The sequence below is a fragment of the Canis lupus genome, chromosome 14 (genome assembly GCF_011100685.1).
Source record: "Canis lupus familiaris isolate Mischka breed German Shepherd chromosome 14, alternate assembly UU_Cfam_GSD_1.0, whole genome shotgun sequence".
In the NCBI taxonomy this organism is placed as follows: domain Eukaryota; kingdom Metazoa; phylum Chordata; class Mammalia; order Carnivora; family Canidae; genus Canis; species Canis lupus.
The window spans coordinates 20,644,022-21,506,918 of record NC_049235.1 but is presented as its reverse complement, the minus strand read 5'-3'; the positions used below and the strand labels follow the sequence as shown (position 1 = coordinate 21,506,918).

Here is an 862,897-nt window from a genome sequence, read left to right as displayed (position 1 = left end):
TGAACAGCAAATCCTTTTATATGACAAATGACATTGTGTGTGTGTTGATGAATGGTGACCACAGGAAAGTAGCATGATATAATAGAAACATCAGTGGTTACAGCTGAGGAAGACTACACTGTACTTCATCAGAGAAGCTCACCTTGATTGGGTATGATAGACCAAAGGGATAAATAAGCCACTGGGGCGGTCAAATCCACATTCATAAACAAGGGTATAGCAAATGCCCAGTATGGCTTATTTAAAGGGCAACACAGCGGAGCATAATTAATCAGTTTCTGGTATATGTAATATTATGGGTAGGGGTTAAAGAAACTAAGATGCACAAGACACATTCCTGCTGCTAAAGAGGAGTAAAGTACTACTGTGAATGTGAATTCATTCACTTTGGTTCTCATAAGGTTTTAGTTGGGTAGACAGAGCAAGTTCTATAAAACCCCATTTGTAGATATGAAAGTTAAGGCTCAAAGTAGTAAATGATGTGCCCAAGTCTCAACATGAGTGAGGTCTGGAACTTGAACTTGACCTCAAGTCTTGAGCTCTTAACACTGTATTTACCCTGCATTGGGCTCCATCTTTGGAAAACTGAAAAAAGTAAAGCCTTCCTTCAAATCACTTCAATATATCCTTGCAAACATTATTTAACTTTCTTTCATAAAACCATGATGTGCCCACATGACCAAAATAGATAATCTCAAAACTGAAGTTCTGCTTCCACCCATAGCACACTTCAGGACTTAAGGATGGCAGGCTCAATGTGAAGAGAAGATCACTTGGGAAGATCAGAAGGTCCCGAAATTCTGATTTTGCTCTGGATTGGATCCTATACTGTATAAGTGGCCCAGAATTAGTATGTTTGCTCTCTATAGCTAATAGTTAGGGCTTTCTTTCACCTCCTTCACTTGGCTTCCTTTCAGTGAGCTCTTAACGTACTTTTGGCTCAAATGCCACCTCCAAATGTTTTGACCAACATTGTGATTATGACAGCACTTTTACCTATATTTCAATTTCTAATGAATCAATGTTTTCTACTCTATATTATCATTATTCAGATATATTTTTATATTTTACTTCTCATCTCTGTACTTAAAAGCCCTTTAAGACAATATTTATAATCAAATATTACCTCTGTTAAGGGATAACCAGCCTGAAATCCTGAATTTAATAAGTATACAATTTGTTGAATAAATAAATGACTCTTCCTCTGGTTTCCACTCAGTGCTGTCTGTATCTTCTTCTGCTTGACTTTAGTCTTGCCTATAGAAGGTCCCTTTTACCAGCTGTCTTTTTATAGTTTTTGAGCCCCATGGTATTTACTTGTTTTATTTAACTGTTTCTTGAGCCCATCTTCAGGAAAAGTTCATAAACTTTTCAGTTTTGTCAAAAATATTACTGGTGATCCAGTCAAATCAGGTTCACCATGGATGAAGAAAATTTGCAGATCAGTATTTGAAAGAGAGGTACTTTTCTTTTCCTCACAGCGTTGAAATGCCCCCATGAGTAAAAGTGTTAGATTTCCCTCAGTCATGAAATCTTTGGATCTTCTGGCAAATTAGGAATTCCTGGAAAAATATGTCTTAAAGAGAGAGATGGGAGTTTCAGTCTCTTTATTTTACATATGAGAAATGGAAGTGCAAAATGGCAACGTAATTTGCCCAAACTCACCCAAATGCTTAATGAAAGGCCCAGACTAAACCCAGGTGTCCTAGCTACTGGTCCTCAGAGGTGTTTTGTTTTGTTCTGTTTTTTTCTCAATATGAACTGCCTCTCTTAAAGAAAATAAATCCTACTGATACTTTAGCTTCTGTTTTTATTAGATTGGTTTGGTTCCTTGAATCTTCCTGCTGTCCTCGTTTCAGGTAAGTTGCAATCATATTTTGAATTCAACTAGCTCTCCCTTACATTATATTATAAACATTTCCCATTTATTTAAAAATGGCTGCACAGGGCAGCCCTGGTGGCCCAGCGGTTTAGCGCCGCCTTCAGCCCAGGGTGTGATCCTGGGGACCTGGGATCGAGTCCCACGTTGGGCTCCCTGCATGGAGCCTGCTTCTCCTCCGTCTGCCTGTGTCTCTGCCTCTCTCTCTCTCTCTCTCTCTCTCTCTGTCTCTCATGAATAAATAAATAAAATCTTTTAAAATAATAATAAAAGAAAAATAAAAATGGCTGCATAATGTAGTTCACCGTGCTGCTGAATCTAAATTTAATCAGTTCTCCTAATCTTAAATATTTATTTGGAAGTTGAATTAAATTCTGTGATTAAGAGGTTTTTAAGTAGCTCCTAGAGTTATCATGTTAGAATTCCCTTGCATTCCCAGTCCTGGGGCCATTTCAGTTATGCAGAGTAAGACCAGCACATGTAGAACAAGGAGGTACATAAAAGATAAATAAGCTCTCCAGAGTACTCTTATGGGTCAGAGGGGACAGTGAGGAGCAAGGGAGGCACAAAAACAAGCAAAAACACTTTGTTTTAATGTTTGCCTTTCGTTTTTAATTTTTTAAAGATTTTATTTGTTTATTGATGAAAGACACAGAGAGAGAGAGAGGCAGAGACGCAGGGAGAAGGAGAAGCAAGCTCCATGCAGGGAGCCCGATGCGGGACTTGATCCCGGGTCTCCAGGATCACGCTCTGGGCTGAAGGCAGGTGCCAAACCGCTGAGCCACCCAGGCATCCCTGTCTTTAGATTGAATGATTGCTTGGTTACCTTATGTGAATTTACTTACCAGCCACTTTTTTTAAAGCTATATTCCCTTTGGCCACATAGAGACAGCCTAAAAATAGGCTCAGGAAAGAATTCTGGACATATTTTAATGTATCTCTGCATTGTGTTGTATCCTATCTTGTTATTTTTTAAAAAAGGGTGTAAGTTACCCTTAACTTATACTCCTTACTTTGGAGATTTTTCTAAAGAACTTAAGACCTTTGAACAATGCTAGTTTCCCCACTATTCATAGAGCTTCTTCATCAATTATAGAAGTTGAATTATATTTCTCAGAATTTACTTCATATTATAGGCATATGATATCTTAATTCCTTTTTATTTTACTTTCTATGGCAATCAATTTGGTTTTTTGTTGTTGTTTTTGTTTTAAAGATTTTATTTATTTATTCATAACAGACACAGAGAGGAAGAGAGGCAGAGGGAGAAGCAGGATCCATGGAGGGAGCCTGACGTGGGAATCGATCCCATGTCTCCAAGATCACACCCTGTGCTGAAGGCGGCGCTAAACCACTGGGCCACCGGGGCTGCCCTATGGCAATCAATTTGACATGAATAGTTTCATATCAGCATTCAGGGGTTATTAACAAATGGTCTCACATTTGTCTTTGTTTTATCTCCTATGTAATTGCAATGTGGATACAGTATTATTTGTCCAAACTTTAAAGTCACAGTGCAATCTTCTCTGGTTCATATCTGTGCTAATCAGCCAAGAAGCCTTGGGTTGAGTTATAGAGAAATTAAATGTTGAAGATTTATGAATGCAGGCTTTACAATAACATGCAACTAGCCGGGTTTTAGAACCCCAGCTGAGTAGGACTGGGAATGTCCCATTGTTTGTTGCAATGTGAAATCATTTCATCACAAGGTTTGCTCAATAACTGTATGATTTTTTTGTTTGTTTTCTTTTGTATTTGCTGTGTGTCAAATTTCTGTAGTTTAGGCAGTGCCAGGGAGGCGTTTTGGAAACAAGAGGCAAAGAATCTGATCTCTAACAAATATAAATCTTTGTCTTCTGTGGAACTTTAGAATTGAAAGACTGTTTTCCACATGTGGCCCTCATAACAACTCAGTGAGATAGGACAGGAATGATTATCCCCATTTTATAGGAATGAAATAGAAACTCAGATTTTGCGACTTACTCAAATCCATCAGAGCTGGAAGACGGAAGACACTGGATTCAAACCTTGATACTCCTGTCTGTGATCCAACCTGCTTTCCATCATTCACAGCTGTAATTAAAACGTTTATGAAGTAATTCCTCCCTTTGAGGGTTTTTTATAATTCCTAGTTGCAAATTTGTTTTACCACAATCAAAGTCAAGGAGAAATCTGTGCTTGTGAAATGACTTCTTCCTTTGATGTGCTTTTACTTACTCTCCATGGAATGCCCCCAACAGTTAGTTCTCTCCCCCACGAAAGAGCTCATTTATTTGTTGCTATGGTGCCCAATCGAGACTGAGACTTCTCAAAGCGGCTAACAGATTGGGGCTTAGTATACCACATCTTGAGGGATAAGAAACCTTGTCCTCCCCTGGCTAGTGGTAAATCTTCAACAAACCCAGGTGGCTTGTCTCCTGGGTTCCCATATTTCCTCTCTTCACTCAGCCAAAGTCCACATTCCTTTCCCTGTCACCACACACAGTTTGACCCCAGGCCAGGGTGGCAGCTTCCTCCATCCCTTTGAGGTCACAGCCAGTGCTGCTTTGTGGACTCTTTGGCAGTGGGCATTTGGGGACAGCTGCTGCTGGAGCCTTCTGCAGCAGCCCCTGCACCTTACTTGACAATGACCTTGTGTTCTCCCTGGCTCCCTAGGTGGAAGACCCATCCTGCTCAGGCCAGGCCTCCCACTAAGTGTGTTACTTGGGGCCCTCAACTGAAACAGGATGGTGGTTGACTATTGGAAGTTACTTGACCACCATTACCTATTCCTCACCCCCTAGGTGCTTAGTTCAGCTAAAGGTGTCAGGACCCCACCCTAGAGAGGTGTGAAATTGTAGTGAAAGAATGTGAATATCTTATAAGTCTTCTCCCACCCCCATATGTTGCTTGAAAAGATGAGAGGAGTGCCAAGCGCAAAAATATTTTTGCATCTAACTTGGAAAAAAAGAAGCCTTACCCAAATATCTGAGAACACTTTTATGAAAACCTGAGATGAACCACTCAGGGAAGATTGATGCCCCATCAGGAAGGTCAGAGAACAACAGCACCGTCTACTGGACAGAGGACTGAGTTTATTGGTGGTATTATGTGTAGTGGCCCCAGGAAAGCATGGAGGACTCTATGGACTGGGTACAGAAATAAAAGCCATGAAAGAGGAACCAGCCATTTCTACGCTCAGCAGATCCCATGAGAGGCCACTGCTAAGGGGCACTGTTCCCCAAACAAATTCCAGGTCTTGAGAGTCACCCTTAACAAAATTAAACAGTTATTTCCTATACATCCACACCACCCCCATCCACCTACTGTAATTTTTATGAGGCTGCCTCCACCATCAACACTTATTAAACACCCTCTCACCTTGACACCCACACATTCATTCCTTTATTCATTCATTCAGCACCAGACCCTGTGCTAGGTAGTAGAGACGAGTAAGACCCAGCATCCTTCAGCCATTCTGTGGGCATCCAGGACTTGGCCTGGACATGAACACCTGTTCCCACACTTTCTCTATCAATTTCCTTTCAATTCTTGTCCTAAGTCTTATTCTTTGCTAAGTGAGATATTGGCAGTAACCATAGAAATTAACCAGACTGCTATATTAACCAGATAATATGTTTCTTCTCCCAGGTAAATTCAAACTTTTGGGTTCTTAAGAAGGCTATTCAAAAATGACCCTAATATTAAGTTCTTCAGACAATTTGACAGATAAACACAATGGACAAAGGGACTGGTGTGTTAGATATATGACCCTCAACCAACCAATCAGTTACAGGCAGTGGCTAAATTTTTAATTCATGCAAATGCCAGCTCAGGCCAATAGTTAGAATACAAAGAAAGCTCGAATTTCCCTAGACAGAATTATTTGGTATGAACATATCTTTTTAAAATTTTTCACTATTAATGGATTTGTTTTAAAAATTTATAGCCAAGTCTTTAAAACTCAAGTAGGCTACAATGATATCATCAGGAAGAGAAAATAAATAATGTTAATATTGAAACAGAATACCTTTTTGTAGATGTCGAAGAAATTAAGGCAAATAAATCCCTGAGCCATACCCACTGATCATTAGAACAGACTTTCTCCTCAATAGAGATGATTTGCAGAATGACAGAAGGTAATTGCCCAGGGCTTTTTAACACTGAGATTAGGCAAAGCCCAAAATATAGTACAGTCTCAAGGGACTGAAAGAGTTTTCTGGATTCCCTCCTTCATCCATCTCTTTTAAAAACCAAACCAAATCAGACCAATTATATCACTCTTATTATTAAAAATGTTCTAGGGAAGATAATTATCATATGGTCTCACTCATATGTAGAATACAAGAAATAGTGAAAGGAACCATAAGGGAAGGAGGGGAAACCGAATGGGGCAAAATCGGAGAGGAAGACCAACCATGAGACACTCTTGACTCTGGAAAACAAACGGAAGGTTGCTGAAGGGGAGGTGGGTGGGAGGATAGGGTAACTGGTTCACCGGCATTAAAGAGGGCATGTGATACCATGGGCACTGGGTGTTATATACTATATGTTAGTAAATCGAATTTAAATTAAATAAATAAATAAATAAATAATAAAGTTAGAGCCTAAAACATTTTGTATTTTTTATTTTTTTAAAAAAAGATTTTATTTATTTATTCATGAGAAACACAGACAGAGAGAGAGAGAGAGAGAGGCAGAGACACAGGCAGAGGGAGAAGCAGGCTCCATGCAGGGAGCCCGACGTGGGATTCGATCCCGGGTCTCCAGGATCAGGCCCTGGGCTGAAGGCGGCACTAAACTGCTGAGCCACCCAGGCTGCTGCTAAAACTTTTTTTTTTTTTTAATTAAAAAGAATGAAGTTCAAGTCTAAAAAAATGTTCCAGGGGAATTGACTTTTTAATAGTCCCATTGCAATAGTTAGTATATATGTGTGACCAAAAAATTTTTCTAACATCTAACTTAAAGCTCTGGGTTAAACCTAAACCTATATTCTGGGGAGAAAGGAGAATAAGAGGAAGTAGAATAGAGGTAAAGAGCAAAAATAAAAATCAGACTTTTCTTTGTAATACTACTTGTATTCTTAAAGCTCATGTTTAATTCCTCTTATAAATATTTCTTTTACATTATATGCAATTCCAGATCAGTGGGTTGGTTCAAATGAGCCATAGTCTCTTCAACTTTCATTAAATATGTTAATCGCAACACAGAGGTATGGCAAATTATAGTAATAGAGGTCTTCTTAGGCTTGATCTGTTGTCCTTTCCATTTATTCAGGAGAGAATAAGGCATGATTTGAATATTTATAGACAGCTATTAATTAACACTTTTGCTAACTTCTCTCATTAAGAATCATAAGTCTCAAACTATATCAGAAGCTCTTGGTTTATATTTTTAATTTCTGAAAAAGATGGCAAATTTTGAAATAATGGTAGCAGTGTTTCTAGAAATAAGATTCTCCAGTTACCCACATACCTTGCACAGTGTTTATTACATAAAAGACGAGTGCCTGCAGAAAGAATAGCCGCCATTTGTCATAGGATAGGTTTTCCTCCTGTTCTGAAGTTTCCCTGTCCTGGAGTTTGGACATGGGAAGGAACTCTTATTCACTGATTCTTGCCTGCAACTTTAACTTTCTAGAGATCAAAGTGAATTTCTTGCCTATGTTGTCACCATGAGTGACAGGCCAGCATTGTGCAGTGCAGTAGATCAATTCAGAGCACAAAAATAATAGTACTTCTTCTTTAACTGGTTCTGTAAAATCAAAGTGATGGTCTCAATTTAATTTCGTCCTTCAGAAGCAAGTCATTCTTAAGCCTACCGTTACTTAAGAGAGGGATAGATTGTGGTATAATTGCTTCCCAGTTAAACGTTTTACTGCTATCCATCAATTTTACCCTACTTTTGTCTGCATCTAGCCATAGTTTTAAAATGTGGGTCATACGAATATTTTCAAATGAAAAGAGAGAAGGGGGATCATTCACAGTGAGCAAGAATGAAGAATATGTATTTCTTGAGTTTCAAAATAATCATGAGCCTTAGAAACTCCCTAACCCAGCTAAGAATTTAGTCATGGGGTTGTCTAACCACTTTTCTTAAATGAACCTTTCTAGTCAATTATTACTCTTTTTAGAGCATTCAGTTGGGTCCTTTACCAACAATGACCAAGCATTGTGAAATCAATAAAAAAGCATTTCCAAGAAGCAATGCCATCCTGTTTTCTAGTAGAATCCAAAACCTTTCAGTATTTCCATACCAGATAGCATATTTTACTAATATAGATTATACCAACCTTTCTGATGGCCAATATTACAACTGTTTATGTGTGTACAGTTTGACCAATTGAATATTGAAATATACGTACAAAGATGTTTATCACATTACGGTTTATAAAAATGAATATTGGGAACACTAAAAGTCCATCAATGACCAAACTGATGATAACCACTATAACCACTGAAAATGATGAAATGATGAAATGATGAAATCTATCTATCTATCTATCTCTATGGACAGTGAAATATGTGTGTATGAGTGTACTTTTCTCAGGATATGTATGAATTCAGGTTATCTATAGTTGCATAAACAAATGTATGAAGCCATTTTTAACTTTTTTAGAACAGTGTTTTATATGATATATGAGAGATTATGCATAGAAAAAGGCTTTAGGGAAATAGGTGGAAATGTTAGCAGCAGTGGTACCTAGGTAATCAACAGCGTACCTGAGATCGCAAGTGGGTTTATTCTTCTACTTTACATGTTATATAATTTTTTTTCTAGTGAGCATGATTATCTTTCTTAGTTTCTTAAACGTATTTTCACTTTGAGGGCAAAAGTATCTCTTAACAACAACAGACATGTTATATCAGGATTTTGTTTTCCTTAAAGGAAACCACTCACGGGAGGAAAAAATTCTGCGCACAAATACAGTACATTTTATTTATCAGGAGTGACTACAGAATGGGGCGTTATAGAACTGAGAGTAACTATATGAACTCTATGTAGGGACAGGCCAAGGGCACATGAAAAGAAGTACTACAAAGTGGCTTTCATCCAACATTTTAAGACCTTCTATTTTTAATGACTGGACCTAAACCAGAAATAGGCATCTCTGGATCCAGCAGTCATTGCTAACCCACATTGCTTGGCTGTAAACATACCCAATTCCTCCTCCCTCTTCTCACCCACAGACTCTCACATACAAAACTACTTGAGGGACTCTAGCCAGTGATATTCATGAAGGCTTTCACAAAGTTGCCGACCAGCACTTGTCATCCAAGAAGAGAGGAACTGGGGTCCCTCTCCTCCACCATTTTAATCCTGGAATGATGCATAAAGCATCTTTTGAAACCAGGGTTTTGTGGCAACAGCAACAACAACCAGTTGTGAGACTCACTCTCATTTTACAAATAGGGAAGCTGATGCTCAGAGCAAGTAGATTACTTACTCACTAGGATGGAAATGCTTAGGGCTAGAATGCAGGTTTCCTGATACTGTTCTGTTGTTAGCTACTGTTTTCACAGAACCATCTAGGCTCCTTGCAAGAAAGATGATCTACAGATAAGCAAAAAGTCAGACCCAATGAAAGAGGCATGTTCTTGTCCCAAATCTGAGGTATTCGGTTTCTGGATGAAAAGTAATTAACAACGTTTTAAATTATTATGGCTCGTATGGAAAGCAGCAAACCAAAATATAAAACTCTTTAAAATATCTAATGCAAGACCTCTGAACAGCCATTGTGTTAAATGTCACAAGAGATTTTCATCTTAGTATTTAGTGGCTGGCAGGAGATGACTCAGGGCCATGGAATTTAATTTTAAATTGTTTTCAAATAAATTCACAGGGTCCAATAACATGAAACTTTGGAAGGTGACAAGGTGGCTTTGGAGATTTGAAAGTTTTTAAAGCCATATATCAAAGGCTACCTCTGACAGTTATGGGGATTTATCGTGTTCTCAACCCCAATTGTTTCTAAAAGCTCTCAACCATGCTTCTCTGTGCAAAAGAATTAAATTTGGAATTCTTGCCGTCTTCTACTGCCTAGGACCTCAAAATCTCTAACCTCATGTACCTAGAAACGGCTCAAACATTCTTTTCTGGGGACTGTCATTAAATCCCCATTTTCTGGATGGGGATACAGAGGGTGCAACCATTGGTCAAGGTCACCCAGTGAGTCAGTGGCAAAGCTGGGAATGCAACCCAGACTTTCTGACTCCCTCGCCTGTCCTCTGACCATTAAACCACACGCCCCTGACCAGGATGAAACAAGCTTGTCTGTCTCAGCGTTTGGAGGGAGCTTAGGGAAACTGCAATTTACCCACTTCCCTTGCAAGCTTTCGTATTCCATTTATTTCATCAGCTAATGGGCAGATCGCTCCGGATCATTTTTCACTCTGAAAAACTTAGTTTTTATTAATTTTTCAAGGAGATGCTGTCTTCATTTGGAAGAGCAAGAAAGACGCCTTTTTTTTTTTTTTTTTTCCATCGTATCACATTGTGTAACCCTGGCAGTGTGGCCACTTCAAAAACCCGCAGAAGCTGCTTCCTTTGCTCTGCCGATGGCCAGTTCCTTTGCCAGCTTCTCCATGTGGCCTTCCTTGTACTGGGGTCGGGCGTCCCGTGGTTTCTGGCAAAGGCGGGTCCCGTGGACAAGCCAGGCCTTGACGTGGCTGTTCCTTCTCCCGCTCTGTTGAATGCTCCTTGACCACAAGAGAACCCAGTTCTCCCGCCAGCTACACCCCACATGCCACTGGAAATGTAGTCCATGGTGACGGTCCAACAGGGCGCCAGCCAGAGTCCAGAGCAACTTTACTAGGGACAAGGGAAAAGCAATACAGCCAGTCCTCCTGCCAGTGAGTACCATCTCCTGCCAAGACCACAGAGGGGGGAAGGCTTTGCAGCCCTGAGCAATGGGACCAGCCTGTGGGTCATGGCTCCGTCTGGTTCCCACAACCCATGAAGTTGTTTCTCCCCATGCTGTATACCTGTCATGTTTGATTTCTTTCTCAAAGTGAACAAAATTGTTTACTCTCAAAGACTTGTTGCCATTTGGGGGACAACTCTGTCAACTCTGGGCTGGGGTTTTCGACCAGCCCGCTGTGTGCCCCCTCCTTGGCCATTAGTCATCATGCTCTGCAATGACTTCGCTCCCAGAAGCTGTCAGCAGAAGCCAGAGCAGCAGAGAAAAGGAATCGGGGAAGGAGAGGGGTGTGTCACTATGGTGCTACCCAAACTCCTCTTTCTCCTCCCTGTGCGTTTGTTAAACCTGCTTAGTCCAGGCCGAGCGTGCTGTGGTCGGTCAGGTGAGATTGCCCCAAGTCACCTCAAAATTTAGTGCTGCCCCACCAGGGAAGTGTCACACCTGTCTCCATGCCCAGCCGCCTGCCCTCCACTTGGCGAGACACTTGAGGACTAAGACTCTCCCCACTACATTTTGGAACGAAGTTCCCACTGACACACAGGGTGGCCCCAAATCAATTTCCCTAAAGGTCTTAAAATCACCAATACTTAAAAAGCTGATTCTGCTTATCTTTCCCATCACACATGGCTCCAAACACATCCTATTATTCTGTGCTTCAGCTCTTTCTGCACGAGCTATCAAGCACTGTATTCCCATGAGAAGAAATAAGTTTGCTTAATGTGACAGCACTCGATGTGCTCCAGGGAGAGTGACAACATAATTTTGTTTACTATTCACTCCAAGTTCTAAAGAAGTAAACTTCATTAACTTTTCCGATAAACACAAAGGCTCTATTATTTGCCTTACCCATAAAATTAAAAAAGAAAAAAAAAACTTTGATGTCCTCGAGAAGGCAGATTTTATTGAAGTTTCTATTGCTCTACCCCAGTGATCTAGAGGCTGATACTGCTTCAGTTGGCCTCTGACCTCTGGCGGAAACGCCCAGGTCGGCAGCTCTGGGCAGTTCTTGGCAAAAGCCGGTCAGCCCATCCGTGTATATGCAATGGTCCAGGTGGCAACTTGCCCGGTGGAACAAAGAGGTGAAATGTCTCTGGCTAATGTTATATAGGTCTACATCTTGCCTTCACAGGGCAACAAAACTATGAAAGTAAGTATCTTATTCAAAGCAGTCTCTCAACCAGAAAATAAGAGACTTCAAAATAGAACATAGCCCAAAGAAGCCTGACTTAGGTCATAGATGGGGTTAGAGACACTGAGGCCCCAGGAGGAGAAAGTGAGGAAGACAAATCAGCCTGGCCCTCCACCCTCCATATCTGGTAGAAGAGCTGACAGGGTCCTGTTTAGGCCTGTGTCTTGAGTTTCTGTCCACAGGGTGGAAATCTACTCTTAGGATGAAAACTGTAAGGAAAAGTATCTGGAAAAATAATTTTTAGGAAAAGTGTTTTAGTTGAAAAAAAATATTAGCTAGAAAACCACACCAAACCCCCAAATTAGATATTGGAGCAGATTACCTTATTTTTTTTTTATGACTTTTTTTTCCTGCCAAAAGGAAACGGTCCTGTGTAAGATTGTGTTAGCAAGCACAGGCCCCAGCCTCCGACTGCTCACAGAAATTAACTGCTTTCAAAGGGAGTAGCAGGCGAGACAGCCCAAAAAAGAGTTTAAGGCCTTTTGCATTCATTAAAATTTATTTGGAACATGATAAATCTTCCATATATGTCAACCAGTCGTCTTTTCTGCTTTATTTTAAAAGCAGCATTTGAAGATCTGAGAGTAAACAACGATGTGAAAGTTTCCTTCACAAGACTTTCTTGTTCTATTTTTCCTCCCCTAATAAAATGGTGTTTATGGCTCAATATACAGAGTTAGAAAGAATGTGAGTAGGAAGGCATAGAGTTTTAAAAATCTACACACTCTAAGTATAGAACTGTATTTGGAGGTTGAACTTTAAAAAAAAGAGGCCGATTTTGTTTTTTAATTTAACTTTTTATTGTAGTAAAAGATATACATACCATAGCATTCATCATTTTAGCTATTCCTAAGTGTACAATTCAGTGGCATTAAATACATTCACAATTCTGTGTGACCATCACCACTATCTATATCCAAAACTTTTATCTCCAACAAAAATCTGTACCCATTAAAGAATAATTCCCCATTTCATCTCTCCCCCTAGCCCCTGGTAACTTCTGTTTTCTTTCTATATGAATTTGCCCATTCTGGGTATCTAATATTAGGTTGGAATCATATATTTGTTCTGTCTGACTTTTGTCTGATTTGTTTCCCTAAACATAATGCTTTTAAGGTTCATCTGTGTTGTAGTGTGTATCATTTTGATAAAGGACCAAATTTTACAATAAACAGTCAAAATTTTGACCTGTTTTCTTCATGTTGGCAGCCCCCAGGCTCTGCAGCTTGTTAACTCTCCACAGAGGAAAGCAGAGGTCTCTGATCTTACTTGGCTTTGCTTTACTTCCAGTCTCCTGAGCACTTGGAAGTTTTTTCCTGTTGCCTGAGAAGCCCAAAGAGATTCTGGGTTTTGTTTTTATTTTTCTTTTGGATTGTCTGGTATTGTGAACTGACAAATTCCTGTCTTAAAACCAAAGGACTGAAAAATCTTATGTTGAGGCATTTATGGTCAACTCCAAAAGCATTTTTTTTCACCCTCCTTGATCTGGATACTTATTATGATTTTCCTTCAGTTTAAATGGGGATAGATACAATATGTAGCCAATGAACATTTAACACAACCCGCATTCATGGCTTCTCTCTTTTTTATTACCTTTCAATCCATCCCAGTGCCTCACTACCCCATTGGGCCTGATGGCCCCTTTTTACAAATATTTTGTTAAGTCCCTTTTAAAATCCTACAATGAAAGTCACAGGCAATGTAACCTATCCATGCCTATTTTTTCAAAGTCAAGATAATGCCTTAAGCATAACATAAATTAGAAATAAAGAATGACTTTTAATAAATAATATATATTCCAATAATATGTATCCCAATTTGCTTGGGAATAACTACATTGAAAGACATAATGAAGTAATCAGAAGCTGGCATTTAGATAGAGAATCACCTTTGACTTCAACAACTATAAACACAAACCAAGACAAATGTGTTATATAGACAACTAAATCCCTTGAGCCATGCTGCAATTTTCCAACAGTTACACAAATTTCCACAACAATGAACAACTTAAAAATAAAAAGTTCCAAACAAGGCGTAAAGCTTTATTCCTAGGAAATTTAGGGTGTGTTAAAACTGTGTAATAAGTACATTGTGCTTATAGATAAAATGGAATTAGAGTTTTAGTTGAAATAATGCATAGGTTTGTCCAAATTCACGACTGTCTAGTTGGACATTCAGAAGTCTTATGGGGTTCAGAACAATTCCTCATTGTGCTGGACTGTCCCAAAGGACATATTATTTTTCTATTCAGCATTGTGCCAGCACTGTCTTGCATAATGTCAACATCCCTAACATTTGCCCAGTAAATGTTAATAATGGTCCCAATCAGTGTGACAATCAAAAAACAAACTCACAAATTTTTGAGATAACCCAGAGGTAGAAGTATAACCGGTTTGGTCTTTTAGAGGTGGGAAGCCAGCAGATGATTCTAAGTGCCTCTAACCATTCCCAACTACATTGATACACCTAATTTCCAGAGGGAGGTCTGGAGCGAGAAAGGCTCCAGGGACAAATCAAGCAGAGAGGCTCCTGAGATGGTTGCAGTTTCTTGAATGATTTTTCCTATGTCCTTGCCCATGCCACGGGCCTGAGATCTTATCCTCTGCCTTTTTCTTCAGACACTTCATCCACCACCACCTTTGCCAAGCTTCATAAAGATAGGAAAGGACAATTTTTCTGTGGTGTAGAGGAACCCCTGGGGTTGAACATGCAAATTATGTCATTACAGCTTCAAAAAAGGTTCAGGTTCTTTCCTCCATTTCATTTTTCTCTTCTAAGCTCACCCTTAATTGCAGCCTCCAGACCAAAGCTGCAAGTCTTGGCATAGCTCCCATACCATTCAAAAATCTAATAATTCCTTTCTATATGTGTCTCTAATCCCACCTCCAACTTGGTTCCTTGCCTAAAATGTTCTCAAAGTTTGCCTAAATTAAACTTGGTAGCTTCCTGCGTTCTGTGCCACAATCACCCTGGAAACTCTCCAACATTTTAGTGTTCCAGGTCATCTCTTCTGAGTGGCCAACCTTGCCACATTTCAAAAATATGTTCTAACAGAGCAGATTCCTTCTATGCCTCATAGACTCTAACGTTCTTCTCCATCCCTGATCACTTCTATTGTCTGCTCGGATCCCAAGATAATCCTATAAGGTAGATGGGGAAGGTGACATCTTATCACTGAGATCACTGAGCTGGGGACAATTATTGATCTGCCAACGTTACACAACTAATAAGTAGCAGAAGTAGGAAAATAGCACAGATTTTGGTTGGCTTGTTTGATTGTGTCTTTATTTTCTTAGGCTTTTTCAGGATTAGTTCACTAACCCCATTAAAATCAAAACCTCTTCAGTGAACTATTTCATATTTACCCTTTCCACTCTCCGTTGAGATTTTGCAAGTCTCTCAAAAAGCCTTCTTGCTTTTCTTGCTGTCAGTATGGTCAGAAAACCCCTTATTTCCTAGTCTATCATCAGATCCCCAGAAGTGCTTCTGCCCTTCAGATGGTTTCAGATGCCCTTCCTTTGACCTCTTCCACCATCCTTATTTTTTCTGGACACACAGAAACCAGACTCCCACACTAAAAAACATGTTTGTCCTGCCTTTTCGTAGCAAAGATGGGCTAATATTTGCCATTTTATTTCAGAGGCATATTGTAGGCAGGAGAGCACTTTGGACTTGAGACTTTCTGGAACAGTAATTGCTGCAGGTTCACCACTTGCTGAGGCTTCAGCTTCCTATAGGTCTCACCCTGCCCCTAAACCATGGACTGCTCTTTGGTCCCTTCCTGCCCTAAAAGCCAACCCCATCTTCAAGGCCTCACTTACATGCTGCCTCCTCTGTAAAGCTTTCTTTAAACTTCCAAAATAATTCCTCTACTTCTCTCAGAGCAGATCATCTAAAATCTGTTTAGCACCTGTTTAATTCTGTGGATAGTATAGTTAAATTCTCACAAATATTTGTTTTGCATTCCTTCTTATCTATGCTTGGTAGTACATGTCATTCATTTCCTTGCTTATTGTTATTGTATCTCCTGCTTCTCTCTAGAGTTGCTTCTTTCTAGAGTAAAATCTCTCTGAGAGGATCTGTGGATGTAAAATTTCTTGAGTTCCATATGCTTCAGTTAAGAAACTTTTGGCTACAAGTACCACAACCCCTACTCAGACGGTTTTAAAAAATAAAGGAATTCAATTATCTCACCAGGAGGTCCTGAGATAAAGCAGCTGCACTCGAAGAGGTATCTTGTAAAGGAACAAACGGTTCTTCTCGTCTCACACTGTCATCCTCCACCTTTCTCATCTGCTCTGGGATTTAACTCCCTTCTTGACAATAGTTGCCACAATCCCAGGTATCATGGGCAGACGGGACAATGTCCAAGGGAAGAGTACGCTGCCTCTTGCCCTCTTGATCTCTTCAAAGGAAAAGAGAGCTTTCACATAGTCCCCCAGCACACTTCTCCTCACATCTAATTGCCCAGGACTGAGTCACCCAGCCCTTTCTAAACCAAAGACCATCAGGGGAATGGGATTACTATGATTCATACAAACTAATGAAGATCTACATTTTTGGGGAGACAGAAGGTGAGAGCAAACACCACTATCAACTTGTGACATGGATAACGCTTGGCTTGTTGGACAAGTTTAGAAGAAGGCCTTCCAAGAATGTACTTAGTCCCCACAGAGAGTTATTCTTGAGCAAGCCACCATGGGTCGTGCCCTGGGGCAATGAGCTCGTGCCTGCACTGCTTTAGCATGCATGGAGAAGCAAGAGCAGTAGAGATACTTAACCAATCTTGTGACAACAAAGTTTTCAGTCAGGGCAGTGGTCTTGCTGGTTAGAATATGTGGAAGTGGGACAGCACTACCTGCAGTTTCCTTTCAGCTCTGGTATCAGCTAGAGACTTCTTAAGTCTCCCCACTGAACCAGCTTATTGATCAGTTACCAGCAGAAATGAGGAAAGAGTTCCTAGGATATATGATAGAGTTTGTCTTGCCTCATTCCTGAATCACATGGAGGAAGAATGAACACTTCAGAAAAACGGATCTTCCTGCAAGAGAAAAAGCTATTTAGAGTAGGCTATTGAATGTTCTCTATACCTTTAATGCTTGAAACCCTCACCAACTGGGACTGAATCTTAATTCTAGACTCAAAACTTCTTTTCCCTTAAATATTCTGAAGATTTTGCTTCATTGTCTTCTCTTATCTAGGATTACAGATGAGAAATCTGTGAGTTATCTGCTTCAATTCTCTGAATAGTTTTTGCATTTTAAAAATCTTTAATGTGCCAAATGTCATAATTTTGTGCACATATGTGAAGTTGTTTCATCCTGTTTGGCACACAATATTCTCTTTCAATCTAAGATGATGTTCCTTTTTTTTTTTTTTTAGGTGTTATTTCTTTTTGTCATTTACTTGAGGATTTCCTTTATTATCTTTATTTTATTCCCTCTGACTAACCCAGGAGACTCATGCATCATTAAATAGACTTTGGAACTTGCAAATATTTTCTTCCAGGTCTCTTAACTTCTCTTGCTCACTTTTCATATATTTACTCCTTGTGCTTTGTTCTGTAAGGATACTTGCTCTATTTTTTGGCTATTTAGCTCTTTTGTTTTTCTTTTCTGCTGCTCAGCCCTTCATTGAGTTTGTTTTTCTAATAAACTTCATTATTGAAATATAACACACATATAGAAAAGTGCATAAATCCTAAGTGTACAGTTGGTGAAGACTCACAAAGTGAACACTTATATGTAACCCTCACAGATAAAAAAAAAAAAAAAAAAAAAAAAAAAAGAGGACAGCACCAGGAATGTTGCCTTTGCTGCTTTAATGTATAGGATGGATGTGTCTGCTATGGTATCTTAGTGAAGTAAAAGAATAAAGTAAAAGTGGAAAGTACTGCTAGACTCCTCTTTACCTTAGTTTGCAATTCTGGCCAAGCGTTAGTTCTGTTAGAGCTGTCATTCTGGTTCTGGAGCAAATAAGAGTTTTGTTCCAATGAGATAAATATGCAATTCTCTCTATACATAAAGATCAAGTTTACTAGGATATTGCTAGCAAAATTCGTAATTATTTCCTCTTGCTCATATGATCGTTCTCCTTACTCTTCCTCTCTATAATATATCAGTTCACAAGTTTTTATGGCCAAACCAAACCAAGTGGAAGTTTTTCTGAATGACATCCTTTCCTAGAAGTCTAAAGATGGATTATTATGCAAGGGCCCCTGCCCTGGTTGGAATGGTTAAAAGGAAAGAACTATTTCCTCTCAGTTGAGATATATGGAAATAATGCTCCCTGGACCATCAAGTCAATGTAGACTGGTCTGCCTATTGCCTCAGGAGTGATCTGGAAGAGGATGCTAGAGAGGTATACTGTCTTCCTAGCCTAATGCTTTGCCTGCCACTCTCCAAGCTATGTCATTCATTATTTTTGTGGAAGACTGACTGCTTCAGCAGATACTCTCATGAGGAGAAAAATCTCAAGAAATGGATCACAACTTGCAGCTCTCACGTGGGTCCAATGAAGTCTCAAAAAATAGGTCATTCAGTGACTGGAAATTTCTGTGATTCGTTCAATTCAACAGATGCCTATTAGGCACTTACCTTTTTAAAAAATCATTCAACAAATATTTATTGATCAGCTACTCTGCACCAGGCTCTGTTTTAGGAGGCTAGTGGATACAGGAAATAAGATTAAGACCCTGCTTTGAAGGAAATTGCAGTTCAGTTAGAAGGGAAAGCATACAGAAATCATGAAAAACAGTAACAGAAAGATATTGCCCTGGAGCAGTATGAACAAATAACACCGGAAGAGGAAAGGGGAGGTCAAAAGAGGGAGCTCACAATCAGATCAGTATACCAGGAGGGCTTCATAGAAGATAGCATTTAAGATAAACCTTGAAGCTAGATAGGAATTTGACAGAGGTGAGGAAGAGCATTCCAAAAGCGAAAACTGCTTAAGAAAGACATAGAATTAAAGGTAGGCAAAGTATTTGCATGCATCTGGAATGGCAGTAGAGACAAATAAGCAGAGGTTGTTTAAAAAGAAAAAAAAAGTTGGTCTATGGGCACCATACTATAGATGGAAACTCTAATCAATAGCCAATGGAAGTGGTAACATCCAAAACAACCTATTTTATAGAAAAGGATAAGGTTTCTAAATGAAAATAAATGATATTTTTGTTAATCCAATATAGTCTGGGTTAAAAAGCAAAGTGCCAAAATGACCCTTTCCTTACAGAGTCCTCTTTTTAAGAAATGGATTAGAGGAACCAAAAAGTTTCCCAGTTTCCCTAGCTAAAAAATATGAATAAGCTAAGGTAAATATTATTAAAGAATTAGTTCCAGGTAAAAGAACTATGGAAAGCTTTGTGGAAAATGCACATTTAAGCAGGGTTTTGTGGTTTTGTTTTTTTTAAGATTTTATTTCTTTATTTGAGAGAGAGAGAGAGAATGAAAGAGAGAGTGCACAGCAGGGGTGGGGGGTAGAGGGAGAAGCAGACTCCCTGCCTGATGTGGAACTCAATCCTAGGATGCTCGGTTCACGGCTGGAGCTGAAGGCAGATGCTTAACGGACTGAGTCACCCGGCACCCTTAGCAGGGTTTTGAACTGTGGGGCAGGGGTTGGAGAAGATGGATGTGGGAAGATCAAGCTCCCAATTCTATTTGTAATGTGCATGGAGGAAAGCACAGAGCTGGTAGGGAGTTGATGCCTGTGTAACCACTTGCCCTCCACAGACACAAGCTACTGAAGCACTCTGATCCAGCCAATTAACTGTGGATATCAAATGAGTTTCCCATTTGCATAAAGTGCTATGATGAACAGACATTTTTTGAATCCCGTGCAATCCTCTAGGCATTTAAACAGGGATTTTATCTTCTGTGATCATTATTACATAATAATATCGTGTGTGGCCACTATCCCTACAATCTGGGAAGGGAAAGGAGAGAAGGTGGGGAAGGGTTCTGGGAGAAGTGGATGACTTTAAGATCTAAAAGATGAAGGGCCACCTGGGTGGCTCAGTGGTTGAGGGTCTGCCTTTGGCTCAGGTTGTGATCCTGAGGTCCTGGGATCGAGTCTCGCATCAGGCTCTCCATAGGGAGCCTGCCTCTCCCTCTGCCTTTGTCTCTGCCTCTCTCAGGAATAAATAAATAAATTATTTTTTAAAAAGATCTAAAAGATGAAATGGAGGTAGAGGGAGGGCATTCCAAGCAAAGAGAGCAGCAGGAAAAAAAGGTGTTAAGACAGAATTTTGTGGCATCAAGAAATGTCAGTAATTCTGGAAGACTGAGGTAGAGGAAGATTAAGGGGAGTATGAGCCACATCTAAGGACTTGAATACGACCATAAGAAGTTTAGCTCTTACCCTAAAAGCAACGAGAATCATCAAAGCGTTGTCAACAGGAGCAAACTTTGACATTAGAGAAACCATTCTGGCACCTGGAAGAAAGAATTGAGCAATTGAGCAGTAGGAGACTGGAAGGCAGAGAGAGAAGTCCACCTTCTATTGCAGTTTCGCTGCCAAGGCAAGGTGGGCCCGTATCAGAGCGTAGTAACCAAATCTTGTTTTTAAGAGCTACAGAACTCACTTTCAACTGCCTGGTAATGTCATTAAGGTCTCTCAACACCCCTTGTTTGTCAGAACATTGCTCAAGCCAATTTTTTTAACCAAAAGGCTTAGGAATAAGAATATCACATACACTGAGGAAATTTTAATTTAACTTTCCTGAAGTTGGGAAACTAACCTCTTGCACAGTTCAGCACATTCCTCAAAGCTGCTCTCACTTTCCTGCCTGGCTGAGTCAGGCAGCAAGAAGACTTGGTTGCTAAGACAACTCCATACAAGGCTCCCCACGCTGCGCTGCCCTCTGCTGCGCTCGCTGGCTAAACCCTTTGGGATACCTTAGAAAATCACAAACTAAAAACCAGCAAGGTTACTTCTTCACTGATCTTTCTCAGAAATCCCACTTAGATATCCTGTTCTATCAACGATATTCTTTCTGTATCTGTCTCCCCTGCCTCGAATTTCTTCTTCTTTGAAAGGAAATGTAAACTTTCCATTCAAATTAGGTTTTGTTTTCTGATATTTTCAAAACTCATTTGCTTTTATTCTATTTGCTTGAAACCTATCTAAGGAAAGACAAGAAAGGGAAGGAGAGAGGATGCATTCGATCTAATATTTGTTGCCCAGGGCTAAGTGTTATGAGGCATCCAGGTACCAAATCTAAACTCATTTCCTTGTTAAGAAATGTGACACCATATATTCAATAAGAGCAATATAGTGCATCTGGATTTCAAAAAGGTATTTGGCAAAGTTTCAGTATAAGGAACAAGGTGAAGAAATGCAGACTAGATAAGGTTGTGTGGTTAGTATGATTCAAATCTGACAACACTGGGAGGGTGTCGGTTAATGAATTGCTGACATTTTGTAGCAAGGGCTCTAGTATTAAACCCATCCTATTTGTCAAATTCATAATCACTTGGATGGTAACATATGCTATTAATTTCTTAAATGATCTAATGCATCTAGTGCAATCCTAGGAACTTAGTAATTGCTCAATAAATATCGAATTTAATAGAGAGGAAATTATTGATACTTTTCCTAACAGAATCACAACTCTAAATGAGTTCATTAAGCTGAAAGAAAGTAAAAATACAAATACAATAATATTGGAAAGGGAAAAATTAGTTTTGTGCTCTTGGACTCACATAATCAATGTACAAGTATACAATAGAAAAAGCCCAATTTAACATTTCATTTAAAAAATTAGGATTTAGCCGACTACAAGGTAAGTAGGCATTAATAGGTTGCTTTTCTCTCTCTACAAAATTAATGAAGCCTACGTAGCACCATATATGGATCAAGGGAGATAACAGCCTATTTGCCATTGAGCTGTTTAGATATCTGGAAACTGTACTTCATATTAAACACTGCATTTTGGGATCCCTGGGTGGCGCAGTGGTTTGGCACCTGCCTTTGGCCCAGGGCACGATCCTGGAGACCCGGGATCGAATCCCACGTCGGGCTCCCGGTGCATGGAGCCTGCTTCTCCCTCTGCCTGTGTCTCTGCCTCTCTCTCTCTCTCTCTCTCTCTCTCTCTCTCTCTGTGACTATCATAAATAATAAATAAAAATTAAAAAAAAATAAACACTGCATTTTAAGAGGATTATTAATCAAGAGACTGTGTCCAGACTAGATTGGGCATAATGGAGCTCCTATGAGGAAAATGTAAAGACATTTTACATTTTACTTATCACAAAATAAAATTAATGCCAGAGTAGGGGTAATCATGGGAGTCTTCATGATAGCTACCTTCACATGTTGAAAGGCTAGCATATACAAGGAGGACTCAAATTATTCTTGGTTACTCTAGAGAATTTAGCTTAACCAAACTAAACTCAGTTTAACTAAGCTAAGCTTAACAAGGCTAAGCTTAACTTAGCTTAACCAGGAGTTTGAAAGAAGTGATAATAAAGCAAATTTTGGCTGAAGATAAGATATAATTCCTTAGCAAATAAAATGGTCAACAAATGAAACAGGGACTGTTCTAAAGTAATACTGAAAAGCAGGTCACTTTTAGAGAGAATTATTACATGAAATAGTTTGTTCATATTTTGAAGTCCCTTCCATCTCTAAAACTGTCTGATCGTGATCACATTTCTATTGTCTGAAGGGAAAAAACAAAATATTAAACCACTATAACCATCATAACCAACTAATCATCATGCAGACCAATATGATGCATGGATTTAAGAAATACTAATGCAGTTGAATTCCACAAGTCTCTTGGGATTGCTTCTTTAGTATTAGGCACTTTGTAGGTGCTGACTTTATCATTGAAACTTATAATCTTGTGGTAAAGAATGATCTAAATAGATAATTTCAATGTTTTCTATAACAGTGCCTGCACATAGCAGACGCTTGTACTAGTTTCCAATTGCTGCTGTAAGAAATTACCAAAATTTAGCATCTTAACACATCACAATTTTACTTACAGTTCTGGGGGTCAGAAGTCTGAATGGACCTCTCTGAACTAAAATCAAAATGTCAGCATGCTAGTTCCTTTTGGAAGTTCTAGAGGAGAATGTTTCCCTACGTTTCCCTGCTTCTAGAAACCACCCATATTCCTTGGTTTGTGGCCTCATTCTTTGAACTTCAAAGCCAGCGACGTCAAGCACAGTTGTTCTGACACTGCCATATGATTCTCTATTTTCTGCCTCCCTCTTCCATACCTGAAGATTCTTATGATAAATTTGGCCCCACCCAGATAATCGAGGATAATTTCCCTATTGCAACGTCAATGGAATAGCAACCTTAATTCCATGCCATTGTACACCAGTCAGCCAAGGCTGCCATAACAAAGTACCACAGACTAGGTGGCTTAAAAAACAGAATTTTTTTTCTCATAGTTCCAGAGGCTGAAGGTCCAAGATCAAGGTAATGGCAGAGTTGGTTTCTGGTGAGACCTCTGTTTCTTGCTTCTAGACACCCGTCTTCTCTCTGTGTCCTCACTTGGCCTTCCCTCTGTACATACACACACTCCTGGGATCGCTTCCTCCTCATAAGGACACCAATCTTATTGGATTACAGTCCTACCATTGTGACCTCATTTAACCTTAATTGCTTCCTTAAAGACACTATCTCTGAATATAGTCATGCTTAAATTCAGGGCTTCAACACATGAATTTGTAGGGGGACCTAATTCAGCCCATAATAGCCACATAACCTCATATATTCCCAGATTCCAGGAATCAGGACATGCATATGTTTAGTGGGGCCATTTTCGTGCCTACCACTCTCAATAAATGTTTGTTGAATGAATGAATGCCTGAATGAATGCTAAAGCAGGACTGCTTACAGGGAAGCTCAGAAAAGATTCTTAGGTCAACCTGGTGTCTCAGGGAAAGGTCTAGAAAACTAATTGTTGATGAATATAAAATCAATAGGGAAAATAGTGGGAAAAAATATTAAGCATCATAGGTCCAGTGCTCAATTTTATAAATAAAAAATGAAGGGTCAGGGAGGTTAAATGACTTACTATTTAACCTAGTTCTTTCTATTGTTAGTCTAGTACTCTGTCTACCATATTGGTCAACATTTGGCATAGCATGGAGAAGAGCTGCCCCTTTGACAGGGCAAAGATAGCAAACAACAGGTAATATGAAACAGAAGCACTCCACCTCATCAGACGAAAGCACCCCCTTTGGGGATTTGGGAAGCAAACTATGAGGAAGCTCTGTGTGAGGATGAGAACTTAGATAAAGTGTGAGCCTCTGTTTCATCATCTACGAAACGAGGTGACAGCAGCTTCTATTTCATACAATTATTGTCCAGTTTAAAAAATGTTTTTAGAGGAGTCTTTTGTGCATAATAAATACTCAGTGAATGTAGGTAACTACGATTACGGTTATTACCATTATTAGCAACTTTTAATGCATTTATTGTAGAACAGTTGAATACCTCCCTGCTCACTGCTGCTGAACTAGTACCAAGATACAGAAATTAATGAGTTTCCACCACTGTGGATCTCAGTTTGACCAGTGAGTCATCAGTTTACATGCCTATGATGACCGCACAGGTGGCCTCTGTGAGTAAAGTGAGCCAACAGGGTCCTGTAGCAGGAGGAAGGCCCATGTCTAGTGTATGTGGAGCACAACTGAGTTCCAGACAATTTTTGCCACTTAGCATCTAGCCCAATATTGTCAGATACACCATTTTTTCAAGGGAAGCTGCCGATCTGGATATTTATATATAAAATATCAAAAATTTTTACACTGGCAACTCCAATCACATACATCTGTGGACCAGATGTGGCTCTATCTACTCATAGACCAGATGTGGCTCCTAGTTTGCAACTTTTAGGGAAGAAAGCACTTGACTGATTAACTAGCAGTTCTTAACCTGGAGTCCTAGATAGAATTCAGGGGTCTGTGAATGTGAATGGGGGAACAAATCCACCTATTTTTATTTACATAACATAATTTACATATCTTCCATATGTCTATTTATATTTATTTTATTAAATAATAGAAAATAGGGATCCCTGGGTGGCACAGCGGTTTGGCGCCTGCCTTTGGCCCAGGGCGCGATCCGGGATACCCTGGATCGAATCCCACGTCGGGCTCCCGGTGCATGGAGCCTGCTTCTCCCTCTGCCTGTGTCTCTGCCTCTCTCTTTCTCTCTCTGTGTGTGACTATCATAAGTAAATAAAAATTAAAAAAATTAAAAAAAAATAAATAATAGAAAATAAATTGTATATATTTATTTATCTAACCCCTAATTGAAACTTAGAATCTCCTTAATTATGAGTATCAACAACAGACCACAGGAGTATTAGAAGTACCTGTAACTCTCACCCACAGAAATCACAAATATTTTTACATCACATTACAGTATTAGGGCATCTCAAAATATTTTCCATGCTCATTACTGCTTTGAAGTTACAATTTGTAGATCCACCCTAGGTCTCATTGTTTAATGTATATAATGTATTTAATGTGTGTGTGTGTGTGTGTGTGTAGCAGATATAATACCATATCATTGAATTTGCTTTTATTTTATCATCTTGATGACTATTTCATTATATTTGGTTACCTTGGCAATGTTTTTTTATTTTATGAATTCAGAAAGATTATTCTGAAAAGGGTTCCATATGCTTCACCAGACTGCAAAGGAGTCCACAGGACACACTACACGTACCCCCTATACACTCAGTAACACACACACACGCACACACACACACCAAGAACCCTTGAATGAGGGTTCAAGGAAGGGAATGAAGGTTAAAAGCAAGACAAAAGACGTCTCCAAAAATAACACTCACAATTGTGCGTCTTGGTTTGCTCTTTGATAAAATGTTAGCGTGTGGCCATGTAGCAGTTCCCAATCCCTAACTATCCCTGAAGCAGTGACATGAACTCATCCAGTCTTCTCTCAGGTACTACAGTTACATCTAATCTCAGCAACCAGGAGTGACTGAGTCTTGGGGAAACGAAAGCCTGCTGTTGTTAAACACTATTACGAAAGCAGGCTACCCAAGGAACCACATTTTGTTCAGTCAACAGGTCATGCTGGAACTTCATCTGTAGTTACAGATAAAGTTTTTTGTTTAGGTCTTGCTGGGCTGAGGAACTTCTGATGTTTGCTTACCATCCCATTTAACCAAAGACTCTCTGCTGGTAGATGACGGCTGGTTCCTCTTGCAGGTCTGGGAAATGTGTTTGGCCTGCACCAGTCTGGGCTGTCTGCTCAGCTTGCTGGGTTTTGCAAATCTGAGCTCAGTTGTGGGTTTATTTAGTTCCAGGAGACTGGGTTGGCTTTTCACATTCCTAGGTCTCGTGTGTCTGAAGACCTTCAGTTTGGCTTTAAGAATGATCCTATGGTGTAACACTAGCTCCTAAATGGTAACATAAGTTTGGTAATAATAATAAAACAGAAATAGGGAGCTATCAGAGATTATTAGTACTGGCATATGAATTAAACCATATTGTAACAAATCTGTTTCAAGGGTAATAATCTTAGTTTGGACAGAACTGAATTCAAGACCTCAGCCTCTCTGGCATTTCCCACATCCACTTCCTCTGAATATGAAGCTTTCCAGATATACTTACATGATGTATGCTCCCAACTAGTCTTCAGATAGTGCTCTAAAAAGAAGTCATTTCTACCAAACTCTGTTTTCAAAAGTCCTCGTATTTTTTGAGTTCCAGAGAGCTGACTACTCCCAAAGTCATAAATAAGAGGGCCCCCATACCTATTTATAGTCCCAAACGGGAGAAAATTTTGTTTCTGTTGTTTGTGGAACCTCCAGCACATGATAGGTGTTCAAAAAATATTAGTTGGTTGGGATCCCTGGGTGGCGCAGCGGTTTGGCGCCTGCTTTTGGCCCAGGGCGCGATCCTGGAGACCCGGGATCGAATCCCACATCAGGCTCCCGGTGCATGGAGCCTGCTTCTCCCTCTGCCTGTGTCTCTGCCTCTCTCTCTCTCTCTCTCTCTGGCTATCATAAATAAATAAAAATTTAAAAAAATATATTGGTTTAGTAAGTGAATCAATGCAACACAAATTAAGTATAATTATAATGCTTATTTCAATAGTTATTGAAAGGATTATTTAAGACATCATCTTAAAAACATCCATAAACTCATAAGTCCTGTGTAAGTGAATAAACTGGATTCACTAGTGCCATAAACCAGGGTTAACCTCAGACCCTCCTTCATTTATACCAACTCTAATAGTTTTTAAGTTACATAAAAACCTGTTGCTAAGCAAAATTGTATATTTGGGCATGTTTTTATTTGCTACCATTCCATTCTCCTTTTACCCATGCTGCCCTATTTTGGGAGGGCCCAATTCCCAGGGGCCCAGGGTCCTCACAAAATCTGGTACATTTGACATAGTTTAGAAGATACTTCCATCCTTACTCTAAACACTGAACGTCTCTTAGCATTGCCTCCCTATCATCAAAATTTATCTTTTTTATGTGCTATTTGCTCTCAGCAGTACTGAAGCTAACCTGAAAAGCTTTATATATGTAGATATGTCTCAGCAGGTTACTATTTCATGAAATATCTTTCTTGGTTGGTGCATGTGTCTTTCATTAGGGGCAAATACTTCAGCTATCCTGGCAAAATGGCAAGAGAATATTGGCTTTTCCAGGATCATTACGTGTTATACCACATTGGCAGCTATCTACTTTATCTGTGCATACTTCAGCCCTGGCAAAAAATACTAAGGCTTATTTTGCTTCGTTCCACCCAAATGCACTGGGACACTTGGGCAAGCTGCCCTCTGTCTCTCTGCCTTAATTTCTTCATCTATAAATCAAAAAAGGAGGACGGAAGTGCCCCCAGATAATCTAGTCCTTACTGCATCTGAAGGAGCAATGGTTCTGGGGTTATCTCTGATGTTTCATATGAAATAAACCAGATTAAATGAGAAATCTGTAAGAGATGCTGCTGTTTTTCTCATCCTCATTTGACAACAGGCTTTGATAATAATTTGGTAGCATTTACACACACACACACACACACACACACACATATGCCTGATGTGTGTGTGTGTATATATATAATATATATATTATATATATAATTATATATATTATATATATAATTATATATATATAATCTCACAGTGTATAGGATTTATGAAGACAATAAAATGATTATTGAAAAATGATGAAGAGAGAACCATGTAAATCTTACTGAACTAGAAAGTACACATGGCACGCTGCATTCTGATAACTATTTTTATTTCCTCCACTCTCAAAATCTTGGGAAACCTGGAATGATTTTTCAGGTCACTTAACACTGGTCATACAGTCCTGATGTAGGTTTCAGTATGGCTAGCCTGAGCTATCTGAGTCTTCACTCTCATCAGGATTGTCATCTTCACTACTTACCAGTGGGAAAGGAAGTTCTAAATCAACGTTTGCTGTAGAGGAAGTACTTCCTACTTGAGATTCTTTCAATATGCAAAAGTATGCACATCAGCATACTGCCTATTTAATAACATTAAATATACCTGTCATGAGCTTGGAATGCTATCATCTGTTTTCTGTACTGCATAGTGTAGGCACATATATACATTTATGTTGGTGAGAGTAAGGCTACATTGCTACAGCAAAGACAATCCCTTCCCCCAGAAATCTTAATGGCTTAAAGAAACAAATAAATGGACTTCTTGGCTATTTACCAGCCTGAGGTGAGAATTGTTGGTAGGTAACTCTGCTGCATGGTGATCATTCAGGAACCCAGGCTAAAGGTAACTCAGATATCTGGCCCCTAGTAACACCCTAAATTCTATTTATGAGCTTAAAAATAGGCCACAAACTGGTAGTTTTATCACTTTGTAGTTTAAAACATGATCCATAAATTGAGTTATCTCTTCACTCCATAAATTTGACTTTTAAAAAAAATCATGGCATGATGACTATTTTTAACTGTGTGTGTAGCGGACAAACTTGATAAAATGTGTATAATTGTCCTTTTTTTTTTTTTTTTTTTAGCTCTACTGAGGACCTAATAAATGAATCTGAAAGCTTATTTCTTGTTTATACGATTCTTTATTCAATACAAAATGTTAAGGATTGTTAATAAAGGTCTATGTTTTTAATGTCTTATTTACCATCATGTTAATATGTCAATGTCAGGCTGTCCTTTCTGTGGAGGGAACTAAACCTTAAAATATAAACAAAGGAATGAGTTTCTTTGTGTTCCATTTTTGTTGACACTGGTTTTTTCTTCTGAACAAAAATAAAGCCTTTCCCCCCCATCATAAGTAGTGACTTTAAATGGACCAAAAAGGGAAAATAAAAAAGACAGTAATGTGTTGTTATATGCCAGGAGACAGTGGTGGCCGTTTTTATTTTTATAGTGCATTGTGAAAGACATCTAACAAAAGAAGTTTGAGGGACTGCTAAGAATAAAATACATTTAAAGGTCTCTGCCTTCCTTTTAAAACATGACTTGAAGGATGATCAGCATTCATCTCTGAGGGATAAATAGAAAGTCAAGAAAAGTAAGTCAGCTTATAAAGGAATATATTTACCCAAACCCAGAAAATAAAAAAGGTATGCTCTTCACATTCAGGGAATACAAGTTTGTTTACGTCTATGGAGAGCCATGATATCCTTATTGGCTAGAACTACCACGTGGTTTCTCTGCTTGGCTAGATCTTTGGGGCAAGCAGACCCACAGCAGCTGAGCAAACACGCTGGAGTTATATGTAGCTCAAGACCACCGCATGGGCTGCTGGAGAAGGGCAGGACAGCCAAGTTGTGGAATCTGGGGGAGTGGCTTCTAAGAAAGAGGTGGTCTCAGGGGCGTCAGAAGCCGGTTATGGACTCTGCCAAGATGCTCAGATTCCCAGATCAGCAAGGTCCCCCAGATCAAGTTAAGTCTGGGGTCCCCTGCCTGCCTCTGTCAGGCAGCCAACGACACTTGGTGCTAAGTCCCAAGGAACTGCTTCTCAGCCCTCCCACGGCTGTCTCACAGTAGTTTTGGCCCAGATCATTTCCTGCTACATTTCCTTTCTCCATTGCCATGTAGAAAAGTGTGATGGGGCATGAAAAATAGTATTGCGAGCCAAATAACACACTCTATTTGAAGAGATTGGTCTGGTATCCTTAAATAAAAAATAATTTTGCTTGTAATTTCAAATGCTAGCCTACAAACTTGAAAGAAACCCAAATGACCACAGGATGGGGTGGTATAGACTACAATGTGGTAGAGAACAGAAAAAGGAGCTACCATAAGAGCCTGGGAAAGGGGATCCCTAATTAGAAGGTGTGGCTCTGGTGTTGGGCCTAAAGGCAATTGACTATAGTCAAGGTCTTTCCAGGACCCAAAAGCCTGAGGTGAGGTTAGTTCTACATATTATCCCTGCTCACACTAAGACTCTAAAAATTAATTACACCAAAGTATACTTTTTTGTTTGCCTTATTAAAGATAGTCAGGATGCAGTCTTGTATCTTGCAGCATATCCACATTAGTAGAAATAGTTATGAACTAAGGTTATCAAATATTTGAATATATAATTAATGCAAAATATTCTTGGCAGATCATTCCATGGGAAAGCCGTGATTCTCTTCTTCTCTAGCCTGTATACACATGTGCACTAGCACACATACTCACACGCACACACAACTCAAGGAAGGGCTGAAAAGAAAAAGATGAGTAAGGAAAAACAGCTCAGGAAAAGTGAGGCAGAATTGGAAATCAAAACAAACTTATACCTGAAATGATGTGATTAATAAAGTAGCCAAAAAAAATGGCCCTCCGATATCAAAGTAATGCAAGAACAGGGACATTTTCCAAAGTTCCATGGAGAATAAAGGAAGTCATTTTACTGCATGAACTACAACAATATATACAACACTAGCTCTCCTTTCTAGTCATAACAAAAATTACTTGAAACATATACAGAGTGAAGGAAAGAATTTTGGTTTTGAATATTGAGAATTCAAGAAAAGTTATTTCCTCCAAGGCTGAAAAATCTACCTAGTATATATGTGTGTATATACATAGTCATATATATAGATATGTGACTTTTTAAGTTAAAATTCTTTTTTTCTCCTTTACCTTGAAAGCCTAAAGTAATTTAATCTTCTTGTAAATAGTTTCAGAAAATAGACTGTAAACATTCACATTATTGAGAATATGTTTAATGGAGATAAAAGAACACGAACAAAAATTCTGATGAAGGCATTTTTGCCAAGAAAAGATCCGAGTGAATTTCATGATGGCTTAGAAAAATAGAGTGGGGCGTGTTCTGTGTAAATTAATGCTGTTTGGAAAGTTATAGGATAGATTTTAAATCCATTTTATGATAATAACAAGTCACTTTAAGTATTATTATGTGCTGTTAATAGGTAAATTCATAAACTGAACTTTCCTTCTTTCACAATAGAAAAATTCAAAAATATTAACACCATGAAAGACAAATAGGAGGGCAGCCCAGGTGGCTCAGCAGTTTAGTGCCGCCTTCAGCCCAGGGTGTGATACGGGAGTCCCAGGATCGAGTCCCACGTCGGGCTCCCTGCATGGAGCCTGCTTCTCCCTCTGCCTGTGTCTCTGCCTCTCTCTGTGTGTCTCTCATGAATAAATAAATAAAATCCTTAAAAAAAAAAAAAAGACATATAGGAAAGGGGACTAGTCTAGCTTAAAGGAAACTAGAAAGGCATGACAACCATGTATAATGTATAATCTTTGATTGGATCCTGAAACAAAAATAACTGCAATAAACTGTATTTTGTGGAAAATTGAAGAAATCTGAATATAGACCCTTTATTAGATATTATTGAATCAATGATAAATTTCTTGGATGGGTTTGTAGAATATCTTCATTCTTAGGAAATACATGCTGAAGTATTTAGGAGAAAAGTGTTAAGTTGCTTTCAAATATACATGCAAATATACATATGCATCTATGTGTGGGGTGGGGGAGAGATATAGTTGTAAATGTGGCAAATGTTAACAATTGGTGAATCCAGGTAAAAAATATATGGGTTTTCATCGTACTATTCTTTCAACTTTTCAGTTGATTTGAAATTGTAAGGACACCGAGTTACTAAATTATAGATGAGAGTTATTTCACTTTTTAGCAGTATTTCAGATAACAAACGAAGAAAAAATGATAAGTCTATCTCTATTTTGCAATCTGTAATCTACTCATGAATCTAAGCACTGAGCATCAATGGCCATAAAAGGAAAAATGAAAAAAAAAAAAAAAAAAGGAAAAATGATCTGATATTCCATGCCTTTTAGGAGAACATGTCACTGAGAACACACCACTGTTGTAAAGTGGTCTTGACCAAAAAAAAAAAAAAAAAGTCAAATCTGAGTTAAACCTCCAGGCTAGCTGTTCTCAAACATCAGCAGAATCAGAATCACCTGGAAGGCTACTTAAACCACAGGTTGCTGGCCTGTAAGCCCAGAATTTCTGATTCCAAAGGTTGGAGTAAGTTTCAGTGATTTGCATTTCCAACACGTTCCCCAGTAACGCTGAGGCTATGGTCTAGAACCACCCTTTCAGAACAACCTCTCCATAATGACATACTAATTCACAAGAACTACAAATGACAGAGGAACAAATCAAATGCCATAGAGTAGCTATAGAAAAAAGCAGACTGTGGATAAGCAAAGGAAAGAACACTGTGCTTCTTAAATACGTTGTAATATAAGTAAGGGTAAAAGGGGAAACTATAGGTTAAAAGAAATTTAAAAGGTGTACCCATCAACTGCAAAATGTGAAATTTACTTGGATTCTTATTTAACTGTTATTTTTAAAAAGACTTTATTTATTTCTTTGAGAAAGAGAAAAAGAGAGCAGGGGCAGAGAGAGGGAGAAGCAAACTTCCCACTGAGCAGGGAGCCTGATGTGGGGCTTGATCCCAGGACCCTGGGATCATGACCTGAGCCAAAGGCAGATGCTTAACCAACTGAGACACCCAGGTGCCCCTCAACTGTTTTTTTAAAGCATTTATTACATTTATGAGACAATTAGAAATTTGACCATTGATTGGATATTTATCCAGTATAGTTAATTTTTTAGGTGTGTTAGTGGTATTATGTTTTCTTGAAAATGAAAGTTCTTATTTTTATTTGTACACATTGAAATACAGATTTTAAAAAGGAGGAAAAAAATTAAATCAATCAATCAATCAGGGCAACCAATCAATAATTCTTATTGTCCAGCAAGAATATTTTTTTATCCTTTGTTTCATCATTAATTTTTTTTGTCTAGCTTTTTAAAAATTTCCTTTCCTCCTGATGACGACTCAGTTCTTGGAAATCTGAGTTGGCCCTCACAATTATTTTCATGGTTAAATTCTCTTTGTATTGGTGCCAGCAGAAGTCTTTTCTAAATCCAGAGTAGACATGTGTTGATTTCCTCATTAATTTGATATCTTACAACGTCAAAATACTACAATACCAAACAAATTCAATATGTTATGTTTTAGTTACAAGCAAAAATATGAAAAATTAAATTTAGTTTTATTGTGAAAATACTGTATGAAAAGAGTATGTGATGAATATTATAGTTTAAAGAATCCCAATGAAAATGACTTACCCACCCCAGTTAAGAAATAGGACTATCAGTATCCTAGAAAATCCCTATTTGCCCCCATCTAAATTACCTCTCTCCTTACCCCATGAAAGTAAACACTGTGCTGAATTTTGCACTAGTTAGTCCTTCACTGTATTATAGTTTTACTATCTAACACTATAGTTTTGTCTGTTTTCATATTTCTTTTTTTTTTTTTAATTTTTTTATTTATTTATGATAGTCACAGAGAGAGAGAGAGAGAGAGAGGCAGAGGGAGAAGCAGGCTCCATGCACCGGGAGCCTGACATGGGATTCGATCCCCGGTCTCCAGGATCGCGCCCTGGGCCAAAGGCAGGCGCTAAACCGCTGCGCCACCCAGGGATCCCTGTTTTCATATTTCTATAAATGGAATCATACCATATGGATTATTCTGTGTATTTGTCGTCGCTATTTTACATTTGTTTTTTAGTTTCAGCGATATGGAAATGTATAGCAGTAATCCATCCATTTTCACTGCTGTATAGTATTCATTTATTCATTTGTACAGGTTTCTGAAATTTATCAACTCTTGGGTTGATAGATATATTGCCTCTTTCTTTCCAAATTTTAAAGCCTTTTATTTGATCATGTTATTACTTCTGTTACAAAATGACACTGAAATGGCAATGGGGACCTGACTTTTGGAAGTCAACTCTTGCTAACTTTGGAATGACTTCAGTGTTTCCCATGAATCCTGGTGCTGGCTTTTAGAACTTTTCTTTATTCATTTACTGTTTCTTCTAAGGACATCATTTCATTTAGATTTTTCTGTCTTTTGATGTTAGTTTTGGTGGATTATATTTTCCTAGATAAAAGTTATTCTGTTCAGCCAGATTTTCTAATGTATTTTCAGAGCTGACTGTTCCCTTTGATTCTTTTATTTCCTCTGTTTCTACCATTATTTTCCTGTTATCATTTCTTCTATTTTTTGTCCTTTTTTTTGCTAACTTGACTAGTGTATTATCTATTTTCTTTTTTTAAAGAACTTGATGTATTTCTATGCTAGTACTATATTTTCTATGTGCTAAATCACTAATTATCTTGATCTTAATTCCTTCCATTTGCTTTGCTTCATTTTTTTTCAGTGAGATACCAAAACATTATGATTTATTCACTCTTTGGATTCTTCTACTAAAAATCACTGAAGGCTATTGAATTTTCCTCTAAAGGCTGCTTTAGCTCTACCCCATGTTTTGATAGTATTCTCATTCTTGTTTTTTTGTAGAAATTCTGTGGGTTTTGTTTGGATTTTTGTTGTTGTTGTTGTTGTTGATCCAGAGTTGTTTAAAAGAGAACTTTTAAAATTCTAGGCAAGAGAGAGTCCCTTCATGATTTTTTTATAGTTTGTGATTTCTGGTGTATATTCAGAAAGCAACTGAAAGTATTGTCTATTTTCAGGATACAGGTTTTGAATTAATATATGTATCAGATCTACTCTATTAACTATTTTTTAGTACTTAATATACTTACATACAGATTTTTTCATCCATTTAACCTGTTGTTGACTGTATCTTCTTACCAGGCACATGGTTGAAGTGTTCCACCTGCACCAATTTAGGTAGGAGATGGCTGTATTGATTGCTCTAAATAATGAAATGTGAGCAAAAGGAGCATCCCACACCTCCAGGTGGAGGCCGTTAAATGCTGGTGCACTATCTATTTACCCATTAGCTTGCCACAGCACCAGAAAAGGAATTTGGAATAAAGGAGACTCAATCCCTCAGTGAAGGAGACATTGAGAACAGGCCCCTGTTCACCCATGATACACATGTTGTATAGACAAGAATTTAATTTTGTTAGTTTAACCTGCTGAGATTTGGGATATTTAGCAGGATAGGCATAAGCCAGTTCATCTGAATATAACACGTGTACAGCAGAGCAGGCTTCGATGTAGATTGATTCAGCAGCTCAATATGTCATCAAAGATTAAAATTTTTCCACCTTCCAATCTTGACTTCAGCTTCTCACTGATAACAAGAGATGCAGAGGTTCTAGGACTTATACTCAGACATGAAATAGCGAAAACAAGAAGAGTAAAGCATATTTTCTCTAACTCTCTTAGGAGAAAGGAAACTCACTGATGCAGTCCAGCAGAGGGCCCTTTATACCTCATTGACTAGAACTGTCACAAGCCTATTTCTGAGCCAATCACTGGCAAGAGAAATGGAATTTTCATGATTGACATAGACTAATCGTCTAGCATAAAACAGTTGTTAGAGTATCAACCACAATAACTTCTAATAGCAAATGATCTCTATCAGTATGTATACATACATAGGAACAATTATTTTTAAATATTTTAACAGAAGAAATACACTGTAGAATTATCCTGATAAATATAAAACATAAATGTAAAACAGTGTAATTAATTTTCTCCAAATTCTGAATTTAAAAAATTTTGTTTCTTTGATAATAGTTTATATATTATCATTTGTATCTTACATAGGCCTTTTATTAATAAAAAATATCCACTTACATGGTGTCAATAGAAACAGAAATGGTAAAAATATGTAAAATTATAACCCAGGATAAGCAATGATCAGAGTGTATTTGTACATTGGCAAATATGTACTTCATATTACCTGAGAAAGGACAAATATCACTTTAACCAAGGTCCTCATACTTTCTGACAACTCAGCTAAGTTTGGCTCTTTTGTATAACTGGCTAAATTATTTCTTCTTATCCAGACTTCAATCAATTACCATCTATGTTATCTCCTTGTCCCACTGCTCCTGTTCAATTTATTTATTTGTCACAAATGGTAGATGATGTTAATGATACTGTGGAATTTTTGTAAATTAATGATCTTAGATTTCAATTTGTTTTAAAATTATTAAAAACTTAACATTTAAATTAGTTTTAAAATATTTGTTTTTTTTTAAGATTTTATTATTTATTTATTTGACAGAGAGAGAGAGAGAGCATAAACAGGAGGAGTGGGAGAGGGAGAAGTAGGCTCCCCACTGAGCAGGGAGCCAGATGTGGGGCTAGATGCAGGACCCTGGGATCATGACCTGGGCCAAAGGCAGACATTTAACAAACTGAGCAACCCAGGCACCCCTTGTTTTATTATCTAAAGTATAACATGGGTATTTAAAAATACAGTATCTTTTCATTGGTAATATATTCCCATTTGAATAAAAAGCAATTCTGGGACTTTCAAAAGCATTTTAATGCAATGAATTCATATCAGAATCTAACAAACAGTTGGAAGAAATCATTCCCAAACTAGATTATAAATTCTTTGAGGATAAAAATCAAATCATAAAGCTACTACATCTGGTATACTGACTAAGGTTCAAGAAACACTTGCTGACAATATGATGCAATGAGAAATAATTAAATTTTTCATATGAACTACTTTTTATTGAAATAGCAATCCATATTCATGTTTTCAAAAAATGAGGCAACCATTATTAATATTTTCATGTATTCCTTACAGAGAGAATGTACACAGATATATGCTATTTTCTTACAAATGGGAATGTACCATATACAGTGTCTTTTAACTCTGTTTTCATTTGATAAAGTATTTCAGAGATCATTTCCCATTACTATATAAATCTTTTTAATGTGTGCATATCTTTTTGTATGAATGGATCTTATTTAACCCGCCCCCCATTTATATGTATTGTTATTTCCTGTCTTTTGTTTGTATAAGCAATGTTGCAATGAGCATCTATTTTTGCTCATTTATATAAGCATATCTGTAGGAGAAATTCCTAAAAGGGAAGTGTGTGTTTTCACTGCTTTACACAGCACTGATATGAGTCAGATTGCCATTTTTAAGACATTATTCAGAGGATGTATCCACAAATAAATAACTCTAAAAACATTACCTGATTAGTAGGAAGATATAAATGTTGAATTAATCCTGTCCTTGTATGAAAACATCTTTATTTTTATTTCACCAGTTTTTCTGGTAAGTTCAACCAGTTGACATTACCACGGAATGATTTATTTATGATTGCCAAAGTGATTTAATTAATTTGGGGGGACTTACAGCTATTTCATTCACTTATAAATATAAGAATAAATGACCATTAAAAATGACAAAATAAATACCACCACCAGGAACTTGTGAGTAAAAAAAGAAGAGAGAGCAGTTTCAAAAATAACGTTTTCCAAATGCTTGCTCTGTATTTCGTTCAAGGTTCATCTCTCACAGCGTTACTTTATTGTTTTTTAAAAATGTTTTATGGGTCCTTTGTGAAATACTGAAGGTTACTGGATGTATGACTTAAGTTTTGCAAATCAAATGTTTCTTTAAAATTCAACAAATTTTCAATGAGGTTTAATTAGGCAGAGAAGTGGTTCAGAACTCATTTGAAAACATGCATGATAATTAGGGAACATCAAAGAGTATTGTTACGTTCTAAACAGTAAACAACCAGCTGTTAATGATTTAACAAATTCCAAACGTTAGTTCAGAGAACTGAAGCTTTGTTTTTTTAAGGCAAGTATAGATTAAGTCAATGATTTACTCAATTCCTCTTCTCAAAAAATAGTTTGACCAAAGATTGCAAGGGTCAAAGTTCATGGAATTTTGATGTAGAGAGACTGTATCTTCCCATCCACTAGCAGGTGAGAGGACACTGCCTTGGGCAAGGTCATATTTGGTTACCAATAAGCTGAACTAGGACACAGTCTTCCTGGCTCTCAATCTAGGTCATTTTCTACTAGATTGTGCTGTGTCTGCATTAATACATGTAAAAGACCTCACAACACTATCTACTGTGTTTACTGTGATATATAGTTTTTTTCATTGACTTAAAGAAATCTTTTATGTTGAAAATCATGATTAATTACAGAGATGCATCAATGAATGAGGGAGAAAAAGTTTCTTTCAGGAGTCCATGTTCTGGTGGGAAAAGTGCATACCAGTGATTAGAAAACACACTAGGGAAGAATGAGAAATCCTGCTAGGACTGATGAGCTTGTTCAGAGTGGTGACATGTCTGTCCCATGATGTCATCGTTGTCAGAAGATCTACCACATTTTCATTACAATCATAATCCTTCATACTTTCATGACCTTTACAGGTCTTAAAACATGTCTCCATGACTTTGTCCAATCCTCACAGTGAATGGTAAGGCAGTTATTGTCTCCAGTTTCTAATTAAGAAACCCACTGTTAAGAGAGGATGATTTACCCACAGCCTCACAGCCAGAAAATTGTAGAAGTGGGACTGGAACCCTAGGCTTTCTGGCCCTTGGTCCAATGAGTCAGTCAATATTAATCAACCTGAATTTCCCAAATTCCAAATATTTAGTTTACTGGGAATTCTGAGGTTACTTTAGAAGGGAGATCCTTCAGTGGAAGTTTGGGTAACCTAAATTTCCAAATTATAGCATGCTTTCTTGGAAAAGGAAAATAGTAGCGCCCAAAAGTTCCATGGAAGTGTTTGTGGCTGTTAGTGAACTGTGAGGATGGCATTTTGCTAGAAGCATGAAACCACAGTCAGCTTTGAGTTCCTCAGTTTGTTTGTTCCACTCCTTGTCATGGGGATAAGGAAACTTGAAAATAAAGTATCACTGAAATTAAATGCGTCTGGAAAGAAGTTTACCAAAATGTTACCAGTCTTTGGGTGATTGAATTACAAGTTAATTTTATTTTTTTTCCTGCATTTTCCATATTTCCTACAATAATTAGGTTACTTTTATAATCAGAAATTATATAATTCCTTTATAGTTGCATATAATTCCCAACCTAGTCAAAAGGGAAATTTATAATTTCTCGATGTGGATGCTTAGAGGGACAGACATTTGAAAATTCTCCTGACAAATAAACATCCTTTTTTTAAAAAAATTAATCTGTAAATAAGCTAAATAATTCATTCAGGCATCCATCCATTCTTCTAACAAATATTTATTGAGCACCTACATTGTGGCAGGCATATTTAGGCACTAGGCTTAGAGTATTGAATAAAACAGATAAAAATCCTTGTCTTCATGGACCTTCCCTTTCAAAAAGGGAGACAGACCAAAAAATGAGTATGAAATGAGTATTACATGATACGTTAAATGGTGCTAAATAATTAGAAATAAAATAAAGCAAGAAGAATACAGTGGTTGGGGTGGGAGCATTTGAATAGAGTATTCAGAGAACGCATCTCTGAGGAGGTGACCTGAAAGAAATGGGGTAGTGAGCCTGATGGATTTATGGAGGAAGAGAAATACAGGTAGAGAGAGCAGCGAGTACAAAGGCATAGGACAGGAATATACTTAGCACATTCACAAACAGCTAGGTGGCAGGAGTGTCTGGAAGACCATGAACAGCAGGATAAAGAGTAGAAGATGCCATCGGCAGGAAAGGAATACAATCTGATTTATATTTTAGGGTCATTTTGGCACTGTGGTAAGGGATGGATTGAAGGCAAGCCAAGGCAAAAGCAGGGAAACAGATTGAAGGAATATTGCAAACCTCAGCCAGGGGAGTTGGTGGCTTAAACCAGAGTGACAGGAACAAAGGTAGTCAAAAGTAGATAGCAACTGGATATACTTTGAAGGCAGAGCTTCTGGGATTTGCTTGTAGATTGAATGAAGGCTGGAGGAGAGTCAACAGTGACTCAAAAGTTTCAAACTAAGCAACTAGAAAATTGGAGTTGTCATTTCCTAAAATGGGGAAGATTCTGGGAAAAGCAGATTTGAGGTGGATAAAATCAGGAGCTTACTTTGGACATGATAAAAATTGAGATGCCCATCTAAGTAGAAATGTTGATTTGATACTTGGATATACAAGGGAGTGGTTTGAGCTAGAGATATAAAGTTGGGACATGGGAGCATGCAGATGACAGGTGAACCCAAGAGGCCAGATGAGAGCAACAAGGAGCAAGTGAGAGCACATAAGAAACCCAAGGAGAGCCCTGAGTCCCACCTACTTAAATAGAGCAGGGAAACAAGAACCCAGAAATGGCATATACTGGAAGCCAAGTGAAAACCTAGTTTGAACAAAGAAGACATGCATCAGGTGGTGATAAATCAAATGTAGCTGGAACTATTGTGCTTCAGACCAGTTATTTCTCAGAAAAATTTGAGTGTTTATTCCAAAGATTAGCAACTCATAATGACTGCACCAGAAGAGAAGTATTTTAGAGATAGTTGTATCACTTCTTGGCATTTGGGCTAAGATCGAGTATAAAGGCTATGGTATAATGGAAAAAATGAAAGATGGAAAGCATGGTTTGGAGGACCAGCTCCACCATTTATTGACTGTGTGATCTGGGAGAGTCATTTAGTCTCTTCCATTCTAGTTTCCCACATCCTTAAGATTGAAGCAATGCTAGCTATCCCATTCTGTTGCTATGAAGAATAATGGGAATAAAATTTCTATCTATCCTTGTTGTTTGTAACAAAAACAGACACTTAATAAATGTTATCTTCCTCTTTGTCATTAAATGGCATAGTTGTTAGGGCAGTGTAAAGAATAGTAATATGGGCAGATCTTAATATATTTTAGACTCTACGGAATTGGTCCTCAGTGACCTAATTCTTCATTGTCCCCTCTTTCTAATTACTCAGGTGCCAAATATGTGTCCCTTGCCAAACTTTAAACTTGACTTCTCAAGCTAAAAAACACCAAGCTGAGGGTTTATAAAATAACTGGCTTATATTCTCCACATTCTTAACATCATCAAAGCAAAGAAAAGCTTAGAAAATGTTCCAGAGTAAAGGAGAATAAAAAGACATGACAAATAGATACAATATGTGATCCTGAACTGGATCCTGGACTGTTGGATTCAGGAGCTGCTATAAAGGACATAATAGGGACAATTGACAAAACTGGAAGAGGGACTATATATTTGTATATGTATTGTTAACATGTTAATTATATTAAATGCCCTGAATTTGATAACTCTGTACATATGTCTAAGGGATATCTTCTATTTAGGAAATACCACTAAAGTATTTTAGAATAATAATTCATTAAAAATAATTATATATAGAACAGAGAGAGAGAAAATGAAAAACAAATGTGACAAAATGTTAAAAGTTGGTTAATCTGGGTAATGGGTATACAGAGTATCTTTGTATTATTCTTGCAACTATTCTGTACATTTGAAATTATTTCAAAATAGGAAATTGAAAAATATTATTCCATGGAATATACTGTTAATTACTTTATGCAAAAAGCTTCTTTCCCAGATAGTGTTTGGAGCAATTTTTCTTTCACATATATTTTATATATTCTTTTATGTATATGGCAAATTTAATAATGAGAAAGTTAAAAATAATAACAAGGAATGTCTAAATGTCTGTATTTATATGGAAATATGTTATATGAGAAATGAAATTGCAGGCCCTTGAACTACAAATACCTTTGGTTATGGAAACATCACACACACACACACATTATGCTCAGTTTATGTCTGGAAGATTAAAAAAAAAAAGTATAACCTTAAAAAGTGATTACCTCTGAGGAGTCCAATTGCAATTTTTTTCCAATAATTTTCTTTCTTGTTCAATTTTTTAAAAATCATTGCTTTTCTAATTTAAAATATATTTAACATTTTTAAGGTAGATAATAAATGATACTGTTAAAATTTGAGAGCCAAATGGCACTGTTAAAATTTGTGAACAAATAATAATGAGGGAGTGGGTTTGAAAGAGAAGCAGAGGGCTTCTCCTGCTGCAAATGTAAAGATTAGAAAAACTAGAATTTGTCAGTCTTTTCTCTTTTGTCTAAGATCACACTATAGCAGGAAGCAGACATTACTGAGCATGGACAAAACAACTGCTATTTAAGATCTTACTGGCCTTCAGTTATTTAGATAAGTTATTTTCTTTTTAATATTTAATATTTAATAATCTTTTTAAATATTGTATTTATTTATTTGAGAGAGAGAGAGTGTGCGTGTATGTGTGTGTGTGTGCGCGTGTGCATGAGGGCAAGGGGGAGGGAACCAGACTGGGGGCTCCATCCCAGGACCACAGGATCATAACCTGAGCTGAAGGCAGGCGTTTTACAGACTGAGCTACCCAGGTGCCCCTAGGTAAATTTGTTAGTTTTAGAGATGGAAAAAGGAACTCTGAGCCAAGGAACACAGATGGCCTCAAGAAGCTAAGAAAGGCAAAGAAGCAGATTTCTTGCTGGAGCCTCTGGAATGAACACAGCCCTGCCAAAACCTTGACTTTAACCTGGTTTAGACTTTTCTGACCTCTAGAGCTGAGTAATGATAGATGTGTGTTGCTTTAAGCCACTAAATGTGTATAATTTGTTACAGCAGCAGTAGGAAACTAATACACCAAGTCACTCACATTATTTTCTTCTCATACTTCTCTTTAGCTAAAACTCGGTTGTTCAACTGATTTGTTAGTTGTCTCTTCACTTCTCCTGAAATAGGTTGACATTAGTCAATAACACCAGAGACCAGGCACTCAGTATTCATTCTCATGTGTTCTTAGGAATCTAACATGTGCCAGGTATTTGGGAAGTGTTGGGATGGAGAGAGGTATAAATGCAGCTCCTGACAGCCAGGAGTTCTCAAATCAATCACATGGAGTAACAAGGTATTTTGCTTGTAAAATTACTTTTTGAGCATTTAAATTGCAAATAGAATAGCAATGTTTTAGAAGACTGTGTTTTACATGGTCGCACAGTGGTGAAGAGCAGTAGCTTTAGACTCATGGCATTTAGTTGAATCTTCACTGTTATTTCTCTCCCCAGAACAACTTGGAGTGGTTACTTATCTCTTCAATCTTATTTCTTCATCAGTAAAATGGGGATGGTGAGATTCATGGCACAGATCCATTGTGTTAATTAAATTAGAGGATGTATACAGCGGCTTTTAGAATAATGCCTAGCACAAAATAATAGCTTCATAAATGATAACTTAAAAATATAATTCATTTCTTAATATCCAGAAGCAATTTTTACAAAACTAGATGGTTTCCTAACCTTTCCTCACCAAGAACCTCCAGAACCGAGTTACTACTTTGAAGAGCTTTGTTTCCCATGTGTCCCTACTCCTTTCCCCCATTCCCAAACCCATAGTTTCTGCTCTGTGCTGAAATTACTTTTTTTTAAAGATTTTATTTGGGGATTCCTGGGTGGCGCAGCGGTTTAGCGCCTGCTTTTGGCCCAGGGCGCGATCTTGGAGACCCTGGATCGAATCCTATGTGGGGCTTCTGGTGCATGGAGCCTGCTTCTCCCTCTGCCTGTGTCTCTGCCTCTCTCTCTCTCTCTCTCTCTCTCTCTCTGTGTGTGTGTGACTATCATAAAATAAAATAAAATAAAATAAAATAAAATAAAATAAAATAAAATAAAATGATCATCATTAAAAAAAAAAAGATTTTATTTATTTATTCATGAGAGACACACACGGCGGTGGGGGGAGGGGGGGCAGAGACACACGCAGAGGGAAAAGCAGGCTCCATGCGGGGAGCCTGACATGGGACTCAGTCCCGAGACTCCAGGATCATGCCCTGGGCTGAAGGCAGGCACTCAACCACTGAGCCACCCAGGGATCCCCTGAAATGACTTTCCAAATCAGATTTATCAACTAGGATTTCTCTTAGCCTATTTTCTTTTAGGGATAGATTCCAGTCAGAAAAAGGATTTTTGAGGTTAGTTAGGAGCCTCTCCAATAAAAATCAAACATCATTTGAGAGACACTATAAGAAAGCAGAAATGTAAGGACACAATGATTCTTCCTTTATGGCCAAGATGGATGAGCTATATTTATTAGAGCAATTTTGTTTGCATCTGTGTGTGTGTGTGTTCATATATAATATCCCTCATTGTTCATTTTCTTCTGGACCTTTTGCAATATGACTTTCACAGTTTTCTTTCCAACACCTCACTGCCAAGCTGATTGGAAAGCCAACTGATTCTGCCTTTCAAAGGTTAAATTGTAAAAGTTAAACATGTGTGCCAGATTTTCTCTGAAACACATAAAAATGCTTTGTCTTATTCCTTTTCCATCTAACTCAACACACAAAAATGCTCAATCTTATATTCTGATTTTTCACCAGCTAATGCAGAAAATAATCAAGAATGATCAACAGATGGGGCACCTAGGTGGCTCAGTTGGTTAAGCGGCTGCCTTAGGCTTGGGTCATGATCTTGGAGTCCTGGGATTGAGCCCCACATTAGGCTCCCTGGTCAGGAGGGAGTCTGATTCTCTCTCTGCTCCTTTCCCCCATTTGTGTGCTCTGCTCTCTCTCTCTTTCAAATAAATAAATAAAATCTTTAAAAAATTAAAAAGAGAATGATCAACTGACCAATGAAACAGAATTAAGAGCCCAAAAATAAACCTAAGCATATACAGTCAGTCCACTAGTATTTAACAAGGAAGCCAAGAATACTCAATGGAGAAGAGATGGCCTCTTTAATAAATAGTGCTGAGAAAATTGGTAATTCACAAGTAAAAGAATGATACTGTATGCCTATCTTTTATCATATGCAAAAGTTATTCAAAAGAGTTCAGTCTAAGACCTGAAACTATGAAGCTCCTGGAAAAAACTGCATGAAAAAAAAAAGCCCCTTGACATGGTTCTTGGTAAAGATCTTTTAGAAGTCACACCTAGAGCACAAGCAACAAGATCAAAAATAAGCAAGATCAAACTAAAAAACTTCTTCACAGCAAAAGAAACCATCAACAAAATAAAAGAACAACCTACAAAATGAGAAAAAAATATTTTCAAAGCATATATCTGATAAGAGTTTCATATCCAAAATATATAAACTCAATAGCAAAATAAAGAAAACCCACAAATAATCGAATTAAAAACGAGCAAAAGACCTGAACCGAGATTTTTCCAAAGAAGATATATGTATGGCTAACAGGTATATGAAAAGATGCTCAACATCACTAGTTATTAGGGAAATGCGAATTAAAACCACAGAGATGTTACCTCACACCTTTACAATGGTCATCATCCAAAAGACAAGAGATAATAAATGCTGGCTGGGATTAGAGAAAAAAGAACTGTTTTGCACTTCAGTGGGATTGTAAATTGGTACCGCATTCTGGAAAACAGTATGGAGTTTCCTCAACAAATTAAAAATAGATCTTCCCTATGATCCAGCAATTCCAATTCTGGAAAAATATCCACAGGAAATGAAAACACTAACTTGAAAAGATATCTGTACTCTTTTGTTCATTGCAGCATTATTTAGGCAAGACATGGAAACAACTTAAGTGCCCAGTGATAGATGAATGGATAGAGAAGTTGTGGTATATGTACACAATGGAATATTATTCAGCCATAAAAATTTAGGAAATTCTAGCATCTGTGACAACATGTATGGACCATGAGTGCCTTATGCTAAATGAAATAAGTCAGAGAAGGACTTATTTCTCTGTAGGACCTCTTTTACACATGGAACCTAAAACAAAACAAAAGAAACCTATAAGAAACTCACAAAAAAAAAAGACTGGATTTGAAGTCACCAGAGGTAGGAGGTAGGGGAGGAGGAAATGGAGGAAGGTAGTCAAAATGTACAAACTTCTAGTTCTAATACAGGTAAGTACCAGCAATGTAATGTACAACATGATGACTGTTGTTAACACTACCACATGGTATATAAAGAAGTTGTTAAGAGAGTAGATCCCAAGAAAGGTCATCACAGGAAGCTAATATTTTTGTGATGAATATTCTTAGGATCTATTCTCTTATCAACTTTTCTATATATCATGCAGGAGTGTTCCCTATGTAATGATATTAACCTTTTCTTCCTTTCTTTTTATTGTATCTGTATGAGATGATGGATGCTAACTAAACCTATTCTGGCAATCACTTTACAATATATCTAAATGAAACACTCCTGCTGTACACTTTAAACACATAAAGTGATATATATCAATTATTTCTCAATAAAACTGAAAAAAAGAATGATCAAGTTCCTCAATTGTTTTTTTACTTTTTATTTCTTTTAGTATTTTGTTTTGTTTTGTTAGGATTTAATGTCTTTTTCAAAAATTTAAAATCGATTAATTAGCATTTAGTGTATTATTAGTTTCAGAGGTAGAGTTTAGTGATTCATCAGTTGCATATAACACCCAGTGCTCATTCCATCAAGTGCCCTCCTTAATGCTTTTCACCCAGTTACCCCCTTCCCCCACCCACCGTTGTCCAGCAACCCTCTGTTTCCTATAGTTAAGAGTCTCTTATGGTTTAATTTCCACCAAAAAAAAAAAAAAAGATTCTTTTTGTTTTTCTAAAAGTGTTTATTTAATACCAGTTAACATTTATTGGGGTTTAAATGGTGTTATTATAATGTGGGAGCAGATGAGTCTCTTTTCCTTTGTTCCCCAAATATAATGAAATCAAGTAGCAGTCCCAGTGCTAAAGCAAGAACTTCAGAATGGGGGTTATCACCTGTAATCTCCTTATATGCTGGAGACTTTCGGAAAATCCAACCTTCCCACTGAGTAAAGGGTTTCAGCAAATATGGCACCTTTTCCCCATTTATTATGGCAGCTACCCAGGAATCTGTGATAGGGTCATTTTCCTTTGGAGAGGTGGGAAATTTGAGGAGAGTAGTCTCTGGAGTCATGCTTGGAAGGATAGACCCCTGGAAGAGCGCTCATAATTTATGATGGGCTGGGGCTGGGAGTGGCTGTTAATCACAGCACAGCCTCCCCTAGAGAACACGGTGACTATTGAGTCTGCCTTTCTGGCTTGCCTGCTGAGCCCTGTGTGGAACCTCAGCAGGCACAGTATGTGGTATGTAATTCCTGGGCTCTCAGAAGGCAACAGAAGCCAACTTCAAACCCTTGCAAAAGAATTCAGGCTGTTTAACAGTGGGGATCTACCAATCAAGGCATAGGAATGAATGTCAGCCTCCTTCAGTTAGAAATAGAAACCATGGTATATATTTTGCCATGTGTCTAAGTGTGTGAAGACTGGCATCTCTCCCTATCTCAGGCTACTGAATTCAGCTCAATTTGTCATAACTACTTATTAAATTCCTTCTGATGTATAGCTCTGTATACCACATTACTCTGTGGTAAATGCAGAAATGAATGATGAAGTCAGAAAAAAAGGGAAACCACATTTATAGAGTCCATTCTATGTATCTACTTTAATTATTTCTTAAATATTTCTCACAAAATCCCTGAGATGCTGGGCCGTTTGAATTAAAGGTCCAGGCTTGTGTCATGGAGAGTCCAAATACTGAAACTTGCATAGAAGTTTCTTTTTTTCTCATGTAGGTATCCAGAAGCTGGTGCTCCAGGCACTTTCTACTTTGTGCTTAGCCATCTCTAGAGTGTTACTCTCATCCACACAATCCAAGATGGCTCTGCACCCCATCTGTATTCCCTCCCTTTGCATACATCACTTCTGCTCACAGCTTGTTTATCAAAGCTTAGCCTCATGGCCAAATCCACCTGGGAAATATAGGCCACCTTATAGGCGGTCACATGCCAGGCTACAAAGCAGAAATTCATTTACATAAGAGCTCAGGAAGAAACAGATATTGTGGAACTTAGATCATTATAAGGATTCCCATTTATAGTTATGAAACTGAGATTTATACAGGTTAACTGATCCTCCCCAGACCTGCGGGCTCCACTGCACTATACTGCCTCTCTGTAATGCCATACGATAGTTGTTTTAGCCTTTTGGCTAAGCTGCTCCTGCCAGAACAGAGTCCTGAAATGCCAGAATTATGCATTTCCACAGTTCTATATTCTTTATGTGAAGGGAAATAAGACTGTGATCAGGGACGCCTGGGTGGCTCAGTGGTTGGGCGTCCGCCTTCGGCTTGGGGCGTGATCCTGGAGTCCTGGGATGGAGTCCCACATCGGGGTTCCTGCAGGGAGCCTGCTTCTCTCTCTGCCTGTGTCTCTGTCTCTCTCTGTGTCTCTCATTAATTAATAAATAAAATCTAAAAAAAAAAAGACTGATCAAAACTATCTAAGGTAGAGAATTTGAGAGGTTCCACAGCTCTCGTTCAGCAAAGGAAAATCAGGTTTTGTTTAAGTGGGAATTCTACCGAGGTATGTGAAGAAGTCCAACAAACCAAGCAGACAGGGTGGCAAGGTCGGTAAGACTTTTCTGGGAGGAGTCAAGGTAGAACCTTTCCTCTCTTTGGTTTTATACCCTCAATATGACAGTGGTCACCATCATGACTACTCAAGTCTGCAATCGTAACATGAAAACAGTCATAGATTAGACAATATAAAGGAAATGGGCATGGCTATGTTCCAATAAAAGATTATTTATGGACACTGAAATTTGGCTTTCATGTGCCACAAAATATTATTCATCTTTTGATGTTTTTCAACCATTTAAAAATATAAAAATCGAACTCATAAGCCATTTTAAAATGGATAATAAGTACATCTATACCATGGACTACTAATCAACAAAAGGAAACAAACTTTTGATATATATGATAACTCAAGGATATTATGCTGAGTGAAAAAGTCACTCTCAAAGGTCATATACTTTATGATTATATTAAATAACATTCTCAAAATGACAAAATTACATAGAGAACACATTAGTGGTTAGGGATTAGAAATGATTGGAGATAGTGGTGTGGTTCTACAAAGGGGTCACTACAAAGGGGTGGCATGAGGGAGAGCTTTGTAATAATGGAATGGTTCTGTGTCTTGATTGAGGTGGGGTCTACTTAAATCTATACATATGATAAAATAGCACAGACACACACACACATGCACACCACACATTATGCCAATATGGATTTCTTGGCTTGGGCATTGTACTATAATTATGTAAAATGTAACCACTGGGGAAAACTGGGTAAAGTCTACATGGCATCTTTCTGTATTATCTTTGAAATTTCATGTTAATCTATAATTATATCAAAATAAAAATTTAAAAAAACAAGTCCAAACAAGTAGTGAATTGGAGTTGGCTCATGGGCTATATAGTATGTCAACTACTGGAGTAGAAAAAAAATTTGTAGTATATATGCCAGGAAAATATTAATATACATGATCATGTAAGAATACTTAAGAAAACAGGGAAATGAGAAGCAACCCATTTTTTAAAATGGACAAAGGATATAAGTAACTCACAAAGAAATATAAATTGCCGAGCAGCCCTGGTGGCTCAGTGGTTTAGTGCCACCTTTGGCCCAGGGCCTGATCCTGGAGACCTGGGATCGAGTCCCACATCGGGCTCCCTGCATGGAGCCTGCTTCTCCCTCTGCCTGTGTCTCTGCCTCTCTCCCTCTGTCTATCATGAATAAATAAATAAAATATTTAAAAAAAGAAATATAAATTGTCAATAAGGATATAAAAAATGATTAAAACAGCATAGTAATTTAAAAAATTAATGACAATAAGCATCTTGCAACAGTATCTAAAACATAAAGATTATCAGGTGTTGGCAATGGTATGGATGAACAGATAATGTCATACACTGTTGGTAGGAGAGTAAATTGGTGAATTAATTTTGAAAGACAACTTGATGGTTTCTGTGAAAATTTAAATAGGCATCCCTTTGGTCCACCAATTATACATCTAAGAATTAATTCTATGGATAAGACTTAACATAGGAAAGATAAGTATAAGACAGTTCACTATGGTTTAGTTTTTTTTTTCAAAGTAGCTTTATGAGCTATAATTAGCATAGCATAAAATTAACTCATTTTAAATATACAAGTCAATGCTCATTAGTAAATTTACAGTCATAAAACCATTATAAAAATCCATTATAACATCCAATTTTAGATCATTTCCACCACCCCCAAAATATACCTCCTGCCCATGTGCATTCACTCCCTGTCTCCACCCTTAGCCCTTGACAACTACTAATGTACTTCTATCTTTATAGATTTGTCTTTGTATGTAGGTATTTCATACAAGTAATGCATTTTGGTTTTAATTGGGATGTGTTCAATAGTTAACAACATAAAATTTATTTCACTAATGCTCTGGTACCAGCCATGGATATGATTTAAAATCTTGCTTGAATTTAGCTTAAAATTTAGCTTAAAAGCATCAAGAATACAGCTTCAATAGGAAGGAGATTGAAGAATATTAAATAGCATGTAAATTTGCATGTATACTGTCTTTCTTCAGAATTTCATAAACAAAATCTGCTGAACTTTGTCATGGAATAATGCCATGCAACTGTTATACTGTTCCCCTTCCACAGGGGCTACAAAATTGATCTGTGTATTTTCAAAGTGGGGGGCATTGGTACTTTGACAGAGTTCTATTACAGTGACAGTATTCTTATTACACTCACTGTCTAATGTACACCTAATTGTATTATACACAGAAAGCTGTTATGCACTGATTACCAACTGCTGTTTGTAATCTTTCGAATGCACTTTTCTGAAGCTGAAAAAAATGATGGAAAAAGTCACAAGAGGGAGAAAATGGAAGAGAAAGTGATCCATAAACAATGGGGCTTCATATAGCTCCATGTGGCTACATCAAGCCTCATGATGTCTCAGAGTCTCTGACAAGTTTTAGGAGCATAATAAATTTCTAGGCTTAATAGCAATAAAGCAAATGGAGGCTTCTGACTTAATATGTACATGAGTGTCAGGGTTATGGTAACACTTGATATCATGAGTCCTTTGAGACTTAGGCCTCCTGGCAACTGCTGAGTCTACTACACCCCAACCATAAATCATCAGTCATCCTAATCAATCAGAGATCAATTTTCCTGTAGGGAAACTGCTTATTTAAATTTTCAGGATTATTTTCTATGTTTGTTATGATCCAATTACATTTTTAAAATATTTGAGAGGCTCAGTAGCAAGAGAAAATAAAAGGACTTGGTTCCCTTGTGCGGGGTAGGTGCTATTGATAACTACAAATTGAGCCAGCATGATAGGAAAACAGAAAGCATAGGGTAATTCCCAAGGGACCAGATCCTGAAACTCTGCTCTCTCCTTTCCACGTAGCAATCATTTTAGAAGAAAAATAAGAGAGTTATAACAATAGAATAACATCTTCCTCATGGTGGAATAAAAAAGATTTGAAAAGAAGCAAGGCAAGAGAGCAGGAGAAGAGTTTAAGAAACTAAAATCAGTTCAGTCAGACTCAAGCAGAAGTTGCAGGGAGGCAAGTGGCAAAAGTTGAGGCTGAAGTGGTAGACAGAAGCCAGCAAGCAACATTAAGGTCTTGGGAATTTATTTAAGGACAATAGGGAGCTATTAAAAGATTCTGAGCAAAGGAGCAGCCTGATGAGGTTTGGAATTTTAAGGTTCACTTTGGGTGGAGGGTGAAGAAGAATGAAGCGTGGAGTAGAAGGAAGCAGAGCCAAGGAGACCATTGAAGAGATTATCTGAATTCCTCAGGAGAGACAATCATGCTGACATTAGTACAGTGGCGGTGGTAGTACAGAGAAGAGGTATTTATGTGGTGGAATCTACAGTGATTGAAGGGATGTGGAGAGTGAGGGAAAGAGATGAGTGGGGAGTGAAGAACACCTCCTGTATTTCTGGTTTGGGCAACGAGATGGCTGATGGTGACGTTTATTGAAATAGAGTTGATTATGGGAGGAGCTGGTTGAGACAGTGTCCAACTTGGACATACTAAAGTACTACTAGCCAGGAGGCAAATATATAAATAATTCTTATGAGTTGGAAGTTCAGGAAGAGCGATAAAGAAAAAGGTAAATATTTCAGTGAGATATTGAACCTATACAGATAAATTAGATGAGATAAGACTACAGGGAAACTGGGACCCAAAGAAGGTAAAAAAGATACTATTACTGGAGCTGGGATCACAGTCCTCACATAGTGGCCTTGCCTAAGGACCAAAAGAGAGAACCACCCAGCATGATAGTTCAGAGCCCCAATTTAGGAAAAAGATAGCAGTTTGAATTCTAACTCAGCCCACATAAATCAACTGCTATTAGGTGAGTGACCTAGCCTCATCAAGCCTTACTATCTTAAGCTATGGTAAGAAGATAAAAATAATATGAGCTTCAAGGGTACTGGAGAAGGAACACAAAAGCAAATCCAAAGCATCTAGTTCAGTGTATGACATATAATAGGGACTCAATAAATGGTAGATCTTGTTCAATAAATGGAAGGAAAAAGTTTCTTCAAAGATCATTACATTTAGATTATGTTAAGGGATACTTATTTTAATATTTTAAATTTAGCCAACTTTCACCTTTAATTCTCATTTAAAATGCTTGGATTTTAATTTACACAAATTGTCACTTTTTCTTTAAACAGTAGATGTACTATTGGGGGATTGGTTGGCCAAAGAGCAAACTTTATGTGCTAGAGATGACAATCTGCAGTCTAGATTGGAATAGCTCTGCCTAAGGCTGAGAAGGAGACAAAAACTGCTTACAGCATCACAGTTATTCACATTAGGGGCTACTGGTATTATACATAAAAACAGTACATTTCTCTATAAAGAATAGAGTACCATATGTGAAGGGGAAAGTGCCTACAGCATAGGCAGTACTGTTTAATCTATTTTGGGGAAAGAAGAGCCCATACAAAAAGAACATGATAAATATGCTAAGTTTATACAATATGTGCTCAGTGATAAATATTCTAAGCATGTACTTCAATAATTCTCTCATCAGCACTGCCTTGTTACCCCCACCATCAGCAGATACTGATAATTAATCAACTGAAATGAATCTTTACAGAATAAACAAATCTGTTATACATGAATGATGATTATGTCTCTTTCAGTTGTGAAGGCTTTTCATAACTTATTCATGCCAATGTTATGAATACTTTTCCCTTAGGGAACAAAATCTTTTTGGTGAGACTTTTTTTTTAGACTGTTTTTGGTGATCAGTGGCATTTCAGCCATATTCAGTGGATGTAGGTAATTGTAAGGAACATATGGGATTTGTGGGGTATTATTCCAGTCCATTCTCCAGGAGGGAGAGAGTAAGCCCCTCAATCTGTCTCACAAGCACTTGCAGTCTTGATGGCAGAGCTGGGATGGCTTGCTCTGATTGTACTTATGGAAGTGGACATGATCGTTATTGTATCCCGATCTGAATAAATCTCTGTGTAGGCTGCTTTGCAGCTTATGCATAGAGACAATAACTTCTGTGGATAAGGAATATGGGAAGAAAGTATCATATGCTAGACAAAAAGTGGCCTCAGCTTGGTCCTGACAAAAAGAACAACAGTCTCCTGAATAAGATGTACAGATATACTCCAACCAGTTCCTAATACCATCTTCATGCTTATATTGAAGATAATCCCCTACAGGTCTCTTGTATTTTTGCACATCTTATTAGCAGAGGCACTACTGGCCTTTACTCCAAATGATCTCATTAGGACACTTGTATAATAAACTGCTTTGGAAACTTCTGGACATAGAACAGGATGCTTACTGTCCCTTATAAAAGATTCAGTTTCCTAACTCAGGGTCCTCCCCTGTAATGCAAATAACCACACAAGCAGGCATCACTTGGCCCTCTTTGTGTAGCCTCTAGGAATGGGACTTAAGGAAACCAAAATCAATATCCTGGCTGTTGTTATTACTGTGAATAATAAACTGTTCTTTATCTTTGACCCAGGAGTCTCATGTTTTCTGCCATCATCCATGAAACTAGTTAGCTTGCAGGTAGATCAAAATCTCAGAGCTTTTACAGTTTTTAACACTGGATTTCAACATGTCTAATATCTCATATGGATTATTTTCAGTTTTATTTTTATTTATTTATTTTTTAAGATTTATTTATTTATTCATGAGAGACACAGAGAGAGAGAGAGAGAGGGGGGTGGGGGGCAGAGACACAGGTAGAGGGAGAAGCAGGCTCCATGCAGGGAGCCTGATGCGGGACTCGATCCTGGGACTCCAGAACCATGCCCTGGGCCAAAGGCAGGTGCTAAACCACTGAGTCACCAAGAGATTCCCCTATTTTCACTTTTAACGTAACTTGAAAATTTGCCTTTGCAGGCACCTGGGTGGCTCAGCAGTTGAGCATCTACCTTTGGCTCGGTTCTGATCCTGGGGTATACTTTTCTGTATCTTAATGACAAAAAAACTCCCAAATGAAAAATGAACATGTTTTTCTAAAGAGTCAGACATAAAATTTCAAAACAGGAAGAGAACTTAAAAATGAGTTGATTCAACTGACTCCCTCTATTACAAAAATAAGGCATGTAAGGACACTCGCTGATTCCTTTGCATCCTCCATAATGGTTTTTGTAAAATTCTTTCACTTTCCCTAAACAATTAGAACAGATTTGATGTACAAAGGTATTTGTCACATTTTATTTATGATAGGTGAAAATGATAAATGACTTAAAGCTCCAATCACTAGAGAATGGTTGAAGTGTTGATAAATTCTTGTGATGTAATATTGGGTAGCATTTATACTATATTTTTCAAGAATAATAAATGACATGATATAATTTTTACACCATATTATTGAGACAGTAATATACACAAGTCTTATAATCCCAATAATATAACACATCAGTATAACACACACAGTCATGCATACAAAGAAAAGAACTGGAAGAAAATCACTTAAAATATTAAAATGGGGGAATATGGATAACTTTTAGTTTTTCTTCTTTGTTGTTTTCTACATTATCAAAACTCTCGGGGCGCCTGGATGGCTCAGTCAATTGAGATTCTGCGTTTGGCTCAAGTCATGGTCCTGGGGTCCTGGGATCGAGTACCACGTCGGCTCCCTGCTCAGTAGAGAATCTGCTTCTCCCTCTCCTGCTCCCCCTGCTTGTGCTCGCGTGCTCTCTCTCTCTGTGTCAAATAAATATTTTTTTTAAAACCTCCCTATAATCTAGTGAGGATTTTAGAATAAATGATCCTTTATGCAATAGAATCAAAATCCTATTTCTAAGTAGATAACTCACACTAAGGCTCAGTCTATGTTTAACCCACAAGGGTGCTCATCTTAGCCTTTCTTCTCCCCCTTTATGCCTCTCTTTGCCAGTGGACACGTGCAGGGTGCAGGGCAATTTTGAGGGGTGGGTGGGCAATAGAACTATATCTGGCTTCTTGGCCTCCTTCTTCATCCAATTCTTCTTACCCTATCCTCATGTGAAGCCACATATCTGCAAATCCCTCAGATTTTTACCTTTAGGAACCCCAACCCATGACCTGGCATTGCCGAACATTTCTCAGCTTGCTGTTTACTGATGCAATTGAGTACAAACTGGGGACACACTAGGCAGAATGTGTTCTGGACTCAGTCCCATCTTCATCATTGTCCCTCTTTGCTGCACCAACTCCTCTTCCTCCTCTTTTCTCTCTCTTCTACCCTCCTCCCCCGCTACACATAACTAGCTCTGGATCAGCATAGTTCAACAGCAACATTACACAAGTTCCTCAGTATTTTAAGATTTTCTACTACCTACATTAAAAGAAACATAAAGTTAATTTTAAGAACGTATTTCATTTAACCCAACCTGTCTAAACTGTTGCTATTTCAACACGTCATAAATTTGTTATTTAGTGAGATATTGTACATCTGATTTTCTTTTTATTTAAGATATTATTTATTTATTCATGTGAGACAGAGAGAGAGACAGAGACAACAGGCAGAGGGAGAAGCAGGTTCCATGCAGGAAGCCCGATGTGGGACTCCATCCCAGGACCCCAGGATCACGCCCTGAGTCAGAGGCAGATGCTCAACCACTGAGCCACCCAGGAGCCCAGTACTTTTCTATACTAAAATCTTTGCAATGCAACATTTTATATTTTCAGCACATCTTAATTCACACTAGCCCCATGTCAAGTGCTCAGCAGCCACATGTGGCTCATGGTTACAGTATTGGGCAGCAAAGTTCTGGAGAGTCTCCTCCTCCCCCCCCTCCCCCAAAACAGAAGTTCCGTGTCCTGTTAGCCTGGGTCTCCCAAAAGTGTAAATTGCTTTTGGGTCTGGTTCTGCTAAGACAACCATCTACATTAAGTAGGGGCTTTTTTTTTTTTTTTTTAAAGATTTTATTTATTCATGAGAGACACAGAGAAAGAGAGAGGCAGAGACAGTCAGAGGGAGAAGCAGGCTCCATCCAGGGAGCCCAATATGAGACTTGATCGCAGGACTCTAGGATCACACCCTGGGCTGAAGGCAGAGGCTTAACTGCTGAACCACCCAGGCGTCCCTAAGTAGTGGCTTTAGAGGAAATGCCTGTCACAGATTGTGACAGGATATCAGGTACCTTTTATTTTTCTGCCTTGCAAAGTAGGCAGTGACCTATCGCCCTATGAATCTTGCCACAGTATGTGACTGGATCAAGCAGAAATCTGTTCTCTTCTAAAACGATAGTCTGCAACTTAAGGACAGAGGCCATCACTGTCCTTGATACATACCACCCTATCCCAGTCTCTCTAAATAGCTTTTTCTTTCACCTTATGTCTAAGGTTGGCTGGTTGGCTGACTGGCAGTCTGTTTAAATGAATCAGGAGAAGAAAACAACATTAGTACTTGATTGAGCAGCTTCAAAATCATTCATTTCATTGGTAAAACAAAAACAGAAACAGTCTTGGAGGGGAGAAATGGCTGGCCCATAGTGAGAAGGCTGCTAGGTGACAGAACTGGATTGGAACTAAAATCCAGGTTCCCAAGACCCTCAGTCTATTACATCGAGTCTCAAGTCATTTATTTTGACAATGTCCGTTGAGCTACTGAATCACGTCATTTACCAGGAGAAAGGCCCAGGTTCTACCCCAGAACTAGAGGCCATTTGCCTTCTCCATCTAGCTCCAATCTTTCTCTCTCAAGTAACTTTTCACACCAAAGCCCAGAAAACAAACAAACACAAGTAATTACTCACTGTCATAAGTGCTAAGAAGGCCAGTAAGAGGATGTAGAGATAGAATAACAAGAAGGTTCCTGCTTTAGAAAAGAGGTCAGGGACAGCACCCCTGAGGACCTGAGGATGGGAAAACGGATCAGGGAGAGGGACCAGTGGCATTCCCCACAGACTGAACAGTCAGTGCAGAGGTCCTGGGGCAGGAAAACCGGGCTGTTGAGGAACTGGAAGCAGTCAGGAACTAGGCTGCGGAGGTGGGGGGAAGAGTGGGGGGGGGGGTGCGGGCGGAGCTTGAGAGGCAGGAGGGGCCACATTACATGAAGTCTCACAGAGAAAAGGCAGACATTCAGCTACAGTTTGAATTCTCCTGCCCCTTTCGGTACCTGGTGAATTTCTTCTTAATTTTAACTGTTGATGTTTAATGATCTTCTTAGCCGCATTACGACCTTAAAAGGATGACCTCTGCCACCTGCAAGAGTCCTCGGAGGCTGAATCTGCTGGCATCTCTTTCTGGCAGTGGATTCCTAATGCACTTAGGCAGGGGCAGCAGGAAGTAAGACAAAGCACTGCCAAGGCTGGTGGCCCTGGGGCTGGGACTGTGATTGTATCCAAGTGACAAACAAGTTCAGACATGAACCATCTGGTCCAATACCCTCAAATTGGAAACCTAGAGCTAACGCTAATAAGTCGTTCGTAAATACTCAAGGGCTCTCATGTTCTCTGCCTCATCGAAGTTTCGATTTCCAGCCCAGAGAGTAGATTTTCCAATTCTCCTAAATTGACTTGCCTTCCTCCTCTTTTCTGCTCCTAGGCTTGCCTGCCTTTGAAAGATTGTGAGGCAGTGAGCTTAGGCACGAACAGTCTTCATCTGTGTAACAGAATACTAGAAGCAGTAACACTAGAATGGAGTCAAGGAGGAACAGCTGTTCTGACACTTTCACTCTAGCATTGTTATCACCTGTGACATATTTTTATGTGCCGAATGATTTACATCTTCAATTCAATATCATAGCGACCATGCAAAATGGGTATTTTTATTTCCCTTACAGATCAAGAGACTGAGGCTCAGAGAGGTTAATAACTGACCAAACGTTACACATCCGTAAGTGGCAGAGCTAGGACTCAAAGATCTGACTTTTAACTCAGCATGCTATCTGAAGCCAGTTAGACAAATAGAGAGATAGATGAGGAGATAGTAAGAGCCAGCAGTAGAATCTACATATCCCAACTAGCACTTGCTTTTCCACATCCTGATTAGCCATAAAGAAGAGTGCAAGAGAGAAGTAATATCTGAAGAGAATTGGTGGTGGTGGTGGTGTTTATTTTTGCTTTGTTTTACTTTGGTTGTTTTTTTTTGGTGTTTGTTTTTTGTTTTTGTTTGGGGTTTTATAAAAAAAAACCACAGGTCTCAGTAAACCAGTGTTGTTAAGATGGTTTTCCCGAGCATCTAATTTTTTAAGGGTTTATAGAACTTTTTTTTTTTTTTTTAATTTTTATTTATTCATGATAGGCACACAGTGAGAGAGAGAGGCAGAGACACAGGCAGAGGGAGAAGCAGGCTCCATGCACCGGGAGCCTGACGTGGGATTCGATCCCGGATCTCCAGGATCGCGCCCTGGGCCAAAGGCAGGCGCCAAACCGCTGCGCCACCCAGGGATCCCGGGTTTATAGAACTCTTGATGAAGAGTTTTACGAATTCTTACGAAAGAGACAGCTGCACTAGAAGGAATGCTCCACGCTAGAGGTGGTCAGGCCTGAAGAGCTCACTGTGTTGTCACTGGCTTCTGCTCTTCCTGCTGGTCAGATGCTGGCCTGCTGAAGCATTTGCCTTTTCTGATATACCCCTCCTGAGTGCACTGAAGGGTCGGGGTGGCCTCAGCTTGACTTGCCACTACTTTGAGTCAATTGCTGGTCTTGGGGGACCTCCGCCAGATGCATAAACACAGACCTAGACTTGGTGAAAAACCCTAGGGTATTCTGGTTCCAGGCCATAGAAACAGAGCTCCATCTCTTTAAAGACTTGACATAATCCCCCTGAGCAATCAGTTTTGCCTTACTGGGATCTTATAGGGCTATGGTTAAAGGTATGAAATATTCTATTCTCAGAACTGTTATTTCTCAGATTTGCTATGTCAGTGATACGATATTCAGAACAACCTGTGTTAGGCTCCCCAAAAACATTGTTGTCCCAACCCCCAGAACCTCTGAATATGTTACATGGCAAAAGAGAATTGAGGTAGGTGGTAGAATTAGAATTGTCTTATGAGCTGAATTGTGTTTCCCTCAAAATTCATATACTGAAATATTAACCTAAGAATGTGCCTGTGTTTGGATATAGGATATTTAAAGAATTAAATTACAATGAGATCATTAAGATGGACCTTAACCCAATATAATGGGTATCTTTCTAAGAAGGGAAGATTAGGATACAGATTGTGCATATAGGGAGGACCATGTGAAGACACAGGCCATATATAAATCAAGGAGAGAGATTTACTACCCCTGCTAAAGACACAAACCCCTACTGATACCTTGGTCACAGACTTTTAAACTCCAGAATTATGAGAAAATAAGTTTCTATTGTTTAAGTCACCCAGTCTTTTGCACTTGGTTATGATAAACCCTGGCAAACTGATACAGTAATCAACTGACCTTAACGTTGTAATCAGAAGGGTCCTTAAATATAAAAGAGCAAGGCAGAAGAGATCACACTGATGGGATATGAGAAGAACTGGACCCGCTCTTGCTGGCTTTGACGATGGAGGAGGGCTATGAGCCAAGGTATGCGGGTGACTTCTAGCAGTTGAATGGCCAAGGAGTAAGTGGATTCACTCTCCTAGAGCTTCCAGAAAGGGACACAGCCCTGTTAGTATCTTGATTTTACTCATTTTGGACTTCTGAACTATAATATACTTATGTTGGTTTAAACAACAAATTTGTGGTAATTACAATGGCAATAGGAAACCCATGCACAAGGGTTCCAAGCCTGATCTGTATAACACAGTAGTATATAAGGCATGACCTTTGCTTCAGCATGGTTTGGACTTCTGTTGTACTCATACTATTAGAAGTTCTTCAAAATATCTCTATCTTTTATTTACCTACCTTTTTTGTTAGTGTTGTATAAGATACCAGGGAGGTTTCTCTTATGAATGATGCTGGAATATGGTACTGGGAAGAGCAATTGCTCTGGTCTAATATAGTTCCTTGAAATTGTGGATGAAGCCAAGAAGCCAAGTCATCACAATGTCCTTTTTTTTTTTTTTAAGATTTTATTTATTTATTCATGAGAGACACACAGAGAGAGAAGTGGAGACACAGGCAGAGGGAGAAGCAGGCTCCATTCCATGCGGGGAGCCTGACGTGGGACTCGATCCCAGGCCTCCAGGACCACACCCTGGGCTGAAGGCAGCCCTAAACCGCTGAGCCACCTGGGCTGCCCCATCACGATGTCCTTAATTTAAACTTCTACTCATTGGCTCCTATGAGGTAATCTTCCTCAATCCTTAGAGGTAAAGATGGTGTAGGTGTAGGACTTCATGTTTTCAATGCATCCATTAAATGAATATTTATTGAGTGCCTTATACATGCCAGATAGTGTTGCAGACACTGGGTATACAATCTCTGCTTTCTTTCCAATGGGGGAGAGTAGGTAACAAACAAACAAATAAATAAATAAATGTGTGCCAGGTGATGATAAGGCATAGAATGAAAACCTAAGTAGCAGGTGAATGGAGGAGTGGCAGGAGATTTCTCTGATATAATGATATTTAACAAAGATCTGAATGATAGCTCTAGAAATTCTCTGAGGGCCAGGACTATGTTTCCTTCACCTTTGCTTTTCTGTGTAGAGGTCAAGTCTTTATAATGTAGGACAGGAAAATGGTTTAACAGTACAATATGAGGACATGCTGGCAGGGTCTGCAACAATCAACACTTACCCTGTGGAAGTATAAATAATGTATATAATCCCATGAATCTGGGTCAAATATCAGATCTCTACTGAATTTTACTAAAGAGCCCTTTACGCTCTCAGGATACACAGCAATCACATAACTCTGTCAGCTAAGACCTTTTAGGGGTACTATGTGCCATCTGTTTCTTCAGTACCATATTTAGATACCAGTAAATACTGTAGCCTGGGGACTTGAATTGAAATTGGAAATGTAAATTCATCCCCAGTTGTGATTCCTTTTCCCCAGCAGACAACTGGTAGTTGCTATTATGGCCCTTACTTCCAATTTTTGGTAACTTTCAACACTTACATCTTATATTCAGTGAGAATGAAGTTCTGCTCAAGGTGGCAAGTGTGCATATGCTTGTGTATACCTGCTCTGGTCTTAGAAACTAGTTGTTCAAGGCCTTGCTCTCAGAGCATGTCTCAAAACTTTGGGGATTTATCTTCAATCACACTTTCTTTTTTTTTTTTTTTTTTTTTTTCAATCACACTTTCTTAAGATGTCTTGTATCCTTATCCTGACTGACTTACTCCCTTTCCTTCCTTCCTTCCTTCCTTCCTTCCTTCCTTCCTTCCTTCCTTCCTTCCTTCCTTCCTCTAAAAATGTTGACATGGCTTTCTCTTTTGGATCTACTAAGAAGCTAGGTCATATTCATTTCTGACCTACCTTTAGTCCACTCTCAGAGAAGGCTTATCATGTTTGATCTGACACTTGGCAGGATTCCAAAAACAAATGACTACAGCAGAGGGTCCTGGGTCCTGTGCAAGGTCAGAACATGGGAGCTCTTCATTTACTTATTTCATGGTGCTTCTCTTGTTTTGTCATGCATGTCCTTTACCAGCTCTGGCATTACTTTTGCAAAATGCAATCCATACAAAGGATCATATTGCAATTTATAGTATATGCCTAAAATTTCCAGGAGATAATGTGTTTTGCAAGCATTCTTGCTGTAGTACCCTTTCCAACATGCTGGGATCTTGGAGCATGCTGGTAGTGGTAGTGGTACCTCTTGTTTGCTTGTTTGCTTTTTGGGGAGCTAAGGAAAACCAGATAGTTTAAGAGGATGGTCAAAGGGCAGCTATAAGGTGTGGCTACTCTGGGAGAGGTGAAAGCTCAGAGCAGGACACGCTGTTCACTTTTCTGAATTGCTGGGGGTTGAGCTCATGCCCAGGCTGTGTGCCTTCATGGCTCATGAGCTTTCCTCATGATTTGGATTGGCTGCTTTCCCAGCAGGCCAGGTTGGCATTCAGTGCTGGAAGACAGATAGCTTTGGGACCTGCATTGGCTTCTTTGGGCTGTTGTAACAAAGTACACAAACTGGGTGGCTTCACACAACAGAAACTTATCGTTTCATAGTTCTGAAGGCTACAAGTTCCCAGTCAAGGTGATCATCCCCAGTCAAATCAAGCAGAGCCATGCTCCCACTGACTCCAGGTAAAATCCTGGCTTTCCTCTTCTTAGTCTTGGTGGTGGCTATTGATTGTTGGCATTTCTTGGGGCTCACAGCCGTGTCACACTAATCTCTGCCTTTTTTATCACCTGGCCTTCTCCTGGTGTGTCTGTAAAACCATTAGTGTCAGTTACTTTTAAATGGTAAGGAAGATGGTAGTCTGGGAACAGAGAGAAGGGATAAGTATGAGACAAGTCACTTATCAAGAGTGCACTGAAGCCTGTCAGGACATGAAGTGGTAGGAGGCAAAGTGCCAGGTTCCCAGGCAACTTATACTTTATCTTCCCAGAAGATGTTTCACATCATGCTATTGCTTACAAGGAAAATCAAGGGGGCATCTTTCCTATTTCAGGGCTTATGACAGTTTAACTTCTTGAAGATTTCATATTTTGGGAAATTCTGGAATGAAGGAAGAAGCTCAATAACTGAGTCTGACTCCAAATATAAGTCAAAGCTCACTTTTATCCATATGTGGATACACTTGCATCCACAGAGTGCTAGGTTTGGTAGGTAGACTAATGGCCCTCCAAAAGATGTCCACATCCTAAACTCTAGAGCCTATGAATGTTAACTTTTATGGCAGACTTTGCAGATGCGATTAAGGATCTGGAGGGTGGAGAGATTATCCTGGATTATCTGGATTGCCTCAAAATGTCACAGTAAGTGTCCTTATAAAGGGGAGGCAGAGGGATGTCTCAGACAGAAAAGGCCATGTGAGCAAAGCAGAGTCAGACACAGAAGATGCTATGTATGTTGGCATGGAAGATGAAGAAAGGGCAGCAAGCCCCGGAAAAGGTAAAGAAACGGATTCTCATCTAAATCTTCTGGAGAAAGCACAGCTCTACTGACACCTTGATTTTAGCCCCTTAAGGTTCATGTTGAAATTCTGACCTCCAGATTTATAAGAGAATAAATTTCTGTTGTAAGTCAGCAGCTTACATGGTAGGTTCGTCAGAGCAGCCATAAGAAACTTATACACAAGAGTATGATGCCTTGCATTTAAATTAAAAAATGTAATTTTCTGAAAGCTTATCATGGTGAGCACTGAGTAATATATACAGATTTGTTGAATCACTACATTATATGCGTGAAACTGATAGAACATTGTATACCAACTACACTGGAATTAAAATAAAAAACCTAAAAAATTAAAAAAAATATATAACTCTCCCTCTATATGAAAACATAGAGACATCAGGACTTGAAGACAATACAGGAAAATGTTTAACAATGGCTAACTCTGGTGGTAGGATCATGATTTTTTTTTTTTGTCATTACTAGGATTTCCTAAATTCTCCAAGATTTCTAGAGAAAATCTAACAGATTCTTGATTTTTTTTCCTTTAAAAGTTAAAGGAATATTATTCAGTCTTAAAGAACCTTAAAACTCTGACACATGCTGCCATATGGGTGAAGCTTGAGGACACTGTACCCAGTGAAGTAAGCTAGTCACAAAAAGCCAAATACTATATGATGATCCCACTTTTACGAGGTACTCAGAGTAGTCAAATTTATAGAGACAGAAAGTAGATTGGTGGTTGCCACGGGCTGTGCAGGAGGGAAGACTGGGAGTAGTTGTTTCATAAGCACAGAGTTTTACTTTGTCAAGATGAAAAGAGTTCTGGAGATTGCACAACATGAGTGTGCTTAATGGGACTGAACCATACACTTAATACTGGTTAAGATAGATTTAAACCACATTTAAATTTTTTAAAGTTCATCTACATTGTAAAAGAAGAGCTTCAGTGATGCCCTTAAAAATAAACATGCAGGATGTGACGTAAGCTTGATTCTCTGTACCTTTTAAATTCCTTTATAGCAGCTGGGGCCACCTCTTCACATGAGCTTTAGACTTGTGCCCTGCCATTCTTTTCTGCATCAATTCCCCTGTTTTTTGCTTTTATTCTTTCACCCTGTGTGGTCTTTCTCCTCTGCCTATGAACATGTTCAAGTTTTTCAGGGCTTTGTTAGATCTCTTAAGAGTATGTTAATCAATTGCTCCTTTTTGAAATGCTTATTTTTCTGGCTTTTACAAGGTAATCTGTATACTACACGTACTCTTCTTACAAAAAGACACTTCAAAACACTCCTCTTGTATTACTGATCTTTGGTGTCTTTCCAATACCCATATACCAGGGACATATGTGTCAGACAGATGACTGCCTCCCTCTCTCTCTCTTACATATAATTAGTCCTCACAGGTGACTAATGTTTACTTCCTGTGTATTCTTAGTGCCTATCCCGTCCCTGGTTTCAGGCCCTCAGTCTGTCTTGTTTGAATATACCAACAATTCAGTCTTGCTCCATCTTCCACACTGCGAGCAGAGTGATCCATCTATATTGTAAAACTTCCCAGGCTACTTCCCAGTCTAAGACCCTTTAATTAAGGTGCACACCCTTCAGCATGGCACCCAACACCCTCCATGACATGGTCCCTACCTGTCCAACCAGACCCTTTATCCACCAGTCCCACAGCTCAAGTCACCTTTCATGACCAATCGCTTTCATAACTTGCTGTGGTTCTTCAGAAATTTCTGCGCCTCCGGCCTTTCCTCCTTATTTTCTCCAGCTGGAAAGCCCATCCCCTCCAGTTGACTGAACTAACACAGCCCCTTCTCTGCATTCACCTTAGGCATCATCTCCCCTAAGGTATTTCCAGAGCCCTCAGTGTTCCCATACTGCCCTGGGAACAGATTGTTGCCTTAACAGGTTATTTATATAGAAGTTAACTATTTATCTGTCTGCCTCCTCACTAGCCCTTAGGCCCTTTAAGGGCTGGGACCATCTTGCAAGTCTTTTTGGTGTTCCCAGCATCTAGCACAGTGCCTGGCAAATGTAGGCGCTCAGTCAGTGTTGATCAGTTAAAATAATTAGTGATAAACACTTTTGCCGAAAGGTCCTATTCATAAGTCACAAGGGGCATTTAAAGCCCCTTTCTCTGACCACCATTGCCTTAGCTATACATTTATATGGCAGAGACAAACGAATGGAATTTCGATAAAGAGGACTAAGATCTCCCGAGGTTATACATTTAAGTTTTCCATTAAAATTTTGACCTATTTATTTTAGCAGGGTCTAGCTTCAGTGGGTGGGGGTGGGGGTGGATCTTTGACCTCCACGGTCCCAATACGCAGGGCTGAAACGAAGCAGCCTCGCAAATATGTTCTGCACTGTATATACCTGTTTGGGACTTAGAGTTTAAAGATTCGGATAAATAAATAAGTAAGTAATGAATGAATGAATGAAGATTTGGCTTCCAAGGAGATTTGCCAGGGATATGACCTTGCTATCTTCCCTTCCACAGGCCAGAGCCTCTGGATACATCCTAGGATGGTGCAGAGGGGAGGCCCTGCGGAAAGGAAGCGGCTCCACAGAGGCCTAGGGGAGTTGCGGCGCGCCCGTCCCGGCCGGTGTCCCGGGCCCCGGAGTAGCCCTGGCACGGCCGCCAGGGTCAGCAGCGTCCCCGCAAGGCCGGGCCCCGCCGGGGCCCCTCGGCGTCCGCGCAGCGCAGAGGTCGCGGCCGCGGGACAGCGCCGCTGGGGTCACGTGCGCGCGCCGCCCGCCGCCCCCCCGCCGCCCCCGGCCCCCGCCCCCGCCCCGGCCCCAGGGCACAGGCCGTCGGATCACGCGCGCCCCGGCGGCCCCGGGCCGGGCGCAGCCAATGGGCGGGCGGCGCCCGCATGACCCGCGCCGGCGGGAGGGCGTGGGGAGGCAGGCCGGGCGCGCACGCTGCCGGGCTGAATCGCCGCCCCCGCTGCCGCCCGGACGAGAAGCGAGCCGCCGGGGCCCGCGCTGCCAGCCCGCCGCCCGCCGCCGGGGCGAAGCATGGCGGCCGCCAAGGTAAGCGTCGGCCCGTTGCCCCGGGGAGCGCGCGGGCCGGCGGGCGCCCGGGGGCGCGGGGCTCGGCCGTTCGCGTGCAGGGCTGGGGCGACGTGGAAGACAAACGCGGCCGCGGGGCCGTCTGGTGGCAGCGGGCGGATGGCGGGGACGAAGGCCCGACCTGGCGGTAGAAGCTTTGCCGGCCGAACCCTCCGCCTGGCCCGCGAGCGGAGTCGGGGCCCGGTTGGCGCCCTGCGGCCTGAGCCAGGGTCGGCTTGCGGGGGCCCGGCGGGCCCGGGTGCGTGCTCAGGTCCCCTCGGCCGCCGCCGCGCGCACCTGCTTCCCGCCCCGGTATCGTTGGGCCGGCTTCCCTCCTCCGCCGGCGGCGCGGCGCGGCGCGGGCCGCGGCCACATCCTCTCGGGTCTCGGAGGCTCCGCCCTCGCGCGGTGGGAGGTCACCTTGACTTCCGTTCCCGAGGCTCCTGGGCCGGGTTGGGCCGCGCGCGCGTGAGAAAACCCCGGAGGACCCCGCCCCCCCGCGTCCTGCTCCGGCCGCGCCGCATCTGACAACACTTAGGGACGGGCCTCGGCCTCGGCCTCGGCGCGTTTGAGGGGCTTCTTTTCAGAAATGACAGAACAGATTGTCCCGGGAGCCTGTAACTCTTGTGAAGTCGTACTTAAAAGGATTTCTGCGTAATGTGAATCATTCACGAACCCAGAGGAAAGGCAGCTCCGACAGCTTGACCTTTCCTCCTTCACCATTTTTTGAAACCTGGACACTATTTTCAGTCTCTTTGGACTCCATTTCAACTCTTCTGACCGAAGGCCATATTTCGTCCCAATCACTTGAATCATCGGAATTTATTGCTTTTAATTTTAAGTTCAGGAAGGCAGCCCCTTTAATCAAGCCTATACGGCTTCTCAGTTCATTTTAAGTGCAGTGAGCTTAAATATACCCAGCATTTCCAACATTTGTCCTTAATCAAAACTCTGTGATAACCCTCAAGAGGAAAAAAAAAAAAAAAAAAAACATGGCCAACACATCATATTCCTATTTATTCAAGCAAACTAATCACATTTGCAATGGAAATTGTAAGCAGACAAATATATTTAAATATTGTTCTGTGACTTTAGTTTCTCCGGGCTCCCCACATTTGCAGGCTTCTTCATGTCCCTAGACTATACGGCCTGAATGACTTTTTTTCTTTTGCCATTACTCTTGAGTTCCATTCTCAGGAGTGCCATCTTGGGTGTGTGCATGAGTGTGTTTATGTGTATGTGTGTAAATGTATGGGTATATATAACTATTTTACATAGATTCTTTGAGGATCACTGGTATTCATTTTTGGAAACCACATTAACTCTTTCAAACCGAGTAGCCCTCAACCTTTTCTTTTCGTTGAATTTGTATGCTGTCGGAGCCCAGGGCTTCCAATGAATCCGTTCCCTCGAGTGACTTCTTCCACCAGAATAGGGGAAAGTAGATACTCCTACGTATTTTGTATATTTATTTATTTAATCTGCAGATGGATTAAATAATTTTACTTAATTTGGAGATAAAATAATGGAGGAATGTACCTCTAATTGAAGTATAAGAAAAGGGTCGTTGACTAGCATGAAGTAAAATAAGTGATGTGGAAGCAGATTTAACTTTTTGGTTGTATCTTTAGGAAACTGTCACATCATGTCAGTAAGTGCAGTTGAATTTTAGCCAAGTATGAGAGGGAAAATGAAACATTTCATTTTTGCTCTTTGGGAACTTGTATTTTTGTTTGTTCATTCGTTTAGCCTTACCTCTTTTCAGGATTTTTGATGGCTGTCATATATATACATATATTTACAATCCAACAAGACATCAAAATCAAGTCAGAGTAGATGAGAAAAGCAGGTTAAAGGGGAAGTAAGATGCTGCCAGGACTAAAGTTAGTGGAAAATGAGGATGCACTTGCTAGAGGTGACTGAATCTTCTAGCAGCTAAAGTAAAGAGGAAATGATCAGTGAGGTCAGTTACTTGGGAGGGAGGTCTCCTTGTACTGAGGGTGGTTTCTCCCCATGTCCTTTTAAATGCTGTGAGCGAACTGCATTCAGCACTAGCACATGATCACAAATATATGTCCATGGGTTCCATAAGGCCATTTCTTATAGTGTCACTTCATTGTAGCTCAAGGGCACTGCAATAAATGTCGTCTTAAAAGTTCCCCAAATGAGCTGTGCTAGTCAGTCTGAGTCTAAGAATGTGTCTTATTTGCCTTTGAGCGCCATCCCTGTGGGGTGATTGTGCTGGGCAGGCCAAGTTAAAGGCTGTGCTCTTTGCCTTTTCCTGGAGTGCAGTTATTCCTTGTGGCTGTGTTGAACACAGAGCTATAGGCTGCACAGTCTCATTTAGAAGTAGGATTGACACCCTCTCTTAAAACTCGAAGAGAAAAAAAAAAAACAAAAAAACAAAAAAAACCCCAAAAATCTTGAAGATCTTGTCTAGGAGAGAACCTACATTATCAATGGAATGTCTTAGAGCTTGGGCCAACAATCTGAAACTCAACAGTTATGGGTGAATTCTGGCACTCACTGTGGTGGATTATTTGAATATTAAGCAGATTTGATATCTTCTGGATGAATTTAGCCGCACCTAGGAGTTTTTTGATCGATTTATTCTGAGTTTCCTTGTTTTGTTTTTTTTTTCCAGATGTAACTAATTGTTCATGTCCCTCTTCCTTTGAGTAGTTAAAATAGGAAGGCCAAGAATCTAGTCTTTCGCCTGCTTTTATTTTGATTTCTGCATGAAGGCTTCTGTGTAAAAACAATGCAGAAGGTATTTATTTTTTCACGAAGTAACATCGATCTAACTCTTAGGATTTTGAGACAAACTCAAAAAGCTTCCATTTTCTTGTTCTGCTTACTTTTGTAAGAATAATCCTTATGGGTTCCCTTGCTATTGTGGTAAATGGTAAGTGATCTGCCTGTACTATTTATGTTGTTCTCAGGATTTCTTTTAAAAAAACTTACAAGCACTGCCCTGCATGTATTAAAATGTAGATGAGTCTTTTGGGGCAGCCTAGGTGGCTCAGCGGTTTAGTGCCTAGTGCCGCCTTCAGCCCAGGGCATGATCCTGGAGACTTGGGATGGGGATCGAGTCCCACGTCAGGCTCCCTGCATGGAGCCTGCTTCTCCCTCTGCCTGTGTCTCTGCCTCTCTCTGTGTGTGTCTCATGAATAAATTTAAAAAAAATGTAGATGAGTCTTTAAAAATACATTTCATGCAACTCCACAAAAAATGCATTATTAAAAAGTAGTGATAGAGGGGAAACCTCTCATTTCCCCATACCCCTCCCCCCAAATTTCGTTGTAGCAAACTTTCCCTCTTGGTCATTGGTTGAATTTGTACATTAATAATGATGAAATGAAACGAAATGAAACTGTTAAAAGTTAGAGAATGCTCACTTGAGTTCAGGCATGAGAGATGTTCAGATGTAAAACTAGACATGGACCAATAATTTGGGTAAACTAGAACTAAAAGAATGAAGAGAAAGAAATTTGGAGACAAAAGCATTAATAGCAATGAAAATTTGGCCTGTAGGACTAGTACACGTAGTATCAATATTCCATTCTTGGATGAATTGTTGCTATGTTCGTATTGTATTCTTTCTGATGTTCCAAACCGGGCTAAAGTGAGGATATGAAAATGACTTGGTTTCTCTTTGGCCCTTCAAGAAAACCACAGCCATACTACAGGCAGGATCCTCTCATCGAGATGTCCTAAGTAGGGTTAGTGCCATAATAAGGGCTATGGGAGCATCAGGGAAGGAGACCATTTTTATGGGGTAGGAGATGTAGCAGGAATGGATGGGGGGGAAGAGGAAAGATCCATTCCAGTGATAAGATACAGCAAGTGAAAGCAGGGACATGGCATTATGTGCCCCATGTAGGAGTTAGCTGGTGATGAAATCAGAAGAGCAGGAGCACTTTCTGAGTGCTTACTAGGTAAGAGATCCAGCCTAATTGCTTTTCATTAGTAATTTACCTAATGCCTCTAGCAGTCCCTATGAATTACATGTTATCATCCCTGGGTTACAGATAAGGACTCAGACACCAAGAAATGATGTGAGTGGCCGAAATGTGGATTATTAGAAAGGGAAGGAGATGGAGTTCAGATCCAACCAGTCTAGCTTCAGAGTCTGCTCTTACCCGGTACACGATACAGTCTGCTTGGTAGAGGGTAGAGTGTATGGGAGAGAGGGGAGACGGTTTGGGAGGGAAAATTAGGTGCTTCAGTATAAACCAGATTTTTATTTAAGAACCTCTTACATACTGCCTACTGTGTGCTAGGCACCTTCCCAAGTGCTTTACAAATAATAACTCATTTTCATACTATCAAGAAGTAGGTGCTGTCTGTTATTGTCCTTATTTTATAGGCGAGAAACTGAGGTCCAGAAAGCTTAAGTAATTTCCTTAAAACTCTGTAGTGATTAAGTGATACAGCCTGGATTTTAACCCTGCCAGCCTGTTTTCAGAATCTGCGTCCTTAACCTTTCCTCTCCCCTCCCAGACCTTAAAAAGAGTTCCATTTGCAAAGGTACGGGTGAGAATTCACATACCATCGGTTATGCACATGTACATTTCCAGGCCAGTAGTTTGTAGCATATTTGGACATTCAGTTTATGTTTTGTGGCAGTGTTTATTTGCTAAGTGGCTTTCAAACCAGATTGCTCAGGTCAAGAATTGTGTTATACTTAAAAAAAAAAAAAAAAAAAGCTTTATTGAGATATAATTCATTTAAAGTGTACAATTCAGTATTTTTCCTGTATTCACAGAGTTGAGCAACTGTCAGTGCTTTCATACACCTTTGTAAAAATCTTAATCCAGTGTTTACCACTTAGGACTTGGACAGTGTATTTAACCTCCATGTTTTTCTCATTTATCATCTATAACAATGTTCTCTTCAGTGGTTTGTTAATGAGGATAAAATGTGACTTGAGTTTATTAAGGATAGTCTTCAAAAGGGAAGTTTCTCTTTTATGGTGAAAACCGCTAAGTATTTGGTGTTATTGCATTGTAATAAAGCAGACCAGTTTTTGTGCTAGATATGAAGGAAATAAAATTTGAGTTATGTTTATGCTATTATGATAAGTTTCTGGAGTTACACTGAGGTTTGGATTTACAGTTGTTTTTCTTTTTTTTAAGATTTTATTTTTATTTATTCATGAGAGACAGAGGCAGAGACATAGGGAGAAGCAGGAGAAGCAGGTTCCCTGCAGGGAGCCCAGTGTGGAACTCAGTCCCAGGATCCCGGGATCATGACCTGAACCTAAGGCAGACGCTTAACCACTGAGCCATCCAGGCGCCCCTGGATTTACAGTTTCTTAAATTGATGGAGCTGGTGAGGAATGAGGTTTAAATTTAAATAACACAGTGGTTCTCCTTCCTCCCCATCAGTGTACCTCTTACCAGGTAAAGAAACGGTCCCAGAAAAATTTGTAATTGGTCCACATTCCGAGAAACCCTTTTGCTTTTTGTACTGGTGTTAGCTCAGGGTTTCTTAGCACTTTGTAGTCTTCTGGACAGGTATAAAAATGCTTATGCCTGGGTCTCACCCAGAGCTTCCCAGATGTGGCCTGAGCCTCTGGGTATGTAAAAGCTCCCAGGTGAATCAGGTGTGCTTCAGAGGTTGACAAACACAGACGCTGCTCTGGACTGTTCTCATGCTCTTTGCTTCTGCTGATCTTCCATCAGCTCCTCCTTGGGGTCAGGAAAGAATGCAGTGAGGTCAGTGAAGCTCATGGGTGGGAGGTCAGTTCAGGAGAGAGCTTCGTCGGGATCCCTACAAGTTTCCTTATTTCATGACACTTTCTTTTCAGTTTTTCTGCCCTATATCACTTTGGTGCTTAGGCATCACGTTTATACAATTTTGTATTTATCTTAGAATTTAGGTTTGATCACCAAATTGATTGAAAGCTCCTTTTGGGGATCCCTGGGTGGCGCAGCGGTTTAGCGCCTGCCTTTGGCCCAGGGCGCGATCCTGGAGACCCGGGATCGAATCCCACGTCGGGCTCCCGGTGCATGGAGCCTGCTTCTCCCTCTGCCTGTGTCTCTGCCCCTCTCTCTCTCTCTCTCTCTCTCTCTCTGTGACTATCATAAATAAATAAAAATTAAAAATTAAAAAAAAAAAAAAAAAGAAAGCTCCTTTTGTCTCCAGTGAAGTGTCAGGCGTTTTCTTTGTCAGGAGGTTCTTGAAGAGGGAAATGTTACTGAGTAACCTTGGTCCTGCAGCCTTTTCCCTGGCGGACCTGGTTAGGGCCCATGTGCTTGCTGTTCCTCAGATAGGACACTCGCCTTCACAGGTGTTGATCAGTCAATAGAGAACTGGTAGGTGCTGGTGGTGGTGGTGGGGGGCGGGGAGCAAGCGGTGGGAGGGTTTGAAAGCCAAGGTGTAACATCTAAAAAAAAATCAGGGAGCACGTCTTTTGGGATCTGGAGTTCTTTATAAAATTGCTGGAGGGTCTCTGACTCCTGCTTCTTTGAACTTTTGTCCTATGTCCAGCCTCTGCTTTTGTTAAGTACTTAAGTGGAATCATTCTGCCCTGAGTTTTCCACTCTCTGTGAGGATTAGGCCTACTGAGCATGATTTCTTCCTACCCTACTTGCTCAGCATTTGCTGCTTCATAAGCACCCATCCTTCCTGCCATGATGCCCTTGGGTGCCTTTGGGTGAGTTTTGGAACAGAAGAATGTGTGAATCTGCAGATATGTGTTGGTTTTGCTAGGGAGGAGGGGGGATGTGCCTTCACTGCAGTGATATAATTCCTTTAGCAATGTATTTAACAGCAACTGAGCAAGCCCTATTTTCGTGGCCTGTTTAACCAGACCCTCTTGTTGGGTTAGATTGGCCCAATTAATGGTGGCTCTGGCCTGTTACCTCAGAATTATTCCCAGTGGTTGATTTGTAGCATGGTGGTCTGTTTTGTTGATTGGAAACGTTTACAAGATAGAGTACTCATACTCAACCATTTCCTTTGGAAATTTGCTGCGCAGTTGCAGGAGTGAAAATAAGCCCGGATAGTTCCTTTTGACTCTAGGTGCTGACAACATAGCAGAGTTGGCAGTGTTGAAATTCTTAGTAATTTAACCTAAATAAACCACTCTATTTAATGACTGTTATTAGGCTGGTAGCTTTGTCTTGATTTCCACATGTAGTCACAGTTTCCACATGTTATCCATGAAAATTGTTGACTTGATATAAGCGTCAGATATTTCAAGATACACTTACCGTTCTATGGTAAAATGTCTTTTGCATAAGACTCGTGCAGTACAATTTGTAAGAAAATTGTATAAGTAAATATAGGGAAGAAAAAGTTTTCCTGGACTCTCCTAGGGTCCCTGGCTAGATCTGAAAATTAAATTGACAAAACAAATTGACAGGAAAAAAAATACACATTTTATTGAATTTTTGTATGTCCATGGGAGTCTTCACAAGAGAATGGAGAGCCAGAGAAGTGACCAGGATAGGAAACTTTTTATTCCTCTTAGACCAAGAGTGGGTTTGTGAAGAATTGAGAACAAGTGGTTTGGGCCAGGAGTAGTAAATGGTGAAGAAGTTACTAGAACATAAGGGTTAGTTTAATGAGGTTTATTTGTACAGCTTTCTGGATCCCCAGTTCCCCATCTCTGGTGATAAGAATGTCTTTCCTCCTCCTGGTACAGGGGCAGTACCCTTCACACGGGAGTTACATGACCCTTCAGGAAAGAGGGTTGTGCAGAGTTCAGAGTGACCTTCCTGCTTCTGCTGTTATCTCAGACTCCTTTGGTCTTAGGTATTCTGTATGCCAAGGTGCTACATTTTGGTGCAGTGTGTCCCGAGCCCCATCATAAGCCTGATTTGAGCAGCTTGTAGCCCCAGCTGCCTATTTAGCAGTTTTTTTCCAAGTTAGACATGTGGTTTTCATCTGAGTGTGGTCACAGTTGTAGGTTGAGCTGCAGAGAAGCTGCAGAGATTTCTTAAGTGGGAAGAGGCTGCAAAGAATGTTTTGCCTATTTATTTTTAAATCAGTAGCTCTGGTTTAGTGAGGAGCTAGGCAGGCAGGAGTAGGTTGTATGCCCACTGCTTCCACTGATGGTGACAACTTGGACAAGTCTAACTTCTCTAGGTGCTTAGCATCACACTATGGAAAACAGGGACCACCTGTGACATGTATGCTGAGCAAATGCAATATAACATGTGAAAACACTTTGGGAATTAGGAAGTGCTATAGGACTGTCGAGAAGTCTTTGCGGGCTGTGGGACATTTCTACCTAACTGAAAACCGGGCGACTTACTTGAACAAAACTGTGCTTTTCCTAACCTTGTGATCCATTCAGTGTTCACTCTAATGGGTAGCCAGCGTGCCTGCTTAGCACATGCTCTGAGTGGTCTTCCTGGAGCTTTGGTATTGGAAGCTTTGGTCCAGCAGCATTGATTTACTTGAGAGCTTGTTAGAATTGCAGTGTTTTTGGACTCAACCCAGGCCAAAGATGGTGTTGCATCAGAAGCTGCATTTTTAACTAGATCCCCAGGGGACTGTATGCACATTAAAGTTTAAAGAATATTGGTCTGGAACTCTCATCACTGTGTAATTAAATGTAGCTGCCTTCGTAAACCCAAGGGTGCAGCACCTTTTGAATTGGTTGTAAGTTGGTCCAACTTTTTGCAGATTAAATACGTAGTGATAATATCCAGTATAAATTTTAGGGTGTTAGGATTAATCTTGATTCCATTTTGGGGTCAGGGTATTATTTCTGGAACACATCTCTTAATTATTATTTGAGGGAATGTATGATTATTTTTTGTTTTGTTTTGTTTTGTTTTTGGAATGTATGATTATTATACAAGGGTTGCACTTTTCTCTATTTCTTAACTACCCACCCATAGTTAGAGTGAGTTCCTGAAAATGAATTTGTGCCTCTTCTCTTTTTTGACATTCTCTCCTAAATGGCCTCAGTGGCCTCACTCTGAAACCATTGGCCTGTCCTCTTTATTGCCTCATGGGGACCCCATGTCCTACCCCTTCTTGCCCATCACACCTTCTATCAGCTTTCATGATATGATGTCCCCTCTTAAGGGGGCCTTTTAACTCTCACTTTACTCCTGTATTCTCCTTTGTTGGCTTCTTTTTGTCTTTCTGCTTCTCACTGAAATGTGGGTGTCCCGGGTAGGGTGGTGATGCTTCCCTCTGAAGGGTGATGGCTTCATGTCTTTCTCAGTCCGGGTAGCTATCTCAAACAGCAGCCTTGCATTTGCAGCTGTTTGTTGGAAATCTCACATTTTCTGCCTCAAAGATATTTCCAACTCTGCTTACCTGGAATTGAATTCATCTTCTTGGTCATTCTTCATTTGCAACCTGCAACTTAACTTTCCTACTGGTTAAAGTTTCTAGGTAACTCAGCTAAGTACCTGTTGTGGGCAGCCAGGAGAGGCCATCAGCAGAAATTTGGAAGTGGACAGAGAGATGGGTCCAGTCAACCCTTCTGCCCTTGAGCAGGTGTGTCCTGTCTCTTCCATTTATGTCCAGGACTTCATGACTTTTTAACTACAGTGTTGCTGTAGCTTCCATGCTGGTCTTGCCTGTGCTCTGTTCCCTTCACTTCCCTTTCCATTCTGCTCAGATCTGTCAAAGGCATCTTCTAAGTTGGCTCTTATTGCCATGCTAATAGCAGTACTGTGTTCACGTGGACAGCACTTAACGGTTTTTAAAAAGATGCATTCAGGTGTGTTGTTGATACCAACCATCTGCTGGCTCATACTGTACTGGGTTTACCCCAATGAGTAAGATATTGGGCGTGTTTTCAAGAACTCACAATCTACAGGGATTAAAATAACCAGATAATATGAAGACCCACGCTTCGTTATTTTATCTTTATAATCCTCGACAGCATAGCAGGGAAGGTAGTGTAGCCTCGTGTGACAGGGAAACAAGTCTCAGAAAGGTTATGCAAATAACAATGGGAGCATGTTAGATTTATTTAACAAAGTCAGGCACTGTTCTAGGCACTCAGCACAGGAAGTAATTTCATCTTCTCGACAATCCTATGACATATAAGTGTTGTTCTTATTACCATTATACAGATGGGCAAACTCATCTGAACCGAGTGTTTAAGTGTCTTGGGGAACAGAGAGGTGAGATGATTTGCCCAAGGGCATATAGCTTAGAAGTGGTGAGCTAGGGTTTGAAGACAGGCAGCCTAGGTCTGGAGTCCAGGCACATAACTGCCATGTGACGTTGTCTTCTTAATTTTTCCACGTTACGCAGTGTAGTTTTTCATGTTCTCTACAGCATAAAACTTAATCTCTAGCCAGCTACCACCTCCTTGGTCTTGGCTGTTGTCTCACTTTTCCAGTATGACCTCACACTCAATTCCCTTCTGATATCCTTCACAGTGATTTGTGAAGGGGACTCCTGTTCCCATCCCTTGCCATAAAGCTATGGCAACAGTGTAGCTCCCAGGGAAAATAATTGATTTGGGCAATGGTCTTCAGCAGATGCTAAAACTCTTCAGTAAAAGACTGTTGGAATTCCCATTATCTCACAGTATCTCCTTGTAAATTGCTGATGACAGAGGGGGATAAAGTACCTGTACAATGAAGGGCTCTGCCTCAGTCTGTGATCTACTTTAACATCATCAGGAGGTGGGACAAGCTGACATTGCCATACCGCTGATGTGATGCAGTGGGAAGTATACAACATGCATGACTTTTGGAGTATTCTTGCTAAAAATGTTGAATCTGAGTCTAATCATGGAGAAACAATCAAATCCAGAAAGTAGGATTTTCTTTAAGACCTCTGATCTGATGTCAATGTTGTACGTGAGAAGGCTAGATTAAAGAAGACCTCCGAAGAGACGTGACAACCAAATGCAGTGCTTGAACCCGAATCCAAAATAAATAAAACAGTAAAATAAATAAATCTATAAAAGAATGCCCAACTGGTATAACTTGGTATAACTTGAGTGTATATTAAATGATTCTGTATTAATTTGCTAGGGCTTGCATAATAAAATACCAGAGGTGGAGTGGCTTAAGCAACAGGAATTTATTTTCTCACAAATCTAGAGGCTAGAAGTTCAAGATCAAGGTGTCGGCAGGGTTGGCGATGGAAGATTTAGAATTAGCTCTTTAGTTCTTAGATGGCCTTTTTCTCCATGTGTCTTAACATGATGTTTTATACATCTTTCTTCTAATTTGATTTCTTTTGAGCATTCACACACTTCTTTTATTGCAGGTTGATATTGTCTCTGAGTTTGAGATTCCACTTCTTTCCATTGTCTCCCATCCCAGTACCAGAAGGAAAAGCTCTGCTCCAGTTCTCTTTTTTGGTGGTTCTTGGAGGTTTCTTAGCTTTAGTATGGTGTCCACCAGCAGTTTGAGAAGAGCCTGGTCTTGACCTTTGTCTAGTTTTCTGTTGGATTATTTGTTTTTTTCACATTGATTTGTTCTAAGGGCAAATTAAGAACCTTGGCCCTTTGCCCTGTTTGATGCACTTTTTGTGTGTGTGTGTGTAGTTTGATGTTTAACGGACTCATACTTTTAATTTTATAAAATTTTTTAAATTAAAAAAATTTGTATGTTACATATTTATTTATCCTTTCATTTGTGGATTCCTTTATGGATTTTGGGCTGTCATGTTTAAACATGGCTTCCCACTTAATATTATATAAGAAACCACTTGTGTTTTTCTAGTACTCTTTGTAAGTCTTTCTTTTTGAAATTATTTACAGATTATCTGCAGTTATTTTGATACAAGATGAAATGTAGGGACCAGTTTAATTTTTGTTATTGTTCAACCCCAAGAGGTCATGAACCTTCACTAGTGCCACATCACCAGCGAGTGTGACCTGCTGCCAGCTCAGCCCAGACCCTCTGCTGACTTAGAGTTATAAGAGAAAATAGGATTAGTTCAGAAAGCCCAGAGAGCCTCCCCTTGGGGCTCAGCTGTCCTCTGATGACTCCATCAGCTCAGCTGTTGTGACTATAAATATGGAAAGGGTACCAGTAACTGTGAAGCAAGGCACTGCTAGAGTCTGCCCCAACTTACCCTACTTCCAATCCTTTCCCTCTGTCCCTCTCTCTTTCTCATAAATGAGAACACATGAGGTCATACTGCTGGTTAGTGATAGGGTGAGAATTTTAAATGTCCAATTGCAAAGCCCATAAAATAGGGGCAAATAGCATTCCGTGGGGAATTTTGGTTGGACAATCTGGGATTGGAAACATCTTTTTTTTTTTTTTTTAAGATTTTATTTATTTATTCATGAGAGACACAAGAGAGAGATAGGCAGAGACACAGGCAGAGGGAGAAGCAGGCTCCATGCAGGGAGCCTGCCGTGGGACTCGATCCTGGGACTCCGGGATCTCGCCCTGAGCCAAAGGCAGGTGCTCAACTGCTGAGCCACCCAGGCACCCCAGAAACAAATCTTCTCAGAGGAATTGGCATTTGATTTAGGTCTTGAAAGAACTGCAGCATTTTTTAAACTTCTCATTATGGAAATTTTCTATAATGTACAAAAAAAATAGAAGAATATAATGAATTCCCATGTTCTGATCTAGGCAGTTTCAGGAATTATCAGTTTATGGCCAATATTCTTTAGTTTATATCTCACTGCCTCTCCTCCTTTCAGGCCCCTGATTTTTTCAAAGCAAATTCCCAACATCATGTCATTGTATATGTAAAAATCAGTGTGTATCTCTAAAACAGATTGTTTAAGATGCACAACCAAAATATTATACCTAAAAAAATTCAGTGATTCTTCAATATGATTGACTATTCTGTACACATTTTACAGATTTCCCCATTTCTTATAATTTTTATTTTTTTATTTTTAAAGATTTAATTTATTCATTTATGAGAGACTCAGAAAGAGAGAGATAGAGAGGCAGACACACAGGCAGAGGGAGAAGCAGGCTCCATGCAGGGAGCCTGACATGGGACTCGATCCCAGTTCTCCAGGATCACGGCCTGAGCTAAAGGCAGACGCTTAACCACTCAGCCACCCAGGCGTCCCCATTTCTTATAATTTTTAAAATAGTTCTTTAAATTGTCATCTAAGGCTCAGGAAGTGCAGTTGGTTTGTGTGTCTTAATTTTCTTTTAATCTCTGGGTTGTCTTGCTCTTTCAATCTTGTTTTCTTTCTTTTTTTCTTCAGGAAGCCAGTATAACATGGTTGAAATCTTAGACTGTTCAAATTAAGGCTCTGGGCAAGTTACTCTACCTATACCTCAGTTTCCTGATTTATAAAAAGGGGCATAGTTGTATTTGTTTCCTGGGTCAGTGTACTCATCATGTTCGCAAAGCTCAGAGCCAGGCCTGTGTCATAGGAAGCTTTATAGAAGTGTAAACTGTGGGTTTGGAATCAGAGAAGTTGCTCAGAGTAACCACAGAAGTCTATGGACTATGGGAGACAGCAGAAGGCAGCTTATGTGAGTGAAATTGTGGCAGTCTTTAGGATGAGGGTCTTGGCTGTGCAGAGGGCTCCTGTTCTTTTTCTTTTGGCTCCCTCCTGGGTCCTTGACGATTCTTCAGTGATGTTGATGCACAGCGGAATTTTGAACAGGTAAGGTATTATTTAGGGGAAGCAACTTTTCTATTGTCCTTTGATTTGCTGCTTTCTCTTCCTCTGCATTTATTAAGTTAACTGTTCTCTCTCAGAAGCTGTTTTAACTTTCTATGGCATTATCTGGGCTCTAGCAACTTGTGATCTCCTAAGTAGAACCTTTCAGCACTTTATAAATATGTCATATACTTTTTATATTCCTTTGTTCCCTATCAGGAACATACATCCCAGTCTTCAGAACAGCACAATCAGTTTTTATTCATTTAAGGAGCAGTAGTAATTTGACACTTGCTAATATGTAACAAATTATATTGGGAGCTGTAATTACAATTGCAGCTGGTTCCTAATTATACTGTAACCTTGATGCTTTAAAAAAAAATTAAGACTGAGTTCAACCTGTAATACCAGAGAATAATATTCTGCATTAGGCAGATCTGCCTTCTACTGAACCATGGGCACTTATGTATCATAATGCCAAGTTAAAAATACTTTATTTTAAATTATTTTCAACCACTGTTGTCCAGTGGTACCCTTCATAAGGATAGCTTAGAGTCCCCACCTTTGCTTGCCCAATTCTTGGCACATCCTCCAAGTATTATAGTTAGTGTCAAAACAACCTGGACTCTTGGGTCATTTTTGGCTCTGTGATTTACTACCACTCACTTAAGACTAAGAGTGTTATATCATCCAGTTTTCTTCTCTGAAAAATGGTGATATTAATCAGTCTTCACCTTAAATGGTTTTAGTGATGTTTAAATGAGGTCAGATGTAAAGCCTTTTAGCACCATGCCTAGCATAGAGTTAAGGACCCAATAAGTTTATCTGGTCAGTGTTAATTACTGTAATCAGTAATGAACAATCTAGCTCCAAAGACTTTACCTCTACAACCCTTGACTCCAGCAGAATTACAATCTTAGTCTGCCACTGCTCTAATTTTCTGTAGCTTGTATCTCCACCCACACAATACCAACCATTCATTGATCAGTTTGTCATTCTCATGAGGCAGGGTCTCTGGTTTATTTGGCATTGTGTCCTCAGTGCCTGGCGCTGGGCCTAGTACATCATGGTATGTACCCAGAGGTGACTGACTGCATTGCATGAATGGGCAGCACTGTCTAAGGTGATGGTTCTCATCTCAAAGTGGGGTGTTTTTGCCTTGGGGCATATTTGATAATGTCTGGATACACTTTTGGTTGTCACATCTGAGGGGGGGATGGTTTGCAACCGGCATCTAGTGAGTAGTGGCCAGGGAGGTGGCTAAACATCTTACAGCACACCAGACAGCCTCTTATAACAGAGTGAGCCGACCCAAGATGTCAGTAGGGCCAAAATTGAGAAACCTTGTCTAAGGTAACTTGACTGCTTGGGTTGTGGCCCTGTGGCATGGGGTTTGGGGTAGATCAGCCTGTTTGGCTTGCAGTTTTCTTGACTGTAAAGGAAGAGAATCCAACCTGCTTCTGGAGTTCTTTGAAAATAGAGGGAGATTATATGGCTGTGTGCCTAGTGACTTTGCCTAATTAGGTTAATCCTGTTCGTCCTCGTGGTCTTTTTTTTTAAATAGACTTAATATTTTTAAATAGTTTTAGATTCACCACAAAATTGAAAGGAAGGTTCAGATATTTCTTATATGCCACCTGTCCCTGTGCATGCACAGTCTCCCCATTATTTTCCTTCAGAATGGTACATGCATTACAATTGATGAGCCTACAGTGACATGTCATTATCACCAAAGTCCCTGGTTTGCATTAAGGTTCACTCCTGGTAGGCTATGTGCTAAGGGTTTGGACAAATTGTGTAATGATATGGATCCACCGTTATAGTATCATACACTGTATTTTCACTACTCTGCTAGCAATCACTGATCTTATTACTATTACCATAGTGTTGCCTTTTTTTAAAGAATGTCATATTAGTTGGAATCATATAGTATGTAGCCTTTTCAGATTAGCTTCTTTCACTCAGTAATATGTATTTAAGTTTCCTTCATGTCTTTCCATCACTTCATAGCTCATTTTTTTTTACTGCTGAATAATATTCCAGTATCTAGATGTCCATAGTTTATTTAACCATTCACTGAAATACACCTTGGTTGCTTCCAGTTTTCAATAATTAGGAATAAAACTGCTGTAAACATTCATGAGTAAGTTTTTGTGTGGACATAAGTTTTCAATTCCTGGGTTATATGGTAAGAATATTGTCATTTTGTAAGAAACTGCCATTCTGTCTTCCAGAATGACTGTACCATTTTGTATTCCCATCAGTACTCCATGAATGTTCCTATTTCTCCACATCCTCACCAGCATTTAGTGTTGTCAGTGTTCTGGAGTTAGGCCATTCTAATACAGGCGTGTGTTAGTATCTTTTTGTTGTTTTAATTTGTATTTCCCTGATGGAAGATGATGTGGAGCATCTTTTCTTATGTCTACTTCCTGTCTATACATCTTCCTTGGAGGTTTTGTTAAGGTTGTTTGGCCCTTTTTTGCATTGGGTTGTTGTTTGCTTCCCCACCCCCCCTTACTGTTGAGTTTTAAGAGTTATTTGTAGATTTTGGGTAGCAGTTCTTAATTGATCTTTTGGAAATATTTTATCCTAGTCTTTTGCTTATCTTTTCATTTTCTTGATTGTCTTTTGCAGAGCAGAAATTTCTATTTTAATTAAGTCTAGCTTCTCAGTTCTTTCTTTCATGGGTCATGCCTTGGTGTTATATCTAAAAAGTCCATGCCAAACCCAAGGCCATCTAAGTTTGCTCCTTTATGATCTTCTAGGAGTTTTATATTTAGGGCTCTGATCCATTTTGAGTTAATTTTTGTGAAAGGTATAGGGTCTCTGTCTAGAGGGTTTTTTTTTGTTTGTTTGTTTCAGCACCATTTGTTGAAGAGGTTAGTCAAAGATCAGTTGACTATATATTTATGTAGGTCTATTTCTAGGCTTTCTGTTCTGTTCCACTGAAGATTGTTAATATCTTGTTGGGAGAATTGCCCTCTTTGTCATCCTATAATGTCCCTCTTTATCCCTGGTAACTTAATGTGCTTTAAATAGGCTCTGACTGAAATTAATATGGTAGCTACTCTGACTTTTGATTAGTGTGTGCATGGCATTATCTTTCTCTGTTCATTTACTTTTCTTTCTTTTTTTTTTTTTTTTTTTAAAGATTATTTAGTTTCGAGAGAGCTTGTGCAAGTGGGGAGGAGGGGTAGAGGGAGAAGGAGAGGATCTCAAGCAGATTCTCCACTGAGTGTGGAGCCTACTGTGGGGCTCACCCCAGGACTCCATCCATCAACCTTGAGATCATGTCCTGAGCTGAAATCAAGGGTCAGACACTTGACTGACTGAACCACCCCTCTGTTCATTTACTTTTAATCTATAAGTGTGTTGTTTATATTTATAGTGGGGCTTTTATAGATAGCATATAGTTGGGTCTTTAGTTTTTATGCATCCGACAAGCTCTGTATTTTAATTAATTGGTTTTTTTTGTAGACCATTAATGTTTAAAGTGATTTTGATTATCTTGCCTGGTGTTTTCTGTCTTCATGGATTTGTGATTTCATGTCTGACATTGATTTGGGGGAAGTTTTAATCCTTATTATTTCAAATAATTCCTGCTATTCCTTTTTTTCTTCTCCTGGTATTCCTTTTACATCTGTGTTACACTTTTTGTAGCTGTCCTCCCGTTCTTGGATATTCTGGATTCCCCCTTCCCCCAATCTTTTCTTTTTTTTTCTCTTTTCTTTTCAGTTTTAGAGATTTCTATCGAGATATCCTCAGACTCAGAGATTCTCACTGTAATCATGTCCAGTCCACTAATAAGCCCAACAGAAGCATTCTTCATTACTCTTACAGTGTTCTTGATCCCTAGCATTTCTTATTTAGAATTTCCATTTTTCTGCTGATTTGTCCTTGCATGGTGTCTACTTTATCCATTAGAGTCTTTAGCATATATATATTTTTAGAGTCTTTAGCATATTAACCATAGTTTTAAATTCCTGTTTTGATCATTTCAACATTCTTACCATATTTGAGGCTGGTTTTGATGGTCACTCTGTTTCTTCAAACTGTGGTGTCTATATATATATCTACCTTTTGCTGTGCTTTGTAATTTTTTCTTGGTAGCCAGATGATATACTGGATAAAAGGAACTGCTGCAAAAAGACCTTTGGTAGTTTGGGGGTAGGATGTAGAGGGAGAGAAAGTGTTCTATAGGCCTGTGATTAGGTCTCTGAGCATTAGAGAGCTTGTGGCTCTGGACAGTGTACTTCACAAATTGTTTCTCAGGTTTTTTTCCATCAGCTAGGACAGAATGGTGAGAAGTGGCTGGAATAGGGTATTTACCATCCCAACACCAAGTTAGGCTCTATAACACTCCAACAGATTAGGCTTTTAATAAATAATTTTCCTGAGGACAGATCTTGTTAGGACAGAATGCTCAGATGCATTTCAAAATGATTCTTTTTCCTCTCCTTGTGCGGAGAAGTGCAAATGATTTTTCTCCCATATTCACTGTGAGAGCTTGGTTGAGTTCCTAGAGGTAAAACTCAAAAAAACGTGGAGATTTTCCTATGACTCGGTCCTCCTAGAGTTTTTAAATCTCTGTCTGGTCCACACTGAGCCTCCAGCAGTTTGTCATAAACAGTTCAGGCATTCCTAGCCAACACTGGTTCCTGTGGAGGTTCTGGTTGGTCCTTAAGATAACTTTGTAAAATTGATAAGTAGATTTTGTCACTTTGCCCACTTTATAGATGAGGAAACTAACTCGGAGATGTTAAGTGATTGTCCAAGATCACCAGATTAGTAATGTACTGGCACCAAGATCTTTACTCTGAACCTGGTGATGTTTGTTTTCATCTGGATGAGCAAACACCTTCTGTCTCTATAAGGAGTTGAAAACATAAACAGAAAAATGTCTATTTTAGAAAAGATTCATATAATCTCCTGTCGAATTTTTACTCTGGGGAACATTTACTGGAATGTTAGCTTTAGCTTAATAACAATAATAATAAAATCTAAAATTAGTGTGTTTAAAGTTATTTTAGCATCACAGAACCCACAGCTAAAATACCACCATTCATTTCTTAAGTGTTCCCCTCTGCTGCTTAATGTGAAATTGTAATGGTGAAGGCTTTATCAGTGTTTAATATTTGTCTACACCAGTGCAGAGTTAAATCCAACACACTTCATGAGCTACTGAATCCTTCTGATAAATATCTCTAGCACCCCTAACATGACCCTTTGTGTAATTACCTGGTGGGTTGACGTTTGTGGTATCTGTTGGTATCTGGTATAAGTCAACTGTTGAGTGATGTGAACTTCTGAGGGTTGATTACAGAGAAAGGCAGTGGTTTGAAGCATGGTTAACAAGGCATCTTGTCTGTATACTAATTTATGTTTCAGTAATTTTTTCATAATCTGTGCTTCATTATTAGAACTTAGGGAAACTGTAGAATGAGGAATGGGTGACTCAGTGAATTCAATAAAAAATTATTTTTCTTCAATTCGATGAGACATCTCATACTTTCTTCTTCTCGAGTAAATGCTAACTGTGGTTTTAGGGAATTCCAAACTTTCTTTTGCAATTACTGATTGTATCAGTCAAGGTTCACTTGCAGAGAACAGAATCCACTCTAGCTGGTTTAAGCTGAGGGAGATTTATTACAGGGTATTAAATGGCTTACAGAATTTGTTGGGAATGCAAAGAAACAGAATTCAGATTGAGCTTTCAGGAGTGCCTTCCAGAGCCTCATGGCAGAGCAGGCCACCAAGGGAGCAGTTACCTCTTGTCCAGTAATGAAACAGCTTGCCAAAAGGGGAGTGTTCAGAACCATATTGCCACTGACATGGGGAGGAGGTTGCCACAGGAAAATCAGACACTTGTAGCAATGAGGCTTGCTGGCAGAAACAGCAGAAGCATGGCTCCCAACTTTGCAATCTTTGCTTTCCAAAACTCACCCTTCTTCAACTCATTGACAGCACGTAGGCCACATAGCTGCAAGGGAGTCTGGGAAATGTAGTTTTAACCTTCTAGTCTTTGCAGTACAGGAAGATACATGTGGAGATACAGGAAGATAGATGGGAAGAAGAGTTGGCCCCAGCTTCTAAGTCATTAGGCCACACGGAATAGAGCTTTCCAATGGGATGTGAGTCCACCCACTCCACTTACTTCCTCAGATTCAAAAGACCAGGCAGAGACATTTCTCCCTCCACCTCCTCCTGCGTGTCACTGCATGTGTGCCTGTGCTTACAACAGAGACTAGCCCACTTTTGATGAGCTGTCTCTTCTGGTTTTTATTTCATATCTAGGGTAAATAATTACTTCATGACAGTAGAATTTTTGGTGTAAGCCTGTGCTTGTCTTGTCTTTCAGGCTTTTTAGGTTTGGTGGGGATTGTTACAGAGTAAAGGCTCTTTTGTGCAGATGGTGAGATGGTGGAGTAGCCATCTGAGGTTGGGATCTTGGGTCCTAACTCCATGGTTCTCAACCAACCCCACATTATAATCTCATGATGGAGTTTTAAAGGTACCCATTTCAGAGATTCTGCTTGGATTAGCCTTTACAATGTAATTTGATAGGCCTGGACAGTGAATAAATCCGGAAGTCCTTCAGGAGACTTGAATATACAGCTGGGGCTGAGAATAGCAGTCCTAACCTACCGAACTTGACATTAGCAAAGGCTGTGGTTCTTAAACTTTAACAGCATCAGAATCACCTGGAGGACTTGTTCTACTGTAGATTGCTGATCCCACCCCTAGAGTTTCTGATTTGTAGATCCGGAGTAGGGTGTGATAATTTACATATCTGAAAGTTCCACTGGAGGAAGATGGTGCAGAGCCCACACTTCTAGCACCACCGGTCTGGAAGGAGTTACTGTCTATTTTTCATAGTACCTATTTGTTTTCTACTCATGTGGAAGATTTTCTTCCTGAATCAACAGTTTTTGGAGCATCTGCTTAGTTTCTGTTCTTTGCAGGAGTTGGGAGGCATGGAATGGGAGGAATAAGATGCATTTGAGGAGATCAGCATCTTAACATCTCTAGAGCCTTTCACGGGAAGAAGAGAGCTTTTCTTTTCATTTTCTTCTTCAAGTTAGTATCCCTTATTCTCTATAGGTTTTCTTATGTTCTTCCCCACTGCCCTTTGTTAGACCTGTCAACTCTCTATTGGGCTCACAATTCTATTCCACTATGATTTGTTAATGAGCTTTCAACTGTGGCTTGATTCCAGTTTGAAAAACATTCCTCGGGTGGCTCAGCGATTTAGCGCCACCTTCAGTCCAGGGCGTGATCCTGGAGACCTCGGATCGAGTCCCACGTTGGGCTCCTTGCGTGGAGCCTGCTTCTCCCTCTGTATGTCTGTCTGTCTGTCTCTCATGAATAAATAAATAAAATCTTAAAAAAAAAATTCCTCCATGCAGAAACCTCTTTTCTGCTATTCTCCTTCTTTTGGCTGCTCTAATTCATACTGAACTAAGAGTGAATTTGTCCTGAAAGGTATCTTTCTGGTTCTCCTTGCCATGCCTTTTAAAAACCCAGTCATTGAAGTTTTGTTATTGTTGGTTGGTTTTTTTTTTTTTTTAATTTTATTTATTTATGATAGTCACATAGAGAGAGAGAGAGAGAGAGAGAGAGAGAGGCAGAGACATAGGCAGAGGGAGAAGCAGGCTCCATGCACCGGGAGCCTGACGTGGGATTCGATCCGGGGTCTCCAGGATCGCGCCCTGGGCCAAAGGCAGGCGCCAAACCGCTGCTCCACCCAGGGATCCCTGTTGGTTGGTTTTTTATAACTAGGATGTACCTGGCTAGTGCATCCGTTTTGCAAATGCTATTGATAACCTATTCAAGCTATTATATGTAATGTTTGTCAAAAATTTAACATATTCAGTGGTCCTGAAATTTTGCTCTGTGGAACATAGATTCATGGAATTGACCTGAAATTTCCATATTAAAGTTCGGTAAAGGTAAACTTCTCTCAGTTTGTGGAAAAAATATATAATGCATAGGTTTTCCAATTTTAACCCTTTCTCTTTTTCCCTGAGTCTTGACTGTGTGAAAGTTAGCTGCTGTAGTATAAAATTCTTTATTGTATTGATTAAGTAGCAATGTTGTATGGATTAAGTTAGCAGCTGTAGTATAAAATTCCCTATTGTATTGATTTCATAGTCATCTGCCAAGTCATCCCTTTTCCTTCTTGGTGATTTTTCTGTTTGAAAACTAGTGCCTTTTATTTATAACTCTTGATATACAAATTTTGTTTAATGGTGGAATCTGTTCTTAGAAATGCAAATTCAGAAGCATGATGATAAAATCAGGCAATTAGATTGTAAGAAGAGTAGCTGTAAATATTTACATGCTGTTAGTATAAGAAAAAAATTCATAACAATGAAATTCAGCCTTCTGGAAACAATCTCAAGTTTGATGAATCTTCTAAAGGCTTGTTAAAGTGACGCAGAGTGTGCATGCAGAGCAGCTGTTTTGAGTTGGCTTAAAAAGGGAGGCTACATTTCTGTAGTTCCCAGGTATTGATTTTGCCACCAGGTAGATTCCATCTCAGTACACCTTCAGAACGCTGCGACGTCTAGATCTTAACTTTATGTTGTCTTGAATGAAGCTGTGTAAGTGTTCTTCCTTCACTATACATGATGCCAGTGCAAGAAGATGAGAATAGGAGGAGAAGAACTGGGAATTCTGACAAGTCACACAGCAGTAGGGAGCTAGATGGAGTTAGTGCAGAGGTGAGGCCAGGAGGCTGGTACAAGTTTTTGTGAAGCCATCTCCTGTGGAACCAGTTACTTTCTGCTTCAGTACAATGTGTTCAGGACCTAATACACATTTCCACGGGCCTCAGGCAAATTCCGTGGTGTATCTGGAACTTTGGGTCTGGTTTCAAGAAGTTGCATTGGTTGGGGCTAAGATAGCAGAGGAGATGAGTTAGGAAAATGTCTGTGGTTAGTGGTTTGCTGATTTTTTTTCCTTCTCCAGTTATGAGCCAGGTTACTCATCACTTAGACTTTTTAAAGAGTATATAAACACCCTCCCATAAATAATGCAAGTACTTTATTCCGTTTATTGAGGTCTTTAACTATGTGTCGTCTCTGCAGCAGAGCACTTTGTTATTATCTCCTATCACACTTTCAACCATCCAGGACTTCTCATTTTACAGGTGAGAGAAGTGAGGCTGAGAGGTCAGTGGTCTTGCTCCAGGTCACACCTGATCCCCAGTCACAGGTGGCCTGACACTAAAACTGTGTTCTGTGGTTGTGTTTTTTTCTTTCTTTAAGACTTTATTTATTTATTTATTTAGAGATTTTAAGTGGAAGAGGGGGACACCTGGGTGGCTCAGTGGTTGAGCCTCTGCCTTCAGCTCAGGGTGTGATCCTGGAGTTCCCGGGATCGAGTCCCGCATCGGGCTTCCTGCATGAAGCCTGCTTCTCCCTCTGCCTGTGTCTCTGCCTCTCTGTCTCTGTGTGTCTCTCATGAATAAATAAATAAAAATCAGGCAGCCCGGGTGGCTCAGCGGTTTAGCGCCGCCTTCAGCCCAGGACCTGATCCTGGAGACCCAGGATTAAGTCCCGTGCTCTGCATGGAGCCTGCTTCTCCCTCTGTTAGTGTCTCAGCCCCTCTCTCTCTCTCATGAATAAATAAATAAATAAAAATCTTTAAAAAAAAGTGGAAGAGGGGCACAGCGAGAGAGAGAGAGAGAGAGAGAGAGAGAATCCCAAGCCGACTCTATACCCAGTGCAGAGCATGATGCAGGGCTTGATCCCAGAACCCTGAGATCATAACCTAAGATGAAACCAAGAGTCAGACTCATAACTGACTAAGCCACCCAGGTGCTCCTAAAGCCATGTTTTTTAATCACAGCACTAGATGGATACTACAAACTGGTGGTGTTAGGAGAAATTGGGAAATTCTTGATTTCTGGGTGTGTATTGTATTAATGGTTAATATAAGTTATGGTCAGTTTGAAGCTGCCTATGGTGTGGCTCAATGGAAAGACCAATAGAGTAGGAGGTGGAAGGTTTGAGATCTGATCTCAGCTCAGACAATACTTAGAAATCTAAGCACAAGTTGGTGCCAGTTCTGACTTTTGAGGAAAAAATTGACCCTCTTTGAGTCTTGGTTTCTCTTCTGTAAAGTGGGTGCAACATTATTTTCTCTCCAGGTCTCAGATTTTGCTATGATTATCCAGTGAAGTAATAGTCATGCATTGAAAATACAAAATGTTCTATACATATCAGCTGATATGACTTGGATTTTGGGTCACTATATGGATTTTGTAAGAATTGATTTATAGAACTCAGTACTTCTGCTAATATTTACTGAACCATCTGTATGTGCCAGACATTGTACTAATGTTGGTGATACATTGGTGAATAACTCCTGCCTTTTAAACAAAATTTTTAATAAATTTGTACTCCCTTTACCCATTTCTGCCACCCCACCCCCTGCCTCTGGCAACCACCAGCCTGTTCTCTATTTTTTTTCTCTGTATCTGTCATTTGTATATATATATTATATATATATACATATATAAAAATATATGTTATATATATCTATTTATATGTATCTATAAAATAGATTCCATGTACGAGAGAGATCAGATGGTACTTGTCTTTCTCCATCTGATTTATTTAACTTAGCATAATGCCCTTGAGGTCCATCCATTTTGTTACAAATGGCAAGATTTAATTTTTCTTATGCCTGAATAATACTTCATTTTATATCTGTCTCACAATTTCTTTGTCCATTCACCCATCAGTGGACACTTAGGTTGTTGCTATGTCTTGGATATTGTAAATAATGTAAATAATTATTTAAATAATTATTGTAAATAATATTGTAAATAATGCTGCAGTGAGCATGAGCGTGCATATATATATTTCCAAGTGTGTGTAGTGTTTTCGTTTTCTTCAGATAAATACCCCAAAGTAGAATAGTTCTATATTTAATTTTTTGAGGAAACCTCCATACCGTTTTCCATAATGACTGCACCAGTTGACATTCTCACCAACAGTGTACAGTTTGTTTCTCCACATTCTTGCCAACACTTCTTATTTTCTTGTCTTTTTAATAATAGCCAGTCTTAACAGGTGTCAGGTAATATCTCATTGTGGTTTTGATTTGCATTTCTCTGATGATGAGTGACAGTGAACATCTTTTCATGTATCTGTTGGCCATCTCTATATCTTCTTTGGAAAAATGTCTCTGTAGATCTTCTACCCATGTTTAAAATTGGATTTATTGTTGCTATTGTTGTTATTTAGTTGTAGGTTTGTTTGTTTTTTTTAACATATTTTGGGTATTAGCCTCTATCGAGTGTATGATTTACAAATACTGTCTCCCATTCAGTAGGTTTCATTTTGTTGATGGTTTCCTTGGCTGTGCAGAAGCTTTTTAGTATGATGTCCCACTTATGTTGCTTTTGTTGCTTTAACTCTTGGTGTCCTATTAAAAAAAGAAACAACTCATTGCCAATACCTGTGTCAGAGTTTACTACCTTTGTGTTTTTCTAGGAGTTTTAGGGCTTCAGGTCTTCTGTTCATTGGGTCTTTAATCAATTCATTTTGAGTTAATTTTTATGTATGCTGTCCACTTTCATTCTTTTCCATGTGTTGTTTAGTTTTCCAACACCATTTATTGAAGAGATTTTGCTTTTCCCATTATCTCTTCTTGGCTCCTTTGTCATAAATTAATTGATCATATATGTGTGGGCTTATTTCTGGACTCTCTTTTGTTCTACTGAACAAAGACAAAAGTGTCTTTTTATGCCAATACCACAGTTTTACTCCTATCGCAGTGTAATATGGCTTGAAATCAGGGAGCATGATGCCTTCAACTTTTTTTTCCCTTAAGATGACTATTTGCCTTTTTTTGTTTATGTTTTATTTTTTTTTTTTTTTTTTTTTTTTTTTTTGTTGTTTATTGTTTTAGGTGATTCATACAAATTATAGGATTTGTTATGTCATTGAAAAATGCAATTGGCATTTCTAAAAAAAATATATGTTTTTTAAAGTGGTCTCCACACCTAGCATGGGGCTCCAACTCACAACTCCAAGGTCAAGAGTCACGCACTCTACCAAATGAGCCAGCCAGGTGCTCTGCCACTGGAATTTTGATAGGGATTGCTATGAATCTGTTCATTGTGTTGTGTAGTATGGATATTTTAACAATTGATTCTTCCAATCCATTAGTCCAGAATATCTTTCCATTAATTTGTGTCCTCTTCAGTTTTTTTTCCACTATGTTTTGTAGTTTTCAGCATATAGGTTCTTTACTTCCTGGTTAAATTTATTCCTAGGTATTTTATTCTTTTTAATGCTGTTTTTTTTTTTTTTTAACATGCCTTATTTTTTAGATTTTATTTATTTATTCATGAAAGACATAGAGAAATAGGCCTCAGAGACAGACAGAGGGAGAAGCAGGCTCCTCGCAGGGAGCCCGACGTGGGACTCGATCCCCGGACCTGGCATCATGCCCTAAGCTGGAGGCAGACGCTCAGCCACTGAGCCACCCAGGCATCCCTTTTTAATGCAATTATAAACAGGATTGTTTTCTTTTTCTTTCTGATAGTTATTAGTGCACAGAAATGCAGCAGATTTTTGTGTATCGATTTTTGTGTCCTGCAACTTTACTAAATTTATTCTGACAGTTATTTTTAGTGGTGTCTTTAGCATTTTCTATGTATAATATCATGTCATCTGTAAGTAGTGACAATTTTATTCTTCCTTTCCAATTTAGATGCCTTTTATTATTTTTTTTCTTGCCTACTTGCTCTGGCTAGGATTTTTCAATACTGTGTTGCACAGAAGCAGCAAGAGTGGGACATCTTTGTCTTGTTCCTGCTCTTAGAATAAGGCTTTCAGGTTTTCATTGTTGAGTATGATGTTAGCTGTGGGCTTATCATATATGGCTTTTATTATGTTGAAATACATTCTATACCCACTTGATTGAGAAATTTTTATCATAGTAGGTGCTTTTTCTGTGTATATTGAGATGATCATTGGATCTTTTTTATTCTTCATTTTGTTAATGTGTATCACAGTGATTTGTAGATGTTTAACTGTCCTTGCATCCCTGGAATAATTTCATTTGATCATGGTATATGATCTTTTTAATATATTGTTGAATTTGATTTGCTAGTATTTGTTGAGGATTTTTGCATATATGTTCATCAGGGTATTAGTCCGTAATTTTTTCTTGTGGCATTCTTGTCTGGTTTTGGTTTCAGACTAATGCTGGACTCATGAGTTTGGAAGAATTTCTTCCTCTTCTGTATTTTGCAGGAGTTGGAGAAGGATTGGTATTAATATTTCTTTGAATGTTTGGTAGAATTCACTGAGGAAGCTACCTGGTCCTCGACTTGTTTTTTGGGAGGTTTTAAATTACTCTTTCACTCTCCTTAGTTTCTAGGAGTTTATTAATTTCCTCTAGGTTGTCCCGTTTGTTAGTATAATTGTTCATAGTAAATCTTACCTCTTGTATTTCTGTGGTACCTGTTGTTGATGTCTCCTCTTTCATTTCCAGTTTTATTTATGCCATCTATCTTTTTTACTTTTCTTTTTTTAAGATTTTATTTATTTATTCATGAGAGAGAGAGAGAGGCAGAGACACAGGTAGAGGGAGAAGCAGACCCATACAGGAAGCCCGACGTGGGACTCAATCCCAGGTCTCCAGGATCAGGCCCCCTGGGCTGAAGGCGGCGCTAAACTGCTGAGCCACCAGGGCTGCCCTCTTTTTTACTTGTTGAGTCTAGCTAAAGGTTTGTCAGTTTTGTTTATCTTTTCAAAGAACCAGCTCTTAGTTACATTGATATTTTCTATTGTCTTTTTAGTCCATTTCATTGGTCTCTGCTCTTTGTTATTTTTCTCCCCATATATTGTTCTCCTGTGCCTTAGATCCTGGTAGAGTTACAGAGTGAATGCTTTGTTTCTTACAGAAGTGCAGTCCTGGTGGGGAACACTGATGTGCATTTGGGGATTAGTAATGGAAGAATGCTGTGGGAATTTAGGGCAGGGGAAGTTTACTCTAAAATAGCATTGCCCAGGGAAGGCTTTATGAAGTGCACAGTATAGTGAATTAATTAGATTTTAAAGGATGTGGTATTCAGATGGAGCAAGAATAGTTCACTTTGTGGAAACTTACCTTTGCTTTTAAAAGGAAACCCAACTAAGTACCTAGGGTCACCATATGCCTTCTAAAAAATGTTAGTTATGGACTGTTGTGAGATACAGAACTTGGAGGAAATTTCTCTGCTCTTAAGAGGATGGAGGTGTTTCTTATCTTCTCCAGTAGTGTTTGGCTTATTCTTTCTCAGAAGATAAACTCAAAAGGAAAGAATCTCCTGAAATCTGTAGGTCATCACTATCATCGATATTTGGTTGGTTAGCATTCTGTTTTTTCCTTAATTGAACAGCAAAGAACACTAATTCAGAATTTTAAAAAGATGACCAAATTTTATGGACAAAAATAGCATTGGTGGTTATAAGTACTCAGATGAAATTAAAGGAGTTATCAGTCTTGCTTTGGGAAACAAGGTGACCGACCAACTTGTTTCAGAAAAACTACCTCTCCTCTTCCAGTGATTAGTTAATAAAATTATTCCTGACAGTGGCAGGCCAAGAAGCTCAGGCGGTTACATATTTAGAGACAGAGAACCCATTGTCCAAAGATCTCAGAAGAGCCTTTGCAAACACACAGAAGGGATTGAGAACAATTTGCATAAATCTCCCTGTGGATAGCGACATGGCTCCGGTATGAGGGTGGTTCCAGGAACCCCTCCTTGGCTGTATCATGGGGTGACGCTGTGCTTGGTGAGGATTCAGTCTCACGATGGTTTTTGCCAGCACGATTGGGTGATGGGACACTGAATAAGCCCACTGTTTGGTTCCACATAAGGACTCTTTTGTGTTGGCCTGGGGTAGTTATATTCAGGTTTGTCTTGCTTTTTCCCCCAACTGATGTTTTTGGACTTTGTGGGCTGGGGAATTAAGCACAACACCTATTCTGAGCTAATCTGTCAAATTTTGTTCTCAAAAGGTAACCGTAGCCCCTTGTATTTCTAGAACGTGGAGAATAATAGTCATACCTTTGGAGACTTCTGACTTCTTAAATTAAAAGTTGGGGAGAGGAGGAGACCTTGCTTGGCATGCCCAGATAACTAGGCATTCATGCCTGTCCCCAGCAGAACCGTGCGAAGTAATTACCTGTTTGTTAATAGGATTCGCCTTGTTCACCAACTTCTTTAAGAACTGTGTTCTCTTGCATGGTTAACAAACAAGTTGTACTTTAATATTTCCCTGTGGGGAGGGTATGGATCACTTTGGTGTGTAGTTTAAAAATGCCAGCTGGTTACAGATCTGTTTCAAGTTTTCTATTTTCCTGCTTATTTTTTTGGGAAAAAAAGATTACATTAAATATCACATATGAAGAGCTTTACTCATTTCTTGCACGGACTCTTATCAGTCTAGAAGCCACATAATGAGTCTAATTTAAAATCCAAGGAGTAGTTTATGCACTGGGGAAATTTGGTGATTTAAGTATAAAAATGAAATTCACTGATTTCTAACCTGGAGTTTATTTTCTTTTAGTCTACTAGCTTGATTTCTCAGCTTTGTTCTAATAATATAAACATTTTTATGTTTATTTATAGGTGGTTTTAACCAAGAGAGCAGATCCAGCTGAGCTTAAAACAATATTTTTGAAGGTCAGTATAAAGAAATCTATTTTGTTTGTTGTTTGATTTGTGTTCTCGAATTTTTAAAGATTATTTTCAAACAGCTTTTATTTCATTGTTATATAAAAAAATCCCAAAAGGTATCTTTACTTAAGACTTATGAAAGAGATCCATTACAATTACTTCTGTTTTTTGAAATGTATCAGAAACTTGTAGGTGATTGTTTGTGAGGGCAGTATGGTTTGCATTTTAATTTCTTTTCTCTCACTTGGGGTCAGATACTAGAAAGGAGTTGCTGGGGGATTTAGTATCACAACTCATTTACCTTTTGAGGATTCACTTCTGTGGTTTGCTGATCATGCTTTTTCTTCCTAAGAAGTTGAAAGCTCTTTGTAAACATTTCAGTAATCCTTCATCCATCCAGAGAGGACTGTCCTTGCTTCTCATTGGTAAAAGCCCTTCATTTTTACCATTATCGTCTTTTTATTGCAACTGTGGTGCCTGGTGAGGGGGCCCCAGTATAAATAATAGTACATATTAGATCACAACAGATACTGTATGTTTCCCATATATTTCCTTAGGTTTCTTATATTTCCCCTATTTTGGGACATTGGGCAGTGAATGAATGATATTCTAATAGAAAATTCTGCCTCAGGTCCCAGACACCAAATCACTTTTAATGTTATTTACCTGGAAACTTGATGTTCTGCTATGTACCAAATACATGGCTCAGAAAGTTACTAAATTTGTGAGGATCACTTTCCTCATCAAAATGCGATACTATTAAAAAATACTGAGAAATCAGAGAATTTGAATACTGACATGATTATCTGATATTAAGGAATTGTTATTGATTTTAGGTCAGATGATGGTATTCTGATTACAGGAGCAATTAAGAGTCTTTCTCTCGGGGTGCCTGGGTGGCTCAGTGGTTGAGTGTCTGCCTTTGGCTCAGGGCGTGATCCCGGGGTCCCAGGATTGAGTCCCGCATCAGGCTCTCTACATGGAGCCTGCTTCTCCTCCCTCTTCCTATGTCTCTGCCTTTCTATGTCTCTCATGAATAAATAAATAAAATCTTTTTTTTTTTAAAAAAGAGTCTTTTTCTCTTAGAGGTACACACTGAAGTATTTACAGATGAGATTATGGTGTCTTGAGATTTGCTTTTAAATAATCCAGTTTTGGGTGGGAGGGAAAATGCATGGTCTGTATGATGATAATTTTTGAAACTGGTAAATGGAACATGGAGTTTTTTACCCTGTTCTCTCTACTTTGTACATGTATGAACATCTTCTTAATAAGCTATAAAAATTTGTAAAGATTGAGTGAAAAAACTTGGATGAATATGCCCAGCACCTAATATGCCTTAGATACTGATTCAGGAAATGCTTGAAATTAAATAATTCTGACAGCCAGAGGCTTCAAAAGGAAATGGTTTAAAAAATGAGCAGGTTTGAGGGAGGGGGGGAGTGATAATTTGTTAGGAGGTTTGGGTTATAAGTAAGCAGAATTCTCTATAAATTTGGTTTTAGCCTGAAAGGACAGCACAGTAGAGAGCTTCTAAGGTGGAAAAGGATTCCAGACCATGAAAGTCCAAGGAACAGAAATGCTTTGTTTCTCACCTGGGGCCCACTGTGATTGAGATGAGGTGTGTGTGAGGGAACCATAGACATTTTTAGTATGTGTACTTAAGGTCTATAGTATAAAAACTCTTATAATATGATTCTAGAAGAGCACTTGCAGAGGATTGCCAGAGAGCCTAGAGAGATGGATAGAACTCATTAATTTGAGCACACTCATAAGCATTCTTTGAATTCAGGACCTTTCTGTTACTTCTGTTTTGATTGTAGGCATCCTTCTGACAGGAAGTGGGAACAACTCAGAGCATCTCAATAGATTGTGCATCTCGGATACCTGTTGGTCTTTTGGTGTGATCTAATGGAAAGGGTCCATCCAGGTAGAAGCTGTGTCCACCTTTTGAGGCCACATGGCAACTGGTAAAGTTAGGTTAAGATCCCACGTTGGAACAACCTGTCTTTTCCAGCTGCTCCATGTCAGTAGGAGGCAAGTGTCTACTGGAGACAAATTGGATTGGTCGGGTAGACCCAGGGAGGGTGGGAATTCTTTGCAGAATTCTGGAGAGCCATCCGTGAGATTTCTGTGTAAGTAAGCCTGAGGGTGGAATCTTTGGGACCTGATAGGGAAATGTTGTCTTCTCTTGGGGTGGTTAAGACTACACGGCTTGTGAGAGTGTGACTTGGAGGCCAAGAGGATGCTGGGGCCAGGCAGGGGGGTACCGTCCATAAAGAAAACAGTGATCAGCAGTTTCTGGAAGGGATTGTGAATCTGGCAGAGGTTTGGGTGATCTCATCAGGCCTGGGCAGTGTGGTACCCACACAAATCCACCTTGGCTCAGCATGTGGAGGATCTCTTGTTTACCATCTGCCACAGATGGTGTTGGGGCAGGAGAGTTGGGATGACGCCCACAGGGCTCTGCGAGGCACATCTCCTCTGTGGCTGGGCCTTTCAGTTAAGTGTGGATCAGCAGTTAGCCCTCTGTGAACCTGACTACTGATTTTGACTTTTTCCTGATTTTTCTTCATGATAAATATTGCAGCCTTCAGTCTGTTACACTAGTTAGAGAACTCTTCTGCAGCTTGGGGGAGGACCTTTGGAGCAGATGTACTGATAGCAGGGGTGTCAGCGACTGTGGAGGTCATAGAGCTGGTGCAACTGCTCCGGAGAGAGGAGGGAAGAGGGGTCCTGGAAGACTGAAGTGGGCCCAATTCTGGTTTATTTTATCCTTGAGAAGAGTTGAAATAAGTTGTTTTCTTCTTTTTTGGGGGTGTTGCTTACTCTATGTGAAGTAAAGTGTTGGGGATATAAAGATGCATAAATCATGGCTCCTGCCGTTTAGTATCTCACTGTGTGTAAGTGTAAGACAAACAAAAAAGCCATGATATCGTTGATGAGCATTATATGGTGTTAATTAGTGGGAAGATGATGTGGGGCTAATTACATTGTGCTAGCAAGGGTCATTACAGTTAGAGCTGGTGATGTTTGAGCTGGGCTTGACAGTGAGGAGGTACTTACCAGCTGGAGAAGGTAGAGGACAGTTGTGGGGCAGAGGAAGGCTTTTCTGAGCAGCGGCAGCAACAGGTGTGAAACAGAGGGCTATAAGAGTGCCTTGCAGGAGGTGACCTGGAGCTCAGGTCCTTGGGCAGTGCGCATGGATGGGATGTAGGGCTGGACTTGGTCTATGGCATTTATAGCCTGAGGAGGTTGAGTTTATTATGCAGCCCCTTCTGGTGCTAAGGGGCCGGTAACCTTTTGTGTGAACATGGAAGCTGAAGTCCAGGTATGGTCAGTTTTGTTTCTAACCTGAATGTTGACATGGTTTTTTTTTTCCCCCCTGCCTGACACTTTTGGTGCTGCTTTGTGTTAATTTGAGCAGGTGTACTGAGTGCTCACAGCTTAAATAAAACACCATGAAACTTTGTGGTGAGTGGTATGTACAAAACAGGTGTAAGCAGTGAACATGTTTTCAAGGAGTGCAGCTTTTATGCGGGAGACACGATTTACAGGCATGCAGCAGGTATGAAAGAATCTAGGTTCACCTATGGTGCCTGTGTGGTTAAAGCAAATGCCACAAGAAACAGCAGGAGCAGTCCCAGTGGTGGGGAGCCCTTTGAAGGCTCCTTGGAACCCTGGGCTGAGTGGAAACTGGAGAGTCAGGGAGGAGGACAGCTAGGTAGCTCCAGGGGAGAGGGCATGTCTGAGGGAAGGGCTGGAGATGTGTTTGGGAGTACACAGCTCTTCCAGGTTGAAGAATCCTGGCTCCTTCTTCAAATGAAATTCAGCTGTATGCCAGGGAGGCTGCCAAGCATTACAGGGTGTAGATGACAAAATTAGAAAGGTGATTGGGAGTTTGGCATGTCTGCTGAACAATAGGAAGCCTTTGAAGGTTTTCTGAGTAATCCAGTGACACTGGCAGGAGGAGTTTGACATTTGATTGGTGCAGCAGCACTATGAGTTAGGCAGCCTTGGGTATAATCCTGGTGTGTGGCCCTAAAGACTTGATTAGGATTGTGGCAGCAGGGGAAATGGAGAGTGGGCAAAGTTAAGACATTTTGAAGGACTGCTTAGTGAAAATGGTCTTGTCTGATGGATGGGAGGGAGCAGGGGATAAATATGACCACTGGATAGATAGGCTGGGTCAGAGACGTGCCAGTAATAAGAAGGGGGATACTGAGAAGGAAACCATTAGCTCAGGGCAGAGCAAAGGGGGTGATGTGTACTGTTTACAGGTTGAAGTAGCTGAATGCCTGTAGTGTAAGATGTAGGAGATGGGAAGACTGCATAAAGGGACTAGACAAGGGGAACAGGTCCTATTACAATTTATAATAGTACATAGTGAATTGCACTTGGGTGTTTTTTTTTTTTTTTCCCCCAACAAAACATAATAGCTGTATTCAGGATTTTTATTGACAAAATTAGAAAAACAATTTCTTTTTTGAAAACTTTTTTAAAATGAGAAGGTGGTTCATATTCATTGGCAAAAATTGAAAAAGCACAAGTATATAAAGAAAAGTAACGTGTGATTCTACCATATAGATATAATCTGTATCTATATATACATATGTATTTTATTTATATACCTTTCTCTCTGTTTCTATGTCTCTGTGTATGTATATAAACCTTTTTTTTTTTTCCTTAACAGGAGAAAGAATAATGTTTTATCCTGTAAACCCCCCCCCCGCCATACACACACCTAATATGTTAGGAAAACCTTTTCCTGTAATTGGGGATATTTCTACAGTTTTATTGTTGTGTGCTATTCCCAAGTAGAGCTGTTTCTACCATAATTTATCTAGCTACTTCCTATTACTGGATGTTAGTTGTCTTTTCTGCATTGATAGTATAACAACACTATAATATACTCTTGAATCTGCATTTTTGCATATGGCATGCATTTGTTTCATCATATTAAAACTTAAAAAAAATTGCAAGGGAGAGAGAGTCTTCAGGACACTTGTAAAATCTAGTCCCAAAGAAGGAGGAAATACCATTTTAAAGATGCAGTAGCTGTGTAGTCCACTCCCTTGATAGAGACCCCTCCATTCACTGCTGCAAGGGCAGTGGAGCACTTTTGTCAGTACATACTTATTATGATCTGTCTCTGCCCATCAAATGAAGGAACAACCTTTGACATTTTATTATAATTACAAGGCAGACCATGCAGCCTTGGTGATGAGCTGGTTTTGCAAACTAAAGAAAACCGTGTTTTCTATGTTCAGATGAATATATTTTTAAGTTTAGAAAATTCTTTATCACCCCTGAAAAAATAGGGCAGAAAATATCTTGATTTTTTTAATGTGTAAACTATTGAGGTATAAATCAAGCATATAGATCTTAAATGTACAGCTCCATTAGTGTTCACAAAGTGAGCACATGTATGTAACCAGGGTCCCAAAAGCATCTGATGCCCCTTTTGGTAAGTATGCACCCCTCCTAAAGGTGACCAGTTGTTTGGTTTTCAACTTTATATAAATGGAATCCTACAATATGTTTTCTGGTGTCTTGTTTCTTTCACTCCTGCTTTAGTTGTTAAGATTCATCCATTGTGTGTGGTTGGTGTTAGTTTATTCTCCTTGCTGTGTTGTGTTCTGTTATGTGACTGTACCACGGTAGTTGATTTGTACATCGTACCATTGGTTGATGTTTGAGTTATTTTCCATCTTTCTGCTATTGAAGATAATGCTGCTGTAGATATTAAAATGCTAAAGCATGTTTTTTAGTCAAAAATATATACATATAAACACATATGTATCTATCCACACGTTTCTGTTAGAGACATAGTTATGATTGAAATTGCTGTGTCTGTGGTTATGTGCATGTTCAGTCAGAGATGTTGCCAAGCAGTTTTCTAAAGTGGTTTAATGGTTTACTCTCATAACACCAGTATATGAGAATTGCATTTGCTCCCTGTTTTTGCGAGTACTTGTTATTTCTTTTTAATTGTCCTGGGTATGGGTGAAGGGTATGGCATTGTAATTTAATTTTGCGCTTTCAGTGGGATTTTTTTTAGGGCTCAGCAGCATTACAGTGATTCTGAAGGTTACATGGGAGGAAAATCAAAGACCGATCATGGCCCAGGAAACTCCCAGGAAGGAAGTAGTACAATAATTTTAAACTTTCCTTCATTCGACAGATATTTATCAAACACATTTCATTCTCTGCCTGCCACCAGTCTGGGAACTAGAGGATGCTGTAGTGAGAACCACAGGAAAAAATCCTTTCCCTCTAGTTGTAGCAATTAAGATGCACGTCATCTTGCAAGAGTAGACAGGTCAGTTGGCAAGGACTCCTGCCGCAAGGATGACAAGAACTGTCAGCCCATCCTGTCATTCCTCCATGGAATTTGGGGGCAGCCTCAGAGGGGAGCCATTCGTTGCCAACTGATCAGAACCGGTGTTGAGGTTGGACTTACTTGCCCGCTGTTCCCTGATGATCGTATGATAGTTAACATGTAGTAAACATGACATCCTAAAGCCAGGGGAAGAAAGAATGATTTCATTTGTGCTCCTGGGACAACCAAGAGATTAAGTGGGAAAAATTAAAGTTGGAAGATCCTTACCTCAAACCACATAAAAAACTGATGTACTGATGTATTGAAACTTAAAACAACTTAAAAGCCAAGAGAGGGCAGCCCCTGTGGCTTAGCGGTTTAGCGCTGCCTCAGCCCAGGGCGTGATCCTGGAGACCTGGGATCTAGTCCCATGTCAGGCTCCCTGCATGGATCCTGCTTCTCCCTCTGCCTGTGTCTCTGCCTTTCTTTATTTCTGTGTCTCTCACGAATAAATAAATAAAAAATCTTAAAAAAAAAAAAAAAGCCGAGAGAAAATGTGGGTAAATATTAACATTGAGATGAGGAAGGCCTAACTTCTAGACTTAGAAGTAATGGAAGAAATTGCAAAGGAGTAAGAAAAAATACACTCAATTATCTACAAATATCAAACTAGGTAAATATTTGCAACAAATCTGATAGAGGGGGAAGAAGGCGCATTCACACACTGCTGATGGGAGTGTGAATTGGTACAATCTTTTCTGGAGAGAAGCATGATGAAGTATCAAGAACCTTCCAGTTCCTCTCCTTTGACTCAACAGTTTCTCTTCCAGGAGTCCAGCCTTTGAAGGTTGCCAGGAATTTGGACAATTGTTATATACAAGTCTCTGTTTACCTTAGCTTTATTTAAAAATATCCCAAACTAGAAGATAAACCTGAACCACCTACCTGTGGGAGAAGAATTAAACTGAGTTAATTAATTACTCTCTGCTACAAGCAAACATAGGTATAATTCTAAATCATAGGATCGCTATAATTAGCAACATACCCTTTGTGTTTCTTGTTTTGCCTCAGGAAAATCAAAATATAATTCTTTTATGTTTCCAAAAAGCCAATTCAGTGCTAACTGAAGAATAGTGGGATTCTTGGACCGTTTTTGAGCTTTTCTTTTGTACAATGCTAAAATATGTTAAACGAAAACTGATCATATAGAACATTTGTGAAGTGCTTTTTGTGTGTAGCATATGGTGCTTGATTATTTGTTTATTTCTAGCATCGACCTTAAGAAGCAGGTAATGTTATCCCTATTTTACAGGCGAGGAGCCAGAGGCTCAGAAAGCTATACTTTTATGTGAGGTCATATAGGTGGTTAGAGGTAGAAGCAGAGCTCAGTGCAGCCCAGGCCTGAGGGACTCCAGAGCTGGTTACTGTGTGTCTAAGCAAGAGTTTGTCCTGCATTGGAATTAAAATGTAGAAATAACAAGTGACCTTTAAAAATAATTTTAATGAGTGTCTGGGTGGCTCAGTCATTTAAGCATCTGCCTTCAGCTCAGGTCATGAACTCAGGGACCTGGGATTGAGCCCCACATTGGGCTCCTTGCTCAGCAGGAAGCCTGCTTCTCCCTCTTCCTCTGCCTGCTGCTCCCCTGCTTGTGCTCTCTCTGTCAAATAAATAAATCTTTAAAAAAAAAAAAAAGAAAGAAAACAGTTTTAATGGCCCACAGTTTATAGTCTGTGGCTGTTGAGGAAATGGAGATGCTGTTGCTGCACTTCACCTCCCCATGCTCCCCACATCACTGTGCCCCCCACCCCCATGTGGTTGCTGTTATCCATCTCACCTTGTTCTTCATGTAGCTCACAGTCTTCACCTGCCCACCCTCACATCACTTTTCTGTCCCCAGGATCAAGAGGTCCTCTCCTGCTGTATTAGGGTACTGTATGATCCCTTGGGCCCTGGGACTCCCTGGGACAGGAATGAACAGATTCCCACTTACAGAGGCTGGAATGTATCGCTAAAGGCAAGAGGAGTGCTGTGAAAAAGCATTGAGTGCTGCCTAATTCTCATTTGCCATTTCCCTCTAGGATGAAGAGAACACCAAGTAGAGCAGACTTTCATATCTTCTTCCATGAAATCCCCCAGGAAGCCATATAGTTAATAATTTGCATTCTGGCTTAGTCTCTTGGTCTTCCTTTCTTGCATTATTGGTGCCCTTGAAACAGGAATGGGGACCAAAGAATTAGAATATAAAATCATGGACGGAAACAACCTATTTTTTTTTTAAAGCTATATGCCCTTGCTAAAAACAGGATATAATTTGTCTTTTCAAATTTCCATAAACTAGGGCTTCTCAGTGTCAGTGCTATGACATTTAGGGCTGGATCACTCCAGGGGAGTTGGGGGTTGTCCTGACCTCTACCAACTGCATATTGGTAGCCTCCCTCCCCCTCAGGTTATGACAGTCATTTATCATCGGACACTGCCAGATGTCCCCACCATGGGGAAAAATAAAAACAAATGGAGGAAGAGCAGAGCTAGAGAAGCCCCTCCTACCCCTCCCCTCCATCCCCAGAAAGCAGGTAACATATAGAGAAGGTTGAGCCTCTTTAGTTATACTTGACTGTTAGAAAACGTTGATGTTTATAAGCTGAACAGTCAGGCTAAGCTGCCCCCAACTGAGAACCACTGGTATAAACATAAAACTTGGGAGACTTAACATATTTTTTTTTCCTATGAGGTCTTGGGAAGTAACTGTTCTTGAGACGAGTATATTATCATATCTGATGTTTTATCCTTTGCCTATTTTCAGCTTTTTCACATATTGATCTGATTATATACTTTTGAGGGTAAAATATCTTTTCTTTTTTTTCTTTAAACAGTATGCAAGCATTGAAAAAAATGGTGAGTTTTTTATGTCTCCCAATGACTTCGTCACACGATATTTGAACATTTTTGGAGAAAGCCAGCCCAATCCAAAGACTGTGGAGCTTTTAAGCGGCGTAGTGGATCAGACCAAAGATGGGTATGTTTGTTTATAATTATCTCATTTAATTTTTTTGTTTGAAATAGCTTTCTGTTGAAGTCACTGAACACATTCCCATCTCTTAACATATTCTCTATTAAAATTAATGCATTATTTTAGAAATGATGCCTTTAATATTTTCTTATCACAGTTGGGGATTTTATGTGTGTATTTTTTATTTATTTTTATTTTTTTTATTTTAGAGCACACTCGAGTGGTGGGAGGGGTAGAAGAAGGGGGAGAGAGAATCTCCAGCAGACTCTGTGCTGAGCACAGAGCCCCACATGGGGCTTGAACTCACGACCCTGAGATCATCACCTGAGCTGAAATCAGTAATCAGACACTTACCCGACTGAGATACCCAGGTGCCCCTCTGTGTGTATTTTTGATAGTCAAGAATAGTTTCAGAGACTTACTGTAGTTGATGAATGGTGTCAGATCTACTAGAGTGTTTGTACATATACTGGTATTTTTCAAGGAAACTATAACAATTGTGAGTAAATGTAAAATATAGCTCTACAAACATAACTTTTCTTTGATCTTTCCCTCTACTCAAATAACTCTTGAAGTCTTCCATATGATTAAATAGTATGAATCTAACAGATAGAATAATAGGATGATTCCAAATCACTAAGAAAGGCATTATACCCAAGCTGGAAGAGACAGATTGATACTTTGCAAATTTCCCCTGCCAGTGTTGTCACATTTTAAAAATGAGCTTTTCTTAAGCTGTTTTAAGATCGCAGTTGGCTTTAGCATTAAGTGTGGCATTTGGATCCCAAACTCTTGCTAATACAAATACCAATGTCTCTTAATAACCAAGTGCAATGTCCAAAAGCTCATCTTCTCTGTATTAACTATAGTAGACCCCGCCTTCTATCCTTGCCACCTGTCAGCACCCCCTTCCATAGATTGAAGTTACCTGGTATTCCTGAATAGTGTTCTCTAGTCCTGGGCCCTCCCTGTTTGTCACCTGTCTGATTTTTCCCACATGCACTGGGTTGAGATACAACCAAAGTAAAATTGGTTGATGTATTGCAAATGCTTTCGGTTTTTACCAGCACTAACCTTTTCTTATTTACGCACCCGTGATCCCATCTTGCATGGAAGTAACCTCCCCAAAATGAAGGTCTTGCAGCTTGGAGGGAGAGGGATGGATATTAGCAGTGATGCGTAACATCCTGGAGGATTTCTGGACTCTGCTTCCTCTCTTTATTCTAGTTGAGGTTATTTGGGCTATTTCTATTTTCTAGTCCCACACCGACATAGCATTCTTTGCCTGGTGGGAAACTGTGTGTAATATACGAGCAGGCCATCATCCTCTCACAGGGCCTCTCCAGGATGGTGCATGAAGAGGCTGATGTATATTTCACACTAGTCCATTGAAGCAAAAGCCACATCGAACATAGATTTATTCTAGTGGATGTATTTTTTGGGGGGAAAATATGGTTGCTTTCACACGCCTTGTGTTCAGGATTCATAGGAAGTGACCAAGCTCACACGCAACAAGAATGATTTGATTCAGGTTTAAATTAATTTTTTTCTTACTTGATAGTTCAAAGATTCTTTAAATTACAGAAACTTGGAAAGAGTATAATGAACACCTCCATATACTCTGCACCTCGATTAATTGTTAGCACATTTGTCACCTTTGTCTTTACTTTTTACACATGCATACTTTCTACATACAGTTATATGCATATACATCATTTTCTTTTTTGAACCATTTAATTGTAAATTTTAGATGTCATGATAGTTTAGCATTTATCTTCTAAGAATGAGAACATTCTCTTACATAACTACCATACCATTATCTTCCTTAGGAGAATTAACAGTGATGTGAGGTATATACTAATTAACAGTGATGTGAGGTATATACTAATTTCCAGTCCATATTCCAATAAACTGGATCTTTCTTCCTGCCTCCAACCTCAAATGGCTCATTGCTGTTTTGCTTTCTTTTTTAAATCTAGGATCCAAAGTTCTTATAGTTAGTTGTTATATCTCTTTTAATCTAGAATAGACCCTTGCCTTCTAATGTTTTTTTTTTTTTCATGATATTGATGTTTAAAACCCAGGCCAGTTATTTTATTGAAGGTCCCATGTTCTGGACTCCTCTAATTGATTCTTCAGGCCTGGATTCATGTTAAAGGTTTGGTACTGGTTAGGAGAGCTTCTGTCCTACCTGTTGTACCTCCTCAGGAGGCATGTGGTCGCAGCATTGTTGATGGTAAATTTGATCACTTGGTTAAGGTGGTGTCCCTCAGATTGTATAGAAACCATTTTTGTTTATAATTAGTAAACAGATACTAGAGAGAATGTGCATATCCTGTCTCCTAGCAACTTTTCATCCACTAGTGTTAGCGCCTATGATGATCCTTTCTTGAGTCAGCTATTACATTGCGGTTTGAAAAGTGGTGATTTTTCTTTTTATTTTTTTAAAAGATTTTATTTATTTGAGAGAGAACATGAGTGGGGGTTGAGGGGCAGAGGGAGAGGGAGAAGCAGACTCCACTACTGAACAGGGAGCCAGTGCAGGGCTGGATCCCAGGACTCTGGGGTCATGACCTGAGCCAAAGGCAGATACTAGGCAACTGAGCCACCCAGGTGCCCTGAAAAGTGGTTATTTTGTAAAATTCTGTCATTTCTCCCATATTTATTATCTAGCATTCTTTGTTAAGGAAAAGCTTTCTTCCACCCCATTTTCTCTCTCTCTTTATATCAGTATAAATTCATGGAAGTTTTTATTTTAAATTCAGTGCATTATAATCGATTATTGTTATTCTCATAGATGCTCCAGTTGTTCCAGTGGGCAGGGAGAGTCCCTTCAGCCTAGCTCCTATGCCCTATGCCTCTGAGTGCTCCCTGTTTTAGGCAAGTAAGATGTTCCAGGCTCACTGTGTATATTTCCTGCTTCTAACCTAGAAATCACTCTTTTCTTCAAGAAGCCCTGGTTCTTTTAGTTGGGAATAATGCTTAGAAACCGAGAGCTGGGCACTGGCTTATCATTACTAGGTTATTACTACTTCTCTGGCTTCTCAGTGGAAAGAATGGAAAAGTATACTTGAAAAAATCTAAAGTTCCTAATGACATTTTCTGTTTAAATTTAATATGACAGGATTTTTTTCTTATATTTTGATCTCTTTCTCTCTTTTGGTGGACATTTTGGTTCCTCATTAAATTAATATATTTATGGGTATTAAGTTATATAATTGTAATACCTTCCATTGTTTTTTCCCCCTAACCCCACCCCATTAACATTATATGCTTTTCCTATTTATTTTTACACATACTCTACAGAAACAGTAGCCTTTGATTCATTATAGTGACATGACATACATTGTACATACATAACGTAATATATATATATTTTTCAAAAGCTTATAACAAATCTGAAATGCTGGCTCTGCTTTCCTGGTTGTGCACATGAGCTAGCGTGTGCTGTCAGTGATCAAGCAGTTTGCCAAGAGGTGCCCAAGCCTAGCTGTCTCCAAAGACTGTGGCCTTTCCATTGTTTCAGATTGCCTTTTTTCTCCTAATCTCATCATCCTCTTTAACTTGACATTTTCTTTCAGATTTTGTATTATCTTAAATCTCAGTGTTTTACTGTGACAGAGAAAATCTTAGATGGCCTCAATCTGTTGCCCTATGACTTTTTTCCCCCTTCGGTTGCAAAGACTTGTTTCTAAACGGAAAATAACCACCCATAATCTTTTCATCTTCACATGATTATTTAGAATTTTTTCAGTGTCTCCCATGATTTATTAGCCTGCATCGATATTTTCCACAATCAGAATGTATTTTAATTGCAGTTCTTTTATAAGCTTTTAGACTTTATCAACCAATTCTTGTATTTCCATACATGGTTCATATTAACAGCGTTAAATAGTGTCATCATTTTCTATGAAATTATGTGCCATACTTTATGAAATCATGCCCTTATAGAGTTACTTCAGTTTTTCTTTTGTTTCCAGTTTTCTTTTTGTTTAATTAATTCTTTTGAAAGAATTTAGAGGCATTCCTTGATGCAAGGGTAGAAATATTTTAAGTCTCACCATATGTATTGTGGTAATTCTTTCCAAAAGCACAGAGCAAGTTGAAGAACTTGTCCAAACTATTTAGGCTTTCTGAGCTACTAGCACTGGGCTGGTGTTTGAGCTGAGATGTGCCTAAGACCCAGGCCTATTCAGATGTTTGTGCACCATTTTCCCTAACCCTAACATGCAGCTCTTTGGTACTTCACAAATAAGCGTAACCATACATCTGTACTCAGTGTAAAACTGTGGATGCCTTCATTTCCTGTTCCTTTCCTTCTCTTTGGAAGCATAGCATTTATCAAGTTCACAAGTCACAGATCATCTTCCCAAATCAACTACTGTTCCTTGAAAAAATGACATGATGAAGCCATGTATTGGCCCATGGAAACACAACACATACACCAAACCAAGGGAAACCACTGGTGAGGGCTCCAGTTGCTGTCAAAGCTCTTTTTGAGCTTAATCACATTGCTTGGCTGGCCAGAGGAATTTTAGTGCATAATCTGATTAAAATTTGAAGAACTATTTGTAGATTGATAACTTTAGGATTTAAAAGTGGTGGCAGTTGTGCTGACCCAGATAACATGGTGAATTGAAATCTTCATTTCTTGGTAGATACTGGCTCACTAGTTGTGGTTTCTTAAGTGTATAGACCAGGTCCTACATATTTTCATCAATGTCTAGTCCAAAATCTGGCCTCTGTTTCACAGCAATTTGTTGACCAAATGTAGATAAATCTGCTAAGAAGTATTAACCACCACCCCCCTTAAGTTATGAGAGCCCAGGTGTGTTGAGGAATGGAAGTTCTAGTACAAATTCTAAGTTACTCACTGTAGTAGCTGAATAATGTCTACCTGAAGATAACAAGTCATAATCTCTAGAATTTGGAAATGTGACCTTATTAGGATAAAGTATCTTTGTAGATATGATTAAATCAGGGTTCTTGAAATGAGATTACCCTGACTCATCCATTCCTTAAATGCTCTCAGTCTCCTTATGAGAAGTAGGGAGAGATGTGACAAACTGTGGGGCCACCAGAGGCTGGAAGAGGCAAGGAGGGATCTTCCCCTAAAGAAATCTCCCTTTCAAGGGAGGGCAACCCTGTGCCACCTTGGTTCTGGACTTTTGGTCCCCAGAACTGTGATGGAGTGAATTTCTGTTGTGCTTAGTGACCAGTTTGTCATAGTTTGTTACAGTATAGTAGCTCCAAGAAACTCATACCCTACCATACCTATTTTTTCTGTGCTTTAGGAAGCCTGTAGTCACAACCAGCCTGATCCTGAATAGCCTAGTTTCCAGTAGTAACTTTTGGCCAGATCCTGACATTATCCAAGTAGAGACCCCTGCTGCAGGTTGTCTCTGTGAGGGCACAGCCACTTCCTAAAGGCCTCACTTCTGTGTGGGGTTGGGCTGAACTCTAGGCATAAAAGTTAAACACCTGTGCACTGCATGAACTTACCTGAACGGGATTCTGTTTTTGTGGAGCACTCTCGATTCTAATACATGTTTCATTGGGTAGTGACTTGGTCAGACTTCCATTCTATGAGCTTTGTGCTCATTTTCTGAAATGCAGAGGCTGGCATGCAAGGAGCATGAAAAGTACAGGACACAGTGATGGGAAAGGCAGGCCGTTGCCAGACTGTAGGAACTTGTACTTCATATTAAGGATTGGAGATCTTTACTCTGAGAGAAATGGAGAGCCATCAAAGGGTAATTTGAGTCTGGGGGGTAGGCACAGTTTGCCTATGTTATAACCTACTCAGTCTTTAATTTCACCTTTCCGTACCCCTCTTCTAATTGCCTGTTGTGTTTAGATTTCCTCAAATTGCACTGTTTTAATAGATTTAATAATGGATTTAATCAATTTTTAAAGTTCTTGAGAGAGATGAGAAGAAACTTGAAATGCCTGGTCCTGGAAACTTTTCATTTGGTGGGACTCATAGGTAAGGAGGAGAGCTTGTTGCAGCATTTGAGGAGAAAGGAGAGGAGGAATGCCAGGAGGAGGGGAAGGAAGGAGGGTCTCTAAAAACTTATAGGGCCCAAACCCTTTTACCTTAGCTAAACAGTCAGAATTCCCTGCTTGATGTTGGATTTGTTTTCTATGATTTTTGATGTGTGTTTTATATTTGTCGTCATTATGTTTTGTTTAAAATGGGAATGAAGCTTTCTTTGTATATCCAGCAATAATTTTTATACATTATTCACACAGCTGTAACCAAGAGCAAGTAAAAATAAATGTTGTGTAGGTCCTGTTAAGCTTTGCAAACATATTTCTGTTTGTTTATTATTAAGGAATATCTTGCTAGAGAGAGAGCTGGGTTCAAAAGCTGTTTTCCCTAGTACTTGAACAGCTTACTGGGAAGACGAAGTGGGGCATGAAAAAGTTGGAGGTATTGTGCCCAGGAGGCTCACTGCCTGGTACAGCCTGACCCTTGTCTGTGTGGGGTGGGCACTGGCTGGCTCTGCATATAATCAGTTTGCTGAGATCATATATGAATTTAACACGTGTGTTGTTTTCCATCTCAGGTGTAGAAGTTCTTTGCACTCCACACATGAACAGAAGTGGGTTCTTCTTTTGAAAAAAGGAATATCAGAGATCCTGATTTCTTAATGAGCAGACATATGCATTTTACCATCACAGCCTGCATTTTATTGTATTAAAATGATAGTTGTATAATCAACACATAATTCCTTTCTCTTCAGAGGACGGAATCAGTCCTGGGCATGTTCTTGTTTTTGAGGCATGAGGAATAAGGGTGTCAAAGAAGAAACAATAAAAAATAAAGTCTAAGGTTTTGAAATGTGTGGATGTAGAAGTCAGGTGTGTTCTCTGCCTTTCCCATGTTCACTCTTAATCTGAGGGGAAAAGAAAAGTATGGCCTTTAAATACTTCAGAAGGTGAAGGAGGATATAATAATGTTGTTGATGATAAAATCATTTTTATATACCTGTTTGCACTTTGTGAGGCTGTTGCGGTAAGATCCAGGCCTTGGCCACATGCTGAGAGTTAATGAGGTTTACAATTGGCAATGCTTAAAGAGTATTAGGGTAATGTATTTAAATATCAGCAGTTCACAGTCGAAAATGCTCATCATCTGTCAAATATAATCCAGAATCAATAAGAGGAGGTCTTTCAGTCTGCTAATGAGGAACGTTTTCTACATACTAGGGTGGACTTAGATTTCAGATAAACACCTGAAATTCATAAACTATAGAATTAAGCAAAAGGCATCTCTTTCATTAAAAAAAAAAAAAAAAAAACTTGGTAATAATCAACAGCAGTCACCTGAGAAGCTTAAATTTTCTTCTTAGTCATCAGACTCCCAAATTAATCTACCAAAACAAAAAGCCTCATTAGCAGCTCTCATTGAATCAGTGTTATTTTTTCTTTCTCTCAAGGTGTCTGATTAACCCCCTTTCTTTTTGCATTTCTCACTTTGTGTTAATATTTGATGTCTGAAATCATAGGGGGGTGCGTGCAATGTGGTGGCTAGACACTGTCTGCAAGGAGCAAATTAAAAAGAATTCTTAAAAAGGTTTGTATTATGTCGCTGGTATATTAGAAAACCTTTAGGAATGTCAGGTGCCTGGGTTTATTTTTCTTTTTAATTCGAGAAAGGGTTGATTAATGACTGGGTGTTGATTTCACTTCTCATTCATATGTAGGGACAGCCCTCCTCCTCTTCCCCCTTCTCCTACATACCAAATGCAGGCCCTCTTTTGGAGATTGTTGCTGTCATTGGAAGGTGAGAAATGGGGCCAGAACTGAAGGGGGAAGAGAGGTGAAAGGAGGGTTGTGGATGGATGGCAGTGTTAATGTAAGCCGATGGGAATGACTGTAGAGAGCAGAGCTCTGACATGTGGGAGAGGAAAGGAAATACTAGTGCATTGTCTCAGAAGGAGGTAGGTTCTTGTGAGAACTGGGTGAGTTCATCTAGAACAGCTGTTCTCAAAATGTGCCCCTCCCCCGTGCCCCTGGGAGTCTCTGAAAACGTTTTCAAGGAATCCATGATGGGTCAAACTTGTGGTGCTGCAGTTAAGGAGTACCATCAAGCCAACCGAGAAGAGTGAACAGTCGAGGTCTACGCCACAACACATTCACAGTGACAGTAGGGATAAGGATGTCAGGTCCACTTCAGAATGTCTCTGAAGAAGTAGAAAAAAATCACTGATTTTTGCTAAATCTCACCCTTGAGCATACATAATTTGAAAATTCTGGGTAACTAAATGGGAAATTGGTATATATAAAGAATTGCTGCTGGTGGTTATTGTCATGGCCGTCTGAGGAAAAGCACTTGAGCAAAAAAAAAAAAAAAAAGCACTTGAGCAACTGAATTGAGTTGCTAGCTGAACTAGTGATTTTTTCATAGAACACTTTTTATTTGAGAGAATTAAAATTTTCATATGATAGCTTCCCAATACTTAGACTTTTCTGATGTAACTAGTGGAGATATTAATGATTATGAGTTTTTAATATAGTGTAATGAAATGTGCCAACATTTGGAAGATAGGCATAACTTAGGGAAAGGTGTTTTCCAGTTGTCCAGTACAGGGTGCTTCAAAATCATGCATGGGTAAAAGATCTATTCACAGTGCAAAACAGACTGTGGATTTTAATGTAATAGAGTGAGATGCAGTTTCACATTCCATATTGTAACTAATCTCCGAGGAATGATCACTTGTTAGGATTTGGTGTTGTACCATAGAGTAGCCACAATTATCTGAAAAGGCTGTTAAAACGCTTCCTTTTCTGTGAATCTGCATGACACTGAAATTCTTTATATCCCTCCAACAAAACAACATATTACAGCAGATTGAATGCAGCTGTCTTCTATTACGTCAGACACTTAAGAGATTTGCAAAGATATAATTGCTTTTTTTCTTCCTACATTTTCATTAGAAAATAGTTTTCATACAGATATGCTATTTATATTGCCATGTAATAGTTTATATTGCCATGTAATAGTTTATTCACTTGTAAGTGAATTAATAAATACTTTAAAAGTTTATCTTTTAATTTCCAATACAGTAATTATACATATAACCCATGTAAATAAAAGCTCTTTGGAATCCTCAATATTTCATAACAATGTAAAAGAGGTCTTAAGACCAAAAAGTGTAAGAAACGCCAAGCTAGAAAAATGGAAGGGCAGATAGAGTATAGAACAGAGATACTGTGTAGATGTGGTGGTAGGATTTGGGGGGAAGTTTGCTTCTGGGAAATAGAGGAGAAGGAGGACGCAGGTTGAAGTATGCGCAGTTGGAGGAGAGAAAGTATATATACTACATAGTTACTTGAAAGTGGGAGTGTGAAAGGACCCCAGGCAGGACCTTGCTTGAGAGCCCACCTGAGGATTTGTGGTCATGAACTTCAGAGTGAGTTTCCAGAGTTCAGACACTTAGCTCCTGGTATGGAATAGAAAGGGACAAATGTAAGCAGGGTTAAAAGCTTGGCCATTGAAACTTTCAGAGTAGGAGTGGTGCCAGGGAAGTGAGGGGATTCAGGGGAGTGATTTTAATGATTGCCTGTAGATTGAATCTGGGTAAGGAGAGGACATTGGCCCGTAGGAGGCAGTGAGAGGGTGATAGGCTTATTGAATTGTATGTTTGAGTATGGTTGAAGATTGTTTAAGTCAGGGTATAAGAGGGAGGATGAACAGGAGGATTAGGAGATAGTGGCCCAAATGTGAGATGCAGGACATTGAGAATAAGGAGGTATTGCAGTTATTGGTAATAGCAGACACCTAGATCTGACCATGGCACGAGTGCCTGAGGAAGGGTAGAGAGGAGTAGCTCAAGTGTTTGGGAGCTGTAGGTGTTTTGTTTTGCTTTGCTTAAGATTATAATTTATTAGAGAATGAATGGGGGGAGGGGCAGAAGGCAAGTGAGAGAATCCCAAGCAGAGTCTGCTGAGCACAGAACCCAATGTGGGGCTCCATCTCATGACCCTGAGATCATGACCTGAGCTGAAATCAAGAGTTGTTCTCTCAACCAGCTGAACCACGCAGGCACCCCGGGTCTAGGTGTTTGAAGGCTCAGTGTTGAAGTGTTAGTGCACAGAGCTAAAATATGGTTGGAGGGTGTGAAGCAGGGTCATTAGGTGATAGGAACCAGGAAGGTTGCTGCGTGATATAGTCAGGTGGTGTGAATATTTAAAGGGGTAGGGTAAGGAAGGGAGGGTTGGGAGATGGTCTGGAAGAGATGATGAGAAGGAAGGAGTATACCTGCCCTGCTTATAAGCCTGGTCCACCTAAGATGGCAGAGGAAAGCCCATCGGTACTTAAGAGGGGGCTGCAGAGGAAACATTGCCCTCAAGGAAGAGCCAGGTATTGATTAGAGCAATAAGGCAAAGAGATATTTAGAGGAGTATTTGAAAGGGATCCATTTAGAGAGGGGATTGAGCAAGATTTGCTCATTATGTCTTGTAGAAGGCACAGTGGAAGGGTTCTTGAGAGGGCACAGAAAAGGGAACGTACAGAGCCCTGGTGATTAGATGTGGGTGATAGTGTGGGGGTAAACAGGGATTCTGGAGCTGCTGGTGAAGGTTGACATGCACAGAATAAAGGGCACAATAAGATTAGTCCTGAGACACTCCAGATTCTACATCCTGGGAGATAGCGATCTTGCAGAGTGGCAAGAATGCCTGGAGGGGAGCAATTTTATTACCTGAAAAACTTTCAAAGCAAAAATACTCTATGGGATTGGTGCTCTGCTGATAGCTTCTCCTAGATGGTTGGACCAAAGAATGTAGGAAGCAAATAATTACTGAGTACCTATATGGTTCCAGGTTTGTTGCTAACAGCTTCCATCCATTTTTTTACTTAATAGACATAACAAGTCTTTAAAACAGGTGCTTTTGCTCCCTACTTACAAAGAGAGGTATAAAATCAGAGTTTAAATAGTTTGCCCAGCAACATAGTAAGTTGCTGGAACTAGAATTTGGACCCAGTTCTTTTGGTCTTGTACCCAATCTATTCTTCCATGGGACCTTCTACACGTAGAGAAGGATATTGAAAATGGAGCTTTGCATGAGAACTCTGCCTGTGTCCTTGCTTTAAAGTTCTGATGCCCTTTGCAAGATTCTTAGCCCCCGAGACTCATTCTTTGGCTGCCATAAGGTGGACCTAAAACCTCTATGAGCACTAGGCCAACTATCATCCACACCCACAGACTGAGGAAAAACTGTCCTAACGTTCCTCTCATTCATTTTTTCTAACCCAGGGATAGTTTTTGGATCATTTTCCCCCTTTCACTATTCTTAGACTCAACCTTGAGGTCCCACTGCATACCATATTGTCAGAATTTTTATTTTTCTTTACCAAGCCAACTGGAAATATCAACACTTCTTCCACAGTCTTCCCAGCATGTGGAGGTGCTCAGAAAATGAAAGAGCAAAACAAGTTTTCTCCCATTTTCATTGTTTGGTTGTCTAGTTTTGCTTTATTCTGTACTAGAGGTGTTTAAAACTCACATCTAAAATGGTAAAGGATGGGACGCCTAGGTGGCTCAGCGGTTGAGCGTCTGCCCTTCGGCTCAGGGCGTGATCCCACAATCCAGGATCGAGTCCTGCATCGGGGTCCTTGGGGAGCCTGCTTCTCCCTCTGCCTTTGTCTCTGCCTCTCTCTCTCTGAGTCTCTCATGAATAAATCTTTTAAAAAAAAATGGTAAAGGAAATGAAGGATAAGGTGAGCTCTGTTTCCTGGTTGCTCACAAATTTGTTTCTCTACCAATGGCAGTGTCATATGCACGGGGTGTGGCAGTTACTGAAATTAAAACAGTCTTGCACTAAGCTGTGAGGGATTCCTAAAGTGAATTCTGAGGAGATTTGGTGCCTATTAACTTTCCCATTGATTATGGCATAATTGTTAATGCATGACTTTGACTAGTAAATAGAGTGAGATTTTCAGACTTTAATGAAGGTTTCTGAGGGTAAGGCTTTCATCACAATCTGATGGAAAGGTTTTGGGATTTTCAATCTAGAAGAGTAAGAGATGAAAGAAGGTAACTGTTGAACTTGCATAGAAATTATAAGGTAATTTAGTCTCTGTCATAAAGGATATATGGTATGGTAAAGTGGTCAGGTGTTACAGACCTGAAAGAATCTAATTCCTGAAAAAAATCTAGGTTAGTTTCAGATTAATTCATTCATTAACTAATATATATTGATATTAGCTATGTGCCAGGCACTGTTCTAAACAAAACAGTAAATAATATGCTCTTTTTTTTTTAATTTTTTAAAAAATTTATTTATGATAGTCACAGAGAGAGAGAGGCAGAGACACAGAGGGAGAAGCAGGCTCCATGCACCGGGAGCCCGATGTGGGATTTGATCCCGGGTCTCCAGGATCGCGCCCTGGGCCAAAGGCAGGCGCCAAACTGCTGCGCCACCCAGGGATCCCACAACATGCTTTTATACAGCAAATAATGTAAAGCAATAGAGACAGGTAGTTGTATCTACTAAAGCACAGAAAGGAGGTGGTGAGTGGCTGTGCACTCTGGAGTGCCGTGGTGGTTGGGGTGTCAGGGAAGACCTCTGCAGAATGACATTTGAGCAGAGACCTCAGGAAGAATGAACCATATGAGAATCTATGATTTGAGCTTTCTAGGTGGAGGGAATTACAGATGCAGATGAAATAGGAAAGTGCTTGATATGTTTGAGAAGTAGCAAGGAGACCTGAGACTGGCTAAGAGCAGGAAAGTGAAAAGCCAAAAAGGTATCCAGGGGCCAGATTGTGTAGCTCTTGTACAGTTTTCTTCCAAGTGTAGGAGAATTCGCTGAGGAGTTTTGAGCATGGCACAGATATGATGTAAATTCAGTTTTGAAAGGATCTCCTTAGCTGATTTGTAGAGAATAGAATGAAGTGGGCAAGAATGGAAGAAGGCAGAAGATGACAGGATTAGAGTGTCATTGTGGAGACAATGACAGGTGGTTGAATTTTGAGTTTTTTTGCTACATTGGCTCTGAGATGGAAAAGAGCAAGCTAAACAACTAAGGGAATCCGGCTGGAGGAATAGATTTGGAAGCAAAAACAAGACTTCCTATAGGACATGTTAGTATCTACGTACCCATTACACATACAACTGGAGAGCTCAACTGTTAGATGTTTGTGTCTGGAGTCAGGAGAGAGTTTGGCTTAGAAATAGAAGTCAGCTAGATTTCCTTGATCTGAGCCAGTTTTCAGCATAAGGAGCTGGTGGTGTAATAACTTCCGAGGTTTCATTGAATTGGTAGTGATTTTTTGTGGGAATGGGGGCCTTTATTATATTGAGTATTATGGACTCATACAATGCTTTTTAAGTTCATATTTGGCATGTTTTAATCAATTGTATTGATCTCATTTTGGCCAGTGGGGGGCCATTTATATTTTCTCCTTAGCGATCCATTAATATTTGATAGCTTACTTGCTTTCTGGCAACACAGGATGTTGTTTTATGTATTTCCCACTCCAGACCTGGAATCATCCTCTCTTTCATGGAATCTTTATTCTTTTTAATGGGCAGTTGTATTTAGAGACCACAGTCTAGGTATTAGCTGCTGCTTTTGGGTTCCCGTTGCTTTGAAGTCTTCCCAGTGGATAATGGGGAAGAAGTTTGCAATTCATACTGGGATTTCTAATGCAAAAGTTAAACAGTTGACAAGATTAAATTCAGAGTATTTTTATTTCTTTACTTTTTCTATCATCTCTTTACTCTTTCACTGAAAAACCTTGGTTACCAGCAACATTCATGTAATTACGTATTTGTACTATGTAGGGTATATTCAAAACAATAACATCAGTATTGCTGCTAACGGTTAGATATCGAGTGAAGTTTAAGATTTCTTTTCAGCTCTATTTGTGCTTAGAATGTATCCCACTAAATACTTGAAAGTGAAGACTGTGTTCTAAATTTATTTGAAACAATTCATTTCTCCGTGTGGTTTTGCCACCAACTTGATATATGGTTAGGTTCATTCGTTTCAGTTTGTTTTCAATTTTTAGGGATTGCTTTTTTTTCTCTTAGACTTAATTTAATTCTTGAATATGTAAAACATATGTTTCCCAAGTCCAAGCTGTATTAACAGAAGCAAGGTGTACTTAGAAATCTGATTTAACATGTCTAACTCCTTTACTCTGTCTCCTCTCTCCCCATAGAGGTCACTCTTCTTTCATTTAGTTCTTGGCTGCTGCTTCTACAGGGTGTTTCTTGCCCAACTTTGAGTAAATTGGTGTTCATTTTTCTGTCCCCATTCATACTCAAGAGGCAACTAGGTAAACTCCCTATATTACTACATATGTACATATATATGACATGTTGAGAAATAGCAAGGAAACCTGAGACTGGCTGAGATATCTATCTATCTATCTATCTATCTATCTATCTATCTATCTATCTATCTAATCTATCTATCTAGGTATCTTCCCGTGGGAGACAATGGATATAGTACATGTATATATGCATGTGTGTAGGTTGAGGTTCTCCAGAGATACACAACCAGTAGGAGATAGATATATTGAGATAGAGGGAGGGAGAAGAGAGGGAGAGATTTTTTATAAAGAATTGGCCATGTGATTATGAAGTTGAGAAAGCAAGCTGGAGACCCAGGAAGGTCAGTGGTGTAGTTCATTCTCGGGCCAAAGACCTGAGAACCTGGAGAGCCAATGGTATGAATCCCTGTTTGAGGGCAAGAAAAGATAGATGTCCCAGCTCTGTCAGGCAGAGAGCAGATTCTTTCTTCCTCTACTTTTTGTTCTATTTAGCTCCTCAACAGGTTGGACAATGCCCACCCCATTGAGGAGGGCTTTGCTAAGGTCTGCCATTTAAAATCTCACCCAGAAGCACCCTCACAGACACACCTAGAAATAATGTTTAATCTGGACATGTTTAATAATGTTTAACCCCAAACCCTAATCAAGTTGACTCATTGAATTAACCATTACAACATATGTGTAGTATTAGTCCCTAGGATATACACTTGCTTTGGTCACTTAGCTGTATATCCTAAAGATCACTCTAAACATATAAAGAAATCTCTCTCATTCCTTTTTATGGCTACATAGTATAAGAAGATAATATTTTTAATCATTTCCCCAGTTTATTCTAATACCTGTTAAAGTTTGTGGGCCATTACTTTTTTTTTTTTTTTTTTGGTGTGGGGGGCATTGCTTTTAAGGAGGCTTACATTATTTGGGTGATAAGGATATTTTCCCAGACCATCTATTAGGGCTCTTGTCAAGGAGAACTGGACATCCCATAATGAACTACATGAACTGTAATTACATTCAGGACACCCTTTTACTTCCCTCCATCTACTTCACACTTCCTGCATCTAGTGCTTCCAGGTGTTTTTCTCCCTTGTCTACTCCTACAGGAAAAGGGCTTCCATGTTCTAGATCTCAGTATTACTCATTCTTCTGGTAACTACTTCCCTCAGACAGAAAGGATTGTTCATTGTGTGCTGGAAGGAACATGGATAGTGGTTGAAAAAAAGCCACATTTACATCTTACTAAGTTTCTTAAAAGTTCTAGAACCTTAGCCAAGTACCCTAAATGTTCTGAGACACTTTTCTTATCTGATTAAATGGGATTATTCCTTGCTCTGTGCACAACTTCTGTGTTGTTGCCCAGTGAAATAGCATCTGTAGTTGGCTTTCCTTTCTCGCTCTTCTCATGGGTATGTTCCAGCATTCCTTCCCCCTCTTCTGCATATCACTTGCCACTCCTCCTCTCTCATTCCTGGCATCTTTCCTGGCAACACAGGTACCTTCCATTAGTTGTCCCAAATGAAGAAAATCTTCTCATAATTCCACTTTTTCCCCCCAGCTTCTGCTTCACTTCTTTCTGGAAAGCTCATCCAGAGCATTCCCTTCTGGCTCTCTGCAGTTCACCCCTGCCTATTCATGCTTGAATGCGCTTCCCTCGGATTTTTTTCCAGTGTTCTGCTCTTGTTTAAGATTCTGAGAAGGAAACACTCTTCCTCCTGTGTGTATGTCTACTTTACTGGTAACCAAAGCAATTTTTCCCCCCACCAAGCAATTCTGTGAGACTAGCTGGGTGTCTTATAATTTAACTCCGTTCTGATATTGTCTACTTGGAAATAGCATCCAATCCCACAGGTTGAGGGCTCAGTCCCACAAGACCGCCTCCCTCTGCCTTCACCTCAGATGCCAGTCTCAAGGCTGGGTTGTTCCCTTTGCTTCTGACTGATCACCTGTCAATTGTAGGTTCTCATGACCCCTTCCTTGAGTTTGGTTAGATATAGTGGCTTACAGAACTCAGGAAAACAATTTCTTTACTCTTTACCAGATTTTTATAAAAGGATCTGATAAAAGCTGTAGATGACCATCCCAATGGAAGAGATGCATAGGCGCGATATGTGGAAAAGGGTGTGGAGCTTCCATGCCCTCTCCCAGAACTGCCACATGTTTATCAACCTGGAAGCTTCCTGAAGCTTCTTGGGATTTTTATTTTTTTAAGATTCTATTTATTTATTCATGAGAGACACAGAGAGATATTGAGAGGCACAGACACAGGCAGAGGGAGAAGCAGGCTCCATGCAGGGAGCCCGACGTGGGACTCCATCTCAGGTCTCCAAGATCATACCTTGGGCTGAAGGTGGCGCTAAACTGCTGAGCCATCCGGGCTGCCCCCTTCTTGGGATTTTTGTAGAGATTTCATCATGTAGGTGTGATCAATCATTAACTTCATTTGCAGCCCTTCTGCCCTCCCTGGAGAATGGGGGATGGGCTGAAAATTCCCAGCTTCTAATCATGTCTAAGTTTTTAGGGTGACCAGCTCCTCCAGGAACCCACCCACTGTCACCTTACTAGAACAAAGCCACAGCTGTCACCCAGGAAATTTCAAGGGGGCTAGAAGCTCTGTGCCAGGAACCAGGGGCAGGGATCTCTATAGTTTTTCTGTTATCTCACAGAACTGCATAGCAAAATCCAATGATAATATTAGTCCATAGGTTAATGTAGTTATATTCTCTTTGCTTTTAGAATGCTCATCACAGTCTCTTGCCTCCCTAATTGCTCTTCCTAATCTCTCATCCTCAGAACTCAGTCCTGGGAATTCTAATTTCTTCTAAATACTTCTTGGAGATCCCTTCTCATCTCAACACATGGTTCTAAATACTTCATAATTCCTACTTTTGTGTCTCTAGCCCTCTCTTCCTGGTTGAACTCCACAGAGTCCTGTCTATCCATCTGCTACTTGAAATCTCCATTTTCCTATGTAGCAGGCCTCTGGAAACTCAAGTGTCCTAAACTAGGTTCCTGATTCTTTTCTCCAAAAATGTCTTCCTTTCTTGTTTGCTATCTCAGAATGTTGCTCAGGTCCCAAACCATGGAGACATCCATACTTCTGCCTTTCCTCTTGCACTTTACACCTAATCTTTCATCAGATCTAGTTGGGTTTACCCTCAAAATATAGTAAAAGTCTTTCTGTCCAATTTCTTAGCACAGTGGCAGGAGCAACAGCTTCTCCTCAGGTTTCATGATACCAATATAGACAGTACAGAAAAGGAAGATGCCAGAAAGTTGACCAAGAGATACATAGGCTTAGTAGAAGTCTGGAGCAAATCCACAACATGGGGGGAGGTTTAAAGGCAAACTCCAAGACACGCTCACCTACTTTGTCTTGTTTCCTAGAGGCACAGGGGACAAATTATAAGGATGTTTCCAACTCTTAAGTTCATAACTGCTGTGGTCCTCTCTGGAAGACTGGCAATTTGAGGTTCCCTGACCAGGGCATCTCTTGAGGGGAGGTGCTTAGTAAAAGACCCATCAGGTGGATTTCTAACGTAGAGCTCACGTAACCTGTACTAGAAAAGGTGGTGATGTACTGGCTGCTGGTGAAATGCATGAAAGGGAAAGCAGGGGAGCAGACATACATACCACTGTAGTTCTGCTGTGTTTTTGTTTTTTCTTCAAGCTCATCTAAATGTAAATTTTCAAAAATAAAACTGTATTAAATAAGCACCAAAAGAAAGAGAAGATACTAAAACTCTCATTAACTCATTCTGTAGTGATTCAGTGCAACTGGTGATGGACATGTGGCCCTCAGTTGACTAGTTCTTTAGATTCGTTGCTGGCAAGTAATTGAACTCCCCATAAATGTGACCCTGCATTTTACATGATTGAGGTTTTTTTTTTTTTTTTTTTAATTTCATTTGTAGCATTGTGGCAGAAAGTTACAGTATATCCAGAATGTGATATGCTGCTACTACTAGGGTAGTAGCAGCAAAGGAGGAAAAACAAGTCTTTTCCTCCTTTATCTTGTCTTTCCTTCTTTGCTGCTACTACCCCAGTTTGAGGCAAGACCATCTCTCACCCAGATTGTTGTCATAGCCTCTTAAGATGTCTCCCTGCTTCTATTCTTGCTCCCCTTCAGTGTGCCCAGCACAGCAACTAGAGCGATCCTATTCATATCTAAGTTGAATCCTGTCACTCTCTGGCTCACAACCCATTTTGCCTCCCCATTTCACCCAGAGTAGAAAGCCGAAGTCCTTACTGCGGCCAGCCAGGCCTTACCGTGGCCACTTTTCTCCTTTACCCACTACTCCATCTGCTACTGTTCTTCCTCCTAAAGTGCTTTGTTCCAGCCCCTTTACTGATCATGGTGCACCTGCTCAGTCTTAACTCAGGGCCTTTGCACTTCCTCTTCCCCTAAGAAGCTCACTACTTCCTTTAGGTCTTGGCTCTGATGACATCTTCTTAGGGAGGCTTTCCTCTTGCACATGCTATTTTAAGTTGTACATCCAACCTTCCTTTTCCTTTTTACTTGTCCCTCATAGTGGTTATCTTGTAATATAAGGATTTTATTCATTGTTTTATTGCATTCCCCTCCACCTTCTCACACACACTTCTTGATATCCCTGAAGGCAGGGATTATTTGTTTTGTTCACTGCTGAATCTGCAGAGCCTAGAACTATATGGTCAGCACATAGTAGCATTCCATCAATATCTATGGAATGACTTTGAATGGATTGGACATATGAAGTGCCAGGGATGTGTGACATATTACCAGATAGATGATGAGGGGATGAAAGTCTCAGGCTCTCTTTTGGTTCCATATTGAAATTCAGCATGTTAAAATTCCCTGTTGTTTTTCTCCCAAGGTCACTGACATTTTATGCAGTCTGTCTCAGTAACAGGTGCTGAAACTTTTAGCAAATCTTTTTTCTTCTCATGTCTCCACTTTCATCCTCTCTAAATAGACTGGTGCCACAATAGTCTGAGGTCATCTAGTTTTTGTAAAATTACTCTGAGAGATTCTTTGTATCAAGAAAACCACTCATAGGATTAGGTTTTTGATCTTTATGGACTCCTGCCCTTCCCCGTCAGCACCCTGCGAAGGCCTGGGTGTTCACTGAGTGCCATTCACCATCGGCCCTCTGCCCTTTGTGTCTCTTGCCTGTGCAGCTCTGTCATCTGCCTTTCTCATCTCTGCTTGTCATCTGGTGAGTTAAGGCCTTCTGCAGAGTTAAATCAATGCAGTCATGTCCCATCTCTTGATATATTTTAGTTCACATTTTTCTTCTGTTTATTAACTTAAAATATAATTTTTCAGTTCACTAAGGCTGTTTCATTTCCATGGGTGAAAACCCTCTTTTAAAGTATCAGAGGATTGGCTGAATGTATAATTCATATTGAAACCCTTTTTCTATGCTTTTTACAATGTCCTGATCATTGCTTTCTTCTACAGGTTTTTTTTTTTCCTTTTTTTTAAGTCAGGAAGTAAAACAGTCACCAACTTACTGAAGGAAAAAGCATTAAAACGCTGATGTTGCTTTTCCACAATTAGCAATAATTATACCCAGAAAAAGCAAGAGTCTCAAAAGTCTTGTAGCCTAATTTGCTTTTGCAGAAATATAAAGTACTCCCAACAGTTTCTAATTTTGATTATTCTTTACAATTGCTATTCTGTGTTGTAATTGCCTGCTTTTAAAAAAGCTTGGTATTGTGAGGAGACCTTTAGAAATAGGACTTGCTAATGAATACAGAGGTAGTGTGGAAGAGGATGGGGGAACATGGTAGGCAGAAAATTTTTCTTACCTGCTTTTCAGCATTTATTTAGGTTCTTTCAGAGAATAAAATAAAATACAAACCCGTATATATCAGGCTTAAACAGTTATAATAAATTTTTTTGGTTATTGTGATGAGAATCTACATTTGTGGGTAGCCTGTGTTAGCAGATGAATTTATTGTATTTGGTTCGTGGTTATATTTGTGTAGCAAAATACAATTAAATATAAAAATTTTCTTTTTTCTTTTTCAGATTCTTACCAGTTCTTAGATAAGTGACTTATGTTCATGTAGTAAAATTTTAATTAATCTTTATTTGGGGATAAGGACAAAAGTAGCATCCTGTTTATTTTGGATTTGGGGTACAATCCAGAAACACTACTTAATCAAACTATTGTAATCAGAAATCACTTTTCATTTCAATTCTCATTAATAATGTTTCTTAAGTTATTAGGCTACTTTTTTGTTTTGCAATAATGGCAGTTTATGTAATTTAGTTTTTGTTTTAAATTTTTATTTGAAATCCTAGAGTGTCTCAGTCAGTAAGAACATGAATTCTCATAGAGGCATAAGGGATGTGACCAAATCTCTACTGATCCCAGTATGTCTTGAAAATGGTTGCTTAAAGATTTATTGGTGCTATCAATTTGTTTCTCATGATTTACCTAACTTCAGAGCAGAGTGTTTAAACCAAAATGGAATATACATTTAATATCAAATACAATTTTTTTTTTTTTTTTTTTTTTTTTTGCCAACCGCATCTCAGCCCCTGGACTGAACATGGTGATTGAGGTTTTAATTCAAACAGCTACATGGATATTTGTGGAACAATGGGAGGTGGAAGCATGGTGCCTGAAGCTAAGTCATTGTATTTTGTGTAGCCGTTTCTTATTGTGGATTAGAAAACAAATGTGGAAAAGAGAAAAAAGATTGAAGTTTATCATCATAGTTGTATCTGGGATCTCAGTCCCCCTAACCAAGAACTCATTTGTTCTTGGCACAGCTTTCTTTTTAGTTACTCTTAGATTGACTGGACAGCTTTGCTGCTGACTTCTGAACTTTGATCTGTTGTCCTCTCCAACCTGGTCACTCTTAGATCCTATCTGCCACCTCCCCTTTCCAGGATTTTGGAGCCTGCCTTCCTCCTGTACTGGGAAAGGTGAGAAAGTATATTGGAGATGGTACTGCAGTCTGATCATTTTCATTTTCTATGTGTCTTTTAAAGTTGACATTGAAAATTTGGAGGCCCTTTGTAATGCAGATAATAGAAGGCAAGTTGTCATTGCTTCTAGAAAGTTAAGATTTACTTGGAATTACATATGATGTGTCTCAGAACAATCAGAAGTCCACTGTTTGGGAATGGTAATCTGGTTGGGAAGGTGGGTGAGGAGGCCCTAAGTGTTGATTGAGACTGTGTTTGTAGAGCAAGCACATTGTTTTTCTTAGACATGGATGCTGGTTTGGGGTGGAATGAGATGGAGGGCTGATGGAGATTATTGGGGATGGTGGCTGCTCTTTATACAGGCATTGGCTCTAGAAAACTCTATATAAACCATATATTGTCATATTTAAACTATAGAACACATTAAATTTTTAATATTTAAAATATTTTAGATAATGCATGATATCTCCTGTACTTTCTATTTATTATTATGTGCCTTGATTTTTAAGCACCTTATCCTTGGAATTAATTTTGTTACTCAAGTGCCTTCTTCCTACCTTGTTATAAAAGAGTAAAAGCCTTTGATGGTCTGACATGTAAATGATGGAATTGTTTTACAACTTTGAATAAATTTAAAGTAAACTTTGAGTTAAAAAGCCCAATCCTCCTTTGCTTACATTGAATATTATTGGAAGTGTTACCCCTGAAACTTGGTCTGAATTCTCCTATGTTATCAGAAATTTCTGCAAATTCAATTTGGAATCAACATGTGGACACTTTTTTTTTTTTCTTTTTCATGATCTTAAATACAGAAAATCATAATCTATTTTAAGCTTATAAATGATGGAGCACTTGTTTACATGGGTAAAATGACTCTATCTAAGTAGTGTATTGAAGTTCATGTTAATGTTTGCTATTTAATGACACCTAATGATATTCAATGAAGGGTTATGCTAAACCGAAGAGAAAATGTGTTACCCAGGCAACTGCCTCAGGCAGACTAGAGATGCAGGCATATGGCTCTATAGTACACATTATTTCAGCATCTTTAAGCATAAAGAACCATGCATGTAATTGACTGTGAAAAATTACTGCTCAGTTACTGTATTGTATGGTCATAATAGAAGTAAATGAATACGTCATTGTTGTTGGAACAAGTCTGTTGGGAATCACTTGTAGACTCTACTATTTAAGAAGCAAAAATACAATAAGAAGAAAATAGCTGGTTTAATTAACATGTAAAATTGGGTTAATTTGAATTCAGCTGGCACAGCAGATATTAATGTTGGCTTTTTTGTGTGTATGATATTCTGGCATAAGCCTGTGTACTTTTATTTCTTCTTGCCCACAGCATGAATAATTTTATTTTTAAAAATATGATAAAGGCTATTTTAGTCTCTTAATTTTTGCTTTGCCAAGTGCTTATGTTATGATCACGCTGAAAAAGGTTTTTGTGTGTATCCATAATGTACGACTTATAACTGAGTGAAAGAAAAAAGTTAAAATACTTCTGAATAATTGATAATGTTCCCTGAAAAAGAATCAGTAACACTTGATTCCATAGATTTTTAAAAAAATTTAGTTGACTGCTTATTTTTAATTTTTTTTTTTAATAGAGTGGCTAACTGGCGAATTGTCATTGGCAAATGCAAGAAAGTAGTACATTTGCTCCTGTCACTTTTTGTGCGACTGCGCTTAGGTGCTGATTTGTTTTCGAATATCACTAGAATCATCATTACATTGCTTCAGAGGTTCAGAAAAACACAATTGAAAGAGGCATTGTGTCCCAATTAAAAAATCATTTAACTCCATCGATTTTGGTATTTTAAAATGCTGTTTGAGCAAACACCACCCATATTTAATGTGGGCATGTGCTGAAGTATGCATGGGAAAATTCTGTTCTTCAACTTGTCTTCTGGGCTTTAAGTACTCAAAATCTCTTGAGTGGAAGGTACTTTTTGGGCTCTTTAGCTCCAACCTGAGGGAAAATTAAACTGAAGACTGAAGTCAAGTAAAGGGTTTGGCAGTGTGTGCTCTACTGGAAGCATTTAAAGTAACTGGTTATCCAGTGGCAGCCTAACAACTAGCCTGCTGCTTTGTGCATAGTGACAGCCAGTGTACAGCAGTCACTTAAAAAATGCTGCTTAACAAATTTGTGTGCCTGATGGCATTTTAGGTCCTAATTTCTTATCTAAAGTTTATATATCCCTATTATCCTCCTTCATTTACCATTTTAATAGAGTTGAAGCCTTCTCATCCAGCCTTAAAAGAACAAAGGAAGGTCTAGGAAACATAGATTTTTTTTTTTTCAATCTACTTTGCTTACCTGAGTGAATTTTCCATTATAGCTTAGAACTACCCCCCCCACCCTCCCCACCTCTCCACCCCACCCCCACTCCCTGCTTTTAACCAGTAGTCTTTCTCCCTTTCACGTTTTTCCTCCTTTAAAGACCCTCTTTAAGCTTTTTAGGTTTTTTTCTTTTCCTTTTTACAATCCCTACTAATGTTTAAGAACAAACAGGATATTAATCTAGAGTCTAACGGAGGTAGAGAATATGGTTTGTCTCTGGCTTTATAATCCCTGCGGAATTCTTTTCCTTGATACAATATTACTCATGTGGGGATTGGCCATGATTAGAACTTTTTTTATGATTCAAAGTTGAAAAGGTTGAGGAGGTGACAGGACATGAGGACAGACTCTCCTGAGGTCATTGGGCAGTGAGCGGTGCCATTTAATGGGATAAGAAGGAATGGGGATTATAGAATGTATCGGTGAAAGACCTTTTTGAGTGTATAGTTCAGCGAAGTATTAGCAAAAGAGAAGTTGAATGGGGGTGAGTCATACCTGTTAAATGTGTAGAGTCTCTATCAGAAAGGAAATGTTGGTGTAAGAACGCCCTCTATAAATCCCAGGACTTGGCACAGTGAGCCTTGGGCAGCTCCATGCCATTTGGAGTGAACTGCAAGAGGTAGACAGATGGGTAGATCTGCAAGTATGGCTTATGAGTTACCAAGTCAAGTTCACAGTTATGAAAGCCTGTATGTTTATCTGCTTTTGGCAATATGGAGGCAGTGATATATGCAGAGGTGATATTTATAGGTGAAATTCATGATAACAATATAGTAAAATTGCCAATAAAATCTTTAATAGGTTTTTAAAGCCAAGCAGTAGCCTGCTTGTTTGAACAATATTCAGTCTGCCAGATTTCACTGGAGACGATGAATTTAAATAGCCCCTTGGCAAACGGTGCAATGAGATTTGAACCCGAGTGCATGAGGAGAACTGAAGAGCCCAGCTGGCCTCAGAACAGATGTACTCCTGGGAATGCCAAGGCCAGTGCTGGAACCGGGGTGGGCATGGGAGGGCTCCCTATAACCGAACATGGAAGAAAACAGGATTCTAGACTGAAAGGCAGAGAGAGCCTCCTTCATAGATCCAGAAGGGAGATCTGCTCCAATTTGGCCCAGCAAAATCATTCAGCCACTCAGGCAGAGGAAGAACTGGAACTTGGGCCTCTTTCCACCTTCCCACTGATGATTTTAGGATATAAAATTAGGTAATAATAGTGCGTTGTCTCTTTAAAGCATGTTAAGAACAATTGTGATGAATTTGCATAATTGAGGTTATGAGGCTTAGTTTGTTTTCTCACTGACCATCAGCTGGCATCATTTTTTTATGAGCTCCACCACCATCTGCCTAATCAGTAGTTTTCTTATCCTCTGTGACTACAGGGCCTCAGAGTCTGTGCCTCTGGCTGCCATAGGTCCTGCAGCCACAGGCCACTGGGTATCCCTGATGGTACGTGTGCTGTGACTTCTCAGAGAAGTCCTGGATTTGAACACTTATTTTTTTCTCTCTCCTGCTAAGCCCTTTGCCCACCCTGCTGTAGCCTTTTGGGACTGAGATCACTGCCTCCCCGTGCAGTCTGCACTCTGCGGTGTCCTGAGTGTTCTGTCCATGGGATCTCATCATTCTTGGGCAAAGAGCCTTCCAGGAATGGCTGGCGCCCCGCATGCTTGCAGTACAATCCACATGGTTTCGTATGCCCTACACACTCCTTCACCCCCATCTGTCTCTCGCCTGCTTCCCTCCATCCTAGTCTCTAGTCTTCTGCTGGCTCCCTGAGTCACAGGGCTCGCCAGGGTTGGCCTTAGGGCCAGCATCCACACTGACGTCCTTTTGCCCCCCCCCAAAAACTCCCACTCCCCATCTTTCCAGTGCACCCTCCTATCATCATCAGATCTTAATGCCCCTTCCCAAGAGGCATTTCCTGGCCCGGTAGGGAGAGAGCTGCCCATCTCCCATCCCCATCATTCTCAAGCCTGTCTGTACAGTAGAATCATTTGGGAAATGTAAAGAAACAAAAGGCTGCTCGGGTCCCTCCTCAGAATAATTAAATAGGCCTTTTGGGGCTGAGAAGCCACTGGTTTAAGGCATTCCTCTCTTTCATCCTTTACACAGAAGTTAACTGATTATGAATCATCTTATTTCTACATAGGTATGTTTGTGCTCCTTGCCTGCTTTCTCCACTGGCATATAGAATTCCTTGAGTATATGATTCTGTCCATCTTACTCACGGTATCCTTGGGGCCTAGGATGTTGCCTGGGATATAACAGATGCAGGGAACACACTTGCCTGAACCACAGATATTTGCAAGGCATTTGGGAGGGAGATAAAAGAGCTGGAAAACCCCAAAAGCTATTAAAGATGTTAAAATCATGAAGGCCAAAGCTCTTTTGATAAATTGGTGATCAGGAAAACCTAGTTCTGTGTTTTTTCCCCCTCAACATTCACAGATTCTTGAACCTGGGTGGTCTAGTGGTCGGAACCAAGTTTTTGGAGTTCGATTTTACTTTTATCTCTACCATTAATCCTGGACAATTGTTTGGCTTCTGTTGTAACACACGGAAGAGGGTTATAAGAAGAAATTATTTTTGCAAAGCACTCTTGTGGTTAGGAGCCTTAAGTAAAAGTGGTAATTGGATTTTGATATGGTGCATTGTCTACGACCAAACTTCCTGAAGGCTGAACAGATCAGATCCTTATGTGCAGTTGCTTAAACTTTCTTAGCCACAGAGTTGGCCTGGAGGTGGGAGCCGGGCGGGAGATGAAAGGGACAACATGGGGTATCAGCCACTGCTGAGCAAGAATAAGCAATAGCTGGGAGGAACAGAGAAAGGATAGCCAGTCAGTGTGACTTTCTATCATTTGTTTCTTCTTTCGCCACCCCCTCCAGCCACCCCCACCCCCTTTTCAGCCCTTCTGCCACAACCTAACCTTCCTTGGTGTTTTGTTTCATGTAAATTTTAATTCTTTTTATTACAAAAGAAATTCATTATGTGTATTATTTCATGAAAAGAGTAGAAAATATGGGCAAGCAAAGGAGAAAAACCTTAAATTTCTAATATTTTAACTACCTAGAGAGAACTATTGTTAACTCTTTGGTAGACATCCTTCACACTTTTATGCATGGCTGTATACTTGCACTGGTTGTGGCTCTTCATCTCCAGCCCTCCTTCCTTGGTTCCTGGCTCATCACCATCTGCCGCCTGAGCCATCAGTTAGCGGTAGCACTTTTCACCTGTGTATTCCTGGCACTGGTCCATGTCCAGCAAAAAGAGGAGGCATTGAAGCCCCACTGCATTGGCGGCCTCTCCTTCCCCCACCTCCCATCCCGCTTGATCACATCTTTGGCCACACGTCCACTTGATCCCATCGTCCCTCTGATGGCACGTGATTGTACTGACATTCCCCATCTCTTTTCTCTCAATATAATAATAATCTTTCCTTCCTCTGAATCACTGAGTAATTTATCTCCACTTATATTACTTGCCACTTTTCCCCATAATGTCATGGTTTTCAATCTGTATTCTCTACTGTAAGCATTTCCAGGCTAAGAGCTATCCCTTACAAATAGGAGAGGTGGAGACCTAAAATTATGCCACTATAAGGAAACTCTGGCATCATTTTAGTATGTGTCCTTCTGGTAGCTATCTATGTATGTGATAGTTATGTAATCTTATGCAGTCCTAAGCACAATGTACAGATGCAGTTCCACTTTTAATTCCTTTTCTCTTTGGTTCAGTATCTTAATGTAGTATGTGGTGTTTGGGCTGCTTTACCTGGGCTTTCATGGAGTTGTAAAGTTGCTGCTGTTAAAAATGTCTTTAGGACAAGGAAAATAATGGCCCTAGTGGTTTGAAACACAAAAAACGACTTGCTAAAACAAAAAAAAACCTCTGGTAGCATCAGAATCATGAAACAGAGTAGTTAGAAACCTACTCTTCCCACATCTGAGTGGTTGTAACGTTGAAAATGGTGGTTGAAAATGTGACTTCTGGGTTTGCTTCTCTTAACTGACCTGTGTCCCACTATTGGTTGCTGCAAATAAGCATTGGCATCAAACACTGTTCTGTAGATAGTGGTCATGGGGTCCAGCAGAATTGTGTGATTTATTTTAGAGGACATCTAACATTATCAGAGAAGCTTTGGGTGGAAAAGGAACCAAGTGAGCTCACCAGCCAGGTCTGAACTTGATTAAGCTAGTATTCTTTGTTGTAATTTATGCTAATACCCATTAAATCTGTAAAGCAAGACTGAAGTACTGTTTATGTGAAAATATATGTATGTGTGTGTGTGTTTTTAGATAGCATGCTGTAAATGAATATAGTACTATGTAATTATACTGATAGCCCTCTAGTCAGATTTACCTTGAAAATCCAAAATGATCTTGCTGAACAGTAAGACATTATGATTTCATGGTTCATCTATATACCTCCTACATAGATGTATAATACTTGTATCTAACAGGATTACCAAATTACATACCTTTTTGGTATCTGTAACATGCCTAAAATACCAGAGTATTCATTGGCCAGATATGGTTATGAAATCACATTGACATTGCCAGATGAGGATTTATTCATGCTCATAGCTAGCATTCAGGTTTCTCATACCATTTTGAGAGATGTAAGATGCTCTTTTCATTGTATTTAAATCTTTATTCAGATCATGAATTTAAAAGAATGCCTCTTTTCTGGATAACACACTGTGCAATTCACTATTAATTAAGCAAACGTCTGTGCGGGGATAATTGAGCAAATAGGATTGTTTTGTGCCCTGACAAATTGCCAGCCAGTTAAACTGGCGAGCAGTGTGGCTGTATGGTTGTTGGTACCTGCTCAAAAGGGATTCTGGGAGTGGGAGCAGTGGCGAGAAGAAAGCAGACAGTCAGAAACACCTATTCCTCTCTGCTGTTTCAGTCGTATAGAGAATGTTCAGCCCAGGTCTTGGTTGAAATGCTTCTGGATAGTTTCATTCACAGCTTTAAGTGGGCTTTGTTTAAAAATTCCCAGATCTGTGTTTCCTATTTTGGCCTTTGTATTAGGTTGCTAGGGCTGCTATAACAAAGCATCTCCAACTTTTGGTTGCTTAAAAAAATAAGGAAATTAATTGTCTCACAGTTCTAGAGGGAGGATTAAGGGTGTCAGCAAGATCGGTTTCTTCTCAGGGCTTTGAGGGAGAATTTGTTCATGCCTGTTCTCTAGCTTCTGGTATTTTGCTGGAAATCTCTGGCTTTCCTGGTTTATAGAAGCATCTGGTGTCTTCTCGTGTGCATATCCACGTCCATATTTCCCCTTTATGAGGACTCTGGTCATACTGGATTAGGTGTCCACCCTATTCTGGTATGGGCTCATCTTCACTGATTACATTTGCAGTGACCCTGTTTCCAGGCAAAGGTCAGATTCTGAAGTATTGGGGGTTAAGACTTCAACATGAATTTTGGAGGAGGATGCAGTCCAAGTCCTATCAGCCCCTCTCCTGAGTTCCACATGGGTGCTTTTGGTTTCCTGCTGGACACCATATTCAGTGTCCCTCCAGTACTGCAAATGTAACATGGAAGCGGTCTTACTGTCTCATAATGCCCTTCTCTCTTTTTCATTTTTTTCTCTCATTGTTTGTCTTTGGCAGTCATATCATCATTCTGCTCATTTAGCCAGGTTAGATGTCATGGGCTTAGTGAGACCTCATTCCTGGCCCTCAGTCTCTGACATCCATCTTTACTAAGTTCTGTCATTTCTGCTTCAGTTGTGTCTGTAGCCTTTCTTCTCTCTCCAGTCCTGCTGTGGTAGCTTTGGCTTAGATCCCTGCTAGCCCTCGCTCTCACAATGTTTCCGTATCTTGTCTTTCATCTTCCACACCAGTTTCCTTTTCTAAGATAAAGATCTAAACCTGATATTTGTTAACATCCACCCAGAACCTTCAGTGACTTCTCACTGTTTGCAGAGAAGTCAAGATTTTATAACTTGGCCTTTAAGGTCTTCCATAGGTGGCTGACATTACAGTTCAAGCCACTCTCCACCCCTCACAACCTGTTAGATGCAGGGTCAGCAACACCTGCATCCTTCCTTAAGCACAGCACACCCCATATGTTGTCACTTCTGTGTTTCGCTCTGCTTTTTCCCCACAGTGTGGAATGTCCTCTCTCTGTCCTTTGTTCTTCTCACCGTCTTCCCATCTTAGCTGGAGTCTGTCTCAGTCAGATGGAAACCAGGACACCTGGTGTTCAGGTCAGAATGCTAGAAGCTGGTTGCTTCACCTTCACATAAGTCATTAACTTCTACTTTTCTCAAAAGTAAAATGAGGAGGCTGAAGTAGATGATCTTTAAGATCTTCTCAACTTTAAAATTTCTTCTTTAAATGCCACACCTCCATGAAGCATATCCCAATTTTTGTGGGCAGAATAAATCACTCCTATTGTGCCCCCTTAACACTTTATTTCTTCATTTACCTTTGGCCCTCAATTCTTCTGGTGGGCGTATATGCATGGGACTTCATGCTCCCCGAACAGGTTGTAAGCTCCTTGGAGACCCTCTAAGAATGTTTGGCTCAGCTTTGCTTCCCTTCCCATTCCTACCTACCCCAGTCTCACTTGTACATAGACTCTCAGTGAGACACACTGAATGGTAGAGAAGACATTCTGGGCAAGCATATTTCTGTAAAATGTGCTGTTCCTGTTCCCGAATGTTCCCGTGCATTTGTAAGGATCTGGTTTGGATGGTGAATGACAGAGATAGTATATTGAGCACACCATGGAATTTTCCTTCTTTATGTGACATTATTATGATCCTTATGACATCCTAGGAAAGAGTTAACTGTGTAACACTTTGAATAAAATGTGATCTCTCTTATGAGATGTTTAGAAGTAATTAAGTGTTTTGAGAAACATAGGAAAACACTCTTCTTTTCTTCCTCCCTCTATAGCCTCCAGAGACTTGGACTATTTCAGTGTATCATTGAAATATTTGAATGTTTTAAATACAGAATAGTGGCATAGAACATTTCTGGGAAAGCTTTTGTGGATTTGTTTCCTCCTTGGAAGTCAAAGCCTCTGTGACTTGTCGTATTGTTCTTAACAACGAGATTTGATCATGTCATGGCCTTGCTCACAAACTTTCAATCACTCCTTACTTCCTAGAGAAGAAAAACCAGGCTCCTTTTTTGTTTTCATGCACATCCCTGGTCTTATACTTCTAATCTCATTTCACAGTGTTTTCCTTTATGCGCTCTGCTGCCCAGACAGAATCAGTTCCTCACCATTTCCCTTGTACATGCCCTAGCTTTTTTGCACCTGCCTTTCTGCAAGAACCCCCCTTGACTAGAGTGCCTGTCTTTTTATGCCCATTACTATATATATACCTGAGTTTCACTAATTTTTCAATACCCAGCTGACGTTTCATTTCTGCTACATAGCTTTCTTTGATTTCCTACCAGAATTCTGTTCTCACCGTATTTGTCTCTGTCTTACGATAGGTCCCTATCAAGGTTGTATACTGTTTCTAGTTCTAGACTAGTGTTATCTGCTTTATCAGACTAGAAGTTCCTTGGCATTACGTTTCATGTCTATTTGTATTCAACTACTACTACCAATATTACCCCTAGTTGAATCCACATGTAGATAACAGCAGTAAAAGAGTCTCTGTGAACTATTTTTACATGGTGTATAAAGATATTAATGACTGAAAAAGTTGCTCTGTTTTGCTGCTACACAATCACATCTTAATCTAAAATATCTAAGCTTTAATTCTAGAATCTAATGATAATGCCTGAAACAAAAATGTAGTGCTGGCTAAAACAGTTACATTTGAAACCTGTCATGTTCTTTAGATTCTGTACATTGTTATTTCAGTCCACTATATGTGAAAGGAAATGCTAAGTGTTTATAAATGTTGAACGTAATTTTTTGACAGTGATGTTTTATTCTTAGCATATACTTGTGCTTTTATTTTCCACAAGCTACTGATTATATGTTTTGTGCTTGTTCTATGTTGCAGGTTAATATCCTTTCAAGAATTTGTAGCATTTGAATCTGTCCTTTGTGCCCCGGATGCTTTGTTCATGGTGGCCTTTCAACTGTTTGACAAAGCTGGCAAAGGAGAAGTTACTTTTGGTAAGGGGTATGAGTATGTGTGCACCTAAGGAAGTGCAGACTGGTGTGAGTGTTTTTTGGCCCCAGGAATGAAGTGTATGGGGAAACTTTTAAGAACTTAAACATATCCCTTTTAACAAAGGTATTTCCATGTTTTGGGGCTCCAGTTCAAATATCTTTCTATTGGAAAAAATAGGTTTCTGGCTTAGTTTTTACACTCTGGTTTAGTTTTAAGGGGAGAGAGGTTGCACATGACTTTTCCAGAATCATAGACCAGGTGAGCTAGGCAGGACTTCCGTTTATTTCCTTCAAAATCACTGGTGATTCCCACTGAGAGGATGAAGACATTAATAGACTGCCTAAGAACAGAAGGGACCTGTGCACACAGTACTTTGAGTCTTTACCTTGTCCCCATGGGGTAGCTTGAGTGCAAAGGTTCTGCATAAGATAGGAGTTTAGGGTGGTGCCAGAAGAACCTCAGTCTTTAAAGCATGGTACATGCCCCCTTGGCTGGGTTGGTGGTCCCTGCTGTGCTGCCACCTTCTTTATTTTGAAAAGACAGAACCAGCTTCACAGGGATTAGCTGCAAAGCTGCAGAAAACCCAGAAGCCTTATTAGTATTAGGAGAAAGGAAGTGGTAGGGCGGGGTAGGTTCTTTCTTAAAAATAACTGCTTACTGAAGTTTTTAAAAGTGTAGAAATAAACTTTTTTATACTGAAGATAGATTTGACAGAAAGTACCACATTTTCCTCAGACCGTGTAGTATCCAGTGTACGTTGTGCATGTGAACCTGCTGTAGATAGCATAAAGAACTTTGGAGCCTGGAGCCCTTTTGGGCTTCTGGATTATTGATTCAGGGGAGATGGCTAAGGTGTCCATGTTTTTGTTCTGTTTTTAAGATTTTATTTATCCATGAGAGAGACAGAGAGGCAGAGACATAGGCAGAAGGAAAAACAGGTTACCCATGGGGAGCCTGACTCAGAACTCAATCCTAGGACCCCAGGATCATGCCCTGAGCTGAAGGCAGCCGCTCAACCACTGATCCATCCAGGCGTCCCAAGGTGCCCATTTTAAATGTCTTTATGCATAGTTTCCAATTCGTTTATATTTCTTGGGCTTGTATTACTTTATGGATTGTGAGAAATGTATAGATAGGAGGAAAATACAGATGATAAGAGTACCATCCATTCTGGAGGAGTACTGGAATTGGAGAGAATTGGCTACTTCCATCTCTTGGCCTCTTTTGCGTCTAAGCAAGTTAATTGTCGTCCCAGGTCTTCATTTTCCTTTGAAATGAAGATAATAGCTACATAAAGTATAGGTAAGGCAGTATAATAGACTTACTCTAGAAGCCTTCCCCCTTCTACACCCATTCCTCCCTGTTCATTTGACATGACAGTTATTTAAGGCTGGATCAACCAGGACAAAGGCAAAACATGTACATATGCCTGGTTTTGTTTTGTACTGTGTAGAAGCTCAGATGCTTTCCATTAGCACTTCATGAGGATTATTTCATATTTAAAAATCCCTAGAACAACTAGTTTTTTCCATTTCCGTCACCTGATTCCTCTTATTGTCACTGTAGCCACAGCTTTTCAATGGAACACCAATAAAAAAAAATATCCCCATTGAAATTTTCAAGTAATGAATGAGCAGCTAGCTCATGGTGGCGTTAATTTACCAGTAGAAGACAGTTTGTTGAATATATTACGACAGGGTTTCCTTGGATTTACAGAGGAACACCTATGCATCTGAGTGAGTTTGGCACCTGCAATCACTCATGCCTTCCTCCTTCCTTTAGCACGTCTGGAGGCAGGGGTGTAAGAGCACTGGTGTGGAGATGGGGGCACTGAGAAATGGCCTGCACGTGTTTTCCTTACATCCTGAGCGTGAAGCAGTAAGGGTATTGGTGATACCAATATACCAATACAGACACACAACCCGTCTGGTGGAGGAAAGGAAACAGGAGACTGTCCCCAGTGCAGGGAGAGGCATGTGTTTGTGTGAGCAGAAGAAAAGAACAGGTGAAGAAGCAGGATGCAGGAGAGGGAGTCATCTGTGAGGTGTAACAAGGGTAGTATGAGCATTCTGTGTCTGTTTCTTTGTCGATGGGCACATCATCTCCACCTTATGAGCCTTAGTTTCCTCATCTATAAAATGAGGGTAATGATAATCTACCTTACAGGCCTATGTACGGGTTAAAAGATAACACTGCATATAAAGATGCTGTCTAGAGAACAAAGGCCTCTCTAAAAATATTACTAAGAGAAAATACTTGAGAACAAAGGAAGATTTTCTTTATTCTTCTTCTTCTCCACCCCCCCCCCCCCCCCACCGGTTTTTTAGGAAGCCCTGCACTTCTGCCTTGCAGTTTAACCACTGGCCAGTTAGCCAGTAATTTGCTTACCATCTGTTCTGTGTTGAATACTATCCCATCTCCAAAGGCATAAGAGATTGAAATAAGAAATCGTGGTTTCCTAGGAGTTAAATTTCTGATTACACCACCAGTTGCACGTAACTATAGAAGTAGAGCTCCTCTCCCACTACCTTGCCCTCCACAGGCAATTTGTTCCAGAACCTTCCCATCTCACAGAACATAAACAGGGCAGGTCCTGTATCTTTTTATGATCAGCTGATGGGGTTCTCACCCATGGTGGGGAGTCATACAGTGTAGCCTTCTTGGGCTTTTCTGACCTATTCATCCCTATTTGGGATTAACGTGAAAGGGATACACATGCTACAAAGAAGATACCCAAATAACCATTAATTGCAAAATAATAGCTGACTTTTAACATTTTTTATAAGGTAGAATCATCCAGGAGAGGTGAGTGCTGTGTAAATAGGCTTTTACCCAGTAAACAAAATCATATGGGGGATGTGGTGACTTACGGAGTGTTTCAACAGCAGATATCTTTAGAAGAAGCTAGCAATAAGTATGTTTTCAAGGAAACTCATGATGGGGCTGGAGAAATTTTTTAAAAAATTGAATTGGGCAGAAAAGAGGACTTAACTTAGTCAATCTTGGTCTCATAAACCCACAGAATTAAAAGAATCCCTATCTGTGACCCAGCTGCCTATCCACGTGAGGCTTTTTAGGATATAGGCACTGAGGCTCCTACCTCTGGTTACATCCATGGCTCCTTGTAAACCCTTCACTCAAGAATGACCCTTTTGTATTTCAGAAGGTTGCCCAGGTGTGCATCTCTGGGAGGGGTGAGCATGAAGAGGTAAGAGAGAAGGGGCTGTATTTTTTACCGCCCAGATTAGCTCAGTCTGTTGTGGTTATGAGGAGAGCATGATTTCATGGGATACAGAGGTGTATCTGGAGGCTTCCCATAGGCAGGAAAGTAGCCTCGTTTCCCCATGTCTCCTGGCCTTGCATTCTATCCAGGGGAGAGCAGTCACACTCTTCATGTGTACACGTAGTGGATTTCTGCATGAAGGCTTGTTTGAAGCAGGCTTGAGTAAGCTTAGTAAGCACCACTGTTTGTTAACAAGCCAGCAGTATTCATGTTCCCACTAACACTGAATCTGGGACACAGCAAACAAAAATCAGGTTGTGTGAGGGGCAGATAATCAAGTGTCACATTTCAGTGATGGCTTGCCCTGTTTTCTCTGAGACCTTATTTATTTTTATTATGTTTTCAAGTCTAGATAACTCCTGTGTTTGCTACAATGAAAAGATCTTGATTAGGCCAATTTTGTTCCTTTGATACCTAGTTCATTACGTTCACCTGTTTCCTTGGAGGAAAAATGTATCTCCAGTATTTTGTTCTCACCATGTTTTCTTGTTTTGATACCTGATATTTCTAAGTGCATTTTGAGATGTCAACAGGTGTGTAACAGGAGATCAGTATAAGAAGAAAATTCTAGTTAACAATTTGCAGTTCTGTATGTGTGGATAAAAAATACTTTGTTCTATTTTTTAGTTTCATCTTTAGCCTATTTTATATATGATAGTGAACTTTTACTTTTAAATTTTTGAAGTATACTTTATATAAACATAACATACATACAGAAGAATGCACAAATCACAAGTGTACATCTTGACGAGCTTTTGCACAGTATATATACTTGTTTGGTCACCATCCAAATCAGAAGAACAGTGCCAGCACTCCATGGGCTCCTTTCCAGTTATTGTCCCCCAGGCCCAGTGCTAACAGCTGACATCTATCACTGTTAACTGGATTTGTTTGTTTTTAAACTTGATAGAAATGGAAAGATACAGAATGTACCGTTTCATTCTGACTTTTGCTCAAACTTTGTGAGATTCAGCCATGTTTATGTCTATTTTTAGTTCTTTTTCTTTGTTGTATACTATTCCATCATATGACTTTATCTTAATTTGCTTATTCATCATACCATTGGTAGACATTTGTACACTTCCAGTTTTGGTAGCTGCAAATCATGTGCATTGAACATTGCTTTATATAACATCTGGGATGTGGGTGTGGGGGCATTTCTAGGAGTAGAACTGCTGAGTCATGAAAAACATGTATGTTGAGCTTCCATAGATATTGCCAGTTTTCCAGAGCACTTGTACCAGTGTATTCATGCTGTCAGTGTATGAGAGTTTTTGTTTATTCCATGCCTTTGCTACCACTTGGTATTACCAGTCATTTTTATATTAATGATTCCTCATTATGTAGCTTTAGTTTGCATTTCCCTGATGACTGATCAGTTGTGCAACCCTAAAAAAATACTTACTGGCCATTTGCATATCCTCTTTAGTGGCGTGCCATTTTTCTAGATGCAATGCGTTTATTGGTTGTATATCTCCGATATCTTCAGTCTGTGACTTACACTTCCACTTACTCAATAGAGCCCTAAAGAACATAAGTTCTTAATTTTAATGTAGTACAAATTATCAGCATTTTCTTTTATAGATACTGCTTTCTGTGTCCTGTTTCATAAGTCTTTGCTTATCACAAGGGCGCAAAGATAATCTCCGTATAATCTTCCAGAATTTTTTTTGTTTTCCTTTCAAATTTAGATTTTCAGTCTTTTTAGAACATGTTTGTGTTTTTCTGTTTTACTTTTGCATGTTGTGGGGGTCAAGATTCCTCTCCAGACTCCATGGATATCTAGTTTCCCAGCACTATTTATTGAAAGGATAACTCTTTCTTTTATTGCCTTATGTTGCTATAATGATCATAAATCACTTGTGGGTCTGTTCCTGAACTCTATCCTTCTGTAATTGTCTGTACCATTGCTATACTCTCTTAATCACTACAGCCTTGGTTTTAGATGAATCCTCCAACTTTATCTATTTCAGATTATTTTGGCTGCTCCTAGTCTTTTGAACTATTGAAACAATTTTAGAAAAAGTTGTTTTTACAAAAATCCTGCTGAGGGATCCCTGGGTGGCTCAGAGGTTTAGCGCCTGCCTCGGCCCAGGGAGTGATCCTAGAGACCCGGGATCGAGTCCCACATCAGGCTCCCTGCGTGGAGCCTGCTTCTCCCTCTGCCTGTGTCTCTGCCTCTCTCTCTCTCTCTCTCTCTCTCTCTCTCTCTCTGTTTCTCATGAATAAATGGATAAAATCTTTAAAAAACCCTGCTGAGATTTTGAATGCTATTGCATTGAATGTTTTTAGTAAGTTTACATATATGTATATGTGTATAAATTTTTGACTACAGTAAGGTTTTTTTGAAGTATTTAAATAAAAGCTCTTTTATTTATGAAAATATTTTATTTATTTGAGAGCTTGTGCACACATGCATGAACTAGGGGAGGGGCAGAAGGAGAGGGACAAGCAGACTCCCCGCTGAGCACAGAGCCTCATGCAGGACTTAGTCCCAAGATTCTAAAATCATGACCTGAGCTGAAGTCAGATGCTTAATTGACTGAGCCGCCCAGATGCCCCTAAATAAAAACTTATTTAGTAATGTTAGTCTGCCTGTTCCACCATTATTTGTTAAATAGAAGTTGGTGGAGACTACAAATTTTGAAAGAGAAAAGATACATATGTGATCACATACAGATGTGATCTATGTATGTGATTGTCATCTAAAGATGGTAGTATAGGTCTGTCTGCCATTTTATAGGTAAGTCTGTTGCCAATAGGAATTAGTGCTAAACCTTTCAGAAGGTGGGTAACAGGAACATGAGCTATATTTTACCTTTGAGCTGAAGAGTAAACATAATTTTTAAAAATATTCATGAATCTTTTAATAGATTTATATTATGCTAATACATTGAATATAGTAAATGGAAAGAAACTTTAGAATACTGTGAATTTAAACATCATTGATATTATAAAATTTTGATTAATATAGTGGGAGAGAAGGCCTTACAAAAGAAAATAAATCATGGTGGAAAGCAAGCAAAAAGGAAGAGGAAAGAGGAGATATATTCGTTTATGGTCTAGTCATTTTAACCAAAGGAAAGAAATAATGAATAAAGTTACATTATATTATATATCTAGGGCAGCCCCGGTGACCCAGCGGTTTAGTGCCTGCCTTTGGCCCAGGGCGTGATCCTGGAGTCCCAGGATCGAGTCCCATGAAGGACTCCCTGCATGGAGCCTGTTTCTCCCTCTGCCTGTGTCTCTGCCTCTCTCTCTCTCTCTCTCTCTCTTTCTGTGCCTCTCACGAATAAATAAGTAAAATATTTAAAAAATATATTATAAATCTACACCATTAGGTGAGGATATATTTATAAAAATTTCAATTAATATTTAAGGCCTTATCTCTTTAAAATGTACATTTTTTTTTAGTATCAACATGATTTTCCCCCTTTTTAAAGCATTACTTTTATGCTAGATCAGGGGCAGCAAACTTTTTCTGTAAAGGACCAGATAGTGAATATTTTGAGTTTTATCAGCCTTAGGTTCTCTGACAACTAGTCAACTCTGCTGTTCCTATGGACAGTATGCAAATGACTAGGTATGGCTGTCTTCCAATAAAACTTCACTTACAAAAATGGTTGGTGGTTCATTGGAACAGTTTTCCAACCTGTCCACCAACGTATTAGCAGGAACATATATAAGTTGATGATATTAATACTAGGGAGTAAGACAGACACTTAATAGAGTGAATATGTTCTGATGATATTTGGGTGAGTACAATGAGCTATGAAACAAAGAACAAACTCCTCTATGCACAGTATGGTTTAGTTGGCTTTATTGAGAAAGTGACTTTTGAGCACAAATATGAAAGAGGTAGGGGAATTGATCATATAGATAGAGAGATGGAGGAAGGAAAGAGACTGTCCTAGGCAAAAGCAATAGCTCTTGTCTAGGTTCAAAGGCTAGGACCTAAGGAGGACCTTTGTGAATTGAATGATTCAAGGAGAGCCTACTGGGAAAAAAGCTCAGAGAAGTAACGAATCTGATGAAGTAAGACCCTTTAGATCAAGGTTAGGTCTTGGACTTTGATGGTAAGTAAACTGGGAAACCATTGCAGGAATATTTTTTTTTAAAGCAGGGGAGTGAAATGATCTAGTCTGTGTTTTAACCAGATCATTCTGGCTACTATGTTGAGAATAGGTCATAGAATGAACAGAATAGAAACAGAGGGACCACTTAGAAAGCTATGGCAGTAATCCAGGTGAATGATCATGGTGGCTTGGACCTGAATGAGGTTAGGGGTATTTTTTTTTTATTTTTTTTTATTGGAATTCAATTTGCCAACATTTAGCATAACACCCAGTGCTCATCCCCCAAGTGCCCCCTCTCAGTGCCCATCACCCAGTCACCCCAACCCCCCGCCCACCTCCCTTTCTACTATGTTAGGGGTATTTTGAAGAGAAAATCAGCAGGGTTCTCTGATGGTTTAGATGTGCGCTGTGAAAGAGAGAGAGGAAGCAGAAAACAGGAGCTCACTTTTCGATATGTTAGTTTGATGCCTATTGGATGTGTAAATGAGGTTATCAAATAGGTACTTAAATATATGAGTAGTAGAATTTGGGAGATAGAAATTTGATAGTTGGGACTCCTGGGTGGCTCAGCAATTGAGTATCTGCCTTTGGCTCAGGGCATGATCCCCAAGTCCTGGGATCTGGTCCCACATCAGGCTTCCTGCATGGAGCCTGCTTCTCCCTCTGCCTATGTCTCTGCCTCTCTCTCTCTCTCTCTGTGTCTGTCATGAATAAATAAATAAAATCTGTAAAAGAAAAAAAAAAAGAAATTTGATAGTTATCAGCAAATAGTGGTGAAGCCATTTAATTAGTAGAGGCAAAAGAATCAGTAAAGATAGGGATATCTCTTGGATCTAACTATGTTGTAAGACTGGAGATTCAGCAGTGAAGATAATAAGATCTTCAGGGAGCTTACACTTTAGGGAGAAAGTAAATAAAAACCAGATGATGTCAGGATAGACTCTCTGTAATGTAAAGCAAGGTAAGTGAGTAGGAGGGATAGAGGTTATATAAGCAGCCCTAGAAGAGTGTCTGCAAACACCCAGGTGATGCGTGGACTGTGAATGGCAGGAACGTGGAACTGTCAGGATCTGGAGGTGATGATCGCTTGGGAGGTGCTACAACAGTCTAGGCAGGGAATAATGGGGGCCTAGACTGGACTTGTATCTCTGGACCCACCCGAGAGTGAATCATATGTGACTTTGCTGTGGGGTAAAAAGAGAGAGGGGGATTACAGGAAAGAAAGAAGAATGGGATAGTAATTACTAAGCTTGTTCTGCTCCAAAGACCTATGGTTTTACATACTCTCTTGAGAGAAGGTAAGTACCTGTCATTTTTATCTTTAAGTTTATTGATCACGTATTACATACTTGCCTCTGGGCTAAGGGCTTTCTATGTAATTTATTATTTAATTCTGACAACCTAGGAGATCTATACTATATAATTCCCATTTTTCTGACGAGAAAATGGCCGCGGGGAGTTTAAGTAACTTGCCCACAGTCATGAAGTTGCTGTGGTACGTACAGCCAGGGTAGCAGCCTGATGACTCCCAAGTGTGTGTTGTTTACCATGTCCTGCTGCCTCCCTCTGGTGGTGAGGCGGGACCTTCCTTCTTAATGAAGATAGGTGCCAACTAATCCATAGTAGTTTCAGTCTTTATCAGAGTTAGTAATCTTTCAGGAAGAAGTAAAGAATAGTAAACAAGTGCACCAGTTAGGAATTTGTTATATGGCTGTAGCGGGAAGTAATTATAAGGAAGAACATACCTGGATTAGAGTTCTCGGTATACACAGAAAGTTGCCTTGGTGACACAGATGTCCAGGTAATTGTTTGAAGTGCATTTGACATGGTCTCACCAAGGAAGCTTTATCTTTTGATGTGAGTAGAAGTCTTGGGGGGGAGGGAGGAGGGTCATGGAGTGGTGGGGAGTGGGGAAATGAGTCTTTGTATAGGTTGAAGGTGTTAGAGGAAGCCCTTGCCTGAAATGTGCAACTTGAGAGCCATGGGCACCATATGATGGAGCACTTACCCCAGGCTCCTGAGCAGTTTTTATTTAATAGGAGAGGCAATTGAAAGTCCCACAGGCTCTTCAGAGGACAGGGACCAGATCGAAAAGATGGATTTTCTTGTATTAATTGGAGGGGGGCACAGCCAGAGGCAGGCATGCCTGTGATCATTGTGTGGGCTTTCCAGTACCTCTGTGGAGCAGGCAGGTGACCCAGTCTCATTATGTGAGTAGATGAAGTGAAGATTAGGGCTTGAAGGTGTGGTGTAGACACATCGTGAGGGGTGGTTTCCCAAACCCTTTGATTTTCCCATGTTTCTTATTTGAGGATGCTGGGAAAACAAAACATTTTCCTTACTAAGCTTGAGAAAGAGTGAGCTTGAGGGGTGGTGGTAATGAAACTATTAATCTAACATATTTAGTGCACCCACCAATGCTGGGCCTCTTAATGATGCTAATTTAACATGAACTGTTCCTACCCTCTGCTTGTTCTTCAGTTGTTGAATTTGCTGTAGGCAACAGGAATAGCCTGGCTCAATAGTAGTGGATGACCTAAATATTTGTCCAGTAAATGTCACAGTTGGACCTCCTGAAAATTCAGAGTATGTTCTATACCATAGCACTTACTTAGGTTGAAATTCTAAAATTTTTAGTTGTATAATGATGCCATTACATGCTTTTCTCTTCCTTTAACTTATCTTTTCATTACGTGAATAAATTTCAAAAACTGTTTTATAATGCAGTTTTGGTTAATCTTAGTATATGAACATAAGCGCCCAGTTTCATTATCTTTGTGGTAGTGATGTGCATGGGAGTCTGCAGTCTTTAACTGAACTTTAAAGACAGGAATTCTTGAAAGACAGGACTTCTTGACTCTGGCGTTCTGGATAAGTGTCAGGGATTCCACAAATGGCCACAGTTGTCAATAATTTTTTGTCTAAATGAGCATTTGCATTTAGCAGATTTCAAAGAGGTCAATGATCTGCCAAAAGGTAAGAACTGCTGTCTGTAGAGGGACATTTGAATAAGTAGACCTACATCTTATTTAAGACTTCTCTTGCTGTTAAAAAGTTCAGTTGTGAAATATTCTACACTCTGTGCCATGTTTGAAGCTTTGACTAGCTTGCTGCTTTCAGCTCTGTCAGTTGACCTGGAGTCCGATATTGCTCTTTTATTGGATACTGCGGTAGTCTCTTGGCTTTTTAATCCTTGGTATCAACTGATACTGCGAGTGTGGGTACCTTAGAGTAATGATGTTTCCTTTGTATGTCAGTAAGTGTTATGTGAAAAAAGATTCTCCTACTTGACAGTCATAAAGCCCTAAAATTTGTAATTTACTAAAGCTCTGAGAATTCCTACAGGAAAACAAATCTATTTAACTTTGTCAAACTGACTTGAACGGGACCTTTCTTTTGTGTGTGAGATCCAATCAAATCTACAGATATCTCAAGCTCATCTCTAGTTAATTCTCTGACAGGGATGGTGGCGTATGGAGGGGCCATTTCTGGGTTCACGGTTAGATTTTGTCCGGAAACACCTGCTGTGATGAAAGTAGAGTTGGCATCCCCTGGGAAACAGGCAGGCTAGATGACATGTTGAACAGTGCAGAAACAGCGTGCTTCAGTTATTTTGACTCGGATTACAGAAAATGATGAGAGTTAAAATCATGGAAATAAGTTTTGAAGGTACGCACTCAAATTTAATAATAAATATAAAAAGCTAGAGGAACAGAACTTTAGCTGTAGTATTTTAAACTCATTGGGAAGATTATTTATTGTTATTTTTGTAAGGACTCTTAGAAAGTGAAATATTGAAAAGATAAATGAGGGTGAAAATTGGTGAAGAGTTGAAAAGAGCATTATCTGGGGGAAGTTCTGATTTTGGTTTCACAAAAATGATGAGTTATTTTGGTGAAAGAAACTTACTGCCCTATAGTAGATTTTAGTTTTATATTATTTTGGGACTTAAGTCCATTTTCTTATACACATTCCAGTAGAGACTAAGAATATTGGATAAGAACAGTGTGAATCTTGAAAGCAAATAACCTCCACATTGATAAGAATTGTGGCATGCCTGGGTACTGAGTGTCTTGCCTGAGATCCCAGAGACTGTTCAGAAGCTGTTCCAGTTCATTGGGTCAAAAATCCACTATTTACGAAAAGCTAAATACGGATTTGCACGATTGACCATAATGGCTTCAATTTTGAAAGATAGTAGTATCAGGGAGCACTTCCAGTTGGTGGGATAATTTGAGAATCGTCCATGCTCAAATGGCTAAAATATTGTACTTTTTGCTACTTCATCACTCCATTTTAAAAATAGGGAGGGGGGGAAAGGCCTGTTGAGAAGGTGGAAGGATGTCAATTGGAGAGTAAATCACAATAACCCTGTGAAGCCACTCCTTAGTTAACAACTGCCTGAAGGTTAACCATTCTTTAGAAGACTGTCAGTGTGGAGAGACTGACTGAGGGTTCCTGCCCCTGTCGTTTGCGTGGATGTGTGTGCACGTGTGTGTGCATGCACGCACATGTGGGCCAGGTGAAGAGAGAAGAGGACCTGTGAATAGGGTAGAAGGTGTGGAGAATAGAAAGCTAACAGTAAATCCTAAAACTTGGAGCACTGGGAAAATTTGACTATTTTAAACTGTACTGCTCACTTAAAAATAGTAAAATTATACCATTATTCTTTTGAGTATGAGGGAGAGATAAAAATACAGTTTTTCTAAATTGGAAAATTTGCTGTAATCTTGCTGCTAATGACTGATTTCTTCCAACAGTTGCAAGGCAGTTTTTGCTCTGATAGGTTGATAAAGGAAACAAAATCAAGAACATATTGGAAGTTCTCAGAGAAAATTACAGTTTAGGTATGAGTTGGGGGTGGATAGTTAGACATTTTAATTGAAATAAAACAGTTTTATACTAATATGGGATCACTGTGGGTGTACATTTGTAGTACATCTGCTCTTGAAGCATTTCAGTAGGGTTAAATGTATGTTAATGCTTTTGGAAGAAAATTATTTTTGATAACATCCGTCTAAGGAAACTAGCTTAGGAAATTGTTTTTTTAAACAATATAGATATATTATACTTGCATTTAGAGAATGAATTAGGAATTCTGTGTACTGCTTTAAAAATTTCAAAGAGTTGGAAGTTTTTGGTTGTGTTCTTCTCTGGTGGTGAAGAAAGTTAACAATAATTAATACAACAGAGGATTAAAGCAAGCTTATACATCTGGAGAGTGACCACAGTCTGCTCTATGCCTCCAAACATCATTTTAACGAACCTACTTTTGATATTATGAAAGACTGCTAGTGGTTTATTCTATCCAATCAAAAACAGCTTCTCTTGCGTGTAGATTGAAAACATCTCAGTTGACTTTTCACTGTTGATATAGGTAATGCATATGACAGAAGATTAATATCGAGTGCTAGGTATTTGCCAGCCTTTAACCCTTCTTAAAATTTTTGTGAACCAACCAACCTTTATCCTATGATGAGTTGAGCTGTGTAGTAATCTTGAGGATATATAGATCCATCAGATTTTAGAATAGGAAAGATTCTTACTTATAAGGCAGACTGTGAGTTTTCCTTGTTAACGGTATGGAGGTGTTTATTACCACTGTGGACTCCTTGGCTCCCTCTCAGGTCTGCTAAGTTAAAATCTTAGGGTGTGGGTATGGACATTTGTTTTAAACAAGCTCTCCAGGGGAATGTCCTTTTCACTCCAGTTGAACAATGGCTGGTGTAGTTTATGGCTTTCTTTCATGGATATGGAAAGAAGCCCAGACGTGGGTGGGTGGGAAGGGACTGGTTTTGCAGGAACTACAACTTTGTCTTCGCACTGTAAGAGGGATGATTTTTTTTTTCTAGGATGCCCATGACTTCATCAGAACGGTACCATACCTTTCTAAGTACAGAATTGAAAAAGTTGCAAATTAGCTCTCATTTTTACCTACGCCAACACCATATATGTATGTCTTCGGTATTCAGCCCAGCTTGCCTGGGTGTGTGTGTGCATGTGTGCTTATTTTTTGAAAGATACTTCTGCTGCTTCTCCGAGAGAACACCAAATGGCGGATGACGCCGGTGCTGCGGGAGGGCCCGGAGACCCCGGGGGCCCCGGAAGGGGAGGCCGCGGTGGCTTCCACGGAGGCTTCGGCAGCGGCATCCGGGGCCGCGGGTGTGGCCGTGGCCATGGTCGGGGCCGGGGCCGCGGAGCTCGCGGAGGCTAGGTGGAGGACAAGGAGTGGATCTCCGTCACCAAGCTGGGCCGCCTGGTCAAGGACATGAAGATCAAGTCCCTGGAGGAGATCTATCTTTTTTCTCTGCCCATCAAGGAATCTGAGATCATTGACTTCTTCTTGGGGGCGTCCCTCAAGGATGAGGTTTTGAAAATCCTGCCCCTGCAAAAGCAGACCCCTGCTGGCCAGCGGACCAGGTTCAAGGCATTTGTTGCCATCGGAGATTACAACGTACACGTGGGTCTGGGCCTCAAGTGCTCCAAGGAGGTAGCCACTGCCATCCGTGGGGCCATCATCCTGGCCAAGCTTTCCATCGTCCCTGTGCGACGAGGCTACTGGGGGAACAAGATCGGCAAGCCCCACACTGTCCCATGCAAGGTGACTGGTCGCTGTGGTTCTGTGCTGGTGCATCTCATCCCTGCCCCCAGAGGCACTGGCATCTCAGCCCCTGTGCCCAAGAAGCTACTGATGATGGCTGGTATTGACGACTGCTACACTTAGGCCAGGGGCTGCACTGCCACCCTGGGGAACTTTGCCAAGGCTACTTTTGATGCGATCTCCAAGACCTACAGCTATCTCACCCCTGATCTCTGGAAAGAGAGTGTGTTCACCAAGTCTCCCTATCAGGAATTCACTGACCATCTTGTAAAGACCCACACCAGAGTCTCCATGCAGAGGACCCAGGCTCCAGCTGTGGCTACCACATAGTTTTATAAAAGAAAAATAAAAGTGAATTAAAGTTTGTTAAAAAAAAAAAAAAAAGATACTTCTCACCACCTACATGTTCAGAATAATAATAATAAAAAGTTTACGGGGGCTTACAGAGAACTCAATTTTAATGAGAAGGGTTGTATGTGTGAAGTACGTACTTTCTACTTACTCTCTTTTAATGGCACGCACTTTCCCCTTAGAACTTTCTCGAGCAAATGTGAATGGTAGCCAGAATACTTCTTTCCTCTTCAGACCCTTAACTGTGATTAATATAAAAAGGCACTTGTCAAAAGGGTTTGAAATGGCAGCCTTGATATTGGAGCTGTGGCAGTAGAGATAGGTCTGCATCCACTCACTCCATTATGTTATTTAACTTACCAATTCAACCATTTGTCTTCTCCCTGCTTAAAAGAGGATGGCCATATAAGCTGTTGTTAACCATATCAGCAGGGTGGGATATTATTTCCCTTAGAGCGAAACCACAACTTTCTTTGAGGATTTAGCACACGTTAGAAAAAGCACCAGTGTAGCTGCTCAGAGATGAAGTGTGGGTCGTTTGACAACTCTCTCTGCCTCACAGAGGGATTACTTTGGGGTTTAACAGAAACATCCTTTTTGTATTTATTGTATTAATGAAATTTTTAGGATCCATGAGTGAGATTATGGTTCAGTGTTTAAAATAATGTAGCTTGATGAACCTTTTTTATTTGAATGGGAAACTTGTTTTCGTTGATTTGCAGCTTCAAAAAGTGAATCTTTTGGAAATTAAACTGCATTAATTTAGTTACTCTGTATGGAAACAAAAACCCAGAAAGTTAAAATTTGCATAAGTGAAGACCTTGATGATTTCAGATTATAGTGTGGTGGAGGATAAGGAATAAGAGCCCATAGAATTTGTAAAAACAAATTCAGTCTAACCACTTAATGGCATGTGCAACTAATTTGCCAATTAAATATTTCTAGTATCTGAAAGATCTTCAAAGTTAAGAGTGGAGGTTCTTAATCTTTCTTAATTTCATACTTTCAGAAACATAATGGAAAATTACTAAATTTTTTATCACTTTTCATTCGAAGTTTTAATATATGAGCTAAGAGAAGGATGGATTTTAAGTATTTGAGGAAAATTATTGTTTTTTGAGAAATGTATAAACTGTGATATTTCCACATCACACTGTGCTTGATTTTTTTGGTATCATTTGTAAATATTTGATTCCCAGATAACAATTTTCACTATAATTAAGACTATAGATTTTGGGGTTTTACCATTTTGATGGTTACCTACTATGTTTAGAACATTGTACTAAACACACTTAGCTCCAGAACAACACTCTAAAATAGATATTTTATTCCCATTTTACAGAGAGAATTGAGTCAGAGTTAGTAATTTGCTTAATATCACTCATTAGTAAGAGGCAGATCTGACAGTCCTGGGTTTTTAAAAAAAAAAAAAACAGTTTTATTGAGATAAAATGCACCTACTTAAGGTGTATAATTCAGTGGTTTTTAGTATATTCACAGACTTGTGCAACCATCCCCACAGTCCATTTTAGGACATTTCATCACCCCCAAGGACATGTTTATCTCCTTATACCTTAGCAATCCTCACTCTCCTTCCCATTTTCTCCTTGTCCCCAGTCTTAGGCAACCAGTAATCTACTTTCTGTCTCTGGGCATTTCACATAAATGGAATCATACAATCTGTAGTCCTTACAGCAGGCTTCTTAGTATATTCTCAGGGTTCATTGATGATATAGCATGTAACAGTACTCTTTTTATTGATAAATAATATCATGTTCCTATAGACATACCACATTTTGCTTATCCATCCTTTAGTTAATGGATATTTGGATTTTTTTCCCCCTCTGGCTATTACGAATAATGCTACCATGAATATTTGTGTTTTGTTTTTGTTTTTTTACCATGAACATTTATATACAAGTTTTTGTGTGAACATATGTTTTCATTTCTCTTGACTATATACTTAGGGATGGAATTTTGGGGGCATTTGGTAACTATGTTTAACTTCCTAAACAACTGCCAAATGATTTTCCAAAGAGACTACATGGTTTTACATCCCCACCAGCAGTGTATGAGGGTTTTTATTTCTTCATATTCTCACCAGTGCTTGTTCTTAATGGGGATGAAGTGGTTATCTCATTGTGGTTTTGGTTTTCATTTCCTTGATGGCTAATGATGTTGGGCACCTTGTCATGTGTTTATTGGCCATTTGTATGTCATCTTTGGAGAAATATCTATTCAAATCCTTTGCCCATTTTTTTAAAAGATTTTATTTATTTATTCATGAGAGACACAGAAAGAGGCAGAGAAAGAGAGAGAGGCAGAGGGAGAAGCAGGCTCCATGCAGGGAGCCCGACGTGGGACTCGATCTCCGGTCTCCAGGATCACACCCTGGGCCAAAGGCAGGCACTAAACTGCTGCGCCACCCAGGGATCCCCGTTCTAGGCTTTTTGATTACTGTTCATTGAACTGTTTATGTAATGATAATTCCTAACTCACAAACTGATGGCTTTTATATAAGCATCATATGCAGATTTATCACTAACTTAAAAAGAATGAGAAGAAGGCTCTCCTAGTCTAAAACACAAGGCCTTAAAATTTAACTCCAGCTTGAGGTCAGATAGGCAAAGAAGCAAACTGAATTAGCACTGGAATAGGAATGAAGCACCACATTATATGTTTGGGTATTTAAAGTCATACTTTTCTTAGCTCAGCCGCTACTCCTGAAAGTAAAAACAAATTAGAATGCTTATCTCTTAAAGTATAATCATTGTTATTTCAGTCTGTGCCAAACAATGTTTGGAAGGCCTACAATTCCCATAATATCACCAAATAATGGTGATATTATTTAAAGCAAGACTTCACCAAATAAGATCAAGGATCCTTTGAGTTTATTTGTGGGACTTTACTTTCCCCATAAATGTTTCCAGCTTAAAAAGTCTACTGTACTTTTTGAAAGATTATAAAAAGACAATTGTTGGCAATTGTTTGTGGCAACTATTTCTTTCCTAAATATAACCTCAAAAAGTCAACTAGTTTCTTGTAAGTTAATAAATTTCCCAGGCTACAGAGTATGGTTATAGTAGAAAAAGTTGTAAATTTTAAAAGCTGGGTCATAGACACCATGATGCTATTTATAAAAAGTCCTAAGGAATCCACTAAAAAACTATTAGACTAATAAATGAATCCAGCAAGGTTAAAGGATACAAGATCAATATACAAAAATCAACTGCATTTCTAGATACCAAAAGTAATCAACCCAAAAACGAACTTAAGAAAATAATGCCACTTACAATAGCCTCAAAAAGAATAAGCTACTTAAGGATAGGTTTAACAAAAGACATGCAAAAGCTATACTCCAAAAACTACGAAACACTGTTTACAGAAATTAAAAAATAAATGGAGAGAAATTCCAGGTTCATAGACTGGAAGACTTAACATTGTTAGAATGGCAATATTACCACCAAAGTGATCTACAGATTCAGTGTACTCCCTATCAAAATTCTAGCTGGCTTCTTTGCAGAAATGGACATATTGATCCTAAAATTCATATGGAAATATAAGGGACCTAGAATAGCCAAAACAATCTTGAAAAAGAACAAAGTTGTATTTTAAATTTGCTACAAAGCTACAGTAATCAAGACTGCGTGGTAGTGGTATAATAACAGACATACAGACAAATGGAATAGAATTGAAAGTCAAGAAATAAGCACATTTTAAGTCATTTGCTTTAATAAGAATGACACTTCAATAAAAAAAATTAGTCTTTTCAACAAATTGTTCTGGGACAAGTGGATATCCACATGCAAAAGAAAGAAATTAGAACCCTACCTTACACTGTATACAAAAACTCCCTCAAATTAGAGCAAAGATCTAAGTGTAAGAGCTAAAATTGTGATGCTCTTACAGGAAAACACAGGCATACATTTCTGTGACTTTGGATTAAGAATTTTTTTTAGATTATGACACATGCAACACATGAAAATAACACAGAAATAGATTCCATCAAAATTTAAAACTTTTGTCCTCCAAAGGACACCTTCAACAAAGTGAAAAGGCTGACTACAAAATGGCAGAAAAATTTTGCAATTATGTATCTGATAAATAACTCTGGAATATGTAAAGAACTCTTGTAACTCAATAATAAAAGGAAAAATTATCCAGTTTTTAAAATAGACAAAGGGGATGTCTGGGTGGCTCAGCGGTTGAGTGTCTCTGCCTTCCGCCAAGGGTGTGATCCCGGAGTCCTAAGATTGAGTCCCACATTGGGCTCCCTGCATGGAGCCTGCTTCTCCCTCTGCGTCTCTCTCTTTCTCTGTGTCTATCATGAATAAATAAATAAAATCTTAAAAAAAAAAAAAAAACCTAGAACATTTGGGGTTTCCTCTTTCCCATTCAGGAATACAAGTTAGGTTTGGAATGGCCAGGGAATGGTAAAGGTTTAGTGATAGGATGGCTTTCAGGTTGATTTCTGGTCTTTTATGGTAAAGCTCATGGAATTTCCCATGGGAAGCAGAGTACAGAGCAGAATTTGGAAATTGCTTTGGTTTTTAGTTTCTGATTTTCCAGCTATAAAATAGGAGAGTATTCTTACCTTTTATTGCCTTACAAGGCATCGAGAAATCTTAATCAAATGTTAAATGAGAAAGCTATTCATGCCTCCTAAAAGAAGAAAAGAATATTAACCTGAGATGATATTACAGTGTCTTCCAAAGTGAAGGGGGCACTTTCGAGGAACCCATTGTGACTATTTAGTCATAGATATTTCTGTTCATAGTGACAGGAAGTGTAGAGACCAAGCATTTCAGAAAACAGATGCCCCAGAGTGACTTATCAGAGTAAGATGAAGTATTCATGGACTTGGGAACCCATGCAGCATTTCTGAAGAAAATGCATGAGTTTTCCAGAGTGACAAAATTTGATATTTTAGTTCTTTAAAAGAGTTGATGCATGATGAAAACTAGTAGAAATACTGGTAGTCCTCCTCTTTAGGGAGAATCCTGCTCCCTTGTTGCTCAGTCATCTGGTTTGTCCAGTAGAATGGCTTGGCAGTCTTAACGATATTTGAGTACATAAACCTCTGTAAAATTTTGTAGGAATTGTACCAAATGGTTAAAAAATAAAAACCTCTGTCTCTTTTTCTCTGCAGTGTCCCATGAACAGCTCTTCTTGCCACAACCTTTTTTTCACCATAAGTGTGACATCAAGTCCTTAGGGTTTAAAAAAAAAAAAAAAAAAATTGCTGCTGGCAAAGTGAGGCCAGCATCTGTAACTCCCTGGAGCAGGATCCAGCATGTCTCAGTGACCCTGCATGGCTTTGGTCCAAAGCATTCTGATCAGACCCTTGATTCCCTTCAGAGGAAATGAACTTTTCTCCATGCTGCTGCTCTTCACTGAAACTCCGTCACAGGTTTATCTGAATAAATCCTTGGCAACCTTCAGGACCCAAACGATGTTTTGTCTTCTCCAAGATGCCTCTCTTTTGCAAGTGCCTCACTCCTGAAGCTTCTATTTCCTTGCTATGAATAAGTCCTACAGGTTAGCACTTAATGTGGTATACTGTCAGGATCTGCTGTTCCATTCTTTCTTGTGGATTAGACCAACACAGCATCATGCCTTCTACCACCATTCTGCTCCTCACATGGCTTGTCCAGTGCTAATAGGCTGTGCTACTTCCATGTTGTTAGCTAGCTAGCTGAGGACTGGTATTCTTACCATAGCCAGTATGTCAGAAAAGCTGAGAACTAGTAATGGAACCATATTTTCAGGGCCATATCACTTGTAACCTGCTCAGCTCCAGGGAGCAGCAGCCACATAGAACATGAATTGGATGTCATCCACTGGATTGCACAATGTGGAATCCAATGTGGCCTCTTGTGTCTACAAGTGGCCTGTGTTTACACATCATTGCATTACATTCGCTGGACTGCAGACTCTTTCCTACCTCCATCCTGTCATATTTTTGTCTGTTTCAGTGGGAAATTAAACACTAGTAAGGAGTAAATCTAACTTTTCCATAATTTTTTAGGGCAATGTTTTAAAAATGAGATCCTTGACCCTTGTATCAGAAAAACTAGCTATGCTGATTAAAATACAGATTCCTCGACCCCCTGATAGACATGAATCAGTCTAGAAGTGGAGCTGAAGGCTTTAATAAAAGCAAGACTGATGATTCTTATGTACTTCCCTGAAATCTTAGGAAATGATTGTTGAAATAGCTTCTCGGTAAGTAGAAACTATGGTCCTCAGAGTGTTAATGTCACTGTCTTTAACCAGTTGCACCACCGTCAACCTTTTCTAACTCATTGAAATTCTATTTAGTAGGTAGTTGTAAGGCTACCAAGTCAGCCATGGTGGGAGAATCAGATATAAAAAAAGGCCTTTGCTCTTAATGTGCTAATCATCTGTATGGAAAGAAAAGATACACAATATGTGCACTCATAACACATATCTACATAAATATTATGTAAATATATCTTGAAAACTATTAGTAATAGTACAGGTCTGTAGGATTGACAGTTTGTAGAGTTACATCTTTGGGGTCACATACAGCTCTACACTTTAGAGTGACTAGATTTCAGTACTTCAGGCAGATTTCATAAGAGAGAGAAGCTCTATGGAATAGTTGCCAAAGGTTTTCAAGAGTTCAGAGTTCACAGTTTTGAATTCAAGTCAGAGCCTCCAAAAAGCAGTAAATGTTAGTTAATTATAGGAAAACTGATTAGGTTAGGGTGAGGCACATTTTAAATTTTACCAATTTTTGAGTAACTTTTAATTTTATGTGTATGTATTTGCAGTTTTAGACCATAAAAATACTAAAATGGATACTAAGTGCCATAGCTTTATATACTAGTATTTGGTTACTACTGTCTGTTACTTTCTGTGGGACTTAGAAGGAGAGGTCAAGAAAAGGAAGGACCTCATTATTTATAGCATGATATTATGTAAAACTGTATCCTACCAGCATGCTTGGCAAAAAAAAAAAAAAAAAAAGTGGCTAGGACACCATTTTTGTTTACATTTTATTATGGTATGAAATTTTTGCTTATTGTGTAAAAAGTGGTGTTTTTTCTTTTGGTCACATCTTTGTCATTTGAACATCATTTCCCACTAGATGCTTTATTGGTCTAGGTTAGAAGATTGTGGGAGCCTTCCTTCAGTCTCTTTGGGGTCTGCTTCATGCAGAGGTATGGAAATTTAGAATTGGAAAGGAGCTACACATTTTCTAGGTCGCTATCCGTTTAACCACTGAAGACTTCTGCATACAGCCATTAGAATATAGCACACAGTAAGGGCCTCCACAGTATTCGTCCATCAGTAGTAACATTTGAAGCCAAGTTATTGGAATTTCAGTTCAGAAATTTCTTCTCAGGTGTTTTAGAGCTGTAAAGAAACCTGCTCTTCCTGCTCAATTCATTTCATCAACGACTGTCCCACTCTGAGGATCTTTCCATATTTTTTCCTTTTAAATCCCAATTCTTGTTTCACTGCCATTTTCCTTATGTTTTGTCTCTTTTTTTCCCTAAAAATGGGGAAGACAGAATGAGTTCAAAGAAATTGAGGGTTGTAGTTTAAAACTTCTAATGTTATTGTCCTTGTCAGGGCCAGCCTGAGATTTTCTGCCACCTTTTATATAATTTATGCTCAGCATAGTTCTGATTTTTACTGCCGCCTTTGTGCAGATACACACCCAACCTTATGCTGATGGCAGCACAACTGTTTCTTCATGGCCAAACTTAAAAATATTCTGGAAATGTTAAAAGCATGGAATAAAAACTTGTGGGTATAATGGGATGGGAGTAGGAAATTTGGGGGAAACAGTGGAAACCTGTGCCAAAGTTTTTGACTCTTTTTATAGAACTAAAGGACTAACTTCCTTTTTCTTTTCTTTTCTTTTTTTTTTTTTAAATAGACTCAAAGGGGTTAAAAGAAAAACAAGGTATCAGGCACAACTTGTTCATAAAAATGAGAACTATTTAAAGAAGTGAAGGTCGGGACAAAATTCATTAATAAAATAATTTGTGTCCCTGTGCCCTCAAAACATACACTTTTGTTGGGAGGGGGAGACTTGTAAATAGAAATGTGAAGCTTCAGAAAAGTCAGGTTTCTTATAGTTTTGTAGTAGACGCTCAAAAGAGGTAAAGGATTGGCACTAGTACATTTGGTGCCCATCTAAAATGCGATCCTCTGAGAACTTCTGTCAAGCCAAAAGTGTGCAGTGTCTAGTTGAAGAACTGGGCTGTGGGTTCTTCTTCCCCATCACTTTTGTCTTAAAGTGTCAGTTGATTACTAGTGGAACTTTTTAAAGCTTATGTAGAATCTTGTTGCTGTTTGAATATATGCTTCATGATAAACCTGATTTCTTAATCCTCAGTGACATTTTTTTAATTGAAGTGTATTTAGCAGTGTTATATTAGTTTTAGGTGTACAACATAATGATCCAACAATTCTATATATATTCAGTGCTTACCATTATAAATGTCACCATATGTCACCATCATTTCTTAAATTCCACACGAGTGAAATCACATGGTATTTCTCTTTCTCTGACTTATGTCACTCGAAGATGACACAAACAAATGGAAAAATATTCCATGCTTGTGGGTTGGGAGAACCAATATCATTAAATCGTTAAGAACTTTTTAATAACTTGATAAAGGACTATATTTAAACATCCATAGTGCTATATGTGTTTCCATATGTATGTTTCCTGCCACTAAAGATTGAATTATATCCCGTTTATGTATTTTATTTAATTTTTCTTAAGACTTTATTTATTTATTCATGAGAGACGCACAGAGAGAGAGGCAGAGACACAGGCAGAGGGAGAAGCAGGCTCCATGCAGCGAGCCCGATGTGGGACTCCATCCCAGGACCCCAGGATTACACCCTGAGCCAAAGGCAGACGCTTAACCACTGAGCCACCCAGGCATCCCATATATCCTGTTTAGAAAACAGCATTTGTTAAAACATGTGAGATGATGATATTAGATTTAGATTATTATTTTGGTAGGGTTTTCTACTGCCTTTTAGGCTTTTGTGCATGTGTGTGTGTATCTGTGACTTCTTGATTTTTTTTTTTTTCTCTTTGTTGGTGGGAGTATTAATTTTGGTTTCTTGATTGATTGCATGAAGATTCCAGCTTTTATTTTTGCCATGGTTTTATAACCTGTGTGGTTTTAAAGTTGAATTACTTTTTATAAGAAAAAGTAGCAATATCCTTTTAATAACAGATTTATATGAGGATATAACTGATTTGTTTTCATCTTTCTTTTCTCTTTTCAGAGGATGTTAAGCAAGTATTTGGACAGACCACAATTCATCAACATATTCCATTTAACTGGGATTCAGAATTTGTGCAACTACATTTTGGAAAGGAAAGAAAAAGACACCTGACATATGCAGAATTCACTCAGTTTTTACTGGTGGGTCTAGCTCTTCAAGAGTAAAGGAGTAAAACTGGGTCCTGATATACCTGAAAATTGCTAACCTGGCAAAACCATCCTATTTGGAAGTATTTCTTTATTAGTATGTAAACACGATATGGTTATATGGTTAAATGGGTTCTTAGAGACTGTGTAGAACCCCTTCACGTGGAAGAGGAATATGCATTGAGACCCCAGGAAATCAAGTGATTTGCTGAAAAGTCACATAAGTCAGAGGGGACAGAATTGGAGGTTGGATTCTTAGCTCAGGACTAATTCCACTGCTATTTACCAATATTTTGTTTTCCCTTGAGAAATGGATGTGTCAGCATCAACATCTGGCCATTAAGGCCTTTTATAGACAAAGGTACTGGGCCTGCAACTTGATTGCAGTTTGGTTTTTTTTTTTTTTTTTGATTGCAGTTTGAAATCGTCTGGGTTACTATAAAAATGTTCTTCAGGTCCCCCACCTCTAGAGATAAGATTAGACTGGGGAGGTGGGCAGGGAGAGCATGGGCATTGGGATAGTGAAGTTTCCAGGCGCTTATCATGTGCACCCACGTTTGAGAACGCTTATCATGTGCACCCATGTTTGAAAACACTGTTCTCAGAGCACCTGCTGCCTGTATCCAGGGTTAAACTTTATTGTTTACATTTCTGGGGTGCACCTTCCTTGGCCTGTCCCTCCTGCCTTTCTCTCATCACCATCCTCGCTCCATTATGATCACATCATTGGGTCACTGACGTTGCCAGTGGACGAGTAGTAACAAAATATGATAACATTTTAGTTTTCCTCCTGAAGCATAGTTTTTTAAATGTTTTAATTCCAATATTAACATCTAGTTACTAGAGGTAAATATCTGCATGCTACATAGGCTAAATGATAAACAACTACTCTTTCTTTTGGACTTTGATGCATTTGTTCTGTTTCTCTAACAAATTTTGTTTCATTAAATGTAATTTAAAAAGACTTATTTAAGGCCATTATTTTGCTATGTTTAAATTCTGGGTCTTGAGGGAAAATTTGCCTTCTTTTCTTTGTCACTAGAAATGTCTTTAGAGGGTATTCTGATGCCCCGGGATGTTTTCTGTTTCATTTGCCCAAGACTTTGCTAGAGCCTTCTGAGAAATGGTTGGAAGGTGGAGTCGGGTGGATGTGGAGGGCACAAGAATACACACACACACACACACACACACACACACGCCGCGTCGTGTGCTCATTCAATCAACATTTTGTGGTATCCATTCTTAGGCACCAGCATATTTAGTAGGTTGGCTTTAATAGGTACTTCTCTTTTTGACTTTTAGTGGTTTTGTTATGTTATATAAAATTTGTCATGCTATTTATTTAGTTTGCTTTATTTTCCCCGCCTTTGGGAACTTAAAGCAAGATGTTTTAAACATAGTTGTAATTTTTTAAAAATGTTAATGTCTATGAATCCCCTTTTTCCATTCTATGTAAACACAAACCTACTTAAATAACTCAGGTGGAGAATGGAATGTGAGTTGTTGGATTTTTGCTGTTGTTTACACAAGACATTGGTGCACAGTAGGAGGTGGTATTCATTTTGATGAGGAATAATTACAATAATGCTATTGAGACAAATGCCTCAAATTGACTTTATGGAACACAGCCTAATTAACTTTTAGCCTTAATGGGATGTTAGCAATAGTAAGGATGATCACGTTTCCCTTTTAAGCAGGTATCAATTATGCTGAATTGAGTCCGCTGTAAGCCACTCACAGCGGCTTCTAGGCCTTCTTCAAGATATGGAGAAGCCAGAGTCAAAGATTAGATGACTCAGGGATTACTGATTGTTTCCAGCTGCAACTTGTAGGGCATTCACTTACATTTGATTCCTTTTTATAATGGTAAATGGAAAAACATCCCACAGTGTCCTGCATGGGATGATTTTGACTTTGTAGCGAGAATGCAAGTGCTGAACATATACTAGATTAAAATGGTTATGGTGGATAATTATCTCAGTTAGGGCTTTGCCTTTGTGTTCCCCTCCAGGTCCAGATTCAAAGGAATTAATGGATGTATCATGATAGACTTCATATGAATGTCAGTGAAATGCCAGTTTTGATGTCTGCCATTGGTTACTCCCCACCCCTTCAAATGTTTTGTTTGCTTCCTTTGAACTCTTTTCTGAATGCAGGTTTAGCTTCAAACCCCTACCCTAAATGCTTTGTTTGCTTCCTTGGGGCTCTTTTCTGTAGGCAGGAACTTCTTAGAGATAAATAAGAAAACTTAATTTCCTACTATATTCTGGGTTCTTGCTTTGTTGAGCATGCACCCACCTTTCTGCTCTAGGGCAGGGCTCAGAATTAGGCAGCAGCTCCCTGGTTGGTGCCACAGTTGTGAAGGCAGATGCTTAGCTGCTTGAGATGTGAAAGTCCTGCCTGGGTGCATGCTACTACCTGTCATCTGATGAGGAAGAGGAGCAGCCATAGGGACAGCTGAGAAGTGTTTGTGTTTTCAGGGAACCACAGCCAACTTGAGTCTTAGATTCGTGAGTTACCAATACTTAGTATGTACATCTGATTGTGACTGGTGAGCAGAGCCATTCTCTACAAGGTCAGATTTCTTTTTTCTTCACTTAATGAGTGTTTTACTGTATCTAAGTGAGTGTGAATTTGTTATAAGCCACCACGTAAATGTGAGGACTTACGTGTTCATCTGTGTACTGTCTGGACAGGCTGCCCACTCTCTAAGGCGGTGCTGGTCGTGGGCACTGCTTGAATGCTATGCTGGTATGTTGTTTTCTGTGCTTTGGTTTTAAACTCATAAAGTGGTGAATCAATTTGATGTTCTTTGAGCTAAAATTGCCTTACTTTAACTTTACATGTAAATGATCGTTGAAGCAAGAAGCAGCGATACAAAGCCTCCTTCCTAGAGTCCTGTTCCTAGTTGATAGAGGAAGGATTTCAGAAGTGAGTGGGACTGCAGCCCTGTCACCCCTCATTGATTCTGCTGCTCTATTTACTGCTGTTTATCTTCAGGTCTGTCATCCTCTCTTAACTGTATGAGTGGTGTGTATGTGTGAATTTGAGTACAGTTTTATATGGGGGTGTATATGTATATTTTAAAATACTGTATTTCTACACACCTCTATTCTTCTAATTTTAAGGTTGCTAGTTGAAAAATGGATTTTTGGTATACTGAACTTTTTAGAAAACAATTTGGAGAAATATTCTGTATCTGATGTAACTCCTGTTCATAAATGGTATTAATTTAAACTCTCTACCCTGTGTGGAAGTATTTCTTGTGCTTTGATTATTACTTGCTTGAGACAAACCACCCAATTGAGCAAATGTTTGCTGAATATGCAGGGTTTGTCCAGAGGCCTTGTGCAAAGGGCCAAGGGGTACAGAGATGACTTTTTAGAAACTTAGAATGTACAAATCTAGGGGTTGTTTCTGTGTTTATCCATCTGAAGACTCAGAAGGAACAGCTGCAAACAGGTGTGTATACCCTCCAAGGCTGCTCTCTTGTAGCAAAAACCCTCAGGGGTTTGCAGCATAGACTTTTGTAGCAGCTGTAAAGCTGAAACCAACATTTAGAGTGTGGTTAGGGCAGCCATCCGAAGTACAGACTTAAAGGACCAGATAATCAGCATAAGTAGACCTACTTAACTATCCCATTTTACAGATGAGAAACTAAGGCCTCTCACTTTCACATCTCTTAGTATCTCATTTATAATTTTGATTTGTGTTTCCCCATTGACTAATGATAACAAGCATCTTTTCATGTGCTTATTGGTCATTTGTATATCCTCTTGGGAGACATGTCTATTCAGATCCATTTCTAATTTATTATTGTGTGGAGGAGGACCCGAAAAGAGTACACAGAAACTATCTAGAGCTTAGGTTCTTCTGTAAGATCATAGACATGTGAGGGATTCAAAAATACTCTGCTGTTGCCATTTTATTACATTATCTCCAGGGCCAAGGCTATGGAGAGTTAGTGTCTGTTCCTAGAAGGGGCTGTGCTTCTGAATGGGGGTGTATAGTCATGCTTTGCTGGGCTTGAGAATTCCTGACCCCAACCCATTTATTGCCAAATATGATAACAAAAAAGGCCTTTAGTTTGGTTGTGTGTTACTGTCATTTCCAGTTACTTTTTGATGATGATTTATAACCATAGGTATATATTTCACACATAATTATTATAATTTTAAAATAATATACACATAGGAGATTATAGTTGCTCCACACTCAGAATAGGATAGTCTAGGATGGCTAACAAGTGCAATATATGTGTTAACTAGAAACCTGTTGTTATCAATTACCTCTCACTTAGCATTTTCTGGCTTAGAAAGTGCTTCTATTCATATTTGTCCTTATGATCATCTTAGATGTTAAGCGATTGCTATTGTTTCTGTATGAAAGATGAGTACACAGAGGCTTGGTGTAGTTTTCTGGACTTGTTCAAGGTGATACAGGTGAAACTGAAGTTGACTAATTTTCCTAAATCTCTAGCAATGTTTTACAAATTTTGTGTAAAATTTTTCTGCAGTGATGATTTTTTTAAAAATTTTCTTTAAATATTTTATTTATTTATTCATGAGAGACAGAGAGGGAGAGAGAGGGAGAGGCAGAGACACAGGCAGGGGGAAAAGCAGGTTCCATGCAGGGAGCCCGATGTGGGACTTGATCCCAGGACTCCAGGATCACACCCCGAGCCGAAGGCAGATGCTTAACTGCTGAGCCACCCAGGTGTCCCACTGCAGTGATTATTTTAAAAGGCAGCGTCCTGGGTCTCTGCCTCTCAAGATCTGGTGCAGTAGGTCTGGATAGGGCCTATGAAACTGCCTTTCAAACAAGCATCCTGAATTGTGATGTTCCACATTGTCCAAGGGGGCCACACATTGAGAAACACTTGTTTAGACTACAAAACTCTTGACTGTTTAAAAGCACAGAATCGGGTCTTCAGGTTTTCATCCCAGTGTTGATGAGAAGCTTTGACAGGCAGACATGATCAGACTTGTGTTCCAGAAAGATCACTGTGGCTATTGTATGGAAAATCCTGTGGAGTGGGATCTCACTGAGGATAGGGAATACCGATTTATCACTTTCTAATCTAAGAGAGAAACAACACTGGCCTGGGTTGGATTATAATGGTGATGAGTCAAAGCAACTGGATTCAAGAGGTGAAGGGATAGGCCTGACCAGGCTTGGTGATTTAACAGAATGGAGACAGTGAGGGATAAGGTAAAACTCAGAGTTTACATGTTTTTTTTTAGGTGAGTTTTAGGTTCAGGCAAGTGGGAGGATGTTGATAGGTTATTGAAATGGGGAGCATGGAGGAGGTGGGTCTTTCCAGGGGCCTGCAGAGCAGTGCTTTGCATATAATCACTCTTTGCACCTGTGTTGTTGCTGGATTTTTTTCCACCTTTTCTCAGTTCCTTGGAGTTAGGATGATACTATAGGAGCCCCACCTATGGGCCCACAGACTTGGGCATTCCCAAGGAATTCTCTTCCTCATTTTATGGAGCCAGGAAATTTCTTGTTTCCAAAGGCCTTCCTCCTCTTGCTTTGGGAAGAGGAATCATCAAGAAATCAGCAATGCTCTGAATTCAGGAAGAGTTTGGGTTGTTTTAGTTACCCAAGAAACAGGATTGCTGACTTGGGAGGGAATGGGGCTAAAAATCCTCTCAAAATGTCTTCTCCCCAAATTGAGTTTAAGAATGAAGACCCGAACATGAAGGTGTCGTTCTTTTACCATAACTTTATTTAGGTTCCCCTTTTGTCAGAAGGAGATGAGTCATAGTTGACAGAGCTGGGAGTAGCACCTGGGAATCAGAGCTGGGTTTCTGTACTCTAGCTGGACACACATTGGCAAGGATCATGACAGTCCTATTGGTAGCCAAAGCATGTTCATGCTAATAATGCAACCAAGTAATTTTGGTTCTTTTTGTGAAGTGAAACTGACCATTATTTTGGCTTGTGGGTCAGCATGGCATAATATCTGGTCTAGTCTTTTCAGTGTAAAGTAGACATTTTGATTATTCAGGTTCTGAGCCCTAGAGAGTAGATCTCTGAAAGCTCCTGTTCATGGGTGCTGGTGATCGTTACATGTCACTCTACGGGCCAGAGATTCACTGTTCCTAGTCAGCTGTGCTCTCTAGTCTTAATCACCATCACTTGTGGTTTGCTGCTCTATTTGTCTTGCCATCCTGGTAGAAGACAAAACTTTCAACACAGGGATCCCTGAGTGGCGCAGCGGTTTGGCGCCTGCCTTTGGCCCAGGGCGCGATCCTGGAGACCCGGGATCGAATCCCACGTCGGGCTCCCGGTGCATGGAGCCTGCTTCTCCCTCTGCCTGTGTCTCTGCCTCTCTCAATCTCTCTCTCTCTCTGTGACTATCATAAATAAAAATTTAAAAAAAAAAAAAAAAAAAAAACTTTCAACACAAAACAGAAATTGTTCCTCCCTCGCCCACCACCACCGAACAAAGGGAAACATAACCTTTAGCCATGACATCAAATTCTTAAGCTTTGGAATTGATAGAACACTTCAAATGTGAACAAAAAACAATCACTTGTAGTAGAACTCACTGAAGCCATGATTGTTTAAACACGTTAGTGGATGACTAACAAGGTCCTTGTTTAGAATGGAATAACTCAAGCCATTTGTACCTCCTCTTTGTCCCTCACCTTGCCATCTGTATTAGTTAAAATATCTAGACCGTGGATCTGTAGTAGCCAGAGACCATGATTATATTTGCATTTTTAACATGTGAGTGCTTTTTATGTTGATCTTTAAGTTGGACCAGATGGAGTCTGCAGTACAGCTTTGGTAGTGTTTCATAAATATAGTACCAACTTGATATTCCAAAATGAAATGAAAAGTAGCTAATGTTGTTTGCCTTCAGCTCTTCGAAGAGATTAGAGTGTACTTCGTGCTCAGCTGGAAACCATTGCTAGTTTAGTGATAGGTGACCAGAAATGTGGTCAGATACCGGTCATTCGGAGAATTAGATGCAGGACACATTTCATTCACATTGTACTTTCTACTCTCTGGGCAGAGGAAATCAGAATTCATCGTGCTGTTGTGTCCATGGTGTTCGTCAGCTTGCTGTTTTGTTGAGCAGCCTGGTGTGCAGGCTTTTACAGTAACATCCTGGTAAAAATGAGCACTCTGTACAGCATCTCCCCAGCTGCTACCCACTGTGAAGTTTAACATTAAATCAGAAAGGCAAGGAAATTGAGATGGAAATCTTTGTACTTGGTTTCTGCCAAGGTGTTACTGTGCATGCAGGGCCACATGCAATGCTGCTTCTAAAGACTCTTTTAATTAAAGGCCCCACCCAGTGAATTGAGGATGAAATTTTACCCTGAATTCTGAAAGTTCTGCATGGGTGGAATATGGGGAGCATAGACAAATGTTAAGAATGGGAACTACTTAGCTCTCTACCAATTCCTTCTAAGTTCTGTTTTTAACTCTTTCATAATATGTGGATCTTTAGTTTAACTAGATTTTTTTCCCTCCAAATTAGCACAGGATTATGAAAATGAAATGTGGATACTTATATGTTAAATAGGATACAGTTTCTGATATTTGATGTAATACAGAATTTATTTGAAGTAGGGCTAAATGTGATACCATATTTTTAAAGCAAATCTTTTAATCTTTGTTCCTTGTTTTGATAAATCATTACCTTCATTTTCCCTAGAATTCTTCTACCAGGACTCCCAGAAAAGAATTCTTTTGAGTCATATTCTTACTGATAACTCCCTGCTTTTATTAAAGGTTTAGGTATTTTTTTAAATTTCAAAACTGTACAAAACACAAAACATACAAACTAGCTAGGGGTCCTTTTTGGTGTTCTTGGCTTTATAATATAAATCATCTGGATCTGCTGCTTGTTTTGAAGGTCTATTGGTCTATTTTGTTTTGTTTTGTTTTTGTTTTTGTTCTGATAAATTGTCCTCGGGCTGAAGCACAAACTTGCATGTCTGAATAGAAGTGAAGAGAATTTTTGCATTCAAAATATACCCACTTGAAAATTGGAGATTATTAAGGAAATGACAGGCCTGGAACTATTAGAAGCATGAATGTTAGACCTGAAGTGGTGTAACCCCCCTCTATATGTTTATTTCTGTACAGCTAGCAATTTGGGAGAGTTTGATTTTTTTCTTTCCCTCCAGCAATCTGAATGGGTGTGTTGAAGTAGTTGGAAACGGCTGCAGTAAAAGCCTATTCCATTAATCATCATGCACCAGAATAGCAGGAACAGAAAACCGTTCACTGGCAAATAAGAAAGAGAAATTGGGCCTCCTTTCATGTGCTTGAGCAGAACTGCCTGCAAGATAGCCGTACTGCTCCTTGCTCAGTGACCTTCTGGCCTCCGGTGAAGGCGGCCCTTTCCCCTTAGACTTTACTGTCCCCATCAGCAGCACTTAGCCAGCATCCCATCACCTAGCACTGATGAGAGCTGAGCTCCCTTTGCAGGGCTGTGCCATCTTCCCAGCTCTCTGGGTTTCCCACTAGGTCCCAGGCTCTATTATTTCTGTAGTAACACCTTTTCAGATACCTGTTCCATTTTTTGTTACCTGGTTGCTCTTTTTGTGTTCTATGGGATGATCTCATCTAATTCTACAACTGTTACTTTCTCCTTCTGGTTTTTGTTAGGCCTCCCCCCCCCCCCCCGCCCCCGAAAGGAACAGAGAGTCCATGTATGTTAAGATTGTGAGTCCAGAGTCAGACCATCCAGGTGCATTTCCAGTTTCATCTTTAGCATCATGTGACCCCACACCACTCTTTGCCTCATTTTCCCATCTACAAAAGGGAGGTGATGTTAGGGCCCATCCTATAAGGCTATTGGGAGGATTCAAATAGATGAAACAGGAAAACACAATATGGCCTGCAGCGGAACACTTAATAATACTTAGTAAATGTTAGCCTTTGGTCCCCCCACCCCCCTCCCACCCCAGGTCCTGCTCTATTTCCCACATTTACATTTCTGCCTGTACCTCTGGCTTTCTTTTGTTGATAGTTCAACTTCAACAATTTATAATTTAAGCCCATCTCACTTTCAAGTTTCTCATCATGGTCAACTATCTCATCTCTTTCCCCTTTCCCCTTAGGTGTTCTTCATGGTGGATTCTTCTATCTCCCTCATCATCCAAGGGGAGAATTCTTTGAGATATATCTTGCTCCATTTTCATATACAAGTCATCACCAAAACTTCCTAAAATCTCTTATCCAGATATCTGTTACAATAATCATTTTACTTATGATTTTATCCAAGGCAGCATCAGCTAGTGGTTAAAAAATCCCGGTTTTGGAATCAGTACCTCCAATAGATCCTAGCTCTGCCACTTCCTGGGTGTGTGACTTTGGACTACTTAATTAACCTCCCAGAACTTCAGATACCTCTCTAGAAGATGAAGATAGTATTACTTCACAGAATTATTGTGAGGCTTAGATGAAGTACCAATTTTTAAGTTCTTGGCATAGCCCCTGGCCTGTATATAGTAAGTGCTGTAGGGTTCAGCCGTTAACTGTTTGCTGTGGGATCTGGTCTTTATCTCTCCTTTCCTGTGGCTGGTTCAGAATGACTCAGCAGAACCCCTCTTCCTTACTAGGTGATTTTTTTAAAGACTCAAAGAATTTACACTGAAAGGGTCTTTAGAGGATTTCAAGCCATTCACCTCAACAAAAATCAAAGCTCCCCCACTTAGTAAGTGCCTGTCATGCATGACGTCTAGTTTTTACAACCCTCTATGGTAGATGCTGTAGGGGCTCTAAGATGCATACTCCCCTAATCCTCCTAGGAGTGTCATGATTGATATTTGAGCTCTGCTCATTCCTGTTCCAAACTTCAGATTTTTGTCATAATACATATTGCTTCCATAACTCCATGTATTAAAATAAATAAAATAAGGTTCCTTGACATATGTTCCTCAGCTTGTTGCACAGATATTGCCAGTGACTGGGAACCTGCTACTTTGCAATGTAGCCTGTTTCATTGCTGAATAGCTGTATAAGTTAAAGACTTCTGTGTTTTGTGCTAAAACCTGATCTCTGTATTTTTTTTCATTGATTTTTTTTTAAAAGAAATATAGAGAACTACTCTAACTTTTTTTTTAACCGGATAGTCCTTTAAATATTTGAATATAACTCTTGCTTCTTCCATTGTCCTCTCCTCCTCTGCTCATTTTGTAAATGATCATTATTTTACATATGGCCTATGTCGTGCATATCAAATGCTCTGTGTTCCTGGGTTCAGGTCTAGAAATCATCGGGGTCTAGGCTCTATGAGTATGCATTAGGTTTTCCTTATATAGCTTTAGAAGTGCCAGTGAAGAGATTTGATTTTAAGTCACTTTGCCATCAATAGCAAGCCTGAATATTTATTTCAAGTCATTCATTCTCAACTTAAGTATTTATAGAGTATCTATGTGTAGGCTCCCTCTGGCCTCCTTATTTGTCTCTTACTCAGTCTCTTGGGTTTCTTTTCTTTCTTTTCTTTTTTTTATTTATGACAGTCACAGAGAGAGAGAGAGAGAGAGGCAGAGACATAGGCAGAGGGAGAAGCAGGCTCCATGTACTGGGAGCCCGATGTGGGACTCGATCCCAGGTCTCCAGGATCGCGCCCTGGGCCAAAGGCAGGCGCCAAACCACTGTGCCACCCAGGGATCCCCTCTCTTGGGTTTCTAAGTGAGCAAGGCCAGGAGAAGAAGGCCTTTAGATTTGGTTGTTTTTCTCCATGGTCTCTGCTCTTGGTGGAAGAACAATCCTAGCCCTTGGAGCATGTACAAGACATTTTCATTAAGGAAAAAAAATCTCAGAAATTTCATTGTCTTCTCATGAAAACAGACAACAAAAAATCTAGAGCATTAAGAATAGTTTAAAAGCAAACTTGAATTTTTGTCTTTTCATAGTTATTAAGATTCCTAAGAGTCAAATATATTTTGGTGTCAGATTCCTGACAGTCACGTAATCCAGGCTCCCCAGGCGCTGTGCTGAAGTGTTAGGGGCATTGTCAGTGGACAGGACTGCCTGGGTTTGCATTCTAGCTTCTTTGCTTCTTAGAAGACCTAGGTTTCCTCAACTGCCATAATGAAGTTAATAATAGTGCCCAGCTCATAGGGTTGCAGTGAGCAGGAAGTGAGTTTAAACTGTAAAATGTTTTAGAACAGTACCTGGTGCATAGTATATGTTCACTAAATGTTAACACGGTTGTTGAATTGGTTGAAGTAATAGCTTATTTCTTCACCCTGAAGAAGAAACACTCATGACATAAACAGATGTTTTTCTCAAGGCAACCCACATCTTCAGTAAGCTGCATTTAGTTTGAGGAATCACTTAATATTTTCACTCTATCCTACCTAGAGAATGATGTACAGTTAGCTTCTTATTTTTCATGGAATTTATGGTATCTCCAATCTTTCAGAGCTGTTGGAAATGTATTCTAAAATTGTTCATCGTTAGAGTAAAAAGTGCTTCATGTTCTGATCAAGGGATCCCTGCTAGTAAATGTTTAATCCTGAAGTGTAGGCACAGAAATGGGTAGTGATACCATCCCTATTACAGATGTATCTCTTGTTCTGCCATGTGAGCGTCCACCCCCACTTTGATGTCTATTCCCAGTTTGAAATTCTGAACAAGTTGGTCTTAGTGTTCTGAGGAGATGACGTGGCCAGGAATTCTGAGGGAGTGGGGTAGCCAGGGTGAGTGATGCCATTTTTGGTATTCTGGTCTGAGGATCCCTAAGACTCTAGTTGAGTTATATAGTAGAGGAAATGGTACCTAACTGAACACACCTTCTACTGTGGTTGAGAGTAATCTTGCCTTACAATAGCTTTAGCAGTGGGTCTGGCAATTCGAAGGAGACTGTGTTCATTTACTTTCAATTGAATACATACTGTGGTCATTTTTCGCTACAGGGTGTTTAACAGTTGGTTTCTTTCTCTTAAATTGGAGGCACTTATACAGAGAACCCCTTTTTGTTCAGTAGAGTATGATTTGTTCATTCAATTGGTTTTATAGAATACTTGTGACTGAAGACTATGACTATCGTTTATTGAGTGCCTAGTATATCTGAGGCATCCCGCCTATGCCAGTAGAGGGATAAGCAGGACATAGCCTCTTTTCCCTGGCAAGGTAGGGAAAAGACAGGAATATGAACAACTGCTTGAAATAAGATAGAATAAGACAAGTCTTACAACTGAGGGGCAAGCAGGGAGCCACATGATCAGATCAGTTATTTTCAGGTAAGAGACCTACTTCTATTTACTTAAGTGGTGGCATTTGAGCTAAGACTGGAGGAAGTGGTAGGATTTCAGGAACAAGAGAAAGAGGCTGAAGTCTACACAGGCGGAGAGAGGAGTGTGGACAAGGTTAGGACTGGTGGAGGATCTGGAAGGACTGAGCATGCATAAAAGTAGGTCCTTATAAGGTCCTTGGGTTTGGTGATGTGTAATAGCATGGCCTTTCCAAGATACCCACATAGATATATTTGAGCAGTTGTGAATTCTGGTCCAGCAGACAGAAGCCTTCCATTTAAGTGGGAGAAGCACCAGGGAGATAAAAGGTCCCAGAACAGGCTTCGGGCAGGGACAGGCTGGATCAAAACCAGTAGATGCTACAACTGAGAAGAAGCTTTTGAAAAGGATAAGAACTCTGATTCTTACTATAATATTGCCTTTATTTTTTTTTTAAGATTTTATTTATTCATTCATGAGAGACACAGAGAGACAGAGGCAGAGACACAGGCAGAGGGAGAAGCAGGCTCCATGCAGGAAGCCTGATGAGGGATTCGATCCCTGAACCCGGGATCACACCTTGAGGCAAAGGCAGACACTCAACTGCTGAGCCACCCAGGTGTCCTCTTACTATAATATTGTCTTAAAAATTTTTTTTTATTGTAGACATTTCAAACTCTACAAAAGTAGGAAAGTATATTATGCTATGACCCACTGTGTCCCCATCATGCAACTTGAATTATTATCACTGTTTTATCAAGCTTCCTTTACATCCCAACTTTCTAGGGGAAGAGAAGGGAGTTGGAGCACTGTCGAGCATGATCAGACTTTTGTCATTTCTGGTGTGCTTTAGTTTGTATTGCTTCATAGGGATGATTTGTTTTTACACTACTCTAAAAAACTAGTTGAGGGCCTTACTATACTACTGTCTTGCCAGAGTTTAAAAAAATGGTTATTCTCTGTATCAGCTAATTAAACTTCTTTTTGTTGAAATAATTTGGAGTCCTTGCGGTGCTTTTTAATTCCATAGAGATTAGATCTCACTCTGAGGGCCCATTTGGGAAATGGGCAGGGGCACGAGGAAGAGAATAAAATGCCCTCTCCAGGAGGGATACTTCTATTACATGGCACATGATGGATTTTGATGGGAGGCTGTTTATTTTGTATATGCACTTACTCCCTGTGAATAGCAACAGAAATCTAAATTGGGCTTCCTGTCTTTAGATCATGTGAATTAGAACAGCATACTGCTGCAGTTTTGCCACTTCTGACCCACATACCATCCAATTCCTCATTCTGGAGCAGTGGTCCTCATTCTGGAGCAGTGGTCCTCATCCGGGACCTATGGCCCTCTCCAGACATAGTTTTGATTGTCATGTTCTTGGGAGTGAAGGGGTTACCATCATCTAGTGCAAAGAGAGAGGGGAGGGGTGCACAGGACAGCTCCCCATAACAAAAGCTTAACCTGCCCAAAATACCAATAGTGTCAAGGCTGTATGTTAAAGGAATAGCATATTCCAGAGGAGAACCACCCTTTTCAGTTTGTTATATCACATGTTTGTGTACCCGGTTACCAATAAGAATTTTTCTGTCTTCTTTGGAGAGAGCTCAATGTCCCTATAGATGTTTTTCATTGGATTATCTGCATTACCTAACTTGGGTTTGGCCATAACTTTGGGCCTACCAAACTTCTTTCTAGTTTTTATTTTTTGTTTCCTTAGACTCTAGCAGAACATGGAAGTGATTTGGTTTCTCCAGGTAGAAGATTTAAGGTAGAATGCATTTTCCAAGACATGGTCACTGGTCTAAGCAAAGAGTTCTGTCTTTGGAAGAAGAGAATAGCTTGAGGGTGTTATTTAACAAGCTGGTAATGCTTGTTAAATCAAGATAGGATCTGTATTTCTTCACGCTGATTTGATATTGAGCAGTCTTTTGTAGTAATTGAGAAACATAAATTATTTCACTTTTGATTATTTATAGGAAATACAGTTGGAGCATGCAAAGCAAGCCTTTGTGCAGAGGGACAATGCCAGGACAGGAAAAGTTACAGCCATTGACTTCCGAGACATCATGGTCACCATCCGCCCCCACGTCTTGACGCCTTTTGTAGAAGAATGTCTAGTAGCTGTAAGTTGTAACTTGCTGTAAAGAAGCAGTTTATTTTACCTGGCAAAGGTTCAGTAAACAAGGGATTAGAAGAACGATTGTTAAAAATTATGTAGAGTTTTTTTCAGTTGAAAACACTAGCATTGTCTTAATGTGATCCCATATATTACCATTATAGACAGAGTAAGGTTCTGCTAGCTTTTGTGGATAGGTTAGTTTATTTTCTGGAGCATATGGACTATCTTAAATGTATTAACTGTTTTTAAAAAGAAAAACAAATTTATGATTTCATATTAATTTTGCTGTATATTTTGAGGTATGTCAGATGCTGATCTTCACTTTCATCTATGAAGCAAAATTCTTTTTAAAAAATAGTGAGTGCACATATATTTCTTTGAATGGTCAGCAGAAGAGAGACTCTAGACCTTAGATTCCCTCATTCATTCAACATTTGTGTGTTGAGAGAATAGTGACACACGTGATGGGCAGAACCCAGTTGTCCTGTCTCATGACTTCCGTCCCAGTGGGGGCTCAGCCACTCTTCTTACCTCCTGGGCCTAGAAGGTGTCCCAGGACATTCTTCGCTGGAGGTTCCCAAGCCTTGGTCACAAAGCGTAAGAATCACCAGGGATACTTACTAAAAATACAGGTAACTAAGGTTTCTTCCAGGCCTATGGACTTATCACCTACAGATGGTGCGGTCCTAGAATCTCATTTCTGAAGCTTCCCAGGTAATTCTAACGATCCTACCCTTTATACAGTGGATTTGCTAGTCCTCGGAGAAGACTTTTGGAGTGTTTTCACCATGCTCTTCGTGCCCCAAAAAGCTTACCATTGGCAGGAACTCAGTGTAGCTTTTCACTTTTTTTTTTTTTTTTGGAGGTATGCAGTTCTGACAGGCCTTTTCCACTCTGCACTGTGTTCATCTAGCTCCTTTTCTTGCCTTCTGCTGCCCTTCCTTACTCCATTTTAAACTCCGTGTCAGCTATTTTAAATGATTGCTAAATGGAGATTTATATGGTTGTTACCTTATAAAGAAGTGCTTTCTGAATACAAATATTTTACCTTGTTAGGAAAGGATAGAATTTGAAACCCCAAGCTGAAGTTCCATTCATAATGGACTTGCTATCTGTTCCCTTGCCCCCTGTGAAGAAATATGGCTTCTTACAAATTCTGATTATCAGAATTCTGACCAGTCTTAACTCCCATCAAAGCACATGACATCTCATAATTTTACCATAATATGCTTGTTTGCTAGAAATTCAACCAAGGTAAAGTCTGTCCTTAAATGATTATTTATTGCTAGTTCTAAGTAACATGACAAATCATGATATTAATGTTAGATTGACCACTTTTCATACTGTGTTTGTGTTGGTATAATATAGTTTTACATGTATAAGCACACACACGTGTGCACGTATATGGTATAGCTGTGCATGTCTAAGCCCCTCAGAATTGCTCATTAGATGAAATAAACAAACTTATAAAACATTTCCAATTGAAATTTGAACTCTCTAAATTACTACTGGTCCTGTTGTTATAATCCTACACATGTATTTATTTAGTCTTCTAGGACTTGTGTGTGTAGAGTAGAAGCTCTGGTCATGATTAGTTGCAGTTCCTTTTAAAATTCATTTATAGCCTTTTTTTTTTTTTTTTTTTTTTTTTTTGATGTGAAAGGAAAATACTTATGGCCATTTCTTTTTATACATGCATTCTTGATTACTTCCAAAATGAGCATTTGATATATGTACTTCTGAATCTTCTTCATTCTATAAATCCTTTGTTTATTGTTCTTCTCCCCTCTCTTATTTTCAACTTATTTGAGGCTGCTGGAGGTACTACGTCCCATCAAGTTAGTTTCTCCTATTTTAATGGATTTAATTCACTCCTTAACAACATGGAACTCATTAGAAAGATCTACAGCACTCTGGCTGGCAACAGGAAAGATGTAGAGGTGACTAAGGGTGAGTGAGAATAAATCTGAATTTTTGCCTGCTAGTATTGTGGTGTATTATTATTAGAGTGAAGAAGGCAACCTGAGAGTTTACAGTATAGATTTCTCTATCCCATTGACACATATTAAGCATGTGGTACATGTGTGTTCTCCATCCTTTGATCAGACAAACAAAAGCAAATAAAACAGTCTTCAGCAAGTTTTAAATAAACTGAAGACAGCCTTTGAATTAGGGAACCATGTAAAATTTCTTTTTTTTTTTCCCATGTAAAATTTCTTAACTGTTTTCAAATCATGCTAAGACCTGAGCTAAATCGGCAGCCTGTAAAGTGGCCTTCAGAAGTACATGAGGAATTCCCTGACAACCTCAGAACAAGATATCATTATTTTAATGGGTTTAAAAAAAAAAAAAAAACAATCCTCTTAAGAATTCCACAGCTTCATTAATATAACCTCCCAGGACCGATGCATGTGAAGTTTCATATCTGCTTCCTGGTTTTCTCGAACCTGCAATTTGAATAATGTCCTGTGTCATTTATTCCAAGCCTTCAGATGAGATGCCAATCTTTTAAAGTCAATGTTAAAGAAACTATTCTGCATACTCCTTCCAGACAAAAGAATTGCAAAAATTCTTACATTTGGGTTTACTTGAATTCTATGACTGATAATAAAGTTTTGTGATGTTCTCTCATTACAGCGCCTTGAGTTAATGCTGCGTTTAGTGGCTATTCCTTCTTGAATCTTTCCCTTTTAACTCTTTTTCCATACAGAGGAGTTTGTTCTGGCAGCTCAGAAATTTGGTCAGGTTACACCCATGGAAGTTGACATCTTGTTTCAGTTAGCAGATTTATATGAGCCACGGGGGTAAGTTGGCCTTTTTTTTTTTTTTTTCCCCTAATTAGCTTAATAAAAGAGGTTAGGGGGTGGGGGTAGGAGGAGGGCAGCACACTAGGAGAAAAAGAAGCCAAATTAAAGAGGACTCTGAAATACAGGAACAAAAAAGGGAACGTTTTCAAATTCCATAATGCACATATTAATAAACTTGTATTTTGTTGTTGCTTGTGGTGCTTTTTTTTTCTCCTCCAGACGTATGACCTTAGCAGACATCGAACGAATTGCTCCACTGGAAGAGGGAACTTTGCCCTTCAACTTGGCTGAGGCCCAGAGGCAGGTGGGCAAACGGAACAGGGAACAAACTTGCTTTCTAATGTTTCTTCCGTAGGGTACCCGCAGACCCTTTCTACTTGCGGTTGACTTTTGGCCCTGGTATCTGACCTGCCGTCATAACATTTTGCACTACAAATCCAGACCATTTCAAAAGGCTGCGAAGAGAAATTACTTAGAGAGATGTTCTGACTGATAGATAGTTGCTCATTACTTTCAAGAATGGGGTGATTTCCTAACTGCACTGGAAGCCTGTCTCCCCCCCGCAAAAAAAAACAAAAAAACAAAAAAACAAAAAACGGCAGAAGATCTTTTCTTCTTCTGTATGTCTCGTGTTGAGAGTTGTGGGACAAGCGTCCTGTTTTGGTGTCACTGTCCTGGCGAGGCAGCGCATTGCTGAGTGAAAGCCGTCTTTGCTCCAAAGAGAGGTACTTCATCAACTCATTGTGTAACTGCCATGCCTTCCGTTATTCTGAATATCAAAATGAGATAATTTTGTTTAGTCTGGAGTAATAGTTTGAAGGCTTTTAGACTTCTTTTCTCTGTGAAAGGATTCATAAGTTATGTGGAAACAATTTGAGGAATGCTAAATTTTATTTTATGGTTAACAGAAACCAATCTCTTGAAGTCATGAGAGTCAGAAACTTAAGACATGGGACCTCCTCATTTAACTCTTGCTCGACTTACCGTAGATCAGGATTAGAGAATAAAAGCTTTCATAGCATGTGTTGTGCTTGCACGATGTTTGTAAAGTAAATCCAGGCACAGACGAGCGTCGTTTGAGAAAAATACCTCCTTTAAGGCAAAGCCACCTCTGAATCCTGTGAGACTTAACAGTTTTTGGCTTGGAACTCTGGGTCTGTACAGAGACGCCAGTTTGACCACAATGGGTTGATGCGGGCTACATTTTTAGGACTGGCAGGCCTCAAGCCAGCACCCCTCCTTTCAGCTCTCCCCCCCACCCCGCCCCCGCTGAATGCAGTGGCAAGTTTTGTGTGTGCAGTGTATAACTCAAAGTGGTGGGTGTATGCTCAGTAAATCCTAACTAGGCACCTCTGGAAAACTAACTGGCTGTTGTTAAAAGAGGGAGACGATGTCGCCGTGTGCCGGAAAGAGGACTCTATAATCACGTGCAGAGGTAGAAGCAACATTGCTCTCCTCCCTTTGATTTTTAAATACTGCTTATTAGACGATTATCTCTTCATCTCTAGAGGACTAGCTGTTGTAGAAATTTGGGGATTAAGAAAAAGCAGAGGGGTTTTTGGGTTTTTTTTGGGTTTTTCTGAAAAGATTCCTTCTGTTCTCCAGCTGGCAGTGGTATCTTACAATATTTCCTTCCAGCCCTCTGCAACTTTGGAGAGTTTATGATGAGTGCTCATTGATACTGGCCATGCAAGGGTTAGATGATATTTACAGCAGGAAATGATTGGCTGCGGCTTAGAAGTTTAGACCAATTCACAGTGGCCTTGCCTGGAATATTCTTTCCTATGTGAACACCAGTAGGCCTGACAACATTGACAGACGCCAGCAATGGAGGTCATCCACCTGGTAGGCTGGTAGGCTCTGTGCTAACATGTATCCTCAACAGAGAGTGTGAGAATGGGAATCTTTCTTGTCTCATGAGCATGCTGCATTTTGAGCTTCAGAAAAGTTCATTGAAAATCAGGGATTGTATTTATTTTTATCTTTTCAATTAAGAGTTAGTGATAGCAGTAGGTCTGCCACCTGCTCCCCCCCGCCAGGTCCCTATTGTTTTCACAGTATTTTCACTCATTATTTTGGTGTCAGAACCTTTCTAAGTACTATATATTTGTATCCATATAAAAAAGAAGTGCCTTTCTAATGGATGTATTTTTCAAAATGAGGTTACTCATGATTTCCACCTATGCAGAGATCAGTTGGAAATACCTCATAAGATTTGCAGAAAAATGTTTTACATTCTTAAAGATGCATATTTCTATGTAAAGCTATTTCAGTGAAGTGACTTTAAAGGAGATTCCAAATTATCTCATTTTGTTAGAATTTTGTTACATTGACAGAAGCTAAAATTCAGTGGGTTGATAGCTGGGGTTGGTAATTATTTTCATTGTTCACCTATTTTAATTATTGTGGCTTTTGAAAAAATAAATTTTATTGGATGTGTATATTCATTCAACAGGTATTTATTAAGCACTATCACTGTCATTTGACAACTTTGCATGACATAAAATTACTGTTTTATTTATGTAGTCAGAAAAATGCAATACACTGAAATGTTCTGACATCAAAAACATGGTAAGGATAATAGGTCAAAAGAACAGTAAAATAACAACTGGCTGGACCTGAAGAAAAAAGTGGATAGAAAAGAGGAGAAAATGGAGATCCCTGGGTGGCTCAGCAGTTTAGCACCTGCCTTTAGCCCATGGCGTGATCCTGGAGTCAAGGAATTGAGTCCCACATCAGACTCATGCATGGAGCCTGCTTCTCCCTCTGCCTGGGTCTCTGCCTCTCTCTCTTTCTGTCTCTCTCATGAATAAATAAATAAAATCTTAAAAAAAAAAAAAAAGAGGAGAAAGTAATGATTACTCCTCATACAACCACCTAGTTGTAGCCACTGGGTGTTGGGATAGCCAAATATTAGTATGTTTTTATAATCATACACATACCCACAAATAATTTTAATTAAAAACATCGCATTGCATATGATCTTTTAATATTGTTCTTAAAAGATTATCATGAAATATTTCAAACATTTATAAAGGTAAAGACAGTCATATCATGAATACCTGTCTACCTGCCATATTCCTTTTAACCCGTTTTCCCTTTAGAATCCCATATGAACATTTTTCTTAACATCAAAAAATTATTTTACAATGACATTTCATTTTAAGGCTGTAGTTTTTTAAAGAGAAGTTTATTTATTTAAATAATCTGCCCCCACTATGGGGCTCTAACTCACGACCCTGAGATCAGAAGTCACATACTTTAGTGACTGAGCCAGCCAGGTGCCCCAGGGCTGCAACATTTTTAACTGGTTCTCTATTATTGGACATTTAGGGGATTTTTCAGAGTTTTTACTCTTGAATACTGTTGCTTTTTAACATTCTGGTAGCTTGATCTCTCATTTACTTACTCATGATTTACTTACATGATTATTTTCTAGTCTGATTTTTTTTTGTAAGTAGAATCACAGGGTCAGATGTTCAGTACAGGAGTTTGGGTGTATGTTACCAAGTTTCTCTTCAGGTTTATGCTAGATTAAATGGCAGATTTGGGAGGCCCTGTTTCTATCAACTCTTGCCAGGCTGGGTGTTGCCATTAGAAAACAAACTATGGTGACAGACGATAGTTAGATTTGTCGTGGGGAACACTTCACAAAATACTTCAGTGTTAAAACCCTATTTTACACCTGAAACTAATACATTGTAGGTTAAGTACACTTCACTAAAATGAATGAACAGAAATCCCCCAAACCTACCAGTTTGTTTGATAAAGAATGAGGTCTCATTACTGTTTTTAAGTTAGTATCTCCTTGATCACTGGTAAGAATTAAACATTTGAAAATAGGTTTGTAACATTTGGGGGCAGGGGCCATAATGGTTCTCATTATGTTCAGATTTGATTTTTCAACATTAACAACAGTAATAACTTTTTATTAATAAGAACAACAGACTCTAACCCTACCTTCCTCTTTGATGTTGTGAATTTGGAACTCAGTGGGGTGATTTTAAAAAATCATATGTGCTCATGGACTGTCCTTCTTTCTGTCTCCTGCCTCCCCCTGTCCGACTTCCATATGTGCAAAGAAGAAGGCCTCAGTGGACTCGTCCCGACCCATTCTCCTGCAGGTTGCAGAATCAGCCTACAGGTTTGGTCTGGGTTCTATTGCTGGAGGTTAGTCATGGATGAGTACAAATTTATCACTTTTATTATTCCTCTGGTTCTTTTCCTCTGATTTTCCACCTTACAGTATCAAAGGACAGAGCCATCCTTGGCCTTTCCAAGCCAGTTTCCTGTCTGCACTTCTGAAATGGAACAAGAGCAAAGGGAACTCCCCCCATACCTGCATGCGATCAGGGACTTTTTCTTTTATCTTCAAATAGGCCTTTTTTTTTTTTTAAGATGGGTGAATAATGAGATTAGGCTGTAGGGGATGTGTTTTTGCACATTTGAACTGTCTATGACATCATATCAGGAGACACTTCAGTGAAAAATCCATAGTTTTTATTTATTTTATTTATTTTATTTAAGGTTAGTGCAGTTTTAAAGTCTATATGTGCATAATTTGTTCCTTTCCTTCATCAGACTTCTCTTTGACATTTGACCACTTTCCCTTTTCCTCTGATCTTACTTCCTTCTGAAATATTGGTATTATTTCATTTTAGCTGTTGGAGCCACTGCTGTGTATCCTATTGATCTTGTAAAAACTCGAATGCAGAACCAACGATCAACTGGCTCTTTCGTGGGAGAACTTATGTATAAAAACAGCTTTGACTGTTTTAAGAAAGTGCTACGCTATGAAGGCTTCTTTGGACTGTATAGAGGTTAGTGCCGTGTGCTAAATTCACGTAAGGTGAAATAGTAGCCAGAAGGTTTGGTTTTCCATCTGCATGCCTGAAATGGATTAGGGAGACTGCATTACAATGGAAATGCGGCAGATTCTCAATTATCCATGCTAATGGGAGTAGGCTGGAGGCATCCAGGGCATGGCTAATCGAAACAGCCCATAATCTGAAAGCCATTTATATTGCCTTTTATTATGTTTTATTTATTAAAATAATTATTTTTTCTAAATATCTTCAGTGGGTTTTTAAAAAGGATCTCATATGATTTATCTTCTTGAAGTAACTCCACTCACCAGCTCAAAGGGAAAGGCATCCTGGGGATGGGACAGAGATTAATGATAGTCCTTGAATATATCCCCCAAAAGTCTATCAGGTGGGTAACCAGGGGTTCAGTGGAACCTCCTTTACTGCCTCTTCTTTAGATTGAAATTGCCCCTTCCTCTGACTCTGTACCCAGCGGAGTTGATTCATATGCCACTCAAACAGGTAGTCTTGTTCACCTGCTCCTTCAGCCATCTAAGGTTCACGAAGCAAGGAGGACAGTAGCAAAATGTATGTCATCACTAATAGAAAAGATCCCACAGATCCTGGCTGGTTTTCCATTGGTATTGGCCTGTAGAGGCTTGACTTTACTTCCCAACCTCTGTGTTACCTTGTACAAAGAGAAAAGAAGTGAGTATATTTGCATCAGCTTAAATACAGTATTGTGGGCATCTGGGTGGGTTGGTCAGTTAAGCATCCAACTCTTGGTTTTGGTGAGGGTCATGATCTCAGGTTGTGAGATGGAGCCCCAGGCTCTGCATTGGGCATGGAGCCTGCTTAAGATTCTTTCTCCCTCTGCTCACCGCCCCATCCTTACCCCTGGGCTTGCATTCTCTCTTTCAAAAATAAATAAAAAAATACAGCTTTGCAAGGCCATTCAAGCTGAGCCACTTTGCCATTTGGCAACTGCACTGTTGGCGGGGTCTCCCCTTCCTGCCAGTGCTTGCTCTAGAAGAAAATAGTATTTAATACTTTGTAGGGACAGACCTTGAAACTGGCAGCCACATAAATCTGTGCCTCTAGGCCTCTTCTGCCATCTGCTGACTTCAGCCTTCATCTTAAGCGTCCAAGTTTAAAAAAAACAAAGACCCCTCTTGAAATCTCTCACCTTCAAAACTAGGGGGTTTTAAACTCCAGAGTAGTTCCATTTTGCAGGTCCTATTGTGTAGGTAGATAACTCTCATCAAAGTCCTTTTGATCTTTTTCTCTACCCTCTTTCCCTCACCCCCTGCCTCTTACAATTGGGAAGGTCTTTGACCCTAGGTGATTGATGATGACCCTTACAGGGTCACTGCCTTCATTTGAAATACTCTTTGCTCCTGGTGACAACAAACCTCACAAATGAAATGTCTCCCAAGTAGTACAAGGTTAATGTCACAGTGCTTGCTTTGCAGTGATTCAGGCAAAGGCTGCCACCTTACCTGTTCACATAGGTTGTTCTCTGCCTGGAGAGCTTTGAGTGTTAAGCCAAAAGGACGTCTGAGCCTTTCCATTGCTTCACAAACTAATTTCATGGCCTTCCCTCGGTATTGGATTAAGTGCCTGTAGGATTGTGAGAAATACTTTTTATCCTGCTGAATGTTTTTAACATGCATATGTTGACCTCGTTTGATTTAATGTTGAGTCCCTTCTCCTTCCTCTTTGACCAGTCTGACACATCTTGATTCTTTGTTGTATCCAGATTTCCTTCCCTAACCTGTTCTTTTAGCCCCATAGATGGAACAGCTTAAAGCATACCTGAGTGCAGAGCTAATATGGTCATCCCACAAACCTCTTGCTGTTTTAGAGATTATCATCTGTAAGATGAGGGAGGGGGGGTGGGGGGGTAGGAGCTGGTTTTAACTCTTTAGGGTAGGAGAGTCAGCCCACCTATTAGAAATGGAAGCTTGCTTTGAAAACCAAAGAGGCAGTCCTCCTTTTCCTGGTTCTAAATAGCTAAAGGAATAGCTATTTATCTTACCTGTTTTGGCTGCCTGAACCCTCAGTGGTTCCCTGTCAGAGGATGCTAGGTAGAATGTGAGTATAAGAAGATTCATTCTGGGAGTCATCTCTGTTTATTTCCTCTTTATTTCTTCTATTTTCTAGTAAGTGATTTTAAAGCAAAAGATTTACTGTAAAACCTTGTTTGGTTTCATTCTTTAATTTGGATCTTGAGAGCAAAGGAATGATTGGCAGTTCAAGTGAGGGAAGAAAAAGATTTATAACCTTCCTTCATAAAAATGACCTGTTCCTATTATTGATTAGTTGGGGACCAGTTCTCTTTAGTGCCTTGCACATAATCAATAATTAATAATTGTATGTAACTACTAAGTTATAAATGCTTGTCATGAGAGTGATAGAAAGATCAGATGAAAATGGGAATCCATCAGTAGTAGCACAAATTATAATAGAAACAACAAGAATCTGAGGTACTCCTGGGAATCATCACTCTTGTAACCTATGTGTGCAAATTCAATAGAGAACACAGCCTACATGTGATTCTTCGACTATAAATTTCTCATTAGATGTAATTTTACTGTTTAAAAATTTTATTTTAAGGGAAACTTGAATTTCAATTTTGGGAATTTTAGAATTGCCTCTGATAACGCTTCACCTAGCAGGATGTGAGAAGGTGTCAGAGGACATCTCTAATTTATAAACATGTTTTGAAATATGGAGCATATTTTTTCTATTATGGAATTTTGCTTAACATGTAATTTTTCTGCATCAATACATATATAATTGCTAATATTTCCTGAATAGTATAATTTGGGAATGTTGCATAAGTAAGGTCTCTCCCCCTATTTTAAAATTATCTTTGTGCATATTTTGGAAAAAAGTTGGCAGTTAACCCTGAAAGAAGGTACTTGCAGATGTATCCTTATTATAAGGTTAATAAGCATCTTCCTCCCTCTCTTTTTTCCTTTTCTTCCCATAACAAGAATACAGATCTCTAAAGGGGCGCTGTTTTTGTATCAAGAAGTAATTCCTTGTGGAACAACTAGAATGAAGGTTCTTTCTAAAGAACTCCTGAGCACTCCACCACAGGTGGCTTTTCTCTTTGATTTCCCTGGCAGCTGCCAGCCTCTACACACAGTCTGTGAGGTTATCCAGTCCTAAACGGGGAGTGCATTTGGGTCACCACCCTGGAGTCCAAAGTGGTTTGATAACACAACTGCAGGCAGTGTCCACAACTGTCCTCAGTGTCCTGTGCCTCCAGCCAGGAGTCGTTTTCAGATGGGTGGGGGTGGGGGGGTTCTTAGATCCTACTCTCCATGTCTCTCTGCAGCTCTTTGTTCCCTTGTCTCTGAGCATCTCTTATTTTGGAGGGAAGGAAGGATCCCCTTGAAAATCCTCTGAGATTGACTCTGCAGACCTTCTCTATTATATACACTACTTTCTTTACATGAAAATGATTGCTTTTCCAGGGGTTTTTCGTAATTTTGGAAAATCAGATCCCCAGGCTAAGTCTATCTGTATGAAGAGAAATAACCCTTAAGATAATCCAGATCTTCTGAAGTCACTTGTGATCATCTTCCCTTATTTCTGCCCCCCCTCCCCAGATTGATTTCATGCACTTGGGTGTTTAAAATCCTTAATGAAGTACCTGACAGCTCATTTAATTTGAAGGAACCACATGACCAAATGAGTCAGTTATTGGCCCCTGATAGTGACTTGGCATATTAAAGAGAAACAGTTACTTGGGTAATCGTCCCCAATTAAATGCTCTTACCAGTCCAGGAATAACTAATCTCTGCCTTTAAACTTCTCTGTACTCTCCTCTCAGATGCTTCAGGTAATGAGATGAGCAGCCTTAGAAATTCAAAAATTTTGGGGGAGGATCTTTGGGAAGAAAGATTCAAGAGAAATCTGAATCCATGAGAAGTACTTCTTAAAGGGAGGCTTTTCTTTTTGTTTCTTTGGTGGGAGAAGCCATAAGGGACATCTGCCAGAAAGAGAAATTAGGGGATGCCTGGGTGGTTCTGTCAGTTAAGTGTCTGCCTTCGGCTCAGGTCATGATCCCCAGAGTCCTGGGTTGGAGCCCTGTATTGGGCCCTCTGCTCAGTGGGGAGTCTGCTTCTCCCTCTCTCTCTGCTGCTCCCCCTGCTTGTGCTTCACGCTCTCTCTCTCTCTCTCTCAAATAAATAAAATCTTTTAAAAAATTAGATCATTTTATGAATTAAAATTAATTTGGAGCACAATTTTTTAAGTTAATTTGCAAAAAAAAATTTTTTTAATTGGATCATTGATCTGGGCTTATAGAGTCTTAGATGTTATCTGGGCTTACAGTCTTTCAAGTTATCTGTGTGGTACAAAAGCAGTCGTTTTCCATCCTGGAATGTTCTCAAGGTGACATCTAGAGGATATTGTGGTGATATCTCAGGAAGTTATTGATATGTTTGCATTCTGGAAGGAAGTTTTGTCAGACAGCTAGTTTAAGTTAGACCTCTTCTTGTGGTTAATGGCTCTATAGAAGGGGGGACCCAAATTACATGGGTCCACAGTGAAATTCCTCTTTGTGTAATTTTTGTGGATAAAAATAAATTAAAAAAATTCTAGCACCAAAATAAAATGATTGCAAGTTTCTACAACTGTTTTGCATAACTTAACGCATGTGTCTTGGAACCAGCTACAGTGAATCCTTGAACTGCGCCAAGTCATGAGTGTCTATCCACGTCCAGCAGAGCTTCTGATGAGCACAAAGTAGATTGGTTTGAATCTTATTTCTTTGGTTCGTTTTTGCATATATTAATTTAGGGTATAAAGGCTGTAAAAAGATCAGAAAGTAAATATTTGCTTCTAGGAAACCATGAGCTGGGTAATCACATCTGCGGAAATCTACAGTGAGCCAACTGTACTGAGCACAGCGTGTCAACTCAGGAGACAAAGGTAGCACAAGGTCAGACCAAGGTGGGTGGGTGCATTGTCAGAAGCTTGAGAGGGCCAGATGAGAACACTGGTGGGAAACTTAAAAGGATGGAAAGCTGGGAAGGATGACAAAAATATTGAAGTAGACATAGTCCAGCAAAGAAAAGACTGAGTTAGTGCTGGGCCTCCAGAATGGTGGTTTATAACCAGCTACTGCCATTGCTGAGGCTGAAGCAAGCAGAACAGATTAAATTTCAGCAGCAATGAGTTAGTTGAAGTAGAAGAAAAGGTAAGCAGGAGTTGCCGAGTACCAGAGTGACAAACTGAAGGAGAGGATATGACCTTTCTTTCCAATAATCTTTACTTCTAGAAAGCCAGCCCCAAAAGAGAGGAGTCAAAGGAACTAAATCCTTTCTAGACTATCATCTGTATCATTCATTTACATTTTTGACACTCAGCCTCTAAAGCATCCTAAGCCATGGCTAAGATATTAGCTGGTTCTTGACATTTGGAGTGAAACATTTAACCCAGATAACCAATTATTTTTATCTGAAATCTGCACTGTGCCCTCAGCCCTACCATGTCCCCAGCTCCACTGCATAGTCCGTGTGGGGTGGCTCCCTAGGAGCCTGTGCAGATCGGAGGGCTCTGAAAGGGGATAGCTCAGTAGGGAGGGTGGAAATGCCTCATGCCTCAAGGCAATATAAGTCAAAGGTGGACAGACAAGTGGTTGGAGGAGGAGGGAGGAAAGAAGGCTTGAACAAGTGAAGAGAGAAGGCCATGGAACTAGGAGCAGGAATAAAAGCTGTGAGACAGGGCGCCCAGAGTGCTGATAGCTCCAGAATGAAGGATAATCTGATGTTGAAAGCAAGGCGGGCTCTCTGGGAAGATGAGGGCAAGTGTAGGGGCCTCTGTGGGGGAGGTCAGGAGGCTAAGAATTTAACATCGGAGGGGTTTCCTCTGGGTTGAAATTAGATAACACAAAAAAGTGCTTCATGTGCCTTTCGCTAGAGGAATAGGGATCATTTATGCACTCATTTCCCCTACCAGACTGTACCCCAAATGCCTCCTACCCCATTTGACACGCTTGGCATTCCCTTCCTCAGGACCACGCTGGCCACTCTTGAACGTGTTTTTGTCTGCCCTGAGACAGAGATGCTGCTTTAGTTACAGAGTTTCTTCCTTGTTGTGGCTGACCCTTCGACATCTGTGCTCCTGCCTGTCTTGTCCAGGGTGCTGTTTGGGGATAGCCACTATATGTGGCTGTCAGCCTGGCTCCCAACTGACTGCTCTGCGTAAGCCCAGTGCCCCACATGTGCCTGGACTCTGATTTGATTACCAGCTGCTAACCAACAAGTTGGTCCTGCCACCTTCCAGTGCCCAACGTTAGAAGAGCCTGATACCTGGAACCTGGAGAGAGAGGTGGGGAGGCACGATGCGGATGCCCACCACACCTCCACCTCCACCTCCTTTTGGTTGTGTGAGAGGGCTGTTCAGTGCCAGATCCTAGCCCGATGCCAGGCAGAGCCCAGAGAAAAGTTTTGGAACAGTCTGGGCCAGAAGAAAAGCCTTAACAGAGTAAAGAAGAAAGTTGGAGCAATAAGTCTAGTAGAGGGACCAGGGAAATGCTGAGCACAAGGGGGCTGAATAAATTCAACTCACTGCAGAGTCACCAAACACTTACGGACTTGGGACAAGCTCTCCAGATTCCAGTTTCCGTGAAGGAAGAGGATGGCGATGATGGTGATATTGATGAAGACGAAAACAAACAACAACAAAAGTCACTTCTGTCGGACTTTCTGTGTACATGGAGGGCTTTATGTATATGAACTCATTTCACCTTCAGAACTACCCCATGAAGATGATACTGTTTTTTTTTTTTTTTTAATTTTTTATTTATTTATTATAGTCACACAGAGAGAGAGAGAGAGAGAGGCAGAGACACAGGCAGAGGGAGAAGCAGGCTCCATGCACTGGGAGCCCGACGTGGGATTTGATCCTGGGTCTCCAGGATCACGCCCCGGGCCAAAGGCAGTCGCTAAACCACTGAGCCACCCAGGGATCCCGATACTGTTTATTTCCATTTTATATACATAGAAACTAAGGTCCAAAGAGATGGGGTTAGGTTGCCCCAGTTACACAGCTAAGGGATAACAGAATCAGCATGCAGACCTAGCATCCTGGATCCAGACTCCACACTCTTAGTCACCTGGCTCTTCTGCCACGGAGTAGAAATTACATTGTGTAAAGAGTCGCTTATCATCAGAGGTTGAGCAGTGTTTAACTTCTTTGTTTACAGAAACATTTTATTTTAACTTAAAAATGTAAAGACGTGTTGTTAATGTCTGTGCTACTTCCTTATCTTTGCACAGAGTAATAAGCAGTGCCACTAGGTACTCTCCGACCAGGTGTGCTCTCACGTCTTGGGGATGGCTCTTCGAAGGATAGGCATAATGCTCTGGGGACAGCATTATACTCCATGCTGAACTCTGGACTTTGAACATTATTCAGGCAGAATTGCCTCTTGTAAGCAGGAAAGAGAATCAAGGACATGCCTTGAACAGATAGAAACATCACATTTTTGAATGCATAATGGAGGTTGTGAATAGTGTCTAGCTCTTTGTACATATTTACTCATATAATTACCATAATAAACCACTGAGTCATCATTAGCATCCTTGATTTACCAGTGAGGAACCTAGAGTTCAAAGACTAACATTCCAAGATCACTCAGCATGAAAGCGGTACCGACCTAGGATTCCAGCCCCGGTCTGTCAACCTCCAAAGCCCAGGCTCCAGCTCATTCATGTTGCTGCCAAGACATTGGAAATAAATTGCTTCAATTAGGCCAGCATTATTAATGAGTTTCTTTCAGAGTACCTTCCAACTCTGAGATTTAGAATTATATTTCTAAAAGGTTTTTAAGTAAAGAATAGCATAGTAGCCTTCTGATCCACCACAGGGACCTCTTTTGGGGGTGCCTCCAACTCAGGTTGGAGGTTCCCAAGGTGGGCTTACATCCCACACCTCTAGCTCAGTTCTCGTTGAGACTGGGATCAGAGGGGATAGTGTGATTTATATCTCAAATCTATGAAATTTGAAGACAAAATACTATATTAATATTGTACCCTGTAAATCTTTTCTCGCATTAGCAGCCTTCTGGTAAAGTTTGCCAAGGAAGCATTGCCATATGTGCTGATGGAGCTGAACTAAAATGAGAAGATTAGAAAACTAACCACACTAATAAATTTCATTTGAGGCAGTTGGAAAATAGACTGCTGTTTTGACAAGTCAGAAACAACACACACATCCATTCTCTGTTAAAATGAGTTTCCAGAATCCAACAGAAACATCTCCTATTAGAAGCCTAAATTTTCTGCTGAGTTACCCAGATGTCAGACATATATGTACTTTAAACTTCAGTGTGATCTTGTTGAAGTACCATAACAGGATTGGCTGTTGTAGGCATTACTGAGCCACGTCCATTCCTCCCCTCCTCCCCACTGCCACCTACTATCCCCAAAGTCAGGGAACCAGGAGGGTTAGTGAAATCCCCACTTCTGTGACTTTTCATTGTCCACAGATCATGATCCTTTCCAAAGGGCATTTACCCCAGGCCGAGGGTGTCAAGGCCCATGTCTATAGTGGTGCTCAGGTTCTAGTCCACGGGCACCTTTATTTCCCCATTTAGCCAGGGCAGTCACCACAAGAACAGTCCTCATCCACTGCCTCCCCACGGGCCAACATCTGGCCCAAGTCTTGGGAATGGATCTGTACTTTGGGTTTATTCTTACTGAGTTGAAGTTATTCATTAGTGAAACTTACGGCCTCTGATTATGTTGCTTTAACCTCTCAGTTATTCTCCCTGCCACAGGGCTCTGACCTTCCCACCTGTCTTTCACCTGCCTCTAAAACTTTATACTTTTTGAACTTGACTCTTGACTTTCAAAGCCACCCCCCCGGGCTACAGGATTTGGCCCAAGCTCCTCCGTGTGACTTGTGAGAGAAGCAGTACAGTGCACCAGATAGGAGTGTCCCCTATGGTGGCACCTGGGTGGCTCAGCGGTTGAGCGTCTGCCTTCGGCTCAGGTTGTGATCCTGGGGTCTGGGGATCGAGTCCCGCATTGGGCTCCCCTCAGGGAACCTGCCTCTCCCTCCACCCATGTCTCTGCCTCTCTCTGTCTCTCATGAATAAATAAATAAAATCTTAAAAAAAAAAAAGAGTACCCCCTGTAGGCCAGACCACCTGGAGTGAATCCATCCCCCCATCTGCTAGCTGAGTGTCTCCTTTGGCAGGCTCCTTAAAGTCTCTTTTGGTTTCTGCTGATGGGATAAAAATAACTTATATTGAGTTACTGTTTTTACTTGTGTGTATTAAATGTGTGACTCCACATAAAGCTCGTAGAATAGTGCCTGACATGCAGGAAGTGCCCCCAAATCCTGACCATTGTCATTGTCACTCCTATAGTTACTTAGCATCAGGTTTGGGATCCAGCCACAGCCCTCAGTGATCTTGTCCCAATCCTTATTGTGCCAGGGTCTTGAGATTTTGGCACCTACCTATGTCTCTCCTCCAGTGAACCTCTACCTTTCCTTTCAGGTCTGGGTCTAGTGCCTCCTCTCCAGTGCTGTCCTCCCTCCTGCGGGAAACTGGTTCTCTCCACTATATGCTCGTAGTTCTCTGATGCTTCTGGGTTGCGGTACTTACTTCTCTATTTTTTGGTGCTTTATCTCCTCTTAAGCACACAGAGACACATAGGGTTTCCTTTTCTTCTACACTGAGAATTTCTCCTGGGGGCGGCACAGACCCTATCCCGTCCATCCCACTTCCTTCCAGTCCCAGGCACTCAGAAGGCACTTGGTAAATGTTTGCTGAACAAATAAATATTTGCTGCCCTATATTTAGTCTTAAATACAGGGTTTTCTCTTTGGTTTGGTTTTGTTTTTTGCTGTTCATGGTACATTACTAAATTTATAGTGAGAGACAAATCTCGATAGCTTAAAAGGCTGGCTGAAGTGATTGTGTCCAGCACCGCAGTCATTTGGCTCTGAGGGCTCTTTTTTATTAGTCATTTTAAAAGACTGTCACGGGGTAGTTATAGAGACAAGAGATCATCCTATAAATCACAGTGCTTTCAACCCATCCATGGTTTGGGTCTACAATTTAATGATGAGAAAAATATATCTAGCAAGTAAATATTTAAACATTTTGGTACTTGACCCAAATACAGAGTAAAATGGATATTGTAAATGTTAAGGTATAATAAAACAGCTCATTCTGATATTTTACCTGTAGAAAGTAAGAAAGTATCCTTCCATATAGTAATAACAAAGCCTCTCTTCTCAGATTAGAGACACCGTAAATTCCTAAGGGAATATAGTTTAGGAGGAGGGAATGCTTACTTTGAATAAGAGCACTTGCTTGGCTCAGATAGTTGCATATTCCTGTATTCTGTGCTGCTTTGGGTCGTTTCAGTTATAAGAACATAGCCCTTCTCCAACTAGTGAGAGCAGAGTTTTGGTAAGAGTATAGTCAAGAGAGAAAGAAGGGGAGATACAGTGATTCCAGGGCAGGAATATTCCTGGAACCTGGCCTCATAGGGACCAGATGGTCAAAGCCACTCCTACCTGCGCACCCTTCATGGGCTGTCTGCTCTTTCTTTGGTGTCTTTGTTGCATTGGCTTCACGTTCTCTTCCCTGCCTTTCTACTTCCTTTTCTTATCGTCATGTTCCTCTTGCTTCATTGAGGCATTAGCCAATCTAGGGTTTCAGCCAGCCGCACTCCCTACTCTCCAGGGTATCTACTTCGTCTGTGCCTCTGTACTGACTGGCTCTTCACTCTGAGGACTCTTACCCTCCTGGGCAAAGATTCCCAACTGGTTAGCTCCACTTAAGGCTACTAGCTCATAAGGCCCAGGTTGCTGGACTCATGGCCTGCACGTGTTTTAGGTGTCTTATTCTTGTGCGATCAGCTGTGGGTCTGGGGTGAAGCAGGCTCCAGAGATGGCAGCCTTGAGAAGACTTTGTAACCTCCAATGTTTCTAGGATCCAGGCAGGTTATGTACGTGAAGAAAGGAGGCGAGGTGTGAGAAGGAGATACACATTTGCCATGGAGCACAGAACAAATGAGTGTTGTCTATAAGCATAGACACTTGAGGAAGAAGGCTCAGGTTCGAAGCCCACCCTCACCATTTATCAGCTGGGTGATTCAGAACAGATGAATCTCTATATGCCTTAGTTTCCTCTCTGCAGAGTGGTTATAAGGATTAAATGAGTCAGTAAAGTGCTTAAGGTGGTGCTTGACACAACATAGCTATTTTTAGGTCAGCTGTGTTTAAAGAACATTTTCATTAGCATCAGCATCCTTATCATTGAATTCCACAATGAAATGAGTGTGCTCCCATTTTTTTCTAAAACATGAAGCTGTTTGTGCTTTTTGTAGAACCAGAGGCACAGAAAAACATTTCTGTGAAGATAGCAACAGAGCAAGAAAAATGATGAATGACCATTGTTCTCAATGCATTAGGGAGTGGGGGGACCTTGGAGAACTGATAGTTGGGTCCTAAAAGGCAGAGCCTCATCCAGCTGAAGCAGATTGCCAGAATGTCAGAATGAGGTCCAGAGCTATCCGATCGATCTGTCCATTGACCAGTCTTTTTTTTTTTTTTTTAAGATTTTATTTATTTATTCATGAGAGACACAGAGAGGCAGAGACATAAGCAGAGAGAAAAGCAGGCTCCTTGAGGGGAGCCCGATGCGGGACTTGATCCTAGGACCCCGGGATCATGCCTTGAGCTGAAGGCAGATGCTCAACCACTGAGCCACCCAGGTGTCCCTCTGTCTGTCTTTACATCTCTCACAATAAGCTCATGTTATGTTGGAAACCTTGTGCTTCTCAATAAAATGCATCTGTGGGCTGTACACAGACTAGGGACTTTTGGCCACAGGCTTAGGATGACGGTGTGTGCTAGACTGGTCTCTCAGAAGAGATTGCAAGTGGACCTTCTTATGTTGATGGATTACAAAATTGTCTTTACTGACCAAGGCTGACACTGTGAAGTCCCTCTCAAAGATGGCAGGATGACATGGGAAACAGTATGTTCTGATCCTCAGGGTTAGCTCACTGTGTATTTCCAAGAAAAGGCATCTGCCTTTGATTGTATTTTCTTAGAACAAATGAAAATTATAACATTTTTTAGTATGTATGTATGTGTGTGTATGTGTGTGTATGTGTATATATATATATATATATATATATATATATATATATATATATTTCATATATGCCTGATCCTGTTGTGAGTGCCTTTCCCAGAAGCAACCCTTTCCTGTCAGGCATCTTCCTCCTGTGCTCCAATACATAATTCCCACTCAACACGTTTAAAACAGTTTTTTATCACTTCTCACCCGGAAGCTGTTGCTCTCCCCAGGTTTCCTCTCTCCCTAGGTATTCACACCAAACCAGTTTTTCTTTCTCTGTCTCCTTTCCTGGCATGCGTGCATGCCTACACACATACACACAGGCACACAGACACATCCATCTATTCGTATGTCCTGTCTTTTTTCCACATAGCAACCAGAGTCGTCTTTTTAAAAAATGAATTAGTGTATCACTCTCCTGATTGAGGCTTGTAATTACTTCTCATCTAACTTAGAATGTTACCAAGCTCAGGATCCTGGCCTATGATGTAGCTGTAGCACTCGGCCCCCACCTGTGCCACTCTTCATGCCTTTTTTGTGAGGTGGCTCACCAGTGTTCACCCTCATTTTTGAGCACACCAGCCTTGTTCCTACTCTGTGTTCTTTGCCTTATCTGTTCCCCTTCCGGAAGTACATCTTACCCCAATTGTCACCTCTTCAGAACAGCCTCCCTTCTGTCTGAGGCTAGTCAGACCAAGAACCTTGTTTGTCTTGTGCTTATTACCAAGTCATAGTTGCTAAATGAATGAATGACTAAACTGTGGGCCTTCGGGTGTAGGGAGAGGAGAAAGGTATTAGAAAAAAATGATATATTCACTAAAGTACACTTGTTTAACTTATTTAAGAGGCAGGAGGGAAAAGAACAAACTTACAGAATAATGAGATTTCCTATATCACTAATAATGTTGATTTATCCAACGTGCAAACGACCCAGAATATAAGAGGGAATTTACTTGGGCCTGATGTGGCTATTAGACACATTTGTACTTACACATTCCATTTCACATATTCTCATTAAAAGTAATAGCAGAAAATTACAGCAAAGATTGACCCAGTGTTCAGATGGTGATCCCCTCTTTAGAGCTGTTGATTTGTTTAGTTAATGGTAACTTATTTAATATACTTCTACTTTTTGTTGTTTTTTAGGTCTGTTGCCACAGTTATTGGGAGTTGCCCCAGAGAAGGCCATAAAACTTACAGTAAGTCTTTTGAGTTGATGATGCTTATGCAGGGAGTTTGCACACACTCAGGAACCTAGCAGATATTCTTATGGGAAATAGCAGGTTTGTATTTCTTCAAGGTGCTAGCTAACTCGAACCTAGGGCACTTATCACACACAGCATTTCACTGTCCTCCATTGAACACTGAACGTTCAAAAATGTAATGCTATATTTGAACAAGAGTTGTGGCTGCTACCACCATCACCACCACCACCACCAAAGTGGCAGCAGCTGCAGCTAAATTTACCTCCATCCCTACCATATTTGGTACATTACATGGATGACCTGTTATTGTTTAATCTTAAGCAAAATGGGATCCAGAGTTTACAGATAAGGAAACTGAGGCCCACAGGGTTTAGTACACGCAATTCATGGGTGGAAGGTTAGGAACTCAAAATCAGATTTTTTCTGATTCTAAAGCTTAGTTACATGTGTTTGTAGAATTCGTGTATAGGGTATATTCTATAAGCATCTGCCAGGCCACCTGTTCAGGGGTCTGAGTTCTAGTTGAAGTTGATCCTTGATCCAGTGTTAGGCTCTCATATGACAGATGGGAGATATTCAGGAAGTTTGTAGAATGTGACAGGTGCTGCCGTTATATTACAAATGTCATAAAGCCCCAGGAAGTTAAACACTACTTTTAGATTGATCTCTGTAGCCTTGATGCCTAAAATTCTTTTACTGTGTTGTTATATCTTCCAAAAACATGACTGATTTTTAAAGACTGCTTGAAGTAAATAACAATTTGAGTTTATTATACTCAAATTAATATTACTGATGTTGAGAATTCTTAGATATTGAATCTTTTTTTTTTTTTATTTTATTTAAGAGCGAGAGCACAAGAGAACACAAGTGGGGTGGGGTGGGGTGGGGGGCACAGCAGGGCTGTGGCAGAGGGATAAGCAGGCTCCTCACTGAGCAGGGAGCCCAAGAAGGCTCCTTGATCCCAGGACCCGGGATCATGACCTGAGCAGAAGGCAGATACTTAAACGACGGAACCACTCAGGCACCCTGAATTTCTTCTAAGCCGAAAAGTCTGCTTAACAACTTTGTCTCAATGATGAGTTTGGCTTTAGATTAAATTTTGTTAGCAGATTTGAAAGTGATTTTTAATCACTCTGTAAACCAGTTTATTAACTTATAAAACATATGTTTTCTTGTCCCTCATGTCAAAATGTCTCTCTTATACTATTGTAATATAAGCATTTTAAGCTTATAAGCAAGCCATCTATTCTTTTTTATAAGACTTTTTTTTTTTTAGAATTTTTAAAAAATTTATTCATGAGAGAGAGAAAGAGCGGCAGAGACACAGGCAGAGGGAGAAGCAGGCTCCATGCAGGGAGCCTAACCTGGGACTTGATCCCTGGTCTCTAGGATCACACCCTGGGCCGAAGGTGGCGCTAAACAGCTGAGCCACCCGGGCTGCCCTTTTTTTTTCTTTTTTTTTTTCCCCAGTAATTGCTACACCCAGTGTCGCGCTGGAACTCACACAACCTGGAGATCAAGAATCTCACACTCCACTGACCCGAGCCAGCCAGGCACCCCTAAGCCATCTATCTTTCAGTTTCTCCCAGAAACATCAGGAGTACTTATGTATTCACCTTTTAAAAACTACATATAAATAATAGTGAAAGGGAATATAAGGGAAGGGAGAAGAAATGTGTGGGAAATATCAGAAAGGGAGACAGAACGTAAAGACTGCTAACTCTGGGAAACGAACTAGGGGTGGTAGAAGGGGAGGAGGGCTGGGGGTGGGAGTGAATGGGTGACGGGCACTGGGGGTTATTTTGTATGTTAGTAAATTGAACACCAATAAAAAATAAATTAAAAAAAAATAAAAAAAATAAAAACTACATATGTGCTATTAAGGACACTTCTCAAATTCTTTAAGATCCTTAATTTATTCAGTTATGATTACTTCAATATACGGACAGAAGAGAAGAACGTATTTGCAGCTATATATTTATATGTGTTAAATGACTTTATATTTTTCATCAGCTTCTATAAATATTTTTCTTCAAGGTGAATGATTTTGTGAGGGATAAATTTATGCGCAAAGATGGTTCGGTCCCACTTGCAGCAGAAATTCTTGCCGGAGGCTGTGTAAGTACCTTTTTTGCAGAACTCTGTGTTGAAAAGACTTGTTTCACATGTGTATCCCCACTGTGGTAACCTAATGTGGACTAAGGCTTCTGTTCAACCACAGATCCTGTGCAAGGGCAGAGGCTTCTAGGGCACAAGAACTATTCCTGAGATGGAAGGGTAAATGTTTCTGATCTTACTGCCTGTTAAGTCATGCCTGTTAAGTTCGTCATTGCTTTCAGTTGGTTCTGCAACAGAAGTCATTTGTGGCAGAAGTGTTTGGCCTTTCAAAGAATCTTTGCTCACCTTTTTCTAAAGTTAATTTGTAGTACATTCTTTCCTCACGGCACCCTCTGCTGGGTCAGGCACTATAATGTGTAGTTTGGAGTTGGCAGCCATAGCTCTCTGCTTTGCTTTACTTTACAAGTCCCAGCACCTCCTCGAGCTTCCCTGTGCTTCTAGAAGAAGGATGCTGGGAAATAACTGGCTGAGTATGCTCCGCATTGTTGAAACTGCTTGGAATGAGTATTTCTTTATATGGATGAACAACCTGCATCTTGTTCTTAAGCTCAGCAAAACATGATGTCTCATTTTATCTCATGTACAGGTTTGTTCATGTGAATGCAAATACTTTAAGTAAATTAAATTCTTCTACAAAGACTGGCGCTATTTAAAGATAAGGTTGGTTAAATAAACGGGCTTTGATCACTAGGGCAATACAATATTGGTATATTTTCCATCTAAACCTGTTTCTTTTCTTATAAGAAAGATGAGGTCACTTATTGTTTTAATTAGCTTGTTCTGTGCAGGAAATGGTATTCATAAAATAATCTTGAAAATCATTGCATTTAGATGCTGGGCAAACACCTGAGAATATTAAACCTTTGTTTGGAAAGGGCTTATTGTTCTGTCTGACTTTGAATGGGAGTTCCTTAAATGTAGCAGGAGCTAAGAAGTTCTAGTCCTGGTAATTCTTAAGAGATAGATGGAATTTGGCTCTTGCTGATTTCTTTCTGTTTGATCACTGACCTGTTGTAGATGGCCAAGTAGGGTCCCCCTGTCCTGTAACTTTAGGAGCATTCAGGATGGAAAAAGGGAAGCTTTATTGTTCTAAATAAAGACACATAATAATAATCAAAAAGAATATTATTAGGAGGTGAGGAAGCTGCTCTTTCTGGTAAGTACTATTCATTTGAAACAATAGTAATGTCCGTTTAAGTAACTAGGTTTTCTAGTATTAAAGTGGCATGTCCATGGGCTGTCTCTGGCCTGGCCTCCAGACTGGTTGCACAGGACCTGAGATAGCAAGGTGTTTCTGGAGGTCAAGTGGGTTCGTTTTTCTTAAAAAGTCAGGTTTTAAACCTGCTTGAAAAGACATGATTATATATCTCTGTAAGAATTTAAAATGTGAAATTAATTATGTGATACTGCTCAAGATTTTGGCAATAATCTGGAGGTTTATTATCTTTTTAATGAAAACATTTTGCCTGCACACGGGTCTGGGAGATGGGTTGTGGCATGTATCGTCTGCTGTAGGTGGTCTTGTTTTCTTGTCTGTGGTCGCCCATTTCAAACACAAAGCACAGATTGGCATCAGAAGTAGTGCCTTGTTACTGTAAAGAGGTGCAGCCCTTCTTCAAACCTGATCTAAACATGGGCTTAAAATTGGAGCCACTTGGGCTTTACAGCTACTTAAAATATCTGTGAAATGAGATTTGCCATCCTTCATCTCAAAGGTAGGTAGACTGTGGTCCTTGGTGTTTCAAGTCTCCTATTTTGCCTCCCCACCTCCCACCAACACTGCTTTAAGAAGTAAGAGTTTAATTTTCAAGCAAGCAATTCTGTAGGTAGCAAAAATTTCAGGCCCTTCATTCAGCTCTCTGTGCAGTGAGATGGAGGATCCCATTTTCAGTGTGTTTTTAAAGCAGCAGCATCTTGCTTTGCTGCGACAAGAGTTTTCCTGCCCTCAGAGCCAGACACACACCTTAGAAGGTCCTCCTGGATTCTACAGCCTCGTCTTTCCAATTGGGAGTAAATACAAAGGGCTTTGAAAGATTGTGTCACGTGACCAGCTCCCCTTCTCAGTTCACCCATGCATGCCAGGCATTGACTTTTAAGTCCCTGGGAGCTCCCCTTGCTTCATCATTCCTGAGAATTAGTACACATGGCTGATTTTTCACTTGTAACTGAAGCTTCTCATTTCTTTGAAGAAAGCTTTTTCTGTTTTATCATCTATTTTCTACAAAAACAGGGAAAATACACAGGTCTTTCATGACATTCGCGGCACTTGGCAAAACTAATTTAAGTCTGTTTTATTACATTGTTTTGGAAAAGCAGTCACAATGATAAGTTTGGAAGAAGATTTTAGAAAAAAAGAATAAAATTAATCCCATTCATTATTTTTGATTACGGCAAAATCTGTAACTAAAGAGCTTAAAAAATCTTCTATTTCTTTGATGTATATGAAAGGGTCAAACCTGACTTTATTTTTAAAGTCATTATTTGCACTGAGCATAGTTTTGGTTTAGAGCGCTGTTAAAAATTTGACTTCAGTTTTCTAAGCCTTTTTATATAGATTGACACCTAACAGTAGTGATATATCCAGCACAGCTCAAGACCAAACTAAGATGCCGGGCCAGGGATTTACAAACTGTAAGTCTGAAAAGTTCTTTGTGCTTTTGTGTTTTCCATACAGTGGTTTACTATGCACTACATTGGTCTAGTAGTTGTAGGAGTTTTGACGGAGACCGAGGATCCTCAGGCATCCCTGCACAAAATATATGGATACCTTCTGTTTCTTTTTATCTTTCCCCTTCTTGGGTCAGAAACTCAGCGCCTGGAGGGCGACGTGATCAGGGGTCATTGCCATTGATGGCAGAACTCACAGTAGATGTAGCAGAGGAGAAGGGGCCTGTCACTGCCCATTTCCAAGTAGGTTCGCAGCGAACTTAAAAACCAACATTCTCTCACCACATTATTATTGTTGTGTTGCTGCTACTTAGCCATAACACAGGTAATGCCATTTGGTCTGTAAGCAGCAGTCCTTAATTCAGCAGAGTAAGTGTGTATTGACTGTCTTCTCTGCATCTAGTGAATTAGAGGGTCAAAATCCCAAGGGATCTGGGCTCTTCAGTTTTTGATCCTTTGGTCTTAACAAGTCCTCAGATAAGGAAATACTAGTGGTGCCATGACTGGTTTCAGGGAGAATATAAATATGATGAGTGAGTAACTTATTTGACATGAAAATAAATCTACACTGAAATGAAAAGAAAAATAATACTCACCAGGAAAAAAAAAAGTGACCAAGTATGAACCTCTCTCTTTTAAAGCTCATATTTAGTAAACATTATTTGCCTACCAATAGAAAATAATAGCATTCTGTGATAATTTTCCTTTTTTAATTTAAAAAAAATTTTTAAGATTCTTTTTATTAATGAGAGACACACACACACAGAGAGAGAGAGAGGCAGAGACACAGGCTGAGGGAGAAGCAGGCTCCACAAAGGGAGCCCAATGCGGGACTCGATCCTGGAACCCAAGGGTCATGCCCTAGGCCGAAGGCAGCGGTTCAACTGCTGAGCCACCCAGGCGTCCCTCTGTGATAAGTTTTAGAAAGACAAGTAAACATGCTTTTTTGAACAATGGTCCTTTGACAGTAGGCCTATGGTATTTTTTTCTTTTGAGGTCCCTACACACCAACACACACATGTGCATTTGTGTGTATTTGTTTTAATATTTATAAGAATTTATACTCATTTTAAGAGGCAAAAATAATTGATGTGTTCACATCACTGGTTGGAAAGGGGTTAGTGAGACTGTAATGAAGAGCAATCTTAACTGCAGCCCCCTACAAGTATGGCCTTATCATTCTTATCATTGTTGCCTGTATTCCCATTATTATGATGATTCCCATATGCATATTTTTATTCCTGTTTGTATAGCTGTGTATCAGATACCATGTTTGAGCCAAGTTTTTATCACTCACCTTTTTTGCATCACATTCAGTTGAAGTTAATCTTTATTATTTAAAAAACCGGGTGCAGACACTGATGTGTCTACCACTTAGCTTAAGACATCAGACTTGACAAATGTTGCTGGAGCCCCTTGTATTTCTGACACAATAGATTTTCCCTCCCTCATCTCCCAGGAGATAACCCTGTCCCAAAATTGGTGATTTTCATTTCCATGAATGTCTTTATACTTTTTATAGGTATATCCCTAAGCAATATAAGTGTTTGCTTTTGGAGGCTTCATTCTATAGGAACAGCTTATGATTCTTACATTAATGGCTTTGCATTTTTTCCCACTGGTGCAACTCATGTCCTTTGCTTGCAAGAAAAGAACAGTAAATGGGAATATTGCATTCACGTATTATAATGTGACAGTGAACATGCCTGTGATAGATGTGGATTTATAGGATTTTATATAGATATAATTGGGACAGTGTATTTATTTGACCAATTTTTTGTAACTTGGAGTTTCTTCCTTAGACTAAAGTCCTTTTTTCAATCTCACCATTTAAACTCTTGCCCAACACTAACTAGATTTAAAGTTATAACCCTCCCCGCTGCCAACACACATGCTCCCTACCTGCCTTACTGTCCCCACTGCTTCCTAACGGGAGTGATTTCAGCATTTCTTCCATCATTGAGGAGGAGAGGTGTTCTGGTTATCTACTGCTGTATAGCAAGTCATTCTAAAACTTGGTGGCCTCAAACACCAGTTTTGTTTCTTTTGTTTCAATAGGTAGACTGAGTTCAGCTGGACACTTCTCATTTGTGATCTGCATGTGGTTATAGGCAGATAGCAGCTGGAAAGGCTGCATACTATATGATTCCAACTCTAGGACATTCTGGAAAAGGGAAACTATGAAGACAGCAAAAAGATGAGTGGGAGAGTACTAGGGGTGGAAGAAAAGGGGAGAGATGAACAGGAACTCAGCCACAAGTGACTGGCAGTGATGCCAGTGAGTCTGTTGTCCAGAGCACCTGCGGTGGCTTCGCGCGTAGCTTGGGCTTTTCAAACCTTGACAGCTTGATTCTAAAGGGGGCTTCCCCAAAGTAGGCATTTCTAAGAGTTCTGGGCAGAAGCTGCATAAACTCCACCACTATCAGCATCCCCCAGCAGAGTGGTATATTTATTACAATTGATGAGCTTACATTATTCAGTATCCATAATTTACCTTACAGTTCATTCATGGTGTTGTACATTGTGTGTTTGGACAAATGTGTAGTAACATTTATCTGTCATACTAATAATCAGAGTATTTTCATAGTGCTAAAAATTCTCTGTGCTCTGCCTATTCATCTGTACTCTCCCACTCATCTTTTTGCTGTCTTCATAGTTTCCCTTTTCCAGAATGTCCTAGAGTTGGAATCATATAGTATGCAACCTTTCCAGATTGTTTTCTCTTACCTAGAAATATGCATTTAAGGTTCCTCTGTGTCTTTCTTGGCTCGATAAATCATTTCTCTTTAGATTCAATTATATTCCTTTGTCTGGATTTACCAGTAGCTTACTTATTCATTCTCCTGCTGAAGAACATCTTACTTTCTTCCGGGTTTGGGCAATTATAAATAAGACTGCTATAAATATCCTTGTCCAGGTTTTTGTTGAAAATGTAAATTTTTTACTCCTTTGAGTAGATAATCAAGGAGTACAGTTTTTGGATCTTATGTTAAGAGTATGTTTAGTTTTGTAAGAAACCTCCAAACTTGTCTTCCAAAGTGGCTGTATCATTTGCCATTTCTACCAGCAACAATTGAGAGTTTCTATTGCTCCATGTCCTTGCCAGCATTTGGCATTGTCAGTGTTCTGGGTAACTTTTTATTTTGCTGATCCATTTCTTGTCTTCTTCATGGTGTTGACTTCTTCAAGAATTCCCTTCATGTTCTTGCTGGCCATCTGGCCTCTGTCCCTAATAGATGACCCTCAGCTTCTTTTCATCATCAGCCACAGCTGATTAGTGCAAGTAGCTCATTTGGTATTTTGTTTTGTTTTTTGTTTAATTAAGAGAGGAAATTTGATTAGCAAGCTTTGTGTGCCAGGCTATAGATTAGCCTTGAATCATGACCCACCCCCCACAGATATTAATAACTTTGCATAACAAATCATTTGTTTCAACATCTGTAAATGCATTCAAATACTTCTTGTATTTAGCTTGAATTCTTAAGTATCCCTTGAATAATAATGTATATACTTTTGTCATAAAATTTACCCAAAATTTATGATCGAGCTTGAAATCCCTTGAGGTTTCAAACCAAATCATATAAAACCAGGGAAAAAACTTCCTCCTAAAATGAACACATATGCTCTGATGATCAGCTGGTGAGTTAGGTTGCCTGAAGTGGATTTAAGTCCTACTTCTGCAGGCTTTCTCTTCTCAGGGTTTTCTGTGGAGATGTGGTCTCACAGTGTAGTTTTCTTAAGACAGAAGTTTTATTTATGTGTGCAGGTGTCTGTGCACATACCCTACTTATAAATATAGAATGCTATGAGCCTCAATCATTAAGTTCAGTTTCTGTGAGGTTGCTCCTATGTGACCTGTCAAGTAGCCAGGATTTATTATGCATTATAATGATGCTGTGGAAACAAGGTTATTATTTTTTTAATGGTTGCACCCTTATTTCATTAAACTTGTAGTTTAATGAAAATCTAATGGTTAGTTACATTATTTTCAGAGGTTATCACTGTTATTATTTGGAATATTCTCTGGGAGGTCTTTTTGCATACCCCCAAAAATGTTAAGCCCATATTGTAAATCAATCTTCCTCCCTCCCTTCCTTGTGTTCTTTATTTCTTCCCTCCTTCCCTTCTTCTCTTTTCCCTCCCTCCCTTCCTTCCTCATTTGTCAGTGGCAGTTTTCTGGTTTGATAAATGACTTCCAATAAGATTGAAGTGAATTAAGTTATTTTTGCTTTCATAAGCTTTATTTTTATTTGTATTACTTTTCATTCATTTACAAACTTAAAATTGAACCAAATACATATTTTAGTCAAGACCATATCACATTTTGTTTATTTCAATATATGTTATAATTGCGCTTTTTAATTATGAAAAAATGGCCATATTAAAGCTAAGGTAGAAAACAAAGCAAAAGAAACTGGTCATTATTTTTCAATTCTAATTATGTAAGTTTTCTTAACTTATCCATCCATTTCATCCCTTTCCGTCCACTCTGTTGACTCTAAGGCTTAGAGACTGTGTCAGGTATTAAGTAGCACCTGTTATGTTTGTCATGTATGGTCTAGCTTTGCCACTTTAGGAGCTCTTCCTTTGTAACTTTGTGCTGTCAAGCTCATTACATCCTGGGGATCATGGGTAAATGTTTGCCTGAACAAATGCTGAGGATAGGACCCATGTCTCACTGTTATGCCTGGGCGCCTAGCATTGTGTCTGACATATTGAGAGAGGTTTAAAAATATTTATTGATTGAATAAATGCTTGACTAAGAAGGTGTTGATAATGAGGGTGGTATATGTAGGGTAGTGATATAATATACTGGATGCTATTAACTTAGATACAGAAGTCATTTGAAGAGGCAATAACTTCAGGGATCAGAATGTGAAGAAAATGATGGACTTTAGGGAGCAGCTATAACATGCCTACAAATTCATACCCAGGATGTTTCATAAGAAATGTTTCCCATACCTCAGTAAAGGAACCAACCATTAAAAAGGTTCTATTTATTTTGTCTTCATTCCAACCCCTAAATATATATAGAATCCTAGGAGCAGAATAAATGCAAAACACCTGGGATATTTGATATAACTTATTTTTTTTGTATATTTTTTTATTGGAGTTCAATTTGCCAACATATAGTATAACACCCAGCGCTCATCCCGTCAAGTGCCCCACTCTGTGCCTGTCACCCAGTCACCCCATCCCCCTGCCCACCTCCCCTTCTACCACCCTCTGTTCGTTTCCTAGAGTTAGGAGTCTCTCATGTGATATGGCTTATTTATGGTTTATGTTGATAATAGAAAGTGTTTTATTGAGTGTTTAATATGTGAAATGATCATGTCAGAATCATGAGGGAATTATATGAAAGAGTGGCTTTAAGACAAAGCAGACTAACACTGAGATCCCTCTGCACACCTATTAGAATGGCTGAAATCCGAAATACTGACAGCATGCTAATGAGTGTGTGGAGCAGAATGAACTCTAATTCATTGTTGATGGAAATGCAAAATGGTACAGTCACTTTGGAACATAGTTTTGAGGTTTCTTACAAAACTAAACTATAAGATCCGGCATTTGCAGTCCTTGGTATTTACCCAGAGGAATTGAAAACTTCTGTTTTTAACAAAAATCTGCACAAGAATACTTAGAGCAGCGTTATATCTAGCTGCCAAGACTTGGAAGAAACCAAGATGTCCTTCAGTAGCTGAATGGATAAATAAACTGTGGTCCTTCCAGACAAAGGGATATTATTGAGTCTAACAAGAAATGAGCTATGGAGCCGTGAAGAGACTTGAAAGAACCTTAAATGCATGTTAGTAAGTAAAGGAAGCCAATCTGGAAAGACTTTATACTACATGATTCCAACATAGAATCCAGAATAGACAGGACATTCTGGAAAGGCCAAAGCTATGGAGACAGTAAAAAGATCAGTGGTTGCTAGGGGTGTGGGAGGGGTAGAGAAATGAATAGGCAGCGTTCAGAGGATTTTTAGGACAGTGAAAATAGTCTGTGTGATATTATTGTGGTGGATAGATGTCATTATACATTTGTCCAAGCCCCTAGAATGCACCAAGAGTGAAAGTGTAAGGTGCACTATGGACTTTAGGTGATCCTGGTGTGCTGGTGTAGGTACTTCACTTGTAACAAGTGCAGCACCCTGGTGGGAGTGTTGAGAGTGGAGAGGCTTGCATGGCAGGGAGGGCAGCGGGCAGATGGGAAATTTATTTGTAAACCTGGAACAACTCTAAAAAACAAAAGAGCCAATAAGTAGCAAAAAATGCTAACCAGGACAGTATCTAAGTTGGAGGCTTCTCCAGGAAGCCCAGGAGGAAGGCTCATCACATGGTGGCCAGCAGGTCTTCTGAAACATGGGACTGAGGCAGCAGACTGGAGTAAGAAATCTGCTGCCTGGCTCCTTCTAGGAAAGCCCTTCCTCCAGACTTGCTCTGAACTTGGAGCACAAATAAAAGAGCTGCCTGAAGGCACTCAGAGTTCATCAGGACGGCCTGCCTAGCTAAGGGCTGCTCTTTGGTGGCTCAGGAATGTCATCTTATACTAGGTGCAAGCCCCAACTGATGAGAGGCCCTTGAGACAACCTGATGTCTCTTTTCTATTTTCTTTCTTTTCCTTCTATGGCCAAGTCTCAGCCTTGTTTGACTCAACACAGTTCAAACACTAGGCCATCCTTCTGGTTATCTAATAAGTCGGGGAGGGATTTGTGATGATGTGAAAATACAAAGAAAGATTGGGCTACAGCTTTCATACAGTTAAGGTACTTTAGACATTGAAGGTCTGTAAATCATTACATGATTCTGGTAGTAGTAGTCAAAATAGACACGTATCACAGGCAGAGCCCAAATGTGAGCATATTTGACAGGTCTGCAACTTAATTGCTTTTTAATGTCAGTCAAACAGATTCCACTTTGGTTTCTTGGCTAGGCTTCTATAGGCCTATTAAAATCCTATGAAGTTGAAAATACGAAACTTGTAAAATGTGTAAACAGCATATAGCCTTTTCCCACCTTGCTATATAGTTAAGAAATTAATCAAATTTCCATTTGGTGTCTTTCAAAAATAAGTGATGAGAATCTATTCTCTTTTAAGATTTTGTAATAGTCTAGTTACAGATTTTTTATAAACAGCTTAATTTACATACCAAATCAAAGGAGAAGATCCTGTAGTGTTTCATGCTTAGAGATATACATTTAATCAGATAGCCTTAACTAGGCATATGTTTGCTATGGCAGCCATAACAAAATGCCACGGACTGCAGGGTTTAAGTAATAGAAATTTATTTTCTCACACTTAGGAGAACCAGAAGTCCCAGATCAGAGTATCTACAGGTTTGGTTTTCTTCTGAAGCCTCTGTTTTTTGCTTGTGGTTGGCCATCTTCTTGCTGTGTCTTCACATGCCTCCCCTCAGTCTGTGTGTTGCCCGCGGTTTAATCACCCCTGCAGGTTCCAGTCATACAGAGCTAGGGCTCACCCATATGACCTCATTTTACCTTAATTACTTCTCTAATGGCCTGTTTCCAAGTACAGTCACAATCTGAGGTGTATAGGGTTAGGTCTTCAACATAAGCATATTGGATGGACACAATTTAGCCTATAACACTAGGGGTTGCACTAAAGGTTCTTTTTTCAACTTGCACGGAAGACTCAACTTCTGGTTGTAGCAGAGTGATGACCTCTCCTGTGGGCACTGGGCCCAGCACTGTCCGTTCAGAGCTGGATAGAGGGTGAGGGGCCTCTTGGCCTCATGCCCCCTCACATTTGAAGTGAGATTGTTGAATTCCTGTCTTCAGTATTGCAAAGTACCTGACTCCTGTCAGGTACTGTATTTTAATGTATTTCATCCACTGCTATTTTCTGAATATATATATATATTTTACCTCTGTTATTTGTTTGTTTTTTAAAGTAAGCTCTGTGCCCAATGTAGGGCTCAAACTCATGACCCTGAGATCAAGAGTCATGTGCTTCACTGACTGAGCCAGCCAGGGACCTCCCTGTGATCTTTCTTTTTTGGGAGAGAGAGAAAAAGGGGGAGGGGGAGAAAGGAAGGGGTAGGAGGGAGAGAGACTCTCAAGCAGACTCCCCACTGAGTGCAGAGTTGATCCAGGGCTCGATCTCATGACCCTGAGATCCTAAACTGAGCTGAAATCAGGAGTTGGACACTTAACCAGCTGAGCCACCCAGGTATCCCCCACCGTGATCTTTATATAGGACAGTAATACCTATACTACATACAAATTATTTTCATGTCTCCATGTAGCATTGAGTTAGTAAGAGATTAAATAGAAAATATCTTGAAGCTTAGATTTCTTAAGAAATCTTTGTTTTTCAGTTTATCTAAATATCAAATACTGTCATCACTTGCACATTCATTTTATATGCAGTGTGCATCATTAGGCATTTACCTAGTGTAGACTTTTTTATAGGTACAATTTTATTTGTATCCAAATAATCAAAATAATGTATTTGGGTTTTAGCTTAAAAAAGCCATATTCCATAACTTCATATTAATCTATTTTTGACACATGTAAGCACACATTTTAGAATGTCAGTGTGCAATTAGATATTCTTAGCACATGTCATTTGTGAAAAGCACTTTAAATCTAAGTACATTCAATTGAGCATAATTAAAATATCAAGATACACATTCTTCATATACATTTTGCCACTTAATTTTTTAAGTAGCTATAAGTATCTACCATGTGAATTCAAATTAAAAGGAGGTGATTAAATACAGTTATATTTAATGCTTTTAGTTTGAAATCTAGCAGGAATTGCGCTACGTTAAAAAAAATACACCACTATGTTTTCTGTGGACAGCAGATTGATGACAGGATTTATTTATTTTTTTTTAAACGCAAGACTGTTAATAGTTTCTGAATATTCTCAAGACTGTTGCCTAGAATGGCTTGTGAGGGTGCAGATCATATGAAAGCATGTTTTTTCATCTTGTGAGTTCTTTTGATTTGACTCTCCAGGTCCCAAGAAAGAATGTTTGAGAATATTAGCTAAGTTAGGAAAGAAGCTTTAGAGAAAGGCTTGTTCAATTCCTGATGGGTGAAAGAAGGTGGATCCTGGGGAATTTTGAACATGAGCTCCTGAACCAATGTTTTAGGTAATGTGTTTCAGCTCTGGCTCTTTTCTGTAGCTTGTTAATAAGCAGATAGCCTGGGCAAGTCATTTTTAAGGCATATAACTTTAAAACCTACTTATTCACAATTATTGGACCTAAACTACATTAGGATCACTTTATGTGAAGGTCACTATCCTTGGAGTACTTGGAGACATCCTTGGAGTACTTGGAGTACTTTAGTACATCCTAAAGTATGTTGCCTCTCTAAATATTTGATTGCTCGAAGTTTTTTTAAAGAGTATATGCATCACTTCCCACAGTAAAATTATTTATGCCGCATCAGAAGTGTTAACAACGAACATAATCATTACATAACATTTGACAAGAGGAATTTAGGTGACAAAATTGTGAGCGGGAAGAAGAAATCAAGCTTATAGTAGCATCAGGTCACTGAGCAGAAACAGTGATGGAAGCCACGTTTCAGGTTCTTTGCAGACTCTCCAACCCATATCAGAGAGGAGGTATTAGAGGAAAAAAACCTGTAATTTTACTTTGAGCCATGAGGAGTGTGTCATATGAAAAATTAGAGCATTTGGAAATGATGATGCTTTGTGTCGATAGAGGCCTGTTCATTTGAGAGGCTTCGTGCTTGGGCTTCATGCTGACATAGTTGTAGCTTCCACAGTCCCATGTCCCTTCCTTGTTCCTCTCAGCCCTCCTGGATGCAAAGGTGAATTATGAAGATCATGAATCAAAGACAGGAATCACAACCGCTAAAACTGTCCTGGAGACACGAGCTTTGATTTACATCGGTAGCGAAAGGGACATCCGACACATGCTTGGGACAGCCTTAAAGGTCTAAAACAAGTTGATCTTGGATGGGAAGGGCATTTGTGTTGCTTTCCTCATAGCAGTCTTGCTACCTGGTCAGAAGAATGCGCACTGTGCCTCTTTTTCAGCAGTGGGGAACTTTTGTGCTACACCCAACCTAGCCTCTGTCTCCGTTCCTTTTGTGACCCATGGTGCTCATTTCCAAAATGATTTGCTAGTGTTGGGGGCAGTCCACACCTGAATGTAAGTGCAGAAACCAGTCCCATCGACAGAGTATGGTGAATGCTGTGCTAGTTATCTAGCCATTGCCATTTAACCAGCACCTGTAACAGGACCGGATTAACCATTTTTCAGTAACAAGTATTTTAGAATTAGAAGGACTCTCCAGCTCCTAAATTTTATTTGGAACCTGCTCTCCTCCTACCACACATGCACAGGAAGGTGCCATCTGCAGGGGTAACCCTAGTGTTTAGAGTTACGTTTGGGGACAGGCCCCAATGGTCTTCAGCCATCCTCTCTCATAGTCTCCTGCATGCCACATGCAAGCAACTGGTCGGTCCTGCTGTGCTGCCAGGATATGCAGTGATAAGTAGTGTGTGTGTCTGGCTTCCAGCAGGTCTGCTTTGAATACAGGCTGCACCTCACTAGCTTTGTGATCCCTGGCAGGTTACATAAGCTCCTTCACCCTTTCAGTCTCATTTTGCTCACTTACAGAACTGGCATAATATTACCCTCCTTATATTATGAGGATGGGCCAAAGGGGAGAATTCTTACAAAGCTCTTAGCATAATGCTGGTACCTAGTAAGCACCCTAAATGCTAGTGGATGATAATGTTGATCTCATCATAATTATCATTCTTATTAAAATTTCACTGTACAGATGTGGTGCTGGGTCTCTGCCCTGTAAGTGTGGCAGGCCCTTGTCACCGTGCCTTTGCGCCATTCTCTGCCTGGATTAGCTAAATCCTAATTGCACGCAGTCACCAGCTGATGTGTTATTTTCTTATATGCCGTACCACCTCCCCACATTATCCCAGCCAGCAGAAATCTTGCCCTCCTTTGAATTGCCATGGCAATTTGTCTGGACCTTAGCTCTTCTTGTATATTATAATTACCTTCTCCCATGTGCCTTTTTTTTTTTTCCTGTTCATAAGGCATGTATTTATTGGACCCAGTAGAAAATCCTTTGCTTGCTGGCTGTGAGGCCGTGTGGAAATGCTGTATAAGCTTGCTAGCTCTATCACAACAGGGTACCACAGACTGGGTGACTTAAACAACATGAATTTATTTTCTCACATTTGTGAAGGCTAGAAGTCCAAGCTGGTGTCAGCGGGGTTGGTTTCTCTCAAGGCCTCTTTCCTTGGCTTGATGATGGCTGCCTTTTCACTGTGTCCGCTCCTGGTCCTTCTCTGTGCACATTTGTGTCCATATCTCAGTTGCCTCTTACTGAGGTAGGACAGCAGTTATATCAGAGTGAGGTCCACCCATATGACCTTGTCTTAGCTTAACTACCTTTGTAAAGGCCCTAACTACAGTCTCCCTCTGAGCTACTGAGGGTTTTTACTTCAGTAGAGGAGTGTTGTTGGAACACAATTCAGCCCTTAACAGTTTCTTTTATCTTTTATGCCTCAATTTTCTCTTATGTAAAATCTGGAAAAAAATCCCTCTGAGAGGGCCGAAGCTAGGTAACGCATGCACAGCAACACCTCAGTAGCCAATGATGGGTGCTTCATGAATATTTATTACTTCACTCCTATTTCAAGCTCCTTGAGAACGGGAATGCTTTCTCACTCACCTTGTGTCCTTGGAGTTCTTAGGACAAACTTTGAGCACGATTGCTTATAAATATGCGGTGAATATTTATGATGTGAATGAGTCTGCCGTGAGTACATGTGTTTCTTTTTAGATGGATCCACATGCTTGGTAGCAACTTAAGGTTTCAGTAAGAAGGAGCATGCCAGGAAACCTGTAGACAAGTCAGTGTGCACACAGTAAATATAATGTGCACACAGAGCCAGTTCCAGTATAGAAAATCTTCACCTGTTCTACTTGCCACAGACTCCGGAAAGTCACAGGGAAGTATTTGTTGACAAAATTCCACAGGCACACACAGCAGCGTCTTTACACAGCCAGGTCTCTCAAGTGGTGAGGGCCACAAAGACATCATATACAATAGGTGTTCCTGTTGGCGGTCCTCAGATTCAGCTCTCTTTCATCTCACAGAGGAGGGACAGGGGTGAGGCACTGTGAATGGACAATAGGCCGGGAGTCGGGGGAGCAACAGCCAGCGTGCCGCTCAGTGATCAAGTCATGGCGATGCTCATGATAAGCATCGTCTCTTGGTGCCTTGGAGTCTCTCATTTCCTTCTAGCTTAACTCCAAAGGACTGATTCATCTTCAGAACCTCTGTAATGTGCCACTTTGAGTCTGTAAGCTCTTTCTTTCTGAGCCCACCAGAGGCAAGGAACACATCACTTCTTCTCAGTATCCCTACACTTTCTTTCCACTGTGCCTGTTCCCTGCAGCCATCTGAAGTGGATTTGACTTTTGCATCGTCCTTAGTGATTAGAATTCACTCTGCCGTGCTAAAAGAATTGGTATCTATTGATTGGCTTGGAGTCAGAGAATTGAGTATTAAGTTCTTATTTTGTGTATAACGTGAACTCTTACAAGTATGGAGGATACAGATAAGAGATAGGAGAACAGATAAGACAGCAATTCTGTACCTAACAATTGTACCTTTAACAATGGCACCACTTGGATATGTATAAAAAGTTTGTTGTGAGGTCACATGTAAAACATAAAATTTGCTCTCTGAAAGAAAGTGGAGAACTGGAATTAGAAATCATAGCTGTAAGTAAACCTGTCAAGCAGCCTCTCAGAATTCAAAGGGATCGTGGAGGTGACACAGTGAAGTGATTCTCAACTCTCACTGCACATCTTTATCACATAGGAACAGTTTTTGAAAGGGCAGTTGCAGAATTTCTTATTTGTCTAGAATAGGATTTCTAAGTCACTACTTTTCAAAACTCTGCGAGTGACTGTAACATGCAGCCAGGGAGGAGACCCACACATTAGGAGACCTGAAGAGAAACGTGTTTGGAGTCACTACTGTATTTCAAGCACCGTGCTGGCTGCGGTCCATTCGTCATCTCTTTGAGCCTCCTATTAAGTGAGGTGGTTTGATGACTAGGGACTGGGGCTCAGTCTGCACAGGGGATGCACAGCTGCCTCCCTACCCACTGTTGGTAGTGTCTGATGAGTATGCTTTGCGTTCCTGTGCTGTTCTTTTTTTTTTTTTTTTTTTAATTTTTATTTATTTATGATAGTCACAGAGAGAGAGAGAGAGGCAGAGACATAGGCAGAGGGAGAAGCAGGCTCCATGCACCGGGAGCCCGACGTGGGATTCGATCCCGGGTCTCCAGGATCGCGCCCTGGGCCAAAGGCAGGCGCCAAACCGCTGCACCACCCAGGGATCCCCCCTGTGCTGTTCTTCAAGATCAATGTACGCAGACTGGTTTCCATCTGCCCCTAATAGAGATGGCTCTTACCCACTTTTGAGCTTTTAAAAAATCAGCCTCAGACTGATTCCAACTCAGCAAATCTTCCTCGGCAGTTCTCCGATAAAATGATTTTTTAAATACTTAATTTTTATTCATTTCTGCAACTCAAGAGCTTGGGTCAAGAAGCACCAACACAGTCCTCACCGTGCCATTGGTGCTGTTGCTAAGCCAGATCCATTTCCTCTCTTCCATCGGCCAACCTTAACTCCTTTCATGTCTTGTGGAACAGTTCAGGTGCAAACCCACCCAGTACTGAAGGACCATAGACAGGCTGCAGGTTGGCCTTCCTGCCTACCTGCCAGTCATGGCAGTGTGGGAGCAAAGCATGGCCACAGAGAAGAGGGAGCCACATGTCTGGGTGGACCAGAAGAACACACTGGCCTCTGGCCATGTCCCTTCACGCTCTCCTTCCCACTTTACAAGGGCCTTTCTTGGGCCTTTTCATGACTCCAACCTAGGGTTTTTTTTCTACCAGGATTGTTTGGCCCACCTCCTGACAGTCACCTAGGAGAGCCAAAGGTGATGGGTGAAACCAGGAAATAAAGAGGGGTGGTGAGTGTGACAGTCAAGACACCAGACAGTCCTGCTGCCTTCTAAACAGTTGTTATGTGTGGAGAGAGGGGAAAACTTGGTCTGTTTTTAAGGACAAGTGGGTCTTAAGATACCAAGTTGGTAAAAATTGTAAAGCAGGTTGATTTATAGAGAATTAATGTGTGAACATATTTCTTTGCCTTTTTTGGTTAATATTGGCTATGTATATTAGATAAGTTATGTAGAGGTATTTGTTTTTTCTTTATAGAAGTAATATATGATCTATAGAGAAGAAATAAAAAATATAGCAGAAAAGAAAATAAACCACTTGTAATCCTACCACCTCAACAACACTACACTGGTGTATTCTCTACACAATGGTAAGGGATAATGGGGGGAAAGCTGTACATACATTTAAGCATGAGAGTTTTTGTTTCCCAGTGTATATATTGAACATTTTCCACAATATTTTTATTAGCAGTATAGTATCTCATTGCATGACATACTAAGATTCATATAATTCTTCCTTTTGTGTTGGATATTTACGTTGTGTCTAATTTTTTCCTCCTGGTGTTATAAATTATACTTCCCAGATCATCCTTGTAGCCAGTGTTGATTAGTACTGGCCGTTCTGTGAGGGCACATACATTGGTTAGTGGTATCAGAGGATCTAGCAAGAAGATTTGGACAATATTCGTCCAAATTAAGCTTGTTGTTACCATGATGGTACCTTCTGAGTTATAAAATAGCAGCACCATGTCTGTGGTCTTATGTGGTAACATCACTCTGTAATAAAGATTTTTAACTATACTCTGCATCAACCTTAGTTTGGATAAAATTTTAGTATATTTGTGACAAGGAATAACAATTTCAAGTACAGTGAGAAACTATGTAATTGCTTATAATAAATATAAGCTTAGCTTCAAAATAACTAGCTTAAAATTTCCCTTATAGGGATCCCTGGGTGGTGCAGCGGTTTGGCGCCTGCCTTTGGCCCAGGGCGCCATCCTGGAGACCCGGGATCGAATCCCACGTCGGGCTCCCGGTGCATGGAGCCTGCTTCTCCCTCTGCCTGTGTCTCTGCCTCTCTCTCTCTCTGTATGACTATCATAAATAAATAAAAATAAATTTTAAAAAAATTTCCCTTATAGTCCACTTTAAAGATTTCCACTGTTGATCTTGATGGTGGGGCACCCAGCCGCTGCTGGAATGAAATAACACACATTGCTCAAAGTTTGGGCCATAATTCATTTAATGCATATTTTTACTACTTGGACATTTATCTTATATGAAAAGAGCAATCTATACACAGGTAATGCATAAATAAAATTATAAGGATATGCAACTCCATAAAATGGTGTTTGATGATGGACCTGATTTTTTAAGGGAAGAAACAATAGCTTTCATCTAAGTTTATATGTTTTCTGGCAATTCTTGAATCACTGCTAGAAGTCCATCATGGGGGGGAGCCTTTGTCCTCGCTGTCTCCTAGTCTGACAAGCAGGTGCCTCTTTATTTGGATATTTTTTAATTTTCATTTTATTGTTGCTTTTGTGCCCTTGGCTTTGAGTCCTGTGACGGCAGCTGTGCTTCAGAGCATCTTTGTCATTCCCATGCAAGGACTTTGGGGAGGCAGGAGACATCTGTCTCTGCCCTTTTCCCTCTTTCAGCCTCTGAGTGAGGGAAATAGGACATTGGTAATCAAAACCTCCTTGGCTGTAACTGTATTTTGATTCAAACTTGTCACTGTCTTGACTGAAACTACAGTCTCTTGAAGATAGAATATTCTGAGCTCTGTGGAGGATGATCCCTCCCCTCTTCCTGACCCTTCCCCTCCTTTGGTCCTAAGTCTTTACTTTTTCTCTCTTTTAGGCAGGAGGCTCCCAGGTGATTTTCACAAATCCTTTGGAAATCGTCAAGATCCGTTTGCAAGTGGCTGGAGAGATCACCACTGGTCCCCGAGTCAGTGCCCTGTCTGTTGTAAGGGACCTGGGGTTCTTTGGGATCTACAAGGTAACTTCCCTTTTAGTTATTTATTTGATTCTGGGTTCACTTACTAAATTATAGAATGGAGTAAACTATGTAAATAAACTTCTCATTATCGGAGAAGGACAAACATTATATGTTCTCATTCATTTGGGGAATATAAATAATAGTGAAAGAGAATAGAAGGGAAGGGAGAAGAAATGGGTAGGAAATATCAGAAAGGGAGACAGAACATAAAGACTCCTAACTCTGGGAAATGAACTAGGGGTGGTGGAAGGGGAGGAGGTGGGGGGGTGAATGGGTGACGGGCACTGAGGGGAGCACTTGACGGGATGAGCACTGGGTGTTATTCTGTATGTTGGCAAATTGAACACCAATAAAAAATAAATTTATTATTAAAAAAACTTTAAAAAAATAAAATAAACTTCTCATTAGCATGAAATTGATTCCTCATGTTCCTCACGTTTAGCAGTACCTAAAGATGTTCTGCTGGGACCCATAGAGTCACCTTCATGGCCATTGTCAGAAAGCCATGCTTGAAATACACTAATCATGGATTAACTGTGATATGAATGATGCCCAGCCGTGTAGTTCTTTGGAGCAACAATGGCTGGAACTTTATTTGGGTTTATTATTAGTACAAAAACCTAATTCTCAGTGCTGCCCTCTGTGAAGGACAGATGCAAGGATCGATACCAGGGTACTGTTTTCTGGATAGACTGAGCTCAGTTCAAGGAAAAGCCTGTACCAGATGGAGAATTTATTTTCTGATCCTGTACATTCTGGCCCTGTCCATATGTATGCTTGTCATAATCATTTTGAATCTTAAACCATTTTTCCTTTTTTAAAAAAATTTTAAACCATTTTTCATTTAGAAAGCAGTTTTCGGGATCCCTGGGTGGCGCAGCGGTTTGGCGCCTGCCTTTGGCCTAGGGCGCGATCCTGGAGACCCAGGATCGATTCCCACGTCGGGCTCCCGGTGCATGGAGCCTGCTTCTCTCTGCCTGTGTCTCTGCCTCTCTTTCTCTCTCTGTGACTATCATAAATAAATAAAAATTAAAAAAAAAAAAAAAAAAAGAAAGCAGTTTTCCAGAATAATTGCAAAACTAACCTTAGAGAAAATTCTGGAAATGTGTTATTTATAGTCCTCTACCAAAAAGTCAAATTGGAATGTGAGAATTAGCTTCATATATGCCCAGCCATAAAGCTTTATCAACCATAAGTTGTTTACCATTTTTCAATAAGAAGGTTAAAAAAATTTTTTTCACAGCCAACTTGACTGTGTAAACAGTTTACTTGACTAAGTAAACCTTTAGAGATAAATAAACCTGAAGTCAGATGTTTACTTAAAATAGGTTTCATTTATTTTCCCATAAATATATAAAATCCCATCATAAGAGTTTTGAATCAGTGTTTTGATCACCGCTTTTTGAATCAGCCATTCACAAGGTCTTGGAGAGTACATTGTGTTCATTTTTATCCCACGCTGGCGAGGTGAAGCACTTTTGGACTCCATGTGCAGTATTGTCCCTGGAAACTATCCCACAGACACTTAACATTAGTACAGTTGTTTCTTTTTTTCCTATTCCCAGTTCATCCTGAAAGGACATCCCTGGTCCCATAATGTAACAACCTATATTGCTTTTGAGAGCAAACTTTAAATGCCTTGTTTTGACATCCAGCACAGCATCTGTGAGATCCTACCCCCAGGAATATTTTTTAACCTTTTTTTTTTAAGTCAAGTTTTTGCAGGCAATCTTGGTAAACATCTAGTGTTAGTAATAACTGAGGTTGTTTCAGAAGAATCTGCCCTTCCCCAGATGCCACTCTGTACTTCTCAAGGTGAAGTGATTGGAAAAGTATCCCATGATCCGAGACTCTGTTAGAATTGAATATAATGCAACACCTTCTTTTCTGGGGTTCATTCCAGGGGGAAGAACTTCCCTTATATTTAAGCAGATGTGGTGTTTAGGAATAAACACGCCGGTTTTTTAAGTAGCACTACAGATTCTCCATGTGTGACTGTGCCTAGAGCACACTGTTAGAGCTGTTTCGGTTCCCAGATTATTATCCAGCTGCACAAGGACTAGCCATATTGTCACGAAGCATAGCATTGATAAATTTGAAGAAAAATCATCTTTTCTAAATTTTTAGGCTCTTTGCAGACTGTAACACAATGAGGCAGCATGTCATTCTGACAAGATGCCAGGCAGTCTTTCAGCGGGCTGTCTGGTGAAAAGCACTTAGGTACTGTGGCAATGACTGCTATCGAAATGTCTCGAAAGATAAAATGGTAAAAACTTGTTTGCTGACACAGAAACGGAGACTGTTAAACTACCTGCAAATGATAGGAGACTGAGAGCCCTTTCCATCTTCACAGCATTTCAAAACCCAAATCCCCTGTAACACCCCTTAGGAGAAGTCAGGCTCCTGCTTTCACGGTTAGAACAGAGGCCGCTGAGGGATGGTATCTGTGCTGACATTGAGGCTCAGAAGTTGCTTTTGAAAGTTCCACTTTTATGCTATGATTGCTTTCCTGAAATGAGCAGGACCGCTCAAGTTTGAGCAAGAGACCTCTCCTATATAAAGTTAGTTTAATTACTAGCCTGGTGGTTTAATCTAGTTCAGAGGCATTCCACAGGGCTTGCTGCCGCCTTACAAAAAGCCTTACAAAACGCCGCTTTTGGTGTATTGGTAATTACCAAGTGAGGTCACTAACACTTTGGGCTTCTGGAAACTTGGTTTCCATACAAGAGACTGACTTGGCAGTCTCCTCCTTTCTGTGGGTCATTGGTGTCATCGGCTACATTGGCCGAGACTGAGTCTAGACCTCCCTTACTTAGCAGAGTTCACCTCTCTGCTGAGTCTGCGCCTCCTGTATTACCGCCCTGATGGTGTGTGTCCCAGCTCCCAGCCTCAGGTGTTGTTTCTTGGGAATATCTCTCCTCCTCTGGGCTGGCTCACCTCACCCACCCCCACCCCCACCCCACCCCCCATCAGAGGTCATTTAGCAATTCAAGATCCATCCCTGTCAGGCATTTCTGCCTGGTTTAATGTGATTTTGCTTCAGGATAGCGCTTTACATTGATAAAAGTTTTCTGTTTCTGGTCTTAGTTGAGTAGAAAAATGCAAATGACCTGGAGTGACCTAATACTTTAGAACTTAGTATGTGTCCCTGCAGGTGGATCTTTAAAGAGAGAACTACCATCCCGGCTGACTGGTAATCTGCCTTGTCTTTCCCTTGGGTCTTTTGTTGGCTGTTGTTAACATGACAATATGGGACCCAGGAGGGGAGCTTGCTGAGTGGCTCTGCCTGTGTGATTAGGCCTGCTGTTTAACCTCACCAAAATTGGACTAACCTGTCTTGCTATTTTTCTCCTGAATTGACTTGCAAAATACCCAACTATTCTGTGACTTCTCAGTAAATGGTAATTAGAATATTTGCTTTAGAAATACATTTACACCTGAAAAAAAAAAAAAGTGGATGTGGTAAACATTTCACATTCCTGAGGTCAGAAATAGTTTAGAGCAGATATAGTGAACTCTGCAAACAAAGCCCCCCTCTTTTGGTAACATTGAGAGAGACTGAGTCGGTGTGCAGCCCAGGTAGGTGATTGAAGTCAAGGCAGGATAATTGACTGCCACTGAAAGAGCTATTTGAATATAATGTGGCTTTATTTATTTTTTTACACAAAACTTGCAACATGTACTACTTTTCTAAAGAACATATGAGATTGCATTTCCCTATCCCTACATAAATTTTATTTTACTCTGTAAGCCCCTGAAGCATTAGTAAAATAAACTGTTACAAAAAAGAAAGTGGTATATGTCTTTTGAATGGTACCTTTTCCATGGGAGCCAACGGAGAGCTTTGATTACACTGTAGGAAGGGAGGGAAACAACATCATTTCACATTAAATGGCAGCACAGCTGATAGAGGCTAAAAAGATGCTTCCTTAATCAGTGGACCAGTTCACGTCTCGTTTTGAGGACAAAAACACAGTCACAGAAATGGTGACAGCCAGGGCAGCAAGCATTGTCAAAAATTGCTTTCAGATTGTGTAATCACAAATTAACGCATTGGCTCTCCCCTGGAAGGTGGTCACTTAGGGACATGGGCTGTATCTAGTGTGTTCTAACCAAAGGCATTTGTTCCATTGCATTTAACAGTGCTCAGATATATGTTTCATCCACATGCATGCATGTCGTGTACGTGTGTTCACTCATGGAGTGTGTATAAGTGAGCCATTGGAGCTAACTTCTGTCCATAAAACCAGAAAGCAAGTAATAATATATTGGATACATTCTTTTTTATTCTGCTAGTAGTCTCAAAGAGATGTTTGTGTGTTTTAAAAGTTAAAATACAAGTTTATGTTTCAAAAAAATAAAATAATTCACAAAGGTATGTGAAAAAGTAAGATTCTCTCTATACGGTTTCCTTTTCTCTCCAGAAGATAATCACTCTTTGTTTCTTATATATCCTTAAGAAAAGAAAGCCTTTCTGTTTACATCAATATTTACCTCTCTTCTCCCTTCCTCTTTTTCTCTCTGTATATCACAAATTGTATCAATATCAATGTTGTGTGTCTGTGTGTTTAACACAAATAGAATATTTCTAAATACACAATAGATCTTTTTTTTTTTAAAGATTTTATTTATTCATCCATGAGAGACACCGAGAGAGGCAGAGACACAGGCAGAGGGAGAAGCAGGCTCCACGCAGGGAGCCTAACGCGGGACCTATCCCTGGTCTCCAGGATTATGCCCTGGGCTGAAGGCAGCACTAAATCACTGAGCCACCGGGCTGCCCACCCACCCACCCCCATTTTTTTTAATTGAACTGTAGTTGGCATACAATGTTACATGAATTTCAAGTGCATACAATATACTTTAAAGCTTTTTCCTCTTTTAATAGCTGTGTAAAATTTTTTTCTTGAGTTTTTCTAAGCAGTTTCCTATTGTTGGGTGTTTGTGTTGTTTCCAGTTTGAGGATATAAGCAATGACAAAGTGAATATCCCTGCAGTATATCTTGACCTACTTTTGTAAGTATATACAAACGATAAATTCATAGCAATGAAGATGTTTAGGTCAAGGGGCATGTGCATTATTTTAGTGTTAATAGATTTTGTCAAGTTATATCAGTTTATCGATTTGAGCTTGAGAACATACGAGTACATAATAATTACTCAATTTAGCAGCTTTTAAAAATTTCTATTTTTATGAGTTCATGGCCCCACCTGAAGAAAACAGTTGTCCTGTCATTACTTGGAGGACAATCGCTTTGTGTGAATTTTCTAACACCAAGGACCATTACATGGTTTTGCAGCCACCATGGTCATAGTTCTCACTCTCTTACTTCTCCCACGTTTTATCTTTGCTCTGGGCCTCTGTAAAAGCCTCCTCATGGGTTTATTCCTTTTGATTCTTGACTCTGCTAAATCTATTGTCCCTAGAGTTGATCTGTTTAAAATGTAAATCAGGGGATCCCTGGGTGGCGCAGTGGTTTGGCGCCTGCCTTTGGCCCAGGGCGCGATCCTGGAGACCCGGGATCAAGTCCCACGTCGGGCTCCCGGTGCATGAAGCCTGCTTCTCCCTCTGCCTGTGTCTCTGCCTCTCTCTCTCTCTCTCTCTCTCTCTCTCTCTCGTGACTATCATAAATAAATAAATAAATAAATAGATAGATAGATAGATAGATAGATAAAATGTAAATCAGATTAGTTGATTGTGAATGCACTCAACACACTTCTAATGAAAGCTGATTGTTCTGATAGGTTAGGATGTGGCTGTGAAGAGTCACATCCCTGCTCAGGGTTTGGTGGGTAGAAAAAGTCAGCCATCAAGAAGTGGGGGGGATGGACACAGGGGCAAAGGGGAGTGGGAAGTACACCTTCCAGTTACAGAATGAGTCAGCCCCAGGGATAAAAAGCACAGCGTAGGAAATAGAGGTGGTGGTATTTTAACAGTGTTGTCTGGTGACAGCTGGCAGCTACACTTGTAAGCACAACACATAGAGACTTTGAATCACTATGTTGTACACCTGAAACTAGTGTAACATTGTGTCAGCTATGCTCAAACAGAGATAACAATAAAAAAACCCAAGTCTGATATCAGGTACTGCTAAGAACCTTGAAGAAAAGGAGGCAGGTGAGAGTGCGTAGAAGGGCCAAGGCAAGATAGGATTGGGAGGGAGGTAGCATTTTAATAGGGTCAACACGGAAGCCTCTCACATGAGATGATACTTGAGCAGAAACAAGAGGAAATGAGAAGTAAGTGTACCGTCAGAAACCATGTCTCCCTGCTGAAAAACCATCCAACAGCTTCCTGCTGCACTTAGGATAGAATCCCTGTGGCCCTATCTATCTCCTCTACCCTCCATTTTGTACCATACTCTGCTAGCTACACTGGCTGCTTTTCTTTCATTCAGATATTCCAAGTTTACCCCCTGTTGCTTTTCTGTCTGCCTAAAGGTTCTTCCCTTCACATCTTAGGTCAGCAGAGGATTGCTCAGAAAGACAGCCAGGTCACTCCCTGTGCCAGGGTCCTCTTCCAGTTCTGTCCAGAGCACCCGGCACCATCTGCTGGTTATATATGTGGGTGTGTGTGTGCGACCTACCTTATTCAATGCTGCTTATAACAGTTTCTGCACATAAACAGACATTTAATAAATATTTGTTGAGCAAATGAATGGCAAGCAAAAGCCAGGTGTCTCCAAGTTATAAATAAGGATATTAGAGCACAGAAAGTCAGTGAATTGGCAAGTAATGACCAAAGATTATGATATTGAATGTAAAGAAAGCAGCTAATTATTCAAGAACTTGCTTTGTCATTTCTGGAGGCATCCATTCCTTCATCCAGCAAGCTCTGCCCTGGACCCTGGGGATATAAACATAAATTTTAAAAAATGAATGGTTTTATAAGAAGTTTACCATCTCATTGGGGCAGTCAGGTAAAAAGATGTTTGGAATACAGCGTGGCTGGGAAGGGCTGTCAGGGGCATAGACAGGGCTCTAGGGGAGGTAGGGGTGACTTGGTGGCAAGGTCAAGAAGGATTTCTGAAGAGGGGGAAGTAGCCTTAAAGGATGAGTCATTATTTACCAGTAGAAGGCAAAGACAAATGGCATGATGAGGTTTGTGTTCGAAGAAGGGTAATTCAGTTTCAGTGTGGACAGTGCTGCATAGGAGGTCCAGACTGAAGGCTGGGTGCTTGTTAGGTGGATCTTGGTGGTGGATTGCAGGGAAGAGGGGTGGAATTAACCTAATGTAGGGTTTGATGTTGGAGAGAGAGGGGATATATGTGGATGAGGGTTTTGTTTTTGTTTTTGTTTTTTTTAATCAGTTTAAAATCTATGTTTGGTTTAAACATGTATTTTGTATCACTTTTTTATCTACAGTGAGAGGGGATACATATATATATTTTAAAGATTTTATTTATTCATTCATCAGAGACACAGAGGGAAACACATAGGCAGAGGGAGAAGCAGGTTCCCTGTGGGGAGCCTGATGCGGGACTGGATCCCAGGACCCCGGGACCATGACCTGAGCCAAAGGCAGACACTCAACCACTGAGCCACCTAGATGCCCCAGAGGGGATATATTTGAAAGATGTTTGATAGTCTCACAAAGTCTTAGAAAGTGTGGCAGGGTGAAAAGTAAAGAAGATTAAAAGGTGGCTCCCAGGTTTTTGGCTTGAGCAACATGGCTAGATGGCAATATCATACATTATAGAAATTTTTAATATATAAGAAGCTGCAGAAACTTTATAAGACCATCTACCTGGTGTTACCTTTCTAATTGAGAAGAGAATTTAACTTGATAACTTAGTAGGTAGGGATGAGGTGAAGGCTAACACTGTCTCCTGACTCCTCTGTGTGGCATTTGCCCTAATCTCCGTTTGCCTTACTAAGCGTAGGACCAGAGACTTATCAGAGGGCTGGGACCAGGAATGATCTGCACGCATGAAGCCAGGAGAGGGAGGGAGTAAGATCTCCAAGTTGATGGGGCACCAATGATGGAACTCCGAGATCACCTGCCTTTAGGTGGCAGAAGGAAGAATGAGTAGAAAAACTAGAAGCAGCTGTCAGGTAGAGAAGTAAAATGAACAGTTGTTAAAAGGAGTTAGTGGAGGGATAAAGTACAGGCAGGGGAGGAAGAGGTGAGTAGTATCAAGTGCAGCAGAAACCAACTAGGATAAAAGCCCAAGAAAAAGTCTTTGATGTAAAAGGTGGGGGTCAGTGGTTATCTTTAAGAAATCAATTTAAGAAGAATGGCAGAAGTAGAAACATAATGAGAAAATACTAGCAGCTACAGACCATTCAACTTAAAGGTTTTACTGTGAAAGGAAAAAAGAAGGGAAAGAGTATAGCAACTGGAAGAAAAAGTAGAGTTGAAGAATATTAGGGGAGAGAGGAAGTTGAGAAAGTTATTGTGTTCTCAATTCTGTTGTGAGAACCATACCTATCTCTAGACATAAGAAAAAGAATCACTGAAGATAGAAAGATTTGAAGCATCTGAAGATAGCAAGAATGAATGTGGTGCTAGAATTTTCAGGAGAGGCAGTAGAGACAGAGTCCAGCCTTAGAAGATTGTGTGTGTGTGAATGTGTATGTATGTCTGGGCGTGCGCACACACATATACATGTATGTGCACAGTGCATAGAAGCTTACTGGAGCTCGTGTTTTTTGAGTGCTTATCAATAATGCCAGGCCCTATGCTGAAAGCTCTATATTATGTGATGTCATTTAATCCTAACTACAGCCAAAGAGGCAGATAGTAGGTTTTGTTTTGTTTTGTTTTTTAGCTCCAAGTTACAGCTGAGGAAAAGGAGTCTTGTTGGATTTAGGTAATTTGTCTAAGGTCACAGACCTCGTAAGTAAGTAGGAGGCTGGGTTTCTAACTCAATACAATCTCTCTTTGAAACCTGACCTATCACATAAAGATATATTGAGCCAGATAGTAGAGAGAACATGCCTGGATAGTTAGGGGAAGTTTGAAAACAAGGTTATATACTGAGCATAGACAGTGAGCAGCAGTTGGCAGGTTTAGTGTCATTGTCAACAGTGAGAATGGAAGTGGAAAGAACTGAAATGGCACTGAGCATAGTAGCATGGATAGCATAGGCCAGGGCAGTTAGATTACTGTTCTTCCTAATTGTTTTTAGTACCCAGCGCTATTTCAATATGGTAGATACTCTAGGAGAATGACTTCAAGTTACTCTGTTTTGTTTTTTAGAATAACAACATGTTTAGATCTCTGTATCAGCTCTTTAAATTATAGAAATTAAAATTATTTTATCCATTTTGGAGCAAGAGGGCCCTTTTATTTGTTTTAACTCTCATATTAACCAGAATAGCAACGCACATCACATATTCTGTGCAGAAAGTCAGGTAACCTGTCAGTGACACCATATTGCTGTTCAAATGGTATGTTTGTGTTCATTGAAAAATAACTCTGTGCCTTCCTGATAGCTTTGTCAAAAATATCTTTGATGAAGATGAAAATTTTAGATATCTTATCTCTAAAAGGCAAAATTTTAGAAATTCAGAAGAGAGGACAGCGGTTGAGTGTCTGCCTTCAGCTCAGGGCATGATCCTCCGTCCGGGGAGCAAGGGCTCAAGCTCCCTGCATGGAGCCTGTTCCTCCCTCTGCCTGTGTCTCTGCCTCTCTCTGTGTCTCATGCATAAATAAAATAAAATAAAATAAAATAAAATAAAATAAAATAAAATAAAATAAAATAAAGAAATTCAGAAGAGTATATCAAACACCTCAAGGGGCCAGGTTTTGTATCTAATGTAGTGTGAACTTGAGAATAATACTGGAAGTCATAGGATATTGTTCGTATTATGCTTAAAGGTTGTATTAAAGGAAGACAGACTGGAAAAAAAAAAGACTTTTTAAATCTTCCTATCCCTGTGTTTTAGAAACATCATCTTTACAAAGAGGATAGTTATAGTACCAACTAGTTCATAGGATTGTTGTTAGAAGAGGTGCCTGGGTGGCTAGAGGTTGAATGTCTGCCTTTGGCTCAGGTTGTGGTCCCAGGGTCCTGGGATCAAGTCCCACATCGGTTCCCCGCATGGATCAAGTCCCACATCGGTTCTCCCTCTGCCTGTGTCTCTGCCTCTCTCTCTGTGTCTCTCATGAATAAAATAAATAAAATCTTAAAAAAAAAAAAAAGTGTTGTGGGATTTACAAAAATAATGCATGTAAAGGACAAAGGTAGATCTTAGCATATAGTTTGCATGATGTGTTATTATTATTATTTTTTAAGATTTTATTTATTTATTCCTGAGAAACACACAGAGAGAGGCAGAGACATAGGCAGAGGGAGAATTAGGCTCCCTGTGGGGAGCCCGATGGCCGGACTCCATCTTGGGATCACGGCCTGAGCCGAAAGCAGAAGCTCAACCACTGAGCCACCCAGGTGCCCCTGTTACTTATTATTAATTTTAAATAATAGAATGTCAACTAATGGATTCTTGTAAAAATACCTCGTTCTTTCCTCTCTGTTCCAGTCCTGGGTAATTTCTGATGTGTGGTCAATAGCTGTCTCTAGGTAAGCATTCTTCTTTGGATTTTGGAAGAGCAAATAAGAGGAAACACCTAGAAAAATATTTTGTGTGGAAAATACTGTCCAAAGGAGTTGGGTGTGCTAAGGGGACTAGAAAAGATTCTTAAAAATATTAGAAAATGACTAAATTGTATAATAACACTGTATGTTAACTATATTTGGAATTAAAATTTAAAACTTTAAAAGAAAATAAAAATTAAAAACATTAGAAAATGGTTATTTTTTAAATTATTTTTTCATTTCTTCACCAAATATTTGTTTAGAGCTAACACTCACTAGGACCTAGAGTTACAGAGTGAATATGGTATCATTATTGCCTTTAAAGTGACCAGCGTTAAGGGAGGTGAGAGAGTATAAACATAGAGTGCCATAGTTCTTCAGTGATGTGTGCCACAATGATTTTTGTTTTGTTTTCGAGAGGAAGAGAGGGGATGGCAGAGGGAGAGGGATAGAGAGAATCCCAAGCAGGCTCCACAGAGCCTGACACAGGACTTGATATCATAACCCTGAGATCATTACCTGGGCCAAAATAAAGAGTCAGACACTTAACCTAACAGAGCCACACAGGCACCCCATGTTTCTTAAAAAATTATTTTAGGAGGCAAGATAGTTTTTAAAAGAAGAAAATTTAGACATAAAAGAGAATAATAAAATGTTGATCTCCTAGTCCCATGCCACAGATAACCTATCTTTCCAGAGGCGAACATTTTTATCAAGTTAGTGTTTTGTTCTTTTGCTGAAGTTTCTTACTGAGTACCTGCAGAATTAGTTTTAACACAACAGTTTGTTTATTTTAATTAAACTTTTGAAATGTAATACGTAGCCTTTCATGTTTAACATTATTGAATGTGATGCTACTTACTAATCCATTGCTAATAGAGTGCTCTAAATATGTTGTCTGGTTTCTCATTGTGATGGAGGTATTCATTTAAAAGGTATCCAATTTAAAAAAATATTTATTGGGCAGCCCCAGTGGCTCAGCGGTTTAGTGCCGCCTTTAGCCCAGGGTGTGATCCTGGAGACCCGGGGTCAAGTCCCACATCAGGCTCCCTGCATGGAGCCTGCTTCTCCCTCTGCCTGTGTCTCTGCCTCTCTCTCTCTCTCTCTCTCTCTCTCTCTCTCTCGTCTCTCATAAATAAATAAATAAATAAATAAATAAATAAATAAATAAATATTTCTAAAAAATAAATAATAAATAAAATTTTTTAAAAATTTATTGATTGTAAAATTAAGGAGATTAGGTGACAGCCAAAAAGTCCCATGTGGGGTATGATCAATTTAGCAAACCAGTATAAATTTTCTGGTAGGATTAGGTCTTTTGCCAAATAAAAGATTGGCTCCTACCCTGGTAAATATAGAACTCCTCTACTGTGATTCGGGTATGAAACCGTATAGGAGTCATACTTCAGCTGCAAGTTGTTTAAGAATATATTAGCTATTTCCATTTTCTGCTGCAACAGGACAGTGTGCTTTTCTTAGATAATGGTAATTACTTTTATATCATAACCTTTTATTGAAGATCTTTTTGCTAAGTAGTATACTGGGTACTTTATGCTAGTCATTGGACCTAAACTGTCATATCACTAAAAAGGTTACTCACATTTAGTAGATGAGGAACTTGAGGTACAGAGATACTAAGAACTTTACCCAACACCAGACAGCTAAGTGGCAGAGCAGTGATCCTACAGTGTCCTGCTCTTAGTGGGGAGTGGCACAATTCAGATGGAGATCTGAATTCTCAGAATATACATTTTGACTATGTGTTTGAACAGTCTACTTCTTCTCTGAAAAGTCATTTTCTTCAGGGAGAGTTGCAAGTAGAAAGGTGGAAGAGAGAATACCCAGCTCCACTAGCTGATCGGCCATAATGGTTGAATGCAGAGAAATGGCCTCCATTGAGTGTGCTGAAGGGGATTGGAATAAGGAACTTTTTTTTCTTTCTCCTTGGACTCAGAGATCTTCATCAAGGAGAAGAAATGAAAAAGGAATTATCACAGATGTGCTTGTGGTTTAAAAAAAAATTTTAAACCAATGAAAACATTCATATTCTATTTCTGACAATTTTGAAATTTTAAGTCTTTGTAGGTTTAAAACTCTGCTTGGTATTTATGGCTATCTCTTATTAGAGCCAAAATTTTGAAATGTTACGTTTTAAATTTTAATCATTATAAATGTTTTTACCCCTTTTAATTTTTTAAGTTTAATTTAAAAAATAAATAAATAAAACCAATGAAAACATTTTCTATTTCTGACAATTTTGAAATTTTAAGTCTTTGTAGGTTTAAAATGCCACCTGGTATTTTTTGTTATCTCTTCTTTTTTTTTTTTAATTTTTTTTATTTATTTATGATAGTCACAGAGAGAGAGAGAGAGAGGCAGAGACACAGGCAGAGGGAGAAGCAGGCTCCATGCACCGAGAGCCCGATGTGGGATTCGATCCAGGGTCTCCAGGATCGCGCCCTGGGCCAAAGGCAGGCACCAATCCGCTGCGCCACCCAGGGATCCCTGTTATCTCTTCTTAAAGTACTTTGCTTGTTTCCTTGTGTGACTTGAGATTTTTAGACTATGAGCTGTTCATTTTCCTTGGAACACTATATATGAAAATTTTTTGATGTCTGGGCTAAAGGTAGGCTCCTTTTTATTTATTTATTTTTTAAATTCTAGTTGACATACAGTTCCACATTGCTTTCAGGAGTAGAGTTCAATGATTCATTATATACATATAACATCCTGTGCTTATCATAACAAGGGTGAAGGTGGGCTCCTTTTGAGAGAGCTTGTGTTTGCTTCTGTCAGGTTCCTGGAGGTAATACCAATTCAAAACTTTGCCAGTTTGAGAGTTTTCATGTTACCCAAGAAATATAAATTCATTATACAACCCCGTGTAAGACAAGCTTAGAATTCCTAATTATTCCCAGGGGAGGATTTTCCCCTTTTCCTTCTCTCATTCTCTAGAACCAAAGCAGTTTTTCTTATGGTCCAGAATGGTAAAAGAAAGCATTTTAATTTTACCCTTACATTGAGGATACAACCCTTTGAGGTCCAGCTTTATGGAAGAGGGATGTTTTTAAGGACCAGAAATTGGATAAGGCAAGAGTGGTCTCTAAAGTAGAGACCTGAAGGAGTTGTTCAGTAACAGGGCTGTTCAATACAAGGTCAGCACCTGAGAGTAAGTACCTCCTTACATATTGTGACCTAGATGCCTCGCTTGACTCAGCTTGACTCACGTTAGTTCTACCCTTTTCTTTTAAACTTAGCACTTCAAGTAGTACCTGCCTGTCCCCTGGGACATCAGCAATTAATGCTCAAATTCAGATGTCTGTCAGGAATCTCTGGGTAGCTCGATGGTTTAGTGCCTGCCTTCGGTCCAGGGCGTGATCCTGGAGTCCCGGGATCGAGTCCCACATCAGGTTCCCTGCATGGAGCTTGCTTCTCCCTCTGCCTGTGTCTCTACCTCTCTCTCTCTCTGTGTCTGTCTCTCATGAATAAATGAATAAAATCTTAAAAAAAAAAAAATTCAGGTGTCTGGCAAATGTCTTGAAGGCAAAAGTCAGCTTTAGGGTTCTGCTTATCTCACCTAAATTTTGGCTTGAATATTCCTTACTAATTCATGAATTTGAAAAGGCTTTTACAAAATAAATTGAAGTACATTACCCAACATTTTTGTTTTCGATGGGATGATCAGCTCAAATATCCTGTCTGCCAATGGCTAAGGCAATTTAATGCCTTGAAAAGGAGATGCTCAAGATGGCTTGCCCTTGAGAATTTTCCTTCAGAATGTTGCAATATTACACAGGCAATGTCTATGATAATTCCTTTTTTTCACTTCTTCTCCTTGATGAAGATCTCTGAGTCCAAGGAGAAAGAAAAAAAAGTTCCTTATTCCAATCCCCTTCAGCACACTCAATGGAGGCCATTTCTCTGCATTCAACCATTATGGCCGATCAGCTAGTGGAGCTGGGTATTCTCTCTTCCACCTTTCTACATGCAACTCTCCCTGAAGAAAATGACTTTTCAGAGAAGAAGTAGACTGTTCAAACACATAGTCAAAATGTATATTCTGAGAATTCAGATCTCCATCTGAATTGTGCCACTCCCCACTAAGAGCAGGACACTGTAGGATCACTGCTCTGCCACTTAGCTGTCTGGTGTTGGGTAAAGTTCTTAGTATCTCTGTACCTCAAGTTCCTCATCTACTAAATGTGAGTAACCTTTTTAGTGATATGACAGTTTAGGTCCAATGACTAGCATAAATTTAATTTAAAAAATTAAAAGAGGTGAAAATATTTCTAATGATTAAAATTTAAAGCTGAACATTTCAAAATTCTGGCTTTAACAACAGATTAAACATAGCCAAAGAGAGAGTTAGTGAACTGGAACATAAGAGACTTACTCAGAATAGAGGAAGAGATTGAGACACAGAGGAAAGTATGAGATGGTCTAATAGGTATAAAAGAAAACCAGAAGGAAAGGAGAGATAATATCTAAAAATTCTCCAGAACTATTAAGCTGGCAGTCCTTAGGTTCAAGAAGCGCAACAAATCACAAATGGGATAAATAAAAATAACCTAGACTAAACATGTCAGAGTGAAAAAGCTGAATACTAAAGCTGAAGAGAGCTCATAGATGGCCAGAGAGAAAAGCAGGTGGCCCTTAAAGGAGAATGGTTGAACTGACAACTAACTTCAAAAAAGGAACAGTAGAAGTCAGGAGACATTGGCACAGTATTTTCAATGTGTGGAGGAAGAACCTTTCAACCTAGATTCTATACCCTGTACAAATGTCTCCCAGGAGCAGGGATGAATTAAAGACCTTGTTCAGACTAGTAAAATTCAGAATGCATATCACCTAGAGACGCTTACTAAAGAAAATTCTAGAATGTACTTCAGGTAGGAGGAAAGTGATCCAGATGACCGTTTCGAGTTGTAGCAAGGAATGAAGAACAAAGAAAGTGGTAAAAGTTTAGTCTAAATAGCATTGTGTGAATTTAAATAATTGTGTGGTGATAATTATAATGCTTCATGTTTTTAAAGCTAGAAGTAAAGCATGTGACAGTAAGATGGGGGGATTGTTTATAATGTAAGTCCTATAAAATGCAAGTATTATACAGGAAGAAGGTAAAGATAACAAGGACAATAAGTGTACATATTAAAATTTCCAGGACATTAACGCTTAGAGTAGAAACCAACTGAATCTTGCAATAGATAGTGGGGAGATGTCAGAAGAAAGAAGGCAAGAATGGAAAGGAAAGAAAACTGGAAAAGGTGAGACATGTTTTATAGGTTAGCTTTGTGAAGGTGCCATGCTCAGAGACTAAAATTCCATGTAATAAAACAAGGTGCCACTTACTGGATTTTCAGCCTGTCCAAATACAAGCATCGTTGTTAGTGAAGCAGTATACAATAGAAGAGTAGAGAACGAGAGTGGTAGGAGTGTTATTTCCTACCAAAAAAAAGGCAAGCTTGAGTCCCCAAGATGCTTTGGTTAGAATTGCAATGAAATTAAGGAGAAACCAGTATCAAAGTCCTTAAGCTAAAGAAACTAAATAGTAGGTTTTGATACTTTATATTCAAATTGAAGTAATTTCAGTATCACTGATCTCATATCTCCAATTGTTGGCTGGGTCATTTGGTTTTAACACCAGTGACACAATCACGTAACAGGTCTTGGCACCAGTGCCATTTCTCAGCAAGATACTGAAACTCCCCCTGTTCAAATCCCGGGCACTTGGACCTCACTCTCCCTTGACTGAGCTGGAGAGGTACTGCCAGACTGTGTATAGAAGGGTTAACTCACTTGGGGGAAACCAAAAGGAATGCTAAGGATCAAGACCTGACATGCTGCCCATTGTTTGTAGCTCCAGGATCAAAATATACAATTATACATGCCAAATAAATTCTAAACCTGTAAGGTAGGAAAGGAGGGGTGGCTCTGACTACAGGTGCCAGAAGCATTAAATAACCTCCTCAGACAAGGTGTACCACTGTTGTCCTGAATGCTGCAGGTCCTTCTGTCTGGTATTTTTCCCCGTGCTAGACAATGTGCATTCACTGCAGGAGTCTCTCTTAAGCCTCGGTCTCCCAGACCTGCTGGCTCCTGGTGCCGGGCCCTGACACAGAGGTGCCTTTATGAGTGTAATTACCTTCTCCTGTATTAGAAATACACTGTTTAGAGCTGTAGTTGCAGGTACAGCTAGAATAAGCAGGATTTAGCATGCGAAAAGACTTGCTCCAGCCCTGACTTCTTTATCAGCAATCATTCTTAAGGTTTTTTGTTCCTCAGATTGATTGGGTAGGTGTGATACCATCCAAGATGAAGAGTTTTGTTTTGTTTTGTTTTTGTTTTTGTTTTTGATGAAGAGCTTTAAAAGAAGAGAAGATGTTGGAAATTGTGTGTGTGTGTATGTGTGAGAGAGAGAGAGAGATACAAATCCTGTTGTGTTCTATCTTTTGACAATTTCATGCCTGACAGAACTGCCAGAGTAAACTTTGAGTGGATGATTCCAGCAACTTAAGAACTGATTAAGCTCCCTTGGGCTTTCCAGTGTCCATATCAAAAAAAGCGTGAGAAGTGGAAGAAAGAATTCTTTAGCCATGGTGATACTATGACCAGCGTCTCTGAACCTGAGTGGCCTGTGCTGACTGTAGACAATTAACTGGAGGTTAAGTGATACCAAGCCTTGAAGAATTTTTCCTAGACTTCTAAAATAGAATGATGATGAGAGGCCTTAGAATGATACAGAATAGGAATGGAGCCAGAGTGGAGAATTAAACTAGATCTGAGTTTTGATTCCAGTTTGTTTATATGTAGGTCTCCTCTGAGATGCCTTTTATTGTTCCTGTCTGTCATTAGTGGGCCTTTTGTTAAAAGGAAATAAAAAACCAGTAATTTTCCCTCTTTGGAGAAAGTGCTTTAATGAATAAGAGATTAGATGATTGCATTTTGCATTTATGAATTTTCCCCCAAGTTATTTTACTGTGTGTGCAGAGGAAATGCAGGGCCAACCTGAAGAGTGTGTGAGGGCAGAGTTGCCCGGAGAATCGGTGAAAAAGACTTAAGGCAGGAAAATGTGGGGCTTTACTTATAGGGCAAGGACATTTAAAGATTTATTTTAGGTGGCACACACTTTGTAATTTATTAATTTTTTAATGGCCAAAGTAATTATTTTAGTGTTGCTGACGCAGACTCTTGTGCAGCATGGAATGTTGCCCTTTCTTATAAAGTTGCATGTTCAGAATGGCTAATCACTTAGTAAAAATCCTACATGGGGCAAGGAGATTTCAAGTCAGGCGGGTTTGTGTTGTGATAGGGGACTGGAGAATGGATATTCACTGTGAAATGAAGGATTTATCAGGGAATCTGGAGAGAGAAGCATTCTTACTCTAGGAACTTTGAAAGCCTTCTTCACAGCCTGCTTCCCTTTTCATTGTGCGGGAGTCATAGGTCAGGTGTTGCCTGAGGCAGCCTGACAAATTGGCACCTGCTTTTGTACCTTAGACCTGAAGAAAGTAGTGGGGAAAGAAGGCTGGGGAAATGTAAGAAGTGTTTTTCACCAACCTTTTGCAAAGTTAGCCATCCTTGGGAATTGGGCTTTGATGCCTGGGGTGTGAGAGAGGCCAGGGACACCCCGTGACTCAGGAGGGTGATTTGCTGCTGGGAGAGGCAGGGAGACCCACACCCCCTTGTCCCCCCTGGCTTGACTACCAGCAGGTAGGGTAGGGGACACCTCCTCGGGATTTCTGTGGTTTTTCCATCATTTATTCCTAAACTCCCAGCTCCATAGGTTTTCTTTCTTCCTTGGCTTTTCCTTCTCTCTTTTCTCAGATAATAAGAAACCTGTGACCTCTTTCATGGCCTGATCTTCACTCTAGCATGCATGAATTATCTGACGACATTGTCTGATTCCAGATAGGAAAAACACATTTTCCTGACCCATTTTTCCTTTGGTATTTCATGGCGCAGCTCCACTTTTTCCTTGGATTTGTTCTCTTATTTGTTGGCTTACTTGTGTTTTAATCAGGCCATTTTTCTTCTCGGGCATCAGGAATATTTTCAAATGTCTTTTTAAGCATGTTGAACCCCTTATAATACACAGATACAGTATTTATTGTCATGATTTCAGGACAGGAGGGGGCGTCCCTTGGGAAGACCCAACTGCTTTCCTGTGGCCTTATTCTTCTGTGTCACGGAGAGGTTTCTAATTTTGCATCATGTCTTCCTATCATAGCCTTCCTATTATATTGCAGCCACATAGCATCGGAGAGGCTAATAACTGCTGTTCTCTTCCTTTTTTTAAACTCTCATATTTCAGTACAAAATCATCAACTACTTCTTCCTGAGCTCTTTGTATCCCCAACAGGTTATAGATCTTTGTTTGAAAAACCAGAAGCTTGGCTTTGGTATCTAATATGTTTCTCCAAGAAATAAGTTTGTTTTCCTTGTAGGAGCCTGACAAAATATCCCAAAGCCTCTTCTTTCTCTTCTAAATTGTGCATTGTTGTTGTTTCTGTGTAAATTGGCAGTCAAATCAGTGTCCCCAGAACAAGCCTTAGGCTCCAACTGACAGCCAGAGATTTTGCTGAGCATTCTCTGGCCCCTGGTTCCTGGCCCCTTGGTGTTTACTCTCTGAAATAGGCCGCAGTGATATAGGCAGATAGAAGAGCATGAAGAAAACTACGAACAGTACTGAGAAAGTACAGCTAGTGTGGAGTTGTATGGAAGTCACTCCCTGTCTGCCTTCTCATTAAAGAATCCTCAGTGGAAAGGGTGATATTTGGGGTTTAAATGAATAAGGAGGTGATGTTCCCAGCTTTGCAATCATCAAGGTAGTTGCAGGGTGATAGGTGTACCTTGATTCATCAGATGAATGGGGTAATGAGCAGCTTTACCTGACGCTGACCAAAGAGAGGAAAATGGGAAAGTGAAGTCATTATGAAGCTTTGAGAAGGGTGAGAATATGGGGCCAGTCCATAGGACAGCGGAGACCAAAGATGGCAGCTGAGTTTTACAAACAAACAGAAAGGAAATTTAGGCAATATGACTGTGTATGAGATGTGAGACCATAACAGTCCCTGTCTCCCCAACCTCCCCCCTGAAAAAAAAAAATCCCACAAAACCATACACTGTGAATTTAAGGAGAAGAAAAGGATAAGTCAGAACCACAGAATGATGGTCTCAACAATGGAATGATTATTAATATTATTGTGGAAGGAAATGCCCCAAAACATGTACAGTTGTGGTGGTTATCTCTGGCTGGTACAATTTAAATTTAAATTTTTAATGCTTTTCTGTATTGTCTGTGATGAGCAGTTAATATTTAATAATTGAGGGGGGAGGACATTTTGAGGGAAAAATATCACCAGGAATAAAATAAACTGGAACTTGGCTCTACAATGTGAAGATTTGGGAGATGAGGTTAAAAGTAAAAACTAATAGATTTAGCAAAAAAGCAAGATTTGTGGGAGAAAGAATTGTATTAGCCTAAAAAAATTACTCCAAAGAGATTTGTTTAGAAAGTCAGTAATATGACAATGTTTCTTTTACTATAGAGGAGGGGCCAGGCATGAAGATTTACCTGATCTTAATTTGAATTGGTTATTTGGCACCTAATTTTGAATATCTCCTGAACAAAGTATGCCAGAGAGAGTAAAGGGCTAGCAGAACTTACAGGAAGGTTTGGAGGCAAATGAGGAAAAGGAAATAAAAATAGCCAGGTGAAAGTCTCGCCCTCCCACATTAACTGGTCATAAGGGGAGTACTGATGCTGTACATAGATACTGGCAATCTACTGCACTTTTCCCCCTTGAAAAAGCTGGGGGAGGTGAAAAGATTGGAGAATCCTGTCCTGAATATTGGACCTGTCTCTGGCATTGCTCTAAGGATGTCCCCTGAGCAAGCCAGTAGTGTGGCCATTAATAAACATGCAGTTGATAGATTAATCATCCTGGGCATCCGTTTGCACCTATAGAAAAGGAGGAATTGGGTGTGGTGGTTTTTGTGTTTCTCTTTTCAGTTAGGCATCAACAGTTTGGGGGTTGACAAGATACCGAAATGTGGGTTGTTTGGCAGTACTTGATGTGGATCTGCCCGCCTTTTATATATTTATACACACACACACACACACACACACACACACACAGAATGGACAAAGATAACACGGCCATGGATGAATTGACTGAGGAAGAGCCAACATAACAGATTCCAGATTCCAAGCATTGGTCCTGGTTAGAAGGATGGGCCAAGCTATGATGAAGTTTACTAGGATGAAACAAAGTCCTGCTTATGTTACTTATTTAAAGCAACTAATTAAGTTACAGTATCCCTAGGTTAATAGCAATCCCTATGAAAAAGACTAGGGTTTTTATTACCAAAAGTCTCAGTTTGAGTCAGGATTGTAATGATGGTGTCTGAAAGCAAAGACTATAGTAACAGATGTTGTAGTGTGAAGGAACTTTGACAGAGAGGAGCCTAGTTTTGAGCAAAAATACCCGAGATCCAACATAACTTGACCATACTAAAATGTCACTGAGCCTGGCTAGATCTGTTGAATCTGGATGGATTCATTATTTTCTTTGAAGAATCTCTCAATTTAGTGGAAATTTTTAGGTATTAGAAATCTGTGAAAGAAGTTGCATTAAATCATTAGGTGTTGAAAGGGGTGACTTCCTTCCCATTTAGACCTGCCTAAAACACAATATATGTCTTGTGGTTTTCATTAGAATGCTATGTTTCTGGGCACACATCAGTTTTCAAGGCCTCCCCGTGCATTATTTTGGCACCAGAAATTATTTGAAGACTTAGCTCTAGTTGCTAATTGCTCTACACACAGCTCTTAAATGGGTAGGAATTATTGTAAATATTTTAAGGCTTTAGAACAAGCATTTATCAATGTTTCATACCCTGGGGGAGAAGGGGTAAGTATGTGAATAAATTAGTGGATCCATGAACCCCTTGAAAAGGTATATAATTTTTTATGTATGTGTAATTTTTTTCTGGGAAAGAGTCCAACACTTTCATCAGAGTCTCAAACAATTCAGAAAACATACCTCTTCCACTGGCACCTACATAATTTGTCTACTTCCTAGTATGTAAACAAAGGGGTACCTTGCTTGTTGCTGCCCATCTTCTGAGAACAGATACTCCTTGAAATGCCAATGAATGACTTGCCATCAGTAGGGATTTAAAAGGATGTTGCAGGCAGAGTTCCAAGAGTGTTTTAATTGAAATCTTATCATTGGAATAAATGAGAACTATTCCCTTCTTCCTCATGCTGCGCAATAAAGTTAGTTTTATTTTTAAAAACAAAATTCAGATTTATTACTTGTAGAATTTGGGTTTTTTTTTTTTTTCTGTTCCCCTTTCAACTTGTGAGTACAAACTTGGTCTTCTCCAGGAATATTTTGTTCTGAGGTAAGTTCCAGAAAAGCTTGATCTTCTCAATGGGATATGTGTTTCATGTGGTTTTTCTTCCTTTTCAAATGTACAGGGTGCCAAAGCATGCTTTCTGCGGGACATTCCTTTCTCGGCCATCTACTTCCCGTGCTATGCTCATGTGAAGGCTTCCTTTGCAAATGAAGATGGGCAGATTAGTCCTGGAAGCCTGCTCTTGGCTGGCGCCATAGCTGGTGAGTGGTCCTCGCAGAGTTCTGTTCTCCCTGAGCCCCTCTCATAGCACTGCCCTGGGACTTTTTTGCTTAGAGTTCTTGATAGGGTGCAAATGAGGTGGCTCTAGATTGCTTTGAATACCTCTGAAAAGAAGGAGAAGAAATTAACCTTCTGGCGGATTAGATTAGGCAAGTTTAATTTCTTAACTCCAGAAAAGGCTCATTGAAATTTGGTGCATTTTGTGGTCTTGTTGAATTCCAAGTTCTGTATTGTTTCAGAGTTTCGCTTCACAGCATAACAGTGATAACTGTTCAGTGGAGAGTTTTTAAAAATATGGATACTTGGGCTTAAAGGTGTCTAACCAAAATAGTACATAAATACTTGTCCAGAATTTAAGCAGTATTTGTTATTTAATAACCTTTTTAAAAAGTTTTTAAAGACTATTTGAGAGGGAGCACCAGCACAAGTGGGTGGAGGAGCAGAGGGAGAGGAAGCAGACCCTTCACTGAGCTGGGAGCCTGATGCGTGGGGCTCCATCCTAGGACCCTGGGATCATGACCTGAGCCAACAGTAGACCCTTAACTAAGACTCCCAGGCCTCTCAGTAGTAGTTAATATTTAGATAAAAGTAATGTAGAATCAGGAACAACTCGGTGGAGGAGATCTGATTCCTTGTAGCTGTGCTACAGGAACAGGGTATGTTAATTGAACCCCAGAGGGAAATAACTCTTGTTTTCAGTGCTACAGGGAATATGTCAATAGGAAAAAAAAATAGATGAGCTGGAAGGTTGTCTTCTACATCACAATGTAAATTTCCAGAGGAATATAGCCACAGCAGGAATCCATTCCATCTTTGATGCTCCTAGTTCAGAGACCCTAAAGGCTTGAATGAGCTGGATTTGCTTTCCAGGTGGTGGCAAACATTTAATGAGTTAACAAACCCTAAGGCAGTGGAGGGATGCCTGGGTCCAAAGGTTTTTATAAAGGGGTGGTTCTCCAGAGATTTGTGGCTTGAGTCTCAGAAGAACAACCCCCTGCTCTGAGAAGTTGTTTGCTGTTTCTTGGGCCCCCTGTACCTGGGGAGCCCTTGAAGGCAAGAACTCATGAAGCTCCTCTCTAGTTCTTTTTTAATCCCTTTTCTTTTTAAAAGGCAGTGACATTGGTGAATGAGGTAGGGTTGTCCTTTCCTGGCTGCTCAGGGACCTTCCTCCATAAAGGCCACTCTGCCTCTCAAGAAATCATGGTCTTGAGACTAGAATATAGAATTCCCAGGTTTTTGTTTTTTGGGCTTTTTTTTTTTTTTTAAGATTTTATCTATTCATGAGAGACACAGAGAGAGGGGGGCAGAGACATAGGCAGAGGGAGAAAGAAGCAGGCTCCCTGGGGGAGGCTGATGCAGTACTTGATCCTGGGACCCCCAGGATCATGACCTGAGCCAAAGGCAGGCACTCAATCACTGAGCCCCCCAGGTGCCCCTAGAATTCCCGGTTTTAATCCCAACTTTTCCATTGATTAACTGTGTCCTTTTGTATGTCCTTTACATGTGCATAAATGATGGCATTTTTTCCTATCAAAAGGTTATAATACAATGTATTTTGTATTATTTTGTACATTGTATTATATATTACTTATTTGAAATGAGGTAGGACCTTAAGGGGAAAACTGCCATACCACTTGAATAGTGTATTACGTGGACAAGTTACCTAACCTCTCCCAAGCCTCGGTGTCCATGGCTGTGAATGGAGATGATACTTGTACGGATGACAGTGTGTGCCTGTGAGATACAAGCAAGAACCTATGAAGGACAGAGCATTGTGCCTAGAATACAGCATATACTCAGTAAATGTTAGCCAGCATTACATTAAATCCAAGAGAATCTGTCTGTAAATTACTTTAGAAATCAGTCGTAAAACCAGAAGATATATCTGTTAGAGCTCAGATCAAAGTCTAGGGCTCTCTCCAAGCCCTGTTCTCCTCACACTACTAAAAGAGCGCCTGTAACTCTTCCCTTAGAAAAGATAATCACCCAGAAGGAATTTTATCTCCGGGTAGGAATTTCCTAAGTAATCCATGTTACCAGAGCCATAGAAATTACTGGCTGATTTTTTCTCTTTTAAGGTTTATTTTCTTTCTTCTGTTACTTTTTTTATGATTAGGAAAATAATATTGCTAATTGTAAAATATTTGGAAAGTAACGGTAAATAAGAGAACATAGTCTGTTATTCCACACTATAAGATAATCCCTATTTAACATTTCTGCTAATTTGTTTCTCCTTGCATAGTTTTTAATAGAGTTATAATCACACTGTGGATATGTGGTTTTCACTTAATTTCATAGCTGAAGCACTGTTAGCCATCGCAGCAAAATGGTTTATGGCATATGCTGTGGGGCCAGACAACACAGGTTCAAATTCCAGTTTCCAAAATCTTTAAAAAAAGCGGGGGGGTGGGGGGACCCCCGGGTGGCTCAGTGGTTTGGTGCCTGCCTTTGGCCCAGGGCAGCATCCTGGAGTCCCGGGATCAAGTCCCATGTCTCGGGCTCCCTACATGGAGCCTGCTTCTCCCTCTGCCTGTGTGTCTACCTCTCTCTGTCTCTCTCTCTTTCTGTGTCTCTCATGAATAAATAAATAAAATCATTAAAAAAACAAAACCAATTCCAGTTTCCCCACTTAGACCTGTGTAACCTGCGCAAGTTATGAAACCCCTTTCTGCTTATTTCTCTATCTGCTAAAAAGTAAAGAATAGTCTTAGTCTCATAAGATCATTCTAGAGATCAGCATATATAAAGTAAATAAATGTAAAGATCCAAGAGAGTACCTGGCACATAATAAGTATTTTTATTTTTTTATTTTTTAAATATTTTTATTTATTCAGAGAGAGAGAGAGAGAGAGAGGCAGGGATCCTGACATGGGACTCAATCCTGGGTCTCCAGGATCACACCCCAGGCTGCAGGCGGCGCTAAACCACTGTGCCACCGGGCTGCCCATAATAAGTATTTTTAAATGTTAGATAATACTTGGGATCTCTGGGTGGCTCAGCTGTTTGGCACCTGCCTTTGGCCAGGGCACGATCCTGGAGTCCTGGGATCGAGTCCCAAGTCAGACTCCGGGCATGGAGCCTGCTTCTCCCTCAGCCTGTGTCTCCACCTCTCTCTCTCTCTCTCTGTCTCTCTCTCTCTGTCTATCATGAATGAATAAATAAATAAATATTTTTAAAAAATTAAAAAATAAGTGTTAGATAATACTTTTATATATCTTTTAAAACGTTATAAACATAATTTTTAACTGCTGCATATTTATCTAGCCCTTAGATACTTAGATTTTTTTTTTCAAAAACAAATGTAAATACACTATATTGAAAAAACCATCTTTGTGCTTAAAGGCTTTTCCTCTTTTCTGGGGCATTTCCTTGGAGAAAGAGATTCTCTCTAATGTGAGTATGTTGGTAAAAAAAATATGACTCTTTTGATTTAATGCATTACCACATGATTCTTGGAGATAGGAACTGGAACATGCTGCTATTTTAGCCCTGCGGCAACCCTAGTAGCTTTCAGAGTTGTTTTTCAGATACCTTCTCTGTTCGTTATCTATTGCTGCATAGCCGATTTCCCCAAAACTGACCAACTGGAAACAGCAGACACTGATCATCTCACAGTTTCTATGGCCTGGGAGCAGCTTATCTGAAGGCCTCTAGCTCAAGGTGTGTCATAAGGTTGCAGTCAAGGTGTCAGCCAGAGGCTCGACTGAAGTTGGGAGGATCACTTTCAAGGTGGCTTCAGGCACATGGCGTTGACAAAGAGGCCTCAGTCCCTTGCCACACAGCCTCACTGGTGGTCACCTTGGATGTTCTTGGGACAGTGGCTGACGTCCTCCGCCCCCACCCCGAGCTAGGTTAGAGAGGGATGAAGGGAGTGGGGAGAAGGGTGGTAAAAAAAGACAGAGGGAAAAAAAAAAAAAAGACAGAGGAAGGAAGCAAAGCAGTTGCTGCCATGTCTTTTGTGACCAAGCCTCTGTTTCTACACTATCCTGTTGGTTACACCAATCAGCCCTGTGTAACATACAGGGAGACTGAATAGAGGCAGAGGTGTGAATACAGGAAGTAAAGGTCACTGAGAGTCATTTGGGAGCTGGCCATCATGCTTTATTTTCATTTTATCGTCCACCTTGTCCTTCCCTGCAGTATAAAAAATACAAGACAAACTGTCATTGGTTTTGTTCTTTAAAGAACATGTTAGCCTCAAAGCTTGATGGTCTAGTATATTCCTCAAATCTGTGTAAATTCTATCATGAGAACTAAGCTACTTTCTCAGTGTGTAATTACAGAAATCAGAAGCCAGTGGCAAATGTCATAACTATCATTCTCATTGAATTTAGGGATAAGACAAGGACGTGTCTATATCATCCTTGTTTTTCAGGCTTATTCTGGAGGTTCCATTAAATGTAGTAAAAGAAGAAAAAGCAGTGAGAGATATAAATATTAGAAAAGAAGATATGAAACTATCATTTGCAACTGATTGTTTAGCTTAAAATCCAAATAAAATTGCCAAAAAATGTATCAGAATTAGTAAGTATTGTATTTTGTTATAAGATGAGCATAATAGGGACACCTGGGTGGCTCAGTGGTTGAGCATCTGCCTTCGACTCAGGGTGTGATCCCAGGTCTGAGGTTCGGGTCCCACATCAGGCTCCCTGCATGGAGCCTGCTCTCCTTCTGCCTATATCTCTAAGGGAAAAAAAAAGATGAGCATAATAATCTATATCTGGCGATAGGCAATTAACTGATGTCATAGGAGGAAGCCGAACAACCAGCTGCTCAGTGTAGAACCCTGCTGGCAGGCTCAGCCAGAAGGCCAGGAAGATTTCTGTGTAGACGTGTGTTGTACCCAGTGCAACAGTAGCAAGGACAGTGAGCACAAAAATACACAAGTGGGGACTGTTGGAAGATGGATCAGGCCCACATATTCCCTTTGTGGATGCCAGTGAAAGCAAAGCCATTTCCTAGAGAAGAGACACAGGTGGAGTAGGCACAGAATCCCAGGAAGTACATACCAGGGCCAGAGTGATCTGTGTCATTAAGAGAAAGGAGAAAAGCTTATCTCAAAATAAACACAATGAATAGCAGTTGACCACTAACCTTTTAATTGTAATACAGAAATGTCTCATTATTATTTTTATGTGCATTTTTATGTAAAATATAATTTTATGTTTAAGTTACTCTCCTACATAGAGTACGTATATATTTTTTGTTGAACACTTATAAATAAGATGGGTCTGGGATTACATTAATATGATCATGCTTTCTATATTTTAATAGTAATTTCAGTTATTCAGTAAGTACTATTTTTCTAAAAATTTTATTTGACCTAAAGTTCGATTGCTTTAGCAGGTATTTTAACAGAGGTGGTTGTTGAGATCTCAAAACCTGGAGAATATTGACTTTTCTTTTCTTTTTCTTTTTTGCCTTTTTTTTTTTTTTTTTTTTAGATTTATGTATCTGGTTGTAAACTGGGAATATCTTTAAATCATGGAAACGTTTCCATTATTTCATAGGATAGAGTAAGCCTAACTAACTGATATGTGAATTTATGTTCATTGACCAATGTGCCTTAGTGTGTCAACGGTGAGAGCTGAAGCAGGGAGCCTGAAATTAAACTAAATTTTAGGGAGGCCTGGGTGGCTCAGTGGTTGAGTGTCTGTCTTTGCTTCCACTCAGGTTGTGATCCTGGGGTTCTGGGATCGAGTCCCATACCGAGCTCCCCACGGGGAGCCTTCTCCCTATGCCTATGTCTCTTCCCCTCTTTCTCTGTGTCTCTCATGAATAAAAAATTAAACCTTAAAAAAAATTTTTTTAATTCTCTGCAATGAACATGCTGCTTCTTGATTAATGAAGGGCATTTCAGTATGGCTTATGTATGATCTTAAAGAAAGGATATCTAGCGCTTCTCAAATTTTAGAGTTTTGTCATACCCAGTGATTTTAACTGTCAGCAGTGAGATAAAGGATAAGTCACCTTAGACTAAGTTATAATTTGGGAGCATCTTTAAGAGCTAATCAATGCATAGATAGGGAATTGCTAACTATGTGTGATTGTCGTGATGCTTTTGCAGATATATTAAAAGAATTAAGTTAGAAGGGAAGTACTGTTGACACAGATTTGTTAATGATGTGGACATAAAGGTCAAGATAATTTCAAAGCAATTCTTAGATCCTTAAAAAAAAGTCATGGAGAGATTGAATCAAAGTAATAGACTGAGCATATTCATCTTTCTCTCCTCTTGTCCCAAATACCTTAAAATGTCAGAAAATACATGTTTTAAAACTCCTTTTGGCACTAGAAAATGTCAGCACCAGGCCTCAGAAGGCTGGAGATGGAAGCATATTGACTCTAAAACTAAGCTGGATGGTGCTACAGCCCAGGACACTGGCAGGAAAAACTGCTCTCCATGTAAGAGCAGACCCAGAAAATTTTAACCTCTGAGTGAACAATAGGACACCTAGCTTTGGAGTAGGCTTAAGGTAAATCTTTAACAGGGGTTAAGGAGTGGCACTGGTGGCAGGAAGGTGGGGCTGGGTCCTCCCTGCTTCTTTTTGTCTGGAGCTTTAGGCAATGCTTGAATCTAGACCAGGCCAGAGCTATTTTCTGAAGAAAGGCATCACTTGCCTGAGGAGGGCAAGTGTAAGGAATCAGAAGAAAGTAGGGGAAGGCTTAAGGTTCCAGACCTTTACCCTGATGGCCAGAGTAATATAAACTAATGGGAGCTCTTCCCAAGAGGGATATAAAATAATTTCTTCTACTTCCAGACTGAAGTGTTCCACCTTTCAGTGACTCGGAAGGTCCCAGCCCTGCCAGGCCACCTCACCCCCTTGTACCTAGTTAACTGGCCTCCCCCATTTCATAAGGCCCATTGCTAGCCCTGCCCTGCAGGAGAGGAGCCTGAAGGTGAAGCTGACCTAGGAGGTGGTAGAAGCCAGCACTGTACTGATGAGCCTGTTCTTTGAACTTCAGGATCAATAGAGAGCGGGAGGTCCCTCAGACAAGCAACAAGACAAGTAAACAGGAATTTCAGGGAAAACAGGCAATTCAGAGAAAAGGAGAACTTTTTAAAGAACTATAATTAGGATCTGCAGAGAGAATTGAGAAGAACAGGTTTTTTTTTTTTTTTTTTTGATGTTTTTTATTTAATGTTCTATTTTTTTTAAGAGGGGGATAGGGGCAGAGGGACACACAGAGAGATAATCCTAAGCAGGCTCCATACCCGACACAGGGCTCAGTCTCACAACCCTGAGGCCATGACCTGAACCAAAATCAAGAGTCAGGCACTGAACCAATTGAGCCACCCAGGTGCCCCTTGAGAGGAAGAATCTTAAGGAACCTTTCTTGAAAATTAATAGAAAAAAAAAAAAAAAGAAAATTAATAGAAGGATCGTCTAAATAAAAAAGCCATAAATGGTCTGAATGATAGAATGGATATGCTCAAAGAGCAAATTAGACATCTAAAAAGTGAAGTCACTACAACATGGAGCAAAAATAGATAAAAGAGGAAGAGCAAATGTAAGAGACGTGTAGGATTAGTCCTGGAAGTCTAACATCTACTTAATAGGAGTTCCCTAGAGAGAAGTAGTATAAAAGATGGACACAAAACAAATCATTAATAAAAGTCGACTCATCTTTTCATCTGCAGTCCTGGGTACCTTCAAAATGCCATGGAAAGGATGTCTTGATGGCATTGCCAGGCACACCAGCCTTCAGGAGGGAGGGCATATCTCAAGTTCTTTTCTACCATAACTCAAAGGTTACACTTCACAGACATGCCTGAAGCAGAGTGAAAAGTGAAATAGGAAAGGAGAAAGTAGGAGCTATATGAAACAGAGCAAATAAAAGTTAAACCTGAGAATAGATTTAAATAACTGGTGACTTTAGTGTATGTATTTTTTTTCTTTTTTTTTTCTTTTTTTTAATTTATTTATTTATGATAGTCACAGAGAGAGAGAGAGAGAGAGGCTGAGACATAGGCAGAGGGAGAAGCAGGCTCCATGCACTGGGAGCCCGATGTGGGACTCGATCCCGGGTCTCCAGGATCGCGCCCTGGGCCAAAGGCAGGCGCCAAACCGCTGCGCCACCCAGGGATCCCTAGTGTATGTATTTTTATGTAAGAAGGGCTTGTTGGCAAAGGGTGCAAATAAATGCTAATTTATTATACATACAGTAATTATTGTACCTCTGTGATAAATGTATATTAGGAAGGGATGGAGATCAAAAGGGAAACAAACAACTAGAAGTAGAGAAAATGAAAACCACAGTATAGGATAGCAGAAATAAATCTAATAACCACAATTATAACCATGATTGAATGGATTCAGTGCCCCTAGTAAAAACAAATGCTTATTTTAGATGAGTTGTGAAAGGAAATCTAGTCATCTGAAGTTTGAGAAAACAGTGACATAGAACAACTGAAAGAGAGCAGATTGAAAAATATGTATTAGGCAAATACCAAAAATAAGCAAGTTTAGCAATATTAATGTGAGACAAAATGGAATTCAAGGTTTAAAGAGGCACAGAGGCATATTTTACATTTACAAAAGATAAAATTCCCTAAGAAGATAGTGCCACCCTAAATAAAGAGATAATACGAGGCCACCTGGAATTACCAGGAATTGAGTTTATTCGGAACTAGTGGAAGAATCGCAGTGAGGGACCCATGTTCTGGAATAGGCTATAGGCGATTCTGTAGGCAAGAAGTCATAACCGGCATGTAAGCCATAAACTCATTGGCTTGAGCATGAGGACACCTTGCTTGCCACATGTTCGTTGGCCAGGAAATAAATCTCAAGTCTTCTGCAAATCAAGCATTTATGGAAAATCAGTCTCTCAGTTCTCAAGCTCCGTTCTTCTGAAGGAGCATGCGTGAGAATCTCCACCTCCTACCCTCTGGTTCCATTTTAAACCGTCCTTTCATGGTATATTGCCATCAGCCACTGTGTATTATCAACATACTGTTGTTTTATAAAACCTCAATTTAGCAGTACGATAAGATCATGGTATTTTCTCATTCCAAATCTTGACACTTCTCTTAGAAGCTGATCCATCAAGTAGATACTGCAGATAAGGATACAGAGGGAATTTGTGAAACTCTTAAACTTGATCCAAAATAAATAGATATTAACTTTGTATCCCATAAACAGAGAAGCACATTCTTTACAAATGCTAATGGGATATTTATGAGAATTGCAAATTTCTTGCTCCAGAGTTGTATTTTGCTGGCTGAGCTTTCTTTCTGTTGTAAATGAACTTTACTTTCTAGGTGTCAAGCCCCCTTTAAGGCGTTATAATTTCATATTGGGCTGGAGAGCACCCCAAATGATTCTTGTCACATAGGTAGGTAGCCCCAAGGTCTCATTATTTGTCTCATCACTGAAGTTTCAGGCAGGCTGCTGTTGAGGAACCTGCAAGGCTCCCTGTTCCCTAGCTGACCCCATCTTTGGGGATAGAGAAAGCGAGACCTCTTGATCAGTGTTGTCTTAACCTCTTGGAAACCAGGAGAGACTAGGCAAATTTGCCAACCCTGGCCCCTAAAATTAGCAGATTTCTTGTGGCCACGCTCTTTCTGGTAGATACTATTTTCCTGGCCTTGCTTTGGAGGAGCCTGAGGCTGTTCTCTAGGGTCATTTAGTCAGTCTTACATCAGAAATCCTCCATCCACGAAGAGCCGTGGTAACTCCAAGGCCCTCACAGCTGCCAGCCTGGGAGAGGTGAGGGTAGATGGGAGACAGATGAGAGTCCCAGGCAGGATCCCGCATCCCCCCACCCACCCACACACCATCATCACTATTGCTACTACTTCCACTCAGTTCTGCCAGACAACTTCTCACCCGTTTCTTTTGGCATATTTATTTTATAATCAATATCTTTCCTCCCTGCCCCCTAATACTTCTCTCTTTTTCCATAACAAGGAACTGTTTATGAAAACTAACTGGAGGAGACTTTTTACCCATGTTATTGCCTGTGTGTCTCCCACTGTCACTCGGACATGCCTGCTCACTGTTGCAAGGAGGATTTTACTATATGCCTAAAGCAGACAGCCTGGCTAAACTCTTTCTAAACCAGGAAGTGAAACTTAATGGGTGGTGTGAACACAGTGGGTTTCTAAGCATTTTTCATGTTTCCTCCCATTATGTTGGAGGATAAATTCCTGGCTTAAAGTTAAAATAATTCCTCCAAGTTAAAGGAAATTCAGTATGACTTATTCAGTGAAGCATTGGATATAAAGTGAGCTTTTTCACATGCAAAAAATGTGATATGTTTTATAAAAACGTTACTTAGGATGGGTGTTTGTGAGGAACTCAGTAAAGATAGAAGAGAAGGAGATGCAGTTTAGTAATCTAAATGCAAACTTGTATTGTGCAGATTTCCCCAGGCGCACACGCATGCACACACACACACACACACACACACACACACACACACAATAACTTTAAAGCTGTCTGTTAGAAGGATGAGATGTACTTGTGAGCCAGACCACGTTGGTTTGGACAGAAATTCTTACAGAATTATTAAGCCTTAAAAAAAGCAAAGGAGATTTATGCATCTGCATTTGACCAATTTGGTTTGGAATAGGTTCATAATGGAAAAGTAATAAAACCATAAGAGACAGTGTCTTCTGAGTACAGTCTCGCTTTTAAAAAATCTAAACATGGGCTGCCCCATTTTGGATAAAATGACTGTAGAAAATTTCCCATTGGTAATTTTGGGAGAATTTTGTTGCTGTTGTTGTTTCTTTTTCATTGATTATCAGCCAGTATAAATTTTCAGCTTTCTGTCAAATATTTTTTCTGGAGATGTTAGTTTTAGGAAAAAGGAATCCTGAAGTATTATCTATGGGAGTCTCTACCTCTGGTCACCAATCCTCCCCCCACTCCCCCCCCCCCCCCCCCCCCCACACACACACCAGTGTTTGCTTAGCCCTCAGTAAAGTCTTTTTCTGGTGTAACTGGAGAGGTTAGGCTTTGGTGGATAGGGGGTGGTTGAATGTGTGTGAGAAGGCACCTCATGTGACTGCCAGCAGCCACAGAAAAGCGTGAAGAGGAAACGCATAACAAACTTCACTTCTGAAAATCGGACCTAATAACTTTGCAGGTTTCTGATTTAGATGGGAAAACAAAAAAGAAAAAGAAAAGCTTTCTCCATTTGTTCCACTTGAAGTAGGGATATTGAAAAATGATTCCTTAAAACCTTTAGCAAATACAGTCCTATACCAAAAAGGTTAGGCAGTTGGGGGAAGGGGAGGTGAAGGATGTCTGTGCAGCTTCTGTCCCTGCAGACAGGGTAGTGCTGGCTGTGCTTCTCAGGGTGGTGGAAGAGACATTTGATTTCATCAGACTCTTAACTTTCTCTCCACGGCCAGCAGTTCAAAGCACAGTGATTTTTATATAGTGTGAATGTGACCAGACTGTGATGGTGGTGCCTTTCCTGCAGGCATGCCCGCAGCATCCTTAGTGACCCCTGCTGATGTTATCAAGACGCGATTACAGGTGGCCGCCCGGGCTGGCCAAACCACTTACAGCGGTGTGATGGACTGCTTCAGGAAAATACTTCGGGAAGAAGGCCCAAAAGCTCTGTGGAAAGGAGCTGGTGGTATGGAAATAGTTTGTTCTTAACTAAACCTTTCGTATTAGGTAATTTTTTTTAAATTGAATTAAATCTATTATTTCTCCATTTTTTTCCAAAGCTCGCGTATTTCGATCCTCCCCCCAGTTTGGGGTAACTTTGCTGACATATGAATTGCTACAGCGATGGTTCTACATTGACTTTGGAGGCGTGTAAGTATCCTGCTAAATCTGCAGCCAGGTGGCAGCTCCTCCAACACTCAGTGCTCATTAAGAAGGGTATGTCAGTCTCATTCCTGTGATGTAATAGGAAAGATACAGGAAAATATTGAAACCATGTGACCAAACTCATTTCAAAGGGGAAAATACAACCGACTAGCATTCCACAACTCCTTTACTTGATGCAGATTTTTGCAACCTTTGAATGTCACTTTTACCAAGGTAAAAAATGATAGATTCTCACCCCATATCCTCTTTTAGAAAACCCGTGGGATCAGAGCCAGTTCCTAAATCCAGGATCATACTGCCTGCTCCCAATCCTGATCACGTTGGAGGCTACAAACTGGCGGTTGCAACATTTGCGGGGATTGAAAACAAATTTGGACTTTACCTACCTCTCTTCAAGCCACCGGCGTCTACCTCAGCGGTTATCAGTGGAGGCCCATAGGAGGGGCGGTGCTGGCGCTACAGAGTGCCTCGTCTCCAGTGGAAACAGTGTCTCCTCCTTTCACTTCCATCTCTTGTTTAAATTTAAGTCGAGGCTTTTTTATAAGGTGAAATCATTCATTTTCTGTGTGTTTCCTTAACCAGATCATTGTGAAATTATTCATAATTATTCTTGTGGCCTCTGCTCACAAACCTGTGCTTGTATCTGACATTTACTGGAATTTGGTCAACACTAACACGATTTGGGGGAAGGAGCAAGTCTGAATAGAAGTGAGAGCTGCTCTCCTTGGCTTGGGATTATAGTCCCAAAGAGACTACTGAAAGGCAATCATGGTGCTCAGAGCAAAGTGTTTCATGCATGTTTCAGCTGGTAGGAAGCTGGGTACATATTTATCATTATAAAAAAACAACACTGGAAGTAATAAAAAAAAAAAAGGATCAGAATTAGCCAGCTTGGCTTCAGATTTTAAACATATACTAATTCTATTTCTGGATTATATTATGAAGCTTTTATGTGAAACTTTTTTTTTTTTTTTGTAATGAAAACCACATTGAAGATGTTTAATAATCGTACTTTGTTAGTGGTATCAAGACTATTAGAGAGGTCTTTTTAGGGAGGTTCTTGAGGCATTGTATCCTGTAGACAGAGAATCCATGAGATGCAGCACCTCTCCTGGGTGTACTCATTTTGAATTACTGCTCATCTGATGCTCACATACTGTCACTGTCTGAGTACAGTGTAGGAAAGCACGTGCCCTCTGTCCTGATGCCTGCATTCATGCCCCCTACAACCCTACCCCAGCCCCCCACAGTTGGCACCTATTTGCTTTGAAAAATCCCACTTATTTTTGAATCGTGTAAGACAATTAGAATCTAATAAATGTTTTTATTTAATTTGTGGTGCCTTGCATAATGTTCAGAAGGCTCAAGTGTTTGTGAAGAAGGAAATAAACTATTTTTAAAGCTATTGTTTGCTCTTGTGTATGTCACATGGCGAATGACTGCAGTAATTGTCATTACTGGACTCTGTATGTTTCATTTTCAGGGTGCTTTTATTCATATTGGCATGGCTCTCTCCTCCTGGCCCTTCAAGGTCATGTGTACCCTGATTTTCAGTATGCTGACGTTCAGAGTGAGTAAAAGAAATGACATTTCACCCTAGATAAGCAAGGAACCCAACCAACTGACACTTTCTCTCTGGTCATCCTCAGTGCTTTGGGCAGTTGCTTAACCATGAGAATTAATAAAAATTTTCATTTTATAATGTGAAGTTTCACTGGAAGGTGGGCATGAAAACTGGAATGAAATGGCAATTGTATTTTCTAATCTACTCTGATCCTTCCTCATAAGAAAACCAGACATCGCTGTATCTGACATTTGCTGGTATTGGGCCAACACTGTCATTTGGGGAACGGAGCTAGTCTTGAACAGAATATGGGTTTTTTAGACTTCTCAGACTCTGAAGAGGCTGCTGAGAACCTGCAAGCAGTCAGTTTGAACCGAGTCTCCAGAACTTCACTCCAGGAGAGACAGCTGCGTTGCAGTCTCCATCCTACTTCTCAATCAACAGGTTGTCATTAAAAGTTACTGTTCAAAACTGGGGAGTATCAGAACAAAACAAAATTGTGAAGCATCAGCACCATCCATGGGTCTGATTTTTTTTTTTCCTAAGTGAACAAAACCTTTATTAGCCTCACCAGAAACAGAAAGTGTATATCTGTGGCTCCCTTTGAAAAACTAAAACGAAAACCACTCCCTCTGTCTACCCATCCTCACCCCCCATCCGTGCTCAGTGTGAAAAGTGATCAGTAGTTCTGTTTTTTTTTTTAAAGAGTTTATTCATTTATTCATGAGATAGAGAGAAAGAGGGAGTGGGGGCACAGGGATACAGGCAGAGGGAGAAGCAGACTCCATGCAGGGAGCCTGACATGGTTCTTGATCCCAGGACTCCAGGATCACGCCCTGGGCCGAAGGAAGGCACCAAACCACTGAGCCACCCAGGGATCCCCAGTAGTTCTGTTTTAACCTCAGAGACCAGTCACAAAACTCCAAATATGTCTTAGAATTTTGGGTGATGTTGCAAGAACAAATCACTCAAACGTTGGTATTTTGCATGTGGACAGAAGTCCCTCCGTGAAAATCTCTGTGTTCCTTTTGTTCACTTGCTAGAATTTGACAGAAGATCAAGTTTTCATAGTAACAACAGTGACCCAGATCTCAGAAAAGGTGCATTTATTGTACCTGCTGCTTTTAAGAGTTATCGCTATATTTACCTGTAGCTGAGGGCGATTTTCTGCAGTAAAGAAGAAACCAGAGAAGCCAGAGGAGATAGGGCCAGAGGGCTGTGTTTCTTTAAAATCCCTGGCTGTTTCTGTTCAGAATAGGCAGTGACTTGAGACACTTTGAAGGAGGCCTAATTTCCATCTGAGTTCTGCTCAGTGGGTGGCGTGACTGTGACATCCTTGAATAGTTCTGCAATCACCGTGTGGTGAAAACCACGTCAAATTTGTTCTGGGTTTTCCTTCTTCCTGAAGTGACAGCACAGTACGTCGGCAGTGCCGGCAGTACCGTGGCTGCTGTTCATGCAGCCAGGCATTTCCCTCCTTAATGCTGAGGAGCTGAAAGATGTGTAAGTCCCCGCAAGCTGCCTGCCCGTCCCAGGGGGCCAGCTTCCCCCTGCTGTGTTGGCCAGGCCATGGAGTCTTTCAGCTCTGCCCTTGGTCCACCTCCTGTTGCTTAGGGCATGGGGGTAGAGGCCTGATTTTTGTAGCAGCTTTTTTTTTTTTTTTCAAGGAGGGGAAAAAATGTGAAGCTGACCACAAAGTGAACACACTGATTCTTGGGTTCCAGTCGTGGCTGGATTTCTTGAGGCTGGGTGGCATGCTGTCGCCAAGCTCATGCTACACCTCATAACCCACAACCATTTGCTGAGCTCCCTGGGGTCGCCTTAATCCCAGCAGCCAGGGTTGCACAGGGGAAAATAAGAATTCTGGCACAGAAAGGAGTCATTTAAGTGCTTATTGCATTTCAAGCTTCAGTTTTTACTTAGCTAAAATATTTACCATTGCTGGAAAACAATGTTTAAAATTTTGTGCTTATATGTTATTTAATGGTGTGGCCTATGTAAACCTCAGGATGCTTACATTTTGACAGTCTTCTGGAAATGTTTAACAGCACATAACTCAGGGAGCAGGGAATAAAAACGAGAAGAAATTGTGCTTGAAACTATTTGTAACCCCGTCCAGCTAGGTCTTCAGCAAGTCACGTTGGAATTCTTCAGGTAGAGGGAGGGAAGCCTCCGGTAATGGAATTTGATGAGTCCGGTCTTGTGGCCCCATTTATCAGCCTTGTAGATAACCCTCTCCTCTAAAAGTCATCATGTGCCTTTTTACCACAGAAGCCATTCTTTAGGGGATGAATTTGTATCTTTGCCACTGAGTAAAAGCCCATTTTAAATTCAGGGTAATCAAATGCTTTCAGGATGTGGATTTTTCCAAAGATTTTTTTAAAAGACATGTTCACTGGTAAGAGCATTGAAATGTTCTTTCCACAAATGGTACTGCCCACAGAGGGGGTGTGCCTTTTTTGTTTTACCTTTCGGGAGTAGCCCAACCCTTACCCAAGAGTTCTATTTTCAATGTTAGGAAGACCTCAGGGGGTCCACTGCTTCATTTTCAAGGCCAAGGCAGCTAAAAGCATTGTACCTCTGTCTTTTAAAACTGTGACAGTTTTTAGTTTGAACGCCCAGACTGGGCTGTAGTAGGGACTGAGGCTTTTGTTCGAAAAAGTTGTTGGAACTTAGTAGGCTCTTGGTTATTATTTTGAAGGGTGGGTGAATGGATTTTTGAGAAATATGTATTTTCTTCCCAATGAGCAATCTCTATTATTTTCCTGCTTTATAGGCCTTTTCTCCTGCTGGAGTTCAAGCCATAACTGAAAACAATCACAGTCTTCTGTATTGATCACATACTTTAGAAGTTGTAAATACATCTTTTATTAAAGCTACAGCTATTTAAAATTGGTGTTAATTACTTACATTGATTGATTCAGGAACTGTCATATAAACAATATTTAAAGTTCCTGATCATTGTTAAAAATAAACCTTTGAGAAATCATATCTTTCGAGATTAGTGCTACATTAGGGTTGAGATATGTCATTTAATAGTTTTTCTTATCAATGAATATTAGTTATTTACAACTCATTCTATTCCTCTCACTGCCTGTTGTTTATGTGCTCCGTAGGAGCACAGTGGCAAGCTTTCCTTAGAAGCTGCTGAGGACAACGGGAACCCTCTTTCTCAAAAGGGTTTGTTTTTAGCTAATGCATTTGACTCCAAAAAAGAGTCCAAATGGAACACTCGGCTTTCATCTGCTGGGGTAACCTAATAAAATAATGTTTGTTTTTAGATTCCCGGCTGTTAAGGGGGTTTTGCTCAAGGCAAAACCACAGTCCCCTTGAATAACTTCAGAAGGAAAGTTAAGAAGACACACTAATTGTGCCTGTCTGAGGCTTGCCTCTCCTGGGTCACAGGCACACCCCCAGCACACTGGTCTGGCCATCAGGGCTTCAGTGCACACCATCACTTTGATTCCATTAGCCAGGGCTCCTTCCCCTTTGCAGGATGCTTCATTTAGCAGTGGAGCAGTTCTAAGGTGACTTTAAAATAGATTCAGGCTCTCAGAACAGATTTGTGCAAGTGTACCATAGTCTGTCCTGTATGGTGGGGAGAAGGAAATTCAGCCTAAAGAAAACATTGTTCCCTATCTCGTATCACCTCCTTCCACCTCTTGCTCTTGCTCTGGTCTTGCTGGGCTGCTTTCAAAAGAGAGAGGGGCGAGTCATTCTGCCTCCACCCTGGAGTTCTTTGGCCACTAAGAACTTATTAAATATGAGGTATTACATGCCAGGCATGATCTCATTAAATCCTCCTCACAGCCCTTAAAGTAGGTACAGTTCTTTTTCCTATGCTACAAATGAGGAAACCTCAGACTCGCAGAGGCAAAGCATCTTGCTCGTGATCTCTCAGCTAGCAAATGAGGAGGCTAGGATTTAAATCTAGGTCTGGTGGCAGCCCAAGCTCTGTTCTTTACCTACAAGGGTTTCTCAACAAGACTCAGTTCAGGACCTTCTTATGACCATCTTTGCCCAGAGTTTCTTACTTCCCCCAGTTCTTAGAATCAGAGGTGTCATTCCTAGCTTAGAGTGGAAGGAAAGGGTGATCACTGATTATTTACCGTAGTGGGTACATTTCCTAATTCAAAGAATTCTAGAGCCTGAGGACTAGCTGAGTCCTCACAACCCTTTCAAGGTTCATCCTTTTTTTTTTTTTTTTTTTTAAAGATTTTACTTATTTGAGAAAGAACAAGCAGGGGGAGGGGCAGAAAGAGAGGAAGAAGCAAGTTCCTCACTGAGCAGGGAGCCCAACTCAGGGCTCGATCTAAGAACCCTGGGATCATAACCTGAGCTAAAGGCAGACGCTTAACCCACTGAGTCACCCAGGCGTCCCGAGGTTCATCTTAAACTATTTTATGACCTATTATAGTCAGTAAAGAGAGGATTAAGGTAAACTTAAGGCATTTGCCCCATGAGTTTAAAATGGAAAGGTAATGTGGAAAAAGATAAATTTACAGTCTGTTACAATGCAATGCGATACGATGTGAACTGAATTGGACCATCTTAAAAATCTCTGCTATAATTAGAAAATGCCATTCTTCAACAAAAGTTGGAAATAATGGAAAACCAAGTTAAAAGTAAATATCTATGGGTACTTGGCCTCAAAGTGTGTCTGGAGGGAATGGAGACAGTTTACAGAATGTGGGATTTGCTGGAATTACTTTTGGACGTAAAATCTCCATCACCACTAATGGTGGAAAAGCCTGACTCTATTCCCAACAAGGGCCCTGCGCTCAAGTCAAAGGAGAAGACGTACCACTGCACTCTGCTGCCCCTTTTACCATTATTACATAAACAAGAGCAGATTACTGACTGACCCACACTAAAAATTAACTGAGAAACATACATATATATCGTTTTCTCATCCTTTTTTCAAAATAGTGGTATATTTCAAATTGTGAATTCCTGTTTTGAAGTAAAATTTACCTACATATGTTCTGAGTATAGAGATGTGCTTTATTAATTTGAGAATTTAGGTGTTCCGACAGCCACTCCATGTAAGAAACTGCTGCTTATGATAACCTTGACATTTGAATCAGCTCCAGGATTATGAAAGGCATATACTCTGTTAGAATGAAATCAGAAAAATGAAAAGTTGGGAATGAGAAAAATTGAGACAGACATACTTTTTTTTCCCGAAGGCAGAAGTAGTATGATTGCTGATGTCTGTTGAATTTTATTATTGCAGAAGGTAGAGACTTCTACACATGTGCAGTCTCAGCCTTTGGCCTACCCCACAATGCAATGTATGCATTTCCTTCCTGCTAACTGAAGAAGCAGTTGGTACGCTATCATCTTAGTTGTTGTACAGCATCTGAGGAAATAAATAACAGGGCAAAGAGCGGAATAACCAAAAACTTGAGAGGACCATCTGGGGAATGAGATATTCATAGGGTTTTGAATAGCTCTAGAATGCTACTGGGAATCTGGAAGAACACACACCCAGACTCAGAAGAGTGCACATACTCAGGAGAGACCTGAGAAGGCTCTAAGTTCTCAACCTCCTGTCAACCTTGAGGCTCTTCAGAAAAAGGAAGTGAAGACTAATGCAGAGTGGTAGACCACCAGGCTGAGTGTTGAATGTGTGCCTCAGCACACATGAGTCCTCTGGCAAATACTGGAAGAGTTTTTGGTTCTAAGCATTTATGGAAATCTCTGTCCAGTCATTGACTAAACATCGAATTAATAGACTTCAGGGGCCATACATGACACAGAATAGGCACTATATGGCATCAGTTCAGAGAATTTGCTAAATAAACAAGAATTACAATAAGTAACAACAAATCTGATTTCCAGGGTTGTACATTACAATGCTCCAAACACCTGGAGTTCAACAAAAGAGTATGAGACATGTAAAGAAACAGTATGGCATATACACAAGAAAAAAAATCAAGAAGAACTATGAGGAAGCCCAGAGACTGGATTTTCATTCTAGACAAAGATTTTAAAGCACCTTTAAGTATACTCAATGAATTAAAGGAATTCATGTCTAAAGAACTAAACTAGAATGATGTTTTCGGCAGAGCAAAGAATAAGCAAATGTGAAGGAGGGTCAGTTGAAATATACAATCTAAAGAACAAAAAGGGGAAACAAAAAATTGAACACAGCCCTGTGGGTACCATCATGAATGCCAGCAGGAGGGGAGGCAGAGAAAGGGCAGAATTCTTGAAGCGAGAAAGGCTGAAAACTTCCCAAAATTGATGAAAAACAATCTCCATCTCTTAGAACCTCCATGAAATCCAAGTAGGACAAACTCAGAGATCCATACATAAACACATCATAATCAAGCTGTCAGAAGCCAAAACCTGTGAGGGGATCTTGCAGCTCCAAGAAAGAAGCAACTCATCATATACAAGGGATCCTAAACAAGATTAATAGCTGATATCTTACCTGAAGCCATACAGGCCAGAAGCTTGTGGGATGAAATACTCAAAAGTGCTGAAAGAAAAAAATCTATCAATGAAGATTTCTACTTCTGATGAAATTATTCTTCAAAAATGAGGGAAAAATAATATTCCCAGATAAGCAAAACCTGAAAGTTTATCACTAGCAGCCTTGCCTTACAACAAATGCTAGAGTCCAGGCTGAAATGAAAGGACACTAGAGGGAGATTTCAAGATAATAAAAGGGTCAGTTTATCAAGATGATATAATAAACTAAATATGTAATATCTAGTAACAGAGCTTTAAAATGCATGAATAAAAACAGAACTAGAGGATAAATAGACAAACCACAGCCATATTTACATATTTTCACTTCCTTTCTCAGTAATTGATTAAACACATAGAAAATAATCAGTAAGATTACAGAAGATTGAAACAGTACTCTCAGGCAATTTAGTCTATTTGACGTTTTTAGAACCACAGACTCAATATCTGAAGAATTGACATTCTTTTTAAGTGCACATGGAACATTGACCAAGCTAGACCATATGCTAGCTCATAAAATAAATCTTAATAAATTTCAAAGGATTTGAAATATAGAGTATTTCTTACTCTGTATGTTTTCTTACCAAGCAGAATCAAGCTAGAAATAAAAACAAAGATATCTGGAAAGCTTTCCAAATATTTGGAAATTAAACACACTTCTAAAAAGCCCATGGGCCAAATAATATATTACAACGGAAATTAGAAAATATTTTGAATAGAATGATAACGAAAGCACAACAGATCAAATTTGTAGGATACATACAGTAAAAGCAGTACTTAGAGGGATTTTTATAACTTTAAAGGCCTAAATTAGAAGAAAAGTGTTTTACAACCAGTGATCTAAGTTTCTACTCTAGGAAATAAGAAAAAAAGAGCAAATGAAACCCAAAGTAGAAAGAAGAAAAAAAGTGAACAAACAATAGAGAAAAATCAACAGTTCCAAACGGCAGTTCTTTAAACAGACTAATATTGATACCTGACAAGACTCTTAAAGAAGACAAATATATCAATAATTAAAAAGATATCTATGAATATATATAGTATACATATATATACATTTGCACACATAATTATATGTAATGAGGGGCTAGAAGAACAATTATGCCAATAAATTTGATTACTTAAATGGACACATATATTTTTTTTAATTTTATTTATTCATTGATGAGAGAGAGAGGCAGAGACGCAGGCAGAGGGAGAGGCAGGCTTCATGCAGGGAGCCTGACACGGGACTCGATCCTGGGTCTCCAGGATCACGCACTGGGCTGAACGCAGACGCTCAACCACTGAGCCACCTGGGCGCCCCAAAAGGACACATTTTTGAAAAAAATACGATTTGCCAAAATGGAACCAAAAAGAAATAGGAAATCTGAACATCCCTATTTCTATTAAGTAAATGAATTTATTATCAGAAACTTTCTCACAAATATAACTCCAGGGCCACATGGCTTCACCAGTGGATTCTATCAAATATTTAAGGAAGAATTAATACCAATATTTATACTCTTGCACAAAATAGAGGATGTTAGAACATTTCTCAATTCATATGAGCATCATCATGTAACTAAGACCTCACAAAGACATTACAAGAATGGAAAATTATAGACCAGTATCCCTAAGGAAGAATTATGGAAAACTGCTTTAATTATTAGCAAATAGAATCTAGCAATATATTTTGATCAAATGAGGTCCATACAAGTATAGCAAGGTTGGATTAACATTTTAAAAAGCCAGTGCAATTCATCACATTAATAGAATAAATGAGAAATTACATGACTATATATCAATAGATGCAGAACAAAAACATCGGGTAAAACTTAACACCTGTCCATGATAAAAGTGAAACATTGAAACTCTTATATGAGATCAGGAAAAAGGTAAGGATGTCTGCCTTCACTTCTGCAATACAACATTGATCTGGAAGTGCTGGCTAGTGTTGTAAGGAAAAAAGATTGGAAAGGAAGAACTACAGCTTTCATTCTCAGTATGATTGTATATATAATAACCAATGGGATCTATGAAATCTAGAAATGATATATTCCTATTAATAAGGTTGCAAAATACTAGATGAATGTATACAGATTTTCTGAAAACTAGCAAAATATGCTTGGAAAATAAAATTTTAAAACAATTACAATATTTATAATAGAATAAAAATTAAATACTTAGGAATAAATCTAAAAGGTGTGCATAACCGATATACTAAAACATTGTGAGATAAAGATAATTCAATGAATGGGAAGACATATACCCTGTTTATGGATTGGAAGATTCAAAATTGTTAAGATGTTCATTCTTCCAAATTGGTATGTAGATTAAATGAACTCCCAGTTGAAAACTAAACAGTATGATTTTCTTTTAAAAATTTTACAGTGATTCTAAAATTATATGGAAACATTGAAGATCTAGAATAGCTAAAACAAGACTTCCAAATGAATAACAAATTTGGAGACTTAACTAAATCTATCAATCAGGACAGTGTATTATGTAATTGCTCAATAAAATAGAAAAGTGAGTTCATAGAATAGTGAGCTCATATGTATATCATCAGTTGACTTTTTACCAAGGATGCTAGTTCCATTTAATGGTCAAAAAAGAAAATAAATTTTTCAGCCCATATTGCTAGACCAGCTGAATATCCATAAATTTTTTAAAAACTCAGTTTTGACCACTGCGTCATCCATTTACAAACATAAATTTAAGATTCATCATAGAGCTTCATGTAAAGGCTAAAACAATAAAATATTCAGAAGAAAACAAGATGGCAAGCAAGATTTACTAGGAAGAACCATAAAATACTAACCAGAAAGGATTAAAATGGGCAATTGGACTTTAAGAAAATTTAACATTTCTGCATATCACAGTATTTTAAGGGAATGAAGTTTGAAGTCCTAGACTGGGAAAAATATTTGTAACACATGTATCTGACAAAGGACTTATATAGAGGTTATATAAAGAGCTTTGTTAGGTAAAAACACAAAGAAAATCCAGTTTTAAAAATGCCCAAAATATTTGAGCAGCCATTTCAGAGAAAAAGGTGTAATGTGACATGTAAAAATGGCCAGTAAGCACATGAAGAGGTGTTCAAAACCAGTAGTCATCAAGTATATGCAAACTAAAACCACAGTTGGCTACTGTTTCGTACTCCCCAAAATGGCCCAAATGAAAAAGACCAACAATATTAGATTTTGGAGCAGCTGTGGAACAACTGGAATTCTGACGCCTTGGTGGGAATGCAAGATGGTACAACCACTTTGCAGAACACTTACGAAAGTTCTTAGGAAGTTAAACATAGATCTACCATACAACCCAGAAATTCCACTTGCAGGATTTGCCAAAGAAAACAAGTGCCTACAAAAAGAACTGTACACGGATATTCATAGGAACATTAGATAAAAAGGCCTCAAACTGAAAACACTAATGTTCAGTAAGTGATGAATGAATAAATTGCAAAATAATTGTAAAATGGAATACCAGTCAGCAATAAAAAGGAACATACTACGAAAATGTTTAGCACGAGGACAAATGTCAAAAAAATTATATCAAGCAAAATAATCCAGCCATTAAAACAAGGCATGCTGTGCGATTTCACTTATATGAAGTTTAAGAAGAGAACAGCCACAACTAATCTGTGTTGACAGAAATCAAAACAAGGATTGCTGGGAAGGGCCACAAGAGTACTTCCATCTTTATTAAAATGTTTTGTATCTTGTTTTGTCTCCTGGTTATGTAACTGTATGTAATTGTTAAAACTTGTTTAAAAAATCATTAAGGGGATCTCTGGGTGGCTCAGCAGTTAAGCTCCTGCCTTTGGCCCAGGGCGTGATTCTGGAGTCCCAGGATCGAGTCCGACGTTGGGCTCCCTGCATGGAGCCTGCTTCTCCCTCTGCCTGTGTCTCTGCCTCTCTCTCTCTCTGTGTGTCTCTCATGAATAAATAAAAAATCTTTAAAAAAAATTGTTAAAACTGAACACTCCTATCTGTGTGCATTTTGTTGTATGGGAATCACACCTCAATAAAAAACCAAAAACTTACACCTTTTCTCATTTTAATTTTACTTTGTTAATTCTTCCTCTCAGTGCTCTAATTGGGAGCCTCAGATCTTTTAAGCTTATCTTCAGTTGCTGTTGCTGCTATTTTAAACTATGACTTCTTATTGATGTTGATGTTAAGCTGTTAGGGAACCTGTTACTTTCACAGATAAAAGGTTAGTTGGAAAAGTCAGAGGAATGACCTTAATTATATTAAAGGGTGAAAATTTGAAGTATGTGCATAAGGGTTTATAAACTCAGTGCTTTCTGGGGGCGACTGGGTGGTTCAGTCGGTTGAGCGTTTGCCTCCGGCTCAGGTCATGATCTTGGGGTCCTGGGATGGAGCCCCGAATTGCGCTCCGCTTAGCGGGGAGCCTGCTTCTCCCTCTCCCTCTAACCTTCCCACTTGTGCTCTCTCTCTCTCTCTCTCTCTCTCTCTCAGATTATTAAAAAAAAAATAAACTCAGTGCTTTTAGCATTCTGGACGGAAGAAATTATTAGTACAAAGGCCCATATGATTGGAGGTGCTTGGCATGTCAAAGGAAGAGTGAGGTCGGAGAAATGGCAGTGGATTAGCAAACATTAAGTGACAGGATATAAGATCAGAGACAGGACATGAGAATCAAATCCTATAGGGTCTGTGGGCCACTATCAAAATTTTGACTTTTACTCCAAATGATGTGAAAGCCATTCATGGGTTTTGGTTTGTTTCTTATTGAAGTAGAGCTGACATACCGTGTTAAATTAGTTTCAGGTGTTCAACATAGTGATTTGACATTTAATGCCTTATAAAATGCTTGCCACAGTCACCATCTGTCACTATATTAAAGTTATTAAAATATTACTGTATTCCCTATGCTGTACTTTATACCCCCATACATATACCATCAGTGTGCTTTGAGTGGAGGAGTTAAGTGTTGCAACACCGTCATTCAAGCTGCTATCTTGTGAAAAGACTGAAGAGGTCAAAGGATGGAAGCTGGGAGGTGAATGAGATAAAGAATTCATGAGAGAGATGATGATAGCTTGGCCTAGGGCAGTGTATGTATATGTACTTATTCCTGGCCACTTGTCTTTCCACACAAAGGGGATGACTATGTGCACACCTTACAGCTCTACCTATTGGAAAGTTTTTCCCTTTACTGTCCTCCGAGGTCACCCTTCATTATGGCTGTAGTGTAGCTGTCATCCATTCTTAACTTCCACCCGTAAACGGAGACAACCCATATGTAAACCAGCCTCTGACTTTTTCCCCTTTTTCTCAACCAGTCATACAGAATCCACCCTCCCTACGTATGACCACATACACAAGCATGGGAAAGGGGTGCTGGTGAAATCCTGTTGGGTAACATTGGGTTCTGGGCTCCTTGCTCATGCAGCTTACTTACGCCCTCTGGTTCTGCTCAGATGTGCATCCTGGATGCACAATTTCCATCTTATGGAAAGGTTTTTTTTGGATCTTTCCAACTTTATAACTTGGTGAGGCTAACAGGACTCGACTTACAAATGGGCTATTTGGATGTCTGGTATTTTCACATCTTCATGGTCAAGAGCTCTACTTCCATGACCCAGTCAACATGCCAGGAGCTATTTCTCAAAAGTCACTTACTTCTTTGCTTCAGATAGCTCAACTTTCCTTTGGAACTTCATGGGCCACTATTATAATTGCCCTACTAGGGTTTGCCATAAGTTGCCCTATCTTTTCGAAACCACCAGCGATATTTCTAATACCATAGCATCTGTTGGTTGAGTGGCCCATGTAGCTCCTTGCACTGCAGTTTAGATCTGATGTGAAGTCCTTTCTCATTTTGAGCCCTCCCCAAAGCCTTGCAATGCTACATGGTAGAACAGAGTATTCTTAGACATGTGTGTTGCCTTCAGAACCTACAGAGGCCTACCAGGTGCTGTGCTTCCTTCTTGTGTTGGCAGTTCTAAGCTCCAGCACTTTTTCACTTTGGAAGGGACATCCCAGTATGTACCTAACTATTGGATTCCTAAAAATTCCACTGACATAGCATGTTCCCAATTCTACCTTGACTTGATCTCCCACCCTCTGGAGTATATATACCTTATAGGACTTCTGGTACTGGTACCTTATTAATCTGTTCCAAGAAAGATGTCACATATGACACAGCAGCTGTGATAAGAGCTCCTATTGGTTAAGCTTGCACTACTCTTCAGTTATTCTCCAAGATCCATCTAGTTTATGAAGGAGTCCGACTGGTCTTATTTTTTTTTTAATTTTTATTTATTTATGATAGTCACACACAGAGAGAGAGAAGCAGAGACATAGGCAGAAGGAGAAGCAGGCTCCATGCACCGGGAGCCCGATGTGGGATTCGATCCTGGGTCTCCAGGATCGCGCCCTGGGCCAAAGGCAGGCGCTAAACTGCTGCGCCACCCAGGGATCCCCCGACTGGTCTTAAATGGATAAATTCTAGGAACCACCACTCTGCATCTTCTAGGATTCTAAGAATGTCCCTAATGTCTACCATCCTCCCAGCCCTACCCTGAGATGTAATATTGTTTTTTATTTACCATCTTGGTAGGAGGAGGTGGGAGTATGGCAGTTTCAGAGCGTCTCCACTTGGCCTTCCCTTTTGTATAGCTCTTAACCCCAGAGGCCAGGAACCCAATGCCAAGTATGTTAGCTCCAATTGAACACTCAGGGTTTGGGGAAATGGTCACTTTGTGGGTCCATAGACCTAAGAGCCCAGTGTGACCGATGATTAATAAGGGCTTTATTATCTTATCTAGTTACCATAAGTTACCATTCTAACTGGGAGACTATGATACAGCTTCAAGTTTCAATCTGAATTCAAACCCTGTATCAACTAGTTCTCCCAAGTGTCTGATTTTTCTTTCTGCGTTATACATTGACCTGAATAAATGGCCATAGGTCCCTTTGGGGAAGGATTGAGGAAATCATCACAATATGTGTTTCCCATGGTGTCCTTTCTGCTAACAGGCTAGACCCCTTTTCAGTCAGTAGGTTCTAGATCAGAAAATTGGCTCGGGTCTAGGTAATGAGCAAAGGATCATGATTTTCTTTTTCTTTTACATTTTTAAAAATTTAAATTCAATTTACCAACATATAGTATAACACCCAGTGCTTATCCCATCAATTGCCCTCCTCATTGCCCATCACCGTTACCGCATCCCCCCACAAACCTCCCCTTCCACAACCCTTCGTTTCCCAGAGTTAGAAGTCTCTCATGGTTTGTCTCCCTCTCTAATTTTTCCTACTCAGTTCCCCTCCTTTCCTTTATAATCCCTTTCACTATTTCTTATATTCCATATATGAGTGAAACCATATGATTATTGTCCTTCTCGGACTTATTTCAATCAGCATAATACCCTCCAGTTCCATCTACGCTGAAGCAAATGGTGGGTATTCGTTTCTTCTGATGGCTGAGTAATATTCTGTTGTATATATATACCACATCTTCTTTATCCATTCATCTGTCAAAGGATATCATGGCTCTTCCCACAGTTTGGCTATTGTGGACATTGCTGCTATGAACATTGGGATGTAGGTGTCCCAGCATTTCACTGCATCAGTATCTTTGAGGTAAATACCTAGTAGTGCAATTGCTGGGTCCTATGGTAGAGGATCATGATTTTCTATTGGGGTAACTGCCTTCGGTCACTTGCTCCTCCACTTTTTTTTCTCCTTCCTTCTTTTTTTTTTTCCTCCATTCTTGCTTTTATGTTTTCAATTGTAGATGTTAAGCACTGTTTGAGCTGCTTGTCTGTTTTGCCCTTAGGATGCCATGTTCTATAAGTGAGTAAAGCCTTCTTTGCTGTTCCTCTGATCTAGCTGGCCATTACAGTAATTGTGGCTTCCTGATTTCTGGGGGTTAACTATCACCACCTAGCCACTGTTACTCTAGGGTGTCATCATCCCTATAGATACTAACAAGCCCTGTTCTGTGACTGTATCTCCTACTATCAGTCCTGGCCTGCAAAAAAGGCCACGACAAATTCCTAGAGATGCTTATGTTTTTCTCACCAGCTTATTGCTGATGGTGTTGGTGAAGGGTATGTGTTCAGCACCCTACTATATAACCCAACTCTTGGATATGTCTTCAGCCTTATATAATCTATTCATTCTAATATAATCTACTTTCTTCAGCCTCTTTATTCCTATATATGCTATCAGTCAGGGCACCTCACACATTTTCACTGCATCAAGTGTAGGCTACAACTTTTTTAGACTTCTAAGAACCCCTGGGTCCTTGCCAGAGTATAAAATCACATATCCCAAAAAAGTACCCCCAAACTAGTGAATTCTTGCCTATCCAGACTTTATTCTGGTTCCCTTAAGCCCCTCAAAAATCCAGTCTCTGTGCTGTTCCCCTTGCCCCCAAAGGCACATGCTAATTCTTACAACTCTTGGTGATTCATCAGTCTCTTTACTCTCTTGTCAGGCAGACAGATTATGCTGGGAGGGCCATCAGACAGTGGTATTGGTCAGACTCAGAGAGAGGGAAAGATTTGGAGGGAGGGAGGAAGTGAAGAAAGGTTAGTTTTAGATTGCAGTGCAATTTTATAAGGTTTTAGCAATGCTGACAGGGAGTCCTTGAGCCAGTTACCTCTCAGAGAAATCTTCCATCTCCCAAGAATAGGCCTACCTCAGTGTCTGCCATGCTCAGTCAACTGGGAGAGCAGCCTGTGGAAAGCATGGCCTTGGTCAAACATGGTGATGGATTTCAGAGCAAAGCAGCTGTTAGTTATGCTGTCTGCAATAGGAGATCAGAGAGGCAGGTTTTCATGGCCACCACATTCCATCCAGGACATGAGTTGGGATGACTTGAATGGCTGTGGGTTGGCTTGGTTTCCATCCACATGGCCACTACACGGTCACTGGGCTTGTGTGTGGTCCAGATGTCTCAGGATGGTTGTACTTCTTACACAAGTAATTGTACTTCTTGGCTTAGGAACAAAGAGTGAGTGTGCTCAGAGACCTAAAAGAAAACTATAAGTCTTATCATAACCGTGTCCTGGACCCCACCCAGCATCACTTCCCCCATAATCCATCATCAGACTCCATGTGGAATGGCACAAGACTAGCTATCACAGTGGAATGCATACGTCTCTCAGCTCATGTAATATTTCATGTGCCTACTCCAAGGGGCTCTAGCCTTTTCACCATTTGGTCTTTACTCATGGAATCATTGAGAGTTTGGTCTGTCATAGCAACTCATGAGTTCTTGATTTATTCTTGGTCCTTTAGTGTAAGCTTGAGAAACTTTTTTTCCCCTGGTACTTTTTTTTTTATTAGGTTGCTTTTAAACCTATTTAAGACCCTCATTATTTTTATCTTTAAAAATATAATTCCTGCCTTCAAAGAATTTCAATATCTCTGTGCCATAGGGCACTTAGAGAAAAAGCATATAATTTTTATTAAAAGAAATCTTATAGTTCAAGATGACCCTACCACCAAAACACCATGGAGATACTCTTCCTGAAAAGGTAAAAGTCTGTCTTCAGATGTTTTTCATGACTCACCCACTATTTATTTTAAATCTCTCTAGGCATGAAATAACTTTTTGAGAAAATTTTCTACTAAAATTGTTTATAGACATATTTCCTAGTCCAATAGCAATAAACATAATTTTCTGGTGTAAATTTTTTTTAAAATTTAAAGAACTGTAAAACATTTGGGATCTGTTCACCTTACCCTGTTTTTCTTATTCCAACATTTGAGACCGTCTTTGGGCAAAAGTGGCTCTGGTGAAGGAGATAAAGGAAAGCTTCCCAAAAAGCCACACACATTCCCTTGTAAAAATAAAATCACAGTCTTGGGTTGAGATCAGCCAGGGTGGCAGCCTGTAAGTTCATTATCAGTCTTTAACATGGCCTTAATGTATTTCCCCGTCCCCTTGTCATAGCAAAATCCTAATCAGGCTTTCCCCAAGCAAAGGATTTATCCACACTGGTGCAGAACTTGTTTGGAACATTTTATTGGCAATACTGGTGTCATATTCAGGAACCACAGACTTTTGTTGGGACTGTGTTAGCTTGAATGACAAGTATCAATGGTCAACTACATTTGAAATATTGTTCAAGTACCTAGAAATAATAGGCATTAAAATTCATTCCGTTCCCTGCAACAAACCTCTAAAGATTTCTTGTCCTCAGTGGAACCGGCATACTGTAATTGTTATTTGGAACTTAATGTAACTTCAACAGCAGCAGAGAGACAATACAGTCCTCTCATTATGCACATGCTCTAGGATCGTTTATTTTAATGCTCTCAAATAAATATGTTCCATGCAGCACACCACAATAAATAAGGAGCAGCAATGTTCTTCTAGTAAATCCATTCATAATGTGAGTCACCATGTAAAACACCACATCTCAAGTCTTTGGCCCTGTACCATATCATGAAGCACACCACATCTGCACCTAATCATATCTGGCTTCATATGGATTTAATAGGACTATGCCAGAAGTGCATGTAAGAACAAATTTAACCAGAGGTTTCCAGCTATTAAATACAGCTACTAAGTAGTTAAAAGGCAACAACTAAACCCGTAAAGCCTACACCCCTCCCCCCATTTTTGAGACAAATATAAAGATAGAAATGCTCTGGTGAATTTCAGGTCAGTGTAAAGTGGGGTGGATACATTTGGAATATTCAGAGCAAAGCTGGCACAATATGACACCCGAATGTCACGCAACACTGATACTAAACGGACACTGAATATAAGTGGAATCCATGAGTGCAGAGCTGAGTTCTAGAAGGTGAAGGTGGGGGCGGGGTAGGAGGTGCTTCTTTTCTACTAGGCAGATAACTCAACCGTGCCTTCCTCCTCACTATCAGCTCTGTTAGCGCGAATCTCCACAAGGGTCCTGGCAAATCGGGTCCATTCGTCATTGTGGGGAACTGCAAGCTGCAAAGCAAATTAATGGAAAATGGTGAACAAAATATCTTATAGGACTGAAAGCCTAGAAGCCCACATGCCTGCCCCTCCTGAAGCAGCCATTTCTCTTGGAATGTAAAGGAAACCAGATCTTCGTCCCTGAATTGGCCCTGAAGTGTTTCTCTTAAACTGAAGAGGTGAAATGTCGATCTCAGGTGAAAAAATCACTCATAAAATTTGTAAAACTTCAAAAAACTTATGTAAACTATACAATTACAGGAGCCAACCTGACCTTCAGCTCAGGTCATGATTTCAGGGTCCTGGGATGGAGCCCTGCATCCAGCTCCCTGCTCAGGAAGGAGTCATCTTCTCCCTCTGCCCTTCCTCCCTCATTCTCTCTCTCAAATAAATAAATAAAATCTTAAAAAAAAAAAAAAAAGAAAAGAAACAGAGTTAAAGTGAGCACAGCAATAGAAATTGCATAATCGATTCAGATTTTGAAATAACTATGGTATTGCCTTTCTAAGTCCATGCTATTGGTCCTTTTTAAAAAGTGTGGCTAATGCACTAATACGCATGGCAAAAGTACAGTTCACACATACAAAGAAATCTTTTTTTTTTTTTAAACCGGGGGCGAGCGCGAGCACAGGCCCCCACTACCACAAATTGCGCAGTCGAGTTTCCCGCGTTTGGGGAAATCGCAGAGGTCAGCACGGCCCGCGTGCAATGGCCGAGCCTTGCCCCGGGAGAACCACCTGCAGGATCATGGTGTCTCCCCCGCCAGGTAAGTATCATACAAAGAAATCTTACTATGAAATAGTAATTTGGCTTTTTCAGCAAGATCTTACCAAGAGTTTTGTTCTAAGTACTTTACATGTATTAACTCATTCCTCACAGCAACCCTATGTAGAGTAATATTAGTATTTCCATTTTCAAGGCACAGAAATATTAAGTCATCTTAGAAAGACTGCATTAGCTAGCAAATACCAATGCCAGTGTTCTCTAGCTCCAGGATCTGCATCCCTGACCAGTATGCTATACTGATCTGTCAGAAAGAGGGGTTTATAAAATTTCCCAAATATTATCTTTTTCTATGCACGATTCAGTGAGGAGAAAATTAATCCCACCTGATACAAATTGGGTGTATGGATTTTGTTAGTTCATTTAAAGGATAGTAATTTCTTTACATAGCATCCAAAAAATGAGTTGCTTAAGGATACCATGCAAGTGTTTGGAATGGAAAAGAGAATTATTTGAAGATGAGAAGCAGGACCAAGTAGAAGTCTGAATGGTTTTTATAGAGAATAAAATTGATTTAGACTATAAAGAGGACTGCCCTATGAGATGGGGTGACCCATCTATAGGTACCTGTGCTGCACCTAGTCCATAAACATTAATAGCATTCATCTTAATATACATTTTTGAAAATAGAGAGGAAGCAAATAAAGCTAAGCTTTTTGGTCACTTTTAGAGCTGAAAAATTACCCACTATATATAGCCAAATGATTAGGAGTTTAAATTTTTATTACAGGGAATGATATTCTCAGATAATGTCTAAGAACTTCTTGGAGGATGGCATCATCAGTCGACAATGTATATCCTGCAATTAGTGTTCTGGTCCTAAGTTTTAAACATTTCAATAATATAATTCTGGAAATGATATACAGGTGTGGGAGTAAGGTCTTTACTTATTTTGAGAAATGCAGTACCAAGAAGAAGTCTCATTTGGTCATATGAATGAGTTTTTGAATGGTTAACTACTTCCCTAGTTACTGAAATGAATCCAAATTTCTCCTTAGGCAACGACAGAAGTTCACAATAGCATTGAATGACAGTTACCCCTTTGCTCAGTCCATTTTCCCTACTTTGAGCTCTTTTCCTAGGTTCCACCATTCTTCATTTTTCTCTTCAATTTTAGAAAATACTGCACCAGAAAAATGAGGCTTCCAAAATAAATTCTCAAAAGAGCTAACAAAAGCACAAGCGGCAAAGGATTGGTATCATATTTATATGAAAGAATAGGTCCACAATTTCTTTTCTCTCCTCCAACTCCTGACCAAGTCCTTCCAAAAAAAGTCACAACACTAAAGCCTAGGGAGAGACAAAGCCAACTGTGATAACATGATTATAACTTTTTCTCATATGAGGTGAGAATCAAGCTATCGCTAACGCACCTCATAATTTCACATAACTTGAAGTCCTGGAAAAAAGCAGGCCTTCCTAATAATACACTACACAATATATGATACAGTGTATTGCTCCAGGAGTTTGTCTCCTAAACACTGTGTTATTGCTGAAATATGATGCCATACCAAATGTTTTATTGATAGCAACCTATAGAAACTATATACTCAAGAAAACAGGTAAATACATTGTGCATAGTTGCATGCAGTAGTAATGGCAAGACTGTTAAGAAATGATACTAATAAAGATTAGGACACATTAAGGTTTGGCTATGTGCCCAGATACAGTTGGAGACAGAATTGAGTATCACTTAATGACATTTAAGTTGCACATCTAACTTTTCAAAATTCAAAAATGAATTTTGTTAATGCCAACACCTGTCCTTAAAAATACAGGTTTGCAAAAAAAAATAATAATAATAATACAGGTTTGCCCTCACAAAAGAGTTCATAATATTCTAACATATCTTGTCCTCTTTTTGATCTGTGCAAGTTTCATTTAGGTTGGAAATATTAGAAGTTAAAAAAAAATAAAAAGACATTCTACCAAGTATTTTTCTCTCTAGAATACCATACACTTCACAGAAATGTTAGTTTGCTTTGGTCCACAAACAAAACCACCACAACAAAAAAATGTTCCAGAGTAGAACACAATGGTAACACAATTGCTTCTAGAAACTTAAATGTGCCTACCTCATCTTATTACACTTTCTCATTTGGTTGGCTATAAAAATAACGCAAGCTGGCTGTAATGTTAGATTTAGAAGGTGAACTGCACACTTCCGCATTTTTAGAATTAAGTATCACCATCAGGAAGCACTTTAAGTATACTCTTAGCTTGAATGTGTGAATGTGCATTCACAGGCGGTTTCCCCACCCAAAGTAATAATTTTTGGCATTTGAATTACTTGTAGGTAAGATCAAACAGACGTCCCAACAAACAAAAAAGCACTCCTTTCATTTTACATTTGTGGCTGTAAACAGCTTCCGTGTGGACAGAAGTGTCCTCCGTATCCTCTGTATCCTCCGTATCCTTGGCACTCCTGACACTTCTCATCTGGTTCTATCTGATTAGCCATGGCTGGAAAGGAGGCTCATGAGCATAAATTCATCTGAGACTTTCTCCAATAATATTTTAATCATTAAGTAGGAAAATTCTCTAAGACTGCTCTCATGTTCCTCTAACTAGCACACAAATGTATTCAGTTGGCACAGAGTACCAACTATAGCCTGCACTATGCTAGGGATTAAAGATACAGCAGTGAATAATTTTGGCATATGATGACCATGAAAAACAGGCTCAAATGATCATGTTTTCTTAAGTCAGAATGTGTGAATACTGGCATAGGTGCGACGTTCAAAAAATGAAAAGCCTAAAATGTATCTTCTTACAGTGACAACTGCAACACCTCCCAGTACAGGTTGTGAGTCAAGCAAGTAGCAGGGAAGCAAATGGCATGTTAATGACATGGCTTCAGTATCTCTTTACATTTCTATCAAGGCATTAAAGGCTAGATTCAGAGCAAAACAGTTCAGGATAATTTTCAAACAATTTCCATTTCATGACAGGAAAAACACAAATTTTTAATCGTGATGAGTAATTTCAATTGATTACCAAAAATAATAATAGTAATAATAAGACGCACGGTGAAGGAAATAGCCCATAGTTATAGCAAGGGAATACCATAAAGAAGGACTTTAAAAATTGTCCAGTATTGTACTGAATCAGCGTGGATATGGAAACATTTTCTGCCTTCAGATACCTCTGCCAAAGTCGACATCCTAGGTCAGGGAAGATTCAGATTTTCCCACTGCTTCATATACAGGGTGCACCAACCAGCCAGCTCACCCCCCATTAGAAAAGTTCTAATTATTTGCAGTGTACAAAGCATTTTTATGGCACAAGCACTCAGGGCTCTGATTCCTGAGATACTAAAATCTTAGTCCTAAGAGTGACGGCCTGTTATGATATGACCCTGTTTTTACGGCCGAGGGAACTAAAGACAAAGATAGTTTCTGAGGTAGCAATTTGGCCCCAAGGAGGAGGTAAAATGAACCTCAGGTTTGGACGGGAAGTTTAAGTCCCGTTCTCATCTTGGTTACTGGCAACGGTCAGCACTTAACCTCTCATTGCCTCAATTGTAAAATGGGAATGATGGTATCTGACCCATTTATCAACAGGGATGTGAAGAGGATGAGAAAGGTAATCTAAGTGAAGAAAATACTAGGAGTTCATCGTGGAATAGTCATGCGTTTTCTTTAAAGTGTCAACCAGATTCAACATGTTCCTAATCATGATATCTAGAAGTGGCATATTTATCAATCCCACAGCGTTGTTGTGGTTTTTGTTTTTATTTTCTTAGAAAATTAATTCTGATATTTACTATGTGAGGACATTAAGGAACAAGGCACAGACCTCTTTGGACGGGTAGGGAATAGGGGAGCTAAATGATTTGCTAAAGATCACATAACTTTCACACGTTGGTGCGGGGCAATCGGGAGCCTCGGCCCTTTCTGAGATGCCAGCAGAGTGGCAGGCAGGTAATGTGTTTTGAACAACCTGCTAAAAGAATCCAAAGGTTGCATTTAAATCTTCTAAGATTCTTAGAAGATAAAAGGTCAAAAATAAAAAGCGAAAGTGTACAAGTTGTGGAGATTTTATGAGAATTGATCACGTTAGTCCCCTCCTTCCTACTTCTGAGGCCCTATGGGCCTGCCCCCTCCCGTCCGCCTCAGTGCAAGGGAGGGAGGGTGCCTCTGGATCCTGTCGCAGCCCATCCCCCAACTAACTGGCCTGACCACTGGGTGTCTGGCCTGGGCTTCCCCTGCACTTAAAGGGAGGTAGAGATTGCAGAAGAACTAAATTTTGAGACCGGAGCAGCGTTCACTTTTTCCACCTCCAGTATCAGCCAGATCACAGTTTCTTTCCCTGCTCTGCCACTTAATTTGCTGTGTGTCCTTATGAAATTTATGTTTTAATGTCTCTGATCATTTGTGAGAAAGGAATTTTGAGACCCATCTCCTAGGACTCTTGTGAATCTTAAATAGGACCTCACCACCCCCACCAAATATAGTGGGCTTAGCACAGTGCTTGGCACATTATAAACCCTGCAGAAATGATGTATCTTCTTATTTTTCCTTAATGCTTATTCCCTTCGACTCCATTTTTTTAGTTATTTTTTGCTTCATTCCTTTTCTTTCTTCCATTTTCTTCCTTTCACCTGTAGAGAGCTTCATTTTTAAAGAAATACTCCTCATTTTTATTACATTTGATTTCTTGAAAACCCACACAAATAATTTCCTAAATAGCCATACTTTTAATATGAGGTAAATTTCATGAGCTGGGTATGGGAAAGGGTTTTTTCAGAACACAAGAAAAATGAGCTCCCAGTACTTTTTATTGCTCATTTTAAAAAATCAAATGTAAAGTATAATTATTCTTTATAAATACAGATATATCTACATATATGTGCATATTTTTTATTTTTCAGATAAGGCCAGTACGGCTTTCCCTCGCTATTTCCTTGTTAGGGTACTTTCTACCGTGGGATTTTACATTTTTAGCTCAAGTCCTAAGGCTTTGTAACCGCTGAACATGCTGTTATAAAAATCAAATGACTTTTTATAACCAGGGTTAAATACACAAATATCATTCATGTGTCCCTTTTTATAAGCACATGGCTAACAATTTTGAACAGTCCACAGTCAAGCCTCCCTCATTTGTTAGTAATTTTAAAGGGTTTATAGTGCCTAGCAGCTGATTTTAAAAAGCTGCCTTATCTGCAGTAACTCCTACCAGCCCGATGTTGAATTTTTTATGGTAAAAATATCTGTCTCAGACATTGCTTATATAAAAGTAGGTTAATTAAAAAAAAAAAATCTTGGACGATTAAGACAAAAAACTATTCCGTGATTTCAGTTTGGTTTCTCAGATACATTAAGCATGCCAAACAAATTAAAATGAATAGGACTCCAAGTTTCAGGATAAGTATTCCATGGATGTGTGGCTCATCAGCATCTCTGTAATCTTTTAATTAAATGGAGTCATTAAAAAAAAAGTCTGGGACAATTATGTTAACCATTGATTCTGAACACATACACGACAGTCTACCTCCTGTATTAACCTAAAAATTAAAGTTTTCTGTTAGAAAGATATCTTACAAATTACCTTTTCACTTTAATACGCATTGATTTTGTTGTTGTTGTTTTAATGCATTTACAGAAACCGTGGAAGCGAATGTGGGTTTCCACAGAACGACTGCTAAACCTCTTCTAAGCCCTAAAAGGTTTTTTAAAAGTGCAATTATTAATGGCACCCCAATTCAGGAGATTGTGGACTTACTGGTGTACAAATACACGTTTGTGTTCAGAGGAAGCCGAGATTTCTTAGGACAATTCCCTCCGCCACACACACAGATGGAAGCAAAGTGGGAGGTAATAAGCAATGAAACAGCCGCTGGAACGAGCAAGCGTACTCGCTTCACATAAATACAAGCTCCACTGTATTTAACTCGTGGGGGCGTCTAGCATCACTGGTAACAATGGATGAAACCACGGACCCAAATCCCAAGCCAGAGTGCAGGATACAGAGCGGGTAAACACGCTGGTTCTACCACAGAAGATACGCTGTGTGGTAACTCCGCATGTACAGTCCTTTGAGGGAAGGCCAGAGGCTGGAGGTTCCATCAGTCTCCATTCGGCAGCATCTGCTATTCCCAGTCAGTAGGTTAACATTTCTGTGAAACTTAGCAGGATGCAAACCTACAGTAGTCTGACGAGATCTACTTTTGGTTAAGAAAGAAAGAAAACCTATTTTATCATAAAAATCCTATCTAAGGGACCCCTCATCTACCAGAGAAGCTTGAGATTGCTCTTCCAAAGTTCTCTTCCTGGTATCTTTATTTTTTTTTTAATTTTATTTATTTATTCATGAGAATACACAGAGAGGAGAGAGAGAAGCAGAGACACAGGCAGAGGGAGAAGCAGGCCCCATGCAGGGAGCCTGATGTGGGACTCGATCCCGGGTCTCCAGGATCGCACCCTGGGCTGCAGGCAGCGCTAAACCGCTGAGCCACCAGGGCTGCCCTTCCTGGTATCTTTAAATGAGTGGTTGACTTTTATAGAATGTTTGTGAGAACACCACTTTAAAAAAAAAAGCCATTACCACCCAATTAAGGAAAGATATAAAGGTAGGACATAAAGTCAAAAGTAAACAGTAATAAATATGGGTCTATATCAATTTCAATATGCCAGCAACCATCGAAGGAAATAATTTATAATTACTATTTTTTTAACGTACTTCATGTTAAAAATTTAGCATTATAGGAAGCTCGATGAAATGCTGGAGTTCTTACCTGCAGAGGGAAAAAAGAATCACAGCTGAAGAAGAAAGAGTTAATTTACTAAGGCCTACCGATGACCTTGCTCACATTTGTATTAAAATCTCATCATCCTTTTTTTCTTGAGAACTCTCTTAAGCATTATTTTTTTTCCTATTATTTGGAACAATCTTTTCCTCTGCCCAAAAAATGGAAAAAGTGCTAAAAACATTGGCTGATGGGCAATAATGGAAAATAAACTTTGTAAACTTCAATTACCACTCTTTTTCCATAACAGAAAAGATCAAGAAAATGACAGGGAAACAACAAAGCATGTGCTACTCAAGCTGCTCTGTCATATTAGCTGACTAAACATATATCCCTTTCCTTCCTGATATTATTAACCATAGGTTTTCTAGTAAATTCCTAGCAACCACTGCATCTAAGCAGTTTTGACAAAAAGAAAGCTTATTGCTAAACACCTTAAAAACATTTACCAAGGTAATAAAAGAAATGTCATTCCCTCCTACTGAATGTTTGGGCATAAAAGAGGTATTTTTATAATGTAGTTCATGATTTACCATAGCTATAGTGTCCAAAAAAAGCACAATGAAAAGGAAGCATTTTTCCAGTGGTTTGACAACTATTTGAATCAACTGTTAGGCTTTCATTACACTAGTGGCCAATTGCTCACTTTTAAAAGCGCGGGAGGGGCGCGGGCTTGGGATAGGGAGCGGGGAAGAAGCACGAGCCCTCTTTTCCAGATATATTTTCTATATATCCTTCTCTGTGCAGCAAATATAGTTAAATGGATTATTTTTCCTGTCCATCAATCTAGAGTCAACCTGGAGGCTGCATTCGGGGTGCTTCATACGATTAAACTTTCCTTTAACCTCAACTTTCACACCTGAGACATTGATTCACCCAAATACTGATGAAGCGCCTGTTCTGTGCCAGGCACTGTGCTGGGCCAGGTTAGCCTGTTCAAATAGACAACTGGTAAGTATCTGCTTTGCATATGTTTCTGTGGACGTGGCACTCTAAACATTAGAAAAACCCTACTGAGGAATGTGATTAACCTAAGGAAGTCTACCAAACTAATACATAAAAATAAAAAAATTTTTCCTAAATCAAAAGGGTGGCTGGTTTTTAGGCTACTAGAAGATGTTCGCTTTTTACCTATGGGTCCTTTATGCTAAGATAAATAAAAATAAAATATCTCATCTAAATGTTGAGAAACTCTTGTGTGGCCACAAGGAGAAAGACCTTAGGGAACAGACCACTGATCAGTTTTATCTGCCATCCTAAAAAGTAAGAGTGCAAAATTTATTCAACAATGTTAAGCCTTGATAGTTCCTAAATGATAAATAATTCATGTTTTAAAATGTAGATGTTCTGATAGCTGACATCCTCAGAAATTCATGCAAACCTTCTTTGAAATTAGAACAGAACGATTCATTCACTTCCTCACTTTGCAAGTCCAACCTACATAGCATATAAATATTTACGCATAAACGTGCATAAGCAGATACTTGATTTCATACCATTTTTTAGATATACCAATAGTAGCACATATACTCCTGTGAGAAACAAACAACTCTCCATTTCCATACAGGCCAGTGTTAATCCAGCCTCACAGATGATTGGAGCAGCTTCATGCTCGGCTGGTCTAAGCTGTGATTTGAGGCTACTGTTCTAAGCAGTAATTTTTCAAGATAAAATTTAGCAGTTTTGAAATTCTAAAACTAAACACAATTTTGTCAGCCATAAAAAAAAATTTAACACTATAATTAATGACTGCTTCAAAATCCAAACTGCTATTGAAGATGACAGTTTGAAATCACAGAAGAATCATAAAGATGATTAATTATACAAACTGGTACTTGTTTCAGAAGGTTTATATTCATAGACCATTTATCACCAAAATGGGAATATATGAATTTCACTGAATATTGCAAATTACTATGCACACATTAATTTGGTTTTTATAAAATTAGATATTAGGGTTTTCTTTTCACTGAATCAACTTCTCCATAATACATAAAAGTCAGAAGTATTTTCTTATCAATCCAGAAAAAAAAGTGGCTTGAAAAGATATTAATCCTATAAATTCATTTTTATAAGCTAATGTACCTGAATAAGCACACTATTTATATAATAATTAGTTTAATTATGGTCTTTTACATATATAATTACCAAAATGAAAGCCACTGCTACTACATTCACTATAAGATGAGTAATTATAACATTAATTGGAATTAATAGTGCTTTTTCTTTTTCTTTTTTAAATTAAGCACTTTTCCTAGAAGAAATCAAGTTAATACTAAAATTACAATCATACATTTTAACCAAATTATTTTATTTCAAATACATGTAATTTATTATGACATGGAAACGAACTAATATATTACTTCAAAGTAGCTTATTTTAGGTAATTATATTTATTAGCACCCCAAATCTGCTCATACAAATATGCCTTTCTGCTTTTTGACTTGACTGCATAGTGTTGTGGCTATGCCAATAGAAATTCAGGTAAAAACTGAAAAGTCCCATTGAAAATCCCAATGGTTTGTTTCTGTGTCACCAAATATCTCGATATTATAGACAGAACTAAGTATTTGGATTTGCAGTTTTTATCTGGATGTTTGGCACCACAGAATAATTTATGCCAAAGTCTTTTCTTTTCCAGGAAGTGTTTGGCATCAGCTAAAGAAAATAATAATGTTTATCCATTGAAGAGTAAAGCCAGGACTTGCAAAGACCTTCAAGAATCGAGCAACTTGTGGCCACACTCACTTAATGAGAAACACAAGTGTTGGGGTGATTATAAGTGGACCTGGGGAAGCTGAGCCCAGCTCCCCTCTCCTTCTGGAAGCTGCCACAGCTGAGCCATGCTATCGGGTTCGTCATCAGCAGGGGCTGATGGCTTCCTAAAGCACAATAATTAAGTGAACGGATTTCAAATCCAGTTTGTTTTCATTAAGGGACTCTCACTTGAATTAACCCCCAAATCTCAGTTTAACTTAATATTCTGTGTTCTGCACACCCCCTCCCCATGGAGGGGGGATTATTTATATTCAGGGCACCAACTTCTTGGGGAAGACTGATGTAGGCCCGTCCTGCCAAACACGAAGTAGTTCCACAAAGCTAACAATTACTGCTTAAGTGTAATCCACTTAAAAACCAGAAACGTATTGTATTTATTTTGTGTCACTCAAATTCTTTTGAACTCCCAGCACTTCCAGTTTATCAGATTCCTCTATATTTGACCGCTCTTTAAAGTGCAAGAGAGATGGCTCATGGAATCGCTTCCTTCTGTCCGAATGCTAGCGGGCTGAGAAAACTGTGGGAGGCGCTTTTGAATAATCCTCACCCATTACACCTGGACCACAGTTCCAAAGTCTATCGCCATAGGCCGTTTTTCCCACTGGGATCCCAAATAAACTGTCATCCTAGTTTTTCCCTTCAGTTCTAAAATACACTCAGGCAAACCTTTACATCACGCTTTACCTTTTTAGCGGGTCCGTTTGATCTTTCACATTCACCTGCATTTTTCCTTTCCAAGAACTTTTCAAGACCCTTTTGATGGTATTAACGAACGTCAAACTTACTCTACTTCTTGAAATCTGTAATAAAATGACTGCTATTCTTTCAGCCCCCATAGAGCCATATGAAACAAGTGATTTGAAATGCCGCTGCAGTTCAGGGTTAAAATGTAAAGATGAATGCATGTTTTCTTAGGCAATTAGTGAGTGGGATACCAAACCAATAAAGCTGAGGGCACTGAGATTTATTCATCTCCCAAATTAGTTTTTAAGTTGCCATTTTATTTTTCAAGTTCAGCTGTAAACTGAAAACGACTTTGGAATTTTATCATTTGACTACTGTGGAAATATAATCAGGGATTTGAAACTTATGTGTATTTATCACAACTGAAAACAAAATCTTCCCTGGAAGAGGTTAATGGAAAAAGAAATAACAGGAGGTGGAGGATAAACTGCTTCTTTCAAAACTGGAGCTGCAAACAGCATTCTAACTAATTCAGATAAGCAGCAAACATAGTTGTTAGGGGATATTTATGACAGCCCATCTGTGTGACAGCACTGAAGCATTAACAATAGCAACGGGCTTTCTATAAAACACATCTGCAAGACAGGTAGATAGGCTGACTATCAATCATCAGGACACGTGAATAATTCTATACTCACTGGCCCATGTGCTATTAAAATCAGCTCCATGTATATATAGAAAAGCTTGCTATTCAGTAAAGGAGCCATGGTGGTGAGTAATTCTTATTTTTAATTCCTTAGAATATGTGTGTTCACACATCATTAAAAAAAATCCAACAATGATTAACAGCTCTCGACGAGTATATTCTGAAGCAGCATACACTCAACGTTTTGGGGTTATATTTTTAGTTAACTTATGACTTGTTATCCATGTTTCAATTAATTGAATGGGATCATAGAGCCCCACAACAAACAGACTGCATCCTGCAGTTTGAAGAGAAAGATCCTCAAAATTTATTCAAGAGCTACGCTCATCTTCAACTGTAGATCTTAGAAAATTTAAATGGTACATGCAACCACTGCCTATTTAAATAACTTTCAGGATGTACAAATAGCATAAAAATCATAGCAAATAAAAAAGGGGTCTTCTCTGTCTTTCACTGAATTCACATAACTTCCATTTATGCTAATGGGAGTTAAGCACCTGCTTCGCAAAGAAAATAGACCCCTATCTGTGAAAATAAATGTGTACAGTATATTTTCCAGATACGATGCTGAAATCAAACAACCAAAAATGTGTGCTATATCAACAAAGCATCATGTGGCCTACCTGAAAACATTGCTGTTTTATATTTTACCTCATTAGTTATAGGTCCAAGACATTACTCATGCCTTTGCCATTTAAATGCAACAAAAAGGAAAATGGGGTGGGGGATGGACATACTCAATCTAGTGATTTCAGTGAGCTCGTACACAATCCTCTGTTTACCCCTTCAGAAGTTCATAATAAATTGCATCAGTAAATCTGGATTCAGGCCGCTGCTCTCTGCCATCATCGTAGAAGTCATGGAGGATAATTGTACCTAATAGAGGAGGGCATGATCCTGGGGACACTGCTGGGACTCCCTGCAGCAGCTGCAGCCTCAGCTGGGTTAGGAATGAGACAGATGACTCTTCACGACCGCTGACACCAGAGTCCCTCCCTGCAGTGCTCTCCGGGTTGCGTGCCAGGTCTCCCAGGAAGCACGTCTACTTGGACCTGAATGGGGACATCTCTACTGGTAGTCACAGAGGGAGTTCCTGATGATGGTGTGACAATGGAATGACAGAGAGAGGCTATCTGTCTCCACTCCACCTGTAGTAGGCATCCTAGATATCTTCCCTAAAACTCTATTATACCTTCCGTTGAACTTACAATATGATGGAAACAAGGGTGTGGGAAGGTGAATGAGAATATCCAGTATTGCTTCAGCTCCATTTGTATGGCCTCATGATGTTTGTAATCTACAGCCATTGCTATTCCCATTCAACATATTTTGCCTGTCTTCCTTCCTTTCATCCTTCCTTCCTTCTTTCCTCTCTTTTAGAGAGGGAGGTGGTGAGGGGCACAGAAGGAGAGGGAGAGAGAATCTTAAAGCATGGAGCCTGACACGGGGCTTGATCTCACGACCCTGAGATCATGAGCTGAGCTGAAATCAAGAGTTTGGTGCTTAATCGACTGAGCCACCCAGGTGCCCCACACATTCAACATTTTTAGATAATCTTAAGACACAGATGATAATAATAAGATCACACAGCCTGTACTACATATAATGACCACATTTCTAAAGATTTCTCCTTTTCCCTAATGGTCTAGGTCAAGGCCATAACTTTTCATTTCCGATTCACGTCATCAGTGGGATTAAGAGCAAAACTCTTGTGGCAAGATTGGCTACATAATTTTGCAGGGTCCAGTGCAAAATAAAAATGTGGGGTGCCTTGTTGAAAAATTTCTTAGCAGTTGCAAGACAGTGACAGCTAAGCAATAAAGCAAGCTCAGGACACCTCTATGCACAGGGTCTGTGAGATTGCCCAGGTGATGCAACCATGAAGCCAGTCTCATTCCTGGAATAGGACCCTGGTGAGGAAGAGCCGGCTGCCCCTCCTTCTTCCTCAAACAAGCCAGGGACAAATGAATGTGAGGTGTCTTCCCGCAGACAGAAACCTATTCAATGTACTGAGGTCTCAAAGAAAATGGATCAACAAAGTATACTCTAAAAACCACCATTTACTTTCTTGTCCAGATTGTATTATAAGGCTTATTTAAAACCGTTTCATCTTCTTTCCTAGAGGGTTCCATAAAGCAACATTTTCTGTCCAAAGGCCAGCATGACCTCGGTGAGGGGTTCAGTGTTAATGGGGACCAGAGGACCAATTCTGAATACAGATAATGGTAGCACAGTCTACTGGCAATTTGATCCTCAATGCCATCTTTTTTCTCTTCCTCTATATTTTCTCCTTTTTAAATCACTTCCTGCTCATACCCCTTCCTCTCGTCAGCCATGCACCAGCCTTGATTTGACCTCAAATTCTAAATGGGGCCAGCTTGCTGTGAAGGCACTCTGACTGGCTTTCTGCAGTTTAGGTGATTTGGAAGGCTGGGGAGGCACTGTTTAGAGGGTACCTTTCTCTTGTAAGTACAGCTCTGCTCTGTCAGTTCTAGGCTGGTGAACGAGACAGCAATAATTACAATAATGGCGGCACTTGTCCATGAAGTGAGCTACCATCCCTCAGAAGTGGGCTTCAGCTAAGTTCTGCTTCCCTTTCAGTACATGGAGACTCTATACAGAGTTGGCCTTGAGAGATTTAAAATAGGGTAGAGATGAGCAAAGAGGAAAGGACTCTCCCCTTTATCATTCCCCAGAAATAAATATGAGCTAAATTGGTAAATACCTTACAAAAGTACTTAGGAAAAAACTATAGTTAAGACAACATTATCTTGTTAAGTCTGAGTTTTTCTGAGCTCTAGGTGGCTTTGTTTGTGACTAAACCATACAGAAAGAACTGTTAAATGTATAAGCCTACCCTGATTTTTTGGTCATTCACGGAAGAACTAGAAGATTATATAATATTACCTACTCTCAATAAAATAGTATATCCGTTTTTTTCCGGGTAGTGAATTTGTGAGGATAAGCAACCCTACAAATTGTTTGGTCTATTATGTGGCCCAGAGATCTTTCTATAGCCTGTCTAGACTCCAGACAATAGACAGACTGGCCTACAGCTACAGACATTTCTATAGTCTGTAATATCACTTAGAAAAGTAAGAGCAATAATATAAAAATGAAAACCAGGCTGACCTGCCCCTACAATAGTAGAAATATGAGTCTAACAACACTTTACAATTCAGGAATGATGATAACAACCTGGAAAGAAGTTTTAGCAGCCACATATCAGCCAAAGCAACTTTTGCAAAATCATATATCCTCCTAAAATATGAGTCATAGTCAAGTAATTCTGTCCACAGGCTTACAAAAATCACGTTATTACAGAAAGTTCTGCATATATGTCATAATGTGTTTTCTAATATGTTATAAGTTATATGTTACCTACAGATAACAAGAAATGCATATACACAATACTATACACACGCACAAAATACCTGTGGTCAACATACAGGCTTCAGAAGGCCGTTCTTGAACGGCCTTGATTGTTAAACTATTCTCCTTTTCATCCCTCTTGGACAAAACAGTTTATGTTGCATATGATCTCAAGAGAGTTAAGGGACATTATGTATAATAAGCAAGAGAGGTGGAGAAAAGAGTTTAAATTTCATCTATCTTCTGCCATTTTTGTCTCTGAGCATGTCTCCACAGCTTTTTCTCTCTCACAATTACATTTGTTATAAACGAAAAAGAGAAAGGAAAAAGAAACCTTGGGTGTTATATATATATGTGTATATATAAATACAAATATATATATGTATATATATATATATTCCTCTTTGCTAGCTTTTTAATTTTTTAGTAAATGAACTAACAAAGACTTTTTGTTGTTGCTTAGTTTTATTTTGATGGAGACAGTGAAAAAGATGCATCAAATATAACGACTAATCATTGGAGAAAATATTGCTGTAAAACCATAGGTAATATTTTTGATTCAGAGGGTATTCTCTTTCCCAAAGACTCCAACCTACGTCAATAGTCACCAGACCGTTTGCATCTTCACCATTGGGGATGAATATTAACCTGGTCTTTGTTGCTGTCAGGATGACTCAGCTGTGGCATCAGGAATACTTAAGGGGTTATCTAATGAACTAGATAACATGCAGTAAAACTGAGAGATTTTTCCATGTTGTACTTAGGGCTATAAGTCGTCAAATAGAAAACTCATTTCTCAAGTCCTTCAGTTTCTCTTTTATGGCTGAATTAAAAGCAACAACAAAACAACAACACCTAGCTTGTTTCAACATAATCGACTCCACCGTACAGCAGTATGCAGTGCATTCATCTAAGGTTCTAGTGTAGAACAAGCCATCGGGACTGCCAAATTTACAGAACGCCGACTGAGGAAACCGTACGGAACCTTCCTCGGAGTGATCGGCTCAGCCCATCACCAGGCAGGCACAGAGTACTGCCTGGGCCCAGGGTGTTATACATACAAATGTGGTAGATTTTCCCCCTGGAATGCAAATTCTAGATTCATATTACGCCAGACCAGCATTATACAACACTCTTGTTTTGTTTTGCTTGAAAGTTCAATATTTTCTTTGTCTTTAAGGAAAAAATTCTTTAACCTCATTGCAGATGAAGGTCTTTGTCAACGCTTTCCCATTTAGTAAGAATAAACAGACACATTTAAGTGCAGCTGATTTATAAGGTAATATTAAAAGCAGTATAAACATTTAAAGAGATTTATCTGAAATAAAAAATACAGATTTTTTTCCCCCCTTCGATATGTGCCATGTAATTCCGGAATACCTCATATATCAGGTAATAAGATACAGCAGAGGTATATATTTCATGTAATAACTTCGAACGTCATGAAAATGGCACAACGTTCTGATTCCCCTCAGCCGCTGGAGCGTGTGTGCCGTGGAAGGGGCATGAGGTCAGCCTCTTTAACCGGCTACATTTTCCCTGAAGAGTAAGAGTCCACATTGTAAGCGAACATCATGAAAACTTGACTGGTTGTTTGCTTGTTTGTTTAACAAATCCCAAGTCCAACCCTAGCGCAACGAATTTGACAAACTCATTCTGTTCTCCTGAAATTGGTGGGAAGTGCCACGCTCCCTCACAGGATAGCTGGGAATTCTCCAGCACTCTGCAAAGCGCCTGGATCATTAACTAAAGTGTCCTGCGTGCGGAGCCTGAAGACCAAATGAGGCCCTAAGGAAGCCTTAGCAAACCCCCGCTGAAGTCAATGGCAATTTGCAAACGCACTCAAGCGGGCACTGGCGGCTCACAGGTCTTGTCAATAATTTCACTAGGTCTGTAAACTAGACATACACGTCCAAAAAAAAAAAAAAAAAAAAAAAAAAGGCCACGCACACACACAGGCACACACGACCAAAAACACCCGAACCCACAAACCGAAAAGTATGCGCACCTCTCCAACGTCGTAGATCCAGATGCGGCCTTCTGAGTCTCCGACGGCAACCTCCTTGCCAGCCTGAGCCCAGCGAACACGGTTTAGGGCGGAAGCCCCCTCGATGGCCACACTCGCTGTTGGCACCTGTCAAAGGGGACACGACGGCAACAGAGAATCTGAATCTGAATTCAGATACACAAATTTAGTGATACGTTTAACTGGGTGAGACAGAGTCACCTCTGCCTTCATGTGCACAAAGTGATATACCTCCCCTGTGCGGGGTAAAAGGATTCATTGTTCTTAAATCATATGCTCCACTGAATGAAGGGGTAGAGAGGAGACACTTTAACAACAAAAAGAAAAGCTGGAGAGTCTTTTCTCCACAGTCAGTGGGCAGTGAGTGACAAATATTTCTCCGGATTATTCAGGGTGTATGTCCGACCATACAAACAGCAGCTAGATGTGATACTTCACGATCGGGTCATGATTTATGGATCGATGGAGAGAGATTTCAGGATTTACTGAGATTAAAGATACTACAAAAGGCGGGGGGGGGGGGTGATGGTGGAATAAAGGTCATATTAATGTGTGTCTTCAGGGAAAAAAATATGTATTGATCCCTCAAAACCTCATCGGGGAGGGGATGATCAGAAGAAGAAGAAAAAATGCAGGTGGGAAAACTTCAAAAGCTCGAAATCTCCTTTCTTTTTTTTTCTTTTTACCTTTCTCCCGCCCCCCCCCACCCCCGCCCCGTTTTCCCCCTTCCTGTCAGTGTCAGGGTGGACAAAGCACTAACTTTGGAAATGCCCCCAAGGTGGTATCCTGAGAGACTGCAACACCTACCTATTTGTCGAAGAGGCCTCACATATTCTTTAATCAACACTGAAATCTGCCCATGTGGGTAATCACTATCATACTTATTATTAAAATGAACTGGAGGTGCTGAAATGGAACCTGCAGAATTTGCTACAAGAACCCTAGTATTAGGAAAAGATGTTAGTGGGTCTACCCCTCTTCTATCAACAGTTGTGTAAACTCTTGTCTTTAAGTTTGGGAGTTTATAACTGATAGATCAGATCTCTGAGCCCTCTACAAGAATGCTGAATAGGAAAGGACAACAGGTCATTAAAAAAGAAGAGAGTAAATCTCGAAACAGAAAGAAAAAAAAAAAAAAAAAACCAGTGAGAAGAGGGCCCTAGAGATCCTCTCCCGCCACTGTTTAAGACCTGTGTCTACTAAACAGGTCGTTTTAGGATAGAAACCTGACATGTACTGGGCCTTAGCACTCCCGGCATTCTGCTGTTCAGGGAATTGAAACCATCTGTTTATAGGACATTATTGACCCAATACCTATCTTTAAAATAGCAATAAAAACTCCATCATATGTAAGAATCTATGTTTAAACTTAATCTTGAAATCAATAAAAATTCTTTTACCCGCTTAAATCACTGTATGTCAGTTGTGAGCAAAAATGTAAAACAAAAGTCCCCAACTCATTTATTTTCTAAAAAATACACAATTTCGACAATAAAGGTACCTGCTGTGCAGGCTGGAGCTTGAATTTTTAACCAAACCTTTCAAAGGCCAAAACAATGTGAATTTAGATGGGCCATAATTCTGTCAATATGCTTTATTATTAGTGTGCTACTCAGAGAACCAATCCGCGATTCAGCTATACAGTTTTCAGAGTTAGTTTTAACACCATAATTTAGGGAGACTGTACAGGATCACACTTTGCCTAACTCTGTTTGATATCAGATTTTATCAATGAATAATCTCAAAGATTGAATACAAATGTTGAATCTTAATACGGATATGTTAAAAAACTAATCCCTCAAACTGATTTCTGATACCTTTTAAATTATGCCTAATACATTTTAAAGAATCTTATTTATTGAGAATTAAGTAGTATAGCAAACTGGGGCAATATTTTAACTATTTAAAAATATCCTTTCAAATCTTATAAATGATTTAAAAATGACTATCACAGCCTGTGACATGTGCTAAAAAATTATCAAGTGCTGAAGGAAATGATAAAATATATTTTATTAGTTTGACTCATATGACCTCTCAAAAGTTGATGAATCCCTAATGAAAATAATCCATATATTGACTCTATCTTACTTCTGTACTTTGGTTTCACAGTTATGTTCACATTTTTTTAAGGCTCAATAATTTTAATCGCAAAAACAGGGAGATACACAGCATAGATTACTACATTGTGTGGAGGGCAGGTGATATTGAGGTAGGTGAATATGAACTATCCTTGCATAGGAGCAGTTGGGAAAACTTGCTCCAAAAGTACAGTCATTTCAACAACACCATCACCAACGGATCACTCTAGGAATTCAGGTTCTCTCTCTTTCTTTTTTACACACATCTAAACCCTAATCTGACAAGTGTCTGAAAAATCTTGCTCAACTTGATCGAAGGCAAAAATGATCTTAGAGTTTTAAAAAGTGTTCCGTTCGCTACTGGATTTGAATCTGATTCGATATATCCACTGTTATTCTGAAAGCAGAATTATGTTTACCACAAAACTAAGCAGTCTGCATGCCCCCTAATGATTTTTAAAAATGGTTAGCTATAAAACTCTTATGTGGTTGTGCCTTGATATCTAGAGAAAGAGAAGGGAAAAATTACATTTTGCAATGTTGACACCTTGATTTCATTTTACCTAAAAAGCAGACTAAAAACAAAACAAAACGAGTTACATAGGAACTATTAAGGAGAGTGTAGAACACTCAGTCTACTGCATCATAGTGGGCTACCACCTCTAAACATCACTTCTAGTAGATCTGATTTCTGATATGGGGAGGGAGGGGTCTCCTAAGCCCACCTGGAAAACGTGTGTGTTTTGGTTGCTTTAAGTGAATGAGTTTATTCCAGGAGGTAGAAGCAATATGATTTTAATCAACGGTGATGAAAGACTTTGGGAAACCAACACAGTGTCAAATAATAGCATCTTTTCGTGAAAAGCAATAATGTTATGAGCATTTCAACATCCCAAATGATGAGCATTGCACTATTCATGCCTTTTGATAATTTTCAAAGATGCTTCATTACGTAACCCTTGCCTCTGTCACATAGCTCTTGTAGCAGAAAGAAAACACAGATTTAAATTGAAATATTTTCAGAAGATGACTATTTGGCAGTGGCTAGAGGGGTACAGAATTTTGCGAGACACAACGGCTCAATAATAACACCTGAGGGATATTGCCCTGCCCCCTCCCACAAAAAAATAGTAGGGGAACCTCCTTCTCCTCATATCCTCCAGCTGTAGGCCTCCTAATTAAAAAGGCTGAGTTGCTTCCTGCTCAAAACACTTCAAAAGACCTTTCTCTTGTTCTCCACTTGCTGCAGAGTTTGCAGCACTCGCTCCCCTTACCTGTCCCCTCTTATTTATGGAGAGCTGCCCTGAATCACAAGCCAGGAAGTGATGAAGAGCCCGTTTCATTGTATTAAACTGAAGGATATTTAATATTCAAGTTAAAAAAAGAAAAGTCACCACAAAACAAAAAACAAAAAACAAATACAAACCAAGTAGCTGAATTAGCCCCTGGGTAAATTTAAGAGTGTGGGGAAAAAGGGGACCATGCACATGGCATCATTTTTTAAAAACATCAATATGTACAGAACTTTTTCAGAATCATCTAAAAAATTCCTTTATTGTCGATTCCCCCCTTTTAAAAAAAAAAAAAAAAAGAGGGCCATGTACTTGTGAAGTATTCTGAACGTGACATGTTGAAATTCCACTTTTTAAAAAAATACTACGTTTCACATATGTGTTCAGAGTTTAAAAAAAAAAAAAAAAAGGACTGTGAAAGTCCGCCTGCGAGTTCAGCATTTTAGACAAGGATTCTTTGCCTCGTAAAAATCAAACGGAGGGTAGAGCTAAACGTAAAGGGTGGACGGAATCGTCTTCCTTGAACTGAACAGGGACAGCGCTCCCGGGGCGCAGCGCGAGGGCTCCCCGCACCGGCCCTGGGCGTCCGCGGGCTGCCGGCGGCGACCTCCGCGACCTCGGCGACCTCGGCGACCTCGGGGGCCCGCCGGGCACACGCACCACGGGGCTCTCCGCGGTCGCGCAGGAGCCGCCACGCTCTGGGGACGGGGCTGCAGCGGCGTGGAATGCAATGGGCGGGGGGGGGGGCGGGGGCGGCGGGGGGGCCGGTGCGCCCTCCTCCCAGCCCTCCCGCCCGGCGCCTGCGCCGCCGCTCACCTCCGTGTCATTGTTGAGGTTCCAGAGGTCCAGGCGCCCCATCCCGTCCACGCAGGCGAAGAGCGCGGGGTGCACGGGGGACCACATGACGTCGTACACGTAGTCCGCGTTGTCTTCAAAGGAGTAGAGCGGCTTGTTGTGCTGTAAGCAGAGACCGGGAAGACTCGGTGGCGCTGCCGCTGCCTCGGGCCGTCTAGCGAGCCTAATTAAGAACTTTGCACATTCGCTAAGTGTCATAAACTCCCCGAGATGAAAGTCCTCGAGAGGGGGAACCGCAGCTTTAATGTGCCTAGAGCTGTCCAGTGGCATAAATAAATACCGGGGGGCGGGCGCGGGGGGAGGGGGCCTGCGGCGGCGGCGGGCTCGGACCCCGGCGGTCGCGACCCTCGGGGCAGGCGGGCGCGGCCGCCGCTAGCCCCGCGCTGCCGCCGGCTCGGCTCCGGGAGGCGCGCGGCCCGCCGTTGGGGCCGGCGCCGCGGGGATGCTGCCGAGGCCCCCGCCGCCCGGCCGCCCGGCCCTCCCGCGCGCAAGGCCGCGCCTGCCACCTCGCGGGCTCCGCCTGCAGCTGCAGCGCGGCCTCCGGGCCCCCGGCCCCGGCCTGCGGCGGGACCCGCTCCTCCGCGGGCGGCAACGGGAACGCAGGTTTGGAGGGGATTCGTGGCTCCTCTGGGGGGTTCGCAGGCCCTAGTGTCTCTGCCTCCCCGGGGCCGACTGGTGTGGCTCAGCGGAGAATCCCCGAACCCTCCCAGGGCATGCACCACGTCCTCCAGATCCCCCAGGATTTCCAGCAGCCCCGAAACCGGGTGTTTGGGGGGGATGCATTAGCACACCCCCACCGCATACAAATGCTTCCACTCCAGAGGGATACAATAAATTAAAATGGCACTCTTGATTTCCAGTGAATATTGTCACATCAAAATAGCACAGAAGTCGGAGGCAAGTTTGAAAGTACACCAGAAATAAAATGTAATTGGACTTCATGAATTATTCATTCCATCTGGCTTGTCTTATTCTAATTTCTGCATAATGGCTTTACTAATCCCTGATCAATTAATGTAAAATGAAATTTAAATGATAATGAAAGCCCTAGAGATAAAAGAAATTAAGTATTCTTATATCCTCTGACAGAAATCTAAACAATGGGAGTTTTTTTCCACAATGTCTTCTTCATCCAGTCAGCTGTCTGTATTCCCTTCATGGGTTCGACTAAATGCCTGGGCAGACCAGAGTAATAAGAGAAAAAAAACATAACACAAAATATGAACAATCAAATCCTTTACGCACGGGGTATGCAAAGAACGTTATCTGTAGGTAACAGCTCCAAACGTTAGAGTGAACTTCCAAAGTGTACTGTTAGCTAAGGTAAAATGCACAGAATGCATGTGCTGAAGTCAAAGTGAGAAAAATCCAAATCCGTGCAAAGACAATAACCTGGGGCAAAGACTGGTGAAGGTAGTAACTAAGTGATTTCTCGTTTCATGAATTACGTTGCTTTGGCATTGCTCAGCACTGAACACAATTATAGAATACTAGTAAAGCAACGCAGAAGATTTCAGATGGGCCACTGCGCATGAGGGGCACAGGTAGATGGGTGAGATGTGTTTTACTTGCAAAAAAAATGTCTAATGTGGGAATGATTTGAAAAAGAACGTAAGATATTGGGACCTCAAAATCGAAAGGGTAGACATTAGCCTTATGGTTTTATATTTTAATATTCTATAACTCTTTTATGTCAGAACGTTTATTATGAACCATGCTTGCCGTGTGATTTCAAGGTAAAATTATTTGCCCAATTGCTATTTAGGCAGCTTCTTGCTTTCTCTCGTGCTTTGGACTAGGTGATTCAAACTACCTTATCCAGAGAATCTGAATATCCAGTGACAGACACCTCCAAGTGGCATGACTGTATCATTATTCCTTACTAAGCTGGAGTAGCTGGTCCTTCCTTGATCACTTGTGAATACTAAATTATTTAACTCTTAGTAAAAGACTAGTCCCGCCCCAAATTCTTGATTTTATCGTTAGCCAGTCACTATTTGTTAAAGACCACGAATAACACATTTTTCTTCAAATCAAAAGGTGGAAAACACATGCTTAAAAGCGTCAATTCTCAGTATCCTCTCTCGGTGACCCAGCTGATAATATAACTGAGTGTATGGGGGTCTAGATGGAGACATACACAGACAGACAGACATGAAACACATACCACATCTGCAGTCCTTGTTCTGATCAATTATAAAACCACCCAACCTTAAACAGTCATTTTCTAGGAAGCCAATATTATCTGATACATTAGTTCTCGAGATAAATTACCCTGTTAATCTCTACTTTGTGTCTTTCCTTTTTTCTTTTAGTTGCTGTTTCTGTGAGAAACTTAGTCAAAGTTGTAATATATCCTGGAGACTTCACTTTTTAAACATCTGGAAATAACAGCTATTGTTCATGACTTACCAAAATCCAATTTTCTCCTGCTTAATAGTATAGTTTGAAATGCTATTACTGTCTAGGTTTTCTTCCAATTTCCTCACCACCCCCGACCCTCAAGACGGAAGCTCCCACTGCAAGAATCACTGGCATGTTCTTCTAGGCTGCAGTATGCACCCGTTTAGGGAAAGGAAGAAGGGCTTGCATTTTCAAAGGCTTTGTTTTAATGTGGATAAATTCACAGGTTGGGAGAGTCTTCGTCGGGATTGAACCCACTGTCAGGATACCTGGTGGACCAGCAGTGAGGAACCACTGGTTCCCAAGTATAACCTGGTATAAGCAGACAGGCATAGGTTAATGCCACTCTTCCATTATTAAGCAGTGCTATTTTGAATATTAATTGTACTTTTCTGATAAAGGAATTCTTTGGTCTTTTTTATTTTAAGGGGCTCAACGGGTTATCTGAAAACCCCATTAAAAATTTGGTGATGGAGACGAAGGAGCACACTTGTCGTGAGGAGCACCAGGTGGAAGTGCCTAATCACTATACTGTATACCTGCAACTAATATAGCACCCTATGGTAACTAACTGGAATTAAAATAAAAACCTTAAAATTCTTTGCCTCAAGTGCCTAATAGAAAACATTTTACAGTAGTAGGTAAATATATCATGAGCTATTAACATTTTCACAAAGTATGTCAAAAGCATCAGTGTCTAAAGATTCTGTTATGGAAGTCTGAAACCTAAATGTCTGGACTCACAACACTATAGCATGATCACTGATTTTAGAATGTTTCAAGTTTTGAAAAGATGCAGAGTGTGGGGACAGATCCTGACCGGTGATTTTTGAGGAGGATCCTCTAATATTATTTGTATCTATTAAAGCTACAGAAGCTTGGTGACCTACATATTTACTCTGCAAAATACTCAAGGCCATTTAGTAAACTCAATATGGTTTCACAGCATGTTACTGTAGCAAGTGTTTTTCCAAACCATCAAATTTCATGAGACCAAAGACCTCTCCACCTGTGTGCTTCCCCTTCTAGGTGCTGCGTTCAGCACCGGCACACTGCTAAAGAAGGAAAACAAGGAAAGTGCACTGCTGCCCAGCGTACTACACGTGTGACACATGCCAGTGAAACAAAGCCACAACACCCTGTGCTTTAGTCAAGTTTCCAGGGCTGCGCCCAAAACCCAAAAATATCCAGACACACGTATCGGCTCGACTTTACTATCCCGACTCTCAAACAGTGCAGAGAAGCAGGCCACCAGTCACCTCTCAGACAGACATGAAGGGCAGGGAAGGGTAAATTGTTGGGTGTTTGCTGTGCGTGACTCTACACACACATTTCTAATTTAATCCACATAAAATCTCGGTAAGGTAGACAGTATTTACAGAAAAGAAAATTATAGTTCAGGAAACTTGGTAGCTTTCTAAAGGCCACGAAGGTTGTAAGTGGTGGAGTTAGATTTGATTGTCTGGTTTTCCTAGCTGCTAAGCACATCCTCTATCTGATGGAAGCATGTGGTCCTCTATAAAACATAGCAACGGTCTTCGGTCTTCTTAGCAAAAACAATAGCTCTGTTAACCTGTTGTTCCATTCAATTCAACTGTTATTTACTAAGCACATACTGCGTAACTTGTAGAAGGGGTTAAAAATATCACAGATGGTTATTTCATTTCCTGAATTAATCATTAATAATCCTCAAGGTGCTACCCATACAGTTCTAGGCATCCTTAGCACCTTATGACACAAACAGAAATTTTTTTCTCCAAAAAACTAGGAATAGGATAGGAATGGCCCTTAGCCAGCAGGGATTAACAGCAGGCCATGCATTAGAGAGTATATTAAAATGATGCCAGGAGGCAGAGATCTGGGTTCCAGTTCACCAAATGCCTATAGAGCTTTGAGTGAGATCAGGCTGTAATTACATGATCTGAAAGATGAGGATAACACGGGACACATGGGCCAGAAAAGCAATGGGGGAAAGTAGACACAGACTATAGACGTTGGTAAATTTAACTTAACATCCCAGACCTTAGTTTTTTCTTCTATAAGATGGAAGGTGGGAGCAATTGATCTAACAAGTTCCTACTGGCTTTCCACGACTCTGTTCTGCAGTAAGGATTGAAGGGAAAAAAGTTTGTGAAAGTTTTTTACAAGGAGTTATTCAAAGGTAAGTGTTATAGTTAAAGCCATTTTCCTCGATGTCCTGTGATATTCCCATCAGCAATTTTAAAACATTTTTTATTTCATGAAAATAGGCATCTAAAAATGTATCAGGGTGGTTTTTGGTGAAAAACTGGAAATTATGAAAGTAATGACAGACCTCTTATTTGACCAACTAAAGAAGAAATAAAGAATATTAAATTTACACGAGAGAAGCAGGTAGTGAACTCTGTTCCAGAGTGAAACCGTACAACATCCATCAACGTTTTACAATAAAGACTTGATCTCTAAATTTGAGCTTTGATTTTATAAGTATACTTCTGACAATGACTAGAGCTGCATATTTTTCCAATCAGTTAACTATAAAATGATTTCATGAAAGATGAATTTCTATTTCTGATGTCAGATACATACCAAAGTCACATTTAGAGAACAAAACATTTGTTTTATTTTTTCCCTATGTTATTTATTTTCCCCTCATCAGAACCTCTAGGCATCCCCAATAGTTTAGAATTTTGAAGGCTGTGAATAGGAAGATTTGTGTTTAAATGCCTCCTAACACCTCCAAACACTGTGGTTCTTGAGGTCGTATTTGCCTCTAAATGATTAGCTTTCAAGCAGATTTAGTAGAAATGTTTACCCAAACCATGAAAATTTCTTTTGGAGTGGAGGGGAAGAGTGGTGGGGGTGGAGGTGATACATGGATAGGTGGGGAAGGGGCCAGAAAATTAACAGTAGAATTTCTGTATTTTATTCTGAAATAAAAAGAAAACAAATGGAATCTTACCTTGAAACTATATCCTGTTGGGAAAAAACGATGACCAAAATACTAAACAATGAGTAATAAGAAAATGTCCTTCAAAAATTGTCATGTGGGTTCCTGTGAAGTAATTAAAATAAATAGCCAGCCAGTTCTTCCAGGAAACATTAAAATGTGAGACCACAATATCACTTTAAAAAAACCACCAAAGGACCCCAAAACTTCAGGCTCACACAAAAATGGATGCCTCTACCGTAAAAAGAAAGTGCTTAAACAAACAAACAAACCAAAACTCACAAACCAAACCAAACCAAACCAAAAAAACCCAACTCTGTTGGCCAAAAAGAGGTGTTGTGAATTTGGTACTATCATTAGAAAACATTATTTGCAACGTAATTTAGGATCCTTCTAAAAGCACACAGTATCCCGTATTTAACCTTCAATTTCTATGGCTGCTCATACTAAAACAATACAGACCAGACATATACGATACCTTTGCCTGTTTCTATCATGATCAGATATTCGAAATTAGACATAAATACTTTGGGTGAGCTATTCTTAACAGCACACGGATAGTGGGTCTGCTTGCTGTTTGTATGCATTAACAGAAACTATATAAGGACTTTAATTTGAATTAGTCACTTTAAAGTAATTAATTACAAAGAAGTTTCTAGAAATCCAGGAATGTAGAGCACTTGCCTCTCTACAAATGTAGAAGTTTGGCTAAATAGGTACTGAAGCCACATAAAAGTTGTTCTTTGTTGCACTACCTTCCTCTCCTGCTTATTTGCATGGAAAAATCCTCCTAATCCAGGAGGCGCCACCAATAAAGAGGATAATTATCCATATAAAAGAATGTATACATATTCACAGGTTTTGACTAGTATTTGAGTGTTTAAAGCCATGATAAAAACTACAAGCTCTGCCTAATTCATAAAAGGAATATTCCCCTGCCCCCCTCCCCGCACTGGCATGATTTCTATGAATATCAGCTCCACCTAATGGTTCTTCTTTAACATGGGCATTTTAGTAGCACAAAGCTGTCCAAATCTGTGCGAAAACACTAAACAAACTGGGATGCTCTCTTAAATTGCTGTTTGCATTCATCTCAGCTGCTCTGGCTCTTTTGCTATGCTCTGCCTTCTTGCTTGAATTGCAGCAGAGCAGAGAGAGGGCCACCGTAACGCCCAAACCGGAGTGGCCGAGTTGGTTCCTTAGTGCAACTGAGGTGGCTTGTTCTCTGGACTGCTATTCTTTCTCTAGGCTGGTATTTTCTTTATGAAGGCCCCCATGGCTGTAGGAGGCAAACAATACAACAGAACCCCTTTGGTGGTTCTGGGCCAATTCTATTTCTACTGTGGCGGAGTGGTTTCACGTCCAACAGGATCTCAGTTAGAGGAGGAAGCATTTCTTCTCTCTACATAAATGGAGGTATACGTAGATAAAGGTCAGGTTGCTTACAGACTGTACTCGAGGCAGGTGGGAAGGATGTTGGTATTAAGGATGAGGGAGTGTAGAGGGAGGATAATGGGTTAGCCCTAGAAGCAGTTTTAAGTGTGGTTGTATCCTTGTCTTGAAGACTTGAAAAGTTAGAAGAATGAGCATATAATGTGGTGCCAGTTTTGTTTATTCATTTATTACCTATTTTATGTCAAATTGTTTAGCTGCATCTTCCTAAATTAAATGGCAGATCCATGCTGATCCTCAAACTGTCAACCTCCACTCCAGCATCTGGCTTACAAATTATCTTACTGGTATAAATGAACTGCTATTATCTCTATATATGTATAATTCTTTTTTTAAAACATATTTTTAAATTTAAATTCAATTAATTAACACATAGTGTATTATTAGTTTCAGAGGTAGAGGTCAGTGATTCATCACTCTTATATAATACCCAGTGCTCATTATATCATGTGCCCTCCTAATGTATACTTCTTAAAGATTTAAAATATATAAAATTATAAATCTAGATCCATTCATTATACCTTGACTCATACTTATTTCTAAAGTGCCAGGTAAACATTTGCTGGTCCCCAGGGCTAATCTGACATTAGTGATCTCATTATACTTAGTAATAAATATGACATTTCGATAAATTTCATTTTTGTTCAAAAGTCATATACCTAAATACCCAGATTTCTGGGTTTAAGTTCTAATGGTAAAATTATTTAAATTTTTAAAGAAGATTTTATTTATCTGAGAGACAAAGCACAAGCAGAGGGGAGGGCAAAGGCAGTGGGAGAAGGAGACTCCTTGCTGAGCAGGGAGCCCTATGCGGGGCTCCATCCCAGGACTCCAGGCTCATCCCAGGACTCCAGGCTCAGATGCTTAACTGACTGGCCACCCAGGCATCCCAAAATTATTTAAATTTTTTATTCTGCTTCTTGTATCAGTAATTGATTTTATATATATGATCTATATCTACATATCCCTATCCATCTCTATCTATATCAAGGACACATTTTCAAAGGGTCAAGGCAAGTTTTTTGTAGGTCTGCACTCCTGTGTCTCCTGATGTTAAATGTAATACATCTTTTATATTATATCTAATACTAGTATAGCTGATATTTATATTTATTTCAATAATGGAAAAAAACAAAAAGGAGAATCCCACATAGCAGACGTTCAAAATATTCTGTTTATATGTAGAGCACATTATGTTTCCTATTTTGCAACAGATTTGCTTACTATATTCTATTACACCTAAGACAAATTGAAATTACTTTCTTTTAAAAAAGCAAACAGAAGCTAAACATGAGGCAAGGAGATTCAGGACATTACACATGGCTGTGCGAAAAGAACCTACATTAATCAGGAGCCCTGGACAAACTGCAAGGTAAGAGGTCGCATGAAGCTAGCCAAGGTGGACCCACACTGGTTTGGTCCAAAAATAATTACTTGGGATGGCAAAAATGAGTTTTAATTTATCTTCCAACATCACACATACAATGTAGGTTAGATCAGGAGTTTGGGGAGGACATATCTTTGAATCTCATAATTATGAAGATACTGTGTCTGTTGTTATCCTCGTTCTCTCTTTAGTATTATTGCTTAGAAGGAAAAGGTGGAGAAGGCAACTTGTGAAAAGAAAAGGCAAACATTTCCATCTGGTTAAAAGAGCCAAGGAAAAGATCCATAGCCCTTACTTCTTGCACAGTGGGAAAGCCCAGTCAGTTGGGCAAGGAGTCTCAAAAGTGTTTGTACTTATATGGATTATCTGCACCTTCTGTATAAATAACAGCTCTAGGTATGTGTTGGTGGGTGAATCTGGGGGGGCGGGTGTGGGTAGGGGTAAAAGGACAGGAAGTATGAACACAGGCTAAGTCTGGCTATGACTTGATGATCACATTCTTGTGGTTTCTTTCAAAGTTAAAGTATTCTCCCTGGGTGAGCTTTAAAAAGGAACCCCTCTTCCCCCTCATCCCCCACCACCCCCAGAAAAAGCAAGCAAGAAAGAAAAAGAATTTGATGACTGGCACACATAGTTTTACTGAAAGCCAATCTTAATGTTTGCTATCTTGTGTTAGGAAGGGAGGGGAAAGGGGGAGTGAAAATGAGGATGAGGGGAGAAAAAAATAAGTCAGACACCACCTGAACGGTGGTGATTATCAGAAAGGCAGCCAGCAGGGCTTTGGGGTTCTGGGGGCAAAAATGCACTCTGTCATCCGGTAAGTGTTACTGGCAGTGAACTACTGATTTCGTTAATCTTCTTTCCTATTTTAAGTGTTAAGTTTAGATAATGTAATAGCATAAACTTTAACTTGTGATTCGTGTTTATTGTGTTCTACTTCCGATATTTTAAAACATTGAACAAAATGCTAGCAGAAGTAAATAGGCTCAAGGCCCTTTGTTAGAATTATGTAATTTTTAGATGTTTTCATCTCGGTTTAAAATACTCATTTTAACAAAGTAGGTTATTTCACTTAGGACATCCAAAAGCATTAAGTCATCAACAGTGAATTATTAAGAGACTACCGTATGCTTTCTACTTTGGGCAATTAATAGAAGATATAGAATATCTAACTCTGTTCTCAAGGACTCACAATCCGGGTAGGAATATAGAAGTTATGAAATAAAATGAGAAGGATACGATTAATTGGAGGTCTGTTTTCTCATTTTGTCCCAAAAGGATCTACAGTGTCTCATAAATTAAATGTCTGCAAAATGAAGAATAAACACGCAGTAGAGGCAGGCAGGATAGATAATGTTTGCTAGGATTCTGAGATAAGCTGATTATTACAATCTGGTCCCAAAACAGTCCGAAATTTCCTGACAACTAAGACAAAACATGTTGATCACAAGAAGGTATGTAAATTTCACCATCTGAAGTAAGAAAGATTACAAATTCCTCCTCAAAGACACATTTTTGGGAAAAAAGTCAAGGAGGAATTTACCATGTCTGTGAATCCCTGGAAGAGAGACTGGTTTTCTGTCTTGTTTATACCAAAGAAAAAGAACAAGTATGTAGCCAGGTGCGAAATTCTGTGGTACAGATGTTTGGTGCCAGAGGAATTCGGAGATTCGGGGGGGAGTGGGTGTTGGTAGTTACCATGGTCTGATGTGGTCAAGGAAGGTATTATCTAGGACAGGTGATGGAACCCGCCTTGAAAGATGCCTAGACTTTGACAGATGGGAAGGAAGCCCGTCAAGGAGGGGAAAGCAAAACATGCAAAGACCTGGCTGTGAAAATCAGCACGGAATTCCCAGATGGATGGGAAGCTGAAAAGTGGGGACAGCCTGGTGGATTCTAAGAGTTTGCCCTGAAAAATAACAGGAAATAATTCTGGTTTGTTTAGGGCACGGTTGGGGCCATGTTATGAATGGTCGTAAGTATAGAGTTTAGACTTCTTGATGCAATGAGCTACTAACTTCTTTAAACATGTACTGATAGATGTGCAAAGCATTGTATTTTGCACTGAATGGATGCAGAGATGCCTACCGTCATAGTTTTCAGCTTTTCCAATGTGGACAGCTGAATGATGAATATCATTAATCGAGTAGAAAGAAGAAGAAAGAGAGTAGGGGAGGAAGATCTAGTTTTTTGTTTTGTTTTTTGTTTTTTGTTTTTCTAGTTTGTACTTTAAACATGGTATACTCGAGTCTTTGGACTAGATACTCAGGTTAAGCTGACAGTGAAAATGTGGGTCCAGGATTGAAAAGGAGGACAGACTTGAAGCCCATGCCAAGTAATCACTGATTAGAGAAGCTGAGGGATAAGAGAGAGTGGAGAGGAGAAAAAGAAGGCTGTGACAGAAATTTTGAAAAACTGGGCCAAGGAAGCAAAGGGGAAAGAACCAGTGGAGATGTCTAAGGCAAGCCATGAGACATAACTGGGGCTGGAGAGGGCCCTAAGAATGAGGGGTAGAGTCTGTGATATAAGATGACGACTAAAAAGAAGCCATTGCATTTAGCGATTAGGGGCTTACTGATAGCCTCAGAGACAAGCTATCAGAAGACTGATTAGGTTTGTTGTGGAGTGGCTGGAATATGTGGCAGTGGTCAGTGTGGATGCACACTGGCTCTTCAAGTTTTTTGGAGAGCTAAACCCAATTTTAGGATATGTTCATGATACTTTAAGCCAACCCACCCACCAAATCATGAACTGCCAATCTCTAAGAGGATGATAACATCACTGATGTTCAGGGCTGCCTTTTTTTTTTTTTTTTTCTCAAGGTCAACCCACTTGTCATTAGCTGTAATATCCTTGACACTTTGGACCATTTCTTATGTGGATTTGTATCTTGAGCACTTGGCATCAAGGCTGGCAAATAGGAGGCAGATAAGATGCGTTGAAAGTAGGTGATGAAGCAGGAAGCATCTAGGTGCAGTCTCATTTCTGCCTGACACTTAGGAGCAGAGCCTTGAACTTTCTTCTGATTCTTTGGACTTGCAATTCTTTCTTAGTCTCCTCAGGGCTGAACCTCTGCCTTCCCTGATTGATTTTTGATTGAACATCCTCCTTGGGCTACCTCTTGTTCTTCTAGCATGCTACTTTGGTTCAGAACCTTTCCCCCTCACTCTGGTAACTTAAACCTAATCTCCAATGAAACTTATGATCACTGCCCTGTCATGGCAAAGGTTTCAGCATGTTTGTACACTATGGGGAAGGAACCAGGAGCAGGGCACTATTTTGGGGAGGAAAAATGATATGAAAAGTAGTAATAAGACAGGCGACTAGTGACTTGGGCAGTAGGAAATCTAGCCAGCAATTTTCTGTGTAATTAGGAAAAAGGTATTGAGAATTAAATGTCTGATGAATGATGAATTTTATCACCTTAAGAACAAACAAAACTTACCCTTAGATTGAAAGCATCAGTATGTACCTAAGATGCTTTGTAACATATACATTTCAATTGGTGTGTGTGTGTGTGTAAGAGATATATATATATATATATATATATATATATATATATATATAAATGGACAGACAGACACACACAGAGAAACATATTTTTCCATGGAATATTCTTATTTAGTTATCTGGAGAAGAAGAGTGATGCCCAGAAACAGGAGAATTGTGCATGGACTATGAAAAAGCCTAAGTCCAAATATCAGCACACAGAACTTGAAATCTTAACCAATTAGTAAATATATTCTGATCATGGTGACAATGGTGAAATAGGTCTTTGGATTCAACATCAATAAAGTCATTTTTTTTCCATTAATCACATTGCACCAACTGTTCCTGCTACTTTCCCCCAATATCTGCTGCCCCTGGGAGTCAACCTTGAGTTGACTGGGAGCTCTTCCTGCACTGGGAATGAGGTGTGTGTGTGTGTGTGTGTGTGTGTGTGTGTGTGTGTGTGTGAAAGGAACTCATGGGATGTTCACTGTTGTTAACTTTTTTGGTCCATAACCAAGAGTCAACTGTGATAATGACATGTCCTTAGCTCTTGTTATGGGCTGAATTGTGTTAGCACCAGAATGCATATGTTGAAGCTCTAATGACCCAGGACCTCAGAAAGTGACTGTATTTGGTGACAGGTCTTTAAAGAGGTCATTAAGGTTAAATGAGGTCATATGGTGGGCCCTAATCCAACATAACTGGTGTCCTTAAAAGAGGAAGAGTTTAGGACACAGACATTATACAGAGGAAGACCATGTAAAGACACAGGAAGACCTCCATCTGCAAGCCAAGGAGAGAGGCCTCAGAAAAAAAAATCAACTCTGCTAATAGCTTGATCTTGGACTTCTAACCTCCATAACTCTAAGGAAATAAATTTCTGTTGCTTTAGCTACCCAGCCTGTGGTACTTTGGCATGGCAGCCCTAGCAAACGAATACAGCTCTCAAATGAAAAGGAACATCTCTTTTATCTTGGTCTCTAACACACACCCATATGGGCGTATTCACCGTGAAATTCTATATTTAGGGAATTTCCCCAAGACTGCAAGACATACACTGCTTCTGAGCAGCTCTTTCCCCCTTCCTGATCATGTTCCCTTGTTATCAATGATGACACCTCTATCTTGTCTTTACCATACCTTCTGCTAAGGGGAATTGTAGTGAATTTTTATAAATATGCCCCCTTCTGGAGACAGCAGAGCTTCTTTTAAAATGTTCACTTAGCTTTCAATCACACCCATAGTTCTGCAATGGTGTTGAGACAATGGGGACGGGTGAGGATGGGAAGTGGAAAGCTCTGTGGGATTCAGTGCCATCTCAATACGAATGGGCCACGGCCATTGAAGGAATGGACCTAAACAGGAACCAGAAGTTATAGTTGTGTTCAATTCAATCAGTCATTTTAGCCTAAAGACAGAGCAATTTTTCCCCCCTGAAAGAGAAGTCTGTGCTTGAGATAAAAGTTTATTTTGGTTTAATTTTGTCACCCTCTGCAGGCTCAGTCCTGGCTTCTCTTTCTTTGAGGAAACGTAGGTGGAGAGTGAGATGGGTGGTGGGGTCAGAGGGCAAGAATAGGCAGGGCAGATGGAGCATGACAAGGGTCCTGAACCTGAACCCTCTCTTCCAGGGGTTGGGGATAACCTTTAAACTCCAGCAGGCAGGCCCCTGCCCAGCTCTCCTTTATCAACCTCCTTAAAGGCTAATTACTGCTGAATGGGTTCCTGAGGTTGGAAAAATTTCAAAGAGTTTTTTAATACATCTCTACAGTTCTCTTCTCTTAACAATAGGATCTATCAAACAGTGAGGGGAAGGCTCTGTTTAAAAGCACCGACAGGAGATCAGAAGAATGTGTTTGATTGCTAAAGTGACTAATTTATTTTTACACAGTATTAATGATGCTACAATAACCAATATCTATAGCCTGGTTTTGACAGTTTATTGCAAGGGTTCTCATTGTTTAAAAAAGAAGAAAGAGGAAAAAAAAGAGTACGAAAGAGAGAGAGTGTTTTATTTTGCTACATTTCCATTTGTTAACAAAACTCCTCATAAGCAAAACCAGAGGTCATTAGCAAACAACCAAAACATGCCTGTCTGCAGAAGAATACAACTCCCTTCATCATTTAAAATACAGCTCTGCTGAAAACCCAAATCATGACAAATCCTTAACATGAAAAATTCAGTGCAGACTTGAAACCACCTGACTTTACTTTGGGTTTGTGTTCCTTAAAATTACCTAGAAAATACCATAATCTTCTCTTCGTGCGGCTGGATGGGGGCCAGGCCCTGGCTCCAGAGGCAAAGGGCAAACTAAAAATCATGTCTGAACAGACAGCTCCACCCTCTCTCCCAAGTCCACTTGGCCCTGTGACAAAAAGTGAGGTCTAAAGCACATTCATCCACGGCCTGGGTTTTTGGCCCAAACTCAAGACTCTTATAGGACAAACAAAAATGAAATCCAAAATGTTATCACCCTCGCCTTTAGAAGTCAAATGGACTTAAAGGAGCTCGTACTGCCTACGGTGAGTAGTTCACATTTGCAATGTAATAGGGAACCAGTAGAGCTGTATTAAAATGTAGCTTTGTTTAGGAGAAGGATCCTTAGCTGAGAGTTTAAATTCCAAAGCGATTTTTGATAATAATTGTGTGTGTGTGTCTCCATATGTGTACATGTATGTGTGCATGAGACAGAGAAAGAGAAGAGAGATTTCCATACCAGATAAAACCTTTTGAGAGTGAAAGGTACAAATGGGGACTCCACTGTGGGGGGGCCTGTTTGCTTGGGGCCCCAGACTATGGGTAAGCCTCTCTGTGTGCTGTATTCTTCACTGAAAGCTTCAGTTCCTAAGGACTAACCCTCCTCAACGCCCACCCACTCTGACACCCCTACGCTCCCTCACGCTTTGGATGGGTGAGAGCCAGGAGAGACTGTCAAGTAATTTTTACCTCCTGCTGAGCTAGTGACAGGCTCAGTAGAAATAACTACATTGAGAAAGTACCTCCATGCCACAGATCCCAAGGCCAGCACTCCAACAAGACAATCCGAGGCTATGAATACCACTGTCTGGTCCCACTGGGGTAGATCAGTGCTGAAATGGTAGGGCCAGCCTTTCCAAATTTGCTTTTCCCTGATCCCTTAATCAAAACCCTCTGTTCCAGCCAGTCGTCTGCATTCACAGACGGAGTCCCCTCTGTACTCTGAAAACCTTCTGGCCTTCAAGCCTTTGTTCACCTTAGAGAATATGCTAGTCTCTCCCCTTCTCATACACCATCCAATCATGTGGTCCCAATCAAGCCCTGCCTAACCCACAATCCCCCCTCAAACACCCACACAGGCACAGAGATGTCTCTGTCCCTCAGGCCTCAGACATTGTCTTCCAACTTCTTTTCAGGCACTGGGCCTGGGGCTGCCTTGGAGTCTGTCTGATGCAGTTATATTTAAATATATTCTTACTGCAATCCTAAATTGTTGTTTATTTTTCCATGTAGAGCAAGTTTAAGACTTCAGTATTTAGAGGAGTTTTACATTCATAGCAAAATTAAGCAGAAAGTACAGAGATGTCCCACATATCCCCAGCCCCTACACATGGACAGCCTTCCCACTAACAACACCCTTCCCAGAGTGGTATCTATTTACAAGTGCTGAATCCATGTTGATACATGATTATCACTCAAGGCCCATAGATTACGTTAGGGCTCACTCTTGGTGATATACATTGAGTGGGTTGGGACAAATGTGTAATGACGTATATTCACCGTTGTAGGATTATACAATGCAGTTTCACAGCCCTGAAATGGCTCCACTGGAGCAAGGTTTATCAAATAATTCTGGAGGGCTGGGGGTTTAATCCTTGAGGGAGGAAGATTCTAGGAGTTCTCTAGGAGGAATATTAATTTTAGATTTTCCTCTAGGTAATAAGAGTCAAAAAATTAGTTTAACCTGCTTTGGATCAGCTGGATCTTGTTGCTTTCTGACTGTATGTCAGAGGCAGCCCAGCAACAGTGTTTTGGTACAGTCATGGCAGACTAGAGGGAAAAAACACCAAGGATTTGTGAGTAAGAAATGACCCATTTGTGTCAGGTGAAGGTCATTCTTGGGGTCATCACCTGGCACAGGGTCAGCAGTGAAGACAGCCTGAGAGTCACACTGTGTCACCACTTTACTTTTAAAGAAACCTTGTCACTTAAGTTAATATAGTTCATTTGAATGGTATTTTAGGAGGTAAATTTAATTTGTAATTTTAGGGGGCCTCTAAAATTAGTTGAGTTATAACCTATAGCTCATATATATTTTATTTTTGTTTATTTTTCTTTTTTTTAAGATTTATTTATGAGAGAGAGAGAGAGAGAGAGAGAGAGAGAAAGACACAGCATGCATGCACATACCAGTGGGGAGAAAGGCAGAGGAAGTAGACTCCCCAAGGTGGGGTTTAATCCCACAACCCTGAGATTAGGACCTGAGCCAAAATCAAGAGTCAATGACACTCAACTGACTGAGCGCCAGCCAGGCACCCCAGCTCATATATATTTTAAAACCTTCAGTGTCTTCTCATTACCCTTTCACACAAAATCTAAGTTCTTCCTTAGGCCAACAAGACCATGCATTACTTGACCTCTTATTACCTTCTCAAACTCCTCTTCTGCCATTTTATTTTTGCTGCAAACATGGAGGCCTTGGTCCTGTTCCTCATATAAACCAAGTCAAACTTGCTCCTTGATTTGCAGCCATTTACATTTGCTCCCTACAATATCCTCCTTCCCCTCACGTTGACAGAACAAACTCCTTTTAATCACTCATGTCTACTCAAGTGTCCTCTCCTCACAGAGGATTGCCCTAGTCACCCTGTAAAATAGCTGTTCATGGTGTCCTGTCGTTCTCTACCCCAATCCTGCTTCACTGGTTTCCTAACACCTACCACTATCTGAAATTTATTATTTACAGTTGGTCCTCATTTATTAATGGATTCTGAATTTTTGCATTTGCCTACTCTCTAAGATTTATTTGTAAGCCCCAAATCAGTGTTTCACAGTCATTCATGGACAAGGCTAGAGTGGAGGAAAGTTTGAGTCACCTGGTATTCATCTAAGGCTGAATAAGACAATACTCTGCTGTCTTGTTTCAACTCCCATACCATAAATAAATGCCCTTTTTGGAGTTAATTTGGTGCCATGAAATTTAATTTTTATGTTTTTTTTATTGGTTATTTCACTGTTTATAATGGCTCCCAAGCATGGTGCTAAGTATCGTCCAGTGCCCCTAAGCACAAGAAGGCTGTGATGTGCTTTACTGACAAAATACGTATTAGATAAGTTTCCTTCAGGCATGAGCCCTTGGCTGGAATTCACTGCTAATGAATCAACCTTACATATTAATAAGATGTCTTTAAACAGAAATGCACATAAAACAAGATCATGTATTTTTTTTTTTTTTTTTTTTTGAGAGAGAGAAAGAGAAAGTGTGTGAGCAGTAGGGGAGGGCCAGAGGGAGAGGAAGAGAGAGAATCTTAAGCAAGCTCTACAACAAGGGGCTCAATCTCACAACCCTGAGGCCATGACCTGAGCCAAAATCAAGAGTCAGTTGCTTAACCCACTGAGCCATCCAGGTGCCCCCAAACAGGATCACGTATTGATTAGTTTATGAAAATGTGACGACCAGAGGCTCTCAGAAACCTAATCCTATAATTCCCCTGGAAGCAATGGTTATGAGTTTATCAATTCATTATGGCAACCTTATAGAACACAACTGCCATAAATAAGGATTGGTTATGTTTCTTTTGATGTGCACACTTTTTTCTTCCCATCCAGAATGAACATGCCTGTGAAGTCAAGTACTTTGTCTACCTTTGTTACTTTGTTCAGTGCCTAGAGGACAGTAAGACTTCAATAGATATGTATTAAATGAATAAATATAAGGAGTATATACTTTATTCTCTGTTTATATGTATTTGATTATAAAGAAAATAATTTAAGGTAATGCTAGAGGTTGACAAGAACTTTTTCCTTTAAAGAAATTCCATTCTTTACTCAGGTTTGCGTAACTAAGCACCCATTGGTAGCAGGAACCATGCCTCATTTCTATTCTTGTGAAAGTCCTTGGCATGAGGTTAAACATACACTAAGTTTTCTTGACTACTGGTTTAATGAGCAAATAATCAATCAAATATACTATTCTTTTGATTAAAAGGTTAGAGAAGGCAATACTTGCCTTAGTAGCAGAATATATTTTTAAATATTTATTTATTTGAGAGAGAGAGAGCATGCACGAGTGGGGGGAGGGGCAGAGAGAGAGAGAATCTTCAAGTAGATTCCCTGCTGAGGAGCTCAATGAGGGGCTCAATCCCATGACACATGAGATCATGACCTGAGCTGAAATCAAGAGTTGGGCACTCAGCTGATTGAGCCACTCAGGTGCCCCTTTTCTAGTAGGAGAATCTTAATTGACTTTATACTGCTATCAAGAGAATGAAAATGCAAGCTACAGACTGAGAGAGGATATTTGCAAAAGACATTTGATAAAGGACTTTTATCCAAAATATACAAAGAACTCCTAAAATTCAACAATAAGAAGAAGTACTTGATTAAAAAATGGGCTGGGATCCCTGGGTGGCGCAGCGGTTTAGCGCCTGCCTTTGGCCCGGGGCGCGATCCTGGAGACTCGGGATCGAATCCCACGTCGGGCTCCCGGTGCATGGAGCCTCTCCCTCTGCCTATGTCTCTGCCTCTCTCTCTCTCTCTCTGTGACTATCATAAATAAATAAAAAAATTTAAAAAAAATGGGCCAATGAGTTTGACACCTCATCAAGGAAGATACATAGATGGCAAGTAAACATATGAAAAAATGTGCCATATCGTGTCATCAGGGAAATACAAATTAAAACTTCAATGAGATACCACTACACACTGGTTAGAATGGCCAAAATTCAGAACACTGACAACATCAAATGCTGGTGAGCATATGGAGCAACATTCATTTCTGGTGGGAATATAAAATGGCACAGCCATTTGGTAAGATTGTTTGGCAGTTTCTTATAAAACTAAACATACTCTTACCATATGATCCAGCAATCATACTCATTGGTATTTATCCAAAGGAGTTGAAAACTCCTGACCACGTGAAAGCCTGCACACCGATGTTTATAACAGACTTATTCATAATTGCCAAAACTTGGAAGCAACTGAAATGTCTTTTAGTAGATGAACATATTTAAAAACAAAACAAAACTATGGCATATCAGACAATGGAATATTATTCATAACTAAAAAGCAATTAGCTATCAAGCCATGAAAAGCCATGGAAGAACATTAAATGCATATTACCAAGTGAAAAAAGCCAATCTAGAAGGGCTATACCATAGAATTTCAACTACATGACATTCTGGAAAAGGCAAAACTATGGAGACAGTACAAAGTTCAGCGGTTGCCAAAGGGTAGGGGTAGGGATACAGAGGCAGAGCACAGAGGATTTTTAGGGTAGTGACAATATTCTGTATGATAGTATAAGGATGAATATATATCATTCTACATTTGTCCAAATCCACAGAATGTACAACACACTGAGAGTGAACCTTAATGTAAAGTATGAACTTTGGATGATTGTTTAAAAAATTGCACTGCTATTATATTCTTACATGTTTCGCAGTGATAATGTGTAGGTTGATATGTATACATTCATGTGTTCATATGAATGTACAGTTGATTGGACAAAGGGGGAAAGATCAATGGAGTAGAAAAAAGTGATACATGGAGAATGCAGCCTTCAGAAATATCAATAAAGAATGAACAGAGGTGTCTTTGCGGGTCTGTAGGATGCAGTTGTGTTTTAGTGCCTGAATGAGGACTGAAATAAATTTGCAATAAATATAAAAGCTCAGAGTTTATCTAATTGTTAATTAGCAGTATAACTGCTACTGATATAATTTCATTTATATGTGATTGGTCAGTAAGATAATCAGCTTACATTATATGTTAACCACTTACTACTCTGATTGAAAGCGGTGGGAAAATACAGACTAGAAGTAAAATATGGCCACCAACCTCCAGAAAGCTCATAGTTCAGTGGAAAGAGGGACACAATTAACAAATAAATACAACAAAAGACCTTTACATTGTATTCGGGCGCTAAATTTTTTGGTGTTGTTTAAAGTTATTGTAAGAATAGTTTCAGTACTATAGTGATGCATTATTAAGCCAAATAAAATGGTTAAAGTTATTCAAGCATTTGAGTCCATTATTAAATCACAAATAAAAATAGATGGACAGTTCAAACCATTAAAACCACTTTTTAAAACCCATTTACAATCAGTGTGAGATAGAAAAAAACATGGGACTAAAAGAATTTCTGAATCACTCCTCTCATGACATTGGTTTTCTTCTCGGTAAAATTAGGCAGTTAAACAGGGACTCTGTGGCATTCTCTTCAGGTCTGATTTCTATGACTTAAACCAAATTTTCTTGTGGCCCTTCTTTCTCATTTCCCCACACCTGGACTTTGATTCTATAAAGAACATAGAGACTATTTTTAAAAAGTGGTATATTTGTTTAATCATTATTCCATGTGGTGCTGGCATTGTACCTGACTTCATGGAAAGCTCCTTCATGGCTCCTGGAGCCTTGTCACACACCTTCATGTCTACATACTATTTCTGGACACTGAATTCTTCTATCTTTCAGCCTCTCTCTATTTTCTCTCTAGATATATTCAAGTTCATGAGTCATTTCTATCCTTACTAGGTTTGGGAAGATTTTTAATTTTTTTTTGTTTTGTTTTTTGGGGGTTTTTGCTTACTTATTTGACATTATTATTGGAAACGCAAATTGGAAAGATCATATTTAGAACTTTTGGGACCGATGGTTAGATGCTTGTCCAAAAGGGTGGAAAACCATGAAATGCAGGTTGAGGTGTTTGAAATGATTAGGAAAGCAAGTAAAGCTGTGTCAGTCAGAGTTTCCAGAGCTATCTTCCAAGGAATACTGTTCTCTCAATATGCCTGGGTAAAAATGAGTCCCATATTCAGATAAATTTAGGGATCTCTGCATGCATATATCCAACCCATTTCTGAAGAATAAGTTACAAAGGCCTCCCTGCTAAAGATACTGTTCACTTTAATTCTTTCAGTACCTTTTTAAATCATGGAACTTCTCCCACAATTAAAAAATGCCTGTTTAGATTCCACTAAATACAAACACTGTTATATGTTGTAGTAAAAGGAGATGGTATAATTAAAGGTTTTAGGAAGATTACCTAGGAGGATTATGTAGGGAGAGTGGACATGGAGAGACACCAACCTCAGAGAAATGGGTAATAATTTTTTCACAAACTTGGCAAAGAAGACACGGTCATTCCCTGCTCCTAAGGAACCATTTTTCCAAACAGACAGACTTTTAAGAAATGGGGGAGGGCATTGTTAGCAAAGAACATGGCTGTTCTAATTCATTACAGACCTAGATTAACACAAAATATTGTAAAGAGAAAAAACAAGATCACACACATGCACATGCTCACATAGATACTTCACACTTCATTTTGATGGTGCATGGATTGCTAAATTAAAGAAATGACTTTAATAGTAAAAGAGTTAAAAACTCAGCTGATTTACTGATCTTTGTAAAAGGAGGGTAATTGAGGGAGAGAAAAATCAAATCAATCAGGCATAAATTAAGTTCCATAGTTGGGTGGAAGCCAAGATTCTCAAGCAGAACCTTCCTGGTTTGGTGACCCATTACACCTCTTAACGCAGCTGGGTCTGGCAGAGTGGTAGAGGGGGAAATCTGGTTTAAAAGTTAAGTTTTTAATCATTAAGGAAGGTCCTAAGTGAGGAGGAAACTGACAACTTATAAGAGACTTCTTCTTACTTTTGACTTGGGCTCAGTTCAAGCCAATGAACCAGGGGACAGCAGAGAACACTATTTCACTCTACCGCCAATTCCACAACATTCCTCTCCAGAAACTTCCACAGAGCTGGTGAGCTTCCAGTAGTAAACACTGAGGTCTGTTTCCCCAGAATTTATGGGAGGGCCTGTTACTCTCCTTTGGAAGAGAAAATAAGAGTTTTCAAAGATTAATTGTATTTATTTTTCCTCTACAAAACTTTTATTTATTCTTTACAAAGTACTAGAAGAATGAGAACATTCTCTCAATTTTTATTGTTCCGACTTGATAAAGTAGTAATTTGTCCAATTCTACTCATTCCGTATTGAGAATAATACTGGCAAACTAACACATATCAGACACAGGGTAAAGATGAACATAGTAATATCCTACTCTGAAAAAAGGTGTGTAAATACATACTGAACAGTCAACCACACTAAAGAAACATGTAGAAACTGTGAAAGTAATTGGCATTAGAATAGATTAAGAAAAAAATCTTTACATGTGCTTTCTTTAGGTCTAGGACAAATGATAGTCTCCCCATCTTCTTGTCCTGCCATATTTAAATCCTCTTTGAGAAGTCAGGATGTGGTGGGGCAGGGACAGGTGTATAAAAATTTATGGCGCTCTGAGTAAGGATTAGAAGCACTAGTGACACAAGTTTCTTAGAACTAAGAAGAATGAGGAAGAGAGAATATATCTTAGGCTCAAACACTTAAAACAGTTATAAGTGGACAAAAAGAAAACTCCAATTGAAGACACAATGGGAGAACAAGTAAACATAAAGCTAGCAGAAAGGTCAGATGAGACAATTCTGCAACAATCCATTCAAGATGGGATCCTGCAGCAGCATATTTACAAAAACACACTTGGAATTATGTAGTATCACTGGTACAATGCCAGTCATGTGGAAGTATTCAGTTGAATGCAGCTTCTACTATTATTATGATTATTATCGTTAAAGTCTTTATCATCATGATTGGGCTTCATCTACATATTTAAGTGTAGTGATGAATTGAGAGGGACGTCTCAGGAACGGTTGCAAAACTAAACATTCTGGTCAATCAAGATGCTACAACTGAGTGTGGTAGAGTTGAAGAGTGTTCATTAATGGTCCAATCAAATAAGGTTAAGATAGGAGGAGGCTAATGGATAGGAGGTGGTGGGGATAATGTGGAACCCATGTATTGCTGGTAATCTGGTGAAACAGTCATCACATGTAGCCCATTATGCTAACATTATGGGTCAGAGTCCTGAGGGGGAGGTTATATGTCTTTAGTGCCTAGTCTCATTCTTCATTACATTAAGCCACAGGTGATGAGATCCCACTTTACCATAAGCTATGATTCTTATCATCTTCAGAAGAAAGTCTATTCTCTAACCATGGCATCAGAGACTGTCTTTCATCATCTGGTCCCTTTTTGTTCCCAGAGGCACCCTTTCATTATTCCCTTCTGGTCACCTTGCAACCATTGCTCCAGCCCAACTGAGACAGTTTAATAACCAAATAACAACAATATCAACAATAACTATATTTAACAGTAAGAATTGCATTGCTACTTCTTTCACAGTGCATACTACTCTCTGCCTGGCACTGTTTGGAGACCTTTAGATATACAAACTCATTTAATCTTCATAGGTACCCTATGAGGTAGGTAGTATTGTAGTGGACATTGCAGAGATGAATAAACTGCAGCACAGAGAGGGAGAGTAATTTTCCTTAAGTTATACAAGTAGGGTGTAAAATATCCCATTCTTCTATTTTTGAACACTCTGTTCCTTATACTTGAACACCCTTCCCTGTGGCCCTTTACCTCATGAAGTCCTTCAAACTTCAGTTTGGATGTCTTGTATTTTGAGGAGCTTCTTTAGCACATTTCCTTCTCTAGCCTCTCCTCTCCAGCTTCAGTTTGAGTTAAAATTTTTTCTTATAAACTATGATTTAGAGAGAGTCAAGCCCCCCCTTTCCTGAGGGAGATCATATCCCACAAAGCACAGACTTTCCCAAGGGCATCTTTAGAAGGAGTATTGCTGCATGCACCCGGGCTACAGTGCCCCAAAAGAAGATTGTCAGCCTGTTGAGGAGCCTCTTCCCTTGCTCACTTGGATAAATATCCTCTTGAGTGGAAGAGATGGCTAAGGATACATACTCTGGTTGCCCAGCTCTTCAGATCATTCTCACAGACTAATTGGAATCCTACTCATCTACTTCGTAAGAAAAATATTTAGGAGGCCACTCTGCTCCTGGATAGTTGCCTTAGATTTTTTCCCCCACAAAATTATAGTTTCTTAAATATTTCCTAATAGGATTTTTAAAGCTTAACCTCAGTTTACTAATTATTATATTTCTAAATTATGGCTACGAATTTTACTGCTCAAAACCACTACTAACTAAATATTTGCTACAGTATGTCTTTAATGTACATCTTTTAAAAATCCAGGGATTATTCATTCATATATTAATTCAATGATTTGTTAAGTGTCTACCAGATGCCAAGCACTCTGCCAGGTACTAGGGATACAGACAAAATAATATGAGCCTATTCTCAAGGAGTTCATGGTCTTACAGGGAAAGGATGGAAACTATGTAACACTAAATGCAATTTAATAAGCAAGACAAAACTATTTTTGTCTTATGTGTAATACAGCCATATTTAATGTTTATTACAATACATAATCATTTTAAATGGATTCATTTTAAAGGTAAAAACTGAAGTTTTTCCTTAAAAGCAACATTTTTACAATTTCTTTTGTTCATAAAAAATTAAAATTATCATTCTTTCCTAGTAGCTAAGATGGAAAAAACCAAACCAAAACAAAACCAGGTACGACTGTCATCTTACACTTAAACCCTGGCAGAGGATGTCAACATGAAATAGGTAATATTTATTGATTTCACAGTAGTTGCTTGGAAATTGAAGATTATCTTTCTAATTTGTGCAAAGTCATCACCTTTCAGTCACTTAGAAAATTTTGTTTTCAGATTCTCTGTTTTGTTAAAAGACATTTTGTTAAAAGGACTGAGATGTAGGTTAGCTGCTAGGATAGATTGTACAGTGTCAAGATACATTTGAGAGAAGTCAGTGATTTCCATCAATCAAATGTGTGTCGTGAATGGTTCTTGGATGACAGCATCCCGGGGTGCTGCCCAGGAGCCACATCAAATGCCAACACATGGGTTAAGTCAGACCATCTACCTGACCAGTTAACATAAAGGAATTGAATTTTAGGGCCCCAAAGTTTTAACAGAGAAAGGATTTAGAGGCTATGATCAAGACAAGCAGAAGAAACTCGAGCCCTTTGAAGACTAAAGGAATAGACTGAGCTGGCAAATGCATGAAAAGTATCAAGAACCTAAATCCTTATGAAGCTGTATCAGGACCAAAATAAATATTAACCCAATGTTTAATTGGAATCCACTGAAACTTTCCAAGCTGGATGCAATGATAAAAAGTCCAAAGACTCATAACTTGTCTAGCCACTAAGCTAAACTACAGTACAGGAAAAAAATTACCCAAAACCTCAGCAAACAGAAAAGCTGAGTGGAATAATGAATGTTTTAATCCAGCCAAGAGTTCATACTTCATTTCTAAGTATCAACTCCAGCATTTCTTGATGGATGGGAAATTTAATGGGCTAAGATATAGTAAAAGGTAAGAGTTGGTAACTCAGTAGAATTTATTCAGGCTATGCATTTTTAAAAATTATTTTTTAAAAGGATTATCAAAGACAGACTTTTAAGTATGCAGTTTTTTACTATTTTCTTAAAAACAGCCTCATTGATATATTACAGAAGGATGTTCCAAGGGACTAATCAACATTATTGAAACAGCAAAGTCATGAAAGGAAATGAAAATGGCAAAATGCCCTTGGAACAAGCAAGAAGGGGAGCAGGGCAATTTTTGAAGGAGGAGGTTTAGTGGTGATCATGGAGATAGAAATTGCTGGCAGGAAAACCACAGTTTGGTGGGAAAAGGCAGAAGATAAAAAGGATGAGAAAGAGGTAGCAAGGTCAAGGGTAGGGCTCCGTGCTTGGTTTTGTTTTTAAAAAGTTGGAGGGAAGAGCAGGTGGGGCATGCAGGGAAGAGAGACAGATGAAGGCTTATTGTGGGAATTCACATGGAAGATCCATGTGCACAGGTTAAGAACCTATATTCTTTCTATATCTTTGAGGCTCCAACCACACATGCCCATGAGGACATGACTGATCATTTGCTCTTAGTCATTTGGACTCTCCCATATATTGCCTAAATGGTAAGAATACTATTTTCCACACATGGTTACACTAAGACAAGGGTCATCTATACTTCCCTTGAATGGAGTTAAAATACAGTATGTTGATAATTGAAGTGATGAACAAAGCTCCTCTATCAAAAATGGTTCAGTTACTATGCTTAAAAAAAAAAAAAAAAAGAGCCTCTGTCACTAATAAGCGTTACTTAACTCTCTTTCTAAATTAACCATGATAGGGGCACCTGGGTGGTTAAGTGTCTGCCTTTGGCTCAGGTCATGATCCTGGGGTCCTGGGATGGAGCCCCATGTCAGGTGCCCTGCCCAGCAGGGAGTCTACTTCTCTCTCTCTTTCTGCCCCTTGACTCATTTGTGCTCTCTCTCTCTTTTCCTCTCTCTCAAATGAATGAATAAAAAATCTTTTTAAAAAAGTTAACTATGATAATGAAACCAAAGAGTCATGTTAAAATTTTAAGATTCTGTAACACCGTTAGGTAGGTTAATTTTCCACCTGGGGTCAATGTGGCTAGTTGGTGTTCATGAACTAAACCACTCTTTTGGGTGGTTAGAAGCCCAAACCTCCAAAAATATACAGTATTACATTCTTCCTTTAGCCTTTCCCAATTCAAAAATTCAACCTGTGCAATCTTCATGGGAAATTGAAATAAAACCATATATAAAGTTAACAGTAATACTAATTTTTTCAAATCAAAGAGAAACGGAGGCCGCATTTTCTCCAAATATGCTTTTTTATTTAACTACAATATTTCTGAAATCCTATGTACAGAAATTTTATGTCTTAGTCTTGATGTCTAAAATCATAGCTTCTCTCTGCAGAAAAGTGTGTGAAGTGCTACTGTCTCGCTGGCAATCACATTACTTATGCAGAGTGAGTGGATATGGACTTTGCTAAAGTCTTCAAGATTACATTCATTTTGCTCAGTGTGCTAATTGCAGCATAACATCTCCCCTGGAATACAGATTTTCTGTCCTCCTATTTTATCTTTGTGATAGAAATGCAAATAATTGGTCAGTAGAATGTACAAAATGCTTATTTTTGTTGCCAAATTCTCCTGTTGTTTGGTTTGCCTTTAAACTTTGGGGGGAGTCTTTTTGAGCTATAGTTTTTTTTTTTTTTTTTTTTTTTTTTTTTTTTATGGACAAAGTATTATACTGCAGCTGTTTTTAAATTTGACTCCTGACTAGTTCAAAGTCTTATTTCTTAGCATCAATTATTTCTATCATTTGAAGGATTCTTCTTTATGTGATTTAACTTACAATCTGCTATGTCTTGAATGTTTGTGTTCCTCCCAAAATCCATTCATTGAAATCCTAATCCCCAATGTGGTGATATTAGAAGGTGGGGCCTTTGGGAGGTACTTAGATCACGAGAGTGGCACCTCATGAATGGGGTTAGTGCCCTTATAAAAGAGACCTCACATTTCCTTAGACCTTCTGCCATGTGAGGACACACAAGAAGGTCCTAGATATGAACCAGGAAGAGGGACTTTACCAGAACATGACTATCCTGGCATCTTGCCTGATCTTGGGATTCCCTGCCTCTGGAACTGAGTGAAATAAATTCCTGTTATTTAAAAACCACTCAGTGTGTGCCATTTTGTTATAGTAATCCAAAAGGACTAAGACATAATCTTCAGTGTGAGGGTATCACTAACTCAATTACCAAGTAGGCCTCTACCATACTTTTTTCATCTTTGTTTAAATTATCAGATGACTTCACATTACACAAAAAGTTTAAAATAAAGATTACCAAGGTAACCATCATTGTCAAAAGGGTCCAAAAAAGAACTAACCATCTCGTTTTTCTCTCTGTTCTCCAACTGAAAATTCTTACTGTCAACAAGAATGAAAAAAACCTCAAAGCCTTGATATCCAGCATTTTTTTGATTTCTAGTATTTAAAAAAATATATTTTCACTTTGCCCTTTTTATAAAGACAAATGAGGTTACTTTCAGTCAGTCTTGTAAAAGGGACTAGTAATTATAGGAGATATTGCTACCATGTCCTTTCAATTTTATGCATGTTTAGATTGAGAAGAGGAGAAAGACTGGAGTCAGTGTTGCCAAGAGTATCAAGTAGAACCACCGCTCCTAAGGAGGCTACCACAAAAGGTTATGATCAATGTGGGGTTTCAAATATATTCACAGTATAAATCTCTGGCCAGAACAAGTAGGGTATTAATTATATCAGGAAATCTGACTGGAGAATGGGACAATGATTGCCATTCTCCTGCCTGAATCCTGAACTAGCTCCCCAGTTCCCTAACACAACCCTGCTGAGAGAGGAGAGACACCTTAGAATAAATGAACCACCCTAGCAGCTCTGTAGGATGGGGAGTTTGAGACAGAACTTCAAGTTGGTTTAGAACATGGCTCTTCAAATTCTAGCAGCATGGGGATTACTTGCAGGGTTTATTAAAACACAGATCGCTGGCCCTGCTTCCAGAGTTTTTGATGCAGAATGTTTGGGGGGTGACTCAGGGAGTTTGCATTTCTAAGAAGTCCGAGGTAATGCTGCCCATGATGATCAAGGGGCCACACTTTGAGAACCCTTAGTTTAAAATTGCAGAGAAGTGGTATATCCCCTACACCTGAATTTGTCAACTGACCTGCTATACAGTACACTGGGGACAGGTTAGGGACAGTTTTTCTGCCTTTTTTTTTTTTTTTTTTTTTTTAGAGAGAGAGAGTGCGGTGGGGAGGGGCAGAGAATGAGGGAGAGAATCATGATCCGCCACCCTGAGACCATGACCAGAGCCAAAATCAAGAGTCAGATGCTTAACCCACTGAACCACCCAGGCGCCCCTGCTGTGGACAGCTTTAAATGCCAGATTCAGGAGGTTTGTGAGGACTTTAGAGAGTCAATAATGGCCACTTTCCACAATTCCTGGCACTCTTGTAAAACTTAGCCATCACCTGTGAAATGCATCTTTGATATTTAGCCCCAGCTGGTCCCCAAACTGGCACCATTCAGGCATCCTCAGGAGTCAGGAGCCTGTCCCCTCTTGCATGACCTGCAATTCCCCTCCTCTCTCCACAACATCCCACTTCCCATGGCTCTGGGCAGATCAGCGTGCCTCTGACTTCACCAGAGAATAGGGAACCTTCACACATTCCCTGCTTCCCCTTCCCCTTCCATGTAGTTAAACCCGTTGGATCTTTCTCCAGGCTTAGCGGTGTCCTGCCTCTACTCCCTCCCCAACCCAAAACTGGCACCTGACAGCATCTTTCTCAATTGTTAGACCACTCACCATCAATGTCACTCTTTGCTGGCTCCTTCTCTTCAGCCCACAAACACGCTCAAGTCTCTCTCAAAGGATAATAACCAAATGCTTCCTGGGCCCGGCTCTCCCTGCTAGCCACCGCTCTGTCTCCTTCAGCTGCAGCCCCAGTCTCAAGAAGTGGTCTTTGTTTTCTCTGCCTCTTGTCTTCCCTCCTTCCTCTGCAACCAGCTCCAATCTGCCCTGGGGCCAGTGTCACCTTCTTCTTTGCCTCGTCCCCCCCCCCCCCTCCAACACACACGCATTCTTTTCCTTCCTGCAGCAGCGGTGGCCTCACAGTTGCACCCTGTCCTCTTCAATTTACATTCTATTCTTAATTTTCTCTCTGAATAAATAACTGACTACAGGTTGATTCCTGCCATATCTAGATCTTTTTTTTAAAGTCAGCTCTATGTCCAACGTGGGGCTTGACCTCACATCTCCAAGATCAAGGAGAGTTTTAACTCCATTCTCATCCCTGAGCTCCACTATTTTCAATCACCTTCTAGGAATTTCCAGGTGCCTCAGCTGGAGTGTGCCCTAGACTGCTACTTTTCTACCCCCAAACGAAGCCCATTCCTCCTCTATATCCTGTCTCTCTCACTGGTCACTGACACCACCATTCTTCCCCTCAGATGCCTAAGGCAGAAATATCAGGATCCTCACTGAGTCTGCTCTCAAATCAAGTCGGTTCGTCCCCTTGTCCACTTGCTGGTGTCAGACTTGTGTTCTCCTCGACAAGCTCAATATCGCTGCCACTGCAGAAATTCTGGTTCTCACCTGGCTGTCAAACTAGCCTCATAACCGGATGTCTCAGGGCTTAGCACGCTGGTGTGGAAAAGAACACAGCTATGAGCGGGTCACAGTAATTTGGGTTCGAATTCCGGGATCCCCAGGTTCTCACTGAGCCCATCAGGCCATTTACTTCAGCCCTCTTGTCCCTAATTCTTCTATAGAATGGGCTAATGCATTCCCCCACAGGGGTTGACTACAAGGACTTCCTAGACTATCTGCCATATGCAACAGATTCAACACATTGCCTGGCACAGTGTGCCCTCGATAAATTTTGGGTTCACAGTCTCCTCCCAATCCCTGCAAATTCTTCTTTGATAGAAAACTCCCTAAAATTCAATTTTGACTAGTTTGGTCCTAAAATGATTTGTCGTCATTTATAAAATAAAAATAAATCTGCACTATCAATATAATTTCTCTCTCCATCTGCAGCTCATCACACGCATTCCCGAGTGGATCCCTTCCTTTTGGCCATTTAGATGAAAATGGCTTCTCCCTTGTTGGTTTGGCTGCTGGAATGCAGCCTTGTCCTGCGTTTGCCAGGTGAACTACTCCAACAAAGTTTCTGTTCAATGTGAAGCCTCCCCTGACCATGGTTAAATGATGAAATCTGAAATCTGGTGTGCTGCGAGGTGGAGGGAGGGCAATGTAGGGTGTTTTAATCCTTTCTTCCTGCATGCTGTCCTCACTAGAATTTGCAAGAATTAGCATTCTGTTCAGAATTGCAGGCTTTTTTTTTTTTTTTTTTGTATCTCCCTTCCTCATTCTTGCTAAACTCTTATAGCATTTTCTAGGAATCTCCTTTACTACTTATTTTACTTGAACCCACCTCTCAGTGCTCTCTCCCTTTCGAGATCTTCCCACGGTGCTCTCCCTGCTTCTCACTCCATGATGAATGGGACCCATCTGCATCCATCTTCAGCTTTTTCATGGAATGGTCACTCTTCAGCCTGTTTCAGGTGAACCCTCCCTCTCCCATAAGTTCACCACCTCCTCTAGTGTCTCTTCAAATAGAAACTGTTCATTACCAGCTATTCTGTTTCAGAAGAGTGAAATAGAGTATTTACTCTCCAGGGTGCAGACATCCAGTAAAAAATCCTGCTTCTCTATGCGCAGGCCATGTCTCTGTATCATCCTTTACCTCTTCTGATCTCTCTTCCTAATTCACTAAAGACTTTAGCACTGAGCTCACTATTTCCTTTTCCATCCCAGCCTTGCCTTGATTTTGGCCCCTTCAAAGAAAGCCCACAGCCCACTAGCACCTTGATCTTTTATTTCCAGGACCCCATCTGCTCCAGTGACCTTCACATCCACTTGGCTTTGGTTATAACACAACCACATCCTGGACCTTTGTTGTTTGTTTGTTCATTTGGTTTTGTTTTTATCAGTTGTGAATTACTAAATCCAAACATCTTACTTTCTAATAATCTCTTACTTTACTAGTTCCCTCCCTTCCTTCCTTCCTTCCATCCTCCCTTCCTTCCTTACTTCCTTCCTTCCTTCTTTCCTTCATACCTATTCTTTGATCTTGTAGGGGCATCCAACTTTTACTATCTCCTGTCTGTTGTCATTTCCTTTCAGCTCTAGTGTAGAATCCTTAGCCTCCAAAATCAAACATGCTTTCATCCTTGCTTCTGATCCCATGTTCTATTGTCCTGCCATCATGTTCTGGGAAAGTTTTGGCCCCAGAGCTAACTAAGTGTCCCCCTCATCCATGACCATATGTTAAATGCTGTTAAGTTCTCTTGGAGGAAGTTGGCCCTGAAGGTTGGTGCCACCTAGAACATTCTGATCTCCCACCCAGCAGGGTCCTCCACACCCCCAGAGCCCATCTTTCCTTCTCTAATCAGCTTTTCTTCTTCTCTTTCATGATGGGCTGCAGTTTGCTCCCTTTAGCACCTCTGTTTCCCACTCAGCAAACTACTTCATCTCCTGCTTCACTGGGAAAACAGGATCATGTTGAGAGTTCCCTTTGCTTTCATTCACCAAACCTACACACTTGCACATATTTGTCCCCTTCTTTTCCTGTTTCTTTTGTTACAATGGAATTTAAACTTTATCCCTTGCCCATGCTAATGCATCTCATTCCCTTGAACATTTTCAGGGACCTTGTTCTGTCTTATACTCGCAGTTTTTCTACTTTTTGTCTTTACTCTATGTCAACAGCAACATCCTCAAGAGTCTCTACAATCTTTAAAAAAAAAAAAAAAGGAAGAAGAAATTTTTTCCCTCCCATCTTCCTCTCCTCATAGTCAAACTTCTTGATTTTTCTTCAGGGCTTCTTGCTTTCCACTTACTCCTTAACCCATTGTTATTTCTGTCCCCTCCGCAGCATACCGGCTGAACAGTACTTGCCACGGGCACAGTGAAGCTACTAAATACAGTGGACATATTTCAGTCTTGACGACACTTTCATGACATATTTGTTACTATTGCTCACTCCATTCTCTTATGGTTTTTTTTTTTCCTTTGGTTTTATATTATAGGAAATTTCCAACATACTCAGAAATAGAATAGTATCAATATCCAGCTTCAATATTTATCAGTACTTGCACAATCTAATTCATCTATGTCCACATGCTCTCCCTTCCCAACTGATTATTTTGAAGCAAATCTCTGACATCCTAGGATTTCTTCTGTAAAATTTCAGTGTCTCTAAAAGGTAAAACCACTTAAAATGATCAAAATATAATTGTCACACCGAAGAATAATAATTCATATATATATATATTCAAATATCTAGTCAATTTTTCGATTTTCCTAACAGCCTTCTACTTTTTTTTAAAGGGTTGCTTATCTGGATCAGGATCTACATAGGATTCATATTTTAAGATTGGTTGAAATGTCTCAAGTATTGTTTCATTCTATTTTGTTTTGATATGTAGTTTCTACCTTCATTTCCTTTTTTTCTTTGAAAAAAAAAAAGGGGTTTTGTCGTAGAAATGAGATCTGCTGTCCCACAGATTTCTCCATGACCTTGACTTGGCTGATTCTATCCCTGTAGTATGTAGTATTTTGCATCTTTATCTCCTATTCCCTCTAAATTCAGAGATCTGGTGGATTGATAGGATTTTAATTTGATTTGGGGGACAAGCCTACTTCAAAAAAAAGAAGGCTATGAAAGTTGTTTCTATTTTTAGAATGCTATCAGTAATAATCACTACCTAATATTCAATCCTATCTTTCTGTATTAGCTGCAATTTTTCTATAAGGAAAAACAAACCCTCATCAATTATTTAGTAGCACTGATGTACAAATCATATAGAAAAGACAGAACAAATGTTTAACTCTTTCAGAATAAATAACTGATTCATTCTTTTACTTATTAGTTTCCAAAATATTGAGTTGGCTTCCCTCATGATCTCCAAAGATAACTAATGAGTTTTTTTTCTTTTTTCAGTATTATTATGGACTCATGAATCTATTACTATCATTGATATTCTTTGGCCTGCAGAAACTTATTCAATGTGGCTTCTAAGACCTTTGACAAGAAATATGTAGTGTTGGTAGCTTCCTTGCTTTTTATTATGATGAAATATTCCAGGCTCATTTTACACATTTCCTGCTGCAGATCTAGAATCAGTAATTTCTTCCAGGATCTCTGGTTTCTTTTAGTGCAAGTGGTATTTAGAGAGCACAAATTGGACACTAGGAGCATCATTGCTACTGGATTGGTCACTGTTTCCATTGATTGCCATAATATGATTTCTCATCTGATAACCTGTTTATGTAGTGATTTAGATAAGTTCTTATATTAAATAATGTGTTCTTGGAATAACCCAGTTAGGTCATGAGGTATCCCTATGTATTTTGGAATTAATTGTTAATATTTATTTGAGTTGCTAATATTTTAAGATGGCATTTGTGTTTATGACTGAGATGGCCTCTAAAAATTTGCTGACACTATCTTTAGGCATTTAGATCATGTTAAGATAGCTTTGGAATAAATTATGTATGCTAGCTAAAAAAAAAAAAGTGTTTTTTGGTTGAAAGTGTATTTTTTAGATTTAAAGGTAACACACACCACAAATTCTTACTAATACATCCAACTTAAAATCATGATTACTGCCGAGGTCTCACTCAATTCAAGCATTTGTATCTCCTTTCAACCCAGCTAATATTACTCTTCAACGACAGGAATGCAGTCATTTATCTCATGATACCAACACAATAGTGTCAGTAATAGTGACAATACAACCATCAGCAATGTGAGTACTAAAAGTAGTTTAACATTTTTTTGCAGTTTTTTTATCCTTAAAATACATCTCTTTTGGAATGTATAATTAAAATACAGGATTTTAAAGTCAGAATAATTCCACACTGTAATGTTTTGCCTCCAATTTGAACCATACTAAGGTTGATTTGTTTCATGTTACTTTACATTTTTTAAAGATTTATTCACTTATTTTTGGGGGGGAGGGGCAGAGGCAAAGGGTCAGGGAGAGGGAGAAGGAGAGAATCTCAAGCAGACACCCTGCTGAGTATAAAGCCCATCCCACGTGGCGCTCCATCCCATGACCCTGAGGTCATGACCTGAGCTGAAATCAAGAGTTGGATGTTTAATTGACTGAGCCACTGAGGCTCCCCACTTCACCACTTTAAAAATTTTATTGTTTTGTAACTAAGTAAAATGTTTATGTAGTTCCCAAACCAAAAGTACAAAATATATTTTAATATATTTTAATAAGTGTGGTTATTCTCTTTCTTTTAGTCTTCTGCCTCTCTGTAAATAATAATTTTATGTATGCGTGTCCTTCCAACCTTTAAAAATATACAAATAAATACTAAACAATGACAACATACTATTTACACTTTTCTCCACCTTGCGTTTCTCACTTAAAAATATATTCCTAGACATCACTACATAATAGTATGAAGAAATCTGCACTTCTTCATACACTTGAATCGTCCTCTCTCCTGTGGATGTAGTTTACTTTTGATTTGTCCAGAGCCCTCACAATGAATTCTTGGGTCCTTTCCAGTCTTTTCCTATTCAAGATAGCCTTTCAATGAATCTCCTTCTGCAGATGTCTTTTTTCTTATTTTTGCTCGTATACTTTTGGCATAGATTCCTAGAAGCAAGAATTGCTCTGACAATGAGCAAATATGCATGATGAATTATTTTTATATACTGCCAAATCACTCTCTCCAGTGTTGTGCCATTTTGCACTCACGACAGCAATGTATGAGAATGGCTGGTTCTTTCATCCCTTCACAGACTGTGTTGCTTTTGGACTTTTGTCAGTATGACAGTTGAAAAGAAGTTTCTCACCTTGGCTTTAATTTGGGTATCTCTTGTAGGTGAGGTTGTTTTTCATGCAGTGGAGGGCAACTCTGTGCTCTTCCTATAGACTCTCTCTATTCATGTCCAGGAAGCCACACACTCAAAAGTGATAATTTTCCCCTCTGTTTCTTGGGTTGGCACTCTTTAAGTCTCCTTTTCTAGTTCCATTTCTCCTGTTTATTTCCTAAATATCCCTCTTTTCCTGGGTCTACTCTTAACATTTCTTTTAAAATCTACTCTTTGGGGTGTCGGCTGGCTCAGTTAGTTAAGCATTTGCCTTTGGCTCAGGTAATGATCCTGGGGTCCTGGAATCAAGCTCTGCATGGGGCTCCTTGCTCAGAGGAGAGTCTGCTTCTCCCTCTCCTGCTTGTGATCTCTTGCTTTCTCTCAAATAAATAAATACAATCTTTAAAAAATCCACTCCATGGACTATAATAATGATTTCTATCCTGACTGCTACTAGGTATGTACCTATAGCCCAGGGGTCTCCCTCCACTTCTGTCCCACATTGCAAACTATAAGGCGATCATGAGTTGTGCATCCCAAGAACCTTACATTTAACCTGCACAATGCTCTTGGCCAAGGCGCCCTTCCTCTGGTGATCTCCATGCAGTGAATACAGTGACTGATTAGCACAGTCTCCATTCTTCAGCTATAACTTGCCTTTTTTTCCTGATGACTCACTGTCTCACCATCCTTATATTAAATCACATCAACAATTTCTGTGGCTGTTACCTGATAAATGGCTCTCGAATCCACCTCTTTCTCTCCATCCCAAACTACTGGTTTACACCACTGTCACTGTCACTTATTTCTCTGGACTACAGCACCCTTATTCCAGTGACCTTTCCTTTTTTTGCTCTCAAACATGGTCAGAATTGCCTTTGAAAACACAATTAACATAGTACCATTTGCCAGCTTAAAAACCACCAAAGGCTCAAAAGACACACCCCAAGCCCCAAACCACCAGGTCCCAAGTCCCATTTCCACAAGTGCAGGTGTATGTAAGCCAGTGCTATAGAGCTCTGTGCAGTCAACACTGAAGTGGGGAGAGGGAAGGATGGTAGTCCTGGAGGACATGTGCTGGGCAGCACTAGTGTTAGCAAAGAAGGACTTGCATTTTATTATTATTTGAATTGCTGGACTTTTATTTTTATTTTTTTTTAAGATTTTATTTATCTATTCATGAGAGAGACAGAGAGAGGCAGAAACATAGGCAGAGGGAGAATGCAGGACTCAATCCCAGGACCTTGGGATCATGACCTGAGCCAATGGGAGATGCTCAACCACTGAGCCACCCAGGTACCCCAAACTGCCAGAATTTTAAAAATTTAGAATGTTTTCAAGTATCACTTACGTATTTTAAAATAAATAAAATGGACTGAGAAAGCGAACCTTTAGCTCTGAGGCAGACTGAATTCATCAGTAGGCTGTATACAATAAAATTGTCCCTTTGCCTAGGTATTACCAGAGAACTTAAATCAAGATATTCTTACCTTTGTGGTCCACAGTTTGACGGTCCAGTCAAATGATGACGTGACAAACAGGTGTGAGAAGTCGATTGGGCCCACAGCCATATGGCAGTTAATTCCAGTCACCGGCCCCTGGTGACCTTCGAAGACCTCCCCAATACCTGCTTTGCTGCATGAAGACCACACAGGAGCAGAATTTCAGTGACCTTTGCAAAGCAGCGACTGCTTTTAAAGAAAACAAACCCGTCTCTGCATGATTACATCTCGGTAATTTAGAAGAACCACCATGAACTACCAAAAATGAAACCACTTTCACAGTTATCTTGAGAGAAATAAAATGCTAGACTGGTTTTGATGATTAAAAAATAATATGGAGCAATATAATCTTTTTAGCCTTCTAAATTTACTATCAAATTTTGTCATTTAATCCTTTTTCTAGGAGTTCCTCAAATCCTATCATTGTTGACGCAGCACCTCAATGGAAAACATACATACTTCCATCTCAGAAGCTTTCATATTTTACTTAATAAGACTGTTCTCTCCTTATGATGACATTTGGCACACATTCCATTTTAACTCCTTCTGGGAACCCCGTTGGCTAGAAAACTCTACACATCCTTGTATGCCTACATTTATCTTTTCAAGGAAATTTCTTAAAGTTAACATATCTGAAAAGGTAATACTTTGTAGAAACCCTTGCCACCACAATACGATATGCATAATTAAATGTGATATTTAAAAAACAATGTTTTCATTGAAAGAAGAGAAGTTTCAAGTCTACTGAATGAAGCTTCCATAAGGGCTGATGCCTGGTTTCCTCATTGCCAAGTGTTTGGCATATAGTAAGTGCTTAATAAATATTTGTTGAAAGAAACCACAAGGGAAAAGAGACAAACTTAGACCTTTCTTTTTTTCCCCCCAAAGAAGCACATCTGAGAAATAGTGATCTACATTTTGAAAGTTATCCAAGAACATATGCCGCCTTTTAACTAAGCTGGGATTATTTCCAGCCCTCTGTTATCACACAATAGTCTGCACACAACCATACTCAATTAAAAAAATATACCAAAAATGCTGTATTTTAAAAATCCATATGCATGAGGTTATAAATAAGACATATACTTAGGGATTGTGGAATCCAAATATTATGTCACTGAGAGTAAAATTTGAATTAAGTTATTAAAACATTTGGGTTTCTGGAGCACCAATAAATGTCAATGTGCTGAGCAAGGTTTGAAATCATGAGAAAATGCTGCAGCGTGTGTTCCATGTAACAGGCACTCAAAAATTATGCCCAGTGAAACTGCTAACAGCAGTTCTACACATGATCATTTAAACTGTTCTAAAGAACACGAGGAACTGATCTTTGAAGTGGCCCCTGGTGAGACTCCACTTGCTCTTAACAGCATCCTGAAAGGGTTTATAGGGTGCAAAATGAGGACCTTATTTAATTTATAGAAGTGGATTTTCACCTTCTGTATGTTAGGTGAAAAATAGAAATCCCCCTCCCACCTTAGCCCTATATGACCCATTTAAAATTACTATGAAGCCAAATTCCTGCTATTTTACAACTTTATTAAGATCTGTATTTTATATTTTGGATGGATGGGCCAATGTAAGAAGCAGAATCAAGCTCATAAAAAGGTTTGTGGTTTTTACCTTAGGTACCCATCTTTTGAACCACACTGCAAATTCTGATCATGCTTGAAAAAGACAACAGCCACAGAACAAAAATGTTCATCATGCAAAACATTATTCACATTAGAGAAACTAAAAAGAAAAAAAAATCTGAAAGTTATCAGTGAGAATGTTCTGTAGCCTTTGCAGATAATTAAAGTCCCGGATTACATCAATGGAACCTATATGCCCTACTGGTTCTAATAAATTTGTGGATAAAGCTGTGACTCCATATCTGATCCCTGCTCTCTCTGTGCCTTTCGTGCCACTTATGACCTTTTACCCATATTGCAGATATGTGTGCATTTACCTTGCCCATCATCATCACTTTCTTGAAGGCAGGAACCAAGTTTATAGAATGTCTGCATGCCCGGCAGCATCTAGCAGTGCGCTTTGCTCCAAGTAGGTGTGTAGCAAATGTTTGCATGAATGAACAACTTTATCGGGTCTTTTTATGCTTTCATAAAACTTTAATGCATGGTTTTAGTCAGTTTTATGGACATAGAACTATGAGGCATCTCTTTCTACTCATCTTTAAATCATGTGAGCAGGAGATATATTGCTTGTTTTATGTGTAGAACAGTAGGAAAATCACGGCTCCTATTGTCTGAATGGAAGAATTACATAGCTGGGCTGGGGATGCTTCTATAAATCACAAAAACACAGATGTATAAACTTGGAGTAATTTTCGATTTCTCACTAAATCTAAACAGCCTGGAATGAGTACAAGAGATGAAAAAATCAATTGAATTACAACTCCTAAAGTGAAAGAAAATGAAGTACCAAGGTGAACACAGTGAACCTTTCAAAAGGTGGTGAGGCCGCTCATTAAGTCTTGCATGCAATTTTACAATAATTCAAATTACTGGATTTAACCTGATGGTTTAACCTGAGGGTTTTCCAGGGGCATTTACCAATCTCTCAGTCAAGGCAAAATTCTTATCACGTGGAAACTTCACGTTGGTCTGTATCCCATTACCATTCCAGCCTCTCTGATTGGGAGGAAGAGCCCCTGTATTATTTGCCTTATTATTATTTGGGTTATTATTATTATTTCCTAATTCTCCAAATAGATGTTTAGCTCCTCACTTACTATGTGTCAGGCCCCAGGCAGAAAACCAATGATGAAATGAAGAGTTTAATAAGAGAAAAATGGCAAATGAACGAATAAGTGAAATAAAATGTAATTAATGCTATTTGTAGAAGCATATATATGAATATATAAAATAGCAAATTTATCAGACGGCCTGTAGTCCAATCCCATTTATTCTACTTAAATTTTCTCTGTAGTACTTAGCCTCTCAAGCCACACATCTCCTCGTTTATTGGTTTGCTGTCTTTCACCCTCAACTAGAACATGAACTCCATGTCTGTTTCGTCATGGTGCTGGGCACATGGTAGGTTCTTAGTACGTATTCCTCGGAAACATGAATGAATAAAAGAAATGAAAATTCTATGAAACCATAAAGGAGGGAGTGGGTTTTCTCTGCTCAAGAGAGTCAGGAGAGGCTTCCGTGTGGCAGGACCTCTGTGCTGGCTCTTGAAGGCTGAGGAGGAATTAAGCAGGCCCCGAAGGGAGAAGTGCCAGACCTGAGGGAAGAAAGTGAGGGTGGGGACCCGTGCAGCGTGGGGGGAGCCATCTTGGGGGCTTGTTACCCCTGACGGGTCGTGGCTGGAGCATGAAGCTGAGGCCTGGAAGGAGCAGGCAGCCAGGGGTCTTACCGGACATGCTAAGAAGCTTGGGCTCTTTCCCTCAAGGCAGTGTGAACCATCCCCGGCTCACGACGGCTAACGATAAGGGGCACTCGAGGTGGGCTTTGCATGTCTTCAGCTAAGCCTCTCTCCTAATGCAAGGTGGTTCTAATCCAGAACGTGATAACAGACTTTCGGAAATGAGAAACACGTCATCGGTAAGAAAACACAAAATCACCTTCCATGACGACAGGCCGTGTAGACCGTACCCTCCTCGCTGCCAACCACGAAGTTATTGACGTCTCCCGTCGGGAAAGCCATTCCGGTAACGGCCACAGGCTTGGACTTATTGTAAACCAGCTCCATGCTCTCCTGCCGAAACCCGAAACACGGCGAGGTTACGTTCCCTCTGGCAACTCGTCGCCAAGCCAAAGATAGCGCGGAAAAGTCATTCGGCTAAATCGTCTGTTTGCTTTTCACACAGCGTTACAAAAGACCCCGGCTGTGCCAGAAACCACGCTTTACTGCCCCTGACACTCATGCTTCTGCGTATCTCTGGTTTCAGGCCGGCTGGATCCCATCAGTGTGTGCTGCTGCTTCTTAAGTCAGGCAGAGATGACAGGTGAGAATTTCGAAACTAATGGTGCAGAAACTAAAGATAATACTGTAATGGTTACACTTGTCAGCCCCAGGCTTTAATAAAACACACAATACCCTTGTATTTACAAACATTTTCGAAATCAATTGTTCGTGAGAATACACGTGTATTAATATCAGACGTACGAAGCACGTTTGTCAAAGCAAGAGTTTGTGTCCTCCGTGGACTAAAACCAGAAAGTTGTCACTCAAGTCATAAAAACCAGATTTCAATGGGGACATTGAATTTCATGAAGGGCAGCCATTGGGTGTGCAAGCTAGAAGCCCACAAAGAATGGTAGTGAAATAAGTCTTTAAAATGGCAAATGAAAGTCTTTATTTTAGCTCAGATAATTTTCAAATTCGGGAATCAAAGTGTACTTTAAGAGACATTCTGCTGAATTAATGACAGTGAAGAGTAATCAAGTGTAACTAACATCCCTAAATATTTCTGGCTGTTTACATCAAACAGCCTACTTTGCGCACCTGAAGTAATTAAAAAAAAATAATTCTAGGGGATCATGTTGTTATAGTTGCTAGGGAGTGTAGCCTTATTGTGCAAACAAATAAGCCACGTCTTAGCTGAGGAGTCCAGAAATCGGCTGTGTGAGCTAACAGTTCAGGTAGTTCAGATTATATGGTCATGTGACCTGCTCGCAGTACTTGAGATCCACACTCATAGTGAGTGTGTTAGTGAAGGGACACTATGACAGTACAGAAAACTGGGCCACCCAATGGTCTGCTCCATCACTAAAATTAGCAGCAGGAAACGAACAGTCTCTCGGTCACCCACTTGGAACAGAGAGGGATCAGGGTGACCGTTGAATGCTCTCATGTCTGCTTGTCATCCATGGACATGCCATGAAGCTCTCAATCTCTGTACAGGGACAGGAGTCTGTGGGCATGCTAAAACTAATAAAAATGGTCCTGTAGCCCCTGTACGACTGGTTTTAACTTAAACAAATACACGTTTAATCAGCCAAAAGGGCAATTAAAAATTCCTAATTAGAGGGTTCGCTCTCATATCTGTTTGTAATCTCCATGCTTTTAAAAGCAAACAACATATTGCTGAGAATTTTAAGACAAAGCTATAAAATACCCACATACAACTCCCAACTTGTATAATGGTAAAGATCAGTCGAAATAGATGGAACTTAAATAGTTAGGAGCTTATTAGCTCACCCCTCTCCCAGGCTGCCCCAACTCCAAATTATAAAAAGAATTTACTTAGTCTCAATATTTTCTACATCTGTATTTTTGGAGACTTATGGAAGGTTCTTTATGGTTTCACATTTCCTTATGCGTCTTGAAACTACAATGTCTTCTAAAATTGTGAGCCAGACATTCTAGGGTTGTTAATCCAGGAAAGGGAATAGAATTAAAACTGAGAATTATCTCCTAGATATCATTATAATTTTCTTGATGTTATCTCACATTTTTGTCAAAGTCTTAATAATAAACCTTTCTCTGTGTTTTTAGTTGGAGGACAATGAAATTACTTTTTTCCTCATAAAGAAATGTGGACAGAGTGTGTCTACATGGGCATTTCTGTGTGCATGTATGCATCTTGCATATAGATTCTGAAAGTTGCATTTAGATGCCTCCCCCCCAGTGGTCTCTTCCCTTCATGCTTCTTTGTTTTCCATAACTGTAATCAGTAGTGGTTTGGAAATTATGGAACTTTTGCATTTCCAACTTCTCATTTGTTGAGTAAGGAATGGCAGGAGCCATCCTAACAAACATTCCAGAGGAGAAAACAGATGGTTGGACAAATTCTTCACACACACAGACGGTCGTCTAGGCTACAGATGCAAGCAAGGGCTTGGATTTTTGTTTTATGGGGGATACCCTTCCTCCAAGGCAAGTGCCCCTAAGGGATTGCTCTGTGGAGCTCCAACTTCATTTGCGTTTAACAATGCTGTAGGGTACATAGGATTCATACCACAGGCAACTTCTATAATTACTATGCTTTAAAATGGATTATTTCATTTTCACTTGAAACTGACCTAAGGATTAACGTATTACAATAATTACATGATTTGCGGTAAAGGAAATGGGTTTTGGCTTCAGGAGGAGACTGTTGAAAGCAGGCCCCACTCTTTCAAGTGCATCCACTGGTTTTAGCTCCTATAGGATGTGAGGGTTTGGCTTTTAGGAACTGTGTTCCATTAGGCAAGTATCTCTTTTAACCAGGATGCTCTTATGTGTAGGGGAAAACAAACCCACCTGTGGAGTTGAGAGCATGTCCAGGCTCCAGGAACACATTTTGCCATCAGTAGAGACAGTGATGAGGTTATGGGCATTCTGGGTCCCAACAACATTTACACAGTACACGGGATGCTGCAAAAACGTAAACATGGAGGATCAGACGCGATCCAGGAGGAAATGCTTACATTGGAGTGTCAAACACATTACTCTAAAACGAGGATTAAAGAGTGACATAATCCTACAATAATACAAGCCTCAGGTCATTTGCCACTTTTGATTTGAACCCGATTGCTTTCTAAAAGCTCTGGCAGGCACACGTAGTAGTGGAAATACTTACCAAGCTTCACCTTGCTCCGTCAGAGGCAGTCCACCGGAGCTGAAGGAAGCTGCAGCAAATGATGATTGATGGAGCAGAAGCAGCACATAGCTTGGCTTCTAAGCTCACCATGAGTGATGAAAAAGGACAGCTTTCAAACGAGGAGAACTATTGACTTTTGGAACGAGTATGTGTTACTAAATCTGGAGTTTAGTGCATTGTAGTCATAGTGCCAAACATTTGTTAACGTTCTTTATATAAAGTGGTTAATATTCATCAGCCTCTTTAATTTGAGGGAGGGATACTAGTAGGGGGACTTACTGGCATGATGCACCTCATGAGATAAAATTAGGTTCTTTTATGTCACTGCAAAATCTAGGATAATGATAGATTTATTTTTCAAAATATCATTTGGGTTACTATGGAGGCTTCGATTTGGCCAGGGCCTGGAGGAAGGTCATTTCTACATCCAGGGAAGCATAGACAAGATGCTCTAACCTCCTGTCATAACTCTAGAAGGCTATCCCACTCTGTAGAATCCTAAATGGTAGGTTAAAATCATTTGCAGCTGCACATTAAATACTAAATGGAAGGTTAGCATAAGCAGAACCTAACAGTCCTGTGGGTTAGATTTTAGGCAGCTTAGCCATCATGGGCCAAACCACAAGTGAGTTGGTGCTTCTCTGTGCAAATAGCTGACAGTCTAAGTCTTACTCTTGATGAGTTACTGTCCATAATACCTAGCCACAATGACAATGAAACAATCTTTAATATTGGAAAGTTGATATTATATAAAGGATGGTTCCCAAACTATTATTATCATATAAACTCCTGGTCAGAAGGAACTGTAATCATCATCTAGGGCAGCTGCTCATCTGTCTCCACCGTGAGGTGGTCCAAAGTCTGCTGAAGCACCTTTCTAAAGGGTAGCCAGATTTTGTACTGATTCTCGGGGAGTTCTTCCTTCCACCACTGGGGATAAGGAAAGCTTAGGAGATACTTTTAGTACTGTGCCCTCTGGGATTATACAGATCAAGTCCAAACAATATTTATAAATGGTTGTTATATCACGCCTCTCCTCTAGTCCTGTCTTACTCAGACTACTCACACTGATCCTCTCCAGTTCCTTCACTGGTTCTTGAGTACCTGGCTTTCAGGTTTTCAATACCCTCCTCATCCTGGTCACTCCCTTTTGAATACATTATATTTTATCTGAGTTCGTCTTACAGCAAAGTTCTGAGAATGAAACACACTGTAGACCTATATGCCGACCAACAGAATAGAGAAATCTAGGATGTGTTGAATTTTTACTTCTGTGTGATAAAAAGTACACCCGTATTTATGTATGCTAAGATTACATTGGCTTTTTTGGCAGTTGCATCAGCTCTTTTCCCGGTGCCGATGGACAGCCAAGTAAACCCCTAAGTGTTTTTCACACCATGTTCCTATAGAAACTTTGAGTCAGCCTTAGTGGATATGGACAGTGGAGAGTACAGCAGGGGTCTGAAACTCAATGCCATCCTGATCAGGTCTCCAAATTTCAAGAGGACTGACTGGTTGTGGGATTGTGGACAATGGTTTTTCCCAGGCCTCCAGTGTATGCAGAACCTGTAGCAGTGAGTAATGAAACTCAAGGCCCCAGCCACACAGCATTCAAAGCTCAGCGTCCAAATCAAGTGTGAGAATTGATGGAACAGATTCTCACCTAAAAACAGCAGACGTTAAAACTGAAGAATGGAAAAGCAAGGTCTGAACGTTGTTGTGAGCCTGAAATCCACCTAGTATTTTTCAGCAAGAGTTCAGTGGGGTTTCTTTGTTAACTTCCAAGCATCAAAACAAAGCACCAAAATTCTAGTGGATTGGGACTCCTAAGGGTGGTTGCAGGAGGGAAAGGAAAGCATCTAGAAGAATGTATAGAGCCAAATGCCTAGAAAAAGAATGTGCGTGGTAGCCTTTCCTGGCTTTAATCAGTACTACTGGCCTGTGCTTTCATGAGTAATAAAACTTGGCTTAAAAGAAAAGAGAGAGATGTAAAGAAACCAGAACAGAAGCAGACACGTGGGAATGCCTACACACACACACACACACACACACACACACACACACGGGCATACACAACTCTCCTTAATGGAAAGGAAAAAGCAACGCCACAGCTCATTTTTCCAGTATACATGCCAGATTGTTTTTATTTATTTAAGGAATAAACTTACTGTGTGGCAGAAGGGTTTTGCTTTAATTAGGATTTCCTGTTGTCCCAAATGCATATGTGTGGTGGGTGTGAAAGGAAATTAGTAATCTGTGGTGGGCCTCATTTTCCTTAACCACTTTTGATCCTGGTACCAATCAGCCAGGCATTAGTAGAAGTTGAAAGGCAGTCACAAAATTAACTGTGCCCTTTTAGCTATGGACTCAACAAAATGCAGCAAAAGAGGGGAAAAAACATTTTATTTTCAAACAGAAATATGTTACTGTTTGATAATAATAGTATTTTAGTTGTGATGACCATATCCTAAGTTACTTGACAAAGAAAGCTTAAGTCTTTGAAAGAGCTCCTGGATTTGGATTTCCCCCCAAAACTTACTGCTCTAACATTTGGATTTACAATTCTTGAAATTTCACCAGAGATGCTCAGAAACACACCAGATAAGCACATCCAGCCAAGAAGTGGTTTCACACTACTTGAGCAAACACCTGCATCAAACCGTCTTCTCCTGGGTCACAATTTTCTGTTATTAGTTTGGAGAAATGGGGTAGGCAAGAGCAATTTTCCAAGATTCCCAAGAAGTAGTTTCACCTGCATATGTCTTAGGCCCAAGTCAATCAGAATTAAGGTTGACTTGGTATTTGTCATTTCCCATTGTCAGTCTTACAAGGGTGGAAGAATTTTCCTCTTCATGGTCTTAGCTAAATCAGCTAGCAGTCCTTTTTTAAAGCTAGAATGGTTTTGAGGCCAGCAGATGGAACAAATGAGGCAACCACATTAAGGAAATTGAAACAATAGTAGAGCTGTATCCTTGGGCATAATTTGGGCATTTCAGAGAAAGAACATCAGTTACTCTGAATGTCAAGGTAGCAAGGATTGATGGAGACATGCCTGTCTTCTCATTCCTCCTTAACAACTGCTAAACACACCTGTCATTCTCTTAAAGGAAATGACAGAGTAGTTGTCTTATGAACACTATACTGAACCTCTTCTGCTAAATTGTGGGTAATGGTTTTGAGATGTTGACTTTTAACCCCAGGGATTATATTGTCACTGTAGACTTTACCGTTGAGACTTACAACCATGCATTCCAGAATTTAAAGCCATAGCACTCCCTCAAATCACAGATGGAAAAGGACCGTTGGCAAAAATCCCATATACCATCCCTAGACACAAAATGCTTACTCTCCTTGGCCTGTTTGAAAATATGAGTCGTCATGTTATAATGGAAACACAAAGGGTTTCTTTACAATAATTTCACAGATACCTCTGTCAAAGTTTCTCCCTGTGTCCTTTTTTTTTAGTTTTAATCCATCCCCGCCTCTCCAATGGACTTTGGTGTATCCAGAGAGCTCCTTTCTATGTGCTAAAACTTGTAGATCATTAAGAGATTTCTCTAAACCCAGTGTTTCCTTCCCCTACTTTTCACTTGGCTTTATTTTGGTCAGTCAGGATACAATCACTATAAATCACATGCTTCTCACTTGGAGTTATTGACCACATGTGTACTTGTGTCAGTTATCCGCTTTCAGGGCTTGGGTGGCTGGAAGAGAAATGACAAAGTCGACTTACGGTGTGTGCAGCAGCTGACAAGGGTGTCCTCTGTACTGGCGTCCTTCGATGACTGCGATTATCCCACAGGACAATTTGGCCTGAGTAAGTACCACCAACCACCAAGTTGGGATGGAAACGAGCGAAGCACACTGACATCACAGATGACTGGGAGGAGAAAGGGGAGAAACATGTACTGTGAAATGGTTGGAGAAGGCTCTTCCTGGAGAGAAAACAGTTCATCACATCAACTCAACACATCCTGGAAAACACAAAGCAATTGTTAAATGCATAGTTAGTAGAATATTTTCTACGTAGACACAGACTTTTCCCTTGAGGGGTTGGTCAATGGTTACCCTTTAGAACTTGAAATTTGACATCCTGGCCACGTCTTCAAATAGGCATAAAACCTATCTTATGTGCATCATGGTCTTGTGGTATGTAAAGCTTGGTTTGTGGACATTTCCCATTCATCAACGAAATTGCATCAGAATTAATAGGAGTTCTCCAATAAAGTCTTAACAAAGCAATTCTTTACTTTGAGGGCAGGGCCACATCAAGTTATACTATATACAGTGTTGGCAAAGCTTCAAGGACCTTGAGACGTGGTGCTTTTTTTGGTTTTTTGTTTTCAACTTAATGTAGACTTCTAGGAAGTATACTGACCTCAGACTGATCCAACTGGTTCCTTTTCAAATTCCCCCACCTCCCATGGGCATTCTCCTGACCTTGATCCTGCCCACTTCAGACAATCCTTAATGTTATTCTTTGCCTATTTTAACAAACAGTCAGTGGTAGATTTCAGACCAGCTCTACCAGGGCCTGTCATAGCATCACGAATGTGGTTTCTGAAATTCCACAAAAGACTACTGGGCACTACATTTTATAGGAAATTACTTAGAACCATGATACAGTTAAAATCAGATAAGTTGGCCATTCCACATTTTCAAAAAAGTCCATTTTGATTCCCATAGTGCTTCCATGTTTATATGTAAGTAATTGTTTTTAATAAATACATGTCATCCTTTCACTTAAATTCAATGAATGACCTTACATGTAAGAAAGGCATTGTACCAGGCATTATGGGAACACAAAGGTAGTCACTGCCCTCAATAAACTCGGGCCCTGATAAGGGAAACAAAAAAGCATGCATGCTGATGAACAGAGCTGCATAATATGCTGCTAGTCCAAGACTTCATATGAAAAAAGAAAAAGACACCTCTCTGCACAGACATAGTCCTGTGGGGAGGTGCATGCTTTGGCGAGTGGAAAGGAAGGTGGATCTTTGTCTTCACTTGTTCCTTGGGTTTGACATCTTTGTGCAGGGCACGACATGCACGCACAAAGAGCAGCCTTGAATGTGATGCATGCCATGACTAAAGCATAGTAGCATGTGTGCGTGCATGTGTGTCTTTGTGTGTGTGATGGAGGTGGTGGGAAAGATTGGTTTTAGCTAGGGAAGGGGAGAAAAGAGGAAAGTAGAAAGAGTGGATGGTTAGAAAGACCTCATGAATGGCAGTGTTTCATTCCTTTAAGTACATGTGGAACACTCAGCAAATGGAGAGGAAAAGAAAGAGACATTCCTGAGAGATGGGATAATAGGAAGAAAGACTGGAGGCTGGTGAGCAGCCCAAACTGGCAGTCTGGTTTGGTTGGAAAGCAGCTTGCATGGAAGAGGCAGGTAGCAGGGATTGTGGCTACGGAGGTCACCTGGGTCAGACAAAAGAGGGCCTTGACTGGCAGGTACTGTTTGGATTTTTTTCTGTGGGCGGTAGTGAGAAATCACAGCTTTCTGAGGAGAAACGTCAGAGGATCAAAGGTTGTAACTGATAGGCCAGCAAAGTAAAAAAAGTGATTGAAAAAAAAAATTATGATCTCTTCCTGACTGGGAAGCTAAATGTCCATGCCTAAAAAAGATCAGATTTACTATCAGCCTAAGTCTTCCTTGTCGGAAAGAGCTTCAGATATGTTGAGGTAGAAGAAAGAATGCAGACTATTTTTCAATGTCATGTTTTCCTAGTTTGAATGATTTTCAGTTCCAATTCCTTGAACACGATTAGATGGAGAACATGCTTGTGCCCCAATCTGGTTTTCATAAAGTTCAAGAATAACTCTCAATAATGATACTGAATTAAAGAAAAAGAAAATAATGCTGGTCAGCTTCTTGTTTTACACATCCCACAGAAGTGATTCTTAGTTTTCAACTGATGAAATTCTTATGTTGCTTGAGCTATGTTGGAAACATTTTCTTTAAAGCTTCAGAAAGACTTAAAATTATCCAGGTGGTATCAACAATTGAATTTACCAAAGCTCCAATCAATATAGATAAAGGAATGTCATTAAACTTGAAAAATCCAGAATTCATCCACTTGATTGCTTCTGTGTTTCAGCAAATCCCAGCAAATACCACTCCAAACCTTGCACAGTTGTTAAGAGACAAACTAGAGAAAAATAGTGGAGGTACTCCTACAAAACTTAAACATATAGTTGTTGATCACCTAGAATCCAACTCCACAAAGTGAGAACACTGTCTAATTCTGATATTTTCATTCATTACTGTTCATTATTCATCAAACACAGAGCACTCACTGAGTACTAATGACACCATTTCAAAAAAAACGTTTAAATGTGACAAATGCCCCCACTCTTGAATTCAGAATTCGATTTGCATTTGATAAAAAGTCAAATTCATGCTAAGACAGAGTTACAGTACCTTAGAGCCCCAGAATTCTACCACCAAAGTTGACTTTGTTTTGCTGCAAACCAAAACATGAGGAGAAAGAACAGACACACTTGTTTTTATTTTATATTTGAAAGATTAGAAATGGAAGAGTAGTTATGTGATTATCAATTTCGTTTACATTGTAAATTGCATACATTAATTATAACATGTATTCTATGTGGCATAGAATATAAAAGTTCAAAACAGTTCTCCAGGGTGTGCCTCATTTGACATACTATCATTCATATGGAAACAGTAAGGCAGTATGATCTCAATTATCTAGATGTAAAGTCTAAAATTTTAGTCATCTCTCGAGATGTTTTTAAGTATCCTGATGTTTCATGTAATGGTGGCAAACATTTAGATGATTGACTGAATTTTTTATTTTTCATCCAAATGTTTAGGTTCCTTCAGTCATATGGGAACAGTCCCTCAATTAGAGAGAAAACTCTTCTTCTACTTTGGAAAGTCTGCATCAACTCCTAGAAGTAGTCTTAGAAAACCCCTGAGATCTGCTGTTCATATAGCTACTGATCTAGTTGTTGTTGCCAATTGTCGTGGAATTTATTGACTGTCAGCATAAACAGCAAAGGATGATATCACCCTGTCAGTTGCATCAATTTGGTAAAGAGTAAAATAGCATTCCCCCAAAATTGATTGACACTACTAAAATATGTGAGGTTTTTTTTGTTGTTCTCATTTGCACAGTACATTTTCTGAAGATATAATCTATGAAAAACATTATTAATAATGGTAGTTTAAAAAATTTCATCACTTTCCTAGGCATTTAAAATTCTGAAGCTGGGCCCCTGGGTGGCTCAACAGTTGAACATCTGCCTTTGGCTCAGGACGTGATCCTGGAGTCCCGGGATCGAGTCCCACATCCGGCTCCCTGCGTGGAGCCTGCTTCTCCCTCTGCCTGTGTCTCTGCCTATCTCTCCCTGTGTCTCTCATTAATAAACAAATAAAATTAAAAAAATAAAATTCTGAAGCTAATTCACTTATTTAGGGTTGTAATGCAACATTATTAAATTATATGACTAATACAATTAAGACAAGCAAAATTACTCAGAACCAAGAAGCTTCCCTACCTCGTTTTTCTTAGCTTTATAAGAATATATATTTCTTTTTCTTTAATATTTATTTATTTATTTATTTATTTATTTATTTATTTATTTATTTATGATAGACATAGAGCGAGAGAGAGAGGCAGAGACACAGGCAGAGGGAGAAGCAGGCTCCATGCAGGGAGCCTGACGTGGGACTCGATCCCAAGACTCCAGGATCACACCCTGGGCCAAAGGCAGGCGCCAAACCGCTGAGCAACCCAGGGATCGCCAAGAATATATATTTCTAAAGATATTTTTGGGAGTTTTAATTTTTTACTTATTTTATTTTATTCCTTAAGATATAAGAGCATTAGATTTATTTTGAGAAATAGCATAAGGCTGGGATGCCTAGGTGGTTCAGTGGTTAAGTATCTGCCTTCAGCTCAGGGCATGACCCCAGGATCCAGGATTGAGTTCTGCATCAGGCTTCTTACAGGGAGCCTACTTCTCCCTCTGCCTATGTCTCTGCCTCTCTCTCTCTGTCTCTCATAAATAAATAAATAAAATATTTAAAAAATAACGTATGGCCTTTAAACATTCAAATCAAGTACTTTACATGAGTGGAAAAATAATGATAAAGTTGATGAGAATTTCTGGACAGGGTTAGTCTAATCTTAGTGTAAGTTTTTCTGACACCACAGTTGAATGTTCTTACAAGGTTAGTGAGTTCATTGATATGGCCCAGAAATATGATTAACTCATCCATTAAAAGCTTGATGTAAAGCCAGTGAGTCAGACCAGCTATATTCTGACACCAGCAACCCAGACCATTTCCAAGAGGATGAACACTACCTTTTGATTATTTGTGTATTATAGTTCCATCACATCAGGACAAGCAAGGTTTCGAGACTATGTTTAGAGAATCAGGGCACCTCTATGGAGAATTTCTGGTGTCCTTCCCAGACACAGCAGCCTGGATGCTCCTGAGGAAACTTTGTTCAATTTTTAATCTTGAGCAGTCTGCTTGGTTACTACTGGCTGTCCCTGCAAAGGCAGCCCTCCCCCTTATCCCTATGGCCACATGCCCACTTGCACACAAGCTGACCCACTAGACAGGGTTCCACACTCTCATCATCTATTTCAAGAAAAGGTAGTTTATTTTCCCCCTTTCACAGGGTGAATTCAGAAACAAGACGGGTGGAGACTCTGCTTTTATGGTCTCCTTTCACTCACTGCACACCACCGCATTCAATTGCAGTCGGTCCCAATCCCTCTTTCAGTGGCTGTGGGAGCTGTTTTCTATTTTATAGAGCTAATCCTGGCCAGTTTAGGGACGGTACTTCCCCTTAACCACAGACCCAGATGCCCAGGGCAAAGAGCCTGTGGTCATTGTTGGCTGGGCAGCTTGCCCCTTATGTTCACATTTGATATGGTTGCCCAAGTCCTTTTGTGTGTGGCACCCTGCCCACTCCCCAGCCACTGTGCCTGGGTGGGAGGGTAGAGGGGTCCTGCATTCAACAGTATCTCCTATTTCAGTACCATCTCTTCTGGGGAGAGGCTGGTCCCAAGAGGGAATGGCCATATTGTTGCCATATGCTCTTAAATGGTGGCTGACATTTTATTTGCCTAAAAGCAAATGCTTAACTGTCAGAGGGCTGTGAGGCAGACAGATCAGATGCTTCTGGCTACTAGTGAGCTAGAATATATTTCTGCAAGTACCTAAGAAACCCACAAAGATATTTCTTTTGTTAATGGAAACACATGTAATTGGAGAACACCGCTGTCGAAAACCCCTCTTATAGGCAATCATGTAGCACCAGGCATCTGACAATGTGGAAGGTGTGAAGGTGGTAAAGCCAAGACATGAGTCGGGCACTTCACTTTAATGGAGATGAAGGAAAGAGTCTTTTTTTTCTTTCAGAGCTCTCTTATCTTCTGCCTAAGCCTCTATCCCAGGGTGCACAGTCATTCTTCTAAACTCTAAGAGTGACCATCTCCTGAAAGTTATCACTCCATTAGTAAGTGTGCCCAGGAGTGCCCAGGAGCAAAGACTGAATGAGCTGGCTTGCTACCTCTTAACTCAATTTGTGTTAAAAATATTTAAAGCATCTGATTCTAAAATTCGATCTCCCAAAGATTAGAAACACTCATGATGATCCTCTTTCTTACAATCCCTTAGAATTTTCATACCTTTCAGTAGTGAGATGCTACTGTGTAGCGAGAGACTGATCTGGACTGTGCTGAGAATACAAAAGTTAGTGCACAAACCAGAATGAGATGCCACTTCTCACTTACGAGTATGGCTATAATTTAAAAATGTCTGCATATCAACTATACCTCAATAAAGCGGGGGGAGTGCAAAAAGGGGGGTAAAATACCAAGTGTTGGTGAGGATATGGAGAAATGGGAACACTCATACAATGCCAGTGGGAAGTGACATAAGGCAGCCACTCTAGACAACAGTGTGGCAGTTCCTGAACAAGTTAAACACACAGTTAACATATGATCCAGGAATTCCACTCCGAGGTATACACCCAAGATAACTGAAAACATATGACAACACAGAAACTTGTATGTGAACGTTCATAGCAGCGTTATTCATTAGAGTCAAACAGTGGAAATAACCCAAACATCCACCAACTGAGGAATAGATAAACAAAATGTGGTAAAGCCATACCATGGAACAGAAATTCATAAATAAAAAAGAAACACAGTACTGAGACATGCTATAGCATAGATGAGCCTTGAAAATATGCTAAGTCACAAAGGCCACATATTGTATGCCTCCATTTATAGGAAATGTCCAGAATAGGCAAATCCATAGGAGAAGAAAGCAAATTCGAGGTTGCTTATGGTGGAGATCAGGGGAACAATGAAGAAATGACTACTAATGAGCATAAGATTTACTTTGGGGGTGATAAAAGCATTCTAGAATTATATAGTGGTGATGGTTGTGCAACTCTGTGAATATACTAAAGAACACTGAATTCTATCCCTTAAAAGGATGAATTTTACCTCAATTTTAAAAAATTTTAGTGAGCAGACACTTTCTGATAGTGGAGCTCACCAACCTTATTTGTTATCTTCAGGACAACTGTCTGGACTATTGTGATCACTCTTTCTTCGAACAAAATTATTCAATTCTCTTTACTTCCCCCTGAACTTCTTCAATTTCTACTCCCTGAGAGCCCTGAGGTGGAAAGGGAGAAACGGACACACGTGCAGCCCCTAGAGCTGACTACCTGCACTGACACCTACCAGCTGTGTGACTCCTCTCAGACTTAATTTTTTTTTTGCCCATTTTCAGATTATTTATTTTAAAAGACTGTGGTGAAATACACATGAAATTTACTAACATAATAGTTTTTTAGGTGTCCCGTTCAGCAGCACTAAGTGCTTTGACACTATTGTGCAACCAGCACCACTATCCACCTCAGAACATTCTCACCTCCCCCAGCTGAAATTCCATATCCACTAAACACTAGTTCCCCATTCCCACCCTCCTCCCAGCCCCTGGGAACCACCATTCTACTCTAGGAACCCCATGGAAATGGAATAGTCTGGTATTTGCCCTTTCATGACTGGTGTATCTCACTCAGCACAGTGTCCTAAAGCTGTTAGTATGCCCATGTAATAATACTCCAAGTGCTGCTACATCCACGTCACAGCAGGTACCAAAATTTCCTTCCTTTTTAAGGCTGAATGATATTCCATTGTGTGTTTATACCAGTTTGTTTATCTAGTCATCTGTCCATGGATGTATGAGTTGCTTTCACCTTTTGGCTCTCTTGAGTCATGTAACTTTGAATATGAGTGGGTACAAATATTTCGTTAGGATCCTGCTTTCAGTTATTTTGGGTATATACTTGTCAGTGGAATTGCTAGATCATGTTCTACTTTTCATTTTTTAAACCTGTCCTACTGTTTTCTACAGCGGCTGCATCATTGTACATTCCTACCAGCAATGCACAAAGGTTCTGATTTCTCCACATCCTCGACCTGCGTTCTGTTTTGTTCCTTCTAGTAGCCATCCTACCTGGAGGAAGGTATCTAAGCCTGAATTCTCCATTCAAAACAAAAGCATAATACTTCTTGCCCTGCTTACAAACAGGTCATTTTCTTTGCCTCCATTCTTTGGGGCTGTTGGAAGATTTGAAGTTAGTAATGCAGTTTACAGACCGATAAACAATATGCCCCCATATAGAGTTAGAAGTGACTATTTTGTGATTTGAAGAAATATTTCCAGACAAAAGTCCTGATGACCCCTCATTTTGCTCAACAAATCTTTCCTTTTTTTTTTTTTTTTAAAAAAAAAAAAAAAAGATTTTATTTATTTGAGAAAGAGAGAGAGAGTAGCGAGGTGGCAGGGGCAGAGGGAGAGGGAGAAGCAGACTCCCAACTGAGCTGAGAGCCTGACATGGGGACATGGGGCTTGATCCCAGGACCCTGGAATCATGACCCAGGCAAAAGGCAGACACCCAACCCACTGAGCCACCCAGGTACCCTCAACAAATTCTTCCTAAATAACTCTTACAGTAATTCTTGGCTCTACCTTGATGATCTGGGTTGACAAACTGTCTCCTTAGAAGCATTACTGCACCTTTTGCTACATGGTTTAACTCTTTGGAGTCTTTATTTTTGATAATGCTTGCCTCCTGTCTGGGATGTTAACTCTTCCATTTCACACATCCTCATGGCTGATTTGAGTTCCTGTTGTTGGTGGCAATTCCACATCCTGACATCTAATGACTGGATAAAGAGGGAGAGAAGGAAGAGGAAAACTAGTGCAATATTAGCACCAGAGATGACTGTGGCAAAAGACTGGGTTTATGTTACATTGTTGTTCCTATGCACACTCATAGGGCAAGCACTGGAAATTTGGGGACTTAAGGTTCTAAATCACAGTTGGTAATGCCTTTAGTGCAAGTACTTCTGAATACAATAAAATTCCAGGGCAATGGGATAATTTGCATACTATTCCCCAAAAGTTTTCTGAAATGGGATTAAAAAAATTTTTTTTAAAGATTTACTTATTTGAGGGATCCCTGGGTGGCGCAGCGGTTTGGCGCCTGCCTTTGGCCCAGGGCGCGATCCTGGAGACCCGGGATCGAATCCCACGTCGGGCTTCCGGTGCATGGAGCCTGCTTCTCCCTCTGCCTGTGTCTCTGCCTCTCTCTCTCTCTCTCTCTGTGACTATCATAAATAAATAAAAAAAAATTAAAAAAAAAAAAAAGATTTACTTATTTGAGAGAGAGAGACAGCAATGGAGCTATTAGGAAAGAGCATGAGCAGGGAGGAGAGAGAGACACAGACTTCCCACTGAGTGGGGAGCCCAATGTGGGCTCGATTCAAGGACCCTGAGATCATGACCCAAGCTGAAGGCAGATGCTTAACCAACCGAACCACTCAGGTACCCTGGGATTTTTTTTTTTTTTTTTTTTTTTACCATATTTCACATCTTAAGTCAGTGCTGGGAACCTACTTATATGTGATGTGACTTTATATCTAATTATTACCTGTTCATCATTCACCTGTGTCATCCACATGGGTGTGTGGACCCCTGAGGCTGTTTTCTAAATCATTATTACTCCAAATTTGCCAGTGCTTTAGGATCATCTGAGGAACTTTAAAAAATTTCTCATGCTCAAGGGACATCCCATACCAATTAAATCTGAATTTCTGGGGGTAGGAAATTCCCATGTGCAGTCAAGTGAAAAGTACAGTTTTAAATCAGCATTTCTCAAACTTATCTGAATACAAGAAGGACTTAGAGAGTTTATTAAAAACTCTATTGTACACTTTATTCTTGGATCCCAGCCTGGAACTCCTGAATCAGGATTTCAAAGAGGCCCAGTGATCTGTGGATTTAACAAGCACCCAGGGTCTTACTGAATTATCATTGAGAAATCTGGAGAACCCAATTCTAAAACAATGAAATTAGTAGAATATAACCCAAAGTCACAGTGGGATCCATTTCCTTTGGTATCAATGTAGGTCATCCCTGGGATGTTTCCTTTATGGGTCACATGCTCTGGTCACAACCTGCCCAACTGAGACATATGTGATCCAATAAATGTTCTTCTGCTACAAGCCATTGCTGAATTCCCCTCAATTTTATTTGCCAGTTTTTACATTTACCCTTGCTTCCTCTCCTTCCTCAATGACTGGGCTCTTAAAAAAGTATTAATAAAAAGGGCAGTAAAGGTTTGGTCCCCAACTTCCCTTCAGCAACACTCTTTGTGTTGACCCTGAACATCTGAAAGTTTGCTTGTTTATTATTTTTTAATAAGATTTTATTTATTTATTCATGATAGACATAGAGAGAGAGAGAGAGAGAGAGAGAAAGACAGAGAGAGAGAGAGAGAGAGAGAGGCAGAGACACAGGCAGAGGGAGAAGCAGGCTCCATGCAGGGAGCCCGATGCGGGACTCGATCCTGGGTCTCCAGGATCACGCCCTGGGCCAAAGGCAGGTGCTGAACCACTGAGCCACCCAGGGATCCCCTTCTCATTTATTATTAAGGGATAATGAACATTAGCATTGTCACACCACATTACATGGTTATTCGCTTGTTGGGGGGGGTGTTCCAAAAGTTTTGAGCACCTACTGAGTGCCAAACATGTGGTATATATTTTGCTATATATGAGTCCCAGTGGGTAATTTTGCCTTCATTATTCCAAATTAGGAAACCCAGGCATGGGCAAGTAAAGCCACTGACTTGGATCAACCGAATATTAGGTGGCAAAGTCCAGATTTGAACTACAGCCTGGCTGATTTAGAAGCCAATATGCCGTGAAAGTTTGCATCAATTGAATACCAGGTGTATTTTCTCTTTGAGATACCCAAGGCCCCTCCTGAGTCCACACCTCTGACTTCATATTGTGGTGCTGGTAATCACGGAGCTTCATTCAGCCCCACAGGGCAGAGAAGGCTTTTGGGCTCCCTGCCCACTATGATGGCCTTGGCATTGACTCTCCAACCCCTCTCCAGTTGGACTTCTGTTGCTGGTGTTTAGATTGATCACCTGCCTCAGCTCTTAGTCTACCAGTTGTGACAGGTGACAACAGAGCTAATTAGCACCAATTGTGGTGATATTTACCATGAGGTGGGTACTTCCTGCTGCGAACTGATTGAGACCAATTAATCATTCCATAGGAGTCTACTGAACAGCGAGCAGCTGGGAACTGACTGTGTCACTACTGACAAGCTCTGCATTTATTGTCACCACTTTGGGAGGAAATGTTTTGTTTTCATCTTGCTACTATGCAGCCAAACCAAAAATGCCAATCCAATACAACAAATTCTGCTTAAATAAGTGTTTATCTCCCCTCCCAAATAATTACATGAATTATTAATTATTGTAGAAAGGAAGAATGTTTCTGCATGCTTCAGTAAACAAGACCAACCTGACAGCAAGGTAGAGAATCTTGGCAAAAATTCTTTGAAATGCAAAGCCATTCTTAGAAAGTAATGGCCTCAGACTGTCAAGTCAACCACACAAAGCACTGGAAACTCTCCTTGTGCCAGGTGTCAGACTGGATAGGACCCACCCTGTATTACACAACAGAACTCGGAAATTCCTCCTTTGTAAAAGGAAAGTTCGGGGTTTTTTTGTTTTGTTTTTTAAAGATTTTATATATTTATTCATGAGAGACACAGAGAGAGAGAGAGAGAGAGAAAGAGGCAGAGACACAGGCAGAGGGAGGAGCAGGCTCCACGCAGGGAGCCGGATGCAGGACTTGATCCCAGGACTCCAGGACCATGCCCTGGGCTGAAGGCAGGCACTAAACCTCTGAGCCACCCAGGGATCCCCTGGAAAGTTCGTTTTTTACAAACTTTGCTTATAAATGGAAAAGTGGCTCCCACTCCTATTTCGGTGGTCAGAACTAATTAGAGTTCTATAGAGAAATCAGCACAAATTTGTATTTTATTTCTTCATAAACTTCTTGTAATAGTTTTAGATTTGCAGAAAAGTAGTTAAGATAGTACCATTCCCATACACCTCACACCTTTTTCCCTACTGTTAACATCTTCCCTATTGTTACATTTCTGTAGTATGTTTGTCACAACTAATAAACCAATATTGATACATTATTACCAAAAGCCTCAAGTGTTCTTAGGTTGACCCAATGTTCTTTTCCTGCTCCAGTATCTCATCCAGGAGACCAAATGACACTGAGTCATCTTGTCTCCCTAGGCTTCTCTAGACTGTGACAGCTTCTCAGACTTCTATTGTTTGTGATGATTGCCAAAATCTTTTTAGGTCTTGCAAGTATTTGGACAAAAAAAGAAACCCAAGAGTTTGAGGTCAGTTGGTGAAAGGGGATTATAACTAACGTGCACACACATAGTCCATTTTTATAAATTTGCTTATTCTAAAAACTTTACTACGGATAAAGCAAGGTGGGGACACACCAACATACCTGGCAATAATGCTCATGAAACATGCTCAGGTCAAAGGAGCTTTTCAGTACAGACTTGTCATCATTTTCCTACCACTTAGTGTGTCTTTTCCAGGAAAGAGGAAACCTAGGTTGCTGTGCCTAGGCTGGATTAGGGATGTGGTGCAAGCAGAAAGTGAACTTTTGCTTCACCAAGAAGGACAAAAAGAATGGGAGTTGATGAATATATGGGTTACTTTCAATGTTAATAAGCACCATCCTTCTTCACATCAAATGTCTAAATCCTGCTTAATTAGAAAAAAAACGGAAGTTGATATTTGGACATGTCAAGTGTTGACATTCACCCCTTTGATTTATGTGAGGTATGAACTAAAGGGAGCAGATTACTTTATTCAAAAGAGAAGCAAAAGACTTCCAATTTGACAGGAAAAAGTGTAGGCAGCATTAACTTCAGTACTTGTTAAAACATGAAGGATTAATAGCAAAAAAAATGGGAGGGAAGAATTGTGAATGTCTCCAGTTCAGTATCTTCAAAAATGTTTGCGGTTTCTGAGAATGGCTCACCCGACCACATGAAAGTGACGCTAAGGGATTCAGCCACACGACTTCTCTAAATCCAGAGCCGGGACTGCTCTACTTTTACCATCAAACCATCTTACTTGAAGTGTGGCCACAAATTAAATTTATTTTTTATTGAAAAAGTACTAAGTCCTTACAAAGGGGGCAAACACAGCATTCAGAAATACCGGTCTTCCCCCACCCGCCACAACCTTGACAGCATCAGCCACGTAAAAGAAGGGTCAGCTTCTTAGTCTATGAATTCTTCCTTGGTTACATAAAAAAGGCAATGTGGCATTCAGCTATAGAATCCAACAGAATTCAAGTATCAGGTATTCTTTTTTATAAATATAAGAGTAAACAGGCGAATCAGATTCAGAATTGTTGTATTGGCAGGATGTCTAAAAACAATTGCATGATAGATCTGTCTTGCTTTGTAGGCAACTTCTTTCTGAATTTGTAAGGTCTGGATTCTGTGCTTGAGATAGAAAGAGGAAGAAAGTGCAGTCTCCCTGGGAATGTCACTCAATAACCCCCTGCTGATAAAGTAAATCTCCATTTGGGGGATCCACCCAAAGAGTCATGGAATATCCCACATTAGGTTATTACCAAGCCACTTAGGTCAGAAATTATAGGCGGGCCATTAAAAAAAAAAAACAAAACAAACAAACTTAAAGTGTTCCACCTATGCATATGCTTTTCACATGGTTTTTTTTTATTTACTGTGGTGGTTTCACCAGCTGTGATGGTGCATAGAATCAGTTGGATCATTCTAAATTTAGCAGGAAAATAAAATAATTTTGCAAAAATAGGTCCTTTCTCATATTAAAACTATATGGTGAATATAGATCTTGGAAAAAAATGGGAAGTGAGGTCCTACATGTAGCCAAGAAGCAATGTGGTACAAAAGCAGAAGCAGGCTTTGTCTCTTTTTATCTGCCTGGAATTACTTAGATATGCTTATGCCTAAGGCACAGAGATGAACCAGATGACCTCTTGGACTGTGTCTAGCTTGGTGGTTCTATTGATAAACTACTACTTTGAAGTACTGAGAAGGACCAAAAAAACCGGGTTTAAGTGCTTGCTAAAAGATGGATGCAAGAGACAAGGGTGAACTGACTTTTGTGATTGTCACCCAACCCAAGGTCCACCCAGCCCCCAATTTCCACACCAACACTTTTTCTACTGAAGTTTCTTTGATGTTTAACAAGAGACCCAAAGACTGAGAGTGAATAGAGTATGGAAAGGGGTGGAAATCTGCCCAGTTGTTCATTTCTAAGTGGAAAGAAGTCCCCTCTTAACATAACATGTAGGTATACTTGGAAGATCAGAGGATAAATAGGTATCAAATTCCCCAGTGTTGAACCTTAGCTGGTTTTTAAAAGAAGGACAAAATAATAAACAAACTAAGAGACAAACAAAACTACGTATAAAAATTCCTTTGGGATCAAATTGTTAAATTTATAGTACTTCAGGGATTTTTCTGTCTTTTTTTTTTTGTCCCCTAGGGGAAAACTCCACCTCATAAGACTCAGAATGTACAAATTAAAGGCCATTTACATGGAGTTTGAAGTTTCCAGTTTTGGAAAAAGAATGTGGAGCCATATGAAAGGCCATCCGTCAATAGAATGCTGTCTGAACCATGCCCTTCATTGAATGATATGGCTGATAGTGCTGGTCAGCTGGAAGAAATGTGATCGTAATTCCCAAACACATATGTTAGAGTACACCCAATACGCATGCCAGTCAATTATCATAATGGAGTGAAATATATTGCCTTGTGCATACTTAAATAAAATTACACAAAGACAACATTTTTTCTCCTCCCCCCCACACACAAAAAAATTGAAACAACTAATTAAAAAATATTTTCTGTAAAGAATAACAACGGTTTTTCATATAACCTGAATTTTGTTCATAGACTTGTTATGACAAGCATTTTATCTTTGGAATTGGGGGCTACTGAGATTTAGAGAGTAACCAGTGTACTCCAAGAGTTGGAAAAAGAAAGGTGTCCAATGTTCCTGAGAAAACAGGAACAATATGAAACCAGATGATGAAGAGTTAAGAAAAACTTCTCAGCCTGCTAATGAACTCCATCCTGCCCTGGTGAGACCACCCTCCTTTTTAAGTAAGAGGTAATTTAATATGCATCTAACTCCGTTGTGTTTGGGTTTCATCCAATCTAAGAGTATCAGTGTGATAAATTATAATGAATTGTCTGCTATACTTCACAAAGTGACTACAACAGACCTGAAAAACAAGATCCCTCAGCCTGATTTTCCAACTCCCTTAGAATACTTTTTGCCTTACTCCTGTCAGACCACTCAGAAATCTGAAAATGTCTTATAGCTCCCTCACACTGAAAGTTATGTGCTTCGAGCTCCATTTGATTAGATCCACAATTGTTGGCTGTCTCTATTAAATCAAGCCCCACACTTGAAAATGACACCAACTGTGAGACCAGCCAAATAATATAGCAAGAGAACTAACATGGCTCCTTTAGTTTCCAAAAGGTTTCTTTACATGTTAATTTCCTTTTGTAATCCACACTGTGTGCTGGGAAGTGGGTTAGTGAAATGGACTCCATTCCTATTTCAGACTTTGAAAAAGCAGCTGGATTGAGGCACCCTAGTGTCTACAGGGAAAATGGGCAGAGACTGGAAAGGGGGTCAGGAAACTCAAGTCCTAGCAGGGGCCTGTTGCTACAGCTGTGGGATTTGTGCATATGACTTAACTCCTTTAGAAGGATGGTTTCTTCATTTAGGTTAAGAACCACTGTCCTAGGGAAAAGGCCACCTTCTTTTCATTCAATGGCTTTAGGTAAGTCCAGCAGCTCAGAATGCAAAAGCAAGACTGTTATTCTATAGTTGATCCATCCTAAAATCAATAGATGATCTGTCATAAATAAAAGCAATGGGTCTGGTATTAAGCTGTTCCCTGTGCTGGTGGGAGGACAGCAGCCTTAGGGTGACACACAAAATTCATGTGGGAGGGGCAGGATGGGATTTTTTTCCCTCCTATTCACAGAATACAGATGTTGTCATGTAAAGATTCACGGGCTGGTAGTCAAGACCAATTTTCTGTGTGAAAATCCTATTAATTCTTTCAGGCTTAATTTCCTCATAGGCAACATAATGGGATGTTGGACTTGTAAGCCTCACAAGGGCATGTGGTATGCTTTTCTTTTCTGTGTTGAGCTTTGTGCCTAAGACAGTTCCTAAGAACTAGTAGGTATGTGCATTCATTTCCTATTGCCGCTGTAACATTACCACACACTGACTGGCTTCAAGCAATACAAATTTATGACCATACACTTCTGGAGGTTAGGAGGACTGAAATTGAGGGGTGAGCAGGGCTGCATTCCTTCCTGGAAGCTCCAGGGGAGAATCAGTTTCCTCGCCTTCTTTCCAGGGTCTACAGGCTGGCCTCATTCCTTGGCTCAAGGCCACCTTCCACCTTCAAAGCACCAATGGCTGCTTGAGTCTTCCTTCTATCATATTGCTTTGATTCTGCTTCCATCATCACATTTCCTTCTGAGCCTGACTCTCCTGACTCCCTCTTTGACTTATTAGAACCCACCCTTGTAATTATGTTGGGTCCACCAAGATAAACTGGTATGATCTCCTTTTCTCAAGAGCCTTAATTTAATCACACCCACTAAACCCCTTTTGCCACATGAAGGGATATATCTTCAGGTTTCCTGTATTAGGAAGTAGACATGTTAGGGTGGCCATTATTCTGCTTACTACAGTGTTCAATAAACATTTGATATTTTGAGACAATGGTAAAGCAAATACTTTGAATTATTTGTAAGGTTAGCTAATTCCCATAGTTCATCACTAGCCTAAGTCATGGTCACATGTACACTGTACACTTCTGATCCCTCTCAAACATACGACCTTCATTCTCATTCAAGCTCATGTTCACCTGACCCTGTTTTAGCTTCAAAAATGCATGCTGGTTCTATTCTATTCTCTTTCATCTGGTAGACAGAATGTAATCTGTTGTGACAGATTTTCCTGACCAAGGTAAGTGAATTGCTCACTGTCACATAGAGACAAAGATACAGCCAGAATAAAGATTTAAAACCCTCTTCCACTTCCCTTGCATCCCATCTCATATTAAACTCTTTTCTCCAATTACCATTTCAAGCAGGTCAACCAACAAAGAGAGGGTGGTAATCTTCAGGCAGGAGTAAAGATGCATGGACCATATTGTAATCTTACTGAAAACTCAAGCTTTGCTATGTGATTAACAAACTCCAAAATAAATCCTTCAAATCAAAGTCATGGTCCCTGAACTATTCTCCCACTAGAGGTGCTACCACAATCAAGATGCATATACCTTCTGTCAAAACTCTTTAAATTTGTCTCATGACATTAAAAACATGACAATAAGCTACTTCCAACTACCACCCAACCCTCCTCTCACCAATGCAGGATGATTTTGGTGGGCAACCTATAGGAACTTTAGTGATGGACAACTATATATTTTCATCTTGAAGTTTTCCATTGTTCTGAAGCAACTGACCTTTTATGCATGTTAGTTTGTGTCACCTGGGCAAATTTCTCCCAGTTTTCAATCAAAACAATTATGGGAATCCTGTCTTATTGTTAGCTGTAGCATTCAGAAAGGGATGACAACCTATTGTATTTGTTTAATACCAGTTTTATTGATGTATCATATATAACTGGTATCAAAGAGTAATTGGGAATAATTGTAAATTAATGGAACACTGTACTTAAGTGTGTTGACAGTAAGAGATAAGTAATGAAAACTAGACTGACATGCAATAACACTTCAGAATTCTATAGCCCCAGGCATTATCTTCTTTTAAATGTGGCAACCATACCGCATTATATCAGTGACAAAGTCCACAGATTTACTTACTGATTATTTTAAGTGCAAACCAAATATCTCTATGGTCTAGAGGAAATAATTGCACAAGGCTCATAACATGTAAGTTCTCCCGAACAATTTTTCCTGCAGTTCTAGTAGGTTATGAAATATTTAGCACCTACTGTTTGCACACATAAATTTCCTGAGTTAGGTTTAACACAGCACACAGCTCTCACTAAAGAATGTGAATTTCTATCGGAAAATCTAGTTCAAAGGTAAACAAATATCTACTATGTATTTTTTCCCCTTATTTAGTTCCATACTCTGAACATGAGCCTTAAAATGTAAAGAAACTGGGCAAACATTATATATATATATATAAAATTAACAATATTTCATATCAAGAGGCAGGACAAATACACACAAAATAAAGTTGAATTTCTAAATAACTATTTCTGGAGTCAGAAAATGCTGTAACTTGGCAGTGATAAATGTCTTTCACATGGCAAATACAAAGTACTGTGGAAAGTTCCATCCATGTCTCTGTTGGCCAGCTCAAATGTAGAGGTGAAGGACGTTGTCAAAAGGCAAAAAAAAAAAACAAACAACCCCCCCCAACCCTACATCTTTTTAAGGCAATCAGATTAGGAAGGCAATAAGTGTTTCATTTTCCTATATAATTTGAATAACTACCTCACTTTTTCATCCCCCTTTCCAAAGGGGGGGCTATAGCTAGTTGCAAGTTGTCACACATCTGGAAGACTATTTTAAAACACATTCAAAATGTTTTGACTACATGATGCCAAGCATCTGGCAATACAAACTCCTCTAAGGTATTTTTCTTCTATAGAATGCAGTCTATGTAGAAAGTCATTGTGCCAGATTTTGAAATACATGTTTTATTCGCAGAATGACAAAAATACATATGCAAAGGTAAGGTTTTCCTTATGCTTTTGATTTAGGTAGAGTTAACTTAATGATGTTAACAGAGTTGCCATTGATTCTTGCATTACTTGAACTACCATCTAGTTGTGCTCTCCCCCTGTCCCCAAAAGCCCTTCAGTGGCCTCTACTGGTCAGTTCCTCCCCAGGAACATTCTATCCCAGACGGACAGCATTCACTCACTTGTCTAAATAGTAACGGACTTTATTGGTTTCATTCCACAGCAAGGATGAGGGAAAGCAAGGTTTCTAGTTTTCCCGGTCTAATAGGAACCAGCCTTAGGAATACCTGTGGTTCACCAACCATCCCCAAACCATTTGCAGGATCTTGAGGTAGGAGGTAGGTATTCTTCATGTGAGGTCGCCTCCCTCCTAATGCAAGCTAGCTCATACTTCCAAAGGCTGTTTCCACAAACTAACCTAACTATCCCTATATCTCCACTCTGCTTTCAACTTTTCAGATGAAGTCTAAGTCAGATGGCACCACTGGGGGGGGGGGGTCTTCTGGGTAAAATATGCACTAATTATTTCAGTTTTATAGCTTGCAATCTACTGCAGATAATTCACTCTTGCTCTTAACCTAAGAGAAGAGGGATAGATTCCTCATAGGTAGGATACAGACCATATTCATCATTGTGGCCTTAACACCTAAACAGGGTGCTAGGCACCCTGTTAAACTGTTCTGCATGAAATGCAATGTGCTCCAGTGTTGCAGGAAAGATCACTACATTCCAAACTTGAAATAAACTTAGCCCAGTAGTTGGGTTTGAGTCTAAGCAGTGTTCGCAATTTGGATAGTCACAAAGAGCAGACTCATGGGGTGGGTTGGCCAGAACTCTATTAGCATTAGGGTGCTATATAAACTATAAAGACCCAGGTGTTATGAACTTTGGAGACAGTGGAGTACCAGCTTGCCGTATTTAGGCTTCCTTGACACAAAGAATATTCTCTTTGGGGAGAGAATCACTCTGTCTCCTTCATGGAACATGCCCTGACTGGCTTGTTCTGGAAGTTACCAGGCTATTCAGGGCTCTGGAATATGATCTGCAACAATGGCTCCACAGCAATGAAAACCAGCATGTAGCTGTGAAGCTTGCTCCGGAGGTGAGTGAGGGCAAGCCCTTGGTATCTGATGGGGTGGGAGCAGAGGGGAAGGCTGCGGGGCTTAGCTGTGGGAGTCCCAGCAAGCTGCCTTTAGCATCACAGGTAGTCCTTGAAACCTTATTCGTGAACATACTTGTGACCTCCTCTGGGAGGGCCCGGAAAACAAGCAAGAGAATGTGAAGAGCCCAGAAATCTTAAATTGCAGATGAGATGAGAACTTTAGATGTATGATTTATACTGTTAACAAGACCTCATTAAACCAGTCTGATGTAGCCTAGGAAAACCAAGATTTGAGAAATAGATGGATTAACACACAGAAAGAGAGAAAATGAGTTTGATGACATCAAGCAATATAATATTTTGCTTTTCTAGAATATATCTAATAGCATAATGTATTGCTATTTCCCTTTTAAATATATTCTAAATCAAGCATTTGGAGCTGTTTTGTAATCCTGTGAGCTGAAAATATTTCTAAGAAACATGTAGAAAATCTCCTAAGGATTAATAGTTCCAAGGTGAAGAATATATTTTAACTCAGAATTCCTCAAGAAAACTCGTCTTCTCTGTAGGTTTTACAAATAAAAGCAACTGCTGGCTAATATTTCTAACCTTTACTCAGTTTTCTGTCGATGAAAAATCAGAATCAGGGATTATTACTTTTGCAAAGAATGTTTAGACATCCCAGTGACATGATGACTATATAAAATATAATTCAAATGATCTCGGTTTAAACACTGACTTTGACAGTTAGTAAAATCATTTAATTTTCTACTATGGAAACTATTTTAATAATTTTAACCACTTTTAGATTATATCAATTCTTTGAGATGAAGTACGATGGAGAATCAAAATAATCTTGGTAAATTGAGCTCTATTGCAAAAATGATTTCCATTCTTCAGCACAGATATTAATGGATAACCTTTCGAGGGCCTCTTCCTTGAATTTCTTCTTCTTCTACCTCTCCCATCTCCCACAGCTCAAAGAAAACCTAGCTCATGAAAACAGACTTACTTAATGATCCCCTTCCCTCTGCTTTCTCCCATTCTCTTTCATTCACATTCCCAACTTTGCATCTCTCTTCTCATTTTCCTTTTTTCTTTCCGGGGAATGACCACCTCAAAGGATTAATTCAGAACAGGCAGCAGAAAATGGTAACAAGAGTGGGCAAATCAGGATGTGGATTTAAAATCAAGAGGTATTTTAAAGGAGGAGAGTTACTCAAATTAAACATATGTTAAGAATATGGGTTTGTTGTTCATGGCATACCTGCTGCCTGCCATCCCACCCTCCTCGGAGCAGTGTTCAAGGGCAGAGCATTCCCTAGTGGAATAATAAATTGAGCGGCTTGAGTGAACATGGCTCTGGGCAGCCCGGCAAGCTTCCTGTCCTCTTGGTCTGGCTTCGCTGTTGGAACACAGGTGGTAGCCGAACTAGCTGAACTACTGAAATGGACTGTGGCCCCTTGGGCTCAGAGCCAGAGAGAAGGAACAGAATTCCAGCTCCAAGTAATCAAGCTTCGGGCACATAAACATTTGAATATTCAGTCCTAGCATTTATACTGAACTTTGTTTTAACTGATATTGCTTGTTTCCCAAGTCATCAGCATTCTGACCCTGTTTCATGTAAACCAGGTAACCAAAATCCATTGGGTCTTTTGAGAAATGGGCTGTACTGATGCTCAGAGTACTTCTCTTTGGGCTAACCTGCCACGACCCTGAGGATATGGCAAATTGTACTGTGTGGGTAAAAATGAAGAGCCTTACCCTATTTCTACACTTCCAATCTTCCCCGTGTATCACACTGTGCCATTCTCTGCTGTCCCAAAATTTTGTGCTCAAATATTATTGATGAGAACCAGTCACACTGATGCTCATTACAGGGTGTCAGTACCAACTATGCAGAATAGCAATGTATCTGCTCAGATGTATCCTTCCTCGCTTCAGAGGAGTTTTGAGGTTGAAAGCAGTAATTCATATATCTCTGACTTGAATGCACTATACTGATTGGCGAGATTCCACAGTCTTGGATCTCTTGGGATAAGGATCCGTGATATGGACATTAAGGAATCCATAAGGATTTTGAGGGAAATATTTTTAATTTGGTTTTGCAATAAAATAGGTCCAAAAAAATTCAAGACCCCTTTTTCCCATTTGTTTTGATATTATTCCTAGGACACAGGAACTACCTAACCAGCTGTGAAATTATGACAGAATAATGAAGGATACCTGGTCTCCCTTTATGTTGACTCAAAAGTAGTACTTTCTAACTAAAAGAATAGTGTTGGGGAGCAAATGTCCTCAAGCATTTCACAAATGTCCATTTATGAAGCATAATGTACAAACAACAAAACCTTTTTAAGTCTTCATTAAAACAATCAAGCCCCTGACATTTGATTACCAGTTCAGGTTATCACACAGTCTTGGTGCAAATATATTTTCATCTTTCTGTAATGATGTCCCAAACCAGTAGAGAACCTGATATATGAAAATTCCTATTTATACAAAAAATAGTTTGGAGGACGTGATTATTCGCTTCCCAAAAAAAATTCATTTAGTTTTCAAGGTCTCCTCTAGTGAGCCATATTTGATTAAAGACTGGCCTTCTTTCTCGTTGTTGTCTGAATCTGTGATGTTCTTTAGAACTTGACTCAGATGTTCTGAGAAGCTATATAGCTTCAGTATAAAGATGGGAAAATTCAGTGAAACCCAGTTCCAAAATTGAGCAAGTCCTCAAAATTTGAGCAAACATATTCAAGAAGATATCATGAAACAGAGAAATAGCATGATCAGAAGTGTGGCTTGGGAGAACGGGAGGGAGGGAGTCAGTAGACCACAGGTAGAACTTTCCTTCTACTGAACACTTTTCCCCAAAGTGAAGCCTTTTCATCAATTTTAGTGGCAATAGGTTGACACCAGCTGTTGCACCTTTTTTTTTTTTAATTTTTATTTATTTATGATAGTCACAGAGAGAGAGAGAGAGAGAGAGAGAGAGGGGCAGAGACACAGGCAGAGGGAGAAGCAGGCTCCATGCAGGGAGCCCGACGTGGGATTCGATCCCGGGTCTCCAGGATCGCGCCCTGGGCCAAAGGCAGGCGCTAAACCGCTGCGCCACCCAGGGATCCCCTGTTGCACCTTTAATGGAATGATGTCAAAGAAAGCCAGGTGAAGACAAAGATGCTGAGATGCATGAAGAAGGTGGGAGGGGCAGACAGTATTGTACTCATGTGCTCATTCCCACTCCCATGGCAACCCAAAGCCAGCTGCCTTGCTAAAGAGACTGTTTGTTCCCCTTGATATTCCAAGGTGACTTTGCCTCTGTCTGTGATGCATAATCTTTTAGGATGAAATGCCATTCTGCTGCAGGCACACTGGGAAACTGCAGCACTGGCCAGAGATGATGGGATGGTTTGCTCTGGGACAGGAGCAGGAACAAAGTTCAAGCAAGGCAAGATGATGACAGGGGAAGACAGAAAGGAGACGAATTCAAGAGAATTCAGGAATTGAATAGGTGGTTGACCCAGAAAACCATGAAGTTTCCTCCAAACCCTGAGATTCTACAAGTTTATTTATATATTAAGAGGTTTAACGGAAGTAGTAACTCATAGATGAGAAACAATTTACACACACACACACACACACACACACAAATAAAAGGGAAAGCAAAAAATCTCTTTCTACTCCCTGTAGAGTAGGACACAGCTAAACTATCTTAAAATGGTCATTTGACTTAGCTGGGGATATGCTGTCATTGAAAAATGATTAGAAGATGAAATAAAAAAATAATCTCTGGTTACAAATATTAAATGGGTATGGATGCAGAACTATGGATTAGTAGTTAAGACTGGCCAATGGGAAAAAAAAAAAGACTGGCCAATGAAGTGTCTCTGTTGCTCAGATGAAATTCAATTAAATTTATGATGGAAATCTCCATGAATCCACACAAAGTCCGTGCAAGGGTATGCCCTCTCCAGCATTTCTGTGTGTGTGTATGTGTACGCATGTGCAGGTGTGCTACTGATGGAGTACATTTGCTTTGACTGTGGAGCTCTTTCCAGGCATTAAGAGTCACGATTCTAGTTTTTATACTTAGAAAATGCTCAAAATGTGTTTCTTCCTAGGGGAACTAAATATTGTGCCACTTTGAGAGTCAAGCCCTTTGAAGCCCATCAATTGTTGCTTGAAACCTTCTGATTCTATTTTCGTAGAACCTTTGTCTCGTATTTGCTGAAAGGCTTTGAGCTCTTACACAAACATTTTTCTTGTGGCAATTTTCACACAGCTGAATGCTTTTATTTGTGTGGCAGGTACCACACATGATAATATACATCATTAAATTAATAGTGTTCTCATACAAAAGTTCTCTTCCAGGATTTGTTTACCAGCTGTCCCATTGTGGGATCAGAGGGTGGGATACTTTTGATTTTAAACACAAGGAAAGGGACGGGGGAGCCAGGCTTTTAGTGATGGAACCTTTTGGGGCCCTAGGGTAACTGTTCCACATCTTGTACAGGAGAACACAGCGTATAACATCACTGTCCACACAAAGCCCCCACCAAGATTAAAAACCACACATAAGGCAAAATAATTTACTAAAATGTAAACCAAGATCACTCTCTTTAAGAAACAGTACATGCAGGGGGAAAAGCTGAAGAAGTCAAAGGGAACACTCATGCGTAAGCCGCCTATCTGCTGTTCTTAGCAAGGTGAGCAGACCCAGGCAGTACTCTGTGGGACATTTTAGCCTCTCTCTGCTTCATGTTCTGGAATTATTTTTTCCATTTTTTCATGCTGTTTCTGTAACATAACCTCTTTACATAGTTTATCTCAGGAAATGACAATTGGCTGTCGAATCCCATACAAATTGATTGGATATGACAGCTCAAAGGAATAAATATTCTGCAGAAAAGAAAGTTTTTACTTATACTCTTGTATTTTCAAACCTTTTTTTTTACCCTTTCTTGCTTAATTTTATTATTTCAATTAGATCATTTAAAAATCAACACATCACATACCAACCTCCCCTAAGAGCAATCATAAGATTTGATGATTTTTCTGATATACAGGCTAGGGTTTCGAATTTGCATTATTTTATCTACTGAATTAACTATGAATTCTAAACCAAACTAATGCTGCCATGTGTTTTTAAACATCTCTAATCTAAACCATCTGGAGAGGCATGGTTTTGCAAAGGCATCCTTTTCAGGACACTCTGTGGATTTTGTCACTGCTTGAGGTTTTGGCAAACCATCAACATTACTATAATTCTCTTTTATGAAATATAGCTTTTGACTAGGATTTTAGATCTTGGGTGTGTGTGTATATATTTATATGAGTATGGGCACTTGTATACAATTTTTGCTCCTGTTCCTTTCTCTTTTCAGAGGACCATATTTATAATAAACTTATTTTATTTTTTAAAACTTACTTTAAAGAAATAAAAGTTTGTCATTGTATATAAGGAATAAATTTAATTTTACCTACTCAGCATAATGACAAACCAAGTTATAAAGAAGCAGAGAAGTACTTCTGAATAACCCACCTTACTGGACATAGATGATGGAAATATTTTTTTAAACAAGCCATTAGGAGAAGACATGTCAGCTTTAGAGACCACAACAAAAAAGTGTAGATATAAAATGCTTATAGCAACAATGATTTGTGGCAGGTAAGATATGAGCTCAATATATTTATGCAGAGATCACAATTCAAACTTGGTTAAGCTAAGTTTTTTGCTTAAGAAAAGCAACACACTTTAATTCTTTGGCTAATAATGAATGTACCATTTTAAAATTATAAACCAAATATAAGCATGATAAACACAAAGTATAGACTACTTGTTACAACAAAGGTTAAAAAACTTCCCCCAGAAGTCAGGATGGTGGTTCTACCTCCACAAAGTCTCCTCAATAATAATGCCTTCAAGGAATTTCAAGAATTAATCACAAAAATGGAAAAGATAGCTTTTTGCGGAGAGCCACTATCTGAAATGAATTAAAATGCTAATGTGACAATTGAGGAATATGAACATCTCTGTAATTTATTAATAACACAGTATGTTCAAACAACCTCTTTCGTTCAACAATATTAGGCAACTTAAAGACATATATAAATCGAGAGGTTTTGGTCAGGTTTGTAGAGGGGAAAATAGGATTTTTTTTTAATAGGGTCTATTTTTAAGAAGTAGCTGGTCTGAAGTCCACAAGTGGGTCTTGTGCTTAGAATATAAAGATGCCAAGTAAATGTATAAGCAGCCTCTCAGAGGTAGTAGCAATCTAGAACACTCTCAGTGGATGGATGCTAACATGGCCTGAATACTATACTCACCTTTCCACTGTTCACTGTTTCCCTTCCTGGAATGGGTCCTCCATATCTATAACTCTGAGGGAGAGGGTTGCCCTTCTAAGACTCCTTTTTTCTCCCTTTTTAGAACTCCTGGTTCTACCTATATTAAGATGTTCCATTCCAGAGAATGGAAGCCTCATGCACAGGGGCCCTGAATCATATGTCTTTAGGAGGGACAACTCTCAACAGGCATGTTAATCCAGTCTTGGATGAAAGTAAAACATGTATCAACCCCATCTGCCTTACTCTTGCTCCAGAGTCTGCAGAGTAGGTTCAGCTATTCTGTGTTGTACACTGAATTGTATCCCCCACATTTTATTCCAATTGTAGCAAGAACTACTATCAAACTCCACTCATTGGATCAGAGATTCTTGTGTTAGTGAAAGGCGTGCCACTCATATAGCACACTACCTACACTTGTGAGTTCATCAGCCAGCCAACAGCCTCAACTCCAAGCTCTAGGGATCCCCAGGTGGCGCAGCGGTTTGGCGCCTGCCTTTGGCCCGGGGTGCGATCCTGGAGACCTCGGATCGAATCCCACGTCGGGCTCCGGGTGCATGGAGCCTGCTTCTCCCTCTGCCTGTGTCTCTGCCTCTCTCTCTCTCTCTGTGACTACCATAAATAAACAAAAATTAAAAAAAAAAAAAAAAACTCCAAGCTCTAAAAACATGCAGATTCCGCCCCCCCCACCCCGCCAAATTCGTGTTTTACAGCCCTACCACTCAATATGCTTTTATTTGGAGATGGGGCCATTGTGAAGTAATCCACTTCAGATAAGGTCATGAGAGTAGGTCCTCACATGCTACAAGACACCAAAGAGCTTGCTTTCTTTTTCCTTCTCTCTGCCAAATGAGGACATATCCAGAAGGCAGGTGTCTATAAGCCAGGAAGAGAGTCCTTACCAGAAACCAAAATGGCTGGCACTTTGATCCTGGACCTACCAGTGTCCAGAATGGTAGGAAAGTTATTTTTGTTTGTTTAAGCCACACAGTCCACGGCATTTTTTAGTGGCAGCCTCAGGAGACTGATACACCTATATAATCTCTTTTGTCCTGGCAATAATTCTAAGAAGAAAGTAGAAACCCATTCCTGAGACCAAGGCTTCTCTGATCTCAGTGAATGGCTGGATGGTAGAGTGGTGAGGACAGGGGGAGGGACAGGCTAGAAAAGCTGCTCATATTGCCATCTGGCCCTCATTGCACAGCATTAGTAATTCCTGGGGCAATTCTCTGATGAAGTACAACTGGAGAAAGCCCAGTTAGGACAGTTTTAGTACAGGAGATGGGGAAGGAAGGACAGGCATTTAGGGAATCAAGTAAAATCTTCACTGTTGGGGTCCTGTGCCTTCAGTCATATGTGCACAATTCTGGGGCAGAGCAAACATTGGTAAGTCTCAGGTTTTGTAATAATATTAAACTTCAGCTCGATCACTTGCAATATGAGATGGTAAGACAAAACAATTAAAAAGGATTTGTTCTAAGGTGTATTCTCATTATGTCCTCTGCATCAAATAGGTCACTTGGTTCCTTGTAAGGTATACAGTCCCATGCATTGCTATTTTCAGACAACAAATTGTCTGTGACACAATCCATCTGTTATAACCCTGCTGATAATTCTAATTTCCCTAGATGAATCCCAATGATCAATTCTGCTTGTGCTATTTTTTTTTTTTTTGAGCAGATTTCAGAAAGAGGGCATATAAAGAATGAGAAGTGGTAGGCATTTTCTCTGCTCCCAGCTTCCTAGGCCCAAAGAGTAAAAGAAGCTCCTGCTATTTGACTAAATAAGAATCAGTGTCTAGCTCAAGCCTCAATCATTGGACCAATCATACTCAATTGGCATAAAAGAAGTATTTCTGAATGTCCGTGTTTCATTTCAGAATGTACATGTAAATTCCCTATGCTTTTTTGTAAAGGCATAAAGTAGCTGCTATGCTACTGTTCCTCATCCAATCTATATAATATATTCTGTATCTTTTACGTAAGAGCTGAAATTCACACTTACATCATATGTATTCCTCGGTTTTTCCATAATTATATACTTTGAAAAGTGTATCACAGTCTATACAACAATGGTTCAGGTGTCCTTTTCTGGGTTTCTCCAGTCCATCATCGCAATGGAAACTGGGTTTTATTTACATTAGTTAGCATGTTCTTTGTCCACGGACTTTGTTCTCTAATTACTAGGCACCTATTCATTGCTTGGACTTTGGGTCATCCCAGGAACTCATTTTGAATATGTAGCTCTGGTTGTCAAAGAACTTTATATTCTTTCATCCTATTTACCTTAAAAGTAAAAGCTGCCAGTGACTTTATCAGCAAAATTCGGGTTTATTCGGGAATAAAAGAGAATTGCAATCCAAGACAAACAAGCTGCAGCAAAACTACAAGCAAGTAGAGAGGAAAAGGAGAGGCAGGTTTTTTAAGGAGATAAGGGGTAAGTCGGGAAGGCTGTTATCAAGTCTACTGGAGTAAGTTGGGAGTTCCAAGTATGGTGGCTTTTCATTGGCTGAGCTGTTACCTGTGGGGGAATGAGGAAAGTGCTTCTTCCTCCAGCTGGAGTAGTAGTGCAGTATCCATGTGCAAGGTCAAGTGGGCCTCTTCCTGTTGGGTCGGCAACTGACTGGGAGCAGTAGGGCATTAGAGCTCCCCCTGCTGAAAGCTCCTGACTATTTTAATGAGGTTTCCTGTTATTATTTTCATAATTGCCTCCTCTTATTGACTTCTACTGAATAACCACTCCTTGCTGTATTCAAGAGAAAAACCTAAAAAATACTTTTTCTTTTTTCTTTTTATCAGCCAGGCCATATGAAAGTTATCCTTCCTTTTTTTTTTTTTTTAAGATTTTATTTATTTATTTATGAGAAACACACAGAGAGAGGCAGAGACACAGGCAGAGGGAGAAGCAGGCTTCACGCAGGAAGCCTGACGTGGGACTCAATCCAGGGTCTCCAGGATCACACCCTGGGCTGAAGGCGGTGCTAAACCGTTGAGCCACCCGGGCTGCCCAAAAGTTATCCTTCCTTTAAGTAAAATAAAAATTCCTAAGTCAAACTCTAACACTTCTCTGGTCATAATACTCCTTGGAAAGTGCATTTAAATTCATTTATATCTTTGTGTCCATAGCTGTTTGGTTGATTTGGATTATGGACCACAATCAGTGCTGTGTGTTGGCGGGGGGGAACAAAAATTGATGGGAGAAGAAATCAAGTTCATTGCAATAAACCTCATAGTTCCACAGAGATGGCAGGAAGTCTCTTTTCCACAACATGACAACAAAGCCTCAACAACTCCCCCAGGTGACTCAGCAGTGTGGTCAGCTAGAAGCAGAGGTTCTCGTCCCCCTCCTAACCCCAGCCCACATTCCCTCCTGTGGGACCATCACTCTTCATGGGGCAACTCTCTTCAAGTCAATAGGGAACCTCACCCAGAACCAAACACTCTAGATGGTGAAAGCCATGAGTTGCAATCTTACCTGTACCCTTTATAAAATCTTAATGAGAAGCAAAACCATATATAGGAAGAAAGTTAACTGAGGATTTTAAACACAGATAAAAATGAAATTAGTATCATTCCACATTTTGCTTTCCCTCTGAAATAAGGAGGGTTTCAGGTCTTTGTCAGTTTCAGGTCATTGTCAAATCTTTAAAAAGAAAATGTTAAGAACAAAGAAACCGAATCAGGAAAAAATAAAAGTAAAAATAAAAACCTCTGACCAAGCCAAGCCTCTAAATATAGCTTTTCCACTTACCTCAATGCAGATAATTCTAAGATCTATATTTCTGATTCTATTCATTCCATTTGAAAGAGAAAGACCACACCAGGGTAAGCAATGCAGGGTGGTCAGAATGCATAATCTAATGACAGTGTGTGGAGGCCACTACAGAAGATGGCAGGAGCCCTGCCAGACTGTGTGGTGGGGCTGACTGGCTGATTTCTATGCACAGTCCACTGATGTTTTCCAAGTATGGACAGCTCTTACAGAAATGAAAATAGAAAATGCAGGACCAGAGCCCACACTAAAAATTCAGTTTAGCAAAGACATGAAACTGCCTATGGAAGTAAAGGGTATTTGGCCTTGCTATTCTTAACGGGGAGAAACGAGCCTTTATACTGCAACCTTTTTATGACTCGGCTAAAAGCCTGTCAGTCTTTGGAAAAGAACACTGAACTGATGTCTGTGTCTTGTGCATTTGCTTTCTAGTGTCTGAAATGATATTTTTCTGAGCCATTGGATTTGTTTGCAATTATGCTGTTTCAAAAAATATGAACAATCCACAAAGATCAGCAAGAAATGGATAACTAATGCAATATTCTAAAATGATACCAGTATAATCATCATAAGGCACCCATGGCTTCTCCCTATCCATGCTCCTTCCTACTAAGCAAACTGTCTAATTTTGAAATTATTGAAACAACACAGGAGAACGATGGAAGCACACTCAAACTATCTGATTTCAGTGAGACAGCGTCTAGAAGGGACCGGTTAAATAAACTTTACCAAAGATCAGAAAGGATACAGAAGATAAGCGATAGGTCTATAAGTAGGGGTTTTGGTTTTATTTTACATGTATTATAATTCTGTGGGCTCTCCAAATTCCCCTTTAGGTTTAGAAGATGGTAAGGAGAGCCAATTCTAGGACCATCTAACCAACGTCATAAAATGACAGGCTGCCAAAAATACACCTTGAATGAACAGCACAGCCTTTGCTCTCAAGCCCCACATTGCCCAATCACAGTGGAATGTGGCCTGGCCAATGGCATGATGTAGCTGGTAGAACAAGCCTCAGTTCCAGGATTGGTTCTACTGCTCAGAAACCATGGAAAGCTTCAGGTACAACAAAGAGAATAACATTTTTGCCACTTCCCTGTTGTGAGATCGATGAAATAATGAAGGGAGAAGTGCTGTTAAAATATAAAATACAGACAAATGTGATTATCCCTATAATTATTTGAGTTCAGTGCATAGTCAGTCACCAAACTGCCCTTATCTCCAATGGCCATCCATTAACTCATCTATGATTTCTCTGGCTACCCAAGTAACACTTGGTTTAGTCTCCCGCTAGACCACACACTCAGTATTACAACACTTAGGTTTTCTTTTGGGAGCCATTTATATAACCTGGTTTTTATCCTAACTCCATGGATATCCACTATAGAAGGTGTATCACTATCCCAAAAGAAATGGTACTTCTAATTCACGTTCTCCCTACGTTGTGTTCAATGTGGTCTTGAGCCCTTTCCTGGCAAAATAACTCTGGATCTTCTGATCACTCGCCAAGGAGGCAGATCCTAGCAGTGAGCGAGCTGAGAAGGCAAGTGCGTGTCTGGGGGTGGCGGTGGGGAAGTGGGGAGGGGTGGGAGAGTTGGTTAGGAAACTTCTCAGTTTGAGTCAGGTAGGAGATTACCATCAGAGTAATAAAGGGCAAGAAAGAGAACCCCAGCTTGGACCAAAGAGGAAAAGGGACATGCGGGGCAAGAAGAAAAGTCACACACTTCCAAATAAAAAAACTATTCAGTTTTGTAACATTATCATCCCCTTTCTTCATCTCTCCTCTACATCCTGGTAGTTTCCAACAATTATTCCATATTCAAATGACCTGATAACTTTTACTTTTTTTTTTTTTATAAGACTTATTTGTTTATTCAAGAGAGTGCGGGTGCAGCAGGGGCAGGGGAGGGGAGAGGAGGAGCAGAGAGGGAGAGTGAGTCTTAAACAGACTCTGCATTGAGTGCAAGGCCCAACAGGGGACTCAATCTCATGACACTGAGGTCATGCCTGAGCCAAAGCCAAGAGTCAGATGCTCAACCGACTGCGCCACCTAGGCTTCCTGACCTGGGAGCTTTTAAAAATGACCAGGCTGGACCCCAGACTAATGAAATCAGAATCTCTGTTCCTGAGATGCAGGCATCAGTAGTTCTTAAAGCTGGGCAGGTGATTGCAGTAATCAATTAAGATGGAGAACAGAGTTCTGTTCCATTTCTGTCCTCCATGCCGTATACCTAGAGATATTACCTGGCTGAATGTCCTATTAATGTGGTATGAGGAAATACATGCGCTTTGAAGTGAAAAAGAGCTGGCTTCAAACTTGGCTTTGCTAACCTTCCCTAGTTTCACAGCTTCTCTGAGCTGCAGGCTCTCATCTGAGGAGTAACAGGGATTTATGACAATGAATGTAGAGTAGATTCTCAATACATGTTAATATCTTTTTAAAAAAAGATTTTATTTATTTTTTTGAGAGAGAGTGAGAGAGAAAGCATGAGGAATGGGGAGAGGCAGAGGGAGAGGGAGAAGCAGACTCCTGGGTGAGCAGGAACCCTGATGCAGGTCTCGATCCCAGAACCCTGAATCATGAGCTGAACCGAAGGAAGACACGTAACCGACTGAGCCATTCTGGTATCCCAGTATCTTTTTTTTCCCCCATAAATTCAAGGTCACAGACATATTCTCCTTGTCCTCAAATTACTATTTTTTTCTCATCTCTCATGAAAGCTCCCATTCACTCAAATCTAATACTTTCTAAGTTGATCTTTCTAGGTATATTTGCTTATTAGCCCAAAGTAATAAGGAATTACTAAGACTTCAGGAGTTATGAAAGATATTGGTTTCTTAGATTGCTATGAGGTAAAATTCAGGTATGATGGTTAATTTTATGTGTCAACTTGGCTAGGCTATGGTACCTGGGGTTTTGGTCAAATACAAGTCTAATGTGGGTATGAACGTATTTTTTAAATGTAATTTACATTTAAACCAGTAGACTTTGAGTAAAGTAGATTATCCTCTATTATGCAGGTGGGCCTCATCCAATCAGTTTAAGGCCTTCAGAGCAAAGGCCAGTTTCCTGAAGTACCAATCCTAAACCTCTGTCTCTGTCTCTATACCTCTCTATCTATATCCTATTGATTCTGTTTCTCTAGAGATGTCTAATATACCAGGGATCCTCAGAAGGGCTTTATAACGACTTCTGCTCTGCTCATTTCTTCCTTTTCCCTTTTCTTGGGAGAGGAATCAAAGCTCTTTCCCTTTCACCTTTCTGAAGCTGGTGATACATTCTACCCCCTATACTTAGGTCAGTTTAAGATAAATAATTTGATAACAGAAAATAAGTACTGAAATATATTCAGGATTTAGGTTTTCTTTTCTTTTTTTTTTTTTTTAAAGATTTTATTTATTTATTCATGATAGTCACACAGAGAGAGACAGAGAGGCAGAGACACAGGCAGAGGGAGAAGCAGGCTCCATGCACCGGGAGCCCGACGTGGGATTCGATCCCGGGTCTCCAGGATCGCGCCCTGGGCCAAAGGCAGGCGCCAAACCGCTGCGCCACCCAGGGATCCCCAGGATTTAGGTTTTCATAAGATTTTGTAAATGTGTCTTTTATGAATATGAAGGGTCATTTATATGAACTGCTTATCATTTCTATCTGAGTAGCACAATCATGATTCTCAATATCTTTAAGCATGTGGTTAAATTCTGTAGCTTTTCTTTGATGCCTAGAATATCAGTGTTCACATGTTTTACACATGTTATTTAATCAACCCCAAAGTTTAAAAGTATTAGAATCCTTACTTTTCTCACAGGGAGAATGCTGAGCAAAATTTAGAACCCCTACCTGCCTCTAATCTCCAGAAGAAGTGAAGATAATAGTAGGGATTTAAGGAATACAGAGATACTTTAGTCAGCATCTTTGGTCAGATATTGAGAATACTTCTGACTTTTCTTTCTTCCTTCCTTTTCTCTCTTTCTTTCTTTTTTTTTTTTTATCAGAAGTTAATTTTCTCCCAACATACATACTCTGGATCATTTAAGGGAGAAACTAATAATGAAATTAAATGTGTGTTGGTGAATTCTTCAGGAAATGATCCCAAAGATACCAAGACAAGAAAGAGGATGCTCCTTTCAATCAACACTGGTATTAACCACTGTATGATGAAATAGGTAATTTTAAAATTCCAGTTAATTCCAAACACCTTGGAAGTCTGCTTCTTCACTCAGCATTATCAGGCTCTACTAATTTCTTTACTATGCAATGCTGTGAATTTTAAGCATATTACCAAACTGTTATTGTCACAGGCTACTGATAGTATCATTTAAAAAATTAATTATGCTAAACATGTGCATTGACCAAAATAATAAAATGTGTTACCTCTCATAATTTTTAAAAATCAAAATAAGCTTTTTGTAATATCAAAATAATTTAGGTGGCACTGTTTTTCAAAAATGTGCTTCTGCTTATCCCATAGCCCTTTCAATATTTTCCTGGTAATTCGGCAAACCTCTTAAAACTGAACAAAATTAGGATTTTGTGCTTCTATGTTTACAGAAAGAGCATATCAAACTGACAAATTTGATAATCTTTAAAAAAAAAGGAAAGAAAAAACTGTTCTTATTTCAAAGGTTCAAAAAAATAAAGGTTATTTACTATGCAGATCTAGACTTCTTGTTGTTTTTAAGATAGTAAATTAGAAAAATCTGGCCAGAGTTAGAGGTTACTCAATCAGGTTGAAGCTGGGACTTTTATTCCAGCAGCTCCTGTTCCCCAAATTATATCTGATAATGTTCTCAAGTCTAAACATATTTGAGTTCAAAATGCTATTCAGCTCTTAGATAAAAAATGTCACTAAGCTTCCAAATATCGACAGATTTACCTACTCTCTTCAACTGATGTATTGACAGAGTAATCTGCCACTCTACCTCTGAATTGTAGTATTTGATGAACTAAAACTTTGAGCTGGAATGTTTGTTTTGCATTTTCCTATGCATAATCATAGGACAGGGACATTAATAAAGAGGTTGGTGTATTGGCCAGTGCAGACGCCTATTATTTAGGCAGAGTCATGGCAACGGAGCAAAGCTGAATGTGTGCAAGTATAAAACACATTTCAGCCTGTATTACATTGAATAGAAAAGAAGACAAATGTGTCAAGAGACATGAGGAGTAAAATATCCAAAACCATTTGTAATAATCTTTGCCCTCGTAAACTGAACATGGCATCTATATTTCTCAACAATTCAAGATTCATGATAAGTGTCTGCCTACATCAGCTATGAAAATATATTATCTGGAAGCAAGATGGCACCCGTAAACTTAAAATTGGCAAAATTCCATTGAACTCCCTCTCTCAGAGAGGAGGATGCTGGAAATGGTAGTGCGCTGAGGATGTCCATGTGGGTGGGCAAGCATATGTTGCTGCTAGGCAGAGGAAGTGGTACACCAGGATTTCTTCATAAGTGCGACTTCTTTATAAACTCATCCTCAGGGGGGCTGTTTTAAATAGAAAGAAAATGACACACAGTCCCCAAATGGGCTTCCTAACTGTTTGGAGAGAGTTGCCACTTTCCCCAAACATTAGGTTACTGTGGGGGAATTTCCAAAATTGTCAACAATTCCATTTTTAAACTTGTTCTTCCTCTCCACATAAGACAGATGCAAGACAGCATGGACTATATTTGGTCTAGTAGGAGACATGAGTTATTTTTACTATGCTGACTCCTACCTGACAGTGGAAGACGTATTCTGGTGTGGTTTTCTTAAACTTCATGTTCCAAACCAAGGCCACTCCATCTGGTTCATGAGGAGCATCCTCGTTGTTGTTGTAGGAAGCGACCATCAGCTCAGGGTACTGGATGGAAGAGATCACAAGGATGAATTATGTCAAGTTGACAACACGAAGGAAACTTCCTTATTCCTACACACAGACGCTATATTATGTAATCTAAATGGCACTTTCTTTTTAAGTTGTGGCATACTTATTACCAGCTACTACTTCAACCTATTGCAATCTGGTTTCTGCTTCCAATGTTCCACGTGTGCTTGCCATAGTCACCAATATCTACCATATGGACACATTACTGGACCTCTCTACATTATCTGACATTTGGACTACTCCTTTCTCCGATATTGGCTTCCATTACACCTTTCTCTCCTGATTCTCTTTCTGATCGTTCTTTTTAGTCCGTATTGGATCTCCTTCTAATACCTATCTTCAGGGTGGGGGCAGTGGGCTTTTCTCTGCCCTTTTTTGGGTCTCTGTCCATACATTCTCCTTGGGTGATCTCATCTACTCCAAAGGCTTTAATACGCATTAATATGCTGACAATGTTCAAATCTGTATCTCTAGGCTTGATATCTTTCTCAGCTGCAGATCTTTTGCATACTGGAGATATCTCCGAGCTGTCTACAGACACATCAGATGCGATGCATAAAAAAATGAGTTTGTTGCCTTCTACAAAAATCTCTTGCTCTTCTAGTGTATCCTTTTTGGAGTGTATTTCACTAACATTCACCTACCTGCCCCAATCAGACACTCCACGTTCATTTTTATTCCTCTCTCTTTCTCACCCCCATGTACTGTGTCGTTCTTCTTCCTTAATACCTTTCAAATGTATGTTTACTTTCCATCCTCAAGGTGAGGGCCTCCTAAACTAATTTGTTATCTGAATAAAGGCAAGAGCTTCCTGAATGGCTTCTGGCTTGCAGGCTTGCCAGGGCCTCCTCTCACCTACTCCACTCACTATCCTTTGTCAATATAACTTTACAAAACATATGGATGGCCACATCACTCCTCTGTTCAAAATACTTTAATGGCTCATCCTCACTTTCAATATTAAATCCAAGTCATGTAGAATCCTTTAGGATCTGTCACTCTCTAGCTCCTCTGCTCAATCTCTTACCAACCATCCATCCTCCGCCCCCCACCTAGTACTCGAAACCCAGCCTCATGGGCTAGTTCTGAGCCTCCCAGGTATAGCCTCTGTGACTAGGAGTTTAATCCTCAATCTTATTGGAATGCCTCTTTTGTGTTGTTTCTAACATTAACTCAGGCATCAAATCCTCCAGACAATTCTAACCATCCATCACCCCTCCTTCCCTCTCATTGGTTCCTTTAGCATTATCTGCGTTCCTCCATTAAAGCACTTGTCAAATTATGCTATGATTTTTTTCCCACCTGTGTGTCTTACTAGTCTATAAACTCTCCGAGTGTAGGGATTTATTTTAATTAACTTCTACATCTAGTATAACTCCTAGCACATAATCAATTTGTGTCGAAATCTGCTGAAATACAAATGGTCCTTTTTAGTGACTCTGTGCTCAGTAGAAAGACCTTATATTTGATCCTTAATTGTCAAATAATGCCAACAACTAGAGGCATAAGTGCAAGAACCACAACCAGTAAAATAATGACTCTAAAGTGAATAGAAATACCTACTTACCCTCTGTGCTGTGTATTTAATTAAACAAACTGGGGAGGAATCTTGTGGGGAGTATTTATGAGTTAGAATGCATTTCATGAAAATGCCATTCCTACCTGGCATTCCCATGAGGTAGCCCCATTAACAATAGCATCAGGATTATAGTATACCATCTCACTCTTTGCTCATAGATAGCTTATTTTTTCCCTTCTTTTTTGCTATGCTATATACATATTTAACAGAAGATGGCCCTTATAAATTATGAAACCTCAACTTTTTTTTCTATCGAAAATGATTAAACCTGAGTCTTCTGGGTGGTTTAATTCATTTATTCAGCAGTCTCGACTTAAGAAAGCTGCAGGGAGTTACAACTTGCTGGTTGATGCAGAGGAAGTATAATCCTACAACAAGACACATGTATGTGGCCACCAGGGGAAGTAATCATTCTTTATTAGAAAACGCTCCTCAGTGGCTGAATCAAAAGCCCATTAGGAAAGGCCTTTGATTCAAAGCCCATTCAAAGAAACTAATATCCAGATAAACACAGAAGTCTCCAGACTGTCCATCTGAAGTTTAACTATGTCACATGTGAAAGGCAACTCTATAAACATCAACACCCCTACCATAGTGGCCAATGAGCAGCCAGATGTGTCTGGAATAATATCCCACAGCTTCACATCTGGGTCTCATCGTTGGCTCCCACTTGTAGCTTTTCTTTTTTCCATTAAAAAAATAGTTGAAATTATTTGGCTTTAAAATCTCCTTTTGTAAATAGGGAGAGTTTTAGTAAAGTACCAGGGAAATGCCTTTGGCATTATTTCTATAACTGGCATCATAAATCCTAAAGATACTGATTTAACTCCTATCTCATGCAAGTTTTTCTGATTTCAAAGTCTCCTCATGTCTTTTTCCATTGTTTGTTTGAATATGACTAGTCATATTTTCTTATTCTCAAGTGAAAAGTAAATCTCTGAACAATTATTTAAATCCTGAATATTAAAATTATGACTTTTGAAGGGAATATGAACAGTTATGAAGTTAATAATTACTCATCAGGTTGGATTATCCAACCTTTAACCTAGGAGAATTTTACCTGAAAATAACCAGATATTCTCTCAAGCTGTTTGTTCTTACAGAGAAGTAAAATTTGACATTTATCAAAGATGAAGAAATCAACATGTTTTTAGTGCCCACTGTGTGCCAGACACTGAGCTTGGTGATACATTAACTCATTTGGTCCTTGCAAAAGTTGAAGTGGTTTTCCCACTTTCTACAGATGAAGAAGCCAAGGGTCTCAGGATAAGTAACTTGTTCTGAGTTATGTTGCTAATAAATGAAGAAGTGAGAGCCTTACTTGAAGTCTGTTTGGCTTCAAAAGTCATGTCCCTTCCAGTCCACTGTGGTGTGTGTCCAGTGCCTCCTATGCATATTTAAGGTGCTGTGCCAGGTGAAATGTGGGACAAGAGTGTCAAGAGTTACCTGCTTTGCTCTATAGGAACTCGTCCTGAAGGAGAGGGAGGTAAGACACACGTATGCATAACTATAATGCAAACATAAAGGCAGGACATGATACATGCTAAGGTGGAAGTGTTAACAAGCTTCCTTAAAAGTACAGAGGAGAAGAGAACCAGTTTAGTTGGGATGGGTGTGGAAGGGAAAGAAACTGGAAAGGACTTCTAAGAAGAAATGCGACATGCATTGGGCCTTGTCAGTGGGTAGGTTATCGGGAGAGAAGAGGTGGGGAATTGGACAAAGGTACCAATATGACTGCTGGAGATTCATCTGGGCTATCTGTCCAGTTCATAGTGATTCTCCCACCTTTGGAGATTACCTCAATACACAGGTATCTAACTTCTCAGGGACAGTTAGTTCACTGCAGGGTTGATACGTGACCCAGAGCAAATCACATCTTCCGAACAGCCTATTGCACATTTTGAACTGAGACACAGAACTTGTGGGCTGGCAAGTGAGTCAAGTTATGACAGCATCCTGTTGGTGGGATCCCTCAAGTGGCCCAGACTTGTACTCTTCCTGAGTCCCTGTTCTTCATCTTTTCCATGGATTCCCTAAGCATGCTAGAGCCTCTCCAATAAATCTCCTTTTTTGCTTATGCTAGCCAGAGGTAAAGTCTTCTTAACTAAATGCAGTATACAGCATGTTCAGGAGACTTCAGCTTGTAGCATTTGGCTGAGAGGGAGGTTATATGAAGTTGTAAACAAGAAGAAAGGGCTGGAAATGCCTCAGCATCGTCACAGAGGTTACTAAGTACAGGCTGATGATTTTAGACTTCACTCTGGGGATGGCAGAAGTTATATTCAGCAACTACTACTACTACTGCTACTACTGCTTTCACTATGATGTCACATTTATTGAAACCTTTTTACATACTAGACATTTTTAAAGTCCTACTGCCATAAATACATTAACTCATATAATACAATAAGCATGTGAGCTAGGTATTATTATTATTATCATTTTATGAATGAGGAAGGTGAAGCAAAGAGAAGCCAGGTGTGATAGTGAGAGTTGATAAGTAATCTTTACAAATATTAATCTGATCAAAGTACTTATAATGACTCAACAGTATAGAGATTGGAGGTAGAAAGATCAATTAGGAAGCCATCCTCTAATATAAGGAAGAAGTAGAGGGCATGGCATAAAGTCAGGGTCAAATCCACGTTAGTGGGTTTGCATTGGTGTCTACAGGAGTCTTCTTGTTACTGTAAATTTGATTGGATGTGGAAATTAAATGAACTATCAAAGATTACTCAGCTTTGTATGCTGGGTGATTGCAAGGTTGGAGGATGCAATTTCCATGTAAGGGGACAGTATATGGTAGGTGTAAGGTCATGAGTGTGGTTTTATAAAGTCTGGAAGAGCTGTCATGTGTTATGTGGATAGTATTATTGACTCACACTGTTCAACTACAGTCACTGAATGGCAGAGCTGACATAATCCCAAGTGGCCCAGTTTCTTCCAGGGAATAATGTTTGGTGGATATTTGGCACACATTGCAAAGTTTAAGTGTTCTTCTAGAAGCCCAGAAGAGCAAAGTGAAGATATGCAGAAATCTTACAGTTTATTTCTTTTTCTCCCCTCTGTTCCACTCAGGTAAAACACCGTAGGCATACATGCCACTTCTATACTCCAAAACTGTGCCTCTCTTTTTCTTTCAATATTATTGAAAATTCAATATTATTTTCAATATTCAATATTTCAATATTATTGAATTGAATCTAGATTCATTCAGAAGTCTTCATCCCATAAGCATATAAACCTGGTCCTTTGAACCTCATAAAAAGGTTATGATGTAGGAGCTGAGGGTTCTAATTCCTTTTTCTTTTGTTCTTTTTCTTTCTTTTTAAGTAGTCTCCATGACCAGTGTGGGGCTTGAACTCAATGACCCGGATATCAAGAGTCACATGCCCTACTAACTAAGCCACCCAGCTGTCCCTCCAATTCCTCTTTCTCATGCTCTATATAAAATATGCTTTTTCAGAATTGCAAATCTTTCCCTATAGAGTAGATGAGCAGGTTATACAAAAATGGTGAAAAGTAAATGTGGTTTCTCCATGGTAGAGTTTTTGCCCTTTACAGTTTCAGTTCTTGCAAAAAAAAGAAAAAAAAAAAAAAAAAACCTCCATCACACAGAACCCTTTGTGGAAATAAATCCATCCGTGGTCAATATGGCCATCAGAGACTGTGGCTAGGCTGGGACCGGCCCCACAGATGCTGGCCCTCCCAACTCCTCCGGGAGCTTTATCAACTGCCTTGGGAACACAGTAGAAGTTGCCTTTGAGAAATGTGTCAGATAAGGTTCCTGTGTAATTTCCAGACTCTGAACAAGTGAACAAGCCGAGCTAAGTGTTTCCTCAGGCTTGGATCTAATTTCTGTGCGTACACCCGAGAATGCTCACAGACCACCCACACACTGGCGGGAAGTGGCTGGGCCAGCCCTGCTTACATTACTCTCTGCATGATCATGCACTGCATGCTCTGTTGTTTGAATGTAAAAGGAGGTTCGAGAGGAGAGAACACTGGCCCACTTGGTGGCTGATGACAGTCCGGTTGTGAAGGATTATGCTCCTCTTCAAACGAGCAAAAGAAAAAAAAGAGAGAGACAAACCGAAGAAACAGACTCTTAACTAGAGAGAACGCACTGATGATTCCCAGAAGGGGGATGCGGGGAAATCGGTGACGGGGATTAAGAGTACACTCATCATGATGAGCACTGAGTCATGTACAGAATGGCTGAATCACTATAGTGTACACCTGAAAGTAATATAACATTGTATGTTAACTATACTGGAATTAAAATGAAAAACTTAATTAAAATGAAGGAAAGGAGGTTCAAGAGGAGAGAACACCAGCCCACTTGGTGGCTGATGAGAGTCCGGTTGTGAGGGATTACACTCCTCTTCAGTTTTCCTATACCCCAGTAGGATAAAATGGGGCTCTTCACATCATCTGTTTGACACTCTGCCTAGAATACACCCTTCTCCCCTCCAATTGCCTAAATCCCTGACTTCCAGAGACAGATCCCGACCTCCACTGACCTCTGAAAGCACAAGCCATCTGCACCCTATCATTTGGCACTTATAACCTCTCTTGGTTTCAGATTCATGAGTCTGCTGTGAAGGGCAACGTCAAGGAGAATATGCCCTGAAGTGCCAAAAGACTTGAGTTTAAATCCCCACACTACCACATCCTAGCTGAGTTTTAGCAAGTTGCTTGGCTTCTCCGAGGCTTAATTTCCTCAGCTGCCCAATGGAGATCCTAAAGGCTGTTGTCTTGTCTGAGGCACTAGGCCAAAATGTGATAATGCCTTCAGAGCAGTTGGCACAGCCCTGAGCATAAGAAACACAAATTGAGAGCTAGCCATGATCACTGTTCCCTATAAGAACATACACTGTCAGAAAGCAGAAGCTATGCTGCACATAAATGTCCAGAATGTATCATTCTGATTTTCCTCATTGCTATTATGTCATTGTCACTGCAGGAAGGAACATAGAATGGAGGTTATGAACATGGGCTCAGAGGTCAGACCACCTGGGTTCAAACTCTGGCCACCCGAAAACTGGGCTCTGAGGCTTTGTGCATATTATTTAGCTGCTCTGTGCTGGGTAATTTGTCAGGTAGTTGAGTTGGCTCTTTAGCAAGGTGACTTTTAGTAAATTTGCCACTTTCACTGTGAATACCACACTAAGTAGTATAGACTTTTATTCTTAGAGGCAACAGGGAGTTTTAATCCAGGTAGTGGAGTGATCAGAGAAATGTGATCTCTGCATTTAGAAAGATTATTTGGCTAGGCGTCCAGGGGGAACAGCACAAACATGGATATAGAGAAACTATCAAGAAGGTTAGCAATACTACAGGTATAAGGTGATAAATATGAGTGGGGAAATGGACAGTCTTGGTGAAAGGCTGGATCTAGGAGATGAGGGGGAGAAAGTTGGTAATGTTAATGATGAAAGTTCTGCTTTAGGCCCTTGGGTATATTGTGATGTCTTAGAGAGAATGCAGTAGGAAAAAAAAATTGGATATGCGAAAATAGTAAATTGGTGATTGCAGATTCTATTAGACACTTGGGTGGATCTGTCTGGTGCACAAAATGGAATTCAAGAGGGGGATGGGTGGGTGATAGAAACAGGCTGCCACACTGTGCCTTAATCCATAGAATTGGTAAAGGTATTCCACAGAGAGCATCCTGGGAGGAAGAGTAGAGGTTGATGGCACAACCCCATGGACCATAGGAGTGGAAGAGAAAAATGAAGCTTTGGAGAAGTCTGAGAAGTAGTAGAGAGTAAAGCTGTAGAACTCGATGGAAGGGTATTGTTTTTAGAATAGGAGGTCAACTAGGTTGGATGACAAAGAAGTCAAGGTGGATGAAGGCTTAATTAAAAACAGCCACAGGATTTGATGTGTGGGAAATCACTGGTGACCTTAATGACAGCAGTTTTATAGACAGGATGGCCTGGCTCCTTGTCTGGTGCCTAGCACATGGCAAGTACTCAGTGCATATGAATAACAGAATGCAAAATTTAAACTGAAAGCTCAGTAAAATGAGAAAGAGAGCCAACAGGCATAGAAGAAAATTGTAGGCTAGTAAACACATGTAAAGTAGTGGAGAAAAAACTCTCATTTTTTGAAAAAATACAAATGCCATGAGAACACAGCCCAGTTTGCTCCATCCCAGCAATAATTCTTACCTGGAGAGACCAGTCCATACAAGTGACTACTCGATGCTTGGACCAATGCTCATCGTAGAACTGACGATTGAAAGAAAGGTTGGCTCCAGCCTGGACATCCCTAAAAGGGTTTAAACATAAAAAACAAATACGATCTTCAGAATAGGACTTTATCTCTGCTGCTCATATTGAAAGAATAAGATGGCAAGAGCATGGCACATAATACTTTCTGAGGCCAAAGCTTCAATTTATATAGTAAACTCTGATTATAAATCAATGAACTAATTGTGGTCTCCTTTATGAAAAGCTCTCCCTAGCCTCACCCAGGAAAGATTTCCATGTATTGCTTCAAAGCTGGGATGAAATTTCAAGTAACTTTTAGGTTCTCATCTTGACCAGTCCCTAAAGCATTCCCTTCCTCCTAGAAAGTTCTATCTTGAAGCAGCACTAGAAATCTCCTAGCTATCAAGAGAGCACAGCACACACTGAGATTCTTTGATATCCTATCTGTATCACCTTACCTAGCCTTAGACCAGAGATGATACACACGTTTCTATTTACCTATCATTTCTGATTGACCTATCATTTCTGGCAGTAATGCTGCCTCCCTGCTCAACAGCAAGTGGTAAGTTTTATCACAAGTCAGCCATAGTGGAGAGTGCAGGATTCATCAAATATATTAGATACTTAACATAGACCCCAACAGCATCTGGGGCTGAGTTACTTGGCTGTTACTCAACTGGCCATAGAACCTCCTTTGAAGAACTCTGCAGTGGTCATGCATTTGCTCCGTAAGACTACGTGCAAATTGAGTAATGCTTGTTCTGCGCCAGCAGCTTTTAGATTTGCATAAAAAGCTGCCTACATTTCTTGGACTTCTGTTCAGGAATTCTTCCACTCTCACCTTTCTTCTGTTCATTTGCTTCATCCCGTTGATACTTGTACCCTGTATCACTTGTCTTCAACAGCTCTTGTTCAGATGGTGACTTGGCTCCAGACTATTTGCTTGGGCTCCAATCGGCTGACTTAGGATTTTTTTTTCTCTACTAACTCTTCTTCACCTCTGCCACCGCACACTCAGGCAAGAGGTACACACACCCAAGTAACTGCCAGGCACCCGGAGGGAAGTGTGACCCAGAAAATCAACTAAGCCATAGAGTAATAGCCTTTTCAAAAAAATAAATAAAGCACCTCAAAACATGTATATTCAAAACACTACTGTCTCTTTAAAATAGTCTAATGATGCTGCCAACTGGTCAGAACATTTTTGGAACCCACTTTTGAAACTATTTTTGGAGTCTCTGTTACATTCTCTTGAGCATCCTCAATGATAATACATTGTCTTTTGAGAATTGTATTTGAATTTTAGAAATAGTAAAAAGTCAAGTCTGATGAATAAGGCAGGTGATCTTACCTTTTCATATTTTTCTTGGCCAAAAGAAATCTGTGGTGTAAACTGGCTAGATTTATTTCTTACAAAGCTCACAAAGAACCTCCTAATATCTCCATGGTGATGGTTGACTGCCCCAGCCTTTCATAATATATACATTTAGAGAAAGTCACTGGGGGTCATTTGCTTTTTTGATTAGTTTTTGTTTTATCTTTAAATATATTCTGCCACACGAGTGTCCTATAAGACATATACACATATGTTCATGGTATCAAAAAGACGAGAAGGTTTGCAGTCTCTGTTATTCGTTCTCCACATCAGTGGAAGGGTCCCATATCCCATGTTCATTTTGTTCAGCTTCCTGTTTGCTTAGACATCAAAAATGTATCTACTGGATAAAACACAAATCTCCTTTGCTGCTTATAGGAATGTTTTCTCAGAGGACAACGTACGTGACTCTGCCAGTCTCTATCACCTGGACCGCTCCCCAGATATCAAGTTCAAAAGCATTTCACGGAAGCACATGATAATTACAGGGAAGCGCTAAGCCAGAAGTTATAACCAAAGCCCTTAGTCAAAGCTGTTCAGCAAGATCAACCCTGGAATTTCATCCTCCTCTGATTTGTTCGGTTTGGGATTTGCCTAGTCAATACGTAAGTGAATTTAGGCTCAACAATAATTTATTGCCATGTTGTTGTTGTTTTTTTTTAATGCACACAAGAAACTAACCCATCTTTTTCCTCTAACTCCCGACCGCTGTAGTCAAAGAAGATGTCAGAGTCTTCTGCTAGCGCTCTTTCAATTACCCGGATTGTCCGATCAAAAAAGATGAGAAACTCCTCTGAATGAAGAATCTGCTGTTTCTCTTCCTCTGTCAGCTCTCGTGGTGGGGCTTTTACAGTAAAAGAGATTGTTAGGAAAGAGAAAAAGGACAATGAAAACATTTCAAGAGGAATCCAACCTTGAAAGAGGCTACTTACCAAAGGAGTGCTCAGACGGTGAAATAAAGCATTGTCAATATTTATTCTGAATTATTCCTAAATTCATACCAAAGGTTTTTGCGGATGACTCCCCTGCTAACTTTACAAAAAGATTTCCTATCTGGACTAATTGCTATTTCAGAGTCACAAAAGATGACACATGAAAATAGACTGGTGTTTTTTAGCAACCAGTTCTGAATGTTACCCTCTTTAAGAACTCAACCTGAAAGTTCAAATAGTACACAGTAGAAAAAATCTATAAAACTATGTATATTGGATATTACTTGAAGCTGCACATATGAAATCATTCAGAACTATCTATAATATGATCTGAGTAACACCTTTCCTCGCTTTCCTGGACACATTCACTTTATTTTAGATGGTTTGTTGGTAAGGCTGACTGACACTTATCCACTCAAAACCTGAAACATATCTTTCCAAACCCACTTTCACCTGAGATATCTTCTACTTTTAAGAACACATGGAACAAATACACGATTCTATTAAGACACCTTGAAATTGTTTTTATGCCTTTCTTTTCTAGCAAGATTAATCTTATTAAACTAAATTTGAAGATACAAAAGTAGGCAAAGAGAGATTAAGTAATGAGGAGAGTGTCACAGTGTCTGAAAGTCAGCTCACCTCGGAGTCACCATTAGGAACTCCCCCAGACTGAGAAGCCCTCAAGCATAGAAACTGTCAGCTAAACCTCTGTGGTTCTTCAGGAACCCCAGTTCAACTAACTCCCTTGCAAAGAGCATTCAGTAGATATTTGATGGATTACTTTCTGTAGGACCAGAAGTTCCAGGAGTGTAAGGGACAGGGGGAGGGTAGTGCAGTGCAATCAGTGCCTGAGTCCCTAGCAGAGTCTCTCGCCCACAGTCTTCCACAACCATCCCCGTCACAATTTCTACCTGGTCACATGGTCAGAAGGACCAGTAGGGTGCGGTCGGCAGTAGCAAAATGTTTTATGTTATTTGTTTCAATTACTGGTATTGCGAAGCCATTGTCCTGCAATATCTGAACTGTCAAGCAGCCCTGATGCACAGCCACAACAGTGGATCTCGAGTCTTTAATGTACATGTCTTCCCTTTTCTGACCTCTCCTTACCTGCCTCAGGCCATGATGCAAGGGGTCTGGAAGGACTCCAGAATTTGTACTTGTATCAGAAACTAGGATTATTATAATGTAGTTGGTTCACACTTTGCAAAATGCTCTCTGAGGTAATATTATAACAAAACATGATTCACCTACTATAGCAGATCATCTCCCCAAACAGTTCATCCTGTAGTTTGTAGTAGCCCTGTACATAGTTAGAAATATTTCTTTGCTGCTGAAGTCTCTAGAGCCATTAATATGCCAGTGTGTACTGAGACTCTCCAGGAACCTCTGTCAATACTTGCTGAGCAGAGGTGCCCACACATTCATTTAAGAAATGGTGAAAGTTACAATGTGTAGATGTAAATCACTGGGACTCTATAAAACCAACTGGGAGTCCAACATTGCCTCTGCCTGTTGCTAACTTTGATTCTTTAATCAACTACAGCTCTCTGAGTAGCAGTTTTATCTATAAAATGGGGGTAGTCATACCTAAATATTGAGTCCCATTTAAGACTTAAGGATAAATATACTGGGCAAATAGATAAATATTCAATAATTAGTAATTAAGTAGTAATTAATTGGCCTTTTTTACTAAAACTCCCACAAATGAGGCATTTGAATTTTTTCACCCTTATGTAAGTTCAAGAAAACAGGTAACCAAGCAAAAGGGAAAAAAAAAAAAGCCCTACAAAATGCTAGGTTCATTTTGGTTTGGTAGTACTGTTACATAAATAAATAAGCTTCACCAAGCAAGGTACCACAGGGCCAAGAAGAATGTCTTATTTCAAAAGACTTGTGCAGCCTTAGTTACTATTGATGGATGGCTTGAGAACCCATTTGAAATTAAGTAGAGAAATAGGACTTTTTCTCTTTATTCTTTTTAAAAATAATATTTAAAATATCTATTCTACTCTCTGTTTATCTTTTTGAGTTACTTCTATTTCACCTGTATCTCTCCTTACAGGTCCATTACCTTGAATAAAAAATAGTATCTGTGTCATTTTCTGTAATTTTTTCTTCCCTGTAGCTTATTGTCACTTTGATCTCAGCTTTCAAGACATACAACTTCTTCTCTAAGAGAAACATAAATGGCTGATCAAAGTGTATTTGCAGAGGCCAAGTTCAGGTAGGTGAAGCAGTAGCGTCTCCAGATATTATGTTTGACAATACAATATTTGGCTTGAAATTAAATTGCTACTGAAGCAAAACAAAGGATATATTTTATATGAAGCTTTGATGTCTAACAGGGATCAAATGACATGATTTGTTAGCACAAAATAATAAGATGCATGTGCAGACAAGTACTTTTTGAAAGTCATAAACAATATTCAACTTAGGAATTAAATAGGGCCATAGTTATTTTTGATAAAACCCCCAAACTTCCCGTATTTCAAATCTTTAAATTGATAAGTGTTGTTACAATGTAATGAAAACATAATAAGAATATCTAGGAACCACGACCAAAAGCTCTATTCAGAGACAAAACATCTCCAGACCTCATATTTCATGGAAGAAAATTGGTTGATTAATGGAATCTGCAAGGTTCAGAATACAAGCCAAACAATTAGAATCAGAATTGTATTACTCCAGGATAGACTCCAAATTCTCCCCGATATATCTCTTTCTGCAGCTTCTCCCTGTCCCTGGCACCTAATAAATTATTTTCAACATGTTCACTGTATAAAAAGGTGTGAATTAATTTAATAGCAAAAGGCATACCAGAGCAAAATATGAACATTGATAATCATTGATTTTTCTTTTTAAGTTGAGCAGAAAATGCTATTATAGCAGGTTTGTTGTTTGTTTTTGCAACACAAAACATGGAGTATTTCTTCCAAGAACTAACAACATTCTATGCACATACAATGGCCTTTTATTTTTTTTTAAAAGAAAGATTTGTTATGAATAGTCAAATGCATGGCTACAACTGACATATAATCCAAATGACAATTTTCATACTTGCCAAAATTTACCTGAACAGTTATATTTAGCTTGATTAACAACTATGAAGCCAATGACCTGAACTCATGAAATCTGAAGTTTAGAAGATGGTCTAAGTCAACGACTTTGTGGTTGCAAGATTAAGATTCAGTATACAGGGGCACCTGGGTGGTGCAGTCAGTTAAGCATCTGCCTTGTGCTCAGGTCATAAACCCAGGATCCTGTGATTCAGCCCTGTATCAGGCTCTCCGCTCAGTGGGGAGCCTGCTTCTCTCTCTCCCTCTCCCTCTGCTGGTCCCCTTGCTTGTGCGTTCTCTCTCTGTCAAATAAATAAGTAAAATCCAGTATACATTTTATTTTAGAGTCTATCCTTTTTCACAGAAATGTTAATTTCTCATTTTGTATATGAAAATACTTATGTTTGTGTCTTTACGATGATTCTATCCTATTTGTTGTGCTTTCTTGAGTTTTGGGTTTTTTTTATTGACCTTAATAAGTACTTTTTTAGTTTTGTTGTTGTTGCTGTTGTTTATTTTATTTACTATATACTATATATTTTGGTTCAAATTTTGTTTTTTTAAAATATAAAATTCATATTAAAATTCACAATTTATATTGAGTATTTTACAATCTTTCCTCGAGGTCAAAGCTATTTTTAAAATATTCATTTCAGAAATGTCTTGCTTTGTTTCAATGATGCCACTTTGAGTTTCAATATTAAAAAAAGTAAATCTTTTAAATATTTTTCAAGAACAAATGTAAAAGACAAAAAATAAAGAAGTAAACCCACATAGCTTAAATATTAAACCTGATTAAGCAGGGACAGTGGCTCTTCTGAGAATTTTACAGTGAAGTCATTTCATAAACAAGAGCAAGAAAACCAAACCAAACTAATAAAGAAGGATATCCTTCTCTGAAGTTAATGTGAGGTTTATGAGTTAATGTGCCTTTACAAGAGTCAAGTTTCCGATTCTGTTTTACACAAAGCTACGAGAACTCTCACATAGAGAAATTTCCTAAAATTTGATTAAAAGCTAAAATGTACCTGCTGTTTTTGCTACTCCATTGTGGAAAAAACAGTGAAAACAGTAAAGTATCAAACCCTTATTTCTTTACTCTTTAGTACATTTTGATACCACACAGGCAAAAAATGTCAAAAGCGAGTGAGCACGGATTTTTTTTTCCCATCTCCCGCTTACCGGGTTCTTTCTTTCTTTCTTTTTTTTTTTTTAACTCCCCAAAAGGCCCAGATTTCTCAAAAATGTGTTCCCTGGTTTGAAATCGTGTATGTCAAGTTTCAGCCCAGAGCAAATTTTTACGGCTGAGTAATAAATCCCTGAAACTCAAGGTTCATAAGGGAAGTGCTGACACAGCCCTAACTACTATGTAGCCGTGTGAATGGCGCCACGATTATATCTGCTAGAGATTCTTTAAAAAGTTTGCAAAATACTGTCTTACTTAAAAAAAAAAAAAAAGCCAGAGAGAGTTTGATGCCAACATAAACATGCTTTTAACCCATTATGTGCTAATTTGCAGAAAAGCCATTAATAGAGAAAAAAGCACACAGTGCAGCACTACAGGAAATGTACTTCAAACTTCTTTTTGACTTTTAACAGGACTTTAATCAATTCCATGAAGCACAAGTAACAGTTAAAACTAGAGGGTATTTCTGCTCAGAACTTAAGAAGGGGGTTGCAATGCTTTGCCAAAGAAGACAATTTGGGGATTGGTGTGAGGGGGGCAGGAGGGACTCTGTGCCAAGACACACAAGAGACACCCTGGCTCCTTATCACCCAGAACAGCTTAAGGATATTTTGCAAAAGGAAAAACCTTTTATTTATTTATTTTAATAAATCCTGACTTATTTTGCCTCTTGCTACACCTGTGTTAATGATATTCCATTCACCAGCTTCAAAAAAAAAAAAGTGTTCTTAGAATTTTAGGCAAAATCTCTTTAATCAAATGTATTAGAACCCCTCAGACAAAATGAACTCCTGTGCCTTCGGTGGATGCCACTGTTCAAGATGCTGAATCTACTCCCTGCCCTTAGTTGTAGCCCAGGACTTAGCAGTAATCAAAATCACTCAATGCCTGAGCAGACTGGAGTAAGTATATATGACCAGTGTGTACCCATTCCTATAAAAGTCCCCAGTGACAACTCTGTGCCACATACTATGCCAGTGTCCACAGGCATCTTTAAAATTTAAACACTAAATGAGCTTCTTTTTTTTTAAAGATTTTTATTTATTTATTCATGAGAGACATAGAGAGAGGGGGGCGGGCAGAGACACAGGCAGAGGGAGAAGCAGGCTTTATGCAGGGAACCTGACACGGGACTCGATCCTGGATCTCCAGGATCCCGCCCTGGGCTGAAGGCAGCGCTAAACCACTGAGCCACCAAGGCTGCCCACTATATGAACTTCTAATTAGACTTGTGTTGTTCTATATTTGGGACACTTAGCAGTGAATGTGGAAAAATCTTTTAAATCTATACCCTGCTTTCATGACTACTTTGTTTGTTAGTAAGAATGACGATTTCAAAATTCTTTTATCTCCGTGGACTGAGAATCTCAAAGGGATACAAAATTGGATTTTGGGGGAATCAGTACCTGTAGTATTTCTTGTTTTGCTTTTTCTTTTTTCTTTTTGCTTTCTTGTTTTTGAGACCCAGTGCTATGACAGGATGATGCCATCATGGTGAAATATACAGTCTTTAGAGTCAACTACAAATCCTGCTTATGCACTTATATAGAATGTATCCTTGGATAAGTTTTTAAACCCCTCTGTTCCTAGTTCTTTATCTGTAAAGAAGGAATAATAATACTATGTGCTTCAAAAAGATATTTTGAGGTATAGATAGTAATATCTGTAAAGGACTTAGAGAGTGCTGACTACACAGCACGCCCTTAATAAATGCTCATGATTATTATCACTGGTGCATGGAAAGGTTGTCCTTCATACAGGTAGAGTCGTGGAAGACAAGTGTGAACAGTATAGTCAACAGTAATGATTGCTGTTAATGTTTCTGTGTAGATCACATGAATAAACTTGAGAATTTATTAACAAAATAATTATATCTGCTTCTTCCCTTTACCGTTATCATTGGTGATATACGATGTAGTAAACCAGGAAACATGACAATGGGCAACAACTCTCTTATTTTATCACTATTTAGTCATAATTTTACTGGAATTGTGACTGGACTGGTTGCTGGAATTGTGGATGGTTTCTATTTTATTTACTTCTATCAGTCAAAAAAATAAATGATTCCTGCTTCAGGGATTACAGTTTATGGCACTAACTGTGACATACTGAACCACCACATAAAACCTTTCACACAGGGAGTGTGCATTTAATTTCTACTTACCAGGATAGCCTCTTATGTTGGTAAACAATAATCACAATAAAATGACGACTAATTTATCTCCCATACCACACCATACCATACCTTCCTTCACCTCCTGCTTTTGGTCTTGATTTTCCAGTTCTGAATCGTGGCCAACTTTAGGTTCTACCATTTCCTCATCTTCCTCGTCCTCTAGAAAAAAGAAAGAGAAAAATGCATTATTTTCTTTCCTTCAAATCAAAGCCTTTGGTTGATGGTGGGAGGTAGGGGCAAAGGGTAAAGTTCCAATCATTTAGGGCAACTTCTAAGTAAATCAGTCCTCAATGAATGCCCAGGATATATGTTCATGAATATATGAATAAATTAACTCCAAAAGGGGCCTCTTTGAAAGTTCCCCCAAGCTGCTGAGAAAACCGCCTGAGTCGGCACCTGCTAACATCCATCTCCAGGCCCTCACCACATGGGATGTCTTGGAATTGCCTCTCTGACCTCTGAAGCTTCTTCAGAGATGACCCAGGAACAGATCTCAAAATGTTTCCACCTGGGGCACAGTCTCCACAGGGAACACCTGCTGTACAGACGACTCATTTCCAATTTAATTCTCACCAAATTAATTTGTTTTTGACCTACAGGGAAGGGTTAAATACAGGTCTGACCCCAGGTCAAATGCCATTGGCAAGTAAACAACCAGGGATTAGAGCCCCAAAAGTCACTGCCATTGGCCTGGAAGAAAGCAACCAACCCAAAATGGCATTTACACATTCAGAGCAGCTCATGCATTAATGTGAATTTAATGAGCACCAACAAATGGACCCAGTCTGCTACCACCCCCAGATGTTACAGTGCCCTTCCTGCCCTATGCAAATGTGTGCTCACATGCTCTCAACCTGCCTTTCTTAGAAGGCCCCTTCATAACAGAGTGCTTGAAATCATCAGTCACAACATACAAGATGTAGGGGAGAGTCAAGGTGTCACAAGAAAATCCAGCGTAGAGAAATAAAATGATATAAAAAATTAAAACTTGCTTTCACAGCTTTTAAAATATATTATCTTCTCTCCTGAGTATCATATATTCACTGGACATTATTGATTTCATTGTTTCAAACGGGATTTAAAAGAAATGACTTCACTTACTCCTCGCCCATACATTCATTTTTATATTCATTCATCCATCAAATATTTACAGACTTTCTGTAAGATCTCAAGCTCTGTGGATAGTCTCATTTCCATCATAATAAATCCTGAGATTTACATCAACTCAAAATTTCAGTACCAACCACTTAGAGAATGCATTATAACTGTATTCCTAAATGCCCAAATAAATATCTGTAGCCTGAAAAGCAACTCCAAAAGCCTGACTACATTAAACAAGTGATTGAGGAAGAAATAATCAACTTAAAACATCTGGATGTGTAAAGCATGGCATTGCACTTTAGATATTAAAATTTTTTTAAATGTGAATTTTAACTAGAACAGTACCCTAGGTACACGTGTATAGAATGTGGAACCAACCTCATCACTTTATAACCACACTATATATGTACTAGAAAGAATGTCAAACACTTTTAAGTAAAATGGTCATTTATTATTAACACATGCAATAGAGAATTGCACTTGAAATTTTGAAAAGAACACTGAATCACCCTGATTTTTAGACAAAACTATAAAGTTTTCAACAGTATACCTAAGTCCTTATCCATATATAAAGATACTACTGCTATCTACCCGTTAAATAGGGTATGCTAAATAAATAAATAAATAAATAAATAAATAAATAAATAAATAAGGTATGCAAACACAAACATTTGCATGTTGAAGTCTTAATCCGTAGTATTTCAGAATGTGACTATATTTGGAAATAGGGTCATTACAGATATATTTAGTTAAGACAAGATCAGACTGGAGTACGTGGGGGCACCTAATCTGATATGACTGGTAGCCTTATAAAAAGGGGAAATTTAGACACATATTCACACATAGGGAGAATGCCATGGGGCTGGAAAAGACTGGAATGATGCTTCTACTGGCCAAAGAGTGCCCAAGATTGCCAGCAAGCCATCAGAAACTAGGGAAAAGGCACAGAAATGATTTTTTTCCCTAACAGCCCTCAGAAGGAGCCACTCCCTGCCAATATCCGGATCTTGGGATGCTAGCATCCAGAACTAAGATGTTAAATTTCCACTGTTTAAACCATACAGACTGTAGTACTTTGTTACAGCAGCCCTAGCAGACTAATACAACCAGTAAAATGCCTTTCTTTCAGTACGACTCTATAATCTAGTAGAAGAGATACAAGACCTATATGATAATAATGCCTAAGGCAATCATGAATGCTTTACTTGTAAAATCTAGTTTATCAAAATTTGGTACCATAGCCCTCATTTTCTAGATGTGGAGACAGAGTAAACTGCCCCAACAAAACCTTCAACCATGTCAGACTTCAGGTTTTGTCTGGCTCTGCCTGTTTTCAGATCTATGAGCTTTAACCACCAAGCATAGCACTCCCTCACCCACACCATGACATAAGGCGGCCTTGGACAAAGGCCTAAGGTAGAAGCAGGTACAGTGTTCAGCTGCAGTGTAAGGAAGGGTTTTTATAGGCCCTTCAGGGTGGATATAGCTTGGCCTCAAGAAAACTGCTCTTAAAAAAAAAAAAAAAAAAAAGAAAAGAAAACTGCTCTTCTACTTCCAAGAGGTGAGTACCTGTAAGGCTCTGCTGTGGAGAAGTTAGATTTCACATCCTTGAGAGCTATAGATGATGGGTTGTTTTATTTATTAAGATACATAGGCTGCATCTAAATTCTAGTTTCATCTTCATTTTGGAATCCATTGCCCTGAGACCAAACCATCAAGGCCTAATACAAAGCCTCACTTCCTCTGGCTACACAGATTCACAAGTTGGGTTGGGAGCAGCACCTCAAGGGAAGTAACTGATCTGGGTTCAAGGCCAGGGTCTACCTCTCACTAGTCCCTTGATTTTATACAATTCATAGAAACTCTCTGAGGCCCTGTTTCCTCATCTGCTGAACTCGGATAATAATCCTTTCTTAAAACACAATGTTGCAAGAATAACCAAATAAAATAATTGAGAGGGATTTGCTTTTTAAACCAAGAGAGTTGGGGATACCCATACAAAGAGGCCTTCAAACAAGTGTTGCATTAGCTTGTGTATCAACCAAGCATTTATGGAGCACTTAACTCTGTACCAGGTGCTGTGAATACAAGAGGGAATAATACAGACCAAAAATAAATAAAGGAATGAATAAAAAATAAAAACATCTCTGTGCTCAAGGAGCTGCCATTTGAGGTGGGGGAGAGAAACCACAAATAAACAAAATATATTGTATCAGATGTTATGAGGAAAGTGGAAGCCAGAAAGGAGGATTTGGGAATGCTGCAGGCAAGGGGAGGAAGAGCTGACATTTAAAATAGAGTGGTCAAGGAAGGCCATACCGAGGTGACATTTGAACAAACACTTCAAGGAGGTAAGAGTGAAGCTGTGTAAAGATCTTGGGAAAGACTAATAATAACACATTCTTCCATCTTATTCTGTGGACCCAGGGGGTGTCATGGGTCAAGGTTTAAATTAACTTATTATCAGTTCCACTGACTCCAGAATTATAGAAAATAATTGTGCTTTAATCAGAGCCATCTGTTTGTACATTCGCATCTTCTAGTTCTTAAAATGAAGTCAGTTTCACTGAATGACTTGATTAGTCAGCTTTAAATAGTATCAAGTTCCCACTTTTTGCAGATATAAGGGTCTTTATTTTAAACATTAATTCCTGAAAGAGTCAAAATGCAACATCACAACAGAAAATAGTCTACTTGGGGGTGCCTGGGTGGCTTAGTTGGTTAAGCGCCTGACTCAATCTCAGCTTTGGTCGAGATCTCAGGGTCAGGGGGATCAAGCCCCATGATGGGCTCCACGCTCAGTGGGGAGCCTGCCGGAGATTCTCTCTCTCCCTCTGCCTCTGCTCCTCCCTGCCCCCTGCATGTGTGTGCTCTCTCACTAAATAATTTCTTTTTTTAAAGAAAATAGTCTATAAAGTCTTGGCTATACCAGAGGTAGGTTTGGGATAGTGATGTGTTGCTTTATACATGAAGCATGTGGGAAAAACCACAGGTTATCTAACTATTTAAATAACTATTTAAATAGAAAATTCTTCCCCAGAGAATATGCTTTTGATGAACTTTAAAAATCCAAATACTTAATATGTTTATAATCTGTGCAAAGTCCCACAATGAAATACTATGAATAACAGAGAAACAAATTCTTAAAAAAATAATACCTGACCTTTTAAAGTGGTTACAAACTAGTTGTAGGCATTAATTTTTAGTGGCCACAGGATTCTTTGTCTATCAGCCTTTTAAAGACACAAAGTAAGTGTTTCAGTAGATTTGTTAAGGAAATAAAACAAGAGACTGGTTCGTTTCTCTGCATACTGATATGTTTGCCTTGCTCAGCACTGAGAGTCTATTTTTCTTTAAGACTCTGGTTTCCTTTCTGGTGCAATTGGAATTACTTCTGTTGAAACGATTTTCAAAACAGTTAAATAACTTTAAAGAAAAGGATTTATGTAGACCCGCTACAGACTACTGATATATGAGTTGTGCCACTAGTTCATACCCGGTTACATTTCCTCTGAGATTGGAGGGAAAAAAAATTACCACCCATGTATGGTTTCCTGTACCAGGTCCACACAAGAAATTAAACTAGTGGTAGAAGTTAATTACCTGTCAGTCCAAGGGGCTAATTTCAAACAATGGTATCTTTTAGACATTTTATTTTATTTAGCACCCAAGTTCTGCCATCGGCAGCTTCTGCATTCACTCCTCTAAAGTTGGGAAAATCTTTGGTAACCACTGTCCTCTTCCTTAGGATTTCCTAAAGGTCTAAGAATGAACAGCTACATGTTCAGCAGCAATCACACGTGACACACTTAGCACAAGGCCTGGCCCTCTGCGTGAGCTCTGGAAGGGTTGTTCACTCTCCCAACCTGCGTTTCAAAATCAAATCAAGGCAATCCATTTACAGATGCTCCAGGCCTCGGACTGTTGATCTGCCCTGATGGCCTCACAGAGCTGGGACTTTGGAAGGAGAGTGCAGTGAACATCCATCACTGTCTGCCAATACTATATCAAAACCCCTTTCTGTCCAGGGGTGTTCCTCTTGTAGTACACGCTGAACCCCTACTTTCTTCTCCCACAGCCCAAGGGGAGACAGCTTCCTGCCCCTCATCTCCCAGTGACCGGAATACAGGCAGGCTCTTAGCAGTGAGACTACATGCTCCTAACTGGGACTTTGTCTTTGGAGCCAGGAGGCGACGCCAAGGGACTAGCAAGGATTAATTTCTGGCAGCATGCCGTAGTAGCAGCAATGTCCCAACATCCTGGCCAGATTGTTCCAGAGGTCCACAGTCTGGGTTCCCTCGGTCTCTGTTCCTTTATAAGCCTATTCCTTCTGCCTCCTGTTGATCCTGTGAGCACCAGATTTCCTTCCAATAAATCTCACCAGAGGTGATGTCAACACCAGATTTCCTTCCAATAAATCCCACTGGACTTAGCGCCGGCTGCCTGCAACCAGAACCCTGAGCAACACAGGGCGGCCCTCTGTGAAGAGAAGGGCTTGTTTTTATAAGGTCAATGGGTTCTCACTTTCCTCTGCTCTCTCAGGGCCTGCAAAGCCCTGGGATAAGAGAGCCTGAGTGCCCAACCCTTGCCCTCGCTGCCCATCTCCTGGCTTTTCATGAGGGGGCTGTGGCCCCTCCATGTGCCACCTCATTGAAGACTACTAAGTCTGGTCAGGTGGAGGAATGTTACAGTGAGCAGAATGGGCCATTTCACACCATCCTTCTTGATTCTAAAGGGCATCTTACTGTTGCCAAAGGGGAAAGTAATACACAAAGCAATACCATGTGACTTTGAATCCGAAAGGCTAAGGACTCTAAAATGCACAATTACTTTATGTATCACTTAGAAAACAATGGCCGCTAACTAAACTATAACCCATCATCAATTCTAATATGAAAAATTGTGAATGCTGGAATTGATAAAATAATTTGTGGCTTAGAAATGAAGAGAAACTAGCTTCCAAAAGATAAAAGGGATGACAAGGACACAGAGTCAGTTCTAAATCAAGCTTGTTACTGTGTTGCTGTTGGTGAACACACTTGGGAGAGATACAAAGGCCCTTTTTGTTTTTTGGGTTTTTTAGATGTTTTCCTTTCAACCCAAGAACAAATACCCTGGCCACTTTTATATAATTCTATCTATAAATATTTCAAATGGTGACTATTTTAAAAACATATTTTTATTTTTTCAATAGAAAAACAGAAAAATTAGGATTGATTTTCAATTTAAAAGATAATTCACTGTAATGGAGGTATTCTTTGCAATTAAGTCCTTGGCCTCATCTTTTCTCATATCAAATGCCACTCTAGATTATACTGTAACCCATGTCTTCCACCATAATCCACAAATTGGTATCTCCAGCCAACATATTCCTTCCAGGCTCCAGATTCTCACATTCCCACAGGCACCTCACATTTGACATGTTCAAAGCAGAATTTCTATCCTCTGTGGAGACCTGCTCCTTTGATTACACTCTCCATCCTGCTAAATAGTACCACCATTCACATGGGTTCACAATTGGACACCAGACTACATACCACCTTCAATTTCTCTTTGGCATTAGGGCCTGCAAGACAGGGACTCTAAGTCCTTTCAATTTCTCACTACCAGTTGTGTTCTCTATTTCTAGTAGTTTCACTTTTTTTTATTTAAACACATCTATGTGTCCTTTCTACACACACACATACACACACACACACACACACACACACACACACCCTCTATAATGACCTAAAAATGTTAGTATAAAATCCCTTAACTCCTTCCTGTCTTCTCCACCTTATATTCCATTCTGGATAATGCAGAATCACCCAGTGTACCAGTAGATTCATGCCTCAAGAGCACTGTACAGAAGTTTTTTTGTGTCTGTGTTGGTCTTCCCTTCAATATCCAGGAGGTAATTATTACTAGTCCATGGTGATACAATTCCAGAGCTTTAACACTTCTTCCCAATGTGATTTGTTGATCTTCTTCATTATTCTATCCCTCTACCTTGTATATATCTCTATGACAGCACATCTCAGACCACTTGAAATTAAGATTATGCCTCTATCTCCACAACCAGATGAAAAGTCCTCCAAAGACCTATTCCTGTTAGTATCATCAATGTCAAGTACTGAGACTAGCAAAATCACGAGAGGTGCTTGATCTGGAAAGATAGTTATGAACCACATCTTGTAGGACCCTTGCATGATAGAGCAAGTTTGGACTTTTTTCTGGAGATTAGTATCCCCCTTTTAATAAGCATAAATCTCATTTAGTCCATATCATTTAAAATTTCAAAAGGAAGTCAAGGCACTAGTAATGCCAAATATGGCTTTTGGAACCTTACTTATCTCCTTCCCAGTCAGCCCTTTATACACATTCTAATATATTTAAGAGGTGGCCTGACTCTGGATGAAAATTATTGTTGCTAAACAGCCCTGCAGGGAAACCAGAGCCTTTTAAAAACAAAAGAGAGAAGGTCTGACTTTATGTAAGAATATGGAAGCAATGGAGGCTGGAGAGGATTAGGGAAGCCTGGAATGAGGGAGACAGTAAGAAGGTAAACCATAGCCGTAGGCCAATAGATGATGAGAATTTGACCTAGGATGGTTCAGTTGCCAGTGGGCGTGATGAACTGGACTGAATTTAGACATGTATTTATACAGCAGACAGTGAGGGCTCTCGTACAGAACTCACTCAAGTCACCCTATCCTTGGACCAATTCTGTGTACAGTTAGCCAACTTTGCCAGGAGTCCAAAGAGAGCCACCCTCCCGATATGTATCACAGCGGCCAAAATAAAGTATAACATGCACCACTGAATGCTTACACAAACCAAGGTGAGCGCCTCTGTGCTTTAAAAATATGCAGGAAAGACATATTTTGTGGGATTTTCAGTAAGCACTTTGTTAAATATACTACACGCTAATATTTAAAAAGCCTTCACTTTCTGGTCTAGAAAAATCTGGCCAGAGTAAAGAAAACATACATTTCTCATCATACAGAGCGCTCCTGTTAACACTGTAGGCCACATCAGTTCTCTCCTAAGGCTCTAACATGACAGTACTTGGAAAGGGTACTTCCTGGTGGAATGACACCCAAGGCATTGCAAATGGGAGGAAATGAAAGCAAATGTTCAAAATGAGAGAGGAAGCCAAAGAATAGTACTTTTTAGCAGCTGTTTCTGCAACTCATAACTGCTGATATATAATATTGTGCAGTAAATATGTGTTGAATCAAGCTGACATGGATTAGCCAGCTCATATGGAAGGATGGAGACCAGGAAGAGAACAATGCCCTTTTCGGAGGTGTCCAGGCAGGAATCCATGGGTATCTAGAGCATTTGCTATTTGGTTATGGGAAGGCTTGATTGACCTGTATTTCCATAAATTTTCCTGCTTAAAAACCTTGAATGGCTCCTCAATGCCTAAATTAGCTCAGCATTTAAGGCCCATCCCCAGCTCACCTGAACTTAATTCTCTAATGTTGCTTAGAGCAGACTAGCTCTTGACCCTACTATGTATGAAATAGGACAAGTTTGTTGTCATTCTCCATCCTCCCCCTCTCTAGTCTTTTATATTTTTCAGGTGCCTGTCTCTTCAAGCTTTCTCAGGAAGTCATGAAATCTTCAACCTCAGATGAGAGTGACTGGATGAAGTAATTCACACCAAAGGATTAGAGAATGGTGAACCAAATAAATTAATTTCTAATGGCACACTACAGCAGGACCTGGAAAAGAGGAAAATTTTAAAAGAGCATGGCTGATGCTCAAATCATTCCTCTGTCTTGCATTCTTGGAAGCAGAACCATCCACTGCACAACTCCAGAAGACAGCATTCCCCTTGTGCTCTATGTGAATATGTGAACAGGGCCTCCTGGAGTTGTATAGAGCATAGACTTAGCAGCTTTATGGTATAGTGGTCTACACACACACACACACACACACACACACATTCGGCAATAAATCGAAACACTTGCGAATGTAGTTGTTAATTCTATCTCTTTGCATCTCCTACCTCCAGCCTTTCTCAATGCCAAACCTTGCTATAAACAGCACCATCAGATTAAAACAGAACTGGTTGTGTAAATGTCCTATTGAAAGCCTTGACAGTTCTCATCACATGCAGAATGAAAGCTGGATTCCTTGGCTACATCTTCAAGTCCTCTAGGGTGTGGCCCCAGCATGTGCTTCCTGCCTGCATTTCCTCTACTGATACTGTGTCTGCTGCACAAACTTCCACATTCCATCTACCCTTTGGTTCATGTTTCTCCCTCGGCTAAACTCTCTCCTTCCCTTCCTTTTACAAAATATGAGCATCTAATAACGTGGCAGATGCTATTCCAGGTGCTGGAGACAAAGGCAGTGAACAAAACAGATAAAACTTCCTGCCTTCATGGAGCTTGCACTCTAGTAGAGGAGAGAGAGAATGGACAAGATAAGCAAGAAGAGTATATAGTAGGTTAGGGAATTTCAAGAGCCATGGAGAAAAGCAAAAGCAAGGAAGGGAGGCAGAAGTGGCAGGTATCACAATTTTTACACAGGTAGCTGGAGAGGTCCTCACTGAGAGATGGCATTCAAAAACAAGCCCCAAGGAACTGAGGGACCAAGCCTTCTGGATACTTGGGCAAAGCATTCTAGATAGGCGAAACAAAAGCACAGGGGAAAAAAAAAACAAAACAAAACAAACAAAAAAAAAAAACCAAAACCAAACCAAAACAAAACAAAAAACAAGAAACACCACAGGGGCAAGATTTTGCCTGGACTGCTTGAGACCTCAAATACCTTCACATCTTCTCCATGTGTAAAATCCAGCTGTACTTCAAGATCTGATCCAAATAACCACCCCTCCCTGCTCCACCAGCTCCCCAAATCTCTCCTGTTCTCCTTCTTCGGGAGGGATTTCTTCCTCATTTAGCCCTTCAAAGCACTGCAGTTGGGTCTCTCCTAACACTGTTTTCTCATCCAAAAAACTAGCATGTTTAAAATGATGGCGTTTCTCACTGTCTACTTTATCTACTATGTGTTTAAGAAGGACATCTCTGTACATTTATGAGTTTACGTCTCTACCCAAGACTCGACATTTCTTGGGAGTAGGACGCATTAATTACTCATAGTTATTTACCCCAGTATGATTGTTAAGTATTTTTCACTGCTTTAAATGTTAACAATCTCACTTCTTCAGTAGTTCTAAAGAGCACATTTTTCCAGTGGTTTCTCATTGTTTTATTTATTTATTTATTTAGTTAGTTAGTTAGTTAGTTAGTTAGTTCCTCGTTGTTTTAACTGGATTACAAATCTCCTCAATTCAATCTCAACTTCTAAGGTTCCTTTCCTTGATCACTAGGTTTTGTCATCATTGACAGCAACAAATTTCAAAACTTATCCAGAGACTCTGTATACTTATTGTGAGGCTCATGGTCCTTTATTTTGTTTCTTGTCCTGGTCACTGCTCACTAGATATTTACTCATCACCTAATGTATGCTCAGATCTGTCCTAGGCATCATGGAAAAACAAGAGCTATTAATTTATCGGGTCATAGATGTCAAGTTTTGTGGTAAATGTTTTATGTCCATTAGCCTATTTAATCCTCATAATAACTCACTGAGGCAGACAAAATGAGTTCTCTCTATACATGAGGAAGCTGGGCTTACACAGGGAAGATGATCTGACTCAGGTCACAGAGCTAGAGGAAGCAACAGAGCCAACATTCAAACCTATGTTTTCACAACTCCCAAACTCTCCCAATTTCCTGCTAAATTCTACTAAATACTATAAAGGAAGAAAAGGGAACTGTAATAGACATCTGTGGCTTGACCACCCAGAATACACCATCCCACTTCTTGGAAATACAGTCTCTCTATTCTTCTTTGGTGCACCCATCCTTCCCTGCTCCCAGTTAAATAAATTCTACTTAAGATTTAGGGGATAACTTTGTATCTGGGCAATGGTCAATGAGACTTAAACTCAGTATTTTCTTTGGTCATCAGTAGAATGACCGTATAATCTAGTGTCCAAAATGGGATACTTCTGAGAGGGAATGAGAGGCCAATGGATATTTAAACAGGGCAGGCAGGTATGAATGAGGATGGTCTGGGCAAACTGGGATGTGTGGTCACCCTTTACTACAGGCAAGTGGATACCTCCCTTATATTGGATTGCATGACTGTTCTGGCTAACCCAGGACACATGGTCACTCTCACCATCTGGGAGGTAGATTCCTCTCCTCCACTGGACTGGTACTATACTGATGTGGAACTGAAGCTCTTCTGCCTCCCCATATGGAGCATGAATGAGAATCAATAATGATCCTGCTTCAACCAAGAGATGGATAGTGGTAACTCACAGTTGGAGACCTAAAATGAGCAGTAGCTGAAGCCAGCATGTGTCTAGAATCTAGGGCCTTGATTTTTATTTATACAAGCCAACAAACTTCCTTTTGGCTTAACTGATTATTCTGGGTTGGTTTCTCATCCAACCCAGATAAGTACAAATGGTCAATTACTAATAATTATGAAGTACCTATTTTGTGTTCTGTGTTTCCTCTACATGATTTCTTGTGGCACACACACTGTCCTGCGCGGTAGCAGAGAGGTCAAATGCATGAGTCCTGTGCCACACTGCTCAGGTTCAAATCCTGCTTTTACCATGTAGTAGCAGCCTCTGACTACTTAATTAACTCCTTGAGCCTCGGTTTCCTTAGCTGTTGATTACAGAATTATTCTCCTTGGATAATGATTTTTTAGTTGCTTAATATACTTAAAGCACATTTTACAGTATTGATGAGGAAACTGAGACTCAAAGAGGTTACACAATCTGCTGAAAGCTAACCAGCTACTAAATTATAAAGGCAGACTCCAAACCCAAGATTCTGAGGTTCCAAATTCCATTCCATTTCAACACTGTGTCCACACCACCTCCCACCTGCTTGAGCGAGGCTCTAAGGGATGGTGATGTCTCAATGGGTTTGGAGGAGAGAACAGGCGTGGCCAGAGGAGAATAAAGTTCATGAAGTAGCAAATGGCTTTGCAGCACACCTGAAAACAGAGCTGCCACTCATGTTCTACCAGACAGACCTCAGCTTCTCGTTCCTTGCCTCTTCCAGTTTCTGCATGGCTTTAGCAATGTGAGGAGGCTGCTTCACAATCCATGTGTAGAGACGGAACTGTTCCCATTTACTTCAGGGAGGTCTGCACAGTCTTGTTTTCTCCAGGACAAGATCATGCCTACAAGGATGTACCCTACTCCAGTTCATACTGCATGGGTTACACCCTTCCCTTGCTGATCCTGCTTCAACCAAGCCAGCCTCCCAGCCTTTTCTTGATCTTGCTGAGAACTCTCACATCTCATGGCTTTTGTGTGCTATTCCCTCTCCCAGGAATTCTCTTTACTCAAATACTCAGATGTCTTCTTCATGACATTTTAAGAGTCCATGTGCAAATGTCACATCATCCATGAAGTCTTGCCTATGCTACCTATATAATATAGCAACGCGTCTTGCCCCATTCTGCCCTGACGCCCGACATTTGTTTTTCTCTTACCCTGATTTTTCCCCCTCTCATCGCATTGATAACTAACTGATTTTGTACATTTATTTATGTATGTATTTACTGTCTGTCTGCCACCGCTATAACAGGAATGCTACAATGTCAGTGACTGTGACTCTGCTTTACCTGAAGCACCTAGAAAAGAGCTAGGTATGTGGGAGGTGGCAGTAAGTATCTGTTGCATGGTGACATGACTGAACACACAAAGAAGAGAAAGCAGCACTGGTCCTCAAACCAGAATGTGATTCCTGAAGGTAACAGAGTGGCAGAGTGGCAGTCCCTGTTATGGAGATCAGGATTCCTCCTACCCCACTACCACCTTGTCATAAGACGCTTATGGACCCAACAGATATTGTTCCTTGAAATGAGAATTAGCTATCTCTTTAGAATCTGTAGTCTCTAGAAAACGGAAATGAGATTGAGTACTTTTTATTTCAGCATTTTCTTGTTCTGGTGTTCAGTCCCCAGTCCAGAGAGAACTGATATATTTTCCATCTGGAAATACATCAAAATTCATCACAGTTCAATTCTAAGGGAAGATCATTAGCACATTTGTTTGCTTTTATCCTGGCATTAACAACTCTATTTGGGGCTAAATTATTTCCCCTGGTTTCAACGTCAAGTTTTCCCATTGGCTCAAATATGAAGTCCCTTGTCTGTCAGTGCAATAATTTTCTATTAATTATAAAAGAAGAAAGCTGGCAGTTTGAGAGTCTTAAGGGAAGCATTTGTCTAATCCAAGAAACTGATTTTCCAGTTACTTGGACTAAGTACAACTCTCAGTTGTGGTCAGATTCACAGATTTCAAAGTGCCCCTTGTTTTTACTTTCTGGTCAGTCTAGACAGACATGGTTCTTTCCTTCATTTTTCAAGCTGCTGAAACACCAAGTTGGTCAAAAAAATCTGAATCTCTAGGGAATAAATGGAGCAGCCCTTCACCAGAGACTCCATAACTTTCTCTTGAACACCCATCCAAATAGAACAACCTTGGTGGTGCTAGGGGAGATTTCACGTCAAAGGCTTAGTGTGAATGTACAAATGATGCTATGACAACAGAACTAATGACCACTATTGACCTATCCAGAATGGAAAAATAGTCAAGAGGTTAGAGCGTGCAGTCTTGAATTTTTTGGCTGTTCTCAGTTATTTCAGTTTCATGCTGGGTGTCTTAACCCAAACAAAATTGCCCTTTTAAATAATAATTCTATTCATTATAACTGGACACATGTTCTTGAGAACCTGTTATGTGCAAAGCATAGGCTATATCTCAGGTGGGCCACAGAAAAGAATCTAGAGAGATGCTTGAACTCAAAGAGGTTGGCATTTGAGCAGGGGAATGACAACGGTATGTAAATGTCTACATGAGAAGAGAGAATGCTTGGAGAAGTGCCACAGGAATTCAGTAGGAATCAAGTTAACTGCTGGCAGGGAGAGTATAGGCAGAAGGAGGAGAAGGGGAAGTAGATTTTTTATGGAGTTTAATTTTAGTTGGATCTTGAGGAATGGTGGCACCTAGACAAGGATGTAGAGAGAGGAATGCAGAGTATCATTCCAAGAATATGAAAGAGCATTGCAAATGTATAACAATGGAAAGATGAGTAAATATCATGATAAATACCAGGATTAGTGGGGTCATACACATTTGCTACTTGATCCACTCAGCTCTGTTGAGCAGAAGCACTGTAAATCCACATGGCTTCAACTAACGTCAAAGAGGGTTAAGGACCCTAGATGCTAAGCAGTGCATGATCCAGGAGGATGATTTTCCCATCAGAAATTTTGAGGTAGGAAAATTACCTACACATTTCTTCCCCAGAGATAACATAGGGACAACATGATCACATGATCTTATTCATGACCTTTTGTTATATGATAAGCAAAAGATAGGTTTCTAAGTTCCTGTGAGATTTATTTTTTCATCTGTAAATCAGGGATGCTAATTAATATCTGCGCTACTTATATAACAAAGTTCTTGTGAAAAACAATGAGATAATGGATATAGAGATGCTTTGTCAGTGGTTAAAGGGCTCTAAGGTGTTAGTTATTAAAGTCAGGTAATTGTAATAATAATAATGTCCAATGGCCCACCCAGTCACAAAAATGTGCAAGGTTGGAAGAAGATTATGCAATAGAAAAGAGAAGAGAGACATTCCAGTTAGGACTCATCACAGAAACAAAGGGCAGGGAAGCTCCACAGAGACAGCTATTGTTGGGTTGTGGTAAGATTTGGGGATGAAGAGTATAAAGCATCTCACGCATTACCAACAGAAGAGAAAATATAGATTCAAATTATGTGAGACAGAGTCTGAGTCTTGTCGAGACTAGAGAGAGTATGTCAGCCATGGGTCATTAGACAAGCATTTGGGTAGATGGGGCTTCCTGCAGGCATGAGCTAGGCTTCAGAGAACAGGTAAGAGTAAGATGGGCAATGGGAAGGGTTGCCCATATTATCTGTATTATCCATAATATCTAGGTGAGATGTTCTGGGTTTCCATTCCACCCCATATTTCCTTCTTTAAAAGCACATGAACAATAAATTCAGTATTGACTTCTCTTTGCACTCCCAGTGCTTGGGCCATAAAAGGACTCCTTACTTCTGGGCTGAATCATTCTGGGTGTATTGTGAAGGAAGATGTGAAGTCAGGAAAGAATGAACACACACTTCAGGGTGGAGGAAGAAAACTGTGATGAGGGAGCAGTGGACAAAAGTGGTGGTAAGGCAGGAAGCTATGTGATAGCTTGAAATCTAGGCTAAGGCTTTGGGTTTTGATGGAGCAGTGAGAGTAGGGAAACCACTAGATTTAAAAATAAACATTACCCAGTAGCAGTACTGAACAGGCTACAGCTTCAGCCCTAGCTAAAATCCAGTCTTCAGGTGGACCAACAAAGAAGAAAAAAAGAAACAGAGCCACTATGATTTGATCATGGTGATCTACTAGAATAGATTTTTTTCTACTACCACACATGCCAATCTTCACTCTTGCCCCTGGCTTCTATTGAGGCAGCTTCACGGCTTTGAAATATAACTTATTATACAAGAAGGCTTTGTCATCATCTTCTGCCATTCCATGTTGTCCCTAGAACTTTCACAGAATCACAAAGATATACACCTAAACAGATCCATAAAGAGCTAAGGAAGTATTCTTGGAAAATTGAAAGGCAAAGTATATAAACCACATAGCAAGGTGCTCAGAAAATTAGACCAAAAACTAGGTAAATGGGCATTACCATTCTTATTTTCTTCTTTTTCTCCTCTTCCTTCTTGCCCTCCCCCTCCTCCCTTTCTTCCTCCTCCTTCCTACTGACCTAGTCTTTTCTTTCTTTTAAATTATTTTTTATTAAAAAAATTTTTTTTATTGGAGTTCAATTTGCCAACATATAGCATAACACCCAGCTAGCCTTTTCACTTAATGGATGAGCTATCCATGGAGTTCAAGGCTCTGCCCAAGTTGCACCGCCAGTGAATTAGAGCTTGGATTGAAACTCAAGTCCGCCAACTCTCTCCCCAGAACTCTCCCCCCTCCTTATGCTGTAGCAGCAAGACTGTCATCGAGAGAAAAGAAAGCCCCAATTCCAATCAGATTTGAAGCAGAAATGCACCTCTGCAGAGGATTATCTGACACACTCTCTTCAAGCTTTACCTGTCAAGATGGCTACTACTTCATTTATTTATCACCCCTCTCAAATCCAATTTTTTCTTTATGAATGAAGTCATTAAACCATACAAAGTCATTAAAACACCCTCGTGGCTTCCAGCCAAGCCATTTCAAACCATCAAATCCTCACTTCTAGAGCCCATACTTGGCAGAGGGAAGTTTGCAAGCACAACTATGTACCATTAAAATTCGGAGATTCTTTTTGGACAGGTTAATTACACCTAATCACTCAAACAGTTCTGGACAACGCAGAGTTTTGCATCTGGGTCTGAGCCTGCTGTGGTCTTACAGGCTTGGCTGCCTCTGTTCATCTGCAGAGGAACTTCCTTCCCTGCTTTGTGCAGAGTCAAATATGGGCCTTTTAAGGTAAAGTGAAACATTCTGGATCCTCATTATCGGCAGCTGATGGGGACCAGCTAAGAGAGAGCATTTCATGCTGACATACACCAAATACCTCATGTTTTCCTCACTATTTTATTTCCCCTTTACCTGGAAGTAAGGAAAGCAAGTTGGCGAAAAGAGTTTTCTATAAGGCAGGGAGACAAGAACAAGGAAGGCCAGTGGCCGTTTTCTTCCAACTCCTTTTTGTGGTGTTAGTTTAACCCTCCCATACTGTTGCCGAGATTGTTCTAAAATGGAATTTGTGACCTGAAATCTCCTTGCTTAAAATCCCAGCATTTCTTCATTCTTCACATATGATAAAGTACAAACTTCTTAGCCTGGCATAGAAAATCTCCTATGATTAATTCCTCACCTGGTTTGTCATCCTTATGTTGAACTACTCCCCTAGCACAGGCTACATCACAACCATTTAATTGATATGCACTTGCCCACGGGAGGCCGTATGTGGGAATGGTTCCTAGTTCAAGCTCTGGAGTTGGGCTGCCTGGGCTCAGGAATGCTATACTGTATCACTCCAGAGGGGCATTCTTCACATCGTGCCTAACATTTACTGAGCACGTAATGAGTGTTATGTGTAATTGTTCCTAATGGTTGTCTCACTTAATCCTTACAAAAACCTGGTGAGTAGGTACTACAATTAGCCCCATTTAACAGGTGAGGAAAGTAAGGCTCAGAGAAGTTAGAGCCAAGCCAGTTCATATAGCTGGTAGACTGTAAAACTGAGATTATAAATGCAGGTCAAATTTAATTTTGGGTTTTAATCAGTCTATCTTATTGTTCTTTACCCCAAAGTGAACTTCCTAGAATTCCTAGAATCTAGCAAAAATCTAGATTCTTATCTTTGGGATTAAGAACCAATGATCCAGCTAAACCAGAACTCTGGGATCCATTAGAAATGTCCCTTCTATGTCAACTGTCCATATTCAATCAATTGATAGATCTACTTCTCTCTCCTTCTCCTTAACCTATTGTCATGGCCTTGTTTTAGGTCCCTATCAATTTCTCTTGCCTTACTGCAGCTCTCTCCTTAGTGGACTATTTCTGGTCTGAGCCCTTCCATTTAACTCCTATGATGTTCCTGAAAGGAGCTGCCAAGAGGTCCTTCCCTGTCCCTACTAAAATCCTGCCAGTGCATTTCCACCATGGCTTCAGGCTCAGCATCCAAAGCCCTGCAAGGTCTGGCTCTGACTCTTTCACTTCATTTTACACCCCACCCCAAGGATCCCTTTGTTCAGGCATTCAGAGCCTCTTGCAGTTCTCCGTATTATAGTACTTCATCCCTCTGAGTCTTCATACACATTGTTCTCTCTGTCTGGAACATTCTTGCCTTCTTCTTCATCCAATTTACTCCTATTCATCCTTCAAAACATAGCTTTATAGCTTCAACTTCACCTCCTCTGGAATGCTTTCCCCTGATTCCTATTTTGATTTCGCTGTTTTTCCTCTGTGTAGAGAAACCTAGCCATTAATCATTTGTAACTGATGATTGTCTGTTTTCACTATAGTCTAAACAAGAGCAGTAATGATTTCTTTCTTAGTGTCAAAACGTGGTTAAATGCCTGGCATGTAGTAGATGCTTAATAAATATTTCTGCATGTTAAATTAACAGACAAGTTCTTTATTTTATTTTATTTACATTCAGTTAATAAACATAGAGTGTATTATTAGTTTCAGAGGTAAGTTCAGTGATTCGGCAGTTGCATATAACATCCAGTGCTCATTACATCATGTACCCTCCTTAATGCCCATCACCCTGTTATCCCATCTCCCAACCCTACCCCCCTCCGGCAACCTTCAGTTTGTTTCCTATGGTTAAGAGTCTTGGTTTGTCTCCCTCACTGATTTGGTCTTGTTTCATTTTCCCCTCTTCCTCTGTGCTCCTCTCTTTTGTTTCTTAAATTTCACATATGAGTGAATTGATATGATAACTGTCTTTCTCTGATTGACTTATTTTGCTTAGCATAATACCCTCTAGTTCCATCCACGTCATTGAAAGTGGCAAGATTTCATTTGATGGCTACTATGTGTGTGTGTGTGTATACACACACACATACATACATATATATGTACATATATACACACATATATATATGTATATGTGTGTGCATATATATATGTATACATGTATATATAACATACACCAAACACCTCATGTTTTCCTCACTATTTTATTTCCCCTTTACCTGGAAGTAAGGAAAGCAAGTTTTATATATATACAAAACTCTCATCTTCTTTATCCTTCATCTGTCAGTGGACATCTCAGCTCTTTCTATAGTTTAGCTATTATAGATATTGCTACTATAAACACTGAGGTGCAGATGCACCTTCAGATCACTACATTTATATTTTTTAGATAAATACCTAGTAGTACAATTGCTGGGTAGTAGGGTAGCTCTATTTTTAACTATTTGAGAGACCTCCATACTGTTTTCCAGAGTGACTGTACCAGTTTGCATTCTCACCCGAAGTATAAGAGGGCTCCCCTTTTTCCACATCCTTACATCTGTCGTTTCCCGACTTGCTCATTTTAGCCATTCTGACTAGTATGAGGTGGTATCTACTTGTGGTTTTGATTTGTATTTCCCTGATGCCAAGTGATGTTGAGCATTTTTTTTCTTGTGTCTGTTGGCCATTTGTATGGACAGATTCTTTAAGGCACATCTTAGGACAGAGGCAATGCCAATTCTTATTAATACATTTTAAATATAACTTATCTTCAAATTCTCTACATGGCAAAAATTGTCATTTGATTGGCTCAGAAAATTCATGGCCAGAAAAAAAAGTTTTGATTGCTTTGTTTAGAACTCAAATGAATGTCTCCTACAAGTGGTGCTATACATAGTTTGGTTGTAACATGATGTATACATTCCTTAATCATTTTCCCAGAGACTCCTAAAACAAAGTCACCAGATCTTCTGAGAAATAACAGCACATCTGGAATCCTATGAGAGTCTCCATATGGTAGTGGTTCTCAATCCAAGGTGATCTTCCCCCCCCAGGGACATTGGGTAATGTCTGGAGATGTTTTTGGTTGTCACATCTGGGGGTGGTTGCTACTGGAATCTAGTAGGTAGAGGCCAGTGATGCTGTTAAACATTCTAAAATGCACTGAACAGCCCCCCACAGAGGACTTAAGCAGCCCCAAATGCTAAAAGTGCCAAGGTTGAGAAATCCTGGCTTGCCATGTATCAGATCCACACACTCTCTGAACATACACATCTGTAACTGTAACTCTAAGGGACTGCCCATACTTCTTCCTTTCAGTGGTAGCTCTCATGACAGGTGGTGTTTCTTGTGGATGTGAATGTGGCTTTAAGACCAAGACCAGAAGGATGAGCTCTTGTGTTCAAGGATGGAGAACTTCACTCCTTTTAGAGTTTACTTCTGTCTGTATTTTCTCCTATAAATCCCATGATTTCCTATATCCCAAATCTCCCATAAATCACATTTTGTTGCTTGGAATTAAGTTCCTAACCCCTGAGTGCCACATCCAGAAGAAGGCTTCAGGCTGTGAAGCCTTTGCTCCATCTTGACACATCCAGCTCATGTGAGTTATTGGTGGAGAGAACACTCACATGTCTTCAGGCCTCAGCTTCCTCCTTCCTCAGATTAGAGGACTCTGAGTCAAGAATGCCCAGACAAGACACTTGTCTGAATGAGTAACTCAGAAATCTCAAGTTGATGAGTAAGCAGCAGCAGAAGGTAAGTCGCTTGAAGAGTTATTTATTTGGGAAGGAATGTTGATTTTAGGGTCAGCTATGTGATGCAAAGAAATAGAAATGTGAGGGAAGCAGCTGCTATGAGACCCACTTTCCAAGGACCAGGTGTTGGTTCTGAAATCCCAAGCAGCCAATCTCAACTTCTTCTGACACTTGGAACCACGCTTTACAAAAAGTTCCAATGAATATTGGCTCATTTCTGGTAATGTTCCAGGTAGCAAGGATTTTAGCCTTATTTCATAGTAAAATATTTCACAATAATTTGTATCTTATATAGTCTCTAACACAAACCAGTATTCTGTTTTTAGAGCTAAAAAATATCAGTAACTCAGAATAAGGGTTTTCTGGTTACACAAGTCACTGACCTTGCTGGAGTTGGTAAACTCCATACATTCTAGGATGATGGAACAACTGGCTAAGGCAAATATCTAAGTAATGATTTGGTCTCATATTGAATGAACTAAATGACTGACCTGATCATTAAGCGTGTCTGCTTTAATGGCAGGATGGGGTCCCAATAACCAATCCAATGAGGAGTCTTATTGAGTATTTATGGTGCAAGTTGAGGGAGATCAAGGGAACTAAACATAGCTTCTTCCCTTGGAAAGCTCAGAATTTAGTAAGAGGAGATAGCAGATAAGCACTTAATACTACATATTATTTATTCAGCAACTTAACATGCATATTCGATTCTAGTTCTTGTGCTGAATGCACTGAAATGAGGTCAGGAAGCAGGGATGAAACTGCAACAAGGCTATGGACACTCCTGTTACAGAACATCCCTTCACTCACAGGGAAGCGTCTCCTTTGTGCTGGGATACAGCAACACACATTTTTCATGTCAAATACCGGATTACTTTTCAGGTGGTAGCAACCTTTATTAGCTGAAGCACAAATCTTCCCAACTTCGCCCAACATAAAAAAAGCACATTCCTCTTGATAACAGGTACCCCTTCCTCCCCTTACTCTGGTCAAAGCTCCCTGAGACAGAGAATGCCACCTACAAGTGGAGCTAGATTTATAGAAAAGAGCACCTGGCATTAACATCCTTAATATACATTCAAGACTACCGTCGATTAAGTTCACAGTCCTGTCAAATAGTTCCACATTTAATTTTTTACTCTGAATTGAGCTTTTGTTCCTTTTGTATGAGCTGATCCTGTCTGAACTATTTAGGTGAACTGATTAATGTGTTTTTAAATTAATGAAAATTTTCATACATCTTTGCTTCTTAAGCAAGGTGATGGGCCAGTTTCTTTCTTTTATAAGGTTTCTATTCTGTCACAGACATCTTTTTTGTAAAATACAATCAACATCAATGACTGGAAGTCACTGCAATGTAAATCCCTATAAAAATGTCTAAATGCTTACTCTCAATTTCTTTACCTATTCCATTATGGGGTGATAACTAACAGTCTGTGGGCTGGACCCTCGGGGTGACCAGGTGCTGCACAGCATGGATATATATGATATTCAGAGACACTTAAGAGATATAGTAATGAATGTAACCATCCACATAGCTTTAACAGGAAGACAACCAATACAAAGTCAGAATATTCAAAATGGAAATATGCTTAAATTTTAGCATTCAGCCCTTACCACCTAAATCTTTTAAATGCCTGATCAATGTAAAGGTGTCGAGTGGCCAAAGACCAAGAGATATTCTACAAACACTATCTATACCAGCACTGTCCAATAAAACTTTCTGTGATGATGGAATGTTTTATCCGTGTTGTCTGACACAGGAGCCCTGAGCCAGATGGAGCCTCTGGGCACTTGAAATGAAGTTAGTACAAATTGAGGAACTGGATTTGAGATTTTTTTTATTTTAATTATTTTAAATTTAAATAGCCTCATGTGGCTGGTGGCTCCTATATTGGACAGTGCAAGTCTAGCTAATGATGACAGCAACAGAATTATTTTTAAGTAACCAGTTTTTAAAAAGATGTGGCATGGAAAACACTAAAAAGTAGAACCGTCTCTTTTTAAACCAATAACCCGTTTGAATCCACAAGCCCTACTTTTCTCTGCTTCCTCATCTGCCATGCCCTTCCCACCCCCCAAAGTTCTGGCCCTACTACTACCTTGGAGTTCATGGTTTCTTTCAGCATCCACAGGGCTGTTGCCAGAGCAGTGAATGATGGCAGAGAGCGTGTGAACCCCTTTTCTTTGTAAGAGCTCAAGTTAATGAGGTCTCTGCTGCTCTCAAGACAGTCAAGACTGCCTAGCCAATGTGTTGAACCAAGGTGTTTGTGCCTGCATAGAATTAAGTCACAAGGAAAGCACTTATTTCTGACAGCAGATTTATAATAGGAAAATCTCAGCAGGAACGAAGAGTTGGGAGACCTCAGCCACAGGCTTTTCATAAACTTTGCCTTGATTTAGTGACTCAAACGACCAGCAAGAAAGGCAAACTGCAGAGGTAATCCTATCATCTTTTCTCCAACCAGCACCATTCCATCTTCTTGGCTTCCTTGCGCTGCTAACATGAATTCAAATCATCTGTGTTTAAAGTTAAACTCAGTGATTGACAGTTCTTTATAGTCTCAGTCCTATTGAAGATTATTCTAGATATCTATCAGTTATTACTACAAGCGCAGTATGATATTCAATACCGACAGTGAAAATTGTTTTTAACAGTGTAATGTCTGATCTGTTTTGAAAGCGATTTTAAAATAAAGAACTAACCATAACCAGGTGGTGAAAATCCAAACATGTTTCTTTTTTTTCTTTCCTTTCCTTTCCTCTCTTTTTCCTTCCTTCTTTCTTTTTTCTCTTTATTCTGATAGAGCCGAGGGAATGGGGGAAGAGAAAGTAAAACATGTCCCACTCACATAAAATGAGACAAAAATATTGCACTTTGATTTTGCAGCATCTGTTTCTTTTAAAAAAGAAGAAAGATGTATAAAAGTGAACAAGATATTTACGGTCATTAAAATTTTGGCAATTGTATTTCTAAAAGATGCTAGTTACTTGTAAAAACTGCTATTGCCTAAGAGGTTATGAAAATATACTGTAACATGTGGGTATGTTTGGAGGGACACTTGTCTGCTTTGTCCTCTGTAGCATCCTCAGAACTAGAACAGCCAGGCACATGGTCGGTACAAAACAAACATTTGCTGAATGAATGCACGAACTTGTTAAGATTCAGACCTAGCATGGTAATTCCTGACTGTGCCTGATGAAGGCCAGCAGCTGCTCTGACCATTCCGTGGAGACCAGAGTGATTCTGCAGTCTGGCTTTATGCTGAACTCTGTTGGATAAGCAGATGCTGAAGGTCTGATGTGATCAATCATTCCCTACGCTCCACTCTGAACTCAGCCACACTCTTTAGCAAGTCCAAAGTAGAGAAAGGAAGAGATAAAGGTCAACATGATGAGTTAAGGAAAAAAAAAAAAAAAGACAGGGGAAGAACTAGAAAGTAGAAACAAGATGGTAAAGTGGAAATACACTGAAACATTTGGGTTTGTTGGTTTTTTTATGATTATCATATAGCACCTACAAATTTTATAACTCCATTTACACAAAAAGGTTTTTTGACTGGTACAGAAATAGCATAGCATTCACTTCAGAATATACTGTGAGTGGGAGAGGAGCCTAAAAGCCCTGAGTGGAGCCATGTGTACCCTTGGGTTCACTGAGGTTTTCCGCTAGAACCTCCAGGTCAGGAAGTAGAAAGAGGTTGCTTTGGTTTTACTAGTAAAGTGGGGATAAAAGGAGGGGGTGCGCATCTGGGGCTCCAAGCTTGAATGCACGTCTTCGTCTTGATGAAGCACCTCTTGTTACTGAGTTCCCAGTGGCATTTTCAGGATTCCTGTAATCACTAGTTGTCACTCTCCACCATTAGTGAAAGAAGGGAGTTGCAAAGGGGAGGAAAATACAAGCTAAAAAAATCTACCACCTTATGTCAGAACTGATAAATGCATTAACAGCGATTTAGAACAAATCTGAGAGTCAGAAGGATGAAAAGATTCCATCATAAGGAAAAGAAGCAAACCGGCCTTAAGAGAGAATATGAGGAAAGGGAAGGAGAGAAGGAAAAGAAGAGGGAAACGAAAGGAAAGGAGAAAATAAGATTGGAAACAGTAAGAAAGATCTTTATGCTCTATTATCAGACTCATTCAGTTGGAGCCCGAGCACACATTTCAGACTGGAGCAGACGACTGTATGCATATTAAATAAAAAGACCCTTCCCTGTTTGTCAATTTGCCTTTTTTCCATCTGCAAATAATGAAACACAAATGATTCCGAGGGAGATTGAAAGGAATACATTCCATGAGGCTGTGGAGAACCACAGGGAAACATTTACAGCAAAGAAGCGTCAGGGTGGGGTCCTTCCTGACCTCCGCTTGGCTGGGAGTCTGGGTGAAGTCTCCAAGGCAAGAGGCATGAAAGCGCTTTCACAAGTAGCCCTTCAGAAGTGCAGCTCTTTGCTGCACCAACGCCACAACACAGAGAAAAGCGGCTGCGTAGGCGTGCAGCCCTCCCACTTGAAAGGAGATGGTGATACTGTCGTGTCACGGAAAGATTTTCTTTCTCATTTTGTGAGCTGGAGGCATTTGCAGAGTGGGTAAAGCATGCGTTTAGAATGGTGCCATAGAGAAGATATGTGAAACTTAGCCCCTAATGAAAAAAGTTGGAATGTGTTGTTTAAGACCAAACAGACAAGAAGTGGTCATGAAGAAAAGAAAGAAAGAAAAAAACCTCCTCAGGTCCTAAGCAAACTGTTTGAAGCCAAATCCAGAGGAGACGATCTCAAACTGATCCTCTGTTGGACCACCCCATGTGTTATCATAACTGTGAAACCATAAGCACCATGGTCTCCTCCACCCCCACAGCCTCCTGAGCACATCCCATCCTTCCTAAATACAGGCCATGACCTTCCAGGCCTTACGAGTTTCGTGAAGACGAAGACCAAGGCTATATTAAAGACAAGATGGAGTGAAGTCATGTTTTCTTCACCACAGATTTGGGGGCGGGCCTGGGGAGGAGAGCCAGAGCCTCACTGAAGAAATACCAAATATGCTGCTTAGTAAAAAAATCAATTTCAATTACATCACAAAACTTCTGGAACTGGTGCTATCTACTGAGCAGAAAATAATGATAATAGTCAAGTGCTATTTATGAAAACTTTAAAAGGTATAATCATTGTCACCAAAATACACTGGTCTATTTTATTCAACCCTGTTCATTCTTAGCTCAACAGATCATTTTCTTTTGAAGAGTTAGGGGACTAGTCTCAGAGAGAGAAAGAATGAAGGAAACAGTGATACTTTGCAACAGGTACTGAATTTTTCACATAGCCTAAAGTGGAGGTGATTCGAAACCTAAGAGGGTCATGATTATTCTACACTGGGCTTTTATGATCTTCATCTCTGCATATTTTATCTGTATATGTTTATTGGTGTTTCTTGGCTGATCTCGATTCTGACTGTCGTTTCTGTTATGTGGTTGTAGCTGACCTTTCCCACACTTCTCCATCCATCCCTTGTCTCTCAGAATGAATGGAACCTACTAACTCTTTGGTCACGACTCTTAATTCAGTTTTGCCAAACTCTTCCTGTGAGAATGGCAGATGTTGAACAGGATGATGATAAAGGAAACTTGTGGTTCATCACTCCTTATTAGCAGCACAAGCCATTTATTTATTATAAACATGTGAGACTCAATGGCACATATTGAACAGATGCATTAATAAGCTTTTTCACTGATTTTCCTACACTAAAGTATATTTTTGGTTAAAAAGACAAAGAGGAGTAGATGTGGATGAGTCAATGCAAGCCCATTAATGTTCATGGAAAAAAGCAAGTAGGCAACAAACAAAACCAGCCAAATAAACAGCAATAACAAAAAGCCAAAGTAAACCAAAGTAAAACAAAACTTTCAAAATGTGCCTCAAAAATGGTGACCTTTCATAGTCTAAGGATGGTAAGTGTTTATCATTATATGTTCCTAATGCTCTTTTAATAAGAGCCTTTTAGAAATATTAAAAAAACCTCACATTTTCTATGAAACCGTTTTCCGTATTTATGTTAAAGGACATATTTCTCTCTTAAAAAATATCAAACCTCCTAGGAGTTTGATAAATATTTACCAACAAGGAAAAAAAAATCAAAGATTTCTAATCAAGGATTTACTTGTTAAACGATTTTGGAGATAAGATTACTGATAAAAAGAACAATGAGAAAAAAAAAAGAACAATGAGAGATTAATGGCAAACCAATCCAAGCCCTTTCTTTCTTTCCTTTTATTTTTAAGATTTTATTTATTTATTCGTGAGAGAGAGAGAGAGAGAGAGAGAGAGAGAGAGAGAGAGAAGCAGGCTCCATGCAGGGAGCACGATGTGGGACTGGATCCCAGACCCCAGGACCACACCCTGGGCTGAAGGCAGGTGCTAAACCGCTGAGCCACCTGGGAATCCCCCAAGGCCCTTTATTTTTTTAAAAAAGTTTATTCTAGTTTTGTTGAGAAACAATTGAAATGCATCACAGTATAAGTTCAAGGTATACAGCATGATGGTTTGATTTACATATATGGTGAAATGATTGCTGCAATAAGTTCGCTAACATCCATCTTCTCATACAGACACAATAAAATGAAAAGAAAGAAAAAAGGAAAAGCATTATCTCCTTGTGATGAGAACTCTTAGGATTTACTCTTTTGGCAACTTTCCCATATATCACACAGTAGTATTAGCTCCAATCATCATGTACCTTCCATCCCTAGTGCTTCTTTATCTTACAACTGGTCATCTGTGCTTTTTGACCACCTTCTTCCACCTGCACACCCTCTGCCTCTGGTAACCACAAGTCTGATCTCTTTTACTATTAGTTTGTTTTTTTGGGGGGTGGTTTTTAGATTCCACATATAAGTGAGATCATACAGTATTTGTCCTTTTCTGCCTTATTTTCCTTAGCATACTGCTCTCAAGGTCCATCCCATGTTGTTGCAAATGGTAGGATTTCCTCATTTTTTATGGCTTAGTAATATTCTTCATGCATTCATTTATTCATCAGTGGACACTTGGGTTGCTTCTATGTCTTGGCTATTGGAAATAATGCTGTAATGAACAGGGGAGTGCAGATATCTTTTCGAGTTAATTTGTTCATTTCCTTCAGATATATTCTCAGAGTAGAGTTGCTAAATCAGATGGTAGTTCTATTTTTAATTTTTTTTTAATTTTTTTTTATTTTTAATTTTTTGATGAACCTCCATATTGTCTTCCAGAGTGGCTGCACCAATTTACTACAACACCAACAGCGCACAACAGTCTCCTTTTCTCCACAACCACAGCAGCATCTGTTTTCTCTTGTCTTTTTGGTGATGGCCATTCCAATAGACAAGGTCCTTTATTAATATTCAGGCTAAAAAGAAAACTAACAGGTGCACTATTTTGTGGATTTATAGAAAACATCTGTTCATTTGGACTTCCACTCTTTGGGTCCACTTTGGCTATGATGGATGTGGGTTTTTAAAAGGGGAGGTTCTTGAAATCAGCTAAAAAAAAAAATGTATCTCCATCTCTTACATTTGTCTGCTAATTACAGTTCCTGGCAGTAGTAAAGAACAAGAACAAAATCCTCTCAAATCCTCACTGGTGAGAGCTCCATGCTGAACGACTTTCATCTCAGCGTTGAAAGGAAATCCAGCCAGGCTACTGCGCGGGCCTCATCTACCAGTTCTGACAATGCCCCAGGGTTTATTTTTTCTTTTCAAACAATCTTAAGAATTTTTCTTGCAGGAAAGCAATTCCTCATTAAAAGCCATCTACTTTGGTGAGTCAGGCTTAAGTTAATGGCCATTGAGAGCCAAACATTCAAATGTGCAATAAATTAGCTTTCTTCAAAGATGGGCTTTCCAGAAAGTGTCTGCATCACATTCCCCCATCCGTCCCTGGCTCTGCCCAGGGCAGTCACAAGTAGCTGGGTGTTCTAAGGATCAGTGCACTTGCATGAGTACATGTATAAATTTCAAAGAAGACTGATATGCACACTATAAGACCAGACCTTGATGGGGATCCCTGGGTGGCTCAGTGGTTAAGTGCCTGCCTTCAGCTCAGGGCGTGATCCTGGAGACCTGGGATCGAGTCCCACATCAGGCTCCTGCATGAAGCCTGCTTCTCCCTCTGCTTGTGTCTCTGTCTCTCTTTCTCCATGTTTCTCATGAGTAAATAAATAAAATCTTAAAAAATAAAAGACCAGACCTTGAAATGTATCTTCATTTTCTAAGTACATTTTCTAAGTACACGTACTTTTCACACAAACTCTTCTACCTTGACCACATTCTCCTTTTTGTTCACCTGAATTTGATCTTTGCTCAGACTCAAACATGGTTTATTTCTTCACAGAGCCCAAACGTTTCCTGACTTTCATCATCATTGTCTTCTGCTCTTGCCTGCAGTGGGCCCCATACCCTCCTGTGCAGAGCAGGGTTGCGGAGACAGAGGGAAACCTAGAATGGAGAAATTGACTCAGGAGACTTATGGTCTAAAAGGAAACATCAGATGGATGTAAATGAAATTACATCATCACCCTATAAACCCCATGAAGATGCTTGGTATCTGTATAAAGCTAGCAGCTCATCTGCTACTAAAAGAATTGCAGAATTGGTTGCTTCTTCAACTCCCACTTATCACAAAATTTGCCCTCAGCACTCTTATTCCATGTGGTCCAGTTTCCCGAAACCTGTACTGGGGTCAAATGACGCCTCCTTGTTTAGTCATAATAATAATAATGGTACTTACTTCAAGGAGTTGTAAGAGCTAGATGTTGTTCATTCATCTACAAGCCTAGTGCAAGCCTTTCCTCACCCTAGAGGTACAAAAATGTTACATACAGCCCTGGATGCATATAAACTGAGGCAGCTATGCCAAATCTCCTTCCTTCCTGCTCTAACAAATCGAAGGAGTTGATTCCAGACCAAGCTAGTAAGCTGCTGATGTTAACAAAGCCATTCCCACTGTGTCATCTCTGAATGAGGTCCTAGGACCTCAACAATGCAGCTTGAGAATATGCTGAATTGTAGCAGCACTGGCCCATTCAAGGACATTGACAAAGCGGATGTCTCCTGTCATATCCATTGTCTGGCAGGCCCAGAGGCCATCTCAGATCTTCAGCTTCAGCCTGACTTTCCTGTTACTACCCCAGAGAGTTCAGAGCCTTTGCTTGATATGCTTTCTGAAGCAAATGTTGTGCATACTGCATGTCAACTGAGTTTATCCTGTCCTGAAGATCAGTATACTATTGGCTTCAAATGCTCAATGTCCTGGAGAATCTCTTGAGAATGGCTCTGGCACGGAGGGATGGTTATCTCTGGCTCCTGCTTTCTGCCTTTGCAGAATTCTTTCACTCTCAGTCTTGATCAGAGGGCTTTTCATTAATTTCTGCCCTGATGTTGACCCCCAAATGGAACTCATTCCTTTTCTTTAACTGCTATCCAAAAGAAGCCATTATGCAAAGACCTGTTTTTGTAGGAGGCTTTATGGAAGGTTTGAAGAAATGGAAAGAATTTAATAGTGCAGCAATACAAACCACTTAGAAATGCTTATTGGTCTTTTCTATTATTAAAAGCTGCTCAGCCACTCTACCATGATGCTTGAAGAAGTATTTTTCTCCTTTCTTTTCTCTCTTCCTCTCCCTCCCAGGTGCAAACCTCCACTCTGCTCCTAAATGTATCCTACTCTCTTATGCAAAGGATTTCCACTGCCTTAGCTCCTGTGCCTGACTAATCTGGAAAAGAAAAAGAACTGGAGAAAGGTCAGGGTTCAAAGGAATGGGGGGGATGGAACCTGCCATTCCCTATGGGGACATGAGTTTCCTAAGCATGGAGTAACAATGGAAGGGAGCTGGTCTGGAACTATCTTGGGCATGTCCCACCCTAAAACCTGCCATCTGTAGGAGAAGGCCTCAGCAACAGAGGTTCTGGAGTGGACCAGTGGTGGTGGTCCTGAGAAAGGTTAAGTGAAGCATGAAATCATGGATATCTTTAAACCATATAACACAGTCAGCTGTCTTACATTTTCTGTAGCACAATTTGGTAATGATTTTGGCCCTAGAGTTTAAAAGACACATCACAGTGGTACCTGGGTCACATGGTTCAGTGTCTGCCTTTAGCTCAGGTCATGATTCCAGGGGCCTGGGATCGAGCCCCATGTCAGGCTCCCTGCTCAGTGGTGAGTCTGCTTCTCTCTTTCTCTCCCCCTCTGTCTCTCCCCCTGATTGTGCACACATGCATGCTCTCTTTCTCAAAAAATAAATAAAATCTTAAAAAAAAAAAGACACATCATTGTCAAGGAAGAGAGACCATAATGATGTAGACAAGCACATACACCAACGCAAACAGGTATTTACAGAAGAAATTCGCTAGAGATTTACAGAGCATTCACTGTGTGCTGGCTGGCTGACACTCCATTTCATTCCATCCTCATAAACCAGGCTTCATTGTAGTACTGCTACTTCCAGTTTGACCATAGAGGAAACTGCAACTCAGAGAAGTTAGGTAACTTGGGCTGTCCCTCAAAGATGCTAAGATTGCAATCTGCACCAGGACCTTCACATCAGTTCTGCTTAGACTCCTTCCCTCCTGTGATCCAGGGCTGTCTTTGTTCATTTCTCCATGGCTGTGTCTAACTTCAGCAGATGAGTGAGGTCTTTGCTGTCTGTCCTATACAAAAAAGCATCCTCTTTCCACCTGGCATTCTGTGTCCTTTACTATGCTCTTTTCTCCTCACTAGCACACACTGTCATCTGACCTACTCTATATTGACTTGTTCAATTTATTATTGTACACCCTCCTCCAACCAAGAGAAAAGGGCAGGCACTATGCCTGCCATGTTCACTGCAGTGTCCTTAGCACAGAGAACAGGGCCTGGCTCAGGGTAGACACTTATTAAGGATTTATTGAAGGAACTAATTACTTGATGAATGAACTGTAATTGGTAAAGACAGGAAATTTTTCTGCTCTATGCTAATGTATTTTCAAATAGTGCCCTCACAGAATGAGTGAGGTGTATATTCCTTATATGCTTGAAAATGTAGTAAATTTCAAGTGACCAGAATCATCATATCTTCTAGGCTGTTGATGAAGATTTTGTGGAGGAGGTGGGGTTTTAAGAGCTTAGTTATATTTATCTACATGTTTATTTCAACACCTCACATCATCATGTTTATGTGCTTTTTTAAAATTCTAATTTGAGATGAAACAGGTAGAAAGAATAGTTTTCTGCATCTTAAATATTATTCTATATTTTGATAAATTGGTGTTTTAAAAAAATTACCATCCCACTAATTCTTCACTAAAAAACAAAACAAACATCTACCCTGTTAATCATCCATAATAAAAAGACACGTTCATTTCTTTTGTATTGAGTGTCTCTTGGGTTACAAAATACCTGATGTTTAATGTTAAGAAAATGAATAGTGTTAACTTAATGCTTCAGAAATTTGTCCTTTTCCCAAGAGTATCTTTTAAAAGAAAAAACAAGAGTTATTCTGAAGTGAATTTGTTGTATAAGATAGCTAAATTACACATGGCTATTTCATATCATTTATTATTTTTTTTAAAGATTTTTAAAATTTATTTATTCATGAGAGATACAGAGAGAGAGAGGCAGAGACATAGGCAGAGGGAGAAGCAGGCTCCCTATAGCAAGCCTGATGCAGAACTTGATCCCAGGACCCCGGGATCCACGACCTGAGCCAAAGGCAGACACTCAACCACTGAGCCACCCAGCGTCCCCATATCACTTACTTTAAAAGGCATACATTTTCTCCATTATAATGCAGACTCAAGTTAACTACAGTATGAATTTAAATTAAATGAATAGTTGTGCAAAATTAGGAATCTTAAGTACAGATCAAAGAGAGTATAAATTTAGTAGAAATACTTCATTTAGGAGACTTAATAATTAAACTGATATTGCACTTTACTACAAAATAAAACCCTTCCAGAAATAATAAAATATGAAATAAACATTAATTTTCATTATAAAATTTTAGGGGCAAAAATACCACTTTCCCCCCTCTACTCCCAAATATAAACAAATTATTTATTCTACAATGATTTTTGGAGTGCCTGAAAAGACACTATCATAAATGCATCTGATTAAGCTCAAACTTTGATCCACAAGAAACATCTCATAATATAAATATCTCAGTAGGGTTACCCATTACTATTATTTCTCCTACTATTACTCTTTCATGCTACTGTTACTAATTCTTGCTACTATTACTAATACGATTATGAACCACACCACACCCTGCCATCACTAGCCCCTTATAGTTCACAGAAAGCTTTGACCTAATATCTGACCTCATTATATCCTTGTAAGAGATCTATGAGATTTCTATACATACCTCACAATCTGTATTACACATGAAAAAACTGGGCAGAGAGAATCATAAGGTCAAAACCCTGGTCAATGTTAAAAAGTTTCAAGGCCATTATTTGAAGCTGGATCTATTTGTTGCCAAATGGCCTGATTCAAAATGAAAATACTACCATAAAAATATTCTACATTCCAAAGCAATAAATTACCATATGTGATTATTCTGTATTTTCCTAATATGCTAACCATCCTCTTTACCCTCAGTCTTTATCTTTTCAATATGAAAAGCCATCCTTTATTGCATTAACTAAAATGCAATGTAGCTGCAAGCAATCAGCTTCTGTCTTTGGAGACTCAGAAACTTATCAAGTTCACCACCACCCTGAATGTTATTATAACTTGAGAAATAGGTAGTTTATCAGATTAGCCTGCTAAATAAAGTATCAGTGAGCAAAGATACACAACCAATTTGTTATGTGTAAGATTTACCCATCTAGATAAAAATGCTCTTTGCCCTTCTTGGGCTAATGTAAATGAGAGAAAAATGCCATTGACGGAACAGATGATAAGAAAACATAACAAACTACTGAGGTCTCACCAAGAGGGAATTCAGGAGCATTTAAGTTATGCACACTAAAGGAAAGCCTCAGGTGCAAGGAGGAAGAGTAGAAACATTCCAGGATCTTATTTTTAAGAAGAACTGTTGAGCCTGTACTTATTCTATTTGGGACTTTCACTGATCAAGTTTAGGGAAATAAATCATTTTTAGCCATCAAGTTACCACCTTGGCATTAGGTTTCCCAAACACTTCCCTTTCCTTCTTAGCATATTAGCCTTGTATGTAGTTGAATCCTTCTAGGTTCCTTATGGCAAACACACATATCTTATTAATTTCTCAATAACTACTTCCTTGTAATAACTATTCGTATTGCATATATATATATATATATATATATATATATATATATATTATTCTTGACTTTAATATTTGTTTGCCTATTTAGTAGCTGGTGGAGGATATTGTGGCAAATTTGAGGCATATGTGGTCACATCTGATTAGCTCCTCTAAGGAGGAGGAGGGAATGGATGATCTGTGTTATTGTATACTTCAGTTAAGATTTAAAAACAAAAGCAATAAAAAAAACCTCAGTGTTTTTTTAAACTTTGAGATGCTACATGTAGCTTTTTTAAAAATTTAGTTTCATGTATATTTATCTTCTTATATTTTTCTTATGCTAATATTAAAAAGGGTTTGCATTCTCAAGTGACGGTATGAGGAGGTGAAGGAAAGGTAAGGGGAAGTCAGTCTGGGGTTTTAAAAATTTACAAGTAAAATCCACCAGGTGGATAATATTTTTGATGATACTGGCATTTGGCTAGGTGACCTTAAAGTCCCTTCCAGTTCTGGGGGTTCTTCGTTCTATGACTTTGGTGTTGTATTCTATAACTTTGGTTTTATTCTATGAATGAATGGCTGCCTTCATTCTCTGTCTACATGAAGCTAAAACAACAACATAATTGTGTTCGTAAGAGGGAACTATTTATCAACCCATTTTAATTGTGGATATATAACTGATTGGTTTTCAGTGAGCTGGTTCATTATTTTATATGTTCAGCCATAGTTTTAAATAATGGACACCTTAAGAGTCTTGCCCTTAGACCTACTAAGAAGAAATTCCCACTTGGATGTTGATTATGGTTTGTTTGCCTTGCTTTTCCTAGCAAAGGCTATAATTTGAGAAACAAAGCTCTTGTCTGTAATTTAATATGTTCCCCTAATACTCAATAATGTACCTTGCAGGAACTCGAGAAATACTTAGTGACCATCTATTAATCTGACAAAATGTCCAACATTGTTTCATGTCTCCCAGTCATTGAGACTAGCCATGGTTGGTTGTTTTCAGGTTGTTTTCTCTGTCTCCACATGGTTTCTAGGCCAAGAAATTAAATAGCAGAGTTTGCTCTAGCCATTTCCCTCTTTTTCCTCTGTTCCAAGACCACTAGGTAGTTATTGCTGGCACTTAAACAAAGATAATTATCAGTGGCAAAAATCTCTTCTATCCTATTGTAAAGAATATGGACTATGACTGTTTTCTAGGCAGATCTTTCAGTAGCACCAAATGCTTATGAATTAAGAAATAGATAGTTCTGAGTTTTGTGTCCATTTCATGTTATTTCTTTTACTATTACCAGGCTGAAAATTAGTGTAGCTAAGAATAATGAAGGAGAAAAGACTGAGAAGCATAGAAAGAGGTACTTAAAGGCAAGTGTCTCATTAATATTAAATATTTGCCGGATTTTATGTGAGATTTAAAAACAAATGTCACTCCCTTTACTGCAATTTCATGTCACCTCCATAAGAGTTTGGATTCAAATGGATGGGATGTTTATCATAACTCAAAACTACAAAATGTTTAATTTTCTTCATCCAAATGTAGGTTTTGCCAACCATCGGTGCCATTTCTAAAATGCCAAAACTATTAATTCACGTGAGCATCCATTATTGTTTTTGCTTTACTAGAAGCAAAAATTTCCTTACAATTCTAGAAAATATTATGTATCTATACTGGATTAACCTTTTTTGACACATCAAGGTGCTAAGATGACTGCACCTGAGGTTATTTCTAACTCAATGATATTTTGATGTACATGAACAAATGGCCTGATATTGTCAGGAAGTAAAACTTCCAAACTGCTTAGGTCTTGATCAGTTTGGACTCTTCTCTGCTCTGATTGCTGAGGGAATGATACCTAACATTTTGTCAGAAATGAAACCACACTAATACGAATTTTCATACTTATATCAGGTATTTTTAAAGTCTACAAATACAAATTTTCTTACAAACTATAAAACTTCTAAGTTATGTGCTACTATAAGTCTTATTTCTCTTGAGTTATAAAAATTCCATTGGGTGCCTGGGTGGCTCAGTTGCTTAAGCATCAGACTTAATTTCAGCTCAGGTCATGATCTCAGGGTAGTGAGATTGAGCCCCACATCAGGCTCTGCACTCAGCACAGAGTCTGCTTGAAATTCTTTCTCTCCTTCTCCCTCTTTCCCAACCCCTGCTCTAAATAATAAATAAATGTATAAATATCTTTAAAAAGAATTCCAGGCCACTGGAGTTGGAGTCCATTGACAGGTTAAGTCATGATCAAAATCTACTACTGTGATCTTGAATAAATCGCTTAAATTTTGTGAGGCTCAGTGTCTTCATCTAAAAACCAAAGAGACTCAGCTTGATCACTGTGGAGATCCTAGAAGGTTGACTTCTATGCTTTAATGTTTCTAACACATACACTGGAATCTTGAAATTTTTTCAGCCTACAGTTCAAGTGAGGCAAACTTACAAATACCTAACTTAAAGACACTTCTAATTGCCTCTATGTCCTTTAGGTAAAGAGACGTTGAATTCTACTCAGACCTCTTCCCAGAGTAGACACTGCCTAGCAATCAGAAGCATAAAATGCCTGTCCTGAGTAATGTGCATTGCCATGTTTTAAGTCCCTAAGTTAATTAATCCCTCTTTTCTTCATATTAGTCATGACTCCATGATTATCATGCAACTTCTCTGTTATAAAAATGTGCTACCATACTGTGCATATGATTTTTCAATACTTGCAGAGAAAAATGGAGATTTTTGCCAGTTCCTAAGGCTGCATTATTTTTAACAGTAAAAACTGAAAATAAGCTACATATTCACCAATAGAAAATGATAAAATAAATTTAACCTGGTCCCCAAACAATATGCAACAGCTAAATAAACATAATGAGGTAGAGCAATATGTCTTGATATGGATGACAGATCATAATGGCCTATTGTTAAATGAAAAAAAAATGTGTGGTACAGAACAATATGTACTATATAATACCATCTATATAAAAATAAATAAAATTATATATATAAATATTGCATATAAAAGTGCATGTTACTCTAAATATATAAAATTGTAAGGAAAAAAAGCTAGTATAGGGGTCAGCTGATAAACATTTTAGGCTCTGTGGGCCACTTGGTCTCCTTTGTAGCTACATGACTCATTTATTACAGTGTGAAAGCAGTCAGAAACAATATGCAAACAAATGGGCATGGCTGTGTTCTAATAAAACTTTATTTACAAAAACAGGTGGGGAGCTGGATTGGAACTTGCACCACAGTTTGTTGATCTCTGCTCTAGAATAATAATACGGAATAATACACTGTAACCTGATAAAAGAGTTATCTACTAGAAAGAAACCAGAACCGATGAGGAATGGTCAAGGGATTTTTCTCTTTATCTGTACTGCTACATTTGGCTTATACATTGAGAATTTATTCATGGATTACTTGTTATTAACACATTTAACATATTAGCTTGTTATTAACACATTTAAAATAATAGTAATTAAAATATTAATTAAAAGTGATTTCACTTGCCACTTAAAGTAGCAATACTCTGATTTGACAAACTTTTCTAAGATCTCCCTGATATGCATCCCATGAAGCAACTTTACTGACTTGAAAAAACCAGGGCATTGTTCTCCTCTTAGCTGTCTTGGGCACATCAAAGTATGACAGCCCAGTCTGCAGAGCTGAAGGACAAAGAACACTGTGGCAGAAGCACTCTGAAAAGCTCATGGAGCAACCAACCTCTCCAGTAAATGAGGACAAGCTGCTCTGTGTTATGTTTCCTTTTCAAATATTTTTTTTACATCAAAAACACATTGCAGGGTAGTGAAGACTTCACGGGCATCCTACAAAAACAGGCTGCATAATTCTGATATTGAGAGCCAGCCTAGTTTTAATTAACTGCCAGTACTCAGCCACATCCTCGAGCTCCAGATAGCCAATAACAATCTTGTAATTTCTAAATGTGAATGCCACTCAGGTGGAGACCAAATAGTGAGGGTTTCAGCTTACCTCTTAAAATGTAAACATGAAATTTCAGATATCCATAGCAACCAGACCTCCCTCCACCTTAGACATCTTCTTCCAAAAAAAGGGGTGGGGGGAGAAAAAGCATTTCTGTGGCGGGTGGCATGTAGACAGTTGCCTATTAAAACGATAACATCGAAATATAAACAGCCAAACCTTTTCATCATTTATTGACAAACGACTTACTTACAAGACTGCTAGTGAAATCCTTTAAAAACCTTTCAGACATGTTGGAAATTAAGACATCAGCAGCAAGTGAAATTGACAAGTAATTACAATTAATGCCACCGCAATCATTAGTAAAACACATTTGGCTATATATTTGTATGCTGATAGTTAATAGCAAAACAGAATCTGAGGAACACCACCATGCCCCCAAACTATCTGATTTTTACTAATTTAGCAACCAGCCAGGCTAAAGCAAAATAAAGAATCCATGCGCTGGGAAACTGAGGCATCTTGATTCCAAAAGACCATGCCGGCTCTGGATATTAGGAGCCCTGAGTCATTGCTCATTTCCAAGGCTCAGAAATCAGGGCTGCCTTTCCAGCATTCATGAATTTAACCTTCTGTCCAGTCACCCTTTCCTTGGAAAGTGTTTCTTAAAAGCTAGTAGTTAGTATTCAATTCAGTTCACAAAATAGATACTCTCCAGTATAACGTCAACAGTAGGATGGAAAAATAAATGGTATGTCTGAGGGGCAGGGAGATGGGCAAAATGAGTGAAAGGGAGTAGGAGATACATGCTTCCAGTTATGGAATGAGGGGAAAAGAGATACCTTGTAGGGAATACAGCAATGGTATTGTAATAATGTTGCATGGCAATAGATGGTGGTTACACTGTGGTGAGCCCAGCATGATGTATAGGCTTGCTGAATCTCTATGCTGTACACCAAAAACTAACATAACATCATTTGTCAACTCTACTTCAATTAAAAAATAAATAAGTGGTACATTCACTCAGGGGAATACTATATAGCTACGAAAGGAAATGAACTACAACTACATACAAGAATGAACAAATTTCAAATATAATGTTAAGTGAAAGATGCCAGCCACAAGAGAGTACTTATGCCATGAGATCACATTTGTAGAACGTTCAGTATGAGGCAAAACTACAATGTTAGAAAGTGGATAGTGATTCCTCCTGGTAGAAGCAAGGACTTGAGGTGGACTTCTGTGTTTTTCCTAATAGTAGCCCGATATTTTTAATATTTGATCCAGAGCTGTGTGCCTGGGTGTGTTCACTTTGTAAAAATATCAAACTGCATACTCCTGATCTGAGTACTTCTCTGTATGCTCATAATACTTCCAAAGAAGTTACACGCAACAACAAACAACCCCAGTACAACAATCACTGAGCAGCAGATATGCCAAGCACTACACTGGGCCTAGGATAAATAGGATGGTCTTTATCTTTCAGAAATGTAGTGTCAGGTAGGGGAGACGCATTTAAAAAGCAAACGATCTTATTTTAACATGGCATGTGCTATTCAAGAGTTAAGTAAAGGCACCACCAGAGTGATTTCCTCTGCCCTCATTGTAAGGGAGGTCCACAGCAGACGACGCAGGGCCAAGCCTTGAGTGATGAGCTCGACAGGCAGAGAGTAAGGAAGGCCCTGGTAGGCATGGGCACTGGCGGAGCTGAGGGCCTGTTAGAATGGAAGAGCAGGATGCCCAGAGTATGAGGAGAGGAAAATCATCCACCTAGGGGTGGGTGTTGACAACTAAAAAGTACTTACCGTGATGTATTTTTGAGCACTTCACTGTTTTTCAAAGAGTGCTTTATTCATGCCCGATTGCAAATTAGTATCTCTAGACACAGTTAATCAACTACACAAAATGAAGAAGTCTGAGGGAGGGAGGGACAGAGGGAGAGAGGAAAGAAGCCAGGCTGCTCATGTGAACAGTCCAGACCAGCACAACAGCAGCAGCAGCAGCAGCAGCAGCAGCAGCAATAACCACTGTTTATGCATCATCCTTGACATGTGTTGCCATTGTGTTTCGTCCTTACACCACTTCTAGGAGCTTGGGACTACTATTATTTCCATTTGGTAGATGCCAAAACTGAGACTCCGTGAGGCCTGGGGCCGTATGGCCAGTAAGCAGCAGAGTCACAGCAGGGACCTGGGGGGGTCTAATTCAGAGGCTGGCCTGCCCAGCAGACACACCGAGCCACACACAGTCCTTGGGTGTTGGGTGTCAACTCTTCCCAGCCTGAAGGGGAGAGCCGACCTCAGTGTTTCTGCTTCTGCTTCCTGGGAGGCACAGCACATGTGGGCTGTACACATCTCTTTCATGCTAACGCGGGCCTCCAGGCACTTCTCATTCCCACTGTTCTCGCTCTGGGTCCATAAAATTGATAGCACCTGGAAAATGTGCTTCTTGAACAGAGGTGGCTTTAGAAGGTGACAGATGTGGGACACCTGGTTGAGACAGTGGTTGAGTGTCTGCCTTCAGCTCAGGGCATTGTCCTGGGGTCCTGGGATCGAGTCCTGCATTGGGCTCCCCGCAGGGAGCCTGCTTCTCCCTCTGCCTTTCTCTCTGTGTCTCTCATGAATAAATAAATAAAATCTTTTTTTTTAAAAAAAGGTAAGGGATGTGGAATACTTCAGGTCTGAGCCATACGGAGAAAATACCTGGGGGAGGTTATCTGGAGACCAGAAATAAGGACTTGGTATCCTTCTGCTGGAGTTGCAATTTCACACTGAGGGCGGAGAAGTGACTAGAACGCCAGCTGGGAAATATCTTTTAAAAACTGTGTGCTACTCTGAGGGAGGAGGCGAGGGAACATTCAAACGGAACGCAGAGAGCTTTGTTTTGTAAGTCAGACTCTCCGTTTTGTTTGTCCTGGCTGTTTCTCCCACAGTGAAAGGTCTGATAGCAAACTGCTCAAACCACGTTAAATGTGGCTGGCAGGGCCCAGGCTTCCAGCCCAGCCTACCACACAGCCCTCCTGCTATTTCAGGCCTTGGGTTCTGTAAAACAGACGCCGCTGCCCTCCATCCTGGGTTGTGTGAAATTATGCGGTGGTTTGGTGAAGTCAACAAATAACTAGAATGAACCACGTTTTGGGAAATAAAAAAGCAGCTGGCATCGATTCTGGTCTTCAGAAGGCAGAAAATAAGGACAGCTATCCTCTGTGGCCTCTTATCTGACAGTTGGATTTTTAAAAACTCTTTAATGAGAAATGATTTCAAATGAACAGATAAGTTCCAAAAATAAAAAGAGAACAAAGAGCGCCCATATGCCCTTTATCCAGACCCATCTATTGTGTATATTTTACCTCATTTACTGTAGCATTTGTGCTCTCTCTTCCTTCCACCCCTCCTCCCCATACTTCTCTGTGTATTTCCTCATTACAGGGATATACTCACACATGACCACAAGACAGCCATCAACTTCAGTAAATCCAACACTGATGTCATATTTTCAACTAATCTATTATTCATTTTTTATTTTGTCAGCCCAAAAATGTCCTTCAGCCCAACACAAATGCTACTTCTGCCATGATCCTATCCCTAACATTTCTCTCTCCCCTCGTGACATTTGTTTGGCACTTAGATTTACTTCTCTTGTGACTATTAGGATGTCCTGCCTTCACTGTATGGCCATTTACCTCCTCTACTAGACTTACTAGACTGTAAGTTTCTTGAAGGTAGAGCAAATATCTCTTGGGTGAATTGCCAATTGTATGTACGTGTATGTACACACTAATATAAATGGTTATGGAGTTCCTTAATTTGTAGGAGATGCGTTAAGACTTCTATTAGGTCATTTTAGAAAATGAATACTTTTTCCTCCTTAGCCCAGGAAGATTTGCATCCCATACTATAAGGACCTTTAAATGGGATTAGTAAATCACAATAGTCTTTGCTCATGAAGTGAGGTGAGTTTGTGGAAATATATTTTTACAAAAACTTCCTAGTATTGTCATACATTTTGAACATATGAGAAGATGGATTACAACTCCAAAGTACCATCACAAATGCAAGAGGTAGTTTGAACAATATGGTCCACATCTGGCTAGGTATTGGGCATTAAATTAAAGATAGTGTGACAAAGACTATACTGAATGAGTCTCAGACTGAGTAATATTCCATTGTATAAATATATCACATCTTCTTTATCCGTTCATCTGTCAAAGGACATCGTGGCTCCTTCCATAGTTTAGCTATTGTGGTATATTTATACAATGGAATATCACTCAGCCATCAGAAAAGATGAATACCTATATTTACATTGATGTGGATAGAACTGGAGGGTATTATGCTGAGTGAAACAGTCAATCAGAGAAAGACAACCATCATATGGTTTCACTCATATGTGGAATATAAGAAATAATGAAATGGACCATAAAGGAAGGGGGGAAACTGAATGAAGAAAAGTGATAGAGGAAGACAAACCATGAGAAACCCCTAATTCTGGGAAACAAACTAAGGGTTGCAGAAGGGAAGGAGGGTGAAGGGATGGGGTGACTAGGTGACAGGCACTAAGGAGAGCACATGATGAGATGAGCACTAGGTGTTATACTATGTGTTGGCAAGTTGAATTTAAATTTAAAAAATTAAATAAAAAATAAAAATTAAAAATAGAGATATTTTCTTTCTAATATTACTTTATAGTCTTCAAAATGGTACTTAATAAACACATTTTGATGTTCGGGGGTAAAGAGTCTCAGGAGGTAGGGGGTTGCATCTTCATGACTGATGCATGATACCAAGGTCAACAAGGTAGCTATTAAGGTACTAGACAGAGAAGTTGGTTTGAATCACAGTGAACCACAATGTAATTCCTTCTAGCCTCACTTGCATTTTGCCCTCACTACAACTTTATGTACCTTTTATTCATCTAACCACATACACAGGGATGAGAAAAACTTGAATGTCCTCAAAAAAGAGTTTCAGAAAACTGTCCATGAAGTCACAGTTGTTCTACCTTCCCAAACAGAAGGAATAAATAAATTTCTTAAAAAAACAAACAAACAAACAAAAAACAACCCTCCCAATTCTATTATCTAGAGATAACTACTATTAATACTTTGGCATAATCATTTCAGTCTTCCCTATGCATATGAATAAAATGTATATATTTTATCAGTATCAGATCACATTCACACACATTTTTAAAGCTATTTACTCTGTGACCTGTTCTATTTAATTTTTTTCACTTAAAAGTATATCGTAAGTTGTCATTTTTAATAGCTGAATAGCGTTTCATTGTATGGATGCATCTCAATGTGTATAACTAGTGCCCCAGCAATAGATATACCTGTATTTTTTACTTTGTGATTGGAATATAAAAAAGAGCTACTTTTCATTTTAGTTCTAGTTTTCAGAAGACAGTAAATAAGGACAACTATCTTCTGTTCCCTCTTATCTGAGAGTTGGACTTTTAAAGACTTTTATTGGGAAATAATTTCAAATGAACGGGTAAGTTGCAAAAATAAAAATAGAACAAAAAGCGCCTGTACGCCCTTTACCCATATCCATCTATTGTGAATATTTTAAACTATGCTGCAATAAGAGTTATTCTAGTTTTACTCAAATTTTTTTCTCATTCTTAATGACTTCCCACAGGAATAATTCCTAGAAATTAAATCGCTCAGTGTGTACACTGTTTTAAGCCTTATGATGATAAGTATTGTCAAGCTGCCTTTCAGCAATATTGTGACTATTCTAACTCCTATAGCAATGCCAGAGAGAGGTTCTTCACCAGTTACCTTTGCCAGCCCTGGGCATTATCTTTGACAATTAATTATATGCAACCTGGCTCCTGTTTAAATATGGACTTCTTTGATTTCTACATCAGGTTAAACATTAACTAGCTGAACTGGAAATTTGCAGTCTCCTTTTGGGAGTTTGGGGCCATAAATATTTAAAAGATAAAAAGAAAAACGAAAGAAGATAAAACAATATTTAAAGCATTATTTTAAATCCAGTAAAACATAATTCCACTCTACATAATAAAACAGGCATAAGCAGAAACAAGGAAGGTTTGTTCTAAGTTTAAGCACAATGTCACTTGTAAACACGGCTCTTACTCTGCATCTATGAAGGATCAGATCATTTTGTAAAGTGCCTGTCAAATTTTGGCTATTTTCTATTTTCTAGAGCTGAATGTTAAAAATCAATAGAAATGTTACAGCACTCGTGCCGCCTTTAGAAGGGTTGGACGGACTCATGCCTGCAACTTTCAAAGCCATTTCTGTTTAGAATCTTGGGAAGGAACCTATTCCAAACTTCCAGAATCACAGCTGGCAGGCTATAATTTAGAGTTGCATACAGGATAATGTGTATTAGTCCATTACCAAGCTGTAAGTTGACACCAACCTTTGGAATTGCTTTCTCAGAGGAAATGTTGAAGAGCCAATGCCTCAATCATTTCCAACAGGGCTGGGAAAAACATTCAGACAACCCATTAGATCCTTTCATCTCACATTTTGATGATTTTCATCAAAAGGGAGGTGGAAAGGGGGTGATTAGACACAAATTTTCACTCTGGTGAAAATCCAAACATGTATTTTCAAGCTCGAGACATTGATAACATATTGGCAAGTTCTTGTCCCCACTTACGTGAACCACACAGCCACCCAGAATATCCTAATGATAATGAACATGTTCAGAAAGAGGGGATGGTGAGCAGGTACTAAAGCAAACACTGCAATCCATATTTAACAAGCAAAGGGTATTTTTGTGAATACCAACAGAAGCCTGAGTCACCAACAAGTAGGTTTGAGATTTTCAGCTGCCAAAGTCTATGCTGAATTGCATTCTAGTTTTCTTTGGTGATCTGGAAGGGTCTGCCATGGTTATACATGTTTGGCTAAGGTCACCTTAGCATCACCTAGAAACTCAGGGAGAGCCTGCTTTAGGATAGGTCAAAAATGTGCGCTTCATCCCTGTCCACACAGGCTAGATCACTTCTGCCACAATTCATGAGAGGCCAGATACTCTGGTTTTAGCCACTACAAGTTGAACCACTGTGCCATACCAGCTCTCCACACCAACTAGATCCAAGCTTTATCTATGAACAAATAGTACCTTATCAAAATCTAAGGCCCCACCAAAATAAGTAGAAATGTAATAGACACTGAACATTTTTTTCTAATATTTGACTTTACTTGTTTCCCCATTCTCATCGAAAGTAGAAAAATGTTGTCTAGTATCTAGCCCAGTCTGTCCCATGGAAATACAGTATGGGTCACATATGTAATTTAAAATTTTCTTGTAACCACATTTGAAAAAGAAAAATAAAAGATGAAATTAATTTTAATAATATATTCTATTTGATCTAATATGTCCAACATATTATAATTTCAATATATAACCAATGTAAAGATAATTGAGATAGTTTCCATTTTTTTTTCCACTGTAAGTCTTCAAAATCCAGGGCATGTCAATTTGGACTAGCCACATTTCCAGGGCTCAATAGCCCCATGCACCTTGTAGCTGCTCTATCAGAAGGAACACACATCTAGAGATTAAAATGGAGATCAGGATGACCAAAGCAATGTAAAGACAATTCAAGATGTGAAACACAGAAGACTGTATCTCCTGACACCCATAGTCACTTCATAAACCTAGCAATGCAAAGAAACCTGGGGAGATGCTCTCTGAATCACCCAGTCAGTGCCCACATGCGCTTTCCAACCAACTTGATGGCACTGCATTCCAATGAGGAAAACTGTTCTCAGTAGTAGCCCCAAAATGCAAAGCCATGAGACTCTCCTGTTTCCCCTTGGCAAACAGTGTAGCTGTAAAGAGGTGCCCCATGCAAAGAACACACACAACTGTATCTGTGCCATCCTGGTGCCAATTCCTGAAAGCCATCATGTCAACATTAAGTTCCTGTAAATGACTGTCACACAGGGCCTGAATTTTAAAAATGTATTAGTAAGTACTACTTCATTATAATTTTCCCCTTCACTCAAATGCCATTTGTAGGATGAAGTCATATAATTTCCATATGTGTGCATTTTATTCAAAGCAATTAAAAATGATGAACAGGTATTATGAAGAAGTTTAAATTGCTTCCCCATAATGACATACCATTGTTTTAACTGTGTAGAGAACTTTTGCAAATAAGCTATAAAATGTTGCTATCCCACAAAAATGATTCTCCAAGCACAGTCTTCCTCCATATAACACAACCTATAATTTAGCAATAATAATAACACTTTACAAGTGGATGGTCCTTCACTGTTTACAAAGCATGGTTTACACAGTCTCATTAAGCTTCACAAAAAGCCTTGTGAGGCATGGATGGCAAAATACAAGGCCTTTGTCACTGGCTTTCTTCCAACATTTTACTTCCTTTGGGCACAACCACTGTTTACCAGGTCAATGTAGGGGGTCTTGTGTTTTTGTTTTTGGTTTTTTTCTTTTTTAACTACTATGAATGAATCTTTCAGGTTGCTTGACAAACCACATCCTAATGGTCATTTGGTCTTCACACTAAGTCAAAGTTCTTGTCCTCCTCAATCCTGGTCAAATAAATTCTAGTAGCCAAAGAAGTTCCCTTATTATTTAGTTGATTCTAATTTTTAAAAATGTCAGGCTGAAGTTTTGACCCAAAGACTGATTTATCCTTTAAGTCACACTACGTGTCACACTTCCTGGTGTGGGAACAGCTGAGCCTTTGAACAACCACCTCCTGTTGACCCCCTGTCCCCCAACTAAGAAAAAAGGCATAAAAATGAAAGGCTCCTGACAAAATTAAAACTTGCAAAGATGGACTTTAGATTTTAAGAAAAGTCTGCTATGGGAATAGAATCAGGAGACAGGTTTGATGAGAAGAAATAAGGAATTAAAATAAGAGTCTTGAGAAGTAGGGGAACCTGGGTGGCTCAGTGGTTGATTGTCTGACTTTGGCTCAGGGCATGATCCCAGGGTTCCAGGATTGAGTCCCACATCAGGCTCCCTGTGCGGAGCCTGCTTCTTCTTCTGCCTATGTCTCTGCCTCTCTCTGTGTGTCACTCAGGAATAAATAAATAAAATCTTAAAAAGAAAAAAAAAAAAAAAAAGGAGGGGATCCCTAGGTGGCTCAGTGGTTTGGCACCTGCCTTCGGCCCAGGGCATGATCCTGGAGACCCGGGATCGAGTCCCACGTCAGGCTCCCTGCATGGAGCCTGCTTCTCTCTCTGCCTAAGTCTCTGCCTCGCTCTCCCTCTCTCTCTCTGTCTCATGAATAAATAAATAAAATCTAAAAAAAAAAAAAAAAAAGTGGGAAGTAACCTTGCTCAAAACCAGGTAACTCAATTCCCATTTTCAGGAAGAAAAAAAAAGGTAAGATAGATAGATAGATAGATAGATAGATAGATAGATAGATAGACTAAGAAGACTTTTGACGTCATAAAATAACTAATTAAATAGCTCCACCTTTTTAAAATCTTTAAACATTTTTTCAAAATCAGGAGTCATGGTTCATCTGGGTGCTGCTTTTCCTTGGTATCTACACCTCAAAACCAAGGAGGAAAATCAGAGGGAACATGTCTGCCCATGAGTGAACGATATGCCATTTGGCTGTGTATCTGCTCCATACATACCAACTCACTGTCCTACCCACAACCCTCCTCCCCCAGCATGGAAACAAGAAAGAATGAGGAGAAGGACTTGAACTTCATGTGTGGCTTTCACTTTCTCTTATTTTAAATGCCACACATGGAGTCCAGTAAGAATGGCAAAGCAGGCAAAACAGGTTTTGGTTTCCTTCGTTAAATAGCTCAGTAGAGTTGGAAGTCCCCTTGTGCCAAAGCAAGGTAGCCAGTCTGTCCTTCTCCAAGGCGTTTTGCCTCTATGTCTTACAAAAACGTAAAGGTTGCTCACTTTGGAGTCACATTTGAAATACATTTCAAAACATACTGGAGCATATTTAAGGAGGTTTTGAATTGCTGAAACCACCTTTCATTATTAAAAATATTAAAAAAGAAAAGGAAAAAAATTGTGAAGAAAAATTTGATTTGCCATTTGATTTGAAGGAAGATTAAAATATAACATAGCAGCTGTTCAATTTTATGTCATTGAAATTCCAGTTTCATAGTTTTTAATTGCTACTATGAAAAATTCTTTGATTGCACTTGATGAAATTAAGTTTTGCCTTTTTAATGATTAAACATGGGAAAATTCAAGTGTGTTCTAGTTAAGAATTTAAATTATTGTGTGTGTTTAAGAGCTGAAGTAAAATCTACTGGGACATTATTTTATCTCGAGGCTAGATACAATACACAGTAATTGCATACAGCACTTGCTGGCTCTCAGTTCTTTCAAAATGACTAAAATATTCCTTCAAAGAGTAAGACACCGAGGATTTACTGGGTTAAAGGAAAGGAAATCGTAGGATCACACTGCTCATAACCATATTGTGATGAGAGTTGCTTCGGAGAAGGAAAATGACATATTCATCATCACTTGCATGAGAGTCCCATGAGTCACTGGTCAGTCAACACACTCATAAATGTGGTGCACAGTCAGCTCCCAGGATTTCATTTTGGAAGACAACCAGGGTGTCTGCAGACAAGAGAACAACCAGGGAACCCACTGGCTCCTCAAAGACCCCCAGATCACACGAAGATTTTTGATGATGAAGCTCAGACCATGTGTTTCTTGCTGTAGGCAGAAAAATCTGTCCCTGACTATAGCTGAACAGTAAAATGAAAAAAAATGAAAGGAGTCAGCCTTTGAATACAAATACAAAGGAAATAATGGATGTAAAATGGGACCACTGGGCCACACAAAAGGGCTCCCCCAGAAAATGCCTCTTTGTCCTACAAATGTATGGCATGTTGGGAGACCTGTAGTATTTTTCAACTGTTTGCAGTCATAATAGCAGACTATTTATAGTTATGTTATGAAATAATAAAACCTCAAAAATGTTGGTAGGTTTATCATGATCCATGATAAATTTTACATTTCTTATGACCAGTCACAATTTTTGTATGAAAAATTCATTTCTTCATTTCAAAGGGAATATGTTTTAAAACACTGTACTTATTAATGCAAAAAAATACAATTCCATTTCAATAAAGACTGTAATAAACTTGATTTTATGAAGGTAGCTATCATGTTAGCAGGGATTGTGCATACAGATGGAGAGAGGCCACTTGATTATTATTTCTAAACCATCCACTGAAAATTATATAATTCTTGACTGAATGTTAAAGTGGCCACTCACCACTAAGTTACTCAGAGTTTCCTCCTCTGTGGGTGGTCGTGGTAGTCCTAAATATGGGGAGCAAACTTTCTCATACCTTGGAACCCTAATAAACACTTTTCACAAAGTAGAATACTGGGTCTATTTATAAGCAAAGGCAACCATGATATTCATACCCCACAAATAGCACCTTTAACAATTATAAATATATAAAGTAGTAAAGCTTGGAGAACATGTTTTATCCAATTTAAAGTCATCTCTCAAAATCAACAAAGAGTTAAGTTAGGAAAATAATTACATTGAAATGTAGGGCTAGTATATGATGATAAGGATTGCTTTAAAAAATTTTTAAATTTTACTTATTTAAATTTTTTTAATAGGCACCATGCTCAGCATGGAGCCCAACGTAGAACTTGAACTCATGACTCTGAGATCAAGACCAGAGTTGGATGCTTAACAAACTGAGCCATCCAGGTGCCCCTCACCAAATCTTTAAATTTTAGAATAGTTTTATATTACAGAAAAGTTTCAAAGATAGTACAGAATCTTCTCATATATCTCTTACCCAGTTTCCTTTATAGTTAACACCTTTTTAAAAAAGAATTAATTAATTTTGTTTGAGAGAGAGAGAGTGTGTGAGCAGAGGGAAGGGCAGAAGGAATGGGAAAGAATCTCAAGCAGACTCTGCACTCAGTGTGGGAGCCCAATGTGGGGCTAGATCTCACAACCCTGAGATCACCACCTGAGCTGAAATCAAGAGTCTGACACTTAACCCTCTGAGCCATCCAGGCGCCCCCTATCGTTAACATCTTACATCACTATGTTATTTGTGACAATCAACTAATCTTGATACATTACCATTGTCTAAAGTCCATCCTTTATTCGGATGTCCTTAGTTTTTACTTAATGTCATTTGTCAGTCTCAGGGTCCCATCCAGGGACATCATTAGTTGCATTTAGTCATCATGCCTCCCTAGGCTCCACTAGACTGTGACAGTTTCTCAGACTTTCTTTGTTTTTGATAACCTTGAAAGTTCCAAGGAATATGGGTCTGGTATTTTGTATGATGCCCTTTGTCTGATGTTCTTCTCAAGATTAGACTGGGGTTATGGGCGTAAGGTAGGACGACAACAGAAGTAAAATGCAATTTCTATCATATTGTAACATGATAAGGGCACATGCCATCAACATATTTATCATTATTGATGTTAACCTTGATCACCTGGCTGAGGTAGTATCTGCCTAGTTTCTGCATCATAAAGTTAGTCTCTCCACCCTCTTTCCATACTATACTCCATGGAAGGGAGTTACGATCCGTAATCCACACTTAATCAGTGGGGTGTTATGCTCCACCCCCTTGAAGATGTAGTATCTACCTAAATTATTTGAGATTCTTTTGTATGGGAGACTGTCTACTCTTCCTGATTTATTTAGTTCTTCCATTATTTATTTATATCATTCTGGACTCATGGATACGTATTTTACATTTTGAGTTATAATCCAATACTCAGCTTTGAGTTATGAATCCAATCCAATTCAACGATTTACTATTATTTTGTTGCTCAAATTGTCCCAGCTTTAGCCATTTGGGAGCTCTTTCCATTCGCTCCTAAATATTACTTTTTAAAAAGATAACTACATCTTTCCTGTTCTCACTTAATGTTTTTCCCCAAATTATATATGAGAAGAACATGCCAATTTTCATGTTGGTTTTGTACTGTCTTAAATGTCAAACCCAGATTCTTAACTTTTCTATGCGATGGCTCACACAGAGAGGTCATCAGGCCGAGTTCTCCCCTTATACAGCGGGCTATCAAATTCCTGCCTGGAGCCCAACTATTCCTCCAGATGAACACAATGCACCATTTTAGGCTTTCTTGTAAACAGACATAATTTTTTTTCTCTTTTACCTTGTTTTACATATTTTCCTATGAAGTGTTGGCTGTGCAAAGAAGCTGATTTCTAAATGTTTATAAATATAGAACTAAACCACACCTAATTAACCCTATGTTTGTGAATTTAAACTATATTTGTGAAAGTAGAATGGACATCACATGACATTTAAAGCCGAAATTAGGGATCCCTGGGTGGCGCAGCGGTTTGGCGCCTGCCTTTGGCCCAGGGCGCGATCCTGGAGACCTGGGATCGAATCCCACATCGGGCTCCCGGTGCATGGAGCCTGCTTCTCCCTCTGCCTGTCTCTGCGCCTCCTCTCTCTCTCTCTCTGTGACTATCATAAATAAATAAAATTTAAAAAATAAATAAATAAATAAAGCCGAAATTAGTATGGCATATTTCTAACTAGACAATCCAGAACTAATTTTTTTCTTGTTCTTTGTAAAAATCCCTAGGTCAGTGACACTGGGTCCATAATCAAATTCCATGTCTGGATTTTATTTTACTTCTTTGGGGTAGTGTAACTTGTAGAACACATTGTTTAGCTTTTTCAGTAGAATTAATTGCTAATTTACAAGAATGCAAGGCCTTATATATAAGAATACATAGCAAAAGTCTGAGTTTACCATTGAGAAAAAAAATCAGCCTGTTGTAATTAAATTTTCATTTCATGAGTATCTCTGGGTTGCCTGCACTTTGCAAAAGTAACAGCTCTCTTGGTATGTCTCTCCTATCTGGTCTTTCAAGTCTACAGTAAAAGGGCTTCTAAAACTGTTGAGCAGTGCTGAGATCTCACAAGATTTAAGTTCTGATATGCTGCCTATCAAAAGATGGAAAAGGCATGAATTCAGGGAAATGAAAAATTTTATGGTCTTTGTTTAAAGGGGAAAAAAAGGGAGAATGGGAAGATAAAAAACATAAACGTCATCCTAACAACAAAGAATTTAAGACAAGCAATACAAAGGAGCCTAGAGAAAAGTCAGCTCTACATGCAACATCCCCCAAGGCCTCAGCAACCTTCTGTTCACCCCTAGGAAAATTCATTCTTTTTCCTGGGGAATTTCTTCAGCCTGACTGCTTAAAGGTGCCAACAGCAACAAATCAGGACAAAAAAAGCCACCTGCTAAAACACACATACACAGACAAGACACATACAGAGACACACACAGACATATAGACACACATGCCCTTGCTCCTACTTTTTTCTTTCCACAGCTCCACGATTTCCCTCATGAGCCAGAAGCTGTTTTGCCTCCACCAAGAAGAGTGGGAGCATCTCAGCCTTTCTTGGTTAGTACGTAAGAGAAGAGGATGTAGAAGGAGGAAATTACCAAAAGGAAAACTATAAGCTCACATCCCAAAAATCACACCAGGCGGTGATCACTAGTGGACACTTAAATCTGGGGGCAAGGGTTTATAATATGGTCTATAAGATTTGGAGAGACATAAAGAAAACCTGTCCGGGGAAAATTAGATTAGCTGGATCACTTCTCACTGGTAATCAAATTAAATGGATTCTTCGGTGAAACAGAAAATAAGGCTGTTTACCTTTTTTTTTCCCTTTCAATGTAAAGAAAGGGAAACAGAGGCAGAAGGGTCAATTGACCTTCTGAAGGCCACCCAGAGAGTCTCTTGGGCCTCAGCTTCTCTTTAAAATAAAGGTTTACTTTAGATACTCAAATAGACATTTTAAAATGTTGTGCAAATCCAAAACCTCAACCACTGGTCCCATGTTTACAGTTCAGGATTATACAGATTTCCCTTGGTCCTCCAAGGCCTCACCTAAGAGGCTTGATTGATGATCTCCTGCAGTCCCAGGCCAAGGGACAGAATGCCTCACGGAGAACACAGCCATTAGCTAATGGAAGACATTCTTCATCCTGAGGAAGGACAGGTAACTGCAGCCAGCTACAGGGCCAGCCAAAAGTGGCACCTACCAGCTATGGACAGTGAGTGCCCAGTGCCCACATGGCAGAGAAAAACCGCATTAAACAAAGTTCAGATTCACCGAGAACTTTATCTGGATATTTTGGTGCTTCCTGACATCACCATAAAGATGAACTGCAGAGGCGATTATTGTGGCATTTTGCACCACCATGTCTTAAATAACTTGGAAATGTTCCTGGTTGAGTAAAGGGTGGGGGAGATACCTGTTTAGGTGGCGAAGGTTCTAGAATTTCTTTGTAGGAAGAGCTTAGGTATAGCATTTTCTTTGGAAGGAGACTAGGGAGAGAGTTGGTTAGAAATTTTTGTCTTGAAACTGTGTTTGCATAGCAGTTTATAAAATATTGAGGGACTGTCAGCTGCTCATCTCAAAGAATGGTGGTCCTGGTAGAGACATAAATGTTCCTCCTCAGATCGGTTCCTAGCATCACCACTATATGCAAGGGAAATGCCTGCACGAGAGGAGAGAATGCTTTGGAGTCTATAAATTCATTCCCACCTCCCACCGACCTCTGCCTACCAAGGCTTGGGACATCCCCTCACCAGTCCACACCCCGGATGGCCAAGGTTGGGCATATATTTTCTTGTCATTGTACCAGGTCAGGGGATAACTGGCAAGGCTAGTTGGATAGGGAAAGTGTAAACAAGTTTTTATTTTCCCCTTCTTCTGGCTCTCCATGAATAGAACTTTCACATAAGAACCTCAAGCTGATGGAAAAATTAGATAATCACACCCGGTTGCCCTGAACTCATCCTTACAGTGGGTCAGCTGAGGGCTCTGCAGATGTGTGAAGCAAAACTAATTGCCCAGTTTTATTGATGCCTTTGGGAAGATGAGATGGCAAAAGACACAAAGAAACAATTTTGACAAATTTAAGACAGTGTTCTCATTCTGATTGCTTTGACTGAACAAAAATAATTTCCATGTATGTTTTTAAAAGTGCTGAAATCAGGCAGTGAGGTTTTCCCAAAAGTAAGCCGGCAGCACCCTCTACTGGCTGCCGTTCTGTAGTGTGCGCCACCTAAACTAGGGCAAAGTAGCAAAGTTGGGTTTAAGAGACACAGGGAAATGGCCAAGGGGAGACAGTATGTCACGGAAAACTATTGATATTCACACATTAAAGGTTAACGGTGAAATCATTTATAAATGCTCAGGTAAGCACTCTAAGACATGAAAACTAGTCCCTTAGAAAATACATAAAGAAAAAGGAGAACAACGTATCTCTAATAGAATACAAATGTCTGCTGATTATACTACTGTTTTTATAAACAAACATATTCAAATATTAAACAAAATTTTCCCCTTTAGAGGAAATTGTACAAATAAACATATAGTGATATTTCTGAAATTCGTATAATTTAAGCCAGTTTTTCCAGTCTTAGCCAAGTTCTGCTTACATACTCCAGTTTCAAATTTAAGGCAAGGAAAAGCTCGCCAATCAAAGGCTTTTATTGGCAATGGAAAATAAAGTCCCAAAGCCCACAACTAACTGACTTTATATGGGAAATATTTGATTTTGAGAAATGTTTTTATACTTGAGAAAGATAATTTTTAGTTAGAAACATTTCCATCTGTGGCTAGTTTCTCTTAAGTAAATATTTTGAATACAGGGACCAGTATGACTTCTAAATGTTCTTTGTGAGGCAGTTCAGACACAATGTCAGAGTACTGAGCGTACATTCCCAGAGACAAATCAGTTCTCCAGGCCGTACGAGCCCACAGATTCTCAGAGGAGGGATAACTGGTTATTTACCCGAAGGCAAATCAATCTCCTTTCATTTCGGTGAGTTTGCCGCTTTTTTCTGTTGTTGGACGCATACTAATGAACAGACTACCAAGCACAGTTTCGGGTTCTGTGCCTGGGAGCTGGAATGGGGAACTCTTTTTATTGACATGTCCCAACTTAAACAGAAGAAATAGTCTCACCTAACTGAAAAGCAGACAAGTAAAATATTCTGACTTTGTTAATGTAGAGATTTATATAAATGTAGAGCCCTTTAAAGTGAAACTTTCTGATTTTATTTCGTTGACAGAGGAATTTCTAAGGTTGAAATTTACAGATTTTACTTGATTGCAATTCGCCAGAGTCTGGAAAGCAGTAGGCACTCAGAAAACAAGTCAAGTATTTTGGGAGTTTCTCACACAGGTCGACTTGCGTGATTTTCTCAGTCATGGGGGAAGAAGAGGGTCATTTGGTCTCATTCCATTCCATCGGGATATGGCTCCTCTTAGTAGCTAACAAATTATTTCAAAAATCAGCTTTTTCAGAAGCAGAAGTACAACATAAATATTCATTAATGATTTGGGTTCATAAAATACCAATTACATAGAAAAATAGCAGCTTTGGAGACATACCTAAGCTCAAGTCCCAGAACTACATCTCTCTATAGCTGTGTGGCTTTGTACACACCAGGTAAATCTTCTGGTCCTCCAGTGCCTTATCTGCACATACTTTTCAGAGTTGTATTGGAGATGATATTAGAAGATTGCTGGCACAGAAACACTCAATGAATGATAGCTGTTACTATATTATTATTATTATTATTATTATTATTATTATTATTATTATGCATGTGTCCTCCTTGGCTGTCTTTGTGGCTGTATGAAATCTCATGCTTTCTGAGTTAGGAAGAGGTTAATTATCTAACATGAAAGAAAACAACAACACTTGGAAGAGCTCATTCATTTGTCTCACTTAAGCTATAACTTAGATCATCCCTGTTGGGGTCAAACAATGTATCCTGAAGGAGGTAGAGTAGAAAACAAAATGCTGCAAGACTGAATCAAAAGAATCTCATTTTGATTAAAAAGGAAACGTGTGAGTCAATTTAAAGGAAGTTCACTGGTGATTTTATTTACTTTTTTTTTAAGGATTTTTATTTATTTATGCATGAGAGACACAGAGAGAGAGGCAGAGACATAGGCAGTGGGAGAAGCTGGCTCCCTCAGGGGAGCCCGATAGGGGACTCGATCCCAGGACCCCAGGATCATGATCTGAGCCAAAGGCAGATGCTTAACCACTGAGCCATCCAGGTGCCCTACATGCAATTTTACTGGCTCATTTTCCCTTTTGGGACATGATCACCAGGCTCTGGTTGCTAAGCCAGAAATGCTATAGGTGAAGGCTACGAGACCACGTGACACAGGAGGGCCCGGCAGGTACCCAGAGGAACGAAGACAGAGCAGACCTTGGAAGAAATGTAAGGAAAACATGAATTGATTTAAACGCCAAGTCCTCACAGGCAGATTTCATTCTCAAATTGCACACCGGTGGAGCCACTAATAAATTATTAGGTATCTTCATTTTGAAATGCTTGTCCAACATTAACTAATTTGACCATATGATATTTTCAAAGGGATAATTATCATTCTCATCTTGCAGATGAGGAAATAAAGCAGGATGATCATCACATTTTAAAAGGAACATTATTTCATATTATGACTAGTATCATATTCAGTTGCCAATTTTATTAAAGGGTGAAAATATTGTCTGCATACAAAAATGACATGGCTGACCCAATATGGGCAAGGCGTGTGTTTTGATTTTTCTTTTTTAATTATTTGCTCCCTCACTTAATCCTCAACCCATTAAAAGGATTTCAAGTGTTTCTTTCTACAAAAGAACCAAAATACAAAAGGGTAAAATAAATAATCAAGAAAGTTATGATGAGGAGAAATAATAAAGCCACGGACAAGAATAGCAGCCCCATCGTATCCAGGTGCTGGAAGTAGCTCAAATCTTCCTGGTGGTTTAAGCAAAAGAAAACATGACTCATGGCAGCCATAAGATAAACTGTGCCTCAAAGTGCTTTTATTTTTCTAGGAGTAACAAGTTAACTGGGACTTCTTGCCATGTTTCTTGTAACCTGTTAACCCAGGGCCTACCCAAGTTAATGTTATTCCTTTGGCCATGAAATAGGTCAAAGCAAAGATGCTAGCAAGTGGATCAAATGTATAATTCTGTCCAAGCTCAGAGCTTCTTGACTGGTTACACTTAGAGGCTCTTCACTTATTGGTTAGAAATGTATTATAAGCTCTTGATCTCCTCAGGCTACAATGAAGATGGTGGTCTTTCCTCCATTTACCTCAATGTGCCACACAAATATTGTCATTTTGATGTGATAAATATCAGGAAGCACAACTCTACACAACTAATGAACTAATAAACTGTAGCTTTATTAGTAAATAGACTCAAAATCCAGCTCATAACCCAAAAGATTGGCAAGGATACATTTTCTTAATTCTGTGTGTTGTCCCTGTGAAACTCTTTATTACTTAAATTCCTTTCCTTTCAGGTTCTCACATCATGACCATCTTGCTTGGAGGCAAGAGTCAGTTTATGGAATATGAGTCAGGGTTCAAACTCATTTCAAGGGAACTTATAAATAATATCCATCTATGAACCTGAAGATACAACTATATTAACATCTGTTTTTCCCACCCATTATAGAGCCATGAACCAGGCCCTGGCTCCCAAATAAAGATGCAAATCATGAAAGAGACACTAGCTTGCCTTAACTAAACAAACCAAAGGAAAGGGCCTACATAAAAACATTAACAGGCTCTCTTTGCCACTGGAGGTAGAGCATGATTCAAGAGAATTTCATAAGCTTTCATTTCTACCAACTTGCAAAAGTTGATTCTCATTTCAAGATCATGGGGGAGTAGCCATTTCCAAGGATGCATAAAACCAACCCATTGCCACAATACTCACACACAGGAAGTCCAGCTTACTCTGCACACCACAGATCTCCTGTCCTTAGGATAATCCTCCCACTGTTTACAAGTTGATCCAAAAGCAGAGAAAGGACAACACTGTGGGATGTTAGCCCTGACCAGGGTTCGTGCAAATGAAGGTCTAGACATGGACCCAGACTGCAGCTCCTGCTCCCGTCTCGGAAGCTGGCTGGCACCTGGCCTCACATTGGTCCAAAGAGAGGGGCAAGACTGCATGCCTAGAAGGACAGTTCCTTCTCTACTGCTGAACAGCTGCCTTGAGGGAGATTCTTCTGGTGGCAGACTCTTCACATGTTCAGAACAGGATGGTCTCATGATTAATTATGCACTCTTTACATCCTTGCAAGGGGTGGGTAAGATGTGCTGTCTAACATGAGCCATGTTAGCTGTATACCTTGAACAAGAAAGATTCAGTGTCATCTGCAGGAAAATGTCCTCGTATCATGGAATACAGAACAAACCAAAGTAACCCCTTCACTCCCAACCTGCTTTTCCTCTCTTTCCTTAGTGTCAGTGATTAACACTAAACAAGAAGTCTTAAAAATAGATTTAGGTTACATGTTCATAGATTTGGGTGCTTGGGATTCACCCTAGAGATGAGGGGTATCCTTTAGAAACTCTGAACTTTTCATCCAGGTCATTTAAAACTATTTGCTGTGGCCTTAAAACATTAGCCACATATGTGCATTTGTATACTTTAGGCATATATATATATATATATATACATATATATATATATATGATAGATATATCATAATATAATATTGTATTTCATGTACATATATAAAATACAATATTTCTAATTTCCCTGAATGGTAACATAGCACCCTTTAGTGTAGTGGTTCTCAAGATGAGGTCCCCAGACCAGCAACATCAGCAGCACCTGGGTACTTACTATGTGTGCAGATTCTCAGGCCTCACCCAGACCTGCCAGGTAGGAAAGTGGAAGGGTTGGGTGCGGGGTGGGCAACAGTCGTTTGGTTCTAGCAAAGCCACCTGGTGGTTCTGAAGTTTGCTCAAATTTGAGAAATGCTGCATCCCAGTATTCTTTCCTGTTTCCCTAGCTGGTTCAACCATTTTTCTGAAGCTAAGCTTGGGCCTCCCCATCCTTCATGAGCTCATTTCCAATCAGTCAGCCAACTGTGGGGAGTAGTGCTTGGTTTTGTTCTTCCCATCCCTGCTTTCCCTCCTCTCACTTCTGGCTGGCCATCCTTGACATTTGGAGGAATCATCCAAGTCCACACAAGCAGTGTCTCTCTGGAGACTCTGCATTGGCTCCATTCATCTGCCTCATTTTCAGGCTCTGAATGCCTCCCTCTCCTCAACCTTAATTCTCTTTGCCATCATGACGTTTCCCATCACTTTGCTTTGGTCACTGACAAGTCCAAACCTCCAAACTTGTAAGTTAAGATCCCTGCCCTGTTCCAGTGTTTGGCAATTGTGGGACTAGCCAGTCTTGTGTCCATGTTTTTTATACAGTGTCTAACACCCATAATTCTAGCTGTTAGCTCAGTTCCAGCTGCACCCACACTTGGGTGAGATCATCTGTCTGGAACTCTTCCAAGCCAACCCCCTAAAACAGTCATGACCCCAAAGCATAGCTTTCATCACGCTAGCCCTTCTCACCTCCCATTTTAGAAGACTATAAATCTTTCATATTCACCACTGTCCAAAGGAATAATGATCACAACAAACATAGTGATGGTGAGGATGATGATGGCCATTATCATGATGGCCATCGTTTATTCTGTGCGAATTACATGCAGCAGTGACTTATGTGCATTATCTTATTTCACTGAGAGAAGGTGCTGTTATTAACTCTGTCTTGCAGTGGTGAAACCTGGATGCCTTTCTCAGTGCATGCAGCTAATCAATGGTAGAGTTATTAGGACTTGTACCCAGTCTCTAACCTATAAATGGTCATAATGCTAATACTGATCCCTAACTTTCCAAATGCCTTGACAAGGTATCAAAAGCCCAACACATCCTGATTTCCCACTATTCTTTTATGGGGACAATCTGCTCTATTTACCCCAACACTCCAGCTTCCAGATCCTTGCTAATGCTGGACCCTCTGCCTGGGAGGCTCTGTCCTTCCCTTGACCACTGTCGGTCCTCATCTATGCCTCAGAGACCAGCTCAAGTTTACTATGTCCACAGATAAATGGTCACTTTGTGTGGAGCACACGTGTGTGGATGAAGGGTTCAGGCTGTCAGATAATATAATAAATATAAAACATATGATGCCTGGACACACAGGTCCTGGATGCCAGTTAATCTGGGTGGGAATGAGAAGAGATGGGGTGGTGGGAGAGTAGGAATCAATTTAGGAAGTCATGTACTATTTCAGGTATGATGCTACAATGGCTAGTGTTAGGATTTTCACTCTAGGAGTGAAAAGAAAGGGACAGGAACCAAAAAAGTATAAATAAAGAACTCACAGGCCTTGGGATAGACTAAATAAGGATGGAAGTGGTAGGAGAGAGAAGATTTCTGAGTTGAGTTCCTCCTTTTTGATAGGTCAAAGCAAGGAACAAAGCTTTCAGCCCTATAACAGCCCTACTGGGTGACAGGGTTGTCACAAGGCAAGAGAAGCAGGCCAGGGAAAGTCTTGTGACAACCCAACAGCACAGATTTTAGCTCCACAGCCAGTCTCCTGAATTGACTCCACTTCCAAAGCGCTCTTAACACCACAAATGTAACCCAAATCTGCTCATTTGTTAGAGAATCACTGGAACATTTAGACACAAATTTTATTTAGTGGGACTACTTCAATGAGATAATCTGTGATTTTATCTGTCATGGCAGTCATCATAATACTTATCTCCCTTCTCTGCCCATATGTGCTTTCTTCCTCAGTTAATCATTTAATTAACTAATATGCTGACACTTCCTCTGTGCTAAGCACAGAGGAATGCAGAACTGAATGTCTTTCAAATGCAGAATAGACATTGGTTAACAAAAGTGAAAGTGTCCTTAGAGTAGACGCATAATAGCACCCCAGAGATGTCCCTGGATATATGCATATGTTACGTTACATGGCACGAGAGAGAAATGAAGTTGCAGATGGAATTAAGTCTGCTAATTAGGCAAATTTAAGATAGAGAGAGTAGCCTGGATTACCAAGTGAGCCCAATGTAATCAAAGGGAGGGTTCCTTTAAATGTGGAAGAGACAGGGATCCCTGGGTGGCGCAGCGGTTTGGCGCCTGCCTTTGGCCCAGGGCGCGATCCTGGAGACCCGGGATCGAGTCCCACGTCGGGCTCCCGGTGCATGGAGCCTGCTTCTCCCTCTGCCTGTGTCTCTGCCTCATTCTCTCTCTCTCTCTGTGACTATCACAATAAATAAAAATTAAAAAAAAAAATGTGGAAGAGACAGTGTCAGAGTGAAGCCATAGGAGAAAGATTTGGCTGACCATTCCTGGCTTTGAAGATGGAAGAGAGCCACATGTAAAGAAATGTGGTGGTCTCTATAATCTGCATAAGACCAGGGAGTGGTTTCTTTCCTAGAGGCAGCAGAAAGCAATGCAATCCCTGCTCACACCTTTAGTTTAGCATAATGAGGCTCATCCCAAGGTTGTGACTTTCAGAACAGTAAAATAATACATTTACATTGTTTTAAGCCACTAAATTTATGTAATAACGCTCTCCCATGGAACTAGTAATCTCTTGGCAGGGGGCAAGGCATGGAAATGGACACTAAGTTTACAATAAAACTGTGATTAGAAACTGAGGCGCATCTCATGAGTGAACAGATCCAGTGCTGTGAGAGAGACCTTTCCAACATCGCCGTGCCAGAGCACAACGGCTTTCTGGGTGAGGGTGGTTAGATAAGGTACAGGTAAGCAAGGGGAGACTGTAGATCCTGACAAGTCAAGGGCTGGAAGGCTAAGGAATCCAGGCCGAAGCAGTCCTCGGATTGTAGTCCTTGGTTGGTCAATGTGAAGCACATGTCCAAGAACCAGGAAGTGAGGTTCAGTATAAAAGAGAGTGATCAGGGCTCTGAGGGCCTGGCAGAAAGGTGTCTGGGTTCCAGTAGCCTGGGAGGAGCAGAAAGATGGTACCTGGAGCTCATCTCATGGACAGTGACTTGTGCTTTTTGTGTCCGCAGGAGTCCAGTCGCTAGTGTAGACATCCTGGGGCTGTGTTTGCACAGAGAAGGAACTGTAGTCAGTGGGGATAAGTTCACTAGCTCTACCTTGGGCTGGGAGTATAAGAGAGCACCTGAAAACCTTATAGGTAATTCCAGGTAATTCCACTCAATTAACAAATTAGTATCATATCTGGAAAATGAGCTCCATTTTGGAATTATGACAAGGATGTTGTCAGAAGTTGAGTGATGTGGTAAGGTTAAGAGGGCATGAAAACATAAGCAGTCGCAATGCCTGAGGGAACAGGTACTTGCTGAAATACTGTCCAGGATGCAGAGTTTTACCAGCTAAGCCAAAAAAAAAAAAAACCAAAAAACAAAAAACAAAACAAAACAAAACAAAAACTGCAATCCTGGCCTCTCTACCTTGGTGAGTGAATGCACAGTTGTGGTCATGTGCAGATTCAGCCACAGTCTTCCTCTGCTAAGGATCAGTAGAAGTGGCTCAGGGAGGGTCACTGGATTGGCTCAGTTGGTTGAGTGCCAACTCATGATCTTGGCTCAGGTCATGATCTTGGGGTACTGGGATCGAGCCTGTGCTGGTATGCCTGAGGACTCTCTCTCCTCCCCCTGCCCCTCCCCCTGCTCATGCGTGCTCTCTCTCTCTCTCTAAAATAAATAAGTAAATCTTAAAAAAAAAAAAAAAAGAGAGAGAGGCTCAGAGAGACAGTGTGGCAGGAGTCACCATTTTGGGAAATCACAATATGCCCTCCTAGGAGGGAAGAGAAGCTAGAGGGCCTGCAAACATTTCTTTCTCCAACACTATTTATTGTGGCTATAAGTGGCAGGCACTGGGCTGGGAGCTACAAGACAGGCGCATGCCCTGAGTTCATGGGACTTACAGGTGAATAACCAAATAAATAATATAATAAGTTATGATCAGTGTCATAAAAACAATAGGATGATGTGTCCAAAAGTTATGTTGTGGGTACAGGGGAGGTGGGTACACTGCTGGGTTGGGTGGACATGACTATGTTGGTTGCCTATGGACTGGGAGCCCCCGGAGATGCTCTGAGAGCTGGGGAAAGGTAGGTCAACTGGGGAGAAGCAAAGACTGTGAGTCTGGGGAGGACTCAATGTGTCCAGAAGGAGCAGAAAAGAAACCAGTGAAGACAAGTACTGAGCAACAGAGCAATATAAATAAGGATGGAGAGCAAGGCTCTGATCAGGTAATGCCAGCCTTGAAAGACACAGTAAGGAGTTTAGATTTGATGTCAAGTACAAGTAGCAGCCATTCTCTGTTAAGTCAGAGAATGCTGTGATTTACTTATATTTCATAAAAATCACCCCCACTTCACCCCTTCCATCTTCTATCAGTTCCTGGTCTTTCTCCTTCCTCTCATTCATGCGTCAGGATCCAAATTCCTTTACTTTCTGGGAGAGCAGAGGAGTGTGAGCAGGTCAGCACTGTCCACCATGTGTTCCTGGCTCCAGCACAAGGCAGGCATGAAAAGATGAGCATCTTGAATGAATGAATATGTATTAAATGAATAAGTAAAAAATGAATTTGAACATAACTTTGTCTTATGTGTAATCTGCAAAACAAGGTTCCCACAGCCCAAAATGTGGTTAGAAAACATCCGCATTCCTACTAGAAAATGCAACCTGGATATTTTTAGAGCTCAACTTTCTTCCTAGTTCCTTCAGAGTTTTCAGCTGGGCTCACTTTGCTGTTTCATTACTGGACTCCTCTTCTCCTCCCCATGACTTTTGTCCTGCCATTCTTCCCTTTCATTTAAAATTGTCTTCAGCCCAAGTCTGTCTTTGTTATTTCATCATTCTTTATATCCAACCACCACCCCCATTTTTCTTTCTGTCCCAGTAACAGTCTTAGTCAAGACACTGTCTGGAGAGCAGTACTTGACTCTAATTTTTCTCTTTGCAGCCCCACTGACCTTCTCTCAGTCTCTTTTTCCTGTCTTGTAATGAGGTTTATGTGTTGTCTTGAAGGTAGTCTTTTACGTTTGTTTTTTTTTTTTCCAGATGTCAAGATCATAGTTAACAAAGTGCATTTTACTACTAACTCTTGATAAAGCAGAACACTGGCTTCCCAGCACTGCTCCAGAGGGAATGTTCTATAGAAAGCTCTGAATGCTATGTATTTAAGCCTGCCAGACTCTTTCTAAGCCAGATGCCAGAGAGAATCACACCCAGGAATCCTAGATTCCTGGGCTGCTTATGAATCCTCAAGGGCTGTGGATGCCTCCCTGCATCCTGATAATGGAAGAAAACCTTTTGCACATACCCCTCAACCCAAAAGGAGGCCAGACTACTGGACTACATTCTACAGATGAGCTAGAAAATCACCAGGGGTAAAGAGTTGTTCAAGCAGTAATATTGATCCACTTGGCATATTACGTCCTTTTGAAGGAACACCATGAGTCATTTTTTTTTTTTTTTAGTCATTTGTTTTTTGATTTGTTTTCAGACACAAAAGGCTACATAATTATCCCAATTTTTACAACTATCTCATTAGTAATGCCTACCAATGCTTTTAAAACATTAGATATTTAAGAGTATAACATATAAGATGCTAAATCTATTTATAGGTCACTACTCAGGTACTAAATGTTTGCTTTTAGACTGAAATGTGGAAAAATAACTTACTTGTTAAATTAGAGTTCTCTATCATATATTCCGTAAACAAATACATTCATTTCATGAAAACATACACAAAAGTGTATACGTTTATAGTAAATTTCAGATGTATGATCAGAAACACTTTCTCCCTATGTGGTTGCTGTTTTAACAAAGTGAAAGAGAATATTTTATGATTTTCTTCTTTAGACAAGATACTGATAGACTGCTTAACTGAATTTGCCAACACCCTAAATATCACTTTGTACTTATTAAAATATAAATTACAGAAAGCAAAACATATTCAACTATTACATAAGTTTCCATATACTACATTTAGTTGAATTTTTTACTTGCATATTTTAAAGACTGTTTCTTTTTTCTTGTTTTTTTTTAATTTTTCTTTATATTTTTAAATATTTTATTTATTTATTCATGAGAGACGGGGGGGGGGGGGCAGAGACATGGGCAGAGACATAGGCAGAGGGAGAAGCAGGCTCCATGCAGGAAGCCCAATGTAGGACTCGATCCCGGGACTCCAGGATCATGCCTTGAGCCGAAGGCAGACGCTTAACTGCTGAGCCACCCAGGCGTCCCTGTTTCTTTTTTTTTTCTTTAAAGATTTTATTTATTCATCCATGAAAGACACAGAGAGGCAGAGACACAGGCAGAGGGAGAAGCAGGCTCCCTGCGGGGAGTCTGATGTGAGACTCCATCCTGGGACCCTGGGATCACATCCTGAGCTGAAGGCAGACGCTCAACCACTGAGCCACCCAGGTGCTCCTAAAAGATGGTTTCACCCCTCATTTTTAATATATTTTATTTTTGTTTATTTTAAAAGTTTTTTTTTTTAATGTAATTGAGAGAGAGTACAAGCTGGCAGCGGGAAAGGGCAGAGGGAGAGGGACAAGCAGACTCCCCACTGAGCAGGGAGCCAGATGCGGGGCTTGAGCTCAGGACCCTGAGATCACAACCTGAGCCAAAGTCAGATGCTTAACCAACTAAGCCATCCAGCGACTCCTAGCATATTTTGTTTTTTTTAAAAATGAACTCAATTTGCCTATGATTTTCCAGTTTTCCATCCGATAATTCTGTTAAACAACATTTACTGAGTAAACACTTTCTGGGACACAAAATGTTGAATAAGACACATTTGCCCTCAAATAGATTGCATTCTGGTTAAGAATTCATAAAACAAGGATCAAATGGATTGACTGGTATGATCACAGTGAAAATCAGAAAATAGAGACCAGCACCAGGGAGGGCTACAAATCTTTGTGAGGAGGTGAGGCTTTGGCTTTGAGCAAAGGAATGGGTAGGGTTAAGATACTTAAACAACAGAGGGAAAAGTATTTGAAGAGTAGGGAACAGTAAGACCACAGGTATAGGGAGAGCTATGTTGAAGAGCTATGTCGAGAGCTTCACTCTTCTTTAGTGAAGAGACCAGACTAGCCAGAGCCAAGGGCTCACATGGGGAGAAGTAAGGGAAGGTTAAGCAGGTAAACTGGAGAAGGTTTTGAGTGTAAGCTTTCTCTCCTGGAAGACAGAAGCCCTAATGTTTCTTCCCAAAATGTGTGGCATCACTCTAGGAATTATATGCTGGCTTATAAAAGTACTCATTTCATGATCTTAACTCATTTTCTGGTACTCACTCACCTAAACTCATGAGAATAATGCCCCTTAACACACTAAAAGATGGGGCAAGAGTACTGTGCACTTGTATCCAAATATTTTCCACTGTTTTTGCATTACCTGAGAAGAATGGGACAAGAAAAAGCAAGTAGCTCAGAGATCAACAGCCCTGTCTCTGAGCTGCAGATTTCAAAGGAGATGCTCTGCAAGCAGATCTCAGTAAGGAAGCTGGTAATTGCAGCTGCTTGGGGAGCTTAAGTGATTTAGCTTAATTCCTCTGTAAACTGTATTTTAAATGACTATGAAACCACATTTCTGTGACTGGTATTGTTTAAAGGGATGGAAGCCCAGCTAAAATGCTTTGGTTTTCTTTCATAAATACCCACGTTTATTCTTCCAAGGTTTATTCTCTCCCACTCCCTTAGCAGTCTCTGAAAATCAGCTCCTTCCAAGTCCTGAAAAAACTTGAACTGCCCACTGTATGTCTTGGGGGCTCCTTATCAGCATATATACCTTATTTTCTTGGAGATATGGTGGATTGTGCTCTTTCAGGTTGATAGATAAGGTGGCCTTCTACAAACAGAAGAGGCAAGTGCAAACTCATTTCACTCTGACTTCCACAAAGATAACTGTTATACTGCCTCCCAAAATATAAGCATTAAACTTAAAGATCTGTTTCTTATAGCAATGTTAATTCTTGATTTTCATTGAAGAAAAAAGTCTGTTCTAGGAGTGAGTGGAAGTAGATGATAAATCCTTTACCACAATCAGGGACTCATTGTAAGCACATGGTGGAAAACCTCTAAAGGCAGTGTTTTTAAAATCATTGGAAAACTTTGATTAAAAAAAGAAGAGCTATATCTGTATGAAAACAGGAAAAGGCATCAATAAAACCTGAGTTTCTCTGTGTCAAGTGACCAAAACCTTTTACCTTTATCTCATTCAATATCCATGGTTATCACATGCAGTTTTCCCACTTACAAATGTAGAAACTATAACTCAGGAAAGGAGATGAAGTAATGTGCTCAAGGTCACAGTTATAAGTGGTGAAACAAGAATGGAAACCCATGTCTCTTGGGCTTACAACAGCCCATGCTGTAGTCATTACACCATATCAAGGAGAAGGCTTCCAGAAATAGTAGAAACTTCAACACATAATTTGAAAGGGCTACTGTCAGAATATGTTTGTCAGAAAACAGGAAATTTGTTCTCTCTTTCTCCCCCAAAATGTACAGCTCACTCATATGTGAAAGGCATCCTTAGTGGAAGGCGGTAAGAATCATGCCCCCATAAGCATGCAAGCCAACTGCAGATTTTAGACACTAGCAGATTAAGATATAGGCAGATTTAAGAACAGCTTATAAAAGACAGTTTATCATTAATATTGAAATAAGTGGCACAGGTTACATAGTGACATAGTTGAGACCAGAAGAGTTCCTTTAACATTGGGCTGGTCAGTGGAGAGGTCAAACCAAGATGAAACTTGCCTTTGGAAGATGGATACAGTTTAACCTAATTGAAATGTTGGCAGGATAATGAAATGTCATCTATGAAAAAGAAAATATCTAGACACAATGGAGGGTTATCGGAAGCCCAGTCCCTAACTCTGCCCCAAGACAGACAGAGTCCCAGAGAATGGCTCCAGCAACAGAGTGGAATAAATCATTCAATGTGATCAGAGACCCCATGTGAAGGGACTGAGTGAGGCACAAATCAGACCAGAATAAGGGCCAAAATTAGAATGAATCTTTAAATCTATAGTTGATAACTTAGGAGAAGAGAGGGAAGAAAGTGATCTTTTTAAAAGAAAAAAAGGGGGAAAAAGGCCCAGAGATGATGGGTCTGCTGTTGGCTAGGTCTTCCAACTCAAAATACAGAATCCTGTCAGCACTCAGATTTTTAATTCCTGGGAGCTATCCAAGGTACTGACTGATTTCATCCCAATTTTTGACCCACTGGGCCAAGGTCTGTCCTAGTGTTTCTGCACATGTAACACATTAGCTTCTTTACTTCTACCACTCTCAAGCTAACTGCTATTTATGACTTCAGTAACTTTCCAAGCCAACTTATGCCTTGTCTATTTCCTGCTACAGTTTATAATTCTACACCATCAACTCTACACCCCAAATGGCATTCCACTAGGTAAAGAAAATAGTAGAAGCATTATAGGTGAAAATAACATTTTAAACAAAGGTCAGAAACAATAAGTTGACCCATGTGTTTAAGCTAGTTACTGCTCAGGGGAATTGTAGAAATGAGCCTTGAAATGTAGGTTGAAATTGGTCTATAAAAACTCTTGATTTTAATGATAAGGAATTTTGACTTTATGAAATAAGCAATTTCAAAGTTCTGAGAGTTATTGAATAGGACATTGATGTGACAAAAATAGTGTTGGGAATATCATGCCAATGGATTAAAGAGGAAATATTCAAGAGATAGGCAGACAGCTTCTTCTTTGAAGCTGTATATCTATCTATATCTGTATATCTTTAACAAAGTCTTTTCAAGAATTCAATAAGGGATTTCCCAAGACTTCAATATTACATTCCATTGTTCTATATACAAAGAGGATATTCCTAAATCTAAACCTAGTTAGATTTAACCAATGTGTAAATTTAAAAAGAATATATTCTTCTTTTGTGTCCTGTGCCTGTCACTGACTGATAATGTATCTTTTCCCTTCCCACTCACCCACCATCTTTGTCATTAATAACCTGACCAATTTCTCAGTGTTGAATATCTGTCACTATTCCCTTGCAAAATTCCCTCAGGTAAAGCACATTATTTGTTGCTCACTGCTGTGTGTTCCTGAAACATAACTTCCTCCTCTAGCCAGCAGTCTATCCTGCTGTTGTTCTGAAACACTGCTTCCTCCATCTTCCATAGGTGGCTGGGGAAAGAGGAACTGGAATCAAGAACCTGAGGTCTGGCTACAGTCTAGGTCCTTGTTAGCAGGACTCTGGAAATAATGTAGTGTGGACCATGTGATGCTAATGACCCTGCACCATAAGGCAGCTGCTGTGTTTGGGTCAGTCTAAGTCCTATATATCCCTTAAAATAAAGGGATATAACTAAGTCCAGTTATCAGAATAGTACATATGTTTCCAACATAGCAAAGCAAAACTGGATTTTTAAACCTTCTATTTTAGCCACAAAATGCTGCCAAACTGTCAGTACATTCTTAGGTCACCGCTGATGCTGTCCAACAGCCTTTGTCTTTGGGCTCATTTTGGTAGATGCTTTCTGCCCTAAGCCTAGTTTTTTTCACAGGAGCAGCCACTATTTCCTAGCATTCTGATGTTCCACTCATTGCACCTTGCCAATGATGCACATTCTCATTCTTTGGCATCAAACAAAGATTCGAAGTCTGCCTCTACTAGTTATCGGGCGTGCCCTTGGATGAGCTGTGCAACCTCTCTAAGTCTCAGGTTTATCTGTCAAAGAGGAATGATTAGCCTTGTGCCTCATAGAGTTACTGGAAGGACAAAGTTAAGTAAGAGATATAAAGCACTTAACAGAATCTGGAAGAAGGAAGCATTCAATTGTGAGTTGTGGTGGTAATGAGATGCTGCTGCTGCTGCTGCTGCTGATGATGATACTGTATCATTTCTATTCTGACAATGGAAGACACTTCACTCCTTGCGTCTGCCTCCTTTTGTGTGTCCGTCTTTTATCACGGTGCCATATTCCTTCTTCATCTTTATTTCATCTGGGTTCCAGTTCTTGGCATGGATTATTGCTGAGTTAAAACCAAGTATAACGAGCTCTGCCATGCTAGATAAAGATAGATAAGGATGCATCTGGAAATACAAGGTGCCTCATTCTTCCAAATGAACACTTTCCCACCAAGGTTTGAAGCATCAGGGAAAAATATGGCAAAGCACTTTGGAGAGGTGGAGTGTGACCTAAGCTTGAAAAATGAGAAAAGGTAGATATGTTCTTCTTTTCCACCTTCCATGTACTTGCTACTAAAACACCAACTATATTAAATTGTCCCACACTTCAAGTTTCTTTTCAGTGGGGGTAAAGGTAGGAAAGAATACTTATTACCTAGACGTGGGTGTGGAGTACTTCAACACTGTGCACTATAGACAGCCTGCAACGCCAGGAAAGCGTAGGCCCATTAGCAATTTTGCAGTGCTCCATGACATTAATGAACATTCCTAAGTCAGCCTGGAAACAACCAGTGCTTTTAGTGCTTTTTTAAAAGCAAAAACACCAAACTGACTAAAAGATAACTTTCATACTGTTCTTTCATGAAGGAAAGGGGTGGGGTGGTTAAAGTTTTTAGTTGTGGGTTAAACCAAACTGAAAAAAGATGGCCTATTGTTTTAATAAACTGAGGGCATGCAGCTGGGTTTTTCCTTGGCAGTAATTCTAATAGTCTCAATAAAGAGCATGTTGAACTCCCAACTCTAAGGAGAAAGCACATGGAATATTTTGTTAGGAGGAGGAGACAAGTGGATTTAAAGCATACCGTGTTTTTAGACGACTAAGTTTCCCTTGCATAGAGGCATGGTATAAATATTACTTTAAAAAATGCCATGTTTCTTAAAATGCTTTGGTTTCCCCAATATATAACATGAATGTAAACAAGATGTCTGTCAAGCATAGCTATAACATATTGCTTAACACACCAAACTTATAATATGCACCTATTATTCTTGGTTCTCTTAATGAAAGAAACTAAGGACACTGCATAAATTCTTCAACACATGTTTCATTTCTCCAGCTGCCTTGTGCTGTAGAACATCATACTAACAAGAAGTGATGCTAACAAGAAGCTAAAACCAGTGTAGCAAATGGGGCATTTAAATATATATAAACATACTGGCATTCACAAAGAAAGGAGCTATTTGGGGGGAACTAAATGGATCCCTAGACAGGCATATTTTAGTTTAATATTCCATGTATTTTTCTACATGCTAACCATTTAAGTTCTTCTCAATGGCAGAAAATATATTCTGTTGGAGAACAAGAAGTCAGCATGAAATTATCTCCTGGATTCATATTCTAAATACAATTATTTTGGTGGAAAGTTAAAGGCAGCCACTTGAACTTCACCATCTTTCTTTGGTCACTTGAAGACCACTTTTACTTTTTAATTTTTTTTATTAATTTTTATTTATTTATGATAGTCACAGAGAGCGAGAGAGAGAGAGGCAGAGACACAGGCAGAGGGAGAAGCAGGCTCCATGCACTGGGAGCCCGATGTGGGATTCGATACCGGGTCTCCAGGATCGCGCCCTGGGCCAAAGGCAGGCGCCAAACCGCTGCGCCACCCAGGGATCCCTGAGGACCACTTTTAAATATCATTATCAATAATCAGTAAGCAGCTAAGGAAAGAAACACAAGATTGTATTGTTCGTTCTAAACAAATCACCTGGCAGTTCATGTGGCTTCAGAGAACCTGCCCATTAGAGCTGATCCACTAGGGCTGGAGGGTAAGGTGGAGGTCTCACTTCTTATCCTCCTAAATGCTCACTAGGGAAACCAACTCCTATTGTTGACTGAGGCCAAATCTATATAGAAGTCATTTCTAGTATAAGTTCAGAATAAAGAAATTACTGGTTTTTTATCTCAAATTATCCAAGTATTTGGCCAACCCTCAAGCAGATGGAGCCCCTTGTCTCACCATGAAAGGCTTCATTCATCCATTCATGTCCTCTGCATTCCACAGCCTCCATCAGTAAGTACTCTTAGTAAGCATCTTGTGGCAGAAAATTGAACATCTTCAAAATGGCATTTTTTGTCAATTAAAGCCAGCTTCATATTAAAAGGAGGATTTAGGGTCCATAGAAAGCTATATATTGAAAATGGTTCAAGAGCAACTGTCTACAGGGAGGTGATCGGGGGGTGCAGCTAGAAAAGAGTACAAACCATCCTTAAAATGAAATGACCTGTTGACCTTATAGACTATTAGAAGTGATACTTAGTGTGCACTCTGCTTCAGCCTGGAGATTACAGTATAGCTCTCATTCATTCATTACTATTTTTTAATATGGTGAGTGTAGCAAACAGATGCAATGATACATTTTATTAAACATTCAGAGAACCCTGTCTCTTTGGCCACAGCTCGTATAATACCTCAGGTTCCAGGAAACCAGTTGTATAGGCAGTCAAATTTGGTCTGAAAAGGTTCCAAAAACTCTGCTCCAGCCCAACTGGGCACTGGTCAATTACTATAGAGCATCATTTAAGCTGAAAGGGATAGTTATCTCGGCCTACAATCAGCTGGAAACAGAGCTGCTGCCATGTCAGCACTCTGCCTTTCCCAAAGGCTCCAGCACACTTAGTTTGGTTCTTTTGTCACCGGTCATTTGCATCCAAGCTGACGTGGTTGCTTAAACACAGAGATTGCCAAGTTCATTTGTCCTACTTTATTTCCTTTTCTCCTTCCTCTATACCAAAGAAACAACTGAAAAGGAAATTAAAGTTTCTTTGAATATTTGAGATTTTCTTTTTACACCATTCCTAAATGGGGAAATATTTCATTAATATACTCAGTTTCTTTGGAAGGGCACAGAGCAAAGTATAAATTCTCTGTTATTCCTTTAACAATGTACAGCTCATTCCCTATGTGTTACTGACAATGAAAATCCCATGGAAGACCCACGGTATGTATCTTCCCCAAAAAAACTCTTTCACTCCATTGTTGCTAGGGTTTCTTTTAGAAATGGAGTATGGATGGCAAAGATTTCTAGTATAAGTTCAGAACAACCATAGAACCATAGAACATTCTTCCCAAATAAACCAAGACTGTAAGAAAAGTCCAAGTCTGTTTTGAGATCAAACCCTTGTATTTTCCTGTTCTGATATCATGCAAAATGAGTTTTAATGGTGAGTGGATAGCTTCCACGGTGCAACCATTTTCCACACAAAATTCCAATTCCAAATCTCCTTAGCAATGACCTCAGCTTGACTCCAAATTTAACTGTACACATCTAACCTCAAGTGCAGCTTCTCCAGCAAACCCCAGGTTGTCCTTATTTTGCTTTCTAAAGCAATGTGTGTACTGTAACCAGTCCATGATGATGGTGATTATTATATTAATAAAGCTACTGTTCCCTGGAGATGTGGCTTTGTGGTTTCCAAATAGCCTTCTACCCTAGCCAAGAAGGAGGCAAAATTCTTGTATGGGTTGTTTTGCAATGGTTTGTGGCAAAGAACAGCAGAATGCCATAAGAAGGAAACAAGAATTAAAAGGGAAGGGAAATTTGAAGAAAAACACAAACTAGGATTCCTTTCCAGTGGTATGCTGAGCATAGGCTATGGATCAGGGCTGGAAATGAAGTAGGATGGGACTCCCAGCCCATGTAGCCTCAGGCGCCCTCTATAGACGGATCCTCCAAGCTTGTGGCCAGAGAAGGCAATGGAAATATGTAGGCAAACTCTTTTCAGTCATCATCAGGGCAAAACCATGTGCTCCGTGGAACAGAGAGTGTACATAATATAGACAAGCCCCGACCATGATAATACGTATATTATTTACTTGATATTTCTGCCAGCTTCTCTAAAATCAGGGGCTTTGGGGAACGAGAAGATGAGAGAGATTCAGAGGTAGAACAGAGGTCAGGTAATGATGAGGAGTCAGAGATACTCAGAGAAAAAAACAGAATATTCCAAACTTGCTCAAAGATAATATATCTAGTGATGTCATTTTTCTTCTGTCTGTTCTGAATATCCTAACATGCTGGAGATCTTGAATAAAAGTGGTTCCACACGTAGGGTTATCCTTACCTGTGATTTTTGATTGGTTAGTACTTTCATCCGATGGTGTGCCCAAGGGAGTGGTTTTGCTCTCCCATCAACTGCTGTTTCCATCTCCATTTTTCAAGTTTTGATGGACAGCCTCAACTTAACAAAGTAAGAATGTCCTGGATGATTTCTGGCTTGATGGGACCAACAGAGCAGATCTGGCAGGCTGAAGTGGGTAAGCCTGGAATCCCATCTCCGGTACCTGGTTTGTGAAGAGGCTGACCTGTGAACTTCACATCATTTCTGCTAAAGAGTAACTAACACAAGATTTTGAATTAATAGCCCACGGAGGGATCCAAGCATCAGTTCTGTTTTTGTTTTTGTTTTTAAAGCTCCCTTGGTGATTCTAATGTACAAGCAGAGCTGGGATCCCTAACTCAGACAAAGCCCACTGTGCTTGGAGATTCTGCCTCTGGATGTAACAGGGCTCCCTCTCTAGTGCTTTGATACTTTAGAAGTACAAAGGAGTTCATTCATTTATTTAATGAATATCAGTTGATTGTCTATAATTTGTACAGCACTATCCTAAGTGATAGTGATATACAATGAAAAAACAAAAACAAAAACAAAAAACAAAAACAAAGTCCCAGACTCATGGAGTTTAAAGGCAGATAAAATATTTTTTTAAACATTTTTTAAAAATTTATTTATTTATTTATGATAGTCACACAGAGAGAGAGAGAGAGGCAGAGACACAGGCAGAAGGAGAAGCAGGCTCCATGCACCGGGAGCCCGATGTGGGATTCGATCCCGGGTCTCCAGGATCGCGCCCTGGGCCAAAGGCAGGCGCTAAACCGCTGCGCCACCCAGGGATCCCCAGATAAAATATTTTTAAGGTGCTTAGAGAATCTGAAATTTAAAAATATACCTTTATGGGAGCAAAAAAAATATACACAGCAGTAGCCAGATTGTTTTCAATAAGGAATACTTTTTTAAAACAGATTCCCCATTCCCAAAAATAAATCTTGGGGCTTCATCACCAGGATAAGCAAAAACAGTCCTCATTGTTGAGGGCACTGACTTTAATCAATCTTGTCTTCCAGTCCATAAAAGTTTTCCTCCTTACCTTGCCCTCACTGAAAAGAGTAATTTTATTCATTCATTCATTCATTCATTTTCAATGTAATTCAATATATTTTATGAATACAAAATAAAGAGATATCAAAACACCAAATTATACAGTATCACAAAAAAGGGCAGTGGATTAGAAATCAATAAGCCTGGCTAACTTTCCAGTATATCATGCGACCTCAGAATGTGCTCTTAGGTCATTTTTCCCATGTCCCTAATCTTTGAAGTTGGAGAAACGATGACATACGATGTGGTGACTCATGAGCTGGTTGAGAAGAACAAATGAAGGATTGCTTCAGAAATCATCTGCATAATGACAGGGCGCCTAGGTGGCTCAGTTGGTTAAGTGTCTGACTCTTAATTTCAGCTCAGGTCACAATCTTGGGGTTGTGACATGTCCTGCTTCGTGCTCAGCAGGGAGCAGGGAGTCTGCTTGAGATCCTCCCTCCCCTAGCCCTCCCCCACTCATACATGCTCCCTTTCTCTTTCTCTTTCTCTAAAATAAATAAATAGATCTTTAAGAAAAAAAAGAAATTATTTGCATAATGTGCACAATCAACAAGCACAAAATGGTTCTTATAATTCTCTCTCCCTATACACATACTTTAAAAAAAAGCAGTATAAGCAACATTTATTCACTAAATCTCTGTCCCAGAAAAGAAGACAAACTCACAATTTAGAAGTAAATAATTCCTTCTGTGTAATCTCAGATTGAGGAACATCAGTGATTCTTTACTTTGTAAGGAGCAGTAATTTTGTGGATTTTTCTTTCAGGTATAAAACCAAACAACAAAATAGAATGTGGATCCTTCACGGCCTACTATTTTTCCCACACCCTAGATTTTTGTAGCTGTCCTAATCCACAGATCACTGAGCAAGTGCCTACTAAGGCGTAGTTTAGGACCATTCATCCTTTATAAACATCCACCTCAGGATGTTCTTTATGTAAATAGCATATACTGCAGAGAAAGGACAGGGAAAAGGGCTTAGGAAAAGTCAACCTTTTAGCCATGTTATCTAAACCAGAGACGAATCAGAAATACAAGAGAGTCTTGGAACAAGAATCCAAATTCAACAGTGAGACGATTGGTTAAAAAACTCTGTGGGACTTTCTAAATTAACAGAAAACCCAGAGCCCCTGCAGGTGGCCAAGTTTGATATTCAAATCATTAATATTTTGCATGTGGAGTTTTCATTAAGACAAGTTCACCACATGATGGACAATCTGTGTATATTTGCAGATGTGTGCGTGGCCATCAACCCTGTGTGGAGAAGATAATTCCCAGCAATCTCCACCTGACTCTTGCTGAAGGCAATGTCCAATCAAAGTGCAGAGCTCAGCGAATAAATGAGTTGCTTTGACAGGAAATTCCAACAGCAATTTTAATTCTGATCAGGCTTCAGGAAATGGAAAGAATAAAAACACATCAATTATAGTGACAGGAAGTTTTAAATCACATGGCGAGCAGCTGCTGCCAAAAGATGTGTCTGCCAGCTTTGTTAAGGAGCCCGGTATTTTGGTGTGACCAAAATTTTACACCAAAATGTTAGAGGCTGACATCACTCCCTAATTGCATGTTATCTCTCTACAAGGGTAAAGAAAATGACACGCTACTGAAAGCATATCATTATTACAAAAAAAAATAATAACTCAACTGTAGGGGTTTGGAACACATTTTTAAAAATGAACACATATAAATATACTCCTCTGCACAGAAAGCAAATCTGCCTGCCAATTAAACTGTGACCATCCATAGCTAATTCAAATCTTGTTTAATCAACACTTGGGGAAGAGCATTCATTCCATTTCATGACCACGGACTAGATTCTTCTTGAATAGTCTCTTTCCCTTTCCAGTGCATTTCTTAATAATTTTAATCTAGATCCAAAAGAAAGATGTCGAGAAGAAATCATAGGCAACAGAGAACAAGTCAACATACTTGTTGAATGGTCCATACCGCTCGGCAGGGCGGGAGGAGGGGAGAGGTGGTTTTCTACATGGGGTACCGAGTATGCCTTACCTTCAAAAGAATTTTAACTCAGACTTACTTTAAACAAATTATAATATAAATTCATTTTCCTAAGATTTATAAAGTGCCTTTCTATAAAGTTCAAAGGGGGCTCAGAACTTTTCTCTGATTTGTTGCCTTTCCTGCTTCCTGCTTAGGAACCTGGGGAGAGATGTTAATGACCATGTGCTCATAAACAGCCCATGGAAGAGGTTATAACTCAAATTCTACTTTTCCTCACCCAATTAAAGGCTTCTCCTTTTCCTAAAGTTCCATGGACCCTGGCATCTTAACTGATAAAATCCGAGTTTATCAACCTCCATTGATAAACTAGAGACAAAATTTCAATGTTGGTCTCACAAGTTCGATGCAATGGCATTGAATGGGTATTTCAGAAATCCAACTAAGTAACATTCACTATTCTCAGTGTGTTACACCAGTACAGCCAGTACATCTAGCAATATTTACCAACATTTGACACATTGTTAGGTTTTAGAAATTTAAAAATAAGCCCTTCAGTTAGATAGGAGCAAAGCAAATGTTACTTTTTTAGCTTTTGTAGGACAGTAAATAGAATAGAAACAGAATTGATGAGAAAGATCATGGACTGACATCTAGGTTTCTGGAGGGTAGAGGTAATAATTGCCCACCAATTTATAGTTTCCACAGCACATAGAGATGACATGAAATAACAAACAACTTGCCTTCTGACTTTTCACTGGCCTTTCCTGTGTCTGTTTTCAGGCTGCCTGACTTGGGAGAAAGAGTAAGAGTTTTTGATTCAGACTTAGCTATGTTGAACCCAGTTCCTAGTGCCAGGCTGGTGTGTAACTTTAGGCAAATTTCTTATTCTCTCTTTGTCAGCTATCTCATTTGAAAGTGGGAATAATGACAGTAACTCATATGGTTGCTGAGAGGATTAAATAAAACATTGAATTTAAGGGACTTAGTATAAGACTTGACATATAATAAGTATGTAATAAACATTAGATGATATAATACTTATTAATGTTGATATTAATGACTCTCTAGTTTATCTTTTTGCCTCATTTTGCCCTGATATTTATGACACTCTCCAACTTGGTACATTTCTCCATGAAGACCTTCCTTTTAGCTTAATTGGCACTAGCTGAGGGCTCAGGGTTCTTCACTGGGTAAGACTTGGTGGATGGCCTTCCTGTTCTAGTCATCTAAATGCCCTACATGCTGTGTCTGAATTGCCCAAGAAAGTAGGCCTCTTCAATAACTGAGCTGTTGCCATCCCTCCTTTCTCTGTGGTGGCCCAGCTCTTGCTATAATTATCTGAGAAGCCAAGACGTCATAGACTGTGGATGCTTAGTGCCTTCTGCTGGCTCTTCCTGCAAATAACTGCCCTGGGAAGCAAAGAGTGGAAAAGATGGTTTCTCTGGCCTCATTTTCTAGCTTTCCCTGAACTCAGAGTGTCCAGGGCCAGCTAGTTTTGCTTCCGTTATGAATCCCTTAGATCATAACTAGCATAAGATAGGACTCTTACCCTATTATCATCTACAGGAATCCACGATAAAATGGTCACAACCTAGGTGTAGAAGGAGACACAAACTTGTACACCCTATACTTACACTGCTAATAATTTCTCCAGGGATGCTGGATCTGGATGGCTGAGGGGCAGACAGGTAATGAACAATATCGTAGGATAGTAGTATTAAGACTACTATATGAAACAGCAAATTTCTTCATATGCAACTGCAGAGGACAAAACCCAAGGCGTCATCAGATATTCTATATTGTTTGGGAAATGGTCATCCACTGAGAGACCACATAAATTTTAATTCCACTTCAAAATTCTTATTTCAACCCATCACGGGTAGCCTGCTTTGGGATTCCAAACCCAATTCTCCAAGTCCCAACCCAGTCAGCACACCACTGTTTCATTTAATATTTTTGTTTCCTGTTCTTGCCATTTGGCTTTGTTTGACATCTGTCTATATTAACTATATTTTTCATTGACATTACTAGCTTTGGCAGCTCAAAGAAACAAATCCTTTGAGTCTGGCTGTGCTATTCTTCGGTATTTCCTAGATCTCTAGGTTATGCACTGTCAGCAGTCTTTGTACCTAAATCCGCCTGCTTGGTAGTTGACATTCATGGAGTGCCAGCAACATGATGGACCCTGGATAGCAACGGGAGGAAGGTTCATGTTCTCGGCTAAGCAATTTATGAGTCTAAAGCCCACACAGCATTTCTTGTTACATTAAATTTTAAGGGAGTTACTGGCAGTGATATTTCATGCTTGTCATTTGTAGATTCTTAAACAAAAGGACTAGACATTTACTAACCAAACTGCATGAAATCCAAAAGGCCCTTTCATAAAGTATTATTGATATTTCTGCTAAACAAACATTACATCCTCCCCTATCCTTCCCTTCTCTGATTATAAAAACCCAGGAAAAAGGATCAAGAAATGTATGAATAAGACTTTCTTGAGTCACAAGTCCATACCGCAAGTGCTAATCAAATCACTCCCTTATTTATATTTCTCAAATTATCTACATATAATAGTTGAATTTTTCCTCTGAATTCTCAGTATCACAGCCTTCAGAATGAATAAAGGTATGTTACTTTGGAAACAAGCCTGTTATGAGAGAGTTCCAACACATGCTAGCATTTAGTATCCAAAACCAAGAAGTTATTTTTTAACCCTCCCTTTTCAAAGCCCACCATGCCAAAATATATAAAGAGTTATTAAGAAACTAAGAAAAGAAAATAACAAATTTAAGAACTTTCAAGTCTGCATTTCTCTCTATTTGCTTCTCTTACTTACTACTCATTTTGATTTCTACTTAGCCCAAATGCAAAAGCAGTAAAATAAGCTTTCTAAATAGCTATTTCCTTTTGAAGACCACAATCTGTGTCAGTTTGCTAGGGCTGCCATATCAGAATACCACAAATTGGCTGTTTTAAACAACAGAAATGTATTTACTCACAGTCCTGGAGGCTAGAAATCCAAGATCAAGGTGTCAGAGAGTTGGTTTCTTCTGAAGTCTCTCTCCTTGACTTGTAGATGGCTGCCTTCTCTCTGTGTCTTTAACTGGCCCCCCTTCTGTGTTCGCCCAAATTTCTTCTTCTTTTATCAGTCATATTGAATTAGGGTCACCCTAATGACTTAATTTAATGACCTCTTTAAAAACACCATCTCGAAATATAATCACCTTCTGAGGTATGGGGGCTGGCCAGCACTTAAACATATGAATTTTGGGGTGACACAATTCAGTCCAAAACACCCACTACAAACCTTGGTAGGTGTACTATCTATTGCATCATAGATTTGTTTCTTAAAGCTATGTTCAGGTAGAATTTTAGTGAACAAGCAGTTCTCAAACTGTGGTGACTAGTGGTATTAACTTCCCTTGCTAGACATGCAAATTTAGAGGACGCGCTTCAAATCTTCTGCATCAGAAATTCTAAAGGGGATAGGGGCTGAGCAACCTGTGTTTAGGTGATTCTGAAGCATGTTAAAAGGAGAACTACCTGAATTAACCAAATGGCAATTTTAACATATTGTAAGAGATATATATATTTTTTAATTTTTATTTATTCATGATAGGCACACAGTGAGAGAGAGAGAGAGGCAGAGACACAGGCAGAGGGAGAAGCAGGCTCCATGCACCGGGAGCCTGACGTGGGATTCGATCCTGGATCTCCAGGATCGCGCCCTGGGCCAAAGGCAGGCGCCAAACTGCTGCGCCACCCAGGGATCCCTGTAAGAGATATTTTGAATGGAACACTGTAGTAGATTCTTTTACGAAGCAAAGAGCCCTTGTGAAAATTTTTGTATTTTGGGAATTTTGAATTTTAATGCTGTGTTTTTTCATAGGGAAGCACATCAGTATTTCATTTGATTAAGTCTGATATTCATGCTGCCAATTATTTTGAAGTATGTGTACATGTATGAATATAGGTATTGCTAACCCATAACTTTAGCTTATTAATTTTTACTAGGTTCACTAGTTACTGTCTCCTGTGTTCTGTTTCAATTTACTCAGGTCAAACCCCAATTGTAGCTCCTTCCAACTACTTCTCCCAAGCATTTCTCATTCCTTGAAAGGAGATCTCCCATGCTGAACTAAGCACCGATCAAAATTCCTTACGTCACATTACTTCAGAATTACCAAAATTACAGATTTAAGTGGAGGTCCTTCCCTTTTTTTCCTCTTACATTCTAGAATTACAAATCAGTCCAATTGAGAAGACAGATGCTTTTCTGGCTATTTTGTGCCTAAGAATAGAAAAATTACCTCTAGCAGCTACTAAGTCATGTTTTGATTGTTGTTGTTTTAGGCCTAAATATTTCAGCAGCAAATAATGAAACACACAAAACTCAGAGGTGCTCTGAGTTTTTTATTCCTTTTGCAGACAACCAGATCTTTGGCAATTTTTCTCTAAGAAAAATTACATTTTGATAAACACCCACCCACACCAATATACACACACTCAATCATACAAGTATGTGAGCACTTTTCTGAGGTACTGGACAATGGCAGGGCCACTGTGCTTTTATCATCTAGTCAAGGTAGGAATTCTGACCTTTTCTGAGCCAGTAAACAAACAAACAAACAAACAAAAAAACACTTTTAATCTAATTGTATTTTACATTTTAAAAATGTTTAATCACCTGAATGATGATAGATACTATTCATGATTAGTTTTTACACTGATATATTTTTTAAGGATTTTATTTATTTATTCATGAGAGAGAGAGAGAGAAAGAGAGAGAGGCAGAGACATAGGTGGAGGGAGAAGCAGGCTCCCTGCAGGGTGCCCAATGTGGGACTCAATCCTGGGACTCCAGGATCATGACCTGAGCCAAAGGCAGATACTCAACCACTAAGCCCCACAGGTGTCCCTAGACTGATATTTTCATGAAGCCATTCAACCTAAATGGAGGTAGGATGTTCTAAAGCTATGCTAGCCTGGCAGAAAGAGAAATGAAACATTAGTGACCAGCAAAGAAGGCCACTGTCATCACTGAATCTGAGTTAAGGAGATTTATTCTATAAATCTATAAGTCAAAAATAAATAAATAAATAAATCTGTAAGTCAATGGATCACAGAATCTTTGACATTCTAATTAAAACTATGGGATCCTTGCTGAGAACAATGCACCCAGACTCATGCACCATCCTAAAAAAGTAATAGGGGGCTTACAGACCCTAAAACAGGAGCTCCCACTGTCCTGGGATAGACCTTGAGTCTAGTCTTGGACTCAATTCAAACATCCTCAGAAATGGAGGATGATATTAACTCTTTTCCCCAAGGATCTCTGTAAAGATTGTTTGCAACATTTAAAATTTATGTCCTTTTTGTTTGTTTGTTTGTTTGTTTGTAGTCTTTAGTGCATAAATAGATTGGTGAAATCTAGCCCTGCTCATAAGGAAGGGTGCTGGGTTACGAAAGGAGATCAATGCTCGAATAGGGGCTTAAAGACATTTTGTAGACATTTAAATGAAAGAGATATGGCATTCCATTGCAGAGGGAGGGTGAAGTAAGAAACGCTTCTTTAGAGAAGAGCCTTTACAGGATGGGAAGAATTTTAAAAGGTGTAGTTAGCCAGAGGAGGTGGAAGGGGTGGAGCTAGAAAAGGTATTTCAGGAGAAAAGAAGACACAGTAAAAAGTGCTGTCAGGAGACAGAAGTGGTTTTCCAAATGCCCTTTGATGAGAGAAGTGATCCTTAATCCAAGCTGTGCATTCTCACTGTTTGGACAGATTTTAAGACCCTACCCCAGACCCATTAAACCAGAATTTCTGGAGGTGAAACCCAGACATCTGTATATTTTTAAAGCTCCCATGTGTTTCTAACATGCAGCCAGGGTTAGGAACCACAGGACCAGAGCAGAGAGACTGAATTGCAGACAGTGGGAGATGACATGAGACTGGCTAAGTAGGTTAGTGTCATACACAGGAGGGCCTCCTATGCTCACATGGCATTTTGCACTTAGCCAGAAGTCATTGTAAATTTTTCAGCAGGGGGTGACATGATGAGAGCTGTCCTGTTGAATTATTTTTTGTTGAAAGTTGTCCTGTTGTATACATTAAGCGCATACAGATCAAGTGCATAGAAACGGGACATTGACTCTCTTCCATGCCTAGTCATCATGGAAACAGAATGCCATCCTTCATTAAGGGCATGTTTCCAACATGTTCCTTGTGATGATTGCTGCTCTCTTCCATACGTTCTTCAACAAAATGAGGTATCTTTCCACCTATCGTGTCTCGATTATCTGGAATTTCCTGAAATGTTTTTTCCACTTTGTCTCCTGTTTGTGCAGTCAAGCAGCACCATTGGTCAATTCTCTAATATCAAAATATGATAACCCTGAAAATGTTTTGGAAAAAATGTATTTTCTTCTGAAAGAAAGAGGCTGTCTGGTTTGAGGCAAAGTGGTATCATGGGAAGAAGTTTAAAATCAGGAAGCACAGAGTATGAATCCCAGCTTGGCTATTTGTTAGCAAGTTAAGCTCTCTGAATCTTAGTTTCTTTATAAAGTATGGAGTAGTGTGATCTGTCTGGCATAGGAGTGAGGACTATTAGTAAATATGTGGATTCCATGTTCCACTGGGCAAGTAACAGGAGCTCCACCAAGGGTAGCTTTTATTAACTAATGTCAACCAAATCTTAAAAGTAGAATTCATAATGTGACCTTTGATAGCTTAGCTTTTCTTCAGAGAAATTATTATCTTCCCAAAGTAGGGGATGAAAAATGCAGTGCAAGGAATACAATTCTGTAAATGTCCTGTTACTCAATGACATTTTTGAGAGAGATACTGCTACCTAAAACAATGTTCTACGAAGTGAAGAACAGGTACATATCTCATAATAAAAATTCTAAAGTAACACGCCATTCAAATCTGCAAAAAGAAAGGGTTTCTGGAAGTGAGAAGATATTTGGTGATTTCAAATAAATACATGGAATATTTTATGGAAACATTTGGACATCTAGTTCAGATATGTGCAAATGGTAATTTTTAAGCTAAAATTTCTGAATACTGATAACAGGCATTGTGTTAAGCATTTTACAGGGAATTTTATTTTTTGAGTGTACTACGTATAGTCTGCACTACAATCCTGTGAGGTTTCTTCACGTGAAGAAATTAAGGCTGAGAGAAGTTATAGAGAACGCTGCTGTGTATGCAGCTTGTAAGCTGCCTTTGCCTCTGTTATATCCTTGACCTCTCTTCATTGTCATGCTAGATGTCTGTTTCACTGACTTCTCAAGAAATCCCAGTCCCATGATCACTGAGCTACTTCGTCTCTGCAATCATACAGTCTCCTGACCTTGGCCCTGCCCGGTTCTACAAAATCGTTAGACATTTTATTATGTACTTAATACAGACAATATAAAAGATTGCATTCCTTGGTAGTGTTTTACCATTTTCAAAGACTAAACATGGGCAAAATAGGGCAAAATGAGTTATACTTCCTTGTTGTTCTTTTATCATTACTATCAAAGATCAATTCCCAGAACCAGAATATGAGTCTATTCAGTCAGAGGACTTCACTAACACCCTCTATAAAGTATATTAAATAATTCATTCCTTAAAAATATTAAGAAAATGCAGATGTTTTTATTTTTAAAAAAGACATTAAGTTCTATCACTGATACCTTCCAAGGCTATGTTAAAAATTAATGCTGAGAGCCATACTTATTATAATTCTTGTTTGTTAGGGAAGAATCATTAAAACTACCTGGCCTAATGAATGTAAATGTTAAGAGGAAATTTCATAATGACCTTTTTTTATACTTCAAAGAATAATACATATAGCAGATCTTCCAAAGTGTTGCCAGATTGAAATTTCTTAAAATCTTTCACTGCCAACATACTGCTGGTGTTGAAATACAATCCCTGTCTTTCCCAGCTTCAACAAACATATTTAACACATTTATGCATATATTAGTTAGTGTAAACATGACTCACTTAAGTAGAAAGGGTTTTTTAAAATTTTAATATTTCATCACCATGTCATTCAATGGAAACTACCTGGAGGCTACTATGAGGGAGTGTCAAACATCTCTCATATAAAACATCATTATACATTAGCAGAAACTCTGTTCAGTCAAGAAGAATGGCATATTGGCTGGAGGCAAGTCTATAAACCACATGCAGTTTTAATTAAATTCATTAAAAATGCTGTGTCTCTCAGTAGATTTGAGGGCAGATAGAACCACTTAACAATAGCCAAGACCTAATCCAGTTTGTCAGAACTAATAATAATACAAATGCAATTTCTCACACAGGGACATATCCAAAAAAGTTCACAAATGAGCAATTGTGGTGCTATTTTTTAAAGTAATATTTATAAATTATTGCAAGATGTTACCAGTCTCAGACCATGGTTGCAATGTCTAATTCCAATGAGTTGATAAAAGGTGCTATTAATAAAAAGGCACATCTCGGGCAGCTGACATAACTAATTGATCAAGTAATCTGAGTAAAAATACAAGATTTACTAGGAAACCCGGACAAGGATGAAATCACTCAATTTTCCAAAAGCCAGAGGCCTTGAAAAGAAAAAAAAAGGAGACCACAACACTTTTATGTCTAACCGAAACCAAATAAAATGATCCCAACGTACAAATGGGCTTCAGATGATATAATGTGACGAGAGATTTCAACTATGTAGGCAAACCTTTCATTTTCTTACCCAAATATGCCAAGCCAAGGATTACCAAAATAGAGAGGGAGGGGGAAAGTCCTATTTCCTCAGTATGTTGTCTCCGAGGGTGGCAAGGAACATTTTTTTCCTCCTCTTCAAATTTCACCATACCTCACTGAACTAATGCTCGATGTAACATTTGGACTTCACGATCTGGGTTAAATTAAGACAAAATAAGATAAAATGGACCCAGATGAACATGAATTTACCTAGGCTGACACTTTTAGTAATGGTTATTGGAAGGTGCATCACCACCAGCCCACCCAAGAATCGCTTGCGCAGCCAAAATCACTGTTTGTCTGGAGAACGTGAGGACGACTGGGACATTATTTAGTTCTGCTAGATGACCCCGCAAAGGCTTCCACTGTGCGTGAACTAAAGAGAGAAAGAGACAACTCTCCTGTTCAAACTCTCCATCCAGGTACTTCAAGAAGTGTAGTATATCTCTCTGTCCTCTTGGGAAAACTGGCATCTCAAAAAACACATTGTTGCTAAGAAAACTCAATTTTGGCAAGAATAGTATCCTGATCCATCTCATGAGGGGAAAATTGGTATGACATAAGATTTCCTCAGTCCTCCAGTGGCGAAATCAATCTCTATCATTGAAATAATTGTTTAAGGAAAGGCATTTTCCAATCATTTTCTCATTTTATCTTCATAATATCTTAAGAAGAAGGTTGGAAAGATACAGGAATTTTGTGATGTCTAAACATATCAAGAATGGTTGTTCAAAAGAAGGATAATTGTTTTGTAAGTTGAAGCTGTAGTATAAAAAATAGGAAGGGAAGGGAATTTTAAAAGGGACCCAAAGAAAGGGACACACATATGAATGTCAGTGTCCTCAGCCAAAGAATGTATGGAACACCAAGGGAATGAAGAGATTAGTGATGCACACAGCACATCTCATCCTCTGTGTACAGTTAATAAACTGCAAACTCAGACACATTTCATCATATTATTACATATTTTGTATTTTGCTTCTAGACTTGGACCTAATATTATCTGGTGTGCTATTTCATGGCATGTCCATATACCTGACCCCAACTGCTTAATCAGCAACATGAATGCGTTTCTATTCACTAAATGACACTAGAGAATAATCAGGTAGAGGAACTTATGTTATTCCCAGTTTCTTTGAGCCATCAGCTAAGTCCTGCTTCCCAGGATCAAAAAAACATTGGCAACAGCCTGAGCCTTCAATATACCACACTTACAGAGACAATGGCCACTTGCTTTATTGACCACAAGGTACAAATACCACACTACAACTTCTAGGCTGTTCAGTGAGACCAACTTTTCTCCCCAGTAGTCCAAAAACTTCCTGATTTTATGAAAAGGGAAGCTTCTCAGTCCAATATGTTTTTCTGCAACAAAATTATCTGAATTGATGGGGCACCCGGGTGGCTTGGTTTTGGCTCAGGTCATGATCCCAGGGTCCTAGGATCAAGTCCTCAGTCCAGCTCCCTGCTCAGTGGGGAGTCTGCTTTTCCCTCTCCCTTTGCCCTTCCCCCCTGTTTGTGCACTCTTGCTCTCTCTCAAATAAATAAAATCTTTTTAAAAATTATCTGAACTGTTATCAAAATTAGAATCCTTAAGTGATAATTTTATAGGAAATCTTATTCCACATTAGGGCTCTATAATATAGTAACCAGGGTTTTGTTTGGTTGTTTCTTTTTAAACAGGTCACCAAGTGTAACAACTTTCCTGGATCCTGGCCCTCACAAGCCACTTCCTAATTTGCACAGTTGGTCCTGCCACACACAGGTCCAGCATTATGCACATTCACAGAGAAATAAAGGAAGTTCAGAGCTCAACATTAAGTTGACTTTATTACTGCTTCCCCTCCAACCTTGGGATCCACTTCTATAAATGAGCTCTTTCCTTGTTGCTAGAATGTAAACCTCCCCCTGAACATTGGTTACTTTCTTTTTTGTCTAATTAGCTAGGGTCTTTAATGTTATATTCAATACTTTCATCTCTCCAGAACTGATTTTCTTGCCATGATTTTCCTAATACTCGTTGGGATTTTTAGAGGACCAAATAAACAGTACCCAAATGAGAAATAAGACAAAGACAGAAGTGGAGTGGGACCAAAATAACACTTTCATTATGGATAAAGACTGGGTGAGAATGTAGTTTCCTGAGCAGGCCAAATAGATCTGCTAATTAATTTCCTGAGTTAGGTGGATTTATATACTCATTCACAGACTTGAAAGGCCTCCCAAGTGAGTGTTAAGTAGGATGAATGGTACACAGGAATAGAATGTAACTTGTATGTTATAGGTATCCTCATTCCCCCAACAAAAGACTGAGACTGCCTAGGTTATATTTCTAAATCTAACAACCAGATAAGTCACCATATCTTCTCTAGGGGTGGGGGCTAGGGGTCCAGGAGAGTGAGTAAAGAGGTGGCAAGAGGCCAGCAGTGTTACACTAACGGAGCTTCATATTGAAGGAAAACAACAGATGTGGTCAGAAAGAGCGTTCAGTTGATGCAATTCTCTCTTACCACATGGGAGGCTTGGGTTAGATTTCCAGGCTATGCACCCAGAGGGCAGGGTTTTGCAGGGTCAAAATAACAGCACCGTTCTTTTCTGTCCAAGTTCTGAACTAATTGAGAAATTACATCAGGAATAAAACAAAAACCAAAGTATCATCATTACTACCAATAGGGATAGGTTGGCAATTTTAACTTACTGTGAAGACAAAACTGGACTTACTGCACCTTTCCCCCAGATTTGAGACCCTGGACCAGCTTACATGAAGCAGAGCAAAAATTCTTCCTGATGTCGCTACCTCTACCTGGTCTGGGGATGACAGTAGTATAAAAAGACCAAATTTCCCATGCCTAGGAGCACTGATGAATTAGTTATATCCTATCAAGAAATTCTAGCCAAAAATTATCATCCACCAACCTTCATACAACTCTACTTCTATTAGGAGAAGAAAAGAAAGGCACAAAAGTCAAGGGTTTTGAGGGAATCTTGCTCTTCCTGGAAATCAGTAGAAAATAAATATAGGCATTTCCTTCGTACCATAAGTCCCACTATCACATGCCCCAGTGAAGCCTAGGTCATATGGTTGAGTTTCCATTGCCTTCAACTGAATATCCCAAATTTGATCCCTTTGCCTGCCTAACCCATATGGAGATTGCATGGAGCTCTCCTGCCACCATTTTCATGTCCTTGGCTAGTTATTTGTTTACAACTTTTTTTTTTTTTGCATGCTTTATGCCACAAGAGCTGAGCATACTTCTCTTTCTACTTAGTAGCCATCACTCCCTCTACTTTTGCAGTTCCTCTTTGAAATTTCCTGTTCTTTACTTCCTTGCTATTGCTCAAATGCAGCAATAGCTTTTCTTTTTTTTTAAAGATTTTATTTATTTATTCATGAGAGACACACAGAGAGAGAGGCAGAGACATAGGCAAAGAGAGAAGCAGGCTCCTCGCAGGGAGTCCGATGTGGGACTCGATCCTGGGACTCCAGGATCACGCCCTGAGCCAAAGAAAGACGCTTAACTGCTGAGCCACCCAGGCATCCCGCTCCTTTTCATTTAAGAGTTTTAATTGAGATGAGGTAGGATACAGTCTCAGAATCCTTCTCCATACAACAGTCCAGAGAGTCACTACCAATAGATTTCAGTTGTCCCTCAAGATCTATTTCTATTTGGGATGACTTTATACTGTCATTCTTTAAGAAATGTATTGCCTATCATCAGAAGTTCTGGATACTATGTTACCTTTTACATGCCACATTTTTTCTGCCACCTTAGTATTTTCTTCTTATTATTATTTTTTTAAACTTTCTAAATACCTTTCTCTACTACAAACTACATTAGCAGCCTGGTACTATATTACACTTTAGGACATCCCTTTGTAGGCCAATGCATTAACTCTTTTGGTTAGAATTTGCTTACCTACACTGCTACCATATTCCCCTATCACGCACACTTAACCACTGTTTGTATCTTCTAGAGCTAGGACCCTGTGGATCCCTTTCTGGCAGGTCTAGTTACATCAAGGTTCCCACTGTCATTCCTATCCCATCACTCACTAATATCCTATAGTGAGTTTTATACTTGCCATTTTATTTTTGTTTATTGTATGTCTCATGTCTGTTTTTTCTTTTATTATTATTTTGGGGCTTTACATTAAGTGAATATTTTCTACTATAACACCTTAATGTTAAATAATTTTCACCATTTCTTGATTTATTTCCTGCTTCAGATTTATATTAATCCCAATGATGTGTAGAAATGTTACACCTATATAGCTCTATTATGCTTCCCCCCTTTTCATGCTGTTATTGTCATGCATAATACATCTCTACATGTTACAAAGCCAACAATGCATTGTTATAACTATTGCTTTATATAATTGTATGTATCTTAAAGAAGCTGAGAAAAGAAAGGAGAGCAATTACATACTTCTGGCCTTTCTTATTTAGCCTTTGTACTTGGCTCTCTTCATTTGTTCCTGTGCATTCAGATTATCATTTGCCAAATGTAGCTTTATTCCTACCCACTTCTTTTGTAATGCTAACAGCAATATACATTTCTATATTGTATAGATCCAGCAATATAATGATATGCATAGTGTTTTATATAACTTCTCTAAACTAGTTAAGAGAAGAAACAGAATGCATTTATATTGTCTTCTGTAGTTACATAATTAATTGTCTTTACTTACATTCTTTGTTTTTTCCTGTGGATGTGAATTTGGAATCACTTGCTCCTAACGAAGAATTTCCTTTAGTGTTTTTTCTAAGGTGGTTCTGCTAGCAACAAATTTTCTTGGTGCTTCTCTCGGTGCTCATTTATCTGGGAATGTTTTCATTTCACTTTCATTTTTAAAAGACAGTTTTGCTAGGTTCACATTTATTGTTGCCAGTTTTTCCTTTGAGTACTTTAAATGTCATCCCACTGTCTTCTGCCTGCCATTGTTTCTGATGAGAAGTCAGTTGCTAATCTTGTTTGGCTCCCTTATAAGTGAAAATCCATTTTTCTCTTGCTGCTTTCAATATTTACAGTAGGATGTGTCTCTTGTGAAACTCTTTGCATTTATCCTACTTGGAATTTGTTGAGACTCTTGTGATTGTAGATTAATGTTTTCAGCCATTATTTCTTTACATATTTTCTTCTGCTCCTTTCTCTCTCACCTTTATCTGGTTCTTCCATCATATATATGCTGATTCACCTAAGGGTATCTGCATTTCTCTGAGGATCTCTTCATTTTTCTTCATTCTCTTTTCCCTCTGAAGTTTAGACCGGATACTCTCTATCAATCCATCTTCTGCCAGTTCAATTTACTGTTGTGCTCAACAATGAATATTTTTTTTCAATTTTATACTTTTCAAATTCAGGATACATTTGGTTCTTTTTTTATAACTTGCATCTCTTTGCTAATATTCTCTAATAAAATATTGTAATCATATCTTCATTTATTTTTTAAAGCATGGTTTCCTTTAGTTCTTTGAAAAAATCTATTTATTCATACCTCTTTCTCTCTCTCTCTCTCTCTCTCTATATATATATATACACACACACACACAGGGGGGCGGGGAGAGAGAGAGGGAAGAAGAGAAAGAGAGATAAACTACTACTACTTTGAAGTTTTCTTCTGATATATCCAACATCTGCTCACTTTCATAGGCAGGTTTATTTGCCTGCTTTTTCCCATCAGACTTCCATTTTCATTGTATGCCTCATATTTTTGTTGGAAACTAGCTATTTTATATAATACATTGTAGAAATTCTGGGTTCTGGTTGATTCTCCTCCCACTTTTCCAGGAGTTGGGCTATTGCTATTTGCTTCTTTGTTAGTGACTAGATTATTTTTGCAAAATTTGTTCTCCCCCCTCCCCACATAGTGTGATGCCTCTGATATTGCTTCTTGGAGGATGTAGCCTTGGACATGTGCAAAGTCATTCTGGAATGATGGTCCTTTGCAGTCCTTTTAATCACCTCTTTCCTTGACTATACCCTAATGTTAAGTTCCACTAGTTGCTAAGAATGCTCTGGGTTTTTTTGGCAATGTCCTGGGGCACAAATTTCTCCATGGTTTGATCCAATTAAATTCAGACTCCTTTAGAAAAATAGCTTCGAGATCAATTTTTGAGATTGTCTGATCCCAGGAGGGCTCTTTTTAACTCTTGGTTTCCCTGGCTTTGTCTTAGTAAACTAGTCAAGCTATGGTTTAGCTTATATCTCAAATGCATCTACCAGTTATCTCTTAATTGCTTTACACCATAACCTTCGCTGTTTTGAAAATGTCCTTTGGCTTAAACATCCCCACACTCTGTTGCAAATGAAGTCAGCTTCTTTGGGAAGAGATTTTAAGCTCTGTGTTTTATGGCCTGCTTTTTCCCCTGGACAAAATCTCTGCCGAAGCTCTGGCATGGAGGGAGGGGACAGCAGCACACCTCTTCAAATTACACCCCTGCTTTCAGAGCTGGATGCTTGGCAGACTGGGATCCTGCTATAGCCTCTGGTCATTTGACTTGCCTGTCCCTAAGTGGAATCTCTGCTTTACATATGAATTGGATGAGAGTGATTAGGGCCCCAGAATTCTTAGAATGCTGAAGCCAAAGTAAAGTCCCTATCTTTCAAGTTTAGGCTAGGCTGAAGAAGAGTATGCCCACCTCTCAGTTGTCCTTGCTTGGAAGGTAGGCTCTATAACAGGTAGCTAACCGGTAGCTAATGGCAGATAATGGGAATGCTAATGTTCTGCCTCTCCCAGGAAGATACTGTAGCCCTCCAACTGGAAGCTGGTGGGAGAGGCAGCTCTGTGTTCTTTTTTTATTTTTCCTTTTTTAAATTTAAATTCAATTTGCCAACACATATTGTAACACCCAGGGCTCATCCCATCAAGTGCCCTTCTTCGTGCCTGTCACCTAGTCACCCCATTCCCTCATACACCTCCCCTTCCACAACCCTCTGTTTCGCAGAGTTAGGAGTCTCTCATGGTTTGTTTTCCTCTCTAACTTTTCCCCACTCAGTTTCCCTCCTTTCCTTAAGGTCCCTTTCACTATATTCTTCGCTGCATCTTTTTGAAGCAGACTTTGCTTCAAGCTAAACTGGAGAGAAGAGGGAGTTCAAATATCACAGACTCTTCCTGTTCTTATCAAGTTTTAGTAAGTATTCTTTAATAGATGTTTTTTCATTTATTGTATGCCCTTGGGATCATTTCCAGAGACTTTATTTTTTTTTTTTAAATCTTTTTTTTTTTAATTTTTATTTATTTATGATAGTCACAGAGAGAGAGAGAGAGAGAGAGGGGCAGAGACATAGGCAGAGGGAGAAGCAGGCTCCATGCACCGGGAGCCTGATGTGGGATTCGATCCCGGGTCTCCAGGATCGCGCCCTGGGCCAAAGGCAGGCGCCAAACCGCTGCACCACCCAGGGATCCCCATTTCCAGAGACTTTAAATAGGTTTTTTGTTTGGGGGGTATTTTTTTTTTCAACAATGCTCACCAGTTTTAAAGGGAAGCAAATCCACAAAACTCCCCATGTTGCCATGCTAGCAGTGAAACCTTTATATACTTCTTAAGTTAGTCAACATAGCAATTGTTATTCTTCAGGAAATAAAAAGGTTTGTTATACCCTGTAATGTTCTTTAATCCTGGCATTTCTTGAATCTATTATTGATCAAGAGCAATGAAAAGAAATGTCCTCTTCATTTTGGGGTGCTATGGGAGTTATATTCAAAAAGTATTAATGTGCTCTTCTATTTGTCTTCCTGAACATAATGATCTTCACTCTAGTCTACTTATGGCATTCATTTGCTGGAAGAGAGACTAGAATTTGATACAAAAGTATACAATAAAACAGCTAAGGTGAGGTTCAGCTCCCCTCTCAAAAGAGAGTTAGGTTTAATTGAAGAAGAAATAACATTCCAAATTCCTTTTCCTTACCATTTAGAATATCAAAACTGTAAAGATCATCCCCTCTATATACTCCTCCCCCTAACCTATGGGGGAAGTTAAACACAGGAGTTTATTTCCAGATAAGTGGCAAGGAAAGGAGCATGCAGAGAGAAGAAGAGAGAAATTTTTTAGATATATCTGGATTTCCACTTTTGGGAGAGAAGCAGTGGGAAGGGTGCAGCATAAGATAAACTAGGAAGATAAATGAACACAGGTACCCTTGGATCACATTTCCTGTTTGGGAAGCTAGGAGGAGACCATTACACATCTGGTCTCATTCACTACGAGGTACCCCAGCCTGGTGGGGTTGGTTGTCATGAGAAGATGGAGAGAAGAACTGATGAGTGCTGCTGAGCCTCCCTCAGATCATCTGAGGTATGGATGCTGAACTGAGGGCCAGTTTGCCATGAGGGTCTGTTGTGGTAGATAAAGTGGCTACATGGGCTGGGGACTGACTTCTAGGCCAGGGGCTGGATAGAGGATAGGGCATTGATTCAAGGTCTGGAGATAAGGAAAGTTAAAAGGAAACCAGATTATCAAGAAGAAAATGACCCATACTCCTAAGAACATTACCAAGCAAAGAGAACAGATACTAGTCTACCACCTACACACTATAGCATGGAGTGCCAGTGCCCAAGAGGTCAAAGAACATCAATCCAAAGAACAGCAGATGTCAGCCAGCATACTGTCAAGGACTGACACAAAGTCAGAGTCCCTATTCTCCCTCCCCACTCCACCAAAGCCATGTGATCATATAAATCTCACCTTTTTGCCCTCTGCATTTGGCCATAATTTTAGGAAGAAAGTGGGAGTAAGGTTTAAGCATTTATACCCAATTTTAACTGCATATACCAACTGAGACTGTTTAAAATAAGAGATTGCACTAAAGTTGTTTATTTCATACATTTTCCCCATTTTCCTCTGGTAGCCAGGTAGTATTACAGAAGCTGCCGACAAACTAAAAGAGCTGCATTCTCTCTGCATTTCTGACTTATAAAATGAGTAAATTCTGTTAAGAACACTGTAAGTACCTGAGTGTGCTGGGCACATATAATTTTTTTTACCTCCCCCTTTTTCTTCTCATGTCAGAGTAGGCATTTTTTTTAAATATATATTTTTGGCTATCCACCATCCAAATGTTCTCTTTTGGAAGGGAGTGTACCAAAACAGTCTCCCTTGGTGGAAGCTGGGCTAGGGCAGTTAGTTATTTCTCTGCCTGGCCTCTCATAGCTAATGTAGGGCATGTAACCTAGATTTAGCTAAGTGGACTTTCATATTGCTCTTTAAATCTCAACTGAGTACTGTCAAGGTTCAGGGAGAAGTAGGGGTTTTCAAAGCAGCAGTGATGACAGTTTCAATCCTGAGTGTAACTGTGAGCGTCCAGTGACAGGAAATCCAGGATGCTTGGTCTTACAGCACTGAACAGATTCAATGGCATGATCTTCTTAGCTGCTGTCTCAGTCATCTTGGGCTGCCATCACAAAATACTATAGACTGAGTGGCTGGAACAACGGAAATTTATTTTCTCACAGTTCTGGAGGCTGGGAAGTTTAAGATCAAGTTACCAGCAGATCCATTTTGTCGGAGCTCCCTTCCTGGCTTGCAGACGCCTCCTCACCCTGTCCTCACATGGCCTTCCCTCTGTGTATGCATGCAGAGACAGAGACAGATCTCTTTCTTCTTCCTCTTACAAGGCCACCAATTCTATGGGATTAAGATTCTACCCTGATGACCTCATTTAACCTTAATTACCTCCTAAAAACCCTATTTCAAATACACTCACAGTAGAGGTTAGGGCTGCTTTGCTTCAATTTCTAACCTAATTCATCAGTTCTATCAAGTAGCTCATATCTTTCCAACAAATCTCTTTTATATTTAGGTTAACCAGAGCTAATTTTTATTGTTGGCAACCATGGACCCAGACTGGCACAGATATGAGTATCAGAAGACAATTACCCAGGGAATTGGTGTTGGTTATTTGCCCTAATAGTGGCTAAAGAAAATGAAAACTCAGATTCTGAGAATGAGAACCTGTCAGCCATAACAAATAGCTGGATAATTTTTTCTCTGTGGTGATCTTTAATGAAGTGTCCATTGAAAAGAAGGATTTAAGGGATCAAAGTGTCACTGCCACTGAACAGACTGAATGGCATGAAGAATTTAAAGACACTAGGGTGAGGTGAATGCTTCTAATGGGACTGGACAGCTTAAAGAAGAGATGACAAATTCAAATCTCTATATTTTAGCTCAAGGCATAAACCCAGGGAATTTCTCTGGTTGTGATAAACATCTGCATACACGTCTGCCAAAATCAAAAGCAAATTTTAAATTTTGTGGGCTCCTGAATAAAAGCCCTCTGAATTGCCAGCCTCACCAAGTTGCTCATGTGAAAGTGACAGTGCTGATTAGCAAATAATGGAAAACTGAATATGGGGGAAACTATGGAGGCTTGGGAGTACACCCCCAAACCACAGTCAACACTAAGCCTTTCTTGACAGCCAAAGAAGACCCACCTCATTTCTTTTTTGCATCTGCATCATCTTACATCAGGGCTGAGACAGCTCTCTGCCTATCTACAGCCCTTGACTGCCACCTGCCACAAAGGGCATCATGCCAGCAGGACCTGGTGAGTAAGCTGGGTTATCTCCAATACCTGATTAAGACAAGTAGGCTAGAAGATGAGGAAAAATCTCTGAATATGTAAGACCTGACATTTCAGAAAAGTGTCCATAGGTCTAGAGGTCTGGTGGACTTCAAACAATATGGCAAATGCACTGTTTATCTAATACTATGAGTCATAATGCTTGGTGGGCCAGAAGAGCTACCATGTACATGTTCATTCCATTTTACCAGGTGACTCAAAAGGCTTCTTCTACCTTTAAATGGGTATAATACTTAGCAATTATGGTCCCACTGATTCAATGGCACTCAGAGTGTCTGTGGTAAATCAGACAAATAGCTCTAAAAGGGAATCATGGAAGAGGTCTTTAGATTTGAGAGCAATGGTGTAGCTTCTTCATTATGTTACTACACCTTTGAGAGACAGGAGTTGGTTTGCCACTGGACCCAAGTAGAGATTAAAGGATGACTATACAATACTAGGTAATTATGGAAAACAAACCATGCTTATGTGTTATGTGTTATGAATTGGAGTGTTATCTGATACATCTAGCCATAAGCGTCAGGAGGATCCACTGTTAGATCATCAGGATGGGCAAGTGTTATATATTGGGTTGCAGCAAAAGTCTCTATGAGTCAGGTGCCCACACTCTCCAGCATTCTTACTTCTGGTACACTGTCTCTCCTCCTTCAGCCTAATGAGAAACTCCCTGTAATTAGCTGCCTAAAGAGAAAATATTTGAGCCTGGATTCTGGGAAATTCTAAGTGATATGCTAACATAAGCCAGAGATGGACTGCTGGAAGTATAGCTCACAATTAGAGGATACAAATGGCAAGAATATTAGGAAAGAAGTATATGGAGGAACCTTTCAATATAGATCTAGAATAACAGAATATTTACTTACAACCAGAAGTTAGACACTGTGAAGGAGGCTTCTACTAATCTAATGGAAGAGTTGGTATGTTCTATATGTCATTGTTATCCTGTGTCCAGTTGCACAAGTGTTGAACATGGGCTCATAAAGCATCTACAATGCCAAGAATGTAGGCTATGTAGAAAAACTCAGTGGCCTTGACTCAATGCCCTTTCTATTGCCCAACCACAGATCAACCTAAACCCTCAATATTGGACCATATCTTGAAAGAATAATCAGCAAAGTTGCTCGCTTTCACCTTTTTCTATCATGCAGAGAGGAGTCAACATCTTTTCACTAGAATAACTACTTATTCTGAATTTTTCCCCTGCTTGTCATGTTTCCCCTAGGAAGTGACCAGCAAGGTCACAGACTTACTGAAAACTTTATGTAGTGTGGGTTTGGGCTGTCTTCTTAATAATTAGCTTCTCTTGATTTCTGCCTGTCCTCGGAGCCTGTTTTTTCAATCTTCATGTTGATTCTGTGAGTTACAGAATATCCTTCCATTCAAGCTCTCCTGCTTAGACTAGCCATTATTTCCAGTGTTTAAAATTATGAATTCTAGAAGCATCTCATCCACCTCCTACCCTTTGACCCACTTTTGTTTCTCCCATTATCTGGCTTATAAGGCAGATAGTTGCTGTTAATCTTTGAGCTAAGTCAGGTCATCCAACCATTCCCACACCAAATATTTAGCACTATGCCAGATGCTAGTGGTACACAGAATTAATGTGTCCATGACCAGGGATGGGGACCTATGAGAAGGAATGCCTTGAAGGATCATGGGGATTTGATTTGGAAGTGGACCTGAGAGAAGCTGATAATCATCTATGATTACATATTTACTTGATATCAGGTCTATAATTTGGGTATTAGCAATCTTTTTTTTCAGTGAAATGCATTTCTACCTACCATGTGTGAGCCTTGGAGTCAGATTTAAAAAAAAAAAAAATCTCAGAACTGCTTTTCTGTTCTTAATATGAGCTTCCAGGCCCAGAGCCTTAATTGAGCCTCATTATTCATCTTCCTGATGTTAAGAGGCTCTTTAGGCACCTTAAGGTAGCCTGAAGAGCCTCCTTAGGCTCTTTTCTTACACCAAGGTTGTATGAAATACTACAGGGATGGATTCATTCTAACAGCTTTTGAAGGACAATGTTTTTATTTCATGCAAAATCTTTTACTTCTGAACTTCATTAGCACATTAACCCTTGACCCTGAGATTGTGATATGATGGTTAATTTAGTGGCTAACTGATGGTTAAATATAAAGTTACCAGACCATTTTCCTAAGGTATAACATTTTATTTTCCAGTATGGTACTGTAATGAAGATATAACCTCATTTTGAGCCTAAAGTTCACACAATGCTCTAGGCTCATTTTTCTCAATGTCCTTTCCCCTTCTATAGAACTACAGATTACAGAAATACAGGAAATAAGATGGTGCCCACTGGTACCAAGTCCTGCTCTCTCCACTTTGTCTTTTTTGTTGAATTCTGGCTTTATTTTTAGTTGTCATTTAGCATCCTTCTGTTTTCATTGGAAGGAATATTTAGGATAAATGTATTTATTTGACTGCACCATCTATGGCACTCTCCTTAGGCACTTAAAAACATAAGTTAACTTTTAGCATGAGGCTTCTCCTTTGGAATATCAAGACTGGCTAGCATCTAAGCCAGTATCTATCTTAATGTGTAATCTAAATCAAGAACTAAACCATCAAAGCTCTCCTAACCAACAGCTGAAAAGAAGGTTCAGGGGTAGGGAAAACAATTATCGTTTTCTTTAACCAGAAAATTTGTCTATTCATTATAAATAATATCTAAAAAATGTCTGTATTCCTAAAATAGCCCATCTTTTTTTTTTTTTTTTGTCTTTCAAGAAGCTTGACAATATGATGGTAATATTTTTATTTTTATTTTTTTTTTTTTTTAATTTTTATTTATTTATGATAGTCACAGAGAGAGAGAGAGAGAGAGGCAGAGACACAGGCAGAGGGAGAAGCAGGCTCCATGCACCGGGAGCCCGACGTGGGATTCGATCCCGGGTCTCCAGGATCGCGCCCTGGGCCAAAGGCAGGCGCCAAACCGCTGCGCCACCCAGGGATCCCGATGGTAATATTTTTAAAGAAAACAAATGTCCTAAGGAAAGATCCCTCAACTGCTGACCTTGTTAACTAACAATGGGCCTAAGCCTCTACAGTTATTTCTGAAAGAGGATTAACACTTTAATCAAGTGTCAAAGGGGAAATAGTAGGCATATTTCAAGGTTGCAAAACATGGCAGATGTCAATATTTCTGGAGCAGTGTCAGTTCTACAGAACACAAATGGAAAATAAGATTAGTCTGTGTCATCTTCACTAGGGATTCTTAATTTGCATCCAGATGCTACCATGGCTTGTCTCCAAATACTTGGCTGTTTTTTAAATAGTAAGTTTAAAGAAAGAGTGTAAGGTCCAGGAATCCGGGAACCAGGTGAAGAGCTTGAGTCGAGGTTATTTCACCAAAGCCTGTGTTTTCCCAACTTATCTCCAGAGGTTTCAAGATTGGCTTCCACTATAACCCTAAGAACTGCCTGGTTTCATATTTAAAATTCCAAATAGATATTTCCACTTAGATTATCTGATAAAGGACTTTATCAAAGAATTATGCTCTTGGGGGGCCACCATGGTGTAGGAAGACTTAGAAGTCAACTGTATGCCATTCAAGATTTAAATCTTGATCATTTTCTCTAATCACTTCACATGGCAGTGAGCGAGAAGGGAGAGGGAAGTGACACAGGTGTAGATAACTAACAAGGAGGTCATACACAGTTTTTGGCAGTTTGCTGTACACCATGAAGACAGAGTGGAAGGAACGAACATCCCATTATGTGAACTCTGGACTATGAAGGAAAAACCTGGTGGGGGGGGGGTTCTCATAATTGTCTCTATGTTAACAGAATGAGGCTTATTAGTGGACTTGTCCTGCTCATCAGAGTATAACTTTCCTTCTGCCCAACCATCTAACATCTGCCTGGGCATAGCTGACCTCATAAGAAGGAGGAAAATCTGTGATGTCATCAGGCCCCTGGAGGAATTCTCTATAAATCAGGGGGATCTCCTCACCCAAGTGCCTCTGGCCAGCTGTGGTGAAGTGAGGATCAGGCTGACTTCATGGGTCTCAGCTTCTGAACCTGTGAAATGATGGTCTGTGGCAGATGTGAACTATCCAATACAGGGTCCCTCAGCCATGTGTGGCTATTGAGCACTTGAGATGTGCCTAATGCAACTGAAGAACTACATTTTTACTTTTACTTAACTTTAAAAAGGGATATTTGATTCCATTATTGAAAAGCTTTTAAATATGTATGGAGCAACTATAGCACTTGAAACTGCTGTTTCAATTGTAAATTTTAAGAAATCTAATTACTGTTCAAGTATTTCCAATGAAAATTTAGTGTTTGGGAGTGCCTGGGTGGCTTAGTTGGTTAAGCATCTGCCTTTGGCTCAGGTCAGGCTCCCAGAGTCCTGGGATGGAGCCCCACGTTGGGCTCCCTCCTCAGTAGGGAATTTGCTTTTCCCTCTGTGCCTCCCACCCACTTGTGTTCTCTCTCTCTGAAATAATAAAATCTTTATTTTTTAAAAGAAAATTTAGTGTCTAAATTGGGTTATGCCCTACGTATAAAATACAACCAGATTTTGAAGACTTAATATAAAAAAGAATGTATAATATCTCAATAATTTTTATATTGACAATATTAAAGTGTTTTAATATATTGGGTTAAAAGGATATATTATTAAAATTAATAATGGACCATTCTGTTTCTATTAGACCAGTGCCAGACTAGACTACTCTAGGCAACTCTCTTATACTTACAGCTTCTGTATTAAATATATGCTGGAGAGGATGGGAAGCCAAAGTAGAAATTCTCCTCAACCAATCAAGAAAATATTTTTTTTAAAGTGCAAAGGTGAGGGCAGCCTAGGGTGCAAAGGTGAGGCAGCAGTTTAGCACCACCTTCAGCCCAGGGTGTGATCCTGGAGACCCAGGATCGAGTCCCATGTCGGGCTCCCTGCATGGAGCCTGCTTCTCTCTCTGCCTCTCTCTCTCCCTCTCTCTCTCTGTTTCTCATGAATAAATAAATAAAATATTTTACAAAAGAAAATACCTTAATTAAAAAAACATAGTGTAAAGGTGAAACAAGAGCCTTCCTTAGCCATATTCCCACACATCTCTTCCAAACTTAAATTTAAGTCATGTCTCTGCCAAGTAAAAACTTGGTGACTGCTTTGCTCTATCCTGGCCAACACAGGTGGTTTTCTCCTTCAGTTCTTATAACTGCCATGTTCATGCATAGTTAATGCCCATGTTCATGGGAGTGAAATTAGAGGCCTGGCTGAAGTGGAATCACTGAACTCTCCTCACCACATAATCTCACTCCCATGACTTTTCCTTAAAACCCCCCCAAAACCAATGTAGCCTTAATGCATAGATCATACTCCCTCCTCCCTTGAAGGACAGTGAATACTTCCTCTTCTTTCTTATTTCTCCAGCATCATATCATTCTTCATTTCTTCCACTGATATCTATTGAGCCCTTTCTTTGTGCCAGCTGCCATGTTGAGCATGGTAGTGAAGGACATACAGCCCACTCAATGCAAACATTTAGATAACCATTAAATACAGAGTGATAAAGGAGGATATGGACTACACCCATGGTAGGAGGGACACATCACAAGTGGAATTACCAAGGAGCCAACCCTTAACTGTTCTTTCCTTTGACTTCCCAAAGGAGGCAAACAGGAGAAAGGGCATTCCAGGCAGGGAGACAGTACATGCAAGGGTATGGATGCTGACACTGTGTGGCACCGTCGTCAATGAAAGCAGATTGGTCTATCTTGGGCATAAGAAACAAGGCATGAGAAGAGAGTAGGAGGAATGAGGGAGGAGTCAACATGAAGCCATTAAGTTCCCATTTCTAAAATATCATGAAGAGGAGAGGATGATCAGAGGATACTTCAAAACTATCAATAGGTTTTCTAAATTTCCTCCTTCACCTTCCAGAGCAGCTTACATAGTACCAGCAAGTTATGTTCTCATTCTCTTAGGGGTCATTACAGAATTTAGGAGTTTCAATGATATCTATGGCATCATCTTTGTCATTCAACAGCATTTACTGGGCGCCTTGTACGAGCCAGTCACTTACCCACTACAACAAGGATACAGAAGATGGACTCCTAACTAATCTCAGGAGGTCAGAGGCAGTCCAGGGTGTATTAATAGAAGGCAAAGTAGAGGTAGTCTGGCAGGGAAGCATTTTTTTTCCTTTCTTATTACTTGGGACAAAAACCATATGTTTAAAATGTTTTTAGGGGTAGAGATATCTGGCTTCCAAATAGCATGTCCTAGGTTCAGCCTTATTTGTCTGCAACTGATGACCTAAATTTGAATGGAAAATAAGTATTCATAGGGACTTTGTTCCTCAATCTTCCTGGTTTAAATCACCCTCTGGAGTGTTTCTCAGAACAGGTCATTATGATCACAGGTTAAGAGAATGTTTGTTATAGTACAGAGTGGAGTAAAGAGACTTATGATTGGGAAAAGTACTTTCCCTCTTTTTAAAGAGTAAAGTAGGTAACATGGAAAAAACAGAATGCACTGGAACTCTACTGGATACAGAACACATCAATGCTCTGAGATCACTCGTTTGAATATTGTTAAAATTTCCATAGTTGCAATATGACTTAAAAAACAGCATCCCCCCATACACTACGGGCACTAATACACTATGGATCTTATATACACCACAGTTTAAATATTATCCACCCAAGAGCCGCACTGTGTCATAAAATCCAGTAGTTCATCATTTCCAGCCTCTGAATGGCTACAATGGTCATGAAAACATTGCCATGGCTCAAACCCCAAATCAGAAGCCAACCCAAACCTACCACGTAGTCGATTCTCACTGCCGACTGCCCACTGTGGCCCCCAGTCCTCCCTCCACAAGCTCTCTTCACACAGAAGGTGAAAGGGGAGCACTGGGCACTTGCGCCAGCCAGGCAGCTGGGTGACTGCGGGCAGCCGAAGGTCAAAGAATCATGTGTAGTGAGAGGACAATTTGCTGAACCCAAATCTAAAGCTCTACCAGTCTAAACCCATCAGGCATTGTTTAATGTGTAGAGCTGTAGTTGCTAGCTTTGAGTTCAAGTCTGTATTGAATTTGAACCATCGAAACAGCCATCAGCACAAAATCCTTCTATGAATCTTGTTAACAAAACAGGAAGAACTTCTGCCAATAGCTGAGAAATAAATTCCTTCTTTCCTGCTGCTTGGACCACAGCATAATGAGGGCGCCCCAGCTCTCTGTGCAGTAATAAAATGGAATGCCCAGGCTTTTTCTTTTGATGTGTTCTAGTTTAAAAGTTGAGAGTTGATGCCTTTTCATCCTTAATTTATCTTCCCTTGTAAATATGTCTGTGCCCTTTCCAATATCTGAAGTCTACATGTTTTCAAAATAGAATTCACTCCTTCTCGTATTTCAGTTGTATAACTTTATGTTATGGGTCAGATTTTGGGCTAAATAAACATACCTCAGGCTACAACTCTGCAAATACCTCTGGCAGCATATTAACTCAAACAAATGTTTTGGTTGGGTGGTGAGGTTGTTTTTTAATAATTTTTCTGATCTGCCTGGAGGTCCAAGGATACTCTAGGTGAACTCCCAAAGGCTTTTCTAACTTTGTATTTTCTGCCACATTAATATACAGTTCTTGAAGTTTCTTGCAGTGGTTGGTTTAAAATTTCACCACCAGAGGGTGCTACTTGTTTGCTTCTAAAATTCATTTCACTATCAGATTTGAAAGATGGAGGCTCTGTTACCAAAGACTTGTCCCTGCAGCAGCCAGCATTACTCAGGAAGGGTTTTCAGAAGACCTATAGGCAGTGCTCTACTTCAAGGAATCAGATTTCACTTTGCTTCAGACATTACATGTTTTTTGGGTTTTTGTTTTTTGTTTTGTTTTGTTTTTACTTTATATGTTTAGAAGCCAAACTGAAAATCCCTGTAGCACACACAAACCAAATTGCATTAATATATATATTTGCTGTAAACCAAGCAAGGCATTCGAATCATTTTTCATTCTCATGGCTTCTGTTCAGTCGTATCAGATAACAACAATGAACCCAGAACTCTAACATCCTCTTCACCAAACCAAACAGTAAAATAACATAAAGTAAAAAGAGAATTTGCTTAGCTATAACAATAATGCTATTTTCCAACAATGCAACATCCTTTTATCCTAAGTATACAGCTCTATCTCTTCTGCTTGAGTGTAATTTCTTATTTCTAGGGAGCATTTTATCAGCTGCAATTTCTCTTAGTTTTTTTTGTTTGTTTGTTTGTTTGTTTTGATTGACTGGGATCTGCATGTGAATTTTCCACCTGATGTTTTCTGGTATACACGAAGTAGCAAGGAGTTCAGTTCCCATTCACCTATGTGGAATGTACATGGCAAACCTTTTTAAATTTTAGACTTCAAGTTTTAAATGGTAAGAAACTCTAATGTGTCATTATCTGAATGGTTAAGTCAATCAGGGGTCAGCAGAGTTTTTCTCCCAAGTGCCAGATTACAGCAAAGATTTTTGGCTATGTGAGCTGTAAGTGCTGTCACAGCTACTCAATCCTTCCATAACAGCAAGAAAGTACCCACACAGACTATAGACACCAATGACTGGATCTGGCTGTATTCCAAAAAACACTTTATTTTGAGGAACAGATGTGTGCTGCTGTTTGCTGACTCCTGAAAATGATGACTCTTCATGTACACACTGTTCTTATTGATAAAATTCAGAAGCTTCTACTATGTCACCCTGTGAAGATTTTTCCCCCTCCATCATACAGTTTTGGCAAAGTGTGACCTAAGGAATCCATTTTAAAGTTCATGGGTTCTTTGGAGGAGTACCACTGGGCTCCCTGTCCAGAGCTTTCAAAATCTGGGTCAAAGGAGCCTTAGACTTTCAGTGTATCATTATGTTTATGTACTGCAAAGATCTGTTATTAAGATATAAAATCAACAAGAAGGATATGATGCCTGGCAATTTCTCCTAGAGATAATACAGAAAGCAAACAAAAGACAGAGCTTACCTTCAGACTGATGTGTAGCCAGAGGAGTCTGGGTCTCCTTGGAGTAGGACACAACTTCCCTGGGCAGGAAATCCACTTGGGTAACCTTCGACACACCCAGCCTGTGCAGTCTTCGCCTGTAAGTAACAAAAGACAAATGCTTAAAGAGGGAAGGCATTCCCTGCAGAAGAGCTATCAGTAATAACACACAGGACCAACACAAATCCCAGTTTGCAGCTTCTCAGTCAGAGAGGCTGGGCCATAAACTAGGACTGACCTTGGGCTGGCAGCTGGGACACTTGCCTTCTTAGCCCCCTTGGGCCCTAATTTGCTGGTGATGTCAAATAGTCCCTCATGCTGACCCCCAGCTTTTCTAGCTGTAAAACAAGGTCTTGGTCTGGCTCAGAGGAGACCCCTTCCATTTGGAGCACCTTTGACTTCCCTTGATTTAAATTTATAAAGGGAATTTTCATTGGTAATACAAGATTCTAGCCTCTTACATGAGATGGACAAAGGAAAAGTAATGATTGTCAAGTCAGAAGAAAAGAAAGATGATTTCCTAGAGGAATAACATGTTTGTCATAGTACTATTGAGAGGATCATATTCCAAGGGGGAGTATAACACTTCTCTGTTCTCCAGAGAAAGAACTAATACAGATCAGCATGTGAATTTGCTTAAAGACATTGCTATAGCATAGGAGAGTGAAGAGGGCACTGGGCTAAGAGTGATAAAGGTTTAGCTTGGAATTCCTCAACTGTGATCATGTGAAAAATCATTTCTGAATATATATGTCACATTCAAGTGTTTTCCGATGTCTTTAACTTCTATCACATCATCTGTCCTCACGACACCTCTGTGAGGCATCTGGGAAAACGTTATCACCACCTCCATGATAGATAAGGAAAATGAAATGCAGTGTAAGAGACGTGTGCAAGAATATACAACTCATAAATGGCAGAATGAGGGCTAAAATACTGTTGGCCTAAGCCCTGGGGTTTTTTCCACCAAGCCAACTCCCACCTAAGGTTCTTAAAGGTAATTTCTGAGCTCCTGCAAAAATCTGAAGTGCCTCCTGAGTCACACAGGAAACATCCAAATCATGGAGGCAAGCAGAGTCTGGTGGTTGAGCACATAGACTCTAGCCCCCCACTTCTGAGCTGTGTGTGTGATCTTGAACAAGGTACCTAACCTCTCTGTGCCTCAGTGTCGTCATCTGTAAATTGGAGATATTACTAGTACTTGCTATTAGGATTCTTATGGTAATATATATGTACTATATGCATATATATTGTGTATATATATGTGTATAATTTACACACATATGTCTTAAAACAGTTTCTGGAACGTTATTTTTAACAAATAGACTTAGTATTAGCATGGGACATATTCTATTGTGTTTCTTAAAAATTCCTAGGCATTGAGTGTGTGAGTGTGTGTCTGAGGGAAAGAGGGAAAGGTGAAATAAACACATAGCTCAACAGCTCATATAGGGAATCCCAGCTACATTCCCTAGCTCTCTATGACCTATAGAGGCACAGGTCTATTCATACTTTGTTTTTAATTATTACTAGCAGATGGTACAGACTCATTGTATTTTTAGTACTAGTAGTAATAATAAAATGAAAGAAAATAAATACATGTCACAGCTAGAAATTTCCATGTACCATTTCCCAAGCATTCTAGGAAAATAAAATTTTCTTCTTTTCTATGAGTTACTCAAACAACTGAGGTGATATCAAAGATGTGCACAAAGTAGATACGAACAAATAAATGCTAGTTTAGAGAACAAGCCTGCTTGGCCATCTATGAAATCTCAATAAGCAGGATGGTAGTCCAAGGCCCATTCAGGCATCGGCCTCATGGGCCTCATTCACTCAGAAATCGGGACCCCCAAGGAGGGTTGGGCAGGATTCCCAGAACTGCACACAGCCTCCTCACACAGAATTAGCAGAAAACACACAAAATACTCTAGAAACAAAGTTGCCAAACAAGGTAACAGGCTCAAGGTTTCAAAGTAAGAAATTCAGGTATTAGTTTAACATCAGAGAAAAATGTTTTCTTTCCTTAAATGAGTCTTTCTTGAAGCACTTGAAAAAGAAACCATGAATAGACACACCAGGACTACTTGGGGTGCTGCCTCTCCTGCTGTTTAATAGCCCAGAGCGTCTTTCTGAAGTCCCAACAGGTCAGGCTGCATCATTCAAAGAGATGGAAAATAAACATATGCCTGTATTACATCCTCACCATTTCAGGGCTGTTTTAAAGATTTTATTTATTTATTTGAGAGAGAAAGAGAGCAGGAGGTGGGGCACAGGAAGAAGGAGAGAATCTCCAACTCTATGCTGAGTGTGGAACCCAACACAGGGCTCAATCCCATGACCCTGAGATCATGACCTGAGCCAAAAACAAGAGTTAGATGCTTAATCAAGCCATCCAGGTGCCTCATTTGATCCCCATCTTTTCAAATGGGGTCATCTCTGGCATGAAAAGATCGCCCTAGATCCTAGACTTCTATGTGAGCATCTATGTGAGGCACTAAAAGGTACATTTGCAGGCAGGGATTCCAGGGCTTATTATTAACAGGACAGAAGCTGTAGGCCTATCTTACTGGGTAACCAGCAGCAGGCACTGGAAATAGGAAGATGACATGTAATTTGATATTCCACAATGGCAAATCAAAACTAACTGGTAAACGGTATGGCACAGTTAAGTCATACACTCATTCAGAAATGAATGTGGGTTCAAATCTATGCTTGGTCACTTACCAGCTGAGTGGTGGGTGAAAGCTTTCAACAAGTGATAAACCCTGCTAAGCCTCAAGCTTCTTATCTGTAAAATGGGTACATATCTTGAGTGGTTGTGAAGAATGAATGAATCTAATACTTGTAAAAGCACTTACTTTTGTGCTTGGCACATAGTAAGAAGCTCCTGGCTTAAGCATCTCTACTTTTAATTTATCTTTTTTACTATCATAATGCTTGTATTTGTTTTAAAAATTAGATAAGACAGATTTATGAATGCTCTAAATGAAAGATTCTTTAAAATAGTAGATTTGGAGATTATCTGTGTCAATGAAACATAAGAATCACACCACTAATTTCTTTGTATGGGTATATGTATAGTTTTGGCTGGCTGGAAGAGTCTATTTGTTTTTCCTTTAACCAAAAGTATTATCACTGTGCAACTTCATAGTTCAAAACTCAGCTTGTATAAATGACCTTATTGCACTAATTAAAATATTTTCTTTTCCAAATAATTATTGAAAGGTTTCAATCAGTCCCTCACTGATGCTGTGTTTGTGAGCTCCGGGTTGCAACAGCACCCAAGCTATCAAGAAGAAATAAAAGCCTAATTGTGATCACATGATTCTCCCAATGTGTTGATAGGTTGATACATTGATAAACTTGTGGGTGATTTGATCTCAAATGATTTATAATTTTAAAGCAATCCCTTATAACCTTTCTTACAGGGTAACTGATAGATTATTATAGCTTTCCATGCAGTCTCCAGATTGATTAAGCTGCATTTATTAGCAATAATCATGCCTCAGATAAACCTCATTGGCTATGATACTGCCACTGTGCAAAGCTTTAAGCTGCATTTATATCAAATGCTTTTATTTGTGGCTATTTTGCTGTTGTAGTTGTAGTGCACATAAACAGTTTCCATGTATTATTTTATCCTCATTACAATTTTACATCATACTCTGTTTTTACACCTGAGAAGACTGAGGCACAGTGATGTTAACTCCTCTGCTCAAAATCACAAAGGTAGTAAGTGATAGACTCAGGCCTTGACTCTGTCAAACAGCAAGTCCAAGGACCATGTTTTAGAGACTGTTCTCTATTGACTTTGTTCTATTTTTTTTCCTAATGCCTTAAGAACATCGTCTTATTGAGGCACACTCTTAAAACCTAATAATATAGTAGAGGGCCAAGCACATGTGTTCATTTTATGAGAAAGGATTCCCTAGACGCAGCCAGACCTAAAGTATTAGGGCACAATAGAAGGACAGTGTTTGCAAGAAGAGTACCACACAATAGCTCCCAGTCCTAGCTGGTTCAGAAAGGCTGGCCAGGAGGTGGCACTCTTCCACAGCAAAGGCCTTCCTCTTAGGTGTGTTCTCGGAGTCCTCAATTTTGTCTTCCCTGGAACAATCCTAGGGCCTGCAGGTCAGTGGATCCAGAATCCATCCATTCCTGCAACCCTGTGATGGAGGCCTTCTTCAACTTCCCTTTTTGTAGAAAAATATTTCTGCAATTTTATCAGCTGACAAAATTGCTATAAACTGTGTTTAAGGGCACCCCGGGTGGCTCAGCAGTTTAGCGCTACCTTCAGCCCAGGATTTGGTCCTGGAGACCTGGGATGGAGTCTCACGTCAGGCTCCCTGCATGGAATGCTTCTCCCTCTGCCTGTGTCTCTGCCCACCGCCGCCCCCCCACCCCCCGCCTCTGTGTGTGTGTGTGTGTGTGTGTGTGTCTCATGAATAAATAAGTTAAAACTTAAAAAAAAAAAAAACTGTGTTTAAGAGATGAAGTACCTAGTAGCTATTTTCTTTAAAAGTATGAACTTTGACCATCAGATTTATTTTTATTCAAGACTTATCAGTTCATAATTCTTTTAAAAAGGCTACAAATTAAACTGCTTAGCAAAAGAGGGGGAAAAAACCTCACGGAGCTCTCATGCTACTATGATTCCTTTTCCTTCTGATTAGGCTATAAATTCTATCCTGGCTCTTCAGTTCTGACTCTGGGATAGCTTTGCTGCCAACCCACCACCCCTCTTGCAGAACGACGTATCCTCTTAAGCCACTCTGCATGCAGATACTTCTGCCATAGGCCCTAGTACATGCCTGTGTACCTCTTCCCATGTGTGACTTGACTGCAAACGTATTCACCCCTTACTGATTCGAATCTGTACCTCGATCCTTAGTTAAGTGTATAGAGCAGGCACTAAATAAATGTTCGAGGAAGAAATGGGGTTGGGGGAGGAAGAGAAAACTAGAAGGAAAAAGCAGAAGGCATCATACAGAAAAGTACTTTGAGACTTTAACTGTTAAATGCCATTATGATATGGCATTATTATTAAATTATACTGTATATTTTTCACCTTGATAATTTATTCTAAAATAAGAGGTTTTAATATAATTTTAAATATACTGAATTAAACGTGTATCATTGGGATCCCTGGGTGGCGCAGCGGTTTGGCGCCTGCCTTTGGCCCAGGGCGCGATCCTGGAGATCCGGGATCAAATCCCACGTCAGGCTCCCGGTGCATGGAGCCTGCTTCTCCCTCTACCTGTGTCTCTGCCTCTCTCTCTCTCACTGTGTGCCTATCATGAATAAATAAAAATTAAAAAAATAAAAAAATAAAAAAAAATAAAAATAAACGTGTATCATGTTTTAAATAACCACAAGAAAGCAATTCAATGTCACTTAAGAAGTACAATAAGGCTCTTATATTTGGATTCACTGTCGCCACATTTAACAAATCTAGAGAAAACCCGAATGGTAGAAGTCCTAGAGCAGTGGTTCCCAAAGTGTGGTCCCTGACTGGCAGCCGCAGCACTGCTTGGGAACAGGTTAGAATGTAAATTCCCAGGCCCCACATGAAACCTACCGAACAGAAACTGGGCGGGGGGAAGGGAGGCAGGGTCCAGTGATTCCAATGCTTACTAAAGCCTGGATATCACCGAGTCAGAAATACTGGGTAACATGTGGGAACAGAGACTTAATTATTTAACCAGATTCACCTGGGGTTCCCCAACCTATAGCCAAATCCTAGGGGATGAGGCCTTTTCCACTGAAAAGGAAGGATGCCCCTGAACCAAGCTTATAAAGAAAGCTCTATGAGATGGGTCAGGCCCAAAGATGAACCAAGATGAAAGAGAGGTAAGAGGCAGGAAAAGGAGACTGCAGTATTTGACACAGGAAGGTACTAGCATGAGTCCATCCTAGATCTAAAACTAAAATGTCAGGCAGGGGATGCCAGAGACCCTAGGCAATGAAGCACGATCCCTCCCCAGCTAACTTGGCATGGCCCTAGAGTGACACAGTGCCCACGTCTTCCTGTGCTGAGGTGGGACTCCTCGCTAAAAGTCCTAGAAGCTTCCTCTCCACCTGGTCCTGGCAACTTGGCTGAACAAGCTGGCTGAGCAAAGCCACAATGCACCAAAATTGAAATCTTTCCTCTGAAAACAAAAACTGGGTATTGATCAAGAATAAAGAGTGAAGCTGTCTGAAGTTTGAGAAAGTTGTCTGCTGGTGCTCGGGATGTAAAAGTTCCCAGTTCGCCACAAGCATAGTCTGATCTACCCAGATTCTGTCCATTTGTCCTTGGTTGGATGTTCTGAATCCCAAGAAGAAAACCACTCCCTTGCCGGAATCTCTGTGCCCATTTCCCTTTCTGTTGCTGGTTCAACTGAGATCTCCTGTCTGTCCAACCACAGTAACGTTAGCATGGCTTTGCTAAGCCGGTTCCAAAGTTTCATCATCCAAGAAAAATAAAACCCTAAGTGTGACCTAAGCATGGTCTATGATACCTACCAAAGCTGCCAAAAGTTAGGGTTCTATGGACTTATCTGTCCTATCATTAACAGCATGAGAAACATGTACATTGACATTAGGATTCTAATAAACATACACTCTGGCTCCCATTTCAAAGATGAATGAAAGTTGAAAAAAATTTTACTGATATTTTTAAATGTGATTGAGACTTTAAACATTCTTTTCATAGTAAAGAGAAAAAATACTTAAAGAGCAAAGAGTTATCTACCAAAACATGATACCCTGGTTTTGTGCCTATGTTTTGAAAAGGTCTCCATTTTTTTTTCAAAGCCACAGACACCAGAACTTTGGCTTCTAAAACCTGTCACCTGAAAATATGGAGACAGTCACTGTTTTGTGCCTATATATGGAGTGCTAAAGCAAACCCCTTAGATTTCAAAGAAATTACTATCTGGTTGCCTTTAAGAATCAAGGTAAAGAGTTTAACCATCATGACCATCTAAGTATACAACTTATTTTACCCCTGAAGAAATTTTGTACCCACTGGCAGTCATTTCCCATTCCCTCTTTCCCAGACCTCTGGCAACCACCAGTCTACCTTCTACTTTCATATAAATGGAATAATACAGTATGTGTGTGGCCTTTTGTGTCTTGCTTCTTTCACATAGTACTGTTTTAAGGTTTATATAGCATGTATCAATATGTCATTCTTTTTTATTGATAAATAATATTCCATTGATATATCATACTATGTTTAATTCATTCAACAGCCAATGTACATTTGTGTTGTTTCTACTTCAGGCTATTACCAAAAAAAGCTGCTATGAATATTTGTGTACAAGTTTTAGTGTGGGCATATGGTTTCAATTCTCTCGGAACTGAACTGAATTCCCTCAGAATTGGCATATTCCTAGCAGTAGCATTACAGGGTCAATATGGTAATTCTATGTTTCACTTTTTGAGGAACTGCTGGACTGTTTTCCAAAGTGGCTTCACTAAAGTTACAATCACTAGCAGTGTACAAGCGTTCCAATTTCTCCACATCCTTTTCTACCTTTACTATTATCTTTTATTATAACCATCCTTGTGAGTGTGAAGTGGTGTTTCAATGTGATTTCGATTTACATTTTCCTGATGGCTAATGATGTTGAGCACCTTTTCATGTGCTTATTCGCATTTGTGTATTTTCTTTGGAGAAATGCCTATTTAAATTCTTTGCCCATTTTAATTTTTAAAAAGATAGATTTATTTATTTATTTATTTATTTATTTATTTATTTATAAAGATTTTATTTATTCATGAGAGAGAGAGAGAGAGAGAGAGAGAGGCAGAGACATAGGCAGAGGGAGAAGCAGGCTCCATGCAAAGAGCCCAATGTGGGACTCAATCCCGGGACCCTGGGATCGCACTTGAGCCAAAGGCAGATACTCAACTAAGCTACCCAAGCATCCCTATTTACTTATTTTAGAGAGAGAGTGCATTCACTGGGGGGTGGAGAGAGAGAAGGTGAGAGAGAATCCCAAGGAGACTCCCCACTAAATGAGGAGCGGAACACAGGGCTCAATCCCACAACCCTGAGATAATGACCTGAGCCAAAATCAAGAGTCAGACACTCAACTAGTGGAGCCACCCTGGTACCTCTATTCGCCCATTTACAAATTGGATTATTTGTATTTTTGTTGTTGATTTACAAGAGATTGTTTATATATTCTGGATACTAAACTTTTAACAGATACATGATTTGCAACTATTTTCTCCCATTCCGTGGGTTGTCTTTTCACTTTCTTAACGATGTCTTTTAAAGTACAAAATTTTTCAATTTCAATGAAGTCTAATTTATTTATCCTTTCTATTAGCTTCTTGTATTTTTGGAGTCATTATCTAAGAAATTATTGCCCAATCCACGGTCATGAAGATTCATACTTCTTTTCTCCTAAGGAATTTATAGTTGAGCCGGACAGCAGGAAAAGACTTTGTCACAAATATTAATCCTCACTGATACTCACTGATCCCAAGCAGTAGCCTAATCTGACTGTAGAAGGATGGATTCAAGAGAGGGGCCAAAAGCTTCCAAGGGCTCATGAAAGCTCTCAGAGTACCTTAACATTCTTCCATCGCTGCTATGAGCATCATCAAATTCTTCCTGAATTAGTTAAACACAATACAACTCATATTTTCTCTGATGTTCTTATTTCAAACCGCAGTGACCTATATATAGTGAACTTGACATTCCTGCATTTCATATTGAGGATTGTGAAAAAATTGCATAAATATTGCTGTACTATCTCTACTGGATTCATAAGAAACCGAACAATGTCAGAGAACTGGCTTCAGACAGCTAAAGCTTTAAGCAAAATGGCTCTCATGAGAACTTCATAGATATCATCAGCTAATTCTTAAAGATATGTTTATATCAGAGTGCATGATTCATTTTGTAATTTATCATCAATATCGGGAAGTATAGCTGCAAGACAGACAGAGCCTGACGTTAGTAGGATTTTTTTTTCAGGCAAACATCTATATGAAAATACAGAGAAGCCACAGTAAAAGTATATTTCAGGCACTTAAGAAACTACAAAGTTACAAATTATAAATCACAAAAGGCTCTCAATTGTGATCTTGCACTAGCAGTCTCAGAGTGTACAATGACTGGAAATCATAATGCTAGATGATATATCGATTAGATCTAGTGGCAGGAGTGGAGTAACGGTATATAAGGTAGCAGTTGGGAGCTTAGGTCAGAAGCCCAATATGTGGCCTCAGAAGCCAGGAAACCAAAAATGATCACTGCAATAATGGGAAGTCTGGAGCAGGGCAGAGTGTTGGAAGTCATGCAGATAAAATCAGGAACAGATATTCTCAGAGACAAGGAGTTATTTAGCCAGATGCCAAAGTAGGTCAAGGCTAAGGAATAAAAGAATGTCTTCACTGGACCCACACTCAATCCTGCTGGGTTTTATTCCTGCTTGTTTGCATGTGAGTATTTCATCCCATGATCTATTAATGGTGCTGCCAAGAACTTTTCTAATGCTGCTTCTAAAATTCCTTGAGGTTTCTCAAAGAAGATTTCCTAAGGCAGCAAGAATGGTAACAGTTCCTTTTTCTCCCTTGTTCAAACATCTTATGTGGGTATGTACAGTGTCTTTGACAACTGGCAAAGGAACAACTTCAGCCAACATCATTATCAGCAACCACAAACAATCTTTGAAGCATGTCACCATGCCAGATCCTAACATTACAGGCAAAAAAGAATCGAGCCTACACATTAAAAGGCAAATAGGAAGGAAACGTAGAAAATAATAAGACTCAACATGAGTGATTCATACAGTAAGTGGGACAGAGGACTACAATGGGCAGAGTATCATGTGTTACACTAAATAAAGTTTCACTGACATTGAAGGTCAGATATGAGTCTTGAAGGATAGGTAGGACTTGGTCAAGTAGAAAGGAATAAGGAGGGTGTCCTAGGGAGATGGTGCTGGAGACCGAATTCACATTTTATACTGGAGAGACTAAGTTTACAGAATAGAAGTTTTAAGATGAAGAGCAATGGAATATTAATTTTAAAGAGGTTAATTGAGACCAGATTAAAATCTTGGGCTAAAGAACTTGAACTTCATGCTGCATGTAATGAGGAATTACTGAAAGTTACAGAGTAAGAAATGGACAACTGCAAAGAAACATCTAAAATTTATTAGTATAGCAACCACGTGAATAATGGTGTCTAAATCTCTCTGACAAGTCAATGACCAGAGACTGTGTAAGTGACCTTAAGAAGCTGAGTGTAAAGGAACTAGAAAAGGGTCTACAAGCAAAGGGTGGGTGGGTTCAGTAACCAGAGAATCCAGGCAAGCATTAATTCATAGGAGGCAGCCAGAGACATGGTTACTGAATTTGTGACTGATGGTCTAACAAATATGAATTGGTCCAAGGTGGTTATGGCACTGGGAACAGTAAGGATATGCTGTAGTTTGGTGACTCTAGAAAAGAATTAAGCATAGACCTTAGCAGTTTACTTGGTATGGAGGGTGAAGGAAAAGGAGTAGATTGTGATTATTTTAAGGCTTCATGTCTTACAGGAAGAAAAGTGAATGATGTAACTGGAAGACACAGGAGAATTCAGAGAAAGATATGCTTTGGAGTTAAAAATGAGTACCTCAAAAAAAAAATGAGTACCTCAGTGGATGAGTTAATGGTGAAGGTTTCTCCAATTGTACAAGATAGAAGACCAAAGCTCAGAAAAGAAGACAAAACAGAAAATATAGCCCTGAGAGCCACCCAATAAGAGTCATATGAGAAAGTGCTGCATCCATAGAAAGAGTTTAGGGAGCCAAGGGCACAGAAACTCATGTAATATGAAAGAAGTCTAAAAAATGATAAAGGTTAATTTGTCTTCCAAACATTGTACTGTAGTATAATTAGGTGCCAAGATGTGATATCTCAAGGACTGACTCCTAGGGTTGGGATGGGACACCACATGGAGGAAAGGTGACAACAGGGCACCACACAATGGAAGTGAACCTGGCATGGCAGTTCCTCACCACACTCAGTTTATCACCCATGTTCCAAGTGGGTGTTTTCCTCTAAGGACTGGGAAGAAACTTGATGGTTGACCTTTTCTGATTACTTAAAAAAAAGATGAGTTTCCATTTTCTATGTTCGCATTTTAAAAATCATTTGAGGAGGTATTTATTTTGTTTCCATGATATTTACTTCTTACTGTGCAGGGATATTAGTTTGGCAACTAAAGCATTTTTCCTGAACAGAAGCAAATGTCAAGTCTGGCTCAGTCAACAGGCACAGCCAAAAGGTTTGCCTTGAATTTCATAACACAAGTAAATCTTGCAAATTTCTGGGATGAGCGAGAAGTCAAAATAGTCACAGTTACAATAGAGCTTGGCTCTATCAGTGGAGGTTCAGCAGAACCTGTACAGTAGAACTTGTAAAGTTCCCACTTTACGAAGGTAATTGTAAGTTCAGAATTATAAGGACAAAAAGTATAGAAGTGTATTTTCTCCAATATTACATAAAAAGACAATATTAATATAAAACTTGATAGAAATGGCCTTTTATGAACTTAATATTCATGAACAGCCCTCTGCAGAAGTTACATTTAAACCTCTAAAATTAGATAATTCTTTAAGTCACTTGGTACCAAAGCATAGGCACACATCCTTGCCAACTGGCTATATTCATTTTTCTGAAATAGAATAAAAAAAGAATATAGTTTTATGAAAATCCTGCTGCTACTGTGAAACAGAAGATATCCTCTAATTGCTTACTCAAGGTTCTTGAGAACATAGAACAAAGCCTGGCAGATAGCAAGTAGCTTTCAAGAAATGGTTGAGGGCTTGATAAATGAGTAGCATAAGAGGTAAGTAAAGTGTTTCTCTCTCCCTTGTGACAATACTATAATTGTGTCTGTTAAATCCAATTTATTAAAGTTTTTCATGGATCAAAATATATTCTATATTTATAGATTCTGAAATGCATTTTACCATTACCTTTTTATACACACACACACACACACACACACACACGCATGAATGCTATAAGCTCCTGTTCTATATTTCAATTTCTGTAGAAAGTGTGATTAGGTGTTACTTAAAAAGCAGAGATTGTCCCATTTGCTCAAGAACACAACCCATATTATTCTCAAGAAAATACTAGACATTGTTGCATGGGAAACCTTAAAAATTAATTCAAAGCAGAGGTCTAAACATACTGTATAAGAACATTTGACAAAATTTGAAGAATAGATTAACAGGGTCACTTCATCAAAGGCTAATGAGGTGATTACTGTGGTGTTAGGCAAATGGAAATGATTTTAAAATGCAAAAAGTCCTCTAAAACTGCTTGGTTAGATTTTCTCAAACATGTACACCATCTTGAAGAATATGTTTTTCTAGTGCCTTCATAGAGCTAGTTTAATTTCTATTCTTGACAGAGTGATCTATTTCACCACAGCAGTTTGGGATGGAGCAAGGTAGATTCAGGAGTAATATTCACCCCGTCTTTCAACCAAGAATAAAGATAAAGTTGAGAGAAAGAAGAGGTCATCATTTTCTACCAATGTCTCCCAAAAGTGGAAGGCATCTCTAAATTCCTCCTTCAGGGAAGGAGCAGCCAATCCCTCACAGCTTCAGTTTTTTCTCAGTCTCACTTTGCCTCCAAATATTTTTAAAACTCCACCAATAGTTTAATATACTATGACATGTAGGAAATATAATTGTGTGACTTCAATAAAATCAGAAGAAACTAAACATTCCAATATGTTACTGGGCTTAACAATTTTGAGGGGTCACAAATAGCCTTACTTGCTCATTGATGTTTATTCAATATTGAGAATCTTTGCTTCCCTCCTAGCTCCATATCCCTTATGCTGACTCTACATTTCCTTCATAAATATATATATATATAATCCCTCTCTCTAACTTCCTCACTGCAACCCTAAATTTGACTTCCCAACTTATACAGAATTTTTAAATTCTGTGATCCTTTAACTTACTGTTTTATCCTATTATTTCATTTTCTACTTCTATCTTCTTCAATTCACTTAATTTATTATAACAACCTGAGAAAGCAAGCATTTTGCTGTCATAAATATTTGCCTGGTAAGAAAAAAACAAAATGAGTCAAACTTATTTTCTCATTTCATTTGTAATTTTCTTGAAGCTATTTTTTCCTGAATCCCACTATATCATCTCCCTTATTTCTGTTTCCACTTGCTTTATTGATCAAATAAACACAAGATAACATACAAATCAGAATCAAGTGACACAATATTTGTGCTTTTAGCCAAGATGAGTAAGAGAAACCAGATTTACTCTCCATCTGAAACAACCAATAAAGAGGGAGGGGTAGCAGTTTGAATGAAACAACAGTTTGGAAGATACTGGAGGTCAGGCAACAAAGATCTGTGATGTAGGAGAGAGGGGAAACAAAAGATGAGCCCAATAATTGCCCCATCTTACTGCATTAAGAGCGTTCTCAGGCCACAGTGCAAAGAAGAAACCCATGGGAAATCTAGAAGACTCCTTACATTAAGGAGACAGAGCTGAGAGTCTAAAGAAACCAAGGAAGCTAGAATTCACAGGACAAAATACTAGAAAGCATAACTGCACAAAGAGAAAACTCAAAACATCTTCAAAGGGTTGCCCTTGAAGATTCAGCTTAGTGCTGACCTGGTGCAAATATGTGAGGAAACTATCTGGCCAAGGAAAGAACTACCTGAAAAAATTAAAGGTAACAGTTCTGGGCACTCACACAGGAACAGGATTAATGCCTGTTCCCTCCCACTAAAGCTAGAAACCTCAGGATTTATGGGGCATTGTGTAGAAGGCACATAAGGGTCTTGCCTCAATAGCAGGCATTAATTAGCCCTAGACTGACTACTGCTCCAGTCCCAACTAACAAATCTTAAAAGAAAGACTTGAGAGTATCTATCCATTTCCAAGTGAATTAACTGTATCTCAGAACAAATCTCAAAAAGATTTAGAGAGATTCAAATAAATCCAATACCTAACTAATATTCACAATGTCTGACTCAACCAAAATCTAGCAGGCCTGCAAAAAAGCAGGAAAAATATATATAATGAAAAGATATTAGTTAATCAGTTGAAACTGTCCCAGAACTAATACAGATGATGGGCTAGTAAGCAAGGGTATTAAAACAGTTATTAAAACTGTATTTCAAGTGTTCAAAAAGTTAAGTCAAAACATGTAGGATTTTTTGAAAGGATCCAAATTGAACTTCTAGAGATCGAAATTACAGCATTTGGAAATAAAAATTCACTGAGTAGGCTTTGTGGAATACTAGAAATTGTAAAACAAAAGACTAGTGAACACATACATGCACACACACACAAACACAAAACAATGGAAGCTATACAAAATAAAACACTGATAGAAGAGAAAAGTATGGAGCAAGCTAACTGTGGGAAACTTTCAAGTTACCTAATATACAAATGATTTGAGTTCTCAAAGAAGCAGAAGGAACAGAGGAAAAATATTTGAAAAAATAATGGTCAGGTTTTTCCAAATTTGTTTAAAACGGTAAACCCAATGATACAAAGAATCTCAGTGAAACCAAGCAATGAAGCATGGAGAAAACTATACCAAGGTACACTATAAATTATTCAAAATTACTGAGAAAGAGACCATTGTAAAAGCAGCCAGAAAGAAAAAAATGCTATATACAGAGGAATAAAAATAAGGATGACAGCAGATTTGTGGTCAAAAACAATGCAAGAGAAAAGACAATGAAACACCATTTCTGAAGAACTGAAAGAAAATCAACCTAGAATTATATACTCCATGAAAATATATTTCAAAAACAAAAATACAACAGATACTTTTAAGATATAAAAAGCTAAAAGAATGCTTTAACAGAAGACCTTCACTACAAGAAATGTTAAAGGATATCCACCAGGCAGTGGATACACTAGTAAAATTACACTAGATGGAAATATGGATCTACACAAAGTAATGAGAAATATCAGGAAAAGTATTTACTACATGGGTAAATATATGCAATATATTTTTCCTTATTATTTAAATCTCAGTGATAATTGGCTACTTAAAAATAAAAACATAAGTAGAAGTAAAAGGTATGACAATAGCAAAAAGTCAAGAAGTGAAATGTAAATGTATTATGAGGTTCTACTACACATGAAATGACATCATGTCATTTGAAGGTCGATTATGCTTAAAGATATATATTATAAACACTAAAGCAACCACTAAAATAATAAAGCAAAAGATATGCTAATAAGCCAAGAAAGAGCTAAAGCAATAAAAAAACTCAATAATATAAAAGTAAGCACCAAAAAATAATATAAGGAAAGAAGATTATATCTTCTTCAAATATAAACACTATAAAGATTTAAACCCAACCATATCAATAATCATATTAAATGTAAATAGTACAACTATCTCAATTAAAAGGCAGAGATTGTTAGAACAGATAAAAAGACAATACCCAATTACACGTTGCCTACAAGAAATGTACTTTAAATGTATATAAGTAAATAAAAGTAAAAGTTAAAAAGTTAAAGGGGAAGAAAAAGTTAAAAGGTGAAAAAAGATACACCATACTAACTCTAGTCAAAAGAAAGCTAAAGTGGCTATATTAAAGTCATATAAAGCAAATTTCAAAGCAAAAATACATTACCAGCGACAAAGAAGTTCATTTTATAATGATAAAGAGATTAATTTATCAAGAGACACATAAGAATCCTAAACATTTATGCACCTAATACAAAATTTCAAAATACATGAAGGAAAAACTAACAACTGCAAGAACTAGAAAAGCCCAAAACTGTAGTTGGAAATTTCACTCCTCTAGCAATAATTGATAGAGCCAACAGACAGAACATTGGCAAAAGGTACACTAGATTGGAACAATATAACCAACCAACTTGACCTAATTGATATTTATAGAATATTTACCCAACAATAGCACAACAGACACCTTTCTCAAGGACACATAGGACGTTTATTAAGACAGATCATACTATGGACATAAAGTAATTCTGAACACATTAAAAGGACACAAATAATACAAAATATGTTCTCAGGGCACGTGGGTGGCTTTAAAGTTCAGCAGCCAACTCTTGATTTCGGCTCAGGTCATGATCTCCAGGTCGTGAGATCCAACCCCAAGTCAGGCTCTGTGCTCAGCACAGAGTCTGCTTCTCTCCTTCTCCCTCTTCCTCTGTCCCTCTCCCTGCACCTCTCCCCAAAAGTAAGTAAGTAATTCTTTAAAAGAATATGTTCTCGGGATCCCTGGGTGGCGCAGCCGTTTAGCGCCTGCCTTTGGCCTGGGGTGCGATCCTGGAGATCTGGGATTGAATCCCATGTTGGGCTCCCGGTGCATGGAGCCTGCTTCTCCCTCTGCCTGTGTCTCTGCCTCTCTCTCTCTCACTGTGTGCCTATCATAAATAAATAAAAAAATTTTTTTAAAAAGAATATGTTCTCTAGCCACAGTAGAATTGAATTACAGGAAGATCTCTGGAAAATTCACAAATATGTGGAAACTACATAACACACTTCCAAATAACTCATCAGTTGAAGACAAAAAGAGAAACTGGAAAGTATTTTGAACTAAATGAAAATGACAAAAATATGTCAAAATTTGCAAGATGCCACTAAGCAGTTCTCAAGGGTAATTTTACAGCACTACACACCTATATTAGAGATCTCAAGTCAATGACCTTTGCTTCCATTTTAAGAAATCACAGAAGGAAAAGTATATTAAACACAAAGTTAGCAGAAGAAAGATTTAATATCAGAGTATAAATCAATGAAATAGAAAAATAGAGAAAACCAATGAAACCCAATGCTGGTCCTTTAAGATCAATAAAATTGATAAACCTCTAGTCATACAGAAGAAAAACGACACAAGACAAAATCTGCCAATCTCAAGAAGAAGAGAAGTGACTGTATCTATAGATTCTGCAGATATTTAAAAGATAATGAGATACATATACAATTTTAGGCCAATAAATTTGCCAATGGAGAGGAAATGGACATATTACTTCAAAGACACAAACTACCAAAGCTCACTCAGAAAAATACAGATCATCTCAGTAGCTCCATTACTATTAAAGTTATTGAATTTGTGTTTTTAGATATCCCCCACAATAAAATCCCAAACTCAAATGGTTTCATAGGTGATTGTATTCTAGCACCTACTTAAGGAATCCTTGAATATTAAAATTATGCCACCAAAAGCATGATCTGTAAAAGAAGAAATTTCTATACTGGAATTTGTCAAAATTAAACAGGTTGGTTTTCTTAAAGACATGGTTAAGAGAATGTAAAAGACAAGTCACAAATGGGGAGAAAGTATTTACAAACTATATACTAGATAAAGAATTATATTTCAAATATGTAAAGAACTCTCAAAACTCCATAATGAGAAAACAAACCACCGAATTCATAAAAAATAAGGGCAAGAGATTTAAGTAGACATTTCATCAGAGAAGATATTTAAGTGGCAAATTATTTTTTTAATATTTTATTTATTTATTCATGAGAAACACAGAGAGGGAGAGAAGAGACACAGGCAGAGGGAGAAGTAGGCTCCATGCAGCGATCCTGGGTCTCCAGGATCAGGCCCTGGGCCAAAGGCGGCGCTAAACCGCTGAGCCACCAGGGCTGCCCTTAAGTGGCAAATTAGAGCATGAAGAGATATTTAACACCATCAGTCCGTAGAAAAATGCAAGTTAAAACCACATTTGAGATACCACTACACTCTTATAATAGTGGTTAAAAAAAAACTATGATTTTTTTTTTTTAAATCCAAATCAAGTGTTGTCAAGAATGAGGAGGGACTGAGGATCTCACACACAGTGCTGGTGAGAATGTAAAATGCCAAAACCACTTTGAAAATACCTCAACAGTCTCTTAAGTTAAATGTACCTCCACTATGTGATTCAGCCATTCAATTTAGTGATATTTACCCAGAAGAAATGAAAGTATGTTTATAAAAATTATTTGTATATGAATGCTCATCAGTTTTATTTGTAATGGGCAGAAAAACTGGAAACAACCCAAATGTACATCAAAAAGCGACTGGCTGAACAAACTGGCATGTCCATAAGATGGACTTCTCAGCAGTAACAAGGAATGAATTACTGATACCTCACACAGATGAATTTCAAAATAGTTCTTTTGAGTGAAAGAAGTCAGTCAGAAGAACACCTACTGCATGGTTTCATTTATAAAATATTCCAGGAAACATAAATGAATGCATAGTGACAGAGAACGGATCAGTTGTTTGGGGGCATGGAGAGAAGTAGGGTGAGAGGAACCAAAGGGTGTGAGGAGACTTATGGGGATGATGAGTATGTTTATTATCTTGGTCAAAGTGATGGTTTCATAAATGTGTACACATGTATGTGTGTGTACATAAAAACACACACATGTTGTTTTTTGTCAAATATACTTCAATAAAGATGCTTTTAAAAAGGTCGACTATATTTCAATTTAAAAAAAACAATTAAGTTACCGAGCAAGTTATGGACTCTGATCAACCCCATGCCAAGGATCAAGAAGAAATAAAATTATCTCTGGAAAAATCTTGTTGCCTGAGGTTCATAAATAAAAGTGTGTGTGAGGGGAGGGCAGCCCTGTGTGTAAGGACTACCAGAAAAGAGAGGTTTTCTCTAATCAGTGTTTAAAATTGGAACCTGGCTAAAATCGTCTCCTCTCTCAAACCTTCTCTGCATGCTTACAAATGCTCTACGATCAACCTCTCCAAGAACGGATCTCATTTCTTCTCCTCTTTCTCTGACTCACTGGGCCTGCTCTGAAGGAAAATGTGGCAGGCAAGGTGGGAGCCACAGATATGCCATCTCCCCAGAAAAGTTGCAAGTTTTAATCTGCATAGTCAACTGAATTTTTGCTTGGAAAACACATCTAAATAGGAGAATTCCCAACTGTTCCACATCAGCAAGTGTAATTTAGCAATGCCACAATCTGTCTAAAAATCTGTTAAGTGCATAGGCTGGAGTTTGCCAGTTCCATCCTCCTTTTTTTTGAAAACACAATGAAATATTGAAGGACTGCACACTGAAATTCCCCTGAACTCTAACATACTATATATTCATGTTTCTCTGCTTGATTTCAACTTTATATCTTGGTTATTCAAATAATAAAAACTGTTATGCCACACAATGAACCACAAAACTAAAGAGTCAAGAATTTAGGGATGTTGGAAAAGTGTGCTCAGTTACCCGAAGTGTTAGGGCATTTCCTTGGTTTGTGAGTCTGCTGAGAACTCTTTACATATAAAAGGGTCACAGGCAGAGATCATTTAAGCTAACACCCAGACAGTCCATCTACCTCCTTGTACATCTACAGTAGGCACTGAAATTGATAGAAATCCACAGATATGTGCCCAGGAATCTCAGGAATTCAAAATAAATGATAACTAACTAAATAAATGCCCACTTTGAGATTTATTGACTCACATTTAGAAACAAAAAAAGGTAATATTACAAGATACTGTAATAAAATGTGCTATCTTCACATATGAAGGTACTCAGTGGTGTACAGGCAAATATTAATTAACTGGTATGAGGGCAAGGGAGCAAGCCCTGATTTGTAGCCAGTTTTTATGGTATGAATACTCCCACCATGGCTGATTTCAAGCTGATTGCACCCAATGCGAAGTTGAGAAGAGAAGCACACAGACTGGCTCTTCTGAGCTTGAGCATGAGCTAGTACAAGCACCACAATGGAAATATCTTATGCCTCACTACGGGTAACTCCAATGCTACAAGGGAAGTAAACTCAGTTTCTAGGACATGCTCATGTGTTTTATTCTTTGGGGACGAATTTTCCATTCTGAAGCTACCTGTGACATTACATTTCCATCTGAAAAAAAGAAAGATCTTTACAATGTAGGAGATATTACCCATCATTGAATATTTGAGATTTCTTAATATTGAGGAATTCAACAACTTTTCTTTTTCTTTAACAGGAATCTTTATATGTTCAAACTCCGTTCAAATGAAATGCTTATTGTGAGTCCCCAAAACAGCGAAAAGAAAAGGAAACAAGACAGGACGTTTTAATTCCAATTTTAGACAAAAATTAACCTAAGGCAACTTGTTAGTAAAGGGGAAGGATGGTTAGGATATAGTCAAACATACCTCCCACCACAGAATGCATGTGCCCCACCTTGAAGCAGAGGTGTGGATGTATGTTTGTATTTTTGTTTTAGAGGAGTATCATTTTTGCAATAAAGGAATTAAGAAGGAGAAATAAAAAGTCAACTTTTTGTGGTGTTTTCCACAAAGAGAGACTTTCTTCAAAGCTTAATTTTATAAGGAAAACTAACAGAAGGAAATAAAGTTATCAAACCAGAAGTCCAACAAAAGGGGGGGAAACGTGAGCAACAACAGCTCCAGCATTTCAACACAGCTATAGCAAAGAAATAATAAAAGGAGTAACAAAAGAGCAGACATATACCCAAGTTCTGAGTCTGACTGCAGCTGGAGCACTGAGGGGTCTGTGTCCCATTGCAGGGTCCTAATCGTGCAGCACAAGGGAAAAAGAACACAGAGAATTAACAAAAGGGGAGGAAAACAAACCAAACTGTGTCATTCATCAAGTCAATGGTATATACAATACATACACAGAACATCTCCCCACTGCCCCCCACCTCCAGCCCCAGGTGCAAGGAAGACCCCATGGGTATCAAGTGACCTTTGAACATCAGTTTGATACTGGAAACTGTGGTTGTTTGGTTGTCTGCATGCATGGAAGGAAGCCCAGAACTAAATACTCAAACGTTATACACCTTCCTACTCTCCCCCTCTGCCCTTTTTTTGTTTTGTTTTGTTCTGTTTTCTACTCAAGCCTGCTTGATTTGAGCATGTAGGCTGTTTTGTCTTTCTCTTACACCCCAGAAGCCCATCCACACCTGGGAGCGCCAAGCATCTCCCATGTGGTGCAGAGAACCAAAGGCAAGGCTGCAAATGGCGAGAGCAAGAGTATCTGGGGAGGTCAGGCCAAGTGGAGCCTGACTTCAGGGCCTGCTGGACTGCTGGCTTCCTCGGGTCAATTACTGCAAGAAGAATGCACTGGATTTTGAGGCTCATGGGTATTTTGGTGCCTTTTATTTATATGTTACACTGATGTAGTCACCATTAATATCGCATGTGGCTAAGATGCCAGGGATATCTTACATCTTTTAAATATCTTACAAGAGATGGCACAAAGTATCAACAGTTACCAAGGCGTTCAGGTTTCCCTATTGTTTCTCTTTCACAATAAAAGGGGATAAAGACTTCTACAAACAGAGTGCATTCATAAAAGAACCTTTCTCAAACCCCACAGCTTTTGCTTAATCTAAGTGTGGCCTAACAGGATCACCAGCATCTCTCAGAACTTGCTGGAAATGCAGACTCCAGCCTCACCCCAGACACCCTGACTGCACACTGCAGTTTACTAAGACTCCAGGCCCTTTGCAGGGACCCTCACGTTTGAGAAGCCACGCTCGGTTTCCTCATCTGTAAAGACTTACCACGGCTTTTACAGAGACAATTTCATTTCAGGCTGACCTGGCCTGCAGCTATCTTCTAAACTTACATTTGACCACTGTTTTCCTCCCTCCCCATGTCCTGTTGGATGCTCTTCCCCCTAAGAGCTGTGTGTCTTTACTCAAATCTTATCTGCTCAGAGAGGGTTTCCTTCCCTCACTACCTGGTAGCACTGCCTTGTCACTCTTCATCCCTTTCACTTACACTGTTTTCCTTTCTTCACGACACCTATGGTTTTATTATACATCAGTTTACATACTACTATTTGCTGTTTGATCCAGATTTGAGCCTCGTAATGGGGGAGGCTGGGCTGTATCCCTAGATTATAGGGATCTGCCCAGGAAAGGACCTGGCATCCCTCCTTACACAATACAGTATTAGTTGAAAATATGAATGAATGGATGGATGGATGGATGGATGATCTTTCTCTGGTTTTCTACAGGGATAATTTATAATTCTACCTAAAAAGCTAAGTAACTATTTGATAAACAGTAGCCTTTCTTTACTACCAGATTCACTATATCTACTATTGATATTTCTTTGAGTCAACACCCCACCTGTGTGACAGATCCTATATAAGCTCCTCCTACAGAGGTAGCAGAAGACAAATTCACAGCTTCCCTTATCAGCTCTGGCTACACTCTTGTCCTCTTACCTGAACATTCTGAAACATGACAACTGAAGTCCAATGAACTCTAAATGGCCACTGTTTCTTAGACCAGTGCCTCTCAAATTTCAATGTGCATACACACACCTGGGAATACTGTTAAAAGGCAGATTCTGATTTAGTAGGTCTCTGACATTTCTAACAGGCTCCAGGGGATACAGAGCCTGTCCGTAGGCCACACTTTGAGTAGCAAGGTTTTGACTTAAATTAGTGGTTTTCAAACTCTGACAAGGACATGAATGATGATGTGGAGGGCTTACTAAAATACAGAATGCTATCTCCAACTCCAGAAATTCTGATTCAATAGGTGTAGGGTGGTGCCTGAGAATTTGTACTCTAACAAGTTTCCAGGTAAAGGCTTACAGCTGACCCTGGAACCACCTTTACAGAATGACCAGTTAGACTATAGCTTTCATTAGTCAGCAGACAGAAAGCATCACTGATCCTCAAATACGTCAGCCTCTAACCCTGTGATTAACTCAAGCCTGGCCTAAGACCCAGGCCACTTTCAGACTAATTAAATCAGAATGTGCAGAGTGAGACTCAAGCATCTGTATTTCTGAAAACTCTCCAGGTGATTCTGATGTGCAGCCAAGCATGAGAACCCCTGCTCTGGACTCTTCTCTGCTCAAGGAAAGCAGATCTTCTAGACACTGATTCCTTCACCTTGTTGGTGAATGTAATGGTTGTAAATGGTGAAAGTAACAGAATCTGCTACAGTGATTCATAGTTGCTGTTCACATGTCTCTAGGGATCAAACCTTTTAACTTTAAGGGCATTTCTTTGGCTTATAGAGAGAATAGCAGCCTCTGGCTCTGGCTGGCATTCCCCTGTACGGGGAGGGATCAGCTATTTTGCTCTCAATTTGCCTGGAGGTTTCTGACAGGATGAGCTTTTTTAACCTTTTCCACCTCTCCCAGGCAGGTGAAGAATGCAGCAGCTCCCAGGTGGTCTGTCTGTCCTGTAACTTATCTGACAGGTCATCTGAACTCACTGTCTCCTTAAGAAGTAAAAATGATGATTCCATCAGAATCTACAGATCAGCAGTCTGGAGTTTGCATTTACTCAGGAGAACAACAAAGGTGGTCATGTATGTAAATAACCCACAGCAGTCCTGCCCCCCTGCCCCACATATATTATTCAGTAAAATAAATCATAGTCAACATCAGTAACGAGCAGTGAGGTAAGGAGTCAAGTCAAGGATGCAATCAAGTGTGCTAGTTTTATTTCCTTCTCATTTTTCCCATTATGATCTGTGGGATGGTCAGACTTGCACAGAACGCACTTTTTCCTTGAAAAAGAACTTAACAAAAAAAAAAAAAAAGAAAGAAAATAAAAAGAACTTAACAGCCAATACATTAAATGGGCAAAGTTTGTGTTTCCAAGGGTAGCCTGGTGTATTAAATGTTTGCTGAATTCCTTCTGTGCAAACTAGCAGAAAAACTTCTTCATAGGTGGCAGGACCTTGGAGAGAGTCACACTTGGTCCTCCAGGTGAGGTTTGTGTTTTTGAGTGTGGCTCCACTCTGTGTCCTGGGAAGGTCTCTGTCCCCAGCAAAGTGAGGATACAGGCCTACAGACCTTTTAAAGTTTTTTTTTTTTTTTTTCTGCCTGATATTTTAAAACATGGATAATTACTAAACTGCCTTTCACTTCTCTCTTCTCCAATTGGTAACCAATTTTATAACCAATTGACAGGGACTTTACTTCTCAACCATCTTAATATCGAGCTAGTGTATCAGTGAAAATAAAATGATGGTTTCCCCACAGCTTCTTCGGCAGTTTGAAATATTGCCAGGTAGTCAATTTTTTAAAATGAAAGTAGTGAAATTTTAAGTAAATAAATATATGTGAACATAATAAACTCCCACAAAATATTTTCAGACCATTACTGAAATAAGCAATTACAATTGTTTATCGTAAAAAAAGAATTACAAAATAATTCAGACAATTATTACTGTTTACCACAGTAATTAGTTCTCGTTTTCAGTGATTTTTGGAATGGACCAATCAATACATGCAAGGAGAGAATATTTTTGACAAGAGCATCCATTTACTTATTCATAAATATCTATTAAAGACCTAATAGGTAAAATACTGTGATAGAGGATGAAAGGAATTCTCAAGGAAACTACAACTCTTATAGAGAGATAAAACATGTATAAATAGTTTGGTGGAATGAGACAGAAAGTAAAACATGCCGTATAAGTGGCACCACAGGTGTGCTGTGGGACATAGGACTTGCATTTAAGAATCTTACATTTTAGTGAAGTAATGAGACGTATGAATATTTATACCTAATGATACACTGATAACCTATGCAAAAAAGGAAGCAGTTGTCATTATTTTTCCAGGCCCTGAAGTCTAAAGTTTCAATAAATGTTAGCTGAAAAAATAAGTAAATGTCATAGAAAGATCAATAATAATTATATAATTTCCTTTCGCTCAGTGTTTACTTGGTGCTAGCTAGCCACAGAGTACTACTGTACTTTCATTATCCTCTAGAAGCCAGAGCAGGGAAACACTTTCCCTCTGAAAAGATCAGAGATTACATGTTTTGGCAGGATGGGGTCAGGATTTGGACATAAACTCATTTTCATCAGTGCCTAGTTTGTTTGACTTAAGCAGCTGAGTTGGTTTCCTAGGTCTAACAAGAGTCTGTTATATTTTAGATGTTAATTTAACAATTTATCATAAGAACAATAACTGCCAAGAAGAGCAATTATACACGCTGGATAAAGTCTTCTCTCCTTGAAGGCCAACTTCCTGGGAAGCCAGATGACCATTAGCATCTTGGGGACTGGAGAAAGTGAAGCTGAATGTTTTACTACTGCAGCGTCTCCCAGCCCTACACCCACCCCATCATGTATACCACACATACACCACATACACCACACATAGCCCTGTGCTGTCAAGGTCTCCGTTTACCCCCAGTTACTGGGATGCCCATCTAAACCCTTTCTGACTGATGTCATCTTTCCTTAACTGTCAGTTAGATTTTTGTCTGCTGTTCTTATATGGAAAATCATCCTGCTGTTATTTGTTTGCTTATTTTTAAGAGCTACATTTGTCTGTAGTCATCAGTTTCAGGTTATTTCTTAGGTTAACTCTGAGGATTGAAAGGAGGATTTCTGATCTTACACAGGGAACCTGCTGTTTGAACAGATCTTGAATAACCCAATAATTCTCTATCTATTCTGGACTAAGGGGCATTGTCCCCTAAGTTGTAGGTCCCACAGGTGGGATTGGCATTTCGGGACATTTCCCAACTTTGTTTTCAAATACTAGATACAGAAGCTGCCCATGCCATGGAAAATGATCATTCACTTATTTGACCCTAAATATGCCAGACAATGTAGCCTCTAGTATCTCATCTAGAAAGGCCTGCCATGTAACATTTGGTTTGCAATTTGGGAGACAATGTTTTTCATTACTTAAAAAAAATAGACAAAATATCAAAATTCTTCAAATTAGCAGTGACCTATTTAGAGATTAACAGAACTTTATATTTTATTTTATTTTTTATTTATTTATTTTTTAAATATTTTTTTAACTTTTATTTATTTACGATAGTCACAGAGAGAGAGAGAGAGAGAGGCAGAGACATAGGCAGAGGGAGAAGCAGGCTCCATGCACTGGGAGCCCGACGTGGGATTTGATCCCAGGTCTCCAGGATCACGCCCTGGGCCAAAGGCAGGCACCAAACCGCTGCGCCACCCAGGGATCCCAGAACTTTATATTTTAAACTTTCTACCAAGTCATCACTAACTTCTTAGAAAATTCTCTCTCCCTGGTTCAATTTTATTGGCTTAGTTTCACTTTATTAGATAGAAGTAAAAATTCAAAACCAAAACAACAACAAGCCTTGGCCATTTGTTTAAAGTATAACTTAGGTGTGAAAGACGTGATGTCTGTGTTACATATACCTTACTCCCCGTTGAGTGTTTAACTTCTCCCTGTTCAGCTCTTACAGCAAGTTGCTAGTCTCTATTCTTCTTTCCATTTTTATTAATCCTCTGAGTAGAAAGCCTTGAAATTCTTCCCTAAAGAGTATCTTTGCCTTGACCTTTTCTTTGGTTGTAAGAAAGTGATGTCTGATAAATATCTGGAAGGCAGTAGGTAAGAACTCTGTCATTTGTCATGCTAACGCTCAACACACTACACTGCTAGTGGCATTTAAAATCATTATAGTTCTTTTGGAAAGCAATATGTCAATGTGCAGCAGGAATCACTGACACAGAATTGTTCCTGGACAATTTACTTCCAGAAACTCAACCTATGGAAAAAAACATGACAAGCAATTATAATAACCAAAATTAAGGTGGTGATGATGATGATGATGATGATGATGATGGCAGCCTCCAAGTCATCAAACACCATGACTAATTTTGGCAGGGGCCTGATTTTTTCCATCCCCATAAAGCCAAGCATTTCCCAATCAGGGTCACTCCTTCCCTTACCTCTGAACTCTAACCCTAGGTGATCCCAGAGATGTCTATCTATTTTCTGCAAAAAATAACCACAAAGTCTTCATCACCACTGAGCCCAATTCCACTTTTTCACAGGACATACCCATCTTCGCACCAGAGCCATTTTACCCTTCTTGTCTCATCTGTCTTTTGTTTCCTTTTCCACCCCACAACCCTAGTTTAAACCATCAGGCCTTTACATCAGACCAATAGTTCCCCACTAGTCCTCAGACCTTGAAAGCATTATAAAATCACAGTGTCCCAGACCTCACCTAGACCTGTGGTTTAGGTACCTGTATTAGGTTCCTCCAGTGAATTCAGTAAACAGCCACCAGGTATAGGAGATAGGGACTGCAACTATCACAAGAGTCATCCTTGTCTCCCAGCCTCCTTAACATGCATTCTACCTCCCATACCCCCCAATCCTTTTTCTTTATGGACACCTTTCCCATTATCTGGAATGCTCTTTCTCCTAACTCCACTTGTCCAAAGCATATGCGTTCTTTAAGGCCCAGTTCAAATGTCATGCTCTCGAGATATATTTGTCCTCAATAACCTCATTCAGAAATAACTTGTCTCTCTCTGGGATAGGAATAGAAAAATACCTGAATACCTGGGCCTCTTATTTCGCAGTTCTCTATGCTAGTCTATAGTCCAAATCCTGGATTGAAGACCAAATCTGAGGATGACCTACAGGAGGTAATGAGCACTGTTACAAAGTCCAAAGACCTCAGCATCAAGCCGAACACACTGCTGGACTCACTCTGACTTTTTGCCCCAAGTTCAGTAATCAGATTTCTGCCTTGTTTCTGTGACAAAGTCCCTGACCTTAGTCCTATAACCTCTGTCAGTGATTCTCCTTCAGCAAAATCCATCTTTGGGCAACTTGGCCAGCAACCTTGAACTACCCTGCTTTTTTCTCTGTCCTCATCCCTCTACTCATCCTGCACCCATCCCATCCAATGTTTTGCAAGTTGTGCCTATGCATACATATGTTCATGCACACGCACACACACACACACACACACAAAGTTAATAAATATTTACCAAGTACCAATATGTATCAAGACTCTATGTAGGGTAGTAATGAACCAGAACCACTTGTCCCAAATGAATATACTACAAATTAATTACAGACGATTTGGGAATAATAGTTAATGATATTATTGCTCATTTCTACAAGTACAAATATTTGAGAGCTGTAATTGCATGGCAACATTTCCTTAGATGGCTTCAAATTAAATCTTTCAATTTACTGGAAGCAGGCTCTTTAGAAGTGAGAAGAATTCCTTATCTTAAATTCCTTGCAGGTCTAATATTTCTTATGTCTTTCACACAATAAATCTCCAAATATTTAGTGAATGAGTGGATAAATGAAGAAGCATATGAATGTTCTTTACTTGCCTTTTTTTTTTTTTTTTTTTGATGGGTGAAGGCTGAGTAAGCTGATTCCCAAAGAAATAGTTTTTACTTTCATTTTACTAAAAAATGAAAGAGTAAATCAGGGCATGTCTGGCCTAAAACCTTTAATCTCTCCCAAACTGAGATTTGTGCTCCGAATAAAAATAAATCCAGCTATCTTCTCTACCAAATGAATTTATCCTTGAAGCAACTGTATTGAAATTCAATTCTCACATTCTTTCTTCTCTAAGGTGGAAAGATAGCTCGAGGGCAGAACACTAAACTCCCCTGAATTCCAGAGTCTCTGAATGCTTGTTCCACGTGCCTTCTCTGTCAAACAAATCACTAGTCACTAATCAGATAAGGAAAACAGTTTGGGTGGTGTGAGCAGACTGCTAAATAGAAAGTCTTCAGTCGGTGTTATCCCCGAAACACCTATTTTTCTAAGTGCCATTTCCCAAGGCAAGACTGAATAATAAGGACATTTAAAAATCTGTCATATCACTCAATCTGTCACTGTCATTAACATGATGTCAATTAATTAAGGATGGCATTTAAATAATGAGCTAATGTTTTACCTCCCAACCTCAATTATTTCCTCACTTAGGACTGACAATGATGATGATAAAGATGTTCTGATGTCAGAAATAAAATTAGAACAGTGCAGTACATACTTATATTGAGTTCTTAAAAAAAAAAATTCTTAATTTACTGTGTGAGAATTTTCCCTCTGTTGACCAGCATCAGAGCCCTAACAGGGAGCTCTTCTACAGGCCACCAAGCCATGCAGGAAGTCCATCTGAGCTGGATGCAAAAAGAAAATCCTCCATCATGGAGGAAGGACATGTTTTCCCCAAATCTTTTACAGAGGATCTGCTGTCAAGCAAGCAGTTTCTCACAAGAAACCTCAGCAACTCCTTGTTGACTGTGTCACTGTAACCATATGCAGATAGTTTCACAGTGCACTCTCCTGTAGACAGGGTAACAAGGTATCAAAAATGTGCAATCAGGGATCCCTGGGTGGCGCAGCAGTTTAGCACCTGCCTTTGGCCCAGGGCGCGATCCTGGAGACCCGGGATCGAATCCCATGTCGGGCTCCCGGTGCATGGAGCCTGCTTCTCCCTCTGCCTATGTCTCTGCCTCTCTCTCTCTCTCTCTCTCTCTGTGACTATCATAAATAAATAAAAATTAAAAAAAAAATGTTCAATCAGTTAATGAGCTACATAAAAAGAAAATCCTATAATGCATCTTTCATTTTAATTTCCAGAGAGAGTGACTTTTAACCAGCCTTGAATCAGTGATACTGGGCTCCCTGGAGTGCAATTAACTGGTGGTATCCTATCAGCTCTTTACATAATGATAATTTTTTAAAAATTTGTATATACAAAATTTAAGAAGTTTATTAAATGTCCTCCAAGGTTTTACATTATCTTATCATACTTTTTCACCTTTGCCAAATCCTCAATATCTTCTCTATAGCCTCTGATTCATCAGAGCCCCTTGGAAGATGGTGATGTTTTCACCCAAAAAAAAAAAAAAAAAAAGGATCAAAAGTCCTTTGAGGCTTATGTAGTACTTGAGAACCCTATGAAATCCAATTGTGAATAAAAATGGAAGCCCTGGGGATTTTCTGTTGGGCATTAAGCTCATGTTGTCTCTTAGTACATTTTCCTCTCTTGAAATCACTGAGGCAAGAAAGTGATAACCAGGTGTAGCCCACAGAGCTTGACAACAAACAAATTATTCTAATTTCCTTATTTAAGGGTTCACTAGAAGGAAGATCAGGGAAAGACAGGGTTTATCAAATAACTAAATTTAACCAAAGTATTCTGTCAACATGAAATTTAATGTTTACTATATAGAAGCCTAATGTTTAAATTGAACAGAACAGGGTCTGCAGACATCTGCTCCTTCATCCAGAAATCGAATCAGGAGTGCACAGGAAACTGAAAGCTTGAATGACCTTTGTACCTTTGTTTTCCTGTAACACACTTCAGAAGACATTTCTTCTGCTGCTGCATTGAGGACCCCCTAGGAGGGGCCTTACCTCCTAGAGAAAAACTATAGATATAAGTGTTTTGGTTAATAAATACTGGAAGGAGAGGGATCTATTTTAAATACAATAGGACTATGTCTTGGGCAATTGGGGAAATTTGAAAATACTATAGACATTACATAAGATGAAAAGGTATTGAAATGGAAAAAGAGGGACTTTTGATTAGAAAAGCTCAACAGCTTGTATAACGACATCATTTATCATATATATATGATGACATATACATTGTGTGAAAGAATATACACTAAGGTGTTAAGAGTGCTAACTGCTGGTGGCAGGAATATGATTTTTCTCTAGTTTTTGCTTGTCCACATGTTCTAATTGTATAAAATGCACCAATGTTGTTTCCATAATAAAATTTATTAAAAATAATAATTTTATTAAAAATAAAATGTGAGAGGACTCAAATGTCCTAATTGTTTGGAAAGTAGAACTTAATGAGGTATTAAGACCATCACCATCCCCCATGCCACTTCTCATCACAGACAAACATCAGAAACTTCCCCTTCTGACTATTTTGTTAAAGATGTAAAGGGATGGGTGTTCTTATTGTAATAGTAGGTTGTACAATAGTAGGTTGTACAATAATATGTGTTATCAAATTAACACATAATTTTTTAAATCATTTTGAAAATTTTCTTCCTTGAATCAGGTTTGGGACAGGGTGTTGCCTCCACCCTGGTGGCCAGGTGAACGTTATGAGGTCAACACACTTTCCAAGATCTGTGCAGGCTAGTATAGTCTCCAATTTAGCTTTATCACTGAGAAGCCAAAGGAATCCTAGCTAAACATCAGAAGGGCCCTAGTGCAGAGCCCTTTGTGAGCCATTCACGTAAATGAGAAGAATAAATGCAGGCAAATGATTATCACCTAAATAATAATTTCTGGTGGAATACATAAAGGTTAGGGATTTAGAGTTGAGCAACCCAGAAAGTGGTCTCTAGGGGCATGGACCACAATCTGTCCTTGGCCTTGGCATGTTCAGTATTTTCACATAATTACTTAAAGATATAGCTTTATCAAATTGGAAAATGACACCAACATATTTTATGAGAATCTAAAAAGAACTCTTCCCACTGGAAAAATGTGACTAATAAAATGTGAAAAAAAACCAATAATAATAGCTAAAACTCACATATACTTAATATATGCCAGACCCATTTCTAAGTGCTTTATAGGTATTAATTTATTTAATCCTAATAATAATATTTTGGAGTAAGTCATGTATATCACCTATATCAATTGTTGTCAGAGATCAAGTAGGGTAGAGGTATAGGTTGCAAAAATTTCTATCAATCTGTCTAGGTAAAGACCTAATACCGTAGCTATGTCCTGTGTGAACTTGCAAAAATTACTCATTTTCTCTGTGCCTCGGTGTCCTCATCTGTAAAAATTAAGATAATAGTTGATTCACTCAATCAACATTTATCAAAAACTCACTATCTGGATATAATCTCAAATATCACTTACTCCCTAACCTCAAGGAACTTTCCATGTCCTGAGGAAGAGAGACATATTCAGCTAAACACAAGTCATTCTTCTTTGAGTACTTTATACTAAACGTTTCACTCGTATGTGTAGAAGATGTAGGCTATTGGCTTCAGATTAATATTTCTTATCATTTTGAGAAAAAGTATTTTTTATTCTTAAAGTTTTAAAAGTTTTTAAATATGGGAATAGGCATTCAAATTCCTCAAGTATCATTTAACTATATACTACAATGATCACTTTTCCCTCTTTGACCTTTTCTATATGCTGAATTAAGATAACACATTTTCCTATACTAAAATATTCTTGAAATTTTTAATCAATTCTAACTAATCATAGCACAGTACCTTCTTAATATTGTGTTGGATTTCAGTTGTATACAGTATATTCGGACTTTTTATGTAAGTAAAACTAGTCTTTCAAATGTCTTTTTTTTTTTTTTAATTTTTTTTTTTTTTTTTTTTTTTTTTTTTTTTATTTATGATAGAGAGAGAGAGAGAGAGAGAGGCAGAGACACAGGCAGAGGGAGAAGCAGGCTCCATCCACCGGGAGCCCGATGTGGGATTCGATCCCGGGTCTCCAGGATCGCGCCCTGAGCCAAAGGCAGGCACTAAACCGCTGCGCCACCCAGGGATCCCTCAAATGTCTTATTAATAAAATTGACTCTTTTACATCTAAGAACTTATTCTCTGCACATTATGATCAACTGGGCAATGATGAATCACTTTTAACAAAATTAAGAGAAAATGAAAAATACCATAAATGTAAATTGTCAATGAGAAGCAGGCAATGATAACAAAAGCAGAAATTGCAAAACAAATTGTGACCCTTTAAGTTAAAATTAAATCACATTATTATAATTGAAAAATGATTGTATATTTCTACTTCCTATTAACTTATTTTATAACATTTACTCAACTGCTCTTAAAAATCAATAAAAGGAATTTTTGTTATACTTGATTTTTTTAAAGCCCATTTTAACCTTTTCCATATAACAGGGTCTATTAAGCATGCCAATTTGCAAGTTAACCACTTGATGCAGGTTACGTAAGAAAGGTTTGCCAATTTTGGCTCTGTAAAGAAAATTTCAGTTTTGATTTGATATTCTGGCACATGGATGACGGACTGTATATGCACTTTTATGTAGGGCCAAATATGTTCATTTGATTTCTGAGTTATCTCCTGAAAGTTTTTCCACTTTTCAAAGAGTGCAAATGCCACACACATCAGCAAATTTGTGACTATAGAGCTGTACTCTCGGGATTTACCAAGCTCTCTGCCCAGTCTCATGTTTTACGAAGTGTTAAAGTTAATAGTAATTGTTTTCAAAGATGTTTCTCCTACAGAAAAAGATATTCCAAGTGGAATTTTAAAGACTGAAGTATAATGTTCTTCTGAAATTTAACACTTGTATCTATCTATGGAAGCAAAAACATAAGCTTATGTGAAATTTTCCTTAGTCCAAAATAAGGGCAAGATTTACTAAGCTATTCCTAATGTCTTCTCCTGAGGCAAACCGTGCTCAGTTTTTTTCAGTTTTTCTGAAAAAGCATCATTTCTTCAATGGCAATCTTTTTGCATTCCTATGAAATCTGCACTCAGCAAGGGATTCGGTCATTGGCTTCTAGTTGTCCATCCTTGCTGGAATGTTCCTATCAAGAACTGAAGCTAGCTGGAATTTGTGTAGGGTGGGAGTAGACAGCACCTCTTCCAAAGTGATTCATGAAGTTAAAAAAAAAAAAAAAATCATGTAACTGGGGGAAGAAATGAAGAGTGAATGTTCCTGAGAAGAAATATTTGCTGCTGTCCCCAGAGTGCTAAGAGCATAGGGCCAGCTTTCTCTAGAAAGTTTTCAAAAGGGATCATCAACTGTGAAGTCAGTAACAGAATTTAATGCCAACTGCACCCCTTGAAGCTAAGCATTAATGACACAACACCCTCATTGTATAGAAATAGGCAAATATATTAACTTAATGATAGGCCAGTGGACCCCCTAAGGAATGTAATTATATTGTGCCAGCTCTTGTACAAATGTTAGATCCTACATAACTGTGTTATTGTTGCTTTTTTTCCTCCCCTCAAAGACCTTTGAAGTGTTCAAAGCAAAAGATGAGAGATGTGTGCTGCCTCTAAATCAGAAAGGCAATTTGCTAAAAATAAACCAGTACCCACAAAAACTTCTACTTCCATTCTTCTCAAATTGAAAGCAGTGTCCATGTCCAAGTCCCTGCTCCGCTGTGTTGGGTATACTTGGACCGAAGCTCGAGCTTGCAAATAAACCCTCTTGCGCTTGCATGGGTGTCGGCTCCTTGGTGGTTTCTCGGATTTGCAATCTTGGACACAACATTTGGGGGCTCGTCTGGGATCCGAGAAACCCCCAGGACCTCATCCGGAGGGTTTCACGCGTGGTGTGGACTAAGCTGAGGGCCCTCTACGAGACTGGGCCACCCCCGGGCCCCCATCGATATCGGCCGGGTGACTGGGTGTACCTCCGGAGATACCAACACCAGACACTTCAACCTCACTGGAAGGGACCCTACATGTGATCCTGACCACTCCCACCGCTCTCAAGGTCGACAGGGATTACTCCCCAGGTCCACTACACCCACGTCCAGCCAGCTGATCCACACACCGTTCTCAAGGACTTTGTTCCAGAATGGAAAAGCCGACCAGACAAGGACAACCCCCTAAAGCTAAGACAGCACCGTTCTCACTTATTTTCCACCTCCAAGACTCCCTAGTCTGAGGTTGTCCTTCAAAACAGAAGGGGATTAGAGTTAGTCTTCTTACAACAAGGGGGGGGGGGGGTTATGTGCTGCCTTAAACGTGGAATGTTGCTTCTTCCCTGGGACTTAAACGGGAACGAGAACAGCAACAAGGTTGGTTTGAATCCTGGTTTAATCATTTCCCCTGGCTCACTCTGAGACCAACCTGGACCCATGACTGGGTCCTTCCTTAGGTTCCTCTGAGAGGGGGAAATGTGGAGGCTGAGAAAATTAAGGCCATTCCACCTTAAGTTCAGCTTTAGCACAAGTTCAGCCATCTCAGGCCCCTGTGAATAAGAGCTGAACTTGACCTTACTTCAGTTAAGCCCCATATTAGAATGAGAACAGAGTCAAGCCAGTGGCAGGAAGCCCCCTATTAGAATGAGAACAGAGCTCAATGCCCAAAGCTGAAAGTCCCATATCAGAATGAGAACAGAGCTCAATGCCCTTGAAAGCCCCATATCAGAATGTAAACAGAACTTGAGAAATTCCTCCCTCCCCCACTTCTGGAGGTCCCCTAGACCAGCCCATAAAACTAAGTTGGAACCCCCCTTGGGGTCCAAGTCCCTGCTCCGCTGTGTCCTGTGTCGGGTATACTTGGACCCAAGTTCGAGCTTGTAAATAAACCCTCGTTCGTTTGCAGAAAAAAAAAAAAGAAAAGAAAAGAAAGCAGTGTCCACTGGTTTAAAAACACCCTATTAAAACAAAATACTCAACTCTGAAACATACCAAGAGGTAGATATGGGTGAGACAATTCCAGTCTTTCATGCCGGTTTCAGGAAGAAAAAAACAAACAAACACAGACACACATACACAACACTAAAACCCTTATAACTCACGCAAACTCTAGACTTTTCTGATCTCCATACTTTTCTCTACCAAAATTTCCTAGGCCTATATGGAAACAATGTACTTTCAAAAGACAATGCTTATGATAATGTATTAAATGGAAAAAGAAAAAACAAAGTTTTATACCTCTCACCCAGTAACATACTTGTAGCAAAAAAATGTACACAAGTGAACAAGGATTGAAAGGTACATAGACAAGGCAAAGGCTGATTTTTAGAACAGTAGTGTAGCAGATGATTGTTTCTTCTTTCATTTGAAGTTTTAGTAAAGTATTTTATGATTTTTTTAAATTAAGAGTCAAAGACAGAGGTCACAAATTGCCAGCCCACTGGTGAAATCTGGCCCACAATTACTTTAACAAAGTCATTAACATTGAACATTTAGGAGATTATTGCATAAATATGTGAATTTTTAGCTTCTCAAGAAAAATTGAAAGATGTCGAAAAATTGGGTCCATATTCCCACATGAGTCAACCAGTGTGAGCTGTGAGGAGACCATCTGACCTTCATGAAAGGGTGCTTCCTAACCAGTCACCACAGGCCCCCAAGCCCCATTCATTTATACCACCTGCCTATCTATGGGCATGGCACGTGGGAATTCTATTCAACTCTATTAAGCTAATAAACAGCATACTTAAAAAATTAAATTTAGGGTTAGAACATCTCAGTGTTCTCTTCACAAAAATTCCCATGGAAACCAAAACCAAAGTAGAATAATGAGAAACTGGATATATATTCCATTTGCCTTTGGTCCTTCTCTTTTTTTTAAGCCAAAGCTAATAGATGTACTTGTGTTTGTCAAACAAGACACATGGTTCTCAATTAGCTCGCTCTAAGAAACATAAGATTATAGGCTTATCATTTCTAGTGTTCAAAATAATTTCTATGCCACTAAAATAGCAAGCCACCATCAATTTAAACATAAACTGGCTGAGTATACAGGCAGATGCATGGACTTAATTTAACAGTGCACAACAGAATGGCATTGGTGTGGGGTTTTTTTTAGGCCTCTGTTTTCTAATATTATTGACATTCACTATGGCCTTTGTAAAGGAACAGTTCTTACCTTGTTAGTGGTCCCAGGTCGCCTGAGTCTTGGCTTCCGGCTTCACTAGGAGTGCTCACTGATTTCGAGGAGGGAGACATAGGGGTTGGGACTAAATAATGAAAATAACAGGTATCCCATGTTAAAAAATGCAGCGGCTGCACTGGGGAAGAGCAGTGTCAGACAGATCAAAACAAATGGACCCAAATTAAAGTGGTTGTATGGCCAGGAGAGATTAAGATGGGATAAAGGGGGGAAAAAAAGGAAAGAAAGAAAAGAAGAAAGAAAAGAAAAGAAAAGAAAGAAAAGAAAGAAAAGAAAAGAAAAGAAAAGAAAAGAAAAGAAAGAAATTCAAGTGAATTTTTCACATTTTGGAAATTAAAATTTGAAATGAATTTAGACAAAATTAACTTAGGGATTCTAAGGCCATGTCCACCTTAACAAAGTGAAATGGAGAATCAAAACAGCTATCCAGATATTTCAGGTCAAATATCTCTCTAGGGTGAACTATCTGGATAATTCTAATTCTCCACTTTATTTTGTTAGCATAGATGTGACCTATTAAAAAATAAAATGGGTGTCTATAAAACTCTGAAAGATTATGAAATAAGTAATACTGTGAAATTTTAAATGGCCAAGGAGAATCAGTTAAAGCTGTTCTATGTCTATATCAGAGGGCAATCTATTCTCTGTGGAATACAAACTGTGTTTGCAATGAGAGACTAAGTGACAGATAGAGAAAGGGTAAATGTTGAACCTGGTAATTTAAAAATGTCTTTCAAAACAAAGGAAAATGCCAGGCTGCTTTATTTTTACATTTAATTAGTAGTTTCATCCCATTGTACTGTTTACTGTGTTTGAAACTTATTTTCCTTTGCCTCCAGCAGCCCTGAAAGGCACTGCCATGGGCACATAAGTAAACCGCCATTCTGAAGATGGGAGAGAGAAGTTCAAAGACAGAGGTTAGTGCAAGCTGAAAATCTGAGAACAAGAATCATAAAAAAAAAAAAAAAAAAAAAAAAAAAAGCTAAAGGAAATGCAAATGCATTTTTCTTTTCACTATACTTCAGGTACAAGCCAAATGTCCCTCAGATAGAAGCTGCACCAAATAACCAAGATGGCTCCAGGCCAGATGAATTCAATGGGTTCTCAGTATCACACAGGCCAAAGAAGCTATATATGGGCAGAAAGAAACTTCAATACCTAAGTGTAGGTTCCCATTTGGTTTCAATCATGTGCAATTTCCTTTTATTTACTTAATAGAGTAAAGGGTTTAACTATTTTGTCCAAATCCTATAACACAACTGCGGATCTGTCAAGAAATTACGAATTTCATGTGGTCCCACAATTAATTCACTGATTACCCTCTGCAGTAAGTCAGAGGGTAAGTTGGAGAGATGGATGAAAATTGAAAATGGGCTCTCCTCTTGCCAGGTCCCCTGGTAGGAATGCAGCGATAGCTCAGAATTTGGTAATGGTGGTCATGGTTTAGAGATATTTAACTGTTTTGTTCTTAAAGTGTAATTGCTGGTTTTATGTAGAATAGAGGAAAGCAGGACATACTACTATGGTGTTTGACCAGTGTTTATATGCAACACAATTTCAAAGGTTATTTTGAGGCCAAAATACAATAGATTATTGCAAAGTGTCTAAATTATGCCACAGGGTCAACTAAGTTTTAAAAAGTCTATTGGCTCCTCAAAGAAGGTTCGTCAGTCAAATATCCCACAGGTTATATCTTCCACACCATACAGCAGCTGAATGGACTAATCAACATCCTATAGGGGCTTCTTCTATCATTGTGAGACATATGATCTTACCTATACAAAGTGAGGTTCAGTATAAAATGCTTTTTTATGGTGGTTTAGTTTGTGTTTATATATTAAATTATATCCAGCAATACTTAATAATTCATAGGCTTATTATATATTGCTTTTTCTTATTTATATTTATAAAATACTTGTCAAAAATAAATAAATAAATAATACTTGTCATTTTGTTGTACATGGGATGATTTTTATTCATAGTTTAACTATGGAAATAAATGAAAATTTATTTAAATATAAAAGCCAATGATGGGATTCGAAGAAAACAAATCATTTTGAAATGGAGACCTGATATTGCATTTATTTAGATGCATTATTTTTTAAAGTTTCTTTCTTTCTTCCTTTCTTTCTCTCTCCTTTTTTTTTTTTTCTTTCTACATTGGCTATCATGTAGTTTTACAGACACCCTAGGTAATCCTGAGATGTAAGGAAAGCAAATGGATAAAGAAAAATAAACTATCCATGAAAGATAAATAATTGACAGAACAAACACATCATGTAGAGGTTTACCTTCAACACAAACAAAACAAATGGTTCAATATCCAGACCCCAGTGACAAATGAAATCATGAACAATTAACTACAAATGAATGAGTTGGAGGAGGGGTATTGCAGTGAGAATGCCAATTAGCAGTGAAACCAAGATCTACAATAGAGTCGAATAAATTTAAACTTGTTAAGTAGCTGCTAATCTGTCACTATTTTCAGTTTTCCTTTACATTTCCCACTGAGCTTTCTATTTTCATCATGGCATAACTCTAGGCCTGCGGTAGTTATGAAATTCATAACCAGATTCACAGTATTTAGGTTGGCAGAGAGAGGCTGGGATTCAGTGATGGAAATGAAGAACAATTTAAGGAAAAAAAACAAAAAAAAACTCCAGGATTTCTTGTATTTACAATGTGGTAACTCATCTAACAGTATAAAATAATCTACTAGAACACAGTAGAGAAGGTTGACCATATAATCAGTCAATAAGCAGCAAATTGCTAACAACTCTATAATCTGTCCTCCCATCTCCTTCCAGCCCCCTCAATTCAAAACATAAATATACCTGAACTATAAGCCACAGAATTTCCTTAAAAATAAAAAGAAAAGAGACATAAAAGAATAGTAAATGCTGGACATGGTATATCACATGCAAATCAAATTTAAGAAAACAGTTATCACTGTTTAAGTACCTAGCGGGGGCTCCGGCGATATACCAATGCTTTGCAAAAGAGCCTCTGTCTCTCTGCGTTTGCGATCCAGGTCAGAGTCGTCCTGAACAGGTTCTTTCTTTTGCTGCATATCAGCCTAAAAAGATCAGATGCCAGAAAGAAAAGTTAATAACAGAACTAAATGTATGCTTTTCCTGGCTCAAACTGAAAATGGTAAATGCATGGCTGTGAAGTCCAAGTAAAAGCCCTCAACAGACATAATCATGTGTATAAAGGAAGAAAAAACATGGTAACTGCTCCATTTAATAATTACTAACCCAGTGCTTTCTCTTTTGGTTGGAAGTTTTTTTTTCCCTGCCTCTGTCACCTTGTATGAAAATTTCTCTCACCCGATTTTGAAAGAAACCATCAGGCTAAGTATTTCTGACTGGGATACAGATTTTTAAGAAAATTCTGTTTGTTTTTTTCAACCTTGTTATCCCTTCTGGGAAGACATACTATCAGTTCTTGATGAGTGTATGTTTGTAATATTCACATCCCATGTTGGAATTATGCAAACAAAGAATTACAGGGATATGGCTAAAAAAGAAAATTAGCTATGAAATCTGTAACTGTAAAATATATTCTTTGTATCAGCAATCTAAGTTTGCCATGGTTGAAAATAAGCCAGGCTACAATGTTTATTAAGGCATGTGAGCAATATTGACATGTGTTACTTCATTCCGATTTTCATAGGCTTCCATTAAACCCATTAACTCAAAGGAGAAAATTATCATTTAGAAAAATATAAAACAAAAAAATAATTTAGAAGAATTTTCTTTCCCAAGTCCTGTCAAAAAAAAACACATCCTGTGTGAGTCTCTCATAGACAGATCCTATGCCCCATTTGTGGTTTCTACAGGACAGTGATGTCAAAATACAGGTTAAAGAAGGTCAGTGGTGGGATTCTGGGGTCATTAAACATTCAGGTCTCTTTTCTTTTTCCTAACACAGTTAACTACTTAAGACAAGGCCTTTGTCCCACATCTGAAACATGGCAACATCCTATTTCATGTGCTACCTCAGGACAAAGCTGTGTTAGTTTACAAAAGTGAAGCTCTCTTAAAGCTTGTCAAAAACCTATTATAGTTACCAGATGCACCTTCCTCCCCAGGGCTAAGTTAGGTACCCTAACAGGTATATCATCTGCTTCAAAGGTACAGAGTACATTTCCAAGTACCGAAAATATAATTTATATTGTGACATCTAAAGCAGAAACAGTTCATGCAACTTTTGCTTTACTCTCAGATGATAACATAACACCCTGATCGTAAGCAAAATGCATCTTTGCACATACTGCTGCGCTTGACACTTTGTTATTATCCGCCTTAAGCTTAGAATGCTCTCATATTTTTGAAGTCTATCAGTCATTAGAGGTAAACCTGCCATTTTGGGGGCTGATGAGGGCGAATGAGAGGATCTCCCGCACTTTCAGGGAACCCAACATTGTGAGATGGAAGTTTCATCTGTATCTGTGAAGATAGAGAAATTCACGTTGTTTTCCAGTTATTTCACATTTGAATTACTGAAGCAAGTTCCACAACGGATACACACAACAGAGGCCAAGACAAAACTCCGATGAGGAAAAGGACTTCGCAGGGTGAGAATCTAAATCAACATCCACATTCATGAAGTTGAAAGAAGGATGGAGGAAATCCCAAAACAAGGAATTACTATAGCAGCTACTAAAATACAAATGGAAAACTTAGATGAGCAAAACTCGCCTTGGAAAGCTGGTAGGAAACAATATGGCTTCATGGTAAAGAGTTTAGCCCTAACTGGACTGCCAGTTTTACAAAGAACAGATATGTGTTTTATCCCATTCACCACTATCTCCTCACATCTAGATCCTGGCTTGACATAATTGATGCTCAATTTAAAAAAATGTATTGATTAAATGTACTAATATCTGCCTTTGGTAATTGTTATTCGATAGCTAGAGAATTTCAGAATTATACATCCTTCAGGCCAATTTCCACCACTGCACCACATTCAGCAAGCCCTTCTAGGAGGAGGCCTCTCAACTTCCAGTGACCCAGTGCTCATAACAAAGCCATTTTGATTTCCTAGCAACAAAAAGATTCATTAACCTTTCCTCATTCTTTCAACAAAAATGTAGTGAGGGACAACAGAGTGCTGGTGGTAATGAAACAGAGGTTCTAATGGATCTTAAGTAGAGTGAACAGAACAAGATCTGCTAGTCCTTTCTTTTCCAATAAACACAGGGCATATTATCTATAACTTTCTGTCATGGATGTTCTATGCAGAGAAGCACAGAATTTGTTTTTGTTTTTTTTTCTATGTATTCTAACTTTAATCATTAAGCATTCAAGAAACACCCTCGAGGGTAAATCACATGTCAACATGCATAACCATACATTGCAAAACAGTACATCTGAACCCCATTTCCGAAATTTCACCCCATTTCTTATAAGGTGTGCCTCTAAAACTCATTTTCTGCCTTTCACTTTCCTTAATTCTTTTTTTTTTTTTTTTAAGATTTTATGTATTTATTCATGAGAGACACACAGAGAGAGGCAGAGACATAGGCAGAAGAAGGCGGCTCCCTGTGGGGAGTCTGATGCAGGACTCAATCCCAGCACCCTGGCATTACACTCTGAGCCAAAGGCAAACACTCAACCACTGAGCCACCCAGGTGCCCCCCGCCTTCCTTAATTCTTAAGGAAAGAGGCAATATAATAACAAATACGAGTAAGGTTAAACACCCATTTGGATGTAACAGAAGCTTACTTAAGCAAGCTATCAGCACTCAAAGTTGACCATGAAAAATGCAAAGTTAAATAACTGGGGCTTATTGGAAATTAAGGCAACTCCTATGTTACCAATTGGCATCAGCTACACAATGTTACTTCATCCAGGGCAGTTAGTTCTACCAAGTACACTAGTTCCGCAAGTTCTGATTTTCCTCTTGGAATTACCACAGAATCCTAATATGTTTTAATGACTCAGTATGAGTGATTTTGCAGTGCTAGCAGTTTAAAAATGTGCTAGGTGTTTTTCCCAGCAAATGATATTTCTGTTTGTGAAGAGTAATCACAGCTGAAACCCAGAAAGGAAAATCAAAGAAAGAAAATTTGTCAGCTGAGAATTGTCCATCACTTTTTCAAGACAGCTCCATAGTTATCAGAGGAACATGTGAGGACAGGCCAGGAAACATCTATCCATCCTACCTTACAGCAATTCAGTAGAAGGCCAAGGACAGGACGTAACTTCAGGGTGGCCCCAACAAGCACACCTCATGGCATTAAAGCCAATTTTTCCTGAAACTGGGTCTGAGTCTTAAATAGTGGCCACTATATTTATTTTAAAATCAGGTTTCATCTATTATACCACAACCAAGAAAGCAGTTGACATCCAAAGAAGCAGAAAGTGGTAATTTTATACACATACAGTTTTCTAGATTCTGTGGAGATAATCAACCTGGGTGGTCCTAATTCATGTGTTTTCAGTCATGGTAAAAACAGGCACTCAGATTAGCATTAAAGAGCATTTTGTTCCCTTTCTGTCCTAAACTTGCTTTATTTAAAATATAAGCCTAAATAAAGTAAAAAATGAAACCTGTAAGATGAAGGCTATTTCTAACTCTCCACAAACACCACAAAAACTATAAAGTCTTTAACTCAGGAGTCAGTGAGCATCACATAGACTCAAGATCAGAATTTCCAAGGATGTTTGGATGAAAGAATTCCAGATGTTTGGAAAAGGTGTCTGAGACCAGGGTCTCAGACTAGTGCTAACTAGTTGTGTGTTCACTCATGCACTCACCCTATAATCCTTTATTGGAGTCCTGCCAAGTGGCCCAATCTGGACTAGATATTCACTTGATGAAGAATAACAGCCCTTTCCTCAAAAGCCTGCACTCTATGGGGAGAGTAAGGCAAGTGAAAATGCAAATACAATGCTCTGTGCTAAATGGCTTGATAAAGGTCAAAGATAGGGGCAGGACTAACTAGTCATAGGGCGGGGAAGGTATCAGAGAAGGCTTTCTGGAGGAAGTTTGAGGTGAGAACTGAAAGACATGTAGTTAACAGCCAGATGAAGGACAATAAGGAGAAATAGGAGAATACAAGGTACAGGCAGAAGAAATATTCACAAACTCTCTGTCAAGAGAGTGTGGCCCATTAGGTGATATGTACGTAGCTGAGGTTGGCCAGAATGTGGATTTAGGGAGAAAGGAGATGGAGGAGAAAAGAGAATGCAGTCATGTCTGTCCAGGATCTGAGGACCACGAGAAGGGGTATGAAGAGTGACCCTAGGTTTCTGTTTTGTCTCATGGGCTGGAAGAGGGGGATCCTTGCTGAGCCTGGATGGAGGTCAGGGAGACTATCTCTAAGGCTTAGACTTCTGTAGCCCAGTTTCCTCATTTGAAAACAAAAGGATCAGGGACACCTGGGTGGCTCAGTGGCTGAGTACCTGTCTTCATGCCCAGGGCGTGATCCTGGAGTTCTGGGATCAAGTACTGACTGCATCGGGCTCCCTGCATGAGGCCTGCTTCTCTCTCTGCCTGTGTCTCTGCCTCTTTCTCTCTCTCTCTCTCTCTCTCTCTCTCTCTGTGTGTCTCTCATGAATAAATACATACATAAATAAACTTAAAATCTTCTAAAAAAAAGGATCAGAATAGATTCCTTCCAGGTTTCTTGCACCTACGAAATGATATAACTACAGGAAACTAGGGTCTTGAATTATAAGACTCTTCCAATTCTGGGACATTTTTGGAAGATAGAGTCATTGGCAGGGTCCTAATAAATGTAGCAGCCAACTGTACCAGTCTCAATCTCCTGTTCTAGTAGCCAACCTCAGGAACAAAATAACAGTTGTTTCTTACTGACCAGTGCCTCTGTGCCTTTCACTGCGCTACAGGATCTCCGTACATCCTCACAGAACTCCATGAGGTAGGCACCGATCTTTTCTCCGTTTACAAAAGGGAAAACAGGTTTAGTAAGGCCCCATATTCACTCAAAGCCATTATGTGAAGGGCAGAGCCAGGTTCCCCAGCCACGTTCAACTCAAAAGCCTCTGTGCTTAACCACTGAGTGTTACTGCCCTTGTTACACTGCACTGTCTGCTCAGACAAACCAACTCATCATAGTCTACAAAAGATTCTTTGATTGCATCAACGAAAGATCATTTGCAGGGGGAAATGGATTGCTGAGGGACAGAACAGGCTTTACAGATGCTATAGGGGATCCCTGGGTGGCTCAGCAATTTGGCGCCTGCCTTTGGTCCAGGGCGCAATCCTGGAGTCCGGGGATCGAGTCCTGTGTCAGGATCCCGGCAGGGAGCCTGCTTCTCCCTCTCCCTGTCTCTGCCTCTCTCTCTCTCTCTCTGTCTATCATGAATGAATAAATAAAATCTTTAAAAAAAATAAAGATGGTATAGTCCAGTGATTTCCAAAGTCTGGCCCCATTTGGAACTTTCGAATTAAAAACGTAGAGATGGAAAACAAAGGCTCTCTATTGCCGTAGGAGCCCCTGGAGCAAGGTGAAGACCTCACAGGCTTAAACCCGTGGAAATGTGGAAACTAAGATTATGTGACTTTAATCCAGATCCAGGAGTACGTAGCACTCAGGTGTAACCCGCTCCCCACTGCCTGCCACTGCCCATCTCTCAGGGCTCCGTCTGTTGTGCAACAAACCACATCTCCATCAGGAAAAGCTGCTTGGTACAAAAACAAAAAGGGTGGCCTGTTTCTATCACTCTTGTTTGCCTGTAATTCCCTACCGCCCCCCACCCCCAACACCAAATGTGTAAAATGACAAAGACGAAGCAGACAGCATAATTTGGAATCAGATTTCCCATACCACATCACATTTTGTAGTAATTCTATGAAATTCAAGTTGGATATTAGAATGTCAGTTTAAAAGGAAACTGGTTATTAGTAAAGGATAACAGGTGCTTTAAAACTATAGTAAGTGTTGACATTTGAAGGAAAGGAAGCATAACAACCTAATGCTTTTTTTGGCTTTGCATGGAAATGAATAGCCATTCCTTGTCAATTCTCACCTCTGTTTCACTCAAAGACTGCATATATAACAGCAAAGATTGCCAAGAGAAAAACGTTATGCACGCTGTCAAGGACAAATAAACCAGGACATCAATCAAAGTGTAATGGAACAGATAGATGCAAGATGCCAGAAGGCTAAAATGCAGTTACAATTATGTTTTACTTTGTTGGGAAATAATTGTTATGAATCGTAATGTTACCTTGGTCTCTCGCCTTATTGTATGAAATAACACTTATTTAGGTTGTAAGGCATCAAAATACATTTTCTTTTTCCTTACAGAAAAACTGAGTATGGAAGCAGCTCTGGTTTCTATACACACCACTGTATCACACTATATAAAGTTTCCTTCTCAGAAAGCTATTCAAAACTACCTTTGGCATCTGGTTTTTGTACCAGATGTGGGCTATTTCTACACGACCACAACAAATTGGAGAATTAAAAACAAATTATCTGTTGGATCGAGATAGTAGAAGAAAACATGATATGACAGCAACACACTAACCTGGAAAAGCAAGAGTCCTGGATTCTGGGTGTGGCAGACAGAAAAGCTGTATTTCATCTCTGGGTTTCTGCTGCTTTGTTGGCATAAAGAAGGGTTTCAATGGAAAGTCTCTGAACTCTCTTCTAGTCTTAACATGTCATAATTCTACGTCCACAGGGCAGAGTCTACTGCTGTACTATCTACCCTCTCACAAAGGGAGGGAATGAAGCTTTCCTCCTGTCTCATCTAGGATCCTTGTTTACACCCTGGGAAATACATACCCTTTAGGAAACCATGGAAATCTACTGGCATCATTTTTCTATTTTTCTCCTAAAGCATTCTGCCTGGTAGTTTAAAAGATGCAAGAATTAAACTAACACATATTAAACACTAAGTAGAGCCTGGGTACTACTAAGTGCTTTATAAGATTAGCTCTTTTAGTTCTCACAACTCCACAAAAAAGATACATTACTATTCCCATTTTAAGGATAGGAAACCAAGATACAGAACAGAGAAGAAATATCTAACAACAGAGATTTCATAGACCACTTTCAGATTTCTATTCAAATCTGGGGTGAATCTGGGACTTGGGGACCTCTGGACCATGGGTGGTGTTTGACCAGCACATAGCAGGTGACAATGATCTTATGAGGCTGAGTATATAGATAACCACTCATTTTATTCAGAAATCATAGAAGGATTCTTCTAGAGCATCCTCTTTATTCATTTGACCACCCCTCATAATCAAGTGATTTTCCTTTTTCTCTACAACACCCCAATACCCAGTATTTACCTCTTTCTTTTTCCTCTCCTCTTCCTTCCGTTTCTTCTCTTCTCTTATCTGTGCTAAGCGCTGTTTTTTGCGCTCTAGCTCAGCTTTTAAGTCACTTTTGTCAGACATGTTGGTTTCCTTGGAAGAAAAGAAAAAAAATGTGAATACATAAAAATAACTTTTCTGTAAACACTGCAGAAAATCATCCAAAATCTTGAAAATGTGACTTTTTGAACATAACAGGTTGTATTAGTCTATGTGGAAGAATCAAGGAAACAAATTAGGTTAGGTCTGGTCTCATGCTTTATAAATAATTTCCTTTTTATGTATTCATAAATATTTGAAGCAATACAATGATATAGTCTCTTCTGGTGGGAAAATTATAGCAACTTCGTAATAAGCAAGACATTTTCTGTGCAAGTTTCTTAACAAATAAATAAAAAAAACACACAAGAGACTCAAAAAAGAACCTTCACCATGGGAGGAGGCAACATGGTGGAAGAGTAGGGGGTCCTCAATTCATCTGGTCCTATAAATTTACCTAGATAACTTTCAAAACATCATGAACACCTACAAATTTGACCTGAGATGTAAAGAGAGAACACCTGGAATGCTACAGAGAGAAAAGTGATTCTTCTGACAAGGTAGGAAGGTGAAGAAAAAAAGGAGAGGGAGGGGAACGGTGGCAAGATGGGCAAATCAGGCCCGAAATGGGAGCTCCAACAAGCTGGGCGAAAGTGGAGCTGCGACAAGCCAAGCTGTGGAAAGCCTAGGAAAGCTGGGGCATGAAAGCAAGCCCTGGAAAAGAAGGAACTTTAAAAATCCATGCCTGGGTCTTCCCTGACTGAAACATGCTCAGCAGGGAAATAGGGCAGAATTGCAGGAGGGGCAGTGAAGCCTCAATATTCCCAGAAACACAGTAAGAATAGGAGCACCCAGGAGAAAGTTCACCACAAGCCATGGTCCGATCTCAGTAAAGGGCTGGAACACCACAACCCTCCAGGGCATTTTGTGGGCTGGCACTGGAACTCCCTTTACCCTAGAGCCTGGCAATGGATGGAGGCGGGTATCCTCCATTTGCTTTGGGAGATGTGGACCCCAGGAGAGCACAGGACAGTGAGAACTCTCCTGCTGCTGGGCACCCTTCAATTTGTACAGATCAGTGCATTCGTGCCTGCCCCCAGGAGAATCCAGGCTAGTGTGTACTGGGAGACTGCACTTCAGTACTCATGGGGAGCTCTTGGCTCCAGAGCTGGAGATCTGGCTGCCATCATTTTTTTTGCTTCTTTTCGCTTTTCACCTCAGAGAGGTGGGGCCTGTAGGGAATGAAGGCCTCACAGGATAAACAGCTCACACTGAGCCAGGCCACCTGGCAAGGGGCAGAGCATCTCCACTCAGGCACAGACACCCGAGAATCAGCACAGCCCACCCCTCCCAAGAAGAGCTGCTGCAAGAACAGGGAAGAGCAAGTTTGCTGACCAAGCAATACTGGAAAGCTCCAGGACTCAGGGAAAATAGTATATACAGCTAGAGGTTTTTTTCATTGCAATTTGTTTATATTTCAGGTTAAAAATTTCCAGTATTTTTTCTCTTTTCCTGCCTTAACTACAATATTTCACCAATTCTTTGTTTTTAAGCTTTTTCCTTTTTGACTTTCATATTTCTACAATTACATGTCTTAGATATATTCTTCATTATTGGATTCCCTTCAACATATTCAATTTAATTTTGGTAGATATATGGGTTATGGGTTTTTGTTTTTTTCTGTCTTGTTTTGTCTTATATTAGTACCTTCTAACACATGGACCAAAATACACCAGAACCAAGTGGAACACCATGTTGGTTCATTCTGTGAGACTATATTCTCTGTTACTTCCCATTCTGCCCCCTCTTTTTTTCTTCTTTCTGTTTTTTGTGTTTGACGTTGTGTCTTATATATATTTTGTTGGTTTATATAAATTTGGAATTGAGTATCTTCTAACATACAGAACAAAATACACTCAGAAACCAGGGCGCCTGGGTGGCTCAGTGGTTGAGCACTGCCTTTAGCTCAGGGTGTGATTGTGGAGTCCCGGGACGGAGTTCCATATTGGGCTCCCTGTGGGGAGCCTGCTTCTCCCTCTGCCTACATCTCTGCCTTTCTGTTTGTGTGTATCTCTAATGAATAAATAAATTTTAAAAAATACACTCAGAATCCAGAGGATCACCCTCTGGGTCCCCTCAGGGAGACTATATTCTCTATCCACCACCACTTCCTCACTCCCCTTTTTTCTTTGTTTTTTGTTTTTGTTTTTTTATTCTTACTAGTTTAAAATTTGTTTTTCACTTTAATAATCCATTTGTTTTATTTTGTTTTGTTCTTTTTTCTTTTATTTTCTGGTCTCTGACGTCTTCAGAATCATCTATGTTTTATTTAGGTAGTGGTTGATATTTTTGACTCTGCTCACTCATACAGCCACTCTGCACTGGACAAAATGAATAGAAGGAAGAATTCACCACAAAAGAAAGAATCAGAAGTAATACTCTGCCACAGAATTGCTAGACATGGATTTAAATACAACATCAGAAATATAATTAAGAAGTACAATTATAAAATTACTGGTGGCTCTGGAAAAAAAGCATAAAGGACTCTAGAGATTTTTTTACTGCAGAATTGAGATCTAATCAGGCCAAAATTAAAATGCTTAAAAATACTGATATGCAGTCCAAACTGGATGCTCTAACTGCTAGGGTTAATGAGGTGGAAGAGAGAGTGAGTGACATAGAAGACAAGTTGATGGAAAGGAAGGAAGCTGAGGAAAAAAGAGAAAAACAATTAAAAACCCAAAAGGAAAGGCTTAGGAAATAAATGATAGCTTGAGAAGGAAGAATATTCGTCTTATTGGGATTCCAGAAGAGGTTGAGAGAGAGAAAAAGGACTACAAAGTATATGTGAACAAATCATAGCTGAGAACTTCCCTGATCTGGGGAAGGAAACAGCATTCAGATCCAAGAGATAGAGAGGACACCCCCCCCCAAATCAATAAAAACCATTCAACACTTTGACATTTAATAGTAAAAATTACAAATTTCAAAGATAAGAGAAAATTCTTAAAGCAGCTTGAGACAAGAGATTCTTAAGTTATATGGGAGAGATAACAGATTAACAGCAGACCTCTACACAGAGACCTGGCAGGCCAGAAAGGGCTGGCATGGTATATACAGGGTACTAAATGAGAAAAAACATGCAGCCAAGAATACTTTATCCAGCAAGGCTGTCATTCAGAATAGAGGGAGAGATAAGGAGCTTCCAGGATATACAGAAACTGAAAGAATATGTGACCATCAAACTGGCTGCAAGAAATACTAAGGAGAACCCTGTAAAAGAAAGGGGGAACCCAAAGAAACAATCCACAAAAACAGGGACTATATAGGTAATACTATGACATTAATTCATAGCTTTCAATAGTTACTGTGAACGTGAATGGGCTAAATGATCCCATCAAAAGACACAGGGTATAGGACTGGATAAAAAAGCAAGACTCGTCTATATGCTGTCTACGAGAGACTCATTTTAGACCTAAGGACATGTCCAGCCTGAAAATGAAGGGGTGGAGAACATTTACCATTCAAATGGTCCTCAAAAGAAAATTGGGGTGGCAATCCTCATATCAGATAAATTAGAGTTTATACCAAAGACTGTAATAAGAGATGAAGAGGGACACTCTATCATACATAAAAAGGGTCTATCCAACAAGAAGACCTAACAATCATGAATATTTATGCCTCTAATGTGGGAGCTGCCAAGTATATCAATCAATTAATAACCAAAGTAAAGAGACAGATCAATAATAGTACAATAATAGTAGGAGACTTCAACAGCACTCTCAGCAAAAGACAGATCTTCTAAGGAGAGTATCACCAAAGAAACAAAGGCCTTGAATGATACACTAGACCAAATAGTTTTCACAGATATATACAGAACGTTTAATCCTAATGCAACTGAATACACATTCTTCTCAAGTGCACATGGAACTTTCTCCAGAATAGACCACATACTGAGTCACAAATCAGGTCTTAAGGTCTTAAGGTCTTACCAAAAGACTGGGATTGTCCCCTGCCTATTTTCAGACTACAAGGGAGGGAATACTTCCAAACTTTTTCTATGAGACCAGCATTACCTTGATCCCAAAACAAGACAAAGACCCCACCAAAAAGGAAAATTATAGACCAATACACCTGATGAACATGGATGCAAAAATTCTCACCAGAATACCAGCCAGTAGGATCCAACAGGACATTAAGAGGATTATTCACCACAACCAAATGGGATTTATCCCTGGGATACAAGGGTGGTTCAACATTCATGATAGATCACATCAATAAGAGAAAAAATAAGAACCATATGATCCTCTAAATAGATATAGAGAAAGAATTTGACGAAATACATCATCCATTCCTGATTAAAACTCTTCAAAGTGTAGGGATAGAGAGAACATTCCCCAATATCTTAAAAGCCATTTATGAAAAGCCCACACTGAATATCATTCTCAATGGGGAAACACTGAGAGCCTTTGCCCTAAGACCAGGAACACGACAGGGATGTCCACTCACCACTGTTATTCAACATAGTACTAGAAGTCCTAGCCTCAGCAATCAGACAACAAAAAGAAATAAAGGCATTCAAATTGGGAAAGAAGTCAAACTCTCCCTCTTCGCAGTTGACATAATCCTGTATTTAGAAAACCCAAAAGACTCCACTCCAAGATTGCTAGAACTCATACAGCAATTCAGCAACGTGCAGGATATAAAATCAATGCGCAGAAATCAGTGGCATTTCTGTACGCTAACAGACTGAAAAAAGAAAAATTAAGGAATCAATCCCATTTAGAATTGCACCCAAGCTGTGATCATCCAGGCAGTACGGCACTGACACAAAAACAGACAACTAGATCAATGGAACAGAATAGAGAACCCAGAAATGGACCCTCAACACTATAGTCAACTAATATTTGACAAAGCAAGAAAAAATATCCACTGGAAAAAGGACAGTCTCTTCAATAAGTGGTGTTGGGAAAATTGGGCAGCCACATGAGAAGAATGAAACTGGACCAATCTCTTACACCATATACAGAAATAAACTCAAAATAGTTGAAAGATCGAAATGTGAAACAAGAATCCACCAAAGTACTAAAGGAGAACACAGGCAACAACCTTTTTTAACTTGGCCACAGCAACTTCCTGCAAAACACATCTATGAAGGCAAGGGAAAGCAAAATGAACTATTGGGACTTAATCAAGATAAAAAGCTTCTGCACAATGAAGGAAACAATCAACAAAACTAAAAGACAACCTATAGAATAGGGGAAGATATTTACAAATGACATATCAGATAAAGGGCTAGTATCCAAGATCTATAAAGAACTTACCAAACTCAACACCTAGGAAACAAACAATCCAGTCATGAAATGGGCAGAAGACATGAACAGACATTTCTCCAAGGAAGACACGCACATGGCCAACAAGCACATGACAAAATGCTCCACATCACTTGCCATCAGGGAAATACAAGTCAAAACCACAATGAGATACTACCTCACAACAGTGAAAATGGCTAAAATTAACAAGACAGGAAACAACAAATGTTGGAGAGGAATACAAGCTCTTGGTGGGAATGAAAGCTGGTGCAGCCACTCTGGAAAACAGTGTGGAGTTTCCTCAAGAAGCTAAAAATAGAACTACCCTACGACCCAGCAATTGCACTACTGAGTATTTACCCCAAAGATAATGATGTAGTGAAACACCAGGACACCTGCAACCCACTGTTCATAGCAGCAGTGTTCACAATAGCCAATCCGTAGAAGAAGCCACTATGTCCTTTGACAGATGAATGGATAAAGAAGATGTGGTATATATATATACAATGGTGTATTACTCAGCCATCAGAAAGGACGAATACTCATTTGCTTCGACGTGGATGGAACTGGAGGGTATTATGCTGAGCAAAATAAGTCAATTGGAGAAAGACAATCATCATATGGTTTCACTCATATATGGAATATAAGAAATAGTGAAAGAGTTATAAGGAAAAGGAGGGGAACTCAGTGGGGAAAAATTAGAGAGGGAGACAAACCATCAGAGACTCCTAGCTCTGGGAAACAAACAAAGGGTTATGGAAGGGGAGGTGGGTGGGGGGGTGGGGTAACTGTGCGCACCGAACTGTGAGCATGTGTGCACCAAACTGCTCAGGTTTGTCTGTTCTTGCATCTGAAGACTGTGGAGTAGAGAAACAGGTTATCTGTCCCCACATAATAACAGTAGTGTGACAAAGACAGGAGAATTATAATAGACACTCTCATTCAAAAGGGAGATTAAAAGGGGTGCCTGGCTAGCTCGATCCGTAGAGTATGCCATGACTCTTGATCTCAGGGTCATGAGTTTGAGCCCCACCTTGGGCATAGAATTTATTTTTTTTAAATATTTTTTTTAAGATTTTATTTATGTATTCATAGAGACACAGAGAGAGAGAGAGGCAGAGACACAGGCAGAGGGAGAAGCAGGCTCCATGCAGAGAGCCTGACGTGGGACTCGATCCAGGGTCTCCAGGATCACACCCTGGGCTGCAGGCGGCGTTAAACCACTGTGCCACCGGGGCTGCCCTTGGGCATAGAATTTAATTTAAAAAGGTAAGGGAGAGAAAAACAAGAGGCACCTAACAGTAACTGGTCTAAAACAACTGAGAATTTCAGCAGGGATATGCTTTAAGTTCCTTTATTAGGGCCCAGTACTATCCCCTAAGAGTTCTCCATGGCTATTTAGTTTTACCCTTTGGTTCTTAGCTTCCTGCTTTGAGTTATTCCTTCTTTTATATTTCTTAACAAAGTATTTGCATGGGTTTTTCATATTTTACTGGTGACATTCTGATTTAATCATTGATCTTGACCATTTCTTACTTAGAGAGTCTACTCTCTAGTATCCTGGGAATGAGAATAATTTTATTTGGAACTCAGCAAGATCTCCTTTATAGTTTTTTAAAGTTATATTTAAAACCTGAATAGTCTTTTTTTAAAATTCATCTTACTTATCCACACTTGATCACAGGCAGCTAAAAGAACCAATTAGAAAAAAAAAAAAAAAGAACCAATTACCAGGGAAATCTCCATCCCTCAAAAACACCCAGGTGCTCATCACAACAAATGCACTCTTTAATCTGCATCACCTATTTACCCGTCCCCCCGCCACTGTATGGAAATGTTGAATCATTATGTTATATGCCAGAATCTAATATTACACTATATATTAACCAACTGGAATTAAAATAAAACTAAAAAAAAAAAAAAAAAAGAACCTTCACCATGACTTCCAATTTAGATAATAATGGGCCAATTCATCCCCATGGTGAGAAAAGAAAATAGGCGGTCATAAACCCTTAGAGATGTGCTCCACTCAAATATCAATGGACTCACTCACTAAACATTCCTCCACTGAGCCTGGGCATATAGATCTCATTTTGACTAACATTCTATGCATCAGGAAAGACAGCCACTAAAGACCTAACATGTTAATCTTCTTTTTCTGTAAAACTCCTCCCAAACTGTCACAATTAATTTCATCTCCTGTACAATCCTATTTCTATAAAACTTTCATTTGCATACTGAATGCAATTGTGCTTATCCTGGCACTTTCCTTGTCTCAAGTAAAAGATGTTTATGAACACATGAAATAGTAGATAACACCATGGCAAGTTCTTGGGTAAATTTATCTGAATGAAATTTAATTTTATGGGGATTAATGGGGATGGTGATGCCAGTAGTGAGGGTGCCAGAAATATTTGCAAATAAAATGAATTTGGAAAAGACTCACCAATTACCAATGATTATACTTGTCTCTTCTGTGCTCTCAATCGGAAACTAAGAAAATGGAAACATTGAGAAATGAAGAACCCTCCCTCTGACCCAAATTCCTAAAATAAAGTAGAAAAACACAAAAACATCCATAAATGTCATGATTATTTATTTCCATATTATTTATACACAGCTATGATGAATATATAATGAATCCCTAAGTAGATGACAGAGCAATGAAAGACAAAAAAGAACCAAAGAATATGAAACAATGAAAAATTCTCACACTTCCTGTCACTGCCTTTAGAAGGTAATCAAGAACCTGCAGTCACCCTAAGACACACTTCCCAATGAATAAACACAATTGGGAAATGTATCGTGGTAACTACTATACATGTCCCTGTTCATGACGTGATGGCAAAGACTTGTGACATTATAACAATAATCACAACAATCAACCTTTGTAATCAATTCATGATTGCCCCCATTTTCCTTTTTCTTTTTTTTTAAGATTTATTTATTTATTCACGAGAGACACACACACACAGAGAGGCAGAGACACAGGCAGAGGGAGAAGCAGGCTCCCTGCAGGGAGCCCAATGCGGGACTGGATCCCAGGACTCCAGGATCACGCCCTGAGCTGAAGGAAGACGTTCAACTGCTGAGCTACCCGGACATCCCCCTATCTTCCTTTTTCAACAAAAACTGTTGAATAATTAATATGTGCTCGGCACTCTATAAGGCACCAGAGTAAAAAGATGAGCAAAACCAGATTCTCTCCTTCAAGGAGTACATAACACAATATTGTAAGCATGTGGTATGGCTGGAGATGTTCTCTGCACTACTGGCTTATTGATTACTAAGTGCTAGGCATGTTTATCTTATTATCACATTTAATCCTAACAATCCAAGGAGACCAGTATTATTAATGCCTCGTTTGCAATTTGGATAATGGGAGACTCAGCAAAACCTAAGGCAGCAGGGTCAATACAAGGCCAAAACAAATCTCAAGCATGTCCATGCTCCAGACTACTCTACTCTGCTGACCCCAATGTACAAATTTAGGTAGAACGCAGAGCAAAAGAGTAATTAAGATCTATTCGAATGAGCAAGGTTACCCTCTGAGGAGATAGAATGTGAGCTGGATATCACAGGAGGTCAGGAACTGGCAAAGAAGGGAAGATACAGGTTTGTCAAGACCTATAGAATGGGAGCCAGCAGGCTAATAGATACAGATGAATCCAAGCCAAGAAATATAAACTTTAGCTGGTAAGAATGGATATGCGGGGGCAACAGCTGAAGCCTTGGGAAAATAGAGAAGTGAGTTCCATTTGGCGTAATGAGAGACAGGAAATCACACCAGCTTTTTGAAAGGGAAAACAACAAAATAAAGATGGAATTTGCTTAAGCCTATTCGTGTCTCTGCCTGGAAAACAGATGGGAGCAGCAACTGGAAATAAGGCAAGCTGCTGGGAGGCTGGTGCCAACATCTGTCTGGAGTGACCGCACCTGCACTGGGATGGTAGGTGAATGGAGAGACAGAATTCAGGGAATGTGGGTGGATGAAAGCATGCCGGGAAGAAAGAAATCTCTCGGCAGCCTTTGGATATGGAAGCCAAAGAGAAAGATTCGGTAACAAGTCCACTTCGAGAGAGCAAGGATGGCAGTGAAGTTGGGAAGAGAAGGCAAGAAAGCAAAAATGAAAAAACTTGTAGCATTCTGTAATTTGGGTGTCAATGGGATTTCTGAACAGAAAGGATGCAGAGATACAATACTGCAGATGGGATGAGAAGCTGGATGGGGACAGGAGTTGTGGGACAGAGCAGTGAGTCATCCATCTACAAAGCTGAAGCCTGAGTCACAAATTCGAAGTTCTGCAGGAGCCAGGCAGACAACATGAAGAGGCAAAGTAGTGATCAAGGCCAGTCAGAAAGGAAACACCTGCCTGAGAAGGCAGTTCTACCCGGCTCCAGCTGGTGGGTCACAGGGAAGAATACAGATTCAAGTAGTTAGATCTTTGGTTTTGTTTTGTTTAAGAGAAACCACAGGACTAATAAAAGTCAAGTGTATCACTAAGATATTGTTTGCCAATAATTTTCGTACCAGTGGGCAAAAATCCTGACAGGAGAAAATTAGAACCTATTTCCAGAAGCCATCTGAGAAGTTACATCTACTCTTCTTTCCCCAGTGGGGACCAGTCAGATTTACATTTTTGACATGTTTTGGCTGTCAGAAATGAAATATTCAATCAGAAAGATCACTGTTAGAGAAAGAATTGTGTCATTCTGTGCTGAATACAGTGGAAACTTCTTAAGTTTTCTCCTACACATTTCCCCAACTGCCACTGGCCTTCCTCTAGTCCACCAAAAGGGTGTGTCACAACTTCACTATACCGTGGTCATGAAGGAACAAACCGCGTAATAACAACATCCTCTATTTGTTGTGATTTTTGGGTAAAATTTCGTTCATGAGTAGGAAGTAAGGATATGTTCAGTACATTTCTGCAAAGAGGCAAAGTTCTTCTTATAACTAATTAATATGTCTGACAATGTTGGTCATTTAACTGTTACCAGCCATAGAGCCAATATTTTTAAAATAAATAACAAGAACACGAAGGGAACTTTTAAAAAATATTAGGTAGGGATATTCAAATAACACACTTCACTTTTTAAAAGTTGTAGAGCCACAATGGCAAAAGATGGCTATAGAGTACCTTCCACTTACCAGTTTTTTGGATCTACTCCAAAATAGACACTTTGCATCAATACCTAGCAGAATAAGCAATCTCAAGAGAATGCTTTACAAAGGGTTTGGAAAGCACACATTAGAGGAAATGAATGAGCCTTTACCCATAGTAAATAGCTGCAACAGTGACACTAAATGCAGTGTCAGCACTGAACCCCACAGGCTTTCCTGGGGGGCTTGCCACTCTGACACACTCAATCTCACTGCACATCAAGCACCAATTGAGGAGCAAAGCATGGGGGACGTGAGTTATAGAGCTCCCTGTGGCTCATGCAGGTCATTGCAAAGGCAATCCTGACACTTTTAGTTTAAGAAAATAAGAGCTAGAGCTACCTGCTGCTAATTATTACTCACTTACTTCACATGCACAAAGAGCTGGCCTCTTTCATTTCAAGCTGGCAAGGGGTCAGGTAGAGAAATCAAACTGACCGCTGGGTGTACGTCTCCTTCCTGTCTGATCATCAACCTCGTCTACTACCCACCAGCCAACTAACTACAGCTTAACTCCACCCTGGCTTAGGATCAATTACAGAGCAGCCTCACCAACTCCACCCATTCTAGGGTCAAATGATGCACTTTTATGATGCCTGCTCAGCTCTCCTTGTAGCAGAGTCCCATATTCCAAATGCATTTACTGTTGGTGACATTCCCCTTGCCCACACTCTCTAACGAACTACCTTCACTTACCCGACCCATGCTTCATAACCTTCTCCCAACCCTGCATCTTAGCTCTCACTCTCCTGCAAATTCTCCAGCTTTACTATCACTGTGTACAATCTCATTTCACCTTTCTTATTTCTTGTCTCTCAAGTTATTCCCCCACTACAACAAGAGATACCCAAAAGTTCAAATCACCTAATCCATTACTCTGGGCTCCAGACACCAATTCTCAACCCCTATAACCTCTTTTTTGTTTTCCAAATTTCAATTACCTACTTCTCATTTCTCTTTTTTTAAAAGATGCAGACCATTATTATATTTCAATACACAATTTCTGTGTAATCGAAAAGTAAAACATCACAGTGAAATGTTGGCAAGAAAACATGGTCTTTCATTTGCAATGCATGGCAAATGGCTAACATCCTTAGTCATAAATGATCTCTTAGAAACCAACAACAAAGACTCTAATATTCCAAGGGAAATGGCAAAAAAAAAAAAAAAACAGAGAAGAAAATGAAATAACAAATGACTAGTAAGATTTAAGGACATATGAAGATGATTGAACTGAACAGTAACAGAAGAAAAATAATTTCTTTATAATATCACATTGTCAAAGATTAAAACATTGACATCTAATGTTTACACTGTTTTAGAAAACAAGTCTCATAAACAGTGGAGGACAAGATTAATGAGGACAGTCCATACAATTTGGGGGAAAATCTCTGCTTTTGATTCAAAATATAAATTGTGGATATATTTGATTCCAAGGAAGTGGAAATACTAGGACTGCTTCAACGACTTAAATGAAGAAATTCAAAATGCTTTATATAAAAGCATGTTCGCTGCATAGAAAATTTGTAGCTAACATAGTTTCCTTTTAACTCTGGTTCAGGGATCCCTGGGTGGCGCAGCAGTTTGGCGCCTGCCTTTGACCCAGGGCGCGATCCTGGAGACCCAGTATCGAATCCCATGTTGGGCTCCTAGTGCATGGAGCCTGCTTCTTCCTCTGCCTGTGTCTCTGCCTCTCTCTCTCTCTCTCTCTGTGACTATCATAAATAAATAAAGACAAATTTTAAAAAAAAGCTCTGGTTCACCCTTTATTTTCTTGCTTCACTATAACTCACCTCCACCCTTCCTCCCAAATGTCTCAGTTCTCATAACTTTTGCTTCAGCCCATCTCTGATCCTGGGAAATGGCTATTTGATCCAAGTAAATCAATCAATGTAAGTAAAGAGCCTATAATGTTGCCTGGCAAATATTAAACACTAAAGAAAGTTGTTTCTTCTCTTCCTCCTCCTTCTTCTTTACTTCCTTCTTCTCTTTTTCTATTATTATTATTGTTGTTGTCATTACTATTTTTTTACCCTGCCAACTCTTTCCCCCATCACTAAGTCCATCCTAATTCAATAATCAAAGTCATCAAAGTTCACTGCAATCAATCAAAAAATATTACAGTGAAAAACACATTAAAGGTATAGCATGTAAGTGATTCAGTAGCAATATAATCAGTGAGAAAATCCAATCCGTGCACCAAGAGAGTTTGAGGCACTTCAGAGCAAATAGCTTCTCAACCTAACGGATTATAAAATGGAAGATATGTGGTTAAAGAGATGTTACCCAATAAATTTTTTTAATTAAATGTAGTCATTTAATTTAGTAGTAGTAAAATTCTTCTCCATTTTTCTGTTGAACAAAGCAGTTACATATCAAGCTGTCCCAAGTAGGCATCCTCCCCCATTTCATCCACTTCCCCCAGAAGATGGAGAAGAACACTGAGAAATGGTTTCTTCTCGAATGAAGAAGTTAGTTTCAGGGAGGGTCACTCCTACTGCTCCATCATAGAAATGCCTCATGGTCCAAAATCTCGGAGGGAAAAATGGGGACAGAAAGGAAAGAGGAAGACATGAGAAAAACACTGAGGAAAAAAGAAACAAAACAAATTCATTTTCACACCTGTCTTTATCTTTCCAGTTAACCTTGCATCTCCTTCACACTTCTTATGTCCATACACATCCATAAAGGAAAGAAAATTTTCAGCATTTCTTGAACCCAATGATACCTATAGCCTACATTTTCACTTCAGCACATACCATCAATGGTTTGGTCCTGTCTAGAATCAAGTGTTTAACACAGGAGAAGCAAGGGGTTTAGTTCTGTTTACACAGCTGCCAAGTAATAGATCCTCCCAAGACTTCACTTTTGAACAATATAGACCTCTATTTCCTTTTGGTTGTTACGTTGGCAGCAGTTTGAGATTCCATTTCTAATGCCGGCATATGCAAATGTATTTTTAAGCTTAAAGTTAGAATCCTAGGAGGTTTAAATCATTGCCCAGCTGTTGCCAGACTCATTGAAAAAAATAACCAGAAACAAGTTCTCTTTTTCTGCCTGGAAACAATTGCTCTTGTCAGCTCTTTACTATGAGCCATTGAACTTTTCATCTGTCACTAGGTATGCATAAGAAATCTGATCTTTCACAACCTTGTTTCACCTGCTTGGCTTTTCATAAAATATAGCTGCCTTCTTCCACTTGGTAAGTAGCTAAGGGATGATACAGACCACAACCGTTTGTCCATTTTTTACACCAATGTCTCACCTTCCAAAAAAGGAAGGTTTTAGAAATCCCAAGAAGGAGTTGGCTGGTGAAAGATGTGGGACGGTTATTTGCTAAACGTTTATAGCCATCGGCATTAAAAAAAACAAAACTTTTGGTAAAATTCATCTCATAGTAGGAAGATGGCCCAGGCCTGGTCTACATACTATAGGTGAGCAGTTTTCAAACATTTTTGTTTTCAGCATTCCTTGATACTCTTCATTCTCAGTGACTTCAAAGAGCTTTTGTTTATGTGGGTTACATCAATATTAACCATATTAAAAATTAAAACTGATAAACCTTTAGATATTTAATAATTAATTTTAAAACAATAATAAACATTAACATAAAATTTTCATGAAAAAATAACCATACTTTCTAAGGCAAAAAAACAATAGTGTATCTCTTTCACATTTTCACTTATCTCTTTAATATCTAGCTTAATAGAAGTCAATTGGATTCTTAAAGCTGCTTCTGCATTCAGTCTGTGATATGCTATTTTAATTGTAAAGAAAATCTGGTCTCACATAAATATGTACTCCAAAAAATGAAGAGTACTAATATAGCCTCTAAAGGTAATTATGGATATTCCTCAATATTCCACCAAAATTCAACAGATGTCAGTTCCTTAAAGTTGTTGCCATGTGAATATGAAATGATATCAATCAATTAACTTTTTGTATTCTGTTACATAAAAATTTATTGGTCTGCCTTAAGCTTTGAGTGAATCTTTTACTCACATATGCTTTTATGACATTATGTATTCATTATCTAGAAAATTATTTAGAAAATTATGCAGACTTCTCAAATGTTGACACATTTCAACATACAATATCCCCAAAATCAAAATTTGGCAATATCACTACCAAACTCTTCAGAAAAGTCTTTAGGTATAGTAAAGTTGTCATAGTGGCAGGTATACATTTTCCAAAATTCTAAGTTCTACTTGAAAGCTCAAATTTTATCATTAGCAACAAATACTGCCAATTGTATTCTTGAAGTGACAAACTTGTGCCACTGATTTTTGGGAAAATTGCTGCCAAATACTCAAGTCTGAATAATTATAATTATAGTTTGTCTGTGAATTGTTCAAGTAAACATAGTGTTTCACGAAAAAAGGTAGCTAGTTTAGCTCAAACTCACACTATTGCACAAATCCTATCTCAAGACCACCACTGAACTTTGGTAGGCAACAGAAGTGCCTTATGTATTCCCATTTGTCACAGAGTAAGACATGAGCTCAAGGATAGAGATTTAATTAAGTTTTTTTTCTGCTTCATGAAGGACTTTCTAACGGGGTGGGTTGATTTGTATAAACTGCGAGTGTGTGGCAGTGAAGTTTGATGCCAGTACTGGTACAGTTTGGTGCCACTGTCTCAATTACTGTTAAGGTATCAGCAGTGTCACCTACCACTGCTTTCACACTGTCACTGCAAATGTCAATAGGGTGAAAAGGACAAATAAAAATAACATTTTGTGAAAATAATTTTGACCTTACAGTTTCCTGAATACATCTTGGGATCCCCAGGGAACCTCAGACCACACTTTGTCTTACCTGCTTCTGATAAGGTGGAGTTGATTCTAAAGCCTATACGGACTGAACAAAATTTTGCTGAGTGTTGCTGTAAAAGAACATAAGCAGAGGGGTTTAGAGTTCTTTCTTTCACAGAAAAGAAAATGTGAAAGACGCAGCAGTAGAATCACTGAGCGTAGAATATTTCAGATTAGAGTCAAGAAACTATAATGATTTGCAAACACCAGGAAGATCTAAGACTTGTAGACATAGTGAAAGGAAAATTGGGAGTTACAGAAAGAGGCCCTGAAAGAAAGTCTCTGTAGGCCTATAACATGAAAGATTTCTCATTTCTCACTTGCATAAGCCAGGTAATAGGTAAGGAAGAGAAACTGAGAAGACTTCTCTTGCTCTTCATTCTTCTCCTCCCCTCACTTCACACATGCACGAATTAATGGACCTCAAGCCTTGCTATAAAATAAATTAAAATGGTTGCTAATAAAATGTAGACTTCTCTGGTGTGGGGAAAAGTCTTTAATTCTTCTGTTCTTTTAACTTTGCTGTTTTAACAGTTACAATTATACATGTTTGTTTCAGGACAAGAACTTTAAAGATTACATAATCCAGTACCCATATTTTACCTATAAATAGAGAACATGAGATGCAGAAATCTAACTTCACTACCATTGAGTAGACGAGTCGGAGCTGGAAATATCAGATCTTCTTATTCTTGAATACTTTTGCCAAATAATGCTTCCCTTTCGGTGTTTATTTATTCAAGATCTTAGCCATTTTAGTCAAAAGGAATGTCTTCTTAAAAGGCTTTTATGGTGGCTCCTGATCAGTTCATTTCTAGTCCAATCTTGCAATCACTCTCTACCACCACCTAGTGGTGCTGAACGTAAATTGCATGGGAGAGCTGACACCCGAAGAAAAGGCTTTGTCTCTGAAATTCCCAAACACACCACCAAAGGCAATACTGGGTAGTCTCAGGACTGTAAGAGTTTCATCCACTTATGAAGGATCTATTTATGTCAGTAGAGAATTACTCTATTTGAAGAGGGGGGGGATATCTCAGTTCATACATACATATATACATACATACATAGAGTTAAATACATGGATTTTTCTGGGCTCTTCTCAATTTTACTCACATTGGGTTAATTCTTGACTAGGAAACCAGGCAAAATTTCTAAATTAAGCTTTTTGTATCTCTCTTGTTGGATTTGTGAGCTATATTTAAGATTGTTGTGTCTGCATATTATCTCTAGTCCCACTTTCACTGTTGCATGATTCTGAGCTACCCAAATCATCCTGCTAAAGCTGTAAATCAAGTACTCACAATTGCGGCACATTACACAGAAGAGACTCTCAAGCACTCAGCACAGAGGCCCATTATGCTAGACAGAAAAATCAATCTGGAGGGTATCTGCCCTCTCATCTAGTTAACAGGGTAGAGATGAGAGCTCTTAGAATTTATAGGCCTCAAAAGCCACTACCATCTTTGCCAAAAAGTTCTGGAAAATTTTGAGTTCTTTCTGACCCCGACAGTGCATTCCACCAACTGAGTGACTCAACAGCCTCTCTTTGTTGAAAGAACTATTCCTCAATCAAGGGAATCGGCCACTAATATCTTAGAGTATCTTAAAGGAAATATCAGATGATATCAAGAGTCCTTAGGAAATGAGCATCTCAAGTAGCATCCTTAAAAGAGTATGAAACTGAAGATGGGACAGTTTGGACAACTGGAGGGCAGTGTTTTGTCACTGTGTTCCTAAGAATTAGGACAGAAAAGGAACAAGAAGATAGAATCAGAAGAAAGGAGATGAAATCCCTCTGAGGAATATCACAAGGGAAACTAGAGTGAATTAAAAAGTGAGACTGCACAAAGAATCCTGCAGAAACACCTGACATCAGGTCAAAAGATGCAAAAGATGTACTCCCTATCTGGGCCAGATGTCAGGTAAAGAAGCCAAATAAAGACAGCTACCACCCCTGTACTTTATATAAGACTATGTATCTGGGCTCCTAGAGGTTCAAAATCACTTCAGAGCAAGCAGAAAGGAGCTCTCTACCTAAAGGGGCACTTCTGAGGAGCACATGGGAAGGAGCAATTTCTCCACAGACCACGATGTAATCTTCCTTTGAAACTTGCACAGTGCCTCCTCAGCCTCATCTTGGACACATAATGGGTATTGAACAAACATTCGCTGTTATGTAAACAGTGAAAGATGGCCCCCCAAGTATTGGTCCCTACACTGTTTATTTCTTCACATCAAGCTAGAACCACCAGCTCAAAGCCCTCTGGCACCCAACACAAATTCTGACATTTCCAGTTGCTTTAAATACAATTCAAACAAGTTGTTTAGAGCCCATCTGCTTTGCCCACTCTGCAAAACTTCACCCATTAGCTGCTAGCTATGGATAAAACACTGTCCCCCGCCGAGATGCCCCACCTGACTGAGGAGAAGCATCACCTAGACACCTTCCCTCTTCCCTTTGTGGGTGGTGGCATGCTTCAGGATCTAGAAGGTCTCCTGCTGTGAGGGATGTTCCCTCCCATGCAATACTATCCAAGTGCCACCCAATAAAGTGTGTCGTGCAATGCCGCTGCCTCATGGCCCCGTCTTCTCCTTGATCAGCCCTGAAGTCCTTAAACTTATCATACTCTCCCAGCCAATTTTCACCAGGCCTCCCAATTTCACCACCTACTATTTCCAAGCCTGCCCTTGCCTATCCATGTCCATCTGTGCTGCCCCATGCCAGTCTTCACATGGCTCATGTGACAACCATGATGTTCTTCTAACTGATCTTCCTGTTTCCATGTTAACCTTACTCCCGAATGACCCTCACACCTTCCACACTGTGTCAAGGTGATCTTCCTGTCACTCAGATCTGCTGAGTACATTCCCTTGACTAAAACATTTTGACGACTTCCTTCTAGATGCAAAACATGTCCTAACTCCCTACTATGCACAGAAGATGCCTTTTTTGCCCTTCTCTCTGTCCGTGTATCCCCGTACTTCCTAGTTCACATTTTACTGGCATGTATCAAGTTGTTTCCTTCCTTTATACCTTTGCAAATTCCAGAAATGCTCTTCCCACCATTCCTTACCTGATGATTCCTATTTATCTTTCTGTCTCAGCTCAATCACATTCCCTCCAGGAAGTCTCCTAGGGCTTTAAGCCTGGGCCAAATACTCCTTGCTGGTGGAGAGCATCCTGTGCATGGTCTGCTGGAACATGTGCCTCACTGCCTGGTTATATTCTGCTTATGTGATTCCTTCCTCCTGCTACATTGAAAGCTCCTCAAAGGGACGGGCCATGTCTAACCCATGCCTGCATTTCTAGTGCTTGGCAATGAGTGCTCAGGAAATATCCCTGTTAAACCATCATTAGATAGAAATGAGAAATCTGTGGTGCCCCTGGGTGGTTCAGTCAGTTAAACATCTGCCTTTAGCTCAGATGATCCCAGGGTCCTGGGATTGAGCCCCACATCAGGTTCCCTGCTCAGTTGGGAAACTGCTTCTCCTTCTGTCTCTCCCCCTCCCCTTCCCCTGACCCATGCTCGTGCTCTCTCTCTCTCTCTCTCAAATAAATAAATAAAATATTAAAAAAAATAAATGAGAAATCTGTGATTTCGTTATCAGGAATTTCCTAATCATCAATAAATTGTGTCAGTGCACTAAGCTTTTAAATGGCCAAAACTCAGAAGTCCTTCCTTATTATGCAACCAATTTCTATTCCCACGGGGAAGGGGGTGGGAATTGATTTGTCTCCCACTAGTACAAATGTGCAACAAACACATGATCCTCACATTGCCTGACCCTCTGAACTATTTTTTCTAAATCACTACCATTATATACTCATTGATGTAATTCTTTCCTGCCTCTTTTGCATTTTTAATCTCAGTTTTCTGACTCTAAAGGAATCATTTTGCAAAATCCATTCTATTTATAATTGACAGCCTCTGTTGTTTATCTCAACTGACAACTTCAGAAATCTAGAATCTATTGCCCAAAATGCCTTGAGGATGAATAGTCATACTGACAGTTAAGCGTTCTTTTTAACAGTGATGTAAAAATATCAGTGCTCTAGAACACAGCTGTCTTGCACTTGAAGCTGTTTCTCTGAGTTGCAAAGATGATGAGTGAACATGTCTAAAAATAAACAACTCTCAGGTAACCTGTGAGGCTGATCTTTAAAATAACTGATAACCAGCAAATCTTCAGACATGACCAGCTTTGGCTTTGACGCCACTATTCCCATAAAAGGGTCAGATTTTCCATACAGCTAGGTTAAATCAAGACAGCCCTGGCCAGCAAATTCAAGCCACCCAGATGCTCTTGCACCTTACAAATAAGAGCAAATTTAAACTATCATACCAAAAGAAATACAGTCAAGACACATTAATAAAAGTAAAGGAAAGAAAAAATTATAATGCTTAAATAATGAAGTCAGAATAGATTTTCTCAATATAACTCGGCAATATAAATGTTCACAAAGTCAATCTGTTTTAATCTTCTAAAAATATATGTTATTAAGATATCTCGACATTTTAAAACAAATTAATTCAATACTCTCCCAAATTAACTACAAAATACTTATGAACTTATAATTAAGCCTACCTAATTTTAAAAACCATCAATCCCTGCTGATGTTATGGTAAGCGGAGTAACACATGCAGAAGAGGCACCCCAATCAGCTCCTCTGACATGTGGAAAGCCAGGATTCAAACCCCAGCCTCTGGAGCACAGGCTCTTAACTGCTACCTATGCCTCTAGTTTTTGTGATTTATCTTCCCTTTCTCCATCCTCCCGGACTTAGCATCTATATTGGTTCATTCATTTTCCTTTGTGTTCTTTCTTTGCCATAGCCACCCACATTACATCAGCAGTTTTCTTTCTCATGTTTGTTCTACAGGCGATAAAGAGTAAGAAAGCTGAGAAAAACACAAACTACTAAAGATCCCTGTAAATCAACGTAGTCAGTGGCTCACAAGGACGCAGGGAGAAGGTTCCATAGAGAGGGTGACATAATATCCTGTTCCAGAGGAAGAGGAGACCTGAGGACACCAATAGAGTGGTGCCTCCCAGGCACAGGGAAGCAGGGACAAAGGCAGGGAGGCAGGAAAGAGAATGGCCCAGTCTGCGGGATGAGTAATTTGATAAGGATGGAACACTGAATACAAAAGCAGACGAGCAAAGTAAGGGTGGAAAGGCAGCCAGATAGCAGATCCCCAAGGCTGAGCCGTTGGCAGACAATCCCAGTCTGCCGAGAAGTGAGGGGGTTCCTCTGAATGCAAGCCTTTCAGTGCTACAACCAGGAAAACACGGGCAAACCTGGCCAGGTCGGTGACCCTACAGCTGGCCTGCCCTGCTTCAGGGAACTGGAACTCTTCTGAGGCAGCAGGGAAACACGGACCGATTTGAACAAGTACAAGACCAGGTAATTTTTTTTTCCTAGCTTGCAATACACACGACAACAGCCTTTATAATCATGGGTGGCAACCCACTGGTGAGTTACAAAACCAAGCTAGCTAGTAGTCACAGGTGGCAGTTTTTGTGATTAACAGATCGGAACTATTAGAATGCATGGCACAGGATAAGGGCAACACTGTTGCATGGAACTTGTTTTGGACAAACATATATTCACTGTTACATATGAAATTTAATATTGTTAGTTGCAGTTCAGAGTCTGAGATATATTGAGCTACATCAATTATAAAACTGGCTCATTGTAAATAATAAATTTATCTCTTTGTCCTTTCTCAGCCAACATTTTGCATGACAAGATGCCCACAGATCATGATATTTGTACAGTACACTGGAGTAAACAGAGAAAGCTGTTCATGATCACAGGAGACACACCCAGGTTCTGAGTATCCTGAGAGCCAAGAGATTAACATCCAAGGACCCTCGCAACCTGTAATCCATTCACAGAGTGCTGGTGGGAAAGCTCTACCACGGAATGGCCAAAGCAAGCTCAGCTCTATTTCTTTAAATCTACCGCAGAGGGGATCCCTGCGTGGCTCAGCAGTTTGGCGCCTGCCTTTGGCCCAGTGCACGATCCTGGAGTCCCAGGATCGAGTCCTGCATCGGGCTCCCCGCATGGAGCCTGCTTCTCCCTCTGCCTGTGTCTCTGCCTCTCTCTCTCTCTCTCTCTCTCTATGTCTATCATAAATGAGTAAATAAATCTTTTTAAAAAAAGAAAAAGAAAAAGAAAACTATTTGAGAAACTTTAAAATAAATAAATAAATAAATAAATAAATAAATAAATAAATAAAAATCTACAGCAGAAAGAAGTGAAAAAAGTACAAAACAAATCCCTGGATACCTTCAAGGCACAAGCACATCAAGGCAGATGTACTTAGAAAGATTAACTCGCTTTTCCAGCTACCCATGAATGTCCATAAGAGTGCAGAAAATCAATTCTGCCAGAAATGCACGACCGTGACATATTTCCTGCAGACCATGTCAGCACAAATGCCAAATGACCCTAGGATTTGGGAATTTGCTATTTGTCCCATCAGCACAACTTTTATATTCCTTTTAGACAGCAAATACCATCTGAAAAGCTTGGCTGCAAAATCCGTAGCCTGGCCCAGCACACGGCATTCTGTACGTGAACAGATAACTCAGTGGTATGAGACAGTGATCACAACAGATTTCTCAACCAGTCCTAAAAGGCTTAAACCTTTCTGATACTCATGTGTATTTTTTACTTCAAGACTTAAAAAAAAATTTAGCTAGAGTCAGTTTCAACCATCTGTCTCTTTGAGTGAAAATAGGATGCAAGCTTGTGTGTATTGGCTTTAGGAGAAAACCAATCTGGCAGAAAGAATTAAAGAGAAAGAAAAATTATATCTCAATTTTCAAGACCATACTAAGGAGTAACAAGACATCCAAAGTAAGTAGTAACTTTATGGGCATATCTACCTCCCTTTCTACCCCTTAGACGGTCCCTATTCCTGACCATTCCTTGATTGAACATCACTCTGATTAGACCTGTGCCAACCATCATAGCCTTGGGAAGTAGCAAAGTGAAGACATAAAAGTGACTTCCCTGATTTGAATGACATTAGGTGTGGTGGGAGATGATGATAGCAGATACATTGTGAGAATTTGGAAATAATGGATATATAGCACAGTCACTTTCTGAGAGTTAAACTTGACTTTATCTTAAAACAAGTCAGAACTATAACAACAGTACCAAAACATCACAGGTAGGTTGGCCAAGTGTAATGGAAAACCACCACACAATGAGTGGTGAACAACTATAAAAGCTGTTATAATTAAAGGAAAATGGATTTGAAATGACAGGAAAAGAGGTGTGAATTTTTTTTTAATTTTATTTATTTATTTATGATAGTCACAGAGAGAGAGAGAGAGGCAGAGACACAGGCAGAGGGAGAAGCAGGCTCCATGCACCGGGAGCCCGATGTGGGATTCGATCCTGGGTCTCCAGGATCATGCCCTGGGCCAAAGGCAGGTGCCAAACCGCTGCGCCACCCAGGGATCCCCTGCGCCACCCAGGGATCCCGAATTTTTTTCAAGTCTTCTGCAGTATGTCCAGGGAAAAGGACACCCTGACCAGTTGCCGTCTTCTTTTCTGTTTCAGCTTGAAACACCAGCTGTGACAACTGCTCCCCATGAACTGGCTCTGTGTACATCATCCCTTCAGGCTTCCACACTTCAGCTAAAGGCAACTCCTGAGTTAGCCTTCCAGTTAACTCAGGCCAAATATCTTGGAGTCATCCCTGATTTCTCTGTCAAATCCCACATCCAAACCATTAGAAAATTATTCAAACACTACTTTCCAAACACTTCCAGAGTCAGCCTGTTTTTACCACCTCCCCTGCCATCGCCATGTCCAAACCACAAACATCTATATTATTACCAAAGCCTCCAAAATGGTCTCCTAGTTCCTACCCTTGCCCTCTCTCTTCACAGTCTATTCTTGGCTGTAACAGTAATTCTTTAAAAACAAAAGTCAAATCATGTCACCTCCTTGCATAAAGTCCACTAATGTCTCGCACCCCAGAGTAAAAGCCAAAGTCCTACAATGGCCCTACACAACACAGGCTCGCTACTTTTCTGACCTCATCTCCAGACCCTCATTGCTGCTATTCCTCAAGTGCATCAGGTATGCTCCCACCACAGGGGTTTTGCATGTGCTATTTCCTCTACCTGATACTAAGTGTCTGAATGTCTGCCTTCTACAAAGGAGAATACAAATTCCATCTTGTGGAGGCCTTACCTGACCACCCTACTGAAAACAGTAAACTACTCCTTTCATTGCACCTGCATTCTCAAGTCTTTCCTACTGCCTTATTTTTCTGCATTATGTGTTTTGCCACTTAACATATTCTATAACATATTTAGGTATCTTTCATTGTTTGTCCCTTCCTCCACAATTTAAACTCCAATAAAGGCAGGGATTTTATCTATATTACTCACCAATATATTCCCAGTACTTAGAATACTGACTGGTAGAAAGCTGATAATAAACATTTGTTGAATGAACGAACAAAGTTGGTTTAAAAAATGGGCCAGCATGAGCTCCTTCCTCTATTTCCAGCCTTGTTCTCTATAAAGTGGCAAAGCTCCACTGGCTTTGAGATTCTCCTAGGTTTGCTTCCCATCCTCCATCTCAACCCTTTTGCTGTGATCGGGTATCCCGGTTGCCATATGATTGCCACACATGGCTTCTACCTCCCTTCCTAGTCCTTTTGAAAGCATTACATGACTCAACCATCTGCTTGATTTTTCAATATCCACGCTACCTCTGGACCAAGCCTTCAGGATTACCCCTAATACCCTTAGGCTAGTACTGTCCCAAACATGCCCAGGTCAGACCTCTGATACCAAGGGCCTAAGAACCTGAGCTCTCAGATTTCAAAATACTGACCTATAAGCATGGGCACTGAGATCCCATGGGAAGTTAGGTTTCTCCTGACCAGTCAGTAAGTCGGCACTTTATATTTGTTGCCTAAAACATAACAGACAACACATAACTTATACTGGGTGTATGCATTTTGGCTACATAAGAACAGTCTAATATCTAAACCCTCAGAACTAAGATTCAAGATCTTAATCCTACCTATCTGTATAGTTGACTGCTGACTGGCCCCGATGATGTCTCCATCTCTGCAGCTGCAATATGACAGCTGACTGCATGTAAAGGTGTTGATGACCAAGAGTGTCACCTACTCATGTTCTTAGCATGGGAACATGAATCTACATGCATATGCACATATAGCCATCTGACCCCAAATTCCTTTGGCAGATCAGATCACCTTTTCTCTCCATCTCTTCAGTCCCTGAAAAGTGATCTTTGTAGGAAAGCAGCAGATGGTAGAGGGGAGAGGAGAGTGGGATGATTCACCTGATGGAAGGAGATGTGAAAATACTTTGGATATCTGAGTAAGGTTCCCCACATACTTGTAAAGGAGAAGCACATTTAATCAACAAAATTTTCTAATTTGCAGAAAGCCCAAGTAGTTGGCTCCGTGATGCTAAATTTATCTTTATGTTAATGCAATTTAATGAATATTCACTGAGCCCCTATAAAGCAAAGTGCTGTCCTGGATGCTGTGAGACTTACACAAATGATTGAGATACATCTATCTCAAAACCTTGTACCATGTGAAGGGAAAGAGAACACGCCACCCCAAAATATGACTTTTTGAAATAAAGATTATCTTAAACTGGTTATTTTTAAGAAATAACAGATAAGGGAGAAGCTCTAAAAATTTAGTAGAAGTTGCCCTTTTGTATGAGACACTTGAATGTATAAGGGAAGTCTCCATTTGTTTTTTGTTTTATTTTAAAGATTTTATTTATGTATTTATTTATGTATTTATTTATGTATTTATTTATGTATTTATTTATGAGAGACACAGAGAGAGAGAGGCAGGCACCCTACAGGGAGCCCGATATGGGACTTGATCCCGGGACTCCAGGATCACGCCCTGGGCCAAAGGCAGGTGCTCAACCGCTGAGCCACCCAGGCATCCTAGGAAGTCTCCATTTGTAAGGAGAACCAGGAAGAAGAAGATGACTCAGTCTCCAGAAACTCTTATCAGTAATAAAAGCATGGACTTAAATCTACATAACACCCTTACTCTTGATGATTTTTCCCTTTGTGCTTTTCCTGGTGACCTCCCACAACTGATTCCCCACTCCCAACATCTTTGTGGTTAGCTGGATATAGTATTTAGGTGGTGGCTCGAGAGTTTTAGAGGGTTACTCAGTTTCCCTGGGTCTCTCCCATGTATAATGTATACAGGAAGTATACAAGTTACTAAATTTGGTTTTGTTTTCCTCATGTTAAATTTTTTTTTCTTTTTTTCTTTTTTTTTTTTTTTTTTTTACAGGGGCAGGGGGAGGTTCTTAGCCATGAACATAGAAGGGTAGACAGAAAATTATTTTTCCTCCCCCATATATGGTAGGGTCTGAAAACAGCTCTGCTGCAAGGAACAATGGGATAAGTACATGATAAAAGTTTAAAGCACAAGGTGCAGGGTGCCTGAGTGGCTCAGCCAGTTAAGTGTCTGCCTTCAGCTCAGGTCATGATTCAGGGTCCTGGGATCGAGCCCCACGTCAGGCTCCCTGCTCAAGGGAGAGCTTGCTTCTCCCTCTCCCTCTGCCATTCCCCTCACTTGTGTGTAAATAAACAAAATAAATAAATAAATAAATAAATAAATAAATAAATAAATAAATAAAAATATTTAAATAAATAACACAAGGAGGGCATGCAGGACCTGAAGCACAGAGTGAGCTTCCTGAAGGAGAGGCCATGAGAACTACACATAGAGACATGGGTAGGATATGAACTGGGGAAGCAGTTCCAGCAGAGGGAGAGTTAGCATGAGAGACATGACAGAGACAGGAGGTAGCAGTTGGCTTTTGGAGAACAGCAAACAGATTCACTGGACTGTAGTGTAAGGTCAAATGGGTTCAAGGTAGCAGGGGTACCATGGGGAACAAGCTGGAAAGATTTGTGCTTGGTGTTACAGTCTCAGGTCAAAATTTAGATCAATTGTTTCTGCCCTTTGGTTCCTCCTCATTTCAGAAGAAAATTATCTATTTTAAAACCTGTAAGAGCCTTGAAAAAAATCAAACATTGCCATGTTAAACCAATCCAATCTATTCAAATATGTTAAGCAATGCAAACAACTAGAATTAACACTTCGCTTACATATCACACCTTAGCTGTATATGACAAAAAAGTGAGAAATCAAGTGCTCAAAATAGGTTCTTTAGCATTTGTAATAAGTTCTTTGCATAAGATAAGCATTCAGTATGAGGACTCTACTGCACCCCCCACACACACCCCTAGAAGTCTCACAGTTTGCTTTTCCTTCATCTTGTACAAAGAATATGGTACTTGCGGGTTTCTGCCTTTGAAATGATATATTTGTCTAGCCTCTGGTGCTAGTAGGATGAAGCTGACTTTGAATATCATCAGGGTACATTAAGAGATTACTGAATGAGCAAATAAATGAACAAATGAAAGAGTGAGCCTGAGCCCTGGACGGCATGATGATGGGGCCAGTTTGGAGTGAAGTTAGATGCAAGCACTTTTTGTTTTTAATGGTTGTCATAAGCTGTTACATTTCCTTCCACCCACCCTTTCACTGCTATAGGCATTCCCAGTGTCTGGCAGGTGCTTAAGGAATGTTTACTGAATGAAAGAATGAATGACGGACTGTTCCTTGAACAATTCCCTGGGGGAAGAAAGTAGACACAGATTGTCACATTTACTTCTCCAGTTTGGCACCTGCCTTCTTATGCTGGCCCAAGTGAATAGCAGAACCCAGCCAGAGATGAGAGTGCTGCAATGTATGGGTGCCTGGGTGACTCAGTCCATTGAGTGGTTGAATAGGACTCTTGATTTCAGTTCAGGTCATGATGTCATGGGGGGTGAGACTAGCAGGGCTCTGGGGCTCTGTGCTCAGCAGGGAGTCCGCTTGTGATTCTCTCTCTCCCCCCAAATCAATCATCAATCAATCTTTGGGGGGAAGAAGAGTGGATGTAAAGCTCTTTCTAGTACATGAAATCACAGGTTCTTAAATTTAGAATAAATTCAAAAATAACATGAAGATTACCAAATACTAGTCTGACCTATTATTGGTACAACAGTCCCTTCACAGAAAATCCTCACTTGGTCATGGCATGCTTCAACTCTCACTACCTTAAAGGTAGCCCAGTCTACTTTTTTAATTGTTTGAGTCAATCAAATGTTCTCCATTATAATAATATGAACTTTCCTTTTTCCTATAAGTTTAGGCTACAGTAGAGAGGTGTTCTCATACCTACTTGCCAAAGGACAGTCCTCATGTCCACCCTTTCACCTGCTCACAGCCCACAGGCTCTCTGCAGCATCCAGTCAGGTTGTACTCAAGGAGAGGTGGAGGAAGGAGAGAGCCAAAGAAGATGTGGAGGAGAGAAAAGGTGTACATCTGCCAAGAAGAACCACACAGCCTCCCCTCCATCACACCCAGCCTCTAGTTCTTCAAACCTTTACATGTGGTGCTAGGCATAAGCCCCTGGACCTTTTAACTTTCTGGACTCAAACGCACAGAATGCTTCTGTGATTTAGCCATGGAAGTGGATCTGTACCACATTAGATTTTAATTTAATATTATTTTGAAATGCTGGGGATAGAAGTCAGGGGGCTAGGAAATGTGTCTTCAGCAGATCTGAATTCCAAGATAAGAACAGAGGCCAACCTGATTCTCTTAATGGTCTCTAGACTAAGATTGCCTCAAAAGCCAGGAAAAATGCAGACTGACCCTCTGACCCTTACATCGTACTTACCCTGAGCCCAGCACTGTTCTGACGGGCACAGACAAAAATGTTCAACATGATCCTGATTCAGAAGGCAAGGCCTCCAGAATCCTAGGAATTACCAAGCCCACATTCATTTGGGGCCCAGAGACCCAACGAGTGACACATTCAGGAAGTCAAATGTTTGTACTGAACACATCAAGGGAAAAAATTTAAATCCTATAAGAAATGGAAAATTAAGTAGGATTTATTGTTTCAAACCTCACCACAAAATTAGAAAGTGGCCCTATTATTATCACTCCTGTTTTATAGATGAAGAAAATGAGGTGCAGGGAAGCAAAATAACTTGTCAAGGTTTACAGAGCTAGTAATTGGTGACACTGGGATTTGAACCCCAGCTGCAGAGGTCACACTCTCATATTGCCTCTTGACCATCGTTATGATTTGTTCTGGGATCAAATTAGACCCAGGCACAAAAAAAGGAAATAAAGATAAAATATTAATGATTTTGCCTGGTTGACACTGGTGTCTGGTCAGCCAGAAAATTCAAAGAAGTGATTATTCACTTAATTACTAATCACTTCCCTTCTTTGAACTTTGTTATAGCTCTGTTAGGTATTTACCATATTTTACCTTAAGTGATAACTATCTGATATATGGGATAACATATATCCATATGTCATATGTTAAACTTTTCTGTTTTTCCCTGAGTAGACATCAGTTCCTAATATCTATACCTTGTTCTGGGGCATCTGGCTAACTCAGCAGAGAGAGCATGTGACTCTTGATCTTGGGGTTGTGAGTTCAAGCCCTACATTGGGTATAGCGATTACTTAAAAATTAAATAAAAATCTTTAAAAAAATAAATACCTACCCATTTTCCTGTACTCACAAAGCACTCAGTCTCACTAATGGTTAGCACTGTAGGTACTAAATAAATGTTCTTCAGTAGGACTAAAAACCTACTGAAGGAACCTAGCTTTTACCCCTACACATATTTCTTCTATTCATTATCAGTAAACTCTTGATTTGTAAGCTCTCTAATTCCAGGACTCTGTTATTACTTACAATGCTAAGATCAGTCTTATGAATTTCATATTCTATGTGGACATGCTTTCAGGTGCTACTGACATTGAATATTGAAACCACTGCATGTGTGGTTGTATGTCAGTGAGCTTCCTGGGGATGCCTTTTAGAAACTGTGGTTAGCAGTAGGAATAGGTGAACCCAGGGAAGTCCCTCCCTTTCACAGTCATTTAAGTCAATCATAAAAAAATCCTACTCCTCAATTATTCTACAACTCCTCTGTAGCAGGGCCATTTGATATGCTTTAGCCAATGAAATGTATGACATTAGGGCAGTACATATCAAGATGAAGTGTCACTCAGCATGGGTCTCTGAATGGATATGGTGAGCAGAGCCTCTTGTTGACCCACACTGGACTTGTAACATAAGCAAGAACAATCTTGTGTTACCCTGCTGATGTGTGGGAGTCATTTGCTACTGTATTGTGATGCAGCCTAACCTGATCAGTACACTCTCATGGCCCAAATCCACTCCCATGGTCCAGCATTTTCATGGCTCTCCACCTTTCTTGATTTAGTATTGGTAACTGCAAGTATTCCACCACCCCCCATTCACCATCCCCACCTGTGCTTTCCTATGGATTGCCCAGTGAGAGGTGTGACCAAGACTCTCCCCTTGACCAAAGGCTAGTCAGGCTCCTCTGAGCTCTTTTTCAACTTGACTCCTATCCATCGGTATGTTCTCAAGAGCCTCATTTTAGCTAAGTCCTCCTGCTAAGTCAGTTTAGCCAGGATTCCCCATCCTCAATATCTGATCATCAAAATCTAATCGATATCTGGAGGGGTTCCTCATCCCCCACCATTTCCCAAGTGGTGTCTGATACCCTGGCCTGCCTACAGGAAGAGTCCTGTTAGGTCAGCTTAGCCTGATTGCTCCTTACTTACCTCTTAGTAATTTTCTGTCCCATCCACTGCACACACACCACCCCCTGCACTGCTCCTTGTATAGAAATCCCACTTTTCCTTATTGTATCCAGAGTTGCTCCCAATCTCTCTCCCCTACTGCAAACTCTCAGTGCAGGGGTCAGGAAATCTATCAAGATAGTCCGCTTGAATAAAGCCTGTCTTACCATTTCTTTAACAAGTGTATGAATGACATTTTCTTTAACAGGTATAAAGACTAAGAAAGCAATAGGTGTCATTATGAATACCACAGCCGCCAGAACATGTGTCCTGGTAAAAGCAACTTTCATTCTGAATCTTCCCCGGAGAGTTTAGAAAATACTCTTTCCAAATGCTGCCCAGATGCACCTTCTTCCCTGGGTTTGGGAAGGCAGAAATGGTATTGGCAATGTCAAGGGGGGTGATGTTTCCAATACCTTGGCACATCCCCCAAAGCAAACTGCTGCCCATCTTCCTGAGGTAAATGGCTCTCCGTGGGCAAAATGTACTTGGAAAAGGGAACATCTAAAGAGGCTATCTTCCTCCTCACCTACAACTGTTTTGTAACCTAACTTTTTCATCTACTTTAAACTAAAACTTATAATTTGTTGTTGGACTTCAAATTTTAGCAATTCATACATTTTTATTTTTAAAACAAAGAGCGCTCGGGACACCCAGTGGCTGGCTCAGCGGTTGAGCATCTGCTTTGGCTCAGGGCGTGATCCTGGAGTCCTGGGATCGAGTCCCGCATCGGGCTCCCTGTGTGGAGCCTGCTTCTCCCTCTGCCTGTGTCTCTCTCTCTGTGTCTCATGAATAAATAAATAAAATCTTAAAAAAAAAAAAAAAAACAAGGAGCGCTTAAGGGAAATGAGTATGATTCCCCCCTTTAAAAGCTATGGCAAAAGATATGGGGTTTCATCCTTATTTAACATGCCAATTACTTTTCAGCAGCATTTGAAAAATATTAAAAAGTTTAAAAGATGAAGCAAGAAAATCTGTATTCAAAACCCCAAATCTGGCCTGTACAATGTCCCTGGGTGGTCCACGTTTGCATTGGGAGATTTAGTTTGGCATTTTAACTTATGTAAATAGATTCTCACTTTCCTCTGTGCCTAAAAGCATTCAAAGAGGGAAGATCTCCTTTCCAAATCAGCAGTAACCTATATACCCTCTGAAAGTGAACAAAGTCACACTTTTCAAGGAAACAGGCAGAGAAGTTTTTGTTATTCTTTCTTCCACAAAATACACACCAATTCCCACAACCCCTTGCTATTTTGATACCACCAGGGCAGACAGTGAAACAGAAGACGCACCGTCATTTTAAAAGGGGACACTGTCAAAACACACATTCCCCACAGAGTCTGCTACCTTTCCAGTCACCCAAACCCACCAACTACTGAAATTCCACAAGCTGATTCTGCGACACAATGCCATGGTCATCCCTTGAGCATGGGCTCATCCTAACACTCAACAACTAGATAAACTCATAAAGACTTCCATATGTGCATTACAGGATCTAAACTACCTTTAAAAGGAAAGGACTTCACCGCTTTCAATTCCTAAAATCTTCAGCTTGTTAAACAAAGAAATGGATACTATTTCAAGTCAGAGTAGACCATCTAGCATACATTTTAAAAGGGAAACTAATTGTAGGATATAAAATATTGTCATCATTTACTCATTAGAGCTATTTAAAATATACACATTACTCTTGGCTTCACTCTAGACATTAGTATAAAATAGAAATATGACAAATGAATCAAAATCTCCTTTCCTCCCACCAGAAAGAAACTAAAGAAATCAAACCTCCCACCAAAGAAATCAAAACAAAGAATTCATAAGAATTAGCCCAAGGGGCTCATAAAAGAAACACAAGACTTAAACCATCCTGCCTGTCATTTCTAGAATGAAAAATGGTCTGTCTCAAGACTCCCCTTCAGCAGAAATATTTCACGTGATCCTGATTCAGGAAGGCAAGGATTCCAGAATTCTAGGCATTACCGAGTCTACATTCAAATTGGGCCCAGACGTGCCATGGAGACTACATTTCAGGAAGTAAATGTTTTTACTAAACACATTAAAATGATCCAAAGGGAAAGAATTAAATCTTATAATAAAAAGAAAATTAAGTGGGATTTATTCTGGCTAGTATTTCAGGTCAACAAAGCTTGTTGAGCATCTACCATGTGTCAGGCTCTCTGCTGAAAGATTCAAGGATGTCTTGGGGAGCCTGGATTCTAGAAGGGGAAAAGGCATGCACATAAGTAGTATAACTCAAGATAAAAAATTTTTTAAAGAGCATACCTTTGGTTCAAAGGAAGGCAAGATCACACACATCCCTGAGGAGAGAAGGCTAGAGAATGATGTAACTATTGTTGGAAAATAAAAAGCATCTTCCACACACTCAGTGTGTACTTCATTTAATCCTCATTCTCTCAATAGCTGCAATCTTTACAATAACTTTGCAAGCCAGGTATCATTATCCACATTTTACAGATGAAGAAACTGAGGCTCCCATAGCTTCAGTGAGATATCTGGCTTCTTCTTTCGTCTTACACTGCCTCTTAGATGTTGTACTCTTATATCGTACAAGACCAAACAAAGAAATGAGCTCAGATTACAGCAGGAAAGACTTCAATAGAAAAAAAGAATGTCTATCGACATTCTGGGTAGGATACTTCTTTGTCACAGGAGCTGTCCTGTGCATTGTAGGATGTTCAGCCACAGTTCTAACCACCCTCTCTCCCCAGTTGTAATAACAAAAATGTCTCTAGAGATTGCCAAATGTCCCTAGGGTAGATAATCACCCCGACTGAGAACCACTGATGTAAAAACACAGCAGAGGCACATCTGGGTGGTGCGGTTGGTTGAGGGCCCAACTCTTGGTTTCACTCAGGTTGCAATCTCAGGGTCCTGAGATCCAACCGCGCCTTGGGCTCTGTGCTCAGCATGGGGTCTGCTTGAGACTCTCTCTCCCTCTTCCCCTCCCACTTGTGCTCGCTCTCTCTCTAAAATAAATAAATCTTAAAAAATCTTTTAAAAAGTGAAAACACACTAGAGTTAATCTCTTCTATAAATCACTAAATAGAGGAAAGACAGCAATCCACTGAGTCACCTGTCTGCGGGCAAGAAATAGGACCAACAGCTCTGCAGGTCCTTCAGTCCTGCCAACTTGGAGTCTAAGCCGCACAGACACAAGGCCGTGGACCCGACTTCGGGCCACTGTTCATAGTGACCTATAACTGACAACACCTGTCCTAGATAAATGCATGCTCTGACAACTGGCATTGCATGTCCCTGGTGCCCATCAAGGTTTTCTAAAGACCATGCAGGAATGAGAAGAACTAATCACACTTTTATTTCCAGATCTGAAGCTTCTGTCTATATTCTTTCCAAAACTGACCTTCCAGAGAATTTGCCTGTGGTTTAGAAACATGCAGAGCCTCCTTTCCCACCTCCGTTTTTATAAAAGCTTTTTCTTCCCCATTACCAGATGAAAAAAAAAAAAAAAAGCCCAAAATCTTACTGTGACACTTGGTGCCCCAAATCTGCTTGCGACACTTGACCACAAGGTATAAAAATACCCTTTTGTTGAAGAGCTTCCTCAGGTACTTTTTATATAGAGGTTGGCATAGTATTTAGATTTTAATTGGATTCAAAGAATGACATCATCGTTTTATTTTTAAATAGCCAAGTTTACCATATTCTGGAAATCACATTCATTGTGATTCTTTAAATTTACGATGAAAACTACCAGATGCCAACATAAAATGTGTGTAAGAGAGCAGCAGAATTTAAAAAAATTCTTTAGAGGTTATAAGAGAAAAACACATTGAAGCATAATAAAGGACACGGGTGTCTGTTCCCAAGGCAGATCTGTTGATCAAGTGCAATCATTCTCCACAGTGCCAGAGACTCATTACTTTTATTATAAACAATGCCCTTGACTCTAACATAAATTTCTGCTTTGTGTGTTTGCCACACTGGTGGCATTAGCTGGTTTGTGCCCCAAAATGAAAGCAATGGGTCATTTTCTAAGAGTATAGCAACAAGATGGTGAACATAGAAATGTTAGGAATTAAGTAATATTTTGGAAGCAAGAGCAGCTGCTTGTGAGGATCTCAGGATAGATATGAACCGAAAACTAAAGGACACATAAGCTGTCTGCTTAGCAGAGGTCCTCCTAAGATTTAGTACCAAGTTAGTGTTCCAGATCATGGCACAATCACTATATCAGGTAAGCCCCAGAACACTGAACAGCTTCGAATTCAGCTCTGAAATAAATTCATCTTTGCAATGAATAAAGTCTTGGCTAAACCTACTCCTGCAAAGTCAACTTCTGGGCTTAGTTGTGAACTGCTATGCATTTAGTGTTCAACAAGATACCCAGTGACACTTGAGAATCAAATGTAGGATGCTTCAGCACACCTCAAGGGAAAGCAGGGTTTGCTTACCCTCCACCACGCTGATAGATGTCCAATTTTCTTGTTCTCCTTTGAAAATAAATTTAGGCTTTTCCTATCAGCATGTGAGCAAGTTCTTGAGGGACTCTCTGTCCTGCCACAATGAAAAGTTACAGTATAACAGTACTTTCTGGTATCCCACACAGAAAAACAATGAGCTATGATAAAAAAAAAAAAACAACAACAACAACAAAAAACAATGAGCTATGATGGGAACATTATAAACAAACTTTGGAATCTGGCCAACCTGCATTTGAAATCTAGCTTTCCCACTAAACTGGCTTCAGGTGGCCTTGACCAAGTGACTTCATGTTTCCAAGCATCAGATTCCTTGTTTGTCAAATGAAGATAAAAATGTCAGCCTTACAGGAATGATCTGATGAACCTGAATATAAGCAGGGTAAATACCCAACGAATGGCAGCAATGCTAGGGCTGCCTACCATTCCTGGAGACCTTACTTGGTTGCAGCGTGCATTAGCCTAAGTTGCACCTGCATTGGAGCACCCCTAGCATTCCTCAGTAGTGAAATGCCAACAATCCTCTGATAGCTACGAACGCTTTTTCTTGGCTGATGCTCACAGGATAGTTTTGCCCTGTTTTCAACACATTTCAGCACAGTGGCCTCAGTTCTTAGCCTCCTTCACACTGCATGTGAACCAGTAGCTCCTAATCTCTTTTTAGTTACAAATACTCCTCCTCCTCCCCGCCCAGAAAGCTGCATTTATGTACATGTGCATTAAATTCTGCATCAAGAATATCAGGGTCAATGACCACCTGAACACCATCATGCCCCTGCCATCCACAATGCGAGTGATTCCTATTTAAGAAGCCTCCTCTGAACAAAGAATCAGGAGATGCTTTGTGAACACCGGGGTACTTCAGGGTTTGCACCTGGACCGTGGTATTTATGTTACAGTGCAAGTTTCAGTCTCACATTCTGGTGCTAAGCTTCCTGTAGAGAGGAAGCAAAGAAAATCAGTTCAGGATATCTATGAAAAGTTCCTAGTCAGGAATAGTTTTTATATGGGCAAAGGTTTATACATTAAAAATAAAATATTAAATGAGATAAGACAAGATTAATATTCGGTATATGGAAATTAGTCAATATAATTGTTCTTAGTGTGGAAGAGTAGATTCAGATGGCCCAGGGTTCAAATCCTGACTATAATTTAGTAGCTGAGCAATTTTCAAAAAGTTACTTAATACTCTTGTGTCCCAGCAGCCCTGGTAGCTCGGCGGTTTAGCACTGCTTCAGCCCAGGGCCCGATCCTGGACCCCCAGGATCGAGTCCCATGTCAGGCTCCTTGCATGGAGCCTGCTTCTCCCTCTGCCTGTGTCTCTGCCTCTCTCTCTCTCTCTCTCTGTCTCTCATGAATAAATAAAATCTTTAAAAAATACCTTTCTGTCTTAGTTTCCTCATCTCTCAAGTGGGATTAAAAATAATATATAACTCATAAGATTTTTTGTGAGGATTAAGTAAGTTAATACATGGAGAAGTAATTTAAAATCCAATGTCAAGTGCTCAACACACTTTAGGAAATGTATTGGTAATGTAATAAATTCAGTAAATGTACTGGACACGGGTAAATTGTTCAACGTATTATCAACCTGTGTTTTACATGGTAGAGCAAAGCACAGACAGAACAAAATGATGAAGGAATATACCTACTCATGTGAGGCTAAATGACAGAAAGAAACAGGGTGATGGGGAAGAATGATAGCCCTTTTGGGTAACTAACTTTGAATGAAGCCTCTGCACAGTCTGTGTTGAGAGACATAGTTTGAAGACTTGCTGTGTATTTTACAAGACCGGACAGAAGAGCACCCTGGATGGATCCCTATGAATTACTTGACTCAGTGCTGGAGTCAAGCAAAAGGCTTATTTTTATTAAACATAGACTTGAGAATAAGTGTTTGGGGAAGTAGAAAGGCTGGGGAGAAAGTTAATAGAGCCCCCTCTTAGACATAAAGCATGATGACAAAAATGCTGTGTGACTTCCTCTTATCATCTCATAAGTTTGTCAGAAACTAGGAACCAGAAACTACAATACCACTGTAAGAACTGCCCCCACTTTCCTGTGGGTTGAGTTTATTTTCTCTGCCCATATCCAAAACAGTGGTTATACCTAATAATGTTAGACCTCAAACACCAAAGAGCTTGAGGACACATTTCAGTAGAATAACTTTCAGGCGCTGTGCAGCAGAGACTGCAGCATCGAGTCCCGAGGAAAGAGGAAGCAGGTGCATGGGTGCCTGAGGCCCAAGACAAGGAAGAAAAAAAAGAGAGACACAGAAGATGTTCTGGACCAAAAGATGCTCTTTTCCAAACTGGAAAGAGCCTGCACTGGACACCCAAACATATTGTCCTAACTTCCTAAAGATGGTGCTACAAGATTTTTCAGAAAAAAAAAAAAAAAAATGGCTCTTGGAGCACTGAATCCTCAGAACCTAGAAATGTTGGCACGTTTGGTTCCTATGAAGAGAACGTTTGATGACTGCATGGTAGGAGTGTCTGAGTATATTTTATTGATAAACATGGTCAAAAGAGCACAGTTCGGGCCCTTGTTTCTCACACCAAAACTTTTGGAGAAAACTTGACATTTTAAATAATCAGAGGAAGTGTTAATCACACTCCCACTAGCACCCTCAGGATGCAGCTAGCACTGAATTATCCATTTTGGATTTACTAACACTGATTGTCTTTCACTACAATTTTCACAGTGAAAATATGTACAGAGGCTTTCATCTGTGCTAAGATGAGCCATATGACGTCTCCTGCAGTTACTGGTGTCTTCCTGTCAGCTATGCTTCCTGTTAATCTGGAATATTTGGAAGCAATTTTTCCCAAGCCTGAACTGCTGTAAGTCTACAGAGTGCACACTCGGAAGGCGTTCCAGGCAGGAAAATGGCTGGCTCCTCGTTCTTGCCCCTTACCTAGATGTGCAGAGGCCAGAACACAGGACAGATTCCATCTTCTGCATTCTGTGGAGTCTCCCATTTCCTAAGTAATTTCCTGTCCTGATGCTGGGTTTCTGTTCGACCTTATTAGCGAGATACCAAGTCATGAGACTCCCGCACACTCAGTTCCCATCCGTGCTGCCAGGCTCTGTGCCCTCACGATGACGACGCACGGATTTCTGCGGCCCGAGCGGTTCCGGAGTGGGAGTGGGGGAAGGAGCCCACGCGGCTGGGAACCTGTTTACCACACCACATCCCCCAACCACACTTTTTCGCAGCAGCGGGAGAAACTGGCATCTTCTTGCGTGAGTGTTTCATTAATGCCCTGCTGGAAGTACATCCGCTCCCTCCACTTGGCGGGTAGCGACAGCATCTCAGAGCTTTGCAGAAGCTGAAAATGTCATCAAACGGCATCCTGTCCCTTTCGCTCCGCGGCTCCCCCTCCCCCGGGGGCCGTCAGCTGGTGGCCCAGGGGGTGCGCATCTCCCCGCCGCCAGCCTTCTGCTGCTGCCCCGGACCGCGCCGAGGCGCGGCGCAGCGGGACGCCCCTCCCGGCCCACGAGGTGGGCGACGAGGTGATGACACCACGACCCCTCCTCCTCTGCCCTGCGCCCCCGGGCTCCGCCGCGGAAGCTGCAGCCGGGGGCTGCCGCGGGGGGGACTCCGACCGCCTTAGGGCGCAGGGCGCAGGGCGCACGCCCGAGCCTGGGGAGGGGGCCGAGCACCCCTGCTGCGCGGCTGCGGCGCGGGCGCCCCGGGGGCGCGGAGGTCGAGGGGCGCGGAGGAGCGGCCCGCAGAGCGCGACCCCCCCCCCCCCCGCCCCGGTTACCTGGGCGCGCTGGGCGGCGGCGGAGCGCGGCGGCTGCAGCCGGGGTCTGCGGGGCCGAGGCTCGAGCGGCTCCGAGGGCGGCGGGCCGGGCGCGCGCAGGATGTGCTGTCTCACGCTGCGCCCGGCGCTCGGCTCGCGCTCCGCGGGGACCCGGCCCCGCCTCTCCCCGCCAGCCTGACACTGACAGCTCCCTGCGAGCCCCGGGCTGCGGGCTGGCCCCGCCCCCGGCCCACGCCCTCCACGCCCCGCGCGCCTCCCGCGGGGGGGGCCTCGGCTCGCGGCTCCACGGGGCTCGCCAGGAGGGGGTGGCGCCGGCCCGACGGCTGGGGGCTGCGGGGGACCGGGCGCGGGTGTCAGTCGGTCTGCCTCGGTGCGGGACTCGCCTAAGTTGCTGCAAACAGAAGAGCTGCAGTGTTTGGGGAGCTGCTGCTGACATTCCGACACCGACACCGACACCGAGCAACTTTCACTCCCAGACAACTACTTTAAGGTCAGTGTAAGTAAGTAGAGAAAGCTCAGATCTCTCTGCTACACACAAAGACATAGGTCTGATTTGTTCCTGTTCCTACCTCCCCCCCCCCCCGAGGAAAAAGATTCTATATCTATATCTATCTATAGATAAGAATCCCAGCTTTTAAAAATCTGGGTGACCGTTCTTGAACTCCCCCAAAGCTTACTGTAACAGCTAAGTTTAGAGACCCAGAAATGGAGCTTGGGATTCTAATCTACGCAGGATTGGCATCATTTTGTTCGTTTTTCATTGTGCTTTTAGAGTATCTGTGGGATCACCGTCCACATTAGCATGGAAGTTACTGGAGGGCAATTTACTATCTAATTCACTGCCATATCCCCAATACCTACAATAGTGTTTTTTTTTTTAAGATTTTATTCATTTATTCATGACAATGAGAGAGAGAGAGAGAGAGAGAGAGAGAGGAAGAAGCAGGCTCCATGCAGGGAGCCCAACGTGAGACTCCATCCCGGGTCTCCAGGATCACTCCCGGGGCCAAAGGCGGCCCTAAACCCCTGGGCTACCGGGGCAGCCCCTTACAATACTGTTTGATGCATAATAGATGTTCAGTGACTATTTACGAATTTATTTAATCGACTACTACAGTAATTTCAAAATAAAAATAGTAACTTCAGAATAAAAATAGATGTGATTGTAAATATAATGTCATACTTTTCTATAAAATGGTCACCCTTTTTCCAATTTTTCCAATTTTGCCTTCCTGGCAAACTATTGTGACCATATTATAGCTAAAAATGAGACAAGTGACATGTTTTTAGATGAAGGAATTCAAGATATTTCAGAGAAAAAAATTATGAAACAAATACTTGCCACTGCTATGTATTGGATATTTAATAGATGTCAAACTCTACATACATTTTTCATTAGCATTGTGTAGTAGGTAAAATGTCATACCTATAGTTAAAGGAATAGGTCTCAAAGAAGTTAACTAGCTTGCCCAAGTTCCCCAGGTACTGAGTGATCCAGCTGGAATTGGAAGCCCTGTCCACCTGACTTCACTGCTTATACATTACCAACTAGTATTACTATCTCCCCAATATGGGAGTTGTTGTGTGCCCACTACCTGCAAAGCATTGTGCTAGGAGCTTAAGATGGTAGAAAAAACGAGGAGAACATTATCTCTTTTCACAAAGAGTTAAAATTCAATTGAAGGTAAAAGGGGGGGGGTTAACATATAATTAAAGGCAAACAATAAGAAAATGGCCAAAGCGATGCAGTATGCTAAGAGAGTTCTGATAAGAGCTCATCTGGTTAGGATGGGGGAGATGGTGGGAGATAAGTAACATTATAAATATGGATGATATTTGAAATGGATGGATAGGGCTTTTAACAGTAGAAATGAAGAGGGAGATATATTTTCAGGCATGAACAAAGCTCCAGAGAAGAGAAAGCACATGTACTCAGCAAACGTTGACTGATCCAACTTTTTGGAATCTGGCAGATTCATGGGGAAGCAGACTGAGACTTAAGGAAGGCTGAAAAGGAGATAGTGGAGTACCACCAACACAGATGTTTGAGCAGGAAATGACACTTGGGAAGAGTCATCTGGGAGTTTCTATGAATAGGGGATTGGAACAAGCAAAGGCTAATTCAAAATTCATTACAAGAATCTAGGCCAAGATTAAGAAGGCCTGAATTTGTCAAGTTGTATTCATCATGAATGGCTTATAATATATCCCCAGCACAATTTTTTTAAAAGGTAGTTATAATTATTTTCATTATAATGTGTCAAGGCATAGTATAGATATTGGGCATAAGACTGGAAATAAATAAGAAATGAGTGATCTCTATATTCCAGAAATGCAAAATCTAATGACACGACTGGTTTTAATAGTAAACAGACTAAAAGAAGTAGAAAAATCAAAGACATTTGCCATGAGAGATCAAGAAGGGGAAAATGCATTACAATTGGGGATCCTTGTGATCTGCGAAGGCTTGTTGAAAAGGTCTAGGTGTATATGTATAATTTTTTTAAATCTTTATTTATTTTTTAAATGAGAACGGCTTTATTTTTTTATTTTTTTATATTTTATTTATTTATTCATGAGAGAGAAGGGAGAGAGAGGCAGAGACACAGGAAGAGGGAGAAGCAAGCCCTATGCAGTGAGCCTGACATGGTACTCGATCCCGGGTCTCCAGGATCAGGCCCTGGGCCGAAGGCAGCACTAAACCGCTGAACCACCCGGGCTGCTCATGTATATGTATAATTAAATACAAATTTTGACAATGTGCATTTGAAGACGGGGTTAGACAGCAGGCATAGACCTTACTTTTAGTGATAGATTTTTTTTTAGGGCATTCTGGGTAAATAAAAAATTTGTGCAGAAAGTACAGTGTTTCCCTATACCTTGTACAAATTATAAACTACTCATCGCAAATATGCCTGTTTTACCTCTTAATCAAGTTAATGCTCTAAAATTTGAAAGAATGGCTCCAAGAAAGAGTTAAATGGCTATTGCAAAACATGCTGAGCAAATTTCTACTTGCTAGTCTTTAAGAGGTTGCTCTAGAGCCCTCCAGAGAGACAGTGGTGTGGCCCAATTCCCCTACTCTGGAATCAGGCTGTGTGTGAACTTAAGTCTGCTGCATACTGGTTTTGTATATTTGCACACATTACTAGACTCCTCTGAGACTCAACTCTCCTAGAAGTCAGAAGGCGATAATAATGATACTTGTCACCTGTGATATTTCAATGAGTTAATCCATGTGAAGCACTTGGCACAGCCCCTAGCATATCATTGGAAACATTCAATAAATGTTAGTTCCAGTTTGCTATTATTGAATTTGGTCTGCATGAAAAGACCTAGAGCTTTGTACTCTCTAAATTCAGTGTCCAATCTGTGACATAACCAGACTTCAGGGACTACTCAGACATTGGGGCACTACCAGCCTTCAAGACAGAGACTCTTCTTCTGCCTTTATGCACCTGTCGTTCATCAGTGCTAGATACAAATGTGGCCTGATAGTTGGCTCCCTTGTCTAACTTACTTTCCTAGAGCCCCATCTCACCCTGGTTCTTTTGTTTTTTAAGATTTTTAATTTATTTGTTCATGAGAGAGAGAGAGAAAGAGAGAGGCAGAGATACAAAGGAAGAGGGAGAAGTAGGCTCCTCACAAGGAGCCCGATGTGGGACTCCATCCCAGATCTCTGGATCACAACCCGAGCTAAAGGCAGAGACGCTCAACTGCTGAGCCACCCAGGCTTCCCCCTCACCCTAGTTCTAACAACATTCTTATATATCAGGTCTCATCTGCCTGAGAATCTTCTCTGAACGTTATTCTGGAGTCCATCATGTCTTAGTTGAAAGAAAGAAAATTGAAGATTAACCTCAGTGGTCCAAGGACTCTAAGATCATAAAAAAGAAATGTGAGTCATCGATTCAGCTGATTTTGAAATTGTAAGGTAACCAAAGGGGGGCGGGGAATGCTTGAAAATATTCTCCAGTTAATGCTCTACATTGTGCTCACAATAAAAACCTGTAAAGAAAATAATTTAAAACCACTGCCAAATGTCACATATGGTTTTGTATGGGATATATATCAGATGAGCTATGTTTTATGTATTTTTCTATTATATGACTAGAGTTGGTCAGTTTGTGCCAAATAAAAACAGTAAAAGATGTCCAGAAGCAGATGCATTATTAGTATTTGAAGATTTATTAGATATCGAAGAATGACTTATGAAGAAATCAATGATTCCAGTGTCTAAAGCAACTCCTGCTTTTTGTCTTCGGGACACTTCATTATAAGATGTTGCCTATGTTTTTATATAATAGGAATGAAGAATTTACAGTAAGTACTCATAAAATATGCTTTTGGAAAAATGAATTCAGAGATATCTGTTGTATACTTTTAGATTTTTCGAAATTCTTTTTGGGTAACTTCCAAATGCAACTTCACTTATACTGTTATTACCTGTATTTGTCATGTAATTGTGCTATAATCACTATATTTCCACCCCCTTCACTTTTGCCTTCTTGTGTCTTTCCCTCTCCCTCCTCCTTACATTTCCTTCCATCAGCTCTTCTTTAAAAGATACTGCTAAGCCAAAATATTATGATTTAACAATCCATTAAAAAAAAAATGCATGGGTGGGCAGCCGGGTGGCTCAGTGGTTTAGCGCCACCTTCAGCCCAGGGTGTGATCCTGGAGACTGGGATCAAGTCCCAAGTCGGGCTCCCTGCATGGAGCCTGCTTCTCCCTCTGCCTGTGTCTCTGCTTCTCTCTCTCTCTCTCACATAAATAAACAAACAAACAAACAAACAAACAAACAAACAAAAAATGCATGGGGATTTACCCCAAAGATACAGATGCAGTGAAACGCCAGGACACCTGCACCCCAATGTTAATAGCAGCAATGTCCACAATAGCCAAACTGTGGAAGGAGCCTCAGTGTCCATGGAAAGATGAATGGATAAAGAAGATGTGGTCTATGTATACAATGGAATATTACTCAGCCATTAGAAACGACAAATACCCACCATTTGCCCCGACGTGGATGGAACTGGAGGGTATTATGCTGAGTAAAATAAGTCAATCAGGGAAGGACAAACATTATATGATCTCATTCACTTGGGGAATATAAAAAATAGTGAAAGGGAATAGAGGGGAAAGGAGAGAAAATGAGTGAAAATATCAGTGAGGGTGACAAAACATGAGAGACCTAACTCTGGGAAACGAGCAAGGGGTGGTGGAAAGGGAGGTGGGAGAGGGGTTGGGGTGACAGGGTGACTGGGTGACAGGCACTGATGGGGGCACTTGGTGGGATGAGCACTGGGTGTTATACATATGTTGGCAAATTGAACTCCAATAAAAAAATAAATCAAAAAATGCAACTGTGAAAGTATCTATATAGCAAAAATAAAAATCTTTAGATCTTAAAAACATCATTTTAAGCACTTAAATTTATGGGTACAACTCCAGTGACTATAAAACATACATTATTTATGTTGCTTTAAATTCACTTTCCATCAGTGTCTAAATATAAATCTTTATTTTTACCAGCTGTGAAATCAATGTATATTTCTTTGTGTTCTGCCTCCTTACTTGTTTATTCAACTATATACAATAAACCTACCTTCCCAAAAGAAAGGAACCACACTTTGGGTAAATTATTGTTCTAGATTATTTTCTAGAAACAGTATTTTATGGTTCTTGTAACCACTCCTCAGAAAGCTTGTTCCTAAATCCTAATAGCTCCATCTGCCATAGCTCTCCTAACACTTTCAAAAAGTTCTGTATTTATTTTTAAGTAAGTAAATATATATTTATTGGCCCTGTTTGTGTGCTTTAACCAGCAAATCTGAGTATTTTTCTTTATGGTGCTTCATTATTAATTATTTCTCATATGCTAACTCAATATCATTTGACTATTTGAAAAATGAAACCTAAATTGTATATTTTAGAAAACAAATTTTTTTAAAGCTGTCTTTTTTAAAAAATATTTTTATTTTTACTTATTAATGAGAGACACAGAGAGAGAGAGAAAGAGAGAATGCAGCAGAGACACAGGCAGAGGAAGCAGGCTCCATGCAGGGAGCCTGGCTTGGGACTCGATTCCGGGTCTCCAGGATCAGGCCCTGGACTGAAGGTGGCGCTAAACCGCTGAGCCACCCGGGCTGCCCTAGAAAACAAATTTTATATATTATTGTTTCTCACTTCTTTTTTTCTTCTACTTAATTATAGAGTAATACTTTAAGAAGAATTATAAAACTGTATAAAATAACACAACTTTCTAGTACTACAGGAATGTATAAATCAGAGATATTACATTGAGGTCAAGAATACAGGCTCTCGAGTCCAGCATACCTGGATTAACTGGTTCCTGTGATTCACTAGCTGTGTGATTCTGCACAAATTGCTTAAACTACTCTAGCTTCAATATATCTTCATCTGTAAAATGGACATAATAGTGCCCATGCCCATCTCTTAGGACTGTAATAAGGACTAAATGAGATAATACTTGTAAAGAACTTGGTATAGTGATTGGCACCAAGTCAATACTAAATGAATGTTAAACATTGTTATGATGTGGATATGCACAGCAAAAAGACTGAAACGTTGTGTGAAATGTTCATGCTGGCCATTTTGAGTGATTTGACCATGGATTTTTTGTCTTTTGAGTACACTTATTTTCTAACTGCTCTCTGATGAATACCCATTATGTGTTCCAACAAGCTTGTTAGATATGAGGGATATTCCAGTAAGAGCACTGAGTCACTTAAAAACAATGTATTGTAAGCTTCTTCCTTTTGAAACCCCCTAACCATACACTCAATCTTATCACTTGGCACTGGTTATGATATACATTGTAGACATCAGAAACAAGAAGCTGTAGATGGATAAAGTGCTGAACCTCCTTGCTAAAAGAGGAGTCAGTATAAGGATGAGAGTCAGGATAAATGAAGATGATTGTGCCCTCTCACTTCTTGGATAAATACCAAGTATCATGCTCTTTTCTCCCTGCACACCACTTCCAGCACATACCACTTAGGTAGTTATTGTGCCACTCTGGTTCCATTGAGATGCAATGAGCCATGAAGGAATCCCTCCCCAGGGATCTTATAATGATATGCTACAGTGCTCTCTGGAATTGGAAATATATACTGCCTCTGTCTATCCTCCAGGGAAGTGCCCTTCACATGAGCCAGTGATGAATGGATAGAGCTATGGGGCCAGCAGTGCCCGAGTGACCTCCAGGTCCTGGTTCTCCGCATTTGCTAAGTATTCAAGTGAAATACCTTGCGGAGGATATGTTGGATGAGGCCATCGAGAGGGCATGACCACCTACCTGTTGACCAGCAAACTGGACCTAGCAATCAGAGACTCCTCATGCCACCCCTCAACCCCATCCTGGGAATGTAGTTCTACCACTGTTCTTACAGTGGGAACCATTTTCAAGGACACAGCCTGAGAGAGGAATGTGTTATTAGACTATCTAGATATGCGACTGAAGCCCATTAAGACCTCTATATACACTTTTAAGATTCTGGCAGGTGGGCATGGAGATCTACTCGCCTTGTGGCTGCTCCAAACAAGTGTCCAGTGTAAGTCCCTTAACGTAGAAAAACTGCCACCTATTTGTTCTTATTTTTGGTCTCTTCTTGCCTTATGTGTACAGGGGATAGTTTGCAAACCAGCAGGGTAATATAATTCACATTATTGACCAGGTGATTTCTAAAAATATGGCCTATCAAATATAAGTTTAATTCATTTATGGGAAGACAGTGAAAGAAAGAGATCATCATTCCCTTTAGGTTTTTATCAGGAAAGCAGGCAGCCCTGGTGGCTCAGTGGTTTAGTGCCTGCCTTCAGCCCAGGGTGTGATCCTGGGGTCCTGGGATCGAGTCCCACGTCGGGTTCCCTGCATGGAGCCTGCTTCTCCCTCTGCCTGTGTCTCTGCCTCTCTCTCTGTGTCTCTCATGAATAAATAAAATCTTAAAAAAAAAAGTTTTTTATCAGGAAAGCCAATTAGCATGTGAGAAAGCCTTCAAGGCTTTGAATGCTCGCCTATAAGAACAAGATCTTAAGATTTACTTGGACCAATTTTTTGCCTCTTGCATTTGTTTACCATATTTTGACATATTTCCAAATTGACATTGTAGATTGAACTTTTTATTATTTGCAAATATATGTATTTAAATTTTGAATACTGATCTGGAGCTGACAAAGGATGAATCATGAATATTTTTAAAAGTTAGCTGTATGTCCATTTGTTCTTAGCCTTCAGGTAATTTTTTGCTTTGCTTTTCTCACTGTGTATGAAGTGATTTATTTATTTATTTTTAAAGATCTTATTTATTTCTTCATGAGAGACACAGAAATAGAGACAAACATACAGGCAAAGGGAGAAGCAGCCTCCCTGCGGGGAGCACGATGCAGGACTTGGTCCAGGACCCCAGGATCACAACCTGAGCCAAAGGCAGATGCTCAACCACTGAGCCGCCCAGGCGCCCCCTATCAATTTCTAAGATTGCTTTGAATGGCCATTTTTATGGTCTGACACTACTGCACAAGGTGAAGACTATCTGTAGCTGGGAACAGTGCCTATACAGGGAAAATTAGTTTTCTTTTTTTAAAAGATTTTATTTATGTATTCATGAGAGACACAGGGAGAGAGGCAGAGACATAGGCAGAGGGAGAAGCAGGCTTCCAGTGGGGAGCCCAATGCAGGACTTGGTCCCGGGACCCCAGGATCATGCCCTGAGCCGAAGGCAGATGCTCAACCACTGAGCCACCCAGGAGTCCCTGTATGAAGTGATTTAATGACAGTAGTGAATAAGGGCCACCTGGGTGGCTCAGTCAGTTGAGCACCCTACTCTTGGCTCCAGCTCATGTCATACCTCCGGGTTGTGGGATCAAGCCCTGGGCTGGGCTCTGGGTTCTGGGCTCTGAGTTCAATAGAGTCTGAGATTTTCTCTCTCCTCCCATTGCCACTCCTCTCTCTTGCACACACTCTCTAAATAAATACATTTTTTAAAAATTTTAAAAATAACAGTGAATACGAATAAACTTTTTTCAGTCTTTTTAAAGTTCAATTTAATTTTTCATCTTTTGTTAGTAAATTATATTTAACAGTTTCTTTTTCACATATCTTTCCTTATTTGGGTTTTAGGTTATGGGCTAAAAGTAATAAAAGATAAAATATAAGCTGTCTGGAGCTACTGTATATCTTTCATTACTCTGACATACTTCATATTACATCATCATTTTTAAGTCAAGCTTTTTCCCTCCCTAAAGACTCATGTTGATGGAAATAAGTTGCCAAATTGCTGAATTGTTCAAGTAGTTTTTTAACATTCCAACTTGTCAAATGTAAATAAGGTTATACAAGGTCATGTTAAATGGAATGATGAACCACTATGAAGAGTCTGAAAAAAAATTTTTTAGCAATAAAAGTTACAAATGTGTATTTGAGAAAATCATTTTGAAACATTTCAGGGCAACAGATTAATAAAAATCCATGTTTTGTTCAACAAATAAGAATATATTTCCTGTTTCATTTCTATGGTGGAGTGGAGGGAAAGGAAGAGAGAAAGACCTAAAGTTCCAGAGAAGCAGAAATAAAACAAAAGAAAAAAATCAGAGACAGGGCATCAGTAAACTTTGAGACTAAGCCTAACACAAAGTGAAGTATTCCTGTTATTATCTCAAAGAATTTTGTTCCTTGAATCAATTTTAATTGACTTACTAACAGTTTAAAAATGTTTCCCTCTCTTCTTGGAAGCATATGGTTTACTTTTATTTTCAACCACTAAGGTTTATTGTTTAAGGATATCCTATGGAATTTTGAGAATTTTATGTATGCATGAAGGGCGAACTTAAGGGTTGACACATTCACTCAACACCTAAAACATATCGTATTCATGAATTTACTAGATACATAGCCTCGGTGGCTCTTTGCATTTTATGCTCTTTAGATTACCTTTTGCATGTGTGTGAAATGGCCACCTAATTCCACAGTGCCTAAAGTCAGAATCGGAATATATTTTTCGAGCCATTTTCTCCAAATAAGATACAAATTTTTGTCATACAAATATTTTATCAGGTATAATTTATGTATGAACATTGTTCAAGGCAGGAAAAATAGGAGAAATCAGTATTTTAACGACCATTCACAGTTTGCCAACCATTCCTTAAGCCTTCGGATAGCCTGTAAATGAGGATGATAGATTGGCAGGACAAGAGAGCAAGGGGGGCCTTTTTTTAAATTATTGCTTATAACATCATTGTCAAGGCAATATCAGTGTACTTTATGCTTAATGGATATGATCCATCCACATGTATACCTCAAGTGTTGGAGAAATGAGAGGGTTTTGAAAGAAGAAAAGCATAGGGTTTGGCTTTCACGAATGACAATTTTGCCACTCTTGTCGAAGTATGCTCTTCTATTATAACAACTGATACCCATCAAATAATTTTCAAACACCTGCTAATGTGCTGAGCACCAGAAATGCAGCTTCCTACTATGTGCAAGGCTCTTCCCCATCTTCTATATCATTATCATCATCCTGATGGGTGACACACAGCAAAGTAGAGACTCAGGGAGGTTAGTAACTTGCTCAAGCTGTCACAGTTTATAAAGAGTAAAGCCAGGCTCTTACAGTAGGATGGTTGATGCCGGAACCCAAGTGCTTCACTTGCTATACAAACACTGTGTATCTTCCTTTGGGATTTCATTTAGTCTACTATGACCAGCTTTGCATAGACTTCTCAGAATTAAAATTTGGGCTAGGATGCCTAAGTCAGATAACATTTACTTGACCTTGGGCAAGTTACTTAACTTCTCTGCTTTGGATTCTTCATTTGTAAAATGAGGATGTTAATTAACACCTACTTGTTGGAGGAGGTCATTGAAAGGAAAGACTGCCAGTTGACCTTCAAGCTTACTGAGAGGAAATGACTGCCAGTTGACCCTCAAGCTGGACCCAGGCAATAGGAGGCCTCTCACCCCGTCCCCTGTCCTTGGAATGTACATTCTGTCTTCTGTTCTCAACCAGAGCTGTTTCAGGGACATAGCAATAAGAAAGCAATGTGTTGTTGAGCCCTTCTGGATGGTATACATGACCAAACCCAGTAAAGGCTTCCATAAAAACTTTTCAGATTCTGGCAGGTGGGCGTGGAGATAAACTTGTCTTGTGGCTGCTCCAGATGAATTTTGTGCATAAGTTCCCTTGCTTTTTAAACCTGTCACCTATGCATCTGGAGTGGCCTGCCTGTCTCTTTGGTCTTTCCCTACCCTCTAGATATGAGTTTCAGAAGTCACCCAGGAAGCTTCCAAGTTTGGGAACCAATACCACCCTCACTGGATTGCCCTGAGAATTAAATGAGTCAGCATAGATAAAACATTAGAAAAATGTCACATACATAGAACTATTATTAAATCTTGTGAACTATTTATTATTTAGCATTGTATTCTTGTTGATTTTTAGTTTTCCAGGAGTATTTTGTTTTTGCATTTGCTTTTGTTTTAAGGTGAGGACGAGCAGAGGGAAAAGGAGAGAGAGAGAGAGAGAGAGAATCAAGCAGGCTCCGCACTGGGTGCCCAGCTTGATCTCATGACCCTGAGATCAAGACCTGAGCTGATCAAGAGTTGTACGCTTAACTGACTGAGCCACCCAGGTGCCTTGTTTTGTTTTTGTTGTTTTTAAAGATTCTATTTATTTTAAAGAGAGAGTACAAATTGGGGGAAAGGGAAGGGAAGGAGAGAGAGAGAATCCCAAGCAGACCCTATGCTGAGTGCCAAGCCCAACATGGATCTCAGGACCTTGAACCAAAATCAAGATTAGGCTGTGGCTAGGTTTCCTTCTACCCCTGTAGGGAGCTGTCCTTTGTCCTTTGCTTCAGAACCTGAACCATTCACTCCGTCTCCAACAACGCCCCACCTTTTTCTTGGTGCTTCTCTGTATCACATTAATTAGGTCCAACAAGCTTATATTTTACCAGCTCAAAATTTAAATCTGTGCAAGAGGCCTGGCCTCCTCCCCTTGGTGGGGTGGTAGTTATACCATCCCTATGTAAGGTTGAGGATTCTTGGCCCCCATGTCACACTCATCTTGCTGCTTTTAACCATCTTCTAACTTCTCACACAAAAATGAAAAGATTTCTTTCTTGGCTTTACTAGAAGTATGTCGATTTGGTCAAGGATATTAGTGTCCCCTGCTCCCTATCAGCTTCCTCAGAGGTAGGAGGTTTCCACCTGACAGACAGTGTTTCAGTCTATATTTGGTAACATGGATTCTCATCTGTTTCCTATCAGGGCTCCCTTCGAGTGTCAGGTATCCTATCTGAGATCATGGTACTCTCCTTGGGTGACTAGGCCATTGTTTTCAGAGTTACATAGTTCTACAGCAGCAGACAGCCTCTAAGCCTCTCAGATTTTTATTTTATTTTAGTTGTATATGGGAATCAAATTATTATTTTATTTCCTTGTCATAAACAGAGTTTGAAGGAAAGCTGGCACAACTGTAGGGAACTGACAATAAAGTGATAAGTAAGATACACAGCTTCTTAGTGGCATTGTGTTTGTGAACCAGGGAAATATGAGTTTGTCCTCTTTCTGGATGGAGAGAGTAGATTTGAGACTCTTTTTGGATGATGGAGTTTGGCCTGAGATTTTTGGGTAACCCAAAAATTAGAAGATAGTTTAAAGTATTTCACTCCTTCTAAATGTACCATGATTTGTTTTGTGGCCCAGCATATGGTCTAGCTCTTCAAATTCCACCTGCACTTGAAAATAATGCATATTTTGCATTAAGAATAAGAGTGGTAACTTCTAAGCTTTTTACACATCACAGTTGAAACCAGAAGTCTCAAGAAGTTAAACTAAAAACCTGTAAAGTAAACCCAAAGAAGCACAGGAAGGAAATAATAAAAATAGGAGAAGAAATCAATGAAGTTTCACACCTCCAATAGCAAAAATCAACAAAAGAAAAAGTTGATTTGTTGAAAATTGATATCTAACAAGACTAATCAGGAAAAGAGAGAATGCACAAATATAAAAATATCAGGGCTGAGAAGGGTAAATCTCACCAGAGATCTTCCAGGCATTAAAAGTAAATAACAATATATTAAGATATTATAAAATAAGATATTTTATGCCAATAAATATGAAAATGTAGATGATACGGTTATATTTCTACAAAACAACACTTGTTAAAATCTACAGAAAGGGGTACCTGGGTGGCCTAATCAGTTAAGCATCTGATTCTTGGTTTTGGCTTAAGTCATGATCTCAGGGTGCTGAGATCAAGCCCTACTTTGGCTCCATGCTGAGTGTGGAGTCTGCTTGGGAGTCTTTCCCTCTCCCTCTGCCTCTCCCCACTGCCCTCTTGCTCTCTCTCTCAAATAAATAAATCTTTTAAAAAGTCTACAGAAAAATAGCTATTGAAATGGACCAATAATTGTCAAATATTCATAATTTCTATAGTGTAGATTAGCAACAAAGAAACTAAATCATTAATATAAAATCTTCCATAAAGAAAACTTCGGGTTCTTATAGATACACAATCTTTATTTTTTTTAAGTAAGAAATAACTCCAAACTTTTCCAGTAAAGTACAATTATTAGAGGATGAATGCATGTGGGATATTGAGCAGCCAATGAGGTGATAGAGAACAGACATTTGCCAACAGTCTTTGCCCAGCAGATACAGCCCACTTATATTGTAAAACAAAACAAAAAAAAACAAAAACAAAACCTAGAACAACTCAGAGCACATGAGTCCTTGTAAGAGGCAAAGATTTTTTCTCACCATGTAAACTAAAGTGTACCAAATGCTTCCTTCCTTACCTGGGATTTTGAATGTGAAGGAAGAAATACAAAGATGCAGAGAAAATTAGAGATAATTCATGGTTGTAGAGTCAATATGGTGGCCCAGACACCACAGTGATCCTAATAGACTGGTCCTGTGGTACAACTGTGGAGATATGATCTGTTTCCCAGTCGAGCAGGAATGCTGCCCATTAATCTGAGCCAAAGCTATTCATTTTCTTGTCAGATCTGTGAGCTACCTAATAACGTCATAATGAATTATTTTTCTGTTTAATTTAGCCAAAGTTCAGAGGTACACTTACATGCATTTTCTTGGTACTGTGATGTGCTATTGCTGAGCAAGTACCAGTTTCTTCCACAGCCCACTTATGCAGCATGACAGTATATTCCAGAAACCCTCATTATTTAGGATTAGTTTCGGCCATTCCCAGAATACTGTTCTGGCCTTTAGAGAATATTTATCCTTTCTCCCCTTGAAGACTCCACTACTTCCTGTCATTTTGAATCTTTCCACTGAGCTCTTTGCCAGACTTCCACTCTCATTTGGATGCCTTGTGAAAGTTTTAGGTTACTTAATTTATGACTGCACATAGATAGCACAGTCTTCAGGATGCATGTCCTTTGCATCCCAAATGGCAATAGAGATAGTATCAGAGATTTGAATGTGGTGATGTAACAGAGCATCTACATTTCTGTTTCTCTTAGCCTTGACCAATCACAAAAACAAAAAGTGAAGTTTCTAGTGCGCTATCTACTGCTACCTATTCATGCCCAGCTAGGCACTGGTAAGGACATTACTGGCAGTTTGATAGAGGTCTATACTATGAAGGGTATTGCAATTCATATAAATCTTAAAATTTAACTGTCATATCCTTCCTTATATCAAAGAATCTTAATTTATGACTGAAGTAGCAGACTGAATCAACCTAGCTAATTCTATGGGTTTCTTTCCTAGGGGGAATACTCCTGATACAATGTCACTTTCAAGCCTTCCAACTTGTCATTCATGTGAAAAATTATTAAGAGTTGAGAAAATTCAATATACCACACAAATGTTCAGCATGGCTGCTCCTAGGTTTCTTCCCACCTCTCCTATTAGGATCCAGACTCTGAATGCTTTAAAATCAGCACCATTCTCTGGCTCTGGGCTCATCCCCTGTTGAGAAACAATGTGTTCCTCACACGTCACAATGTTGCCGCAGTGCCAAACTTTACCAAGGTCAGTTCCAACCCTGCCTCCCTCAGTAGTCTACTTACTCAAGACTCCTCCAGAGTCCTTCTGAGGACATCAGAACTTTCATATATTTCATATTCCTTTCTGCTGATGAGAGGTGAATGGGCCTTGGAAATATCCTGAGTCATCCCTTTAAAACTGGAGAAATTCTACCAGACATGATATCTCCTTTCTCCTCCTTCTCTGCATTCGTGAGTATCTGACAATAAGCCCTTATAAAAGCACAGATCCTAGCCCGACAGTCTATGATAGTCTGAATTTAAAGTACAATTTTCAGTTAAATCTTTATTTAGTTCACAGTTCCTACCAAATCCTAATTTATGCAGAGTTCATGCATACTGTGATGATTAACTACATCCACCCCAGGATTCCAAGATGTGAGTTTTCTATCTTAAATTAAGACTTTTTATTTTTTTATTTTATTTTTTTAAGATTTTATTTTATTTATTTATTCATGAGAGCCACAGAGAGAGAGAAGGAGAGACATAGGCAGAGAGAGAAGCAGGCTCCATGTAGGGAGCTGGATGTGGGACTTGATCTTGGATCCCGGGATCATGCCCTGAGCCAAAGGCAGATGCTCAACTGTTGGGTCACTTAGGAATCCGAAGATATGATCTCTTAAATAATTGATTTCAGCATGATTTTTCTAAAACATATTCCCTGTTGTTGTCCCATTCTGTGAATTCATATACCTTTTCTCCTAAAGTATAGGTTTGCCTTTAATAATTCCCTATATTCTTTGGGCTCTGAAGAATTAACAGGAGCAAAGCTATCTAAACTAATGTCTGAAAGTCCTCCTGAGTTCCCCTGCTTCTAGCTACCTTCTATACAACTATTAGCATTAGTACACAGAACATGTTCTGAGATTATGGCTAATAACCAGAAGAGGCTAACTCAACATCACTTGTCTTAGTCACTTTCTGTCTACCAGAAAGCAGAACCTGGGGAAAAGCTTTTGTATGCCAATACCTAATTGAAGTATGACCAGTGGGCAAAAATGAGAGGCAATGGTAGTGAAACAGGAAAAAAAAAAAAAAAAAAAAAGGAAAAAATGCACTGTTGAGTTAGTTACCTCTATGTGTCACTGGTTGCTCAATCCCATAGGATTACTTGAAATACTAAATAGTAAATTTATTTTAATATAATTTAAATCCAAACTGTTAAGTTATTAGAGAACATGTTCCCTGACCACAATGATATTAAATTAAAAATCAGTAATAAAAACTGGAAACAGCCCAGTTACCCTTCAGTGGGTGAAACAAACTGTGGCACACCCATTCCATGGAGTACTACTTAGCAATGAAAATAAACTATTGACAGACACACCAACTTGGATGAATCTCTGGATAATTTATGCTAAGTGAGAAAAGCAATCCCAAATTTTACATACTGAAAGTGATTCCATTTAGATGATACTCTAGAAATTACAGAGTTATAGAAGTGGAGAACAGATTAGTATTGCCAAGGGATAAGGAGCCTAAGGCAGTGGGAGGAAAATGAGTGTGGCCATAAAAGGCAACATGAGTGATCCTGGTGGTGACGGAAGTGTTCTGCAACTTGATTGTATCAATGTCAATATTTCGGCTATTTTACAAGATATTGCCATCGAGGGGTAAAGTGTACATGGTATCTCTCTGTATGTCTTACAACTATCATGTGAATCTACAATCTCAAAATAAAAATAAGCCCTCTCCACAATTCATTAGATTATCATTATTTCACTATCACTTGGATGCTAAAACCAAGGTACAACCCCACAATCTTAAGTTCCACCTGTGTCTCATCCATTAAACTATAGATGACAACCTTGGTAATTGAAATGCTACTGCATGCCAGAAGTTTTCGCCATGCCATAAGACTCTAGGAATGGGGGTTGTTATGGCCATCTGACTTGTGAGTGAACCAGTTTCAGAATCCCATCCTGAGGGTCGGCTTTCAAGGGCCACTGGTAATACTGCAGATTGGTTCTCCACTAGGCAAAGTCTGAGACAAATGTTAAATGCCAGTACTTTATTGGGAAGGGTGATCCAGGAAGGAGAGGTGAGAGAGAGTGAGATCAAAACAGGTAAGAATCAAGAGCTAATACAAAGATGAGTTCTAAGATGGCCACCCCTGTGAATGACTGGTTATGTGCTAGTAAGAGTTCTACAGATATTCCCCAAGCTATCCACCCCCTGGCTATTCAACCAAACACTGATCTAAATACTACAGTGAAAGAACTTTGCAGATGTAATTCAGTTGATCTTAAAATAGGAAGATTGTTTTGGATTATCCAGGTGGGCATAATCTAATAACATGTGTCTTCTTAGAGGCAGATAACTTTTCATGGCTGGAAACTGGAGAGATGAAGTCATTAGAGATATGGCAAAAGGGGAGGTCAGAAAGCTTCTAAATGTGAGAAGGATTCCACATGCTATTACTGAGATGTAAGGACTGGAGAGGGGACCTACAAGCTAAGGGCATCCTCTAGGTGACAGCCAGCAAGGAAATGGGAACCTTGGACCTGTAATCACAAATCAAACAGATTCTTCCCAACACCCCAAGTGAGCTTGCATTCAGATTCTCCCCAGAGCATCTGGAGAGGAGTCCTGACCCTCAGACACTTTGATTTTGGTCTTGTGTAACTAAGAGCAGAGAAGCCCATCAAGCCAACCTGAACTTGTGACCTACAGAACTTGAGATAACAAATTCATGTTGTTTTAAGTTTGTGGTGATTTGCTGAAACAGCAATAGAAAATGAGAACAATTTGCTGCCTAACAAGCAACTCAGGACTGTGTGTCTAAAGTAAGAAACAGGGTGAGGGGATAGGGTAACTGGGTGATGGGCATTAATGAGGGCACATGATGAGATGAGCACTAGGTGTTATACTATATGTTGGCAAATTGAATTTAAATAAAATTAAAAAAAATAAAGTAAGAAATATTTACTCATTGATTCCCATCTCATTTTAGGGAAGGTTAACTCCACAGGGTGATAATTGCTCTCTACTTCTGAGTCATACACATGTGAAGGTCCTGTAGTTTCCTACCAGTTTCCCACAGCATAAGACCAATAAAAAAGCCCCGGGACAGGAAATGATTAGGTGTGAGGGGCAGGCCTGAGGTAAGGTTTTGCAGGCAACACACATAAGAGGTAGCCAGCGTCAAATTTGTTCTCCTGTTTACTCCATAAAAGTACAGACTGAACGGGAGAGAGAAGAGCAGCTTTCTTTTTCTGGATCCCAGATCTGTAATGCATCCTGCTGTGACTCTTCCAAATTTGCACAAAGGCACCATGTGTGCTGGCAGCAGTCTCGTGGCATAAGGGAGATTGTTGAGGTCAAGAAGGCAGGAGTTCAAGGTGCTTGGGGGGGGGGCGGTCATTGTTATGAACTGAATGCTTGTCTCTGAAATTCATATGTCGAAATCTTATTCTCTGTTGCGATGCTATTAGAAAGTGGGACCTTTGGGAAGACGTTAGGTCCTGAGGGTAAAGCCCTCACAGGTGGAATTAGTGCTCTTTAAAAGAGACCTCAGAGAGCTCTCTCATTCCTTCTGCCACAAGAGACATGACAAGAAGGTTGTCTGTGAACAAAGAAACTGACTCTTACTAGACACCAAATTTGCTAGCGTCTTGACCCCTGGGCTTCCCAGCCTTTAGAACTGTGAGAAATAAATCTTTGTTATGTAACCACCCTGGCTAGGGTATATTTATTACAGTAGCCCAAACAGACCAAGACTGTCATGGAAATAGATACCAGAGTAATTAAGGTTGATAATTTGACATGGCTGAGGAGAAACCTGAACCAAATAGTGACACCTGAGCCAGTGACGCCATTTGAGTAGAAGATAAGGATAATGATAGGAAGGTGGTGTCCCTGTGGAGAAGTGTCTGGCATTTTCCACCAGCTCCATGTCTTTTTATGGATGAGTTGTGAGCCTGGGCAGGCATTTTGTGAGCCCTCTGAGGCATTTTGTTTCTTGTTTTTCTGTTTTGAATCCCAGGATGCTACCCCCAAAATCCCAAAGGAGAGGTTCTTAATTGTCGCTCTTCTTTGACACAACCAAAACACATCTATGTCCAGATCATGGCTGGGTCCAGAGAACTGGCAAGGCCCAGCCTACAGACACATAATCTTCAGAAGTAGGTTGCTCTCTCCTGTGTGGTGGTAGGGGCTACTCCACAGCTTCCCTCCTCCATCCCTCCCCACGGCTCCAACCACCAAGCATTTCAGACCCCCTCTGCCTTCTACAACTTGTTTTTCTGAATCTACCACTTGCTGGTGGGATAATCTTGGGCCAATCATCTGATGAACTTTTCTTACTTCTGTTTCTTCATGTGTAAAATGGTAATAACAAAAAAAACATGACTTATAAGGCTGTGCTTTGGCTTAAATGGGTTAATATAAGTGTTGAAAACAGTGCCAGACCTAGTGTAAGTGATTACAATTAATAGTAGTAGTGGTGATGGTATCGATATTATTATTAAATAGCAAAATGTCCAAATCAACCTAAAATGTAAAGAATTGATTAAATGAATTAATAGACCCATGAAATGGAACACCATACAGTTGTTTAAAAATGCAAAGTCCTATAAGACCTATTATCTGGAGAAATTGCACAACAGATTGTCTAATATTTGTATAAAACAATACAGCAAAGGAATATATACTTAGATTTGCGTGCATATGCATAAAATTGCTCCGGAAAGATACACAAGAAGCTAATAATAGTAGCTTTTCTATTTGAGGCATAAAACTTGGCAGATGGGTGATGGTAGTGGAAGGGAGATTTTTTTCACTGCTCATTTTTATACCTTTCAACTTAAGAGCCATGCAAATGTATTATCAATTCAAAAATACAGGAAATACCTTAAAAATGAAAACATAAAAGAAGGATTCTAATTAATTCACTAGAGCTGGGGAACCCTCAGAGTCATACTGAAATCTAGGTTGCATGAAGGGCATGACCAGTCTTTTTTCTTCTCTGAGAATTTCTGATAAATTGCCAATACTGAGAGATGAGTTCTGAGACCTATCTCATGGCAAGGGTGGCATCTGCAGGACAAACTGAGAATTTATCGATTTATCTCTGCTGAGCAGAAGAGTGCTACAGTCAGGCATGGTTTCAGGTGGAACTGCTAGAAAAAGAAGTTCACAGAAGCACTGATGCAAAGACAGCAAACAAAGGCATTTTTTCATATAGGGCATCCAGGAAAAGCGCTTCTATGTCTTTTGCATTTAATAGCCTCGAAGACATGGCTCCTTCTGGTGTAAAATATGGAGAATGAAGCCTATATTTTCAGAGTTGTATGGATTTGAAATAAGGTATGTGATGCTCACTGTCTAGCTCCTGGCACATTCTAGGAGTTCAGTAACTAGTAGCTATTAATATTATTAGTAGCCATTGTCAACTTGCTGCAAATCAGCCCCTTTGCCACCTTCCAAAAATGGCCAATCACACCAAGAGTGACATAATTTCTGAGATTATCCTGAAGAATCACAAAGCAGAGTCACCTGAGCAGTAATAAAGTGCCATCCAGGACCTTTCTCCCTTGTAGCAGGTGCTTTCTGGGATTCTTGAGTCCTTGCTCCAAGATTTCCCCTGATGCAGAAACTCCCTGCCTGTGTCTCCTTCTCTCACTTCTGACTTGTGCAGAGCAACTATCTCTCCCACTACACTTCTGTCAAATTAAAAAAAAAAATTTGGACTTATGTAAGTAGAGACTTTATGCAAAAAGACCATTCTAGTAGGAAGAAGGAGACTTCCTAAAAGGGAGGACAAAGCTCCCCACCATAAGATCTATAAGCCTGTCAACGGCCAGACAGAAGGACTTTGGTTTTATGAGGAGAAGAAAACAAGGCTGGAAACAACTGGAAATGGAGGAATGGGATGAGCAGGTGGCATGATCAGATGGTAGAACAGGAAATGTTGTTGAGGAGGAGTTGCTCCAATGCTTGCTTAACCTCAAGGGCCAAAGTTCAGGGCTCTGGCAGAGGGAGACAAGCCAGACTAAAGTTTGGTCAAGGTATGGAGGTGGGCATTTTTTCAATTTGGCCAACAGGAACAAGCAATTCAGCTCACCTCTTATGACAAAGGATGAAAATTTGGAGGGTCTGTATCTAGCTTTGTCTTAAGTAAACAAGGAGCTCATCCCCAAATCTTAATTTATGGTATGCGGGAAGGGTGGTTCTTTGCAGTACACATTTTCCGAACACAAGAGGCTGAGAGGATTTCTTAACCACTGCAGTTTCCCAGGAGCGCAGGACTCAGGTAGAGGGGAACACTGTCATTTCCAAACTACAACATCACATCTCACCTCTATTGCTGGATCCTTGGGGCCATTTGCTCAGCATTCTCCGCCTCTATTTCTTCACCTTTATGTATTTTTGAGGAAAAAGAATTACTAAATTATAAATTACAATACACATAGTAATATATAGTATTACATGTTATCACATATAATATATAATTATATATAAAATATACTTTATTATATCCACTTACATTTATAGATGTATAATTATATAAACATATTTATTTTTATTTTATTTTATTATCAAATATATCATTGTAGGGGTACCTAAGTGGTTCAGTTGGTTAAGTATCTGCCTTTGGCTCAGGTTGTGATCCTGGAGTCCTGTGATTGAGCCCCGCATCTGGCTCCCTGTTGATCCCGAGACTCCAGGTTCATGCCCTGAGCCAAAGGCAGACGCTTAACTGCAGAGCCATTCAGGTGTCACTAGAATATATATTTTATATGTATTATTATACATAGTAATTATAATATACTATAATATACATATTTTACTGACAAGAAAAATTTATCTCTACAATTATATTAAGTTGCACACATCATGTCTATCACCTTAAACACTTCAAGATGCCTTTCCTAAGGACATTCTTCTACATAACCATAAGAACAATATCTTACCAAAAAACTAACCTCAATTATATAACATCTTCTAATATGCAGTCCACATTCTCATTTTACTAATTACCCTCCAAGTGACTTTTATTGCTACCCCCACTCCCTGAAACAATATCCAATCTAGGTTCACACATAGCATTTGATTTTATGTCATTTAGTTCCTGGAGCTCTGCCACTCAAAGCGTGACCCATGAATCAGTATGATCAACATCACCTCGAAATGGGCTTGGAAGGCCGAGTATCAGGCCCTGCCCAGACTGCTGAATCAGAAGCAGCTTTTGAACCAGACCGCCAGGTGATCTAATTGCACTTTGAGGTCTGAGAAACGTGCTCTAGCACAGCATTTCCACTCCCCACCCCCATGATACTAAATTTGTGCTAAGTATAAAAAGTTCTCTTTTTTTCATTTCTACCTTTATAGTTACTTATCTGGAAATAAAAGTCACTTACATGCATTCTAGAATGTTTAGAAAATGGTGGTTTTATTTTCTACTTTGCCCTTTTGTGTCTGAGGGTGCTTTGATATCTTAAAAGCATTCTTTTCCTTTTCTCTCCTTTCTTTTGATAATGTAAATAATACATAAATACACTCTATTGTAAGACTTTACATGATTTAGACATCCTACAATGAAAAGTTTGCATCATCCTTTATATTTCCTATCACTTTTCTTCTCCTTCAGGGGTAGCTACTGTCAATTGATTCATATTTACCTGTATCATAAAGGGTTTAGTCAGGGAAGCAGAACCATGATAAAAATTATGGAAAGACGACATTTATTATAGGAAAGACCTTATAAAAATGCTGGAAGGGAGGAGATGAAAGTCTGGAAGGGGAGTCAGAGCACAGAATGTGGGAAGCAATGGGTAAGCCAAGTCCTGGAGCTTATAGAGAAAGCTGAGAAGCCAAGTGTGTCCGACCAGCAGTGTGGGTTCTGGAGCATGAGCTTATGGAGGAGACTATGGGAAGCTATCTTCTCTGGATAATTTCATCTCTGTGAATCCAGAGCCAAGCATCTTCTAATTAGCTCAGAGCTGCTGTTAGATATCTGGGCCAGAGATCAGAGAGACCAGATGGATGGGGAGCTTTGACATCCCCCCTCCATCCGTCACCATTTCTGATACGGTAGCTTTCTGAGAGTAATGGCTGCTGTTTTGCTTCTATCTTCCAAATCTTATAGAAGTTCACTTGGCCAACTCTTAACTTGAACTGGAAAAGAAGGCACAACCCAGCACAGCATCCTACACAACTCCTTTAAATATATATATAAATAATCACTGACATTCTTTGTAGAAATGGAATCACATTGTGCATATTGTTTGCCACTTTGACTTGTCACTTCACAAAGTCTTTTGAGGTCCGACGGTGCATATTACACATGAGACCAGAGTACTTCTTTTTAGTTTTCGCATCCCCTTAAGGCAGCATTTTTTCAAAGCTTAGTGGTTCATGGGATTAACTAGTGTGTTAAAAGCACTATTAAAAAGAATCGGGTAGACTAGAATAGAAAATATAAAAGTGCGTCTCCCTCTGTAAGGATAATTATTGCTTTGTGAGAGGTTTGTTTTAGTTAAATACATGTGTGTGCTGTGGAAACAGCCTGAAATATATAGCTTGCCGTGAGTAACAGTGGTTGAGAAAACACTGCCTTGAGATTTTCTTTTTCTTTCTTCTACCACGTCCCTCCATTTTTTGGTTTCATTGTTTATTTTGACAAATGATAACCTGAGTTTAGAAAGGAACAGGACAATATCTGGGGCCAGTGGTTTTTGACATAGAGAAAAAACAGTTAAATTCACCTTTGAAAAATTATAATATGATTATAGATAGTATCTGCTCTACTCTTAGTCTGAAGTTGCTAATAAGGATTACGAGAAGGGTCTTCAGTACCCTGACAGAGGAAAGATTTATGTGATCATACAATCAAATGATGTGGCCTCCAAAGTGCAAAGAAATCTCTTTGGAGAATATTGAATTTGACAAGAGACTAATAGATTCAGTTTTTAAACTGCCAAAATCAACAGTAGAACATATGCTGATTTGTTTGGTAATAGAGACCTCTAGAGAGCTCATGTTAGAATTGCAGCAAAATCTTTCTTCTTTCTTTCTTTCTTTCTTTCTTTCTTTCTTTCTTTTCTTTCTTTCTTTCTTTCTTTTTCTTTCTTTCTCTTCTTCTTCTTCTTTCTTTCTTCTTCTTTCTTTCTTTCTTTCTTTCTTTCTTTCTTTCTTTCTTTCTTTCTTTCTTTCTTTTTCTTTCTTCTTTTTTTAAATATATAATTTTAAAAGCTAACTTTGGTTGCCAACACAGATTTTTGGAACTCTAAAGGAATCTAGAGATCATTTAATTCTGTATATATGGATCTTCCTAAGACTTAGTACTCATGTTTAATACATCAAGCACTTTAATAAATAACACATAATGTGGTTTTCACAACAACTTTGTGAGGTAAATCCTATCACTTTCATCTTGTTTTCTTTTATTTGAAAATTTATTTTTTATTTATTATTTTTTCCAGCTTAATTGCCCTATGATTGACAGATAAAAACTGTATATTTAGGTTGTATGTTGTGATTTTTTATGGTGTACAGCATGATTTAATGTGCATATACATTATGAAATGACCATCACAATCAAGCTAATTAACATGTCCATCACATAATTACCTTTTATGTGGTAAGAACACTTAAGGTCTACTCTTAGCATATTTCAAGTATACAGCACAGTATTATGATATAAAATCACCAAGATGTACATTAGATCTCCAGAACTTATTCATCTTAGAACAAAAGCTTGTGCCCTTTGACCAACATTTCCCATTCTTCTACCTCCTGGCAATCACTGTTCTACTTTCTGGTTTTAGGAGTTCAGCTTCATTTTTTTATTCCATATTTAAGTGACATCATATAATATTTGTCTCCATGTCTGATTTATTTCACTTAGCATATAATGCCTTTCAGGTTTATTCATATTATCATAAATGGCTATTATCAAAAGGACAAGAGATAACAAGTATTGGAGAGGATGTGGAAAAAAGGGTACCTTTGTACACTAATGATGGAAATGAAATTGTTATACCATTTTAGAAAACAGCATGGAAATTCTTCAAAAAAATTAAAAGGGAAACTATCATATAATCCAGATATCCCACTTTTGGATTTATACCCAAAGGAAATAAAATCAGTATCTGGAAGAGTCATCTGCACGCCATGTCTCTTACAGCATTATTCACAGTGGCCAACATGGAAACAACCTAAGTGTTCATCAGTAGATGAATAGATAAAGAAAACATGGCATATATATATACAATGAAATATTACTTTCATTTTGTAGGATACATGAAGTCTGAGAAAGTAGAGCAATGTGTCTAAAAGAAGAAAGCTAGAAAGTGGCAGAGTTAAATCTAAAATTCAGGACTCCAGATTCTCAGGGTTGCAGTTGTTGTAGTATACAACAACAACAATATCAGAACAGTACACTTTTTTAAGTGTAGAGGACTCAGAGATCATTTAGTTCATTTTCCTCATTCTAAATAGGAAAAAGAGGCCCAGAAAGGAGGGCAAATTGTCTAGGGTCACAAAGCTAGTAAAAAACAGAGCCAAGGATGGCATTCTTGTTTCTTGGTTTTCAACCTCCAGCTATTCCAATTTTGACAAATGCCCACACTGTTGTAACTGTTGTACATCTTGAGTAAGATGTAGAACAGTTCTATATAACAGCTCTATCCCCCTCTCCAGAATTTCTCTGTGTCACTTCATAATCACTCCTTCTTCCCTGTACTCATCATCTGCAGCCACTGATTTTTCTGTCCCTAGTTTTTCCTTTTCAAAAATGTCATGTAAATGGGATCATAGAATATTGCATTTTTTGAGTTAGCTTCTTTCAGTTAGCATAATTCCTTTGAGATAAATTTGTATTATTGTATCAGGAATTTGTGCTTCTCTATTGCTGAATGGTATCCCATTGTGTGAATATAATATGATTTGGTTATCCAGTCACAAATTGAAGGATATATGAGTTGTTTCCAGTTTTTGGTGACCATAAGTAAATTTGTTATAAATATTTGATTAATTTTTGTATGAACAGGAGTATGATTATTGGGTTGTATGATAAGGATATTAGACTTTATAAGAAACTGCTAAAATGTTTTCCAAAGTGGCTATGCCATTTGCATTCTCACCAACAATTATGGGAGGTCAAGTTTTTCTGTCTCCCTCTCAGCACTCAGTATTGTCATTTTTCAAATTTTAGCCATTCTGATATATGTGTAGTGGAATCTCATTGTGCTTTTATTTACTTTTTAAAGATTTTATTTATTTATTTTAGAGAGAGCAAGCACCAGCAGTTGGGGGGTTAGGGAGGGGCAGATGGAGAGGGAAAAGCAGAGTCCCAGGGAGCCAGACTGGGGACTCAATCCCAGGACCCTGAGATCATGACCTGAGCTGGAGGTAGATGTTTAACCAACTGAGCCACCCAGCAGAGAGCCTCTGCTCTCCTTGTGCTTTTAATCTGTATATCCCTAGTGATTAACGATGATGAAAGTGTTTTCATGTACTTTTTTCCTTCTTTGGTGAACTGTATGTTCAAGTCTCTTAATCATTTTTAAAAAGATTCTATTTATTTATTTATTTATTTATTTATTTATTTATTTATTTATTTATTCATGAGAGACAGAGAGAGGCAGAGACATAGGCAGAAGGAGAAGCAGGCTACATGCAGGGAACCTGACTCGATCCCAGGACTCCAGGATCACGCCCCAGGCCGAAGGCAGGCACTAAACCGCTTAGCCACCCAGGCATCCCCTTTTTAATCATTCTTGATTGAGGAATTTGTTTAATCACTAGAGAGTTTTGAAAATTGTGATATTTTCCTTAATTCAGCTCTTTATTTAGACATAATTGAAGATTCATATGTAGTCGTAAAAATGATGGAGAGCCTATGTGTCCTTTACTCCATTTCCTTTAATTATGTCTTGCAAAACCACAGTAGAATATAGTAACCAGGATATTGACACTGATACAATCAAAATACAGAACATTTCCATCAACAAAAGGAACCTAGATGTTGCCCTTTTATATCTATATCTACCTCCCCTCTGCTACACTGCCTCCTTAACCTCTGTTGACAACTAATCTGTTTTTCATTTTTAAAATAAAACTCTTGAATTTATTTCAACAGTATTCTATAAATGGAATAATACATAAACTTTTGAGATTGGCATTTTTCATTCAGTGTAGTTTTCTGGAGATTCATCCAAGTTGTTTTGTATATTAATGGTTGTTACTTTTGTTTCATTTTCTCTATTTTCTTTTACCAATTTCTTTTATCTTTATTTCCTTTCATCTGCTTGTTGGGATTTACTTTTCTCCTTTATTTCCTAGGTTCTTAAGATGGGGCCTTAGATTTTTGACTTAAGATTTTTTGTCTCTACTTTCTAATGTATGTATTTAGTTCTATAAATTTGGTTTGATGAACCAGGATATGATCTATCTTGATATATGTTCCATGGATGCTTGAAAAAGTATGTGTATTCTGCTTTTGCTGCAAAGAGTGTTCCTTATACATCCATGAGATCCTGTTAGTTCATGGTGTTATTGAGTTCTATATTCTGTTGATTTTCTGCCTCATTGTCCTACCAATTGTTGACAGAGGTGTTACAGTCTCCAACTATAATTGTAGATTTGTCTATTTCTCCTTTGCGTTCTATCAATTTTTGTCTCACATAATTTTCAGCTCTGTTGTTTGGCTGATACTTATTTAAGGTTACTATCTTTTTTAGTAGATTGGCCCTTTTGCTGCTATATAAGCATCCTCTCTGCCTTCTGACAATGTTCTTTGATCTGAAGTCTACTTTATCTGGTATTTTATAGCTATTTCTATTTTATTCTGATTAATGTTGTATATCTTCTCCCATATTTTTGCTTTCAACTAGTCAGTATCATTATACTTGAAGTGAGATATTTTTTTATAAACAGACCATGGTAGGTTGTGTTTTATGATCCATTCTGCTTTTGCATTCTCTCTGCCAATCTCTCTTTTAATTGATAGATTTATACTATTTACATTTAATGAAATTACTCGTATGTTAAGGTTAAAGTGTGAAGTTCATTTTTTAAATTTTCTTTTTCTTCTTTTGTTTTTATTTCTTTATTTTTCTCTGCCTTATTATAGATACATTGAACCATTTTTGGAATTCCATTTTGATATATTTATCATGTTTTTGAGTGCATCCTTTTTTGTATACTTTTTAAAATGGTTGTTTTAGATAGATAGATCATATTAGATGTATCAATCATTCTGCTCTATTGCTGAGTAGCATTTCATTGTATGGATGTTTATTTATTTATAAAATCAGAATTTATTTATCCATTCACGTCTTGATGGGCTTGGTTTGGTTTCCAGCTTGGGTAATGACAAAGTTCTGTGAACATCTGTATATATGTCTTTGTTATATATATTTCTTTTCCCTTGGAGAAATAACTGATTGTGGAATGGCTGGATCACATGGGAAGTAAATGTTGAAGATTTTTAGATACCATCAAACTCTTTCTCAAAGTCCCAACAGCATTGCTTGAGAGTCTCAGTTCCTCCACATAACTGACAACACTTGATTTGGACAGTCTCCTTATTTTAGTCATTCTACTACAGATGTACTGGTATCTCATTGTGGTTTTAATTTGTATTTCCCCAATGACTAATGATATTGAGCATCTATTTATGTGTTTATTTCCATGTATCATCTTTGGTGAAGTTTCTGTTAAGATATTTTGCCTATTTCTATTAGGCTAACTTCTTACTTTTGAGTTTTGAGAATTATTTACTTATTCTGGATACAAGTCCTTCATCAGATACATGTTTTGCAATTTTTTTCTCCCACTCTGAGGGATTGCCTTTTCTTTGTCTTAACTATTTTTTTCTTTTACTTAAGTTCAATTTAGTTAACATAAACTGTATTATTAGTTTTAGGAGAGGAGTGGAATTTAGTGATTCATCAGTTGCATACAACACCCAGTGCTCATCACCCAATTACCCCACCCCCATCCATCATCTCCCTCCAGCAACCCTCAGTTTGTTCCCTATAGTTAAGAGTCTCTTATGGTTTGCCTCCCTTTCTGTTTTTATCTTATTTTTAATTTTTCCTTTCCTTCCCCTATGTTCATCTGTTTTGCTTCCTAAATTCCACATATCAGTGAAATCATATGGTATTTGTCTTTTTCTGACTGACTTTTTTCATTCAGCATAATACCTCCTAGCTCCATCCACATCATTGCAAATGGCAATATTTCATTCTTTTTGATGGCTGGGTAATATTCAAATATATATATTTATTTATATATTTCACATCTTTATCTATTCATCTGTCAATCGACATCTGAGCTCTTTCTATATTTTAGCTATTGTAGACATTGCTGCTATAAACATTGGGGTGCATGTGCTCCTTTGAATCACTGTTTTTCTATCCTTTGGCTAAATATCTAGTAGTACAACTGCTGGGTTGTAGGGTAGCTCTAATAATTTTACCTTTTTGAGGAGCCTCCATACTTTTCCAGAGTGGCTGCACCAGTTTGCATCCCTATCAATGATGTAAGAGTGTTCCCCTTTCTCTGCATCCTTGCCAGCATCTGTTGTTGCTTGTATTGTTCATGTTAGCCATTCTGACCAGTGTGAACTATTTTTTTTTAAGGGCAGAAGCCTTTTATTTTGATGGAGTTTAATTTATTACTGTGCTCTTTAATGTATTGTGCTCTTGGTGTCTTATCTAAGAAAGTTCTGCCTAATCCAAGGTCACGAGGATTTTTCTTCTATGCTTTCTTTTGGTAATTTTATACATTTAAGTTCTACCTTCTAGTCTAAGCTCTCTTTTGAGTTAATTTTTGTATAAGAGGGAGGAGTGGATTGAAGTTCATGATTTTGCATGGGGACAGCCAACTGTTTCAGCACCATTTGTTAAAAAGCTATCCTTTCTCCACTGCATTGCCTTTGTGGTTTTGGAAAAGAAACAAACAACCAAAAAATAAAAACTCAGTTATCTATATATATAGGCTTATTTCTGGAATCTCTATACCGGGGTTGGCAAACTATGGCCTGTGGGTCAAATATGAATAGCCACCTGTATTTCTAATGTCTGTAGGCTGAGAAAGCTTTTTACATTTTTTTTTTTTATAAAACCTGTACTGTTCTAGTTGTTTTATTTATTTATTTATTTAATTTTTATTTATTTATGATAGTCATAGAGAGAGAGAGAGAGGCAGAGACATAGGCAGAGGGAGAAGCAGGCTCCATGCACTGGGAGCCCGATGTGGGATTCGATTCCGGGTCTCCAGGATCGCGCCCTGAGCCAAAGGCAGGCGCCAAACCGCTGCGCCACCCAGGGTTCCCAGCTTTTTACATTTTTAAATGGCTTCATTTCAAATGGTTCTGTAGATACTTATATAAAAGCTTCAATTTTACTTCTTAGCCCTAAGCCTAAAATATTTAACATATGTGGCCTTTTCTTTTGAAGATTTATTTATTTATAATAAATAAAAGTAAATATTTATAAATTATTATGATTATTTATTATAATTTATTATAATTATAATTATTTATAAATTATTAATTCATTTATTTGAAAGAGAGAGACACACAAAGAGACACACAAATGAGGGAGAGGTGGCTGTGGAGAGGCAGAGGGAGAGAAAGTATCCCGAAGCAGACTCTTTGCTGAGTGCTGAGCCCTCTGCAGGGCTCAATCCCACGACCCTGAGGTCATGACCTGAGTTGAAACTAAGAGTTGGCAGCTTAACTGACCAACTGCCCAGGCACTTCACATATCCCATTGATCTGTCTACTTTTACACAAGTACCATGCTATTTTAATTATTATAGATTTCTAATAATTTTTGAAATCAAATAGTATTAGCCTTTTTAGATAGCACAACTTTTCCATTTTGATGAAGTTCAATTAACTAATTTTTTTCTACTACAGATGGTGCTTTTGATGAAGTATGTAAAAATTCTTTGCCTAACTCAAGATATAAAACATTGTATGGTCTTATTCATTTGGGGAATATAAATAATAGTGAAAGGGAATAGAAGGGAAGGGAGAAGAAATGGGTAGGAAATATCAGAAAGGGAGACAGAACATGAAGACTCCTAACTCTGGGAAACGAACTAGGGGTGGTGGAAGGGGAGGAGGGCAGGGGGTGGGGGTGAATGGGTGACGGGCACTGAGGGGGGGCACTTGACGGGATGAGCACTGGGTGTTATTCTGTATGTTGGCAAATTGAACACCAATAAAAAATAAATTTATTATTTAAAAAAATCCTATCACCTGAAAATAAAGACAACTTTACTTTTTCTCTAATTTGGATGCCTATTATATCTTTAACTTGGCTGAATGGTATATCTAAGACACCCAGTACTATGTTGAATAAGAGTGGTAAGAGTCAGCATCCTTGTCTTATTCCTGACCTTAGAAGAAAAGCTTTCAACTTTACACCGTTAAGTACGATGTTGGCTGTGGACTTGTCATATACAGCCTTTATTATGCTGAACTATGTTCTTTCTATACCCAATCTGTTGAGAGTTTTTATCATGGATGACTGTTGTATTTTGTCACATACTTTTTCTGCATCTATTGAGATGTTCGTGTGATTTTCACCTTTCATTCTATTAATGTGACATGTCACATTTATTGATGTATATATGTTGAACTATCCGTATACTCCAGGAATAATTTCAACCTGGTTATGCTGTATTATCCTTTTAATGTGTTGCTGAATTTAATTTTCTAACATTTTCTTGCAAAGTTTACACCTATATTTGTTTTCCTTTTTTGTAGTGTCCTTATCTGGTTTTGGCGTTACAGTAATGCTAGCCTTGTAAGTGAGTTTGGAAGTGTTCCTACCTTTTCAATTTTTTTGCAAGAGTTTGAGCAAGATAGTTACTAATTCCTCTTTAAATGTTTGATAGAATTTATTAGGGAAACTATCTGGTCCTGGGCTTTTCTTTGTTGGGAGATTATTTTCACTACTGATTCAATCTCCCCACTCATTGATCGGTTTTTTTTTTTTATTTCTTCATAATTCAGTCTTGGTAGGTTGTATGTTTCTAAGAATTTGTTTATTCTAAGTTACCCAATTTGTTGGTGTATAACTGTTTGTAGGGGTCTCTTGTAACTTTTTGTATTTCTGTGGTATCATTTGTAATGTCTCCTCTGTCATTTTTAATTTTTTTTTTGAGACTCCTCTCTTTTTCACTTAGTCTGAATGAAGTTTTGTTATTTTGTTAATGTTTTCAAAACCCAGCTTTTAGTTTTGCTGATCTTTTCTATTGTTTTCCTGATCTCCATTTCATTTATTTATGCTCTTATCTTTGTTATTTTCTTCCTTCTACTAATTTGGATTTAGTTTTTTCTTTTTCTTTGAGAAGTTAAGTTAGATTTTTTGAGATCTTTCTTTTTTCTTAGTGTAGCCATTTATCACTATAAACTTTCTTTGAATTATTGCTTTTGCTACATTCTGTAAGTTTTGGTATTTTGTGTTTCCATTTTCTTTGTTTTAAGATGTTTTTTTAAATTTCTCTTTCGATTTTTTCTTTGGCCTATTGGTCAATTTGTATAGGTCTATTTGATCTAAAAAATAATTCAAATTTTGTGTTTCCTTATTGATTTTCTGACCTATTCATTATTTAAAATAGGGTATTGAAGTCCCAAACTATTATTGTATTGTTAATTTCCCCTCAGATCTGTTAGAATTTGCTGAATATATTTAGGGGCTCTAATGTTGGGTGCATACATATTTACAATAGTTGTATCTTCTTGGTGAGTTGATATTACATGATGACCTACTTTGTTCTTCTTACCATTTTTCGCTTAAAGTATATTTTGTCTGATATAGATATAGCTAACCTCACTTTCTTTTGGTTTTCACTTGCATGGAATATTTTTGCTAATCCCTTCACTTTGAGTCTGAAAATGTCCTTAAAGCCAAAGTGACTCTCTCGATGGCAGCATATAGTTGGGTCTCATTTTTTAATTCATCCAGCCATTCTGTGGCTTTTGATTAGGTAGATCAATCCATTTACTTTTAGAGTAATTATTGATATATAAGGACTTGCCAAGACCATGTTATTGATTGCTTTCTGACTGTTTTGTAGTTATATCATTTCTTTTTTCCTCTCTGGGAGCCTATTTTTATGGATTGGTGATTTTCCATGCTGGTATGCTCTGATTCTCTCCTCTTTGTCATTTGTGAATCTACTATGTTTTTGATCTGTAGTTATTATGATGCTTACATTAAAATGTATTATAAATTAAGAGTTCATATTATTCTTGTAGCAATTTAACTTTGATTATATACAAATACCACCCCCTCTTCTTTTCCTTTTTATTTTTTTGATGTCACAGTATCCTTCTTTTTGTATTGTGTATTCATCAACTAATTATAAGAGCTAATTCTTATTACTCTTTCCCTTTAATCTTAAATTATAGTTAAGTGGTTAACACACTGTCATCTTACAGAATTAGAGCTTTCCATGTCTGGCTGAAGATTTAAGAAAAAAAGAAGAGCAAATTATATGCAAAATAAGCAGAAAAAAAGAAATAATAAAAATTATGGCAGAAATCAATGAAATCAATAGAAAAATAATCCAATAGCTGGATCTTTGAAAAATTCAATAAAGTGGACAAGCCTCTGGCCAGCCTCACCAAGAAAAAAAAAAAAAAAGGAGGCGAATTGCTAATATCATAATTGAAAGAGAAGATACCACTACAGATTGCCCTAACATCAAAGGGGTAAAAAGAAATTCCATGAACATTAGGCCCACAAATTTGATAACCTAGATGAAACTGATGAGTTATTTGAAAGCTATAATCTGCCAAAACACACACAGGAAAAAATACACAATCTAAATAGGCCTGTATCTAGTAAAGAAACTGAATCAATAATTGATCACTTTCCAAAAATTAAAGTGCCAAGACCAAATGGGTTCACTGCTGAATTCTATCAAACATTTAAGGAGGAAGAAATTACACCAATACAATCCCTTTCAGAATACAGAAACAGAGGGAGTATTTCCAAACTAATTTTATGAAGCCAACGTTTCCTAAAATTAAAACCAAAGACATTAAGAGAAAGGGAAATTATAGACCAATATCTCTCATGAACATAGATGCAAAAATCTTCTGTAAACTTGAAGGTAGACCAATAGGAATTACAAAATCTGAACAACAGTCAAAAAGGCAGTTAAAAAAATGATCAGAACTTTAGGAACCTATGGAACAAAAGTATAAGATGTAACATCAGTCATCAGAGTCTCAGAAGAAGAGGGGAAAAATGTGTGGGGCTGAGAAATTTTTGAACAAAAAAATGGTGAAAAACTTCCTAAATCTGGTAAAATACAATCGATAGATTCAAGAAACATCTTCACAAACAAGACGAACCCAAAGAAGTCCATTCCCAGACATATCATAATCAAAATTCTGAAAACTAAGAGCAAAAAAAAAAAAAAAACTAAACTAAAAGATAGAAAAAGTACATTTCAAATAATAGAATTCAAATAACAGTGAAATTATTATCAGAAATGATAGGAGTTAGAAGGAAATGGCCAAATACATTCAGTTGCTGAAAGAAAAGAACTATAAACTCAGAATTCTATATTTATCAAAAATATATTTTAAGAATAAATAAAGTGTATTTTACTTATAGAAGAAATAAAAACTTTTCAAATGAAGAAAAGTAAAAGAAATTGTTACCAGCAGACTTGACCTAAAAGAACTGCTGAAATAAATTATTCCAAGAGAAAGAAAATAATAATAGAAAGAAAACTAGAACATCAAGAATAAAGAAAGCCACAGAATGGGTAATATATGGGTAAATAAAATAAAATGTCATTCTCCTTATAAGTTTTAAAAATTATTATTAGTCAATTGAAAGTATAACTATAATATTGTCTAATATGTAAATACATAATTAAATAACATTAACTGAATGGATAAAAACTATGATCAAACTGTATGCTATTAGCAAGCAATTTTATTCATTTATTATTGAAGTACAGTTGACACACACTGTAACATTAGTTTTAAGTGTATAACATAGTGATTTAACAACTGTATATGTTATACTATGCTTACCACAAGTGTAGTTACCATCTGTCACCATATAACACTACTGCAGTGCTATTAACTACATTCCCTATGCTGTACCTTTGCTTCTTTTTATCCCCGTGACTTACTCATTCCATAAGTGCAAGTCTATATCTCCCACTCCCTTTCAGCTATTTTGTCCACACCCACAATCCTCTTCCCTCTGGGAACCACCAATTTGTTTTCTGTATTTACCCTCGAGGTCCATCCATGTTGTCACGAATGGCAAGATCTCACATACATACACACCACACCACATCATCTTTATCTACTTGTCTATTGATAAATACTTAGGTTGCTTCTATATCTTAGTTATTGTAAATAATGTTGCAATAAACATAGGGGCACATATCTTTCTGAATTAGTGTTTTTGTTTTAATTGGATAAATACCCAGTAATGAAATTACTAGATCATATGATAGTTCTATATTTAATTTTTTGAGCAACCTCCAGACTGTTCTCCCTAGTGGTGCACCAATTTACATTCTTACCACCAGTACATGAGGGTTCTTTTTTCTCTACATTCTTGACTACACTTGTTATTTCTTTCTTTCTTTTTTTTTTTTTTTATTCTAGCCATTCTGACTGTGAGAGTGACATCTTATTGTGGTTTTTATTTGCATTTCTCTGATTCTTAGTTATGCTGAGCATCTTTTCAGGAAATTCATTTCATTTTATTTTTTAAATATTTTATTTATTTATTTGTGAGAGTCACACACAGAGACAAGTAGAGGCAGAGGGAGAAGCAGGCTCCCCACAGGGAGCCCGAAGTGGGACTCGATCCCCGGGCCCAGAATCAGACCCTGAGCCAAAGGCAGACACTCAACCATTGAGCACCCAGGCGTCCCAGGAAATTCATTTTAAATATAATGATATAGTTAAGTTAAAAGTAAAAAGGTAGAAAAAGTATACCTTTAAAATATTAATAAAATAAAGTGAGAATGGCTATATTAATATTAGGTAAAGTAGACTTCAGATCAAAGAAGAAGCAACACATTACATAATAACAAGGGTCAATCCACCAAAAATGACAACACAATTCTCAGTGTGTATACACCAAACAGCCAAGCTTCAAATACATAAAGCAAAACCCTAAAGAAGTAGAAAAGAACAATAGACAGACTAATTTACAATTGCAACTGGAGACTTCAGTGCTTAGTAGTTGATATACCTAGCAGAAAGAAAATCAGCATGGATATAGCAGAATTGAAAAATGCCATCAGGGGATCCCTGGGTGGTGCAGCGGTTTAGCGCCTGCCTTTGGCCCAGGGCGTGATCCTGGAGACCCAGGATCGAGTCTCACGTTGGGCTCCCGGTGCATGGAGCCTGCTTCTCCCTCTGCCTATGTCTCTGCCTCTCTCTCTCTCTCTCACTGTGTGCCTATCATAAATAAATAAAATAAAATAAATAATGAAAAATGCCATCAATCAGTGAGCTCTGATTGATGTTTATGGAACATGCCACTCGGCAACAACAAAATACGAGTTCTTTTCAATTGCACACAGAATATTAACCAAGACCATCTTTGGTTTTACTACAAGCCTCGGCAAACTTAAATGAATTGAAATCATGTAAAATATGTTCTTTGACTAGAAGGGAATCAAAATAGAAGTGCATCAGAAAGAAAACAGAAATATCTTTAAACACTTGTAAGTTTATCCACATACTTTTAAATAAGCCATGAGTCAGAGAACTCTGAAAGGAAATACAAAATTACACTGAAGTAAATAAACATGAAAATAAACATATCAGAATGAATGTGGGGGTGCAGCCAAACTGCTTAGAAGGAAATTTTTAGCACCAAATGCTAAGATTAGAAAAAAAAGGAAAACTCATAAATCAATAAATTTATCTTCTACCTCAGGAAGTTAGAAAGGAGGAGCAAAATTAATACAAGCAGAAGGAAAGAAATAATTAAGACATGAGACATCAATGGATTGAAAACAGAAAGACAGTAGAGAAAAATCAATCAAATCCAAAGCTGGTTGCTTAAAAGTATCAATGGAACTGATAAACTCATAATAGGTCCGACAGAGAAAAAGAAAGAAAAGATGCAAATTACCAATGTTAAGCACAAGAAAGGGAATATCACTGCAAACCCTGCACAGATTAAATGGGTACTAAGGGAACACTACGATTGACTGTACACACATACATTTGATTACTTAGATGAAATGAATCAATTCCCAGAAAACCACAACCTATTGAAATTCACTAGAACTGAAACAGATAATCTGAATAGTATCATAATTACCAAATAAATTTAGAAATTACATAGCTCCAGAAAAAGAAATCTGCAAGCCAAGATGGTTTCAATAGACATTTCCATCAAACATTTAAACTAGAGTTAATACCTTCTATATAATCTTTTTTTAATCTTTTTTTGAAAAATAAAAGAGGAGAAAGCATCTCCAAACTCACTTTATGAAGGTAATATTACCCTCATACCAGAATTAGATAAAATAAGAAAACTACAAACATAAAAGTTTTCAATAAAACATTAGCAATTATATCCAACAATATATAAGTATTCTGTATCTTATATATGTAATATATGCATACATATGAAATGTATAGCTTATGATATAAAAATTATGTATCACAAATAAGCAAGAGTCATTCCAGAAATAAAAGGCTCATTCAATATTTGAAAATCAATGTAATTTGACATATTAACACTTTTAAAAAGAAACCCCACACAATTATATCAATTGGCACAGAAAAAGCACTGAAAAAATATTTAACATCCATTCATGATAAAATTCTCAGAAAACTAGGAATAAAGGGACATCTTCTCAACCTCATAATAAGCATCTAGAGGGGCACCTGGGTGGCTCCGTTGGTTAAGCATCTGCCTTCAGGTCAGGTCATGATATAAGGTCCTGGGGTCGAACAACCCAAGTTGGGCTCCTTGCTCAGTGGGAATCTGCTTCTCCCTCTGCCCCTCCCCCATGCATCCTCTCTTTCAAATAAATAAATAAAATCTTAAAAATATATTTTTTAAAAAGAATAATGAAGTTGGAGAAATCAGACTACCTTGATATAAGTCTTACTCTGTGGCTGCAGTAATCAAGACAGGTTTACAGAGGCATAGACATATAGATCAATGGAGGAGAATAGACAACATAAAAATAGACCTATACAAGTATGGCCAACAGATTTTTGACAGAGGTACAAAACCAATGCAATGAAGAAAAGATAGTATTATTAACACATGGTCCTGGGATAAGTGGACATTCACAGCAAGAAAGGTAAACTATGATGTAAACCTGCCAGGGATCCCTGGGTGGCGCAGCGGTTTGGCGCTTGCCTTTGGCCCCTGGCGCAATCCTGGAGACCCGGGATTGAATCCCACGTCGGGCTCCCGGTGCATGGAGCCTGCTTCTCCTTCTGCCTGTGTCTCTGCCTCTCTCTCTGTGTGTGACTATTATAAATAAATTTAAAAAAAAATTTTAAAAAATGATGTAAACCTGCCAGCTTACACAAAAATTAACTCAAAATGGAACATAATGGAACATGTAAAAAAAAATTTAAAAAAAGAGAACATGTAAAACTATAATACTTTTAGAGGAAATCTTTTAGAGAAAAATCTTTGTGACCTAGGGCTAAGAAAAAATTCTTAGCTATGACATCAAAAGCACAACCCACAGAATAAACACTGATAAATTGGACTTCATCAAAACTAAAAACTTTAGCTCTATGAAAAATCCCATTTTAAGAGGTTAAAAAGACAAGCCACAAACTGGGAAAGCATACCTGCAAATTACATACCTGACAAAGCACTTGCATCCAAGAGCTGTAAAGAACTCCCCGAGTTTAACAATAAAAACACAAATAATCCAATTAGAAAAAGACTGAAATGGACTCTTAACCAAAGAGGGAGTCTGGGGGCACCTGGATGGCTCAGTGGGGTAAGCATCTGACTTCAGCTGAGATCATGATCTCAGGGTCCTAAGGATGGAGCCCCAAGCAGGGCTCTGCCTTGTGGAGAGTCTGCTTCTTCCTCTCCCTCTGCACCTCTTTCTCTAACCCTCCTCTTCACTTGTACTCTCTCTCTCTCTCAAAAAAAAAAAATAAATAAATAAAATATTTTTTTTAAAAGAGAGGGAATATGGGTTGCAAATATACCTATAAAGAGCTGTTCAATATCATTCACCATGCTGAGTGATGAAAAGCCAATATTTAAGATTTACATACCATATGATTCCATTCATATAATTTTGAAATGACAAAATTATAGAGATGGAGAACAGATTAGTGGTTGTCTGGGGTTAAGGAGGTAGGTGGCAAGGGGTATGATTATAAAAGTGTAGCACAGTGGAGGACCTTTGAGATGATGGAACATATCTTCTGTATCTTGATTGAGATGGTAGCTATATGAATCTTCCATGAATTCCATAGAACCACAAAATGTAGTACAAAATGTAAAAACTGGTGGAACCTAATAAGGTCTGTATCTAGTCAACTGTGCCAATATCAACTCCCTAGTTTTCATATTATACAATGTTACTCTTAGGGGAAGTTGGGTGAAGGATATACAGGATCTTTTTGTACATTTTTTGCGACTTCTTATGAGTCTATAATTATTTTACAGATGTGTCACTAGGAACTGCTGAGCTGCCACTGCTACTGCCGCTGCAGCAACAATTTCAAGCCAGTGACTCTGAAAACCTAGATGAAATGGGCACAGTTGTAGAAAAATATCACTTACCAAAATTGACTCAAGAAGAAAAAGAAAGTCTAAATTGCTCATCTATACACATTTAAGAAATGAATCAAAGTTATAATATATTTTTCCACAATATAAAAACACCGAATAAATTCTATAAATGTTCTTCCTAACATAGTAAGTTTTACCTTTTTATTTCCTTTATATACTCTTGGGCATTTTCCCTGAAACTACTGATATTTCTGATCCTATATCTAGTAATCTTAACATTTAAAATTCAATTACATTTTAACAGATAATATAGAGAAAATCTTATCTGGGAAGATAAAAGAATGCCAAGTTTCTAGTTAGGAGGTCAGGCTTTTTCTTTATCCTTTGAGCTTTTCTCTGTTCCTTTTTTATTGCAACCATCCATTCTGTTTATTTTTGTTGGAATAGCAGAGGTACTTTGGTTGAAGGCTACATGAAGCCCATTTGTCCCTATATACATAGTCTAATATCCTATCTCTTGGAGGTTACCCATCTGTAAGATGGTTATAATGCTTCTCGTGTCCATAATAAATGGAGGGGATTGTCTTTTTTTTCTTTCTTTTCTAATAGATTTCTTGATATATGGGGTTTTTTTTCTATTTCTTTCCAGTCCATTCTGGTATGCAATAATCTTCTTTCTATCTTTCAGTAGACAAAGTCTGCCCTAACTATATTTATCTCAACTGGGACATTATTACATCCCACCCTCACTTTTAGTTGCTCCTGTAACTGTGATTCTTTCCTGGGGAGATGTTGCCTTATAAATGTTCCAATCTTCATTTCATCTATGCTTGTTTGAACAATTTGTCTTATAAGCATATATTATGCCCATGCTATCTCTCCTAGTTTCATCAGTATTGTTTTGTTTTTCTATAATCCTTCCATGTTTTAGCTCTTAAATTGTTATTGGCCATCTAATTTTTCATCCTGCATATATCTGCCTTTGGCCTCCCTTTGTTTTAACTTTAGTAATATCAATATGGAACGGGATATCCATAGATCCATTTATTGCCATGTGGTTTATAATTTTCCAACTTCATGTCTGAATCCTTTCACAATACATTGTAATTATCAATATTATCTGTTACCACTTTATTTGATATATTATATATTCATTATTCTGTGGTTGAGCCTATCTTATGTCTATTACAGGATAGATTTTTCACTAATTGTGGCTAGTCACTTTGTAATTCCTGGCATCTGGGTTGTTGAAATCCCCATTGAGTGTCATCTGACCAGCCCAGAACCCCCTGGGTCATTATCTTCATCACAATATTTATGATATGCAGCACCATCTGCTTGGAAACACAGGGTTCTTTCTTCTGTTGTTTTTTTTTTTTTCCCAAATACTGTCTAGATCCTGTACTACTTCCAATCATAATCATCACATCCTTTTACTGTCTAGTTTTCTCTTCTCTAGTTGGTCTAAACATGGTGGGAGCAGGGAATCAACCCTCCTATTTTATGTATAAACATAACTTTACACCGATTTTCTTTATATAATCATGCCTGCCTAGTTTGTTAACCTGGTAAATTTTCCTTTTACTGAGTTAAAACCTTCTACATTTATTCATGGTTTAAAATTACTAATGAATTTCTTTCAGCTCCTGCCCTCAAATTCTGTTTCACTTTAGTCTTGTGCTCACATACAGGAGCATATCACTCTAAAAATGTGATGCTGTGCATATATACATAAGGCCAACAGAGACTCAGAAGAACCTTTATGTTCCGAAGGTGAGGAAAGGTCAGGCTCAAGTTTAATTACAATCCCGGAGGAGAAAATGTCATGTCATTATGTGGATAAATACATGTTAGTGTCAGTTAGGTTAAAAAATGTATAAACATAATTTGTGATATTTTTCTTGCTAAATCAAACAGACACACCAAGAGTTTCAAAAACATGGCCCCAAATATTGAGAGCAGTGAGGAGTGGGGAGATACTGGTTTGATATTAAGAGATTCAAGAAAGCTAAATTGTGTTTGGTTGATTAGCTTGCTCATGGAAAGTTAAGAAAACCTAAATAAGCCTCAAAGTGGGGGGTTGGACTGAAGCAGGGTCACAGGGCAGCCGTCTTGTGAGCACAAAGATACTGAAGAGTACATAAAGTGCAAGAATATGATGGTTACTGGCTACTGAAAATTCACTGGGCATCTGGCCCCAAATTCAGTATATTATATGTACTCTTTCTTATTATTAGGTTCTTGAATTAGACTCTTGAATATAATTCTTCAAAAGGGGCAGATTTGTGCATATGAACACACTACTGCTCCCAGAACCTACAGATCATTTACCCATATAACACAGAGAAAATGTGAAGCCATTCAGTACTTTCTATAGACCTGGGTGACTATGTCTTTGGTACAGGGTCATCAGACATTATTAAGCTTTTCTGCTGAGCTATTCCACTGGCGACTCAGCATTCACTTTTCAATGTATGTCTCTCAGAAAAACCCAAAATCAACAAGTGAAAGTTCTCAGTTTGTCCTGCAGATGCCACCAAAACCACAGACTATCTCTCTTGCCCTTCAGCTGTGATCTCTCAAGCTGCCATAGACCAGAAATTCTGGAAGATAGAAGAAAGCAATTTATGGGGCTGGTGGTTCATAGTCATAAACCTATGTGTGTTTAGAGTTCTGTAGCTCCAAGATATAGATTAGGATTGTATTTTTCCTTTTAAAAAAATCATTTCTAACTTTTTGAATAGAGAATATTTACATGATGAAAAGATCAGAAAGCATGAAAAGGTATATAATAGTCTCCCTCCTACTGTGGCCCCCCCATCTGCCTAGTTCTTATTCATGATGCCTTGAAATAGGTAACCACAGCTAATAGTCTACTGTATCATTCCAGGGAGTTTTAATGCATATGTATGAACAAATATAAATATACAATTTACCTCCTTTAATCATGTAAATGGTAGCATATGATACAGACTATTCTATACTTCAGAGATTTTTTTTAAAGATTTTAAAATTCTATTTGAGAGAGAGATAGGGGTTGGGAAAGGCAGAGGGAGAGGGAGATAAAGTCTTAAGAAGACTCCATGCTAAGCACAGAGCCCAAGTGGGGCTGGATCCCACAGCTTTGAGACCATGATCTGAGCCAAAACCAAGAGTCAGACACTTAACTGACTGAGCCATCTAAGCGCCCCTATAATTTTTTTCCCACATAAACCTATATATGAGTTTTTTATAAAGAGCTTCCTTACATTTTTTAAAGAACTTTATAGTATTGTGTTATTTGAATGTACAAGGATTTATTGATAGGTATTTAGGTTGATCCCAATTTTATTGTTGTAATTGCTTAACAATAATAAAAATAGCAATCTATTATTTTTCTACTGTTGCCATAACAAGTTATCACAAACTTAGTGTCTTAAACAACCCCAATTATTATCTAATGTTCTATAGATCAGAAGTCGGGAGGAATTTGGCTGGGCTCTCTGCTCAGGGACCAATGAGGAGAAAATCAAGTTGCTGGCTTAGCTGGGCTCTTACTTACCCCACCCCGAGGCTCCACCTCCTGGTTCATTCAGTGTGTGGGCAGATTTTAGTTCTTGGAGTTGTGGGACCAAGTTTCCTGTTTCTTTGTGGGCTGGAAGCCAGGAGCCCCACCCTGATCCCCAGGGAGTCTCATTCCCCCAGGCCCTCCTTCTCCCTAACCAATAAGGGCACAGCACCAAGTTCTCCTTGCTCTAGGAATGAGTTAGGAGCAGATGGGGCTAGGCAGGGAAAGATAAGGGAAAGTCCCCTGAGTCAGGCCCCCACCCATCCCAAGAAAACAGAGATAAGACAATAAAAACAAAAAATAAATCTGGCTCCCTAGCTCCAAAACGTTAGGGAGTATTCCCCTTTAATGGCCACTAAGTAATCACAGAAACTCAGACTACAAATAAATATGTCATTAAGGTGTTATTAATAGTCCTGCTTAAACCAAGAGGGCACAAGAATCTCAAGGCCATAGGCTACCTGACTTGGCTCAGGGATATCCCAGATGTAGAGAAATGCTATGGAGGAGATATTAACCAGAGAGAAAGGAACACCTTGTTTGTGCTCAGGATATTTACAAAAAAAAAAAAAAAAAAAAAAAAAAAATCTTGTTTGTTACAAATCCATCAAGTTTGTTCTAAATATAGACATGATATTTACAAATCCACCCTCAGTGGCAACCCTGTCAGGGACCCCTTTCACTTTCGAGTGCGTTCTCTGTTTCTCGGCTTAATAAATTTCTGTTGCTTTGCTCACTCTCTGTATTCCTCGAGATTCATTCTTCAACTCCACGAGACAAGCACCAAGCTCTCCTACGTCGTTGTCCTCAGAGCTTGGAATCTTTATGACTTCCCTTTCTGCCCTCAGCAGGAGAAAGCTCTCTGCTTTTAAGGAGTCGTGTAATTGGATCAAACCCACCCGGATACTCTCCCTATCATTTAGAAATTCTACTTACCAGGGCACCTCCGGTTCAGTGGTTGAGTGTCTGCCTTTGGCTCAGGTCACGATCCCAGGGTCCTCGGATTGAGTCCCACATTGGGCTCCCCGCAGGGAGCCTGCTACTCCTTCTCCCTATGTCTCTGCCTCTCTGTGTGTCTCTCATGAATAAGTAAATAAAATCTTTTAAAAAAGAAATTCTACTTACACTTACCACTCATCCTGCATTTACAGATGTGCGTAATTTATATCACATATCCTCTTACAACCCATTACATTAGATTATTTCCATTTTACAGAGCAAGAGCCAGAGCCCAATAGAGGGTGTCCACCGCCGAGGCCCCTCTGAGCCTTCCCCGCTTGGACATCAGGCTCCCATGGCACCCTCACAGCCCTGGCTCCCAGATGGTGCTCCCAGAGGGCTAGGAGAGCAGGGTGGAGGGCCACCCGTGTGGACTATAGATAAATTAGAGCTCAGGTCTGGGGTTTGCTGTGACACACTTGCTACTGAGCACAGGAACCTGGCTGGACAGGGGATGGCATCTGGGGGCTCATCATACTATGTATGTTAACAAGCAGTGCAAAATGTCTAAAATTAAATGCACAACATTCAGAAATACAAAAAAAAAAAAAAAGGGTGGTGGAGCCAAATGCAGTCACTCTGTCCTCAGACGTGTGCTCTTGGGCATGCCCCCCTCCTGCCTGTTGCACATGGAGCTGCAGTGAATAATTCTTGAATGTTAGTCATTGCAGCAGCTAGAGTCCTGCAAGAGACAGGATATGTTCCAAAGAGTTTAACTGAAGAGAGTATAATGAAGTGATTATTTACAGAGGGATGGATAAGATTAAGGGAATCCACAAAGGAGGGTGGAGACCAGAGAAGAGCTAAATACAGGTGGTTTAGCATCTCTGGGTCTGAAGCGAAAGGGAAGAAAACTATGTTATCTGGGGCTGGCAAGAACTGGGACTGTGGAAGACAGAAGCTGTGGAAGTTTCAGTGCCAAGAGTTGTGACTGTAGAGGGACAAGCCATTGCCAGAATCACAGCGAGGCAGGGAGAAAGTAGGGAAGAGTAACGATAAGTTTGTGGCCTTTCTTTTTTTTTTTTTAAGATTTTATTTATTTATTCACGAGAACCACACACACACACACACACAGAGGCAGGGACACAGGCAGAAGGAGAAGCAGGCTCCATGCAGGGAGCCCGATGTGGGACTCATCCCAGGTCTCCAGGATCAGGCCCTGGGCCGAAAGCGGCGCTAAACCACTGAGCCACACCCGGGCTGCCTGTCTGTGGCCTTTCTTCTGACTTTCTTGGACTTGTCAATCCCAACTAAAAGACAGAGAGCAGAAAAACCCGGGTGATACACTCTCTAAAGTTTAAGTGCTGCCAAGTGCCTGGGTAACTCAGTCGGTTAAGCATCTGCCTTCAGCTCAGGTCATGATCCCAGAGTCCTGGGATGGAGCTCTACATTGGGCTCCTGCTCCACAGGGAGCCTACTTCTCTCTCTCTCTCTCTCTCTCTCTCTCTCTCTCTCTCTTTCTCATGCTCCCCCTGCTTGTGCTCTGTCTCTCTCTCTCTCTCTCTTTCTCTGTCAAATACATAAGTAAAATATCCTTAAAAAAATACTGAACTGCTGGGGTTCAGAATAGGGCACAGAAGAATAAAGAATGGTAGTGAGTTTGGATCACATGGTGCCTTGGTGTCCAGTGGTCAGAAATGCAGTTTCAGCCAGGGCCCAGGAGTGCTTTTCAAATGCATGATAGGTATTGACCAAATTTAATTCAAAGCCTTCTGTGTATTCAGCTATACTGGAATTAAAATTAAAAACCTAATAAAATTAAAAAATGAAAAAACCCTCTGGATCTGCCCTGCAATGGGACTTGCAGCACATTCAGATAGCATTCCTATCTGCCATTGTCAGGTACCAGTGGGACTGTGGGATCATAAGTCCCAAGAGCAGGGTAATTGCACCTTAGTCTTGATCCATGGTATCCTGATCCTATCTCATACTGTCTGCTGAGAACCAACTGCTACATTTCCAGGAATTTTGTGAGTTCATTGATGTTACATTGGTTAGCTTGGAATTAGCCATGATGAGAGTATTTACACCATAAAAGGTACCAAATGCTACAAATCAGGCCCCCCCCCCTTTTTTTTTCCTTTTCTGGAGAGCTGTTATTAAACATTTATCAGTATGCCACTGGCCTTGGCTGTCTCTTGCTCAAGGCCCCAATAAAACTGGTTCTTATGGGTTACCAAATAAAGGGTCTGGAACAAGGTAGCCAAATACAGAATGACTTGGCTCTAAATTCCAAAGAAGCTCACTATACATGATCTCCATTTATTTGCAGTGATGTTGTCAGGTGTAGGAAAATTAGTCTCTCACACAGATGCCCAGACCACTGACCCCTGGAAACTTCATTGATAGAGCAGGTTTCTGTGCTTTCACAAGTTTTATCTCCTACTGTGTGGCATGCATGTGCCTAAGTAAGGCACCAACAGTGCTTGCTACTTCCTATTTACCAGCTCCAATTAGCACAATATCAATTTAATTGATCCATGAATTAAAATAGTCTGATTACCAAGTGGACCCTGTGACTCATTAAAATAATCATTCCCATTTTATCTCTGATGGTCAAGCAAAGCCATTGGCATCTACTATTCCAGGATCCTCTTATTTTCATGGAAATCATCATTATCACATGCCTACAAAATCTAGCTTTTCAAAATAGCGGTTTTTTTAAGGACGCTAGTGTTCCCTTCACCAAAGCATTCCTTAATGTCTTGGTAAATATCTTCTGATCCTTTTGCTGATTATAATTGGGATCAGGATGGCTATGCAAACCTATGTATAAATAGATCCAGTTCTACATTTCCATCAACTTTAGCCTTTGAAGTATGCCCTCTAGAGCTTGCTCAGAAGTTGCAGCATCACAGCCTCACTAGCTCTAGGCCCATTGCCCAGGTTTCAAGTAACTACACCCAGGCACTTGAGCCAACACATTAAACTCCAAATCCGGGATCCCTGGGTGGCGCAGCGGTTTGGCGCCTGCCTTTGGCCCAGGGCGCGATCCTGGAGACCCGGGATTGAATCCCACATCGGGCTCCCGGTGCATGGAGCCTGCTTCTCCCTCGGCCTATGTCTCTGCCTCTCTCTGTCTCTCTCTCTGTGACTATCATAAATAAATAAAAATTGAAAAAAAAATTAAAAACAAAAACAAAAAAAACTCCAAATCCTTTGTGAGGATTAATATTAATACATTTGGCCTGATACAACTTCATGTTTCATCTAACACACTTAGAATCAATGCCAGTATCTGTTGCCAATACTCCTGCTGACACAAATGAGTATACTTATCTCCTCCCAGAGAAGACATGGCACTTCTCCCTGGACTATCCAGTGTTTAACTCTGATTATGGTTCTGGAGATAAATGAGGGTTGATGAGGCTGGATGGAGGAAGAACAGGCTCCCCTTGTGAGGTGGCTGCTGTAGATTTAAGTCAACAAGGGAAATATATGAAAGGGAAGTCAAGCTCCCTTGGGAAAGGGGAAAGGGATAGGTCGCTTACTGGGGGCAGGAAGATTCTAGATTTCAGTGTTCAAAATTATCAGCTCCATGTATAGTTACCCAAATGTTCCTAGTTCCAGTCTCAGAATCCTGCCGTCATCAACAAATGCCTTAACTGGCATATGACACCTAGAAAGGTTGAACATTTGCTTTTCTCTGCAACACCATACAGTTAGTCTTTGGATCTAATTTTCAGTCATTTGTGCCCTCTAAATAAGGCCACCACTGAGACTTTTTTGATATTCTTCTTGTTCATAGAGTTGAAAGTCAAAATCTTTAGGGTTATGTTTTCCCCCTTTTTGTCAGCTCTCCGAGACAGTCAGGAGCAGCCAGGCTAGAAATTATCAACCACATTGCTACCAGAGCAATTAAGAGCCATGATCGTTTGAGCTTGTACTGCATTCAGTACATCCACTTGTACTGCATTCTATACCACAGATAACTTTAGTAATTATTATATTGTCATATACCATGGATTACTAGTATATCACTTCCTCTGGCAGAAGGTATCTATGAGCTTATCAAGGATATGGGTAAAAGAATCCATTTTGAGGGTGTAATTCTTTGGGCCACTCTTGATACCAGTTATTGCATCTGTCAAGACCCCCACAGGACAAAAATGACATATTCAATGGGTTTAACTGAAGAGAATTTAGTGAAGGAAATATTGTAAGACAGATGGTACATTGGTTAGGATTATCCAGAGAAACATAATCATCAGGAGATATATACACTATATATATATGGTATATACATATATATATATATACACTATATATATGTATATACCATATATATATTATATGTATATATATATAAAATTTATTAAAAGGATTTGGCTCACATAATTATGGAGGCTGACAAGTCCAAAATGCCCCAGTATGAGTCTGAAGGTCAGAAGCTTTTATAACACCAGAAAGAGATAATCTTCCAGTTTGAAGATATTCAGCAGGGGAATTGTTTCTTATCAGGGGCAGAGGATTGGCCTTTTTTTCTACTCAGGCTTTCAGCTGGTTGGACGAGTCTCACTCACATCATGGAGGGCAATCTGTTTCACTCAGTCTACTGATTACATGTAACTTTCATCCCAAAACATAAAACTAAATGAGTAGGGTTAAGGGAACTGGGAAGAAAAAAAGGTGAATACCCAGGAATTAGCTGAAGCAGAAATCTGTTAACCAGCGTTTGACCTTCAGAGTCTGGTGATGGCTGTAGCTATGGAAGGGGCCATTTGACAGTAGCTGTGGTGATGGAGAAACAAAATCTCTTCCAGAATAACTCTTGTCAAGGCAGGAGTCTGTGGAATACATATCCTGACTCTATCTTCCTCTCCCTCCCAATTGCATGCTGATGTCCCACCCCTCCATTACATTAACCCAACTAAAAGGTAGTCAGAGGGTAGAAGAGCCTGTGTGATGCACTCAGTAGAGGTCAGCCTCCTAGGACCAGAAAGCATGGTAGAAAAGAACTAAAAATGGAAATGAGGTAGGGAAAAAATAAAGAATAATCAGAACATTGGTCTTTTTCTGGTACAAGTGTATAATACAGTAAATTCATAAAAGTGGTCTTTCTGGGTCAAAGGGTGAATGCATTCATAATTTTTATAGTTTCCATGCTTCCTAACTTAAGGATTAGGGTGATTTCAATGTTATCCAGTCCTGTCTGTGAATGTCTTTGAGTCTACACTTTGTCCAACCACGTATCCTCAAGTGTTGGGATTTGTCAATATTATAGGTGAAAAATGATATCTCTGTGTAGTGTTCTTGTGTATTTATCTTTTTATGAGGAAGCATAACATTATTTTCATATAAGTTAATAAAAGCTCATTCAATTACAAGTAGTAGAAAACTCAGCTTTTTTTTTTTTTTTGATTGAAAACTCAGCTTTATATGGTTTAAGCAACAGAGAAGAAATAAGATTCACATTAAAGAAAAGTAAGTGGTTATATCTAGGGACACATCTTGATCCAAGGACTTAGAGGATGTTATCAAGTCTAGCTTTTCTCCCTCATTTTGTCTCCTGTTTCTATTTTACTCTGTGTCTCTCTACTTTCCCTTTGCTTGACTCTATTCTCAGATGATCTCCCCTCTTGTCATGGTCCCAGACAGCACCAGGCTTTTGTCCTCACAGCCCCAAGTTCATCACAAAGACCTAGGCCTGATTCTCATTGACTTCATTTGTATCACATGCCTGTCCTTGAACCATGACCAGGGGCAGGTGGCTGTGCTGCTCCATTTGTCCAGGACCTAGTCACAGAACCACACACCCTCTTACCCATGCACATATCTTCAAAGATGGCCATATCAATATAATGCAGCTACTATTCACAATAAAAACTGTGTTTATCCATATCCTAGGAGGAGATGGGATAAACTACCCTAAGCTCATAAATAAAGTAGTTATTGTTCCAATCCAGAATCTCCAGGTGACTAGTATTTTTAGTCAGGTCCTAATGTGGCTTCTCATAGTCCAGCAAACTGATTAAATGAAAAACATAAGTCACATTATACATTTACAGGGAGAGACAATGACAATTGAAATAAATCCTCCATTTGGAAAAGAAAACAGGGAACAGCCCACAGTGGTCTCTGACCTTGAACACTTACGAAGACCTCTGACTCTGAGATGAAATGAGCTCATTGATCATACAGTGTGATCACTCTGGAAGGCTCTTTCCTCATTATTTTTCATGGGCCCATCTGAGATGGGAATCTTTGGTGAGGATGTATGTTTCTTTATGGGTTGCATCTGTTTAGCGTCCCATCTTCTTAAAGAGTAGATTTGGGGTTCTGGAATAATCTCAGAGATCGAATAATTGGAGGCTACTCTTTATTGGGTTAAGATTTCTTTGGCTGTGAATCTCCATTAAAATGTTAGGAGGGGGATCCCTGGGTGGCTCAGCGGTTTGGCACCTGCCTTTGGCCCAGGGCGCGATCCTGGAGTCCTGGGATCAAGTCCCACGTCAGGCTCCCTGCATGGAACCTGCTTCTCCCTCTGCCTGTGTCTCTGCCTCTCTCTCTCTCTATGTCTATCATGACTAAATAAATAAATAAATAATATATATATATTTAAAAAAAAAATAAATAAATAAAATGTTAGGAGGTAACAATACTGTAAGGTAAGTATTATTATCCTTACTTCATACATGTGGATTTCCTAGCTCTGAAATGTGAAGTGATTTTGTCTAAAGCCATACAGCTTGGTGCATGATAAAGCCAATATTTGTAAAGAGGAGTCTACCTTTACCCCTCTACTCCATACTGCTTTCCTGTGTACCTTTTATAAAAATAGTTTGTTTGCAATATCTCTATTATTATTAGCAAAACTTTCATATCTAGCAACTCTAGTGGGAAATTCATGCTCACTGCCCCTCCTTATATCCTGCTGAATTTCTCTAAGTAAAATAATGAAAGAAAAAACAGAAAAATTCTCACTTTGTCCTGCAGGTGTCACCTTCATCATAGAACATCTATTTCCAGCTTCATAGCACGGGTATCTCAGGGCTGCAGTGGACCAGAAATTCTAGAAGGAACAGACTAACTGCAACTTAAACAATTCAGTGCCAACATCCATAACCAGTTTTTATTGTTCCGTAGCTCCTGGGACCTAGTTAGGACATTTTCTATTTTAAATTTATTTAATTTTTGAACAGGTAATACATTTATGTGATTCAAAAACAAAAAGTACAAAAAGAGTAAAAAAAAATTCTATTTAGCCAAGTTCATGCCAATGGTTACCAATGTTATTAGTTTCTTTTGTACTTCCAGAGTATTTTTTATTCATGTGCAAGAAAGGATTTTTTTAAAGCTACCTTCTTTTATTTTATGTGATAGTATATGTCCTAATAATATTTTTCCTCCATCTTCATTATTCCATATAATATTGTATCTTGGAAATCTTTGTATATCAGTACATAAAAATTTCTCTCCCCCCCTTTTTTTTTTGTAGCTTCAAAGTATTCCCATTGTACGGATGCCCCTAAATTTATCAACTCAATGATAAACATGTAAGTTGATTTCTTTGCTATTAAAAACCTGAAATTGTCTGTTTTGTTTTTTTAGGTAAAATCTTAAAATCATGCAATCTTCAAAATTCTAGGATTAATGCTCAGGGTTGGTGGGCTGAGATCCCAGATCCCTGTCTTCCCTGCCCTCTTTTACCCATTTGTGAAAACATTTGGTTTAAATGAATCTTAAGTGGTCTTGTGGTGGCAGATCTCCCATAGAGGGCCTGGAAGCCCCCAGAGAAGTAGACTGACCTTCCTATCCAGGGAGCAGCCTTGTATATAGTTCATTTTGCATGCATGTGAAATATCTGGTAGTATTTTAGGAGATATGCAAGCATTTACAAGTTGAGGAGATTTGTTTGTTTTTTCTTTAAGTCTTTCCAAATTGTAACCAGCTTATTCTCCTGCCAGCCATGTTTGAAATTGTCTATTTCCCTACAGCTTGGCCAACACAGTATATTTTGGATTTTTGTCAATCAATATGAGAGTAAAAAAGATATCTCAGTTTTATTTTTTAGTTTTCTTAATATAAATGAGTTTGATAATTTTTTGGCTTAAGAGTTATTTGAATGAGGGGCACCTGGGTGGCTCAGTGGTTGAGCTTCTGCCTTTTGCTCAGGACATGATCCTTGGGTCTTGGGATTGCTTCTCCCTCTGCCTATGTCTCTGCCTCTCTGTGTCTCTCATAAGTAAATAAATAAATAAAATCTTTCTTTTTTTAAGAGTTATTTGAATGGGATAGAATCTCTTTGATTGCAAGTGATAGAAAGCCCAACTCCATGGCATAAGCAAGAAGATATTTGTTTTCTCATGACTAAAAAGTCTGGAAATAGATGCAGAATTTCCAATGGACCTTAATTCAAAGGTCTAAATGTCACCAAGCCCTGTGATTTCTCATTACTTAGCATGCTTACTCTCTCCTTCTCTCTCATTCTCTTACTCGTTGACTGGCTTCTCCTCTCACTCTCTTGGTCCAGCTTGCTTCTGTCTTAGCCCTATATCTTCAAAGAGTCTCTCTTGTGAGTCTCACCGACTTGCATCGGATAGGAGATTCTGTGCTCTGGTTTTCCAGGCCTGAGTCACATGATGAAGTCTAACTTCCCAAACTAGATGGATTGAGTGAAGGATGGGCATTCCCTCTGTCGGGTGAAAGATCAAAGTGATATTACATAGAGAAAGATGAGTAAGCTGGTGAAAAGCACAGGTTTGTGCTGTAATCCACTCCTTTGACACCACAACATTCACACATGTACGTGTGTCATTCCCTTAAAAAACAGCCATGCCATAATTGGAGCCACTATTACATGCTGTAAAACTGTACTCATCCCCTTCCCAGAGGGAGACACAGTGAGCTATCTAATCATTACCCCCAAGTTCAAGATTTCTGTCTCCTTGGTCAGGTGTGACTCCTCCTAACCCAGCAAAGTGTGGTTTGAGTATAACCATAATACACACATGAAGAATCAGAAAAAAAAAAAGATAAATACAATAAAACATCCATTTAGCAAGGCGGAGAAAGGAAAATGGTATAAAGCAGTCTCTGGTCCAAGGTACTTTGCATGACATACAGGATAGGGAAGAGCAAGTTATCCTTGACCTGGAGATAATGTGACCTAGCTGTTTGGTTAGTTCTCTGGCAGAATATCCTTGTTCTGTATCTTCCATGGTCCTTACAAGCTGTTGACTATGGAGGAGGAGGTGGCCCCTTCTGCAGGCTACATGTCTCTAGCAGCAATTTTTCATGTTGGAATGGATGTGGGGTGTTTAGGATTACCTTAAGCATTGAATAATCACAGAATGTTGTTTGTCAGATTTGGGGTTTCTCTAGCAAGATAAGTCTCTTCAAACACAATGAGGCATTAACCTACAATTTAGGTAGCATAATTCACATTTTATGAGAGTACACATCATGGTTCAGAAATACTAAGTTCCTTTACCTAAGGCCACCCAGCTGAGTAGTAATAAAGGATGAGTGACATACCCACTATTTGTAACCAACGTTGTTTAGCTCTAAGGCCTAAGCTTCCAAAATGTTTATATGAAAATTATATTCACAATATCTAGCAACTCTAATGGGAAAAATCACCATTCCTCACCTATGCTCTGTGAAACTTACATTCTTTCCCATTCCTCCTCCCAGAGGACAAACAAGTTGAAATATTCTGTTTATCCTGCAGGTGCCGCTATAACTACAGGATGTTTCTAGTTCAGCAGCCTGATCTCAACACTGAAAAGGATCAGAAATTCTAGAAGATGGATTCCAGTCTCCATAAAATTCAATCTAAAGAGCCCCCCCCCCCAAGCCCCCACCATCACATACACACTCATGGATTTAGATTTCCATGACTTCTAGTTAGGACTCTTTACCCCTGAAATTGTATGTATTCATTTTTTAATACATTATATAGTTATAAGTTTCAAAAATTAAAATATATTTAAGAAGTCTTTGGAAAAAAATCTCCCTCCATCCTTGTCTCTTATCTACCAGTTTTCTCCTCATAGCCTTTATTTACTATGGTAATTTATTTTTTGTTTGTTTTTCCAGAGATTGTAATGCATATGCAACTAAATATTAATACAAATTCCTTTCCCGCGACCCTTTTTAATCCCATTTCTAGTCAGCTATTCACATTCTTCTGTTCCTTTTTTTTTTCTACACAACTATACATTATGGAGAGATTTATATTATAAGTTCTTAAAGAAACTTATTCCTTTTAATGGATTTAGAGTTCTCTACTATGTGGATGAAATCAATTCTCCATGAATGATGAACATTTAGGTGGATTCTTGTTTGCGCTTCAGACACTGCTGTACTGAATAACCTTATTCATGCCTCATCTTGAATTTATGGATATATATCTGCCGGACAAACTACACAAAGCATAACTGCTAGGTCAAAGGATACATGTATTTGCAATTAAGCAAATATGTCTAATTTGCATCCCTTAGGGATTGTTAAATTTACACTCTTCCCAGTAAAATAAAATATTTGCCCCCAACTTGACTAACATAGTTTTAGTTTTATTTTTTATCAATAGGTGGAAAATACTATCTTAGTTTTAATTCACATCTTTACTATGAAAGAGGTTGAAAAACTCTTAATATGCAGCATTAGAAATGATTATGGGCAAAAAACAAAACAAAACAAAAAAACAAACAAAAACAAAAGATACCTCAACCTGGCTTTAGAAAAGGGGATAAAAGGAGAGCCTTGGTGGCTCAGCCAGTTAAAAACATCGCCTTCAGCTCAGGTCATGATCCCAGGGTCCTGGGATCCCAGGATCCTGGGATGGAGCCCCACCTTGGGCTCCCTGCTCAGAGAAGAGTTGGCTTCCCTCTGCCACTCCCCCTGCTTATGCACTCTTTCTGTCAAATAAATAAAACCTTAAAAAAAAAAGAAATGAAAAAAGATGTATTGACTTTATAACTGAAAACTCAGGGATAAATTCAGAGCTTCCAGTATGCCTGGATCCAAAGGTTCAAACAATCCTCACCCCTAACATGCCCTACTGCCAACTCTCAGAAAAAAAGAAAAATGAAGAACCAAACAAAAGATTCTCAATGTGTCCTGTAGGTGCCACCATTGCCACAGGATTTTTTTTTTTCAGCTGCGCAACATGCATCTCTTTAAAGCTAAGATTCTAGAAGATGGAAGAAAGCCTGCTCATTCAATTTAGGCTAGCTAATATTCCAGCACCGGCATTCCACATATAACTTAGAATTCCAGAACCCCATTCTGTTGTTGTATCTTTCTTTTTCAAAAATACATGTTGAAAATATTTGTGAAGTGTTTGTATAGTTCCAAAATTGTTTAATACAATAAAATAGGTGGTATATAGTGAAAAAAAAATCCCCCTCTGAATCTATCTTCTAAATATTATGTTCTACTGCCCCATTCTGTGGATAGCTACTCTTCTCAGTTTCTTTTCTGTCTTTCCTGAAATATTCATACACATACAACTATGAAGATACTTCTTTTCTCTCCCTCATTATTAAACTAACATTTTATACAAATACCAGCACTTTAAATTTCTTCTCTTAACATATATTAAAGATATGTCCATATTAGCACAAAAAGAAATTCCTCATTCTTCTATATTGCTTCATATATTCCCCTGTATAGATGTACCTAATTTTTCATTTATTTAGACCTTTATTAAGGGATGTTTAGGTTGATATCCATAGTGTTACAAATAATGCTATAATGAATAAATATTTCATCATTTTTGAAAAAAATTTATTTATTTATTTATGATAGTCACACAGAGAAAGAGAGAGAGAGAGGCAGAGACACAGGCAGAGGGAGAAGCAGGCTCCATGCACCAGGAGCCTGACCTGGGATTTGATCCTAGGTCTCCAGGATCGTGCCCTGTGCCAAAGGCAGGCACCAAACCGCTGCACCACCCAGGGATCCCAATATTTCTTCATTTAACATGCTGTGGAAGTGAAACCGTAGAGCTAAAAGGTAAATGTATTTGCAATACATTTTCAAATGTACCTACCATATGATTGTACCATCTTCACACTTTCACCAACAAAGTATGACAATTCTTATTTTCTCAAAGTTGGTCAATATCAGGAGTTATCAAGATATCAGATATCTGCAAATCTAATAGTTGAAAATTGGCATGTCAGTTCAGTTTTATTTTATTTTCCATATTTTAATTGAGGTTAGCATCTCTTCACTTCTTGAAGATGCCGAGGATTTAGCTGAGATTTTTTTTCACTTGCAAGGGTTAGAAAACCCAACTCATAGTGACTGAAATGAAAATAAATTATTCACATAACTAGACATGAATGTTCTTAGAGTTTTTAGAGTTCGAGATCTCACCCCCCACAGCCTGCTGCGCCCCCTCCTCCTTCATCTCTGTCTTAGGTAAGCTTCTTTCATGTGATGACCATTGGCGGTTTCAGGCTTAAAATTTTACAGCTCCAAGGTTAGCAAAAAACTTCTGAAACAGATCCTCTGTTGATTCAAATTTCAGGATTACATTATTGAGTGTAAAGATTATAGTGTTCTGATAGTCCGGGTCTGAGTCACTTCTCTCTTATTGAGCCAGAGATGGGGTCAGCTTTACTCACACTATGTGAATTGAGGGTTGGGGTTAAGGGGTTAGGTCAGGATTTCCTTGAGGAAAATTAGAGTTGTATAACATTAAGGAAAATGAGCGAATACCACAATGGGTACCCAACATCCATACACTAATCCTTTTCCCATATATATATATCTTAAGAAATGCTCATGTCTACAGAGAACATTAAAAATCACTCATCCCCTTTCTGGAAGGGTGCAACTCAGTCTTTATTACTTCAAATCTGGTATATCTAAGTGATACACTTTCTTGGTCAGATCTAGGCTTGAATCCTCACAATTACAAGAATTTATAGTAAATGCTATATATTTACTATAAATAAATATTATAGCAATTTCTAGCAAATCATAACATTAATCACCCTCAATCAGTACACACACCATTCACTGATAAAGAACAGTGTAATGATAAGAACTCCATTGGAAATGCAGAAAATGGAGAACACAACAGAGGTGACTAGAACATCACCCATACAATATTTTAGAGTTCCTCAGTGATAAAATCTGGGCATTCTGGTTCTTTTCCCTAGGCGATTTTTCTTTGTTTGAAGTGGTCTTGTTGGGTTGTGGTCTTTAGCTGCTCACTTCTTATTTGAATGAGTTTGGGGGCCTGGAATTGCCTTAGAGGTTGAATATCATGGAGTTTTAAAAGAAAACCTTAGTAAGCACCACATTTACAAGGATGGTTGTATTATCTGCATTTTACAAGTGAGTAAACTAAGGCTGGAAAAGGTTAGGGGATCTTTGCCTACTTAGAAAGTTCTGAATGACAGGGAGAGCGTCAGCATCCAGGTATATTTCCTTCCCTAGCACACTGACATCCCAAACTGCTCTCTCTAAAATGGATTTGTTTACAGTTGACATCAGTAATTAGGAAAACTCTAATTTCTAGCCACAGGAAGGAGAAACCCCAGATCACAATCCCTGACCATCTCTGTTAAACTCTCCTGTCCTAAAAGGGGGAAACAAAGTAACAAAAAATTCTCAAGTTGTCCTGTAGGAGCCACCTTCAGCATGGAATATCTCTTTTGAGCATTGTAGTCCTGATCTTTCAGAACTGCCAATAAACCAGAAATTCTAGAAGGTGAGAGAAGCCTTCAATGTAATAGGTCAATGTAATCAATAGTGCTAGGATTTCAACATATGTGCTTAGTTCTATTTTTATTTATTTATTTATTTATTCATGAGAGACACAGAGAGAGAGAGGCAGAGACACAGGCAGAGGGAGAAGCAGGCTCAATGTGGGACTTGATTCCGGGACTCCAGGATCACACCCTGGGCTGAAGACAGGCACCAAACTGCTGAGCCACCCAGAGATCCCCATGTGCTTAGTTCTAATGAATAAGTTAGGACTCTATTATTTTTTTTAAATAAATGTATTGAATTTTTGAATAAATAAACTACTTAAATGACTCCAAATGAAAAGAATAAAGGGATATTCACTAAAAAACATCTCCTTTTCAAACTTGGTTCCCATCTGCTAAATTCCCAAGACTGCTTCCTAAATATTTAATGATTCACTAGTTCCCAGCATGTCCTTCCAGAGATTTACATATATATGAATATATATTCTATCTTATTCTTTTTTTATACAAATGACAGCATAAAATTAATTGGTTCACAAAACATGTATCAGAAATATTACCCATCAAAATTAAAAAATTTTTTTTTACATCTTTATAGTATGCTACCATATGGTTGTGTCATACTTCATTTAACCTCTTGATGGGCATTTAGTTGATTCTTATCTCTAATTGTTACAAACAGTACTGTAATGACTAACCTCATATATATGTCATTTTTCACATGAGTAATTACATTTGTAGAACAAATTTCTAGATATGAGTCTTCTGGGGCAAAAGTCCATACATTTTTAATTTTATTAAATAGTCCCACATTAACCTTCAAAACATTATAATCAACTTACATTTCATCAGAAATGTTTGAGGATGCCTACTTTTTCACAGCGTATCCATCATGATATGGTATTGAATGTTTGGATCTTTTAATCTAATAGATAAAAAAAGTGGCATCTCTTTCCATTTTAATTTGTTTTAGGTAGGACTGAATAACTTTTCATAAGTTTAAGAAATTTTTAATTTTCAACTGAAAGTATTGGAAAACCAAACACTATCAGGCTAAAAGAAAAAAAATAGTGATTTATTGTTTTATAAGGCATGTAGATATTTCCTTTTAGCTTTCAGATTTCTGGGGCCTTGCCTCTATGTAAGGTAAACCTCTGGGAAGCATCTAGGTTTCATCCATCCCCCAGCCCCTGTGCTAAGGGACAATGATGCCTTCTTGATCTTAGGGCTGTTGCTCTTCTTCCCAGATGTTGACTGGTCACCACCAAATGTGTGACTCTGGGGCAAAGAGCTTGCATGGAGATGTGGGAATGAGCTACTTACATGACTCATTTCACTGAGGAGTGGATTCTTCTACCTATTTCTTTGTTTCCCCTCAACCCGTAAAGGAAACTCCTTACAGAATTAATTTATTTAGCCTCAGGCTCTAGTTCAAGATGGTTGTCATAGACACTTGGTCACCCTCAAGAGGGTTTTCTCCCAGAAAAAACAAAGTCTCTTAGACTCCAGTGAATCCTTTTATTGCCTCTGTTCTCTTCCCCAGAATCTGGACTTTATTTCTCCCTTTTTGGTCAACCATTTCCACAATCATCTCTTCCTGCTACCTCCATAGCTTTGCATTTCCGTTCAAAATTACCACAACATGCATTCATCATCATGTGCATGCTGTTGTATTTATTATACAACAGTCATCCTTACTCACTTGCTTTACTTACCTGGCTCCTATATGCACCTGTGTTTGTGACCTATAGTTAATTTTTTGTGTAATTTGAGGAAGCAAAGCACAAGAAAAGCCACTTTCAAATTCCAAGTCCAAATGGAAAGAGGAAAAAACATTCTGGAGTGTAAAACTATGCCTACATTGATGGAAAACTAATTACTTAAAAAGAAAACTGGTGTCCCTCCAAGAAATTCAATTGTTTATTTCTTTTTACTAAATTGGTTTAATTGACCAACTGTTTTGCTTGTAGATGAACACAACTTCAGATCTGTTTTATAAGCTACTTAGAAACCACAGACTAATTGGAAAAGCCAGGGAATCCATGATAAACTAGAAAATATTTCAAAGTATTATATGAGTCTCTTCATAAAGAGTCTTTCTGTAGAAGTTATACATGCTAGTGTGGGGAGAACATGAATCTGGAGCCAGCAAACCTAGATCAAATATAGTCTTAGTTACATTTTTGGCTAGGATGCTTGAAAAATTATTAAACCTCTCTGAGTCCATATATAAAATCATTAAGAATCTACTTTTCACTCAGTAAATATTGAGTCCATCATGATGTAAGTTCCATGACATTCCATGAACATAGTAGGTAGCCAACAAGATTTGTTGTAGTGTTGACTATATCCTAGACTATGTGCTATATCCTTTGTATACAAATGGTGATCGAGACGTACTTGCCTACACTCAGGGAAGTTTAGGGGCTATATGAGGTCAGCCAGAAAAGAAAGCAGGATATTTCAGTACACACAGGGGTCAGTGCAGAAAGAATATATGAATTTGCGGAAAGTAACCATCACTTCTCTATACCTATACAGTGGCTTAGAGGTAGAGAGGAATGGTGAACCATGAATTTGGAGAGGGAAGGTGGGGATATATCATGAAAGATCTGGTGGGTCCAGCAAAGGCATTTGGCTTCCATTCTGAAGCAAAGAAGAACCCCTAAGGAGTATAAGCAAAGAAGTGTCATGACTGAATGTGTCTTTTAAAATGTTCCCTCCAGCTGCTATGTGGAGAAAGGACTGGGAGGGAGCATGATTCCATAGAGAAAGCAGTATAAGCAAGAAATACTGATAGCCTCAACCAGGAAATAGCAATGGAGGTGGAGAAAAGTGAATGTTACTGAGATATACAAAAATGTAGAAACTAACTGTACTGATCAACTAGATGGGACACCAAGGGAATGAGGGGAATTGGGAGGAAGGTGAAATTTCTAGCTCTTAACAACTATACAGATAATAGTGCTATTCACACAGATAATAAACACAGGTTGGGGAACAAGAACTTTGGGGGGAGGGGGCGGGCAGAAATAAGGGAGAAAATTGCATATGATAATCACGCAATGTTAATGGTATATGCACTGGAGCTGTGCAATTGGTTGTTGCATGTATGGGTATGAAGCTCAAGAGTGACATCTAGGAGATATCAGTATGAAATCATCAGTATGTAGATGCTAAGTGAAAAGAGTTGCAGATGAGATTGGTCAGGGTGAACGTGCAAAACAGAAAATAAGAGCTTAGAATCTAATGCAATACTTAAGGCACTGTCTGTGAACCATGGCGACATGCTAGAATCACCAGGGAACTCATAAAGAACAGTGGTGCCAGACCCCTACCACAGACTAATTAAATCAGAATCTCTGGGGCTGGAGCTCAGCATCAGCCTTTTTTCAAAGCTTCCCAAGTGATTCTAATACATAACCATCGCTGAGAACTATGACTTAAAGAATATGTTGAAGCAGGGGAGAATCCGGTTAAAAATCCAGATAATATGGTCTCATAGAAGTTCACAGGACAGAATATTCAGAAGAAAAGGAGTGGTCAAGAGTGTTACAGGCCTTGGGGAGTAGCAAAAATGATCGCTGATGGCTTGAACAGTAAGTATCAGGAGTAAAAAAAGATGGGCAGATTGCTGTAGAATATTAGTTAGGATTCTGATGCTAAAAGCCTTCTAATATCATTGGCTTAAATAAGACAGAAGTATATTTCTTATTCAAGTCCAAGATATCTGGGGATTGCCAGTTCAGTCTGGAATGGCATTCCATTGTTGTAATTCCCCAGAGCCTTCCACCTGGTTCCCATGTCATGTGTGGCTTCCATTCCCAAATTCTTCCCATGATCCAAGCTGGTGGCCAGTGTTTGAATTCTTTCATCCACATTCTACCAGCAAGAAATAAATAAAAAACATACCCTCTCATTTCGGGATAATTTCTTCAAAGATACACATATTGCTTCCCATTCCACCAGTCTGAATCTAGAGACATGGACACACAGAACTGCAAGGGAAGCTGAGAAATAGTCTTTATCTAGGCAGCCCAGTGCCCAGCTAAATATTGGGGTGTTGTTTACATGGAAATGGGGAGGCTGGATTTTGGGGGATTAGCTAATATCTTTATAAAGTGTATTGAAAAAATAAGAAAAATAAAAAGTGGGTTCATAAATGAATGGGAGCAAAACAGAAACAGTATAAGAAAGTCTTTGAAGATTTTTAGCTTTGTAGAGGAAAAGAACATAAGGCATTCACCGCCTGTGGACAAGAGGTTAGGGCAGTTCTGAAAAATGATTTGAATATGTTGATATAGAATGGAAGAGACTAAAACATGCTTAAATGTTATTGAGGAGACCCAACAGAAAGAAAGGGTTTGCAATTAGAGAAGACACAGGGAAATTTGATAAGCCAAGCACCTGAAGAGGTAGGGAGGTACAGGCTTCTGTTTTTGAGCTGAGCTTCTAAAACTTTTTTCATCACTTACCACAACTATCACAGATTTTCTCCATTCTCTTAGAGTCTCCCAGTACACTACCTCTGTCCTAATTCTTAGTAGATAAGCTCAAATCTTACACTGAAAGAAGTATCTGTAAACTGCTTTCTGCCTTCCCTACAGAATAATGGTATCTACACCCAATCTCCCATCCATTCTCTCATCTAGAGTTAACCATGCCAACCTGAGATCTAGGACAGCACCATCAGTATTCCCTGAAAACATGCTAGAAATGCAGACTCAGGCCCCACCCAGACCTACTGAGTCATAATTTACATTTTAACACAATGATGAGAGATGGCTAGAGAAATATAGAGTGGTCAGGCAATGCTGAGGATTTAAATGACAGTGAAGACCACATACCAGTGGTGGAACCAATCTACATGGTTGCATGGGTTTTTCTAACAGTACTCAGCAGTCCAGGTGTAGAGATATTAAAAATGGGTTAATTGTTTTGGGAAATAAATTTGATTCCATTCAGATATTACTTAGCACCATATCTGGCACTTAGTAGATCCAGCAAAAATTTAACTACCACATCTCAAATGCAAACCCTGTAAGATGAGAAATAATATTAATAATTGTTGGGGGCATTATCAGGTGCCCTTTCCCTTACATCCCTTCTTCATTTATGTCAGTCAAGTCAATATTCTTGTTTTCTACCCATGCTCCCTTATCCTTGGAGTTAGAAAGCTTTGCCATGCCTATAAATAATCTGAGGTCCTTATTAAAGACATATTTTACCTACTTCCAGAGAGTCCAGCTCAATAGATTTGGAAGTATAGTCACATATCTATGATTTTTAAAACATTCTAGATGATTCTGATACACTTCGTCCATAGATAATACTGAGAAATACTGCCCTCAATCAGGCATCTTAGCAGTTAGCATACTGATGCCTTTGCTATTCTATTTGGTACACCAGAAATTCCTCTTTTCCTCCACTGCCAACTTGAAATCTCAGTTTAATATTAATATCTTCCAAGAATCTTTAGTTACCAATTTTGCCCCATAATTAAGGTACTTCTTCAGCATTTTGATAAAGATGCCTACATGATATATGCATGCAGGTATCCTGGGCTTGCTCATTCTGTCCCATGACATTACATTCCCCAGTCTCCCACCGCCACATTAGACTGCATTCTCTCTTAAGTGTAGGTAGCGGTCTTGTCTGTGACCAGAGCACAATTTGACACTGGAAGGAGCCCAGGAATTGTGTGCTAGATGAATAGATTGGTGAACAAATATAACAACGTACGGAGAATCAAGAAACAGAAAAATTGATGGGGATACTGAAAGCAAGCAATGTATTGGAAAATAAAGATGTGAGAAACAGAATAAAGTAAAGGAAAAAAACCAGGTTTAGCGAAAGAGAATCATTAGAACTTGGAAGACAATGTGGGTGATTTAATCACAAATAGTTTTAAGAAACATGAGAAAAGGAGTCTGCAGGCAACTTGAAATAGACTCTTAAGTACCTGACAAACCTGAGAAAAATAGGTAGCGAGAAAATCAATGCATTGAAACCCAACAAAGCTTCAATGTACCATCCCTTTTCAATCACTTGGAAGGAAAATGATGTGTTTAGTACATCCTCCTTCTTCATGTTTGGACCTTTAAATAGGGTATTTGGATTCATAGACTGTAGCCAGCTCAGATGGTCTCTCCTTCCAGCACACTGCTGTACTTTTTAAATGACACCAGCCTCCCCAGCAAGATTGATTGTAAACTTGAAAAGGTTATATGTGATGTAATGAATAACACATGCTACTCCCTCAAGCGCATCTCTGAAATGGCACACACTCAGGATCCTGTATCATGGTTTAGAAAAGATTGGGAAGAGATCCTGCAGGCAAGCCGAAAGAAAACTTCCTATTATACTTGCTTAATACACTGCTCTATCTTGAATTCATTCACTCATTGAATGCACAGTAATTAAAAACTGGCTATTTTTGGAGTTCCATAAACGTTTGTGAATGAATGGGTGGAGGAAGGGATATTCTGTGCCAGTCACAACGCAAGGTGCAAGGATGGCAATAAGATAAACATGAGACCTAATCTTAAGAGAGATTGCAATCTAGTAAGGGAAACAGGACACAAATAATCCTTTTCTAAAACAAATGTGATGGGCTGTCACAGCATTATACATTTTACTATGAGAATACAGACTATGGAGAAGAAGGGATTATTTCTAACCATAGTGCTAGAGAAGAACTTTTGTAAGAAGTTATAGTAGACTGAAACTTGAAGAATCCAGGTGTGCAAATTTTTTGGATGGCAAAGAGATTAATTTGCCTCCACAAGATGTGGAGTTTATAAAGGATGACACTGGGTAACAATATTGGAAAAGTCCATTGAGAGGTTTTTTTGGTTTTTGTTTAAAGTTTAGATCCTTTAACTTAGCATAGGATAGTGAACTGCTAAGATTTATAGAATGCTTACTATGGACCAGACCCAATGCCATTCCATAAAGTATCCCAATTAAGGTTCACAATCACCTCATATGTAGGTTCATGTGGTCCTTCTCATCAAAATATAATTGGTTCTGTGGACACTTGGGTGGCTCAGCGGTTTTGAGTGTCTGACTTTGGCTCAGGGCGTGATCCTGGTTCAGGGATTGAGTCCCACATTGGGCTCCCTGTGAGGAGCCTGCTTCTCCCTCTGCCTATGTCTCTGCTCTCTCTGTGTGTGTCTCTCATGAATAAATAAATAAAATATTTTTAAAAACATAATTGGTGCTGGAAAAGACCAGTTAAAAGATGCCTCTGGAAATGGAAACCATCATTTCATGATAAATTGTTGGAGGAAAATGTGTGAACAGGACATCATCTTTAGCAGTACCTGGGTGGCTTACTCCGTTAAGTGTCTACCTTCAGCTCAAGTCATCATTCCAGCATTCTGGGATCCAGCCCCAAGTTGGGCTCCTAGCTTAGCAGGAAGCCTACTTCTCTCTCCCGCTGCCCCTCCCTCCCACTCATGCTCTCCCTCTCTCTTTCTCTCAAATAAGTAAATAAATAAATCTAAAAAAAAATAAAAAGAACATTATTGGGATGCCTGGGTGTCTCAGTGGTTGAGCATCTGCCTTTGGCTCAGGGCATGATCCTGGGGTCCTTGGATGGAGTCCCACATCGGGGTCCCTGCTGGGGGCCTGCTTCTCTCTCTGCCTTTGTCTCTGCCTCTCTCTCTGTGTCTCTCATGAATAAATAAATACAATCTTTTAAAAAAAGAACATTATCTTTAAAAATTAACAATACAACATATATTTATCTTTCATCAACAGCACATATATAATTCCAAGTTTGCACTAATTCTTAAAAACTAACAAAGAATAATTCAAATGGGCTTTTTTTTTTTTTTTAAGAAGAGTGTATTTTTTTCCAGGAAAATGACATGATTATATAATGCAATATTCTTCACTTCACATTTATATTTTCAACATGATCATAAGAGTGTTGGTTTTGTTTTTTTGTTTGTTTTTTTTTTTAATTTTTTTATTTATTTATGATAGTCACATAGAGAGAGAGAGAGAGGCAGAGACACAGGCAGAGGGAGAAGCAGGCTCCATGCACCAGGAGCCCGACGTAGGACTCGATCCCGGGTCTCCAGGATCGCGCCCTGGGCCAAAGGCAGGCGCCAAACCGCTGCGCCACCCAGGGATCCCAGAGTGTTGGTTTTGTAAAATTATTTGAATTCTTCATGAATTTCCTCAGAGCTTTGATATAAAAATTATTCTCCTTTGAGATGCCTATTGTGTCATTGTTCTGGCTAATTTTCTTTTCATGAAGTACTAATGTGTTTAATTCTGCCAAATATTTATCTATGGCTTTGTGTGTAAGTCAAATAGTTTTCCACTTTTGTTGACTTCATGACATCCTGCATCATTTGCACTGTTCTCTTTCTCATTTTCCAAGCATTTGTACTATATTCCTAAAGGTCATTACCATTATCTGAAAATGAGGACAGTTCTGGGCACTCAGTGAGAGCCTGACCAACAAAGTCATTGACAGGCAAAAGCCAAGGCACCTGAGGGGGAAGGGATCGATTAAAGAGATCAATTTTTTTTTTTTTAAGATTTCATTTATTTATGAGAGAAAGAGAGAAAAAGAAAGAGAGAAAGAGGAAAGAGACAAGCAAACTCCCTGCATAGCTGGGAGCCTGATTTGTGGCTCCATCCCATGATCCCCGAGATCATGCATGACCTGAGCCAAAATCAAGAGTCAGATGCTCAACTCAGCCACCCAGACACCCCAAAGAGGTCAATTCTTTAATCAATAGTTTCATATTATGACGTTTTATTTTGCTACAAAAGCTTGAATAATAAATATTGAGATGATGAGAGCTCCCTGTATGTTATGATTCCTATTTTACAGATGAGAGAACTGAGGCCCACAGAAGTCAAATAATATGCCAATGGACCATACAACTATTAAGTGATAGAACTAGTATTTGAAGGCTTTTAATCACTGAGGTGTTTAATCAACTAAGCAATGTAGGGATGTTTTCAGTTGTTGATTGGGGGTAAGTCACCATCACAAATTTACAAAACATGGAGAAAGTTCATAATTCCCCTACTGCTTGCTAACTTGTAAGTATTCTTTTCCCTAACTTCTAAAAGTATGAAGACTTAATTTTCACCCTTTCTCCCCTAATATGTGTAATTAATGCGTCTAAAGACTGTCAGCTCAACCCACAAATCTTGATATAACAATCTTTTCATTGTCCCATAAATTATTTAAAAGTATGCTTTTAAGTTCCTAAACAGAGAAGGATGACTATGTTTTGGCTATTCATTTTTCATTTTATTGCACTGAGATTTGGGAATATTATCTACATGACATAGAATCTAAGCCAACCACTCACTATTAAGACTTACTTTGGAAGCATTATGTGGTCAGTTTTTGTAAATGATGTACATGTGTTAAAAAGAATGAATGTAGGTATAGGATTCTACATAGTAGATCAAACTTGTTAATTTTTCTGAAACGTCTAAATCTTTACAATTTTTCATTTGCTTAATCTATTAATTACAGAAAGAACTACATTAACGTCTTACAATGTGATTATGGACTTGTTGATTTTTCATTGTAATTTTGCCAATTGTTTTTATTATTTAAAGTTTATTATTTTTAAGTTTAGAACTTTGTATCTTCTTGGTGATTTTGTTCCTTCTCAGTATACAGTATGCTTTTTCCCTAATATATATATATATATTTAAAATGTATTTAAAGACTATTTTGTCAGATATGTTATAACAGCTTTCTTTTTATTAGTGTTTTCCTGGAATAATTTTTCCATCCTTAGTTTCAGCTTTTCCATGTCATATTTTAAGTGTATTTATTGTAAGCAATGGATAGAATTCATTTTTAAAAAATTCATTCTGTCTCTTAGCTGACAAATTTATTTACATTTATTATGACTATGGATATATAGATAGATAGATAGATTTTTGTTACCTTTAACATTCTATTTAACTCCCTTTTTGTTTCTTTTACTCATTTTCAGTGTTCTATTTAATTGATAGTTTATTTTATCCATCACAGTCCCTTATTTAAAAGTTATATATTCTATTTTGCTTCCTTTAGTGGTATTTTTAAACTTTAAACATGAATTCTTGATATTACAATATCTAAATTCAGCCAATATTTTACTCTTGGAATACTCCAAACTTGAATTTTTGACATTCTATTATTTTCTAGTATTTTTGTTTCTCTATCTTCAAATTTGTTTTTACTGTCATTGCAAATGCTTTGATATATCCACATATTTATGAATGTGGTTGCTCACCAATGTTTCTTTTGTCCATTCTTTCTTCATGAATTCAATTTCCTTCTTTATGAAGCATATCATTTGTAATTCTTTTTAGCAGGATTTTTTATCCCGTTTGGGGGTGGTAATTTATTATCTCCAGTTTGGGGTTATTTTTGCACACTCTCACTCACTTATGAATGCCTTCCTTATGTACTGTGTAATTTTTTTTTATCATTAATTCTCTTTTTTAGCATGACTTTTTTCTCTATGAGAACCCCATATGGATTTCATTGTGAGAGTGTCCCTTCTAAAGTGCTAGATTCTTGGCATTAAGTTAGAGTACTTTTGCCTTAGGGTCAATTTTTATATAAATTCTTCAATCTGGGGTTGATAGTTTAATCTATTAGGGTAGGCTAAATTTGGACTCTGTATCTATTTGAGGCACAAGTCTATAGTATTAAATTAACAGATCTTTTTAAATTATCAAGTTTTTTGGTTTGATTTCTCAATGCAGAACCCAGGCAGAAATATATGCATAAATGTATCTATTATCTCTCTTTTCTAAGAAACAAATTTCTTTAATAGTCCACCCTTTAACTGAGGTACAGCACTTTTAGGGCATCTGCTTTGTGTGGGAAACAGTTCCAGCTTTCTTCCTCATTTGTACCTTGTATTAGTCAGCTTGGGCTGCCATAACAAAATGCCCTCAACTGGGTGGCCCACATAATATAAATTTATTGTCTCACAGTTAGGGAGTCTGGAAGTCTGAGAGCAGGGTGCTGGCAGAGTGGGGCTCTGGTGATGACTTCCCTGGCTTGCAGATGGCTACATTCTCACTGTGTCCTCCCATGGCCAAGACAGAAAGAAAGCTCTCTGATGTCTCTTTATGAAAGGGCATTAATCCCATCAGACCAAGGCCCCACCCTCATGACCTCACCTAATCATAAATATCTTTGAAGGCCCCTACTTCAAATATCACCATAATGGAGGGTAGGGCTTTAGCATGTGAATGAGGGGAGGAGAACAACATTTAGTCCCTAACAGTCTTTGTCTTCCATCCATCTTGGACATCCGAACTAGGCTTCTAGTTTATCAAGAGCAAGCCCTGATCCTCACCCATACTCTGTTGCTGCAACAGTTTCTACCCTTAGTCCACTACTATCCTGTTCCCACCATTATTTCTGGAACCTAGGGACTTCATTTGCTTTCTTTGAATCAACTATCTAGGATATTTAGGGTTTTTCAAGTCTCCTAGTATTACCTTATTACCAGAACTGGAAGTCTCTCACATCTGGTCTTTATCTATCATTTGCGTGACCTAAACAAGTCTTCTGAATTTCCATTCCTTTCCTATTAAAAAAAGGATGATGCACGCAAGTATAATTTTCATTCATCTCACACAGTAATTCTGAGAAAGAGCAATTAGAGATAGCAATATGTTTCAAATTAAAAATGTTAAATATAGCAAAAGCAAATAGAGATTCTCTAATAATGCATTTTAATTATAATGCATTGATAGAACACATTTTATCTGAGGATATTAAAGTGTATTATAACTACATTATAATTCCTTGAAGAGACTATGAATGTTTCCACCCCAGCAACCGTAGAACAATAAAAGATCATTTGAGATTTGATTGTAAATTAAGTATTATTGACTCCCTTTTTAAAGATTATAAGTACAATTTCTAGAATGTTATACTATTGGTGCAGAGAAGGGCATTTTTCTCAGGATGTGAGTTGAATAATTACAGTAGTTTATTTCAAAGATGCACCCTACAGGGTAAGTAGTTCTGAGAAAAGTGAGAAGGAATTAAATATACAAACAATCTTGGCTGGGGGCAGTATAAACATTGGGAATTGGGGGCCCTGGGGGACCTTTAGTATCTTGCTATATCCCAATGGCTCTGGGGCAGATCATATTCTCCCAGTGCCTTTCTTTTTCCCTCTAAAAAGAGAGGAAAAAAAACCCAAGATCATTGAAAAGATTATTTACTATCAACCATGAGGTCAAACCTAGCCAAGAAGGTGAATGAGAAACTGAGTGGACCTTCTTCATAATTGACAAAAGGCAGAGTCTGGAGGCTTCGATCCATAGTAAGATTAATCTTTCAAAGAACAGGGCTAAACATCATGAAATCAAACTGGCTTCCACGGTGTCCTCCAGAACAGAAATTAGATCAAAGCCATACCTCTCTTCAGGAATAGTTAAGACTTGTCATTAATGAGGAATTTACAAAACAATGTGGGAAAGGAGGCGATACTGGATGTGAAGGCCTGCTTATCAGAGCCCACAGTCACGCTTCCCGCTGGTACTTGAGGGATGGGTCTTCACTGCAAATACTGAGGGGTGACAATTAGCTAACTACAAGGCCATATCGGTTGCTAAACTATAGAAATACTTCTTCACCGGTTGGTAAAAAGCAGTGCTCCCGAGTGTCCAAAGCACCCTGGCTACTTAGCTTCTCTCGAGTTTCCCTGTACCTTCCGAGACACAGCTCTTCAAAATCAAGATGAAATCCTGGCACAGCACTGCAGAGCCTGTTCTGATAATACAGTGTGATACCGCTGAGGAAGTGGTTTGCATGTTGTTCCGGCCCAAGTTCGCAGCTCTGAATCAAATCAGAGCCTCCACATTCCAACTTTTAGCTTTCAATGCATGTAGCATAACAATCTGATTTTGTGGGGGCTCCAGACTTTGGCTTGAAAGGCCTCTTTTTGACTTTTTCTTTTCCTGATCATCATTTTTGCAATATCTAAATATTAGTAGATCCTAGAGTTTTAGATTTCACACATGGAATGCATAAACTCTTAAATATTTTGCTGGCTGATATAATCCCTATCAATTTTTTATCTGGCCAAGTAAAGAACATTACTTTTTAAAAAATCATCTTCCGTCACCGTATTCCACAAGGAAAGGGCAGAAGGACACAAATTCAGAATGAAATTCCTAAAGAACTCATGAAAGACTCCTGTTGTCTCTGTCTCTCATTCTACCACAGACTGGTGAGAATTTAACCATGGACTGGCAGTGATCAGCGGTATTTGCAAACCTGTACTGTACTCCAATTACTCATCAATTTCCGAGCTTAGCCCTAGTGAAGCTCCCCAATTCAACTGTTTCATTTGCTCATATTTTGGTACTACAACCCATGGGCGGCACCCTGACTTTAAAGGATAAAATGAAGACAGTCTTAGTACTGGTAATGTCCTGTCACTTCCTCCCACACTGCTAGAGATGAACAGATGCTCTACAATTCTAACATTCATGTCTGGTTCTCTGTCCTGAGGCTGGCCTGCATCCAATATTTTGTAGCCTATCCTTTTCTCCTTTCTATGCAACATATTGGCATTGTGCACTTATTTACGTGTGTGTTATACAATAATATTGGAGTCTTCTGGTAACATGAATTGCTCAATAACAATCTGCAAATAGGTAGGTAGGCCCAATACCAGGCAAGCTAGTCAAAGCCTTTGCTATAGATAATATTTCACTGGCTTTAAATAAAAAGTACCTGTAAGGAAGGACCTTTCATCTCTGTACATTATAGAATGAACGTTTCTAATGCATATTATATAACTACAGAAAAAAGATTTTATCTGACACTTGATAATTTTACCAAACTTATGAGGAGGAAAGAAAAGGCTTTAGTAGCAAAACAGAAAGGCATAATTGATTACACTATTAAGAAGCTGTTACAACATGAAACAAACATCATAAGATCGTAAGAAGACTCAGCTAATAATGTATTTCTGACATCAATAAAATTAGTTGTTTTTCATCTGGGTTGTGAAATTTCTGATTTGTTTTAGCCTCACGTATTATTCTATTATGGCGTGATGATTCTCATTATGCTTCCCTAAGCCCTATCAACAGATAGAGTCTAGACTCTAATTATCTCTATATTTAGTCAAAATAGTCAGGCTTCATCTGTTTCCAGAACAGTTAATGTATTTGGCTCATTACTCCGAAAACACTGAGTACAATTTAGCTCACTAAAAATGCGTTCTGCATTAGCTTATGTAAGGAGCATAAAGGTCCACTGTGTGATGAGTTTATTCTTTTCCTGTGGCAGTGAGTCAGGAAATAATAGCTATTATTTTTGATCACTTACCATGTACAGACACCGTGGACACCTTTCATATGCATTATTCACTTAGTTCTCACAACAACAAATTATTATTCTGGTTGTACCTATTTAGAAGCTTACTTAAAGTCATGTACCTAGGAAGTGGTAGATGCAAGATGATCTGATTTTAAAGCCTGAATCTTAACCACTATGCTAGATGAAGTACTTGATTCCAAAGACTCAAACTTTATGCCTCATGTTCACACAGATCACATACAATTATGTCCTCAAAGAGATAAAATGTAGGACTTCAACTCTGACATGACATTACTTTGAACATGAGGATAGCATTAAAAAAATTATTAAAAATAATTCCCTAAATTATTCTTTAGGGAATAATTTATGTGAGATTCTTTTTTTTGCAATAAAAAAAGTTATTCCCCTGTTCGAAATCCTTGAATAAATTGCCATTGCTCTTCATTAAGTATTGCAAAATGTCTGAATTCCTGGACACATGGACTGTCCTCCATTCTAAGCTCCTTTACTATTTCTTTGGTTTAACTGCTTCAGCCTTCCACAGTTCCTCCAGTTTTCCATGTAGCATTCTCCCATCTTCTTCCCTCCAACTCAGATATTCTCTTTTCTCCTACTCATACATCAAGTTTGGTTAAATGTCATTTAAGAGGACTTTCTTGACTTTCTAATCTAAATCAAGTGCCCCTGTACTGTGTTTCCGAAAGATGCTTTGTAGCCATTATCATAGGTTATAAATATATACTTAACTATATACTTGATATCTTCTCTTACTAAAATGCCAGATTCAGCAATATCAGAAATTGTATTAGTCTTGCTCACCACTCGACACTCCTGAATCTCCCGTCCACAAGACTTATCACTAGGAATTATTGAATGATTGAATGAATGAATGAATGAATGGTGATAGATTTTATGCAGTTCTATTGTATTTTCAAGCAGAAGCCAGCTAAGGTTAGTCTGTATCCACGAAACTGAGCAAAGCTGTATGATCATATGGGCTTTTGAGTCTATGTTTCTGGCTCTGGCAGTAGATTGAACATTTTAGTTTATTCCTGAGCCATATCCCTAAAACTGCTATTCAAGAAAATAAAAATAAGTGTAGGACTAACTATTCTCTAGAAGTTGACTATATAATCTTAGAGCATGATGGAAGAAGGGAGACTCTTCCTTATATTTTTGGACCTATAAATCAGAAATGTCACATTTCTTTAATACTAACCACAGTGGTTAAAGAAAGTACACAAAAAGTCTGTTCTTAAGATGGTGGTGATAATATATATATATATATATGTTTTTAAATTTTTAGACACATTTCTTCTTTGTCATTCAAATAGCCTAAACAAAGCATGTATAAGTAGGATTAAATAATTATATATGGGATTATAGGACCAACAGTATTTTTAGAAAATCTGATAGAAACAACAAGGCACAAGGTGGCTTTGAGACCATTAATTCTTAATACCGAGGTCTATAAATTTTGTACCTTCTCTATGCCCATACACATAATTTTATGGGAATAAGTGGGCTGAAAGGGGGCACACAGGAAGGGAGAAATGTACTGTTGAAAATCTATTTCATATTGAATACTCTTCCAAGAGAAATTAGCTTTTTTTTTTCATTACAAAGATAATTCACACTCATTATACAAGTTTTGAAAACACTTAAAAATATAAACAGATCATTCAAATCCCAACAATTTCCAGAAAATCTTAGGTAACATATGGTGTATTTCTGTTCAGTCTTTTAGCTGGGTATCTTTTTAACATAGTTGCAATAAATTTGTATCATACAAGATTGATTATAGTTTTTAAAGTTTATCTTTTATGATTTATAAAAGGAAATATGCATGCAATTATAAAATATTCTGAAAGAATAGATAAAATACAGAAAAAAGTGAATATTACCCCATATGTCACACTACCCACAGATAACTACTAATACTATTTTGACGTATGTCTTTGCAATCATTTTTTTAGAATATTTCTTTAGTTGTTATATCCATATTTTATATGTTGATTTTATAGCAGAGTTAACACAGGGATATTCACAGATCCTAGAACGTTGCAACATAATTTCTGAGGGCAGATATTCACTGCCTGTATCATTTTACCTTAGTCTACCCACACGGTTCAATAGAATGAAGCACTCCATAGCACCAGGTATTTTATTTCAAAACTCCCGTTGTTGATTTTCATGAGTGGGCCAATACATAAGATTAGGTTGTCAAATCAGACTCACCTGAAGAGTACTTAACACAGTAACAAGATTAGTAATTTCAAGAGATGGGCAATCAAGAGGCAAAGACAAAGCAGGCAGAGGTCTGGGATGTCAAAAGCTGATGGGTCCTTTCTCCCCACACCAGATATGTATTCTTTGGCCCAGAAAAATGGGTTAGGTTTCAGCTAAGGTTTTGCTGGATCATCTCACAAGGCAGGAGGAGTGCTTAAGTTATGAAATATCTCCATTTGATACTCCAAACACTTAAATAATTTATGTGAGATTCTTTAGGGAACTATGCATTATAGATCTATAGATTCTGGGTTTACTACTAAGTAATCCTTAGCAAGGAAATCCTGCTAAAGCATTCTATAGATAAGAACCCTTTCTTTGGGTAAATATTATTATTCTATTTACCTGGAGTTCCAGTTGACAAGGAGGTTAAATTGGATTCATCTGCCTACTTATTTCTTTCTGGCCAAGTTTGTCCCAACACTTTAAAAGAAAGTGAATGGATCTCAGACAGGATTTTAAGCATTTTCGTTCTCAATGAGCAGTAAGAATAGAGTAAAAAAAAAGTTCATGCCATTTAACTCTTCATTCTCCTACACCTAATTCCTGCACAGAAGTAATTTACAGTGAATGCATAGTCAGTGGTTCTGTTTCTCTGGTCTCTTTCTTCCCTACCTTTCTTTTGGAAAAATTCCTAGCCATTTTATCCCCAGATATTGCCTCTAATCTGTTCTTTCTTTCCGATCCCAATTGAACTCCAATAAAAAGTATTTAAGAAACTCATAGAAGATTAACTAGGAGGAAACCTAGGTGATCTTAGGTATGGCCATACATTTTCAGATACAATACTAAAGACACAACCCATGAAAAAGAATAAGTTGGACTTCATTAAAATTAAAAACTTGTGCTCTGTGAAAGACACTGCTAAGACAATGAAAACACAAGCTACAGACTTAGAGGAAATATTTGCAAAAATCATAAAGGACTGTTATTTAATGTATATAAAGAACTCTTAAAGCTCAGCAATAAGAAAATTAACAATCCATTTTAAAAATGGGCAATAGACTTGAACAGACATTTCACCAAAGAAAATACTAAGGTGGCAAATAAGCACATGGAAAGATGCTCCACATCATATATCTTGAGAGAATTATAAATTAAAACAACAGTATGATACTGCTACACATTTATTAGAATGGCCAAAATCCAAAACACTAAAAACACAAAATGCTGGCTGGATGCGGAGCAACATTGTTGGTGGGAATGCAAAATGGTACAGATGCTTTTTGGAAGGGTTTGTAGTTTCTTACAAAAGCAAACATTCTCTTACCATACAATCCAGCAATTGTCTGCCTTGGTATTTACCAATAGTTGAAAGCTTATGTCCACACAAAAACCTTGCACACAGATGTTTATAGTAGCTTTATTCATAATTGTCAAAACTTGAAAGCAATCAAGATGTCCTTTGGTAAGTGAATGAATAAACTGGTACATGTCAATAATGGAATATTATTGAACATTAAAAAGAAATAAGCTATTATGCCATAAAAAAACATGGAAGAATCTTAAATGCATATTACTAAGTCAAAGAAGCCAATCTGAAAAAGCTACATACTGTGGGATGACAACTATATGACATTCTGAAGAAGACGAAACTATGGAGACAGTAAAAGAGTCAGTGGTTTCCAGGAGTTAAGGGAGAAGGAAAAAGTAAAAAGGTATAGTATAGGGGATTTTTAAGCCACTGAAACTACTCTGTATGATATTATAATAATGTTAGATACATGCCTATTATACATTTGACAAATGTGCAACACCAAAAGTGATCCCTCATGTGAAACTATGGGCTTTGGGTAATAATGATGTGTCAGTGTGGGTTTATCAGTCCTAATAATTGAACGAAGTATGGTGTGGGATTTTGACAGTGGAGGAGGCTGTGTATAGGAAATGGGCAGAAATATGTGGGAAATCTCTATACCTTCCACCAATTTTGCTCTGAGCTTAACACTGCTCGAAAAATAAAGTCCATTTTTAAAAAGTATGCTAAATTTTCTCACTCTAACTTTCATGACAATTAACTTCTTTTTTATATTTTATATCTTTTTTCTTCTCTGTATTCAATTCTGGAAATCTCTTCTAACCTATATTCCCATTATTAATTTTCTTTTCAGCTATGCCTAATCTACATTTAAATCTGTCTTTGGAGTTAAAAAATTTTTAAGTTAATAGACTTTATTTTTTAGAGAAGTTTTAGGTTTACAGAAAAATTGAGTGGAGTACAGAGTTCTCATATACCTCTTCCTCCCCTTCACACAGTTTCCCCATTATTAACATTTCGCATTAGTGTGGTACCTTTGTTACAATTGAGGAACCAATACATTATTATTAACTGAAGTCCATAGTTAAAACATTATTATTAACTAAAGTCCACAGTTCATATGGATTCACTCTTTGTGTCTTGCAGTTTTCTGAGTTTTGACAACTGCATTATGTCATGTATCATCATTACAGTAATGTACAGACTCGTTCTACTGCCCCCCAAAATCCCCTATGCTCCACCTATTCATCCCTCCTTCTCCTCCCTCCATACCTGAGCCCCTGGAAAACACTGATCTTTTTACATATCTATAGTTTTGCCTTTTCCAAAATATCATATTTCAGACTGGCTTCCTTCACTTTGAGATATGCAAGGAACATTCTTACAGGTCTTTTCATGGCTTGATAGCTCATTTCTTTTTAACACTGACTAATATTCCATCATGTGGAAATATCATAGTTTATCTCATGACCTACCAAGGGAAACCTTGGTTGTTTCCAAGTTTTGGTAAGTATAAATAAGCTGCTGTGAACATTTGCATGCAGGTTTTGTGCGGACATAAGTTTTCAATCCATTTAGGTAAATATTTAGGAGTGCAGTTGCTGGATTGTATGGTAAGACGATGTGTAGCTTTCTAAGAAACTGTTAAAACCCTCTTCCAAAATGGCTGTCTCAATTAGCATTCCCACAAGTAGTAAATGAGATTTCCTGTTGCTCCACATACTGGCCAGCCAGTATTTAGTATTATTAATGTTTTGGATTTCAGCCTAGAATTCTAATAGGTGTGTGGTGGTATCTCGTTTTTTTTCGTTTTCAATTCCCTAATAATAGAGGATGTTGAGCATCTTTTCATACATTAATTTATTGTCTGCATGTCTTCTTTGGTGAGGTTTCTGTGAAGATCTTTTGCCCACTTTTTAATTCTGCTGTTCCTTTCCCATTGTTGAGTTTTAAGAGTTGGTCCATTTAGTTTTAATGCTACTATTATAATTTCTGAAAGTTATATGTGGCTCTTTTAAAAATCTGCTATACTAATTTTTATAGTTTCCTATTCCCTGAGGGTATTTGTAGGTTTTTCCTTTATTTACTTAAACTTACAAAATTGTTATATAATATTTCTTTGTAATTCTCGTCCTTGTCTTATGGCTCTGTTTCTGCTTTTACTTTTTCTCATTCTTAGTACCTTGTTCGCGTATATGCTTTGTGATTTTAGATTGTGGGCTGCATATTGTCCTTGAAATATTATTTTATTTTTTTTCCTTGAAATATTATTTGTGGAGAATCTTTGAGGCCTTGGTCTAAAACCAATTTAAACTAATACTAAGCTAAATTCACAATTTGATATTTTTTGAAGTACTTGGATGATGTGAATGCAGACTGCAAATCTTCACAAGGACCAGCTGGTAAATATAGCTTTGAAGGGCAAAAGGCAATACATCCGTTGTCATGTAAACCCTTCCTGATCTTCCTCCAGGCTTTCTTTTCACGTTCATCGCCCACTCCACATGCATATCAGGGCAACTCAACAATTTGTGAATCTCTGGAACACACTTTATATTTTTCTACTTCTATATTCTTGTATATTGTGTTCTGGAATAGTCTTTTTACTCTTTCTCCCGTAGTCTAATCATGTTGGGTCAAATTCTAAATGTCACTGCTTCTAAAACAACTTTCCTCTTTACGTTATCTTTCTTTTGTCACTAATACTCGCAGCATCTCTTATTTATCAGACCAAATAGCATGAGACTGAAGTTTTTATAGGTCAAAAGTGGTTGTTTGTTGGCAATTTCATAGAATCAACCTAAAACTGAGTTCAACACTTTGTATAAAATCAACACATGCCTAATAGTCGCTTAAATAAAATTTATTTTTACAAAAATAAATGCAATATGGTCTAACAATGGAAGAAGATAAGTCTAGTTTACTAATTTTGGAGTAAGGAACATAAAAATTTATTCTTCTAAATGTATGAAGAATTATGTGATATATATGTATATATATATACACACACACACATAATTTTCATATATACATATGAAATTGCTCAAGGAAATCAGAATCATTATGGCTAGAATTCAAAAAAGAATAAGGACAGTGAAACAGAATAACCAATGTTTGCAGATCAAATTCACTTCATAAAGCTGGACAGAAACTGGTAACCTACATATACCCAAATGTACTTTGAACTAATTGAAGCCAGGGACTCTTTAAGAACAAAGTGTTATTATGGCAAAAAGACTATTGAAACATCATATGGTAATTGAAAAATAAAGTCAGGAATTGCAATTTAACTTAAAGGAAATTCTTTAAGAGCTCTCTTGGTATTTCACTTCTTGTTGCTAAAAATCTCCTTTTAGGGATCCCTGGGTGGCTCAGCGGTTTAAGGCCTGCCTTCAGCCCAGGGCGTGATCCTGGAGTCCTGGGATCAAGTCCCATGTCGGGTTCCCTGCATGGAGCTTGCTTCTCCCTCTGCCTGTGTCTCAGCTTCTCTCTCTGTGTGTCTCATGAATGAATAAATAAAATCTTTAAAAAAAAAAACTCCTTTTAAAAGCCAAATTAACCAGATTGTCCATTAACATTGACCACATTACCTAGATAATTGCCAAATCTCCATCACACTCAGGCAGGTGTGAATGCAACATAATGTGAAAGTAAGGACAACACATCTTGATGCATACCATACCCTTTCTGTACAAACTTCTTACAATTTTTAAAGGAATCCTCTCTGCCATGTCCCTACTGTTACTGAGAACTGCTTTATATTACATAAGCTAGGAAAAGGGCCATTAGCAAGGATTTCTCTGATGCCACACATAAAAGCAATGCCTCTGCATTTGTTATGTAACAAAGGACAGAGTTCAAATATAAATATGAATGGGACTCTTCTAAGATTGTTTTAGTAGTATCTGCAATAAAGATTGAACTGGAAGGCCAAAATCCTCCTCCCTGGGTGAGATGGCTACCTCGCTTGACAGAGCTGTCCTTATGGCTGAGGCTTTTTATCACCAGGGAAACAAAGAATGTGCCATGAGCTCAGTGCAAATGTCCCACGACTCCTCCTCTTAAAATAAAGGGAGTACATTTCATACCACCTGCAGAACAGGAATAATTTGACAATCACTGAAAAAGATGTCAACAACTTTGATATTGACTCAATGAACTGATATATATCCAACTAGAAAATTAGGAATCTTGATCTTTTTTAAAAAAAAATAATTTTTAACAATAACTATGGTGATCTTTTTCTTGTTGTGTGATGTTGTGGTTACTTTCCTTTTAATTCACTCAGGATTGTGTGTGCTTGTTGTGCCACTGGAGGACAAACTCCAGCATCTCCTCTACTACAAACCAGAAGAACTCTCCGATGTATAGTTAATGCCCACCTGGGGTGTTTGCAGTGTTGTATACACTTTTAGAAGATATCTGATGTGGAGAAAGAAAAACAGAAACACTCAATCAGAATGGGTTTGATTGACAATTACTACTAATGAGGTGTGTAATCTTCAGCAAGCTCTTCAACCGATTTTTTAACCTAATCTTCCTCTGTATAAAATGAAAATGAACCTCTGTCCCTTTCACTTTATTAATATGCGGTAGGGATTCAGGTATATTTCATAAAAGCTCTTTATAAGGTGCAATATAGCATTCTTACATAAGGTATTACTGTTGTTAATTTCTCTCTGAGAAAGATAAAAATGTAATGAGAACAAAGAATAGTTTGAGAACTATCAGTGTTATGCATCACTTAATAACAGGTCGGTTTTATTTCCCAAATTACTTTCTTTTGCTGTTCTGCTACTATATTATTCCGACCGTTAAGGGAAGACGGTGCATCCTGTGAACAGAATTATGTATGGCCTATTCTGTAATGCAAGTGGGAACTCTGTTCTCTGATTGCAGCATTATAATCTTCCATTACAGAACGCGCTGTAAATCATCCTGCAGACAGAAGACAGTGTTGAATCCTCACATAACCTGCAAACGGTGACACTCTTTATAACAAGGTTACACTACTCTGTCCTCAGCGTGATGGTGAGTGTCTCTTGCATACGTGCTACTACATTTCCATTAGACTGTTAGATATAACGATCAATAAAAGAAGATCTATTTCCATTCCATGGAGCAGCTTCTAAAAGTGGCATAATGAGAAAGAAATACATCTAACTAAACAGCAGACTGAAAAGCACAGAGCATACCAAACTAACAATAAAATAATAATATCTTATACTTGTACAGTACTTTCTTGGTTAAAGAAGTGAGACTTCATGTGATAATTTTATTTGAACTTCACAACCATGAGGTACAACCTCATGGAGTAGGTAGGCAAGTTATGCTTATTGCCATTTTTTACAGATATGTAGAGAGGTTAAATGATACCCCACTCCACAGAAATTTTCTGATTCTGACTGTAGTTGTCTTTCTAACATTTCTGATTAGTAAAATTAAAAGGCAGACAAAAACCACCCCACTGATATGCTTTAAATTATAGTTTTGTGTCTTACCTTCTCAAATGGAGTTTGTGACTAGGTGAATATAATGTTAAGTGAAAAGAGAGACAGGAAGAAAACATGAAAATTGTGTTCTTTGGCAACCCTCTTAGGACTCTCTCACTCCTGAGAGCTTTTTCTCTAACCTCACTTAATAAAACTCTTATCGCTTTAAAAAAAATTGTGTTTAAAAAAATTGTGTTCTTCAAAATGCATAAACTTGTAATGTAGTATGTTCCCACGTTTAGTTTGGGAATGGCCATCTAAGATGAGTTTGTGGCATCCACCAGATTTTTTTTCCATAATTAAAATTAATTTGATTTTGATCATTTTAACTATAGTCTTTGTGTAGGCACCTTCAGGTGCATCGAAATGAAAAATATCTGTTCCTTGTTTTTAATGATTTCAACAGTGATCTGGACTCATACCACCGCATTGCCATACCTCTGTCCACATGTCACATACTCATGCTACTTTCTGCGTCACTCCCACTCAATAAATAACAAATACGTGTGTGCACGTGTTAAGAGTTGGTCAGATAATTTTCTAGCTTCTTTCACAAAAATTCTCTCTCCCATGGCTTGACAAAATCTTGCATTTTTCTACAGAGAAGGGTCTCTTCAATTAGGGGCCTGAACGTTTTGGGAAATGGTTGGAAAGGGTCAAATCGAAGAAAACCTAATGAAAAAAGATAATATCATGCATAACTCCACAACTCTGAAACTATACTTGAGTGGGGAGGGTATGAGAGGTTTCTGACCAGTCTCTGCTCTTTTGGCATCGGCATGAAACAATTGTTTCATTAATTGTTCGCTGTAATTGTTCGCTGATGGCTGGTTAGGTGGATACATAAATTAAAGGTGGCACATTCCAGGGAGAAACTTCGAATAGAAACTGCATCTTAAATTTCTCTAGCACTTCTGAGCCTCAAAATGGGGCCGGCAGGTTGAGTTTGCACAAAATCATCAAAAATTAATATTCTTTTTCACTTCACCTTTTAGTTACCTTCCTGACTCTGACCCACACAAAAGAGCTAAAGAACATGGTAGCATGTAGGAAGCATGATGTGATTTTACACAACATTTTTTATAATGTATGCAGGGCAGATATTATAATCAATACCCTTTCAAAGATTAGGAAACCAATGCTCAGAGAAAGTGGTGCAGCCAAGAATTTGGTCCAAGTCATCTGGTTATATATCCTGCATCTTTCCTACCAGACACTTCTTTGCTACTTCATGGTGCTAAGAACCTAGCTGTCATCTACCTAGTGATTAACCTACTAGGAGTTATATGAGCATTAATGATAGGCGTTGAGACTTGATACTTCTCAGAGATACTGAAAAATCTGGAAAAAGGTAAATTTATTTTTATTAATTTTTTTTAAAGAACAGTGTCCAAAAGAATAAAATCACAAGGTCAAAGAATAAATTGGAGTTGACATGTTCAGCCAGGTAAGCCCATCCAATGCTTCTGTTAAGTGATATTCTAAAAAAATACACGTTGATTAATTTACCTATTCATTCAGGTAGAAGGGAAGAGAGACAAAAACAAAACAGAATTTTATTTGTCTCTTCATGTCACATGCAGATTTGAATCCTGACATCCAGAGATGTCCTTTGTAATGTTCTCTATAACACATTTTCAGAGGATCTTAATATAACAAAATTACATTTCTTCTGTTAATTTGTTTGCTTTTTGATAAGTATATTCCAAGTTTGAATTAAGTTTTTGATGCATGAAAACCACCAGAAAAGATTTGAACTAATTTTTATTTTTTGTCTACTAGCCTCTCCCTTTCATTCCATTTTTCTTTTCCTCAGTCGAGGCTACCCTGACATTAAACTTGAATTTGGATTAAAAAATCCTCAGGCAACACTAGCTATTGTACTAGATAATAAACAATATTTATTTAGTGTAGAAGTTGCATTAAAGATAACTTAAAGGTGATTTTCATACTTGAAGATAATTTTTTAGTCTTTCAGTCATATATTGCTATATAAAATATGGTTTTAAATGTTTTAATAGCTATATTTTAATATAACTGGTGTTCTTTATAATCCTATGTATTTAAATATATTTTTCTGGCTAGGAAAATATCTCATATCTCTATCTCACACTGCTAAAATGTCCATGGCACAAAATAGGTTAATAACTTTTGCTCTATGTGCTGGGATACCATAGGTCAAACAGAAGACAACAGCCACCAAACACACATTTATAGAAATTTAGTAATGTAGGTACAGAAAGGTCTATTTGTTGTGGTAGTGAAATAAAAAAAATTTTAAAGATTTTATTTATTCATGAGAGATGCAGAGAGAGAGAGAGTCAGAGAGAGATACAGGAAGAGGGAGAAGCAAGGTCCCCTCAGGGAGCCCGATGCTGGACTCAATCTCAGACCCTGGGATCACCTCCTGAGCCCAAGGCAGATGCTCAACCGCAGAGCCACCCAGGTGTCCCGGTAGTGAAATAAAATTAATTTAAAATAGAAGGAGATACAATGTAGAGATATAATGTATGTGAATTTAGTTCATAAGCTATGAAAAATTACGTAAATAATGGTATTATTGTTATTGCTAGTAACAATGTTGAAGTGCAAAGAACAACATTTACTACCTCTCAATACCTCTTATTCCCTTTGCCAAACTTTATGGAATTTCTAGCATCTCACTCCAGTGGAAAGAGGGTTTTAAAAATTTATTTAATCTTCATTCAGAATACAAACTGAATTATAAACTATATATGTCCTTCTTTCCTGTGTGGGGCTTTTATTCCACCCACCCACCCCACCCCGGAAAGGACAAGATTTGTATATATTTAATATGATAATTTCCCTTTTTCAAATTTGGTGCTCCGTATTCTGGTCCATAAGAAAAATAGAAGATTCTAGAAAATAGCAGGTAATAACAACCCTTTAATTGAAAATATGGTATTTTAAAAAACATGCACTTTCCTATTCTTACAATTTTCTCTACCGTTTAAAGGTTCTAAATTTTAAAGTCACAGAACTTGATTTCTTTTCTACCCTCATTCCAAAATATCTTATGAAAGGAGATAGATATATCACTCTAGACAAGAGTGGAAGATATGGAAGAAATTGCTGTGGAACCCCTTATATTGATCAACAGGTTCAAGGCAATCTGTTAGAATTCTACCTGGCTTCTTTGCAGAAATTGAAAAGCTGGAGAAAAAAAAGAGAAAAAAAAAAAAAAAAGAAATTGAAAAGCTCACATTAAAATTCATATGAAATTCAAGGGACCCAGAATGAAATAAATAAAATAAAATAACCTTGAAAAACAAAGTTGGAGGACTTATAAATCCAGATTTCAAAACTTATGCCAAAACATCAATAATCAAGACCGTGTGCACTGGTATAAGTGTAGACATAAAGATCAATGGAATAAAATCAAGAGCCTCAGAATAAACCTATTTATCTATGGCCAATTGATTCTAAACAAGGATGCCACGACCATTCAATGGGGAAAGAATTGTCTTTTTAACAGATGGTGCAGAAATGCCTGAATAGCCACATGCAAAAGAATGAAGTTCAACTCTTACCTCATATCATTAAAAAAAATTCACTCCATCTGAATCAAAAACAAGCATACAAGTTGAAACTACAAAACTCTTAGAAGAAATCCTGTTTGGTGTGAATCTTCCTGACCTTGGGTTCAGCAGTGGATCCTTCAATATAACATCAAAAGCACAAACAACAAAGAAAAATAGCTAGTAGGACTTCATCAAATTAAAAACTTCTGGAGGCACCTGGGTGGCTCAGTCCATTAAACATCCAATTCTTGATTTCAGATCAGGCCTTGATCTCACATTGTGGGTTCAAACCCCATGTTGGGCTCCACTCTGGGTGAAGCCTAGTTAAAATACATACATACATACATGCATACAAACCTCTGTACCTCAAAGGACCTCATCAAGAAAGGGAGAAGACAACTCACAGAATGGGAGCAAATGTTTGCAAATCATACATATTTGATGGAGTCATATTTAAAATGTGTGAAGAACCTTTAAAACTCAACAATATATAAAAGCAACCCAGGGGTGCCTGAGAGGCTCAGCTGGTTAAGTCTCTGACTCAATCTCAGCTCAGGTTTTTTTCTTTTTTTTTTTTTTTTTAAAGATTTTATTTATTCATGAGAGACCTAGAGAAAGAGGCAGAGACATAGGCAGAGGGAGAAGCAGGCTCTGTGGGGAGCGGATATGGGACTCGATCCCAGGATGCTGGGATCATGACCTGAGCCAAAGGCAGACACCCAACCACTAAGCAACCCAGGTGCCCCTCAGCTCAGGTTTTGATCTCAGGGTTGTAAGTTCAAGTGCTGTGTTGGGTTCCCTGCTGGGCATGGAACGTATTTTAAAAAACAAAACAAAACAAAAAGCAACCCAAATAAAAATGGACCTGGGTTTGGTGGACTGAAAACAGAAGAACTGTCAAAAGATTATATAAGAAATAATCTGACACTCAGATGAACTTCCAAAGCCTGAATTCAGTTTCCCCCAGCCTTGGTAGAAGAGCGGGCACTTATAGTTTGGTGAGAAGGGCCAGAAAGTTATGGAACTCCAGGTATAAGTGAAGGTGAAGAATAAGGCTCTGAAACTGAAAACAGATGTTTTCAGGGAAAGCTTGCTGGACTCCCAAAATACTGGCAATCACATATTTACCCCCAAGTTGGAAGTTAGATTTCTCCCTGGAAAAAGTGACCAGCCACCTGCCCCCCCCCAAAAATATTATAAATTCCAGTTGGTTAACATACAATGCTATATTAGTTTCAGGTGTATAATATAGTCATTCAGCATGTCCATACATCACTCTGTGCTCATCATAAGTGCCCTCCTTAGTCTCCATCACCTATTTCACCCATCCTCCCACCCACCTCCCCTCTGGTAACCATCAGTTTGTTCTCTACAGTTAAAAGTCTGTTTCTTGATTTGTCTGTCTGTCTATCTCTCCAAGAAAAAAATTTGAGGTACCTTCTTAAAATATAGTGAAGTTTTTGCTTATTCATCCTACCTCAGATATCAAATCTGGTCATATTAGCAAGGATAAGGGTAGAGGGGTTGTGTATAACAAACAAACCAGTAGAAAACCACAACTATGAGCAGAGAGTAAAAGGAACTCAAAGAAGGTGGGATATAGGTTAGGTAGAGACCCTAAGTGTTCATTGTATGTTTTCAGGATAGATGTTTTAGGCAAAAGAGAGATATGAGAAAAGAATTCCAAGCTGAGGGAAAAACTGAAGCAAAGCAAGCAAGTGTAGGTCCTATCTAGATACCAGTATATGACTCTGTTTAGCTAACAGGGGAAAGATGAGAGAGTGCAATGCAAAATAACATTGGAAACGGAGATTCTATGACCTTCATACCTAATCCCACTCTTCATCTTCACCCCCTGCTTGAAGCAGCCAGAGTTCTGTTTGTCCTTTTCTGATGGTTGCTGTGTTCTGGTAGATTGCTGAGAGGATTTGAAAACCAACCAGTTCAGACATGTCTGCGAAAGCTCATGGAGGTCAAGTGGTGAGAGGTTTGTATAAGCACCCCGTCTGTCTCCTACTTAAGACTGTACAGGGAACATTTATTATCCTAATTCCTCAGTTAAACTGGTTTCATAATTATTTTTCCAAGTAGAGTTCTATCCATATTTATACTCAAGTAGTATTTATACTCAAGAAGCATTTAAAGTACCTGTGAGAGAAAAAGTGGTTTTTCAAAGTCCAGTATAATATCCAATCCTGAATGCCATTGCTTGACAGAGGAAATGATTTTATCAGAGGATAGAAAACTTACCTGGAAAAATGCCGAGGTAAAAAAATATCAAAGTTCTTTAACAGAACACAAAAAATGGACAAATATCTCTGAAGATGCATTTTTGAAAAAGTAAAGAGACACTAATAAACAATGTTAGGAATAAAAACTCAACAATGCTTCCATGATTAAAAAGATAGTAAGTAGACACTATGAACAACTTGATGTGATGCACTTGGAAACTCAGATGTCATGTATAAACCCCTAGAAAAAAAAAAAATGACTTACCAAAATTTACTTAGGAAGAAATGGGAAATGTAAACAGTCATATTATAAAGGAAATTGAATCAAAAGTAAAAAACTTCCTATGGAAAAACCAGGCCCAGTCAGTGTTGTCAGCAATTTCCAACACATATTCAAAAAACAAGTAAGTCTTCATTCAAGGAAAAATAATTTCAACCTCATACAAACTATCTCAGTGTATAGAAAAGTGGGAATGTCTCTAGCTCACTTTATGAAGCTACTAAAACTCTGATACAAAACCCAGTGGAGCATGAAAATAAAATTGCAGATCAATCTCGCTTGTGAACATAGATACAAAAATTAGACTATTAGCAAACACAATCCAGAAGTATGGGTATGTGTTTGTGTGTGTATATTTTAAGATAATGCATCATTTGGATGATCCCCGTGGTGCAAGTTTGATTTTACATAAGAAATATATATATATAACCATATATTTATATATTTTACTGGCAAAAGGAGAAATCACATAATCATCTCAACAGAAATAGAAAATGCAATTGATGAAATTCCACATCTTTTCCTAAATTAAAATAAGTTAGAAATAAAAGACAACTTCCTTAAACTAGCAAGGCAACTACAAAAAATTTACAGGTAGCAACATATTTAATGGTAAAATATTTAAAGCATTCATTTTGGGCTGAAGAACAAGACAAGGGCATCTGTTAGCACCATATGTATAACACTGTACTGGAGGGTATAGCCAGTAATCAGGCAAGAAAAAGTAATAAAAGGTATGAGAACTGAAAAGAAAGAAAGAAAGCTGTCAATATTTGTGGGTATACTCTGTGAATTAAAAACCTAAAAAAAAGCTACAAATAAATTATTAAAGTTAATAAAATAATTTAATTCAGTTGCAAGATATAAAACTCAATATATAAGAAAAAATTTCAATAAATATAAACTTTTTAAAGAGATATATACAGTAACATCAAAATTATAAAATGTCTAGGAATAAATATAACAAAACTGTGCAAAGAACTTTATAATGAAAATTATAAATCTTTATTGAAAGATAAAGAAAACCTAGCTAAATATAGATATGAAAATCATATACATGAATAAGAAGAGTTGATGTCATACAAACACCAATTCTTCCCAAACAGATCAGAACTTCAATGATCTTCCCATCAAAATCCCAAAAACGACTTCGTGGTACTTGACAAACTGATTTAAAAATTTATATGGAAGTGCAAAAGGCCAAGATGAAGAAGAAAAAAGGATACTTAATCACATACTTAGAATTGTTATAAAGCCCTAATAATTACAACAGAGTGTATTGTCACAAGATCATCAAATGAAACAGGAAAGTCCCAAACAGATCTACTTATATGATACTGACTGATCATTAGAGAAAGAATGTACTTTTCAGTAAATTATCTTGGTATACTTAGGTATACACAAATGATAAAAAAAATTATAACCCTATCATACACTATATTTAAAAACCAGTTTCATTAAACTAAAGTCTTAGATGGGAAAGGCAAAACTAACAAAAAAGGAGAATATCTTTATGGCACCCATATAGGGAAAGATTTCTTAAAACACACAAACTGTAAAGGAAAAGTTAAATTCTATCATTTCATTCAAAAGATATAAGAGCAATTAAAGGAAAAATGCATAAACTGGGAAAAGAGATCTTTTGACACAAAGCTGACAAAAGATTAACATCCTTAAATATGTTGAAAAATAAAAAAACAAACACAAAACCTCCTAAAAATCAATGAAAAACAAAGAACTCCATAACCAGGGGCACAATTTTGAACAAGAACTCTACAGATGAATAATAATAAATGGAAATAAACACAGGAAAAGATGCTCAACTTTATTAGAAAAGATGAAGTGCAAATTCAAATTACAATGAGATAAGATATCATACCCAGAATGGAAATTAAAGTCTGGCAACATTGCATGCTGGGGAGAATGTAGGAAAAGCATGGGTTTTATACTGCTGATAGTAGAATCTACAGTTCCTACAATCAGACACAATTTATCATTTTCTAATAATACTAAAAATGTGTATACCCCATGACCCAAGAATTCCACTCTTGGAAATCCATGCACATATGCACCAAGACAAATATCCCAAATTGTACATAGAAGCACTGTTTATCATTTCAACGAATTCTGAGCAATCCAAATGCCTATCAGCAACAGGAGAGATAAATAAGGAGTGTGCTACTACAATGGATTACTATGTGCTAGTGACATTTAATAAATTTCAGCTACATGAAACAACATGAATTAAAGAAAAATTTGATAAAAAATATATATATGGCATGATTACTACACTCATACAAAGCCAGGATGTTGTTTAGGGAGTCAGGGAAAAGGTAATGTTATTATGAAAAGGAGTAAAATCACAAATGCAAAATGCTGGATCATAGTTAAGTAGAAAAGAAAGGGCACCCACAAAAAACTTCGACATTCTTAGTAATACTCTGTTTCTTGCCTGGACAGTGTGGGTAAGTGGATGTTCACTGTATTTCTTTACACCTTACACACATTCCATCAATATTTTCATACTGACTGCATATCTCAGTTTAAAAATTTTTAAGTTGTTTAGGTATATTGAGCACAGTAACAACTTTTCAACACTCTACGGTAGCACCATCTGGGAGTCTGTGTCCCCAGTCCAAGGATTTAACCAGCCAGAGCCTGTGGCAGCAAAATCCCAAATGCAGAAATGAATGCATCGGACCATTGTAACCTGTCACACTCAGTCACCTCATCTAATTTCTCTTGTTCCAATTCATCTCCCAATTATAAATTTAACATCCCACGTAGATTTGCCCACAGGGAGAGAGGGTACCGATCAACAAACATGAGTCACCGGAGAGCTTGATAGCTCCATTTCTCACTGTAATTTAAAGCTGGCATTCTGGCTGATATTTTAAGTTCTGTAAGTATCCTCAGGGACAAGCTATGCCTTCTGAAGAGAAGATGGAAAGATGAATCATTCCAAGGACAAGTGGAGGAGGAAGCTGAGAAGGAGACAGAGAAGCAGAAGGGAAGAAGTTGTTGTCCAAAGCCACATTTCAGATGCAATAACAAAAGACTTTATTTATTTATTTATTTTTACAAAAGACTTTATTATAGAGGTACTTAAAACTGGTTGCAGGCTGAATTCAGAGTGTTCACAAAGCAAGTATGCAACTGATTAAAAAAGTAAGTGCCATCGTGGAAGATAGTATCCTGTAGTGGGAAGAGGAAAGTTTTCAGTCAGATTTGACTCATACTGGCACATCCTCACTCATGAGGTCCCTGAGTCTCAATGTATTCACCTGTAAATGAAAATAATAGTACTGGGCATGATTAAAGGTAAAATACTGTAACTCTTTTCAAAGGAGGGGCAGGGGAAGGTAGTTTGGGGGGAAAGGAGGAGCTTAGTTTTGATGCCAGATCCAGCCTGGCTCCAGCTCAGCCACCTTCTGGTTATATGGTCTGCAAACTGGTTCGTCTCATCTAGAAAATGGGGTAATGAGACACACCTAAGATGTCAAGAGGCTTAGAGATGATAATAAGCCAAATACTGGCATTTAGGAAGTGTTTGATAAAGTTTGCATAATATCATTGTTACTGGATGTTGATACATTATTTAAAAAGCAAGAGATGGCTAGGACAAGGAGCCAACAAGACCCGGGGGACAGGAGAGGACAGAGTTTTGTTTTCGTTTTTAAGATTTTATTTATCCATCCATGAGAGACAGAGAGAGACAGAGACATAGGCAGAGGGAGAAGCAGGCTCCCTGTGGGGAACCTGATGCAGGACTCAATCCAGGGCCCGGGGATCACTACCGGAGCCAAAGGGAGATGCTCAACCACTGAGCCACCCAGTGCCCCAGAAGGCATAGTTGTAGTGATAGTCCATTGGCATGAGCTGAAGCAAGTGGGCAGAGAGGAGCAACAGCCAAGCTACACAGAACTGGCTATGGTGAAGTATGGAGAAAGTGCCAAGCAGGAAGGAAACCGACCTTGGATTGGCCTGGTCATGGGCATCAGCCACTCAGATGTGGCAGTTGTACCCAAGGACAGATCTCTATTCACTAGGAAGGAGGGTACGAAGAAGCAGCACTGCCAGTCAGTCCCAGAGAAACTTCGGTAGCAGTTTAGTAATCAAGATAAGGACTCCAGATGTAGCTGTGAGGTAGATAAGATGGTGACTATGGCTCCTTAAATGTTCTAACAAGGTGGAAGTAATCATTCTCCTCTGAGTAAAGAATGTTCAGGACTTCTGGGCTGACCTGGAGTACAATGTCTAGGTAACTCATGCTGGCAAGAGCATAGACCATTGCTTAACCTGGGGCTACAGTACACAGAGCAGAGGAAAAAGTCCTGTGAGGCAGCATGCTGGGCAAAAGCTAGATTCTGGCCGGCTGCACCATCCAGAACAGGGCCAGGCTGAGTCCTAGGCATTAGGATGGAAAGCAAGTTTGAAACCTGGGGTGGTATCTGTGCCAGCAAAAGTTTCTACAGATGGCATCTGATAGGTTGTTGGGGGTGGGGCTCAGGAAATAACATGTGGATGGATGGGAACAATCAAAGATACAATCAAAGATACAGAATTTACTTGATAACACTGTGTAAGAACTCTATCTACAAGAAGCCAAGCACATTTCATTTTTAGAATGGCAGAGCTGGCAATAGGGCTCACAGTGAGGATGATGCCCAGAGCATGCCCAGTCCCCAACTCACACTCCTTCCCTTGAGCCAATTCTCTGTTGGTTCTTAGGAATGACAAAGCAAAATGCTATTCACAAAGATGTCTGCCCCTGAGTTCCTGGCTCTGCTGAATGCAAGTTTGGTGTCTGAAGAATAAAAATCAATTTCCTGAAAGAACAATGTGTAAAAGAGTGTGTCATTTCAAAGTATTATGAAGAATTCTGTAAGTATTTTTGACTTGGAAAATCACTTTGAAGGGAACACAGTTGTATTTCTTGAATGGGAAACTAATCCAAATTCAGAATAACTCTTTCAAGACCATTTTCTTCCTAGTTTACCTCTCACTAAGTACATTAGAAACGTTCTAATAGAGTATTTGCTTGCAGACACATAGGTTTCCTCCATAGCTTTAATTAATTTCAACACACACATTATGGTGTGGGATGCTGTTGGTCACCTGGCATAAGCATGATTCAGGGCCCCCACAAAGTGCTGTGAGTTGGTAGGACAGGTAGCTTTCTCTGTCACTCAGAATCTCTTTTATTCATCATCAGCAATGACAAATAAAACACTTGGGTGCTTTTAAGCATTAATAACAAAGGTCTGCTTTTTCCAAATACCCTCCAATTTGAAAAGAAATAAATCATCTCAAATTCTACCTCCCACACCAGGGGGGGGTTATTTCATCTCAAGTTAGAGTGGGGAGCAAACTCTTGGGGGAAATAACTGGACTTTCTAATCCTAGTGTAAAAGGTCTTAGTTCATGACTCAAGACTTCTTTTTTTTTTTTTTTAAGATTTTATCTATTTATTCATGAAAGACATAGAGAGGCAGAGACATAGGATGAGGGAGAAGTAGGCTCCCTGCGGGGAGTCCAAAGTGGGACTTGATCCCAGGACCCCGGGATCACACCCTGAGCCAAAGGCAGATGCTCAACCACTGAACCACTCAGGTGGCCCCATGACTCAAGACTTTTAATTAATCACGTTATTCTGTGTTTCTTCTATTTACCTTTTCTTCCACCTGGTTAAAGATCCAATTTATTCTAAAATGTCTTTATTTCATGGCACATGACATCTCTAAGTGATAAGATTTGTCAGTAAAGTCATCATAATTATAATTTCTGGTACCTGGTTCTCTCCAGCACTCTGGCAGAAGGGGGCAGGTGGCAGAGAATGTGTCCTGATGTCCATCTTCTGTGCTGGCTTGAGGATAAGCTTAAATATCCTTCCATTAAAAAATCTTTTTCTACCAGCTTCAGCCTCTGTGGCCATCCAAAATTCTGACGTCTCTCTGGAATACTCCTTAGGCTTCAAACTTAAACTAAGTCTAGGCCTATTTTGGAAAACTGGGCTTCTCTTTATATATGAGGAAAATAAAATTGGCTTAATTTTTTTTTAAGTGAACATACTGGAACTGCATTCTGAACAAGTAGCAGGATTCATCACTTTTTTTTGGGGGGGGGGGAGATTTGTTTCTGAGTTTTATTGTTAGAGAACGGCCTGGGCTAGTCTGGAAGAAAGATACTGAGAAAAGGCAGGAGCTAGATTGTATGCCATATGATAAAATGACAGGGATTCTTGACTTTCCTCCTGGCAGCTGGAAGGGAAAAAAGTATTAGGGACCCCAGGAAATGTAGGGAATGGGAAGATAGGAACTTGCAGACTCCAGCAACCTGAGGCATTGATGGCTGAAGAGAAAGATGGCCACTAATGGATTCCCCTATGGAGAGCCTGGCCATGTTCTTTAGGAATAGATTGAAATCAGCCATTCAGGTAGTGTCTTCATCCAGGTAGGCTATTATCCCCAAATCTTTATTAAAATTCTGTGACAACAGCAGCTTTTTGACAGAACTACTGCGGAAAATGAAGGAAAGGGTAGCTGATGCCTAACAGAAGGAGAAAGAAGTCAGTAGAAGTGCTGACACACATGGTTGGTGGAGGCAAAGCCAGGGAAGGAATTCTGGGGGACAGATGACAAACAGCATCCAGAAGAATGTACACTTCTCCCATCCGAGGAGCCTCACAAGTACTACAGAAGGAGGTGACCTTCCCAACACTATATGGCATGGGAGTGTAGCTCAAATAGGATATGTGCCCAGAATGCTATAAGACTCAAGAAATCTATGAATTACGCATAACCCACAAATTTCTTTTTTCTTCTCTAAAAAGTCAGTATCATGTCACTTTCTGATATTTATGTGAAACCATTCATTGTTATGCTTCTTATGTTTTATTTTCTTTAACTGAAAGCAAATGAATCTAAAGGAATTGGTTATTATCTGCCAATCCAACTCACGAAAGATTTGCTTTGTCAGACATTGACAAAAGAATTTTGTTCTGTATTACATCTTCTAGTGGAATCTAAACATTCCTATGAGGAAGAGCATTTTAAAACTAAGTTGTGTTGGTTTCTGGCTGCTCCGTTAGCCAAAGTCCTCCTTGACTTCATTCCTTTCAAAGATGGAAGCAAGAAGACAAAGTTATGACTCTGTATATACAGAGGACATGAAACAGGGATAGACTTAAGAAATGCTATAACTCCCACCTCACAGACATTGGGTTCTTTTCTGACAAGTCCAGATTCAGCTTATGGATTCTTCTCAAACCAGACTCCTAGCAGCCACTATAAGTCAGTTAGAACTGGCACGTGAGATATAGTGGACTCTCCCTATGCCCTGTCTCTTCCTTTTACTGTAGACATTGTTACAGCCATACCTCTGCTCACAGGTACATGCTGATAGCGCCTCACATTGGCTTCACCACTTACCTCCTGCATTCTGACCTATGGCTTTTCTGTCACCACCTTGAAGGACCCTTTGGGAATCTGTCATACTCTCTTACATACATAGCCTGCAAACACAAGGGAGTTAATACTCAAAGGTCAACTTTTGACCAATGAGGGATGCAAGCTAGTGGATAAAGGCCGTACCCTCCCTTTTTCCATCTGGATAATACACTCTGAGGCACAGTCTATACTGCTTGTTAGAGAATTCCAGATGCCAACATCAGTGACCAACCCAAGACCTCCCTTGTGCTGGCTTTCCCTCCTTTCCACTATCCACTACCCTTTGCTACTGTTTCTTAGGACCACTTCCCAAAATAAACTACCTACATAGTTTATTGCTTTTTGAGGGAAAGCCCTTGCTTTTTGAGGGAAAAAACAAGGCTAAGCAAACTATACCTTAACAAATGAAATAACAGTTTCATAAATAAAATAATTTGATTTTTATTTTGTTATGCTTCTTTTATAGTCTCTCCCTCAAGAAACCTACAAAGGATTTAAGCATATGGTCATGACAAATTGTCCTTTACACCTCTTCACTGTCTGATGTAGAACATTGTCATGTAGATGAATTTAATCTCTAATTAATATGTTTCATGTTTGCATTTAAAAAAATAATCTATAGATATTAAAATATTTGTACTTGGCTTTGTTGTTGATAATTTAAAGTAAACAGAACTTTCGAGTTTTTTTAATTTTACTTTAGATCTGGCTTTGCATTTATTACAACTTAGTATGTTGACTTATTTTTATACTTGGCACTTGTTTTTATGGATGGTTTTGATAGAATCTAACATCAAGTTTACCCAAATTGTCCCTTCTCTTTAGGAAATTCTGGCCCATAAATGCATGCTTTAAAACAAAAAGGAGGGAACTGAGATGTCTCAGGATGGACAAGGCTTGAAGTTTGTTCTCTGTAGTTGCTGCCAGGTTTCTGGGAATCCATGGAAATGGGAGGTGAGGGGCAAAGGTAAGTAGTTATGATATATCTCAGCAGCCAATTTTGATGAAGGCCATATAACAAATTTGTAATGTAACCAATGTAACCAGTATATGCAACCAATGTAACCACTATTTAAAACTCTCTCATTCCAAGTCTTAATATGGAATTTACCCCTTCCCATCTGGCCAGTGAAGGCAAGTCTCTGTACCTGTTTTATCAGCCTACCTTTGTTCATTCTCATAGTAATCATTCAGCAGCCTTCTCCCTTCCAGCACTATAGCTGCAGGTGGTGCTGGATACCACTTTCCCATAAAGCTGGCAATCACAGTCGACTTAGGAGTGTCTGAGGGTGGGGACAGGGTGTGAGGTGGTGGTTTGTTTCCCCAGAGCCAAGGAAAAGTCACCTTTCATCCTATCTAACCATCTGTTTTGTCTTTGCAGAAATGTCTAAATGATTGGAGATGAATCTTCAGTAGCACGAATAAAGGCTAAAGGTCCTTGTTTGCTTATTCTGGCTTAACAACCTACTCACATATTAGTACAGTCTTAAGATTTTCAAGGCTAGTGCTTTATAATTTGTTGTATTATTCTTTTGTAATGTAAAATAACTTTTACATTTTTTCCTTTAAGAAGTTAGTCTGTGATAACTGGTGATAGGTTAATTCTTGATTTTGTGTGAGTGAGTCAGAAATGCACAGGGATCAAGTAGATCTTACATGGTTGCATTTGAGAAAGGCTATTCAGAACCAGGGAAGAGTCATGATGAATCAGTGAAAACAGGCCAAGGTGACCTTTAAAATGAAGTAATGAGGGGCACTTGGGTAGCTCAGTCCATTAAGTGTCTGCCTTTGGTCCAGGTCAGGATGCCAGATTCCTTGAAACTCTGCTCAGGGAGGAGTCTGCTTCTTCCTCTTCCTCTGCCCCTCCCTACTGCTCATACTCTCTCTCTCAAATAAACAAAATCTTTTTAAAAAAGTAATAAATAGGGCAGCCCAGGTGGCTCAGTGGTTTAGCTGCCTTCAGCGCAGGGCATGATCCTGGAGACCCGGGATTGAGTCCCATGTTGGCTCCCTGCATGGAGCCTGCTTCTCCCTCTGCCCTCTGCCTGTGTCTCTGCCTCTCTGTCTCTCTGTCTCTCTCGAATAAACAAAAAAAATCTTTTTTAAAAATAATTTTTTTAAATTAAAAAATTTATAAATAAAATGAAGTAATGAGCAATTAATGGTCTTAGAAAACAGAAATTTTTATTAGATTAATCTTTTAGATATGAAAAAGAGTTGGGGGGGGTGGTCAATCCTGGACCACAGGTGTTAAAATTTTAGGACAGCTCAGAAATAGGAAAAACAAAAGTGTTTCCCTAGAAAGGAACCCATATATATACATATATGGTTCTCATGGTTCTCGATTTTTCTTGATATTTGGTTTATTCATACCTAAATCTAAACTCCACTGTTGGAATTTTTCTTCAATATCATCTAAAAAGCTATATAAATAAAAATATACTTGCACTATTATTTAAAACAGTGAAAAGTTAGAAACCATCTAAACAACCCATTACATGTTTATTAGTTAAATGCATTATAATACATCGATCAATAGACTATTTTGCAGCCATAAAAGTAAAGATTATGAAGACTTTGTAGCAACAATATAGAGGACACTCAAGAAAGCTTATTAAAAAGCAAGGTTTCTCAATTTCAATACTATTGACATTTGGGGTCAGATCATTGTCCTTCAGAGTGGGGGGGCTCTCCTGTGCACTGCAGAATGTTCAGCAGCACCACTGGTCTCTACCCCCTAGATGCCTATGGCACCACCACCCCAGCTGTAGCAACCAAAAATGTCTCCAGACATTGCCAAAAGTCCCAGTCTATGACTGGAGTATGGGGGAAAAAAACCCAAGTTGAAAACTATTGTTAAAGGGGAAAAACAAACTACAAAAATCTCTTTTCTACTATAATTAAATCTAATGATATTAGGTATGCATCTAGCTCAGAACTAAGATTAAACAAAAAATAATCAGAACATTGACTTATTAAGGTAGTAGGTTACTGAATGATTTTCTTTTTATAAGTTCTTTTTTTTAAGATTTTATTTATTTATTCATGATAGAGAGAGAGAGAGAGGCAGAGACACAGGCAGAGGGAGAAGCAGGCTCCATGCCAGGAGCCCGATGTGGGACTCGATCCCGGGACTCCAGGATCACGCCCTGGGCCAAAGGCAGGTGCTGAACTGCTGAGCCACCCAGGGATCCCTCTTTTTATAAGTTCTTAATAAATAAAAATTTATAGGGAAAATATCAGATGTGAAGTAACATTACAGTTATACTATTTTTGCAATAAAAATGAATGGCATGGTTGAAAGTATAAATGAATAAATGGTTTTCTTACCTCTAGCCCTAATGAACCCTATCCATTAGACATGAGCCATCTAGAACAAATTTCATGATTTATCTTCTAGAAATTCCCTACTCACAGAGTTATGATAGCTGAAGTATGATTAGGTTTGTACCTCTTGCTTTCTTCAATGATAGAAGGTCAAAGTATTAGTTTGCTAGGGCTGCCATAACACATACCACAAATGGGATGGATGCCATAACACTTATCACAGAACAGGTAGCTTAACCAATAGAAGTGTACTGTCTCTAGTTCTGAAGACTAGAAGTTCAAAATTAAGATGTTGGTAGAGTTGGTTCCTTCTGAGGGCTTAGAGGGAAGGATCTGTTCCAGACATTTCTCACCGACTGGTGGATGGTGGTCTTCATGTTCACCTGTCCTTTTCCTTATACCTTCATATTGTCTTCCCTCTGTCTTCTGATTTTCCCTTTTCATAAAGATATCAGTCATACTGGATTAAGGTTCACACTAAGGTTCAGTTCATTTTAACTTGATTACTTCTATAATAATTATATCTCCAAATAAGGTCACATTCTGAGGTAATAGCAGGTTAGGATTTGAACACATGAATTTTGGAAGGCACAATTCAACCCCTAACAGATTCTCAAGATGAGTAAGAGGAGCTATTTCTACCGCACACAAAGCCCTAACAATTCTGATTGGCTTGGTTTTAGGTTGGCTCCTCACACATTTCTTTCAAATGGACATGTGCCCATCTTTCTTCCCCTCCCTGCCCCATTTCCTAAGGAAGTATCTTGTCTTGTGAGAGAAGAAAACGTGTGATATCTTCCAGGTGGTATTGGGGCAAAGTAGTAACCACTGCTCTTGTATAATGTTTTAATAACCTAGGTAATAAATATTTATACGCTATTAGAGAAAGCTTTATCCCCCCTCCCTACGTCCACTACACATATATGAGAGCTGAAAATAATATTCCTTGTATGGTTTAAGAACAAAGAATAAAATTTATATGCAATAGCCATGGGATGGATTCATTTGCATAAAATGGCATTCTCTGCAGTTTCAATTTCATGCAAAGAATTCAAAGAGTTCCAAGATGCTAATCTACAGAGCCCTGCTTATTTGATGTGCAGTGGAGGAGTCATGGATTCAGGCTTAGTTCCCAATCTAAAAAGATTTAAAGAAAGTAGTATTTTCAGTTGTAAGTCTCAAAAGTTCACCATATTCTAGATTTACATCAAACAGAAGACATAAATTCAGCTTTCTTTGGATTATATAGACCCACACTCAAAGCTGATGTTAAACTGAGCTTCTCTAGAGATTCCAGTGCACATTTTAAATGACTTGGCCATGAGTAATTATTTATTAAGGAGTATTGGGAAGTTTCACAAATAAGTCAGATGTCCAAACAGGGTCTATATGCCTGTGTTTATTCATCTCCACTCTTCTTATATCAGACAAGTAGAAATCCAGATTCAGAATTCAAACTTTTCCCATATTCTCACAAGAATTCCAATGACTTCAGGTATATTTTTGGATTTTGTACATACAATGAAAAGTCAGGGATTACTGGGAACCCAGAGAAGGGCATATTGCTAGTTACTAAGCCTCTTTCCTCCTACTCTCTTTTCATGCTTTCTCCTTTCTGTATTCTTTCCACCCTATACCCTTCCTCAAGGCACACCATCCCCAAAGCAGCAATGCCAATTCCTTCTCTCAGTTCATGCATAACATGGAATGCAGCATATCGAATTATTTCCTCCAGTAAATGTGGTGCTTTCCCTTACACAATCAGGAAAATAAACCTTTCTCTATTCCATTCCACACTGGCCATGTGTAACTCACTTAACCTCTTATAGGAATACAGTGAAAGGCACCCTAGATGATGAATTTGGATATACTATAATCAGCCATGATTTCCATTCTCTGAGCAGCCCCTTCTCAATCACAGAAAGCTAAAGTTTATCTGAGTGGGAAGACAGAAAAGATAATACCAGACAATCTCAACTTGAAGGAAGCAGAAATAGGAAAATGGATTCCTGCATCCTGGATATTTTCCTGGCCCAAACCAGCCCTTTAACTGGGAAACTTCAAACTTGAGCAGGTCGGAGGCAGATATGGATGGTACATTTGGGTCCTGGGGCTTCCTACATTTATCATGAAATAAAATGACTCCATACTTTATATGATTAAGCGTTTAGACCTTGCTTATCATGTTATGATGGAGTTTTATATGAATATGAAATTATTTTCAAAGCCCTTTAATACGTCATCTTATAGCACTCTCAAAATAATGCCCCGTTTAACATTGAAACAACAACAATAACAAAACAGACACTTTTGAAAAAAGTAAAGTTCTTAACAAATTAATAACAAGAGTTGGGACTCCTACCAGTTCTTCTGATGACAACTACACTGGTTTTTCCTGGACAGCATGTTTCCTTCCCCAGGAGACTTCATCAAGACTAGATAACAGGAACTTATTTTTCCTCCAAAACAGTTATTTGGACTGATACTCAGTTAATTATCTCATGTTTATCCTGGCCTGTATCCATATGTTTTAGGAACTGTGTGGGCCTGTGCCTTCCTATTGGTGGCCTCTAACTGCAAGCTGGATCTAAACCTGGCAGTTTGGTGAATTCAAACAGGCAAGCAGTCACTTCAGTTAAATAAATAGGATGAGTAGTTTTTAAATCATATCCAATTTCTCCTGAGTGAAATTGTCACTCTGTACTGGGATAAAGAATCTTGCAATAACAACAAAGTTGAAAGTGGGGGAAAACTGGTTCTGTATGATTCTCTGGTGAAGGTGTGTAATAATAATTAGAAGAAGAACAATAGCATCAATTTCTATTTATTGAGTGCCTATTATATTCCAGGTACTGCACAAAACACATCATATAATTTAATCTTGATTAGAAACAATTCTGTAATCTAATCTTGTCTTTTTCATTATAAATGAAGAATTGTGTGTTGATGACAAAATATCCAATGTCTCAAAACAAAAACTCTAGGCATTGATGCCTACTCTCTGACCTGATGAGCAGATGTGAACAATTATAACTCAACCTCCAAGCACTGCTGTCAAGAACCACAAGAAATTACCATAATACTTGATTTAGTATTTGCTTCTTAAGCATTATTTGTTTTCTCCATTTATCTACCCTGCGTGTATAAGTTAATGTTCATTATCTGGTGCTCTGTATTGGCTACTTCTCATATGACAGAAAATATTCATATGCCTTAAAAGAAAAACCCTGTTCATAGCCAGGAGCAAGTTCCACCATGAGGATCCAGTCTGATTTGTTTATATTTATCATCACTGCTTTCTTTCTGCTTTCACAAGCAACTTCAACCTGTCTTCTAGATAAGTAAGGATATTGGAATAGTTTTGGTCTTAAGATACCTGTAGCATCAATTTTTAAAAATTTTATTTATTTATTCATGAGATACATTGAGAGAGTCAGAGACACAGGCAGAGAGAGAAGCAGGCTCCATGCAGGGATCCTGATGTGGGACTTAGTCCCGGGACTCCAGGATCATGCCCTGGGCTGAAGGCAGACGCCCAACTGCTAAGCCACCCAGGCATCCCTGTAACATTATTTTTTGATGAGGACTTTTATATTTAATCCCAAAGCCATGTAGTCTGTTGGTATTTTCAGATGGAGGATTTGGTAACCAGAACAAAAAGAGTAGCCATCTACTGGTAGATTGCATGTTGGCATTTTGATCATAGGCATCCTGGGTTTAAGTCTCCCTTCTACCATTTAAGAACTATGTGATCTTAAATGTTTTACCTGTCTTTTCTAAGCTTTAATTATCTTATCTTTATTTTTTTCAAAGATTTTATTTATTTATTTGAGGGAGAGAGAGAGAGAGAGAGAGAGAGAGAGGCAGAGGCAGGGGGAAGCAGGCTCCCAGGGAGCCTGATACGGGACTTGATCCTGGGACCCTGGGATCACGACCTGAGCTAAAGGCAGTCACTTAACCAACTGAGCTACCCAAGGACCCCTAATTTTTTCATCCTTAAAATGAAGATAATAACAGTGTCTTCCTCATAGGGGTAGTGTGGGGGCTTAGGGAGATAAGGCACAACAATGTATTGTCATACTGCTTGGCACATATCAAGACCTCAATAAATACTGTTAATTGTGAAGGCAACTCTTCCTTTAGTCACTCCTTGGATATGCAACTTTGGTCAAGTCATGCAATGTTTTAACCTCTGTTTCTATATGGAAGAAGACTAGATGAGATGTTTCCTAAAATATTTTTTCAGCTCTGACTCTCTAAGAATTAAAATCATTCTGCATATTCATAGCACATAGTATTCACCAAACACTCTATATGTTCCTCTACATATTTCAGCAGTGTGGTTAGTTTGGGATGTCATAACTAGTTTGGGTCAATGGAAGTGTGAGTGCAAACGATGTGTAATTAACGATCAATATGTGGCCTGAGAGGCATGCATGAAAAACATAGAAGAGGCTGAGAAACCTCATATGGCATTATTTTATGTGTAGCTCCAGGATTTTTTGGCACTTACTCAATGCCACTCTCTTTCTTATTAGCTTGGTTCCAGGTTTATTTCACTATATACCTAAGATGGTTCTTACTCTTAAGTCAGAAATTCTTCAATCTGTTTTTATAACACCTTACCATTTCTCCTGGTATTTCACTGGGCACTATAAAATTATTGAAGCATAATTAATTTTCTTATAACTACACTATTTATAAGAAGCAGAAATTTTCACATAGGAGGTAAAACAGAAATGCACACAATGTCTGGCAGCCCTACCTCACAAGATTATTGTGAAGACCAAAGTAGATACCAGAGATAGAAAAGTGAAGTGTTGTGCAGTAAGGTGAGGTGGACAATGTGATTGTGGAGTGAGAGGTGTATTGGAAAGGCACCAGAACCCATAAAAGAGTTTGAATATCTAATATAGGAGACCTGTATTTATAAAGAGAAGAAACGGGATCCCTGGGTGGCGCAGCGGTTTGGCGCCTGCCTTTGGCCCAGGGCGAGATCCTGGAGACCCAGGATCGAATCCCATGTCGGGCTCCCGGTGCATGGGGCCTGCTTCTCCCTCTGCCTGTGTCTCTGCCTCTCTCTCTCTCTGTGACTATCATAAATAAATAAAAAAATTAAAAAAAAAATAAAGAGAAGAAACACATGAAAGTCAACATGCAAATTATGGCCAGAGACTTACACAGGAAGTTTAATAAGAGGATTCCACAGAGTATGTCTCATTTCCATATTTTGTTTCTTTAAAAAGAAAAAGGTACTAAACTTAATATATCAAAAAAAGAAATAACATCTTCCTCCGAATAATTGAAATTATAAGAGCAGTAAGAATGGTGTTTTTAAGTGGCGGCATACTTACACATCTCTGGATAAATTAGGGAAACTAGAATTCTTTGAGTTTGCAACCCTATTTTCTTAACTAAGAAATAACATTGGTTGACATACATCAATGCCATTTTATTAATAATGATTGATTTAAATGCGAATTTGAAAAGTAAATAAGTATCAGTGATTCAGCTCTCCTTGTCATTTATCAAGATGGATTTATCCAAGACATTTGTGATTTGGATGCAATGTTGGAACACAGACCAATGCACCGTAACAAACAAGATAGATGAAAATCTCAGAGGATGACTGTTGACCTAATCCAAACAAAATAACTCCTGGTTCCATTTGCTGTTGCCAAGTCTCAGTAGAGTGCTAAGAATAAATATAGCACAAGTACGGAAAGGGGTCTGCTTGGCTTTCTGTTTATGATTGTTCATGCAGACGAGTGGTAGAACTGTGAGCTGATCTCCACCAACTGCCTGGAAGTCAGCAAGTCATTGACGTCAATGCTCAAAATGAAGTATGCTGTGAAAGCAGTAGTCCTTCACTAGGTAGAAGAAAAAAGTAAACAGTGTGACCTAAAGAAGAGAATGAACCTGGAGGCAATGAATCAGGTCGTTAAGGCAAGAATAATGCATCACTTCACTATACCAACAGTCATTATCCAGTGAGACCACACTTTGGACCCTGGTAGAGGGGGATTTCCTCAAAGGGTATCATATGGGAACTTCGTAGGAGATGTGAAAAGGCACTTAACAGTATCACATTCATATCAAAAGGAGCAATGACTCATGCACTCTCTGAGCCTTTGAGCTAGGTACATTGTGTAATTTATAGAAGACCCGTTTCTCCAAAGTTGGGCCAACAGTTGGTCATTTCATTTCATATTCAAGCTATGCATTGAATATAATTTTTAAAAGAGGCAAAAAATCTATGTTTAATAATTGTCAGTGACTCTACATTAGATGCAACTAACCACCAAATGGTGCCACAGCAATAATATTGAGTAGCTCTTTTGCTCCTCACCAATCAGTGAGGGGGTCACTACCAATAGGGAGAGAGAACAGGAGTGAGAAGTGTAAGACCTAGAGAATGGAAGGAGGGGGCAAAGCACCATGGGAATAAACAGTACTGAGAGTATGACACCTGCATTTCAGTAATTTGGTCTTCTGCTGGCCACAATTCCCTAACTGGAAGAGGAAAGATTTGCCAGCCAACTGAACTCTCCTCTCCCTCCCCCCACTCCAATCCTGAAGCATTTCACTTTCTTGGTTAGTACAATGTTGACTAGAGTGAGAGAGAAGACATCTTTGTCTGATTTTAAATGGAAAGACTTCAGTCTTTTATAAATATTAGCTGTGCACTTTTTCTTGGTGTCCTTTATCAGGTTGGGAAAGCGCACTTCTATTCCTAATTTTTTTAAGTATGTTTATCATGAAAGGGTATTGGATTTTATCAAAAGGTTTTGTTGCATCTATTCAAATGATCATTTGGGATTTTGTCCTTTATTTTATTAATATGACATATTACATTAATTGACTTTCAGATGTAAAGACCAAATTTGCATTAATCCCACTTGGTCAATGTGTATAATTCTTTTCATATGTTAATTGAATTTGGTTTACTAGTATTTTGTTGAGGACATGCATCCACATTTTAAGAGATACTGGCCCATAGTTTTCCTTTCTTTTGATACCTTTGGGTTTGGTATCAGCATAAAAGTGGTCTTATAGAATGAATTAAGAATTGCTCTCTTCTCGACAAACATTATATGTTCTCATTCATTTGGGGAATATAAATAATAGTGAAAGGGAATATAAGGGAAGGGAGAAGAAATGTGTGGGAAATATCAGAAAGGGAGAACGTAAAGACTGCTAACTCTGGGAAACGAACTAGGGGTGGTAGAAGGGGAGGAGGGTGGGGGGGTGGGAGTGAATGGGTGACGGGCACTGGGGGTTATTCTGTATGTTAGTAAATTGAACACCAATAAAAAAATAAAAAATATAAAATGTCTCTTCTCTAGTATTTTTTGGAAGAGTTTATGAAGAATTGGTATTCATTCTTTATTTTTTTTTTTTTTTTTTATTTTTTATTTTTTTTATTTTTATTTTTTTTTTTGGTATTCATTCTTTAAATGTTTGGTAGCATTCACCAATAAAATTGTCTAGGCCTGGACTTTTCTTTGTCCATAGTTTTTTCATTACTAATTAAATTTATTTTCTTATTATAGGTCTATTTAGATTTTGTATTTCTTATTGAGTGAGTTTTGGTAGTTTGTGTTTTTATAAGAACTTTTTCATTTAATCCAAGTTACCTAATTTATTGGCATATAATTGTTCATATTATTTCTTTTTAATTCTTTTTTTTTTTTATTTCTGTAAGGTTGTAGTCATGTCCCCACTTTCCTTCCTGATTTTAATAAGTTAAATCCTCTTTTCTTCCTTGGCAATCTAGCCTAAGTTTGGCAAATATTGTTGATTTTTCAAAAAAGCAGTTTTGATTTCATTGATTTTTCTGTATTTTTTCTTATTCTCCATTTCATTAACTTCTTCTATAATCTTTGTTACAGCATCAAAATGAGAAGGAAAGCATAAGCTATCTTTTTCAAAATCCAGTCTTATGAATGAAAATAAGCAAAATCCCAAACTCATGCTATAGGAAGTTAATTATTGCTTTAAACTATCCTTAGGGACATCTGGGTGGCTCAACAGTTGAGTATCTGCCTTCGGCTCAGGTCGTGATTCTGGGGTTCGGGATCGAGTCCCACATGGGGCTCCTGCAAAGAGCCTGCTTCTCCCTCTGCTTGTCTCTGCCTCTCTCTCTCTCTCTCTGTCTCTCTCTCTGTATCTCTCATGAATAAATAAATAAATCTTTAAATAAATATAAACTATCCTTAGACTCTCAAGTTCAATTACCCACTGCAGAAGTTGTTTTATGTGTACCTTTCTGTGGGGCTACATCTCGATAAACCCAGCATAAACTGAAAATATCGTAAGTTGAAACTGCATTTAATAAACCTAGACCACCAAACATTGTAACTTAGCCTAGCCTACATTAAATATGCTCAAAACACTTAAATTAGTATACAGTTGGGCGAAATCATCTAACACAATGTTTATTAAAATAAAGTATCAAATATCATATAATTTATTGAATACTGTACTGAAAATGAAAAACAGAATGGTTGCATAGGTACAGAATGGACATAAATTTATAAGTTTTTTACCTTCCTGATTGCATGGCTAACTGGAAGCTATGGCTTACTGCTGTTACCCAATATCATGAGAATATCTTACCACTAATATTAGGCCAGAAAAAGATCTAAATTCAAAATTCAAAATACAGTTTCTATTGAATGTATATTGCTTTCATACCACCATAAAGTTAAAAAATTGTAAGTCAAACCATTGTAAGTCAGGAACCATCTGTACAGGAATCTGGAATCCAAAGTCTGGGATGAAGATTTAAAAAAATGTCATCAAAAAACCCCAACCCAAACCAAACCAAACAAAAATGTCACCCCCTGACAGCACTCCTCATCAAAATCACCACATAATAAAATCAAGTAGTCTTCTTCAGGGGTAACTTCTACCCTTTCACTCTCCCTAAAGTGTGTTTGTAAATGCTTCACTAATCAGCCAAAGGTGAATCCCATATAATCAAAGGACTAGAGCAATTGTTCACAAACTTACCAGCACCAATATAACTTTTCAAAATGTATTTTACCTGCAATCCCCATGTCAGTGGAGTCTTTAAAAAAAAGATTTTGTTTACCAAAAAAGGTACATATTTATTTAGCAATAAACAGTTTATTCTGCCCATATTATTACTATCTTTTGTCAATGTAGATTGCAAATGATTTACTAGCAGCAAACTTTATGGGTATTATGAAATCACATAAATTGCCATAAGAACTGAAAAACTATTAACAAACAAGAACAACTAAGAATCCAGTCCCTTAGAACACAGAACTCTTGGTTGCTTAATATTGGCCGTCATTGTGGCAGGATTCAACACATTTAAGTCAAACACTAAAACCATAGGACTTGTGCTCTGAGAGTTGCATTTGGTTCAGTACTCTTGTACTAGTTATTTCTTTGATGTTGTCAATGGCCAAACTAAGCTGGAATCATATTAACTTGGTCTTAGTAATATGGCAAACACATAATTTAGAACCTTTGGTCAGTTCCATGGTTCCCAAACTATGTGCCAAGGCACCCCAGAATATTGCAACAAATTCACAAGAGCACTGAGAGACATTTTCAATTTTCTAGGGAAACAGCAATTTCTCTCAGATACTACAAAAACTCTCAAGTTGTGTGGATATATTTAATAAACAGAACTATTAGAAATTTCTTTTGGCCTAGGAATACTATGAAAAATTACCAAATCACTGTGATCTGGAGAAGTTTTGCAACCTCTGGATTATCTATTTTAGTTTTCCCTCCCATCCTTATTAAGGATAGTTATCCTTATGAGTTTCATTAGCCTTTTTTAAATAGAAATATTAAAAAGAGCTCTAAGGACCTTTTTGGCATCATGAGCCTCAAGTTGGTAACTGATAGACTATAATGTCTCTAAAATCACATCAACATAACAAAAGTGTGTAGTATTGATAAGATAATTCTTTATCATGATACCACAATAGCATATAATACTTCCTGCACTCGATCACCTCCCGACCACACAACCCGCCAAAAATTGTCTAGAGGTAGATAATGAAGAAAGAGGACACATCTGGGGACATCATTCATTTAACAAAAATTTACTAAGCATATACTTAGGTGACATGTAAGTTGAGATCTCAATGAAGAGGGAGAGAATTACATAGGTAATTGGAGAAAGAGTTCTAGGTAGAGGATAGCAGCAGATGCAAAGGTGAGAGGCATTCCAGATATGAGTTTGCACTGCAAATTTGAGTCTTTTGAATTTGACTCTCAGATCTTGTTAGCATATAATACTAACTTTGTGAGCCTATATAACCAAGAGCCAAGTAAGTCCAGGCATACCTCAGTGACTTGAGCAAGATACAAACACTCCATTAGGTCTAGTAAAAAGAGCCTTTCCTTCCCACCTACCTCCCTCTCTTCCTTCTTTCCTATCTACACAAATGTTATCAAAATCCACTATTTTTGGTCTTATTGTACAGCAGTAAATAAAACACATGTGACCCCAGCCAGCTTGAAATTTACAGACTAGCAAACTAGAGTCTTTTGTAAACAAAAATTTCTGAGAGTGATAAGTATCATACGTTTGTTCAGTGAACCTGGCCCAAATGAAAAGATAAATGTTTGATCAATGAATCAATGTTTGAATGAATGAACAAATGAAGAGATGGATTGACTGACCTTTAAGATTTTATAACTCTGAGATTCTTACCATAGCAGGATAATTAGAATTTTTTTTTTCGGATTCCCATTTTCTATTCCTATATTGGTGTGAGTGAAAAATGTTGAGAAAGAATTAGGCTAAATCTGCCAGTCATAAAACTTCATAAGAAAATCAATTAAGTAGCTCAAAATCATTTCTGTAGTTTCAGAAAAAAAAAGAAGCAGCTGCCTGATGATATTTTTAATTGAATTCAGAAGCTATTACCTACAAGAACCTTTAATTTATTCTTACCCAGTCAATCGAAAACAATTTAAGCAAAGCAGAATCTGTTTTCTTCTAAGTTGCAACTGAGCTGAGAGCTGTCATGCCAAGTTTCACCCAGTGTGAATTTCAGCAGCTGAATGATAAACACCAGTAAAAGAAGCCCTTTTCTAGAAAGCCAGCAAGACTGCTTTAGCCAAGTTTATGCTACTAGGCAACAACCTAAGAAAACCAATATTCTGTTGCTAATTATCCATCTAAAAGGCTAGAGAGGAAATTATAGAAATAAGCAATCTCCTTAATAATTCCCCCATTACCCAGTCCTGAATCATCTCTTATCCATGAAAGGTTGAACACAGAAGTTTCAGAGAATCCCAATTCTCATTAAAATAGAGAAAGAGATTGCTTCCCTTAAGGAATGGGCTTAACATTCTGTGCAGAGGCCTTACCCCAATATAGTAATTTACAAATGTAGTAGGTGAAAGTGATAGACAGGATAAGTTTCTGGATGCTGAAAGGGTGGAAGCTGCAAACCCCAAATTGATGTCAGTTCTGTCAGCCACATTGCAACCTGACTTCTCTTGGTTCATCCATTCACTCATTACATGTGAACAAGACAGAAAAGCTTACAGTGTAATATGGAGGTCAGATGAGAAACAGGTAAACAATCCAACGTGATATGATAGAGAAGAACTTGAGAAACCTCATTTAACAAGTTGGTTAAGAAAGACCTTTCAGAGTATTCTTCTAGCCTAAGGTTTTATACATGTTGCAACTGTTCTCTGTGTTCTTAAATTGGCTCTAACTGTTCTCCTGTCACATTAACATCACATTAATGATGCTTACTCTCTCTTCCAGTCAACTCAGGATGAGTCTGTGGAAAGGAAGAGAAAGGAAGGGAATGTGGAAATTCTTAACACAGTGGTTGAAATAAGCCAACATAAGAATATCAGGAGAAAACTCATTTCTTCCTTTATGATGAAGGCACAGGCAAATTCCTTAGGAAGGCTAAAAAAGCAAGAATATTAAAGAAATAGTTGAAAAATTAGATTTCAAAAAAAATTCAAAGCTGTTGCTCTGAGAAAGACACCATTTAAGAAAGAAAAAGGCAGACTATAGATTGGGAAAAAATATCTAATATATATCCAAAATACTATTTGTGTGCATACCTAATATTATGTGTATATATACAAAGGTGTATGTATATATTTACATATAGGACACGTGTGTATCACATTTCATATTTATCTAAAAAGGACACATATAGAACATATAAATAACTCTTTGATATCAATAAGAGGATAAACAATCCAATTTTTAAATGAACAAAAGGTTTTTTTTTGAACAAAAGGTTTTAATAGCAACTTCACAAAGGGAGTACATAAATGGCCAATAAAACACGAAAACATGGTCAACATCATTAGTCATCAGAGAAGTACAAATTAAAACTACAATGAGACACCCTTTCACACCCACTAGAATGGCTAAGATAAAAGCATAATCATACCAAGTGTTGGTGATGATGGGAAACAAGTGGAACACTCTTACACTGCTGGTGTATATACAAATTTGTATATAATGTTCATAAAAGCTTTGTTCATAAGTGTTATAAACAGAAATATACTGCCCATCATAGGTGAATGGATAAATAAGTTGTTTTATATTCATAAAGTGGAATACTATTCAGCAATAAAATGAACCACTAATACATTAAACAATATGAATGAATCTCAGAAATATGTTGAACAAAATAAGCCAGATATAAAATTACATGCTGTGTGAAAATATTTATATGAGATTCTAGAAAAAAGTAAATATAATCTATAGTGATAAAAAGCAGATCAGTGGCTGCCTAAAGCTGGGGTTCAGAATGGATTGACATTTAGAGGGCATGAGTAAAATTTTGGAGGTGATGGAAATGTTCTACAATATGATAGTGACTAAGGGGGTGGTTACAGAGATATATGTATACATTTGTCAAAACTCTCAAGATATACACATAAAAGGATCACATTTTATTGTATGTAAAATAATAATAATGTTGATTTTAACACAATAAAGCTGATTTTTAAAAACTAGCTTCTTTCAGAAAGTGGTTTTAATGCTTGCTCATAATACTGGTATAGATGTGTCATTCACTGGATCAATTCACAAAATTTGAGATTGGAAAAGTAGGCAGACATGGAGCCAATATAACCATAGCCCCAAATATTCACTGATCTGGTTTTACTAAATTTGCTATACCAGTCTTGAAAGAAGTTCTGTAAAGAAAATGTCACTCTGGTTCAGTAGATTGTAGAGAAACTGAATGTTCTATCCATAGATTCATATTATACATTACTATAAATTTGGTTCTGAAAGTCCTATAAGGAATATCTAGTGGAACATAGTTTGGGAAATGCTAGATTAGTTTAGAGATATCAATCTGGAGGGTAGAGTCTTTAAGTTTTTAATCATCAATATCTGTTTTAAATCTCAAAAAAGGTGACTTAGGATGTGGTATTTTTCACATGTATTTGAGTATGATACTCATGTTGTAAAATTGGTGTTCCATTCTATTCTCTTACAAAAAATAGTTTTTTAGGGTTCTTCCAAAGAGCTTGGTCCTGGACTTTATCCTTATAAACAACTTGGGGAAATGGCAAACACTGGATTGTTGAATTTTCAGATGACACAAACTATGTTTTTTAATGATAGTCATTATTATAGAATTTGGATCTAATAAGATCTTGGATAGGGAAGACTGATGAGATTTTAAAAACTACTGGGTTTGAAAAATCAATTAGTTTAGCCTCTATGTTTTCTGGGGGACAGAGGAGAGCAGGCTTTGGAGTTTTAGTTGGCCATAAACTCAACCAAAAGTATAATGTTGAGGCAGTAAATAATCAATTCAACCCTAGTCTACACAATTAAAAGGATGGTGTCAAGAAAAATAAGAAGAGAACTTCTACAGGTAAGTACCATTGTCGATCTAAAAGGTGGAGAAAGGTCTGAGAATAATGCCAAAGGAATAGTGTCCAAAGTCTGGGGAAAAGAACACACAGGCATAATGGTATTCACTTTCAAATATGTGAGGAAATTCCATGGCCTATCAACTCAGGCATCTTGACTGCTACCTTCTAGAACTCTTATTTATTTTTAAAGATTTAATGTGTTTGTTCATGAGAGACAGAGAGAGAGGCAGAGACACAGGCAGAGGGAGGAGAAGCAGGCTTCATGCAGGAGCCTGATGTGGGACTCGATCCCAGAACTGCAGGATCACGTCCTGAGCTGAAGGCAGACGCTCAACCTCTGAGCCACCCAGGCATCCCTAGACCTCTTAAAGTTTCTAATTGTACCTAACTAGGACTATTTTAATTACAATGGAAATTTGTTCACAAAATCCATAGAACATGGGAAGACCAGGTTCAGAAAGGATGGAGGGAACTGCTGGGACAGTGTGCCTAGAAGCACAGTAGGGATCCCACACAGGAGAAATCTGGTCCCTACACCCGTCTCTATCATTAATGATGGACCACGAGCATCTGCCCTAGATGCTTTTTGAGCACTAGCTCAAGACTCAACACCCATTAAGCAGCAAAAAAAGTTGGACCAAAATCATGTGGCTGGCCCTGGCTGGGTTTATTCTGAGTTCTTCCAAAACCATAACTAGCAGTAATAGGATGGTTGTTGACCTGGGACCCTGTAAAGATGTCTTTGCATGAAGAAGGAGTTTGTACTAAATAAACTCTTATCAAAGATTTTTTTCCTCAATGTAGGAAAGGCAACAATTACTCAGGCTCACCAGTGAGAACTTGAAAATCAATAATGGAATCAAATGTTTAAAAATTAAATTAAATTAATATTAGGCAAACAAGAGTATTTTAGGTGTGGAATGCACCTTAGAGGTTATCTACAACAACAATTAATCTTTATCAACATGGAAACTGGGACCTAGAGTAACCAAATGAGTTTTTTTCACAGACTCTCAGTATTGTAGGAGCCAATAGCAGACTGCCCCTAGATGGGCCACTTTGGTGTGAAGATTATTTTAAGTTAAAAGCAAGCAAAATCCAGCAGACTCAGAAAAAGCTCTTTCCACAACTGCCTAAAGGAATTTCAGTAGAGGAACTGCTCCAAAAAGAGAGCTATCACCATAGGTAACGACATTATGACATGAACTAGGTATGGTAGGCAGGGAAGAACCTAGCAAGACCTGTCTGATGGAAGTCATCTTGGTCCCACTGTTTCTGTGTGGCCCAACAAACCTTTGTTTACTAAACATGTACTTTTTTGTCTTTTTGTGAATTGCATTCCTTCCCTTTGAAGTCCCAGACCCCTACCCAAAACTTCCCCTTCCCCCTCCTCCCATCCTTGGTTTGGAGTAACATACATACCTCATTTTGCCTGTCTTTGGAATTTTTAGGTCCATGTGGATTCTCTGTTTGTACAAAATTAAATTAGATTTTTTTTCCTGTTAATCTGACTCATGTCAACTTGATTCTTACTACAGCTAGAAGAACGTCAAATAGCAGAGTAAATTTTTCTCCCTGACAGTATCAAAGGAATCACAGAATCCAGGATCTCCATGCCTTCAACTCATCCTTATCTATTATAAAATACTGTTTCCTTTTTCAACTGAACAATTTCACTTACTGATATAAATACCTTGAGATCCCTGTTTCTATATATTGTTGTTAAAAGAATTAGTGTGAACACAGGAAGTATGATCATTAGGAATGGGGGAGGAAATTAAAGTGGGAGGTGGAGACAAGATAAAATATCCATTCAAATCTAACTGAATGTTTATTGGTTTTTTTTCTCCTGATATGACCTCTAATTTACCAATATGTCCTTGGTTTCGAGGCAAACCTTTTCTCGTAATTAAAGTTTGGGTGTTTAAGGAAAAACAATGCCTTTGATTATTAGTAAGACCTTAGGAAAATGCCACTGTGAAGGCAAATTATTTTTCATCTGCTTAGTAAACTTTTTGATTGATGAAAAATCAATACTACACCAATTCTTCTTTCAGGTGTTGTGTGTCTGATATGTCTCCTATGTCATCTGGAAATAGCAGTTTAAATACTACTTTAATGAGAAAAATCACCTATGGCCAGTCTGGTACTGCCTTGAATGGATTTGTGGCTGATAAGTGACTGATAAGATGTTTGTTTGAAACATTCTAGAAGGACAAATCCATTATTTGTTGCCACTTTTTCCAAGGTCCAGGGAGAAATTAGCTTTAATTATTCTTTTGGTTGCCCGAAGACAGCAAATCCTTCTTTCTTGAGAGAGGACAAGCACTACTAGACACTTATTTTGCCCAATTCTTTCATAAATCAAAATATTGAAACTAGTGGATTAAACCATTAGACAGCATTCTCTGAAAGACAGAGTACATTATATTAATTCTTTCTTCTTATTGTAAAGGCAGAAAAAATATAAGGATTTCCTTAAATGTTGTGTCAAAATATCAAGATAAAACATGGAAACTTCAGTCACTCAGATTTTTCATGATTCTAATCTAATAATTCTCTGGTCTCCCACTTTCTTTCAAACTGATGTAGGGTATATATTCTCTAAGTGCTCCCACCCTGAAACATAGTCTCCTTTATCAGTCAGGGATGTAGCATAACCCAGAAGCACTTTTTAAAAGAAAATCAAAAGAAAAAGAAGAAAGGACATTAATGGACAGGGAAAAAGAGGCTACACAAAAATTGAAGCACCTCATCACTATTACAATTCTCTCTATACGATTGCTGGGTTCATTTCCTTTTTCCTTTTTTTTTTTAAGATTTTATTTATTTAGTTGAGAGAGAGAGAGAGAAAGACAGAAAAGCTCGAGGGAGCACGAGCAGAGAGGGGCAGAGGATGAGCAAGAGGGACAAGGAGACTATTCGCTGAGCATGGAGCCCCACATGGGGCTCGATTTCACAACACTGAGATCATGACCTGAGCCGAAACCAAGAGTTGGACACTTAACCGATGGAGTCACTCAGGCATCCCTGGGTTCATTTTCTTTTCTTTTCTTTTTAATATTTTATTTATTTATTCATGAGAGAGGCAGAGACATAGACAGAGGGAGAAGCAGGCTCCATGCAGGGAGCCTGACGTGGGACTCGATCCTAGGACTCCAGGATCATGCCCCGGGCCGAAGGCAGGCAGTAAACCCTCTGAGCCACTCAGGGATCCCTGGGTTCATTTTCTAATAGCAACTCCACAGTTCTCTCTTTTGATGCTTAGCATCTCTAGTGGAGACACCTCTTCTACTCAGACTCTGAATGCTAACCATTTGGCTGATTCTAGGCATTGTTAGTGACAGTCGGTTTACAACCTCATAATACCACAGGTCAGAAGGCCCATCACGGCTGCTTTATAGCTAGCTTAGTTTTCTTAGAGCAACGCTTACACTGGGCAAGTTTCCATCCAGACTTCTAAGCAACCAACTTCTTCCTCATTTGAATTTCACCATTAATTCACCTTGCAGTGTTGGTCATGACATCTCCCTTTACATCCTTGATGTTTCCAGAGGAAATGCCCATACTGAGCTAACTCTGGGAACCATCTGGGAGAAACTATTTCATAACCCTTTCCAAAATAACATCATGGCAGGCTTCCTAATTCACAGCCACAACATCCTGTGGAATCAGCAAAACTGTTTAAAAATCCAACAACCAATTTGAATCAGAACAATTCCATGGGGGCTTAGGGCAGCAAAGCTTTTATTCCTAGAATCTAGAACAGTGGTATTCTTATATCACGATCCAGACTGATTTGAAACAAGTTTGGCACCACTCCCTACCGCCCACCAAATCTCACATAACACAAGTATGCTTTTTTTCCTCTATTCTATTGCATTTTCATTCTAGTTGTGACCCATTAAACTGATTGCATGATCCACTAATTGGTCACGACCCATAATCTAAAAAGCACTAATGCAGAATATGGAGAATTTCTCTCTTAACCTGGGGTCATTTCAAATGTCCATGTTTTTAAGGATTCAAAAGCAGTGCTGTACATTAGAGCCACCTGAGACACTAGAAAAATAAAGGTGGCTTGGTCCCCTGGCTAGAGAGTCTGATTCAACTGGTAGCAAGCAGCACTCATTTGTAAAACCTCTAAGTAACCTCTAAGTAATTCTAACGTGTGGCCAGGATTAGGAACCACTGCTCTGGTATAGGGCAACTAAAAAGAAAACCTACAAGATCCTTTATTGCAGTCCAGTTGTCCAAAGAATCTTTCCTTGTGAAGTTATTTTACATAATACAAATTCGTCACTCCATAGGTTGTTTATCAGTTTGCTGCATTCAGTACAGGATGATCTTTAAAGCACCTTACAATCTCTGTTTTTCCACTTGAGCAGCAGAATTTCTAAAGGCCGGGAGGCCTAAGCACTTGGCCTCTTGCCTTGGACACAATGTTGAGGCAGGCCCCAGTTATTACAGAGCTGCCTCTGGTCTTTGTGACCTTTCCCCTAGTTAGCTTTATTTCCATGAACAGAAACTAGATGTCTGAGAGCTGACACATGGAAAGTGCTGTTCCACAGCAGTGACCTTTCACCTACTAAACTTCCCCTTGTTGACTCCACCACCAGTCCAGCCAGAACAGCCCAGGCTGTGGGTGTGGGGCTGACCTTTTACCCACTTAGCCAGGGAGAGGCCCAGCATCTGCTAGCTTTTACAGGATGGGCTGTATTTCTTCCTTCCAACACAATGTTGATGAAAACTGCGTGTTGAAGAATTGCTTAATTTTTATTTTTAAACAGGAAGTGTTAACGATGAATTAGGGCTGCAGAGTAGGAAAACAATCCTTTCGTTCCAATGTACAGTGCATTTTGAGGTGCCTCTTCTTGCAAGAGACGGTGGGAGTACCCTTCTGTAAAAAGGCTGAAAGAAAGAACACAGAAGGGGAATCCTGCACCTTTGTTCTTTGGACTCAGTGCGGTCTAGCAAAACACAGCCAGGCCCCTTTCTTCAAGCAAAGCATAAACATGTCATCCAAACTCAGTATTGTCAGATGTTCACATTTATTTTTCAAAAGACTTGTAGCCCCGGTGGCCCAGCAGTTTAGCGCCGCCTTCAGCCCAGGGTGTGATCCTGGAATCCCGGGATTGAGTCCCATGTCAGGCTCCCTGCATGGAGCCTGCTTCTCCCTCTGCCTGTGTCTCTGCCTCTCTCTCTGTGTCTGTCATAAATAAATAAATAAATAAATAAAATCTTAAAAAAAAAAAAAAGACTGAAAAGAAAAAGGAATGTGTGTCTGTGTGATTACTGTTAAAGCTAGTGTAGTTTTCTTTCTGGCAAAGTCTAACTGATGCTCTACATATGAAGGACATAAAAAAAAAAAAAAATTCAACGTCCTGGAAGAGACAAGCTGTTTAGTTTCTAGCGTCTTTTCAGTTTGATTTTGAACTCAGTTTTACACAGTCGCCTGGTTTGGACCAGGAGGAACAGGCATTCTTAGTTCTAAAGAGTCAGAAAAAATGTAAAATGTAAAAAAATCTGAGATTTCCCAAGCACAGAAGAGTGTGGCAAAGATTCCTGTTTAAAGTAAGACTGAGAAAACTCAGGTTTCCTCCTAACTATGTGTCCTGGGTGACTTAATGACTCCCCTGCCTCAGTTGTTCATCTGCAGGGGAAAGTGTAGCACTAATGAAGGACTTTCATGCTTGCAGTTGACAGGTTCACCCAGGTGCAGATTTTCCAAGTGGAAAGGGCAGGGTGTAGGCAGAGGTTGCAGGCCAATACATGGAGGCTGCTTGGACTTCAAGCCCTGGAATAACAAGGGGTTGCATCTTCCAAATCTGATGCTCTGATTCACTGATCTCTAGAGCACTATGTTGAGAAGACTCCTGGGCCAAACCAGACCAAACAGGAAAGGATGTTATGATCTATTGTTGGTACTGTCGGCCACAGCTGGAGAGAGAAGTTGTTGCACAAGACGTAGTTAATCAAACTAGTATTTTCAAATAAACAAAATTTTAGGGTGACATCTGTTTGTCTATCCTTTTACTGGTAAGCACTGTTAACAAGAAAACCACAGGCCCAAAAATGGCATCACTTAGACTGAGTTCCCAAACTGGGGCTTAATACTGACCTAATTACAGTTTCAACCTTCCCAGAAATGCATTCTTAACCAGCCAGTCAGGAATTTCCCCCTCGGTGCCAATGACTCTGCCACTTGGGCCCTCTTCATCCTCACCCACCTTGTCAAAGAAGAATAGGTGATCTGCATGATAGGACCCCTTGCTCTTCCCTCTAAAGGAAAGTGACATCCCCTGGAACCATCCTTTTTGTTTGCTAGTAACTTTCTTGTCTCATTCTTTTTCCATAAAAGCCTTCCATTTTGTACAACTCTACTTGCTAGATGGGATGCCACTCTCATGAATTGCTTGATAAAGCTAAATAGATCTTCAAAATTTACTCAGCTGAATTTTGTGGGGTTTTTTTTAGCAGCATATAGACAACAATGCATTGCATATACTAACAGGCCAGTACTTATCTGGGCAAGAAGGAATGTGTGCATAACTGACTAAATTTTCTCATTTTCAAGTGGATTTTCAGTGGGATGTTGACGTAGTTTTGATCACTCCTGCACTGGGTTAAGCAAAGAAATCACAAAAGGAAGTGACCTCTAAAATTTGTCTTCCAGATGACCTGGTGCCTGATTTGTGTTCCTTTTATCTGGAATACCAGGAAAGCTTGTCTAAGGCAGTGAGTCAGTTCTATACAAACCAAGGCTGGACTTTAGTTTTAACTTTTAGTGTTTTGGTTTTCCAAATAAGAGATTCCTGTTTGGACACCATGTGGGGTGAGGAGCCAGGAGGGCATGAGGGTTAAAAGGAAAAGAAATGTCTTATTTGGTGATAATCTCAGGAAGTTTAGGCAATGATCAGCAATCAGGGAAAAGGAACAAGTCACAGGCATAGAAGTAAAGTTTCAGCTGACAGTAGTTCAATGTCAGTCCACAGAAGGCAATAGGCAGGGATGATAAGGGAGAGAAAGAGTCGATTATGGGCTCTTGAGGCCTGGAGACTCCTAACCTCTCAGTTTACCCAAGAGGGTTAGAATAGAAGGCAGGAGAGCCTTCTATTGTGGTGGTGATCCAATTTCCTGTCCTGATTCTGCCTTCCAGTTCAGTCAAAAGCCTATTCCAAATGAGTATTTGCCAAATTTGTTTGCCTATTCTTTTGCTATATCTGTTGCTATTTCAACTTTTGAAATAACATCTTTTTTTTCTTACAATTAAGAAGTAACACAAGTTTTGTCGTTTAATATTTGGAAAAGCACAAAAAAAGCAAATGTAAATACTGATATATCTAGCCCACCCCCACCCCCCAATAACCACTATGGACATTCTGGGGTATTTTCTTTATATATATGTTTATGTATATGTCTGTGTACATAATATTAAAAATGTTTTCCACTAACATTTCTTATTATCCCATGACCCCTTCCCTCATTTGGGCAGCTGAACCATGCAAGATTCACATGGAAGCCAAAATGACTTCTATTTTGGGAGATCTGCTTTATTGAGATATTATGATACATGTTTTCTTTATTTTCAGATCCATAAAAACCTATGTGTGGTTTCTATGACCCATCCACTAATCCCCTAAATTTTGTTTGAGCTGTTGTCAAGTTTTATTCAACTTTTATTCTCTTCTGCACCTGTAAACCAGAGAATCTCTTTTAGTTTGAGAAGTAATAGAGGGAACCTTGATGTGATTTATTGCATTTATTAACTATTTTCCAAATCCCTTCTAGGCCTAAGGCCTTTGAAATTCATTTTCTTCACCAAACCCCTAGGAACATTTCAAGGGTAGAATGGCTGCATGAGAAATGAGGCAGACAGGCCTAAATCAGCTTCTAGAGTTTTCTTCAGCCCAATATGTATAGTCATAACAAAGGGGCACTAAGGAGGATGGGATATGTGACTATGGCCTGGTATGTTTCAGGAATAGCAGAATGAAATTCTGTCCATGTACCCAAGAGCACACATTCAGAGAAAGAGAGAACCAGGCTTGAATAGGTCTTTTAGATGAGAATGAAGGATAATAGAGCTACAATTTGCATTAACCAACAATCTAGGAGCAGATTCAATGAGAAGCATCTCAATGGATGCTAGCATGATTGGATGACACTAAGCACTAGATGTCCACCTGTCTTGATACTTTGGGCCTATATGAACTACTGGGAACATAGATGCAGCCTTGGGGGAAAGAATCGTAAAATCTCATATTAACTAAAGACCTCAGAATAGACATTAATCTGATTTATAGGAAAACAAAAGAAAAGAAAACGTCAACACTTGCATATTTTGCAGTTATGGGCTGAAATTTATATACACTCTATATACATAGAATGACTTAACTAGGGTTGGTTCACTCAGTAAGTGAAAAAGAAAGTTAAGAGTTTTCTAAGAATATAATCACAGTATTGAACCATGGAATCAACATTAGGTAAGGGGAAAAGAGAAGAGAAGGCATGAAAAAAGGCAGAATGGAGTCTCAGTGAATTTGGGAGTTGAGTCAAACACTGTAGGAGCATAGGAGGTGGCCTACAGGGAATGACATGTTTGTTTTCCATATTTTGGATGTGGTGGTATTATTTGTGAAGCCGAGTTCTAGGTTTTAGTCATGAGAATGGATAGATATTGGTGAACCATGAATAGATATTGATAATTTGAAGAGATTGATGAACTGGGGTATGAAAGTATGGGTGGATCATTCACAGTGATGTTGAAATCAACAAGAATGATGACAGGAATCATACTTCCAAGGAAGTAGCCACGTACTCCATATAGGACAGCAGTAAAAGGTAGTTGATGGTATTGTCTTATGTCTTGTCTTCAGAGGTCCGTGATTTTAAAGGAGAATGGAGGAATAGTAATGTTTTGAATGCACAGAAGTAACAAACAAGATGTGGGAAGAGGATGACACCCATCTTGCCTTCAGGCCATGAAATACTTTGAGTTGAGAAGAAAAGCCATCTACAATTAAGAAGTCCTATGAGACATGGTGTCCTCAAGTTGTGATGAGAATATAAAAGGAATACTCAGAGAAGAAATTGGAGATGCAGGAAGTTTGAGGACAAACACTGAGTTCCAGAAGGCAAGATGGAAGTGTTTGGAAGAAAGGCAAAGAGAATGAGAGGCTAAATCAGATTGGGGGAATACACAAATCGGTCTGGAAAAGAAATTAGTCAAAGATAGATGAGTTGAGGGGAGGGAATGTCAGGTCATACCTGAGTTAAATCAGGACTTGAGACATGTGAGGACTGGTTTAGGTAGACTCTGAGGTCCAAGAGTACAACATAGAGCCCAGAGAGCCATTTAGTTGAACTATGTGGAACCAGACAGCCACTGTTCACTGCTATACCTTGATGTGTTATGACAGCCTGGTAGAGAGGGATCCCACCAGGAACAGGCTTAGGAAGACCTGACTGCGTACTATCTCAGGGGAAATAGCCAGGGGGAAAAAAAATCTCACATGGAAAAATAACATGTCTGTTCTTGGTTAATAGATAGTAAGACAAAAGCAGCAGAAGAACAAGAAGATGATGGACCATGAGAATGAAAGAAGTAATGAAGCAGGGGATCTAGTGGGGTAATGAAATCATGGCCAAAAAAAAGGTCAAATAAGTGATGGGGAACAACCTTTCCTAGAGCAGTGTATTTTATATGTTGTTTATTGGTCAAGAACTATTACTGATTTTAGCGTGTAAAGCACAGAGTCATGCACTTTGGAAAATGTCATATGGAGATATAAAGTAAGAAGTGAGAGTTCTTCACATACCTTCAATACCATGATTGAATGTTGAGTATGGTTCCTTCCCAGTCTCTTTACATGCATACATCAACCCACATTCACATACATAGTTTTTATTTTTTTTATATAGAAATTAGACCTTACTATATACACATTGGTCTGTGACATGTTTTACAATTAACAAAATAGAGAGGACAGGGTCGCCTGAGTGGCTCAGAGGTTGAGCCTCTGCCTTTGGCTCAGGGCATGATCCCGGGGTCCCAGGATGGAGTCCTACAGCGGGCTCCCTGCAATGGAGCCTGCTTCTCCCTCTGCCTATGTCTCTGACTTTCTCTCTCTCTCTGTCTCTCATGAATAAATAAATAAAATCTTTAAAAAAAAACCCCAAAATATAGAGGACAATTTTCTAACACAGGTAATGTCAGTCTAGGTCCTCTGGTAAGCAGATGCTGAAAGAGGAATGCAAGAGGGTCTGTTTTTTGTTTTGGGGTTTTGTTTTGGATTTGTGGAGAAACAAAAGCATATGCTCACCAAACCAGTGGTTGTATAATATGTACCTGAAGCCATATTAATCTGCTCTAGCAAAATCACTATGTGTGGCACAGCAGAGCTACCACTCGATTGGTTTGTAACAGCCTACAGTCATTCTCAAGGAATCACCCAGTTTCTACAGATGAATTCAGTGGAGATATGATGGAACCAATACTCTTAAAATACTTAGAATGATGGAGTTCCATCATTCCTAGCAGGATACCATATTGGTTTGTATTTGCTACCTTAGTTATGGGCATTTTCAGAGGTTTATACTTGGCCGTCCCACTATGGCAGCTCTTAACCACATAGGCCACGGATCTAATGTGGGATTTTTCCAAATGCCAATTGCCAAGTTTTTAAATTCCAGTTATATGTACATGCAAGGACCAGGAGAATGATCTCTATCTCTCCCCAGTGCAGGACTCCTCTAATGGGAAATGTTCATTCTGGAGTTCCCAGCTGGGTTGGATGGGAGATGGTCTGAGAAAGGCTGAAGGAGGAAGCAATATTGGGTAGGGAAAGCTTGCAGACTGTGTGGCATATATGACATCTGTGGAGGGAAAGGGGGCATAGGAAGCAGAATTGAGCTGGGACAGACTCACACCGCAATGCAAATGTGACAAAGCCAGAGCCAAGAAGAGCTCCTCAGAGCAAAGAACTCCCATTAACAGAGTCCCACATGGAGGAGAGATGGCCAGGTACTTATCCATCACTGGAAGCCGCATAGCAAGAGCATGGCCTCAGTTGAAACACTGCATGGATGGCAGAGGTGCCGTAACTGGCCACTAGAAGCCAACTGCCGGCTCACCACCAACAGCAGGCATTATAGTGCACGCGAGTATGTCATTCATTTTTATCCGTGCCCTCATGAGTACACGTGTTTCAAACTTCTTTTGTTCTTGCAGGCAATACTGCAATGAACAATCTCATATGTCTATCTTTGCGCTGTCTGTTGGTAAAACTCTAGGATGTGTTTCTAGAAGTGGAATGGCTGAAACATGTGGTGACTATCCTCACAGTTTTTACAGATTCTGCCAATTGCCTTCCAAAAATATTTGCCAATTATACACTCCCATGACAGTAGAGGAGAACGCTATTTCCCCAGGACTTGCCAGCATGAGAAGATGTTATTAGCTTTTCCATTAGTTGCCATCTGACAGTAGAATTATGATGTAGCATTATCTTATTACTTTTTATTTTCCTACCCACTCATTAGTTTGAGCATATTTCCATATGTTCGTCACACATTTGTTCTTCTTTTAGTTAATTTTTAATTTCCTCTGCTCACCTTCCCTTACTGGCTTTTCAACACAAAATTCAGACACAATTAAGAAATTTTGGGTAGGGGATGGGGAGAAAGAATGCTCAGCCTATATTTGGGGCTGAAGCAAAAATTCTTGTCTTTCTATAAAAAGTCAAGATGTGTTAATTTCAGGATTCACTTGCTGTTTTTCCTGATAACATTGAAACTATAGGTGCCAAAACAGAAAAATGAACTATTTTGTTTGGTGTTGCTTTAGTGAGGGGAAGAATTTTAGTCTTTGTAGGTATAAGGAGGCATAGAATGAAACCAAGGGCTTCTCCAGAAGAAGTATTGTGCACAGAAAAAAAAAAAAAAAAAAGTAAGCTAGAGCTTGTAGGCTAGTTGAAGAGGGGAGCCTCATGTAAAAAAAAAAAAAAATGGTGAGAGGCTCACCCATCTATCTGCACTTCTCAGCAATGGCCTAACAGCCTTGAATCCTCACCGTCCTTTCCCCAAGAACCACTTCCATGACTGCTTCCCTAGTGGTTTCACATTAACTCACAGTGTTCCCAAACAAACCCATCATTGGTGCTCCTGCTCTGCAGTCAACCTACTCTTTCCTCCTGACCCTTTGACTTCTCTGCTTCTATTAATGAAGTCACTCCCTCCCCGTAGTACAAGCTTAGAACATCACAGAACTTTTTCTTTTCATTCTTCCTTCTTGGGTTTGACAAGAGCTGAGGAGTCCACAAATAAAATGGTCCTTTTCCTTCTCTCTCCCATTGTCCCAACACCTTTCCTTTACGTGTGCCTATGAACTTCTTTTCAATCTTTGTAACTCAGATGAGTTACCTCCTCCAAGGAAGTCTTCCTGGACCCCTGGCCACACACACACACACACACACACACACACACCTTATAGATATCACAGTATGTTTTCTTTAGATTATTTACATGTTTTTTTCCTGTCTTTGAAGACAGAGCCTACGCTTTTTTCATCTTTATGTCCTTAGTACCTATCATAGTGTCTGGTACATAACAGGTATTCAATGAAGTTTTATTGCATTGAATTGTTTAACTGCTAACAAGTTTGAGCTCCAAGAGTTCCATGTTGCCTACCTCAGGAATCTCAAAGTCCTCATACCAGCATTTAAGGTTTTTAGGATATAACCCTAAGCTCTCATCTACTTCTTTTTTTTAAAGACTTTATTTATTTATTCATGATAGGCAGAGACAGGCAGAGGGAGAAGTAGGCTCCCCACGGGAGCCCAATGCGGGACTCAATCCCTGGACTCAGGATCATGTGCTGAGCCAAACGCAGATGCTCAACCACTGAGCCACCCAGGCTTCCTTCATGTCCTTCTTCCTATGGGTACTCCAGATGGAGTAGTCATTATTTCTCCATATCTCTAGCTCCTACATCTGTGCTTTTGCTCGGCCTTAGACATCCTTCCTCACTATCAGTAATTTGCTAAAATCTCGCTCATGTTTCTCAATTCATTCCCAAAGCCAGTTCTCAGAGGAGGCATTTCCTCATCCCCCAACATAGTCCTTCCTCTAAAATCCTTCCTGAGCAGCATTATTATCACCATCAACATGACACATTGATCAAATCTCTTCTATAGGGATGCCTGGGTGGCTCAAAAGTTGAGAGTCTGCCTTTGGCTCAGGGCGTGATCCTGGGGTCCCAGGATCGAGTCCCGCATCGGGCTCCCCACAGGGAGCCTGCCCCTCTCTCTGTGTCTCTCATGAATACATAAATAAAATCTTTTTTAAAAAATCTCTTCTATAAACTGTCTTTAAAGGCGTTTAGTTGTAATTTTTTTGCTCTGGGGATTAAATGAAAATCCCATGAATAATTTTTTTAAAAATTAGCCATTATTTTCCATCATCCACTGAGTCTGAGATACATGAAAGAAGATATTTTCACACCAACCAAAGCATCTAGTCCAGCTCCTGGCATCTAGTAGCCTCTAAAAATACCAATTATAAGAAATATCACAGACCAAATGGTGATTTAAGCCTTCTTTTCCCCAATCTCTTTGCCATTATGCTTTCACCAATATTCCCTTCTCACTCCCCAAAAGAAGGCTCCTCAATCTCCTATAATTATTACTTCCTCAGAGAGACCTTTCTTGCCTACTAAATCTAAGGTAGCTCCTGCCTATTATCTATAACCTCCAGGAGAGAATACATCATGACTAACTTTGCTCCCTGCTGAAACAGCCATTTCTTAACTAGTCATTTTTCTCAAAACAAAACAAAAACTAGTCATTTTTCTCTTACATATTTTGTAAGTAATTTCTCCAAGTCTGTTGTTAATTTTTAACTTTAAATATTCTATATATATTCTATTATACACACACGCACAAACACACACACACACACACACACACATATATACTCTACAATACACACAACTATTCTCTTGCTTCCATCCATCATGGCTTTTGAAGTTCTTGAGATATACATATATTCCTAGAGGTGAAAAGATTGAAAAGGCATCTTTTTAAGGGTCTTGAAGCAATTTGTAAAATTAGACATGTCCAACCCTCTGGCAAAAGTGTCACTACCAGTGACCTTATGTTATCAGATTTTGCTAGGCAAGCTAGATAGTTAACTTGATGCGAGGTAAGCATACTCTTGAAAATTTCAGGAATCAGGTGCCTCAAGCCGGGGTGCTGTGTTCAGCACTGTGTACAAGGGGGAAACTTGGGTACTCCCCGCTGCTCATTAGCACCAATTCATTTGATAGTCCTCTGGTTTGCCTTTACTTGAATGAATGCACAAATCTGTCCATACCCATTGCCCCCAGACAATAATTCCCTTTGCCATACTTCCATAGCCACTGAATAGCCTCCAAGATCTCTGGCCAGCCAGAGAATACAAGTGTCACGGTCTTTCCAGGTCACTCTCTAATCATGGTAATACATAGTGTCTTAGCCAACTGTGTAAACAACTTTACCTGGCTATTCCAGCCCAGTTATCATAAACGTTGCCAATTATAACAGTTTCCATCATAGAGAAATGACGTTGGAGAATGTAATGCACTGTGAGAGTAACCCGGGAAATATTATTGGATGGGATGACATGGAGACAAAAGTTTGGTGACCTCCGTACACACTTAGCACTGAGCCATCTCTGTGAATATCATATGACTTCCCCTGATCTTTAGTCATCCCGCAACACGAAGGGAAATAGTCTGGGGTAAGCCAAGAGAGCACTCAGTGGGGCTTTCCTAATTTAGACCTACTTGTAATACATCATTTCCATTGCCTTTTCTCTGCAAATTAAAGAGTATAATTCTTTATAATATACACAATTGCCTATTCTAGATCCCACACACATGGAAAGAAAAGCAAGTGCATTGCTTTATTTCTTTTCTTAGGATGTAATCCAGGGAGGAAAAATGTGTGTGTGGGATTTTTACCTTAAATTTACTTGCTTCATCAGAGAGAGTTTCATTTCATTGTTTGGCTTCTTGTACACATTTTTTGTTTTGTTTTTCTTTTTTCTTGCTTCATTAAGCTATGCAAATAGGTAATAAAGGATTCATAGTACAAGAACACAAATCATAGGAGTACCTGGGTGGTTCAGTTGGTTGAGCATCCAACTCCTGATTTCAGCTCAAGTCATGATGTGGGCATCATGCGATTGAGGCCCATGTCCGGCTTCATGCTGTTCAGGGCCTGCTTAAGATTCTCTCTCTCTCCCTCTGCCCCATGTCCCCACTTGCTAAAAAAAATTTAAAAAAAATAACACACACACACACAAATCATAGTGTTATCAAACCTATTTCCAAGTGTAGATGCAATTTAGGGCTGCCCCCAAGTTCCCACAACTGTTTAAGATTGAATAGTGATAAAGCAAGGAAGGAATCACAAGGATACATCAGACTTGGTCCCAACCTTGATCTTTTTCAGGGAAAGAAGTTCAGAGAGGAGAATACAGTAACATAAATAGCTACAATATCATGTCCTAGGTGAAAAAAGGCCATTAGGAAGAGGGATGGAGGAGAGGCAATCAGGAAAGATCGCTTGCAACATATACTTCGTGCCAGACATTTAAGAGTAGAAAAGACCATCTTAGGCAAAGATTTGGATTGAGGACATTCTATATTTTGGATTGAGGTCAGAGTGAATAAATTCTCTGATGGTAGAGGGCAGGGAGTTAAACTGACAAACTGATCCCTTCATAACTTTGCTTTTAATTAACAGAGTCAAACCCAAAGAGGAGACTATATTACTGGAGAAAACCAAATTGATGGCCTTTTATGGCCACAGGGGGTAAAAAAAAAAGTAAATGTATTTGGGTCAGTTACTCAAGCCTAAGTCTTACCTAAAGGAACCTCCAGTTCCTGCCTTGTCCTGTTCGCTCAGGGAGAAAACACTAGAGATGGTTAGGCTGCTTCTCTGACTGTCCAATGGCGGAGAAGCTCATACCTTTGAATGCAGCTGATTGGCTACTGTAAAAGCCCGCTCTGGGCGAGGACCAATGACATCCCGGAGTTCAGATTCTTGGAAATAGTTTCTAGTCGGGAATGCGTGACATTGACACAGTCTCTCGTTCGTAAACAAGGACGAGCCTGGGCGGGCCCCCAGCCCACGCGTCCCAGGCCCGGGTCCCAAGCGGCTAATCTCGAGCTCCGGTACCCCAGATGCCCGCTTCACCTTCCTCCGCCCCCGGCTGACCCCTCACAGCCCCGGGCCGCCGCGCCAGGTCCCGCCACCCACGGGACCCGCGGCCGGGGGCGGGGCCCAAAGTTCTTTATCTGAGCTGATTGGCGCGGCCGCCGCCGGGACGCGGCTCCAAGTCCCGGTGACTCCGCCCCTTCGGGGCCGGGGGGAGCGTGCGGGGAAACCAATAAAACCCCGGGAGGCGGCGGGTCGTGGCCAGACGCGAACCTGAGCGTCGGGCCCCTCGCAGCTCCTCGGCCTCACTGCCGGCTCCTCCACTCGGAAGCGCCCCGGAGTCGCAGCCCAGGCAGCCCAGGCCGGGCGCACGAGCCGGCCCTCCCGCGCCCCCTGCCCAGACGCGCCCCGCCCCGCCCCGCGCCGCCCCGCGCCGGCCCGCGCCGCAGCTTTCCTCGGCCTCGGAGCGTCCCCGGCCCCAGCGCCTGCCCGTCGCGGTGGGCGTCGAGATGAAGGCGGCCCGCTTCGTGATGCGCAGCGCCGGCTCGCTGAGCGCGGCCAGCGTGGTCCCCCGCGAGGTCGAGCTTTTCTCGCGCTACAGCCCGTCCCCGCTGTCCATGAAGCAGCTCCTGGACTTCGGTGAGCTGGGGAGGGAGGTCGGGCGGGCCGCCGGGGCTGGGGAGCCGCCCCAACTCTGAGCCCTCGGGCGGGGGGGCGGGGCCAACCGCTTAAGATACCTGGACGCTGCTCTCCTGCTGTCGGAAACCTGCAGCAGAGCCCTCAACCCTGAACCCTCGACGCCGGGGCGCCTTACCCTGGCCTAGAGCTAGCTGCCTTATTTCTCACAGTTTGCACCTACAGGTCAAGGCCGCTTGCTGACCCACTGATGCTGGATGGTTTGAGCTCTTATTTCCGTGCAAGCTTCCAGTCAAAACACTTTTCTTGCTTTGAGCCACCGTATCACAATGAATTAAAACCTTTATCCCCTCCTTCACAACATTATATACTTTTTTTGGAGAGGATTCTTAATGTTATAAAGCAGCCTCAAATTAAGTGAGATTTTATCGCTTAGCCACCTTCCACTTGTTGACAGGGTACATTCATCTGCATTGTTAACAGTTTTGTCTCTTTGCCAGTATGATTTTCTGAATATTTGCCTTACTGCCAGAAATGTTTACAAACCTTCTGCAGCGGTCTTAAAAGGAATATTTCAAGAATTTAAATGTGATGATATTTATCACTAATGTGGAAATATCACGATTCTTACCCACTGTCTTATCCTTCTACTTCAATTTCGTATCTAGAACCCTCTGAACGATGTTGTCTGGTGGACATTGTGGTGTTGACAGCTGTGGGACATTCTGACTTAATGGAAGTGAATCCTCTTCCCCCCAAAAAGGAAACAATAATTCTCATATTGGTCCTTTAAAAAAAAAAAAAAAGACAGTAAAGAAAAAGACCATGAAGGAGGAGATACTTCTTATTATAAAGAGTAACCCAACTGAGGGTGAAACTATAATTTAATGATATGTGTATGTGTTCGATATTGGATATCTAATGCTACTCAAGTGTATGATTCAGATCTACTTTTTTTCAAAAACTAAATAAATATTATTTATTACAGGTACAGAAAATGCATGTGAAAGAACTTCTTTTGCATTTTTGAGACAAGAATTGCCTGTGAGGCTGGCCAATATCCTGAAGGAAATTGATATCCTCCCTGATCGATTAGTCAATACCTCTTCGGTGCAGTTAGTTAAAAGCTGGTAAGTGGTGAACCCATTCTGAAACAGTCTCTATTTTTAAGACAAGTATCTGAGTATGAATTCTTATAATACATTAACATCATCTTTGGAAATGGGTGGTCTGAACAGTAAGTATTTTTGAAAGATGTAAAGACTTTTTTTTAGTAAGTTAGGGTAAGTTATCATAGGGACAGTTATAAAGCTATAAAGAGACATTTTGCCCTGAAAAAGGACATACTTTCATGATATAATTGTATTTTAAGTAATAAGAGACAGAATTTGATATTGCACATGGAATCCTATTCTAGAAATAGAAGGACTACTATTTAGAAGGTCTAATCTTTGTTACTTACAAATCAATTAACAGCAGGCGTTGGGTTCAAATGCCACCTCTGCCTCTTCCTAGTTGTGGAATTCTTAGCAAGTATCTTAAATTTGCTATGCCTCAGTTCCTGCATCTGCTATTGAGGAAAATAAAGTATATGCTTCAAAGAGTTTCATGTGAGTGAAATTAAATGAGCTAATCCATTATAAAGTACTTAAAACAGTACCTAGCGCAAGCCAGAACTTAGTAATTGTCAGTTATTGTCATCTTATTTTACAAATAAGGATCCTGAGGCTTGGAGAGGGTAGATCACCCAAAGGAACAAATTTTCAGAGAACAGGACTAGGATATGCACTGAGGCAGATATTCGCCAGAGCCTCACCCTAATCTACTGACAGACAGCTTTTTGTTCATTGATTCTAGAAATATATATGTGTTATAAATATTATATAGTCTATAATCAAATTATAAATATTACTGTATATATTGTTAAACAGTTACAAACACATAATCCATAGTATTTGCTGCTTTCACGAATTCTCTTCACCTATGAATGTAGTAGGAAAAATTAGGAAGCTTTTCTTAAAAAGCTGTTTCTAGGGGCAGCCCAGGTGGCTCAGCAGTTTAGCGCCGCCTTCAGCCCAGGGCCTGATCCTGGAGTCCCAGGATCGGGTCCCAAGTCGGGCTCCCTGCATGGAGCCTGCTTCTCCCTCTGCCTGTGTCTCTGCCTCTCCCTTCCTCTCTCTCTCTCTCTCTCTCTTTCTCTGTCATGAATAAATAAAATCTTAAAAAAAAAAAAAGTTGGTTTCTAAATGCTATAAAAAAAGAAAACACTTGCTAGATAAAACAAAAACTACTGACTGGAATGACTTAATCTGGAGTGATTAAAGAAATAAATTTTAAGTTAGAAATTTGAGGGTCAAAGTCATAGCTTTGGGTTTTTTTGTTTGGTTGGTTTGGTTTGATTTTAGATCTAAAAAATGTGCTGGAGGAAAGTTGTAATTTTAAACATAATGCTTTCTCTTTTCCAATCATTTGAAATGATTTAGTCACTTGTATCTGACAATTCAATTTTAAATTTAAAGCACACCTGTCACTTTACAGGTATATCCAGAGCCTGATGGATTTGGTGGAATTCCATGAGAAAAGCCCAGAAGACCAGAAAGCATTATCAGAGTAAGTTTTATGCATTAGAGTGTCTAAAACTTTGACTATTTCCAGACATACTCCTAAGATTTTTTTTTTTTAGACATGAATTAAAGGATCCACAACTCTGAATAACAAATACCCTCTGCCTTACAAATGACAAGTTTTGACTTGTTGGTTTTTTAAAAGTGATGAAGAATGATGACATTGAAAATGATGCTAAGAATGAACAAGTGTAGATTTATTTTTAAGGAAATCTATTTTTAGTATACATTTAGTCTGATGACTAGATTCACAGGTAGATTTACTATGACATAGTATCAGTATATGTCATTTTGTCATTGGAGATAGAACATTTTCTTTCAGATTAACTTATAGTTTCTCCCTATAAGAATAGGAAAGAAGAATCTTTTTATAAATCTGAGAAGAAATCTTGATGTTTTTTTCCACAATGGCACTCTAGACTTATCTTTAATATTAATTATTTTTTAATTATTATTTTTTAAAGAGAAGGCTTAATGAATTCCTAGAATGAATTCACCAGTTAGAAAGCTGGTATTTTTATGTTAAGTGAGAAGCAAAATAAATCTGTTTGTAATACTATCTCCTCTATTGTAGTTGGAGAATCTGTAGTGAGAACCTTAATAAACCTTCATCCAAACATTTTATCATTTGATTCTTTAGATGGGTACTTAAAAAAAGCTTCAGCCTTCTTTGAAGTAATCTAAGGCATATAAGTGAATGAAACTTACTTGAACTTTCTCTAACTCTAAATGTGTTTTGGCTTAGTTTTACAGATACTCTCATCAAAGTTCGAAATAGACACTACAATGTAGTTCCTACAATGGCACAAGGAATCATAGAATATAAAGATGGCTGTACAGTTGATCCAGTCACCAACCAAAATCTTCAGTATTTCTTGGATCGATTTTACATGAACCGTATTTCTACCCGGATGCTGATGAACCAGCATAGTAAGTTAGCTCATCATGGTCATGATATACTGAGATGGGTATAGAATATCAGCCATACCCCAACCAGATGTTTCATTATTCAGGGGTTCACATTCTTTTTCAATGGTAGTTTTAATCATTATTATCCTAGTTTTTATGACATCTTTTGTTTTTATTCTTCAACAGTTCTTATATTCAGTGACTCAGAGACAGGCAACCCAACTCACATTGGAAGCATTGATCCAAGCTGTGATGTGGCAGCCGTGGTCCAAGGTAATTTCTAGATTTCTGCATTTCCCTTATTGAAAATGTACACTGTATGATTGACATATCTATAGTTGAGGTGACTTTGTGAATGAATTTATATCCAGAGTGTTCCAGTTTATGTTTTTATAAATACTGTCATGAAGATCCTTTGCTTTTGAGAGTCAGGGGTTTAAACATTCATTAATAAAATTAAAAAATCCATACAGTAATGGCCTTATTGTTCTATGTTCTATTTAATCTTTGAAGTGTGCATATTCCTATCGCCACCCCTATAACATCAACACTGTCTTAATTTTTTCTTCAATAAAATATTAAAGAGATATTTTTTCATACAGGTGAATCTGTACTCTAATGAACATTCTAAATTAAGGGTAGTACGCACACTGATGATCACATGAAAATTTTACTTGGCATAAACTCATTTCATCATTATGAAAAAAAAACCCTTCTATTTCAGATGCCTTTGAGTGTTCGAAGATGCTTTGTGACCAGTATTATTTAACGTCTCCAGAATTAAAGCTCACACAAGTGAATGGTAAGCAATAAAAAAAAATATTTTAATCTATGGAAAATTCACTGTTCTCCCAGTATAATTACTTCTTGTAAATACAAAGCAACTCCTGCATTCCTTTTCTTCCTTCTGAACTTGTCTAGAATTTGTATGCTTCTTTTTTGAAGCCAAGGTTCTCTTGATCTCCATTGCAGAGTTCCAGTTTGAGCATATTCAGTTGCTAATGATGATTCATAAAGAGGCAAGGTTTGAACAAACAATTTAAGATTTAGAGTAGCATGAGTTCCAGTGTCCTAGATCAAAGAAAGATAGCTTATTGCAGAATATGAGAGTCAGGGAGGCCAGAAGTAGGAGGAGCCACTTGGTAGCAGAAATAGCCTCCTAGAGAAGTTACTCATGAGACCTGGAAACAAAAACACTTCAAATTGTACTGTAAGCAATAAGGCAGTCACAGGACAAATACTGTGTGATTCTACTTATCTGAGATATGTTAAGTAGACTTAGAGAGGTAGAGAGTAGCATGGTGGTGGCCAGAGGCTGGGGGCTGGGGTAAATGGGTTATTTTATTTTATTTTATTTTTTATTTTTTTAAAGATTTTATTTATTTACTCATGAGAGACAGAGAGAGAGAGAGAGAGAGGCAAAGACATAGGCAGAGGGAAAAGCAGGCTCCGTGTAGGGAGCCCCATGTGGGACTAGATCCAGGGACTCCAGGATCACGCCCTTGGGCCAAAGATAGGCGCTAAACTGCTGAGCCACCCAGGGATCCCCGATATTTTATTTTAAAATGCTATTTAATGGATATAAAATTTCAGTTACGCAAGATTAGTAAGAAGGTAGATCTCATGTTAAATGTTCTTTTAAAAATATTTAAAAAAAATAAAAAAAATAAAAAATAAAAAAATATTTTTAAAAAATAAATAAAAAATAAAAATAAATTTAAAAAAATATTTTTAAGTTAGGCAGCCTGGGTGGCTCAGCGGTTTAGCACTGCCTTCAGCCCAGGGTGTGGTCCTGGAGACCTGGAATCGAGTCCCACATGGGGCTCCCTGCATGGAGCCTGCTTCTCCCTCTGCCTGTGTCTCTGCGCCTCTCTCTCTCTCTCTCTCTCTCTCTCTGTGTCTCTCTGTGTGTCTCATGAATAAATAAATTAAATCTTTAAAAAAATAAAATAAAAAATAAATAAAAATATTTTTGAATTACAAAAAAAAAATTTAACTGTTCTGTAAGTATGCACCACTGTTTTGGAAGCAGACCATACTTCAGTGGCTTCAGATCCAGGGTAACTGAAAAAATAGGGTCTTCCCACGTTGAAGTGATAATATGATGAATGCAAGGCACTTTTTAAATCTTCTCCCATAGTGCTTCTCAAAGCAGGACAGTTAAAATTAAGTTGCTCAGATTAAAAGTACTCTAACTCGTGGATTGGGAATATGTAAATATAATTGCTAAATTAAAAATAAGAATACAAATAAAGGTTGAAAAAGAACTCTAAGCATTAACAGCATTGTTGCATAATACTTGTAGATAAACTGCTTGAACTGTTTGATAAAATAAGGAGGGAATTGGGCCAGGCCTTCTGTTTTCTGATTCAAACTTTGCCAAGGCCTGGGACACCAAACAATAATACTTTTATTTTTCTTCTCAAACAATATTATGAGGTTTTTGTTTCTGTTTTCTTTTGCCTCTCAGTGAAATGTAAGCATATTTAGCCCCTAAGATTTAATGTTTGGGTGATAAAAATCAAGAATTTTAAATGTGTTATTTTCCCACAAAATATGAAAATTATACCTAACATTAATTTCAGTATTATTCTATGGACACGTTAACTCTTTCTTTTTTCTTAAAATGTATGATTTTAACTCTGAAATACCTCAGTATAAAAGTTTTGAAAGCAGAAACAAATAATCCACCTAATCTAATTTATAGTACCCTGTCACACACTTCATCTGACCTTATACATTTGTAGAGAAATGCAAAAATTAATCATAGAGCACAAGGCAACAACCCTAATAGCATTTTGAAAATAAGCCAGTTGTGTTTACTGTTTAAAAGAAAAGGGTCTAGGGTAGAATTTCAGAGGAAAGGAAGATGGGGAATATTCTAATCTCAGGAATAAGGAGTATCTATTAATCAAATAGATATTGATAAAATATTGATAAAATATCAAATATTTTAATGAAATATTTACCAGTTCTAAGTGAGTCTAAATTTTTTTCTAGGAAAATTTCCAGGCCAGCCAATTCACATTGTATATGTACCTTCTCACCTTCATCATATGCTCTTTGAACTATTCAAGGTATGACACTTCACAGTGATTGCAATTTGGGTTGTTTTTTTTTTAATTCACATGTTACATTTTTATTTCCTTTATCATTTCCCGCTGAATGGGAGCTTCACTGTCTTCTCCCAAACACACTTTAGTGCTCCTAATAGAAAGAAGCTATAGTTAATGTTTGAAAGGGCACATGCAGTTCATTAGAGCATCAACACATATTTGAGAATGTGCAATATGATTCACGATGTCTTAATGCTACCTGTTCTTATTATTTCTTCAGGTGTCCAACAAAGCACTAGTCATTCATGCATTTGTTAAGGAAGGTCAGGGGGTGAATGCTTCAGTGAATGGGGCCTTGTTACCTCCACCCCCATAGGATGGTCCAGCTCCAAATCCCAATGCTCAGGTCCAGAGTTTCTGCAGGTGGCAGGGCTCCAACCTGAGTTTAGAATATACTCAGAAGTCAGTCATTTCCTTCCAAGATCAACTTGAATGTGCATATGAATCACCTGGGGTTTTGTTAAAATGTAAACTCTGATTCAGTGTGGCTGGGAATGGGTCCTGGGGCTTAGAATTTGTAATAATAAGCCCATAGGTGATGCTGCTGGTCCACACTCCACACTTTCTATAGCAAGACTGTGACAGTGCTTCTCAAACTTCAGTATGCATTGGAATCACCTGGAGGGCTTGTTAAAAACACTTACTCTTAGGCTCTGGCCTAGAGATTTTGATTCTGTACATCTGAGAATTTGCATTTCTAACAAGCTCACAAAGGATGTGAATGTTACTAGTCTGGGATAGCCAGGTACCAAGAAGCAAATCTGTCCTGTGTTCTAAGACCAAACTAAGACTGTACTTACACCAAAAAAAGAAAACCTTCTGACACTTCATGATGCTTTCCAAGAGTCTCTTGGACTCCTGGGGGAGGAAGCCTAAAAAAAGAGAAATTTACCTCTAATTCTGATGTAGCTTTTCTCAGAATTTACTATTTCCTACCTTATTCTAATGTTAATGCAATGAGGTATTGATTATACTACAGACATCTGATCTTTTTTCTTTTACTTCAGCTAATGATTAGAACTTAGTATTATATAGAAACCAGAAAGCAGATAATGTACCACAAGGAGGTTAGAGAGGAAAACATGTGAAATAAACCAAAACTTTATCTGTGTGAGACGCACCCAGTTGTCTGAAAACTTGTTTGAGTTTCTTCTCTGTTAAAGGACAAAAGATACTTTTTCATTGATTTCATTTATTTTTAAATTGAATGGTCCAATTCCTACAGTTATTTTGCCATCATTGGTAAAAGTTAAGATGATAACCAATGCAAATTGAAATTTAATTTAGAATTATTTACTATCCTTTTAAATAGTAACAACCTTTCCTGGCAAGTTTTATAAAAGCCAATAAATTGGTTCAATGATTCACTGTTCATTTGTTATGTAATAGTCTTTGGTGCTTGGATGTAAAATGTAATGGAAAGACAGAAAAGAGAGAGCCAGGAAATGGACTATAAAAACCAATTTCTACATTTAAATTAAGCTTACAAATAAGAACTTGACAGCTAGCAGAATTGTTTTTCCATTAGACATTACTCCCAGGAGCTATATTACATGGTAAATGAATATTTTTCATTATACATCCTGCATGACACATTCATAAATGGCTATTTACAGAGCTGTTTTACTACTAACTTAAAAAAAAATAGGAACTTTGAATTACCCTCTGTGCTGCTTTTATTTTAAACATAAAAAACAGTTATTTATTGTTTCTCATTCTTCTGCCGTTGAATTCCTTATGGTTTTGATTTCTTTAGAATGCAATGAGGGCAACAGTTGAACACCAGGAAAATTGGCCTTCCCTTACACCAATTGAAGTGATTGTTGTCTTGGGAAAAGAAGATCTTACAATTAAGGTAACCATTCTCTGTTTTTCTTTTGAGTCTCTCTGGAGAAAACTAAAAAAGTGTCAATAATAATAAAGCTCTCCGCTTTGAGAAACAGATCAAAGTCATGGACATCAGGTGACTTTTAAATAAAGGAAATATAGACAAATGTACCTTGTTTTTAATGCTTGGCTTTGGTTTGTCTGTTTAAGATTTCAGACAGAGGAGGTGGTGTTCCCCTGAGGATCATTGATCGCCTCTTTAGTTACACATACTCCACGGCACCAACGCCTGTGATGGATAATTCCCGGAATGCTCCTTTGGTAAGACCAATTAGATGGCCAAGTTCACCCCAGCCACCTAGTTATAAATGTAAAGCAAAGGAGTACAAGGAAGTATTTAGTCAAGCTACTCAATTTAGTTAAATTGGGCAGGGGGTAGGGGGTATGAGAAAGCATGATAAAGCAAGCTGAAGACAGTGAAACAATTCTATGAGAGGTCTCTGATTGGAAGTAGAAAATACTTATCTGGGTTCAAGAACATCAGCAGCAGGGAGGATAATAACTCCTTCTTACATTTTGTATTTCAATGATCATGTCCACTTCTTTGCCAGTAACTGATCTTTTCCCTCTAGGCTGGTTTTGGTTATGGCTTACCAATTTCTCGTCTCTATGCCAAGTACTTTCAAGGAGATCTGAATCTCTACTCTATGTCAGGATATGGAACAGATGCCGTCATCTACTTAAAGGTATCCTTTCAACCCAGTAGAAATAATAATATTTCTATTTTTAAGATTTAATTAATTAATTAATTTATTTATAAATTTATTTGAGAGAGAGAGAGTCCATGCAAGTGGGGGAAGGGGCACAGGGAGAGAGAGAGAAAGAGAACTCTTCTTGGCTGAGCATGGAGCCTGATGTAGGGCTTGATCTCACAAGCCTGAGATCATGACCTGAGCCAAAATCAAGAGTCAGGCACCCAACCAACCAAGCCACCCAAGATGCCCTGAAACAGTAATTCTGAAAGCAGTTCTTTTCCGGACCTCAGTTCCATGGTCCATAGTGAATACCTCAAACTAAACTAATGCAAATAATGACCAAAAGTCATTTCATTTTCTTTTTTTTTTTTAATTTTTATTTATTTATGATAGTCACAGAGAGAGAGAGGAAGAGACATAGACAGAGGGAGAAGCAGGCTCCATGCACCGGGAGCCCGACATGGGATTCGATCCCGGGTCTCCAGGATCGCGCCCTGGGCCAAAGTCAGGCACCAAACCACTGCGCCACCCAGGGATCCCCATTTCATTTTCTGTTTGATATGCATAGACATACTATTTAATAATATTTAATATGGTTACTTACCAATCGGAAGTGGGGCCAGGACACCTGCTTCAAGCGAAGCCAAATTGTTTCTCATAAAACATATTAGTTTCCACATAAGGAGATGTTCACGTGAATTTTTTAAACCAACACCTTTTGGCATTTGTGAGAATAGCTGTACCATCATTTTATTTAAACTCATGGGAAATAGATGCTAATTATGTTCCAGCCTAGAAAACAACTGATACCAAGATACTTCAGACCTTCAGCTGACCTTAGTAGAAATCCAGGGAAGGAAAAGCTAACTGCTCACAAGCTAGCAATGGGACAATCTGACATTTCCTAGTTAAACTTTAAAATTTGGTACATGGTTTTTCTATTTCTGATAAAAGCTTCAATGTGATTTGTTAAGGTCACTGTCCTGATTTTTCATCATTTTGCAGCTGTTTTGACTGAAATGTATTTACAGACATTAGTATCTAAAATGTGAAGCTCGTAGGCTCTCATTGTGTGCAAAGGAATTATTTGCTCAGAGGCCTTGGACTATCTGAAATAGTTAACGTATTCATCTTATAGAAAGTCTTCGAAGTACTGGGAAAGATTAAGAGATCACAGATTTCTATTATCAGACTTTAATAAATTAATAGCATCAGATTAGAACTCTATATCACAGATACAAAGGTTTTTGTAAATAAAGAATAGCTTTGTTCTTCAGTTCTATCACATCAGCAATATCCAAACAAGGGACCTGTGTAAACATTGAAGACAAATTCTGTTCCTCAATTTATAGTTGTATATATACTATCTCAGCCTCTAGAGGGTAGAAATAATATTTGGTTTTAGTTTTTTTTTTTTTTTTTATACACTGTCTAGCGTACCATCAGCTATGTATGGTGTGCTCTTCTTATTGAATCAATTAAAGGGATGTATTTGAATGTTTGAATACTTTCTTCTGAATGATCACATCAAGTACAAATTATGCCATGAAGAATTTCTTTGGGTTGATTTTTTTCTTCCCTCTCTTCTTTTCAGGCTTTATCTTCAGAGTCTGTAGAAAAACTCCCAGTCTTTAACAAATCAGCCTTCAAACATTATCAAATGAGCATCGAGGCCGATGACTGGTGTATCCCAAGCAAGGAACCAAAGAATCTGGCAAAGGGGAAAGTGGCTCTGTGAAAGTGGACACTCAGGACACTTTAAGGGATCAAAGTGGGTCTAAGCCAGTGCTGCTTCCTGAATGTTTGTGTGTGAACTCGTTTCCTCAAAAACAAACAAAAGCAACAAAGACTCCTTGTTGGGAACAGTGGTGCAAGAAGGAACGAAGCCCGTTCCTCGGACCCAGGAGAGTGTAATGTAGGTGTTAACAGATGGCCAGCTCTCTAGGTCTTTAAACTTAGCATAACGTACAAGCTTCTATCAGATCCTGAAGCAGGAAAAGCTTCAGTTTGCCCTGTCTTTATCGACAAGAATGGGAACGAAGTAAAGATATAAGCTAGCAGTTTCAATAGACTGATATTTTAGGCCTGTGATTGATGGCATGAGATAATGGTATTTATTGCATATCGAGTGTCAATATGCCAGTATTTCCCTGACATCAAAGGGTTAGGGCTTACTTTATGCTCTGTAATTAGAAATGTATGTAAAGGTACATTTCTTGTATTTCTGTGTTCTCTAGGGAGGAAAAGCTGGTGACTAAATAACATTTACTTTGTATGTTATTTGAGTGAGGGAGGAATGAGTCAAAACGTTTTGGAAATTCAGAAGAAAGCCTCTTCTGATAAATACCGTATCTTCATTATGCTGCTTTCCTGTTTACACTTCATATAATAAGTGAACACTTATTGCCAGGTGCCTGCCTAGTCTTGGGTGAGTTTTAAAATATGCACTGAATTGAGGATGTTGGCAGTTGGAGGGAGAGAAGAATTGCCAAAGTGATAGCAAAACTCTCTTCGCCTTACTTTGTTTATAAATGAAATGTACATTGGAAAAACCAATGTTAGGGAAAGAAACTATACATTCAGAACCTAACTCAGTAGGAGGGGCTGTTCACTCCCCTGCAATGGTGGTAATCCAATGATGGCATTCCTTTTCTAGGCTTAAAAAGGTATATTTTTGATACATGTAATTATATTCTCTACACTCCTGCATTAACATGTCCATAAAAATAATTCCTAATTATCAAGTGATTCAAGAACATTCAAACTTAAATACTTCTTGGGATATTTCTAACAAACAGCCTGGGAGTAAGAGGTTTTCATTCCAGGTTGCTTTCATTTGAATCATTGAGACTGAGGGATGATAAATGAAAGTTGTAATGCGTATGGAACTTTTGGGGACTTTGATATAATCTGTAGGCTGACAGGCCGGTCTAGCACATCACTCTCACAGAAGGAAGAGAAAAACAGAAAGAAGGAAGGAAGAGGGAAGAAAGAAACAGAAGACAGGCATCTTGCTTCCCCCCCCACCCCCACAAATTATTTTAAGAAATGATCTATATTTTCATAGCTAAATTACTGGCAAGAGGATGAATTGGTCTTTAAAAACAGAATGGCTTCTTTAAATAGTTCCCTCACTTTTGCAAGGTAATAGTCTTTTATGAGATAATCTCATCTGTGACAAATTGGTAGGTAAATTGGGATATAGAAAAAACCTAGAATTTTCTGCATTGTAAAATAATAAGTACTGTTTATGTTTGTATATGTAGAATTTAACATTTGTGTTTAATTTTGCTGTGGTCTAGAATTGTGGTGTTTCTGTAGTGGCCATAAAGGCCTGAAATGATTTATTATGGATGTCAGACTTTATCATGAGAAGTCCTAGGTAATGACTTTTCTTGATGGTGGGACTCTGACTCATGCATTTATCAATTACACAAAATTATTTGCAATAGATTATTTGACTTTTCAGTTTTTACTGAAATTTTAAACATTTTGCATGTAAATACTTGTATTTACCAAAGATTTAAAGCAGTTGATTAATTAATCCAAACACTGTGAACTGTCTTTGAAATACTAGAGAAAAAGAAATGTTAATATCACAGTAACATCAACTATACTGTATAAATAGAGTTCTATAATACAGAAATAGTCTACATTGGTATTTGTGAAATCTATGGAAGAACTTTAGGATTCTAGCAGATGGATACTGAATGTTCAGGCCCACTTAAGTTATTGATGTATAAATTGTGTTTTTGTCTCTATGTACAGAGATGTAACCATTTTTATAATAAATATTTTTATTACAACAGGAAACATAGTCTTTTGAAATTCATTTCTCAAATAGATGGCAAATTACTAAGAAAAATTTGAGGTAAACATTTTCCTCACTTTACATATAAATCTCATTCATCTATATATTGGGTATAGCCTTTTATAAAAGTATTAAAAGCAACTTAAAATTTTGATTTTTAAACAAAAGATAAGTACTTTATAGCAGAAATTTGCAGTTCTTCTTTGCTTTCTTGTGTATGCTTCAATAGCACATCACATAGTACACAGTGTATTAATCTACATGAATATATTGAATATATTCCATAATCATTTTTGCAATGTATACATTCTGTACATTTTTGGGGTAAACTTTAAGTTTCCCTTGGTGATTGTACTTACATAACAAATATAGTAAAGTACCAAAATAATTGCCTAGATAATTTAGGTTCCCAAACAACTTCTGGATTAAATATCTAGATAATAATAATGTAGAAATAAGAAATTATAAATTAATCTTCACATTGTCTTTCTTAACTAACTTAGTCCTTTGTCTTTAGATAACATCCTTTGCCTAACTTCACAATGCCCTTATTGGCAAAGTTTTGTAAACAAAAAAAAGAAAAAAAAAGAGGGGGGAGAGGAAAGAAAGAAAAAGAGGAAGAAAAAATTAGTAGAATAGATTTGTCATAACTAAATTCTAAAATCTTGTCAGAATAAGCATATTGGAATCAGAAATGCCATCAACCTAAGGCATTAGACCCAAAAAAAACATACAGGAAAGCCCTTTATCAATGACCGTCTCCTTTATTTACTACCTTACTTTCTTTCATCAGGGAAATACTGCACCATGTGTCTAAAGAAAGCGCATGCACACATGCATACACATGCAAACACGTACACATGTACCTGGAACTTAGCTGTACAGTGTCCTTAGACTAAGCTGCCTGGAAAGTAGAGAGTTAGTGCACTGTATAGGCTCAGACTCTTCATCCACATTTTCCTAAAAACTGCAGGACTTCAAGTCCCACAATTCCCCACATATGCACACACACATCTTTTTGACTCAAGTCAAAGGAAACTAATTTCCAAGTTAAACAAAGTTGGCTGCATTTTCATCAAACTATCATTATACCATTTCTCCCAAATTTCAAATTTGGCTAGCAATGGCAAAAGCATTTGATCTTAATAACTACAGTGACATGTACAGTGAGAGAGGAAAGAAAAAGAGATCTTTGAAAGCTAGTAGCTTAGGCATTGACCTTGATAATTTCTTCATTCTCAGCTATACTTTCAAGTAGTGCACTTAGGCTTGACTGTGTACCAACACTGCAAATGTACATGAACCCTGTAGATCACTTTGATTTGGCCTGGTGAAAGAATTGAGGGACTTTCATAATTTCACAAGAGCTTAGATAAGAAGTCCCCACCCCCCCCATCCCCCGCTGTGAACACGGAGAGCAGTGTTCCATTAATGTGTTATCCATACACCTCTCTTTTTGATTTTTCACTTTTTACCTTCCATCACAGTTACTTAGGCAGTCCATAGACATTCACTGGACAGATACAGAAATAAACACATAAATAAACTGCCTATAGAACAGCATCTGCATTTAAGGGGAGATTAGACTCTGTGCACATCAAACTTTACACAATTTTATGCTTTAAATGGTATTAAAGAAGTTTTACAATGTTGCAGAAACTCTGGAATACTTATCCAAGCAAGTTAAATTGCAACTGATCTTTGTTTCATGTTACTCTCTGTTGGTGGTCTTTGGCCATTGGAAATTATCACATATTTCGAGAGAAATGAATTAACAGGTAAAGTTATTAATACTAAGGAAATCTCTTGAGCAAATGGGTCAGTGTTTCAGATCTGTGAGTATTCTTTCTTCAGATGAAAACATATCCCCATGCCCATTTCATGGCCCTTTAATGGAAATGAGCAACTGTCTTTTAATGAGATCTTTCAGTTCCTACCCAAGTGCAAATAAACATTAAAAGCCACTCAAAACCAACAGAAATGTCAGTAGCCTTGAAAAACATGTTGAATATACCAAATGATGTGAAAATGATGTGAGCTGTCTTAGTGATAAATTCAGCAAGAAAATGATAAAGTTTATCAATGCATTATGAGACATCATTTTCGTGTTTACTGCTACCATTTAATGTAATGAAAATAACTTGGGACTCGTTGTCAAATAATGCAATATAGCTAGGAATTATTTATTAGCATACTGTTTTCCATAAATGTAAAAGGATGTTTTAATATCTAAGACAAATAACATATTGAACAGCAAAGTCTCGAGGTTTGTTTTTTTTATTATTATTATCAATTTCATTAAAACTATGCCCTTTAATGCGTTTCTAGCCCAAAAATATATTAGCTGGTAATATATATAGCTAGTAAAATTGCCCTGAACTCAGCCTTTTTCTTTTAAACTCTTTTTTAAGGATAGCAACTTTTGTTTGAAATTATAAATTTGTGATCTGGAAATAAAATAAAAAATTGAAAATAAAAATAAAAGTCTTATACCATGTTCTTAGGCAATCCTCTTTACCTATTTCTTTACAAATGAGTTGATAGCAATAAAAATAAAGTACCATCCTTCTGATATGAAGTCATATAGTGTGAACACACAATATCAATGATAGTAACACATTTGCTCTAATATACCCCATTGCCTGATTATCACCCCAGGGTTAAATTGTTAGGTCAAAGTATGATTTGTGACCCAAAACTGCTGAGCAAGACTGAAGCCTCTTCAGGCAAGGATCAAACAAAGACCTTGACCTCTTTGGTAATGTTGGCCAACCAAAAATTGGGTGGATGGTGGTGCCATGTGTTACCTAATGAGATCTATTAACTCTTTGAGGTCTCTTTGAGAGCACTGCACAGGCTGCCCTTCCCTGAATACTGAGGAGAAGCCAGCTCACTACACATTATAAATAAACACACAGCTTAACGGCTTAACGCAAACTTTGCCCAAAGCGCACACTCAATAATTGTTGAATAAATAAAAAGAGACTTAAGTCATTAAAGTAACAATTAGGCTTCAGATGTTCCCTAGGCAGCCTCTTTCCCCTTCTAAATATTATATTTCATCTTGTGGAAGCAGACGTCCATATGATAATAAACACAAGTACTAACCATAGTTTTAAAAAAGACTTTGAAAACAGTTCTCTGGCTTGCTGGAAAGTAGAGAATGTTTTCCTGCCTTTTTTTTTTTTTCTAGAATGTTTGACAATAGTGCTTTTGTAACTAAAAAATATATCCTGCATTCTGTATAGAGTCAGATGTGATTCTTATTTTTACATAATCTGGATAGTTCCAGGCAGGATTTCACTTACCGTGCACTAATTTTGGGGAAATTATTTTAGGGGTAAAACTTGCCACTGAACCCGAAGAAATGTTTTCTTAACCAAAGAATCTAGGGGTTATAACTTTGACTTGTTTTTTTTAACCATATATTTAATGGCCAAAAATATTTTTTTCATGTTAACTGGACTTTTTTTCTTCTCTCTCTGAACCCTTTCTAAATTGAATATTACATAGGCCAAAAAAAATTTCTGTAAAACTCATGTGGCATTTATTTTTCTAAGGATTTTACATTAATTAATTCATTTTCCCCCTCACAACAACCTATTGTATTATTAACTCCTATGCATAAATGAACTCCTTTTACTCTCACAGCATTGCTAATATTAATGTACTGCCCATTCTACAGATAAGAAACTGAGCCACCAAGATGTTCAGCAAGCTGCCCCTGTAAAGGAACAAAGCTGGGATTTGATTCAAGGCAGTGCACACTGCAGAGCTTCTGCTGTGAATAAACAGTTCTTCTTGGAGGAAGGTACCTGTGAAAAGAATAAGTCAGAGTGATGTTCTAAGGTCATATGAATGAGTGACTCATAGCTAACCTATCAGGGAAGGTGACACTGCCACTGGCTCATCAGCATTGAGCCTACTGACCATCTGCAAGCTCCTGGATTTCTTCAGACCATATTACTGAAAGCCCTTGCCTCCTTGCAGAGCCATCACGAGCTTTGGTTTATTAGATCAGCTCTCACTGTCTACTGAATGACACTTAATCATCATTCTTCAGGCATTGAGGCAATTCACTTACTTGCTCAACAAGCAATCAACAAAGATTTCTTAAGCACCACATATGCCAGGCGCTAGTAATACCCTAATGAATCTCAAGGAATTCTACACTCGAGGATGTTATAGTCCATTTGTGAACATAGAAATTAAATTTGTAAATATTGGTATGTTTTAATATCTATATTCATTTATATTATCCTGAGAGTTAGAGACAAGATTTCTGAGGCAGAGACAAACTATTTGTATTTACTTACAGGAAAAAAAAAAAAAAAAGAAAAGAAAAAAAGAAAGAAAAAATTGCCCGGGTAGCCTACCCCCAGTATTTCCCCCTTCTAAGGTTGTTAGGATGAGAGGCAGATGTTGTATTATACTTGCTGGAGTCGGTCCTATAGGTGGAGAACCTCAAAGGAATAGGAGAGTTTATGGAGAAGAGGGATGGCTGTCTTCCCCTTTGCCCCCCTTTGTAAGGTGTGAGAGAGAACGCTGCTCCCTGAAGTACACACAGTCTCCTTTGGGAGACAATAGGAAGTATACTGGGTTTTTACTCTTTGGAATGTAAGTGAATGTTTCTTTTTTTTTTTTTTTTTTTTTTAGATTTTATTTATTCATGAGAGACTCACAGAGGCAGAGACACAGACAGAGGGAGAAGCAGGCTCCCTGCAAGGCCAAGGCCTGATGCTGGACTCAATCCCAGGACCCCGGGATCACGACCGGAGCCTAAGGCAGACGCTCAGCCAGAGTCACCCAGGTGCCCCTATATGAATGCTTCCAGGGGAGATACAAGACAAGTTTCTCTGAAATGAACTCCACACAAGGGTCTTATTCCAAGAGTACTCTCTGAACATCTTCATGCCTCAGGATGGATTTTACCATCCCTTGAAATAAACAGACACCTCCAGGGAAGCGAGTCTCTTACTATCTTAAGTTTCAAGATCAGGGACACCTGGGTGGCTCAGCGGTTTAGCATCTGCCTTTGCCCCCGGAATTCCGGATCAAGTCCCGCATTGGGCTCCTGTGTGGAGCCTGCCTCTCCCTCTGCCTGTGTCTCTGCCTCTCTCTGTGTGTCTCATGAATAAATAAAATCTTAAGAAAAAAAAAGTTTCAAGATCAGACCTTCAACCCAGGCCCCAGAAAAATTTGGAAAGCAGGGCTGGTGGTAGGGCGAGGGGTTGCCGCCAGTGGAATGGATCAGCAGTTAAAGGGAAGGCAGTTTCAGTGAAAGACAAGCCGGCTGGGTGACGGACATCTGGAGGAGAACTGAAATTGGTAATGAAATGGGAGAGGTAAGTAGAGACCAAACCGTAAAAGACCTAGCCAGCCTCGCATATTTCTTTTACAATCTGGCGGTAAGTCAGGGCACCTGGCTAGTGCCTGCTGGCTCAGTCGGTAGAGCATGCAACTCTTGATTTGGAGGTTAAGCTCCACACTGGGGGTAGAGATTACATAAGAAAAAAAAAATCTGGCAGTTAAGTCTTTTTTTTTTTTTTTCTCCTGGCAGTTAAGACTTGAGAAGAATTTAAGAGGAGATAGTGCCTGATTTCTGGTTGTTGATTTTATTTTTATTTTTTTTCTTTCAAGATTTTATTTAAATTCAAGTTGGTTCACATATAGTGTAGTATTTGTTTTCAGGGGTAGAATTTAGTGATTCATCAATTGCATATAACACCCAGGGCTCATTATATCAAGTGCCCTCCTCAATGCCCATCACCCAATTACTCCAGCCGCCCATAACCCCCCCTTCAGCAACCCTCAGTTTGTTCCCTATATTTAAGAGGTTGTTGTTTTTTAAAATTGCTTGGAGCTACATTGTGTAGAATGGATTTGATAGAAAACAGAAAAATTAGAGGGGGCCTGTGGTATTCACAGGCCGAGACATCAGGCTCACAATTTTTTGTCAGCCATTCTCTCCCTTTTTAGATGTGCCACTCTTAGGGAGATCATTTGCTTAATGGCTGGCAGCTGCAAACATGCATTTAAAGCTTTTAAGAGAATACAATGCACCAGGGAGATTATTATGATAACTATTCCCAATGTTTGCAATGCACTTCAGAGCCATGATCCCCAAGACCCAAACCAATCAAAGAAAGACCCCATTGAAAGAGTCACCCATTTAAACCAAGCAGTGTGCTTAGTGAGCAAGCTCAGTTTCAGCCTCCTCAGAACTGTTTATCTAGGTACAGCAGGTGGTATTGGTCACGGCACAGACACCTTCTCGCTTGCTAAAAGATAATCAGGGGCAATCTTATTATCAAGAACGTTGTTTAGTTACAAAGAGTCTAAGAACTTTTGTTGGGCAGCTATTGCTTTGGCCTCGGATTCTGCAATATTTTCAAGAGTTAAGGAGAGGTTCCTGATTACAGCCTCATTTATATTTACTCCTAATCGGAGCAGTAGGGCTCTGCCAAAGGAAGTGTAACTCGAAGCATGAATTCCTCCTGGTAGTTTCTGGTTCAAACTGTGGCTGGCTTGGGACAGGAAAAGTGACAGTCATGAGGTCACTAAAATTTTACGTATCTATAGACCACGCAAGCAATTTTATTCTCATTACCTTTGCCTTATGTTCTCTTTCTCTCTCTCTCTTTTTAAACAGAGCTGGGGCACAAAGTTCCCCACATTTGAGGTTGTTAACTAGAAACAGGGAAACAGACTGGGGGTTCTCCAGCATCATGCCAGTCTGAAAAGTTACCCCCAATGGCCTGGGAAATACAGATATGGCACCCTCTTTCCCGGCTAATACCATAGTGAAGGAAAGAAAGATACACTCTCTGGATACATTTCACTTAGAGGAGAAAGCCTGAAAAGTCCCCCCAGTCTCTAAATATCCTCTTCAGATTTAGAAAACATTTCTGATGATAAAGTTATTCAATCCTTTCAGGTATCTTGTCGGTTTGCCGCTGGTACAGTACATATATGTAGCAGTATTAACCCCATGGACCCAAGAGACATCCACAGTGAGGGTACAAAAGATACCTTCAGAAGATCTAGAGTCACTGCCAAAGGAATCTACAACCTGCATGTCCCAAGCAGGCAGAAAGCTAAGCCAAGTTCTTAGGATATAAAGTGAGACAAATAAGAAGGCAATAGCTGGGAAAAAATAGGATCAATAACCAACTGGTCTGGATATGGAAAGCAAACAACAACATAAAATCGTATTTCCAATTTCACCTGGGCTTGGGAGTCAATGTATTTACAAAACCTTTTGAGGATCATCCCTGGGTTTAAGAAAATTTTTAAGGGGGATGCCTGGATGGCTCAGCAGTTGAGCATCTGTCTTTGGCTCAGGTCGTGACCCCAGGATCCCAGGATCCTGGGATCAAGTCCCACAACAGGCTCCCTGTAGGGAGCCTGTTTCTCCCTCTGCCTATGTCTTTGCCTCTCTCTGGGTCTCTAATTAATAAATAAATAGTATCTTAAAAAAAGAAAAGAAAACCCACATGAGACTACAGGCAACCCTCTTCAGATATTTTTCACCCCCTGGTCGAAAGCCAAACTAGGGGCCTTAAAGAATTTCTTGGGAGGGGGAGGGACTCCATCCCAGGACCCTGGGATCACAACCTGAGCCAAAGGCAGATGCTCAACCGATGAGCCACCCAGGTGCCCCTCAGGTGGCCTAAGAGGTAACTGTTTAACAGTCTTTTCAGAGTGGAAAGGCAGTTCAGAGAGGATCCCTAGAATGAGCCCTCAGATGAAGGAGGATAGAGGGCAGCAGGCATTCCTCAGTATGATAACCGCCTTCTTATAGTCTTCTTTTAGGTGCCTTTTATCTCTCTCTCACTAGCATTTTGCAAGGAATCTTTTAATGAAACTATTTTAGAATTTTGAAAACTTTTGGAGGCTTCTGCTTGTGAATTTAAAATAAGTATCTCATTCTGTTTGTTTAATTTTGGAACCCTCACTTTCAAGTGCACTTCTTAAATAATCTAATTGGAACATTCCTTATCATGGCCATTGTAATTCTATGTTGTCTTTAGTAAGATTTTGCCATTTTTGTAAATATCTACAGCTCCCAGGTCATCGGTTCTTATACATAAAATAAGTGGTGATGGCTATGGTGACTGCCAGTGATTGTTTTCTACCACCAGGAGAGGGGGATTGGTGGGCATTTTGATAGCTCTGGTTCCTCAAATATGGGTGCTTTGCAGTGAGTCTTTGTTGCAGTGTTCTACAGAGAGGTAGAAAGAGGGCTGTTGAAATGGAAGGTTTGTTCATTATACTCCATCTGTGAGAGATAGGAAGCTTAAAAATTATATTAAATTGTTATTTTTTAAAGATTTTATTTATTTATTTGAGAGAGAGAGAAACTGAGAGAGCACAAGCAAAGGGAGAGAGGCAGAAGAAGCAGACTTCCTGCTGGGCAGGGAGCCTGACTTGGGGCTCAATCTCAGGACCCTGGGATCATGATCTGAGCCAAAGGCAGATGCTTGACCAACTGAGCCACCCAGGTGCCCCCCCAAATTATATTAAATTATAATAAAAAGTGAGAAAGCACTATAAAATGGTATTTAACCAAGTACCATATAGTTCCATACTAAATAAGTAGCAGGGATAAGAAAGTAGATAGATATGGAGATATCAATTATCAAGGGAGCTTCCTAGAAGGAAATAGAACTTTCTACAAGGAAATGAGCTTTAAAGAAGACTGTATATAGGAAAAAAAGATATAAGCAGAGAGCTTAAATGAGAAAAACTGTAAGTACTTTAAAGTCCTAGGGCCAGAATACATATGGTATGTGTGTGTGGGTGTGTGTGTGTGTGTGTGTGTGTAAGTATTGTGTGTGTAAACCTGTAAGTTCTGGAGCTGACAGGAGAGAAACACAATAAAATAAAGGTAATACATTTAATTATGGGAAAATGTGAAATAACATTTGTGATAGGTAAGATGGGTACAGAGTATCAAGGGTCTTGAAAAGTGCAGACATGAACTGACACATGGGAAGAAGCCATAATCGATTTTGACCAAGGAGCTGAATGATCAAAGCAGTATTTTGTAAAAAATTAGAATTACATTTGTATACAGAATAGTCTGGAGAGGAGACAAGTGGTTTTGCAACTGTGCAAAAGTGCCTTTGAAAGTCAAAACATTTTTAAGTTTTTGTAGACCTAAACTGAAGAACTCTCAACAATATATTTTCTTTCTTTCTCCTCAAAGGAATGCTGATGTGGCAAGCAAAATAACTTCAGCATGTCTTTGTACCTTCCTTTTACAAGGAACATTAAAAAACTGCTGTGCTCTTCTAACCTGAGGAGCTCTGTGTATAGGGCTTTTAACTTCTATCTAGGACTTTTATGGTGGGATGTTTTCCTCCACACATGCATACTAGTTATTTTTACTTGGTGTATTAGAAAAACACTTCCAAAAAGAAAATAAAAAACAAAAAAATAAATTCATTTCCACCTTGGTGTTTTATGTCTTTACATCTAGAAATTGATGTGGAATCCCACACTAAGAATACAAACGTGAAGGCAGCCTGGGTGGCTCAGCGGTTTAGGGCCACCTTCAGCCCAGGGCCTGATCCTGGAGACCCGGGATCAAGTCCCATGTCGGGCTCCCTGCATGGAGCCTGTTTCTCCCTCTGCCTGTGTTTCTGCCTCTCTCTCTCTCTCATTCTGTGTCTCTCATGAATAAACAAATAAAATCTTAAAAAAAAGAAAAGAATACAAATGCTAAAAATTGAAAGCCAAAACTTTTAAGATCAGAGGGACTAAGGTTTTAAAACAAAGCCTGTGGACTAATAAAACTCTTTCCCCCAATGGACACAAATTTATCTTATCACACAGTTGTGATCTCTACTAAAGATAATGCAAGAATAAATAATTTTTTTGAACTGCAATGTCAAGAGGAATCCAAGAAGAATTTTATAGTGAGTGGAACACTGAAACAGAAACTTAAGGAATGTTACAGCTTTTCCTAGAAGGGTTTTACTAATGCTGTGGGGGTCCGATTGGGGTTTAGGTGACATTCAAACATGTTTCATCCAAAGGTGGCAGAGATCTAGAGAAATCAGGGTTAAAGAAATATTCAATATAGATACCTCTCTTATTTATTTATTTTTAAAGATTTTATTTATTTATTTGACAGAGAGAGTGAGAGGGCACAAGCAGGGGAGTGGAGTGGTAGGCAGAGGGAGAGGGAGAAGCAGACTCCTCACTGAATAGGGAGCCCAACATGGAGCTCAATCACAGGACCCCGGGATCATGACCTGAGCTAAAAGCAGACACTTAAGCGACTGAGGTGCTGAGCCACCCAGGTGCCCCTAGATACCTGTTTTAATATTGAGAGTAAAGTACCTTTTGACCTTTACATTTAAGAGAGACTCAAATCTACCAGTCTACCAGTCTACCAAATGGCAGCCCGATGAGGCACACATCAGAAAAAACAAGTTCTGCAGGAGAAGCTAGAGGTAATGACATCAGTTCAGGGGTAAGGACCCACAAGAAGGGGAAGATACAATTTTGAAATTTTGAGCGTAGGAGGTTTCTATCACTCATTTGTTCTCAAGTTCGGTTCCATCAAATATACTTTTTAAAGATTAATATTTTAAAAATCCTACTAGTGCTTTGACTTCAACTTTCAGGCATTGGGTTCCATGCTGCATTGCTCTGGAACTCCTCCCTCAGAATATAACTGTGAAGGTCCTCCCCTACTGTTTTGAGTTTCCAGGGGTTGTCATAGAAAGTACCACAACCCGGGTAGCTTAAGCAATAGAAATTTATTGTCTCACAATTCTGAAGGCTGTAAGTCTAAATCAAGGTGTTGAAAAAATTGATTATTTCTGTGGGATGTGAGAGAAGATCTGTTCTATGCCTCTTTCCTAGCTTCTGGCAGCCTTGGAAATTGCTTGGCTGGTAGATGGTGTTTTCCCTGTGTCTTCACATTATCTTCCACCTCTCTGTGCTCACGACTCCCCCCTTTTTATACAGACACAGTCATTTGGGGTTAGGACCCACTCTAATGACCTCATCTTAATTTGATCATCTACAAACACCTTATTTCCAAGTAAGATAGCATTCACAGGTATTGGGGTTAGGACTTCAACATCGTTTTGAGGGGACACAGCTCAACCTGAAACATTCACCATTATCGATCTCATCACCCACCATAATACACTTTTGGCATTGAGAGAGTGCCAGAGCTTCTGACATGGAGCAAATGCAAGAACAGGGCAAGCGTTAGGTGGACCAGGAACAGAGGAATTGCTGGCAACAAGTTCTAATTTTTTAAAAGATTGTGTGGATTAAAATCACTTGGTGAAAAAAAAATAAAATAAAATCACTTGGTGAATATACATGAGCTACTAAGCCCACAAGTTTGAAAAATCTGCACCGAATTTTACCTAACATCTGCTCCACTTAAAATACTACAAATGCTAATTCAATACTTCTCTTAGAGGGGCTCCTGTGTGGTGCAGTCATTTAGGCATCCAACTCTTGGTTTCCACTCAAGTCATGATTGATCAAATCATGATCTCAAGACCATGAGATCAAGCAGCATGTGGGGCTCTGAGCTGCTGAACATGGAGCCTGCTTAAGATTCTTTCTGCCCTTCCCCTGCTCTCTCTCTCCTTAAAAAAACAAAAACAAAACAAAACAAAACTTCTCTTGTAATGTTTTTATTTTCCCCATAGGACCTAGATGTGGCTTTGTTTTTAATCCTTATTTAAAATACAATATGAGGAAATTGGCTTATTTCAGCATAAAATTTTGTTTAGTTTGAAAAAGAAGACAGTTGCTTAAAAAAATCTTATTAAAACTTGAGTTGTTGGGGTTTTTTTAATCCCCCAAAGAGAAAGAAAAGTACTTTATTCATCAAAAATATGCCACTGGGAAGATACCGTAATTAAACCTTATTTAGGGGTAACAACCAACAGCGATGAAGACATTTAACTCTCTAGAAAGTTTTAGAAAACCTCATTTGAAGGAAAAGCTCCAAAACTTGGCCCATTCTTCTCTTTTCTGCCAGAAAAGAAGGCACTGAGTGTTTGAACTCTGACCTTATAAATATAGGAGCCAAAGTTCCTGAAAAACCAGGTTCACAATGTTATACAACTAAGAGGTTGAGAGGCTTTTATCAGAATCCAGGTCCCCTGATCCCCTACTTGGTGCTACCAGTCCTGTGTTCCAAAACTCCCCAGACTTACAGAGCAGTTCCTTGACTATTACAAGCATTCTTATTTGTACCAGTTAGGAATGGTTTCAGCATTATAACCACAAAGTAGACTCACTGTATCTTAGATAGGGTTTGGAGGATGGGGGGTTTGTTATGGTCTTGGTTTGGTTTGGCTTTTGCTTTGTTTTCTTTTTCCATAACCCAAATTCTGGAAATGGAATCCAGAACAGGGATAGTGATTCGATCATGTCATTAGGAATCAGGTTTTTTTTCTACTCTGCCCTTCTCAGTAAGTTGACTTTTTGTCCTTATTTTGATTACTTCAAGATGGCTCTCACAGCACCCGGCTTCCTGTGTGTGGTTTAGGTTGAAAGAAGTAATCATGGTGCCAGTGAGCTACCTTTTCCTCTCTGTTGTTTTCATTAGGGAGCAAAGACTTACCCAGAAGCCTCCAGCTTATCCTTTCTTTTGGTCAGATCTCAGTCACATGGCCACCCTTGGTTTTACATGAGGACAGGAAATTGAGTATATGGTGAAGGGACATAAGATCATTGTGATTTATTTAGACTGGAGCTAAAAACATCCTGACACTGAACTAAATCATGGTTCTGTAAGCAAGGAAGAATGAGGAAATGGCCTTAGAGTTAAGTGTCTGCCAGGATAACCTGGAGGAGTATGTCAGAAGGCTCTTGAAAAATCCTTAAATGATAATCTATCATTGGAGGCTGAAAACACAACAGAAATATGATCAAAACAATTAGCTAAAGGAGCATAGGTACTCTTTATCATTTTGGAAAACACAAGAAATAACACTGGATAAAATTAGAGTCACAATAACAGCAAATATTGACTAAATTAATAATAGTATTAATATGGACACAAAGTAAGTATTTGCTGATCCTCAATAGGCATTTGGCAACACACATTTATTATTATTTTTTAAGGATCTTATTTATTCATTCATGAGAGACAGAGAGAGAGGTAGAGACACAGGCAGAGGGAGAAGCAGGCTCCCTGCATGGAGACCAATGTGGGACTTGATCCCAGGACCCCAGGATCATGACTCAAGCCAAAGGCAGATGCTCAACCACTGAGTCACCCAGGTGCCCTGCCATCACACATTTAAATGCTGAATGGAATCATTTCAACAACTGGCCATATGAACAATTTTATAGTATCTGGAATGGAGCTTTGAAAACTCTAATGTCCTTACAAATCATGTAAGAATATCATTAAAATGTAGATTCTGATTTGGTAGGTCTGGAACAGGACCTGAAACTGAATCTCTAACAATGTTCCAGGTGATGCTACTACTTCTGCCTCATGGGCCGTACTTTGAATGGCAAAGATCTAGAGAACAAATTATATCTTTTTAATTGTTTCATCAGGATCAATATGAAGTTTACTTTTGGCTGAGAGTTTTGCAAATAATTGTCCTTGCTTTTGGTAAGAAGTATAAAGATAGGGCCCTGAAATGTTCATATGTTCATAAAGATGATTTTTGACTAATAACTTGCTACAAACATCATTTGTTGCTGTTTTTCACATAGCTTCAGTTTCTTTCTTTCTTTCTTTTTTTTTTTCATAGCTTCAGTTTCAATCAAGTACCAGATACAAGTGCTCTTTCGTCTTCCTGTTGTTGGAAAAAATCCATGTCCGTTAGAATTCCAAATGCTTTCTAAGGATGGAGAATCCTTTCAATGGATGCCAAAACCCCTTGTTCTGTGGGCACCTTGATAGGTCTGGCTTTAAGGTTTTAGCCAGAAGACTTTTAGATGAAGACCAATTACTTAATACTTCTGGGTTGACTGGCATTAGCACACCTTCTAAATAAAGTAGGAAATTAGGGGAAAGTTGTTCTTTATTCATCTGCATGCAGATGCAGCAGTTTTAAAATGAACTTTTAGGGTAGCCCAGGTGGCTCAGCAGTTTAGTGCCGCCTTTGGCCTGGGGCGTGATCCTGGGGTCCTGGGGTCAAGTTCCATGTCGGGGTCCCTGCATGGAGCCTGCTTCTCCCACTGCCTGTGTCTCTGCCTCTGTGTGTGTGTGTGTGTGTGTGTGTGTGTGTGTGTGTCTCATGGGGAAATAAATAAAATCTTAAAAAAAATTTTTTAGTCACCTGCTAGGTAGGGCCAGGGTAGGGGAGAAGAGGTCATAATAAGGGATCAAGGTCTATGAGAAGGACATTAGGGATTACGCAGAGCACACAGGCTGATACAGCTCCCTAGCATTCACCTCTCCAGAGTGTACTGAAAGCCCTCTCCAGGGCTTTCCCTCATCAGCAGCAGAGCGCTAAAATTAAACACCATGTCTTTTCTTGTTTGGGGCTGATAAGGTCCTTGATATGGTGCATGTTTTGTGGAGGATCTCTTCTTTTAATATTTGGTATTACTTCTCAAATGCACTTGGTACCTTCATGGTTCTGTGTTTCTTCATGGGTAGCATCTATATGAACATGGGCTGAGAGCAACAATCAGATTTAGTAACTGTGGCCACTGAATTGCACAGCATCTAAGAGGTAGACTTCATCATTCTGTCTGGTATGGACTGAATGTTTGTGTGCCCCTTCAAATTCATATGTTGAAACCCTAACTATTACTGCAATGCTGTTTGGAGATGGGGCTGTTGGGAAGTGGTTACAGGAGGTCCTGAGGGGGAGGGCTTGTGATGGGATTAGTGATCCTATCAGAAAAGGAAGATCTCCTCACAGAGGAAAGACCACATGAGGACAAAGGGAAGAGATGGCTGTCATCAAGCCAGGGAGAGAGTTCCTACCACATACCAAACTCCACTAGACATAGAATCGTGGACTATCCTGCCTCCAGAACTATGAGAAAACAATTTTTTGTTGTTTGAGCCATTCAATCTATGGTATTTTGTTATTACACTCAGAACAGACCAAGACAACACACACTCTCTCTGTCTCATTCAATCTTTCTCTTTCTCTAAAGACCTCACTAGTCATTTCCACAGAGCAGGATCTACTCTAACTGGTTTAAGCAAAAGAGATTTTTTTTAAAAGATCATTAAAAGGCTTACAAATTAGTGAAGAGAAAAGCCCGTTGGGTTGAGCAACCAGGAGAACTTTCCAAAGCCACACCACAGAGTAGGGCCTCCAGGAGCTGCAGATGCTGCCACGACAGGAGATATGATCACAGCTACTAGACTATGCACCTGCTGCTACTGCAGTTGCATTTTGTAGCCCTCTCTCCACTTCTCACAAGTTCCTCATGAGTGTATCTCTTTGGCAGGACCCAAATCATAACCAGAACACTAGCTGCACTAGAGACTGAAAAGTGTTATTTTTAGCTTTCCAGCATCTACAATTTATAAAGGAGGTTGAAAAGATTATTGAATAGGTAAAACCATAATACCAGCCATAATAAGCACAATAAAATGGCACACATTTCAAACTCACTCAAATCAACCTATGAGTCCCTTGATGGAATGTCATCCAAATCACACACTAAGTCACACATTTGTCTAGACCCCATTCTCTAGACATGCTTAGGTTTTCATCATCCATTTTCATCTCTGCACCATTTTCATCTCTGTACCTCTCAGGCAACTCAGATCCTTGATGACTCAATCATCTCCATCCCAGAGTCCTATTTGCCCTGATTCCTGATAAAAGCAGGCCAACAATGGTTGACTGGGCTCATCCCATTCCAATGGTCATAAAACTCTGAAGACATCATGTAACACTCTGGTTATCTCAGTATCCCCTGCAAACTGTGGGAGGAAAGGCCATCCTTTGACATGGGCTCCATTACTCTCATCATGGTAGACACCACAGCGTTTCTGACGATTGAATCCCAACCCAGCAGCTGTCTGGAGGAAAGACCAGACACTTAACACATGGGAAAATTAGAGATGAGAAACAGAAGACCTAAGAAGTCAGTAGAGAAATTCTTTGTCCTTCTTTCTACCAAAGGACTTTCTGAGATGTTCTGTATGACTGAGCAATCTTTTGAATTTCCTATAACTAGAAGTCAGTAACATGATTTTTTCCTTGCTTATATCTTTACTTCCTCACTCTTGCTTCTCTGGGATTACACTCCTCCAGAAAGCATGTGCTCATATAATGAACCTCACACTGTCTTCTCAGGTACCTGGATTAAGATAATACATTTGCAAATAGTATTCTCTGCAGTGTGGAAAGACGTTTCCTCCTTACTAAACCACATTCAACTTCTCCTCAAAATCTGGCTCAAAACATACCCCTTTACTAGCCATTTCATTACTTCTTGTCATATCTCCTCCCCTCTATTGTTTCCTGTATGTTTTCTGTAACTATATTAACTTGTGCTTTTCTTCACTTTATTTTGCATGTACTATGTATGATTTTCCTCCTTCCTCAAGCTGTTAAAAGAATGGACTGTCTCTTTTTTAAGATAAATTTTCTCAGTTGCACTTAATAAAAGGAATCTACCACAAGAGGGTGTCCAATGTGGTGTGATGGCAGAGATGAGGCACCCATTTACCCTCCTGCCCTTTCCTGTCTCCATCGCATTTCTGGCAAGCCCACTTTGCCATCCTGAGGCAACCCCAGACTTTCCAGGGCCAATCTGTTGCACCTCCCTCCCTGGTCCTACCCTACAATTGCAATTATCCTCTTCTTTGCATGTTGTTTTTGCTCCATTGCCCAGCCTCCAAAGACAACAAACTTAGTAACTTAGTTACATTCTTGATTGTTCAGCTGATAAACAATTATGCCAAGTGAATACTGACTAGTGGGAAGACTCCTTGGGTGTGTTCATGTATGTAAGGATATCCTATAAAGAGTTGCCTTAAGCCAGTATGTACTTATCCTTAAAATGTAATTTTGACACTAGTGGCTTAATGGAGAAAAACTTTCTGAGCAAGATGATTTTAATTCGTGTTTGCAGTGTAGGTTTTCAACATTCTAGAACCCACGCTACTCATTAAGTACCAAAGTACTGATATTTTATTGGAGAGATGTCGTTATTTCAGTATCTAAAGAAATTTGTCGTCTGAATTATTAATGCTTTGAGAAGTACTTAGAGAGTTAAGTCCAGCATTAAAAGGGAGGCTTTATCTTTCAAGGTGTCTGGATAGTAGGAGAAAGACTGCGACACTAACCTAGATTTTCCCAGATCAAATTCACTCTAGTTCTCCTTCTTGAAAGAAACTGGGTTTTTTCTTTTTAGCCTTCTGGGAATACATAAAAAAGAGCTTCCTGGAAGAGAATTATAAGGAACAAAGACTCAGTCTTAACCTTCAAGATATCAGCACTTTGAGTGGGGTCAGGTTGATGGCGAAAACAATCAGTATTTAAGGATGGAAACTCCTTACCTGTCTGATTGATTTGTTTTGTTTGTTTGAACAAAGGCTGTTTCACAGCAGAAGCTAAGAACCAGGCATCTTACAAATTGACTGCCTGGCCTTAGTAACAAAAACTACAGCTCCCTGTCACTGGAAATGTTGAAGTCTTTATGAAAAATAAAAATTTCTAAAGATGTTTTCATATTATCAGATAAATGTGAGATTATTTGTCAATAAAAAATTCAGAGGAAGATACTTGGATTTAGTTTATATTTATCTTTTCACTATTCCCCCAACCAGTATACAGCATGAAAGAGCTTTTCTAGAGGCTGGAAATATGTGTCCAAACACTAGGCTTACCATTAAAGATCACACCACTGATACACCTTCTTCTTAAGATTATACTTGTCAAAAAAACAAATAATTAAATTCATTTTCAATATTCAAGATTGATTTTCTTCATTTTATGTAATAGTTTATTTTGTATCCTTATTTTTATTGCTCTTTTCTTGCCAATAATATATGTTTAGTATTTATGTTTTTGAGATTTAAGTTTATTCAATGTTATGTAATATATGTTATACATTTTATATGCAAAATATACCGAATTTCAACAATTTAAAAAAATTTTCTTAGTTCTAAACACTTTTGAAATAAGCTATGGGTATTCATACCAGGATATCAATGAATTATGAAATGAATATGAAAATAGTATTCTTTTTACACTGGCTGTTTCTTAAGTAACTTTAATGCAAAATAATCAATATGCTACATTTTGAGAGTGGCCTGCCTTTGACTCCACACCAGCCTATCATCCTGCTCCAAAGGTGTTATCATAATTTTCTGTGGCTCTTTTTAATACTGCCACATAAATGACCACCAGGTCTGCTTGGCCAAAGGTGCAAGTGAATGTTCGTGTGTTGTCTTATCTTCCATTCACAGAGCACCTCCAGTTTGTTGAGCTCTTTCCATTTGTCAGCAATTTTTTTGGACACTGTGACCTCAGCAGGTTCAAACTCCATAGTGTTCTTTTTCTCCAATTATGGCTTTAAAACATGCTCCATCAACTCTCCCCTTCTCAAGACTTGATGGCAACGCCAGCACCACCCACTTCAGTTTCTCAACCAATTGAAATGGCCATCTCCTCCCATTCCCAAGGACTGGCTTGAGGCAAGGATATGAGCAGGGAGCGGGGGCTTCTCTTGATGCTTTCCCTCTACAACTGCCTTCTTCTGGGTCCCTTTCAATGTTGAAGATAGGAAGACAGAATTTGCAAAGGGAGCAAAAATGCTTTTACTTACCAGCTGCCCTTGTGATCTCTCCTCTCCTCCGTGGCAACCATCTAAATGTAGCACCTCCTGGGAGATACGTGATGATTCCTTGAAAGGCCCTTTGGAAGCCTTTTCCTGCCTGGCCACTTCCCATGGGAAATCAGCTCCAGTGGATCTTTTCCCCTCTCCCTGGTTCCCATTCCTGTGTAACTCACCCTGTGTAGACTTGCTGCTGGGGTCTCTTATCTCAGTAAATCACAGTTTAGGGTGGGGTTCACACACACATCACAATAATTCAAGCCTTTCATGAGGTCCACTTGACCTGTAGAAGACTCTGCATCTTTTTCCTGCCAGATAATGGGAATGTGTGTCCTATTCCCTTATTGCTTTTTTTCTTTACCCCACATTCTCTCCCTAGATCTCTTTCCCACAGCCCGAGCAGGCATGAAGGGCAGCTCAGAAAATCCATTACATAAGTAGATATCCAACTGAGAAATGAGATTCCAGGCTCAACCTCCTGCTGGCACCCCTCTCCAATCCATACAAATCATCCTTTTGGAATACCCCCATTGGCTTATTTTAAAAAGAATGCCCCCCAAGAATGGAAGGAGAAGACAGGGAACTCTTTCTGAGGCTGAAGATCGCAATTGGGCAGTCCTCTCAAGATTGGATTAGTGGGTAGAGAATGATGAGAGGGCAGCAAAATGAATTTGCTTCTTAATAAATCACAATCATCTGTCCTCGAATGATCATCTACCTGTTATGAGATAATAAGAAAAGTCCCACTCTATATCTTGTCACACATACAGTGCATATGAACTCCACACACAGGTGTTGTTCTGTCTTAGGAAGGTGAAGCCCAAAGAATAATTAATGTTACACTATGAGAGCAGGGAAATTTCCATCACCTCACATCATGCTTGGCACATAATAGGGCTCAATAAATATTTATTGAATAAATAAATAGTGTGAATAAATAGCCCTAGGTCATGCTTAGGAAATGACTGAATGGCATTCAAATTCAGCTCTTTTTACCCATCAAGACCTCCCTAAATCAAGTATCATCCTCACACCAGCACTCAGCCCAGTGTCCTAAAGGCTCCTTTGGTCTGATGCAGACATTTCTTTTAGTGAAAGATCTCATTTCTCTCCCCATATTGGAATCTGGCCCCATGAGAGATCCATCCACTTACATGTGAAACCAATTAGCAGGCCCCAAGCCCGGAATGAACTTATCCTGCCTGGGCTTGGCTTTCTATATTTTGTAGTTGCATATGGTTGGTGAGATCTCTCCGTGATACAATCCTTCACAGTCACGAAGATCATTCTCCCCTGGGCTTTTCTATTTTCAGTTGCTTAAGAAGCAATTGGATCTATGTGACATTTATCATCTCTTAATTACTGTAGGTTCTCAACTTCAGGGCTATAAGGGGTGATTAGTTACTTGTGGGAACTTTAAGCTCAAAAAGTATTAGATGGGTGGATGGATGGATGGGTGGAGAAATTGGGGGGATGCCTACAGGTCAGGTATTTGACACCATGTGAAGCTTCTTGGTTAATGTCAATTTCACAAACCAGATAAGAAGGTGAATCTGAAAAACTTAACAGAACTAAGCAAACAAACAAACAAAACACAAAAAACAAAAACAAAACAGAACTAAGCAAATAGTTTTCAAAGAAGAAGCCATTCCCTATACAAATATGGGGAATATATGAAAAACTCGCTTAAATATATTTATCTAAAAACTGGCACTTGATTCTTATAGGTGTTATTATAAAGGAAGAAGAAATTCTAAATATTTGGTTTTAGAACTGGGTCTTGATGGAGACACTGAGGATTTGGAAGACTCTGGAAGAGAGTTGGAGAGACATCTGGTTAGTACCTGTGAAAGAAGATAAATTTTTCTCTTCACTTTGCTTGCACTGGCTAGATTTCAAGTAACCTTTGTATTTCTTGCTAGAGCTAGAACAGAGGGCTAACTTGGGAGAACAGCACTTGGACTCTGCCTGTACCTGTTAAAAATGGGCAAAGTTGGTGGTTATTCTCCTGGGTCCTAACTCCAAGGTCCATAGCCTGAACCACTGATATATAAAACAAATGAAACTAGAAGAAACATATTTGCACTTGGCTTTGGATAGCATAATTAACATTTGTCCAAAGATGTACAGTGGCCTCTAGTAATCACTTAAAAACTACCCTATGGGTTGAGAAGTGCAAGGAAACAGTCCGTAGGCTTGGCTGGGAAGGCTAGAGGAGCAAGGAGGGGCGGTGGCAACCCAGCACCACACAGTGTCCCCTTCTGCAGCAGCAGAGAGGCCTTGGTGTCTGTTCTTGGCATTGATTTGACTCTCTCATAAGTTTCTGGCAACCTCCCAGAGAGAACAGCATGTTCCCTGCTGAGTGTAGAAAGGGCTTCAAAAACATGTTTGTGTGTGAAGCCTAGTAGGCAGGGCCTGGCTTAGTCACTCCATGTCATCTAGGCGGTTGCCTTTCTGGAGTGTCAAGAGGAAGTCTTTGGCTCAGACCCTCTGTGCAGCTCTTCACAAGCTGGGCTGGCCCTTGGGTTCGGGCTGGGCACATTGCTGGTGTTTCTGTGATGCCGATATCAATTTTTAGGGAACCTGAATGTTCCTGCAGACCATGGTCCAAAGAATATTCTGTTGCAAGGAGTAAATGTAGATTGAGTTTCAGCTAACCTCCTATTATGGTTACAAAGGCCTCCTTTAGAAACTTGCACCTGTTTCCCAGAGTGAGAGCTTCCGGCTGGGCATGATTACTCATTGTGTGGGAGCTAAGATAACACAGATTAATGCCAGCTCTGGGTACTACCAGTTTAAAGAGACTGACTCACTCCTTGCTCCTCATACTACCTTTTCAGGAGAGTGAGGTCTGAGCAGAAGAAGGGATTAGTCAGTCTGGCCTACGGGACCCTTGGAGGGGGGGGGGTTGCTGGGGTTTCGAGAAAACAGAAGAGGGATTATCAGGATGACTGGGAGCTCCTGGGCCCCAGAGGCAGGCGACCTAGGTCTACTTGTCTTCGACTCTAAGAGCAAACAGCAGCCAGAATACTGTGAACTATCTTGGGGAAACTGTTATAGATCATAAGATTTTATCATTATAAACGTATTCTTGTAAACAAGGTGGGGTCCAGAAAAATGGAGTTTGCTGTAGATCTTTCTGAAATTGAACTATTGAAATTTTTCCATCTTCGAATATACCTAGCAATTTCTCCTACCACTTCTAGCACACCTCTCCTAGTATGGTCTGCACTGTAGTTTGCTGATGCACAGTCTTTCTACACTCCCCACCCACCCTTTGACCGATGCCCCTCACCCCATAACCTGGAAACTTGCTCCTATGTGTCTCAGCTTTTCCAGTCTTCTTCCTGTTGTCTCTTAGCCCTCAAATTCAACATGTCCCATTAATCTTGTCATAAGGAACAGTCTAGAATACTGATTTAAAAAAAAAAAGAAAACATACCCATTAGTGTGGGACAGATAGAGCTTGAGTCCTGCCTATACCTCTTAAATAACTATGTTGTCTTGGGCAATTGCATAACTCCTGTGTACTATAGTTTAATTGTCTGGAAAATACAAATAATAGTACTTTCCTCATAGGGTTGTAGTGAGAATTAAATGAGTTGAAACATATAAAATGATTAATACCATTACATTTGTAATATTAGATTTGTCTTAAATAATATTCAAAAGAATGAAGGAAAGAACACTTTTAATGGTGAGTCCATTATTTAATTGGTCAGATAACAAAAAAAATAATAATAATAACCAAAAAAAAAAAAGTAAAAATGTGAAATACAGAATTTGAGAAGCCAGAGCTGAGTAACAATTTTGACAGTTACTAATTAGGTGACTTTGGTCAAGTCAAGATTAACTTTTCTAATCTTCATCTCCTTACATATAAAATAGGGATAGTGCTAATAGCTACCAATTGTTAGCCGGTGACTATGTGTTAAGCATTATACTAAGTACTTTATAAGCATTATAAATAACTAGACAGAAATTAAATAATCATATCAGGACAATCACTGATGACAGATGATATAATATTCTTTTATTTATTCATCATATAGTTTAATTTCAAGTGACTACTAAATGCTTGAAGTTGAGATTCAAAAGGGAACAAATTGTGAAATATTTGAATAGGCAGTCCACCAAAGAAGAAACATGAATAGCCAACAAACACATGAAAGCTGTTTAACATCTTTAGCCCTCAGAGAAATGTGAATTAAAACTACAAAGACCTGTGAATAAAAATAGCTAAAATTAAAAAGACTGATACCACTAAATGTTGACAAAAATATATAGCAATCAGAACTCTCATCTATTGCTGATGGGAGTGAAAAAATGTACATCACTGTGGGAAATTGTTTGGCAATTTTTATGAAGTTAAATATATGCCTACAACTGACCTTTCGATTCTAATCCAAGATATTTACTCAAGGGAATGGAAGAGCGTCCACAAAAAGACTCGAGAAGAATGTTTATAGCAGATTTGTTCACTGTATTAGCCAAGGCTTTCCAGTGACACAGAACCAATAAGGCATAAGGAGACCTTCTTCTTCTTCTTCTCCTTCTTCTCCTTCTTCTTTTCTTCTTCTTCTTCTTCTTCTTCTTCTTCTTCTTCTTCTTCTTTCTTCTTCTTCTTCTTTCTTCTTCTTTTTTGTAGGAAGAAACAGAATTCATTCAACAAATACTTGTTGGGCTGGTGCTGAGTATTCAAAAGTGAATAATGACAGACAAAGGCCCAGCCTACATGGGTCACCAACTCTGGGCTACACATTAGAACATTTAAGGTGCTCTAAACGTATAAGGAGAGAGAGAGAGAGAGATTTATTTTAAGGAATTGACTCATGTCATTGCAGGGGTCAGCAAGCTGGAGACCTAGAGAAGAGTTTATGTTTTCCTTGTGAGTCTGAAGGTAGTCTGGAGGCAGAAAAAGACTGAGGTCCCCAGGCATTTTCTGATAAGACCTTTCACTGATTGGATAAGGCCCACCCACATTATGAAGGAAAATTCACCTCTATAATATGGAGTATTATGAGTCTGAATAAACTCAAAGTCTGCTGATTTAAATGTTAACCACTGCCAAAAATAAATAAATAAATAAATAAATAAATAAATAAATAAATAAAGATAGATAGATAGATAGATACATCTTCACGGCACTATCAAGATTGGTATTTGACCAAATATCTGGGTACCATAGCCTACTCAAGTTGAAACATAAAAGTAATCATCACAGTGATCATTATCTCAAACTGGAAATAACCCAAATGTCTATCAGCAGGAGAATGGATAAACAGCTTGTGTACATTCACATAATGAAGCATTGCTAAGAAATAAAGAGGTATAAACTACTGACATACACAAAAACATGGATGAGTCTCAAAATGGTACGTTAAGAGAAAGAAGTCAGACACAAAATGGTATATACTGTATAATTCCATTTCTGTGAAGTCCAAGAAATAAATCTAACGTTTGGTGACAGAAATAGTATAGTGTTGCTTATTGGAGGTGAAGGTTTACTGGAAAGAGACAGAAAGAAACATTCTGGGGTAATAAATGTGTTCTTTATCTTCATTAAAGTAATGATCATACAGGCATATATGCTTGTGTAACTTCATCCAATTAAATATTTAAAAGTTATGTATTTTGCTGTGTATAAATTTTACCTTAATTTAAAAAAAACTGAAGAGATTACTATTCCTTCCAGTCTAGTTGGGGGGACAGATATGCAGACAGGTATTTTTAACATGATATGACAAGCAAGGCACTCAACCTAATGAGCTTATTAAGATTTTTAAGAGTAAGTTGATGGTGGGTGCTGATATTTTTTTAAAGCACCCTAAATGTTCTAATGTATAGCCCAGAGTTGGTGACCCATGTAGGCTGGGCCTTTGTCTGTCATTATTCACTTTTGAATACTCAGCACCAGCCCAACAAGTATTTGTTGAATGAATTCTATGTTTCTTCCTACAAAAAGAAGAAGGAAGAAGAAGAAGAAGAAGAAGAAGAAGAAGAAGAAGAAGAAGAAGAAGAAGAAGAAGAAGAAGAAGAAAAGAAAAGAAAAGAAAAGAAAAAAAGAAAAGAAAAAGAAAAGAAAAGAAAAGGAAGAAAGAAAGAAAAAAAAAAAGGACCCCGTGCCAGTAATTGTCACCTGCCTTCTAATTTGGCCACCTTTCTATTTACATAACACCTGACCATGAGGCTGTGAGCACTTTGAGAATAGAACCCAGAGATGACAAATAGATTTCAGCTTGCCTATCCATTCCAAGCTGATGACCCTGACACTCTTGATACTGTGTTGAGGGGGACTCTGAGGCTGAGTCTGGCCTCAAAAGGAGAGAATACCTCGATTTGTCAGTATTTCCTGCCAAAGGTGTAAAGTGATGTAAAGTGACATGCCACACTTTTGCCATCCCAAGAAGCTCAGATTGAGCACCATGTAATACCTACATAAGAAAGGTAGGCAAAAAGAGGGAGAGAGAGAGAGAGAGAGAGAAGAAGGAAGGAAGGAAGGAAGGAAGGAAGGAAGGAAGGAAGGAAGGAAGGAAGGAAGGAAGGAAGGAAGGAAGGAAGACAGGATATACACATTGAGGGAGTACACGTTAAATGAGTCAGTCAGCCCAAGGCCAAAAAAATATTTAAGGAATATTGAAAACCAACTCAAATATCAACACATTGCAAGATGGTCAGTCTGTTTGATTTATTTGGTTGTGTCCAGGGTCTACAGGTGTACAGATTTCCTTCTGTGGGCTGCAACATACTGATGGCATATCATTGACTAGAGCTCTCCATACATTCCACTCACTTCCATTTGCTAGATATGTGTGTGTGTAAACTTTGCTGGCCTGTGTGGGGTCTAAGACTCATGCGGCTGATTCCTTTGTTAGTCTGTGTGGCCAGCTATTCTGCTAGATTATCTCAGGAAGTAATTCTATCATGCTTTTCCTAAAGGGAGTGCCTCTGGGACCCTTCTGCTGGCACAGTTTGATTTCCCACATTGGGATGCCAGGCGCCCAGGTAGGATGACCAGGAGGAGCCAGGGTAGGCAGGCCAAAGCTACAGGCCTCGTCTGGGAAGCTTTTCTCCTGGTTTCTTGGGAAGTTGCTCCTTCTACCTTGGTCCTGATCTCTCCTCTGTAATCTATGGCTGAAAAGGAAACTAACTCTTCAATAATTGTGGCTTTCAGACCGAGAATATAAAATCGAAGAATTAAGAGGGAGAAAGAAGCACAAAATTCCCCTAGTTTCTGGATGGCTGAAATGTCTCCTTTGCAGAGGACACACAGTGTGACGGTTCCTGGGAACACACCAATATGGCCTCTGTATTGCTCACACTAAGATCCTGGCCGAGCAAATAGAAGCCAAAACACACACCGAAGAAAGAAGACAAGGGACATGAAGTGAATGGAATTATTAATGAAACTGTCTATCCCAGTGCTACACAGAGAAATTACATGCAGTGTTTGTCCTTCCAGATTATGTAACCAGAGGACAGAAACCTGTGGTTCTAGGGTCTCTTCCTGATTCCCAGACCTCTTCCCAGCGAAGAGTAGAGCAGATTTGTCCGAAACCGTAACCAGAAGATGAATAAAAGTTGCCACAGAGTAAATACCCTTTTGCCTTCCTTGAACATTCCTGTTTAATTTTCTCCAGGGCTGTATTTTAGAAGGGAGAGTTGCAAGTTAGTTCCATCCTCAGCACTGATTCATGGCAGTGAAAGTTCTACACTGCCCCCTTTAGGCCAAACTACCAAGAGCGGGAAACCAAAATCAAATGGGCTTGGAACAGTTTGCCATAAGACAGCTTGTCCACAGGAAAATCATCGTAGTTAAATAAAATACAATAAAAGCCACAAGTCTCTTCTGTTTGTGCACATGAATGTCTTAGAAACTGTATGCCCTCCGGCATCCTCTACATAATGCCCTCCCCTCCACACACATACATAGAGGCCCCAGGGAGCATCTGAGCATCCACTGGGTGGGGTTCCACTACATACAGGACTCTGCTTCAGATGCTTTGCATGCATCGTTTCATTTTCTTTCCAAAAGAGCCTTGTAAATTAGATAATCTCTTCCATCCAAATAAAGAAATTGACACTTGGGTTAAGAAACTGGCTCAAACACACAGAGATGTTAAACAGCACAATCCAGATTGAAATCCCGAACTATTGAATTCCAAAATCCATATTTTCTCCCCTGAGTGGCACTGCCTTGCTTACAAATGGGAGCAAACACTGCAGTTTCTTTGTAAGTATCTTTATTGTAGAACTACCCAAAGATTACTTAGAAACCATTTGTGGCTGCCTAAGCTTTCCCTGGTGGATCATCCTAAGAGGTCTCTCATCCTTGCACAGACATCAGCAGTATTGGGAGTTCTGGGGCCCCTGAAGGATGGTGACCATGTTAGTGCTTCTGTAAAGAATTTATCACTTGGACACTGCCATGACGAAAACTATATGCAGTCCTAGAACTTCAAATTTTGCTTCTGTTCCTCCATCGTCTTATGTGTTGGTAGAAAGTTTGTGCAGTTTAAAAAACCCATTCTTTAGCTTTTTTGGTATTAAAAAAATGCAAGTCTATATAGTCATTTCTTTGGTTGAGTAAATCATTCTATATGATTGAAGTGGTTTACATGAGAAGTAGGGGGTTAATTGATGTCATATTTAGACTTTTTTCATGTCTTTATCTTCAGAATTGTATGGGGGGGCAGGGAAGAGGAGTTGAGGGGAATGCTAAAGGTAATTACCTGTTTCAAGCACCATGAAGGTCCTCTGAACATTATAAAATACCATATAAATGTTAGATAGCTGTATCATAATTATCACTACCATAAAAGTTCTAAGGTTGGACAAAAAGTAATTAGGATAAAAGTCTTCCATTGATTCCCCATGGGGTTTCCCCACGGTTTAGGATATTTCATAATTTTATCCCGCCTAGCCTCACCAACCTCATCTACTCTCTACAACAAATGTTCACCTTCTGCTTCCATCAACATTGTCTAATTGGTAATGGTGACTACATATATTCCGGCCCTAACCCTTCACCGGAGCTACTGACTTACCTTAATTGCCACCTCCTCCACTGTCCCACTCTTACTCAAATTACTACCCCAACCCCACCCTCCTTCCTGTAGGTCAGGGTTGGAGCTCAAGTCCACCTGCCTGCCAGCTGGTCACACCCCTGTCTTCCCTCCAGGCCTACAGCACTTACCATCTGGACTACCACGCAGGCTCTCAGTGACTTGTCATGGTCTTTCATGTGCTGGCGCATCTGACACGATCGCTAGAGGAAATGACCTGCATGCTCAGTGGGGGTGATTGAAGAGAATTTCATCAGGTCCAATTTGTAGAAATGTGGGTAGCCAAGAATGCTGAAGCGCCTGGGATACAAACAGCGGGAGGAAGCTTCCACTACCCCTAGGTCTGAAGGAACAAGTGGAGGAAGCAGTTACTATTGCCCAAGGGAAACAGGAACTTAGGAGAAGTGCTCCCCACAGGAGGTATGCCCAAGGAAGTCCTCTGGCCAGGACCCAGGGGGGAGGGAGTTTGTGCTTAGAAGTGCAGCTCAGTTTGTATGTCTTGCTTTCTGAATCCAATTGATGGTGATACCCTACTGTTTTTCACCTTTTGTCAATCAAACACCGACTTGGATTTCCCCCGAATCTGGAATAGGGTGGTGAGAAACATCTTCCCTTGTGACTCGGGACAGTTTCTGGACTCCTGGACCTTGAAAAGGCCCCTGGTACCTAACTTCTATTTCTAACACATCCTTAAACTCCCCATGATAGTTGTGTTTTGTCAAGTCTTCATACTTGATAAACATTGAGAACTAATCCACCAGGGCAGCCCGGGTGGCTCAGTGGTTTAGCACCACCTTCAGCCCAGGGCAGGATCCTGGAGTCCTGGGATCAAGTCCCAGGTCAGGCTCCCTGCATGGAGCCTGCTTCTCCCTCTGCCTGTGTCTCTGCCTCTCTCTCCCTATGTCTCTCATGAATAAATAAATAATTAAAAAAAGAACTAATCCACCAATGTCTTTAATTTAGAAAGTACAAAGTCATACTGTTATTTTATTTCCTAGGCTGGATTAGCATATATTTGCATAATTGTTCTCCAGTATCATTGAGGCATACCTATATCTGAGAAAGCCAATTAGTAAAGAAGAATTTTAAGCATACCTAATCCACTTAGTATTGCTAAAGACGGAGAGAGAGAGAAAGAAAGAAAAGGAAAGAAAGCAACTGTTTCTTGAATGATAGTTTTTCATATTTCATGTATTGCTTTGCCTTGGTGAGAGGTATAACTAAAATTATAAAGAAGGCAATTTATTACTAAAATATAGGTTTTGAAAATCATTTCTAATCAACTCTTTTACAGTAGGCTGACAGAAAACTAGCTCAGTTTGATAGTACCTAATTAAAAACAAAACACTGTATACTTTTTATTCTTCTTGGTAAAAACAAACAAAAACATTGTGCCACTGATAGTGAGTCTTGCAGTGACTTGGCATCAACACCCCCCTCCTCCTTCCACTTATTTCACAGAGCCACATATTTAGTGGTTCCAAATAAGTTCTTGAAAGTGAAAGAATAATTGAATGAAATTCTTCAACCCTCCCTATTCATTCATTCTGATGGCCAATAACCCAGACCTCTAGGAATCTCATTGCTCATCTAAATTCCTTCTGCTACAAAGTTAATCTCCTCCTACTCTTCCCCTCTTTGAAGAGGGAAAGATGAAAACTCTGTCCACATGCTACATTTTCAGTGACTCCACAGCCTTCATGAAATAGTAAAAGGAGTCATTGCATCCTTGATAAACCCATTAGCAAAAGGGCAAATTTTCCTAAAGTAATTAATCTGCTTGTTTGCTAATCATCCAAGTCCACGTTATTTCAACCTTCATCTCCCACCTCAAAAAAGACCAAGAAGGTCAAAGACCTTGTTTGTCTTTCCCCCCATTGATTCTAGCCCTAAGCAAGGTGCCTAGTGCATAGTAGAAGCTCAATAAATATTTGCCAATGTGAGCAAAAATCTACCTTATATCACCTTTGGCTGTAGCTTCACTCTAAGAATACATCATCTTACTGGTAGAAAACTCTCTCTAAATAATAATAATAATAATAATAATAATAATAATAATAATAAAAGTAACAAGGGCAATGATAAAAAGAAAATGCTTACTGTTCTATGTGATTTAATGTGTAAGCAATTTAACCCTCTGATGGGGTTTTAGAACATGCTATCCCATTGGATTGTACCTTGGCATATTGAATACTTTAAGCTGAAGGAGTTTGAGAAAACAGCAGAAGCAAGAAAGTCACTCTGATCCACCCCACATCTTCTCCCCTGAAACGGTCATAAAACCCTCCCATGGGAGGTGCTCTCCCTGTACCTGGAGGAAAGAAGCATCTTTATCTCTTAAGACAAAGGAACACCAGAAAAGAATCCTAACAAACAGGACTTGCTAAGTTTCCCCTCATACTCCTTAAGGATCCATCATATTTTCTGCTCAACTGCCTACGCTTACTCAAACTTGACATAAAAACACTCAGTTCTGTTTCTTCAGGTCCTCATTTCCTTATGAAGTTTCTGTGTCATGTAAAACGTATGCTTTTCTCCTATAATCTTTGTCAGTTTAACTTTGAGGCCCAACTGAAACCCTAAAAGAGTCTAGGAGTACTTTCTCCTCTACTCCTCAAGACAATCATATAAAACTTTCATGCTATAGATACATTATTCCCATTTTATAAGTGCAGAAACTGAGTCACAGAGCAAGCGCGTCGTTTTCCCTAGATAAGGGATCTAGGGATCAGATAAGGTTGGAAGTCAGAAAATGAACCCAGGTAGACGGGCACAAACCGAAACTCTTAACATCTAACTTCAATGTATTCAAAGGAGAGTGACAATGAATTTTTTGTGTGTTTCAAAGAAAATAAGGGAATCATTTGGATTTTCTTAAAGTTTTGAAAGTATGCCAGTTAAAAACTTCTTGAGTTCTTCACAATCGGATGAGTAAAAAAAATAAGGCTCAGCTGTTCTTTCCAACATCGATAACCCACTGCAAATGGTTTGTTACTTTTCTTATTTGTACAATCAGCTTTCGACTGCTGTGTTTTTTATTAGAAGCCACTGGGTTCAGGATGGAAGGACAAAGTGGCAATATAACACTAGGTGATTAAGAAATAGAACACAAGTGTGTCTAGATCCTGAGAAGGGAAGAAAGCTGGATAGGTGGTCTTCCCTCATATTAAAGATCTTTCCTCACATGTAACTTACAAAAGAGAAGAGGTTTGTTTTCTCAGGACACTAAATGACTATTTACAGAAAGTTACAAAAGCAGCATGAGGACATCATTTCCTCTGTTGCTGGTGCCTGGGGTTCTGTGAATGAGGAGAGTGAAGGGAAATGAAAGGACCAGGTCAGAGATGGAGACGGGTGGGAGAGAATGATTATGGTAGCATTTCCTTATTAGTATTAAAACACTTTTTCTGGGGCACCTGGGTGGCTCAGTTGGTTGAGCATCCAACTCTTGATTTTGGCTCTGGTCATGATCTCAGGGTCGTGAGGGCAAGCCTCATAGTTGGGCTCCGCGGTCAGCAAGGAATAGCTTCTCTCCCTCTCCCTCCTCCTCATCCTCCCCCTGTTTCTTTGTCCCTCCTCTTCCCCTGCTCAAATGCATCCACTTTCTCTCTCTAAAACAAATAAATACATCCTAAAAACAAAACAAAACAAAAAACCCATTCTCGTTCCTACAGCAACAATTTGCCTTTTATTTGTATTTACCCTTTACTTTCTTTTGAAAATATTATTCATTTACAGGTATATTTCCTCATTCTCTTCCCCCCCACCCCCAAATGTTGAAGAAAGCAACGAAACATGTAGAGCTCTTCAGAGATCTACTGCTTGTAGTCAATTGGAAAAAAAGTCTAATTGATAGGTAAACAACTCCCAAAGATGAAAGGAGACAAGAGCTTTATTTAAGTCCCCTAAATAAAAGTTCAAAGATGAGGAGAAATAAGTTAAATTCATGAGTAAACAATTCAAAACAAGTAGGCATATATTATGTGCTAATTAGCATAAAATGCTTAAGCACAAGCAAGCAGATAGAGAAACATTTCCTAATGCAAGGAACATCCTCTCCCTTTGTCCTTAGAGTAGGTTTTATTGACAAAGACAGTGCATCACAAATTTTTCAGCCAGAATATTCCCAAAGGAGAGGGGAGCATGCACTTCTGCCCAGTATTCTAGGATGTGTCCCAAACACCACTTGCTACAATTTTTTGAAGGACCAATGTTTTTATATGAATCGTTTATACAAATTCAGCATCCTCTTCTACAATATAGTACAAATTTGTTTTAGTACAAATTAGGTCTCTCAAAATATTTGAGAAAGACTGAAGAAAATCAGAAAGATTATTGTATCTACCCATGACTTTTCCTACAGGGCACTGGGACTATGAGAATCCCGGTTTAGAAGCACGGCCTAGGTGGTGGGCGGGTGGAATATTTGACATCATCTCTACTCAAAACTCAAGCATCTAAAGTTAAATAAGATGAAGAATCACACAAGTAAAAGAAACCTGCTCACACCTGGCAAATGGATTTTTTTGTGCTTAATTACTTTCACTCTCACCTCTGAAAGAGCGACACTAAGAGGCAATGAGCTCACCTAAGAGTGATTAGCAAGAACAAAAAATCGAAGCCCAGTTGGACTCATAAACCCTGAGGTCCAGAGGTTAATCAGCTACATGTCACGTTCAGCAAACTACTAACAAGCCTGATTGACACACTTATCTTTCCAAGTTTCTCAAAATTCTACCATTTTCAAAAAGTCTTTTGACTTTTGGTAGCCAGCCATTGCTAGTCAAGTGCTCCTTATCTTCCAGCTAAAATGCTCTGAAATGTCAGCCTATTACTCCATGAGCCCAAGCAATCAACTTGAGTTCTTCCCTTTGCACGCTTCCTTGTACACATCTCATTAAACTTTCTTATCAAATACATGGGAGCCATTGAGTGTGCAAATATTTTCCCAAGGGGAGTACTATAAACAGAAAATCATACTAAAATAAAAGAGTTTCTAGATGTTTGGAGAAACTGAAAGTGAATACATTTACACTAACAGCACCAGGAGCTCCCTCTATGTCACAGAATCCCTTCACTCTTTATATTCATGCTTAAAAGGAAAATCACACTTCAGGTCAGAAACACGACTCTGAAACGCAAGCACTAAAAATGAGTCTGCACCTGTACTCTTGCCCCTGACGCTTGACACTGCAGTTTGCTGCTTGTATGTCCGGATCCTCTGCTAAATGGTGAGATTCTGGAGGGCAGGAGTCCTCGCTTTAGATTCATCACTGCATCTCCAGTCTCTGGCTCAACAAGCATATGTTGAAATGTCCATTCTTTGACTATTAAGTGGACCAGTCTTGGTTTTTCGTGTCTACTTTAACTCCAAGATCTCCTTGTTTTGACTAGGCTCATCTGCTCTCTTCAACAAAAATAAGCAGAAGAGCTTCGAGTGGGGATAGGAGTTTGCAAAACTAGTGACAATAATTTCTGCTAAGTGCTAACGGTGGACGGAAGGGGGGTTGAGGAGGGAACCCTTGAGATTAAGAGGCCAATCACAAAGCCTATGATTTTGGCAAAGAACAGTAATATAAACTTATTACTGATAAGGGAGAGAATGAGATTGTACGAAAAACTGGGTCCCATTTCAGATGAGATGATATATGAAAAGTTTTACAAAAATATATCAGGCACCAAGTAAAAACACTATACACATCAGTTATTACTGTTGTCAGTACCTTCTGGGCACATTCTTGTTTTGAGAATTCCTTAACTTTACTTCCTGTTTATTTCCCCTCACCATGCTACCCTAGGATTAATGACAGAGTTTGTCAAGTGTTTTGAAATCCCTGAAGTGTTATAATCAACCCAAGTACCATTTTATTTATGCAAACTGTGTCTACCCGGTGAGTCCACTTAAATATCTAGGATTGGGAACTTCTGTCTCATAAGGTTTAATAAATGATTCCCTCTGGCTCTAAAAGCAAGTACTTTTTCAATGACAATGGGAGGGAAAGCAAAGGAATTGCTCTGTGACATCTGTTGTGCAATGTTCTTCGAATGGCACATCTCGATAAATGCATGAGAGTCCTTGGAGAGTTACTGCACACAGTGAAGAGAGAGTGGTAAAAATCCCAGTATCTCTGTAAAGGAAGGCAAGAGAGGTTAAAGATAGAAAAGCCCCAGAGTTTACATCAATAGAAATCAACAATGACATTTAATCCCTACTTTATAATTTTTTTTTCATTTTTTTTTTAATTTATGATAGTCACACAGAGAGAGAGAGAGAGGCAGAGACACAGGCAGAGGGAGAAGCAGGCTCCATGCACCGGGAGCCCGACGTGGGATTCGATCCCGGGTCTCCAGGATCACGCCCTGGGCCAAAGGCAGGCGGCAAACCGCTGCGCCACCCAGGGATCCCCCTACTTTAGCATTTAGTCCCTACTTTATACACAGTGGTAGCTTTCTAGGGTCTCTGACAGTGAGACAACATTAAAAATGAAATTGAGATGGGAGCTGAGGCAGTGGTACCTAAGGAGAAAAGGGAGACAAGGGGATGTAACACTCTACAATTCAGAACCCAGGAAGTGAGATAAAATATACTCGTATGAACTATCTGCAGCAGTGTATATCAAAACAGCAATTTGAAATTAATCGAGATTCTACTATATATCCTTTATGTGCCTTATGTGGCCCATACATTCAGATATCTATTCTATTAATGATGCTCAAGCAGGTTAAGTAACTTTTTCAGGGTAAGATAGTTCAAAAGTAGCAGAGTAGGATTGTATCTAAGCAATCAAAGCAATGAGCTTTGTACTCTGGGCCTCGTACTTGTCCACCCGTTGGAGACAGCCTGTGACTGCTAAAACCAAGAACAACAGGCTTGGTGGGAGGACTGATTTACAAAGGCAGCAAAGTCCATTTGCAGAGTGAGAACTTAGCTTTGTCAATGGCTTTCTGCATGACTCATTAAAGATTTTTAATATGGTTCCTGCCTACTTAAAGGCTACAAGATAACTACAAGTCAATGAAACATGGGCACATGAATGGTACAGTCAGGTAAGTGTCTGACTCTTGGTTTAGGCTCAGGTTATGATCTCAGGGTCCTGAGATCAAGCCCCACATGGAGCTCTGTGCTCAGTGTGGTGTTTGCTTGAGAACCTCTCTCCCTCTCCCTCTGTCCTTCCTGCTCATTCTCTTGTCTCTGTCTCTTTAAAATAAACAAATATTTTTTTAAAAAGTGAATGAAATAATCTACATGAAAGACTAATCTTCTGGTAAAATATTATAGAAGCAACTCAAATATTATTATTATTAAATTATCTAAATTATTGAGGAGAAAGTAAACCTGTCACCTTTATACAAATGTTCAACTTTCTTTTTAAATGGAGAAATCCTCAAGACATTTCCAAATGTTACATACTTGATGCATCTATTTATTTTTACACCTGTGTTTTTTTTAAAAAGATTTTACGTGTTTGAGAGAGAGAGAAAGAGTGCACACAGAGGGAGGGAGAGGAAGAAGCAGACTCCTTGCTGAGCAGGGAGCCTGACTTGGGGCTTGATTCCAGGATCCTGAGATCATGACCTGAGCTGAGGTCAGACCCTTAACCAACTGAGCCACCCAGGAGCCCTGGCCTGATGACACAGTTAAAATGCATTTTATAACCATTTGCCTTATTGCATTTGAGTAGGTCTTGAAAGCATTCTCAAGACTAGTTTTTAAATAGAACTTTCTGTACTTCTATTGCAGTCTCAAACTATTTTACAGTGAAAAGCACAGAAAGTGAATGGATTCTTTACCTCCAGGTCATCATCAGGGATAGCTCTTTTCCACTTTACATTCCACTTGATGTGTTCATAGGCATTGACTACAACTTCGATTGCTTTGGGATAAGAATGGCAAGCCTGTATCACCTGTAGAGGAAGCACACAGCTTTATTTGTTCAATGTACATCTATGATTCATTCATTCTCACAGAGTCGTTGGGAACTTACGGTCCTGTTAGGCTACCTGAAGCCCTGAAATGCTTTTGCAAAGCCTCATGCCTTTGAGTTTTCAAACACCTGCCAGTCTTGAGATCGATGGGAGGATGAATAAAATCACACACTTCCTTCAACATTTAGAAGCTAGTTGAAAAGAAGTGCTAACAAAGAAGGCAGGAGTCCAATGAAAGGTACATCCTGTCCTTACAACCCTCACCCCTCCCCACCAGCTTCTCTGTATCCACAGGAACACCTCTAGCTTCTTTCTGCCAATCTGATCCTATCCCCAGAAGCCCTTTGAGTGTGACCTGTTTTCATTTCAAAGGGATCCAGCTGGTTCTGCAATGTGCCCCACAACTAGTCCACAGGGAACCCACAGCAAAAGTACTCTTGATTTTGAATTTTCCCATCATGAGGTACATGTCAGTTCCATTCTTCCCTTGGGACTCTAGAAAACATGTATCAAGCTCTCTCTGGAGTCCTCTTCAAGATCCCTTGCTGGATGGGAGATGAGGAGAAAGCCACTCATTGCTGTCATTGGGAGGGAGACATCCTTTTGCACTGAAACAACTTTCTCCAAAGAGAAGTTCTTCCTGACTTCCCAGTCCTTGTCAGCCTCAGCCTATTGTAGCTGGGCAAACGTCACACATTGGTTTTCCCCATCTCCTTTACAAGTCCACCATAAGTCATCCAGCATTGCATTTTTCAGTGTGGGCTGCTAAGAACCTATTGTCTTGAAGCCCGAGGCAAAACTGAGACAGAAAGATTATCATTTTGGGGTACTTGGGTGGCTCAGTGGTTGAGCTCAGGTCGTGATCTCAGGGTCCCAGGATTGAGTCCTGCATCAGGCTCCCTGTGGGGAGCCTGCTTCTCCCTCTGCCTTATGTTTCTGTGTGTCTTTCATGAATAAATAAATAAAATCTTTAAAAAGATTATCATTTTAATGCACAGTTAAGCACTTGCACACACATGTGCACGTGTGTGTGTGTGTGTGTGTGTGGTCACCTAAATGAAGGACCCACATCAGGAAAGAGCTAATATTAAGAGCGTGTTAAGATGGAGCCAGCTGACAGTCCAACCTGCCATGCCAGTCCAAAGAGCTTCAGACTGAACATTTAATAGGAGGCTATTACATTTTCTTAACAAGAAAGGGTTGTATTCAATCGATCCATTCCATTAGGAGGTCTTTATTGAGCACTGTGCTTAGCACTATGACAGTAATTCTGAGAAGTTTACGACCTGGTTTTTGTCTTCAAGGAGTTTACAACCTAGTTGAAGAGAAAAGACGTACATATCTCAAAGAGAGAGCAATGTAAGTCAGTAAATAATAAGAGGCTGGCTTAAAGATCATCAATGTCTCCTGAGTATCATGAGCAAAAGCACAAAGGAGAAAACAAGGATATTAAGGCCACAGAGTAGTGTGAGGCAGCTGAATGGGAGTACACCAAATGGCTTCTCAGCTGGCATAACTGGCAGTCCAGAGAAGGAATGGTAACCGAGACTCTGAGAAAGAATAAGCAGGGCTTAATGACTAACCAGATATGACGAGTAAAGGACACAACTTTTAAGCCTGAGAACATGGACATATGGGGGTGCCACTGACAGGAAATGAGGAAATTGGAAGGACATGCTAATTTGGGGATGGTCAGATCGTGTGGGCAGGAGGATATGTCATATACAATGTCTTAATGTCCGTTAAAAATGTGCATGATAACACTCCACTGGGAAGGCCAAGATGAAGGTGGAGATTTGTGCACTATTAAAGAATTAAATCCACATGGCTCCATAATACTCTAAATGAGAATAAATGGAAATGGTAGAGGACCATGGTCTAAAGCCCGAGGAATCCAAACACGCAGGAGAGAAGAAAAAGGAAAAAAAAAAGTTACAGCCACCATTTTTTTTTAAGTACTTATTACATGTCAGGGACTATGTTAAATCATTGCATATTTGCCTTGCTCAATCTTCAAACAATCCTACAAGGTCAGCCCTTATACCCATTTCACAGATGTAAAATTTAAGACCAAGAACATTTAAACTCTAGGTTATTTAGCTAGTAAGTGACTGAGCTAGGATTAAAACTCAGGTCTGTGTGACTCCAAAAGTCAAAAGTAAACCAGGCCTTTCAGAGTGAAAAACATCAAGTGAGGAGAGCATTGGAAGCCGGGCTAGCACCAGAGCCATTAAGATTAGAGAGAGGAAGACTAGATACCACCAGATCTGATTAGAAGTCTAGTTTACCAAGGGTTGGATGGGTTCCAACAAGGAGAGATCAGACTGAGGTTGACAGGCTGGATGCACAGCTGTAACTAGGGCTGACCTACCCTCATCTTTAAGACCTTGGTGTCATAGCATACAGGGTTTTAGAGACCCAATAAATAACTTGCTTTCCTGAGTCTAGAAACTATTGAAAAACGAGATGAAGATGACAATCTGAGATCAGAATGCCATTTTTATTACTAACAAAACTGATTACATATAATATGTTGAATTATGGGACTACATCAAGCTTCCCAGCACTCCACTCCAAGATTAAATTTGCATCCCCAAACTATGGACCTCTGCCTGATGTAAAGAGCTTGTTCTTGGACGCTTACCACATAAAAGAACCAAGAACTCAGTTCTTCTCTAGGCCCACAGTTAAGCAACCAGTTCAATTCTTCCACCCAACTCATCAGTAGGTTAAGCGGAATAAGATAAGGTTGGGGACAGAGGTTGGTGGAACAATTTTAGCAGAACTTCTCTTAGAAATGCATGAGACTAAGGAGATGGCAGCAATTCTCTAATATAACACATCAAAACCTGGCTCCAATGGCCCAGATCCAATGGGAATCAGAAACAACAAAATATGGTGAGATGAAGCAGTCATGAGAGTGGGGATATCAGGAAAGAAAGATTTATAAGAATTTATTGGAGCATAGTTTCAAATCAGGAGACATGGCCTCAGTAGAGAACTGTGTCAGCCCCAGGAGACAGGCCAGCCAGAGGGCCTTAAGATAAGGGAGCTTTATTGAAATAGAGGTTAGAGTCAATGGCGTGCAAAAAAATGTTCCATAAGAGGCTTTCTGGAAAAGAAAACACTGCGTGTATATGTTCATAAATGCAACACAAATTTTTGCTAATATAAAGAATGTGCAGCCCACAATTTATGAATAATAAAATACTCAGTACTCCTCATTTCCTATTTTATATAGTTAATTGGTTCTCACAGAATGCTTTCACTGATTTTGTATCAATTTTGCATGGATATTGAATTGCATTCATAGCCAAAATCAATGTCTGCAATTGAAGAACACATGTAGTTGTTATATGAATGTTGGTTGATATTTTTATTACATGAAAGAATAATTGTTTCACAAATATGAAACAATGAAGACCTATTTTAGAACTTCACTCATTCATCAATGACATGAGTAACTTTTTTTGAAATATATAATAGCTTTTGAATCCTGGAATCGTATTTCTGCATTTTTTGGTGCTATTCACAATGTCAGAGCTCCAGACACTGACTACCTATTTTTAAGTTTAATCTGTATTAGTAACATCCTTTCCATTAATTTCTTAGGTCTAGACATCATCAAAGAAATAAATTAAAGTCTGATTGGTAGCATTTGCTGATTTCTGTGGCGTAAATACTACCATCACAGCCTATTCATAACTACTAACCTGGGGTCACTGCATGGTTGGGAAGGGATGTGCAGTAACAAATCATTACAGAATGTTTCCACCACAGGGGTATAAAAGATGCATATAACATCAAGAGTATAGGTGTGTAGAGTAAAATAATTAAGAGATATAATGAAAATAATTTTAAAATAGTGTTTTAAATACCTATTATCTTTGTTTTTAGTATACTTTATTTGTTGTAAGTTTATGTGACTTAATTTTCAGTAATGGCTGCACTTAATAATCAGCTTGTACAGTTCCTGAAATAAGGCATTGTGAGTCAATTCCCAGCAATCAGCTGCTTCCAGTTGGCCCATATATAAGCACCATCATAAGCCATCACAGACTAACTGTATCTGAAGCTCTAAATCAGTGAAGGTGATTGGGTCCAAATGAGCGCAACATAAATAGTTGCTTAATGCAGGGGAACCATTCAACTACACATTCTGGGTGCAGTGCACAAAGTTGAGCTGCTGACCATGGTTTTGTCAGGCAGGCCGAAACCAAATAAAGAGCAATCCTATATCATCAACCCATAAGAAGGTAAAGAAGTAGGTTGGAGCCAGAGACCCATCGCTAAAGGACCTCTGAAGAGTCATCATTTTTGTGTCTACAGAAAGTATAGCCAGAAGGGCTTCCAACTCGCTGTGTGGCTGTCAGGGTGGGAATTTTTCAGCACTTAGGTCTTAGAAAATTAAGGCAAATGGGGCTGCTCTGTTCTCTAGAGCTAGGATGAGGATGACAGATAGGTTAGCTCCAAGTCAAAGAGACAGACAAAATCTGAGGCTGACTCATTAATTTGTATACTAGTTACAAACTACTGCCACGGTATCATAAAATGTTAGAGTTGCAAGAGACCCTAAAAATTGCTAACCTCCCCACCTCCTCTAATTTGGAGATGGGAAAATTGAAACCAGAGAGGCACACCGTAAGAGGAGGCATGAGGACTTAACCTCATGTCTTCTTACTCTGAGTTTAGTGCTCTTTCAAATATATTCTGATTACCTTCTTTTAATCAGATTAGATTAAAATTAATTGGCCATTAGATAATGGCCAATGAAATTAGTAGTTTAAGGACACAAATCTCATTGCACAGATATTCTGAAACAAGAAGCACTCTTAACCATAATTACTTTAGGCTGAGTTTTGTTGAAATTTCAAAAGAATTCTCTTTCGAATGTAAAGATGTTGCTGGTAATATAAAAATAGCAACCATTGGGAACTCCATCTATATCCTTCTCTAAAACCCTCTAGCTAATCCTTTCTGAAAGGATGATCTGTGGTGAAAAGTACATTCTCAGTTGATAATCCAAAATAGAAATTTAAATTTAAGAGTTGCTAGTACAGAGATGATAGCTGAAATTAATCCAAGGCTTGTATCAACAACATGTATATAATGGAATTATACATAAAAAGGTGTGGAGAAATCAGAAAGCTTATAGCAAGGCTCTGCACAAGGTTTAAATGTGCACTCAGAAAACTGGCCTCAGCTCTACATTAATTCCCTGGCCACACTCACTCTTCATGGAAGCCACACTGGTTATATTTAAGGACAATATGCTCACATACCCAACAAAGATAATTGGTCCCCAGGTATTCCTTACTTTCTCCTTCTTGCCAACACCTTGATCACTGAAGAGATATAGTTAAAAATTACCCTCCTCTTGCAACACATTACCTAATTCCCAACTAAGGTTTCCAGATTTAACAAATATTAATAATATAAACTGCCAGATTAAAATTGAATTTCAGATACACAACACAGAATCTTTAGTGTAACCATGTCCCAAATATTGTGTGGGACATATTTATATTAAAAATTACTTATTATAAAAAATTACTTCTTATATATCTAAAGTTCGTATTTAACCGAGCACTTGTATTTTATTTGGCAACATTAGTCTCAGTTCCCATTCAGAAATAGTTCAAACTAAGTTATGGACACAGGAAGTCCATCCATTCATAGTTCAGGAGCCTACTTCACGCATCTGGTGCCTTCATTTGCACCTGGCACACTCCCATAGATCACAGGGAGATAACTTGTTACCTTTTATTCGGCTGGAGGAAAACTTAAGTAGTTCTTAACCCGCAGTCTTTAGATGCACAAAGTTCAAAGCTCTCACTGCTGTCATTAGGTTTTGCTGACACTGACCACTATGTTTTCTGCTGACAGAAGATGGTTCTCACGGCAGGAAAGGCTTCGTTAGGAGCCCGACAGCCTCCCAGCTCTGTTCACTGGCACGTCAGGCATCTTCCAGAACTAAGACAGTTGGACCCATTGTCTCTAGGCCTCAAAAATTATTGTAATAGGCAACAACACAAAAAAGATCCTCAAGAGGCGTCAAACTTCAAATCATCACTCTACCCTGACTACCAGGAACCTTGACCATCAAGTGAGAAAAGATGTCAGTGGACTCTGAGGGAGAAGCTTCTGCTGGCTTCTCTGGGAGCCTGGAAGACGGAAGATACCCAATAAACTTCATTTTCTGTGAGTCTCTGCTGTCTCTATTCTCTCTTCATGGAAGAACAGTAGGATAAAGATTTCTTTCTACAGCGGTGGTCACCGGAGAGACCTTTAGACACTTCCCTTCATCATCTGACCCCTGAAGGCATAAATTAAAAAACAGATTCAGGATAAATCTCTCCACCACTTTTCCAAGACAAGTGCCACCTCTGCAAGCCACTTCAACAGAGAAATTCTTAGGCTACCTCTGCTCCTTTATATTGATATATCTGTGTACAGAAAGGTACTTAATGGTCAGAGAGACCACTTGTATTCTGGGCTTCATTTGCAGCATTGTTCAACAGCAGAAATCATCCTTACTTCCCCCAAACCCTTACATACCTTTCCCTCCCCTAGAAAAATGTCTTTCTTGCCCTACAAGAAAACCCAATCTTGGCTCCCCAGGGTGTCACTTCCTTCTGAATTATGCTGAAAGAAAAAAAACCAAATGTCCTTTTGTACCCTGGAAAGCAATTGCAGACCCTATAATTCTTTTTCCCCCCCCTTATGTAATTTATACATTGGTTTTCAGTGAAATAAACCCTCTACAAATTTGCTTTGTATTTGGAAGACAGCATCTTCAGCTCTGACCTTGTTCCTTGTAAATAAGGAAACTGAATTCCCCATCCACAAGAGAACAAATCACTTTATCTTCTGGATAAATGAGTCAGTCATTTACTTGTCGTAAAGATGACTTTCTCTTTGGAAAGTCGGGCTGTGGAGGAGTTGTGCTAAATCACTTTGAAGCATCTGCATAGTAAATTGAAGAGTTTTTCTTTACTTTTCCTTTGGAAGGAGGCCAGTTCTCTCACACTGCCTGCTGGGTAGCAACAAAAATGTTTATAATACCAGCCATCAACCAGTAGCCAATTCTAACCTAAATCTCTTTAGCATATGGCCAAACTGGTGGAACTCAGAGAAGTGAAAGCGGACTGAATGAGAACACACTAACTCTGGATAATGTCCTTGGAACACACAATCGTACACCTAGTTTACAGGCGAGCAGAGCCACTGAAGTAAGGCCAATAGGGTGGATTGCTACAATAGACCAGGCTTTCATTTTGAGAGGAGGATGATGGAAGGAGACAATTTTGTTGAGCGCCACTACTGGGCTGGATGATTGACATATCTTACCCACCTATTTCTGAAACATTTTGGAAAAGCTGATCTTTTTACCTTCATTGTTTAGATGAGGAAATTGAGATCTGAGAAATAAGGGACTTGTTCAGAAATCATATAGCACATAAATGGCCAAGTCAGGATTCATCGCTAAGTCTCTGCTCCTAATCCTCCTTGCTGTCACCTCTCAGAGGACTGCTTCTGTGAAGAGGACCTGGGGACCTTTACATTTGTAAGACTTCTCTCTGGTGAGCAGAAACCCCACAGGAAGGCCCATTCTCCTAAATCTTCCTCTCAAAGGGGAATGAGGAAAGGGTATTCTAATTACTTTCACTGAGACCTGTTTCATCCACAGCCAGCCAGCAGTGAGTTTCAGACTAAAACACCATATTTAGTCTCTGGGCAGTCTCACACATTGTTTCTTCTGGTTGGAGAAGCCCCTGTGGCTAAAGCAGGCTCAGGCACCAATTTAACTCATCTACAAATATGTAATAACAGCAATAGTGACAGCTGCCACTTCTCTATGGTTGCCACGGACCAGGCACAGTGCCACCACTTTTCAAGTATTATCTTGGTTCATTCTCAAAGCAGACTTATGAAGAGGCTATTATTATTCACAGATAAAGTGAGGCAGGTATGTTTCTCTGGAATCTCCATGCCCTTCATCCCTCTCCATCCTTTTCTCTGGAAAGAAGGTGGCCTTAGAACATAAATACACACAAAAATATGCTTTGTGGAGTGAGCTGTGTTAGAAAGAGATCAATTGTCTTCTAGAAGTTGCACTATGAAGATGGCCAGACTAATGCGACATAGGTGTGGAAAGAAGATGGACGTAGACCAAGGAAGAGGTACTTGCAGATGTGGGATGGGGCTGGGGCAGACACGCTGCAAGGGCTGACAGTGACTCAAGAGAAAGAGTAAAGAAAGATTTGCACCATCCTCTGGGCTCTGAGTATATCTGTGTGTTACTAGTAAGATTAATATCCTTCTGATGTAGGACCATGTCTGCACATGATTACTGAGGTAATAAGGGCAGAGTGTACCCATTTCACAGGGGAAGAATCTGAGGCTCAAGAGGCTTATGTTATGTATTCAAAGTCAAATTCTTAGGTCAGTGGCAAGACCCACATTTGTTTGGCCCCGAAGTCCATGATTCTTTATTCCTGGCATGGATAACTTGGCTAAGTCTGGAATGAATGAATTATAAGAGACAGTGCGGAGATAAAAATTTAAAGCAAGAACAATTCCATATGCCATTTAAAATGCGCTCTGCTGAAGGATGGCAAGTATTTGCCTGTCTGACACCACTGGCCTCTTCAGTAGACTTAATGTGGCTTTCCCATCTTTCTCACCTCAGTCCGGCAGAAGCTGCTACCAGGTCACTGGTGCTCACACAAGGAATGGAGAATTACCTGCCACTCTTGTTCTCCTTTTTACCTCTTGGCCCCAGATTTCAAACAAACAGGACCAAGACAAAGCAGCCAGGGTTGTGTGTGTAAATGCAAGGTCAGTTGGAGAATCAAAGGGAGTTAGGCTCAGATAAGCTTGAGTTACCAGGAGAGTTGAGATCAAGTCATCCTTGGAGTCTCGGGGGACCCAGCTGAGCACCTGGCTCTGTACGTGGCACCCTTGGACATAAGCTCACCTTGTGGAACTGTGGAGGGTATATGCGAGCAGCCCCGTGGTTCAAGAGCAGCTGATAGCAGATCTCGGGCTGCGCGGCCGGGCGCACAGAGGTGACCTTCAGCACATACTGGATGGCAGCACAGCCGTTGATGTCCATGAGGTTGGCTTCGGCGCCGGCCTCCAGCATCATGTGCATGAGCACGTGGTCACAGTTCCAGGCTGCCTTGTGCAGCGGAGATTTGAAGTCATCATCCCTGGCGTTAACCTCGGCCTTGTAGTCCAGCAGCATGCGGCAGATGAGGTGGTGCTCTCTGCTGTACTCCTGCTCCTTAAAGCGGAGGGCCCAGTAGGTTGCGATAGCCAGCGGAGTCTCCATGTGGGCGTTCACGCTGTCCACGATGGCCCCATGCTCCACGTAGAAGGCCACCAGCTCCGGGAGGCCGAAGTGGGCAGCTGTGTGCAAGGGCGTCTCCTCATCCTGGTTGTTGGTCTTCATGTTCACATTGGCCCCTAGAGAGATTGAGGAAGATAATTACCGAGTAAACGTATGTTGCCCTTATTCCCAAGGTTCAAGACATTTCCTTCCTGGCTGCTTCCCTTTATTTTATTTTATTTTATTTTATTTTATTTTATTTTATTTTATTTTATTTACTTTATTTTATTATTATTTTTTTGCTTCCCTTCTAACCCTCTGACTGCCTTACATAAGCCCTGCTTTTCAGGGTTCTTTGTTGGCCCCCAGGGAAGTCAGGCGTTCGAAACAACAGTGCCATCTCCTGGACAAGCAGCAAGTGCACCAGGGTTGGGTAGGTGTGGGGGGACAACAGAGGAAGATTTTGGAGGGAGAGCTGGAGCACTCTGTTGAGATTTTGTTCTTACCCCCAGGTGAACTGGGAAGCACAAAGTGATCCCTATCACTAAATAGCTTTTATTGAATAAATAGCAAATATCATTGAAAATAAAGGTGATATTGTAACCTTGGGAGCTCCTACAAGTGGCTTTAAATGTCATCAATTTCTTTGAATGTTTCACGAAATCATGTTTGTTTTTTGTTTTTTTTTCTCTTTCAAAGCTGGGAAACCTGAAAGTTTGGTCCAAGCAAACCTTAGTATCATGGAAATTGCCCAGTGCTGACTGCAAACAGCTGGTACTAGAGCCACCCAAGTCTAAGGCTCCCTTGGAGTACAACTGGGGGAAAAAGAGAAACACACACACTGTGACCACCAAACTAGCCTATAGGTCATATTTTGCTTGGAAAGGGGTAGAAGCCAGTATAACAGAAATACTCATTGAAAGAAAGAGAATAACTTAGAGACATATTTGATTTATGGCTGATAATCATTGTTAGAAATACAAATTTGTGCTGTTTGGAAAGCTCCGCAGAAATTATTTAACCAGATCCACTTGTTTAACGCACTGGGAAGTTGAAGTGAATTTTATTTTTCTGATAGAGCATGTTAAGTACTAGAGTGGTCAACTTAAGAAGCTGAAATTTTCCTTCTCTGCCTAATTTAATGGGGTGAATGCGTCGACCCCTAGGGGGCCTACTCTATAATCAATTCTACTGAAAACTTCTATAGCTACTTCAAGTATAATTCTAGCAAGATTTTTTATTATGATGATTGTTATTTCAGCAACTAATATTTATTAAGCACTTACCATTTGCAACATTCTGAGCTAAATGCTTCTCATGTATTGTCTCATCGAATCTTCCTAGCAACCCTTTGCAATACGTGCAATTTTTACCTTAATTTTACAGATGAAAAAATATGTACTTAGGAGGGTAATAACTACATCAAGCTAAGAAGCGATAGAACGGAGGTTTAACACCAGACAGGCTGGCTTCCAAATCTCTTATCACTATACCGTTTTACTTCATAGTACAGTAGTACTAGACTTTTCTAGAAGAAATCTTTTCTGTACTTTGCTCTCTTTTGGTATTTGAAAACTTGAAAGGACTAGAGAAATCACATTGCATTTTGTTAATTTTTTAAAAATCTGTTTTCCATTTATTGTTCCCCTACCCCCTTTTTAATGGCATCCTGTGGTCAGGTGGAACTTATTTGAGAAAGGCAATACTCCCACAAACATGCTCAGGCTCCTATACAAAATCAACCCCCCAGTGAGGTTTCTGCGAGCACTTTGCTCTATAAACTCCGAGGCTGTCTATTCTCTCAACTTGCAGAAAGCAGAATTCTAACCAAAGATGGTCTCACACGGAGCCATCTGTGTTCATCAGTATTCCACCCCGGAGAAGTTCTGGGTCAGGTGTCTTTTCAGGTCAGCCCTTCTTTGCTCTGTAGGGAAATGGAATGAATAAGAATGGCTTCCCAGAAGCCAAATGCAGGGTCACTTCAGACACTGGAGAATTTCCAGTAAGGAAAGGAATCAAAGGGTCAGGATGAAAATTTTACAGGCCAGCTTGGAACAACCACATCCTTTATTTTTTAATGTACTTAGACATTTACAATTGATCCTTGACCTGTTGGTACAACTAGATGTGCTGCATAGTTCTCTTTTCTGAATAGATCTTTATTTTTTTATATTTGAATTGTATCTCTGAGTGTAACTTTTCCAGAGAACATATAAAGTAGGATGATTCGAGGAGTTTTTTTTATTTTAGATTTTGTGATTTATTCAAGAAATTAGTGACCTCAAATGTAAATTCTTGGAAATCTTTAACAAATATGCTTTTTTACTTTTTATTTTTACTTTTTATTTTATTTTATTTTTTTTACTTATTTATTCATGAGAGGCAGAGAGAGAGAGAGAGAGGCAGAGACACAGGCAGAGGGAGAAGCAGGCTCCACGTAGGGAGCCCGCCGTGGGACTCGATCCCGGGACTCCGAGGTCACACCCTGGGCTGAAGGCGGAGCTAAACCGCTGAGCCACCCGGGCTGCCACTTTTTTAATTTTTAAAAAGGTTTTATTTATTTGTTAGAGAGAGAGCACAAGCAGGGGGAGTGGCAGACAGATGGAGAGGGAGTACAGGCTCCACACCAAGCCTGGGATCATGGCCTGAACCAAAGGCAGACCTTTAACCGACTGAACCACCCAGGCACACCAAATATTCTTTTTTTAAAAAAAGATTTTGTTTGAGAGAGAGAGAGAATGAAACTGGGGAGGAATAGACGGAGAGGGAAAAGTGGAGACCCCACTGAGCAGGGAGCCCTACCAGAATCCAATCCTAGGACCCTGAGATCATGACCTGAGCTGAAGGCTAACGCTTAATAAATACTCTTAATGTGAAAATATAAAATGTTAGTTTTCTAGTACTGCTATAACAAAGTATCACAATCTAGGTTGCTTAAAACAACAGAAATTTATTCATGGTTCTGGAGACTGGAAGTCTGAAATTAGTGTCTGCAGGGTTGGCTTCCTCCAAGGGCTTAAAGAGAGACTGTCTGGTGCCTCTCTCCAGCTTCTGGTGATGGCTGGCAAACCTTGGTGTTCCTTGGCTTATAGATGTGTCACTGCAGGGTCTGCCTCCGTCTTCACATGGCCTTCTCTCTGTGTCTGTGTTTTCACATGGCTGTCTTCTTATAAGGACACCAGTCATCCTGCAGTAGGGGTGCATCCTTCTCCTACTCAGCTAATTACATATAATTACATATACATAACTATATATACTATATGTATATGTACATATATACACATATACATATAGTTATATATATGTATATATGTGTGTATATATATATACATATATATATGTATATATATATATATATATATATGTAAAGAGAGAGATAGTTTTTAAAATACTGTAAAGCCATCACTCGCAGAATCATATCCCAGGTCAAGAAATCACATACCTCCCAGAGCCAGAGGGGCCCTCCACTTTTCTACTCTCCTTCCCCATCGCAACTTCTGCATCCTTCTGAAGGTACAATTCTCCTGACTACTATGCATTTCTTATAGTTTTACCACCTTTGTATATATCTCTAAGCAAGATAATTTAGTTTCATTTATTTTTGAACTTTATATAAATGAAATAATAAACCTATTCTTCTATGACTTGCTTCCTTCATTCAACATTATGTTTGTGAAAATAATCGACATTGTGATGTTTAAGCTGTCATTTGTTCATTTTATTGTGTTCTGCCTCACTGCACAAGTAATCTACAATCTATCCATTCTACTGGTGATGGACATTTCTAGTTTCAGGCTCTTCCAAACCCTGCTGCTATGAGTATTTTTGTACATCCTTTGTACCCTGGTGTTCATGTGCAGGGGTTCCTCTGGGTTCTATACCTGTGAGTGGAATTATTAGATCTTTGGGTATGCATACCTTCAACTTCATCAGATGGTATCGAACAGGTCCAGTTTACATTTCTGTAAGCCATGCATGAGGGTTTTTGTGGGGCCACATTCTCATCTGTGTTTGGTATTTTTGACCTATTTAATTTTAGCCAATCTGGTGGGTGCATAGTGATAGGTTATTGTGTGCAAATGTTTGTGCCCCTAATTACCAATTAGCTTAGACAAATTTTAATATTTATATTGACCAACATTGACTTTTGTTTACTACCATCAACATTTCCATGTTGTTACAGAATTTATTTATTTATTTTTTAAAAGATCTTATTTATTTATTTGAGAGAGAGAGAGAGAGAGAGAATGAGACAGCATGAGGGCTGGGGAAAGACAGGGGGAGAGAGAGAAGCAGATTCCCTGCTGATAAGGGAGCCTGATGTGGGGATCCCAGGACCCCAGGATCCTGAGCTGAGCCGAAGGCAGATGCTTAACCGACTGAACCACCCAAGCGTGCCATTACAGAATTACTTTAAATGACATTTAAAAGTAACTACATGATACTCCATCATAAGTCAGTTTACCTGACTATTGAATATAAGGATTTTTTCCCCAACATGTTGATCTTGTAATTAATGCTACAATTAATAAATCTGTAAAAAAATTTTAGGATTATTTCCTGGGCATAAATTCCCCCCACATAGAGTCATTAGGCTGAAATGTGTGAAGTGTTTAAAGATTTTGATGAATAATTGTCACAAGTTATATTCATGTGTAGCAGTGATATTTCACTCAGAAGTATGTTGTTATATATATTTTTTTATTTTTTTGCTAGTTTGGAAGTTAAAAAATGGTCTTCTTTTTTAAAAATATAAATTCATTTGATTATTAGAGTTTGAACACTTTCTCTGTAATTATTAACTAGTGGCATTTCTTCTTTAATTCATTATACATTACAGCCTTTCTGCTTTGTTTACATTTATATGAACCCTTCATTAAATTAGGATGTAGGCCTATATTATCATAATTGCTACAAATTTTTAACCACTTTATTTTGATTTTTCTTAAATACAATGACATCAACTTTCAATAGTCAAATTTTCCCCATTTTTTAAAAAAGTATTAGACTGTCCTACTCCTCTTAGAGGTTGCATAGATATACAGATTAATTATAATTTAGTTTTTTACACATTTAAAAAATGTTTGACACTTGATTCATCTGGAACTTATTTTGGTGTAGACATCAATTTAAGAAGAATTGACATTCTTACAATAAAGAATCTCTCTGTGCAGAAATATGGTCTATTTCTCCAATAGTTTTCTTTACACTCTACACTATACCTCCTGAAAATTTGTAGCAATTTTCATTCTAGGGAATAAATTATTCCATTCAGGGGCAAATTCTTTATGGGGTAAAGTAAATTTTAATGAGAGAGAACCCTTCACGAACCCTTTAATTTATGCAAGATGGTCTCCAGAAATAGTCTGGAATGGTAGCAAAAGAGATAGAAATTTTAATTTATACTGATGATAAAGAGCAAGGACTTTTCAGATTCTGTCTATGGGCAAAGAAGAAGAGATTTGGGTACAGTAAGAATAGGATGAAGAGGGGATATAGGATAAGAATTTGAACAGAAAGAGTGAGAGCTGGCCACAAGAAATGGCTAGGCCAGGCCCAAGGGAAAAGATAATGTTCAAACCAGGATTACAGAAGGACACAGTGTCAGTCAATATTAAATTCTGTCCTCCCGTACTCTGTGATAGTATCCTTTCCTTACTCCCCAACAGATAGAATCAATTTCATCAGTCTCAGTCTGAAAGTTCACTTTCTTATTTTCCAAATAAAATTTCCTTTTTTTCTTTTTTAAAATTTTTTTATTGGAGTTCAGTTTGCCAACATATACCATAACACCCAGTGCTCATCCCATCAAGTGCCCCCCTTCCAAATAAAATTTAATTGCCTCAAGTGCCCATTTGTTACACTGGCTGATCTTCAGTGCTCAGTCATCACTGTGGCTCCATCTGCTGGGCTTTGCTCCTCCCTGCAGGCTCCGGGTTGGCCCCCAAAAGCTGGATGCTCCAGAGCATCCACGTTCCCAACTTCTCTCGGGTCAAAAAGTACATAAGAGTGGGAGCAGAGAGCATGTCTCTTTCACTACAGAAACTGTCACTTCTCTATCTTCCCAGAATCAGGGAATCCACATCCCCCACCATATCCCTAAACTAACCCCTGCCTCCTTCCTGTCCAAATGGACTTGATTTCCCAAAAAACCTATGTGTTAGTGGGGAGATCGGTGGTGAGGTAGAGGACCAGGCCAGCCCAGTGCCCCTCAACCCTTTAAGACAGCCTTATTTTCTGTCCAGCTTCTTTCAACTTCCTCTAGGTTAGAAGAATGAACATGAGGAATCTCTGTTTTCTGTGTTCTTCAGGGATTTTGACTTTCCCTTAAGCCACTGACACCTTTGGTCCCAACTAGCTCAATATTGAACATTTTATCCATTCTTTGAAATGCTCTCTTCAATAACAGTGATCAAGTGTTCATCTCAAAACTCATTCAGTGATTCTGTAAATATTTACACTGTTTCTATTCTGCGTGGGTACACAGAGACACCAGTGTACACTATGGTCAATGTCGCTACTATCAAGTCATTTACACTGGAGATGAGAGAAAATAAACACACAAGTAAATATGTTACAAGACCATTTCAGAGAGTTGCAAATATTATGAAGAAAATAAAATGGGTGTAATGATTATGACCGTGAGGGCTGGCTACCAAGGAACTGACCTCTAACCTGACAGTAGCTGTGAAATATTAGGCAGAAAAGCTTTCTGAGCAGAGGTAACAGTGAGAATGAAGGCCCAGATGGGTGAACAAGCTTGACACATTCAAGGAACAGGAAGAAAGATACAACATAAAAGTGAAGTTACAAGCATGATGTTGGACTTTTTAGGCCATATAAGAAGTCTGGGTTTTATTTGTTGGCTTCAATCATCCTAGCTTGATGTGGCAATTCATCAAATTTGTAGTAAAAAGTTAAAATATTTCACGGTTTTAGCCTCAGTGGCATAGTTGGTGCCCTTTATAGATATTTTAATTCAGTATCATTGTAACAGAAAAAACGTACACCTAAGCAAAAAAGAAAATACTCCTTTTATTATTTTAATTTCTTTTTATTTTTTATTTTTTATTTTGGAAGAAGGGCAATGCCATCATCTTTCCTTGAAGACTTTCCTACATTTCTTTGGTGCTTGCATACCCTGATGTATCATCTGTTTTTCTAAGCTTTCTCATTTTACATTAGACATACCTTTGTGGGGTATACATTACTGGATTTTAAAAAAATCATAGAGTATGCCTTTTAATAAGTAATTAAGTTAACTTTTGCCACCAAACAGCTATATATCTTTAAACAGTGCTGCCCATATGAGTAGCAGGTGCTGGGAACCAAAATAAGGGAATATACATGATTTTCATAGACCTGTCTTTTTGAATAAATTTATACCATAGCATGCTCTGAGATTAACTTATTTTTATTAAATAATTTTTTGTTAAACAATAAGGCACATGTTTTAAAAAATCAGAAATTTAGAAAAACTTGATTGACAATTTCCTAGAACAGACACATTTACAAAGACACTTCTCTTAACTGTGTTTGTTTTCAGATCTTTTGGCAATTATTCCCATAAATCCAGCTAATGGATTTATCTATTTATTATTAAATTTAGATAGCATTCTTTACTTTCTGATAAAAAAAGCTAAGTTTTTGTTTATTTATACTTATCCTTCCTCCTTTCAATATTTGGTCTTTTCATCATGTTTTTTTTTTTTTTAATTTTTATTTATTTATGATAGTCAGAGAGAGAGAGAGAGGCAGAGACACAGGCAGAGGGAGAAGCAGGCTCCATGCACCGGGAGCCCGACGTGGGATTCGATCCCGGGTCTCCAGGATCACGCCCTGGGCCAAAGGCAGGCGCCAAACCGCTGCGCCACCCAGGGATCCCTTTTCATCATGTTTTAATTCTTCTGTTGGAATATTGAAACTTTACTGCACCTAATTTTCTATCCAGGAATTTGTTACCTTATCTCCACCACTTGCTTTATGAAATGAGGTTATCTCCAAGATATTTCCCTCTTCCACCTACACACCTCATTTCTGACAGCTACAATTTATACTGTCAAAGCTGTAAGGTTATTATATTCAGTTCTATAACCTCAATCTAGTCTTTGATGTTTTGTCCATGGTTACCTATAAAAGTTTTTCAACTAATAAACAGTATTTAGATGATTATGACTTAGAAGTTGAGGTCCTTTTGGCCTCTAAGTAGAAATGTAGAAATATGAGCCATATTGCAACGCAGTCAGTAAACTCTGATCATGGCTGGCTTTGCACAGAACCTCTCACCTAGAAGGGCCCTACATTTGGTTTAATGTTTTGTTGTCACTAACTTGAAATTCTTAGTAACTTTTAAAATAAAAGGCCTACATTTTCATTTTAGGTTAGACCCACCAAATTATGCAGTCTGTCCTTTCTCCAGCCCACACCGGAAAAATTGAGTCCTTGCAGCCAGTGCATGGTATGTTATGAATCTTCTGTGCAAGTGGTAAAGTTTTAATTGACTACCTGCTATGTTAGGAAAAAGGGCAAGTTAATAACTAAACTTAAAATTTCACCAGCCACCTGAGAGCATCCACCTCAGAGTGCACTGGGGTCTCAGAGCGGTGAGCTCGCTCACATGTTCAAGGAAATCAGCCTGACGGAATAGGTGGCCAGGGTGTATCCTTGTAGGACGGCAGGGAAAATAAGGTACTCATCCCCTTGTTTATCCTATCCTACCTACCATTTGCCCCTCACAATCTAATCTGGGGTTGTTAATCTTGTGTTTATTTCCACCAAAAAGAAAAAAAAAAGAAAAGAAAAAAGAAAGAAAGAAAACGATCCTTCTAAAACAATTTTGATCACTGCATTTGGTTTTTGTAATCACTGAACTATAATTATTTTATTTCTCTGTGCATATCTGTATGGAGTCCTTTAAACATCTGCCAAATTCAGAAGGTGGCCAAGCTTGGTTCCTAAAAGAAAGAACTTTCAGACTCTTCTTACCTCTTCTCCCTTTCCCATGCACCAGCTCTGCATGGGTTTGGAACTCATCATTAGTAAACTGGGTTAGACGGGATTAAGTGTTGGGTGAGCAAACAGAGTATGCATCCCTTCCCTAACTGGATGCTTCCAGTCTGCAGTGGACTTGAACAAGGGGAAAGAAGAATTTAAGTCAAGTCTGAAAGATCAGCCCTGGATGTCCAACTTTTGAACTGAGAATGACTTTTGACACTTACAGTTACTGTATAACTTTTCTTACCTAAGAGTTACCAGGGAGATATGGACCCACCTGAGTTTTCTTCCCACAGTAGGGGAGAAGCTAGATTCTCTGAATAATTTAAAGAGACACAGGAAAACAAAAATGAAATTCTTTTATGAATAACATCCCATGTATTTTGCACCATCCACTTGATAGTCCTATATCTAGTAAATTTTTCGTTCAGGGCACCTTTTGGTATGCTTTGTAAGAACTCAAATACATGAGACTATTTTTTCATTGTGATCATACCTTAAAAATAACATTGAAAGAGTGTAGAATTCTTGGGTAATTTTCTCCACAATATTCCCTAAGTTCATTCTACTCTTTTTTAATATTAAACATTATGGAGACATGAAAAACCACCAGGTTTTTGTTCCTTTAAAAGCAATCTACTTTCGGGATCCCTAGGTGGCGCAGCGGTTTGGCGCCTGCCTTCGGCCTAGGGCGCGATCCTGGAGACCCGGGATCGAATCCCACATCGGGCTCCCAGTGCATGGAGCCTGCTTCTCCCTCTGCCTGTGTCTCTGCCTCTCTCTCTCTCTGTGACTATCATAAATAAATAAAAATTAAAAAAAAAAAAAGCAATCTACTTTCCTTTATTGACTCCTTTGTACACTTTTGCTATTTCTAATTGTTGACATTGAATATTTTATTTAAGATATATGTAGGCTTAATTTTTTCATTAATTTTGCCAGGAACCAAACACCCATTTCATCTCTGTGTGAATAAGTGTTTTTTATACAAGAATTTTGTTCTTCTACCCTGATTTTAAATATTGGCCATATGGAAAAGAGGAAACAATTCTTTATTATTGAAAGCTCTAAACATTTTCTTTTTGCTTTAAATTTTCATCACCTCCTAATTATCAATTTGATAAGAAACTCACTCTCCCAATTTTTTTTAAACCCCACTCCTCAAATGCATAAGTGAAAACATGGTAAATTATTCATGACTTTCTTTTTAACATCACATTAAAAAATATACTTTTCTTAGAAAAAGTATTAAGACAGGGTGAAACGCAGTTAGTCTCTGGTTAGAGTGGCCTGCAATACATATGAGGACATTGGGAGACATGGAGAACATATTATCCTCAGTTATAATATCAAGGGTTTGTGAAAGAATTTGGTTTAACTTATTAACTTCAGGTATAGATTTAGACTCATCTACTGGTTTTGCCTGACATGTGTCAACCTCTGCAGCTTGAAGTTCACCTGCCTCAATTTCACCATGCTAGGGCTTGATTAGGCTTTTGTGCAAGTAAAAGACAGTACATTTGTTGCATGTTCCTTTATGAAAATATTAATAATGTCTGCTATTTTTCAAGTACTCACTAAGAGTTTTACATATATTGTCTCACTTGTTATTAACAGCAAGCATTCTTTAGAAACATCTATTATTCAAAGGTTAGATTTCTTTTTTCATATTCAGGCTTTTCATTTTCTGCGTGTTTTGGGATTGTTTCTCAAGTCTGCTTCTTTGTCAAGGATGCAATTTTGTGCAGTGTCAAGTTTGTTATTAACTGTCACCAACGCGTATTTTCAGTTGGCTGCTTTGTTCTAGTTTCAATTTTGCCCTTTCAATCTACAATCTATGGCAAATATATTTTCCTGTATCTTTCCTAGTCTTGTCTTAAATGAAATCTTAAATGAAATACCATTTCCTGTATAGCCCCTTGTTTCTGATACTCACATTCTCCAGGGTCTGGAGTTGAGAACTACCTTTTTCTAGATCAACAATGGTCTTCTGAACCATTACTCTCTCACCCTTGTGTACAACCCCTCATCCATTAAGGTTTATATCACCCAGTGAGGTGACGTTTTATCCCTTCTTATCGATGATTTCACAAACACCCAGTCACTCTGCCATTTGCAATGAGGACATAAGTATCTGGCCCAGTCTTTCTTTCTCTCTGTCCTGATGTCATCCTGCAATATCTTTGCAGATGCCCCATCCAATACGGTCACACTCACGAGTCCTAAATCTCCTGGAGCACATTGTATTATAATTACTGAATATCTTACTGGTTCTTCTTGCAGCAGCTTCCCTCTTGAAGGTTTATGCAACTCTGCCCTGTTGAAATCAGTTCGAATTACTGATTCTAGTTGCTCAGTTGCATCTCTATTCTTCCCCTAGCTAGGTTATTCAACTTTTCCTGGACTGCCCATTTATTTTCAATTTTCCTTAGGCTAGGATTTCATTAGGATAGACAAATTATGCTGTTATAATTATGCTACTCACATCTCAGTGGCTTGATGCGATAAAAGTATATTTCTAGTCTTAAAACTACATTGTAGTTCCAGAACCTATGTCCTCTATTAGCCCTCTATTGGAAGCCCCCTTGGTCTTGTGGCTTCACCATTTTTGCCTGAGGTTTCCTCACTGTCACAATACCATGAGGAGAAGTAGACTTTAAAAGTCCTACATGGGCATTTGATCACCTGGAAGTAACTCATTTCTTCTGTTGATATGTTATTAGGCAGAAGGTGCCTATGATCCTGCTGAACCACAAACAGACTAGACTAGGAAGTGTGGACTTCCGTGAACCTGGATGGGGAGAGAACTGGATACTGATGAACCCTCGTTGTTCTTACCACCGCTGAATTAAGTTTCTGGGTTACAGTAAACTAAACAAAAATGCTGACCAATTCAATACTCACCTTTACTTTATCTTGTTCATTTTAGAGAAGAGGGGTCTCAACTCAATGCAAGACAAATACCTCCATCTTTGCAAGTGATCATAGGTGCAGCAGTGGAATGTTGCTCCACGAATCGTATCTCTTTACTATATATCCAACACCTCCCTTTCCATCAACTCTTTGTCATCATCTTACAAACCTACTCAAGCTTCTCCCAGTCCTTTTCTCCCTTGTAAATACCCTCTGATTTATTTTGATCTGTTTTAGATAAACTTATTGAAAGTGAAGTCTCTGCTTTCTGTACCATTTCCTCACCATCCATGATCCCCTCAGCCCATCATAGCCCACTTTCCATTCCCACCACTCCAATGGAGCTGCTCTGACAAAGTCACCAGCAGCTTTCAATTGGTCAATCCCATCTACCACTTTCAGTCTTCATCTTACTACACTTCCCTGCTATACCCAATAGTGTTGACAACTCACTTCTGGAAATTCTATTTTTTAAACTGTCCTGGAATGCTTTCTTCTCCCTCTCTAGATATTCCTTCATGATTTTTACATGATTCTTCTTCTTCTCAATCCCCAGTTATTAAGTAAACACTGGGTATCATCATTTTCTCCCTGCACTTCTTACTGTGCATGGCTTCCTTGAACAGTCCTAACTACTCTTTTCATTTGATCTCTGAACAGATGACTCTCAAAATTATATGAGCAATCATATAGGTAGGTACACATTCTTCTCAACACTCTCTGGCAAATTTACAAAAATTGATTCTATACTAACTAGGCCAAAAACTCATCTGCACAAATGCCAAAGAACAGGCATCATTGCAGATCACTTTGTTGACCATAACACAATTAGAAGTTAGTAACAAAAAAAATGAGTTTAATCTGAAATATATTTACAAATTAAAGGCACATTTATAAATAACCCATGGGTCAAAGAAGAAATTGTATCAAATAAAATATCATTAAAATAAATTAAAGATATCATATTAAAATAAATTAATGGTGTCATATCATAAAATAAATTCACTATCATTATAGTGAATAGACTACGTACCCCCAAAAAAGGAGAGGGATAACCCAATTCAAAATGGGCAAAGTGTCACTGCAAAGAAGATATATAAATGGTCAATAATCACATAAAAAGATGCTCTGTGTCATTAACGATCAAGGAAGTACAAATCAAAACCACACTTGGATACTATCTTATATCCACTAGGATGACTACGATAAAAATACAGATAATAACAAGTGTTAGCAGGGATATGGAGAAATACACCCACCAAAGCAGATCATCATGGAATTTCAGAACACCAAAAAGACAGGATATGATAGGTCATAAATAAAAGATGGAAAAAATAGGCTGCCTGGGTGGCTCAGCGGTTTACTGCTGCCTTCAGCCCAGGGCCTGATCCTGGAGACCCAGGATCGAGTCCCACGTCAGACTCCCTGCATGGAGCCTGCTTCTCCCTCTGCCTGTGTCTCTGCCTCCCTCTTTCTCTCTGTGTGTCTCTCATGAATAAATAAATAAAATCTAAAAAACAAAAAAGGGATCCCTGGGTGGCGCAGCGGTTTGGCGCCTGCCTTTGGCCCAGGGCGCGATCCTGGAGACCCGGGATCGAATCCCACGTCGGGCTCCCGGTGCATGGAGCCTGCTTCTCCCTCTGCCTGTGTCTCTGTGCCTCTCTCTCTCTCTCTGTGACTATCATAAATAAATAAAAATTTAAAAAAAAAAAACAAAAAACAAAAAAAAGAAAAAGAAAAGATCCTCAAAAACAGATACTATATCTATTTGTCTTTGTGCCCTCATGAGTGGTACATTCATTCATTCAGTCAACAAATATTTGTTGAGCTCCTGTTCTATACCCGCTACTGTTCAGGGCTCTGGGAATAACCTAGTAAAGAAGATAGGCAATGTCCCTAGCTTCGTGGAATTCATATGTGAGAGAAGAAGACAGACAAGAAAGTTAATTTATATATAAAGTTACAGGTAGGGATGTGTTATGCAGAAAAATAGAGCCGAGTGAAGTCTTGGAGGATGATGAGGGGAGAAAAGGAACTATTTTCCGTAAAGGCACCAAGGATGTGACATTGGTGCACCACAGAAGGAAACCATATGAAGAGCACGAGGGAAGGCTTTCCTGGCGAAGGAGACAGCAAGGGTACAGGTTCGGAGGTAGGCACGAAGAAGCTGGATGTGTTCCAAAAATGCAGAGAATGCGAGTATCCAAAGAGGTGAGCAAAAGAGGGAGTCAGTAGGAAATGCTGCTGGTGATGTCAGCAGGGGCCAGATGAGCAGGGACCAGATGATGTCAGGCTCAGCGGGTCACAGAAAAGACTTTAGACCATAGGCTACATGTGAGGAATGAATGTGAGGGAGAGAAATGGTCTGATTTACTTTTTGTGAAAATCGCTCGGGCTGGCTGGGTGGAGGTTGGACAGTAAAGAAGGAAAGCACAAAAGCAGGGACATTATTGAAAGTCTGCTATCATAGACCAAGAAGAAAGAAATAAGGCAGCCTGGGTAGGGTAGCCCCAGCAGAGAAGGTTTAAAGTGGTTGGACTGGAGATAAAAAAGGTGTGAGGTGTGAGGTATGAGGGAAAGGGAGGAAGAAACAGAGGTGCCTTCTAGGCTTTGGGCTTGAGCTATGGGAAGAATAGAACTGTCATCTGTTAAGATGGAGGCAGGGGCAGGAAACAGTTCCAGTCTGGACATGGTAGGTCCAAGATATTCAAAATCTAGCAGAGATGGGTTATAAGTCGGTGGATAGATGAGCTGGAGCTTGGAGGAGAGTGAGGGTGAGGCTGGGAGACACAAACCCCAGAGTGAACCCCATTCAATGGTATCCGAAGTCAAGGGACGAGATCAGATCACCAAAGTGAGTTTAGAGACGAATTGTATGTCTTCGCCTGAGCCCTGGGGCCCAGCAATGTTTAAAAATGGAAAAGAACCTCCACACAGTTTTCCAGAGTGGCTGCACCAGTTCACATTCCCACCAACAGTGCAAGAGGGTTCCCTTTTCTCCGCATCCTCTCCAACATTTGTGGTTTCCTGCCTTGTTAATTTGCCCCATTCCCACTGGTGTGAGGTGGTATCTCATTGTGGTTTGGATTTGTATTTCCCTGATGGCAAGTGATGCAGAGCATTTTCTCATGTGCATGTTGGCCATGTCTATGTCTTCCTCTGTGAGATTTCTGTTCATGTCTTTTGCCCATTTCATGATTGGATTGTTTGTTTCTTTGGTGTTGAGTTTCATAAGTTCTTTTTTTTTTTTTTTTTTTTTTTAATTTTTATTTATTTATGATAGTCACAGAGAGAGCGAGAGAGAGAGAGGCAGAGACACAGGCAGAGGGACGAAGCAGGCTCCATGCACCGGGAGCCCGACGTGGGATTCGATCCCGGGTCTCCAGGATCGCGCCCTGGGCCAAAGGCAGGCGCTAAACCGCTGCGCCACGCAGGGATCCCCTCATAAGTTCTTTATAGATCTTGGAAACTAGCCCTTTATCTGATACGTCATTTGCAAATCTCTTCTCCCATTCTGTAGGTTGTCTTTGAGTTTTGTTGACTGTATCCTTTGCTGTGCAAAAGCTTCTTATCTTGATGAAGTCCCAATAGTTCATTTTTGCTTTTGTTTCTTTTGTCTTCGTGGATGTATCTTGCAAGAAGTTACTGTGGCCAAGTTCTAAAAGGGTGTTGCCTGTGTTCTCCTCTAGGATTTTGATGGAATCTTGTCTCACATTTAGATCTTTCATCCATTTTGAGCTTATCTTTGTGTATGGTGAAAGAGAGTGATCTAGTTTCATTCTTCTGCATGTGGATGTCCAATTTTCCCAGCACCATTTATTGAAGAGACTGTCTTTCTTCCAATGGATAGTCTTTCCTCCTTTATCGAATATTAGTTGCCCATAAAGTTGAGGGTTCACTTCTGGGTTCTCTATTCTGTTCCATTGATCTATGTGTCTGTTTTTGTGCCAGTACCACACTGTCTTGATGACCACAGCTTTGTAGTACAACCTGAAATCTGGCATTGTGCTGCCCCCAGATATGGTTTTCTTTTTTAAAATTCCCCTGGCTATTCGGGGTCTTTTCTGATTCCACACAAATCTTAAAATAATTTGTTCCAACTCTCTGAAGAAAGTCCATGGTATTTTGATAGGGATTGCATTAAACGTGTATATTGCCCTGGGTAACATTGACATTTTCACAATATTAATTCTGCCAATCCATGAGCATGGAATATTTTTCCATCTCTTTGTGTCTTCCTCAATTTCTTTCAGAAGTGTTCTATAGTTTACGACCCAGCAATTGCACTGCTGGGGATTTACTCCAAAGATGCAGATGCAATGAAACGCCGGGACACCTGCACCCCGATGTTTCTAGCAGCAATGGCCACAATAGCCAAACTGTGGAAGGAGCTTTGGTGTCCATCGAAAGACGAATGGATAAAGAAGATGTGGTCTATGTATACAATGGAATATTACTCAGCCATTAGAAATGACAAATACCCACCATTTGCTTCAACGTGGATGGACCTGGAGGGTATTATGCTGAGTGAAGTAAGTCAATCGGAGAAGGACAAACATTATATGTTCTCATTCATGTGGGGAATATAAATAATAGTGAAAGGGAATATAAGGGAAGGGAGAAGAAATGTGTGGGAAATAGCAGAAAGGGAGACAGAACATAAAGACTCCTAACTCTGGGAAACGAACTAGGGGTGGTGGAAGGGGAGGAGGGCGGGGGGTGGGGGTGAATGGGTGACAGGCACTGAGGGGGGCACTTGACGGGATGAGCACTGGGTGTTATTCTGTTTGTTGGCAAATTGAACACCAATAAAAAATAAATTTATTATTTAAAAAAATGGAAAAGAGACGCAAATTGAGGAAATGAGACTGAAGAAAGGCAGTGAGGAAAGAGGTAAACGGCTTGGCTCTATAAATGCTGATTAAACCGAGCTGTTTTTCACATAGTCTCTTCTCATAAGTTTCTTCTTTAACAGCTACCTGTATTTTTTAAAAACATATTGAAAACAGGAAGCAAATATCACAAACTATTTCCTTCTGTCTACTGAAGTGAATCTTTTTCATATCAAAGCTTATCTGCCAACTCCTCAGAATATTGCTTCTCATCTCTGGGGATGCAGACTTTTCCTTTTAGAGCCCATGTTTATTTATTCTTATGTTTATTTTTAATTTACTCAACCTTAAGGAAAAAAGATATCTTTCTAGATGTGGACAATGCAGATGCAGGCACTGAGCTTAGTCACCTTATAGTTATTTTATTTTTTATCTTTTTAATTAAAAAAAAAAAAACCACACTGATGAAAATTTAGCAAAGTAACCATAGATAAGAATGAATAACTCAGACCTCAGGAAATGTACTATTATCATACTATTTGGCACTAATCTTGTTGGGCTCATGAAGTCAGACGGTATCTTATGATTGGGAATGGTGTTTTTGCGAGGGAAATGAATGCTACTATTGTCATTTGACTGAAAAAGGAGCTAATCCTCAGGAAGTCTGTTGGGCTCTTGTGTTTTTTAAAGGCCAGAAATTTGGAGAGAGGGAATAATGATTTCTTCCTCTACCCGGGGACAAAACTCTTGTTTGTTCTGGACTCAGAACAATATAGGCCTAGGCCAGCCTCAGGGGTGGCTGCTTGGAGGCAGGAGTGGAATGAGACAGGAAGATGATGAGGAATGCATAGAGTGGTACTCCTCTCCTGAGGTAGAATTTGGGGGGCAGGGGGCAGAAGGCAGCTAGTGGCGCATTCATTAGGTTAGCTAAAACCAACTGCAGGAGGAGAAATTTGTCACGCAACAATGGGCCTTCCCTTTCAAGTGGTGACCGTGTAGCGAAGCAGTAGAGATGAAGCCCATCTCAGGGGCCAGCATGAACAGGTAAGTCACTGCTGAGGATTCATATCAGGAAAAGGGGTTTGGGGGAAAGGCTACTTGCTAATACAATGTGTAGACAATTAGAAGTATTCTACCCAGGGGGACATATGTGGTCTGTGTCCAAGCTGGGGAAACCAGACGTTTGACTACACAGAGCTTGAGAACAGGCCCTGCATCTGAGGGAAGAGGGACATTACTCCCCTCCACCCCCAGCTCCCTTTGCATTTCTGCCTTTATGTCAGCCCCTTATCTATTAATGTTTCATGCAGGCCGTGTCCCCCTTCAAACTTTGCATGGAATTAAGCAGAGAACTCCAAAATTTGTGTCTGTTTCTCACAGAAAGGCAGTTACAGAATTATCCTCTCCTGAGTTGTCAGGGTAACACTCCTTCCCTGTGGGCCAGCATATTTTTCTTAGACTCCCAGTTGGACTTCTTTTTTACCATCTTCATACTTGAGAGCTCTGTAAGACAGGTAGTGACTAATCAGCTGAGAATACAAGATCTTCTCTAATTCCTGACATGAAGCATGCTGTGAGTTGTATTCTCAATGGATTTAGACTGATAAATTAAGGGGAGGGAGAATTTGTGCGCCCTAAATCTAGACACCAAATGTGTGAGTCAATCTCTTTCTTTAACTCTTGGGGGGCGGGGGGGCCATCTGTCTTGTTTAATTTAAGAGGGTATAGCATGTGGCATCTCATCAAAAATGCACATCCCAATCCATTCCCCTTGATGATATAATTAATAGAACTTGCATGCATTCTTTGGCTTATACTTTGTTCATATATTTAGTTCACATCGTGTTGCTGAAGGATTTTTGGAGGTAAATCTTAATGCATTTTTGTAGGTATTTAACAATGAGTAGGGAAAGGTATATCAGCTCTGGTCTGCGTTAGCCCAGAAGAACCCAGCTGTGGCAAAGTCATCATGTTGCTGAGATCGTAGTTCAAGTATCAGTCAGGAAGTGCAGGCTGAGGACAGAGCATAATGGTTCAAGGAGGGGCTGAGAGATCTGGATACAAGAGGTGCAAGGAGCTGGAGTCAGGGTAGCATTGAACAGCAGTCATGAAGACTGAAAAGTTAGGAAGTGAAAATAATGGAGCAATAGCAAAGGCCGGGATGTGATAATGTGAGTGGATGGCTGACCTGGAGTGAGAGGCAGGGGCAGGGTGTGGGATCTGAGGTGACCCCCGAGCTATAAGGGTGAGTTTGGGTCGGGAATTTAACATTGAAATCCATCCTCAGTGATGGAATGAGGGAAGTGAACCAAAACCAGGAGACAGATGATTAGGAGATCAGTAGGAAATGACTAGTATTATAGTAGATGACAACGCTTATAATAGACAGAAGGTGAGTGCAGTCATTTCTTACTGCTGCAGTAACAAATTACCACAGATTTAGTGGCCTAAAACAACACGGATCTATTATTTATGGTTCTGTAGTTCAGAAGTTCAACATAGGTCTCCCTGGGTGTGATGGTCAATTTTGTCTGGCAACCTGGTTGGGCCATCATGCCCAGACATTTGGTCAAAAATTATTCTGGATGTTTCTGTGAAGGCGTTTTTTTTGGGTGAGATTAGCATATGAATGAGTGGACTTTGAGTAAGCAGATAATGTGTGCACCTCAATGGATTAATTGAAGGCCTGAATAAAACAAAGACTGATTTCCCTTGAACCAGAAGGAACTTTGCCAGCAGACTGTACTTCTTCCCAGGTCTCCAGCTTGTCAGTCCACCCACAGTTTTTTGGACTCTTATCTCCACAATCTCATGAACAAATTTGCTAAAACAAATCGATCAGTATCTTCCCCTTGCACCCTGTTGATTCAGTTTCTTTGGAAAACTCTAACACAGTGGGCCAAGATCAGGTATCAGCAAGACCATGTTCCTTCTGGAGTCTCTAGAAGAATCTGTTTCCTAGCATTTCTCAACTTCTAGAGGCCATCCACATTCCTCGGCTTGTGGCCTTCTTCCTTCATCTTCAAAATCAGCAATGGAGGATGCAGTGCCTTTCAGAGATCAGAACCTTCCTTCCATAGTCACATTTCCTCTGATCACAGCCCCCCCCCCCCCAAAAAAAAGGCTCTCCAATCCAATTTTAAGGAGTGGGCCAAATTGGATAATCGAAGATCATCTTCTCATCTCAAGGCCCTTAATCCAACCACATTTGCAAAATCTCTTCTGCCAAAAAGGTAGCATATTCATAGATTCCAGGGATTAGGATGTGGACATTGCTGGAGGGTCATTATTCACCTACTACCATGAGATAGAGTTTACCCTCAGATCAGACACTGGAGGGAAGACTGATGTACTCAGGGTTGAGTTCAGTTCTTGCTTCTACTCAAAACCCCCTATTTCACTCTTCTATTCCAGCATTTCCCAAAGTCTACTGTGTGGAATATTAATACTGTAAGCTACATCAAAAATAAAGACTATAAATTTGTAGATCTATGAACCTTTATATACGTACAATTCACATTTACCATATGAAGATTCCAGGAAATCCTCAGGTGAGTCTCTGTCTATTTTAACATGTGTTTGTCCAAACCTGTTTGACCAAGGAACAATTTTTTTGTAATACCCATTAACAGTCCCAGAATCAACACTTAATATAATGGACTTTGGGAAATGCACTTCTTGACAATACAAAGGTAAGAGAAGGGGAAAGAATCACGCACGAAAATCCACAAAACTTGTTTGAGTTCCCTAGAATTGGCTTGGATTATGATCAGCATCCCCATTTAGTAAACAAAGGCTGAGATTCCAAGAGATTATCACCTAGATAGCAAATGGGGGGGAAGGGTGCTATCAGGATTTGAACCCAAGAAATCTGACTCCAGTACTTATGTTCATAAGCAGTATACTTGAATGCATCTTTTCATCTCCACCTGTATTCGAGCCCCTTGGATAGAATACCACCGCCAGTCACGTATGGTCTTATCAGCTATGGTGGGGAAGGACCCAGTGTTGCAGAACATAACAACTTAAACCCTGTCATCAGGGGCTGTGCACAAGGCACAGTTCTAGAAGAAGCTGAGCGAGTGGCAGGTGTACCTGTCCAGTCTACAGAGCAGACAGATTCACAGAATAAGGCAACAGTGCAGTCCCCAGACTTACAGTCCTGGCAAGGATTCTAAGCAGCGAAGGGAGGGCAGCACCACCTAGTGGAGAAAGCAAGTACTCTGCTCTGAGGTGGTTCTGTCTTTAAAACCTGGTGTTACCATTAATCAATTTTTCTAAAGCTTAGCGTTTCAAATCTTTATATGGGATAGTAGTAGTAACTGCATAGAATAACTGTGAGGATTGTGGCACTAGAAATGCCATAGCTGTTTATTATTATTATTATTATTATTATTATTATTATTATTTAAATCCAGGCCGACTTTTCCTTGGGGTTCTTATTCAACCTTTTCCTCTTGCCACCACCCAGGTTAATTCAACTTCGCTTGCAAGAAGTGAACTTACTTCCTGCCTTTACCACTCGGTTCTTTGGATGGTGTGGCCCTCTTAATTGAAGAATGTTTCCGAGGGCTGCTGGGACTTCTAAGGCTACAAGTGAATGAAAGCAAAACATCCTCCAGGGGCTTCCCCAGAAGTATTGGGTCCTCCGTGGCTCTCAGTGGGAGCTGGCTAATACCTCTTCTGACTACCCAAGAGATGTTTTATCTCAGAAAAGAAAGGGATCTACTCTGTTCTGATTAACTTTCCAATTAGTAGAAACTTCGGGAAGCAAGCATGTGCTTGATTCTTAGCTTCCAGTTCTAATGCTTTTACCATTTTTTATTTTGGTGTGCTTTCTTGGTTAGCCTAATAGAAAATTGAGCCAAGAGCCTTGGATTCCTGTTTGATGTAATGATTTTACCTCCAAATCTGGGCCCTTGAGTCTCATTCTAAAATTGTTTAGATTATCTTCCATTAGTTATTCCTTTTGGAGATTACAAAGAAGACACTTGCATTTCTGTTTATAAACCTGGTATCTTTTACTAAATGGTGTTTAAAATGTTCAGGGGATAATATGATCCAGGCTCCTCTGAGTAAGAAACAAATTAGAGACATGCTGATAGGAAAAAAAATAAAGTAGTGCAGGCCCCTGAAAACTTTGTCTTTCTAGTTATAGAGCAAAGATAACACAGCCAGACTGAAAACTCACAACACAAGTCACATATGGCCTTTGGTAAGATAATTTAAAGCAGAGAGACCTCTAATACTGACAGTGGGCAAGACGCTGGAATGAACACTTTCCTTCTGAAGAAGCACTTGGGAGTCATCTGGAGAAGCAGTAAGCACCCTGAATCTAAGAAAACAGCTCTGGCATAGTCATATAGGTGAAACAAAACAATGAGCATTTGGAGGAAAAAAAATTGCTAACAACTAAGTTTAGTGACAGGGATATTTAACTTGCACCAAGTTGTTTCTATTTATTTTAAACCTTGCTGTATCACATTGTCAGAGGCAGAAATTAGAAATTGATCAGTGTTGCTTTTAATTAAAGAGTTTAATTTTAAGGAAAATGAATTAATGGATTTTTAATATATCTTTTTCAATCACTTATCTACACCTTTGCTGGAGCAAATCCAGAAAAGCCAAATAAAGTCATAGACCTAGAAGAAAAAAGAAGCAACTTCTGTGTGGAGGGTCTGCTTTGTAAACCCAACCTTCCATGTACCAGGGAAAAGCAAAGTAGAGATAAACAATTGCCGGGTGCGGGGGGGGGGGGGGGGGGGCGGAGTGCAGCTCATTTTAGCAGAAGCATTGACAGTTCTTCACATCTTTTAATTAAACACACTTCTAATATAACCAGCTGTCTTCTCATATTTTTTTTTTCAAGAAAAGCCTTTAAAAACAGCTAATGGTAGTGATTTTTTTTTAAGCTGATGGAATTCTAATACAGCATGTAAACTTCTCTTTTATATAGGCAAAGTCACCTTAGGACAAAGTTTTCTCCTAATTTTTTAATTAGTCAAATGTCCCTGAAAGATAAGCTGTATACAGTTTTCAGCAAGGGATAGTGGGGGCCTCATGGACCCAAACCAGACAGAACAGGGCCTCCTCGAATCCTACCAATTGTGTGAACCGGGGCCTTGGTTAACCTCTCTGGGTTTCCGATTCCTCGTCTACAAAAGGAAGGGAATAATATGCACCTCACATGGTTGTTGCAAGGATTAAATGAGACATTTTATTTTAAAGTACCTGACATCCCACATCGTAGCTGCTTAATATATGTTCTTTTCCTTTCCATTTCCGTCTTCATATGCATATATACCAGCAACATCAATTTCCTTTATATGTAAAGCTGATGCTGTTAACTTTATTAGGCTAGATTTTCCATTAAGCATTTATCCTTATTCATTAGTTAGGAGGACTGACGCACAAAGATATTAAATTATTTACTCAAGTTTAATGAATGAAATTGAAAACCTTTTCCCCCGCTTACCATGAATGTGCCCTTTTCAGTATGCAGAGCTTTGTTGCATTTATTCAGAAGCTATCGCTAAGTGCTTCGTTTGGAACACAGGATTAATGAGCCCGGAGACATGGCGTTGGTCACCATGGCAACCCAACTAGCTTTGCCCTGTTCGAGCTCAAAGAAAGGATGCAGGATGCTTAACTCTGGCCTGCAGTATATAGCTGGGTGTTCTTTTTCTTATGTCTGGCTCCCCATTGCTGCTTCCAATTACTCCCTAATTCTCTTGAAAAAAATAAATAAAAATGAAAAGAACATCCTAGCTTCTTTTGGGCTCTGCTTTTTCATCTATACCACCTGCCTTCCTTCCTGAATACGTTTATCTCCCCATCAGTTTCTGAAGATTTTGGCTGACTGACTCACATTATCCCTTGCCACACAAATTCTGGGTGACTTGAACAACCGCATGGATGACTGCCCAGTGCCCCAGTCTTTCGACGTCCGGATCTCATTCTCTCCAATAACTTTCTCCTCTTCGCTGACCCGGTGACTCCCACCTACACTCATACCTGGACTGAGTCATTATTTCCAACTGGTCAGTCTCCAGAAATCACAAATTCCTGCATTAGATGTTCTGACCATAGCTGCTTATCTTTGTATCTTGGTTTTGTTAGAACCCCTGTCTGCGTTCTCTTTGTCCAGTAGATATTCCTTACTTTACTCCTCTCTCGACCCAGCTTTCTTCTGTATTGCATCATTTCAATTACCCTCCTGCCAAAACCTTCACCCCCCTCCAATTCTTCCAAGCACCCACCTGGTGCTATGAAGGAGCCCAATTATGTGCTGTCTCAGTGCTTGCACCCAAGCGGTAGAGAGCTGTCTAGCAAAGATCCCAGGCCAGGCGATGTGCCAACTGTACCAGACTGGTGCCACCATAAAATCCAACAGAACACTCATCCGAATCCCCGAGACTGGTCAGCCACCCAATGATTCTCTTTGCTTAATTTATTCCCTCACTCTCCATCATGATTATTTCAGAACTTTTCCACCTCCTGGATTCTTTAACTCCTTCCTCTCTCTCACCCCTCTCTCAGATATGCTCACCTACTGTTTTACACAGAAAATGTCTTACAGGTGGAAACTTCATAAAGCCTTCCACCCCTCTCAACTCCCATCTTCTCCACTTTTTGCCTCCAGCTATACTGGAATGCGACCAACCTCTCTAGAGTCAATCCCTCTATCTGGATCTAGATCTCATTTCCCAAACTTCTCAGAATCCTCATGCCCTAAATTACCCCTTCTCTCTCCTCTGTCTTCGATGTCTGCCCCTCATTGGATTTTGCCATAAGTTTTTTAAATGCTCAGGTTTCCGTCACCTAAAAGAAGACAATTCTCAACCCCATTGCCCTTATGCTTTGCCTTGTTGCTTCCTCTCCACAAACACTCTTCTTCAGAGGGTTTGTTTGCACTCAGAAACAACTTTTTTTAGTTATCAATTCCCTCTGCTTTGATTGTTGCATCCATGACTCAACTATAATCTCCAAAGCCCTTCCGTGTCATTTTTTTAAAGATTTTTTTAAAAATTTATTTATGAGAGAGAGAAAGAGAAAGAAAGAGAGAGAGAGAGAGAGGCAGAGACACAGGCAGAGGGAGAAGCAGGCTCCATGCAGGGAGCCCGACATGGGACTTGATCCCGAGTCCCCGGGATCACTCCGTGGGCCAAAGGCAGGAGCTAAACTGCTGAGCCCCCAGGGATCCCCCCTTCCATGTCATTAAATTAAACTTTTAAATTCTCAACTTACCAGATTCCTCAATAGTATTTGACATTTCTGACTTCTCCCTTCTTCATACTGTCTACATGTAGGAAAAGAAGCAAGGAGTGCCATGGACCATAAACTAAAAGTCATCTTGCCAGGAATGATGATGGAATCGTTCTGGGTCAAACCCACTCTCCTCCCTAGTTCTAGGACCTGCGTTCCACAGAACATTCATGTATACTCCACAATCAGCAATCAATATGGTACACACTGCACTATGCTGAGCCAAACTCTGCTCTCACAAAACATAGATTAGTGAGGGAAATGGATACTAATCAAAGAATTAAACAAAATGTAAGTGGCACAAAGGAAACCCATGTGCTATGAGCATACAGAACAACATAGGAACCTAACTCCATGTAAGGGAATTCAGGAAGAATGATGTTTGGGACTTATGTCAGATGAAGGCCTTAGGTGCTAGAAGTTAGCTCAGCCAAGAGGAGAGGGCAGAACATTCTAGACAGCTTGTGTACTCCTTATTCATTCCCAGCCCTTTCCCCAGTTCGGCACCTAGAAAACTGGCAAGTAGGCCTTTATCTTTTTTTAGAGAATCTGGCCAGCCTAAAAAAAAAAAAAAAAAAAAAAAAAAAAAAAATCCAAAGATCCTATGTCAGAGATTTCTCAGATACAAGGCCCAGCCAGATCTCACATGGCAAAGCTAAGAGTTAAATAACCTTACCCATACACTGAAGTTCCAAATCAGCTTTTAATCACTCAGTCTTATCAGCAGATAGCTAAAGATTATAAAAATTTAAGGAAAGCCTTTAATATGATAGATAGAGACAATTAAAAAAAGAAAAACAGAAGGGGCATCTGGGTGGCTCAGTGGTTGAGTGTCTGCCTTTGGCTCAAGTCATGATCCTGAGGTGCTGGGATTGAGTCCCACATCAAACTTCTCAAAGGGAGAGGCTCTGATGTCTCTGACTCTCTTTCTATGCCTCTCATGAATAAGTAAATAAAATCTTAAAAAAAAAAAAAAAAAAAAAACAGAGAAAGATAATCTGGAGTAAATTTCCCAGGAAGGAAAGCATAAAGATAAAGAAATACAAAAGAGGAGAAACAGAGGAGCCTGGGTGGCTCAGGCAGTTGAGCATCTGACTCTTGATCTCAGCTCAGGCCTTGATTTCAGGGTTGTGAGTTCAAGCCCCAGGTTGGGCTCCATGCTGGGTGTGGAGCCTACTTAAAAAAAATTAAAACCAGGAAAGACAACATAAGACAATTAGAGAAAAAATGCAGGAAGTATAATATCTAAATAATAGCAATTCAAGGAAGAGAGCATACAGAAAACAGAAGAAAAAGACTCAGGAACATTTCTCAGAATTCATAGACACGAACCTTTTAGAGTTGAAAGGACCCAGTACAATGTATGAAAATACACCCACCAAAGCAGATCATCATGGAATTTCAGAACACCAAAAAGACAGAAGATGATAGATGATATATAAAAGATGAAAAAAATAGGGCACCGTAGGTGGTTCAGTGGTTTAGCGCTGCCTTCAGCCCAGGGTGTGATCCTGGAGATTCGGGATCGAATCCCACGTCAGGCTCCCTGCATGGAGCCTGCTTCTCCCTCTGCTTGTGTCTCTGCCTCTCTCTCTCATCCTCTCTCTCTCTCTCTCTGTGTGTGTTCTCATGAATAAATAAATAAAATATTTTTTAAAAATAAAAAATAAAAGATGAAGAAATAAAATGGCTCCTGATCCTTCAGCAGCAGGACTAGAAACTAGAAGGAAATGGAGAAATATCTTCATTATTTTAAAGAATAAAGAATAAAGAAAAATGATTATCAATCTAGAATTCTATGCCATGTCAGGGTAGGATAAAGGTATTCTGAGGAATGTGGTGTTTTGTTCCCTTTCTCAGAAATCCAGTAGAGGAGGTACTCAATTCAAATAGGCAACAAACCAAGGTACGGGGAGACTCAGGGTCCAGGACACGGGAAATTCAACATGAGTGAGGGGCAAAGGGAATCTTCAGGATGGTGGGGAATGGAGATCCCAGGAGGACAGCAGTTGGAGCAGGTTTGAACGTTCCAGAAGGGATTTTTTTTTTTGTAAGAAAATGGAAATGACCATATACCTGTTGAATTGAAATATTTTCAAAAAAGATCAAAACCTTTGGTGAAACGTTTGGGGTTAAAATAGTGATGATCCACAGGAAACTAAGCAAAAGAAAAAAAAGAAGAAAGAAACAACTCCAGGGAAAATAAAACGTACAAAGAAGTTATCCCCATTTACTACAAGCCTCGTGGTTACATCATGATCTTGTGAGGGTGGAAGATAGGAAAGGTACTTGTATGGGGGAAAGAGTGTAAAAAAAAGAACAGAGCCTCATCTTCCATTATGATAAATGGATTATCAGAAAGTGCTTATGTTGCTACTCATTCTTTTTAATTTTATGCATAAATATATGGAACTTATTTAGCAATATGGAGATAAAAATACCAAAATAATCAGCTAAAAGAAGTGAGAGTGGCTGCTACTTAGATGGGAGTTATCAAGAACTACATTTTTCATAATAGACCTTGATTGTGGTATCTTTTTAATGTATTTTAATCAATTTTCATATTTTTCCACACTTTTGTGAAATATATTTTCTAAGTCCCTTACATTTCTCATGATATATAAAAATATATCTTTTCTTACCTAATAATTTCTTGCCGCCTGCTTCTGGTATATAGAGATGCAATTGATTTTTGGATATTGATCACAAATGCAGTGCCTCTGCTGAACTCAATTATAGATTCAACTATTTGACCTTAAATTTTTCTTATTGTTTATTTTTTTTATGTAGACAAATATATTGTGTGAAATAATGGCAGTTTTGTTTCTTGCTTTGCCCTCTTCATACATCTTATTTATTTTTGTTTTCTTTTTCTGCTGGCAAGGACCTCTGGGACAGAGCTGAGATTGTGGCCAGAGCAGCAGACTTGTCTCACTCCTGATTTGAAAGGGGATGCTTCCAAAATCCACCACTAAATAGACCATCAACTTTAGGAAACACTGCTTAAGGCAGTGTCTTCCACAGTGTGCTATGTATGGTCTTATGTGGGACATTCTTTAATGGACTGGAGTACCTGTTACCTGACTGGGTGTGCGACATGGTCTGCAAATAAATTTCAAGTTCATTCATTCAGAGCAGAATCACTGGAGACAATGTTTCTAGAAAAAATAGCAACCAGAAGATGAGGCTTTTGAGTCATTCTCTGCCATCTGAGAGAAGAGGGTCTCTGGGCAGATAGAGGTCATGAATTTCATTGCCCATTATTTACTGTTACTATTATGTTCTATGTATGGCAAGGGATCTTGCCCTATTTTTTACAGTGACAAATCAATTTTATAGTGATACAAAGTTTCTTTTAAAGTTGAATTTATTAAGTAATGTCAATTTGAAGAAAAGATTAAATTCATATTGTACAGGTGGTACTAACAGTACAGCAGATGGGGCAAAAATCCACAAAGTTGTTTGCAAATGGCAAGGATGGTCAGATTTGTGCTATTGCAAACATATCATGGAAGATCTGGAAAGATCCAGAGGGTGACGGATGGGGGAGAGAGGTGCCTATCGAGCCAGCATCTCTGTTTCTGGACTAAAGGGAAGTCCAATGACATCTTGCCTTGCTATGTTCTCATCACTGAACAGAGCTTTCCTAACACGGGTAACTTGTGTCGTTGTCACACCAAGTAGCAGGCAACAGTCTTTTCAAAGGCAGGGTCTCCTTTACATTGCCATCATGCCACATTCTGGTAGGAAACATTTGAATTTTTATGGCTTTCCTGCAGTAACAAATTTTCCTCCAACTGTCAGGATTTGCTTCATGCCGAGGAAAGCAAGCAGCTTTCATTTTCCTCTTACGAAAGGGAATAGGTAGAAATAATATACTGCTATTCAGCCAGCTGAACCTGACCTGACTCCCTTTATTCGTAGGGAAATGCAGGATTCACAGAGAGGACATTTTCACTGAGGTAAATAAGCCCTCTCAACTGATGAGCACTATTATACTAATACCAAAGGAAACAAAGGCCAGAAGATGGGGGGCATTAAGTAGAAAGGCAAACAGAAAAATAGCAGACAAAATCCAGCATAGGGACAAAGCAGGCTCTGCAACATTGAAAAAATAGGGGAAAATCCTTTAAGCGAAAATTGCATGCAATTTTTTGGCCTCAATTAGCCTTTTCCACAAAGAGCGCTTTTTTCTACAAAGAGTCCATTAAGTAGCAAATGAAATTACATTGGTCTTCAGTTGCCATGGCATTGGCTTTCCCTCTAATGGACTTCTCCGGTCCCTAGTTAAATGTTAGCCTGACTCACTTTCCTTGTCTGTGTGCTGTCTCAATTCCCTCTGTCCAGCCACAAAGTGATGTATGTGACTTCTCTTCAAAGTGCCTACAACATAATCCAAGAGAGAAAATCCATCCCTCAGCTATGCCCTGAGAGATGGAGAGGGTGAAACTGACCAACAACTGCATTTCATTCATTAACCATGAATGTAGCAGTGCCCATTTATTAGATAGCAGTAGTTCCCATCCATGCACTCAGGGCTCCGGGAGCCATTCCCAGATCAGTCTGAGACCAGACCGTTGACTGAGTACTTCCTAGGTGCCAAGCACTGTCCAGGGGCCTAAGACATAAAAAATGCAAAGGAAAGAATGCAGGATGCTTGCTGTTTCTAGAGTTTCCAGAGTTGGAGACCTACTTCAAGCTCCTACTTTTTCCTTCTCTCTATTTCTCCATCCATAAAATGGGTGAAAATTTCCCCGTTTATCTGATCCACCATTTGTTTTGATTTTTTTAATTTGTTTTGATTTTGGTAAATTTGCAAGGCACCGCACTTTAAAACAAAACAAAAAAAACCTCCAAAACACGTGTTATCCTAGAAATGAGAATCTAAAATAATAAATTTGCTTTTTTTGAAGTTGCTTAGCTAGAGCTAAACATTAGCTCCAATATCAGGTTTGACTCTGATAATTTGGATGTTCTTTTCTGATATGTGTAATCATATATTTTTAGAAAAATAAGTTGATGCAGTTTATACTCTCCTATACACTTCTTTTAAAAATTGTTCCATTTCAATGAGCATTTTTTACAACACAATTTTTAATGTCTATATGGCATGGAGGTAATACCACTCTCAGAGCAAAAAATGAATCAGGCAATGTTTTGTGGCTCTAAGTATATTTAAAATGAAAAATACCAATGCACATATTTTTAGTTGTATATTTTGAATGTATTCCTTAACCAGTCAAAGCTTCTGATGCAAAAACATAAAATAAAACACAGTATGACTACACCATTTTGAAGACTCATAGAATGAGGAGAAAATCTCTTAATTTCTGTTCTACTACAGATTGCACACACAACTCTGTTACATAATAAATGTCATCTTTCTTTCTCAACAGTTATCTCTTGTGTAATCTTGTTTGGAGGTAATATCCAGAGTTTGAATTGGAGACCCTACATAAATGAGAGTACATTTGAGTCAAAAGGTGCAGAATTGGGCAGCCCCGGTGGCGCAGCGGTTTAGCGCTGCCTGCAGCCCAGGGCGTGATCCTGGAGCCCCGGGATCGAGTCCCACGTCCGGCTCTCTGTGTGGTGCCTGCTTCTCCCTCTGCCTGTGTCTCTGCCCCTCTCTCTGTCTCTATGAATAAATAAAATAAAATCTTAAAAAAAAAAAAAGGTGCAGAATTAGTCCTAAATCCTACATGCAGAACTTCCAAGTTACAGAAGTTTTCCAGCTTTTGACACTGCCCTCCAGACTGTACCCAGTCACATCCCATCAAGGGTGTGTGAGAGTATATGCTTATGTTTGCGAGCATATGTATTGTCACCGTTTGTATCTCTGTTAATGTAATAAATAGCAACAAAAGCCCCCGTCATTTTACTTAACATTTTACTGATTACCAGGGCAGGTGATCATCATGTTATCTTTATTTGTTGTTTATATACTTTTTTTTAAATCTGAAATACCAACATCTATTCTTGGTCTTTGTTCTCTCTTTCTCTCTTGTTAATCTCCTTACCTTAATTTTTAAGATTTCTTTCAATGTTAAGGATATAAAGAGGGCCTTTATCCATATAGTCTCAAATATTTTTTCCAGTTTTATGACAGCCTTTTTATTTTATGATCTGTTTGCCACACTCGCACATTGAATATTTTTGCTTTCTCTAATTCATCTTTCTTTTCTTTATGGCTTTGGCCTTTGATGCTATGGATCTAAGAGTAAGTTTATCTTTAATGGACTTCCATTCTTCCTCGTTGATTGTTATTAGCCTAATTCATTAGTGGCAGCCTACAGAGAGCCTTGCTTGGTTTCTCCCTACCTCTTTACTCCTTCTCATCTCTGGGTAGTCTCCCTATGTCAATAGGGATAAAGGAGACAGGCAATAAGCAAGTCCTCTGGGAGTGAGTTTCCCTCTGATTATGCTTCTGAGGAGTGAAAGGCTTAGCAGCTCTCTCTCAGTCTATGGTTGATAAAGTCACATTAAAAGGCAGAAATACAAAAAAAAAAAAAAAGAAAGAAGAAAGAAAGAAAGAAGAAAGAAAGAAAGAAAAGGCAGAAATACTAAAAGTCAATAATTAGACTTTTGAAACTATGTATTTCAAATATAGTTTCTTAACTTTCTAACAATTTTATTTTTTTAAACATTTTATTTATTTATTTGAGAGAGAGAGTGAGCAGAGGAAGAGGTAGAGGGAATGGGAGAGATAGGGTGAGAGGGAGAAGCAAACTCCTCCCTCCTGAGCAGGGAGCCTGAGGCAGGGTTCGATCCCCCAGACCCTGGGATCACTACTGGAGCTGCAGGCAGACGCTTAACTGACTGAGCCACCCAGGTGCCTCAACTTTCTAACAATTTTAAAAATAAGAAGCTTAAAAGTTTAAATTAATGAGTTAAAATAAAATTAAACTAACAACTAAACCTAAAAACCACAAATGTGTAAGTAAATGTGAACGGTGGTGATGGCCACATCCCATAGGTGGCTATGCCTGGACTGACACCTACCCTTCTCCATGTGTCTCTGGGCTAGATCTTTCCCCCCAAGGCAGGCAAGAAGGAGAAAAAGCTGGCCTGATTTTTTTCCCCTTGACTTCTCACAGGTTGAGGAGACCATGGCATCTTTAAGCTTGTTCTCCCAATCTTCCCCAATGACCTTTCAATGCCTTCCCACTCTCATCAAAATTTCCACCTTTCTCCTCTTGTTTTTGGCTGATGACTTTGCCTCATACATTATTGAGGGAGAAAGGCTATGTGAACTCCCTCATCTTACCACTGCCACATCTATAAACACTCTGGCATTTTAAGGCCATCCTTTACTTTGGCCCATCTGTTAAAAATGAGGATGTATGGGCAGTCTGGGTGGCTCAGCAGTTTAGCACTGCCTTCAGCCCAGGGTGTGATCCCAGAGACCAGGAATCGGGTTCCAAGTCAGGCTCCCTGCATGGAACCTGCTTCTCCCTTTGCCTGTGTCTCTGCCTGTCTCTCTCTCTCTGTGTCTCTCATTAATAAATAAATTAAAGACCTTTAAAAAAAAAAAGTGAGGATGTATCTCACAGTCTCTAGAATTCACTGCATCTCAGCCTCTCATATTTGAACCTTTTAGTTATCACGTCTTGTGCATTTTCAATGGTTTGAAATTATAAATTATAATTGTTATAATATTATAATTATTATAAATCATTCCCTTTAGCATGCAAATATTTCCTTTTATTTCCAAGTACAGAGTACTCTCCTATGCCTCTGACCCCCTTCAGAAATCATGCTACTCATATGCTTACATGTGTAGCCAGACTTTTTTGAACAGTTATGTAGCATCCCTAGTTTTTAACCTCCCATTCACACCTTATACCATTCTAATCTGACTTCTACACCCACCATTTTCCCCAAACTGCTTTTGTCAGTGATAACTCTGTCACTTAAGCTAATGAATATCTAATTAAATCTCTCAGTAGCTATTGATACAGCCGACCACCTCCTCCTACTTGAACCTGTCTCTTTCTCAGTCCCTATGATGCCAAAAATGCTCTTGGGCTTTCTCTCATTTCACTTGCCAATCCATTTCACTCTCCTTGGCCCCTCTCCATCCTGCTAACATCTAAATGTAAGAATTTATCAGGGCTTGGTCCTATCTTCTCTTTTCTCTCTCCACACTCTTATCCAAGTGATTTCATTGATTTCCTTGGCTTCAAATACCATCTATAGGCCAACAATTCCTAAAGTCACAGCTTTAGTCCAGAACTCTCTTCAGCAATCCATACATTTATGTCAAGGGCAGCTTTGACTTACTCACTTTGAGGTCTCAAAGAGATCTGAAACTTCTTATCTTTAAAACTGATCTGGGGAAACTCACTCTGGTTTTAAAACTTAATCTAAGGTTCCAGGAATCAAGTTAGTGAAACTTTAGCAAAAAAAAAAAAAAAAAAAAAAAAAAAAAAAATATATATATATATATATATATATATATATATATATATATCAGTGGATCCATACATATCTGGCCATTTGATTTTTGACAAAGATATGAAGGCAACTCACTAGTGAAAAAATGGTCTTTTTAATAAATGATGTTGAAGCAATTGGATATGTAAGATAATTTATCTATGTATAAAAAATATGAACCTCAAACTGTACCTTGTACCATACACAAAAATTAACTCAAAATGAGTCAAAGACCAAAAAGTAAGACCTAAAATTATGAGACCTCTAGAAGGACACATAGGAGAAAATCTTTGTTCCTGCGGTTAGTCAAAGATTTCTTAGGTCGGACACACAAAGCATAAACCATAAGAGGTAAAAATCGAGAAATTAAATTTGTTATAATTAAATACTTCTACTCTTCTAAAGGTAGGAAGAATGAAAAGTCAAAAGATAAATAAAAATATTTGCAAATCATATTTCTGACAAAGGGCTGGTATCCAGAATATGAAAAGAGCTCTTACAAATCAATAATAAGAAAACAAAAAACTCCTTTTTTAAAAGAAGGAGCAAAAGATATGAACAGGTATTTCACCAAAGTAAATACACAGCTGGCAAATAAATACATGAAAACATACTCAACATCCTTGGTCACTAGGGGAATCTTAATTAAAATCATTATGAGATACTACTATATACCTATTAAAATAGCTAAAATAAATTTTTCTTTTAATCTAACATTACCAATTTCTGGCAAGGATGGAGAGCAACTGAACTCATATATTGCCGGTTAGAATGCAAAATGTACAGCTAGTATGAAAAACAGTTTAGCAATTTCTTGTAAATTTACCATACAACCCATCATCCTACTCTTGGGTATCTACCCAAGAGAAATGAGAACATTTCCACATAAGAATCTGTATGCAAATGTTTATATCAACTTTTTTACAAAATTCCCAGAAACTAGAAACAATCCAAATATCCCTCGACTAGAGAGCAGCTTAATTGTGTTACATCTATATAAGGAATACTACTTGGCAATCAAAGATCTGATATACAGATAAGTGCAACCACCACATGGATAAATCTCAAATGCATTATGCTAAGTAGGAAAAAACAGACCCAAGAGGCTACATATTATATAATTTAATTTTTATGACATTCTGAAAAAGACAAAATTATAGGGACAGAAGACAGATCAGTGGTTGTTGGAGGTGGGGGGTAAAGTTGTGGGATTAACTATAAAGGGGATCAGGGAACTTTTGAAATGACTGTGGTAATGATTGATTTCATGACTAGGTGTTTCTCTCAAAAATACTGAATTTTACTGTGGGTGAATTATACCTCTATAAACTGACTTTTAAAAAAATTAATTTCTTGCTGACACGTTGTGTTTCGGCGACAGGCAGACAGAAAAAAATAATTTCTTAAGATTTATTTATTTGAGAGAGACATAAAGAGAGTGAGCACAGGGCAGGGGGTGAGGGACAGGTGCAGAGAGAGCATGAGACAAGCAGACCCCCGTTGAGCGGGAGATGCCACAGGGCTCCTTATCCCAGGACTGAGATCATGAGCTGAGCCAAAATCAAGAGTCAGACCTTTAACTGGCTGAGCCAGCCAGGTGCCCCTAAAAGCTAATTTAATGATCTTTTCCACACACATGCTTCTTTCTCAACTCCCTCTGTCTTAAAAAATGGCATCATGGGGCACCTGGATGGCTCAGTCAGTTAAACATGGAACTCCTGGTTTCCGCTCAGGCCCTGGTCTCAGGGTGGTGACGTAGACCCCACATCTGGCTCAATGCTCAGCACCGAGTCTGCTTAAAACCTCTCTCCTTCTCCCTCTGCCCCTCCCCTCTGTGCTCTCTCTCTCTTTTTCTCTCTCAAATAAATAAATCTTTTTTAAAAAAAATGGCATCAGTCTCCACACACTTTTCTAAAGCCAGAAACCTGGCAATGATACTTGAAAATCTCTTTTCCTTCTCCACTCATCCAGCTATAATCCATCTCCAAATGTCATTAACTCAGCTTCCAAAATATACTGTAAACCCATCTTCTAATCTTCCTATTCAAGTTTGGCCTTTCATGCAAATCACCATCCCTTCTCACCCACACTGTTGCAATAGCTTTGCTGCTGGTCTCCCTGCTTCCATTCCTGGCCTCCTCCAACCCTATTTCTGCATAACTTCAGAATAATGATTTTAAGTGAAAATGAAACCATGTCCTTGCTTTGCTTAAAACTTTTCTGTGGCTCCATTTCTAAACCCCATGCCTTGGCCCACAGCAAGATGTATATGACCTAACACATTCAATGTCATCTTGTGATGACACACAATCACACAATAATTGGATACCCTCTTATCCCTCCCAACTACCCCACACCCATGATACTCTGACCACACTAGCCTTCTTCCATGTGTTGAATAGTCCAGTTTTTTGCTCCCTTAGAGAGTTTGCACAAGCTATTCTCTACACCTAGACTCCTCTTCCCCTTGGTGCCTTTGTTAATGGCTAGCTCCCTCTCATTCATAAAATTTCTGCTTTACACGTCATATGTTTAGAGAAGTCTTTATATATTTTACAATAGTTCACTCCTGATATTCTCTTTCATAACACTGTTTTGCTCCTTTGTCAATTTATGATATATTTATGAATTTATTTTGCTAGTATTTATCTCCCCTACTAGAATATAGCTTCTTGAGGACAGAAACTATTTTTTTCAGTTACTTAGCACATTAACTGACACATTCTAAGAGCTAAATAAGTATTTGTTAAATAAATGTGTAAACTAATGAGCCCCCTACAATGAAAATAATAATGATTCCAATGTGGTCATCGCTGAGGACCAACACTTTTATTTATATCATTATATAAATATACATATACTTACATGTTTTTAGGATCCCCTAATGAGACCTACCAATAGGACTACATTGGTAGACTACATTACGTAAAGCAAGTAAAGATCACCAAGTTTCAAAACCATGAGTATGCAAGTAGATGACAACGTCGGCCACCCCGAAAGTCTTACCTCTCCAAACCAATTGCTTGGCACAGAGAATGGAGCTAGGAGTTGTACAGAAGTGTAAGGCTGTGTGTCCACTTAGGGAGTAGCAATTGAGCTTTGCTCCATGGTCACAGAGGATCTTAACACAATCCAAGTTGGCCATTTCACAAGCCACATGAAGAGGGGTTTTCCCATTGGGTCTACAGTTGATTGTAGCATTGTGGTCCAGCAGCACCAGAAGACATTCCACATGACCAAACAAGACAGACAGGTGCAGGCCTGTTGCCCAGGAAGACTTCAATTTATAACTAGGCAACCAATAACCTGAACAAGAAAAGGAAAAAGTTTAATTTCTTGGCCTAGGATTTTTCTGTTTTGTCAGAATTTTTACAAACTTTTACTTTGGTCACATTTATAAATTTGGGGAGGGGGTAGTGATTCACAAATTCTGAACTAGTAACTGATGAGTCTGCAAATGTTTACTGTGATAGCATACTTGGATATATTTGAGTGGGACAGGCACTCTTGAGTCCCTCATTTCTAGTGTTCTCTATTATCTTGTCCTTTTTTTTTACTTTATCTTCCTGGCCCTTGAAGGTATTTGAATTTGAGAGCTTCATTTATGTGATTACATTTTATTTTACATGCTGAGTTCCATGAGACTCTTACTGTTTTAACACCCAACCATTGTTTTGAATGATTCTGAAGCTGTTAATTACAAGATTATGCTTTTTATTCCATCACAATTCTCTTTCCCTAGAGTTGTTGCTGTTGTTGTAAATCTGAAGTATGAAGGTATTTGATGTCTTTAAAAAATTTGTCATGCCAAGATTTCATTTGCCTGCCTATTGGTTTTTACAATACCTCTTACCAAAGAAGAATTTAAGGAAACTTAGAAATTTTACACAATACAAGATTTTTTTTTTTTTTTAGTGATCTAGAAAACAAAGGCAAAGGAAAAAAATATGGTTGGAAAATAAAAAGTGGTCAAGGGTAAGATAGGTACACAAAATATAAACCATTTATTGTACACTAGAACTGCATTGCAAATTTGCCTTTGAACTTCCTAGCAGCCAAAATAAATAGGAAAACATGATGTATTGCACAATTAACTATGCCCACAAGCTATACACAAATTAATTGCTCAGGAGAAGCTTAGCTGTTCCTAGAACTGAAATCTTAGATAAATTTTTCCCATTAGTTGTTTGAAATATTCTCTCTCTCCCCATCTCTCCCTCACATGTCTCACAAGCTATAACAATCATAACTTTGTAAAAATTCTTTCAGTGTCAATACCTATAGCCATGGCATTAAGCTCACTATGAGTGGGTAATGGAAAATAGGTTCAGGAAGATAAAATTTTGACGACCAGATGGAGATGTAGAGATAACTCAACAGCTTAGACAAGACTCCAATATATATTAAATATTATCTGAAATATATAAAAATATATTTTAACGTGGGTAAGTCAGAAGTTTGCTTTTAAGTTATAAAATTCCACTATACAAGTACAAGGTAAGTGGAATATGGTTTCATGGTAATTTATTTGAGAAAAGACCCAGGGATTTGAGTTGATAGAATTCTCAAAAGGAGCCAATAGTGGGATGGAGCTGCCAAAAAACTAATACAATTTTCAGCTACATTAATAAAAGTGCACTGCCCAAAACAAGAGGGGTAAAAGTTGTATTCTTTACTGATTAGATGAGGTCAGAATAAATCTAGAATATTGTGATACTTCTGGGCACCCATGATGAGCATCTGGAGGGCACTCGAAAGATGATGACCACATTAAAAGTGGGCCTGGTAATCAGGTATTAAAATCATCTCATGTAAGTGAGAAATATTACACACATGCAACTCCTGGGAATTTATCCTACAAGTATAATCAGTCATGTGTGAAATGCTCTATAAGGGCCACTGTATTGCACAACTAGCAAGAACACCATCTGCACTGAATCCTTTGTGAGAAGTATAAAGTTCTCAGGAGTTATAATAACCTGGCCTGTGGACAAGAGCATGCACTACACTACGGCACCATTCTTAATGGGTAACGATTGGAAACAATCTCAATCTTCATCAATAGGAGACTTTTAAAAAATTAATGCTGTATCCATTCAATCGAGTACTATACAGCCATTATAAAAAAGAGGGCAGTTCTTTGTCCACTGATAGGGGGAAAAATCTCAAGATATATTACTTTTTTTTTAAGTTTTTATTTATTCATGAGAGACAGAGAGAGAGAGAGAGAGGCAGAGGGAGAAGCAGGCTCCACGCAGGGAGCCCGATGTGGGACTCGATCCCAGGACTCCAGGATCACGCCCGGGCCGAAGGCAGGTGCTAAACCACTGAACCACCCAGGGATCCCCCGCAAGATATATTACTAAGCAAGAAAAGCAGGGGCAGGCTGATCAGAGTGCATAGTATGCTCTCATATGTGAAAATATTTATCAACACCTCAAACAAGAAGCTGGTTACAGTGGTAGTCTCCAAGAACTGGGAGCTGGGAGACAAGGTCCTTGGTGTCTCTTTTGAGCTTTGAAATTCAGTACCTTGTGCATGTGTAACTATTTGTCAAAATAAGTAAAATTAAAATAAACTATTATTCGCCTGTTCAGAGGGGGGGAAGATGATTTAGCTTAAAAGGCCATATTACAGGGTTGTACACAATGCTGATTAATCCTGAGGTCATCAGGACGCCTGGGTGGCTCAGCAGTTGAGTGCCTGCCTTCAGCCTAGGGCATGATCCTGGAGTCCCGGAATTGAGTCTCACATCAGGTTCCCTGCGTGGAGCCTTCTCTCTCTACCTATGTCTCTGCCTCTCTCTCTGTGTGTCTCTCATGAATAAATAAATAAAATCTTTTTTAAAAATCCTGAGGAAATGAATGAACCCAACCTGAAGTTTGGTTTTCTGTAGCTCACTCCCCAGCTACACACACACACACTCGCACATACACATGAACACACGCATGTTCACATACTCTAATCCCTTTTCCTTTCCATTCAGAATTCTAAGGCTGTTCAACTTTTCCATCACTCTCGGCTCTGCCCTTATCTACATCGCCTCTTTAAAAAGAAATCCAACTTTTTTTTTAATATAAATTTATTTTTTATTTGTGTTCAATTTGCCAACATACAGAATAACACCCAGTGCTCATCCCGTCAAGTGCCCCCCTCAGTGCCCGTCACCCATTCACCCCCACCCCCACCCCTCCTCCCCTTCCACCACCCCTAGTTCGTTTCCCAGAGTTAGGAGTCTTTATGTTCTGTCTCCCTTTCTGATATTTCCTACCCATTTCTTCTCCCGTCCCTTCCATTTCCTTTCACTATTATTTATATTCCCTAAATGAATGAGACCATATAATGTTTGTCCTTCTCCGATTGACTTATTTCACTCAGCATAATACCCTCCAGTTCCATCAAAAAGAAATCCAAAGTTAATTCACACTAAAGTCTAATGAACTGAGGATTTTTTTTGAAGTGTGACCCTCTTAAGACGATCCGAATTTATGTAGGAATCTGTATTCAACTAATAGAACTAAGTGCTAAAACAGTAATTGGAGATTCCAGGCATTGAGGACGGAAGGTATCTGTTGATATGGACTTTTCTCTGGCAGAAACAAATAGTATCACAGACACTCTAGGCTATGGAATTATCAACCCTTTGCCTATAGTGTGTGTGTATGTGTGTGTGTGTGTGTGTGTGTGTGTGTGTGTAGGTGTGCATGCACCTGTGCATTTAAGCAGCTAGGCTTAACACTACATGCATGTCTACCCATTTATACATTTCTATTTAGCTATGTACATTGAATCTCTGTTCTGAGCAGAGTTTTCAAGCTACGTGGTACGCAACTTGCTTTTGATAATGAATGAATCACATTAACACCAATACTTAATCAGTCATTTTAATGCTCAAATTTCCTCAACAAGCAATTTGCAAAGCCCGTCTCTTCTAACTGTCTTGGAAAGAAGCTGGTTCCAGATCTGGAAACTGGAGTATGTTTTGCCTGCTGATTAGCAGCAAAGATTTGGCAGCTCTGTGCACCAACTGATTGGAAACTCATGCCTGCTTCTGCAATGGGAAGAAAAATGATCTAAGAAAGGAAGCAGTAGAGAGCTGATTAAGAAAATACCATTTTGATGTAAAATCAAAGAAAACGCAGAATGCTAGCACTGGAGGGAAGATTATCCAGTCCAAGCCTTTCATTTTCCAGATGAGAAAACTGCCACTTTTTCAGCCTGCTAGAGCCATAAGTCGCCCGCCTCAGTCCAAACTAATGGACTCAGGATATCTGCAGTGCAGGGCTTCCATCTGTCTTTGTCTTTGTGGAAGCAGAATAGGCTTTAGCGCCAAGCCTGCTTCACAAATCAACAGGAAGGAAAGCAGATCCTGAATTCATCTGTAATATGCCACATCTCTGATATGGAAATGCATTTGCTTGTGGATGTTTTCTCTTCTTCCTAAATTCCCAGTAGCACCTAGAGAGAGAATCTATCCTGCCCTTTCATTCCACGAATCAGTGGTCCTCAGTCTCTCAGGGCCCTGCCTCAGCCTTCCTTTGGTCATAATCATTAACCAGTAAGCCAGCCTCGGGGACAGCCTGGTCCTAGGATTCAGCTGACCCCCTGAATGAACTGATGCCTACAACTCACCCCTCCTAGATGGAAATGTGCATAGGTGGTTGGCAACAAGACACCTTCGCTGCTGCCCCAAGAAGCTGAACAGAGAAATAGGAAGGCGACAGACTGTCAGATACGGATCAGGGCCCACTGAAGTGTATCTTGAGGCTGGGTTGCAGAACTTTTTGGTGCCAGTGGTGGTGGTGGTGGTGGTGGTGTGTGTGCTCGGGCAGGAGAAGGGACATTGATTCTGGGTAATTCAACCCCAGGCATAACAGGGAAGCCCTCTATAGGAGAACGGAGCAGCCCCTAGCAAGGAGGCTATGGCCAGACCCACCTCGTCTACTCACACCTTAAAATGAGGCTACAGCCATAGGTCTCTTTGTACCACGTGTAGAAAGGAGCAAGCATGTCCTTTCCACCACACCTACCCACTCTGGGGACCAAACCCGAGGTAGAGCCATCTTCAGAAACCACAGTGAGGCAGCACCTATGAACATTCTGGTGTTAATATCGAGATGCCAAGACATCAGAGTTTGTCCTCTAAAATATAATCACCAATAGGCACAGCATAACAGAGCTGCAGTGAACTAATCAGGCATATTCACTCTGTACACTCTTCCTTCTTTCCAGGGCAGGATTGTCCCAGGGCTTCAGAACCTCGAATGTGATTAATTCTTAGCATTTGTTTTTCAAAGAGCCCCCCTCCACTCACCTCTACAGAAGCCAGGCTGCCCTCGGCATGCTCAGATGGGCACGAAGGCCAGGGGTGGAGTGGACTGTGGGAACACAGCCCCCGAGGGGAGAGTGAGGAAGCCGCTGCCTCCCACTGCTGTCAGCCACTCACACTGCCCTGCTACCTCCAGGTCTGCAGTCCGAGGGGAGCATGGCTCAGAGAGCTCTGCTTCAGCAAGGGGTTTAACTAGGACGAGAGGAGACTACGGATCCTCTTCTAGGCAAAAATCCCCAGAGACTCTACAATACAGGCCATGCCCATGTGCATTTATAGTATCTACAGTTACTTTTCACCTTCCCCCAGGCCATGACACATAATCTGTTTATATAAATTCCCCCTTCATAACATCATAGATTATCAGCATGCAGGAGATTTAGAGAGGGTCTTAAATTAAAAAAAATATAAAAAAAAAAATAAAAGGGATCCCTGGGTGGCGCAGCGGTTTGGCGCCTGCCTTTGGCCCAGGGCGCGATCCTGGAGACCCGGGATCGAATCCCACGTCGGGCTCCCTGCATGGAGCCTGCTTCTCCCTCTGCCTGTGTCTCTGCCTCTCTCTCTCTCTCTCTCTCTGTGACTATCATAAATAAATAAAAATTAAAAAAAAATAGAGAGGGTCTTGACAAAGTCTTTACTTTGCCAATAAGAATAAGATTAAGTAGCATAAAGCGCTCACACCTGTGTAACTGGTACTGACAGATTAACTCAAACTATGGTCTCCCCAAATCCTTAAACAGCCATGGGAGATCTGCTGACTGCCCGCATTTCACTTCCAAAACAGCAGCACTTGTAGGCAAAAGTTCTAAAAGGTTTTGAGAAGTTTTATCCCAACAAAGATACTCAGAGTATTTATGTGTGTGTGTGTGTGTGTGTGTGTGTGTGTGTGTGTTTAATTAATTCTGAAACCAAAGTGATCTGCCTGGATAGCTGAATAGAAAGTCCTCCGCTCAGGAAATATGGTAAAGAGAAGTGTTCGGGCCATCTTTTGGAAGAGGGATTGATTCTGCTCCGTGGTTGGAGGGATGTACACATCTCTGGTAAACTTTCAGCTAAGCCTGGGCTCTGCAACAGTTATCAGCTATAATGTTGTCTGAGTCCAAAGAACCCCACACATGAGAAGCCTCTGTTATTACAGCCAAAGGTTACACACACTGCTCGTGGCTGGATTAGCAGACATTTGCTCTGCCTGTGTCCATGTATTTACACAGTCCTGAAGGATTATAGACTAAAGCACAATACTTGGCTATCTTTTAATAGCTAATATTTTCAGGATAAATCTCAGAGCTCCCCCAGGAGAGGGTTGGGGGGGGGGAAGTCAGCCTGAAATGCAACATTTAAAGGGAAAAAGTTTGAGCAACCAGGAAGGGCAAAGAACTTCAGGATGGAAATAGAACAGCAGGAGAGCAGATTTCTGGCAAAGAGGAAAATGAGGTGACAAGGAGATTATTCATTAAGACAGTGGAAATAAGAGCTTTCAAGATACAAGGACGGCACTTGTTACTTAGTAGAGTACCTGCCAGAAAGTTTTCCTGTGAAATCATTCATTGGTTAATTTAATTAAAAATATGACTACCAACCAAAGAACCTGCGGCTCTAGGCCATAACCGAAGTACTTATAGTGCCTTGCACTGATTAATAAAAGGACTCTGATTAACCTTGCTGACTCAGGAATTTCATACCCAAGAGAGAAGTATGATGTTTGGACTCTATCATTAATGTGCCCAGGCTCCCACATCCGAAAGAGAATCGAAACTATAGCTGGAAAAACCGTTGGAAACAACTTTATGGATGTTCACATTTCCAGTACAGAGATCACTAGTGAGAACCGACATGAAAGCTTTGGGGTTTCTTACAGATCCTACGTTCACCCCGGATGCCGTTCACTTGGCTCACAGTGAATTTCCTATCAACAATCCTTGACTTCGCAACTGCTTAATGCATGTGGCAGTTAAAAAGCTGTTTGTGTATTTAACTTTTCTTCACGTCTTTCCCATTTTAAAGCAGTCGTCTGGTAGATGGAATTTTGCTTGCTTGTTTTGCTTTAGAGACACATGTCCTTGCTGTCCTCCAGGAGTTATCCCAAATGCCAACCAGCATGTTTTGATGCTTGCTTTACAAAGTGTGAGACAGGCTTTTTTTTTTTTTTTCCAATTAATAAAACATGATATTATCCGAAGATTTGGTAGTGAAGTTTAACATAACTTCAAAAGATAAAGTAAGAGCTGTCTAGCTTTAAGAATCATTATTAGGGGGCAGCCTGGGTGGCTCAGCAGTTTAGTGCCGCCTTCAGCCCAGGAGACCCTGGATCGAGTCCCGCATCAGGCTCTCTGCATGGAGCCTGCTTCTCCTTCTGCCTGTGTCTCTGCCACCCTCCCCCCCCCCCTCTGTGTGTGTCTCTCATGAATAAATAAATTAAATTAAAAAAAAAAAGAATCATTATTAGGTGCCGGGGCTGGTTAGGACACACAGCTTGAACCTGAGTTCTGGAATTCAGCCCTCTGCAACAGGGGGAAGAGAAGCTATTCAGTGGGATGAAGAAGCAGAAGTGAATTTCCAGATGCTTTGCTCTGCCTTCCTCACAAAATCCACATTTTACGTTTGCTTACATTATTGTGCCAACTGGATTGTGGCTTTGAGGAAGCAATGTTTAGATCCCAGGTTGATTTCCTTGCCGACAGAGTTCTGAATTATCTTCCAAAAATTATACGCTGATAAACTGACTTGTATACTAACTTAGACATACCATATTCAGGGAAAAAAAAATGTGGTCACTTTCTGAAATTCTATGAAAAATACTATATGTCCTAAAAGAAGTAAAAATGGCTTGAGATTAATTATATCCCTGTTGATCTTCTGCAGGACAATGAAATGTTGAATATAGATTATATTAGTAATCATACAAGCAAATTTAAAGGTAGCATGGTATCTTTTATACTATTAAACATTGTCTTGCTTAATAAGCCACAAAATAACTAAAACCTGAAGTCCTCACACTTTAAAAGTAAACAGGTAATGCTTCTGTCTCCACATCTGGATGCTGGTTATATAGGTTTGTCTATGTTATGAAAATTAATCATGCTGTACACATGATCTGTATGCTTTACTGTGTGGAGCCTTTCAAAGGCACTTTAAAAAAATAAAAAACTAGTACATAGAAATCCAATACCATTCAATGTCCAAAAAGTCTCCTATGATTTAATAAAGTCTCACAAAGTTTAATTCAGCCACATACCCTCTAAAGCCACCCAGAAAATTCCTCAGAATTATTCAGAAAGGAACTAACCCTAACTAATTAACTAGTGTAGCTTGCTCAGCTCTACACTGTTCCCTGGGAATTCCTTTGTGACTTAAGAAATTGATATAACCACTTAGGTCAACTTTGCTTGGCTAGCAACTAGGATTCTATTTATCACTTCTATTTCTGACTGAAATATTAAAAGGTTTGATAATTAGGCTGGAAGACATGTGAAAATGTGAAAAAAAATTGAGGAAGCTTTGAAGAAAGGTGAGGCTTTCATCTGGGCTGAAGATTGAAGAGATAGAGTCTTATACCTGTATTCATATTAAACAGAGAGTACGTGCATTTCTTTCTATACATACAAGCAGGTGCACACACACAAACACACAATTCCCATATAAGCCCTGAAAATACGACCACAAATCCTATTTTCTGTGCATACGTTCACCTGGCATGTATAAGAATGGAGTTCTACTTTTCCTTTCCCAGAGGGTGTAATTTTCTCTTTCCCTAGTTGAAAGTCACATCCCAGAGTCCTAACACTATGAAAACGCCCATTAGTGTGAATGAATATTTAGCTCTATGAAGACCGTAGGAATTGGCTCATATTGACAGAAAGGATTAAAAATGCATATTCTTCTGCTTCAGGTGTGATGACCCCGTTGGAAGCAGGAGAAACAGCACCCTTAGTCTCCGGAGCCTGCCCTAAAACTTCCTTTCTCACAACCTCAAAACCTCGGGCGATCCACAGTTTGACATGCCTAGGAGATGGAAAAAGGCAGTCTTTACAACTCAGAGTCAAATAAATTGCATTGACTTGGACCTAAGTTATTTTCATTGACATAAACATAAGCTTAAAAAAACACCTTAAAATGTATTTAGCATTCAGACAGTCTTTCACTGAACAAATCCCTAAGGTGAAAGTAATCTTATATATAGTATATGCTTTCTCTTTTTAACTGAGCCCCATCAACTACTTTATAAAAAACAAACCTCTTCATTATCTTCCAGTCAAAATAGCAATGCCAATTTATGATAAAACCCTCCAGGAAAAATCATAAACACAGTAACTGGCCTCCACTGTTCTATCCTTCCTTCAGAACTAACAACCAGAGTACAGAAAATGAATGCGGAAATGTATACCATTAACATTAGACTCTGAAAACTGATGGTGCTGATGATTTATATGTGAATGGAAAGTACTTTCAACATGAAAAAAAGAATTGCGCGCGCTCTCTCTCTCTCCAAATGCTGTACACGAGACCTTATCATCTATTTTGTTTAAACAGAAATGATGTTGAACATGGTGTTTGTTTGTAGTCTGCTCACCAGATGGCCTCGCTACTCAAGTTCCCCGTTAACTAGCTGATTTGGGAAAATCAGAATCTGCGCTCTTGTCATTTATTTCTGATTTCCTGAGAGTGGGTTCCAGAAAATCCTTTGATAAAAAAAAAAAAAAAAATCCGGTTCTCATTTTTGTTGCCCTTACTTCTTTAAAAGGCAGACATTTTACATTTAGGATATCAACAATTTTGAACTATTACTATAGTCAACGGACAAAAAAAGTTAACTTTTTTTGGTTTTTCTGGTTTCGGCTTTTTGCCTGAACCGAAAATTCATTAACATGATGAGGACCATCACGGTGCTCCAAGGCAGAGCTTTATCCATTCATTAACCCTCCAAATGGGGGCAAAAATCCTCTTTTTCATCCAGATAAGTACAGAGATGATATACCTTTAAGTGGCTGCGTGAGCAGAGAGTTAGCAGCCTGCCCCCAAGGCAATCACACTTTCTGGATGAGATCTAAGCAGTAATCTAGAGATGTTTTCTTTATTCTATGTCATTTTAGACAGAAGAAAAGTTAGAAATAAAAGCAAAATTCACTAACTAAATATGATTGTCCAGGATTTCACATTCCAGGCACAAGGAAAGAGAAGGAAGAGAAAAGAAAAGACAGAAAGAAATACAAATATATGCCACCCATGATGCCATCTAGCTAAAAAGAGAGAAAAAATCAAATTAGAAATATTTCAAAAATACATACTTAAACCACAAGAGCTACAGGTTGAGAGTGGGTGACCAACACTGTGCATTACAAGTAACCCATTTTCTATGTATTTTATAATTACACCTATAATTTTTACCTTGTTTATAAGATGCCAAAACCATATTCTCATCTTCAACTTCAAACACTGTGTCCACATCTATTTGCCTTTGGATTAAAATGGCCTTCAATTTTCCGAAGTCATTTGACTTTAGAGCCTCAAGAAAATTTTTCTTAACTAACTTGGCAGCTGCAGATTTAGTAATAGGGGTAGCCGTGCCTTCTTCCATCCTTCCTCTCCCTCTGGAAGCTTTGTTGTGATTTATCAGGAGAGCGGCACCAAGCAAACAGGCACATGCTGGAGAGCCCACAAACTGTCGGCTAATTTTATCCCAAAGTTATGCTGATCCGTTCTATTTATATAGGGATCATTTCAAACTTCAAAATATCCTTCTTGGCTGTCACAGCTTTTTCAGGTCTTTTAAACTGGTTCTATACTAACTGATTCATTGAATAATATATCGTGTCAGTATCAAGGAAGACCCTTGCGACACATTTTGGAGAAAGCAATGTCAGTATTATTTCTTATATGATCAAAGCAATAGCGTAAGATTTAAAAGCTCTTAATGCTTTCCTCCCCCCTCCCCAGTAAAAACATCTGGTGCCCAACTGGAGATCCAGCGTCCTGCTCTGATTAAAGATAGCCAAAAATGAAAATTTGTTACAGTTGCTGATACATGTGCTTCCGAAAGCCTATAATAATTTTGTAACATAAGCTGGCAAAATCAAGCAGAGTTGTACACATTGAAAAACAAACAGAAGGTTTTCAAGTAACCTAGACTTGAAGAATTTCAATGCTGTGAAAGAAAGCAAGGTAGGGTATGGTGGCAGGACTGTTTTAGGAAAAAAGAGACAAAACAGCCAAGTGCAATCAGAGAATGAACTTTATTTAACAATGTATTTAAAAACAGTTAGAAAAGACTATATACCAGGGTAATTGTGGAAATATGATACCGACTAGGTATTACTTCATAATATGGAAGTACCGTTAATGTATTACATGGTACAGGGATTGTGATTATGTAGAAACATATCCTTATTTTTAAGTGATACACTGAGAGGTGAATTGTCATGATGTCTAAAACTTCTTTTCGAATAGTTCAGAAATGGAAAAATAAATGTGTATGTATATGCATACATGTATGTGCATGTGTAAGTGTGCATGTACATGTGTGTATGGGTAAACAGAGGCAGAGAAAGAAAGCAAATGTGGCAAAGAATTGAAAGTTGGCAAATCCAAATGAAGGATCTTTGGCTGTCCATTATATTCTTTCAGTTTTTCTAGAAGTTTGAAAATTTTCCAAATAAAAAGAGAAATAATAAAACTTTAAATCTATAAATCATTAAAAATTAGAAAAATGATGACAGTCAGTATTAATTTGAATGCAGTGAAATCACATATAGTGTTGACAAGAGTCAAAACTGGTGCAAACTTTTTTGCAGAATAATTAGCAATATGAGTCAAAAAACACATAAAATGAAATAGTATTTGATTCTTAGAATTTACTTAAGGATGCAAACATGGACACATATTATGGCACAATTTTTAAATTTATTTCACTGATGTGCAACCTAAATACAAGAAAGTGGAAAGTGACAAATCATAAGTATACAACTCATTGAATTTTTACAAAGTGAACACCCCATGTAACTGGCCTCAGATTAAACCACAGATTAGTTCATGTGGGCTTGCAACATTTTTTATGTCTCCTTCCAATCGAAACACTCAACCTGACCCTCATGACAACCATTGTCTTGACTTCTAATACTGTAGGTTCAGTTTACTCATTTTTTAATGTTTAAATTTTGTGTTAATGTTCTTTTTTTTTAAATATTTTTTTTCAATTTTTACTTATTTATGATAGTCATAGAGAGAGAGAGAGAGGCAGAGACATAGGCCGAGGGAGAAGCAGGCTCCATGCACCGGGAGCCCGACGTGGGATTCGATCCCGGGTCTCCAGGATCGCGCCCTGGGCCAAAGGCAGGCGCCAAACCGCTGCGCCACTCAGGGATCCCTTGTGTTAATGTTCTTAATTGTTAAATCTTCAAGCTTAAAATAGTATAAAATATTTGACCTGAAAAGAAGGATAGATAAATGAGTAAAAGTGTATGTGTGAGTAATTACATTGTTAATAACAGAAAAGATCTTGGAAGCAATCTAAATGACCAACAGTAGAAAATTTGATAAACAAATTATGACATATTCATGTAACAGAATACTCTTCATTCATTATGGTTAGGTATCTACACACTTAATAAAAATGACCATGAGGGGCGCATGAGTGGCTCAGTCAGTTAAGTGTCTGCCTTTGGCTGAGGTCATGATCTCAGGGCCCTGGAATTGAACTCTGCATCAAGCTCTCTGTTCAGTGGAGAGTCTGCTTCTCTCTCTCCCTCTCTGTGCTCTTGCTCTCGCTCTCCCTCAAGTAAATGAATAAAATCTTTAAAAATAATAATAAGAGTGACCCCTGGATGGCTCAGTGGTTGAGCATCTGCCTTCGGCTCAGGGTGTGATCCTAGGATCCCGGGATCCAGTCCTACATCAAGTTCCCTGCAAGGAGCCTGCTTCTCCCTCTGCCTATGTCTCTGCCTCTCTCTCTGTGTCTCTCATGAATAAATTAAAAAAAAAATGTCTGTTAGATCAATAATTTATAAATTAGTATGTGTAGTGTAAGTATATTTTAAAATATCTATATTTATATAATGTACAAATATGTATTTGCATATATTATATAATTTGTATAATTATATATACTTACATAATTTGTATATATTTATATAATATACAAAGTATAAATACATATACTATGCACACAGGGGAAAAAGTCTATAAATACCTATTTCCAAATATCAGCTTTTATTTCTTAGTGGTAAGATTACATTTGATTTTTTCTCGATCTCTTTCTTAATTCCTGAATTCATCTACAATAAGCATATGTTACATTTATGATAAAAAGGTATTTCTGTATAACATATTAATAAGTTGTTAACTCAGAATAACTATGGAATTATAAGTTCCAGTAAAGAACTGAATTATTCTTATGTCCTTGATGCCTAGCATGAATGAATAAATAAATAATAAATGAGTAAAGAATTATTCATTGATTATTTACAAGGTCCTTAGCATGGTGCTTGGTGGCAAATAAGACACCACTGTTCCTTCCATATGGGTAACTCAACTAGAAATGTGGCATTTATTGATATTATTGATATGTTTTGCTCCTTTCTGACACAACTAAGAAGGGAAAAAAAAAACATTCTCAGTAGAGGAAACAAAGAGATCCAAGATTTTTGCATTATTGGAGGATAATTTTTGCTAGAAAAGTCCACCAAAAAGGAATCTATGTAAAATGAAGTCCAAGTTTCACAAAATGGGAAGAAAGCTCATTTTAAATTCATCTTAAAAAATAGAAGCAGGGATCCCTGTGTGGCGCAGCGGTTTGGAGCCTGCCTTTGGCCCAGGGCGCGATCCTGGAGACCCGGGATCGAATCCCACGTGGGGCTCCCGGTGCATGGAGCCTGCTTCTCCCTCTGCCTGTGTCTCTGCCTCTCTCTCTCTCTCTCTCTGTGACTATCATAAATAAATAAAAATTAAAAAAAATAGAAGCAAAAATTGCGGGGAACATTTTTTTACCTAATATTTAACAACATTTAAGTTGACAGAAGCTATGTATAATTTATAGGACCACAAAACAAATTGTTTACTATTTTCTGGGTAAGATCATTTTTCTGATCCAATTTCATTTTAAAGTAAAGCAATATCCTTTGCCTTTGGAGTGACTTTTGTCAAACTAATATAAAAAAGATGATATTTACAAAAGTCTTCAAGAGCTTCATCAGTTTTGCCAGGGCTTGTCTTCATCATTTGATATTCCAATGACCTTCAAACTCACTGACTGCAATTCCCTCCAAAACACTTCAAATCCATATTTTAAAACTGTTCTTACTCAATTATTAACAGAAATAACTCTGTCGAATCCTCATTAGAAAATGGTTTTGTAAAAAAAAAAAAGAAAGAAAGAAAGAAAGAAAGAAAATGGTTTTGTGTGTGACATGGGTAGTTCTCTTATATCTTCATCAACTTCATGAAATCTTACTTCATTTACAAAATTGACAATTTCACTTTGCCACAGACATCAGGTAATCAGTCAGAGTGAGGTACAGATTCCAGAGTCAAGGATTTGAGTTTTCCACCTTGTGACCTTAGGGACTGAGATAATGGACAATCAGTGGATAGGCCCCATAATTCTTAATGGTAACAAAGTTTTATTTTATTTATTTATTTATTTATTTATTTTGGTAACAAAGTTTTAAATCTAACCCTCTATTCCAAATTTTATATTATTCTACTTTCAAGAATATATAATGAGTTAAAGGGAAAGGGCAGCAAATACCAGTGAATATGGAAAAGAAAATACGAGATAATACTTAATTCTCACATCCTGGTTCACAAAACAATCCATTCCATTATTGGAAAAAATTGGAGTCAGTGCTTTCTTTGTTGAGCCAAAATTGCCTATCCAGCATTTTTTCCATTGGGTCTGATTATGAACATGCAATCATTCTCATCCTTAATGAATTTCTAATATTTGAAAATTGCATTTTTATATCCCATCAGTCATTGTTTCCCTTGACTAGTATCAACTGTTCCTTATTTGGGGTAGTTTTCAGAATTCTCTTGCCCTGCCTGTTCTCTTCTGGATCCTCTCTAGTTTATTGGTGAATGCCCCTCTTAAATTTGGAGGCTTAAAATGGAACATACTAAGCCTAGTGGGAGCTGAAAACTAGGGGACATTCTGCTTTTGTTGAAATTGATTCCTACGAGGCACTTTGCAAGTCTTGCCTCATGTTATAGTTGTAATTTCTTCAACAGATACTTATCGAGCACCTACCATGTGCCAAATACTTATCCTGAGGACTGGCACTACAGCAGTGAACAAACTGAAAAAAATCCCTGCTCTATAGGACTTAGCATTGTTAAGAGATTTAAGTAGAAATGGAAGTCCCCAGACCTCTCCAACCTGTACACCAGGATTTGTCACAAAGCTGCAAATTCACTAAATTTCATAGAGAAACAATGCAGTTTGTTGATATTTGGCTAATTGATCTGATCCTCCCTTTACGGGCTCTTCACCTTAGTGGCAAAGGGAAGGACAACTTCATTTTAGTCCAACTTAGTATGTTTAGTCCGATTCAAATCTTTAGCAATCTCTTTAGGTAAATGCTCAGTTACTATGGATAAAATTCTCTATCTTTGAGAGTTCTGACTTTCCTTCTAAGATGGTTTCTGGAAACATGGGATATGTAGGAACATATTCATGTGTAGGAAAAATATTCAAAATACTTATATTTAACGACCAGTATCAATTAGAAGAGACTTTGGCCATAAATAATCAGTATGACCAGACTAGTGTATACCAGATGAATATCAGTCAGAGGTAGGAGGGCTGCTTATATGATCTCATGGGAGGAGGAAGAGACCTCAGATGGACTCATTCATTGTCCTGGAAACCCTCCTTGATCTCCATGACAGAGTGGCAGAGTGGCTATTCTAAATTATTCCTGACTATATTCAGATTTCTGGCTCCCACCATTGGAGCACATGATCCTGGTCATTTGTCTCCAAATTTAATGTCTTCAAACACTGCAGCCTTTTGGCTATGTTAATGCAGTGTATACAGAGGAAACTCCAGGCCCTTTCTCCCCGCACACTGTCACTCCCTCGCACTTTATGAGGAATCTGCAGCTTCACTTAGCCTCCTTCTTGTCGTCTTTTAGGGCCAGAATGGACAGAGACCTAAGCTGAAGGCTGGAATTCTCCAAGGGGTCTACATTCCTCCGGACACTGGCCACTAATCTCTGTGTCCTTAGACCCTCTTAGGGATATCTGGTTGCTTCTAGGTCCTCACCACTGCTCTGCCTGTGGTTCAACCCTGGAAGCACATAATAAGTGTGTGAAGAGGGATAAGAATATGGCATCTAATCCCTCAATCAACCTGTACTTCCTCTCCCTTAAGATGTCCAGTCTTGCTGGCTAGAAAGGTCCAGTCATGGACATTTTGCTTCCTCTTTAACTTTTCCTTTTCCCCCAGCAAGCTTGACCTCCCTCCATAGGTGGAAAAGTTGTTACCTTTGCATTGTGGAGGAAATTCCATGATCCTGGATTCTTTGGTTCATGGTCCTCGATATACAAAAGGAGGAGATAAAGTGATCTAGAAAAATCCTTATTTTTCTTAATGCCTGGTTTTTACGACTATTGTCTTTCTAAAAGTCATCACTGGGATTTAAATTTGATCAATGGCCAATTTGTCCTAGGCTATTCCATACTTTCTTTCCTTGGGTTGACAGACTTCAAGACTTGGCCCTAAAAGCTACAAGGAACATTTTAAAATAAATAAAAAGCATTGATTTAATATTTGGGAACAAATTTACAATGTTAACCTAAAGAATGAACTTTATTTTTTTCCACAGGAGCTATTTCAGTATCATCTCTTGGCCATAAAAATAAATCTAAACTTGGTAGAGTAATTTGAGAAGACAGAGCAAATTTCCATGAAGAAATGTATAAAACTGAGAAAGTTACCTGTATTGCGATGTTAAAAAAAAAAAAAAAAAGTCAATCATTGGCCAATTTACTTGAGCAGCAGAGAATAAAACCAAGAGATAATCACTTGCACTTACAAAACAAATAGCAGTTTAATTAAGTTGCCCATCAAAGTCATTCTAACATATATGAAGAAGGAGACCAGTGCTAATAAAACAGATTTGAGACCTGCCTATATTATCCACAGGCACCACTTCAAGCCACCATCTCTCCAAATCTCAGGAGGCCAAATTGCACAGTGGTCATGTTTCATGCTGTCCATCCAGGCCTGTCAGAAATCCCTGTCTCCTCTGCTCTTAAAAATGAAAACTCTTCAACCTGGAAGATGAGTTTTTTATTAGTGTTTCATGACATGCCCAGGACAGTGTCCTCTGCCCTTGGAACAAAATGAAGAACTCTGTGACAAGGCAATGATATTGTGGCAAGTGGCCCATAAGACCCTCTCGTACTCTTTGGGGACCTACTGGGGAGGCAGTGATCACAGAAGCCTGGCTACTTGTTTTCTTGATGCCTGTGTACAACACAATATGGCCACTTGGAGATCCTTTCTGAAACACGAATGGTTTCTTGTTCCTTTATGGGATTTAAACATTAAACAAATTCATTTAAACATGAATTTGATGCTACTAAGCATTACCTGTCAAATGCAGTCACAGAGAAGAAATTTGAGGACAGGACTTCTAAAATATACTTACAGAAACTGAAATTTCTATGAAAAACAGATCCCCACTGGGCATCCCTGACTTTCCCAGGCAAGTGAATTAGGATGTCCTTGCCATCAACTCACAGAAATGGTTGATAGGGTGATGTGACATCGCTTTATTCTTAATTGTTATCCTTGAGACTACCATGCATCATCTTACTCATTACATGTTATCTTGTTTTGTTGGCTATTGTTTCACTTCTGTTAGTGTGAATGCTTTATATAAAGAGCTTTTGGGTGTAGGAGACACCAACAAATGGAACTGACTTAAACGGTAATAAAGAAGGTTTATTTGTTCACATAATGGGCAATTCTAGCTGTGGCATGGGTTTTAGGAGAGCCCTGATCCAGGGGTCTGCATGGTCGACAAGACTCTTCCAAGTTGGTGGTTTATGTTAGTAGCATAATTATAACTGTTATTGTTATATCTAGGTTACAGATTAGGAAAACCAAGAACCAAAGACTGGAAGTGAATTATTCAAGGTCAAATGGCAAATAAGTCACAGATCCAAGACTCAAGCCCCCATCCTGAGACTCCAAAACCAAAGAGGATATAGAGCTAAGGCTTTTTCAACAGTTTCATTTAGGTTAATAAATGAGTACCCTGGGAAAGCAATCTGCTTACATTTATCCTTTAATTCAATGGGATTATTGGGAACTTATTGCGGGCCAGACACTTTTTACTATCTCTTGCTACATAACAAATAACCCCAAAATGTATTGCCGTAAAGCACTAATAATAGTATCTCTCATGGTTTCTGTGGGTCAGGAATGCAGACAGGACTCAGTGGGAAAGGCTTGTCTCTGCTACATGATATTTGAGGCTTTAGCTTAAAGACTCAAAGGCTAGGAGTTGGAAGATCCCCTTTTAAAATGGCTTTGTCATTTGGCTAACATGTTGGTGCCAACAGTTTGGTTCCTGTCCATGTACTCCATGGTGCTACTTGAATGTCCTCATGATACAGCAGCTGGCATTCTGTGGAATGAAAAATCCAAGAGAGCAAGTCAGGAGGTGCAATGCCTTTTAATTCCTAATCTAGGAAGAGAAACACCACCATTTCCACCATGTTCCATTGGTCATACTGAGCAGCCCTGAGTCCGTGTGAGTTGGGGATAAAAGAGAGGCATGAATACCAGGAAGTGAGAATCACTGTGGTCCATCTTAGCTACCACTAGTGCTTTTCCTCCACATTGTAGAAACATGAAGAAAAATCCCTACTTTATGGAGCTTGTTTACTAGTAGAGGTGCTATAGGAGATCAGACAATTTAAAAAACAGATAGGTGACAGGTGGTAATACATGCCACTGAGAAACATAAACTCAGGAAGGTCTAGGGGCATAGCCTACCCACAAGTCACTCTTGTACAAATTAGAAGAAAGTGTGTTCCTCTGGGACAATAAATAAGGAAAAACATCCTCTACTCTCAGGCTGGTCCTGGAAAGGCGTTACAGCCCTAGAAAGCATTGCAATTTCAAATATATGATCGGAGAAATCCTCATTTTCCCTGAGCAAAAACTTGAAGGGAATGTGAGTCCAAGTCATGCTGCTATCTAGAGAAAGAGCTTTCTAGGCCACAGGAGATGTGAAGATCCTGGGATAAGGAAAAGAAGGTAGCTCTAAGGGACCAGATTTATTTAGGTGCTTGCACTGATTTTAGGTATTTTAAAAGCTCAAGAAAGCTAACAAGGGTAAGTGATGGATACTCATTTATTTCATTTCTTCTATTTCTGGGACCCAAGTGCAATCGAATTCTCTCCAAGTTTAGCCTAGAACAGCATCTTCATATTTGCTGTATGTCTGGCTTGATACCTAGTAGGCTCTCAGAAATGGCTTATAATTGATAATTTCATATTCTCCGTAGACAGCCCGTAAAGTGCACATTTTATTTCATCTGTGGGCGGGTATTCGGATACTGAAGTGGAGCAAATGGAAAAAATTCCAAACCTTATTAGGATTCCAATTCTCTATCTTCCAAGGCCACTTTGTCGCCCTTGATCCTAAAGCGTGGCAATAAGATCATAACAGAGATCTTTAAAAACTAGTCGAATTAGAAGTATACGTTTATAACAATGCAGTTCAATTCTCTGTGTTAAGCATACTATTTCATGAGAATAATTTCCCAAGGTTGTAAGAATTAAGTGAAACAATGTACATGCTTTGCACATTGCAAAGTTACAGGACTACTTTTGCTGCCTTTCATATCACTAGAATAACAGAACATTCCAACCCTGCTGAGAAAGACTATGTTGTTACTGTAAAAGAGCATAGAATAGGAACAGGAAACCTGGATAGTCCCCAACTCTGGTGATAATTAGCTGTGTGTTCGAATAATTCACGATATCTCTTAGTGACTCAGTTTCTTCTAAGTAAAATAAGACCTACTAGACCCACTTCTCAGCCTTTCGTTTTTGTTTTTGTTTTTGTTTTCTCGCATTGAATAGACTGTCTCCTCTATAGGCGAAGTTTGACAGTATTTTCCAAGGGGAGGTGGGCGGGGGGGATGGGGTGACTGGGTGAGGGGCACTGAGGGGGGCACTTGATGGGATGCGCACTGGGTGTTATGCCATATGTTGGCAAGTCTTACTCCAATTTAAAAAATATGCAGAAGGAGAAGAAGAAGGAAGAAGAAGAGGGAAAAGAAAGAAGAAGAAAGAAGAAGAAAAGGAAGAAGAAGAAGAAGAAGAAAGAAGAAGAAGACAGAATAAGAGAGAAGAATAGACAAGAAATAGCGAGAGGAGAAGAGGAACTAGAGCGAAGGACCCCTAATCCTTCTCGTCTCCGAAGACCTCCTTCTCCTGAGCCTCCTGACCTCAGAATCCGACCCTCCTCCGCCCCTCCTCCTCCCCTCTCCTCTCCCCTGTAATCCTTCGCCTCCTCCTGCCTCTCCGCCTCCCCTCTCCTTCTCCGCCCCCCTCCTCACCCTCACCCTCCCTCCCCTCCTCCTCCGCTCCTCCCCTCAGAACCTCCTCCTCTCCTCCTCCTCCTCCTCCTCCTCCAAAAGAAGAAGAAGAAGAAGAAGAAGAAGAAGAAGAAAATTTTTGCCGTGAACCTGGGCCACGGACAGGCTCAGGTTCCGCCTTCGACCAGTAGGGGGCGCCAGAAGAACTCTCAAAGCCCGGCCAGTTCTGCTAAAGTCCTGCACCACTGAGCTCCAGGTGGTAATTGCAAACCAGAAGTGTGCGTTTAGCATAAGATCTATTTTTAAGAAATCCCACAACTGGCTGAAAGGATTGCTTTGTAAACAACAGGGTCCTAAGTCCTGCTCCAGCACATCTTCGCTTAGAACTCTATTTGTGGCCTGGCACCCCACACTTTGGAATGCTGGAGCAATTCTTGTGCCACTACTTCACACTTCTTAACACGAGTACCAGCGGTCAAACCAGCTGTCTTTCATGTAAGAGTATTTAAGCTGAATTTGTAGTGAATCACTGAGCTCTCCTGGAGCCTCTTGGTCTCTGGCACGACGTTACATTGCTCTCTTTCATTTGCTCCCTGAATGGGTGGCAGATGGTAGGATGGCTGGATGGACACGAGTAATAACCAAGCACTGGTCCACCTGAATTTTGACAGACTATACATTTAATGTCATCGTTGACTGTGAAAGACAAGGTTTCTTGAGATAAAACATCCTGTGCACACAGCAGGGGCATTCGCTCTGGGCTCCAGGTCTCCTAGCAACTGCCCTGCATTTACTCGTCCTTCCGGCACAGTTTAAACATCAACACCAGCTTGTATTTCTATCCCTCACCCCGTTACACACACGTCACAAAATCAACTCCGGGGAATAATTTACCATCATTTTGTCTCATCAGAACATTAACCTCACGATTGTGCTCCAAGCAGTACCTGCATCCTCTTTTTGCTTTTGACAAATTTATAAAGCAGGAGTATAGTCAGGGAGGAAAATTGCCCTTCCCTTTCAGGTGTTAAAGACATCAGACTGTTCTGAATTGTCTTTCCTAACATTCTGGAACGTTTTTTAAGACCTACAGCACTCAGAAGCTGGTAAGCTGTTTCCCGGTTTTAAAGATTCATCAACTTTATTTTCCATCTGTGGAGATAACCTAACCTGCGAATGCCCACAGAGCGCAGGAAGGCCGTTTGCGCTGGAGGGCTGCTGAGCACAACACATAATCTCTGGGCTCTTGCAGAGAGAGAATTTTGCGTGATGACTCATGCAGACAAAGCTTCAGTTCGGGCTGGAGGAGGGGGGTGGGGAGGAAGGAAGAGCATATTTACAGGAAAATCACAGGGAAAGAAAAACAACATTCTTGCTTTTAAAAGGATGAGTTTACTTGTCAGGTTACAATCACAGAATCATAAATGGGGAAAAGCAATTTGGACTTAAGGGTATCAGACCTACCCCTTTTTTAAGAAAGTCGTGAAGCCAGACAGCTTATGGGACTTGCTCGGGATTACATAGTTAATTAGTGGCAAACTGGAAGCTCCAGCCTAGTTCCTGAACCCCACGATGCTGCCTCCCTACAGTTCCCTACAGCTCCTTCTCCCTAAGCAGACTTACCATTGTGAAGAAAAACCAGGCAGCCACGCTAGTTTCCCTGATAAAGGTATTCTGCTGCCTTTCAAGTAAACACATTTATGAAAACTTTACAAATTCATAAAATAAGCAGGAAGCCCTCATTCCTTCCTATATGTGATATTTTTAATGTGGTCGCTATACACTGGGGGGATTCAAAAACTGACACCGAGTTCACCCTTTGGCAAACATCTTAGCGGTGCTACTTTAGAAATGAATCAACAAATCTGGCTTCAAACAACAAAGCACATTTTAAAGCCGCAAACATTTCTCTGGGGAGAGCATCCAAATTAAACCCATGCTGCTGGCCGTCCTTCATGAGCTGCTAGAACACGTCCGGCCGCATGATGGCAGTGTTCCTCGGCAAATGAGCCCGCCAGACCAGCTGCGGGGGGGGGGGGGGGGGGGGGGGGGGGATCTGAGCCAATGCAGATAAAACGTGATCTAGATGAAATTGCAAATATAGATTAAAATTTGGGGGGGTTTATCCACAGAAACCGTATCTTTCCTTATCATATTTTCCTAACAATGAATTTCTCTGTTCAGAATTTGCCACGGGTTTAGGATGTTGTAGATGAGTTTCAAGACATGAGTGGCTAACAAATACAGAAATACAGTGTTTGGAGGCGGGAAGGAGGGAAGGAGGGTACGGGGGTTGCCCGTTTCTTGTTTGTTTGCACTGCAAGTGGTATTAAGAGCACTTAAAATAATAAACCAAATGCGTTCTGTACCGTGTGTCTTCAGATTCTTTCCAGGCCGTTATTGTTTTATGAGTCTCTGTCTTTGGGTGTGGGAAAGCAAGACGAGCTTGCTTCTCATGCTCACAATTTTCCTCTTAGGCTGAAAATATTCCCTGTAAGACCAGAGTGAGATTTCCTGAGTCTCTTCTAAAAAGGCGTGAAGCCACAGATGGAAGCTAAAGCAGCGGCTACTGTCAGTCAAGGCCGCGGGCAAGACTGTGAAATCAAAGATTTGTTCCCGTTTCCCAGCCCCGGTCCTTTCTAGTGTCTGCACGCTGCCCCTTGATAGCTCCAGGGGGTAAAAGAGCGAGGCTTGTCCTCGAGATCTTCCTTCTATTTCTTGATCCCTCCTAGGTGGATTTTGTATTTTAAACATAGGATGTAAGCTTTCTATAAATCTTAAAAAAGGATGAATGTCAGTTACCTGCAAGGGAATATTTTGGGACAAGCGTGCAATGCACACCTAACTCAGAACAGCTAATAGCCTTGGCCGAAAGCTATCCGATGACTCTCTGGGCCTGCCTGGCAGCCCTGTCACTGCATTCCACAGTGCAACAACAATTGATGGAGTCCTCACTGTGTCTGACACTGTGTTAGGCGTGGCAGAAAGATGAGTAGGGAGCAGCCCCCATCTCAAGAACTTCTGGTCCAGTCAAAGAAATCAGACAATACTGGCTACACAAGAAGGCAGAAAAGGATGTACTGTGAAAGAAATACCCAACACAGGAGGGGAGGGGCTGGAATATTATACAGGGAGAGATTGCACCTTCCAGTTGAAGGATCGAGAAAGATTTCAGAAAGGAAATGGTACCTGGCATAAGATTTCAATAGACACCCAGAAGCTCGGGTGACTCTGATACATTTGATTACGCAATGGCACCATCCGGGAACATACTCTCCCCTGTATCTCCATTTACCAAAGGCCCTTCCCTGTCTTAACTTAGGTCAGTTGTCCCTCATGCAAAGAGTGAGGGTATGGGGGGTGAGAATGGTAATCCAATTTTACCGCAATAAGTAAAATATGAACAGGAGAAGATAACACTGGAAACATGACTTGGGTCTATAAATATAGAAAGACTTGAGTGCAAATAGAACAGTCGATGTGAAAGTCAACCTGTAGTGGGAATCACTGAGGCCAGCCAATACTCCAGGTTGTGATTTTACTTCCAAATTCCGTTTCCAGCTGGGTATGGGGAGGGACTATTAAGGAAAGATAGTCATTAAATATAATTTATGATGTATTTCTTTGCACCTGGATTATGATAATGGTTCCCAAACTTTAAGATATTTTGGAATCATCTGGAAGGCTTGTTATGTCACAGACAGCTGCCCCCCCTCTCAAAGTTAAATTGGGTGAGATCTGAAAATTTGTTCAATGCCAATGCTGCTGGCTGGGGGAACACACTTAAGAAATGGCTGGTTTATGGGCTCTATAGATACTTGTCAGGTTAGGGTCATACTGCATAAAAACTTCTTAAGTCTCTTTTCCTTGATTATTGTTTGTATACTTCAATGAGCAGGAACATCAGATCATTTTTTCTTTTAACCACATTTCTCTTTGGAAAAAAAAAAGCATTTTACTATTGAAAACATGGCAGGCATAATGATTTAGAAACAAATTTTAAAAATTTGTTTAAAAATCTTTATAAAAGGATGCCTGGGGGGCTCAGTGGTTGAGGCTCTGCCTTCGGCTCAGGTTGTGATCCCAGGGTCCCGGGATCGAGTTCCGTATTGGGCTCACCTCAGGGAGCCTGCTTCTCCCTCTGCCTAAGTTTCTGCCTCTCTCTCTGTGTCTCTCATGAATAAATAAATAAAATCTTAAAAAAATAAAAATCCTTATCAATTTGCAACTGTGTGTTAAGCAATCATAACCAGTAATTGGGCCTAGAATAACTTAGAATTTAAAAAAAAATACAAAAACAGTAAAGACACAAGAAAAACATTTAAATGAAATTGAGCATATCCCATTTGGTAAATTTTATTTCCTTAAAATTTAAGACATGCAAGTTATGATCAAGTACTACCATCTATATATATCCTGCTTTTACATCTTGGCAGAAAGAAAAGTGCAAACAGCCAAGAAAAAATATATAAAAAAGGCTGGGGAAATCATTAAAGTGAACAGTCAGGAAAAGCTAAGGCTAAAGTTCAGGACATTTAGTCTCTTGGGAGCTAACGTGAGGTCAGGAAAGTGTATCAACCTGACTATGTGATATTCGGTCTGGGCCATAGCAATCATGGGTGTGTCTTGACTCTTAGCAAATACCACACATAAAAATCCAGCTTTACAGAAAAGGTCAGGATTCATTGAATGTTAAAGCTGGAAGGAGTCTTTGGGATAATTTATGGCTTTATTTCAGGGTTGAGGAAGGCGAAGTCTAAAGATTAACCAATGTGCCCAAAGCTTCCCAGTTTCTTCTTTCCACCACCCCCCCCCCCCGCCCCCGCCACCCCGGTAACTCCATAGCCAGTGAGTAAATACCCTTCCCCTCTCTGATTTCCCACACCATTCATGGGCAAAGACCACAGCCCAGCATTTGCTTACACCAGCCCTAGAGTCCCTCACCATTGTTCCCCATCTGTTGGCTCTGTCTCTCCAACAATGATTGCAAATGCCTCAAAAACAGGAGCCGCTTCTTCTTCCCTTTCCTGAATTCCCTATGGATACATTAAGGGGCTGATTATTCCGTTTATATAAAAAAAAAAAAAAAAAGAATCTCCAAATTACAAAAGCATTCACAATGGGATCTGTATTCTATAGGCTCTTTCAGGTTGCAAGAGCAAGGGAGACCAATTGTGCCTCCCTCGTTAATGGGGGTTTATTGTGAGGACAAACGGGACGCAGACTCAGCAGCTGCACACACAGCCGGGCCCCACCGGGAACTCCTCACTGCCTGTCATTGTCCGGGGTGAACCTGTAGCTCCTGTGGCCGGCCGTGCAGCTGCTCTCCTGACTTAACTGCATACCCTCTCTGCGCCTCGGGTCCTTCACCTCTAAAATAGAGATGATAATAATACCTATCTCATTGGCTGGTTGTGAGGATTAACTGGGTTGACATATGCAAAACCCTTACAAGGGTGTCTGGGGCATAGTAAACGCTGGAAGATGTTGGCCGTCATTATTAATTCAGCGTGGCCCCACAGATCTTGAATATGAGGGCTTGGGCTCCTCTGAACGATAGATGCACAAAATTCCCTTTTTGTCTTCTTTGAGAAGTGGGCTGTTTCTCCCTTATAGCTTCTGCTCACTGGTATCATTACTGTCCTGGTGGAGAAAATGAGCTCACTACCCTTCGCTTCAGAAAAGGCCTCGGAGCAACCGATTCCATGGAAACTCACCATTGGTGAGCCATCGTTTATTCTAGTGCCAAACTGCTCGAACATTGAGACACTAGATAGAGGACTTATCAGATTGGCTTCCCTGTGCTGAGGCAGTTTGATTTTTCTCTACAAGTTTTGGCGAGTCTCGACTTGACTATAGCCTGCTGAAATTATGCAAACATCGTGGGATGGCAAATACAAATTTCCAGGAGGACCCGAGCTAGAATTTTATCTCTATACCTCTGTTGCTCTGCAGGGGCACTCCTTGGGGCCAGCCAGGAATCTAGCTGAGATTAACAGTGTTTTATCATTCTGCAAAGAGGCTCCGTTGTAGTTAACCCCTGCTGTTGAATTGGGGACCTGTCCTGGGCCTTTTTGCTCCAGGCTATGCACGTGGACCTTGGCAGAGCATCATTAGAGCCCCTATTAGTGAGAGCTGACTGCTTTCCCCTGTGAGGAAAAGTATTACATTGCAGTAAAATGTAAATCCACTAACAGGCAACTGCAGATTTATAGCACTGCAGTTCCAGAGGAATCACAGGGAAATAGAATCTTCTCTCCCCTGGTAGACTGGGGCTGCAAACTTCTCCAGATTGCTCAGGATTTCCACATAAAGACCAGCTACGTAATTTGCAGGGCTGACTGCAAAACAAACGCAGGAGCTTTTGTTCAAAAAGTAATAAGACTTTCAAGATGGTGACAATAGAGCATTAACCCAAGTGCTGGGTCATTCAGACCACAGGGTCCTGAGCGACTACCCAAGTCACGTGCCCCTGAAGCTGGATCTGATTCCACGCGGCACTGAAAAATGACACTTTCCATTGTGATTTGGACGCATCGTATGGCCTACACGGAGACAATACGAGCACAGATATCAGCCTTGTGTGCCCAATTCCCGCAGCCCTGGGCTCAACCACTGGGTGGGAGGAGAATCAAAATGGCCCGTGTTGCTGTGGCTCTGCCCACCTTTACTACTGGTAGTGTAAGTCTCCCCTAAACACATGCACACACATACACACACCACTCTTCGCTGTGAGCCTGAGGGCACTCCCCCTCCGCTTCCGGTCCTTGTGTTTTGTGCTCAGCATCCAGTAAGAGATCAAATGACACACAGTGCTTAAGACCACAGACTGGACACCACTGCTAGTTGGGCATCCCCGGGGGAGTCACCTAATCTGTCTGTGCCTTAGTTTCTTTATGTATAAAGATGTGGATAGCAATAGTACCTACCTGAGAAAACATAATATGTTAGCATGAATAAAATTAGATTTGTCCTTGGCATACAGTAAATTCCAGAGATTCGAGCTGTTGTTAACCTGCCACCTTTGCGTCCACTGCAGCAACTCCTCTGGACTCGGGAAGTGCACGTTGGATTATTTACCTATTAAACAAGAGGGCATGGGGCCAGGACTCCAAATTCATCAAGAGACAACATTTAGACAGTTGTTTCTATTTCCAGATGTGGTTAGATACACTTAAAATGTTAAGAAACATTGTAAGTACAGTACAACACAACTTTGACATTTCTTCATTTTATATATACTAGAGCCTGAAAAAAATGGAGGGGGGCTGCTCAGCGGTGTCAAAGGTCATTGACCCAACTACTCCTGACCTTCCTTTCATTTCCTTAGTTAGAAAGGCATGAACTGGAATCCACATTGTTTGGCAGATGAGGGAGCCCACAGAAAAGAGATAGGAAAAGAACATGGGGCCGAGCCAGAGGGTAAAGAAAAAAGGGAGACGTTCTGAAGAGGTCATCAAGAATGAAATCACTCTGGTAAGTTAGAAATGGAAAGTTAGAAATGGAAATGGGACATAGCATAGGGGTTGACTTTAAGGATCTAGAAGAAAACAAGAAGTTGAGCTTACTTTGCAAACAGGATACTATGCCATGAGTTCTTGTATGACTTTTCTTTCTCTTGGGGAGTGAGAGATTAGAAAGAATTTCAAATAAAACATGGAAATATCTTTCCTAATGGAAAGAAAAAAGAAAAGCCTAGCCTTAGTTTCAGATGAGTTCATGGATGGGCAATGTTTTGATAAGTCTTATTATGTAACAGCAAGCATTATCAGCCTTCCTTCTAACATGCAGCCACCACAGCTGCAAGGGATGTCCAAACAGCAAACAGGAAATGAGAAAGGGGCCACCACGCAGAGGCCACAGGGCTTACCGGCCTCCCAGCAGTGCCAGGGGGCACAATAGGGAGACAAGGAGTCTTGAGCAAATGGTGTTCTCTCTGTTTTATAGACAAAAAGAGAATTTTATTGCACAAGGTTTATAAATGTGGCCCCAGCAACACGTTTGTTCATTTAAAAAAAATTTAATGGGAAATTGTATTTTATTTGCTTAGATCTGTGCATTGTAAGAGTCTTTTAAAAAGCGTAAAAGAGCTCTCTTCTTGCAGCATAAAGATCAAAGAGAGTTGATTTCCTCCCATAGCTATTTCTTCAGGTGTTTTTTTTATTCTGAAATGTGATTTTCTTCTTCTCCTTTTCAAAATGGTGCCCAGAATGAACAAGCAATCTGTATTTAAATGTTTGCATTATATTTCTTTTGCTATTCAAGAAATTGTGTGCACCCAGGCTTTCAGCGGTCAGATTACACATATAAGGGAACTAGAACAAATAGTTAGAAATTGTATACCTGTAATTTGGGGGAAATATGGTCAAGATTAAAATTTTAAAAAAAACAACAACTTTTTTCCAAGAAGAGCCTCTGTGCACAGTATTAGGATGGGGCTACTCTGATTCAGAATCTGTTGTCATGGTGACAAACCTGGGTGCCTCATGGGCTCCATAAGGGAAGCTGGTGTGGTAATTATATAAGCTGAAGTGCTGCTGAATAACCCCAGGAAGGCAGGACTGCCACAGTGCAATTTCTAGGAAACCACTATTTTAAAATTCATACATCATAATGCCTTCTTCTTTTATATGGAAATCCACCATTTTTGTATGTTTTGTATATAAATCTGGTAAGACTGATATAGTGGACAATAAAATTTACTAAATTCTGAACATCAGAAATGAGCCAAATGAACCATATTGTATCCTGTTGAATTTATTTCCAAATATTCTATTTTCTTTTGAATGGACATGGGAATGGGCAATTAAATGCCTTACTGTTTCTCATAATTGCCAAGTGTGACTTGGTCTTTTTCTTTCTTTCATATGTAATATAGAATAATTATAAAGGCATAAGCAGATAATTGCTTAGAACAATAAATCAATGCCATTCTTAACTCAATAAACAAGTTAAATTGGTCAAGCATGAAGTGCAATTAATACATATTTTTCAATGAAAAATCAGGTTAGGAGGAGGAAGTCATACAACTTTTCTCCTTTATCACATTTTACATTTCACATTGTCACGTGTCATAAACCATGCTTCTAAGAGATAGATAACTACTCAACCTATAGGAAATTGGTGTCTGGTGATGATGTAATGTTATTTCTTCATCCAACAAATACTTATTTGATGAGAAAACTAGATATTTCACCTCGAGGAAATTTTTTCACTTGTTTCCTTTTTCACTTTACAGTTTCCTCATCTGTAAAATGAGTTTGTACTGACAGCCTTTCCAGGTCAAACATTTCATTGTTCCAGAACTCACAAGATTATCAGTCATTTAGAACTTTTACTTTGAAGGAAGAAAACCACTATTTATGCAGTATCAATCATTTCCTGACACTGAGCCAGACATTTTGCTTAGATTATCTATGGCACTATAATGTAGGTACCATATTCCCACTTAACAGATGAAGAGACAGGTCATGACTTTAATCTGCCCAACTCAAATTTCATGTCCATTGCATTGCACCATGCTGCCCACACACTAGTGAAAAATCTGCAGCCACCTCTCTGGATGGGTTATTTTTTTCTGATGATAAAGAAATGGAAAGCATAATGGTATTATATGTCAAAAACCCTGAGAGCATCGCTTTTTTTTTTAATTATTAAAGAACACTGGAATCAAAGTGACAAAAGACTAAATTGAACTGTCATGAAACAAGGATGTCCAGATTCATCCAAAGGCAATGGGATGTAGAAAGTGAATGCAATGCCGTGCAAGAACAATTCTAAAAATGGGACTCGGACAATTCGATTATTGTTTGTTAGTACCCACTTGAGTTTAGCCATACTCAAAGGATTAATCACAGATCTAGGTCTAATCAACTGAATTTTATAAAAATTAAATCCCAGTAAAAATAATTACTGTAATGAGCACTTAACATGACAGATATGACTTACTGCAGGCTTTCTTCATTAACCCGAGTGTTTTTCCTATTGCTCTCCTGAAAGCACTTTCCCTCTCCCTCTATTTGAAGATGAGGCTGATAATGATGCTACCATTCAGGTGTCCACATTTGTTTTCAAAACCATTGTGTATTATGCAGGCTGCCTCCATTACATACATAGTTTTCTCTTCAGTAGTTTTATATACTTTTTCTGAATCAATACTGGCCCTTTCCTGTTCTATCCAAAGAAGAGGCCCCTCAAATGCTTTATAACTCAGTGAATGCAATTCTGCCTCTTTATCTTTGAGACTTTTTTTTGCCTCAAGTCCCAATGTTATACCCCATCTCGTTTTTTGTTGTGTGAAAGAGTGGTCCGATGACAGATTTCATTTCCCAGAATTTATTACCTATTGTGTATTTGCTGTTCAGTCACAATGACCCCATCTGCATTTAGGTTGAATGGGGGGCCCCACCCTGACCCAATTTAATAAAAAAATAATGAGGCCACTCAAAGCTCATAGATGTGTCAGCACTATGAAAAGGGTCTATAATCAATGCAAATGTGATGTTTTCCTGCTTTGTGGAGCACAGAGGTTTGACACCCATCTCTTTTGCTGGATCAAATCAGACTCCCTCTCTGCTTTGAGAATCTAATGAAAGGTATGGACTCTCCCCCTCAAAAAAAAAATGCATGTGGCTGGATAATTTATTGAAATGTTAATTGGTGGGTTGTTTCATGCTCTATTTTTCCCTCCCTCCTGTTCCAAGAATGTGGTCAAGCCTCTTGAGATGTGAATGGTGCCCCGAGGTTGTAGAGAGCACAACCTGCCAATCCATTCACAGGAGGCCTCCTGAAAAGTTCAGGATTATTTGTACAGTGCCCAAAGATGGGGCTGGCAAAGTGTCTGTAATGACCACGCTTGGATCTCCTGCTGTCCAAGGCAGAACAGGCGCTTGAGGTCAAGTTTAATTTGATTTAAAGTTTATTAAATAATATGATATTTTTGCACCCTTGTGTGTAGATATAAGCTCTCATCTTCGGTATAGTTCGATGTTTCCAGACACAATTTTACATAATATTTCTAAGGATTCGTGACCCTCACCCCCCAACCCATCCTACCCCCACTCTCTGAGGTCAATAGTAAGACTTTTAACATTTATTTAGCGCTTACTATTGAGACTTAACAAAGAATAATTCATTTATTGTTCCTGAAAAGAAATAAGGATTGAAAGGTTTAATAACTTTCCGAAGGTCACACAAGCTTATTGATAGAGGCAGGATTTGAATCCACAAACATGTGTAGCAATTAAGTTATACTGTTGCCACAAAAGCCATTCCACTAAGATGCTCTCCTCAGGACTAGATCTTATTTCTCCTGTATCTTTCTTAGTCTCCTAAAAAGAAGAAGAAGGAGAAGGAGAAGGAGAAAAGGAGAAGGTGAAAGAAGAGAAAAGGAGAAAAGGAGGAGAAGGAGAAGAAGAAAAAGAAAAAGAAAATCCTTTAGTAATCCACAACCCTGAACCTGGTCATAATATATTCAATGCAAAGCCCCATTCAGAGACGAGGGACCTGTGAAAAGAGGCCCCTGCTTTGTGCCATCACCTGATAGACCCAGCACCCAGCACACCTTTAGAAGAACCGAGTGGCCTTCACTCATTGCCTTTTTGCCTCTCAAGACTTGAGATTCCTTATCAGAAAAATGGGGATGATAAAAATACCTATTATATGAGATTGCTGTGTAAATTATATAAAAAGCTGGGCACATTAACTACTTGGCCTGGAGCCTAGTACATGGTAAGAGTTCAAAAAACAGAAGCTCATTATTATAATTAGGCTGCACTATTCTAACTGTGAAGACTTGCCCTCAGTTGATATTTGTTTGTAAGCAGACAAAGCTGCTGGTCTGAGTCTTCTGTGACTCTTTTAAGTTTGTAAATTCCTCTTTTGCACTACCAGAGTATTTTGAACATATCTCATTGTTGCGTTTTAAATTCCATTAAATAAATAAATAAATAAATAAATAAATCCCATAAAAATTGTATTTTCATGTATCTGTTTTCCCTAACTAGACTGATAACATCAAGTTGATATTTGACATCTCAGTAGCTAGGCCAGGAGCAAGCACTTAGGCCAGAGCCTCCAGGGGCACTGATACTGTATTCATTGTAAATAGTGCCCTCCCCCACCAGTTGTACCTTGCTGTGACCTGGGTATTCCCAGAATAAAATATGGCTCTAATAATAATGGTTCTCTGTGTTGGAATATTAGGCATGAAATCACATTTGAAATGAATAAAAAAGAATAAACGTCTGTATTTTCAAATATCTTCCCACCTCCTATTAACTTTTCCACCCAGCTTTGTTGAGATACAACTGACATATAAGAATTAATGTTTTGTGCTCGCTTCGGCAGCACATATACTAAAAAAAAAAGAATTAATGTTTTTTCTGATTCTCCTAAAGGTGTCATTTAATCTCCTAGCATAACAGAAAACATGGAAAATAGCAGTATTCCTAAAGGCAACATGCATTCAGCCATCAAGTGGACTAAAGATTTTGTTAGATGTCCTCTTAAGATTTGATTTAGAGTTTAGTATTGAGAAAAATAACGTATCATTGACAAAATATAAAACTTCTTTCCTTTCCCCAGTTTGTATAAATTGAGATCATTATAAGTCAAGATTGCTAACATAAAATGTGTTCAAAGTTCGTGCATAGAACTCCTGTACCAGTCATTTAAATGAATTCTCAAAGACTTGAAAAGAATCCTGATTTCATTCAATTTACCATTGATGTGTTTCATGGAGAGAAAAAGGTTGACTATTAACAAAATAGTCAGACTTGAGGAAAGGTTTCAGAGAAAGAAAATAAAAAGCATTTAAATTTTAAAATGTAAATCAAGCTTTTAGCTTTACAACAGAATATAATTCAGGCCAGACTAATTTCAAATTTATGATAATTTCATTAGCTGCATTGAAGCTTTCCTTGATCCAATCTGTAAAAGAGTAGTTTGCTAATTAATAATTACAAAATATGGGAGATATTTAAGGCATTGTTTTCAAGCACTATTGCATTTGTTGTTTTCAAGCACCATTTGCTCACAAGCTGCTAATTATAATTTTAATTCATTTATTAATCTAAGTCTAACAGAATCTCTAGTAATGCTTTATTATTCATTACTAATGTTATTGTAATTACTTAAAAATTATATAAATGCATTTATGTTCAAATAATATAATCCAGAATTTTTAAGGTAATTAAACTTCATTTTCTGGTATAGGCTTTGTGTTAGCTTTCAATTTACTCAAAAAGATTTAACAATCTCTAAATTCATACTCTCAATTGTATGAAGGATTGAACTGCCATGAAAAAGTAAGTAAATAAAACATTTTTACAAATATGTTAAAAGCCTGTCAATTATTTCTTTTTACTAAGTTGCAAAATTTTTATCTGTCTTAAATGCTCACTCATCAGATAAAATAATTTGTTTAAGCTTCCTAATGCAATTGGACATCTTTCTACTTTAATTAAAATTCTTACATGCCCACAACTGTCATCATTTTCTTTTGTTTCTCAAGCTGTCCATGTTAATTTCAGTGATAAAATAGTAAGTAACAGCAATTATTATAATGGGTGATTAAATTAAACACAACTTCTATCAATCTATGGTTGCTTTTCAAATGGTACTATTTTTTTCTATAACTAGTTTTATGAATCTCACCAATCTTCTAATCTTCCCCCTTAAACCTCTGACAAATCATTTTAGAAGTCACCCTGAGACCCTCCTTTTACTTTTCTCTGGATTTCCCTTGGGATTCCCACCTAAATTCTGTCTCTTTCCCCTTTTTATTTGCTTTTTATCTCAACTGTTGCCATGGAATCAACTGTAGCAATGATCCCCAATATCCCCAATCAATAGTCTGATTTCTCAGAAGCAGCTCAATGCAACAGCTCAGCGTGTCTCTGTGGTATTTATTTACATATGTAAACCCAGCATTACGGTAATCCCAATTTTAATATTTAAATACTTTATTAATTGATGCATATGTTTTTGCTAAAGTTTGTTTCTTTGCATAGAATTTTTTAAAAAGATTTTATTTATTTATTCATGAGAGAGAGAGAAAGAGAGAGAGAGGCACAGAGACACAGGCAGAGAGAGAAGCAGGCTCCATACAGGGAGCCTAACGTGGGACTCGATCCCAGGTCTCTAGGATCAGGCTCCAGACTGAAGGCACGCTAAACCACAGAGCCACTGGGCTGCCCTGCATAGAATTTTGTTATTCTCAGTAAGCATGATCTGTTAAATGACAACATAAATTCACAGAAATAGATGTTTTATATATTCTGGTTCTAGACGACAGGCTGATCCCATGTGGAAACCTCTATCTTCCACAGTGAATATCTAGAAATAACAGAAAAGACGTGTGGTTTAAAAATCTATTACCATAGAGCAAAACATGAATGGATAATCTTGGAGGAATACTAGGAAGATTTTAAGAGAACATACAGAATTAAATATGGGATAAAAACTGCTAAAACATAAATAAGCTAATACACAAGCTACTAACAAGAGTGCTTCTCTGGAGCCTGCTGGTTTCAGATGAAATGGAGGAAACACATCCATTTTATTCTTTCCAGTAATCACAATAAAAAAAATCTCAGAAAACTGGGCAGCCCCAGTGGCACAGCGGTTTAGTGCCACCTGCAACCCAGGGTGTGATCCTGGAGACCTGGGATCAAGTCCCACGTCAGGCTTCCTGCATGGAGCCTGCTTCTCCCTCTTCCTGTGTCTCTGCCTCTCTCTCTCTCTCTCTCTCTCTCTGAATAAATAAATAAAAAATCTAAAAATATCTTAGAAAACTAATGTAAGACACAGAACCATCTGAAGGGAGAAGAAAATAAGGTGGAATGGTAAAGCACCTTGGGACTTAAGGAACAAGCTGACAGTGAGTTCCCTGAGTTTTTTCTTGCCTCATAAATACCACAGTCTGAATGCTTATAATCTAGAAACACCAAGAGTCACATACAGAAAATATACCTAGAAAAGTCAGCTTTCTCTAGCCAGAGGATCAGGAAAAGGGTGATCCAACAAGACAGAAACACTTTAACCACATCTCCCTGTTCCTGAGGTAAACAGCAGGAGAAACACCACATGCCTCTCCCACCACGATGGACACCACAATCCAGGGTCAATGAGCAGTGCTGTTTTTTGCCCTTCCCTCTGTCACGAGGAGTTGTCTCTCCCCAGAGAAACTATGGGCAGAACTCTGACCTCCACACACTCTTTTCAGCAACAAGTAATGCTCTTCCCTGCAGAGTCTTGGAACGTAACTGACTTTGACTCTCTTTCAACTAACAAGAAAGTGCTCCTTGCCCAGAGAGAACTATGACTTATTTTTTTTTTTTTTAGAACTATGACTTATAACCCCACTTCAGTTACTGGGAGGGAACCATCCCCACATGAGTCAGAAAGTAAAACCTTATCTTCCAAACTCTGCCATGCAAGAGAAAGGTAGTGCCCCTTCACCTACACAGATAGTGCTGAGAGACTGTGGCATGCAGTGTTGTCATCTGAGTAACAGAGGCAGAGCAGATCAGAATAGCATGGCAGAGGCTTGACAAACTAAACTGAAATTTGAACGTGTGCACACAGAAAGGAGCACCAAAATATGAATCATGAACCTAACCAGGTTGCTAAAAAAGATTTTATACAAACTAAGGTCTTATAACACAACTCTCAAAATGTCCAAGATACAGTACAGAATTTTGTCTTATGAAGAACCAAGAAAATGTAGACTCAAATGAGAAAAGACAAGTAACAGTTGACAAAACCTAGATGACACAGATGTTTCAATGGTCTAAATAAGATTTTCAAGAAGCTGACAAAAATGTTTAAACAAGCAATTATGAACACTTTGGAACAAATAAAAATTAGAAAATATCAAAGAATTAGATGTAAAGAAAAACTAAATGAAAATTCTAGACCTGAAAAATACAACAGTCTACATAAAAAACTTCAGTGGATGGGTTCAATAACAGAATGGAAATCCCAAGGAAAGAATTAGTGAAATCTAAGGTAAGTCAACAAATTATTCAAACAAAGGAGAAGGAAGGAGAAGGAGAAGGAGAAGGAAAAGGAAAAGAATTGAACAATATTACCAACCAGTGAAATCTAACATAGTCAAGAGAACATATCACCAAAACAGGAAAAGGAAAGAAAGAAGTTTTAAAAATAAATTGAGCCCTAGGGACCTATGGGATACTAACAAGAAATTTAACATTCATGTCATCAAAGTTCCAGGAGGAAAACAAAAACAAAAACAACAAAACAAAACAAAACAAAGACTAAAAAAAATATTTAAAGAAAATGGCTAAAAACTGCCCACACTTGATGAAAGATATAAATCTACAGACTCAAAAAGCTGAGTGAACCACAAATAAAAGCAATCCATACCTAAATATATCATAGCCTAAATTCTGAAAACTGAAGACAGGAGAAAAACTTTTAAAAGCAGGAAGAAAAAAAAACCTATTATATTACCTACAGAGGAATAATGATTCAAATATTAGCTAGTTACTAATTAGAAATCATGGAGGTCAGAGAAATTGGTACAAAATTTTGCAAGTGCTGAAAGAAGTGTCAACCCAAAGTTCTATAGCCAGTAAAAATATGCTTCAGAAATAAGAAAAAATCAGTATATTCAACATTAAAAACAAAGGCTAAGAGAATTTGTCATCAACAAAATAAAAGCATACCTGAAGGAAACACTTCACAGAGGAAAACCAAGAACATCAGAAATGAAGAAAGAACAATGTAAAGGGTAAAAATATTGGTAAGCCCAACGGAGTTTTTCCTTGCAATTTTTTAAAAAAAATTGTGTTTAAGAGATGCCTGGGTGGCTCAGTGGTTGAGCATCTGCCTTTGGCTCAGGGCGTGATCCCAGACTCCTGGGATCGAGTGCCACATTGGGCTCCCCACGGAGGACAATCTCCCTCTGCCCATGTCTTTGCCTCTCTCTCTCTGTGTCTCTCATAAATAAATAAATAAAACCTTTAAAAAATTGTGTTTAACAGTTAAAAGTAAAAAATTATAACAATGCCTGATACAGTTCTCAACATATAGGGAAGTAATATTTTAGGACAACTATATTATAAAAGGAAGGGTAAAGTAACCTAAATGGTGGTGATGTATCCACATCCCACTTGAAGTGGTCAAATACTCCTAACAGTAAGACTACAATAAACTATACTTATTATAGTCCATAGAACAACTAATTAAAAAAATTCTATGAAGAGACAGACTTGATAAGTAACACTACAGATAATCAAAATGGAATATTAAAAAAGTATTCAGGTAGCCCAAAGAAAGGCAAAGGGGACCTGAAGAATAAATAAACAGAGGGATAACACAAAACAAATAATAAAACAGCAGGCATAAATTCTGCAATGTTGATAATTACCTTAAATCTAAAAGGCCTAATCACATCGATTAAAAGACAAAGATTGGCATGCCAGAAGGATTTTTAAAAACAACATAATTGACTACATGGTAAATATGAAACATGTCTCAAATGTAATGCTATAATATATGATATATACAATGTAGCTTAAAGGTAAAAGGATAGAAAAAAGATAGCATGAACTAAACACTCATCAACAGAAAGTTGAAGTGGTTATGTTAATATCAGATGAAGAAGACTTCAGAAAAAAGAATTTATCAGGGTCAAAACAAGACATTATACAATGCTACAAGGGTCAGTTAACCAAGAGACATAACAATCTTATATGTGTATTCAGCAAATAAGAGAACTACGAAGTACTCAGAGCAAAAACAAGAATGAACAGAGAAATAGAGAAATTCACAATTACAGTCAGGGACTTTAATACCCCTTTGTTAGAATTTGTAAAAACAGTAGAAAAAAAATGTCAACAAGGATTTTAAAGAATTGAACAATATTACCAACCAGTGAAATCTAACATAGTCAAGAGAACATTTCACCAAAACAACAGAACCTGTATTCTTTTTAAGTGTTCACAGAACATTCATCAGAGATTTTTCTTAAATCATAAAATAAACCTTAACTAATTTAAAAGAATTGGAATCATATAAATATGTTATCTGACCATAATGGAATCAGACTAGAATTCAACAAAAGAAAGAGAACAGAAAAATATCTAAGCACTTAGAAATCATATAAGGAACTTCTAAATAATCCATGTGTCAAATAAGTAGTCTTGAGAGAGAGCTTATGAAAAAATCAACTGAGTTCAAATGAAAACACAAAACTGTGGAAAACTATAATGAAATACCACTGCATACTTACCGGGAAGGAAAAAAAAAGTAACAACATCAAATTCTGGTGAAAATCTGAAGAAACTAAATCTTTCACACATTTCTGATTGGAATGTAAAATGGTATAGCTACTCTGGGAAACAGTTTGACAGTTTCTTTAAAAACTAAACATGCAACTATTGCACTACCCAGTGATTGCACTCCTGGGTATTTATTTAGAAAAATGAAAACTTGTGCTCACACAAAAGTCAACAGATGAATGTTCATAGACGCTTTATTTGTTACAACTGAAAACTGGAATCAATCCAGAGTCCTTCAACGGGTGAATGGCTTAACAAACTGTGGTATTCACTGACCATGGAAAACTACTCAGCAAGTATTTAAAAATGAACCCTGATCCTGGATGAATCTCCAGGAAGTTCTGCTGATCAAAAAAAGTCAAGCCCTTTAAGATTACATCGGTATGATTCCACTTTTAAACCAATTTTGAAATGACGATTTTAGAAAAGGAAGGCAAACCAGTGGGTCAGGGAAAGGAAGCATGGCAAAAGGAGGGGGGGTGATATAGAAGAGCCACATGAGGGACCCCAGTGGCAGTGGTGTTGGAATTCTTCACTATCTTGACTGTGGTGGTGGATACATGAACACATACAGATGATCAAATTGTGTAGTACTTATACATGTACCCAAAAGAGTACAAGTAAAACTGGGAAAATCTGAATAAAATCAATGGATTTTCTCAATGTCAATATCCTAGTTGTGATATTATGCTGTAATTTTTTGAAATATTGTCATTGAGTATAACTAGGCAACATGCACAAGGGATCTCTCTGTATGGCTTCTCACCACTGCATGTAAACCTACAATTATGTCAAGAAAATTTTCAGTCAAAAATATCTGTGGCTGAGGCCCCTGGGTGGCTCAGTGGTTGAACGTCTGCCTTTGGCTCAGGGCGTGATTCCGGGGGTCCAAGCATCGGGTCCCACATCAGGCTCCCTGCGGGGAACCTGCTTCTTCCTCTGACTGTGTCTCTGCTTCTCTCTCTGTGTCTCTCATGAGTGAATAAATAAAATATTTTTTAAAAATATCTGTGCTATGTGGCTAAAGCAGTGCTTAGAAGAAAATGTATGGGAATAAAATGCTTAAACTTTAGCACAGTTGCCAGTAATTTGTGCTCACAAAGCCCTGTTTGTGCAGAAGCATGAAAATAATAGTTGTTTCCAAACAAATATGTATGGTAGATTTATTTTTTATTATTTTTTTTAAGATTGTATTTATTTACTCATGAGAGACACAGAGAGAGAGAGGCAGAGACACAGGCAGAAGGAGAAGCAGGCCCCATACAGGGAGCCCGCCGTGGGACTCGATCCCAGGTCTCTGGGATCAGGCCTTGGGCTGAAGGCAGTGCTAAACTGCTAAGCCACCCGGGCTGCCCATGTATGGTAGATTTAAATGTAAAATGTAATACTATAAAACTTTCAGAAGAAAGTCTCCGTGACCTAAAGTTAGGTGAGGAGTACCTAGATATGACTTGAAAGACATGATTCAAAAATAAATTAGTGAACTGGAACTCACCAGAGTTTAAGATATGTGCTCTGTAAAATACCCTGCTAAGAAAATGAAAAGACTAACCGAAGACTGAGGATAATATAAACATATTTGCAAATCATATATTCAATATAACACTCATATCCTAAATATACAAACATTCTAAACTCAAAAGTGGAACAATCCAATTAGATGTGCATAAAAGATTTGAATGAACAAATTCAGCAAAGAAAATATATGAATGTTCATATAAAAGTGTTCAATAGGGCAGCCTGGGTGGCTCAGTGGTTTAGTGCCGCCTTCAGCCCAGGGCGTGATCCTGGAGACCCAGGATCGAGTCCCACGTCAGGCTCCCTGCATGGAGCCTGCTTCTCCCTCTGCCTGTGTCTCTGCCTCTCTCTCTCTCTCTGTCTCTGTCTCATGAATAAATAAATAAAATCTTTAAAAAAATTTTTTTAAGTGTTCAATATCATTAGTATCACAGGCAGAATAATAACCTCCAAAAGACGTCCAACTCCTAATCCCTGGAACCCATGAATATATTATCTTACTTGGCAAAAGGGACCTTTTCAATGTAATTAAGATTAAGGACCTTGAAATGGGGAGATCATTCTGGATTACCCAGGTTAGCTCAGTCTGATCATACAAGTCATAAAAAAGGTGAGAACTTTTCCTGGCTACAGTCACAGAAATGCCACAACAGAATAAGGATTAGACAAATGCCATATTGCTGGTTTTGAAAATAGAAGGAGAGCCACAAGCCAAGGAATGCTGGTGACCTCTAGAAGGAAACAGATTCTCCCCTAGACCTTCCAGAAAGGAATGAAAGCCCTGCCCACACCATGATTTTAACCCAGGGATACCTGTTTCAGACCTTCAGACCTCTGACATACAGAACTATAAAACAATAATTTTTTTGTTGCTCTAAGATGCTAAAGTGTGGTGATTTCTTATGGCAGCAATAAAAAACGAATACAAATAGTCATCACAGAAATGCAAATTAAATCCATGACCATCTACACACCTATCAGAATAGCTAAGGTAACAATTACTGACAATAGCAAACACTGGTAAAGATGCAGAGAAATCAGGTCTCTCATGAATTGCTAATGGGAATGTAAAATGGTACAGATACTTTAGAAAACAGTTTAAAAGTTTCTCAAAAAACTAAACATGCAATTATCACATGATCCAGCAACTCTACTCTTAGGCATTTATCTCAGAGAAATGAAAATGTATGTTCATGCAAAATCTGTAAAGTAGTATTCATTGAAGGCTTATTTGTAATAGCCCAAAGCTGGAAACAATCCATATGTCCTTCAAAGGATGAACAAATAAACCCTGGTACATCCATACAACGGAATAATTCTCAGCAATAAGTAGAAACAAAATGCAACAACTTGACACATGCAAGAGCATTATTCTGAGTGGAGAAAACCAGTCACTCTCCAGGGGTTAAATACCGTATGATTTCATTTGCATAACATTCTCAAAGTGACAAATTCTAGAGATGGAGAACAGATCAGTGGGAGCCAGGGATTAGGGTTGCAGAAAATGTGTGTTCACTGAGGGATAACATGAGGGATTTTATTTGTGATGATCAAACAGTTCTGTATTCTGATTGTGATGATAGTTATTGAATCTATGTGATGAAATCTCCTAGAATTACCCTCCCTCAAAATATGCAGTATATAGCAGTAGCGTGGGCAGCCCCAGTGGTGCAGTGGTTTAGCGCCGCCTGCAGCCCAGGGCGTGATCCTGGAGACCCTGCATCAAGTCCCATGTCAGGCTCTTTGCATGGTGCCTGCTTCTCTCTCTGCCTGTGTCTCTGCTTCTCTCTCTCTCTCTCTCTCTGTGTGTCTCAATAAATAAATAAATAAATAAATAAATAAATAAATAAATAAAGTCTTAAAAAAAAAAAACATTATAGCAGCAGCGTTCACAATAGCCAAGATGTGGAAACAACCCAAATGTCCATCAACTGATAAATGGATACACAAAATGTGGTGTATGAATACAGTGGAATGTTATTTGGCCATAAAAAGGAATGAAGTACTGATACATGTTATAACATTAGGCAAATCTAAAAAGACAGAAGATAAACTAGTGATTGCCTGGGACCGGAGGGTGGTGAATCAAGAGTAAACGCTAATGGATGTGGTTTTCCTTTTTTGAAGGTAATGAAAATGTCCTAAAATTAGATTCTGTTGATGGTTGCACAACTCTGTTAATATGGTAAAAATCATTGAATCGAAAACTTCAAATGGGCAACATTGGCGGTATATATATCTGGTATATAAGTCATATCTCAATAAAGCTCTCTTTTTTTCTTAAAGGAGTGCATGAAAAAACTGATGAAATCTGAATCAGGTCCATATTCGAGTTAATAGCATTATAGCAAACATGAGTTCCTTGGCTCCCACAAGGTACTGCATACATTGTACTGAGTGCAGGGAATATAGGAATTCTTTGAACTGTTTTGCAACAGCCTGTGTATCTGAAATGGTCTCAAAATAATTTAAAGAAAAGGATGCTGCTTTGTGCACATGGATGAAAGATATTTGAAGTAAGGAGGAGAGAGCCCTGGGGCACTGAAGGTAAGGTAATAGGGTTGCTACAGTGGGAGCAGCCAAGTAGGTCAAGAATTCCATGCTTCTCTCTGTGTAAAGCAACAAGCAAGAGTGGTGCCAGCCCTCAGGCCACAACAATGCATGTAGGGCCTGTACTGAAAAGCAAGGACTGAGACCTCAGAGTATCAGTCACAGTCAGAAGGAATGAACAGGGTCCATCTCAGAGACTGGCTATAGGTACATCCCAATGGGGAGTCTATTCTGGCACAACCACTCCTCCAACCAAAGTGGCTGGAGGCATCTGTCAGTCCCCCACCAGGATCACTTCAGGAATCTTCTCCAGGTATGGGCTGGAGAACATTGATAGAGCTTTTCCATGATGGCCTAACAGGGCATCACAAATACAAGATACACATAGGACCCTTTACCAGTTGAGATAAGCCAGCATCACAAAGAAGAGCCACCAAGCAAGGAAGAATGCACACATGTAGAAAGAACTGGTGGCACTGGATTTTAGAAACACCATCATTACTTCATTCAATACATATTTCTTGGTCTCTCCAATGTGTACCAGGCACTTTTTGAACTCTGGAAGTCCTTTTTTTTTTTTTTTTCTTGAACTCTGGAAGTTTTATGGTAAACACAGCAGGCAAGATCTCTACCATTATGGACATTTCAATTTACTGATGGGGGGGGGAGGGGAAGAAACCAAATAAAATATCAAGGAGCAAAAGTGGAGTAAGTAAAGGATTGGGGGAGAGAGCAAGTGAATGTGTGTGCGAGGGCATTATGTGCTGCCTTGGCTAAGGTAGTTGGGGAATATCTCCTTGATGAAAAGGTAACCTTTGAGCACAGATCTGAATAATGTGGGTGAACAAGCCTTATCACATCCAGGCCAGAAGACGGCGAGCAGGGAGGAGGAACAGGTGTAGGTGTTGGGAGGCATTGAAATGTTGACAACTGCAGGCAGACCAAAATGTTTGGAGCAGAATGGGCAAGGTGGGCAAGAATTCAGAGATCTACAGGAACCTGATCATCTAGTACATTCTAGGTCATTATAAAAACTAGTTATTTTATTTGAAGCTTAATTAATATTCCATGAACCAAGAGATGCAATAGAACATTTTAAACAGCAATTCTTTAAAAAGAATCAACTAGAGTCATGTAAATTAAAGGCTTCATCTTTGAAATGAATCATTCAATAGATGAGCAGAATAGCAGATGGGACACAAAAAAAGGAGCAAATTAGTAAGCTTGAGGAAAAACTCAAATATTTTCCCCACAGAATACAGGACAAACATACAATTAAAAGATGCAAAGTAAGACAAGGAAGACAGAGACTCAAAAAACCCATCCAGAAGATCCAAATTTTATCTAATAGAACTGTTAGAAGATACTATTAGAAAGCCTTTATAGGAAAAATGGAAGAGAGATGATAATTCAAAACAATACAAATATAAATATATACTTGAATAATTCCATTCAAAGTCTACAATATATAAGAACTAGCAAATTCTGCACATAATAAAGATATAAATACTTATCAAATATCCATGGATCATTACGAAATTTGACCATACACAACACAACAAGATACACAGTCATTCTATAAGGTTATTATCATCTCAAAATGGAAACAAAATTTCACACAAGAAATAAAATTAGAGGCCAATTTCACTCAAGAACATAGAGGCAGAGGTGCCTGAGTGGTTTAGTCAGTTAAGCGTCTGCCTTTGGCTCAGGTCCTGATCCCCAGGTTCTGGGATCAAGTCTCACATCCAGCTCCCCACAGAGAGCCTGCTTCTCCCTCTGTCCATGTCTCTTCCTCTCTTTCTCTGTCTCTAATGAATAAATAAATAAAATCCTTTAAAAAAAGAAAGAACATAGAGGTAGACTCCTAAATAAATATTTACAAATCAAATCTGACAGTGTATGTAAAGAAAAAACCCAACTATGACCAAGTAGAGTTTCTCTTCGTATACTGATTGTTCAATATTTTTAAAAGCCATACATGTAATTTTCCATTGTTAATAGATTAAAGTTGAAACAATATGACTATGACAAATGATACAAGTAAAACCTTGGGTAGATTTCAACATTCATGTATAACTTACATTCTACTTTTTCAGATAAAAAAGATTTAAGGAAAGACTCCCAGGATACACCATTAAGTGAGTGGGGGAAGGATGGGGAAAGGGAAGAAGTCAAGGATGGGTGTGATTTCATATGAAGTCACAGCCTCAGCCTGTGAAAAGCTTGGCTTTTCATAGGATGGTCAAGCCATAAGTTTTCAGTGATCCAGAAATCATTTTGTTCAGCATTTGGGTGACTGATGTCTTTCACTTGTCCTTTCTCCAGTGCTATTCCTTCCTTTACGTAGAGCTGAATTTCTGACCTATATCATTTTCTTTTCTCTGAAGAATGTATTTTAACATCGCATGCATGGCAGATCTACTAAAAGCAACAACAAAATCCCTCAATTTTTGTTTATCTGAGAAAGTCCTTATTTCTCCTTCATCTTTATTTTTTATCTTTTTAAGTTTATCTTACTAATCTCTACATCCAACGTGGGGCTCAAACTCACAATCTCCAGATCAAAAGTTGCATGCCCTTCCAACTGAGTCAGCCAGCACCCTTTTCCCTTACCTTTAAAGATTAGTTTTATAGGGTACAGAATTCTAGGTAGGCAGTAGGTAGAGGTGAGAAGGTCCCCTTTAAACTTTAAATATTTCACTTCACTCTTTTCTGAGTGGTTTCTGAGTAGAAGTCCAATGTAATTCTATCTATCTATCTATCTATCTATCTATCTATCTATCTATCTATCTATCTATCTATCATCTATCTATCTATCTAAGAGAAAAAGCCTGTGCTCTTTCTGGGAGGAGGGGCAGAAGGAGAAGGAGAAAAAGAATCTCAAGCAGACTCTGCCCTCTGCCTGGAACCCTAATCTGGGACTCCATCTCATGACCCTGAGACATGACCTGAGTCGAAATCAAGAGTCAGATTGCTTACCTGACTGAGCCACCCAGGCACTCCCCAACGTAATTCTTATCTTTATAAGAGCTTTTTAAAAGCTACTTCTTAAGAGCTTTTTAAAACCTCTGGCTTTTTAAAAGATTTTTTTCTCTATCTCTGATTTTCTAAAGTTTGAATATATGTCTAGGTGCAGTTTTGTTTTGTTTGTTTACTGGGTATCCTCTGAGCTTCCTGCATCTATGGTTTGGTGTGTGACATTAATTTGGGGAAATCCTCAATCATTATGATAGGGTAGGCAGTAAGTTAGAATGGACCTTGAGGCAAAGGTGTTGAAAAATAGATGACACATTAGAAGCTTGAGGGCACAACACCCTGATTATGAGGATTTTAAAAAATTTCTTCTTTTTTTTTGGTTTAGTTTCAAGTTTTTATTTTAATTCCATTTAGTTCATATTCAGTGTAATATTAGTTTCAGGAGTAGGATTTAATGATGCATCACTTATATATAAAACCCAGCACTCATCACAAGTGCCCTCCTCAATCCCCATCACTCATCTAGCCCCTCTCCTACCCTCCTTCCTCCAGTAACCCTCAGTTTGTTCTCTATAGTTAAGTCTCTTTTACAATTTGCCTAGCTCTTTTTTCCCCTTTTATTCATTTGTTTCATGTCCTAAATTCCACATATGAATGAGATCATATAGTATTTGTTTTTCTCTGATTGACTTATTTCACTTAGCATAATACCCTCTAGTCCAATCCATGTCATTGCAAATGGTAAGATTTCATCCTTTTTATGGCTGAGTAATATTCCATTATACACATAAATATCACTTCTTCTTTATCCATTCATCAGTCAATGGACTTTTGGCCTCTTTCCATAATTTGGCTCTTGATAATGCTGCTATAAACATCGGAGTGTATGTATCCTTTTGAACCAGCATTTTTATATCCTTTGAGAAAATGCCTAGTAGGGCAATTGCTAGATCATAGGGTAACTCTATTTTTAACTTTTTTTAGGAACTTCCATACTCTTTTCAAAGTGGCTGCACCAGTTTGCATTCCCACCAACAGTGCATGAAGGTTCCCCTTTCTCCACATCCTCACCAATAATTGTTTTGTGTTGTTAATTTTAGCCATTCTGACAGATATGAGGTGATAACTGCATTGTAGTTCTGATTTGGATTGGATGGTGAATGATGTTGCACATCTTTTTATGTGTCTGTTGGCCATCTAGATGTCTTCTTTGAAAAAAAATTCATATCTTCTGCCCATTTCTTAAATGGATTATTTGTTTTGGGATGTTGAGTTTGGTAGGTTCTCTATAGATTTTGGATACTAGCCCTTTATCAGATATGTCATTTGCAAATATCCACTACCATTCCAAAGGTTGCCTTTTAGTTTCACTATTTCCTTCACTATGCAAAAGGTTTCTATCTTGATGAAGTCCCAATAGCTTATTTTTGGTTTTGTTTCCCTTGCCTCAGGGAGTGTATTAGTAATAAGTTGTTATGGCTGATGTCAAAGACATTTCTGCCTGTGTTCTCTTCTAGCATTTTATGGTTTCCTGTCTCACAAATTTGGTCTTTCGGTCTATTTTGAATTTATTTTTGTGTATGGTGTAAGAAAGTGGTCCAGTTTCATTATTTTACTTGTTCCTGTCCAGTTATCCCAATACCATTTTTTGAAGAGATTCTCTTTTTCCCATTGGATATTCTTTCCTGCTTTATCGAAGATTAGTTGACCATATAGTTGTGGGTCCATTTCTGGGTTCTCTGTTCCGTTCCACTGATCTTATGCATCTATTTCCGTGCCAGTACCATATATGGGTTTTGTAATATAACGTGAAGTCTAGAATTGTGATGCCTACAGCTTTACTTTCCTTTCTCAAGATTGCTTTGGCTATTCAGGGTCTTTTGTGGTTTCATACAAGTTTTAGGATTGTTTGTTCTAGCTCTAGGAAAAATGCTGGCTATCAAAATACCACTGACTTTGTGGCTTTTTACATCATGGTCTGTGGCTTCCAACACCCTGGGGCTGACAGACCAACAGCCAGAGATGCAGAACATGTGCTGTCCTCTTCAACCTCTGCCTCAGCTTCATTATAATATGTTTACATTGTGGTTTTGACCTTACCCTCTCTCCTACACCGCCCCCCCCCCCCCAACAAACACCCACACCCACAGGGGAAGATGGCCTTGGCAGTTCTGGCAAGAATGTTGTAGGGCCAAAAATTCTCCCTCACAACCAGTAGGTGAAGTCCCTTAGATGACTGGAAGCAACATCAGTTGGAGCCCACCCCTAGCTATGACCCATAACCTATGCAAACATGAAAAGACACCACTAACCCCAATGCATTTGCCACCTCTGGGTCTACCTGTTCTCCCAGCTTGAGACATACTGTCCTTAATAAACTGCTTTGTGCTTGTCATCTTCCTTCTGGATGTCTTTACTGGAGAGTGCACCCTCAGGTAAATCTTTCATGGGGAATCCAAGAACCGAGACCTCCATTCACACAATGCAGACTCTCCCACCGGTAACAATGATCGCTTCCAATATTGTTTCTGTTCCTCTCTCTCTTCTGGTACTCCCACTTTGCTTACATTAAGCTCTTTATAAGTTGTCCCATAGTTCTTGGATATTCTGTTTGTTTTTTCAGTCTTTTTTTCTTTTTGCTTGCCAGTTTAGGAAGTTTCTATGGTTATGTATTCAAGCTTAGAGATGTTTTCCTCATTGTGTCCAGTCCACTAATGACCCCACCAAAGGTATTCCTCATTTCTGTTACAGTGTTTTTGGTCTCTGGTATTTCTTTTTGATTCTTTCTCAGACTCCTATCTTTCTACTTATATTATCCATCTGTACTTGCATGTTGTCTACTTTTTCCATTTGAGCCCTTAGCATATTAATCATAGTTGTTTTAAATTTCTGGTGTGATAATTCCAACATCCTTGCCCTGTCTGGTGCTTGTTTAGTCTCTTTAAAATGTGTTTTGGGGGGGCCTGAGTGGCTCAGATGGTTGGGCATCTGCCTTTGGCTCAGGTCATGATTCCAGGGTCCTGAGATCTAGCCTTGCATCAGGCTCCCTGAGCAGGGAGTCTGCTTCTCCCTCTCCTTCTAATCCTTCTCCCTGCCCATGTTCTCTTTTCTCTCTCTTTCAAATGAATAAATAAAACATCTTTAAAAAATTTTAAAACGTGCTTTTTGCCTTTCAGTATGTCTTGCAAATTTTGGCCTGATAACCAGATATGATCTACTGAACAAACAGCACTGTTGTGAAAAGACCTTTAGCAATGTTGTGGTAAGGTGTGGGAGGAGAGGAAGTGTTCTATAGCCCTATAGTTAGGTGTCAGTCTTTTAGTGAGCCAGTGTCCCTGGACTGTGACCTTCAGCTCTTCTTAGATTATTCCCCTTTTAGGTGAGACACCGTGGCTATAGAGGACTGGAGTTGGTTATTTCCCTTCCTCCAGTAGTGTAGGCTTTGATAAAACCACAACAAGTTAAACTCTAGTAAATAGCTTCTCCTGAGGGCAGGCATTTTAAAGAAGAATAAAATGCAATAGCATATTTTAAAATGGTTTACTTTACCTCTCTCTCTGCCAGAAGCCCGGGTGCCTTTTCTTTGATAGTCACTGTGAGAAACTAGTTGAGATCCTACCGAGGAAACACAGAAGTGTGGGGATGTCCGCCACCCCCACCAGGGACTGGATCTTTCTGGAGTTTTTAACATTCGAATTGGTCCAGATTGAGCCTACAGCAATTCACTAATGATATCTCAGGTTTTCCTACCACAGCACTGGTTTCAAAAGAAGTTTTTCCTCATGGATTTCTGTTCCAGTAAGTTGTAATTCTCTGTGGTCCTCTGTCTGTCTCTCCAATTTGGGAGAACAGTAGTAGTTTATTCAGTGATCTAATTTCTGTGATAGATCTAAACAGAGTTGTACATTTTTCAGTTTGTTTAGCTTTTTACTTGCTGTAAGGATGGAATGGTGATTTCTAAGCTTCTTTAACTTCAAAAATTTACCTATCAAAAACTTAAACCATATTCAATCATAGAACTTTAGAAACACTTCAGTTAAAGTCATTTTTTCCTTTGTACTATTATTCAATGTATCTTGAAGGCTTTACAATATATAAATACTAAGAAAGGTGAGACAAAACTCTTTCTTTGCAGAAAATACTATTTTCTACTAGAAAATCCAGAGCAATAAACTAGCAAACTTTTAGAATTACAAAGAAAGTTTAGTTAGGCATAAAATACATGATTAATTTTAAAAATATTTCCATATATCAGTAAAAACAAAGTCAAAAATACAGTTTTTTAAAAGACCTCTTCACATAAGCAACAAAATCATCAAGTATTTGAAATAAAGTTGATTTAAAATTTGTATAAGACCTTTGTGGAGAAACTATGAAACTTTATTGAAAAACATGAAAGAAAACTTGAATAAACTGAAAAAATTCAACATTTTATGAGAAGTCTTAAGCAATGAAAGAGATAGAAAAAACAAAGTATAAATGGTGGAAGGAAAGATTTAAAATTGGTCTTTTTTGCAGTCAATAATATTGATTGCCCAGAAAATTAAAGTGAATCCAAGAAACTGGCAAGACATTTTCTTGGATTTTCAGCAAAGAGGAATAGAAATATAATCTACATGCAAAAATTAGTATCCTTCCCATTTCCATTTAGTAACTAATCAAAAAATACGTAGAAAAAATTGAATTCCTATTTGTGGTGGGTTGAATCATGTTCCCCTAAAATTCATGTCTATCTAGAACCTCAGAATATGACTTTATTTGGAAATTGCTCTTTGTAAATATAATTAGTTAAGCCTCTTGAGATGAAACCATCCTAAACTTAGGATAGATCTTACATCTAATAATGACTGATGTCTTTATAAGAAAAGGGAGAGGGACTTTTTGTAAACACAGGGAAGAAGGCCACAAGAAGACAGAGGTAGAGATTGGACTAAAGCTGCCACAAACCAAGGAATGTCAGGAGCCAGCAGAAGCTAGAAGAAGCAAAGAGGAATCTTTTCCCCAAGCTTTTGGAAGAAGTGTGGCCCTGACCACACCTTGATTTCAAACTTTAAGACTCCAGAGCAATGAGAATAAATTTCTGTTGTCTTAAGCCACCAAGTTTGTGGTAATTTTTATGACAGTCCTAGGAAACTAGCACAACAATTCATGACACCACACACACACACAAACAAAAAAAAAACCCCTATAAATTCCCTAGGAATAATTCTAATTATAAATGTACACAATCTTCATGAAAATGTCATATATTTTTACAGAAAAGCAAAAAGAAGACCTAAAAAGTGGGTAAATGCCAAGTTCATGGATAGGATGATTCATCATCTTAACATCAATTCTCCAAAAATTGGAGCATAAATTCAGTATGCTCCATAACTGAGATCAATAGGATTTTTTATAAACTTTTACATGTTAATTACAAAGCTTATATGAAAGTGTAAAATTTTAAGAGTAACCAAGATATTTTTGGTTTAAATAAAGGCAACTGGGCTAAGGTAATAAAATTTGTTCAATCTAACATCTAATTGTATTATAGATTTATAGTGATTAAAATAGTGCATTATTGGCACACTAAAAAACTAGCTCAACATAAAAAGAATAAAGATTCCAGAAACAGACCCATGAATGTATAAGAAAGTCAAACTCTGGAAGTATTACAAATGACAAATGAATATACAAAAAGATATTTAGCCTCACAAAGATTCTTAACAATACAAATAAAAAGGAAAATGACATATCTTTTTGTCATACAAGAGTCTGGCAAAAAAAAAAAAAGAGTTTAACAATATCAGTTGATTGTTACTAGAGAAAAAGGTATTTTCATATTGCTGATGTGTTAAATTAGCATAGCTATTGTGAAGGGCAATTTGACAGTAATCAGTTAAAACTGAATATATGCATCCTCTAAAGACTTAGCAAATCTACTTCTAAGCATGTAGTCTATAGAAACATTTGTACTTAGGGACAAGAAAGCACATTTAAGATTATTTATTGTAGAATGATTTGGGACAGCAAAAAATTAGAAACCATCTGAATATCTATTGATATAGAAACAGTTATATAAACAATGGCATATCTATCTATGCAGTGAAATATGATGCACCAAAGAAGGAGTGCTGCTATGATACCTAGTAACGTGGAAAATATACGTAGGTGAATGTTCTGATAGATAATTTAAGTGTCTATAGAAATTTTATGGGACCTCAGTGATAGGCACTAGTGACAGACAGTATATGAAAAGAATTCAGGTAGGATTTATGCAAGCGCAAAGGTCTTTAGAATTAAATGGAAATAAATTTACCTATTTTACCCTTAGAAATGTAAATTTTAATCAAATGATGTTGCCACCTGGGTAGGATTTCACAGTCTAATCCAGTAAGGACAAGACTCAAATCCAGGGATGTAAACTATGTCTGTGGCCAGCCCACTTTTAAACTTATGGAATCATTGGCTTTGTAACTTTTCATGTAAGTAAGGTTCTGTGCATATCATGATCACAGTGCTCCAACTATATAACAGTAGAGGTCCTCTGTTTGTTGTAAAACTCCATCAAGCAAAGAAAACAACTCCAAAACTATATGAGAAAGTCATCCCAAATATGGTGTAAGATAACATTATTGTTCTTTAGTAGGTAATGTCTTCTTAGGGTTTACTAAGAAAATTTGAAATTAAGTATATAAATGCCAAGATAAGCAAATGTGTGTTTTCAATAAATTAGCGTTAAGAATTTTGCACTTATTTATATTATATTATCTCTGTAATACTTAGAATTTAGTCTACCAAGATAATAGCTAATTGGAACAACAATCTTGTGATTCCAATATAATGGTTTTAGGCTTGTGATTTTAATTTAATATCTGTGCTTCATAGTCATTAATGAAACATTAGGAGAACTTAAGAATCACCTGTTTATAGTTATTTTCTATATATGAGTTATTTAAGTACTTGGAAAATTTTGTCAATTAAATCAAACAATGTAGAACTTTAAAGGGAAAGAAATGATATTAGTTTCATGAACACAGGTTGAAATAAAAAATTTAAATAACTAATTTTATAAATTGGTTTTAACATTTATAAACTCTTATAAATGATTGTTAAAATGTGCTGAACAGATATTTATAAGTGCTACCATAAATATAAGAAATAGGTTTCATAATCTGTAACTTTAATAAACTATTACATTTCATTTTTTTATTTTTTATTTTTATTTATTTATTTTTAAAAAGATTTTATTTATTCATGAGAGACACACAGAGAGAGGCAGAGACAGAGGCAGAGGAGAAGCAGGATCCTTGCAAGGAGCCTGATGTAGGACTCAAACCTGGGATTCCAAGATCACTCCCTGAGCCAAAGGCAGGCACTCAACTACTGAGCCACCCAGGCATCCCAAACTATTACATTTTAAAACCAAAAATTACCTCTGAAGAATGTTTTCTGTAGCAAAAAGAAAAGCCATCCTCAAGGCACCAAAAAAAATTAGTTGGCAATATTGCTTAGTAAACACACATTCATACAATAATACCATATGTTTCTATAGGTACAAACAATAGACAAAGAGAATACATATGAAACTAAGAATAGTGTTCTCCTTCAGAAAAGGGTCAGGGAGATTTTAATTTTATCAGTAACTGTTGAATATTTTGTAGCGCAAAAGCATTCATATATTGCTTGTGTAAGTAAAAATACAGAAAATCTTTTGTCAGGTCATATGTACCCATTTTGGGTTCGATAATCAGGGTCAATATATTTATGACTCTCCATGCGATCTCAAAATGAGTTTGCATAAAAGTCATTCTTGCTCCTTTTGTAGCAATATACAGGTACTCTCTTAGCAGTAACATTTCCAAAAAACTTTGTACTTGAGGAGCCTTATATAATGGGTAAAACTAAACAGTACAAACAAGACTCAGAGAACCATTTTTGTACTAATGCTGAGAGTTTAGTTTATTTGTCGATATTATCATGGCAAGGGCAAAGCACCCTCTAATAGTTTACAGAATAAGGAATAGAAAAGCTAACTCAAAGGGGGGCTCTGGGGTGAAGAGTTATTGACATATAAGACCTTGTTTTCCAAGCATAGCCTGGAGAAAACACTTATTTTGGAGTTCTAAAGGTAGAATTCCTCTTGAGGGCTAAGACTTTCGTTTGTTTGCTAACAAAAGAACCTGCAGCCAGGTTGGGTGTGAAATGATAGGTTTTGAGCCGAGGTCTCGAAGAGAAAGCAGAACAAAGGGAAGGTTGAAATCCTCGGCATAAAGATTTCATCCTAGGGCAAAAATGGGAAGGTCTTCATATTGAAACCAAGTGCCCTTGGATCGAAGTCCTTTTAAAATTATCATCTACGATCCTGCCTTGAAGAGCAAATAGGCAAAATAAAGAGCTCAGAAGCAGCGGTTTTTGGAAGACGGGATATTTAATTAAAATTGCTGCTACCTGTTAAAACCTTGTGCTTAGAAATGTTATTAGTTTGTAAAATTATGAGGTTCTAAATTTAATTATTATTATTTTCCTTAAGAAATAGATCAGTAGTACATAGTGTCTTCCCTGGCTGAGGCTTTAGTAATATCTGATAGGATTTCAAAACTCCTGAATGAAATTGTGTAAAAATTTGCCCAGCACAGGAGGGAAACTAGAGCCTGACCTGGAAACTAGAGCCAGAAGCTGAAAGATCTGCCAGACTTCTTTGCTTCTACATGTTAATCCTTAGAAGAGCAAGTCCCAGGCTGTGCAGATAAGATACCCAACTCCTGGGTTCAGAACCACCCTTCCTTATCCCAGAGGAACAGGGACTCCCCAAAGGGCAGTCCCTAGGGATGATGGCAATAAGATCATTTCTGTTCCTAATAGCCAGTATGTTAGGAACAATTCATCAATGAATGACCAGTTGTAATTATTTACAGAGAAAACATCCTTCAGTGTTTTCCTGGGACAATAAGAAAACACAGAGGAGGTGGTTTTTGCCCTTGGAAACCCAAAAGGGAGAAAGATGTCCTGGAGAAATTGATTGACGGACCAGCAAAATGGCAGGACAACTGGGGTGAAGAAGAAACAAAAACCAGAGAGAAGCCCAGTGATGAAGATGACTGGAAACTACAACAAGGATAGATAGAATAAGGTAAAATAATAGTAACTTTCATACTGTTTATTTGGCTGTGATGTAATGCTATTCTTCTCCATCCCCTACTTACCCAAATCTTCAGCGCCATATGCATTAATTGCTTTCATGGTTCTTACTTGAAAATTAAAGGAAATGAAAGGGAGCTGCCTACCGCAGGATGGAGGGAAGAGAAGAGACACAAGGTACAAGACACAGAGCAGAGATGGAATTCCAAGTAAAGTAAACAAGAAAGAAGGGTGATATAAGGCCCTGCACTTCATGCCAAGGAATCTTTGTAGAAATTTGGTGTGCAGATTATGTGAGATGGGGCTTGAGAGAGTGTAAAAAATATATTAAAAAGAAAGGTAATCCCTAAGTTCGGTGGTCTGGGGACCATCCAGGACTCTGTCATGTGGATTACATAATCATTGACACCAGACATGGAGAAACAAAAAGCTCAAAGAATGGTTCTATGTATTCCAGTGGACTCTGAGATTCATCACCCACCTCTTGATCCATCCATCTGCCCGTCTGTCTATCACTGATTGTATCTATCATGTCCATCCCCAACTGTCCTCAATAACTCTTTATTTATATTTCCCTTAAGCTTTTAAAGGTTTTTTCAAAATTTGAGAATTTTTGTTTTCTTTTCCTGGGTAGAACGGTACAGTCTGTGGTCACCAACTTAATGCAACAAAATGCAAAATGCCACGCAAGCAGGAAAACTGGGTGGAGTGAGAAAAAAGTACTTTTTCTTGTTGTTTCCCTCTTTGGTGGCAAGGAGGTGGCTTACTGGAGATTTAGGAGATTGTCTGGGTGAGTTTTTCCATATCTCCTGCAGTACCACTGGGACAACTATCAATCCCAGATAGCTCCACAGCTGACCTTGGGCTAGAAGGGAGTCAGCAGGGAGTGCTCTCAGACAAGCATCCCCTGATCTGAGCAGATGCTGGTGGCCCACAAGCCCACCGTCCTTTTTTAGGGCTTCTTCCTGTATGTTGCCCACTGTCCAATTCTGTCCAATGTCCTCCACTAGGAACTTTCCATTATTCCATTGGCCTGCCTGGACATACTCTTATGATTTCTCATGGCCTATGGGCCTGTAGGCAGTGCCTCATGTTGCCTTTATTTTCCATTCTTAAGACTCTCAAGTAACTTTGATTTCTTCTTATATAGAAGAGTCGCAAGACATTAAGATTTATATGTGTCAAAGAACATAAAAAAGGTTCTTAGAAATGAAACATAAGTTTACCAAGAATATAGATGGCTTAAGTTAGTATCCCTTCCCTCCATCTCTGTCATTAATCATACCTCATGTAAACATCCATTATGTTCTTAAGTTGTAAAATATTAAATCAACATATATCTATCTATGTTTGAAATGAGAAATCAGCCTGCCCCTAACTCCCATGCCAAAAGTGAGCTCATCTTTCTCCCAAGGCACCCAGGCAAATTCAAACTCCACAACTTCTGTGAAATATAAAATAATGAAAAGAAAACGTATAGGCTTAAAAAGAAAGAATGATAATAATAATAAAACACTGCTTGCAGGAATAATAAATGGAAGGCAGAAAATGAAATAGGTCTCCAAAGTAATTCCTTAAGACTCTCCCGTCTATCCTCCAAAAATAATACGTATCAAATAAAATCTAAATTCCTCCTGCTTGTCTGTGCTGTACACACATAGTTCATTAGCAGGGGAGATGGAGGTCCTGGAATTGGGACATTAAACAAGTGAGCATTTTCCTGGTCTGTAAAACATTACCACTACAGAGGTACTTCTTGGCCTCTCCCACTGTCCATCATTGTCCTTTCACTGACTCTGGCAATGGTTGCCTTTTGCCTTTGCCTTCCACTAGTTAAAATGCTGTCTTGTCCTCCCAGCTGCAGTCAGGTTCATGATGTCTCTGACAATGTCAAAGACTAGCCCCAGGATCTGATAGTCAGCTGGCTAATCTTTACTCCTTTCCTCAGATGTTTCCTTGAATGGACTTTGAGTCTCCCGTCTAAAACTGAAATCTGCTGTGATACTCTTCTTTTGTTTTCTGTGGCAGGCCCAGTTCTATCCCTGGCACTGCTTTTGCCAGCCTGGATGAGTCAAAGCTGTTCACCAGAACAAAGAATAAATGGCAGGAAAGGGTACTCGAAGGAAGAAATAATGCATTTTTCAGAAAACTTGCCCACTTGAAGAAATTAGCCAAATAGTTTTTCGCTAGTTCTTACTAGGTAAAAGTATATGATCATCCTCAGATCTTAGAACCACTACTCTGAATTTATATATATGTTATTTCAGTGAAAAGCCACTTTATAACGAATCAGCCCTGTGAAAAGTGAAATTAAATGGAGTGAGAGGCAATAGCTTTTAAGATGTAAGACATCAAAACAAGGTCAAAAATTTTTCAAAAGTGGAGCTAGAGAATGAGCTAAAAAGATAAGAGGTGGTAGTAGTAAAAATGAGATCTTAAAATTGAAATTTTGGAGATATTGTCATTACTGGTAATGGCAAAGTCTTAAAATATAATCCATAGGAGTAGGTGGCAGATTAGGGTAGAGGAAAGGATATCATGGAAAGGGAGTGATTGTGAACCAGGAGCTAAAATCTTCTAGGACAGGTGGGAAAGTTGTCCCAGTTGAGAGTCAGAAGATAATGCAGAAAGTCAAAGAGAATATTTAGAGAAGACAGTGAGAAGATATGGGATTTTGTTATGACTGTGCATTCCAGAGCACACAACAAAAGGGTTTTGGAAGTTAGGGGGGATAAGGAGATGGGAAAAAGTCCTCAGCCAAATGGTAAGAGAGTCTAGAGGATGATGATTGAGTAGCGAGATGTTGACCACATAACATAGGGTTAAAGGGCCTAATCAGAGACTATAGATATTGAAGGTAAGGCAGTGAGTGTTGGAGGCGAGGTCTTGCTAGAAGCATGTTCCAAGGCTCTCTTATAACTCCTGCCAGTGGAGATACAGAAGCGAGGAGAGGGACCTTCTTATGTCAAGCATAAGTAACTGGAAGTTTCCTTCCAATCTCCCTCTATCTTCATCTTCCATGTGGGTCCCAGGCCCTATACAGGCATCACAAATAGGTTTCATTTTCCATGGATAGGGAGTGACTGCCTGGAGCACCATGATATGAGCAACTTCAAGACCATGCCCTGATTCAGGAGAAAAGGCAAATAAATGGTCCCCATCTATGCCAGTGTCTGCTTTCCCAAGTTGAAGGTAATTCCCTAAAGCTCAATTCAGTTCCTAATTTTCTATCCCATTCCTCACTTTGTAACCCACCTCCTAGCTACTTATACACCCATAAAAGCTTTTAGGACTTTAGCATATAGCACTTCACTTTGGGACACAACCTCTACCCTTCCTGAAGGTAATCTACTCAGCCTGCTGTCCTGTCTGCTAATGATCCTCAAATCTCCATGTCCAGACAAGTCCTCATTCCTGAGCGCCAGAAACTTGTCTGCAATTGTCTCTGGGGCTCTGAGCACGTCAGGTATGTTCTTCAAAACTCCCCTCCCCTGCAACTCCGAGGTGTTCTCTCCCATCCCAACAGTATACCTCCATTTGCCCATTTGAACAACCCAAGTCATCTTCAACTCTCCTTTTCCTGCAGTCACCAGTTTCTATGCATTTGGCCTCTGCCATTCCTTTTTTTTAAAAAAAGATTTTATTTATTTATTCATGAGATACAGAGAGAGAGACACAGAGAGAGAGAGGCAGAGACACAGGCAGAGGGAGAAGCAGGCTCCATGCAGGGAGCCCGACGTGGGACTTGATCCCAGGTCTCCAGGATCAGGCCCTGGGCTGAAGGCGGCGCTAAACCGCTGAGCCACCAAGGCTGTCCAGGCCTCTGCCATTCCTTAAATCTGCTCCCTCCTTTCCCTCCCCACTGCCTCTACCTGTTCACCATCTGTCTCTTCTCTCAAGTGGACTTGGGAAGTACACTTCAGCTCCCCTTCCCACAGCCATCAGAGTGACCTTTGTAAAACACCAGTCTTCCTAACTTCATGGCTTTACATCACTTACAGGATAAAGATCAAAATTTTTAATCCTTGACACACAACATTGCATAGGTTTGTCCAGGTACCTCTCTCTCTCTTGCTAGACTAGACCCTACTAGGGTAGGAATGTGCACCTCCTTTACTTTGAATTCCCAGTAATCCAATAACAACTTGGAGATACAGAACATATTCAATAAATATTAAGTGAGGTAATGCAAGCAGGTAGAGGAAAAGTATAAAAAGCAACCTCGTTTTAAAGACTCTCTCTCATGCCAGTTGACATGAGATCATTTTCTACTAGCTCTCACTGCCAATTCATTCACCTCTGTTCTTACTATGAATAGCAGAGGTACAGATATGTTTTTATTTGACAATTAATAAAATATATATCAAGGGTGCAAATGGGGTCTTGATATGAATTTTCTAATATTGGATTCTGGCATCACCATTTTCAAGGTGTGTGACTTTGGGTAAGATACTTAAACTCTGTAGCCTTTATAACCTCTATACTAATAGTATCTGATTCAAATGGTTCTTATGGAGATTAAAGTGTGTGGAAGAGGAAATGTTCAGTAAATAAGAGCTGTGATTGATACTCTGAAAGAAGTTG

The 862,897-nt window shown here is 39.2% G+C and overlaps 4 protein-coding genes, 11 long non-coding RNA genes, 2 other non-coding genes and 2 pseudogenes across 34 annotated transcripts; 10 read left to right on the top strand and 9 right to left on the bottom strand.

Annotated features, from left to right (window-relative positions):
- Positions 1-66,342: 66,342 nt before the first annotated feature.
- SLC25A13 (solute carrier family 25 member 13) lies at positions 66,343-251,886 on the top strand. Of its 2 annotated transcripts, none has more exons than XM_038556877.1 (18): positions 66,343-66,447; positions 95,640-95,693; positions 104,884-105,026; positions 136,569-136,684; positions 160,279-160,418; positions 174,617-174,763; positions 176,571-176,709; positions 177,470-177,563; positions 177,786-177,870; positions 181,652-181,736; positions 182,228-182,386; positions 195,645-195,697; positions 197,741-197,821; positions 216,365-216,505; positions 238,532-238,670; positions 250,123-250,281; positions 250,376-250,466; positions 250,734-251,886. In XM_038556877.1, the coding sequence occupies exons 1-18, from the start codon at positions 66,433-66,435 to the stop codon at positions 250,918-250,920; spliced, it is 2,028 nt and encodes a 675-aa protein (XP_038412805.1). In that variant the 5' UTR covers positions 66,343-66,432; the 3' UTR covers positions 250,921-251,886. The 2 variants fall into 2 exon arrangements, with proteins under 2 accessions (XP_038412805.1, XP_038412804.1); XM_038556876.1 differs by having other exon boundaries at positions 181,649-181,736.
- Positions 149,900-151,055, top strand: LOC106559687 (annotated as a pseudogene).
- A 16,616-nt stretch (positions 251,887-268,502) lies between the features above and the next one.
- DYNC1I1 (dynein cytoplasmic 1 intermediate chain 1) lies at positions 268,503-579,621 on the bottom strand. 8 transcript variants are annotated; one of them, XM_038556867.1, is made up of 17 exons: positions 579,527-579,621; positions 541,202-541,318; positions 533,884-533,998; positions 530,899-531,040; positions 515,066-515,125; positions 494,600-494,715; positions 389,832-389,921; positions 383,091-383,253; positions 380,993-381,092; positions 373,088-373,213; positions 337,653-337,799; positions 333,580-333,693; positions 330,956-331,089; positions 327,373-327,517; positions 290,723-290,935; positions 286,519-286,644; positions 268,503-269,451 (listed from the first exon to the last, which is right to left on the bottom strand). In XM_038556867.1, the coding sequence occupies exons 2-17, from the start codon at positions 541,307-541,309 to the stop codon at positions 269,341-269,343; spliced, it is 2,010 nt and encodes a 669-aa protein (XP_038412795.1). In that variant the 5' UTR covers positions 541,310-541,318; positions 579,527-579,621; the 3' UTR covers positions 268,503-269,340. The 8 variants fall into 8 exon arrangements, with proteins under 8 accessions (XP_038412795.1, XP_038412798.1, XP_038412796.1 ...); XM_038556870.1 differs by having other exon boundaries at positions 290,723-290,863; XM_038556868.1 differs by having other exon boundaries at positions 530,899-530,989.
- Positions 270,050-270,213, bottom strand: LOC119867708. The gene has a single exon (XR_005369868.1). It is a non-coding gene; the product is annotated as a U1 spliceosomal RNA (small nuclear RNA).
- On the top strand, positions 304,793-327,714 carry LOC111098765. The gene is made up of 2 exons (XR_005369402.1): positions 304,793-304,944; positions 327,388-327,714. It is a non-coding gene; the product is annotated as an uncharacterized LOC111098765 (long non-coding RNA).
- LOC119867738 lies at positions 363,913-364,063 on the bottom strand. The gene has a single exon (XR_005369871.1). It is a non-coding gene; the product is annotated as a small nucleolar RNA SNORA62/SNORA6 family (small nucleolar RNA).
- On the top strand, positions 481,608-562,631 carry LOC111098764. Of its 6 annotated transcripts, none has more exons than XR_005369398.1 (7): positions 481,608-481,685; positions 482,038-482,153; positions 483,874-483,968; positions 484,825-485,571; positions 517,726-517,895; positions 531,765-531,839; positions 562,289-562,631. It is a non-coding gene; the product is annotated as an uncharacterized LOC111098764 (long non-coding RNA). The 6 variants fall into 6 exon arrangements; XR_005369397.1 differs by having other exon boundaries at positions 531,762-531,839; XR_005369400.1 differs by lacking the exon at positions 562,289-562,631 and adding an exon at positions 531,948-532,692.
- LOC119867674 lies at positions 498,005-498,169 on the bottom strand (annotated as a pseudogene).
- A 168-nt stretch (positions 579,622-579,789) lies between the features above and the next one.
- LOC102153551 lies at positions 579,790-635,269 on the top strand. The gene is made up of 4 exons (XR_005369394.1): positions 579,790-580,016; positions 583,302-583,424; positions 631,242-631,299; positions 633,477-635,269. It is a non-coding gene; the product is annotated as an uncharacterized LOC102153551 (long non-coding RNA).
- Positions 585,617-594,937, bottom strand: LOC111098766. The gene is made up of 3 exons (XR_005369406.1): positions 594,375-594,937; positions 590,394-590,558; positions 585,617-585,680 (listed from the first exon to the last, which is right to left on the bottom strand). It is a non-coding gene; the product is annotated as an uncharacterized LOC111098766 (long non-coding RNA).
- A 365-nt stretch (positions 635,270-635,634) lies between the features above and the next one.
- LOC102153112 lies at positions 635,635-684,883 on the top strand. 3 transcript variants are annotated; one of them, XR_005369404.1, is made up of 6 exons: positions 635,635-635,764; positions 659,650-659,852; positions 660,282-660,392; positions 675,180-675,321; positions 675,736-675,788; positions 683,215-684,883. It is a non-coding gene; the product is annotated as an uncharacterized LOC102153112 (long non-coding RNA). The 3 variants fall into 3 exon arrangements; XR_005369405.1 differs by lacking the exon at positions 683,215-684,883 and adding an exon at positions 680,216-680,270; XR_005369403.1 differs by lacking the exon at positions 683,215-684,883 and having other exon boundaries at positions 675,736-675,803.
- Positions 684,884-695,388: 10,505 nt separating this feature from the next.
- On the bottom strand, positions 695,389-708,032 carry LOC119865671. The gene is made up of 3 exons (XR_005369395.1): positions 707,460-708,032; positions 706,706-706,856; positions 695,389-696,461 (listed from the first exon to the last, which is right to left on the bottom strand). It is a non-coding gene; the product is annotated as an uncharacterized LOC119865671 (long non-coding RNA).
- On the top strand, positions 708,022-721,436 carry PDK4 (pyruvate dehydrogenase kinase 4). The gene is made up of 11 exons (XM_038556875.1): positions 708,022-708,391; positions 709,377-709,518; positions 710,927-710,998; positions 711,758-711,942; positions 712,108-712,194; positions 712,646-712,723; positions 714,922-714,998; positions 716,794-716,892; positions 717,075-717,185; positions 717,497-717,610; positions 719,214-721,436. Exons 1-11 carry the CDS (start codon positions 708,262-708,264, stop codon positions 719,355-719,357), a joined length of 1,239 nt encoding a protein of 412 aa, XP_038412803.1. The 5' UTR covers positions 708,022-708,261; the 3' UTR covers positions 719,358-721,436.
- Positions 721,437-726,197: 4,761 nt separating this feature from the next.
- On the top strand, positions 726,198-748,354 carry LOC119867357. Its single transcript, XR_005369393.1, has 3 exons — positions 726,198-726,775; positions 741,923-742,031; positions 747,370-748,354. It is a non-coding gene; the product is annotated as an uncharacterized LOC119867357 (long non-coding RNA).
- Positions 748,355-753,134: 4,780 nt separating this feature from the next.
- On the bottom strand, positions 753,135-813,934 carry ASB4 (ankyrin repeat and SOCS box containing 4). 2 transcript variants are annotated; one of them, XR_005369389.1, is made up of 6 exons: positions 813,672-813,934; positions 802,964-803,263; positions 766,167-766,657; positions 762,947-763,502; positions 757,052-757,165; positions 755,370-755,388 (listed from the first exon to the last, which is right to left on the bottom strand). XR_005369389.1 is itself a non-coding variant. In XM_038556866.1 (5 exons), exons 1-5 carry the CDS (start codon positions 813,859-813,861, stop codon positions 755,200-755,202), a joined length of 1,284 nt encoding a protein of 427 aa, XP_038412794.1. In that variant the 5' UTR covers positions 813,862-813,934; the 3' UTR covers positions 753,135-755,199. The 2 variants fall into 2 exon arrangements, 1 of the variants encoding a protein (XP_038412794.1); XM_038556866.1 differs by lacking the exon at positions 762,947-763,502 and having other exon boundaries at positions 753,135-755,388.
- Positions 764,529-765,460, top strand: LOC111098763. Its single transcript, XR_005369392.1, has 2 exons — positions 764,529-765,155; positions 765,296-765,460. It is a non-coding gene; the product is annotated as an uncharacterized LOC111098763 (long non-coding RNA).
- LOC111098762 lies at positions 783,725-789,781 on the bottom strand. Its single transcript, XR_005369391.1, has 3 exons — positions 789,735-789,781; positions 786,771-786,848; positions 783,725-784,762 (listed from the first exon to the last, which is right to left on the bottom strand). It is a non-coding gene; the product is annotated as an uncharacterized LOC111098762 (long non-coding RNA).
- LOC111098761 lies at positions 783,867-788,995 on the top strand. The gene is made up of 3 exons (XR_005369390.1): positions 783,867-784,303; positions 786,674-786,810; positions 787,731-788,995. It is a non-coding gene; the product is annotated as an uncharacterized LOC111098761 (long non-coding RNA).
- A 7,249-nt stretch (positions 813,935-821,183) lies between the features above and the next one.
- Positions 821,184-824,992, bottom strand: LOC111098670. 2 transcript variants are annotated; one of them, XR_005369175.1, is made up of 3 exons: positions 824,733-824,992; positions 822,884-822,936; positions 821,184-821,914 (listed from the first exon to the last, which is right to left on the bottom strand). It is a non-coding gene; the product is annotated as an uncharacterized LOC111098670 (long non-coding RNA). The 2 variants fall into 2 exon arrangements; XR_005369174.1 differs by having other exon boundaries at positions 821,185-821,914; positions 824,786-824,992.
- Between the last annotated feature and the right edge of the window lie 37,905 nt (positions 824,993-862,897).

What these genes read in the sequence shown, in the direction of transcription:
- PDK4 (XM_038556875.1), top strand. Translation starts at nt 708,262, where the DNA reads ATGAAGGCGGCCCGCTTCGTGATGCGCAGCGCCGGCTCGCTGAGCGCG. An exon ending in GTGCAGTTAGTTAAAAGCTG is followed by an intron (nt 709,519 to 710,926) that starts GTAAGTGGTGAA and finishes GTCACTTTACAG; the next exon opens with GTATATCCAGAGCCTGATGG. An exon ending in GATGCTGATGAACCAGCATA is followed by an intron (nt 711,943 to 712,107) that starts GTAAGTTAGCTC and finishes ATTCTTCAACAG; the next exon opens with TTCTTATATTCAGTGACTCA.
- ASB4 (XM_038556866.1), bottom strand. Translation starts at nt 813,861, where the DNA reads ATGGAAGAAGGCACGGCTACCCCTATTACTAAATCTGCAGCTGCCAAG. An exon ending in TTTGGCATCTTATAAACAAG is followed by an intron (nt 803,264 to 813,671) that starts GTAAAAATTATA and finishes TTTCTTGTTCAG; the next exon opens with GTTATTGGTTGCCTAGTTAT. An exon ending in CAAGCAATTGGTTTGGAGAG is followed by an intron (nt 766,658 to 802,963) that starts GTAAGACTTTCG and finishes CAATCTCTCTAG; the next exon opens with GGGCCAATGTGAACATGAAG.
- SLC25A13 (XM_038556876.1), top strand. An exon ending in CTTCTTTGGACTGTATAGAG is followed by an intron (nt 182,387 to 195,644) that starts GTTAGTGCCGTG and finishes GTTGTTTTTTAG; the next exon opens with GTCTGTTGCCACAGTTATTG. An exon ending in GGTTCTTTGGGATCTACAAG is followed by an intron (nt 216,506 to 238,531) that starts GTAACTTCCCTT and finishes TCAAATGTACAG; the next exon opens with GGTGCCAAAGCATGCTTTCT.
- DYNC1I1 (XM_038556867.1), bottom strand. Translation starts at nt 541,309, where the DNA reads ATGTCTGACAAAAGTGACTTAAAAGCTGAGCTAGAGCGCAAAAAACAG. An exon ending in GACCTGGGACCACTAACAAG is followed by an intron (nt 515,126 to 530,898) that starts GTAAGAACTGTT and finishes CTGCACGATTAG; the next exon opens with GACCCTGCAATGGGACACAG. An exon ending in CAGTCAGACTCAGAACTTGG is followed by an intron (nt 494,716 to 515,065) that starts GTATATGTCTGC and finishes TGTTACTTACAG; the next exon opens with GCGAAGACTGCACAGGCTGG.